The 1153433-nt window shown below is 40.5% G+C and overlaps 2 protein-coding genes, 2 long non-coding RNA genes, 1 other non-coding gene and 1 pseudogene across 5 annotated transcripts; 4 read left to right on the top strand and 2 right to left on the bottom strand.

Annotated features, from left to right (window-relative positions):
* Positions 1-251108: 251108 nt before the first annotated feature.
* Positions 251109-255942, top strand: LOC129651447 (uncharacterized). Its single transcript, XM_055580164.1, has 3 exons — positions 251109-251838; positions 252130-252364; positions 254952-255942. Exons 1-3 carry the CDS (start codon positions 251482-251484, stop codon positions 254984-254986), a joined length of 627 nt encoding a protein of 208 aa, XP_055436139.1. The 5' UTR covers positions 251109-251481; the 3' UTR covers positions 254987-255942.
* A 21117-nt stretch (positions 255943-277059) lies between these two features.
* Positions 277060-1118289, bottom strand: CA10 (carbonic anhydrase 10). The gene is made up of 11 exons (XM_055577599.1): positions 1118166-1118289; positions 1116635-1117178; positions 1115113-1115739; positions 989742-989816; positions 778905-779047; positions 436725-436910; positions 303153-303248; positions 287993-288065; positions 281964-282118; positions 279227-279401; positions 277060-277382 (listed from the first exon to the last, which is right to left on the bottom strand). The coding sequence occupies exons 3-11, from the start codon at positions 1115171-1115173 to the stop codon at positions 277360-277362; spliced, it is 987 nt and encodes a 328-aa protein (XP_055433574.1). The 5' UTR covers positions 1115174-1115739; positions 1116635-1117178; positions 1118166-1118289; the 3' UTR covers positions 277060-277359.
* On the top strand, positions 299363-300041 carry LOC129649778 (EEF1A lysine methyltransferase 1-like; annotated as a pseudogene).
* Positions 371165-388128, top strand: LOC129649780 (uncharacterized). The gene is made up of 3 exons (XR_008713251.1): positions 371165-371184; positions 374549-374644; positions 388089-388128. It is a non-coding gene; the product is annotated as an uncharacterized LOC129649780 (long non-coding RNA).
* LOC129649779 (uncharacterized) lies at positions 803780-824662 on the top strand. The gene is made up of 3 exons (XR_008713250.1): positions 803780-803911; positions 821896-821994; positions 823236-824662. It is a non-coding gene; the product is annotated as an uncharacterized LOC129649779 (long non-coding RNA).
* Positions 850307-850379, bottom strand: TRNAS-GGA (transfer RNA serine (anticodon GGA)). Its single transcript has one exon. It is a non-coding gene; the product is annotated as a tRNA-Ser (tRNA).
* Positions 1118290-1153433: the final 35144 nt, after the last annotated feature.

Genomic DNA, 1153433 nt, shown 5'->3' with positions numbered 1-1153433 from the left:
GTCGCGACTCGAGAGGAGAATGCAGTCCTTTGCTTCCCCTCGAGACAAGGCGTGACTCACCAGGTGGGTCTGGAGTGCAACCCCGAGATCCCTGTCTCCCCTGGAGAGGAATATTAGGTCCTGGAAACAAGCCTAGATGAGGTCTCTTTTGCCCTTCTGTAACTCGAGAGCAATCCCCCGCTCTCCCTAACAACTCGAATGGAACATTGGACTTCCCTGGGCCAACACAAGAGGAAGCCTGAATTCCCCTTCGTAACTCGAGAATCCCGCCGCAACTCGAGAAAAAGCACTTGGTTCCCTTGTCATCGCAAGATGAGGCCCTTGCCCGCTACAGCTTCTCAAGAAAGGTCCCACGTTCCGTCTTGAAGTGCGAAACGATACTTGACACCCTTGATGTGACCCCAAAAGTTCCCCGAAATATCGGTCTCACTCGAGGTGAACACCGAGGTTCCCGGCACCAGTTTATCTGAGCCTCTTCTCCCCTCCTCTTCGTGATAGGAGGGTCACTTCCCCTGCTTTGTTGGTAAGGGGTTCCCAACCTTCACGGGGCACTTCAGGATGAGTCCGGTCTCACGAGGAAATTCGAGACGTAGCTCGCGGGTGGTGCCACATGCCAAAAGACTATGATATCCCGGTACCCTCTTGATAAGAACCCGATGCCTGGACACCTCTTCGAAGGCAACCCTGTGGATGAAGGCACAACACAAAGGGGCACTGACACCCTCGTGCATCGTCCGGAAAAACCCGCAGGTTCTACATACAGCTCAACAAGTGGCTTGTCACCCCTGAAGAACTCGAGAGGCAAGTGGGGTTTCATTCCTCTACACAAGACGAGGCCTGACTCTCCTGTCCCAACTCTGCAGGGACTTTGCGATCCGAATCAGACCAGCGCCAGTGAAGTCACGAGAGGAACGCTGAGGTTCCTGCCTCCACTTGAGATTAGGACCTCTTCCATTGCACGAAACCCAGTGGAGTCCCGAGAGACGCGTCCCAGCTCCACAGTATCCCTGACTTCTCAGAGGCACCCTGAGAAGCTCCCTGAGGTCACCAGCACAATTCGAGTGAACCCAGGGTTTACTGCCGCCACCATAGAAAGAACTCAAGAGTCCTTCTTCAACGCGTTTTGAGGCCTGATTCCCCTACCATGACTCGAGGGCAATGACGCGCTCCCTCTGCTACACTCATGAAGCCCTGACTTCCCTGGCGCCACACGAGAGGCTCCCTGAGCTCCCCGTCATACCTCGTGAGAAACCCCACACTGGCGCCGCAGATAGAGAAAACCCACGAGACGCCCCCGTTTTCGCGACATGACGGCCTTCTTTTCTAGCATGGCCTAGAGAGCAATCCCGAGTCCTCTCTCCAAACTCCACAGTAGGCTTGACTCCCTTTTGGTCACTCAGTGGACTCCAAGACATACCCATCGCGACTCGAGAGGATAGCGGGGTCTTTTCCTTCCCCTCGAGGCGAGGCCTGACTCCTCGGGTGAGTCTGATATGCGAACCGGAGATCCCTGTCGCCCCTGGAGGGAAACATTAGGTCCTGGACACAAGCCTAGATGAGGTCTCTTTTTTCCTGCAGTGACTCGAGAGCAATCCCCAACTCTCCCTCGCAACTCGAAAGGAAGACTGGACTTCCCTGGGCCAACAGAAGAGGAAGCCTGAATTTCCCGTTGTAACTCAAGAATCCCGCCACAACTCGAGAAAAACCACGTCGTTCCCTCTTCATTGCAAGATGCGGCCATTGCCGCTACAGCGTCTCAAAAGAAGTCTTACTTTCCATCTTGAAGTGCGATACGGTACTTGGCACCTTTGATGCGACCCCAAAAGTTCCCCAACACACTGGTCTCACTGGAGGGGAACACCGAGGTTCCCCGCATCACCTCATCTGTGCCCCTTCTCCCCTCCTGATCGAGACAGGAGGGTCGATTCCCCTGCTTTGTCTGCAAGAGGTTCCAACCTTCCCGGCGCACCTCAGGATGAGGCCGGTCTCACTAGGAAATTCGAGACATATCCTGGTGGGTGGTGCCACATGCGGAAAGACCCTGATTTCCCGGTCTGCTCTTAATAAGAACCCGATGCCTGGGCACCTCTTCGAAAGCAAACCTGTGGATGAATGCACAACACGAAGGGGTACTGACATCCCCATGCATAGTACGGAAAAACACGCAGATTCCAAACACAGATCGACAAGTGTCCTGTCATCCCTTGAAGAACTAGAGAGGCATGCGGAGTTCTGTTCCTACACACAAGAAAAGGCCTGACTCTCCTTTCCCAACTCTGCAGGGACCGTACAATCGGAGTCAGAAATGTAGATGAAACCTGACGTTCCTGCATCAACTCGAAATGAGGCCCTCTTCCATTGTGCCATACCCAGTGGAGTCCCGAGAGGCCCCTCCCAACTCTACAGTATCCCTGACTTTTCAGAGGCAACCTCAGAAGCTCTCTGCGGTCACTGGCACAAGTCGAGTGAACCCAGGGTTTCCTGCTGCATTCTGAGAAAGACCTCGAGAGTCCTTCTTTACCGCGTCTTGAGGCCTGATACCCTACCATGACTGGAGAGCAATGACGCATTTCCCTTGCCACGCCCATTGAAACCTAACTTCCCTGGCGCCACATGAGAGGCTCCCTGCACTCCCCGTCCTACCTCATGAAAACCCCACACTGGCACCGCTGCTCGAGAAAACTCACAAGACGCCCCCGTCATCGTAAGATGAGGGCCTTCTTTTCCTACATGACCTAGAGAGCAATCCCGAGTCCACTCTCCAAACTCCACTGGAGGCCTGTCTCCCTTTAGGCCACTCAGTAGCCTCCAAGAGATACATGTCGCTACTCTAGAGGAGAGCGGAGTCCGTTGCTTCCCCTAGAGCCGAGGCCTGACTACTTGGGTGAGCCTGGAATGGGATCCCGAGATCCGTGTCGCCCCTGTAGAGGAAAACTCGGTCCTGGACACAAGCCTAAATGAGGTCTTTTTTGTCCTGCATTGACTCAAGTGCAATCCCCAGCTCTCCCTCGCAACTCGAATGGATGATTGGACTTCCCTGGGCCAACACAAGAGGAAGACTGTATTCCCCGTTGTAATTCGAGAATCCCGCGGCAACTGGAGAAAAACAACGTGGTTCCTCCCTCATCGAAATATGAGGCCCCTGTCAGCTATAGCCTCTCCAGGGAAGTCCCATGTTCCATTTTGAAGTGTGAAACGGTACTTGGCACCCTTGATGCGACCCCCAAATTTCCCTGACACCCCGGTCTCACTCGAGGAGGACATGGAGGTTCCCAGCACCGCTTCAGCTGAGCCTCTTCTCCCCTCCTGATGGCGACAGGAGGGTCGATTCCCCTGCTTTGTCTGGAAGGGGTTCCCAGACTTCCCGGCGAACCTCAGGATGAGGCCAGTCTCACGAGGGAATTCGAGACGTAGCCTCGTGTGTTGTGCCACATGCCGAAAGACCCCGATTTCCTGGTCCGCTATTGATAAGATCCCAATGCCCGGTCACCTCTTCGAAGGTAACCCTGTGGATGAAGGCACAACACGAAGGGGCACTGACACCCCTGTGCATCGTGCCCCAAAACCGCAGGTTCCACATACAACTCGACAGGTGGCCTGTCATCCCGTGAACAGCTCGAGAGGCAAGCGGAGTTCCATTACTCCACCCAAGACGAGGTCTGACTCTCCTGTCCCAACTCTGCAGGGACCCTGCTATCCGAGTCAGAAATGGAGAGGAACCCTGACGTTACTGCCTCAATCCGAGATTAGGTCCTCTTCAATTGCACCAGTCCCTGTGAAGTCCCGAGAAGCCCCTCTCAACTCCACAGTATCCCTGACTTCTCAGAGGAACCCCGCTAAGCTCCCTGAGGTTATGGGCACAAGTCGAGGGAACCCAGGGTTTCCTGCCACACCCCGAGAAAGACCTCGAGAGTTCTTCTTCGAAGCGTCTTGAGGCTCGATTCCCCTACCATGACTTGAGAGCAATGAGGCGCTCCCCCTCGTCACGTCCATGGAGACCTGACTTCCGTGGCACCACAGGAGTCTCCCTGAGCTCCCCGTCCTATCTCGTGAGAAACCCCAACCAGGCACTGCACCTTGAGAAAACCCACGAGACAGCCCCGTCATCGCGAGATGAGGGCCTTCTTTTCCTGCATGGCCTAGAGAGCAATCCCGAGTCCTCTCTCCAAACTCCACAGGAGGCTTAACTCCATTTAGGCCACTCTTGGGCTCCAAGGGATACCCGTCGCGAATCGAGAGGAGAGCGGAGTCCATTCATTCCCTTCGAGACGAGGCCTGACTCCCCGGGTGAGTCTGGAATGCAACCCCGAGATCCCTGTCGCCCCTGGAGAGAAAAACTCGGTCCTGGACACAAACCTAGATGAGCTCTATTTTGCCCTGCAGTGACTCGAGAGCAATCTCCAGCTCTCACTTGCAACTCGAATGGAAGATTGGACTTCCCTGGGCCAACACAAGAGGAAACCTGTATTCCCCGTCGTAACTCAAGAATCCTGCCGCAACTCGAGAAAAAACACGTGGGTCCCCCGTCAGCACTAGATGAGGCCCTTGCCCACTACAGCGTCTCAAGAGAAGTCCCAGGTTCCATCTTGAAGTGCGAAACTGTACTTGGCACCCTTGATGCAACCCGAAAAGTTACCCGACTTACCAGTTTCACTCAAGGGGAGCACCGAGGTTCCCGGCACTACTTCATCTGAGCCCTTTCTCTCCTCCTGATCCCGAAAGGAGGGTCGATTTCCCTGCTTTGTCTGGAAAGGGTTCCCGGACTTTCCTGCGCGCCTCAGGATGAGGCCGATCTCACGAGGAAATTCGAGATGTAGCCTCGTGGGTGGTGCAACATGCTGAAAGACCCCGATTTCCCGGTCCGCACTTGAGGAGAACCCGATGCCCGGACACCTCTTCGAAGGCAACCCTGTGGATGAAGGCACAACAGGAAGGAGCACTGACGCCCCCGTGCATCTCCAAAAAACCCGCAGGTTCCACACACATCACGAAAAGTGGTGTCATCCTTGAACAACTTGAGGTGTAAGCGGAGTTCCATTCCTCCGCAGAACACGAGACCTGACACTCCTGAGCAAACTCAGCAGGGACCCTGCGATCTGAGGCAGATCCGGCTCCAGGAAGTCAGGAGCAGAACCCTGAGGTTCCTGCCTCAACTCGAGATGAGGCCCTCTTCCATTGCACCAAACCCAGAGGAGTCCCGAGAGGCCTCTCCCAAATCCACAGTATCCCTGACTTCTCAGAGGCACCCTGAGAAGCTCCCTGAGGTCACCGGCACAAGTCAAGGGAACCCAGGGTTTCCTGCCGCAACCCTAGAAAAACATCGAGAGTCCTTTTTCAACCTGTCATGAGGCCCGATTCCCCTACCCTGACTGGAGAGCAATGACGCGCTCCCCCTTGCCCTGCCCATGGAGACCTGACTTCCCTGTTGCCACACGAGAGGCTACATGAACTCCCCATCGTACCTCGTGAGAAACCCCACACTGGCGCCACAGCTCGAGAAAACCCACGAGACGCCCCCGTCATCTCGAGATGTGGGCCTTCTTTTCCTGCATGGCCTGGTGAGCAATCCCGAGTCCTCTCTCCAAACTGAAGAGGAGGGTTGACTCCCTTTAGACCACTCAGTGGGCTCCAAGAGATATGCGTCGCAACTCAAGAGGAGAGCCGAGTCCTTTGCTTCCCCTCGAGACGAGACCTAACTCCCTTGGTGAGTCTGTAATGCAAACCCGAGATCCCTGTCGCCCTTGGAGAGGATCACTGGGTCCTGAACACAAGGCTAGATGAGGTCGCATTTGCCCTGCAGTAACTCGAGAGCACTCCTCAGCTTTCCCTCGCAACCCAAATGGAAGATGGACCTCCCTGGGCCAACACAAGAGGAAGCCTGAATTCCCAGTAGTAATTCGAGAATTCCGCCTCAACTCGAGAAAAACCACGTGATTCCCCCGTCATTGCAAGATGAGGCCCTTGCCTGCTCCAGCGTCTCAAGGGTAGTCCCACGTTCTGTCTTGAAGTGCGAAATGATATTTGGCACCCTTAATGCTACCCCAAAAGTTCCCCGACATACGGGTCGCACTCGAGGGGAACACCGAGGTTCCTGGCACCACTTCATCTGAGCCCCTTCTCCCTTCCTGATCGCGAAAGGAAGTTCGATTCCCCTGCTTTGTCTGCAAGGGGTTCCCGACCTTCTCCGCGCACCTCAGATGAGGCTGTCTCACGAGGAAACTCAAGACGTAGCCTCGATGGTGGTGCCACATGCCGAAAGACCGCGATTTCCCGATCCGCTCTTGATAAGAACGCGATGCCCAGACACCTATTCGAAGATAGTGTGGATGAAGGCACAACACGAAGGGGCACTGACACCCCCGTGCATCGTCCGGAAAAGACCGCAGGTTACTCATACAGCTCAACAAGTGCCTGTCACCCAGTGAACAACTCGAGAGGCAAGTGGAGGTCCATTCCTGAACACAAGACGAGGCCTGACTCATATCTCCCAACTATGCAGGGGGCTGCGATCGGAATCAGAAATGGAGAGGAACCCTGAGGTTCCTGCCTCCCCTCGAGATGAGGCCCCCTTCCATTTCACCAAACCCAGTGGAGTCCCGAGAGGTCTTTCCCAACTCCACAGTATTCCTGACTTCTCAGAGGCACCCGGAGAATCTCCCTGAGGTCACAGGCACAAGTCGAGGGAACCCAGGTATTCTTGCCAAGACCCGAGAGAGATCTTGAGAGTCCTTCTTCAACGCGTCTAGAGGCCTGATTCCCCTACCATGAGTCGAGAGCAATGACGCGCTCCCCCTCGCCACATGCATCGAGACGTAACTTCCCTGGCGCCACATAAGAGGCTCCCTGAGCTCCCCGTCCTACCTCCTGAGAAACCAACACAGGCGCTGCAGCTCGGTAAAACCACCGAGACCCCCCGTCATCGTGAGATGAGGGCCTTCTTTTCCTGCATGTCCTGGAGTGCAATCCCGAGTCCTCTCTCCAAACTCCAGAGGAGTCTTGACTCCCTTTAGTCCACTCAGTGGGCTCCAAGAAATACCCGTCGTGACTCGAGAAGAGAGAGAAGTCCTTTGTTTCCCCTCGAGATGACGCCTGACTCCCGGGTGAGTCTGGACTGCAACCGCAAGATCCCAGTCATCCCTTGAGAGGAACATTAGGTCCTAGACACAAGCCTGGATGAGGTCTCTTTTGCCCTGCAGTGACTCGAGCGCAACCCCCAGCTCTCCCTCGCAACTCGAATGGAAGATTGGGCTTCCCTGGGCCAACACAAGAGGAAGCCAGAAATCCCCTTCGTAACTCGAGAATCCCGCCGCAACTCGAGAAAAACCACGTGTTTCCAACGTCATCCCAAGATGAGGCCCTTGCCTGCTATGGCGTCTCAAGAAAAGAACCACGTTCCGTCTTGAAGTGTGAAACGGTACTTTGCACCCTTGATGCGACACCAAATGTTCCCGGACACGCCGGTCTCACTCGACAGGAACACCAAGGTTCCCGCATCACTTCATCTGAGCACCTTCTCCCCCCCTGTTCGAGACAGGAGGGTCTATTCCCCTGCTTTGTTTGGAAGGGGTTCCCCACATTCCCGGCGCACCTCAGGATGAGGCCGGTCTCACGAGGAAATTCGAGACGTAGCGTCGTGGGTGGTGTCACATGCCAAAATACCCCAATTTCCCGGCCCACTCTTGAGAAGAACCTGATGCCCGGACACCTCTTCGAAGGCAACCCTGTGGACGAAGGCACAAAATGAAGGGTCACTGACACTCCCGTGCATCATTCGGTAAAAGCCGCAGGTTCCACACACAGCTCGACAAGAGGCCTGTCATCCCATGAACAACTCGAGAGGCAAGCAGAGTTCCATTCCTCCACTCAAGACGAGGCCTGACTCTCAGGTCCCAACTCTGAAGGGACCCTGCGATCGGAGTCCGAAATGGAGAGGAACCCTGAGGTTCCTGACTCCACTCGAGATTAGGCCCTCTTCCATTACACCAAAAACAGTGGAGGCCCGAGAGGCCCCTCCCAAATCCACAGTATCCCGACTTCTCACAGACACCCTTAGAAGCTCCCTGAGGTCACCGGCACAAGTCGAGGGAACACAGGGTTTCCTGACGCAACCCGAGAAAGACCTCGAAAATCCTCCTTCAACGCGTCTTGAATCCCGATTCCCCTACCATGACTCGAGAGCAATGACGCGTTCCCCCTCGCCACTCGCATGGAGACTTGACTTCCCTGGCGCCACACGAGAGGCTCCCTGAGCTCCCCGTCATACCTCGTGAGAAATCCCACACTGGCTCCCCAGCTCGAGAAAACCCACGAGACGCCTCCGTCATCGCGAGATGAAGGCCTTCTTTTCCTGCATGGCCTGGAGAGCATCTCGAGGCGTCTCTTCAAACTCCACAGGAGGCCTGACTCCCTTTAGGCCACTCTGTGGGCTCCAAGAGATACCCGTTGGGACTTGAGAGGAGAGAGGAATTCTTTGCTTCCCCTATATACCAGGCCTGACTCCTCAGGTGAGTCTGGAATGCAACCTCGAGATCCCTGTCGCCCCTGGAGAGGAACATTAGGTCCTAGACACAAGCATAGATGAGGTCTCATTTGCCCTGAAGTGACTCGAGAGCAATCCCCTGCTCTCCCTCACACCTCGAATGGAAGAATGGACTTCCCTGGGACAACACAAGAGGAAGCCTGAATTCCCCATCGTAATTCGAAAATCCCGCCGCAACTCGAGAAAAACCACGTGGTTCCCCCGTCATCGCAAGATGAGGCCCTTGCCAGCTACAGCGTCTCAGGAGAAGCCCCACGTTCCATCTTGAAGTTTAAAATGATAATTGGCAACCTTGATGTTACCACAAAAGTTCCCCGACACCCTGGTCTCACTCGAGGGGAACACCAAGGTTCGGTGCACCGCTTGTTCTGAGCCCCTTATCCCCTCCTGATCGCGACGGGAGGGTCGATTACCCTGCTTTGTCTGGAAGGGGTTCCGGACCTTCCCGGCGCACCTCAGGATGAGGCCGGTCTCACGAGGAAATTCGAGACGTAGCCTTGTGGTTGGTGCCACACGCCGAAAGACCCCGATTTCCCTGTCTGCTCTTGATAAGAACCCAATGCTAGGACACCTCTTCGAAGGCAATCCTGTGGATGAAGGCACAAAACGAAGGGGTCTGACACCCTCGTGCATCGTTGGAAAAGCCCGCAAGTTCCACATACAGATCGACAAGTGGCCTGTCACCCCGTGAACAACTCGAGAGGCAAGAGGAGTTCAATTCCTCCACACAAGACGAGGCCTGACTCTCCTGTCCCAACTCTGCATGGACACTGAGATCCGATTCAGAAATGGAGAGGAACCATGAGGTTCCTTCCTCAACTCGAGATAAGGCCCTCTTCTACTGCACCAAACCCAGTGGAGTTCGGAGCGGCCCCTCCCAACTGCACAGTATCCCTGACTTCTCAGAGGCACCCTGAGAAGCTCCCTGAGGTCACGGGCATAAGTCGAGGGAACCCAGGGTTTCCTGCCATAAGCTGAGAAAAACCTCGAGAGTCCTTCTTCACGCGTCTTGAGGCCCGATTCCCCTACCATGACTGGAGAAAAATGACGCGCTCCCCCTCACCACGCGCATGAAGATCTGACTTCCCCGGCACCACATGAGAGGCTCCCTGAGCTACCCATCGTACCTCGTGAGAAGCCCCACACTGGCGCCGCAGCTCGAGAAAACCCACGAGACGCCCCTGTCATGGTGAAATGAGGGCCTTCTTTCCTGCATGACCTGAAGACCAATCCCGAATCCTCTCTCCAAACTCCAAAGGAGGCTTGACTCCCTTTAGGTCACTCAGCGGGCTCCAAGAGATACCCGTCGATACTCAGGAGGAGAGCGGTGTCCTTTGCTTCCCCTCGAGATGAGGCCTGACTACGAGGGTGAGTCTGGAATGCAACCCTGGATCCCTGTCGCCCCTGTAGAGGAACCTTAGGTCCTGGACAAAAGCCTAGATGAGGTCTCTTTGGCCCTGCAGTGACTCAAGCGCAACCCCTAGCTTTCCTTTGCAACTCGAATGGAAGATTGGCCTTTCTGGGCCAACACAAGAGGAAGCCTGAATTTCCAGTCGTAATGCGAGAAACCCGCCGCAAATCGAGAAAAATCACGTGGTTCCCCGTATTACAAGATGAGGCCCTTGCCCCCTACAGCATCTCAAGAGAAGTCTCACATTCCGTCTTGAAGTGCAAAACAGTACTTGGCACCCTTGATGCGACCCCAAAAGTTCCCCTATATACCGATCTCACTAGAGGGGACACTGAAGTTCCCGGCACCACTTCATCTGAGGCCTTTCTCCTCTCCTGATCGCGATAGGAGGGTCGATTCCACTGCTTTGTCTCGAAGGGGTTCCCGACCTTCCCGGCGCACCTCAGGATGAGGCCGGTCTCACGAGGAAATTCGAGAGGTAGCCTCGAGGGCCATACTACATGCCGAAAGACCCCGATTCCATGGTCCACTTTTGATCAAAACCAGACTCCTGGACACCTCTTCGAAGGCAAGCCTGTGGATGAAGGCACAACACGTAGGGGCACTGACACCCCGCGCATCTTCCGGAAAAACCCGCAGGTTCCTCACACAGCTCCACAAGTGGTCTGTCACCTCGTGAACAACTCAAGAAGCAAGCGGAGTTCCATTCCTCCACACAAGACGATGCCTGACTCTCCTGTCACAACTCTAGGGACCTTGCACACCGAGTCAGAAAAGGAGAGGAAGCCTGAGGTTCCTGCCTCCACTCAAGACAAGGCCCTTTTCCATCGCCGCAAAACCAGTGGAGTCCCGAGAGGCCCGTCCCAAATCCACAGTATGCCTGACTTCTCAGAGGCACCCTGAGAAGCTCCCTAAGGTCACTGGCAGAAGTCGATGGAACCCAGGGTTTCCTGCCGCAACCCGAGAAAGACCTCGAGAGTCCTGCTTTAACGTGTCTTGAGGCCCGATTCCCATACCATATCTCGAGAGCAATGACGCACTCCCCCTTGCCATGTACATGGAGACCTGATTTCCCTGGCGCCACACGAAAGGCTCCCTGAGCTTCCCGTCGCACCTCGTCAGAAACCGCACACTGGCACCACAGCTCGAGAAAACCAACAAGACGCCCCTGTCATCGCGAGATGAGGGTCTTCTTTTCCTGCATGGCCTGGAGAGCAATCCTGAGTCCTCTCTCCAAACTCCACAGGGGGCTTGACTCCCTTTAGGCCACTCAGTGGGCTCCAAGAGACACCTGTGGCGACTCGAGAGGAGAGCGGGGTCGTTTGCTTCCTCTCGAGTCGAGCTCTGACTCCCAGGATGTGTATGGAATGCAACGCCGAGATCGCTGTCGCCCCTGGAGAGGAACATTAGGTCCTGGACACAAGCCTAGATGAGGTCTCTTTTGCCCTGCAGTGACTCCAGAGCAAACCCCAGCTCTCCCTCGAAACTCGAATGGAAGATTGGACTTCCCTGGGCCAACACAAGAGGAAGCCTGAATTCCCCGTCATAACTCGAGAATCCCTCCGCACCTTGAGAAAAACCACGTGATTCCCCCGTCATCCCAAGATGAGGCCCTTGCCCTCTACAGCGTCTCAAGAGAAGCCCCAAGTCCGTCTTGGAGTGCAAAACGGTACTTGGCACCCTTGAAGCGACCCCAAAAGTTTCCCGACACACCGGTCCCACTCGAGGGGAACACCGAGGTTCCCGGCACGACTTCAACTGAGCCCTTTCACTCCTCCTGATCGCGACAAGATGGTCGATTCCCCTGCTTTGTCTGGAAGGGGTTCCCGATCTTCATGGCGCACCTCAGGATGACACCAGTCTAACGAAGAAATTCGAGACGTAGCCTCATGGACGGTGCCACGTTCTGAAAGACCCTGATTTCCTGCTCCGCTATTGATAAGAACCCGATGTCCGGACACCTCTTTGAAGGCAACCCTGTGGATGAAGGCACAACACGAAGGGGCACTGACCCCCTCATGCATCTTACGGAAAAAACCGAAGGTTCCACTCACAGCTCGACAAATGGTCTGTTATCCTGTGAACAACTCGAGAGGCAAGCGGAGTTCAATTCCTCCACACAAGACAAGGCCTGACTCTCCTGTCCCAACTCTTCAGGGACCCTGTGGTCGGAGTTTTAAATGGAGAGGAAACCTTAGGTTCCTGCTTCAACTCGAGATGAGAACCTTTGCCATTGCACCAAACCCAGTGGAGTTCCGAGAGCCCCTCCCAAGTCCACAGTATGCCTGACTTCTCAGAGGCACCCTGAGAAGCTCCCTGAGGTCACCGGTACAAGTCGAGGGAACCCAGGGTTTCTGCCGCAACCTGAGAAAGACCTCGAGACTCCTTCTTCAACGCGTCTTGAGTCCCGATTTCCCTACCATGACTCGAGAGCATTTATGGGCTCCCCCTCGTCACACGCATAGAGACCTGACTTTCCTGGCGCCACACGAGAGGCTCCCTGAGCTCCCCGTCGTACCTCGTGAGAAAACTCATACTTGCTCCCCAACTCGAGAAAACCCACAAGACGCCCCCGTCATTGCGAGCTGAGGGCCTTCTCTTCCTGCATGGCCTGGAGAGCAATCCCGAGTCCTCTCTCCAACTCCACAGGAGGCTTTACTCCGAGTAGGCCACTCAGTGGGCTCCAAGACATACCCGACGCGACTCGAGAGGAGAGTGGAGTCCTTTGCTTTCCTTCGAGAAGAGGCCTGACTCCCCGTGTGAGTCTGGAATGCAACTCCAAGATCCCTGTCACCCCTGGAGAGGAAAATTAAGTCCTGGGCACAAGCCTAGATGAAGTATATTTTGCCCTGCAGTGACTCAAGAGAAATCACAGCTCTCCCTCGAAACTCGAATGGAAGATTGGACTTCCCTGGACCAACACAAGAGGAAGCCTGAATTCCCCATTGTAACGCGAGAATCCTGCCGCAACTCGAAAGAAACCACTTAGTTCCCCCGTCATCTCAAGATGAAGCCCTTTCACGTTAGAGCGCCTCAAGAAAAGTCCCACGTTCATGTTGAAGTTTGAAACATTACTTGGCACCCTTCATCAGACTCCAAAAGTTCCCTGACATACCGGTCTCACTCGAGGGGAACCCCGAGGTTCCCAGCACCACTTCATCTGAGCCCCTTCTCCCCTCCTGATCGCGACAGGAGGGTCGATTAACCTGCTTTGTCTGGAAGGCTTTCTCGGCCTTCCCAGCGCACCTTAGGATGAGCCCAGTCTCAAGAGGAAATTCGAGAGGTAGCCTCGTGTGTGGTGCCACATGCCGAAAGACCCCGATTCTCTGGTCCTCTCTTCATAAGAACCCATGCCCGGACACCTCTTCGAAGGCAACCCTGTGGATGAAGTCACAACACGAAGGGGCATTGACAACCCCGTGCATCATCCGGAAAAACCCACAGGTTCCACATACAGGTCGACAAGTGGCCTGTCACCTTGTGAACAACTTGGGAGGCAAGCAGAGTTCCATTCCTCCACACAGCACGAGCCCTGAGTCTCCTGTCCCAACTCGGCAGGGACCCTGAAATCGGTGTCTGAAATGGAGAGAAACAGTAAGGTTCCTGCATCAACTCTAAATGAGGCCCTCTTCCATTGCACCAAACCCAGTGGAGTCCCGAGAGGCCCCTCCCAACTCCACAGTATCCCTGACTTCTCAGAGGCAACCTGAGTAGCTCTCTGAGGTCACCGGCAGAAGTCGAGGGAACCCAGCGTTTCCTGCCACAACCCCAGAAAGACCTCGAAAGATCTTCTTCAATGCGTCTTGAGGCCAGATTCCCCTAACATGACTCGAGAGCAATTACCCGCTCCCCCTCACCACGGGCATGGAGACCTGACTTCCCTGGCGCTGCACGAGAGGCCCCCTGAGCTCTCCATCGTACCTCGTGAGAAACACAACGTGGCGCCCCAGCTGGATTAAACCCACGAGACGTCCACGTCATCGCGAGATGTGGGCTTTCTTTTACTGCATACCCTGGAGAGCAATCCGGAGTCCTCTCTCCAAACTCCACAGGAGGCTTGACTCCCTGGAGGCCACTCAGTGGGCTCCAAGAGATACCTATCGCGACCCAGGAGGATATCAGAATCCTTTGCTTCCCCTCGAGCCGAGGCCTGACTCACTGGGTGAGTCTGGAATGCATCCCCGTGATCCCTATCACCCCTGGAGAGGAACATTAAGTCCTGGACACAAGCCTAGATGAGGTCTATTTTGACCTGCCGTGACTCGAGAGCAATTCCCACCCAGCTCTCCCTGGCAACTCGAATGGAAGAATGGACTTCCCTGGGCCAACACAAGAGGAAGCCTGAATTCCCCGTCGTAAGTCAACAATCCCATCGCAACTCGAAAAAAACCACGTGGTTTCCCCTTCATCACAAGATGAGGCCCTTGCCCGCCACAGCGTCTCAAGAGAAGTCCCACGTTTCGTCTTGAAGTTTGAAACAGTATTTGGCAAGCTTCATGCGACCCCAAAAGTTCCCTGACATACCGGTCTCACTCGAGGAGAACACCGAGGTTCCCGGCACCACTTCATCTGAGCCCCTTCTCCCCTCCTGATCGCGACAGTAGGGTCGATTAACCTGCTTTGTCTGGAAGGCTTTCCCGACCTTCCAGGGGCACCTCAGCATGAGGCCCGTCTCACGAGGAAATTCGAGAGGTAGCCTCGTGTGTGGTGCCGCATTCCAAAAGACCCCGATTTCCCGGTCCACTCTTGATAAGAACCCGATGCCCGCACACCACTTCAAAGGCAACCCTGTGGATGAAAGCACATCACGAAGGGGCACTGACACCCCCGTGCATTGTCTGGAAAAAACCGCAGGTTCCACACACAGCTCGACAAGTGGCCTGTCACTCCTTGAACAACTCGAGAGGCAAGCGGAGTTCCATTCCTCCACACAAGACGAGGCCTGACTCTCCTGTCCCAACTCTGCAGGGACCCTGCGATCTGAGTCAGAAATGGAGAGGAACCCTGAGGTTCCTTCCTGATCTCGAGATTAGGCCCTCTTCCCTTGCAGCAAAACCAGTGGAGTCCCGAGAGGCCTCTCCAAGCTCCATAGTATCCCTGACTTCTCAGAGGCACCCTGAGAAGCTACCTGAGTTCACAGGCACAAGTCGAGGGAACCCAGGGTTTCCTGCTGCAACCCGAGAAAGACCTCGAGCGTCCTTTTTCATTGCGTTGAGCCCTGATTCCACTACCATGACTCGAGAGCAATGACGTGCGCCCCCTCGCCACTCGTATGGAGACTTGACTTCCCTGACACCACACGAGAGGCTCCCTGAGCTCCCGGTCGTACCTTGTGAGAAACCCCACACTGGCACCGCAGCTCCAGAAAAACCACGAGACTCCCCCGACATCGCGAGATGAGGGCCTTCTTTTCCTGCATGGCCTGGAGAGCAATCCCGCGTGCTCTCTCCAAACTCCACAAGAGAGGAGCCAAGATTGCTGAGGAGTAGGACGGGGAGAACTCTTTCCCCCCCAAACAATTTCATCAAAAGAGCATTTAAACGTCGAGTAAATTCCACAATACAACTTATGAATGCTGCCAGAGGACATCAGGCACCCAGAAAAGCAACCCAACTCTTGGAAAGTAGGTCGGAAAAAGTATAAAAGACAAAAAAAAAGAGACAAAAGAGGGAGGGAGGGATTTCTGTCCCGGGAAGATAGTCTTAAAAAGAGAAAAGTTTCCAAACACCAGGAAAGCTTTTCACTGCCAAATCTTTGCCAAGCTTTGGAAGCACAAAGGGCAACATAAGGGGGATAAAAATAAATAAACAATTAAAACTCGCAGATTGCAAGCCCTATGGTAACTCCCCCAGCCGCGAAGCAGTGCAGACGCCTGCTCACACCATTAGCAAGCAGGGGCTGGGCAGGGAGGCGCGGCGCGGGCTGCATCGCTTAGAGTAAGAATCTGGCCTGAATACCCTGAGCGCTATCTGAACAAAATAACTTGGGCTAGCAAACCAGACTCTGGGATATCTACCACGCAAAAAGCCAGCCCTAACCTAAGACACCGCCAGGCCCGCGCACGGAACAAAGGACTGAACAGAGATGGCCGGCTGCAGACCTTCCCCCTCCGGTGACAGGCAGCCAGAGCCGGAAGGGGGCAATCGCAGCCCCAGAGAGACATTATCTATAAAACTGTAAGCAGGCTTCTTTGCTAACTAAAACTTCTTGGGGATCTGGACGGTCAACATCTGCCTGAGAAGGTGCGCCTGTTTTACACCCAGATAACCGAGTGGTGGGGAGGCGATAAGTCACAACATTGGCGCTCGCCAAACACCTCATCACCTGAGCTGCTCGGACCTGGGAAGAGCACAAAACGCAGGCCCAACCGAGTCTGTGCCTCTGAGGACTACCTGAGTGCCTGAACCTGAGCGGCTTGGACCTGGGAGGTGCATGCAGCCCAGGGCCAGCCTCGGATTGTTCCCGGTGGAACAACCTAGAGCCCGAGCAGTGTGGGCAGGGAGGCTACACGCGCCATGAGCGGGGGCAGACCCAGTGTGGCTGAGGCACTGCGAGCGCAAGCCAGTGTTATTTGTTTGCAGCATCCCTCCCTCCCTCCCCACAGCGCAACTGAACAAGTGAGCCTAAAAAAAAAAAAGTGTCCTCCACCGTCCCCTTTGTGTCAGGGCGTAAACCAGACACTGAAGAGACCAGCAAAACAAAAGAAGCTATAACAGAGGGAATCGCCTTGGAAGCTACAGGCAATAGATTAAAACCCTGTGGTTACTAGGACTACATAGGAAGGCGCCTATAGATCTTGAGAAATATAAGTCGGACCAAGGAACTAGCCAAAAATGAACTGAACCCATGATACTCACAACAAAACCAGAGAAAGTCCTAGATATATTTTTATGATCATTCTTTCTTTTTTAAATTTTTTTAAATTTTAAGTCCTCTATTGTTCCTTTAATTTTCACTTTTATAACCTATTACTTTGCAAAAAAAAGACCCTATTTTTTTCTTCTTCAGCAAACTTCATATATATATATATATATATATATATATATATATATAAATAATTTTTTGACCTTCTTTTTTTGTTTTGTTTTTTTTCTTCTTTTCTTTATCATTGTATTTTTGACATTCCAAAATCTACTCTAGATTTTTAATTTATGTTTTTGATATTTGATATCAATTTTGTACCTGTAGTTTCTTTATAATTTTTGCGACATTGCTTGTTTTTGTTTGTTTGTTTTCTCTTTAGTTTTCTTCTTCCTTTTTTTTAACATTGTATTTTTGAAATTCCAAACTCTACTCTAGATTTTTAATTTTTGCTTTTTGGTATTAGTTATCAATTTTGTACCTGTATTTTCTTGATAAATTTTGTGACCTTGTTTGTTTTTCTTTGTTCGTTTTTTCTCTCTTTCTTTTCCTTCTTCTTTTCTTTAACATCGTATTTTTGAAATTCCAAACTCTACTCTAGATTTTTAATTTTTGCTTTTATGTATTTGTTACCAATTTTGTACCTTTAAGAACCCAATCTTCAGTACCCATTTTTCACTAGGGAGCGAGATTACTGGCTTGACTGCTCTCTCTCCCTTTGGACTCTCCTTTTACTCCACCAGGTCGCCTGTGTCTCCTCCCTAACCCCTCTCTACTCTACCCAACTCTGTGAATTTCTGTGTATTCCAGACGGTGGAGAACACTTAGGGAACTGATTACTGGCTGGAACTGTCTCCCTCCTTTTCATTCCCCCCTTTTATCCTTCTGGCCACCTCTGTCTCCTTCCTCCTTCTTCTCATCTGTGTATAACTCTGTGAACATCTCTGAGCGGTCCAGTTGTGGAGGGCACATAAGGAAGTGACTACTGGCCAGCCCACTCTCTCCACTATTGATTCCACCTGATCTCATTTGGGTCACCTCTAACTCCCTCGTCCCTCTTCTCTTCTCCATGTAACGCTGTGAACCTTTCTGAGTGGCCCTCACAGTATAGAAACTTTTCTTCTTTAACGTAGATGTTTTATCAATGGTGCTGTATAGAAGGAGAAGTTTTGAAACTACTGTAAAAGTAAGACAGATAACTGGAAGCAGGAGGCTTAAGTCCAAACCCTGACTCCAGGGAACTCCTGACTCCAAGGAACATTAATTGACAGGAGCTCATCAAATGCCTCCATACCGACACTGAAATCAAGCACCACACAAGGGCCAACAAGTTCCAGGGCAAGACATACCAAGCAAATTCTCCAGCAACAAAGGAACGCAGCCCTGAGCTTCAAGATACAGGCTGCCCAAAGTCACCCCAAAACCACAAACGTCTCATAACTCATTACTGGACACTTCATTGCACTCCAGAGAGAAGAAATACAGCTCCACCCACCAGAACACGGACACAAGCTTCCCTAACCAGGAAACCTTGACAAGACACCTGTACAAACCCACACACAGCGAGGAAATGCCACAGTAAAGAACTCCACAAACTGCCAGAATACAGAAAGGACACCCCAAACTCAGCAATTTAAACAAGATGAGACAGAGGAATACCCAGCAGATAAAGGAACAGGATAAATGCCCACCAAACCAAACAAAAGAGGAAGAGATAGGGAATCTACCTGATAAAGAATTCCGAGTAAGGATAGTGAAATGGATCTAAAGTCTTGAAATTAAAATGGAATCACAGATAAATAGCCTGGAGACAAGGATTGAGAAGATGCAAGAAAGGTTTAACAAGGACCTAGAAGAAATAAAAAAAGAGTCAATATATAATGAATAATGCAATAAATGAAATTAAAAACACTCTGGAGGCAACAAATAGTAGAATAACAGAGGCAGAAGATAGGATTAGTGAATTCGAAGATAGAATGGTAGAAATAAATGAATCAGAGAGGATAAATGAAAAACGAATTAAAAGAAATGAGCACAATCTCAGAGACCTCCAGGACAATATTAAACGCTACAACATTCGAATCATAGGGGTCCCAGAAGAAGAAGACAAAAAGAAAGACCGTGAGAAAATACTTGAGGAGATAATAGTTGAAAACTTCCCTAAAATGGGGAAGGAAATACTCACTCAAGTCCAAGAAACCCAGAGAGTCCCAAACAGGATAAAGCCAAGGCGAAACCCCCCAAGACACATATTAATCACATTAACAAAAATCAAACACAAAGAACAAATATGAAAAGCAGCAAGGGAAAAACAACAAATAACACACAAGGGAATTGCCATAAGGATAACAGCTGATCTTTCAATAGAAACTCTTCAAGCAAGGAGGGAATGGCAAGACATACTTAAAATGATGAAAGAAAATAACCTACAGCCCAGATTATTGTACCCAGCAAGGATCTCATTCAAGTATGAATGAGAAATCAAAAGCTTTTCAGACAAGCAAAAGCTGAGAGAATTCTGCACCACCAAACCAGCTCTCCAACAAATACTAAACAGGAAACACAAAAACGGTGTATAAATTCGAACCCCAAACAATAAAGTAAATGGCAATGGGATCATACTTATCAGTAATTACCTTAAACGTAAATGGGTTGAATGCTCCAACCAAAAGACAAAGACTGGCTGAATGGATACAAAAACAAGAGCCCTACATATGTTGTCTACAAGAGACCCACCTCAAAACAGGGGATACATACAGACTGAAAGTGAAGGGCTGGAAAAAGATTTTCCATGCAAATAGGGACCAAAAGAAAGCAGGAGTAGCGATACTCATATCAGATAAAATAGACTTTAAAACAAAGGCTGTGAAAAGAGACAAAGAAGGTCACTACATAATGATCAAAGGATCAATCCAAGAAGAAGATATAACAATTATAAATATATATGCACCCAACGCGGGAGCACCACAGTATGTAAGACAAATGCTAACAAGTATGAAAGGAGAAATTAACACTAACACAATAATAGTTGGAGATTTTAATACCCCACTCACACCTATGGATAGATCAACTAAACAGAAATTTAACAAGGAAACACAAACTTTAAATGATACAATAGACCAGTTAGACCTAATTGATATCTATAGGACATTTCATCCCAAAACAATGAATTTCACCTTTTTCTAAAGTGCACATGGAACCTCCTCCAGGATAGATCACATCCTGGGCCATAAAGCTAGCCTTGGTAAATTCAAAAAAATAGAAATCATTCCAAGCATCTTTTCTGACCACAATGCAGTAAGATTAGATCTCAATTACAGGAGAAAAACTATTAAAAGTTCCAACATATGGAGGCTGAACAACACGCTGCTGAATAACCAACAAATCACAGAAGAAATCCAAAAAGAAATCAAAATTTGCATAGAAATGGATGAAAATGAAAACACAACAACCCAAAACCTGTGGGACACGGTAAAAGCAGTCCTAAGGGGAAAGTTCATAGCAATACAGGCACACCTCAAGAAACAAGAAAAAAGTCAAATAAATAAACTAACTCTACACCTAAAGCAACTAGAAAAGGAAGAAATGAAGAACCCCAGGGTTAGTAGAAGGAAAGAAATCTTAAAAATTAGAGCAGAAATAAATGCAAAAGAAACAAAAGAGACCATAGCAAAAATCAACAAAACCAAAAGCTGGTTCTTTGAAACGATAAATAAAATTGACAAACCATTAGCCAGACTCATCAAGAAACAAAGGGAGAAAAATCAAATCAATAAAATTAGAAATGAAAATGGAGAGATCACAACAGAAAACACAGAAATACAAAGGATCATAAGAGACTACTATCAACAATTATATGCCAATAAAATGGACAACGTGGAAGAAATGGACAAATTCTTAGAAAAGTACAACTTTCCAAAACTGGACCAGGGAAGAAATAGAAAATCTTAACAGACCCATCACAAGCACGGAAATGGAAACTGTAACAAAAAATCTTCCAGCCAACAAAAGCCCAGGTCCAGACGGCTTCACAGCTGAATTCTACCAAAAATTTAGAGAAGAGCTAACACCTATCCTGCTCAAACTCTTCCAGAAAATTGCAGAGGAAGGTAAACTTCCAAACTCATTCTCTGAGGCCACCATCAGCCTAATACCAAAACCTGACAAAGATCCCACAAAAAAAGAAAACTACAGGCCAATATCACTGATGACATAGATGCAAAAATCCTTAACAAAATTCTAGCAATCAGAATCCAACAACACATTAAAAAGATCATACACCATGACCAAGTGGGCTTTATCCCAGGGATGCAAGGATTCTTCAATATCCGCAAATCAATCAATGTAATACACCACCTTAACAAATTGAAAAATAAAAACCATATGATTTTCTCAGATGCAGAGAAAGCCTTTGACAAAATTCAACATCCATTTATGAGAAAAACTCTCCAGAAAGCAGGAATAGAAGGAACATACCTCAACATAATAAAAGCTATATATGACAAACCCACAGCAAACATTATCCTCAATGGTGAAAAATTGAAAGCATTTCCTCTAAAGTCAGGAACAAGACAAGGGTGCCCACTTTCACCATTACTATTCAACATAGCTTTGGAAGTTTTGGCCACAGCAATCAGAGCAGAAAAAGAAACAAAAGGAATCCAAATTGGAAAAGAAGAAGTAAAACTCTCACTGTTTGCAGATGACATGATCCTCTACATAGAAAACCCTAAAGACTCCACCAGAAAATTACTAGAACTAGCCAATGACTATAGTAAAGTTGCAGGATATAAAATCAACACACAGAAATCCCTTGAATTCCTATACACTAATAATGAGAAAACAGAAAGAGAAATTAAGGAAACAATTTCATTCACCATTGCAACGGAAAGAATAAAATACTTAGGAATATACCTACCTAAAGAAACTAAAGACCTATATATAGAAAACTATAAAACACTGGTGAAAGAAATCAAAGAGGACACTAATAGGTGGAGAAATATACCATGTTCATGGATTGGAAGAATCAATATAGTGAAAATGAGTATACTACCCAAGGCAATTTATAGATTCAATGCAATCCCTATCAAGCTACCAACAGTATTCTTCACAGAGCTAGAACAAATAATTTCACAATTTGTATGGAAATACAAAAAACCTCGAATAGCCAAAGCGATCTTGAGAAAGAAGAATGGAACTGGAGGAATCAACCTACCTGATTTCAGGCTCCGCTACAAAGCCACAGTTATCAAGACAGTATGGTACTGGCACAAAGACAGAAATATAGATTAGTGGAACAAAATAGAAAGCCCAGAGATAAATCCACACACGTATGGACACCTTATCTTTGACAAAGGAGGCAAAAATATACAATGGATTAAAGACAATCTCTTTAACAAGTGGTGCTGGGAAATCTGGTCAACCACTTGTAAAAGAATGAAACTAGAACACTTTCTAACACAATACACAAAAATAAACTCAAAATGGATTAAAGATCTAAACGTAAGGCCAGAAACTATAAAACTCCTAGAGGAGAACATAGGCAAAACACTCTCTGAAATACATCACAGCAGGATCCTCTATGACCCACCTCCCAGACTATTGGAAATAAAAACAAAAATAAACAAATGGGACCTAATTAACCTTAAAAGCTTCTGCACATCAAAGCAAACTATTAGCAAGGTGAAAAGACAGCCTTCAGAATGGGAGAAAATAATAGGAAATGAAGCAACTGACAAACAACTAATCTCAAAAATATACAAGCAACACCTACAGCTCAACTCCAGAAAAATAGATGACCCAATCAAAAAATGGGCCAAAGAACTAAATAGACGTTTCTCCAAAGAAGACATACAGATGGCTAACAAACACATGAAAAGATGCTCAAAATCACTCATTATCATAGAAATGCAAATCAAAACCACTATGAGGTACCATTTCACGCCAGTCAGAATGGCTGCCATCCAAAAGTCTACAAATAATAAATGCTGGAGAGGGTGTGGAGAAAAGGGAACCCTCTTCCAGTGTTGGTGGGAATGCAAACTAGTACAGCCACTATGGAGAACAGTGTGGAGATTCCTTAAAAAACTGGAAATAGAACTGCCTTATGATCCAGCAATCCCACTGCTGGGCATACACACTGAGGAAACCAGAAGGGAAAGAGACACGTGTACCCCAATGTTCATCGCAGCACTGTTTATAATAGCCAGGACATGGAAGCAACCTAGATGTCCATCAGCAGATGAATGGATAAGAAAGCTGTGGTACATATACACAATGGAGTATTACTCCGCCATTAAAAAGAATAGAATGAATCAGTTCTAATGAGGTGGATGAAACTGGAGCGTATTATACAGAGTGAAGTAAGCCAGAAAGCAAAACACCAATACAGTATACTAATGCATATATATGGAACTTTGAAAGACGGTAAAAATAACCCTGAGTACGAGACAGCAAAAGAGACACTGATGTATAGAAGAGTCTTATGGACTCTGTGGGAGAGGGAGAAGGTGGGAAGATTTGGGAGAATGGCATTGAAACATGTAAAATATCATGTATGAAAAGAGTTGCCAGCCAGGTTTGATGCATGACACTGGATGCTTGGGGCTAGTGCACTGGGACGACCCAGAGGGATGCTATGGGGGGGAGGAGGGAGGAGGGTTCAGGATGGGGAGCACATGTATACCTGAGGCGGATTCATTTTGATATTTGGAAAAACTAATACAATTATGTAAAGTTTAAAAATAAAATAAAAATTAAAAAAAAAATCCACAGGAGGCTTGACTCCCTTTAGGCCACTCAGTGGTCTCCAAGAAATACCCGTCGGGACTCGAGAGCAGAGCAGAGTCCTGTCCTTCCTCTCGAGATGAGGCCTGACTCCTCGGGTGCGTCTAAAATGCAACCCCGAGATCTCTGTCGCCCCTGGAGAGGAACATTAGGTCCTGGACACAAGCTTAGATGAGGTCTCTTTTGCCCTGAAGTGACTCGAGAGCAATCCCTAGCTCTCTCTCGCAACTCCAATGGAAGATTGGACTTCCCTGGGCCAACACAAGAGGAAGCCTGAATTCCCCATCGTAACTCGAGAATCCCGCCGAAACTCGAGAAAAACCACATGGTTACCCCGTCATCGCAAGATGAGGCCCTTGCCCGCTACAGCGTCTAAAGAGAAGTCCCAGGTTTCTTCTTAAAGTGTTTTCACACTTTAAGTGTGAAAACTTGGCACCCTTGATGCGATTCCAAAAGTTCCCCGACACCCTGGTCTCTCTCGAGGGGAACACCGAGGTTCCCCGTACGACTTCATCTGAGCCACTTCTCCCCTCCTGATTGTGACTGGAGGGTCGACTCCTGTGCTTTGTCTGGAAGGGGTTCCCAACCTTCCCGGCGCACCTCAGGATGAGGCCGGTCTAACGAGAATATTTGAGATGTAGCTTCATGGGTGGTAACACATGCCGAAAGACCCCGATTCCCCGGTCCGCTCTTGATAAGAACCCGATGCCCGGACACCTCTTCAAAGGCAACCCTGTGGAAGAAGGCACAACACGAAGGGGCACTGACACCCTCGTGCATCGTCCGGAAAAACCCGCAGATTCCAAACACAGTTCGACAAGTTGCCTGTCACCCCGTGAATAACTCGAGAGGCAAGCGGAGTTCCATTCCTCCTTACAAGACGAGGCCTGACTCTCCTGTCCCAACTCTGCAGGGACCCTGTGATCAGAGTCAGAAATGGAGACAAACCCTGAGGTTCCTGCCTCCCCTCGAGGTGAGGCCCTCCTCCGTTGTGCCAGACCCAGCGGAGTCCCGAGAGGCCCCGCCAACTCCACAGGATCCCTCGCCTCTCAAAGGCAGCCTGGGAAGTTCCCTCAGGTCCCCAGCAGAAGGCAAGGGAAACGAGGGTTTCCCACTGCCTTCCGAGAAAGACCTCCAGAGTCTTTCTTCAATGCGTATCGAGGCCCTAGTCCCCTCTCGTGACTCGAGAGCCATGACGCGCTCCCCCTCGCCATGCGCATGGAGACCTGACTTCCCTGGCACCGCACGAGAGGCTCCCTGTGCTCCCCGTCCTACCTTGTGAAAACCCCACACTGTCACTGACGCTCGAGAAAACTCACGAGACGCCCCTGTCATCGTAAGATGAGGGCCTTCTTTCCTACATGACCTAGAGGGCAATCTCGAGTCCACTCTCCAAACTCCACTGGAGGCCTGACTCCCTTTAGGCCACTCAGTAGCCTCCAAGAGATACACGTCGCTACTCTAGAGGAGAGCAGAGTCCGTTGCTTCCCCTAGAGCCGAGGCCTGACTACTTGGGTGAGTCTGGAATGGGATCCCGAGATCCGTGTCGCCCCTGTAGAGGAAAACTCGGTCCTGGACACAAGCCTAAATGAGGTCTTTTTTTGTCCTGCATTGACTCAAGTGCAATCCCCAACTCTCCCTCGCAACTCGAATGGATGATTGGACTTCCTTGGGCCAAAATAAGAGGAAGCCTGTATTCCTCATCGTAATTCGAGAATCCCACGGCAACTGGAGAAAAACAGCGTGGTTCCTCCGTCATCGAAATATGAGGCCCCTGTCAGCTATAGCGTCTCCAGGGAAGACCCATGTTCCGTCTTGAAGTGTGAAACGGTACTTGGCACCCTTGATGCGACCCCAAAATTTCCCTGACACCCCAGTCTCACTCGAGGAGAACATGGAGGTTCCCAGCACTGCTTCAGCTGAGCCTCTTCTCCCCTCCTGATGGCGACAGGAGGGTCGATTCCCCTGCTTTGTCTGGAAGGGGTTCCCAGACTTCCCGGTGAACCTCAGGATGAGGCCAGTCTCACGAGGGAATTCGAGACGTAGCCTCGTGGGTTGTGCCACATGCCGAAAGACCCCGATTTCCCGGTCCGCTATTGATAAGACCCCGATGCCCGGTCACCTCTTCGAAGGGAACCCTGTGGATGAAGGCACAACACGAAGGGGCACTGACACCCCCGTGCATCGTCCCCCAAAACCGTAGGTTCCACATACAACTCGACAGGTGGCCTGTCGTCCCGTGAACAACTCGAGAGGCAAGCGGAGTTCCATTACTCCACACAAGACGAGGTCTGACTCTCCTGTCCCAACTCTGCAGGGACCCTGCTGTCCAAGTCAGAAATGGAGAGGAACCCTGACGTTACTGCCTCTATCCGAGATTAGGTCCTCTTCAATTGCACCAGTCCCTGTGAAGTCCTGAGAAGCCCCTCTCAACTCCACAGTATCCCTGTGTTCTCAGAGGAACCCCGCTAAGCTCCCTGAGGTCATGGGCACAAGTCGAGGGAACCCAGGGTTTCCTGCCACACAACGTAAAGTGATCGAGAGTTCTTCTTCGAAGCGTCTTGAGGCTCGATTCCCCTACCATGACTCGAGAGCAATGAGGCGCTCCCCCTCGCCACATCCATGGAGACCTGACTTCCGTGGCACCACAGGAGTCTCCCTGAGCTCCCCGTCCTATCTCGTGAGAAAGCCCAACCAGGCACTGCACCTTGAGAAAACCCACGAGATGCCCCCGTCATCGCGAGATGAGGGCCTTCTTTTCCTGCATGGCCTAGAGAGCAATCCCGAGTCCTCTCTCCAAACTCCACAGGAGGCTTAACTACATTTAGGCCACTCTTGGGCTCCAAGGGATACCCGTCTCGACTCCAGAGGAGAGCAGAGTCCATTCATTCCCTTCGAGACGAGGCCTGACTCCCCGAGTGAGTCTGGAATGCAACCCCACGATCCCTGTCGCCCCTGGAGAGAAAAACTCGGTCCTGGACACAAACCTAGATGAGCTCTATTTTGCCCTGCAGTGACTCGAGAGCAATCTCCAGATCTCACTTGCAACTCGAATGGAAGATTGGACTTCCCTGGGCCAACACAAGAGGAAACCTGTATTCCCCGTCGTAACTCAAGAATCCTGCCGCAACTCGAGAAAAAACACGTGGGTCCCCCATCAGCGCTAGATGAGGCCCTTGCCCACTACAGCGTCTCAAGAGAAGTCCCAGGTTCCGTCTTGAAGTGCGAAACGGTACTTGGCACCCTTGATGCAACCCGAAAAGTTACCCGACTTACCAGTTTCACTCAAAGGGAACACCGAGGTTCCCGGCACTTCTTCATCTGAGCCCTTTCTCTCCTCCTGATCCTGAAAGGAGGGTCGATTCCCCTGCTTTGTCTGGAAAGGCTTCCCGGCCTTTCCTGCGCGCCTCAGGATGAGGCCAGTCTCACGAGGAAATTCGAGATGTAGCCTTGTCGGTGCTGCAACATGCTGAAAGACCCCGATTTCCCGGTCAGCACTTGAGGAGAACCCGATGCCCGGACACCTCTTCGAAGGCAACCCTGTGGATGAAGGCACAACACGGAGGAGCACTGACACCCCCGTGCATCTCCGAAAAACCCGCAGGTTCCACACACATCACGAAAAGTGGTGTCATCCTTGAACAACTTGAGATGTAAGCGGAGTTCCATTCCTCCGCAGAACACGAGACCTGACACTCCTGAGCAAACTCAGCAGGGACCCTGCGATCTGAGGCAGATCCGGCTCCAGGAAGTCAGGAGCAGAACCCTGAGGTTCCTGCCTCAACTCGAGATGAGGCCCTCTTCCATTGCACCAAACCCAGAGGAGTCCCGAGAGGCCTCTCCCAAATCCACAGTATCCCTGACTTCTCAGAGGCACCCTGAGAAGCTCCCTGAGGTCACCGGTACAAGTCAAGGGAACCCAGGGTTTCCTGCCGCAACCCTAGAAAGACATCGAGAGTCCTTTTTCAACCCATCATGAGGCCCGATTCCCCTACCCTGACTGGAGAGCAATGACGCGCTCCCCCTTACCCTGCCCATGGAGACCTGACTTCCCTCTTGCCACACGAGAGGCTACCTGAACTCCCCGTCGTACCTCGTGAGAAACCCTACACTGGCGCCGCAGCTCGAGAAAACCCATGAGACGCCCCCGTCATCTCGAGATGTGGGCCTTCTTTTCCTGCATGGCCTGGAGAGCAATACCGAGTCCTCTCTCCAAACTGAAGAGGACGTTTGACTCCCTTTAGACCATTCAGTGGGCTCCAAGAGATACGCGTCCAAACTCGAGAGGAGAGCCGAGTCCTTTGCTTCCCCTCGAGAGGAGGCCTAACTCCCAGGGTGAGTCTGTAATGCAACCCCGAGATCCCTGTCGCCCTTGGAGAGGATCATTGGGTCCTGAACACAAGGCTAGATGAGGTCGCTTTTGCCCGGCAGTAACTCGAGAGCAGTCCCCAGCTTTCCCTCGCAACTCGAATGGAAGATTGGACCTCCCTGGGCCAACACAAGAGGAAGCCTGAATTCCCAGTAGTAATTCGAGACTTCCACCTCAACTCGAGAAAAACCACGTGGTTCCCCCGTCATCGCAAGATGAGGCCCTTGCCCGCTCCAGCGTCTCAAGAGTAGTCCCACGTTCTGTCTTGAAGTGCGAAATGATATTTGGCACCCTTAATGCTACCCCAAAAGTTCCCTGACATACGGGTCGCACTCGAGGGGAACACCAAGCTTCCTGGCACCACTTCATCTGAGCCCCTTCTCCCCTCATGATCGCGAAAGGAGGGTCGATTCCCCTGCTTTGTCTGCAAGGGGTTCCCAACCTTCTCCGGGCACCTCAGATGAGGCTGTCTCACGAGGAAATTCGAGACGTAGCCTCGATGGTGTTGCCACATGCCGAAAGACCGCGATTTCCCGATCCGCTCTTGATAAGAACCCGATGTCCAGACACCTTTTCGAAGATAGTGTGGATGAAGGAACAACACGAAGGGGCACTGACACCCCCGTGCATCCTCCAGAAAAGATCGCAGGTTACTCATACCGCTCAACAAGTGCCTGTCACCCAGTGAACAACTCGAGAGGCAAGCGGAGGTCCATTCCTGCACACAAGACGAGGCCTGACTCACCTCTCCCAACTATGCAGGGACGCTGCGATCGGAATCAGAAATGGAGAGGAACCCTGAGGTTCCTGCCTCCCCTCGAGATGAGGCCCCCTTCCATTTCACCAAACCCAGTGGAGTCCCGAGAGGTCTTTCCCAACTCCATAGTATCCCTGACTTCTCAGAGGCACCCGGAGAATCCCCCTGAGGTCACCGGCACAAGTCGAGGGAACCCAGGTATTCTTGCCGCGACACGAGAGAGATCTTGAGAGTCCTTCTTCAACGCGTCTAGAGGCCCGATTCCCCTACCATGACTCGAGAGCAATGACGCGCTCCCCCTCGCCTAACGCATCGAGACATAACTCCCCTGGCGCCACACAAGAGGCTCCCTGAGCTCCCCGTCGTACCTCCTGAGAAACCAACACAGGCGCTGCAGCTCGGTAAAACCACCGAGACGCCCACCCCCGTCATCGTGAGATGAGGGCCTTCTTTTCCTGCATGTCCTGGAGTGCAATCCCGAGTCCTCTCTCCAAACTCCACAGGAGGCTTGACTCCCTTTATTCCACTCAGTGGGCTCCAAGAAATACCCGTAGGGACTCGAGAAGAAAGAGAAGTCCTTTGTTTCCCCTCGAGACAACACCTGATTCCCGGGTGAGTCTGGAATGCAACCCCAAGATCCCAGTCATCCCTTGAGAGGAACATTAGGTCCTAGACACAAGCCTGGATGAGGTCTCTTTTGCCCTGCAGTGACTCGAGCGCAACCCCCAGCTCTCCCTCGCAACTCGAATGGAAGATTGGGCTTCGCTGGGCCAACACAAGAGGAAGCCAGAAATCCCCTTCGTAACTCGAGAATCCCGCCGCAACTCGAGAAAAACCACGTGTTTCCAACGTCATCCCAAGATGAGGCCCTTGCCTGCTATGGCGTCTCAAGAAAAGAACCACGTTCCGTCTTGAAGTGCGAAACGGTACTTTGCACCTTTGATGCGACACCAAATGTTCCCGGACACGCCGGTCTCACTTGACGGGAACACTGAGGTTCCCGCACCACTTCATCTGAGCACCTTCTCCCCTCCTGTTCTCGACAGGAGGGTCTATTCCCCTGCTTTGTTTGGAAGGGTTTCCCCACATTCCCGGCGCACCTCAGGATGAGGCCGGTCTCACGAGGAAATTCGAGACGTAGCGTCGTGGGTGGTGTCACATGCCGAAAGACCCCGATTTCCCGGCCCACTCTTGAGAAGAACCTGATGCCCGGACACCTCTTCGAAGGCAACCCTGTGGACGAAGGCACAAAACGAAGGGTCACTGACACTCCCGTGCATCATTCGGTAAAAGCCGCAGGTTCCACACACAGCATGACAAGAGGCCTGTCATCCCATGAACAACTCGAGAGGCAAGCAGAGTTCCATTCCTCCACTCAAGATGAGGCCTGAGTCTCCGGTCCCAACTCTGAAGGGACCCTGCGATCGGAGTCCGAAATGGAGAGGAATCCTGAGGTTCCTGACTCCACTCGAGATGAGGCCCTCTTCCATTACACCAAAAACAGTGGAGGCCCGAGAGGCCCCTCCCAAATCCACAGTATCCCGACTTCTCAGAGGCACTCTTAGAAGCTCCCTGAGGTCACCGGCACAAGTCGAGGGAACACAGGGTTTCCTGACGCAACCCGAGAAAGACCTCGAAAATCCTCCTTCAACGCGTCTTGAATCCCGATTCCCCTACCATGACTCGAGAGCAATGACGCGTTCCCCCTCGCCACTCGCATGGAGACTTGACTTCCCTGGCGCCACACGAGAGGCTCCCTGAGCTCCCCGTCATACCTCGTGAGAAATCCCACACTGGCTCCCCAGCTCGAGAAAACCCACGAGACGCCTCCGTCATCGCAAGATGAAGGCCTTCTTTTCCTGCATGGCCTGGAGAGCAATCTCGAGGCCTCTCTTCAAACTCCACAGGAGGCCTGACTCCCTTTAGGCCACTCTGTGGGCTCCAAGAGATACCCGTTGGGACTCGAGAGGAGAGCGGAATTCTTTGCTTCCCCTATATACCAGGCCTGACTCCTCAGGTGAGTCTGGAATGCAACCCCGAGATCCCTGTCGCCCCTGGAGAGGAACATTAGGTCCTAGACACAAGCATAGATGAGGTCTCATTTGCCCTGAAGTGACTCGAGAGCAATCCCCTGCTCTCCCTCGCATCTCGAATGGAAGAATGCACTTCCCTGGGACAACACAAGAGGAAGCCTGAATTCCCCGTCATAATTCGAAAATCCCGCTGCAACTCGAGAAAAACCACGTGGTTTCCCCGTCATCGCAAGATGAGGCCCTTGCCAGCTACAGCGTCTCAGGAGAAGCCCCACGTTCCATCTTGAAGTTTAAAACGATAATTGGCAACCTTGATGTTACCACAAAAGTTCCCCGACACCCTGGTCTCACTCGAGGGGAACACCAAGGTTCGGTGCACCGCTTGTTCTGAGCCCCTTATCCCCTCCTGATCGCGACGGGAGGGTCGATTACCCTGCTTTGTCTGGAAGGGGTTCCGGACCTTCCCGGCGCACCTCAGGATGAGGCCGGTCTCACGAGGAAATTCGAGACGTAGCCTCGTGGTTGGTGCCACACGCTGAAAGACCCCAATTTCCGTGTCTGTTCTTGATAAGAACCCAATGCTAGGACACCTCTTCGAAGGCAATCCTGTGGATGAAGGCACAAAACGAAGGGGTCTGACACCTTCGTGCATCGTTGGAAAAGCCCGCAAGTTCCACATACAGATTGACAAGTGGCCTGTCACCCTGTGAACAACTCGAGAGGCAAGAGGAGTTCAATTCCTCCACACAAGACGAGGCCTGACTCTCCTGTCCCAACTCTGCAGGGACACTGAGATCCGATTCAGAAATGGAGAGGAACCATGAGGTTCCTGCCTCAACTCGAGATAAGGCCCTCTTCTACTGCACCAAACCCAGTGGAGTTCGGAGCGGCCCTCCCAACTGCACAGTATCCCTGACTTCTCAGAGGCACCCTGAGAAGCTCCCTGAGGTCACGGGCATAAGTCGAGGGAACCCAGGGTTTCCTGCCGTAACCTGAGAAAAACCTCGAGAGTCCTTCTTCACGCATCTTGAGGCCCGATTCCCCTACCATGACTGGAGAAAAATGACGCGCTCCCCCTCGCCACGCGCATGAAGATCTGACTTCCCCGGCACCACATGAGAGGCTCCCTGAGCTCCCCATCGTACCTCGTGAGAAACCCCACACTGGCGCCGCAGCTCGAGAAAACCCACGAGACGCCCCTGTCATGGTGAAATGAGGGCCTTCTTTCCTGCATGACATGAAGAGCAATCCCGAATCCTCTCACAAAACTCCAAAGGAGGCTTGACTCCCTTTAGGTCACTCAGTGGGCTCCAAGAGATACCCGTCGATACTCAGGAGGAGAGCGGTGTCCTTTGCTTCCCCTCGAGATGAGGCCTGACTACGAGGGTGAGTCTGGAATGCAACCCTGGATCCCTGTCGCCCCTGTAGAGGAACCTTAGGTCCTGGACAAAACCCTAGATGAGGTCTCTTTGGCCCTGCAGTGACTCGAGCGCAACCCCTAGCTTTCCCTTGCAAATCGAATGGAAGATTGGCCTTTCTGGGCCAACACAAGAGGAAGCCTGAATTTCCAGTCGTAATGCAAGAAACCCGCCGCAACTCGAGAAAAATCACATGGTTCCCCGTATCACAAGATGAGACCCTTGCCCCCTACAGCATCTCAAGAGAAGTCTCACATTCCGTCTTGAAGTGCAAAACAGTACTTGGCACCCTTGATGTGACCCCAAAAGTTCCCCTATATACCGATCTCACTAGAGGGGACACTGAAGTTCCCGGCACCACTTCATCTGAGGCCTTTCTCCTCTCCTGATCGCGATAGGAGGGTCGATTCCACTGCTTTGTCTCGAAGGGGTTCCCGACCTTCCCGGCGCACCTCAGGATGAGGCCGGTCTCACGAGGAAATTCGAGAGGTAGCCTCGAGGGCCATACTACATGCCGAAAGACCCCGATTCCATGGTCCACTTTTGATCAAAACCAGACTCATGGACACCTCTTCAAAAGCAAACCTGTGGATGAATGCACAACACAAAGGGGTACTGACATCCCCATGCATAGTAAGGAAAAACACGCAGATTCCAAACACAGATCGACAAGTGTCCTGTCATCCCTTGAAGAACTAGAGAGGCATGCAGAGTTCCGTTCCTCCACACAAGAGAAGGCCTGACTCTCCTTTCCCAACTCTGCAGGGACCGTGCGATCGGAGTCAGAAATGTAGATGAAACCTGACGTTCCTGCATCAACTCGAAATGAGGCCCTCTTCCATTGCGCCATACCCAGTGGAGTCCCGAGAGGCCCCTCCCAACTCCACAGTATCCCTGACTTCTCAGAGGCACCCTCAGAAGCTCTCTGTAGTCACTGGCACAAGTCGAGTGAACCCAGGGTTTCCTGCTGCATTCTGAGAAAGACCTCGAGAGTCCTTCTTTACCGCGTCTTGAGGCCCGATACCCTACCATGACTGGAGAGCAATGACGCGTTCCCCTCGCCACGCCCATTGAAACCTAATTTCCCTGGCGCCACACGAGAGGCTCCCTGTGCTCCCCGTCCTACCTTGTGAAAACCCCACACTGGCACCGCCGCTCGAGAAAACTCACGAGACGCCCCCGTCATCGCAATATGAAGGCCTTCGTTTCCTGCATGGCGTGGAGAGCAATCCCGAGTCCACTCTCCAAACTCCACTGGAGGCCTGACTCCCTTTAGGCCACTCAGTAGCCTCCAAGAGATACACGTCGCTACTCTAGAGGAGAGCGGAGTCCGTTGCTTCCCCTAGAGCCGAGGCCTGACTACTTGGGTGAGTCTGGAATGGGATCCCGAGATCCGTGTCGCCCCTGTAGAGGAAAACTCGGTCCTGGACACAAGCCTAAATGAGGTCTTTTTATGTCCTGCATTGACTCAAGTGCAATCCTCAGCTCTCCCTCGCAACTCGAATGGATGATTGGACTTCCTTGGGCCAACAAAAGAGGAAGCCTGTATTCCCCGTCGTAATTCGAGAATCCCGCGGCAACTGGAGAAAAACAACGTGGTTCCTCCGTCATCGAAATATGAGGCCCCTGTCAGCTATAGCGTCTCCAGGGAAGTCCTATGTTCTGTCTTGAAGTGTGAAACGGTACTTGGCACCCTTGACGCGACACCATAATTCCCCTGACACCCCGGTCTCACTCGAGGAGAACATGGAGGTTCCCAGCACTGCTTCAGCTGAGCCTCTTCTCCCCTCCTGATGGCGACAGGAGGGTCGATTCCCCTGCTTTGTCTGGAAGGGGTTCCCAGACTTCCCGGTGAACCTCAGGATGAGGCCAGTCTCACGAGGGAATTCGAGACGTAGCCTCGTGGGTTGTGCCACATGCCGAAAGACCCCGATTTCCCGGTCCGCTATTGATAAGACCCCGATGCCCGGTCACCTCTTCGAAGGGAACCCTGTGGATGAAGGCACAACACGAAGGGGCACTGACACCCCCGTGCATCATCCCCCAAAACCGCAGGTTCCACATACAACTCGACAGGTGGCCTGTCGTCCCGTGAACAACTCGAGAGGCAAGCGGAGTTCCATTACTCCACACAAGACGAGGTCTGACTCTCCTGTCCCAACTCTGCAGGGACCCTGCTGTCCAAGTCAGAAATGGAGAGGAACCCTGACGTTACTGCCTCAATCCGAGATTAGGTCCTCTTCAATTGCACCAGTCCCTGTGAAGTCCTGAGAAGCCCCTCTCAACTCCACAGTATCCCTGTGTTCTCAGAGGAACCCCGCTAAGCTCCCTGAGGTCATGGGCACAAGTCGAGGGAACCCAGGGTTTCCTGCCACACAATGTAAAGTGATCGAGAGTTCTTCTTCGAAGCGTCTTGAGGCTCGATTCCCCTACCATGACTCGAGAGCAATGAGGCGCTCCCCCTCGCCACGCCCATGGAGACCTGACTTCTGTGGCACCACAGGAGTCTCCCTGAGCTCCCCGTCCTATCTCGTGAGAAAGCCCAACCAGGCACTGCACCTTGAGAAAACCCACGAGACGCCCCCGTCATCGCGAGATGAGGGCCTTCTTTTCCTGCATGGCCTAGAGAGCAATCCCGAGTCCTCTCTCCAAACTCCACAGGAGGCTTAACTCCCTTTAGGCCACTCTTGGGCTCCAAGGGATACCCGTCTCGACTCCAGAGGAGAGCGGAGTCCATTCATTCCCTTCGAGACGAGGCCTGACTCCCCGAGTGAGTCTGGAATGCAACCCCGCGATCCCTGTCGCCCCTGGAGAGAAAAACTCGGTCCTGGACACAAACCTAGATGAGCTCTATTTTGCCCTGCAGTGACTCGAGAGCAATCTCCAGCTCTCACTTGCAACTCGAATGGAAGATTGGACTTCCCTGGGCCAACACAAGAGGAAACCTGTATTCCCCGTCGTAACTCAAGAATCCTGCCGCAACTCGAGAAAAAACACGTGGGTCCCCCATCAGCGCTAGATGAGGCCCTTGCCCACTACAGCGTCTCAAGAGAAGTCCCAGGTTCCGTCTTGAAGTGCGAAACGGTACTTGGCACCCTTGATGCAACCCGAAAAGTTACCCGACTTACCAGTTTCACTCAAAGGGAACACCGAGGTTCCCGGCACTTCTTCATCTGAGCCCTTTCTCTCCTCCTGATCCTGAAAGGAGGGTCGATTCCCCTGCTTTGTCTGGAAAGGCTTCCCGGCCTTTCCTGCGCGCCTCAGGATGAGGCCAGTCTCACGAGGAAATTCGAGATGTAGCCTTGTCGGTGCTGCAACATGCTGAAAGACCCCGATTTCCCGGTCAGCACTTGAGGAGAACCCGATGCCCGGACACCTCTTCGAAGGCAACCCTGTGGATGAAGGCACAACACGGAGGAGCCCTGACACCCCCGTGCATCTCCGAAAAACCCGCAGGTTCCACACACATCACGAAAAGTGGTGTCATCCTTGAACAACTTGAGATGTAAGCGGAGTTCCATTCCTCCGCAGAACACGAGACCTGACACTCCTGAGCAAACTCAGCAGGGACCCTGCGATCTGAGGCAGATCCGGCTCCAGGAAGTCAGGAGCAGAACCCTGAGGTTCCTGCCTCAACTCGAGATGAGGCCCTCTTCCATTGCACCAAACCCAGAGGAGTCCCGAGAGGCCTCTCCCAAATCCACAGTATCCCTGACTTCTCAGAGGCACCCTGAGAAGCTCCCTGAGGTCACCGGTACAAGTCAAGGGAACCCAGGGTTTCCTGCCGCAACCCTAGAAAGACATCGAGAGTCCTTTTTCAACCCATCATGAGGCCCGATTCCCCTACCCTGACTGGAGAGCAATGACGCGCTCCCCCTTACCCTGCCCATGGAGACCTGACTTCCCTCTTGCCACACGAGAGGCTACCTGAACTCCCCGTCGTACCTCGTGAGAAACCCTACACTGGCGCCGCAGCTCGAGAAAACCCATGAGACGCCCCCATCATCTTGAGATGTGGGCCTTCTTTTCCTGCATGGCCTGGAGAGCAATACCGAGTCCTCTCTCCAAACTGAAGAGGACGTTTGACTCCCTTTAGACCATTCAGTGGGCTCCAAGAGATACGCGTCCAAACTCGAGAGGAGAGCCGAGTCCTTTGCTTCCCCTCGAGAGGAGGCCTAACTCCCAGGGTGAGTCTGTAATGCAACCCCGAGATCCCTGTCGCCCCTGGAGAGGATCATTCGGTCCTGAACAAAAGGCTAGCTGAGGTCGCTTTTGCCCTGCTGTAACTCGAGAGCAATCCCCAGCTTTCCCTCGCAATTCGAATGGAAGATTGGACCTCCCTGGGCCAACACAAGAGGAAGCCTGAATTCCCAGTAGTAATTCGAGAATTCCGCCTCAACTCGAGAAAAACCACGTGGTTCCCCCGTCATCGCAAGATAAGGCCCTTGCCCACTCCAGCGTCTCAAGAGTAGTCCCACGTTCCGTCTTGAAGTGCGAAATGATATTTGGCACCCTTAATGCTACCCCAAAAGTTCCCCGACTTACGGGTCGCACTCGAGGGGAACACCGAGCTTCCTGGCACCACTTCATCTGAGCCCCTTCTCCCCTCATGATCGCGAAAGGAGGGTCGATTCCCCTGCTTTGTCTGCAAGGGGTTCCCGACCTTCTCCGGGCACCTCAGATGAGGCTGTCTCACGAGGAAATTCGAGACGTAGCCTCGATGGTGTTGCCACATGCCGAAAGACCGCGATTTCCCGATCCGCTCTTGATAAGAACCCGATGCCCAGACACCTTTTCGAAGATAGTGTGGATAAAAGAACAACACGAAGGGGCACTGACACCCCCGTGCATCGCCTGGAAAAGACCACAGGTTACTCATACAGCTCAACAAGTGCCTGTCACCCAGTGAACAACTTGAGAGGCAAGCGGAGGTCCATTCCTGCACACAAGACGAGGCCTGACTCACCTCTCCCAACTATGCAGGGACGCTGCGATTGGAATCAGAAATGGAGAGGAACCCTGAGGTTCCTGCCTCCCCTCGAGATGAGGCCCCCTTCCATTTCACCAAACCCAGTGGAGTCCCGAGAGGTCTTTCCCAACTCCACAGTATCCCTGACTTCTCAGAGGCACTCGGAGAATCCCCCTGAGGTCACCGGCACAAGTCGAGGGAACCCAGGTATTCTTGCCGCGACCCGAGAGAGATCTTGAGAGTCCTTCTTCAACGCGTCTAGAGGCCTGATTCCCCTACCATGACTCGAGAGCAATGACGCGCTCCCCCTCGCCTAACGCATCGAGACATAACTTCCCTGGCGCCACACAAGAGGCTCCCTGAGCTCCCCGTAGTACCTCATGAGAAACCCCACACTGGCGCTGCAGCTCGAGAAAACCCACGAGACGCCCCCTTCATCGCAAAATGAGGGCCTTCTTTTCCTGCATGGCCTGGAGAGCAATCCCGAGTCCTCTCTCCAAACTCCACAGGAGGCTTGACTCCCTTTAGGCCACTCAGTGGGCTCCAAGAGATACCTGTCACAACTCAAGAGGAGAGCAGAGTCCTTTGCTTCCCCTCGAGACAAGGACTGACTCCCCCGGTGCAATGGAGAAAGCAACCCCGAGATCCCTGTCCCCCCTGGAGACGAACATTCTGTCCTGGACACAAGCCTAGATAAGGTCTCTTTTGCCCTGCAGTGACTCGAGCGCAATCCCCAGCTCTCCCTCGCAACTCGAATGGAAGACTGGACTTCCCTGGGCGAACACAAGAGGAAGGCTGAATTTCCTGACCTAACTCGAGAATCCCGCCACAACTCGAGAAAAACGACGTGGTTAACCCGTCACCACAAGATGAGGCCCTTGCCAGCTACAGCGTCTCAAGAGAAGTCTCACGTTCCGTCTTGAACTTTGAAACGGTACTTAGCACCTTTGATGCGGCCCCAAAAGTTCCCCGACATCCCAGTTTTACTCGAGGGGAACATCGAGGTTCCCGGCACCACTTCATCTGAGCCCCTTCTCCCCTCCTGATCGGGACAAGAGGGTCGATTCACTTGCTTTGTCTGAAAGGGTTACCGACCTTCCTGGTGCACCTCAGGTTGAGGTCCGTCTCAAGAAGAAATTCGAGACGTAGGCTTGTGGGTGGTGCCACATGCCGAAAGACCCTGATTTCCTGGTCTGCTCTTGATAAGAACCTGAAGGCTGGATACCTCTTCGAAGGCAACCCTGTGTATGAAGGCAAAAAACGAAGGGGAACTGACACCCCTATGCATCGTCCGGATAAAACCGCAGGTTCCACACACAGCTCGACAAGTGGCCTGTTATCCGGTGAACAACTCGAGAGTCCAGTGGAGTTCCATTCCTCCACACAAGACGAGGCCTGACTCTCCTGTCCTAACTCTGTAGGGACTCTGTGTTCAGAGTCAGAAATGGAGAGCAACCCTGAGGTTCCTGCTTCAAATCGAGATGAGGCCCTCTTCTGACAAGGTCCAGCCTCGGCTGGTCCAGGGTTTTTGAAGGGGAGACAGAGTAGGCGCCCTATTGATTTATTTATCAAAGATATAAAGAGTAATAGAATGAGGATATCTCAGTAGGAAAATTTAGTGGAGAAAAGAAGCTGAGTAGCTTGGTTTACGCGGAAAATCGGTATAACCCGTGACACCAGCTTAGCTCTGACCACGGAGGCCGCAGGCTCCCTCTCGAATAGCGAAAAGTGCCCCACCTTAGACACCTTCTCAAGTGGTCTTCGAAGCCCAGGCAAATAAATGGTCGCAGAGGATATCCGCACTCCAGATGGACACTCATCTGAAAATTGAGGGGAAGAATGACATTAGGAGACTAAGCGTTGGCAATCAAGGCCCGTAGCTTTATTTTCAACAGGGGTTTTTATACCCTAAGTTACACATAGAGGATAATGGGGATGCAAAGTCAGCAGCCTTTGATCCTTATCAAAAACCAGGGTTTCTGTCCTGCAAATGTATCGTATACAAATGGTTTAGGTGATTTACATCATCTTCTAGCCAGAAGGCCTATTAACATTTTATGACTCTTGACAAAGACTTATCAACCGTAAGACTTATTTTCTCTAAGAGTAATTATTTTAAGGTTTGGCCCCATCTTTCGAAGATAAAATTGCATTCCTATAGGGCAGATGTGTAATGGGTTTACAACAAAGGAAAGAATTTATTACCTTAAGGGTCTAAAGTTAGTAACACCAAGGCCACTACTTATTTCTTCTACATACCAACTATATTAATTAATACACATTCAAGGATACAATTCAGGGGATGTGGAAACTTGGCAACAAGCATTGGTTCATCAATGAAATCTTTTACTAGTTTTATTCTGACAGTTTCTAACTCTCTGAGAGGCTCTAAGCTATTTGAATATCTTAAGCTTCCCGTGCCTCTTGAGGCTCGGAGACTGTAAACAATTGTATGCATTGCTGTAGGAGACCGGGTAAACTTGTCAGGCGAGTTAGAGAGCCATCTGACGTGTTTGGATTTAAAGACTCCTAATTGCCCAGGAACTTTATTAATTGGAGCTGTAAGTTAGCTCTTTGACAGAGAGAGTGAGATGGTGGTGGGGGACAGCCCCCAGTAAAGTCAGAGGTGAGAGCACAAAGCAATAAAGTAGGCAGACTCTGGTTTTGGGGGGTAGATGCTCAAGAATATCTGGGAGAACTCCTGAGGCTCGATCCCGCCTTTGTGTATGCCCAGCCTCCTTCCTCATGACCTTTGTCATGAGTGGAATGTCTCTCACCGGCTCCCGGCATCTCCCCGTTTTTTATTTGTTAAAACAGCCAGATGTAGCTCAGTCGCGAGCCTCTGAATACTCTGCCGAAGAATCCTGACAATACAAGGAAGAATGATTATGAGAAGCAGAATTAAAGCAGCCACCGCAGCATAGCTAAAGACATTAGACAGAATATTCTTTCCTGAGATGTAGTTAGGGAAAGTATGGAAGAAATCATTTGCTGTTCCAGCAGCAGTAAAATCTAATCGGGAGTGCTCCATGGTTGCTATTTGATAGTGAAGTTTCCCTACGTCTCAACCAATGTCAGAGCTGTTCCAGATACCTGAAATATGGTTTTTAATCTTTTCCCATTCAAAATCTATCTCATTTACTTTCAGGGGTGTTCCACATATCCACCAATAGTCAGCATGACAAGGCAATGCCATTTTCACCTTTAAAGCCTGCAGTTCCGTCCCAATATGTATTACTGCTTCCTCTAGGGCATCTACCCTAATTTCTAATTTTCTCTCTATAGCTTCCTGTGTTGCCAATGTTAAAGAAACATTTTTGGACATAGAATCAACATATTGAGCAGTATGTACTTGTTGAGTCAATGATATTGCTGCCACAGTAACAGAAGTGATTGCACTTATCAAAGCTGCTGTTCCCAAGATAAGTAAGCCCACAAACCGTCGTGTTTGCATTAAATCCTGTAGTTGTTGTAATACAGCAAGAGCATAATTCAATAAGTGGTTACATCATAAGATAAGGCGGATGTTGTAGCATTACAAAGGAGCAAACATTATATTGAGGGTTTAAACAAGATGAACCAGGGAGCAGCTGTAGGCGTCAGCCTGGGGGAGCAGTGTCCCCAGCATCAGGAGGCAGAACGCGAGCGGCAGGCTGTGGGCCAAGGCGCCTATGGCGGGCGGAGGGGCAGGGTTCGTGGTTTAGGGCTAGCCGCCACCGCTTGGGCTCAGGGCGGTCCCCTCTCGCCGGTGGGGCCACGCTGGTCTGGACGGCACTCCGCGGGTGCGCTTTCCTCTCTGGCCCTCACTCGCTGCACAGACTTCTTTGCTCTAGGTCACGGGGTGCAGCGAGGAGGGTGCGAGGCGCTGCTGGCGGCACGGAGGTGAGAGCTGGCTGGGGGAGGGGGAGCGAGCGAGTGCGCGAGCCGTGAACCTGGTCTTTGGGAAATGTGACATGATGAATTTGTCTGAGATCCAAACCGGAGAATCTGCATTCTGTAGAAATATACAAGCATACCCTCTCCCACAAGTTAGCAACACATCTGGCCTTTTTCACTCTCCCGTAAGGAGGCCTTTTTACTTGACCAGGGGTCGAGTCGTAGCCTGTAATTCAGGCATCTAGTGTCTCATCATTGTAGTCTGCCCCTGTGTGTTTACGTTTAAGTGATTAATTACAATTGGAACATAACTTCACTATTTGTCTAGCTGTTTCCCTATGGATATGTTAATTTAGGTCTAATGTTTAGTTTAGGTCTCTGTATAAATTTAAGTAATAAATGTATAACCTCCTTATCTCATTTTGGTATACAGATATACCTAAATGCAAAATGCATTTATATATGTATTTATATATGGCAACAAGTATAAAGTTATTGACATATAATATATATAAATCAATATACTTGAATTAATCTTTATAATTAATATATTAATTAATATATATTACAGCAATACAACACATACACAGCTATTACCAACCAACACAAACCAATATACTGTAATAATACATGTCACACATTTATAATTATACAGTATATAGAACATATATCATCACAGCACATCAATCCATACCAATTAATATCAGCCACACACACATTATATTACTGCCATATATATTTAATTATACAGTATATATATATGTGTGTGTGTGTGTGTGTATAGTATACATATTAATTTATATACAAATTAATTAAGTATAGATCTATAAATAGAATTAGGTATATCTTTATTATATTTTATTTATACCCATACCTAATTAGGCAAACTGTAATTAGGCAAATACATTTATATTATGCATTTATAACAATATATAAAGTATTGTTAAATGTACCACCTGTACAGCATCTCCACCCCACATACCACTTTCTCTAATCCCACCAACTCATTGTCAGTATTATGTATTGGCCAGGAGCTGGGCCAGTCTTTCCCAGCAATGTTAAGAGACGTCTGTTCCTGTGTCTAATAGCCCTGGCGTTTTATTCTCTTGAAGTAAAAGATCTTTTAAAGGCCTTGGAACTGTAATTTCCTGCACCCAAAAGGCTAGATCACTAGATCCAAATTTTTTGTGGCTCTTAGCTTGAGAAGTCAAGTTTTTCCTTGTCTGATAGTAAGGTAAAAGTAAAAGCTGTGTTACTCTTTGACCTTTATTAATTTGTACAGTTTTGATAGGCAGTGAGATCAAGACTTTAATTTCTCAATATCATCAGAATCTACTACACCATGCACCAGCGAAATTTCTTTTCTTTCTTTTTTTTTATTTAATTTTTTTTTTAAAAGAAAGCGAGCTACGCCCCAGGACAAATCTTACAATGTCCTCAGATAGGGGGCCAGCCACTCCGGTTGGAATTGGAGTAAGCGGCACATCAGGGGTTAATATTGTTATTAAATCTCCTTGCCTTTTCGCTTTTCTCCTAGCCTGGGTGAGACCCCCCTGAGGGAGTTTTCTCCAAGGAGCATGCTCTGCATATTGTGTACTAAAAGCTCCTTTCTTTAAAAACCTTTTTATCTTCCTCAGTCTTAGGCAACACTTTGGGAGGCTTTGGGGGCAAAGTGGGGAACTCCTGGGTCCTGGGAGGCACAATCGAAGGCGGTGGCAGTCGCCTTAAATCAGAAAGTGGTGGATAAGTTTTTTAAAGGTTTGCGCAGAGGGGGAGGGAGCTCGCCAGGGCTCTCGGCCGCAGCGTCCTGTAAGCCCTCTCCTTCCTCGGGAGGTAGACCACTTTCTCCCTCCTTTTTTTTTTTTCAATGGCAGAAAATATGATCTGTGCAGTAAATGGAGACTCACCACCATCCACCTCTATAGCCTCCCCCATAGGCTATTTAACAGCCTCATGACGGAGGTCCAGGACATTTCTAATCATATTCCACAGTCAATAAGTATTTGTCTATTCTTAGATGCAGAGAAATCCATTTTTAATTTTTTTTTAATTTTAGAGAATATTTTTATTTATTTTGTAACCTCTTTACCCTGGCTAAACTGCAGAGGGGACTAGAAAAGAAGCCTCAAGGTGAGGATCAAGTTCATCCTTGGGACTAGAGAAAATCCTTCTCCAGGACACTCCTAGCGGTGGCCCTTTACCCCGACATGGAGGAGGAGGCATAGGGGGATGGGAGTGTCCCGAAGTTTTCCTCTTCTGTTCCGGAGATCCTTTAACTGTTTGGTAACTAAATCTTATGAACTGTCTGATTGGGGATGTTTCCCTCAACCTCCTAGGAGCGGATGGTCTGATTAGGGATGTTTTCTTAAACTTTTAGGAGCATCTTTAGCTAAAAAAAAAAAAAAAACAATCCTCATCAGAATGGCATCGAGCTGCTGTTTCCTCTAAACCTTTTTCAAATTGAGGGGAGAGCTGATCTTTCTTTTCATCCCTATCTTTTACATGCTCATTGGCAGTCATAGCGGCTAGCCATTCATTTAGCTGTCGATAGCTAGGTATAGCCTCTTCATTTTCACTTTTCTTTATAACAGGTACCTTTTCAGATGTGCTTTTTTGTTTAACAGGTACTTTTCCAACTTTACTTTCCTCTTTAACAGGCACCTTTTCAAATTCATGAGCTGGATCTAAAACATCTCTAGTCATATTCCACAGAGGAAAGCTGTAAGTAGGGATTTTTTCCAAACCTTGCTGAGCACAATAAGCTCTTAGCTGTTTTCCTAGTTTTTTCAAGATATCTAGGTTAACAGTGCCTTGTTGTAGAAACCAAGGGCAGTGGTCTTGTACAAATGTAAAAAATGATTGAATGGAAGATTTTTTAACCTTGATTCTTCTTTTACTTAATAACTGTAAAATTACTCCTATAAAGAGCTGTCTTTCATTTGATTCAGTGTTGCCCATGTCAGAAAATTAAGGATAGTAAAAGATTTTGCCTTTAGCTATCTAAAGATTAGGCCTTTTTTGTCAGCCTTTTTAGAAACCGTTTTTTCTCTCTAACTCTTCAACACTTCCCACTCCTCTCGCCCTGTCTATTCTACAGGGGGATCTGCAGCCCCCTAAGTGGGATCCTATCTGTCCCAAAAACTGAACACTGGGGGAATGGGGTTGGGGATTTACCTTCGAAATGTCTGTCTCGGGCGCCACCTGCAGAGGTCCAGCCCCAGCTGATCCAGGGTATTCGAAGGGAAGATGGAGTAGGCGACCTATTTATTTATTTATTTATTCATCAAAGATATAAAGAGTAATAGAATGAGGATAGCTCAGTAGGAAAATTCAGTGGAGAAAAGCAGCTGAGTAGCTTGGTTTACGCGGAAAATCAATATAACCCGTGACACCAGGTTAGCTCTGACCACGGAGGCTGCAAGTGCCCTCTAGAATAGAGGAAGGTGCCCCACCTTAGACACCTTATCGAGTGGGTCTTCGAAGCCCAGGCAAATAAATGGTCGCAGAGGATATCTGCGCTCCAGATGGACACTCATCTGAAAATTGAGGGGAATAATGACATGGGGAGACCAAGCGTTGGCGAGCAAGGCCGTAGCTTTATTTTCAACACAGGTTTTAATACCCTAAGTTACACATAGAGGATAATAGGGGATGCAAAGTCAGCAGTCTTTAATCCTTATCAAAAACCAGGGTTTCTTTTCTGCAGATTTATCGTATAAAAATGGTTTAGATGATTTACATCATCTTCTGGCCAGAAGACCTATTAACATTTTATGACTCTTGACAAAGACTTATCAACCGTAAGAGTTGTTTTCTCTAAGAGTAATTGTTTAAGGTTTGGCGCCATCTTTCGAAGATGAAATTGCATTCCTATAGGGCGGATGTGTAATGGGTTTACAACAAAGAAAATAATTTATTACCTTAAGGGTCTAAAGTTACTAACATCAAGGCCACTACTTATTTTTTCTACATACCAACTATATTAATTAACACACATTCAAGGATACAATTCAGGGGATGTGGAAACTTGGCAAAAAGCATTGGTTCATCAATGAAATCTTTTACTAGTTTTATTCTGACAGTTTCTAACTCTCTGAGAGGCTCTAAGCTATTTGAATATCTTAAGCTTCCTTTGCGTCTCGAGGCTGGGAGACTGTACACAATCGTATGCATAGCTGTAGGAGACCAGGTAAACTTGTCAGGCGAGTTAGAAAACCATCTGAGGGGTTTGGATTTAAACACTACTAATTGCCCAGGAACATTATTAGTTGGAGCTGTAAGTTAGCTCTTTGACAGAGAGAGTGAGATGGTGGTGGGGGACATCCCCAGTAATGTCAGAGGTGAGAGAACAAAGCAATAAAGAAGGCAGACTTTGGTTTTTGGGGGTAGATGCTGAAGAATATACGGGGGAACTCCAGGAGGCTCGATCCCGCCTTTGCGTATGCCGAGACTCTTTCCTCATGACATTTGTCACGAGTGGAATGTCTCTCGCTGGCTCCTGGCAATCTTCCATTGCACCAAACGCAGTGGAGTCCCGAGAGGCCCCTCACAACACCACAGTATCAGTGTCTTCTCAGAGGCACCCTGAGCAACTCCCTGAGGTCACCGGCACAAGTCGAGGGAACACAGGGTCTCCTGCCGCAACCCGAGAAAGACCTCAAGAGCCCGTCTTCAACGCGTCTTGAGGCCGGATTCCCCTACCATGACTCGAGAGCAATGACACGCTCCCCCTCGCCATGCGCATGGACACCTGACTTCCCTGGCACCACATGAGAGGCTCCCTGAGCTCCCCGTCGTACCTCATGAGAAACCCCACACTGGCGCCACAGCTCGGGAAAACCCACGAGACGCCACCGTCATCGTGAGATTGGGGACTTCTTTTCCTGCCTGACCTGGAGAGAAATCCCTGATCCTCTCTCCAAACTTCACAGGAGGCTTTACTCCCTTTAGGCCACTCAATGGGCTCCAAGAGATACCTGTCGCGACTTGAGAGGAGAGCAGAGTACTTTGTTTCCCCTCGAGACGAATCCTTACCCCGGGTGAGTCTGGAATGCAACTCCGAGATCCCCGTTGCCCCTGGAGAGGAACATTATGTCCTGGACAAAAGCCTAGATGAGGTCTATTTTGCCCTACAGTGACTCGAGAGCAACACCCATCTCTCCCTCGCAATTCGAATGGAAGATTGGTCTTCACTGGGCCAACACAAGAGGAAGTCTGAATTTCCCGTTGTAACTCGAGAATCCCGCCGCAACTCTTAAAAACCACGTGGTTCCCCATTCATCGCAATATGAGGCCTTTGCCCGCTACAGAGTCTCAAGAGAAGTCCCATGTTTTGTCATAAAGTTCGAAATGCTACTTGGCATCCTTGATGCGACCCCACAAGTTCCCCAATATACCGGTCTCACTCCAAGGGAACACCGAAGTTCCTGGCACCACTTCATTTGAGCCCCTTCTCCCCTCCTGATCACGGCAGGAAGGTCCATTCCCCTGCTTTGTCTAGAAGGGGTTCCCGACCTTCATGGCGCACCTCAGGATGAGGCCAGTCTCATGAAGAAATTCGAGACGTAGCCTCGTGTTGGTGCCACGTGCCAAAAGACCCTGATTTCTTGGTCTGCTCTTGATAAGAACCCGATGCCCGGACACCTCTTCTAAGGCAACCCTGTGGATGAAGGCACTACACGAGGGGGCACTGGCAACCCTGTTCATCGTCTGGAAAATCCCGCAGGATCCACATACAGCTCCACAACTGGCCTGTCACCCCTTAAACAACGAGAGAGGCAAGCAGAGTTCCCTTCCTCAGACAAGACGAGGCCTGAGTATCCAATCCCAACTCTGCAGGCATGTTTCGATCTGAGTCAGAAATGGAGAGGAAACCTGAGGTTCCTGCCTCAACCCGAGATGAGGCCCTCTTCCATTAAAACAAACCCAGTGGAGTCCCGAGAGGCCTCTCCCATCTCCACAGTATCCCTGACTTCTCATAGGCATTCTGAGAAGCTCCTTGAGGCCACCGGCAAAAGTCGAGGGAAACAAGGGTTTCCTGCCACAACCGAAGAAAGAGCTCAAGAGTCCTTCTTCAATGCGTCTTGAGGTCAGATTCCCCTACCATGGCTCGAGAGCAATAACGTGCTCCCCCTCGCCACGCACATGGAGACCTGACTTCCCTGGAGCCACACGAGAGGCTCCCTGAGCTCCCCGTCTTACCTCGTGTGAAACCCCACACTGGCGCCGCAGCTCGAGAAAACCCACAAGACCCCTCAGTCATCGCGAGATGAGGGCCATCTTTTCCAGCATGGCCTGGAGAGCAGTCCCAAGTCCTCTCTCCAAACTTCACAGGAGGCTTGACTCCCTTTAGGCCACAAAGTGGGCTCCAAGAGGTGCCCGTCGCAACTCGAAAGGAGAGCGGAGTCCTTTGCTTCCCTTAGACACGAGGCCTGAGTCCCCGGGTGAGTCTGGAATGCAAACCTGTGATCCCTGTGGCCCTTGGAGAGGAATATTAGGTCCTGGACACAAGCCTAAATGAGGTCTCCTTTGCCCTGCAGTGACTCGAGCGCAACCCCCAGCTCTCCCTCGTAACTCGAATGGATGATTGGACTTCCCTGGCCCAACACAAGAGGAAGCCTGAAATCCCCGTCGTAACTCGAGAATCCCTCCGCAACTCGAGAAAAACCACGTGGCTCCCCCGTCATCGCAAGATGAGGCCCTTGGCCGCTACAGCGTATCAAGAGAAGTCCCACGTTCCATCCTGAAGTACAAAACGGTACTTGGCACCCTTGATGCGACCCCCAAAGTTCCCCGACATACCGGTCTCACTCGAGGGAAACACCAAAGTTCACGGCACCACTTCCTGTGAGCCCCTTCACCCCTCCTGATCGCGACAGGAGGGTCGATTCCCCTGCTTTGTCTGCAAGGGGTTCCCGACATTTCCAGCGAACCTCCGGATGAGGCCGGTCTCATGAGGAAATTCGAAAAGTAGCCTCATGGTTGGTGCCACATGCCGAAAGATCCCGAATTCCCGGTCCACTCTAGATAAGAACCTGACGCCCGGACATCTCTTCGAAGGCAACCCTGTGGATGAAGGCACAACATGAAGGGACACTGACATCCCCATGCATAGTCTGGAAAAACCCGCAGATTCCACTCACAGCTCCAAATGTGGACTGTCACACCGTGAACAACTCGAGAGGCAAGTGAAGTTGCATTCCTTCACACAAGACGAGGCCTTACTCTCCTGGCCCAACTCTTCAGGGACCCTGCGATCGGAGTCAGAAATGGAGAGGAACCCTGAGGTTCCTGCCTCAACTAGAGAAGAGGCCCTCTTCCATTGAACCAAACTCAGTGGTGTCCCAAGAGGCCCCTCCCAACACCACAGTATCCCTGAATTCTCAGAGGCTCCCTGAGAAGCTACCTGAGGTCACTGGCACAAGTCGAGGGAACCCAGAGTTTCCTGAAGTAACCCGAGAAAGACTTGGAGAGTCCTTTTTCAACGTCTCTTGATGCCCGATTCCCCTACCATGACTCCAGAGCAAGGACGCGCTCCCCTCGCCACAAGCAGGAAAACTGACTTCCCTAGTACCACACAAGAGGCTCCCTGAGCACCCCATCGTACCTCGTGAGAAAACCCACAGTGGTGCCGCAGTTCGAGAAAAACCACAAGACGCCCCCGTCAAGGAGAGATGGGGGCCTTCTTTTCCTGCCTGACCTGGAGAGCAATCCCTGGTCCTCTCTCCAAACTTCACAGGAGGATTGACTCCCTTTAGGCCACTCAATTGGGTCCAAGAAATACCCGGCGCGACTCGAGAGGAGAGCGGAGTCATTTGCTTCCCTCGAGACGAGGCCTGACTCCCCGGGTAAGTTTGGAATGCAACCCCGAGATCCCTGTCGCCCCTGGAGAGGAACATTATGTCCTAGACACAACCCTGGATGAGGTCTATTTTGCCCTACAGTGACTCGAGAGCAACCTCCATCTCTCCCTCACAATTCGAATGGAAGATTGGTCTTCCCACGGTCAACACAAGAGGAAGTCTGAATTTCCCGTCGTAACTCGAGAATCCAGCCTCAACTCTTAAAAACCATGTGGTTCCCCCTTCATCGCAATATGAGGCCCTTGCCAGCTAGAGTCTCAAGAGAAGTCCCACGTTCCATCTTAAAGCTCGAAATGCTACTTGGCACACTTGATGCGACCCCAAAGTTCCCCAACATACTGGTCTCACTCCAGGGAAACACCGAATTTCCCGGCATCTCCAGGGAAGTCCCATGTTCCGTCCTTAAGTGCGAAACGGTACTTGACACGCTTGATGCGACCGCAAAAGTTCCCCGACACACTGGGTTCCCTGGAGGGGAACACAGAGGGGCCCGGCACCACTTCATCTGAGCCTCTTCTCCTCTCCTGATCGCGACAGGAGAGTCGATTCCCCTGCGTGGTCTGGAAGGGGTTCCCGGCCTTCCTGCGCACCTCGGGATGAGGCCTGCTCAGGAGGAAATTCGAGACTAGCCACGTGTGTGGTGCCACGTGCTGAACGACCCCGATTTTCCGGTCCGCTCTTGATAAGAACCCGATGCCCGGGACATCTCTTCGAAGGCAACCCTGTGGGTGAAGGCACAACACGAAGGGGCACTGACACCCCCGTGCATCATCCGGAAAAACCCACAGGGTCTACACACAGCTCGACAAGGGGCCTGAGACTCCCTGAACAACTCGAGAGGCAACCGGAATTCCATTCCTCAGACAAGACGAGGCCTGACTCTCCTGTCCCAACTCTGCAGGGACTGTGCAGTCGGAGTCAGAATCGGAGAGGAAGCCTGAGGTTCCTGCCTCCCTTCGAGATGAGGCCCTCTTCCATTGCGCCAAACCCAACGGGGTCCCGAGAGGCCCCGCCAACTCCACAGTGTCCCTCGCCTCTCAGAGGCACCCTGGGAAGTTCCCTAAGGTCGCCGGCAGAAGTCGAGGGAAACGAGGGTTTCCCGCCACAACCCGAGAAAGACCTCGAGAGTCCCTCTTCAACGCGTCTTGAGGCCCTAGTCCCCTCCCATGACTAGAGAGCCATGACGCGCTCCCCCTCACCACGCGCATGGAAGGGAGACCTGACTTCCCTGGCGCCGCACGAGAGGCTCCCTGAGCTCCTGGTCGTGCCTCGTGAGAAAATCCCCACGGGCGCCGCAGCTCGAGGAAAGCTCTGAGACGCCCCCGTCCTCGCGAGGTGAGGGCCTTCGTTTCCTGCATGGCCTGGAGAGCAATCCCGAGTCCTCTCTCCAAACTGAAGAGGAGGCTTGACTCCCTTGAGGCCACTCAGGGGGCTCCAAGAGATCCGCGTCGCGACTCGGGAGGGGAGCGGAGTCCTTCCCTTCCCCTGGAGACGAGGCCTGACTCCCCTGGGAAGTCTGGAATGAAGCCCCGAAGTCCCTACCTTCCCTGGAGAGGAGCATTAGGTCCTGGACACACGCCTAGATGAGGTCTCTTTGGCCCTGCAGTGACTCGAGCGCAACCCCCAGCTTTCCCTCGCCACTCGAATGGAAGATTGGGCTTCCCAGGGGCGACACAAGAGGAAGTCTGAAATCCCCGTCGTATCCCGAGAATCCTGCCGCAACTCGAGAAAAACCAAGTGGTTCCAACATCTTGGCCAGATGAGGCCCTTGCCCACTACGGCGTCTCAAGGGAAGTCCCATGTTCCGCCCTGAAGGGCGAAACGGTACATGACACCCTTCGTGCGACCCTCCAAAGTTCCCCGACACGCCGGGTTACCTCGAGGGGAACACCGAGGGTCCCGGCACCGCTTCATCTGAGCCCCTTCTCCCCTCCTGATCGTGACAGGGGAGTCGATTCCCCTGCGTGGTCTGGAAGGGGTTCCAGGCCTTCCCGGCGCACCTCAGGAGGAGGCCGGTCTCACGAGGAAATTCGAGACGAGCCCCGTGGCTGGTGCCACATGCTGAACGACCCCGATTCCCAGGTCTGCTCTTGAGAAGGACCCGAGGCCCGGACCCCTCTTCGAAGGCAACCCTGCGGGGGAAGGCACAACACGAAGGGGCACTGACACCCCCGTGCATCGTCCAGAAAAACCCGCAGGTGCCACACACAGCTCGACGAGGGGCCTGAGACCCCCTGAGCACCTCGAGAGGCAAGCGGGGTTCCCTTCCTCAGAGAAGACGAGGCCTGACTCTCCCGTTCCAACTTTGCAGGGACCCTGGGGTCGGAGTCCGAAACGGAGAGGAAGCCTGGGGTTCCTGCCTCCCCTCGAGATGAGGCCCTCTTCCATTGCGCCAAACCCAGCGGGGTCCCGAGAGGCCCCGCCAACTCCACAGTGTCCCTCGCCTCTCAGAGGCACCCTGGGAAGTTCCCTAAGGTCGCCGGCAGAAGTCGAGGGAAACGAGGGTTTCCCACCACAACCCGAGAAAGACCTCGACAGTCCCTCTTCAACGCGTCTTGAGGCCCTAGTCCCCTCCCATGACTAGAGAGCCATGACGCGCTCCCTTCGCCACGCGCATGGAGACCTGACTTCCCTGGCGCCGCACGAGAACTCCCTGAGATCCTCGTCGTGCCTCGTGAGAACACCCCCACGGGCGCCGCAGCTCGAGGAAACCCCTGAGACACCCCCGTCCTCGCGAGGTGAGGGCTTTCTTTTCCTGCATGGCCTGGAGAGCAATCCCGAGTACTCTCTCCAAACTGAAGAGGAGGCTTGACTCCCTTGAGGCCACCCAGTGGGCTCCAAGAGATCTGCGTCGCGACTTGAATGGAGAGCGGTGTCCTTTGCTTGGCCTCCAGGCGAGGCCTGACTCCCCGGGAGAGTCTGGAACGCCACCCAGAGATCCCTGTCTTCCCTTGAGAGGAACGTTAGGTCCCGGACACAGGCCTAGATGAGGTCTCTTTGGCCCTGCAGTGACTCAAGTGCAACCCCCAGCTATCCCTCGCAACTCGAATGGAAGATTAGGCTTCCCGGTGCCAACACAAGAGGAAGCCTGAAATCCCCGTCGAAACTCTAGAATCCTGCCGCAACTCGAGAAAATCCACATGGTTCCAGCGTCTTCGCAAGATGAGGCCCTTGCCCGCTACGGCGTCTCAAGGGAAGTCCCAGGTTCTGTCCTGAAGTGCGAAACGGTACCTGACTCCTTTCATACGACCCCCAAAAGTCCCCCACACGCCGGTTTCTCTCGAGGTTATCACCGAGGGTTCTGGCCCCACTTCATCTGAGCCCCTTCTCACCTCCTGATGGCGACAGGAGAGTCGATCCCCCTGCGTTGTCTGGAAGGGTCCCCGGCCTTCCCGGCACACCTCAGGATGAAGCCGGCCTCACTAGGAAATTTGAGACTAGCCCCGTGCGTGCTCCCACATGCCGAAACACCCCGATTTCCCTGTCCGCTCTTGAAAAGAACCCGAGGCCCTGAGACCTCTTCGAAGGCAAGCCTGTGGGTGAAGGCACAACACGAAGGGGCACTGTCACCATCGTGCATCGTCCGGAAACACCCGCAGGTTCCACACACAGCTCGACAAGGTGCCTGAGACCCCCTGAGCACCTCGAGAGGCAAGCGGATTTCCCTTCCTCAGAGAAGACGATTCCTGACTCTCCTGTCCCAACTCGGCAGGGACCCTGCGGTCGGAGTCCGAAACGGAGAGGAAGCCTGAGGTTCCTGCCTGCCCTGGAGATGAGGCCCTCTTCCATTGCGCCAAACCCAGCAGAGTCCTGAGAGGCCCCGCCAACTCCACAGCATCCCTCATATCTCAGAAGCACACTGGGAAGTTCCCTAAGGTCACCGGTAAACTTTTATTGCACAAGGTCCCCATGAAAAGGCCCACGCAGCAGGACAGCCACAGATTCTGTCCGCCATTAAAGGGCAGTAAGGTGCCCTCCCCCCTTATTTGCTGCCTCGGCGGCCACCAGGGTGCAATTCACGTACCCTTCCCTTTCCCATCCTAGCAGGTGCTCCAGGGCCCGCTGGCCTACAAAGTGCCAGAAGCAGGGCTGGGCCAGCTGGCCAGAATTCAGGGTTCTGTCCCTTGGACTTCCAGCGGACACTAGGCTGCTTGGGAAAAACGCGCAGACTCTGAGGTTTTTCAGCAGAGGGTTGGAGCGGTAAAGGCCTTGACCCCAAAGACGAGGCCTTTCTGCGACCGCCAGGTTGGGGAGCTCTGAGACTGTGCCAACACAGGGCGGAATACATGGTTCCCTGCTCCACGCAGTCCCCGTTCCCTTACCTGTGTTCCGCACCCCTCCGCTGTGGCCAATGGATGCCGATCCTTGGGGATCCAGGAGTTCACGAAATGGGCATTCCCAGCCGCAATGGCGACCCCCAACAGCACATCTGGAAAGCCTTCCCCCACCCCCACCAGGAGCCGACCCCCGCTGCGAACGGACCCCCACCCCGCCCCGCGCCGCCAGGTTTCGCCCCGGCCCTGCTGGGCTCCCGGCGGGTTCCCAGCCACATTGGCGACCCCCGGGAGCACAACAGGGACCGACCCCCCACCCACAGCGAGCGGAATCTCGACCTGTGCAGCCCAGGTTTACCCTGCCCCGGGTGTGCCCCCGGCGCGTTTCCAGCCGCAGTGGCCACCACCGAGAGCACAACTGGGAAGCCCTCCCCTACCCCCGCCAGGAGCCGACCCCTGCCTCGCGCCGCCCGGGTTCGCCCGCCCCTGCCGCGCTCCCGGTGCCTTCCCAGCCGCAGTGGGGACCCCCGAGAGCACAACTGGGACCGCCCCACCCCCCCGCCACGACCCGAATCCGACCCGCGCCGACCGGTTTCGCCCCGCCCCTGGCGCGCTCCAGGGGCATTGCCCACCTTCACCAGTGGCTCCCGGTGAGCCCCGCCCCCACACCCGGTGCCAGGAGAGGCTCTCGGACCTTGCTACTGCCACCAGGTCAAACACGAGGACAATACATACACCCCACAGAGACAATCCAAGCTGTCTATGATTTAGGGATAAAACGAGGACTACAGAAAGGCAAGATAACCTGACCTATGAGGGCCATGATATTCTATAGAACCAGACAAAGTTGGTTACCAAGGAAACTTTTTTCCTTGGAACCCGGAAAGCTGGTTCTTTGCATATGCAATGACCAACAATTAGCTTGTTACCCAAGCCTGCCTCACTGCCACCCCCACCCCCCCACTCCCCAGAAGACTGGCTCAAAGAAATATTTTAAATCTCAGGCGGAAAACTGGAAGATGTCTTGTCTGTCTGTCTGGATTAAGGTATGTGTCAGTGTGAGCCTTGTGTTTTTTGATAATATTGCTCAAGTTCTGAGTTCTGATTTCACTGGTCTCAAGACAAGGCAGCCCTTCCAAATCAAACTGCTGGAAATACAAGAACACATTGACCTAAATGAATGTCAGAGTCCCGTGAACTGGGAACTAGTCAATATTAAATATCTAGTATTTTTGGTTTTGCTCCTTCACTCTAGACATGTCTAAGAGTCAACAACATTAAGCACAACATGTTCATAGTGCCTAGGTTTCTTTTGAGGTAAAAATTGCTCTATTGTTATATCTGTCACAAGCTTGTCAGCAAGAAACTACCTGGAAACGACAACAACAAAAGTAAAAAATGTAAATGTGATATGAGCTTTTAGACAAACTCTTTACAATAATTATACTCTAAAATATCTGCCTCTCATAGTCTTGATAGAAGGCAGAGGAGAAGGGGATGACAGAGGATAAGATGGTTGGATGGCATCACTGACTCGATGGACATGAGTTTGAGCAAGCCCCTGGAGCTGGTGATGGACACGGAAGCCTGGCGTCCTTCAGGCCATGGGGTCCCAAAGAGTCAGACACGACTGAGCAACTGAACTGAACTGAACTAACAAACGTTTCTCCAGGTGTTTTGGTTACCCGAGTTTCTATCCTTGTGACGACAGTGTATTGAATAGCTAGGTCACTTCCAAATAAATGAAAGTTCTGAAACATTCACGACTTGAAAGGACCTCCCTTTTACACAGAAACAAAAGAGATTTTTGACTCTCCATGAATAGTGTCTGGCACCATCCTGACATGTTAAATGTAAGAAAGCAATTGTTTTGTTTTGTTTTGTTCTGTTCTTGGGGGTGGGGGGAGGGGGGCGGGCTATAGCGAATGCCAATATAAAAGTCAGTTCTTGGTTGCTGAAGGGAAATGTATGACTTGTTATTACAAGAAAGTATGTGGAATGCAATGGCACTTGAGGAAGGAAAACGAAGTAGTTCTGTCTTATAGGTGGCCGTTTCAGGATGGGAGAAGCAAAGGAATGGGTACAGAATGGGATAAGGAGGTTGTAGGGAAAGTGGACCCCCAGAAAAGAGTTCTGTGCCTAGCACAAGTTTTCTTGAGATGTCGAACTGCCTTTGCTAATGGAGTTTAAGTTTCTTTACCTCTTAAGTGATCTCTTCTAGGTTGACCTAGAACAGAAATCTTTTGGTAGCTTTGGCTAAGTGGAGAAGTAGTGTTTCACGGTGACATATGTGATCCTTCCTGACTGTTTGCAGCCCTTTTGATATCGATGCACTGCTTCTGCTGCTGCTGCCGCCGCTGCTGCTGCTAAGTCGTTTCAGTGGTGTCCGACTCTGTGCGACCCCATAGACGGCAGCCCACCAGGCCCCGCAGTCCCTGGGGTTCTCTAGGCAAGAACACTGGAGTGGGTTGCCATTTCCTCCTCCCATGCATGAAAGTGAAAAGTGAACGTGAAGTCGCTCAGTGGTGTCCGACTCTTAGCCACCCCATGGACTGCAGCCTACCAGGCTCCTCCATCCATGGGATTTTCCACGCAAGAGTACTGGAGTGGGGTGCCATTGCCTTCTCCCATATCTATGCACAAGCCTGCCTAAATAATTGACTTCTAGCTAGCTTTGGGATGCCAATGACCATCCACCCTTACCAGGCAACAGAGAAGAGAAAAACACTTACCACAGGAGGTCCTGGTAAGGAACAAGGAACTAACAAGCTCCCGCCAACCAGGATTCTGCAGAGGTCAACAAGAGGTCAGTAAGAGATGGAAGACTGCAGTCCAGAGGTCCTAGCAACTTCCATCTTGCAGCAGAGACCCCAGCATAGTCAAAACGAATTCAATGTTGCAAAAAATAAATAAACAAATAAAGGACAGAAGTTCTTTGAACACATGACTGAGATTAGGGGTGAGGCAGTACATGTACGGTGCCCAGAAAATCTTAAAGTATGAGAAAGGAAAGAAATTAAAGACAACTATCAAGCTGTCCAAACTGATAAAAACGAATGATTACAGTTTTTTCTGTATATATTAGCAGATAATAATCTGAAAAGGAATTTAAAAAAATTCCCTTTCAATAATGTCAACATGAATACAACACTTTGCCATGGATGTAACGAGGATGACAAGACTGGCACACTGGAAATTATACACCCTGGCTGAAAACTATCCTGAATACATGGACAGATATTCCATAACAATGGAAAGACTTAAGATGGTAATACCATGGAATGCATCTTCAATCTGAAATGTAGATTTTATATGATTTGATCGCTCAGAGCTTTTGTGTCATCAATTGTTATTAAAGTATAAATGAGATAGAGAAAGCTGCTGACTTAGACTTGAGGCGGGGTGTACGCCCTGCTGGTCTCCAGCCAGATATTCTACAGGCACTAGCAGTCAGCTAAGGAAAGAAAGGCACTGTCTCAGGGAATGGCACCAGGCCCCTCCCCCACGACATGCCTTGAGGTCACATTGGCAGCAGGTGAGTCATCCCGGGCCAAAAACTGATTGACATGAATCTTGAAGAAAGGCAGTATTCCAGGCAAATATATCATTTCCTTAACATAGATTAGGAGAACAAGGTACGAGGAAAATATACTGTTTTGTTCAAGTCGCTTCTGAGCCTATTGGGGGAACCGACCTGAAGCCAGAGTCCAGCGGATATACATAGGATATTTACATCGCTTAAGACAAACATTTCCTCAGGAACAAATGCATTGCTTAGCTCAAGGTTTGTCTGCGAAATTCTTACACATCAGGAGATGGCTCCGAGCTGGGTTTCCACACACAAGAACATCCATGCAAAGGACAAGCCTGCACAGCCCATCTGCCCCCCTCCCCCACAGCCAGCAGCATTTCCAAGTGACCTCCTAAGGCCTTCCCCAAAATACAGGGGCACCTCTGGGTTTCCTGTTTCCCTCACTTCGACCACTTTTCTTAAAAAAAAAAAAATCCTGCACACTTCTTGATAGAATGCCACAGTGCAAGGAAAACAGGCCTTCAATACTTAAACCTCCCTGTGCCAAACACTTGGGGTTTGGTTTTGTTTTGTTTTGTGTTGAATTACACCACCACATAATTTAAACTTTTTACACTTTCTAATTATTCAGTTCCAAAACACCAAACTTTTATTGCACAAGGTCCCCATGAAAAGGCCCACGCATCAGGACAGCCATAGATTCTGCCATGAAAGGGCAGCAAGGTGTCCTCCCCCCTTCTTTGCTGCCTGGGCGGCCACCAGGGTTTGAAATCCATGCACCCTACTAACTTTCTAGGGTGCAATTCGCGGACCCTTCCCTTTCTCATCGTAGCAGGTGCTCCAGGGCCCGCTGGCCTACAAAGTGCCAGAAGCAGGGTTGGGCCAGCCGGCCAGAGTTCAGGGTTCTGTCCCTTGGACTTCCAGCGGACACTAGGCTGCTTGGGAAAACCGTGCAGACTGAGATTTTTCAGCAGAGGGTTGGAGCGGAAAGGCCTTGACCCCAAGGGCGAGGTCTTTCTGCAACCGCCAGGTTGGGGAGCTCCGAGAATGTGCCAACAGACGGCGGAATACGTGGTTCCCTGCTCCAAGCAATCCCAGTTCCCTGAACTGTGGCCCGCAGCCCTCCGCTGCACCCACTAGATGTGGATCCTTGGGGACACAGGAGCGTAGGAAACGGGCATTCCTAGCTGCAGTGGCGACCCCCGAGAGCACAAATGGGACTGACCCCCCACCCACAGCCATCGAAATCTCGACCCGCGCAGCCCAGGTTTACCCCGCCCCGGGTCCGCTGTCGGTGCGTTTCCAGCCGCAGTGGCCACCACCGAGAGCACAACTGGGAAGCCCTCCCCCACCCCCGCCAGGAGCCGACCCCCGCCCCGCGCCACCCGGGTTCACCCCGCCCCTGCCACACTCCCAGCGCGTTTCCAGCTGCAGTGGGGACCCCCGAGAGCACAACTGTAACCCCCCCACCCCCTCCCGACCGGAACCCCGACCCGCGCCGCCCGGGATCGCCCCGCCCCTGGCGCGCTCCTGGCGCGTTGCCCACTTCCACCAGGGGCTCCCGGTGAGCCCCGTCCCCACGCCCGGTTCCAGGAGAGGCTCTCGGACCTCGCTACTGCCACCAGGTCAAACACGAGGACAATACATCCACCCCACAGAGACAATCCAAGCTGTCTATGATTTAGGGATAAAACGAGGACTACAGAAAGGAAAGATGTCCTGACCTAGGAGGGCCATGAGAGTCTATAGATCCAAACAAAATTGGGTACCAAGGAAACTTTTTTCCTTGGAACCCGGAAAGCTGGTTCTTTGCATATGCAGTGACCAACAATTAGCTTGTTACCCAAGCCTGCCTCGCTGCCACCCCCACTCCCCTCCCCCCTCACTCCCCAGGTAAACAGCTCAAAGAAATATTTTAAATCTCAGGCGGAAAACTGGAAGATGTCTTGTCTGTCTGTCTGGATTAAGGTATGTGTCAGTGTGAGCTTTGTGTTTTTTGATAATATTGCTCAAGTTCTGAGTTCTGATTTCAATGGTCTCAAGACAAGGCAGCCCTTCCAAATCAAACTGCTGGAAATACAAGAAAACATTGACCTAAATGAATGTCAGAGTCCCGTGAACTGGGAACTAGTCAATATTAAATATCTAGTATTTTTGGTTTTGCTCCTCCACTCTAGACATGTCTCAGAGTCAACAACATTAAGCACAACATGTTCATAGTGCCTAGGTTTATTCTAAGGTAAAAATTGCTCTATTGTTATATGTGTCACAAGCTTGTCAGCAAGAAAGTACCTGGAAACAGCAACAACCAATGTAAAAAATGTAAATGTGATATGAGCTTTTAGATAAACTCTTAACAATAATTATACTCTAAAATATCTGCCTCTCATAGTCTTGATTGAAGGCAGAGGAGAAGGGGATGACAGAGGATAAGATGGTTGGATGGCATCACTGACTCGATGGACATGAGTTTGAGCAAGCCCCTGGAGTTGGTGATGGACACGGAAGCCTGGCGTCCTGCAGGCCACGGGGTCCCAAAGAGTCAGACTTGACTGAGCAACTGAACTGAACTGAACTTACAATCGTTCCTCCAGGTGTTTTGGTTACCTGAGTTTCTATCCTGGTGCTAAACTAAGTGACGACAGTGTATTGAATAGCTAGGTCACTTCCAAATAAATGAAACTTCTTAAACATTCACGACTTGAAAGGACCTCCCTTTTACACAGAAACAAAAGAGATTTTTGACTCTGCATGAATAGTGACTGGCACCATCCGAACATATTAAATGTAAGAAAGCAATTTTTTTGTTTTGTTTTGTTTTGTTCTGTTCTTGCAGGAAGCGGGGTGGGCGCTATTATCACTGATAGGTATGTTCACCAATCTATCAAATGCCAATATAAGAGTCAGTTCTTGGTTGCTGAAGGGAAATGTATGACTTGTTATTACAAGAATGTATGGAATGCAATCACACTTTAAGAAGGAAAACGAAGTAGTTCTGTCTTACAGGTGGCATTTTCAGGACAGGAGAAGCAAAGGAATGGGTACAGAATGGGATAAGGAGGTTGTAGGGAAAGTAGGCCCCCAGAAAAGAGTTTTGTGCCTAGCACAAGTTTTCTTGAGATGTTGAACTGCCTTTGCTAATGGAGTTTAAGTTTCTTTTCCTCTTAAGTGATCTCTTCTAGGTTGACCTAGAACAGAAATCTTTTGGTAGCTTTGGCTAAGAGGAGAAGTATTGTTTCACGGTGACATATGTGATCCTACCTGACTGTTCTCATCCCCTTTGATATCTATGCACTGCTGCTGCTGCTGCTGCAGCTGCTAAGTGGTTCAGTTGAGGCCAACCCTGTGCCACGCCATAGATGGCAGCCCACCAGGCCCCGCAGTCCCTGGGGTTCTCTAGGCAAGAACACTGGAGTGGGTTGCCATTTCCTCCTCCTATGCATGAAAGTGAAAAGTGAAAATGAAGTCACTCAGTGGTGTCCGACTCTTAGCCACCCCATGGACTGCAGCCTACCAGGCTCCTCCGTCCTTGGGATTTTCCAGGAGTGGGGTGCCATTGCCTTCTCCCATATCTATGCACAAGCCTGCCTAAATAATTGACTTCTAGCCAACTTTGGGATGCCCATGACCACCCACCCTTACCAGGCAACAGAGAAGAGAAAAACACTTACCACAGGAGGTTCTGATAAGGAACAAGGAACTAACAAGCTCCCACCTACCAGGTTTCTGCAGAGGTCAACAAGAGGTCAGCAAGAGATGAGAGACTGCAGTCCAGAGGTCCTAGCTCCTTCTATCTAGCAACAAACACCCAGCATAGTCAAAACGATTTCAATGTTAAAGAATAAATAAATAAATAAAAGGACAGAAGTTCTTTGAACACATGTCTGAATTTAGGGGTGAGGCATTACATATGTGTCCCAGGATAATCTTAAAGTGTCAGAAAGTAAAGAAATTAAAGACAACTATCAAGCTGTCCAAACTGATAAAAATGAATGATTACACAGTTTTATCTGTATACATTAGCAGATAATAATCTGAAAAGGAATTTTAAAAAATTCCCTTTCAATAATATCAACATGAATAAAACACTTTGCCATGGATGTAACGAGGATGACAAGACTGGCACACTGGAAATTATACACCCTGGCTGAAAACTATCCTGAATACATGGACAGATATTCCATAACGATGGAAAGACTTAAGATGGCAATACCATGGAATGCATCTTCAATCTGAAATGAAGATTCAATATGATTTGATCGCTCAGAGCTTTTGTGTCATCAAGTGTTATTAAATTATTAAAGAGATAGAGAAAGCTGCTGACTTAGACTCGAGGCGGGGTGGGGAGGGGGTAGTAAGAGTAACTCCTGCTGGTCTTTAGCCAGATATTCTACAGGCACTAGCAGTCAGCTAAGGAAAAAAAGGAACTGTTTCAGGGAATGGCACCAGGCCCCTCCCCCACGACATGCATTGAGATAATATTGGCAGCAGGTGAGTCATCCCGGGCCAAAACTTGATTGACATGAATCTTGAAGAAAGGCAGTATTGCAGGCAAATATATCATTTCCTTAACATAGATAAGGAGAACAAGCTAGGAGGAAAACATGCTGTTTTGTTCAAATCGCTTCTGAGCCTTTTGGGGGAACCGACCTGAAGCCAGAGTCCAGCGGATATACATAGGATATTTACATCGCTTAAGACAAACATTTTCTTAGGAAAAAATGCATTGCTTAGCTCAAGGTTTGTCTGCGAAATTCTTACACATCAGGAGATGGCTCCGAGCTGGGTTTCCACACACAAGAACATCCATGCAAAGGACAAGCCTGCACAGCCCATCTGCCCCCCTCCCGCACAGCCAGCAGCATTTCCAAGTGACCTCCTAAGGCCTTCCCCAAAATACAGGGGCACCTCTGGGTTTCCTGTTTCCCTCACTTCGAACACTTTCCTTAAAAAAAAAAAAAATCCTTCACACTTCTTGATAGAATGCCACAGTGCAAGGAATACAGTCCTTCAATATTTAAACCTCCATTTGCAAAACACTTGGAGCTTGGTTTTGTTTTGTTTTGTTTTTTAATTACACCACCACATAATTTAAAGCTTTTACACGTTCTAATTATTCAGTTCCAAAACACCAAACTTTTATTGCACAGGGTCCTCATGAAAAGGCCCACGCAGCTGGACAACCACAGATTCTGCCATGAAAGGGCAGCAAGGTGCCCTCCCCCCTTCTTTGCTGCCTGGGCAGCCACCAGGGTTTGAAATCCATGCACCCTACTAAGTTTCTAGGGTGCAATCCGTGGACCCTTCCCTTTCCCATCCCAGCAGGTGCTCAAGGGCCCGCTGGCTTACAAAGTGCCAGAAGCAGGGCTGGGCCAGCCGGCCAGAGTTCAGGGTTCTGTCCCTTGGACTTCCAGCGGACACTAGGCTGCCTGGAAAAACCGCACAGACTCTGAGATTTTTCAGCAGAGGGGTGGAGAGGTAAAGGCCTTGACCCCAAAGGCAAGGCCTTTCTGCGACCGCCAGGATGGGGAGCTCCGAGAATATGCCAACAGAAGGCGGAATACTTGGTTCCCTGCTCCACGCAGTCCCGGTTCCCTTACCTGTGGTCCGCAGCCCTCTGCTGCACCCACGGGATGGCGATCCTTGGGGACCCAGGAGCGGACGAAATGGGCGTTCCCAGCCGCAGTTGCAACCCCCGAGAGCGCAACTGGGAACCCCTCCCCATCCCTCCCATGAGCCGACCCCCGCCCCGCGCCGCCAGGGTTAGCCCCGCCCCTGCCGCGCTCCCTGGCGTTCCCAGCCGCAGTGGCGACCCCAGGGAGGACAACTGGGACCGACCCCCACCCAAAGCCATCGGAATCTCGACCCGCGCAGCCCGGGTTTACCCAGTCCCGGGTGCGCTCCCAGCGAGTTTTCAGCCTCAGTGTCCACCTCCGAGAGCACAACTGGGAAGCCCGCCCCCAACCCCGCCAGAAGCCGACCCCCGCCCCGCGCCGCCCGCGTTCGCCCCGCCCCTGCCGCGGTCCAGGTACCTTCCCAGCTTCTAGCTTTCACGCCCGGGTAGGAGCAGGATGTAGGAGTATGGGAGATGTGTCTGGAGCCTGACAGCCTCAGCTCCGCTCTGGCCTGCCCTTTGGACCTAGGAACCAGGCCAACTTGCAGAGGGCTTAGGGCCCCATTGTATGCAAACTACCAAGGCCTACCGCTAGGAGAGCTCTGTCCGAGGGAAGGGAAGCGCCCCAGGCTGCGTTCCCAAGCTGTTGCTTGGCAACGCAGACTCAGCGCTAAACAGAGGGAATCAGGGTCCTAGTGCCCCTGTCTTGGGGAGGAAGCTCCACAGCCAGAGTGTTCCTCCGTTTGTGCCCAGAAAGCGCCTGCCAGACTGGGCTTCCCCGGAGCTCTGTTGCAGAGCAGAGACGTGTGGATGTGTTTGGGGCCTTGACATGTGCGTTTGGGCTCCCTAGCACAGCCCCAGTGTAGGGGAACCAGCCCCTCAACAAAGAGCTCCAGGCAGTGCTTTGTGCCCAGGCCTGGATGCCCAGTCCCAGCACGCGGGAGAGATGAGTTAGGCTGCTGGCGGGTCCTTGCAAGCCTGTATTGGAAAGGACCGAGTGAGCTTCCACACCAGCGGAGCTGCAGACCTGCACCCAGGCGCGATAGGACAGAGCCCCTGTCGAGAGGCTGCTCTGCCTGGGCGAGCCTCGCCAAGCCCTTCCCAGCTTCTAGCGTTTGTGCCTGCGAAGGAGCAGGCTGCGGGAGTGTGGGCGACATGACTGGCTCCTGACTGGCCTCAGCTCTGCTCTTGCCTTCCCTTTGGACCTAGGAGCCAGGCCTCCTTGCAGACGGCTTAGGGCACGGGGGTGTGCAAACTGCGAAAGCCTCCCGCAAGGAGACCTCTGTCTGAGGGAAGGGAAATGCCCCAGGTTGCATTCCCAAGCTTTTGCTTGGCAGCCCAGACTCAGCGCTGAACGGAGGGAATCAGGGTCCCAGTGCCCCTGTCATGGGGAGGGAGCTCCACAGCCAGAGTGTTCCTCCATTTGTGTTCAGAAACCGCCTTACAGACTGGGCTTCCCCGGAGCTCAGCTCCAGAGCAGAGTCGTGTGCATGTGGTTTGGGGCCTTCCCCTGTGCCTTTGGGCTCCCTAGCACAGTCCCAGCGCAGGGGAACCAGCCCCGGAGCAGAGAGCTCCAGGCAGTGCTCTGTGCCCTGGATTGGAAGCCCACCCCCAGCACGCGGGAGAATAGAGTCAGGCCACCGTTGGGTGCTTGCAAGCCTGTATTGGGAAGGACCGAATGAGCTTCCACTCCGGCGGAGCTCCAGATCTGCGCCCAGGCGCGATATCGCAGAGCCCCGGCCGAGAGGCTGCTCTGCCTGCGCGAGCCTCGCCAAGCCCTTCCCAGCTTCTAGCTTTCGCACAGGGGAAGGAACAGACTGCGGAAGTGGGGGAGACGTGACTGGCGGGCGCCTTACTGGCCTCAGCTCCGCTCTTCCCTTGCCTTTGCACCTATGATCCATGCCTCCTTGCAGAGGGCTTAGGGTCCGAAGGAGAGCTCTGTCAGAGGGAAGGGAAGCACCCCAGGCTGCATTCCCAAGCTGTTGCTTAGCCGCCCAGACTCAGCGCTGCACAGGGGTAATCAGGCTCTCTGTGCCCGCAGCTTCACACACAGGTCTGTCTCCGTAGGAATCAAGAAAGATCCTGACAGAGTGAGGTTCACTAGAGCTATACTAAAGAGCAAAGGCTTGTCCATGTGGTCTTGCCTTCCCCTGTGCCTTTGGGTCTCCAGGCTCACCCCCAGCTCCGTGGAAACAACCCCTGAGAAAATATCTTCAAGATCCGCTTTTCCCAGTGTCTGGGAACCGGGGTTCGTAGGAGGAGAGAAAAGCACGCCTCCATCGGGAACGAAAAGGCAGCCAACCTGCCTGTGTTTTGAAGCCTCTATTTGGAAGGAATGGGTTAGCTTCTCCTAAAGGAGACCTCCAGATCTGCTCAGAAGTCGGTAATTCCAGAGGCAGGGTACTGGCTCCTGACTGCCCTTTGCTAGCCTTGCAAAGATATTCCTAGATTCTAGAGTTATTTTCCATGAAGGAGCAGGCTTCGGGAATGTGTCAGAGGGGACTGGCTCCTTATTGGCCTCAGCTCAGCTATTGCCTTTCCATTCAAACTAGGTCAAGGCCCTACTTTATGAAGGGTAAGTGTCTTCTTCTTTGCAAACTGCCAAGGGCTACAGCAGTGAGAACTCTGTCAAGGTGAGGGAAGCCTAAGAGGATGGATTCTCAAGCAGGTGCTTTGCCACAAAGCATCAGCACCCCACGGAGAGAATCAAGCTCCCTGTGCCCCAATGTTGGGAGTGTAGCTTCACACACAGAGTTGTCTCTATAGGAGCCAAGAATGTTCCTGAGAGATTAGGTTCACTAAACCTCTCCTACAGAGCATAGACCTGTCCATGTGGTTTTGCCTTCCCCTGTGAGTTGGGTCTTCGAGGTCCGCCACACCTCCGGGGAAACTGTCTCTGAGAAAAGATCTCCAGGAACCGCTTCACCGAGGCTGGGAAATGCTGTTCACATGAAGTAAGGCAAGCGAATCTCCTGCAGAGTAAAAGAGGCCTTACAGTCCCTGGAGGAGCAGGCTGCCAGAGTGTGTGAAACCTGACTGTTGCCTTACTGGCCTCAGCTCCGCCATTGCCTGTTTTCCGAGCGAGCACCCAGGCCTACTTGGAAAAGCATTTGGGTGCAGATTTCTACAAAGTGCCAAGGGCTACAGCAGTGAGAATTCTCTCAGTGGTAAGGGAGAGCATTTTATGGATTCTCAAGCTGTTTTCTGAACGACAGCGTCAAAATGAACAGAGAGAATCAGGCTCTCTGTGCCCCTATGTTAGGTATGCAGCTTCACACACAGAGGTGTCTCTATAGGAGCCAAGAATGCTCCTGAGAGATGAGGTTCACTAGACGTCTGCTACAGAGCATAGACCTGTCCATGTGGTCTTGCCTTCCCCTGTGCCTTTGGGCCCCGGGCTCGGCCCCAGCTCCATGGAAACAACCCCTGAGAAAATATCTTCAAGATCCGCTCTTCCCAGAGGCTGGGAACTGGTGTTCATAGGAGGAGAGAAAAGCAAGCCTCCTTTGGGCACGAAAGGCAGCCAACCTGCCTGTGTTTTGAAGCCTCTATTTGGAAGCAATGTGTTAGCTTCTCCTAAAGGAGACCTCCAGATCTGCTCAGAAGTCGGTAATTCCAGAGGCAGGGTGCTGGTTCCTGACTGCCCTTTGCCAGCATTGCAAAGACATTCCTAGATTCTAGAGTTATATTCCATGAAGGAGCAGGCTTCGGGAATGTGTCAGAGGGGACTGGCTCCTTATTGGCCTCAGCTCAGCTATTGCCTTTCCATTCAAACTAGGACAAGGGCCTACATTATGAAGGGTAAGGGTCCTCTTCTTTGAAACTGCCAAGGGCTACAGCAATGAGACCTCTGTCAAGGCGAGGGAAGCCTAAGAGGATGGATTCTCAAGCAGGTGCTTTACTACAAAGCATCAGCACCCCACGGAGAGAACCAAGATCCCTGTTCCCCAATGTTGGGAGTGTAGCTTCACACACAGAGTTGTCTCTATAGGAGCCAAGAATGTTCCTGAGAGATTAGGTTCACTAAACCTCTCCTACAGAGCATAGACCTGTCCATGTGGTTTTGCCTTCCCCTGTGAGTTGGGTCCCCGAGGTCCGCCACACCTCTGGGGAAACTGTCCCTGAGAAAAGATCTCCAGGAACCGCTTCGCTGAGGCTGGGAAACGCTGTTCACAGGAAGTAAGGCAAGCGAATCTCCTGCAGAGAAAAAGAGGCCTTACAGTCCCTGGAGGAGCAGGCTGCCAGAGTGTGTGAAACCTGACTGTTGCCTTACTGGCCTCAGTTCCACCATTGCCTGTTCCTCCGAACTAGGACCCAGGCCTATTTGGAGAAGCGTTTGGGTGCGGATTTCTACAAAGTGCCAAGGGCTACAGCAGTGATAATTCTCTCAGCGGTAAGGGAAAACATTTTATGGATTCTCAAGCTGTTTTCTGAACGACAGCGTCAAAATGAACTGAGAGAATCAGGCTCTCTGTGCCCCTATGTTAGGTACGCAGCTTCACACACAGAAGTGACTCTATAGGAGCCAAGAATGTTCCTGAGAGATGAGGTTCACTAGAAGTCTGCTACAGAGCATAGACCTGTCCATATGGTTTTGCCTTGCCCTGTGAGTTGGGTCCCTGAGGTCCGCCCCAGCTCAGGGGAAGGAGCCCCTGAGAAAAGATCTCCAGGGACCTCTATTCCCCCAGGCTGGCAAACGCAGTTCACAGGAGGTAACGCAAGCGAGACCCCTGCAAGGCACAACAGGCCTTAGTGTCCCTGGACGATCAGGCTGCCAGAGTGTGTGAGACCTGACTGGTGCCTTACTGACCTCAGCTCCGCCATTGCATGGCCATCCAAACCAGGACCCAGGCCTACTTGGAGAAGGGTTTGGGTGCGGATTTGTAAAAACTGCCAAGGGCTACAGCAATGAGAACTCTCTCAGAGGTAAGGGAGAGCCTTGTATGGATTCTCAAGCTGTTGTTTGAATGACAGCTTCAAAGCTGCAAAGAGAAAATCAGGCTCTGTGTGCCCCCTTGTTGGGTATGCAGCTCCACACACAGAGGTATCCCCGTAGAATCCAAGACTTTCCTCACATACTGAGGTTAACTAGAGTTCTCCTACAGAGCAAAGACTTGTCCATGTGGTTTTGCCTTCCTCTGTGCGTGTGGGTCTCCGGGCTCGGCTCCAACTCCGTGGAAATAGCCCCTGAAAAAAGATCTCCAAGAACCACTTTTCCCCCAGGCGGGAAGCGGAGTTCACAGGAAGCGGAACAAGCAAGCCTCCTTCGGGCAAGTAGAGGCAGCCAACTAGCCTGTGTTTGGAAGCCTCTATTTGGAAGGAATGGTTAGCTTCTCCAAAAGAAGACCTCCAGATCTGCTCAGAAGACGGAAATTTCAGAGGCAGGGTCGAGGTTCCTGACTGTCCTTTGCCAGCCTTGCAAAGACATTTCTAGATTCTAGCGTTATTTTCCATGAAGGAGCAGGCTTCAGGAATATGTCAGACTTGACTGGCGCCTTACTGGCCTCAGCTCAGCTATCGCCTTTCCGTTCAAACTAGGACAAGGGCCTACTTGGTGAAGGGTAAGGGTCTGCTTCTTTCCAAACTGCCAAAGGCTACAGCAAAGAGACCTCTGTCAAAGAGAGGGAAGCGGAAGCGGATGGATTCTCAAACAGGTGCTTTGCCACAAAGCATCTGCACCCCACGGAGAGAATCAGGCTGCATTTGCCCCTATGTTGGGTGTGTAGCTTCAAACACAGAGGTGTCTCTATAGGAGCCAAGAATGTTCCTGGGAGATGAGGTTCACTAGAGCTCTGCTACAGAGCATAGACCTGTCCATATGGTTTTGCCTTCCCCTGTGAGTTGGGTTCCCGATGGTCGCCCCAGCTCCGAGGAAGAAACCCCTGAGAAAACACCTCCAGGAACTGCTTTTCGTCCAGACTGGGAAACGCAGTTCACAGAAGGCAAGGCAAGCGAGCCTCCTGCAGAGAAAAAGAGGCCTTACTGCCCCTGGAGGAGCAGGCTGCAAGAGTGTGTGAGACCTGACTGGTGCCTTACTGGCCTCAGCTCCGCCATTGCATGTTCCTCCGAACTAGGACCCAGGCCTACTAGGAGAAGGGCTTGGGTGCGGATTTCTAAAAAACTGCCAAGGGCTACAGCAATGAGAACTCTCTCAGAGGTAAGGGCGAGAATTGTATGGATTCTCAAGCTGTTTTCTGAACGACAGCGTTAAACCTGCACAGAGGGAATCAGACTCTCTGCCCCCATAAGGTGTCTCTGTAGGAACCAAGAACGTTTGTCAAAGACTGAGGTTCACTAGAGCTCTCTTAGAGAGCAAAAACGTGTTCATGTGGTTTTGCTTTCCTCTGTATGTGTGGGTCTCCGGGCATAACCTCAGCTCCGTGGAAGCAACCCCTGAGCAAAGATCTCCAAGATCTGCTTTTCCCCCATGCTGGGAACCAGAGATCGTAGGAGGCAGGAAAAGCAAGCCACCTTCGGGCAAGAAGAGGCAGCCAACCGGCCTGTGTCTGGAAGCCTCTATTTGCAAAGAATGGGTTAGCTTCTCCAGAAGGAGACCTCCAGATCTGCTCAGAAGATAGAAATTCCAGAGGCAGGGTCGAGGTTCCTGACTGCCCTTTGCCAGCCTTGCAAAGACATTCCTAGATTCTAGCGTTATTTTCCATGAAGGAGCAGGCATCGGGAGTATGTCAGAGTTGACGGGTGCCTTACTGGCCTCAGCTCAGCTATTGCCTTTCCTTTCAAACTAGGATCAGGGCCTACTTGGTGAAGGGTAAGGGTCTGCTTCTTTCCAAAGTGCCAAGAGACACAGCAATGAGACCTCTGTCAAGGCGAGGGAAGCGTAAGTGGATGGATTCTCAAACAGGTGCTTTGCCACAAAGCATCAGCACCCCACGGAGAGAATCAGGCTCCCTGTGCCCCTATGTTCGGTGTTTAACTTTACACACAGAGGTGTCTCTGTACGAGCCAAGAATGGTCTTAAGAGATGAGACACACTAACGTCTCCTACAGAGCATAGACCTGTCCATGTGGTTTTTCCTTCCCCTGTGAGATGGGTCCCCGAGGTCCACCCCAGCTCTGGGGATAGAGCCCCTGAGAAAAGATCTCCAGGAACCGCTTTTTGCCCAGGCTGGGAAACGCAGTTCACAGGAGGCCAGGCAAGCGAGCCTCCCGCAGGGAAAAAGAGGCCTTACTGTCCCTGGAGGAGCAGGCTGCCAGAGTGTGTGGCACCTGACTGGTGCCTTACTGACCTCAGCTCCGCCATTGCATGGCCATCCAAACCAGGACCCAGGCCTACTTGGAGAAGGGTTTGGGTGCGGATTTGTAAAAACTGCCAAGGGCTACAGCAATGAGAACTCTCTCAGAGGTAAGGGAGAGCCTTGTATGGATTCTCAAGCTGTTGTTTGAACGACAGCTTCAAAGCTGCAAAGAGAGAATCAGGCTCTGTGTGCCCCCTTGTTGGGTACGCAGCTCCACACACAGAGGTATCCCCGTAGAATCCAAGACTTTCCCCACATACTGAGGTTAACTAGAGTTCTCCTGCAGAGCAAAGACTTGTCCATGTGGTTTTCCTTCCCCTGTGCGTTTGGGTCTCTGGTCTCGGCCCCAGCTCCATGGAAACAACCCCTGAGAAAATATCTTCAAGATCCGCTTTTCCCAGAGCCTGGGAACAGGGCTTCATAGGATGCGAGAAAAGCAGGCCTCCTTCGGGCACAAAGAGGCAGCCAACCGGCCTGTTTGGAAGCCTCTATTTGGAAAGAATGGGTTAGCTTCTCCTAAAGGAGACCTTCAGATCTGCTCAGAAGTCGGTAATTCCAGAGGCAGGGTCGAGGTTCCTGACTGCCCTTTGCCAGCCTTGCAAAGACATTCCCAGATTCTAGAGTTATTTTCCATGAAGATGCAGGCTACGGGAGTATGTCAGACTTGGCAGGCACCTTATTGTCCTCAGCTCAGCTATTACCTTTCCATTCAAACTAGGACAGAGGCCTACTTTATGAAGGGTAAGGGTCTTCTTCTTTCCAAACTGCCAAGGGCTACAGCAATGAGACCTCTGTCAAGGCGAGGGAAGCCTAAGTGGATGGATTCTCAAGCAGGTGCTTTGCCACAAAGCATCAGCACCCCACGGAGAGAATCAGGCTCCATTTGCCCCTATGTTGGGTGTGTAGCTTCACACACAGAGGTGTCTCTATAGGAGGCCAAAATGTTCCTGAGAGATGAGGTTCACTAGATCTCTCCTACAGAGCCTAGACCTGTCCATGTGGTTTTGCCTTCCCCTGTGAGTTGGGTCCTCGAGGTCCTTCCCAGCTCCGGGGAAGGAGCCCCTGAGAAAATATCTCCAGGGACCGCTTTTCCCCCAGGCTGGGAAATGCAGCTCACAGGAGGGAAGTCAAGTGAGCCTCCTGCAGGGAAAAAGAGGGCTTACTGTCCCTGGACGATCAGGCTGCCAGAGTGTGTGAGACCTGACTGGTGCCTTACTGGCCTCAGCTCCACCATTGCATGTTCCTCCGAACTAGGACCCAGGACTACTTGGAGAAGGGTTTGGGTGCAGGTTTCTAAAAACTGCCAAGGGCTACAGCAATGAGAACTCTGTCATGGGTAAGGAAGAGCATTGTATGGATTTTCAAGGTGTTTTTTGAACGACATCTTTAAAGCTACACAGAGAGAATCAGGCTCTCTGTGCCCCCATGTTGGGTACGCAGCTTCGCACATAGGGGTGTCTCCATATGAATCAAGAATGTTCCTGACAGAGTGAAGTTCACTAGAGCTCTCCTAGAGAGCAAAGACTTGTCCATGTGGTTTTTCTTCCCCTGTGAGTTTGGGTCTCCAGGCTTAGCCCCAGCTCTGTGGAAACAACCCCTGAGAAAAGATCTTCAAGATGTGCTTTTCCCAGAGCCTGGGAAGCTGGGTTCATAGGAGGCAGGAAAAGCAAGCCTCCTTCGGGCACGAAGAGGCAGCCGACCGGCCTGTTTTTGGAAGTCTCAATATGGAAGGAATGAGTTAGATTCTCCTAAAGGAGACCTCCAGATCTGCTCAGAAGATAGAAATTCCAGAGGCAGGGTCGAGGTTCCTGACTGCCCTTTGCCAGCCTTGCAGAGACATTCCTAGATTCCAGCATTATTTTCCATGAAGTAGCAGGCTTCGGGAATATGTCAGACTTGACTGGCGCCTTATTGGCCTCAGCTCAGCTCTTGCCTTTCCTTTCAAACTAGGACAAGGGCCCACTTTATGAAGGGTAAGGGTCCTCTTCTTTCCAAACTGCCAAGGGCTACAGCAATGAGACCTCTGTCAAGGCGAGGGAAGCGTAAGCTGATGGATTCTCAAGCAGGTGCTTTGCCACAAAGCATCAGCACCCCACGGAAAGAATCTGGTTCCCTTTGCCCCTACGTTGCGTGTGTAGCTACACACACAGAGGTGTCTCGATAGGAGCCAAGAATGTTCCTGAAAGAGGAGGTTCACTAGAGATCTCCTACAGAGCATAGACCTGTCCATTTGGTTTTGCCTTCCCCTGTGAGTTGGGTCCCCGAGGTCCGCCCCAACTCCGGGGAAGCAGCCCCTGAGAAAAGATCTCCAGGAACTGCTTTCCGCCCAGGCTGGGAAACGCTGTTCACAGGAAGTAAGGCAAGCGAGCCTCCTGAAGGGAAATAGAGGCCTTACTGTTCCTGGAGGAGCAGGCTGCCAGAGTGTGTGACACCTGACTGGTGCCTTACTGGCCTCAGCTCCGCTATTGCATGTTCATCTGAACTTGAACCCAGGCCTACTTGGAGAAGTGTTTGTGTGCCGATTTCCAGAAACTACGAAGGGCTACAGCAATGATAACTCTCTCAGTGGTAAGGGAGAGCATTGTGTGGATTCTCAATTTGTTGTTTGAACGACAGTGTCAAAGCTGCACAGAATCAGGTCTCTGTGTCTCTATGTTGGGTATGCAGCTTCCCACACAGATATGTCCCCGTTGGAGCCAAGAACATTCCCCATAGACTGAGGTTCACTAGAGCACTCCTAGAGAGCAAAGACTTATCCATGAGGTTTTCCCTTCCCCTGTGCGTGTGGGTCTCCGGGATCGGCCCCTGCTCCGTGGAAACAGCCTCTGAGAAAAGGTCTCCAAGAACCTCTTATCCCCCAGGCTGGGAAGCGGAGTTCACAGGAGGTGGGATAAGCAAGCTTCCTTCGGCAAGAAGAGACAGCCAACCGGCCTGTGTTTGGAAGCCTATATTTGCAAGGAATGGGTTAGTTTCTCCTGACCGAGACCGCCAGATGTGCTGAGAAGATAGAAATTCCAGAGGCAGGGTCGAGGTTCCTGACTGCCCTTTGCCAGCCTTGCAAAGACATTTCTAGATTCTAGCGTTATTTTCCATGAAGGAGCAGGCATCGGAAATATGTCAGACTTGACTGGCGTCTTACTGGCCTCAGCTCAGCTACTGCCTTTCCATTCAAACAAGGACAAGGGCCTACTTGGTGAAGGGTAAGGGTCTGCTTCTTTCCAAACTGCCAAGGACTACAGCAATGAGACCTCTGTCAAGGTGAGGGAAGCCTATGCGGATGGATTCTTAGCAGGTGCTTTGCCACAAAGCATCAGCACCCACGGAGAGAATCAGACTCCCTTTGCCACTATGTTGGGTGTGTAGCTTCATGCACAGAGGTGTCTCTATAGAAGCCAAGAATGTTCCTGAGAGATGAGGTTCACTAGAGCTCTCCTACAGAGCATAGACCTGTCCATGTGGTTTTGTCTTCCCCTGTGAGTTGGGCCCCCGAGGTCCGACCCAGCTCCAGGGAAACAGCCCCTGAGAAAAAATCTCCAGGAACAGCTTTGCGCCCAGGCTGGGAAATGCAGTTCACAGGAGGCAAGGCAAGCGAGCCTCCTGCAGAGAAAAAGAGGCCTTACTGCTCCTGGACGATCAGGCTGCAAGAGTGTGTGAGACCTCACTTGTGCCTTACTGTCCTCAGCTCCGCCGTTGCCTGTTGTTCTGAGCTAGGACCCAGGCCTACTTGGAGAAGGGTTTGGGTGCGGATTTCTACAAACTGTCAAGGACGACAGCAATGAGAATTCTCTTAGCAGTAAGGGAGAGCATTGTATGGATTCTCAAGCTGTTGTTTGAATGACAGCTTCAAAGCTACACAGAGAGAATCAGGCTCTCTGTTCCCCTATTTTGGCTGTGCAGCTTCACACACAGAATTTGACTCTGTTGGAGCCAGAAATATTCCTGAAAGATTTAGGCTCACCAAAGCTGTCCTCCATAGCAAAGACATTGGATGTGGTTTTGCCTTCCCTTGTCAGTATGGGTCCCCTAGCTTGGCCCCAGCTCCGGGGATACAGCCTCTGAAAAAAATCTTCCAAGAAGCGATTTTCCTCCAGGCCGTTAAGCGGAATTCGCAGTTTGCAAGTTAAGGAAGCCTGCTTCGTGGAAGAGCAAGCAGCCAACTGGCCCTGTGTTAGGAAGCCTGTATTTGAAAGGAATGGGTTAGCTTCTACAGTGGGAGAACCTCAGATCTGCTCAGGGGACTGAAATACTAGAGTCAGGGTCGAGGTTCTCCCCTGTCCTTTGCACACCTTGCAAAGACATTCCTAGCTTCTAGCGTTAGTGTCCCTGTAGTAGCAGGCTGCAGGAGCGTGTGATAAATGACTGCCGTGTTCCTGTCCTCAGCTCCACTATTGACTTTCTATTCGAACTAGAACCCAGGCCTACTTTGAGAGGGGTTAGGGTCCAGTGTTTCCAAACTGCCAAGGGCTACGGCAATGCGAGCTCTGTCAGAGGTAAGAAAAGAGCAATTGGTTGGATTCTTCAGCTGCTGCGTGGCCGCACAGCTTCTGCGTGGCATGGAGAGCATGAGGCTCCTTGTGGCCCTATTTTGGGTATGCAGCAACACGCACACAGAGTGTCTGTGTTCACTTATGTAGAGGCTTATGTACACTAGAGCTCTCCTACAGAGCAAAGACATGTGGATGTGGTTTTGCCTTTCCCTATGAATTTGGGTCTCTTACCTCGGCCCCAGCCCCGGGGAAACAGCCCCTGATAAAATACTTACAATAAGTCTTTTGTCCATCAGCTGGAAAGCGAAGTTCACAGAATGCAGGTAAATGAAGCCTCCCTTGTGGAAGGAGAGGCAGACAACTGGTGTGCGTTTGCAAGCGTGTATTTGGAAGGAACGGTTTAGCTTCTACAATGGGAGACGTCCAGATCTGCTCAGAGGACCAAAACTCAGAGTCAGGGCTGAGCTCAGTGTCAGGGCCGAGCATCTCGCATGCCATCTGTGAACCTTGTAATGACATTCCTAGGTTATAGTGGCATTGCCCATGAAGGAGCAGGCTGCGGCACTGTGTCAGACATGTTTGGGCGCATTACTCTGGTCAGCTCCACTATTTCCTTTCATGTAAATTTTGGTCTCTAGGCCCGGTATCAAGGGGTGCACACAGGGTGTTTTCTCGCAGAATCCAAGAATGTTCCAGACAGTCCTAGGCTCACTAGCTGTTGCTAGGTCGCACATTATGCTATACTTATTGTTAACAGTAAAAATACTATTGGAGCTCTAATTATTTTTTTTTCTTTTTACTTGCAATGCTAGTGATAGAACCAAAGGCTGCTATCTATATCAAACAAGAGAAACGTAAAGGAAACTAAACAATTTTATGTAATCACATTGCCGTGGTCCTATACAGTAAACTAGAAATTCAAGGGACATGATTTTTCTGAATGCAGGAGACTCCAGTTTCATTCCTGGGTCCGGAAGATTCCCTGGAGAAGGAACAAGCTACCACTCCAGTATTCTGGCCTAGAGAATGCCATGGACTGTATAGTCCATGGAGTCACAGAGTCAGGCACCACTGAGCCACTTTCACTTTCACATGCGGATATTATGTAAAAAAAATGTGGTAACAGATCTAGAACCTTTGGCAAGCTAACGAATGAGTAATCTAAATATGAATAATCAACTTTGTCCTGCATGGTGATTACCGTCCGGTATTTGCTTTGAGAGCAGTTGAACTCCTCATTATTAAAGAGAAATAATCTTTTCCTCTCTGAAACATTTGTGAACCATTCAGTTGGGTGTGGTGAATAAAATACTTAAGGATCTAATACATAAAAATGCAATAGACAAAGCACATTATATTTTCGCTCCCTTTCTCAAAGGATGGAATATTTTGTATTTGCCCTGATTTTATGTCTTGACTTCATGCACCATTGTATAGTGACATTTTTAGTTGAAATACAGTAGGACTAAAAATATTGATAGAATACTAATAAATCATGTTGGTATGTGTGGTTGTCACATAGGATTCACAGGAGATTTAAATTCACAGTTGTCAACGTAAAGGATTCATGCTATTTATCTTCTTCATGAATCTGTACCCCAAAGGAAGAGCTTTTCGCAACATATTTCACTGAGGGAACTACAAGGATGATAGGCGTAATATTATGTGTCAACTCATGGATTTCTAAGCATTGCTCACAATACAGATCTGATTTTCAACATCAGGGTTCTTTCAGTGTCCTTGAACAGCATTTGTTTTTCTGTTCAGTTCAGTTCAGTTCAGTTCAGTCGCTCGGTCGTGTCCAACTCTTTGCGACCCCCATTGAACCGCAGCACGCCAGACCTCCCTGTCCATCACCAACTCCCAGAGTTTACCCAAACTCGTGACCATTGGGTCGCTGATCCGCTATCGTCCCCTTCTCCTCCTGTCTTCAATCTTTCCCAGCATCAGGGTCTTTTCAAATGAGTCAGCTCTCCAAAAACTGGAGTTTCAGCTTCACCATCAGTCCTTCCGATGAACACCCAGAACGGATTTCCTTTAGGATGGACTGGTTGGATTTCCTTGCAACCCAAGGGACTCTCAAGAGTCTTCTCCAACACCACAATTCAAAAGCATCCATTCTTCTGCGCTCAGCTTTCTTTATAGTTCACCTATATATTCTGTATACAGAAGAAAAACACTTATGAGTATAAAACTTGTTCACATAAAACGAGTGTATGAATTGTTATCTTCCTGACCCAGGGATCAAACCCACATCACTTCCATATCCTGCACTGGTAGGCAGAGTATTTACTGAATGTGCCGCCTAGGAATCGATACACATTTCAAGAACCACTGCCATCAGCTTCTCCTTTTCATGACCGAAGTAGGAGAAAGAATGCTGGAAGAAGTACCCGTAAGCATATTATTTAGTCAAGGAACTGTTGTTATGCTGGATACTCCAGTTATTACTGGGACAAGTCAGTTCCTCCAATGATGATCGGCATACCTGAAAAATTCTTAGAAATTCATGGGATGCGATGTCTATATGATCAATGTGTTCATCTTATGCTACTGCTTCAGGTAGACCTGCTTCAGCATGAAGGACTGCACTTGAAGGGATGCCTACTATTCCAGCTCAAGCAACAGATACTGCAGTGCAGATCACTGTCCTTTGTTGAACAGGATCAGCAGTTTGTCAACATAGGTAACACGCCAGAGCAAGCCTTGGGATGCAACTCTGAAAACAGGCTAGGCCCTCTTTTTCCCAAGCCCTGCGATAAAATACAAATACAAAAAAGAAAAATAGCAACGATTTTGTCAGGACTTCCTCACTTTTGTGTTCTGGATGGCAGGAAGCACACACTGAGGCCAGATGACTGCAGGATTTAATTGTGAGCTAACATTGGCTGGGGTGGAAGCTCATCACTCTAGGAAGAATGTGGCTCAGCTAAACCATTTGACGTTCATTCACTTCATGTACATAGAGTTCCATAATCCTTCGTTAAGGAATTCAGTAAGTTGTACTTCCTTACACCTTCACCATCTCTTGGTTTACACGAATGTCAATTCCTAGTCCAGCACTTATTTATACAATGAGTGTTACAGGTAGTAATAGTGCATAAATGATGATGAGCAATGACAGGAAGTTTATTTCTTCTCTGTTTGACTTCTCTACTTTTATATAACCAAGCAGTGAAATATACTTACGGATGTGAATATTTTAGTGGCATGTAGAAATAGATAGTGTTGGCACAATAATTATCAGGGTATCGTGTCTTTTTCATATATTCCTTTGGAGATTCTGTTCCATTATACGTTATCATAAGATATTCAATACAGTTTCCAAAACTATAGAGTAGGTCCTTGTGGTTTCTTTCATACATAGTACTATGTAGTTGTTAATACTTCAAACAAAAACTGGTACACAAATATTCATAGCGACCTTATTCACAATAGCCCAAAGGTAGAACCCATTCAAGTGTCCATCGGTGGGTGAATGAATATGCATCACAGGGTATATTCAAAAGCTTGAACAGCATTCTACCATACAAAAAGATAAACTGAAATGGTTCTGCCACTGCACAAGACACTACAGAAATTACTCCAAAACTAACACATGGAACAAACAGATATTTCAATTCTAATTCATGCTATGTACCCAAAAGGTTTGGAAAAGGGGGCTGAAAAAATGCATATTGCTGCAGTCATAGTCACAACAGCATGATTCACACTGGCCAACAAACAGAGGCAATCTAAGTGTCCATGGACAGCCAATTCCATAAACAAACTGTGGTAGACACACAATGGAATCTTTTTCGGCCCTTCAAAGTCAGTAATTCTGACAATGCCACAATGTGGACGAACCTTATGGTCATTATATTAAGTGAAATAAACCAGACCAAAAAAGGAGAAACGTTCTGTGATTCCACTAGTATGAAATATCCAAACAAGTCAAGTCCAAAGCCAGAAGAAGCAGAAAGTGATTCCCAGGGATCGAAGACAGTTCATGTTTCACAGAACCCGCCCAGTTTCCCTTGGGGAAACTGACTTCTCATGACATCTCCAAAAATAATTGGAAGCCATATCCAGTCAAATGAATGTAGACATAATTTTATAATGTACACCAACCTCACTCAAACTTCTCAACAGATAAAAGGCAAAATTGTATCTATGATACCTCAGCTTTGTTAAAAACTGTATCTACAGTACCTTAGTTTTGCTTATGAAATTTAACCAAAACAAAACAAAACACTAAAGTCTATCCAAAAAAGGACATAAAAATTATAACATGAACTTTAAAAAATTACAAATTTAAACTGTGAAAAACCTCATTCACAAAACTTAAACACAAGCCACAGAAAAATATATTGACAAAATACATATATGATAAAGGATCGTACTCCAAATATACCAAAATATCTGGAACAAACAACCTCATTAAAAGTGTATAAATCTGAACGCCTGGCCAAAGAAAAGATACAGAGAGTAAATCAGCATATCAAAAATACTCAAAATCATATATCATTAGGAAATTACAATCTAAAACAGCAGCGAAGTAGCACTGCACACCTATTAGATCCAGTAAGCTCAAAAAGGGGAAGGGGGCACGGGGCTTCTCTGGTGGCTCAGTGGTAAAGAATCTGCATGACGATGCAGGACACTCAGGTTTGATCCCTTACCCAGGAAGATCCCACCTGCCAGAGAAATTTAGCTGGATTTTTCCACAGCTAAACAAGGCTCACCTGTGACCTGAACACTACACATCTAGCACTTACTAAACAGCTTTGAAAAAGTGTCCAGACAAAAAATATCACACAATTATACACAGTAGCTCTACTTCTAACAGTTAAAAACTTTCAAATATCAGGATGTCTTCGGGCGATGACTGTGTAAGCAAATTGGGATACATCCAAAGTGAAGGGGAGCATATGCTACCCCAAAATATACCACTTCAGCATGAGAATTAGCTGGACCTAATTAACTTTCTTTTCTTTAAGAGGACACATGCTCATCTCTGAAACCCAAGTTCAAGATGGCTCTCCTGTGAGTCACATTTACAAGAGAAATCTCATTTCAAAGGAATCCTCGGTATATACCAGATAGAAGGATGACAGTCTTGTGAAACTTTTTTTTTTTTTATCAATAGGGAAAGCTAAGATGTAAATCTGTACAACAACCATACCCTGCATTTCCTTTGGTTTTATTTTTATTAAACATAGATTTTTTTTTTTTTTTTTTTTTTTTGTATTTGGCTGCACCAGATCGACCTTCGTTGAGGCCAGCCAGATATCGTTGTGGCATGGGAAATCTAGTTCTCGGATCGGGGATTGAACCTGGGCCTCCTTCTTTGGGAGTGTCCAATCTTAGCTACTGGACTACCAGGAAGCCCTTGATTTGGTTTAAGATGACGATGGTATCTAAGGTGATATCTTGGGCCATTTCAGTCACTGACTCAGTTTCTTGAGTTTCTTCAAGGCACGCACAAGGTACACATTATTAAACCGGTTTGCAAAAGAAGGAAAGGTAGTTCATACTACAACACTGTATGCTTACAAATATCTAAATGGTAAATGGCATGTTATTTATTTTTAATTACTGTGCAGAAAAAAAAAAGAATGCAGGATTCACACATTTTACAACATGAATAAACATTAAAACCATCTTTAGTGAAAAATATCCATATAGAAAAGGCCACACAGATCCCATATTCGCCGTCTGCTTTAAATCCATCAAATTTGTCCAAATCACTGAAAATCTCAGTAACATTCTTAAAAAAAAAAAAAGATGGGAAGAAAAATTATATTCATACAATTGAACAATTACTGAAAGGGAAGTGGGGCTGTGGATTGCATTATACTGTAGAAACCATATGATGTCCTGATTTTGGAGACTATGTGCAGGTTCTGCAGGAGAATGCACCCATTTTAGATAAAACACATAGACTGTTTTAGATGATGTGGCAAATGTGAGCACTTTTTCCCTTTGCTAGAAGTTTTCTGTACATTTTACCCGGAAAGGAAATTATGTTTCAAAACAAACAAGTCAGATGAGACAGGCATGAAAATTTTCTATAGAGTCCAGACTTACCCAGGTGAAGTTCAAGGAAAGCTGTGATGCTCCACTGCCCTTGAAGGAGTCCAAATGGAATGAAGAAGTACTGTGGGAAGTCTATTAGTAACCACCATGCCTTGGGTCTGCGGGAGAAACAGATTTTATAAATAAAATTTTCCCCATAACTTCACAAAAAGTTGTTAGACTACATTCAGTAAAGTTTAAAAATTTCTGATCAATTGACAATCATATAAAATACTACAACTTACAATCCCAATAAATATACAAAATTCACTTGCATTTGTGTACACTAATACCAATCAGAAAAAAAAAATTAAGAAAATCCCACTTATAATTGCATCCAAAAGAATAAAATATTTAGCAGCAAACTTAATCAAGGACATAAAAGACCAGTAGTCAGAAAACTAGAAAGCACTGATAAAGAAACCAAAGAAAAGACAAATAACCAGAAAACTATTCCACGCTCAGGCACTGGAACAATGAGGAATTAAAATGTCCATTGCAAACAAAGCCATCAACAAATACACTGACTGAAATCACAAAATGATATTAAATTCCCTTTTTCACAGAAACAGAAATACTCCTACTAGTAGGCTGCTAATATTGAACAGGACCTTAAAGGGCCAAGAAGACTGAGAAAGAAGAACACAGCTGGAGGCATCCTCCTCTCCGACTTCAAACTACAGCACGGCCCTGTAGTAACCACCACAGTGAGGAACTGACAGGAACACAGACACAGGGACTCCAGGAGAGAAGAGAGAGCCCAGGAATGAACACATATGGACGTGGTAAGTTCATGAAAATCAAACCAGGAATGAGCCAAGAGGAAAGGACAGTCTTCTGAAGAAACAGGGACAGGAAAACTGGCCACCTACTCGGAAGAACATCCGTGAAGGTCATCCTCTAGGCCATCGAAAAGAAATCAAACTGAAAACCCGCCATTTGCACATGGAGCTCTCCCCCCCAGCCCCAACCCCCGAGTCTCGGAGATGGACCTCCAGTCAGCGCTCAGCTGGACACAGGAAACGTCTACTTCGTCCTCATTTTCCCCTCTTGCAGCGCCTCCCTGCTGGCGGGCACTGAGGCAACCCCGCTCCTCTCAGCTGGGACGCAGCCCCGTGACCCTGGAGCCCGAGCCCTGAGGGGCCTGAGGAGACAAAGCTCCCGCCAGAGAAGAGCGGACAGCCCCGCGCTCACAGACCTCAGAGGGCTCACCCACAAGCAGCTCTGCTGTGAGCACTAAGGCTAGAAGCCCCAACTGAAATGGAGCACAATGGCTCCATGACCCTCCTCAAAACACGGTTAAGAAACAGTCAGAGCCTGGATGGAATGCAGCCCTAAAAAGGAACACATTTGAGTCCGTTCTACGGAAGAAGATGAACCTAGAGTGTATTAAACAAGCAAGTCAGTCAGAACGAGAAAAACATGGAATTGAGAAGGATGAGTCTGACGAATCTGTTCACATAGCAGCACCGGAGATGCAGACATAGAGGACAGACTTAGGGACAAGAGTGGTGAAAAAGAGGGAGAGGGTGAGATGAATGGAGAGAGCAGCATGGACGCCAACATTTGTAAATAGACAACCAGCGGTAATTTGCTGTTAGGACTCAGGGAACTCAAACTGGGGCTCTGAAATAACCTGGAGAGGTGGAGATGGAAGGGATGTGGGAGGGAGATTCCAGAAAGAGGGGACGTTCGTGTGGATGTATGACAAATTAAACTGATATTGTAAAGCAGTGATCAATCAACTAGAAATAAATAACTGTTTAAAAAAGAGAGAGAGATGAAATGAACAGAAGCACAAACATTGCAACTAACAACGGAGTTCCATTTAAAAAACTATACAATTTTAGAAAACAACAAAAGACCTATATGGCCTTTGGTCTGGTGATGAGTTCTAACACACAACAAAAAAGCCAACTTACCTAATTAGGAATATACATTATTTCAAACATTGACTTTTACAATTTTATACATTTACTCTGAGAAGGACCTTTTTCCAGAGAACCAAAGGACACTCTATTAAATGAACCAGTGACCACCCAACCTTGCCAGGCAACAGAGAAGGGAAAACACCTTCAGGAGTCATCTTACAACAGGAGGTCCTGGTAAGGAACAAGGAACTGACAAGCTCCCACCAACCAGGATTCTGGAGAGGTCAGCAAGAGGTCAACAAGAGATGGGAGACTGCAGTCCAGAGGTCCTAGCAACTTCCACCTAGCAACAAAGACCCAGCATAGTCAAAACGAATTCAGTGTTACAAAAATAAATAAATAAATAAAAGGACAGAAGTTCTTTGAACACATGACTGAGATTAGGGGTGAGGCAGTACATATATGTGCCAGGATAATCTTAAAGTACAAGAAAGGAAAGAAAGTAAAGACAACTATCAAGCTGTCCAAAGTGATGAAAATGAATGTTTACACAGTTTTATCTGTGTACACTAGCAGATAATAATCTGAAAAGGAATTTAAAAAAATTCCCTTTCAATAATGTCAACATGAATAAATTGCTTTGCCATGGATGTAACGAGGATGACAAGACTGGCACACTGGAAATTCTACACCATGGCTGAAAAATATCCTGAATACATGGACAGATATTCCATAGTGATGGAAAGACTTAAGATGGCAATACCATGGAATGCATCTTGAATCTGAAATGAAGATTCGATATGACTTGATCGTTCAGAGCTTTTGTGTCATCAAGTGTTATTAAAGGATAAAAGAGATAGAGAAAGCTTCTGACATAGACTTGCGGTGGGGTGGGGGTGAGGAGCAGTAAGCGTACCCCCTGCTGGTCTTTAGCCAGATGTTATACAGCCCCTAGCATTCTGCTAAGGAAAAAAAGGCAATGTCTCAGAGCATGGCACCAGGCCCCCTCACCCACGACATGCATTGAGATAACATGGGAAGCAGGTGAGTCATCCCAGGCAAAAAAATGATTGACATGAATCTTGAAGAAAGGCAGATTTCCAGGCAAATATATCATTTCCTTAACACAGATTAGGAGAACAAGGTACGAGGAAAACATACTGTTTTGTTCAAGTCGCTTCTGAGCCTTTTGGGGAAACCGACCTGAAGCCAGAGTCTAGCGGAAATACATAGGATATTAACATCACTTAAGACAAACATTTCCTTAGGAGAAAATGCATTGCTTAGCTCAAGGTTTGTCTGGGAAATTGTTAAACATCAGGAGATGGCTCCGAGCTGGATTTCCACACACAAGAACATCCATGCAAAGGACAAGCCTGCACAGCCCATCTGCCCCAACCCACAGCCAGCAGAATTTCCAAGTGACCTCCTTAGGCCTTCCCCAAACTACAGGAGCACCTCTGGGTTTCCTGTTTCCCTCATTTTTCAGACTCTTTTCTTAAAAAAAAAAAAAAGAAAAACAAAAAAACAAATAAAAAAGCATACACATTTCTTCATATAATGCCACAGTGGAAGGAAAACAGGCCTTCAATATTTAGACCTCAATTTGCTTTATTTTTTTTTTAAATTACACCACCACATAATTTAAAATTTTTACACGTTCTAATTATTCAGTTCCAACACACCAAACTTTTATTTCACAGGGTCCCCATGAAAAGTCCCACGCAGTTGGACAGCCACAGATTCTGCCATGAAAGGGCAGCAAGGTGCCCTCCTCCCTTCTTTTCTGCCTGGGCGGCCACCGCGTTTTTAAATCCATGCAACCTACTAAGTTTCTAGGGTGCAATCCGTGGACCCTTCCCTTTCCCATCCCAGCAGGTGGTCAAGGGCCCGCTGGCCTACAAAGTGCCAGAAGCAGGGCTGGGCCAACACGCCAGAGTTCAGGGCTCTGTCCCTTGGACTTCCAGCGGACACTAGGCTGCTTGGGAAAACCTCGCGGCTCTGAGCTTTGCGCAAAGGGGTGGAGCGGTAAAGGCCTTGACCCCAAAGGTGAGGCCTTTCTGCGACCGCCAGGTTGGGGAGCTCCGAGAATTGAATACGTGGTTCCCTGCTCCACGCAGTCCCAGTTCCCTTACCTATGGTCCGCACCCCACTGCTCCACCAACTGGATGCCGATCCAGGGGAACCAGGAGCGCACTAAATGGGCGTTCCCTGCCACAATGGCTACCCCGAGAGCACAACTGGGGATACCCCCACCCACCGCTGCCACGACCCACCTCCCCGTCCCGCGCCGGCCGGGTTCGTCCGCCCCTGGTGCGCTCTTGGTGCGTTCCCAGCCGCAGTGGCGACAACCGAGAGCACAACTGGGACCCCCACCTGCGCCCCGACACGACACGACCCCCGCTCCTTGCCGCCCGGGGTTCGCCCCACCCCGGGTGTGCTCACGGTGCTGTCCCCACCTTCACCATGTGCTTCCGGTGAGCCCCGCCCCCACGCCCGGTTCCAGGAGAGGCTCTCGGACCTATTTCACCTACTGCCACCATATGAAACCCGAAGACAAGTAAATCCACCCCACAGAGACAATCCAAGCTGTTTATGATTTAGAGATAAAAGGATGACTACAGAAAGGATAGATGACCTGACCTAGGAGGGCCATGATATTCTATAGATCCAGACAAAATTGGTTACCAAGGAACCATTTTTCTTGGAACCCAGAAAGCTGGTTCTTTTCATATGCAATTACACACAATGAGCTTGTTACCAAAGCCTGCCTTGCTGCCACCCCCCACCACCCAGGAAAACGGCTCAAAGAAATATTTTAAATCTCAGACGGAAACCTGGAATATCTCTTGGCTGTCTGTCTGGATTTATGTATGTCTCAGTGTGAGCCTTGTGGGTTTTGATAATATTGCTCAAGTTCTGAGTTCTTATTTAAATGGTCTCCAGAAAGGGTAGCCCTTACATATCAAACTGTTGGAAATACAAGAAAACTTTGACCCAAATGAATGTCAGAGTCCCATGAACTGGGAAATAATCAATATTAAATATCTAGTATTTTTGTTTTTGCTACTCTAGTCTAGACATATCTAAGAGTCTTCATGACCCAGATAATCACAAAGATGTGATCACTGACCTAGAGCCAGACATCCTGGAATGTGAAGTCCAGTGGGCCTTAGAAAGCATCACTACGAACAAAGTTAGTGGAGGTGATGGAATTCCAGTTGAGCTATTTCAAATCCTAAAAGGTGATGCTGTGAAAGTGCTACACTCAATAAGCCAGCAAATTTGGAAAAGTCAGCAGTGGCCACAGGACTGGAAAAGGGCAGTTATCATTCCAATCCCAAAGGAAGGCAATGCCAAAGAATGCTCAAACGACCGCACAATTGCACTCATCTCCCATGCTAGTAAAGTCATGCTCAAAATTCTCCAAGCCAGGCTTCAGCAATACGTGAACCGTGAACTTCCTGATGTTCAAGCTGGTTTTAGAAAAGGAAGAGGAACCCGAGATCAAATTGCCAACATCCACTGGATCAGGGAAAAAGCAAGAGAGTTCCAGAAATAAATCTGCTTCTGCTTCATTGACTATGCCAAAGCCTTTGACTGTGTGGATCACAGTAAACTGTGGGAAATTCTGAAAGAGATGGGAATACCAGACCACCTGACCTGCCTCTTGAGAAATCTGTATGCAGGTCAGGAAGCAACAGTTAGAACTGGACATGGAACAACAGACTGGTTCCAAATAGGAAAAGGAGTACATACAGGCTGTATATCATCACCCTGCTTATTTAACTTATATGCAGAGTACATCATGAGAAACGCCGGACTGGAAGAAACACAAGCAGGAATCAAGATTGCCGGGAGAAATATCAATCACCTCAGATATGCAGATGACACCACTCTTATGGCAGAAAGTGAAGAGGAACTCAAAAGCCTCTTGATGAAAGTGACAGTGTAGAGTGAAAAAGTTGGCTTAAAGCTCAACATTCAGAAAACAAAGATCATGGCATCCGGTGCCATTACTTCATGGGTAATAGATGAGGGAACAGTGGAAACAGTGTCAGACTTTATTTTGGGGGGGCTCCGAAATCACTGCAGATGATGACTGCAGCCATGAAATTAAAAGACGCTTACTCCTTGGAAGGAAAGTTATGAGCAACCTAGATAGCATATTCAAAAGCAGAGATATTACTTTGACAACAAAGGTCTGTCTAGTCAAGGCTTTGGTTTTTCCTATGGTCATGGATGGCTGTGAGAGTTGAACCTTGAAGAAGGCTGGGTGCCGAAGAATTGATGCTTTGGAACTGTGGTGTTGGAGAAGACTCTTGCGAGTCCCTTGGACTGCAAGGCGATCCAACCAGTCCTTTCTGAAGGAGATCAGCCCTGGGATTTCTTTGGAGGGAATGATGCTGAAGCTGAAACTCCAGCACTTTGGCCACCTCATGCCAAGGGTTGACTCATTGGAAAAGACTCTGATGCTGGGAGGGATTGGGGGCAGAAGGAGAAGGGGACGACAGAGGATGAGATGGCTGGATGGCATCACTGACTCGATGGACGTGAGTCTGAGTGAACTCCGGGAGTTGGTGCTGGACAGGGAGGCCTTGCCTGCTGCGATTTATGGAGTCGCAAAGAGTCGGACACGACTGAGCGACGGAAATAAACTGAACTGAAGAGTCATCAACATTAAGCACAAAATGTTCATAGTGCCTAGGTTTATTCTAGGTTAAAAACTGCTATATTGTTATATCTGTCACAAGCTTGTCAACAACAAAGTACCTCTAAACAACAACAAAGCTAAAAAATGTAACTGTGATATGAGCTTTTAGAGAAACCATTCACAATAATTATACTCTAAAATATCTGTCTATAATAGTCTTGATTGAAGGCAGAGGAGAAGGGGACGACAGAGGATAGGATGGTTGGATGGCATCACTGACTCGATGGACATGAGTTTGAGCAAGCCCCTGGAGTTGGTGATGGACACGGAAGCCTGGCGTCCTGCAGGCCACGGGGTCCCAAATAGTCAGACACGACTGAGCAACTGAAGTGAACTGAACTTACAATCGTTTCTCCAGGTGTTTTGGGTACCTGAATTTCTATTCTTGTGCTAAACTAAGTGACGACAGTGTATTGAATAGCTAGGTCATTTCCAAATAAATTAAAGTTCTGAAACATTCACGACCTGAAAGGATGCAGAAACAAGAGATTTTTGACTGTCCATGAATAGTGTCCGGCACCGTCCTGACATGTTCAGTGTAAGAAAGCAATTTCTTTGTGTTGTTTTCTTTTGTTCTTGTGGGTGGAGGGTGGGGGGCGGGGCAGGGGTATTATCACTGATACGAATGTTCACCAATCTATAGAATGCCAATATAAAAGTCAGTTCTGGGTTGCTGAAGGGAGATGTGTGACTTGTTCTGAAAAGAAGGTATGTGGAATGAAATCGCATTTTATGAAGGAAACCGAAGTAGTTCTCTCTTACAGGCGGCAGTTTCAGAATGGGAGAAGCACAGGAATGGGTACAGAATGAGATAAGGAGGTTGTAGGGAAAGTGGACGCCCAGAAAAGAGTTTTGTGCCTAGCACAAGTTTTCTTGAGATGTTGAACTGCCTTTGCTAATGGATTTTAAGTGTCTTTACCTCTTAAGTAATCTGTTCTAGGTTGACCTTTGAAATCTTTTGTTAGCTTTGGCCAAGTGGAGAAGTATTGTGTCACGGTGACTTATGTGATCCTACCTGACTGTTGGAAATGCTTTGGATATCTATGCATAAGCCTGCCTAAATAATTGCCTTCTAGCGAACTTTGGGATGCTTCAGAGGGCCCCTGAGACCTCCCAAAGAGAGATATGAAACAACCTGAGTTCATTTGGCATGTGAAACTACATGGGAAATGCTGCCAGAAAGAGGGATGAATCTCCCCCAAGTTATATTAAACGCTGGATGTTACTGGAAGGTATAGTTGGGGCCGAGGCAGAAAAGGAGGAGAGCGAGATGGCATTTGTAGTTGGGCAGGGGGTGATAAGTCCCACTGACTGCAATCACAAAATGATATGCGATGGCCTTTTTCACAGAAACAGAAATACTCCTACTAGTAGGCTGCTAATATTGAACAGGACCTTAAAGGGCCAAGAAGACTGAGAAAGAAGAACACAGCTGGAGGCATCCTCTTCTCTGACTTCAAACTGCAGCACGGCCCTGTAGTAACCACCACAGTGAGGAACTGGCAGGAACACAGACACATGGACTCCAGGAGAGAAGAGAGAGCCCAGGAATAAACCCACATGGATGTGGTCAGTTCATGAAAATCAAACCAGGAATGAGCCAAGAGGAAAGGACAGTCTTCTGAAGAAACAGGGACAGGAAAACTGGCCACCTACTCAGAAGAACATCCGTGAAGGCCATCCTCTAGGCTATCGAACAGAAATCTAACTGAAACCCGCCATTTGCACATGGAGCTCTCCTCCCCACCCCCACCCCCCGAGTGCTCGGAGATGGACCCATCGCTCAGCTGGACACAGGAAACGTCTACTTCGTCCTCATTTTCCCCTCTTGCATCGCCTCCCTGCTGGAGGGCACTGAGGCAACCCCGCCCCTCTCAGCTGGGACGCAGCCCCGTGACCCTGGAGCCCGAGCCCTGAGGGGCCTGAGGAGACAAAGCTCCCGCCAGGGAAGAGCGGGCAGCCCCGCGCTCACAGACCTCAGAGGGCTCTCCCACAAGCAGCTCTGCTGTGAGCACTAAGGCTGGAAGCCCAAACTGAAATGGAGCACAATGGCTCCATGATCCTCCTCAAAACATGGCTAAGGAACAGTCAGAGCCTGGATGGAACACATTTGAGTCCGTTCTAAGGAATGGGATGAACCGAGAGCGTATTAAACAGGCAAGTCAGTCAGAAAGAGAAAAACATGGAATCGAGAAGGATGGGTCTGACGAATGTGTTCACATAGCAGCACTGGAGACGCAGACATAGTGGACAGGCTTACGGACCAGGGTGGGGAACAAGAGGGAGAGGGTGACATGAATGGAGAGAGCAGCATGGAGGCATGTACACCAACATTTGTAAATAGACAACCAGTGGGAATTTGCTGTTAGGACTCAGGGAACTCAAACTCGGGCACTGTAATAACCTAGATAGGTGGGGATGCATGGGATGTGGGAGGGAGATTCCAGAGCTGGGGACACACGTACATCTATGGTTCATTCGTGTGGATGTATGACAAATCAAACCGATATTGTAAAGCAGTGATCAATCAAAAAGAAATAAATAACTGTTTATTAAAAAAAAAAAAAAAGACATGAACAGAAGCACAAACTTTGCAACCAACACTGGAATTCCATTCAAAAACTATACAATTTGAGAAAACAACAAAAGATCTACATGGCCTTTGGTCTGGTGATGAGTTCTAACACACAACAAAAAAAGCCAACTTACCCAATTAGGAATATACATTATTTCAAACATTGACTTTTACAATTTTATACATTTACTCTGAGAAGGACCTTTTTCCAGAGAACCAAAAGACACTCTGTTAAATGAACCAGTGACCACCCACCCTTGCCAGGCAACAGAGAAGAGAAAACACCTGCAGGAGTCATCTTACAACAGGAGGTCCTGGTAAGGAACAAGGAACTAACAAGCTCCCACCAACCAGGATTCTGGAGAGGTCAGCAAGAGGTCAACAAGAGATGGGAGACTGCAGTCCAGAGGTCCTAGCAACTTCCACCTAGCAACAAAGACCCAGCATAGTCAAAACGAATTCAGTGTTACAAAAAAAAAAATAAATAAATAAAAGGACAGAAGTTCTTCGAACACATGACTGAGATTAGGGTGAGGGAGTACATATATGTGCCAGGATAATCTTAAAGTACGAGAAAGGAAAGAAGGTAAAGACAACTATCAAGCTGTCCAAAGTGATGAAAATGAATGATCACACAGTTTTATCTGTATACACTAGCAGATAATAATCTGAAAAGGAATTAAAAAAAATTCCCTTTCAATAATGTCAACATGAATAAAATGCTTTGCCATGGATGTAACGAGGATGAAAAGACTGGCACACTGGAAATTCTACACCATGGCTGAAAAATATCCTAAATACATGGACAGATACTCCATAGCGATGGAAAGACTTAAGATGGCAATACCATGGAATGCATCTTGAATCTGAAATGAAGATTCGATATGACTTGATCGTTCAGAGCTTTTGTGTCATCAAGTGTTATTAAAGGATGAAAGAGATAGAGAAAGCTGCTGACATAGTCTTGCGGCAGGGTGGGGGTGGGGCGGGGAGTAAGAGTACCCCCTGCTGGTCTTTAGCCAGATGTTATACAGCCACTAGCAGTCTGCTAAGGAAAGAAAGGCAGTTTCTCAGAGAATGACACCAGGCCCCTCCCCCACGACATGCATTGAGATAACATGGGCAGCAGGTGAGTCATCCCAGGCCAAAAATTGATTGACATGAATCTTGAAGAAAGGGAGATTTCCAGGCAAATACATCGTTTCCTTAACATGGATTAGGAGAACAAGGTAGGAGGAAAACATACTGTTTTGTTCAAGTCGCTTCTGAGCCTTTTGGTGAAACCGACCTGAAGCCAGAGTCTAGCGGAAATATATAGGATATTAACGTCGCTTAAGACAAAGATTTCCTTAGGAAAAAAATGCACTGCTTAGCTCAAGGTTTGTCTGTGAAATTCTTACACGTCAGGAGATGGCTCCGAGCTGGATTCCACACACAAGAACATGCATGCAAAGGACAAGCCTGCACAGCTCTGTGCCCATCTGCCTCCCCACAGCCAGCAGCATTTCCAAGTGACCTCCTAAGGCCTTTGCCAAACTACAGGGGCACCTCTGGGTTTCCTGTTTCCCTCATTTTTCAGACACTTTTCTTAAAACAAAACAAAACAAACAAACAAACAAACAAAAACACGCACATTTCTTCATAGAATGCCACAGTGGAAGGAAAACAGGCCTTGAATATTTAGACTTCAATTTCCAAAAAACTTGGAGCTTGGTTTTTTTCTTTTTTTTAATTAAACCACCACATAATTTAAAATTTTTACATGCTCTAATTATTCAGTTCCAACACACCAAACTTTTATTGCACAGGGTCACCATGGAAAGGCCCCCTCAGCATGACAACCACAGATTCTGTCATGAAAGTGCAGCAAGGTGCCCTCCTCCCTTTTCTGCCTGGGCAGCCACTGGGTTTTTGAATCCATGCACCCTACTAAGTTTCTAGGGTGCAATTCGTGGACCCTTCCCTTTCCCATCCCAGCAGGTGGTCAAGGGTCCCCTGGCCTACAAAGACCCAGAAGCAGGGCTGGGCCAGCCGGCCAGAGTTCAGGGTTCTGTCCCTTGGACTTCCAGCGGACACTACACTGTTGGAAAAATCATGCAGCTCTGAGCTTTCCGCAAAGGGGTGAAGTGGCAAAGGCCTTGACCCCAAAGGCGAGGCCTTTCTGCCTCTGCCAGGTTGGGGAGCCCCGAGAATGGAGTACGTGGTTCCCTGCTCCACGCAGTCCCAGTTCCCTTACCTGTGTTCTGCACCCCTCCGCTCCACCCACTGGATGCCGATCCAGGGGGACCCAGGAGCACACGAAATGGGCTTTCCCAGCCACAATGGCAACCCCCGAGAGCATAACTGGGACCCCCACCCCCGCCCCAACATGACACGATCCCTGCCTCTGGCGCGCTCTCCATGAGTTCCCAGCCACAATGGCGACCGCCTAGAGCACAACAGGGACCCCTCAGCCCGCCCCAATTGGAACCCCGACCGGCCCCGCCCGTTTTTGCCCCACCCTTGGCGCGCTCACGGTGCATTACCAGCTGCAGTGGTAACCCCCAAGAGTATAACTGGGACCTCCACCCCTGCCCCGACACCACAGACCCTCGGCCTTCGCCGCCGGGGGGTTGCCCCGCCCCTGGCGCGCTCCCAGTGCGGTCCCCTCTTTCACCATAGGCGCGCAGTGAGCCCCACCCCAAAGCCCGGTTCCAGGAGAGGCTCTCGGACCTCTTTCACCTACTGCCGCCAGATGAAACCCAAGGACAACTAAATCCACCCCACAGAGACAATCCAAGCTGTCTATGATTTAGGGATAAAACGATGACTACAGAAAAGAAAGATGACCTGACCTAGGAGGGCCATGATATTCTATAGATCCAGACAAAATTGGTTACCAAGGAACCTTTTTGTCTTGGACCCCGGAAAGCTGATTCTTTTCATACGCAATTACACACAATGAGCTTGTTACCAAAGCCTGTCTTGCCGCCACCCCCCACCCCCCAGGAAAAGGGCTCAAAGAAATATTTTAAATCTCAGGCAGAAACCTGGAAGATCTCTTGGCTGTCTGTCTGGATTTATGTATGTCTCAGTGTGAGCCTTGTGGGTTTTGATAATATTGCTCAAGTTCTGAGTTCTTATTTAAATGGTCTCCAGAAAGGGTAGCCCTTACATATCAAATTGTTGGAAATACTAGAAAACATTGACCCAAATGAATGTCAGAGTCCTGTGAACTGGAAAATAGTCAATATTAAATATCTAGTATTGTTGTTTTCGCTACTCTAGTCTAGACATGTCTAAGAGTCTTCACGACCCAGATAATCACGACTGTGTGATCACTGACCTAGAGCCAGACATCCTGGAACGTGAAGTCAAGTGGGCCTTAGAAAGCATCACTACAAACAAAGCTAGTGGAGGTGATGGAATTCCAGTTGAGCTATTTCAAATCCTGAAAGATGATGCTGTGAAAGTGCTACACTCAATAAGCCAGCAAATTTGGAAAAGTCAGCAGTGGCCACAGGACTGGAAAAGGGCAGTTTTCATTCCAATCCCAAAGGAAGGCAATGCCAAAGAATGCTCAAACGACCGCACAATTGCACTCATCTCCCATGCTAGTAAAGTCATGCTCAAAATTCTCCAAGCCAGGCTTCAGCAATACGTGAACCATGAACTTCCTGATGTTCAAGCTGGTTTTAGAAAAGGCAGAGGAACCGGAGGTCAAATTGCCAACATCTGCTGGATCAGGGAAAAAGCAAGAGTTCCAGAAAAGCATCTACTTCTGCTTCATTGACTATGCCAAAGCCTTTGACTGTGTGGATCACAGTAAACTGTGGGAAATTCTGAAAGAAATGGGAATACCAGACCACCTGACCTGCCTCCTGAGAAATCTTTATGCAGGTCAGGAAGTAACAGTTAGAACTGGACATGGAACAACAGACTGGTTCCAAATAGGAAAAGGAGTACGTCCAGGCTGTGTCATCACCCTGCTTATTTAACTTATATGCAGAGTACATCATGAGAAATGCCGGACTGGAAGAAACACAAGTGGGAATCAAGATTGCCGGGAGAAATATCAATCACCTCAGATATGCAGATGACACCACCCTTATTGCAGAAAGTGAAGAGGAACCTAAAAGCCTCTTTATTAAAGTAAAAGTGGAGAGTGAAAAAGTTGGCTTACTGGGCAGAGCAGGCACTGATCACACGGCTGAGCAGGCACTGATCACTGGGCAGAGCAGGTACTGATCAGGAGGTGGCTGAGCAGGCACTGATCAGGCGGCTGACCAGGAACTTATCACGAGAATGACCAGGTACTGATCAGCCGCCTGATCAGCGCCTGTCAGCCGCGTGGTCAGTGCCTGCTCAGCCACGTGATCTGTGCCTGCTCTGCCCAGTGATCAGTGCCTCAGCTGCATGACCAGTGCCTGCTCAGCCACGTGATCAGTGCCTGATTTGCCCTGTGATCATTGCCTGCTCATCTGTGTGATCAGTGCCTTCTCAGCCCAGTGATCAGCACCTGCTCAGTCTCGTGATCAGCGCCTGCTCAGCGGAGTGATCAGCACCTGCTGAGCAATGTGATATGTGCCTTCTCAGTCATGTGATCAGTACCTGGTCAGTCGCGTGACCAGTGCCTGCTCAGCCGCCTGATCAGTGCCTGTCAGCCACGTGATCAGCGCCTGCTCAGCCGCGTTATCAGCGCCTGCTCAGTTGCGTGATCAGTACAGGCTCAGCCACGTGATCAGCGCCTGCTCAGCTGCGTGATCACTGCGTGATAAGCCACGTGATCAGTGCCTGCTTAGCCCTGTGATAAGTGCCTGATGAGCAATGTGATATGTGCCTTCTGAGTCACGTGATCAGTGCCTGGTCTGTTGCGTGATCAGTGCCTGCTCAGCCGCCAGATCTGTGCCTGCTGAGCCCTGGGATCAGTGCCTGCTCAGCTGCGTGATGAGTGCCTGCTCAGTCGTGAGATCAGTGCCTCCTGAACCCTGTGATCAGTGCCCGCTGAGGCATACGATATGTGCCTTCTCAGTCACATATCAGCGCCTGGTCAGTCACGTGATCATTGCCTGCTCAGCGGCGTGATCACGGCCTTCTCAGCCGCGTAATCAGTGCCTGTCAGCCGCTTGATCATTGCCTGCTCAGCCACGTGATCCGTGCCTGTCAGCCACGTGATCAGTGTCTGCTCAGCCACTTGATCAGCGCCTGGTCAGCCATGTCATCAGAGCCTGGTCAGCCGCGTGATCAGTGTCTGCTCAGCTTCGTGATCAGTGCCTGCTTAGCCCTGTGATCAGTGCCTGCTGAGCCATGTGACATGGACTTTCTCAGTCACATGATCAGTGCCTGCACTTGCATGATCAGTACCTGCTCAGGCCCGTGATCAGTGCCCGCTGAGCAATGTGATATGTGCCTTCTCAGGCACGTGATCAGTGCCTGCTTAGCCCCGTGATCAGTGCCTGCTGAGCAATGTGATATGTGCCTTCTCAGTCACATGATCAGTGCCTGGTTAGTCGGGTGATCATTGCCTGCTCAGCTGCCTGATCAGTTCCTGTCAGCCGCCTGATCAGTGCTTTTCAGCCGGCTGATCAGCACCTGCTCAGCCGCGTGATCACTGCCTGCTCAGCGGTGTGATCAGCACCTGTCAGCCACGTGTTTAGAGCTTGTCAGCCCCGTGATCACTGCCTGCTCAGCTGTGTGATCAGCGCCTGCTCAGCCGCATGATCAGCGCCTGTCAGCCGCCTTATCAGTGCCTTTCAGCCGCGTGATCAGCGCCTGCTCAGCTGCATCATCAGTGTCTGCTCCGCAACGTGATCAGTGCCTGCTAAACCATTTGATATTTGCCTCTCAGTCACGAGATAAGCGCCTGCTCAGCTGCGTGATCAGTGCCTGCTTAGCCCTGTGATCTGTCCCATCTGAGCAATGTGATATGTGCTTTCTCAGTTATGTGATGAAGGCCTGCCCAGCCGAGTGATCAGTGCCTTTCAGCAGCGTGATCAGTGACTGTCAGCCGCTTGATCATTGCCTGCTCAGCCACGTGATCCATGCCTGTCAGCCACGTGATCAGCGCCTGGTCAGCCTCATGATCAGCGCCTGCTCAGCTGCCTGATCAGTGCCTGCTCAGCCACGTGATCAGTGCCTGCTGAGCCCTGTGATCTGTGCCTGCTGAGCCATGTGACATGGGCTTTCTCAGTCACGTGATCAGTGCCTGCACTCGCATGATCAGTACCTGCTCAGGCCCGTGATCAGTGCCCGCTGAGCAATGTGATATGTGCCTTCTCAGTCACGTGATCAGTGCCTGGTGAGTCTCGTGATCATTGCCTGCTCAGCCAGGTTATCAGTGCCTGTCAGCCACATGATCAGTGCCTGCTCAGCTGCGTGATCAGCACCTGCTCAGCCGCGTGATCAGCGCCTGTCAGCCGCCTGATCAGTGCCTGTGGCTGTGTGATCAGTGCCTGTTCAGCCTCGTGATCAGTGCCTGTTCAGCCGCGTGATCAGTGTCTGTCAGCCGTGTGACCAGCGCCAGCTCAGCCAGTCATCTGTGCCTGTTCAGCCACGTGATCACTGCCTGCTAAGCCCCGTGATCAATGCCTGTCAGCCACGTGATCAACGCCTGCTCAGCCGAGTGATCAGTGCCTTTCAGCCGCAGATCAGAGCCTGCTCAGCTGCATGATCAGTGCCTGTCAGCAGCGTGATCACTGCCTGTCAGCCGCTTGATCATTGCCTGCTCAGCCACATGATCCGTGCCTGTCAGCCGCGTGATCAGCGCCTGGTAACCCGAGTCATCAGCGCCTGGTCAGCCACGTGATCAGTGCCTGCTTAGCCCTGTGATCAGTGGCTGCTGACCCATGTGACATGGGCTTTCTCAGTCACGTGATCAGTGCCTGCACTTGCATGATCAGTACCTTCTCAGTCACATGATCAGTGCCTGGTTAGTTGGGTGATCAGTGCCTGCTCAGCCACCTGATCAGTGCCTGTCAGACACATCATCAGCGCCTGGTCAGCCATGTGATCAGTGCCTGCACAGTCGCCTGATCAGCTCCTGTCAGCTGCGTGATCAGGGCCTGCCAGCCTCGTGATCAGCGCCTGCTCAGCTGCGTCATCAGTGTCTGCTCCACAACGTGATCAGTGCCTGCTGAACCATTTGATATGTGCCTCTCAGTCACGAGATAAGCGCCTGCTCAGCTGCATGATCAGTGCCTGCTTAGCCCTGTGATCTGTCCCTTCTGAGCAATGTGATATGTGCTTTCTCAGTTACATGATAAGGGCCTGCTCAGCCGCATAATCAGTGCCTTTCAGTCGAAGATCAGAGCCTGCTCAGCAGCGTGATCTGCACCTGCTCAGCAGCGTGATCAGCGCCTGCCAGCCGCGTGATCAGCACCTGCTCAGCCACGTGATCAGTGCATTTCAGCTGCGTGATCAGTGCCTGCTCAGCCATGTGATCAGTGCATTTCAGCTGCGTGATCAGTGCCTGCTCAGCTGCGAGATCATTGCCTGGTCCACCGCATGATCAGTGCCTGCTAAGCCACATTATCAGTGCCTGCCTTCTCATTCACGAGATAAGTGCCTGGTCATTTGCGTGATCAGTGCCTGCTCAGTCTCGTGATCACTGTCTGCTCAGCAACGTGATCAGTGCCTGCTGATCCATTTGATATGTGCCTCTCAGTCACGTGATCAGTTCCTGGTCAGTCACGTGATCAGTGCCTGCTTAACCGCAGGATCAGAGCTTGTCAGCCACGTGATCAGTGTCTGCTGAGGCATTTGATATGAGCCTTTGCAGTCACGTGATCAGTGCCTGCTGAGTCGCGTGATCAGTGCCTGGTCAGCCGTGTGATCAGAGCCTGTTCAGTCCCGTGATCAGTGGATTCTCAGCCGCGTGATAAGTGCCAGCTCAGCTGCATGATCAGCGCCTGCTGAGTCTCGTGATCAGCGCCTGCTCAGTCTCGTGATTAGTGCCTGCTCAGCTGTGTGATCAGAGACTGCTCAGACCTGTGATGAGTGGATTCTCTCCCCATGATCAGTGCCTGCTCAGCCACATGATCAGTGCCTGCTGAGTCATGTGATCAGACCCTGCTCAGTCACGTGATCAGTGACTGGTGAGCGGTGTGATCAGAGCCTGCTCAGTCCTGTGATAAGTGGCCTGTCACCCCTTGAACAACTCAAGAGGCAAGCGGAGTTCCATTCCTCAACACAGACGAGGCCTGACTCTCTTGTTCCAAATCTGCAGAGACCCTGCAATCGAAGTCAGAAATGGAGAGGAACCCTGAGGTTCCCACCTTAACTCGAGATGAGGCCCTCTTACATTGAACCAAACCCAGGGGAGTCCTAAGAGGCCCCTCCCAACTCCACAGTATCCCTGACTTCTCATAGGAACCCAGAGAAGCTCCCTGAGATCACTGGCACAAGTCGAGGGAACCCAGGGTTTCCTGCAGCAACTCGAGAAAGACCTCGAGAGTCTTTCTTCAATGCATCTTGAGGCCCGATTCCCCTACCATGACTCGAGAGCAATGCCACTCTCCTCCTAAACTCGAATGGAGACTGGACTTCCCTGGCGCCACATGAGAGGCTCCCTGAGATCCCCGTGAACTCGTGAGAAACACCACACTCCCGCCGCAGCTCCAAAAAAACCACAAGATTCCACCGTCATCGCGAGATGAGGCCCTTCTTTTCCTGCAGGGCCTAGAGAGCAATCCCAAGTCCTCTCTGAAAACTCCACAGGAGGCTTGACTCCCTTTAGGCCACTCAATGGGCTCCAAAAGATACCCATCGCAACTCAAGAGGAGAGTGGAATTATTTGCTTCCACTCTTGACGAGGCCTGACTCCCCAGGTGAATCTTGAATGCAACCCCTAGATCCCTGTCACCACTGGAGAGGAACACGTAGTTTCTGGACACAAGCCTAGATGAGGTCTATTTGCCCTGCAGCGACTCCAGAGGAATCCCTAACTCCCTCTCGCAACTCGAATGGAGATTGGACTTCCCTGGGGAAACATGAGAGGTTCTCTGAGTTGCCCGTCGTAACTCGAAAATCTCGCCGCAACTCGTTAAAAACCACGAGGTTCCCCCATCATCGTGAGATGAGGCCTCTTCCCACTGCAGCGTATCAAGAGAAATCCCACGTTCCCTCTTGAAGTTCGAAATGGTACTTGACACCCTTGATGCAACCCAAAAATTTCCCCAGCATACCGGTCTGACTCGAGAGGAACACCAAGTTTCCCAGCACAACTTAATCTGAGCCCCTTCCCTCCTGATCTCGACATGAGGGTCTATTCCCCTGCTTTGTCTGGAAGGGGATATCGACCTTCCTGTCCCACTTCAGGAGGAGGCCGGTCTCACACTGAAACTCGAGAGGAAGCCTCGTGTGTCGTGCCACATTCCGAAAGACACCAATTTCCCCGTCCACTCAAGAAAGGTCCGATGCTCTGGCACTTCGTCGAATGTAACCCTGAGGATTAAGGGTTCGTGTCACATCACGAAGGGGAACTCACAACCCAGTTGCATCATCCGAAAACAGGCGCAGGTTTCAAATACAACACGACAAGTGGCCTGTCACCCCATGAACAACTGGAGAGGCAAGGGAAGTTCCAACCTCATCACAAGATGAGGCCTAACTCTCCTGTTCCAACTCTTCAGAGACCCTGTGAACGAAGTCAGAAATGGAGAGGAACACTGAGGTTCCCACCTCATCTCGAGATGAGGCCCTATTCATCCCTGTAGCAATGCGCGAGGAATCCTAAGGTGGCCCTTGCAATGCCAAAGGAGATCTGACTTCCCTGAGGAAACACGAGCAGTCCCCCAGGTCGACAGGCAACTCGAGAGGAACCCTAAGCTTCCCACCACAACTCCACGCAAATGACGAAATTCTCACCTGCATGCTTGAGGAGACCCTTTTATGCTGCAGCGTTTCCAAAGAAAGCCCACGTTTCCCTTGGAGCTTGAAAGGGTCCTCGACATGCTTTATGAAGCTCCAGAAGTTTCCCGAGATACCCGTCCCCACTCGAGAGGAATGCTGAAATTCCCACCACAAGTCAAGAAGAACCCCATTTTCCCCACCTCAAGTCGAGATGAGGGTCGATTGCCCTGCTTCACCTGGAAAGGAATGCCAACGTCCCTGTCGCACCTCGAGAGGAGGCTGGTATCTACTTGACACTGGAGGGGAGCCCGGGGACATTGTCACAATTCGAAAGCCACTGATTTCCCCATCCACTCGAGATCAGGCCTGATTTCCTTGCACCGATTCGAATGTCAGCCAAGAATCCACTCACAACACGAAGGAGTTCTGATGCCCTGGTTGTTAATCCGAAAAGAGCCCCAGGTCCCAAATTCAACTCGGCTGGAGGCCTGAAACACCTTTGACAACTCGAGAGGAAAGCAGAGTTCCATGCCTTCACACACGTCGAGACCTACCTCCCTGTTTGAAACGGCATACACAGCCCGAGACCCACGTCAAAACAGGAAAGGAAACCTGAGGTTCCCGCCTCAACTCGAGATGAGGCGCTCTTTCATTGCACTAAAACAAGTGGATTCCTAGAGGCCCCTCCCAAGTCCACAGTATTCCTAACTTCCAATAGGCACAAGGAGAAGCTCCCTGAGGTCACCGTCACAAGTCGAGCAAACACAGGGTTTCCTGCCACAACTCGAGAAAGACCTCAAAATTCCCCCTTCGGCGCATCTTGAGGCCGGATTCCCCTGCAGTGACTCGAGAGCAATGTCGCACTCCACCCTCACAACTCAAGTGGAGACTGGACTTCCCTGGGGCCAAAAGAGAGGCTTCCTTAGTTCCCTGTCGTAACTCGAGGAAAACCCCTCACGTTGTGCCGCAGCTCGTGAAAAACCACGAGATTCGTCCATCATTGTGAGATGAGGCTCTTCTTTTCCTGCAGGGCCTAGAGAGCAAACCAGAGTCCTCTCTCAAAACTCCACAGGAGGCTTGACTCCCTTTAGGCCACTCAGTGGGCTTCAAGAGATACCCGTCGCAACTGGAGAGGAGAGCGGAATTCTTTGCTTCCACTCAAGATGAGGCCTGACTCCCCGGGTGAACCTTGAATGTAACACCAAGATCCCTGTGGCCACTGGAGAGGAACACAGATTTTCTGGACACAAGCCTAGATGACGTCTATTTACCTGCAGCGACACGAGAGCAATTCCCAGTTCCCCCTCACAACTCGAATGGAGATTGGAGTTCCCTGGGGCAATACGAGAGGCTCCCTGAGTTCCCGTCATCACTTGAGAATCCCGCCGCAACTTTAGAAAAACCACAAGGTTCCTAGGTCATCTTGAGATGAGGCCCCTTCCCGCTGAAGCGTCTCAAGACAAATCCCACGTTCCCTCTTGAAATTCGAAACGGTACTTGATGCCCTTGATGCAACCCACAAAGTTCCCCGACATACCGGTGTCACTCGAGAGGAACACCAAGGTTCCCGGGACCACTTCATCTGAGCCCCTTCTCCCCTCCTGATTTAGACATGAGGGTCGATTCCCCTGCTTTGTCTGGAAAGGGATCCCGACCTTCCTGTCGCACTCAGGAGGAGGCCGGTCTAACACTGAAACTCGAGAGGAAGTCTTGTGTGTCGTGCCACATTCCAAAAGACACCGATTTCCGTGTCCACTCTTGAGAAGAACCCGATGCCCAGACACCTCTTCGAATGTAACACAGTGGATGAAGTCGCAACACGAAGGGGCACTGACATCCTAATTGCATTGACTGGAAAAACCCACAGGTCCCAAATAAAACTCGACAAGTGGCCTGTCATCCCGTGAAAAACTCGAGAGGCAAGCAGAGTTCCATTCCTCAACACAGGACAAGGCCTGACCCTCCTGTCCCAACTCTGCAGGGACCCTGTGATCGAAGTCAGAAATGGAAAGGAACCCTGAATTTACTGCCTCAACTCGAGATGCGGCCCACTTCCATTCCACCAAACCCAGGGACTCCGGAGAGGGCCTGCCCCACTCCACAGGACGCCTGAATTCTCAGAGGCACCCTGAGAAGCTCTCTGAGGTCACCTGCACTAGTTGAGGGAATCAAGGGTTTCCTGCTGCAACCAGAGAAAGACCTCAAGAGTCTTTCTTCAACGCATCTTGAGGCCCGATTCCCCTACCATGACTCGATAGCAATGACACGCTACACCTTGCCATGGGCATGGAGACCTGATATCATTGGCGCCACACGAGAGGCTCCCTGAGCTCCCCGTCGTACCTCGTAAGAAAACCCACACTGGCGCCGCAGCTCGAGAAAACCCAAGAGACGCCCCCATCATTTCGAGATGATGGCCATCTTTAACTGCACGGCCTAGAGAGCAATCCCGAAACTTCTCTCCAAACTCCACAGGAGGCTTGACTCATTTTAGGCCACTCAGTGGGCTCCAAGAGATACCTGTCGCGACTCGAGAAGAGAGTGGAGTCCTTTGCTTCCCCTCGAGATGAGGCCTGACTCCCCGGGTGAGTATGGAATGCAACCCCAAGATCCCTGTTGCCCATGGAGAGGAACATTAAGTCCTGGACACAAGCCTAGATGAGGTCTAGTTTGCCCTTCAGTGAATGGAGCCCAATCCCCAGCTCTCCCTGGCAACTCGAATGGAAGATTGGACTTCCTGGGCCAACACAAGAGGAAGCCTGAATTCCCCGTCGTAACTCGAGAATCCCACCGCAACTCGAGAAAAACCACGTGGTTCCCTCGTCATCGCAAGATGAGGCCCTTTGTCCGCTACAGCGTCTCAAGAGAAGTCCCACGTTCCATCCTGAAGTGCGAAACGGTACTTGGCACACTTGATGCGACCCCAAAAGTTCCGCGACATACCAGACTCACTCAAGCGGAACACCGAGGTTCCCGGCAGCACTTCATCTGAGCCCCTTCTCCTCTCCTGATCGCAAAAGGAGGGTCGACTCCACTGCTCTGTCTTCAAGGGGTTCCCAACCTTCCCGGCCCACCTCAGGATGAGGCCGGTTTCACGAGGAAGTTCGAGACGTAGCCTCGTGGGTGGTGCCACATGCCGAACGACCCCGATTTCCCAGTCCGCTCTTGATAAGAACCCGATGCCCGGACACCTCTTCGAAGGCAACCCTGTGGGTGAAGGCACAACACGAAGGGGCACTGACAACCCCGTGCATGGTCCGGAAAAACCCGCAGGTTCCACACAAAGCTCGACAAGGGGCCTGAGACCCCTTGAACGACTCGAGAGGCAAGCGGAGTTCCCTTCCTCAGACAAGACGAGGCCTGACTCTCCTGTCCCAACTCTGCAGGGACCCTGCGGTCAGAGTCCGAAACGGAGAGGAAGCCTGAGGTTCCTGCCTCCCCTCGAGATGAGGCCCTCTTCCATTGCGCCAAGCCCAGCGGAGTCCCGAGAGGCCCCGCCAACCCCACAGTATCCCTTGCCTCTCAGAGGCACCGGGACGTTCCCTAAGGTACCCGGCAGAAGTCGAGGGAAACGAGGGTTTCCCGCTGCAACCCGAGAAAGACTTCAAGAGTCCTTCTTCAACGCGTCTTGAGGCCCTAGTCCCCTCCCATGACTCGAGAGCAATGAAGCGCTCCCCCTTGCCACGAGCATGGAGACCTGACTTCCCTGGCGCCTGCACGAGAGGCTCCCTGAGATCCTCGTCGTGCCTCGGGAGAAAAACCCCACGGGCGCCGCAGCTCGAGGAAACCCCTGAGACGCCCCCATCCTCGCGAGGTGAGGGCCTTCTTTTCCTGCATGGCCTGGAGAGCAGTCCCGAGTCCTCTCTCCAAACTGAAGAGGAGGCTTGACTCCCTTGAGGCCACTCAGGGGGCTCCAAGAAATCCGCGTCGCGACTCGAGAAGAGAGCGGAGTCCTTTGCTTCCCCTCGAGACGAGGCCTGACTCCCGGATGAGTCTGGAATCCAAGCCCGAGATCACTGTCTTCCCTTGAGTGGAATATTAGGTCCTGCACACACGCCTGGATGAGGTCTCTTTGGCCCTGCAGTGACTCCAGCGCAACCCCCAGCTTTCCCTCGCCACTCGAATGGAAGATTGGGCTTCCCAGGGCCAATAAAAGAGGAAACCTGAAATCCCCTTCGTAACTCGAGAATCCCGCCGCAACTCGAGAAAAACCACGTGGTTCCAGCGTCTTCGCAAGATGAGGCCGTTGCCCGCTACGGCATCTCCAGGGAAGACCCACGTTCTGTCCTGAAGTGCGAAACGGTACATGCCACCCTTGATGCGACCCCAAAAGTTCCCCGACACGCCGGGTTCCCTCGAGGGGAACACCGAGGGTCCCGGCACCACATCATCTGAGCCCCTTCTCCCCTCCTGATCACGACAGGAGAGTCGATTCCCCTGCTTTGTCTGGAAGGGGTTCCCGGCCTTCCCAGCGCACCTCAGGATGACGCCGGTCTGACGAGGAAATTCGAGACTAGCCACGTGGGTGGTGCCACATGCCAAACGACCCCGATTTCCCGGTATGCTCTTGATAAGAATCCGATGCCCGGACAGCTCTTCGAAGGCAAACCTGTGCGTGAAGTCACAACACGAAGGGGCACTGACACCCCCATGAATCGTCTGGAAAAACCCGCAGGTTCCACACGCAGCTCGACAAGGGGCCTAAGACCCCCTGAACGACTCGAGAGGCAAGCGGAGTTCCCTTCCTCAGACAAGACGAGGCCTGACTCTCCTGTCCCAACTCTGCAGGGACCCTGTGGTCAGAGTCCGAAACAGAGAGGAAGCCCGAGGTTCCTGCCTCCCCTCGAGATGAGGCCCTCTTCCATTGCGCCAAACCCAGCGGAGTCCTGAGAGGCCCCGCCAACTCCACAGGATCCCTCACCTCTCAGAGGCACCCTGGGAAGTTCCCTAAGGACACCGGCAGAAGTCGAGGGAAACGAGGGTTTCCCGCCGCAACCCGAGAAAGATTTCGAGAGTCCTTCTTCACTGCGTCTTGAGTCCCGATTCCCCTACCATGACTCGAGAGGCATGATGCGCTTCCCCTCGCCACTCCTATGGAGACCTGACTTCCTTGGCACCACACGAAGGCTCCCTGAGCTTCCCGTCGTTCCTTGTGAGAAACCCCACACTGGAGCCGCAGCTCGAGAAAACCCATGAGACGAACCCGTCATCCCCAGATGAGGCCCTTGCCCACTACAGCGTCTCAAGAGAAGTCCCACGTTCCATCTTGAAGTACCAAACGGTACCTGGCACCCTTGATGCGACCCCAAAAATTCCCCGACATACCGGTCTCACTCCAGGGGAACACCGAGGTTTCCGACACCACTTCATCTGAGCCCCTTCTCCCCTCCTGATCGGGAAAGGAGAGTCGAATCCCCTGCTTTGTTTGAGAGTGGTTCCTGACCTTCCCGTCGTACCTCAGGATGAGGCCGGACTCATGAGGAAATTCGAGACGTAGCCTCTGGGTTGGGCCACATCCCGGAAGACCCTGATTTCACTGACCGCTCTTGATAAGAACCCGATGCCCGGACACCTCTTTGAAGGCAATCTTGTGGATGAAGGCACAACACCAAGGGGCACTGGCACCCCCGTGCATCGTCCAGAAAAACCCATAGGTTCCACACACAATTCAACAAGTGGCCTGTCACCCCATGAAAAACTCGAGAGGCAAGCGGAGTTCCTTTCCTCCACACAAGATGAGGCCTTACTCTCCTGTCCCAACTCTGCAGGGACCCTGCGATCCTAGTAAGAAATGGAGAGGAACCCTGAGTTTCCTGCCCCCACTCGACATGAGGCCCTCTTCCATTGCACCAAACCCAGTGGAGTACCAAGAGGCCCCTCCCAACTCCACAGTATCCCTGATTTCTCAGAGGCACCCTGAGAAGCTCCCTGAATTCACCGGCCCAAGTCGAGGGAATCCAGGTTTTCCTGCCGCGACATGAGAAAGACCTCGAGAGTCCTTCTTAAACGCGTCTTGAGGCCCGATTCCCCTATCATGACTCAAAAGCATTGACGCGCTCCCCTCGCCACGCGCATGGAGACCTTACTTCCCTGGCGCCACACGAGAGGCTTCCTGAGCTCTCCGAGATACTTTGTGAGAAACTCCACACTGGCGCCACAGCTCGAGAAAACCCATGAGACGCCCCCGTCATCGCGAGATGAGGGCCTTCGTTTTCTGCGTGGCCTGGAGAGCATTCCCAAGTCCTCTCTCCAAACTCCACAGGAGGCTTGACTCCCTTTACGCCACTCAGTGGGCTCCAAGAAATACCCGTCGTGACTCGAGAGGAAAGCAGAATCCTTTGCTTCCCCTCGAGACGAGACCTGACTCCCAGATGAGTCTGGAATGCAACCCTGAGATCCCTGTAGCCCCTGTAGAGGAACATTATCTCCTGGACAGAAGCCTAGATGAGGTCTCTTTTGCCCTGCAGTTACTCGAGAGCATCCCCAGCTCTCCCTCGCAACTCGAATGGAAGATTGGTCTTCCCTGCGCCAACACAAGAGGAAGCCAGAATTCCCTGTCATAACGCGAGAATCCTGCCGCAACTCGAGAAAAACCACGTGATACCCCCTTCATCGCAAGATGAGTTCCTTGCCTGCTACAGCATCTCAAAACAAGTCCCATGTTCCGACTGAAGTGCAAAACGGTACTTGGCACCCATGATGGCACCCCCAAAGTTCCCCGACATACAGCCTCACTCGAGGGGAACACCCAGGTTCCCGGCACCACATCATCTGAGCCCCTTCTCCCCTCCTGATCGCAACAGGAGGGTCGAATCCCCTGCTTTGTCTGGAAGGGGTTCCCGACCTTCCCAGCGCACCTCAGGATGAGGCCAGTCTCACGAGGAAATTGGAGACGTAGCCTCGTTGGTGTTGCCACATGCGGAAAGACCCCATTTTCCGGTCCGCTATTAATAAGAACCCGATGCCCGGACACTTCTTCGAAGGCATCCCTGTGTTTGAAGGCACAAAAAGAAGGGGCCCTGCACACCCGTGCATCTTTTGGAAAATTCCGCAGGTTCCACATACAGCTCGACAAGTGACCTGTTACCTCGTGAACAACTCGAGAGGCAAGCGAAGTTTCATTTCTCCACAGAATACGAGGCCTGACTCTCCTGTCCCAACTCTGCAGGAATCCTGAGATCAGAGTCAGAAATGGAGAGGAACCCTGAGGTTCCTTCCTTAACACGAGATGAGGCCCTCTTCCATTACACCACACCCAGTGGAGTCCCGAGGGGCCCCTCCCAACTCCACAGAATCCCTGACTTCTCAGAGGCACCATGTTAAGCTCCCTGAGGTCACCGGCACAAGTTGAGAAAACCCAGGGTTTCCTGCCACAACAGGAGAAAGACCTTGAGAGTCGTTCTTCAACGCCTCTTGAGGCCCGATTCCCCTACCATGACTCGAGAGCAATGACGCGCTCCCCCTCCACACGTGCATGGAGACCTGACTTTCCTGTCACCACACGAGAGACTCCCTGAGCTCCCCGTCGTATCTTGTGAGAAACCCCATCCTGGCACCACACCTCGAGAAAACGCACGAGACGCCCCCGTCATCGCAATATGAAGGCCTTCGTTTCCTGCATGGCCTGGAGAGCAATCCCGAGTCTTCTCTCCAAACTCCACAGGAGGCTTGACTCCCTTTAGGCCACTCAATGGGCTCTAAGAGATACCCCTCGCGACTCGAGAGGAAAGCGGAGTCCATTCATTCCCTTCGTGAAGAGGCCTGACTCCTCGGGAGGATCTGGAATGCAACTCCGAGATCCCTGTTGCCCCTTGAAAGGAACATTAGGTCCTAGACACAAGCCTAGATGAGGTCTCTTTTGCCCTGCAATGACTCGAGCCAACCCCAGCTCTAGCTCTCAACTCGTATGGAAATTTGGACTTCCCTGGGCCAACACAAGAGGAAGCCTGAATTCCCCGCTTTAACTCGAGAATCCCGCCGCAACTCGAGAAAAACCACGTGGTTCCCCCGCCATCGCAAGATGGGGCCCGTGCTCGCTACAGCGTCTCAAGAGAAGTCCCACATCCCGTGTTGAAGTGCGAAACGTTACTTGGCACCCTTGATGCAACCCCAAATGTTCCCCGACACACCGGTCTCATTTGAGGGGAACACCGAGTTTCCCGGCACCACTTCTTTTGAGCCCCTTCTCCCCTCCTGATAGCGACAAGAGGGTCGATTCCCCTGCTTTGCCTTAAAGGGGTTCCCGACATTCACGGCGCACTTCAGGATGAGGCCGGACTCATGGGAAATTTCGAGACGTAGCCTCGTGGGGGGTGCCACATGCTGAAAGACCCCAATTTCCCGGTACGCTCTTGAGAAGAACCCGATGACCAGACACCTCTTTGAAGGCAACCCTGTGGATAAAGGCACAACAAAAGGGGCACTGACACCCCCGTGCATCGTCCGGAAAAACCCGCAGGTTCCACACACAGCTCGACAAGCGGTGTGTCACCCCGTGAACAACTCGAGATGCAAGCGGATTTCCATTCCTCCACACAAGATGAGTCCTGACTCTCCTCTCCCAACTCTGCAGGAACATGAGATCCGAGGCAGAAATGAAGAGGAAACCTGAGGTTCCTGCTTTATCTCAAGATGATGCCTTTTTCCATTTCACCAAACCCAGTGGAGTTCCGAGAGGCCACTCCCAACTCCACAGTATCCCTGACTTCTCAGAGGCACCCTGAGAAGCTCCCTGACGTAACATGCACGAGTCGAGGGAACCCATGGTTTCCTGCCACAACCTGAGAAAGACCTTGAGAGTCCTTCTTCAATGCGTCTTGAGGTCCGAATCCCCTATCATGACAAGAGAGCAATGACGCACTCCCCCTCGCCACGCGCATGGAGACCTGACTTCCCTGGTGCCACACGAGAGGCTCTTGAGCTCCCAGTCGTACCACGTGGGAAACACCACCCTTGTGCCGCAGCTCGAGAAAACCCACGAGATGCCCCTGTCATCGCGAGAAGAGGGCCTTCTTTTTCTGCATGGCCTGGAGAGCAATACCGAGTCCTATCTCCAAAATCCACAGGAAGCTTGGCTCCCTGTAGGCCACTCAGTGGGCTCCAAGAGATATCCGTCACGACTCGAGAGGAAAGTGGAGTCCTTTGCTTCCCCTCGAGACGAGGCCTGACTCCCCGGGTGAGTCTGGAATGCAACCCCGAGATCCCTGCCACCCCGGGAGAGGAACATTAGGTCCTGGACAGAAGCCTAGATGAGGTCTCTTTTTCCCTGCAGTGACTCGTGTGCAATCCCCAGCTCTCCCTCGCAACTCGAATTGAAGATTGGACTTCCCTGGGCCAACCCAAGAGGAAGCCTGAATTCCCAGTCGTAACTCGAGAATCCCACCGCAACTCGAGAAAAACCAAGTGGTTTCCCCATCATTGCAATATGAGACACTTGCCCGCTACAGCGTCTCAAGAGTAGTCCCACGTTCTCTCTTGAAGTGCAAAACAGTACTTGGCACCTTTGATGTGACCCCAGAAGTTCCCCGACATACCGGTCTCACTCGAGGGGAACACCGAAGATCCCAGCACCATTTCTTTTGAGCCCCTTCTCCCCTCCTGATCACGACAGGAGGGTCGATTCCCCTGCTTTGTCTGCAAGGGGTTCCCGACCTTCCCGGCGCACCTCAGGATGAGGCCGGTCACACGAGGAAGTTCGAGACGTAGCCTCGTGGGTGGTGCCACATGCCGAAAGACTCTGATTGCCCGGTCTGCTCTGGATAAGACCCCGATGCCTGGACACCCCTTAGAAGGCAACCCTGTGGATGAAGGCACAACACCAAGGGGCACAGACACACCCATGCATCGTCCGGAAAAACCTACAGGTTTCACACACACCTCGACACGTGGCCTGTCACCCCGTGTACAACTCGAGAGGCAAGCTGAGTTCCATTCCTCCACACAAGACGAGGCCTGACTGTCCTGTCCCAAATCTGCAGGGACCCTGCGATCCGAATCAGAAATGGAGAGGAACCCTTAGGTTCCTGCCTCAACTCGAGATGAGGCCCTCTTCCATAGCACCAAAACCATTGGAGTCCCGAGAGGCCCCTCCCACCCCACCGTGTCACTAACTTCTCAGAGGCACCCTTACAAGCTCCCTGAGATCTCCGGCACAAGTCGAGGGAACCCAGGGTTTCCTGCCGCAACCCGAGAAGGACTGGAGAGTCCTTCTTTGATGCGTCTTGAGGCCCAATTCCCCTACCATGGCTCAAGAGCAATGAAGCGCTCCCAGTAGCCACGCGCATGGAGACTTGACTTCCCTGGCACCTCAAGAGAGGCTCCCTGAGCTCCCCGTCGTACCTCGTGAGAAACCCCACACTGGCGCTGCAGCTCGAGAAAACTCAGGAGACACCCCCGTTATCGTGAGATGAGGGCCATCATTAACTGCATGGCCTGGAGGGCAATCCCGAGTCCTCTATCCAAACTCCACGGGAGGCTTGACTCACTAAGGCCACTCAGTGGGCTCAAGAGGTACCTGTCGCAACTCGAGAGGAAAGCGGAGTCCTTTGCTTCCCCTAGAGACAAGGCTGGACTTCCCGGGTGAGTCTGGCATGCCACCCCGAGATCCCTGTCGCCCCTGGAGAGGAATATTCGGTCCAGGACACAAGCCTAGATATGGTCTATTTTGCCCCGCAGTGACTCGAGTGGGATTCCCAGCTCACCCTCGCAACTCGAATGGAAGATTGGACTTCCATGGGCCAACACAGGAGGAAATCCCCATCGAAACTCGAGACTCCCGCCGCAATGCGAGAAAAACCACGTGGTTCACTCATCATCCCAAGATGAGGCCCTGGCCCGCTACAGCATCTCAAGTGAAGTCCCACGTTCCGTCTTGAAGTGTGAAATGCTACTTTTCACCCTTGATGCGACCCCAAAACTTCCCCGACACACCGTTCTCACTCGAGGGGAACACCGAACTTCCACGCACCACTTCATCTGATCACTTTCTCCCCTCCTGATCACGACAGGAGGGTCGATTCCCCTGCTTTGTCTGGAAGGAGTCCCGCCCATCCTGGCGCACCTCAGGATGAGGCCTTTCTCAAGAGGAAATTCGAGACGTAGCCTCGTGGATGGTGCCACATGCCAAAAGACCCCGATTTTGCGGTCCGCTCTGGATAAGAACCCGATGCCCGGACACACCTTCGAAGGCAACCCTGTGGATGAAGGCACAACAGAAGGGGCACTAACACTCCCGTGCATCGTCCAGAAAAACCCGCAGGTTCTACACACAGCTCGACAAGTGGAATGTCACCCCATGAACAACCCGATAGGCAAGCAGAGTTCGATTCCTCCACACAAGATGAGGCCTGACTCTCCTGTCCCAACTCTTTAGGGACCCTGCCATCCGAGTCAGAAATGGAGAGGAAACCTGAGGTTCCTGCCTCAACTAGAGATGAGGCCCTCTTCCATTGCAGCAAACCCAGATGAGTCGCGAGAGGCCCTTCCCAAGTCCACAGTATGCCTGACTTCTCAGAGGCACCCTGAGAAGCTCCCTGAGGTCACAGGCACAAGTCGAGGGAACCCAGGGTTTCCTGCCACACCCCAAGAAAGACCTCGAGAGCTCTTCTTCGAAGCGTCTTGAGGCTTGATTCCCCTACCATGACTCGAGAGCAATGAGGAGCTCCCCCTCGCCACGCCCATGGTGACCTGACTTCCGTGGCACCACAGGAGACTCCCTCAGCTCCCCATCCTATCTCGTGAGAAACCCCAACCAGGCACTGCACCTTGAGAAAACCCACGAGATGCCCCCGTCATCGCCAGATGAGGGCCTTCTTTTCCTGCATGGCCTAGACAGCAATCCCGAATCCTCTCTCCAAACTCCACAGGAGGCTTGACTCCATTTAGGCCACTCTTGGGCTCCAAGGGATACCCGTCTCGACTCCAGAGGAGAGCAGAGTCCATTCATTCGCTTCGAGATGAGGCCTGACTCCCCAGGTGAGTCTGGAATGCAACCCCGAGATCCCTGTCGCCCCTGGAGAGAAAAACTCGGTCCTGGACACAAACCTAGATGAGCTCTATTTTGCCCTGCAGTGACTCGAGAGCAATCCCCAGCTCTCACTTGCAACTCGAATGGAAGATTGGACTTCCCTGGGCCAACACAAGAGGAAACCTGTATTCCCCGTCGTAAGTCGAGAATCCCGCCGCAACTCGAGAAAAAAACACGTGGGTCCCCCGTCAGCGCTAGATGAGGCCCTTGCCCAACAGCGTCTCAAGAGAAGTCCCAGGTTCCCTCTTGAAGTACGAAACGGTACTTGGCACCCTTGATGCAACCTGAAAAGTTACCCGACTTACCAGTTTCACTCAAGGGGAACACCGAGGTTCCCGGCACGACTTCATCTGAGCCCCTTCTCTCCTCCTGATCCCAAAAGGAGGGTCGATTCCCCTGCTTTGTCTGGAAAGGGTTCCCGACCTTTCCTGCGCACCTCAGGGTGAGGCCGGTCTCACGAGGAAATTCGAGACGTAGCCTCGTGGGTGGTGCAACATGCTGAAAGACCCCGATTTCCCGGTCTGCACTTAAGGAGAACCCGATGCCCAGACACCTCTTCGAAGGCAAACCTGTGGATGAAGGCACAACACGGAGGAGCACTGACGCCCCCGTGCATCTCCGAAAAACATGCAGGTTCCACACACAGCACAAAAAGAGGTGTCATCCTTGAACAACTTGAGAGGTAAGCAGAGTTCCATTCCTCTGTAGAACACGAGGCCTGAGTCTCCAGAGCCAACTCAGCAGGGACCCTGTGATCCGAGTCAGATCCAGCGCCAGGAAGTCAGAAGCGGAACACTGAGGTTCCTGCCTCAACTCGAGATGAGGCCCTCTTCCATTGCACCAAACCCAGAGGAGTCCCGAGAGGCCCCACCCAACTCCACAGTATCCCTGACTTCTCAGAGGCACCCTGAGAAGCTCCCTGAGGTCACCGGCACAAGTAAAGGGAACCAAGGGTTTCCTGCCGCAACCCTAGAAAGACCTCGAGAATCCTTCTTCAACCCGTCTTGAGGCCTGATTCCCCTACCCTGACTCGAGAGCAATGACGCGCTCCCCCTTGCCCCGCCCACGGAGACCTGACTTCCCTGTTGCCACACGAGAGGCTACCTGAGCTCCCCATCGTACCTCGTGAGAAACCCAACACTGGCGCCTCAGCTCGAGATAACCCATGAGACGTCCCCGTCATCTCGAGATGAGGGCCTCCTTTTCCTGCATGGCCTGGAGAGCAATCCCGAGTCCTCTCTCCAAACTGAAGAGGAGGCTAGACTCCCTTTAGGCCACTCAGTGGGCTCCAAGAGATCCGCGTCACGACTCAAGAGGACAGCGGAGTCCTTTGCTTCCCCTCGAGACGAGGCCTAACTCCCCAGGGGAGTCTGTAATGCAACCCCGAGATACCTGTCGCCCCTGGAGAGGACCATTGGGTGCTGAACACAAGGCTAGATGAGGTGTCTTTTGCCCTGCAGTGACTCGAGAGCAATCCCCAGCTCTCCCTCGCAACTCGAATAGAAGATTGGAGCTCCCTGGGCCAACACAAGAGGAAGCCTGAATTCCTAGTAGTAACTCGAGAATTCCGCCCCAACTCGAGAAAAACCACGTGGTTCCCCCTCATCGCAAGATGAGGCCCTTGCCCAATCCAGCGTCTCAAGAGAAGTCCCACGTTCTGTCTTGAAGTGCAAAATGATATTTGGCACCCTTAATGCTACCCCAAAAGTTCCCCGACATACGGGTCGCACTTGAGGGGAACACCGAGGTTCCCGGCACCACATCATCTGAGCCCCTTATCCCCTCCTGATTGCGACAGGAGGGTCGATTCCCCTGCTTTGTCTGCAAGGGGTTCCCGACCTTCCCCGCACACCTCAGATGAGGCTGTCTCACGAGGAAATTCGAGACGTAGCCTTGATGGTGGTGCCACATGCCGAAAGACCGCGATTTCCCGATCCGCTCTTGATAAGAACCCGATGCCCAGACACCTATTCGAAGATAGTGTGGATGAAGGAACAACACGAAGGGGCACTGACACCCCCGTGCATCCTCCGGAAAAGACCGCAGGTTACTCATACAGCTCAACAAGTGCCTGTCACACAGTGAACAACTCGAGAGGCAAGCGGAGGTCCATTCCTGCACACAAGACGAGGCCTCACTCACCTCTCCCAACTATGCAGGGACGCTGCGATCGGAATCAGAAATGGAGAGGAACACTGAGGTTCCTGCCTACACTCGAGATGAGGCCCTCTTCCATTTCACCAAACCCAGTGGAGTCCCGAGAGGTCCTTCCCAACTCCACAGTATCCCTGACTTCTCAGAGGCACCCGGAGAATCTCCCTGAGATCACTGGCACAAGTCGAGGGATCCCAGGTATTCTTGTCGCGACCCAAGAAAGACCATGAGAGTCCTTCTTCAACGCGTCTAGAGGCCCGATTCCCCTACCATGACTCGAGAGCAATGACGTGCTCCCCCTCGCCTCGCGCATCGAGACCTGACTTCCCTGGCGCCACACAAGAGGCTCCCTGAGCTCCCCGTCGTACCTCCTGAGAAACCCACACAGGCGCTGCAGCTCGGTAAAACCACCGAGAACCCCCGTCATCGTGAGATGAGGGCCTTCTTTTCCTGTATGTCCTGGAGCGCAATCCCGAATACTCTCTCCAAACTCCACAGGAGGCTTGACTCCCTTTAGTCCACTCAGTGGGCTCCAAGAAATACCCGTTGCGACTCGAGAAGAGAGAGAAGTCCTTTGTTTCCCCTCGAGAAGACGCCTGACTCCCGGTTGAGTCTGGAATGCAACCCCGAGATCCCAGTCATCCCTTGAGAGGAACATTAGGTCCTGGACACAATCCTGGATGAAGTCTCTTTTGCCCTGCAGTGACTCGAGCGCAACCTCCAGCTCTCCCTTGCAACTCGAATGGAAGTTTGCGCTTCCCTGGGCCAACATAAGAGGAAGCCAGAAATCCCCTTCGTAACTCGAGAATCCCGCCGCAACTCGAGAAAAACCACGTGTTTCCAACATCATCGCAAGATGAGGCCCTTGCCTGCTATGGCGTCTCAAGAAAAGACCCACTTTCCGTCTTGAAGTGCGAAATGGTACTTTGCACCATTGATGCGACACCAAATGTTCCCGGACACGCCGGTCTCACTCGATGGGAACACCGAGGTTCCCGCACCACTTCATCTGAGCACCTTCTCCCCTCCTGTTTGCGACTGGAGGGTCTATTCCCCTGCTTTGTTTGGAAGGGGTTCCCCACATTCACGGCACACCTCAGGATGAGGCCGGTCTCACGAGGAAATTCGAGACGTAGACTCGTGGGTGGTGTCACATGCCGAAAGACCCCGATTTCCCGGCCCACTCTTGAGAAGAACCTGATGCCCGGACACCTCTTCGAAAGCAACCCTGTGGATGAAGGCACAAAATGAAGGGTCACTGACACCCCCATGCATCATTTGGTAAAACCCGCAGGTTCCACACACAGCTCGACAAGAGGCCTGTCATCCCATGAACAACTCGAGAGGAAAGCAGAGTTCCATTCCTCCACTCAAGACGAGGCCTGACTCTCCTGTCCCAACTCTGAAGGGACCCTGTGATCGGAGTCAGAAATTGAGAGGAACCCTGAGCTTCCTGACTCCACTTGAGATGAGGCCCTCTTCCATTACACCAAAAACAGTGGAGTCCCGAGAGGCCCCTCCCAAATCCACAGTATCCCTGACTTCTCAGAGGCACCCTTAGAAGCTCCCTGAAGTCACCGGCACAAGTCGAGGGAACCCAGGGTTTCCTTACGCAACCTGAGAAAGACCCCGAAAATCCTCCTTCAACGCGTCTTGAATCCCTCTTCCCCAACCATGACTCGAGAGCAATGATGCGTTGCCCCTCGCCACGTGGATGGAGACTTGACTTCCCTGGCGCCACACGAGAGGCTCCCTGAGCTCCCCGTTATACCTCGTGAGAAATCCCACACTGGCGCCCCAGGTCGAGAAAACCTACAAGACGCCCCTGTCATCGTGAGATGAGGGCCTTCTTTTCCTGCATGGCTTGGAGAGCAATCCCGAGTCCTCTCTCTAAACTTCACAGGAGGCTTGACTCGCTTTAGGCCACTCTGTGGGTTCCAAGAGATACCTGTCGCAACTCGAGAGGAGAGCGGAGTCCTTTGCTTCCCCTCGAGACGAGGCCTGATTCCCCGGGGGAGTCTGGAATGCAACCCCGAGATGCCAGTCGCCCATGGAGAGGAACATTATGTCCTGGACACAAGCCTAGATGAGGTCTATTTTGCCCTGCAGTGACTCGAGCGCAACCCCCAGCTCTCCCTCGCATCTCGAATTGAAGATTGCACTTCCCTGGGCCAACACAAGAGGAGGCTGAATTACCCGTTGAAACTCGGAAATACCGCCGCAACTCGAGAAAGACCACGTGGTTTCCGCGTCATCACAAGATGAGGCCCTTGACCACTACAGCGTCTCAAGTGAAGTCCCACGTTCCGTCCTGAGGTTTGAAATGGTACTTGACACCCTGATGCGACCCTAAAAGTTCCCCGACATACCGGTCTCACTGGAGGGGAACACCGAGGTTCTGGGAACCACTTCATCTGAGCCCCTTCTCCTCTCCTGATCGCGTCAGGAGGGTCGATTACCCTGCTTTGTCTGGAAGGGGTTCCCCACCTTCCCGGCACACTTCAAGATGAGGCCGGTCTCACCAGGAAATTAGAGACGTAGCCTCGTTGGTCGTTCAACATGCAGAAAGACCCCGATTTGCCGATCCGCTCTTGATAAGAACCCGATGCCGGGACACCTCTTCGAAGGCAAACCTGTGGACAAAGTCACAACAGGAAGGGGTACTGACACCCTCATGCATCGTATGGATAAAAGCTCAGGATCCACATACAGCTCGACAAGTGACCTGTCACCTCGTGAACAACTCGGGAGGCAAGCGGAGATACATTCCTCCACACAAGACGAGGCCTGACTCTCCTGTATCAACTCTGCAGGGTCCCTGTGGTCGGAGTCCGAAACAGAGAGGAAGCCTGAGCTTCCTGCCTCCACTCGACATGAGGCCCTCTGCCACTGCCCAAACCCAGTGGAGTCAGGAGAGGCCACGCCAACTCCACAGTATCCCTCACCTCTCAGAGGCACCCGGGGAAGTTCCTTAAGGTCCCCGGCAGAAGTCGAGGGAAACGAGGGTTTCCCGCCACAACCCGAGAAAGACCTGGAGAGTCCTTCTTCAACGCATCTTGAAGCCCTATCCCCTCCCATGACTCGAGAGCCATGAGGCGCTCCCCCTCGCCAGGCTCATTAAGACCTGACTTCCCTGGCGCCGCACGAGAGGCTCCCTGACATCCTCGTCGTGCCTCGTGAGAAAACCCCCACAGGCGCCGCAGCTCGAGGAAACCCCTGAGAAGCCTCCGTCATCACGAGGTGAGGGCCTTCTTTTCCTGCCTGGGCTGGAGAGCAATTCCGAGTCCTCTCTCCAAACTGAAGAGGAGGTTTGACTCCCTTGAGGCCACTCAGTGGGCCCCAAGAGATCTGCCTCGAGACTTGAGAGGAGAGCGGAGTCCTTTGCTTCCCCTCGAGGTGAGGCCTGACTCCCCGGGGGAGTCTGGAGTGCAACCCCGAGATCCCTGTCTTCCCTTGAGAGACTATTAGGTCCTGGACACACGCCTAGATGAGTTCTCTTTGGCCCTGCAGTGACTCGAGAGTAACCCCCAGCTTTCCCTTGCAAATCGAATGGAAGATTGGGCTTCCCGGGGCCAACACAAGAGGAAGCCTGAAATCTCCGTGGTACTCGAGAATCCCTCTGCAACTCGAGAAAAACCACGTGGTTCCCAAGTCTTCGCAAGATGAGGCCCTTGCCCAGTACGGCGTCTCAAGGGCAGTTCCATGTTCCACGCTGAAGTGCGAAACGGTACATGACACCCTTCGTGCGACCCCCCAAAGTTCCCCGACACGCCGGGTTCCCTCGGGGGAACACTGAGAGTCCCGAAATCACTTCATCTGAGCCCCTTCTCCCCTCCTGATCACGACAGGAGAGTCGATTCCTCTGCGTTGTCTGGAAGGGGTTCCCGGCCTTCCCGGCGCACCTCAGAATGAGGCCGGCCTCACGAGGAAATTCGAGATGAGCCACGTGGGTGGTGCCACATGCCGAACGACCCCGATTTCCCGGTCTGCTGTTGATAAGAACCCAATGCCAGGACACCTCTTAGAAGGCAACCCTGTGGGTGAAGGCACAACACGAAGGGGCACTGACACCCCTGTGCATAGTTCCGAAACACCCGCAGGTTCCACACACAGCACGACGAGGGGCCTGAGACCCCCTGAGCAACTCGAGAGGCAAGCGGAGTTCCCTTCCTCAGGCAAGACGAGGCCTGACCCTCCTATACCAATTCTGCAGGGACCTGCGGTTGGAGTCCGAAAAGGAGAGGAAGCCTGAGGTCCCTGCCTCCCCTCAAGGTGAGGCCCTCTTCCGTTGCGCCAGACCCAGCGGAGTCCCGAGAGGCCCCGCCCACTCCACAGGATCCCTCGCCTCTCAGAGGCAGCCTGGGAAGTTCCCTAAGGTCCCCGGCAGAAGGCGAGGGAAACGAGGGTTTCCCGCCGCCCCCCGAGAAAGACCTCGAGAGTCCTTCTTCAACGCGTCTCGAGGCCCTAGTCCCCTCCCGTGACTCGAGAGCCATGACGCGCTGCCCCTCGCCACGCGCATGGAGACCTGACTTCCCTGGCGCCCGCACGAGAGGCTCCCTGAGATCCTCGTCGTGCCTCCGGAGAAAACCCCCACGGGCGCCGCAGCTCGAGGAAACCCCTGAGACGCCCCCGTCCTCGCGAGCTGAAGGCCTTCTTTTCCTGCATGGCCTGGAGAGCAATCCCGGGTCCTCTCTCCAAACTGAAGAGGAGGCTGGACTCCCTTGAGGCCGCTCAGGGGGCTCCAAGAGATCCGCGTCGCGACTCGAGAGGAGAGCGGAGTCCTTGGCTTCCCCTCGAGACGAGCCCTGACTCCCCGGGGGAGCCTGGAATGCCACCCCGAGATCCCTGCCTTCCCGGGAGAGGAATGTTAGGTCCCGGAAACACGTCTAGATGAGGTCTCTGGGGCCCTGAGGTGACTCGAGCGCAACCCCCAGCTTTCCCTTGCAACTCGAGGGGAAGATTGGGCTTCCCAGGGCCAACTCAAGAGGAAGCCTGAGATCCCCGTCGTAACTCAGGAATCCCGCCGCAACTCGAGAAAACCCACGTGGTTCCCACCTCTTGGCAAGATGAGGCCCTTGCCCGCGACGGCGTCTCAAGGGAAGTCCCCTGTTCCGCCCTGAAGGGCGAAACGGTCCCTGACAGCCTTCCTGCGACCCAAAAAGTTCCCCGCGACAGGAGGGTCGATTCCCCTGTTTTGACTTGAAGGGGTTCCCGCCTTTCCCGGTGCATCTCAGGATGAGGCTGGTCTCACGAGGATATTCGAGACATAGCCTCGTGGATGGTGACACATGCCGAAAGACCCCGATTTCCCGGTCCGCTCTTGATAAGATCCCAATGCCCGGACACCTCTTTGAAGATAACCCTTTTGATGAAGGCACAACACGAAGGGGCACTGACACCCCTGGGTATTGTCCGGAGAAACCCGCAGGTACCACACACAGCTCGAGAAGTGACCTCTCACCCCATGAACAACTGGAGAGGCAAGCAGAGTTCCATTCCTCCACACAAGACGAGGCCTGACTCTCCTGTTTGAACTCTGCAGCGAAACTGCTATCCGAGTCAGATCTGGCCCAGGGGAAGTCAGGAGAGGAAACATGAGTTTCCTGCCTCCACTCGAGATGAGGCCCTCTTCCATTGCACCGAACCCAGTGGAATCCCGAGAGGCCCCTCCCAACTGCACAGTATCCCTGACTTCTCAGAGGCACACTTAGACCTTCCTGAGATCACCGGCACAAGTCGAGGGAACCAAGGGTTTCCTGCCCCAACCCGTAAAAGACCTCGAGAGTCCTTCTTCAACGCGTCTTGAGGTGCGATTCCCCTACCATGACTCGAGAGCAATGACGCGCTCCCCCTAGCCACGCGCATAGAAACCTGACTTCCCTGGCGCCACAGGAGAGGCTCCCTGAGCTCCCCATTATACCTCGTGAGCAACACCACACTGGAGCCGCAGCTCGAGAATACCTACGAGACGCCCCAGTCCTCACGAGATGAGGGCCTTCTTTTGCTGTATGGCCTGGAGAGCAATCCTGAGTCCTCTCTCCAAACTCCACAGGAGGCTTGACTCATTTTTAGGCCACACAGTGAGCTCCAAGATATACCCGTCACGACTCAACAGGAGAGCGGTGTCCTTGGCTTCCCCTCGAGACGAGGCCTGACTCCCCGGGTGAGTCGAGAATGCAATGCCGAGATCGCTGTCGCCCCAGCAGAGGAACATTAGGTCCTGGACACAAGCCTAGATGAGGTCTATTTGGCCCTGCAGTGTCTCGAGAGCAATCCCCAGTTCTAACTCGCAATTTGAATGAAAACTGGACTTCCCTGGGCCAGTTGAAGAGGAAGCCTGAATTCACCGTCATAACTCGAGAATCCTGCCGCAACTCAAGAAAAACCACGTGGTTCCCCCGTCATCGAAAGATGAGGCCCTTGCCCTCTACAGCGTCTCAAGAGAAGTCCCATGTTCCGTATTGAAGAGCGAAAAGTTACTTGGAACCCTTGATGCGACCCCAAAAGTTCCCCGACATACCAGTCTCACTTGAGGAGAACACCGAGGTTCCCAGCACCACTTCATCTGAGACTCTTCTCCCCTCTTGATCGCGACAGGAGGTTCGATTCCCCTGCTTTGTCTGGAAGGCATTCCCGACCTTCCTGGCGCACATCAAGATGAGGCCAGTCTCACGAGGAAATTCGAGACATAGCCTCGTGGGTGGTGCAACATGCCAAAAGACCCCGATTCCCTGGTCCGCTCTTGATAAGAACTCGATGGCAGAACCCAACTCGAAGGCAATCCTGTGGATCAAGGCACAACACGAAGGGGCAGTGACACCCCGGTGCATCGTCCAGAAAAACCCGCAAGTTGCACATACAAATCGACAAGTGGTCTGTCACCCCATGAACAATGCGAGAGTCAAGCGGAGTTCCATTCCTCCACACAAGACGAGGCCTGACTCTCCTGTCCCAACTCTGCAGGGACTCTGCGATCCGAGTCAGTTCCAGCGCATTCGAAGCCAGGAGAGGAACCCTGAGGTTCCTGCCTCAACCTGTCATGAGGCCCTCTTCCATTGCACCAAACCCAGTGGAGTTCCGAGAGGCCCCTCCCAACTCCACAGTGTCCCTGACTTCTCAGAGGCACGCTGAGAAGCTTCCTGAGGTCACTGGCACAAGTCGATGGAACCCAGGGTTTCCTGCTGCAACCCAAGAAAGACCTCGAGAGTCCTTCTTTAACACGTCTTCAGGCCCAATTCCCCTACCATGACTCGAGAACAATGACGGGCTCCCTCTCACCACGTGCATAGAGACCTGACTGCCCTGGCACCACGTGAGAGGCTCACTGAACTCCCAGTCTTACTTCGTGAGAAACCCCACACTAGCGCCACAGCTCGAGAAAACCTACGAGACGCCCCAGTCATCGGGAGATGAGGGCCTTCATTTCCTGCATTGCCTGGAGAGCAATCCCGTGTCCTCCCTCCAAACACCAGAGGAGGTTTGACTCCCTTTAAGCCACTCAGTGGGCTCCAAGACATACCCGTCCGACTCGAGAGGAGAGCAGAGTCCTTTGCTTCCCCTCGAGACGAGGCCTGACTCCAGGGTGAGTCTGGAATGCAACCCCGAGATCCCTGTCGCCCCTTGACATGAACATTAGGTCCTGCACACAAGCCTTGGTGGGGTCTCTTTTGCCTTCAGTGACTAGAGCGCACCTCCAGCTCTTCCTCGAATCTCGAATGGAAGATAAGACTTTTGTGGGCCAACACAAGAGGAAGCATGAATTCCATGCCGTAACTCAAATATCCCACCACAACTCGAGAAAAACCAAGTGGTTCCCCAGTCATCCCAAGATGATGCCCTTGCCCGCTGGAGCACCCCAAGAGAAGTCCCACGTTCCATTTTGAAGACCGAAACGGTACTTGGAACGCTTTATGCGACCCCAAAAGTTACCCGACATACCTGCCTCACTTGAGGGAAACACCGAGCTTCCCAGCAGCACTTCATCTGAGCCACTTCTCCCCTCCTGATCGCCACAGGAGGGTCGATTCCTCTGCTTTGTCTGGAAGGGTTTCCCGAACTTCCCGGCACACCTCAGGATGAGGCCGGTTTCATGAGGAAATTCGAGACTAGCCACGTGGGTGGTGCCAAATGCTGAAAGACCCCGATTTCCCGGTCCACTCTTCATAAGAACCCGATGTCTGGACCCCTCTTTGAAGGCAACCCTGTGGATGAAGACACAAAACGAAGGGTCACTGACACCCCTGTGCATCATCTGGAAAAACCTGCAGATTCCACACACAGTTTGACAAGGGGCCTGAAACCCCCTGAACAACTCAAGAGGCAAGCGGAGTTCCATTCCTCGGACAAGACGTGGCCTGACTCTCCTGTCCCAACTCTGCAGGGACACTACGATCGGAGTCAGAATAGGAGAGGAAGGCTGAGGTTCCTGCCTCCACTCGAGATGAGCCCCTCTTCCATTGGGCCAAACCCAGTGGAGTCCCGAGAGGACACGCTCACTCCACAATATCCCTGACCTCTCAGAGGAACCCTTGGAAGTTCTCTAGGTAACCGTCAGACGTCGAGGGAAAAGAGGGTTTCTTGCCGCAACCCGAGAAAGACCTCGAGAGTCCTTCTTCAACGCGTCTTGAGGCCCTAGTCCCCTACAATGACTAGAGAACAATGAAGTGCTCCCCCTAGCCATGAGCATGGAGACCTGACTTCCCTGGCCACACAAGAGAGGACCCCTGAGATCCTCGTCGTGCCTCGTGAAAAAACCCCCACGGGCGCCGCAGCTCGAGGAAACCCCTGAGACGGCCCCGTCCTCACGAGCTGAGGGCCTTCTTTTCCTTCATGGCATGGAGAGCAATCCCGGGTCCTCTCTCCAAACTGAAGAGGAGGCTGGACTCCCTTCAGGCCGCTCAGGGTCTCCAAGAGACCCGCGTCGCGACTCGAGAGGAGAGCGGAGTCCTTGGCTTCCCCTCGAGACGAGGCCTGACTCCCCGGGGGAGCCTGGAATGCAACCCCGAGATCCCTGCCTTCCCTGGAGAGGAATATTAGGTCCCGGACACACGCCTAGGTGAGGTCTCTTCGGCCCTGCAGTGACTCGAGTTGCAACCCCCAGCTTTCCCTCGCAACTGGAGGGGAAGTTTGGGCTTCCCAGGGCCAACCCAAGAGGAAGCCTGAGATCCCCGTCGTAACTCGAGAATCCCGCCGCAACTCGAGAAAAACCACATGGTTCCCACCTCTTCCCAAGATGAGGCCCTTGCCCGCGACGGCGTCTCAAGGGAAGTCCCCTGTTCTGCCCTGAAGGGCGAAACGGTCCCTGACAGCCTTCATGCGACCCCCAAAAGTTCCCCGACACGCCGGGTTCCCTCGAGGGGAACACCGAGGGTCCCGGCACCGCTTCCTCTGAGCCCCTTCTCCCCTCCTGATCGCGACAGGAGAGTCGATTCCCCTGCGTGGTCTGGAAGGGGTTCCCGGCCTTCCCGGCGCACCTCAGGATGAGGCCGGTCTCACGAGGAAATTCGAGACGAGCCACGTGGGTGGTGCCACATGCCGAACGACCCCGATTCCCCGGTCCGCTCTTGAGAAGGACCCGAGGCCCGGACCCCTCTTCGAAGGCAACCCTGTGGGTGAAGGCACAACATGAAGGGGCACTGCCACCCCCGTTCATCGTCCGCAAAGCCCCGCGGGTTCCACACATAGCTCGACGAGGGGCCTGAGACCCCCTGAGCAACTCGAGAGGCAAGCGGGGTTCTCTTCCTCAGACAAGACGAGGCCTGACTCTCCTGTCCCAACTCTGCAGGGACCCTGCAGTCGGAGTCCGAAACGGAGAGGAAACCTGGGGTTCCTGCCTCCCCTCGAGGTGAGGCCCTCTTCCGTTGCGCCAGACCCAGCGGAGTCCCGAGAGGCCCCGCCAACTCCACCGGATCCCTCGCCTCTCAGAGGCACCCTGGGAAGTTCCCTAAGGTCCCCGGCCAAAGGCGAGGGAAACGAGGGTTTCCCGCCGCCACCCGAGAAAATCCTCGAGAGTCCTTCTTCAACGCGTCTCAAGGCCCTAGTACCCTCCCGTGACTCGAGAGCCATGACGCGCTCCCCCTCGCCACGCGCATGGAGACCTGACTTCCCTGGCGCTTTGACTCAAGTGGAATCCCAACGTTCCCCTTGGTCCTCAGGTCGAGGCCTCTCTCAGCTATTGCAACAAGAGAGGAACACTGAGGTTCCTTCTGGAAGTCCAAAGGACACCAAGTTCCCCCTCAACTCGAGATAAGGCCTTATTCCCCTGCAGCAACACTTTGGAATCCAGTTTCCCCTCACAACATGAAGAGAGGTCTGACTCCCCTATTGCACCTCTAGAAAAAGCCCGAGTTCCCTGCCTCAACAGAAGGCCTGACAACCCTTTTACAACTTGAGGGGAAAGCAGAGTTCCATGTCTCAACAGGAGACAAGGCCTGACTCCACTGTTCAAACTCAATAGGAAACCCGAGATCACAGTCACAACTGGAGAGGAAGTCTGAGTTTCGCTTCAACCCAGGATGAGGCCCTATTTTCATGCAGCAACTCAAGAGGAATCCCAAGGGGCCCCTAGTAACTCAAAAGGAGGCCAGGCATCCATGAGGCAACATGAAAGGTTGCCTGAGGTCCCCTTCACAACTCGAGAGGAAGCCCAACCTCTCCGTCGCAACTCCAGAGGAACCCCTAGATTCCCACCACAATTCGAGAAAAACCACGAGTTTCCCCTACTTAATGTGAGATGAGGTCCTTTTCCCCTTCAGTGATTGGAGAGCAATCCTTAGTTCCCTCTCACAACTTAAAAGGAGGCATGATTCCCATTATGCAACTCGTGAGGTTCCCCGAGATACCCGTTGCAACTCAAGAGGAACCCCAAGTTTCCCGCCTCACCTCGAGAAGAGTCCCATACCTCACCTCGAGAAGAGTCCCATACCTCATCTCCAGCTGAGGGTATATTTCCCTGCTTCAACTGGAGAGGAATCCCAACTTTCCCCTCGCACCTCAAACGGAGGCCTGTCTTAACTATTGCAACGTGAGAGGAACCCCGAGTTTCCTGCTACAAGTAGAAAGGACACAGAGTTCCCCCTCAATTATAAATAAGACCTGATTCTCCTGAAACTACTCGAGTGGAATCCTGAGTTTCCCCTCACAACAGGAAAGGAGGTCAGACTCACCTGTTGCACCTGTAGAAAAAGCCTGTATTCCCTGTCTCAACTTGTCAGGAGGCCCTATTCCCTAGCAGCGACTTGAGAGGAATCCCGAGGTGCCCCTCTCAACTCAAAAGGAGGCCAACTTACCTGGTGCAACATGAGATTTTCACTGTGGTCCCTGTCGCAACTAGAGAGGAACCCCAAGATTCCCGCTGCAACTCAAGAAAAACTGCAAGATTCCCACCTCAAGGTGAGATGAGGCCCTCTTCCCCTGAATTGCCTTGAGAGCAATCCCAAGTTCCCTCTCGCACTTGAAAGAATGTTTGATTCCTTTTATGCAACTCCAGAGGTTCCCTGAGATACCCCTCACAACTCGATAGAAACCCCGAGTTTCCCACCACAAATCGAAAAGAGCCCAGTGTTCCCCACCTCATTTCGAGATGAGGGCCTATTTCGACTCGAGAGGGATCCCGACTTTCACCTCAGATCTCAAGAGCATGCCTGTCTTACCTATTGCAACTCAGGATAAATGCCAAGTTTCCTGCTGCAAGTCGAAAGGACACTGAGTGCCACCTTAACTAGAGATAAGACCTGATTCCCCTGCAGTGTCTCAAATGGAACCCCGAGTTTCCCCTCACAACATGAAGGGAGTTCTGACTTCCCTGTTGCACCTCTAGAAAAAGCCTGATTTCCCTCCTTAACTCAACAGGAGGCTTCACACCTCTTTTACAACTCGAGAGGAAAGTGGAGTTCCATGCCTCAAGGGGAGATGAAGACTGACTCCCCTGTTGAACCTCGATATGAACCCCAAGATCCCTGTTGCAACTGGAGAGTAAGGCACTATTCTCCTGCAGTGACTCAAGAGGATTCCTGAGGTGAACCACACAACTCAAAAGGTCTGATGTCCCTGAGGCAACTTGAGAGGCTTCCTGAGGTCCCTGTTGCAACTTGAGAGCAACCCCAAGCTTCCTGCTGCAACACGAGAAAAACCACAGGATTCCCACTCAATGGGAGATGAGGCCCAATTATCGTGCAGTGACTTGAGAGGAATACCATGGATCCCCTTGCAAATTGAAAGGAGGCCTGACGTCCCTGAGGCAACATGACAAGTTGCCTAAATCCATGTCGCAACTTGAGAGGAACCCCACGTTTAGAGAGAACCCCTACTGCCTTAATTCGAGGAAAATCTCCAGATTCCCCCTCTCACCCCGAGATGAAGCCCAATTCCCCTGTAATGCCTTGAGAGCAATCCTGCTTCCCCCTCAAACTTGAAAGGAGGCTTGCCTCCCTTTGTGAAACTACAGAGGTTACCGGATATACCCATCGCAATGCAAGATGAACCCCTAGTTTTCAGCTGGAACTTGAGAAAAGCACCGTGTTCCCCACCTCCTCTCAAGATGAGGGCTGATTCCCCTTCTTAGACTCGAGTGGAATCCGGACGTCCCCCTCAGATATCAAGACAAGGCCTTTCTCACCTATTGCAACACGAGAGGAGCCCTGAGTTTCTGGTCTCAAGTCCAAAGAACAGCGAGTTCCCCCTCAACTCCAGATAAGGCCTGATTTTCCATGCAGAGCCTCGAGAGCAATCTAGAGTTCCCTCGTGCAACCTGAAAACAGGCTTGACTCCCTTTATACAATTCCAGAGGTTCCCTGAATACCCATCACAATTCAAGAGGAACCCCAAATTTCCCTCCACATCTCGAGAAGAGCCCCAAGTTCCCCACCTCCTCTTGAAATGAGGGCCGGTTTCCCTGCTTTGACTCGAGATGAATACTGATGTGCCCCCCGCACATTATGAGAAGGACTATCTCACCTATTGCAACTTGAGAAGAAGCCTGAGATCCCTATCACAACTGGAGAGGAACCCTAAATTTCCTGCCTCAACTCTAAATGAGGCCTTATTCCCCTGCAGCAACTTGAAAGGGATCACAAGGTGACTTCTGCAACTCAAAAGGAGGCCTGACTCCACTGTGGCAACATGAGAGGTTCTCTGAGGTCCCTGTCGAAACTCAAGAGGAACCCAAAACTTCCCACCACAACTCAAGAAAAACCACAAGACTCCCCCCCCCTCAGTGCGAGATGAGGCCTGTTTCCCCTGAAGCGCCTCGAAAGCAATCTTGAGTTCCTTCTCACACCTTGAAAGCAGGCTTGACTCCCTTTATGCAATTCCAGAGATTCCCTGAATAACCATGGCAATGCAAGAGGACCCCAAGTTTCTTGCTGTATCTTGAGAAGAGCCCCATGTTCCCTACCTCCTCTCAAGATGAGGGTCAATTCCCCTGCTTTGGCTTGAGAGAAATCCCGACTTGCCCCTCACACCTTATGAGGAGGCCTGTCTCATCTATTGCAACTCGAGAGGAACCCCGATTTTCCCTCCATTGTCCAAAGGACACCGAGTTTCCCTTCAACTCAAGATAAGGCCTGATTCCCTATAGCCACTCATTGGAACCCCGAGATTCCAATCACAACATGAAGGGAGGTTGGACTCCCCTGTTGCACCTCTAAAAAAGGCCGAGTTACTCGCCTCAACTCAACAAGAGGCCTGACATCCATTTTACAACTCAAGAGGAAAGCAGAATTCCATGTCTCAATGGGAGATGAGGCCTGAGTCACTGTTGAAACTTGATAGGAACCCTGAGATCCCTCTGGCCACTGGAGCAGAACCCTGAGTTTACATCCTCAACTCGAGATGAGGCCCTATTCCCCTGTAGCGACCTGAGTGGAATGCTGATGTGCCCCTTGCAACTTGAAAGGTGGTCTGATGTCCCTGAAGAAACATGAGAGGTTCCCTGAACTACCCATCACAACTCGAGAGGAACCCCCAAATTCCCACTGCAATCTGAGAAAAACCATGAGATTCCCTGCTCAACGCGAGATGAGACTTGATTCCCCTGCAATGACTCAAGAGCAATTCCACGTTCCCTCTCCCAACTCATTCCCCCTCCTCATAAAGGGAGGCTTTACTCCCTTTATGCAACTCTAGAGGTTCAAGGAGATACCTGTTCAAATTCGAGAGAAACCCCGTCTTTCCCGGCACAACTCGAGAAGAGTCCTGTGTTTCTGCCACAACTGGACAGGAATCCTGAGTTTCCCACCTCAACTCGAAATGAGGCCCTATTGCCCTGCAGCGACTTGAAAGGATTTCCAAGGTGCCACTCAGAATTTGAAAGGAGGCCTGACTTACCTGAGGCAACAGGAGAGGTTCACTGAGGTCCCCATCCCAACTCGAGTAGAACCCCAAGCTTCCCATGGCAACTTGAGAAAAAACATGAGATTCCCTTTCAATGTAAGATGAGGCCCGTTTCCCCTGCAGTGACTCGAGAAAATCCTGTGTTCACCCTTGCAACGGGAAAGAAGGCTTGACTTCCTTTATGCAACTACAGAGATGCCCCGAATACCTGTTGCAGCTGGAAAGGAAATCCTAGTTTTCCACCACACCTCGAGAAGTTCCCCGTGTTCACCATCTCATCTCAAGATGAGGACCGGTTCGCCTGTTTTGACTCGAGAGGAATCCCAACATTCCCCTCAGCCCTCAAGAGGAAGACTGTCTCATCTTTTGTAACTCCAGAGGAACATTGAGGTTCCTGATGCAAGTCAAAAAGACAGCAAGTACACCCTCAACTAGAGAAAAGGCCTGATTCCCCTTCAGTGACTCAAATGGAACCCCCAGTTTCCCCTCACAACACGAAGGGAAGTCTGATTTCCATGTTGCACCCCTAGAAAAGTCCTGAGAGCCCTCCTCAACTCTACAGGAGGCCTGACAATCCTTTTATAACAAGAGAGGAAAGTGGAGTTCAGTGCCTCAACACAAGACGAGGCCTGACTGCCCTGTTGAAACTCGATAGGAACCCTTAGATCCCTGTGGCAACTGGAGAGGAACCCTGAGTTTCTCGCCACAACTCAAGGTGAGGTGCGATTCCCCTGCAGCAATGTGAGAGGAAATCAGAGATGCCCCTTGCAACTAGACAGGATGCCTGACTCCACTATGGCAACACGAGAGGTTCGCTGAGGTCCCCTTTGCAACTTGAGAGGAACTCCAAAATTCCTGATGCAATTCAAGAAAAAAACACGAGATTGCCCCCTCAAGGCGAGATGAGGCCCTAATCCACTGAATTGCAACTCCAGAGGTTCCCTAACCCCCTTTATGCAACTCCATAGGTTCCCCAAGATAGCTGTCAACTTGAGAGGAACCCCGAGTTTCCCGCCGCAACTCAAGAAGAGCCCCGAGTTCCCCAACTCCTCTCGAGATGAGCGTTGATTCCCCTCCTTCGACCCGAGAGGAATCCCAACTTTCCCTTTGGAACTCAAAAGGAGTCCTCTCTAACCTATTGCAATGGGAGAGGAACCCCAAGGTTCCTGCTGTAAGTTGAAAGTACACCGAGGTCCCCCTCAACTCGAGTTAAGGTCTGATTCCCCTGGACTGACTCAAATGGAACCCCAAGTTTCCCCGAAAAACAGGAAGCGAGGTTTGACTCACCTGTTGCACCTCTATAAAATGCCCAGTTCCCCACCTAATTCTACAGGAGCCCTGAACCCCTTCTACAACTTGAGAGGAAAGCTGAGTTCCATGACTCAACACTAGAGGAGGCCTGACTCCCCTGTGAAACTAGATAGGAATCCTGAGATCCCTGTCACAATTGGATAGGAACCCTGAGTTTCTCACCTCAACTCGAGATGAGGCCCTATTCCCCTGCAGCAACTGAAGAGGAATACCTAGGTCCCCCTTGCAAGTCAAAAGGAGGAATGACTTTCCTGAGGCAACATGAGAGGTTCCCTCAGGTCCCCGTTGCAACTCGAGAGGAACCCCAAAACTCCCACCACAACTGGAGATAAATCACGAGATCACACTCTCAAAGTGAGATGAGGCCCAATTCCCTGCAGTAACTTGAGCGTGATCCCATGTTCCCCCTCACAAATAGAAAGGAGGCTTGACTTCCTTTATGCAACTCCAGGGGTTCCCCTAGATACCAGTCAAAATTAGAGAGGAACACCGAATTTCCTGCTGAAACTCAGAGAAGAGCCCCATGTTCCCCACCTCATCTCGAGCTGAGGGACGATTCCCCTGCTTCTACTCAAGAGAAATCCCGACTTTCCCCTTGGACCTCAAAAAGAGATCTCTCTAACCTACTGCAATGCGAGAGGAACCCCGAGGTTCCTGCCACAAGCTGAAAGGACACCGAGTTCCCACTCAACTAGATATAAGGCCTGATTCGCCCACAGCTTCTTGAATGGAAACAGAGGTTCCCCTCACAACACGGATGGAGGTCCAACTCCCCTGTTTCACCTTGAAAAAAAGCCCGAGTTCCCCACCTCAACATGACTGGAGGTCTGACAATCCTTTTAAAACTTGAGAGGTAAAAATAATTCCATGCCTAAACAGGAGACAAGGCCTGACTCCCCGGTTGAACCTCGATAGGAACCCTGAGATCCCTGTCACAACTGGAGAGGAACACTGAGTTTCCCGCCTCAACTCGATATGAGGTTCAATCTCCTGCAGCGAATCAAGAGGTATCCCGAGGTGCCCCTCACAACCCGAAAGGAGGGCTGACATCCCTGAGGCAACTCCAGAGTAAACCCAAGCTTTCTGAGGCACGTGGAGAAAAACCATGAGATTCCCCCTTCAACATGAGATGAGGTTCGATTCCCCTGAAGCACATTGAAATGAATCCCATGTTCCCCCTTGGGTCTCAAAATGAAGCTTCACTGCCATTAGGCAACTCCAGAGGTTCCCTGAGGTCCCCGTCACAATTCGAGTAGAACCCCAAGCTTCTGGTCACAACTCAAGAAAAACCAGGAGATTCCAACTCAATGAGAGATGAGGCTCGATTACTCTGCAATGACTTGAGAGCAATCGCATGTCCCCCCTCACAATTTGAAAGAAGGCTTGACTCCCTTTATGCAACTCCAGAGGTCCCCCCAGATACACGTCTCAACTCAAGAGTACCCCGAGTTCCCCATCACAACTCAAGAAAAACCACTAGATAGAAATAGAGATTTCCCCCTCAATGCGAGATGATGCCTGAATCAACTCAGTGACTCAAGAGCAATCCCATGTTCCCCGTAACAAAACGAATGGACTCTTGACTCCCTTTATGCAACTCCAAAGGGTACCCGATATACCCGTCACATCTTGAGAGGAACCCCGAGTTTCCCGACACAACTCAAGAAGAGCCCGTGTTCCCCACCTCTTCTCGAGATGAGGGCTAATTCCCCTTCTTCTATTCAAGTGGAATCCCGACTTTCCCCTTGGGCCTCAAGAGGAGGCCTCTCTCACCTATTGCAACTGGAGAGGACTGCTGAGGTTCCAGCCACAAGGTGTAAGGACACTGAGTTCCCCCTCAAATCCAGATAAGACCTGATTTGCCTGCAGCAACATGAATGAAATGCCGTTTCCCCTCACATCATGGGGGAGGTCTGAATCTCTTGTTGCACGTCTAGAAAAAGCCCAGTTCCCCGCCTCAATTCTACAGGAGGACTGACACTCCTTTTACAACTGGAGAAGAAATCGTCATTCAATGCCTTAGCAAGAGACGAGGCCTTACTCCCCTGTTGAAACTAGATAGGAACTCTGAGATCCCTGTCGCAACTGGAGAGGAACCCTGAGTTTTCCACCTCAACTCTAGATGAGGCCCTATTCTCCTACAGTGTTGCAGAGCAATCCCACATTTCATCTCGCAAATTGAAAGGAGACCTGACATCCCTGAGGCAACTGAAGAGGTTCCTTGAGGTCCTCATCGCAACTCGAGAAGAACACCAGATTCCAAAGACAACTTGAGAAAAAACCTTTGATTCCTACTCAAGGGGAGATGAGGCCTGATTCCCTGCAGGGACTTCAGAGGAATATCGAGGAGCCCCTTGCAATGTGAAAGGAGGGCTGATGTTCCTGAGGCAACATGACAGGCTTCCTGAGGGCACTGTCACAACTCGAGAGTAACCCCAAGCTTACTTCTGTAACTCGAGAAAAACCTCGAGATTTCCACCAGCCCCTCCCCCCACCGGGAGATGAGGCCCGAATCCCCTGCAGCATCTCCAGAGCATTCCCGCTTCTGCCTCACTACTTAAAAGGGGTCTTGACTTCCTTCATACAACTCCAGAGCTTACCTGAGATACACGTCGCAACTTGAGAGGAACCCCGAGTTTCCCACCCCAACTCGAGAAGAGCCCCATGTTGCCCAACTCCTCTCGAGATGAGGGGCAATTCCCTTGCCTGGACTCAAGTGGAATCCCGACGTTCCCCTCAGCCCTCAAGAAGAGGCCTCTCTCACCTATTGCAAAGTGAGCGGAACCCCGAGTTTCCTTCCTCAAGTCCAAAGGACAGCGAGTCCCCCCTCAACTCGAGATAAGGCCTGATTCCTCTGAAACGACTCGTTGGAACCCCGAGTTTCCCCTCACAACATGAAGGGAGGTCTGACTACCCTATTGTACCTCTAGAAAAGCCCAAGTTCCGTGCCTCAACTCGACAGGAAATTGACACACCTTTTACAACCAGAGAGGAAAGCAGAGTTCCATGTCGCAACAGGAGATGAGGCCTGACTGCCCTGCTGAAACTCAATAGGAACCACGAGATCCCTGTGACAACTGGAGAGGAATCCTGAGTTTTCTGCCTCAACTCTAGACGAAGCCCTATTCCCCTGAATTGCCTTGAAAGCAGTCTAGAGTTCCCTCTCACAACTTGAAAGCAGGCTTGACTCCCTTTATGTACCAGTAGCAACCCGAGAGGAAACACGAGTTTCCCTCCACATCTCGAGAAGAGCTTCGTGTTCCCCACCTCACCTCGAGATGAGAGCCAATTCCCCTGCTTTGACTCGAGATGAATTCCGACTTTCCCCTTGCACCTTACGAGGAGGCCTGTTTCACCTATTGCAACATGAGAGGAACCCAGAGATTCCTGCCACAGGGGCAAAGGACACCAAGTTACCCCTCAACTCGAGATAAGGCCTGATTCCCCTGAAGTGACTCGTTGGAACCCTGAGTTTCTGCTCACAACACAAAGGGAGGTCCGACTCCCCTATTGTACCTCTATTAAAAGCCAAGTTCCCCGATTCAACTAACAGGAGGCCTGACACCCCTTTTGCAACTTGAGCAGAAAGCAGATTCCCATGCCTAAACAGGAGACGAGGCCTGAGACCCCTGTTGAAACTCAATAGGAACCCCGAGATCCCTGTCACAAATGGAGAGAAAACGTGAGTTTCCCTCTTCAACTTGAGATGAGGCCTTATTCTCCTGCAGTGAGTCAAGAGGAATCCCAAGGTACCCCTCACAACTAGAAAGGAGGCCTGACATCCCTGAGGTTCCCTGAAGTCCCCGTCACCACTCGAGAGGAACCCCAAGCTTCCTGCCACCACTCGAGAAAAACCATGAGATTCCACCCTCAACATGAGATGAGGCAGGATTCCTCTGCATTGAGTTAAAATCAATCCTGCATTCACCCTTGTAACTCAAAAGGAGGCTTGACTCCCTTTATACAATTCCAGAGGTTCCCTGAGATACCCGTTGCTCCTCAAGAAGAACCTTGAATTTCCCACAGCAACTTGAGAAAAGCCTTGTGTTCCCCACCTCATCTCAAGAGGAGTGCTGATTCCCCTTCTTCAACTCGAGTTAAATCCTCACTTTCCCCTTGGACATCAAGAGGAGGCCTCTCTCACCTATTGCAAATCAAGAAGAACCCCAGGGTTCTGGCCTAAAGACACAAGGACACCTAACCCTCAACTAACCCTAACCCTCAACTCAAGATTAGACCTGATTCCCCTGCAGTGACACAAATGGAACCCCGAGTTTCCCCTCACATCATGAAGGGAGGTCTGACTCCCTTGTTGCACATTTAGAAAAAGCCCCATCCCCCGCCTCAACTCTACAGGAGGACTGGCACACCTTTTACAACTTGAGAAGAAATTGGAGTTCCATGCCTCAACAAGAGAAAAGGCTTGACTCCCCTGTTGAAGCTTGATAGGAAACCCAAGATCCCTGTCACAATTGGAGAGGAACCCTGAGTTTCCTGATTCTATGAGAGATGAGGCCCTATTCACTTGCAGAGACCTGAGAGGAGTCCTGAGGTGTCCCTCGCAATGAGAAAGGAGGCCTGACATCCCTGAGGCAACTCGAGAGGCTCCCTGAAATCCCCATCACAACTTGAGAAGAACTCCAAGATTCCTGCCATAACTCTTCCTCTTGAAGTAAGTCCTCGGGGCAAGACTGGAGGTCTCGTGGCTTAGAATTTAGGCATTTACTGATCGATAGAGGCCTAAAAACACACTCTCTGTCAATGCCTTTCATTCCTCTAAGGAACATAGGCTTCCCAGCATTCTGTGTGCTGAGAGTCACACACAGCTTGAAAACTCTGACTTGTAGGTCATTTTTCAGTAGCAATTTCCTCTGAAGGTGTGAGGGTAGAGAAGGTTCCCATACTCACAGAGAAAGGCAAAACAACATAAAAACATCTGTTCCATCACATTATTTCTGTAGGAGAGATCCACTGACACTAGGTCTGTCTGGAAAATTTGTGGACACTGCTGGGACACGTCATGAGTGTGAACTTGGGTACATGAACTTGGTGGCAAAATTCACATTTTTATCTCAGTTGGTCCTAAAATGGTGCAGCATAGCAACTACTTGAAAATACATCCAATTGCTGTTTTCTTACCTTTGACAGTGATAGCTTTGATCCACCCTTTTGAATTTCTGAAGCAATCAGGTTGCTCACCACTCCAGCTGCTGGCCAATTTCCATCATAACATCACCTCATCAAGATAAGCACAGTATGACATTAAACACCCTCAGACACACTCTTGCAGCCTGTTTCCCATGGACAGTCCCAGTATATGCGAAATGTGTTTCCAAGGCTTGAAAAGTGCATGGAAACACATTTCCCTGGCTCTAGGTATTAGGTCCTCTGCGCAAAACTGGAGGTCTCACATCTTAGAATTTAGACAGCTCCTGATAGACAGAGGCCTGAAAACACAGTCTCTGTTGATGCATTTCCTTCCTCAAAGGAACATAACTTTCCCGGTATTCCGTGTGTAGAGGCACACACAGATTGAATATGTGTGCATGGAGCTAATTTTTCAGTAGCACTTTCCCCTGACGCTGAGACTGTGGGAATGCCCGCCCCCACTCACAGAGAAAGAAAACTAACATACAAACCATCTGTTCTGTCATGTTTTCTCAGTAGGAGTGATCCACTGAGACTAGTTCTGTCTGGAAAATTCATAGATACTGCAGGCAGACATCCTGAGTCTGAACATGGATACCAGAACTTTGGGGCAAAAATAGTATTTTTCTCTTGGTTGATTAAAATGCTGCGGCCTAGCAACTGCTTGAAAATCCATCCAATTGCTGTTTTCTTACTTCTGACAATGATAGCTTTGGTCCACCCTTTTTGATTTCTGAATCTGGCAGACGGCTCGCCACTCCTAGCCTCTGGTCCATTTCCAGGGGAATGCCACATCTGGGTAAGCACAGTATGGCACACTGCACTCAGACACTCTCCTGCAGCCTGTTGCCTCATGGGCAGTGCTGGTATGACCTAGGAATTTGTTTACAAGCCTTTGAAAGTGCAGTAAAACACAAGGAAACACAGTGAACACAGGAAACACAGTAAAAGTCAAGGAAACTACCTAACTCTGTGAGTTAGGTCCCTGGGCAAGCCTGGAGGTCTCACATCTTAGACTCTAGACAATTCCTGATAGATATAGGCCTGGTACCACAATCTCTGTTGATGTTTTTCATTCCTTGAAGGAACATAGCTTTCCCAGCATTCTGTATGCTAAGAGTCAGTGACACACTGCTTGAAAATGCTTGTTTGGAGGTCATTTTTCAGTAGCAAATTCCTCTGACAGTGTTAACTTAGGGAAGGCCACCACACTCATTGGGAAAGGCAATCCAACATCCAAACTCTGTTGCATCACATTTTGTCGGTAGGAGTGAGCCAGTGAACCCAGGTCTGTCTGGAAAATTTGTGTATACTTCGAGGACATATCCTGAGTGTGAACCTGGATAACAGAATTAGTGGCATAATTAGCATTTTTCTCTGTTGGTCCTAAAACTGTGATGCCTAGTAGCTGCTTGAAAATCCATCCAATTACTCTTTTCTTACTTCTGACAGCAATAGCTTTAATCCACCCTTTCGGATTTCTGAATCAAGCAAGCGTCTCACCACTCCTAGCTGCTGACCTATTTCCAGTGGAATATCACCTCATCTAGGTAAGCAAAGTATGGCACCCAGCACTCTCAGACAAACTCCCACAGCATATTTCCTCATGGGATGTCCCAGTATGACCAAAGAATGTGTTTGCAAGGAACGGAAAGTGGAGGGAAACACTCTGCCCTGGCTCTGGAAGTTAGATCCTCTGGGCAAGCCTGGAAGTTTCTCTTCTTAGAATAAAGGCAGTTCCTGATATATAGAGGCCTGAAAACACACTCTGTGTTGATCACGCCTTTCCTACCTTGAAGGAACATACCGTTCCAGCATTCTGTGTGCTGAGAGTCACACTCCTTGAAAATGCTTACTCGGATGTCATTTTTCAGCTGAAATTTCCCCTGACAGTGTGACCAAAGGGAAGGCCCCCACACTCACAGGGAAAGGCAAACCAACCTCTAAATGTTTGCCCCATCATGGTTTCTCTGTAGCAGCAATAAACTGAATATGTATTTGTCTGGAAAACTCGTGGATATGGCGGGGACAGCTCCTGAGTCTGAACCTGGACACCATACCTTTGTGGCAAAATTCGCATTTTTCTCTCAGTTCAGTTCAGTCTCTCAGTCATGTCCGACTCTTTGTGACCCCATAGGCTGCAGCACACCAGGTCTCCCTGTCCATCACCAATTCCCAGAGTTTACCCAAACTCATGTCCATTGAGTCTGTGATGCCATCCAACCATCTCATCCTCTGTCGTCCCCTTCTCCTCCTGCCTTCAATCTTTCCCAGCATGAGTGTCTTTTCAAATGAGCCAGTTCTTCTCATCATGTGCCCAAATTATTTGAGTTTCAGCCTCAGTCCTTCCATTGAATATGTAGGACTGGTTTCCTTTAGAATTCACTGGGTGGATCTCCTTGCAGTAAAAGGGACTCACAAGAATCTTCTCCAACACCATAGTTCAAAAGCATCAATTCTTCAGGACTCAGCTTTCTTTATAGTCCAACTCTAACATCCATACATGACTACTGGAAAAACCATAGTCTTGACTAGATGGACCTTTGTTGGCAAAGTAATGTCTCTGCTTTTAAACATGCTGTCTAAGTTGACAATAACTTTTCTTCCAGGAGTCAGCTTCTTTTAATTTCATGGCTACAGTCACAATATGCAGTGATTTTGGAGCCCAAAAAAATAAAAACTCTATCACTGTTTCCACTGTTTCCCCATCTATTAGCCATGAAGTGATGGGACAAAATGCCATGAGCTTAGCTTTATGAACTGAGTTTTAATCCAAATTTTTCACTTTCCTCTTTCACTTTCATCAAGAGGCTCTTTAGTTCTTCTCTGCTTTCTTCCATAAGGATGGTGTCATCTACATAGCTGAAGTCATTGTTAGTCCTCCCGGCAGTCTTGATTCCAGCTTGTCCTTCATCCAGCCCAGGGTTTTTCATGATATATTCCTCATACAAGTTATATAAGCAGGGTGAAAATATACAGCCTTGACATACTCCTTTCCCTATTTCGAACTGGTCTGTTTTTCCATGTCCAGTTCTAACTGTTGCTTCCTGATCTGCATACAGACTTCTCAAGAGCCAGGTTCAGGTGCTCTGGTATTCCCATCTCTTCCAGAATTTTCCACAGTTTGTTGTGATCCATACAGTCAAAGGCTTTGGCATAGTCAATAAAGCAGAAATAGATTTTGTTCTCTCTTGCTTTTTCCATGATCCAACAGATGTTGACAATTAGATCGCTGGTTCCTCTGCCTTTCCTAAATCCAGCTTGAACATCTGAAAGTTCACGGTTCATGTACTGTTGAAGCATGGCTTGGAGAATTTGCAGCATTACTTTACCAATATGTGAGATGAGTGCAGTTGTGCAGTACTTTGAGCATTCTTTGGCATTGCCTTTCTTTGAGATTGGAATGAAAAGTGACCTTTACCAGTCCTGTGGTCACTGCTGAGTTTTCTTAATTTGTGGGCATATAGAGTGCAGCACTTTCACAGCATCATCTGTTAGAATTTTAAATAGCTCAGCTGGAATTCCATCACCTCCACTAGCTTTGTTCATAGTGATGCTTCCTAAGGTCCACTTGACTTCACATTCCACAGTGTCTGGCTCTAGGTGAATAATCATAGGATTGTGATTATCTGGGTCATGAAGATCTTTCTTGTGTAGTTCTTCTATATATACATACCACCTCTTCTTAATATATTGTGCTTCTTTTAGGTCCACACCATTTCTGTCCTTTATTGTGTCCATCTTTGCATGAAATGTTCCCTTGGTCCACTGGGGAAGGGAATGACATACCACTTCAGTATTGTTGCCTTGTGAACCTGACGAACAGTATGAAAAGGCAAAAATATGGGACCCTGAAAGATGAACTCTCCAGGTCAGTAGATGCCCCATATGCTACTTGAGATCAAAGGAAAAATAGCTCCAGAAAAATGAAGAGTTGGAGCCAAAGCAAAAACAACACCCAGTTGTGTATGTGATTGGCAATAGAAGCAAAGCATGATACTGTAAAGAGCAATATTGCATAGGGACCAGGAATGTTAGGTCCACGAATCGAGGCAAATTGCAAGAGGTCATACAGGATGGCAAGGGTGAATGTCGACATTTTAGGAATAAGGGAACTAAAATTGACTGGAATGGGTGAATTTAACTCAGAAGACCATCATATCTACTACTGTGGGCAAGAATTCCTTAGAAGAAATGGAGTAGCCATAATACTCAACAAAAGAGTCTGGGATGTAGTACTTGGATGCAATCTCAAAAAAGACAGAATGAGCTCTATTGTTTCCAAGGCAAACCTTTTAATATCACGGTAATACAAGTCTATGGCCCAATAAGTAATGCTGAAGAAGCTGAAGTTGAATCGTTCTATGCAGGCCTACAAGACGGTATAGAAAAGAAAAGTGAAAACGAAAGTGATGTCACTCAGTCGTGTCCGACTCTTTGCGACCCCATGGACTATAGCCTACCACGCTCCTCCATCCATGGGATTTTCCAGGCAAGAGTACTGGAGTGGGTGGCCATAGAACTAAAACCCAAAAGTGATATCCTTTTCATTATAGGGGGCTGGGATGCAAAATTAGGAAATCAAGAAATACCTATCACAGAACTACCTGGATTAACAGGCAAATTTGGCCTTGGAGTATGGAATGAAACACCACAAAGGCTAATAGAATTTTGCCAAGAGAATGCACTAGTCATAGCAAACACCCTCTTCCAACAACACAAGAGAAGACTCTACAAATGGACATCATCAGATGGTCAACATCAAAATCAGATTGATCATATTCATTGCAGCCAAAGATGAAGGAGCTCTATACAGTCAGCTAAAACAAGACCAGAACTAACTGTGGCTCAGATCATGAACTCCTTTTGGCCAAATTCAGAGTTAAATTGAAGAAAATAAGGAAAACCACTAGACCATTCAGATATGACCTAAATCAATTCCCTTATGATTTTACAGTGGAAATGTCAAAAAGAGTCAAGGGATTACCTCTGATAGAGTGCCTGAAGAATTATGGATAGAGGTTCATGACATTGTACAGGAGACAAGGATCAAGACCATCTCCAAGAAGAAGAAATACAAAACGCAAAATGGCTGTCTGAGGAGCCTTACAAATAGCTGTGAAAAGAAGAAAAGTGAAAACCAAAGGAAAAAAGGAAAGATATACCCATTTATCTCTAGGTTGGCTCTAAAATGGTGCGGCCTAAAAACTGCTTGAAAATCCATCTAATTATTATTATTATTATTATTATTATTACTTCTGACGTGGATAGCTTTGGGTCACCCTTTGGGATTTCTGAAGCAAGCAGGAAGAACATTACTCTTAGTGACTGGTCTATTTCCATTGGAATGACATCTTTCAAATTACACAGAGTATAGCACTCTCAGAAACACTCCCGCAGCCTGTTTCCTCATGGACAGTCCTGGTATCACCTAGGAATGTGTTTACAAGGCATAGAAAGTGCACTGGAAGACACTTCCCTGACACTGGAAGTTAGGTCCTTATGGGCAAGCCTGGAGGTCTCATGTCTTATAATCTAGACAATTCCTGACAGATAGATGCCTGAAAACACATTCTCTGTTGTTGCCTTTCCTTCCTCAAAGGAAAATTGCTTTCCCAACATTCTGTGTGCTGAGAGCAACTAACTGCTTGAAAATGCTTGATTGGAGGTCATTTTTCAGTAGAATCTCCCTTGATGGTGTAACGGTAAGGAAGTCACTAAAAATCACAGGGAAGGGCAAACCAACATCCAAATATCTGTTCCATCACGTTTTCCATATAGGAGTGGCTACTGAGCCTAGGTCTGTCTGGAAAATTCATGGACATTGTGGGGCCACATCCTGAGTGTGAACCTGGACACTGGACCTTAGTGGCAAAATTTCCAGTTTTCCCACAGTTGGCCCTAAAACAGTGCAGCATAGAAACTGCTTGAAAATCCAACCAATTGCTATTTTATTACTTCTGACAGTGATAGCTTTGGATCACCCTTTGTGATTTCTATAGCAAATAGGCAGCTCTCCACTCCTAGCCATTTTCCTAATTCCAATGGAATGTCACCTCATCTAAGTAAGCACAGTATGGCACCCAGCACTCTCAGACACATCCCCACAGCCTGTTTCCTTATGGGCAGTCCCAGTGTCTTCTAGGAATGTGTTTACAATCCTCAAAAGGTGCTGGGAATATAATGTCCTGACTTGAAGTTAGGTCTTCTGGGTAAGCCCAGAGTACTCACATCTTAGAATCTAGACAGTTAATGATCATAGAGGCCTGAAAATTCACTCTCTGTTGATGCCTTTCCTTTCTCGAAGGAACATAGGTTTCCCAGCATTCCGTGTGCTGAGAGTCACTCACTCGTTCAAAACACTTGCTTGGAGTTATTTTTTCAGTAGGAATTTCCCCTGACAGTGTGATCGTATGGAAGGTCCCTGCACTCACAGGGAAAGGCAAACCAACATCCAAACATGTGTTTCATCATGTCCTCTCTGAAGGAGAGATCCAGTGAGCCTAGGTCAGTCTGGAAAATTCTAGGATACTGCAGGGTCCCATCCTGAGTGTGAACCTGGACACCAGACCTTGATGGCAAAATTCACATTTTTCTCTAAGTTGGCCCTAAAATGGCGTGGCTTAGCAACTGCTTGAAAACTCATCCAATTGCTGTTTTTGTACTTCAGACAGAGACAGCTTTTGTCACCACTTTGGGATTTCTGAAGCAGGCAGGCAGCTCTACTATTGGCCCATTTCCAATGGAATGTCACCTCACCTAGGTAAGAACATTATGGCATGCAGCAGCCTCAGCACATTCCCACAGGCTGTTTCCTCATGGGCAGTTCTGATATGACATAGGAAATATGGTTAAAAGCCTGGGTTAGTGCAAGGAAACACAATGTTCTGACTCTGGAAGTAGACCCTCGGGGCAAGACTGGAAGTCTCACATCATAGAATCTACACAATTCCTGATAGATAAAGGTCTGAAAATTCACTCTCTGCTGATGCCTTTCTTTCCTTGAAGGAACATAGTTTTCCCAGCATTCTGCTTCCTGAGTGTCACACACTGCTTGAAATCATTTTTTTGGAGGTCATTTTTTTCAGCAGGAATTTCACCCAAAGGTGTGACTGGAGGGAAGGCACCACATTCACAGTGAAAGGTAAACCACATCCAAACATCTGTTTCAACACATTGGCTCTGTAGGAGAGATATAGTTGGCAAAGTCCATCTGGAAAATTCCTGGATACTGGGGGGGGGCACATCCTGGCTGTGAAACTTGATAGTAGGCATTGGTGGAAAATTCACATTTTTCTCTCCATTGGCCATAAAACGATGTGGCCTAACAACTGCTTGAAAATCCACTTAATACCTGTTTTCTTACTTCTGACACTGATAGCCTTGTTCCACCGTTTTGGATTTCTGAACCAACAGGTGGCTCATAACTCCTGGCCCCTGGCCCATTTACAGTGGAATGTCAGTTCATCTAGGTAAGGACAGTATGGTGTGGAGCATTCTCAGACACTTTCCCGTAGTCCATTTCCTCATGGGCATTCCCGTGTGATCAAAAATGTGTTTGCAAGGCTCGGAATTTGCAGATCCTGATTGATCCTGATACACAGAGGCCTGAAAACATACTAACTGTTGATGACTTTCCTTCCTCAAAGGAACATAGTTTTCCCAGCATTCTGTGTGCTGAGAGTCACACACTGCTTGAAAACTCTTGGAAGTCATTTTCAGTAGCAATGTCCCATGACAGTCTGACCATAGCAAAGGCCAAAAGACTCACAGGGAAAGGCAAATCAACATCCAAATATCTGTTACATCACGTTTCTCTGTGGGAGAGATATAGTTATCCTAAGTGAACCTAGTGTCTATGTTGAAAAATCTTGGATACTGCGGGGACACATCGAATGTGAAGCTGAATATGGGACTTTGGTGGCAAACTTCACATTTTCCTCTTGGTTGGCCCTAAAATGTTGGAAAGCTATGGTCCTTTGAGGAAGGAAATACATCAATAGAGAGTGGGTTGTCAGGCCTCTATATAGCAGGAACGGTTTAGAACCTAAGACATGAGACCTCCAGGCTTGCCCAGAGGACTTAACTTCCAGAGTCAGGGCTGTGTGTCTCACTGTCCTTTCCGAGCCTTGCAATCACATTCCTAGTCCATACCATGACTGCCCATGAGGAAGCAGGCTGCAGAAGTTTGTCTTAGAGTTCTGGGTGCCATACGGTGTTCACCTGGTTGAGGTGAATCCCACCGCAATTGGGCCTGTGAAGAGGAGTTGTGGGCCACCCGTTTGCTTCAAAAATCCCAAAGGGTGAAGCAAAGCTAGTACTGTCAGAAGTAAGAAAACAGCAATTGGATGGATTTTCAAGCAGTTGCTAGGCTTCACCACTTTAGGGCCCTCTGAGAGAAAAATGCAAATTTTTCCACCAAGGTCTGTTATCTAGGTTTACACTCAGAGTGTGTTGTATGGAATATGCTATGCTCAGGCCTTACTATAATTAGAAGGGCTTCTATGAAAAGTAAGAATGACTTTCTCATCACCACCAGATGCAGGGCTGGGAACAGTAAAAACTACATCATCAAAAGACATGTTGAAAACAAGATGTTGAAGTACTGATGTGACTGATCGGAAACCATTAGTGATTGTTCCTGTAACCAGCGCCTTGAGGGAGTTTCTGAGAAAGGGCAACACTAGCCAAAGGGCTAAACAGAGTCATGAAAGGCCTGAAGGTTTGACATTGAGGACTGTGCATTGTAATTCTTTATCCCCGACCTGAGATTGTAAAGAACAAACATCTCTAGAGCATGTACAAGGTAATAGATGTTAACAATAAAGGGCATGCAAACATTAGGATCTGGGCTTTTGCCTGTGAATGGCATCAGCCTCCTGGCCCCCAATTTATTTCTGATACTTATTTTTCTTTATACTTCTGTGGCACCACTCCCTCAGGTCAGTTTGTTGTTGGGGATACATTTTGGGTTCCAAAATGTATCCCCGCAGGATCCAAGAATTTTCAAGACAGACCTAGGCTCACTGGAATCTCTGCTACAGAGAAAATGTCATGGAACACAATTTGGTTGTTGCTTTGCATTTCCCTGTGAGTGTGCTCCCCTTCCCAACAATCACAGCCTCAGGGTAAATGGTTACTTAAAAACGAACTCCAAGCAAGTGTTTTAAAGCAACGTATGACACTCATCACACAGAATGCTGGGAAAGCTATCTTCCTTCGAGAAAGGAAAGGTATCAACAAGGAGTATGTTTTCAGTCCTCTATCTAACAAGAACTGTTTAACTTCTAAGACATGAGAACTCCAGGCTTGCCCAGATTATCTAACTTACAGAGTCAGGGCAGTGTGTCTCCCTGCACTTTCCAAGCATTGCAAACATATTCCTAGGCTATACTGTGACTACCCATGAGGAAGCAGGCTGTAGGAGCTGAGAGTCCTGGGTGCCAAACTGTAGTCACCTATACAAGGTGACATTTCACTACAAATGGGCCTGCAGAGAGGAGTTGGGAGCCACCAGCTTGCTTCAGAAATCCTGAAGGGTGGAGCAAAACTAGCACTGTCAGAGTAGGAAAACAGCAATTGGATGCATTTTCAAGCTGTTGCTAGGCCACACCACTTTAGGGACCACCGAGAAAAATGTGAATTTTGCCGTCAAGCTTAGGTATCCAGATTCACACACATGGTGTGACCCCAGAGGACCCAACAATTTTCCAGAGAGACGTAGGATCACTGGATCTCTCCTACAGAGAAAACTCTGATGGAACAGAGGTTTGGATGTTGGTTTGCCTTTCCCTGTGAGTGTGGGTCGCTTCCCTACAATCATAGCCTCATGGTAATTTGAGACTGAGAAATTAACTACAAGCAAGTGTTCTCAAGCAGTGTGTGACTCTCAGAACACAGAATGCTGGGAAATCTGTGCTCCATGAAGGAAGGAAAGGATTCTAGAGAGTGTGTATTTTCAGTAGTCTATCTAGCACTAACTGTCTAGTTTCTAAGACATGAGACCTCTAGGCTTGCCCAGAGGACCTAATTTCCAGAATCAGGGCAGTATATCTGCCTGTACTTTCCGAGCCTTGCAAGTGCATTCCTAGGCCATGCCTCAACTACCCATGAGGAAGCATGATTAGGGAGTGTGTCTGAGAGTGCTGGGTGTCATACTTTGTTCACCTAGTCCAGGTGGCATTCTATTGAAAATTGTCCTGTGACAAGGAGTTGTCAGCTTCAAGATGCTTCAGAATCTGAAAGGGTGGATCAAAGCTGCTGCTGCTGCTAAGTCACTTCAGTCATGTCTGACTCTGTGTGACCCCATAGAGGGCAGCCCACTAGGCTCCCCTGTCCATGGGATTCTCCAGGCAAGAACACTGGAGTGGGTTGCCATTTCCTTCTCCAATGTATTTAAGTAAAAAGTGAAAGTGAAGTCGCTCAGTCGTGTCCGACTCTTAGTGACCCCATGGACTGCAGCCTACCAGGCTCCTCCGCCCATGGGATTTTCCAGGCAAGAGTACTGGAGTGGGCTGCCATTGCCTTCTTCAGATCAAAATTAACCCTGTCAAAATTAAAACAGCAATAGGATGGACTTTCTATCTGTTGCTGGCTGCCTTGCTTTTAGACTTCCTGGGTGAAAAATGTGAATTTTGCCACAAAGTTCCAGGAACCAGGTTCACACTCAGAGTATGACCCTGCAGGATTCATGTATTTTCCCAACAGACCTAGTCTCTCTGAATCTCTCCTACAGAGAAAATGTGATGCAACAGACGTTTGGATGTTGCTTTGCCTTTCCCTGTGAATGTGGGGTCCTTCCCTACAGTCACAGACTCAGGGGAAATTGAGATTCATAGAAGACCTCTGAACAAGGGTTTTCAAGATGTGTGTGACTCTCAGCACACAGAATTCTGGGAAAGCTATCTTCCTTAGAGGAAGGAAAGGCATCAACAAAGACTATGTTTTAAGGCCTCTATCTAGCAGGAGCTGTCTAGTTTCTAAGACGTGAAACTTCACGTCTTGCCCAGAGGACCTAGCATCCAGAATCAGAGCAGTGGTTTTCCATGCAGTTTCTGAGCCTTGAAAACATGTTCATAGGCCATAGTGTATCTGCCCATGAGGAAGCAGGCAATGCAGTTGCTAGCCTACATCACCTAAAGTGGTGCAGGCTAGCAACTGCCTGAAATTCCATCCAATTACTGTTTGCTTACTTATGACAGCATGAACTTTGTTCCATGCTTTGGGATTTCTGAAGCAAGTGTTTGCCTTGCAAATCCTTGCTGTGGGCCCAATCACATTGCAATGTGACCTAGACTAGATGAACAGAGTGGCACTTAGCATTCTCAGACACACTCCCACAGCCTAATCATAGTCTGGCCTAGGGATGTGTTTTTAAGTCTTGCAAAATGCAACGTCCAAAAAATATGTGAATTTTGCCACCAAAGTTTGGTATCCAGGTTGACACCCAGGGTGTGTCACCACAGGATCAATGAATTTTTCATACAGACCTAGGCTCCCTAGATCACCCCTACAGAGAAAACCTGAAGGAACAGACATATGGATGTTGTTTGCCTTTCCCAGTGAGGGTGGGACCTTCCATCTGGTCACAGCCTCAAGGGAAATTGAGACTGAAAAATGACCTACAAGCAAGAGCTTTCAGGCAGTGAGTGACTCTCCCCACACAGAATGCTGACAAAGCTATCTTGCTTCAAGGAAGGAAAGGCATCAACAGAGAGGGTGTTTTCAGGCCTCTATCTACCAGCAACTGTTTAGCTTCTGAGACCTGAGACCTCCAGGTTTGTCCAGAGGACCTTACTTCCAGAATCAGGGCAGTGTGTCTCCCTGCATTCTTGTGTGCTGAAAAAAAAAAACACATTCCTAAGCCATTATGGGACTGGGCATGAGGAAGCAGACTGCAGGAGTGTGTCTGAGAGTGATGGATGCCATCCTGTGGTCACCAAGTCATGCTGACATTGCACTGAAAATGGGCCCACACCAAGGGGTTACGATACACACTCTTGCTTCAGAAATCCCAAAGGATGGAGCAAAGTTAGCACTGTCAGAAGTAAGCAGAAAGAAATTTAATGGATTTTCAAGCAGGTGCTAGGCCATACTGCTTTAGGGCACCCCAGGGGATAAAGAGGAATTTTGCCACCAAGGTCTGATGTCCAGCTTGACACTCAGGGTGTGTCCTCCAATGTCCGATACTTTTCCAGACAGATATAGCTTACCTGGATCACGTGATGGAATAGACATTTGGATGTTGATTTGCCTTTCCCTGTTAGTGTGGGGTTCTTCCCTATGGTCACATCTTCAGGGGATATTTCGACTGAAAAATGACCTCCAAGCCTGCGCTCTCAAGCAGCGTTTGACACACAGTACACAGAATCCTGCGGAAGCTCTCTTCCTTTGAGGAAGAGAAGACATCAGCAGAGAGCTTATTTTCAGTCCTCTATCTAGCAGGAGCTGTTTAGCTTCTGAATCGTTAGACCTAAAGGCTTGCCCAGAGGACCTAACTTCCAGAGTCAGGGCAGTGTGTCTCCCTGCACTTTCTAACCCTTGCAAACACAATTCTAGGCCATACCACGACTGTCCATGAGGAAGCAGGCTGCGAGAGTGTGTCTGACAGTGCTGGGTGCCATACTGTGGTCACCTATTCTATGTGATATTGCACTGCCAATGGGCCCGTGGTGAGGATTTGCTAGGTGCACCCTTGCTTCACAAATGCCAAAGCGTGGAGCAGAGCTAGCACTGTCATAAATAAGCAAGTAACAATTGGATGGATTTTCAAGCAGTTACTAGCCTGCATCACTTTAGGGCTCCCCAAGAAAAATATGTGAATTTTGACACCAAGGTCCAGTAACCAGGTTGACACTCAGGGTGTTTCTCCACAGGATCAAAGAATTTTTCAGACAGACCTAGGCTTCCTGGATCATTCTTACAGAGAATATCTGATGAAACAGACGTTTGAATGTTGTTTTGCTTTCCCTGTGAGTGTGGGGTCCTTTCTTCCAGTCACAGCCTTGGGGGAAATTGTGACTGAAAAATGACCTCTGGCGAAGTGCTTTCAAGCAGTGTATGGTTTTAAGCACAAAGAAATCTGGGAAAACTATCTTGCTTTGAAGAATGAAAGGCATCAACAGAGTGTGTTTTCAGGCCTCTGTCTAACAGGAACTCTTTAGTATATGAGACCTGAGACCTCCAGGCATGACAAGCGTCATGGCAGAGTGTCAGGGCAGTGTGTCTCCCTGTATTTTTGTGCCTTAGAAGCACATCCCTATGCTGTACAGCATCTGCCCATGAGGAAGCAGACAGTGGGAATGTGTCTGAGGGTGCTGGGTGCCATACTGTGGTTACCTATTTGAGGTGGCTTTCCACACAAATGGGCCTGCAGCAAGAATTGCAAGTGTCCTGCTTGCTACAGAATTTCCAAGGGGTAGATCAAAGCAAGCACTGTCAAAAGTAAGTAAGCAGAAATAGGGTGGATTTGCCAGAAGTTACTAAGCCACACCACTTTAGGGCCCCCTGAGGGAAAAATGTAAATTTTGCCACCAAGGTTTGGTATCCAGGTTGACACTCAGGGTGTGTCCCCATAGGATCCAAGATTTTTGCAAACAGACCAAGTCTCCCAGGATCTGTCCAAGAGAGAAATCATGATGGAACACACATTTGGATGTTGGTTTGCATTTCCCTGTGAGTGTGGGTACCTTCTCTCCAGTCACAGCCTCAGGGGAAATTGTGAATGAAAATTGACCTCCAAGCAAGAGCTTTTAAGCAGTGCATGACTCTCCACACAGAGAATGCTGGGGTAGCTGTGTTGTTTTGAGGAAGGAAAGGTGATAACAGAGGGTGTGTTTTCAGGCTTCTAACTAGCAGGAACTGTTTAGCTTCTGAGACGTGAGACTTAGAGACTTTCCCAAAGGACCTAACTACTAGAGACAGGGCAATTTGGCTCCCTGCATTTTCGAGTGTGGCAAACACATTCCAGGGCCATTATGGGACGGCCCATGTGGAAGCAAGCTGTGGGAGTGTGTCTGACACTGCTGTGTGCCATCCTGTGGTCACCAAATTGAGGTGACATTGCACTGAAAATGGATCCAGGCCGAGGAGTTGAGGGTCTCCCTCTTGCTTCAGAAATCACAAAAGGCAAGCGTACCTAGTGCTGTCAGAAATAAGCAAAAAGAATTTTGATTGATTTTCAAGCAGATGCTAGGCCACACGACTTTAGGGCACCCTGTAAGAAAAAGGGTTAATTTTGCTACCAAGGTCCAGTATCCAGGTTGACACTCAGGGTATGTCCCTGAGGTTCCAAGAATTTTCCAGACAGATCTAGGTTACCTGGATCACTCCTACAGAGAAATCCTGAAGGAACAGATGTTTGGATGTTGGTTTGCCTTTCCCTGTGATTGTGGGGCACTTCCCTACAGACACATCCTCGGGATATTGCGGCCGAAAAATGACCTCCAAGCAAGCATTTTCAAGTAGTTTGTGACTCCCAGCACACAGAATGCTGGGAAAGTTATCTTCCTTCAAGGAAAGGAAGGCATAAGTTGGTTTTCAGTCCACTATCTAATAAGACCTCTTTAGCTTCTGAGATGTGAGAACTGAAGGCTTTTCCAAAGGACCAAACTTCCAGAGTAGGGGCAGTTTGTCTCCCTGCATTTTCTGTCTTTTGCAAACACATTGCTAGGCCATCCTGCGACTGTCCATGAGAAAGCAGGCTGCAGGAGTGTGTCTGAGAGTGCTGGATGCCATACTGTGCTCACCTAGTCAAGGTGACATTGAACTGCCAATCTGCCTCCAGCGAGGAGTTGCAATCCTCATGACTGCCTCAGAAATCCCAAAGGGTGGAGCAAAGTTAGTACACTAAGAAGCAATAAAACAGCAATTGGATGAATTTTCAAGCAGTTACTAGGCCGCATTGCTTTAGGTCCCACCAAGAGAAAAATGTAAATATTGCCACCAAAGTCCATTATGCAGGTTCACACTCAGGGATCCAAGAATTTTCCTGACATACCTAGGTTCACTGGATCTCTCCTATGTAGAAAACATGATGGAACAGATGTTTGGATGTTGGTTTGCCTTTTGCTGTGGGTGTGGGTCATTTCCCTTCTCTCACAGCCTCATGGGAAATTGCAACTGAAAAATGAACTCCAAGAAATCACTTTCAAGTACTGTGTGACTCTCAGCACACATAATGTTGGGAAAGATATCTTCCTTCAAGGAAGTAAAGTCATCAACAGAGAGTGTGTTTTCAGCCCTTTGTTCAGCAGGAACTGTTTACCTTCAAAGACGTGAGACCTCCAGGCTTCCCCAGAGGATCTAATTTCCAGAGTAGGATAATGTGTCTCGCTGCACTTTCTGAGCCTTACAAACACATTCCTAGGTTATACTGGGACTTCCCATGAAGAAGCAGGCTGAAGGAGTGTGTCTGAGAGTGCTGGATGCCATATTGTGGTCACCTTAACAAGGTGAGATTCCACTTCAAATGGGCCCATGGCTAGGAGTTGTGAGCTCCTCGCTTGCTTCAGAAATCCCAAAGGGTGGAACAAAGCTATCACTGTCAGAAGTAAGAAAACATCAGCTGGATATATTTTCAAGTAGTTGCTAGGCCGCACTGCTTTAGGGCCTACAGAGAGAGAAATGTGCATTTTTCCATCAAGATCAATTATCCAGGTTCACACTCAGGGTGTGTTCCCATAGGATTCAAGAATTTTCCAGACAGACCTAGACTCACTTGATCCCTCCTACAGAGAAAACATGATGGAACAGATGTCTATATGGTCTTTTGCTGATCCCTGTGATTCTGGGGTCTTCCATATGGTCACACCCTCAGGGGAAACTGTGATTATAAAATGACCTCCAAGCAAGGGTTTTCAAGCAGTATGTGATTCTCAGTACAGAGAAGGCTGGGAAAAGTATGCTCCTTCTAGGAAGGAAAGGTATCAACCGAGAGTGTGTTTTCAGGCCTCTGCTGCTGCTGCTGCTGCTGCTAAGTCACTTCAATCGTGTCCGACTCTGTGCGACCCCATAGATGGCAGCCCACCAGGCTCCCCCGTCCCTGGCATTCTCCAGGCAAGAACACTGGAGTGGGTTGCCATTTCCTTCTCCAATGCATGAAAGTGAAAAGGAAATCGCTCAGTCATGTCCGACTTTTCATGACCCCATGGACTGCAGCCTACCAGGCTCCTCCATCCATGGGATTTTCTAGGCAAAAGTACTGGAGTGGGGTGCCATTGTCTTCTCCATTTCAGGCCTCTATCCAGCAGAAAATGTCTAGTTTCAAAGACTTGACCCCTCCAGGCATGCCCAGAGGGCCTCATTTCCAGAGTCAGGACAGTGTGTCTCCCTGCACTTTCCAAGACTTGCAAACACATTCCTAGGCCATACTATGACTGCCCATGAGGAAGCAAGCTGTGGGACTGTGTCTGAAAGTGCTCTGTGCCTTACTGTGGTCACCTAGTCCAGGTGACATTCCACTGCAAATGGGCCCATGTCTAGGAGTTGCAAGCCATCTGCTTGTCTCTGAAATCTCAAAGGGTGTAGCAAAGCTAGTGCTGTCCAAAGTAAGAAAACAGCATTTGGATGGATTTTCAACCAGTTGCTAGGTCCTACCACTTTAGGGCCCACGGAGTAAAAAATGTGAATATTGAAACCAAACTACAGAATCCAGGTTCACACTCAGGGTTTGCCCCACCAGGATCCAAGAATGTTCTGGACAGACATATGTTCACTGGATCTCTCCTGCAGATAAAACGTGATTGAACAGTTGTTTGAATGTTGGTTTGCCTTTCCCTGTTACTCTGGGGTCCATCCCTATGGTCAAACCCTCAGGGGAAATTCCAACTAAAACTGACCTCTGAGTAAACCTTTTCAAGCAGTGTGTGACTCTCAGCACACAGAATGCCTGGAAAGCCACGTTCCTTCCTGCAAAGAGAGATATCAACAAATACTTTGTTTTCAGGTCTCTATTTAGCAGGATCTGGCTGGCTTCTAAGACATGAGACCATCAGCCTTTCACAGAGGACTTAAAAGGGATTGTGAAGGTGTGTGAAGTCCCTGAGGATGTGGGAGGCAGTGCAAGTGTGAAGGCATGGGTAGCCAAACAGGTGTGTGAGGATGTACGAGGGCATGGGATTGAGTTGAGGGCCTGCAAGGGTGTGCATGAGTGTTCGAGAATCTGGGATGGTTTGAAAGGTTGTGTGAGAGCATGTGAGGGCATGTGATGTTGTGAGAGAATGTGTGAGTACATGTGAGATTTTGCAAGAATGTGTGAGTATATACAAGGACATGTGAGGACATGCAATGTCTTGTGAGGGTATGCGAGAACATGCACATGTGTGCGAGAGTGAACAAAGATGTTCAAGAGCACTCAAGATTGTGTGAGGCCTTCAGATTGTGTGCAAGGACATGCGAGGCTGTGAGAGGGAGTGAAAGAGCGTGTGAGGTTGTGGGCATGCTTGCCAGGACATGTGAGTGCATGTGAGGTTGTGCAAGTGCCTGCATGGGTGTGCAAGGCCTTGCAAGGGCATCTTAGGAGGTGAAAGGGCATGCAAGGACCTGTGAGGTTGTGTGAGGACATGTGAGGGCGTGTGAGGGCAAACGAGAGTGTGTGAGAGCTTGTGAGGGCATGAGAGAGCATGTGAATGTGTGCAAGAGTGTGCGAGGTCATAGACATTGTACAAGGATGTACGAAGGAGTGTGAGGGCTTGGAAAGGTGTTCTAGAGCACATAACATCATGGAAGGGCATGCCAGAGCATTAAAGTGCATGTGAGGGCATGCAAAAGTGTTCAATGGTGTGTTTGCATGAGAGGGCCTGAAAGGGCAAGCAAGAGCATGTGAGGTCTTGCAGGAGCATGTGAGGCCATGTAAGGGTGTGCAAGGGTGTGAGAGAGTGTGCAAAGTCGTACGAGGGAGTGCAAGGACATACGAGGGTGTGTGATAACCTATGAGAGTGTGCAGTGGTGTTTGAAACCTTGTGAGGGGATTTGAGGCCGTTCAAGGGCATTCAAAAGAATGTGAGGGCATGCGAGGGTGTGCTAGGGTGTTCAACCAATTCAAGGGCATGCAAGGGTGTGTGTGGGTGTGCAAGGATGTGTGAAAGTGTGTGAAGGTGTGCGAGTATGTATGAGGGCATGCGAGGGAGTCAAAGGCATGCCAAATTGTGTGAGGATGTGCGAGGGTGTGCCAGGGTGTGTGAGTATGTGCCAGAGCTTGTGAGTGCATGCAAGGGTGTAGGGGGGTGAATAAGGCCATTCAAGCATGTGTGAAGTCATATGAGGCTGTGCAGAGTGGGGGAGAGTGTGCAAATGCATGACAGAAAGTTTGAGAGCATGTGAGAGCATGTGAGGGCGTGTGAGTGTGTGTGAGGATGCGGGAGGCCATGCGAGTGCGTGCGAGAGTATATGAGGGCATTGGACGGCGTGCAAGAGTGTGCAAGGGCTTGTGAGGGTGTGACAAAGTGTGTGAAGGGTGTGCGAGTGCTTGCCAAGAAGTGTGAGGGGATGTGAAGTTTTAAGAGGATGTGCAAGAAACTGTGAGAGCATGCAGTGGCATTCGAGTCCTTGTGAGGCCTTATGAGGGCATGCATGAACGTGCGAGAGTGTGCAGTGGTGCCCGAGGCCATGCGAGGGAGTTGGATGTAGTCGAGGCTGTGGGAAGGCATGGGTAGGTGTAAAAGGATATGCGAGGGTGTGCAAGGATATGTAAGTACATGCAAATGGTGAAAAGGAGTCGAGGGTGTGCCTGCATGTGCAAGGGTGTGCAAGGGCGTGCAAGTGTTTGAAAGTGTGTGCGAGTGCATGTGAGGGCAAATGAGTGTGTGTGAGAGTGTGAGGCTGTGCGAGGGTGTGTGAGGATGTGCAAGGGCTTGTGAAGGCGTGTGAGAATGTGTGAAGGCCTGACATAGCATGAAAGGGCATGCAAGAACGTACAAGTCTGTGTGAAGATGTACGTGGACATGCAAGGGTGTGCAAAGGTGTGCAGTGGTGTCCGAGGCCGTGAAAGAGCACATGAGGGCATGTGAGAGCATCCACGGACTTGCAAGAGTGTGTGAGAGCATGCAAGGGTGTTCGAGGGTGTACAAGGATGTGATAGAGTGTGCAAGAACACACTAGGGTGTGCAAAGGCATGAGAGGGTGTGTAAGGTTGTGTGAGAGCATATGAGGGCATGTGAGAGTCTGCAAGTGAGTGTGTCGGCATGTGAGGGTGTGGTGTGTGTGCGAGGGTGTGCCAGGTAGTATGAGACCGCACAAAATACATGCGAGGGCAAGTGAGTGCATGGAGTGCATATGAGGGCGTGTGAGGGCTTGTGAGGGACTTTGAGAGTGTGTGAGGGTGTGCACGGGTGTGCTAGGGCATGCGAAGGGGTACGAGATCATGTGAGGATGTGCTTGGGCTTGCTAGAGCTTACGAGGGCATGTGAGAGCACGAAAAGGTGAGTGACTGTGTGCTGGAGTGTCCGAGTGTGTGTGCTGGCATGTGACAGCATGTGATGCATGTGAGGGTGTGCGAGGATGTGAGAGATAGTGTGAGAGCGTGGGAGCACATTCGATGGCATGCGAGGATGTGTGAGGGTGTGTAAAGCCATGCAAGGGCATGAACAGGTGTGCTAGGGCACGTGAGGGTGCGTGAGAGCCTGTAAGGGTGAGGGCATGGTTGAGCATACGAGGCCATAGGAAGAAGTTGGAGAGAATGCAAGGGCCTATGATGGCTTTCAAGATTGATCGAGGGCATTGAAATCATGAAAGGGCATGTGATGCTGTGCAAAGAAGTGAAAGAGCTTGTGAGAGGGCTTATGTTTAATTGTGATGTGTGGGTGTGCTCCTCTCTACTGGCAATATTCAGTGGGGCTAATGTTTAGTTGTGGTGGAGTTTTCCCCTCTAGTTGCAGTATGGGGCTCCTCTCTAGTTGCGGGGGCCTTTTCTCTAGTTGTGGTGTGCAGGTTCCTCTCTAGTTGTGGAGGGGTGCTCCTTTCTAGTTGTGGCAGGAGGCTCTAAACTAGTTGCAGGTTGCACAGGGCTCTCAACTTGTGGCTGGGGATCCTCTCTAGTTGTAGTGGGAGGCACCTCTCGAGTTTATAGATGGGCTCATCTGTACTTGTGATGGATTCCTCTTTAGCTGTGGCGTGATGCCTCCTTTGTAGCTGTGGTGTGCTGTCAAGCTCCTCTTAAATTTCAGTGGGCAGCTGTTCTCAAGGTGTGGTGATGGACTCCTTTATAGCTGTAATATTGGGGCTTTTTTCTAGTTGCAATGTTCAGGCTACTGTCTAGTTGTAGTGCTTTTCTTTAGTTGGGATGTCTGAGGGGACTCCTTTCTCATTGTGTTGTGCAGTATTTATCCTCTAGTTGTGGGGTGGTCTCTATTTGGAGAGGATGTGCTCTTCTCTAGATGTGATGCCTGGAGAGCTCCTCTCAAACGGTGGCTGGTGGCTTCTCTCGAGTAGAGGCAGAGTCCACTACTTGAGTTGTGTCAGTGAACTGTTGTGTCATCACAACTTTTTTAGGTTGTGATGGGGGGCTCTTCGGGGGGTACTCTCTTCTTTTGGCACTAGGTGTTCCTCACAAATTTTAGCATAGTTGTTCCTCTCTACTTGTGAGGGGCTCCTCTCGAGTTACTTCAGGGGGCTTGTCTCTATCTGAGGTAGAGGGTCATCTCTCTATGTGTGATGTTTTGATGGACTCATCTCTACTTGTGTAGGGTGAACATCTCCTGTTCAGATAGGGGGCTCATTTGGATTGTGGCCCATAGATACTCTAATGTTGCAGCAAAAGACTCAAATGTTCTTCTCTAGTTGTGTTGGGAGGTGGTGATCTTCAATCATTGTGGTATGCAGGACACACTTCTCCAGATTCATTGTGTAGGCTCTTCTTTCATTTTGGTGCATGGTCAACACACTAGTTGTAGCCAAAGCCACTCTCTTCTTGCACTGTACTGGGGGTTTCTATCTAGTTGTGGTGTGATGGCTCTTTCAAGTTGTTGCAGTCGTTATTGTAGGAACAACAATGCTAAAACTTGTGATAAACACCTTGTGCCAAAAGAAGAAACGACCCCCATGCAGAGTCCCCCACCACAACTTAAGAGGGGGGACCACTGCAACTCAAGAGGAGCACTGAGTGCACTGCCACAGCTCAAGGGGAGGACTCAGCTGCTACTCGAGAGAAGCCACCTGCCACAATAAGAGATGATTCCCCAGACATCATACCTAGAGAGGAATCACATTGTGAGAAATATAGATGAACCTCCCCACCACCACAAGAAAGGAGGGCCCTACACATTGCAATAACAGTGGACTTCCCTCGGATATAGCAACTAAAGAGCCCCTCACCATAACTAGAAGGGAGCACACACACCACAACTACAGGGAAGCCCGCCAGCACACCACAACTAGAAAGTAGAGGCAACACTGCAGCAAGAATTAATCCCCCACCACAACTAGAGAGGAGCCCCCAGTGATACTCCAAAGGAGCTCACCAGCACATTGCAACTAGAAAGAAAACTGCATGTAACAGGTAGAGAGGAGTCCTCAACCACAACCAGAGAGGACCCCCACTGAAACTCGAGAGGAAACCCCTGCTTCATCTCGACAGGATTTGCTGCCTCCTTCTAGAGGAGCCCTGAACCCCCACAGCAATTTGATATGTGCCTCCTGAGACAGAGAGGAGCCCACCACCGCAAGTACAGCGATACCCCCACCATAACTCGAGAGTCCTTTGGACACCTCAACTAGCTTGGAGTCCCCTGACACAACAGGAAAGTAGCACCCCACCAAAACTAGAGAGGAGCCCACACATCACAACTAGAGAGAAGCCCCTCATAAAAGGACAGGAGCCCATGGAAATCAACTTAGAGTGGAGCCCGCTGACACAACAATAGACAAGGCTCCTGCCACAACTCCAGAGGAGCCTGCATTCCTCATGTGGAGAGGAGCCCCATACACACCACAACTATTGAGGAAAAGCCCCATCCAAAGCAACTGGAGAGGAGCTCCCTCACCACAACTAGGGAGTTGAGCACCTGTCACAACTAGAGAGCATCACCCCACCATAATTAATGAGGAACCCCTAACACTGAAAGTAGAGAAGACCCCCTCACCATGGAGCCCCCCCCACATGAAAAACGTGAGAGGAGGCATTACTGAACTCAAGAGGAGGCCCAAGTACCCTGTGGCAACTGCAGAGAAGTCCTCCAAAGCAACTCGAGAGAAGCCACCATCCACAATGAGAGAGGAGCCCTCTGGACATCACACCTAGAGAGGAGCCCATCCACAGCAAATAGAGACAAGCCCCACACCACAGCAATAGAGGTGATCCCCTTCACATCGCAATGAGAGATGTATTACCTCAGACATCACAACTAAAGAAGAGCAACTGACCACAACTAGAGAGGAGCCTGCATACTGCAACTAGAAAGAGCCCCCCATTATACAGCCATAGAGGAGTCCACCACCACACATAGAGAGGAGCTGCCCACTGAAACTTAAGAGGAGCTCACCAGCACACCACAACTAGAAAGGAGGCACCACACCATAGTTAGAGAGGAGTCCCTCACCACAATTACAGATGAGCCCCCCACCGAAACTTAAGAGGTGCCCCATGCAGCAATTTGAGAGATGCCTCCTGCTACAATTAGAGAGGAGCCTCAGCCACAAGTTGTGATCCCCTTGAACCCTGAAACTACTTAGATACCCCTGTCACAACTAGAAAGGAGCACCCCTCCACAATTAGAGAGGAGCCCTCACACTGAAAGGTTGTTGCAGAACCACAGAAGATGCCAGGATTCTTGACCTCCAAAGGAAAAGAATTCAATCTGGAGCCAGAGGCTTGATCACTCAGAACTTTTGTGTAATAGAGTTTTATTAAAGTATAAAAGGGATAGGGAAAGCTTCTTACATAGACATCAGAAGAGGGCAGAAAGAGTACCCCATACACTAGTGTTAGCAACGGTATTATATACTTTTTAAATTACTTATTACAGTGAATCAAAAGAATGTCTGGAGGTTGTAAAGACCTCACTAGACCCACTCCCATAATTTTCATTTTAAGATAACAGGATTAGTCAGAAGGTTTTTTTCCAGAGACTGTCCTCAAGCAGGATACATTATTGTTATACAATCCTAAGGATTGTAGAGAGAGAGAGAGAGAAACAACAACAACAATAACAACATTTGTCCTTTTTTCCTCCTTGAGAATTCCAGACCCCTCACTCCATGCGGACCCCTGGACTTCTTATCAACCTGCCTAGGAATTGATTCTCTCCACACTACAACCAGAGAAAAGGCCCCCACAACTAGAGAGGAGCTCTGGCTCGGATCATAATAAGAGAGGTGTCCTATAACTCAACTAGAGAGGAGATCCCCACTGCAACTAGACATCGGCCCCACTGAACATCGCCACTAGAGAGGAACAAACCTGCATAGCACAATTAAACACAAGAACCCTGCCATGAGTAGAGAGGAGCCCAATATGCCACAACTAAAGAGCACACCCCCTTCCACAACTAGAGAGTATCCTTCACATCTCAACTGGAGAAACCGCCCTTTCACATCACAAGAAGAGAGGAGCCACACCCACCACAATTCCAGAGGAGACATCTACCTCAACAAGACAGGAACCTTCGTTCCACGACTGAAGAGGAGCCAACCCTGGCACAACTAGAGAGTAGTTTGCAAACCAAAACTAGAGACCAGCTTGCACACCACAACCAGAGAGAATCGAAACCACCACAGCTACAGAGTTGACCCCGACTACAATGATAGAGAAGTCCCAAAACTAGTGAGCAGCCACCCACACATTACAAGACAGGAGCAACCCTGTACATCCCTGCTAGAGTTGAGTCGCCCTAAGACAATTCGAGAGGAGGCCTGACTACAACTTGGGAGGAACAATGAGTAGCCTCCTCAACTCGAGAGGAACACCAAGTTCCCTGCCATGGCTGAGTGGAAGCCTGAGTCCCGAGCTGCAACTTGAGACAAACCCTGAGTACCCAGCGCAACTCAAGAGGAGCTCTGAGTCATCAGCTGCAACTCGAGAGGAACCCCAAGTTTCAAACCACAACTCAAGAGGAACCCTGAGTTCCCAGCCACAAATTGAGTGGAGCCCCATTTCACCTGTTTCAACTAGAGAGGAAACCTGAGTTTCCCGTCGCAACTCAAGATGAACCCCAAACCCCCTGATGCAACTTGAGAAGATTCCAGAGACCCCCACTACAACTCAAGAGAAACCATGATAATCTGCCTCAGTTTAAGAAGAGCCCTATTCTGCATCACGAGGCGAGCCCCCAGCAACAAAAACAGAGGCACTGCCCCTTCAGAGCTAGTAAGGATCCTTTCACCACAACTAGAGAGGAACACTCAGGACACCGAACCTAAAAAGGTGTCACTCTGCTGCAAATAGAGATGAGCCCACTGAAGTAAAAAATAAGACCTGAAGTTGACTGTGGCTCAGGTCATGAGCTCCTTATGGAAAAATTCAGGCTTAAATTAAAGAAAGTGGGGAAAACCAGAAGGCCAGATCAGATCAGATCAGTCACTCAGTCGTGTCCAACTCTTTGCAACCCCATAAATCGCAGCACGCCAGGCCTCCCTGTCCATCACCAACTCCTGGAGTTCACTCAGACTCACGTCCATCGAGTCAGTGATGCCATCCAGCCATCTCATCCTCTGTCGTCCCCTTCTCTTCCTGCCCCCAATCCCTCCCAGCATCAGAGTCTTTCCCAATGAGTCAACTCTTCAATGAGGTGGCCAAAGTACTGGAGTTTCAGCTTTAGTAGCATTCTTTCCAAAGAAATCCAAGGCTGATCTCATTTAGAATGGACTGGTTGGATCTCCTTGCAGTCCAAGGGACTCAAAAGAGTCTTCTCCAACACCACAGTTCAAAAGCATCAATTCTTCGGTGCTCAGCCTTGTTCACAGTCCAACTCTCACATCCATACATGACCACAGGAAAAACCATAGCCTTGACTAGACGAACCTTTGTTGGCAAACTAATGTCTCTGCTTTTGAACATGCTATCTAGGTTGGTCATAACTTTCCTTCCAAGGAGTAAGCGTCTTTTAATTTCATGGCTGCAGTCACCATCTGTAGTGATTTTGGAGCCCAGAAAAATAAAGTCTGACACTGTTTCCACTGTTTCCCCATCTATTTCCCATGAAGTGGTGGGACCGGATGCCATGATCTTCGTTTTCTGAATGTTGAGCTTTAAGCCAACTTTTTCACTCTCCACTTTCACTTTCATCAAGAGGCTTTTGAGTTCCTCTTCACTTTCTGCCATAAGGGTGGTGTCATCTGCATATCTGAGGTTATTGATATTTCTCCCGGCAATCTTGATTCCAGCTTGTGTTTCTTCCAGTCCAGCATTTCTCATGATGTACTCTGCATATAAGTTAAATAAACAGGGTGACAATATGCAGCCTTGACATACTCCTTTTCCTATTTGGAACCAGTCTGTTGTTCCATGTCCACTTCTAACTGTTGCTTCCTGACCTGCATACAAATTTCTCAAGAGGCAGATCAGGCAGTCTGGCATTCCCTTCTCTTGAAGAATTTTCCACAGTTTATTGTGATCCACACAGTCAAAGGCTTTGGAATAGTCAATAAAGCAGAAATAGATATTTTTCTAGAACTCTCTTGCTTTTTCTATGATCCAGTGGATGTTGGCAATTTGATCTCTGTTTCCTCTGCCTTTTATAAAACCAGCAAGATGAGATAAGAAAGCCTTCTTCAGTGATCAATGCAAAGAAATAGAGGAAAACACCAGAATGGGAAAGACTAGGGATCTCTTCAAGAAAATCAGAGATACCAAAGGAACATTTCATGCAAAGATGAGCTCGATAAAGGGCAGAAATGGTATGGACCTAACAAAAGCAGAAGATATTAAGAAGAGATGGAAAGAATACACAGAAGAACTGTCCAAAAAAGATCTTCACAACCCAGATAATCACAATGGTGTGATCACTGACCTAGAGCCAGACATCCTGGAATGTGAAGTCAAGTGGGCCTTAGAAAGCATCACTTGAACAAAGCTAGTGGAGGTGATGGAATTCCAGTTGAGCTATTCCAAATCCTGAAAGATGATGCTCTGAAAGTGCTGCACTCAATATGCCTGCAAATTTGGAAAACTCAGCAGTGGCCAAAGGACTGGAAAAGGTCAGTTTTCATTCCAATCCCAAAGAAAGGCAATGCCAAAGAATGCTCAAACTACCGCACAATTGCACTCTTCTCACACCCTAGTAAAGTAATGCTCAAAATTCTCCAAGCCAGGCTTCAGCAATATGTGAACCATGTACTTCCTAATGTTCAAGGCCAGTCAGGGACAAATTAAATAAAATCTCCTATAATATACTAAGGAAATGGCAAATAGATTCAAGTGTTAGATCTAGTAAACAGAGTTCCTGAAGAGCTATGGAAGAGGTTCATAATACTGTACAGAAGGCAATGAACAAACTATCCCAAAGAAAAAGAACTGCAAGAAGGCATAGTGGTTGTCTGAGACTTTATAAATAGCTAAAGAAAGAAGATAAGCAAAAACCAAGGAGGAAATGGAAAGATATCCCCAACTAAATGCAGAGTTCCAGAGACTATCAAGGGGAGATGAGAAAGTCTTCTTCAATTAAAAATGCAAAGAATTAGAGGAAAATAGCCTAAGGGGAAAGATTGGCGGTCTCTTCAAGAAAACCAGAAATATCAAAGGAACTTTTCATCCAAAGATGGGTACAATAAAGGACAGAAATGGTAAAGATCTATAGAAGCAGAAAAGATCAAGAAGAGATGGCAAGAATACGCAGAAGAACTGTACAAAAAACATATTAATGACCTGGAAAACAATGAAAGTGTGGTCACTCACCTAAAGCCAGACATTCTGGAGTGTTAAGTTAAGTGGGCCTTAGGAAGCACTGCTACTAATAAAACTAGTGCAGGTGATGGAATTCCAGCAGAGCTAATTCAAGTCCTAAAAGATTATACTATTGACATGCTTCACTCAATGTGTCAGCAAATTTGAAAAACCCAGCTGTGACCACAGGACTGAAAAAGGTCAATATGCATCCCAATTTCCAAGAAGGGCAGTACTAACGAATGTTCAGACTACTGGACAGTTGCACTCATCTCCCATGATAGTAAGGTTATGCTCAAAATCCTTCAAGTTAGTCTTCAGCATTACATGAACTGGGAACTTCCAGATGTTCGAGCTGGGTTTAGAAAAGACAAAAGAACCAGAGATCAAATTGCCAACATTTGTTGGAACATTGAGAAAACAAAGGATCTCCAGAAAAAAACATCCACCTCTGTTTCATTGACTATGCTAAAGCCTTTGACTATGTTGATCATAAAACACTGTGGAAAATTCTTGAAGAGTTGGGAATACCAGACAGATCTTACCTGTCTCCTGAGAAATCTGTATTCAGGTCAAGAAGCAAAAGTTAGAATATTATATGAAACAACTGACTGGTTCAAAATTGAGAAAGGAGTACTACAAGGCTGTTTATTGTCACCCTGTTTATTTAACTTATACGCGGAGCACATCATGTGAAATGTCAGGCTGGATGAGATACAAGCTAGAGTCAAGATTTCTGGGAGAAATATTAACAGCCTCAGATATGAAGATGATACCACTCTAATGGCAGAAAGCAAAGAGGAAGTAAAGAGCCTCTTGATGAGGGTGAAAGAAGAGAGTAAAAAGTTAGCTCAAAACTCAGTATTAAAAAAAAAAAAAAACACTAAGATCTTGGCATCAGGTCCCATCACTTCATGGCAAATAGAAGGGGAAGAGGTGGAAGTGGTGAGATATTTCCTCTTCTTGGGTTTTAAAATCACTGTGGATGGCGACTGCAGCTATGAAATTAGAAGACAACTGCTTCTTGGCAGGAAAGCTATGACAAACCTAGACGTGTATTAAAAAGCAAAGACATCATTTTGCCTACAAAATTCCATTTGTTCAAGTCTATGGTCTTTCCAGTAGTCACGTATGGATGTGAGAGTTGGACCATAAAGAAGGCAAAATGCTGAAAAATTGATGCTTTTGAAGTATGGTACTGGAGAATACTCATGTGAACCCCTTGGACAGGAGATCAAAGCAGTCAATCTTAAAGGAAATCAATCCTGAATATTCATTAGAAGGACTTATGCTGAAGCTGAAACTTCAATACTTTTTCCACCTGATGCAAAGAGCTGACTCATTGGAAAAGACCCTGATTCTGGGAAAGACTGAAGTCAGAAGGAGAAGAGGGAGATAGAGGATGAGATGGTTGGATAGCATCACTAATTCAATGGACATGAACTTGCACAAACTCCAGGAGATAGTGAGCGACAAGGATGCCCAGTGTGCTGCAGTCCATAGGGTCTCAGAGTTGGATGCTACTTGGCAATTGAACAACAACATGGTAGTTCTATTTTTCTTAAAACCTCCATAGCTTTTTCCTCACTGGCTGTACCAATTTACACTCTCACCAATAGTATATAAGAGTTCCCTTTTCTCTATTGGCGGCTCAGATGTTAAAGAGTCCACGTGCAATGCAGAAGACCCATGTTCGATCTCTGGATTGGGGATATCCCCTGGAGAAGGCAATGGCCACCCACTCCAGTATTCTTACCTGGGAAATCTCATGGACAGAGGAGCCTGGTGGACTACTATCCATGGGGTCACAAAAAAGTAGGACACGAAGGAGTGCCTAACACTTTCACTTTTTCACTTTTCTCTACATCCTCACCAACATTTGTTCTTTTTGATGACAGCCATTCTGACAGGTGTTGAGAAGACTCTTGAGAGTCCCTTGGACTGCAAGGAGATCAAACCCGTCAATTCTAAAGGAAATCAACGCTAAATATTTATTGGAAGGACTGATGCTGAAGCTGAAGTTCCAAAACTTTGGCTGCTTGATGTGAAAAACTGACTCATTGAAACAGACCCTGATGCTTGAAAAGATTGAGGGCAGGAGGAGAAGGGGACGACACAGGATGAGATGGTTGGATGGCATCATCTACTCCATCGACATGAGTTTGAGCAAGCTCCAGGAGTTGGGGATGGACAGGGAAGCCTGGGATGCTGCAGTCCTTGGGGTTGCAAATAGTTGGACACTACTGTGTGACTGAACTGAACCAAACTGATTCTGACAGCTGTGAGGTGAAATCTCATTGTGGTTTTGATTTGAACTTCTCTGATGATTAACAATGTTGAGCATCTTTTTATGTGCCTGTTGGCCATCTGTATGGAAAAATACCTATTCAAAGATAGATTTGGGAAGACATCTATTCAAAACTCCCATTTTAAAAAATCAGTTTTTTAAATTTCTATGAACTTTAATATAAATGTATATTAATCCATTATCAGTCATATCATTTGTAAATGTTTTCTTCCATTCAGTAGGTTCTCTTTTCACTTTATTAGTGGTTTCCTTTGATGTGCAAAAGCTTTCAAGCCCCATTTTTAAAATTGGAGACTACTTGCTTCATAATGTTGTGCTAGATTCTGCTGTGCAGCAAAGTGAATATGTATATAAATATTTCCTCCCTCTTGGATCTCCCTCCTACCCCACCCTCTCTCCCACCCAACTGGGTCACCTCAGAGTACTGAACTGAACTCCCTGTATTATACAGTATGTTCCTACTAGCTGTCTATTTAACACATGGTAGTGTCTATATGTCAGTCCCACTTCATCCCACTTCCCTTCTCCTCCCATGTCCACATGCCCATTCTCTGTGTCAGTGCCTATTCTTGCTCTGCATACAGAGTACAGGAAATCAGAAAGATAAAATCAATATTGTATATTAATGCATGTATATGAAATCTTCAAAATGATACAGATGAGCCCATTTTTATTTTTAATGTGTTTTAATTTGTTTTTTTTTAATTTGTTTTATTTGCTCTAAGAGAGATTGAAACTATATTTTCAAACTATATCAAAGAGTACTTTTGCTTATGTTTTCTTCTAGAAGTTTTATGATTTCCAGCTTTACATTTATCCCTTTGATTCATTTAGAGTTTATTTTTGTATATGGATAAAGAATGGACTAATTTCATTTGATTGTGTGCAGCAGTCCATTTCTTTTTTCAGCACCACTTACTGAAGAGACTATTCCTCTTTGATTTTCTTGCCTCCTTTGTCATAGATTAATTGACTATAGTGTTTAGGCTTATTTCTGGGCTCTCTATTCTGTTCCATTGCTCAGTATGTCTGTTTCTGTACCTGTACCATATTGCTTTGATTACTGCAGTTTTGAATAGAAGCCCAAGAATACTGGAGTGGGTAGCTTATCCCTTCTCCAGAGAATCTTCCTGGTCAAGGAATTGAACCGGGTTCTCCTGGATTGCAGGCAGATTCCTTACAAACTGAGTTATCAGGGAAGCCCTATCTGAAAGCAAGGAGTGTTATTTATCCAGTTATTTTCTCTCTAGAGATTGTTTTGGCCATTTGAGGTGTTCTGTGCTTCCACACAAACTTTAAAATTATTTGTTCTCATTTAATGAAAGATGCCACAAGAATTTTGATAGGGATTGCCTTGAATCTGTAGATTACCTTGGATAGTATAGTCATTTTAACAATACTGTCTCAATCCATTAACTAGTGTCTTTTAGTTTTCTGAGTACAGGTATTTTACCTCCTTAGGTAAATTTATTCCTAGATGTTTCATTTTTATTTTTTGATGTGCTTGTAAAGGCATTGTTTCCTTAATTTTTCATTCTGATAGTTCATCGATAATTTATAGATTTCTATAGATTAATTTTGTATCTTGCAAATTTACCAAATTCAATGACAAGCTCTGGTAGTTTTCTGGTGGCATCTTTAGGATTTTCTATATATAGTATCATGTCATCTGGAAATGGTGATAGTTTCACATCTTCCTTTCCAATTTATGCTATTTTTATTTCTTTTTCTTATCTGATGCTGTCACTAGGAATTCCAATGCTGTGTTGAACAAAACTGGTGAGCAGTGGGCATGCATGTCTTATTTCTGACTTTAGATAAAATGTTTTCAGTTTTCTATCATTGAGATTTTAGCTGTGAGCTTACATATGGTCTTTATTATGTTGAGCTTCTTCTATATCCTCTTTCTGGAGAATTTTTGTCATAAATGGATGTTAAATTTGTCAAAAGCTTTCTTTGCATCTATTGAGATTTTCATATGATTTATTCTTCAGTTTGCTAATGTGATGTATCACATTGATTAATTTGTAAATACTTATCTATTCTTGAATCCTTGGGATAAATCCCACTTGATCATAATGTATGATCCCTTTGATGTATTGCTGAATTCAGTTTGCTATATTTTGTTGAGGATGTTAGCATGTATGTTAATCAGATACTGACTTCTCATTTTCTTTTATTGTGAATTTTTTTTCTGGTTTTTGTATTAGAATGACACAGGTTTCATAGAATGAGTTCAGGAGCATTCCTTCCTCTGTGATTTTTGGGAGTAATTTGAGAAGGATAGGTGCTAAGTCTTCTCTAAAAGTTTGATAGAATTTACCTGTGAAACCATCTGGTCCTGTGCTTTTGATTGTTGAGAATTTTTTAAATTATAGCTCAAGTATAGACTTATACTGGTGATAAGTCTGTTAATAGTTTATATTTCTTCCTTCAGCCTTGGGAAATTGTACATTTGTAAGAATTTGTCAATTTCTTCTTTTACTGGCATATAGTTGATTTTAGTAATCACTTAACGATCTTTGTGTTTCTTTGATGTTGTTTGTAACTTCTTTTTCAGTTCTGATTTTATTTATTTACACCCTTCTTGAGGTCTTTAATGGACTGGAACCTGGTGGTCCAGAGTCGACAATAAGAAAGTAAAAGAGAGAGAGAAAGGCTGATATTCCTTGGTTTACTCAGAAAACCAATGAAGCCCTTTGACACAGGGCTTGCACTGCTTCACGTAGGCATCAGGTGCCCTCTCGAGGGTCTTAGAAGCCCAGGCAAGAAAGTGAGCTCAGTGGGCTTCTGCGCTCCAAAGAATTAGTCTGAGAGAGAGAGAGAGAAAGAAAGACACGGGGACCAAGCTCTGATGGAGCAAAGGTGTATTATTCAACATAGTGCAGGTATATATCTATATCTATATCTATCGATCTATATCTATATCTATATATATATGTATATATATATAGCTACCTTGTAAGACTATATATATACCTTGTAAGACTATATATATATAGTCTTACAAGGTAGCTATTTTCAGCAAAGATAAAAATCAAAAGTCCAGACTTACAAATTATCAAGGAAACATAAGGCCATCCATATCAAATGGAGGGTTGTAAATAATCATTTTTACCTTATGGTTCATAAAAAGGAAGAGGGTCGTAAATAGTTACTTATCACCACATGGAAAAACTAAGAAATGGATTTATTCTTCAGCCTCTGGGAATGGTTTGCTACTCTACTTAATTCCTGAATATTCAGGAATTAATAAGGGATAGAGGGTTCATGACAGATCCAAAACAGCACAGAGGAAGCCTCCTGTTAAATGCTTCCTGACACACCCTTACCTCTTTTTGTTGTTGAGTCAGGCTAAATGTTTATCATTTCTGTTCATCTATCCAAATAATTAGCTCTTATTTTTATTGATGTCCTCTAACTTTTTAGTTTCTATTTAACTTATTTATGTTCTGATCCTTATCATTTCTTTCCTTCTACTAACTTTGGGTTTTATTTGTTTGTTTCCAGTTTCTTTAGGAGTAAATTTAGATGTTTATTTGAAATTTTTGTTTCCTGAGATAAGCTTGTACCATTATAAACTTCCTTCTTAGAACTGCTTTTTCTGCATCTCACAGATTTTGGACCTTTGCATTTTTGTTTTCATTTGTCTTCAGAATTTTTTTTTTATTTCCTTTTTTCAACTTTTTTAACCAATGCATTGCTTGTTTAGAAGTATATTGTTTAGCTTCCACATGCTTGTGATTTTTTTGCAGTTCTTTCCTTATAGTTAATTTTTACTCATATGGTTGTGGTTGTAAAGGATGCTTGATATGATTTCAATTTTCTTAAATTTACTGAGATTCATTTTGTGGCCTAGCATGTTATCTCAGCTGGAAAATATTTCATGTGCTGTTGGAAAGAGTGTGTATTTAGTTGTTTTGGGGATGGAATTCTCTCTATATATCTAATAAGTTTAACTGACTTAATGTATTACTTAAGGTCAGTGTTTCCATATTGATTTTCTGTCTGGATGATATATCTATTGATGTAAGTTGGGTGTTAAATTCTCATGCAATTATTGTATTACTGTTAATTTCTACCTTTATGTCTGCAAATTAATATTTGCTTTATATTTAGGTGCTCCTGTGTTGGGAGCATATAAATGAACTACTTTTATATCTTCTTTTTGGATTGATTCCTTGATATCCTTCTTAGTCTCTGTTACAAGGTCTATTTGGAGGGAGTTTCAGGATGGCAAAGGAGTAAGAGAATATGGAATATATCTCTCTCCATGGATGCATCAGGAATACATCTGCAGATGCAACAATTCTCACAGAACACTGGCTGAACACTAGCAGGAAATCTTGGTCACTGGAAAGGAATATAAAGATCCCAGCATAAATGGGTAGGATGAAACATAGAAGGGAGAAGCAGGAGGAAAGGAAGCAGGACATGATCTGGACCCCTGGGATGAGGAAATAAAATAGGGCAGAGATCCCCACACCTAGGGAAGCCCCTTCATTGATAGGGGAATTTGTTGGTACAGAAGGGAAGCATTTGCAGCTATCAGAGGAGGGTGAAGTGGCTGATCTGAGACAGATAGAACAGAGTGATAGCTGCACAAATCCAATGGCCCTACATGCCCATACTGGGATGGTGTTCACGGGTTCATATGGGGGCTGGGAGGTGGAGTGTGGAGATTAGAGAGAAAATTCACGGTGAGGACTGCTGTTGGCTTTGGGGAGATAGCCTGAGAGGATGGGAGGGAAGAAATCCCAAATAGGGAATGTATATGGAGCAAAACCAGACTGCCAAGGAAGCAGAGTGCCACTGTTTAGTCACTCAGTTGGTGGAGCCACCACTGTAGCCTCTCTTTCCTCACAAACCAGTGCCCACCACTGATCAATAGAAAAAGCCTAGCCAGGACATGCCCTTGCATACCTGCCACCAGGTGCTAGAAAAAGCACAGCCAGTGCTGGCCCTTTTTTTGCCTGCCCCTGGGCCCTAGAAGAGGCTCCCAATAGCCGTATCTCTTGGGATTATGTCTGCCAGCTTCACTGTGCACCTGGCACTGCTGGGGTTCCCAACAGTTTAACTCTGGCAGCAGTGGACTTTTAGAGGAAGCACAACTAGGAATTAGACCAAATCAGAGTCTGAACTGTCCCCACAGTGACCACAGCAAGTCGGAAGACCAGTCTAGAGGTACTAGAGGGCTCCCTTGGGAGGTGGAGATTGGCTGTGGCTCATTAAGGAGGCAAGGATACTGACAGCTGAGACTCAAAGAAAACATTATTGTTACAACTATTTTGCTGTGTATCCATTCTTTATGTTGTTGGTTCTTTTTTTTTTTTTTTTCTATGTCATTGCTGTTGTTTTTATTATTTAGCCTTTGAGGATTTTTTTTTTTTTAATATTTAAAAATGTTTTTATACTTTTCTGTTGTTTTGTGGGTTTTGTTTGCTTCTTTTGTGTTTTAATTTATTTTTGAAGTGGAGGATAATTACTTTACAATGTTGCATTGGTTTCTGCTGTAAAATGTAAATCAGCCATAATCATATATATGTGCCCTCCCTCTTGAGCTGCCTTCCTACCTCATATCCCATCCCTCTAGGTCATCACAGAGCACCAGGCTGAGCTCCTTGGGTTTACAGCTGTTCCCACTAGCTATCTATTTTACACATGATAGTGTATATATGCCAATATTACTTTATCAATTCTTCCTACCCTTTCTTTTCCCTACTGTGTCCGCAAATCTGTTCTCTACATCTGTGTCTTCAGTCTTTCCCTGCAAATAGGTCCATCAGCACTATTTTTTTTCCAAATTACATACATATGCATTAATATAGGATATTCATTTTCCTGACTTCCCTCTGTAACGCAGGCTCTAGGTTCATCCACCTCACTACAATGGATTCAAATTCATTCTATGGTTGAGTAATATCCCATTGTGTATGTGTACCACATTGTCTTTATCCATTCATATGTCAATGAATATTTATGTTGATTCCATGTCCTGGATATTGCAAATATGTGCTGCTATGAACATTGGGGCACATGTGTCTTTTTGAATTGTGATTTTCTCAGGTTATATCCCCCCTGGAGGAAAAAATGGCAACCTACTCCAGTATTCTTTCCAGAATAATCCCATGGACAGAGAAGCCTGGTGGACTACAGTCTTTGGGGTCACAAAAAGTTGGAAACAACTGAGCACTCATGCAGAGTATGTGCTCAGTAGTAGGACTGCTGAGTCATAGGGTAGTTTTATTCTTAATTTCTTAAGGACTCTCCATACTGTTCTCCATAGTGACTGTATCAATTTATACTCCCACCAACAGAGCAGGAGGGTTCCCTTTTTGCCACATCCTCTCAACCAGCTATTGCTTGTAGATTTTTTTGGTGATGGCCATTCTGATTGGTGTGAGGTAATATATCACTGTAGTTTTGATGTGCATTTCTCTAATAACGAGCAGTGTTGAGTTTCCTTTCATGTGGCCATCTGTATGTCTGCTTTGAAAAAAAATGCCTGTTTACTTCTTCTACTCATTTTTTGATTTTTTTTATTTTTATTATGAGTTGTATGAGCTGCATATATATTTTGGAAATGAATCCTTTGTCAATTGCTTCACTTGCAATTTTTTTTTCCCCATTCTGTATGCTGTGTGCTTAGTCATTCACATGTCTGAGTCTTTGTGACCCCATGGACTGTAGCCCACCAGGCTCCTCTGTCCATGGGGATTCTCCAGGCAAGAATACTAGGGTGGGTTGCCATCCCCTCCTTCAGGGGATCTTCCCAACCTGGAGATCCAACCCAAATCTCTCGCATTACAAGTGGATTCTTTACTGTCTGAACCACAAGGAAAGTCGATTCTGAAAGTTCTCTTTTCATCTTGTCTTAGTTTCCTTTGCTGTGCAAAAGCTTTTAAGTTTCATTAGTTCCCATTTGTTTATTTTTGTTTTATTTCCATCATTCTAGAAGGTGTGTCATAGAGGATCTTGCTGTGATTTATGCCATCAAAGTGTGTACTGCCTATGTTTTACTCTGAAAGCTTTATGTTTTCTGGCCTTACATTTAATTATTTAATCCATTTTGAGTTTATTTTTGTGAATGGCATTAGAAGTATGCTCATTTCATTCTTTTACACATAGCTGTCCAGTTTTCCGAGCACTTCTTAGTGAAGAAGCTGTCTCTTCTCTCCATTGTATATTCTTCCTTCTTTTATTAAAAAAAAAAAAAAAAGGTGTTCATAGATGCATAAGATTATCTCTGGGCTTTCTATTTCATTCCATTTGTCTATATTTCTCTTTTTTGAAAGTTCTATACTGTCTTGATGACTTAGCTTTGTATTATGGTCTGAAGTCAGGAAGGCAGATTTCTCCAGCACTGTTTTCCCTTTCTCAAGCCTGCTTTGGTTATTCCGGGTTAGAGGGACTGGTTCCTGTGTTCTGGTGAGTAGAACTGGATACTGCCTCCTTGAAAGGCAGTGCTGCATCCAGTGGTATGCTTTGGAGTATATGTGAGTGTGGTGTGGCTTTGGGCAGCCTGTCTGCTAATGGGTAGAGTTCTGTTCCTATTCTGCTATTTGTTTGTCATGAAGTGCCTGACACTGGAGCTTGTGGGCCTTTGGGTGGGGCTACGTGTTAGTGTTGAGATGAAAGAAGTTGGAAAATCCATCATTGATTAATAACCCATGGCTTTAGGAGTTCTTTGGTGGTCTAACCTCCTGGACTAATCTTTTCCACTTTGGTACCTCAGATCTGACCACTGACTGGAGTACCAAGACTCCATTAGCCACATGGCATAGAATAGAAAGCGAAATAACACAATAGATTAAAAAAGTATGAAACAAACATACAAACAAAAAAGAATGAACAGAGAAAACCCCAAGACAAATCATAAAAGCAAGGTTAAACAGACAAGAGTACACAAAGAAACTCAAATACATTCACAGAAAGAAAAGAAAGGAAGTAAAATAATAATATAAAAAATAAAATAATAATAATAAAAAGAGGAGCCAAGAAAAGAGAGCAATCAAATCAATAAACAAATCCATAAAATGAAAACACACACTGAAAAGTTGACTGCCAAAAATTAAAAAAAATTGGAATAAAAGGCAATATAATGAAAAAGTACTGTAGAAATAACAATAATATAAAATACATTTATTTAATATTAAAAATATTAATAAAAAATTTGTAAAGAGAAATGGTAAATAACAATAAAAATTAAAGTAACAATAAAAAACAGAACAAAACAAAAAATTATATATATATAGTACTTTTTCTTTTTTGTTTTGTTCTATTTGTTTTTTATTGTTACTTTAATTTTTATTTTTATTTACCATTTCTCTTTCCAAATTTGTTTATTAATATTTTTAATATTAAATAAATGTATTTTATATTATTGTTATTTCTACAGTACTTTTTCATTATATTGCATTTTATTCCTTTTTTTTTTTTTTTTTTTTTTTGGCCAGTCAACTTTTCAGTGTGTGTTTTCATTTTATATTGAAAAGCAGAGACATTACTTTGCCAACAAAGGTCCATCTAGTCAAGGCTATGGTTTTTCCTATGGTTTTTCCAGTGGTCATGTATGGATGTGACAGTTGGACTGTGAAGAAAGCTGAGCACCAAAGACTTGATGCCTTTAAACTGTGGTGTTGGAGAAGACTCTTGAGAGTCCCTTGGACTGCAAGGAGATCCAACCAGTCCATTCTGAAGATCAGCCCTGGGATTTCTTTGGAAGGAATGACGCTAAAGCTGAAAGTCCAGTACTCTGGCCACCTCATGCGAAGAGTTGACTCATTGGAAAAGACTCTGATGCTGGGAGGGATTGGTGGCAGGAGGAGAAGGGGACGACAGAGGATGAGACGGCTGGTTAACATCACTGACTCGATGGATGTGAGTCTGAGTGAACTCCAGGAGTTGGTGATGGACAGAGAGGCCTGGCATGCTGCAATTCATGGGATTGCAAAGAATCAGACATGACTGAGTGACTGAACTGAACTGAACTGAAATACATATACATATATATATATATATACACACACACACACATACATACACACACACACCCAATTGAATGCAGAGTTCCAAAACTTATCAAAAAGAGATAAGAAAGCCTTCTTAAGTGAATAGTGTAGAGAAATAGAGGAAAACAATACAATGGGAAAGACTTGTGATCTCTTCAAGAAAATTAGAGATACTAAAGGAATATTTTCCTGCAAAGATGGGTACAATAAAGGACAGAAATGGTAAGAACCTGAGAAAAGTAGAAACGATTAAGAAGAGGTGGCAAGAATACATAGGATAATTGTACAAAAAAGTCTGAATGACCATTATAAGCATGATGCCATGGTCATTCACCTAGAGCCAGACATCCTGAAATGTAAAGTCAAGTGGGCCTTAGGAAGCATGACTATGAATAAAGCTAGTGGAGTTGATAGAATCCCAGCTGAGCTACTTCAAATCCTAAAAGATGAATTTGGAAAACTCAGCAGTGGAGACAGGACTGGAAAAACGTCTCTTTTTATTCCAATCCCAAAGAAGGGAAGTGCCAAAGTGTGCTCAAACTACCAGACAATGATGCTCATTCCACATGCTAGCATGACTATCCGCAAAATTATTTAAGCTAGGCTTCAGAAGTACATGAACAGAGACCTTCCAGATGTACAAGCTAGATTCAGAAAAGGCAAAGGGGACAGAGATCAAATTACCAACATCCATTGGATTACAGAAAAAGCAAAAGAGTTCCAGAAAAAACATCTTCTTCTGATTCACTGACCACACTAAAATCTTTGACTATGTGGATCACAGCAACCTGTGGAAAAGTCTTAAAGAGTTGGGAGTACCAGACCACCTTACCTGCCTCCTGGGAAACCAGTATTCAGGTCAAGAAGCAACAGTTAGAACCACACATTGGAAAATGAATTGGTTCAAAATCGGGAAAGGTGTACATCAAGGTTGTATATTGTCACCCTGCTTATTTAACTTATATGCAGAGTACATCATGAAAAATGCCAGGCTGGATGAATCACAAGCTAGAATCAAGATTTCCAGGAGAAATCAGATATACAGGTAATACCACACTAATGGGAGAAAGTGAAGAGGAACTAAAGAGCCTCTTGATAGAGGTGAAAGAGGAGAGTGAAAAAGTTTCCTTAAAACTCAACATTCAATACAGGAAGATCAAGGCATCCAGTGCCATCACTTCATGGAAAATAGATGTGGAAAAAATGATAACAAGAATCTGCCTGCAGTGTGAGAGACCTGGATTCGATCTCTGGGTTGGGAAGATCCCCTGGAGAAGGGAACGGCTATCCATTCCAGTATTCTGGCCTATCCAGAATATAGTCCATGAGGTCACAGAGAGTCAGACACGACTGAGTGGCTTTCCCTTTCAACAGACTTTATTTTATTGGGCTTTAAAATCACTGCAGGTGGTGACTGCTGCCATGAAATTAAAAGACACTTGCTTTTTGGAGGAAAAACTATGACAAACCTGTAGTTTTTGTTCACTCACTCAGACATGTCTGACTGTTTGAAACCCCATGGACTTCAGCATGCTAGGCTTCCATGTCTTTCACCATCTTCTGGAGTTTATTCAAACTCATGTCCATTGAATCAGTGATGCCATCCAACCATCTCGTCCTCTGTCTTCCCCTTCTCTTGTCTTCAATCTTTCTTAATGAGAGAGTTAACTTAGGCAGGTTGATAAGGAGTCCAAGCCTAAGGCCCCTTTAAGTAAACATTCTTTCACATTTTTTGCCTTAGACAATAGGCTTCATAGGCAGTAGTATCTCTTGTTCAAGGACATAAGGACATACTGGTTTTGTTTTGTTGTGTTTTGTTTTGAGCTTTGGATGTATCGTATGGGAGAAGTATTGGAGCATCAGCATCAGTCCTTCCAATGAATATCCAGGGTTAATTTCCTTTAGAATTGATTGATTTGATCTCCTTGCTGTCCAAGGGTCTCTTAAGAGTCTTCTCGAGCACCAGTTTGAAAGTATCAATTCTTCGGTGTTCAGTCTTCTTTATGGTCCAACTCTTACATCCATACATGACTACTGGAAAAACCATAGCCTTGACTAGACAGACCTTTGTTGGTGAAATAATGTCTCTGATTTTTAATATGTTGTCTAAGTTGGTCATAACTTTGCTTCCAGGGAGTAAGCATCTTTTAATTTCATGGCTGCAGTCACCATCTGCAGTGATTTTTGGAGCCCAAGAAAATAAAGTCTACCACTGTTTCCCCATCTATTTCCCATGAAGTGATGGGACCAGATGCTGTGATCTTAGTTTTCTGAATCTTGAGCTTTAAGCCAACATTTTAACTCCTTTTTCACTTTCATCAAGAAGCTCTTTAGTTCTTTGGTTTCTGCCCTAAGGGTGGTGTCATCTGCATATCTGAATTTATTCATATTTCTCCTAGTAATCTTGATTCCAGCTTGTGCTTCATCCAGCCCAAGGTTTCTCATGATGTACTTTGCATATAAGTTAAATAAGCAGGGTGACAATATACAGACTTGACGTACCCCTTTCCCTATTTGGAACCAGTCTGCTGTTCCATGTCCAGTTCTAACTGTTGCTTCCTGGTCCGCATACATATTTCTCAAGAGGCAGGTCAGTTGGTCTGGTCTTCCCATCTCTTTAAGAAATTTCCAGTTTGTGGTGATCCACACAGTCAAAGGCTTTGGCATAGTCAAGAAAGCAGAAATAGATGTTTTTTTTCTGAAATTCTCTTGCTTTTTTGATGATCCAGCAGATGTTGGCAATTTGATCTCTGGTTCTTCTGGCTTTCCTAAAACCAGCTTGAACATATGAAAGTTCATGGTTCATGTACTTTTGAAGCCTGGCTTGGAGAATGTTGAGGGTTACTTTACTAGCGTGTAAGATGAGTGCAATCGTGCAGCAGTTTGAGCATTATTTGGCATTGCCTTTCTTTGGGATTGGAATGAAAACTAACATTTTCCAGTCCTGTGGACACTGCTGAGTTTTCCAAATTTGCTGTTTTATTGAGTGTAGCACTTTCACAGCATCATCTTTTAGGATTTGGGGTAGCTCAACTGGAATTCCACCACCTCCACTAGCTTTGTTCGTAGTGATGCTTCCCATTTCTGGGTTTGTTATAGCATGTTTCCAAGGAGCAAACTTTTTTTTTTTTTAATTTTATGACTACAGTCACTGTCTGCAGTGATTTTGGAGCCAAGAAAATAAAGTATGTCCCTTGATAAATGTATACAGCATATTAAAAAGCAGAGATTAACTTTCTGACAGAGGTCCATACAGTCAAATCTATGGTTTTTCCATTCAGCAGGTATGGAAATGAGAGTTGGACCATAAAGAAGTCTGGGCGCCAAAGAACTGATACTTTTGATTTTTGGTGCTTGAGAAGATTCTTGAGTGTCCCTTGGACTGCAAGATCAATCCAGTAAATTCTAAAGGAAATCAACCCTGAATGTTCATTGGAAGCACTGATGCTGAGGCTGAAGCTCCAATTCTTTGGCCACTTGATGGAAAGAGCTGACTTATTGGAAAAGGCCCTGATGTTGGGAAAGATTGAAGGCAAGCTGAGAAGGGGATGACAGAGGATGAGATGGTTGGATCACACCACTGGTTCAATGGGCATGAGTTTGAGCAAACTCCGGGAGATAGTGAAGGACAAGGAAGCCGGGCATGTTGCATTCTGAGGGATGGTAAATACTGAACATGACTTAGCAACTGAGCAGTGAACACAGAGATAGAGAAAACAGTAGTATATATAATATTTGCCTGTGGCATCAGTTATCAGTTTTTTCAGCACACAGTGAAGTCTAGTCCATCCACTTTGTCCAGATGAGTTCCAATATTTCTTGGAAGATCTCTGGGCCTGCTGTAGGCACTGTGGGCTTAACTCAGACACAGGTTTGGCCTTACTTCATCTTGTACTTTTTTCCAGAGTTCACAATTGCCCCCAAAGTCCACAACTTTAAGCCATTTGTGATGATTTAAACCCACCTCCTGCTGTGAAAGTGTAAATTGCTCAGTCATGTCCGACTCTTTGTGACCACATGGCTATACAGTCCATGGAATTATCCAGGCCAGAATACTGGAGTGGATAGCTTTTCCCTTCTCCAGGGGATTTTCCCAATGCAGGAATCAAACTCAGGTCTCCTGCATTGCAGGTGGATGCTTAACCAGCTGAGCCACAAGGGAAACCCAAGAATACTGGAGTGGGTAGCCTATCCCTTTTCCAGTGCATCTTACTGACCCAGGAGTTGAACTGGGATCTCTTGCATTGCAGGTAGATTCTTTACCAATTGTGCTATCAGGGAAGCCTCCTGATGATGTAATAACAAATTCTTTTCCTTTTTTTTTTTTTTTTTTTTTTGTCACACAACCTCTGGTGCTCAGCTTTGATGTTGTCTTCGCCTCTGTGTGTAGGCTGCCCTCTGGTATCTGTGCCTTGGTCACATAAGAGGGAATAAACGTAGAAGCTGTGGAGAACTAAATTTTTCAATCAGGCTAGGAAAAAGGAGGGACAGAGAAGACATAACTGTGATGGGTGGGATGTGCCTGCACTGGCAGAAGCCAGTGAGAACCTGCTATAGCCTTAGGCAATTCCTGTGCTCTCCCAGGGAAACTGGCCCCTAGTTGTGTGTCTCTAGGCAGTGTCAGACTGCACAGGCTCCTGGAAAGCTGCAGTCAGTGACCTGCACCTGCTCACAGCTTGGCAATACCTACAGAGGTCATCATGTACACCTATGGGATTACAGCCTGCAGCCTCATCTCACCTTCTACCTCTGATACTTACACCAGACTTGGCAATGGCTAGCCAGCCTTTCCATCTCCAAGTCGCAGTCTACAGACTTGTCTCATCCCTTATCTCTGGCACTTCTGAAAGTGGTGTCCTCTGGTCTGTGAGTGTGCAGTTAGAGAGTCCCCATGACAATAACTTTTTGCCTTTCTGACCGTCCCAGGCTTTTTTTTCTGGACTCCCTCAGCTGCCTTGTACTAACCTCTTCAGAATATCTTCCCAGTAGTCAGCCCCTATATTCTGACACTTGAAACTTGAGCCTCAGCCCCCAGCCCCATTCCCCAAGGCAGGTGTTCAGACAAGCATCTCAGGTTGAGAAATGCTGATTAGCACCTATCTCTATTCTGAATTTTCTCTGCTTTGCCTTCCATGCCCCTATTGTTGTCCTTCCCTCTGATGTTTCAAAGTTTCTCTTTCTCCCCACCCATAAGGGTGTTTCTGATTGGTGGAAGCTTTTTCCTCCTTCACAGCTCCCTCCTCAAGGTGCTGCAGGTCCCATCCCAATTCCTTTGTCTCCTTTTTTCCTTATTTATTTTGTCCTACCCCATTACATGAAGACTGCTGCTTCTGCTAAGTCGCTTCAGTCGTGTCCAACTCTGTGCGACCCATAGACAGAAGCCCACCAGATTCCCCTGTCCCTGGGATTCTCCAGGCAAGAACACTGGAGTGGGTTGCCATTTCCTTCTCCAATGCATGAAAATGAAAAGTGAAAGGGAAGTCGTTCAGTCTTGTCCGACTCTTTGCGACCCCATGAACTGCAGCCTACCAGGCTCCTCCATCCATGGAATTTTCCAGGCAAGAGTACTGAAGTGGGGTGCCATTGCCTTCCCAACATGAAGACTAGCTTGCCTTTATCAAAGTTTGAGGTCTTCTGCCAGTATTCAGTAGGTGTTCTGTACAAGTTGTTCCACATGAAGATGTATTTTTGGGGAGGAAGGTGATCTTGATGACTTAATTCTCCACCATCTTCTCTTCTGTGTTTTCTCCCTTTTTTAAAAAAGAAAAAAATAATAATTTGTCTGTTTGTTTTTTTTTCTTTGCTTTATTTTTCAACTGGTACTCTGCTCTGCTTTTGTGTTTTTTCTTAGTTTTGTTATTAATTGTTGGATTTGGCTTTTGGGTTCTTTTGTCTGGTTGTTTTCATTTTTTACTTTCTTTGGTTATTTTGTTTCTTTTGTGTGAATGTGTATGTTATATTGTGGTTTTTTTGTTTGTTTGTTTTTGCTTTTACCATTTCTCTGAGGTTTTGCCTTTATTATTCTTTTCTTTATCCCCTTTATTTCCATAACAAGCAGCATTCAGGATCTTGGTTTCCCAATTGGAAGTTGGCCCAGAGCCTCTAGAGTGAGCACCAAGTCCAAGACACTGGACCATGATAGAATTCCTGGCCTATGGAATATTACTTGGCTAGAGGTATCACAGAGCCTTCTATTTGAATCCTAGATCTGATCCCATCCAACTGCCTACACTGCAGCACTGCCAAACAATAAGAAAGACAGAAACACAAACCCAACCATCAGCAGATGGGCTGCTCAATGTTATATTAAGTTCACATGAACCCCAAAACATACTACCTGAAATAGATCTGTGCATTAGAAGTAGAAGGGTCAACTGTACCCACCAGAATGCAGCTTTCCTGCCTACCACAAAGACTACATGAACCATTGGACCAAACTCAACCATTGGGGGAAGAGAACAGAAACAAAAGGACCTATGACCCTGAAGCCTGGGGGAAAAAATACCTCAAACACAGTAAGACAGACAAAATAAGAAGACAGAGAAATAATTTTCAGATGAAGGAGCAAAGTAAAAATCCACAAAACCAAACAAATGAAAAGAGAATGGTCAATCTACCTGAAAAGTAATTCAGAGTAATGAGAGTAAAGATGATCCAAAATGTCAGAAATAAAACGAAGAAAATGCAAGATGTTTAATAAGGACATAAAATAACTAAAGAACCAACATTGATGAAAAAAACAGTGACTGAAATTAAAAATACACTGAAAGGAATCAATACTAGAATAACTGAGTAACTATCAATATCAAATATCTGTTATTATGGATAGGTGTCCCAGAAAAAAAAGAGAAAGTAAAAGGGTCTGAGGAAATATTTGAAAAGATTATATTAGAAAAATTCCCTAACATGAGAAAGGAAATAATCAATCAAAGTCAATAAGTTCAGGGAGTCCCATACAGGATACCCAAAGGGAAACCTGCTAAGAAACATTTTAATCAAACAAAAAAGAATTAAATGCAATGAAAAAAATATTAAAAGTACCAAGGAAAAGCAACAAATAATACAGAAGGGAATGTCCATAAAGTTATCAGCTGATCTATCAGGAAACTCTCCAGGCCAGTAGTTAGTGTCAGGATATATTTAAAATAATGAAAGGGGAAAACCTATAACCAAGATTGTTCTGTGCAGCAAAGCTCTCATTCAGTTTCAATGGAGAGACCAAATCTTTACAAACAAAAGTTAAGAAAATTCAGCACCAACAAACCAGTTTTGAATAAAGTTCTAAAGGAACTTCTCTAACAAGGAAACACACGAGAAGAAAAAGACCTACAAAAACAAATCCAAAACAATTAAGAAAATGGTAATAGAAACATATCAACAAATATCATAAGTGTAAATGGATTAAATGTTCCAACCAAAAAACAAGGCTAACTGAATGGATACAAAAATAATACCCTATATATGCTGTCTACATGAGACCAGCTTCAGACCTAGAGATACATACAGAATGAAAGTGAGCCGATTTCCATTCAAATGGAAATCAAACGATAGCTGCAATGGTAATACTCATATCAGAGAAAGCAGACTTTTAAATAAAGATTGTTACAAGAAACAAGTAAAGACACTACATAAGAATCAAGAGTTTAATCCGAGAAGAAAATATAGCAGTTTTTTATGCATTCAACAAAGGAGTACCCCAATATATAAGGCAAATGCTAACAGCCATAAAAGAGGAAATCAACAGTAATAAAATAATGGTGGTTTAGTCACTAAGTCATGTCCAATTCTTGCAACCCCATGGACTGTAGCCAGCCAAGCTCTTCTGTCCATGGGATTCTCCTAGCAAGAACACTGGAGTGGGTTGCCATTTCCTTCTCCAGGGGATCTTCTTGATCCAGGAATTGAACTTGGGTCTCCTGCACTGCAGGCAGATTGTTTACCGACTGAGTTACGAGGCCAACATAATAATAGTGGCAGATTTTAGTAGAGCATATACATCAATGGTGACATCATCTAGACAGAAAATTAATAAGGAAACACAAGTCTTAAGTGAAACAAAAGACCAAGTAAACTTAACTGATATTTATAGGACATTTCATCCAAAAGCACCAGAAAACACTTAATTCTCAAATGCAACCAGAATATTCTCCAGGATAGATCACATCTTGGGTCACAAATCAAGCCTCAGTTAGTTTAAGAAATTTGGAAGTGTATCAAGGTTCTTTTCTGACCACAGCACTATGAGATTAGCTATCAATTACAGAAAAAAAAAAAACCTTTAAAAACACAGACACAAGGAGGCTAAACAATATACTACTAAATCAGCAAGAGATAACTTAAATAATCAAAGAAAAAAAAATGACCAAGAAAACACTACAACCCAAAACCTATGGAATGCAGCAAAAGCAGTGCTAAGAAGAGTTTATAGTAATACAAGCCTATAGTAATACAAGCCTTGTCAAGAAACAAGACAAATCTCAAATAAACAATCTAACTTTAAAGCAACTAGACAAACAAGTAAAAAACTCCAGTTTGTAGAATGAAAGAAAACATAAAGATCAGAGTAATACAAAGGATAATAAGAGACTACTATGAGCAACTATATGCCAATAAAATGGACAAACTGGAAAAATGGACACACTGTTATAAAAGTAAACCTATCAAGATTGAACAGGGAACAATAGAGAACATAAACGGACCAATCACAAGAGCTGGAATTAAATTTGTGATTTAAAAATCTTCCAACAAACAAAATCCTGGGGCCATATGGCTTTGAAGACAAATTGTATCAAACATTTAGAAAAGAGTTAACATCTATCTTTCCCAAACTTTTTCAAAAAAACTGCAGAGAGAGAAACACTCCCAAACTAATTCTATGAGGTCACCATCACCCTGATACAAAAACAAAGTGTATCACAAAGAAATAAAATTACAGGCCAATGTCACTGATGAACATAGACACAAAAGTCCTCAACGAAAAACTAGCAAAAAGAATCTAACAACTGATTAAAGGTCTCATACAACATGATCAAATGGGGTTTATCCCAGGAAAAAAATAATTTATCAATATATGGAAATCAACCAAGGTAATAAACCATATTAAGAAACTGAAGGATAAAAACCACATCATCATCTCATTAGATGCAGAAAAAACTTTTGACAAAATTGCACACACATTTATGATAAAAACCCTCCTGAAGTGGGCGTAGACTGAACCTACCTCAATATAATAAGGGCCATATTTGATAAGCCCATAGCAAACAAGGTGAAATGGTGGGAAAATGAGTATTTCCTCTAGGATCAGAAGCTTGCTTCAAGACAAGGGTGACAACTTTCTCTGCTATTATTCAACCTGGTTTTGAAGTTCTAGTCATGGCAATCACAGAAGAAAAAGAAATAAAAAAAATTGGAAAAGAAGTAAAATGGTTATTCTTTGGAGATGACATGATAGCATACATAGAAAATCCTAAAGAAGCCACCAAAAAAAAAAAAAACCTACTAGAGCTAATCAATGAATTTATTAGTCATATGATACCATATTAATATGTGGAAATGTCTTGTATTCCTATCCTCTAACAATGAAAAATCAAAAGGAGAAACAATCCTATTTACCATTGTAGCAAATTGAATAAACCTACTTAGGAATAAACCTCCCTAAGAAGGCAAAAGACCTATAAGCAGACAACTGTAAGACACTGATAAAAGAAATCAAAGACAATACAAACAAACTGAGAGATGTACTATGTTCTTTTTTTCCAGTAGTCATGTATGGATGTGAGAGTTGGACTATAAAGAAAGCTGAGCACTGAAGAATTGATGCTTTTGAACTGTGCTGTTGGAGAAGACTGTTGAGAGTCCCTTGGACTGCAAGGAGATCCAACCAGTCCATCCTAAAGGAGATCAGTCCTGGGTGTTCATTGGAAGAACTGATGTTGAAGCTGAAACTACAATACTTTGGTCAACTGATGTGAAGAACTGACTCACTTGAAAAGACCCTGATGCTGGGAAAGATTGAGGACAGGAGGCGAAGGGGATGACAGTGGACAAGATGGTTGGATGGCATCACCAACTCAATGGACATGCATTTGGGTGAACTCTGAGAGTTGGTGATGGACAGGGAAGCCTGGCATGCTGCTGTTCATGGGGTCACAAAGAGCTGGACACAACTGAGTGACTGAATTGAACTGAACTATGTTCTTTGATGGGAAGAATCAATATTGTGAAAATGACTATACTACCCAAAGTAAACTACAGATTCGATGCAATCCCTATCAAATTACAAATGATATTTTTCACAGAATTAGAACAAAGAGTCATACATTTTTGTGGAAACACAGTAGACTCCCAAACAACCCAAGAAATCTTAAGAAAGAAAAACACAGGTGGAGAAATCATGGTCCTTGACTTCAGACTAATACTACAAAGCTACCACAACCTATACACTGTGCTACAAAGCTACATCCACCTCCTAGAGTAATGAAAATAAAAACAAAAATAAACAATTAGCACTTAATTAACCTTAAAAATTTTCGCACAGCAAAGGAAACCATAAATAAGATGACAAGACAACTCATAGAATGGGAGAAAATAATTGCAAATGAAAAATCTGACAAAAGATTAATCTCCAAATATACAAGTTGTTTATGCAGCTCAATATCAAAAAACAAAGAACAGTTTCAAGAAACTGGGTCAAAGACTTAAATAGACATGTCTTCAAAGAAGATATACAGATGGCCAGCAAACACATGGAAAGATGCTTAACATCACTAATTATTAGAGAAACACAAATCAACAAAGAGGTATTACCTCACACCAGTCAAAATGGCCATCATTAAAAGTCTATAAACAAAAATTTTAGAAAGAATGTGGTGTAAAGGGAACCTTCTTAATTGGTTGGTGGGAATGTTAATCGATATGCCCAGTATGGAGAACAGTATACAGATTCCTTAAAAAAAATAAAAATAGAACTACCATATGACCCAGCAATACCATCCTACAAACATATCCAGAGAAATCCATAATTAAAAAAGATGCATGTACCTCAATGTTCACTATAGCACTATTTACAATAATCGGAACATGGAAGCAACTTATATGTCTATTGTCAAATAAATGGATAAAGAAGATATGGTAGATATAAACAATGGAATTTTATTCAGCCATAAAAAGAAATTAAATTGAGGCATTTGTAGTAATGTGGGTGAACCTATACTGACTCCCCATAGGTCTCAGCGGTAAAGAATCCACCTGCCAATGAAAGAGACATGGGCTTGGTCTCTGGGTCAGGAAGATCTCCTGGAGGGGGAAATGGCAAACCACTCCAATATTCTTGCCTGGAGGAGCCGTAGGATCCTCAGTCCACGGGGTCACAAAGAATTGGATACAAGTGAGCAGTTGACTATATACAGCACAGCACAGATTAAGCAAGCTGGAGTCTGTTATACATAGTGAAGCAAGTCAGAAGGAGAAAAACAAATATTATGTGTGTGTGTGTGTATATATATATATATATATATATATATATATATAATCTAGAAAAATGGTACTGATTTACTTATTTGCAGGGTAGGGATAGAGATGCAGACAGAGAATGGACTTATGCACACAAAGGAGAAATGAGACAGTGCGATAAATTGAGAGAATAGTATTGACATATACACACTTCCATGTACAAAATAGATACCTAATGGGAAACTGCCATATAGCACAGGGAGCTCAGCTCGGTACTCTGTGATGACCTAGAAGAGCAGGAAGGAGGCTCAAGAGCAAGAGGATATATGTATATAGCAGGTTCACTTTGTTGTACAGCTGAAACTAACACAACATTGTAAAGCAATTATGCTCCAATAAAAATTTAAAAACAACTATGATGTCTATTTTGTCTGATGTAAGTATTGCTACCCTGGCTTCCTTTTTATTTTCATTTACATAGAGTATCTTTTTTTTTTTTAATCCTCTCACTTTCAGTCTGTGTATGTCACTTTCAATCTATGTGTGTCTTTAGATGTGATGTGAGTCTATATATGCAGTATATATATGGGTCTTGTTACAGTATCCATTCAGCTCTTCTATGTCTTTTGATGGGAACATTTAGTCCTATTACTTTTAAAGTAATTTGAATAAATATATTCTTATTGCAATTTTCTTAATTGTTTTTTGACTTCTTTTGATAGTTTTTAATTTTTTTTGTTCCTTTTTTTTCTTTTGTTCTCTTCCCTTATGATTTGATCATTGTATTTAATGTTATGTTTAAATTCCTTTCTCTTTTCTGTGTATTTATTATAGATTTTTAGTTTATGGCTACCATGAGGTTTATATGTGTCAATCTCCATCTACATGTGTATATGTTTGTTTTAAATTGCTGATCTCTTATTCTTTGTATATCTCTTAGCTTCTTATTGTGGATATAGATGGCTTCACTACTTTTGTCTTTTAACCTTCCTAATAGTTATGTGTGTGGGTAATTTATTACCTGTACTGTATATTTGCCTTTATTGATGGGCATTTTCCTTTCTTAATTCTCATGTTTTTAACTGTAGCATTTTCTTTTTCTCTTAGAAAAACCCTTTATTGTATAGCTGGTTTGATGGTACTGAGGCTTTTAACTTTTACTCGTCTGTAAAACTTCTAGCTTCTCAATCAAGTCTGAATGTGAGCCTTGCTATGTAGAGTATTCTTGCTTGTCAGTTCAGTTCAGCTCAGTCACTCAGTCTTGTCTGACTCTTTGCAACCCCATGGACTGCAGCACTCCAGGCCTCCTTGTCCATCAGCAACTCCCAGAGTTCACTCAAACTCATGTCCATTGAGTCAGTAATGCCATCCAACTATTTTATCCTCTGTCTTCCACTTCTCCTTCTGCTTTCAATCTTTCCCAGCATCAGGATTTTTTCAAATGAGTCAGCACTTAACATCAGTTGACCAAAGTATTGTAGTTTCAGCTTCAACATCAGTCCTTCCAGTGAACACTCAGGACCGATCTCCTTTAGGATGGACTGGTTGGATCTCCTTGCAGTCCAAGGGACTCTCAACAGTCTTCTCCAACAGCACAGTTCAAAAGCATCAGTTTTTCAGCACTCAGCTTTCTTTATAGTCCAACTCTCATATCAGTACATGACTACTGGGAAAACCATAGCTTTGACTAGAGGGACCCTTGTTGGGAAAGTAAAGTCTCTGCTTTTTAATATGCTGTCTAGTTTGGTTATAGCTTTTCTTCCAAGGAGCAAGTGTCTTTTAGTTTCATGGTTGCAGTCACCATCTGCAGTGATTTTGGAGCCCAAGAAAATAAAGCCTGTCACTGTTGTCATTGTTCCCCCATCTACTTGCAAGAAGTGATGGGACCAGATGCCATGATCAGTTTTCTGAATGTTGAGTTTTAAGCCAGTATTTTCACTCTCCTCTTTCACCTTCTTCAAGAGGCTCTTTAGCTCGTCTTTGCTTTCTGTCATAAGGGTGGTATCATCTGCATATCTGAGATATGCAGATTAGGCTTAGACACCCTGAATTTGACCCTCAGCTCAGACATCAACTGTTTTGCTTTAGATGTATTAATTAATCCTTCCTATCTTAACACTGTTCAGTCATAAAAATTAGGATGATATCACTTTGTAAGGATGATTGTGTGAAAATTAGATGACTGTATATCAAATGCTCATCCCATATGTGCTAACTGCAGCTTGTTTTACTATTTTAATTACTCTAGCTCCAATATTCAATGACTCTATGTACCTAGAATTCTTCTGGTGTTTTTAGCTTAGGTTATTCAGAGACATAAACTGATAGCTTCTAGGATATATTTTCTCTGAGAAACAATAAACACTTAGAGTGAATTACAAATATGAACTCGTTATATGGACAGATAGAGAAGCTTTAGGGACAGTGTCCTAAATGATTTGGAGAACTTTGCTTTCTAAAATGTCCAACATGTGCACATTTTCCCAGGCAGACTGTACTCCCATGCATCCTTCCCTCTTGTATCCTTCCTTACCCTCAGTAGGGCTACTTAGTTCCTCCCATCCATGACCTTGGCCAAGGATCCTATCTTAGGCATTCTTTGCATAAGCCTCTATCAGAGGGTCCCTAGTCTAGCCTTTGGGGCCACAGGAAACACAAACTTTGCAGGCCTCGTGTAGGGCATATCTATAAGAGTTCAGGTAGCATCATGTTCCTCATGTGTATGAAACTGAGTCTGGTCTTTAGGGACCTGGAGAGTGATGAGGAACTGTTGGCCAAGTTGGGAGACTATTGTGTAAGTGTTGAGCATGTGACTCCAACGTCAAGATGCCTAGATATGCATTCTGGCTCACCACTTATTAGCTATAAGACAAGCAAGTATTGGTTGCTAATATGTTAAATGGAGATTGCAATTATACCTATGAAACAGGAATACACTGAGGACTAACTATGCTATTTCCTTCCTCGTAGATGCAGCTTGATTTCCAGCAACTGCCAAGTGACTGTTGCATTTGCTCTCTCTCCAGAAAGGCATCCCCTTCATACCAATATGCGTGTACATGATTCCAGAGGCTTCTCTCAGGCCTGAAGTGTACATGATGGTTTCACTGAATGAATGAATGTATTTGGTTGGATTTCTGAATTGTCTCTCTTAACGTTCACTCTACTGTTATTTGATTCATTCCACATTAATTTGACATCTACTGTGTGCTAGGCATTCTGCTTCATGCTTGGATTACAAATAAGACATTGCACTTGCCTTCAAAGAGGTGCTCATCTAGTGGGTGATGCTTGTCTAGACAGGAAAACAATTCCAGTGCAGTGCAAAATGTTTGTCATATATGGAAAGGGGCAGAAGGCTCAGATGAGAAAGTAAGGGGGGTTTTCTGGGGAAAAGTGGTACACTTAAAAATAGTTTTTAATAAGTAAATGAGAGTGGAACAAGTTGGAGAAAGATGTTCCAAGCAGAGAGGAAAGTATATACCACAGCTTGGAATACATTTGACCCTTGACAAAAACTTTACTCTTCTGCAGTTAAAAATTCACCTGTAACTTTAGAGTTGGCCCTCCTTAACTGCAGTTCTGAACCCAGGGTTTCTCAACCCTGGACTCAACAAATCATGGATCACACAATACTGTAGTATTTACTGTTGAAAAGACCCCACTTAAAAGTGGACCTGCTGCAGTTGAAATCCATGGGTCAACTGTATGGTGATTTGTTCAAAACCTTACAAGTAAATAATTGTGGACAGCAGCAGAGGGTGAAAGGGAGAGGATCTAGCATACTGGGGTGAGGAGAGAAGCAGGTCAGATATTGAAAGGCCTCATGGACCAGATCAGTGGCCTAAATTTCATCTTTATTCTAGGGACAGTGAAGGACCTTTAAGGGTGAAAACTGGGAGTGATGAGTCAGATGTAAGAGATGTGAGGGGTGAGGGAGGTGAGGCTATACTGGGCTGCAGGGAAGACTTTAGTGACTTCTTCAACAAATCAACTGTTAGTTGGCAGTCAAAAGTCCAGAGTGTAAAGTATTGTTGTTTCCCCCTCCTTTCCTTTTTTTTTTTAGCATTCTTTCCTATTTTTTGAACAGAACTATAAGAAAATGTCATTACACTCTGAAGAATGTTTTGCCCAGGGCAGAATTGAACATCAGGCTTCATCTTCTACACAGTGTCAGGTTGCTGTATGGAATGAATTCTTGGTGGGAATAGACATTTAAAAGTCCCAACCATTTCATCAAAACCCCATAACTTCAGGACTATATTCCGTCAGGGGGTGTTTTTCCATTTCCCAAGTCCCATTAATTGCTCCCTGCACTGTGCTCCCTTGGCATTGTGTTCAGTCCTCTGGTTACAGCCTACTTCTATTGCAGGAAATGGGAATTTATTTGTCTTCCTTGTCAGAATCCTAACCCCTCTGTTAGCACACTCAGGAGCTCATATAACCTTAGAGCATCCACTGCACTTTTAGAGTTGCATGCACAGTAGATGCTTAATTAAGGTTATTGTTTCAAATCTGAGTTTTCAAACATTTTTCCTTTATTTTATAGGTGAGGAATTTAAAAGGGAGGGAGCAAGAAAGGGACAATGGAAGGAAAGTGACATATTATCAAGGCTCCACTGTCACTATGTTCCATTTACATTGCTCACTGAATCCACATGACAGGGATAGTATCACTTTAGTTTTACAGATAAGCAAAAAATGAAGTTTAGAGAAACTGAGAAATCCGCCTACTTTTGTGAAACAAATTATTGATGTAAATGGGTCTAGAACTTAGAGTTCTTTCTGGAGCATCCAAAGCCTCCTGTGCGTTAACTGCAGTGAAGGTCTCTTGTGTTTAGTCATTCAGTCTTAGGGTCCAGATATGATTCCCTCAGCCTCTGGGGCTTTGATGGGAAGCTACCAGGTATTTAGATCAGATGGACTCAGCAGACAGTATAAATGTTTTTCCAAAGGAACATGGTGGAGACTGGCATTGTGGATGAGTAAACATGGGGAAAGGGGAGGGAGAGCTGTCCTTGGACACCTGTAGCTACAGGAAGGGGTTGACCACTGCAGCTGTGGCATTCAACAGAGCATCCAGACACTGTAGGCTGATTGCCCAAGAGAAAGTGTGATGGGAATAAATACTTCCACCTCACTTTTTTCCCATCCTCCAGTCTCCTGCCTGTGACAAGGACTCATTGATGGACTAAAATGAAAGTGAGAGAGCCAGGGAATCTGCTAATGGGTGCACATGTGGGCCAGAGAGCAGTGTGAAGAAGAGAGGAGAATGGATCTGAAAAAGCAAGAGTAGACTTGGTAGCACCCTGGGGACTGAGGAACTTTTCTCTTGGGATGTGTGTATGCAGAGGTTCTAGGACACTGGTGTCTGAAGTCCTGTCCTTCCACTTCCACTCCTGTGCTCCCATGAGGAGGAAAAGCTTTGTTGTTATTATTGCTGGTCAATATTTTCCCTACAAACTGTCTTTCACATTTTTGAATTTGTTTTAGTCTCCACTTTCCTAAAGGCATAATGGCAAAAAAAAGTTGGGTTACCAAAAAAGGAAACATATCTGAAATAGTTTTAAATACAGATGGTCCCCAACTTATGATGGTTTGATTTAGAATTTTTAACTTTATGATGGAGCAGCAGTGAGGTACATTGAGGGGAAAATATACTTTGGAATTTAAAATTTTGCTCTTTACCTGGCTAGTGATGTGAAGGCCAACACTATTCTGTGATGCTATATGGGGCAGCAGCTGCAGCTCCCAGTCAGCTACATGGTCAAACAACTAATACACTGACAATTGTGTACCAGGATAACCATTCTGTTTCTCACTTTCAGTATAGCATTCAATAAATTATGTGAGATCTTTAACACTTTACTATAAAATAGGCTCTGATTAGATAATTTTTGCCCAACTGTAGGTTAATGGAATTGTCCTTAGAATGTTAAGGTAGACTGGCCTAAGTTGTGATGTTTGGTGGATTAGGTGTATTAAATGTATTTTCAGCTTTTGATATTTCAGTCTACAATGGATTTATCAGCACGTAACCCCATCATAAGTCAAGGAAGATCTGTACGTTCTTTCTGTATTGGCATCCCTGATAAGTGCTTATGTTCCTGCAAAGATTTTGGCTCTCACCAATGCCTCTCTCCTTGCGAGGTGAGTCAAGTCTCCATCCCAGGACTTGCACAGGCAGTATTGAGTGGGATCCTCACCTCCTGACCAGGAGGCTCAGCTTTCTCCCAGGACATTCTTCATTTGGACTAAGAACAGAGAAACTTTTTAGGATCAGGGTGAGACCTGGATAGGCTCATTGTAACAGGATACTGAGCTGTTGATGTTTCTTAAGTCAACAGGTGAAGTGGGATAGCAATCCTCCCTGCAGTGCCTTCCAGGTTGTGTTAGGGGAAGTCAAATGCAGATCAAACAGTTTCCATGCTCCTCTGGTCACACAGAAGACTGTTTCCATTTTCCTTGCAGTTCAAATGGACCTTATGACTGGGTTATAGACAATAAGACGTGGGGAAACATTAAGTACAGTGCTTCCAAAATGGCCTGAGTAAAAGGAACCTGGATCCCTGAGTCATGTACTGCTTGGAGGAGAGCTACCAAGAAACACTGATGTTGGCACTGAACTGTGATGCAAAATCTATATAAAGTTAAACACCTAAGATTTGATTCCTATAGCAGCCAGCTTTAATTGACCTTACTAATATGTCCTCCTCTTCTTAGTCATTGGTTAGATACTCCCTTGCCTATACCTAGTGATTATGTCTCAGATATGTACTTAATATGATATGAACTATTCAGAGAGAAAATGTTTACTAGTATGTGTGGAGAGATACCACATCTATTCTGGGGTTCCTCTCTTAGGAAAGATGAAAAGGATATTGGAATGGATGTTTACATGCTAGGCATCTTCACACATGTTAGTTTACTTTATCTTCTCAAAATCATGAGACTTAGATATCAATTATTATTCACTACCTCTTTTTTGCATAAGAAGTCACTGTGGCTCAAAAAAATTTAATAGCTCTTATCTAAAAAAAATTATAAATTATTTTAAAAATTAATTTTTTTATTAAAAAAAATTAAATAGCTCTGTAGTTGGGGAGCCATGATTGGGAAGGAGAGAAGTGACCCTCATGTAAAACTGTATGAAACTTTCAAAATGGTTTTTGAGGAAAAGCAAGGTGATATGAAGAAATACATCATTTGATGATGCAGTGGGGATCTGTTAGTGAGCTGCTGTGCAAGTTCAGAAAGTTGTACCAACCATGTGTTCTCTCAGTGAAAAGAAATTAAAAAAAAAAAAAATGATACTCCACTGTCTTAGATTAGAAAAGGGAAGGTTGTAGAGGGAAGTGCCATGACCAGATCATCTGGCCAGTAAGACAAAGCACTGGGGTCTGAATGCATGCAGAAAGTCCATATTCTTTTTCTCCTATTGATAATTGAAGTTCTCTTAGAAAGTGGCCAGATGGTAAAGTGTCTGCCAGCAATGGGAGATACCTGAGTTCGATCCCTGTATCGGAAAGATCCCCTGGAGAAAATAATGGCAACCCACTCCAGCATTCGTGCCTGGAAAATTCCTTGGACAGAGGAGCCTGGTAGGCTACAGTCCATGAGGTTGCAAAGAGTCAGACATGACTAAGCGACTTCACTTTCACTTTAGAAAGTGGCCAGTCTGTAATCATAACTTTCAAATCTGTTCCTGCGCAATTTCCTAAGTAGCCCAGCATGAGGTCACATTTCTACATTAAGGGAACCAAGTTTGGGGGTTGGGTCTGTACCTCTGATACATGGAGGAGCTGGCATGTAAAGAGTTCCTAGTTTTGACAAATTTCTCCACCCAAATCAAGACTTACCTTCACATTGCTCTGCTAATATTTTTAATTATAGATGTAGAATCGTCAATGACAAGCAGTGACCTTGAATTTTTCAGAAACAAAAATTGGAGCATTTTTTCAAAAGGTATCTATTTTATAAAACATGCTGAATGGAAGCTCAATTAGCTGCATATCTTTCTTTGATCTCAAACATGAGCTGAAGTGTGGGATTTTATGGGGAGGGGGGTGGGGTAGGGAAGTAGTGCTAGTTATTTCTTGAGGCTTCTAGTGCCCAGGGTCATCAGATTTCTCCTCTTCTCCATCAAGTTTTACTCTCTTATTATACTTTCCTTAGTGTCATCAATTCTCTTCATTTCTGGATTTTCTGGGAGGTTTTGTTTTTTTGCCATTTGAGTGAGGGCTGAGCTATGGAATTCCTGGAATTGGTCCAGTTCTACTACTTTCTCTCAGGCACTGACCAGGTTCCTCTTGAAAAGGTTTATTTATTTATTTTTCCATCCTCTGCTTCAGCTTGGGTGTTTTATAGATCCTTTGTTATTTCCACGCTTGAGGACATTTCAAGAAGGAATCTGGGTTCTTTTTAATGCTGGGCTTCTCACTATACTTGATTTGGCCCTTTTTCATGCAAGCTACTCTTCTGAATAATTCTATAGCAAGAGTACAGAAGATGTCCTGAAAGCTATAAAAGTGTTTTAATTAATTGGCATCAAAGCACTTTATCTGAGTTCCAATGACTTCTGTCCATCCCTGAGTGGGAAAGAAAATTGGAAACAGCGTGGCGAAGTTTACCATTCTTGGTTCAAACCACTTCCTGGAAGGGAGTTCTAGGACACTTTAATGCTGGGAGAATAAACTCATTTCTCTTTGCCTGAAGGATGGTAACAGGCTGGAGGAAGTGTTGCTAGATGTCTGCAGTAGTGATCTCCTCAGTGTCAGAGAAACCCTGTGTGTGGAGCAATTCTGAAGTTTCAGGGTAGGAGGGAGGAATATGAAAGAATGCAGTGTTCAGAAGTCTGAGGGACAAGGTTTGAATTCTGGCTCTCTGGCACTTACTAAAAGTAGGTTACTGGGCAGCTTTGAACCACCTTTGGCTCATTCATTGTGCTTAGGGACAATACATATTTTTATTACAAATGACTGTTGGAGGACTGGATAAGATAATGCTAGAAAAGTGCTTAGCACAATGCCTGCTGCTGCTGCTGCTAAGTTGCTTCAGTCGTGTCTGACTCTGTGCGACCCCATAGACAACAGCCCACTAGGCTCCTCTGTCCCTGGGATTCTCCAGGAAAGAATACTGGAGTGGGTTGCCATTGCCTTCTCCAATACATTAAAGTGAAAAGTGAAAGTGAAGTTACTTAGTCATGCCCTACTCTTAGCGACCCCATGGACTGCAGCCTACCACGCTCCTCCGTCCATGGGATTTTTCAGGCAAGAGTACTGGAGTGAGTTGCCATTGCCTTCTCACAATGCCTAAAACGTGGGAAATATTTGATGACTAGCATACATTACTATTCATTACATTTCCCACCAACCAAGTGATGTCACAAAGTTGGGTTTAAATAAGCCAGTGGTGCACAAGTCAGAGACTGAATATGTATTTCATACCTCTGTATAATTTCAACCCTTCCATCCAAGCAGGTGCCTTCCTGACTAGCTCCTTCCCCATCCTTAGATTTGGTTACTAATTATTGTTTTTTCCAAACTGAACTGAAATTCACATAACATAAAGTTAACCATTTAAAACTATACAATCCGGTTCCATTTAGTATCTTCACAATATACTATCTCCACTGCAAGGTAGAGTTCGGGCTGAGGCAGAAAAGAAGGAGAGACAACCTCAACGGAGGTAGATTACCTTTATTCAGGCAAGGAAGGGCAACAGTCGGCCTGAGGACCAGGCTGAGCATGAGAGGGATCAGGGAGGCTTCATATTTAAAGGGAGGTTTGTGGAAACGATAAGGGAAATGTTAGTCAGAGAGGACGTTCTGGGTATTCTTTAGTTGAGATAGCATTTGTAGTTGAACAGGGGGTTGGAGGTTTGGGGCAGGGAGTGATAAGTCCTGGACAGATGTAGGTGGTGGGAGGTTTCTGGGCAGGGGGTGATAAGTCCCAGGTAGATGTAACAAACCCAGAGCATCAAGGTGAGACTTAAAGTTCAGTTTTGTTTTCTCCGAAGTTAGATGATTCAGCAAGGGCCTTTGAAACCATTGTTTTCTTTTCTAGGCCCAAAGACTCCTTCATCCATCACCTCTATCTAGTTACAAAGCCTTTTGATCACCTGGAAAGAATACCTTACCTGTTAAACAATTGCTTCCTATTTGTCCCAGCCTCAGCCCCTGAAAATCTGTCTATGGATTAATTTAGTCTGGATATTTGTATTCTGTCTATGGATTTACTTAATCTGGACACTTTCTATAGATGAAATCATATAATGTGTAACTTTTGTGTAACTTTTTTCACTTAGCATACTGTTTTTTTAAGGTTCATTCACAGGATAGAGTATAGCAGTACCTCATTCCTTTTGATACATAATATTCTAATATTCCATTGTACAGATATACCACGTTCTCTTTATTCATTCATTCACTGATGGACAATTGGTTTATATCTGCCTTTTAGCAATTGTAAATGGTATTGCTACAAACATGTGTGTACATGTTTGAATTTCTGTTTTCAATTATTTGCATTATAAATTGGTTACTTATTTTAACTCATCTCTGTTGGTGTTTCTTACTTGTAGGTTGTCTGAAAGGTATCATGACAGAGTAGTAAGAAATGAGGGCTCTGGTACCAGGCTTTCTCCTTTGTTACTTACTAGTTGAGCAATATTGGGCAAGGGGCTTGACCTCTCTATATCTGTTTTCTACTTGGTAGAATGGAATTCATAACAACATTTTCTACCTTATAGGAGGATTGTAATGATTAAATGGGTTGATATACATAGCCTGTGCTTTAATGAACATTAGCAATCACTGTCACCCTCTCCTTCAGTGACACCTTCCCAGTATATTTCCTTCCTGGAATTTCCATTTTAAACCCCATTTGTTTCAGAGTCTCTCATCTACTTCCTAGAGCAGCCAAGCAGCAGCCAAGCTAAAGTTTCTTCTTGGCTAGGGTAGCTGAACTTCTGAGCTCTCCCTTTAACACAGGGAGTCTTGGGACCCTGGAGGACCAGGATCTCTGAAAGTAGAAGCTTTAGAGGAACTGGAATATGAGCCTATTCCTACCTGACCAACAGAAATCCAAATCTGATGCTGCCTTCCTCCTCCCTTTCACATACTCCCTGTATCTAAGGCCCAGATCTCTTACTGCTATCTACTTTTCAGGGGAGGGGCCCTCTCTAAAAACTGCCAGTTGACTCATGTGTCCCCTTCTTGTCATATTTCTGCTCAAAACACACAACAAACCCATCTATAACCTTGTGAGGTAGGTAGCTCTTTCCCATTTTATTTCTGTGCATTTGCTTACAAAGGAAATTTCTTTCTTTCTTCCTTTCTTTATTTAATAAATGAGGGATCTTAGACTGGAAGGCACAAGATAATTGCCAGTGTCATTGATGAGCAAATTGTAAGACTCAGATTTGGACATGTTAGCAAGACCCAGGAGTACCTGTTCCCTATGGTTTGCACACTGCCATTCACTCTGACCTCCTGAACACAAACCCAGTTCATTTTTCCATGGCGTATTTTCATCTGATCTGTACTAAGTAACTGAAGTCTCATTATGCCTTGAGTACCAGCCAGACTTCTAGCCCCAGATCTTAGACCCAGCTGTTCTACTTATCTGGAACACCATCCTCCTGCCTCCCACTATTCCAATTCTGCCACCTGGCAGACCCAATTCAAATTTCCTTCACTAAAGCTCTCCATTGAGCTTTTCAATTAAACTGTTGTTCCTCATTTTTTATTATCTCTTATAATTCTTAAAGTTGCTTTCCTAAGGGCCTCAGCTAGCATAAACACTGTCTTTGTGAGAATTACATTTTCATTCATTCTCTCAACTGAGCACTTATGTGCAGTGTACAGGCTATAGAAACACATTTGGCCAACTTGCCTATCTGACAGCTTCAAAAATAATTGTCTTCTGAGTGTAATGCATTCCTAAGTCATGTAGATTGCAAGAGCTACATACTCATTCTATGAAGCCTCTTGGGGGCAGGAGCTACATTTTATCTTTCAGTTTTCTCCATCATGCTAGGCCTAGAGCCAGCTATATAACTTGGTGTTAGGACGTTAGTATCCAGTCAGTCTAGGGACTTAGGCAAGTGTCAGCACTTGGTTCTTAAGGGACCCAGCAGAACTCCTGCAGGTTAGATCTGACTGACATCCACAGGTGACCTCAAGGTTTTTGTTCCGTTTAAGTCACAATGGCCATTTCACTGCCGAGAAATGGACTATTTCCTGCCATATAGGTAAACAAGAATGTCACAGTCATCAGCAACCCCAACCTTCTAAATGTGAATTCCTGAGCCCTAAGGGCACTCAGGAAGGAGAACACTTGTAATCTAACAGCTATCAGATTGCAGCCACTCCTTATTGTGAGCCCAACGGAGCTCAGGATGTGAAAAACACAGGATACTGGCCCCAGGATAGCTGAGATGCATATGAAAGGAATGATTTCAATGAGTCTTGACTCTTGCTTCCCCCCATACATAGAAAATTGTTACATTCCTTAACTTGGGATATCTGGTGTCTTTTAATTAGCAATAATTTTTTGATGCTCAGACTACCTGCCCTTTGTTACAAAACTTCCACATAACACGACTTTTCCCCCCATCTGCTCAGAGGAGTTCTCTCTGGGTTGTTGTCTCTCAGGCTTGAAGCCTGAAAGTGAAAGTCGCTCAGTCGTGTTGGACTCTTTGTGACACCATGGTCTATACAGTTTATGGAATTCTCCATGCCAGAATACTGGAGTGAGTAGACTTTCCCTTCTCCAGGGGACCTTTCCAATCCAGGGATCAAACCCAGATATCCCTCATTACAAGTGGATTCTTCCTTTGAGCTATTAGGAAAGCTCAAGTCCTAAAATTCCTACTAAAAAAACAAACAAACAAACAAACAAAAAACTCTCAACTTTTAGGTTGTGAATTTTTTGTCAATGGTTTTGATGACCATAAGGGGGCCAGAACAGATTCCTTTCTTCTGCCTGAACTCTATAACGGTTGACAGCCTTGGTACAAGCAGATGTCCCTTTTGCCCATCCATCTCCTCAGGGAGTCCAGACGAATTTGAGTTTCTCCTGATTCTGGGATCTCCCATTATTGGTTGATGATCCTAAGTTTTATTCGGTGGGGAAAGAGGTTATCCTTGAAACTTGGTTTCAAGAAGAGGTACCAGGATTACTCAGCTTAGACATTGAGTAGGTTATCCTCAGTTGAACAACTGGGAAGATTTTGCTCAGTTTAGGCACTGAGCAGGTGATTTTCAATGAAAAAGGTACTGGGGAGATTTTCCTTGGTCAGGTTATCCTCAGTGAAAAAGGAACTGGGAAAACTCAGTTTGGATGCTGTAGAGTTGGTTATCCTCAGTTTACAGACTGGGAGGATTTTGTTCAGTTAAATACTGATCAAGGAGGGACTGAGTTATTGGGGGGAAGACAAGTTTTGTTTTTCCTAGAATTGGCTACCTTAATATAGTTTGTCTAAATAAAACTGTAATTTTATTAGAGCTTCTGAGCTCCAACAAAATGACTCTCTCCTCTGGGCCAGCAATGACTTTCTCAGGTTGAAGGAGGAAACAGAACAGGCTCTATCTTGAAAGCAGGACTCCATCTTGGGCCGGACTATGGACTTTGAGCTCAGTATCTATGGAAACAACATACCAGGAAATGACATTTCCAAGAAATCTATGGAAAACCAGGCCCTCAGAAGGAAGACCCCCAGGGCTCTCCACTGCCTAAAAGAATACCCTAATTATATGTGTACATTCTATTATGCTTATTGGGGTATGACCACAAGCCTATTGATAATTGTCCACTGTTAACTACCTAGTCTTAAGGCTTATGAATCACGGGTAACTTTGATTGTATCTTTCTTTTTCCTTTTGTTCAGACCGCTGCTGCTACTGCTAAGTCGCTTCAGTCGTGTCCGACTCTGTGCAACCCCGTAGACGGAAGCCCACCAGGCTCCCCCGTCCCTGGGATTCTCCAGGCAAGAACACTGGAGTGGGTTGCCATTTCCTTCTCCAATGCAGGAAAGTGAAAAGTGAAAGAGAAGTCGCTCAGTCACGTCTGACTCTTAGCGACCCAATGGACTGCAGCCCACCAGGCTCCTCTGCCCATGGGATTTTCCAGGCAAGAGTACTGGAGTGGGGTGCCATTGCCTAGTTTCAGGGAATTTGGGGGAGGCAGGTTTGGACACAAATGCTTAGGGTATATAAGGTTTTCACAAAAACTGGTTGGGGTCCTTGGCTAAGAGGAGACTGCCTTGTGCCCACTGGTATAATAAACTGCACTCCACTATCTGCATTGTCCTTCTGAGTGAGTTTGTTTCCCAGAATGCGTGGCTAGAACATTTGGTGCATTGGCAGGGTAACTCCTCACTTTGAGGAGATAAGTCCCATTTGGGACTACTCTGGGGCCTTGTGGCTTGAATCTTCTAGAGGGGGGAAGGTGACTTACCCTTCTGGAAGGATTCTGCTTCTCAATGCCTGGGCCTTTCACGTTAGCAGGTAGTGGATGGCAACAAGGGAACTGAGTGCTTGGTTGAGGAGGAACCCACCCAGCAGTGTAGAAGAGGGGGCCTGACCACACCCCTGGGACGGACTAGAAGGAGCAGGGACCCACTAAAGCCTGGAATAGGCAGACAGCAATTGCTTGGTACACAGGTCGATGACTGTGTTAGGGCTTAGGAAAGAAATTTGTGAAGATCATTTAGTAGGTGTGTCCACGCCGTCTCAGGGAAAATTATTACCAAGCAATCACCAGGGGATTTTTAGCTTAGGAAACTGGTCCTTTTATGCTTGTATTCTGCCCTCCCCCAGGAGGTATTCCATCTGCTGTGAAGTCCTTGACCCCCTTGGAATTGTCAGGCTAGAAGGAGGGGGATGCATAAGTGAGTATGAATTGGCTTTTCCGGAGACAGCCTGGGACATGGGATATTTAACCCATCTGTGTTTTCATCCGCACCTGATCAACCCCACCACGGCAGAATGGACTTTAAGGGAGAAACAATCTTGGACCACGTGATGTTCTGGTTTGGCCATGCTGAGCGGCAGGTGGAGACATGTCGATCCCCTTTCTCCCTGCCCCTCCCCTATACTGGGTGATGACGCACCCACCCCTCAGTGCTCCACCAGGACCTGAGGCCGCCTTAATGCCCGATCCAGGGCCAGTGAAGTTTCTGCAGCAGCTGCTGCTCCTCCGCCAGCTCTCCCAGGGGTCGTAGAGCCGCCACCTCAACAGGCTCTGATCCCGGTGACAGAAGCCTCTGGCCAACACTTCCAGGTTCCAACTCCAGCTGAACTGCCCAGGCTATACCCACCTCTCCTGGTGAGTACTGACAGGAAGGGGAGGGAGGCATTAGAATTAAGCAGAGACTGTGCTCTCCCAGAGAGCTGGAGAGAATGAAAGAGAACAGACAAGAGATTTACAATGCTAGCTGCTGCTCTGGGAAAGTCTATCTTGGGCCCTCCGGAAAACCTCCTCTGCCCCAGGGACAGGACAGTCCTTCAACCTGTCCCAACGGAGGCCCTGGGCCCCGTTACAGCCAAACCAGTGTAGCTTGTGCAGAGGTTTTGGCCCCTGAACAAATAAATGCCCTAAGGCAAGGAAGGAAGAGGAAGCTCCTGCAGTTGTGGGGCTTGCTGGCTTGGAAATTAAATAGGGCTGCCGGGGCTCAGAGATATTAGGTCCCCAAGAGCCCATGGTAACCTTAAAAGTGGGGGACCAAACATTCTTGAGTGCCCAGTACCCCTGTTGGGAAGAGACTTGCTCTCCAAACTAGGAGCACAAGTGACTTTCTCCCCTGAGGAAAGGCCACCTTCCAGATGGACACTATAACTTATTTGCTCTCTCTCTCTCTCTCTTTCTCAATACCCCCCAAGATGAGTGGTGGTTGCATGAGCCTCTGAAGGAAGAACCGAGTGGGCCAGAAGAGCATGAGAGAGAGCTAATTCAGTCATTCCCTGAGGTCTAGGCAGAAGACAACTCACCGCCCCCCCCCACCCCCGCTGGCTAAATAGAGGCCTGGGCCAGCATACTACCCCCATATCAATAGATTGAAACAAGAGGGCATTCTGTTAGAGTGCCAGTTGGCTTGGAATATGCCAATCCTGCTAGTCAAAAAGGAAGGAGGACAGGACTATAGGCCTGTATAAGATCTCAGTCAACCAGGCTACTGTGACTTTACAACCCACTGTTCCAAACCCCTATACCTTACTTAGCTTCCTCCTGCAGAGGACTAAAGTTTATACTTGCCTAAATCTCAAGAATGCCTTCTTCTGCATATGTCTTGCCCCAGCGTCACAGCCTATCTTTGCCTTTCAAGGGGAAGATCCAGTCTGGGTCACCAAACAACAGCTCATCTGGACACCCCCACAAGGGTTTAAGAATTCCCCAACCATCTTTGGGGAAGCCTTGGCTTCTGACCTGGACTCATTCCAGCCAGAAAAGTATAGATGTTGGCTACTACAATATGTCGATGACCTGCTGCTGGCTGCTGAGACCAATGAAAAATGCTGGAAAGGGGCAAAAACACTGTTCCAGCTGCTGATGGAAGCAGGTTACTGGGTGTCAAAGAAGAAGGCACAGATCTGCAAGGAGGAGGTAAGGTATCTGGGGTTTGTTTTAAAGAAGGGCACAAGGTTCCAGACCCTAAATGGGTCCTATATACTGATGGCACTAGCCTGATAAAACAAGGACAACTGCTGTCAGGTTAGCCAAAGCAGAAGGGGCCATCAAGACTGAAAAGAGATGGTGGAAATTGCCAAGTGGCAAATTATTGGTACCAGAAGAGCTGGCATCACTGAAATGAAACCTCACTGACACTACCATTACCTGCTGGTCATGGTTTGTTCATTCTCAGGATGGGTAGAAGCTTTCCCTACCTGGACTGAAAGAGCATCAGAAGTAACCCAGTGCCTGGTTAGGGAAATAGTTCCCAGATTTGGATTTCCTACCAGCATTAGACCAGACAATGGTCTGGCTTTTGTAGCTGATTTAGTACAACAAGTAAACAAAACTTTAAACATCAAATGGAAACTGCACACTGCATATAGGCCCAGAGTTCTGAGACGGTGAAATAAACCAACCAGACACTCAAAGAGACTCTTCAAGTGGATCATAGAGACTGACTGCTCCTGGGTGGACTTGCTTCGGATGGCTCTGCTCAGACTCAGGATGACCCCACTGTCCCAAGGCTATTCTCCATACGAAATTGTGTATGGGAGGCTCCTTCCCATAATAAAACAGGTTTCAACAAATTTGCTTCAGGTAAGGGGGTATAGGATTTCACAGCAGATGGAACTGGGTAAGATAATAAATCTAGAAACTAAGTTTGTACAAGAAAGGATGCCATTCCCCCTTGGGGAACAGATTCATAAATTTACGCTTGGTGACCAAGTGTATGTTAAAAATTGGAAACATTATTTACTAGGCCCTTGGTGGAAGGACCCTTATATTATTCTAACTACCCCTACTGCAGTTAAAGTTGCAGGTATTGCCCTTTGGATCCATCATACAAGGGTGAAGAGAGCATATCACGCAGACCCAGAAAACATTGAGTAGACTGCACAGAGGGACACTGTACCCCGAGAGACTAAAACCATCCTTAAAAAGAAGGGGAAAAAAAGATCCAGGATGAGCCCCTTCAGGATGAAATCTCATGATCAGCTACTGCTGCTTGACCTCATCAACATGCACATTCCTATGCCAACTTCCACAATATCTCCAACTGTTGGGTATGTGGGGCTATATCTCTATCTATGATGGATAGATTTCCCTGGTGGCTGTCACCGCTCCACCAAGGAGATTTTAAACCACTCTGCTCTTTTCTGGGACACAATCATAATCTCTCCTGCTCCTTTGATGTAAGCCAACCTACAGTCAATAGACTTGTGTCATGGGGTTACATATTATGTAAACACCAGTCTCATAAAAGTAACAGAAGTGGTAATTCAAAATAGAATGGTTTTGGACATGTTCACAGCAGCTCAAAGAGGGACTTGTGCTATAATTAAAGTTGAATGTTGTGTATATATTCCTGATTTATCTGACAATGTATCAGCTGCTTTAGATGTCATGAAAAACCAGGTAAAAGCAATGTCAAATGAAAACATTCCTTTCTGTACTTTGGTATTATCTTGGGTGAAGGGTGATCAGTGGAAAACTGTATTTACCATTGTTATAGTTGCCTTGATAGTTCTGTTTTGTGGATCTTGCATTTAGCAATGTATTATGAACTTTGTAAACCAAAGGTTGGTGTCATTCTCCCAGATTGGTGGATGGAGAGCCAGGTTGCAATATGTCCTTATGAATGATGCTCATACTGAAAGGTTGTTGTTGAATGAAAAGACGCCAGGATTCTTGGCCCCCAGAGGAGAAGAATTCAATCCAGGGCCAGAGATGAGGCTTGGTCGCTCAGAGCTTTTGTGTAATAAAGTTTTATTAAAGTATAAAGGAGGTAGAGAAAGCTTCTGACATAGGCATCAGAAGGGGGCTGAAGGAATACCCCCCTGCTAGTCTTCAGCTGGATGTTATATAGACACTAGCAGTCTGTTAATGAAAGAAAGAAATGTCTTAAAACTCAGAATGGCACCAAGCTCCTCACCCATAAGATGCATTTTGGGATAATCTTGGCACCAAATGGTTCATACTGGGCCATAAAATGATTAACTTGAATCTTGTCAAAGGACAGATTACCATACAAATAGTTTTGTTTACATAGATTAGGGGAACAATATCTTAGTATAACATACTGGTTTGTCAAGTCGGTTCTGAGCCATTAAGTGAAACCGACTTGAAGACAGAGTTTGGGGTAAATGTACAGTACATTAGCATAGCTTAAGACAAACATTTCCATAAGAAAACTGCATTGGTTATCTCAAGGTTTGAGAACAGTTAACTTCTGGTGAAACCAGGTGTCATTATGGCAACACAGTATTTTAAGAGAGACCTATTTTTAAGTTTGTATAGAGAAGAAAAAAAATATCACTAGTTTGTTTCCTCCTGCCACTTAAGAGGGATAAAAATGTTTGACACTTGCAGGCTATTTCCTCCATTTGGAGACCCCTGGCCTTCCTGCCTGTTACCCTCCCAATACTATGAGTTAAGAGCATCAAGAGAGGGGAATGAAGGAGGAAACAGAACAGGTTCTATCTTGAAAGCAGGACTCCATCTTGGGCCCAACTGTGGACTTTGAGCTATATGCCCAGTATCTATGGAAAAGACATACCAACTGGAAAACCAGAGCCATGGAAGGAAGAGCCCCAGGTCTCTCCACTGCCTAAAAGAATACCCTAATTATCTGTGTAACCAAATAGAATCATACATTCTATTATGATTATTGGGATATGACCACAAACCTATTAATAATTGTCTACTGTTAACTACCTAGACTTAAGGCCTATGAATCATGGGTTAACTTTGATTGTATCTTTCTTTATCCTTTTGTTCAGACTAGTTTCAGGGAAATTTGGGGAGGTGGGCATGTACACTTAGGGTATATAAGGTTTTCACAAAAACTGGTCGAGGTCCTTGGCTAAGAGGAGACTCTGCCATGGGCCCACTGGTGTAATAAACTGCACTCCATTATCTGCATTGTCCTTCTGAGTGAGTTTGTTTCCCAGAGCCCGTGGCTACAACAAGGTGACTGAGAAACTTGCAGGAGTGAAAGAGGCAACATCTCATGATTCAAAATTGTCCCTATAGGGTGTTAACCACAAATTAGCACTTGCTGTGGGTGCTTACCATCTAAACCTCTACAAGGATTAAATCATGTGCTGCTGCAGCTACTGGCTTCTAATACCCCTGAAGGAGCTCAGGATGGAGAGAAGAAATGAGGCACTCTGTGCTCTGGGAGAACTGGCAGGACAGATCTATAGATAGTTAGATATTCTAATGAGCTGATTTTATGAGCCCAATTCTTGTATGTCCTCAAATCTAGAAAAGCACTAAAATATTTCATGGTGGTGACTGTTTCTCATGACTTTACAAGACCAGCAGAAACTTTCAAAAAATAAATGTGCTTGATTGCATGTACTCCCACTTTACCAAAATTGCATATATAATAACCTTTCCCCGTACTGTAGGGGTTAATAGACAGCCACATGTCGCTCTGGCTAAGCCATGAGAAGAACATGAGAATAGAATAAAAGTGAGATATAACAGTTAAGTATAATCTAAACAAAAATACATCAGGCTGATTAGTTGGGGTCATCATGCCCTGCTGATCTGAGGAGGAACATAGTGTGGACCTTGGAAGGCTGGGTTGGTGCAAGTTCAGAACGCTGCTTGTGCAGGCACTGATTGTTCTTCCGATGTTCATGAGGGAATTGCTGCCTCTGGCTGTTGTGTGATGCTGATGGTACTAGGAGATAACATAAAAAACAGAAAAGAACATTAACTCTGGGACATAACTGGGGGCATGAGAACTTTATGGTATCTAAAAATCCAGATACTTTCTACATACCAAGAGCTCAAAAAAAAAAATGATGTGGAATCGGTCAGCAGGGCTGTTGATCCTAGAGGTCTTGAGTCCCCCTGTCCCATCTTTAAAACTTTATTTCTGTCTCCAGTTTCCTTTTTCCAAACTGTGCATTGACCACTTTTGATCCCTACCTGCTGCACTAGCCACAGCACCCTACATCTTTGGAAAAGTTTCTCAGAGCTATCTGAGGTGCTGTCTCTGAGGCTGCAGGCTTCATATTGCCCCTGATGAAACTTAACTCACAGCTCTAACATTGTGCCTTTTTTTTTTTTTAAGTCACCAAGGCAAACCCACGTATATAATTAACAAACTGTTCAACTGGGGACGTTCATAAGAATTGGTCATTCTGCAATCTGAGCACCCATGGATGTCTTATGCTCCACTGGGAGACCCAGGACACATAAGAAAAGGCTAAAACAACTCTGGGGCAAAACCAGAGAAGCTAAACTCCCAAACAGCACACACTGGCTCACCACAACTGCCACTAGCAATTTTATCTGAACAAACTGACTTCAAAATTGGAAATAAAGGTTTCCAAATAAAAGAAAAAGGAACAACAGATTGCCAATAACCCAGCTGAATAAATGTATATACAAAACGTGCAAATATTTACTTAATTGGAATTTAAAGTAAATTTTGACATAAAATTGATGAAGCTCTTTCATTGCCTGTTGGAAGATCCACCAGAGAAGGGATAAGCTACCCACACCAGTGTTTTAGGCTTCCCTTGTGGCTCAGCTGGTAAAAAATCTGCCTGCAATGTGGGAGACCTGTGTTCCACCCCTAGGTTGGGAAGATCCCCTGGAGATACCCACTCCAGTATTCTGGCCTGAAGAATTCCATGGACTATATTGTACATGGGGTTGCAAAGAGTCCAACACAACTGAGCGACTTTCACTTTCTTTTTCATTGTCTATGTAGCTGAGTTATATTACGGTTATAAGCTGGCTTAGTATATTTTTAGACTTTAAACGAACGCATTCTAGAGGGAAATTTGCATGTCTTTGTGTCTTTGAGATGTAGATACTCTATCTGATCTTCCTAGGACATTCTGTATTTGTGTATTTTGTTTGTTCATTTTTTTGAAAACTTGGCCTTTGCCATACTATTTTTGAGACAAACTCAGTGAATTCAGGTTACATACTCTCCCAATCTCTTATGGGGAGGCCTCTCATGTCTTATATTAGATATATATATTTAATGTCATTATTATATATATCTTCAGTTCAGTTCAGTCGCTCAGTCATGTGACCCCATGGGCTGCAGCACACCAGGCCTCCTTGTCCATCACTCTCAAGTTAATTCAAGGAGCTCATCTCTATTTGCAGTAGAGGGTCTCCTTTCTATGCATGATATCTTATTGGATTCCTGTCTACATTTAGTGGGGGAAACATCTTCAGTTTTGGTGGGGGGCTCTGTCTTGGGAAGTTAGCCCAAGTTCATGTCTATTGCACTGGTAAGGCCATCCAGCCCTCTCATCCTCTGATGCCATCTTCTCTGCCCTCATCTGCCTTCCCAGCATCAGGGGCTTTTCCAATAAGTTGGCTGTTCACATCAGATGACTGAAATACTGGAGCTTCAGCTTCAGCATCAATCCTTCCAATGAGTATTCAGAGTTGATTTCCCTGAAGATTGACTGTTTTGACCTCCTTGCTGTCCAGGGGACTCTGAGGAGTCATCTCTAGCACCACAGTTTGAAGGCATAAATTATTTAATGTTCTGCATTCTTTATGGTCCAGCTCTCACAACCATACATGACCACTGGGAAGACCATAGCATTGACTATATGAACCTTTGTTAACAGAGTAATGCCTGTGATTTTCAGCACACTGTCTAGGTTTGTCATAGCTTTCCTGACAAGAAGCAATCTTCTGATTTCAAGGCTGCAGTCACAACCTGCAGTGATTTTACAGGCCAAGAAGAGGAAATCTGTCACTGCTTCCACATTTTTCCCTTCTATTTTCCATGAAGTAATGGGGCTAGATGCCATGACCTATTTTTAATATTTAGCTATAAGCCAGATCTTTCAATCTCCTCCTTCACTCTCATCAAGAGGCTCTTTAGTTCCTCCTCGCTTTCTGTCATTAGAGTGGTATCATCCATGTATCTGAGGTCGTGGATATTTCTCCAGCCTATCTTGATTCCAGCTTGTTACTCATCCAGCCCATCAGTTCCCATGATGTGCTCAGCATATAGGTTAAACAAACAGGGTGACAGCAGACAGACTTGTCATACTCCTCAATCTTGAACCAATCAGTTGTTCTGTACAGTGTTCTAAATGTTGCTTATTGAACCACATACAAGTTTCTCAGGAGATAGGTAAGACGGTCTGGTATTTCCAACTCATGAAGAGCTTTCAATAGTTTGCTGTGATCAACGCAGTCAAAGGCTTTTGTGTAGTTAATGAAACAGAAGTAGATGATTTTCTGGATTTTCCTTGCTTTCTCTATGATCCAGTTCAGTTCAATTAAGTCATTCAGTCATGTCCAACTTTTTGAGACCCCATGGACTGCAGCATGCCTGGCATCCCTGTCGATTGCCAACTCCTGGAGTTCACTCAAACTAATGTCTATTGAACCAGTGATGCCATCCAACCATCCCATCCTCTGTTGTCCCCTCTTCTCATGCCTTCAATCTTTCCCAACATCAGGGTATTTTCAAATGAGTCAGTTGTTCGCATCAAGTGGCCAAATTATAGGAGTTTCAGCATCAGCATCAGTCCTTCAAATGAATATTCAGGATTTATTTCCTTTAGGACTGACAGGTTTGATCTCCTTGCAGTCCAAGGGAATCTCAACAGTCTTCTCCAACACCACAGTTCAAAAGCATCAATTCTTTGTAACTCAGCTTTCTTTATAGTCCAACTCTCACATCCATACATGACTACTGGAAAAACCATAGCCTTGACTAGACAAACCTTTGTTGATAAGTAATGTCTCCACCTTTTAATATGCTGTCTAGGTTGGTCATAACTTTTCTTCCAAGGAGCAAGTGCTTTTTAATTTCATGGCTGCAGTTACCATCTGAAATAATTTTGGAGCCCTCCCAAAATAAAGTCTGTCACTGTTTCCACTATTTCCCTATCTATTTGCATTAAGTGATGGGACCAGATGCCATGATCTTAGTTTTCTGAATGTTGAGTTTTAAGCCAACTTTTTCACTCTCCTCTTTCACTTTCATCAAGAAGCTTTTTAGTTCTTTGCTTTGTGCCTTAAGGGTGGTGTCATCTGCATATCTGAAGTTATTGATATTTCTCCTGGCAATCTTGATTCCAGCTTGTGCTTTTTCCAGCTCAGCATGGCTCATGATGTACTCTGCATATATGTTAAATAATCAGGGTGACAATATACAGCCTTGACGTACTCCTTTCCCTATTTGGAACCAGTCTGTTGTTCAATGTCCAGTTCTAACAATTACTTCCTGACCTGCATACAGATTTCCCAAGAGGCAGGTCAGGTGGTGTGCTTTTCCCATCTCTTTAAGAATTTTTCAGAGTTTTGTTGTGGGCTACACAGTCAAAGTGATCCAGGGAATATTGGCAATTTGATCTCTGGTTCTTCTTCCTTTTTTAAACCCAACTTGGACATCTGGAAGTTCCTGGTTCACAGAATGCTGAAGTCTAGCATGCAAGATTTTAAGCATAAGCTTACTAGTATGGGAGATGAGCGCAATTGTCTGATGGTTAGCACATTCTTTAGTATTACCTTTCTTGGGAATTGGGATGAGAATTGACCTTTTCCAGTTATGGCCACTATTGGGTCTTCCCGATTTGCTGACTTATTGAATGCAACATGTTGATGGCATCATCCTTTAAGGTTTTTAATAGTTCTACTTGAATGCCATCACATCCCCTAGCTTTATATATATATATATATATATACATACACACACATATATGTATATAATTTCATGATCTTCCCTCATGACTCAATCAGTAAATATTCTGCCTCTAATGCAGGAGACCCAGGTTCAACCCCTGGGTTGGGAAGATCCCTTGGAGAAGGTAATGGCAACCCACTCCAGTATTCTTGCCTGGAAAAATCCATGGATAGAGGAGTCTGGTGGGCTACAGTCCAACAGGTCACAAAGGGTCGGACAAGACTAAGTGACTAATACTACTACTACTATATAATTTCATGTATTTATTTATATGAAAGTATATCTAGTAATTAATCTAAGAACTTCCATAGTTTAAAAAAGGTAAGTAAAACTGGTTTGGGAAGCTTCATATGTGGTCTTTGCTTCCCCTCAATGTGTATTACAGATGCTACTAAGAGTATTAGAATAATTAATGCTAACAAAAAGGCCTATAAGGAAAATCTCGCTATTATTTCCAACAAGGTAAGATTTTAAATGGGGCTTCTCAGGTGGTGTGGTGGTGGTAAAGAATCAGCCTGCCAATGCAGGAGATGCAAGAGATGAAGTTTCAATCCCTGGTTTAGGAAGATCCCAGGAGTAGAAAATGGCAATTCACTCCACGGACAGAAGATCCTTGTAAGCTACACTCCATGAGGTCACAAAGAATCAGCCATAATTGAGAAACCAAGCACACACACAGACAAGATTTTAAAAGAAATTATCAGGATGGGGAACACATGTATACCTGTGGCGGATTCATTTTGATATTTGGCAAAACTAATACAATTATGTAAAGTTTAAAAACAACAACAACAACAACAACAACAACAAATGCTTTAGAAAAAAAATAAAATAAAAAAATAAAAAATTATCTCAAACTAAGAAATCTTTAGATGGTTATGTGAAATGGGATAATGTGAACAATTATGTCATTAAAAAAATTTGATATTACATTACTAAGAATCTGGAAGGCTACAGTCCACAGGGTCACAAAGAGTTGGACATGACTGAAGCAACTTAGCCCAGCACAGCATTCTGCCTAAAGTTAAATGTGCAAAAAAGGACCCGCTTCTGGTCCCAAACTATTTTATTTACCCCAGTTTAAAATATACATATTGTGTGAATGCTCAGTTGCTCAGTCATGTCTGACTCTTTGTGATCCCTGCAACCCACCAGGCTCCTCTGCCATGACATTTTCTAGACAAGAACACTGGAGTGGATTACGATTTCCTACTCCAGGGTATCTTCTTCACCCAGGTATTGAATATCTGTCACCTGTGTCTCCTGCATTGATAGACAGATTCTTTACCACTGAATGGCCTGGGAGCCCTTTCACCACCCCCCTATATTTATACCCTAACCATTCCCCCAAGATGACTTCTACCAGAGCTCCTGATACTGGGTCCAAGTGTGTCCACTAAGCAGACCATCCAAGACATGGTGGGCACTGTTTGCCCTCAGGCCAGTTGAGCCCCAGGAAAGGTTACTCTGGGAATTCTGAGAACAAACTTGGTACTGGGGTCAAGGGAAGCCCCCTACCAACAGATTTAAGGGGTTCAAAAAATTTTACAATGAGCTATCTGATCAGCCTGACCTCCTTGACTCAATCAGACTCTGGGAAATGCAGAGCCTGATATGTAAAAGTAGGTAAAATGGACAGGAAACAAAAGCTGGGGAAAAAAAAAAAATCTAAGATCACAAAACCTGTTGATTGTATCCTAATTAAAATAAAAAAAATAAAAACTAAAGTTAGAGGTATAAAAGTCGACCAAATTGAGATGAAAGTATATAAATTTAGTATATTTAAATTGGCTTTATGTAAGATAAGATATTGGTCCTAGGTGTTCATTGGAAGGATTGATGTTAAAGCTGAAACTCCAGTATTTTGGCCACCTGATACAAAGAGCTGACTCATTTGAAAAGACCCTGATGTTGGGAAAGATTGAAGGCAGGAGGAGAAGGGGAGGGGACGACAGAGGATGAGATGGTTAGATGGCATTACCAACTCAATGGACATGAGTTTGTGTAAAGTCCAGGAGTTGGTGATGGACAGGGAGCCCTGGTATGCTGCAGTTCATGGGATTGCAAAGAATCAGACACGACTGAGCGACTGAACTGAATTGAACTGAAGATAGTTATATCTTTTGTATATTATGTGATAGAAATGTTTCACCACAGAATAGCTCCCCTGCTTGGTATTATAAGACAAGGCATATAGATTGCCACTAAGGAAATACTAACTGAACGTGCTAACCAGTAGTTGCCTGAGTCATAGAAGAAATACCTGAGAACTAACATTCAGTGGCTAATAAAAATAAAATAGTGATTTTGCTTTGGTTTAATTTGTAAATGCAAAAAGACTGATGAGTGCTTTATACAAACCTTTGAAGGCATAATGAATTAAACTCTAAAATTCTATAACATTAAACTTGTCATACAAATTTCAGTTTAGTTAGAAATCTTGACACTGATTTTAGTATATTTAGGTGACAGAACTGTTCTTGGGGGAACTAAAAGCAACTGGATTTCTCTTGAAAGTGAAAGTAGTGGTATCTGACTCTTTGCAATCCCATGGACTATACAGTCCATAGAATTTGCCAGGCCAGAACACTCTAGTGGGTAGCCTTTTCCTTCTCCAGGATATCTTCCCAACCTAGGGATCAAACCCAGGTCTCCTGCATTGCAGGCAGATTCTTTACCAGCTGAGCCACAAAGGAAGCCCAAGAATACTGGTGTGGGTAGCCTATCCCTTCTTCAGTGGATCTTCCCTATCCAGGAGTCTAACTGTGGTCTCCTCCTTTTCATGTGGATTCTTTACCAACTGAGCTATCACAGAAGCCCAGGATTTCTCTTACAAATTTCTAAAAAAAAACAGAAATTGAAATATAGGCCAGAAAAACCTGATTGAGCTCAATCATGCAAGATGAAATCAAGGGGGAAAAGGGGGCAGTTTTAAAATTCTTACTGCCAGGAATGCTCCCTCAGTCAAATCTTACAGATAGTAAGCCTTAGTCATCTAAGCAAGAAACCTTAATGTATTCCAACTGTTTGTGAATGCAGTATAATATAAACTTACTAGTTTATATTTTAACATCTGGTTCATAACTAACTCTGAAGCCATGATATCTCTAGATTTGCCAGCTTATGTCTGCATACACATTATACATATAAGATATATATACTTTCTAAAACGTACTATCAAAATTAAATTTATAAAGAAGTTTATTTCTTTTTAATATAAAGTGTTACATATAAAGAAACTGACCAAAATGACTTTCAGGTTCATGTGAACTAGGAAATATTCAATCTTAAAAGTTGATACCTGGTATTACTGTTTAAGTTTATTGATCTAATTAATAGAAGACCTGTTGCTAAGAGTCACCAAAAAATTAAAATTAATTTTTGTTAAAAGTATTACTTAATTTTAATTGAAATTAATTTTATTAAAATCAAAAAATAATACCTTATTGTCACTCAGTTATGTCCAATTCTTTGTGACCCTGTGGACTGTAGCCCACATGACTCCTCTGTGCATGGGATTTCTCAGAATCCCGGATTCTGAGAGTGGCTTGCCATTTCTTTCTCCAGGAGGTCTTCCTGACCCAGGGAGCAAACCTGCATCTCCTGTATCTCCTGTATTAACAGGTAGCTTATTTAATATTGAGTCACCAGGAAAGCCCTTACTGTCCTTAGGTTTAATAAACAAGACCTTACTAAATCTAATAAACTTTAAAGTAAATGTAAGTGACATAAGAACTTTGGGACTAATTCTTTAAAGTGACTATATTTTAGAGATGTTTACTTAAAGTGACTTTTCCAGATATTTGGTAACTTAAAGTTCAAGAATTGTGTTAATTTAAATAATGGAAGTTATTAAATAGCTAAAAGATACTGAGACATTGATTACTAAGTAAAGTAACTCAAGGTATTTAGGACTATTAATGAAAATATTTAGTGTCACCCCAAAATGTCCTCTATAAGAAAACAAATGTTTTTAGAAATTATCATTTGTGTTTATACTCACCAAACTATAAAATGCCAGTGTAAAAGACAGCTCATAATTGCTTCTTAGATTTTACAAAAAATTAAGGTTTTAAGAATTGAGGATTCTAATTTAAGCATGTAATTAAACCTATTAGGAATGATATAGTAACATTTCAAGTTACAGTGAGAAGTAGAATGTGTGTTTTCAATAAAGAAGGTATGAGGAATAGAATTATATTTTATTGAGGAAATGGAAAGAATGAGCTGGTTGATTTTATTTGGATAGAAAATGAGAGACAGTTTGGAGACAGAAACTTATGAGAGATTATGGAAAGGAACCCCAGGGAGGAAAAAGTTTTATGCATAGTCAGGATTAACTAAATTTAGATTGAAATTAACTAAATGGATTGTGTTAGGTGAGCTATTTCAGGACTGGAATCTAATTTATCACTGTTAAAAGTGCTCTTTTTAGATTAAAAAAATAAAAAATAAATGTGACTTTCTATGCACTTAAGTGGTCTATATTTGTTTTCCTGTAATTGTTCTGTGACTTTGGTTAAATAAGTATTATTTCAGTTTCCTGTGGTCTCCTTGGGTTTTAAAACGTTTTTGATATTTCTAACAAACTTCCCAAATATCAAAATCTAACTAAAGACCTTTAGCCTCCAGCTGACTCTGGGATGCTTCAAATATTTCTGAGATATATCTGAGCAGAATATTAAACTGTTTATTTGAAATTTTTAATTCAGAAATATTGTCAAATGATTAAAGGTAAACTTTAGTTTAAAATGCATGGATAAATGCCATTAATATAGACATCCCCAAATTTTATATGGAATCCCTAACATCCTGATATAATTCCAGTGATTATCCTAAAATTTTATATGTTACAAAAATATTTGCTTCCTGTTAATTGCATTATACTCAAATGTTTAACTATGATACTTCAATTTTTATCTTTTATAAACTATCATAATTTTGCACCGTTTTTACAAAATGAAGATTTTCATGAGGACTCATAAAAATAACCAATTTAAGCAAATATAAGCTTCTAAAAGCCTTTTGATAATGCCACCGAACTGGTAACAAATGACAACCTATAATGGAAAACCTGATTAAATCATGCAAGTTAACAAGAATCACTTACATGGGACTGAATGCACTGATAAATATGATTCGTGACTTTGATTTCGGAAATCATATCAATTTGAATCTGTTTTAAAGTAAAACATTTTATCTTATGCTGTGACCTACAACAAGTTAATAAAGTATCATTTTTGTAAACAAAGCTGAAACATTTATCTTTTTCTCTATCTGATTCTGCTAGAATTTAGCCTCTCAAGCTGGCTCCCGGATGGACTTGATAGCTTACTACAACAAAATGACAACTAGTTATAATAATAAACATTTTAATTTGTTATTCATTCCCAAATTGTTAATGATATTGTCTCTCTGCTACACTATATGACTTTGTTGATGTTACTAGCTACATTACTGATATCTGTCTATTTTATGATTGTTGTCTCTTACAGTGTGTAAATAGGACTCCAACAAATATAATGATGACTACACAACTTGAAGCAATTTATCAGATAGGTAGTGGTATATAAAATCAGTAATTGTACTGGTTCCAAATAGGAAAAAGAGTACTTCAAGGCTGTATATTGTCTCCCTGCTTATTTAACTTATATGCAGAGTACATCAAAAGGAACGCTGGGCTGGAAGAAGTGCAAGATGGAATCAAGATTGCCAGGAGAAATATCAATAACCTCAGATATGCAGATGACACCACCCTTATGGCAGAAAGTGAAGAGGAACTAAAAAGCCTCTTGATGAAAGTGAAAGAGGAGAGTGAAAAAGTTGGCTTAAAGCTCAACATTCAGAAAACGAAGATCATGGCATCTGGTCCAATCACTTCATGGAAAATAGGTGGGGAAACAGTGGAAACAGTGTCAGACTTTATTTTGGGGGGCTCCAAAATCACAGCAGATCGTGATTGCAGCCATAAAATTAAAAGACACTTACTCCTTGGAAGAAAAGTTATGACCAACCTAGATAGCTTATTCAAAAGCAGAGACACTGCTTTGCCAACAAAGGTCCATCTAGTCAAGGCTATGGTTTTTCCAGTGGTCATGTATGGATGTGAGAGTTGGACTGTGAAGAAAGTTGAGCGCCGAAGAATTGATGCTTTTGAACTGTGGTGTTGGAGAAGACTTTTGAGAGTCCCTTGGACTGCAAGGAGATCCAACCAGTCCATCCTAAAGGGGATCAGCCCTGGGTGTTCTTGGAAAGAATGATGCTAAAACTGAAACTCCAGTATTTTGGCCACCTTATGCAAAGAGTTAACTCATTGGAAAAGATTCTGATGCTGGGAGGGTTTGGGGTAAGAAGGAGAGGGGACGACAGAGGATGAGATGGCTGGATGGCATCACCTGACTCGATGGACGTGAGTTTGAGTGAACTCCAGGAGTTGGTGATGGACAGGGAGGCCTGGTGTGCTGCGATTCATGGGGTCGCCAAGAGTCAGACATGACTGAGCGACTGAACTGAACTGAACTGAACTGAATTGTACTAGTGTGATTCGAGGTACAGGAAGAAGCACCTAGGGAACTATCTACTGGATCATAAATCAATTCAGTTCAGTTGCTCAGTCAGGTTGACTCTTTGTGACCCCATGACTCCAGCATGCCAGGCCTCCCTGTCCATCACCAACTCCCAGAGTTTATCCAAACTCATGTCCATTGAGTCGGTGATGACATCCAACCATCTCATCCTCTGTGGTCCCCTTCTCCTCCTTCCCTCAGTCTTTCCCAGCATCAGGGTCTTTTTGAATGTGTCAGCTTTTCCCAGAAGGTGGAAAAAGTATTGGAGTTTCAGCTTCAATATCAGTCCTTCCAATGAACACACAGGATTGATCTCATTTAGAATGGGCTGGTTGGATCTCCTTGCAGCCCAAGGGCCTTTCAAGAGTCTTCTCCAATACCACAGTTCAAAAGCATCAATTCTTCAGTGGTCAGCTTTCTTTATGGTACAATTCTCACATCCATACAGAATTAATAGAAAAACCATAGCCTTGACTAGACACACCTTTGTTGGCAAAGTAATGTCTCTGCTTTTTAATATGCTGTCTAGGTTGGTCATAACTTTCCTTCCAAGGAGTAAGTGTCTTTTAATTTCACGGCAGCAATCACCATCTACAGTGATTTTGGAGCCCATAAAAATAAAGTAAGCCACTGTTTCCACTGTTTTCCCATCTACTTGCCATGAAGCGATGGGACTGTATGCCATGATCTAAATTTTCTGAACGTTGACCTTTAAACCAACTTTTTCACTTTCCTCTTTAACTTTCACCAAGAGGCTCTTTAGTTCTTTACTTTCTGCCATTAGGGTGGTGTCATCTGTATACCTGAGGTTATTGATGTTTCTCCTGGCAATCTTGAATACAGCTTGTGCTTCGTCCAGCCCAGTGTTTCTCATGATGTACTCTGCATATAAGTTAAATAAGCACAGTAATGGGATTTCTTTGGAAGGAATGATGCTAAAGCTGAAACTCCAGTACTTTGGCCACCTCATGTGAAGAGTTGACTCATTGAAAAAGACTCTGATGCTGGGAGGGATTGGGGGCAGGAGAAGAAGGGGATGACAGAGGATGAGATGGCTGGATGGCATCACTGACTCGATGGACATGAGTCTGAGTGAACTCCGGGAGTTGGTGATGGACAGGGAGGCCTGGAATGCTGTGATTCATGGGATCGCAAAAGTCGGACACGACTGAGCAACTGAACTGAGCTGAACTGAACTGAACAATATACAGCCTTGACGTACTCCTTTCCCTATTTGGAACCAATCCGTTGTTACATGTCCAGTTCTAACGTTGCTTCCTGACTTGAATACAGATTAGTCAAGAGTCAAGCCAGGTGGTCTGGTAGTCCCATCTCTTTCAGAATTTTCAACAGTATATTGTGATCCACAGAGTCAGAGGCTTTGGCATAGTCAATAAAGCAGAAATAGATGTTTTTCTGGAACACTCTTGGTTTTTTGATGATCCAACAGATGTTGGAAATTTGATCTCTGGGACCTCTGCCTTTTCTCAAACCAGCTTGAACATCTGGTAGTTCACGGCTCATGTATTGCTGAAGCCTGGTTTGGGGAGTTTGGAGCATTATTATGCTAGCGTGTGAGATGAATGCAATTGTGCAGTAGGTTGACCATTGTTTGGAATTGCCTTTCTTTGGGATTGGAATGAAAACTGACCTTTTCTGTGGCCACTGCTGAGTTTTCCAAATTTGCTGGCGTACTGAGGGCAGCACTTTCACAGCATCATCTTTTAGGATTTAAAATAGCTCAACTGGAATTCCATCACCTCCACTAGCTTTTTTCACAGTGATGCTTCCTAAGGCCCACTTGACTTCACAATTGCAGGATGTCTGGCTCTAGTTGAATGATTACACCATCGTGATTATCTGGGTCAAGAAATTATTTTTGTACAGTTCTTCTCTATATTATTGCCACCTCTTCTTAATATTTTCTGCTTCTGTCAAGTCCATACCATTTATGTCCTTTATTGAGCCCATCTTTGCATGAAATGTTCCCTTGGTATCTCTAATTTTCTTGAAGAGATCTCTAGTCTTTCCCATTCTGTTGTTTTCCTTTATTTCTTTGCATTTATCACTGAGGAAGGCTTTCATATCACTCCTTGCTATTCTTTATAACTCTGCATTCAAATGGGTGTATCTTTCCTTTTCTCCTTTGCTTTTTGCTTCTCTTCTTTTCACAGCTATTTGTAAGGCCTCCTCAGACAGCCACTTTGCTTTTTTGCCTTTCTTTTTCTTGGAGATGGTCTTGCTCCCTGTCTCCTGTACAGTGTCATGAACCTCGGTCCATAGCTCACCAGGCACTCTGTCTATCAGATCTAGTCCCTTAAATCTACTTCTCACTTCCACTGTATAATCATAAGGAATTTGATTTAGGTCATACATGAATGGTCTAGTGGTTTTCCCCACTTTCTTCAATTTAAGTCTCAATTTGGCAATAAGGAGCTCATGATCTGAGCCACAGTTGGCTCCCATTCTTGTTTGTGCTGACTGTATAGAGCTTCTCCATCTTTGGCTGCAAAGAATATAATCAATCTGATTTCGGTGTTGACCGTCTAGTGATTTCCATGTGTAGAGTTGTATCTTGTGTTGTTGGAAGAGGGTGCTTGCTATGAGCAGTGCATTCTCTTGTCAAAATTCTATTAGCCTTTGCCCTGCTTCATTTTGTACTCCAAGGCAAATTTGCCTGTTACTCCAGGTGTTTCTTGACTTCCTACTTTTACATCCCAGTCCCCTGCAATGAAAAGGACATCTTTTTTGAGTGTTAGTTCTAAAAGGTCTTGTAGGTCTTCATAGACCCATTCAACTTTAGCTTCTTCAGCATTACTGGTCTGGGCATAGACTTGGATTACCATGATACTGAATTGTTTGCTTTGAAAATGAACATAGTTCATTCTGTAATTTTTGAGATTGTATCCAAGTACTGCATTTTGGACTCTTTTTTTGGCTATAATGTCTACTCCATTTCTTTGAAGGGATTCCTGCCCACAGTAGTAGATATAATGGTCATCTGAGTTAAATTCACCCATTCCAGTCCATATAAGTTCGCTGATTGCTAGAATGTCGACATTCACTCTTGCCATCTCTTGTATGACTACTTCCAATTTGCATTGATTCATGCACCTAACATTCCAGGTTCCTATTCAATATTGCTTTTTCCAGAATCAGACCTTGTTTCTATCACCAGTCCCATTCACAACTGGGTGTTGTTTTTGCTTTGGCTCCACCCCTTCATTCGTTCTGAAGTTATTTCTCCACTGACCTCCAGTAGCATTGGGCACCTACCGACTTGGGGATTTCATCTTTCAGTGTACTATCTTTTTGCCTTTTCATACTGTTCATGGGATTCTCCAGGCAGGAATACTGAAGTGATTTGTCATTCCCTTATCCAGTTGACCACATTCTGTCAGAATAGAATAGACTGTAGATGATCCAGAGAATCTTATTATCTATTTTTAGGTCTAACCCAGAAATTAGCACCTGGAATAGCATATCAATGAGAACTTTTGCCCTATCTGGGACGAGCTCCCCAGTGCCTTGGGGCAAAAAATGGTCATAAAGTGTCTCCCAAATATTGGCTGAGTTTTGACCTTAGGGTGGGACCGAGAAATGTAGTATTTCCTGCCCTATCAGTAAACAAGGATATCATAGTCATCAGCTATTCCATCCCTCCAAATTTGAATTCCTAAGCCCTAAGGGCACTCAGGAAGGAGAATAATACTAAGACATTAGTATTATTGACCTTAGGGCGGGACTGAGAAATGTAGTATTTCCTGCCCTATCAGTAAACAAGGATGTCATAGTCATCAGCTATTCCATCTCTTCAAATTTGAATCCCTTAGCCCTAAGAGCACTCAGGAAGGAGAACAATACTAAGACATCATGTTAAGATCATAATACTAAGAACAGTACTAAGACTAGATTCAATCTAACAAACATGAGACTGCAACCACTCCCTATTTTGAACCCAAGGGAGCTCAGGATGTGAAAAGCTCAAGATGTGAAAAAGCACAAGATATTGAGATGCATATGATAAGAATGATTTCAGTGAGCCTCGACTCTTGTATCTTTCCATACATAGAAAATTGTTAAATTCCTTAACTTGAAATATCTAGTTCCCTTTAGTTAACAATATTTTTTTAATATTCAAACTATCTGTCCTTTGTTGCAACTTCTATGTAACCTAGACTTCAAATCTCACTTCCTCTGACCAATTCTCTCTGGTTTACTTAACATGCTGTCTCCAGGCTTGAAGTCATTAAAGTCCCTGCTTAATTAAACATAACTCTTAAAATTTAAGTTGTAAATATATTTAAGTAGATATTGTTTGGAAACACAACCAGCCTGTTTCTTCAGGTTGCTTCCTCTCCAAAATTCTGACTCCTTCCCTATACATCCAACTACATTTTGAATTCTGTCAGCTTAGATGCCACTCCATCACAGAAGGTTTCTATTGGAGCCAAAAGCCTCTATCAGAATCAATTCCTTGCTCCTACAATTTCCTAGGTGTTCTTTTTTTTTTTTTTTTTTCCTTCTAACCCACATTCCTAACTCTCTAAAAAGTGTTTTATAAGGTCCAACTCAAGTTTTCATCTCTAAAATCTGTCTGCATCATGAAGGTGTATCCCATGAAACATTGGAATTTCATTTCCTCTTCTAGGTTATTTGAGGAATAAGCCCTCACTCAAAGGTTGCTGGATCAACGTCCACCAGGGCCCCTCACTCTGCTCATTCGATAGTGGTGCATCTTCATCCAGAGCATCAGGAGAATTTGCATGGTTCCTTCCTTATCTTACATTTGTGAGACACTTTCTCCATGCATTTTCTCACCTCTTCTCTGGTTGATTTTCACAAATTTTATTGTCTCATCTCTCAATAATGTCTGACTCTTTGTGACCCTATGGACTGCAGCATGCCAGGCTTTCCTGTTTTTCACTATCTTCTGAAGTTTGCTCAAACTCACCAGAAACTATACAACTCTTAGAAGAAAACAAAGGCAGAACATTGTATGGCCTAAATCATAGCAAGATCTTCTATGACACACCACCTAAAATAATGAAAATAAAACCAAAAATGAACAAGTGGGACCTGAATACACTCAAAAACTTTTGCATAGCGAACCATAAACAAGGTGAAAAGATAACCCTCAGAATGGGAGAAATAATAACAAATGAAACAACTGACAAAGGATTAATTCCCAAATATACAGCTCATAAAATTCAATACCAGAAAAACAAACAACTCAGTCAAAAAAAGGCAAAAGAGCTAACCAGACTTTTCTCCAAAGAAGACATACAGATGGCCAATAAACACATGAAAAGATGCTCAATATTGCTCATTATTAGAGAAATGACAATCAAACATGCAAAAAGTTATCAGCTCACACCAGTCAGACAGGTCATCATCAAAAAGTCCACAAACACCATGTGTTGGAGAAAAGGGAACTCTCTTGCACTGCTAGTGGGATTGTAAATTAATACAACCACTGTGGAAGACAGTATGGATATTCTATAGAAATCTAAGAATAAAACTGTTGCAGAAGCCAGCACTCAAGAAACCAAGCACCACACTCGGAGAGCTGGAGAACTCAGATTTATTATGCCAGCAGGCCCAGAGGGGTTAACACTCCAGGCTCTGAGCCCCTAACAAAGGGATTACAGAGTTTTTATAGACAAACTGTAGTGGGCAACACTAGCTGTTAATAGGCTGGTTTAAACTAGGGGGTTTTGTGCACACAGGAACAGCAGTCAAGATGGGGAGAGGGATGCCTGTCCTGTACAGGCATGATTAAGCAGGTTTGCAGGGGCTGGGCAATTGCAAAGATCAGGACAAGGGTGAGTGAGATAAAATCCACTTCCTTGTATTGCAAGTCTCCACTTTCTTAGACTCCCTGACCTACATGATTTAGACTTGGCAAGGGGCAAGCTGAGTTAGAAGCAGAAGGAGAAAGAGGTTATGTAAAATTTTAACTTTTCCTCTTCAAAACCACTATATGACCTAGCAATACCACTTTGAGTCATATACCCTGAGGAAACCAAAACTGAAAATAACACATGTACCCCAATGTTCATTGAAGCACTATTTGCAATAGCTAGAACATGGAAGCAACCTAGATGTCTATTAACCAATCAATGGATAAAGAAACTGTGGTGCACATATACAATGGAAAATTACTCAACCATAAATAGTAATTCATTTGAGTCAGTGCTAATAAGTTGGATGAATCTAGAGCCTATTATATGCAGAGAAGTTAAGTCAGAAAAATAAAAGGAAATATATACATTTGTACATATGTATGGAATCTAGAAAGATGGTACTGATGCACCTATTTGCAGGTCAGCAATGGAGATGCAGACATAAAGAATAGTTTTATGGACAAGGACAGAGGGGAGGAAAGAGAGGGTGAGATGAATGGAGAGAGTAACATTGAAGCATATATACTACCATATGTAAAGTAGATAGTCAACTGAAATTTCCCATATGGCTCGGGGAACTCAGACTGGGGCTCTATAACAACCTAGAGGGGTGGGAAAGGGTGGGAGGGAAGTTCAACAGTGAGGGGACATATGTACACCTATGGCTAATTCTTCTTTATGTATGGAGGAAATCAAAACAATATTATAAAGCAATTATCCTTCAATTAAAAATAAATAAAATTTTAAAAGTTAACTAATGTCCTGGACTTATAGTCAGAAACTATGATTTAATTGATCTGGGGCTAAGAACCATTGTCAGACTTCCTGTTCCTTGAATCTACCCTTAAAGAATAGGACTAAGTGATCCAAGTCTCAATGGGTACAGCCCATCTATTCTTTTCTTTTTTTATGTTTTTAATTTATTTCATTTATTTATTGTCAATATATATTATTGACATATAGCTGACCTACAATGTTTCCAGTGCATAGCAAGGTGATTCAGCTATACAAATACACATGTATTATTTTCAGAATTATTTTTCATCATAGGTTATTGCAAGATTCTGACCATAGTTCCCTATGCTACACAATAAACTTTTGTTGCTTGGTGTATCTCTATTTTTTCATTAGAAAACTAACATTCTAGTCATACTAAAGCAAACAAGTAGAATCAAAATTTCATAGCTAATTCAGTTAGGCAAAAATTCACGTTTCATAAAATATAAATATTATATATATATATATATATATATATATATATATATATATATACACACACACACATACACATACACACAAAAGCTTTTCTACTATACTTGATAAAGGCTTGATAAAGAACATCAAAAAAAAAAGAGATGAAAAAACAGAGAACATAAACTAAATGAAATAGGAGCACTGAATATGAAATAGAAAAAGTGAAACAAACTAGATGAAAGTAAAACATCATCATATAGTCCAGTTGTTTTTAAACATGACTGCTCATTAGAAACATATCTGGAGCTGTGGGAAATACTCTCAAAACCTGAGTATTTGTATATTTCAAAAAATTTCAAGGTAATTCTGATATGCATCTGAATTTTAAAAAGTGATTACAGGTTTGCTATTAAATGGTAGTTTTGGTGATAGAGAGTTTTCTTATTTTTATGTTGACCAATCATGATACAATGGTATTAAGTGAGTAATAGTTGCATAATCAGAAGTATAAAAGATGTTTATCAGTTTTCACAATCAATAGCCAGACCAAAAATAAAAGATAATTATGGCTGTGCAGCTCTGGAGTGGTGAGCAGCCAAGAGGAGATACCCCAAGTCCAAGGTCAGGAGCAATGGCTATGAGGAGATTCCCCACGTCCAAGGTCAGGAGCAGCCCCTGTGCTTCACTGGAGCAGCTGTAAATAGAGACCCCATGTCCAAGGTCAGAGAAACCCCAGTAAGATGGTAGGCACTGAAGCATTTGTGAGGAGATACCCCATGTCCAAGGGCAAAGGAGAAGCCCCAGCGAGATGGTAGGAGGGAAGAATTTGTGTTTAGAATCAAATCCTATTCCAGCCAGAGATGCTCAGAGGGCTCAAACAAACCTTGTGCACACCAGGACACAGGGACCCCACAGAGACTGAGACAGAGCTGTGTTTGAGCATCTTCTGTGGAGGTACGAGTCAGCAGTGGACTGCCAGAGGGACAGGGGTTCTGGGTGTGGGTATGGCATAAGTCCTCTTGGAGGAGGTCGCAATTAACCCCATCATAGAGCTGCCAGACTGGGAAATAGACACTTGGAGGGCACAATAGAACCTTGTGCACCAGGACCCAGGAGAAAGGAATAGTGACCCCACAGGAGACTTGCCTGTGAGTGTCTTGGAGTCTCCAGAGAAGGTGTAGGATGGTGGTGGCCTGCTGCAGGGTTGGGGTCACTGAATGTAGCAGTACATACATGGGATCTCTTGAAGGAAGTCACCATTATCTTCATTACCTCCACTATAGTTTGGCCCCAGGTAAAAAGCAGGAACTCTGTGTAAAAAGCATAGAGTGCGGGCGGCTGTGATGGTGCACAGAGCGCAGCCAAGAGGAGCTACCCCATGTGCGAGGTCAGGGGCAGAAACTGAGAGGACCCCATGCCCGAGGGGCAGCAGCCAAGAGGAGTTACCCCCACATTCGAGGTCAGGGGCAGCACCCGAGAATGCCAGGCTACAACAGCACAGGAACGGCCAAGAGGAGCTACCCCATGTCCAAGGTCAGGGACGGCAGCCGGGAGAAACTACCCTATGCCTGAGGCCAGGGGCGGCGGGCCGAGATGAGCAACCCCACGTCCAAGGAGTAGTGGTTCCGCGGGTGCAGGAGGGCCTACAGGAGCTATTCCATGTTCAAGGTCAGGAGGGGTGGTGGTGAGGAGATACCCCTCATCCAAGTTAAGGAGCAGTGGCTGCAGTTTGCTGGAGCAGTTGTGAAGAGATACCCCACGTTCAAGGTAAGAGAAACCCAAATAAGACAGTAGGTGTTGCAAGAAGGTATAAGAGGGCAGACAAATGAAACCATAATCACAGAAAACTAGTCAATCTAATCACACTAGGATCACAGCGTTGTCTAACTCAATGAAACTAAGCCATGCCTGTAGGGCCACCCAAGATGGGCGGATCATGGTGGAAAGGTCTGACAGAATGTGGTCCACTGCAGAAGGGAATGGCAAACCACTTCAGTATTCTTGCCTTGAGAACCCCAAGAACAGTACAAAAAGGCAAAATAATAGCATAGTGAAAGAGGAAATCCCCAGGTCAGTAGGGGCCCAATATTCTACTGGAGATCAGTGGAGAAATTACTCCAGAAAGAATGAATGGGTGTAGCCAAAGCAAAAACAATAACCAGTTGTGGATGTGACTGGTGAAAGAAGCAAGGTCCGATGCTGACAGTTCAGTTCAGTTGCTCAGTCGTGTCCGACTCTGCGACCCCATGAATTGCAGCACGCCAGGCCTCCCTATTCATCACCAACTCCCGGAGCTCACTCAGACTCAAGTCCATCGAGTCAGTGATGCCATCCAGCCATCTCATCCTCTGTCGTCCCCTTCTCCTCCTTCCCCCAATCCCTCCCAGCATCAGAGTCTTTTCCAATGAGTCAACTCTTCGCATGAAGTGGACAAAGTACTGGAGTTTCAGCTTTAGCATCATTCCTTCCAAAGAACACCCAGGGCTGATCGCCTTCAGAATGGACTGGTTGGATCTCCTTGCAGTCCAAGGGACTCTCAAGAGTCTTCTCCAACACCACAGTTCAAAAGCATCAATTCCTCAGCGCTGAGCCTTCTTCACAGTCCAACTCTCACATCCATACATGACCACTGGAAAAACCATAGCCTGGACTAGAAGGACCTTTGTTTGCAACGTAATGTCTCTGCTTTTCAATATGCTATCTAGGTTGGTCATAACTTTCCTTCCAAGTAGTAAGTGTCTTTTAATTTCATGGCTGCAGTCACCATCTGCAGTGGTTTTGGAGCCCAGAAAAATAAAGTCTGACACTGTTTCCACATCTATTTCCCATGAAGTGATGGGACCAGATGCCATGATATTCATTTCTGAATGTTGAGCTTTAAGCCAATTTTTTCACTCTCCTCTTTCACTTTCATCAAGAGGCTTTTTAGTTCCTCTTCACTTTCTGCCATAACGGTGGTGTCATCTGCATATCTGAGGTTATTGATATTTCTCCTGGCAATCTTAATTCTAGCTTGTGTTTCTTCCAGCCCAGCGCTTCTCATGATGTATTCTGCATATAAGTTAAATAAGCAGGGCGACAATATATAGCCTTGGCGTACTCCTTTTCCTATTTGGAACCAGTCTGTTGTTCCATGTCCAGTTCTAACTTTTGCTTCCTGACCTGCATACAGATTTCTCAAGAGGCAGGTCAGGTGGTCTGGTATTCCCATCTCTTTCAGAATTTTTCACAGTTTATTGTGATCCACACAATCAAAGGCTTTAGCATAGTCAATAAAGCAGAAATAGATGTTTTTCTGGAACTCTCTTGCTTTTTCGATGATCTAGTGGATGTTGCCAATTTGATCTCTGGTTCCTCTGCCTTTTCTAAAACCAGCTTGGAGGAGGAGCTAAGATGGCGGAGGAATAGGATGGGGAGAACACTTTCTCACACACAAATTTATCAAAAGAACATTTAAATGCCAAGTAGATTCCACAAAACAACTTCTGAATGCTGGCAGAGGACATCAGGCACCCAGAAAAGCAACCCATTGTCTTTGAAAGGAGGTAGAAAAAAATATAAAAGACAAAAAAAAAAAAAAAAGAGAGAGAGAGAGAGAGACAAAAGAGGGAGGGATGGAGCTCTGTTCTGGGAAGGGGATCTTAAAAAAGAGAGAAGTTTCCAAACACCAGGAAACATTCTCACTGCCGAATCTGTGCCGAGCTTTGAAAGCACAGAGGGCAACATAACAGGGAGGAAAAATAAATAAACAATTAAAACCCACAGATTATGAGCCCTACAGCAACTCCCCCAGCAGAGAAGCAGTGCAGATGCCTGTACATGCCACTAGCAAGCGGGGGCTGGGCTGGGAGGCACGGCGTGGGCTGCATCGCTTAGAGGAAGGATCTGACCTGAATACCCCGAGTGCTATCTGAGCAAAATAATCTGGGCTAGCAAGCCAGACTGTGCGATATCTACTACATGAAAAGCCAGCCCTAACCTAAGACACCGCCAGACCCATACACGGAACAAAGGACTGAACAGAGATAGCTGGCTGCAGACCATCCCCTTCTGGTGACAGGTAGCCAGAGCCGGAAGGGGGCAATCACAGCCCCAGAGAGACATTATCTACAAAACTGTAAGCAGGCTTCTTTGCTAACTAAAACTTCTTGGGGTTCTGGACCATCAACATCCACCTGAGAAGGTCTGCCGGTTGTACACCTAGATAACCGAGCGGCGGGGATGCGACAAGTCACAGCAACCATGCTCACCAAACACCTCATAACCTGAGCTTCTCGGACCTGGGAAGGGCACAAAATGCAGGCCCAACCGAGTCTGCGCCTCTCAGGACTACCCGAGTGCCTGAAACTGAGCGGCTTAGACCTGCGAGGTGCAAGCAGCCCAGGGCCGGCCGCGGACGGTTCCTGGCGGAGCAACCTAGAGCCTGAGCAGTGTGGGAAGGAAGGCTACATGTGCCATGAACGGGGCAGGCCCAGTGTGGCTGAGGCACTGCGAGTACACGCCAGTGTTATTTGTTTGCAGCGTCCCTCTCTACCCACAGGGCGACTGAACAAGTGAGCCTAAAAAAAAAAAAAAAAAAAAAAGTGTCCGCCACCGTCCCCTTTGTGTCAGGGCAGAAATTAGACACTGAAGAGACCAGCAAACAGAAGAAGCTATAACAGAGGGAACCGCCTTGGAAGCTACAGGCAATAAATTAAAACCCTGTGGTTAGTACCAACTACATAGGAAGGGGCCTATAGATCTTGAGAAATATAAGCTGGACCAAGGAGCTAACCGAAAATGAACTGACCCTACAATACCCAGAACACCACCAGAGAAAGTCCTAGATATATTTTTACTATTTTTACAGTCATTCTTTCTTTCTTTTTTTAATTTTTTTTTAAATTTAAGTCCTCTATTACTCCTTTAATTTTCACTTTTATAACCTACTAGTACTTTGCAAAAAAAAAAAAAAAAAGACCATTTAAAAAAAAAACTAATTTCATATGTATATTTTTTATAATTTTTGTGACCTTGTTGTTGTTTTTTTTCTTCTTCTTCTTTGCTTTAACATTGTATTTTTGAAATTCCAAACTCTACTCTAGATTTTTAATTTTAGCTTTTTGGTATTTGTTATCAATTTTGTACCTATTTTTTTTTTTATAATTTTTGTGACTTTTTTTCCTCTCTTTCTTTCTCTTCTTCTTTTCTTTAACATTGTATATCTGAGATTCCAAACTCTACTCTAGATTTTTAATTTATGCTTTTTGGTATTTGCTATCAATTTTATATCTATATTTTCTTTATAATTTTTGTGACTTTGTTTTTGTTTGTGTTTTTTTTCTCTCTCTCTTTCTTTTTCTTCTTCTTTTCTTTAACATTGTATTTTTGAAATTCCAAACTGTACCCTAGATTTTTAACTTTTGTTTTTTGGTATTTGTTATCAATTTTGTACCTACATTTTCCTTATAATTTTTGTGACTTTGTTTTTTTTCTTTTTCTTTTTCTCTCTTTCTTTTCCTTCTTCTTTTCTTTAACATTGCATTTTTGAAATTCCAAACTCTACTCTAGATTTTTAATTTTTGCTTTTATGTATTTGTTACCAAATTTGTACGTTTAAGAACCCAATCTTCAGTACCCATTTTTTACTAGGGAGTGAGATTACTAGCTTGACTGCTCTCTCCCGCTTTGGACTCTCCTTTTTCTCCACCAGGTTGCCTGTGTCTCCTCCCTAACCCCTCTCTACTCTACCCAACTCTGTGAATTTCTGTGTGTTCCAGACGGTGGAGAACACTTAGAGGACTGATTACTGGCTGGATCTGTCTCCCTCCTTTTCACTTCCCCCTTTTATCCTACTGGCCACCTCTGTCTCCTTCCTCCTTCTTCTCTTCTCTGTATAACTCCATGAACATCTCTGAGCGGTCCAGTTGTGGAGTGCACATAAGGAAGTGATTACTGGCTAGCCCTCTCTCTCCTCTATTGATTCCACCTCATCTCATTTGGGTCACCTCTAACTCCCTCTTCCCTCTTCTCTTCTCCATGTAACGCTGTGAACCTCTCTGGGTGGCCCTCACGGTGGAGAAACTTTTCATCTTTAACCTAGATGTTTTATCATTGATGCTGTATAGAAGGAGAAGTTTTGAAACTACTGTAAAAATAAGACTGATAAATGGAAGCAGGAGGCTTAAGTCCAAACCCTGCCTCCAGGGAACTCCTGACTCCAGGGAACATTAATTGACAGGAGCTCATCAAAACCCTCCATACATACACTGAAACCAAGCACCACACAAGGGCCAACAAGTTCCAGGGAAAGATATACCAAGAAAATTCTCCAGCAACACAGGAACACAGCCCTGAGCTCCAAGATACAGGCCGCCCAAAGTCACCCCAAAACCATAGACATCTCATAACTCATTACTGGACACTTCATTGCACTCCAGAGAGAATCCAGGTCCACTCACCAGAACACCGACACAAGCTTCCCTAACCAAGAGAACTTAACAAGCCACCTGTACAAACCCACACACGGGGAGGAAACGCCACAATGAAGAGAACTCCACAAACTGCCAGAATACAGAAAGGACACCCCAAACTCAGCAATTTAAACAAGATGAAGAGACAGAGGGAATACCCAGCAGATAAAGGAACAGGATAAATGCCCACCAAACCAAACAAAAGAGGAAGATATAGGGAATCTACCTGATAAAGAATTCCGAATAATAATAGTGAAAATAATCCAAAATCTTGAAAACAAAATAGAGCTACAGATAATAGCCTGGAGACAAGGATTGAGAAGATGCAAGAAAGGTTTAACAAGGACATAGAAGAAATAAAAAAGAGTCAATATAAAATGAATAATGCAATAAATGAGATCAAAAACACTCTGGAGGGAACCAACAGTAGAATAACAGAGGCAGAAGATAGGATAAGTGAGGTAGAAGATAGAATGGTAGAAATAAATGAATCAGAGAGGGAAAAAGAAAAATGAATTAAAAGAAATGAGAACAATCTCAGAGACCTCTGGGACAATGTTAAACACTCTAACATTCGAATCATAGGAGTCCCAGAAGAAGAAAACAAAAAGAAAGACCATGAGAAAATACTTGAGGAGATAATAGTTGAAAACTTTCCTAAAATGGGGAAGGAAATCATTACCCAAGTCCAAGAAACCCAGAGAGTCCCAAACAGGATAAACCCAAGGTGAAACACCCCAAGACAAATATTAATCAAAATAAAAAAGATCAAACACAAAGAAAAAATATTAAAGGGAGCAAGAGAAAAACAACAAATTAACACACAAGGGGCTTCCCAAAGAATAACAGCTGGTCTTTCAATAGAAACTCTTCATGCCAGGAGTGAATGGCAGGACATACTTAAAGTGATGGGAAAAAATAAATAAATAAATAACCAACAGTGCAGATTATTGTACCCAGCAAGGATCTCATTCAAATATGAAGGAGAAATGAAAAGCTTTACAGACAAGCAAAAGCTGAGAGAATTCAGCATCACCAAATCAGCTCTCCAACAAATACTAAAGGATATTCTCTAGACAGGAAACACAAAAAAGGTGTATAAATTCGAACCCAAAACAATAAAGTAAATGGCAATGGGATCATACTTATCAATAATTACCTTCAACATAAATGGGTTGAATGCCTCAACCAAAAGACAAAGACTGGCTGAATGGATACAAAAACAAGACCCCTACATATGTTGTCTACAAGAGACCCACCTCAAAACAGAGGACACATACAGACTGAAAGTGAAGGGCTGGAAAAATTTTCCATGCAAATAGGGACCAAAAGAAAGCAGGAGCAGCAATACTCATATCAGATAAAATAGACTTTTAAACAAGTCTGTGAAAAGAGATAAAGACGGTCACTACATAATGATCCAAGGATCAATCCAAGAAGATATAACAATTATAAATATATATGCACCCAACACGGGAGCACCACAATATTTAAGAAAAATGCTAACAAGAATGAAAGGAGAAATTAACAATAACACAATAATAGTGGGAGATTTTAATACCCCCACTCACACCTATGGATAGATCAACTAAACAGAAAATTAACAAGGAAACAAACTTTAAACGATACAATAGACCAGTTAGACCTAATTGATATCTATAGGACATTTCATCCCAAAACAATGAATTTCACCTTTTTCTCAAGTGCACACAGAACCTTCTCCAGGATAGATCACATCCTGGGCCATAAATCTAGCCTTGTTAAAGTCGAAAAAATTGAAATTATTCCAAGCATCTTTTCTGACCACAATGCAGTAAGATTAGATCTCAATTACAGGAGAAAAGCTATTAAAAATTCCAACATATGGAGGCTGAACAACTCGTTGCTGACTAACCAACAAATCACAGAAGAAATCAAAATTTGCATAGAAACGAATGAAAACGAAGTCACAACAACCCAAAACCTGTGGGACATTATAAAAGCAGTCCTAAGGAGGAAGTTCATAGTAATACAGGCATACCTCAAGAAACAAGAAAAAAGTCAAATAAATAACCTAACTCTACACCTAAAGCAACTAGAAAAGGAAGAAATGAAGAACCCCAGGGTTAGTACAAGGAAAGAAATCTTAAAATTTAGGGCAGAAATAAATGCAAAAGAAATAAAAGAAACCATAGCAAAAATCAACAAAGCCAAAAGCTGGTTCTTTGAAAGGATAAATGAAATTGACAAGCAATCAGCTAGACTCATCAAGAAACAAAGGGAGAAAAATCAAATCAATAAAATTAGAAATGAAAATGGGGACATCACAACATACAACACAGAAATCCAAAGCATCATAAGAGACCACTATCAGCAATTATATGCCAATAAAATGGACAACGTGGAAGAAATGGACAAATTCTTAGAAAAGTACAACTTTCCAAAACTAGACCAGGAAGAAATAGAAAATCTTAAGAGACCCATCACAAGCACGGAAATTAAAACAGTAATCAAAAATCTTCCAGCAAATACAAACCCAGGTCCAGACGGCTTCACAGCTGAATTCTACCAAAAATTTAGAGAAGAGCTAACACCTATCGTACTCAAACTCTTCCAGAAAATTTCAGAGGAAGGTAAACTTCCAAACTCATTCTATGAGGCCACCATCACCCTAGTGCCAAAACCTGACAAAGATTCCACAAAAAAAAAGAAAACTACAGGCCAATATCACTGATGAACATAGATGCAAAAATCCTTAACAAAATTCTACCAATCAGAATCCAACAACACATTAAAAAGATCATACACCATGACCAAGTGGGTTTTATCCCAGGGATGCAAGGATTCTTCAATATCCACAAATCAATCAATGTAATACACCACATTAACAAATTGAAAAATAAAAACCATATGATTATCTCAATAGATGCAAAGAAAGCCTTTGACAAAATTCAACATCCATTTATGATAAAAACTCTCCAGAAAGCAGGAATGGAAGAAACATACCTCAACATAATAAAAGCTATATATGGCAAACCCACAGCAAACATTATCCTCATTGGTGGAAAAATTGAAAGCATTTCCTCTAAAGTCAGGAACAAGACAAGGGTGCCCACTTTCACCACTACTATTCAACATAGTTTTGGAAGTTTTGGCCACAGCAATCAGAACAGAAGAAGAAATAAAAGGAATCCATATTGGAAAAGAAGAAGTAAAACTCTCACTGTTTGCAGATGACATAATCCTCTACATAGAAAACCCTAAAGACTCTACCAGAAAATTATTAGAACTAACCAATGATTATAGTAAAGTTGCAGGATATAAAATCAACACACAGAAATCCCTTGGATTTCCATACACTAAGAATGAGAAAATAGAAAGAGAAATTAAAACAATTCCATTCACCATTGCAATGAAAAGAATAAAATACTTAGGAATATATCTACCTAAAGAAACTAAAGACCTATATATAGAAAACTATAAAACACCGGTGAAAGAAATCAAAGAGGACACTAATAGATGGAGCAATATACCATGTTCATGGATTGGAAGAATTAATACAGTGAAAATGAGTATACTACCCAAAGCAATTTATAGATTCAATGCAATCCCTATCGAGCTAACAACGGTATTCTTCACAGAGCTAGAACAAATAATTTCACCATTTGTATGGAAATACAAAAAACCTCGAATAGCCAAAGCGATCTTGAGAAAGAAGAATGGAACTGGAGGAATCAACCTGCCTGACTTCAGGCTCTACTAAAAAGCCACAGTTATCAAGACAGTATGGTACTGGCACAAAGACAGAAACATAGATCAATGGAACAAAACAGAAAGCCCAGAGATAAATCCATGCACATATGAACACCTTATCTTTGACAAAGGAGGCAAGAATATACAATGGATTAAAGACAATCTCTTTAACAAGTGGTGCTGGGAAAACTGGTCAACCACTTGTAAAAGAATGAAACTAGACCACTTTCTAACACCATACACAAAAATAAACTCAAAATGGATTAAAGATCTAAACGTAAGACCAGAAACTGTATAACTCCTAGAGGAGAACATAGGCAAAACACTCTCCAACATACATAATAGCAGGATCCTCTATGACCCACCTCCCAGAATATTGGAAATAAAAGCAAAAATAAACAAATGGGACCTAATTAAACTTAAAAGCTTCCACACAACAAAGGAAACTATAGGCAAGGTGAAAAGACAGCCTTCAGAATGGGAGAAAATAATAACAAATGAAACAACTCACAAACAACTAATCTCAAAAATATACAGGCAACTCCTACAGCTCAATTCCAGAAAAATAAATGACCCAATAAAAAAATGGGCCAAAGAGGTAAATAGACATTTCTTCAAATAAGACATACAGATGGCTAACAAACAAATGAAATTAGGCTCAACATCACTCATTATCAGAGAAATGCAAATCAAAACCACTATGAGGTACCATTTCACGCCAGTCAGAATGGCAGTGATCCAAAAGTCTACAAGCAATAACTGCTGGAGAGAGTGTGGAAAAAAGGGCACCCTCTTACACTGTTGGTGGGAATGCAAACTAGTACAGCCACTATGGAGAGCAGTGTGGAGATTTCTTAAAAAACTGGAAATAGAACTGCCTTATGATCCAGCAATCCCACTGCTGGGCATACACACTGAGGAAACCAGAAGGGAAAGAGACACGTGTACCCCAATGTTCATCGCAGCACTGTTTATAATAGCCAGGATATGGAAGCAACCCAGATGTCCATCAGCAGATGAATGGATAAGAAAGGAGTGGTACATATACACAATGGAGTATTACTCAGCCATTAAAAAGAATACATTTGAACCAGTTCTCAAAAGGTGGATGAAACTGGAGCCTATTATACAGAGTGAAATAAGCCAGAAAGAAAAACACTAGTACAGTGTACTAACACATATATATGGAATTTAAAAAGATGGTAACAATAACCCTGTGTACGAGACAGCAAAAGAGACACTGATGTATAGAACAGTCTTTTGGACTCTGTGGGAGAGGGAGAGGGTGGGATGATCTGGGAGAATGGCATCAAAATATGTATAATATCATATATGAAATGAGTCGCCAGTCCAGGTTCAATGCACGATACTGGATGCTTAGGGCTGGTGCAATGGGACAACACAGAGGGATGGTATGGGGAGGGATGAGGGAGGAGGGTTCAGGATGGGAAAGACATGTATACCTGTGGTGGATTCATTTCGATATATGGCAAAAACAATATAATATTGTAAAGTTAAAAAGTTAAATTAAATTAAAAAAAAAACTTTGGAAAAAAATTAAAAAATAAAACTAGCTTGTACATCAGGTAGTTCACGGTTCATGTATTCCTGAAGCCTGGCTTGGAGAATTTTGAGCATTACTTTAACAGCATGTGAGGTGAGTGCAATTGTGCAGTAGTTAGAGCATTCTTTGGCATTGCCTTTCATTGAGATTGGAATGAAAACTGACCTTTTCCAGTCCTGTGGCCACAGGTGAGTTTTCCAAATTTGCTGGCATATTGAGTGCAGCACTTTCACAGCATCATCTTTCAGGATTTGAAATAGCTCAACTGAAATCCCATCACCTCCACTAGCTTTGTTCTTAGTGATTCTTTCTAAGGCCCACTTGACTTCACATTCCAGGATGTCTGGCTCTAGAAGAGTGATCACACTATAGTGATTATCTGGATCGTGAAGATCTTCTTTGTACCGTTCTTCTGTGTATTCTTGCCACCTCTTCTTAATATCTTCTGGTTCTGTTAGGTCCATACCATTTCTGTCCTTTATGGAGCCCATCTTTGCATGAAATGTTCCCTTGGTATCTCTAGTTTTCTTGAAGAGATCTCTAGTCTTTCCCATTCTGTTGTTTTCCTCTATTTCTTTACATTGATCACTGAGGAAGGCTTTCTTATCTCTTCTTGCTATTCTTTGGAACTCTGCATTCAGATGCTTATATCTTTCCTTTTCTCCTTTGTATTTTGCTTCTCTTATTTTCACAGCTATTTGTAAGGCCTCCCCAGATAGCCATTTTGATTTTTTGCATTTCTTTTCCATGAAGATGGTCTTGATCCCTGTCTCCTCTACAATGTCACGAACCTCCGTCCATAGTTCATCAGGCACTCTATCAGATCTAGTCCCTTAAATCTATTTCTCACTTCCACTGTATAATCATAAGGGATTTGATTTAGGTCATACCTGAATGGTCTAGGGTTTTCCCTACTTTCTTCAATCTCAGTCTGAATTTGGTAATAAGGAGTTCATGGTCTGAGCTACAGTCAGCTCCTGGTCTTGTTTTTGCTGACTGTATAGAGCTTTTCCATCTTTGGCTGCAAAGAATATAATCAGTCTGATTTTCGTGTTGACCATCTGGTGATGTCCAGGTGTAGAGTCTTCTCTTGTGTTGTTGGAAGCAGGTGTTTGCTATGAACAGTGCATTTTCTTGGCAAAACTCCACTAGTGTTTGCCCTGCTTCATTCTGTACTCCAAGGCCAGATTTGTCTGTTACTGCAGGTGTTTCTTGATTTCCTACTTTTGCATTCCAGTCCCCTATAATGAAAAGGACATCTTTTTGGGGTGTTAGTTCTAAAAGGTCTTGTAGGTCTTCATAGAACTGTTCGACTTCAGCTTCTTCCACATTACTGGTTGGGGCATAGACTTGGATTACTGTGATACTGAATGGTTTGCCTTGGAAACGAACAGAGATCATTCTGTGGTTTTTGAGATTGCATCTAAGTACTGCATTTCGGACTTTTTTGTTGACCATGATGGTCTGATGCTATAAAGAGCAATACTGCATAGGAACCTGGAATGTCAGGTCCATGAATCAAGGCAATTTGGAAGTGGTCAAACAGGGGATGATAACCGTGAACATCGACATTCTAGGTATCAGTGAACTAAAATTGACTGGAATGGGCAAATTTAACTCAGATGACCATTATATCTACTACTGCGGGCAGGAATCCCTTCAAAGAAATGGAGTAGCCATCATGGTCAACAAAAGAGGCTGAAATGCAGTACTTGCTTACAGTCTCAAAAATGACAAATGATCTCTGTTCATTGCCAAGGCAAACCATTCAATATCACAATAATCCAACTCTATGCCCCAATCAGTAACCCTGAAGAAGCTGACTAACACCGAAAAAAGATGTCCTTTTCATTATAGGAGACTGGAATGTAAAAGTAGGAAGTCAAGAAATACCTGGAGTAACAGGCAAATTTGGCCTTGGAATACGGAATGAAGCAGGGCAAAGACTAACAGAGCTTTGCCAAGAAAATGCACTGGTCATAGCAAACACCCTCTTCCAACAACACAAGACTCTACACATGGGCATCACCAGATGGTCAACGTCGAAATCAGATTGATTATATTCTTTGCAGCCAGAGATGCAGAAGCTGTATACAGTCAACATAAACAAGACCAGGAGCTGACTGTGGCTCAGATTATGAGCTCCTTATTGCCAGATTCAGACTTAAATTGAAGAAAATGGGGAAAACCACTAGACCATTCAGGTATGACCTAAAACAAATCCCTTTTGATTATACAGTGGAATTGAGAAACAGATTTAAGGGACTATATCTGATAGATAGAGTGCCTGATGCACTATGGATGGAGGTTCGTGACATTGTACAGGAGACAGGGATCAAGACCATCCCCATGGAAAATAAATGCAAAAAAGCAAAATGGATGTCTGGAGAGGCCTTACAAATAGCTATGAAAAGAAGAGAAGTGAAAAGCAAAGGAGCAAAGGAAAGATATAAGCATCTGAATGCAGTGCTCCAAAGAACAACAAGAAGAGATAAGAAAGCCTTCCTCAGTAATCAATGCAAAGAAATAGAGGAAAACAACAGAATGGGAAAGACTAGAGATCACTTCAAGAAAACTAGAGATACCAAGGGAACATTTCATGCAAAGATGGGCTCGATAAAGGACAGAAGTGGTATGGACCTAACAGAAGCAGTAGATATTTAGAAGAGGTGGCAAGAATACACAGAAGAACTGTACAAAAAAGATCTTCATGACCAAGATAATCAAGATGGTGTGATCACTCACCTGGAACCAGACATCCTAGAATGTGAACTCAAGTGGCTCTTAGAAAACATCATTAAGAACAAAGCTAGTGGAGGTGATGGGATTTCAGTTGAGCTATTTCAAATCCTGAAAGATGATGCTGTGAAAGTGCTGCACTCAATATGCCAGCAAATTTGGAAAACTCAGCAGTGGGCAGAGGACTGAAAAAGACAGTTTTCATTCCAATCTCAACGAAAGGCAATGCCAAAGAATGCTCATACTACCACACAATTGCACTCATCTCACACGCTAGTAAAGTAATGCTCAAAACTCTCCAAGCCAGGCTTCAGCAATACGGGAACCATGAACTTCAAGATGTTCAAACTGGTTTTAGAAAAGGCAGAGGAACTAGAGATCAAATTTCCAACATCTGCTGTATTATCGAAAAAGCAAGAGAATTCCAGAAAAACATATATTTCTGCTTTATTGACTATGCCAAAGCCTTTGACTCTGTGGATCACAATAAACTGTGGAAAATTCTGAAAGAGATGGGAATACCAGACCACCTGACCTGCCTCTTCAGAAACCTGTATGCAGTTCAGGAAGCAACAGTTAGAACTGGGCATGGAACAACAGACTGGTTCCAAATAGGAAAAGGAGTTCGTCAAGGCTGTATATTGTCACCCTGTTTATTTAACTTATATGCAGAGTACATCATGAGAAATGCTGGACTGGAAGAAACACAAACTGGAATCAAGATTGCTGGGAGAAATATCAATAACCTCAGATACGCAGATGACACCACCCTTATGGCAGAAAGTGAAGAGGAACTAAATGGCGTCTTGATGAAAGTGAAAGAGGAGAATGAAAAAGTTGGCTTAAAGCTCAACATTCAGAAAACTAAAATCATGGCTTTTTGTCCCATCACTTCATGGGAAATAGATGGGAAAACAGTGGAAACAGTGTCAGACTTTATTTTTGGGGGCTCCAAAATCATTGCTGATGGTGACTGCAGCAATGAAATTAAAAGACACTTACTCCTTGGAAGGAAAGTTATGACCAACCTAGATAGCATATTCAAAAGCAGAGGCATTACTTTGCCAAACAAAGGTCCATCTAGTCAAGGCTATGGTTTTCCCAGTGGTCATGTGTTGGACTGTGAAGAAAGATGACCGCCGAAGAATTGATGCTTTTGAACTTTGGTGTTGGAGAAGACTCTTCAGAGTCCCTTGGACTGCAAAGAGATCCAACCAGTCCATTCTGAAGGAGATCAGCCCTGGGATTTCTTTGGAAGGAATGTTGCTAAAGCTGAAGCTCCAGTACTTTGGCCACTTCATGCAAAGAGTTGTCTCATTGGAAAAGACTCTGATGCTGGAAGGGATAGGGGGCAGGAGGAGAAGGGGACGACAGAGGTTGAGATGGCTGGATGGCATCACTTACTCGATGGACGTGAGTCTGAGTGAAATTCGGGAGTTGATGATGGACAGGGAGGACTGGTGTGCTCTGATTCATGGGGTCGCAAAGAGTCAGACATGACTGAGTGACTGAACTGAGCTGAACTGAACTGAAAAAGCAGGGAGGGAACACAGTTGCACCCGTCAACAGAAAATTGCATTAAAGATTTACTCAGCATGGTCCCACCCATTAGAGCAAGAACCAACATCCCCCTCAGTCAGTGTATCCCATCAGGAAGCTTTCATAAGCCTCTTATCCTTCTCCATTAGAGAGCAGACAGACTGAAAATCACAGTCACAGGAAACTAAGCAACCTAATCACACGGACCACAGCCTCGTCTAATCAATGAAACTATGAGCCATGCTATATAGGGCCACCCAAGGTGGACGGGTCATGGTGGAGAGTGCTCACAAAATGTGGTCCACTGGAGAAGGGAATGGCAAACCCCTTCAGTATTCCTGCCTGGAGAACCCCATGAACAGTATGAAATGGCAAAAAGATAGGACACTGAAAGATGAACTCCCCAGGTTTGAAGTTTCCCAATATGCTACTTGAGGTTAGTGGAGAAATAACTTCACAAAAAATGAAGGGATGGAGGTTAGTGGAGAAATAACTTCACAAAAAATGAAGGGATGGAGCCAAAACAAAAACAACACCCAGTTAGACTGCGATTGGTAATGGAAGCAAGGTCTGATGCTGGAAAGAGCAATATTGCATAGGAACCTGAGATATTAGGTCAATGAATCAAGGCAAATTGGAAGTGGTCAAACAGGAGATGGCAAGGGTGAACATTGACATTTTAGGAATCAACGAACTAAAATGGATTGGAATGGGTGAATTTAACTCAGATGACCATTATATCTACTACTGTGGGAAAGAATTTCTTAGAATAAATGGAATAGTCATCACAGTCAACAAAAGAGTCTGAAATGCAGTACTTGGATACAGTCTCAAAAATTACAGAATGATCTCTGTTCATTTCCAAGGCAAACCATTCAGCATCATGGTAATCCAAGTCTATGTAATGCTGAAGAAGCTGAAGTTGAATGGATCTATGAAGACCTGCAAGTCATTCTAGAATTAACACCCAAAAAATATGTCCTTTTTATTATAGGGGACTGGAATTCAAAAGTAGGAAGTCAAGAAACACCTGGAGTAACAGGTAAATTTGGCCTTGGAGTACAAAATGAAGCAGGGAAAAGGCTAATAGAGTTTTGCCAAGAGAACGCACTGGTCATAGAAAACACCCTCTTCCAACAACACGAGAGAAAACTCTATACATGGACATCACCAGATGGTCTACACTGAAATTAGACTGATTATATTCTTTGGAGCCAAAGACGTAGAAGCTCTATACAGTCAGCAAAACAAGACTGGGAGCTGACTGTGGGTCAGATCATGAGCTCCTTATTGCGAAATTCAGACTTAAATTGAAGAAAGTGGTGAAAATCACTAGACCTTTCATGTATGACCTAAATAGAATCCCATATGATTATACAGTGAAAGTGAGAAATAGATTTAGGGGACTAGATCTGATAGACAGAGTGCCTGATGAATTATGGACAGAGGTTGGTGACATAGTACAAGAGACAGGGAGCAAGACCATCTCCAAGACAAAGAAATGTGAAAAAGCAAAGTGGCTGTCTGAGGAAGCCTTAAAATAATTATGAAAAGAAGAGAAGCAAAAAGCAAAGGAGAAAAGGAAAGATATACCCATTTGAATGCAGAGTTCCACAAAATAGCAAGGAGGGATATGAAAGCCTTCCTCAGTGATCAGTGCAAAGAAATAGACAAAAACAACAGAATGGGAAAGACTAGAGATCGCTTCAAGAAAATTAGAGATACAAAGGGAACATTTCATGCAAAGATGGGCTCAATAAAGGACAGAAGTGGTATAGATCTGACAGAAGCAGAAAATATTAAGAAGAGGTGGCAAGAATACACAGAAGTACGGTAAAAAATAATTTCTTCACCCAGATAATCACGATGGTGTGATCATTCACCATTCCAGACATCCTAGAATGGTGAAGTCAAGTGGGCCTTAGGAAGCATCAATACGAACAAAGCTAGTGGAGGTGATGCAATTCAATTTGAGCAATTTCAAGTCCTAAAAGATGATGCTTTGAAAGTGCTGCACTCAATATGCCAGCAAATTTGGAAAACTCAGCAGTGGCCACAGGACTGGAAAAGGTCAGTTTTCATTCCAATCCCAAAGAAAGTCAATGCCAAAGAATGCTCAACCTAGCACACAATTGCACTCATTTCACATGATAACATAGTAATGCTCAAAATTCTCCAAGCCAAGCTTCAGCAATACATGAACCGTGAACTTCCAGATGTTCAAGCTGGTTTGAGAAAAGGCAGAGGAATCAGAGATTGAGTTGCTAACATCTGTTGGATCATCGAAAAAGCAAGAATTCCAGAAAAACATATATTTCTGCTTTATTGACTATGTCAAAGCCTTTGACTCTGTGGATCACAATAAACTGTTGAAAATTCTGAAAGAGGTAGGAATACCAGACCACCTAACCTACCTCTTGAGAAATCTGTATGCAGGTCTGGCACCAACAGTTATAACTGGACATGGAACAACTTCTGTTTCCAAATAGGAAAAGGAGTACATCAAGGCTCTATATTGTTACCTTGCTTATTTAACTTATATGCAGAGAATATCATGAGAAATACTGGGCTGGATGAAGCGTAAGCTGGAATCAAGATTGCCAGGAGAAATATCAATAACCTCAGATAAACAGATGACACCACCATCCTGCAGATGACACTTTCACCTCTTGATGAAAGTGAAAGAGGAGAGTGAAAAAGTTGGCTTAAAATTCTACATTCAGAAAAGAAAGATCATGGCATCCAGTCCCATCACTGCATGGCAAATAGATGGAGAAATAGTGAAAACAGTGGCAGATTTTATTTTTGGGGGCTCCAAAATCACTGTGGATGGTGACTGCAGCCATGATATAAAAAGATGCTTATTCATTGAAAGGAAAGTTATGGCCAACTTAGACAGCATATTAAAAATCAGAAACATTACTTTGCCAACAAAGGTCCCTCTAGTTAAAGCTATGGTTTTTCCAGTAGTCAAGTATGGGTGTAACAGTTGGACAATAAAGAGAGCTGAATGCCAAAGAATTGATGCTTTTGAACTGTGGTGTTGTAGAAGACTCTTAAGAGTCCTTTGGACTGCAAGGATATCCAGCCAGTCCATCATAAAGTAAATCAGTTCTGAATGTTCATCTTGAAGTCCTGGATGTTCATTTTGTCCATTTTGATGTTGAAGCTGAAACTCCAATACTTTGGCCACCTGCTGGGAAGAGCTTACTCATTTGAAAAGACCCTGATACTGGGAAAGATTGAAGGTGGGAGGAGAAGGGGACGACAGAGGATGAGATAGTTTGATGGCATTACCGACTCAATGGACATGAGTTTGAGGAAACTCCAGGAGTTGGTGATAGACATGGAGGTCTGGCATGTTTTAGACCATGGGGTTGCAAATGTCGGACATGACTGAGGGACTGAACTGAATTGAACAATTGCAAGCCATAATGGAAACATGATTAACTTAACAATATAAAATAATAATGTAAAGTTGGGGGTTGGGTCAAACAGAGTGATTTGGTAAGCAGAAGTGCATATATGTACATGTTTTCATCCATCCAACCAGTGTATGTGTTTTGGTTGGTGCATTTAATCCATTTACATTAAAGGTAATTATTGATATGCATGATCTTACTACCATTATCTTAATTATTTTGGGTGTACTTTCTGTCGGTCTCTTCCTTCTCTTGTGTTTCCTGCCTAGAGAAGTTCCTATAGCCTTTGTTGTAAATAGGTTTTCGTGATGCTGAATTCTCTTAACTTTTGCTTGCCTGGAAAGTTTTTGATTTCTCCATCAAATCTGAAGGAGAGTCTTTCTTGGTAAAGTTTTCTTGATTGTATGTCCTTCCTTTTCATCACTTTAAATATATCATGCCATTCTCTTCTGGCTTGTAGAGTTTCTGTTGAGAAATCAGCTGATGGGAATTCCCTTGTATGTTACTTGTCCTGTTTCCCCCTTGTTTATTTATCTCTGTCTTTAATTTTTGTCAGTTTGATTACTACATATTTTGGTGTGTTCCTCCTTTGGTTTATCCTGCTTGGAACTCTCTGTGATTCCTGGATTCGGTTGATTATTTCCTTCCCCATGTTTGGGAAGTTGTCAGCTTTTATCTCTTCAGATATTTCTATCTCTTCTAAATATTTTCTCAGGTCCTTTCTCTCTCTCTTCTCCTTTCAGTTCAGTTCAGTTGCTCAGTCATGTCTGACTCTTTGCGACCCCATGAATCGCAACACGTCAGCCCTCCCTGTCCATCACCAACTCCCGGAATTCACTCAGACTCCTGTCCATCGAGTCAGTGAAGCCATCCAGCCATCTCATCCTCTGTCGTCCCCTTCTCCTCCTGCCCCCAATCCTTCCCAGCATCAGAGTCTTTTTCAATGAGTCAACACTTCGCATGAGGTAGCCAAAGGACTGGAGTTTCAGCTTTAGCATCATACCTTCCAAAGAACATCCAGGGCTGATCTTCTTCGGAATGGACTGGTTGGATCTCTTTGCAGTCCAAGGGACTCTCAGGAGTCTTCTCCAACACCACAGTTCAAAAGCATCAATTCTTCGGCGTTGATCTTTCTTCACAGTCCAACTCTCACATCCATACATGACCACTGGAAAAACCATAGCCTTGATTGGATGGACCATTATTGGCAAAGTAATGTCTCTGATTTTAAATATGCTATCTACAAATGTGAATATTGGTTCATTTAATGTTGTCCCAAAGGTCTCTTAGACTGTCTTTATGTCTTTTCATTCTTCTATCTATATTATGTTGTGGCAGATTTCTATCATTGTGTCCTTCAGGTCATTTATCCACTCTTATGCCTCAGTTTTTCTGCTGTAGATTACTTCTAGTGTACTTCTTCTGTCTGCCCTATGATGGCTGAGGCTGAGAGGCTTGTGGAAGCTGATTCTTCTTCTTCTTCTTTTTATTTTTTCCATCCAGTTTTATTAATATATAACTAACATATAGCACTGTATAAGTTTAATGTGTAGTACATAGTGATTTGACTTATATACATCATTAAATGATTATAATATGTTTAGTGAACATTTATCATCTTATATACATACAAAATAAAAGAAAAAGAAAAAATTTCTTTCTTGTGATGAGAACTCTTAGGACTTACTTTCTTAACAATTTTCATGTACAACATATAACAATGTTAACTATATTTATTATGTTGTATCTTCTATCCCTAATACATATTTATCTTATAACTGGAAGTTTGTGCCTTTTAACTGCCTTCATCCAATTCCTCTTCCCCTCACTCCCTGCCTCTGGTAACCCCAAATCTGATCTCTCTCTCTTTTTAATCAATGTATTTATTTTAATTGGAGACTAATTACTTTACAATATTGTAGTGGTTTTTTGCCATACATTGACATGAATTAGCCATGGTGTACCTTTGCCCCCCATCCTGAATGTCCCTCCCACCTTCCTCCCAAACCCATTCCTCCGGGTCAGCCCAGTGCACCAGCCTTGAGCACCCTGTCTCTTGCATTGAATCTGGACTGGTGATCTGTTTCACATATGGTAATATACGTGTTTCAATGCTAGTCTCTCAAATCATCCCACCCTCACCTTCTCCCACAGTCAAAAAGTCTGTTCTTTATCTCTGTGACTCTTTTGCTGTCTTGCATATATGGTCATTGTTACCATCTTTTAAAATTCCATATATATGTGTTAATATACTGTATTGGTGTTTTCTTTCTGACTTACTTCACTCTGTATAATAGGTTCCAGTTTCATCCACCTCATTAGAACTAACTCAAATGTATTCTTTTTAATAGCTGAGTAATATTCCATTGTGTATATGTACCACAGCTTTCTTATCCATTCGTCTACCAATGGACATCTAGGTTGCTTCCATGTCCTAGCTATTGTAAGCAGTGCTGCAATGAACGTTGGGGTATATGTGTCTCTTTCAGTTCTGGTTTCCTCAGTGTTAATGCCCACCAGTGGGATTGCTGGATTGTATGGCAGTTCTATTTCCAGGTTTTAAGGAATCTCCACACTGTTCTCCATAGTAGCTGTAATAGTTTGCATTCCCACCAACAGTGTAAGAGTGTTCCCTTTACTCTGCACCCTATCCAGCATTTATTGTTCATAGACATTTTGATAGCAGCCATCCTGACTAGCATGAGATGGTACCTCATTGTGGTTTTGATTTTCATTTCTCTGATAGTGATGTTTAGAATCTTTTCATGTGGTTGTTAGCCATATACCTTCTTTGGAGAAATGTCTGTTTAGTTATTGGGTCCATTTTTTGATTGGGTCATTTATTTGTCTGGTATTGAGCTGCATGAGCTGCTTGTATATTTTGGAGATTAATTATTTGTTAGTTGCTTCATTTGGTATTATTTCCTCCTATTGTGATGGCTGTCTTTTCACCTGACTTATAGTTTCTGGGAGGGACTGGGTCTTGCTCTGGTGGGCAGGGCCTTTCTCAGTAAAGCTTTAATCCAAGTATCTGCTGATGGGTGGAATTGCATTCCCTTCCTGGTAGCTGTTTAGCCTTAAGGCAACCCAGCCCTTGGATTTGGTTAGTGGTGAACTCCAAGAGGGTTTATGCCAAGGGTTTATTCCAGTGTCCCATCTCTGTGGTGAGCCCCTGCGGACCCATGCCTCCACAGATGGCCCTCCAACACTAGCAGGTAGTTTTGGTTCAGTTTCCTGTGGAATCACTGATCCTTTCCTGTGGGTCTTGGTGCTAGCAAAATTTTGTTTGTGTCCTCCAATACTGGATACTTTGTTTTCCCCAGGCCTCCTGGAAGTCTTATAATCAAATCCCACTGGCCCCTCTCAAGGCCAGATTCCCTGGATGTTCCAAGTTCCTTTGTCAGTTTCCCTTCTCTGAAAGGCTACAATAGGGTTCAGAACCTTCACAACAGTGTGATAACTTCTTTGGTATTGCTGTTCTCCAGTCTGTGGGTTCCAGTAGGTATGGGATTTGATTTTATTGGACTGTGCCCCTTCTACTGTCTCACTCTGGCTTCTTCTTTGTCTTTGGACAAAAGGCATCATTTTGGTGGATTCCAGCATCCTCCTGCTGAAGGTTGTTCAATAGCTAGTTGCAGTTTTGGTGGTCTAAAGGAGGAGATGAGCATACATCCTTCTACTCTGCCATTTGAATTTGCATGGCTGGGGTAATTAATAGGTGATGACTAGCAGGACATTGTGTGACTCCTGAGCATGAAGATCTTTTTGTCCCCCATGCCTTGTAGGCTAGTCTCCAGTCTCCATGACTTTCTCTGAGTTTGAAAGGATATAATAATTTGAGCCCTTCCATTCTGGCACCAGCTAAGAGCTAATATTGCCTCAACCTTTGTGATACATTACTGGTCCTAATACTCACCAACTGTGTGATTTGGGGTAAATATCTTTACCTCTCTGATTAACTTTTAAAATCTATCATTAACCAAATTGTAAGAAAGGGAGACCTGATTGAAATAAAAATATGTTTATTTGGCGTTCTTAAGACTAATGTTCAGAGACACACTGTCAAGAAGCACTTGAATTGTGTTCTGCCAGACTATAAAATAGGGGAGTCTTATAAAGACAAAACCTGAAAGGTTATCATTATTTACATGAGTTATTTTTTAAGAATTATAATTTGAACTGGCAAGAAGTAAAAATGCTTATTGGTGGTGGTTTATTCACTAAGTCATGCCCAACTCTTGTGACCTCATGGACTGTAGCCTGCAGACTCTTCTGTTCATGGGATTTCCCAGGCAAGAATATTGGAGTGGGTTGCCTTTTCCTTCTCTAGGGGATCTTCCCAACCCACGAATTGAACTGTTAGGTAGGTAGAATAGGGAAAAGGAGTCCAAAATGGCAGTGGCTAAAAGACAAGGAAGGCCTGAGGACCAGAGTGAAGACTTCCAGCAGAACAAACAGCACTCATGGCTAAGCCCAATATGCATAGGGCAGGCCCAGGTGGAGGAAAAAACATATAAAAGGAGGAGCCAAAGCGCTTTCTCTCGGACTCTCTCTCCCACGTGTGTGCACTCTTCTCTCTCTCTCTCTTTCTCTCCCTCTCTCACTCTCCCGCTATCCTCTAAATAAAATAGAGCTGTAACACTGATTTGCCTAAGAGCTGTAGCACATTTTGTCCAAGACCCAAGAGCTGTGACGCACCAAGGGCTTTAATGTCTGTCGCTCCAAATCTTTGTTGTGACGAGACAAAGAACCGAGGAACATACACTCGCGTGACATCTATGGTGCCGTGACTCAGATATAACATGGCTGAAACAACCTCTGTGTGGAAGAGGCCAAGCACAGCAGGAGCCCAACTCAGCGAAGCTCCCACGCTAGAAGCAGGAGGCGAAGAAACACAGCTCAGGGGAAGGCCCATCTTGCTGGAAACCGGGACAGCAAAAAACGAACTCAGCAGAAAGCTCACGTGGCCCAGTCTCAGATTCCAAAGACCTCTGGTTAAGGTAAGAGGTCCTCGCTCCTATAGCTGGAGGGACCTTTACAATCTCTCATTTCTTGTTTCCTTGAACCTCCCGCGAACAGGCGGGTGGCAGGGGCACAATGGAGGGACTCTGGAGAGGCTACTCCTCAGTATGTCCCAAAGGCGCTATCTGCTGAGCCCCAGTATCTGTTACCCAAGCTGGTGGGGGTTCTTCTGTCCTTTCTCTTCTCTGTGCCAAGGATCAGACCAATGAAACTGTGAGCACCAGTCAGATATTTAGCAAATTTTCTGGCGGGCTATGAAGGGGATTCCTTGGTATGTTTTTCCCACTGCTTTTTCCTCCTGTCCTTCAGCTCTCTCCCGGGACTCAAGCCCTGCCAAAACTAATGAAACTCAGGCTCTGATGTCTCATTGCAAAAATCCATTGACAGACGAAGCGATAAGAGGTAGATTTGTTAGAATCCAGAGAGAAGCCACCCTTCAGGGTGTGAACCATTGCTTAGGGCAAGGGCTGCGGCCATGGAATTAGGCCTGGCTAGGTTTTGTGAGGGGGTGGAACTCATATGCTAGTAAGTGAGAGGATCATCCCAGCCATTGGGGAACCACCCACTCTTCCCTCTTTTGACCTTGTGCCTTGGAGCTGTCTTGCCACCTCTGGGTGTGTCTGTTGGCTTATAGATCGGGGATTAAGGTTTACTTGAATTTGACTTGTAATCTTGGACCCAATTTATTTTAATTGGCTTACATTATACCCTTGTGCTATGTCATTCTTTCAAAGTTTGTGCTCTGACCCTTCCCTCCTGTTTCATGCTCTTTTCCTGAGCCCCATCCAGACCCACAAGGTTGCCTCTACAATCTTCTGGACAGACAACCAGAAAATAGCTGGCCTTGGGAGGCAAATACTCTATAATATCCAACCCCCTAATCCTACCCAATACTGGTCACATTGGAGATCTTGGGGACGCCCAAACTCCAGTCCGGGGGTCCCAGGAGGTCATCACGCCTTGACCTGCCTAGGGATTGGTCTTCAAAAGGTTGTCACGCCTCAACCTGTTTGGGGATCCTTTAGTCCCAGGGGTTCCAGGAGGTCGTCATGCCTCGACCTGCCCAGGGACCCAATCCTCGGGAGGCCGTCACACCTCGACCTGCCCAGGGATTTAATCTCTAGGAGGCTGTCACGCCTCAGCCTGCCTGGGGATCTGCACCCTGACCCGGGGACGCCTGGCTCTCAGGTTGCAACAGTTCTGGGTAGGATGAACTTACATCATATCTATTCCCGTCCACAGTGGGCAAAACAAACCTCTTAATTCTACCCAGCATTGTTAACACTGGAGATCTTGGGGGCACCCAAACTCCAGTCCACGGGGTCCCAGGAGGTCATCACGCCTTGACCTGCCTAGGGATCTGTCTTCAAAAAGTTGTCACGCCTCAACCTGTTCGGGGATCCTCTAGTCCCAGGGGTCCAAGGAGGTCATCACGCCTCGACCTGCCCAGGGACCCAATCCTTGGGAGGCCATCACACCTCGACCTGCCTGGGGATCTGCACCCTGACCTGGGGACACCTGACTCTCAGGTTGCAATAGTTCTGGGTAGGATAAGCTTCAGAAAGACTCACCCCTAAGGAAGTCTACCTATGGAAACAGAAAGAAGCCTATTACTTGTGGGACTGTGCCCAGTCTCAGCAATAACTCAGGAGCCCAGTGAGAACCCCACTGCCTTTCTGGAGAGGCTAAAAGAGGCACTCCAAAAGCTTACCAACCTGAACTTAGACTCTTACGAGGGATGGGTGATTTTAAAGGACAAATTCCTGTCCCAATGTGCATCAGATATCAGAATTAAGTTACAGTAGCTACAACAGCAGGACCCTGCTGCCTCTTTAGATGAGATGGTCCAGACAGCCACCAATACCTTTTATAACAGAGAACAGGAGAAGGAGGCCAATGCCCAGGAAAAGGAGAGAAAGAAAGAGACAAGGCATGCCCAGATGCTGGCCGCCCTCCAGAGAAGCCCTATGGCAAACCCCGAGTCCTTGAGGGAAAAGGCACGAGACAGATGCCTGATCTGTAGACAGGCGGGGCATTGGGCCAAAGAGTGTCCAAACCGTGACAAGTCTCCTAGAACGGCTTTCCACAAATGCCATCAACTGGGACATTGGGCAGCACTCTGCCCTTAGGACCCAAGAGCCTCAAGGTCAAGTATCAAGCCTACTCTCACGATGGTTCAAGAGGACTGAAGCAGCCCACTCCAGCCAACCCGACTGTCACAGATAACCATCACGGGGCTGGAGCCAAGGGTGCAACTAGATGTGGCAAGTAGGTCCGAGAATTTCTTGGTTGACACAGGGGCTACCTACTCTGTCTTGATCTCCTACTCCGGAGCCTTCTCCTCCCAAACCTGTACCATTTTGGGTGTTACAGGAAAAGCAACCACTTAAAGATTCACCCGAGCACTTCTTTGTTGCTGGGATGGACAAATATTTTCCCACCAGTTTCTGGGTGGTCCCTGAGTGTCCTACCCCCTTATTGGGAAGAGATATACTCACTAAACTGGGGACCACTCTTGTGATGGGATGTTTTTCAGCCCCTAGAGCTCTACTGCTCCTGGTTACTACTGAAGAACCCATTACACCTTCAACACAGAGGGACCAAAAACTATGGGAAGACAAAATTAACCCCCAGGTGTGGGACCAGGGTATTCCTGGACGAGCCCACCAAGCTGAACTGGTAATCATTGTCCTCTGAGATCCCACTCGGTTTCCTAACCAGAAACAATATCCTCTCAAAAGAGAGGCTTGGGAGGGACTACAGCCTTCAATAAATAAATTCCTTCCTTGTGGGCTATTGTTCCCCACCAGTTCGCCATGTAACACCCCAATCCTCTCAGTAAAGAAAAAAGACGGAACCTGGCAAATGGTTCAAGATCTCCAGATTATAAATGAAGCTGTTCTCCCCCTCCATCCCACAGTACCCAATCCCTATGTAATCTTGGGAGAAATCCCACCCAGTGCCAAATGGTTTACAGCCTTGAGTCTTAAAGATGCATTTTTTTGCATACCACTGGCTAAAGAATCCCAATACCTTTTTGCCTTTGAGTGGGAGGCCCCAGGAGAAAAACACCAACAGATGACTTGGACAGTATTACCTCAGGGGTTCAGAGATGGCCCCCACCTGTTTGGACAGGCCCTTAGCCGGGATCTCCTAGATCTGGACCTGGGACCTAATGGGAAAATATTACAATATGTAGATGACCTACTAATCTGCTCTCCAGATGAGAAAAGTGCCCAACAACATGCATTTCAGGTTCTAAACTTCTTGGCAGAAAGGGAATATAAAGTCTCCCGTGCTAAGGCACAGATGGTCGAGACAAAGGTCACTTACTTGGGAGTTCAGATTACACATGGGTCCAGGAGGCTGTCCTCTGATCGGGTACAAGGAATCCTCCAGTTGCCCTCCCCCACAACTCGAAAACAATTACGAGCTTTCCTGGGGCTAACTGGTTATTGTAGAATCTGGATACCCAATCATGGTCTAATTGCCTAGCCTTTGTATGAAAGCTTAAAGGGACGAGATGATTCAATCGCACTAATGTGGGGAACTCCTCAAAAGGAGGCAGAGGCTACACTAAAACAGGCCTTAACTCAGGCACCTGCCTTGAGGTTGCCAGACCCAGAAAAAGCATTCCAACTTTATGTCCATGAAAGAGAGGGAATAGCCTTGGGAGTATTAATTCAAAGGTTGGGATCTGAGCCCCAGCCTGTAGCTTACTTATCCAAGAGGCTTGATCCAACTTCCCGAGGTTGGCCCCCCGCCTTCGAAATCTTGCAGCTATTGCAATCATGATATAAGATGCTTTAAAACTCTCCTTTGGGGGGCAAACTATTTTTACCAGCCACCAAGTAAAACAACTCCTAAATGGGAGAGGCCATTTATGGATGTCTGATCAAATAATCCTCAGATGTCAAGTAATGCTGATGGAAAATCCAGGCCTCACTATATCCCCTTGTGAGGTTCTTAACCCAGCCACCCACCTACCTACCCCCGAGGGCTGTCTCCCGTTTCCCTATTGTCTAGAAACCTTGGACCACTGGACAAAACCCCGAGAGGGATTGTCAGAAGATCCTCTGGCCAATCCTGAGGAAATCTGGTACACTGATGGAAGCAGCTTTGTCTTGGATAGAAAAAGAGCCGGGTATGCAGTAGTCTCCAATTTTGAGACCATAGAGGCTAAGCCTCTGCCACCAGGCACTTCAGTCCAATTAGCTGAGCTCATAGCCCTGACTCGAACTTTAGAGCTGGGAAAAGGAAAAAGAATAGCCATTTACACTGACTCCAAGTATGCCTTTCTGGTGCTACATGCACGTGCGGCTATTTGGAAAGAAAGGGGCCACTTGACAACTCGAGGGTCTCCAATCAAATATGGCGATCAGATTCTTCAATTCTTGGAGGCAGTCCATCTTCCCACTGAGGTTTCAGTCTCCCACTGTAAAGGACACCAAAAAGGGAGTACAGAAGTGGCATGAGGGAACCAAGCAGCTGATCAGGAAGGTAAGATTGCAACATTACAGAACCATGACCTAATAGGGATTGCCACCTTAGTTCCACAGACTAATTTGCCAGAAACTCCTTCATATACTGAAGGTGAGACTCTTCAAGCTAAGAGTGAGGGCTTTCAAGAAGATCGTATGGGGTGGTTCCAAAAGGAGGGACTCCTTTTTCTGCCTGGGAACCTCCAATGGAAGTTGGTTAACTCCTTACTTGCCACTACTCATTTAGGAGAAAAGGCCCTCCAAAGATTACTAGAAAGGTCCTTCAGAGGAACAGGCTTCCAAACAACTATAAGACAGGTGGTCTCCTCTTGTCCCACTTGCCAATTAAACAACCCCCAAGGAACTCGAAGACCCCAGCTGGCCCAGCCCATCCAACGATGTGGGGCCTACCCAGGAGAGGACTGGCAGATAGGCTTCACCCAGATGCCAGTTTCTCAAGGGTATAAATACCTATTAGTTATGATAGATACATTCACAGGATGGATTGAAGGCTTTCCCACCCAGACTGAGAAGGCTGAGGAGGTGGTAAAAAAAAAAAAACTGCTCCATGAAATCATTCCAAGATTTGGTCTGCCCAGGTCATTACAAAGTAACAATGGGACATCATTTACTTCTAAGGTCACCCAAGGAGTCTCGAAAGCATTGGGCATTACTTATTATCTCCATTGTGCCTGGAGGCCTCAATCTTCAGGAAAAGTAGAACGAGCCAATCAATTCTTAAAATCAGTGATAAAAAAGATAACCCAGGAGACCTCCCTGGGATGGAGGGAGGCTTTACCAATAGCTCTCTTCTGCACCCGCATTGCCCCTAAGGAACAGGTTGGTCTTAGTCCTTATGAGATGCTATATGGGAGACCTCTTGTTTATGTCAATGACCTTTTCCTAGATCCAGAGGTTCAGACCCTCCAGTCTTATACCATAGCCATTGGGCAATTCCAACAGGATATACACTTGTGGGGTATGAACCAGGACCCAAAAGATTCTAAAGACTCACCACTATATGCTCCAGGAACTCAAGTCCTTATTAAAGTCCAGCACACATGGAAGGGTCCCTACCCTGTAATACTTTCTACCCCCACAGCAGTCAAGGTACCAAGACATGACTTCTGGATTCACTACTCACGAGTCAAGCCATGGAAGAAAACAGAAGAGGACACTCAATACACCTATGAGCCCCTGGGAGATCTCAGATACCTAGTAAGAACTACAAATGAGTGCCATTCTAATGAACACCCCCAAAATCTGGTTTCTGGGGATAACATTTCTCAGGATAACTCTAAGGAGCCAACACAGCTTGACAGAGATTGTACTCCAAGAGAGACAGGAGATAGATCTTCTGATCCCTGAACAAGGAGGGACTTGAGCTATCCTGGCGATGTGAATTTAAAATTGACCAATGTCCCTACTAGTCCTTGTTATGCTATATTGATGATGATTATGATTATTCCATGTACTGTCAATTGTATAACCTGTTTTGTCTCTGCCCAGGTCAACCAGCTACAACATGCAGTGCCAGTTCAACAAAGATATAAAACTACAGCTAACCACGGAATATATCACACACCCTTGGACACCGCTATAAGGACTCTGAGGATTGAGACTAGCAAGAGGAGGAGGCCCAATACACCTCACCGCCCCAGTTCAGCAGGAAGTAGCCAGAAAGACCTCGACGCCCCTATTCCCAAAGAATTGGGCCTCCCATCTCTTGAGGGGGGAATGTTAGGTAGGTAGAATAGGGAAAATGAGTCCAAAATGGCGGTGGCTAAGACAAGGAAGGACCAGAGTGAAGACTTCAGGCAGAACAAACAAAACAAACAGCACCCCTGGCTAAGCCCAATTTGCATATGGCAGGCCCAGGTGGAGGAAAAAACATATAAAAGGAGGAGCCAAAGCGCTTTCTCTCAGACTCTCTCCCACGTGTGTGCACTCTTTTCTTTCTCTCTCTCTCACTCTCCTGCTATCTTCTAAGTAAAATAGAGCTGTAACACTGATTTGCCTAAGAGCTGTAGCACAGTTTGTCCAAGACCCAAGAGCTGTGACGCACCAAGGGCTTTAATGTCTGTCACTCCAAATCTTTGTTGTGATGAGACAAAGAACCGAGGAACATACACTCGCGTGACAGAACTAAGGCAGACTTCTACATTGCAGATGGATTCTTTACTGACAGAGCTATGAGGGAAGCCCTAAAAGTGCTTATTGCTGCTGCTGCTTATTCAGTTCAGTTCAGTTCAGTTGCTCAGTCATGTCCGACTCTTTGCGACCCCATGAATCACAGCACGCAGCACGCCAGGCCTCCCTGTCCATCACCAACTCCCGGAATTCACTGAGACTCACGTCCATCGAGTCAGTGATGCCATCCAGCCATCTCATCCTCTGTCATCCCCTTCTCCTCCTGCCCCCTATACCTCCCAGCATCAGAGTCTTCCAATGAGTCAACTCTTTGCATGAGGTGGCCAAAGTACTGGAGTTTCAGCTTTAGCGTCATTCCTTCCAAGAACACCCAGGGCTGATCTCCTTTAGAATGGACTGGTTGGATCTCCTTGCAGTCCAAGGGACTCTCAAGAGTCTTCTCCAACACCACAGTTCAAAAGCATCAATTCTTTGGTGCTCATCTTTCTTCACAGTCCAACTCTCACATCCATACATGACTACTGGAAAAACCATAGCCTTGACTAGACGGACTTTTGTTGGCAAAGTAATGTCTCTGCTTTTTTTTCAATATGCTGCTTATCAGGTAAGGATAATTTGAGGTAAGAATTGCATAGTTAAAGGAAAGAACTTGAGACAATAATGTTGCAATTGGGAGGTGTTCTGAATATGGCTTGTGATGTCCTTGGGTTTCTTACAGTTCAAAGTAAGTTCAACTTCTCATTGCTGCAGTGATATGTCTGAGACAATAGCTACCTGACTCCATCTTTGTATACCTCAATTGTGATTATTCAATTATAATTTAAGCTTGTCATAACTATATAAAATACAGTCAAGAACTACTTGGCAGAATTGCTACAAGCATGATAAAATTTATATATATATATATATATATATATATGTATATATATATATATATATATATATATATATATATATTTCGGAGAAGGCAATGGAAACCCACTCCAGTGTTCTTGCCTGGAGGATCCCAGGGACGGGGGAGCCTGGTGGGCTGCCGTCTGTGGGGTCACACAGAGTTGGACACGAATGAAGTGACTCAGCAATATATATATATATATATATATATATATATATATATATATATATATATATATATCTAAAACTCAGCATTTTGCCTGGTATACACATGTTACAAAGAAGGACCTCAGCAATTATAGGTTGAAAATAATCAAAGATTATCCTCCATCTCATAGGGAAAGTCTATATATCACCAAACATTTTTAAGTATCTATTATTTGCTAAGCATTGTAATATGAAATTAAAAGATGCTTACTCCTTGGAAGAAAAGTTATGACCAACCTAGATAGCATATTGAAAAGCAGAGACATTACTTTGCCAACAAAGCTCCTTTTAGTCAAGGCTATGGTTTTTCCAGTGGTCATGTACGGATGTGAGAGTTGGACTCTGAAGAAAGATTAGTGCTGAAGAATTGATGCTTTTGAACTGTGGTGTTGGAGAAGACTCTTGAGAATCCCTTGGACTGCAAGGAGATCCAACCAGTCCATTCTGAAGGAGATCAGCCCTGGGTGTTCTTTGGAAGGAATGACGCTAAAGCTGAAACTCCAGTACTTTGGCCACCTCATGCAAAGAGTTGACTCCTTGGAAAAGACTCTGATGCTGGGAGGTATAGGGGGCAGGAGGAGAAGGGGATGACAGAGGATGAGATGGCTGGATGGCATCACTGACTCGATGGACGTGAGTCTCAGTGAATTCCGGGAGTTGGTGATGGACAGGGAGGCCTGGCGTGCTGCGTGCTGTGATTCATGGGGTCGCAAAGAGTCGGACATGACTGAGCAACTGAACTGAACTGAACTGATAATGTGAGGTCTGCCTCTTTTTTCTTCCTGTATATATAATAACAATAGAGATGAATGAAGAGAATGTCTTTGTTCAGGAAATTTAAAATTGGTAAATACAGGTAGGAAAACAAAGAAACCAATGGATTCTATATATAACATTCATATATTTTTATATGTATCTACATTTGTAATATAAACCCAAGTGTAGTAAATGTTAACTGGAGATAAAATCAATATGTTGTTCAAGCTCAGAGCAAGGAAGAAGTAATTTTCCTTGAGGGTAACAGGGAAGCCTGGAGTGGATTTGAGTTGGTTCTTTTAAAATGTGTTGCATTTCCACAGGTGAGGAAGAACTGGAAAAGAACATTCCAAGCTGAGGGATGATATAACTGAGACTGAGAGTTTGAGATATGAGTTTGCAGATCTCTGCTAAAAGTCCATCAAGGGAGGCTTTGCCTGCTTTGCCAAAGGATTTGAATCTTCAACCTGAAAACAACTGGTTATCAATGGAAATTTGTGTCCTGGGACATATGCTCCATTTGAAGATTTTGGTTCACCGATTCTAGTGACAGGATGGGAGTGTGTTGGAAATCTCTGGTCAGGTTATGACTCCCCATCTCTTCCTCCTCACCTTGGCCCATGACCAAAGCCTCAGATATCTTATGAAGATCAGCTCAGGAAATGCCCTTGGGTTCTGCGTCCCAGTCTGCATTCCAGTTACAGCACAGAGGTTCTGTCCTCTCGCATTGCACCTGGAGTCTATTTCTTTACCAATCAATTTGGAGCGCTGACCTTTGGATGATCTGCTTAGTTTTCCATTTCATTATCTCCCCTGGGAAGTATCTCAGGTCATTATCCATACCCTCACCATTCTAGCCTAAATTTCATACACCCTCTCCTCAGTGTGGACTCAAATTTCATTTATTTGAGAGAAAAGCCAGGGTAGTTTTTGCTCTTGGCCTAGGACCTTTCACTTTTCTGGAGACTGGAGGCAGAGGACATATTGGATAGCTATTACTATAGTCTGGCCTAAACTAATGAAGGCAGAGCTAGGGCTTGTCACAGGGCTTCTGTGCTGGAGAAGGAAGAACTGCATGGAAGAGACACTATGACAGTGGAAGTGACAGGTTGTAATTTGCATGTGACTTTTAATTATGGAACCAGTTTAAGTTTTCAAACTTTTGGTTTCCTGACTCATAGCTTGTTTTCATTTGTTCGTAGTATTCTGAAGTCTTGGAAATATTACAATCTGAGTAATCAGAGTGGTGTCTCGGGGTGGGCTTTGGAAGACTGTCACCAAGTCATTATTTAAAATACTACTGCTTCTTTTATTTAAAAGAGTTCAGTTCAGTCGCTCAGTCGTGTCCAACTCTGCAACCCCATGAATGGCAGCATGTCAGGAGATATGTTATTCAAATTCTAGACTTGTTGATTGGGGAGCATAAGGCTGCTGGGGAACATTCTGAACATTCAGAATCATGGGGGTTAGAATATGATTCTGAAAAGGAAAGCCTTGCTAGCTAACACTGGCCTCTAGGCTCCCATGAACCCACCTTACAGGAGAGCACACTTCTTAGCAAGTCCATCAGGCAAGAATGTGGTTCCCAGTTTTGCAGCATGTTGGAATCATCTGGAGAACTTTATAAAACTCTGACACCTTCAGATATTCTGATACTGATATCACTGGAATACAGGTTGGCCATTGAAATTTTTAAAACATACCAGGAAAATCTAATGAATAGCAAAGTTTGAGAGGAGTTAGTGGGTGGATATTTGATTTACAGTGCTTTTCACACTTAAGCGTGCATTAGAGTTACCTGCAGAGCTTGTTCAAACACAAATGACTAGGCCCCACTCCCTGAGTGTCAGAGTTCTGTAATGCTGTCTAAGAATTTGTATTTCTATCCAGTTTTCCAGTAATGCTGATAATCGTGCTATCAGTTGCTTAAGTTCTGCTTATGAAGTCATGCTGTTTAAGAGCTATGTGACCCTGAGAATGTCCCCAATCTTTATGAAGTAGTTTCTGCATTTCAGTTCAGTAGAGTCACTCAGTCATGTCCGACTCTTTGTGACCCCATGGACTGTAGCACACCAGGCTTCCCTGTCCATCACCAACTCCTAGAGCTTGCTCAAACTCATGTCCATCGATTTGGTGATGCCATCCAATGATCTCATCTTCTGTCATCCCCTTCACCTCCTGCCCTCAATCTCTCCCTGCATCAGGGTCTGTTTCAGTGAGTTAGTTCTTTGTATCAGGTGGCCAAAGTATTGAAGCTTCACTTCAGCATTAGTCCTTTCAATGAATATTCAGGACTGATTTCCTTTAGAATTGACTGGTTGGATCTCTTTGCATTTCAAGGGACTCTCAAGAGTCTTCTCAAACATCAAATTCAAAAGCATCAATTCTTAGGTGCTTAGCTTTCTTTATGGTCCAACACTCACATCCATACATGACTGCTGGAAAAACTCAGTTTTGACTATACGGACTTTTGTCAGCAATGTCACTGCTTTTTAATATACTGTCTAGTCTGGTCATAACTTTTCTTCCAAGGAGCAAGTGTCTTTTAATTTCATGACTGTAGTCACTACCTGCAGCGATTTTGGAGCCCAAGAAAATAGTTTCTTGTTGTTTCTATTGTTTCCCTATTTGTCATGAAGTGATGGGACTGGATGCCATGATCTTGGGTTTTTGAATGTTGAGCTTTAAGCCAGCTTTCTCGCTTTCCTCTTTCACTTTCATCAAGAGGCTCTTTAGTTCCTCTTCACTTTATGCCATAAGGGTGGTATCATCTGCATATCTGAGATTATTAATATTTCTCCCTGCAATCTTGATTCCAGCTTGTGTTTCATACAGCCTGGCATTTCACATGATGTACTCTGCAAATAAGTTAATAAACAGGGTGACAATATACAGCCTTGATGTACTCCTTTCCCAAATTGGAACCAGCTTGTTTTTCCATGTCCGATTCTAACTGTGGCTTCTTGATCTGAATACAGGTATCTCAGGAGGAGGTAAGGTGGTATGGTTTTCCCACCTCTTCAAGAATTTTCCGGGGGGTGGTCCTAGGATGGTGGAGGAATAGAACAGGGAGACCACTTTCTCCCCCACAAATTCATCAAAAGAACATTTGAACACTGAGTAAATTCCACAAAACAACTTCTGAATGCTGGAAGAGGACATCAGGCACCCAGAAAAGCAGCCCATTGTCTTCAAAAGGAGGTAGCAAAAAATATAAAAGATTAAAAGAGAGACAAAAGAGGTAGGGACTGAGATCAGTCATGGGAAGGGAGTCTTAAAAGAGAGAGAAGTTTCCAAACACCAGGAAACACTCTCACTGGCGAGTTTGCAGCGAGCCTTGGATCCTCAGAGGGCAACAAAACCTGGAGGAAAAATAAATAAATAATTAAGCCCACAGATTATGTGCCCAGTGGTAACTCCCACCAGAGAAGCAGCCCCCATCTGCTACTAGCAAGCAGGGGGCTGGGCAGGGAGGGGTGGGCTACATTGCTTAGAGTAAGGACACAGCCTGAATGCCCCGAGGGCAATCTGAGGGAATGAACTTGAGATAGCAAGCCAGATTGTGGGGTAGCTATACAATCTCAAAAACAAGAGAATGACCTCTGTTCGTTTCCAAGGCAAACCATTCAATATCACAGTAATCCAAGCCTATGCCCCAACCAGTAATGCTGAAGAAGCTGATATTGAATGGTTCTATGAAGACTTACAAGACCTTTTAGAACTAACACCCCAAAAAAGATGTCCTTTTCATTATAGGGGACTGGAATGCAAAAGCAGGAAGTCAAGAAACACCTGATGTAACAGGCAAATTTGGCCTTGAAGTACAGAATGAAGCAGGGAAAAGGCTAATAGAGTTTTGCCAAGGGAACACACTGGTCATAGCAAACACCCTCTTCCAACAGCACAAGAGAAGACTCTACACATGGACATCACCAAATGGTCAACACCAAAATCAGATTGATTATATTCTTTGCAGCCAAAGATGGAAAAGCTCTATACAGTCAGCAAAAACAAGACCAGGAGCTGACTGTGGCTCAGATCATGAACTCCTTATTGCTAAATTGAGATTTAAATTGAATAAAGTAGGGAAAACCACTAGACAATTAATGTATGACCTAAATCAAATATCTTATGATTATACAGTAAAAGTGAGAAATAGATTTAAGGGATTAGATCTGATAGAGTGCCTGATGAACTATGGAGGGAGATTTGTGACATTGAAGAGGAGACAGGGATCAAGACTATCCCCATGGAAAATAAATGCAAAAAAGCAAAATGGCTGTCTAAGGAGGCCTTACAAATAGCTGTGAAAAGAAGAGAAGGGAAAAGCAGAGGAGAAAAGGAAAAATACAAGCATCTGAATGCAGAGTTCCAAAGCATAGCAAGGAGAGATAAGAAAGCCTTCAGCAATCAATGCAAATAAATAGAGGAAAACAACAGAATGGGAAAGACTAGAGATCTCTTAAAAAAATAAAATTAGAGATACCAACGGAATATTTCATGCAAAGATGGGCTTGATAAAGGGCAGAAATTGTATGGAACTAACAAGCAGAAGATATTAAGAAGAGATGGCAAGAATACACAGAAGACCTGTACAAAAAAGAGCTTCGTCATGTCTGACTCCTTGCAATGCCATGAACTATAGTCTATCACGGTCCTCTGTCCATGGGATTCTCCAGGCAAGAATAATGGAGTGGGTTGCCATTTCCTTAGACAACACAGAAATACAAAGGATCATAAGAGACTACTATATGCAATTATATGCCATTAAAATGGACAACTTGGAAGAACTGGACAAATTTTCTTAGAAAACTACAACTTTCCAAAACTGAACCAGGAAGAAATAGAAAATCTTAACAGACCCATCACAAGCATGGAAATTGAAACTGCAATCAGAAATATCCCAACAAACAAAAGCCCAGGTCCAGACGACTTCACAGCTGAATTCTGTCAAAAATTTAGAGAAGAGCTAACACCGATCCTACTAAAACTCTTCCAGAAAATTGCAGAGGAAGGTAAATTTCCAAACTTATTCTATGAGGCCACCATTACCCTAATACCAAAACCTGACAAAGATGCCACAAAAAAAGAAAACTACAGGCCAATATCACTGATGAACACAGGTGCAAAAATCCTTAACAAAATTCTAGCAATCAGAATCCAACAACACATTAAAAAGATCATACACCATGATCAAGTGGGCTTTACCCCAGGGATGCAAAGATTCTTCAATATCTGCAAATCAATCAATGTGATACACCACATTAACAAATTGAAAAATAAAAGCCATATGATTATTTCAATAGATGCAGATAAAGCATTTGACAAAATTCAACATCCATTTATGATAAAAACTCTCCAGAAAACAGGAATGGAAGGAACATACCTCAACATAATAAAAGCTATATATGACAAACCCACAGCAAACATTATCCTCAATGGGGAAAAATTGAAAGCATTTCCCCTAAAGTCAGGAACAAGACAAGGGTGCCCACTTTCACCACTACTATTCAACATGGCTTTGGAAGTTTTGGCCACAGCAATCAGAACAGAAAAAGAAATAAAAGGAATCCATATTGAAAAGGAAGAATTAAAACTCTCACTGTTTGCAGATGACATGATCCTTTACATAGAAAACCCTAAAGACTCCACCAGAAAATTACTAGAGCTAATCAATGAATATAGTAAAGTTGCAGGATATAAAATAAACACACAGAAATCCCTTGCATTCCTATACACTTATAATGAGAGAAAATACAAAGAGAAATTAAGGAAACAATTCCATTCACCATTGCAATGAAAAGAATAAAATACTTAGGAATATATCCACGTAAAGAAACTGAAGACCTATATATAGAAAACTATAAACCACTGGTGAAAGAAATCAAAGAGGGCACAAATAGATGGAGAAATATACCATGTTCATGGATCGGCAGAATCAATATAGTGAAAATGAGTTAGCCATTTTATTGGCATCAAATTGCTGATAGTAATCTCTTATGATCCTTTGTATTTCCGTGTTGTCGGTTGTGTTCTCTCCATTTTCACTTCTAATTTTATTGATTTGATTTTTCTCCCTTTGTTTCTTCATGAGTGTGGCTAATGGTTTGTCAATTTTATCCTCTCAAAGATTCAGCTTTTGGCTTTGTTGATTTTTGCTATGGTCTCTTTTGTTTCTTTTGTATTTATTTCTGCCCAAATTTTTAAGATTTCTTTCCTTCTACTAACCCTGGGGTTCTTCATTTCTTCCTTTTGTAGTTGCTTTAGGTCTAGAGTTAGGTTATTTATTTGACTTTTTTCTTGGTTCTTGAGGTATGCCTGTATTGCTATGAACCTTCCTCTTAGCACTGCTTTACAGTGTCCCACAGGTTTAGCTTGGTTATTTTTCATTTTCATTTTTTTCTATGCATATTTTGATTTCTTTTTTGATTTCTTCTGTGGTTTATTGGTTATTCAGCAGCCTGTTGTTCAGCCTCCATATGTTGGAATTTTTAACAGTTTTTCTCCTGTAATTGAGATCTAATCTTACTGCATTGTGGCCAGAAAATATGCTTGGAATGATTTCAATTCTTTTGAATTTACCAAGGCTAGATTTATGGCCCAGGATGTGATCTATCCTGGAGAAGCTTCCATGTGCACTTGAGAAAAAGGTGAAATTCATTGTTTTGGGGTGAAATGTCCTATAGATATCAATTAGGTCTAACTGGACTATTGTATCATTTAAAGTTTGTGTTTCCTTGTTAATTTTCTGTTTAGTTGATCTATCCATAGCTGTGAGTGGGGTATTAAAGTCTCCCACTATTGATGTGTTATTGTTAATTTCCCCTTTCATACTTGTTAGCATTTGTCTTACATATTGTGGTGCTCCTGTGTTGGGTGCGTATATATTTATAATTGTTATATCTTCTTCTTGGATTGATCCTTTGATCATTGTGTAGTGTGATTCTTTGTCTCTTTTCATAGCCTTTGTTTTAAAGTCTATTTTATCTGATATGAGTATAGCTACTCCTGCTTATTTTTGGTCTCTATTTGTGTGGAATATCTTTTTCCAGCCCTTCACTTTCAGTCTGTATGTGTCCCTTGTTTCTAGGTGGGTCTCTAGTAGACAACATATATAGGGGTCTTGTTTTTGTATCCATTCAGACAGTCTTTGTCTTTAGGTTGAGGCATTCAACCCATTTACATTTAAAGTAATGATTGATAAATATGATCCCGTTGCCATTTACTTTATTGTTTTGGGTTCACGTTTAAACACGCTTTCTGTGTTTCCTGTCTAGAGAAGATCCTTTAGCATTTGTTGGAGAGCTGGTTTGGTGATGCTGAATTCTCTCAGCTTTTGCTTGTTTGTAAAGCTTTTGATTTCTCCTTCATACTTGAATGAGATCCTTGCTGGGTACAATAATCTGTGCTGTTGGTTATTATTATTTTTTTTTTCATCACTTTAAGTATGTCCTACCATTCCCTCCTGGCATGAAGAGTTTCTATTGAAAGACCAGCTGTTATTCTTTGGGAAGCCCCTTGTGTGTTATTTGTTGTTTTTCCCTTGCTGCCTTTAATATTTGTTCTTTGTGTTTGATCTTTTTTATTTTGATTAATATTTGTCTTGGGGTGTTTCACCTTGAGTTTATCCTGTTTGGGGCTCTCTGGGTTTCTTGGACTTGGGTAATGATTTCCTTCCCCATTTTAGGGAAGTTTTCAACTATTATCTCCTCAAGTATTTTCTCATGGTCTTTCTTTTTGTCTTCTTCTTCTGGGACTCCTATGATTCGAATGTTAGAGTGTTTAACATTGTCCCAGAGGTCTCTGAGATTGTCCTCATTTCTTTTAATTCATTTTTCTTTTTTCCTCTCTGATTCATTTATTTCTACCATTCTATCTTCTACCTCACTTATCCTATCTTCTGCCTCTGTTATTCTACTGTTGGTTCCCTCCAGAGTGCTTTTGACCTCATTTATTGCATTATTTATTTTATATTGACCCTTTTATTTCTTCTAGGTCCTTGTTAAACCTTTCTTGCATCTTCTCAATCCTTGTCTCCAGGCTATTATCTGTAGCTCTATTTTGTTTTCAAGATTTTGGATTATTTTCACTATTATTATTTGGAATTCTTTATCAGGTAGAGTCCCTATCTCTTCTCTTTTGTTTGGTTTGGTGGGCATTTATCCTGTTCCTTTACCTGCTGGGTATTCCTCTGTCTCTTCACTTGTTTATAGTGCTGAGTTTGGGGTGTCCTTTCTGTATTCTGGCAGTTTGTGGAGTTATCTTTATTGTGGAGTTTCCTCACTGTGGGTCGGGTTGGACAGGTGGCTTGTCAAGGTTTCCTGGCTAGGGAAGTTTGTGTCGAAGTTCTGGTGGGTGGAACTGGATTTCTGCTCTCTGGAGTGCAATGAAGTGTCCAGTAATGAGTTATGAGATGTCAATGGGTTTGGAGTGACTTTGGGCAGCCTGTATGTTGAAGCTCAGGGCTTCCTCTGTTGCTGGAGAATTTATGTGGTATGTCTTGCTTTGGAACTTGTTGGCCCTTGGGCGGTGCTTGCTTTCAGTGTAGGTATGGAGGTGTTTGATGATCTATCAGTTAATGTTCCATGGAGTCAGGAGTTCTCTGGTGTTCTCAGGATTTGGAGTTAAGCCTCCTGCCTCTGGTTTTCAGTCTTATTCTTACAGTAGCCTCAAGACTTCTCAATCTACGCATTGCTGATGATAAAACATCTACTTTAACAAAGTAGAATTTGTTGCTAACCAAGACTTCTTGGGATTCTAGATGGTAAACATCTGCCTGAGAAGGTGTGCCAGTTGTACACCCAGAAAACGGAGCAGCAGGGATGGGGGAGGTGATAAGTCACAGTGACCTATCTACTAGGTCACTAGTAGATAATATCTATAGGTTAAAGATGAATAGTTTCTCCACAGTGAGGGACACCCAGAGAGGTTCACAGAGTTACATGGAGAAGAGAAGAGGGAGGAGGGAGATAGAGGTGACCAGGATGAGACGAGAGGGAATCAAAAGAGGAGAGAGCAAGCTAGCCAGTAATCACTTCCTTATGTGCGCTCCACAGTCTGGACCACTCAGAAATGTTCACAGAGTTATACAGAGAAGAGAAGAGGGAGGTAGGAGACAGAGGTGGCCAGGAGGATAAAGGGGGGAATCAAAAGGAGAGAGACAGATCCAGCCAGTAATCAGTTCCCTAAGTGTTCTCCACAGTCTGGAACACACAAAGAGATTCACAGAGTTGGGTAGAGAAGAGAAGGGGGAGGGAGAAGATAGAGGTGACCTGGTGGAGAAAAAGGAGAGTCCAAAGGGGGAGAGAGCAGTCAAGCCAGTAATTTTGCTCCAAAGTAAAAATGGCTACTGAAGATTGGGTTCTTAAAGGTACAAAATTGATAACAAATACCAAAAAGCAAAGATTAAAAATCTAGAGTAGAGTTTGCATTCTCAAAAATACAGTATTAAAGAAAAAAAGGTCACAAAAATTATAAAATATATATATATATATATATATATATATGAAGTTTGCTTTAACAAATAGGGTCTCTCTTTTTTTTTTTTTGCAAAGTAATAGGAGATTATAAAAATGAGAATTAAAGGAGTAATAGAGGACTTAAAAACATTTTTTTTTAATTAAAGTATGATAATAGTAAAAATATATCTAGGACTTTCTCTGGTGTTGTTGTGGACAGTGTGGGGTCAGTTCATTTCCAGATAGTTTTTGATCCAGCTAATAATTCTCAAGATCTATAGGCCCCTTCTTATATAGTTGGTGCTAACTATAGGGTTTTAATCTATTGCACCTGTCACTTCCAAGGCGGTTCCCTGTTTTAGCTTCTTCTGTTTGCTGGTCTCTTCAGTGTCTAATTTCCAACCTGCCACAAGGGGGCGGTGGTGGATACTTTTTTAGCCTCACTTGATCAGTCGTGCTGTGGGGAGGGAGGGACCCTGCCAACAAATAACACTGGCGTGTGCTCACAGTGTCTCGGCACACTGGGTTTGCCCCCACTCATGGCGTGTGTGCTTTCCCTGTCTACACTGCTTAGGCTTTAGGTTGCTCTGCAGGGAACTGTCTGAGGCCAGCCCTGGGTTGTATGCACTTCCCATGTCTAAGCTGCTTAGGTTCAGATATTCAGGTACTCCTCAGAGGTGCAGACTCGGTTGGCCCTGCGTTTTGTGCCCTTCCAGGTCCAAGCAGCTCAGATGACCAGGTCTTTGGTGAGCATGGTCACTGTGACTTATCACCTCTCCCGTCCCTGCTGCTCCGTTTTCTGGGTGTACAACTGGCGCACCTTCTCAGGCAGATGTTTACCATCCAGAATCCCAAGAAGTCTTGGATAGCAACAAAGTCTACTTGCAGTTTGGTAGATGATGCCTATCTGGGGCCGTGATTGCCCCCCTCTGGCTCTGGCTGCACTCGCCTACCTGTCTCCGGAGGGGGATGGGCCAGTCCACAGCCAGCTAGCTCTGCTCAGTCCTTTGTTCTGCGAGCAGGCCTGGAGGTGTCTTAGGTTAGGGCTTTTTGCGGGGTGGCTATCCCACAGTCTGATTTGATATCTCAAGTTAGTTCCCTCAGATTGCCCTTGGGGAATTCTGGCCCAGTCCTTACTCTAAGCAATGCAGCCCTCAGCTCCCTGCCTAGCCCCTGCTTGCTAGTAGCAGATGCGGGCGTCTGCACTGCTCTCCACTGGGAGTTACCATTGGGGGTGTAATCTGTGGGTTTTAATTATTTATTTATTTTTCCTCTGGGCTATGCTGCCCTCTGTGGTTCCAAGGCTTGCCACAGACTTGCCAGTGAGAGTGTTTCCTGGTGTTTGGAAACCTCTCTTTTGTAAGACTCCCTTCCCAGGACGGATCTCCATCCCTACGTCTTTTGTCTTTCTTTTTTATTTTATATTTTTCCTACCTCCTTTTGAAAACAATGGGCTGTTTTTCTGGGTGCCTGATGTCCTCTGCCAGCATTCAGAAGTTGTTTTGTGGAATTTACTCAGCGTTCAAATGTTCTTTTGATGAATTTGTGGGGGATAAAATAGTCTCCCTGTCCTATTCCTCCACCGTCTTCTATAGTTTTCTTTTTTTGTTGCATCTTTGTCTGGTTGAAATTAGGGTGATGCTGGCCTCATAGAATGAGTTTTTAGGTTTACCGTCCTCTGGAATTTTCTGGAAGAATTTGAGTAGAATAGGTGTTAGCTCTTCGCTAAATTTTTGGTAGAATTTACCTGTGAAGCCATGTGGCCCTGGGCTTATGTTTGTTGGAAGATTTTTTTACTACCATTTTGATTTCTGTGCTTGTGATGGGTCTGTTAAGATGTTCTATTTCTTCCTGGTTCAGTTTTCTTATACTTTTCTTATACTTTTCTAAGAAATTCTCCATTTTTCCAAGTTGTCCATTTTATTGGCATATAATTGCTGTTATACTTTTCTAAGAATTTGTCCGTGTCTTCCAAGTTGTCCATTTCTTCCAAGTTGTCCATTTTATTGGCATATAATTGCTCATAGTAGTCTTTTATGATCTTTTGTATTTCTATATTGTCTATTGTGATTTCTCATTCTCATTTCTAATTTTATTGATTTGACTCCTCTTCTTTTTTTTTTTTTTTTTTAACCTTGATGAATCTGGCTAACAGTTTGACTGTTTATCTTCTCAAAGAACAAGTTTTTAGTTTTGTTGATCTTTGCTTTGTTTCCTTTGTCTCCTTTGTTTTTTTGTTTTCATTTATTTCTGCTCTGATGTTTTTTTTTTATAATTTTATTTTATTTTTAAACTTTACAAAATTGTATTCGTTTTGCCAAATATCAAAATGAATCTGCCACAGGTATACATATGTTCCCCATTCTGAACCCTCCTCCCTCCTCCCCCCCCCCATACCAACCCTCTGGGTCATCCCAGTGCACTAGCCCCAAGCACCTGGATAAGAAAGCTATGGTACATATACACAATGGAGTATTACTCAGCCATTAAAAAGAATACATTTGAATCAGTTCTAATGAGGTGGATGAAACTGGAGCCTATTATACAGAGTGAAGTAAGTCTGCTCTGATGTTAATGATTACTTGCCTTCTACTAACTTTGGAGTTCTTTTGTTCTTCTTTTTCTAGTTGCTGTAGGTGTAAACTTAGGTTGTTTATTTGATGTTTCTCTTGTTTCCTGAGGTAGGCTTGTATTGCTATGAAGCTCATTCTTTGCACTGCTTTTACTGAATCCCATATGTTTGGGGGTTTTGAGTTTTCATTTCCATTTGTTTCTATCCCTTGAGGCTCAGACAGTATATTTACCATCTGCCTGCAATATGAGAGACCTGGGTTCAATCCCTGAGTTAGGCAGATCCCCTGGAGAAGGGAATGGCAACACATTTCAGTATTCTGGCCTGAAGAATTCCATGGACAGAGGATCCTGGCAGGCCCCAGTCCTTGAGGGTCACAAAGAGTCAGACATGACTGAGCATCTTTCACTCCCTCACTCACTCACACATATTTTGATTTCCTTTTTGATTTCTTCCATGTGTTGTTTAGCCTCCATATGCTTGAGTTTTTAATAGCTATTTTCCCCTGTAGTTGAAAAGATGCTTGAATTGATGTTGATTTTTAAAAATTTACCAAGACTATATCTGTGGCCCAGGATGTGATCTATCCTGGAGAATGTTCCGTGAGCACTTGAGAAATAGGTGAAATTTATTGTTTGGGGGTAAAATGCCCCGTAGATATTAATTAGGTCTAACTGGTCCATTGTATCATTTAAAGCTGTGTTTCCTTGCTAATTTTCTGTTTGGTAGATCTGTCCATAGGTGTGAGTGAGGTATTAAAGTCCCCCACTATTATTGTGTGTTAGTGTTAATTTTCCTTTTCATACTTGTTAGCATTTGCCTTATGTATTGAGGTGCTCTTATGTTGGATGCATATATATTTATAATTGTTATATCTTCTTCTTGACTTGATCCTATGATCATTATGTAGTGTTCTTCTTTGTCTCTTACCATGGTCTTTATTTCAAAGTCTATTTTATCTGATATGAGTATTGCTACTCCTGCTCTCTTTTGGTCTTCATTTGCATGAAATATGTTTTTCCAGCCCCTCACTTTCAGTCTGTATGTGTCCCTAAGGTTTCAGGTGGGTCTCTTGTAGACAGCATATATAGGGGTCTTATTTTTTTATCCATTTGGCCAGTCTTTGTCTTTTGGTTGGAGCATTTAACCCATTTGAATTTAAGGCAATTATTCATAAGTATGATCCCATTACCATTTACTTTTTCATTTTTGGTTTATTTTATAAACCTTTTCTGTGTTTCCTGTCTAGAGAAAATACTTTAGCATTCATTGAGGAGCTGGTTTGATGATGCTGAATTCTCTCAGCTTTTGCTTATCTGTAAAGCTTTTGATTTCTCCTTCATGTGAATGAGATCCTTGCTGGGTAGAGTAATCTTGGTTGTAGGTTTTTTCTCTTCCATCACTTTATTCATGTCCTGCCATTCCCTTCCGGACTGAAGAGTTTTTATTGAAAGATCAGCTTTTATCTTTATAGGGATCCCATTGTATGTTATTTATTGCTTTTCCCTTGCTGCTCTTAATATTTTCTCTTTGTGTTTAATTTTTTTTTTTTTTAAGTTTGATTAATATGTGCCTTGGGTTGTTTCACCTTGGATTTATCCTATTTGGGATTCTCTGTGATTCTTGCACTTGGGTGGCTATTTCTTTTCCCATTTTAGGGAAGTTTTTAACTATTACGTCCTAAAGTATTTTCTCATGCCTTTTCTTTTTGTCTGCTTCTTCTATGACACCTATGATTCAAATGTCAGAGTGTTTAACATTGTCCCAGAGATCTCTGAAGTTGTCCCCATTTCTTTTAATTCTTTTTATGTTTTTCCTCTCTGCTTCATTTATTTCCATCATTCTATCTTCCACCTCATTTATCCTCTCTTCTGCCTCAGTTATTCTACTGTTGGTTCCCTCCAAAGTGCTTTTAATTGGTTATGGCATTGTTCATTATTGATTGACTCTTCTTTATTTCTTCTATGTCCTTGTTAAACATTTCTTACATTTTCTCAATCCTTGTCTCTAGTCTATTTATCTGTAATTCCATTTTGTTATCAAGATTTTAGATGATTTTTACTATCATTATTCTGAATTATTTTCCAGGTAGTCTCCCTATTTCCTCCTCCGTTGTTTGGTTTGGAGGGGTTTTCTCATGTTTTTTAACCTGCTGAATATTTCTCTTCCTTTTCATTTTGTTTAGATTGCTGTGTTTGTGGTGTGTTTTCTGCAGGCTGGAAGTTCGGGCTTATTCTTAATTGTGGAGTCTGTTCCCTGTAGATGGAGCTGGACTAGTGAACTTGTCAAGGTTTCCTGGTTGGAGGAGCTTTCATCTGTATTCTGGTGGGTGGACCTGTATCTCTTCTCTCTGAAGTGCAGTGAAGTGTCCAGTAGTGAGTTCTGGGGTGTCTATAGGTTTGGCACAGCTTTGGGCAGCCTGTCTTTTAATGTTCAAAGCTGTGTTCCTGTTTTGCTGGAGAATTAGCATGGCGTGTCTTTCACTGGAACTTATTGGCTCTTGAGTGGAGCCTGGTTTCAATGCTGGTATGGAGACTCTTGGGTGAACTCTTGTCTATTAATGTTCCCTTGAGCTAGGATTTCCCTGATGTTCTAAAGTTCTGGAGTTAAGCCTCCTGTCTCTGGCTTTTGGTACTTCCCTTACAGTAGCCTCAAGACTTCTCCATCCATATAGCACAGAATATAAAAACACTAGGTTAATTGTGAAAGAATTCTCCACAGCTAGCAGCACCCAGAGAGGTTCACAGAGTTATATTTAGAAGAGAAGAGGGAGGAAAGAGATAGAGGTGACCTGGAGGAGAAAAGGGAGAGTCAAAAGGTCAGAGCAATCAAGCCAGTAACCAAATCCCTAAGTGAAAATGGATACTGAATATTAGATTCTTAAAAGGCACAAAATTTATAACAAATACCAAAAAGCAAAGATTAAAAATCTATAATAAAATGTTAAAATCTCAAAAATGCAATATAAAAAATACAAAACAAAATCGATCACACACACAAAAAGATGTATATGGAATTGTTTTTAATAGTATTTTTGAAAGGTAGGTTATAAAAATGAAAGGTAATGGAGGAATAAAGAACTCATTTAAATTAAAAAGTAGTAATAGTAAAAATATATCTAGAAATTTCTCTAGATCTGTTGTGCCCAGTGTGGGGTCAGTTCAGTGACACATAGTCCCTTATTCATGTTTCTACTTGTTCTCAAGGTCTATGGTTGCCCCTCAAATGCACAATCTCAGCATTAACTGAAGGATTTTAATCTCTTGTACCTGTCACTTCCAGAGCAGTTCTCCCATCTTTGTTTATTTTGGCTTCCTCTGTTTTCAGGTCTCTTCAGTGTCTAATTTCCACCCTGACACAATGGGGCAAATGTGGCCATTTATTTAGGATCACTCGTTCAGTTGTGCTGTGAGGGAGAGACACTACAAACAAATATCACTGGCATGTGTGAGGAATGCTCACCATGCATGGGCCACACTGGGTTTGCCACATTCCAAGGTGGCATGTACTTCCCAGGTCCACACTTCTCAGGCTCCAGGGTGCTCTGAAAGTACACAGTATCATGTGGACCCTGAATTTCATGCACTTTCCAGGTCTGTGCTGTTCAGGTTCTCAGGTGCTCTGTAAGGGTGCAGATCCTGAAGGGCTGTGTGTTTTGTGCCCTTCACAGGTCCAAGCACCTCAGGCAACCAGGTGCTTGGTGAGTACTATCCCAGGTGAAGCTTGCATTTTATGAACCTCCCTGGTCCAAACTGCTTGGTTTCCCAGGTGTGCCATGTGTCTCCTCTAGGGAGCTGATCTCAGGCTGTGACACTCCTGGCAGATGTGAACCATCCAGGATCCCAGGAAGACATGGTTAGCAACTGGGAACCTGCTGACAATTTAGTGGCAGATGTAGTCTCTGGGGATGAGATTGCAGCAGCCCATTGCCTTGTGGCTCTGGCTGTTGAACACCTGCCTCTCTGCCATTGAGGAGGGAGGGTCCTATATGGCAGCGGGCTTATACTCCTTTGGTATCGTTCAATCCTTTGTTCCATTTGCAGCAGAGGTTTTTTTTTTTTTTTTTTTTTTTTTTTTTTTTCTTGTCTCTCTAGCATCCCAGGGTTTGGATTGCTATCTCACATTAGCTCCCTCAGGTTGTCCTCAGGGCATTCAGTCCAAGTTCTTACTCTAAGGGCCAATGACACAGCCCATGACTCCCTGCCCAGCTCCCACTCACTGCTGGCAGACACGAGCATCTGTGACACTTCTCTGCTAGTAGTTGCAGTTAGGAACATAGTCTTTGGTGTTTTTGTTTGTTTGTTTGTTTGTTTTTGTTGTTGTTGTTGTTTTTTCTTTCTCCCAGTTATGTTGCCCTCTGAGATTTCAAAGCTCCCCGGATATTTCTCCCAGCAATCTTTTTTTTTTTTTTTCACTTTTTTTTTAAATTTATTTTTAAACTTTACAAAATTGTATTAGTTTTGCCAAATATCAAAATGAATCCGCCTCATATCAATAACCTCAGATATGCAGATGATACCACCCTTATGGCAGAAAATGAAGAAGAACTAAAAAGCCCCTTGATGAAAGTGAAAGAGGAGAGTGAAAAAGTTGGCTTCAAACTCAACATTCAGAAAACTAAAATCATGGCATCTGGTCCCATCATTTCATGGCAAATACATGGGGAAACAGTGGAAACAGTAAGAGACTTTTTTTTTTTTTTTTTTGACTCAAAAATCACTGCAGATGGTGACTGCAGCCATAAAATTAAAAGACGCTTGCTCCTTGGAAGAAAAAGAAAAATTAATTTGTCTTACATTAAAATATCTTTACAAAAAAAAAAAAAAAAAACTCCCCGGAGACACGCCTGTGACAGGGTTTCCTACTGTGTGGGAACTTCTCCTCCTTCATGACTCCCTCCTCAGGACGGGTCTCCATACCTAAATTTGTCTCTGTTTTCATATATAATATTTTGCCCTACCTCCTTTCAAAGGGATTGGGCTGCCTTTCTGGTGTCCTCTACCAGTGTTCAGAATTTGTTTTGTGGAGGTTGCTCAGCATTCAAATGATCTTTTGATGAATTTGTGGGGGAGAAAGTGGTCTCCCAGTCCTAATCCTCTGCCTTTTCTAAATCCAGATTGAACATCTGGAAGTTCTCAAATCACATACTATTGAAGCCTATCTTGGAGAATTCTGAGCATTACTCAGCTAACATATGAGATAAGTGCAACTGAACGGTCGTTTGAACATTCTCTGGCATTGTCTTCTTGGGATTGAAACAAAAACTGACCTTTTCCAGTCCTGTGGCCACTGCTGAGTTTTCCATATTTTCTGGCATATTGAGTGCTGCACTTTCACAGCATTATCTTTTAGGACTTGAAGTAGCTCAGCTGGAATTTCATCACCTCTACTAGCTTTGCTAATAGTGATGCTTCCTAAGGCCCACTTGACTTCACATTCCAGGATGTCTGGCTTTAGGTGAGTGATCACATCATCATGGTTATTTGGGTCATTAAGATCTTTTTTGTATAGTTCTTCCATGTATTCTTGTCATCTCTTCTTAATATCTTCTGCTTCTATTAGGTTCATACCATTATGTCCTTTATTGTGCCCACCTTTGAAAGAAACGTTCCCTTGGGATCTCTAATTTTCTTGAAGAGATCTTTAGTCTTTCCCATTCTATTGTTTTTCTATATTTCTTTGCATTGATCACTGAGGAAGGCTTTCTTAACTCTGCTTGCTATTCTTTGGAACTCTGCATACAGATGGATTTATCTTTCCTTTTTCCTTTGTCTTTAATGTCTCTTCTTTTCTCAGCTATATGTAAGTCCTCCTCAGACAACCATTTTGCCTTTTTGCGTTTCTTTTTCTTGGGGATGGTTTTTATCACCACTTCCTGTACAATGTCATGAATTTCCATCCACAATTCTTTAGGCACTTTGTCTATCACATCTAGTCCCTTGAATATATTTGTCATTTCCACTGTATAATCATTAAGGGGTTTTATTTAGGTTGTACCTGAATGGTCTAGTGGTTTTCCCTACTTTCTTCAATTTAAGTCTGGATTTGTCAATAAGGAGTTCATGATTTGAGCCACAGTCAGGTCCTAGTCTTATTTTTACTGACTGTATAAAGCTTCTCCATTTTTGGCTGCAAAGAATATAATCAATCTGATTTCAGTATTGATCATCTGGTGACGTCCATGTGTACAGTTGTCTCTTCTGTTATTGGAAGAGGGTGTTTGCTATAACCAGTGCATTGTCTTGGCAACACTCTGTTAGCCTTTGACCTGCTTCATTTTGTACTCCTAGCCAAACTTGCCTGTTACTCCAGATATCTATTGATTTTTGCATTCCAGTCCCCTATGATAAAGAGGACATCATTTTTTTTTTTTTAATGTTAGTTGTAGAAGGTCTTGTAGGTCATCATAGAATCCTTCAACTTCAGCTTCTTTAGCATTAGTAGTTGGGACATAGCCCTGGATTACTGTGATATTGAATGGTTTGCTTTGAAATGAACAGAAATAATTCTGGCGTCTTTGATACTGCAATCTAGTGCTGCATTTTGGACTCTTGTTGACTATGAGTGCTACTCTGTTTATTCTAAGGGATTCTTAGCCACAGTAGTAGATACAATGGTCATTTGAATTAAATTACCCTATTTCAGTCCATTTTAGATCACTGATTCCTAAAATGTTGATGTTCACTCTTGTCATCTCCTGTTTGACCATTTCCAATTTGCCTTGATTCATGTACCTAACATTCCAGGCTCCTATGCAATATTGTTCTTTCAGCATTGGACTTTACTTCCATCACCAGTCACATTCACACGGATCACAGCTTTGTCTAGCTCAATGAAACTATGAGCCATGACATGTAGGGCCACCCAAGACAGACAGGTCATGGTGGAGAGTTCTGACAAAACATAGTCCACTGGAGAAGGGAATGGAAAACCACTTCAGTATTTTTGCTTTGAGAACCCCATGAACAGTATGAAATTTTTCCGCATTTGCAAAGTAACAATGGTGATTACCTTGAAGATTGCTGTGTGAAATGACATGATATTTATAAATTGCTAAGCATAAGACTTAACCCACAGCAAATGTGTGATCCATGGTAGATTTTATTAATATGTTTCCTTGGCTGGGTCTTGGTAGTTGCTGACTTATGGTCAATTGTGCTAACTGGTGAATGATGGGAATGTGAGTTTCTGCTTCTAGCAATCCTTATCTTAGGCTTTCTGGAACAAAAGAACTGGGATACTTTTGTGAACTATCACAGTTCCCCAGTTTTCACGTTCCAGAGAGCCTAAAACTGCTCTGGGGTCCTGTAGGGTGAATAAGGACTCCCCTAAAGGTGTTTTCATGTTAATTGATTTTCCTCAATCAGACATTTTAGCCTGGTGCAGGTGGCTATGGACCATGCCTGAGGACTGAACTCCTGTCCAAATACCAAATGACCGTTACATTTCAAAACATATGGTGCAGTGAGTTGTGGTTGTTCTGACATCACCATGGAAACCAAACTGCTACTGACGGAAGTGGGAACAAGTCCTTAATTGGTCTTGGAAACTGCAAAAAATGTTCTTGAGAGGGGAACTGTGGATCTCCACACTATTATATTTCTCCTACATTTTGCCCAGAGTTCTCTTCTGTGTATATTTACCTCCCTCTGCTATTTGTTAAGGAGGGAATTGGGTTTCAACATTTATTTTCCTGAAATGTTTAATTATCTTCCTCAGAAGGAGTGAAGGTGAAAATGTTAGTTGCTCAGTTGTGTCCAACTTCTGAGGTGAAAGGAATGTCCCTGTAAGCCTGTGGCTTACTGGGCAAAACCAGCTGTGCTTCACACACTGAAGAGCACAGCAGCATCACTGCCTGACCTTCCTAAGCACCATGGACTGAAAATGAAAAATGCATTTTTATTCCTTGATGACTTTATCAAGCCAACTGTCGGGGGCTTTTGGTGCTTTTTAAAATTCTTCTTCTTCTTCTTCACTTTTTAAAGTGGTATAAATCTAGCTAATCTTTATTACTTCTATCTGGTTTGAAGGCAAAGTACTCCAATTTTCATTTCATAGTTTGGGAAATCCAGTGAGTGGGAGAAAGGGCATTTTTGGATGGGCTTAAGATGTGGGAGACAGGCTAGTTCACTCCATTTTGAGTTCTGTTTGGCCAGAGTGAAACTCTGCTTGTGCCAAGGGACCCCCCAAGGGATGACAACCTGATTTCCCTTTTTCCTCTTTGTACTGATAACTGACTAAGAGACAAGAGTTAAGGAATAATAGAAAGTCTGTGAGAGATCACTGTATCCAAATCACTTATGTACAAGAACATTCTTCCAGGGAGGGCAGTTGACTTGTCCAAAGTCACAGAAGAGACTGGTAACAGAACAAGGCCTAGAAACTCAGCCTCTTATCTTCCTTTCTCACTGATACTCTTTCCTTTTTGCCCCAACAGACTATATGTACTTACCTATGTGCGGAATGCTGGGTATCTATTGCTGTCATTTGGTATTAACTTGGTGTCCTTTTTGTGATTGGTGCTAACGCCTCCCTGGGGAAAGTATGGTACAGGAAAACCTATAATTGGTAGGCCACACACATGCTCTATAGGCACTATTTATATAACAATCATTGCAGGAATTTTGTGAGTTGCTTTAATCAGCTATGTAGCATTTAAGGCCTCTTAATTCATAGAAGCAGTTATTGGGATCTCCAATTAACAGATCAGAGAAGTAGCAACTTGCCTAGGATCACACACAGCAAGTAGGCAAATGGTACACTAAAGATTTGAAGTCAGGCCTGGCTGATACAATATATCACCCTTTTCATTGCAGTTTAAATAATATTTTGACTCAGAGGGAAGGCAGCAAGCCATACAGAGAAAGACTACCATTTGCCCACCTTAAATATTTTCAGGAAGATCTGGTTTTATGCAAAAGTGATGCTTAGATACAGGGTCACATGTCATCATGGTTAAATCCATCATCATTTTGGTGTAAAATGTTTTAAAAATCCAATTAAGTGTATTATTTCAAATATGAAATATATGACAGTTTTTTTTCTTTTTTTCTCGTCAACGAACCTAGCTACCTGGCTGAAGTTTTTGACATATTTGTAAATGTTCCCATGTACACAGACTATGCATGCTTGTGGTTTCCCACTTTCTGGAGGCTATAACAGAAATAAGAGATGAAAGTTATTTTTAATTTGGCCTCTGGATGAACATCCAAGTCTTCCTTTCTAGCAGCTAAGCCTATATGCTTTCTCAACAGGGTATTAATTATCTGGCTCTAGGAATATAAACAGATGGGCTGTTCTGGCAGCTTCAGCTGCCCTGCTGGCCATAATACAATTGCTTGTGGACCCAGCAGGACTCAGAGCCTTCAGCAAAGAACGTTGTCCTCTTCAATAAACTCAGACAGGGGTACTGAGCAACTTGTTAAACACATTTATTGATTTCTTGACAGTAACCAAACACAGTGAGTGACCATTATAAACAAGAAAAGAAAGGCATTCATTTGTACTTTGTGAGATCCAGTTGCACCTGGAGAGAAAAGACACCCCTTACCCAAGAATTTACAAGGCAAAGTGCATTCCTTCAAGGGAGCATCATTGGCATGGGGGTAGAAGTTTTGAAATGCAGGAAATCTGTTGCCTGCTATCTCAGGATGAAGCTCACCTCCTATGCATGATCAAGCCATGGAGTGGAATTAAAATTATGCTTAGCTTATCAAATGCATTCCTGATTGCCACAAATTCAGTAAAAAACTGGCTGCAAATTAATAAAACATAGATGAAGGAACAAGTAAAAGCAAGAATGCAGTTGTATGAAGACAGAGCTTAGCCTATAAGGAAGGAGAATAGATCAAAGCAAGAAAAATGAAATTAACTTGTTAAACACATTTATTGAGCTTTTAACAATAACCAAACACAATGTATGACCTTTGGAAAACAAGAAACAGCAATGGATCAATCTGAACTTGGCAAATCCTAGTATAGATATATGACAAAAAGGAGCAATAATTCCATTTTTTAATTGTGGTGAAATATATATACATATACACACACATATATATGTATATACACACACACACACACACACACACATACACAATGTGTATCTCTTCAATATCTGTCCTTTTTCTTTTTGAGTTGCTGAGTAAATGGAAGAATCATAATCTAGAAATGCGTCGTTGGCTAACTTTATCCTGGCTCATCTGTTCCCAGCACCCTTAAAGGATCTTAGGACACTATCCAAGATCATTTGATGCAAAGAACAGTCCACTTGATGCTGTCAGAGCTGTGTTTTCTCCTCTCTCTCAGAAGAATTTTGTATGTACAAAGACTGAAAAGTCTCATTGGGTAGATTTATTTGTTCCAGAAAACAGTATCAAAATTGTACTCAGGTTAGTTGGTTATTTTCTTCTAAAACCTTTAATGAATGAGCCTTTTGTTTCTGAAACTTGACTTCCCGTCTTGGGTGCTGTGTGAGTGTGTTTGTATGTAGATATATTTACATGTATGTGTATTTGTGAGTGTAAGAGATGTACTCCTCTGCCAAGGTTTTGCAGACACTTTTCATGAAGGAAGGGCCAATCTGAAGAGTGAATGAAGCTTGAAGGAGGGAAGGAGAGAGAAGAAAGAAGAGGGACATTTCAGGTTACATCAATTCACAGTCGTAGCATTTCACTGAGGTGGAATTCTTCTTGGCTTGGTTCCCTACTTGAGGAGCCATTCATTTACTGGAAAGAGAGAGAAATAAATAAAACAAAATGAACAACACAAAACAAGGCATAATTGGATGAATTTTCACACGGGTTGGGCAGCTTACTCCAAAGGGGAAGGGGCAGTTTTTAAATGTCTGCTTACTTGTATGTATCCCAACTATCCTCTCCACCTTCTTATGAGCCTCTGAGCCTGAGATATCTAATAGTATTGTCATTAGCTGCATGTGGCTGATATATATCTAAATTAATTAAAACTATTGGTTGCATTGTCATACTAGCCACACTTCAAATGTTCAATAGCCACATGTGGCCAGTAGCTACCATATTGGTCAATGCAGACACAGAACATTTCCATTGTGTCAAGAAGCTATAGTGGATGGTGTTACTTTAGACCAGAGGTGGGCAAATGACAGCCTGCAAGCCAAATCCAGCTGTGAACTGCTTTTGTGAATATAGTTTTATTAGAACACAGTCACACCCATTTATTTACATATTGTCTGTGGCTGCTTTCACATTACAACATCAGAGTACAGCAGAGCACAAAGCCTATATTTCTCATCTGGCCCTTTGCAGAAAATGTTAGCTGATCCAACTCTTAGACTATAAGTTCTGTAGGGATAAGGTCATATCTTCATCACCTAGCTAAGTGCCTGGCACATAAGTGAAAGTGAAAGTCAAAGTCAAAGTTATTCAGTCGTGTCGGACTCTTTGCTATCCCATGGACTGTGTAGCCCATGGAATTCTCTAGGCCAGAATACTGGAGAATACTTGTCATTCCCTTCTCCAGGGGATTTTCCCAACCCAGGGATCAAACCCAGGTCTCCCATATTGCAGGCAGATTCTTTACCAGCTGAGCCACCAGGGAAGCCTAGCACATAAAAAGTACAGAATAAATAGATGTTGAATAAAGAGAAGGCTCAATGAATGAATGAGTTGAGTATTTCTGGATGGAAAGAAACAGAAATTATAGTTTTAGTACTCTGGGTATGTCTGAAAGAGAGAGAAAATTAAAGAAATTTGGGGGAATTTGGAGTGATAAGGTGGAGGCTAGTAGTGGTAGTTGCTTCTAAAAGTTGTATGGTAACATTCACAGTCCCCATATTCAAGTAACATATTATCAGTACAAAAGACTTCCCTATCCAGCCTCTCATTTTCTCCTCACAACAAATCATGATGTAGCTGGTATAAAGACTGTCATGGGAGCCAGGGCTAGAGAGGTAAATGATTTGACTTGTTAGTGTCAGAACCAGGCCTGGAACTCTGATGTCCTATCTCCTGGTTGAAGACATCTCCATGACTCATCTCCACTTTCCTTTCCATATTGGGGTTTTACAACAATGTTCAATAGATACTTAGTGTGTAGAGGGGAAGAGAGTGGGTTGGATGTGGGTTACAGAAGGTGGGAGGCACCCTGAATACCCCCTTTAGTAGGAATTCTAATCACTTCTAGACACAAAGCACTGGAAAAAGATGTGTTCAGACACATATCTCATTGGGCCCTAACCACCTGGTATCTAGAGTTATTTGCTCACCTTCTAGGGGAAAAGGGATCTATTTGTATATAACTAAAAGTTTCAGTGCTTCTAGTTGTCCTATTTTAACACATAACTTTGGGGAAATCAGCTTCTCTGGGTTCTTCTGTAAAATGGTGATAAAAATGCTATCTTGTCTGTACTAGACAAGGTTTAAAGATTTGATCTGTGTTTCTGATTATGACATAAAAATTTTTCAATAGAAAAGCACCATGAAAATATCATTTACAATCATGATTCCTATAAAGAGAGATAGTTCAAAACCTTTCAGAGTAGGTTTAAGTAAGAAGACTAGAGTGACTTGTGTCTACTGCCCTCTGAACTCACCTCTATACTGAAGCTTCTGGGCCCGATTGTTTGGACAGTCCTTCCCCTGTAAACTGAAGTTGATGTTGGTGCGGATGCAGCGGTTGTTGAGTGACTGGACAGGCCTGAAATTGTCACTCATGCTCAGAAAGATCTGAGATGGTTGATTCTGGCTGAGCAGGCGTAAGGAATGCATCTGAGGGGAGAGAAACAGCTGTGAGATCCACCAATCCTCTTACATGTAGTACGGAAGAAGTAAGACTACATAGACCATGGCCAGCCTGGGTAGTGCCAGCTGTCTAGGAAAGTGTACCTTAGCCTTCCACAGACCCTGACCCATGGGTTCAGTGGGCACAACCCACTGATGTCTCCATGCTTGGAAAGAGCCTTACTCTAAGCTCACTTGTTCCTGGTGTGCCTCTGGACAAGCCAGTGATTATTTTCTGTCCTATGACACACTGTCAAAGGAGAAAACCCAAATGGGTATTCTCCAGAGACTCTTCTCACTCTCAGACCCTGAAGGTGAGTAATTAAGGGAATTATTTTCTGATATGAGTATTATCAAAACTATAGTGACTGGTACAGGAGTCACAGCTAAACTAAGTTGGATTAATTAAGTTATTTTTCTGTGACTATCAGGACCAAGAGCTGGATTAAAATGCTTTCAGCCATGTTCCACCCAGGACTGGGAAACCAAAGAAAACTCTCTAGCATAGAGGAGGATGAACCATGGTGCAGGAGGGGGCAGGAGAGTGCAGAGTGAAAGGGCTTCTGCAGTTTTGATTCCAGTGAATTCTTGACATCAATTTCTGATCTTAAATTCCATAAGATGACCCAGGATGTCATGAGTAAATCCTTTTTCTAAGTTCAAGTTATCCCAAAGGGTTTGCTTGTCACTAAAATATCCCAATAAATACAGATAGCATCAGGCACTTAAAATTGTTCAAAGAGTTGTCAGGTTGTGAGTACATGTCCTATAAAGGAGTTTGGTTTTGCTTCCTTTGCTTGTGTTTCCTCTGAGCTTTTATAGACCCTCACAACCACAGGATAGACTAATGTAATTTACCCCCTCATTATAAAGAAGAGAATTCACTTCACAGAAGTGGGGCCACAGGCTTAGAAGTACGTAATGATCCATTAACAAAGCTGATCTCAGAAGCCAGGTTTCCTGATTCCCATCCAGTTTTGAGAAATGCTAGCTAGCCCAACAAGGAATATTGTGGGAAGCTTTAAAAAATCCTACATTCAAATATGCTTATGAAATGCTACACATCGTATTGCCTCCTCTTGGAGATAGACATATATTATCATTCTAAAGACCCTAAGAAGTCTCCCAGCAATGAAAGTGATTTGGCTCTTTTTAGGTACAGTTTTTTCAAACATATTCAACAATATCATCCATTTTGCTCATCTGCTTTTTGAATACTAGAGTTGGTGGAGCACACTTTGGAAACTAACCCTTATTCCTTTCTCACTCAGGCAGGTAGGGCACATCTATAATTATTTCAAGTTCAGTCTTTCCAGATACTAATTCCTTAAACATAGGTGTGATGAGCTGAATTGTCTACCCCACAGATGCAAATGTTAAAGCCCTAACCCTCAGTACTTCAGAATATGACCTGATTGGAAAATAGGGTCCTTAGGCTGTTCAATCACTCAGTTGTCTTCAACTATTCACAACCCCATGGACTGCAGCACACCAGACTTATCTGTCCTTTACCATCTCTCAGAGACTGCTCAAATTCATGTCCATTGAGTTGGTGATGCCATTCAACCATCTCATCCTCTGTCGTCCCCTTCTCCTGCCTTCAATCTTTCCCAGCATCAGGGTCTGTTCCAATGAGTCAGTTCTTTGCATCAGGTGGCCAAAGTATTGGAGCTTCAGCTTCAGCATCAGTCCTTCTAATAAATATTCAGGATTTATTTCCTTTAGGATTGACTGGTGTGATCTCCTCGCAGTAAAAGGGACTCTCAAGAGTCTTCTTAAACACCACAGTCAAAAGCATCAATTATTCGACACTCAGCCTTCTTTATGGTCCAACTCTCACATCCATGCTGACTGCTGGAAAAACCATAGCTTTGACTATATGGTCCTTTGTCAGCAAAGTAATATCTCTGGTTTTTAATATGCTGTCTGGATTTGCCATAGCTTTTCTCCCAAGGAGCAAACATCTTTTAATTTCACAGGTGCAGTCACCATCTGCAGTGATTTTGAAGCCCAAGAATATAAAGTCTTTCACTGTTTCCCCATGAAGTGATGGGATGGGATGCTATGATCTTTGTTTTTTGAATTTTGAGGATCATTATAGATGTAATTAAATGAGGTTATTGAAGTGGGCCCTAATCTAATGACTAATTGGGGTAGACCCTAATCCCGTTTGACTGATGTTCTTATTAAGGGGGATTTGGACAAAGAGACACAGACATTGGGAGAATGCCATGTAAAGATAAAGGGAGATTGAGGTGATGCTTCTATAAGCTAAGGAATACCAAAGCTTTTCAGAAAACTGCCAGAAACCAGGAGATAAGTATAGAACAAACTCTTCCTTACTTCATCTGAAGGAAATGTCTCGGCAGACAGCATGATCTTGGACTTAGAGCTTCCAGAACTGTGAGGTAATATGTTTCAGTTTAAGCCACCAAATTTGTGGTATTTTGTTAAAGCAGTCGAGGCAAATAATTACAATAAGCACTCCAAAAACCCAGCCAGTCTTCACATCATCTTCCCCACTAGCTAAAAGACCACAGAGAAACTCACCTGCATCCTGGTTATATAGACAGGTTTGTTCATTATTATCCAGTTTGCCGTCTCATAGCAGGGTGGGATAGTCATGGACCCATCATAAGTAATGAAACTAGAGGTCTCTGGATATAGTTCTTCTATATTAAGTCCTTGTAGTAAATATGCATCATCTGAAGAATAAAATAAGACTTAAGAATTAGGACTCTTGAGGAAGTGTTGGTTATTACTGATTATATATATATATATATATATAGTCCTTTTCAGATTCCAGTAGACTGTCAGGATAGGCTGCAGGAACAAACAGTCCCCCAAATATAATCATTTTAAACAAAAAATATGTTTATTTTTTGCTCTAGTACTAGTCATGGCAATATGGAGCCACCAAAATGTTTTAGGCAGAGGAATGGCATGATAAAATTTGCACTTAATAATGCTTCCTCTGATGGTGGCTTGGCCATACAATATGAAGTTGAATGTAATGAATAAGAAAAGGAAGCATTCAGCACATCCTTATTAAAGGTTAATGTGATTTGTTTAACCAAGCTTGCACTTTGACCATATTGGGTACTTTAGCGTGCTGCTATTATTGTATTTTATTTTATTAAGGGTGATGGGGAGGAGGGACTGAAGGAGACTACAGAATGAGGGGCATTCCAGGCATGGTTCTAGAGTAAAGAAAAAAAAATTAAGGTTTTTCTGGAACTATAATCAGCCTCTGTGTTGCATACACATTTGAGGACAGGGGTTGGGGGTGTGTGTCTGTGTGTGTTGGGGTAGAGAGGGAAGGCCAGAATCAAGAGGCTATGTTTATGGATTTAACCCATGTAGAAGGGTAACAATCTGCTTCCAAAACACTGTTGTGCTGATATCCCAGATTCTGCTGCTGTGTAGATTTTCTTTGAAAGACTTTCCAAAGTCAGCCTGAAATTAATTTAGGCTGTTTTTTTTTTTTTTTTTTTTTTTCCATTGTCAGTCTGGTTTAGTGAGAGTGTGCTATAAGATTTGGTCAGACATATGAAATCCAAACTTTCAAGGAAAGTAGAAGCTCACTAGACTATTACCATGCATTGGATGGGTCCCACACAGAAGCTGGAGTTCATTTAAGTAAACAAGCTATGTTGCTTATGTGCCCTGTGTTGTATTCACCTTGAAGATAATTGTATTTAGTATTATATTGACCTTTCTCTCACCTCCCAAGAAGCTAGATTTGACCAAAACATACCTAGGGATAATAGAGAAACACATGTTATTAAGCACCTTGTTTATACCAGTCTTTTTCCAGGCACCAGACTTATTACCTTATTTAACCCTCATCTCAACTCTCTCAATATCAGTATTAGTATCCTCATTTTATTGATGAGGAAATTACCTCAAAGAGGTTAAGAAACTTGCCAAAGTTATACAGTAAAGATATGGTAGAGCTAGGTGCCGAGGTCTGCTTAGTTCTATATCTCTTCACCAGAACATATTGATTCCTATAAGTATAGTGTAGCAGTATAGTCCTATATAGTATAGCATTTACTAGCAAAATTCACAGTCCTTTTGGCAATATTCTTCTGTTTCCTCCTTTTATGGATTACTGGCATTGATTTTCTCAGCTGGCTGAACAGAATGATTTTGCACAATTCCTTTTTTCTCCCTAGTCATCTAATGTATGTTCAAATCAAGCAAATGGACAGTGTGAGTACTGGCTGCCATTTTGTGGTGATTTTACCCCATGATTCCATGCTAACTCCTCCCTCTTTACACCTCTTGAACCAGTTGATGAGACAGATATGCAAGAGCCTCTTCCAGGGTAGAATTTAAAACTATCTTTAGAAATGATTCACAATGTTAGATCATGGGGATATGAGCTGTTCTTTAAAAAATGAGGATATCAATATGAATCCGCCACAGGTGTACACGAGTTCCCCATCCTAAAACCCCCTCCCACCTCCCTCCCTGTGCCATCCCTCTGGGTCATCCCAGTGCACCAGCCCCAAGCATCTTGTATCCTGCATGGAACCTGAACTGGCGATTTGTTTCATATATGATATTATACATGTTTCAATGCCATTCTCCCAAATCATCCCACCTTCGCCCTCTCCCACAGTGTCCAAAAACCAATACAATATTGTAAAGTAATTAGTCTCCAATTAAAATGAATAAATTTATATTTTTAAAAAAGCAAAAAAAAAAAAATAAGGATATGTTTCTCTCTTCTCTATTTATTCTCTGCCATGATCTCACCCAGGTTTAAATGCTATCTGGATCCAAGTTACTTCCACATTTATATCTGTAGTTATCTCTCTTGAAATCCACACTCATATATACAGCTGCCTACTCTATACTTCTTCTTTGAGGCCCATCTCAAGCTTAACATATTTGAAACTTCTGATTCCCTTCTCACCCATGAATATGTTTTATCCAAGCAAATGGAGTGATCCTTTTGTCAGGAGATCACATCACTCTCTGCTCAGAGTCTTAGATTGACTTTTCATTATGAAACATCCCCAAAGGAAAGACTAATGGGGAAGATTGACCCCATTTAGCATTAATCTCTATGTCTCCTCTGGTTTCAGTATGTACCCAATAATGGTGATGCCACTGTCTTCCTTTGAATGACAATGATTTCACCAGTAGTCCCATGCCAAAGGAGAAGCAGGAGTTTCAGGGAGCTTAGGATGCTATGAGCCTGAAATTTCAAATTACCCACAAGTTCTGTGCTTAGTTTATGACCCTTCCAAAGTGGAAACATTGGCAAAAGGCAAAAAATAATTCTCTTCAGACTGAACTAAATTTGGGATTAAGAGAACAAGCTGAAAAGCTTCATGTAATGTGAGAGTATTAGCGATACAACTAGTTTTAAGACCTCAGAGTTAAGCTTTCCTTGCCCATTAGGGAGGAAGACAATAGGACAGAAAGAGCCTACGAACATCCCTGGGATGACCTATGTTAAATCCTTTCTATCCCACTATGGATGAGTAAACTATTGTTCAGGAAATGTTCATTCCCTTCCCAGACCCAAATCCATGGGAGCACTTTGATGTTGGGTTTGGCCGTGTGACTTGCTTTGAACAGTGAACAGTGGATAGAAGTGACAGTGTGTGAGTTTCAAGACTAGACCTAAAACAACATCATGCATTTCTGATCCCCAACATGAGAAGTACTTGATCCTAGACAAAAGAAGGCCATGTTATCTGACCTTATCTGACCTGCAGATTTACTAAGTCACCAACCAATCCACAGATGCAGCAGTGAGAAATCAATGCCTATTGTTGAATGCTTGTTCATTACACAGAATTTGCTGACTAATAGAGCCACTCACTAAATGTGTATCATTGACAGAGGGCCTCACTTCTCAGAGCTTTGTTTTCCTCATCTGTAAACTGGGATAGCTATTAATACCTATTTTGGGAATAGGACTATGTAAGCACCAGGTGAGATGATGCATGTGAAGCTCTAGCAGAGAGCCTAGAGTGTGGAAAATGCTTAGCTAGCATTACTTCCATGTTCCTGATGCTGACGCAGTTAGCAGAGTGTGTACACATATGAGTGAGTGTGGCAGATTGAAGCTACACTGGAGTCTAATTCTGGGTAGCAGCAGAAGAATGGGTTGGTTGTGAGGGTGGTCAGGGGCCAAGGTCAGGTGTTCCTAAGTATTGTGGTTAGATAGTAGCTGGGGGGATTCATTTTTTTCTTGCTTGCTTAAAAGAATGAAAGCAGAGGACTCTGGTAGGTGCCCCGGAGCAGGAGGTATTGTCTACGAGAGTTCATGGGAAAATGCCAGCATAACCTCGTGTCTCCTGCAAAGACCCTGGAGGGACTTCTCAGGCTTATGTTTCCCACCCACTGGCTGTGTCCTCAGGCATGACTCCTGTTTCAGAAACTTCCTTGTTGCTCCCTTGTTTGGACAAATTTCCACAGGCTGGCTGCCTCTAGGTGATTAGCTAGAAAGAAGAGTGTTGGCATTTTCCTACTGAGAAAATCCATCCCTTTCAGCCACATGTCCTAGGCATTGAAGTGTCTAGGTTATTCTCACTTGTCCATGCAGAGGAAGAGCTGATGAAGGCAAATTTCTTGTCTTTGAACTTTTCAGAGTCCTTTAAGTCCTCTCCTTGCATTTGTGTATGCTGTTTGGAATGTCCTTCATTCTCTCCTTCCCTCTTTCTTTCCTTCCTTTCCCTCTCCTTCTTTCTCTCCCTCCCTTCTTCCCTCCCTCCCCTTTCCTCTCCCTTCTTTCCTCTATTCCTCCCTCCCTCTCTTTCCTTCTTTCTTTCCTCACAATGGTTGTTCATCTATTTAGTACTTACTTGAATAGCAATCCCTATTTTAAAATCTGCCATGAATTTTAGGCAGATTTTCTATGCTCCCAAGAGTTCTGTTCCTATTTTTAATACATTGTGCTTATTACACAAATCTTTAAGAAACACCATTATATGTCTGTCTCCCTGACTAAAGAGTGAGAGACTCATTGTTCACGTGAAAGGCCACCTTCCCATAGAGCAAACCCGTATGACTGGTTTTATCTTTGGAAGCAGCCACATCACTTAACATTAATCAGCCTAGAGCTATGAGGTGGGGTGGGGTGCAAAGTTTGACTAATGGTTGACTGCAGCTGGCAATCTCTTAGATGGTGTGTTGGGCTTTAAAATGTAATTTGATGGCTTTTCATGGTCTCTAAACTGCAAATTCAAGATATTTGAAAGATTTTATTTAATTTTATGCTCTTTTAGCAAAAAAGTTAAAAAACTAATAATCTTTATGAGCGGTTATAAAATGTATTTGCAACCCAACACAGAAATATCTCCCTTTGCTAAGCAATCTAAGTTTGAGCTTAAAGGACTCTATGGGTACTTATGAGGAAGACTGGGATGGTTTTGGAGATAATTCTTCTGGCTGATTATCCAGGGTTCCCAGCATTCCCAAACTCTTCATAGGGGGGTGTTCTGTGTGGAGGGCTGGTGTCTGGCCCATCTTTATATCCCAAGAGCTTCACTTGGTGCTGTCATGGGGCAGGCATGAAAGAAATACTTGCTGAATTGATGAGTAATTGAAAAAGAGAAGGATTCTCCACACTCTTCCTCCAGCAGTCCTAGGTGAGATCTGTAAGGCATTCACTTTGTCTTTCCACATCACCATCCATAGCAGTGTCCTACACCAAGTGAGGACAAGCCAAAGGGATGTGGGGTGTTAGAATGTTTGTGTACTGATTTTCTCTTTTGCAAAAATCAGATTTAAAATCCTAGATTTAGAAGGACCTTAGAAACTGAATTTCAACTTCTTTACAAAGGAAGGAACAAAGTGAGGAAGCTCTTTGCTTAAGGACAAAATCCCACTTTCCTGCTCACTTCTAATTAGTTAAACTTTTTCCTGTTATTTTCTTTAATCCCTTTGTGTGTAGTATTTCCTTAACTTTCACCAAGTCCTGCAACCTCTAAGATTGCTGCAGAAGACAGTGGCATCCTTTCCACTCTACTCTTTTCAACTTTGCACCATTATCTCTTTTCTGCTTACAGATTCAGGGAATTATACACTCTAGAAACCCAAGGAAATTGGGCAGAATTCTATAGCTCATTGTGTCACACATGGAAATGAAGAAAAATGCCACCCTGTCTAACCTGAAAGGGAGACCCAGTGACACAGAGGGGGAGATGTGGTCCAGCTGAGGGCCTTGGAATGTGTTGAAGTTGGATCAAACCACCTGGTGAATGCTTTCTCAATCACATAATTGGCAAAACCCTAAATGTGGCCAGCTGATATGTTGGAGTCCGTCAGCTAGTAGAGTCTCCCAGCTCATTACCAATCCATAGGATAATGATGACCATCATCATCATAATCATTATTTTTTTGGACAGGAATGGATGAAAAAGGCACTCTGGGGGTTTCTGCTTGAAATGAGTTGTTTCTTAGCCAATCCTGACTCTTCAGAGTGATTTTCTACAGAATTGAATGATCATGAAACTGAAAGAGGCCCTTGGAGATCATTAGTTCTGGCTTTCTGCCTTCAAACAGGACTAACCTTTATAGAATAGTTGCTATATAGAAAATTCAGCCAAACTTACTTTTATATGTTATTCTTGTGATAGTATCTCTGTTGAGCATTCGATTAAGAAATGGGTTTGATGAATCAGAAACCTGGGGGGGGGAAAGAAAATATTAGTAAAAGGTAGGCAGAAGTTAACTTCGGTGGAAAAGGAGAAAAGGTGAGGGAAAACATATTGCACACACATAGACATGGGACAACTAGTCATTCTTAGGGAAGCATTTCAGGGTACGTGAAAATGAGAGAACGGAGGAAGGATGGGAGGTAAAGATAGAGAGGTAGGCAGGGGATAGCTCATGCCAGGTTTTGAATGTCATATTAGGGCATTTAAAGTTTATTTTCTAGGAATAGGGAACCATCAGAGGATTTTAGTAGAGAGTAGGGAGTGACATATTAGGAAGGGGATAGTTATCCAAGTACAAAGAGAAACAGAAAGAGTGCCAAGAGTATTTGTTCTGATGCAACCCATGAAAGGAGAGTCAAAAAATAGATTGTCCTGTTAGGTAAGGAATCTGCTATGTCCTTTAATTGAGTGTCTTGGGTCCCTGGTACCTGGTGAGTCTGGGCGGAGCTAACATTAGGACTAGACCCTTTTGAGCTGATTGAAAATAATTGAAAATTTTCCAAAATGCACACAGACAATTTGTGGACTTTAGTGTGCTGACTATGTGGGTGAGAGGATAAAATATGTACTTGGTATATATGCACTTAAATTGGAAGTTAATGGTGTGTGACTGAGAAACAATCATAGCCAAATCTCTGCTCCCTGTGGTTATAGGAAAGGTGGGGGATTAGTAGGGGACAGAGATAAGTGAAACCTACAGATAAACAAATCTCTTATTTTAACAAACTATTCCAACCCTTTTATGACGCAGATTTTGGTCGGTTGACATCTCAAGGGTTCAGCGGATGTAGATATGGGGCTTCTCAATTTCTGTTACTGCTTACCTTGCAGGGAACTGGGAAGGGGAGGTAGAAAGATCAGGAGGAGGGGAAGAGTGCCAGAGGCTTTGTTCATGTCATTTCTAGGTATCAGTGCCCAGAAAAGTTTGGCTTGTGTCCCATGCATAATCAGTTTGGGAATAAGTGAATGGCAAGTCACAGCTTGGATGATTCACTGTGGAGCATCTTGGAGTTGATTATGTTGGACAAAGATAGAAATGCTGTAGCTTATTTTGAGATCCAGCCTGAAAGTTTCAGGTTTGCTCAGGGAAAGACTGGAAGCATCCCTAAGAGCCAAACTGTCCTGAGAAGATGCAGGAGCTAGGGACAATCCTTTTACTGATCGCAGGATCTGGGGCATAAGTTCCTCTCAGTAACCCACAGGGCAACAATCAGGACCTGTGTCAGTAATCTAAGTGGAATGAGTGTTTCTACAGAAGCCTGTGAAACATTCCAGTAGTTTTCAGTTAGTAGGCTCACTTCTGGCAAATCAATCACCCTGTAAGCTGTAATGTGCCCGCATTGCCAGGATGACATTCACTGACTCAAAAACTTTGAGCAAAGTGAGACAATGTCAGTGGCCGAGGCTGAGGCACTCACCAAAGGTCAAGAACTGTTGGGCAGTCCGTGTTGGTCATGAGAGTTACTTACAGAAGGCCTAGATTTGGGAAATCTACAGGAGATGTGAGCCCTTGGATATGCATTGCCTAATATTGTGAAATGCCTTCAGGCTGCATAAGAGTAAGTATGTCCCAGGTTGAACACAACAAGAAGTTATCAATGTCGTAATTGTGGCTGGTTGAGGGATATAGATATTTGTCCTATGTTTGTGGGCAGCATGGGAATGTAGGGGAAATTTTTTAAATGTTGTTTTCTGTTTTCTCCCTTCCAGCTTTATGTGAACAAGGTCATTAGTGTCGATATTAAAGTCAAGAAAGACTTGGGATCCTTTCCTGAATGTACTATTATGAGCTACATGAATGAGGATGTAATGTCAAAAATTATTTGTACCATTTTCCTCATTTTCCTTAGGGACACTGATGTCCACTCCACAGGTTTATTATTAGGGTTAAATGATAAAATATGTATGTAAAGTACATGTCTCAGTGCCTTGCATTTAGTAATCTACTATTTATTATAACAGGGTCTGTGATGATGCCAAGAGGTATAGAACAGGGATTGGAAGGATCTATCTGTACCAAGACCAATTTCCTTTGGGAAGTTTTATTAGGGATTAAGAAAGCCTAACATCATACTTACCTGGTCAAAAGCCCTTTTCTATATTTGCCAGTGACAAGCTAAAGGAGGTGGGATTGGTGGTCAGTGGCAGCAGCATATCCAGGGTTCAGCTCTCCTGGGACCACAAAAAAGGCTTAATCTGACCCAGGTGAGGGAGAGGAAGTTAGGAGGCTGCATGACCAGACAGAGCAAAGTGACTGTTGTAAAAGATGATGCTCATGAGGAAGGAGAGGGAGTGGTGTCTGGGGCTGCCCCTGTGCCCATTCTGTGTGATGATAATGTCTTCATGAGAGCTGTGTTAAAACTCCCTAGTGCCAAATGCTGAATTTCTATTGACTGTCATTAGATTCGAAGTTCTGACTGGGACACTTCCTCTAATGGTTTGGCTAAAACTTCCCAAGGAGTTACACAATGACTGCCAACTTTTAGAACTGCCACACTGCAACACCCCCCCCCCCCACCCCTGCCTTTTTGGGAAGGACAGTTTTTTTTTGTTTGTTTTTTTTGTTTTTTAAGTTAGAAATGTTTATTGTTTAAAACAAATATTAAAACAGCAAAAGCTAATTGATGTAAAAACTGGTATCTGAAAGTGGGTGTTGCCCATTTTAGGTTTTGTTTTCATAATAATTTGTACATACTTAATATTGGCTTTGAATTCAGGCTATAGATGGAGGTTGGAAAATAATGAGGCAACTGTTAGTAGAGACTGAAAAAAATGGTGAACCAAGTTATGACATAGAACATTTGGCAAATTTTTCATCTATAGGAACTTGTACAGAAGACCCTTTGTAATATCTCTAAAAGTTCTAAGCTAAATATAAGAGTCCTCAGCAAGACAAATAGGCTGTTAATAATCCTAAGGACATTATTTTTTTCCCTACAGGAATTTGCTGCAACCAGAGTAGAGAAAGCCCTGTCCTGGGGGAGGTGGGGGGAAATTAGATGCAATTCATTACTTCAGAAGTACTGAATTTTAGGATGTATATAGAGTACATATGCATCAGATTCATAGAAAATTCATCAAGTTTTAAAGTCCATTATACCAATAAAATAACTACCTGCTTGGACAAAAAGAATTGCAATAGTTCAAATAGAAGTAAGATTTCTGGACTTCTAACATTCTATGGATAGAAATCAGAATTATAATAACAGATATTTCTTACCCAAAGAGGTGAAAACCCTACAGGAAGAGCTGAGGCATTCAGAGGATTGTGAACAAGTTAATTATCTCAGGGAGCAGAAATGAAATCTAATCAAGGAACATCCCCAGGCCAAGAGTAGGAGAACATTTTTAAAATTAATTTTTATTGGAGTATATCTGTTTTATAATATTGCATTAGTTTCTACTGTATAGAAAAGTGAAGTAGCTATACATATGCATATATCCCCTCTTTTTCGGATTTCCTTCCCATTTAGGTCAGGAAGCAAGAGTTAGAACTGGACATGGAACAACAGACTGGTTCCAAATAGGAAAAGGAGTTCGTCAAGGCTGTATATTGTCACCCTGTTTATTTAACTTGTATGCAGAGTACATCATGAGAAACGCTGGACTGGAAGAAACACAAACTGGAATCAAGATTACCGGGAGAAATATCAATAACCTCAGATATGCAGATGACACCACCCTTATGGCAGAAAGTGAAGAGGAACTCAAAAGCCTCTTGATGAAAGTGAAAGAGGAGAGTGAAAAAGTTGGCTTAAACTCAACATTCAGAAAACAAAGATCGTGGCATCTGGTCCCACCACTTCATGGGAAATAGATGGGGAAACAGTGGAAACAGTGTCAGACTTTATTTTTCTGGGCTCCAAGATCACTGCAGATGGTGACTGCAGCCATGAAATTAAAAGACGCCTACTCCTTGGAAGGAAGGTTATGACCAACCTAGATAGCATATTGAAAAGCAGAGACATTACTTTGCCAAGAAAGGTTCGTCTAGTCAAGGCTATGGTTTTTCCAGTGGTCATGTATGGATGTGAGAGTTGGACTGTGAAGAAGGCTGAGCACCAAAGAATTGACGCTTTTGAACTGTGGTGTTGGAGAAGACTCTTGAAAGTCCCTTGGACTTCAAGGAGATCCAACCAGTCCATTCTGAAGGAGATCAGCCCTGGGATTTCTTTGGAAGGAATGATGCTAAAGCTGAAACTCCAGTACTTTGGCCACCTCATGCGAAGAGTTGACTCCTTGAAAAAGTCTGATGCTGGGAGGGATTGGGGGCAGGAGGAGAAGGGGATGACAGAGGATGAGATGGCTGGATGGCATCACTGACTCGATGGACGTGAGTCTGAGTGAACTCCGGGAGTTGGTGATGGACAGGGAGGCCTGGCGTGCTGAAATTCATGGGGTCGCAAAGAGTCGGACACGACTGAGTGATTGATCTGATCTTATCCCATTTAGGTCACAACAGAGCCCTCACTAAGTAACATTCCCTGAGCTATACAGTAGGTCCTCATTAGTTATCTATTTTATATATAGTAACAATAGCGTATATATGTCAATTCCAATTTCTCAAATCATCCAACCCCTCCTTCTCACCTTGGTGTCCATATATTTGTATTCTATATTTGTGTCTCTATTTCTGTTTTGCAAATAAGATCATGTATACCATTTTTCTGGATACCACATATATGTGTTAATACATGATATTTGGTTTTTCTCTTTCTGTCTTACTGTACTCTGTATGATAGTTTCTAGGTCCATTATCTAGATGGTAATCTCTAGGTCCATTATCTAGGTCCACTATCTAGGTATGATAGTCTCTACAAATGACCCAGTATTGTTCCTTTTAATGGCTAAGTAATATCCCATTGTGTGTCTGTGTGTATATATATCTATTCCTCTGTTGATGGATATTTAGATTGATTTCATGCCATGGCTATTGTAAATAGTGTTACAATGAACATTGGGGTGCATGTGTCCTTTTGAATTATGGCTTTGTCTGGGTATAAGAACAGTAGTAGTGTTGCTGGGTCATATGGTAGTTTTATTTTTAGTTTTTTTTAAGGAACCTCCATATGGTTTTCCATTGTGGCTGTATCAATTTACATTCACACCAACAGCAAAAGGGTTTACTTTTCTCCACACTCTCTCCAGTTTGTATAATTAAAAAATATATATTTTTAATTGGAGGATAATTGCTTTACAATTTTTTTGTAGATTTTTTTAATGATAGGCTAGCTGGTGTGAGGTGATACATCGTTGTAGTTTTGATTTACATTTCTCTAGGAATTAGTGATGCTAAGCATCTTTTCATGGCTTTGTGGGCCATCTGTATGTATTTTTTTGGATAAATATCTGTTTAGGTCTTCAGACCAATTTTTAATTGAGTTTTTTATATTGAATGTATAAATTATATTTTAGAGATTAATCTTTTGTCAGTTGTTCCATTTGCAAATATTTTCTCCAATTCTGAGAGTTGTCTTTTCATCTTGTTTATGGTTTCCTTTGCTATGCAAAAGCTTTTAAGTTTAATTAGGTCCCATTTGTTAATTTTTGTTTTATTTTTATTACTCTAGGAGGTGGCTCAAAAAAGATCCTCCTGCAATTTATGTCATAGAGTATTCTGCCTATGTTTTCCTCTAAGAATTTATATTATCCTACCTTACCTTTAGGTCTTTAAATCATTTTGAGTTTATTTTTGTACATGGTGTTAGAGTGTTCTGATTTTATTATTTCACATGTACCTGTCCAGTTTTCCTGGCACCATTTCTTAAGAGGTTATCTTTTCTCCATTGTATACTCCTGTCTCGTTTGTCAAAGATAAGGTGTGTGACAAGGTTCATAGGTGTGTGAGTTTATCTCTGGTTTTCTTATACTCTTCTATTGATCTGCATTTCTGTTTTTCATGCCAGTACCATACTGTCTTGATGACTGTACCTTTGTCTATAATCTGAAGTCAGGGAGCCTGATTGCCCAGCTCTGTTTTTCTTTCTCAAGATTGATTTGGCTTTTCAGGACCTTTTGTATTTCTATACAAATTGTATAATTTTCTGTTCTAAGTTCTGTGAAAAATGCCATCAGTGATTTGATGGAGTTTCATTGAATCTGTAGATTGCTTTGGGTAATATAGTCATTTTCACAATATTGATTGTTTGAATCCGAGGATATGACCTATCTTTCCATTTGTTTGTGTCATCTTTGATTTTTTTAATCTTATTTTATAGTTTTCGGCATACAGATCTTTGGCCTCCTTCAGTTCAATCGCTCAGTCGTGTCTGACTCTTAGTGACCCCATGAATTGCAGCACGCCAGGCCTCATTGTCCATCACCAGCTCCCGGAGTTCACTCAGACTCATGTCCATCGAGTCAGGGATGCCTTCCAGCTATCTCATCCTCTGTCATCCCCTTCTCCTCCTACTCCCAATCCCTCCCAGCATCAGAGTATTTTCCAATAAGTCAACTCTTCACATGAGGTGGCCAATCAGCTTTAGCATCATTCCTTCCAAAGAAATCCCAGGGTTGATCTCCTTCAGAATGGACTGCTTGTTATTTCTGCTCTGACCTTATAACTTTTTTTCCTCCTACTAACTTTTTCTTCTTCCTCTAGTTGCTTTAGTTGTAAGGTTAAGTTGTATATTTGAGATTATTCTTGAATCTTCAGAATGGACTGATTGGATCTCCTTGCAGTCCAAGGGACTCTCAAGAGTCTTCTCCAACACCACAGTTCAAAAGCATCAATTCTTTGGTGCTCAGCTTTCTTTACAGTCCAACTCTCACATCCATACATGACCACTGGAAAAACCATAGCCTTGACTAGACGAACCTTTGTTGGCAAAGTAATGTCTCTGCTTTTCAGTATGCTATCTAGGTTGGTTATAACTTTTCTTCCAAGGAGTAAGCGTCTTTCAACTTCATGGCTGCAGTTACCATCTGTAGTGATTTTGGAGCCCAAAAATATAAAGTCTGACACTGTTTCCACTGTTTCCCCATCTATTTCACATGAAGTGATGGGACCAGATGCCATGATCTTCATTTTCTGAATGTTGAGTTTAAGCCAACTTTTTCACTCTCCTCTTTCACCTTCATCAAGAGGCTCTTTAGTTCCTCTTCACTTTCTGCCATAAGGGTGGTGTCATCTGCGTATCTGAGGTTATTGATATTTCTCCCAGCAATCTTGATTCCAGCTTGTGCTTCTTCCAGCCCAGCGTTTCTCATGATGTACTCTGTATATCAGTTAAATAAGCAGGGTGACAATATACAGCCTTGACGTACTCCTTTTCCTATTTGCAACCAGTCTGGTTTATTCCTAGGTATTTTATTGTTTTTATTGCAATGGTAAATGAGATTATTTTCTTGATTTCTCTTTGATGGTCCATTGTTGGCATATAGGGGTTCAGATTTCTGTGTATTAATTCTGTCTCTTGTGACATTACAAAATTCGTTGATTAGCTCTAAAAGTTTTCTGGTGGCATCTTTAGGTTTTCTATGAATAGTATCATGTCATCTGCAAACAATGACAGTTTTACCTTTTTTTTTTTTTCAATTTGGATTCTTTTTTATTTCTTTTTCTTCTCTAATTGCTGTGACTATTATACTTCCAAGATTATGTTGAATAATAATGGTGAGAGAGGACAATCCCTTGTCTGGTTCCTGATCTTAGAGGAAATGCTTTCAAATTTTCACCATTGAGGAGTTTGTTTGCAGGACCTTTGTCATATATAGCCTTTATTGTGATGAAGTATGTTCCCTCTATATCCATTTTATGCAGACATTTTTTTTTTAATCCTAAATGGGTGTTGAATTTTCCAAAAGTTTTTTTCTGCATCTACTGAGATGATCACGTGGCATATGGTTTTTCTTTTACAGTTTGTTAATAAGTTTTAGCACATTGATCAATTTGCATATACTGATGAATCCTTACATCCCTTGGATAAACCCTGCTTGATCATGGTGTATAATTCTCTTAATGTATTGTTGGATTCAGATTGCTAGTATTTTGTTGAGGAATAGCACATCTATATTTATTGGTAATATTGGGCTGTTTTTTGGCATATCTTTGTCTGGTTTTGGTATCAGGGTGATAGTGGCCTTGTAGAATGAGTGTGGGAATGTTCCTCTCTCTGTAATATTTTTGGAAGAGTTTGAGAACAATAGGCACTAGCTCATCTCTAAGTGCTTGATAGGATTCATCTGTGAAGCCATCTGGTTCTGGACTTTTGTCTATTGAAAGATTTTTAATCAGAGTTTCATTTTTATTACTTGTGATTGGTCTGTTAATATTTTCTGATTCTTTCTGGTTCAATCTTGGGAGGTTTTCCCTTTTACAAAATTTGTTAATTTCTTCCAGATTTCCCATTTTATTGGCATATAGTTGTTTGTAGTAGTCCCTTATGATCCTTTATATTTCTGCAGTGTCAGTTGTATTAATTTAATTGATTGAATTTTATTTAATAATCTCTCCTTTTTCATTTATAGTTTTATTGATTTGAGTCTCTTCCCTTTTTTTCCCCTTGGGGAATCTGGCTAAGGTTGATCAATTTATTTAAAAAAATCTTCTCAAACAATGAACTTTTAGTTTCATTGATATTTGCTATTGTTTTCTTAATTTCTATTTCATTTATTTCTGCTCTGACCTTATAACTTTTTCTTCTCCTACTAACTTTTTCTTCTTTCTCTAGTTGCTTTAGTTGTAAGGTTAAGTTGTATATTTGAGATTATTCTTGAATCTTGAGGTAGGATTGCATTTCTATTAACTTCCCTCTTAGAATTGCTTTTGCTGTATCATATAGGTTTCAGGTTGTTGTGTTTTCATTGTCATTTATTTCTAAGTATTTTTGAATTTCTCTTTGATTTCCTCAGTAATCTTTTGGCTACTTCAGATCAGATCAGATCAGCTGCTCAGTTGTGTCCAACTCTTTGCGACCCCATGAATCGCAGCACGCCAGACCTCCCTGTCCATCACCAACTCCCGGAGTTCACTCAGACTCACATCCATCTAGTCAGTGATGCCATCCAGCCATCTCATCCTCTGTCGTCCCCTTTAGTAGCATAGTATTTAGTATCCATGTGTTTGTGGTTTTTACTGTTGTTGTTGTTGTTGTTTTCCCCCTGTAATTGAAATTTAATTTTATAGTGCTGTAGTTGGAAAATATACTTTATGCAATTTCAATATTTTTATATTTACCAAGACTTGAAGGAGATCAGCCCTGGGATTTCTTTGGAAGGAATGATGCTAAAGCTGAAACTCCAGTACTTTGGCCACCTCATGTGAAGAGTTGACTCATTGGAAAAGACTCTGATGCTGGGACAGATTGGGGGCAGGAGGAGAAGGGGACAACAGAGGGTGTGATGGCTGGATGGAATCACTGACTCGATGGACATGAGTTTGAGTGAACTCCGGGAGTTGGTGATGGACAGGGAGGCCTGGCGTGCTGCAATGCATGGGGTCACAAAGAGTCGGACACGACTGAGCGACTGAACTGAACTGAACTGAACTGTTTTGTTACTTAATATATGACCTATCCTGGAGAAAGTTTTGTGTGCACTTGAGAAAAAAAAGTGTATTCTGCTGCTTTTACATGTAATGTCCTAAAAATATCAATTAATTCTCTGTTTTAATGTGTCATTTAAGGTCTTTGTTTTCTTATTAAATTTTTTGTCTGGATGATCAGTCCATTGGTATGCTTGGGATATTAAAGTACCCCACTATTATTGTGTTACTATTGATTTCCCTTTTTATGGCTGTTAGCATTTCCTTTATGTATTAAGGTGCTCCTATATTAGGTGCATAAATAGTTACAGGTGTTATATCTTCTTCTTGGGTTGATCTCGTGATCATTATGTAGTGCCCTTCCTTGTCTCTTGTAACAGTTGTTAATTTAAAGTCTTTTTTTTTTTCCTGATATGACTATTGGTATTCCCCCTCTCTTTTTATTTATATTTGCATGGAATATATTTTTTATTCTCCTCATTTTCTGTCTGTATGTGTCCCTAGGTCTGAAGTGGACTTCTTGTGGACAGTACATATGAACTCTTTTTAGAATCCATTCAGCAATCTGTGTCTTTTTGCTGACACATTTAATCCTCTTACATTTAAGGTAATTATCAATATGTATGTTTCTCTTGCCATTTACTTAATTGTCTTGGGTTAGTTTTTTTTTTAGTTCTTTTTTCTTTTCTTGTGTTTAGCATCTAGAGAAGTTTTTTCAGCAATTTTTATAAAGCTAGTTTGTTAGTACTGAATTCTCTCAGCTTTTGCTTATCTGTGAAGCTTTTGATTTCTCTTTTGAATATGAATGAGATCCTTGCTAGATAGAGTAATTTTGGTTGTAGGTTTTACCCTTTCATTACTTTAAATATATCCTGCCACTCCCTTCTGGGTTGCAGAGTTTCTGCTGAAACATTAACTGATACCTTAGGATTCCCTGATATGTTATTTCTTGTTTTGCCCTTGCTGCTTTTATTATTTTTATTTTAATTTTTGTTAGTTTAATATATGTCTTGGTGTGTTTCTTCTTGGGTTGTACCCTGTATGAGATTCTCTTTGCTTCCCAGACTTGGGCGACTATTTCTTTTCCTGTGTTAGGGAAATTTTCAACTATAAATCTTTTGAAATATTTTCTAGGACATTTTCTCTATCTCTTTTTCTTCTGAGACCCCTATTACTTGTATGTTATTGTGTTTAGTGTTGTCACAGAGGTCTCTGAGACAGTCTTCATTCCTTTTCATTCTTTTTTCTTTATTCTGATTTGCAGAAGTTATTTCCACCTTTCTATCTTCTTTGTCACTTATCCTTTCTTCTGCCTCAGTTATTCTGCTATTGATTCCTTCTAGTGATTCCTTCAGAGAAGGCAATGGCACCCCACTCCAGTACTCTTGCCTGGAAAATCCCATGGAAGGAGGAGCCTGGAAGGCTGCAGTCCATGGGGTCGCTGAGGGTAGGACACGACTGAACGACTTCACTTTGACTTTTCACTTTCCTGCATTGGAGAAGGAAATGGCAACCCACTCCAGTATTCTTCCCTGGAGAATCCCAGGGATGGGGGAGCCTGGTGGGCTGCTGTCTATGGGGTTGCACAGAGTCCGACACGACTGAAGCGAATTAGCAGCAGCAGCAGCAGTGATTCCTTCTAGTGTGCACGCGCAGACTCAGCTGGCTGCCTGACCAGGCCCCTGGGGCTACGGAGCATGCGTGGAGTTGAGCAGCAAGTGGAGTGAGGAGCTTGCGCCTACTCAGCTCATGGGCATCTACCGACACAGTCAGGGTGTGAGATGAGTGACTGCGAAGACGAGGCCCCCCCTCCCAGCTTTCTTCATACACCCTTGCAGCTCTGCAGGAATTTTATGCTGAGCAGCAGCAGCACCACTCTCACCTCCGTGGTGATGACAAGTACAACATCGGGATAATAGAAGAGAACTGGCGGGTGAGCCAGTTCTGGTACAGCCCAGAGACGGCCCTGTACCTTGCTGAGGACGCCTTGGCAGCTGCCGGGGAGGGCGGCAGAATAGCGTGTGTGAGCGCCCCCAGGGTCTACCAGAAGCTGAGAGAGCGGCACAGAGATGATGTCTTCCTCTGGATCTTTGAGTACAACCGGAGGTTTCCCGTATACGGAAAGGACTTTGTCTACTATGACTACAAGAACCCTGTGGACTTACCCGAGAGGATCGCCACACACAGCTTTGCCATCGTCATGGCAGATCGCCCCTATCTCTCAGAGGAATGTCTTAGGAAAATGTCAGAAACCATCAAGCTCCTGACCCGGGGAAAGATCCTGCTGTGCACAGGTGCTGTCATGGAGGCGGTGGCAGCAAAGCTGCTTGGAGTGAAGATGTGCAAGTTTATTCCAGAACACACTCACCCTGGGAAATGAGTTTCAGTTTCGTGAATTACGACTCCAGGCTGGACCGTGATCTGTCAGTGCAGCTCCCAGTGCAGGAAGGACCCAAGTGACATTTCCTTTCTGAAAAACTACCACCTCCTCAGTCCTCATTTTTGAGGTTAAGGCATTATGATTTCCTTAGGATGTCCCTGGAGCGCAGGGTGCTTTTGCCGACTTGAGTCTGTGGAATTATATCTGGAGGAACTTTTAGACCCCATCTAGTGGAGAAGGCAATGGCACCCCACTCCAGTACTCTTGCATGGAAAAATCCCATGGATGAAGGAGCCTGGTAGGCTGCAGTTCATGGGGTTGCTAAGAGTCAGACAGGACTGAGAGACTTCACTTTCACTTTTCACTTTCATGCATTGGAGAAGGAAATGGCAACCAACTCCAGTGTTCTTGCCTGGAGAATCCCTGGGACAGGGCAGCCTGGTGGGCTGCCCTCTATGGGGTCGCACAGAGTCGGACACGACTGAAGCAACTTAGCAGCAGCAGCAGTGTGTTTTCAATTCCAGTTATTGTGTTGTTCATTACTGTTTTTTCTTTAGTTCATCTAAGTTTTTGTTAAACACTTCATCCATCTTCTGTGCATGCCTCCAAGTTTATTTCTGTGAGTTGGATCATCTTTACTATCACTACTCTGAATTATTTTTCAGACAGATTGCCTATTTCCTCTTCATTTATTTGATCTTACATTTTTACTAGTGTCACCATATTTATTATTCTTCTCATTGTATCTAAGCTACTGTCTTTGAAGTTTCCTTTCTGCAGGTTGTAGGACCATTGCTCCTGTTGCTTATGGTATCTGCCCCCAACAAATGAGGTTGGCCAAATGGCTTGTGTAGGTTTCCTGTTGGAAAGGACTGGTGCCTGTGCTCTGGTGGGTAGAGCTGAGTCTCGTCCCTCCGATGGGCAGGCCCATATCATGTAGTGTGTTTTGGTATATCTGTGTGCTTAGCACTTTAGACAGCCTGTCTGCTAATAGGTGGGTTTGTGTTCCAGTTATGCTTGTTTTTTAGTGTGACGTATTAAGTATCTTGGAGTCAAGGTAGAGACTTTCTGTTGAGATCTTGCCAATTAATATTCCCCAGGTCTCAGAATTCTCTGGGATTTCCCAGGTGGTGCAGTGGTAAAGAATATGCTTGATAACAGCATTGACTCAATGGACATGAATTTGAGCAAACTCTACAAGATAATGAAAGGCAGAGGAGCCTGGGGTGTTGCAGCCCATGGGGTTGCAAAGAGCCAGATGTGATTTAGTGACTGAACATCAACAAGGAATTCCCCAGTGGTCCAATGTCCTGGCCTTGGCACTCCCACTTCAGAGGCTCAGGCCTAACCCCTGGTTAGGGAACCATGAACCTGCAAGCCACACAGTGCAATAAAAAAAGGGTCAGGAAAGAAAATAAACAAACAAAACCCAAGACAAATGGCAAAGACAAAAACAAAGAAAGATAGTTTTTAAAAAAGGAAAATGAAGAAACAAATAAAACCCAAGATAGATGGTAAAAGAAAAATGAAACAAAGAAAAATAAAAACTAAAACACACACATACAAAAAAGTAAACAAAAACAATGAAAATAAAAAAAAACAGAAAGCAACCAGACAAATAAAAGAAACTAAAAACAAAATCAGAACAATTAAAATCAAAACTAAGAAAACCAAAGTAGAATGCAAACTAAAAATAAAGTAAAATAAATGTTAAAAACAAAACAAGGAAAGAACACAAAACAATGGAAAGGTAAAGTAAAAATAGAAAAATAAAAATTGCATTAAAAAAAATGAAAGCAGCAACAGAACATATAAACAGCAATAAGAATATTTTCCTGGTGTCTCATCTGTCAGTGTTTTTACCCCCACTATGATCCCCAGCCAAATTCTGCTTTCCCTAGTATTCTCTAGGTAGGCTTCTGGACTTGCAATGGACAAGGTGTGGGCAGCTCAGACTCTGAGCTGGCCCAACCATAATATGTACTTGACCCCATCGACTGGTCTCAGTTGTGGGAAAATTCATTGTCCATTCATATATTACACAGATGCACAGTTTATCAAGATAATCATGGGGATTTAACTTGTGGCTTGTGCAATTACATGAGAAGATTTTCATTCCTCTTCCTTAGTCACTCTATTCTTGGGCTTTAGCTAAGGCCTTAGCCCCACCTCTGCATGTGGGCCTCCCACAGAGGTCTGCTCCTGAGGCTTCCCCAAAGCAATCAGATCTGGCCTGGGGAGGACAGGGCATGGAGGTGGCCTGGCTGCTGGGTCACAGGAGCCCTGGCAAAAACAGATGTATGGGGGATCAGTGGCTGCAAGAGATATAGTCCAGCCAGTGAGGAAGTACACAGGGAAGCCAATGGCCAGGAGTTCAAGAGATCCAGCTATAGTGGTAGCCTTTCCCATAATCCACTGGCTATAGTGAAAGGATCAGTCCTGTTGGTGACCTTTCCTAGCGCCTGATGACAGGCGCTTCTTCTTCTTCTTCTTTTTTTAATTTGCAAACCTGTTTCACCCAAAAAATGGTCAAAATGTTGTGTAATTTTTTAACAACTTAAACTTTTATTTGTTGGAAGTGTGTGTTGATGATAACTATAAGGAGATGTGGAGCTACCCTAGAATGTCATAAAGCCAGCATTGGTGAATTTTCTTAATTATTCACAGGGATGTTTACATGAGAGAGGTAAACTGGGAGGGAAAGATGATACTCAGAGCAATTCCTGAAAGCTGGAGGGAACTGTTTAGTGCAGTGCCTGGAGGGAAGGGACATCTCACATTTTCTTTTTATTCCTTTTTCCAAGGGTCATCTGATTGACAGCCCTTTAATCCTGTTGGGTATCAGCAAGAAACCATCTCCCCTTCTATTTATTCCTTCTGATTCTTCTGCATGAGTGGAACCTAGAACCTGCCCCCGGATCCAGCATCATTTTTCTCTCTAGGACAGAAACTACCTGGATCCTCAGGCCCCAGTACTCTAAACTCATTGTTTTTGCATCTCACTGAAAGAGTCTTTATTTTTCATAAACCTCATGGACATAAATATTGGACATAGATATTTCCCTTTGGTAATATCTATGCAGCTTGGGTTATTTTACTCTTTTTCTAAGATTCAACAGGACTATAAACTGATATTTTGATTGGGATGGAAATGGTAAGAAGAGAAGAATGAAGGAATGCAACACACTTACTTTTATAAATATAGAAACTACCACCAATCCATTTGGGCTCTTTGCAGCTTCTGTGACATTGGTATATAGCTCGTGGTTATAGTGGATGAGCTGCACCTGGAAGGAGGAAAAAGCAATAATGTAATAATGAGAACAACAATGTAACATTAAAAGATATGATGCACCCCATAGCCACCCTACATAAGGGTAAACTGTAAAGTAAATTGTAAAAAAAAAATTGGAAAGATAGTTCTTTACTTGAGATTTCAGGGATATGGCGTGTGTCATAAAATACATGCACATGCACACACACATACAAAAATACTCATACATATTTGCAGTTATTTTCTGGTAACAATCATGGCTTTAATAAGTTCAGTGCCCATCTGGCTCTGGCTTCATTTAAAGGGTATGTAAAGTTACATTCCCTTGTTAGAAGCAGAATTGCCTTACAGAGGTGGGCCAGCTTTCCAGGATGCACGTACAGTTGCCATAAGCAGCAAGTAAATATTCCTCATGGCCATGAGCAAGCAGGGAATTGCTAAATCCTTTCAGCCAAGTGACTTTGGAGGAGACTGGCTAACTTGAAAGATGAAGTGCTCCTAAGGGAGAGGAAGTTTATGGCTTAGGTTTCTGATGCATCAGCCTGCCCAGGTTATCTGTGCCAGACTTAACTTGCTCCTTATTGAATGAAAATCAGTAATATGCCTGTTGAGCCTTTATGTATTCATTTCAGGCTGTGGTTTTAAAACATGTTTTAACAGTATGGTGGTATAATTTTTTAATAAACTAAACGATAGAGAAATTGAAACAAAAGCCCCCCCATCTTTCTAATTGTAGTCCAAGCAATATAATTATTAAGAGTTTACTACATATACTTGCAGATATTTTTGTGTTTATAACTCACACACACACAGTCACAGAGAGAGAGTTTAAAAAACATTAAATGAGTAAATTACCAGAAACATACAACCTACCAATATTGCATCAAGAGAACATATAAACATGAACAAATGAGTACAAATAAAGTGATTGAAGTAGCAATCAAAACCCTCTCAGCTAAAAAAATCCCTGGCTTTGTGGGTGAGTTCCACCAATCTTTCAAATAGAATTCATATCAATCCTTCTTAAACTCTTAAAAAACGCAGAAGAAGAAATAACATTTCCAAATTCATTTTATTAGGCCAGAATCATCCTGACACAAAGCCAGACAAAGACACTGCAAGAAAACAGAACTAAAAAGGCCAATATCCCTAATAGAACAATGCACTTCCCAGGTGGCACGCTAGTGGTAAAGAACCTGCCTGACAATACAGGAGACATACGAGATGAGATGAAGGTTAGATCCCTGGTTCTGGAAGATCCCCTGGAGGAGGGCATGGCAAACCACAGTGTAACAGAACTGAGGACCCTGGGATAAACCCTCACACTTATGGTCAACTGATCTTCAACAAGGGTGTCAAGAACACATAATGATACAGGATAGACTATTTAGTAAATTATTTTGGGAAAACTAGCTATTCCATGCAGAATAATGAAATTGGACTCTGCTTCATACCTATAGAAGTCAACTAAAAGTTTATTAAAGACTTATGCATTAGACCTGAAGCTGTAAAACTTGTAGATGAAAGAAAACATAGGAAAAGGTTTTTTGGCATTGGTCTTACCAATGTTTTTTTGATTATGACAGCAAGAAGCACAGACAATAAGCAAAAATAGAAAAGTGGAATTGTGTCAAACTAGAAAGCTTCTGCAAAGTAAAATGTGTGTGTGCTCAGTCACTCAGTCATGTCTGATTCCTTGTAACCCATGGACTGTAGCCCTGCCAGGTTCCTCTGCCCATGGAATTTTCCATTTCCTACCATTTGCATTTATTGCCATTTCCTACTCCAGAGGATTTTCCTGAGCCAGGGATCTAATCTGAATCATTTGCATCTCCTACATTACCAAGTGGATACTTTATCACAACAGCCACCTAAGAAGCTCAAAGGAAGCAAACAAAACAGTAAAATGGCAATCTACAGAAAAGGAGAAAATATGTTCAAACTAAGTATCTTTTAAGGATTAATATCCAAAATAAACAGGTAGCTCATACAACTCAACAGCAAAAACAAAAACAGAAACCTGATTTTAAAAATGGGCAAATAATTTAAATTGACGTTTCTCAAAACAAAACACACAAATGTCCAATCCGTACATGAAAAAGTGCACAATATCACAAATCATTGAGGAAATTCAAATCAAACCCATGATGAGATATAACCTGACACTTGTTATCAGTCAGTTCAGTTCAGTTCAGTCGCTCAGTCGTGTCCGACTCTTTGTGACCCCATGAATCACAGCACGCCAGGCCTCCCTGTCCATCACCAACTCTCGGAGTGCACTCAGACTCACGTCCATTGAATCGGTGATGCCATTCAGCCATCTCATCCTCTGTCATCCACTTCTCCTCCTGCCCCAGTCCCTCCCAGCATCAGAGTCTTTTCCAATGAGTCAACTCTTTGCATGAGGTGGTCAAAGTACTGGAGTTTCAGCTTCAGCATCATTCCCTCCAAAGAACATCCAAAGCTGATCTCCTTTAGAATAGACTGGTTGGATCTCCTTGCAGTCCAAGGGACTCTCAAGAGTCTTCTCCAACACCACTGTTCAAAGGCATCAATTATTTGGTGCTCAGTTTTCTTCACAGTCCTACTCTCACACCCATATATGACCACTGGAAAAATCATAGCCTTGACTAGACGGACCATTGTTGGCAAAGTAATGTCTCTGCTTTTAAATATGCTATCTAAGTTGGTCATAACTTTTCTTCCAAGAAGTAAGCGTCTTTTAATTTCATGGCTGCAATCACCATCTGCAGTGATTTTGGAGCCCAAAAATATAAAGTCTGACAATATTTCCACTGTTTCCCATCTATTTCCCATGAAGTGATGGGACCAGATGCCATGATCTTCGTTTTCTGAATGTTGAGTTTAAGCCAATTTTTTCACTCTCCTCTTTCACATTCATCAAGAGGCTTTTTAGTTCGTCTTCACTTTCTGCCATAAGGGTGGTGTCATCTGCATATCTGAGGTTATTGATATTTCTCCTGGCAATCTTGATTCCAGTTTGTGACTCTTCCAGTCCAGCATTTCTCATGATGTACTCTGCATATAAGTTAAATGAGCAGCGTGACAATTATAGCCTTGATGTACTCCTTTTCCTATTTGGAACCAATCTGTTGTACCGTGTCCAGTTTTTATTGTTGCTTCTTGACCTGCATATAGGTTTCTCAAGAGGAAGGTCAGGTGGTCATATAATGGCTATTAAAAAAAAAAAAAGACAGGGGATAACAAATGTTGATGATGATGTGGAGGAAAGGGGACACCTGCATACTGTTGGTAGAAGTGTAAACTGGTGCTGCCACGATGGAAAACAGTGTAGAAGTTTCTCAGAAAATGAAAAAGAGAACTACTACATGATCCAGCAACACCACTGTGCATATATGTCTTAAAGAAATGAAATCTGACTCTTAAAGAGGTATCTGCATTCCCATGTTCATTGTATCATTATTCACAATAGCTAAAATATGTAAGCAACATGAGTGTCCACAGATGGATGAATGGATAAGGAAAATGTGATACATGCCCCTCCCTTCCTACACACCGGAAGATTATTCAATAATAATAGTGACTGAAATCCTATTATTTGTGACAACACCTATCAACTAGATGAGCCAAAAGTGCATTATGCTATGTGAAATATGCCAGAAACAGAAAGGCACATACTTAATAAGCTCACTCATATGTAGAAAATAAAGTAGTCAAACTCATAAAAAGAGAGTTTAGAATAAATGATCCAAAATCTTGAAAACAAAATGGAGTTACAGCTAAAGATCCTGGAGACAAGAATTGAGAAGATGCAAGAAATGTTTAAGAAGGACCTAGAAGAAATAAAAAAAGAGTCAATCAATAATGAATAATGCAATAAATGAGGTCAAAAACACTCTGGAGGGAACCAACAGTCAAATAACAGAGGCAGAAGATAGGATAAGTGAGGTAGAAGTTAGAATGGTAGAAATAAATGAAGCAGAGAGGAAAAAGAAAAAAAAAGAATTAAAAGAAATGAGGACAACTTCAGAGACCTCTGGGATAATGTTCAACACCCCAACATTTGAATCATAGGAGTCCCAGAAGAAGACAAAAAGAAAGGCCATGAAAAAATACTTGATGAGATAATAGTTGAAAACTTCCTTAAAATGGGGAAGGAAATAGTCACCCAACTCCAAGAAATCCAGAGAATCCCAAACAGGATAAACTCAATTCAAAACATACCAAGACACATATTAACCAAATTAAGAAAGATCAAACACAAAGAAAAAATTTAAAAACAGCAAGGGAAAAACAACAAATAACACACAAGGGGATTCTCATAAGGATAACAGCTGAACTTTCAATAGAAACTCTTCAGTCCAGAAGGAAATAGCAAGACATACTTAGTGATGAAAGAGAAAAACCTACAACCAAGATTACTATACCCAGCAAGGATCTCATTCAAATATGAAGGAGAAATCAAAAGTTTACAAACAAGCAAAAGCTGAGAGAATTCAGCATCACCAAATCAGTTTTTCAACAAATGCTAAAGGATATTCTCTAGACAGAAAACACAGAAAAAACAACAAAGTAAATGGCAACAGGATCATACTTATCAATAATTACCTTAAACGTCAATGGGTTGAATGCCTCAACCAAAAGACAAAAGGTTCCTGAAAGGATACAACAACAAGACCCTTGTATATGCTATCTACAAGAGAACACTTCAAAACAATGGACACAAACAGAATGAAAGTGAAGGGCTGGAAAAAGATATTTCACAAAAATGGAGACCAAAAGAAAGCAGGAGTAGCAATACTGATATCACATAAAAAGAGACAAAGAAGGACACTACATAATGATCAAAGGATCAATACAAGAAGAAGATATAACAATTACAGATATATATGCACCAAACATAGGAGCCCCATAATATGTAAGGCAAATGCCAACAAGTATGAAAGGGGAAATTAACAATAACACAATAATAGTTGGAGACCTGCATACCCCACTCACACCTATGGATAGATCAACTAAACAGAAAATTAACAAGGAAACACAAACTTTAAATGATACAATGGACCAGTTAGACCTAATTGATATATATAGGACATTCCACCTCAAAATAATGAATTTCACCTTTTTCTCAAGTGCACACGGAATTTCTCCAAGATAGATCACATCCTGGGCCATAAATCTAGCCTTGGAAATCTTTTCTGACCACAATGCAGCAAAATTAGATGTCAATTACAGGAGAAAAACTGTTAAAAAGTCCAACATATGGAAGCTAAAAACCATGCTTCGGAATCACCAACAAATTACAGAAGAAATCAAAAAAGAAATCAAAATATGCATAAAAACAAATGAAAATGAAAACACAACAACCCAAAAGCTATGGGACACTGTAAAAGCAGTGCTAAGGGGAAGATTCATAGCAATACAGGCTTACTTCAAGGAACAAGAAAAAAGTCAAATAAATAACTTAATTCTACACCTAAAGCAATTAGAAAAAGAAGAAAAGAAGCACCCCAGGGTTAGTAGAAGGAAAGAAACCTTAAAAATCAGGGCAGAAATAAATGAAAAACAAAGAGACCATAGCAAAAAAAAAGCAGCAAAGCTAGAAGCTGGTTCTTTGAGAAGATAAATAAAATTGACAAACCATTAGCCAGACTCATCAAGAAACAAAGGTAGACTAATCAAAGCAACAACATTAGAAATGAAAATGGAGAAATCAAACAGACAACACAGAAATAAAAAGGATCATAGGAGACTACTATGAGCAACTATCAGCCAATAAAATGGACAACTTGGAAGAAATGGACAAATGCTTAAAAAAGTATGACTTTCCAAAACTGAACCAGGAGGAAATAGAAAATCTTACCAGACCCAGCACAAGCATGGAAATTTAAACTGTAATCAGAAATCTTCCAGCAAACAAAACCCAAAGGCAATGGCACCCCACTCCATTACTCTTGCCTGGAAAATCCCATGGAAGGAGGAGCCTGGAAGGCTGCAGTTCATGGAGTTGCTGAGGGTCGGACACAACAGCGACTTCACTTTCACTTTTCACTTTCATGCATTGGAGAAGGAAATGGCAACCCACTCCACTGTTCTTGCCTGGAGAATCCCAGGGACGGGGCAGCCTGGTGGGCTACCATCTATGGGGGTCGCACAGAGTCGGACACGACTGAAGCGACTTAGCAGCAGCAGATGGCTTCACAGCTGAATTCTACCAAAAATTTAGAAAAGAGCTAACATCTATCCTATTCAAACTCTTCCAGAAAATTGCAGAGGAAGGTAAACTTCCAAATTCATTCTATAAGGCCACTATCACCTTAATTCCAAAACCAGACAAAGATGCCACAAAAAAAGAAAACTACAGGCCAATATCACTGATGAACATAGATGCAAAAATCCTTAAAAAAAATTCTAGCAAACAGAATCCAACAACATATTAAAAAGATCATACATCATGACCAAGTGGGCTTTATACCAGGGATGCAAGGATTCTTCAATATCTGCAAATCAATCAATGTAATACATCACATTAACAAATTGAAAGATAAAACCTTATGATTATCTCAATAGATGCAGAGAAAGCCTTTGACAAAATTCAACATCCATTTATGATAAAATCCTCCAGAAAGTTAGAATAGAAGGAACATACCTCAACATAGTAAAAGCTATATATGGCAAACCCACAGCAAGCATTATCCTCATTGGTGAAAAATTGAAAGAATTTCCCCTAAAGTCAGGAACAAGACAAGGGTGCCTACTCTCACCACTACTATTCAACATAGTTTTGGAAGTTTTAGCCACAGCAATCAGAGGAGAAAAAGAAATAAAGGGAATCCAGATTGGAAAAGGATAAACAAAACGCTCACTGTTTGCAGATGACATGATCCTCTACATAGAAAACCCTAAAGAATCCACCAGAAAATTACTAGAGCTAATCAATGAATACAGTAAAGTTTCAGGATATAAAATTAACACACAGAAATTCCTTGCATTCCTACACAGTAACAATGAGAAAACAGAAAGAGAAATTAAGGAAACAATTCCATTCACCATTGCAATGCAAAGAATAAAATACTTAGGAATATATCTACCTAAAAAAACAAAAGACCTATATATAAAAAACTATAAAACACTGATGAAAGAAATAAAAAGGACACAAATAGATGGAGAAATATACCATGTTCATGGATTGGAAGAATCAACATAGTGAAAATGAGTATACTACCCAAAGCAAAGTATAGATTCAATGCAATCAATCCCTATCAAGCTACCAATGGTATTTTTCAGATAACTGGAACAAATAATTTCACAATTTGTATGGAAATACAAAAAAAAAAAAAACAAAACTCGAATATCCAAAGCAATCTTGAGAAAGAAGATTGGAACTGGAGGAATCAACCTGCCTGACTTCAGGCTCTACTACAAAGCCACAGTCATTAAGACAGTATGGTACTGGCACAAAGACAGAAATATAGATCAATGGAACAAAATAGAAAGCCCAGAGATAAATCCACGCACCTATGGACATCTTATCTTTGAAAAAGGAGGCAAGAATATATAATGGAGAAAAGACAATCTTGTTAAAGAGATTTCTTTAACAAGTGGTGCTGAGAAAACTGGTCAACCACTTGTAAAGGAATGAAACTAGAACACTTTCTAACACCATACACAAAAAAACACTCAAAATGGATTAAATATCTAAACATAAGATGAGAAACTATAAAACTCCTAGAGGAAAACATAGGCAAAACACTCTCCAACATAAATCACATCAGGATCCTCTATGACCCACCTCCCAGAGTAATGGAAATAAAAGCAAAAATAAACAAATGGGACCTAATTAAACTTAAAAACTTTTTCACAACGAAGGAAACTTTAAGCAAGGTTAAAAGACAGCCTTCAGAATGGGAGAAAAGTATAGCAAAGGAAGTAACTGACAAAGAATTAATCTCAAAAATATACAAGCAACTCTTGCAGCTCAATTCCAGAAAAATAAGCCACCCGATCAAAAAATGGGCCAAGGCACTAAACAGACATTTCCCCAAGAAAACATACAGATAGCTAACAAACACATGAAAAGATGTTCAACGTCCCTCATTATCAGAGAAATGAAAATCAAAACCACAATGAGGTACCATCTAACGCCGGTCAGAAAGGCTACTATCCAAAAGTCTACAAACAATAAATGTTAGAGAGGTTGTGGAGAAAAGGGAACCCTCTTACACTGTTGATGGGAATGCAAACTAGTACAACCACTATGGAAAACAGTGTGGATATTCCTTAAAAAACTGGAAATAGAACTGCCATATGACCCAGCAATCCCAATGCTGGGCATACACACTGAGGAAACCTGAATTGAAAGAGACAGATGTACCCCAGTGTTCATTGCAGCACTGTTTATAATAGCCAGGACATGGAAGCAACCTAGATGTCCATCTGCAGACGAATGGATAAGAAAGCTGTGGTAGGTGTACACAATGAAATATTATTCAGCCATTAAAAATAATACATTTGAATCAGTTTTAATGAGGTGGATGAAACTGGAGCCTATTATTCAGAGTGAAGTAAGTCAGAAAGAAAAACACCAATACAGTATACTAACGCATATATATGGAATTTAGAAAGATGGTAACAATGACCCTATATGTAAGACAGCAAAAGACACACTGATGTATACAACTGTCTTTTGGACTCTGTGGGAGGTGGGGAGTGTGGATGACTTGAGAGAAGAGCATTGAAACATGTATATTATCATATGTGAAACAGATCACCAGTCCAGGTTCGATGCATGAGACAGGGTACTCAGGGCTGGTGCATTGGGATGACCGAGAGGAATGGAATGGGTGGATTGTGGATAGGGGGTTCAGGATGGGTAACACAGGTACACCCATGGCTGATTCATGTCAATGTATGGCAGAAACCACTACAATATTGTAAAATAATTAGCCTCTAATTAAAATAAATAAATTTAAAAAATGGTGGTTGTCAGGGGTTGAGTGGAGAGGGAAATGAGATTATTGTACCCTTGTACAAAGTTTCAGTCATGAAAGTGAATGACTTCTGGAGCTCTGAAGCACCAGAATGGTGGTGATAACTAACAATATTATATTGTACACTTGGAATTTTCTGAAAGTATAGATTCTAAGTTAAATCTTATCACACATACTCACACACTGGTAACTATGTTGGGGTGATGGATAGGTTATTTAGTTTGATTCTGGTGGTCTTTCACAATGTATACATGTATCAAAATATCAAAGTGTACACCTTAAATGTGTACAATTTTTATACATCAAAAATATATCAATAAAAATAAAAAGTGAAAGAAAAACAGTGGAAATGGAAAAAACTGGAATAATACTCGGCCATAAAAAGGAACACATTTGAGTCTGTTCTAAGCAGGTGGATGAACTTAGAGCCTATTATACAGAGTGAAGTAAGTCAGAAAGAGAAAGATAAATATCGTATTCTAACACATATATACAGAATATAGAAAATGTTACTGAATAATTTATTTAAATGGAAGCAATGGAGAAAGCAGACATAGAGAATAGACTTGTGGACATGGAGAGAGGGGAGGAGAGGGTGAGATGTATTTTAAAAACTAAAAAAAGAAAAAGGACCTCTGAAAGCAGGTAAACAGTTAGTCCAGATTAAAGTCCTTTTTGAAAAGTTGGTGTAGAATGGTCTTGGGAGGGGCTTTTTAGGATGATGTCTCATTGGCACCCCACTCCAGTACTCTTGCCTGGAAAATCCCATGGATGGAGGAGCCTGGTGGGCTGCAGTCCATGGGGTAGCGAAGAGTCAGACATGACTGAGCGACTTCACTTTCACTTTTCACTTTTCACTTTCATGCACTGGAGAAGGAAATGGCAACCCACTCCAGTGTTCTTGCCTGGAGAACCCCAGGGACAGGGGAGCCTGGTGGGCTGCCGTCTATGGGGTCGCACAGAGTCGGATACGACTGAAGCAACTTAGCAGCAGTAGCAGCCGCATTGTCAGAGTATTAATGGACTTAATGATAATTCTAGTATTGAATTAAAATCCTATGATGATGTCAGGTGTTGTTAGGGCTTGGAGGAGCTCTTGTAATGGATCAGGGACTAGGATTTACTCTGTGATGTGCAGGGGTTTGCTGGGTCATTGTCTGTGGTCATGTAAGTAGAGACTTACAGGAATTCCCCTACATATGAACCTTGAAGTAGTTAAGTTTCAAAGGTGCGAATATGCGTTCCTTGTCCAATCATATAAGTTAGTTCATGTCTTACGTACATTGTCATATACATGCATCCTATTTGTGTATTTCACTGTACAGTACTGTATAGTGTTCAGTAGTACAGTATCTTTATTTCAAGTTCAAGATGTCCCAGAACAAGAGGGTAGATAGAATTGAATCCAGCAAGGAACCAGAACCTGTGCTATCATCATCAGATGTGAGTGAAATCACAGCTTGCCATCCACCTCCTATTGCTGATGATCCTTCAGTTCTACCATTTCCCACCTCCTCTCCCTCCTCTAGTCAGTCTGTAACTCTTCTTGCCTGTTCACTCAATGCCAGCCCCTGTATGCAAGCAGTTGCACTGTACTGAAAGATTAAAAATGTTTTCTTTATTTTTTGTTTGTTTTTATATATTACTTGTATAAAACGTTCTATAATCTATCATAGAACCAATTGAGTAAAAAGAAAAGAAAATAAACAATGGACAACGGAAATGGAATCATTTGTAAATAATTATGAACTTGATTTTTAAAACTTTTTTTAAAAATTTAAAATGTTGGTAGATATCTTGCTAAGTCCATGTAAATGAATCTACCTAAATCTTTCTAATAGTTGTAGAATTCTCCATCATATAAATGCGTTGCAACACGTTTACCATCCTCTCAATAGTTTTCAGGTCATTTCCATTTTTTGTCTCTTGTAAATAATGTCACAACAAGATTAGCATACATCCTTCTATAGTGATATTAGCATTTTCCACAGGTTGATGTGAGTATGTAACCAGTTCAGTTCAGTCGCTCAGGCATGTTTGACTTTCTGCGACCCCATGGGCTGAAGCAAGCCAAGCTTCCCAGTCCATCACCAACTTCTGGAGTTTGCTCAGACTCATGTCCATCAGGGCAGTGATGCCATAGAACCATCTCATCCTCTGTCATCCCGTTCTCCTCCTGCCTTCGATCTTTCCCAGCATCAAGGTATTTTTCCAATGAATCAGTTCTTTGCATCAGGTGGCCAGAGTATTGAAACTTCAGCTTCATCATCAGTCCTTCCAATGAATATTCAGTATTGACCAGTTTGATCTCCTTGCGGTCCAAGGGACTCTCAAGAGTCTTCTCCAGCACCACAGTTCAAAAGCATCAGTACTTCAGTGTTCAGCTTTCTTTATGGTCAACTCTTACATCCATACATGACTACTGGAAAAAACAGAGCTTTGACTAGGTGGACCTCTGTCAGCAAAGTAATGTCTCTGCTTTTTAATATGCTGTCTAGGTTTGTCATAGCTTTTCTTCCAAGGAGAAAGTGTCTTAATTTTTGGGCTTCAGTCACAATCTGCAATGATTTTAGAGCACCCAAAATAAAATCTCTCGATTTTTTCTACTGTTTCCACCTTCTATTCGCCATAAAGTGATGGAACCAGATGCCATGATCTTAGTTTTTTGAATGTTGAGGGTTTTTTGTGTTTTTTTTTTTTCCACTCTCCTTTTTCACTTTCATCAAGATGCTCTTTAGTTTTTCTTCACTTTCTGCCATAAGGGTGGTGTCATCTGCATATCTGAGGTTATTGCTATTTCTCCGGACAATCTTGATTCCAGCTTGTGCTTCTCACAAGCCCAGCATTTCTAATGATGTACTCTGCATCTAAGTTAAATAAGCAGGGTGACAGTATACAGCCTTGATGTATTCCTTTCTCAATTTGGAGCCAGTTTGTTTTTCCATGTCTGGTTCTAGCTGTTGCTTCTTGACCTGCATACAGATATCTCCAGAGGCAGGTAAGGTGGTGTGGTATTCCCATCTCTTGAAGAATTTTCCACAGTTTGTTGTGATCCACACAGTGAAAGCTTTGGCATAGTCAATAAAGCAGAAGTAGATGTTTTTCTGGAACTGTCTTGCTTTTTCAGTGATCCAATGTCAAGAATACTGAAGTGGTTTGCCATTCCTTTCTCCAGTGGACGATGTTTATTCAGAACTCTACACCATCTTGGGTGGCCCTACAGGGGGGGCACTTATTGTTTCATTGAGTAAGACAAGGTGGTGGTTCATGTGATCAGTTTAGTTTTCTGTGATTGTGGTTTTCATTCTCTCTGCCCTCTGATGAATAAGGATAAGATGCTTATGGAATCTTCCTGATTGGAGAGACTGACTGTGGGGAAAGCTGGGTCTTTTTCTGATGGGCTGGACCATGCCCAGTGAATCTTTAATCCAAATTTCTTTTGATGGGTGCGGCTGTGTTCCCTCCCTGTTGTTTAGCGTGAGGCCAAACTGTCCACCCAAAACTCCACTGGAGACTCCTGAACACTCACAGGCAAGTCTGACTTAGTCTCTTATGGGGACACTGCTGTCTTCTTCTGGTTCCTGGTGCACACAAAGTTTCGTTTATGCCATCCAAGAGTCTGTTCCCCCATTCCTGTGGAAGTTCTGCAATTAAATCCCACTGGCCTCCAAAGTCCAATTTGCTGCATGTTCTCAGTCCTTTTTCCAGATTCCCAGATTGGGAAATCTACTGTGGGTCTTAGAACTTTCTTAACAGGGTGGGAATTTCTTTGCTATAATTGTTCTGCATTTTTTGGTTCATCTGCTCGGTGACTATATGGTGGGGTTAATGGTGACCTTCTCCAAGAGGGCTTATGCCACACGCTGCACGACTCAGGTCTGCTGCAACCAGAATCCCTGTCTCTGTGACAGGCCACTGTTGACCCGTACCTCCACAGGAGACACTCAAACATTCAAAGGCAGGTCTGGCTAAGTCTCTGTGAGGTCCCTGGGACCTGGTGCCCACAAGGTTTTGTTTGAGCCCTCCAAACTTCTCTGGCAGGTATGGGGTTTGATTTTAAATGCGAGTTCTCCCCTCCTACCCTCTTGTTGGAGTTCCTCCTTTTCCCTTAGATGTGGGGTATCTTTTTTTTGTGGGATCCAACATTCTCCTGTCAATGATTGTTCACCAGCAAGTTGAAGTTTTGGGATTCTTTTAGAAGAAGACAAGCACACGTCCTTCTACTTCCCCATCTTTTTTAAAATTTAAATTTATTTATTTTAATTGGAGGCTAATTACTTTACAATATTGTATTGGTTTTGCCATACATCAACATGAATCCACCACGGGTGTACACGTGTTCCCAATCCTGAACCCCCCTCCCACCTCCCTCCCCATAGAATCCCTCTGGGTCCCCATCTTGTCTTAAGTGATAAGACACTTATTGGACTACTCTAATATGTAGCACTACTTATTGGAGTATCTAATAAAATGGTGCATATAAAAGTGATTTATGACTCTGAAAGTATAAAAAGTATTCATTATTCCCAATATCATATAGTGAATTTTAAAAGGAGGTATTTTTTTTAGAAATTGTGAAAGTTAATGACCAGAAAAGGGTATTTTTCCTTGCTCTTTGCAAAAACATTTCCAAACCAGTGAACTGCAACCTTCACTTTGCATCCAGTTTACCTGGGTGCTTTTAAAATCCACCTATGCCAAATTCTGATTCATTTATGGTGGGAACAAGGCACTGGTACTTTTTAAAATTCTGTAATTAGAGGGTAGCTGGAGTGGAAGACCAATGCAACACAGCCAATAAACATCAATATCCATATCCCATCAGTGTGTACTCAGAAGGATGGTACTTTTATTCTAAAAATATCTTGATCATTTTGAGTCCATAGAGCTTCTCTTAGTGGGAGCACATATTATTGCTGCTCTTGAAATATCCTATTTGTTTATCACTTCTTTACTTCTTGTGAGTTTTGCCAATGATGGCAAATGGTTATACAGCAGTTATTCTGTTATCAAAAAGTCAACCTCAGGCAGGAGGTGGTGAATCTGTCATGCCTGTACAGAACTCAGGCCAGGCAAACTTACACGCCTGTGCTCATCAGTCTCCCCCCACCTTTTCCTTCCCACCACACAGTCAAGATTTTACATAGATGGAGAAACAGGAGCTATGGAGAGGCCTGTTACACTTCCTCTTAATGTTTAGTAAGCTTCTTAATGAGAATCAAAGCACATTCTGCCATCTATTAAGACCTTCAGATCATGTGACCTAGGAAACATTCCTTGAAATTTCAGCATGTGCTGAAGAATAGCGAGGAGAGATAAGAAAGCCCTCCTCAGCTATCAATGCAAAGAAATAGACGAAAACAACAGAATGGGAAAGACTAGAGATCTCCTCAAGAAAATTAGAGAAACAAAGGGAATATTTCATGCAAAGATGGGCACAATAAAGTACAGAAGTGATAGGGACCTAACAGAAGCAGAGGCTATTTAGAACAGCTGACAAGAATACACAGAAGAACTGTACAAAAAAGATCTTCATGACCAAGATAATCACAATGGTGTGATCACTCACCTAGAGCCAGACATCCTGGAATGTGAAGTCAAGTGGGCCATAGAAAGCATCACTACGAACAAAGCTAGTGGAGGTGATGGAATTCCAGTTGAGTTATTTCAAATCCTGAAAGATGATGCTGTGAAAGTGCTGCACTCAATATGGCAGCAAATTTGGAAAACTCACCAGTGGCCACAGGACTGAAAAAGGTCAGTTTTCATTCCAATCCCAAAGAATGCTCAAACTACTGCAGAATTGCACTCATCTCACACGCTAGTAAAGTAATGCTCAAAATTCTCCAAGCCAGGCTTCAGCAATACATGAACCGCAAACTTCCAGATGTTCAAGCTGGTTTTAGAAAAGGCAGAGGAACTAGAGATCAAATTGCCAACTGCTGGATCATCAAAAAAGCAATAGAGTTCCAGAAAAACATCTATTTCTGCTTTATTGACTATGCCAAAGCCTTTGACTGTGTGAACCAAAATAAACTGTGGAAAATTCTTAAGGAGATGGGAATACCTGATCACCTGACCTGCCTCTTGAGAAACCTATATTCAGGTCAGGAAGCAGCAGTTAGAACTGGACATGGAACAACAGACTGGTTCCAAATAGGAAAAGGAATATGTCAAGGCTGTATATCGTCACTCTGCTTATTTAACTTATATGCAGAGTACATCATGAGAAACGCTGGGTGGAAGAAGCACAAGCTGGAATCAAGATTGCTGGGAGAAATACCAATAACTTCAGATATTCAGATGACACCACCCTTATGCCAGAAAGTGAAGAGAAACTAAAGAGCCTCTTGATGAAAGTGAAAGAGGAGAATGAAAAAGTTGGCTTAAAGCTCAACATTCAGAAAACGAAGATCATGGCATCTGGTCCCATCACTTCATGGGAAATAGATGGGGAAACAATGGAAACAGTATCAGACTTTATTTTGGGGGGCTCCAAAATCACTGCAGATGGTGATTGCAGCTATGAAATTAAAAGGCACTTACTCCTTGGAAGGAAAATTATGACCAACCTAGATAGCATATTTAAAAGCAGAGTCATTACATTGCCAACAAAGGTCCTTCTAGTAAAAGGTATGGTTTTTCCCGTGGTCATGTATGGATGTGAGATTTGGTCTGTGAAGAAAGCTGAGCACTGAAGAATTGCTGCTTTTGAACTGTGGTGTTGAAGAAGACTCTTGAGAGTCCCTTGGACTGCAAGGAGATCCAACCAGTCCATCCTAAACGAGATCAGTCCTGGGTGTTCACTGAAAGGACTGATGCTGAAGCTGAAACTCCAATACTTTGGCCACCTCATGAGAAGAGTTGACTCATTGTAAAAGACCCTGATGCTGGGAAGGATTGGGGCAGGAGGAGAAGGGGACGACAGAGGATGAGATGGCTGGATGACATCACTGACTCAACGGACATGAGTTTGGGTAAACTCCAGGAGTTGGTGATGGACAGGGAGACCTGCCACGCTGTGATTCATGGGGTCTCAAAGAGTCGGACATGACTAAGTGACTGAACTCAACTGAACTGAAGACCTTCCCACCATGTGACCTAGAAAACATTCTTTGAAATTTCAACATGTTCTGAGAACTAGGCTTTGGAGAACAGTAAAATAGATGGCAATCTAGTGGAGTGATTATTCTCTCCAATGCATAAGAGTAAAAAAGGCAGGAAGATGTCTCTTGGGTACCCCATAGAGTGGGGTTCCATGGTGCCAGGGACTGTGAGAAAGGGACTGGCAATTTAGAAGTGAGGCTCTGCTCTCTCTAAACTCAAGTTAACACATTTAGAATTTTGATCCTAAGTCTTGCTTCCTCTGTGTTTCAAGGTAAGTTGGCTAAGATTGAGATCAGATTGAACCATATGAAATTGACCTTTTAATTTACAAAAATGGTGATTTTATAGAGTTAGCATCAACTTAAAATAAATCTATTTTGAATATATTTCCTCCTACTCCTCTCACAAATTAGATATTTTAAAAAGATGACATAGTACTTTGCTCCTCACTGTGCAGTGCAGGGACCAGCCACAGATCTGGAAACTGGTTAGAAAAATGCACAATCTTATTCCCTACTCTATACCTCTTGAATCATAATCTGTATTTTCACGAATTCCCAGTGATTTGAATGTGCATTATTAGTACTTAAGAAGGACTGGTTTAACAGATACTGTTGACTACTAAGCAGGGCCCTATTTTGTCTGGCTGTTCACCCATCTCTGATTCATTTTGAATGAGTTTAAGGGTGTTTGTGTTATGCATGTTGGAAGGCAGTGAGAAATGGAGTATTTCCTGCCATATCGGTGTTGACATAAAAAGTAGTCACAACATAAATGTTGAAAGTTACGTTGTACATGGTGGGAACTTTTATGACTTCATGCTTAGGAGGCAGCATCTCAAGTAATCCTGAGAGAACTGCACTGAGGCGGCGAGGGGAGAAGTCAGGTTATAAAGAAGTCTTACAAGAAAGGTCAGGTAACCTGAACATCTAAATATTATTATTAACTAAAGAAAACCAGATATCTAAAATTAAGGAATTTAGCACTTTTCTATGTATGGGAAGATTCAAGAGGCTGGGCTCACTGAAATCATTCCTCTCCTATGTATCTCAGCTATCTTGGGCTGGTGTCCTGTATTTTTCAAATCCTGAGTTCCCTTTGGGCTCACTGTAGAGCGTGTCTGCAGTCCTGGTGGCTGCCAGGTCACAGACATTCTTCTTTCCTGAGTGCCTTTAGGGCTTACCTTGGAGGGCTGGAATCACTGATGACTCTGGTATCATTGTTTATTGATGAGAAATGGAATACTTTCTGCTACATCAGTAAGCAAGAATGTCACAATCAACAGTGATTCCAACTCTCAAATGCCTAAAGGCATTTAGGAAGGAAAAGAATAACTATGATCTAACGGCCATCAGACTGCAGCCATTACCTAAGTAGAGCTCCGAGGAGCTCAGGATGTGAAAAATACAGGATACTGGCCCCAGATAGTTGAGATGCATATGAAAGGAATACTTTCATTTAACCCAGACTCTTTCAGCTTCACATTTATAGAAAAGCACTATATTCCTTAACTTTATATATCTGGTTTTCTTTAATTAGCAATAATCTTTTGATGTTCAGATTACCTTCCCTCTGTTGTAAGACTTCTATATAATCTAACTCCTCTGTCTACTTCTTCAGAGCAGTTATTTCAGGGTTACTTCAGATGCTGTTTCCTGGGCTTGAAGTCCTAAAGATTCTCACCAAATAAAAGATAACTACCAACTTTAGGTTAGTATTTTTATATCGACAGTTATGGTGATCATGAGCAAGCCAGAGAAGATTCCTCTCCTCCACCTGAACTCTTTGAGGATCTGGACCCTTGGTACCAGCAGGGTTACGTGTGTCTATCCATCTCCTTGGAATGTTAGACAAATTTGAGTAAGTCTCTCCTGTTTCTAGGATATCCTGTTATTGGATGATGAACTGAAGTTTTACTCAGTGGGAGAAGAGGTTATCCTTGAAATTTTGTTTCAAGAAGAGGTACCTGGGTTGCTCAGTTTAAACACTGAGTGGGTTATCTTCAGTTGAAGGACTGGGAAGATTTTGCTCAGTTTAGGCACTGAGAAGGTTATCCTGGGTGTAAATGCACTGGGGAGACTCAGTTTGGATACTGAGTAGTTATTCTCCGTTTAAAAACTGGAAAGACTTGCTCAATTACATACTGCATAAAATGGAACTGAATGGTTAGGGGGAAGACTGGCCTGTCACTTTCCTTGAATTGGCTACCTTACTAAAGTTTGTTAAGATAAAACTGAAAATTTATAAGAGGTTCTCAGCACTGAAGAAAGGATTCTCTCTTCCTGGTCGGCAACAGCATTCTCAAGTAACTGAAAAGCTTGCAGGAGTGGTGGAGACAAGACTTCATACCACAAAGCTGTCCCTATAGGGAAACCCACTCATGTAGTTAACAAACTGCTTAACCAGGGACATGCTTAAAAATTGGTCATTCCATGACCTGAGCACCACATCGTGGAAGATCTGAGAACACTGGGAGACCTGCAATATTGTTGCAGGAAGGGGGACCCCTTCCAAGGCCCGAAACTGGGCTCTTGTCTAACACTCAGAAATGAATTATCCGAGGAGACACATGTGCTGACAAAGCAAGAGATTTTATTGGGAAAGGGCACCCGGGTGGAGAGCAGTAGGGTAAGGGAAACCAGGAGAACTGCTCTTCGGCGTGGCTCGCACTCGGGTTTTATGGTGATGGGATTAGTTTCTGGGTGGTCTTTGGTAACTCATTATAATTCAGAGTCTTTCCTGGTGGCACATGCATCACTCAGCCAAGAGGGATGCTAGCAAGAGGGATTCTGGGAAGTAGATGGACACACGGTGTCTCCTTTTGACCTTTCCTTAACTCTTCCAGTTGGTGGTGGCTTATTAGTTCCGTATTCCTTATCAGGATCTCCTGTCATAAAACAATTCATGTAAATGGCTACTATGGTGCCTGGCCAGGGTGGGCGGTTTCAATCAGTGTGCTTCCCCTAACAATATGATAGAAGGGGCTAAAACAACTCTGGAGCAAAATCAGAGAAGTTAAGCTCCCAAGCAGCACACACTGGCCCACCACACAATCGTTACTAGCAATTTTTTCTTGACAAACCGACTTCAAAATAGGAAATAAAGGTTTCAAAATAAAAAAAAAAGGAAATGACAGACTGCCAGCCTCTAGACAGTACACCAGCTAGGTAAATATATGTACAAAACTTACCTGGGAATTAAAAGAAATCTCACTCTTAAAATTAAGTGGTCTCTTTCATTGCACACATAGTTAAATAAGCTAACTAATCACTCTAATCACACGGACCACAGCCTGATCTAACTCAATGAAACTAAGCCATGCCCTGTGGGGCCACTCAAGACAGACGGGTCATGATGGAGAGGTCTGACAGAATGTGGTCCACTGGAGAAGGGAATGGCAAACCACTTCAGTATTCTTGCCTTGAGAACCCCATGAACCAAATGAAAAGGCAAAATGATAGGATACTGAAAGAGGAACTCCCCAGGTCAGTAGGTGACCAATATGCTACTGGAGATCAGTGGAGAAATAACTCCAGAAAGAATGAAGGAATGGAGACAAAGCAAAAACAATACCCAGTTGTGGATGTGACTGGTGATAAAAGCAAGGTCCGATGCTGTAAAGAGCAATATTGCATAGGAACCTGGAATGTTAGGTCCATGAATCAAGGCAAATTGGAAGTGGTCAAACTGGAGATGGCAAGAGTGAATGTCGACATTCTAGGAATCAGCGAACTAAAGTGGACCGGAATGGGTGAATTTAACTCAGATTATCATTATATCTACTACTGTGGGCAGGAATCCCTTAGAAGAAATGGAGTAGCCATCATAGTCAACAAAAGCGTCCGAAATGAGGTACTTGGATGCAACCTCAAAAATGACAGAATGATCTCTGTTCATTTCCAAGGCAAACCATTCAATATCACAGTAATCCAAGTCTGTGCCCCAACCAGTAACACTGAAGAAGTTGAAGTTGAATGGTTCTATGAAGACCTACAAGACCTTTTAGAACTAATACCCCAAAAAGATGTCCTTTTCATTATAGGGGACTGGAATGCAAAAGTAGGAAGTCAAGAAATACCTGGAGTAATAGGAAAATTTGGCCTTGGAATGCAGAATAAATCAGGGCAAAGGCTAATAGAGTTTTGCCAAGGGAACACACTGGTCATAGAAAACACCCTCTTCCAACAACACAAGAGAAGACTCTACACATGGACATCACCAGATGGTCAACACTGAAATCAGATTGATTATATTATTTGCAGCCAAAGATGGAGAAGCTCTATACAGTCAACATAAACAAGACCAGGAGCTGACTGTGGCTCAGATCATCAACTTGTTATTGCCAAATTCAGACTTAAATTGAAGAAAGTAGGAAAAACTACTAGACCATTCAGGTATGACCTAAATCAAATCCCTTATGATTACACAGTGGAAGTGAGAAACAGATTTAAGGGCCTAGATCTGATAGATAGAGTGCCTGATGAACTTTGGATGGAGGTTCATGACATTGTACAAGAAACAGGGATCAAGATCATCCCCATGGAAAAGAAATGCAAAAAAGCAAAATGGCTGTCTGGGGAGGCCTTACAAATAGCTGTGAAAAGAAAAGAAGTGAAAAGCAAAGGAGAAAAGGAAAAATATAAGCATCTGAATGCAGAGTTCCAAAGAATAGGAAGAAGAGATAAGAAAGCCTTCCTCATTAATCAATGCAAAGAAATAGAGGAAAACAACAGAATGGGAAAGACTAGAGATCTCTTCAAGAAAACTAGAGATACCAAGGGAACATTTCATGCAAATATGGGCTCAATAAAGGACAGTAATGGTACCTAACAGAAGCAGTAGATATTAAGAAGAGGTGGCAGGAATACACAGAAGAACTGTAAAAAATGATCTTCATGACTGAGATAATCACGATGGTGTGATCATTCACCTAGAGCCAGACATCCTGAAATGTGAAGTCAAGAGGGTCTTAGGAAGCATCACTAAGAACAAAGCTAGTGGAGGTGATGGAATTCCAGTTGAGCTATTTCAAATCCTGAAAGATGATGCTGTGAAAGTGCTGCACTAAATATGGCAGCAAATTTGGAAAACTCAGCAGTGGCCACAGGACTGGAAAAGGGCAGTTTTCATTCCAATCCCAAAGAAAGGCAATGCCAAGGAATGAAACTACTGCACAATTGCACTCATCTCACATGCTAGTAAAGTAATGCTCAAAATTCTCCAAGCCAGGCTTCAGCAATATGTGAACCGTGAACGTCTTGATGTTCAAGCTGGCTTTAGAAAAGGCAGAGGAAGCAGAGATCAAATTGCCAACATTTGCTGGATCATGGAAAAAGCAAGAGAGTTCCAGAAAAACATCTATTTCTGCTTTATTGACTATGCCAAAGCCTTTGACTGTGTGAATCAAAATAAACTGTGGTAAATTCTGAAAGAGATGGGAATACCAGACCACCTGACTGACCTCTTGAGAAACTTATATGCAGGCCAGGAAGCAACAGTTAGAACTGGACATGGAACAACAGACTGGTTCCAAATAGGAAAAAGTGTGAGTCAAGGCTGTATATCGTCACTCTGCTTATTTAACTTATATGCAGAGTACATCATGAGAAACGCTGGGTGGAAGAAGCACAAGCTGGAATCAAGATTTCTGGGAGAAATATCAATAACCTCAGATATTCAGATGTCACCACCCTTATGGCAGAAAGGGAAGAGGAACTAAAAAGCCTCTTGATGAAAGTGAAAGAGGAGAGTGAAAAAGACGAAGATCATGGCATCTTGTCCAATCACTTCATGGGAAACAGATGGGGAAACAGTGGACACAATGTCAGACTTTATTTTTTGGCTCCAAAATCACTGCAGATGGTGATTGCAGCCATGAAATTAAAAGATGCTTACTCCTTGGAAGGAAAGTTATGACCAACCTAGATAACACATTAAAAAGCAGAGACTACTTTGCCAACAAAGGTCCGTCTAGTCAAGGCTATGGTTTTTCCAGTGATCATTTATGGATGTGAGAGTTGGACTGTGAAGAAGGCTGAGTGCTGAAAAATTGATGCTTTTGAACTGTGGTGTTGGAGAAGACTCTTGAGAGTCCCTTGGACTGAAAGGAGATCCAACCAGTCCATTCTGAAGGAGATCAGCCCTGGATATTCCTTTGGAAGGAATGATGCTAAAGCTGAAACTCCAGTACTTTGGCCACCTCATGGGAAGAGTTGACTCATTGGAAAAGACTCTGATGCTGGGAGGCATTGGGGGCTGGAGAAGAAGGGGACGACAGAAGATGATATGGCTGAATGGCATTGCTGATTCGATGGACGTGAGTTTGAGTGAACTCCGGGAGTTGGTGATGGACAGGAAGGCCTGGCGTGCTGCAATTCATGGAGTCACTAAGAGTCGGACATGACTGAGAAACTGAACTGAACTGAAGGTTATAAGCTGGATTAGAAAAAATATCTTTTCAGGCTTTAAACAAAGGCATTCTAGGGGTAAATCTGCATTTCTCTGTTTATTTGAGATGTAAATGTACCATGTTATTTTCTAGGACATTCTGTGTTTGTGCATTTTGTTTGTTCATGTTTTTGAAAACTTGGTCTTTGTCTTACTATTTTTGAGAGTAAACTCTCTGAAATTAGGTTATATCCTCCCCTTACATCTTAGTGGTTTGAAGCACTATTGAGATAATGCTATTGATGGATCCTTTTAAAATTGGTGAAGGTGAAGTCTCTCAGTTGTGTCTGACTCTTTGCGACCCCATGGACTGTAGCCTACCAGGCTCCTCGGTCCATGGATTTCTCCGGGCAAGAATACTGGAGTGGGTTGCCATTTCCTTCTCCATGGGATCTTGCCGACCCAGGTCTCCTCCGTTGGAGGCAGACGGTTTAACCACTGAGCAACCAGGGAAGCAAATCTAGAGTGCTTTCATTATAAACTCTTATTTTATTGGCACCTATAAAACAAAAATTAAAGTTGAAAAATGATGTCTAACGTTTTACCTAAGAACTTCTGTTGTTTAAAGCAAGTAAGACAAACTTGAGAGGTTTCATATGTGATCTTTGCTTCCCCTCAGTGGGTCTTAGATATGCTATTAAGAGTATTCAAATAATTGCTAACAGAAAACTTGTAAGAAAAGTATAGCTATTATTTACAGCAAGGTAAATTTTAAAAGGAATTATCTCAAATAAATAAAGAAGTCTTTGTTTGGCTACTTAAAATGGGATAATTAAAATGGACATCTATGTGATTAAAACAAGATTTGATATTACTACATTACCTAAGGTCGTCCCTGGTAGCTCAGCTGGTAAAGAATCTGCCTGCACTGTAAGAAACCCCAGTTGACTCCTGGGTCAGGAAAATCCTCTGGAAAATGGATAAGCTACCCATTCCAGTATTCTTGGGGTTCCCTGGTGCCTCAAATGGTAAAGCATCTGCCTGCAATGCAAGAGATCCACTTGCAATGCAGGAGATCTGGGTTTGATCCCTGAGTTGGGAAGATTCCCTGGAGGTGGGCATGGCAACTCACTCCAGTATTCTTGCCTGGAGAATCCCCATGGACAGAGGACCCTGGCAGGCTACAGTCCGTGTGGTTGCAAAGAGTCAGATATGACTAAGCAACTAAGCACAGCACACTACCTAAGGTTAAATGGGCTAAAAGGGACCATTTGCAATAAAAACAAAACAAATTTGTTCTATTTATTCCAGTTTTAAAATATGTATTTAAGAGGCTGAAAGCATTTGCACTGAGATATCTGGCCAGCAATTATTTGGGACAAAATTAGGCCAAAGGCCTGACCTCCTTGGCTCAGCCTCACTCCCAGAACTTTTATATAAAAGTAGGTAAAATGGACAGGGAATAGAAGAAAAAAGAAAAACTTCTGAAATTCCTCCTCTAAGATTCTATCCTAATTTAAAAGCTGAAGTTTAAAGGCATAAAACTTGATCAAATTTAGATGAAAGTATATAAAATTGGTATAGTTGATAGGGGAAGCACATTGACCGAAACCGTCCACCATAGATGGGGTGTCTAGTAACCATTTGAATGAGTTGTTTTAATGACAGGAGGTCCTGGGAAGAAACATGGAACTAATAAGCTACCATCAACAGGAAGAGTTTGGGAAAGGCCAAAAGGAGACACCGTATGTCGGACCACCTCCCAAAATCCTTCTCTCTGGCAACCATCTTGGCTGAGCAATGTGTACACCACCAGGAAAGACTCTGAGTCAGAATGATTGGCTAAAGACAACCCAGAAACTAATCCCATCAACATAAAACCCGAGACTGTGAGCCATGTCGCAGCGCAGTTCTCCTGGGTTCCCTTACCCTACTGCTCTCCACTCAGGTGCCCTTTCCCAATAAAGTCTCTTGCTTTGTCAGCACGTGTCTCCTCAGACAATTATTTTCCAAGTGTTAGACAAGAGCCCACTCTTATGGCCCTGGAGTGGGCCCCCCTTCCTACAACATATTTACATGGGACTTATATAAGATGGCTACATCTCTTGTATAATTATATTATGTGATAGATACGTTTCACTGGTAATAATTCCCCTGTGTGGTATTATAACACAAGACATATAGCTTGTCACTAAGGAAATATTAACTAAACACACTTAACCAATAAGTTTGCCTGAGACATACAAGTAAGTAAAACTGGGAGCTAACATACAAATGCTAATAAAAATAAAAACAGTGATTTTGTTTTGGATTCAATTTGTAAACTCAGAAAAGTCTTTACAAACAAGCCTTTTCAAAAAGGCATGATAAATTAAACTGTAAAAGTTATACAATGTAGAACTCATAAAATAAATTTCAGTTTAGTTAAAAATGTTGTCACTGATTTAAGTATCTTTATGTGGCAAAACAGAAAAGGCAATGGTATCCCACTCCAGTATTCTTGCCTGGGAAATCCCATGGCCAGAGGAACCTGATAGGCTACAGTCCATGGGTTCGCTAAGAGTCGGACACGACTGAGTGACTTTACTTTCACTTTTCACTTTCATGCATTGGAGAAGTAAATGGCAACCCACTCCAATGTTCTTGCCTGGAGAATCCCAGGGACAGAGGAGCCTGGTGGGCTGCCATCTATGGAGTCCCACAGAGTCTGACATGACTGGCACAACTTAGCAGCAGCAGTAGCAGCAGGTGGCAAAACTGTTCTTTAGGAAACTAAAACAAATGTCTTTCTCTTACAAATCTCTACAAACAAAATATAAATACAGTCCACAAGGACCTGAGACTAAGCTAATTAGGTCAATCAGGCAAGACTTGAAATCAAGGGGGGAAAATAGCAACTTAAAAATTCAAACCACTGGGAATGCTCCCTCAGCCAAACTTTACAGATAGTAAGCCTTAATCATATGAACAAGCAACCTTAATATACTCTCCAACTGTTAGTAACTTGCTAAGTTTAAGTCACAATTGTAAGTAACTTACTAATTGTAAGTTAATCGTAACTTACTAATTTTAAGTTTATATTATAATGCCTGGTTCATAACTAAGCTTTTAGTGAAGCATGAGACTCTAAATTTGTCTGTTTATATCTGTGTACACATTATAAATATGAGATATCACTACCTCTGGAAAGCATTGTCAATATTAAATTTATAAAGAATTCTATTTAATTTAAAATGAAAGCAATTACCTTTAAAGAAACTGGCCAAAGTGACTTTCAAGCTCACATGACACGGGAAACATTAAATATTTAGTTGAATATTAAGTTCATACCTGGTATTACTGAGTATTATTGAGACCTGGTATTAATTAAAATTAATTAATATTTAATGTTGCTAAACTAATTAATATAGCCATGTCATTAAGAGTCATCAAAATTAAATACTTTACTGTAGCTAGGTTTAATAAATAAGACCTCATTATATCTATTTCTCAGTCATATCTGACTCTTTTCAACCCCTTGGATGGTAGCCCACCAGGCTCCTCTGTTTTTTGAATTCTCCAGGCAAGAATACTGGAGTGGGTAGCTGTTCCCTTCTTCAGGGGATCTTCCCAATCCAGGGATTGAGCCCAGGTCTCTCACATTGCAGGCAGGTTTTTTACCCTCTGAGCAACCAGAGAAGCCTGAAACCATTATAATAAGGGATTCCCTGGTGGCTCAGAGGGTAAAGAATCTGCCTGCAACGCGGGAGACCTGGGCTTTATCCCTGGGTTGGGAAGATCCCCTGAAGGAGAGCATGGTAAACCATTCCAGTATACTTGCCTGGAGAAACCCCATGGACAGAGGAGCCTGGTGGGCTACAGTCCATGGGGCTACAAAGAGGTGGGCATAACTGAGCGACTAAGCATAGCACAACATATCTGTTGCAAGGAAAATAACTTGATATGATGAAACTTTAAAGAAAGTGTAAATGAGATCAGAGCTTTAGGGTAGTCTCTTTTACATTTTATTTTATTTTATTTTTTTCCTTATTCACCATTTCTTTTTTTTTTTTTAATTTTATTTTATTTTTAAACTTTACATAATTGTATTAGTTTTGCCAAATATCAAAATGAATCCGCCACAGGTATACATGTGTTCCCCATCCTGAACCCTCCTCCCTCCTCCCTCCCCATCCCATCCCTCTGGGTCGTCCCAGTGCACCAGCCCCAAGCATCCAGTACCGTGCATCGAACCTGGACTGGCAACTCATTTCATACATGATATTTTACAAGTTTCAATGCCATTCTCCTAAATCTTTCCACCCTCTCCCTCTCTCTCAGAGTCCATAAGACTGTCTTTTACATTTTAGGAATGTCTACTTAAAATGTTCTTTCCAGATAGTTGGTAACTTAATCTAGAGCTATGCTAATTTAAGTTTATTAAATAGTAGAAGATACTGAGACATCAATGACTGAAGAGAGAAACTGAAGATATTTAGGATTATTAATGAAAAATATTTGGTGTCACCCTGAGATGTCCTCTATAAGAAAACAAAAGTTTTTAGAAATTATCACTGGCGTTTATACTCACTGAACTATAAAATGCCAATGAAAAAGCTCATAATTGCTTAGTTCTTAGCTTTTACTAAAAATTAAGGTTTTAAGATTTGAGGATTCTAATTTAAACATGTAATTAAAGCTTTTAAGAATGATACAGTAACATGTCAATATATGGTAAGAAGTAGAATGTGTGTTTTCAACAAAGAAGGTATGAGGAATTGAATTACACTTTACTGAGCAAAGAGAAAGAATGAGCTGGTTGATTTTATTTGGATAGAAAATGAGAGACAGGTGGATACAAAAAATGATGAGATACTGTGAAAAGGAACCCTGAAGAAGAAAAACCTATATGCCTAGTCAGGATTAACTAAGCTTAGATTGAAGTTAATTAAATGCATTTTGTTGAGTAAGCTAATGCAAGACTGTAGTTTGATTCCTCTTTCTGTTAAAAGTGTTCCTTTATGATAACAAATTGTGTGAGTTTCTGCGCCTGTAAGTGATCTGTATTTATTTTTTTAATAGGTATTGTGAATTCGGTATTGATTCCTCTTTCTGTTAAAAGTGTTCCTTTATGATAACAAATTGTGTGAGTTTCTGTGCCTGTAAGTGATCTGTATTTATTTTTTTAATAGGTATTGTGAATTTGGTTAAATGAATAATTTTTTTCAGTGACCTATGATCCTGTTGTCTTTTAAAACTTTTTTGATATTTCTAACAAACTTCCCAAATTCAAAATCTAAGTAAAGCTCTTTTAGCCTCCAGCTGACTCATATGCTTCAAAGAAACATCTCTGAGACAACTCAAAGAGGTATGTTAAACTAAGTTTATTTGGTATTTTTAATTCAGAAATGTTGTCAAGTGATTGAAGGTGAACCTTAAGTTGTAATGTATGTATGAATGTTATTCATATATTCCAGAATTTATACGGAATTACTAATCTGATATGTCTTAATATAATGTTATCAGTCATATTTCTACTGATTATTCTAAACTTTTATGTGTTGCAGAAATATCAAGATTTCCTGCTAATTGCATTGTACTCAAACTATCAACCCCAGGACATGACTGAGTGTAGCACAGCATGTACCACATATATGGCATATATGGCATAATGATACTTTTGCCTGATCTGGGATGAGCATCCCAGTGCTGGGAAACAAAAAAATGGTCATGAAATATCTCTCAAATACTGGTTAAATTTTTTTTTACCATGGTGAGGGACTGAGGAATGGAGCATTTCCTGCCATATCCGTAAACAAAGATGTCACAGTCATCAGTGATTCCAGCCCTCCAATGCTTAAAGGCACTCAAGAAGGAAAATGCCTGTGTTCTGGCAGCCATCAGTTGAGTCCTGAGGAACTCAGATTGTGAAAAACACAGGATACTGGCCCCAGATAGTTGAGATGCATATGAAAGGAATGATTTCAGTGAGCCTAGAATCTTGGATCTTCCCATACATAGAAAAGTGCTAAATTCCTTAACCTGAGATATTTGGTTTTCTTTAATTAACAATAATCTTTATGATGTTCTGGCTACCTGCCCTTTGTTGTCGGACTTCTATATAACTTGGTTCCTCCCCTTGCCTCCTCAAAGCTTTCTTTCAAGGTTACTTCAGTTGCTGTCTCCTGGGCCTGAAGTCCTAAAAATTCCTACTGCAAAAAACATAACTTCTATTTTTTAGGTTGTGACTATTTTTTTTAATGCTGATAATAGGCTGAGTTCTGATCATAGGAGGTATAGACTAGGAACTAGGGAAAACTGTAAGAGGGAGACAAGCAGGGAGGGACTGGAAATAGCTAGGATGTAATTTCTGGTGGCGGCTGTTAAGGCAGAGAATGTTCCATAGGACTTTGCAGTTTATAGGATGTGCCTGTGTGTGGGCACCAAGTGAGCCCCCAGGCCTCACACCAGAAGACTTCAGGAGGCAACTTGACAATGGCCAGTCTTGTTTCCACCCATCAGAACACAATTTTGGCATCAAAGGCAAGAGGGATATTCATGCATCAAAAGCAGGGCTTAACTGTGAAAAAGTACTGCTTCCCTTTCACCTGCCTCCTAAGTCCTTGTCAGCAGCAATTATAATTCCTGTGGATATTGATTTTGTTGTACCTTAGGCAGGCACAGTAGAGCCAATCCAATTCACACTAACTGCACACATCATATATAAGTGTGGGTAGAACTAGGGGAAAGGGGTCTGCTTCTGGTCCTTCTATTAATTTGGGATTGGGAGTTGAGAAATGGAATATTTCCTGCCATGTCAATAAACAAGGATGTCACAGTCATCAGTAATTCCAGACCTCCAACGTGAGCTCTAAATGCACTCAGGAAGGGGAACACCTGAGATTTGGTCACTCTTTACAGTGAGCCCTAAGGGAGCTCAAGATGTGAAAATCAAGTGATACTGGCCCCAGAGAGGTGAGATGCATATAAAAGGAACAATTTCATTAAACCCAAACTCTCTCATCTTCCCATACATAGAAAAGCACTACATTTCTTAACTTGAGATATCTGGCTTCCTTTATTTAACAATAATCTTTTGATGTTTCGACTACCTGCCCTTTGTTGTAAAACTTCCATGTAACCTGTTTCTTCCTCTCGCCTCTTCAGAACAATTCTTTCAAGGTTACTTGAGATTCCGTCTTCCAGGCTTGAAGTCCTAAAAATTCCTGTCAAATAAAACATAACTCAAATTTTACGTTGTGAATATTTTAAGTTGACAGGAGCAGCTGTGTGCAAATCTTAGCCCTCTAGGAAAAGAGTATAAGATTTTGCTGAGTGAATCCTGAAAGTGATGTATGTGGATACTTTCTGTCATTTATGGGTAATATTTTAAAATAGACATGCCTTATGATCCAGCAATCCCACTGCTGGGCATACACACTGAGAAAACCAGAAGGGAAAGAGACACGAGTACCCCAATGTTCATCGCAGCACTGTTTATAATAGCCAGGACATGGAAGCAACCTAGATGTCCATCAGCAGATGAATGGATAAGAAAGCTGTGGTACATATACACAATGGAGTATTATTCAGCCATTAAAAAGAATACATTTGAATCAGTTCTAATGAGGTGGATGAAACTGGAGCCTATTATACAGAGTGAAGTAAGCCAGAAAGAAAAACACCAATACAGTATACTAACGCATATATATGGAATTTAGAAAGATGGTAACAATAACCCTGTGTACGAGACAGCAAAAGAGACACTGATGTATAGAACAGTCTTATGGACTCTGTGGGAGAGGGAGAGGGTGGGAAGATTTGGGAGAATGGCATTGAAACATGTAAAATATCATGTATGAAATGAGTTGCCAGTCCAGGTTCGATGCACGATACTGCATGCTTGGGGCTGGTGCACTGGGACGACCCAGAGGGATGGAATGGGGAGGGAGGAGGGAGGAGGGTTCAGGATGGGGAACACATGTATACTTGTGGCGGATTCATTTTGATATTTGGCAAATCTAATACAGTTATGTAAAGTTTAAAAATAAAATAAAATTTAAAAAAAAAAAATAAATAAAATAAAAAAAAAAAGAAAAAAAAAAAAAAGAAAAAAAAAAATAAAATCCAATCCTACAAAGTCAGAATTTTGAATCATCTGGATGACCAGTTAAGCTGTAGTTTGAGCACCAACTATGGAGCTTACTCAAGGTTATCAAAATATCTGACATGAGATGGGAGATTAATAAGTGAATGCTTGACCTTCTGAGCAAGAGTGTGAGGCAACTAGAACTTCAGGGACAATGCTAAAACTGCTTACAAGAGCAAACTCTTTGTGGGCTAATGATGACATGCTAATTAAACACTACATTTAGCTATTCATTAAAGAAACACCCCAAAGGCTTCTGTTAGCCTAGCTGGAATTACCATGCGAAAGAGCTAAACCTTGATTACTGGAAATTATTTCATAATCATGACTTTTTAATTAGTTCAGACAGGTATCCTCTTCAGTCTTGGAAATGCAAGATTGAGAAATAGCTGTCTTAGAGAAAGAAATAAGATGGTGGATTTTTCATGATGCTCAGACGTGGCACACACTGTGTTTCAGAGAACTTTCTGTATCTAAGTTCTCTGAGATCTGATGTGATTCATCATTGTGTGGCATTCTAATATGCTGTCTCACCTCAAATATTTACAAGGACCTAGAACTTGTTCATTAAAAAAAAAAAATTTTTTTGAGGGTCATCTATGTGCTGAAGCCAAATGAAGTGAGACAGATAAAATCCTTGTTCTCCTAGAGATCATTTCAGATGAGAGTAATAAATCTTTAAAATTTGTTTGAAGGAAACAAAAGAAAGTTTTGGTTTGCAAAGTGAATTACAGTAATGAAAATATTGGAGGGTGGTATACAGGAGTTGGGACAATGCCAGGTAGTATAGCTAGTGAAGGTCTCTCTACAGAAATGACACTGAAACTGAGTTCTGCTGATGAAAAGGATCCAGGTATGGGAGGGCTAAAGGGAAGTGTATATTTGGCAAACAGTGGAGTCAGCACAAGGAGCCCAAGGTAAGGATAAATAGCAGACTGTGGTTGGAAAGTATAAAGGTGCCTCAAGATAGAACTAGCTCCTACAAGGCTTTGTAGACCCTATTGAAGAGTTTTGATTTTATTCCAAGTGCAACAGATGGTCACTGGTTTTAGGGAAGAAATCAAAATCAATTGGTCTGTTATGCATTGCTTTGTTTGATTTTTCTGATGTGCACTTTTGAAAAATTCCTCCGTTAACTGTTAGAGGGCAAAGTTAAAAGAAGCTTTGTCTACTCTTCTTTACCTTACAGTTCAGCTTTGGTTCCATCTTCCTCCAGACACATTCCATGAACCACTGACCCTGAGCATTAAGTGTAGCTCCTCTCTGCTATCACTTGCTTTCATTCAGTGGGCAAGTTCAAAATATCTTACAACCAGGATGGCATGAGTAGTTAGGTAATCAGAATAGATAAAAGCCATTGATAACTGGTGGTCACACGGTATAGTGACTATACAATATATATGTTGAATATCCTGTTGATGCTAGCAGTCATCATCATTTGTTGATGATCATCACCAACATTTGTTGAGTACTGCTTTGTGCCAGAGACAATGTCAGTAGTAACATCATCTCATTTAAATCTTACAAAACTGCACGAGTTAGTGGCATTATCTCCATTTAAGTTATGGGGGGCACTAAGGCACTGAGAGATGATTTTCTCAGGGAAGTGGTAGAGTTAGGATTGTGCCTAGTTCCTATGACTATAGAGCACACATGCATGCCTCGTGTGATTTTGAAACTGCTTTCTTTATGTCTGTATCTACTTTTGAAAAAGCATCTCAAGAGCAGGGATCATCCTGGTGCCTGTCATGGGACTTGGCTTAGAGGAAATGTTGGAAAGTGGTTGCTGTTTCTGCATTTCATAGAGTTGGGCCTTAAAGAAAACCCAGGCCAGCCCATTTTTCAAAATGAAGAAACTGAGATAAGAAAAGGGCTCTGCCTTGTCCAAGATTATGTAGTCATTTGTATATCCACCTGTTCAAGAAGTATTTACTAGAAATTTGTAAGTGAAGAAGAATCATATGAGGAGAAATTAAATAGGGAAGCAGAACCAGACTGTGGAGACGCTGGCAGACCTAAGGTTTGGATTCCATTCTAAGGGTGACATAAAATTAAGTTTATGTCCTAGAATTATCTTAGGACCAAAAGGAAAGCTTTTCCTCTGCCCCATAACTGAAGTGAGGAGCAAGGCAAACACTGGCCTTTGGTGACAAGTAACCCAGCTTTCAAGCTAATTGACAAGTACTTATATTTACTAAATGAGTAGACATACTGCAAGCAGGCTTCCAACTTGACAGTAAGTTGTCCTTGTTATTGGTTAGATTCTGCACAATCTTTGGTATAAAGGTCTCCAATCACATCTTCACTTTGCACACCAGGCTGCAGCTCACTTGTTCCTCAGGCCTCAGCAAATAGACCAGCTGTGTTTTCAGACTGATGTATACACTTTATTTTGTCTTCCTCAGCATAAAGTTGCATTATCAGAAGCCCCTTATTGAATTCAGGAAAGATACACCTTGCTCAGAGGACAATACTTGACATTTGGAGTGATAACACCACACCTGAATACCACTGCTCAAACACCTCAGTGGCTTGCTATTGCTTTTAAGACAAAGATGCAAATCTGAACACAGGCCTTGTGGCCCCTGACTTTTCCAATAATGTCTCCTTGTTTAATGTGCTCTGGCCAGAGAGACCTTCTTATTGTCTCCCTTATGCACGATGCTTCCTCCTTACTTAGAATCTGTGTATGCACTATCTTTCTGCTTAGAACACATTTCCTTCCCTTCTGTGCCTGACTCCCATTTATGAGCAATTTGACTCCCATTATGAGCACTATGACTCCCATTTAGTTCTCAAGTTAAGGGTCATCAGTTGAGGAAGATCACCATAAACCAGTCTTATGGCATATTTTGCCTTTCTCCTTTGAAACGCATATATTTTTTGTGTGATTGAGTAATGCCCATCACTTTCACTGGAACATAAGCTTCATCCAGGCAAAGACTATATCCAGTTGCCTCTTGGGATCCTTCCATTACCCAGCATAGTATCTGTCACATATGAGAAGTATCAACATATAAATAATTGTTAAATGAATAAAGAAAAGCTTGCAGGATGAAAATAATGCAACAAAATGGGATGTTCTGAGGGACAAGGAGAGAAAGGTGCTTGGCTGAGTCACTAGTGGAACAGTCCAGAATCATAAAGTGTATCTCTAATGGCAACCCAGAAACTAAATATCATATTAGGCTATGTGGATTGTGAATCCTGGCTTTGCTATTGGGTTCAGTTCAGCTCAGTTCAGTTGCTCACTCTTGTCTGGCTCTTTCTGACCCCATGGAGTGCAGCAAGCCATACTTCCCTGTCCATCACCAACTTTTGGAGCTTGCTCAAACTCAGGTCCATCAATTCAATGATGCCATCCAAACATCTCATCCTCTGTCCTCCCCTTCTCCTCCTGCCTTCAATCTTTCCAAGCATCAGGGCCTTTTACAGTGAGCTATTTCTTCCCATCTAAGGTATTGGAGCTTTGGCTTCAGCATCAGTTCTTCCAATGAATTTTCAGGATTGGTTTTCTTTAGGTTGACAGGTTAGATTTCCTTCCAAGTGAAGAGATTCTCAAGAGTATTCTCCAACATCATAGTTCAAAAGCATTAATTCTTCAACAGTCAGCTTTCTTTATAGCCCAACTCTCACATCCACACATGACTACTGAAAAACCATAGCTTTGACTAGATAGACTCTGTTGGCAAAATAATGTCTCTGCTTTTGAATATGTTGTCTAAGTTGATCCTAGCTTTTCGTCCAAGGAGCAAGCCTTTTTGAATTTCATGGCTGCAGTCAACATCAGCAGTGATTTTGGAGCCCAAGAAAATAAAGTCTCTCACTGTTTCCATTATTTCCCCATCTATTTGCCATGAAGTGATGACACCTGGTGTCCTGATCTTAATTTTTTTAATGTTGAATTTAAGGCAACATTTTTAACTCTCCTATTTCACTTTCCTCAAGAGGTTCTTTAGTTCTTCTTCACTTTCTGCCATAACGGTGGTATCATCTGTGTATCTAAGGTTATTGATATTGCTCCCAGCAATCTTGATTCCAGCTTGTGCTTCATCCAGCCTTGCATTTCACATGATGCACTCTGCATATAATTTAAATTAGCAGGTTGACAATATACAGCCTTGATGTCCTCCTTTCTCGATTTGGAACTAGTCTGTTGTTCCACGTTCAGTTCTAAATGTTGCTTCTTGACCTGCATACAGATTTCTCAGGAGGCAGATAAAGTGGTCTGGTATTGCCATTTCTTGAAGAGTTTTCCACAGTTTGTTGTAATCCACAGAGTCCAAGGCTTTGGTGTAGTCAATAAAGCAGAAGTAGATGTTTTTCTGGAACTCTCTTGCTTTTTCAATGATCCAATGGATGTTGGCAATTTGATCTCTGGTTCCTCCGCCTTTTCTAAATCTAGTTTTAATGTCTGGAAGTTCAAGTGTGATTCATGTACTGTTGAAGCCTGGCTTGGCAAATTTTGAGCATTACTTTGCTAGCGTGTGAGATGAGTGCAATTGTGCAGTAGTTTGAACATTCTTTGGCATTGACTTTCTTTGGGATTGGGGTGAAAACTGATCTTTTCCAGTCCTGTGGCTACTGCTGGGTTTTCCAAATTTGCTGGCAAATTAAGTTCAGCACTTTAACAGCATCATCTTTTAAAACTTGAAATAGCTCAACTGGAATTCTATCATCTCCACTAGCTTTGTTCATAGTGATGCTTCCTAAGGCCCTCTTGACTTCACATTTCAGGATGTCTGGCTCTAGGTGAGTGATCACACCATTGTGGTTATGAAGTCCACATATGAGTCATGAAGATCTTTTTTTGTGTAGTTCTTCTGTGTATTCTTGTGACCTTTTCTTAATATCTTCTGCTTCTGTTGGGTCCATACCATTTCTTTCCTTTATTGTGCCCATCTTTGCATGAAATATTCCCTAGGTATCTCTAATTTTATTGAAAAGATTTTTAGTCTTTCCCATTCTATTGTTTTCCTCTATTTCTTTGCATTGATCACTGAGGAAGGCTTTCTTTTTTCTTCTTGCTATTCTTTGGAACTCTGCATTCAGGTGGGTATATCTTTCCTTTTCACCTTTGCCTTTCTCTTCTCTTCTTTTCACAGCTATTTGTAAGGCCTCCTCAGACAACCATTTTGCCTTTTACATTTCTTTTTCTTGGGATGGCCTTGATCACTGCCTCCTTGTAGAATGTAATGAACTTCTGTCCATAGTTCTTCAGGCACTGTGTCTATCATGTCTAATCTCTTGAATCTATTTGTCACTTCCACTGTATAATCATAAGGGTTTTGATTTAGATTGTACCTGAATGGTCTAGTGGTTTTCCCTACTTTCTTCAACTTTAGTATGAATTTGGCATTAAGGATTTCATGATCTGAGCCAGAGTCAGCTCCCAGTCCTGTTTTTGCTGACTGTATACTGCTTCTCCATCTTTGGCTGAAAAGAATATAATCAGTCCGATTTCAGTATTGACCATCTGGCGATGTCCATGTGTAGAGTCATCTCTTGTGTTGTTGGAAGAGGGTGTTTGCTATGACCAGTGCTCTCTCTCAGCAAAACTCTGTTAGCCTTTGCCCTGCTTCATTCTGTACTCCAAGGCCAAATTTGCCTGTTACTCCAGGTATCTCTAGACTTCCTACTTTTGCATTCCAGTCCCTTATAATGAAAATGACATCTTTTGGGTGGACTAGTTCTAGAACGTATTGTAGGTCTTCAGAAAACCATTCAACTTCAGCTCCTTCAACATTAGTGGTTGGGGCATAGACTTTGGATTACTGTGATATTGAGTGGTTTGCCTTGGAAATGAACAGAAATCATTCTGTTGTTTTGAGATTGTACCCAAGTACTTCATTTTGGACTCTTTTGTTGACTATGGGCTACTCCATTTCTTCTAAGGGACTCTTGTGCACAGTAGTAGATTAATGGTCATCTGAGTTAATTTCACCCATTCCAGTCCATTTTAGTTCACTGATTCCTAAAATGTCAATGCTCACTCTTGCCATCTCCTGTTTGACCACTTCCAATTTGCCTTGATTCATGGACCTAACATTCCAGGTTTCTATGCAATATTGCTCTTTATAACATCAGCCTTTACTTCCATCACCAGTCACATCCACAACTGGGGATGTTTTTGCTTTGGGTCTGTCTCTTCATTCTTTCTGGAGTTATTTCTCCACTCTTCTCCAGTAGCAGTTGGGCAACTACCAACCTTGGGAGTTCATCTTTCAGTATCATATTTTTTTACCTTTTTGTACTGTTCATGTGGTTCTCAAGGCAAGATTACTGAAGCAGTTTGCCATTCCCTTCTCCAGTGGACCACATTTTGTCAGAACTCTCCACCATTGTACCCCTGGACAAGGCAGGCCTCTCATCTAAAAACAGGGATGCATTGAAACATGTAAATTATCATATGTGAAATAAATCACCAGTCCAGGTTTGATGCATGATACAGGTTGCTCGGGGCTGGTGCACTGTGATGACCTAGAGGGATGGGATAGGGAGGGAGATTGGAGGGGGGTTCAGGTTAGGGAACACATGTACACCCATGGCAGATTCAAGTCAATGTATGACAAATTCAATACAATATTGTAAATAAATAAATTCATTAATTAAAAAATAAAAATAAAAACAGGGATGATGCAGATGGCCAACAGGCATAGAAAAGGTGCCCAACACCACTACAGGGAAATGAAAATCAAAACCACAATGATTTTTTTTCCATTTTCTAAAACCACAAATCCCCTCACACATATCAGAATGGCTATCATCAAAAAGAACACAAGGGAGGAGGAGCCAAGATGGCGGAGGAGTAGGACGGGGAGAACACTTTCTCCCCCACAAATTCATCAAAAGAGCATTTAAACGTTGAGTAAATTCCACAAAACAACTTCTGAATGCCGGCAGAGGACATCAGGCACCCAGAAAAGCAGCCCAACTCTTCGAAAGGAGGTAGGAAAAAATATAAAAGACAAAAAAAGAGACAAAAGAGGGAGGGACGGAGTTCCGTCCCGGGAAGGGAGTCTTAAAAAGAGAGAAGTTTCCAAACACCAGGAAACCCTCTCACTGCCGAATCTGTGCCGAGCTTTGGAAGCACAGAGGGCAACATAAAAGGGAGGGGAAAAAAAAATAAACAATTAAAAATCGCGGATTGTGAGCCCTGCGGTAACTCCCCCAGCGGAGAAGCAGCGCAGACGCCTGCACACGGCATTAGCAAGCGGGGGCTGGGCAGGGAAGTGCGGCGCGGGCTGTGTCCCTTAGAGTAAGAATCGGGCCGAATGTCCTGAGTGCTATCTGAGCGAAATAATTTGGGCTAGCAAACCAGACTGTGGGATATCTACCACGCGAAAAGCCAGCCCTAACCTAAGACACCGCCAGGCCCGCGCACAGAACAAAGGACTGAACAGAGATAGCCGGCTGCAGACCTTCCCCCTCCGGTGACAGGCAGCCAGAGCCGGAAGGGGGCAATCGCAGCCCCAGAGAGACACTATCTATAAAACTGTAAGCAGGCTTCTTTGCTAACTAAAACTTCTTGGGGGTCTGGACGGTCAACATCTGCCTGAGAAGGTGCGCCGGTTTTACACCCAGATAACCGAGTGGCGGGGAGGCGATAAGTCGCAGCATTGGCGCCCGCCAAACACCTCATCACCTGAGCTTCTCGACCTGGGAAGAACACAAAACGCAGGCCCAACCGAGTCTGTGCCTCTGAGGACTACCCGAGTGCCTGAACCTGAGCGGCTTGGACCTGGGAGCTCAGTCCAGGGCCGGCCTCTGATTGTTCCCGGCGGAACAACCTAGAGCGCAAGCAGTGTGGGCAGGGAGGCTACACGCGCCGTGAGCGGGGGCAGACCCAGTGTGGCTGAGGCACTGCGAGCGCACGCCAGTGTTATCTGTTTGCAGCATCCCTCCCTCCCTCCCCACAGCGCGGCTGAACAAGTGAGCCTAAATTAAAAAAAAAAAAAAAATAGTGTCCTCAACCATCCCCTTTGTGTCAGGGCGGGAATCAGACACTGAAGAGACCAGCAAACAGAAGAAGCTATAACAGAGGGAAACGCCTTGGAAGCTACAGGCCATAGATTAAAACCCTGTGGTTACTACGGATTACATAGGAAGGGGCCTATAGATCTTGAGAAATATAAGTCGGACTAAGGAACTGCCAAAAATGAACTGAACCCACAATACTCACAACAAAACCAGAGAAAGACCTAGATATATTTTTACTATTTTTACGATCAATCTTTCTTTCTTTCTTTTTTTTTTAATTAAAAAAAAATTTTTTTAAGTCCTCTATTGTCCTTTAATTTTCACTTTTATAACTATTACTTTGCAAAAAAAAAAAAAAGACCCTATTTTTTTTTCTTCTTCAGCAAACTTCATATATATATTTTATAATTTTTTGACTGTGTTTTTTTTTTTTTCTTTTTTCTTTTTCTTCTTTTCTTTAACATTGTATTTTTGAAATTCCAAACTCTACTCTAGATTTTTAATTTTAGCCTTTTGATATATGTTATCAATTTTGTACCTATAGTTTTTTTCATAATTGCTGTGACTTTTTTTTTCCTCTGTTTCTTTCTCTTCTTCTTTTATATAACATCGTATATCTGCAATTCCAAACTCTACTCAAGATTTTTAATTTATGCTTTTTGGTATTTGATATCAATTTTGTACCTGTATTTTCTTTATAATTTTTGCGACATTGTTTTTGTTGGTTTGTTTGTTTTCTCTCTTTATTTTTCTTCTTCTTCTTTTTTTTTTTTTTAACGTTGTATTTTTTAAATTCCAAACTCTACTCTAGATTTTTAATTTTTGCTGTTTGGTATTAGTTATCAATTTTGTACCTGTAGTTTCTTTATTACTTTCACGACCTTGTTTGTTTTTCTTTGTTCGTTTTTTCTCTCTTTCTTTTCCTTCTCCTTTTCATTAACATCGCATTTTTGAAATTCCAAACTCTACTCTAGATTTCTAATTTTTGTTTTTATGTATTTGTTACCAATTTTGTACCTTTAAGAACCCAATCTTCAGGACCCATTTTTCACTAGTGTACGAGATTACTGGCTTGACTGCTCTCTCTCCCTTTGGACTCTCCATTTTCTCCACCAGGTCACCTGTATCTCCTCCCTAACCCCTCTCTACTCTACCCAACTCTGTGAATTTCTGTGTGTTCCAGACGGTGGAGAACACTTAAGGAACTGATTACTGGCTGGATCTGTCTCCCTCCTTTTCATTTCCCCCTTTTATCCTTCTGGCCACCTCTGTCTCCTGCCTCCTTCTTCTCTTCCCTGTATAACTCCGTGAACATCTCTGAGCGGTCCAGTTGTGGAGTGCACATAAGGAAGTGACTACTGGCTAGCCCGCTCTCTCCACTATTGATTCCACCTCATCTCATTTGGGTCACCTCTAACTCCCTCCTCCCTCTTCTCTTCTCCATGTAACGCTGTGAACCTCTCTGAGTGACCCTCACAGTAGAGAAACTTTTCATCTTTAACGTAGATGTTTTATCAGTGGTGCTGTATAGAAGGAGAAGTTTTGAAACTACTGTAAAATTAAGACCGATAACTGGAAGTAGGAGGCTTAAGTCCAATCCCTGACTCCAGGGAACTCCTGACTCCAAGGAACATTAATTGACAGGAGCTCATCAAACGCCTCCATACCGACACTGAAACCAAGCACCACACAAGGGCCAACAAGTTCCAGGGAAAGACATAACAAGCAAATTCTCCAGCAACAAAGGAACACAGCCCTGAGCTTCAAGATACAGGCTGCCCAAAGTCACTCCAAAACCATAGACATCTCATAACTCATTACTGGACATTTCATTACACTCCAGAGAGAAGAAATACAGCTCCATCCACCAGAACATCGACACAAGCTTCCCTAACCAGGAAACCTTGACAAGCCACCTGTACAAACCCACACACAGCGAGGAAACGCCACAATAAAGAGAACTCCACAAACTGCCAGAATACAGAAAGGACACCCCAAACTCAGCAATTTAAACAAGATGAAGAGACAGAGGAATAGCCAGCAGATAAAGGAACAGGATAAATGCCCACCAAACCAAACAAAAGAGGAAGAGATAGGGAATCTACCTGATAAAGAATTCAGAATAATGATAGTGAAATTGATCCAAAATCTTGAAATTAAAATAGAATCACAGATAAATAGCCTGGAGGCAAGGATTGAGAAGATGCAAGAAAGGTTTAACAAGGACTTAGAAGAAATAAAAAAAGAGTCAATATATAATGAATAATGCAATAAGTGAAATTAAAAACACTCTGGAGGCAACAAATAGTAGAATAACAGAGGCAGAAGATAGGATTAGTGAATTAGAAGATAGAATGGTAGAAATAAATGAATCAGAGAGGATAAAAGAAAAACAAATTAAAAGAAATGAGGACAATCTCAGAGACCTCCAGGACAATATTAAATGCTACAACATTCGAATCATAGGGGTCCCAGAAGAAGAAGACAAAAAGAAAGACCATGAGAAAATACTTGAGGAGATAATAGTTGAAAACTTCCCTAAAATGGGGAAGGAAATAATCACCCAAGTCCAAGAAACCCAGAGAGTCCCAAACAGGATAAACCCAAGGCGAAACACCCCAAGACACATAGTAATCAAATTAACAAAGATCAAACACAAAGAACAAATATTAAAAGCAGCAAGGGAAAAACAACAAATAACACACAAGGGAATTCCCATAAGGATAACAGCTGATCTTTCAATAGAAACTCTTCAAGCCAGGAGGGAATGGCAAGACATACTTAAAATGATGAAAGAAAATAACCTACAGCCCAGATTATTGTACCCAGCAAGGATCTCATTCAAGTATGAAGGAGAAATCAAAAGCTTTTCAGACAAGCAAAAGCTGAGAGAATTCTGCACCACCAAACCAGCTCTCCAACAAATACTAAAGGATATTCTCTAGACAGGAAACACAAAAATGGTGTATAAATTCGAACCCAAAACAATAAAGTAAATGGCAACGGGGTCATACTTATCAGTAATTACCTTAAACGTAAATGGGTTGAATGCCCCAACCAAAAGACAAAGACTGGCTGAATGGATACAAAAACAAGACCCCTGCATATGTTGTCTACAAGAGACCCACCTCAAAACAGGGGACACATACAGACTGAAAGTGAAGGGCTGGAAAAAGATTTTCCATGCGAATAGGGACCAAAAGAAAGCAGGAGTAGCAATACTCATATCAGATAAAATAGACTTTAAAACAAAGACTGTGAAAAGAGACAAAGATGGTCACTACATAATGATCAAAGGATCAATCCAAGAAGAAGATATAACAATTATAAATATATATGCACCCAACACGGGAGCACCGCAGTATGTAAGACAAATGCTAACAAGTATGAAAGAAGAAATTAACAATAACACAATAATAGTGGGAGACTTTAATACCCCACTCACACCTATGGATAGATCAACTAAACAGAAAATTAACAAGGAAACACAAACTTTAAACGATACAATAGACCAGTTAGACCTAATTGATATCTATAGGACATTTCATCCCAAAACAATGAATTTCACCTTCTTCTCAAGCGCACATGGAACCTTCTCCAGGATAGATCACATCCTGGGCCATAAAGCTAGCCTTGGTAAATTCAAAAAAATAGAAATCATTCCAAGCATCTTTTCTGACCACAATGCAGTAAGATTAGATCTCAATTACATGAGAAAAACTATTAAAAAATCCAACATATGGAGGCTGAACAACACGCTGCTGAATAACCAACAAATCACAGAAGAAATCAAAAAAGAAATCAAAATTTGCATAGAAACGAATGAAAATGAAAACACAACAACCCAAAACCTGTGGGACACGGTAAAAGCAGTCCTAAGGGGAAAGTTCATAGCAATACAGGCACACCTCAAGAAACAAGAAAAAAGTCAAATAAATAACCTAACTCTACACCTAAAGCAACTAGAAAAGGAAGAAATGAAGAACCCCAGGGTTAGTAGAAGGAAAGAAATCTTAAAAATTAGAGCAGAAATAAATGCAAAAGAAACAAAAGAGACCATAGCAAAAATCAACAAAACCAAAAGCTGGTTCTTTGAAAGGATAAATAAAATTGACAAACCATTAGCCAGACTCATCAAGAAACAAAGGGAGAAAAATCAAATCAATAAAATTAGAAATGAAAGTGGAGAGATCACAACAGGCAACACAGAAATACAAAGGATCATAAGAGACTACTATCAACAATTATATGCCAATAAAATGGACAACGAGGAAGAAATGGACAAATTCTTAGAAAAGTACAACTTTCCAAAACTCGATCAGGAAGAAATAGAAAATCTTAACAGACCCATCACAAGCACGGAAATTGAAACTGTAATAAAAAATCTTCCAGCAAACAAAAGCCCAGGTCCAGACGGCTTCACAGCTGAATTCTACCAAAAATTTAGAGAAGAGCTAACACCTATTCTGCTCAAACTCTTCCAGAAAATTGCAGAGGATGGTAAACTTCCAAACTCATTCTATGAGGCCACCATCACCCTAATACCAAAACCTGACAAAGATCCCACAAAAAAAGAAAACTACAGGCCAATATCACTGATGAACATAGATGCAAAAATCCTTAACAAAATTCTAGCAATCAGAATCCAACAACACATTAAAAAGATCATACACCATGACCAAGTGGGCTTTATCCCAGGGATGCAAGGATTCTTCAATATCCGCAAATCAATCAATGTAATACAACACATTAACAAATTGAACAATAAAAACCATATGATTATCTCAATAGATGCAGAGAAAGCCTTTGACAAAATTCAACATCCATTTATGATAAAAACTCTCCAGAAAGCAGGAATAGAAGGAGGATACCTCAACATAATCAAAGCTATATATGACAAACCCACAGCAAACATTAGCCTCAATGGTGAAAAATTAAAAGCATTTCCTCTAAAGTCAGGAATAAGACAAGGGTGCCCACTTTCACCATTACTATTCAACATAGTTTTGGAAGTTTTGGCCACAGCAATCAGAACAGAAAAAGAAATAAAAGGAATCCAAATTGGAAAAGAAGAAGTAAAGCTCTCACTGTTTGCAGATGACATGATCCTCTACATAGAAAACCCTAAAGACTCCACCAGAAAATTACTAGAACTAATCAATGACTATAGTAAAGTTGCAGGATATAAAATCAACACACAGAAATCCCTTGCATTCCTATACACTAATAATGAGAAAACAGAAAGAGAATTTAAGGAAACAATTCCATTCACCATTGCAACGGAAAGAATAAAATACTTAGGAATATACCTACCTAAAGAATCTAAAGACCTATATATAGAAAACTATAAAACACTGGTGAAAGAAATCAAAGAGGACACTAACAGATGGAGAAATATACCATGTTCATGGATTGGAAGAATCAATGTAGTGAAAATGAGTATACTACCCAAAGCAATCTATAGATTCAATGCAATCCCTATCAAGCTACCAACAGCATTCTTCACAGAGCTAGAACAAATAATTTCACAATTTGTATGGAAAAACAAAACACCTCGAATAGCCAAAGCGATCTTGAGAAAGAAGAATGGAACTGGAGGAATCAACCTACCTGACTTCAGGCTCTACTACAAAGCCACAGTTATCAAGACAGTATGGTACTGGCACAAAGACAGAAATATAGATCAATGGAACAAAATAGAAAGCCCAGAGATAAATCCACGCACATATGGACACCTTATCTTCGACAAAGGAGGCAAGAATATACAATGGATTAAAGACAATCTCTTTAACAAGTGGTGCTGGGAACTCTGGTCAACCACTTGTAAAAGAATGAAACTAGAACACTTTCTAACACCATACACAAAAATAAACTCAAAATGGATTAACGATCTAAAGGTAAGACCAGAAACTATAAAACTCCTAGAGGAGAACATAGGCAAAACACTCTCTGACATACATCACAGCAGGATCCTCTATGACCCACCTCCCAGAATATTGGAAATAAAAGCAAAAATAAACAAATGGGACCTAATTAACCTTAAAAGCTTCTGCACATCAAAGGAAACTATTAGCAAGGTGAAAAGACACCTTCAGAATGGGAGAAGATAATAGCAAATGAAGCAACTGACAAACAACTAATCTCGAGAATATACAAGCAACTCCTACAGCTCAACTCCAGAAAAATAAATGACCCAATCAAAAAATGGGCCAAAGAACTAAATAGACATTTCTCCAAAGAAGACATACAGATGGCTAACAAACACATGAAAAGATGCTCAACATCACTCATTATCAGAGAAATGCAAATCAAAACCACTATGAGGTACCATTTCACACCAGTCAGAATGGCTGCGATCCAAAAGTCTACAAGTAATAAATGCTGGAGAGGGTGTGGAGAAAAGGGAACCCTCTTCCACTGTTGGTGGGAATGCAAACTAGTACAGCCACTATGGAGAACAGTGTGGAGATTCCTTAAAAAACTGGAAATAGACATGCCTTATGATCCAGCAATCCCACTGCTGGGCATACACACTGAGAAAACCAGAAGGGAAAGAGACACGAGTACCCCAGTGTTCATCGCAGCACTGTTTATAATAGCCAGGACATGGAAGCAACCTAGATGTCCATCAGCAGATGAATGGATAAGAAAGCTGTGGTACATATACACAATGGAGTATTATTCAGCCATTAAAAAGAATACATTTGAATCAGTTCTAATGAGGTGGATGAAACTGGAGCCTATTATACAGAGTGAAGTAAGCCAGAAAGAAAAACACCAATACAGTATACTAACGCATATATATGGAAGTTAGAAAGATGGTAACAATAACCCTGTGTACGAGACAGCAAAAGAGACACTGATGTATAGAACAGTCTTATGGACTCTGTGGGAGAGGGAGAGGGTGGGAAGATTTGGGAGAATGGCATTGAAACATGTAAAATATCATGTATGAAATGAGTTGCCAGTCCAGGTTCGATGCACGATACTGGATGCTTGGGGCTGGTGCACTGGGACGACCCAGAGGGATGGAATGGGGAGGGAGGAGGGAAGAGGGTTCAGGATGGGGAACACATGTATACCTGTGGCGGATTCATTTTGATATTTGGCAAATCTAATACAGTTATGTAAAGTTTAAAAATAAAATAAAATTAAAAAAAAAAAACACAAATAATTTTGGGTGAAGATGTGGAAAAAAGAGAACCCTCCTACACTGTTGGTGGAAATGTAAATTGGCATGGTCACTGTTGAAAACAGTATGGATATTTCTCAAAAAAACTAAAAACAGAATTACCAAAAAGTGAAAGAAAGTGAAAGTCACTCAGTAGTGTTGGACTTTGCCACTTCTGGCTGGAATTCCCCAGCCAGCATAGTGGAGTGGGTAGCCTTTCCCTTCTCCAGGGGACCTTCCCAACCCGGGGATCAAACCCAGGTCTCCCACATTGCAGGTGGAATCTTTACTAGCTGAGTACAAGGGAAGCCCAAGACTACTGGAGTGGGTGTCCTATGCCTTTTCCAGTGGATCTTCCTGACCCAGGAATCAAACCAGGGTCTCCTGCATTTCAGGCCAATTATTTACCAACTGAACTATGAAGCAAGCTGCATGAGGGAAGCCCCATGAGTGAAGCCCCACAGGGTAACCCCATAGAGTCACCATATGATCCAACAATTCCACTCTTTTGTATGTATCCCCCCTAAAAAAAAGGATACTCATTTGAAAAGATGAACACATTATCAGTGTTCATAGCAGTATTATGTTGGAAACATCCTAAGTGTTGATCAACAGATGAATGGTGTATATATATGGAAGGCGTTCCATTCTCCAATGGAACACTCATTAAAAAAAAATAATAATTTTTTTCCATTTGCATCAACATGGATAGACTTGGAGAGCATTATGCTAAGTGAAATTCATCAGACAGAGAAATATAAATCCTGCATGATATCATTTTATGTGGATCTAAAAAATACAACAACAAATATAACAAAAGAAACAGGTTCACAGATGTAGAGAACAAACTAGTGTCTATCAGTGAAGGTGGGAATAGGGTGCAAAATAGGGGAAAAGGAATAAGAGGTACAAACTGTTAGGTACAAAATAAGCTACCAGGATATATTGTGCTTCCTACTGATGCTAGCAGTAAAGAACTTGCCTGCTAATGCAGGAGAGATGAGGGTTCAGTCCTTGGGTCAGGAAGATCCCCTGGAGAAGGGCATGACAACCCACTAGTATTCTTGCTTGGAGAATCCTATGGACAGAGGAGCCTGGCAGGCTACAGTCCATAGGGTTGCACAGAGTCAGACATGACTGAAGTGACTTAGTACACATGTATATTGTACAACACGAGGAATATAGTCAATATTTTATAATAACAATAAATGAAATATAATCTTTAAAAATTATGACTCACTGTATTGTATCTGTCACATACATTATATTGTATAGCAACTATACTTCAGTAAAAAAGACATCACAATACTAATTAATTCATAAAAGTGTGGTGATGATTTTAGGACACTGAATATAGAAATCTGATACTTGTAGAAATTGTTCAGTCGTTTCTGATCTTTGTGACCCCATGGGATGTAGCCTGCGAGGCTCTGTCCATGGAATTCATCAGGGAAGAATACTGGCTTGGGTAGCCTTTCCCTTTGCCAGGGGATCTTCCCAACCCAGGGACTGAACCCAGGTCTCCTGAATTGCAGGCCAATTCTTTACCAGCTGAGACACCAAGGAATCTAGTAAGCACTCAATGATTAGTTACTTTTGTTTTCACACTATAATTGTTATATAAAGCATATATAATAGAATTTTCAACTCCTGAAGGGGTAGATGTGTGAAGCCCCATCTTCTGGATTCTCACTTTGAGGTGTTACCTATTCACAAACTATATCAATCTCCAATATATCCTGTTTCATCTAGACATGCATGGAGCACCTACTGTGTTCCAAGTACTGGATGAGGTGAGAACTTTTAAAGAGAAATGCATTCCCAGCAGCTCATACTATAATTCAGGTAGCGGGAGACTTTCTCTGTAAAGAGTCAGTTAGCAAATATGATCATATTAGCTATATGGTCTCCATTACACCCATACAATGCTGCTTTTACATGAAAGCAGCTATAGACAAAATATAAAATAGTGGGCATGGCTGGGTTCCAACAAACCTTTGTTTATAAAAATGGTGGCAAACTATACTTTACTGCTAGTTTAAATTTGAGAAATGAAAACAATACTTTATGGGCATATATTTTCCATAAATTATTCTATAGAGACCCTGGAGGAGGGCATGGCAACCCACTCCAGTATTCTTGCCTGGAGAATCCCCATGGACAGAGGAATGTGGTGGGCTACAGTCCATTGGGTCATAAATAGTTGGACATAACTGAGCGACTTAGCACAGCACAGCACAGCATTCTGTAGAGATAGGAAGAAAATACATATTTAAAGAATCTAAGTATTATACTTCCCCTTCCCTTTAAATTATAATGATTACCACTTTATATTTCTATAGCCCTCTAAACCTTTCAAGGCATATATATCTCAAGTGAATTTAATAGTAGTCAGTGCACAAGTCTCAAGTGACCATCAAATGTCAGATTCCTGAAATCCAGATGCAAATGCCATATATTTCCAAATCCTTGAGGAGCTCGCCCATGTTACCCCATTTGTTCCTAAAATAGACAAAAGATATAAGGAAGGTACAGAGAGAAGTTAAGCAACTCTTCCAAGGTCACACAGTCAAATTGTGATCCTGATCCACTTTCCTTTTTGAGTGTACAACATTTTTTTCCACAGAGATGAAAGATGTTTAATATTTGAGGGTAGATTACATTTCAACAGCTGCTGCTGGTTATAAGCTAGAATTTATTTATGGAAAGTCATTAATAAGTTTTTCTCTCTGTGTAAGTACACACACAGTCTGCAGAGAAGAACAGTTTGAGATTTACCAACTGTCACATTCTCACTCTCAGTTTGGCAATTATCTTTGGTCTACCTGGTGACTGATGGTATCCTGCATTTTAAAATGCAATTACAGCTAAGAATAAAAATAAGTGCTCAAGTTTCATTGAGTGAAGACCTCCAAATGTGGTTCAGGTATCACATCACAACCTATAACATCAGAGTGATATATAGTGTTTCCACCACCAACCCCCCCCCCCCCAAGAAGATAGCAAAATTTGGATTTTAAAGCATGGTGTTTTTCACAGAGTTCTGCAGTTTGCACAAGTGTGGAATGATATGTTTGGGTGCAGGATAATGATAGAAAAGGCAATCCTTTGGGCCTCCTCAGATACCCCTCTGTTCAGTAACCTCAGGGTAGTGACTTAGCTCCTCTGTGCCTTAGTTTCTTCATATATAATATGGGGATGCATCTAAGGATTGTCATAAGAATAAAACAAGATAGTCTACTACACAGCCTTTCAGGAACTAGGCAGAGTATAATCAAATAAGCAAAATAAATGAGGTGACACATACAAAGAACCACACATATAAAAGGCAGTTATCAAACACTGCTTTTTCATTCCATGACACAAAGATTGAACATGCTTTCCTTCTTATTGCTTTCCTGACTTCAAATTTATTGTCACAAAAGAAATTGAACACCAAGAATCTTCCAGAGAGTTTTCACAACCTTCTCACATTTTTATAGAATCATTGAATTAGGATGTTTCCTGATACTTTTTTACTTGAAATATCCTGAAAAAATATTAATAGCTGTTTCTAGAAGCTGATCTTTGCTCTTACGATCCTATTTCTGAAGCAGCCATACCCTTTCCACTTCTCATGAAAGAAACTGCTGAAAGCTGGAGCAGGATGGACCTTCTGTAATGAGGTCCAGATGATCCCAGAATAGACCTACATGAACTGTTTGTTACCTGTCAGTATCTAAAGGTGGGGCCTGAAGGTACTTTTAGACCTTCACCTAATTTTAATTAAGGCTTTGCCTCACTGTTTCCTGTAACCCAGACTTCATTGTTTCCATCTCATTTCTCTTCAACTGCCTACTTTCCACCTATGCTTTCTCTACCTTAAAAGCATCCCAGCAGAGAACATGAATGAGGATCACTTATTTGTCCTGGAGTCTAACATCCTAGGTTCAAGTCCTGGGTTATTTTGTCCTTTTTGAGTCTCAATTTCTTCACATGCAAAAATGTGATTACAATACAACCACTGAAAGAGTTGTTGGGATGATTAAATAAGTTAAAACATGTAAATGAGCTAAAGTGCATGAATGTGACAAAGCAGGCTGTAGATGCAATACCTGACATATTCTAAGTACATAAATACTCCAATAGACAAACACATGTATGAAAATTCATCATGCTTGATCATTATAATGCAACATATGTCATAAAGATAAGAGAAGGGTGCTGGGCATGATGACAGCAAAAGAACACATGTACAGGTTAGGAAGAGTCCCTGCGGCTCCTGGTTGCCAGTTTATGACCTCTGGTTTCTCATATGATAATGTTTAGGTTAAATTAAATCAAACCCAAAGAAAACAAAATACCCCAAGCCTCAGAATTGATTCCCAAGTCTTCATTCATTTATTATTTCAATATAGCTTATTTATATTTCCTATATACTTAGTACTTTGTTGGGTATGAGATGATAAAAAAGGTAAGATCTTAGAGGCAGAAGGAAGCACATGTCCAAAGGCCCTGCAGCATGTGTAAAACGTACAGGTTGGAATGCAGAAGTTAAGGGGAAACAAAGGTAAAATAATCTAAGAGTAAAAAGTAGGGGCCAGACTATTCCTAGTCTTGAAGACCCTGCTAAGAATTTTGCCTTTATCTTAAAAACAATGGAAAGTCACCAAAAATTTTAAGGTGCATGTGTGTAGAGGAGTGGGAATGGTGATAATATCAGATTTACTTTTGGTGCAGATCACACAGCCAAAGACTGTAGAGGGAAGTCTGTAACTACTTCACTATAGAGAAGTAGATGTCTCTTCACTATAGAAGAGACTCTTCACTATAGCACATTTTCTCACTACCGTGTCTGACTCTTCCATGAATCACACTGCCAACCACCTTCCAACTTTCCCCTATTCTTGCCCTTTCAGAATCTGCCCAGCTTTTCAGTCAGCCATGTATTCCAAAACCTGGAATCAGGTCAATTAAATTCAATAACATACCTCATGCAATGGTGTTTTACAGGCTTAAAGTAATTTGAATACCTGTCTAAATATTTTAATCATTAAATACACTACAAGTTATTTAGTGATTTTCTTTCTTTTTTTTTTTTTTTAAATTTAAACAAGAGTAAGAAGGGATTCCTGGAGAAGGCAATGGCAACCCACTCCAGTATTCTTGCCTGGAAACTCCCATGGACGGAGGAGCCTGGCAGGCTGCAGTCCATGGGGTCGTGAAGAGTCAGACATGACTGAGTGACTTCACTTTCACTTTTCACTTTCATGCATGGGAGAAGGAAATGGCAACCCACTCCACCGTTCTTGCCTGGAGAATCCCAAGGACAGAGGAGCCTGGTAGGCTGCAGCCTATGGGGTTGCACAGAGTCGGACACGACTGAAGCAACTGAGAGCAGCAGCAGCAAGAAGGAATTCCAGTTCAAGAGGGTGGAGTAAAATGACATGTGCTCATCTAGCTGTTAAACAACCATTGACAGAAAGATGCTGGAACCCACCAAAAAAAGATATCCAACATACAAGGGAAAAGCGGCAATGAGATGGTAGGAGGGGTTCAATCATGATAAAAATCAAATTCTATATGTACAGAATAGGGTGACCCACAGACTGGAGACAATAATACCAAAGTGCCTTCACTGTTGTGAAGGTTCTGAACCCCACATAATCCTGGGGATCTGACAAAGGGACAGGGAAGGCACAGGGAATCTGGCTTTGAGGGTCAGCGGGATTTGATTATAAGACTTCCAGAAGACTGGGGGAAACTGAGACTCCAGTCTTGGAGGGAGAAAACAAAATTTTTCATTAACCAAGTCTCCAAGGAGAGAAGCAGTGACCCCACAGGAGACTGAACCAAACCAACTGCTAGTGTTGGAGGGTGTCTTGTGGAGGGGGCTTACCATAGAGACAGGGCACTGGAAGGTTCCCCTGTGGCATAAACCCTCTTGTTCACCATTAATTAACCTTACCATAGAGCCCATAAACCTCCAGGTCTGGGTTGCCTTAGGTCAAACAACTACCAGGGAGAGAGTACAATCCCACCCATCAGCAGATAATTGGATTAAAGCTTTACTGAGCAAGGCCCTGCCCACCAGAGCAAGACCCAGTTTTCCCATTACCAGTCCCTCCCATCCAGAAGCTTACCCAAGTCTCTTAGCCTCAGCCATCAGAGGGCAGACAAAAGAAGCAAGAAGAAGCACAGCCTCATAGCAGGTAAACCAAACCATTTTACAGAAAGTTAATCACGATAATGAAACAGAAAGTTATGTTCCAGATGAAGGGACAAGATAAAATCCCAGAGAACTAACTAAATGAAGTGGAGATAGGCAACATTCCAGAAAAAGAATTCATAATAATGATAGTGAAGACGACCCAGAATCTCGTGGAAAGAATGAAGGCAAAGATTGAGAAGATGCAAGAAATGTTTACCAAAGACCTGGAAGAACTAAAGAACAAACAAATAGAGATGAATGATACGCTAGAAGGAATCCATAGCAGAATAATTGAGGCAGAAGAACAGATGAATGACGTGGTGGACAGAATGGTGGAAATCCCTGTCACAGAATAGAATATAGAAAAAAGTATGAAAAGAAATGAAGACAGCTTAAGAAACCTCTGGGAAAACATTAAATGCACCAACGTTTGCATTATAGGGGCCCCAGAAGGACAAGAGAGAGAGAAAGGACCTTAGAAAACATTTGAAAAGATAATAGCTGAAAACTTCCCAAACATGGAAAAAGAAATAGTCAACCAAATCCAGGGAGCATAGAGGGTTCCAAGCAGGAGAAACCCAAGGAGAAACACACTGAGACACATAGTAATCCGATTGATGAAAATTAAAGACAGAGATAAAATAGTAAAAGGAACAAGGGAAAAATGACAAATAACATACAAGGGAACTAAGTCCCATCAGGCTGTCAGCTGATTTCTCAACAGAAACTCTACAAGCCAGAAGGGAATGGCATGTTATATTTAAAGTGATGAAAGGGAAGAACCTGCAACCAAGAATACCCAGCAAGACTCTCCTTCAGATCTGATGGAGAAATCAAAAACTTCCAGACAAGCAAAAGTTAAGAGAATTCAGCACCACCAACCAGCTTTACAACAAATTTTAAAGGAACTTCGTTAGGCAGGAAACACAAGAGAAAGAAAAGACCTACAGAAAATAAGCCTAAAAGAAGACAATGGTAATAGGATCATACATATCAAAAATTACCTTTAACGTAAATGCACCAGCCAAAAGACATAGACTGGCTGGGTGGATGAAAACATGTACATGTATGGCTTTCCACTTACCACATCACTCTGCTTGACCCCCCAGTTTGTATACAATCATTTTATATTGTTAAGGTAATCATCTTCCCATTATGGCTTGCAATTGTAATTATCTTTTTTATTTTTTTCTGGCTATTGATTGTGAAAACTGATAAACATCTTTTACTATTGTGATTATGTAACTCTAATAGTTATTACTATATTTACTTAATACCATTGTTTCATGATTGATCAAAAGAAAAATAATAGAGCTCTATATCACCAAAATTAGAATCTAGTAGAAAAACCTGTAATCACTTTTTTAAAATCCAGTTGCATTCAGAATTGTCTTGAATTTTTTTTTTTAATACAAATGCTCAGGTATTGCCTTTTTTTTTTTCCTCTCCAGAGTTCCAGATATGTTTTTAATGAGTATTCTTGTTTAAAAACAACTGGACTATATGATTCTTTTATCTAGCTTTTTTCACATTTTCTATTTCATATTCAATGTTCCCATTTCATTTAGATTATGTTCTCCAATTTCTGCATTTCTTTTTTTTTACATTCTTTCTCAAGCCTTTATCAAGTGTTGCACAAAGGCTTTTATATACATATATATTAATATGTATAATATATATATTTTAGAAAACTTATGAATTTTTGCCTAACAACATTATGACATTTTGATTCCACTTGTTTGACCTAGTATGAATAGAATGCTAGCTTTCTAATTAAAAAATAGACTTTTGCTGGGGAACTATAGTGAATATCTTATAATAACCTATGATGGAAAATTATTTCTAAAACAATACATGTATATTTGTATAATCAAATCACCTTGCTGTACAAACATCGAAAGTCAACTATACTTCAATTATATATATATATATATATATATAATTAAAAAGAGTAAGAAAAAACATATTAATCCATATTATAGGAAAAGGAAGGCTATCAAAGAGGTTTTGAAAAATCAGGAAAAAATATACAAGAATATTATGAAAGATGAATATAATGAGTACAAAAGAACTTTGGGTAAATACAGAGAATAGTAGTTTATTCTAAAAAGTAAGATGCAGGTCATCCAATTATTAGAAAATAATTGACAAAAATACCAAGAAAGCCCCAGTAAGTAGGTATAAAAATATAACTGTGATAATTCAGGAACTAATTTGCACATTGGTTTTGGCCTTTTATTGTAATTCAAAATTAAGCCAAAAGCCAGAGGATAGTGGAATCTGTTTTCCGAGTACTTAAATGCCTTATAGGAGAGGGGGAGCCACAAAAACAGTCCACACTGAAGAAGGAGGGGACTGTGATGAATGCAGAAGAATGGGCTTATTGCCAACCTAATATAGTCTTAGAATCCAGCCCTCATTCTTCAATCCAAGCAGTGTTTTATAATCACAGAGTGGTGGACAGTTGGGTCTGGACAAGACTTTATTGTATGTAACTGTCCCATGCATTGCAGAGCCTTTACAACCTTTGTTCGCCTCCCACTAATTGCTTCTTTACTCCTCTGCTTTGATCATGGTGAAAATCCTAAAATACTAAAGGCCTCCCATATATTTTCAAGCAACCTCTCCAGTATAAACAGTTGGAGTATGGTGGGGATGATGGTGATGTCTCTGCTTTTTAATATGCTGACTAGATTTGTCATAGCTTTTCTTCCAAGGAGCAAGCATCTTTTAATTTCATGGCTGCAGTCACCATCTACAGTGACTTTGGAACCCAAGAAAATAAAGTCTGTCACTGTTTCAATTTTTTTTTTTTCCCATTTATTCACCATGAAGTGATGGGACAGGATGCCGTGATCTTAGTTTTTTGAATGTTGAGCCAAACTCAACATTTTTTGAAAGCAAGCCAGCTTGTAACATTCTGCATTTCACAAAGAAGTTCACAATCTGATAACCCCGATAAACTTGGAGACTCCAGACCTGGTTACCTAGCCACCTAACTCCATCTTTAGCTGAAAATTTTGCAGAAGAAAATAATACAAGACCTCCACTACTCTGATCCTTTTAACCTACCCCAGACCAAAAGAGCCCTGACTACAAGTCATTTTTCTATTCCCCAGGGAAGGAGTGGCACAGTTCTTGAGTTGCTAGCCTGCTGTGTTCCTTCTTTGCCTGACAAAGAAATAAAGCTACTTTTTCTGTTTCCCCCAAAACTTGGCCCCTTGATTGGATGCTTGGGGATTTCTCCCCATGTCAGCCTCCTCCAGGAGAGAAGAGGGTTGGAAGACTTCTCTCAGGCCAGTTTGCCAGGGACTCCCTGCCATAGACCCATGTCTCAATCACATCTGACCCACTGACTGGGTTGCAGAACTTCAAGACTGTGGTGGAGAACAGGGAACAGTTTGAAGTAGCAGCGGCTGAGGCTTATTTTGCCTTGAGGACACTGTCTCTTCTCTTGTCTGTAATGGCTTGAACTTCCACTCCGAGGAGAACACTGACTACTGGAGGATCAGAAATAGGGGATTTGGAACTCACAATGTACCCAAGAGACTAACTTTGGTGAGTCACCCAGACTGGGCCTTTGACCTTGTCCATAGGGGAACCTCAGTTTCAAACTTGCGGATTTCCCTGAAAAGGAAAACCTTGATGTGAAATTTTCCCTGAAGAGGGAAATTCTGATGTAAGGTGCTGCTTTGGGTAATGGTCGAGGTCTAGTGGGACTCAAAAGTCATGTTGGGAAGTTTTCTGCCATATGTCTTTCTCTTTTTTAGCATCTCTTTTCTGTTTCCTTTACTTGTGATTACCAGATGGTGAGGTAAAAATTTAATTCTGTTTTGAGTGTGCAAACATTTAAAGTTTATTGTCAGCTGATTTAGCCAAAATGGGATGCTATTCCTATAAGGTTCCACCTCTATTTTATAGGAATCCCTTGGGGAAAGTTTTGAATGACTGGCTGATGTACAGCTATGATCCAGTGACCAAAAAAAAAAAAAAATGGACTGAGACTTCTTTTGTTCAGGACTTTATCATAATCCTGTTCTTTGTGCTTCTACAATCAAAAGCCCTGAATCTCTCCGAACATTTTAAATGATGCCCTTCTAACGTCTCTCAACTCTCAGGCGGGGAGAACCAAGCTTCCCCTACTCCTGCAAGTTCCCTTACTCCTTTTGATCAAACTATTCTGATCAAACTAAGACCCCCAACTCCCTAGAGGAAAAAAATCCCTGCTAGGACAACATTTTATCAGCCAGTCTGCCTCTGATATTAAGGCCAATTTGAGCAGTATTTGGTGTATATGTTAGCTGTGAAACCATGACTACAGAAAGGAGAGATGACATTTTGATGCTAGATAGCCCTGATATTCCTTAGGCTCCAGAGAAAACTGGTTAAAATGAAACTGTTTTGGAATTGCAAAACTGTTTCTTTATGCATTTGCAACAAGGCTTCCCTGGTGGCTCAGATGCTAAAGAATTCCCCTGCAATGTAGGAGGATTCGACCCCTCAGTTGGGAACAATTCTTGGAGAAGAAAATGGCTACCCACTCCAGTCTTCTTGCCTGGAGAGTTCCAGGGACAGAGGAACCTGGCAGGCTACAGTTCATGGGGTTGCAAAGAATAGGACATGACTGAGTGATGAATAACTTTCACTTAGAAAAAGCGAGCTTCTTTAAATACTTTTTTCTTCTTCTTCTTCATAATTTTGTCCCTGGGAGAACAAAAATATGCCTAGGAAAAAGCTTGAAGTTAACTCTTATCATGTCCTTGAGATACACAGTCCACCTTGCCTAAGCCTTCACCCTTGGGTGAAAGGAGGGTGGGGAGCAGAAGGCATTTTACATCTCAAGTGGAAACTATGAGATCTCTATTTTTTTGGCAATATGTGTATGTATCAGTATGTGTCTTTGTCTTTGGATAATATTGCTAAGGCTAATTTGTGAATGAGCTTAAAAGAAAAGTGCTAAGTCACTCAGTTGTGTCCAGCTCTTTGCAACTCCATGGACTATAGCCTGCCAGGTTCCTCTGTCCATGAAATTCTCCAGGCAAGAATATTGGAGTGGGTTGCCATTTCTGTCTCCAAAAGAAAAGTAAGTGCTTACAAACCAAATGACTTTAAATACAAGAGAAAACCTAAAGATGTTTGGGTTTATTAGTCACGGGTTTTGTATTACATCGAAAAAAGAAATTGTGCCTTGGGAAAATACATGTTTTTAGAGGTTACAGAATATGTTCTCAAGTTTGCTAATTTAAAAATTGCCAATAGAACAAACAGCTCACAATTGCTTTCTTATTGGTTTTCACTAAAAGTCCAAGTTTTTTAAGGGTTTTAAAAGTATAATATGTAACCAGAGCTATTAAAGTGACAAGGGAAGTATTTCAACATGTAAAGCAAGATAGTTTATAGGTTGTTGGCAAAAGAAGAAATAAATACTGGCGATATTATTTTGAAGAAAATGAGGAGATTAATGGTGTATAGATGGGAAGTAATGGAACAAGTTAATATGTATCCAAAAAATGATAAAAGGCCTGTAAAAAGAAACACTGGGAAAATAATTTGGTATATCATCAGGACTTTCTAAAATTGATTAGGACTAGATTAAATTTAATTAGGCAAATAAATTTTGTGATTAACAGTAAGCTAGTACCAGACTGGAATCTGGTTCCCCCTGTTAAGAGCAAATTTTCATAGAGTGCCAGGCTGGGCTCCCTGTACTATATAGCAACTTCCCACTAACTATCTATTTTACACATAATAGTGAATATATGTCAAGGCTACTTTCTCAATTCATCCCATCCTCTCTTTCTCCCACTGTGTCCACAGGTCTATTCTCTACATGTGTGTCTCCATTCCTTCCTTGCAAATAGGCTCATCAATATAATTTTGGTAGATTCCATATATAAGTGTTAATATACAATATTTTTTTCTCTTTCAGATGGGGGAGGGGAGGGAGGCTCAAGAGGAAAGGAATATATGTATAATTATGACTGATTCTCATTGTTGTATGGTAGAAGCCAACACAATATTGTAAAGAAATTTTCCTCCAATTAAAAAAAGGTAAAAAAAAAAAAAAGAACACTAGTTATAATGCTAAAGAATGAATGACAGAGAACAATTCTTCTGCTGCTTTTGATAACAGGCTGTGTGAATTTCATTGCATTTTGCCAACAAAGGTCTGTGTAGTCAAAGTTTTGGTTTTTCCAGTAGTCATGTATGGATGTGAGAGTTGGATTATAAAGAAAGCTGAACACCAAAGAATTGATACTTTTGAACTGTGGTGTTGGAAAGGACGCTTCAGAGTCCCTTGGACTGCAAGGAGATCCAACCAGTCCATCCTAAAGGAAATAGGTCCTGAATATTCACTGGAAGGACTGATGTTGAAGCTACAACTCCAATACTTTGGCCACCTGATGTGAAGAACTGACTTATTGGAAAAACCCTGATGCTGGGAAAGATTGAAGGTGGGAGGAGAAGGGGGCAACAGAGGATGAGATGGTTAGATGGCATCACCGACTCGATGAACATGAGCTTGGGTAAACTCCGGAAGTTGGTGATGGCCAGGGAAGACTGGAGTGCTGCAGTCTATTGGGTCACAAAGAGTTGGACATGACTGAAAGATTGAACTGAACTGAAGTGATTTACATTCAACTTTAAAGTGATTTGTCATTTTGGTAGAGTAAATAATTATTATTTTACTATGATTTATGAAGATTATGGACTTCCCTTGTGGCTCAGCTGGTAAAGAATCTGCCTGCAATGCAGGTGATCTGGGTTCAATCCCTAGGTTGGGAAGATCCCCTGAAGAAGGGAAAGGTTACCCACTCCAGCATTTTGGCCTAGAAAGTTCCATGGACTGTACCTACCTGCCAAAGCAGAGAGAGGCAGTTGGATCCCTGAGTCAGGAAGATCCCCTAGATGAAGGGATGGCAAGCCATTCCAGTATCCTTGCCTGGAGAATCCCATGGACAGAGGAGCCTGGCAGGCTACAATCCACAGAGTCGTGGAGTCAGACACAACTGAAGCGACTTAGCACTCACACAACAATAGCTGTAAATTAAATAGTCAGGACTATGGCAAATCCAAGATGGTCACCTGGCTCTTCCCAGGTCCTGGACAAACCTTATATATATATATTTTTTAATTCGATAGACAAGTCATACAAGCCTTAATAAAAACTTCACAAACTTCTTAAAATCATCACTGTCACTGTCATCCTTAATCATCAGGGAAGGGCAACAAAACTAATGGGCAAACTAGGTTCAAACACAAAAAAGATTATTTATATGGGATTAAACTAAGTGCTTAATATGATTATAAATTTTATGACTTTTTGTATTGTGGTTTTTTAATCTTTGCTTCTCAGATTAAAAAATAAGAGAGAGAGAGAGAGAGAAACTTCTTTTCCTCAAACTACTTATGATTTACCACAATTAAGTAATTTAAATTTAAAACATTTTTCTTCTCTCTCTGGCTTGTCCCTTCAGAGATTAGAGATGCTTGAGTTCTAAGCATTCTTATCAGGTAAGTTTAAAAAAAATAAAAATAAAAATAGAGTGCCTCTGGACATGTACAGGAAATCTCAAAGTATTTTGAAAATCTCTTGAGAGAAACCCTCCAAGAATGGAAAACCCTTGGTGTGGCTTTCTTGGCCTTGAAAGGCCCTTGGGAATTTAGTCTGAGACTCCTGAGAAATTATGTGAGTCAATGTAAAGGAAACCCATGTGGTCAATGGACCAAACTTATTTAAAAAACAACAACAAATTAGTCTTGACTGTGTTTAATTAAAATGGGGGTAATTTTGGAAAACAAAAATATGTTTCACTGAATATTAAGTTTTAGTTTTGTTAATTAAAGTCTGTTTACCAAGACTCATTTCCCAGATAATTCTTTGCTGCAGTTTTATATTGCTGAAAACCTTAATTAAATTATTAAAGCGTACTCTATATTTATTTCTAAAGCTTATCTCAGCAATCTATCTTTGAATGAGGATCAGATGCCCCATAACTTGCACCAGGGGATTATGCATACTGGAAAAGACATAATTTAAAGGACTTTCTTCTACCAGGGTGCAAGGACTCTTATCAGGCACTTTTAACTAGCTCATGCACAGGGAAGCTGAAGGGAGTTGACTCTTGGATTAGTTTCCACTCACAAAGGGCCCCTGCACTGGACTGGTCTATAGAGAGGGTTGCTGACTTCAAAATCACCTTAAAACAGTGCTCAAGCAGAGGAGAAATTACACTCACACCAGGACAAGAAGAACACGACAACAGAAGAAAACAGTTTGCCCAAGATCCTCAGCTGGAAACATATGATCATTTATAATGTTTTTTTGACTTCTTGGACCTTTGCTTATGATACTATGCTAGTTTAACAAAATCAATCAAATTGCTGAGGGTGTGTCAAATTACCTGTGTCTAGTACTTCTGGGTTACCTGAGTGGATTTCTCCACTCTAAGGTTCTAACTGGTTGGCTGTTAAGAAATTTATTTTAAAAGAAAAATTAGAGTCGTGTTTAGGCTATTATTGTTAGATGAGGATATCCTCATCTGCCAGTAAATAATACCTGCTCTGACCCTCACCATAAATGTAAACTTTCCTCTATTACTCAAGTTCAATAAGAGCAACAAGCATAATTTCAGCCAAGGAATAAAACATCCCACAAATATGGGATGAATTTATGTAGTTAATCACCAGGCTACAGTAATTTAAGTTTAAAAGCTCTTCTATGGTGGAGACAATTAAATCGTACTTAGAGACCCTGGTTTGATCCCTGGGTCAGGAAGATCCCTTGGAGGAGGGCAACCCACTCCAGTATTCTTGCCTGGAGAATCCCATGGACAGAGGAGCCTGGTGAGTTACAGTCCACAGGGGTCACAAAGAGTCAGACACGACTGAAGCAACTGAGCATGCAGTGAACAGACTAAGTCAGACGACCTGGGATGTACTAAGCTGTACCTAATGGGAGTTCTTGGCTGAATTCTTATGACTTTACTAATACTACTAGATATATTATTTGCATTTTGCCTGTTTCACAAGATTGTTGTTTCTTGCATTACCAAAGAAAGTGTGAATAAGCCTCAAATAAAACTCTGTAGTTCCATATGAGATCAATGTTTGCTATAATGTAACTCTTGCTATGGGAAGAAGCAGTAAGAGGGAATATTTTCCTGGTCCATAAGAGGCTAGTAAGACAGGGGGAACAGAGACTTTTTGCTCCTGCTGCTGCTGCTAAGTCACATCAGCCGTGTCCGACTCTGTGCAACCTCATAGATGGCAGCCCACCAGGCTCTCCCATCCCTGGGATTCTCCAGGCAAGAACACTGGAGTGTGTTTCCATTTCCTTCTCCAATGCATGAAAGTGAAAAGTGAAAGTGAAGTCGCTCAGTCATGTCTGACTCTTAGCGACCCCATGGACTGCAGCCTACCAGGCTCCTCTATCCACGGGATTTTCCAGGCAAGAGTACTAGAGTGGGTCGCCAGTGCCTTCTCCGTTTTTGCTACTATTCTGGACTAATCCAATAATAGCAATTTGAGCAGCCCATCAGCAAAATCTTTGCCAGACCTAGGAATGAGCATTCTTATCACCATGGACTGAAATGATCATAAAATGCCCTTCCCAACTATGGTTGAATTTATGATCATGACAAGATCCTACTGATTGGAAATTGGAACTTGCAGTTTATCTCTACAAAGATTAAACCATAGCCACTACAGTTGTTGACCTTCAACACTCCCTAAAAGGAGTTCAGAATGAGGATCAGAAATGAAGCACTCATCCTGTTCTCTTTGAAAAACTGACAAAACAGGCCTTCAGATAGATATTTTCAGGTAAGGATTTTCATGAACCCAGACTCTTAAATCATCTCATACCTAAAAAACACTAAAGTTATCAATGGTGACAATTGCTTTGGTTTATGTATTACTATCACATCAAAGATTGAAACTTACTGAGATAAAATTAGACAAGTGACTACCTGGCTACAAGTCTCCTTGAAGTGCCAGGTTTACATTAGGATTCAGGGACTAAATAAGATCTATTTTTTTCTATTAATATTCAGGTTTTCACTCCTCCAACTATTTCTGTATCTGCTATAACAACATCAGTCATACTGAGTAAATTAAAAAAAGACATCAAAAATAGGTATGACCATGCCAAATGTCTCCATGCCTTTGGACAAGATAACAAAAGAGCTGACTCTATCTGGACCACAATAAAAATTGTTATGAAATGTAACTTGGTCCTTTCTTCTGCTTTGGCTCCTGGTTACAATAGTTTTGCTGTTGTTGTTTTCCTGATCTTTGGCTTCTGCCTTTTTTTTAAAACCACTTGTTAAGTTTGTCTCCTTAAAGTTACAACATTTTCACATCAAGATAATGGTGTTTCAGAGAATCCAGCCACTCCTCAGAACAGATCCAGCTGAAATAACAACAGAAGTCACTGTGGGGTGAGTGACACAGGGAGAGAGCTCTGTGATCCAACTAAATAGGGTCTATTAGACCTTTGCCTGTCTAAAGAAGCTAGAGAAGATAGACCATCATTCCTCATCCTCAAAATAAAGATCTCTCAGGGTTCTCATCTCTTGGGGTGGGAGAGGATTTGATTCCAATCCCAAAGAAAGGCAATGCCAAAGAATGCTCAAACTACCACACAATTGCACTCATCTGACATGCTAGTAAAATAATACTCAACATTCTCCAAGTCAGGGCTCAACAGTACGTGAACCATGGACTTTCAGGTGTTCAATCTGGTTTTAGAAAAGGCAGAGGAACCAGAGATCAAATTGCCAAAATCCGCTGGATTATCAAAAAAGCAAGAGAGTTTCAGAAAAACATATATTTCTGCTTTATTGACTCTGCCAAAGACTATGACTATGTGGATCACAACAAACTGTGGAAAATTCTTAAGAGATGGGAATACCAGACCAGCTGACCTGCCTCTTGAGAAACCTGTATGCAGGTCAGGAAGCAACTGTTAGAACTGGACATGGAACAACAGACTGATTTCAAATCGGGAAAGGACTACATCAAGGCTGTATATTGCCACCCTGCTTATTTAGCTTATATGCAGAGTACATCATGAGAAACACTAGGCTGGATGAAGCACAAGCTGGAATCAGGATTGCCTGGAGAAATATCAATAACCTCAGATATGCAGATGACACCACCCTTATGGAAGAAAGTGAAGAAGAATGAAAGAGCCTCTTGATGAAATTGAAAGAGGGGAGTGAAAATGTTGGCTTTAAGCTCAACATTCAGAAAACAAAGATCATGGCATCTGGTCCCATCACTTCATGGGAAATAGATGGGGAAACAGTGGAAACAGTGGCAGACTTTATTTTTGGGGGTGCTCCAAAATCACTGCAGATGGTGACTGCAGCCATGAAATTAAAAGGCACTTGCTCCTTGGAAGAAAAGTTATGTTCAACCTAGACAGCATATTAAAAAGCAGAGACATTACTTTGCTAACAAAAGTCCATCCAGTTAAAGCTATGGTTTTTCCAGTAGTTATGTATGGATGTGAGAGTTGGAGTATAAAGAAAGCTGAGGGAACACGTGTACACCTGTGGCAGATTCATGTTGATGTATGGCAAAACCAATACAATATTGTAAAGTAAAAAAAATAAAATAAAAATAAAAAAGACCTGGAAAAAAAAAAAAAAAAAGAAAGCTGAGCACAGAAGAAATGATACTTTTGAACTGTGATGTTGAAGAAGACTCTTGAGAGGCCCTTGGACTGCAAGGAGTTCCAACTAGTCCATCCTAAAGGAAATCAGTCCTGAATATTCATTGGAAGGACTGATGTTGAACTGAAACTCCAGTACTCTGGCCACCTGATGTGAAGAACTGTCTCATTTGAAAAGACCCTGATGCTGGGAAAGATTGAAGGTGGGAGGATAAGGGGATGACAGAGGATGAGATGGTTGGATGGCATGACCAACTCTATTGGCATGAGTTTGAGTAAACTCCAGGAGTTGGAGGCAGACAGGGAGGCCTGCCATGCTGCAGTCCATGAGGTCACAAAGAGTTGGACCCAACTGAGCGACTGAACTGAACTGAACTGATGCCCTCCACAGGGTTGGACAGCTGATGGTTGTCAAGTGAAGTAAAACTGAAGTTTTGTCCTCAATAAGATGAGAAGGATGACCTTTTCCTTTCTCCATTGAAATGGTGGGAATGAACTAGCAGTGAGTAATTTGTTGCAGCAAAAATAGAATTGAGTCAACAGCCTTAGGCACTATCCAACCAAATAGGCTGCAAGAGTTAAGCAATCTTGGTTATTCTTTAGCTATTACTTCATTAACAAACACTTGTAGCTAGACTTGTCTTTCATAAAGCTAATTACTATGAATCCATATGAATTATACTCTGCACCTTGCATTCTTCTCCCTGTACACTCCCTTGTAGTATTCTGCATTTCAGAAATAAATTTGATAGCTGATAACCTCAGAGACACCAGACCCAGCTACTGAGCTGCCTGGCTCTCTTTCATCCAAAATTCTTTCTGTATTTATACTTGACAGAAAGCCAAGATTTTGGCAACACCTTGCCTAATCTTCAATTTCAAAAATATTAAGGGAACTATTATATAGTCTTTCTATGAGCCAGCAGGGTCCTGAATGCCTCTCATTTAATTCTTATAACAACTATACCAGCAGCAATTTCCCCCCAGTTAACAGATGAGGAGACTGAGGTCAGAGAGGTGCAATGACTTGTCTGAAGTCCTCCATCTGGTGGAATGTGGGACTATGAATCAAACCTGCTCTTTGGCCTTAGGTGCAGCCTCTGCTTCTACATGATTCTTGTGACTGTCCTGCCTGCTTAGAGCCTCCCTGATCATTCTGGTCTGCATTCCTTTTTCTTCCCTGAACCTACGGGATACCAACTCATGTGTGAACATGAGAGACTGAATGATACCTGAAACCCCCTCCATCTCTGCCTTTCTCTGGCTGTATCTGGACTGTTCATTCTACTCCCAAATTTCCACATGTTTATCTCATATTGTCAATGAATAATGACAGGAACACTTGTGAACATTATTACTGAGCCTATAGTTGAGCCAGGACTGTGTTAGCTCATTCACATACTTTGTCTAATTTAATCTTCACAAAAACTTCATGCATGAGAAAATTATCATTACCTCCAATTTATAGAAAAGGAAACTAAAGCATAGAGATGTTAAGTAATATGTTCAAGTCACGCAGTTATTAATGGATCAAACAAGATGCCAAAGACAAGATGTTAACTGTGAAGTCACGTGGCCTCCAGATGGATGTAAACTCTTCGGGACTGGGAATGACCATTCAGGTTTGAGCGGCTGGCTAAACAAATTACTCATTATGGAGTGAAGGCCACTGATACTGCGTGCTATTTAATGTTAGTTGTGGAGAAAAGGACCAGAAATCCATTCTCTTTACTCATCCTCCAGCCTCAGCTCCAGCTGCCTGGGATCCTATCTCTAAGGTTGGGAGGATAGGTTCTATGTGTCTATCTGTTGTGTCTCAGGTTCTGTCTCTCCTGGGCAGGAGATACTCCAGACACACTGCCAATCACTCCCCTGTAAGTTCTGGCCTGGGATCAGCCTCTTGGCCTTTCCCTACTGCTAATACTGTCTCATTCTTCCTACCTCCAGGTCTCCCTGCCCTTTGTTGGTCCTCAGAGCCTCCACAGCCCCATCAACTCCAGTATTCTCTCACACTCTTCTCTACCCCTTCCCCCACCCCAACTAGTCATGCAAGGGGCTCCTGGCTGCTCCCTCCACATGCTGAATAGCTTCACATAGCTTGGCCTTTGCCTGTGCTGTTGGTCTTCACTTGGAATGGCCATTTTCTTAAGCCATCTTTTCTGCCAATTGAAAGACCCTCCTAACTGCCATGTTCTGCATAGTAGCTTTCTTGACTTCCCTGTCTGAATTTGTTCTCTTGCTTTTTTGAATTCGTATAGCACTAAAAGTTGGCTTTTACTGTTTTAAATGATAACTTTTGCATGTTTGTAAAAATCCCCCCAAAATCTCTAAGTAGTGGAAAAAATTGTAAATCTGACCCTGGCCTGGCTTTATCTCTTGTGACTTAGAGCCAGTGAGTTAACTTCTATGAACTTGAGGTTCTTCATTTTTAAGATAGGGATTGTTGTTCTTGTTCAGTTGCTAAGTTATGTCCAACTCTTTGCAACCCCATGGACTTCAGCACTCCAGGCTTCCTTGTCCTTCGCTGTGTCCTGAAGTTTGCTCAAACTCATGTCCATTGAGTCAGTGATGCCATGCAACCATCTCATCTTCTGCTGCCCTCTTCTCTTTCTGCCCTCAATCTTTCCCAGCATCAAGGTCTTTTCCAGTGAGACAGTCTTCACATCAGATGGTTCAATTATTGGAACTTCAGCTTCAGTCCTTCCAATGTATATTCAGAGTTGATTTCCTGTAGGATTGACTGATTTGCCTTGCTTTCCAAGGGAATCTCAAGAGTCTTCTCCAGCACTACAATTGGAAAGCATCAATTCTTTGGCACTCCTCCTTCTTTATGGTTCAACTCTCATATCCATACATGGCTACTTGAAAAAACATAGCTTTGATGAGATGGAACTTGGTTGGCAAAGTGACTTACTGCTTTCTAATATGCTGTCTAGGTTTGCCATAGTTTTTCTTCTAAGGAGCAAGTGTCTATTAATTTTGTGGCTGTAGTCACCACAGTCATTTTGGAGCCCAAGAAAAGAAAATCTGCTTTTCTTTCCACTTTTCCCATCTATTTGCCATGAAGTGAAGAGAACAGATGCTATGATCTTATTTTTTTGAATGTTGAGTTTTAAGCCAGCTTTTTCACTCTCCTCTTTCACTCTTATCAAGAGACTCTAGTTCCTCTTTGCTTTATGCCATTAAATTGGTGTCATCTGCATATCTGAGGTTATTGATATTTCTCCCAGTAATCTTGATTCCAGCTTGTAATTTATCCAGCCCAGAATTTTGCATGATGTTCTCTGCATATGCTAAATAAGCAGGATGACACTATACAACCTTGATGTACTGTTTTCCCAATTTTGAACCAGTCCATTGTTCCATGTCTGGTTCTAATTGTTGCTTCTTCACCTGCATGCATATTTCTCAGGAGACAGATAAGGTGGTCTGATAAAACTTATTTCTCTAGTTTTTCAACTTATTAGCAAGTGATTATATAAATTAATGCATATAAAATACACAGCACATGCCCGGCATATACTAGGCATTCAACAATCTTAATTTCCCCTTCAAACCAACTTTTTTTATTACCTCTTCCCCAAAGTACAAATATACCTACATACACACATATCACCTCCATCACCACCACTACTGCAATCATGAAGATGGCTGCAATGTACATGGGATCACAGCATGTTTGAGCTGTAAGTTTCATTAGCAGTTCATTGTTTTACATATAAGTTACTAATACATGGGTTGGAGGTCAGCTGCCCTAAGTTAGTATAGTAATATAACTGACACTTATTGGTTTCCTAATATATACTGGGTGTTGTACTTGGTGATTCACAAATATTATCTTATTTAATCCTCTCAATGAATCCCCTGTGAGGTCATGTAATAATAATTTCATCATCACCCTTTTACAGAGGTAGGGTGGAACTAGGGCTTCTGTGGTGGCTCAGTGGGAAGAATCCATTTTCAATGCATTCAAGGCAGAAGACATGGGTTAAATCCCTGAGTCAGAAAGATCTCCTGGAGGATGGCATTACAACCCACTCCAATATTCTTGCCTGGGGAATCCCTGGACAGAAGAGCCTCATGGGTTACAGTCAATAGAGTCACAAATAGACAAACATGACTTAAGTGACTTAGCATGCATGTATGCACACATTCAAAGAACTAAGGCTTAAAGAAGTTAAGTAGCTTTTCCAATATCCCATTTTGCTAATGCATTTAAGAGCTAGAATTTTAATCCCAGAGCCTAATTCCATTCCCAGCTCTTAACCAGAGCCAAAATAAAACTGGACTCCAGAGATCTTGCTTTCTTTCCTGAACCCTCTCCAGTGCTTCAGGTAAGGTTGCAGGAATTCAGGCAAAGCTCATGTCCCAATACCTCTGCCAGAGCTATTATCCCAGCTCTGTACAGTAGATCTGAATTGAACAGAACTAAATTCTGAATTAAACAGAAATAAATGGAATTTATTTCAGATCTCTTGCCCTTCTGTCACTTCCTACAATAGATAAAATGAGTTCCCTCAGGGATTGGTTGCTTTCTGTTGGGAGTTCCAATAAGCTTTGTAGGAGAGGAAGCCTGAAAGGAGAACTCCAATAACAGGTTTTTCTGTGGTACACCCTTAGGCCTGCCCAGGAGACAAGAAGGTTAACTCTGTCTTGGACTGACACAAAAGCACATACCTCTCTTGCTGGTAATTGTGTTGAACATGCGTCATGCCTTATGGCCTGTTGAATTGAATGGGTTCCAGCAAGGACTATTCTTTGCTTTCTAGGTCAGTGAATGTAGAGAGAGGTAGAGCCGCGATGAGAAACACAGCCTCCCAATAACAGCCCTGAAGCTTCTTATGAGCTTCTTATGCTCATTCTAATTTTTCAGCATTTGGAAAGTAGAACGCCTAAAACCCCAGATGGGAAAGATACAGGGCCAACCCAAGGCAATCCCATATGGCTTCCCCAAATGGCTGTGGTAAATTGTTGCATCTCGGCAGGGGAAACTTTTGAGCTCTTGCAGGAAATTTTATGTTCCAAGCTGCAGCTTATACTAAACCATGCTCACAGTCCCACCATTTGGACTTCTCTTGGATCTGCTCCTCTTGCAAGCCCTCTAACAAGGCTATCATCCACCCAGCACTGCACTGATACACTTGCAACAGATCTACTTAGGAAGACTCTTGTTTTCCTTATTCTGAGCAGTCACAAAGTCCTCTAGACTATCAGGAATATTTCTAATAGTTCTTTTAATTACCCCTGTCCTCTTTATTCCCAACACCACTACTTTAGTTCAGGGCCATGTCTAACTTTACCAGGATTATTTCATAACTTCCTAACTAGCGTTGCTGCTTCCAACCTTATGTCGCTCTAATCCAGTCTAGGCACAGTGGGCATTATGGTGACTTTAGCCTAAACACTTTACTCTCCTGCTTAGGGAATTCTTCTAACACCTCATTCTCCTTAGGGAAACATCTAGGCTCTTTTGCATCACTGAAAATCCCTTCACAATTTCAAACCTTTCACTCTTTCTGCAAACCATATATGCTAACCCTATGCAGTTTCCTAGACAGACCCAACTGCACATCTGCACCTTTGAAGATGCTTTTCTCCCGACCTGACCAGCTTCCTGAGAACTGTGTATGCAGGTCAAGAAGCAATAGTTAGAACTGGACATGGAACAACAGACTGGTTCCAAATCGGGAAAAGAGTACATCAAGGCTGTATATTGTCACCGTGCTTATTTAACTTATATGCAGAGTACATCATGAGAAACATTGGGCTGGTTGAAGCACAAGCTGGAATCAAGAATGCCAGGAGAAAGATCAATAACCTCAGATATGCAGATGACACCACTCTTATGACAGAAAGTGAAGAAGAACTAAAAAGCCTCCTGATGAAAGTGAAAGAGGAGAGTGAAAAAGTTGGCTTTAAGCTCAACATTCAGGAAACTAAGATCATGGCATCTGGTCCCATTATTTCATGGCAAATAGATGGGGAAACAATGGAAACAGTGAGAGTCTTTATTTATTTTATTGGGCTCCAAAATCACTGCAGATGGTGACTGCAGGCATGAAATTAAAAGACACTTGCTCCTTGGAAGGAAAACTATAACCAACCTAGACACTGTATTAAAAAGCAGAGACATTATTTTGCCAACAAAAGTCCATCTAGTCAAAGCTATGGTTTTTCCAGTAGTCATGTATGGATGTAAGAGTTGGATTATAAACAAAGCTGAGCACTGAAGAATTGATGCTTTTGAACTGTGGTGTTGGAGAAGACTCTTGACAGTCCCTTGGACTGCAAGGAGATCCAACCAGTTCATCCTAAAGGAAATGAGTCCTGAATATTCATTGGAAGGACTGATGTTGAAGCTGAAACTCCAATACTTTGGCCATCTGATGTGAAGAACTGTCTCACTTGAAAAGATCCTGATGCTGGGAAGGATTGAAGGTGAGAGGAGAAGGGGAGAGCAGAGGATGAGATGGTTGGATGGCATCACCAACTCAATGGACATGAGTTTGGGTGGACTCCGGGAGTTGGTGATGGACAGGGAGGCCTGGTGTGCTTCAGTCCATGGGATTGCAAAGAGTCAGATACGACTGAGCAACTGAACTGGACTGAACTTCCCTCCACCAGATATATCCTTCAGTACTGTGTCCATCTGGCAAACTCTTACTCATTCTTTGAAACCCTGCCCAGGCTTCACCTTCCAGGTGGAAATGTTCTCCTGTGCCTCTGTGTTACCTTTATTCCTACAACATAGTTTATTTACAACATAAACTAAGACATTTACCACTCCAAGTTACAAATGCTGTTTATAGAAACATATCTCCAGAATGATGAGAATTACTGAAAGGCAGAATGTAGTTTACAGAAAGTTTCTCTCCAGGACCTAACATAGCCCCTCTTGCATCACTGGTTACTAAATGCACTTTGTTGATATGGATGATTTTCCTGAATTATCAAGCTGATTCTTCTTACAAAGTACAATGATCGCAGGGAAGAATTGTCCTCTTACTTAGGAAAAAATTACTTGATATGTCTTAAAACTATAAAATCTTTGAACAAGTATTTTGTTCTTTTGCAGTTATTTTTTTTTTCTTTTCTATTGTGTGGATGTGGTCTGCATAAGTTGCCTGAGTTTTATTCATTTTCTAATGTCCAATCATTATCTTGGGGGTGGGGTGGAATGAAACAACAAATGATACATTGTAGCTTTCTTATTCTCAGAAACATACAGAGCAGCTTCTGAGGAAGTCATTATATTGGGAAAGATGCTGTTATATGCATTTAATTAATTAATCCCTATATCTACCTGTCATTATTTCTTTTCTTTGGCCTTCCTCACAACAGTGGTGCACACTTCTGCTGTTGGTAAATTGGCACAATAAATCTATTGGGCCCACCTCTATTTCCAGCAGTTAATTTAGCATTTTATCACATGGTTATGATCTCAGGATTGAAGTCAGTTTTAAAGATTAATACCATTTAATCATCTACCTAGAAGGAGGATGCCAGAAATCTGTTTAAAGTCTTGCTATTCATGCCTTCATTTCCTTTGTGCTCATATTGTGATAAGCATAAACATCCTTTTAGACTGCTGCTAATAACTACTTAAAATGATTAACGTAACTAGTTATTTCCTGTAAGAAAATTGCTCTGCTGTTATTAACATGAAATTAACACTGCTCTCATTTCATTTTCTTTGAGCTTCAGCTCACAGACTTTTGCCTCCCAGTTGCCTTGAATAAACTTTAGAACCATCTCAAGGAAGATGCTCCATCACAAAAGATGAGCTCTAAAGAGGTATGAAGGTCAGAAATTGTAGCTTTGCAGAGGACACTATGATAGAGGCAGCTGCTGGGAGGGAACACCTGGCTTACTTCTGCCTCATAAGCAAATCCCCTTAACCTGCCAAGGAGTTTCAGGAGTAAAACTGACATGTTAGCATAATTGTTATTGTTCTTGTAGCCTGAGCAATATGAATGGGATCTGTGACTCTTTAAATCTCCCAAATCTCTGGGCTAATGGTTTTAAAATTTTATCTTAACTGAACACATACATGACATTCGTGTGATACAGATTCCCATGGGAATATGCTGCTTTTGAGAAAAACCCACAGATACCTTGTAGAGTCATAAAGCACTGTCAGTAATGGCTGGTTATTGGAAGTTTCAGCACAATTAAGATTGCTCAGTGCTACTTCAAGTGCAGTCTATAAACATGTGTGTGGTAGGGCTTCTCAGTGGACTTGAAGTGGTATTTATGAACTTGTGTATACACGTTTTTAAGCACCTATTTTCAATTATTTTGGATATATACCTAGGAGTAGAATTGCTGGGTCATATGGTAATGCTATGTTTAATCTTTTGAGGAACTGCCAAACTATTTCCTTACATTTAAAAACTGACCATTACCTGTGCCAGGCACAGGGTTTAAAAATTTGCAATGTAGAGCACTTATCTAGAGACAGGAGGGGACCAAAGGATAGAGGTTCTGCAAGCAGATCTCTAGGATCCTTTCCCATTATCCTTCTCACTTGCCTACTCTGAACTGTCTTGTGAGTGGCACATCCAGGCTGAGCATCACCTAGGAGCTTGTTAGAAATGTAGCATTGAGTGCCCTACCCAGACCTACTGCATCAGCATCTCTGGCAGTTAGGCCCAGGAATGTGTTTTCAAGCAAGTCATGTGATTTTGATGATTTCTCAAATTCCAGAAGCTCTGAGATAGATTTTGGGGTAACTTTACAGCTACCTTCTTTCCTCTTATATTAAAAAACCTACCTACAAGCAAAGAGAATGACAGAGATACTGCTTTAGGGGTAGATTTGAATTTTCTCTACTTTATATAAAATAAATCATTTGCAACACTCCTCACTTTGAGAAAACTGTGTGCCCCTTACTTTACTTCAGTGACAATACCAGACCATTCTGGGCAGTTATGCATGGAGAGTCACCTCAGGCCCATGTCATGCCATTAAGCTCTCAACTGGTCCCTATAGAAATGATCTAGGGTCTTTTTCGAGATTTCTTTTTTATTGAAATATAACTGACATAAAATATCCTATTACTTTCAGGTTTGCATCATGCTGATTCAATACTAATATACATTAGGAGGTAATCACCATGATAAATCTAATTACCATCTAGCACCATACAAAGTTATTACAGTATTATTGACTATACTCACTAGGTTATATGTTATACCCCAATGGCATTTATTTTATATCTGAAAGTTTGTACCTTTTAATCCCTTTCACCTATTTCACCTGCTCCTTCTAACTTCTCCCTACTCTGGTGATCACCAATTTGTATCTTGTATCTATGAATCTATTTTGTTTTATTTGTATTTTACATTCCATATATGAGTAAAAATATGCAACATTTGTCTTTGTCTGACTTATTTAGTTTAACATAATACCTTCTAACTGGAGAAGGAAATGGCAACCCACTCCAGTGTTCTTGCCTGGAGAATCCCAGGGACGGGGGAGCCTGGTGTGCTGCTATCTATGGCGTCGTACAGAGTCGGACATGACTGAAGTGACTTAGCAGCAGCAGTAGCAGCAGCAATACCTTCTAGGTCCACCCATATTTCACAAATGCCAAGGTTTCATTTGTTTTGTGGTTAATATCCCATGATATATCTTCTTTATCCATTCATTCATTGATGAACACAGTTGCTGCTGCTGCTAAGTCACTTCAGTTGTGTCTGACTCTGTGTGACCCCATGGATGGCAGCCCACGAGGCTCCCCTGTCCATGGGATTCTCCAGGCAAGAGTACTGGAGTGGGGTGCCATTGCCTTCTCCTGATGGACACAGGTTGCCTCCATATCTTCTCTATTGTAAATAATGCCAAAATTAATGGAATGCAGATATCTCTTTGAATTAGTTTTCTTGTTTCCTTCAGATAAATATCCAGAAGTAGAATTGCTGTATTACATGGTAGTTATACTCTATGATCTTCATAGATATTACTGAGAGTGTACTCTTCCTTAGCACTTAGGCCAAACTACAAGTATGATGATTGTTCTACAGTGGAGTCGACTGGCGTAAATTAACCCTCTGTGACTCCCTAATAGCCAAGGGCAGCCTTGACATGTGATTTTTGATGTTTGTGTTGAGATTTTTTGGTTACTACTGGTCAAAAAATGGCAACATGATAGTGTTTTGAAAGACTATACATTTTGTTGTTATACAGACCAAATTCTGGTTCTGACACTCAAACCTGAATATGCTTCTTAATTCTCCAAGTCTTCAATCCCTTCCTGAAAATACCAGTTGTGCATTCCTCAACAGAGCCGTGCATAAAGGAAATATGGTACATATATACAATGGAATATTAGTTGGCCATTAAAAATGAAATAATGCCATTTGCAGCAATATGTATGGATGAAGAGAGTGTCATGCTGAGTGAAGTAAGTCAGACAGAGGAGAAATATTGTATAACACCCCTTATATGCAGGATCTATAAATAAATGGTACAAATGAACTTATTTATGAAACAGAAACAAACTCACAGACTTAGAGAATGAATTTATGCTTGTCAGAGTGTAAGGATGAGGAGAAGAGATAGTTATGGAGTTTGAGATCAACATGTACACTCTGCTATATTTAAAATGGATAACTAGCAAGGCCCTTCCGTATAGCCCAGAGAAATTTACTCATTGTTATATGGCAGCCTGGATGACAGGGGAGTTTGGGAGAGAATGGATGCATATGCCCGAGTCCCTTTGCTGTCCATCTGAAACTATCACAACATTGCTAACTGGCTATACTCTAAAATAAAACTTAAAAGTTTTTAAAATAAATAAATAAAACAAAACCTCATTACAAATCAACATTAAATATGAACATTCATAGTCAATTCTGATAAGAAACAGTAACTTTAAACTCCAATTAAGTAAAATGTTATTCTTCTCATTAGCAAAGTTTTACTATTCAAAAAATGATCTTATTCATTTTTGACATTGTATTTTTAATTTCATCAAGAAAAAACTGTGAAAATGTTTTAAAAAGTGTTGATAATGCCTACTACATGGCATAATATTTGTCCAATAAATAGTGGTTATTATTGTTATTAATCCTTGCTGATGGTAACTCTCCATGGTGCTTCTGCCCTCCCCTCCTTCTTGGTACATTTTAATAATAATAGTAAAGAGAAAATACATGGAAAGAGAAAGATAATTAAGGCAGAGGAGAAAGAACAAGAGAGGCACAACTGTCATGGATTCCTAAAGACTGCTTAGACTACTTCAGTCCTCTGGTTTCATCCTGTCTCTAGATTTTTTTTTTGTTTTTTTGGTCAAAGTGCTCTGTGAACTCGAGCTCAATGCTTGGCATAAGATAAATGCCCTGCAAAAAATACAGTAAAACAATTTGCCAGTTCCTCAAAAAGTGAAACATAATTATCATATAACCCAGCAATTCCACTCTTAGGTGTATATCCAAAAGAATTAAAAGTAGGTACTCAAACAAAAACCTGTACATGCATATTTATAGCCATACGATTCATAATAGACTAAAGGTTTAAACAATCCAAAGGTCTGTTAATAGGCAAATGGATAAACAATCTGTGGCCTGTTCATATCATGGAATATCTGATACTTGCTACAACAGAGATGAAACTTGGGAATATTGTGCTAAGTGAAAGAAGCTGGCAGACCCAAAAGTCATGTGTTGTATGATTCCATTTATATGAAATATTCAGAATAGTTAAATCCACATCAGAAAGCAGATTTGTAGCAGTCAGGGGTTGAGGGAGGGGGAAAATGGGGAATAACTATTTAGTAAGAACAAACTTTCTTTTTGGGGTGATGGAATTGTTTTAGGACTAAATAAAGGTGGTGTTTGCACAACATTATCAATGTTCTAAGAGCCATGGAATTGTTCACTTTAACATGGTCAATTTAATGTTGCTATAAATTAAAGAATATTTATGTATGTATATTTAAAGAACAAAAAGAGATGAAAGGTTGAGCCTGCATGATTTATGTAGTTATTCCTGAAAAACACGACCATTTAAAAAGATTCTGTTGCTTCCTGCTATAACTAAAAATCCCTTGATCCATGTGGGGATCTCAGTGAAGGACGAGTGGCTTCCAGCATGTGTTCGTGGTTACAAATTTGACCTTGCTAGTCCAGGAATTTCATGTAGAAATCGGGAGCTATGAAATTTGTTAACAATTCAGCTGCTTCTAAAAGAGATGAACATCTAATATAGGGTCAGAAAAATGGTTTCATGCAGCCAAGAGAAAAATATGAAGGCAAAGCATACAGGCAAGCCCTTCTGAGAGCATAAAACTGGCAGTTCTCCAATCACAATTAGGGAGGATCTGAAATCTCCAAGATTCTGCCTCTCTCTTTATCTTAATTAACACAGAAAAGACTTGTTCTTTTTCCCTAATGGATTATCCAGAAAATAGAAAATCAAGCTTTTGGGAGAGACAGATAATAAAAAGAGTGAAGGGAAAGAGAGAAAAGGCAGCCTGAAGACCAAGAGGTATATTAATTAAGCTTTCATAACCCATTAATTAATTCACTCTCAAAATCAATCATATTCCTTTTTTTGTGACGTGTAAGGAATCAAAGATATATATGACAGGCATATTTGCCATGAAAGAGTTTACTGTCTACTGTGGGGAGGTGGGAGGTGAGCGTGTGGACACAAACAATTAATAAGCAAGCCTTATCAGTGTATATAGACTGTATTGAGTACATAAATCACTTAGAGATCTCATTAAAATGAGGATTCTGATTCATTATACATGAGATTCTGAATTTCTCAGAGGACTGAGGTGAAATCCATGATGCTGGTCTGAGGACCCCGCTTGACATGTCAAGGAGCTAGAATGTGATAACCACAAAAAGAAAGTGATGATATAAAGCAAGTTTCAGCAAATGATGGCTTTTGGGTCAAATATGGCTTGCTACCTGTTTTTGTATGACCTGTGAACTAAGTATGGTTATATACTTTTAAATGGTTGGGAAAAACATGCTATCTCATGACAACTAAATATATATATATATATATATATATTTCCAATTTTAATGTCATAAGTAATACTTCAGTGGAACATGGATACACCCATTCCTTTACATATAGGCTTGTGACTGCTTCCCTACTACAAAGGAAGCATTGAGCAGTTACAACTGAAACCATATGGCCTGCAAAACCTAAAATATTTATTCTTTGGCCTTTTACAGGAAGATTTTATTTTCCACTGGTATAATATATTAAAGGATTTCAGGGCAGAAAGAGAGACCAGATTCTGCTTGATTAATCAGGGGAAACCTCAAGGAGAAAGTGCATCTGAGTGGTAACTGCATCTGATTTGGAAGTGCATTTGAGTAGTTAGGAATAGATAGACAAGTGGGGAGGACCTGAACAGTTGTGTTTAGGGAAGAAAGAATTCTAGTAGGTACAAAGTCTTGGGAATGGGAAAAGCAGGGGGTGTGACTGCAGATCTCAGTGTCAAAAACATAAACAAACCAGGCAACTGACCAGAATGCCAATGCGAAAGCATCCTTAAAGCTTCCCTTTGAATAAGAAAGAGAAATGATCTGACACAATGAAACCCCATTCCCAACTCTGGGAAGATAAAAACAGCTGAATTACACATGTATCTGTGAGCAACAAAAAGCACAGGCATACTATTGGAGTAAGAACTTGGGACCCAGGATTCTCAAAGTTGGGTAGTGACACTGGCCCTAAGAGAGTGTTGGGGTATGTGTGTTTCAGGGTGTCACAATAACTGGAGAATATCTGTTGACATTTACTGCCCAGGTGCCAGAGATGCTAAAAGCAACTGTAATGAAAAACAGAGGACTGTAATTCTGGGCAACATCAATTTTTTTTTTTTTTCCTAAATATCAATAGCACTCCCACTAACAATTTCAGGCTTGGACTCTGCTATGGTGCAGAAAGGCCATGGGTTGAGGAATAAAAAGACTGGATGAAGGAAATGCCACTCACATGGATACTGATGCTGATGCTTGGCTGAAAGTCTTTTATTTTTCCCCTCAGATTCCAAGAAAAGCCAAAATGCCAGATAATGTAAAAATTCAAAGGGAACCTATGTTTTAGGTGATAATTACAGTGCCCATAAAAGATATGATTTGGGTAGAGATAAAGGTCTATGGCTACCATTTACCCATGATCAATGTATATGGTGGCTAGATCACTGGCCTTAAAATTAGAAAGAGCTTGGTATGATTTCAGTTTTGTCTTTTCTGAGCTGAGTAACCCTTAGTCAATTATTTAAATGTTCTTAACCTTATTTTCCTGGCCTGTAAAATGGGTATGGTGAAGGATTGTTAAAAAGATGGACTGAGATAAACTTTGGGACAGGCTTAGCACAATATTTGGGCCCATAGTGGCACCCAGTAAATGTGTTTCCTCTTTCTCTGCTTTGATGATCACATATGGGTTTTTTTTCTGTCAAAAGAGTTGCTGTTACAGGCTGTTTGGCAAAATTAGATGGGAATCAATTTTAGCCAAGCATGACAATTGGTGTAAGTCAGTGTTTCCTTATCTTAGTACTATTAACTTTAGTTAACTTAGTACTATTAATTTTGGGCTCGACAATTATTTGTTGTGATGCTGTCCTGTGCATTGGGGGATTTTTAGAAGCAGCCTTGGCATCTACCCTTCTCTGGGGGAGCAAAATTGTGCATGGTTGAAAACCATTGGTTAGGGTGAGTGAAATAAGTTATAGTTGTTTTGAATGAAAGAAGAAACATGGATTGCTTTTTTTAATTTTTTTAATCAAAATTTTGACTGCAGATCTCAAAACTCTGTGGCCTGTAAATACCACAACGTACCCCATTTTCATTCAGTGCCAGCCACTGTACTTGGTCCTGGGGACAAGTCATGTCTGTTGTACTTTAGGTGAAGATAACCTGCTTCTCAGAGTCTAAGATCATGGCATCTGATTCCATCACTTCATGGCAAATAGAAGGGGAAAATTGGAAGCAGTGACAGATTTTCTTTTCTTGGTCTCTAAAATTCTAAAGTCACTGTGGATGGTAACTGAAGCCATTGAATTAGAAGATGTTTGCTTCTTGGAAGGAAAACTATGACAAAGCTAGACAGTGTATTAAAAAGCAAAGACATCACTTTGCCTACAAAGGTCCATGTAGTTGAAGCTATGGTTTTTTCAGTAGTCATGTACAAATGTGAAAATTGGACAATAAAGAAGGCAGAGTACCAAATAATTGATGCTTTTGAACTATGGTGCTGGAGAAGACTCTCTAGAGTCCATTGGACAGCAAGGAGATCAATCCAGTCAATACTGAAGCAATGTTCAGCGTTGATTTCCTTTAGGATTGACTGGTTTGATCTCCTTGTTGTCCAAGGGACTCTCAAGAGTCTTCTCCAACACCACAGGTTGAAGGCATCAGTTCTCCAGTGCTCATCCTTCTTTATGGTCCAGCTCTCACAACTGTACAAGACTACTGGAAAAACCATAGCCTTGACTATATGGACCTTGGGGCTTCCCCTTGTGGCTCAGCTGGTAAAAAATCCACACACAATGCAGGACACCTGGATTCAATTCCTGGATTTGGAAGATCCACTGGAAAAGGTAATGGCTACCCACTCCAATATTCTGGCCTGGAGAATTCCATGGACTTTCACTTTCATATGGACCATGGTTGTCAAAGTAATGTATCTAGTTTGCAATATGCTGTCTAGATTTCTCATAGCTTTTCTTCCGAGGAGCAAGTGTATTTTAATTTCATGGCTGCAGTCACTATCTGCAGTGATTTTGGAGCTCAAGAAAATAGTCTGTCACTCTTTCCTTTGTTTCCCCTTCTATTTGCCAGAAAGTGATGGGACCAGATGCTATGATCTTAGTTTTTAAAATATTGAGTTTTAAGCCAGCTTTTTCACTCTCCTCTTTCACTTTCATCATAAAAGACTCCTTAGTTCCTCTTTGCTTTCTTCTGTAAGTGTAGTGTCAATCAGCATACATGAAGTTATTGGTATTTCTCCCCATAATCTTGATTCCAGCTTGTGCTTCATCCAGCCCAGCATTTTCCATGATGTAGTCTGCATATAAGGTAAACAAGCAGGGTGACAATATACAGCCTTGATGTACTCCTTTACCAATTTGGAACCAGTCCATTGTTTCCTGTTTGATTCTAACTGTTGCTTCTTGGCCTGCATACAGGTTTCTCAGGAGGCAGGTAAGATGGTCTTGTATTCCTATCTCTTTAAGAATTTTGCACAATTTATTGTGATCTACACAGTCAAAGGCTTCAGTGTAGTCAATGAAGCAGAAGTAGATGTTTTTCTGGAGTTCCCTTGCTTTTTTTTTATGATCCAACAAATGTTGGCTATTTGATCTCTGGTTCCTCTGCATTTTCTAAATGCAGCTTGAACATCTGGGCATTCTCAGTTCATGTACTGAGAAGCCTAGCTTGGAGAATTTTGAGTGCTATTTTGTTAGCATTACTTTATTCAAAGAAGATGGCCTTGAAATTTGTTACTGCTTTGCATATAAGCTCCTTAGAGCTTTGAGATCCCATGTGGTGGAGAAGACAACACCTGTGACTCCTAAGATGGAAACTCCAACCTTGCACATTATTTATTCTGTGACCTTGGACAAGTTACTAAAGTTCTCCTGGTTACAGCTTTTTCATTTTTGCTGCTAAGTCACTTCAGTTGTGTCTGACTCTGTGCGACCCCACAGACGCCGGCCCACCAGGCTCCCCCGTCCCTGGGATTCTCCAGGCAAGAACACTGGAGTGGGTTGCCATTTTCTTCTCCAATGCAGGAAAGTGAAAAGTGAAAGTGAAGTCCCTCAGTCGTGTCCGACTCTTAGCGACCCCATGGACTGTAGCCCACCAGGCTCCTCCGCCCATGGGATTTTCCAGGCAAGAGTACTGGAGTGGGGTGCCACTGAAAGGTGATAAAAAATAATACTTGCTCCAACTGCCTGTGGATTCATTGTGTTGACTGAATGAGATAATGTATATGAAAGAGTTTTGCAAATGGCAAACTCTGTGAGGCCTTAACATTACAGAGTTCTGATTAGATTGATTCCCAGTTATCCACAAAACAAGTTTTTATTTTGTGCAAAGCTTTTTTAAAAATTGAACTTTCCTTTTCACCTTTGAGTCACTTTCCATTGTCTGGTCAGTGTGAGAAAATGAAATTCATACTCCATTTCAGTCACTCAGTCATGTCCAGCTCTTTGTGACCTAAAGGTCTGCAGCATGCCAGGCTTCCCTGTCCATCACCAACTCCTGGAGCTTATTCAGACTCATCTACATCGAGTCAGTGATGCCATCCAATCACTTCTCCTCCCACCTTCAGTCTTTCCCAGCATCAGGGTCTGTTCCAATGAGTCAGTCCATCGAATCAGGTGGCCAAAGTATTGGAGTTTCAGTTTCATCATCATTCCTTCCAAAGAATACCCAGGGCTGACTTCCTTTAGGATGGACTGATTGGATCTCCATGCAGTCCAAGGGACTCTCAAGAATCTTCTCCAACACCACAGTTCAAAAGCATCAATTCTTTGGCACTCAGCTTTCTTTATAGTCCAATTCTCACATCCATACATGACTACTGGAAAAACCATAGCTTTGACTAGACAGACCTTTGTTGGCAAAGTAATGTCTCTGCTTTTTAATACACTGTCTATGTTGGTCATAGCTTTTCTTCCAAGGAGCAAGAGTCTTTTAATTTCATGGCTGCAGTCACCATCCTCAGTGATTTTAGAGCCCAACCCCCACCTCCACCTCCAAAATAAAGTCTCTTACTGGTTCCATTTTTTCCTCATCTATTTGCCATGAAGTGATGGGACTAGACACCATCATCTTAGTTTCCTGAATGTTGAGTTTTAAGCCTACTTTTTCACTCTCCTCTTTCACTTACATCAAGAGGCTCTTTAGTTATTCTTCACTTTCTGCCATAAGGGTGGTATCATCTGCACATCTGAGGTTATTGATGTTTCTCTTGGCAATCTTGATTAAAGCTTGTTACTGACAGATACAAGAAACATGAATAGTATTCCCATTGAAGCCTGTTACTCAACATAAGAAACCCAGGGTAGCCATTTGCTGCAACATGGATAGGCCTAGAGATTGTCGTATTGAGTGAAGTAATTCAGATAGAGAAAGACAAATATCATGTGGAATATAGAAAAATGCTACAAATGAACTTATCTACAAAACAAAATTAGAGTCACAGATGTAGAAAACAAATTTATGCTTACTAGGGCTTAAGGGGGAGGGAAGGGGAAAATTGGGAAATCAGGATTGACATATACACAATAGATAGTTATCTACTGTGTAGCACAGGGAACTCTACTAGGTACTCTGTAATGGAAAATATGGGGAAATAATCTAAAAAAAGAGTGGATATATGTATATGCATAGCTAATTTACTTTGCTGTACACCTGAAACCAACACAACATTGTAAATCAACTATATGCCAATCAAAAAAAATAATAGGGTCAGCCACCCTCCAATGCCATCTGTGCCCAGTTCTGAAACTCATGACATGTGGCAGCAAATTTTCTAGTGGATTAATCTGGATACTGAATATTAACCAAGTTTAGGAAGAATACTTGAGTGTTGTCTGCATCCTCTAGTGGATAAGGTTGTCAATGCACCTTCAGACACGTAGACTTTCATCCCTCCTGTTTCAGGCAGAATAATGTCTCCCCTCCCCCCACCCACGTCTCTGAAATCTGATCTGTTACTCTACATAGAAAAAAGGACTTGGCAGATTTGATTAAATTAAGGATCCTCAGATGGAGAGATTATCTTGGATTATTCCAGTGAACTCATTTATCACAAAGGTCTTTGTAAGTGAAAGAGGGAGGGAGGGAAATAGAGAAGGAGATGTGCTATTGGGGGCACAAAGTATAGTGATCCAGTATGAGAAAGACTCAACAGACCACCACTGGCTTTGAAGATGAATCCTTCCCTAGAGCCTCCAGAGAGAACACAGCCCTATCAATATCTGAATTTTAGCCCAGGGAAGTTAATTTTAGACTTCTGATCTCCAGAATGGTAAATAATACATCTATGTTATTTAAAAGCACTAAGTTTGTGGTCATGTGTTAGAGCAGCCGTAGGAAACTAATGCACGCTCTCTCTGAGTGTTTATCAGTTGGCAGGTTAGTGCAGGTTGGTCCTGAGCATTGCAAGACATCTACAGTCCTGCAGGATGTTAATGTCAGCTTCCCTCCCAAGTCACTGTGATCACCCCAAACATACCCATATATGCCCAAATGCTTCATGGCATTGGCCCAGTTGAGAATAGTAACTTATACAGCTGAGGCATCTGGGGAGGAAAGGTGCATGTGGGAGCAGGCTTTGGAAAAGTAGAATTAGAAGCATATACCCTTAAAGCTCAACAATTTTCATTAGCATTATTGGGACAGCAGTCTACTGGAAACTCATTCATGCTTCTATGACCTCTGCACAGCAGGGCACACCACTTGGCTGAGAGTACTGCTTTTTAAGTGTTTGTGAAGAAAATAAATAAGTTATTTCATTAATTATTTCTCAGGCCTCCAAGAAGTTTTTATTGTGCCTTAAAATATTAAAAAGTATAAGCCAGAAATAATGAAATAAAACCTCATTAAAAGGAGCAGAGGAAGAGATGTCCTGGTGCCTGGGGTGGGAGGGAGGAAGGATGGGGTTTGAGGTCCTGTTTCTGAGCACCACTTTTGGCCCTGTATTCCTGACTGCAAAAGTTAGACAGGCAACAGCCTCTTAAATTTCCTTGTAGGCCTTATGTGAGTGTCAGAGTTGAATCATAGGGTATGTCAGTAGTGACATATCATTTATCAGCTATGGTATATGAAGACTCAAATGCTGGAAGTGCAAATATATGTTTGATGTCCAGAAATGTTCCTTAAAATTAAGTGAGAGATGGTTGGAAAATGGACCTAGCTTGATAAGAAATAGCCAGACACATGCTGGTGTGAGTGGTTTACACAGCAGGGGAAGGAGAGGGTGGGATGAATTGAGAGAGTAATATTGATATGTATACACTACATGCATGTGTGCTAAGTTGCTTCAGTCTTGTCCAACTCTTTGCGACCCTAGGGACCGTAGCCCACCAGTCTCCTCTGTCTCTGGAATTCTCCAGGCAAGAATACTGGAGTGGGTTGCCATGCCCTCCTTCAGAGGATCTTCTCAACTCAGGGATCAAACTGGTATTTCTTATGTCTCCTGCATTGGCAGGCAGGTTCTTTACCACTGAGCCACCTGGGAAACCCATATATACACTACCATGTGCAAAATAGATAACTAGTAGGAAAGTGCTGTATAGCACAAGGAGCTCAGCTCAGTGCTCTGTGATGACCTATAGAGAAGGGATGGAGTATTGGGGGGAGGGTGGCTCAAGAGGAAGGAAATATATGTATGCTGCTGCTAAGTCACTTCAGTCGTGTCCGAATCTGTGCGACCCCATAGTCGGCAGCCCACTAGGCTCCCCTATCCCCAGGATTCTCTAGGCAAGAACACTGGAGTGGGTTGCCATTTCCTTCTCCAATGCACGAAAGTGAAAAGTAAAAGTGAAGTCACTGAGTCAGGTCTGACCCTCAGCCACCCCATGGACTGCAGCCTACCAGGCTCCTCCGTCCATGGGATTTTCCAGGCAAGAGTACTGGAGTGGGGTGCCATTGCCTTCTCTGAAATATATGTATACATTTAGCTGATTCACATGGTTGTACAGCAGAAACTAACACAGCAATGTAAAGCAATTATACCTCAGTTTAAAAAAAAATGATAGATTGAAAAAAAGAAAAAAAAATTATTAAGATTTCTGAAGGCTATGGATGCCAGGGAGGATGGCATGAAGAATCATAGTTGAAGCCTGTGAACCATTAGAGACACTCTGAGTGTTGGTACACGCCAGGAAGGAAGCCCTGTAAGAGGTGGGTTAGAGGAGGGCTTGGGTGTCACTGTGTTTTCCAGAAAACGAACTGACCCATGTTCAACGTGTTTCTTCCTGCCTATACAAAGCTGCCTTTGTGTTACTGATACTAATGACTCACATAATGGCCCTGCTAGAAGAATTTTAAATCTGCAAATGACAGCTTATGCAGGCACAGCAAATCACCAAACCTTATAATCAAACACAGAGGGCCCAGATCATTGAAGGACTTGGCATATTGGGTGATAAAATGCAGTTTAATGTGGACACATGTGGAATAATATGTCTTGGAACAAACAATCAAAAGGAGGAACATCTGCTAAATGAATTGTTTTGCATTACACTGACCAGGGAATAGAAATGGACCTGAGCAGCAGCCAAAGAGCCAACAGAGAGGAAGGCTAGAGAAGCCAGTCTCCTTTGCTGAAAAAGAGCCCCAGAAAAGTCAGAGGGAGAAGAATGATCAGAGTAATGCCTGCCTTACAGGTACCCTATGCTCCACAAAGACAAACGACAAATGAAAATCACCTGCTGAACATTCTGTGAGTTAAGTCCTGGCTGCTGCTTCTCATGCTCTTTCATAAGCTCCTTTGGTCAATCTCTAAACATTGATGTGCCCCATGCTTTGGTGCCACCTGAGGGCTTGGACCTTGATCTTATCCAGTCTCACTACCTTTGCAAAGAATCTCAATCAGTTCCTTGACCTTAAGTATCATCTATAATCTGTCAACATTTAAAATTAAATCTTTAATTAGCCTTTCTAGCCTTTCTTTGACGGAGAAGGCAATGGCACACCACTCCAGTACTCTTGCCTGGAAAATCCCATGGATGGAGGAGCCTGGTAGGCTGCAGTCCATGGGATCGCTGGGAGTCGGACACGACTGAGGGACTTCACTTTCACTTTTCACTTTCCTGCATTGGAGAAGAAAATGGCAACCCACTCCAGTGTTCTTGCCTGGAGAGTCCCAGGGACGGGGGAGCTTGGTGGGCTGCTCTCTATGGGGTCACACAGAGTCGGACATGACTGAAGTGACTTAGCAGCAGCAGCAGCCTTTCTCTGAAGCTCTAGGTCAGTGGATCTCAAAGTTATCTAAATACTGGAATCACCTGACAGTGATATTTTCAAAAATCTCAACATTCAGACCACACCCTAGACCAATTAGTCAGAATCTTTGGGGGTGGAACCCAGGCATCAATGAGTTCAATGTGCAGGTGATTCCAGTGTTCAACCAAGTTTGAAAACCTCTGCTTTAGACTTCTTTACTCAATTCAGTTCAGTTCACTCATTCAGTCATGTCTGACTCTTTGCAACCCCATGAACTACAGCACGTCAGGCCTCCCTGTCCGTCACCAACTCCTGAAGTCTACTCAAACTCATGTCCATCGCATTGGTGATCTCATCCAACCATCTCATCCTTTGTCATCCCCCTCTCCTCCCACCTTCAATCTTTTTCAGCATCAGGGTCTTTTCCAATGAGTCCATTCTTCACCTCAGGAGGCCAAAGTACTGGATTTTCAGTTTCAACATCAGTTCTTCCAGTGAATATTCAGGACTGATTTCCTTTAAGATTGACTCTAATATAATTGGTGTCTTAAAATTAACAGGGTCAAACACAATTATATCCCCACTCTATGCCTGGTTCTGTCCAGGCCTCCCCATCCACTAAACTTTATTCTTATTCTTGCTCTTTTGCTCTTTCTCTGAGTATCTATATCCAAGCTATCAACAAATTCTTCAAATCTAACTTGAAAATAACAGCAATCTCCAACCATCCAGCCTAAACTGGATCATTTAATATCTGCTTTTTTTTAATGTTTATTTATTTATTTTTGGCTGTGCTGGGTCCTCATTGCTGGATGTGGGCTTTCTCTAGTTTTGGCAGGCTGGGGCCACTCTCAAGTCATGATGTGCAGGCTTCTCATTGTGGTGGCTTTTCTTGTTGTGGAGCACATGTTTTAGAGTGAAAGTTCAGTAGCTATGGTGTCTGCAGCATGTGGGAACTTCCTGGACCAAGGATTGAAGCCGGTGTCCCCTGCATTGGCAGACAGACTCTTAACCTGGACCACCAGGTTCTGTCTGCTTATATTTAGCTTCTCCCTCATCTGTTCTCCTTTTGATATCCAAAGTGGTCTTACAGTTAAAACCAGGCCATGTCATACTCTGCGTAGAAACATCTGATGGCTTCCATTCCATATAGAATAAAATCCAAGCTAAGTATCCTGAATTTCGAAGCCCTCCATGACCTTTTGCATCTCATCTTTATAATTTCATTTTATATCGTTCCTCTCTTATCCATGAGGCCTAAACATTCTGACCTCAAACATCAAGTTCATTCCCATGTTTGGAATCTTGCACCAACTGTTTCATCCACACAGAATGTAATTTTCTTGATCTTCACTTGGTTCATGCGGTCTCATGATTTGTAGAGGCTGAGCTCTATGGCCTATACCAGTGGATTTCAGTGTCTATTTCAATTTTTATTCTGAGGATTAAATGTGTCAAATGTCCTACACAACCTAGACCTCCCATTCCTTTCTGAACTTATTGTGGAGTCCTATCCCAAGGTCACAGGTGCAAAGCCTTGCACCAAGGCCACAGAAGCAGAGCCTAAAACAAATTGTAAAAAGTCACCCTGATCATCACCAACAGGGTTTTTGACCTCAAATTAGGCAAAAATGTCCACACCAGTAGTCACGCTATAGCACTCTATCTTAATAACAACTTTCAGCAGAAATTTTCTGTCTTGAGGCTATAAAAATTGACTGCTAACCCATGAAAAGCATCAACTCTGTCAGGTGGTCAGAGCACTGTGTGCAGGGCACATTCATTATCTCTACTCTTTATTTTTAATAAACTCACCCCCTTCTGAAATGCTCATGGAAAGCCTTTTCCAACCTGCACTCAGACTGCCATGACACTTAATTCTATGATATCCTTCCATTGCACACTCATCTCCAGCTGCATTGACCTCCTGGCTATTCCTCAAACTCATCAGGCAAGTGCCTACTTCAGAGACTTGCACCAGCTCTTCCCTTTGCTCAAAACATGTCTCACTCAGATACCCAGTGTCTTACCTCTTCAAATGTTGGCTTGCATGTTTCCTCCTCCATGAGGTCTATCTTGACTACACTAATTAGTTCTGCACCCTCTTCCACCCACTCCTGAGACCATTCGCTTTGCTTTTTCTGGCTGATGTGTCCCTGACAACTAGAAGAGAGCCTGGCATATAGTACTTATGCTTAGTCACTCAGTCATGTCCAACTCTTTGCAAGCCCATGAACTGTAGCTCTCCAGGCTTCTCTCTCCACGGAGATGCTCCAGGCAAGAATACTGGAGTAGGTTGCCACACCCTCCTCCAGGGGATCTTCCCAACCCAGGGATCAAGCCCACGTCTCCTGTATTACAATCAGATTCTTTACCATCTGAGCCACCAGGGAAGGCCACCACAAATATCTATTGAATGAAATAATGAATAAGTAAATAAATGAATATATACAAGAATTAAATCTTTCAGTTACTGCAGTGAAATTAGCTATTATTGATGTGTACCCCACTTCCCCAGTTTTCTTCATCCTGGGATTATGAGCAATTCTAATACTCCAACTTTACTACTGACACCCCTGCACAGCAGCAGGACCTCAGCTCCCTCTCCTGACACTCTTATCTTGTGTAGTCATTCATGAGACCCTAAAGGGGTCCCTGCAGAAGGAAATGACAACCCACTCCTGTATTCCTGCCTGGAAAATCCCATGGAAAGAGAAGCCTGGTGGGCCCCAGTCCATGGAGTCATGAAGAGTCGGACACAACTGAGTGACTAACCCAACAACATAAAGTGGTCCCTGTTACCAGTCTGATCCTATTCTCCAGCTCCAGGCTTTCAGTGGTTTCAGATACTTGAAGTCATGAGGAGCCCTCCATGGGATACTGCTTCCTTGCCACCCTCCTGATCCAGCAGATCATGCTGCTGCTTTCTCATTGCCCAATACAGTATCTACTACTATTGCTCTTCCATCATTGACTCTGACTACTATTGCTTTGTTCTCCCCAGAAAGGAAGAAAATGTTCCTCTCCTCTACTCTCTGTTGCCAAGGCTCACCTGGACCCTGAAGCAAAACAACTTGTGCTCTAAGCCTTTCAAGACTGTGTGACAAATTGTGTGTCCTTTTCAGTTTTACTTAGGACTTAGAACAAACATATGACAGATGTGAACCTGCTCCCCATTGTCACCTTTCTCTCTGGTCTTTGCTCCAAGCTTCATTTGAGCCAAACTCCTCCCTCTTCCTTCAGAGATGTGGGCAGCTTCCAGGGCCTCAATTCATGTGAGTACCTGTCTGCCAGCAGGTGTCCTCTGACCTCACACCCATCCTTCACTTAGCTTCAACCAAGACATCTCTCCCAAGCATCAAGAACAAAGCTAGTCTTCATTAAAAATAAAAATAGCCTTATAGAAGAATCCAATGAGTTAAGTTACAATATGTTGGTAAACTGCTGTCCCACCTGAAGGTACAGTTCTGCCTGAAAAGGCCACGTCCCTAGCCCAACAGATAGCCTATGGCGACAGGGTATCACTGATATCACTGATCTTTTTAAAAAATGAATTCTATTAAATGATAAATCATTCCCAGTTATGTGTACACCAGTTTCATCTCCTCATAGAAATCAGTATATTCATTTACAAGTTATTTTAGCAGTATTTATAGACTGGTGGTTGCAGGGTAAAGAGAGGTGACTATTATTCGTACTGTTTCCAATCACTTGCATTTATCTAGTGCTTTATGCTTTTTAATGCTTCCATAGTTGTTCCTTCATATCATTTCTGCAATATCCCTAAGAGGTAGACATTAGAGTTAAGGGCAATGAAACACAGGAGTTCATGCAAAGTGAAACCCTTCTTTCCTCACCAGGTCTCAGAGCCAGTTTACGTCAAGTCTGTGGTTAGAAACCAGACCTTTAGGTGATGGGCCTGCTAGGTGATTGATGCTGAGGAGAGAACCAGACAGGGAACACCAGCTCTGTCCCCTAACTGGCAGGGTCTTGCTGGGGGAACTGGCAAAGATCTCTGCACAGGGAGTGCTCTTAGCTGAATTGCTGTGCTGGCCTCTAACAGGTTCCCTCCTTGTATCCTTCACTTGCTTCCATCTGTTCTCAATACAGCAGAAAAGTGAGCATTTTCAGTCCTTTTCCAGACTGTGACTGCAACTCTCAGAACCATCCCACAGCTCCCTACCCAAGCGCATGTGAGAGTATAAACCCTGGCAATGGCCAACAGGGCTGTGCCATGATCTGACCCCATGGTCAACTCTGGTTGTTCATACTCCTGTCACATTGGTCTCCTTGGTTTTCCTCAAATGTGGCGCACTCCACCATGAGGTCTCCACCACATCTGCTTCCTGCATGGCATAGTCATCTCCCATATCTGCTTGGCTCACCTCATACCCTCAAGTTTTGCTTATGTCTCACCTTCTCCAAGCTGCCTGCCCCACTTTCTTTAGACCTGCCTTGGCTGCCCACCTGCCTTCTTCCTTCTTCATCCTTCTCATCACACTTCATATATTACTTTTCTCTGTAGCAATTGCCATCTTTCAATATACTACATGTGTTAGCTTCCCCAGGCTGTCATAACAAATTACGACAAACTAAAACAACAAAAATTTATCACAGCAATATACTAAAAAAAAAAAAAAAAATCAGATCTGTGTTCTAAAGTAAAGTAAATAAAAGCAAAAATAAACAAATGGGACCTAATGATACTTAAAAACTTTTGTACAGCACTGGAAACCATTGACAAAACAAAAAGACAATCTACTGAAGGGAAGAAAATATTTGCAAGAGATATGACTGATAAGGGATTAATACCCAACATATATAAACAGCTTACACAACTCAACATCAAAAACAAAAACAACCCAATTAAAAAATGGCAGATGAACTGAGTAGACATTTTTCCAAAGAGGAAATGCAGATGGCTAACATGCATATGCAAAGGTGCTCAACATCACCAATTATCAATTCAGTTCAATTTCTAAGATGTGTTCAACTCTTTGCAACTCCATGGACTGCAGCTAATAATTAGGTAAATGCGAATACAAATCACAATGAGATGTCACTTCACACCAACTAGAATGGTTATCGTCAAAAAGAGCAGAAATAACAAATGTTGGTTGTGGAGAAAGGGAATGCTCGACATTGTTGGTAATGTAAATTGGTGCAGGCACTGTAGAAAACAGCATGGAGGTATCTCAAAAAACTAAAAATAGGAGCTACCATATGGTCCAGCAATTCCATTCCTGGGTGTATATCAAAAAAAGAAAATAATACTAATGGGAAAAGATACATACATCCCAAAGATGACAGCATCATTTTTTACAATTGCCAAGATATGAGAGTAGCCTAAATATCCATCAACAGAAGAATGGATAAAGAAAAATATATATACCACAATGAAACACTACTCAGCCTTTAAAAAAAATAAAGTTTGGCCATTTGCAGTCACATGGATGGACTTGGAGGGCATTATGCTGAGTAAATTAAGTTCAACAGAGAAAGAAAAAAAACTATGATATCACTTATAAGTGGAACCAAAAAAGTACAACAAACTACTTAATATAACAAAAATGAAGCAGACACAGATATAGAGAAAAAGCTAATGGTTACCACTAGTGGGGAGAGGGAAGGAGGAAGAGCAATATAGGGGTAGGAGATTAAGGGTACAAACTATTAGGTGTATAATCTAGTCAAGGTCATGTTTTTTTCCAGTAGTCATGTATGGATGCGAAAGTTGGACTATAAAGAAAGCTGAGCACTGAAGAATTGATGCTTTTGAACTATGGTGTTAGAGAAGACTCTTGAGGGTTTCCAACCAGTCCATCCTAAACATCCAGATAAGTCCTGGGTGTTCATTGGAAGGACTGATGTTGAAGATGAAACTCCAATACTTTGGCCACCTGATGTGAAGAGCTGACTCATTTGAAAAGATCCTGATGCTGGGAAAGATTGAGGGCAGGAAGAGAAGGGGATGACAGAGCATGAGATGGTTGGATGACATCACAAATTCAATGGACATGGGTTTGGGTAAACTCCAGGAGCTGATGATGGACAAGGAGGCCTGGCGTGCTGTGGTTCATGGGGTCGCAAAGAGTCGGACATGACTGAGTGACTGAACTAAACTGAAGCTATTAGTATATATTGTACAACATGAGAAATATAGCCAATATATTTTTGTTGTTGCTCAGTCGCTCAGTCATGTCTGACTCTGCGACCCTATGGACTGCAGCATGACAGGCTTCCCTGTCCTTCACTGTCTTCTGGAGTTTGCTCAAACTCACATCCTTTAAGTCAATAATTCCATCCAACCATCTTATCCTCTGTCACCCTCTTCTCCTCCCACCCTCAATCTTTCCCTGCATTAGGGTCTTCCCCAATGAGTCTGCTCTTTGCATCAGGAGACCAATATATTTGAGCTTCAGCTTCAGCATCAGTTCTTCCAATGAATACTCAGGGTTGATTTCCTTTAGGATTGACTTGTTTGATCTCCTTGCTGTCCAAGGGACTCTCAAGAGTCTTCTCCAGCACCACAGTTTGAAAGCATCAATTCTTCAGTGTTCAGCTTTCCTTACGGTCCAACTCTCACATCTGTACATAACTACTGGAAAAACTATGCTTTTGACTATAAGGATCTTTGTAGGCAAACTGATGCCTACAAACTGATGTCTTTTCTTTTTAATACAATATCTAGTTTTCTCATAACTTTCTTTCCAAGGAGCAAGCGTCTTTTAATTTCATGGCTGCAGCAATTGTTCATAGTGATTTTGGAGCCCAAGACAATAAAGCCTGTCACTGTTTCCATTTTCCCCCCATCTGTTTGCATGAAGTGATGGCAATATTACAATATTTTGTAATAACTATAAATGGAGTATAGCCTTTAAAAATTGTGAATCACTGTATTGTACACTTGTAACATGTATAATATTGTACAGCAACTATCCTTCACAGTTCTGGAAACTAGAAGTCCAAACTTAGGTGTGGGCAGGGTTGACTACTTTTGGTGTCTTTGAGGAAGATTCTGACCCATTCCTCTCTCCTAGTTTCTGAAGAGAGCCAGCAATCTTTGGCAATACTTGGGTTGTGGCAGCATAATTCCAGTCTCTGCCTCCATCTTAATGTGGCTATTTTTTGTTTGCATGTGTCAAAATTTCCCTCTTCTTATAAGGACACTAGTCCTTAGATGAAGGCCCACCCTGATGATATCACCTTAGCTAGAATGATTAAATCTGCTGAGATCTTGTTTCCAAATAAGGTCATATTCACAGGTACTGGGAGTTAGATCTTGAACATAACCTTTTGGAAGCCACAATTCAAGTCATAATAATAATTTAATTTTTATATGTTTCTTGTTTATTGTCTGTTTCCCTAAGCTCTTGTTTATTGCTTACTTTCCCTAAGTAAAGATTGGAACCTTTGTTACGTGCACTGGTTGAATCCCAAGATACTTAACAAATGTCAACTTCCTTCCCTCAAGTTCTTAATTTTTAAAATATCATTTTTAACCCTAAATGAAATTTTCATAACAACTAATTATCAGGTATCTATTCATATTGGAAACTGACCAAGAAAGGTAATTTCACAGTAATTTTTCTAATGTATTGCCAGAAGAATCTTACTTTGACAAATTGGACATTCTATTAAAGTTTCTAGCTTATATTCAAATTTCACTTACTAGAGGCTGCCACAACTTGCTGAAGTCTGTATGAAGAGAGATAAAGTTTTTAGATGTGTTACCTCCATTCAGAACCCTTCTTTCTGCAGAGCGTGCAGTCACAGTTTCCTTCCCCAACCACCTGTCCTGCCTTAGTTTTGTCCTCAGCTTATTTCCTCCTTCAGATGTCCTTTCTCAGAACTTGGTAATCAGTCTAGTGAATCAGACTCCTATCATCCAAGAGCCAGAGGGATACTGGTAATCATTAATTCATTCACATAATAATATATTTCTTGAGCACCTACTATGTACCAGGCATTATGAATTTCCCTTTCTATCACCTTAAAATCTCATAGCACGCTGTTAGGTGGGCATTATGGCCTTGTAGTACAGACAAGGGCACAGAGGCAGAGAGAGGAATCATTGTGATGACTCATCTGGTAGTTGGTAGATACACATTCAAACAAAGATTCTCAGGTTTACTGCCTTGAAACCCAGCTCCTTATCATTCAATTTGAAGAAGAGAAAAGTAGATCTTACTCTGCCTCTTCTTTTATATAATTCTCACCCCTTTTGGGGGGGCACACTAAATAGCATATAGAGGGATGGTGACAGTTCTTATTTTCAAGCTATTTAATAACTTTTTACTAGTTTGGCATTCTCTGCGTTACAGGACACCTATCCCTCCATGGACATATTACATTTCCATGCAGGTAGAGCAGGTGCTGTGTCTGGTGGCTTCTATTTGTGCCCCCAGAGCCCCTCTCCATCCTTCTACACTCTACCTGGGGAGCCCAACTTGTGCACTGCACCAATTTGAACCTCACATGCCCTCTAGCTATCTTGGGGTTCCACTAATGGCAGCCCTGGAAAAAAAAAATATCAGAGGGAAGAGGCCAGGGTGATCAGGTCCTTATGTCCCTGTTTCCTGCCCTGTGAAGTCATCTTGAGCTGGCTGTGTCCCAAAGGTACACTGCTTCTTTCAGGGCTGCCAACCTCGCAAGAATTTCTCTCTTTCCAGCTTCTGTTAACCTCTCCCTCCCTTTGTGCCTCCAAGCAACCCCTGGATTAGTGTATTATTCCAGGAGGCTCCCTCATATTCATGTCTTTATAAACAGTCTTTTTGTAAAACACATTCCTTAAATAATCCAATTTTAAGTGTTCTGTGTATATCTTATTTGGAATTTCCTGTGCACAAATTACTGTGGTCCATTTGGTAGAAGACGAGGCGGAGGTTTATGTGGAGAAAGTAGCTAACTAGGAGCTGGAATGAGGTCTCCAGTTTAGTGCTCTGAGGACAAAGAAGAATGTCCAATTGGTCTGAGATAAACCTCTGGTAGGATACCCTGTATCTAATAGATCAATTAATGTTGGCTGATGACAAGTTGTGAAGTATAAGTCCCACTAAAGGAAAATGACTTCTCTTTCAACTGTTGCTATGGGTGTTTGGAGTGTCAAAGAAAGATCATCCTTCTTTCTTTTCTTTTTTTTTTTTTAAATTTTATTTTATTTTTAAACTTTACATAATTGTATTAGTTTTGCCAAATATCAAAATGAATCCGCCACAGGTATACATGTGTTCCCCATCCTGAACCCTCCTCCATATTCCCTCCCCATTCCCTCCCCATACCATCCCTCTGGGTCGTCCCAGTGCACCAGCCCCAAGCATCCAGTATCGTGCATCGAACCTGGACTGGCAACTCGTTTCATACATAATATTTTACATGTTTCAATGCTATTCTACCAAATCTTCCCACCCTCTCCCTCTCTCACAGAGTCCATAAGACTGTTCTATACATCAGTGTCTCTTTTGCTGTCTCGTACACAGGGTTATTGTTACCATCTTTCTAAATTCCATATATATGTGTTAGTATACTGTATTGGTGTTTATCTTTCTGGCTTACTTCACTCTGTATAATAGGCTCCAGTTTCATCCACCTCATTAGAACTGATTCAAATGTATTCTTTTTAATGGCTGAGTAATACTCCATTGTGTACCATAGCTTTCTTATCCATTCATCTGCTGATGGACATCTAGGTTGCTTCCATGTCCTGGCTATTATAAACAGTGCTGCAATGAACACTGGGGTACATGTGTCTCTTTCCCTTCTGGTTTCCTCAGTGTGTATGCCCAGCTAACAAACACATGAAAAGATGCTCAACATCACTTATTATCAGAGAAATGCAAATCAAAACCACTATGAGGTACCATTTCACACCAGTCAGAATGGCTGTGATCCAAAAGTCTACAAATAATAAATGCTGGAGAGGGTGTGGAGAAAAGGGAACCCTCTTACACTGTTGGTGGGAATGCAAACTAGTACAGCCACTATGGAGAACAGTGTGGAGATTCCTTAAAAAACTGGAAATAGAACTGCCTTATCATCCTTCTTTCTAAAGCCATTCATGCAACCTTCTATCCTTCCATCCATCCGTTTTCCTCTCTGTTAAATCATCCAACATAATCTGAGTACTTACTCCTGTCAAACATGGAAGATATAATACTAAAACAATAGTTAGAGACACAAGAATCTAGGTCAGAAAACCTTGGTTTGAGTGCTTATTCTGTGATTTAATTGGCCATGTGGTCTTGGGCGAGTCACTTCTCTCTAGGCCAATCTTTTCATCCATAAAATAATGTAGCTGAACTACCGATCTGAGATCTTTTCCAGGTCAGACATAGTAAGATTCTACATCCAGATGAATTCAGTGTAAAACAAGCTCATCACAGAAATGCAAATACTGCAATAATATATTAAGTAGTCTCCTCTGTACACTTACCCCCTCCAATCTACCTCCTATAATGTAGGCAGAGTGAGAGAGAGTGGGCCCTTCAAAAGAAAATCTGTCTTTTTTCTCTTCTAATTTGTCCTCTGAGGAGGGACTCCTATTCTTTTTAGGCTAAAGATTAACATGCTTAAGAAGGCCTTTATGACCTTTTCTAACATTTAGTTTTACAGCAAGTCTTGATTCCTTTCTTTGCCCCTTAAACTCTTAGTCCTCTTGTAACAAGACCTCTGTATGAACCACTTGTCTTTTTCCCATCCTCTGCCCAGGGAGAATCACTCATTTTTCTATGAAAAGCTTACCCACCATTCTTCCGGGATACTTTTTCTCATCTCCCAAGCAAGCCCGGCTCCTTTCTTGTATATACACACGTGTTAGTTGCTCAGTCTTGTGCAAATCTTTGCAAACCCATGGACTGTAGCCCGCCAGGCTTCTCTGTACATGGAGTTCTCCAGGCAAGAATACTGGAGTGGATTGCCATTCCCTTCTCCAGTATATAGGGGCGGTGGCTGGGAGGAGCAACCCATGCCCGAGGCCAGGGGCGGCGATGAGAGGAGTTACCCCGTGTCTGAGGTCAGGGGCGGCGGCAGGGAGGAGATACCCCATGCCCCAAGCCCCAGGCTAGGGGTGATGGGAGGGAGGAGCAACTGCACGACTGAGGCCAGGGGTGGTGGCCGGGAGGACCAACCCCACGTCCAAGGAGCCATGGCTGCACGGGCGCAGGAGGGCTTAGAGGAGCTATCCCGCATTGAAGGTCAGGAGGGGCAGCGGTGAGGAGATTCCCCTCGTCCAAGGTAAGGAGCAATGGCTGCACTTTGCTGGAGCAGCCATGAAGAGATACCCCACGCCCAAGGTAAGAGAAACCCAAATAAGACGGTAGGTGTTGCAAGAGGGCATCAGAGGGCAAACACACTGAACCCATACTCACAGAAAACTAGTCAATCTAATCACACTAGGACCACAGCCTTGTCTAACTCAATGAAACTAAGCCATGCCGGTGGGGCAGCCCAAGATGGGTGGGTCATGGTGGAGAGATTTGACAGAATGTGGTCCACTGGAGAAGGGAATGGCAAACAACTTCAGTATTCTTGCCTTGAGAACCCCATGAACAGTATGAAAAGGCAAAATGATAGGATACTGAAAGAGGAACTCCCCAGGTCAGTAGGTGCCCAATATGCTACTGGAGATCACAACAGTTAGAACTGGACATGGAACAACAGACTGGTTCCAAATAGGAAAAGGAGTATGTCAAGGCTGCATATTGTCACCCTGTTTGTTTAACTTATATGCAGAGTACATCATGAGAAATGCTGGACTGGAAGAAACACAAACTGGAATCAAGATTGCTGGGAGAAATATCAATAACCTCAGGTATGCAGATGACACCACCCTTATGGCAGAAAGTGAAGAGGAACTCAAAAGCCTCTTGATGAAAGTGAAAGTGGAGAGTGAAAAAGTTGGCTTAAAGCTCAACATTTAGAAAACGAAGATCATGGCATCTGGTCCCACCACTTCATGGGAAATAGATGGGGAAACAGTGGAAACAGCGTCAGACTTTATTTTGGGGGGCTCCCAAATCACTGCAGATCCCTGGGTTGGGAAGACCCTCTGGAGAAATGAAAGGCTACCCACTCCAGTATTCTGGCCTGGAAATCCATGGGGTTGCAAAGAGTTGGACAGGACTGAGTGACTTTCACTTTCCAATAAATTTCATTCAGAATTTTGTGTTATTATTTTTTGACTTAATAAATGCTCTTCAAAACAATGTAAAAAATGGCTCTGCTTTATTTTTCTTACTCCTCACCTGAGGACAGTCCCTTCGGCCACCTCACTGAGGGATTTTCCCTCCAGATTTGATATAGCAAATGAGGTTTACACATGACAGCTCCTTGAGTCATTTTCAGAGGAATTTGGTTGGAGTGGGGAGAGTCTGGGGCCTGAAGGTGATAAGATTAAGGAAATATTTTGGGGGAGAAGAAACGTACCTGGGTATGAAACTATATCCAAAGAAAAGATGTCTAAAATATTCACAGTTCCCTCTTTTGCATCAAAAAAGTCACACTTTTTCAGAGGAAAAAAAGAGAGAAAAAAGAAAAAAATGCCAGTGTTATTCCTTTGGGTCCTTTCTCCTTCTCCTCTTCTCCCTCCAGGATTGAACCCTTGCTGGTGAAAGTAACAGAGCTACCCTTTCAGGTGATGTCAGTACCATGGTTTAAGTAATACATCACCATTTGCTAAATGTATAAACTTGGGAACCTCATTTTGCCCCATTAGCTGCAATTCCTTTCACATTATTTGTAGAAAGGTATTTTAAGCATATGCTACCTCCCCTACTAAATTATAAGCTGCAATAAATGTTGAACTGAATATAAAATCTGTTCCTTTATACACCCTTCAGGATTGCTGCTGAAAAATTGCTTTTACCTTTGACAAAAAGTCCAAGATTCACCAGGCCCAGCTTATCAAGTTTTGTTCTTTCAAGGTTTGACAATGCAGACACGAGGATCTTAAGTAGGATGTGGACATGGAAAATTAGTTACAGTGTTATGGGAGTAATCTATGAAATCTAAGCTGCCATTTTTGGAAACTTACTTCAGTAAGGAAGGCTTTTGTACTTTTTTTTTTTTTTTAGCACAGCATTGTAAACTGGAAACAGTAGGCAGTCCCCAGAAAGGTCACACCTTTCCTCTGATCTCACTGTAGTCTCTTTTTTCCTTCTGAGAGCTCATCTAAGGATACCGCATGTCAGCATGCATGCAAAACTACATTATGGAGAAAAGGAACTTGATGAATTATAAAATATCACACAGCACTGGAGAGAGTCCAGGATAAATGGGCTTTCAATAAATAAATGCCACCAAAACCCCCACATAAATGATGCATGACATTGCAAATTGAAGCATGAAATTTTAAACTCCCAGATGGCTCCCCTCCTTTTTCTTTTTAACTTGTCCTCACAAAAACTTGTGCAATAATTATATCACTCATCACTGAACTTAGATGACACTTGAACTCAGCCTATTGTTGAAAACCAGACTGGGAAGTTGAGTCACTGGGGATTTAAAGGCAAGATCTATTTTGTATTTCTCCCTGTAATCTCAAAACCTAATATAGGATACGGATACAGTAGGTGTCAGTAATTGTTTTTCTTGAATGTTTCTGAATGGGAAGGAGAGCTGTCTCTGTCTTAGAGAGGTTAAAACCCTTTTGCAGATGTCTATCCTTCATGATTTAAGAGGTTAAGTATATGCGATGGAGATGAACCTGCATTTTCCAGCCTTTTAAAGAAGTGATGAGGTGGGTGTTGAGGACTAGATAGACTGCAATTTGGTTCTGAGCTTTGGAATAGTATGTGATTTCTGAGCTCTAGTTTTCCACCACTGAGATGAATGCAGCAGAAGTAATAGTAATAATAATAACAATCAAGTATATCTTCACAACATTATTCCAAAGACTGAGCTAATAATAATGTGCCAAGAATGACAGATCACAACAGACACTATGCAAATGTTTGTTCATGCTCAGGTTTCCTCAACTCTTTCAGTGATTTGGCCAGATTCCACTAGACCAACTTCTTACTCCAACATCAAGGTCAATTCCAATCTTGTGGGTTTGTGACATTTTTTCCTTTACAAGTACCTTACATCAGGGCAGATGTGGGTGTTCTTTTAATCCAGGTCTATTTTGTATGATTTGAAAGTTTAATTGAAGAAATGAGGAAGAAGGATGCATATTCACCATCTCAGTTCATGTAAGTAACTCTGCTAAATCTTAGGCTGTGGGATGGTGTCAGATTTTATGCCCACATATCAAAATTTAAAGTATATTGTGGTCTTTCATCCACTTTCTCTTTTTTTAAAAAATCATATATGTATATATTTATTTATTTATTTTTACTTTACAATATTGTATTGGTTTTGCCATACATTGACATGCATCCGCCATGGGTGTACACATGCTCCCATCCACTTTCTTATTTGACACTCACAATAGCCCTGGGAGGAAGTTTGGACTAGGTATTAACACTATTTTCCAAATGAGAAAATGGAATCTCATAAAGACACATTGGTAATAAAAGAATCAAAACATATTGAACCTGGAAGGTGTCTTGGAGATCATGTGGCACAACTCCTTCATTTTATGATTGGAAGATCAGGAAGTGAGGGACTTACCCAATGCCTCATGGTCTTTGATAGATTGAAACCCATCTGTCTTGATCCTTATTTTGGTACATCTCTCCCTTGGTTACATCAGTTATCTCTCTCTCTCTTTTTTTAATAACAAATGGTTTATCCCCCTTATACCACAGTCTATGAATAAAGACTGCTCATGAAGTTAGGTCCCCACTTAATGAAACAAAGAGTGAATAGTTGATTGACAAAAAATTAGACCAACAACAGTAATTCAGCTTTATCAATGAGCCTTCAAAGATGGTTTCCAGTTCCTAATTATAAGATTGGGCCAAATGAGTAAGTTGCCATTTACATAGGTTAGTGGAAGGATGAATGCCAGGATGAATCAAACCTGGGTATGTATTTATTCAGGCTATCTCAGGATATATCTTTTACTGGAGTACTTGAATTGTGATAAGCAAGATCAGGGTTGTAGCTAGAATATAAGTGCCAAATGTCAAGTTCAAAGAGGGAAGGGATGAAAATGTAGGATGAACCATGCAGGTGATACCAAGAGGCTCAGGAGTAGAATGAAGAACAATGTTCAGAACCAAGGATGTGAATGGCCACTAAGTGCTATCAATGCCTGGAATATGGTGTGGGGACAAGCATGCTGCCTTTCAGTAGCACACAGGACTGGACATAATGTCCACTGAATGATCCTATGAGTGTCATCTTTAGGAAAGACATCACTTTAGGGAAGTAAATAGTCATAATTTCAAAAGAATTACATTTTTTAGGTCGCTGGGGAAGTTTTCTTTATAGTCCAACTCTCACATTCATATATGACTACTGGAAAAACCATAGCTTTGATGAGACAAACCTTTTTTGGCAAAGTAATGTTTCTTCTTTTTACTATGATTTCTAGGTTGGTCATAACTTTTCTCCCAAGGAGCAAGTGTCTTTTAATTTCATGGCTGCAGTCACAATCTGCAGTAATTTTAGGGCACCCCAAAATAAAGTCTGTCAATGTTTCCCTTATTTCCCCATCTATTTGCCATGAAGTGATGGAAACAGATGCCATGACCTTAGTTCTTTGAATGTTGAGTTTTAAGCCAGCTTTTTCACTCTCCTGTTTCACTTTCATCAAGAGGATCTTTAGTTCTTTACTTTCTGCCATAAGGGTGGTGTCATCTGCATATCTGAGGTTATTGATATTTCTCCTGGCAATCTTGATTCCAGCTTGTGCTTCATCCATTCTAGCATCTCTCACTATGTACTATGCATGTAAGTTAAATAAGCAGGGTGACAATACACAGCCTTGACTTACTCCTTTCCCGATTTGGAACCAGGGTGTGGTTCCATGTCCAGTTCTAACTGTTGCTTCTTGACCTGCATATAGATTTCTCACGAGGCAGGTCATGTGTCCATCTCTTGAAGAATTTTCCACAGTGTGTTTTGATCCACACAGTCAAAGGCTTTGGCATAGTCAATAAAGGAGAAGTAGATGCTTTCCTGGAACTCTCTTGCTTTTTCAAAGATACAACAAGTGTTGGCAATTTGATCTCTGGTTCCTCTGCTTTTTCTAAATCCAGTTTGAACATCTGGAAATTCAAGTGTGGTTCGTGTACACATGTGTAAGCCTGGCATGGAGAATGTTGAGCATTACTTTGCTTGTGTGTGAGTAGAATGCAATTGTGTGGTAGTTTGAGCATTCTTTAGCATTGCCTTTCTTTTGGATTGTAATTAAAACTGATACTTTCCAGTCCTATGGCCACTGCTGCATTTTCCATATTTGCTGGTATATTGAGTGCAGTACTTTCACAGCAGCATCTTTTAGAATTTGAAATAGCTCAACTGGAATTCCATCACCTCTACTAGCTTTGTTTGAAGTGATTCTTCCTAAGGACCACTTGACTTTGCATTCCAGGATGTCTGGCTCTAGGTGAGTGATCACACCATCGTGATTATCTGGGTTGTGAAAAATCTTTTTTATATAGTTCTTCTGTGTATTCTTGCCACCTCTTCTTAATATCTTCTGCTTTTGTTAGGTCCATACCATTTCTGTCCTTTATTGTATCCATCTTTGCATGAAAGATTAAAAGTTTTTTGATAAATAAATTTAATAAATAAACAATAATTTAAAGATTTATTAAGCATGGCACCCCCATCAGAACAAGACCCACTTTTCCCCTAGGTCAGGCTCTCCCATCAGGAAGCTTCCATAACCCTCTCATCCTTTTCCAGCAGAGGGCAGATAGACTGAAAACCACAATCACAGAAAACTAATCAATCTGATCACATGGACCACAGCCTTGTCTAACTCAATGAAACTATGAGCCATGCCATGTAAGTCCACCTAAGATGGATGGGTCAAGGTGGAGAGTTCTGACAAAATGTGACCCACTGGAGAAGGGAGTGGCAAACCACTTCAGTGGTTTGAGAACCATAGCATTGAGAACCCTATGAACAGTATGAAAAGGCAAAAAATAGGACACTGTAAGATGAACCTCTGAGGTTGATATCCTACTGGAGGTCAGAGGAGAAATAACTCTAGAAAGAATGAAGAGACAGAGCCAAAGCAAAAACAACATCCAGTTGTGGATGTGACTGGTGATGCAAGTAAAGTCTGATTCTGGAAACAGCAATATTGCATAGGAACCTGGAATGTTAGGTCCATGAATCAAGGTAAATTGGAAGTGCTCAAACAGGAGATGGCAAGAGTGAGCATTGTCGTTTTAGGAATCAGTGAACTAAAATGGACTGGAATGGGTGAATTTAACTCAGATGACCATTATATCTACTACTGTGGGCAAGAATTTTTTAGAAGAAATGGAGTAGCCATCATAGTCAACAAAACAGTCCAAAATGAAGCACTTAGATGAAATCTCAAAAAACAGAATGATCTCTGTTAGTTTCCAAGGAAAACCATTCAGTATCACAGTAATCCAAGTCTAAACCATTACCAGTAATTCTGAAGACGTTGAAATTCAATGGTTCTATGAAGAGCTACAAAAACTTCTAGAACTAACACCCAGAAAAGATGTCTTTTTCATTATAGAGGACTGGAATGCAAAAGTAGAAAGTCAAGAAATACCTGAAGTAACAGTCAAATTTGACCTTGGAATACAGAATGAAGCAGGGCAAAGGCCAATAGAGTTTTGCCAAGAAAACGAACTGGTCATAGCAAACACCCTCTTCCAACAACACAAGAGAAGACTCTACACATGGACATCACCAGATGTTCAATTCCAAAATCAGATTGATTATTTTATTTGCAGCCAAAGATGGAGAAGCTCTTTACAGTCAGCAAAAACAAGACTGGGAGGTGACTGTGGCTCAGATTATGAATGCCTTATTGCCAAATTCAGACTTAATTTGAAGAAAGGAGGGAAAACCACTAGATTATTCAGGCATGACCTAAATCAAATCCCTTAGTATTATACACAGGAAGTGAAAAATAGATTCAAGGGGTTAGATCTGATGGACAGAATGCCTGAAGTACTATGGATGGAAATTCATGACATTATACAGGAGGCAGGTATCGAGACCATTTCCAAGAAAAAGAAATGCAAAAAGGCAAAATGGTTGTCCGAGGAAGCATTACAAATACCTGTGAAAAGAAGCAAAGTGAAAGGCAAAGGAGAGAAGGAAAGATATACCCATTTGAATGCAGAGTTCCAAAGAGTAGCAAGGAGAGATAAGAAAGCCTTTTTCAATGATCAGTGAGAGGAAATAGAGGAAAACAAGAGAATGGGAAAGCCTAGAGATTTCTTCAAGAAAATTAGAGGTACCAAGAGAATATTGCATGCAAAGATGGGCACAATAAAGGACAGAAATGGTATGGACCTAACAGAAGCAGAAGATATTAAGAAGAGGTGACAAGAATACACAGAGGAAATATACAAAAAAGATCTTCATGAGCCAGATAACTATGATGGTGTGATCACTCACTTAGAGCCAGACATCCTGGAATGCAAGGTCAAGTGGGCCTTAGGGAACATCACTATTCACGAAGCTAGTGGAGGTGATGGAATTCCAGTTGGGCTATTTCAAATCCTGAAACATGATGCTGTGAAAGTGCTGCAATCAATCTGCCAGAAAATTTGGAAATGCAGTGGTTGCCATAGGAATTGAAAAGGTCAGTTTTCATTCCAATCCCAAAGAAAGGCAATGCCAAAGAATGTTCAAACTACCACACAATTGCAATCCTCTCACATACCAGCAAAGTAATGCTCAAAATTCTCCAAGCCAGGCTTCAACCTTACGTGAGCCATGGACTTTCAGATGTTCAAGCTGGATTTAGAAAAGCTGGGAGAACCAGAGATCAAATTGTCAACATGTTGGATCATCGAAAAAGCTAGAGAGTTTCAGAAAAACATCTATTTCTGCTTTACTGACTATGCCAAAGCATTTGACTGTGGATTACAATAAACTGTGGAAAATTCTTAAAGAGATGGGAGTACCCAACTACCTTACCTATCTCCTGAGAAATCTGTATTCAGGTCAAGAAGCCACAGTTAGAACTGGACATGGAACAACACACTGGTTCCAAATTGGGAAAGGAGTATGTCAAGGCTGTATATTGTCACCCTGATAATTTAACTTATATGCAGAGTACATCATGAGAAATGCTGGACTGGAAGAAGCACAAGCTGAAATCAAGATTGCTGGCAGAAATGTCAATAACCTCAGGTATGCAGATGACACCACGCTTACAGCAGAAAGCAAAGAACTAAAGAGCCTCTCGGTGAAAGTTAAAGAGGAGAGTGAAACAGTTGGCCTAAAACTCAACATTCAGAAAACTAAGGTCATAGCCTCTGGTTCCATCACTTCATGGAAAATAAATGGGAAAACAATGGAAACAGTGACAGACTTTATTTTGGGGGTGCTCTAAAATCACTGCAGATGGTGATTGCAGCCATGAAATTAAAAGACGCTTGCTCCTTGGAAGAAAAGCTATGATCAACTTAGACAACATATTAAAAAGCAAAGACATTACTTTGCCAACAAAGGACCATCTAGTCAAAACTATGGTTTTTCCAATAGTCATGTATGGATGTGAGAGTTGGACTATAAAGAAAGCTGAGCACCAAAGAATTGATACCTTTGAACTGTGGTGTTGGAGAAGACTCCTGAGAGTCCCTTGGACTGCACGGAGAACCAATCAGTCCATCCTAAAGAAAATCAGCCCTGAATATTCATTGGAAAGACTGATGTTGAGGCTGAAACTCCAATACTTTAGCCACCTGATGTGGTCTTTTCCCATTTGAAAAGATCCTGATGCTGGGAATGATTTAAGGTAGGAGGAGAAGGGTCTGACAGTGGATGAGATGGTTGGATGGCATCAGTGATTCAATGGACATGAGTTTGAGTAAGCTCCGGGAGTACATGATGGACAGGGAAGCCTGGCATAGTGCAGTTCATGGAGTTGCAAGGAGTGGTACATGACTGAGCGATTGAACTAAACTAAACTTGCATGAAATGTTTGCATGAAATAGAATGGATATCTTCCACCTTTCTAGAATGTTTGACTGTCAAGATTTCCTTTTCCCAAGCCATGTGTCTCAGGAGAAATGTGCTCAGCTGCCCAGCATGTCATCAGGTTGAGGGGACTTCCATAGTAACCCTCTCAATGGCAAGGCTAGTAGTGAGCCATCCTGGGTGTTCCCGGTCCTTTGTATCAAGTAGAAGTGGCACAAGAAAGGTATCCTATAGCCACTCTCTGGCTGATAGGAGAAGGTTGATTTTTTCTATCTCCTTCTCTAGCATCAAAGAAGGTATGTTTGCTCATTGAGAGGGGTCTCTTTTCTCTTACAACTTCTCTGTTTTTTTCTATATTCATCCTGATCCCTGTCCCACAGGTTTAATTAGGTGGTAGATACTAATGGTCAGCTGTATTTGGTTCAGAGTTTGTTTCTACAGTCTCATTCATTCATCCAATCATCTACATAGTGTCTATCCTCTGATGGGCCTCACATCTTTTACTGGAGACAGATAGGTAAGAAAGACAGAGACCTTGAAAAATCTTGGATATGTAAAGACCTTCTGAGTATAAAAAAACTGTAGTATGCAACAAGGACATATATCCAGATCCTGTGGGACCCTGAGGAGAATAATCCTGTCTGGGAGTGGAAATAGTGATGCTGACAAGGTAAAGGCACAGAGAGGGCTTCAGAGATGTGGTGGACATCTGAACTGAATCTTGAAGGAGAAGTAGGATTTGACAAGCCTATAAGCAGGGCAAGAGAGTTGAGTGTCCTGTGCAGAGGAACTGCCTACTCAAAGGCCTGGAAATGCAAAAGAACATTGTTGTCAGAGAAATGACTGAAAAACTACTCTTTTGTTTTCTGTTTATGTAAATGTGATGCATCCTTTCAAGACCCCTCTAACTCTCACTTTTTGTAAGAAGTGGACCTAGACCACCTAAGGAACACTCTGAATATTCATCTGCAGGACTGATGCTAAAGCTGAAGCTCCAATATTTTGGCCACTGATGTGAAGAGCTAACTCACTAGAAAAGACCCTGCCTGATTCCAATACAGTATACTAACATATATATATGGAATTTAGAAAGATGGTAACAATAACCCTGTGTACGAGACAGCATAAGAGACAATGATGTATAGAACAGTCTTATGGACTCTGTGGGAGAGGGAGAGGGTGGGGAGATTTGGGAGAATGGCATTGAAACATGTATAATATCATGTATGAAACGAGTCACCAGTCCAGGTTCCATGCACAATACTGGATGCTTGGGGCTGGGACGTGCACTGGGACGACCCAGAGGGAGGGTATGGGGAGGGAGAAGGGAGAAGGGTTCAGGATGGGGAATACAGGTATACCTGTGGCGGATTCATTTCGATATTTGGCAAAACTAATACAATATTGTAAAGTTTAAAAATAAAATTAAATTAAAAAAAAAATTCAAATCCTAAAAAAAAAAAACAAAAAAAAAACAAAAAAACAAAACCAACCCAACTCTGCAGATGAACTCTCATTAAGCAAAATAATAAAAGCAGGAAAAAAAAAAAAAAAAAGAGAGAGAGAGCTGCAGAGGATAAAATGGTTAAATAGCATCATCATCTCAATGGACATGAACTTGAGAAACTCGGAGATAGCAGAAGACAGGGAAGCCTGGCGTGCTGCAGTCCATGGAGTCACAAAGAGTCGGACATGACTTAGTGACTGATCAACAACAACAAGGGAATATTTGGCTTCCTTTTAAAAGAATCTTATAGAATCATTTGTCAACACTTATTCATCTAATGCCTTCTATTGTTACTTAACTTTTCAAGGTATGTCTCTTTTTTTCCTGACTATACTGCTGGTGGCTTTTGGAAAGCATAGAGAATATCCTATGCATATTCTGTTGCCTTACTATGACAAGCATAGTACAGAACTCCTAGAAATATTGAGTATGAACTTTGGATACCAGACAAGGACTTACTAGCTTTTCCAGAGATCTGTCCTCATTTGACAGATAAGAGGACCAGAGACAGGAAATGAATTTCCTACATTTATGAAACCATTTGATGTGATCAGACCCAGGTCTTCCTGTTCTCAGGTATCAGTCTGTCTGTTCTATCATCTGCTTCTTTAGTTACTGAATAGTTGGGTGGATATATGGATGGTGGATACTATGGTGCTTGATGTATGTCAACTGCCCCTTTGCCTTGATGTGGCTCTCTCTTCAGACACTTGCTAGGCCCCTTTACACTTCATCCTAGTGCCCCCAACTATCACGGCTGATAGGAGCTTACATTTCCAGAAGCTAAGATTCTTCATCAATGGACTATCTTCAACCTGAGCCTTCCAAGGATAATTTTCATAGAGCAGCTGGCATTTAGAGGTTGAAAGAGGAAGGAAGAGGAAATAATCTCCTGCTTTCACTTTTATATGTCATAAAAAAACACTATCTCCCTTGTGTTTGGCAAGCGTTTTCAGGGTAACAATCAGCTATAGAGTAGTAGTATCCCACATAATTCTTAATAAACTCAGACTAATAAGATGTCAACAAGATGATGACTTAAAAAATTAACTTAAGTTCTCTTTTCTCAAAGTTTCTGAGTTGGAGAATCTTTATGAACAGAGTTGGCTGCAGGTTTTTGATGCCCAGTAGTGTCTTGATCCCATATAGTTGCTTTTAGTGGTCCTGGACTGGACTGGTCCTGGTCTCTTTTAGCAGCTCTGCCCCAAGGAGATGGGCAGTCTTTTCCCCATTTCAACATGAAAATGGAATAATAATGATATTCCCTTATGTTTGTAAAGAGCTGACTGCAAAATATTTTGCATTTCGCAAAGCATTTTGTTTTCTTCATTTTTTAAACACTATCATTAATGAGTTGATTGAGTATCCATACTAATTATTTATTGAATATTTATTGAGGTCCTAGTACCACTCTAAACATTAGGGACAAAGCAGTGAAAAAAAGACAGTGCTTCTAATACTGCAGATCTGGCTTTTTAAAATATGTTTTATTTGGAAATAATTTTGTATTTTATGAAGAGTTGCAAAGAGAGTAGAGAGAGTTTGCATATACCTTTCATCTGTCTTCCCTTAGTGTTACATAACTGTAGTAATTTTATTAATACTATGAAATTAACATTGGCACAAAACTATTAACAAAACCAGAGACTGCATTCAGATTCTACCAGCTTTTCTGCTACTGACCTTTTTCTGTTCCAGGTCCAATGCAGGATCCCACATTCATTTAGTAGCAATCTCTCCTCAGTCTCCTCCAATCTGACATAGCTCTTTAGTCTTTGTTTTTCACCATATTTTATACACTATTTCTCAATTTGGATTTGTCTGAAGTTTTCCCATGATTATACCCGGATTATGGATTTTTGTTTGCAAAAATGACAAAGATAAAATGCACTCCTCATCATGTCTCAGGAGTACCTGATACCCACATGACTTTTCTGCTGATGTTATGATGATCACTTGTTTTGGATTTTTCTTCTGTGAAGTTACTATTTTTCCCTTTCAGCTCTCTATTATTTGGAAGCAAGTCTCCAAGTTCTGTCTCCACTCAAGGGGTGGGGAATTAGAGTGGAGCTTCCCTTTTTAAAAGTATTTTATTTATTTATTTGTCTGCACTGGGTTTTAGTTGCAGCACTTGGGATCTTTAATATTTGCTGCAGCATGCAGGATCTTTAGCTGCTATATGCAAACTCTTAGTTGTGGCACATGGGATCTAGTTCCCTGACCAAGGATCACTCAGGCCCCCTGCATTGGGAGTATGTAGTCTTAGCCACTAGACCACCAGGGAAGTCCCAGGTGGACTGTGCTTTTTAATGAAAAGAGATAGGAAACTTCAAGTAAATGAGTAAACAAAAACAAACAAAATTATCATCGGTAACTCAAAACAATGATCTCAGAGGTGAAACAGTCACTCTGTCACTGTGAGTGACTGGGCAACTGCAGCTGAGATCTGAATAACAAAAAGAAGTGAAAAAGTTGGGGGAAGGGGATCTAAGGAGAGGGAAGCTTCTAATGCAGGAACAAGGGCAGCAGCATTCTACATTTCACTCTCACAATTCCTTTCCACCCAGAGGGCATGCCAAACCCCTTCCACTGGCCCACAAATTTCCACTCTCTGTCCTTCCCACCACTATCTATCTGACCTCATGCCTCTTCTACTAGACCCCACTGACTGCATTAATGTCCCTCAAAAGCACCAAGCATACTAAGGCACCATAATCAGGTCTTGGCACTGGCCATTTCCTCCAGGGAAAATCTCTTCCCCCTCACCACTCACAGCCAGCCTCCTGACTTCCTTTAAGGTTTGGCTGAAATGTCATCTTTTTAGTGATGCCTACCTTAACCTTCTTATCAAAAATAGCAGCATGAGCCTTCACTGCTGATAACTTCAAGATGCCTCATCTGCTTTCTTTTTCTGTATCAGCTTTAAATTGCAACACATACACACAACACACCCAAGACCCAGTGAGTGAGTAGGTCCCCCTGTTACTTGGGACATCAGCACTGAGTTAGAGGGAAGTCTCACATAAAATCGTGTATTGGGCACTTTCTTTAGTTGACTGGGCCTGCTGGCACCTCACTCCAGTACTCTTGCCTGGAAAATCCCATGGACAGAGGAGCCTGGTAGGCTGCAGTCCGTGGGGTCGCTAGAGTCGGACACAACTGAGCGACTTCATTTTCACTTTTCACTTTCATGCATTGGAGAAGGAAATGGCAACCCACTCCAGTGTTCTTGCCTGGAGAATCCCAGGGACGGGGAAGCCTGGTGGGCTGGCGTCTATGGAGTCACACAGAGTCGGACACAACTGAAGCGACGCAGCAGCAGCAGCAGCAGCAACATGGCAAACCAATAGACAACCGTGACTGTTTAATTTCCACCTTCTTTGCTGCTTTTTATTTTTGAGAGTTATCATTGCCAGGTTTACAGGTTTGCTCTTTCCTTGCCTTAGACACTGATACAGTTCTAAATGCACACTGGTATTTAAATTATCGCACACAGGCATTAATGCATTCTGTTGCTCTCTCTTAATTTGCTAAAGGGGCATCTGCATCACGTTTCTTACCAACCTATGCATGAAAAATATATTTTGAGGAGAAATTGACATTTTGAGTGAAAGTTTCCAGTATTTCTAAAGGAGACAGAATCCAGGATTTCTAAAGTTTCATTTATAGTCATCATTTTGGTCCAATTTTTGCCCACCCAATAAACACCTAATCCTTGTAGCTCCCAGTAGAGGCATTCCAGCAGGATAGACAAAGCTGGCTTTTTAGTAGCTATGCTGTGATGGTAGAGAAAGGATAACTGGAAAGACCAGGAAAGTACTCTGAAAACTTCAGCTGGCATGTGTTGTATTGTATCATTTCATTCCTGCTAACTCTCATAAAACTGTTTTCTCTAATTATGTTGATATTGAGATGACATTTATTTTAAGAAAGCATAAAAGCCAACTTAACCCACATGGTCAGTAAGGGGATATGTCTTGAATAGACCTGTTTCTCAAATGACCAATGAATCAGTACAGATGAATCAGTAAGGCATAAATTAGCACCATTATCATTCCCATTTTATAGATGAGAAAAGTAAGGTAAGGACTGATAAATAACTCCCCCAAGGCTAGTACCAGCACAGGAGGCTGGAATCAAGTTCGAGGAACCTGGATGTGTTCCTAACTCCATCTCAGTGGCTTTAGTACAGATAATAGCAATCTTCTCTGTTTTCCTACTACAGGAAGTGCTTTATCCTAGCACAAAATTAACTTGCCAAGAAGGACTGTAATTATCTCCTTACTAGAATGGAAGCTCCTGGAAGACATGGATTGTGCATTATCCATATTTTAACTTAGAGGTTGGCAAAAAAGTTCACTAAGGAGAAACTCAAATGTGTGTCTATGAGGAATACATGTAATCCATTACAGAGAGTTTTTGGAGTATTCATTATTTTGGATTAGTCATTCTAGCTCCTTGATGAAGAAGTTATTAGGCACACCAGTCAAGAACATATTCTCCTTAGATTCTTTTTCTGAACTTGTTGGCCATTATTTCCTAATATAAATGTTTTGTAAATCTGGCCTTGAAACCGAGACTTAAGCAAGGTTAAAGCAACCAATGTGAATTTGCAGTGAAGAAAATCATACTATAGCTTGCAAAACCAGTTTTGCAAATTTAACGCAGATCCCCAGCTCTTAACTTGAACAAACTCTTTTTCCTTTTGAAGAAGAAATTGAATACATACCAGTATTAAAATAACAAAAAAATGCATCTTCAATATTAAAATTCCATTGGAACTGAACTTTTTATTTAATAGAATACCGAATCACTATGCTAGGTACCTGAAACTAGAACAATACTATAAATCAAAATACTTCAATAAAAACTTTTTAAGAGCTACAATTAATTTAAGATCATATGTAAAAAACAATGTTACACATTATAATAAACCAAAATGAAAATGGGATTAAAAATAAGTGTATTGATATATTGACACAAAAACGAAGCATCAACATTAAATAAGATAACCTGCAATGTTGATCAAACTCAACATTGAGTCTGATTAACATTGGAAACTGTGTATTTCTAAACTGTTGGAATTTTTAAAAACATTAATAATGAGAAAACTTTCAATGTGGATATCCTGGACTTCAATATTCAAACAAGTTTTGGAGACGATCCTATATCTGAGACTCAGAGTTAAGTCAGTGTAAGGGATTTAATAAGTTGTGAGGTTGTCACAGTGCCTTGGAAGGGACAGATACTACATAATAGTGAAACAAGAGGTGAGAATATGTCTCAAGGCACATTGATTATGTTGATAAACTTCCTGCTTTTTTTTGGGGGGGGGGGAGTGGGTCTTATTTTAAATATTCTGTTCCAATTTAGCCCACATATCCATCCCTAAGTCTGCATTTTTAAAAATTCAAGACACTCATCAGTCCACCAAAGGAGAAGAAAAGAAGATAGAGAGGGAAGGGGCTGAAAACATTCTTGACATCCTCTCTCTGCCAGACACAGTACTAAGATTCTTTACCTTGCACTTTCTTTTTTATCCAAACAACCCTCTGAGACTGACATTATTATTACTTTTGTTTTTTTTCTCATTTAGGAGGAATCTACATAAATTGTTAAAGGACACACAATTAAGAGGCAGAACTGCCACTTGATTGCTATCCCCTAGATAATTTATTTGAGCCCAAATTGTGACTTGTGATTTGGCAGAAGCAAAGAAGGAGAAGAACAATGTCAGCAACCAGGAAGGTGAGTGACACTGTTGTGATGTGCTCCTAATGTCCCTATGATGTATAAGGTTGCCATGGCTCTTAATTACAAGGTGCAGAACCCTTTGAATGCACAATATGGATTGACTACAGTTATTCTTTCCATTTATAAGTGATATTCCTATTTGCCTGGGATGCTTGCATCCTACTCATGACATACTCATACTATTCTTTTAAGATAGTGCTCACGTGAGAAGCCTTCTCCAAACCCTAGATTTGAATCAAATGTGTCCATAGAACTTTAGCACTTTAGCATTTTGTTAGGCTGAACAGAAAATAACTGTTTTTGTTTTTTTCCCCACCACAGTAGACATTTTAGGGGATGTGTACATAGCATGCAATGCCTGTATTCTCCATATAATTGCTATCTCCAATATAGGGGCAAGTCTTCTAAGACCTGTTTATCTACACGACCTCACCCTACCCACATAGCTGACACAATTAGAGAGAACTTCAGGTCTAGGTTGCGAAAATAAAATCTCTTCTTTGGAGATTTTGAAATTGGGATGAAGAGTCTGCCAGCCATCCAGTCCAGGATGATTTTCATCCAAAGTTTAAGGGAGTTTAAGGGGGTAGAGCATTTAAAGATCTCCATGTGCACAGTAAATCAGAAAAAGTAATGCTTATGGAGAAAATGAGAATAAAGCAACCAATGCAGAGATATGAAATGGGATAGGAGTAGTTTCCGGGGTCATGGCCTTGTTTCATTTCTGGATGCCAGTCTCTACTGGGTCAACAGCTCTTGGGGCTTGTGATACATCCTAGAGGACTTCCAGTAAATTTCCCTGGTACCTTAACCCAGCTTGAGTGAGTTTCTGTTATTTGTACACCAAAGCACCATAGCTAAGAGCCTCTTGGAAATTTCAACTCTGTGTGGCCAGGTTTGTTCATTTGTGTAGACTTAGGCTAGCACAGTTCTTGGCTTAACTCCACGAATATTTGTCAAGTTGTGCTTACTGAATACAGCTTTTTAAATCTAAAACATAGAGATAATACTACTCATCCTTCCCTAAATTGTCATATGCTCTAGGAAATTAAATTAATTGAAATCAAGGAAAAGTAGTTTCCATTGAAAGGCAGGCCTTGCCTTGCTGTTGCTCCACCTTGTTTCCAGTTGGAGGAGGCAGGTACAATGAAAGCTGAAAAACACTCAGAGAGAGAACATTAGAAGAGAGAGACAAGTGAGGCAGTGTATGAAAGGGGATTCTTTTTGTTGTTGTTCCTATGTGCTTTGAAGTTAACTTATTCTTTAATTAAGGAGAAAAAGTCACCCTCCAGCTAATAAAGACAGGCTTAAGAAAATTAAAACAATGTAAATCAGGTTAAATGAATACTGCAGAAGCAGTATTAGAGGATGTTGGGATGAAGTGTTTGGATGCCCCTGAGGTTTCAAAACCAAAGCCTGCATCTACTTTTTGGAGCAGAAACACTCTCCATTTTGTATGTTGATAAAGGAGGCTAAATGCTGACACCAATAGGGATTTATGAAAGAGTTTAATGTGACAGAAACTTCTTGCTGTTCTGACTCTCTAAAGACCACAACTGAAACAAAGTCCAAATGGATGTTGATGACAATTCCTGGGATTTCTTCCCAGGAGTTCTCAGCATAGGGAAATAACTGGAATTGCAATTAAAATATACAAAGAAAATTGTTCAAGGATAACTGCTAGTTTTAGTGAAATACCTTATTAACCTGAGGAATATTTAAATTTGGAAGCAGTTGAATGACTGATGTGTGACAATGTGTGTGTGTGTGTGTGTGTGTATGTGTGTGCTGGTAGCCTGGTGATGGCAGGGGCATGAATAGGGAGTTCAATATTTCAAGCATCATAACAAGTAAAGGTGACATATCCAAGAGAGCAGAACAATCTGAGTTTTAATTTTTGGTATTATATCAAATGAGTGAATTTCCAAAGCTTTCACCTTAAAGGATGTATGATGGTGGCTATTTTTAAAGTATATATTTAATCTTTGGCAGAACTTACCAAATACAACATAAAGTTTTTATTACAGATCAATGTTTCTGACTCTCCAGACAGCACAATGATCCACTCAGTCATTGTTTATAGGTGATGATAAAATTATGCAGTAGTATTTTTCTTCCCTGGGTCTCTTGGTGTTGGGAGGGCACTGGTTGAGCAACTCTAATCCTTAAAGGGATGGGAATAGCAGACCACCTGACCTGCCTCTTGAGAAATCTGTATGCAGGTCAGGAAGCAACAGTCAGAACTGGACATGGAACAACAGACTTGTTCCAAATCGGGAAAGGAGTACATCAAGGCTGTGTGTTGTCACCCTGCTTATTTAACTTATATGCAAGAGTACATCATGAGAGATGCTAGAATGGATGAAGCACAAGCTGGAATCAAGATTGCCAGGAGAAATATCAATAACCTTAGATATGCAGATGACACCGCCCTTATGGCAGAAAGCAAAGAAGAACTAAAGAGCCTCTTGATGAAAATTAAAGAGAAGAGTGAAAAAGCTGGCTTAAAACTCAACATTCAGCAAACTAAGATCATGGCATTCAGTCCCATCACTTCATGGCAAATAGATAGGGAAATAAGGGAAACAGTGGCAGACTTTATTTTTTGAGGCTCCAAAATCATTGTAGATGGTGACTGCAGCCATGCAATTAAAAGATGCTTACTACTTGGAAGAAAATTTATGACCAACCTAGATAGCATATTGAAAAGCAGAGACATTACTTTGCCAACAAAGGTCCATCTAGTCAAGGCTATGATTTTTCCAGTAGTCATGTATAGATATGAGAGTTGGACTATAAGGAATGCTGAGCACCGAAACATTGATGCTTTTGAACTGTGATATTGGAGAAGACTCTTGTGAGCCCCTTGGACTGCAAGGAGATCCAACCAGTCCATCCTAAAGGAAATCAGTCCTGAATATTCATTGGAAGGACTGATGTTGAAGCTGAAACTCCAATACTTCGGCCACCTGATATGAAAACCTGACTCATCTGAAAAGACCTGGATGTTGGGATAGATCGAAGGCGGGAGGAGAAGGGGAAAACAGAGGATGAGATGTTAGGATGGCATCACCGACTCAATGGACATGAGTTTAAGTGAACTCCAGGAGTTGGTGATGGACAGGGAGGCCTGGGGTGCTTCGGTCCATGGGGTCACAAGAGTTGGACATGACTGAGAGACTGAACTGAACTGAATCCTTTCATTTTCTGGATGAGGAAAAGGAGAGTCAGAGAGGTTAATTGCTTACTTAACTAAGGTTATCTAGACAGAGGGTAACCATATGATTGATACACTGTGCAAACTGCAGCACTGTTGAGAATAAAAGGAGGTGCTGTTATGATGACACCAGGACCAACTGGAATCAAGCTGGACTGTCCCAAGCAAACCAGGGCATGTGATAATCCTGTGTAAACAGCTCAAAATTTCCCCTTCTACTCACAGGGAATGAGAAAACATGCCATTTGCTGTTACCCTTTGTAAGCATGAGTTATTATCTGGGGGTGGCAAAGGTGCTCGTAGCAGCCCAGGATGGGGGTAAACTTCCTTGTACTTGTTCAATCTGATGAATATCCCCTGTAAGTCTAAGCTGGTGTTATTAGGGGTTTGATTGGCCTATGCAGAGCCTGTGTGAGTATCAGAAGAAGGTGCAAATATGCTAAGGACAAATACACAAAGGAGGGGATGGTGACTTGTGCAGTATATGTTTTGTTAATGTTCCAAGGAGTATTAAAACTGGTAAGAAAATGGCAGTCAGAAAGGGCCTCAGACCCATCTTCTTAAAGTAAGAGTTTTTGGAATCAATTCCCAATGGCTGATGGAATTTTTAGAAATCTTACCTCCTACACAGATGTCATTCTGGATTCTTGTTAAATGTTGATGGAGGATGGAAAATAACTCTATATCATGAGCATTACTGTTAGTCTCATTAACAAGGGAACTGCAACACAAGGAGGTTGAATAACTTGTCTAAGGCCACAACTGATAAGTGACAGATGAAGATTCAAAAACCAGAATGAAAAATTGCATCAATCTTAACTTCTGCAATTAACAGCTGCTCACACAAGTAGGTCTCTGCTGCCCAACCGGACAGGAAACACAACAGTCCTAGGGAGACAGGCACAGCAGGGAGGAAATGTGTCCTCCACAAAGGCCCTTATGGAGACAGTAGCTGCTCTGAGGTGGCCACATGGGCCTACCACAGTGATTCTTTTTTTTTTTTTTTTTTGGCAACGTTTTCTGCCTGGCTTTTATTTATTTATTTTTTAATATAAATTTATTTGTTTTAATTGGAGGTTAATTACTTTACAATATTGTATTGATTTTTGCCATACATCAACAGTGATTCTTTTTTTTTATTATTTTATATTATTTTTAAACTTTACATAATTGTATTAGTTTTGCCAAATATCAAAATGAATCCGCCACAGGTATACATGTGTTTCCCATCCTGAACCCTCCTCCCTCCTCCCTCCTCATCCCATCCCTCTGGGTCGTCCCAGTGCACCAGCCCCAAGCATCCAGTATTGTGCATCGAACCTGGACTGGCAACTCGTTTCATACATAATATTTTACATGTTTAAATGCCATTCTCCCAAATCTTCCCACCTTCTCCCTCTCTCACAGAGTCCATAAGACTGTTCTATACATCAGTGTCTCTTTTGCTGTCTCGTACACAGGGTTATTGTTACCATCTTTCTAAATTCCATATATATGCGTTAGTATACTGTATTGGTGTTTTTCTTTCTGGCTTACTTCACTCTGTATAATAGGCTCCAGTTTCATCCACCTCATTAGAACTGATTCAAATGTATTCTTTTTAATGGCTAAGTAATACTCCATTGTGTATATGTACCACAGCTTTCTTATCCATTCATCTGCTGATGGACATCTAGGTTGCTTCCATGTCCTGGCTATTATAAACAGTGCTGCGATGAACATTGGGGTACATGTGTCTCTTTCCCTTCTGGTTTCCTCAGTGTGTATGCCCAGCAGTGGGATTGCTGGATCATAAGGCAGTTCTATTTCCAGTTTTTTAAGGAATCTCCAGGCTGTTCTCCATAGTGGCTGTACTAGTTTGCATTCCCACCAACAGTGGAAGAGGGTTCCCTTTTCTCCACACCCTCTCCAGCATTTATTACTTGTAGACTTTTGGATCGCAGCCATTCTGACTGGTGTGAAATGGTACCTCATAGTGGTTTTGATTTGCATTTCTCTGATAATGAGTGATGTTGAGCATCTTTTCATGTGTTTGTTAGCCATCTGTATGTCTTCTTTGGAGAAATGTCTATTTAGTTCTTTGGCCCATTTTTTGATTGGGTCATTTATTTTTCTGGAGTTGAGCTGTAGGAGTTGCTTGTATATTCTCGAGATTAGTTGTTTGTCAGTTGCTTCATTTGCTATTATCTTCTCCCATTCTGAAGGCTGTCTTTTCACCTTGCTAATAGTTTCCTTTGATGTGCAGAAGCTTTTAAGGTTAATTAGGTCCCATTTGTTTATTTTTGCTTTTATTTCCAATATTCTGGGAGGTGGGTCATAGAGGATCCTGCTGTGATGTATGTCAGAGAGTGATTCTTGAAGCAGAGAATTATTTGCTTTGAAAAACTAGTATATGGCACTGAGTCCTGAGGCAGGAATCTGGCCCCTGGGTCTCTCTCTTCCTCTGGTGGGTAAAGTGATTTAAAACCTCCTGGCTATTCTCATTTTGTCAAATAGCTCCTGTAGGATTCAGTTTCAAGGCTCAATCCAGAAATTTCTGGCTCAGCAAATAGATCCAAAGCAAGAAATTGTATTTATTCAAGCTGCTTGTGAGACTAAGGAATATGGTTTCTCATGTTTTGTAGAGGGAAACAGATGTGTTTATATACAACCAAATTCACAGATATATAATATCTTGCTTATCATATTTCAAAGAAGTGAGAGAAAAATATATGTATCTGTATGAAACTTTCCAGTTGCTGTCCATTTGAGAAGGCAAATGAAGCTATTATTGTTCTCAGAAGGCATTCAAAATGATTCTGTGTCATATTTTGCATAGCAATCCTGCCACTTGGAGAAATAGGCTCCTGCCTCACTTTACAGTCAGAAAAAATACAGGTTAATCTTAAGGCTGGTATATAACTGGGAGAGGCCAAAAGATCATTTCACGTAACAGGCATAATAATTTATGATTAGAGAGAACAGACAGTATGATCAAGAAGCTACTTAAAGGCATAACTAGAGAGGTGATCTGACTTATATCTAAGGTCATTCAGTGCATTGCTGGGTTCAAATCCTAGCTCTTCTCCATACCAACCAACTGACTGAAGGCAGGCTGTTTGATCTTTCCAATTTTCCTTCCTTCTTTGTAAAATGGTGCTGATAAGTGTTACCTCACAAATTTCTTGTGAGGATTGGGTGCAATAAGGCCCTGAGCAAAAGCTGGAACATAGTGCATGCTCAATAAATGAAATCTGATGGTATTTTTACATCAGTACATTGTATCTTTATATGTTTTATCTGCAAGGATATTGGACTATATGAGCTCTACTGGCTAATAACTAACTTGCACAGCACTTTTTAAAGCCCTATCTCAGGTTGTTCTTTTTTTTTTTTTTTTTGACATCACACAATCACTCTATAGTGTTTATAGAACTGGCATTATTACCTCTTGTCACAGCTTAAAAGGTTAGGGAAGTCCAAAGACTTGCCCAGTTCTGCCTTTACAAAGTTCACACAACTAGTAAATGACAGAATAGGGTCTCAAGGTTAGATCTACTTCAAAATGTTGCCCTCTGACCCATGGTCCCAGTGTCTGTCTCCTGGGCCAAAGTTCTTTCCTCATGATGCATTTGTCTCTGCTTTCCTGCAGCTATCTTCCAGACCAAGGCAACGACTGCTCTTGGAGACTGCCTCTAACAAGCTGATCAAAGGAATAATCATGAGAACAATCCTATTTTTGCCCTTTTACTACTGAGATGGGGACAGATTTATAGAGGATGAGTCTGGCTGGTATTTGGGAATAGATAGTTACCATCACTTACTATATCCTAGGCTGCTTTGGCTAAATAATAACTGCCCGGAATTCTGTCCTTTCCAATCAATTCTGAATGTGAGCACACCACAGGCAACTAAGTGGCATAATTCATTTGAGGTGACCATAAATCTAAGACTTCTGCCAGAAATGATGCAAAGAATTAATGGAACATGAAATCAAGTAAATGGAATTGAGTAGAGTAATTAGTTCATATTTTAATCTTCAGGTCTGTTTATTATCTATCAACTGGTGAGCGATTAAGTTGGCACCTCTGAAATGATTAGCTTTGTTTCAGCAAAAGTTTATTGATATGTCAGAGCAAATGAATCTGGAGGTTTTAAATGGCTTTATTTTGAATTGTGTAGCAGCACATCCATGGATCAGCTAGACATCTAATTATTTAATTTTGCAATATTATTAATTAGATTACTTATATTTTATATTACTGAATCTATAATATTCTAGATATTTATTGAGGAGAGTGGGTGAGAGGAATGATTCAAACTGTAGAAAAGCATGGCTTGTATTCTTGGGTTCTTAATGTAATAGTAAGGTTGCATCTTCCTATTGAGACAAAAATGAAGGATCTTTAAGGCATTTCATTTTCTATTTTGGTCTTCTAAACTTTTATTTCCATACTTCTTGCAATCAGGGACTAAAAAGGTTCTCAGATTGATTGTGTTTTGGTTGGACACTCATCATTGCCCATGTTTGTAAAATAATCTGTCAATATATTTGCTTTTATGAGTTTGATTGTATAAGTGCCCTTGTGATGGGGTTCTGATCACTAAAGCAGGAAATCTGAATATCACACTACACTTGCCTTCCTGGGCAACTAAACCAGCTGACCTAAAAGGGACTTTTGAATCTTAGGATTTTATATAACTGAATTTTTATTTGGGATTCCTTTGTGGCTCAACTGGTAAAGAATCTTCCTGGAATGTGGGAGACCTGGGTTCAATCCCTGGGCTGGGAAGATCTCCTAGAGAAGGGAAAGGCTACCCACTCCAGTATTCTGGCCAGGAGAATTCCGTGGAGTAGTCCATGGAGTCTCAATGAGTCAGTTGCAAAAGGGTCTTTTGAATCTTAAGATTTTATATAATTGAGTTTTTATTTAAAATATTTAAAATCTCAAAGTAAGAGCCAGGAAACTTGGATTCTGGTCCCAAATCTCGGTGATTTGGGGCAAGTATCTTGCCCTCCCTGACTCTAATTTTCTCTGTGTAAGTAAGAAGGTTGAAAGAAATGATCTCAGTGGGACCTCTAACACTGATATTTTAAGTTTAGGCTTTGTGGAGACTTCTTTATAAAATAGCATGCGTGCATTTTGAAGAGGAGATATGATCTTTGGTGAAAATTTTACAAATTTTAATGAACATTGACGTTGGTCAGATTAGTAGTGAACAAGTAAGTCATTTTAGCTTGCATTTTCTTTTCCAGTTGATTTTATTCCTGTGCCTTTGGAAATTGATAAAAACATAACAATAAGAAGAGGTGGCAAGAATACACAGAACTAAAAAACAAAAACAAAACAAACAAACAAACAAACAAAGGATCTTAATGATCCAGATAACCATGGTGGTGTGATTACTCACCTAGACATCCTGAAGAGTGAAGTCAAGTGGACCTTAAGAAGAATCACTACAAAAAAAGCTAGTGGAGGTGATGAAATTCCAGCTGAGCTATTTCAAATCCTAAAAGATGCTGCTGTTAAAATGCTGTACTTAATATGCCAGTAAATTTGGAAAACTCAGCAGTGGCCACAGGACTGGAAAAAATCAGTTTTCATTCCAATCCCAAAGAAGGGAAATACCAAAGAATGTTCAAACTACTGCACAATTGCACTCATTTCACATGCTAGCAAGGTAACACCCAAAATCCTTCAAGCTAGGTTTCAGCAGTATGTGAACTGAGAACTTCCAGATGTACAAGCTGGATTTAGAAAAGGCAGAGATCAAATTGCCAAAATCTGTTGGATCATAGACAAAGCTAGTACTAGTAGTGTTTAGTCACTCAGTCGTGTCCGACTTTTTGTTATCCCATGGACTGTAGCTTTCCAGGCTCTTCTGTCCATAGGATTCTCCAGGCAAGAATACTGGAGTGGACTGCCATTCCCTTATCCAGAGGATCTTTCTGACCCAGGGATCTAACCTGGGTGTTCTGCATTGCAGGCAGATTCTTTACCATTTGAGCTACAGGATTCCAGAAAAAGCATTAATTTCTGCTTCATTGACTATGCTAAAGACTTTGTGTAGATCGCAACAAACTGGAAAATTGTTGGGTCTTCCAGTTCAAGGTGATGAAGTAGAAGGATGTGTGCTCATCTTCTGCAAGAGCAGCAATATTGCAACTAGCTGTTGAACAACCATCAACAGAAGAATGCTGAAATTCATCAGAAAAAGATACCCCCATCCAAAGACAAAGAAGAAGCTGCAGTGAGATGGTAGGAGGGGCACAATCACTACCAAACCAAATCTCATACCCTCTGGCTGGGTGACCCATAGGCTGGAGAACAATAACACCAAAGAAGTTCTCATACTATTGTGAAGGTTCTGAATCCCACATCAGTCTTCCCAGACCGGGGACCTGACAAAGGAGCTGGGAACACCCAGGGAATATGGCCTTGGGGGCCATTGGGATTTGATTATAAGCCTTCCAGTGGACTGAGGGAAACAAAGACTCCAGTCTTGGAGGGCAAAAACAACTTTTTTTTTTTTTTGCTCCTATAGGAGAGGAGCAGTGACCTCACAAGAGACTGAACCGGTTACCAGCTGGTGTTGGAGGGTCCCCCATGGAGGCGTGGGTCAGCAGGGGCTCACCACAGGAACGGGGCACTGGAAGGTCCCCCTTGGAGTAAACCCTTTTGGAGTCCCCTATTAAACCTACCATAGACCCATTAAGCCCATAGACCCCAGTATTGGGTCATGTCAGGCTAAACATCTACCAGGAAGGGAGTGCAACCCCACCCATCAGCAGATAATTGGATTAAGATTTTTCTGAGCAAAGCCCTGCACATCAGAGCAAGACCCAGTTTTCCCATCACCAGTACTTCCATCAGGAAGCTTACACAAGCCTCTCTGGTTCAGACATCAGAGGGCAGACAGAAGAAGCAAGAAGAAGCACACCCTCACAGTAGGCAAAACAAAGTTTTGCAAAAGAAAGTTAATCATGATGATAAAGCTGAAAGTTATGTCTCAGTTGAAGGGAAAATATAAAATCCCAGAAAAACAACAAAATTAAATGGATATAAAAAACTTCTAGAAAAATAATCCATAATAATGATAGTGAAGATGATCCAGGATCTTTGGAAAAGAATGGAGGCAAAGATTGAGAAGATGCAAGAAATGTTTACCAAAGATCTAGAAGAACTAAAGAACAAACAAACAGAGATGAATAATACACTATAAAGAATCAAGAGCAGAATAACTGTGGACAGAATGATGAAATCCTTGGCACAGAACAGAATATAGAAAAAAGAATGAGAAGAAATGAAGACAGCCTAAGAGACCTCTGGCACACCAACTTTTGCATTATTGGGGTCCCAGAAGGAGAAGAAAAAAAGGACCTGAGATAATATTTGAAGAGATAATAGCTGAAAACTTCCCAAACATAGGTAGCCAAGTCGAGGAAGCACAGGGAGTCCAGGAAGGATAAACCCAAGGAAGAACACACTGAGACATTCAGTAATCAAATTGACAAAAATTAAATACAGAGTTAAAATATTAAAAGGAACAAGGGAAAATGACAAATAATATACAAGGAACTCCCATTAGGCTATCAACTGATTTCTCAACAGAAACATTATAAGCCAGAAAGGAATGGCATGATATATTTAGTGATGAAAGGGAAGAACCTACAACCAAAAATACTCTACCCAGCAAGACTCTCTTTCAGATTTGATGGAAAAATAAAAGTTTTACAGACAGGTAAAAGCTAAGAGAATTCAACACCACCAACCAGCTTTACAGCAAATGCTAAAGGAACTTCTCTAGGCAGGAAACACAAGAGAAGGAAAAGAAACAGAAAATAAACCCCCCAAAATTATGAAAATGGTAATAGGATCATTCACATCAAGTACCTTTAACATAAAAGGATTAAATGCACCAACAAACATAGACTGGTTAGGTGGATGAAAATATGTGCATGTGTGTACTTCCACTTACTACAGCAGTCTGCTTGATCCCCCCAAATTTTATGTACTTATTTTATATTTTTAAGTTAATCATGTTCCCATTATGTCTTGCAATTGTAATTATCATTTATTTTTTTGTCTGGCTAGTGACTGTGAAAACTGATAAACATATTTTACTATTATGATTATGTAACTATTAGTCTCTTAATACAACTGTATTATGATTGATCAACAGAAAAATAATAGAACTCTATATCACCAAATCTAGGATCTAATAGAAAAACCTGTAATCACTTTTTAAAAATCCAAATGTATATCAGAATTGTCTTGAAATTTTTTGAAAAATACAAATGTAAAAAAAAAAAAATGTTCAGGTATTGCCTTTTTCTCCAGAGTTCTAGACATGTTTCTAATGAGCAGTCATGTTTAAAAATAACTGGACTATATCATGATCTTTTACTTTTATTTAGTTTGTTTCAATGTGTGTATTTTATATTCAGTGATCCCATTTCATTCAGTTTATGTTCTCCAATTTCTCCATTTCTTCATTTTTTGATGTTCTTTAAGAAACCTTTATCAACTGTAGTAAAAAAAAAACCTTTTGTATATATATATATAAATATATAAAGTATGTGTTATATATATATATATATATATATATATATATATATATATATATATATTAGATAACATGAATTTTTGCCTAACTAAAAATATTATGATATTTTGATTTCACTTGTTTGACTTAGTATGAATAGAGTGCTAGATTTCTAATTAAAAAATAGATATTCAACAAACAATAAAGGTTTACTGTATAGCACAGGGAACTATAGTCTATACATTAACATAATTTATGATGGAAAATATTTTCAAAAATAATATATGTGCATTTGTATAATGAGTCACCTTGATGTGCACCAGTACACTGTCACCATGCTTATTTAATGTATATGCAGATTATATCAGGCAAGACACTGGGCTGGATGAAGCACAGACTGGAATCAAGATTGCAGGAAGAAATGTCAATAACCTCAGATATGCAGATGATGCCACTCTTATGTCCAAAAGCAAAGAAGAACTAAAGAGCCTCTTGATGAAGGTGAAAGAGGATATTGAAAAAGCTGGCTTAAAACTCAACATTCAGAAATGAAGATCATGGGATCCAGTCCCATCACTTCAAGGCAAATAGATGGGGAAACAGTGGAGACAGTGACAGACTTTATTTTCTTGGGCTTCAAAGTCACTGTGGACAGTGACTGCAGCCATGAAATTAAAAGAAGTTTGCTCCTTGGAAGAAAAGCTATGGCTAACCTAGACAGTGTATTAAAAAACAGAGACATCACTTTACCTACAATGGTCTGTATAGTCAAAGTTATGATTTTTCCAGTAGTCATGTATGAAATGAGAGCTGGACAGTGAAGAAGGCTGAGCACCAAGGCATTGATGCTTTTCATCTGTGGTGCTGGATAAGATTCTTGAGAGTGCCTTGGACTGCAAGGAGATCAAACCAGTCAATCCTAAGGAAATCAGTCCTGAATATTCATTGGAAGGACTGCTGCTGAAGCTGAAGCTCCAATACTTGGCCACCTGATGTGAAGAACCGACTCATTGAAAAAGATACTGATGCTGGGAAAGATTGAAGGCAGGGGGAGAAGGGGATGACAGAGGATGAGATGATTTGATGGCATCACCAGCTCATTGGACATGAGTTTGAGCAAATTCCAGGAGATGGTGAAGGATAGGAAGCCTGGCATGCTGCAGTCCATGGGGTCACAAAGAGCTAGACATGAGTGAGTGACTGAACAAAATAACACTAATTATTTCAATGGTGTCAACTTAAGTGCTTGCCAGTAGATGGTTCATGGAAGTGTTAAAAGCAGTTGTTGTTTGTTGTTTAGTCATTCAGTCATGTATGCTTCTTTTGAGATCCTCATAAAGAGGAAAGATACAGGAAGTACATCAAGTACAGGAAGATGGTGGCTGTCATAATGCCATCCTGGCAGGACCAGGTTAAATTATGCTGCAGGTTAGGATAGAATCAATGGGATAATGAGTTGATCTCAGCAATTTGTCTTCAGATGCAGTGTCTTCTCTTTTAGGCAGCCACAAAGTGTCCATCTAAAATTGTAATCCAAGAAGCTGCTAGTTGGACTGGGCTGTCCATTCCCCAAAGTAATTATAAAAATGTTCAAAGGGAAAAGTGCCTATACTTAAATCAGCATCATCACCTGCTTGCTGATACCATCATAATTAGCTTTACCACTGGGCTTCTGATCTCTGTTTGCTTTGCTTCTTAAAGGCCAGTTTGCTTGCTGGGTAGGAACGGTTCCTGGAATCCAGAGCTTTGGCATCTAACACTGGCAAAGGCAAGTTCCCTTGTCTGATCTTACTGGTAATTCCAAGGCTAAAATGAGGAATATAAACGAATTTTTCTAGCACACCAGCTATCAATTTTCCATTGCTTCTTATAGGTATATAAAAAATTCATTTACCTTATATTTATAAATAATTTGATATAAACACCAAGAACTTCTATATTAATAATGCCATTGATTTTATTAGGTTTGCCTTTAAGACAGCAGAATTTATTTTATGACATAATGGGCATAATTTATACCTTCTGAAAATTACAATCATGGATAACAACAAACTGAAAATTCTTGAAGAGGTGGGAATACCAGAAGACCTAATCTGTCTCCTGAGAAGCCTGTATGCAGGACAAGAAGCAAAAGGTAGAACTGGAGATGGAATGACAAATTAATTCAAAATTGAGAAAGGAGTACATCAAATCTGTAAATTGTCACTCTACTTATTTGACTTCTATGCAGTGTACCTCATGTGAAATCCTGGCTGGATGAATCACAAGCTGAAATCAAGACTGCTGGGAGAAATATTAGCAACCTCAGATATGCAGATGATACCACTGTAATGTCAGAAAGTGAAGAGGAAGTTAAGACCCTCTTGATGAAGGTGAAAGACAAGAGTGAAAAAACTGGCTTAAAAAAAAAAAAAAAACTGGCTTAAAAGTCAACAGTCAGAAAACTAAGGTCATGGCATCTGTCCCATCAATTCATGGTAAACAGAAGGGGAAAAAGTGGAAACAGTGACAGGTTTTATTTTCTTGGGCTCCAAAATCACTGTGGACAGTGACTTGCAGCCATGAAATTAAAAGGTGCTTGCTCTTTGGAAGAAAAGCTATGACAAACCTAGACAGAGTATTAAAAAGCAGAGACATCATTTTGCTGACAAAAGTCCATACAGTTATCGCTATGATTTTTTCCAGTAGTCCTGTACGGATGTTAGAAGAGGACCTTATAGAAGCCGGAAAGTGAAGTGATAGTGTTAGTCGATCAGTCGTGTCTGACTCTTTGTGACCCCATGGACTGTAGCCCGGCAGGCTCCTCTGTCTATGGGATTCTCCAGGCAAGAATACTGGAGTGAGTTGCCATTCCCTTCTCCAGGAGATCTTCTCAACTCAGGGACTGAACCCAGGTCTCCTGCATTGCTAGCAGATTCTTTACCACTGAGCCACAATTAGGCACGAAAGAAGGCTGAGCATTGAGGAATTGATGCTTTCAAACTGTGGTGCTAGAGAAGACTCTTGAGAGTTCCTTGGACTGCAAGGATATCAAATCAGTCGATTCTAAAGGCAACCAACCCTGAATATTCATTGGAAGCACTGATGCTGGAGCTGAAGCTCTAATACTTTGGTCACCTAATGCAAAGAGCTGACTCACTGGAAAAGACCCTGATGCAGGGAAAGATTAAGGGTAAGAGGAGAAGGGGGAGACAGAAGATGATAGGGTTGGATGGTATCTCTGACTCAATGGACGAGTTTGAGCAAACTCCAGGAGATAGTGAAGTACAGGGAAACCTGGCATGCTGCAATTCATGGGGTCACAAAAGTTGGACATGACTTAGTGACTGTACAACAATCTCTTAAATAACATTCATTTACTCATTCAATCTACTAAGTTCCTGTCACATGTATGGGAAGATATTACAAAGTACAACCTACTCTATGGCTGAAGGGATTTAACAGTCTGTGGGAAAGTGGGATTTTCCAGTAGATTAAATACTCCTTAAAGGCAGGTGCATAGGGTTACAAAACAGTCGGACATTAGTTAATGACTAAACAACAACACTGAGGCTTAATCACCTTATAGGCAGGATTTTTACCTATTTTATTTATGGTAGCACATGGTAGGCTCTCAATCATTATTTGTTAACTAAGAGAATAAGTGAAAGTAAATCACAACACATATATAATAATGACTAGATGTTAGAGTGAGAATCTGTAGTCACCTACGGATGTGACTGAATAAGTTCTGGGTTGCACTGCACAATAATTGATTCATGTTTGTGCCTTGTCTTTCCGATGGATACAAAATTCCTCCAAGGTGACACAATTGTTCAGTCCCTTTCTGTTCTTTACCATATTTGGAATAGGATTAGGTTCAGTTCAGTTCAGTCACTCAGTCGTGTCCGACTCTTTGTGACCCCATGAATCACAGCACGCCAGGCCTCCCTGTCCATCACCAACTCCCGGAGTTCACTCAAACTCATGTCTATCGAGTCAGTGAGGCCATCCAGCCATCTCATCCGCTGTCGTCCCCTTCTCCTCCTGCCCCCAATCCCTTCCAGCATCAGAGTCTTTTCCAATGAGTCAACTCTTTGCATGAGGTGGCTAAAGTACTGGAGTTTCAGCTTTAGCAGCATTCCTTCCAAAGAAATCCCAGGGCTGATCTCCTTCAGAATGGACTGGGTGGATCTCCTTGCAGTCCAAGGGACTCTCAAGGGTCTTCTCCAACACCACAGTTCAAAAGCATCAATTCTTTGGCGCTCAGCTTTCTTCACAGAACAACTTGCACATCCATACATGACCACTGGAAAAACTACAGCCTTGACTAGACAGACCTTTGTTTTTCAAAACCTCTGCTTTTCAATATGCTATCTAGGTTGGTCATAACTTTTTCTTCCAAGGAGTAAGCGTCTTTTAATTTCATGGCTGCAGTCACCATCTGCAGTGATTTTGGAGCCCCCCAAAATAAAGTCTGACATGGTTTCCCCATATATTTCCCATGAAGTGATGGGACCAGATACCATGATCTTCATTTTCTGAATGTTGAGTTTTAAGCCAACTTTTTCACTCTTCTCTTTCACCTTCATCAAGAGGCTTTTCAGTTCCTCTTCACTTTCTGCCATAAGGGTGGTGCCTTCTGCATATCTGAGGTTATTGATATTTCTCCCAGCAACCTTGATTCCAACTTGTGCTTCTTCCAGCCCAGCGTTTCTCATGATGTACTCTGCATATAAGTTAAATAAGCAGGGTGACAACATACAGCCTTGACATACTCCTTTTCCTATTTGGAACCAGTCTGTTGTTCCATGTCCAGTTCTAGGTGCATGGCATACAAAGATGAATAGCAACAACAACAAAAATCTGCCCTTGTGGTAATTACCAAGATTATTTTTTCCTTAATTCAGCAAACCTTTATTGACTCTGCTGTCATGTGAGAGTTTAAGGTTCTGGGAATACAGTCATGATTAAGATTAAATTACTATTAACAAAGAACTATATTTCCAGAAATGAGAATAAACAGCTATAAAATTTATAGTGATGGGTAATTTAGTAGAATTAGGATCAACAAATTTTTTCTCTGAATGGTCAGGTAGTAAATATTTTGGCTTTTGCAAGCCACACATGATCTCTGTTGCATATTCTTCTTTTTCAAAAAAGCCATCCTTTAAAAGTGTAAACCATCCTTAGCTCCCCGGCTATACTTGTCCCATGGTCTACAGTTTGTGGACTTTTACAATAGATGAATACAGGATTTTCTGGAAGTCCAAAGGAGACAACAACACTTTACAGACTGGGAGGAGGGAAGAGGGCTTGGAAAACAAGCAGATGGGCTGTGCTGGATATAGGGGGAGGGAGACAGCTGGTAATCAGAGTAGAGGGAAGCGTTTTACCATGGCACTCAAGTAGCTCTTTCATGTTTATTACTTGCAAATCTGTTATTTTTAAATATTCCAATTTTCATTCCCCCTCAAATCTCCAATCATGCTAATGGATCATCCCTATCAGGAAGTCCCAGGATCCCACAGAGTGCTAGTTAGATTTCTCTAGTACCTCCACCAAGAAATATTCAGTACCTCACCAGGCTCTGGTGCTCAGGCATGTGTACTTCAGCACTTTCATACCCTTGCACACTTCAGGAAAATTTGGTTTTAGTTATTTATTCTTACAAATTTGTGTTACTTTAATGAAATGAATCTCTGAAAGATGCCATAACTGATTTTAAGAGGACAAGGCCTGCATTATCTGTTGTTTAGTCTCAGTTGTTTGTTCTGAGATACTTGTTTCTCTGATTCAAAGTCACAAAACTACATATTTTACATGGGACTTTTATTTCTCTTTTTAATTAAACAGATCTTATCTACATAGCAACAATTATAGACTTTTTCCATCTTCAAATGTGTTTGAACAGAATCAAGAGTCAAGAAACTGGATCTGGCCAGGAACTGGCCACAGGAATCCCATGAAGTGGCTGGTACAATTCTCATTGTACCCCCTTAACCCTTTGAAATGAAGAACTTAAGGAAGGTTTTCAAAATGATTATTACAGTTCCCCAATAATATAAAGATTCTTCTTATTTAGCCTCACTACTGCAACTTAATCCATAGAATGATTATTTTCAAATATTATCTTTTTTCTGGTTAATGTATTTTTACTTTTCACTAATACCTTACTATATGCTGCTGCTAAGTCACTTCAGTAGTGTCCGACTCTGTGCGACCCCATAGACACCAGCCCACCAGGCCCCCCAGTCCCTGGGATTCTCCAGGCAAGAGTACTGGAGTGGGTTGCCATTTCCTTCTCCAATGCATGAAAGTGAAAAGTGAAAGTGAAGTTGCTCAGTCGTGTCCGACTCTTAGCGACCCCATGGACTGCAGCCTACCAGGCTGCTCTGTCCATGGGATTCTCCAGGCAAGAGTACTGGAGTGGGGGTGCCATTGCCTTCTCCTCCTTACTATATACTGGGCATTAATTTAACTACTGAGACTTGATTAGCAAGCTAAAGTTCGTACTTATTAAAAATGGTTAACTTTCCTATCTTAAAAAATCTAGATATTTGAATATCTGGATATGCTCATTTATCACCAACCCCCAACAAAGCATCTAGGACTTATTGTGTAGGACATGAATAATTTTTATAAAAACACAGTTGCTGACTGTGTCATACATCCATGCAGCTTTATAAAACAAAGCAAATGATTGCCATCAATTACAATAACCTCTCTAGACAAGACTGCAATTAATCTACAGCTCTTCAGATAAATGACTGTTCCACTGTGCGGAGGAAAATGCCTGACATTAATTGACTTATCACGGTCTGTAATGATAGATGGGGCAGATGGCAATGTGATTATTCACCATCAACAAAAGAAACACATGCTTTGTTGCTGAGGTGTCTACTTGGGTCCTCTCAGAGGATAGCCCCAAATAGAAACCAAAGGAGGCTCTGAAAATAGCTCAAAATAAAAATAAAATGTTAACGTGCAGGATGGAATATAGTTACTTCACTGAGGCTAACCCTCAGCAGAATCCAAATGGAAAACAATTCCCCTAAGGAAATCATAGGTTAGGTAGGATTTTGTCATTAGAAGGTGCAGTAAAGCCTATGTCCCTTTGGAAGACAACCCAAATCATTCCTAGAATTGTTTCCTACAGATACAGGACGGAAAGTCATAGTCCTGCTCAGCCTGGTCCTCCAGGCAGCCCTTACTAATAGATCACAGATGAAATCGATGTGTAGCTACCCCCATGCACAGTGCCTTGACACAATGTAAGCCCTTTGCTGTCCCTCATTTCCTGCTTTATCTTTACTGTCTATCAACTATTGAGTATTTTTGGTGTTCCTTACATCTTTAATCCCACTTAATTTTCTAAACAACCTAGAGAGGTGTCTAAATTCAGCTTTAGTAAGATCAAGTAACCACATAAAGGTCACACAATTAGTGTGTATCTTTGACTCCCAAACTTAAAATTGTTTTGCATTGCTTCTCTTCTCAGCCCAGTTCAAAGGGCACCTCCTTTGTGAAGCTTACTCTGAACACTTCAATAAAAATTTGTCATTTCTTCCTTAAAGTTAGGCAGGGCCTTGTTACATCTCCATTACAGCAGAGTGTGGGCATATTCAGTTGTGCAATTGTGTCCAACTCCTGTGACCCCATGGTCTGTAGCCCATCAGGTTCCTCTGTCCATGGAATTTTCCAGGCAATAATACTGAAGTGGGTTGCCACTTCCTACTCCAAGAGATCTTCCTAATCTAGGGATTGAACCCATGTCTCTTGCACTGGCAAACAAATTCTTTACCACTGCACCATTTGGAAGACTCTACAGCATGACATTATACTTTACTGATTTGAAGATAATATTTCTTTGAGCTCCTCTGTGGTAGGAGCTCTGTCTTTATTTTATTTTTAATGTCCATGTCCCTAGTAACTAGCACAGTACCTAGTTAGGTCCTCAGTTGATATATTTTGAATGATCATGAAAATCCAGCCACTCTCTTCATTAAGCTTGCAGATCTCTTTCTCAGTATATGAACTTACTATACTAAAAACAATGCTAAGTTTAAACATGATCTTGATTAAAACATTAATCAATATTAGTCAAGACCAAATAAATAGTGAGATACACACTTCTGTTATTTCAATACCCTCTTGACATCAGTTATTGAGAACTCTTAAACAGAAACCTAGTTAGAGGGTACTTAGCATATAAGGATGCCTGACCTCTAATGATAACCACCCTCAAGAGTAAGGGGGGCAAAACAGGTCAAATTAACTACACCCTGCTTGTCAAGTGTCATAACACATATGATATTCACTTAAATTGTAGCTCTTGTCTATAACTGAAGGAGTAATTGGCTCACTGATGTGGTCTGAATTCTGTCTGGGTTAATGAACATGATGATACTCACCATTAATGGTGGCACACAATGACCTTTCCATTCTATGGAAACTCAGACTATTTAGCTCCCTGACATTTACGTTGCTATAAGTTATAGTTTTGTGCAAATAAGACCCATTCTACCAGAAAGGAGAATTATGGAATTTATGTGAACATATGTGACATATAGAAGACTGATTGCCCAGATAGTGTGAATGTTAATGAAGACATACATAGAAGGTGAGGGTTTAGGGTTGAAATAATGTTCTGGTGATATCTTAGGTCATTAGTCACAAAGGAGCTTTACCAATGTCTCAGGAGGAACTTTCAAGTATCACTATGGTCTTCCCTGGAGAACACTGGAAGCTCATTATAAACATCTATATCAACTTGTAAAAGACAGATGGAAAAGGGAGGCACAGATCTTCTTATTTCATAGATTCAAGAGCAGTCTTTCAATCTATCATCCCACCTTGGATATAAATAGGCATCAAATTTTATTAATTGGCACTTACTCATACTACTTCAATAACCCCACATACCTCCCCAGAGAAGGCTTGTCCATTGAGGAGGTGCTCTGACCCTTGGCTATCCTCACTCCCAAAGTGTAGCCGGATCTCCTCCAGCCGATGGCTGTATGTCATTGGTCCTCCTGATATGTTGACCAAGTGCTCCTTGTCCAGACGCAAGGACACATGTCTTCCAGTGTTGTACATTGTTCCACTGACCTGCAAGACAATGGGAAACAGGTCAAAAAAGGCTCGTCTTCCATTTCTCAGTTTCTCACTCAACCCAGTATGGTGTTTAGACCAATCTCTTTTGTTTCTTTTTGATAGTAAGATACTAAGCTAAGTCCACATATGGAGTAGGAAGTGACAGGCTTCCTGTCTTAAGTAAGACAGGCATTCCTGTCTTACATGGCCTCTATGGTACTTTCTGTGATGCACAAGCCACATTGTCAATTAGGAATCTGAGGTAGAAATTCAAAGGAGACCTCATCAATTGTGACTAATATTTTGGGCACTGCACCTTATAAACAATTAACTTGGCTTCTTACCATAAATATTTGGAATGTAAAGATGCTGCAAAAGTTAAAATCTCAGGTATGAGAATTCAATATTTGGCAAAACCAATACAATATTGTAAAGTTTAAAAATAAAATAAAATTAAAAAAGAGAGAGAGAGAGAGAAATTGAAGAAAGCAATTAGTAAGGATGAGATGTTACCAGGAGAGAAATGAGGAAGATAAAATGAGTGAACAGGAGCAAACTCTAGGGGGAGACTGAGACTTAGGTCTGAAGTCTCAAGCATCCAGTCTGGAGTGTCTTGTTTTAGGTCCTTCTCTTACTCTGTACAGAGTCAGAACTTTGATCTGTCCTTGCAACTCATGGACTCAATATTGAGCTAAAGAGTTTCATACAAGTTTTTCATTTCACAGATTCTTATTCCCTGTTGCTTCAGCCCATGCAAGCTGCTAACCTTACTACTTAAGGTTTCTTTTCCTTCTTTCCTCTTTGACTTGATGCTCACTTTCATTTTCCTGACTATGACCTTAGTGCCTCTCAACACTTGATTCTAAAACACTGAATCCTACCTGGAGCTGCATTGCCTTTGTCTCCTGGGTCAACCTAGCTCTAGGAGCAGATTGAAAGCTTAAAGGAAACTTTGGGTCTGGATGATATGCTTCTGGGCTACTGGTTGCTGAGCTTCTTGGATTTTCTACCTATTTACGCTGACTTCTTTGGGTTCAGCCCTAGGGACTTTTTAGGGGATTCACATAACTTCTGATAACTTCATTAGATAGGTTTTTCATATATTTGCTCTATAGAATTAGCCTTACCTGCCCCTACAGTTTCCTAACACCAGTCCTGTGAATGATTAATTATTTCAGTTCTATAGATTTCTCACTGTAGCAGAGACACCAGTGCTCATTAAATACTTCACTGACTTATTATTACACCATCTTGCTAGAAGGTAGAGCTCATGTGGCTGATGTTGGCCATGGTCTGTGAGGGCCCATGACAAGTGTAATTTCCAGGCTGAAACAGTGAAAAGCTTATGCACAATTCTCCAGTCTCTTTCTTCACCTGCTGTATCAATCAAGGGGGCAATATGGAAATATGTAAATGTGGTATAGCTATAAGATGGAACCTGTGTCAGCCTGGGTCCTTGGAAGATTATTGGCAAATTGCAAAAATGGTTAGAATTCTTCCTCTCCCTGTAATTACACTACTTACAATGTGAGCTTGTAGCTACTCACATCAAGATAGGAGGAGCTTTCTCCTTCACCCCTTGAATTTGGACAATTCTTGTCACTTGTTGGATACAATATTCTAAGAGCAGGCTTTCAGAGACCTTGTATATGTCCTTACTCCTTTTCAGAAACTTGAGACCAACATGCAGACAAGCCTGGGGTAGCCTGCTAGAGCATGATACCAGAGTGAGGAGAACCATCCCAGTAGAAGCCATTTTAGACTAGGCCATTCTATGACGGATCCACCAGTTGCCTGGTTTCAGATCAGATCAGTCGCTCAGCCGTGTCCGACTCTTTGCGACCCCATGAATCGCAGCACACCAGACCTCCCTGTCCATCACCAACTCCCGGAGTTCACTGAGACTCACGTCCATCGAGTCAGTGATGCCATCCAGCCATCTCATTCTCTGTCGTCCCCTTCTCCTCCTGCCCCCAATTCCTCCCAGCATCAGAGTCTTTTCCAATGAGTCAGCTCTTCGCATGAGCCGGCTAAAGTACTGGAGTTTCAGCTTTAGCATCATTCCTTCCAAAGAAATGCCAGGGCTGATCTCCTTCAGAATGGACTGGTTGGATCTCCTTGCAGTCCAAGGGACTCTCACAGTTCAAAAGCATCCATTCTTCGGCGCTCAGCCTTCTTCACAGCCCAACTCTCACATCCATACTTGACCACAGGAAAAACCATAGCCTCGACTAGACGAACCTTTCTTGGCAAAGTAATGTCTCTGCTTTTGAATATGCTATCTAGGTTGGTCATAACTTTCCTTCCAAGCAGTAAGCGTCTTTTGATTTCATGGCTGCAGTCACCATCTGTAGTGATTTTGGAGCCCAGAAAAATAAAGTCTGACACTGTTTCCACTGTTTCCCTATCCACAGACCATAGCTTTCCACACCCTGTGGAGCTAAAACAATTGGCTGTTCTCAGCACCTAAGCTTTGAGATTTTTTATACAGCAAAATACAACTGATATATTAAGTCAATCATCTTCTCTGTCCTGTGAGTCTGAAACTATCAACAAAAACTCTGGACAGTATAGAGTAGCTGAACTAGGAAGTCTCTTGGGGCTCAGATAGTCAGTCTGCTGATCAGCTAGAAAGTCTTACCAGAGCAAGAGAAGAAGGCAGTAGATATGTCAACAGTGGCAGAGGAAACTATGCAAAGAGAGAGAATTGGAGACAATATCTACTTTACCTTCAGAAATCCTTTGCACATCTTTGTTCCAGTTCCTTCATGAGGCCCAGGCTGCACTTCCTCTGATACTTTGTATCTTACAAAGGGATTTATATTTTGTAAGTTATCTATTCCTTGAACCAAATGATGCATGTCAAAGACTCTACTTCTTTTTCCAATCTCAAATAAATGTATATTTAGTCAGTGTTACATAACAAGAGCTTGTCTTCTTTTCTTGTCTCAGTTCAAGTCTTTCTTTGCAATGAAATGGTAGAGATAGATTTGTGTTTGACACTGTTTTCATCTTTCAGCAAAATTTATTGTTTCTACCTATTAAGATAATACATAGGCATTATACATAAGTAGGAAGATACAGAACAGCTCAAGGAAATAAAAATCAGTCACAATTCCACAGCTAACTGTTGGGGGCTGGCATGAGGTACTCTGCCTGTGACAAAGGTCATGAGGAAGGAGGCTCGACATTCGCAAAGGTGGGATCGAGCCTCAGGAGTCCTCCTGAAAATCCTCGAGCAACTACCCCCGTAACCAGAGCCTGCCTACTTTACTACTTTGTGCTCTCACCTACACCTCTGACTTTACGGGGGGCTGTCCCCCACCACCTCTTTTGGAGAAGGAGTTAACTTAGAGCTCCAGTTAATAATAATTCCTGGGCGTGATAGGAGTGTTTTAACCTACAAACTCCTCTGAAGGTTCTCTAGCCTGCCTGACAGGCTTGTCCGGCCACATATGATTGCTCACAGCCTCCCAACCGTGAGAGGCATGAGATGCTTTAAACCTTCTAAAAGCAGGTTCTTTAGAGAAGTTAGAACATTATTAGTATAAGTATAGTGGGCTGATTAGAAATTGTATTGGTGAAGGGTTTTTCATTTGTTGAGCCAATGTTTACTGCTAAGTCTCTACATCCCCTGCACTTACACACATTAATGAATATATAGAAGAAATAAGTATTAACCTTTGATATTAATCATGTTAGACCTTAGGCTAAGTAAATTCTTTCCTTAATTAAAACCCACTACACCGTTACCCTATAGGAATGTAACTTTATTTGGGTGGTGTCTGTTTTAAGAATAATCACCCCTGGAGAAATAAGTGTTGACTGACCGCTGTCACAAGGAGAGGGTCATAAATTGTCAGCAGGCCCCCCCTGGCCAGAAGATGATGTAACACCCCTAAGACCTCTGTATACATTTGTATGAAGCGCCTGACTTTAATAAAAGTCAGGACTGCTGTCCCCGCGTGACTTTTGTATAACATCTCAGTGTATAAAAACAGACTCTGGAAAATAAAGAATTGGGATCAGTTTCTCGAAAGACTGGTCTCCCCATGTCTCTCTCTCTCTCAACCTCTGGCTGAGTCTCCATCTGGAGCATGGAACCCGCCATGCTTACTAATTATGCCTGGGCTTCTAAGATCCGACCAGGGAGGCCTCATTGTCTCCTCTCCTTCGGGAGAATGGAAGGATGCCTGCGGCCTATGTAAGTGGTGCAAGCTTCTTGTCTTGAAGTTTTATTGGTCTCCCGCGTAAACCAAGCTACTCAGCCTCTTTTCTTCACTGAATTTTCCTACTGAGCTATCCTCATTCTATTATTCTTTATATCTTTGGTGAAGAAATAAATAACTGGGTCGCCGACGCCATCCCCACTTCGAATACCCTGGATCAGCTGGGGCTGGACCCTGGCAGCTAACCAATAATCAACACTAATATTTTGATATATACCTCTTCACACTCATAAACATATATGCCTATATTTTAATGAGATCATTTTATATATGTAATAAATTATTTTCACATGGATTGTCTACATATGTAAATACATTATATAAAATTTATATATATAACATATTACATACAACTATTTGTATAATAATTTAATATATTTATTACATATCATTTTATACTAATATCTAGTAAACATATATTAGTTTTAGTCACTTGAATATTTTGAGGTTATTAACCATTCTGCTACAATATCACTTTGAAATGGTTTCATAATATTCCACTGTAAAAATATATAGCTTACTGTTGAATCTTTACATTTTCACTTTACACTTTTCCTTTTCACTATTGCTAAAAATATTGCAGTGTGGTTACCAGTGGGGCAAGGGAAGGAGGGAGAAGCAATATAGGAGTAGAAGAAAAAAGAGATTAATATGGGAGTATTTGAAATCATTTGTGTGAAAATTGTATAGCACTACAACTGGATCTTTGATTCAACAACAACAGAATACTGCAATGAGCATCCTTATGGAAAAACATTTTTACTAGTTCAGAGATATTTCATTATGCAAACTCTGGGTTAAATGGTGTACGCATTATTGCAGTGCTTATTGTCTATTGTCAAAGCCATCTGTTGTCGAGAGTCGATCCCACAAAGCAGAACTGGATCTCAAATTCTCTTCAAATGACCTTAATTCAACTAGCAACATTCATGAGGTACCTATAGTATACAAGCTGCATACAGGAGCTACTTCAAATTCTTATAGGATATATGCTCTAGTCAAATAAACGAGTATATTTGACTTCCCTGCGCTTCTAAAAATCATCTCAGTGTATTTGTTGAACTTTCCTAAGAAACTTATTGCCCACTGAAACAAAGCAGAGACCATGTCCTATGTTTGTCTGCACTTTCCAAGTACTTAGAAAACACCCTGACACAAAGTAGAGACAAGAATAAAGGTCTCTTGAGTCAAAGGATTCCCAATATGCCTCTTGGTTACTTCAGTAGTTCAGTTAATTTCTTGAAGCTTCGGTTTCCTTAATAGTAAAATAGAGACAAGAGAATTTCTCTTATGAAAATGTGGGATAAAAAAATTATAAGATATATAGAATAAATACCAAAATGATAGAAATAAGCTCTTCAGTAATTACTTCAAGTGTAAGTGGATTCCACTTATGTGAGGTACCTAGAATAGTCAAAACCATGGAAATAGAAAGCAGAATTATGGTTACCAGAGGTTGGGGAGGAGGGGCAGAGAAGAATGGAAGTTATTGCTTAATGGGCATAGAGTTATGCCCATTGAGATGGGCAAGACGAAAAGAGTTCTAGAGATGGATGGAGGTTGTACTTAATACTGCTGAATGTAAAAGTTAAGGTTAAGATGTGGTTTTAAGATGTGTGTTAAGATGTGGTTAAGATGTGATTTTTACACAGATAAAAATTGGGAAAAAATCCTTCATGAGTTGTTGTGAGATTTAATACATGTAATGATCAAACATTTTAATTATTTTCCTTCCTTACTTTTGACAATGGGTGCTTAGCTCATGTGAAGGGACCTGATGTCAAGAGACTATAGCCCAATAGTGCCACTTTCTAAAAGTCACAATGAAGAACTTTTACTGATTTCTGCATTGTGATGATTCAGTTGCCTCTCATTTCGTATTTTAAAGCTTTGGATATGGGGAATATCCAAGATCATTTTAAAGGCCATGAAGCAAACTTGAAACCAGGATAATCAGGAATAAACTAGTGTGTCTTCTAGTTTTCCCACTCCATACTTCCAGACTTCTACTTCCAAGGCTCTATCTTTATTCATTCCTCTGGCTGTGTGCTAGGATCTGGGGACAGTGTGGTGAGGGAAAGCAGGAATGGTCCCTGCCTCAAGGAGCTCACAATCTCTATTATTATAGAGACCAGAGTGAGGGAAAGAAGTTATGGGGAAATCCATCCAAAATTCTACCATTTGCTTATGTATTCTAACAATTAGAGACAATACCCCTATCCCCCTACCCTTCCCCCAGACACTGATTAAAAAAAAAAAATGTGTATCCAAGGTAATGGTGTGTTGCAATTTAATTTAAAAATAAAGGCTTGACAACATTATATATGATATCTAATGGTACATCTGCACTTTAGTAATTAACATTGCAGCAGTGTCATCTTACCTGTAATGCTAATTTATAGTGTTCTACTTTGTGAACTACTTTGATGCACAACATGTTGGAAAAAGTTATATTATGTAGACCAGGAAACTGAGTTCAGACCATTCAGGATATAAGCTGAAGCTGCAGGAGATATCCAGGTTGCCTCTGGCTGCCTCACAATTCTCCTTTTTGTTTTATTTTAATTCACTACAAAATGAGATGAGAGATGTCATGCCCATTTTGTAAGTGAGAGAAGTAAGTGTGGTTGGTGAATGCTCAATGCCTTGTCTCCTGATTCCAAGTCTAATGATCTTGATTTGAGCAAATGCTCACATTGTAAAGTTGGCTGTTCTAATATGGCAGATACAGTGCTTTTTGGCAGCTCACAAGTAGCCAGGACCTCTTATTAATGGACTCATTTCCTCTTTCATTCTGCTGACATTGCAGTATTAGAAGGAAAAAAATTCAGCCAATATTAAGGGGATTTTTCATTCTTTGAAAATGAGCAACAATCCTATTTATAACACTTGACATCTTGGTTTGAATCCTTAATTGGTGTCAGATATGGTGCTAAGTACAGGCTTCCTGGATGGCTCAATGGTAAAGAATCCACCTGCGATGCAAGAGATGCAGGAGACTCGGGTTTGATCCCTGGGTCAGGAAGATCCCCTGGAAGAGGAAATGGAACCCCACTACACAATTCTTGCAAGGGAAATCCCATGAACAGAGGAGCCTGGTGAGCTACAGTCCATGGGGTTGTAAAGAGTTGGACATGACTCAGCAGGCATGTACACACATGGTGCTAAGTACTGAATCTGAACTTAATTAATCTTCACAATTTCTCCATCACCAAATCCAGTGTGGTACTTAGATCTGTGCTGTTTGCTTCTTCTTGGATGTGAAGCTTTGGTGCCAAGCCTGCATAGAGTGGAGGCCTTCCACAGGCATACCTGTTCTCCTTGATCTCTGTGGCTTCTTCGCATCTTGAGGCAAAGAGAACAAGGGAGACAGAGCTTGATCCCACATGTCTCTGGCTCTAAAGCCTATACTTTTAACCACTGGGAACTATTAGATCACACACTGATTACCTACCAATGCATTCTTCAAATATGGATTGATAGCATAGGAAACCCTCAGTGGTTCAGAGTTCATAGGATCTGGGGTTATTTATTATATTAGGGTTCTCTAGAGAAACAGAATCAATACAATGTGGAAAGAGATTTATTTTAAAGAATTGGCTCACGTGATTATGGAGGCTGGTGAGTCCAAAATCTGAAGGGTGTCCTGGCAGGCTAGAGATCCCAGAAGTAACTGATGATGTACTTCAGGTCCTAAGTCCAATTACTGTGGCATTACTTCTTACCTGGGGAGGCCAGTCTTTTTGTTCTACTCAGATTTTCAACTGATGCAATGAGTCCCAGACAAATTATGAGGGGAAGTTTGCGTTATTCAAAGCCCACTGACTTAAAAATTTATATCATACAAAACTACCCTCACAGTCAGTCAATCAATCAGTTCAGTCACTCAGTCCTATCCAACTCTTTGTGACCCCATGAATTGCAGCATGCCAGGCCTCCCTCTCCATCACCAACTCCCAGAGTTTACTTAAACTACCCTCACAGAAACATCCAAAATAGTGTTTGACCAAATACCCAGGCACCATAACTCAGACAACTTAAGACATAAAATTAACCATCATATTTATCTTCAAATCCCATTTACTTTCTTTACTACATTTTCTTTAAACAGGTCTTAAGCAGCTGTGCTAATACCACACGTAACAGGCTGATATATGTAATATAATCATATGTATTTTCTGTGGGCTTCCCTGGTGGCTCAGCAGTAAAGAATCAGCCTGCAGTGCAGGGGCTACAGGAGATACGCATTTGATCCCTGGGTTGGAAAGATCCCCTGAAGGAGGGCATGGCAACCCACTTCATATTCTTGCCTGGAGAATCCCATGGGCAGAGGAGCCCGGTGGGCCACAGCCCTTAAGGTCACAAAGAGTCTGAAGTGACTTAGTATGCATGCACACATAATTTCTATATTATATAGTTTATAAAGTCAACTATACTAAAGTTGTTCTCCAAACATTAGTCATATTGGAGTAGAGCCAGTTTGTAATAATGTATGTTTGAATTACAGAACAATTAAAAAGAAACAATTTATTAATAACTTTTAAAATAAATTGCTTTTAATAAATTGGTTATACACACAAGATAGCTTTATCTTTGAGTTTGCATGGGATATTAGAGATGATTCTGTTCAAGTCCTTCAGGTTGTCAAACTCCCTATTATCGGATTGTGGAAAAAAAGAGGAAGTGCATCTTTATTAAAAGACCTAATTCACAAAATAAATATATTGACAATCTTTTGGGTTAATGGAGATAGCACTTGTATGGTTTATGTCTACTGTGGACAGCTAAGCTTGAGTGAATCTCACCTTCAGAAATTACAAAACATTCAATAAATAGTTACTTGTTTGATGTGTTACAAAGCTTATGTGACATTTCTATTCTATTCTATTTCTATTTTCTCTCAAAGCAGTCTGACTGAAATCTCCTCTAAATACCCAGAAAAAATTCCCCACAGCATTCATGTATAGAACAGGAAACAGATTTCCAGCTGTGTAAAAGGGAAAGACTGTCATCTGATGAATAAATGTTGATTCTTAGCACAGATGGATGGGAGTCAGGGTAGAAAACACACAAGATTTTTGAGAACTTATGTGTCACATGCCATGTCACATTTTGGATCATAAAACTAGGTAAAAATAAAAGCTAAAGGCTATTCAAGGTTATGTGAAGAGCAAGAGAGGGTGCTACCACTCAAAAGACTTTATGAGCAAAAGCTCATGGTCTTCCTGCTGTCTTAGACAACAGATTCAAAGCTGCCATACAGATGCTGCACTCCATTTCTCAATGACCCTATACACTTTAGAATTTAAATATTTTATTGTTTTTCAGTTGCTCAGTCACGTCCTATTCTGCTACCCCATGGACTGCAGCACTTCAGACTTCCCTGTCCTTCACCATCTCCTAGAGCTTGCTCAAACTAATATCCTTTGAGTCAGTGATGCCATCCAACCATCTCATACTCTGTTGTTTCATTCTCCTCCTGCCTTCAATCTTTCCCAGTATCAGGTCTTTTCTACTGAGTCAGCTCTTCACATCAGGTGACCAATATTAAAGCTTCAGCTTCAGCATCAGTCCTTCCGATGAATATTCAGGGATCATTTCCTTTAGGATGGACTGGTTGGATCTCCTTGCAGTCCAAGGGACTCTCAAGAGTCTTCTCTAGAACCACAGTTCAAAAACATCAATTCTTTGGAGATCAGCCCTCAGTCTAACTCTCACATTCACACATGCTTACTGGAAAAAACATAGCTTTGACTAGACAGACATTTTTTGGCAAAGTAATGTCTCTGATTTTTAATATACTGTCTAGATTTGTCATAGCTTTTCTTCCCAGGAACAAACATCTTTTAATTTAATGTCCACAGTCAACATCTGCAGTGATTTTGGAGCCCCCAAAAATAAAGTCTGTCACTGTTTCCCTTGTTTCCCAATCTATTTGCCATGAAGTGATGGAACCAGATGACATTATCTTCGTCTTTTGAATGTTGAATTTTAAACTAGCTTTTTCACTCTCCTCTTTCACCTTCATCAAGAGGCTCTTTACTACCTCTTCACTTTCTGCCATAAGGTTTATGTCATTTGCATGTCTGTGGTTATCGATATTTCTCCTGGAAATTGTGATTGCAGCTTGCACTTTATCCACCCCAGCATTTAGCATGATGTACTCTGCATATATGTTAAATAAGCAGGGTGACCATATACAGCCTTGTCATAATCCTTTCCCAATTTTGAACTAGTCCATTGTTCCATGCATGGTTCTAACTATTGTTTCTTGACCTGCATACAGGTTTCTCATGAGGTAGGTAACTTGGTCTAGTATTCCCATCTCTTTCAGAATTTTCCACAGGTTGTTGCTATCCACACAGTCAAAGGCTTTATCATAGTCAATGAAGCAGATGTAGATGTTTTCCTGCAATTCTCTTCTATTTCTATGAGTCAACAGAAGTTGGCAATTTAATCTCTGGTTCCTCTGCCTTTTCTAAATCCAGCTTGAACATTTGGAAGTTCTTGGTTCAATGGTTGAAGCCTAGCTTGGAGAATTTTGAGCATTACTTTACTAGTGTGTGAAATAAGTGCCTTTGTGTGGTAGTTTGATCATTCTTTGGCTTTGCCTTTCCTTGGGATTGGAATGAAATTTGACTTTTAACAGTCCTACAGCCACTGTTGAATTTTCAAAATTTGCTGGCATATTGAGTGTAACACTTAACAACATCGCCTTTTAGGATTTGAAATAGCTCAGCTGGAACTCCATCATCTCCACTAGCTTTGTTCATAGTGATGCTTCCTAAGGCCCACTTGACTTTGCACTCCAGGATGTTTGGCTCTAAGTGGGTGATCACACCATCGTGGTTATCTGGGTCATTAAGATTTTTTTTTTTTTTTTGTATAGTTCTTGGTATTCTTGCCACCTCTTCTTAATATCTTCTGCTGCTCTTTGGTCCATACCATTTCTCTCCTTTATTGTGCCCATCTTTTCATGAAATGTTCACTTGGTATCTTCAGTATTCTTGAAGTGACCTCTAGTCTTTCCCATTCTATTGTGTATCTCTAGTACTTTGCAGTGATCACCTAGGAGGGCTTTCTTATTTCTCCTTGTTATTCTTTGGAACTCTGTGTTCAGATAGGTATATTTTTCCTTTTCTCGTTCACCTTTAACTTCTCTTCTTTTCTCAGCTATTTGTAAGGCCTCCTCAGACAATCTTTTTGCATTTCTTTTTCTTGGGAATCATTTCAATCACCGTGTCCTGTACAATGTTATGAACCTCCATCCATAGTTCTTGCAGGCATTCTGTGTATCAGGTCTAATCCCTTGAATCTATTTGTCACTTACATTGTAGAATTTTAATAATAATCCCAACTTATTTTCTCATATAGAACTGGCAGAAACCCATCTCATTCCTAACAGAAGTTGTGCTACTCTTTCCTTTAGGAGTCAGTCTTCTCTAGCGGGTTTTTTTTTACAGTAATTTGACTGAACACACTGGGCTGGTGACTGTAACCCTAACATCCACGACAGTATCAATGATTATGTTGTGTGCTAGGGCTTAAGTTACTGTCTCCACTTAATCCTGTGCTGCCCATGTGAGGAAGACCTTAAGATCCATGTTATAAAAGGAGGAGATGGAGGCTCAAGGGGCTACATGACTCTATCTAAAGCTGTAAGTTTAGAAACTGGCAGAGTCAGAATGCATCCCTGGCTTGTCTGATTCCAAATTATACAGCTCTTAAAAGAGAAGAGGGCAGGAATTAGCACAAAGAGTGTTTGCAAAATCATTTATCTTATAAGTAGCTGCTGGGATTGGAGATAAATTCTTAAAATCCAAATATGATTCCCCACAGATGTGAGAGGTTGGGTTTAATTTTTTTGGCCAGGCCTGGCCTAAATATCCTTGGGGATTTCTTAACCATCCAGGCAGCAGGAGAAACCCCAGTACACACTTGCTGGTTGTTGGGATAATCAGATTCATACCTGATTATCCTAGTGTTGGCTTTATCAACTGAGTGGTCAAACTCATAATGTTAGCTCAGTGCCTAGAGGGATTAGTTGAAGAAGTTCCAACAATCATGTCATGTAATCAGGTGTCATTTCTTTGCAACTGAGGTTTCCTATGATGTGTCTCTGACTGCTCTGCTGAGGTATGTAATGGGCCTTTGAATGTAGTTAGTGGGCCCAAGAAATTTAAGAACATCACTTAGTCTGGTTTCCTACAGAGTAGCTCAAGATGCCACAGGGTTGATTTCTAAAGGCTGAATTCATGAAGCCAGTAGGCTTATTGTTCATAGAGACACTCTGAAGGCATCCAGGGAAGAAAAACGATGTAGCAGAAACAACTGGAGTCAAATTATTGGCCTCACTATAGTGTACATATACATAGATTGGCAAAATTGAGGTGGATTTTAGAGTGAGAGGGACTTCAGAGATAATCAAGCCCAATTTTTCACTCAATAAACCTGGAAACTGGGACACAGAGAGGTTGAGAGACTTATCTAAGATTGTATAATAACTAAGTTGCAGACCCAAGACTAGAAATCAACCAGTTAACTCTACTTCTTGCTCTGTGCAGCACATCATCCCTTCCTCTTATTCTTTTATTTGCCTTTTAAATTGTTTTACACTGAGGGTACACCAGAATACGGACTCAGAAATGTCAGAGCACTGAGAGGTGTATACACAACTACTAGAGATGTATACACAGTCAATAAAAAAATAGAAAAAAAAATCAGCCTGACACCTGGACATATCATTTACATGATATCACTCATCTGGATATAGAGCTCCTCTCAGTAGTTGTTCAAATGTTTTGTGCCATGACTTTAGAGCACTGAGTACAAATGAAGGGGGTTAGATGCTGAGAGGGGAGATGAAGGTAAATGATATGGAGTATTAGAAGCAGGCATTTTTGCAATGTACCCTTGAAAGAAAGAGAAGATAAATATTTGGAGCTTGCAAGTTGGAGTAGTTAGAAAGGGACTAACTAAGATGTGGGTAAAAAGAAAAAGGAGCTGGACAGGCAGGTTAAAGTACAATCTCACCTACCACTCTTAACCCTGCAGGGAGGATAGAGGTTTTATTCCCTAGGAATGCTAATTTACTTGTCTCTCTGTAACCCATCCGTCTAAGTCACTCTGCTCTTCCTATATGAAGAGACTGGGAGTTTGGAGTCAATACTGAAAAACTAGATGCAATGATCAAATGTGCTTCTTATAATTATACTAATCCTATTATTATTATTAAGATAAAAATTTAACCTATGTATGGTAATACTGACTCATCAAATCACAGATGATATCTTTCAATTTGAATACTTCAGGGCTGCTTGGCTGCAGTAAAGTATCCCTTAACATGATTGGTGCTAGTGGCAATGACAAGAGGAATTAGGAATATTGTGAAAGATATTGCCTGATCTGCAAAGTATAGGCTATGTAAAGAGAATGTTCTTTATGTTCCATCTCTCTTAAGGCGACCATAGGCAGGTAGCTGGCATTAGACTTGGCATGTTCTTGCCTTCCATAGTTGTTGGTACTGAAGTCCTTCACCTATGCCCTAGGTTTGCCCAGTATCTGACCAGGAAGAGGGAAGCAGAAAGATGTGTCTGGAATGAGTTTTTCCACTATAACCCTGGTATATAGATTTCCAGGCATGAGTCTGATATATTTCTTGTTTATTGCTGCCAACTAATGATTTTATTAATTTAGTGTTATTTGAATGATTTAATCTTATGAATAAAATTTAATTTTGATAATTTTACTTCTGTATCTTATGAACATTTTAAACCCTTTCACAAAATCTAGAGGTAGGTGTGACATTCCCATTTTCCAGATGAGGAAATTAAAACACAGAAGGTTGTGTAACTTGCTCAATGACATTACAGCTAGTGGGCTAAAGACTCAGAGATTGGATGCAAACTGTCTGATTTCAAGATTGGTCTCTTTCTCCTCCACTGTGCTTCTCCTAGCCCTTAAAAAGCCAGCCTCATCTGTATCACTGTGGTTCAGTTTTAGGTGAAGGATTAGTTCTCCAATTCTCTTAGTTGGACTAGAACTCTAAATCAGCATGCTAGGTATTTGAATGCCTAGAGAATTCTTGCCAAGCATCTCATTTGTTTCTAAAATTTTGGATTCTCTAGAGAGTGACCAACTGTACAGAGTAATCAGAATCAAGGTGGTATCAGCTGACTGACCAGCAGTGCTATCCTCTTGGAAATATTTGCTCCTCTATTCCTTTAGATGAAGGTGGAAAGAGGAGACTTTAAAAGCTGGTTTAAAACTGAACATTCAAAAACTAAGATCATGGCATCCAGTCCCATCTCTTCATGGCAAATAGATGGGGAAACAATGGAAACAATGATAGATTTTATTTTCTTTGGCTCTAAAACCACTGCAGCTGGTGACTGCAGCCACAATGGAAAGATTCTTGCCCTTTGGAAGAAAAGTTATGACAAAACTAGATAGTGTATTAAAAAGCAGAGACATCATTTTTCTGACAAAGGTCCATATAATCATTCCAGTAGTCATGTAAAAGTGTGAGAGTTGGACCATAAAGAAGGCTGAACACTGAAAAATAGTTGCTTTTGAATTGTGGTGTTGGAGAAGACTCTTGAGAGTCCCTTGGACTGAGGAGATCAAACTAGTTAATCCTAAAAGAATCAGCCCTGAATATTCATTGCAAGGACTGATGCTCAAGCTGAAATTCCAGTTCTTTGGCCACCTGATGCGAAGAACTGACTCATTTGAAAACACCCTGATGTTAAGAAAGATTGAAAGCAGTGGGAAAAGGGGACAACAGAGGATGAGATGGTTGAATGGCATCACTGACTCAAAGGATATGAGTTTGAGCAAACTCCAAGATATAGTAAAGGACAGGGAAGCCTGGCATGCTGCAGTTCATGGGGTCTCAAAGAGTCAGACATGACCTAATGTCTGAAAAACAAGTACTCCTTTTGGGGGTTGCGTGATAGCTCAAATTAAGCTTAGGTTGAGTACATGCCTATAAATGGAAATAATTTTTGGTAGGGAGGGGAATAATATAGACATGTTTCTCTGTATTTACCTTTCACACATCCCGTTGTATCCCTAGTACCTCAATACTGCTTGCTTTTTATTTATTGAGAAGAAGTGGACAAGATAATATTCTGAGCATATCTGGATGCTGCTCCAGGTCCACCCTCAGATTGACCCAAAATGTCTGCGGTGGGACTCAGGAAACTGCCATCTTCTTCTTCCAGATTGCCCTTAATGTTCATTTTAAGCAAGCCAGACATATTTAGTACTGGTGGGGGTGCACGGTAGTACAGTATAATTTTCTTTATCTTTTCCCTATTCTTTATGTTTCAAGGAGTTTCTTTGATAATTATAAAGATGATAGCAAATTCAACATCCATGTATGATAAAAAGAAAAAAAAAATTCTCCAGAAAATGGGCATAGAAGGAGCCCACTGCATCATAATAAAGATTATATACATAAACCCACAGCAAACATTATTCTCAACAGTGAAAAATTGAAAGCATTTTCTCTAAGATCAGGAACAAGACAAGAGCACCACTCTTGCCACTATTATTCAATATAGTTTTGGAAGCCTTAGCCATGACAATGAGAGAAGAAAAAGAAATAAAAGGAATCCAGATTGGAAAAGAAGTAAGACTCTCACTGTTTGCAGATACCATGATATGATACACAGAAAAATCTAAAGATGCCACCAGAAAATTAATAGAGCTATTCAGAGAACTTAGTAAAGTCACAGGATATAAAATTAATACATAGAAATCCTTTGGATTCCTATACAATAATAACAAAATATCAGAAAGAGAAATTAAGGAAAGGATCCCATTCACCTGCAAGAAAAATAATAAAATACTTAGGAATAAACCTACCTAAGGAAACAGATGTCTGTATGCAGACATCTCCAACACTGACAAAAGAAATCAAAGACAGCCCAAACAGATGGAGAGATATACCATGTTCTTGGATGGGGAGAATCAGTACTGTGACAACGACTATACTACCCAAAGCAATCTGTAGGTTCAATGCAATCCCTATCAAATTTCCAATGGCATTTTTCACAGAACTAGAACAACAACAAAAATTTACAATTTGTACGGAAACATAAAGTACCTTGAATAGTCAAAGCAAATTTGAGAAAGAAAAACAGCTGGAAGAGTCAACCTTCCTGACTTCAGACTATACCAAAAAGCTACAATAATCAAGACAGTATAATACTGTCACAAAACCATACATATAGATCAATGGAACAAGATAGACCAGAGATAAACCATGCACTTATGGGCACCTTATCTTTGACAAAGGAGGTAAGAAAGTACAATGGAGAAAAGACAAGTTCTTCAATAAATGATGCTGGGAAACTGGACTTAAATTAGAACACTTCCTAACAGTATCATTGCTGCTGCTAAGTTGCTTCAGTCGTGTCTGACTCTGTGAAACTCCATAGATGGCAGCCCACCAGGCTACCCCATCCCTGGGATTCTCCAGGCAAGAACACTGGAGTGGGTTGCCATTTTATTCTCCAATGCATGCATGTATGCTAAGTCGCTTCAGTCATGTCTGACTCTGGGTGACCCTACGGACAGCAGCCCACCAGGCTCCTCTGTCCACAGGATTCTCTAGGCAAGAGTACTGGACTGGGTTGCCATTTCCTTCTCCGTCCTAATGGTATAAACAGAAATAAACTCAAAATGGATTAAATACATAAATATAAGAACAGAAACTATAAAACTCTTAGAGAAAAATATAGGCTTAACAACTTTTGACATAAATCATAGCAAGATCTTCTTTGGCCCACATTATGGACTAATGGAAATAATAATAAGTAAATGGGACTTAATTAAACTTAAAAGCTTTTTGAAAGCAAAAGAAACTATGAACAAGATGAAAAGAAAGCCTTTAGAATGGGAGACAATAATTTCAAACAAAGCAACTGATAAAAGATTAATTTTCAAAATATGCAAACAGCTCATGCAGCTCAATATCAGAAAACAAAACCCAATCAAAATACGGGCAGAAAACCTAAACAGACATTTCTCTAAAGAAGACATCTGTAATGGCCAACAAGCATATCACAAGATGTTCAACATTACTCATTACTGGAGAAATGCAAATCAAAACTACAATGAGGTATCACTTCATACCTGTCAGAATGTCCATTAACAAAATATCTAAAAGCAATAAATGCTGGAGAGGGTGTGGAGCAAAGGGAACCCTCTTGCACTGTTGATGGGAATGTAAATTGATACATCTGCTATGGAAGAAAAAACTAGAGATAAAACAACAGTGCCATGATGTATTGAGTCACTTCAGCCATGTCTGACTCTGTGTTACCCTACGGGTTATAGCCTGTTAGGCTCCTCTGCCTATGGGATTCTCCAGGCAAGAATACTGGAGTGGGTTGCCATGCTTTTCTACAGGGGATCTTCCCGACCCAGGGACTGAACCCACATCCCTTAAGTCTCCTGCACTGGAAGGCTGGTTCTTTACCACTAGTGCCAGTATGACCCAACAATCCCACTACAGGGCATATACCTTGAGAAAACCATAATTAAGAAAAAAAATAAATGAAAAAAATATGAAAAAAAATATATATTATGTATATGTAAATGAATCACTCTGATATACATCAGAAACTAACATAACATTGTTAATCATTTATACTTCAAAATTAATTAAGCAATTAAACATATATTATATTAAAAAAAGACATATGCGCCCAAATATTCATTGCAGCACTATTTACAATAGCCAGGATGTGGAAGCAACATAGATGTCCAGTGTCAAATGAATGGATAAAGAGGTGGTACATATATACTATGGAATACTACTCAGCCACAAAAAGAATGAATTTGAGTCCGTTGAACTGAGGTGGCCAAGCCTAGAGCCCATTATACACAGTGAAGTAAGTCAGAAAGAGAAAAACAAATATCATATATTAATGCATATATATGGAATATAAAAAAAAAATGGTACTGATAAACCTATTTGCAGGGCAGGAATAGAGACATAGACATAGAGAATGGACTTGTGGACATAGTAGTGGAAGAATAAGGTGAGATGAATTCCGAGAGTAGCTTTGAAATATATACATTACCATGTGTAAAATAGATTGCTGGTGAGAAGTTGCTATATAATAACATAGGGAGCCCAGCCTTATGTTCTGTGATGACCTAGAGAGGTGAGATGAGGGGATGGGAGGGAGGCTCATGAGGGAGGGAATATATATATATACTTGTAGCTGATTCACATTGTTGTATGGCAGAAAGCAATCCAACGTTATAAAGTCTTTACTCTCCAATTAAAAATAAAAATTAAAAAAGATAATTCCAAGAAAGACAATAGTATAAAATCTCTTTCTAAACATATATTGACTCATTTTCAGGACACCATTTATCCTTACTCTGTGAAAATTCAAGGTTAGTCCACCTAATTAACATACTAAAACTTATCTTAGAAAAGTATTTCTAGATTAATGTCACTTAATCCAATCTCTGATGCACAGGCTTTAGCCAAGTAACTCTCCATCTCCAGTTATTTGGTGTCCAAAGAGAAAAATGTATCCTAAGAAGAGTTTGGTGGGACACAAGGGCACATAGGCACCAAAAGAGCAGACAGATCACCTTCTTAACATTCTTCCACATGGGTGTCCTGGGTCCCACTTGTTGGGTTAGAATCCTTGATGTCAGTTTTTTCAAAGAAATTAAACATAGCAAATGTTGGGATAGTATTTAGAGAATAAGTCTTTTGGTTCATTCCTCATGCCATTGTATGCAAGGTAATTATTTAACATTTATCTCTCACCATGTTCTTGACCCTATGGACTCTTGCTTATCAAGAGCTGCTACCCTCTAGAACATACTCAAATGTCCACAGTGATCAATGGGCAACATAAATAAGTGAGGTAGGTGAGGTGTGATGGAAATGGTGGGGGAAATTGGGGGCAGTGTCCTGGGTATCTCGCGAAGGGTGTACAAGATAAATCGGGTGATGCTTGCCTCGGGGGGAGAAACAATGGGAATCAGGGAAAGGAGAGGCAGAGGATACAAAATTCACTTTGCACTCTTGTGCTTTTTGGTATTGTTTTAAATTTATAAGTAAACAAAATGATTTTTAAATTGAAATAAGATACACTTTGGACAATCACATCAAATGCTAAATCTTGGATGAGGTACAATGGTTATGATGTGGGCCCAGGAGCTAGTCTAGAGTAGCTTCCCATAGAAATAGAAAGCAAAGTTACATTTGCAATCTTAAATTTTCTAGTAATGAAAAGTTACATGTAAAAAGAAAAAAAAAAGAAAAAAATTAAGAATGTATTTTGTTTAATTCTATATATCCAAAATATTACTTCAACATGCAACCTATACAAAACTATTAATGTTTGACTTTACTTTTTCATAAAGTCTTTGAAATTCAATATGTATTTTACACTCAAAGAACATATCAATTCAGACTTGCCACATTTCAGGTATGCAATAGCCACATGTGACTGCCTTTCTGGACAGGGTAGCCTAGTCAGTCTTCTTTTCCAACCTGTTCTTTCTCATAGTTTCATATTAAGGACTAAGAAAACTGGGCAGCTGTTGGAGATGCTAGACTCAGGAGCACTAAACACACCAGGAATAAATTAGGAGCATGGTATTAGTAAGTTGTATGCTAATAAGCAGTAAGTGTCTGCTTCCCACCTGCATACACAGTTCACTATCTGTTCAGATTTTTCTTTTCTTATCCTCTTATTTTTCAGTGATTCATATTGTAAAATTTATGGAGCAACCATGCATGAAAGTAGACAAATGACAGTCACCTGGGCTGGTGTTTAGAATCTAATGTCCTTGAAACTCAGATATGCATTGCCTACCACTATTCACTAAGGTCCTGTTATCTAAATTATAAACCTTTTAATATTCCTCCTAAGAAGTTGGCTGAATCTGAAAATCATGAAATAAAATGAGAAGATAAATTACATAAAAGTGGGAAACCTTTTTCTCACAGGTGTATTGGTGAATACAAATGGGAGAATTCCCAAGTGCTGCTATCCCACTGTTTCTTCTCCTCCCAGGAATAGATAGCCTTCGTCTCGTACATGAAAGTCACTTATTTTGTATTAATTAAAGCATTAATTAAACTGTCTTGTCAGTTAACAACTATGCAGCTGGGATTTCATATTGTCCAGTTTTTATGTGCTTTGCAATTTTCAGTGGTTCTGCAACCATAATGAACCTTTCCTGTGCCATGGAAGGAAGACTTAAGGTCTTTGGCTGATAAGTAAATATAATCCACAAGTGAAATTCAAGGACGACTGACACAATCCAATATTTTATTGGGTTCATACTGCTGTCATTGACAGCTGTAGCCCCTAAAAAGTGAGGGGTGACAGTGAGGGAAAAAAAAAAGACACCAATTTCTAGAAATAGAATGGGTCCTTTCTAGAAACAGGCAGTCAAGACAGTTACCTTTTCTGACTAGAGGTCACATCTAGATCTATGGTGATGAATATATCAGCATCACTCTCATCTGTCAAGCCTGTGTGTCTGTAGCTGTGCATGCATTAACAACTTGATCCTTGCTGCTGCCCTGAGAGACAGATATTTTTTTATTATCAACCATTTTGATGAAGAAACTGAGGCTCAGTGAGGGCAAATATGTCACAAAACTGTGAGTGTCAGAGATGGTAAATGTGAAATAGCCCATGTGGACTGCATACACTGGCTTTGAGAAGGGAGAGATGACTTCTATTCAGGAGTGCCAGTGATGTTTCCTAGAGGAGCTGTCACTGAAATGAGCCTTGGGGATCGGATTTGGGAATGTCCAGACATACTTAGGATAGCAGAGACCTGGGGATGGGAAAATATAAAAGGTGCAAAAGGGAATGGAAGAAATAATTAGTATTCCTAGAGTAACTGAGACAGGAGCAAGCATGGGATGACATGGGGAACCTGTGACTGGGGTGTGACAGACTCCTAGCTAATGCTTTACACAGATCATCTCCTTTTATTGTTTGCAAAATCTGTGAGGTTCTCTCTGTTATAGATAAAGAAAAACTGGGCTCAGAGATGTTCAGGGATTTGTTGAGGCTGCACAGCCAGCGAGCAAAGAAGGAAGGATTTGAGTGCATATCTGTCCCACTCTTTCCACTATACTGTGAAATTATGTTAGAAAAGTACACTTTTCTTTAAAAATAATTTCCTGCTGGCATGCCCTGTTCTACTATACTGATTCTTCTGATTTGCCACATTTCTGTATCTCTCTCTCCTCTGTAATGCTTATGATTGTACCAACCACCATTGCCACCCCTGTCAACCCTCTTCTCCCTCTTCCCCAGTCTTTGACTAATAGAAATAAATCTAAAAATCACCAATGAGTAAAAGCCCAAAATAAATGGTTAAGTGGTTGACAGTACCTGCTAGAATGTCACCTTAGGGATGAGATGATAAATACTGCAATAATAATATCTCAGAAATACATGGCTCAGTTTTATGCAACTGATACTCTATTTCATGGCTCCAAAGCATCATTTACATGAGCCAATTTGGATCCTTAATATAGTAAAATGCCTACTGAAAGAAGACTGTGCAGTGTGTGTGCTGTGAGGGTGAAGATTCTTTGTAATGGATCCTAAAATTATCTCTCTGGGTATTCAGGATGGGGAAGCAAATAGTACCTTTCAATTTCATCCATGGCAAAAGTAGTGAATGGCTCAAAAGTTATTTGTACAATTGATGTAGCTGATATTAGAAGAGCATATTCACAGATGAGTTTGAGCAAATTAAAGGCGTGCTATGTTCCTGTTTTCTATAGGGAGAAGGCCATCTTAAACCCAGAGGGCCAAAAAGAAATCATCCAATTCTTCCCCACATGCCTTCCCTGTTCTGCTTCTATCATCCTACCCATTGAAAACTTATGCAGATTTCTTTTTAATGAGGTGATCTCAGAGCACCTTTCTGTTTATGCAACCCCCTACTGGTGGCTCAAAAGGTAAAGGGTCTGCCTATAATGAGGGAGACTGGGGTTTGATCAATCACTGGGTTGGGAAGATCCCCTGGAGAGGGGAATGGCTACCCACTCCAGTATTCTTACCTAAAGAAATCCATGGACAGAGGAGCCTATCAAGCTGCAGTCCATGGGATTGCAGAGTCAGACATGACTGAATAACTAATATACCTCTTTTAAAAAGAACCTGTAATAGGCCAAAACCTCTTTTTACTAGTTTCTTCTAACTGTTGCCCCCCACTCCACCCCCACCCCCCCCACACACACAAGAGGAACTCTCCTCATCTTTGTCTCTGACATACAATTATTTAAAAATCTCACCTCCCCAAAGTCTCTACAACCTGTCCCCTTCTCTCTGCCCACTAGGGTATATAGTTCTGTTCCTATATCCCTATATTTTATGCTGTTCTTTCCTTTCTACCCCTCACTCACTGCCTAATTTAAACCTTTATTTTACTGTATTTTCTCAAATCTTAGTTGTCATAGATTTTTAAAATGCACCATGATTTTATGTCTCACGATGAAAAGAAAAAATACTACAAATAAATTGACAAGCACCATCATTATAGAACACATCCCAAACAGATATTAAAATATGAAAAGAACATGTGTATCTTTAAAATTGACACACAGTTTCTCAACTAAACACTTACAATTGTCTCCTAATCTCTCATACAATTTTATAGGGGGAAAGCAGCCCCTACACAATCAGACCCTGAGTTACGTCTCCTTTTCCTCAGACTGGAGGTGGTAATGAATCAGGTGTAATGTAAACAATGGGAGTTGCAGATGAAGTTTTGCTCAATCATCCATAGCTCACCTCTGCTGTGGGTGCCTGATTCCTAATAGCCCACAGACATAGTTGTCCATGGCCTGGGGTTTGGGGACTCCTGCTTTATAGACATGGTGATAAAGCTGTCTTGTCCAGAATTCCCATGGCATCCTGTGTAAAAATACATACATGCTGCTTTATAATTACCAGCCTATGAATTCCCTTCCAAGGACTTTGAGGAATTTTAGGACAGGCTCCATGTCTTATTGACCTCAATATTCCAGGTCCTTGGCACAGGGCAGGTCCTGGGCTAGATACTACTGAACGCAGATGAGGACTGCATGATGCTCATAGCTTCTGGTAACACCAACCTAGAGGGCAGAGTGGAACCATTTAGTTCAATCATTTGCTCAGCCATGTCTGACTCTCTGTAACCTCATGGACTGCAACATGCCAGGTCTCCCTGTCCATCCACAACTCCTGTAGCTTACTCAAACTCATGTCCATTGAGTTGGTGATGCCATCCAACCATCTCATCCTCTGTTGTCCCCTTTTCCTCCAACCTTCAATCTTTCCCAGCACCAGGATCTTTTCAAATGAGTCAGATCTTCACATCAGATGGCCAAAGTATTAGATCTTCAGCTTCAGCATTAGTTCTTCCAATGAATATTCAGTACTGATTTCCTTTAGGATAGACTGATTGGATCCTCTTGCAGTCCAAGGGACTCTCAAGAGTCTTCTCCAACAGCACAGTTCAAAAGCAGCAATTCTTTGGTGTTCAGCTTTCTTTATAGTCCAACTCTCACATCCATACATGACTACTGGAAAAACCATTGCTTTGACTAGATGGACCTTTGTTGGCAAAGTAATGCCTCTGCTTTTTAATATGCTAAGTTGGTCAATAGCTTTTCTTCCAAGAACCAAGCATCTTTTAATTTCATGGCTTCAATCACCATCTGCAGTGATTTTGGAGCCCAAAAATACAAAGTCTGCCACTGTTTCCATTGCTTCCCCATCTCTTTGCCATGAAGTGATGGGACCGGATGCCATGATCTTAGTTTTCTGAATGTTGAGTTTTAAGCCAACTTTTTCACTCTTCTCTTTTATTTTCATCAATAAGCTCTTTAGTTCTTCTTTACTTTCTGCCATAAGGGTGGTGTCATCTGCATATCTGAGGTTATTGATAGTTCTCCTGGCAATCTTGATTCCAGCTTGTGTTTTATCCAGCCCATTAGAAATTGCTGTTCTCCAGGAATGTTGGTTGCAGAGATTAAAGGAAGCCAACCTCCTGTGGGCAAACTGGCTGAAAGCCTCACAGGCTATAAAGCTCCATGTGTGCCTCACTGTTCTCCAGGACCTCCTTTGGGGATGCTTCTCACATCTCCCTGTCCCTGGTCAGCCCGCCCACTAGTTGTTTTCAGGTGGCTGCCTCAGCACTTTAGTAGGAGCTAAATGCTCTTCCCAGATTTCCATCCAGGGCAGAAGGGGGAGGCCATGGAGAGGGGAAAAAATTTCCTCCTTAATATCTCCATTCTCATTTCTAATAAAAACAGCCCTGCCATGAAGTGCCTGGAGTATAATTGCTTCACTTTGAAATACAACATGTAGCAGCATCAATATTTGATTTTTTAAAAAAGGCTGTGTGAACACTTTTAAATATTAAAGGTAAAGGCAAAGACTCAGATTGCCTTTTCATCTTAGCAGCTGAAGCATTTTAAATGAAAAAAAAAAAAAAAAATGGTGCTAATGAGCAGAATAAGACTGCCCAGCAAATGGTATCAGGTTACAATAAACCAAAATCATTTTGAGGTGGGAGAGGGGAGCAAGGGGTGACGAGCAGTATCTGCACTAGGAAAGTTTTCTGTTCATTATCTCTTTAATGAGAGATATACAGTGCAACCCTGCCAAAGTAACTTACTTCTAGATCATTGTGGGCTGTTTAGCTCCATCAATGAGTTGTCTGGGACAGGATCTGAGGAAACTTCATAAATTAACTATACAACTGCCTAGATAATGAGCCCCATATGTCAATTTCCAGTGATCAAAATACTGCAATTCAATAAAGCACAGTTCTTTTTGTAAGCAAATATACTTTTAATATGGAGAACTGCAGGGTCCTGGTCCTCCTGAGATAACTATGGGCCAGAGTTAATAAAGGCATGGAGTTAATAACTATCTGGAGATATCTCATGGGGTTTGTGTGGCAGAGAGTATCTTCCAAGGACAATAAATCCCTTTATTACATTTCCATTACTGCATCAGTGCAGTAATCTCTGATTTACTTGTAACAAGGAGGCTGGTTATTCCTAAAACTTGGTATTTAATGCTAATAAGTGCTTGCAAGTCAGATAGCTGTGACTGTGTGTGTGTGTGTGTCTTGGGCTCAGGCAATCCAGCAGGAAAGTCAGGAAACTGTGAGGGCTTTAGGACAGGTTTTGGAGAGCTGAGATGACTCAAGCCAGGCAGACAAATACATACATGGGAAAGTCAAGAATATATAGTCTGAGAGCCCTGAAATCATACTTGAATAAAGAAGCTGAGGTTACTACTAGGTAGGTAGTATCAAGTGTGAAATCTGAACTGAAGATGCATGGGCTCTTTTAGGTAAGGTAAGTGAGATTCAATCAAAAAACAGGAGTGCTAGACAGGAAAAGAGTGCAGGATCTAGGCTGGGAAGCAAGAAAATATGCTTGAAATTCATACTGATTTGGAGTTGCCCATACAGTGTATGAAGGACCAGGCACTTAGTGGTGATGGGGGCAAGGGCAACCCAGCCCAATGGGTATCTTTTTAAGAAGTTCCACATTCAGTAGCTCCTTTAAGAGCAAGGGCTTCATGGTCAGGCTTGCTTGATTCTATAATCTACATTCAAGAGTGAAAAGATAACTATTTGATTTTAAATATGGAAGTAGATGGAATAAATTTTTCACAAGTCTCCATGCAGGAGTAGATGATCCTCTGACATGCTGCCCATTCATGTTGGGAAGCTCTGATTTGGAGGGAAAACCCAGATAGGAGAGATGAGTTCACTAGTACCCTTCAGCTTAACTGTAGGGGAGAGGACAGGTAACATAGAGGAAAGAGAACAGCTCTTAGAGTCAGGTTCAAGCTGATTTCTCTGCTCTTACCTGGGTGGTATTGGGCAGGTTGCTCAACTTATCTGAGTTGTAGTTTCCTTAAATTACATTTAATTTGTTTGGCAGTCTATCCATTTCAAAGGCGATGGGAAGATAAATACCAGTTTGCTTATTTTTGCTTGTTTTCTATTTATTTCTCTAAAACCAGAGAGAAGAAAAAATAAAAATCAGGATTCTTTCCCTTGAAGCAATTCTTACCTAGAGAGGAACTTACTTAGGAAAGTAAAGAAAGTGAAAGAGAAAGTGAAGTCATTCAGTTGTGTCTGACTCTATGTGACCCCATGGACTATAGCCTACCAGGCTTCTCCGTCCATGGGATTTTCCAGACAAGAGTACTGGAGTGGGTTGCCATTTCCTTATCCAGGGGATCTTCCCCACCCAGGGATTGAACCCAGGTCTCCCACATTGCAGACAGATGCTTTACCATTTGAGCCATCAGGAAAGCCCCAATTAAGATTGCTGTTAATTTAAATAACTTGGAAATAAATTTGTGGAAAAAGAATATTTCCATAAGTCAAAGGGTTGCAATAATAACACACTAATTGGGGTGTTTATTTAAGGTGAGAAATGGATTGTGCCAAACTCAAATTATTGCCAGAGGTCCCTGATGGGCAACACTGGCAATGCCTATCAATTTTTCTTGTCCTTGAAATGAGATTTTCCTGGTTGTCTAGAAGTTATGGGAGGTGGCTTGACAAAGATTTCCCAGATTTAATTAAAAAAAATCTATTTTTCAGTTTTTGATACTTATCTTGGTCTTTACTAAATTCAACTAATGTACACTGGATATTTACTATCTATAAGTTTTTTTTTTATGTTATGTCATTTAATCATCATAATGATTAGATGAAGATTGGTTAACTATGACTCTATGCTTTTAAAGATGAAAAAAACTGAGGCTCAGGTAGGTTAAGAACTTAAGCAGAGGGACAGCAAATAACAGGAGAGGGGAGCACTATATTCATGCCTTTGGATGGATTCCATGTCTCACATTCTTTATTGTATTTCATTTCTCTTCCTCAGTGATTTCTGGATTTGATCCTCTTAGATTTTTAAAATAATCTTTAAATTTGGGAATAAATTTAAGTTTAGGTTTAGGGAAAAGTTGCAAAGAGAGTATAGAGAGTTCTTGTATATCCCCACCCAAATTTCTTTAATGTTAACATCTTATATAACCACTGTAAACTTGTCACAGCTAAGAAATTAACATTGGTACATCACTACTAACTAAACTATAGGTTTTATTTGGATTTCATCAGACTTTCCACTTGTGCCATTTTTCTGTTACAGAACACAATCCAGGATCAGTGTGGTTCAGTTGCACAGTCATGTCTGACACTTTGCAAACCCATTGACTGTAGCATGCCGGGCTACCTTATTCATCACCAACTTCCAAAGCTTGCTAAATTGCATGTCTATCAAGTCGGTGATGCCATGCAACCTTCTCACCCTCTGTCATCCCCTTCTACTTCTGCCTTCAATCTTTTTCCAGCATCAGAGTCTTTGCAATGAGTCAGATCTTCGCATCAGGTGGCCAAAGTATCAGAGCTTCAGCTTCAGCATCAGTCCTTCCTGTGAATGTTCAGAGCTGATTTTCTTTGGGATTGACTGGTTTGATCTCATTGTTGTCCAAGGGACTCTCAGGAGTCTTCCCCAACACCACAGTTAAAAAGCATCAATTCTTTGGCTCTCAGCTTTCTTTATGATCCTACTTTCACATACATACATGACTACTGGAAAAACCATGGCTTTGACTAGGTGGACCATTGGCAGCAAAGTAATGTCTCTGCTTTTTAATATGTTGTTTAAGATTGTCATAGCTTTTCATCCAGGAGCAAAAGACTTATAATTTCATGGCTGCAGTCAACATCTGTAGTGATTTTGGACCCCAAGAAAATAAAAGTGTCAAAGTTTCCATTGTTTTCCTGCCTATTTGCCATGAAGGGACAGGACAAGATTCCATGATCTTCATTTTTTGATTGTTGAGTTTTAAGCCAGCTTTTTCACTCTCTTTTCCTTTCATCCAGAGGCTTTAGTTCCTCTTCACTTTCTGTCATAAGGGTGGTGTCATTTGCGTACCTGAGGTTATTGATATTTCTCTGTGAAATCTTAATTTCAGCTTATGCTTCATCCAGTCTGGCATTTCACATGATGTACTATGCACATAAGTTAAATAAGCAAGCTGACAATACACAGCCTTAACATACTTGTTTCTCAATTTGGAACCAGTCCTTTGTTGCATGTCAAGTTCTAACTGTTGCTTCCCGACCTGCGTACAGGTTTCTCAGGAGGCAGGTATGGTGCACTGGCATTCCCATATCTTTCAGGATTTTCCAGTTTATTGTGATCCACACAGTCAAAGCTTTAAGCGTAGTCAATGAAGCAGAAGTAGATATGCTTTTGGAATTATCTTGCCTTTTCTATGATCAAATGGATGTTGGTAATTTGATCTCTGGTTCCTCTGCCTTTTCTAAATCCAGCTTGAACATCTGGTTCATGTACTGTTGAAGCTTCACTTGGAGAATTTTGAGCATTACTTTACCAGCGTGTGAGATGGGGGGAAATTGTGCAGTAGTTTGAACATTCTTTGGCATTGCCTTTCTTTGAGATTGTAATAAAAATTGTCATTTTCCAGTCCTGTGGCCACTGCTGAGTTTTCCAAATTTGCTGGCATACTGACTGCAGCACTTTCACAGCATCATCTTTTAGGATTTGAAATAGCTCTAATTCCATCACTTCCACTAGCTTTGTTCATAGTGATGCTTCATAAGGCTTAATGGACTTTGCACTCCAAGATGTCTGTTTCTAGGTGAGTGATCATACCATTGTGGTTATCTGGGTCATGAAGATCTTTTTTGTATAATTCTTCTGTGTATTCTTGCCACCTCTTCTTAACAGCTTCTGCTTCTGTTAGGTCCATAGCATTTCTGTCTTATTGATCCCATCTTTGCATGAAATGTTCCCTTGGTATCTCTAATTTTCTTGAATAGATCTCTAGGCTTTCCCTTCTATTGTTTTCCTCGATTTCTTTGCATTGGTCACTGAGGAAGGCTTTCTTATCTCTCCTTGCTATTCTTTGAAACTCTGCATTCAGATTGATATGTCTTTCTTTTTCTCCTTTGTCTTTAGCTTCTCTTCATTTATCAACTATTTGCAACACCTCCTCAGATAACCATTTTGCCTCTTTGCATTTCTTTTTCTTGGGGATGGTTTTGAGCACTGCCTCCTGTACAATGTTACAAACCCCTATCCATAGTTCATCAGACACTCTATCTATCAGATCTAATCCCTTGAATCTATTTGTTGCTTCCACTGTATAATTGTAAGGGATATGATTTAGGTCATACCTGAATGATCTAGTGGTTTCCCCTACTTTCTTCAATTTAAGTCTGAATTTTACAATAAGGAGTGCATGATCTGAACCACAGTCAACTTCTGGTCTTGCTTTTGCTGACTATATCGAGCTTCTCCATCTTTGGTTACAAATATATAATCAGTCTCATTTTGGTATTGATTATCTGGTGATGTCCATGTGTAAAGTCATCTCTTATATTGTTGGAAGAGGGTTTTACTATGACCAATGCATTCTCTTGGCAAAACGTTTTTAGCCTTTACTCTGTTTCATTTTGTACTCCAAGGTCAAACTTACCTGTTACTCCAGGTATCTCTTGACTTCTTACTTTTTCATTCAAGTTCCCTATGATGTAAAGGACATCTTTTTTGGTGTTAGTTCTAGGAGGTCTTGTAAGTCTTCATAGAACTATTCAACATCAGCTTCTTCAGCACTAGTGGTTGATTAGCATCATTGTTTTTGAGATTGCACCAAAGTACTGCAATTGGACTCTTTGTTGACTATAAGGACTACTTCATTTCTTCTAAGGGTTTCTTGCCCACAGTAGTAGATATAATGGTCATCTGAATTAAATTTACCCATTCCATTTCATTTTAGTTCACTGATTCCTAAAATATTGATGTTCACACTTTCTGTCTCCTGTTTGATCACTTCCAATTTACCTTGATTGATGGACCTAATGTTTCAGGTTCCTATGCAATATTGTTTTTTACAACCTTGGGCTTTACTTCCATTACCAGTCACATCCACTACTGGGCATTGTTTTCACTTTGACTCAGCCTTTTCATCCCTTCTGAAGCTATTTCTCCACTCTTCTCCAGTGGCGTATTGGACACCTACTGACCTGGGGAATTCATCTTTCAGTATCATGTCTTTTTGCCTTTTCATACTGTTCATGGGGTTCTCAAGGCAAGACTACTGAAGTGGTTTGCCATTCCCTTCCCTTATGGTCCCTTCCCAGTGGACCACATTTTGTCAGAACTCTCTACCATGACCTGTCCATCTTGGGTGACCCTACATTACATGGCTCATAGTTTTATTGAGTCAGACAAGGCTGTGGTCTAAGTGACTATGAGTTTTAATTTGTTTCAAATTCATTTGGGAGATGGTTGGCATAGGGATAAATTTAAAAGCTAATATTTTTGTATGCTATACTCACTTGTAAAGATAAACTAGATTTTTGCTTGTTTTTTTTTTTTAATTTTGATTTTGGTAGAAGCAATTCTGAAAACTTATTGCAAATGATAGTTTCATTTTGTCTAGGAATGTTGGCTTGCTTTTACTGTGGCAATGCGGGTTTGAAATTTGGATTCAGCTTTCAAAAGTAACTCTCCATCACTGTCTTCTTTCAAGAATGGAAAATTTCAAGTCAATTTTGGGCGTTTGTATTCACTGCACCAAACATTTCTGAAGTTTCCACACTTGCCTATAAATAAGATATTCCATCATCTTTAAAATGTCAAATCTTCTGATAAATTGAATTTCATAAAATATTGCTCTATTGATCTTAGTGTATAACTTTCTATTGAAAACTTCTGACTGGGACATTTCTTTTGTGTACTTACACAGATAGAGACATTTATGATGTCAGGTCCCTAACTCTAAATTTAGAGCCTGGCACTACATCAAATCCAAACTGATCATAGGGACCTTTTCCTCATTGCTGCCACATTAACTTTGTAGTCAAATTTCTTTAATGTTTTCAAAATAATGTAGAGATGAGCCCTGTGAATCTACAGTGTGGCTAGTACATAGTACATAGCAGGCATGTAATTTGTGTTTCCTTTTGTCCTAGAACAAAAGAAAGTCAAACTTGTCTCAGAACTCAATTTTGAGAGATCATTGCATTTACAAAAAGGTTATTGAGGAAAACTGATGACAGGACCAGACTGAACAGGGAAAATTCAAAGCAAACTCTTTCTCTCCATACCAACTTTCCCAGGGCTGCTCTCAAAATAGTCTGCAGTTATGTACAGGTTCTTTTTCAATTTTTTTTTAAAAACAAATAACATTTTCATATCTTTATACTGCATTTCATCTGTTCTTGCCATTTTTTAGAGCAACTCAATGAGAAAATATTATTTTATTGTTGTTGTTGTTCAGTCACTCAGTCATATCCAACTCTTTGTGACCTGATGGACTGTAGCATGCCAGGCTTCCATCCCTGTCCTTCACTATTTCTCGGAGTTTGCTCAAACTCAGGTCTGTTGAGTCAATGATCCCATCCAACATATCATCCTCTGTTGCCCTCTTCTCCTGCCCTCAGTCTTTCCCTGCATCAAGTTATTTTCCAATGAGCTGGCTCTTTGCATTGGGTGGCAAAAGTATAGGAGCTTCAGCTTCAGCATCTGTCTACCAATGAATATTCAGAGTTGATTTCCTTTAGGATTGACTGGTTTGATCTCCTAGCTGTCCAAGAGATTCTCAAGAGTCTTCTCCAACACCACAGTAAGAAAGCATCAATTCTTCAGTGCTCAGCCTTCTTTATGGCCCAAATCTCACATCTGTACATGACTGCTGGAAAAGCCATAGCTTTGACTTTATGGACCTTGTCAGCAAAGTGATATCTATGCTTTTAATATGTTGTCTAGTTTTGTCACAGCTTTTCTTCCAAGGAACAACTGTTTTTGTTTGTTTGTTTTATTTTGATTTGTTTTTTAATTTCATGGCTGCAGTCACTGTCCACAGTGATTTTGGAGTCTAAGAAGATAAAGTCTGTCACTGTTTCCATTTTTCCCCATCTATTTGCCCTGAAGTTATGGGACCAAATACCATGATCTTCATTTTTGTCTGTTGAAGATTAAGCCAGATTTTTCACTCTCCTCTTTCACTTTCATCAAGAGGCCCTTTAGTTTTTCTTCAGAAAGTGATATCACTTTTTTAGAGTGATATCATCTGCATATCTGAGGTTATTGATATTTCTCCCAGCAGTCTTGATTCTAGCTTGTGCTTCATCTAGCCCAGCATTTTGCATGATGTACTCTGCATATAAGTAAGCAGGGTGACAATGTACAGCTTTAACATACTCATTTCCCAATTTTGAACCAATCCATTGTTCCATGTTCTATTCTAACTGTTGCTTCTTGGCCTGCATACAGGTTTCTCAGGAGGCAGGTATGGTGGTCTGGTATTCCAATCTATTTCAGAATTTTCCACAGTTTTTTTTTGCGATGCACATAGTCAAAGGCTTTAGCGTAGTCAATGAAACAGAAGTAGACGTTTTTCTGGAATTCCTTTGCTTTTTCTATGATCCAATAGATGTTGCCAATTTGATCTCTGGTTCCTCTGCCTTTTCTAAGTCCAGCTGTACATCTGGAAGTTTTGTTTCACATACTGTTGAAGCCTAGTTTGAAGTATTTTGAGCATTACCTTGGTAGCATGTGAAATGAGTGCAATTGTGCAGTAGTTTGAACATTCTTTGGCATTGCCTTTATTTGGTATTGGAATGAAAACTGACCTTTTCCAGTCCTTTGGCCACAGCATCATCTTTTAGGATTTGAAATAGCTCAACTGACTAGTATTAATATTTAGCTTGTTCATAATATTTTAAAAGGGTGAATGGCTTTCTTTGGAATACTACCCCAGGATCCATGGAATGCTAGAGGGATGGGAGCACTAAAAGGGGAGCTTTTCCACCGTTAGCCAAACGGTGTCCTTCATCCAACATACTATGCTGTCTCCATGCTCTTTATTCACTGGGGTGGACTGATGTGCTTCAGGGCAACCTCAAGAGCAAACTCCTGTGGGTGGCCCACACATAGATGTGGGGTTGAAACCACAGCTGTACTCCAGGGGACATGCAGCTAAGGAAGAAAAGCTGAAATCACTTCTCAGTTGCCCAAATAATGAACTGAAACCCCTGTGACTGGCCTTGTAAACTCATTGCCTACAGAAGATCTGAATGGACAATGAATGCTCTTGCAACCAAGATGCAAATAGCTTTACGCTTTAGCATTTGTGGACTGTGTGGGCACATACACATGGGGGTTGGGCCAGGACAGAGTCAGAGTTGCCCCCATAACACCAACAGCAGGTCCAGATCCTTGATTGTTGCAATCCTGATACTTGACTTCAATGGAATCTATGCTGGTGGCCTGGTGAAAATAACACCTACAGTCAATTGCTGATAAACCATAGTTAAGGTGGGACTGAGAGAAGTCCCAACAATAGTATAATCTGAGAGCTCACACAACAAGTGAAAGGTGACAACAGAATATACCCACAGTTGAGCAGCTCCACAGAAGGAATACTCAACACCTTCCCTCCCAGCTGGAGCCCCGGTTTCACTTACCTATCACTGCAGATCAGAAACACAAGGAAACTGTTATGAAGGCTTATACTCCAACAACTAGGGAGCAGAACCCACCTCTGACAGGGAAGTGACAACCACATAGTGAAAGAAGAGGTCCTGCTCAATACCCAGAGCAGGCTTGGGTCAGCACAATATGTCATGCCTCCTACAAAGGAGATAATGGCCAGCATAGACTGAGTAAAGAGGTGGCAGACATCAATATCATAAAAAAAACCTCGGACCAAAAAATATTAAACCCATGTAGGCTACACAGATATGTTCCCACATAAAATAGCCTTCCAAGGCAGTCTGAAGATCTGATATCAGGCAGGACAACCCCAGAGCATTTAACGTTGAAGACTAACAGATCTTGAGTGCACGAACTCCACAGGGCTGGGTGAAAAAGAAACTCCACTCTTGGAGGATGCACACAAGTTCTCATGTACACTGGAACCCAGCACAAAGCAGTATCTGCATAGGAACCTGGGCTAAGGGTCTTAGGGGTTCTCCTGGTGAGGTGAAAAGCAACTATCACCTACTGTGAGGGCAAGGACACTGGTAGCAGAAGCTCCAGAGAATATTGATCAGAGTGAGATCTCCTAGAGGTCCACATTTCAGCATCAAGACCAGGCCACCCCTAAACCTGCAGGCTCAAGAGCTAGAAAGCCTCAGACCAAAAAACCACCAAGACAGGAACAGAGCCCCACCCATCAGAAGACAGGCTGTCTAAAGTCATACAGAGTTCACAGCCACCTCAAAACACACCATTTGACACTTCTCTGCCTATCAGAGGGACAAGATCCAGTTCCACCAATGAAAGGGCAGGAACCAAGAAGGCTACACAAGCCCCTGGATCAACCTCACCTAGCAGGAAGCAGACATCAGAAGCAAGAGGAATTATGATGCTGCAGCCCATGGAAAGTAGACCGCAAACACCAAAATTCAGACAAATGAGTCAACAGAGAAATATGCTGCAAGCAAAGGAACAAGGTAAATATGTGCAAGAATAACCAAATGAAGCAGAGATAGGCAATGTATCTGAAAACAAATTCAAAGAAATAATAATAAAGATGATCCAAAATCTCAGAAAAAGTGTGAAAGCACAGAGAGTTAAGATACAAGAAAAGTTGAACAAGAAGTTAGAAAATTTAAAGAACAAACCAACAGAGATAAACAATACAATAACTGGCATGAAAAAATATACTAGAAGGAGTTAATCACAGAATAACTGAGGCAAAAGAATAAGTGAACTGGAGACAGAGTAGTGGAAATCATTGCCACAAAATAGGATAAAGAAAAAAGAATGAAAAGAAATGAGGACAGATTCTCTCAGAGATTTCTGGGACAATATCAAATGCATTAATATTTGCATTATATTGGCCCCAGAAGGACAGAGCAAGAGAAAGGGTCTGAAGTGGTTATAATCAAAAACTTCCCTAACGTGAGAAAGAAAATAGTCAAGTCCAGGAAGTGCAGAGTCCCATACAGGACAAACCCAAACAGAAACAAGTTAAGACACATATTAATCAAGCTAACAAGAATTAAACACAAAGAAAAAATATTAAAAGCAGCAAGGGAAAAATCAGCTAATAACATACAAGGGAATCCCCATAAGGTTAACAGCTGATCTTTCAACAGAAATTCTGTAGGCCAGAGTGGAGTGGCAGAATATATTTCAAGTGATGAAAGAGAAAAACCTACAACCAAGAAAACTCGGTACCCCCAGATGAGCTTTCGGAGAAGGCAATGGCGCCCCACTCCAGTACTCTTGGCTGGAAAATCCCAGGGATGGGGGAGCCTTGTGGGCTGCCATCTATGGGGTTGCACAGAGTCAGACACAACTGAAGCAACTTAGCAGCAGCAGTAGCAGCAGCAGACCAGCTTTGCAACAAATGCTAAAGAAACTTCTCTCATCAGGAAATACAAGAGAAGGAAAAGACTTAAAAAACAATTTAAAATGGTAATAGGAATATAAATATTGATAATACCTTAAATGTAAATGGATTAAATATTCCAACTAAAAGACACAGAATGGCTCAATGGATACAAAAATAATATCTGTATATATGCTATCTGTGAGACCCATTTCAGACCCAGGGACACATACGGATTGAAAATGAGGGGATGGAAAAAGATACTCCATGCAAATGGAAATCAAAAGAAAGCTGGAGTAGCAATACTTTTATCAGACTAAATAGACTTTAAAATAAAGACTGTTAAAATAGACAAAGAAAGAACACTACATAATGATCAAGGGATCAATCCAAGAAGATATAAAAAGTCTATATAGGAGCACCTCAAAACATAAGGCAAACATTAATATGAAATAATAACATATATAATAGTAATGTATATAATGTATATACATATAAATGTATATAATTACAGTAATAATAATAAAGCAAATCCATAAAAGGAGAAACCAACAGCAACACAATAGTGGATGAGTTTAACACCAACTTAGGCCAATGGAAATGTCCTCCAGACAGAAAATTATTAAGGAAACACAGATTGCAAATAATACATTAGACTTAATGTATAGACTTAATTGATATTTAAGTAGACTTAATTGATATTTACAGGATATTTCATATAGAAGTAGCAAAACACACTTTCTTCTTGAGAGCACGTAAAACTTTCTTCAGGACAGATTACATGATGGGTCACAAAAAAATCCTTGAAGTTTCAGATAATTGAAATCATCTCAGGGATCTTTTCTGGCCACAAGGCTATGAGGTTAGATATCAGTTATTGGGGGGAAAATAAATCTTAATAAACACAAACACATGGAGGCTAAACAGTGTGTTACTAAATAACCAAGAGATCACTGAAGAAATCAAAGAGGAAATAAAAAATCCCTAGAGACAAATCACTGTGAAAAGATGATGAACCAAAATGCATGGGATGCAGTAAAAGCAGCTCTAAGAGGAAAGTTTATAGCAATACAATCCTACTTCAAGAGGCAAGAAAAAATCTCAAATAAATAACCTAACCTTATAGCTAAAGCAATTAGAGAAATAAAAAACAAAAACCCAGTTAGAAGAAGGAATGAAATCCTAAAGATCAGATCAGAAATAAATGAAAAGAAATGAAGGAAACAATAGCAAAGATCAATAAAACTAACAGCTGGTTCTTTGAGAAAATAAGCAAAATTTATGAACTGTTACCAGGCTCATCAAGAAAACAAGAGAGAAAACTCAAATCAATCAAATTAGCAATAAAAAAAAAAAGGAAAATGTACAACTAATACTACAGAAATGCAAAGGATCATAAGAGACTACTAGAAGCAACTATATGCCAATAAAATGGACAACTTGGAAGAAATGGATAAATTCTTAGAAAAGTATAACTTTCCAAGACTGAACCAGAAGAAAATAGAACCTATGAATAGATCAATCATAAGTACTAAAATTGAAATGGGGATCAAAGATCTTCCAACAAGCAAAAGTTCAGGGCCATGTGGGTTTAAAGGTAAATTCTATCAAATATATAGAAAAGAACTAGCACCTATTGTTCTCAAACTCAAACAAAAAATTTCAGAAGACAGAACACTCCCAAACTTATTCTACAAGTCCACGACCACCTTGACACTAAAATGAGACAGTTCAGTTCAGTTCAGTCACTCAGCTGTGTCCAACTCTTTGCGACCCCATGAATCGCAGCACGCCAGGCCTGCCTGTCCATCACCAACTCCCAGAGTTCACTCCAACTTCCGTCCATTGAGTGGGTGATGCCATCCAGCCATCTCATCCTCTCTCGTCCCCTTCTCCTCCTGCCCCCAATCCCTCCCAGCATCAGAGTCTTTTCCAATGAGTCAACTCTTCGCATGAGGTGGCCAAAGTACTGGAGTCTCAGTTTCAGCATCATTCCTTCCAAAGAAATGCCAGGGCTGATCTCCTTCAGAATGGACTGGTTGGATCTCCTTACTGTCCAAGGGACTCTCAAGAGTCTTCTCCAACACCACAGTTCAAAAGCATCAATTCTTCGGTGCTCAGCCTTCTTCACAGTCCAACTCTCACATCCATACATGACCACAGGAAAAACTATAGCCTTGACTAGACGGACCTTTGTTGGCAAAGTAATGTCTCTGCTTTTTAATATGCTATCTAGGTTGGTCATAACTTTCCTTCCAAGGAGTAAGAGTCTTTTAGTTTCATGGCTGCAGTCACCATCTGCAGTGATTTTGGAGCCCCCCAAAAATAAAGTCTGACAAAGACATCACAAAAAAATAAAATAAAATTATAGGAGCAATATTACTGATGAAAACAAATTTTAAAATCCTCAACAAAATTGTAGCAAGCATAGTCCAAAAACACATAAAAAGGATCATGCATCATCATCAAGTTGTCTTTATCCCAGGGATGCAGGCATTCTTCAAAATCCACAAATCAGTCAATGTGATATACCATGTTAACAAACTGAAGGATAAAAACCATATGACCATCTCAGTAGATGCAGACAAAGCTTTTGACAAAATTCCATACCCATTTATAATAAAAACTCCCTGGAAGTGGACATTGAGGGAACCTACCTCAACATAATAAATGCCATATATGACAAACTCACAATCAACACTATTCTCAGTGGTGAAAACCTGAAAGCATTTTCTCTAAGATCAGGAATAAGACAAGGGTGTTCACTCTTGCTACTATTGTTCAATGTAGTGTTGCATGTCCTAGCCATGACAATAAGAGAAGAAAAAGAAATAAAATGGATCCAAATTTGTAAAGAAGTAAAACTGTCAATTTACAGATGTCATGATCCTATACTTAGAAAAGCCTTGAAGTGCCACCAGAAAATTTATAGAGCTAATCAATGAATTTAGTAAAGTTGCAGGATACAAGAGTAATGCACAAGAATTTCTTGCATTCCTATACACTAACAAAGAAAAATGATAAAGTGAAATTAAATAGTCCTACATAGCATTGCAACCAAAAGAATAAAATACCTTCGAATAAACTTACCTAAAGAGACAAAAGACCTGTATGCTGATAACTATAAGACACTAATGAAAGAAATCAAGGATGACACACACAGATGGAGAGATATATTATGCTTTTGGATTGGAACAATCAATATTGTGAAATGACTAATACTGAAAGCAATCTGCAGATTTAATACAATCTGTATCAGATAACCAAAGGCATTTTTTCACAGAACTAGAACAAAATTTTTACAATTTGTGTGGAAATATGAAAGATTCCAAATAGACAAAGCTATCTTGAGAAAAAATTAAAAAACAAACAAACAAAAAAACAGAGCTGAAGAATTCAGGTTCTCTGACTTAAGACTATACTACAAAGACAGTCATTAAGACATGGTACTGGCACAATACCAGAAATAGAGATTAATGAAACAGGAAAGAAATCCCAGAGACAAACTGATACACCTAATGGGTACCTGATATTTGCCAAAGGAGGCAAAAATGTGCAACGAATAAAAGGTAGTCTTAAATACATAGTGCTCAGAAAACTGGACAGCTACATGTAAAAGAATGATATTAAAACACTTCTTAACTGCAAGTAGGAAAATGAAATAAAAATGCATTAAATACCTAAATATAATGTCAGAGAATGAAACTTTTAGAGGAAAACATAGAACACTCTTTGACATACAAATATTTAACATAATCACAGGAAGATCCTCTTTGACCCCCCCGCCCCCCCTTCTAGAGTAATGGAAATAAAGATAAAATAAACAAAGGGGTCCTAATTAAATTTAAAAGCTTTTGCACTGAAAAGTAAGCCATAAAACAAACAAACAAACAAAAAACAGCCCTCAGAATGGGAGAAAATATTTGCAAATGAAGCAACTGACAAAACATTAATCTTTTAAATATACTAAAAAACTCATGTAGTTCAATATCAAATAAACAACCCAATAAAAAATGAGTGACCTAAATAGATATTTCTCCAAAGAAGACATACAGCTGACCAACAAATACACAAAAAGGTGCTCAAAATCACTAATTACTAGAGAAATGCATATCAAAAGGACAATGAGATATCACCTCACATTGGCTAGAACGGCCATCATTAAAAAATCTACAAACAATAAATGTTGGAGACAGTGTGGAGATAAGGGAAGCTCCTACACTGTTGGTGGCAATATAAATTAGTTTAAAAAACTAAAAATAGAGCTACCATATGATCCAGCAGTCTCATTCCTGGGCATATATCCAGAGAAAACCATAATTTGAGAAGATGCATGCACCCAACCTAAATGTTAATCAACAGAGGAATAGATGAAGAAGATGTAATACATATATACAGTACAACACTGCTCAAGCATAAAAAAAGAATGCAATAATGCCACTTGCAGCAACATGAGTGGACTTGAAGATTGTGGTATTGAATGAAGTAAGTCAGACAGAAAGACAAAAGTCATATGATATTGCTTATATATGAAATCTTAAGAGTACAAATGAACTTATTTACAAAATGGAAATAGAGTACCAAATTTAGAAAACAAACTTATGGTTACCAGGGGGCAACTGGGGAAGGGATAACTTGGGAGACTGGCATTGACATATACACACTACTATATATAAAATAGATAACTAATAAGAACATACTTAATAGCACAGGGAATTTTTCAATACTTTGTAATGACCTAAATGGGAATGTAATCTAAACAAGAGTGAATATATGTGCATATATAACTAACTCACTTTGCTGTATAGCAGAAACTGACAAAACATTGTAAATCAACTATACTCCAATTAAAAAAAATTAATTTAAAAACAACACATATTGTCTAACCTAAGTAAATCTCAAGGATTTCACATGTAGTCAAAGAAAATATTAACTGGATATCTTACATGTGTTTTTAAATCCATGGACATCTCATTTTGAATAAATATCAACTTATATTTGGAAATACTTGATATTAGTTTATATTTCATAAAAGTTATAGTTGAGAAAGTAGATTCATACTCCTAAATTGTAAGCATACTTAGAAATTTCCCAATAACTGAATTGAGTGTAAGGTTTTATTTGAATCTCCCCGGGACCCATCAATTGTATGTGTCTTGTCAACATGTGTCAAGTTCAGTGTGAGGTTTACAGGCAACTCTCCCAGGACTCCACTGACATCAGAGGAGGACCAGTGGCACAATCTGCAAGTCCTCCAGATTCAGTGTTTTCTGGAAGTCAGGCATAGCTGGCTGGCTTGTGGGCTTGGCAGTTGATTGGGTAACAGGACCAAATCTATTTTAGAACAGGACCACTCAAGATGACACAGACAGTAAAGTCTTACAGGATTTCACACTTGGTTAGGTTTTATTCCATCATTAGATGATATTAGATGATATCATTTAGATGATATTGCAGAAAACACACCTTGACCACATAATAATGGTCGTGATAGCTGTAAAATCACATCTAACATCTTTATACAAAGGAAATAGTCCAGTGCTTAATCATTTGTTCATGTTGAAGCTTTAAAGCATTGACGTTTTCCCAAGGCCTTGTGGTAAGGAATGGGAGGCCAAGGCTGAGCTGTTTTTGCTTTTGCTCCGGAGGCAGAATCAATAAACAGACAATCATTGTAGAATGTGCTAGAAGATTTGATGGAGGGAATCACAGAAGTGAGGCTTCCAGCTCCAGCTGTGTAGGGAGGAAAATACGGGGAAATTTCCTCAGAGAAAGTAACCTATGATGAGACTGTTGATGAAACAGAAGCTCTGAAGTCTCATGTTGTCAGGTCAAAGAGTTGAGGGGAGACGGGTCCTGGGAGTCATGAACTCCATTTCCCACCTCCTACAAGCTGCAGTCATGCATCAGTTGTTTGAACTGGGTACTTTTGATTCACAAAATCAAAAACATAGATAGAGAGTTTGTGGCAGGAAGTGCTGAATCTGGAGTTATAAGGAAACTGAAAACCATTAAGTGGTCAGAGCCAGGGAGGGTTTAAAAATGGAGAGAGGTCTAGGGGCAGGTAGTGACAGACCTTGCTTTCCATTTTACAAAACTGGGGGAAATATTAGTAGTGGCTGGATTGAGAGCCCTGCTGAGGGTTTGGCATTTCAGGTTTCCTGCCTATCTAGCAGCCTCCTCTGTCCTCTACCCTCCAAGACAGGATTCTGGCCTTCAGATGAACACTAAATGGTTTTATAATTTTAAAAATTAAATTACTCCACAAATAATTCATTACAAATTCTGTGTCCATGAGCTGTATTAATAGTGATTAAGAAACCAGTGCTCTCAGATTCAATTAGCAAAACATCAAGGATTCACAGAAGGTTATACTGGAAAACTGAGGAAAATATGCGGGTATGCAAATGCGACCTACCTAAAGGTGCTGTAGAGGAGCTTGAAAAATGCCTCCCCTTCAGCAAGTGCTTTCCTTGTATTGCCATTTTCTTTTTAGGTGACAAATGCAGCTGATGATGAAGCCAGTGGAACTTTAGGCTTGGACTCAGACTCTTAAGTCAGGATTCTCAGACTTGCCTGTTGAATTACTGCTTGTGAATTTATAGATTACTCAGCCCCACTTCTGGTGATTCAGGTTCAAGGAGTTCAGATATGGGGCTTAGAAATCTATAGCTTAAAAAGTAACTCATATGACTCTTGTCATAAGACAAGTTTGGGGAATGTGCTCCAAGTAGAAACTGGAGCTGATCATGGCTGTAAAATGCCATCTGTGGGGATGGATGATGATGGGACATGAGGATGCCATTTACTAATCCTTTCTGGTTTGTCTTTGCCATACATAATGTAGAAAAGACTATGTCTCTCTGTGGATTCTGAATGAGTAGTAGTTTAATCCAGTAAACATGAAAACAAGAAGAAGGCATCATGACTTGCTAATTAATTCTCTCTCTTTTATATAAATAAAAGAAAACAGATAGCTTTGGGAATATAATCATAGAATCCAACCTGGATTTCTGGAACAGTCTTGGTATTCTTGCCAATAAAACCTTCTTTGACAAGAAAAGGGGAGAGTTTGTGACTTAAATGTCTTCCTGGCTCATAGAATTTTTAGGACCAAAAAAAAAAAAAAAAAGACATTGGAGAGAGTGGAGTCTAATATCTTCACAGTGTGGATGAAAGTCTGCTGACTCAGACAGATGAGGCATTTGCCCAAGATCACTCAAGTGATGAAATGAGCTATCTAAAGACAGGAAAAGTGACACCATGTTTCCTGAATCTTGGCTTCTGGCTTCCAGTGCCTCCTTCTGGCACAACTATAGCCTCTAAGATACTCTCATTATATGGCTACAATATGCTAGAGAACAGGGAAGGAAGGAAGAGCTGCAATTTATTTCAATAAATACTAAATAAGAACCTAATATATCACAGGAATTTGGTGGCATGATAGATATATTGTTGTTGTTTAGTCAGTAGGTCATCTCCTAATCTTTGTGACCCCATGAACTGCAGCACAACAGGCTCCCCCGTCCTTCACAATCCCCTGGAGTTTGCTCAAATTCATGTCCATTGAGTTGGTGATGCTATCTAACCATCTCATTCTCTGCCACCACCTTCTACTTTTGCCTTCAATCTTTCCCAGTATCAGGGTCTTCATCTGTTCACGTCAGATGGCCAAAGGATGGGAGCTTCAGCTTCAGCATCAGTCCTTCCAATGAATGTGAAAGTGCAAGTCTCCAGTTGTGTCTGACTCTTTGTGACCCCATAGACTATACAATCCATGAAACTCACCAGGCCAGAATACTGGAGTGAGTAGCCATTTCCTTCTCCAGGGCATCTTCTCAACCCAGGAATCAAATCCAGGACTCCTGCATTGGAGGCAGATTCTTTACCAGATGAGTCATCAGGGAAGACCTTCCAATGAATATTCAGTGTTGATTTTCTTCAGAATTTACTGATTTGATCTCCTTACAGTCCAAGGGACTCTCAAGAGTCATCCCCAGCACCACAATTTGAAGGCATCAATTCTTCAGCACTCAGCCTTCTTTATGGTTCAACCCTCACATCTGTACATGACTACTGGAAAAACCATAGATTTGACAAGAAAAGGGAAAAACCATAGGACTTTGTCATCAAAATGATGTCTCTTCTTTTTAACGTGCTTTCTAGGCATGACAAATATACAGATGCATAAAATAAGACTGCTGTCCTTTAGATCACAAAGGCATGTAAATGAATAACTGAAATATAGTGGGACAGACGCTAAGCAGAAATGTATGTAGAACAGTGGTAACTCCAGAGAGGAAAAAATGAACTTCTTGAGAAATCAGAAAGTCTCAGAGGGCTTTGAGTTAGAAGTTAAAATTCATCATCCTGATGAAAGAAATAGCACATCTGGCAGAAAGCAAATGTTCAAGAGACTGGAGGAGAGAAAACTCTAAAGTAGATGTCATAAACATTTTCTGTGAAGAGCAAGGAAATAAAAATTTTAGACTTTGTAGGTCATAGGTTTTCTGCTGCAACTGCTCTAATCTTTCAGCCACAGAAAATGTGCAAACAAATGGGCACATCCCTGCTTTAGGCTGTGCTTTGTTACTCAGTTTTGTCTGACACTTTATGACTCATTTCAGGCAAAAATACTGAAGTGGGTTGCCATTTCTTCCTCCAAGGGATATTCCCAACCCATGGATTGAATCTGCATCCCCTGTGTCTCCTGCTTTACAGGTGGGTTCTTAACCTGCTGCATCATCAGGGAAGCCCATAAAATTAGGCAGTTAGCCAGATTTGGCCAGTGGGATATAGTTTGCATGCCACTCTAAAGTATATAAGTAGTTAACAATGAAAAGTATGACAAAAGAGGAATCCATTTAGCTTCAGTTCAGTTCGGTTCAGTTGCTCAGTCATAGCCAACTCTTTGCAACCCCATGGACTGCAGTATACCAGGTTTCCCTGTCCATCACCAACAACCAGAGCTTGCTCAAACTCATGCCCATTGAGTCAGTGATGCCATCCAACCATCTCATCCTCCGTCATTCCCTTCTTCTCCTGCATTCAATCTTACCCATCATCAGGGTCTTCTCTAATGAGTCAGTTCTTCACATCAGGAGGCCAATGTATTGGGGCTACAGGTTCAGCATCAATCCTTCCAATGAATATTTAGGACTGATTTCCATTAGGGTTGATTGATTTGGTCTCCTGGCAGTCCAAGGGATTCTTAAGAGTCTTCTCCAACACCACAATTCAAAAACATCATTTTTTTGGTGCTCAGCTTTCTTTATTATCCAACTCTTACATTCATACATGACAACTGGAAAAGGCATAGCTTTGACTAGATGGACATTTGTTGGCAAAGTAAAGTCTCTGCTTTTTAATACGTTGTCTAGCCTGGTCATAGCTTTTCTTCCAAGGAGCAAGTGTCTTTTAATTTCATGGCTGCATTCAATATCTGCAATGATTTTGGAGCTCAAGAAAATAAAGTCTGTCACTGTTTCCATTGTCTCCCCACCTATTTGCCATGTAGTGATGGGACCATCTGCCATGATCTTAGTTTTTTGAATATTGAATTTTAAATCCACTTTTTTCATTCTCATCTTTCATTTTCATCAAGAGTCTCTTTAACTTCTCTTCAGCTTGTGTCATAAGGGTGGTGTCATCTGGATATCTGAGGTTATTGATATTTCTCCTGGCAATCTTGATTTCAGCTTGTGCTTCACCTAGCCTGGCATTTTGCATGATGTACTCTGCATATAAGTTAGATGAACAGGGTGACAATATACAGACTTGACATACTCCTTTCCTAATTTGGAACCAGGCTTTTATTCCATGTCTGTCTCTAACTGTTGCTTCTTGACCTGCATACAGATATCTCAGGAGGCAGGTATGGTAGTCTGGTATTCCCATCTCTTTAAGTATTTTCCAGTTTGCTGTAATCCACACAGTTATAGGCTTTGACATAGTCAATAAAGCAGAAGTAGATGTTTTTCTGGAACTCTCTTGGTTTTTCTATGATCTTAGCTTGGTAAGGATCAAGTTAAGAAGGTATTTGAATGGTAAAGACTTGCTTGCATGAGTCACTTATCTTCTCTGAGCCTTAGTATATTCACCTGTGAAACAGTGATCAAAGTAACTCCCTAAGAAAGACTGTTGTGAATATTATCTCAGATAAATCTAGCACAATTCCTGGCATTTTGCTATAAAATAATAGTTGCTAATGCTCTACAAATAGGATACATTTAGAGATGGGAATGTTGATTTGCCATGGTTTCAGAATTGCCTCAAGAAGCGAAGTACTTGTTTTCAATAGCAGGTTAATAAGGAGAGAGGCTGTTTAGCTATAAGTTCAGAGGGGAATTCTTCAATGGAATATTTTTCCATTTAGGCTCAAGGTCGAATGGCCTCTTATTATCCGAACTTACTTAGACTTCCATGAGAAATATCAGTAACCTCAGATATGCAGATGGCACCATCCTAATGGCCAAAAGAGAAGAATAACTAAAGAGCCTCTGAATGAAAGTGAAAGAGGAGAATGAAAAAGTTGACTTAAAGTTCAACATTCAGAAAACTGAGATCATGGCATCCGTTCCCATCACTTCATGGCAAATAGATGGGGAAACAGTGGAAACAGTGGAAGACTTTATTTTTGGGAGCTCCAAAACTACTGCAGATGATTACTGAAGCCTTGAAATTAAAAGAAGCTTGCTCCTTGAAAGAAAAGGTATGACAAATCTAGACTGTATTTTTTTAAATTTTGTTTTATTTTTAAACTTTACAAAATTGTATTAGTTAAAGCAGAGATATTACTTTGCCGACAAAAGTCTGTCTAGTTCAAAAATATGATTTTTTCCAGTAGTCATATATTGATGTGAAAGTTGGACCATAAAGACTCTTGAGAGTCCCTTGGACAGCTAGGAGGTTAAGCCAGTCAATCCTATAAGAAATTAACACTGTATGTTCATTGGAAGGACTGATGATGAAGCTCCAATACTTTGGCCACCTGATGTGAAGAGACAACTCATTGGAAAAGACCCTGATGCTGGGAAAGATTGAGGGCAGGATGAGAAGGGGGCGACAGAAGAAGAGATGGTTGGATGGCATCACCCACTCAATGGACATGAGTTTGAGCAAACTCCATGAGATAATGAAGGAGAAGGAAGCCTGTGGTCACAGAGTCGAACATGACTGAGTGACTGGACAACAACTTATATTAAGCCTAATGAAAAGCTATTAATATCCTTCCAGCAAATTTTCTCTTGTCTTTATTCATTTCTTCCACTGGATGTTAGCATCTTGAAAGTGGAACTTTCATCTCTGTATCTATGGCATCTTGCAGCCAGTAGAACTCAGTGTTTGATAGAGATGCCTTATATCCATCATTCCATCTGTGTGCCTTCTTTCTTTTCTCCTCTTTAAGTCCTACTTTCATTCCTGTGCCATGTAGACTTTTGATCTTATAGCAGTAATGGTATACAATATTTTTTACTTCTTAATACATGCAAGGCATTATCCTCAACAATTTCTGTACTTCAGTTCCATATCTTCTATTACATGAGGTAGATATTATATAATGATATGGTTATATAACAGTGATGTAACTATTGTTATTACTCCTATTTTGCAGGTGAGAAAACTGGGGCATAGAATACATTCTCCAAATTTTATAGCTACCAAGTGAGAGGACTGGGATTTGAGTGAGATTTGCCTGATTTCAAAGCATATAATTGTGCCCTGGAAGGATACTTATTTGTGCATTATCTTTTGATGTTCCAAATTATTCCTTGTAAGTCAGCCTCTTTCCTCAACCAGACTGTGTTTCTGAATATTTTTTTTTCCTCAGTACCCAATTTATGATGGAAAAGTTAACATTTGTTAAATTCCTTAAGACTTAATTTGAAAAGTCTTTTGTCCCACAGTCACTTGGATTGTTCCAAAGAATGCATTACTAACTCATTCTTGGCCTTTGGAAATTACCACTCTTTTGACATATGGCAAGAGTGGAAATAATTTTCTCTGTTTATATGCTAAGCAGCATTATAACAGCTGCTTGAAAATATTGGCCTACAAATCATAACACAAGCACCTGGATGTTTTAATTACAGATGACAAGTCCACCCAGAAGTGAAGTCTCTCTGTTGAGGAGACCTGATACTCAGCATCTTCTAGGCGAAAATACCTTCTCAGTTAAATTCAAAACATGGGGGGCGGTCCTAAGATGGTGGAGGAATAGGACAGGGAGACCACTTTCTCCCCCACAAATTCATTGAAAAAACACTTGGACGCTGAGCAAATTCCACAAAACAATTTCTGAGTGCTGGCAGAGGACATCAAGCACCCAGAAAATCAGCCCACTGTCTTTGAAAGGAGGTAGGACAAAATACAAAAGATGAAAAGAGAGACAAAAGAGGTAGGGATGGAGATCCATTCCAGGAAGGGAGTCTTAATAGAGGATAGTTTTCAAACACCAGAAAACACTCTCATCAGCAGATCTGTGGGGAGTTTTTGAATCTCAGAGGGCAGCATAACCAGGAAGAAAAATAAATAAATAAAACCCACAGATTATGTGCCTAATGGCAACTCCCAGCAGAGAAGTAGCCCAGATGCTTGCATCCGCCACCAGTAAGTGAGGGCTAACAGGGAGGTGCGGGCTGCATTGCTTAGGGTAAGGATTGGGCCTGAATGCCTTGAGAGCAATCTGAGGGAACTAACGTGAGATAGCAACCCAAACTGTGGGACAGCCAGAAAGAGGAAAAAAACAAAGAAAGAGAGAGAACTATCCCACAAAAAGCCCTAACCTGGGGCACTGCCAGGCCCACTCACAGAACAAAGGACTGAGTGGATACCAGAGGAGAGCTAGCTGGCTGCAGACTGGCCCACCCCTCACTGGAGGCAGAGAGGCAGGCGGGCCACAGTCAGAGCCGGAAGGCAAGGGGCAAGCTCAGCCCCAGAGATGGCATTCCCTACCAAACTGCTAATGGCCTTCCAGTTGCTAATCAAGATTTCTTGGGATTCTGGATGGTTGACATTCACTGGGAGGGTTACAGCCAGAGATCAGCTCCCCAGAAGAGACACATGGGCACACTTAAGATGGGCGCACCTGCGGCCACCCAGGAAACTGAGCGACTGGGACCGAGGAAGTGATAAGACTCACTCCCCACCTGAGGAGACTGTGCTTGCCAAGCAGCTGGTCACCTGAGCTGCTCGGACCTGAGAAGGGCACAAAACACAGGCCCAACTGAGCCTGAGCCTTTGTGGAGTACCCAAGAACTTGAACCTGAACCTGAGCAATTTAGAGCTGGGAAGTGTACACAACCCAGGGTTCGCCTAGGACAGTTCCCTGGCAAAGCAACCTAAAGCCTGAGAAGTCTAGACTGGGAAAGTACACGCGCTGTGAGCTGGGGCAAACCTAGTGTGGCAGAGACACTGAGAGCACTCCCCACACTTGCCAGTGATATTTGTTTGCAGTGTTCCTCCCTCCCCACAGGCCGACTGAACAAGTGAGCCTAAATAAGTGACCACCTACTCCCCCTTGTGTCAGAGCAGAAATTAGACACTGATCAGATCAGATCAGTCGCTCACAAAGAGACAAGCAAACAGAAGAAACTAAAACAGAGGGAACCACTTTAGAAGTGACAGGTGCAGCGGATTAAAACTCTGTAGTTAGCACCAACTATATTGGAAGGGGCCTGTAGTAGAAGTATAAGCCAGATCAAGGAACTATCTGAAACTGAACTGAACCGACACTGCCTGCAACAGCTTCAGAGAAATTCTTAAAAATATTTTTACTATTATCATTTTTCAAATTAATTCGTATTAATTTTAAGTCCTCTATTACTCCTTTAATTTTCAGTTTTATAACCTACTGTTACCTTGCAAAATAAAGACCCTATTTTAAAAGTAAACTTCATATATATATTTTATAATTTTTGTAACTTTGTTTTGCCTTTTTTAATATTGTAGTTTTGAGAGTCTAACCTCTACTCTAGATTTTTAATCTTTGCTTTTTGGTATTTGTTATCAAGTTTGTACCCTTAAGAACCCAATTTTTAGTACCCATTTTTACTTGGGAACGTGATTACTGGCTTGATTGCTGTCTCCCCCTTTTGACTTTCCATTTTCCCCACTAGGTCGCCTCTATCTCCTCCCTCCCCCTTCTCTTCTCTACCCAACTCTGTGAATCTCTTGTGTGTTCCAGGCTGTGGAGAACACCTAGGGAACTGAATGCTGGCTGGATCTGTCTCTCTCCTTTTGATTCCCCCTTTTTTCCTCCTGGACACCTCTGTCTCCTTCCTCCCTCTTCTCTTCTCCATGTAACTCTGTGTACTTCTCCAGGTGTCCCTCACTGTAGAGAAGCTTTTCATCATTAAACTAGATGCTTTATCATTGGTGCTGGATAGATGGAGAAGTCTTGAGGCTACTATAAGAATACAACTGAAAACCAGAGGCAGGAGGCTTAAGTCCAAAACCTGAGAACACCAGAGAATTACTGATTCCAGGGAACATTAATCAATAAGAGCTCATCCAAAAGCCTTCATACCTACACTGAAACCAAGCACCACCCAAGAGCCAGCAAGTTCCAACCAAGACATACCACACAAATTCTCCAGCAATGCAGGAACATAGCCCTGAGCTTCAATATACAGGCTGCCCAAAGTCATACCAAACCTACAGACATCTGAAAACTCACTACTGGACACTTCATTGCACTCCAGAGAAAAGAAATCCATCTCTACCCACAAGAACACTGACACAAGCTTCCCTAACCAGGAAACTTTGACAAGCCACCTGTCCAACCCCAACTACAGCAAGGAACCTCCTCAATAAAGAGGAACCACAAACTGCCAGAATACAGAAAGGCTACCGAAAACACAGCAATCTAAACAAGATGAAAAGGCAGAGAAATACCTATCAGGTAAAAGAACATGATAAATGTCCATGAAACCAAACAAAAGAGGAGGAGATAGGTAGTCTATCTGAAAAAGAATTCAGAATAATGATAGAAACAATGATCAAAAATCTTGAAAACAAAATGGGGTTACAGATATATATCCTGGAGACAAGGATTGAGAAGAGGCAAGAAATGTTTAACAAGGACCTAGAAGAAATATGAAAGAGTCAATTAATAATGAATGATGCAATAAATGAGATAAAAACACTCTGGAGGGAACTGACAGTAGAATAATGGAGGTAGAAGATAGTATAAGTGAAGTAGAAGGTAGAACGGTAGAAATAAATGAAGCAGAGAGGAAAAAAGAAAAAAGAATGAAAATAAATGAGGACAACCTCAGAGACCTCTGGGACAATGTTAAACGCCCCAACATACGAATCATAGGAGTCCCAGAAGAAGAAGACAAAAAGAAAGGCCATGAGAAAATACTTGAGGAGATAATAGTTGAAAACATACCTAAAATGGGGAAGGAAATAGTCACCCAAGTCCAAGGAACCCAGAGTCCCAAACAGGAAAAACCCAAGGTGAAACACCCCAAGACACATATTAATCAAATTAACAAAGATCAAGCACAAAGAACAAATATTAAAAGCAGCAAGGGAAAAACAACAAATAACACACATGGGGATTCCCATAAGGATAACAGCTGATCTTTCAATAGAAACTCTTCAGGCCAGGAGGGAATGGCAGGACATACTTAAAGTGATGAAAGAGAAAAACCTACAGCCCAGATTACTGTAACCAGCAAGGATCTCATTCAAATATGAAGGAGAAATCAAAAGCTTTACAGACAAGCAAAAGCTGAGAGAATTCAGCACCACCAAACCAGCTCTTCAGCAATTGCTAAATGATCTTCCTTAGACAGGAAACACAGAAAGGGTGTAAAAACTCGAAGCCAAAACAACAAAGTAAATGGCAACAGGATCATACTTACCATTAATTACCTTAACTGTAGATGGGTTCAATGCCTGAAGCAAAAGACAAAGATTGGCTGAATGGATACAAAAACAAGACCCCTATATATGTTGTCTACAAGAGACCCACCTCAAAACAATGGACACATACAGACTGAAAGTGAAGGGCTGGTAAAGATATTCCACGCAAATAGAGACCAAAAGAAAGCAGGAGTAGCAATATTCATATTAGAAAAAATAGACTTTAAAATAAAGGCTGTGAAAAGAGACAAAGAAGGACACTACATGATGATCAAAAGATCAATTCAAGAAGAAGATATAAAAATTGTAAATATGTATGCACCCAACGTAGGAGCACCACAATATGTAAGGCAAATGCTAACAAGTATGAAAGGGGAAATTAACAATAACACACTAATAGTGGGAGACTTTGGAAAAGGCAATGGCACCCCACTCCAGTACTCTTGCCTGGAAAATCCCATGGATGGAGGAGCCTGGTGGGCTGCAGACCATGGGGTCATGAAGAGTCGGACATGACTGAGCAACTTCACTTTCACTTTTCCCTTTCATGCATTGGAGAAGGACATGGCAACCCACTCCAGTGTTCTTGCCTGGAGAATCCCAGAGACAGGGGAGCCTAGTGGGCTGCCGTCTATGGGGTCGCACAGAGTCGGATACAACTGACGCGACTTAGCAGAAGCAGCAGCAGCAGTGGGAGACTTGATTACCCAACTCACACCTATGGATAGATCAACTAAACAGAAAATTAACAATGAAACTTATACAATAGACCAGTTAGACCTGATTGATATCTATAGGACATTTCACACCCAAAAATGAATTTCACCTTTTTCAAGTGTACATGGAACCTTCTCCAAGATAGACCACATCACGGGTCATAAAACTAGCCTTGGTAAATTAAAAAAAAAATTGAAATCATTCCAAGCATCTTTTCTGACCACAATGCAATAAAATTAGATGTCAATTACAGGAGAAAAACTATTAAAAATTCCAACATATGGAGGCTAAAAAACACGCTTCTGAATAACAAACAAATCACAGGAGAAATCAAAAAAGAAATCAAAATATGCATAGAAATGAATGAAAATGAAAACACAAAACCTAAAAACACTGTAAAAGCAGTGCTAAGGGGAAGGTTCATAGCAATACTGGCTTATCTCAAGAAACAAACAAATACATAACCTAACTCTACACCTAAAGCAACTAGAAAAGGAAGAAATGAAGCACACCAGGGTTAGTAGAAGGAGAGAACTCTTTAAAATTATGTCAGAAATAAATGCAAAAGAAACAAAAGAGAGCATAGCAAAAATCAACAAAGCTAAGAGCTGGTTCTTTGAGAAGATTAATAAAATTGACAAACCATTAGCCAGGCTCATCAAGAAACAAAGGGAGATGAATCAAATCAACAAAATTAGAAATGAAAATGGAGAAATCACAACAGACAACACACAAATACAAAGGATGATGAGAGACTAATATCAGCAACTATATGTCAATAAAACCGACAACTTGGAAGAAATGGACAAATTCTTAGAAAAGTATATCTTCCCAAAGCTGAACCAGAAAGAAATAGAAAATGTTCACCGACCCATCACAAGCATGGAAATCGAAACTATAATCAGAAATCTTCCAGCAAACAAAAACCCAGGACCAGACGGTTTCACAGCTAAATTCTACCAAAGATTTAGAGAAGAGCTAACACCTATCCTACTCAAACTCTTCCAGAAAATTGCAGAGGAAGGTAAACTTCCAAACTCATTCTATGAGGCCACCATCACCCTAATACCAAAACTTGACAAATAGGCCACAAAAAAAAAGAAAAAAGAAAAGAAAAGAAAAAGAAAGAAAGAAAACTACAGGCCAATACCACTGATGAACATAGATGCAAAAATCCTTAACAAAATTCTAGCAAACAGAATCCCACAACATATTAAAAAGATCATACATTATGACCAAGTGGCCTTTATCCCAGGGATGCAAGTATTCTTCAATATCCACAAATCAATCAATGTAACACACCACATTAACAAATTAAAAGATAACAGCCATATGATTATCTAAATAGATGTAGAGAAGGCCTTTGACAAAATTCAACATCCATTTATGATAAAAATCCTCCAGAAATCAGGAATAGAAGGAACATACCTCAACATAATGAAAGCTGTATATGACAAATCCACAGCAAACATTATCCTCAATGGTGAAGAATTGAAAGCATGTCCCCTAAAGTCAGGAACAAGACAAGGGTGGCAACTCTCACCACTACTATTCAAAATAGTTTTGGATGTTTTGACCACAGCATTCAGAGCAGAAAAAGAAATAAAAAGAATTCATATTTGAAAAGAAGAAATAAAATTCTCTCTATTTGCAGATGACATGATCCTCTACATAGAAATGCCCTAGACACACCACCAGAAAATGACTAGAGCTAATCAGTGAATATAGTAAAGTTGCAGGATATAAAATAAACACACAGTAATCCCTTGCATTCCTATACATTAACAATGAGAAAACAGAAAGAGAAATTAAAGAAAATTCCATTAGCCATTGCAATGAAAAGAATAAAATACTTAGGAATATATCAACCTAAGAAACAAAAGACCTATATATATAGAAAACTATAAAATACCAATGAAAGAATCAAAGAGGACACAAAAAAGATGGAGAAATATACCATGTTCATGGACTGGAAGAATCGATATAGTGAAAATGAGTGTACTACCCAAAGCAATCTATAGATTCAATGCAATACTTATCAAGCTACTGACAGTATTTTTCAGAGAACTAGAAAAAATAATTTCAAAATTTGTATGGAAATACAAAAAACCTCTAATAGCCAAAGCAATCTTAAGGAAGAAGAATGGAACTGGAGGAATCAACCTGCCTGACTTCAGGCTATTCTACAAAGCTACAGTCATCAAGACATTATGGTGCTGGCACAAAGACAGAAATATAGATCAATGGAACAAAATAGAAACCCCAGAGATAAATCCACACACCTACAGACACATTATCTTTGACAAAGGAAGCAAGAATATACAATGGAGAAAAGACAATCCCTTTAACAAGTGGTGCTGGGAAAACTGGTCCACCACTTGTAAAAGAATGAAACTAGAACACTTTCTAACACCATACACAAAAATAAACTCAAAATGGATTAAATATATACATGTAAGACCAGAAACTATAGAACTCTTAGAGGAAAACATAGGCAAAACACTCTCTGACTTAAATCACAGCAGGATCCTCTATGACCCACCTCCCAGAGTACTGAAAATAAAAGCAAAAATAAACAAATGGGACCTAATTAAGGTTAAAAGTTTTTGCACAACTAAGGAAACTATAAGCAAGGTGAAAAGAACAGCCTTCAGAATGGGAGAAAAGAATAGCCAACGAAGCAACTGACAAAGAATTAATCTCAAAAATATACAAGCAACTGCTGCAGCTCAATTGAAAAATAAATGACCCAATCAAAAAATGGGCCAAAGAACTAAACAGACATTTCCCCAAAGAAGACATACAGATGGCTAACAAAAAGATGCTCAACATCACTCATTATCAGAGAAATGCAAATCAAAACCACAATGAGGTACCATTTCACGCCAGTCAGAATGGCTGCTATCAAAAAATCTACAAACAATAAATGCTGGAGAGGGTGTGGAGAAAAAGGAACCCTCTTACACTGTTGGTGAGAATGCAAACTAGTACAGCCATTATGGAGAACAGTGTGGAGATTCCTGAAAAAACTGGAATAAAAATGCCATATGACCCAGCAATTCCACTGCTGGGCATACACACTGAGGAAACCAGAACTGAAAGAGACACGTGTATCCCAATATTCATCACAGCACTGTGTAATAGCCAGGACATAGAAGCAACCTAGATGTCCATCAGCAGACGAATGGATAAGAAAACGGTTGTACATATGTACAATGGAATATTACTCAGCCATTAAAAAGAACACATTTGAATCAGTTGCAGTGATGTGGATGAAATTGGAGCCTATTATACTGAATGAAGTAAGCCAGAAAGAAAAATGCCATTTCAGGATACTAACGCATAATATAAATGGAATTTAGAAGGATGGTTTGATAACCCTATATTCGAGACAGCAAAAGAGGCACAGATGTATAGAACAGTCTTTTAGATTCTGTGGGAGAAGGTGAGTGTGGGATGATTTGAGAGAATAGCACTGAAACATGTATTGGCATATGTGAAACAGATTGCCAGTCCAGGTCCGATGCATGACACAGGGTGCTCGGGGCTGGTGCACTGGGATGACCCTGAGGGATGGGATGTGGAGGGAAGTTGGAGGGGGGTTCAAGATGGGGAGCACATGTACACCCATGGCTGATTCATGTCAATGTATGGCAAAACCACTACAATATTGTAAAATAATTTGCCTCCAATTAAAATAAATAAATTAAAAAAATTCAAATCATGGTCCATTGGACTGTACTTTTTTTAATACTGGTGATTGATGTCAAGCATTGATCCATTCTTTTCTGATAAGAAAAGACTATGGTTACTTTTTTCACCTCTCAATTCTCCGTGGAAACAGGATGCATGATAGACATAGGATGGTTTTTTGATTGTTTAAAACCCAAGTCCTCTAAGAGGGAATCTCTCTCTTCTCCTGTGTATATGGTCTTGGCAGGAGACCAGTTCCCAGTGCCTGTCTTTCTCTCTAGAAGTCTGAGGCTCAGATCCTTGCAATATTCCATACATCCAGGAAGTAGGAGACTGCATTTCACAATAGTAAATGGTGACCTGACAGAGGTCAACTTGTCCTAGTGATGGTGCAACAGTGATGGCAATAATGATGCTTCAGAGTCTTTGGTGGCCTCCTGACCAGAGGTGGTTGTTCTAATGCTTGATATCTCTTGTTCCACGTCTTCTCCTCTAGCCTGCCCTTAATATCCTTACAACAAATATCCTTTTTGCTAAGACAGCCAGTTATTTCTATTTTTTGCAACCAAGAATCCTGGGTGACATAGTTTGGAAAATACAGTTTTACTGACAATCTCCCAGTTATTTGTTGTCTAAAATTTTTTTTTCCCCAGAGCTCCTTCATTGGCTAATGGGAAACTCTTATTTCTTTCCTTTCTTCCCAATTCAGAGATGCTGATGAGCAGGAAGATGTCCGCAGAGCAAGAACTTATTTGGAAATGAGTACTTATTCAAGTGGTCCATTAGAGAAGTATGAAAGATAGTGTTTTATTCTCTCATTGCTCCGTGCCTGAAATGTAAAACAGTGTCTTGAACACACTTGGTACTCAGCCAATACATATTTGATCACTTAATGAATTAATTGCATGTGTGCTAAGTCACTTCAGTCATGTCCTACTCTTTGCAACCCTATGAACCGCAGCCTCCCAGGCTCCTCTGTCCATGGGATTCTCCAGGCAAGAATACTGGAGAAGGTTGCCATGCCCTTCTCCAGGGGCTCTTCCTAACTCAGGGATTGAACCCACATCTCTTACATCTCCTGTATGGTCAGGAATTTTTTTTACCACTAGTGACACCTGGGAAGCCCATTGAATTATTTAATTGGTCCTTATTAACAGATCAAAACAGGTCTTTATTAATAGATATAAACCTAGGTATTTTCACATTTGGTCCTTTTTTGTTGTTGTTACTATATGGTTCTATTCATGTTAAATTTCAGGACAAGCAACACTAATTTAGACTGGTAGTTCTCAACCAGGGTGAATCCCCACCCTTCACTGAGGGACATTTGGAAATGTCTGAAGACATTTTTTGCTTTCACAGCTGGTAGGAGGAGGTGGTTTACTACTGGAGTCAAGTGGGTAGAGCCTAGGGATACTGCCAAATACCCTATAGTGCATGGAACAGCCCCTGCAATAAAAAATTATCTTGTCTCAAATGTATTTGTGCCAAGGTGAAGTCATTCTATGAAAATACAGAAGTCAGAAAAGTGGTTACTTATTGGGGGATGCTGACTGGAAGGACAATAAAGGAACTTTTCAGAATGGTAGTAATGCTCTATACCTGTGTTGTCTCAAAGAGTAACTACCAGGCACATCACATTCAGTCTTCATAAACAATACCTAAATATTGTATTATCTACATTAGACAGAAAAACTTGAACTCAGCAAGGTTAAGTCATATTTTCAATGTCTAATAGAGAAGCTGAAATTCACAGTAACAGTTACTACTGAAGTCCATCTAGTTCATGCTGTTCCACTCTCCATCCTGAGGCAGGGAAGAAGAAGATGAGATGCAAAGAGGAGAAGACTAAAAAGAAGAGAGAAGAAAAGAGAAGGTAATAAAGTGAATAAAAAGCCTGGTAGATTTAAGAATGAGTCATCTTACTGGGACAACTGAGAATTTCCTGAGGTATCCTTTTCTATTTGCAAACAGAGGGCAAGGGCAGCTTGTGCTGGGTGCTGATGTTGGTGTAAGAGAATTCAGGAGGCTGTTATGTCTGGTTATGGGAATTAGATAGGTTTTCATTTAAAATATGTTGGTTTTAAAAGATTCCCATCAAAATCTACTATGAAGAATCTCCAGGGAACCCCATTTCTCCTCCTCCTGGAAGATTTTCCCTGACCACTCTACTGAGGCTTAAAAAATGAGCAGATCCAGGTCCAATTCCAGGCTCTATTGCTAATTATCTGTGTGATTCTGGGCAAGTTACTTACCTGCCTGAGGCTCAGTTTCCTCTTCTGAAACACTTCGATGAAAGAAAAACCTACCTATATAGAATATACAACTGAAGAATAACAAAATAAATCTAGTTTCCCCTCTTCTTTTCCCCTTTCCTCTGACATTCAGTGGCATTTGCAGTATTTGTCATATAATTTAGTTCTCAATTATACAGTTTTCTAATAAAAGACATTTATCTTATTGTAACACTATAATGCTGTATTTATTTGTAATTCACCTTTTTTTTTTTCTATCAGATTAGAGCCTGTAGCTTAAAAGAACAGGTTCAGTACATTTGCCATTAGCTTCTTCAATGCACCAGAGACAAATCTTGCTCTGATTCTGCCCTTGCAGGAAACACTCTAATATACGTTGCATGGTTTCTGGCTCCCAGCTGTAACCCTCTGCCAGTGTGTGCACATGGTATTTCCCCTGCTGGGAAACCAGCAGCTGCTCTGCCCATTCTCACCTCCCCTGACTTCCACCTGGCTGAAAATATCTTAGGGAGGTGGTCCCTTAGCCCCAACTTGCAATGGCTGCCTAAGCCTGTTTCACATGTAGGCATCCATACACAGGTAGTGGTTACACCCCCATTCACAAACTCATTTGTCACTTTCTATTATAAGTGCCTAGAATGGTAGATCCTCTCGTGTTCTACCTGTGAAGCCCAGCAAATGGCTCTGGTTCTTAGTCTTAGGTGATACTGGGGAGATGACTCTCTGACAGATGAAAATAGGTGGCTTCTCTAGACACAACTCTTCTCATAATAAGGTATATGTCTCACCTCCCCATCACTTTCCAGGCCCTTTGATGGGCCCACAGTCTGCACCAGCAGCAGCCAGCTCCATCCCTGCCCTGTTAAGTAAAGCCTGGTCAGTGGTTTACTTAGCTGCTTCCTTACTTGCTGGCCATGGGAGGAGCCATTGTAAATCACATGCTTGTACAGACCAATGAGTGAGGAACAAGGGTTCATTCTTGGTGGGTGCCTGGGACCTGTCTTAATGTGCGGCTCCACTAGAGCCCTGACATCTGACTTCCCTTGCTTGCCTGGGCCCTTGATGACTGTGCCACAATGAAGAGAATAAAGGAGAACTCAGTAAGAAGATGACAGTCAAATGTGCTTGCAGCTGGGCCTACTTCTATCTCCAATAGGATGGTGTTCCTGTTGTGACAACTGTCCTCTGAGTTGCAAGTAATAAATCTCTACCTTAAGTGACAGGTAACTGAGATTGTACCTCTTGCATTTGAAAAACCCATATTGATTTGTCTTTTATCCTTCCATTTTCCTAGCTCAGGTAAGCACTCTCTCCACTTTGGCTTCTTGTCTGCCCTGGACACAATTCTCTTCCTAAATTTATCAAAAATAGATTTTAATTTTTTTGCTTAAAAATGTGTCTTCTCTACGAAGTTGTGAAAAACTTGATTTCAAATTCATTCTGTTACTATGAAAGGGTTAGATGAATAGGTAGATCAATTTTAAATGTTCTACTAGCTCTGTGAAAATGATGCTGTGAAGGTGCTGCACTCAATATGCCAGCAAAACTCAGCAGTAGCCACAGGACCGGAAAAGCTAAGTTTTCATTCTAATCCCAAAGAAAGGCAATGCCAAAGAAGGATAAAACTACTGCAAAATTGCACTCATCTCACACGCTAGCAGTAATACTAAAAATTCTCCAAGCCAGGCTTCAACAATATGTGAGCCATGAACTTCCAGATATGCAAGCGAGATTTAGAAAAGGCAGAGGAATCGGACATAAAATTGCCAACATTCATCGGATCATTGAAAATGCAAGAGAGTTCCAGAAAAGCATCTATTTCTGCTTTATTGACTATGACAAAGCCTTTGACTGTGTGGATCACAACAAACTGTGGCAAATTCAGAAAGATATGGGAATATCCGACCACCTGATCTGCCTGTTGAAAAATCTGTATGCAGATCAGGAAGCAACAGTTAGAACTGGACATGGAACAACAGACTGGCCCCCAAACCAAATAGGAAAAGGAGTTGTCAAGGCTGTATACTGTCAACCTATTACTTAAATTATACACAGAGTACATCATGAGAAATGCTAAGCTGGATGAAGCTCAAGCTGGAATCAAGATTTCCAGGAGAAATATTAAAAACCTCAGCTATGCAGATAACACCACCCTTATGGCAGAAAGCAAAGAAGAACTAAAGAACCCCTTAATGAAAGTGAAAGCAGAGAGTGAAAAGTTTGGCTTAAAACTCAACATTCAGAAAACTAAGATCATGGCATCCAGTCCTATCACTTCATGGGAAATAGTGGGGGAAACCATGGAAACAGTGGCAGACTTTGCTTTTAGGGGCTCCAAAATCACTGCAGATGTTGATTGCAGCCATGAAATTAAAAGATGGTTACAGCATGGAAGAAAAGTTATGACCAACCTAGACAGCATATTAAAAAGCAGAGACATGTATACCTGTGGTGGGTTCATTTTGATATATGGCAAAACCAATACAATATTGTAAAGTTAAAAAATAAAATAAATTTTAATTAAAAAAAAATAAGAAAGTAAAAAGCAAAGGCATTACTTTGCCAACAAAGGTCCGTCTAGTCAAGGCTATGGTTTTTCCAGTAGTCATGTATGGATGTGAGAGTTGGACTATAAAGAAAGCTGAACGCCAAAGAATTGATGCTTTTGAACTGTGGTGTTGGAGAAAACTCTTGAGAGTCCCTTGGACTGCAAGGAGAACAAACCAGTCCATCCTAAATGAAATCAGTTCTGAATATCCATTGGAAGGACTGATTTTGAAGCTACAACTCCAATACTTTGGTCACCTGCTGCAAATAACTGACTCATTTGAAAAGACCCTGATGCTGGGAAAGGTTGAAGGCAGGAGGAGAAGGGGATGACAGAGGATGAGATGGTTGGATGGCATCACCGACTCAATGGACATGAGTTTGAGTAAACTTCTGGAGTTGGTGATGGACAGGGAGGCCTGCCGTGCTGCTATCATAGGGGTCACATAGAGTAGGACAGGACTGAGTGATTGAATTGAACTAGCTTTGTATCTTGGTTATATTGATGTTAATAATGTACTAAATGCTACTTGTAATAATTATCTGTATACAGTTTTCCAACACATCATCATTTTCATAGATATTATCTCCACTTCTGGGGTAGTATCCACTTCCCATGGAAGCAACATAACATGTTGGTCAGGAGGACAAACTATGTTTTGAGGTTTAAGTCCAGGCTCTCTCAGCTATGTAACATGTGTCTTTAGGCAAGTTACTTGTCTTTATATAGCTTTAGTTTCTATATCAGGAAAATGTTAACTAAGATACATACCTTGAAGAACTTTAGGAAGAATAGTGTTGATTATGTAATTATTGAGAATATAGTTTCTCTCTGTATGCTGTAATAGTATAGTGGATCACATACATAGTAAATAGTAGAGGTAGACTAAGCCCTATATACTCCATTCATTATTTGCTTACTGTACTAGTTTAATGATGCTAATAGAAGTGTATGTCATTTTGAATTTCCACCCAAAATAGTTCATGTGATCAAATGACAATATTACAATGAATTCTTAAAATTCAATCTTTAGATACAAAGGTACAATTAATATCTAATCTATATATTTTTGATTGAAATGTACAGTGCCTATACACAATAGATATTCAACAAATGTTTTTTAAACACCCTGTGGATTCTTAGCTCGTTTCCTTGCAACTGCTAAACTTTCTCACTGACTACACCAGGAGGATATTGATATGACTCTTTGGATTGCCTGATCCAATCTCACTTTCTCTGGCCCATGCATATGTGCTCAGTCACTAAGTCATGTCTGAGTCTTTGGGACTCCATGGACTGTATCCCTCCAGGCTCCTCTGTGCATGGGATTCCCCAGGCCTGCTGGAATGGGTTGCCATTTCCTTCTCCAAGGGATCTTCCCAGTCTAGGGATTGAACCCATGTTTCCTGCATTGGCAGGAAGATTCTTTACCACTGAGCCACCAGGTAAGTGCTTCTCTGACTCATATTAAGGCAAGTGTCTGTGATCAAGAACCTAAAGAAATTATTCCATACACCATAAGTAGATGGAGGCCTGTGTCTGGGAATTACCAACACTGAGGTGTTACCACCTCAGATGACTAGACACAAATGAATTCTTAATGGTGCTGTGGTAGAATCAGCTCTTCTGGGTTAACTATGTAAGTGAATATTCTCACCTTGCCACTTGTTGGAATCCTGGTAGCCTTTGAAGGAAATTTAGTCTTCTCATTTCGGGTATTAGTGCACTTCAACTGTAATGATATAGAGCTTGGTTTGAACCTCTCTTTTATAACCCATTCAATTCTGAATTGCATGAAAATTACTTGGGTATATTTCTGTATTTTCTACTAGATGGTAAATTCTTGAAAATAAGCACTATTCCTATCTACACAGAGAAACATCACGCATGATGCACAGAGAGAGAACTTGAAGGATGAATAAGTAGAAAAATATGACATTGTACCTGTTCTTAGTTTAGGTATTGTGGCAGGTACTTTACATATGGGCTTCCCAAGTGGTACTAGTGGTAAAGAATCTGCCTGCCAATGCATGAGACACAAGAGATGTGGGTTCAATCCCTGGGCCAGTAAGATCCCCTGAAGGAGGGCATGACAACCCACTTCAGTATTCTTGCCTGGAGAATCCCACGGACAGAGGAGCCTGGTAAGCTATAGTCTACAGGATTGCAAAGTGTCAGACACAACTGAAGCAACTTAGGATGTACTCACACACTTAACATATATTATGGATAGTTCTCACCTGGGAGATAGATATTACTTCTCCAGTTTTACCAAAGAGAAAACAGGCACAGAGAGGTTAAGCAACTTTCTCTAAGTAATGACAACTACAAATGGTGGAGTTAGAAATAGAGCCCAATTTTGTTTGATTTCAAAGCCTGTTCTCCCATTTTATGAGCTACCTCCTCATGTTTTGCTTAAAAGCTTAGTAATTGTTGAACTGTGACTTGATAAACCCAATAACAGATAGAGGGTATGTAATCATAGCTAAACATAATCAAATCCTATTTAACAGCTTCAAAGTACTTGAGCAGTGGAAGATGGGTGACAGCATATGTTTATCAAAGTGACTACATTATGAAAAGCTAATTCATTAAAATAGGAAGCAAAGATTGAACTAATGAATGAAGCCTAGTATAGAAGCTCAGCCTCAATTGCCAGATATATGTAAAGCCATCATGATAGCATTCTGTTAATTATGTTTAAAAAAAAAAAAATCGACTCGTAGCTATTTTATGTCTAAATCCACCTAGGGAAAAAAAAAAATAAAAGGAAAATGAGCATCAGGACCAAAAGATCTAATGGAGAGGCTGGTCTGTATGATGCAAATAAGAGTCATAAACCATGTGCGAGTAAACTTTAGGGATGATTAATGTCTTTCCTAAAAGTTACTATTACAACTACAATAATATCTTATGTTTATGCAGCTACTTGTAGCTTAAATGTAATGCCAAACCCCTAATCTATTTTAATCCTAAAACAACACTATACTTTACAGGTGAGGAACAGAGGTCCAGAAGTTCTTGTCCAAGGCTGTCAATAGTTAATTGAAAAGCAACAGTGAGAATGCAGACCTTCAAGGTACTGCTTTTGTTCAGTTTTTTTCTCCCTAGTAATGTTCATGGAGAGAACTGATTATCTAGTCACTTTATTTCCATCTTCTATCCTTTCTGCATGGCCCATGATACTGAGGAACCAGAATACCTTGTATTTGAGTCCATCTACGTTGAAAGAATAGCAAAAGATGATTTGTGTTTTAAAATAAACTTGGAGTAGAGGAAGGGACAGAGAGAATTCCGTGCCATGAACTGAATTACTGACAAATTCCTTTGGATCAGAGGCCATTTGGGGAAAAATTCAGAGAAACAAAAACCAAGATGCCTCTTTTGACAGCTATCTGGCTGTAGATTTATGTGACAAGATGGTTTAAGATTATTTGCTTGCCCCATTAGTCACATGACATATATTAAAGTCCAGAAGTCATTACTGGCTGAAAAATGAGGAAAAAATATACATTATGTCAATTCTTCCCTGTGTCGAAACTGCTTGGTCAAGACAGAAAGATAAAATAAATAGTTTTTGACTAGAGGTTAGGTTTAGACAAATTTACTGAAACATTTCTCTTGTATGATGAAACAGTGGAAACACCAAAGAACTCCTTTGTAAATTAGTACACAGACCTACATGGTACATATGTTCAGTTCAGGTGAGTTGCTCAGTCGTGCCCTACTCTTTGCGACCCCATGGACTGCAGCACGTTCGCCTTCCCTGTCTTTCAACAACTCCAAGTGCTTTCTCAAAATCATGTCCATTGAGTTGGTGGTGCCATCCAACCACCTCATCCTGTGCGATCACCTTCTCCACCTTCATTGTTTCCAAGCTTCAGGGTCTTTTTCAATGAGTCAAATTTTCACTTGTGATGGCCAAAGTACTGGAGTTTCAGCTTCAGCATCAGTCCTTCCAATGAATACTCAGGACTGATTTACTTTACTATTGACTGGTTTGATCTCCTTGTAGTCCAAGGAACTCTCAACGTCTTTTCCAACACCACAGTTCAAAAGCGACAATTCAGATTTCTTTATAGGCCAACTCTCACAATCACACATGGCTACTGGAATAATCATAGCCTTGACTAGATGAACCTTTGCCATCTAGGTTGGTTATAGCTTTTCTTCCAAGGAGCAAGGATCTTTTCATTTCATGGCTGCAGTCGCCACCTGCAGTGATTTTAGAGCCCCCCAAAATAAAGTCTCTCACTGTTTCCATTATTTCCCCATCCATTTGCCATGAAATGATGCGACCGGAGTCAATGAACTTAATTTTCTGAATGTTGAGTTTTAAGCCAACTTTTTCCCTCTCTTCTTTCACTTTTACCAAGAGGCTCTTTAGTTCTTCTTCACTTTCTGCCATAAGCGTGGAAGTGAAGTGAAGTGAAGTGAAGTCGCTCAGTCCTGTCCAACTCTTTGCGACCCCATGGACTGTAGCCTAACAGGCTCATTCATCCCTGGGATTCGCCTGGCAAGAATACTGGAGTGGGTTGCCATTTCCTTCTCCAGGAGATCTTCCCAACCCAGGGATTGAACCCAGGTCTCCCGCATTGTAGGCAGACGCTTTACCATCTGAGCCATCAGGGAAGCTCTAAGCGTGGTGTCATTTGCATATTTGAGGTTGTTGATATTTTCCCCAGCAATCTTGATTCTAATTTGGGCTTCATCCAGACTGGCGTTTTTATGGATGTTCTCTGGATATAATTTAGATAAGCAGAGTGACAAGACAGAGCCTTGACATACTCCTTTCCTGATGTGCAACCAGTCTGCTGTTTCATGTCCAGTTCTAACTATTGATTCCTGAACTGCATACGAATTTTTCAGGAGGCATGTAAGGTGGTCTGGTATTCCCATCTCTTGTAGAATTTTCCACAGTTTGTTGTGATCCAGGCAGTTAAAAGTTTTGGTGTATTCAAGAATGCAGAAGTAGACGTTTTTCTGGAACTCTTGCTTTTTCGATGATCCAGAAGTTGTTGGCAATTTGATCTCTGGTTCCTCTGAATTTTCTAAATCCAGTTTGAACATCTGGAAGTTCACAGTTCACATACTGTTGAAGCCTGACTTGGAGAATTTTGAGCCTTACTTTGCTAGTATGTGAGATGAGTGCAATTGTGAGGTATTTTGAACATTTTTTGGTATTGCCTTTCTTTGGGATTGGAATGAAAACTGACCTTTTCCAGTCCTGTGGCCACTGCTGAGATTTCCAAATTTGCTGGTATATAGAGTGCAGGACTTTCACAGCATTATGCTTTAAGATTTGAAATAGTTCATCTGGAATTCCATCACCTCCACTAGCTTTGTTCATAATGATGCTCCCTAAGGCCCACTTGACTTCACATTTCAGGATGTCTGGCTCTAGGTGGATGGTCACACCATTGTGGTTATATGGGTCATGAAGTTTTTTTTTTTTTTTTTTTTTGTATAGTTCTTCTGTGTATTCTTGCCACCTCTTCTTGATATCTTCTGCTTCTGTTAGGTCCATAAAATTTCTGTCCTTTATTGTGCCCATCTTTTCCTGAAGAGCTCTCTAGTCTTTCCCATTTTACTAGGAAAGACTATTTCTATTCCCTTTCTTCTATTTCTAACCCCAGAAAGCATGAAGAGACAGAGCCAAAGCAAAAACAATACCCAGTTGTGGATGTGACTGGTGATAGAAGCAAAGTTCAATGCTGTAAATAACAATCTTGCATAGGAACCTGGAATGTTAGGTCCATGATTCAAAGCAAAATGGAAATGGTAAACAGAGGATAGCAAGAGTGAACACTGACATTTTAGGAATCAGTGAAATAAAATGGACTGGAATCGGTGAATTTAACTCATATCAGCATTATATCTACTACTGTGGGATAGAATCCCTTAGAAAAAAAAAACATGGAGTATCCCTCATAGTCAACAAAAGAGTCCAAAATGCATTTTTGGAATTCAGTATCAAAAACAACAGAATGATCTAGGCAAAACTTTCAATATCCCAGTAATCCAAGTCTATGCCCCAACCACTAATGCTGAAAAAGCTTAAATTGAATGGTTCTATGAAGACCTACAAGACCTTCTAGGACTAAACTCCCCAAAATATGTCCTTTTCATTACAGGGGACTGGAACGCAAAAGTAGGAAGTCAACATATACCTGGAGTAACAGCCAAATTTGGCCTTGAAGTACAGAATGAAGCAGGGCAAAGGCTAACAGGATGTTGCCAAGAGAACATACTGGTCATAGAAAGCACCCTCTCCCAACAACACAGAGACGACTACACATGGGCATCACCAGGTGGTCAATATCAAAATCAGATTGATTACATTCTTTGCAGCCAAAGATGTAAAAGCCCTATACAGTCAGCAAAAATGACTGGGAGCTGACTGCATCTCAGATCATGAAATTCTTATTGAAAAATTCAGACTTAAATTGAAGACAGTGGGGAAAACCATTAGATCTTTCAGGTATGACCTAAATAAAATCCTTTACTATTATACAGTGGAAGTGACAAATAGATTCAAGGGATTAGATCTGATAGACAGAGTGCCCGAAGAACTATGGACAGAGGTTTATGAAATTGTAAAGAGGCAGGGATCCCCCAAGAAAAAGAAATGCAAAAATGCAAAATGGCTGTCTGAGGAAGCCTTACAAATAGCTGAGAAAAGAAGAAAATGAAAGGCAAAGGAGAGAAGGAAACTATACCCATTTGAATGCAGAGTTCCAAAGAATAGCAAGGAGAGATAAGAAAGCCTTCCTCAGTATCAATGCAAAGAAATAGAGGAAAACAATAGAATGGGAATGCCTAGAGATCTCTTCAAGAAAGTTAGAGATACCAAAGGAACATTTCATGCAAAGATGAATATATATGTAGGAAAGTCAATCCCCCCCCCCACCCATCATCTTTTAGACATGCTTTGCTTTCCTCGTGCTTTCTTTCCTTACCACTTCATTTCTGACCTTCCTTTGCAGACTCTTCATTCAGGGTAGTTCAGTCAGTTCAGTTCAGTCGCTCAGTTGTGTCCAACTCTGCGACCCTGCTGCACTTCCATCTGCCCTAGAATATTTGTGTATACCAAGATTCTTCACATCCAATACAATCTGATGAGGATTTGCTTTTCAGAGTCTTTTTCCCTTTGTACACATTAAGTCAAACACCAAATGGTGACTGCCGGACCCATCTCTGAAAAGTCAACAGATGCTAGTAGTTGTTTGGAAGAAAGCTGAATTGACCTACGCAATGCAGATATTTGAAAATTAAAACAGCCTCTTTTTGGCCAGAGTTTTTTGTTGTGTCTCACAAGGCTCAAATAGAGAAATTAATTACACCAGTCACCTGGAGTTTCTTGAGTATCCCAAGAGGGAAAGGTGCATTTTTAGTTTGTTTCTGGTTCCATTGTTAACCAAAATGAGTATGTAAACAGGGAATTATGCTTCCTGGGCACCTACAAGTATAGATATGGTATAAAGCTGGAAGACAAGTGCTGGAAGGACCATCTCCATTTCACCAGGAGAAAACTGAAGTCAGAAAGGTTACATTCTTGTTTCAAGTTCATACAGGTAACTGGTGGCAGAGATGGAAGTGGAGACTAGCTCTTTTTATCCCATATCAGCAGGTGTCATCTAACTATATTGTATTCATTTTAATTTCTAGGCACTGGGCTCTAACACACCTTCTCTTACTAAGGCCGTGTTCCTTTTTATATACAATTTAAATTCAATTGTATGATATTTAAAATTTGATATCAAATAGAAACAAACATCATGTATAATATATATATACTAAATGTAAAATGCATTTTCATAAATATCTTCATTATTTCAATCAATATTTACTTAGGGCCTTTCTGTAAACTCTGGCATATAGTCAGAATTTCAATATGAGCAGCCGTGAAGAGATACCCCACGCCCAAGGTAAGAGAAACCCAAGTAAGATGGTAGGTGTTGCAAGAGGGCATCAGAGGGTAAACACACTGAAACCATACTCACAGAAAACTAGTCAATCTAATCATACTAGGACCACAGCCTTGTCTAACTCAATGAAACTAAGCCATGCCCGTGGGGCAACCCAAGATGGGCAGGTTATGGTGGAGAGAACTGACAGAATGTGGTCCACTGGAGAAGGGAATGGCAAACCACTTCAGTATTCTTGCCTTGAGAACCCCATGAACAGTATGAAAAGGCAAAATGATAGGATACTGAAAGAGAAACTCCCCAGGTCAGTAGGTGACCAATATGCTACTGGAGACCAGTGGAGAACTAACTCCAGAAAGAATGAAGAGATGGAGCCAAAGCAAAAAGAATATCCAGCTGTGGATGTGACTGGTGATAGAAGCAAGGTCCGATGCTGTAAAGAGCAATATTGCATAGGAACCTGGAATGTCAGGTCCATGAATCAAGGCGAATTGGAAGTGGTCAAACAGAGATGGCAAGAGTGAATGTCGACATTCTAGGAATCAGTGAACTGAAATGGACTGGAATGGGTGAATTTAACTCAGATGACCATTATATCTACTACTGCGGGCAGGAATCCCTCAGAAGAAATGGAGTAGCCATTGTGGTCAACAAAAGAGTCCGAAATGCAGTACTTGGATGCAATCTCAAAAATGATAGAATGATCTCTGTTTGTTTCCAAGGCAAACCATTCAATATCACAGTAATCCAACCCTTGTCCCAACCAGTAACACTGAAGAAGCTGAAGTTGAACAGTTCTATGAAGACCTACAAGACCTTTTAGAACTAACACCCAACAAAGATGTCCTTTTCATTATAGGGGACTGGAATGCAAAAGTAGGAAGTCAAGAAACACCTGGAGTAATAGGCAAATACTGGTCTTGGACTACGGAATGAATCAGGGCAAAGACTAATAGAGTTTTGCCAAGAAAATACACTGGTCATAACAAGCACCCTCTTCCAACAACACAAGAGAAGACTCTATACATGGACATCACCAGATGGTCAACACCGAAATCAGATTGATTATATTCTTTGCAGCCAAGGATGGAGAAGCTCTATACAGTCAGCAAAAACAAGACCAGGAGCTGACTGTGGCTCAGACCATGAACTCCTTATTGCCAAATTCAGACTTAAATTGAAGAAAATAGGGAAAACCACTAGACCATTCAGGTATGACCTAAATCAAATCCCTTATGATTATACAGTGGAAGTGAGAAATAGGTTTAAGGGCCTAGATCTGATAGATAGAATGCCTGACAAACTATGGAATGAGGTTCATGACATTTTAAAGGAGACAGTGATCAAGACCATCCCCATGGAAAAGAAATGCAAAAAAGCAAAATGGCTGTCTGGGGAGGCCTTACAAATAGCTGTGAAGAGAAGAGAAGTGAAAAGCAAAGGAGAAAAGGAAAGATATAAACATTTGAATGCAGAGTTCCAAAGAATAGCAAGAAGAGATAAGAGAGCCTTCTTCAGCGATCAATGCAAAGAAATAGAGGAAAACAACAGAATGGGAAAGACTAGGGATCTCTTCAAGAAAATCAGAGATACCAAAGGAACATTTCATGCAAACATGGGCTCGATAAAGGACAGAAATGGTATGGACTTAACAGAAGCAGAAGATATTAAGAAGAGGTGGCAAGAATACACAGAAGAACTATACAAAAAAGATCTTCATGACCCAGATAATCACGATGGTGTGATCACTTACCTAGAGCAAGACATCCTGGAATGTGAAGTCAAGTGGGCCTTAAAAAGCATCACTATGAACAAAGCTAGTGTAGGTGACAGAATTCCATCTGAGCTATTCCAAATTCTGAAAGATGATGCTGTGAAAGTGCTGCACTCAATATGCCAGCAAATTTTCAAAACTCAGCAGGGGCCACAGGACTGGAAAAGGTCAGTTTTCATTCCAGTCCCAAAGAAAGGCAATGCCAAAGAATGCTCAAACTACCACACAATTGCACTCATCTCACACGCTAGTAAAGTAATGCTCAAATTTCTCCAAGCCAGACTTCAGCCATATGTGAACCGTGAACTTCTGATGTTCAAGCTGGTTTTAGAAAAGGCAGAAGAACCAGAGATCAAATTGCCAACATCTGCTGGATCATGGAAAATGCAAGAGGGTTCCAGAAAAAACATCTATTTCTGCTTTCTTGACTATGCCAAAGCCTTTGACTGTGTGGATCACAATAAACTGTGGAAAATTCTGAAAGAGATGGGAATACCAGACCACCTGATCTGCTTCTTGAGAAATCTGTATGCATGTCAGGAAGCAACAGTTAGAACTGGACATGGAACAACAGACTGGTTCCAAATAGGAAAAGGAGTACATCAAGCCTGCATATTGTCACCCTCCTTATTTAACTTCTATGCAGAGTACATCATGAGAAACACTGGACTGGAAGAAACACTGGACTGGAAGAAACACAAGCTGGAATCAAGATTGCCAGGAGAAATATAAGTAACCTCAGATATGCAGATGACACCACCCTTATGGCAGAAAGTGAAGAGGATCTCAAAAGCCTCTTGATGAAAGTGAAAGTGGAGAGTGAAAAAGTTGGCTTAAAGCTCAACATTCAGAAAACAAAGATCATGGCATCCAGTCCCATCACTTCATGGGAAATAGATGGGGGAACAGTGGAAACAGTGTCAGACTTTATTTTTCTGGGCTCCAAAATCACTACAGATGGTGACTGCAGCCATGAAATTAAAATATGATTACTCCTTGGAAGGAAAGTTATGACCAACCTAGATAGCATATTCAAAACTGAGACATTACTTTGCCAACAAAGGTTCGTCTAGTCAAGGCTGTGGTTTATCCTGTGGTCATGTTTGGATGTGAGAGTTGGACTGTGAAGAAGGCTGAGCGCCGAAGAATTGATGCTTTTGAACTGTGGTGTTGGAGAAGACTCTTGAGAGTCCCTTGCACTGCAAGGAGATCCAACCAGTCCATTCTGAAGGAGATCAGCCCTGGGATTTCTTTGGAAGGAAGGATGCTAAAGCTGAAACTCCAGTACTTTGGCCACCTCATCCGAAGAGTTGATTCAATGGAAAAGACTCTGATGCTGGGAGGGATTGGGGGCAGGAGGAGAAGGGGAAGACAGAGGATGAGATGGCTGGATGGCGTCACTGACTCGATGGAAGTGAGTCTGAATGAACTCCAGGAGTTGGTGATGGACAGGGAGGCCTGGCATGCTGCAATTCATGGGGTCACAAAGAGTCAGACACGACTTAACGACTGATCTGATCTGATAATATAAATATTATGATGAATTTATAATAATAGAGGGAAAAGGCAGAGAATAAAGTAAGGAAAGAAAAAAGTAGAGAGTGCAACCCCCAAAATATATTGATTACAGTAAAATCAATAATATTTCTACAAATATAAAACAAGATATTTGAAACTTTTTAAAAAAACCTAAAAATGCTCAGTTTAAGTAGGATTTATGATGAAATCTCAGTTAACTAGAAGAGAATTATCCAGGACTCTCAGTTAATCACAACTGAGTTGCTAGTTCTGCTCTGGAAGAAAGAGACAAACCATAAAGAATATAGGATGTACCAGCATGATGGCATCTAGAAAGGACATAGATTCAGATCAAGATTTTCCAGAAGCTTTAACTCTTCTGCTGCTCAGTTTCATTGTTTGTAAAAGGTCAATGCAAGGCTTAATTGTTAGATTGGGATGATACAATGTATGCAGAATACCCAGCCTAGAAGCTGACACACAGCTCATGCTCTGTAAGTCTTCTTGCTTTTCCTCACTTCTAAAACTGAACTTCCAGAAGGCTTTCTTGGATTTGATTCATACTCAGAATTGTGTCTAGCATCATTTTCCTCATAAGATGAAACAGAACCAACATTCAGAATTATGTGACAAGGTTCCAGGGGAGCCACAGCCATCTAATAAAGATTCCATTCTTACTGGTGTTTTCTACTTAACAAAAGAGAATATTTTTTATTTAAAAAGACTTTTAGCCATTGCAAAGTCAATCAGAAGATTCAAATAACATGGTTTCTATAAGAGTTGAGGGTGACTGAGGTTTTGTTTTGTACTAACCTAATATAAGTGTCTTTGGATGAAGGTCGGTTTCTTGGCCTCAGCTTCCTCTGGGAGGTAAAGGACCTGAGTGTCCTTCCTAAAAATAGTTGCTCCAGGATGGGACTAGTGCTGATAGAGCTCAGGGCTGATCCCAGTATGGCACAAAGTGTCCTCTGCAAGTGACCACCACACTCATGGTGGTTAGAGGGCAACATTGTGCTGGGCACTTGTAAGGAAGAACTGGTAAGCATATATGTTAATGCTTCTGAATGTGTAAAATACTCTGAGTGAGTAAGTGAAAGTTGCTCAGTTGTGTCTAACTCTTTGCAACCCCATGGACTATACAGGCCATGGAATTCTCCAGGCTAGAATTGTAGAATGGGTAGCCTTTCCCTTCTCCAGGGGATCTTCAACCCAGGGATTGAACCCAGTTCTCCCACATTGCAAGTGGATTCTTTACCAGCTGAGCCACAAGGGAAGCCCAAGAATAATGGAATGGATAGCCTATCCCTTCTCCAGTGGATTTTCCCAATCCAGGAATTGAACCAGGGTCTCCTGCTTTGCAGGTGGATTCTTTACTAACTGAGTTATCAAGGAAGCCCACTTTTCAAAAATTTGATTTGGAGAGTTGAGGCCAGAATCCAAAGAACCAAAAAATTATGTGATAAAAAGGTTGTAGAAAGGAACCAATCTGAAAAGGCTACATTCTATATGATTACAACTATATATATATATATATAGGTATGTATGTATGTATGCATGTTTGCTCAGTCTATATGTACACATGCTTGTTCAGTTGTTTATGATTCTTTGTGGCCCCATGGACTATAGTCCATCAGGCTCCTCTGTCAAGGGGATTTTCCAGGCAAGAATACTGGAGTGAGTTCCATTTCTTCCTCTGCACGATCTTCCTGATCCAGGGATAGAACCTGTGTCTCCTGCATCTCCTGCATTGGCAGGCAAATTATTCACCACTGAGTCAACTAAGAAGCCAATTATAACTATATGACATTCTGAAAAAGGCAAATTTTGGCAGAAGTAATAAGGTTGTGGTTACCAGAGGTCGAGTGGAGACAGACGCACAAGCAGAGCACAGAGGATGCTTAGACTAGTGAACATATTTTATGATATTGCAATGATGGATACCTATCATTATACATACATCCTAACATAGAATATGCAACACAAAGAGTAAACCCTAATTAATGTAAACTATGTACTCTATGATGTATCATTATAGGTTCATTAATCATAACAAATATACTACTTTAGTGGGGAATGTTGATAAAGACATATATGGGTAGTGGCAGAGGGTCTACAGGAAATTCTGTTCCTTCCTCTCAGTTTTTCTTTGAACCTAAAACTGCTCTAAAAAAACAAAATATTTTTTTGTAAAATCCTAGAACTCAGAGCAACTTATCTAGATAACTTTATTTTATGGAATCTGGAAAGGGACAGAGGTTTCTAGTAATGGCAGCAATGGGATCAGAATCTAAAGTGCTATTCTTCATCCAAGTTTTTATTGCCATCTCTGACAACCTGGCTATTGATTTTCTTTCCTTGACCATTAACATGAAGTTGAATGCTACAGAGGGGATATATCTCACAGGTTTCTTGTTCCAGTTCTATTCTTTTCCAGAGAATGGCACTGAGGCCCAGAAAGACAATGGGGCTTGCCCAGGATCTCATCAAAATCAGTAAAAGAGCCTGACCAGAGCTTACCACCCCTATCACAGGCCCACTGTCATTCTAATTCCATATGCAGTCTGTGGCTATCTAGTCTTCAAAGAGGACCAACATGCTTCTATCACTCTCAGAAGTGTAAGTTCACGGACCATGTATGAGGACATGCTGGGGTTCTATTCAGAGAAACCTTCTCCCTTTGTGATAAAGGAGATGAGGAGTAGATTAAGTCAACAGACTATATGAGGAGACCTATAATCATGTGCTTTAAATCTTTTTGGGTGGGTAATTCAAGTAAAATTCCTGAGGTCTGGACCACTCTAGCTTGGGATTAAAGCTAAATCCACAATAGTCATAAGAGTGGGTTACTGTGGGTTTTTCTCTACCTAGAGTTCGGTTGCCTGAAGCACTTCAAATGAGGGAAGCCATCTCCTAATTACAGTGTAGTATCTGTTATTTTGTCCCTTCCTCTCCAACCCTCCAAACTTCTGTTTGTTGCCAAGTCCTTTAGCATCCATGCCAAGAGCACTGCTGCTTTCCCTAAAGCTATCAAGGCTTGGGAAGGTCATTGCAAAGCCACTTCCCACAGCTGTTGGCATTTTTTAATCTATAAAGCACAGAATAAGTGTCTTTAAAATTGAGGATGATGACCTTGTTAACAAGTATTCAGTCATTATCCTCACCTTTAAAGACATCTCTTATATTATTTTCCCCAGAAGCATCCTAGAAGTGTCTTAGAAAATACATTTCTTACCTACAGACCATCTGCCAGCTGTGTCTGCCAGAACAGCTGCCCATCAGCTGGAAGTAGAATCTAGAGAGCCTTTGCACAGCTCTGGCATCAGGGAGGCAAGCAGACCTATCACAGACAGCCCCAGCTATTTGTTTGGGCATGGAATAGCTACTGAGGGCAGACAGCATGAAATTGGACCCGCATTTGACTGTACTATGTATAACAATGATGTTTTTGTGGATCTTCCAAGTGCATGCAAAAACACATTATGATTACTGACTTGTGGAGTGATGGTTCTAGAACTGGCCTTCAATTCAGTTCAGTCGCTCAGTCGTATATGACTCTTTGTGACCCCAGGACCTCCCTGTTCATCACCAACTCCTGGAGTTCACTCAAACTCACATCCATTGAGTTGGTGATGCCATCCAGCTATCTCATCCTCTGTCGTCCACTTCTCCTCCTGCCCCCAATCCCTCCCAGTATCAGAGTCTTTTACAATGAGTCAACTCTTCGCATGAGGTGGCCAAAGTACTGGAGTTTCAGCTTTAGCAGCATTCCTTCCAAAGAAATCCCAGGGCTGATCTCCTTCAGAATGGACTGGTTGGATCTCCTTGCAGTGCAAGGGACTCTCAAGAGTCTTCTCCAACACCACAGTTCAAAAGCATCAATTCTTCGGCGCTCAGCCTTCTTCACAGTCCAACTCTCACATCCATACAAGACCACAGGAAAAACCATAACCTTGACTAGACGAACCTTTGTTGGCAAAGTATTGCCTCTGCTTTTGAATATGCTATCTAGGTTGGTCATAACTTTCCTTCCAAGGAGTAAGTGTCTTTTAAGAAATTGCTACAGTCACCATCTGCATTGATTTAGGAGCCCCCTAAAAAATAAAGTCTGACACTGTTTCCACTGTTTCCCCATCTATTTCCCATGAAGTGACGGGACCGGATGCCATGATCTTCGTTTTCTGAATGTTGAGCTTTAAGCCAACTTTTTCACTCTCCACCTTCACTTTCATCAAGAGGCTTTTGAGTTCCTCTTCAGCTTCTGCCATAAGGGTGGTGTCATCTGCATATCTGAGGTTATTGATATTTCTCCTGGCAATCTTGAATCCAGCTTGTGCTTCCTCCAGCCCAGCGTTTCTCATGATGTACACTGCATATAAGTTAAATAAGCAGGGTGACAATATACAGCCTTGACATACTCCTTTTCCTATTTGGAACCAGTCTGTTCTTCAATGTCCAGTTCTAACTGTTGCTTCCTGGATCATTTAATCCAATGGTTCTTACACTTGACCATGCTTACTGACCAAACTAACCACCTGGGAGCTTTTAGAAATTACAGATTACTGGATCCCACCCTCTGACCTAGTAAATCAGAATATCTAAAAGTAAAGAAAAAAAAATCTATATATGAACACCTTTCTAAATGATTTGGGTGTAGTCAGCTCATCATGCATCCATGGATTAGATAACCAATGATTATAGTTCACATGCCTCCTTTTCACCAGAGTAATTCTTATTGAAGAAGATGCCACAGCCTTGGGAATAGACCTGTGTTGGACCCATGGCAAAGCCCTGACAGACAGGGATCTAGAAGCAAATCAGTGACTTCTTATGTCTTTGCTTCTTCTTACAATATATATTACAGGTTTCTCTGGTGACTCAGTGGTAAAGAATCCACCTGCCAATGCAGGAGACATGGATTTGATCTCTGGGTCAGGAAGATACCCCAGCAAAGGAAAAGGCAACCCACTCAAGTATTCTTGCCTGGGAAATCCAATGGACAGAGGAGCCTGGTGGACTTCAGTCCATGGAATCATTAAAGAGTAAGACATGACTTAGCAACTAATCAACAACACCAACATATACTGCCCCATCCCCTGTTAATGGCCAAACTAGTTTACCTATTTTGTCCGGTTTACAACACATGTGCACATGACTAGGAAAACATATTTATTGATCAACAGATATTTAATCTAACTTGACCTCCCTTTGGAAGCTCATCTTTCTACAACATGAGTCCCTTAGGTAAGAGACTGAAAAGCTTTAGAGCAACTCTGGGTCTTTAGAAATTAGCCTCTAAAAATGTATAAATATTTCTGTATACACACATCTCTCCTTATTTTTTGAAGAAGGTTCATAGCTTTCACCAGATGTTCAAAAAGATCTACCTTCTACCTAAAGTAACTTGAACCTCTAACATATAATATCCATAATAAGAGGCTGCTTTCCTACTGTTTTGAAGGGGATGGCTTAGGGAAAAAAAAAAAAAAGAAAGAAAGAAAGAAGAAAAAAAATCTACTTTAGGAAGTTAGCTTAACCTACTGGTTTTTGACACATCTAGCTATGCTAAGCATAATGAAAGTGTTTGATAAAGTGTCAACATAGAGGACATGAACATAAAAGCTAATGCAACTTGAGAGAAAAAGTTAGGTTGATTTAAAATTGCACTGTCACTAATATGAAGCAAAAGCATGGTCAAGCCAAAAAGTCTCAAGGAAAAGGCAAATAAAGCCAGAGAAAGCTTAAGACACAGACTTAAAAGGATAATAAAATTTTATCAGGGCAGAACTTGGGAGAAATATGAAGCAGTAATTTTTAAATAATGTTATGCTAGTACACTAATTTGAGTAACCAAGATTTATAATTAAAATTTTGTGCAACTCTTCACATTGCCAAACATTTTTAATGACTCCAGGAAGAACATGATGAATGTATAGGATACATTGCACTGAACATCAAGGAAGAGTCAAATGCACAAGGTGGAGAAAATGGTGGGAAGTTTTGTCACTCAAACTCCTAAAACCTCTTATGCAAAATGGACATTGATGGCTATTTGGTTAAAAGAGTGTTCATATGTCTTTGATAGCACAGATTGAACTATATTATTACTCTATGGCATTCCGAATTACAAATTACTCTATGGCCTTTCCAAATTAATTCAATATGGCTTTGTAAGGGCAAGAACTGTATCTTTCATTTTCTATTTCTATTCTCAGTACTTAGGATACTGTCTTGTATTAATTATCTGGTCCCATAATGATGCTGCAAAATAGTCACAAACCCTCAGTGGCAGATGACATTAAACATTTATCTAGCTCATGAGTCTCAGGGGTTCAAATGATCTGAGCTGAATATGTTCATATATCTGTAGTTAGTTCTAAGTCAATTAGACAGCTCTGACAAATTTACTGGGTTCGTTCACATATCAGGGAGTTACCTGGCTATTGGATGTAACAATAGTCTTGGTTGGGATGACTCAGCCCTTCACCCCATATCTGGTGCTTCAACAAGCTAGATTGGGTAAGAATCTCCTAATATCTCACTGGACAAAGCAAGACATAGGGTTAAGTTCTGAGTCCAAATGATAGGGTACTTCCAAATTGGTACTAACAAGTACCGAATTAATTGGCAAAGGGTATGAATACAGAAAGAAGTAAAGAATTGAGGCCATTAATATCATCACATGCCTAGAATACAGTAAAACTCAATAAAAAAGTTTATTAAAACAAAACTGGTCAACCACTTGTAAAAAACTGAAACTAGAAGACTTTCTACACCATACATAAAAATAAACTCAAAATGGATTAAAGATCTAAATGTAAGACCAGAAACTGTAAAACCCCTAGAGGGAAACATAGGCAAAACACTCCTTGACCTAAATCACAGCAGAATCCTCTATGACCCACCTTCCAGAGTAATGGAAATAAAAGCAAAAATAAACAAATAGGATTTAATTAGGCTTAAAAGCTTTCACACAATGAAGGAAACTATAAGCAAGGTGAAAAGACAGCCTTCAGAATGGGAGAAAATAACAGCAAATGAAGCAACTGACAAAGAACTAATCCTAAAAATATACAAGCAGCTCATGCAGAGCTGCTCAATACCACAAAAATAAACCATAAAATAAAAAATGGGCCAAAGAACTAAATAGACATTCCTTCAAAGAAGACGTACACATAAAAAGATGCTCAACATCACTCATTATCAGAGAAATGCAAATCAAAACCACAATGAGGTACCATCTCATGCCGGTCAGAATGGCTGCTATCCAAAAGTCTGCAAGCAATAAATGCTGGAGATGGTGTGGAGAAAAGGGAACCCTCTTACACTGTTGGTGGGAATGCAAACTAGTACAGCCACTATGGAGAACAGTGTGGAGATTCCTTAAAAAAACTGGAAATAGAACTACCATATGACCCAGCAATCCCACTGTTGGGCATACACACCGAGGAAACCAGAAATGAAAGAGACACATGTACTCCAATGTTCATCACAGCACTGTTTACAATAGCTAGGACATGGAAGCAATCTAGATGGTCCATCAGAGATGAATGGATAAGAAAACTGTGGTACATATACACAATGGGATATTACTCAGCCATTAAAAAGAATGCATTTGAATCAGTTCTAATGAGGTGGATGAAACTGGAGCCTATTATACACAGTGAAGTAAGTCAGAAAGAAAAACATCAATACAGTATATTAATGCATATATATGGAATTTAGAAAGATGGTAACGATGACCCTCTATGTGAGACAGCAAAAGAGACACAGAAATAAAGAACAGACTTTTGGACTCTATGGGAGAAGGCGAGGGTGGAATGATTTGAGAGAATAGCATTGAAACATGTATGTTACCATATGTGAAATAGATCACCAGTCCAGGTTCAATGCATGAGACAGGGCACTCACGGCTGGTGCACTGTGATGACCCTGAGGGATGGGATGGGGAGGGAGGTGGGAAGGGCATTCAGGATGGGGGACACAAGTACACCCATTGTTGATTCATGTCAATGTATGGCAAAAACCACTACAATGTTTTAAAGTAATTAGCCTCCAATTAAAATAAATAAATTGATTATAAAAAAAAAAGTTTGTCACAACAAATGAATTGAATGTTCTCTAAAGAAGATACACATATGGCCAATAAGCATGGGGAAAAAATGCTTGACATCATTATTCATTGTTGTTTAGTCACTCAGTTGTGTCTGACTCTTTGTGATCCCATGGACTGTAGCCCGCTAGGATCCTTTATCCATGGGGATTTCTAGGCAAGAATACAGGAGTGGGTTGCCATTTCCTTCTCCAAAGGATCTCCCCGATCCAGGGATCAAACTCTTGTCTCCTGCAAGTCTCCTTCATTGCAGGAGATTCTTTATCAATGAACCACCTCGAAAGCCAAATCAAAACCACAGTGAGATGTTATTTCATGTGTACTATGGTGACTAGCACCAAAACGTCAGATATTTACAAGTATTGGCAAGGACGTGGAGAAATTGAACACTCATACATTGTTTATAGGAACATCTATTTCTGCTTTATTGACTATGCCAATGCCTTTGACTGTGTGGATCACAATAAACTGTGGGAAATTCTGAAAGAGATAGGAATACCAGACCACCTGACCTGCCTCTTGAGAAATCTGTATGCAGGTCAGGAAGCAACAGTTAGAACTAGACATGGAACAACAGACGGATTCCAAATTGGAAAAGGAGTACGTCAAGACTGTATATTGTCACCCTGCTTATTTAACTTCTATGCAGAGTACATCATGAGAAACGCTGGACTGGAAGAAACAAAAGCTGGAATCAAGACTGCTAGGAGAAATATCAATAACCTCAGATATGCAGATGCCACCAGCCTTATGGCAGAAACTGAAGAGGAACTAAAAAGTCTCTTGATGAAAGTGAAGGTGGAGAGTGAAAAAGTTGGCTTAAAGCTCAACATTCAGAAAACGAAGATCATGGCATCTGGTCCCATCACTTCATGGGAAATAGATGGGGAAACAGTGGAAACAGTGTCAGACTTTATTTTTTGGGCTCCAAAATCACTGCAGATGGTGACTGCAGCAATGAAATTAAAAGACGCTTACTCCTTGGAAGGAAAGTTATGACCAACCTAGATAGCATATTCAAAAGCAGAGACATTACTTTGCCAACAAAGGTCCATCTAGTCAAGGCTATGGTTTTTCCAGTGGTCATGTATGGATGTGAGAGTTGGACTGTGAAGAAGGCTGAGCGCCAAAGAATTGATGCTTTTGAACTGTGGTGTTGGAGAAGAGTCTTGAGAGGCCCTTGGACTGCAAGGAGATCCAACCAGTCCATTCTGAAGGAGATCAGTCCTGGGATTTCTTTGGAAGGAATGATGCTAAAGCTGAAACTCCAGTACTTCGGCCACCTCGTGCGAAGAGTTGACTCATTGGAAAAGACTCTGATGCTGGGAGGGATTAGGGGCAGGAGGAGAAGGGGAGGACAGAGGATGAGATGGCTGGATGGCATCACTGACTCAACGGACATTAGTCTGAGTGAACTCTGGGAGTTGGTGATGGACAGGGAGGCCTGGTGTGCTGTGATTCATGGGTTTGCAAAGAGTCAGACACGACTGAGCAACTGAACTGAACTGAAATTGGAGAAATCACTTCGAAAAACAGTCTGGCTGTTCTGCAACAAGTTAAACATTGATTTGCCATTTGACCTAGCATTTCCAGTTCATGAATATACCCAAGACAAATGAAAACATAAGTTCACACAAAAACTCATGCACAAATGTTTGTAGCCTCATTATTCATAAGAGCCAAAGGGTGGAAACAATCCGAACGTCCATCCATTGATGAACAGACAAAATGTAGCATACTCATACAATAGAATAACTTGTCCAGAAAAAGGAATTAATTAGTACACATACTACAACATGCATAAGCCTTGAAAACATCATGTTAAATGAGAAAAGCCAAACATAAAGGGCCACATATTATATGATTCCATTTATATGAAATATCCAGAATAGGCAAATCTATAGAGTTGGAAAGCAAATTTATTGCCTAGGGTTGGGTGAAATGGAAGGGACTTCTACATGGTAAATTTTTTCTTTATGATATGATAAAAAATGTTATAAAATTGTTGTGATGCAGCACAACTCTGTAAATATAAACAACAACAACATTGAATTATAAACTATTTGGGTGAATTGTATGATATCTCAACAAAGCTTCTTGTAGAAAACATAAATTAAATAAGTTAATTCCTATGAAGGTACCAGTATAGTACCTGGCCATGTAACCATACTTCATGAAAACTGTGGTGCTGTAGATTGTAATATGCACCATTATTTTATGTATCACCAAGAAAGAAAAAATACTGACAAATTAACTACAACAGATAATTATAATGTGTATTCTGATTTCAGAGATGTGCCTAGATGCTCAGACACGTATGACTCTTTGTGACCCTGTAGACTGTAGCCCGCCCGGCTCCTTTGTCCATGGGGATTCTCTAGGCAAGAATACTGGAGTGGGTTGCCTTGCCCTCCTCTAGGGGATCTTCCCAACCCAAGGATTGAACCCACATCTTCTGCACTGGAGATGGATTGTTTACCAGCTGAGCCACAAATGAAGCCCTCAGAGATGTTAACTGTAGAAAAATATGTGTCTTAGAATCAATAAAACACAATGCATGTTAAAGAAATGTTTGTAGCATCTGAAATTAAATCCATTCAACAAAAACAGAGATCTTTCATTCTTACAAATTCAAATTTTATGCTCACACACAATGCCTAGATTCAATTCATGACTCCCAGTCTCCATCAATGTCAACAAGTATGACTAGGTGAAGTACCTGTCCTCATTAGTCCAGCCTGCCCTGCCATTTCACTGTATCCCTGTCCTAGGAGTCCCTGGACTTTCTGAGTATCTCTTAACTCTTTACAGGGAGGGGAGCCTGGTCATAGAATAAGCCTACCTTTCCCTCAGTGACTGGTGGTCACTTCTGCCTTTGAAGTCCTTCAGGCATCTTTTATTTCCCCCATGACAGGATGTGATTGGCATGTGTTGTGGTGACAGACACCTTGCTCCTGGTGGCAGATTCCACTAAGGAGAGTGTGAAAAACCACATACATATTCATTTTGGACAGTCAGAGCTATTGACTGGCAGACAATGGAATGGACAAAAGCACTACCTATCCATCTTTTGATTGTCAGTAATCTGCAGTGTCCCTTGGGAACTGGCAAGAATTCTTTTCTCCCTCTTAAAATTCACCAGTCTCTTTTAGGACAGATAAGAGAATAAATTCATCATAGGCAGGCTCTCTGGCACTTTCTTAACAGTATAAATATTCTTTATTTCTAATTTTAACACAAGAGGAGAAAAAAATAAGTTCTTAAATTCTATCTTCCTTATATAAACACTTTGTGTGAATTATAGAATGTTCTCGTGAGGAAAGGCAATTAAGAAAAAATAGTGACAAGAAGCAATCTTTCTCAGAAACAAAACCTAGAAAGAGCAGTGAGCAAATCTAGAAGAGCATTGTGGATGCCATGTCTACTTTATGTTAGTTCTCTTGGGTCTGACATTTTGCTTTGAATGATTCCAGATTTAGGTTATAACTTAACAAAAATTAGGGTGACCTAAAAGAAAGGCATTCTAGTGCAAGACAACCCATGTTTTACAAAAAGTATCTAACTCAATGACATCAGCAAGCTTTGATCTTGGTGTTTGAGGTATATAATTGCGAGTTCCTTGGTTGCAAGGAGATCCAACCAATCAATCCTAAAGGAATTCAGTCCTGAATGTTCATTGAAAGGACTGATGTTGAAGGTGAAACTCCAATACTTTGGCCATCTGATGCGAAAAACTGACTCATTTGAAAAGACCCTGATGTTGGGAAAGATTGAAGGCAGGAGGATAAGGGGACAACAGAGTATGAGATGGTTGGATGGCATCATCGACTCAATGGACATGAGTTTGAGTAAACTCCAGGAGATGGTGATGAATAGGGAGGCCTGGCGAGCTGCAGTTCATGGTGTCACAAAGAGTCAGACACGACTGAGTGACTGCACTGAACTGAACTGATTCTCATAACAGTATTTATGCTTGAAGGATGTGAGATTGTCATTCTGAACTCTTAATTACAGCCTTACTAGAGATATTCCTCAGAGAACAAGCTGAAAAGACCACAATCGATTAAGCTTCAGGGAAGGATTACAAGGTATGGTTCACAGGATCTACATAGTTGTTATCACCTATCCTCATAGTTGGGTATCACAACTCAGAGGTGGCAAATAGCTTCATTTTTCAACAGAATTCTAAATGATGGGAAGTGGCTGCATGGCATTCCATGTTGAGAAGCATTCAGAAGCTGCTTCAGAACTTTAATTGGAAAAAGTGCACTATTATTGATTATGCCTACCTAGGCTTTTAGCAGGGGCTGGGAGTAAGACTGGTCTTATGGTATGGCCAATAGGTCTGCTGTTTATGTTTCTTATTAGTTTTCCTAAGGGAGACAGCATCCTAGAAGGACAGGATTTGGAATCAATCACACATGTTCTCAATCCTGGTTTTGTATTTAATTTCCCTGAGGCTACATTTTTTTTCATTTACAAGTAGGGGTAATAATAATTGTGATCTGTTATACATTACTTACTTAGTGCCATGGGCTTTGTCTGGGCTTTACTTAGTGACATGGGCTTAGTTCAAAACGGATTTGAATATTTCAACTCATGTGGTTCTCACAAGTGCCCAGCACAATCAATCCCTGGTATTGTAGAAGAAAGTTACTTTCCACTTTGGAAAAACCGTCCTCCTCAGTCCAGTGTATTTGAACTCCACCTAATGTACTAGTCAGGATGTTCTTGAAGGGAGGACTTGTACATGAAATTTGGAAAATCAAAAGAGCTTCACATGATCCAAAGTACATCTGAGGATTAATTTTAAGTTGAGAGGGGATTGATGAGTCTGGATTCAGTCTGAGGGATAGATGGCTGCTGCTACTAAGTTGCTTCAGTCGTGTCTGACTCTGCGTGACCCCAAAGATGGCAGCCCACCAGGCTTCGCCGTCCCTGGGATTTTCTAGGCAAGAACACTGGAGTGGGTTGCCATTTCCTTCTCTAATGCATGAAAGTGAAAAATGAAAGTGAAGTTGCTCAGTTGTATCTGACTCTTTGTGACCCCATGGGCTACAGCCTACCAGGCTCCTCCATCCATGGGATTTTCCAGGCAAGAGTACTCGAGTGGGGTGTCATTGCCTTCTCCGGATAGATGGCTAGGGGCATCCATAGAGTGTACCCACAACCAGTTAATGTGCAGATGATACTAGAAACTGTTGTGATGAAGGACCTAGATACCTCTATTTCATGCCCATTATTTCATTAGGACATGATACTAGAAGCCTGCAATCTTTGCCTGATTTCAGCAGGTTCTGTAACCTTCTTTCAAGTAACCAAGTTATATTCACTTTCAGATTCTGCTAAATCTCTTCCATATTTACGTGCCACTATCCCTTTACCAATAACAGTGGAACTGATATCTTATTGTTTTTTTTTTTTTATGAAAATATTTTAATTTTTTTTTTTAGGTTAGATGCTGGAAGGGATTGGGGGCAGGAGGAGAAGGGGACGACAGAGGATGAGATAGCTGGATGGCATCACCAATTCGATGGACATGAGTTTGGGTGAACTCCGGGAGTTGGTGATGAACAGGAAGCCCTGGCGTGCTGCAGTTCATGGGGTCGCAAAGAGGCAGACATGACTGAGCAACTGAACTGAACTGAACTGAGTGGTAAACAAAAATGTTGGATTTGGCTGGGTGAACATACTAAGTTCTTCAGAGTATTTGAAAACACTGGAGAGGCAAAGCAACCAATTAAACATACTCTTTTGAGATTTCATATTTCTGTTCAATGTGACACTTCAGTCTAATCAAAACTCTTGATTGACAAGTACTCCTACCATGGCATGTTCAATCACTAAAAATCATCTATCTCTGTTGAGAGATTGACAGTAGAACTTCCATCTTATTGACACTAAATTTAGAGTAACAGACAGTGAGACTCATAGCCTAACATCTCAGGACCCTGACAGTCATGCCCAGACACCCTTCTGAATAAGGGATTGACATGCTACTCCAAGTTTAAATGGGGAATAAACCTGTCACAGTACAAGCCAGTTTTTCTCTTACTTTCCCTGACATCTCTTGAAATTGTACCAGAAATGAATAATGCTCAAACCTCTGGATTGGTAGGAAACTAATACAGTCTAGCCAAAAGGGCTCTGAAGCTGATGAGGTTGGAGAACCCTGTCCAAGTTTTCCTGAAGAAGAAGTAGCCCTGTCTTCCATCCTCCTGAGATTGAGTCTTCCCCCTCTGAGCCTTCACTGTTCCAAAATGGCAGGTAGAAATGGTCAGCTTCCCAACTGCTTATTCCTTCTCAGCCTACCTGTATTCTAGGCCTTCACTAGAGACCTCATTTCCTTTTCACTCATTCTTTCCCTCTAATCATGATTTCTGTATCTCTTTCTCCACTATAAACTCTAACCTAACAATGAAAAATTGATGGAGACTTCAAGTCTTGGAAATTTTTTATTTATTTCTACCTTTTCTATTTTTTTCTATTCATTTACTGGCTGGGGGTGGGGAGATTGGGATGGAGAAATAAACAAAAACTACTACAATTTAGGAAAAGCAGAGATCTACACAATGTTTATTTTTAAGCACCAATTTTAGTCAAATTAAGAGCATATGGCTAATTAAGTGGCGATTGGTATATTAAATTTTAAAGTACAATTTAGTCAGACAATAATTATCAGTGAACTAATTAAATTTACTTTTCAGTGTTTTCAATTTTCAGCACAAATGGAGTTTTAAGTTACTAAGTTGTAATGATTCTAGCATCTTTCTTTTTGTCAATGAATTAAAAGCAGGCAAGACAAAGATAATAAAAGAGATTCCCTTCCCACGTTGTATTTTATAGGAAACATGTAGTGTTACAGGGAATAGCAAATTCTGACTCAACGCTGGATCTGTTCCTTAAACCTTTGCTTTCCCTTGCTTTTATTCACTAACAGGGTGTTTTTTACACATAATGGCCTGTCTTGGGGAACCCTGCCCCTCTACTTAATGTTAAATTAAAGAGCCTTTGTTCAGGACCCTGTCTTCCTATAGGTAGCTACAGGAAGGAAGAAATTAACACAACTCCTCCCCAAGGCTTGCCATTCTAGGAGACATTTGCAAGATTAATGGCTTTTTTTTACTTCATTTCCTCACCTCCCCCCATGTCTGTTCCATAAAAGAATCTAGCATCCATACCATCCATCCATGGTTATTTTGAGACATTATTCTGCCATCTTCTTGGTCAGCAGGCTTTCCAAATAAATTCATATTCCATGCCTCAACACCCCATCTCTTGGATTTATTGGCTTGTTGTGCAGCAGGCAACGTGAGCTTGGACTCAGTAGGTTGGTGAAAATGTAATTGCAGTTTCAGACTGTGAATTTTAAATAACTGTAACTAGGCTCAAACACACCTTTATTAATCAAAATAGGAACCATTACAATTAACTCACTTTTGCTAACAAGGAATAAGTTTGTTTTTCCCTGTAGTGTAAAATTTCATGCTTTGAGATTCAACAAACTCTTGGAAAGCACTTTCTGCATCCTGCTGGCTGTGGAAACATTTTCCCTGCAAAAAGTCAAGATGTTGAAGAAGTGGTAGTCAGTTGATGAGAGGTCCAGCAAATATGGCAGATGAGGCAAAACTTCACTGCCCAATTTGTTCAACTTTTGAAGTGATGGTTGTGTGATGTGTTGTCACGGAGAAGAATTGGGCCCTTATAGTTGACCAATACTGGCTGCAAGCACTGAAGTTTTTCAGTGCATTTAATCACTTTACTGAGTATGTTTCCCAGTTGTAATGGGTTTGCCAGGATTCAGAAAGCTGTAGCGGATCAGACCCGCAGCAAAACACCAAACAATGACCTTGACCTTTTTTTGGTGCAAATTTGACTTTGGGGAGTGCTTTAGATCATCTTCTCAGTCCAACCACTGAGCTAGTCATCGTCTTGTCACATAAAATCCACTTTTCATAACATGTCACAATCAAGAAATGTTTCTTTATTGTTGTGTAGAATAAAAGAAAGCGATACTTCAATGATTTTTTTTTTTCTGATTTTCAGTCAGCTCAAGAGGCACCCACTTACTGAGATTTTTCACCTTTCTAATTTGCTTCAAATGTCAAATGATTATAGAATGGTCAATGTTGAATTCTTTCACAACTTCTCATGTAGTTGTAAGAAGATCAGGTTTGATGATTGGTTTAAATTGGTTGTTGTCAACTTCTGATGGCTAGCCACTATGTTCCTCATCTTCAAGTCTCTTGTCTCCTTTGCAAAACTTCTTGAACTTCTTGCTGTACTGAACATTCATTAGCAGTTCCTTTGCCAAATGTGTTGTTGATGTTATGAGTTGATTTCACTGCTTTATGACCCATTTTGAACTCAAACAAAAAAAAAATATCACTTAGATTTGCTTTTTGTCTAACATCATTTCCATAGTCGAAAATAAATACAAAACAAAACAAAACAAGTAATGTCATTAGCAAAAAACTCCAAGGCTAGAGATGTTCATTAAAATGATGTGCAAGATAACGACAATAGCCACATTTATTTAAGAATATATTCCAATATCAAAAAGCAAATTTCAAAAATGCAAAAACCACAGTTACTTTTGCACGAACCTAATAGTTAAGTGTAGAGATCTAGGAGCTATGTTGTTTGGCTCAAAGCTTGATTTAGACACTGTGTGATCTCGACCAAGTTACTGAACTTCTTTGTGTCTCAGTTTCTTCATATTAATCCGTGCCTATCTCACTGGGTTATCATGAGGGTTATCCTGAGAAACAAATAAATTAATTCTTAAAAAAATTAAATGTTGCCTGGCACATATTAACTGCTAAGTTAGTGTTATCTATAAAGATTTTGAAACGATTCTTACTCTTTCTGAACTTACGTCTTCCAATGTCAAGCCTATTCAAAAATACAAATTTCTAGAAATGAATCTGGGGAAAAAGAGTAAGAGCATAAATCCATTGATGATAGCATCTGCCACACATGATTAGCCAATTATTATTAATTTGTGACATATCATTGTCCATATTTCTCCTTCCTATGTTCTCCTCTTGTCTCCTTCATAGATTCTCACAACTGAAATTTTGCAAGTGACTACAGTTGATGGTTCATTTCTTGATTTGGGTTAGTAGTTGAGAGGGTCAGTTCCTAGGCAGGTTGATAAGGAGTCTAGGGGTCCCCAAGGAGAGAGGGGTCTGGAATTCTCAAGGAGGAAGAAAGGACAAACTTTTTTCTTTCTCCACATTCCTTAGGATTATATAACAATAATGTATCCTGCCCGAGGACAGTCTTTGGATTAAACCTTCTGGCTAATTCTGTTATCTTAAAATGTAAATTATGGGAGTAGGTCTGATGAGGTCTTTACAACCTCCAGACATTCTTTGGAATATATAACTTCATTGTTGACACTAGCAACCGGGTACTCTTTCTGCCCCCTTCTGATGCCTATGTCAGAAGCTTTCTCTATTTCCTTTCCACTTTAATAAAACTTTATTACACAAAAGCTCAGAGCGGTCAAGCCTTGTCTCTGGCCCCGGATTGAATTCTTCTCCTCCGGGGGCCAAGAATCCCAGTGTCTTTGCATGATTCAACAACAAACTTTCATAGTCACTTGCAAAATTTCAGTTCTGAGAATCTATGAATGAGACAAAAGGAGAACATAGGAAGGAGAAATATGGACAATGATATGTCACAAATTAAGAATAATTTAAGACATTAAATTATTATGTAATTAAGACATTATTTTGCCAACAAAGGTCCCTCTAGTCAAGGCTATGGTTTTTCCAGTGGTCAAGTATGGGTGTGAGAGTTGGACTGTGAAGAAAGCTGAGTGCCAAAGAATTGACGCTTTTGAACTGTGGTGTTGGAGAAGACTCTTGAGAGTCCCTTGGACTGCAAGGAGATCCAACCAGTCCATTCTGAAGGAGATCAGCCCTGGGATTTCTTTGGAAGGAATGATGCTAAAGCTGAAACTCCAGTACTTTGGCCACCTCATGCAAAGAGTTGATTCATTGGAAAAGACTCTGATGCTGGGAGGGATTGGGGGCAGAAGGAGAAGGGGATGACAGAGGATGAGATGGCTGGATGGTATCACTGACTCGATGGACGTGAGTCTGAGTGAACTCCGGGAGTTGGTAATGGACAGGGAGCCCTGCTGCTGCTGCTGCTGCTAAGTCGCTTCAGTCGTGTTCGACTCTGTGCGACCCCATAGACAGCGGCCCACCAGGCTCCCTCATCCCTGGGATTCTCCAGGGAAGAACACTGGAGTGGATTGCCATTTCCTTCTCCAATGCGTGAAAGTGAAAAGTGAAAGTGAAGTCGCTCAGTCATGTCCGACTAGTAGCGACCCCATGGACCGCAGCCTTCCAGGCTCCTCCATCCATGGGATTTTCCAGGCAAGAGTACTGGTGTGCTGCAATTCATGGGGTCACAAAGAGTCGGACATGACTGAGTGACTGAAATGAACTGAACTGAACTGAAAGATCTTCTTGTGAACAGTTACAGAGGTCATGAGAAAACAGAACAGTAAAATATAAAATACTTGAGTTACTTCCACAATGGAGAAGGCAATGGCACCCCACTCCAGTACTCTTGCCTGGAAAATCCCATGGACAGAGGAGCCTGGTAGGCTGCAGTCCATGGGGTCGCTAAGAGTCAGACACAATTGAGCGACTTCACTTTGACTTTTCACTTTCATGTATTGGAGGAGGAAATGGCAACCCACTCCAGTGTTCTTGCCTGGAGAATCCCATGGACAGAGGAGCCTGGTGGGCTGCCGTCTATGGGGTCACACAGAGTCGGACACGACTGAAGCAACTTAGCAGCAGAAGCAGCAGCACCTCCACAATAGATCAGTTTCTTCCATAAGCCTTCAGAATAGGGAGGAATGTAACGTTCGCAGGAGATGGGAGAGAAAAGAAGAAAAGGCCTTGGCCACCTTGCTCTAGGAAGATTTAGTGAGAGTCACAGTTTGCATTTCTGGCTGCATTCTTAGTCATGCACTGGGGGGTATCTTCCCAGAATCAGGTGTAAATATGCTACTCGCTTGGTAATTCACATATCACAATCTGATTAATAAGCTGTTAGCATAATCTAATTAAGGTATAAAGACTCCGGGGCCCCAGGAAGAGTTCAAGTCCTTTCTGACAGGCAGACTTGACCTTTGCAAACATGTTTACCCTTATAATTATCATGGCATTATTGCACCAAATATACAATTTACTCATCTTTGTAGCGGAGAAGGCAATGGCACCCCACTCCAGTACTTTTGCCTGGAAAATCCATGGACAGAGGAGCCTGGTAGGCTGCAGTCCATTGGGTCGCTAAGAGTCAGACACGACTGAGCGACTTTACTTTCACTTTTTACTTTCATGCGTTGGAGAAGGAAATGGCAACCCACTCCAGTGTTCTTGCCTGGAGAATCCCAGGGATGGGGAAGCCTGGTGGGCTGCCGTCTATGGGGTCGCACAGAGTCAGACACGACTGAAGCGACTAAGCAGCAGCAGCAGCATCTTTGTAGAGAAAATGATTTTACTTCCTACAAAAATTTGGTTGGGTATCACATATGCATAAATCTTGGACATATACAAAGAAATACATATGCATTTCTTCCTTAACATATGGGTCAGTGTTTCTATGGACTTTTTTATAGGCAAAATTAATCTGCTATTGACAGCTCTTATACTCATTAACATTTGTGAAAAACCTTTCAAGAATTAATACAAAATCTTTGCAGCTTTCATTGACCTCTTCTTGGCCTTTAACTTGACCTGGTATGAATTTTACTTGTCAATACTTAGTTACTGATGTAGACAAAAGTTGCCTCACAATTCTATTAGGAGAACTAAGGTCAGTTTCCTCTTTTGAGAAATCAGATAATTATGTTTAGTCACAAAAGGAAACCTCTTCTTAGCTTACATGTTGATGATCTTAAATAGCTTTACAATCACCTGCATGCAAACTGCTCAGGCATAGAAATTAGGATTGTCTTCTATGATACCACATACTGGGAGCTGCTGAAACTGATCAATGGTTTTGCTAAATAACTCTTCACAGATATTTGCTTGGCTATCAACTGTACTAAAAGTTAAAATCACTATTGGTCACAGATATCCTCCAAAGCATAATTGGATTGTTTTCACTAACTCTGTTCAATAGATCAGTTTGTTGTTAGCTATCTTTCTTTTATTCCTGGGTCTTAATTTTAAGCCCAAGTGGCCTGCAGTAACATGGACTAGCACAAAATACTTGTTTTAAGTCAGGGAATTGGGATAAGGAGCACCAATGACAATCACATACACAGAAAAAAAAAAAAAAAAAGATAGCTTGCTTAGCTCTGGACAAGTCCTATCCCAACTTGTTCTATCCTATCTATGCTCTTTACCCAAGATCTCTCCAGTTCTAGACTCCCATTACTATTTATTGGTCCTCTCCTATGAAACTTGCAACTGCAGCCTGTTGAGAGTCAACTTTTGACCTCAGTTTGGACATTGTGGTTTCTTCTCATCAAAATAAACCTCTGTTTCTATTTATACTCTCAGTCTGCACCAAGTTTTGGGTGAAGTTCCATCTGCAATCTTCTAACTTGGATGGAACACCAAAGAGAAAAAATAAATTTGCTTTCCTAGGAGAAAATTACCTGCAACAATGCAAAATGAAGTTACATCTAATTGAAATGGAAGGAGAAGAGCCTGAAAACTTTCTTGACTATTTTTACTATTTAAATATATATGTACATCCTTTGTTTTATATTTTATTATTTAGTTATCTGTCTGATGCTCTATATCAGTGAATGTAAAATACCCATTGGGTTTCCACAGGTTTACAGATAAGACCTTTTTCCTTAACCTTCTTTTTGCAATAATGTTGTTTTTCCTGTTTTATTGAGATATCAGTTCAGTTCAGTCACTCAGTTGTGTCTGACACTTTGAAACCCCATGCACTGGAGCAGGCCTGGCTTGCCTGTCCACCATGAACTCTAAGAGCTTGCTACTTGTCCATCGAGTCAATGATGCCATCCAACTATCTCATCCTCAAAGGGACTTTCAAGAGTGTTCTCCAACACCAGTTCAAAAGCATCAATTCTTTGGTGCTCAGCTTCCTTTATAGTCCAATTCTCACATCATAACCATAGCTTTGACTAGACAGAGATTTGTTGGCAAAGTATTGTCTCTGCTTTTTAATATACTGTCTAGGTTGGTCATAGCTTTTCTTCCAAGGAGCAAGACTCTTTTGATTTCATAGCTGCCATGACCACCTGCAATGATTTTGGATCCCCTCAAAATAAAGTATCTCACTGTTCCCATTGTTTCTCCATCCATTTGCCACGATGTGATGGGACCAGATGCCATGATCTTAGTTTTCTGAATGTTGAGCTTTAAGCCAACATTTTCACTCTCCTCTTTCACTTTCATTGAAAGGCTCTTTAGTTCTTCTTTGCTATCTGTCATAAGTGTGGTGTCATCTGCATATATGAGGTTATTGATATTTCCCCCAACAACCTTGATTCCAGCTTGTGCTTCATCCAGCCCAGCATTTTGCATGATATACTCGGTATATAAGTTAAATAAGCAGGGTGACAATACACAGCCTTGACATAGTCCTTTCCCGATTTGGAATCAGTCTGTTGCTCCATGTCCAGTTCTGACTGATGATTACTGAACTGCATACAGATTTCTCAAGAGGCAGGTAGGGTGGTCTGGTATTCCCATCTCTTGAAGAATTTTCCACAGTTTATAGTGATCCACACAGTCAAAGGTTTTGGCAAAGTCAATAAAGCAGAAGTAGACGTTCTTCTGGAACTCTCTTGCTGTTTGGATGATCCAACAGATGTTGGCAATTTGATCTCTGGTTCCTCTGCCTTTTCTAAATCCAGATTGAACATCTGCAAGTTCATGGTTCATGTACTGTTGAAGCCTGGATTGGATAATTTTGAGACTTACTTTGCTAGCATGTGAGATGAGTGCATTTGTGAGGGTAGTCTGAACATTCTTTGGCATTGCCTTTCTTTGGGATTGGAATAAAAACTGATCTTTTCCAGTCCTGTGGCCACTATTGAGTTTTCCAAATTTGTGGTCATATTAACTGCAGCACTTTCACAGCATCATATATTAGGATTTGAAATAGCTCAACTGGAATTCCATCACCTCCACTAGCTTTGTTCCTGGTGATGCTTCCTAAGGCCCATTTGTCTTCACATTTCAGGATGTCTGGCTCTAGGTGAGTGGTCACACCATTGTGATTATCTGGGTCATGAAGATCTTTTTTGTATACTTCTCTGTGTATTCTTTCTACCTCTTCTTAATATCTTCTGCTACTGTTAGATCCATACCATTTCAGTTCTTTATTTTGTTCTTTACTATTTTGAGATATAATTGACATATAACATTGTGTAAGTTTAACGTGTGCAACATACTGACTTTATATATGTGTATATTGCAAAATGATGACCATTATAAGATTAGTTAACATATCCAACACCTCATATAATTTCAGTTTTGTGTGTAGTGGGGACTTTTATAATACACTACTTAATGACTTACTAATGTACAATGTGGTGTTATAACTATAGCCATCATGCTGTATGGTACATCTCCAGAATTTTTTCATCTTTTAATTGGAAGTTTGTACCCTTTGACCACCTTCACCCATTTCCCTCACTCCCTGCCCCTGAGAAATGGAATATTCCCAGCCACGTCAGTAAACAAGGATGCTACAGTCATCAGCAATTGCAGCCCTTCAGTGTGAGCCAGTGAGCCTAGAGAATACTCAGAAAGGAGAAGAAAATCTGCCATTTAGCAGCCATAAGACTGCAGCCACTCGCTATGATGAGCCCTGAGAAACTCAGGATGTGAAAAAGGGATACTGGCCCCAAAGAGTTGAGGTGCATATCAAAATAATGACTTTAGAGCCCAGACTCTTACATCTTACCATAAATAGAAAAATACTAAATTTCTTAACTTGAGATGGCTGGTTTTCTTTAATTTACCAAAAAATATTTTGATGTTCAGACTACCTGCCCTTTGTTGCAAAACTTCTGTATAATTTGGCTCCTCCTCTCACCTTCTTGGAGCAATTGTCTCAGAGTTACTTAAGATGCAGTCTCCCAGGCTTCAAGTCCTAAAAAATTCCCACCAAATAAACACAACTCTCAACTTTAAAGTTGTGAATATTTTTCAGCTTGACACCCCTGACAACCAGCAAACTGTTTTCTGTTTTTAGTTTGTTTGTTTGTTTGTTTTTAGATTTCACATAAAAGTGAGATTATACAGTATCTGTCTTTCTCTGTCTGATTAATTTAATTTAGCATAATGTTTTCAAGGTCTACACAATTTGTCAAAAATGGCAGTGTTTTCATCTTTTTATGGCTGAATAATATTCCATTGAATCTGTATTTTACATTTTATTTACCCATTCACCTATTGATGGATACTTAGTTTGTTTAAAAATCTCCATATCTCAAATGTATGAACATAGTAGTGAAGATATCTCTTGAGATAGTGACAACAGGCCTTGAAATCCTCAAATATAAAATTTCCTACACTGAGGGTGTCAGTAAGGGGAAAGACAGTACTTTGCCTGAACTCTCCATTCCCATATTTCTGGGATCCTTTACTGAACATTTCCATTTCCTGTGTTTGAAGTCTTTCCATACTGCTTTGCAGGGCTATGAGACCACTGGATCTGTGGTTTCACCAGTCCCTTTCAGCACTGACTGAATGAATCTTATATACATATAGTTCCAGTTCTATGTTTGCCAATCTGGGGATAGGGTGCCATGTTACAGCACCATGTTATTTGTGTTTCTGTGCCTTAGAGGCTTTCCCTCTGTCTTCCAATTTTCTATTCATTTACTTAATAAACATATATTAAGAAGTTACTGTATGTTTAGATGCTGGAGATTCAGAAGTTGATCCAGTAAAAGACTCTTTATTAGGGAACTTTTACTTTGTGTGGTCAGGATTACTGAATCAAATAAACAACTGAGTAAATAATATAATTACAGTGCTATGAAGGTAATAATCAGAGTGATAAGACAGAATAGTGGTTCTCAGTTATGTCCAAACATTAGAATCAACTGGAGAGCTTTAAAAATTTACAGGTGCTTAGGCCTCATCTCCAGAATTTCTAGGAATGAGACACCTGTATTTTTTTAAAACTGCCTGAGTAATTTTTAAAAACAGCTTTATTTAAATATAATTTATACTACCCATTGTATAAAACATATAGTTTGATGATTTTTAGTAAACAACAAAGTTGTGCAACTATCCTTATAGTTCAGTTTTAAAATATTTCCATTCACGGCAAATAGATGGAGAAAAAATGGAAATAATGACAGACTTTATTTTCTTGGGCTCCAAAATCACTGTGGATGGTGACTGCAGCCATGAAATTAAAAGATGCTTGCTCCTTGGAAGAAAAGTTATGACAAACCTAGATAGCATATTAAAAAGCAGAGCCATCACTTTGCTGACAAAGGTCTGTCTAGTCAAAGCTATGGTTTTTCCAATAGTCACATATGGATGTGTGAGTTGGAACATAAAGAAGGCTGACTTCCAAAAAATTAATGCTTTCTCACTATAGTGCTGGATAAGACTCTTGAGAGTCCTGTGGAGAGCAAGATCAGACCAGTCAATACTAAAGGAAATCAACCCTGAATATTAATTGGGAAGACTGATGCTGAAGCTGAAGCTCAAATACTTTGGCCACTTGATCCAAAGAACTGACTCATTTCCCAGAGGCTGGGAAAGATTGAGGGCAGGAGAAGAAGGCAATGACAAAGGATGAGATGGTTGGATGGCATCACTGACTTAATGGACATTAATTGAATTTGAGCAAACTCCAGGAGACAGTGAAGGACAGGGCAGCCTGGCATACTGGTGCTTCAGTTCATAGGGTCACAAAGATTTGGACACAACTGAGCTACTGAGAAATAAGAAGATTCCTTCTGCTCCTTTGTAGTACTCCTCATTCTCACCCCCAGCCTTAAGAAACCCTTGATCTACTTTCTACAGATTTTCCTTTTCTAGACATTTCATTTGCCAGATAGTTTTAATGTGCATGATGGACTGAGAAACACTAGGCAGAGTAAATAAGGGGAGGGAACAGCTATGCTAAATTGTAAGGATGAAAATAAACCATTTTTACAAGGAATATGGATAATAGCTCTCTTGATTGAGAGAAGTGCACAAACTGGTCCTCCTTGGAGGAGGGAAAGAGTTTTGCATGGTTCAGGAGCAAAATGGAGGCCACTGTGCAAAATGAACAAGGGTGAGAACAGAGCAGGAGGCAGGATCCAGAATGTTCCAGGCTTTGTTGCATGGTGAGGATCTTGGATTTCCCTCTGAGAGCATGGGAGATCACTGAAGGTTTTATGTAGAAGTGCAACATGCTATGATTCTCCTTTTCAAAGATTCCTAGCAGCTTTGCAGAGCTGAGTTTAGAGAGTGGCCAAAGAGAAAAGCAGAAAGATAGAAACCTATGTCTATGTGGCTGATTTCTACTCATCCTTTAAGATTTGATTAAATGTAACCTACTTTGGTTGGCTTTATCTGTGCCCTCACTTTTGTTCCCATAGAGCTCTATCCACATTTTCACTAAAAACCAATTATAAGGGATTATTAATAATCTACTTGTCTATCTCCTCTATACGTTATGCATGACTTTGGTGGATTACTTGGTAGGGGAAAACTCACCAAATAAGTATACTAATGGAAAAATAACAAACAACAATGAGATAGCAAAAAGAATTACGTGTTATTTATCTTTTTATTATGAGCACCTGGCACTATGCCTGATCCAGTAACAGGTGCTCAGGAAATAAATATTTGTTGAATTGAATAATGCATTTCTTCAAGGGCTGAGGCCATGCCTCATGTTTTGAATCCTCTCAGCAAGTAACATATTTAATGCACAAGAGAAGCAATGTATAATTTCAATTGCATAAATTAATCTAACTTGAGATTTTATTCCATTAGCACATGGAATACAATGTGAGATAATAATGGAAGTCAACATTTGTGTAACAATGTATAGTTTTCAAAGGACTTTTATTCATTCAGGAAATTCTTTCTGAGTACCTGCCTTGTACCAGGCACTGTACATGGGTGGTATACAATTTGACAAGATAGTAAAAGTCTCTCTGCATGGAGCCGTCATGTTGGAGGAAGCTGAAAATCACAATATCATACAATAGGCTTGAGAGGGGCATAAGTCAGACTTCATTATCTTCATTTTACAGATGGAGAAAAAAAAAAAAAACAAGGAATTTTGAGGTGCATTCCTAAAATATGAGCTGAGATTCAAATATGACTTTTGCCTCCAAATCCCTTTGCTGAATGGTGGATCTTGGAAAGAATTGCTATACCCATGACACTTAGATGTGTTCCTGTGGAATGTAATGATTATCTCTGGAATGCAGACAATATCAAATTCTTTTAAAACATGGAATTACAGATAGAAGGGACCTTAGGAAGCATTTGGTTCACCTACTTTATTTTACAGATAAGTAAATCAAGACCTAGGGAAATGAAATGACTTTCCTTCATTTTACAAAAGTATTTAGTCAGAAAGTCATGAACTCTCAGAGTGAAAAGTCCTCATCCATTTTACTGTTGAGCAAATTTGGATCCAGAGATGTGAAGTGATTTGCATAAAATTATATACCTAGAAAATGGCAGAACTCTAAAAGGAATCTGGGTCCCTTAACTTCTGGTCCACTGTTCTCACCACTAGCTTGGAAAACACTTAAAAGCTTATGCCTATTGTTCACCAAAAGACTTGTAAAAATGTCCGCAGTGCCTTTAAGCATAATGGTCAAAAAGTAGATATAGCAAAAATGTCCATTGTGGTAGAATGGATATAGTCACATAATAGAATAGCAATGAAAAAGAGTGAGCTACTGTTTCACAAAACATAAGAAATCTTAACATATAATCAATAAAAGAGGTCAGGACAAAAAAATAGTTCATATTGTGTGATTTTACTCAAATGAAGTTTAAAAACAGGCAAAATAGTGACAGAGGTTAAGTTAAATAGGGAGCTGCTGGTTGAGAGGGGGCATGAAGTAATTTTCCAGGGTGCTGGATATGTTCTTTGTTTTGATCTTAATGGAGGTAACACAGGTGTAAACATATATAAGTCCTCAAATTGTCCTTTTAAGATCTGTGCATGTATCTGAATGCAAGTTACTTCTCAACAGATTTGATGAATGAAAACAATAACAAAAGGTTCTAATTGTCATCTCTTGTTCTCTTATAACAGCTCTGAAAAGTAAGACCAGGTTTGGGAGTATTAGGCTCAGGGAATTCTGTAACCAACCGCACTGTTCAAGGAACATGCAGCACAGCCACAGCTCTGCTTGAAAGGCTGTTGATTTCAAGACTTCAGTCAATAAACATCTTTAAGCTTACTATAGACCAGGCGTCTCCAACCCCTGGATCTTGGGGCTTGGTAATGGTCTGTGGCCAATTAGGAACCAGGCCGCACAGCAGGAGGTGAGCAGTGGGCAAGCAAACAAAGCTTCATCTGTATTTACAGCTGTTCCCCATCTATTGCATTCTCACCTGAGTTCCGCCTCCTGTCAGACAAGCGGCAGCATCAGATTCTCACAGGAGCATGAACCCTGCTGTGAACTGTGCACATAAGGGATCTAGGTTGCCCACTCCTAATGAGATTCATCCCCAAACCATCCTTTCCCCAACACACACTCCCTTTCCGAACCCTGGAAAAACTGTCTTCCACAAAACTGATTCCTGGTGCCAAGAAGGTAGGGACCACTGCTATAGACTATACATGTGTCAAGATTTTGTATTGCAATAAATGCTTATCCAATAGGTTTAGATTAGACAATATACTCAACTTGTTATTTCCCAATTATCTCCTGATTTTTTTTTTCTTATTTCTCAACCTGTATCAATGAAGACAACAGAGTTTGGATCTAAGAGATTGTTTTTTGAAAAATACTTCACATAGTTTGCTTTACAGAAAAGAATTCTAGAGGCAATTTCATATTTACATCTGCATCACAATTTCTTGAACTTATTATTTTGTTTTGTTTCTGAGGTAGAATGTCCACACAAACACCAGTTGCAGTATTATTTAGAATAGAAACTAATAGGAAACAAATAAATATTCAATGATAGGGAATGTCTATGTGAACTGTGGTGTATCTTTTAAATGGAATATAATTCAGACATTAAAATTTAGACAATAGCTTGAAAAGTTCTTTTGGTATGCTAAGGGGAAAACGTAAATGAAATTGCATGTACAATATGTTTCAACTACTCAACAGTACACGTTTATTAAAATGCATATATACTCAATTGTCATCATGAGCTGATTATGTTTAGATGGGATAACTAGAATATTGCTTTTCTTTATACTCTTATATAGTTCTTAAATTTTCTTTAATGAGCGTGCACTATGTTTATAACTTAAAGAGTGACATCTTAAGACAAAACAGATCAATTTCCAATATCTTTGATGCATATTTTTAGATGTTGTCTATTTTTCAGAGCTATCAAATGTCTCTAACAACATCACATTCTTAAACCCGTAAACTGAGGTTTATTAAGCCCTAACTTTGCGTCAAAGACTTATCATAGCACTATGAGGAATAAAATGAAAATATAACAGTGTAAATAAAAGGAACAAAAAACATATGGGAAAAAAAGACTGATGTAAGTGTGAAGACTTAAGAGTTTATTTTGACCTATTTACTATTAGACATTTGATATTAATTATGTCAAAAACATTCCTTGATGAAAGTGGTTATGATCATTCCCATCCATTTATTCCGCAAACATTTATAAACATCTAATGTGTATCATACTGTTTTTGTGGTTCTCAAGGCAAGAATACTGAAGTGGTTTGTGATGGACAGGGAGGCCTGGTGTGCTGCAGTCCATGGGGTCACAAAGACTCAGGCACGACTGAGCAACTGAACTGAACTGAATGTGTGTCAGGCATTGTGTTCAGTGCTAGTGATAGAGTTAGGGTAAAGGGACAAAGTAGGTGATTAATTAATCCCACTAGAGGATTGTAAATAGAAAAAAATATGGGAGACCCTTGTGAGTGTGTGTGTGTGTATGTGCTTATTCACTTCATTTGTGTCTGACTCTTTGCGACCCCATTGAGCATAGCCCACCAGGCTCCACTTTCCATGGGATTCTCCAGGCAAGAATACTGGTAAGCGTTGCCATGCCCTCCTCCAGGGGATCTTCCTGACCCAGAGATCGAACCCACATCTCTTGCATCTCCTGCATTGCAGGAGGATTCTTTACTGCTGAGACACTTAGGAAGCACTTGGGAGACCATTGTAATTAATGATTATTTGCTTAGCAACAAAACCCTGCAACAGAAGCACAAGACATGCCCCGAAAGAATAAAATAATGGTGACATTAGACCCATACCCTTCTCAGTGAGCTCAGTAAGTTAATGATTCCTAGGACATCCTCTTTGCACACATAAAAAACAAAGATTTCTGGACCTAGTTTGACCATGTAGGGACAAGAAAACTCCCCTGCTCAACCTGGAGGAGGAGCTGATGATGAAATCATGACATCTGCTCAAGAAAGGCAAAGAAGTACTTCTTTCCCTCCTCACTTTTTCTTTGATTATAAAACTATAGCTCAGTGAGGTCTCAGGGAGTGGCACACCCTTGCCCACCCACTTGTAAGCCTCACAATCATCCTATTCTAATAAATCACTCCTTAACTATTAGGTCAATCGTGTCCTACTCTTTGTGACCCCATTGACTATGCAGTCCATGGAATTCTCTGGGCCAGAATACTGGAGTGGGTAGCCTTTCCCTTCTCCAGGGGATCTTCCCAACTCAGGGATTGAACCCAGGTCTCCCACACTGCAGGTGGATTCTTTACATGCTGAGCTACAAGGCAAGCCCAAGAATACTGAAGTTGGTAGCGTATCCCTTCTCCAGCAGATCTTCCTGACCCAGGAATTGAACCGGGGTCTCTTGCATTGTAGGCAGATTCTTTACCAACTGAGCTATCAGGGAAGCCCCACAAGAATAATAAATCACTTCTCAACTATCAGCTTGTCTCTCACTGAATTCTTTCTGTACTAAGACCAAAAGGACTATGGTACTGGAGCTCTTCAGAGCCCCAGGAAACAACACCCATCTGTTTCACTGGGGATACAAAGATAAATAAGATACAGTTCTTACAGCTCTATGTAAATATATGCAAAGAAAAATATATCACAAGGGAGCTCATCCACTGAACAGATGTAAAAAGTACTGAGAAGTCAAATGACTTGTTCAATGTCCTACAGAAAGACAGTGCTGGGGCCAGGAGTCAAGTTGCTCATCTGCAACATCCTGGTTTTGAAGATCATTGTGTGATGCAGGTTACAGATGCTGCAGGACTGCCAAAGTCTTCAGCAGCCAGCAAAACATTCAGGGTAGGGACATCCTCACTAGGCTTCACCATGGATGAGATTTGGGTACCTGGAGGTGACAGGGGGAGATCCCAGCAGCTCAAAAGCCCAGGAGGAAGAATGATCCCATGCTCTTTTAGTATTGTAAGGAAATGGGTCCCCAATAAGGTAATAAGGCTAGAATATGCTTCAGGCTATTTAGTCACTTGGATTTCAACCTCGGATTGTCACCTCTGCAGTAAGCCAGCCTTTTCCGAACCCAATTATAAATCTCAGCCAGTCTTTTCCTAGAACCCAATTATAAATCTATAAATTAGTATTGGTGTGTCTCTTATTTTGTAGCTTTTAAGAGATTGACTATTTCTGTCCATCAGAATGTGACATCAAAGAGAACACAGACAATGTCTGCCTTATTCCTAGCTGAATTCTTAGAGCCTAGAACAAAGCCTGGAAAATAAACTTTCATGAAATATTTGTTGAATTAATTAATTGATGTTTTGGGAGCACCAAGGAAGTTTTCCAGCTTGGATAGAAATAGGGGTGGATGTCAAAATGGCTTTCTGTAGGAGGTGGCAATTGAGATAGGCCTCAAAGGATAAATAGATTGTCTGCAGTGTCTGAATAGAAGTGGGAGGGCTGAGGGAAGTGAGAGAAGACATTGTTAAATATGGGAATATGACAGGAATGACATAGTGGAGAAAAGCCACTGGAGAGGAGCTGGAAAGTGTCAAACTGGTACCTAAAGATGATGGTCAAAATGAGGCAGGGACTAGATTCCACCAGGACTTGCAAGCTTCCATTTTAGTAGGATTCAATTTAAAAGAAACCAATCGGATGGTTTTAAGTGGGGATGGTCACAATTGGATCTTTGTTTTAGAAAGTCTGACAGTATGGAAAGACACTTTTTGGTGACACAAGACTGGGGTGAGGATTTCAGCTGGGAAAGGGAAAAGTAGTTCCTGACCTCTAGGACCTGGCTGGGACTGTCAGTCAGAACTTGGTGTTCCCCTGATGAACATAAATGCCTTCACAGACCACAAGAGAGAAGGCCACTCTGCCCATGATCTGCTACCGCTGCTGCTAAGTCGCTTCAGTCGTGTCTGACTCTATGCGACCCCATAGACGGCAGCCCACCAGGCTCCCCAGTCCCTGGGATTCTGCAGGCCAGAGTATTGGAGTGGGTTGCCATTTCCTTCTCCAATGCATGAAAGTGAAAAGTGAAAGTGAAGTCGCTCAGTCATGTCCGACTCCTCGCGACCCCATGGACTGCAGCCTACCAGGCTCCTCTGCCCATGGGATTTTCCAGGCAAGAGTACTGAAGTGGGTTGCCATTGCCTTCTCCACTGCCCATGATGGGTCAAGCCAAAAACAAGACTACTTCATAATCCTATCACACAGACACAAAGCACAAACATTGTCCTAACTATAAAAATGACCAAACATCCCCCTTTCCTGTTAAAGTTAGCCACTGATGCTGCTTTACCAATTACACTTTTCACCGTGTTTCATTCTTCCAGTATTATAGATAAGATACACAGTCTCAGAATTATCTGTATTTCTTGACAACACACAGTTCAGAGCTGTTTCCTCTTCCTTGAACCCTTCTCCAAAGCACCTAACACAAGTTTAAATCTTATAATAAATCTTCCCTAGCACCTGCTATTGAGAAGCCCCATGATACCCATTCTGCCTCATTTGTACGAGCAATAGACTAGATTTGTTTAACTGAATATGTGTTCCTTGTGGCCTTTGGCTGGAAGGCAATGGCATAGCTAAAAGATTGCTACAATTAAAGTGCTACAGTCCACTTGTACTAGCTTGCGAGAGCCTATTGTTAAATTTTAGGAATTTTGCAAGTTGTTAAATACATCATTATTGATAATTAAAATCTATAAACTTTCCATTAAATTTAATTATATTGAAACAACAGCAATGCATCCTCAAAACTCATTACTTCCAAATTATTTTATTACATTTTATGATTTTCTCTGCTCTGGAGATTATTAAAATCATATATATATATATATATATATATATAATCTTTTATGGTAGAAATGGTGTAAAATGATGTGCCACTGTGCCTCTCTTTCTTACTCCATGTTTAATGATATCTTTCATTTTGTTAGCTGGAGATTTGCCATAACAGAAGTAGTTATAACATGGGAATTGACAAACACTAAAGTCAAAGCTTCTCTCTATCTCCAGCTGTTGGTAAACCAACACCCCACTGTTAGGCTAATCCACAAATGTTGAGGCCTTACACTGAGGCACTAAAATCAGGGCAGGGGATCATTGAGGGGATTCAAGAACTATATAGAGTTGACAAGAGAGCTGACAGAGAAGGGAATTAATTATATGCATTTTTCTTCCACTCTCTGGTATGAAACCTACGACACTTGGCTTTCCTTTGCTTAAAGAGTCCTGTTTTTAGTTACCAAGATATGCTTTCCTGATTCTCCTTCTACTTCCCTGAGCCCTACCTGCTCCCAGGCTGATTTCTGGCCTTTGGTTTGAAAGGCAAGAAAAAGCTCAGGGAAGTTCTGCTTCCCTCAGAGCACTGACAGGGAGCTGCCAGGTTGAGGGCATCATGTTTAGTAATCTTCCAAACTGTTCATCATAACCTAAGAGGACAAGCACAACTTTGTGTCTTAAATTATTTACTTTGGGTATGGCTTAGAAATAAAGATGCATTGAAATATGTATATTACCATACATAAAATAGATGACCAGTGCAAGTTTGATGCATGAAGCAGGGCACTCAAAACCAGTGCTCTGTGACAACCCAGAGGGATGGGGTGGGGAGGTGGGAGAAGGGTTCAGGATGGAGGCACACATGTGTACCCATGTCTAATTAATGTTGATGTGTGGCAAAAAATATTAAATATTGTAATTATCCTCCAATTAAATAAATGTAAAACAAAACAAAAAAAATCAAGATGCTTAACTTTTATTTACTTTTTAAAACTTGTAATTGGCATTAAGATTTCACTTATACAAGTCAGATAATAGAAAAGTACAGAGCAGATAGAAAATATTAAAAAGAGAGTCATATATAACAGATTAAAATTTTACCAATTGGGGAGGGACAAGAGTTCTGTGCTCTGAAGGAAGGGGCTTCCTAAAATGATTGTCTCTGGCAGAACAACAGTCCATGTAATTAATGGTTATAAAATACTTTAAAGGCCTAAAGTACTTCATCAATGCTGAGATGTAATTGTGCCATTTCAACAGGACATGTTTTATTACCCGTGTTCACACTGGAATTCTCAAATAGGTTTCAGTGCTGTAGTCTTGGCATCAATACATTGGTTTTTTCCATACCCAGATTGCTCATCTGGGCAGCTGTGGTGAGGGCCAGAGGTGTGAGGAAGACGAAGCCTACACTTACATGTGAAGAGGGAAGGGTCACTACGAGTACCACCTCCTGCAAGGAGCCCTTGTAGATACACCAGTAAGCTCTCTTCAGAACCCCAGCAACTCTCACTCTATCCCTTGAGTCTCCCTCAGGTCAATGTTGTTTTGCATAGTCATTCACATGTTTCACCTGGAGTTCTGGAATTGTGCCACTTGCCTCTGTTGCATCCTCTGCATAGGGTCTGTCCATTATAGAGTTGTAGCCTTTAGAGGATTCTCCAAAAAGTTTCATGCAATTTCAAGATAAGAATGAAAGCTTTCTCTTACAAATAGTCTCCACTCCCCACACTATAACCCACTACACCAATCCTGACATCCCATGGATATTCCAATGCTTGCAAGCACTCTGGAAGGTGAAAGCACTCTGGAAGGTGAAAGAAAATGAAGGTAAAAGTCACTCAGTCATGTCCAACTCTTCGCAATCCCATAGATATACAGTTAACGGAATTCTCCAGGCTAAAATGCTGGCGTGGGTAGCTGATCCCTTCTCCAGGGGATCTTCTCAACCCAGGTTTTGAACCCAGGTTTCCCACATTGCAGGCACATTCAGTAACAGCTGAGCCATCAAGGAAGCCCAAGAATACTGTAGTGGGTAGCCTATCCCTTCTCCAGAGTATCTTCCTGACACAGGAAGGTAGGTGTCATTTAAATAAACAAACAAACAAAAAACTGTTACTTTGTAGATTGGAGAACAGAGGTCAAATAACTTACAGAAGAGCTCACGGCATGTTCTGACTCAGTCTACTGCCCTTTACTCATTAATTCCAAATTTCTGGATGTCTTTTGCCACTATCTGATTTCCTACTGTCTTATTTACCACTACAGTCAAAATAATAACCACCCCAACAACAAAAGCAACTGACACTGCAGAGAGTACTTTCCTCAGCTCAGAGCACATCCGTATAGTGACCTTAACTTATATGCGCTGTAGCTCCATTTCTAGCTACACAACCTTGGGCAAGACCTTAACCTCTTGGGATCTCTGCTGCTTCAATTATGACATATAACAACTCAACATCTAATTGAGGCAGGGAAATTTTTATTACTAGTAAATTATTAATAAATATGCATTAATACTGACCTCTTAAACTCTTTAGAGTTTACAAATCACTTTCTCAATTGTTTTCTAATATTTTTCTCCCAATAGCTCTGTAAGGTCAGCATGGCACACAGTCTTACCCCATTGTAAGAGTGAAGAAACTGAGACCTAGAGAGATGTCAGCAGCATTTTATAAAGTATATTTTGGGAGCATATTAATCCCTGAAGATACTCTATGAAAAAAAAAAAAAAAGATGAGTGGGAAATACTGTATGCTCTATCTTTGCCTAGAAAGTTAAAAGTGCAAGGCACAGTAAAGGCTCTGGTAAGTTCTACAGCAAGAAAACAAAATTATCTTACTTAAATAGTTGCTAAAATGTATATGTATATATGTACATATAATATATATGTATATACATATTATATATATACATATATATATAATATACACACACACACACACACACACATGTGTTCATGTACACTAAGTCACCTCAGTCAGTCGTGTACTACCCTTTTAGACCCTATGGACTGACCCCAGGCTCCTCTGTCCATGGGATTCTCCAGGCAAAAATATTCGAGTGGGTTGCCATGTGCTCTTCCAGGGGATCTTCCTGACCCAGAGACTGAACCTGTGTCTCTTAGCTCTCCTGCATTACCAGGGTCATCTGGGAAGTCTATATATATATATATATATACACACACACACACACATACATGAAAGATAGTCTGCCTCTCTGAAAATTTATTAACATTTTGTGAAACTAGGTTTCTGTGGAGCTCATGATCTGTGGAATTAACTAATCTTTAGTAGAATCTATGTAAAAAAGCAAAATGGCTGTCTGGGGAGGCCTTACAAATAGCTGTGAAAAGAAGAGAAGCAAAAAGCAAAGGAGCAAAGGAAAGATACAAGCATCTGAATTCAGAGTTCCAAAGAATAACAAGAAGAGATAAGAAAACCTTCTTCAGCGATCAATGCAAATAAATAGAGGAAAACAACAGAATGGGAAAGACTAGAGATCTCTTCAAGAAAATTAGAGCTACCAAGGGAATATTTCATGCAAATATGGGCTCGATAAAGGACAGAAGTGGTATGGACTTAACAGAAGCAGAAGATATTAAGAAGAGGTGGCAAGAATACACAGAAGAACTGTACAAAAAAGATCTTCATGACCCAGATAATCACGATGGTTGTGATCACTGACCTAGAGCCAGACATCCTGGAATGTGAAGTCAAGTGGGCCTTAGAAAGCATCACTAGGAACAAAGCTAGTGGAGGTGATGGAATTCCAGTTGAGCTCTTTCAAATCCTGAAAGATGATGCTGTGAAAGTGCTGCACTCAATATGTCAGCAAATTTGGAAAACTCAGCAGTGGCCACAGGACTGGAAAAGGTCAGTTTTCATTCCAATCCCAAAGAAAGGCAATACCAAAGAATGCTCAAACTACCACACAATTGCACTCATCTCACACGCTAGTAAAGTAATGCTCAAAATTCTCCAAGCCAGGTTTCAGCAATACGTGAACCGTGAACTTCCTGATGTTCAAGCTGGTTTTAGAAAAGGCAGAGGAACCAGAGATCAAATTGCCAACATCTGCTGGATCATAGAAAAAGCAAGAGAGTTCCAGAAAAACATCTATTTCTGCTTTATTGACTATGCCAAAGCCTTTGACTGTGTGGATCACAATAAACTGTGGAAAATTCTGAAAGAGATGGGAATACCAGACCACCTAATCTGCCTTTTAAGAAATCTATATGCAGGTCAGGAAGCAACAGTTAGAACTGGACACGGAACAACAGACTGGTTCCAAATTGGAAAAGGAGTATGTCAAGGCTGTATAATGTCACACTGCTTATTTAACTTCTATGCAGAGTACATCATGAGAAATGCTGGACTGGAAGAAACACAAGCTAGAATCAAGATTGCTGAGAGAAATATCAATAACCTCAGATATGCAGATGACACCACCCTTATGGCAGTAAGTGAAGAGGAACTAAAAAGCCTCTTGATGAAAGTGAAATTGGAGTGTGAAAAAGTTGGCTTAAAGCTCAACATTCAGAAAACGAAGATCATGGCATCCAGTCCCATCACTTCATGGTAAATAGATGGGGAAACAGTGGAAACAGTGTCAGACTTTATTTTTTTGGGTTCCAAAATCACTGCAGATGGTGACTGCAGCCATGAAATTAAAAGACACTTACTCCTTGGAAGGAAAGTTATGACCAACCTAGATAGCATAGTCAAAAGCAGAGACATTACTTTGCCAACAAAGGTTCGTCTAGTCAAGGGTATGGTTTTTCCTGTGGTCACGTATGGATGTGAGAGTTGGACTGTTAAGAAGGTTGAGCGCCAAAGAATTGATGCTTTTGAACTGTGGTATTGGAGAAGACTCTTGAGAGTCCCTTGGACTGCAAGGAGATCCAACCAGTCATTCTGAAAGAGATCAGCCCTGGGATTTCTTTGGAAGGAATGATGCTAAAGCTGAAACTCCAGTACTTTGGCCACCTCATGCGAAGAGTTGACTCATTGGAAAAGACTCTGATGCTGGTAGGGATTGGGGGCAGGAGGAGAAGTGGACGACAGAGGATGAGATGGCTGGATGGCATCACTTACTCGATGGACGTGAGTCTGGGTGAACTCTGGGAGTTGGTGATGGACAGGGAGGCCTGGCGTGCTGTGATTCATGGGGTCGCAAAGAGTCGGACACGACTGAGTGACTGAACTGAACTGAACTGAATCAAGATAGTGTGACTAGGAGAGCTGATATTATGTCTCTGAGTCAGTACACAGTGGTGGGGTCATTAGCAGAAATATATTTCAGCCTTCTGTTCACAATAAATTTAAACTACCTGTATTTTTCAGTTTCCTGTTTGCTTTGATCCAGTAGGGTTGGGCAGTCACTCCAGTCCCTGTTGACTTTAACTTGTTGCCCATGAAATGCTGAGTTGCTAGTGTACTAAGCTAACTTCACATCACTGCATGGCTGGTCCAGACTTAAACATCCAGCAAAAATACGGGAAAGGGAATTTGTGAAAAGGTGTACAGAGGCTTCTGTGCCCTAGTCTAAAAGGATCATGCATTGTAAATATGACTTCGGGGGTCTGACTGCTTTTTCTTTCCAAGCAATTCTGAACATTCCAGAGATATACTCCAGATACTGAAGAGGGAGGATTGGGTAAGGGGAGTAAAGCAGCAGTTTCCAACCAGGAGCAATCCACCCAAATGTCCCCCTGCTAAGAGACATTTGGTGATACTTGGAGACACTTTAGGAGGTGCTACTAAATCTAGTGGGTAAAGGCCAGAATTGCTACTAAATTGTCCTGTCCTTTGATGCATAGGACATCCCCCACAAGTAATTCAAAGTGTCAATAGTGCTGAAGTACAGAAACCCTGGACTAAGGAAGTGAGATAGTTTGGGCATGTGCCACGTTACTGAGGCAGTGTAGAGTAGTGGAAAGAACTCGGACCATTTGCCTGAAAGCCAGAGTCAAATCCTAGCTCTGCTAATGTGAAAGAGCCTTTCTGGGGCTCACAGTAATGTGGTTCTCCTCTGCTTCCTGGTATACAGGAAAAGTTCATACAGCAAGCCTCTCCCTGCTCCTTGCCACAGATTGGTAAATCCTATGCCTTGGTACATGATTGGAGAAGGCAATGGCAAGCCAGTCCAGTACTCTTGCCTAGAAAATCCCATGGATGGAGGAGCCTGGTAGGCTGCAGTCCACGGGGTCGCTACGAGTTGGACGCGACTGAGCGACTTCACTTTCACTTTTCACTTTCACACAATGGAGAAGGCAATGGCGATCCACTCCAGTGTTCTTGCCTGGAGAATCCCAGGGACGGCGGAGCCTGGTGGGCTGCCGTCTATGGGGTCGCACAGAGTTGGACACGACTGAAGTGACTTAGCAGCAGCAGCAGCAGTACATGATAGTGGATAGAGATGAAGTTATGTGACCTGTTCTGATCCTGGCCCCTAAGCTGCTGATGAAACCTTCCAACTCTGCTCCCATCTACCTTCCAGCAGAGAATCCAGTGGAGAATGCTGAGGCCTGATCTAGACATTGGATTAAGGAATTCCAAAACTTAGACCTTTGGGTGCCCAAGAGGTCCAAAAATGCTGGAACTTGGGAAGGGAAACACTAATTTATTTTTGCTAACCTCTGAAAGTTAGCAGTTTCTCAATTTGAGTGTAAGCAAGCAAACCATTGTAATGCTAATAGTACGTGTGACTCCTTCTCTAATAGAAATCAAGATGGTTTCATATCACATTATAGTTATTACATCAATATCTAAAAATATCATTTTTGCTAAAGGTAATGCTCAAAATCCTTCATGTTAGGCTTCAACAGTAGGTTAACCAAGAAATTCCAGATGTACAAGCTGAATTTAGAAAAGGCAGAGGAATCAGAGCTTAAATTGCCAACATCTGCTGGATCATAGAAAAAGAAAGGGAATTTCAGAAAAAGACATCTACTTCTGCTTCACTGACTGTGCTAAAACTTTTGACTGCATGGATCATAGCAAACTGTGGAAAATTCTTAAACAGACTGGAATACCAGACCACCTTTCCTGCCTCCTGATAAATCTGTATGCAGGTCAGGAAGCAACAGTTAGAATGGGACATGGAACAACAGACTGGTTCCAAATTGGGAAAGGAGTATGTCAAGGCTGTATATTGTCATCCTGCTTGTTTAACTTCTATGCAGAGTACATCATGCAAAATTCTGGCCTGGATGAAGCTCAAGCTGGAATCAAGATTGCCAGGAGAAATAACAATAATCTGAAATATGCAGATGATACCATCCTAATGGCAGAAAGCAAAGAGGAACTAAAGAGCCACATGATCAATGTGAAAGAGGGAGAGTGAAAAAGCTGGCTTAAAACTTGACATTAAAAAAATGAAGATCATGGCATCTGGTCTCATCACTTCATGGCAAATAGATGGCTAAAAAATGGAAACACTTACAGACTTCATTTTCTTATGCTCCAAAATCACTGCAGATGATGACTGCAGCCATGAAATCAAAAGACATTTGCTTCTTGGAAGAAAAGCTATGACCAACCTAAATAGCATATTAAAAAGCAGAGGCATCACTTTATCAACAAAGGTCCATATAGGCAAAGCTATGGTTTTTCCAGTATTCATGTATGGATATGAGTCGGGCCATAAAGAAAGCTAAGCACAGAAGAATTGATGCTTTTGAAATATGGTGCTGGAGAGGACTCTTGAGAGTCCCTGGGACCTCAAGGAGATCAAACCAGTCAATCATAAAGGAAATCAACCCTGAATATTCACTGGAAGAACTGATGGTGAAGCTGAAACTCCAATACTTTGGCCACCTGATGTGAAGAGCTGACTCACTGGAAAAGACCTGATGCTGGGAAAAATCGAGGGCAAGAGGAGAAGGGATGACAGAGAATGAAATGGTGGGATGGAATCATCGACTCAATGGACATGAGTTTGAGCAAACTCTGGGAGATTGTGAAGGACAGGGAAGCCTGGTTTGCAGTTCATGGGGTCACAAAGAGTTGGACACTATTGAGCAACGGAACAACAACCTTTTGATTATAGTAGTTATCAGTTAAAAATTGTTAGTCATTCATTCTTTTCAATCTCTTTGTGACCCCATGGACTGTACCTCCGTCCATGGAATTCTCCAGGCACGCATAATGTAGTGAAAAGTCATTCCTTTCTCCAGGGGATGTTCCCAATCTAGAGATTGAAGTCAGGTCAAACCAATAGAATTGCAGGCAGCTTCTTTACTGTTTGAGTTACCAAGGAAGCCCCAAGAGCGGCTGCTTAATCTGTCTAATAATGCACTAATAAAGAACACACATTACTATATTACATTTTTTCTTTTAATTTTAATATTTATTTTTATAACTATTTCCAATTTGATTTTCTATGTAATCCTATGTTATTTTATCCTATTTTATGTTATTCATTTACAAAAATTTTTCAGAGAAGGTTCGTAGGCAGCAGCAGTCTGACAAAGGGGTTTGTGGCACAAAAAAGTTCAGAGCCCCTGCTCTCTGAGTGGACTGCATGGATCAGAGCTCTTCTTCCCCCCAAGGCACCATTCCATCCCCAAGGATGGGATGTGTGTGCCCTGCCAACCCACATTGGGCCGTACCATGAGCAAGGGAGAAAACTTTGTGCTGTTAAGCCACTGAGATTCGAGGAGTTTTTTTTGCCACAGCCACGCTGATTAAGCCTGCCAAGCTTCTTAATTGCTCTCAGCCTGGCTTCTAAACTTCTTCTTGAAAATAATCATATCATCTATTCACAGGGTGGTTGGGAAGAGTAAAGAGGAGAACATATATGTCATGTGCTGCTGATGAAGTGATTATTATGAATTACCAAGAAAGGCTGCTTTTCCCTAAATCGAGAAAAAGCAATGACTTTCCTGTTTTTGTAAGTCACATTTTATTGGAACACAAGTCTATCATTTGTTTACATATTGTCTGAGCTGCTTTCCTGGCAGAAGTGAGGCGAAGACCAGAAGGCCTGCAAACCTAAAATATTTGTCATCTGGCTCTTTAAGGAAAAATTTGCTACCCTTTGCCCTGGGCTCTGCTTTTTTCACTTAGATGGTAGTGGGAGGGAAAAGTAGCAGCCTCTTTGTATGGATGGAAAACCTGGGGAGATGCTATTTTCAAATCCAATTAGGAGGTTCCAAGGGCACACACAGCAGTTCCTGTCACCTAAGGGCATTGACTAAATTCTAAGCCAGAATTGGCAGTCCCTTTGGCATCTGCTTGAACTGGTTCAATATACTGATGCTTCCTTTGGGTTATTTCTTTTGATCAAGTGGACAAATATCCTCATATATGGAGGAATGCATGAAGCAGATTAACAAGGGCAGTTTGTTCCATATCCTTCCAGTAGTATTGAAGGAGGAAACAGAACAGGCTCTATCTTGAAAGCAGGACTCCATCTTGGGCAGGACTGTGGACTTTGCGCTATATGCCCAGTATCTATGGAAACGACAAACCAACTGGAAAAACAGGCCCCCGCCCTGCCCCCAACCCCCCCCCCCCCACCACCAAGGAAGAGCCCTAGGGCTCTCCATTGCTAAAAGAATACCCTAATTATCTGTGTAACCGAATAGAATCATACATTCTATTTTGGTTATTGGGGTATGATCACAGGCCTAGGCCTATTGATAATTGTCCACTGTTAACTACCTAGGCTTAAGGCATATGATCATGGGTTAACTTTGATTGTATCTTTCTTTTTCCTTTATTCAGAATAGTTTCCGGGAACCTTATACACTTAGGGTATATAAGGTTTTCACAAAAACTGTTTGGGGTCCTTGGCTAAGAGGAGACTCTGCCTTGGGCCCACCGGTGTAATAAACTGCACTGCACTATCTACATTGTCCTTCTGAGTGAGTTTGTTTTCCAGAAAGTGTGGCTACAACAGTATATCTGCAAGTAGCAATGAAGATATGATAACAACCTGTTTACAGTTAAGGAAACTGAGTCATAAGAAGTTAAGGGAATGTGAGACAGGAACTACCATCATGCAATCATCATATATATTTCTTAAAACCTACTATGTGGAATGCAGGAATTGGGTAGTGGGAAGTGGGAGAAATCGTAAGATTTGCCCAAGTTAGTATAAATAGTAAATTGCAGAACTGGGCTTTTAACCCAGCTTGGTTCCATGTTCGCTACAGTGTATACTGCCCAGTATTGCTCTCTGCCATCATGTTCGCTGCCAGCAGCATCATTATCAAAGACTTTCATGTTATGGATGTGGTTACTCAGTGACAAAGTCTCTGACATTTGCCAATTCAGAGTGGTCTTTCAAATGATACATGGTGAATGCTTATTTGTCCTCTGCTGTTGAATTGCTATGTGATCCTAATTAATTCATTAACCAAAATGAGCCTCAGTTTATTCAACTGTAAAAACAAAATGATAATTTAATCCTACTTGATGGGTAATTTAAAACTCACTGAAAGAAGAAAGGAAATAAATATATGAGTTGATTTTTCTTTTTTAATCTTGCACTGGAAAAACATATTTTTCTTTGAAAGACTCACAAACCTTTTTAGCATCTGACTTTTCCTTTTTAAAAATATATATCTTATTTGATTCCATTATTTCACACATCATATAATGGTAGAATGCCAGAGCTAGAAGGGAGTTAAGAGATCTTTCTAAGCTAATTCTTATTTTAGCCATTGAGGAAACATGGGTGCCAGGAGGCAGTTATTTGTTTTGTGTGTCCCAGGAACTATGGGCTGAGACTGCAATTCTAGTCCATGATTCCCAGAGACTATGTTTTCCACAATACTTTCTTGCCTCCTAAAGGAGGGTTCTGTTCAGAGCACCTGACTTGGGGGATGATTGTTTAAGCTTAAAAGTCATAACCATCAATGTGTCTATTTCCTAAAGGGGTAAGTGTGCAATGCTAAATCTGCCAGCTTTGGTTTGAAGATGGTCTAGCTTTGAATGCCACTAACAAATGAGACCTTGAGCTTGCTGCTTCCTTTTTCTGTAGAGTCTTTCTTTCCTTGCCTGTAAAAGAGAGATAGTAATACAGACAGTACTCAACTTACAATTTTTTGACTTTATGATGGAGCAAAAATGATGTGCATTCAGGATAAACTATACTTGGAATTTTGATTTTTGCTCTTTTCCAGGCTAATGATATGGGGGATGACACTCTCATGATGCTGAGCAGGGCAGCAGCCACAGCTCCCAATCAGCCATTTGGTCACCAGGGCAAACAACCAATATACTGATCGTGTACCCAGACAACCATTCTGTTTCTCACTTTCAGTACAGTATTCAACAAACTACATGAGATAATTCAACACTTTATTATAAAATAGGCTTTGTCTTAGATTATTTTGCCCAAATATAAGCTAATGTTAAGTGTTCTGAGCACGTTAAAGGTAGGCTGGGCTAAGCTACAATATTTGGTAGGTTAGGTGTATTAAATGCATTTTCGACTTATGATACTTCCAACTTACAATGTGTTTATCAGGATATAACCCCCTTGTTGAGGAAGACCTGTAGTACCTACCTCATAGTGTATTGGGGGGTTAAAGTCCATGGAATATAATAAGACTTGATAAATGCTAGCTAAATTACTTCTATTGTTCTAGCAACCTAAAGTAGGGATCCTATGTCTAGTACCTCCTAGTGGACTCTATGTGATGTGCCATCTGGAGATCTACAAAAAGAATGCTAAGAAACAAGGTATTAGCAGCCATGGCTATCTGCCCATTTTTATTATTGAGAAAAGCTGCATTCAAGAAAATCACTGTAAATTTAGGTCTCTTACTTGATATCACTAAATGACATTTTAAATATGTATTTTTTTCACATTTTTATGTCAGCAAGTATGAGTACTGAAGTAATCACCCATAAACAAATTAAACTTCCTGAGGTAAATCTTCTGCCACTGTTTTCTCTCCAGCCACATGTTGCCCCTTGACATCTGATTTAACATGCATATGGGTCCCCTCAGAGGCAGCCTCCTTCTAGCCACAGGATTGGTCTTCTGTGCTTGATGGCTTCCTTGGATACAAGGCCACTGCAAACCCTTACTAACTGTGAAATGTCTTTAGCATTAAGCTCTGATAAGATTGATGCCCAGAAAGCAGGCTTCTTAGCCATGGACAGAGGTCCCAGGCTCATTGTTTTATAAACAACCAAGCTTTCCATGGAGCACTGGGAGAATTTGTTGTTTGGGGCTAATTAGCCTCATTAAGAAACCCTTGACGGGCAAATGAAACTGAAAAGTAATCACCCTCTGAAACAACTTAGCAGATGTACAACCTGAACATAATTTCCAGCAGTTTCCCAAGGGCTGAAAGTCCCACATTCATATTTCCTCCAGGAAGAAGTGATACAGGTGTAGTCTTCCTCCAGAGCCTGGAGCCTAGGGCTGCAGGTGCCCCTTTGTACTTTCTTTTAGATTGAGAACTCTGTCCAGAGTAATTTCATCCTCTCTCTTCTTCATGAATTTAGATCCAATCTCCAGAGTTCCACTCAAATCCTATTTGTTGCCAGAAGTGTGCACTCTCACTGTCTTTCTGTCCTTGTTTGACTATTTACCCTAGGATGAGTTCTCATATCCATCTTCTCATTTAACCATTATAAGGATTTTATAAAGTGGTCACTACCATCATTCTTGTTTTATAGATGACACTCAGAGCTGTTAATTGGATTTTCTCAAGTTCCATAGCTAGCCAGTGACATGGCCAGAATTTAAAACCTAAAAATCTGACTCTAGAACCTGAAACTTGCATGTAACACTAACCTCAACTGTAAACGCTTAGACTGTCTTCAGACTGAGTCCACACCATCCCCACTTCAGTGTGTCCTTGTTTTTTGTATGGCACATAGAATGCACTCAAAAAAGGCATTCCCGACTGACTCATAGTAGGCACTCAATAAATATTTGTTCCATGACTCCATGGGTTATAAACTCTTTGAAGATAAGAATCTTGTTTGATACACCTCAGTACAATTTAGTTCATTCACTCAGTGGTGTCGGATTCTTTGGGACCCCATGTACATCAGGTTTCCCTATCCATGAACAACTCTCACAGCTTGTCAAACTCATGTCCATTGAGTTGGTGATGCCATCCAACCACCTCACCCACTGTCTTCATTTCCTCCTGCCTTCAATCGTTCCCAGGATCAGAGTCTATAAAAATGAGGCAGCTTCTCACATGAGGTAATCAAAGTTATGGAGTTTCAGCTTGAGCATCAATCCTTGCAATGAATATTCAGGACTGATTTCCTTTAGGATTACTGGTTTGATCTCCTGGAAGTCCAAGGGACTCTCAAGAGTCTTCTCCAACATCACAGTTCAAAAGCATCAATTCTTTGGTGCTCAGCTTTCTTTATAGTCCAACTCTCAGATCCATACATGACTACAGGAAAAACCATAGCTTTGACTAGATGGATATTTGTCAGCAATTTCATCAAGAGGCTCTTTAGTTGTTTGATTTCTGCTATAAGGGTGGTTTCATCTATGTATCTTAGGTTACTGATATTTCTCCTGGCAATCTTGATTCCAGCTTGAGCTTCATCCAGCTTGGCATTTTGCAAGATATACTCTGCATATACATTGAATAAGCAGGGTGACAATATGCAATCTTGATGCACTTCTTTCCCAATTTGGAACCAATCTGTTGTTCCATGTCCAGTTGTAACTGTTGCTTCTTGACCTGAATGCAGATTTCTCAGGAGGCAGGTAGGGTGGTCTGGTATTCCCATCTCTTGAAGAATTTACACAGTTTGTTGTGATCCACACAGTGAAAGGTTTTGGTGTAGTCAATAAAGCAGAAGTAGATGTTTTCTGGAACTCTCTTGCTTTTTGGATGACCCAGCAGATGTTGGCAATTTGATATCTGATTCCTCTGCCTTTTCTAAATCAGACTTGAACATCTGGAAGTTCATAGTTCATGTACCATGAACCTGGCTTCGAGAATTTTGAGACTTGAGACTTTGCTAATGTGTGAGATGAGCGCAGTTATGCAGTAGTTTGAGCATTCTTTGGCATTGCCTTTCTTTGGGATTGGAATGAAAATTGACCTTTTCCAGTCCCGTGGCCACTGCTGAGTTTTCCAAATTGCTAGCATATTGTGTGCAGCACTTTCACAGTAAAATCTTTTAGGCTTTGAAATAGCTCAATTGGAATTACATCACCTCCACTAGCTTTGTTTGTAGTGGTACTTCCTAAGGCCCACCCACTTGACTTTGCATTCCAGGATGTCTGGCTCTAGATGAGTGATCACACCATCATGGTTATCTGGGTCATTAAGCTCTCTTTGTATAGTTCTTCTGTGTATTCTTGCCACTCTTCTTAATATCTTCTGCTTCTGCTAGGTCCATACCATTTCTGTCCTTTATTGTGCCCATCTTTGCATGAAATGTTCCCTTCATATTACTAATTTTCTTTAAGAGATCTTTGTTTTTTTTCCAAGTCTATTGTTTTCCTCTATTTCTTTGCATTGTTCCCTGAGGAAGGCTTTCTTATTTCTCCTTGCTATTCTTTGGAACTCTGCATCCAAATGGGTATATCTTTCCTTTTCTCCTTTGCCTTTCACTTCTTTTCTCAGATGTTTGTAAGGCCTCTTCAGAAAACAATTTTGCCTTTTTGAATTTTTTTTCTTGGGGATGGTCTTGATCATTGCCTTCTGTACAATGTCACGAACCATAGTGATATTCCATTGATAGTCCATAGTTCTTCAGACACTTTGTCTATCAGATCTAATCCCTTGAAACTATTTGTCACATCCACTGTATAATTGTAAGGCATTTGATTTATGTCATACCTGAAAGGTCTAGTGGTTTCCCCTACTGTCTTCAAATTAAATCTGAATTTAGCAATAAGAATTTCATGATCTGAGATGCAGTCGGCTCCTAGTCTTGTTTTTGCTGACTATATAGTGCTTCTCCATCTTTGGCTGCAAAAAATATAATCAATCTGATTTCAGTATTGACCACCTGGTGATGTTCATGTGTAGACTCTTCTTTTGTGTTGTTGGAAGAGGGTGTTTGCTATGACCAGGAGTTTCAGTTTCAGCATCAGTCCTTCCAATTAATATTCACGGTTGATTTCCTATAGGATTGATTGGTTTAATTTCCTTGACATCCAAGGGATTCTCAAGAACCTTCTTCAGCATAAAAATTCAAACACATCAATTTTTTAGCACTTAGCCTTCTATATGGTCTAACTCACACATCCATACATGAGCACTGGAAAAATCATAGCTTTGACTAGACAGATCTTTCTTAGCAAAGCGAAGTCTCTGTTTTTTAATATGCTATCTGCATTTGTCATTGCTTTCCTTCTGAGGAGCAATGCTCTTTTAAATTCATGGCTGCAGTCACTGCCCACAGTGATTTTGGAACCCAGGAAAATAAGATCTGTCACTGTTTCCACTTTGCCCCAGTCTGTTTGCCATGAAGTGATGGAACCAGATGTCATGATCTTAGTTCTTTGAATGTTGAGTTTTAATCCAGCTTTTTCACTCACCTCTTTTACCCTCATCAAGAGGCTATTTAGCTCCTCTTCACTTTCTGCCATTACAGTGGTATCATCTGCATACCTAAGGTTGCTGATATTTCTGTCAGCAATCTTGACTCTAGCTTGTCATTCATCCAGCCCAGCATTTCCATAAAAGTTAAACAAGCAGGGTGACAATATATAGCCTTGTTGTACTCCTTTCCCAATTTTGAACCTGTCAATTGTTTCATGTTCAGTTCTAACTGTTGCTTCTTGAGCCACATACAGGTTTCTCATGAGGCCTCAAGGTGGTTTGGTATTCACATCTCTTTATGAATTTTCCACAGGTTTTTTTTTTTTTTTTTTTTGATGCACACAGTCAAAGGTATTCACATAGTCAATGTAGCAGAAGATTTTTCTCTGGAATTTCCTTGCTTTCTCTATGATCCAACAAATTTTGGCAATTTGATCTCTAGTTCCTCAGCCTTTTCTAAACCCAGCTTGCACATCTGGAATGTCTTGGTTAATTTACTGCTGATGCCTAGTGAAGGATTTTGAGCTTACTAGCTTATGAAATGAGTGCAATTGTCTGGTGGTTTGAACATTCTTTGGCACTGTCTTTCTTTTGGCTTGGAATGAAAACTGACCTTTTTCAGTCCTGTGGCCACTGCCAAGTTTTCCAAATTTGCCGGCATATTGAGGGCAGCACTTTATCAGCATCATCTTTTAGGGCTCAAAATAACTCAGCTGGAATTCCATCAATTTTATTAACTTTGTTCTTAGTAATGCTTCTTAAGGTCCACTTTACTTCACACTCCAGGATGTCTGGCTCTAGGTGAGTGACCATAACATCATGGCTATCCAGGTCATTTTGACTCTTTTTTGTGTAGTTCTTCTGTCCATTCTTGTCACCTCTTCATAATGTCTTGTGCCTCTGTTAGGTCATAACTGTTTCTGTCCTTACTCGTCTCCATCCTTTCATGAAATATTCCCTTGATAACTCCAATTTTCTAGAAGATTTCCCATTCTATTATTTCCCTCTACTTCTTTGCCCTGCCCATCGAAGAAGACCTTCTCATCTCTCCTTGCTATTCTCTGGAACTCTGCATTCAGTTGGATATATATTTCGCTTTCTCCCTTGCTTTTTGTTTTTCCTCTTTCCTCAGCTATTTGTAAAGCCTCCTTAGACAACCACTTTCCCCTTTTGCATTTCCTTTTCTTTGCAATGCTGGTCATGGCCTCCTGCACAATTTTATAAACCTCTGTCCGCAGTTCTTCAGGTACTCTGTCTACCAGATCGAATCCCTTGAGTCTATTCATCACCTCTACTGTAGAATCATAAGTGATTTGATTTAGGTCATACCTGAATGGCCTAGAAGTTTTCTACATTTTCTTCAATTTAAGCCTGAGTTTTGCAATAAAAAGCTCATGATCTGAGCCACAGTTACAGTTCTTGTTTTTGTTGACTATATAGAGCTCCTCTATTTTTTGCTGCAAAAATATAATAAATCTGATCTCAGTATTGATCATTTGGAGATGTTTGTGTGTAGAACCATCTCTTGTGTTGTTGGTAAATGGTGTTTGCTATGACCAGTGTTCTCTTGACAAAACTCTGTAAGACTTTCCCCCACTTCATTTTGTACTCCAAGACAAAACTTGCCCGTTACTCCAGGTAACTCTTCACTTCTTACTTTTGCATCCAAAATCCTATGATGAAAAGGACATCTTTTTTTGGTGTTAGTTTTAAAAGGTCTTGTAGGTCTTCATAGAACCAGTCAACTTCAGCTTCTTCATCATCAGTGTTTGGTGGGTTGGGGGGGGGGGCAGCTTTGGATTACTGTGATGTTAAATGGCTTGCCTTGTGAATGAACTGAGCTCATTCAGTTGTTTTGAAATACCCAAGTACAGCATTTCAAACTATGCAGGGCTACTGCATAGGGAAGTATGTATTTTGTTGTCTATGATGGCTACTCCATTTCTTCTAAGGGATTCTTGGCCACAGTAGAAAATATAATGGTCCTCTGAGTTAAATTGACCCATTCCCATCCATTTTAGTTCACGGACTCCTAAGATGCTGATGTTCAGTATTCCCATCTCCTGCTCAAGCAACTCTAATTTACCTTGATTCATAGACTGAACATTCCAGGTTCCTGTGCAATTTTTTTTTACAGTATCAGACTTTATTTTCAATACCAGACACATCCATAACTGAGTGTTGTTTCTGCTTTGACACAGTCACTTCATTCTTACTGGAGACATTAGTAATTTCCCTCCATTTTCCCCAGTAGCATATTGGATAACTTCCAACATGGGGGCTCATCTTTTGGTGTCATATCTTTTTGCCTTTTCATACTGTACTTGTTAATGGAGTTCTCATAGGAAGAATACTAGAGTGGCTTGCCACTCCCTCTTCCAGTAGACCCCATTTGGTCAGATACCTCCACTATGACCAATCTGTCTTATAGCTCTGCATGTCATGGCTTATAGCTTCACTGAATTATGCAAGCCCTTCTGTTAATTTTTCTTTTAAGGACAATGTATTTGGACATATATCTAATTGTTCAGGGTTTCCTGTCTTCTTCCTCATGAAATGGAAGCTCTGTGATGTCTGTCTGGCTCCCTGATGTTTTCCTAGTATGTAAAAGTGTGCCTGGCTCACGGTAAGTACTCAGCGAATGTAGACAGATAGAATGTAAAGGGCGGTGAGCCAGAGACTCAGAGAAGGGGCAGCCTGCAGGACTTGGCGAAGCAGAGTGAGAAGTCATAAGTCCCTTTTGGAAAATGTGCCATCTGTTCTGAGTTTTGAAAAATTAAAAGGTAATATTAGCCAGACAGAAAATGGAGAAACTATGCAGTAGCCCTGCATAGTTTGAAATTCAATGGAGAATGCAAATACTATGTGCAAATATTCTAAAGAAGAAAAAACATGATGTATTTGGGGAACTTTAAGTGATTCTAGATGAAAAGAAGGACAGAATCCTTCTGCCATAGTCTAAGGAAGACATGTAGATTTATTCTCATCATCCTCATCTTCTTTTCATCCCTAATAATTTACTGGAGAGGTTTTATCAACCAAGATATTTTAAAAATATTTTTTGTGAGCCCTGCTTTTCCTAAACTAGGTAGTACTTTGTTTCCTTTACTTTTGTTTTGTCTTCGTTTGTTTTTAAAAGTCAAAAATAAATAAATAAATAAATAAAAATTCCAGGTTGAGAAAAGAAAATGTTTACTTCTTTCTTTACATGCTATTTTACCAGAACCCAAGCACCATAAAATAAGTTGGTGAAATGCCAGATACCCACATCCAGAGTATTGGCAAAGGGCCATGTGGGCCAGATCAGGCCAGATCAGCCAACCCCCTGGAAGTCAGGGGTTAGGGAAAAGGGCTCCAGCTCTAATGAAGTGCAGTGTCTTTATTGCTGTTTTCTGCCATGGTTGGCTGCTTCTCTGGAAAGGACTTATGTTTACTCTGGTACACCGAGTTACCAAAGAGCTGATTTGTGGTTCTTCTCATCTCTTTTACTTCTTCAACATAAATGGATATATGGTCTTTCCCCTCCATTTGCTGCAAGGAATAAGGATGAAGCCCAAGTGTGCTCACTATGGAGGAAGATAAGGGTGAAGCTTTTTTCAGATAACTGAATTTTCTGGGCCTTAAGGTCAGAGACTCCCATCTGAACTAACTGATGAAGATAGCTGTTAACACTTTAATGCTATATCAGTACATTTTATGGTAGAATTGTCCAGAATCCTGGAGTTTCAGCTTTAAAGGCATGTCCATTGATCCCCACCATTCCAAACCTATCTTTCCCTGCTTCATCAAGATAAACAATAATCATTTACTAGGGTATTAAGTTGTGTTATACATTATGATACACACAGAGAGAATTATCTCCTTTGTTCCTCTCAATAACCTTTCTCTAAACTAGTCCCACCTCTTTCTTTACCTCTGTTGTCAACACTCTCAGTCACTCTACCCTGACTCATTTTTCTTTTAAGAAAATGTCATAACTATGCTACATAATATTATGTATTTATTTTTATGGAGCATTACTCCCCAAGCTAAAATAAAAACACTTTAAGCACTTTGTTTTGTTTCTGATAACTGCTACATCTCTAACATATAATAGGTGCTTAATAAATATTTACTAATAGATAAATGAAAAATTCCATGCATTAGGTTTTTTTTTCCCTTTTTTAAAAATTAATTTATTTATTCTAATTGGAGGCTAATTACTTTACAATATTGTAGTGGTTTTGGCCATATACTGACATGAATCAGCCATGGGGGTACATGTGTCCTTCATCCTGAACCTCCCATCCTCTTCCCTCCCCATCCCACCCCTCAGAGTGATCCCAGTGCACTGGCTCTGAGCACCCTGTCTCATGCATTGAACCTGGACTGGTGATCTGTTTCACATATGATAATATACATGTTTCAATGCTATTCTCTCAAATCATCCCACCCTCGCCTTCTCCCACAGAGTCCAAAAGCAGGTCAGAATGGCTGCTATCAAAATGCCTACAAACAATAAATGCTGGAAAAGGTGCAGAGAAAAGGGAACCCTCTTACATTATTGGTAGGAATGCAAACTAGTACAGCCCCTAAGGAGAACAGTGTGGAGATTCCTTAAAAAACTGGAAATAGAACTCCCATGCTACTGCTGCTAAGTCACTTCAGTCGTGTCTGACTCTGTGCGGCCCCATAGAAGGCAGCCCACCAGGCTTCTCTGTCCCTGGGATTCTCCAAGCAAGAACACTAGAATGGATTACCATTTCCTTCTCCAATGCATGAAAGTGAAAAGTGAAAGTGAAGTCACTCAGTCGTGTCTGTCTCTTGGTGACCCCATGGACTGCAGCCTACCAGGCTCCTCCATACATGGGATTTTCCAGGCAAGAGTACTGGAGTGGGGTGCCATTGCCTTCTCCGAACTCCCATACAACCCAGCAATCCCACTGCTGAGCATACACACTGAGGAAAGTATAATTGAAAGAGACACGTGTACCCCAATGTTCATCACTGCACTGTTACAATAGCTAGGAAATGGAAGCAACCTAGATGTCCATCAGCAGATGAATGGATAAGAAAGCTGTGGTACATATACACAATGGAATATTACTCAGATATTAAAATAATGCATTTGAATCAGTTCTAATGAGGTGGATGAAACTGGAGCCTTATACACAGTGAAATAAGTGAGAAAGAAAAACACCAATATAGTAGGTTTTATTGCTTTTAAGGAAGAAACCAATCAAAGGGGAAGATAACATACTCAGGATAAGGCTGAGAGTAGAGTTGAGCCAAGATTTGATCCCAGGCCATCTGACCTGTAAGATACCTTTATTAATGTGTCCTTTTACACACCCTACATTCTAGCAGAACCAGTGTTAGGGTGAGACAAGTGAGGCAATCATTTCTGCACAATTTAATGAGGCAACAAATAATCCAGTAATCAAAATAAATGTTTCACTGCCCTATTAAAAAATAATAAAAAAAATTCATGCTGAAAAACGCATGGTAAACAAAACTTCAAATTTATAAATAAAGGAACAGTATTACTGATTTTTCCTTTTGTCTCAAGCTCCAATGTGGTTCAACCCATCACTGACCCATCTTTATTTATTTATTTTAATATTTATTTTTATTTATTTGGCTGCATAGAGTCTTAGTTGTGGCACGTTGGAACTAGTTCCCTGACCAGGGATCGAACCCAGCCCCCCTGTATCAGGAGCACAGAGTCTTAGCCACTGGACCACCAGGGAATTCCCTGACCCATCTTTATTTAAAACGTTGACATTACCCTGACTCCTACCCTACCTTCTAGTCAGAGTGGTATGTTAAATCTCTTATTCTCCAGGTCTTCTGCTCTCCAGGTCTCATTCAAATCCTCATGGACTTTGAGATATGTTCCTCTTGAACCACTGGCAGTTTAGTGTGTTTAATAAATCTCTCTAAACCATGGTGGATTGGTCACATAGTACTATGTGACATCTCTTATACAATGTTGCCTCCAGAAATTCTGATCCCTTCACCTTACTAACCAATGGCCGCTGGAAAGCGTTTGTTGACTTCATTTATCAGCTACTAGTTCAGCTTGTCAGAACTATTGTCTGTACTGTCAACTTGTTCAATTACTGGATTATTTCTTTGCATTTCCCTTATTATTTTGTGAATATGAGTGAAACACAGAAAATTGAAAGAGCTGAATGTAGTGAGATGAAATGTAAGTCTTATAAACTAACCTAATTAAAACAAAAAATGGAAGTCAGTAAGCATGCTAAAAGCAACACTTTCTGAGTGTCAATCAGAGTCCTGCTGCATTTGCCTATTGACCATGTGTCCACAAGTGGAAAGAAAGGATTAAAGGATGCACAAAAATGTTAAAGCTACATTATCAAAGATTCTCTCAACAGGTGAGGTTTAATCAGAGTTGATGCTCTTTTTTTTTTTTTTTTTTTTTTGTCTTTCTGGGAATATCTTTATATATCATTATAATGGTTAACCTAGAATGTATTCTATGCCAGGCAATTTACATGTGTTTAATTGTTACAGATAAGGAAACAAGCTCAGAGAAGCTAAGTAATTTGCCCAAGGCCTTATAGTTAATGAGTGTCAGAGATAGGATGTGAACCTAGGTGGTATGACTCCAGAATCCTAGCCTAAAAGATATCAAACCTCTTAAGTTACATGTAGTTACTGGAATTCATATATTTTGCATGAATTTGCTTTTGTTCTTAATTCCATAAGCCTTACATATAGAAGCAGTGCCCTGCCCAAGACGATTTTTGATGGTCCTGATCCAAGGCTCAAAATTTAAAAAAAAAAAAAAAAAGCTACCTTTTCACGTTGCCTTCCTTGATAAGCTATTAATAGAAGTAATCTATCCTTCTCAGAACAATTAACAGTACTTAGTTTGCCTATCCCTCAAAATTTATTGTTCTTTTACTCAACACACATGTGATCTCTCTTAATTTATTGGGATTTCATCTTTTCATTGTGCAAAATAGCATAGTAGTAAATACATGTAGGAGAAGGAATAGAGGAATGATTATGCCCAGTAGCTCTAGCTCCTGAGCAGTCAGAGGATTCTGTAGATTTTCCATGACCTTTCTATGCAATCAATAGGAACTGTGTGTGCATGTGTGTGTGTTATTTGCTTAGTCATGTCAGACTCATTGAAATCCATGGACTGTAACTCAACATCCTCCTCAGTCTATGGAATTCTCCAGGCAAGAATATTGGAGTGGGTTTCCATTGCCTTCTCCAGGGGATCTTCCTGATCCAGGGATTGAAGCTGGGTCTGCCACATTGCAGGCAGATTCTTTACTGTCTGAGCCACCAGGGAAGCCCCAGAAAGTATGAAACACCATATAAATATAGAGGAAGTGAAGGGTTCCAACTACAGAAAAATGTAGCAGTAAGTGATTAATAACATCCTTTCATGGAGATGACCTTGCTGGGACACCATCAGTAAGATGTGTCATGTACATGGTAAAATTTGCATCGGGGCAGGGTGCAGGGGGGTGGGGATGGGGGTTGGTTCCAGGAAATTCCACCTACAAGTTCCAATCAGACCTTTGAAGCCCAGGTGTCAGAAAGATGGTTTCATCATGTGTAAAATATGAAGAATTACTCTTCTTTGTACCTCATGGGGCTGTTGTGACAGCAAATGAAAGAAAATGTAAGAGGGTTTTATAAGCTATGAAGCAATATAGTGATTTTATCATAGCTTTACATAGCTCATTGTATTTTCCCTGGACAGACTTAATTATGACCACTCCATGTTCGAAATGGCAACCCACTCCAATACTCTTTACTGGAAAATCCTATGGACAGAAGAGCGTGGTGGGCTACAGTTCATAGGGTCATAAAGAGTAGGACACAACTTAGTGATTAAACCAAACCACCAATCCATATTCTCATGCCCTCTAAATTCCTTCTTGTGCTGGATACTCTGCATTATCCCTCTTGATCCTGCCTCTACCCTTTCCCAATGTCTCTGCTGTGGGACAATGAGCCTTATGGTCTTTATCAGCTTCCATTACATGCTGGCATCTGCTTTGATTTGGCCAATGAAAAACGTGAAAGGAGACTGGGTCAAAAAAGGAGGCCAGAGGACTTATTCCATCATCTATTCCTCACTCTCAGGGTCCCAGTAGGGCTGGCTATGTCCTTCAGCTGTCACCGTCTCTTTTAAGGCAGCCCTCTCTGCCTGACCCTCTCCTTCATTTTTTTCCTTCCAGTCAAAAGGCAGTGACGGCCAATTCTGGGCACTGCATTCTCCCTATAATGTACGTACACCAGGCACACACCAAACCTTTCTCAAGTTATTTTCATTTGTGTTATAGTTTCCTACTGGGACCCTCATTGATTCATCTACTTCTCAAGGTATTGCCTTCTTCATGAGGCTGTCCTTTGTTGTTTTGTTGTTCAGTTGCTAAGTAATGTCCATCCTGACATTTTGAAAACCTATGGGCTGTAGCACACCAGGCTCCTCTGTCCTCCACTATTTCCCACAGTTTCTTCAAATTCATGTGCAATGAGTTGATGATGCCATCCAACCTTCTCATCCTCTGTTGCTCCCTTTGCCTCCTGCCCTCAATCTTTCCCAGCATCAAGGTCTTCTACAATGAGTCAGCTTTTCACAAGTCACCAAAGTATTGGAGCTTCAGCTTCAGCATCAGTACTTCCAATGAATAGTCAGAGTTTATTTCCTTTAATATGGTTTGATCTCCTTGCAGTCCAAGAGACTCTCAAGAGTCTTCACCAGCACAACAACTTGAAAGAATCAATTATTCAGCACTCTACCTTCTTTATGGTACAACTCTCACATCTGTACATGACTACTGGAAAAAAAAACACAGCTTTGACTATACAGAGTTTGTTGGAAGAGTGATGGACCTGCTTTTTAATATACTGTCTAGGTTTCTCATAGCTTTTCTTCCAAGGAGCAAGCATTAAAATTTCATGGCTGCAGTCACCATCTGCAGTGATTTTGGAGCACGGGAAAATAAAATCTGCCACTCTTTCCATTTTGTCCACTTCTATTTGTCTTGAAGTGATGGGACCATATGCCATCATCTTAGTTCTTTGAATATTGAGTTTTAATTCAGATATATATATACATATATATACACACATATATATATGATTTATTTATTTTTAATTTAAATTTATTTATTTTAATTGGAGGCTAATTACTTTACAATGTTGTATTGGTTCTGCCACACATCAACCTGAATCCACCACAGGCATACACGTGTTCCCCATCCTGAACACTCCTCCCACCTCCCTCCCCGTACCATCCTTTTGGGTCATCCCAGTACACCAGCCCCAAGGATCCTGTATCAAACCTGGACTGGTGATTCACTTCTTATATGATATTATACATGTTTCCATGCCATTCCTCCAAATCATCCCACCCACTTCCTCTCCCACAGAGTCCAAAAGACTGTTCTATAATCTGTGCCTCTTTTGCTGTCTCGCATACAGAGTTATCGTTACCATCTTTCTAAATTCCATATATATGCGTTAGTATACTGTATTGGTGCTTTTCCTTCTGGCTTACTTCACTCTGTATAATAGGCTTCAGTTTCATCCACCTCATTGGAACTGATTCAAATGCATTATTTTTAATGGCTGAGTAATACTCCATTGTGTATATGTACCACACCTTTCTTATCCATTCATCTGCTGTTGGACATCTAGGTTGCTTCCATGCCCTGGCTATTATAAACAGTGCTGTGATGAACATTGGGGTACATGTGTCTCTTTCAATTACGTTTTTTTCGGTGTGTATGCGGAGCAGTGGGATTGCTGGGTCATATAGTAGTTCTATTTCCAGTTTTTTAAGGAATCTCCACACAGTTCTCCATAGTGGCTGTACTAGTTTGCATTCTCACCAACAATGTAAGAGGGTTCCCTTTTCTCCACACCCTCTTCAGCATTTATTGCTTGTAGACTTTTGGATCTCATCCATTCTGACTGGCGTGAAATGGTACCTCATTGTGGTTTTGATTTGCATTTCTCTGATAATGACTGATGTTGAGCATCTCTTCATGTGTTTGTTAGCCATCTGTATGTCTTCTTTGGAGAAATGTCTGTTTAGTTCTTTGGCCCATTTTTTGATTGGGTCGTTTATTTTTCTGGAATTGAGCTGCAGGACTTCCTTGTATCTTTTTGAGATTAGTTTTCTGTCAGTTGCTTCATTTGCTATTATTTTCTCCCATTCTGAAGGCTGTCTTTTCACCTTGCCTATAGTTTCCTTTGTTGTGCAGAAGCTTTTATTTTTTATTTATTTATTTATTTATTGCCTTATGAATGCAAGCTTTTCTTTTATTATAATTCTAACTAAATAAAAGTCATACTTCTAAAATAAGCTACAAGTTGCCTTTTTCTGTGAAACTGATGTGACTTGGTGCCACAGCTCACCTTTCTCTAATAGCAGCAGTATCATCCACCCATGGCAGCCAGGAACTCTCCATCTGGCATCCTGTGGGGTCCCACACAAGCAACTTCATAAAGCATGCAGACACTACTCTGCTGCAGTTTCATATGAATAGAAATGATCATTGTGCTTACGGGTTGCATACATTCCAAAATATAAAAAAAAATGGTGACAAATTAACAAATAAAAGCAGGTCTTTGCTTACCAATAAAATCAATAAGGCAGAGGGGTTGAAGGTGGAAAGAAAAATGTGGGGGAAGAATGCAAAACAGTGCTAGCATTCACAAAAAAAGATCATGCTAAAATCAGACCCATATTCATAAAAATCAAGAATTAAGCCACAATCCAAAGAACTCTGTCCATGAGTCCAAAGGCATGCATGCCAGCTGAAGGAAATTCAGGATTCTTCTGACAAGTTTCTTCAGAGCAGAACAGGAACGTGTCACTGGAGCAGTCACAACAGGGTGAACAAGACGCCATCACGCTTTGAGGAGAAGTCTGGGGCTATCCGGCCTTTGTGTCCACCAGCTGCATCTGCACATTGGCGGCCATGCCACCCCAGTAGCCTCCCAGAAGCTTTTAATTTTAATTAGGTCCCGTTTGTTTATTTTGCTTTTATTTCCAATATTCTGGGAGGTGGATCATAGAGGATCCTGCTGTGATTTATGTCAGAGAACGTTTTGCCTATGTTTTCCTCTAAGAGTTTTATAGTTTCTGGTCTTATGTTTAGATCTTTAATCCATTTTGAGTTTATTTTTGTGTATGGTGTTAGTTTTCTAGTTTCATTCTTTTACAAGTGGTTGACCAGTTTTCCCAGCACCGCTTGTTAAAGAGATTGTCTTTTCTCCATTGTATATTCTTGCCTACTTGGCCCAAGATAAGGTGTCCATAGGTGCATGGATTTATCTCTGGGCTTTCTATTTTGTTCCATTGATCTATATTTCTGTCTTTGTGCCAGTAACATACTGTCTTGATGACTGTGGCTTTGTAGTAGAGCCTGAAGTCAGGCAGGTTGATTCCTCCAGTTCCATTCTTCTTTCTCAAGATTGCTTTGGCTATTCGAGGTTTTTTGTATTTCCATACAAATTGTGAAATTATTTGTTCTAGCTTTGTGAAAAATACCGCTGGTAGCTTGATAGGGATTGCATTGAATCTGTAGATTGCTTTGGGCAGTATACTCATTTTCACTATATTGATGCTTTCGATCCATGAACATGGTATATTTCTCCATCTGTTTGTGTCCTCTTTGATTTCTTTCACCAGTGTTTTATAGTTTTCTATATATAGGTCTTTAGTTTCTTTAGGTAGATATATTCCTAAGTATTTTATTCTTTTCGTTGCAATGGTGAATGGAATTGTTTCCTTAATTTCTCTTTCTATTTTCTCATTATTAGTATATAGGAGTGCAAGGGATGCAGAGAAAGCCTCTGACAAAATTCAACATCCATTTATGATTAAAAAACAAAAAACAAAAACAAAAAAAAACAAACAAAAAAAACCTCTCCAGAAAGCAGGAATATAAGGAACATACCTCAACCAAATAAAAGCTATATATGAGAAATCCACAGCAAAAATTATCCTCAATGGTGAAAAATTAAAAGCATTCCCCTTAAAGTCAGGAACAAGACAAGTGTGCTTTTCACACTTGTGAAAAAAAAAGTAGTACTTTCACCACTACTATTCAACATAGTTTTGGAAGTTTTGGCCACAGCATTCAGAGCAGAAAAAGGAATCCAAATTGGAAAAGAAGAAGTAAAACTCTCACTGTTGGAGGTGACATGATCCTCTACATAGAAAACCGTAAAGACTCCACCAGAAAATTACTAGAGCTAATCAATGAATATAGTAAAGTTGCAGGATATAAAATCAACACACAGAAATCCCTTGCATTTCTATAAATTAATCCAGCTTTTTAACTTTCCTCTTTCACCATCATCAAGAGACTTTAGTTCTTCTTCACTTTCTGCCTTAGAGTGGTATCATCTGAAGTGATTGATATTTCTGACAATAATCTTGATTCCAGTTTGTGATTTATCCAGCCCAGCTTTTCATATGATGTACTCTGCATATAAGTTAAATAAGCAGAGTGACAATAAACAGGCTTTTTTACACTCCTTTACCAATTTTGAATCAGTCAATTGTTCCATGCCCATTTCTAAATGTTGCTTCTTGACCCACATGCAAGTTTCTTAGGAGACTGGTTAGGCTCTCCTAGCAAATCCCAATGCAGCAGCCAGCTAATGTACCTTGCTCTGAGCTCAAATCTCCCTTTGTTTATATTTTTGCCAACTTTTGCCAAAGTGAATACTGTGGAATTAATATTTGGTATAATGGATATTAGTGACATTAAAAAGGTTTTTTCATGTTTTGATACCTTTGGGACTCATGGGCTTAACAAACTACATTCCATCAACTCCCCTTTTAACTGTAAGACTTTTGAGATCCTTTATTTGCTATCATGCATGTTACATACCACAGGAGAGAACACACACACACATGCACATGCACAAGCTGTATAACTGCAAGAAACCATCTACTATAAAATGTATTATCATTTCACAGATGTTAAAATATTAAAAAGTGTTCTTTGAACATGGAATATAAGATAATGTACACCTTTCAATTGTTCTCTCTTGAAGATCACTTTCTGAGTAGAAAAAATTCATCAGAATGGAGCACTATGGAACATATTTTGGCAAACTCTGGTGCATGCCTTTTACTAGTCAATGTTATATGTAACTCCTGAGCATTTCCTTTATTATTTAATTGTTGTTTCTCTATAAATTGGTTGTTAGTATCCTGCTTGGCAGGTAATTAACACCATCTGCAGACATACAAATAATATCCTAGGAGTGGTTGAGTGAGTTCCGTGACAGAGGCTGGCTCACTGTTGACAAAGCCAAGCCCAGTTCTATTTCCTCCTGTGCAGACAACTAACTGCATTTCTCAATCTTCGTCACAGGTGTGGCATGTGAGTTCCTCATAATACAATGTGGTCAGAAATAATATGGGCTGCTTTCAAGTTTGGCCCACAAAACTCTCCCCTTCCTACTCTCTTCTCTCATCGACTGGTGGAATAGCAAAGTTGGAGGCCATGTGTTGAACTTGCAGACATATCATTAGCCTACATTTCTTAACATACAAGTTCCCTCTACACACAACCTCCCATAAACACTGTTTCAATTTTGACTAAGCAAGAAATATATTTCTATTGTACAAAGTCAAAGAGACTCTGGGCTTCATCTGCTTCATGTTGTGGCTGGTGTTACATAAACTAACACAACCCTCCTGTGCCTAGGGAGTGGCTGGGTTTAGGAGTGTGGCCTGTGGCTAGACATTGTACACAACGTTGGCCTCTGTAAACTCAGGACATATGCCTACACCCAGCCTTCTCTTCTTTGATATCTTCCCCATGTTTTACCAAGAGCTAGCTGCTCCCTTGCTTACTCTTCCTGGCCCTTTGGGCATAGTTTTCCTAAAACACTTCTAAAGTTGCATTTCATCTCTCTATGTCTGTCTCTGTCTTTTGCCACAAGTTCCATGAGGTCAAGCACACCATATAGTGGCTGGCGTTGAGTGCATGTTCAAAAAATATTTTAATGCATTACTAGAACTCTGTATAGTCAAATAAGACATCTTGGGACCTTCCTCACATATTTAGTGTCTCCAAGTAAATCCCACCATTTGAATAAATATAAATAAATCTAATCCAAGACTCCAAGAGGAATCCGATTTTGAGAAAAACTTTGAAAACTAAGCAAAAAATAATTATTTCATCCACAGACTTTCCAATGGGCTATTTTGTAGGTAAATGCATTTTGTTCATTAAATTAAGCAGGATTTTATTGTTAAAATACGGGTTTCTCAGGTGGCTTAGTGGTAAGGAATCTGCCTGCCAAGGCAGGAGACCCAGATTCCATCCCTGGGTTGGGAAGATCCCCTGGAATAAGAAATGGCAACTCACTCCAATATTCTTGCTGGAAAATCCTATGGACAGAGGAGCATGGCAGGCTATAATCCACGGACTTGCAAAAGAGTCATACACGACTTAGTGAGTAAACAACAACAAACAAGATTCCAAAGACTGTTGGTGATAGTTTAAGAATGTGTATTTGGAAACTAATCAGGTGTGTGATACTAAATAGCTTAATCTTTTTCTCATTTGTAATATCTGAATATAACAATAATAATACATAGTTGTTGTTTTTCAGTTTCTCAGTCATGTCCGACTCTTTGCAACCCCATGGATAGTATCACAGCAGATGTACTTCACCATCATCCAGGCTTGCTCAAACTCATGTCCATTGAGTCAGTGATGCCATCCAACCATCTTGTCCTCTGTCACCCCTTCCTCTCCTACCTTCAATCTTTCCCAACATCAGGGTCTTTTCTAATGAGTCAGCTCTTCACATCAGGTGGCCCAAGTATTGGAGCTTCAGCTTCAAAATCAGTCCTTCCAATAAATATTCAGGGCTGATTTCCTTTAGTATTGACTGGTTTGATCTCCTTGAGGTCCAAGGAACTCTCTAGTGTTTTCTTCAACACCACAGTTCAAAAGCATCAACTCTTTAGTGCTCATCCTTCTTTGTGGTCCAACTCTCACATCCATACATCACTAGTGGAAAAACCATAGCTTTGACTATACATACATTTGTTGGCAAAGTAATGTCTCTGCTTTTTAATAAGCTGTCTATGTTTGTCATAGATTTTCTTCCAAGAGGCAAGCATTTTTATTTGTATTTTTTATTTTTTAAATTTAAATTTATTTATTTTAATTGGAGGGTAATTACTTTACAATATTGTATTGGTTTTGCCATATATCAACATGAATCCACCACGGGTGTACACGTGTTCCCTATCCTGTACACCCCTCCCACTTCCCTCCCTGTACCACCCCTATGGGTTATCCCAGTGCACCAGCCCCAAACATCTTGTATCCTGCATCGAACCTGGACTGGCGATTCATTTCTTATATGATATTATACATGTTTCAATGCCATTCACCCAAATCATCCCACCCACTTCCTCTCCCACAGAGTCCAAAAGACTGTTCTATACATCTGTGTCTCTTTTTCTGTCTCACATACAGGTTATTGTTACCATCTTTGTAAATTACATATATATGCATTACTATACTGTATTGGTGCTTTTCTTTCTGGCTTACTTCACTGTGTATAATAGGCTCCAGTTTCATCCACCTCATTAGAACTGATTCAAATGTATTCTTTTTAATGACTGAGTAATACTCCATTGTGTATATGTACCACAGCTTTCTTATCCATTCATCTGCTAATGGACATCTAGGTTGCTTCCATGCGCTGGCTATTATAAACAGTGCTGTGATGAACATTGGGGTACACATGTCTCTTTCAATTCTGGTTTCCTCAGTGTGTATGCCCAGCAGTGGGATTACTGGGTCATATGGCAGTTCTATTTCCAGTTTTTTAAGGAGTCTCCACACTGTTCTCCATAGTGGCTGTACTAGTTTGTGTTCCCACCAACAGTGTAAGAGGGTTCCCTTTCTCCACACACTCTCCAGCATTTATTGCTTGTAGACTTTTGGATCTCAGCCATTCTGACTGGTGTGAAATGGTACCTCATTGTGGTTTTGATTTGCATTTCTCTAATAATGAGTGATGTTGAGCATTTTTTCATGTGTTTGTTAGTCATCTGTATGGCTTCTTTGGAGAAATGTCTATTTAGTTCTTTGGCCCATTTTTTGATTGGGTCGTTTATTTTTCTGGAATTGAGCTGCAGGAGTTGCTTGTATACTTTTGAGATTAGTTATTGGTCAGCTGATTCATTTTTAAATTTCATGACTGCAGTCACCATCTGCATTGATTTTAGAGCACAGTAAAATAAAATCTGCCACTGTTTCCAATCACTTTGCCATCTATTTGCCATGAAGTGATGGTCCCAAATGCTGTGATCCTCGCTTTTTGAATGTAGTGTTTTAAGCCAGCTTTTTCACTCTTATCTTTCACCTTCATCAAGTGCCTCTTTAGTTCCTCTTCACTTTCTGCCATAAGGGTCGTGTCATATGCACATCTGAGATTACTGATATTTTCCTGGCAATCTTGATTCCAGTTTATTAGTCATACAGCCCAGCATTTCGCATGACACTCTATGCATAGAAGTTAAATAGGCAGGGTGACAATATACAGCCTTGACGTACTCCTTTCCCAATTTGGAATGAGTCTGTGGTGCCGTGTCCCATTCCAATTCCTGCTTCTTGATCTGCACACAGGTTTCTCAGGATGCAGGTAAGGTGGTCCGGTATTCCCATCTCTTGAAGAATTTCCCATAGCTTGTTGTGATTCACACACAGGCTTTAGTATAGTCAATGAAGCAGAAATAAATGTTTTCCTGGAATTCTCTTGCTTTTTCTATGATCCAGCAGAGATTGGCAATTTGAGCTCCGGTTTCTCTGCCTTTTCTAAATCCAGCTTGAACATCTGCAAATTCTCAGTTCACATATTGTTGAAGCCTAGCTTAGAGGATTTTGAGCATTACCTTGCTAGCATGTGAAATGAGTGTAATTGTGCCATAGTTTGAATATTCTTTGGCATTGCCTTTCTTTGGGATTAGAATGAAAAATGACCTAGTTTTTAATGCATTGTGTAACTTTGTGTAACTACATGTAAAGTGCTGAAAATAGTGCATAGCACACAGTAAGAAATCATTAAATGTTAGCTATTTTTTATTATTTCATGGGCTAGGGGTTTTATTCACTGATTTAATTAAGATGTCTAATTTTCACCTGGGTCCGCAAACTAAGTTCCATTATTCAGGTCCAGTTCACTGCCTGTGTTTGCATATCCGCATACGCTAAGAATAGTTGTTATCATTTTAAGGTATACAACAAAGACATAGATAAAGCAGAATGTGCATTGGGCCATATGTTTCCAGCACAGTCTAAAATATTTACTCTCTGGTCCATTATAGAAAACATTGTCAATCTCTGCTTCAGAGTAACAGCTATTTACTTGTGGAAGTGGCAGTGTTATATCTTCTTAGAAGATAGTTGTGAAAAGCTCTATGGATATTGGATTCAAACACCTGATTCTAGTTATATAAGCTTGGACAAATGGTGTAATTTTTCTGAACCACATTTTCTTCACTATAGATATGCAAAATATAATTTTATCTTTGTAAATAGGGGTGGTTTGGTGGTCATGCCTAACCATACCCCTTAATAGGGGACTATTTTAAGAATTAACCATGAGAACATTTGTCTACATGCCTAGTTGAAGGTCTCACTAAGAATAGAATATTATTTTATTTTCCCCTCATACCAGCACTGTTCCATTGGGCCAGGTATCCAAATATTATTTTTAACCAGCAAAATTGTTGATTCAGAGCACAATACAAGCCCTGTGCAAATATCATTGCTGGTGGTGAAGGTGAAGCTCTAAGCAACTACAGAAGCTCCATGTCAGAGACTTCTGATGTTATAGGACCTAGGAGGACAACAGGAGTCCCAATATCATGGTCCAGCAAACCCCCTTCTGAGAATTGATCTCCAGCTCTTTTTGGTTCTTTCTCATTTTCTTGATACACATAGTCCTTCTTGAAAGTCTAAGTGAATTTACAGGAATGAAAGATGTAGGCAGCAGAGATTTGTGTTATTAAAAGACTATCCCCCCATGTCTTCTGAATCCTCTGAAGAGCCCATTACAACATCTCTGAAGTTTCCCCCTTTAATTTTTAAAGTGTTTTAAATCTTTACTAAGTTAATAGCTTCAGTGATTATAAGCATTTTTTTATATACATGGATTGTGGAAGTTTCAATTCCTGCTCCCATCAAACTCAAGCACTGTATGCCTGGAGCTGACTGTGAGGGGCTGGGCTGAGGCAGGACAGGAGAGCAGTGAAGTCCAGGTTCAATGGGGGATCAAAGACAGATCCACACAAATAAAGGCAGCAGCAAGGAGTGACAGTTGAATGTTTCATGCTAATACTTAGGACAAAGAGTCACAAGGGACATATATGCAATTGAAAACCAGTACAATGTCAGAAGGGTGAACTTCCCTGGTGGCTTATTTGGTAAAGAATCTGCCTTCAAATGCAGGGCTCCCAGGTTCGATCCCTGGGTCAGGAGGATCCCCTGGAGAAGAAAAGGGCAAACCACTCGAGTATTCTTTCCTGGGAATCCCAAATACAGAGGAGGCAATTGGACTATAGTCCGTGGGGTTACAAAGAGTCAGATACAAGTTAGTGAGTATACCACAATCACCACCACAATGACAGAAGAACTACAGAGGGAGAGGAAAGGAGAATATAAACTAGCATTTGTTTAGGTGCTTACTATGTGCCAGGCATCATTCTAGAGGTCTTCATTACCAGGTTAGCTTTTTAACTTTCATAGTGGCCCAGTGAGGAGTTTTAATTGTCACTCCAAATTTACAAACGTAGAAACTGATTTAGAGACAAGTTGCTTGCTCAAGATCATTCAGATAGAAAAAGCGTCCAAGCTAAGTTGATTTCAAAGCTTTTGTTTATTTTGAAAACATAAGATGATTGAGACACCATCATGAAATTCAGGAATGACCCTCGCAATAAGGGAGAAAGGGTCTTTGTACATATAAATGTCAAGAAGATGCACACAGGCAATTCCAAAATGCATGCAATTCACCTCATGTATAATAGAATGGGGATGTCTTTCTCTCTTTCTCTCCCCACAGAAATCGTTTACATTTATATACAATAAATATGAATTATCAGAAGGAGATATTAAGAAAACAATCCCATCCACCATTGCATCAAAAAAGATTAGAATATCTAGGAATAAACCTACCTAAGGAGGCAAAAAATCTATACTCAAGAAAACTATAAGATAATGATGAAAAAAAGCAAAAATGACACAAACACATGTACAGATGTTCCATGTTCCTGGATTGGAACATTGTCAACATGATTATATTACCCAAAGCAATCTACAGATTCAATTCAATCTCTATCAAATTAGTAAAGACATTTTTCACAGGTTTAGAACAAAATTGTTTTATAATTTGTATGGAAGTATGGAAAAAGGAATGACTCTGAATACCCAAAGCAATCTCGAGAAAGAGCAATGGAGCTGGAGGAATTTGGCTCTGCCTTCAGACTCTACTCCGAAGCTACAGTAATCAGAACAGTATGGTACTGGCACAAAACCATAAATAGAGATAAATGGAACAGGGCAGAGAGCCCAGAAATAAACCCAGGCACCTGTGGTCAACATATCTTTGACAAAGAAGAGAAGAATATACAGTGGAGAAAAGACAATCTCTTCAATAAGTGGTACTAGGAAAACTGGAGAGCTACAGGTAAAAGAATGAAATTAGAATACTCCCTAACACCATATACAAAAATTAATTGAAATGGATTAAAGATCTAAATATAATGCTGGAGAATGCAACATTTTTAGAGGAAAACACAGGCAGAATGCTTTCTGACATAAATCATAGCAAGATCTTTTTTGACCCACTTCCTAGAGTTTTGAAAATAAAAACAAAAATAAGCAAATAGAGCCTAATTAAATTTAAAAGCTTTTGCACAGCAAAGGGAATTATCAAAAACAAACAAACAAACAAACAAAAAACTCAAAATGGGAGAAAATATTTGCAAGTGAAGTGATTGACAAGAGATTAATCTCCAAAACATATGAATAGATTATGCAGATCAATATAAAAAAATAAAAAAAATGGGTGGGAGATCTAGATAGATATTTCTCCAAAGAAAACATAGATATGGTTAAAAAGCACATGAAAGCATGTATAACATCACTAATTACTAGAGAAATGAAAATCAAAAAGTACGTGAGGTATCACCTCACACATGTTAGAGTGCCAGCATTAAAAAATTTACAAATAATAAATGCTGGGGAGGATATGGAGAAAAGAGCACCCTCCTACACTGTTGGTGGGAATATAAATTGGCACCACCATTACGCAGAATAGTATGGAGGTTCTTTTAAAAAAAGAAAAACTAAAAATTCAGATATCATATGATTCAGTAATCCCATTCCTGGCTATACATGCAGAGAAAACCAAAATTCAAAAACCTGCACGCACTCAATGTTCACTGCAGCACTATTTACAATAGCTAGGGCATGAAAGCAACCTAAATGTTCATCAACAGAGGAATAGATGAAGAAGATGTGTTACATATATAATGGAATATCACTCAGCCATAAAAAATGAAATAATGCCAGTTGCACCAACATGTATAGATCCAGAGATTGTCATACTGAATGAAGTAAGTCATACAGAAAGACAAACACCATGTGATATTGCTTATATGTGGAATCTAAAAAACTTGTACAAATAAACTTGTACAGAACAAAAAGAGAGTCACAAATGTAGAAAATGAACTTATGGTTATGGATACTGGGGTTAAGTGGGGGGAATAGGCTTCTCAATGCAGGAGATGCAGGAGACACAGGAGATGCTTCTTAAGTCCTGGGTCTAGAAAATACCCTGGAGAAGGAAATGGCAACCCACTATAGTATTCTTGCCTGGAAAACCCCCTGGGCAGAGGAGTCTGGTGGGCTACAGTCCATAGGGTCACAAAGAGTTTGACACAACTGAGCAATTGAGCAAACATATGCAAACACAAGTGGTGTGTAGGGATACACTGGGAGACTTGTATTGACATATATACACTACTATGGGTTAGGAAGATCCCCGAGAGAAGGGAATGGCTACCCACTACAGTATTCTTGCCTGGAGAATTTGAGGGGCAGAGGAGCCTGGCAGGCTACAGTCCATGAGGTTGTACAGAGTCAGACTTGACTGAGAAACTGACACCTTCACTTTCACAGTTATAGAATAGATAGCTAGTAAGGACCTACTGTATAGCACACAAAACTCTACTCAATACTCTGTAATGGGTTATATGGGAAAATAATCTAAAAAATAGAGGTTATGTGCATATACATACATAACTGATTTACATTGCTGTATGCCTGAAAATAACACAACATTTAAATCAGTTGTACTCCAATAAAAATAAAAAAATAAAGTGCACCTGATACAGATTATTATGGTTTTTAAGAAACCATTTCTGAGGTCTATTCCAGCCTTACAGTTCTATGCTTTTATGCTTTGTAGCTCCTGTTATCCTTATTCATGAAAAGTTTATGATCTGCTAATGCAAATGAGGTACAAATCTTGAAAAGTTTAGGAGTTCACCTCATTAAATGGCTTTAGCACAGGCTTGAGCAATTATGATTGCACTCCAGGTGTTCCAGAGATAGAAAGATGATACTCTGCTTCAGGGAGGGACACTGTGCAACCTCTCTGCTTACTTTGCACCTGATGGAGAGAAGGAAGCCAAGAAATAGAATATTTGACTGATACTGCTTTAAGAAATGATGCTATGTGATTGTCTCACTCTACTGGCTATTTGTCTCTTGTCATTGTCCCCTATCCTCTCTATATGTTGGTTGTATTTCATATTACAAGCACAAGGATAGGGACCATAAAACGTGTATTCCCAGACTCCCTTGCAGCTAAAGTCTAGGTTTGTGACTGGGCTTCTGCAAATCGGTTGTATCCATGTAAGACTTGGGTTCAAAAGTGGGCAATTTGAGGAAAGAACTAGGTGTCGGCTCTCACTATGCTGGTGATCATTGTAATGTAGGCTTCTACTTCTTCAGACCCTCTAGCATTCAGGCATGAGCAGCATTGAAGATGAGGGGTAATAACTATGACAGTGATGTCTTCACTAAAATAAAACAGTTCCCTTGATATGCTTAGTCATTATTCTTATCTCTACATTTTCAAAGCCCAGCTCTCTGGTTCTCCTTCAGAGTCTGTGAGCCAGCTAACATCTTTTAAAACTTACTGGTTTTTACTCAAACTAACTACAGTGAATGCTGTGATTTTGTAATTTAGAGCCCTGACAAGCACTGTCAAGTGATAAACAATAGGTGACTCTAGAATTAGAGCAACAGCTTAAAGTATGATTAGAAGTTCAGTCTCTATCCTCCCAAGTTTTGTGTGCTCACTTTTTATCTTAAGGTTGGTTCAATGGCTCCCAACATGTCTTCACACTTTGTTTTTCCAAGTTGAAAATAAATGAATGGGAAGAAAAGAAGCTTTCTTTCGTTATTTTTTTTATATAAAATATAAAATATTTTCTAGAAGCTTCTCCTTTTTTTTTTTTTCATCTACCAGAACTGGGTCATAAGAGTACCAAAGGGAGCGTCTGACCAAAAGAAATATAATGGCAATTATAAGCTTAGACCAAACATGATTTAGTGCCAGGGGCTAGAAAATCCAGCTTCTAATATCAAGAAAGGAAAAAGAGGGTGGCTCCTGGATAAGCAACTGATGTGTACCACAATTACATCCCAAGCTTACCCTCCCTTTGACCAGAACTGGCAATAGGAATCTGCTCCTATAAGAGGAAGCTTTACTCCTAGATTCTGTTTCCATTTTCCCCAGGACAGCTTCTAGATGCTTCAGAACCTTCCAATGGACCCATTATCAGAGAGACTGGGGTTTGAGTCATGGCTCTGTCATTTGCCCAGTGTGACCTGGGCAAGAACTTTTTCACTTCTATTTCTTCATCCATAAAATAGAGGCAGCAATAGTGCTTCCTCATGGGTTAACGTGAAGCTGTGGTAACACACGATTCCTTGCACATGATGAACAATAATTTAGAGGGAGGAGGAATATTAATGTGGGATGATCTGACACATAACCCTCCTAGGGAGAGTAGCTTGACAATGTATAACTTCATGATTTTAGGACATATAGTTTCATACAAACCACAAGGTGAGATGTTTGCCAAATGTGTGTTTACAAGTGTATTATAAAAAATGTTACACACATTATCTCCTTTGATTTTCATACAATCCCTTTGAATAGCTGAGGCATTAGACACTTAAAGATGTCATGATGAACATGAGGGTACATTTGGTAAGCAGCAGGGGCAGAATTAGTCACCAGGTCTATGTGTCTCTTTTCATTTTACCTTGGCACATGCAAACTGAGCAGCAAGATCCACAGCAGATTGCTTAATAAATATTGAGGATTAATCTGAAGAACTCATGAGCTTTATGCTGGCTGCCTTTAAACATCAGTGGATTAGCTTATAAAATAGTGATTTTGCTTATAATTTTAGGTTCCACAGATTGAAGTCAAGAATCATACTGCTAAAGATAAATTATGGACAACATAAGAAAGAATATGCAGTATGAGCTAAGCAACAGGGTAATGAATGATGTTGGTGAGAAGTGAGTTTCCTGTAATGGGAGGTAATCAAGCAACCCTGGTCTCCTGTAGAGATAACTGGTCTTTGGATGGAGGCATGGAATTATGACTGGATGATTCTGAGAACCTTTTTAGCTCTGAGATCCATGATTTTGTGAGATAAAGGACAGGCAAATACCAACCTCATAAGAGGCTCTGGAATGGGTAGAATCTACCTTTTCAGCAGGATGAAAATTCAGAGTTTAACTTGCACAGGAGTCTTGGAGTCAGACAGGCTTGATCTCTCTGCCCTTTCACTCATTTCTCTGAGCCCTTGCTGGGAAGTGACAGTCAAGTCTTTTGGGCAAACAGGCCTCTACCCTGGGCATTAGTGAGAGAGGCTTGTTCTGAAAGGAAAGCAGGATGACTCCTGTTCTCACTGGCAGATCTCAGTAATGCCACCACCCAAGATGGCAAGACAAGCCAAGGCATTCTGTCCTTCTCCTGTCAGCACTTTTTTCTCCAACATGACACAGATTAAGAGTGCTCTTTTCAATAGGCTTTGATGCATTTTTAAGCGCTTACCCTGAGGATTATTTCTTTCTATCCCTGTTTTATTCTCCCAACTTCCAGCCAGCTGATCAAATTTCTTTTTTTTTTTTTTATTTCTTTCTTTTTTTTTAATTTTATTTATTTTTAAAATTTACATAATTGTATTAGTTTTGCCAAATATCAAAATGAATCCACCACAGGTATACGTGTATTCCCCATCCTGAACCCTCCTCCCTCCTCCCTCCCCATTCCATCCCTCTGGGTTGTCCCAGTGCACCAGCCCCAAGCATCCAGTATCGTGCATCTAACCTGGACTGGCAACTCGTTTCCAGTTTCTAACTAAGTTCAAACACTCTTTCAAACTGGACCACTTAGAATAAAGCAAAATACACTGAATTTACTAAATGTCTAGCACTTTTAATTAATCTTTGAGTAATACTTCACTAGTTTTCAATGCTACCTTTAAAACATGGAGCTATGTTCCAACTTCAGAACCATTATCTTATCTTTTTGAAAGGCAGGGCTGTCTGCCAAAGAATAAAAAAGAATGTGGTGTAGAAGTCTCTTCTTGGAAGTTGGCTTTGTAAAACCTGCATTGATAGACAGTGTTTCCAAAAAAAGAAAGAAAGAATGAAAAGAAAAAACTAAGAAGAATCATCTAGGAGAAAGTTATTATAATACAAGGTAAAATGATATTTTGCCATGTTGACATTAATTTATCTTTGTTCTTTATCCTAAAGGGCCTCTCTTGTGGCTCAGAGGGAAAAGAATATTCAGTTTCCATCTCTGGGTTGGGAAGATCCCCTGGAGGAGGGCATGGCAACCCACTCCAGTATTCTTGCCTGGAGAGTCCCATGGACAGAGAAGCCTAGTAGACTGCAGTCCATAAGGTCACAGAGTCAGACATGACTGAAGTGAGTGAGCTTACATTTATCTTAATTATTTTATGGTTTTATTGGTGAGCCACCTTACCAAAACTGTGGTTTATAATTTAATATTCACCCTGTGAGTACAAGGAAGCCATTGGAGTCATCATAATGATGAAAGAACAGTGATAGTAAGACCATTGAAACGGATACAGAGATGATTTATGTAATTTTCTTTCCCTATTTGCAACTCATTAAATCACTCTCTTCTCACAATGACCATGTGAAAATTAAAGCACTTCCGAGAAGAGTTTGGAGTTCAGCATCATTAGTGGAAAAGAAATGGGTGCCTTAATGAATTTGACTGCAGAAATTTATAGAACACAACTTAATCAGCTTCTACATTGATCTTGGATGCTCAGAGGCAGGTTTAAGATTGAACAAATCTTTTTAATGCATATTATTTTCCTTTGAAAAGCAATATGTAATACATGATAATAATTTAGAGATTATCTCAAACTTTAGTTTCATAAAGTAAAATTGCACGTAGCACTTTCAAGGTTTTCATGGAAAATGGAAAGAGAATGGATACTCTTCAAGAAGATGTCTCCTTCCATGGATTCTCTGTCTATGCTTCCCAAAAGCATTATACATACAATGGCAATTCCTTAGAAGAAAGAAAAACTGCCTGTTGTACAAATGATCATAATGAACTTAGGCCACCAGTGTTTCACTTTCTTTTTTTTTTTTTAATTTAATTTAATTTTTAAACCTGAAACACTGTATTAGTTTTGCCAAACATCAAAACGAATCCGCCATAAGTATACATACGCTCCCCATCCTGAATCCCCCTCCCTCCTCCCTCCCCACACCATCCCTCTGGGTCGTCCCAGTGCACCAGCCCCAAGCATCCAGTATCGTGCTTCGAACCTGGACTGGCAACTCGTTTCATACATGATATTACACATGTTTCAATGCCATTCTTCCAAATCTTCCCACCCTCTCCCTCTCCAACAGAGTCCATAAGACTGTTCTATACATCAGTGTCTCTTTTGCTGTCTCATACACAGGGTTATTGTTACCATCTTTCTAAATTTCATATATATGCATTAGTATACTGTACTGGTGTTTTTCTTTCTGGCTTACTTCACTCTGTATAATAGGCTCCAGTTTCATCCACCTCATTAGAACTGATTCAAATGTGTTCTTTTCAATGGCTGAGTAGTACTCCATTGTGTATATGTACCACAGCTTTCTTATCCATTCATCTGCTAATGGACATCTAGGTTGCTTCCATGCGCTGGCTATTATAAACAGTGCTGTGATGAACAGTGGGGTACACGTGTCTCTTTCCCTTCTGGTTTCCTCAGTGTGTATGCCCAGAAGTGGGATTGCTGGATCATAAGGCAGTTCTATTTTCAGTTTTTTAATTTGTATGGAAATACAAAAACCCTCGAATAGCCAAAGCTATCTTGAGAAATAAGAGTGGAACTGGAGGAATCAACCTACCTGACTTCAGGCTCTACTACAAAGCCAAAGATATCAAGATAGTATGGTACTGGCACACAGACAGAAATATAGATCAATGGAACAAAATAGAAAGCCCAGAGATAAATCCACGCACATATGGACACCTTATCTTTGACAAAGGAGGCAAGAATATACAATGGATTAAAGACAATCTCTTTAACAAGTGGTGCTGGGAAATCTGGTCAACCAATTGTAAAAGAATGAAACTAGAACACTTTATAACACCATACACCAAAATAAACTCAAAATGGATTAAAGATCTCAATGTAAGACCAGAAACTAAAGAACTCCTAGAGGAGAACATAGGCAAAACACCCTCCGATATACATCACAGCAGGATCCTCTATGACCCACCTCCCAGAATATTGGAAATAAAAGCAAAAATAAACAAATGGGACCTAATTAAACTTAAAAGCTTCTGCACATCAAAGGAAACTATTAGCAAGGTGAAAAGGCAGCCTTCAGAATGGGAGAAAATAATAGCAAATGAAGCAACTGACAAACAACTAATCTCAAAAATATACAAGCAACTCCTACAGCTCAACTCCAGAAAAATAAATGACCCAATCAAAAAATGGGCCAAAGGACTAAATAGACATTTCTCCAAAGAAGACATACAGATGGCTAACAAACACATGAAAAGATGCTCAACATCACTCATTATCAGAGAAATGCAAATCAAAACCACTATGAGGTACTATTTCACACCAGTCAGAATGGCTGCGATCCAAAAGTCTACAAGCAATAAATGCTGGAGAGGGTGTGGAGAAAAAGGAACCCTCTTACACTGTTGGTTTCACTTCCTTTTAAACTACAGGTTCAGAGAGACAAGCTGAGTATACACATCTGAAATGTCAAGAGTATCTTTTTCTCCCATAGTACATGGTTTCTCATATTTGTGGAGAGTTCAATTTCAGTTCTGTCACTTAGTTGTGTCAGACTCTTTGTGACCCCACGGACTGCAGCACAACAGGCTTCCCTGACCATCAACAAACACCTGAAGTTCACTCAAATTCATCTCCATCAAGTCAGTGATGTCACCCAATCATTTCATCCTCTGTTGCCCCCTTCTCCTCCTGCCTTCAATCTTTTCCTGCATCAGGGTCTTTTCCATAAAGTCAGTTCTTTGCATTAAGTGGCCAATATATTGGAGTTTCAGCTTCGGCATCAGTCCTTCCAATGAACACCCAGGACTGATCTCCTTTAGGATGGACTGGTTGGATCTCCTTGCAGTCCAAGGGACTCTCAAGAGTCTTCTCCAACACCACAGTTCAAAAGCATCAGTTCTTTAGTGCTCAGCTTTCTTTATAATCCAACTCTCACATCTATACATGACCACTGGAAAAACCATAGCCGTGACTAGATGGACTTTTGTTGGCAAAGTAATGTCTCTGTTTTTTAACATGCTGTCTAGGTTGGCCATGGCTTTTCTTCCGAGGAGCAAGCATCTTTTAATTTCATGGCTGCAGTCACCATCTGCAGTGATTTTGGAGCCTCAGCAAATAAAATCTCTCACTGTTTCTTTTATTTCCCCATGTCTTTGCCATGATGTGATGGGACTGGATGCCATGATATTAGTTTTCTGAAGGTTGAGTTTTAAGCTAACTTTTTCACTCTCCTCTTTCACTTTCATCAAGAGACTCTTCAGTTCTTCTTCACTTTCTGCCATAAGGGTGGTGTCATCTGCATATCTGAGGTTATTGATATTTCTCCCAGCAATCTTGATGCCAGCTTGTGCTTCATCCAGCCTGTCATTTCGTATGATGTACTCTGTATATAAGTTAAATAAGCAGGGTGACAATATACAGTTTTGACAAACTCCTTTCCAAATTTGGAACCAGTCTGTTGTTCCATGTCCAGTTCTAACCATTGTTTCTTGACCTGCGTACATGTTTCTCAGGAGGCAGGTGAGGGGACACCTGCAATATGAGGCAGGGGGCAAAGACACTAAGGCTTTGGTGCCTGACAAGCTTGGACTTGAACATTTGCTTCTCCATCTACTAGAAGTCCTTGAGAAAGTTGTTTAAATTAGTTGCACTCTAGTCAGCTCCTTAGCTGCTAAAAGGGGCTGATGAAATACTCTCTTATGGTTATGGAAGGAATTAAAGGTAGCCAGTGATGGGGACTGGATATAATTGAAATCATTCCAATATCATGCAAAATCATATTTTATTGGGGAAATGTGCAAGCAGAGGATATGCAAGATTATTCCCCATTCTTTCCTTTATGTGGAGAACTGTCCATAGGCCAAGCTGGCTGGATATACTGTGAGGTTGTGCTTTGGGGGTAGGACACCCTGTTACTATATTATTTTTAGGTAAAGTCTGAGAGTACTCTCAAAAGAATGACAAGAAGGATTTGCACTTGCATCTCAGTTATTCAAAAGGGCTGTAGAAAAATATCTTGCAGCTGGAAACCAGTTCTTCAGGGGAGTTGTTTATTCCTGGCATGTTATACCTCTAACTTGTGGGAACTCTAAACCTCTTTCACTTTTAGATATAATAGCCAACAACGAAGGGTGATATGTGCTGGAAACAGAGTTGGGAAAAATTGTTGAGGAGTAGGTGATAAGGTTTGGATTGGAGCTGAAGCTGTGCCTTGGTTTATATGTTTGAGAAGAGAGACCACTTTGCTTGATACATGTATCAATATTACGAAAGTCAATATTTACTTTAGGGTTCCTCAAAAGTGAAACCTTGGTCTGCTGACAATACATTGTATTTAAACATCCCTGAAACACCAGGCTGGAAGAAACACAAGCTAGAATCAAGATTGCCAGGAGAAATATCAATAACCTCAGATATGCAGATGATACTACCCTTATGGCAGAAAGTGAAGAGGAACTAAAAAGCCTCTTGATGAAAGCGAAAGAGGAGAGTTAAAAGGTTGGCTTAAAGCTCAACATTCAGAAAACTAAGATCATGGCATTTGGTACCATCACTTCATGGGAAATAGAAGGGGAAACAGTAGAAACAGTTTCAGATTTTATTTTTTTGGGGCTCCAAAATCACTGCAGCCATGAAATTAAAAGATGCTTACTCCTTGGAAGGAAAGTTATGACTAACCTAGATAGCATATTGAAAAGCAGAGACATTACTTTGCCAACAAAGGTTCATCTAGTCAAGGCTATGGTTTTTCCTGTGGTCACGTATGGATGTGAGAGTTGGACTGTGAAGAAAGCTGAGTGCAGAAGAATTCATGCTTTTGAACTGTGGTGTTGGAGAAGACTCTTGAGAGTCCCTTGGGCTGAAAGGAGATCCAACCAGTCCATTCTAAAGACCAGACTTGGGTTTTCTTTGGAAGGAATGATGCTAAAGCTGAAACTCCAGTACTTTGGTCACCTCATGGGAAGAGTTGACTCATTGGAAAAGACTCTGATGCTGGGAGGGATTGGGAGCAGGAGGATAAGGGGACGACAGAGAATGAGATGGCTAGATGGCATCACCGACTCGATGGACATGAGTTTGAGTGAACTCCGGGAGTTGGTGATGGACAGGGAGGCCTGGTGTGCTGAGACTCATGGGGTGGCAAAGAGTAGGACGACTGAGTGAATGAATTGAACTTATCTGAACTGATGATTATACAGTGGAAGTGAGAAATAGATTTAGGGGACTAGATCTGATAGATATAGTGCCTGATGAACTATGGATGGAGGTTAGTGACATTGTACAGGAGATAGGAATCAAGACTATCCCCGTTGAAAAGAAATGCAAAAAAGCCAAATGGCTGTCTGAGGAGGCCTTAAAAATAGCTGTGAAAAGAAGAGAAGTGTAAAGCAAAGGAGAAAAGGAGAGATATAAGCATCTGAATGCAGAGTTCCAAAGAATAGCAAGGAAAGATAAAAAAGCCATCCTCAGCAACCAATACAAAGAAATAGAGGAAAACAACAGAATGGGAAAGACTAGAGATCTCTTCAAGAAAATTAAAGATACCAAGGGAACATTTCATGCAAAGATGGGCTCAATAAAGTACAGAAATGGTACGGGCTTAACAGAAGCAGAAGATACTAAGAAGAGGTGTCAAGAATACACAGAAGAACTGTACAAAAAAGATCTTCATGACCCAGATAATCACAAAGGTGTGATAACTCACCTAGAGCCAGACATTCTGGGATGTGAAGTCAAGTTGGCCTTAGAAAGCATCACTATGAGCAAAGCTAGTGGAGGTGATGGAATTCCAGTTGAGCTCTTTCAAATCCTGAAAGATGATGCTGTGAAAGTGCTGCACTCAATATGCCAGCAAATTTGGAAAAGTCAGCAGTGGCCACAGGACTGGAAAAGGTCAGTTTTCATTCCAATCCTAAAGAAAGGCAATACCAAAGAATGCTCAAACTACTGCACAATTGCACTCATGTCACACGCTAGTAAAGTAATGCTCAAAATTCTTCAAGCCAGGCTTCAACATTACGTGAACTGTGAACTTCCAGATGTTGAAGCTGGTTTTAGAAAAGGCAGAGGAACCAGAGATCAAATTGCCAACATCCGCTAGGTCATGGAGAAAGCAAGAGAGTTCCAGAAAAACATGTATTTCTACTTTATTGACTATGTCAACACCTTTGACTGTGTGGATCACAATAAACTGTGGAAAATTCTGAAAGAGATGGGAATACCAGACCACCTGACCTGCCTCTTGAGAAACGTATATGCAGGTCAGGAAGCAACAGTTAGAACTTGACATGGAACAACAGACTGGTTCCAAATAGGAAAAGAAGTACGGCAAGGCTGTATATTGTCACCCTGATTATTTAACTTATATGCTGAGTACATAATAAGAAATGCTGGGCTGGAAGAAACACAAGATCGAATCAAGACTGCTGGGAGAAATATCAATAACCTCAGATATGCAGATGACACGGCCATTATGGTAGAAACTGAAGAGGAACTAAAAAGCCTCTTGATGAAAGTGAAAGAGGAGAGTGAAAAAGTTGGCTTAAAGCTCAGCATTCAGAAGACTAAGATCATGGCCTCTGGTCCAATCACTTCATGGCAGATAGAGTAGGAAACAGTGGAAACAGTGTCAAACTTTATTTTTTGCGGCTCCATAATCACTGCAGATGGTGATTGCAGCCATGAAATTAAAAGGCTTTTAATCCTTGGAAGGAAAGTTATGACCAACCTAGTTAACATACTAAAAGCAGAGATATTACTTTTCCAACAAGGGTCCATCTAGTCAAGGCTTTTTCCAGTGGTCATGTATGGATGTGAGAGTTGGACTGTGAAGAAAGCTGAGCACCAAAGAATTGATGCTTTTGAACTGTGGTGTTGGAGAAGACTCTTGAGAGTCCCTTGGAGTGCAAGGAGATCCAACCAGTCCATCCTAAAGGAGATCAATCCTGGGTGTTCATTGGAAGGACTGATGCTGAAGCTGAAACTCCAATACTTTGGCCACCTCATGCGAAGTGTTGACTCATTGGAAAAGACCCTGATACTGGGAAGGATTGGGGGCAGGAGGAGAAAGGAACGACAGAGGATGAGATGGCTGGATGGCATCACCGACTTGATAGACGTGAGTTTGAGTGAACTCCAAGAGTTGGTGATGGACAGGGAAGCCTGGCGTGCTGTGATTCATGGGGTCGCAAAGAGTCAGACACGACTGAGCAACTGAGCTAAATTGAACTGAAACATTCTAGCCATGGCCTATTTTTCACCATATGCTCCCAGGCTTTCCTCCTTGGGCTCACTATGAACTACCATGGGCACTGAGCAAACTAGCAAACAGTAAAATGTAATTAGATTCATAAGAAAGACATTTTTGTTGTTGTTATATTTTAATACAATAAAGTAAGCATTTAGCATACTACTTTCTAGGCACCAGGGAATGCAGCAATGGTAGTCGGTTAACACTACCAACTCCAAACAGTTATTGAGTTTTACTGTCTGCAGACAACACTCTAAGCATTTTATGAGTTTTACTTTTTAATTAAATTATTTTAATTGGGGGCTAATTACTTTACAATATTGTAGTGTATTTTTCCTGTACATTGACATGAATTAGCAATGGGTGTACATGTATCCCCTCTCCTGAACCCCACTCCCACCTCCCTCCTCATCCCATCCCTCGGGGTCATCCCAGTACACAAGCACTGAGCTCCATATTTCATGAAATGAACCTTGACTGGTGATCTATTTCACATATGATAATATACATGTTTCAATGCTATTCTCTCAAATCATCCCACCCTCCCATTCTGCACAGAATCCAAAAGTCTGTTCTTTATCTCTGTGTCTCTTTTGTTGTCTTGCATATAGGGTCATCGTTACCATCTTTCTAAATTCCATGCTGCTGCTGCTGCTAAGTCGCTTCAGTCGTGTCCGACTCTGTGCAACCCCATAGACAGCAGCCCACCAGGCTCCCCCGTCCCTGGGATTCTCCAGGCAAGTGTACTGTAGTGGGTTGACATTTCCTTCTCCAATGCATGAAAGTGAAAAGTGAAAGTGAAGTTGTTCAGTTGTGTCCCACTCTTCGTGACTCCATGGACTTCAGCCTACCAGGCTCCTCCGTCCATGGGATTTTCCAGGTAAGAGTACTAGAGTGGGGTGCCATTGCCTTCTCTGTCTAATTTCCATATATATGCATTAATATACTGTATTGGTGTTTTTTTTTTTTTCTGACTTACTTCACTCTGTATAATAGGCTCCAGTTTCATCCACCTCATTAGAACTGATTCAAATGCATTATTTTTAATAGCTGAATAATATTCCATTGTGTATATGTACCACAGCTTTCTTATCCATTCATCTGCCAATGGATATCTAGGTTGCTTCCATGTTCTAGCTATTGTAAACAGTGCTGCGATGAAAATTGGAGTACACATGTCTCGTTAATTTCTGGTTTCCTCAGTGTGTATGCTCAGTACTGGGATTGCTGGGTCTTATGGTAGTTCTATTTCCAGTTTTTAAAGGAATCTTCACACTGTATTCCATAGCGCCTTTACTAGTTTGCATTCCCACCAACATTGTAAGAGGGTTCCCTTTTCTCCACACTCTCTCCAGCATTTATTGCTTGTAGACTTTTGGATAGCAGCCATTCTGACCGGCATGAGATAGTACCTCATTGTGCTTTTGATTTGCATTTCTCTGATAACGTGTGATGTTGAGCATCTTTTCATGTGTTTGTTAGCCATCTGTTTGTCTTCTTTGGAGAAATGTCTGCTTAGTTCTTTGGCCTATTTTATTATTGGGTCGTTTATTTTTCTGGTATTGAGCAGCATGAGCTGCTTGTATATTTTTGAGATTAGTTCTTTGTCAGTTTCTTCATTTGATATTATTTTCTCCCATTCTGAATGATATCTTTTCACCTTGCTGATAGTTTCCTTCATTGTATGAAAGCTTTTAAGTTTAATTAGGTCCCATTTGTTTGTTTATTTTTGCTTTTATTTCCATTACTCTGGGAGGTGGGTCATAGAGGATCCTGCTTTGATTTATGTCAGAGTGTGTTTTGCCTATGGTTTCCTTTAGGAGCTTTATAGTTTCTGGTTTTATATTTAGATCTCTAATCCATTTTGAATTTATTTTTATGTATGGTGTTAGAAAGTGTTCTAGTTTCATTCTTTTACAAGTGGTGTACCATTTTTCCCAGTATCACTTGACCTGTGGCGGATTCGTTTTGATATTTGGCAAAACTAATACAATTATGTAATTTTTAAAAATGAAATTAAAAAAAAAAAGAGATTGTCTTTCCTCCATTGTATGTTCTTGCCTCCTTTGTCAAAGATAAGGTGTCCATAGGTGTGTGGATATATCTCTAGACTTTCTATTTTGTTCCATTGATCTATATTTCTGTCTTTGTGCCAGTACCATACTGTCTTGATGACTGTAGCTTTGTGAAGTCAGGCTGGTTGATTCTTGCAGTTCTATTCTTCTTTCTCAAGATTGCTTTGGCTATTAGAGTCCCCCCCCCCCATACAAATTGTGAAATTATTTGTTCTAATTCTGTAAAAAATTCCGTTGGTAGCTTGATAGGGATTGCATTGAATCTACAGATTGCTTTGGGTAGTATACTCATTTTCATTATATTGATTCATTTTCACTGTATTGATTCATCCATGCACATGTTTTATTTCTCCATCTATTTATGTTATCTTTGACTTATTTCATCAGTATTTTGTAGTTTCTGTATATATAGGTGTTTGGTTTATATCAGTAGATTTATTCCTATGAATTTTATTCTTTTCATTGCAATGGTGAATGGAATTGTTTCCTAAATTTTTCTTTCTGTTTTCTCATTTCTACGTGTTAATTTTATATCCTGCACATTTACTATATTCACTGAATAGCTTAGTAATTTTCTGGTGGTGTTTCTAGGGGATTTCTATATAAAGGATCATGTCATCTGCAAACAGTGAGAGTTTTATTTCTTCTTTTCCAATCTGGATTCCTTTTATTTCTTTTTCTTCTCTGATTGCTGTGGCTAAAACTTCCAAAAGTATGTTGAATAGTAGTGGTGAGAATGGGCACCCTTGTCTTTTTCCTGACTTTAGGGAAAATGCTTTCAATTTTTCACCATTGAGGATAATGTTTACTGTGGGTTTATCATATATGGCTTTTATTATGTTGAGGTTTGTTCCTTCTATGCCTGCTTTCTGGAGGGTTTTTATAAAAAATGGATGTTGAATTTTGACAAAGGTTTTTTCTGAATCTATTGAGATAATTGTATGCTTATTATCTTTCAATTTGTTAATGTGGTATATCACATTGATTGATTTGTGAATACTGAAGAATCCTTGCATCCCTGGGATAAAGCCCAGTTGGTCATGATGTATGACCTTTTTAATATGTTGTTGGATTCTGTTTGCTAGAATTTTGTTGAGGATTTTTGCATCTATGTTCATCAGTGATATTGGCCTGTAGTTTTGTTTTCTTTGTAGCATCTTTGTCTCATTTTGGTATAGGGTGATGGTGGCCTCATAGAATAAGTTTGGCAGTTTACCTTCCTCTGCAGTTTTCTGGAAGAGTTTCAGTAGGATTGGTGTTAGCACTTCTCTAAATTTTTGGTAGAATTCACCTGTGAACCCATCTGGACTTTTGTTTGTTGGAAGATATTTTATTACAGTTTTGATTTCCCTGCTTGTGATGGGTCTGTTAATATTTTCTAATTCTTCCTGGTTAAGTTTTGAAAGGTTATAGTGTTTTTACAAAACAATAATACCTGTCTTTAAATTAGGTGTGCAGTCAGTCCACTAAATAGGCAATACTAGCAGTAAGTACTATATGACTAACAAACAAATGCTATTGAAGCACAAAAGAGAATATGAGGAAGGTAAGAGAAGGGACATTTGAGCTAGAAGAGTGAGTAAGTGTAAGTATTAGCTAGACACATCTGGAAGGAAGAGCACAAACAAAGTCATGTGGTGGTACTAATGATGGTGGCAATCCAAACACAAAAAGAAGAGGATGAGTAGAATGGGAAAAAAAAAATTAAATAAGATTTAAGAGATATAAACTTCCAGCTGCTATAAATATCATCAGTAAGGTAAAACTAACCTTTATGATGATGGTCTAAACCCAGCTCATGTTCTTTGTTAGTGGGTGAACCATGTCTCTCAGTGCAGGCTTTCAACATATATTTTCCACTCATTCACTCAGAAGGGACCATGATAAACAAACATAAATAGGACTACTACAACCTTTGTTGACTGCACCAAAAAGCAAGGCATTCTTTCTGTAGGCTGAAGGTTGGCTCTCAACCTCTCATCTGTTATTTTTGCTTGCCGAGGTAAACACACTATAGAGGAAATAATGTTATTATTTCTCCTGGGATTTTTTTCTCTCCAAGATCCTATAACTCCTTTGTAAATTCAGTGACATTCTCTATGTAAAAGCACTTTGCAAAAAAGCAGCAACATCCAGTATGCAGGCAAAGCCAGTGTTGTAAAGAAGCCAAAGTCTTCTTATTCAGTCAGAGTTCCCAGTGTGGAGGTGGCCATGGCCAAGAAGTCTAAAAACAGAGATGAGGCAGCAAGAAGAGAGGGTATGTGGCATATGTAGAACCCAGGTCTTCATCACAGTAAACTGCAGGTAATCTAATTTAGTATCTTGCCAACATCCATTTCCACAAGATAGTAAAACAAAGTCAAGAAAAATAGATATGTTCATTAATTCACTTGCAGCAATAATGTTTGTAGAATGCCTGTGCGGATTTCTGTAGACACCATGGTCAAAGATCTCTCAGTATGTGAGAAAAATGGACATATGAAAAATAATTGTATATTATATGTGCCAAATGTTAAGAAACAGTGATAGCACAGAAACAGATAATTGAAATAACTGGTGGGCTGGAATTTGCCAGGATGTGAAAAAAATCTACCTAAAAGTGAACATATGAGAGTATGAAGGAGGGAGGAGATTGTCTTTTGTTTTAATTTTTATTGTATATACTTATTTCCTTTCACTGTAATGTTTTACTGAGGAAAAACAGAGTAAAGGGATAATAAAAGAGGGAAGGGGAATATAAAGCTGGGGATTAGGAAGCAAAATGTTGTGTGAACTTTTATATTGTCATAATAAATGGTGCATATATATACTGGTTTGAAGTCAAATCACACACACACACACACATACACACACACACAAAATAACTTTGGAAGTAAGTCAGTGAAAGGATTTTGTGTAAGATTCAACATTTCAGGAAAATTCTTCAAAGGAGCAGTACTGAAAGAATAGAAATAGCAAACTTTGTAAGCCTTTCCTTTGCAAACTGTTTATAGACATTATGACCCTCCTTTTACAGCATTATCATGGCAAATGATATGGAAGTAGGATCCTACTTTACCAAATACAGTAGGGTTGAAGACGTGAGATCTACTATTTCTGATGGTCCACCCTTTGACAAAAGCTATAATATTTTTATTTAATTCTTATAACACTGTATAACTATTAGGCATGAAAGGTTACATTCATTCCATCAATGGCTGGAAATTGTAGCTTGGAATATAGAAATTCTCTTTCATATGTTATGCAGCTGGTATGTCAGGTCTCTTTTATGCCAAAACATATGCTTTGTCCACTATACAACACTACTCTGAAAAAAGTGAACACCATTCTTTAAAGAAATAATTTTTCAAGTGTACATAACACAGTCAAAGGATTTGGCATAGTCAATAAAGCAGAAATACATGGTTTTCTAGAACACTCTTACTTTTTTGATGATGTTGGCAATTTGATCTCTGGTTCCTCTGCCTTTTCTAAAACCAGTTGAACATATGAAAGTTCATGGTTCACAATTTGCTGAAGCCTGGCTTAGAGAATTTTGAGCATTACTTTACTAGTGTGTGAGATGAGTACAATTGTGAGGTAGTTTGAGCATTCTTTGGCATTGACTTTCTTTGGGATTGGAATGAAAACTGACCTTTTCCAGTCCTGTGGCCACTGCTGAGTTTTCCAAATTTGCTGGCATATTGAGTGCAGCACTTTCACAGCATCATCTTTCAGGATTTGAAAGAGCTCAACTGGAATTCCATCACCTCCACTAGCTTTGTTCGTAGTGATGTTTTCTAAGGCCCACTTGACTTCACATTCCAGGATGTCTGGCTCTAGGTCAGTGATCACACCATCACGATTATCTGGGTTGTGAAGATCTTTTGTAAAGTTCTTCTTTGTATTCTTGCCACATCGTCTTAATACATTCTGCTTCTGTTATATCCATACAATTTCTGTCCTTTATTGAGCCCATCTTTGCATGAAATGTTCCCTTGGTATCTCTAAGTTTCTTGAAGAGATCTCTAGCTTTCCCATTCTGTTGCTTTCCTCTATTTCTTTGCATTGATCACTGAGGAAGGCTTTCTTATCTCTCTTTGCTATTCTTTGGATCTTTGCATTCAGATGTTTATATCTTTCCTTTCCTCCTTTGCTTTTCACGTCTCTTCTTTTCACAGCTATTTGTAAGGCCTCCCCAGACAGCCATTTTGCTTGTTTGCATTTCTTTTCCATGGGGATGGTCTTGATCCTTGTCTCCTGTACAATGTGACGAACCTCCATCCATAGTTCATTGGGCACTATATCTATCAGATCTAGTCCCCTAAAACTATTTCTCACTTCCACTGTATAATCATAAGGAATTTGATTTAGGCCAAACCTGAATGGTCTAGTGGTTTTCCCTACTTTCTTTAATTTAAGTCTGAATGAGTCAGTTCTTCGCATCAGGTGGCCAAAGTATTGGAAAAGGAGTACGTCAGGGCTGTATATTGTCACCTTGCATATTTAACTTATATGTAGAGTACATCATGAGAAATGCTGGGCTGGAAGAAGAACAAGTTGGAATCAACATTGCCAGGAGAAATATCAATAACCTCAGATATGCAGATGGCACCACCTTTATGGCAGAAAGTGAAGAGGAACTAAAAAGCTTCTTGATGAAAGTGAAAGAGGAGAGTGAAAAAATTGGCTTAAAACTCAACATTCAGAAAACAAAGATCATGGCATCTGGTCTCATCACTTCATGGGAAATAGATGTGGAAACAGTGTCAGACTTTATCTTCTGGGGCTCCAAAATCACTGCAGATGGTGATTGCAGCCATGAAATTAAAAGACACTTACTCCTTGGAAGGAAAGTTATGACCAACCTAGATAGCATATTGAAAAGCAGAGACATTACTTTGCCAACAAAGGTCCATCTCGTCAAGGCTATGGTTTTTCCAGCAGCCATGTATGGATGTGAGAGTTGGACTGTGAAGAAAGCTGAGTGCCAAAGAATTGGTGCTTTTGAACTGTGATGTTGGAGAAGACTCTTGAGAGTCCCTTGGATTGCAAGGAGATCCAACCAGTCCATTCTAAAGGAGATCAGCCCTGGGTGTTCTTTGGAAGGAATGATGCTAAAGCTGAAACTCCAGTACTTTGGCCCACATCATTTGAAGGGTTGACTCATTGGAAAAGACTCGGATGCTGGGAGGGATTAGGGGAAGGAGGAGAAGGGGATGACAGAGGATGAGATGGCTGGATGGCATCACCGACTCGATGGACGTGAGTTTGAGTGAACTCCGGGAGTTGGTGATGGACAGGGAGGCCTGGTGTGCTGCAATTCATGGGGTTGCAAAGAGTCGGATATGACTGAGCGACTGAACTGAATTGAAGTGGTATTCTAACTCAATAATAGGGTATGGAACTGCTTAATTACTGTGGGGGACTGAATGCAGTTATTACTCAGAGTGAAAGTGCCTTGTTTCTTATTTGGAGACTGACAAATTTTTTTTTTTTTTTCTGGAATGACGATGCATTATCAAAACTTCCACAAAAATTCAATGAGACATTCCACGCCCGAGCAAGTGCCCCCACCATTACATAGCAAACATCTCTACATACATACCCTGTACTTCTCAACAGTAAATGGTTGAGAATACACAATTTTCCTCAAGAGAGTCTTTAGATTAGCTCTCTAGCAGCTTCTGTGACCCTGCTCTTGCCTGTCTCTTCTCCTTCCCATCCACCACCGCTGTGCCCTTTATAGAACTCTGTGAATAGTAGTTATTTTAATGTCTTATATTTTCCCGAAAAAATTGAGTACATACATCCTAATGGCAGATATCTTATTTTATAAACATTTTTAGCCTTGATACCTAACAGAGTACCCTACAAAACCTAAGGCCCTCAAAAATGTTAGAGGGAGACACAAGTGTGTGAAATCAGGGATTCATAGACCTTGGTTAATTATATATTCCTTATTGAGTAAAAAAAATCAAGAATCAGCAGGCTCTCAATATATCCTGTGCTTTCCTACCAAGTACAGAGTGATGCAGTTTAAAAAGCTCTGTCTTTTAGAAGAGGTAAGTTAATATGTAAATGACAAAAATCACTGATTTTTTTTTTTTTTCATCAGATGTTAGGTAAATTGCTACTGTGGTCCAGACATGCAATAATGACTATGTATAAAAATGAAATGGCAAGGTTATGGAGGGTCTTATAGGCTGGACTATAATCAAGTAACTTAAATAAAGTAAACCAAAAGCCTAAATATAAAGGAAGAATTAAACAGAAAGAAAATTGGAAAACTTTGAAACAGATACAAAATAGAGCTTTAACAAAGGAATTCAAATGAAAATCAATTATGGAAATCAGCAAAACACAGCCAAGCAATGAGCCATGGGGTCCCTACTACTGTTCCTCAGTGTCATACAGGGTGGTACCTTCCTTGTACAGTATAACTTATCCATTACACTAAACCTGGAAAATAAGCACTTAGATTTCTTTTATGGATAAAACTTGGGATGGTAGGGATAAAGTAAATACAATATAGTATTAAGAAGCCAGCTTTTTTGTCTGGCAGAACTGGGTTTGAATACTGAATTCAAAATTTAACTGTGTGGGCTTGGAAAAATCATGCTAATCCTCAGGATTTTTACCTTCAATATAGGGGCAAATGATAGTACCCATCTCACTGATGAGGCAGGTAAAGTACTTATTAGTACAGTACCCTGTATAGAACCCATTACCTATTGACTGTTTCTTTAGTTCAAGACTGCAATCTAGCAAGGCAGAGTTACTACACCCAGCCCTCTTTATTCCAAACTGATATTCCTTCGTGCTTGCTGTCTTTCTGGGTGATTTGACACACATTCATTAGATGTCTGACATGAACCAAAAGGCAGAGTACAGCACTTCTGATCACGTTATTAGGACCTTCTGTTCAACTTGAACTTTGACTTCTATCTCGATCTCTCACTGAGTTTAGATTCAGGTTAGAACAAAAATGCCCTAATAAAATTTCCTTGTGTCTTTAATGATACAGAGTTGGTAAATTACAGATAAAAAGAAGGATTAATTATAGCCTTTTCTTATGTTGTTTAATTTGGAGAGTAAGTCTAAGCCTAAGGATAAGAAGGATGATTTTAGTTTTGAATATATTGGGTTTGAGATTCCTATGCATTATACCAGTACAGAGGAAAGTACAAATGAGAAACACATCATAAAGGCATTGTCGAGAGCAACTGACTACATGAGGGAGAAAGCTAGGAGGCTTTGAGTTTTGAAGTAAAACACCAGAACCACAGTCCAAGAATGTGAGCTATAAGTACAGATACCTTAAATGAAACAGATCAACCTTGAAATCAAAGCAGCAGCACAGGAAGATCTTGTGAGAATAAACTCGCAGTTTATCAGTTGAGAAAGAGAAAGCAAAACAGAGCCGAGCCCATGGCAAAACAGGGCAGAATCCATTTCATGAGACCCTTGTGGTTGCTCAGAAGTAAAGGTAAATTAATATTCTGAAGGGCTAAGTCATAGTGGTAGAGACAGATAGTACTGGCCTTCATTTCCATAAGCCAAACAGTCAGGCTTTCCTGGAGAGGACCAGATTCTTATATGATACACAATTCCTTTTGTTCACCCTCAAGAAGGATATGTTCTTTTTATTCCTCTTTAATTTCTTGTAGCTGCAAAAAGTCAAGGCTTAACCTTCCGTGTTGTTCAGTCACTAAGTTGGGTTCAACTCTCTGCAACCCCATGGAATACAACACGTCAGGATTCCCTGTCCTTCTCTATCTCCTGGAGTTTGCTCAAACTCATGTCCAATGAGTCAGTGATGCCATCCAACCATCTCATCCCCTATCGCCCCCTTACCCCCTGCTCTCAATCTTTCCCAGCATCAAGATCCTTTCCAATGAGTCAGCTCCTCTCATCAGGTGGTCAAAGTATTGAAGCATCAGCTTTAGCATCAGTCCTTCCAGTGAATATTCAGGGATGATTTCCTTTAGGATTGATTAGTTTGATCTCCTTGCAGTCTATGAGAATCTCAGGAATTTTCTCCAGCACTACAATTTGAAAGAATCACTTCTTTAGTGCTCAGTCTTCTTTACAGGCAAACTCTCACATTCATACATTACTACTGGAAGAAAAATAGTTCAACTAGATGGACCTTTGTTGAAGAGTAATGCCTCTCTTAAGCTGTCTAGGTTTCTCATAGCTTTTATTCCATGGAGCAAGCATCTTTTGATTTTGTGGCTGCAGTCATCATCCCCAGTGATTTTGGAGTCCAAGAAAATAAAATCTGTCACTCTTTTCATGTTTTCCCATTCTATTTGCCATACATTGATGCAACTTTATGTGATTCTGTGATCTTAGTATTTTGGATGCTGAATTTTAAGCCAGCTTTTTAACTGTTCTTTTTTTATTTTCCACCTTCATCAAGAGGCTCTTTAGTTCCTTTTTGTTTTCTGCCATTAGAATAGCATCATCTGCATATCTAAGTTTATTGATCTTTTTCCTGACAATCTTGATTCCAGCTTTTGATTCATCCAACCTAGCATTTTGCATGACATGCTCCGCATACGGGCTTCCCTGGTACCTCAGCTGGTAAAGAATGTACCTGCAATGCAGAAGATCCTGGTTTGACTTCTGGGTCAGGGAGATCTCCTGGAGAAGTGACAGGCTACCCACTCCAGTATTCTTGGGCTTCCCTGCTGGCTCAGAGGGTAAAAAATATGCCTGCAATGCAGGAGACCTGGGTTTGATCCATAGGTTGGGAAGATCCCTTGGAGAAGGGCATGACAATCCACTCTAGTATTATCACCTGCAGGATCCCCATGGACAGAGGAGCCTGGCAGGCCACATTCCATAGGGTCACAAAGAGTCAGATATGACGGAGCAACTCAGCATGGCACAGGAATCTGCATTTAAGTTAAATAAGCAGGGTGACAATATACAGGCTTGACATACTCCTTTCCCAATTTTGAACCAGTCCATTGTTCCATGTCTTGTTCTGACTGTTGCTTCTTGCCCTGAATACAGGTTTCTTAGGAGACAGGTAAGGTGATTTGGTATTCCCATCTCTTCTCCACAGTTTGTTGTGATCCAGGGCCAAAGGCTTTCATGTAGTCAGTGAAGCAGATTGCTTTTTGGAATCCCCTTGCTTTTTCTCTGATCCAACAGATGTTGGCAATTTGATCTCTGGTTCCTCTGCTTTTTTAAAATCCAACTTGTACATCTGAAGTTCTCAGTTCATGTACTGTTGAAGCTTAGCTTGAAGGATTTTTAGCATTACCTTGCTAGCGTGTGAACTGAGTGCAATTGTACAGTAGTTGGAACATTCTTTGGCATTGACTTTCTTTGGGATTGGAATAAAATCTGACATTTTCCAGTCCTGTGGCCACAGTTGGGTTTTCCAAATTTGCTGGAATATTGAGAGCAGCACTTTCACAGTATCATCTTTTAGGATTTTAAATAGCTCAGCTGGATTCCATCACCTCCATTAGCTTTGTTCACAGCAATAATTCCTAAGGCCCACTTGACTTCATACTCCAGGATGTCTAGCACTAGGTGAGTAAAAGCACCATCATGGTTTTCCAAGTCATTAAGATATTTTCTGTAGAGTTATTCTGTGTATTGTTGCCACCTCTTCTTAATTTCTTCTGTTAGTTTCTTGCTGTTTCTGTCCTTCATCATGCCCTACTTTGAATGAAATATTCCCTTGGTATCATCACTTTTCTTGCAGTTCAGGTGCTCAGTCATGTCCAACTCTTTGTGACCCCATGAATCGCAGCATGCCAGGCCTCCCTGTCCACCACCAACACTTGGAGTTCACTCAGACTGACGTCCATTGAGTCAATGATGCCATCCAGCCATCTCATCCTCTGTCGTCCCCTTCTCCTCCTGCCCCCAAAGCCTCCCAGCATCAGAGTCTTTTCCAGTGAGTCAACTCTTCGCATGTAGTGGCCAATGTACTGTAGTTTTAGCTTTAGCATCATTCCTTCCAAAGAAATCCCAGGGCTGATCTCCATCAGAATGGACTGGTTGGATCCCCTTGCAGTCCAAGGGACTCTCAAGAGTCTTCTCCAACACCACAGTTCAAAAGCATCAATTCTTCAGTGCTCAGCCTTCTTCACAGTCCAACTCTCACATCCATACATGACCATAGGAAAAACCATAGCCTTGACCAGACGGAACTTTGTTAGCAAAGTAATGTCTCTGCTTTTGAATATGCTATCTAGGTTGGTCATAACTTTCCTTCCAAGGAGTAAGTGTCTTTTAATTTCATGGCAGTAGTCACCATCTGCAGTGATTTTGGAGCCCCCAGAAATAAAGTCTGACACTGTTTCCACTGTTTCCCCATCTATTTCCCATGAAGTGATGGGACCGGATGCCATGATCTTCTTTTTCTGAATGTTGAGCTTTAAGCCAACTTTTTCACTCTCCACTTTCACTTTGTTCAAGAGGCTTTTGAGTTCCTCTTCACTTTCTGCCATAAGGGTGGTGTCATCTGCATATCTGAGGTTATTGATATTTCTCCCAGCAATGTTGATTCCAGCTTATGTTTCTTCCAGTCCAGCATTTCTCATGATGTACTCTGCATAGAAGTTAAATAATCAGGGTGACAATATACAGCCTTGACATACTCCTTTTCTTATTTGGAACCAGTCTGTTGTTCCATGTCCAGTTCTAACTGTTGCTTCCTGACCTGCATACAGATTTCTCAAAAGGCAGGTCAGGTGGTCTGGTATTCCCCTCTCTTTCAGAATTTTCCACAGTTTATTGTGATCCACACAGTCAAAGGCTTTGGCAGAGTCAATAAAGCGGAAACAGAAGTTTTTCTGGAACTCTCTCTCTTTTTCCATGATCCAGCAGATGTTGACAATTTGATCTCTGGCTTCTCTGCCTTTTCTAAAACCAGCTTGAATATCAGGAAGTTCATGGTTCAAGTATTGATGAAGCCTGGCTTGGAGAATTTTGAGCATTACTTTACTAGCATGTGAGATGAGTGTTATTATGCGGTAGTTTGAGCATTCTTCAGCACTGACTTTCTTTGGGATTCAAATGAAAACTGACCTCTTCCAGTCCTGTGGCCACTGCTGAATTTTCCAAATTTGCTGGCATATTGAGTGCAACACTTTCACAGCGTCATCTTTCAGGATTTGGAATAGCTCAACTGGAATTCCATCACCTCCACTAGCTTTGTTCATAGTGATGCTTTCTAAGGCCCACTTGACTTCACATTCCAGGATGCCTGTCTCTAGATAAGTGATTACACCATCGTGATTATCTGGGTCGTGCAGATCTTTTTTGTATAGTTCTTCTGTGTATTCTTGCACCTCTTCTTAATATCTTCTGCTTCTGTTAGGTCCATACCATTTCTGTCCTTTATCGAGCCCATCTTTGCATGAAATGTTCCCTTGGTATCTCTACTTTCCTTGAAGAGATCCTTAGTCTTTCCCATTCTGTTGTTTTCCTCTATTTCTTTGCATTGATCACTGAGGAAGGCTTTCTTATCTCTTCTTGCTATTCTTTGGAACTTTGCATTCAGATCCTTATACCTTTCCTTTCCTCCTTTGCTTTTCACGTCTCTTCTTTTCACAGCTATTTGTAAGGCCTCCCCAGACAGCCATTTTGCTTTTTTGCATTTCTTTTCCATGGGGATGGTCTTTATCCCTGTCTCCTGTACAATGTCACAAACCTCATTCCATAGTTCATCAGGCACTCTATCTATCAGATCTAGGCCCTTAAATCTATTTCTCACTTCCACTGTATAATCATAAGGGATTTGATTTAAGTCTTACCTGAATGGTCTAGTGGTTTTCCCTACTTTCTTCAATTTAAGTCTGAATTTGACAATAAAGAGCTCATGATTTGAGCCACAGTCAGCTCCTGGTCTTGTTTTTGGTAACTGTATAGAGCTTCTCCATCTTTGGCTGCAAAAAATATAATCAATCTGATTTTGGTGTTGACCATCTGGTGATGTCCATGTGGAGAGTTTTCTCTTCTGTTGTTGGAAGAGGGTGTTTGCTATGAACAGTGCATTGTCTTGGCAAAACTCTATTAGTCTTTGCCCTGCTTCATTCCATATTCCAAGGCCAAATTTTCCTGTTACTCCAGGTGTTTCTTGACTTCGTACTTTCACATTCCAGTCCTCTATAATGAAAAGGACATCTTTTTTGGGTGTTAGTTCTAAAAGGTCTTGTAGGTCTTCATAGAACCGTTCAACTTCAGCTTTTTCAGCATTACTGGTTGGGGCATAGACTTGGATTACTGTGATATTGAATGGTTTGCCTTGGAAACGAACAGAAATCATTCTGTTGTTTTTGAGATTGCATCCAAGTACTGCATTCCGGACTCTTGTTGACCATGATGGCTACTCCATTTCTTCTGAGGGATTCCTGCCCACAGTAGTAGATATAATGGTCATATGAGTTAAATTCACCCATTCCAGTCCATTTGAGTTTGCTGATGCCTAGAATGTCGACATTCACTCTTGCCATCTCTTGTTTGACCACTTCCAATTTTTATTGATTCATGGACCTGACATTCCAGATTCCTATGCAATATTGCTCTTTACAGCATCGGACCTGGCTTCTATTACCAGTCACATCCACAACTGGGTATTGTTTTTGCTTTGGCTCCATCCCTTCATTCTTCCTGAAGTTATTTCTCCACTGATCTCCAGTAGCATATTGGGCACCTCCTGACCTGGGGAGTTTCTCTTTCAATATCCTATTATTTTGCCTTTTCATACTGTTCATTGGGTTCTCAAGGCAAGAATACTGAAGTGGTTTGCCATTCCTTTGTCCAGTGGACCACATTCTGTCAGATCTCTCCACTATGACCTGCCCGTCTTGGGTTGCCACACGGGCATGGCTTAGTTTCATTGAGTTAGACAAGTCTGTGGTCCTAGTGTGATTAGATTGACTAGTTTTCTTGACCGGTGCACTAAGCACAGCTGAGAGGAGTTACCCCACATCTGATGTCAGAGGCAGAAGCCGGGAGGACCCCATGTCCAAAGGGCGGCAGCCAAGAGTAGTTACCCCATGTCCGAGGTCAGGGGCAGTGGCCAAGAGTGCCAGGCTGTGACGGCGCAGGAACGGCCGAGAGTAGCTACCAAAGTCCGAGGTCAGGGGCGGTGACTGGGAGGAGCAACCCCACGTCCAAGGAGCGGTAGCTGTGTGGGCACAGGAGGGCCTAGAGGAGCTATCCCATGTTGAAGGTCAGGAAGGGCGGCGGTGATAAGATACCCCTCGTCCAAGGTAAGGAGAAGTGGCTGTGCTTTGCTGGAACAGCTGTGAAGAGATACCCCACGCCCAAGGTAAGAGAAACCCAAGTAAGATGGTAGGTGTTGCAAGAGGGCATCAGAGGGCAGACACATTGAAGCTCTAGTCTTTCACATTCTATTACTTTTCTCTATTTATGCATTGCATACTTAAGAAGGCTTTCTTATCTCTCCCTGATATACTCTGGAACTCTACATTCAGTTGGGTATATCTTTCCTTGTCCCCTTTGCCTTTAGCATCTTTTCTTTTGTCAGCTATTTGTAAGTTCTCCTCAGACAACCACTTTCCCTTCTTCCAATTCTTTTTCTTGGGTAGGGTTTTGGTCACCAGCTCCTGTATAATGTTATGAACTTCCATCCATAGTTCTTCAGGCACTCTATCTTCCAGATCTTATTCCTTGAAATCTGTTCATCACCTCCATGTATAGTCATAAGGGATTTTATTTAGGTCATACCTGAATAGTGGTTTTCCCTACTTTCTTCAAGTTGAGCCTATATTTTGCTAAATAGTTCATGATATGAGCTACAGTCAGCTCCAGTTCTTGTTTTTACTTATTGTACAGAGCTTGCCCATCTTTGGCTGCAAATAATATAATCAATCTGATTTTAGTATTTATATCCTCCTACCCCAACATTGAATCTTCAGTTCTTGTGTCACTTATATTTGCCATCATATGTGACTTTAACTGTGTGTATGCACTGAGAGTTAGATTTTATAGTCTCTTTTGCTGGTTTCATAACATTCACACATATCCATTCTACTGTATTGCCTCTAATTCTCACTGCATATTTTCTGATGTGTGCATAGGATTTCATCTTCTTTGCTGGTAAATATTTTACTGAGTCATGATCCTAGTACTATTTCTGGAACAGATCTGACTCTTCTGTAAGAAAACTTGTAATGTGAATTTGTCTGAAACCATAAGCAGGTAAATTCATAAAGATGTACCAGTAAATAGAAAAAAATAGCAGGAAATTTGCACAAAACGTTTCAAGAGAAATTGGATGAGGCAATAGTTCATTCCACTGTGAAGACTAGGCACCATTGGTTGTAGGACTAGGGACCTGTCCATGTAAACATGGAAAGTAGCTCCTCCAAGCAGACACAGCATGCATTGATTTATCCTTTTGGCTACATTGGCAGAAAACCTGTACCTGGTCAACGTAAATTTAAGGAGATTTATTATCTCACAATGCAAGCCATCTATATGTGGGGAAGGCTCAAGGCAGGGTGCATCAGGGCTCTGACCTCACTTCTCTGTGGCCCTGTCTTCCTTTGTGGGTTTTGCTTCATCAGCACTTCCAGGCAACATACTCAGGCATGTCAATGACTAGAGAAAGAAATAGTATTGTCTCCCCCTTATATTTCTTTTTAAGAGCAAGAGAATATTTCCTGTGAGTGCCTTCCATGAATTTCTCAACTCTTTAGCTTGAACAAGGTCACACATCCACCTCTAAGTTAGTCACTTATAAGTGGTATGAGATTACAATGATGATCTTGGGCTTTGCCCATTTAGCAGTCATATTTACTGAGAGAAACCACCTTAACAAAATAAGTACTCTGCCAATGAAGGTAGAAATGAGGACAGATTTAAAATGGGCAGCTGATAGGGTCTAATTTATAACCCATTCTCTGTATATAATATATTTTATTTTAAAAGAAAATAGAATTAAAAACAAAGAACTTTATTAGAATAGGACAAGGATCAATAGGATATACTAATTATGGACAACTGATTCTGGTTTTGTAAACCTTGATACCATTAGAAACAAAACCTGGAAATTTAAAGACCTGGATGTCATGATCAGCAGCTGAAGAAATACCAAAATATCTCATGTATCCATTAGACACAACTGTGATTGAGCACTGCAAAGTCAGATAACTCTGCACTTACTCTCAGAATGTGTGCAATGTTAGAGTTGACATTTACTATGATCTGTATTATGTGTAATTTTAAAGGGTTTGTAGTTATTAGATTTACCCCCTTGGAAACATTTCCCTGTAAAGTGTAATGCATCAAACATGCATTGGTGCAAAAGTCCCTCTTACATATAAACTTACACAGAGAAATTATATATGTATTATTATATAACATTCATACACACACACACATATATATATAACTAATAACTTATTTTTTCATACATATTAAATAATGTTCCTTTTAATAAAATTTGGATCAATAGGCTTCCAGTTCAAGATGGTGGAGAAGGATGTGCTCTCATCTCCTCTTGCAGGACCACCAAAATCGCATTTAGCTGTTGACCAACCATCCAGAGGAGGATGCTGTAACCCACCAAAAAAGATACTCCATATCTAAAGACAAAGAGGAAGCTGTGATAAGATGGTAGGAAGGGTATAAACACAATAAAATCAAATTCAATAACTGCTCTGTAGATGACCCACAAACTGGATAATAATACCAAAGAAGTTCTTACACTGTTGTCATGGTTCTGAGCTTCATATTCAGCTTCCTAGCCTGGGGATCAGGTAAAGGGTCTGGGAATCCCCAGGTATTCTGACTTTGAAAGCCAGCAGGATTTGATTACAAGATTTCCAAAAGACTGGGTGAAACAGACTCCACTCTTGGAGGGCACAAACAAAATCTTGTATGCGCAAAGACCCAGGAAAAGGAGCAGTGACTCCACAGGAGACTGAACCAGACATACTTTCTAGTATTGAAGGGTCTCCTGTGGAGGTGTAGGTTGGCAGTGTGTTTCCATGGGGACAGGGGCAGTGGCAGAAGCAGTCCTGGAAGCTGACCTTTAGCTTAAGTCCTATTGAGGGTCACCGTTAATCCTCTACAGATCTTATATATTCCAGAGCTGGGTCACCTCAGGCCAAACAACTGACAGGTAGGGAGTGCCACCCTACCCATAAGCAGATAATTGGTTTAAAGTTTACTGAGCATGGCCCTGCCCATCAGAGCAAGACCCAGTTTTTCCCACACCAAACCCTCCAATCAGGAAGCTTACACAAGCCTCTTAGAGTCATCCATTAGAGGATGGACAGAAGAAGCAAGAAGAACCATAATCCCACAGTGGCTAGAACCAAAATTGAATTACAGAAAGTTAGTCAGAATGAAAAAGCAGAAATTATATCCCAGATGAAGGGACAAGATAAAACAACAGAAAACAACTAAATGGAGACGGAAAATAATTCAGAACAATAACAGTGAAGGTGATTCAGGATCTTGGAAACAGAATGAAGAAGATCAAGAAATGTTTTCCAAAGACCTAGAAGAACTAAAGAACAAACAAACAGAGACAAACAATGCACTAGAAGGGATCAATGGCAGAATAATTGAAACAGAAGAGCCGATAAGTGACCTGGAAGACAGAATGGTGGAAATTAGTACCACAAACAGAAGATAGAAAAAAGAATGAAAAAAAAAAAAAAAAAAGGAAGAAGAAGACAACTCTAAGAGACTTCTTGAACATTAAACACACCAAATCCACTTTGTAGGGGTCCCAGAAGGAGAAGAGAGAAAAGACCTGAGAAAATCTTTGAAGAGATAATAGCTGAAAACTTCCCTAACATGGGAAAGGAAATAGTCAACCAAGTCCAGGAATCACAGAGTCTCAGGTGAGATAAAAGCAAGGAGAAATACACTGAGACAAATAGTAATCAAATTGATGAAAATTAAAGACAAAGATAAAATATTAAAAGCAACAAGGGAAAAATGACAAATAATATACAAGGGAACTCCCATAAGGTTATAAGCTGTTTTCTCAACAGAAACTTTCCAAGCCAGAAGGGAATTGCGTGACATATTTTAAATGATGAAAGGGCAGAAAAGGGAAGAGCCCACAACCAAGAATATTCTACTGAGCAAGATTCTCCTTCAGATTTGATGAAGAAATCAAAATATTTCTGTACAAGAAAAAGTTAAGAGAATTCAGTACCATCAAAGCAGCTTTACAACAAAAGCTAAAGGAACTTCTCTAGCAGGAAACACAAGAGAAGGCAAAGACGTACCCAAAATAAACCCAAAACAATTAAGAAAATGGTAATATGATCATGCATATCAATAACTACTTTAAATGTAAATAGATTGAATGCACCAACCAAAAGACATAGACTGGCTTGACTGATAAGAATGTGTGCATGTATGTACTTCCACTTAGAACATCACTCTATTTAACCTCCCAAGTTGTATGTAATTATTTTATATTGCTAGGCTAATCATGTTTTCATTATGGCTTGCAATTATAATTGTCTTTTTATCTTTTGTCTGGCTATTGATCATGAACACAAATAAATGTCTTTTACTACTTCGATTTAAAAAATTAAGTCACTCAGTCTTATCTGATTCTTCGTGACCCTATGGACTGTAGTCCACCAGGTTCCTCCATATTTTGGATCTCCAGGCAAGAATACTGGATTGGGTTGCCATTTCCTTCTCCAGGGGATCTTCCCAATTCAGAGATCGAACTCAAGTCTTCCTCACTGCAGGCAGTCGCTTAACCGGCTTCCATGGTGGCTCAGCTGGTAAAGAATCCGCCTGCAATGTGGGATACCTGGGTTCGATCCCTAGGTTGGGAAAATCCCTTGGAGAAGGGAAAGGCTACCAACTGCAGCATTCTGGCTTGGAGTCCATAGGGTTTCAATGAGTCGGACACAACTGAACGACTTTCACTTTACTACTGTGATTATGTAACTCTTAATATCATTGTAGGTCCGTCTAGTCAAGTCTATACTTTTTCCAGTGGTCATGTACGGATGTGAGAGTTGGACTGTGAAGAAAGCTGAGTGCCGAAGAATTGATGCTTTTGAACTGTGGTGTTGGAGAAGACTCTTGAGAGTCCCTTGGACTGCAAGGAGATCCAACCAGTCCATTCTGAAGGAGATCAGCCCTGGGATTTCTTTGGAAGGAATGATGCTAAAGCTGAAACTCCATTACTTTGGCCACCTCATGCGAAGAGTTGACTCATTGGAAAAGATTCTGATGCTGGGAGGGATTGGGGGCAGGAGGAGAAGGGAACGACAGAGGATGAGATGGCTGGATGGCATCACTGACTCGATGGACGTGAGTCTGAGTGAACTCTGGGAGTTGGTGATGGATAGGGAGGCCTGGCATGCTGCGATTCATGGGGTTGCAAAGAGTTGGACATGACTGAGCGACTGAACTGAACTGAACTGAATATCATTGTATCATGACTGTTCAACATAAAATAGAATTCTCAATCAGTAAAAGTACCATTTAATAGAAAAACTTGTAATCACTTTTTAAGAATTAGATTTTTGTTTGAAAAATACAAATGCCCAAGTATTGGTTCTTTTCTCCAAAGCTCCAGACGTGTTTCTTTTCTTTTCTTTTCTTTTTTTTAATTTTTTAAATTTTATTTTATTTTTAAACTTTACAAAATTGTATTAGTTTTGCCAAATATCAAAATGAATCTGCCACAGGTATACATGTGTTCCCCATCCTGAACCCTCCTCCCTCCTCCCTCCCCATACCATCCCTCTGGGTCATCCCAGTGCACTAGCCCCAGGGATCCAGTATCGATGTGTTTCTAATAAGCAGTTATGTTTAAAAACAATTGGGCTATATGATCATTTTTTATATTCACTCAAAACTTTGATATGGTTCTATGTATTTTAGCATCCAGTATTACTGCTAAAAATAAAAAAAATAAGTTATTATTTTAGTGATTTTAAAAAATTGAATGAGACTTGAAAATTCTAATCAAATTCTGAGAATATAAAGAAATGCTATGTTGTAAAAAACAAATCAAAACAGTAAATTAACATGAGATACAGAACTAAAATACAGATTTTGATCAAATTTCACAAAATTTTATGCTAGTGTCTATTGTTTGTTTTCATACCTTATGAAGGCTCCATATTGTATTTACTTGCATTCACCAGCTTTGACTCTATGCCTCAAATTCTGGTAAATTCTCTTTTATTTTTATTATGTTACAAATATTTTCTAATTTTCCTTCTTTTGATTTTTAACTTCATTTAACAGTGAACATTTAACTTCCAAATACATGGGAGTTTTAAAGTATCTTTGATATTAATTTCTCAATTAAATGCTTTCTTCTCTGCAATCACTTGCTGTGTTTTTTCAGACCTCTAACTTTACTGAGACTGTCAATGGCTGAGTCAAAGATCTCTCTTGGTAAGCGTCACATTGCACTTGAAAATGTGGGTTATTTTCAGATATCTTTTGATATTGATTTCTAAAATAACTCCACGGTAATGATAGAACAGACTTTCTATGATTTCAGCACCTTTAGACCATACATTTTTGTACCTTGTTTTATGTCCCTGGATATGTTCCAGTGTCTCCTAATTCATAGTCTATGGAATCTTGGATAGAATTTGCATCCTACTGTTGTGTTCACCCTATTATGTGAACCATATGTAACCTTGTTCTGTATTTTTTAAGTCTCCTGTATATGTGCTATCATACTTTCATAATTTAAAAAAGAAGAAGAAAAAGTTACATCAATAAATCAATAAGTCATTAAAGTTTAAGCATTCTGTCTGGAATCATAAAACCTGGCTTTCTACCTGAAGATAGGCTTTCAGTTTTTACAAACAAAGCTATAAAACAGAAGCAAAAACGTGTTTCTGTTGCAGAAAAATGAGCAGAGTAAGAACTGCAAATGCACTATTTCCAGAGGCTGAGCAAGAAGGATGCTTATAACAGAGCTTTGTTAAGTTACTTGTGAATGATAAGTACTATGATTGCATTCACTGCTGAATATATTGTGTATGCAAGAAAGATGGAATTGATGGAGACATAAAGTGTGCAGACAAATTTATCCAGAGTTAAGCAAGAGTGAAAGTATAAAAACAGCTACAGAAGAAATTAACCATGGGAATATCTGCAAGAGCGGATACAGTCTCTTCCTTGAAGGGGACTCCATGCACCTAGCACATTCTAAGTTGGCAGGTGGAGACTTGAGTGGGCTGCTTTGGAAAAGAGCCATTGTCTTTAGGGCGGCGGTGACTTATGATGTCTGGCTAACATCTGGCTCAGAAAAACTTCTCTAATTGACAGCCATCTAAACACATTGCCTTTGAATAAATCATTGCATTTGTAAGATAAGACAAATTTTCATTTGTTTTGTCACTTTAATTGCCTTGAACATTAGACCAAGACTTTGCCTGAAAGGAACTTTCAAAAAACAGTTTCAGACCTCTGCTACAGGGAAGGGTAAACTAGAATCCTCTGATGCTGGTTGGCTTTTTCTCCCATAGGAAGAATCTCTTAGACCCAAGGCATTGTACTACCTTCTGGTTATCTGAAATGATATAGGTCCATCTTCAGTAAAAAGAATTTCTGAGGTAATGAAATCCTACTAACAGTCTCTGGTTATATACACTATCCTTTTCTTACAACAATATACCACAATAATTCTAATTTTGTTTGTTTGTTTGTTTATTGTTTGTTTTTCACAGTATTGTTTTAAAGGAAACTGAAAGATCTTAATGATATATTTAGTGTGATGAGGAATGGAGTTGTAGAAAGAGGGTAAAAAGCTCAGAGAGTCTTTGTTGTTTGGGTTTTTGTGACTGAAGGATCTATTCAAAAGGTCTTAGAGAGAGACTTATATGCAGAGTACATCATGAGAAACGCTGGGCTGGAGGAAGCACAAGCTGGAATAAAGATTGCCTGGAGGAATATCAATAACCTCAGATATGCAGATGACACCACCCTTACGGCAGAAAGTGAAGAAGAACTAAAGAGTCTCTTGATGAAGGTGAGAGGAGAGTGAAAAAGTTGGCTTAAAGCTCAACATTCAGAAAACTAAGATCATGACATCCAGTACCATCATTTCATGGCAAATACATGGGGGAAACAGTGGAAACAGTGATAGACTTTATTTTGGGGGGGGGGGGGGCTCCAAAATCACTGCAGATGGTGACTGCAGCCATGAAATTAAAAGACGCTTGATCCTTGGAAGAAAACTTATGACCAACCTAGACAGCATATTAGAAAGCAGAGAGATTCCTTTGTCGACAAAGGTCCATCTAGTCAAGGCTATGGTTTTTCCAGTAGTCATGTATGGATGTGAGAGTTGGAGTATAAAGAAAGCCGAGGGTTGAAGATTTGATGCTTTTGAACTGTGGTGTTGGAGAAGACTCTTGAGAGTCCGTTGGACTGCAAGGAGATCCAACCAGTCCATTCTGAAGGAAATCAGTCCTGGGTATTTATTGGAAGAACTGATGTTGAAGCTGAAACTCCAATACTTTGGCCACCTGATGTGAAGATCTGACTCATTTGAAAAGACCCTGATGCTGGGAAAGATTGAAGGCAGGAGAAGGGGACAACAGGGGATAAGATGGTTGGATGGCATCACTGACTCAATGGACATGGGTTTGGGTGGACTCCAGCAGTTGGTGATGGACAGGGAGGCCTGGCGTGCTGTGGTTCATGGGGTCACAAAGAGTCGGAGATGACTAAGTGACTGAACTGAACTGAGAGATAAATACTGTCACAATTATATGAACATATCTATTACCAAACTGACCACTTATAAACTACAATACCCATTCAAAATCAGTCTCTAAATTATAGCCTAAATCAGTGTAATTATAAATCTCTCATTGACTCCAAGAAAGTTTACAAATATACTTTGTAAACGATTATAAAGTAAATTTTAAAAATTTGCCTCGAATGAAATATTTCACGAAGTTAAAAAATAAATAAATAAATAAGCACTGTTGAAGAACGGCTAGAAACACATGAAGTATTATTATTGAATAATGATTTGGCAGAAACATAAGTAGGCATTATTCAAAGAAGAAGAAATCCTCAAGCATAATGATAGCCTTGTCATTATAGAAGCGAATGTGATTAATAACAAATAAATCAGGGAATAATGACAAAATCCTTGAATTTTTCAAAAACAATATTTTTTATGACTTTGCTGAGAAAGTCAATCTAAAATTGAAGGATCTGTTGTGAAAATTGCATGGTTTTGTTGGAAAAATTAAAACAAAGTGAGAAACAAAACCAGATCATTCTTTAAAAATTAATACAGTTATATTTTCACTTATTTTCTTTTCAATTTAAGTAAAATACATGTATTCTAATTATTTTTCATTATAAAATCCAAAATATCTTTTCATTTATTTTTCAAAAGTAAATTTGTTCTCCATTAAAAAAAATTCACTTTGGTCATTTTCAAATATCGATTTTTCTTCAATAAGATGGAACTTCAGAAAACATTCTCTTTATACTGGGCCACATTATTGCATATGAGACTAGAAAAGCCCAGTTTGTCCTTGTGGTATTTTAAAAATATACCCACCGTTTTTCAGATACTTCTTTCTTTAAAAGGCATAGTCTAATTTCTCTGTTCTTGAGTGTGAGCTGATTAAAGACTTGCTTCTAACAAAGTGAATAAAACAGTAGTGATGATGTGTTGATACTGGGTTGAATAAATACTTCTCTTCACAATAGAAAATTTGTGTCCACTCAGAACCTCAAAATGTGACCTTATTTGCACAAAAAATCTTTGCGGATATAATCCCACGTCCAAACTCGGTAGTGGCAGCTGTGCTTTGTGGGAGCAGCCATGAAGAGATACCCCACATCCAAGGTCAGGAGCAGTCATCACACTTTGCTGGATTGGCTGTGAGGAGATACCCCAAGTCCAAGGTCAGAGAAACCCCAGTAAGATGGTAGGTGCTGAAGCGGCTGTGAAGAGACACCCCACCTCCAAGGGCAAAGGAGAAGCCCCAGCAAGATGGTAGGAGGGGCAAATTCACTTTTAAAATCAAACTCCATTCCTGCCAGAGACACTCAGAGGGCTCAAACAAACCTTGTGCACACCAGGACCCAGGGACCCCACAGAGACTGAGACAGAACTGTGTTTGAGCATCTCCTGTGGAGATATGGGTCAGCAGTAGGCTGCCACAAGGACAGGAGCTCTAGGTGCAGCAGACATTGGTATGGCATAAGCTCTCTTGGAGGAAGTTTCCATTAACCCCACCATAGAGCTGCCAGAACTTACACAGGACTGGGAAATAGACTCTTGGAGGGCACAAACTGAAACCTGTGCACCAGGACCCAGTAGGAAGGAGAAATGACCCCACAAGAGACTGACTCAGTTGTGTCTGTGAGTGTCCAGGAGTCTCCAGTGGAGGCATGAGTTGGTGGTGGCCTGCTGCAGTGTTGGAGGCACTGAGTGTAGCAGTACATACATGGGATATTTTGAAGGAGGTCACTATTATCTTCATTACTTCCACCACAATTTGGCCCCAGGCAAATAGCAGGGAGGGAACACAGCTCCATCCATCAACAGAAAATTGGATTAAAGATTTACTGAGCATGGTCCTGCCCATCAGAACAAGACCCAGTTTCCCTCTGAATCAGCCCACAATCACAGAAACTAACCAATCTGATCACATGGATGACAGCCTTGTCTAACTCAGTGAAATTATGAGCCATGCCATTTAGGACTACCCAAGATGGACTGATCATGGTAGAGGGTTCTGAAAAAACCTGGCCTACTGGAGAAGGGGATGGCAACCACTTCAGTATTCTTGCCTTGAGAGCCCCATGAACAGTATGAAAAGGCAAAAAGACAGGACTCTGAAAGATGAACTCCTCGGGTCGGTAGGTGCCCAATATGCTACTAGAAATCAGTGAAGAAATAACCCCAGAAAGAATGAAGAGACAGAGCCAAAGCAAAACAACACCCAGTTGTGGATATGATGGAAGCAAGGCCCGATGCTATAAAGAACAATGTCGCATAGGAACCTGGAATGTAAGATAAATGAATCAAGGCAAACTGGAAGTGGTCAAACCCAGGAGGTCAAACACAGGAGATGGCAAGAGTGAACGTCAACATTTTAGGAATCAGCAAACTAAAATGAACTGGAATTGGGTGAATTTAACTCAGATGAGAGGAGCAACCCCATGTCCAAGGAGCAGTGGCTGTGCAGGTGCAGGAGGGCCTAGAGGAGCTATTCCACGTTCAAGGTCAGGAGGGGAGGCTGGGAGGAGAAACCCCTTGTCCAAGGTAAGGAGCAGTGGCTGCGCTTTGGTGGAGTAGCCATGAAGAGATATCCAATGTCCAAGATAGAGAAACCCAAATAAGACGGTAGGTGTTGCGAGAGGCATCAGAGGGCAGACACCCAAACCATAATCACAGAAAATTAGTCAATCTAATTACATGGACCACAGCCTGGTCTAACTCAATGAAACTAAGCCATGCCGTGTGGGGACACCCAAGACAGGTGGATCATGGTGGAGAGGTATGAGAGAAAATGGTCCACTGGAGAAGGGAATGGCAACCACTTCAGTATTCTTGCCTTGAGAACCCCATCAACAGTATGAAAAGGCAAAATGATAGGATGCTGAAAGAGGAACTCCCCAGGTTGGTAGGTACTCAATATGCTACTGGAGATCAGTGGAGAAATAACTCCAGAAAGAATGAAAGGAAGGAGCCAAAGCAAAAACAAGACCCATTTGTGGATGTGACTGGTGATAGAAGCAAGGCCCGATGCTGTAAAGAGCAATATAGCACAGGAACCTGGAATGTTAGGTCCATGAATCAAGGCGAATCGAAAGGAGTCAAACAGGAGATGGCAAGAGTGAACGTCGACATTCTAGGAATCAGTGAACTAAAATGTACTGGAATGGGTGAATTTAACTCAGATGACCATTATATCTACTACTGTGGGCAGGAATCCCTCAGAAGAAATGGAGTAGCCATCATAGTCAAAAGAAGAGTCCAAAATGCAGTACTTGGATGAAATCTCAAAACCCACCAAATGATCTCTGTTCGTTTCCAAGGCAAACCATTCAATATCACAGTAATCCAAGTCTATGCCCCAACCAGTAACGCTGAAGAAGCTGTAGTTGAATGGTTCTATGAAGACCTACAAGACCTTTTAGAACTAACACTCAAAAAAGATGTCATTTTCCTTATAGGGGACTGGAATGAAAAAGTAAGAAGTCAAGAAACACCTGGAGTAAGAGGCAAATTTGGCCTTGGAATATGGAATGAAGCAGGGCAAAGGCTAATAGAGTTTTGCCAAGAGAATGCACTGGTCATAGCAAATACCCTCTACCAACAATACAAGAGAAGACACTCCACATGGACATCACCAGATGGTCAACACCAAAATCAGATTGATTATATTCTTTGCAGCCAAAGAAGGAGAAGCTCTATACAGTCAGCAAAAAAAAAAAAAAAAAAAAAAAAGACTGGGAGCTGATTGTGGCTCATACCATTAACTTCTCATTGTCAAATTCAGACTTAAATTGAAGAAAGTGTGGAAAACCACTTAACAATTCAGGAATGACCTAAATCAAATCCCTTATAATTATACAGTGGAAGTGACACATAGATTTAAGGGACTAGATCTGATACACAGAGTGCCCAAATAAATATGGATGGAAATTCGTACATGAGACAGGGAGCAAGACCATCCCCAAGAACAAAGAAATGCCAAAAAGCAAACTGGCTATCTGAGGAGGCCTTACAAATAGCTGAGAAATGAAGAGAAGCAAAAAACAAAGAAGAAAAGAAAAGATATCCCCATTTGAATGCAGAGTTATAAAGAATAGCAGGGAGAGATAAGAAAGTTTTCCTCAGTGATCAGTGCAAAGAAATAGAGGAAAACAATAGAATGGGAAAGACTATATATCTCTTCAAGAAAATTAAAGATACCAAGGGAAAGCTTCATGCAAAGATGGTCTCAATAAAGGACAGAAATGGTATGGACCTAACAGAAGCAGAAGATATTAGGAAGAAGTGGCAATAATACACAGAAGAATTGTACAAAAAAGATCTTCATGGCCCAGATAATCATGATAGTGTGATCACTCGCCCAGAGCCAGACATCCTGGAATGCAAAGTCAATTGGGCCTTAGGAAGCATCACTACAAACAAAGCTATTGGAGATAATGGAATTCCAGTTGAGCTCTTTCAAACCCTACAAATGATGCTGTGAAAGTGCTGCTCTCAATATGCCAGCAAATTTGGAAAACTCAGCAGTGGCCACAGGACTGGAAAATATCAGTTTTAATTCCATCCCAAAGAAACACAATGCCAAAGAATGCTCAAATGACTGCACAATTACCCTCATCTCATCTGCTAGTAAAGTAATGCTCAAAATTCTCCAAAACAGGCTTCAACAATACGTGAACTGTGAAATTCCAGATGTTCAAGCTGGTTTTAGAAAAGGGAGACAAACCAGAGATCAAATTGCCAACATTTGCTAGATCATTGAAAAAGCAAGAGAATTCCAGAAAAACGTATTCCTGCTTTATTGACTATGCAAAAGACTTTGACTGCATGGATCACAATGAAATTTGGAAAATTGTTAAAGAGATGGGAATACCAGACCACCTGACCTGCCTCATGAGAAATTTGTATGCAGATCAGGACTGACAGTTAGAACTCAAAATGGAACAATAGACTGTTTCCAAATGGGGAAAGGAGTACATCAAGGCTGCATATTGTCACCCTGATTATTTAAGTACATCATGCGAGAGTACATTAAGTGCATTAAGCAGAGTATATCATGTGAAACACTGGGCTGGATGAAGCACACCCTGGAATTAAGACTTCAGGGAGAAATATCAATAACCACAGATATGCTGATGACACCACCCTTATGGCAGAAAGTGAAAAACTAAAGAGGTTCTTGATGAAAGTGAAAGAGAAGAGTGAAAAAGTTGGCTTAATACTCAACACTGAGAAAACTAAGATCATGGTATCCAGTTCCATCATTTTATGGCAAATAGATGGGGAAACAGAGGAAACAGTGGCAGATTTTATTTTGGGGGGCTCCAAAATCACTGCAGATTGTGACTGCAGCCATGAAATTAAAAGACGCTTGCTACTTGGAAGAAAACTTATGACCAACCTAGACAGCATATTGAAAACCAGAGACATTACTTTGTCAACAAAGGTCCATCTAGTCAAGGTTATCGTTTTTCCAGTAGTCATGTATGGATGTGAGAATTGGAGTATAAAGAAAGCTGAGCACCGAAAAATTGATGCTTTTGAAGTGTGGTGTTGGAGAAGACTCTTGAGAGTCCATTGGACTGCAAGGAGATCCAACCAGTCCATCCTAAAGGAAATCAATCTTGAATATTCATTGGAAGGACTGATGTTGACACTGAAACTCCAATACTTTGGCCAAATGATGTGAAGATCTGACTCATTGGAATAGACCCCAATGCTGGGAAAGATTGAAGGCAGGAGGAAAAGGGGACGACAGAGGATGAGATGGTTGGATGGCATCACTGACTCAATGGACATGAATTTGAGTAAGCTCCGGCAGTTGGTGATGGACAGGGAGGCCTTGTGTGGTGCAGTCCATGGGGTCGCAAAGAGTCGGACACGATTGAGCAAATGAACTGAACTGAGCTGAACTGAAGATGAAGTCAGAACGGATTAGGATAGACCTTCTTCCAATATCTAGTGTCTTATAAGAAAACAGACATACAGAGAGAAGAGAGTCATGTTAAGATGAAGGCAGAGACTGGAATATTACCAATGGTCAATATTGAAATCAGACTGATTATATTATTTATAGCCAAAGATGGACAATCCTTATACAATCAGCAAAAACAAGACCAGGGGCTGGCTGTGAATCAGATCCTTCTTTCAAAATTCAGACTTAAACTGAAGAAAGTAGGGAAAACCACTAGGTCATTCAGGTATGATCTAAATTAAATCACTTATGATTACACAGTGGAGGAGACAAAGAGATTCAAAGGATTAGATCTGATAGAGTGCCTGAAGAACTATGGTCAGAGTTTCATAATATTTTATGGGAGGTGGTGATCAAAAGGATCTCCAAGAAAAAGAAAATCAAAAAGGCAAAATGGTTGTCTGAGAAGGCCTGACACATAGCTGAGAAAAAAAGACAAGAGAAAGGCAGAGGGAAAAAGGAAATGTACACTCATCTGAATGCATAGTTCCAGAGAATAGCAAGGAGAGATAAGAAAGCCCTCCCTCCAAAGTGAACAATGAGGGATGGGATGGGGAGGGAGGTGGGAAGGGGTTCAGGATGGGGAACACATGTACACTCATGGAGGATTCAAGTCAATGTATGGCAAAACCATTATAATATTGGGGAGGGAGGAGGATTCAGGATGGGGAACACATGTATGACTGTGGCGGATTCATTTTGATATATGGCAGAACCAATACAATATTTTAAAGTTTAACAACAACAAAAAAATTTGTTTTGTTTTGTTGTCTTCATGGAGCTTGTAGTCACATGGACGTGTGATATAAAAAAATAAGTGGAAGTATTTAATAGCAAAAAATAAATAAATAAAAAATTTAAAAATAAAAATAAAAAAATAAATATATGATTCTAACAAGAAAAAAAATATTGTAAAGTAAAATACATAAATTGATCAATTAAAAATTAAAATAAAAAATTAAAAAAGTGAACAATGCAAAGAAATAGAGGAAAATAATACAATGGGAAAGATTAGAGATCTCTTAAAAACAACAACAACAAAAAACTAGAGTTACCAAGAGAACATTTCATACAAAGATGGGCTCAATAAAGGATAGAAACAGTATGGACATAACATAAGCAGAAGATATTAAGCAGAGGTGGCAAGGATACACAGAAAGAACTACATAGAAAAATATCTTAATGGCCCCAATAACCACAATGGTGTGATCACTCACCTAGAGCCAGACATCCTGGAGTGTGAAGTCAAGTGGGCCTTAGGTAGCATCACTAGAAACTAGGCTAGTGGAGGTGATAGCATTCCAGCTGAGCTATGTCAAATCCTAAAAGATGATATCATTAAAGTGCTGCCCTCAATATGTCAGCAAATTTGTAAAACTCAGCCGTGACCACAGGATTGGAAAAGGTCAGTTTTCATTCCAGTCCCAAAGAAAGCCAATGCCAAAGAATTCTCAAACTACTGCACAGTTGCACTGATTTTGCATGCTAGCAAGGCAATGCTCAAAATCCTTCAAGCTAGACTCCAACAGTATGTGAACTGAGAGCTTCCACATGTACAAGCTAGATTTAGAAAAGGCAGAGGAACCAGAGATCAAATTGCCAACATCCATTGGATCATAGAAAAGGCAAAAAAAATCCCAGAAATAAATCTCTTGCTTCACTAACTATGCTAAATTTTTTGACTGTGTAAGTCACAACAAGCTGTGGAAAATTCTTAAAGAGATGAGAAGACCAGACCATCTCACCTGCCTCCTGAGAAACCTGTATACGGGTCAAGAAGCAATGATTAGAACCAGACATGGAATAACAGAATGGTTCAAAGTTGGAAACGAATCATGTCAAGACTATATTATCACCCTGCTTATTTAACTTATATGCAATATGCATCATGCAAAATGCCAGGCTGAATGAATCACAACCTGGAATCAAGATTGCTGGCAGAAAATATCAATAACCTCAGATAGGAAGATGATACCATCCTAATGGCAGAAATAGAAGAGGAACTGAAGAACCTCTTGATGAAAATGAAAGAGAAAAGTGAAAAAGGTGGCTTAATACTCAACATTGAAAAGATTAAGATCATGCCATACAGTCCCATCACTTCATGGCAAATGGTGGGGAAACAGTGGAAACAGTAACAGCTTTTATTTTCGTGGCCTCTAAAATCACTCTGGATGGTGACTGCTGCCATGAAATTAAAAGACCCTTGTTCTTTGGAAGAAAAGCTATGACAGACCAAGACAGAATATTAAAAACCAGAGACATCAGTTTCCCAACATAGGTCCATCTAGTCAAAGCTATGGATTTTCCAGTAGTAATGTACAGTTGTGAGATTTGTACCATAAATGAGGTTAATCACTGAAGAATTTATGCTTTCAAACTGTGGTGTTGGAGAAGACTGTTGAGATTGCCTTGGACTGCAAGGAGAACAAACCAGTCGATCCTAAAGGAAATCAACACTGAATATTCATTAAAAGAGCCGATGCTGAAGCTGAAGCTCCAATACTCTGGCCACGTGGTACAAAGAACTGACTCTTTATAAAATACCCTGATGGTAGGAAAGAATGAAAGTAGGAGAAAGTGATGAGATGAGATGTTTGGATGGCATCACCGACTCAATGGACATGAGTTTGAGCAAGCTCCAGGAGATGGTAAAGGACAGTGAAACCTCACGTGTAAGGAGATGGTAAAGGACAGTGAAACCTTCACGTGCCCATGAAGTAGGACACACTCTGAGCAACTGAACAGCAAGAGACTTCGGGTGCATACTGAAGTCAAGAACTGCTAATGTTGTTGGCAGCTATAAGAAACTAGAAAGAGTCAAGAAAGGAATTCTCCCCTAGATTCTTTTAGATAGCATGTCCCTGCTGACAGCTTGGTTTTGGAATTCTCACCTCCAGAAATGTGAGAGAATAGATTTCTATAGTTTTAAGCCACCCAGTCTGTGGTTCTTTCCAAAGGCAGCTCTAGGAAACTAGCATAGGATGCCTTTGGAAACTGAATCATAGAAGGCACTGAAGAATTCTCTTTGTTCACTATCTCTCTTGGACCTCTAACTCCAGGGCAAGTTAACTGCCGTGTCATGAGGACACTCAACCTACAGAGGGGTCCCTATGGTGAGGAGCGAAGGCCTCCTTTCGATGGCCATGTGGGCAATTTAACTTAAGGGTGAACCTTCCAGCCCCAGCCAAGCCTTCACATGACTGCCACCTCTGCCAGCATGCTGACTGCAGCTCCCTGAGAAACTCTCAGCCAGAATCCCAAGTAAGTGAATTCCAAATTTCTTATTCACAGAAACTGATAATAAGTATTCATTGTTTCAAGCCACTGAGCCTTTGCATAATTTTTTATGTAGCAACAAACAACTAATACCTTTGCTCCCTCAGATCTATTTCCCTGCCTCCAAAGTTTCTGGGTTTCCCAGGTGGCACTCGTAAAGAAGTGCCTACCAATATAGGAGATATAAGAGATGCAGGTTTGATCCCTGGGTTGGGAAGATCCCCTGGAGGCAATCCATTCCAATATTCTTGCCTAGAGAAGCCCATAGATAAAGAAGCCTGACAGGTTACAGTCCATACAGTCTCAAGAGTCAGAAGCAACTTAGCATGCACACAAAGTTCCTGAAGATGTAATTATAGTCACAATGCATTTAAAATTGAACAGAGATTTCTCCCCCTAAGGCCATCATAATTTTCTGTAACTTCATTTCCACTACTTATTCATCTCTTATTTCTGATAAATTAAAAAGTGGGTTTCTTTCTACCATAGAATTAACTAATAAAGCTCTATCATCTCTGAGATATAAAAATTCTAAATAAAGAGTGGCTGCCATATTCATAAAAGAGATTTATTAGTTTTATTACCTCAGATATTTCAAAGATCATCTAAAATGTCTTATAATCTCCTTGGAAAATGCCCTTAAATGCAAATTCCAACACTGGCATTCTATTCAGTAAGCTTTAGAGGATTTTAAAGGGTTGTATGTATTTCATATTTGGTCTCTGGTCTCCTTTACTCCTCAGAAAGTTCAGTGAAGGCTGCTCTACTGCTCTGTTAGCCTGACCAGTGAATTTACAAAAGAGGGAGAGGTATACTTTGTATACCAGAGTATACAAAGGAGGGAGAGGATTCCTGAGAACTGAGCCCTCACAAGGATGTGACACAGGTATACAGAGTCAGTCATTGGTCATTGCTTAATACACCAGATCCATCCAGTCCTTGGAGTGTACCAAGGACAGGTGCTCAGGTCCTGAGCAGACAAGGTAAAATAAGATAAAGACCTAAGATTATCCATCAAGGAGACGACTCCATAAAAAGATCACCACATGCAGTATGGCGAGGACAATAATGCAAACATGTGCACAGGTCAATAGGAAAAAAAAAAAAGAGATGAGCTGAGTCTGGCGAATGCTTTTTCACTCCAGAATATATTTGCCTGCAGGTTCATTCACCATTAGAAATTGGATGGGAACCCTCTTCAAGGTGATAACTGCACCCATCCCTGTTGAAGGAGGCGGAAAAACAAGAGAGAAGAAACAAATCCACTTACACTGCAAGCTCAGTACCATAGGCTCATACCCCTGGAATGAATGAAAACAGTTGATCATCTATATGTAGTAATCCTGTGCTGGAGCTGCCTGTGATCAGAAATGCTAGCAAACAACAAGTACTATAGAGTGTTCTAGGTGTTTTAGAGTATTAGCTCATTAAATCCTCCTAATAACTTGAAGAAGTAATTATTACTATCCCCGCTTCAGAAAGAAAATGAGATACAGTAAGGGGCAAAGCTGGATTTAAACCTGGACAATCTATCTTCAAACAATGCCCCTCCATATTAATCTCTCTTTACTAAAGCTAATTTGGAATTTTGATAAAATTTGGCACAAGGTAGAATTTTAGGACTTTTAAGCAAATCACACAGTTCTAACCGTGGTGAGCTTGCAGTTACAACATAAGGCTAGCTCGTGTCTGTGCTTGGTAGATATGTACAAACAAGAGTTAATGATGGGAAGGCAGACAGCTGTTTTGTGACCATTTTTGAAAATAGGAAGTCAATGCTTATTTGGATAAATGCATCATTGTGTATATTTTAAGTATAAATAAACTTTAATGTAACACATTCACCTGCTAAGGAAAATAGATTTTGAGTCTCAAATCAGATCTTTCCTTTCCTCTTTATTCTGTGGTCCCAAATAACTCTGTAGATAGATAAACTTCTTACAAATAGCTGAGAAAAGAAGAGAAGTGAAAAGCAAAGGAGAAAAGGAAAGATATACCTATCTGAATGCACAGTTCCAGAGAATAGCAAGGAGAGAAAAGAAAGCCTTCTTAAGTGAACAATGCAAAGAAACAGAGGAAAACAATAGAATGGGAAAGGCTAGAGATGTTTAAAAAAAAAATTAGAGATACCAAGGGAACATTTCATGCAATGATGGGCTCATTAAAGGACAGAAATGATGCAGACCTAAAAGAAGCAGAAGATATTAAGAAGGGATGGCAAGAACACACAGAAGAACTATACAAAAAAAAAAAAAAATCTTAAAGGCCCAGATAACCATGATGTTGTGGTCACTCACATAGAGACAGATATCTGGAGTGTGAAGTCAAGTGGTCCTTAGGAAGTATTACTAGAACAAAGTTAGTTGAGATGATGGAATTCCAGTTGAGCTATTTCAAATCCTAAAACATGATGCTGTGAAAGTGCTTCACTCAATATTCCAGCAAATTTGGAAAACTCAGCAGTGGCCACAGGACTGGAAAAGGTCAGTTTCCACTCCAGTCCCAAAGAAGAGTAATGCCAGTCTTTAAACTACCACACAATTGCACTCATTTTGCATGCTAGCAAGGTAATGCTCAAACTTCTTCAAGCTAGGCTTCAACAGTACATGAACTGAGGACTTCCAGATATTCAAACTGAATTTAGAAAAAGCAGAGGAACCAGAGATCAAATTGCCAACATTTGTTGGATTATAGAAAAGCAAGAGAATTCCAGAAAAGCAACTACTTTTGCTTCAGTTGCTATGCTAAAGCCTTTGACTGTGTGGATCATAAAAAATTGTGGAAAATTCTTAAAAGAGATAGGAATACCAGACCACCATACCTGTGTTCTGAGAAACCTGAAGGCAGGTTAAAAAGCAACAGTTAGAACATGACATGGAACAACTTTCTGGTTGAAAATTGGAAAAGGAGTACATCAAGACTGTATATTGTCACCCTGCTTATTTAACTTATATGCAGAATACATCATGTGAAATGCCAGGCTGGATGAATTATAAGCTGTAGTAGTCAAGATTGCCAGGAGAAATATCAATAACCTCTGATACACAGATGACACCACCCTAATGGCAGAAAGCAAAGAGGGACTGACTGAAGAACCTTTTGATGAAGGTGAAAGAGGAGAGTGAAATAACTGGCTTAAAACTCAATATTTAAAAAAAAACTAAGATCATGGCATCCAGTCTAATCACTCATAGAAATTAGATGAGGAAACAATGGAAACAGTGACAGACTTTATTTTCTTAGGCTCTCCAAAATCACTGTGGAAAGTGACTGCTGGCATGAAATTAAAATACGCTTGCTCCTTGAAAAGAAAAGTTATGACAACCCTAGACAGAGTAATAAAAAGCAGAGATATTACTTTGCCAACAAATGTGCATATAGTCAAAGCTATGGTTTTTACAGTAGTCATGTATGAATGTAAGAGTTGGATCATAAAGAAAGATGAATGCTGAAGAATTGATGCTTTCAAACTGTGGTGTTGGAGAAGACTGTTGAGAGTGCCTTGGACTGCAAGGAGATCAACCCAGTCAAATCTAAAAGAAATCAACCCTGAATATTCATTGGAAGGACTGATATTAAGCTGAAGCTCCAATATTTTGGCCAGCTGTTGTGAAGAGCTGACTCATTGGAAAAGACCCTGATGCAGGGAAGGATTGAACGCAGGAGAAGGTGATGACAGAGATCATGCTCTGATTGGATGGTATCACCGATTTAATGGACATTAGGTTGAGCTAACTCCAAGAGATAGTGAAGGACAGGGAAGCCTGTTGTGCTGCAGTCTTTGGGTGGTGAAGATTCAGACACACCTAAATGAATGAATAACAAAAACTTCTTAACTCCTTGAAAAATAACATAATCAGAAGACTAATACTGCAATATCTTCTCTTTTGGAGAAATCTCTACAAAGCACAAATGAAGCGGTCTCCTTGCTAAGGATCCTCTACCTTTCTGGTAGATTAAAGTTTATCTAATTGCAGGAATGGCATCAACTTTCAATGAACTGAGCCTAATGCATGGATTTCTGAATGTTGAAATACACAAAATATAAAAATCCTTTTCATATGTCACTGCACTGTACCCTTGTGTAGAATCTCCCCAAACTTTTTCATGGCCACTTGGAATATGATAATATAATATTTCTATTCCATTCTAAGAGGCACTTATTTGGGACAGTATAAAATCTCTGAGGTTGGTATGTACCTTTCAGTTATTAGCACCTTCCAGCTGCTGTCATCTTGGGGGCAGCAGTGACATGGTACATAAAATCATGCTGCTTCATATAATGGCAGGAATCTTGGTGTTCAGTTGAATATGGCATTTGTAAATCATGCTAAGGTAAATACATGAAGCTGATTCAGGCTGGAGGCTGATAGGCTAGGGGCTCCTGTATCCAGGTTCTGGTTAGCACTCCTTGGGAGATAGGAGCTGAGAAAATGAGTATCTTAGTCAGAACTGATACATTTCTGAGACTCTAAGAAAATAGTATTGCCTGCTCAAATATCAGTCATACAGTCTATAAAAGACATCACAAAAATATCTTCCTGATAAGAAGCTTTTGTATGTCTTCTGTATTTATGTATATAAAACATTATCCCTATGATGTGAAAGCATCTTTCTTACTGCTGTTGGTTTTCTGGGACTGGGGTTAGGGGGAGGTAGTTGAGGCCTGGCCTTGGATGTAATACTTAAGAGGAACCAAAGTCTTAGTTAACAAGACGAGTAATACTTTCATGCAATATATATCTTTTTTAAATTAAGACTAATAAAAGAAATACAAGATGCAGAATAAAAACAAAATTTTAAACAAAAGCAGAATCTGGGTCTTCACCTGGGTCACACACCTCATTGTCTTACCCTACTCTATCCTCTGTTGGACCCTGTCAAGATTATTTAAAATGTTGTATGAAAATATATACCTTGATTTATAAATTTTTTCAAAAAATTTTGCACCTGAGGCTAGTGCCGCACTTTGTTTATCCTAGGCCCAACTTTGGTTACATTTCTGAGATTAGACTGATTGTTTCTAATTGTGCCTAAATTGGTTTGATGGCAATTCTCTTTTCACTCACACCCTCATTCAGCAAGTCCCGGATCTCTGCCAGGTGCTGTGTCAGGAACTAGGGATACACAGAGCCAGCCTGTGGCCACTGACACACACAGACATGAGCAATATATTCAACAGGGGTATTGTAAATGAATCCATTCATTGATTCATCCCACAGTGTTCAGTGAGAACATTCTCCGTATGTGTTAGGTACATAATATGTACCAGGCATAACAGTGAACTCAGGAAGTGAATAATTAGTTCTATGTGGGTCAGTATTTTCTTGTGTCAGTGAAAACACTCATTTATAGTGACATACCAAGACAATGAAACCACCCCAAAGATAAAGAAATTCAAGAAGGTAAAGTGATTGTCTGAGAAGGATTTATGAATAGATGAGGAAAGAAGAGAAGCAACAAGCAAGGGAGAAAGGGAAAGATATACCCAGTTGAATGCAGAGTTTCCGGGAATAGCTAAGAACGATGAGAAGGCCTTCTTAAATAAACAATGCAAACAAAAACAGTAAAATGGGAAAGACTAGAGATCTCTTCAAGAAAATTGGAGACATCAAAGGAACATTTCATGCAAGGATGGCCATGATAAAGGACAGAAATGGTAAGAACCTAACACAAGCATAAGATATTAAGAAGAGGTGTCAAGAATACACAGATCTATACAAAAAACGTTTTAATGACTGAGATACCCATGAGGGTGTGGTCACTCACCTAGAGCCAGGCATCCTGGAGTGTGAAGTCAAGTGGGCCTTAGGAATTATTACTAACAACAAAGCGAGTAGAGGTGATGGAATTCCAGCTAAGCTATTTCAAATATTAAGAGATGATGCTGTTCAAGTGCTGCCCTCAATATGCCAGCAAATGTGGAAAATTCAGCAGTGGCCACAGGACTGGAAAAGGTCAGTTTTCACTCCAATCCCAAAGAAAGGCAATGCCAAATAATGCTCACACTACCATACAATTACACTCACACCACATGCTAGTAAGGTTAAGCTCAAAATCCTTCTAGTGCTTCAGCAGGATGTGAACTGAGGACTGCCAAAGGTAGAAGCTGGGTTTAGAAAAGGCTGAGGAACCAGAGATCAAATTGCCAACATTCACTGTGTCATGAAGAAAGCAAGGGAGTTACAGAAACATATCTACTTCTGCATCATTGATTACACTAAAGCCTTCGACTGTGTGGATCACCACAAACTGTGGAAAATTCTTCAAGAGATGAGAATATCAGACCACCTTACCTGTCTCTTGGGAAACCTTATGAGGGTCAGAAGCAAAAGTTAGAACCAGACATGAAACAATGGACTGGTTCCAAATTAGGAAAGGACCACGACAACACTGTATATTGTAACCCACTTATTTAATTTACAAGCAGAGTGCATCATGTGAAATGCTGGGTGGGATGAATCACAAGCTGGAATCAAGATTGCTGGGAGAAATATCAAGAACCTCAGATCTGCAGATCATACCACTCTAATGGCAGAAAGCAAAGGGTATCTAAGGAGCCTCTTAATAAGGGTGAAAGAATAGAGTGAAAAAAGCTGGTTTAAGACTCAACATTAAAAAAAAAAAAAAAAAAGAAGAAGAAGATCAGGGCATCTGGTCCCATCACTTCATGGCAAACAGAAGGGGAAAAAGTGGAAACAATGACAGATTTTATTTTCTTGGGCTCCAAAACAGTGACTGCAGCCATGAAATTAAGAGACGCTTGCTCCAAGGAAGGAAAGCTAAGGCAAAGCTAGACAATATATTAAAAAGCAGAGACATCATTGCTGATCAAAAAAAAAGTATAGTCAAAGCTATGGTTTTCCCAGGAGTAATGTATGGATGTGAGAGTTGGACCATAAAGAAGGCTCAGTGTGAGTGGTGAAGAATTGATTCTTTAAAATTGTGGTGCTGGAAAGACAGAAATATAGATCAATGGAACAAAAGAGAAAGCCCAGAGATAAATCCACACACATATGGACACCTTATCTTTGACAAAGGAGGCAAGAATATACAATGGATTAAAGACAATCTCTTTAACAAGTGGTGCTGGGAAAACTGGTCAACCACTTGTAAAAGAATGAAACTAGAACATTTTCTAACACCATACACAAAAATAAACTCAAAACGGATTAAAGATCTAAACGTAAGATCAGAAACTATAAAACTCCTAGAGGAGAACATAGGCAAAACACTCTCTGATGTAAATCACAGCAGGATCCTCTATGACCCACCTCCCAGAATATTGGAAATAAAAGCAAAATTAAACAAATGGGACCTAATTAAACTTAAAAGCTTCTGCACAACAAAGAAAACTATAAGCAAGGTGAAAAGGCAGCCTTCAAAATGGGAGAAAATAATAGCCAATGAAGTAACTGACAAACAACTAATCTCAAAAATATACAAGCAAGTCCTGTAGCTCAATTCCAGAAAAATAAATGACCAAATCAAAAAATGGGCCAAAGAACTAAATAGACATTTCTCCAAAGAAGACATACAGATGGCTAACAAACACATGAAAAGATGCTCAACATCACTCATTATCAGAGAAATGCAAATCAAAACCACTATGAGGTACCATTTCACGCCAGTCAGAATGGCTGCGATCCAAAAGTCTACAAGCAATAAATGCTGGAGAGGGTGTGGAGAAAAGGGAACCCTCTTACACTGTTGGTGGGAATGCAAACTAGTACAGCCACTATGGAGAGCAGTGTGGAGATTCCTTAAAAAAATTGGAAATAGAACTGTCTTATGACCCAGCAATCCCACTGCAGGGCATACATACTGAGGAAAACAGAGTTGAAAGAGACATGTGTACCCCAATGTTCATCGCAGTACTGTTTATAGTAGCCAGGACATGGAAGCAACCTAGATGTCCATCAGCAGATGAATGGATAAGAAAGCTGTGGTACATATACACAATGTACATCATGTGTATATGTATATACACATATACTCAGCCATTAAAAATAATACATTTGAATCAGTTCTAATGAGGTGGATGAAACTGCAACCTATTACACAGAGTGACGTAAGCCAGAAGGAAAAACACCAATACAGTATACTAATGCATATATATGGAATTTAGAAAGATGGTAACAATAACCCTGTATACGAGACAGCAAAAGAGACACTGATGTATAGAAAAGTCTTTCGGACTCTGTGGGAGAGGGAGAGGGTGGGATGATTTGGGAGAATGGCATTGAAACATGTATAATATCAATTTTGAAACGAGTCGGCAGTCCAGGTTCGATGCATGATACTGGATGCTTGGGTCTGGTGCACTGGGATGACCCAGAGGGATGGTACAGGGAGGGAGGAGGGAGAAGGGTTCAAGATGGGGAACACGTGTATACCTGTGGCGAATTCATGTTGATATATGGCAAAACCAATACAATATTGTAAAGTTAAAAAAATAAAATAAAACAAATTGTGGTGCTGGAGAATACTCGAAAGTCCTTTGGACAGCAAAGAGACTTGCTATCAATCCTAAAGTAAACCAACCCTCAATACTCATTCGCAAGACTGATGCTAGCTGCTGGAGAATTGCGACTCTTCTTCCTTCTCTGTCTGCCCTCTGGTGGATGAGGCTAAGAATCTTGTAGAAGCTTCCTGATGAGAGCAACCCAGTTCACTTGTCACTCAGTTGTGTCCAACTCTTTGTGACCCCATGGACTGCAGCACGCCAAGCTTCCCTGTCCATTACCAACTCCCAGAGCTTGCTCAAACTCATGTCCATCAGGTCAGTGATACCATTCAACCATCTCATCCTCTCCTCTATTATCCCCTTCTACTCCTGCCTTCAGTATTTCCCAGCATCAGGGTCTTTTCCAATGAGTCAGTACTTTGCAGAAGGTGGCCAAAGTATTACAGCTTCAGCATCAGCATCAATCCTTCCAATGAATATTCAGGACTGACTTCCTTTAGGATTGACTGGTTTGCTCTACTCGCAGTCCAAGGGACTTTCAAGAGTCTTCTCCAACACCACAGTTCAAAAGCATCAATTCTTTGGTGCTCAGCTTTCATTATAGTCCACTTCTCACATCCATACATGACTACTGGAAAAACCATAGCAATGACTAGACAGACCTATGTTGGCCAAGTAATATCTCTGCTTTTACAAAAGCTGTCTAGGTTGGTCATAGCTTTTCTTCCAAGAAGCAAGCATCTTTTAATTTCATGGCTGCAGTCACCAACCTCAGTGATTTTGTAGCCACCCCCAAAATAAAGTTTCTCACTCTTTCCATTGTTTCCCCATCTATTTACCATGAACTGATGGGATAGGATGCCATGATCTTAGTTTTCTGAATGTTGAGCTTTAAGCCAACTTTTTCACTCTCCTCTTTCACTTTTATCAAGAGGTTCTTTAGTTCTTCACTTTCTGCCGTAAGAGTGGTGTCATCTGCATATCTGAGGTTATTGATATTTCTCCAGGCAATCCTGATTCTAGCGTGTGCTTCATCCAATCTGGCATTTCACATGATGTACTCTTCATATAATTTAAATAAGCAGGGTGACAATATACAGCCTTGACATACTCCTTTCCCAATTTGGAACCAGTCTGTTGTTCCATGTCTGGTTCTAACTGTTGCTTCTGACCCTCATAAGGTTTCCCAAGAGACAGGTAAGGTGGTCTGGTACTCCCATCTCTTGAAGAATTTTCCACAGTTTGTGGTGATCCACACAGTCAAAGGCTGTGGCATAATCAATAAAGCAGAAGTAGATTTTTTTTTTCTCTTGAAACTCTCTTGCTTTTTCAATGATCCAATGGATGTTGGCAATTTGATCTCCAGTTCCTCTGGGTTTTCTAAATTCAGCTTGAACATCTGGACGTTCACAGTTCACGTACTGTTGAAGCCTGGCTTGGGAAATTTTGAGCATTCCTTTGCTAGTGTGTATGATGAATGTGATTGTGTGGTAGTTTGAATACTCTTTGGCATTGACATTCTTTGGGATTGGAATGAAAACTGACTTTTTCTAGTCCTGTGGTCACGGTTAAGTTTTCCAAATTTGCTGGCTTACTGAGAGTAGCACTTGAACAGCATCATCTTTTAGGGTTTGAAATAGCTAAACTGGAATTCCACTAGCTTTGTTCACGGTAATGCTTCTTAAGGCCCACTTGACTTTGCATTCCAGTGTGTCTGGCTCTAGGTGAGTGATCACACCATCATAATTATCTGGTCATGAAGATATTTTTTGTATAGTTCTTCTGTATATTCTTGCCACCTCTTCTTAACATCTTCTGCTATGAGAGGAGCTGGTGGTCAGAAAAACTGTGTTTTGCTCTGGTTGGCAGGGCTGTGCTCAGTAAAACTTCAATTCAATTATCTGCTGATGGATGGGGTTGCATTCCCTCTTTGTTAGTTGTTTGGCCTGAGACATTCAAGCTCTGGGGTTTAAGGCCTCTATGGTAGGGTTAATGGTGACCTCCAAGAGGACTTAGGCCAAGAAGTCCCTTCCAGGACCGCAGCTGCCAGTGCCCTTGTCCCCACAGCAAGCCACTTCTGACACACACTTTCACAGGAGACCCTCCAACACTATCAGGTAGTTCTGGTTCAGTTTGTCAAGAAGCTATTTATAAAGACCCCAGTTTGGCATCTTTCCTAGAGAGGTCAGTCCATTTGTTGCTGTCTCGTAGAAATGGATTTGGATTAGTCATGTTCCATATCCACAGTGTTTATGGGGTATTAATGCAAAGAGACTGGTTCCAGTCTTTGTGTGGTTAGAGCCCTTGATATGATAGCTGCCATAAAACCTCACTGTGCTGTGCTTACTCACGCAGTTGTATCCAACTCTTTGCAACACCATGGACAGTAGCCCACCAGGCTCCTCCATTCATTTCTATTCTTCAGGCAAGAATACTGGAGTGGATGGCCGTGACCTCCTTCAGGGGATCTTCCTATCCCAGGCATGGAACACAGGTCTCCCACATTGCAGGTCGATTCTTTAATGTCTGATCCACCAGGGGAGCCCCTAAAACCTCACTGCACTCTGCTTAGTTGCTCAGTCATGTCCGTCTCTTTGGGACCCCATGGACTAGACTGCCAGGCTCCTTTGTCCATGGGGATTCTCCAGGCAAGAATATTGGAGTGGGTTGTCATGCCTTCCTCCAGTGTATCTTCCCAAACCAGGGATGGAACCCAGGTCGCTTGCACTGCAGGCAGATTCTTTACCATCTGAGCCACCAGGAAAACCCAAAACCTCACTACTCCTTCTCCAAATTATTTTCTTTGCCTGAGGTAGACTCAGGCTTTTTGACTTGCACTTTCCATAAAATTCTGAAACAAAATGGAAAAGAAAGAATGTACATCTATTGAGCATCTCCTATGAGCCAGACTCAAAACACTTTGAAGAGCTGTAATCTTCCTAAGGACTTGAAAATTTGGTGGTATTAACCTTATAGAGGAAATTATTTCAGAAAGATTAATTAAACTGATGTAGGTCACACCAAGTTCCACCAATAGCTGGTAAGTTGTGAAGTCAAGCTTCAGATTCAGATCTGTTCATTGCAAAGTCTGATTCTCTCCATTGTACCAAACCTGCAAGCATCCAAGGCAAAAAAAGGAATTCCAGGTGGGCAGAGCATAACTAGTTATTATCTCCATCTACTTAGACAAATACATTAGTTTGAATAGTCATTTTTCAAATATTTATTTACTGAGTGTGTCTTATGTGGTAGGCACTGTAGTAGTTGCTGCATTTGAAGTAGTCATAGCAATTTTTGATTTCCAAAAGAATTTCTCTTAACATTCTCCTGGTTGTTGTTATTGTTCAGTCACTAAGCCATGTCCAACTCTGTGACTCCATGGATTACAGCATGATATGGACCCCTGTCCTTTACTAACACCTGGAGTTTGCTCAGATTCATGTCCATTGAGTCAGTGATGCTATTTAATCATCTCAGCCTCTGCTGCTGTGTTCTCCATTTGACTTCAACATTTCCCAGCATTAGGGTATTTTCTAATGTGTGACTTTTTGCATCAGGTGGCCAAAGCACTGGAGCTTCAGCATCAGTCCTGCCAATGAATATTCAAGGTTGATTTCCTTTAGGATTGACTGGTTTTATCTCCTTGCAGTCCAAGGGACCCTCAAGGATTCTCCAATAACACAATTTGAAAGAATCAATTCTTTAGCATTCTGCCCTCTTTATGGTCCAATTCTCACATCCATACATAACTACAGGGAAAACCATAGGTTTGAGCATCCTTTTTTTATTGTTGTTGTTCAGCAGTGATGTCTCTGCTTTTTAATATGCTGTCTAGGTTTGTCATAGCTTTTCTTCCAAGGGGCAAACATCTTTTAATTTAATAGCTGCAGTCACTGTCTGCAGTGATTTTGGAGCCCAAGAAAATAAATAAAATCTGTCATTGTTGCCACTTTTTACCCTTCTATTTGCCACCGACCAGATGCCATGATATTTGCCTTTTTTTTCTTTTTTTTATAATGTTGAGTTTTAAGCCAGCTGTTTTTGCTCTCCTCTTTCACCTTCATCAAGAGGTTCTTTAGTTTCTCTTCAATTTCTGCCATTAGGGTGGTGCCATATGCATATTTGAGGTGATTTATATTTCTCCTGGCAATCTTGATTCCAGCTTGTAATTCATCCAACCCAACATATCACGTGATGTACTCTGTATAGATGTTAAATAAGCAGGGTGACAATATACAGCCTCGATGTATTCCTTCCCAGTTTTTAATCATTCCACTGTTCCATGTCTGATACTAACTTGCTTCTTGACCTGCATACAGGCTTCTCAGGAGGCAGGTAATGCAGTCTAGACTGTATTCCCATATCATAAAGAATTTCCCACAGTTTGTTGTGGTCCACACAGTTTATTCAGTTTATTAACTTTTTACAAACCCCCAAAAATACACTACAATGAATCAATAGCCGAATAACTTATGCAGAAGAATGGCTAAGTGATGTAGAGGGTAGAAAGGTATAAATCACTGCCACAAAACAGAATACAGAAAAAGAATGGAAAAAAAAAAATAATGAAGACAGGCTGAGACCTCTGGGACATTAAACACACCAAATTCTGCATTAAAGGGGTCCCAGAAGGTGAAGAGAGAGAGAACAGACCCCCCCAAAATTTGAAGAAATAATAGCTGAAAACTTTCCAAACTTGGGAAATAGTCAACCAAGTTCAGGAAACACAAAGTCCCAGTCAGGATAAACCCAAGCAGGAACACAACAAGACACATAGGAATCAAATGGATAAAAATTGTATACCTGTGGCGGATTCATTTTGATATTTGGCAAAACTAATACAATTATGTAAAGTTTAAAAATAAAATAAAATTAAAAAAATTAAAGATAAATTAAGAGCAACAAGGAAAAATTGACAATGTATGAGGGAATTCCCATAAGGTTATAAGCTGATTTCTCAATAGAAACTCTGCATACCAGAAGTGAATGGCACACTATATTTAAAGTATGAAAGAGAGGAATTCACAAACAAGAATACTCTACCCAGCAAAGGGAATTCTCTAGCAGGAAACACAAGAGAAGGAAAAGATCTACACAAAATAAAACCAAAACAATTAAGTAAATGGTAATAGGATCATACATATTAATTACCTTAACTTTAAATGGATTAAATGCATCAACCAAAAGACATAGACAGGCTGGGCTGATGAGAATATTTGCATCTGTGTATTTCCAATTATCACATCACTCTACTTAACCCCTAAATTGTATGTAATTAGTTTATATTGTTAGGTTAATCTTGTTTCCATTATGGCTTGCAATTGTAATTATCTTCTATTTTTTGTCTAGCTATTGATTGTGAAAACTGATAAGTATCTTTTACTGTTGTGATTAGGTTTATTCTCTTAGTATCATTGCATCATGATTGGTCAACAAAAAATAACAGAATTCTATATCACTAAAACTACCATTTAATAGAAAAACTTGCAGTCACTTTTTAAAATACAGATTCAAAGCAGAATTATCTTAGAAGCTTTTTGAAAAATACAAATGCCCAGGTATTGTTATTTAAAAACAAAACAAAACAAAACAAAACTTCAGCAATAGTTTTTGTTTGACTACCAGATAGCTAAATGATCATTGATTGCATTGGCCATGGTAAAATTAAGATACATATACATTCTCTTGAAAATGTAATATTCAAACACAAAAGACTTAATTTTATACACAAATGATGAATAATTGGCTATTGGGTTGGCAGGGGTGGTTTGCTTGGTTTTGCTTTATCCAAGTTGTCATAGAAGTAGAAAATCTCACTTTTTTCAAGGAATTATGGCATGTAGCTTACACACAGCTTGCTCCAAAGAACTCTTTACCACCTTGAGGAAAATTTTCTCTAACCAAAATGAAAATGTTCTATTCATTCTATACTTGACTACACTTTAGTATGCTTAGCTGTACAATCTTTTTGTTGTCTATTTCTCTATGCCTATACCTGTCCCTTTTCTTGGAGTATTGAAAGAATTTTAAACTATACTAGGCAATATGTAGCATGCTTTTTCCCTACAGGGATCAGTTCCTGACATTTTACCTGAATTAAGGTCATTTTCTTCAGTTAGTTGAGGAGACAGGGACACTCTTGTTTACTCCTCATCATTAAAATTAATAATAATAATAATATTAATAGGAAAAATAATTTGCTTTACATAATATGAAAATAATATTAAAGGTTCCTCTTTGGGAAAGGAAAATACAAAATTAGACAAAGAAAACTAGATATAATAAAACAGAAACTGTTTTTGCAAACTATTACATATAGGATGGATAAACAACAAGGTCTTACTATAATACAGGGAACTATATTCAATATTCTGTAATAAGTCATAATGGAAAAGAATATGAACATATGTATGTATAACTGAGTCATTTTGCTATACAGCAGAAATTAAACACAACAGTTTAAATCAACTATATTCAATAAAATATTTTTAATGAATAAAAATAGCTTTTTGATGAAATGTGGGGCTGAAAAAAATACTTCAGGAGAAACATATGTGCTATAAGCAGAGAAGTCTTGAGTACTAGAGAAAAGATGTAAATTGGGGCTATGTCATGAAAACAAAAGTTAAACCATAAAATGTGACTTCCGATGCAATTTAAGAGATCTATGAGAAATAAACTTCAGAAAACTGCTCACATATATCAGTGTATTACAGGTGCCTGGCAAAACATTTCTGTGAAAATACACAATATGTCATATGGATAAACCTGTCCTGAGCTTTACAGTTCCATATATAAAGTCATAATGTATATCAAGTAGAGCAACATGGAGCAGCAGTTCATTGCTCTAATCCATATTGATTGAATGAACTTGAAATAATCTATCAACTTTGTGTAGGAGCAACAAGTACAATCACCATCTCAGAAGGATTCAAATGAGTGGCAAATGCAGGTCTAGTCATATTCATGTTATAGGGGTAGGTGGGTGGAGAATAGACCAAGATGACAACATGCAATGGGCCTGGTGTCTGCAAAGCACATTACATTATCTCATTTCAACTTCTCAATAATTCTGAGCCAGACACCACTGTCCTCATTTCACATGTGAGAGAATTAACACCGAGAGAGGTTGAGTTACATAAGCAAGGACACCTAGGAAGCAGATACTGCACTGGAATAGAAGCCTCACGAAAGCAAGTGTCTTGGATATCACTGTACTCTCAGCTCTTAAAACACTGCATGACACCGACCCCACCACTTGCCCAGACCATTTTTCCAGACTAGCCTGTACTGAATGCCCCTTCCTTGTGCTCTGAAAGTGGTTTATGGGGAGCAAAGTAGAGGCAGCCTGGCATCTAGAAATCCTGGCATTGTGCTCAGAGGCAAGATACCCAGTTCTAGGCACAGTCACTTACTACAGTTATGACTTTGGAGATATCATTAGGCCCCTCAAATCTCAATCTTCTTATCTCTGAAAAGAGTATAATACCCATCGTATTATCTTTATACAGCTTCATAGGCTATATGCTGCACAACTCCACACTCTGTAATCTGCGATTTAAACTGTGATGTGAAGCTGTATTACACAGTAGCCCTGCTTCCGGATGAAGGAACTTGGGCACAGGAGAAAGAAGCCACAAATGAAGCCAAACAAACCTGAATTCAAGTCAGCATTACCACTCTCAAGCTGTGCAGGCTGTTTCAACTTCCTCACTTGTAAATAGTAATAGAAGTGTGTACCTCATAGGGTTGTTCTGAGGAATACACGTAAAGCACTTGGAGCTTGTAGTCAGTGCTTCAATACTTTGGCCACCTGCTGCAAACAGCCAACTCATTGGAAAAGATCCTGATTCTGGGAAAGATTGAAGGCAGAAGGAGAAGAGGGTGACAGAGGATGAAATGGTTGGATGGCATTACCAATTCATTGGACATGAACTGAGGCAAATTCTAAGAGATGGTAAGGGACAGGGAGGCCTGGCATGCTGCAGTCCATGAGGTCGTGAAGAGTCAAACATGACTTGGTGATAGAACAACAGTGACAGTCAGAGTTTTAGAGATAGCCAATCATTATTTTTTATTATGCTATCTAACCATTTTTTAATTCTGTATTAAACCTATTTTAGGGTCAGTTTTCCTGACTAGATTGGTATAGAAGGTAAGTCTGGTATAGAAGGTAAGTCTGTGACCACTTATCCTTCTATCATCATTCTCAAAGTGCTGAGCACAAACTGGGCTCTTGATAAATATTTGTTGCACAAATTGAACAAAAGTGAAAGTTAAAGTGAAGTCGCTCAGTCTTGTCCGACTCTTTGTGACCCTGTGAACTGTAGCCCATCAGACTCCTCCGTCCATGGGATTCTCCAGGCAAGAATACTGGAGTGGGTTGCCATTTCCTTCTCCAGGGGATTTTCCTGACCCAGGGATCGAACCCAGGTCTCCTGCATTGCGGGCAGACGCTTTAACCTCTGAGACATTGAACAAGCTGTTAGCAAATAGTAAAACTGAGTCATTTTCATCATATCTGATTATGAATTGTCCTCTTCAGAATGGGAAATTCTAGCTAAATACCTCTTATCTCAGTTAAAAGGATTAGATTTCACTAAACTTTTTTCCCACCCTTAGTTATAACTCAAATCTTTTTGTTTTGAGAGATATTAAGAGTTTTATATGTGATTGCCAGCCAGAAATCCACACTCAACAATGGAATTTTTTATGTATTCTTCTTCTTTGGATTATATAATTAAGTGGAAGAAATATATAGGCAATCCATGCTATCCAGGACCTAACATAATGGAGTCTTCAAAATTTAAGGGGCCAGAGATGGAGTCAAGATCACACAGCAGTGAGCTTTTCCATGTTTGTTGACAGCATAGAGATGGATGGACCCTTAACCATGACCACAGCCTGGTTCCAGTTGAGAAGATGCCAGGTTCACTGATTTGCAGGGGAGAAGATCAGGTTTGTTCTTGGTCTGCACACTAATGTGATGAATGGAGGTAACTGACTTCCAGGGACACTTAAGGCTATATATATATATATATATATATATATATATATATATATATTCCTTTTTTCTCAATTATAGTTGACCCTTGAACAACTAGGGGATTAGGAGTGCCAACCCTCTGTGCAGTCAAAAATCCTGTAAGAAGATATGGGCCGGACTTGTAACACTTGATGTGCTGGGTCCTTGATAACTTAGAGTAGGCCTTCCCTACTTGAGAGTCCTCTCTATCCAAGGTTCCACTGAATCTGTAATTCCTCATACATGGATACTATTTACTATTGAAAAATTCCCATGAATAAGTGAGAAAGTCAATTCCTAGGCAGGTTGATAGAAGTCCAGGGTCGCCGAGGAGGAGAAAGGAGTCTGGGGCTCTCAAGGAGGACACAGGAGTCTGGAATTCTCGAGGAAGAGGAAAGAACAAATGTTTTTTTCTACATTCCTTAGTAAGGATTATATAACAATAATGTATCCTTCTTGAGGACAAGTTTCTCCTTCCTGAACACCTTCTGACTAATCCTGTCATCTTAAAATGTATATAATGGGAGTGGGTCTAGTAAGATCTTTACAATCTTGAGACATTCTTTTGATTTATTGTAATTAATTAAAAACATATATAACTCCCTTGCTAACACTAGTGAGTGGGCTCTCTCCACCCCCTTCTGATGTCCATGTCAGAAGCTTTCTCTGTCCCTTTTTCGCTTTAATAAAACTCTGCCACACAAAGAAAGTTATGACCAACCTAGATAGCATATTGAAAAAGTAGAGACCTTACTTTGTCAACAAAGGTCCAACTAGTCAAGGCTATGGTTTTTCCAGTAGTCATGTATGGATGTGAGAGTAGGACTATAAAGAAAGCTGAGCACCAAAGTATTGATGCTTTTAAACTGTGGTGTTGCAGAAGACTCTTGAGAGTCCCTTGGACTGCAAGGAGATCCAACCATTCCATCTTAAAGGAGATGAGTCCTTGGTGTTCATTGGAAGGAGTGATGTTGAAGCTGAATCTCCAGTACTTTGGCCACCTGATGTGAAGAGCTGACTCATTTGAGAAGACCCTGATGCTGGGAAAGATTGAGGGCAGGAGGAGAAGGGGACGACAGAGCATGAGATGGTTGGATAGCATCACCAACTCAATGAACATGGGTTTGGGTAGATTCTTGCAGTTGGCAATGGATAGGGCAGCCTGGCGTGCTGCAGTTCATGGGGTCGCAAATAATTGGACACGACTGAGCTACTGAACTGAACTGAACTAGTTTATTCATAACTTTTCTTCCAAGGAGTAAGTGTCTTTTAATTTCATGGCTGCAATCACCATCTGCAGTGATTTTGGAGTCCCTAAAAATAAAGTTTCTCACTGTTTCCACTGTTTTCCCATCTCTTTGCCATGAAGTGATGAGACCAGATGCCATGATCTTAGTTTTCTTAAGTGAAAAAAAGCCAATATTTTCACTCTCCTCTTTAACTTTCACCAAGAGGCTCTTTAGTTCTTCTTCACTTTCTGCCATAAGGGTGGTGTCATCTGCATCTGAGGTTATTGATATTTCTCCCAGCAATCTTGATGCCATCTTGTGCTTCATTCAGCCCAGGGTTTTCATGATGTACTCTGCATATAAATTAAATAAGCAGGGTGACATTATACAGCCTTGATGCACTCTTTTTCCTATTTGGAACCAGTTTGTTGTTCAATGTCCAGTTCTGTTGTTTCCTGACCTGCATACGGATTGAAAGATTTCTCAAGAGGCAGGTTAGGTGGTCTGGTATTCCCATCTCTTTCAGAATTTTCCACAGTTTATTGTGATCCACACAGTCAAAGGCTCTGGTACAGTCAATAAAGCAGGAATAGATGTTTCTCTGGAACTCTCTTGCACTTACAATGATCCAGCAGATGTTGGCAATTTAAACTCTGATTCCTCTGCCTTTTCTAAAACCAGCTTGAAGATCTGAAAGTTCATGGTTCATGTATTGCTGAAGCCTGGTTTGGATACTTTTGAGAATTTACTAGCTTCTGAGATGAGTGCATTTGTGTGGTAGTTTGTGCATTCTTGGCATTGCCCTTATTTGAGTTGGGAATGAAAACTGACCTTTTCCGGTCCTGTGGCCACTGCTGAGTTTTCCAAATTTGCTGCCATGTTGAGTGCAACACTTTCACAGAATCATCTTTTAGGATTTGAAATAGCTCAACTGGAATTCCGTCACGTCCACTAGCTTTGTTTGTAGTGATGCTTTCTAAGGCCCACTTGACTTCACCTTCCAGGATGTCTGGCTCTGGGCGAGTGATCACACCATGGTGATTATCTGGGTAGTGAAGATCTTTTTTTGTAGTTTTTCTGTGTATTTTTGCCATCTCTTTTTAATATCTTCTGCTCTGTTAGTTCCATACCACTTCTCTCCTTTATTGAGCCCATCTTTGCATGAAATGTTCCCTTGGTATCTCTAATTTTCTTGAAGAGGTCTCTAGTCTTTCACATTCTATTGTTTTCCTCTATTTCTTTGCACTGATCACTTTTTTTTTTTTAGATCTCCTGTTGCTATTCTTTGTAACTCTGCATTCATATAGGTATGTTTTTCCTTTTCTCTTTTGCTTTTCTTTTCACAGCTATTTGTAAGGCCTCCTCAGACAGCCATTTTGCTTCTTTGTATTTCTTTATCTTGGGGATGATCCTGATCCCTGTCTTCTGTACAATGTCACAGACTTCCATCCATAGTTCATCAGGCACTCTATCAGATCTAGTCCTTTACATCTATTTTTCACTTCCACTGTATAACCATAATGAATTTGATTTAGGTCAATCTAAATGGCCCAGTAGGTTTTCCTAGTTTATTTTAAGTCTGAATTTGGCAATAAGGAGTTCGTGATCTGAGTCACAGTCAGCTCCCAGCTAAAGACAATTCAGAAACTAATCCCATCGAGCCATGTGGCAGAACAGTTCTCCTGGTCCTACTGCTCTCTGACCCAGCGCCCTTTCCCAATAAAACCTCTTGCTTAGTCAGCACATGTGTCTCTTCAGACAATTCATTTCCGAGTGTTAGACAAGAGCTCAGTTTTGGGCCTTGGAAGGGTCTCTTTCCTGCAACACTCTGACCTTGCTTCTAACCTGCCTGGACACTGTCCTGATTGGAAATGACTTTGAGTGACTGCCTGCTGTGAGTGCAAGACTTGCAGCACCATAGATAATATGAGTGAGGAATCTTGAGATTGAGAGGAATCTTTAGAGGAATCTTGAGACTTAGGAATCTTGAGTCCCTGGAGAGGGCATGACCAACCAAGCTGCAGGTTTAGCAACATTTCATATTTCACATGACAAAACCAACAGCATTAACATGAAACCAGGTTGGCAATTTGGTCACAAATTGATGATCATATCAGTTTGAGTCCATCCTGGGATTATAAGTGGGAATCCCCAAACTGTATCTTTGAAGTCTCACCCACTGAGTAGACATGCTGCCTGGGACCTTTTCCCAAATGGAACTCTGGACTGCTGTGACATGGGACTTCCCAGCACTGTTTAAGTCTGGGGGCCATTTGGTCATGTATGTACTGTTGCTCTCCTCTGCTGTTTCTATGTCTTTTATTTCCCTTCTAATGTTAGTACATTGCAAGTATAGTAGATAGTTCTCTAATAAGTACTTGTACTGTTTATCTGTATATAACAAGTGCCTTGTTTTGTTAACAAATCCTTTGAACCTGAGTCGAAAGTGAAAACTTTTGGCAAAACATTCAGTCCCATCACTTCACGGCAAATAGATGGGGAAACAATGGAAACGGTGACAGATTTTATTTTCTTGGGCTCCAAAATCACTATGGATTGTTGAATGCTGCCATGAAATTAAAAGATGCTTGCTCCTTGGAAGAAAAGCTACGAGAAACCTAGGCAGTGTATTGAAAAGCAGAGACATCACTTTGCTGACAAAGGCCTGTATAGCCAAAGCTATGGTTTTTCCAGTAGTCATGTACGGATGTGAGAGCTGGACCATAAAAAAGGCTGAGCACTGAAAAAATAGTGCTTTTGAACTGGGGTGCTGGAGAAGACTCTTGAGAGTCCTGTCAACTACAAATTGGCACTAACCAAGAGCATTGCCAATGACTGAACAATAATGGCATTTGCCATCTGCCTCTGCAGAGATTGAACCTGGTGCTGCTATAGCTGTTTGCCTTCAACAGCCTCTGAGGGAGTTGGATGAGGCATTCTGTGCTCCAGGGAATTCGAAGGGACAGGTCTTTAGATAGTTGGATGTTTTCAGGAACAGATTTTGTGATCTCAACCCTAGCATCTTCTCATATCTAGATAAGCACTAAAGTCCCTTCATGGTGACATCAGATCCTTATGACTAACAAAAATCTTTTGTAAAATGAGTGTGTAATGGTATTGAACTCTGTCTTCACACAAACCTTATATATTGACCTTCCCCCACTGCCACTTTGGGACAGTCTCTCATTGTGGCCATTGTGAATGTGGTTTCAGACACATTCCTGTATCACTGAGAACTTGAGTTTTCTGAACTGTATCAAATTCAAGGCCATTACCAGTCATTTTCAAAACAATATCTGCGAGCAGTTGCCAGCTGAAAACTTGTAGTTTCAAAAATGCCCCCTACTTTACAACTATGTAACAATTTTGAACCCCAAAGAACCCTTGCTTAAAAAAATACCCCTAGGTCATGTCAGCTCCAGTCATACTTCTTGACAAACAATTTGGAGTTCTTTGCCTTTAAAAACCTCCCCCAGTCCACTGGAACACAATTCAAGTGTTATTTGAATCTGTGTCTTCCAGGCTGCAATTCTAATAGACCACAGATAGATGTTTCTTTATTTCAAGCAGGTCTCCATTTCCAAAATTTTGGTTAATATCACTCACATTTACTTAACCCATGGTGTGTAACTCCACCCCTATCCCAGGATCAGTGTTTTATATAGTTCATCTCCCTGAATCCTCACCACTGACTATAGGAAGGTTCTATTTTCATCCTCATTTTACAGATGGGGCACAAAATGGTTGAGTAACTTGTACAAGGTCACTTGAGAGTTTGTGCTGTTATGCTGTTCATCTTGACACCAATTTGACTCTAGGATAGATTTGAGAGCAAAACTCAGTAGGAGGAGAAGAGGAGAGAATTTCAGCTTTGTATTAAAGCTGTCTTGGGTGTGGTTATAGCTCTGTATCCTACTACTTTTGTGAGTTTGACAAAATTATTTTATCATTTTCCTCTTCTATGAAATGGGGGATAATGCCAGTTGGAAGCCATTATGAGGAGGGGATAAATTAATTAGTATGACACATCAAGCCCACAGTGCCTGACACACACTGAGCATTCTATATGTGTTAGTTCTTATTATTTTATGGGAAAGCACTTTATACAATTTGAACTATGATATATTTTTAATTCCACAATGGCAAGACAGTAACATGGATCATCATTTAAGAAAATATATTGATAAGCTGTCACACATGACTGACTATAAGAAACATCTCAGTTTCAGTGATGCTAAATACAGTGTAGTATACCTATGGACAAACAACCTAAAAGAATCTAGGATCCCAGCCCCCTCCCATCACCCACAACAAGGAAATAAAGCAATACAAACAGAGTGTCAATTTTATGAGGAACCAGGACCACAAAGGAACCAAAGAACAAAACACAGGTGCTCACTGGCAAGCTGTCTGCTGGTAGGAGGTGATTTCAGGCAATTAGACCGCACCAGTCTCTTCATTTGCGGAGCCACAGAGTTCAATCATGCCAAAGTCTGGCCCTACCTCTCAAAGTAAAAAGAGGTTATGATAAAGACAGTGACTAATTCCTTAGGTGAACCTTGAAAATAATACAGTTTGGATTGTGTGAGTAATCCATGAACTGGAAGAGACTACTGTGTGGATCACAGCAAACTGGAAAATTCTAAAAGAGATGGGAATGTTAAGCCACCTTACCTGCCTCCTGTGAAACCTGTATGCAGGTTAAGCAGTAACAGAACCCGATATGAAACAGCGGACTGTTTCCAAATTGGGAAAGGAGTATGTCAAGGCTGTGTATTGTCACTCTGCTTATTTAACTTATATGCAGAGTATGACATATGACATCCAGCCCAGCATTTCATATGAAGCCAGAATCAAGATTGCCAGGAGAAAATATCAATAATCTCAGAAATGCAGAGGAGACCACTGTCATGGCAGAAAATGAGGAGGAATAAAAAAGCCTCTTGAGGAAGGTGAAAGAGGAGACTGAAAAAGCTGGATTAAAACTCAACATTAAAAAAAAAATGAAGATCATGGCATCTGTTCCCATCACTTCATGGCAAATAGGGAAACAATGGAAACAATGACAGACTTTATTTTCTTGGGCTCCTAAATCAATGAGGATGGTGACTGTACCACGAAATTAAAAGACACTTGCTTCTTCAATATAAAAGCTACGACAAACCTAGAACACATATTAAAAAGCAGACATTACTTTGCCTACTAAGGTCCATATAGTCAAAGCTATGGTTTTTCCAGTAGTCATGTATGGATGTGAGAGCTGGACAACAAAAAAGACTGGGCACCAAAGAATTGATACCTTCGAACTGGAGGTATCTTCTGCTGGAGAAGACTCTCAAGAGTCTTTTGGAAAGCAAGGAGATCAAACCTTTCAATACTAAAATAAATCAACCCTGAATATTCATTGGAAGGACTCATGCTGAAGCTGAATCTCCTATACTTCAGCCATCTGATGCGAAGAGTTGACTCATTGGAAAAGACCCTGATGCTGGGAATGATTGAAGGCAGGAGAAGAAGGGGATGACAGAGGATGAGATGGTTGGATGGCATCACTGACTCAATGGATGTGAGTTTGAGTAAACTCTGGGAGACAGTAAAGGACAGGGAAGCCTGGCATGCTGCAGTCCATGGGGTAGCAAAGAGTCAGACATGAGTGAACAACAGCAACATTAACTATAACAGGATGTAGGAGAGGAAAAAGCAGTGGACTCAGAACTTGGAGACTCTTGTCCTGGCCTCCAGCTTTCTCCCTAATTTCCTATGGGACTTGGGTTGGTTGGTTTACCTTTGAACCTCACTTACCTGGCTACCACTAAGGGGCTGAAGAATGAAACAATGAGGTATTTGGGGGCTCTGAACAAGTATGTGTCTTCACCTAATGCTACTGTAAAACAGCTAAACTGAAGATGGTATTAGGAAACTGGAATTTCCAACACTTCAAGCGTTTCTGACCTGTCCCCTGGACAATCCTGTCCTTTTGCTGCCTGAGCCTTCCACTTGAAAATAAACTAACAAACCAGAGCAAAAATTCTTCCTAAAGTAGAGCCAATCCTAATACATCTGAGATCCTTCTTTCATCCATAAAGTAGCACTGGAAGAGATGCTGCATTCCAAACTCTTGTTTTAGTTTGTGTCCTATTGTTAATGCTGGTTATTTAAAGAGTCACTCACAAGGAAACAGAAGAGAGACACATTTCAGCAAAACAACAAAAATAACAATTTCTAAATTCCTGAATGAGCCCACAAATTGTCTAGAAGTGTCTTATATAAAAGGACTGATATTCGTAAAGTAAGTGTCTGCCAAGGAGCAAGAAATAATAAGACACAAATTACAAATAAAGTACTGAAAAATTCAGAACAGAGATAGGAGCTTCATAAACACTAAACTTCAACTCAAATTTATATCCATTTACTTGGTCCATTGCTGGGAGGAATGCAAAGATGAATATGCCACAATTCTTGGGCTGGTGGACTCTCACATTCTTGTGAAGCAGAGAAAAAGCAGAAAGACTCCTTTACTACATAGCTGCCAGTGTAGAGCACTAAGGTAGAGGTATTAATACAACAAAGATTACTTGAAGAAGCAGAAAGCCTTAATTTGAGCTGAAGGCCTTGTGAAAAGACCTGTGGAGAAGAATACAAAAGTGGAATAGTTTTTTAACAGTTCAACAGGATGAGAGAAGAGGAATTGACATTCTAGGTGACTGAGGAAAGTGAAAAGTGAAATGGCTCAGTCGTGTCCGACTCTTTGCAGCCCCATGGACTGCAGCCTATCAGGCTCCTCTGTCCATGGGATTTTCCAGGCAAGAGTGCTGGAGTGGATTGCCATTTCCTTCTTCAGAGGATCTTCCTGACCCAGGAATCAAACCCAGGTCTCCCTCATTGCAGGCAAAAGCTTTACCATCTTAGCCACCAGGGAAGCCCAGGCGACTGAGGAGGCAGGAACCAAATCCCTGATTCAGCACAATAATCCAGAGGATGATGACTCCAAAATGGATTTCATGTGTATAAGTGTGTTGTAAAAGAGAGAAACAGGTGTAGAGAGACATGAGAGACAGAGACACAGAGAGAGACAGACAGACAGATGGATATACACACACACAGAAAATGACTGTATTGTATATGCAGTGCAAAGAAATGAATTTGTTTTGAGGAGGGAAGTAACATGACAAAATTAAAAGCTATTGTCTTCCAAATGAACCAAAGCCACTGCTCTTCTCCAAAAAAAAAAAAAAAACTACCCTTGATAATAATACTAAAGCACTATTTACTGAGAATCTACCGTTGCCAGTATTTTACTTTTTTTTTTTTTTTTATTTTTAAACTTCCCTCCTCAAAACAAATTCATTGCTTTGCACTGCATATACAATACAGTCATTTTGTGTCCCATTTATTCTTCACCACAACCATCTTAAATATATTATTATGCCCATTTTGTAGATGAGGCCACTGAGGTTCTGAGAAAGGACATAATCTGTCTATCATGGCAGAGCAAGAACTAAAGAAAAGGCTACCAGACTCTAAAGACTGCTTTATCCCACCTGCAGTATACACTTTTTACCATATGCTACTGATTTTATCAGGAAAAAAAAAATTCTCCTATTTTAACAAAAAGCCTTGGATGAGAAGTACCATTATTAGCATAGCTCTTCACGGTTCACTCATAATCCTGAGCACAATACCGTAAGGTTTAAGGTAACAAATTGTTCCAGGTAAGGATACTCACCTAATTTACCTTCCATGATATGGCACAATCACTCATGACCTTTTTTTTTTTTTTTTTTCTATTACAGCAACAAACTATTGTTGGGTTTGGGGGAAGTACAACAATCTCACATTCTGACTGTTCTCACAGTCATTCTTACAGGCTGCTTCTGCTGCTAAGCCGCGTCAGTTGCATCTGACTCTGTGCGACCCCATAGATGGCAGCCCACCAGGCTCCCCCGCCCCAGGGATTCTCCAGGCAAGAATACTGGAGTGGGTTGCCATTTCCTTCTCCAATGCGTGAAAGTGAAGTCGCTCTGTCGTGTCCGACTCTTCGCGACCCCATGGACTGTAGCCTACCAGGCTCCCCTGACCATAGGATTTTCCAGGCAAGAGTACTGGATCAGGTTGCCATTACCTTCTCCCATTCTTATATAAAAGGGCAAAAAAATGGAGTGGTCTGTATTTGTGATCTGCTTGTCATCAAAGACAGCAAACAGACAGGCATATTATTCTGCTCCTATAATTTATGATTTTTGGTCTAGTCTGCAGGAATAAGTATAATAACAATCTTCTGATTTTGTGATAGGCTCTAACCTTAGAAAATACTCATTTTTAACACAGTGAATTCCGGGAGTTGGTGATGGACAGGGAGGCCTGGCGTGCTGCGATTCATGGGGTCACAAAGAGTCAGACATGACTGAGCGACTGATCTGATCTGATCTGATCTGAAGGTTAAGATTGAATGGGAAACTCAGGACTTACTCATTAGCTGGCATCACTGAATTAGCTGTGAGGCCTACTTTCTGAAACTCAGGGAAAAGGGGCTCAGTAAGCTCATATTATCCTTTTCTGAATATTCATCACTGTGACCTGCAAATATAGATATTATTATGTAAAGCATGAAAGAGGAGGAAAGAAACTACTCACCAAAGACCTCTCTGGGAATCTCCATTACAAATGCAAATCATGTAAGTTTCTGAATTCTAGGTGGGCACCTGGAATCTTATAGTTTTGTAGCTTGTAGTTTTCTTTAGGGGAAGATTAAAAATAAAACTATACATGGTCTCTTTTGCTGTTTTGCATACAGGGTCACTGTTACTGTCTTTCTAAACTCCATATATATGTGTTAATATACTGTATTGGTGTTTCTCTTTCTGACTTACTTCACTTTGTATAATAGGCTCCGGCTTCATCCACCTCATTAGAGAACAACATCGAAACACGTATATTACCATACATAAAACAGATGACCAGTGCAAGTTTGATGCATGAGGCAGGACACTCAAAGCTGGTGCTTTGGGACAACCCAGAGGGATGGGGTGGGGAGGGAGGTGGGAGGAAGGTTCAGGATGGGAGGACACATGTACACCGTGGCTGATTCTTGTCGAAGTATGTTGAAAACCACCACAATATTGTAAAATAATTGATCTCTAATTAAAATAAATTAATTTAAAAAAATAAAATAAAACTGTATTCTCCACTTTGGTCTTCCCTGATGGCTCAGCTTGTAAATCTGCCTGCAATACGGGAGACCTGGGTTCAATCCCTGGGTTAGGAAGATCCCCTGAAGGGAAAGGGTATCGACTCCAGTATTCTGGCTTGGAGAGCTCCATGGATTGTATAGTTGACACAATTGAGTGACTTTCACTTTTACTTTTTCACTATATTCTCCATTTTAGTGAGCAAGAAAGACGGTCCAATGACATTAAAATCAGAAGTGAAACATGCAGATAAGAGCTTCATTTTATGCTGAGAAGGCACAGTGTGATTTACTTGGTATTCTTACCTTGTTTGCTTTATGCAGGCCATTCCCACTGAGAGTAGACAAACTGTCTTTGCAGAGGCAAGGAATCCCCACAGCTCACCCTTTCCACCAATTTTCACCTTTCCAGCTACAAAACCCTCAACTCCTGTGCTCTAGTTATAGCTGAAAATGTTAGTCATTTCATTATACACAGTCCAAAAGTGGAATATAAAAGTTGTTTACAAAGGCCAGCCAAGACATAATTCTGAAAGTTGACTTTGAGAGCTCCTTCTACCTTTGCACATTTCATTCTTTGAACCTGAAGCACAGTTCTATTTTTATAACAGCTAGCACAGGAAGATATTAAAACACTTTGCTCCAATGTACCTTGGTTCCCATCTCAGCTAGAATATTGTAAATGTTGTGGCCAGCACGTTTGTGCAGTCCCCATGTCATAATGAAATGGTTTTTGTGGCTAGTAAGGGGAAGGTGAAGACATACTTCAAATCTATGACATGTGATGTAATAATGGAGAGGATAAGTGCTGAAGTCAAAGCAAGCTTGACTCCTAGAGCTGCCTTGTAACTCCTGTGTGAATGGGTTAGCCTCTCAAAAGTCTCAGAGTTCCCCTGTATAAAATGGGAACAACAATGGTACCTGCCAGATAGGATGTGGTGTGGATTAAATAAGACAGGTAAAGAAAATAGTAAGTGACCAATAAAAGTTAGGTATTAATATTAACTCTTCTGCATCAGGGCTGGGTTTTTGAATCTATAGCAGATTGCAATTTTGTAACCATACCTTCCTGTTATAATCACTTACTTCTTAAAACAACTTTATTGAGACATCATTGACACATAAAAGTTATATTTGATGTTTTGATATATATATGTGGTAAAAAGATCACCAGAATCAAGCTAAATAATTTATTCATTATCATGTTATCATAGTTATCATGTTGTATGCTTATGTATACATTTTGAGAAGATTAAAGTTTTATTGCCCTCTTAGCAAAATATATAATAAAATACTAAACTCTGTTAACCATGCTATACATTAGTTCTCCCGAATTCATTCATCTGCATAAATGAAACTTTGTACCATTTTACCAACATCAACATCCTCATTTCCCCACTTCTCCTCTGGTAACAACCAGTCTGCTTCTACCAGTTTGCCTATCTTAGATTCCACATATAAATGAAATAAAGCAGTATTTGTCTTTCTATGTCTATCCTATTTCACTTAGCATAATGCCTTCCAGGTTTATCCTTGTTATCTCAAATGAGAGAATTTCCTTCTTCTTTAAGGTTGAATGATATTCCTCTGTGTGTGTATGTGTGTGTGTGTGTGTGTATGTGTTTGTGAGAGAGAGAGAGACATTTTCTTTATATATTTACCCATCAACACCAAGGTAGTTTCCATATCTTGGTTTTTGTGAATAAAGCCACAATGTACATGGGATGCAGATATCTCTTTAAGATGTTGTTTTCATTTCCTTGGGATATATACCCAGAAGTGGGATTGAAGAATCAAGTGGTAGTTCTAGTTTCAATATTTTGAGGAACTTCCACTTTCTTAATATAACTCAGAATTAATAATGATTAATCCTAGCTTATTCTTCTTTTATTGAAGGATTCTAGGCTATGGTAAGATTACATTCCTTCTTAGCCTTGTCTGTGTGTGAGTGAAATCAGGACCTGGCACACTGTCCACACCCTGTGCTATTTTAGGACCTCTCTGGTCTCCATGTTTGTTATTCTTTTCCCTCATACCGGAATTACTTGACCTAGAAGAGTGTCTGGAATTATACTTTTGGCTGGGTTTGGAAATAACCTTGGAGGACCCACCCAACTAGTGAGGCACATTTTTTTTTTTTTTTTTGCCACAGATCACAAAGGTCATTGAAAATACTAGTTATGAGAGCTGGGTTCAAGTCCTGCTCCACTCCCTGTTGACATTCTGTTTAGTGCTCAGTCATGTCTGACTCTTAGCGACTCCATGATCTCTCCATGGAATCCTCTAGCCAAGAATACTGGAGTGGGTTGCCATTCCCTTCTCCATGGGATCTTCCCAATCCAGAGATCAAATCCCAGTCTTCTGCATTGCAGGCAGACTCCTTACCATCTTTGTTACAAGGGAAATTGCCTATTGACATAATCTTGGACAAATTATACAATCTCTCTTAGCTTTGATTTTCTTATCCAAAAATTGAAATGATATTGTTATTCATTTCACAGAGTTTTTTTTTTTTTTATGACTAAAAGACATAACACAAAAGAACATTATCAACTGTAAAGAACTACATAAATGTTACTTATTACTTTTGTTAGCAGGACCATCACTGTCTGATCAGTTTCCTATATTGACAATTCTGAGGGTTTCTGTGGTTGAAGATTGCCTACATAAAATGAAATGTTTTTCTTATCCAAAGTCAGAGCAGTAAGGTTGAATGAGGAAAGGATACACTGGTGAGAGGCAAGAGACTGCTGTACTAGGTCATGCCAGGCCACACAACTATGGAACATGGATGGTGCAAGGAGGGAGTAAGTTCACTTACTTCTGATTTATTAGAATTGAACTTCTTCACAGTTTTTCTTCTTCATGTGAATTTATCCCACTTCATTCTTATACTCTTTTCAAATCCAAATTCTTGAAAGCCTTTCTTTTCTGGTCTATTGAAATACCTTGGACTTATCACTCATCAAATATTAATTTTTAAATGGTATACACTTTTAGGGGACCCAGCACCAGCCCCATGAAATTAGTCCTTTCCATTTGGAACCATCCAATTATGGAGAGGTTCAGGCACAACCAGGTTTGCAGTTCTCTTTGCTAGTCCAAGAGGACTCATTTACAGCCTTCTCTCTCATTCTCTATTTTTTTTTTTTTTCCTTCCTTGAAACTCTTTTCAAGTTAAGTGGCTGAAAGTAGGACTACAAGCAGTGATTGGGAAACTGGGCCAATTGTGAAATATATATTTTGATGCCAGGGAGGAGGTGGGCCTGCCATTTCATGCAGAAGGTCTGCAAGGATAAATATCTTAGGCAAAGAACTGACTGGTGCAGGATAGTTGGCTATTATCCACACTTACTGCTCTGAGAAAGTCTGGGGTCACATAGAATTGAGTATGACTGAGCACCCACACAAAAATATTGGTGGCGGTTTTTTGGTTGCTAAGTTGTGTCTGACTCTTTGTGACCCTATAAACCCTAGCCCATGGGAATTCCCAGGTAGGAATATTGGAGTGGATTGCCATTTCCTTCTCTAATGGATATTCCCAATTAAGAAATAGAACCTGCCTCTGCTGCAGTGGCAGGAGGATTCTTTATTGCTGAGTCACTGGGAGAAGCCACTGTCCCTAGTGTTAGCAGTCCCAAATAGTTATCAGTAATGCCAAACTTGGAGGACCAGCAGCAAGTGTGTTTTTTCTACCTCCTAGACTTTAGCCATGTAGCAGAAACACATTATAAAATTGGAAAACATACAATGATATTTATGCCAATGTCAGCATAGCAGCTATTGATTTTTCTCCTCCATTAAAATACTGGGAGTATTCAGTTACCCTCTGTGAAGCTTACACAAACCACTGGACCAGTCTTAGGAGGGCAGAAACCAAAAGGAAGAAAGAATTCAACCTTCTTCAAAGAAAGAATCCAGGTTTCCTTGAATCATGGGAAAAGGAGACATCAAACACAATAAGTTAAAAAATAACAATGAAAAGGCAGAGAAATACTACACAAATGAAGGAACAAACTAGAAACACAGAAGTCAAAAAAAATTAAGAATAAATAGGCAAACTACCTGAAAAATAATTCAGAATAATGATAGTAAAGATGATCAAAACATTGAAAACGAAATGGAGAAAATGCAAGAATCAATTAACAACGACCTGGAAGAATTAAAGATTAAACAGACCGAGACACACAACACAATTACTGAAATTAAAAATACTCTAGATGGAATAAAAATCAGAATATCTGAAGCAGAAGAACAAATCAGTGAGCTGGAAGATAAAATGGTAGAGATAACTTCTGAAGAGCAGAATAAAATTTTTTAAAAAAATGAAAAGAACTGAGAATAATCTCAGAGACCTCTGGGACAATATCAAACACTACAACATTCGAATTATCGGGGTTCCAGAAGAAGAGAAAAAGAAAGGTTGTGAAAAAAATTTTGAAGACACTAGAGTTAAAAATTTCCCCAACATGGAAAAGGAAATAGTCAATCAAGTTTTGAAGACACTAGAGTTAAAAATTTCCCCAACATGGAAAAGGAAATAGTCAATCAAGTCCAAGAGGCACAAGGAGTCCCATACAGGTTAAATCCAAGGAGAAACATGTCAAGACACATACTAATCAAACTAACAAAGACTAAACACAAGGAAAGAATATTAAAATCAGAAAGGGAGAAGCATCAAGTAACATACAAAGGAAACCCCATATGCTTAACAGCTGATCTTTCAGCAGAAACTCTATAGGCCAGAGGGAATGGCAGGATATATTTAAATTATTGAAAGGGAAAAATCTACAACCAAGATTACTGTAACTGGCAAGTATCGCACTCAAAATTGATGGAGAAATACAAAGTTTTTCAGACAAGCAAAAGTTGAAAGAATTCAGTACCACCAAACCAGCTTTACAACAAATGACAAAGGGACTTACATAGTCAAGAAATAAAGAGAAGAATAAAGATCTACAAAATCAACCCCAAACAATTAATACAATAGCAATAGGAACATATATAAAAATAATTACTTTAAATGTAAATGAATTAAATGCTACAACCAAAAGACACAGACTAGCTGAATGGATATAAAAAGAAGACCCATATATATTCTGTCTACAAAAAACCCACTTCAGACTTAAAGATACATACAGACTGAAAGTGAGAGGATGGAAGAATATATTCCCTGCAAATAACAAGTAAAAGAAAGCTGGAGTAGAAATCCCCATATTAGACAAAATAGACCTTAAAATAAATAATATTACAAGAGATAAGGAAGGACACTACATAACGATCAAGGGATCAATCCAGGAGGAAGACAGAGTAATGGTAAATATCTATGCACCCAACATAGGAACACCTCAATGCATAAGACAAACACTAACAAACATAAAAGGAGAAATTGACAGTAACACAATAATAGTAAGAGACTTTAACACACCACTTACACTGATGGACAGATCATCAAAGCAAAAAATAAGGAAACACAAGACTTAAATGATACATTATATGAGATGGATCTCATTGAAATCTTCAAGACATTGCATCCAAATGCAGAATACACCTTCTTCTCGAGTGCACATGGAACTTTCTCTGGGATAGACCAAATCTCGGGTCACAAATCAAACCTCAGTAAATTTAAGAAAATTGAAATCATATCAACCATCTTCTCCAACCATAACACTATGAGACTAGATATCAAGTACAAGAGGAGGGAAAAAAAAAATGTAAAAAACAAAAACACAAGGAGATTAAACAACATGTTTCTAAATAACCAACAGGTAATTGAAGAAATCAAAAGGGGAATCAAAAAATTTCTAGAAACAAATGACAATGCAAACATGACAACTCAAAACCTGTAGGGTGCATTAAAAGCACTTCTAAGAGGGAAGTTTATAGCAATACAATCCTACCTCAAGAAACAAGAAAAAACATCAAATAGACAACCTAATTTTACACCTAAAACAACTGGAAAAAGAAGAAGAAGAACAACAACAAAAAATTAGTAGACAGAAAGAAATCATAAAGATCCAAGCAGAAATAAATGAAAACAAAATGAAAGAAACAATAGTAAAGATTAATAAAACTATAAGCTGGTTCTTTGAGAAGATAAACAAAATTGACAGGCCTTTAGCTAGACTCATCAAGAAAAAAAAAAGAGAGAGAGAGAGAGAAAGAAGAGTTAAATCAACAAAATTAGAAATGAGAAAGGAGATACAACAACAGACAATGCAGAAATACAAAGGATTATAAGAGCCTACTATGAAAAACTATATGGCAATAAAATGGATAGCATGGAAGAAATGTACAGATTCTTTAAAAAAGTTCAATCTTCCATGACTGAAAAAGGAAGAAATAAAAATTATGAACAACCCAATCACAAGCACTGAAATGGAAGCTGTGATCAAAAATTTCCCATAAAACAAAAGCCCAGGACCAGATGGCTTCACAGGAGAATTCTATCAAACATTTAGAGAAGAGTTAAAATAAAGTGAAAGTGAAGTTGCTCAGTCGTGTCTGACTCTTTGCGACCCCATGGACACCAGGCTCCTCCATCCATGGGATTTTCTAGGCAAGAGTACTGGAGTGGGTTGCCTTTTCCTTCTCCAGGGAACTTTCTGACCCAGGGATTGAACCCATGTCTCCTTCTAAAACTTTTTCAAAAAATTGCAGAGGAAGGAACACTTCAAACTCATTCTATGAGGCCACCATCACCCGGATACAAAAACCAGAAAAAGACAACACAAAAAAAGAAAACTACAGGCCAATATCACTGATGAACATAGATGATAAATACTAAACAAAATTTTAGCAAACATAATTCAGCAACACATCAAAAAGCTCATACACCACGATCAAATTGGGTTTATTCCAGGGATGCAAGGATTCTTCAGTATATCAAATCAATCAGTGTGATACACCATATCAACAAATTGAAAGATAAAAACCATATGATTATCTCAATAGAGATGAAAAACTCTTTGACAAAATTCAGCACCCATTTATGATTAAAACTCTTTAAAAAAAAAATGAGTATAGAAGGAACCTACCTCAACATAGTAAAGGCCATATATGATAAGCCTATGGCAAATATTATTATCAATGGTGAAAAATTGAAAGCATTCCCCCTAAGACCAGGAACAGGACAAGAGTATACACTTTCACCACTATTATTCAACGTAATTCTGGAACTCCTAACTAAAGCAGTCAGAGAAGAAAAATAAAATGAATCCAGATCGGAAAAGAAGTAAAGCTCTCACTGTTTGCAGACGACATGATACTCTACAAAGAAAACCCTAAAGATACTGAAAGAAAGTTACTAGAGCTAATCAGCGAATTTGTCAAAGTTAGAGGATACAAAATCAATACAGAGAAAACACTTGCACTTCTATACTAACAATGAAAAATCAGAAAGAGAAATTAAGGAATCTGTACACTTCATGATTGCAACAAAAATAATTAAATATCTAGGAAGAAACTTACCTAAGGAGACAAAAGAACTGTACACGTAAAATTATAAGAAACTAATGAAAGAAATCAAAGACAACATAAACAGATGGAGAGATATTCCATGTTCTTGGATAGGAAGAATCAATATTGTAAAAATGACCATACTAAAAAATGCAGTCTACAGATTCAATGCAATCCCTATCAAATTACCAATGGCATTTTTCGCAGAACTAGAACAAAAAAATTTCACAACTCATGTGGAAACATGAAAGATCCTGAATAGCCAAAACAGTCTTGAGAAAGAAGAATGGAGCTGGAGGAATCAATCATCTTAACTTCAGGTTGTAATACTGAGAGGGTAACAGGCAGGAAGACCAAAGGGAAGAAATTGGCTGCAAGTTTCAGACATTTTTTTCATCTCTCTGTTAAGTGGCAGGAGGAAACCAACTAGTGTTATTTTTTTCTCCCCTTCTCTATACAAATTTAAAAAGAGGCTTCTCTTAAAATTCTGTGTTTCCATAATGACACCTGGTTTCACCTGAACTTAACTTTTCTCAAACCTTGAACTGTTCAATGCATTTTTCTTATGGAAATGTTTGTCTTAAGCTATGTTAATGTACTATGCATTTACCCTAGACTCTGTCTTCAGGTTGGTTCTGCCTAAAGGCTCAGAATTGACTTGACAAACCAGTATGTTATATATTGTTCTCCTAATCTATGTTAATGAAACTATATATTTGTACAGAAATCTGCATTTCTTCAAGTTTCATGTCAATCGCTTTATGGACAGGGATGACTCACCTGGTGCCAGTGTGTTCTCAAAATGCATGTTGTGGGTGAGGGGCCTGGTGTCATTCTCTGAGGTTTGAGACATTTCCTTTCTTTAATCAGAAGACTGCTAGTAACTATATAACATCCAGCTTGGGAGAAAAGATATGACCAACCTAGACAGCATATTAAAAAGCAGACACATTACTTCATCAACAAAGGTCCGTCTAGTCAAAGCTATGGTTTTTCCAGTAGTCATGTTTGGAAGTGAGAGTTGGACTGTGAAGAAGGCTGAGTGCTGAAGAATTGATGCTTTTGAACTGTGGTGTGGAGAAGCCTCTTGAGAGTCCCTTGGACTGCAAGGAGATCCAACGAGTCCATTCTAAATGAAATCAGTCCCGAATATTCATTAGAAGGACTGATGTTAAAGCTGAAACTCCAATACTTTGGCCACGCGAAGAGCTCACTCATTTGAAAAGGCTCTGATGACAGGAAAGAATGAAGGAAGGAGGAGAAAGGGACAACACAGGATGAGATGGTTGGATGGCATCACTGACTCAATGGACATGACTTTGAGTAAACTCTGGGAGTTGGTGATGGACAGGGAGGCCCAGTGTGCTTCAGTCCATGGTGTTGCAAAGAGTCAGACATGACTGAGTGACTGAACTGACTAAGACTAGCAGGAAGGCACTCTTTCTGTCCCCTTCTGATGTCGGTGTCAGAAGCTTTCTCTATCCCTTTTATACTTTAATAAAACTTTATTATACAAAAGCCCTGCACAATCAAGCCTCGTCTCTGGCCCTGCATTAAATTCTTCTCCTCTGGAGGCCAAGAATCCTGGTGTCTTTCATGGTTCAACAACTACTTTTCACTGCAAAGCTACAGTCCTCAAGACAGTATGATACTGGCATAAAAACAGAAATATAGACCAGTGGAACAAGATAGTAAGCCCATAAATAAACCCATGTACCTATGAGTACCTTATTTTTGACAAAGGAGGCAATACTATACAATGGGGCAAAAACAGCTTCTTCAATAAATGGTGCTGAGAAAACTGGACATCTACATGTAAAAGAATGAAATTAGAATACTTCCTAACACCATACACAAAGATAAACTCAAAATGGATTAAAGAACTACATCTAAGACCAGAAACTATAAAACTCTTGGAGGAAAACATAGGCAGAACTTGATGACATAAATCAAAGCAAGATCCTCCATGACCCACCTCCTACAGTAGCAGAAATAAAAACAAAAGTAAACAAGTGGGACCTGATTAAACTTAAAAGCTTTTGTATAGTAAAGGAAACTAGAAGCAAGGTGAAAAGAGAACCCTCAGAATGGGAGAAAATAATAGCAATTGAAAAAACTGACAAAGGATTAATTTCCAAAATATACAAGCAGCTCATACAACTCAATACCAGAAAAACAAACAACCCAATCAAAAAGTAGGAAAAAGACCTAAACAAACATTTCTCCAAAGAAGACATACAGATGGCTAAGAAACAGGTGAAAAGATGCTCAACATTATTCATTATTAGAGAAATGCAAATCAAAACTACAATGAGATATCACCTCATACCATTCAGAATGAATATCATCAAAAACTCTACAAGCAATAAATTCTGGAGAGGGTATGGAGAAAAGGGAATGCTATTGCACTGTTGGTGGGAATGTAAATTGATACAGCCACTAAAGAAGACAGTATAGAGATTCCTTAAAAACCTAGGAATAAAACCACCATACGACCCAGCAATCCCACTCCTAGGCATATACCCTGCTGCTGCCGCTAAGTCACGTCAGTCATGTCCGACTCTGTGTGACCCCCATACATGGCAGTCAACCAGGCTCCTGTCCCTGGGATTCTCCAGGCAGAAATACTGGAGTGGGTTGCCATTTCCTTCTCCAGTGCATGAAAGTGAGAAGTTAAAATGAAGTTGCTCAGTTGTGTTGGACTCTTCATGACCCCATGGACTGTAGCCTACCAGGCTCCTCCATCCATGGGATTTCCCGGGCAAGAGTACTGCAGTGGGTTGACTTGCCTTCTCCAAGGCATATACTCTGAGGAAACCAAAATTGAGAAAGACACGCGTACCCCATTGTTCATTGCAGCATTATTTACAATAGCTAGAACACGGAAGCAACCTAGATGTCTATGGAGAGATGAATGGATAAAGATGTTGTGTTACATATGCACAATGGAATATTACTCAAGCATAAAAAGGAACACCTCTGAGTCAGTTCTAATGAGGTGGATGAACCTAGAACCTATTATACAGAGTGAAGTAAGTCAGAAAGAGAAAGATAAATATTGTATTCTAAAGCATATACACAGAATCTAGAAAAATGGTACTGAATAATTTATTTTCAGGGCAACAATGGAGAAACAGACCTAGTTAATAGACTTATGGAAATGGGGAGAGGGGAAGAGAGGGTGAGATGTATGGAAAGAGTAACATGGAAATTTACATTACCATATGTAAAATATATAGCAAACTGGAATTTGCTGTATGACTCAGGAAACTCAAAGAGGGGCTCTGTGTAAACCTAGAGGGGTGGGATGAGAAGGAGATGGGATGGAGGTTCAAAAGGGAAGGGATGCATGTATACATATGGCTGATTCATGTTGAGGTTCGACAGAAAGCAACAAAATTCTGTAAAGCAATTATCCTTCAATAAAATATAAATTAATTAAAAAATACTGGGAGTATTCAGAATATAAACACTAGCAATAGCTAACTTAATAAGTGGAAATTAGGGGGGAAAGAGACTAAGAATGGTATCAAGAGATACTGCACTAAACACTTGATTCATTCCTCTTCTTCACTACTCATGAGCTATTTGTGATCTCTTATTAAATCAAGGATAGACACTGTACTTATTGAAATTTTAACATAAAACAACTCTCATGCCATATGTGTGTGTGTAATACTTTTTATAGTAGAACAGTGACTATGCAGTTTCCTGCAAATTTGTTATATAAACCAATATCATTAAACTTGGAGATTTAGGAAAACAAAATTGGCAGCTGTATCTTTCTCTTGTTTTGCCATTTAAAATTAGCAGGAATAAAAAGGAGACTACTTACATTCCTTTTAGGCTAGAGAATAAAGGACTTGGAAAGAGCAAAGGGGACTAAAGTCTTAAGTCTCTTCATCTTCAGAACTCTGAAGTAGATGAGGAATAAGACATGATTTTGGTGACCCAAGATAGGAGAAAAGGAGTAATTTTGCTTAGGAGAAACAGTGATTTTATGAAAGTGAGAAATACAAAGGCTTACTGCTTAGGGAAAATGTGAATTTCCTATCAGGTGGGAAGGTGGGAGATGGGAGGTGGGAACAGTCAGAGGTAGGTGTCTGCTAAACTACAAAGACTGGGTGTTTTTTCTTTCAAACCCAGTGCTATTTAATCTTCTGATTTTAGTCTAAGTTTAATAAATTCACAGGTTAAAATTGCAAAGGTGGAAAAATGAGGATACAAGAGAAAATGTTGGACAGATGCAAAGCACAAGGTTAGAAAGGCAGTAGAAAAGAATTACACCTGTGAAATAGGCGCCGCCACCACCACCCCCACGTCCACCCTCCACAGCTCTTTTCCCCTCCTTGTTATATTTTAAACTTGCTGAACTGGAAAACTGAGAAACAGGTCACAATGTGTGCGGGTTTTTTGAGATGATTTGGGTCAACTTTCTAAATACCAACTTTACAAGGCAACTCTTTGCATAGCAAAGGGAGAGCGTAATTAAAAATTCAAGGAAGAAAGAAACAGCTATAATCAATGTAGAAGAAACCTTTGAAAATTAGCCAATTAACCTGGATTTTTTTGTTTGTTTGTTTCTTCATATCTAGGAACTTGATTTACATAAAAGGAGTCTAATGTGAACAATGAACACATATACAGAAAATAAGAGTTGAATAAAGATTATTTATGCATAGTACTAGACAATTCAAAGACATATTGAAAGAGGAATAACTAAAAGCTACATCTGAAAAGCACTCCATAACTATGACCTTCTTAATGGATAGCCAGGGAGAATTTGCTGCTTGATGCAGAGAGCTTGAACCCAGGACTGTGACAACAGATTAGATGGGATGGTGTGGGAGGCAGGAGGTAGGTTCATGAGGGAGGGCAGGTGTGTATACTCTATGGCAGAAACCAACACAATATTATAAAGCAATTGTCTTCCAATTAAGAAATGTATAAAATAAAAATAAATAAATAAATTTTAAAAACATGCTGAATGGACTCTGAAAGGCTAGTGTGAAATGGAGTATTTTCTACCATATCAATAAATAAGGATTTCACAGCCATCAGCTTGCTGACCATTCAGATATGAATTTCTTAGCCTGGAGAATGCCCAGGAAAAACAATGTTTGCTATCTGGCAGCTATTGAGCTGCCTTGCCAACACTCCCTAGAACAAGCACTGAGGAGTTTCAGGAGGGAAAAGACAGAATGTTGACTCCAGATAGCTGAGATGCATATGAAATGAATGATTTCAGTAGGCCCAGACTCTTGTATCTTCCCATAAATAAATAAAACACACACACACACACACACAAAAACACCAAATTTCTTAACTTGAAATATCTGGTTTTCCTTAATTAACAGTAATCTTTTAATATTCAGACTACCAATCCCTTGCTGCAAACTTCTGTATAACCCGACTTTTTCCTCTTTCTTCCTCTCCCCTCACCGGACCACCCCCTTCTCAGAACAGTTCTATCAGGTAATTTGAGAAGCTATCTCCTGGGCTTGAAGTCTGAAAAATTCCGTTCAGTTCAGTCGCTCAGTCGCCTCCACTCTTTGTGCTCCCATGAATTGCAGCACACCAGGCCTCCCTGTCCATCAGCAACTCCCGGAGTTTACCCAAACTCATGACCATCAAGTCGGTGATGCCATCCAGCATTCTCATTCTCTGTCGTCCCCTTCTCCTCCTGCCCCCAATCCCTCCCAGCATCAGGAACTTTTCCAATGAGTCAACTTTTCGCATGAGGTGGCCAAAGTATTGGAGTTTCAGCTTCAGCATCAGTCCTTCCAATGTACACCCAGGACTGATCTCCTTTAGGATGGACTGGTTGGATCTCCTTGCAGTCCAAGGGACTCACAAGAGTCTTCTCCAATACCACAGTTCAAAATCAATTCTTCAGCACTCAGCTTTCTTCACAGTCCAACTCTCACATCCATATGTGACCACTGGAAAAACCATAGCCTTGAGTAGATGGACTTTGTTGGCAAAGTAACATCTCTGCTTTTGAATAGGCTATCTGCTGCTGCTGCTGCTGCTGCTAAGTCACTTCAGTTGTGTCTGACTCTGTGCAACCCCATAGACGGCAGCCCACCAGGCTCCCCCATCCCTGGGATTCTCCAGGCAAGAATACTGGAGTGGGTTGTCATTTCCTTCTCCAGTGCATGAAAGTGAAAAGTGAAAGGGAAGTCGCTCACTTGATTCCAACCCTCAGCGACCCCATGGACTGCAGCCCACCAGGCTCCTCTGTCCATGGGATTTTCCAGGCAAGAGTACTGGAATGGGAAGTCACTGCCTTCTCCAGAATATGCTATCTAGGTTAGTCATAACTTTCCTTCCAAGGAGTAAGCGTCTTTTAATTTCATGGCTGCAAACACCATCTGCAGTGATTTTGGAGACCAAATAAATAAAGTCTGACACTGTTTCCACTGTTTCCCCATCTATTTCCCATGAAGTGATGGGACCAGATGCCATGATCTTTGTTTTCTGAATGTTGAGCTTTAAGCCAAATTTTTCACTCTCCTCTTTCACTTTCATCAAGTGGCTCCTTAGTTCCTTTTAACTTTCTGCCATATGGGTGGTGTCATGTGCATATCTGAGGTTATTGATATTTCTCCCGGCAATCTTGATTCAAGCCTGTGCTTCTTCCAGCCCAGTGTTTCTCATGATGTACTCTGCATATAAGTTAAATAAGGAGGGTGAAAATATACAGGCTTGGCGTACTCCTTTTCCTATTTGGAACCGGTCCATTGTTCCATGTCTAGTTCTAACTGTTACTTCCTGACCTGCATACAGGTTTCTCAAGAGGCAGGTCAGGTGGTCTGGTATTCCCATATCTTTAAGAAGTTTCCATAGTTTGTGGTGATGCACACAGTCAAAGGTATTGGCATAGTCAATGAAACAGAAATAGATATTTTTCTGGAACTCTTGCCTTTTTGATGATCCAGCGGATGTTGGCAATTTGATCTCTGGTTCCTCTGCCTTTTCTACAACCAGTTTGAACATCTGGAAGCTCACGGTTCACGTATTGCTGAAGCCTGGCTTGGAGAATTTTGAGCATTACTTTACTAGCATGTGAAATGAGTACAATTGTGCAGTAGTTTGAGATTCTTTGGCAATGCCTTTCTTTGGGGTTGGAATGAAAACTGACCTTTTCCAGTCCTGTGGCCACTGCTGAGTCTTCCAAACTTGCTGACATATTGAGTGTAGCACTTTCACAACATCATCTTTTAGGATTTGAAATAGCTCAACTGGAATTCCATAACTTCCACTAGCTTTGTTTGTAGTGATGCTTCCTAAGGCCCACTTGACCTCATCTTCCAGGATGTCTGGTTCTAGATGAGTGATCACACCATCATAATTAACTGTGTCATGAAGATCTTTTTTATACAGTTCTTCTGTGTATTCTTGCCACCTCTTCTTAATATCTTCTGCTTCTGTTAGGTCCATACCATTTCTGTCCTTTATTGAGCCAATCTTTTCATGAAATGTTCCCTTGATATCTCTGATTTTCTTTTTATTTTTTAACTTTACAATATTGTATTTGTTTTGCCATATATCAACATGAATCTGCCACAGGTATACACGTGTTCCCCATACTGAACCCTCCTCCTTCCTCCCTCCCTGTACCATCCCTCTGTGTCGTCCCAGTGTGCCAGCCCCAAGCATCCAGTGTTGTGCATCGAACCTGGACTGGCGACTCATTTCTAATATTCTTGAAGAGACCTCTAGTCTTTCCCATTCTATTGTTTTCCTCTATTTCTTTGCATTGATCACTAAGAAAGGCTTTCTTATTTCTCCTTGCTATTATTTGGAACTCTGCTTTCAAATGGGTATATCTTTCCTTTTCTCCTTTGATTTTCACTTTTATTCCTTTCACAACTATTTGTAATACCTCCTCAGACAGCCAATTTTCATATTTTCCATTTTTCCCCCCCTTGGGGATGGTCTTCATTCCTGTCTCCGTACAGTGTCATGAACTTCTGTCCATAGTTCACCAAGCACTCTATTAGATCTAGTCCCTTAAACCTATTTGTCACCTCCACTGTATAATTATTAGGGTTTTGATTTAGGTCATACCTGAATTGTCTAGTGATTTTCCCCACTTTCTTCAATTTAAGTCTGAATTTGGCAAATAGGAGTTCATGATCTGCGCCACAGTTAGCTGCCAGTCTTGTTTTTGTTTACTGCATAGAGCTTCTCCATCTTTGGTGCAAAGAACATCATCAATCTGATTTTGGTGTTGGCCATCTGGTGATGTCCATCTGTAGAGTCTTCTCTTGTGTTGTTGGAAGCGGGTGTTTGCTATGACCAGTGTGTTCTCTTGGAAAAACTCTATTAGCCTTTGCCCTGTTTCATTCTGTACTCCAAGGCCAATTTTGCCTGTTATTTCAGGTGTTTCCTGACTTCCTACTTGCATTCCAGTCCCCTATAATGAAAAGAACATCTTTTTTTGGGTGTTAGTTCTAAAAGGTCTTGTAGGTCTTCATAGAACCATTCAAAACTTCAGCTTCTTCAGTGTTACTGGTCAGGGCATAGACTTGGAGTTTTATTTGGTGGGGGTGGGGGTGGGGAAGTTATCCTTGAAAGTTGGTTTCAAGAAGAGGTACCTGTGCTGCTCAGTTTAAACACTGTGTCTGGACACTCAATGTAGAAGGCACTAGGATGATTTTGCTTGAGCAGGTGTAGAGAAATAGCAATTATCCAAGATGGCCTGGTCAGGCTCTCTTGTCACATGTTCTGTAAACAATGACTTTACATTGTTATTAACAGCTGAGATCATTTATAACAATGCACATGCACATCATGAGACAAGCCCTTGGCCATGTGCCCCCTTTTGTTCTGTGTATGTATACAAACAGCACCTGAAAATCCCTTGTGGCTGTATTATCCACTGTGAATAATGTATGCCTGCCTTCCTTCTGTGTCAGTCATTAGTGAGTAAAGCATGTCTGCAGTTCCTACAGCTTCCTATATTTTCTTCCAGCCTCCCTGCTTGAGCCTTGTCTCCCCTATATTCAGTGATCAGCAAGACAACTGGCATAGTCAACAATGTCCATCAGGTAGGGGAGTCTGATGATCCAATGGATAGAGGAACCCAGTGGTCACTGCATAACATGTGGTACCTGGTGGCCACGGGCCTCTCGGCGTGGGCCTTGGTGAAAGACTGGGAGTCAATGGTTAGCATTGAAAAGGTGTTTCAGGTGGTAAGCTCCTGTTTGCCCAACAAAGTAGCACGTACTCCTGCTGGCACCATGGGATGGATTTTCCTGACTGGCCTGAAGGCTAACATGGATAATGCCCTCCATGATTCTGTGCAAGTGCATAAACTTCAGATAAGGGAGGAAGTACTAGAAGAGCATATGTGTTTGCTGGAGCAAGAAATGCATAGCCTTGATGAACCCAGTGCCTAAGACAATGAGATAATAAGGGATCATGACAATGAACATTATGAGACCATGGGTCCCTGCTTATTAGCAAGGCCTGTTGTTTAACAGAAGATGAAACATCAGCAACCTTTGGCCCGGGGTGGGGGGCATTCCCAAGAAGCCTCCAGTGTGACTGAGTATATAACTTATTGACCATATTCCGAGGTGGAGTTGGTTGATTTGGGTAAGCAATTTCGGCAGCAGGAAGAGGAACCCTTGGAAGCTTGGGTTTTGCAACCCTGGGACACAGGGTTGATGGTATTATTTGTTCCGGGGATAAAATAGAACAGTTGGCATCTATAACCACTAACCTCACTGAGACAAAGATTACAGAACTCTAGGTGACTCAGGTAGGGGGCACCTAACCAAACACATACCCTGATGGAATGGATTAACACTGCCATCCGCTCTGTGTGGACAAATGTGGGAGAAATCCCAGACAGTGTAAGTGGCATACCTTTTGCCAAGTTAACCAAAGGTGAGAGAGAACTGTGCATGAAACAGGCTATGTTTAACCTAAATATTCAAGGCCTTGATAATGAGCAATTTACAGGTGGCATGTGAGATGCCATTTTGAACAATACCCTGTCTACCTCTCTCAGGTCCTTAACTGCTATTCTTAAGCTCTATGTGGGCTGCCCCATCTACAAAGTGACCTCGATGTTGGCAAGCTTGAGAAAAGTAGAGGGATGGTGGCAGGCAAAGGGGATTAGAAGCATGAAGACCCTGAAGGAGGCTCGAGCTGGTAAAGGCCCCATCTAGGTGATGCAAATGTGGGCCAATTTGCCAGCAGGGGGAGTTGACAGAAACAAAATTGATCAACAGCCCAATGCTATGCTTCTAGAGCTATGGAGGCAACTGAGACCAGAGCAGCAGTTTACCAAGTGTGGGAAGCATCCACAGAAAGAGATACAGGTGGTTTATTTAGAAGATTACATGGTGCCCATGGATGTTGCTTCACATGTCCTTTTCCACTTTGAATGGGGCTCAGGCCAATGTGCCAACCTGAACAGCCCAAGGGGACCAAAGGCCCCATGTAGAGCTTGCAATTCTCTGTCACAGGCTAATGCACAGAGAGCAATGGCTCTGGTTGACTCTGTTGCTGAATGCAGTCTTATATGCTATGCTAAGTCACTTCAGTTGTGTCCAACTCTGTGCGATCCCATAGACGGCAGCCCACCAGGCTCCCCCGTCCCTGGGATTCTCGAGGCAAGAACATGTGTTGCCATTTCCTTCTCCAATGCATGAAAGTGAAAAGTCAAAGTGAAGTCGCTCAGTCGTGTCCAACTCTTAGTGACCCCATGGATTGCAGCCTAACAGGCTCCTCCATCCATGGGATTTTCCAAGCAAGAGTACTGGAGTGGGGTGCCATTGCAGTCTTATATACAGCAAGCCAAAGCAGTTTCCCAGTCCTAGTGCACAAATTGAAAGCTATGGCAGCCAAACAGTTAAGGTAAAGGCTGTGTCCTTATCTTTGGGAATTGGACAACTCCCTGTTCAGGTATTATCCAATCCTGGAATATATCTTGGGTATAGACATTCTTCAAGGCCTAATGATGCAAATCTCTGTGGAGGGATTTTGCCTCCCAGAACATGGGCAAAGGCTGCTGTGAGAGAATGCATGAAGCATAGCCCACAGTTACTGCCAGAACCATGGAGGTTAACAGCTATGAGACAGTATTGTCTACCAGTTGGCCATGAAGAAATAGGGGCCACCATTGTGCTTGAAAAAGTGGGCATTGTATGGCCTTCTCATAGTCTGTTTAACTCCCCTGTGTAGCCTATTCATAAACCTGATGGATCATGGTGAACGACTGTCAACTACAGAGAATAAGGTGCTGCCACCTATGCATGCTGCCGTGCCATTGATTTCTGATTTGATGGATCTATTTGTGGATGTACTGACCACAGCGTTGGGCACTTATTACTATGTGGTGGCCTTAACTAATGCTTTTTTCTCTATAACTATAGATGATGAGAGCCAATATGAATTTAAATTCACTTGGTAGGGAAGCCAATGGACATTTCAGGTCCTTTCCCAAGGATATTTGCACAGCCCAACAATATGTTACAGCCTGGTTGCAGAAGACTTGGTGAAATGGAAGCATCCAACATCAGTGAAATTATTCTATTATATTGATGATGTGCTACTAACCTCTGATTCCCTGGCAGATTTAGAACAGTGTGCACCAGAGCTTATAGAACATTTGGAATCATGTGAGTGGGCTGTGAAAGCAACAGAAATCCCCTCTTTCAAGGATAGGTCCAGTGCTGAGAGATAGTTTTTTGGGTCCTTAATGAGAAGCCCTGCAGGTGTGCAGTTGCCCCTGTGGAGGCTCTCCTGCATCCCACTACTGGCTCCAACTGGTCAAGGACAGATGGTGGGCTGGACTGGGCCATGGAAGATAAAGGCACCCCACATGCAGTGGGTGACTCTTCTAGCCTTGTGGGGCCAAGGACTGCAACATGAGTTCCAGGTTGTACATTAGGTAAACAGTACCTGATCCCTTGTGAGCAAGTCAAGTTTCCAGTACTTGGCATTGGCTTTTGCTCTGTACTGGAGATGTAACTTGCACCCTAGTAGTTTGTTGCTGTGGTATGTGGGTCCAGGGGTCAGTGCTAATTGTCAAGTGAGCATTGTGGAAGATGGACTGCACAAAGATTGCAAAGAGAGATACCCTGAAGGGTAGAATATAGAGAAATAGCAATTAGCCAAGATGGCAGTGATCAGGCTCCCTCGACCCCATGTTCTGTAAACAGAGGCTGCGTTAGCCACTGTGAATAAAGCATGTCTGCTTTACTGCTGCATCAGCCATTAGCAAATAAAGCATGCTTGTGGTTCCTAAGGCTCCTCATATTTCCTTCCAGCTTCCTGGCTCGTGCCTTGACAGCAGGGGACCCTCAGTGTAAAAGCACTAGGAAGACTCAGTTTGGATACTTGGTGGTTAGTCTCAGTTTAGCAACTGGGAAGTCTTGCTCAGTTCAACGCTCAGTAAGGTGGGTTGCTAAGAGGGAAGACTAGCCTATTGTTCTTCCTTGAATTCGTTACCTTAAGAGAGTTTTTTGAAATAAAACTGAAACCTTATGAGAGCTTCTGAGCTCCAAAGAAGGGACTCTCTCCTCCTTGGTTGCAACAGTTTTCTTAGGTGACTGAAAAATTTGTGGGAGTGGTGGAGGCCAGATCTTATGCTGCATAGCTTGTCCATGTAGGGAAATCCACTCATATAATTAGCAGACTGATTAACCAGGGACACACATTAGAATTGGCCATTTCATGATCCAAGCACCTGTGGAAGTCTTATACTCCCCTGGAAGACCCAAAGAACACAAGATGGGGCTAAAGTAACCCTGGAGCAAAACCAGAGAAGTTAAGCTGCCAAGCATCACACATTGGCCCACCACAAAATCATTAGCAATTTTATTTCAACAAACTGACATCAAAAATGGGAAATAAATATTTCAAAATAAAAGAAAAAGGAATGACAGATTGCCAATACTCCAGCTGCATAAATGTACATGCAAAATTTACAAGTGTTTGCTTGATTGGAAATTGGAGAAAATCTTGTCCTGGAAATTAAGGGTATTTTTTGTTTGTTTTTGTTTTTTCCCAATTGTGTATGCTGTTAAACGTAAAAGCTGGCTTGGTTAAACAGTAAATAAAGGTCTTCTAGGGGAATGCACAACATTCAGAAAACGAAGAGCATGGCATCTGGTGCCATCACTTCATAGGAAATAGATGGGGAAACAGTGGAAACAGTGGCTGACTTTATTTTAGGGGGCTCCAAAATCACTGCAGATGGTGACTGCAGCCATGAAATTAAAAGACGCTTACTCCTTGGAAGGAAAGTTATGACCAACTTAGATAGCATATTCAAAAGCAGAGACATTACTTTGCTGACAAAGGTCTGTCTAGTCAAGGTTCTGGTTTTTCCTGTGGTCATGTATGGATGTGAGAGTTGGACTGTGAAGAAGGCTGAGCACTGAAGAATTGATGCTTTTGAACTGTGGTGTTGGAGAAGACTCTTGAGAGTCCCTTGGACTGCAAGGAGATCCAACCAGTCCATTCTGAAGGAGATCAGTCCTGGGTGTTCTTAGGAAGGAATGATGCTAAAGCTGAAACTCCAGTACTTTGGCCACTTCATGCGAAGAGATGACTCATTGGAAAAGTTCCTGATGCTGGGAGGGACTGGGGCAGGAGGAGAAGGGGACGACAGAGGATGAGAGGGCTGGATGGCATCACTGACTCGATGGACGTGAGTTTGAGTGAACTCTGGGAGTTGGTGATGGACAGGGAGGCCTGGAGTGCTGCGATTCATGGGGTCGCAAAGAGTCGGACATGACTGAGCAACTCAACTGAACTGAACTGAGGGGAATGCACACATTTCTCTGTGTCATTGAGATGTATATATATATATATATTTTTTTCAATCGGCTCTTCCTAGGCCAGTCTATGTTTGTGTGTTTTGTTTGTTCAGGTTTTTCAAAATTTGGCCTTGAAAGTAAGACCCCCTAAATTTAGGTTAAATCCTCCTCAACTCTCTTATGGGGAGGACTTTTGAATCTTAAGGGATTCCCTTGCGGCTCAGCTGGTAAAGAGTCCACCTGCAAAGCCAGAGACTTAGGTTCAGTCCCTGGGTTGGAAAGATCCCCTGGAGAAGGGAAAGACTACCCACTTCAATAAGAATACTTAGTCCATGAGGCTGCAAAGAGTTGGATATGACTGAGCAACTTTCACTTCACTTTGCATCTTAATAGTTTGAATCTCTGTTGAGACACATTTTGTGTGCTGCTGCTGCTGCTGCTAAATTGCTTCAGTCGTGTCCGACTCTGTGCGACCCCATAGATGGCAGCCTACTAGGCTCAACTGCCCATGGGATTCTCCAGGCAAGAATACTGGAGCGGGTTGCCATTTCCTTCTCCAATGCATGAAAGTGAAAAGTGAAAGTGAAGTCGCTCAGTCGTGCCTGACTCTTAGTGACCCCATGGACTGGAGCCTACCAGGCTCCTCTGTCCGTGGGATTTTCCAGGCAAGAGTACTGGAGTGGGGTGCCATTTTGTGTACTAAGTCACTTTAAAAGTGATAAGTCATGTCCAACTCTTTGCAAACCTATGGACTGTAGCCCATCAGGACCCTCTGTCCATGGGATTCTCCAGGCAAGAGGACTGGAGTGGATGGCAATGCCCTTCTCCAGAGATATATTTTACTGGTGGCCAAATGATGGATCCTTTTTAAAATTGGAGAGACTAACAAATTGGTCAATCTTGAGCACTCTCATTGTAAACAACTGTTTAATTGGTACATATAAAACAAAAGTCAAATTAAAGGTGTGAAAATTATAATAATTAACTGGAAAACTTACATAGTTTTAAAACAACTAAGGAAAAACTGGTTTGAGAAGCTTTATCTGTGGTCTTTGCTTCCCCTCACTGGCTCTTACAGATGCTAATAAGAACATTAGAATAATTATAATGTCAATAGGAAAACTTGAAAGGAAAATCTGGCTATAATTTCCAACAAGGTACATTTTAAAAGGAGTTATCTCAAATGAATAAAGAAATTTTTGAACAGTTATTTAGAATGGGATAAATAGACATTTATGTAATTAAAGCAAGATTTGATATTACTACACTACCTCAGGTTAAATGGACCAAAAAAGACCTCTTACTAGTCCCCAACAATAAAAACCAAAAGAGACTGTTCTATTTATCCCAGTTTTAAATATATATATATATTTAAGAAGCATGAAAAATTTACACTGAAATATTTGACCAGCATTATTTGGGACAATTGAGCCAAAGGGCCTGACCTTCTTGGCTCAACTCCAACTGGGGATTACAGAGCTTTTTATATAAAGTAGGTGAATGGACAGTGAACAACAACAAACTTCTAAAACCCCTCTTCTTCTATTTTATTTAGCAAAAGAGACACTGATGTATAGAACAGTCTTATGGACTCTGTGAGAGAGGGAGACGGTGGGAAGATTTGGGAGAATGGCATTGAAACATGTAAAATATCATGTATGAAACGAGTCGCCAGTCCAGGTTCGATGCAGGATGCTGGATGCTTGGGGCTGGTGCACTGGGACGACCCAGAGGGATGGAATGGGGAGGGAGGAGGGAGGAGGGTTCGGGATGGGGAACACATGTATACCTGTGGCGGATTCATTTTGATATTTGGCAAAACTAATACAATTATGTAAAGTTTAAAAATAAAATAAAATAAAATAAAAAAAAGAAATTAATGGGAAAAAAAAATCATCAAACAATCCCAAAGAAAATAAAAAAAAAAAGGAAAAAAAAAAAAGAAAAAAATTTTAAATTTTTATTATTATTTTTTTACTTTACAATATTGTATTGGTTTTGCCATACATCAACATGCATCTGCCATGGGTGTACACATGTTCGCCATCCTGAACCCCTCTCCCACCTCCCTCCCCATACCATCCCTCTGGGTCATCCCAGTGCACCAGCCCCAAGCTTCCTAAAACCCCTCTTCTAAGACCAAAACTTGTGGATAGGATCCTAATGAAATCCTAATCCTCAAGTTAAAGGTTTGAAAGTTAAGTCAATTTAGGAAAAACTATTATGACCAACCTTGACAGCATATTAAAAAGCAGAGACATTACTTTGCCAACAAAGGTCCATCTAGTCAAGGCTATGGTTTTTCCAGTAGTCATGTATTGATGTAAGAATTGGAGTGTAAAGAAAGCTGAGCACCGAAGAAATGATGCTTTTGAAGTGTGGTGTTGGAGAAGACTCCTGAGAGTCCCTTCAACTGCAAGGAGGTCCAACCAATCTATCCTAAAGGAGATCAGTCCTGGGTGTTCATTGGAAGGACTGATGTTGAAGCTGAAACTCCAATACTTTGGCCACCTCATGCAAAGAGTAGACTCATTGCAAAAGACCCTGATGCCAGGAAAGATTGAAGGCAGGAAGAGATGGGGATGACAGAGGATGAGATGGTTGGATGGCATCACCGACTCAATGGACATCAGTTTGGGTAGACTCTGGCAGTTGGTGATGGACAGGGAGCCCTGGCATACTGCAGTCCATGGGGTTGCAAAGAGTACACCATGACTGAGTGACTGAACTGAACTGAACTGATTCAAAAATATAATTAAACAAGACGAGCAACCATCTTATATAAAGCCCATTTTAAATATACCAATTTTATATCAGTCCAGTTCAGTTCAGTTGCTCAGTCATATCCGACTCTTTGCAACCCCATGGACTGCAGTATCAGTCCTTCAAATGAATATTCAGGACTGATTTCCTTTAGGATTGACTGACTTGATTTCCTTGTTGTCCAAGGACTTTCAAGGGTCTTCTCCAATACTACAGTTCAAAAGCATTAATTCTTCGGTGCTCAGCTTTCCTTATAGTTCAACTCTCACATCCATATATGACTACTAGAAAAACCAAAGCTTGACTACACAGACATTTTTTGGTTAAGTAATGCCTCTGCTTTTTAATATGCTGTTTAGTTTGGTTATAGCTTTTCTTCCAAGGAGTGAACATCTTTTAAATTTTTTGGCTGCAGTCACCATCTGCAGTGATTTTGGCACCCAAAATAATAAAGTCTCTCACTGTTTCCATTGTTTCCCCATCTATTTGCCATGAAGTGCTGGGACCAGACGCCATGATCTTAGTTTTCCGAATGTTGAGTTTTAAGCCAACTTTTTCACTCTACTCTTTCACTTTCATCAAGAGGCTCTTTAGTTCTTTATTTATTTTTTATTTAGTTAATATTTATTTATCTATTTATTTTTATTTAGTTATTTTTAATTTTTTTTATTGTGACAAGACATATAGATTCTCACCAATAAAAAATCCCACGGAGAGAGGAGATTTGCAGGCTACAGTCCATGTGGTTTCAAAGAGTTGGACACAACTTAGTGACTGAGCAAACATATGAAATATTAACTAAACGTACTGAGGAAGCAAATAGGTTACCTTAGCCATACAAATATGTAAAAACTGAGAACTAATATGCAAGGGCCAATAAAAATAAAAATAGTGATTTTGCTTTTATTTAATTTGTAAATTGAGAAAGATCTTTGCTGAATGCCTCAAGTAAACCTTTAAAGGTGTGATAAATTAAATTTCTAGAACCTACAATTCATATAAGTTTCAGTTTATTTAGAAATCTTGTCACTGATTTTAGTAACTTTAGGCGACAGAACTAGAACTGTTCTTTGGGAAACTAAAAGCAATTGTCTTTGTCTTGCAAGTGTCTAAAAGCCAGAAATATAAATGCTGGCCACAAGGACCTGAATTAGCTAAAAGAGGCAAAATCTAAAGCCAAGGGGAAAACAAAGGCAGTGTTAAAAATTCAAAGCACTGGAAATGGTCATTAGCCAAAATTATAGATAGTAAGTTTTAGTCATCCTTGCAAGCAACTTTAATGCACTCTGTTTGTAAACTAGTAGATTTATATTGTAATATATGATTCATATATAATCTTTAATTAAGCCATGCGATCTCTAGTTTGCCTGTTTATGTCTATATACATGTAGGGCTTCCCTGATAGCTCAGTTGGTAAACAATCCGCCTACAATACAGGAGATCCCAGGTTAATTCCTGGGTCGGGACGATCTGCTGGAGAAGGAATAGGCTACCCACTCCAGTATTGTTGGGCTTCCCTTGTGGCTCAGTTGGTAAATAATCCACCCACAATGCGGGAGACATGGATTCGATCCCTGGGTTGGGAAGATCCCCTAGAGAAGGGAACTGCTACTCACTCCAGTATTCTGGCCTGGAGAATTCCCTGGACTAGACTCGGACACGACTGAGCAACTTTCACTTTCACACATTATACACATGAGATATCTGTACTTCTAAAAAGTACTATCAAAATTATGTTTATAAAGAGCTTTATTCAATTTTAATAAAAAGTGCCTGCATTTACAGAAACTGGCCAAAATGGCTTTCAGATTCATGTGAACTGGGAAATATTCAATATTAAGTTGATAACTGTCAAGAATATTTAAGTTTGTTGATCTTATTAATGTGCCATGTTGTTAAGATTATTATACAAGGTTTAATACATAAGACCTTATTAGATAACTTGCAATAAAAATAACATGGTGAAATTTTAAAGTAGATGTATATGAAATAACTTTGGAATAAAATATTTAAAGTAATTATATTTTAGAAAAGTGTACTTAAAATGATATTTCCAGATATTTGGTAACTTAAAATTCTAGAGCTGTGTTAAGTTATTAAAATTTATTAAATAGCTAAAAGATACTGAGGCATCAATTGCTAATTAGAAAAACTAAAGATACTTGGGAATACTAATGAAAATATTTGCTATCACCTGAGATGTTCTCTATAAGAAAACATATGCTTTTAGATATTATCACTGCTGTTTATGCTCACTAATCAATGTCAATGTAAAGCTAGCTCATAATTGCTTACTTCTTAGCTTTACTAAAAATTAAGGTTTTAAGAGCTGAGGATTCTAATTTAAACATGTAATTAAAGTGATTAGGAATAATACAGTACATTTCAGTATACAGTAAAAAGTAGAAGATATGTTTTCAATAAACAAGGTATGAAGAATGGAATTACAGTTTATTGAGGAAACACAAAGAACTGAGGAAACAGAAAGAAAATGACTAACCTACCAAGTGCAATCTACAGATTCAATGCAATCCCTATAAAATTACCAATAGCATTTTTCACATAACTAGGCAAAACATTTCACAATTTATATAGAAACAAAAAAGACCCCAGAGAGCCAATACAATGTTGAGAAAGAAGAATGGAGCTCAGGAATCAACCATCTTGATTTTAGACTATAATACAAAACTACTGTCATTAAGACAGTTATGGTACTGGCAAAACAAACAAACAAACAAACAAAAACAAAACAGAAATATAGACCAATGAAAGAAGATAGAAAGCCCAGATATAAGGCCACACAACTATGGGCACCTTATCTTTGGCAAAGGAGGCAAGAATATAGAATGGGGAAAAGATAGTCTCTAAAATAAGTGATGCTGGGAAAACATGACAAGTGCATGTAAAAGAATGAAATTAGAACACTTCCTAACCCGATACACAAAGATAAACTCAAAATGGATTAAAGACCTAAATGTAAGACCAGAAACTATTAAAATCTTAGAGGAAAACATAGGCAGAACACACTATGATATAAATTACCATAAGATTCTCTATGACCCACTTCCTACAGAAATGGAAATAAAGACAAACAAACAAGAAAAAAAGGAATGTAATTAAACTTAAAAACTTTTGCAAAGCAAAGGAAACTATAAACAAGGTGAAAAGACAACACGCAGAATGGGATGAAACAATAGCAAATGAAAAAATGATAAAGGATTAATTTCCAAAATATATGAGCAGCTCATGAAACTCAATATCAGAAAAACAACTAGCCCAATCAAAAAGTGGTCAGAAGACCTAAACATACATTTCTCAGAAGAAGACATACAGATGGGTAATGAACAATGAAAAGATGCATAGTATTGCTCATTATTAGAGAAATGCAAATTAAAAATACAATAGGATATCACCTTAAACCAGTCAGAATGGTCATCATCAAAAGACCTCTAAACAATAAATGCTGAAGAGGGTGTACATAAGGGGAACCATCTTGCACTGTTGGTGGAAATGTAAATTGATACAGCCATATGGAAGACAATATTCTGTTGTGATTCAGTTGCTCAGTCATGTCCAAATCTTTGCCACCCCATGGACTGCAGCATGCTAGGCTTCCCTGTCCTTCACTATCTCCCAATTTGTTCACATTCATGTACAATGGATCAGTGATTCCATTCAACAACCTCATCCTCTGTTGTCCCATTCTCCTACTGCTCTCAATCTTTTCTAGCATCAGGGTCTTTTCCAGTGAGTTGGCTCCTAGCTTCAGGTGGCTGAAGTACTGAAGCTTCAGCTTCAGCATCAGTCCTTCCAATGAATATTCAGGCTTAATTTCCTATAGGATTGACTGGTTTGATCTCCTTACTGTCCAAGAGACTAGCAAGAGTCTTTTCCAGCACCGCAGGTTGAAAACATGGGTTTTTCTGCACTCGGCCTTTTTTAAAGTTCAGCTCTCACATCCATACAAGACTATTGAAAAAATCACAGCTTTGACTCTACAGACCTTTAAAGGTGGGCTTCCCAAGTGGTGCTAGTGGTAAAGAACCCGCCTGCAAATGAAGAAGATGTAAAAGACGTGGGTTTGATCTCTGGGTTGGGAAGAGCCCCTGGAGAAGGGAATGCAACCCACTCCAGTGTTCTTGCCTGGAGAATCCCATGGAGGGAGGAGCCTAGCAGGCTATAGTCCACGGAGTTGCACAGAGCTGGACATGACTGAAGTGACTTAGCATGCACACACACCTTTGAAGGCAAAGTAATGTCTCTGCTTTTTAATACGCCTTCTAGGTTTATCATTGCTTTTCTTTCAAAGATCAAACATCTTTTAATTTCATGGCTGCAGTCACTGTCTTCAGTGATTTTGGAGCCCAAGAAAATAAAGTCTGTCACTGTTTCCATTGTTTCCCCAGTTGCTTGGCCTGAAGTGATGGGACTGGATGTCTTCTTAATTTTTTGAATGTTGGTTTTTAAGCTAGCTTTTTGCTTCTCCTCTTTCACCTTCATCAAGGGGTTCTTTTATTCCTCTTCACTTTCTGCCATAAGGATGGTTGTCATCTGCATATCTGAGGTTATTGATATTTCTCCCAGCAAGCTTGATTCCAGCTTGTGCTTCATCCAATCCAGAATTTCACATGATGTACTCTGCATATGAGTTAAATAAGCAGGGTGACAATGTACTTCTAACTGTAGCTTCTAGACCTGCATACAGATTTCTCAAGAGGCAGATAAGGTGGTTATATTTCCATCTCTTTAAGAATTTTCTGGTTTGTTGTGGTCTACACAGTCAAAGGCTTTCGTGTAGTCAACAAAGTATAAGTAGATGTTTTTTCTGGAATTCTCTAGCTTTTTCTACAATCCAACAATGGTTTGCAATTTGTTCTCTGATTTCTGTGTCTTTTCTAAATCCAGTTTATACATCTGAAAGTTCTTGGTTCAGATACTGTTGAAGCCTAACTTGAAGAAATACAGTATGGAGATTCCTTAAAAAACTAGTAACAAAACAACCATATGATCCAACAATCCCATTACTGGGCATATACCTTTAGAAAATCATAATTGAAAAAGATACATGTAGCCCATCGTTGATTGTAAAACTATTTGCAACAATTAAGACACAATAGCAACCTAGGTGTTCATCAATAGATGAAAGGATACAGAAGCTGTGGTACATATATACAATGGAATGTTGTTGTTGTTCAGTCCCTCACTTGTGTCAGACTCTATGACTCCATGGAGTGTAGCATGTCAACCTTCCCTGTCCTGCATTTCTTCCCTCAATTTGCTGAAACTCATTTACACTGAGTCAATGATGCCATACAACCATCTCATCCTCTGTTACCTGCTTCTGATCCTGCCCTCAATCTTTGCCAGCATCAGGGTCTTTTTCAAAGAGTCAGCACTTCACATCAGGAGGCCAAAAGACTGGCAGTTCAGTTTCAGCATGAGTCCTTCCAGTGAGTATTCAGGGTTGATTTAGGATTGACTAGTTAGATATCCTTGGTCTCCAAGAGTCTTTTCCAGCATCACAGTTTGAAAGCATCAATTTTTCAGTGCTCAACCTTCTTTACAGACTACTGGAAAAACAATAGTTTGACTATACAAATCTTTGTTGGCAAAGTGATGTCTCTGTTTTTTAATAACCAGTCTAGATTTGTCATTTTTTCCCCATCTATTTGCCATGAAGTGATGGGACCAGATGTCATGATCTTTGTTTTTTGGATGTTGAAATTTAAGCCTGCTTTTTTCACTCTCCTATTTCACCTTCATCACGAAGCTCTTTAGTTCCTCTTTGCTTTCTGCCATTAGGGTTGTGTCATCTGCATATCTGTGGTTATTGATATTTCTCCTGGAAATCTTGATTCGAGCTTGTGATTCATCCAGCCTTGTAGTTTGCATAACATACTCTAAATAAAAATGAACAGGGTGATAATATACAGCCTTAACATACTCCTTTCCCAATTTTTTAATCAGTCTTTCCATGTCCTGTTCTAGCTGTTGCTTCTTTACAGGCATACAGTTTTCCCAGAAGGCAGGTAAAGTGGTTTGATATTCCCATCTCTTTAAGAATTTTCCACAGTTTGTTGTGATCCACACCATCAAAGGCTTTAGCATAGTCAATGAAACAGAGGTATATGTTTTTTCTGGAATTCTTTTGCTTTATCTATGATCCAATGGATGTTGGAAATTTCATCTCTGGTTCCTCTGCATTTTCTATATCCAGCTTGTACATCTGGTCAGTCTCACTTCATGTCCTGTTGAAGCCTAGCTTGAATGATTTTGAGTATTACCTTGCTATCATGTGAAATGAATGCATTTGTGCAGTAGTTTGAACCATGTTTAGTGTTTCTTTTCTTTGGGATTGGAAATGAAAATTCACCTTTTCCAGTCTTATGGCAGTTGATGAGTTTTCCCAATTTGCTGGCATATTAAGTGCAGCATTTTAACAGCATATTTTAGGATTTGAAATAATTCAGCTGGAATTCCATGAGCTTTGTTTGTTGTAATGCTTCTTAAGGCCCACTGAGTTCACACTCCAGGATGTCTGGCTCTAGGTGAGTGACCACACCATCATGGTTATCTTGGTCATTTGTATAGTTCTGTTTATCTTGCCACCTCTTAATCTCTTCTGCTGCTGTTATGTCCTTGTTGTTTCAGCCCTTTTGTGTGCCTATCTTGCATGAAATTTTCCTGTGGAATCTCTAAAATTTTTGAATGTATCTCTGGTCTTTCCCATTCTATTGTTTTTCTCTATTTGTCTGCATTTTTCACTTAAGAAGGCTTTCTTATCTTTCTTTGCTATTCTCTGGAACTCTGCATTCATTGGGGCATATCTCTCCCTATTTCCTTTGCTTTTAGTATCTCAGCTATTTGTAAGGGTTTGTCAGACACCCACTTTGCCTAATGTGTGTGTGTGTGTGTGTGTGTGTTCTTGTAGGCCATTTCACTTTGCCCTCTTGAATTTCTTTTGCTTGGGCACTGTTTGGGTCACTGGTTCCTGTAAAATGTCATGAATCTCTGTCTATAGTTATTCAGGCATTCTGTCTATTAGATCTAATCCCTTGAATCTATTCCTCACCTCCACTATAAGGGGTTTGATTTAGGTTATATATGAATGGCCTATTAGTTTTCCTTACTTTCTTTATTTTCCTTACTTTGAGACTGAATTTTCCAATAGCTGATGGTCTGAGCCACAGTCAGCTCTAGGTCTTGTTTTTGTTGTCTGTATAGAGCTCCTCCATCTTTGGCTGCCAAGAATATAATCAGTCTGCTCTCAGGATTGATCTTCTGGTGATGTTTCCATGTACAGTCATCTCTTGTACTTTGGAAGAGGGTTTTACTATGACCAGTGTGTTCTCTTGGGAAAACTCTGTTAGCCTTTACCCTGCTTAATTTTCTACTCCAAGGTCGAACTTGCCTGTTACTTCAGGTATCTCTCGACTTTCTACTTTTTCATTCCAGTCCTTTATGATGAAAAGGACATCTTTTTTGGTGTTAGTTGTAGATGGTCTTGAAGCTCTTCCTAGAATCATTCAAATTCAGCTTCTGCTTTAGTGGTTAGGGCATAGAGTTGGATTACTGTGATGTTGAATGGTTTGCCTTGGAAACGAACTGAGATCATTCTTTCATTTTTGAGACTTCACCTAAGTACTGCATTTTGAACTCTTTCTTGGACTATGAAGGTTACTCCATTTCTTATAAGAGATTCTTGCCCACAGTAGTAGATATAATGGTCATCTGAATTAAATTTGCTCATTCCTATCCATTTTATCTCACTGATTTCTAAAATATTAAGGTTCACTCTTATCATCTCCTGTTTGACCACTTGCAATTTACCTTGATTCATGGACCTAACATTCCAGATTTCTATGGAATATTGTTCTTTACAACATTGGAGTTTACTTTCACCACCAGACACATCCACAACTGGACTTCCTTTCTACTTTGGCTCAGCTTCTTCATTCTTTATGTAGCTATTTTCTGCTCTTCCCCAGTAGCATACTGGATATCTACTGACCTAGAGGCCTCTTCTTTTAGTGTCATATCTTTTTGTCTTTCTATACTTTTCATGGAGTTTTCAAGAAAACTGAAGTAGTTTGCCATTCCGTTCTCCAGTGAACCATGCTTTGTCAGGCCCTGACTATCAGGGACATGCACTTTAGCTGCCCCACACAGCCATAGGACATGCATGAGCCTTGGCTAGAACTCTAGAGTTTGCAAAGCTTCACTGGCCACCGGGTGCTGGCCAAAGTGCCACCCGGGGGCCTGGGCAAAGGCCCTGTTGTAGTTGTTGCCTGGAGTCAATTGATACTGGAGGAGTCCCAGGAGCAGAGGGCTCCTTGGCCTCTCTGCTGTTGGTGGCTGCCCCGGGGCTCATCCGCAGTCCAGGAGCTGTGGGGGAACGGAGGGCTCCACAGCATCGTCACTGCTCTGGCCACCATGGGGCCAATTCACAATGGGGTTTTCTTTTTATAGGGACCCATCTGAGTCAGTGCTAATGAGGTGGGTGAAGCTAGAGTTTATTATACAGAGTAAAGTAAGTCAGAAAGAGAAAAAAAAAATTCTATTTTAACACATATATATGGAATCTAGAAAGATGGTGCTGATGAACCTATTTGCAGAGAATCAGTGGAGACACAAATATAGAGAACATACTTGTGGACTCAGAGAGGGGAAGGAAAGGGTGGGATAAATGGAATGAGTAGCACAAAAACATATACACTATTATATGTAAAATAGCCAGTGGGAATTTGCTCTATGACTCAGGGAGCTCAAACTTGTGTTCTATGACAAACTAAAGGAATGGGATAGGGTGGGAGGAGAGAGGGAGTTTCAAGAGGGAGGGGGCATACATATACCTATGACTGATTCATGCTGATGCATGGCAGAAAGCAACACTATATTGTAAAGTAATTATCCTTCAATTAAAAATAAATTAATCAAGGAAAAAAAAAACAAAACATGATGATGTGTAAGGTTGGGGTTACATGCCCCTTTGCACCATTCACAGAATGCCTAGGGCAGATGTAAAAATGCTGCAGTGAATGAGCTATTGGCTTCCCTCATATTGACTGTGCCCCTGGACACATACTGTCATGAAAGATCAAAGGAACAAAACACCCACTTTCCAGATCTGAGCTAAGAAAGCCCCAGTAAGCCACTAGATTAGGCCCATGAGGCACTTCTCTAACAGGGAGAGGGCTCGGAAATTAGTATGCTGTCTCCATGCCTTGCTTAAAGGTAGACTGGAGTTCATGTAATGTCCTCTCCACATAACTGTTCTTCTTCCTCCTGGCAGCTTATTTTTACTGTAGTTCTCTCCTGTATACATTTTATCTGGCTTTTTCTAAGATTGGACCATATTTCTAGCATATTCCCAGCTACCAGGTTTCTTTGGACCTAGACCAGAATCAGAATCTTATCTCTTTCTGCACCCTGAAAATCATACGACCGGCACTCAGAATACCCCCTGGACTTTATGACTATCAGAGTCTCCTTTAGAGGTAACAGGAAGACATCTTTTTTGATTCATTTATTTTCCAGCCTGTATCAAACCACCTTGAGGAGGGCCAGCCAGAGAGCATGAAATTGATCCCAGAATGTCTTCTAACATAGTTACATAATCATATGTTATGTGACATATGATGTTTACTTTTTGAATTTTAGTAGAAATGTAGCCTCATTTAATGGTTTTTAAATCCCATGAATAAACACTGAAAATATTTTTAATGCAAGTTAAATTATTAATAGAACTATTAGTAGAAAAATTAAAGGGGAAATTTGAAAATAATGGTAAGACATAGTTCCACAGATAGTCCCCTTGATTAAAAAGTTAAAATTCAGAAATACCTGGAATCCCCAACTGATGAATATGACACAGTGATTTATTTTTATTTGGTTGGCAATAAGGATGACATTTCTTTGGCTTCCCTATGCTATTAGAAAAAGTCATGTAAAACTGAGACTACTGACCATTTTGGTAAGAAATGAGTCCACATGTCTACATAGAATGTAAGTAAGCATTGATACAGATTTGATTAGCAACTGTAGTTGCAGCAGGATCCTCTCTGCTGCTGAGAATGATGATTTGTGGCATATTGAGAGTGAAAAGTATGATTTGCAGGGACATGGAATTCCCAATAGTAAGGCTGGATCTATAAGTACCCAAATTGAATAGCAAGTAACCTAACCTAATTATTGAATGAGATTGTAAAGTGTAATAGTTAAGAGCATGGGCTTTAGAAGGAGACATATCTGACTTCTAAGGTAAATTTTAATATGTATTCATTTGCTGACATGTAACAAGTTCCTCAAATTATGTCTCTGTCTCTTCTACAATAAAGTGGGAATGCTAATACTGTTTACTTCTTTAGGTGATTGTGAGGATTAAAAGAGACAGTGCAAGTAAAGCAAAGCTTGTGTCTCTGATATTGCAGGTGCTCAAAAAAACAAATAAAAAATCTGGTTCTATAAGTTTACCAGAAACTCTAGTTACTGGAAGACAACCATCCAATGGTCCACTGAAGCAAAGTCAGCCTATGAATGAGATGCACTTTTGTGACTGATCAGATTCAGATTTAGAGGCAACTGGCAATTTGTCGTTCACCAGTACATATTCTGAGGTTCTGCCCTGTGAACTCAAGCTGGAAATAGTAGGGGAAATCTTCCCAGAATGGGACATGTAAAAGTGAAATGCCAAGGTTGCCTAATTATTTCCATCATATTCTTAAAGCCTTTCAATGTGAATGATGGATGCATAAGTGTTTGATAATAACCCACAGTTTCTATATTATTCAGTCTTTTAAATACAAATAAATTTGAGTTTTCCTTAAACAATTGTATCAAGATTCAAATAAAACAGGTGTAAGATGAGATGTGAAAAAAAAAATTTATGGAAGGATACTTTACCTTTTATTTCTGCTGCATCTGGGAAAGCATTCATCTTATCTGCTGCTCTTTCCCTCTCTTTCTTTTTTATTATACATTAATCTGCTCAGATGGTGAATCATGGTATTCTCTACTACTAGCTGCAGAGAGGAATTTTTAATGAAATGAGGATTTAAAGGTTTTTACATGAAGCCTTAGGATCTTTTCTACACTTTTTCATAATGCTCAAATTATTTTTACTGTTGTGAGTTACAAATGCATGATTATGGTACTGCTCCTGGAAGAAATTGACCTACTCTTTAAAAAGGTGCTTATGACCTAAAGCAGCTATCTCTTGCCCTACCCAGTATGAGGGTGCCAAGTCCCCAGTAAAAGGCACTAAAGTGGCTAAGATATAAGATTTATCCCTAAACTGACCTTATTCCACACTATGAGCCCTACCCAATCTTTGTCTAACTTTTGTTGATATACCTCCTGATCATCTAGCCTCCCTTTTAATAAATTCAACAGGGTTGTGGCCTTGATTTAGCTGCATCTCTAATATCCAACTACAATATTTATTTCCTTTTCTTTTTTCCCGGCCCAGCACCACTCAGCCTAACCACCTGGTGTCTTGGCATCTCCTGTTTGACCTTAAGACACCCCTCCCCCTCCCAAACAACACTCATAAGCAGGTCTGTTGGACACAGCTCAGTGTTTATATAATCACTCATCCTCCTCAGGTCTTGCCCAAGAAGGTTGATGTTGGACATTAATGATCATTCTCAAAGAAATCTTATAGGAAGAAATTACAAGTTAGCTATGAAGCCTAAGACTTTTTATTAAAAATTATACATACAGAAACACAAACATATATACATATATACAAAATTGAAAGTCAAATAATGTCTAATTTGTTCTAATCACATTTAATAGGAGCACACTACTTTATAAAAAGACTTACACCCCTCTAATGACATTCAAAATATAGTGACACAGAATGATGCTAATGCTTATAATACATTAGTTTTTAAACCTAAAATGCAATAGTGAAAAAAGTTAAAAAGAAACTCTATACAAAAGGAAAACTATTAATAATTAGTCAATATTAATAGTTAATAATAAGGCTACTATTAATAATTAAAGCCAGGTACAAAAAATTAATACAATCGTAAGGTTAAGAAGTTCATCTCTATTGAAGTTAAACTGTAAAATCTCAGTCTTGAACAGTGAATTCTGATGTATACCCCTTTGATGACCACAAACCACTTAAAATGCACAAGCAGAATCTTTGATGGCAAAGAAAGAAAATCAGAGGGAACCCACTGTCATAGGAAGACTAAGTGCTTTAAGATCAGGAAGCCTGGAATCTGGTCTTAGTCCTGCCATGAACTCTTTATGATCTTTTTGGGCCTCAGCTTATACTTATAAACTGTATAAGCCACACAGCATTCAAGTTTGGTTAATAAAAGAGATTATCAGGAAACAGTGAAAAACTCACCTGGAACTTAAACAGGAGTGTCTTTTCCAGATCCTTGGTATTATTTCATATGATGACCATGTAGAAGGCAGGTTTCAGGATCCTGGACAACTATTATGACTCAGGATGTGGAAAAGAGTGAAAGGAGTTTATCTGATAGAGTAGGAAAAAAAAATCAAGGGATGAGAAAGAGTCTGGATGTCAAATCTTTGGGAAACTGGCCTCAACTACCTCAGATGAAGTTTGTCAATGCACTGTTTGGGCTCCCCTATCACTTTAGAGAGATGTCTATGAGAACCCATTTAGCATCTCTGGAAAGATCAGAAGCTTCATAAAGCAAGCCCCTTGAGGTTTAGTGCCCATTTGAGCCCTCTCTCTAGAGATTCCCATATTTTATAATCACTCACAGGTGAGTCTGACATGCACTGGTGTTAAAGAAGTTTTATAAATAGAGTACATGTCTTATCAAGTGTCTGGTACTTACTAGACCACTGAAAAAGAATGCTAAAACATGTACTGAATGAATTAATGTGTTTCAGATACTGCAATCTAGCACAAACATAGACAGACAAGTTACTCTGGGAATCAGGCAAACTTCCAAAGGCTATCATTACACCAAATATGTTTTTTTTTTTAATTTATTTATTTTAATTGGAGGATAGTTACTTTACAATATTGTGATGGCTTTTTCTATACATCGACATGAATCAGCCATGGGTGTACATGTCCCCCCACCCTGAACCCCCTCCCTCCTCCTTCCTCACCCCTTCCCTCTGGGTTGTCCGTCAGATAAGATAATCTGAGGTAACACCATGGGGAGAAGGATGGGTGGTTATACTACTATAAATAAATATGCTTTGTCTTAGGGTACAAGTCATTCCCCTTAACCAGTTAAAAACTAGGGCACCAAAAAGACAAGAATGTAAAACTTTGGAGTTTAGGAGTGGTTTCCCCAAAACTGAGAGTGAAGAAGAATTCAGGTGTTATCCAAAATGAAGCCTCAGACCTTCCTACCCATATCACTCCTTTAATTAGCATTTATTTAGACCATTACACTGGTGTATGAACTTTTAGGATTCTAGGATCTTACCTATCATCACTATGCTCTGTCCTTCACTATCTCTATAAGGAAGTTGAAATTCAGAAGAAAAGAATCACATAGAATTGAATCCAGTGATACAGTTATGGTAATGACTGACTTTATTTATACAATTAGCAGACTCTTCAAGAGATTGACCTGCTGATTCAGGAATCACCACTAGCTTCTCTTAAGCCGTAGCTTTATAGTCTATGCTATGCTATTTTGCCCATCATGAAAAGGCTGGCAGCTCACCAATCATCTGAGGGCAAGATCACACTCTGAAGTGACTTGAATAAATTATTTTTTGTAAATTAATATGCTCTTCCTATAGCCATGCTGTCATTAAAACACTGCTGCTGCTTAGTCTCTTCAGTTGTGTCTGACTCTGTGCAACCCTATGACTGCAGCCTGCCAGTCTCTGTCCATGGGATTTTCTTGGCAAGAGACCTAGAGTGGTTTGCTATGCCCTTCTCCAGTCATTAAAACACTAGGTCAAATCAAATAAATCCATCAAGCTGCTATAAAATATGCATGCAAAGAGAATGGATGTGATGTTGAGAATAATAAAATAGTCCATGCATGTTAACTCACTTCAGTGTGTCCACTCTTTGTGACCCTGTGGACTATAGCTCAGCAGGCTCCTCTATTCAAGGGATTCCAGGCAAGAATACTGGAGTGGGTTGTCATGCCCTCCTACAGGGGATCTTCCTGACCAAGGGATCAAACACACATCTCTTAAGTCTCCTGCATTGGCAGGTGGGTTCAATGCCACCTGGGATGCCCAAAATAGTCCATAAAAGTTATGAAATATATCAGCTTTTCTTTCAGGCATGGGAAACAAACCATATACATCCAACATATTATAAATACTGTAAGCACACATATATTATATAATGAGCACTTATTGATGTACTGAGAGAAACACAAAGTGATGAAGGTGTTTGCATCATAGAAGCATTTTCTATCAAGGAGGCATTGGCACATTGACTGAAACAATGCTTTAGCCTCTAGTCAAGGGCTTTTCCAAGGACAATCCCTCTGGTGAATAATTTTCATGGAGAACATGTATATCACTAGAAAGATGATTCACAAATAGGAAATACAGAAAGATACACTTACATCATGAAAGAAGCTTCTCATGTAGGTAGCTCTAAGATGTTCTAAATGGATTTTTTGCTTTCCTCTAAAACCATGTTTTTAATCTCAGATCATGGGGAAAGATGTACCCCCAACTTTGAGCCAAATAATGAATGAGTTGGGAGGTAAACTTCCTTCCCTCTTTCTTTCCTATCCTCTTGTCCTCTCTCCCTTCTTTCCTCCCCTCCTTAATTTCCTCCCCTTTAGCTTCATCCCAGATTGTTTTTTGGAAAGTGCATTAGATGCTCCTATTCACACTATCGGAGAAGGCAATGGCATCCCACTCCAGTACTCTTGCCTGGACAACCCCATGGACGGAGGAGCCTCGTAGGCTGCAGTCCATGGGGTCGCTAAGAGTCAGACATGACTGAGTGACTTCACTTTCACTTTTCACTTTCACGCATTGGAGAAGGAAATGGCAACCCACTCCAGTGTTCTTGCCTCGAGAATCCCAGGGACAAAGGAGCCTGGTGGGCTTCCGTCTATGGGGTCGCACAGAGTTGGACACGACTGACGCGACTTAGCAGCAGCAGCAGCATTCACACTATATTAGCAATGCCAGCATTCTTAGCGAGCACTTGCTTATGTAAGCAGAGTTGCAGATACAAATGAGCTACCACCCCTGCTATTAGAGAGTTCACCAACTATTATAAAAAATCACATGTAGGAATATAATAAAAATGCCAGTAAGAACAAACATGTCATTTAATAAAGAATATAAGCAAAGGAAAGAATGACTAATTTCAACTCTAAAGACTTCGAGAAAGTATACTCTACAAGACGGCATTTGAACTTTGACTGAGAGATAGAATTTTCTCCAGTAAGGAAATAGGAAAAAAAAAAAAAGCTAATAAATACCATGTTAAAGACCTGGAGAAGAGAAAGGCAGTGGTTGTACTCAGTCTTCTCTGTGAACCACTGTGGCATTGCTGGTGCTCACATGAGTTTCTGGAATGGAACTACCTCCTCCTCCTTCTAGCAAAAAGGATAGAAGCTAATCTAAACAGTGATGTGGAACCTTAGTCATAGAGTTTTATCAGGTTCATCACTTATTTACTCCCTTAGAAAGTGTCTTGAAAACTTTAAAAATCCATTTATTTCCTTTCTAATGCTTGTTAAACCAAGAGAATTAAACCAGAGAAATTAAAAAAAATAGCACCTAATCATTGTTCCCTCAGATATTATCAAGTCCATCCTGATAGGCTCATGCTTAATTTAGTATTTTTCTCCTCAGAGATGTCTTAGTCTCTCCTTTCTATCTTGCTATCTGCCATCTATCAGAACATCTTCAGCATTTAAGATGTCTCAATATATGTCAGAAATTCAAATGTAGAAAAGGATGTAAGTTTTCTTGCAAGGGTATCCTGAGTTCTAAATAATAAAGCCTATTTGTGGTGCTATCTGAATCTGGCTCATTCTGGATTTGCCAGGTCTAACTGCTAAATAGTCAGAAATTTTGTGAGCTTGTTAATATTATATTGGTAACTGCAAATTGATCAGAGTGGGAGTATTTATAGTATGGAAACTGGAAAAGGCTCCAAGCTTTTGAATCTTATTTTCAGAGAGTAATTTATTAAATTTTTACCATACCATACTGAACATTTTGCTTTTTAAGAGTCCCCAAATATTCCACATCAGTTAGCTTTCAGAGGATTATCTCCATATTCTATGATGAATGGAATGTTGATGTCCAAAGAAGTTCCTTGGTAAATGGATATGAACAGTGGTGCTAGTCAAAAGCCTACTATACTAGTCAAGACTATGCATGCTGCAGTGGAAAGAGTAGAAGCATTGAACTACAGCATCTAAGAATACTAGCTCTATTCCTAATTGTGTGCTTTATGGAAGTTTATTTATGTCTGTTTATCTGTCTCTGTACTGTGTCGTTCTCATCTGGAAAATAGGGATCTTAATATTTATGTAACAGAGATATAAAGATTAAATAGGATGATATGTGAAGGCACTCAGAATAATGTATAGAATAGAATGAAGTAAAAGTAAAACTGCCAGCCTCTCAGTCGTGTCCAACTCCTTGCGACCCCATGGACTGCAGCCAGCCAGATTCCTCTGTCCATGGAATTCTCCAGGCAAGAATACTGGAGTGGGATTCTATTTCCTTCTCCAGGGGATCTTTCTGAACCAGGGATTGAACTTGGGTCTCCTACATTGCAGGAAGATTCTTTACCATCTGAGCCACGAGGGAAGCCCATATAGAATAGAATAAGCACCTAATAAATAACTTTGGTAACAGACTAATGTAAGTTCAAATGTTAGTACTACTGCTTCCCAGCTTGTAAAATCTTGTTGCTGTTGTTGTTCAGTCATTCAGTACTCTCCGACTCTTTGTGACCTCATGGATTGCAGCACCCCAGGCTTCCCTGTCCATCATCAAATCCCAGAGCTTGCTCAAACTCATGTCCATTGAGTCAGTGATGCCATCCAACCAACTCATCTTCTGTCATCCCCTTCTCCTCCTGCCTTCAATCTTTCCCACCATCAGAGTCTTTTCCAATCAGTCAGTTCTTTGCATCAGGTGTCTAAAGTATTGGCCATCACTTTCTGGCATAAGGGTGGTATCATCTGCATATCTGAGCAATGATGTTGGCAATTGATCTCTTGTTCCTAAATCCAGCTTGTACATCTGGAAGTTCTTGGTTCACAGACTGTTGAAGCTTAGTTTGAAGGATTTGGAGGATTATCTTTGCTAGCGTATAAAATGAGTGCAGTTTTGTGGTAGTTTGAACATTCTTTCACAATGCCCTTCTTTGAGATTGAACTTAAAACTGACTTTTGCAGTCCTGTGGCTATTGCTGAGTTGTCCAAATTTGCTGGCATATTGAGTTCAGCACTTTATCAGCATCATCTTTTAGGATTTGAAATAGTTTAGCTGGAGTTTCATCACCTCCATGAGCTTTATTTGTAGTAATGCTTCCTAAGGTCCATTTGACTTCATACTTCAAGATTTCTGACTCTAGATGAGTGATCACACCATCGTGATTATCAGGGTTATTAAGACCTTTTTTGTACAGTTCTTCTGTATATTCTTTCCACCTCTTCTTAATATTTTCTGCTTCTGTCCTTTATTTTGACCATATTTTAATGAAATGTTCCCTTGGAATCTCTATTTTTCTTAAAGATATGTCTAGCGTTTCCTATTCTGTTGTTTTCCTCTATTCCCTTGCATTGTTCACATAAGAAGGCTTTTTCATCTCTTCTTGCTATTCTTTAGAACTCTGAATTTAGATGGGTATTTCTTTTGGAAGAGATCTTTGAAAGAAGGTGTTTTCTATCATAGTGAGTTCTCTTGGCAAAACTCTGTTGGCATTTGCGCTGCTTAATTTTGTAATCCAAGGCCAAACTTGCCTGTTACTCCAAGTATCTCTTGACTTCTTACTTTGCATTCCAACCTCCTATGATGAAAAGGACATCTTTGTGTGTGTGTGTGTGTGTGTGTGTGTGTGTGTGTGTGTGTGTATTCTAGAAGGTCTTGGTCTTCATAGAACCATTCAACTTCAGTTTCTTCTGTATTAATGGTTGGGACATAGGCTTGGATTACTGTGATATTGAATGGTTTGCCTTGACATCTAACCAAGATCATGCTGTCATTTTTGAGGTTGCATCCAAGTACTGTATTTCATACTCTTTTGCTGACTATGAGGGCTACTCCACTTATTCTAAGGGATTCTTACCTACATTAGTAAATATAATGCTCATTTGAATTAAATTTTCCAATTTACATCCATTTTAGTTCACTGATATCTTTGTGTCAATGATTCATTGGTGTTAATGTTCATTTTTGCCATCTCCTGTTTGACCACTTCAAATTTACCTGGTTTCACGAACCTAACATTCAAGCTTCCTATGCAATATCATTCTTCACAGCATCAGAGTTAATTTTCACCACCAGACACAGCCACCACTGGGCATTTTATCCATTTTGGCCTCATCATCTTCATTCTTTCTGGAGCTGTATCTTGTTAAAATTATCTAACTTCTCTGATCTTCTTCTTCTTCATATAGTAGCATTGATACTTCACAGCGTGTAGTGAGTTAGGTAGCAGGAACTCCAAATCATTCTGCTCTCAGTATTGCAGAGGCTAAAAGGCAAAAATTATACTTACCAGACATTCCTGTAGCTAGCATTCAGATGTGAATTATATTCTACTACTAAGATGCACCTGTGTAGGACTTGGAATGCAGATGCAAGGCAGGGCCAATTTTTCATTTCTTGGCTCATGTTGTTAAGTATGGTTGTGGAGACACTGGGCTTTTCTGAAGCAGAGTTCCAGTGTTCATGATTGGCTGTGGGGGGTTGGGGTGTTGAGAGGCAATTGTGCTGGATGCAGTGGACCTCTGATTCCATTCTTTCTGTCTGTGCAGCAGGAGCATCTCCCCTGGTGTTCACAATGTTGTTCCTGAAACCCCAGCCTATAGTCCTCCTCCAGCCCTTCTAGGGATGTTTCAAGTTGTGTTAAACAACTTCAAGTAACCAAGCAGTTGTTTGTGTTCTGCAACTGTACCATGACTAATAAACATGGTTTGGGAAAGAATTTACAGGAACATAGTACAGTGAGTCTAAAACATCTGTATTGTGTCTGGCCTGAAATACTTAGTAAATGTGAATCTCTTTTTTTTTTTTCTTTTCATATTCATCAACCCTCCTTTCTCTGTGGAAGAAAAAGACCCAGCTCACAATGGCTTGCAATTAGAATAATTTGTTTTATGGTTTTTCTGTGCACACTGTGAGAGAAAGGTATATTCATTCCTGAAAGCCAGAACACTTTTCTAAGTCTGTTTTCATATATGTAAATCCTCAAAGGATGTTAAACAATTTTACAGGGCTGTGGCTTTCATGGACAGAATAACACAGTAGCTGCTGAACTTGGAAGATAAGGCCATTCCTTGTATAAACTGAGAGAAGATGGAGTTGCTTGGAAAAGTTTTATTTGAACTCCAAGATTCAGTTTTGTGTTCATTTTATTAGTCCTAGTGGAGGTAGCATCGAACCCCAACATTTATTTACTAATTCCATTTTAAAACTGCCATCTTAGTACCCACTCTAAAAGCAATTATTTTCAAATATCCAAAAATCCCTTTTCGTTTCTGTGTTCTTTTACTCAAGTCATTTCCAAGTTATTTCCTAAGCAATAATACTTGTTTCAACAATCAAAATATCAGGAGGTGAACAGAGTTGATTAGAATAGCCTCTGATGGCATGCATCAAAAAAGTCAAATGAGACAGAGAGCTGGGTTCTTGAATATCACCTCATTATTAGCAAGGTGTATTACATTAACCTTGCTCCAAAAGTAAAATATGCTGAAAACATTGTCATTCAGCTCTTCCTTGCTTTGTTTATAGCACCTCAGGCAACTGTTCACTATTAGAGCTAAAAGTTGTAAGAGTATATTACAAACCAAAGGCCTGACAAATAAAATGTAGATGTGAGTTGAAATAACACTAAAACATGAAGTTTGGTGCTTCTATCAGTCCTACAGCCTATCTACTATACCTAAGGATACTGCATCTTCAACTGGATCACTCCCTTGTAGGCATGTCTCCACACTTACCCTTGGGCATCCTGTATGAGTCGGGTGAGCGACAGAATAAGGGGCGTCGTTTTAATCTGTGCCTGGATTTTAGACAGAGCCATGGTATTACTACAAAAGTATACATCTTACTATGAATAAACTTGATACTCACAACAGTAAATGCAATCGAACAACAAATATCTTTGATCCTAAAAGTCATTTAAGCTCTGTTCATAGTTCACTGTCCTTGTGAGACAACTTTATGTAATAGAGAAGAATGTTGAATGGATCTACATTCTACTGCTTACTTAACCACTCCCATTTATGGATCATAACCTTGTCATGGCTAAAGAGTTTATGTAACTCAATGAAACTATGACCATGCCATGCAGGGCTACCCAAGATAGATGGGCCATATTGAAGAGTTCTGACAAAATGTAGCCCACTGGAGGAATTGATGGCAAACCACTTCAGTATTCTTACCATGAAAAGCCCATGAACAGTATGAAAAGGCAAAAAGATACGACAGTGTAAGATGAGCTCCCCAGGTCAGAAAGTGTCCAATATGCTATTGGGAAAGAGTGGAGGGCAAATATGAATAGTTCCAGAAATAATGAAGCAGCTGGGCCAAAATGGAAATGATATACAGTTGTGGATATGTCTGGTGGTGAAAGTAAAGTCTGATACTATAAAGAATAATATTGCATAGGAACCTGGAATGTTAGGTCCATGAATCAAGGTAAAAAACATGGTCAAGCAGGAGATGGCAAGAGTGAACATCAATAAGTTAGAATCCAGTGAACTAAAATGGAAGAAAATGGATAAATTTTTAATAATTCAGATGACCATTATATCTACTATTGTGGCCAAGAATCCCTTAGCTTAAATGGAGTAGTCCTCATAGTAAACAGAAGAGTCCAAAATGCAGTATTTGGGTGCAATCTCAAAAACAACAGAATGATCTTGGTTAATTTCCAAAGCAAACCATTTAACATTACAGTAATCCAAGTATATGCTGTAACCACTGATGCCTAAGAAGTTGAAGTTGACCCTTTCTATGAAGACCTTCTAGAACTACACCAAAAAAAAAAAAAAAAAAAAAAAAAAAAAAGATGACCATTTCATCCTAGAGGATTGGAAGGTAAAAGTAGGAAGTCAAGAGATACCTGGAGAAACAGGCAAGTTTGGCCTTGGAATACAAAATGAAGTGGTGAGACAAAGGTTAACAGAGTTTTGTCAAGAGAACACACTGGTCATAGAAAATACCTTTTTCCAAAAACAGAAGAGACAACTCTACACATTAATGTCAACAAATGATAAATACAAAATCAGACTGATTATATGTTTTGCAGCCAAAAATGGAGAAGCTCTATATAGTCAGCAAAAACAAGAATGGGAGCTGACTGTAATTCAAATCATGAATTCCTTATTGCAAAATTCAGACTTAAAATGAAAAAAATAGGGAAAATTACCAGGCCATTCAAGTATGACCTAAATCAAATCCCTTATTTTATTATTTATTTATAATTTTTATTATTTATTTATTATTTATTTTATTATTTATTTATTATATGGAGATAATGACTAGATTCAAGGGATTAGATCTGGTAGACAGAGTGGATGAAAAACTATGTACAGAGGCTCATAAAACTGTACAGGAGGCCATGACCAAAATAATTCAAAATAAAAAGAAATGAAGGAAGGCAAAGTGGTTGTCTGAGGAGACTTTACAAATAGCTGAGAAAAGAATAGAAGTGAAAAGCAAAGGATAAAGGGAAAAATATACCCAAACTGAATGCAGAGTTCCAAAGAATAGCAAGGAGAGATGAGAAGGTCTTTCAGTGATCAATGCAAAGAAGTAAAGGAAAATAAAAGAATGAGAAAGACTACAGATCTCTTCAAGAAAACTGGAGATATCAAGGAAATATTTCATGCAAGGAAGGGCATAATAAAGGACAGAAATAGTAAGGACCTATCAGAGGCAGAAGAGATTAAGAAGAGATGACATGAATGCACAGAAGAACTATTCAAAAAACCTCTAAGTGACCAGGATAACCACGATGGTGTGGCCACTCCCCTAGAGTCAGACATCCTGGAGTGCAAAGTCAAGTGGGCCTTAGGAAGCATTACTACAAAGCAAGCTAGTAGTGGAGTGATGATGGAATTTCAGCTGACCTATTTCAAATCCTAAAGGGTGATGATGTTAAAGTGTTCTACTTAATATATCACCAAATTTGGAAAACTCAGCAGTGACCACAGGACTAGGACAGGTGTTTTCACTACAATTCCAAAGAATGGCAATGCCAAAGAATGTTCAAACTATTGTAGAATTATGCTCATTTCATACACCAGTAAAGTTATTCTCAAAGTCCCTCAAGCTGGGCTTCAGCAGTACATGAACCAAGAACTTCTAGATGTATAAGGTGGATTTAGAAAAGGCAGAGGAACCCAAGATAAAATTGCCAACACTCACTATGTCATGAAGAAAGGAAGGGATTTCCAGAGAACATCTACTTCTGCTAGATTGACTATATTAAAGTCTTTGACTATGTAGACCATAATCAACTATGGAAAATTCTGAAAGAGGTGAGAATACCAGAAAACCTTACTTATCTCCTGAGAAACCTGTATGAAGGTCAGGAAGCAACAGTAAGAAGCAGACATAGAACAAAAGACTGGTTCAAAATTGGGAAAGGAGTATGACAAAGCTGTATATTGTCACCATGCTTATTAAACTTATATTCAGAGAACCTCATGCAAAATGATGGGCTAGATGAATCACAAGGTGGAATCAAGTTTGCCAGGAAAAATATCAACAACCTCAGATATCCAGATGATACCACTCTAAAGGCAAAATAAAGAGGAGTTAAAGAACCTCTTGATGAGGGAGAAAGAGGGGAATGAAAAATGTGGCTTATAACTAAGCATTCAAAAAACAAAGATCATGACATCTAGCCCCATCAGCCCATGGAAAATAGACGGGGATAAAGTGAAGCAGTTTATAGATTTTAATTTCTTGGATTCTGAAACCTCTGTGGATGATTAATGCACCCATGAAATTAAAAGAGACTTGCACCTTGCAAGGAAAACTATGATAAACCTAGACAGCATATTAAAAAGTAGAGACATCACTTTTCCAACAAAAGTCTGTCTAGTCAAAGCTATAGTTTTCCCAGTAGTCATGTATGGATGTGTGAGTCGGACCATAATGAAAGCTGAGCACTGAAGAATTGATGTTCTCAAATTGTGGTGCTAGAAGTGAGTCTTGAGAGTCCCTTGGATGGCAAAGAGATCAAACTAGACAATCCTAAAGGAAATCAACCCTGAATATTCACTGGAAGGCCTGATGCTGAAGCTGAAACTCCAATACTTTGGCCACTTGATGCAAAAGCTGACTCACTGGAAAAGACCCTGATGCTGGGAAGATTGATGGAAGAAGGAGAAGGGGCAACAGAGGATGAAATGGTTAGATAGCATCACTGAGTCAATGGAATTGAATCTGAGAAAGCTTTACATTCAGGTATGACCTAAATCAAATCCCTTATGATTATACAGTGGAAGTGAGAAATAGATTTAAGGGCCTAGATCTGATAGATAGAGTGCCTGATGAACTATGGAATGAGTTTCGTGACATTGTACAGGAGACAGGGATCAAGACCATCCCCATGGAAAAGAAATGCAAAAAAGAAAATGGCTGTCTGGGGAGGCCTTACAAACAGCTGTGAGAAGAAACGAAGCGAAAAGCAAAGGAGAAAAGGAAAGATATAAGCATCTGAATGCAGAGTTCCAAAGAATAGCAAGAAGAGATAAGAAAGCCTTCCTCAGCGATCAATGCAAAGAAATAGAGGAAAACAACAGAATGGGAAAGACTAGAGATCTCTTCAAGAAAATTAGAGATACCAAGGGAACATTTCATGCAAAGATGGGCTCGATAAAGGACAGAAATGGTATGGACCTAACAGAAGCAGATGATATTAAGAAAAGGTGGCAAGAATACACAGAAGAACTGTACAAAAAAGATCTTCACGACCCAGATAATCACAATTATGTGATCACTCACCTAGAGCCAGACATCCTAGAATATGAAGTCAAGTGAGCCTTAGAAAGCATCACTATGAACAAAGCTAGTGGAGGTGATGGAATTCCAGCTGAGCTATTCCAAATCCTGAAAGATGATGCTGTGAAAGTGCTACACTCAATATGCCAGCAAATTTGGAAAACTCAGCAGTGGCCACAGGACTGGAAAAGGTCAGTTTTCATTCCAATACCAAAGAAAGGCAATGCCAAAGAATGCTCAAACTACCGCACAATTGCACTCATCTCACATGCTAGTAGAGTAATGCTCAAAATTCTCCAAGCCAGGCTTCAGCAATATGTGAACTGTGAACTTCCAGATGTTCAAGCTGGTTTTAGAAAAGGCAGAGGAACCAGAGATCAAATTGCCAACATCTGCTGGATCATGGAAAAATCAAGAGAGTTCCAGAAAAACATCTATTTCTGCTTTATTGACTATGCCAAAGCCTTTGACTGTGTGGATCACAATAAACTGTGGACAATTCTTCAAGAGATGGGAATACCAGACCACCTGACCTGCCTCTTGAGAAATCTGTATGCAGGTCAGGAAGCAACAGTTAGAACTGGACATGGAACAAGAGACTGGTTCCAAATAGGAAAAGGAGTACGTCAAGGCTGTATATTGTCACCCTGCTTATTTAAGTTAAATGCAGATTACATCATGAGAAACGCTGGACTGGAAGAAGCACAAGCTGGAGTCAAGATTGCCGGGAGAAATATCAATAACCTCAGATATGCAGATGACACCACCCTTGTGGCAGAAAGTGAAGAGGAACTAAAAAGCCTCTTGATGAAAGTGAATGTGGAGAGTGAAAAAGTTGGCTTACAGCTCAACATTCAGAAAACGAAGACCATGGCATCTGGTCCCATCACTTCATGGGAAATAGATGGGGAAACAGTTCAAACAGTGTCAGACTTTGTTTTTCTGGGCTCCAAAATCACTGCAGATGGTGACTGCAGCCATGAAATTAAAAGACACTTACTCCTTGAAAGGAAAGTTATGACCAACCTAGATAGCATATTCAAAAGCAGAGACATTACTTTGCCAACAAAGGTTCATCTAATCAAGGCTATGGTTTTTCCTGTGGTCATGTATGGATGTGAGAGTTGGACTGTGAAGAAGGCTGAGCACCGAAGAATTGATGCTTTTGAACTGTGGTGTTGGAGAAGACTCTTGAGAGTTCCTTGGACTGCAAGGAGATCCAACCAGTCCATTCTGAAGGAGATCAGCCTGGGATTTCTTTGGAAGGAATGATGCTAAAGCTGAAACTCCAGTACTTTGGCCACGTCATGCAAAGAGTTGACTCATTGGAAAAGACTCTGATGCTGGGAGGGATTGGGGGCAAGAGGAGAAGGGGATGGCAGAGGATGAGATGGCTGGATGGCATCACTGACTCGATGGACGTGAGTCTGAGTGAACTCTGGGAGTTGGTGATGGACAGGGAGGCCTGGCATGCTGTGGCTCATGGGGTCGCAAAGAGTCGGACATGACTGAGTGACTGATCTGATCTGGTCTGATGGGCCCAATAAATGTTTTTCAAATTTGTTCATTCACTGACAAACACTCTGCCTGAATGAGAATCTCATTCAGTTTTGAACTTCATGCCTTGAGGAATATTGTTTTTATACATATTCTTACTTGTAGCTCTGCATTTTTTTTTTTTCTTTCAGGATAGACCATTAGAATTGGAATCATTATGAACTCAAATATTACAAATAGTTGCACAAGTGCAACTTCTAAATGATCTCCACTCTCCTTTCCCTCTATTCATCTTCCTTACTTCTGCCAATACTATCTTTCTAACACATCGATTTTACCCCTTCCCTCTTCCATTTGAATAAACTTATGGTGGGATCCCTGTATAAGATCATGCATGTTCAAGAGCACATCTTTACTTATCCCAATATCCCAATATTATTAAAATGAACAAAGGGGTATAAAGCAAAGAATTAAATCCATTAAAACCCTGGAATATTGTAATGAACAGAAATCTTGAGGAATTTCTGAATAATAAAAAACAAATAAGATAGGTTCAGCAGGAAGTAAAGACTAGAGAACAGGGAGGCCTAAAGGAGACTAAAGAAAATGTCCCTGCATAGAGGAGAGCCAATTGTTTCCAGCACAGTCCTGGAGGAATTCCACATGGACATCAAGTATGACCAGCAGCAATGGAATACAGTGAATCTCCCAAACTTCATATTAGAGAGATTAATTATTTTAAAAAAGAAAGGCAGTGAAACATGTACAGGAATGAAATTCACTGAGGTTGGCACTCCTTGAGTAATGGGCACTAACTATGTTGTTTATATTTTGTATTCTGATACTTTGATATCTGGGCCCTTGTTGATCTTCCAAGCTTAATCAGTTCTTAGGTAGTAAACAACTTGCCTGTGAGTGTGCTTTTCATATGCAACTCAACTACTCCAGAGTTTATATCTCTACTACCTCTCTTATTAGACTCTCACAATCAGGGTCACTATCCATCTGCTCTAATCACCCATGGCCAGATAGCAGACAACTAAGAATAACCCTTATGCCCAAGAGCCTACTGATTTTATTCAAACTAGCCCAACTTCAGTCTTATCCTGACTCCCTAGTTTTTTCCTGGAAACCATAATAAGGGCTTATGCCCACAATTCCCTCCTTCCTATTGGCCTCCTTGTCAACTACAAATTGGCGTTTACTGTGGCAGCTTGCTATCTACCTCTACAAGGATTAAATCATTTGCTGTTGCAGTTGCTGATTTTCAATGTCCCCCTCCCCTTGCCCCTACCCCACAGAAAGGAGTTTAGGGTGGAGAAGAAATGAGACGCTCTGTGCTCAGGGAGAAACTTGCAGAACAGGTCTTAAGATAGTTAGATATTATCAGAAACTGATTTTATGAGCCCAATTCTTATATTTCCTCATATCTAGTAAAGCACTAAAATCCTCCATGGTGCCGACTATGCCTCACGACTAGTAAAAGCTTCACAAGACTTGCAGAAGCCTTCTTTAAAATATGTGCTTGATTGCATGTATTCCCTCTTTACCTAAATCACATATACTGGCATTCCCTCCTGCCTCTTTGGATCAATTTCTCAGAGGTATCTGAGGTGCTGTCTCCCAGACTGAAGTCTTCCATTTGCCCCAATAAAACTTAACTCAAAACTCATAACTTATGTGTTTTCTAAGTTCCTGATAGACCTTGGTGCTCCCCAATGTGGCTCCCTATTATGTGGCATGCCCACTTCCCTTGAGAACTGTGATTAACAAATTATCTTTTTAATGGCATTTGACTTCTGATCAGTTGGTTTTATTGTAATTTTCTATTAATATATCATATTTTAGGTCAAAAAAACTTTCTTACTGTGGTACTCCTGGTTATCTGAAATTGACTGCCACATTTCTGCAGAAAATTGGACTGTCAAACTCCTGTAGAAAGCCCTTCTTGACATATCCAGTAGGTTTAGGTAATAAAAAATAAATAAGTAGGTAAAATACCTATGTAGAAGCAAGATTTTTTAAAAGATAGAGGTAAAAACGTATCAAATGATAAGACAGCAACAATTAACCCTGCGACATTGGTGAATGGATGAAGAGAGAAACTAAAAGAGAAAGCATAGTACACAGTACATAGTACATAGACCCACCTACATAGAGGAACTTAGTCGCATTTCAAATTAGTGGTGATGAATAATTCATTCAATAAACTAAGTAACTGGAAAATGTTAGGCAGATTACTTCACCATGAAATAGACTAATTCTGAGATGTAAAAAAAAAAAAAAAAAAAAAAGACTAAATTAATAGAATAATGCTCTTATAATCTTATGCTAAAGAAGGTTTTCCAAGCCAGGATGAAACCAGAAACCACAAAGGAAAAGAATTACTGATTCTGTATCTTGAAAGTGGAAGTTTCTGTATGCCAGCAAAGGTTACTAAAAATATATATTTTTAAAAGTTGATGAAATAGAAAAAAAATGCAACATCTAAAACAGAAAAATGGTTAATATTCATAATGTATAACAAACTGATAAACAATCAATATGAGAGGCTTTAGAAAAATAGAGCAAGGTATAAGAATAGACAAGTCACTGAAAATACAAAAAGCAAATAAACATGAAAAGGTGAACCTCACTAGCAATCAAGAAAAGGCAAATTCAGTCAACAATGGGAGCATTTTTTACATACCAGATTAGCCAAAATTTTTAAAACTGGTAATATCCAGGCTGGCAAGGGTAAAGGCCAAAAGGAACCTCTTACACAGTTCTGATAAACAGATCAGGGAAGAACAATTCAGCAGAATCCATCACAATTACAAGTTTGTGACTTCTTGGCTCTGTTGGGATGCTTGCTCAAATGCAAAATGTTAGAAGAAATATTTTTGTATTAATAAAGCAGATGTATTCTAAAGGTTCATTAATAGGAACATGTTGAACACTGTGGAATACTTTCACAGTTGCTGAAAAGGAAGAATAGACATACATGGTCTGACTTTAAAAAAGGTACCTATCTTATGCTTTCGGCTAAAAGGAAAAGAAAAAACAGAATGAAAGAAAGTTGCAAAATAAAATGACACATACAGTATTAACTATGTTATAAATGTGCATATATTTTATATATGTAAATATATTTCTATATGAATAAAGATGTCTGTATTTTATTTATACAAACATAAAAATATAAATAAATGAATAAAAAGCTTTTATAAATTCATAGTATTATATCATCATACCTCTATTTTCCCCAGCTGATCATTAAAAAAAAAAAAAAAAGAAACATTCCCCAGGTCATATATCTTAGTGCAAGGAAATCCACGATCTCTCTCACTTTTGGTTGCCCATCCCCCAAGTTGTCCTAAAACCTTAGAGCCTCATGAATGCCAAATATGAATTGTGCATGTATGTATTGTGTGATCTGTGTGTGTGTGTGTAAATAGGTGTTGGGAGACGATATCAATCTAGCTTCCAGCTTCAAATGATACAACTAAACGTGGCTAACTTTCATAAGACATGACTGTTAAGACTGACTTTTCACAGTTAGGTTTATGATGGTGATACATGTCTATAATGATGTCCCTGAACTAGATATCTATACTTGGTACTTAATGAAGGATATTCCCCATCCCTTTCTAACTCAGATCTGCTAAGACTGTGGTTATCCATGGGAAACAGCAGAGTCAAGACTGGAATCGACTAGCTCAGACATCCAGCGTTGCCACCTTCTTCCATTTCTAGGTAATCTGCAAAGTGGTTCCAGCAAAATTTCCTTTAAAAACGTCAGATATCATTATTTATTCTCCTTTCATGGAACAAAATATTAGTTTGGCACTTCTCTTAGAGGAGAGTTGTACTCCCTACAAGTGTAATTCTTCTCAGGCCATCTTATAACAGTTAAGGTACTGGGAACACTTCATTGATGGGACAGATTTTATGTGCATACTACAGATCTGGAAGGATTCACATTAAACTATTATGGGAAGGTGAGGAATGGAAGTTTAAAAAAGTACTGTCATTTTTATGACATGGCTTTTTGGAATAACTAAAATTTGATTTGATTTTGTTTGGGGAAGATAAATGAACTTGTATATATATATATATATATATACACACACATATATATATATGTGTGTATATATATATATGAACACGAAGGGGTGGTTACAAGATGGTAGAGGAATAGGATGGGGAGGCCACTTTCTCCCCTACAAATACATCAAAAGATCATCAGCATGAGGACCAACTTACACAAAACAAATTCTGAACCTAGCAGAGGACCCTAGATACCCAGAGGTAGACCAATCTCTTCAAAATGAGGTAAGACAAAAGATGAAGATGAAAAGAGATACAAAGGATTAAGGGATTAAAACCTGCCCTGGAGAGGAAGTCATGAAGGAAAACTTTCCATACAGTGCTCCAAAATCCCTCCAGATGGTGACCGCATCCATGAAATTAAAAGATGCTTACTCCTTGGAAGGAAAGTTATGACCAACCTAGAGAGCATATTAAAAAGAAGAAACATTACTTTGCCAACAAAGGTCTGTCTAGCCAAGGCTATAATTTTTTCAGTGTCATGTGTGGATGTGAGAGTTGTACTATAAAGAAAGCTGAGCACTGAAGAACTGATGTTTTTGAACTGTGGTGTTGAAGACTTTTGAGAGTTCCTTGGACTGCAAGGAGATCCAACCAGTCATCCTAAAGGAGATCACTTCTGAGTGTTGATTGGAAGGACTGATGTTGAAGCTGAAACTACAATACTTTGGCCACCTGATGCGAAGAGCTGACTCATTGGAAAAGACCCTGATGCTGGGAAAGACTGAAGGTGGGAGGAGAAGGGGACAACAGAGGATGAAATGGTTGGATGGCATCACCGACTCAACGGACATGAGTTTGGGTAGAACAGAATTGAATTGAACTAAGGAAACGTTCTCACAGGCAGGGTCAGTGGGGAACTTTGGAATCTCTGAGGGCAGCATAACTGAAAAAAAAAAAAAATCACCACAGAATTTGCACTGAAAAATTACCAATCAAAAAGTGGCTGACATGCTTGCATTCACCCACAGCAAGTGGGGACTGGGTGTGGAGGCATGAACTTCACAGTCGGTCCTAAGGGAAAGGACAAGAGTTGAATGCCCTGAGGACACTCTGAGGAGACTAATGTGACCCAAATAGCAACTCAACAGCAACCCAAACTGAGGGAATGCCAGAAAGACAAAGGAAAACAAAAGGCCTTTCCCATGGGAAGGCTCTAATGCCACAATGTGACCCCTGGCACACTCACAGAACAAAGGATTTCTCCCTAGTGAATATCAAAGAACAAGCCAGCTGCCATTTACAGCCCTCTCTGGAGGCAGAGAGGGAGGTGTGTGACAATCAGAAGAGGAAGGCAAGGAGCAACTGCAATCTCAGCCCCAGAGGCTTCATCTCCCACTAAGCTGCGAGCAGGTTGCCAGTCACTAACCACCCTTCCTGGGATGCTGGATGGTTCATATCTGCTAGAATGTCATAGCCTGAGACCAGCTGCCATGGGGAGATACACAGCCCACCTGAAATCATGCTTTCGGTGTGCACCCAGGGACCTGAGCAGTTTGGGCCTGGGAAGGGCATTAGACACGTGGCCCACATGGGACTGTGCCCTCATGAAGCACACAGAAGCTCGAATGGCATAGGCCTGGGAAGTGCACACTGCCTTGGACCACAAAAATCCCCATGTTGTCCATCCACTGCAAGCGCTCCCCACACATCTTAGTTCAGTCAGGTCGCTCATTCCTGTCTGACTCTTTGTGACCCCGTGGACTGCAGCATACAAGGCTTCCCTGTCCATCACCAACTCATAGAGTTTGCTCAAACTCATATCCATTGAGTCAGTGATGCCATCCAACCATGTCATATTCTTTCGTCCCCTTCTCCTGCCTTCAATCTTTCCCAACATCAGGGTCTTTTACAGTGAGTCAGTTCTTTGCATCAGGTGGCCACAGTATTGGAGTTTCAGCTTCAGCATCAATCCTTCCAATGAATATTCAGGGTTGATTTCCTTTAGGATTGACTGGCTTGATTTCCTTACTGTCCAAAGGACTCTCAAGAGTCTTCTCCAACACCACAGTTAAAAAACATGTTTCTGAGTGCTCAGCCTTCCTTAGGGCCCAACTCTCACATCCATGCAAGACTACTGGAAAAACCATAGTTTTGACTATATGGACCTCTGTCGGTAAAGTAATGTCTCTGCTTTTTTTTTTTTTTTTTTTTAATTTAATTAATTTTAATTGGAGGCTAATTACTTTACAATATTGTAGTGGTTTTGGCCATACATTGACATGAATCGGCCATGGGTGTACATGTGTTCCCTATCCTGAACCCCCCTCCCACATCCTTCCCCATCCCATCCCTCAGGATAATCCCACTGCAGCAGCCCCGAGCACCCTGTCTCATGCATGCTGTCTAGGTCTGTTATAGCTTTTCTTCAAAGGAGCAAGTGCCACATATCTCAACAGAGTTTGTTTGCAGTGTCCCTCCCTCTCCACAGCACAACTGAGCAAGTGAGCCTGAATAAGCAGGAACTTTCACTCCCTCATGCCAGGACAGAGATTAGAAACTTAAGAGACTGAAGCAGAGGCAGCCAACTTGAGCAAAGAAAAGAAAGGGATCAATCCAGAAGTGGCAGTAGTAGCATATTAAAATCCTGCAGTTAAGCTGAGACTGTACATTTGAGGGGCAACTATAGACATTGAGAACAAGTACGAGCCAGAACAAGACATTATCTGATTTTGAAATGAGCGCCACGCTGCCCTTAAAAGCTCCAGAGAAATTCTTAGATATATTTCTCTATATTATTATTTGTAATTTTAAATAATTTTAGTTCTTTAATGTCTTTTAATCCTTCATTCTTTTTGTTCTCATTTTTTAAAAACTTTCTTCCCTGTCCTCTTTTTCCCTTTTCTCTCATCCCTTCCTAATAAGGTTCTTTATTTTTTATTTTGTTTTCTTATATATTGTACTTTTGAGAGTCTAATTTTTATTCTAGGTTTTTGATCTTTTGCTATTAATTTTGTAGTTTAAGAGTTTAATTTTTAATATCCATTTTCACTTAGGGCTATGCTTACTGGCTTGATTACTGTCTTCCCTTTGACTCTCCCTTTTCTCCTCCTGGTCACCTCTATCTCCTCCCTCTCTCTTCTCTTCTCTATATAACTGTGAATCTCTTTGGGTGTTCCTGGCTATGGACAGTTGTTCCACCATTAACCTAGGGGTTTTGTCTTCTTTGCTATGTGGACAGAGAAGTCTTGCTGCTACTGTAAGTGGTTGGGGCCAAAGTTGAGAGACAGGAGGCTCATTTTCAGAACTTTGAATCATTATAGAACTCCTGACACCAAGGAATATTAATAGATGAGAGCCCACCTCAAAATTTCCATACCTGCACTGAGATCAAGCTCCAACCAAAAGTCAGAAATCACAATCAAAAAGTGGATAGACATTTCTCCAAAGAAGACATACAAATGGCTAATAAACACATGAAAAGATGCTCTACATCACTCATCATTAGAGAAATGCAAATCAAAACCATACTGAGTTATGATCTCATGCCAGTCAGAATGGCCATCATCAAAAAGTCTACAAACAATAAATGCTACAGAGGGTGTGGAGAAAAGCCAAACCTCTTACACTGTTGGTGGGAATGCAAAATGGTTTAGCCACTATGGAGAACAGTGTGGAGATTCCTTTAAAAACTGGGAATAGAACTGCCATCAGTTCAGTCATTCAGTCGTGTCCGACTCTTTGCGACCCCATGGATCACAGCACGCCAGGCCTCCCTGTCCATCACCAAATCCCAGAGTTTACTCTAACTCACATCCATCGAGTCGGTGATGCAATCCAGCCATCTAATCCTCTGTCGTCCCCTTCTCCTCCTGCCCCCAATCCCTCCCAGCATCAGGGTCTTTTTCAATGAGTCAACTCTTCGCATGAGGTGGCCAAAGTATTGGAGTTTCAGCTTTAGCATAAGTCCTTCCAATGAACACCCAGGACCGATCTCCTTCAGGATGGTCTGGTTGGATCTCCATGCAGTCCAAGGGACTCTCAAGAGTCTTCTCCAACACCACAGTTCAAAAGTATCAATTCTTTGGCGCTTAGCTTTCTTCACAGTTCAACTCTCACATCCATATGTGACCACAGGAAAAACCATAGCCTTAACTAGACGAACCTTTGTTGACAAAGTAATGTCTCTGCTTTTGAATATGCTATCTAGGTTGGTCATAACCTTCCTTCCAAGGAGTAAGCGTCTTTTAATTTCATGGCTGCAATCACCATCTGCAGTGAGTTTGGAGCCCAAAAAAATAAAGTCTGACACTGTTTCCACTGTTTCCCCACCTATTTCTCATGAAGTGATGGGACCAGATGTCATGATCTTAGTTTTCTGAATGTTGAGTTTTAAGGCAACTTTTTCACTCTCCTCTTTCACTTTCATCGAGAGGCTTTTTAGTTCCTCTTCACTTTCTGCCATAAGGGTGGTGTCATCTGCATATCTGAGGTTATTGATATTTCTCTCGGCAATCTTGACTCCAGCTTGTGCTTCTTCCAGCCCAGCGTTTCTCATGATGTACTCTGCATATAAGTTAAATAAGCAGGGTGACAATATACAGCCATGACGTACTCCTTTTCCTATTTGGAACCAGTCTGTTGCTCCATGTCCAGTTCTAACTGTTGCTTCCTGACCTGCATACAAATTTCTCAAGAGGCAAATACTGTATATTAATGCATATACATATGGAATTTAGAAAGACATTAATGATGATCGCATATGCAAAGCAGCAAAAGAGACACAGAGGTAATGAACACACATTTGGAGTCTGTGGGAGAAGATGAGGGTGGGATGATTTGAGAGAATAGCATTGAAATATGTATATTATCATATGTAAAATAGATGACCAGTGCAAGTTTGATGCATGAAGCAGAGCACCCAAAACTGGTACTCCAGGACAACCCAGAGCAATGGGGTGGGGAAGGAGGAGGGAGAGGGGTTTCAGGATGGAGGTGACATGTGTATATCCATGGCTGATTCATGTCTATGTATGGCAAAAACTGTCACAGTATTGTAAAGTAATTATTCTACAATTAAATTAAACTATTTTTTCTTCAAAGTCACTAAGCTCCAGTGCAAGACACACCACACTAATCCTCCAGCAAAATAGGAACACAACCTTGAACATTAAAGACAGAATGCCCAAAGCCATACCAAACCCAAAGACACTGCAAAATGCATTACCAGACACTGCACTGCTCTCCAGAGAGATGAGATCCAGCTCCATCCATCAGAACACAGATACAAGTTCCCCCAACCAGAAAACCTTTAAAAGACACTGCTCCAACTCCACCCACAGGAAGCAGATTCCAAAGTTTAGAGGAATTATGATCCTCCAGCCTCCAGAAAGGAGACCCCAAACACAGCTAATTAAACAAAATGAAAAGGCAAAGAAATAGCCAAAAGGTGAAGGAACATGATAAAAATCCACCAAACCAAAGAAAAGAGGAGGAGATAGGGAGTCTACCTGAAAAATAATTCAGAATAATGACAGTAAATATGATCAAAAATCTTGAAAACAAAATGGAGATATAGATAAATAGACTAGAGACATGTATTGAGAAGATGCAAGAAATGTTTAAGAAGGACCTAGAAGAAATAAATAATAGTCAATAAATAATTAATAATGCAATAACTGAGATTAAAAACACTGGAGGGAGCCAACAGCAGAGTAACTGAAGCAGAGAAAGGATAACTGAGCTGGAAGATAGAATGTTGGAAATAAATGAAGCAAAGCAGAAAAAAAAAAAAAAAAGAATGAAAAGAAATGAGGATAGCCTCAAAGACCTCTGGAACAATGTTAAACACCTCCACATTCGAATCCAAGAAGACAAAAGAAAAGGGCATGAGAAAATATTTGAGGAGATAATAGCAAAAAAATGTCCTTAAAGTGGGAAAGGAAACAGCCAACCAAGTCCAAGAAGCCCAGAGAGTCCCATACAGGATAAACCCAAGGAGAAACATGTCAAGACACATATAAATCAAACAAACAAAAACTAAACATGAAGAACAAATATTAAATGCAGCAAGGGAAAAGCAACAAATTCCATACAACGGAATTCCCATAAGGATAACAGCTGATTTTTCAACAGAAACTCTGCAGGCCAGAAGGGCATGGCAAAGTATCCTTAAGGTGCTGAAAAGGAGAAAGCTACAGTCAAGATTACTCTATCCCTCGAGAATCTCATTCCGATTGTAAGCAGAAATCAAAAGTTTCACAGACAAGCAAAAGCTAAGAAAATTCAGCACCACCAAACCAGCTCTTCAACAAATGCTAAAGGCTCTTCTCTAGATAGGAAACATGGTAAAGGTTTATAAAAATGAACCCAAAACAATAAAGTAAATGGTAACAGGATCATAGGGCTTCCCTAGTGGCTCAGTTGGTAAAGAATCTGCATTCAATTTGGGAGACCTGGGTTTGGCCCCTGGGTTTGAAAGATCCCCTGGAGAAGGGAACAGGTACCCACTCCAGTATTCTGGCCTGGAGAATTCCATGGACTATATAGTCCACAATGTCACAGTGTCGGACACGACTTAGTGACATTCACAAATGGGTTAAATGCTCCAACCAAGACAAAGACTGCCCGAGTGCATACAAAAACAAAATCCCTATATATGTTGTCTAAAAGAGAGCCACCTCAAACCTAGGGAGACATACAGACTGAAAGTGAGGGGCTGGAAAAAGATATTTCAAGCAAATGGAGACAAAAAGAAAGAGGGAGTAGCAATACTCATATCAGGCAAAATAGACTTTAAAATAAAGATTGTTATAAGAGACAAAAAAGAACACTACATAATGATCAAGGGATCAATCCAAGAAAGAGATGTAGCAATTATAAATATATATGCACCAAACATAAGAGCGCCTAAATACATAAGGCAAATTCTAACAGCTATTAAAGGGGAAATTAATAGTAACCCAATAACAGTGGTGGACTTTAATACCCCACTCACATCAATGGACAGATCACCCAGAGAGAAAATTAACAACAAAACACAAGCTTTAAATGATACATTGGATCAGTTAGACCTAATTGATATCTACAGAGCATATTACCCAAAACAATGGGTTTCACCTTTTCCTCAAGTGCAAATGGAACATTATCCAGGATAGATCACATCCTGAGCCACAAATCTAGTCTCAGAGCATTAAAAAAATTAAATCAGTTCAGCATTTTTTCTGATCACAATGCTGTAAGATTAGATATCAACTACCGGGAAAAAAAAAAAAAATATATATATATATATATATATATATATATATATATATATATATAAACAAATATATGAAGGTTAAACAACACACTTCTAAATAACCAACAGAGCACTGAGGAAATAAAAAAAATAATAATCAAAATATGCACAGAAATAAATGATAATGAAAACATGAGAGCCCAAAACCTGGGGGGATCAATAAAAGCAGTGCTAAGAGGGAACTTCAGAGCAATACAAGCCTACTTCAAAAATCAAGAAAAACATGAAATAAAAACCTGGCCTTACACCTAAATCAACTAGAAAAAGAAGAACAAAAAACACTCCATAGTTAGTAAAAAGAAAGAAATCCTAAAGACCAGAGCAGAAATAAATGAAAAAGATGAAGGAAACTATAGCAAAGATTAATGAAACTAAAAAATAGTTCTTTGAGAATTAAACAAAATTGACAATTAGTAGACTCATTAAGGAAAAAAAGAAGATGCAAATCAATAAAATTATAAATGAAAAAGGGGAATTATATAAGACAATGCAGAATACAAAGGATCATAAGAGACTATTATGAGCAACTCTATGCCAATAAAATGGGCAACCTTGAAGAAATGGATGAATTCTTAGAAAAGTATAACCTTCAAAAATTGAACCAGTAAGAAATAGACAATATGAATAGACCAATCACAAACACAGAAATTGAAACTGTAATCAAAAACCTTCCAATTAAAAAAAAAAAAAATGCTCATGTCCAGATTGCTTCACAGGCGAATTCTACCAAAAATTTAAAGAAGAGTTAAAATCTATCCTGTTCAAACTCTTCTAGAAAATTGCAGAGGAGAGAAAACTCCAAAACTCATTTTATGAGTCTAGCATTAATTGGATACCAAAATGGGATGAAGATACCACAAAAAGAAAATTAGAGGCCAATACAAAAAAGATCTTCATGACACAGATAATCACGATGGTGTGATCACTGACCTAGAGCCAGACATTCTGGAATGTGAAGTCAAGTGGGCCATAGAAAGCACCACTATGAACAAAGCTAGCAGAGGTGATGGAATTAAAGTTGAGCTATTCTAAATCCTGAAAGATGATGCTGTGAAAGTGCTGCACTCAATATGCCAGCAAATTTGGAAAACTCAGCAGTGGTCACAGGACTGGAAAAGGTCAGTTTTCATTCCAATACCAAAGAAAGGCAATGCCAAAGAATGCTCAAACTACCGCACAATTGCACTCATCTCATACACTAGTAAAGTAATGCCCAAAATTCTCCAAGCCAGGCTTCAGCAATATGTGAGCCGGGAACTTCCAGATGTTCAAGCTGGTTTTAGAAAAGGCAGAGGAACCAGAGATCAAATTGCCAACATCCACTAGATCATGGAAAAAGCAAGAGAGTTCCAGAAAAGCATCTATTTCTGCTTTATTGACTATGCCAAAGCCTTTGACTGTGTGGATCACAATAATCTGTGGAAAATTCTGAAAGAGATGGGAATGCCAGGCCACCTGACCTGCCTCTTGAGAAATCTATATGCAGGTCAGGAAGCAACAGTTAGAACTGGACATGGAACAACAGACTGGTTCCAAATAGGAAAAGAAGTTCGTCAAGGCTGTATATTGTCACCCTGTTTATTTAACTTATATGCAGAGTACATCATGAGAAACGCTGGACTGGAAGAAACATAAGCTGGAATCAGGATTGCCGGGAGAAATATCAATTACCTCAGATATGCAGATGACACCACCCTTATGGCAGAAAGTGAAGAGGAACTAAAAAGCCTCTTGATGAAAGTGAAAGTGGAGAGTGAAAAAGTTGGCTTACAGCTCAACATTCAGAAAACAAAGATCATGGCATCTGGTCCCATCACTTCACGGGAAATAGGTGGGGAAACAGTGCAAACAGTGACAGACTTTATTTTTCTGGGCTCCAAAATCACTGCTGATGGTGACTGCAGCCATGAAATTAAAAGACGCTTACTCCTTGGAAGGAAAGTTATGACCAACCTAGATAGCATATTCAAAAGCAGAGACATTACTTTGCCAACAAAGGTTCATCTAGTCAAGGCTATGGTTTTTCCTGTGGTCATGTATGGATGTGATAGTTGGACTGTGAAGAAGGCTGAGCGCTGAAGAATTGATACTTTTGAACTGTGGTGTTGGAGAAGACTCTTGAGAGTTCCTTGGACTGCAAGGAGATCCAACCAGTCCATTCTGAAGGAGATCAGCCCTGGGATTTCTTTGGAAGGAATGATTCTAAAGCTGAAACTCCAGGACTTTGGCCACTCTTCATGTGAAGGGTTGACTCATTGGAAAAGACTCTGATGCTGGGAGGGATTGGGGGCAAGAGGAGAAGGGGATGACAGAGGATGAGATGGCTGGATGGCATCACTGACTCGATGGACGTGAGTCTGAGTGAACTCTGGGCGTTGGTGATGGACAGGGAGGCCTGGCGTGCTGGGATTCATGGGGTCGCAAAGAGTCGGACACGACTAAGTGACTGATCTGATCTGATCACTGAAGAACATAGTGATATTGAGCAAAAATCGTCAACAATATTCTAGTAAACAGAATTCAGCATAAAAGGATAATACATCATGATCAAGTGGACTTTATCCCAGGGATGCAAGGATTCTTCAATATATGCAAATCAATCAATTAACAAATATTAACAACAATTAGCAACATATTAACAAATTGAAAGACAAAAAAACATATGATCACCTCAATAGATGCAGAGAAAGCTTTCCACAGAATTCAACACTCATTTATGATAAAAATTCTCCGGAAAATCAGCATAGAAGGAACATGCTGCTGCTGCTGCTAAGTCGCTACAGTCGTGTCCGACTCTGTGCGACCCCATAGACTGCAATCCACCAGGCTCCCCCATCCCTGGGATTCTCCAGGCAAGAGTACTGGAGTGGAGTGTCATTGCCTTCTCTGTAGAAAGAACGTACTTCAAACAATAAAGGCCATACAAGACAACCCCACAGCAAACATTATTCTCAATAGTGAAAATCTGATGCTCAACATCACTCATTATCAGAGAAACACAAATCAAAACCACAATGAGGTATCATTTCATGCCAGTCAGAATGGCTGCTATCCAAAAGTCTGCAAGCAATAAATGCTGGAGACGATGTGGAGAAAAGGGAACCCTCTTACACTGTTGGTGGGAATGCAAACTAGAACCAGCCACTATGGAGAACAGTGTGGAGACTCCTTAATAAACTGGAAATAGAACTGCCATATGACCCAGCAATCCCACTGCTGGGCATACACACTGAAGAAACCAGAATCCAAAGAGACATGTGTACCCCAATGTTCATCACAGCACTGTTTATAATAACCAGGACATGGAAGCAACCTAGATGTCCATCAGCAGATGAATGGATAAGAAAGCGGTGGAACATATATACAATGGAATATTACTCAGCTGTTAAAAAGAATGCATTTGAATCAGTTCTAATCAGGTGGATGAAACTGGAGCATATTATACAGAGTGAAGTAAGCCAGAAAGAAAAACACCAATACAGTATACTAATGCATATATATGGAATTTAGAAAGATGGTAATTATAAACCTATATGCGAGACAGCAAAAGAGATACAGATGTATAGAACAGTTTTTTGGACTCTGTGGGAGAGGGCAAGGGCAGGATGATATGGGAGAATGGCATTGAAATATGTCACATGTGAAATGAATTGCCATTCCAGGTTCAATGCATTATACAGGGTGCTTGGGACCGGTGCATTGGGATGACCCAGATGTATGGGATCGGGAAGCAGGTGGGAGGGGGGGTTCAGGATGAGGAACACATGTACACCCATGGTGGATTGATGTCAATGTATGGCAAAACCAATACAATATTGTAAAGTAAAAAAATTAATTAATAAAACTAGAAAGAAAAAAAAAAGAAAAAGAAAATCTGAAAGCATTTCCTTTAAGATCAGCAACAACACTGTATGCCCACTCTTGCCACTATTATTCAACATAGTTTTGGAAGCTTTAACCACAACAATCAGAGAAGAAAAATAAATAAAAGGAATCTAAAAAAATAAATAAAAGGAATCTAGATTGGATAAGAGGGAGTAAAATTCTCACTATTTGCAGGTGACATGATACTATATATAGAAAACCCTGAGGAAGCCGCCAGAAAATTACTAGAGCTAATCAATGAATATAGTTGTCACAGTGTATAAAATTAATACACAGAAATCCCTTGCATTCCTATACATTAACAATGGAAATTCAGAGAAAAATTAAGGAAAGTATTCCATTCATCATTGCAAGAGAAAGAATAAACTATTTAGGTGTAACCTTACCTAGAGAGACAAAAAACGTGTATGTAGACAACTATAAGAAACTGATGAAAGAAATGAAAAAAGATCCAAACAGATGGAGAGATACATATGTTCCTGAATTAGAAGAATCAATATTGTGAAAATGACTATACTGTCCAAAACTACCAATGGTATTTTTCACAGAACAGGGACAACAACAATATATATATATATATATATATTTATCATATATATATATATATATATATATATATGTGATATATACATATATATATCACAATTTGCATGGAAACACAAAAGACCCCCAAAACTCAAAGCAATCTTCAGGGAAAAAGAAAAAAAAAAAAAAACACGGAGCTGGAGGAATCAATCTACCTGACTTCAGACTATACTACTAAGCTGCAGGCATCAAGACAGCATAGTAGTAGCACAAAAACAGAAATATACCAATTGAACAAGATAGAAAGTGCAGAGATAAATCCACACACCTATGGGCATCTTATCTTTAATACAGGTGGAAATAATACACAATGCTTTTTCACAGCAAAGGAAACAATAAACAAGACTAAAACACAATCCTTAGAATGGCAGATAATAATTGCAAATGAAACTTACAAAGTATTAATATCCAAAATATATAAGTAGCTCATACTGCTCAATATCAGAAAAACAAACAGCCCAATCAAAAAATTGGCAGACCTAAACAGACATTTCTCCAAAGAAGATGTACAGATAGCCAAAAAAACATATGAAAAGATGCTCAACATCACTAATTATTAGGGAAATGCAAATCAAAACTATAATGAGATTAACACCTCACATCAATCAGTATGGCCATCATCAAAAAATCTACAAATGATAACTGCTGGAGGGGATGTGAAAGACAAGGAGTCCTCTTGAACTTTTGGTAGGAATGTAAATTTATACAGCCACTATGGAGAACAGCATAGAAGTTCTGTTTAAAAAAAAAAAAAAGGACTAAAACTACCATATGACTGAACAATTCCACTACTGGGCATTTAGCTGGAGAAAACCATAATTGAAAAAGGGAAATGCACCCCAATGTTCATAACAGCACTGTTTATAATAGCTAGGACATTCAAAAAACTAAGATCATGGCATCCGGTCCCATTACTCTATGGCAAATAGATGGGAAAGCAATGGAAAACAGTGACAGACTTCATTGTATTGGTCTCTAAAATCACTGCAGACGGTGACTGCAACCATGAAATTAAAAGATACTTGCTCCTTTCAAGAAAATCTATGACAAACCTAGGCAGCATATTAAAAAGCAAAGACATTTCTTTGCTGACAAAGGTCTGTATAGTCAATGCTATGGTTTTTCTAGTAGTCATGTTGGATGTGAGAGTTAGACTATAAAGAAGGCTGAGCTTCAAAGAATTGATGCTTTTGAAATGTGGTGTTGGAGAAGATTCTTGTGAGTCTCTTGGACTGTAAGAGATCAAATTAGCCCATCCTAAAGGAAATCAGTCCTGAATATTCCTTGGAAGGACTGATGCTAAAGCTGAAGCTCCAATATTTTGGCTACCTGATGCAAAGCGCCAACTCATTAGAAAAAACCCTGATGCTAGGAAGGATTGAAGGCAGGAGGAGAAGGGGACAACAGAGGACAAGACGATGGGGTGCCATCACTGATTCAATGGACATGAGTTTGAGCAAGCTCTGAGAGATAGTGAAGGACAGGGAAGCCTGATGTGCTGCAGTCCATGGGGTCGCAAAGAGTCAGACACGACTGAGCAACTGAACAACAGCAGCAAAGGACATGGAAGCAACGTAGTTGTCCATCCACAGATGAATAGATAAAGAAGATGTGATACATATATACAATGGAATATTACTAAGCCATAAAATGATCAAATTTGAGTCAGTTCTAGTCAGGTGGATGAATCAAGAATCTGTTATATAGAGTTAAGTAAGGCAGAAGCAGAAAAATATATATCACCTATTAATGTATATATATATATATATATATATATATATGTGTGTGTGTGTGTGTGTATATATATATATATATATATATATATATATAATCTAGAAAAAGTGGTATTGATGAACCTATTTGTAGGGAAGAAATTAGAAACACAGATATAAAGAATGGACTTGTGGACTCAGTGGGGGAAGAAGAGAGTGGAATGAATGGAGAAAGTAGCATTGGCATACATATACTACCATATGTAAAACAGGCAGCTTCTAAGAAAATGCTATATAACACACAGGAGCCCGGATTGCACTCTGTGATGACCTTGAGGGGTAGGCTAGGGGGAGAGGAGGGAAGCTCAAAAGAGAGGTTGTATATGTATAATTATGGCTGATTTGCACTGTTGTGCAGCAGAAACTGACACAATATTGTAAAGCAATTTTCCTCCAATAAAAACAAATAAAAAACAAAAAATTCTGAGTTAACCTGAAGCTGAGTTATACATTCAGTATAATATGACAATATTGAGAGTTTATAATAAAGGGAATAAATGAAAAAAGTAAGATAAAAAATTATCATTTGTAAGACAACTTCTTGAAAAAATTGGAGAGAAACATGATATATTAATAATATTAAAAGATGGCTGATACCCAAAGATGGAACTCTACTTTTTTCTTACTTGTTTTAATTTATTTTTGATTATCTTTTACAAACACTTGTTAATTTTACTATGAAAAACACAAAATTTTATTTAAAATAAGCCAAGACAATATTGTAAATTAATTAGCCTCCAATTAAAATTTAAAAAATAAAATAAGCAATATGGACATTCTTTTCTGGAAATGACTAGGCAATGTTTATTCTCAAAAGGTCTTTTAGGAGCAACAGGAAACATAGGTTAGGTTTTGTTCTTCATCAGGTAAAAAGTCATTTCCTAAAAGTTCATTCTTAGAGTCCCTACTTCATTATTCACAAAAAAAGGAACAGACTTCTCAGAAACAGAAAGATGCCTCTGGTGAATCAAAAAAATGAGGAATAAGTCATCTTTGGTATCCATAGTTATTTATTCATTCCTCAGTAACTGTATTTTCAACGTTTTTCACTTGTTCCTCACAAGAGTCTTAAGAGATTAGGATACTGAACATTATTAATGCCCATGAAAATAAGGGACAATGACAACAGTGACCTACAAATATCACACCATAAGCTAGTTAATATGTGACAATGGACTCTAATCTCAGCTCTTCATTCGGTGCTGTCTTCAATGACAATAGCTCTCTATGTAGAATTCTGATTACTCCTGGAAGGGAAGAAAAGCTTATCAGGCTATCAGCTACCTAAAATATTAATGGGTGGAGGTCCTGTATAATGCCTACTCTAAATCTGGTATATTGCAACTCTCAGCAATATCACATGAATACCAATTATATCACATTCTTTTATTCAGCTATTCATGCAAACTCATTCATTATATACCAAGTATTAATACTATGAAAGTCTTGGGGATTTGGTGGTAGTGGCCTTCAGGAAGCCTATGTGGAGAAACAGAGAATTAAATCTAGAAGTATAATACAGTGGGAAGAGTAGTGTAAAACAGACATAATGAGGTGTCATAGACTCTTAGAAGAGGGACATGTTGCTCCTCACTCATCCACTGTTCCTTCAACAAATAATCACCAAGTGCCTTCTTGTTGCTGTGCCTTGTGTTAGATTCTAGTGATACAGAGTAAAGAACACTTATCTTTATCTACAAGGATTATCATCTACTGGAGATGACAGAATGCATCAAACAGACTTAAAACAGACTTATACTAAAACAGAAATGCAATAAATGTGATAAAGCGTAGTTAATTAGTGTTGTAAAAAGCACATGATTTATACTTTTTATTCAAAGGAGAGTTTCTTTGCAGCACTCTAACAGAAATTGTGAAATTTCCTCAAAGGCTTGGACATTCAGAGGATAGTTTTCAGATGCTGATTGGAAGTAGTCTGATTTGTAATGTTTTTACCTTTATTAAAATAATTTGATAGATTCACTATTACTTATCATTCTGTGACTTTATTCTCTCCTTCCCCACCATTTAGTATAGTAGATGATTATCCTCTTGTCCTCAGTTTATGAATGGAGGATAAATTTGGATTGTTCCTCTTTTCTCAACAAGTCACAAATACACTCCTAAAGAGAAAATGGCAATTATATCCATATTATTCATTATTAAGCATTATACCTAACCTGAAGCATCTTCCCCTGAAGGAAACAGATGACACTGGGATATTTACATTAGAATAAATGAAAAACCAACTATACTCTCTTCTTTGACCATTGTAGAGGAAGAGGCTAACTATTCATAGGAACATCAGAGATAGTTCTTATTATAAAGTGGCTCATTAGTGCAAATCCCTACTTTTCTTTTACCATCTTTCTTCTGCTCTGACCCTGATCCTCATTACATCTTAGGTACCCTGCTTACATCCTCACTGCTTCTTAGGTAAATGCAGTCAATTGTTCACTTCAGCAGAGAAGAGTCTATTTGGCTCATTCATTCTCTGTTCATGAAGCAGGCCCAGAGCTCCATTTACATTTTCTAGGGTTTTTTTAACCAGAGGACAGAGAAAAAATGAGATATATTTTTTAATTGAAATATAGTTCTTTTTTGATTTCTTCAGTGATTTGTTGGTTATTCAGCAGCGTGTTGTTCAGTCTCCATATGTTGGAATTTTTAATAATTTTTCTCCTGTAATTGAGATCTAATCTTACTGAATTGTGGTCAGAAAAGATGCTTGAAATGATTTCTATTTTTTTTGAATTTACCAAGGCTAGCTTTATGGCCCAGGATGTGATCTATACTGGAGAAGGTTCCATGTGCACTTGAGAAAAAGGTGGAATTCATTGTTTTGGGATGAAATGTCCTATAGATATCAATTAGGACTAACTGGTCTACTGTATCATTTAAAGCTTGTGTTTCCTTGTTAATTTTCTGTTTAGTTGATCTATCCATAGGTGTGAGTGGTGTATTAAAGTCTCCCACTATTATTGTGTTATTGTTAATTTCTCCTTTCATACTTGTTAGCATTTGTCTTACATACTGCGGTGCTCCCGTGTTGGGTGCATATATATTTATAATTGTTATATCTTCTTGGATTGATCCTTTGACCATTATGTAGTGACCTTCTTTGTCTCTTTTCACAGCCTTTGTTTTAAAGTCTATTTTATCTGATATGAGTATTGCTACTCCTGCTTTCTTTTGGTCCCTATTTGCCTGGAAAATCTTTTTCCAGCCCTTCACTTTCAGTCTGTATGTGTCCCCTGTTTTGAGGTGGGTCTCTTGTAGACAACATATGTAGGGGTCTTGTTTTTGTATCCATTCAGCCAGTCTTTGTCTTTTGGTTGGGGCATTCAACCCATTTATGTTTAAGGTAATTACTGATAAGTATGATCCCATTGCCATTTACTTTATTGTTTGGGGTTCGAATTTATACACCGTTTTCATGTTTCCTGTCTAGAGAATATCCTTTAGTATTTGTTGGAGAGCTGGTTTGGTGGTGCAGAATTCTCTCAGCTTTTGCTTGTCTGAAAAGCTTTTGATTTATCCTTCATACTTGAATGAGATCCTTGCTGGGAACAATAATCTGGGCTGTAGGTTATTTTCTTTCATCATTTTAAGTATGTCTTGCCATTCAAACACAACAACCCAAAACCTGTGGGACACGGTAAAAGCAGTCCTAAGGCGGAAGTTCATAGCAATACAGGCACACCTCAAGAAATAAGAAAAAAGTCAAATAAATAACCTAACTCTACACCTAAAGCAACTAGAAAAGGAAGAAATGAAGAACCCCAGGGTTAGTAGAAGGAAAGAAATCTTAAAGCTTAGAGCAGAAATAAATGCAAAAGAAACAAAAGAGATCATAGCAAAAATCAACAAAACCAAAAGCTGGTTCTTTGAAAGGATAAATAAAATTGACAAACCATTAGCCAGACTCATCAAGAAACAAAGGGAGAAAAATCAAATCAATAAAATTAGAAATGAAAATGGAGAGATCACAACAGACAACACAGAAATACAAAGGATCATTAGAGAGTACTATCAACAATTATATGCCAATAAAATGGACAACGTGGAAGAAATGGACAAATTCTTAGAAAAGTACAACTTTCCAAAACTCGACCAGGAAGAAATAAAAAATCTTAACAGACCCATCACAAGCACGGAAATTGAAACTGTAATAAAAAATCTTCCAGTAAACAAAAGCCCAGGTCCAGACGGCTTCACAGCTGAATTCTACCAAAAATTTAGAGAAGAGCTAATACCTATCCTGCTCAAACTCTTCCAGAAAATTGTAGAGGATGGTAAACTTCCAAACTCATTCTATGAGGCCACCATCACCCTAATACCAAAACCTGACAAAGATCCCACAAAAAAAGAAAACTACAGGCCAATATCACTGATGAACATAGATGCAAAAATCCTTAACAAAATTCCAGCAATCAGAATCCAACAACACATTAAAAAGATCATACACCATGACCAAGTGGGCTTTATCCCAGGGATGCAAGGATTCTTCAATATCCGCAAATCAATCAATGTAATACACCACATTAACAAATTGAAAAATAAAAACCATATGATTATCTCCATAGATGCAGAGAAAGCCTTTGACAAAATTCAACATCCATTTATGATCAAAACTCTCCAGAAAGCAGGAATAGAAGGAACACACCTCAACATAATAAAAGCCATATATGACAAACCCACAGCAAACATTATCCTCAATGGTGAAAAATTGAAAGCATTTCCTCTAAAGTCAGGAACAAGACAAGGGTGCCCACTTTAACCATTACTACTCAACATAGTTTTGGAAGTTTTGGCCACAGCAATCAGAGCAGAAAAAGAAATAAAAGGAATCCAAATTGGAAAAGAAGAAGTAAAGCTCTCACTATTTGCAGATGACATAATCCTCTACACAGAAAACCCTAAAGACTCCACTAGAAAATTACTAGAACTAATCAATGACTATAGTAAAGTTGCAGGATATAAAATCAATACCCAGAAATCACTTGCATTCCTATACACTAATAATGAGAAAACAGAAAGAGAAATTAAGGAAACAATTCCATTCACCATTGCAACGGAAAGAATAAAATACTTAGGAATATATCTACCTAAAGAAACTAAAGACCTATATATAGAAAACTATAAAACACTGGTGATAGAAATCAAAGAGGACACTAACAGATGGAGAAATATACCATGTTCATGGATTGGAAGAATCAATATAGTGAAAATGAGTATACTTCCCAAAGCAATTTATAGATTCAATGCAATCCCTATCAAGCTACCCACAGCATTCTTCACAGAGCTAGAACAAATAATTTCACAATTTGTATAGAAATACAAAAAACCTCGAATAGCCAAAGCGATCTTGAGAAAGAAGAATGGAACTGGAGGAATCAACCTACCTGACTTCAGGCTCTACTACAAAGCCACAGTTATCAAGACAGTGTGGTACTGGCACAAAGACAGAAATATAGATCAATGGAACAAAATAGAAAGCCCAGAGATAAATCCACGCACATATGGACACCTTATCTTCGACAAAGGAGGCAAGAATATACAATGGATTAAAGACAATCTCTTTAACAAGTGGTGCTGGGAAATCTGGTTAACCACTTGTAAAAGAATGAAACTAGAACACTTTCTAACACCATACACAAAAATAAACTCAAAATGGATTAAAGATCTCAACGTAAGACCAGAAACTATAAAACTCCTAGAGGAGAACATAGGCAAAACACTCTCTGACATACATCACAGCATGATCCTCTATGACCCACCTCCCACAATATTGGAAATAAAAGCAAAAATAAACAAATGGGACCTAATTAACCTTAAAAGCTTCTGCACATCAAAGGAAACTATTAGCAAGGTGAAAAGACAGTCTTCAGAATGGGAGAATATAAAGCAAATGAAGCAACTGACAAACAACTAATCTCGAGAATATATAAGCAACTCCTACAGCTCAACTCCAGAAAAATAAATGACCCAATCAAAAAATGGGCCAAAGAACTAAATAGACATCTCTCCAAAGAAGACAAACAGATGGCTAACAAACACATGAAAAGATGCTCAACATCACTCATTATCAGAGAAATGCAAATCAAAACCACTATAAGGTACCATTTCACACCAGTCAGAATGGCTGCAATCCAAAAGTCTACAAGTAATAAATGCTGGAGAGGGTGTGGAGAAAAGGGAACCCTCTTACACTGTTGTTGGGAATGCAAACTAGTCCAGCCACTATGGAGAACAGTGTGGGGATTCCTTAAAAAACTGGAAATAGAACTGCCTTATGATCCAGCAATCCCACTGCTGGGCATACACACTGAAGAAACCAGAAGGGAAAGAGACACGCGTACCCCAATGTTCATCGCAGCACTGTTTATAATAGCCAGGACATGGAAGCAACCTAGATGTCCAACAGCAGATGAATGGATAAGAAAAGTGTGGTACATATACACAATGGAGTATTACTCAGCCATTAAAAGAATACATTTGAATCAGTTCAAATAAGGTGGATGAAACTGGAGCCTATTATACAGAGTGAAGTAAGCCAGAAAGAAAAACACCAATACAGTATACTAACACATATATATGGAATTTAGAAAGATGGTAACAATAACCCTGTGTACGAGACAGCAAAAGAGACACTGATGCTTAGAACAGTCTTATGGACTCTGTGGGAGAGGGAGAGGGTGGGAAGATTTGCGAGAATGGCATGGAAACATGTAAAATATCATGTGTGAAACGAGTTGCCAGTCCAGGTTCGATGCACGATACTTGATGCTTGGGGCTGGTGCACTGGGACGACCCAGAGGGATGGTATGGGTGGAAGGGGTAGGAGGGTTCAGGATGGGGAACACATGTATACCTGTGGCGGATTCATTTTGATGTTTGGCAAAACTAATACAATTATGTAAATTTTAAAAATAAAATAAAATTAAAAAAAAGAAATATAGTTGATTTACAATATTACATTAGTTTCAGGTGTACAACATAGTGATTCAATATTTTTATGGGTTATAAACTTTCAACGTGTTATAAAAGACTTCAAAAATCTCACAATATAAATGTATGTTTGGAGCAATGAAGGGAGCAGTCAAGATAGTGGAGGAGTAGGAGGTCATGAAATTCACCTCTTCACACAAACACATCAAGAATGCATCTACAAATGGAAAATTTCCACAGAGGACCTGCTAAACATGAACAGAGGACCTCAGCCACCTAAAAGTACAAGAAAGATCCCATGCAATCAAGCAGGATGAAGGAAAGAGGAAAGGAAAAAAAAAGAGGAGTGGAAGTAGGATGGGCGTGGAACCTCTGGGTGGGGGGAGCTGAAAGTGAGGAGTGGTTCCCACTTATGGGAAAGCCCTCTCATTGGCAAGGAAATGAGTTGAGACAAAAGAAGAGCTTCAGGGCTATCAGAAAAGTGTATCAACTGGCCTGTGGCAGACAGTACAGAGTGAGACCTACACAGATAGTCCATGCACAGCTCTGCATTCCCTCAACCTGAGATGTGTGGTCATGGGTGCACATGGGGGCTTGGTGCTGGAACGTGGGTTTGGAAAGCAGACCCAGGAAGAGGACTGCTATTGGTTGTGAGGTGACAGCCTGGGGATGGGAGTGCAGATCTCTGCACCTGAGAATTCTTGGGGAGGAAGTCTGGTTCTCCACAGAAGAAAAGTGCCTTTATTGAGTGACATACAAAGGACAGGGCCACCACTGCAGATTCTCATTTAATCATAGGCCAGTATCTCCAAGGGCACCAGACAGGGCTCATGATGGAGTGGCTTGTAAGCCCCTAGTCAGCATCTCCTCTGCCCCCTATGCCTGGGTGGCCCACTTGCCCCAGTTACCACCTTGGCTCCCTCCTCTGTGATGGGGTTACACATACTAACAGCCATCCTGGCACTGTCTGACCTAGACAACCCAGGCACCCTGATTGCTGCCTTCACCTCCTCCTACCTGACATACTTGTATGCTCCAGCAGTCTTGGGAGCAGATGCCAGTGGATGGCCATATACAGAGGAGGATCTAAAAAAAAAAAAAAAAATAGCTGAGGCCTAGGGGCCATGTGACTAAGGAAGAAGAGTAGGAATCTCTCCTCATAGCTGCACAAAACATGGAGGGACACCTCCACTGATGGCTTCTTAAACTTAGCACATGACGAACATCTGAATGGACAACAAGTGCTACTGCAGCTGAGACAGGGCTAGTTTTAGCAACTGTAGGCTCTGTGGGCATGTACACATGGGAGTTGTGTGAGGCCAGAGTCTGAGCTGCTTCCACAGCTTCCACAGTGGGTACAGGTACAGGACTACTGCCATCCTGGGACCTGATTTCAGTGGATCTGAACTGGTGACATGGTGAAAACAAGGCCTGCGAGTCATCAGGGCCAGTTTCTGGCATACCTATGGTTAAGGTGGGGCTGAGAGTGAGCCTGGACAACAGGTGAAAGGTGACACACAAAGCATATTCACAGATAAGCAGCTCAAGAAGAGGAGTACTCAGTGTCTGTCTTCTCTCCAATTAGGAGTGTACCAATCCCACCTACCTCCTGTGGCAGATCAGAAACGGCTAAGAAACATATCTGGGAGCATCTACTGTAAGAACTGGGGAGTAGACACCCAAAGAGCAAAGGGGAAGCCCTGCTCAATATCCAGAACCGTTTCTGGTCATCACAACACCAGTCAAATCACCTATCAATGGGATAATGGCCATACATTGAGGAAAGCAGTGGCAAGCATCCATAATAAAACAGCCCTCACAACAAAAATGAACAAACACAAGGCTACACAGGGATATCCCTACATAAAAATAGCCCTGCAAGACAGTCCTGAAAGAAGGCTGGCATTGGGACAAAGAACTCCCAGAGCATTTAGCCTGGAAGGCCAGAAGGACTTGAGCTCAGCAGCCCCATAGGGCTTGGGAAAACAGAGATTCTACACTTGGAGGGTGCACACAAACTTTCCCATGCACTGGGACCCAGTACAAAGCAGCAGTGTCATGGGACACTTGCCTGGACATATCGAGGGATCTTGAAGCATCTCCTGAGTAGGAGAAAGTCACATCTCAATGGGGGAAAGGACACTGACAGCAGATGCCCAAGGATATATTGGTTGGAGTGAACTCTCTCAGTGGTCCCCATTTTGGCACCTATACCCAGCCCCACCCAGAAACCTGTAGGATGCAGTGCTGGAAATGGGATCCTGCTCAAAACCAAACAGTAGCAAGAAAGGAAGACAGCCTCATCCATCAGAGGATAGGCTGTTTAAAGTTTTCTTGAGCTTGCAGTCATCTCAAAACTCAACCCCTGTCGTAGGCCTTCCAACCAGAAGGATAAGACTCAGTGCCACCCACCAAAAGCAGGCACCAGTTCCAACCACAAAGAAGCCTGAAAAAGGCTGAGGGCCACCCTCACCCACCAGGAAACAGACACCAGAAGCAAGAGGAGATATGATCCTGAAGCCCGTGGAAAGGAGACCACAAACACAAAAATTTATAGACAAAACAGAAACATCAAAGAAATTTGTTGCAGACAAAGGAGCAATATTAAAACCTATCAGATAAGATCAATTGCTCAGTCGTGTCCGACTCTTTGCGACCCCATGAATCACAGCATGCCAGGCCTACCTGTCCATCACCAACTCCCAGAGTTCACTCAGACTCACGTCCATCGAGACAGTGATGCCATCCAGTCATCTCATCCTCTGTCGTCCCCGTCTCCTCTTGCCCCCAATCCCTCCCAGCATCAGAGTCTTTTCCAATGAGTCAACTCTTCGCATGAAGAGTGGCCAAAGTACTGGAGTTTCAGCTTTAGCATTTAGCATTTCCTCCCAAAGAAATCCCAGGGCTGATCTCTTTCAGAATGGACTAGTTGGATCTCCTTGCAGTCCAAGGGACTCTCAAGAGTCTTCTCCAACACCACAGTTCAAAAGCATCAATTCTTTGGCGCTCAGCCTTCTTCACAGTTCAACTCTCACATCCATACATGACCACAGGAAAAACCATAGCCTTGACTAGATGAACCTTTGTTGGCAAAGTAATGTCTCTGCTTTTGAATATGCTATCTAGGTTAGTCATAACTTTCCTTCCAAGGAGTAAGCGTCTTTTAATTTCATGGCTGCAGTCACCATCGGCAGTGATTTTGGAGCCCAGAAAAATAAAGTCTGACACTGTTTCCCCATCTATTTACCATGAAGTGATGGGATAAGAATAACTAAATGAAGAAGAAATAGGCAGTCTACTTAAAAAAGAACTGAGTAATGATAGTAAGAAAGAAAGAAAGATAGCACTAAGTCATGTCTGACTCTTGCAATCCCATGAACTGTAGCCCGGCAGGCTCCTCTGACCATGGCATTCTCTAGGCAAGAACACTGGAGTGGGTTGCCATTTATGGCTCAAAATCTCAGAAAAATAATGAAGTTTCACATTGAGAAGATACAACAAATGTTTAACAAAGAACTAGAAGAACTAACGGAGAAGGCAATGGCACCCCACTCCAGTACTCTTGCCTGAAAAATCCCATGGACGGAGGAGCCTGGTGGGCTGCCGTCTATGGGGTCACACTGAGTCGGACATGACTGAAGCGACTTAGCAGCAGCAGCAGAAGAAGAAGAACTAAAGAACAAGCAAAGGAAAATAAATAATACAATAACTGAAATTAAAAATATGGTAGAAGTAATCAATAGCAGAATAATTGAGGTGGAAGAACAGATAAGGGACCTGGAAGATAGAACCATAAAAATAACTGCCATGGAAGAGAACAAAGGGAAGAGAATGAAAAAATGAGGACAGGAATTAATAAGGAAACAGAAACCTTAAATGACATATTAGACCAGATAAACTTAACTGATATTCATAGGATGTTTCATCCAAAAGTAACAGAATAATAGTTGCCTTTAGGTGCAAATGGAACATTCTCAAGGATGGACATCTTGATCAGAAATCAAGACTCCATGAATTTAAGAAAATTGAAATAATATCAAGCACATTCTCCATTATGAACCACATTATGAAATTAGAAATAAATTGAAAGAAACTGTAAAACCCACAAACACAAGGAGTCTAAACAATACATTACTAAACTACTAATGTATCACTGAAGAAATCAAAGAGGAAACATTAAAAAAAAAAAAAAAAAACTAGAGAGATACAACAATCAAAACACAGTGATCCAAAACCTATGGAACACAACAAGAGAAGTTCTAAGTAGGAACTTAGAACTTTACAGGAAACCAGAAAAATCTCAAATAAAGAACCTAACCTTAGACCTAAAGCAACTAGCAAAAGAAGAACAAAGAAAACCCAAAATTGATAGAAAGAACAGAGTCATAAAGATAAGAGCAGAAATAAATTAAGCAGAGATGAAGAAAATAATAGCAAGATCAAGGAAACTATGATCTGTTCTTTTGAGAAGATAAATTGATATACTTTTAACCTGACTTATCAAGGGGAAAAAAAAAAAAAGTACTCAAATCAATAAAATTAGAAACAAAAAAAGAAAAATTACAACTGACACAACCGGAATACAAAGGATAATAAGAGACTACCGTATGCACTATGTATATGCAATAAAATGTACAACCTAGAAGAAATGGAAAAAATTCTTAGAAAAGTACAACCTTTCAAAACTGAATGAGGAAGAAATAGAAAATATGAACAGACGTATCACAAGTACTAAAATTGAAACTGTGTGATTTTAAAACTTCCAGGAACTAGAAGTCTAAGACCAGATGGCTTCCCAGGCAAATTCTATTAAACATTTAGACAAAAGTTAACATCTTTCTTTCTGAAACTCTTACAAAATTTGCAAAGGAAGGAACACTCCCATGCTCATTCTATAAGGCCACAATCGCCCTGATACCAAAACCAGACAAAGATGTCAAAAACAAGAAAATTACAGGCCAATATCACTGATGAACATACATCCAAAACATGATCCAGTGGGATTTATCCCAGGGATGAAAGTATTCAATATATGCAAATCAATCAATGTGATACATGATATTAACAAAATGAAGAATAATAATCATATGATCATCTCAGTAGATGCAGAAAAAGCTTTTGACAAAATTCAGTATATTTTTATGACAAAAACAGCAATAGAACTCTCCAGAAAGTGGGCATAGAGAACTTACCTTAATATAATAAAAGCCATATGTGACAAACACATGGTAAACATCATTCTCAGTGGTAAAAAATTGACAGCAGGAACAAAACAAGGATGCCTACTTTCATCACTTTTATTCAATATAGTTTGAAAGTCCTAGCCATAGCAATCAGAGAAGAAAAAGAAATAAAAGGAATTCAAATTGGAAAAGAAGTAAAACTGTCCCTGTTTGCAGGTGACATGATACTATACATAGGCAATTCTAATGAAGTTACCAGAAAACTTAGAGTTCATCAATGAACTCAGTAAAGTTGCAGGATACAAAATTAATACACATAAATTTTATTGAAGTCATATATACTAACAGTGAAAGGTCAGAAAGAGAAATTAAAGAAATAATTTCATTTACAATCATATGAAAAATAGCAAAATACCCAGGAAAAAAATCTAGTTAGGGACAAAAGATCTGCACTCAGAAAACTATAAGATGCTGATGAAAGAAATTTAAGATGACATAAATAGTTGAAGAGATATAACATGCTTTTGGATTGGAAAAATCAATATTGTGAAAATGACTACACTACCCAAAGCAATTTACAGATTTAATGCAATCTGTATCAAATTACCAATGTGGTTTTTCACAGAATGAGAACAAAACTTTACAATTTGTGTGGAAATACAAAAGACTACCAATAGACAAAGCACTGGAGAAAGAAAAATGAAGCTGGAGAAATTAGACTCCCTTACTTCAGACAATACTATAAAGCTATAGTAAAAAGAAATAAACAAACAAAAACCTCTTTGAAATTGGCAAAAAACAAAAACAAAAACACAGAAATATAGATCACAAAAACAGGATAGAAAATCCAGAGATAAACCCACACATCTACAGATACGATATCTTTGACAAGGAGGTAAGAATATAGCAATGGAGAAAAGATAGCCTCTTTAATAAGCAAGGCTGGGAAAACTGGACAAACATGAAAATCATAGACTATACACTCTCTGACATAATCACGCAAGAAAAATTTTGACCCATCTTTTAGAGTAATAAAGATAAAACCAAAAATAAACAGTTCAGTTCAGTTCAGTTCAGTCGCTCAGTCATGTCTGACTCTTTGCGACCCCATGAATTGCAGCATGCCAGGCCTCTGTGTCCATCACCAACTTCCGGAGTTCACTCAAACTCATGTCCATCGAGTCGGTGATGCCATCCAGCCATCTCATCCTCTGTTGTCCCCTTCTGCTCCTGTCCCCAATCCCTCCCAGCATCAGGGTCTTTTCCAATGAGTCAACTGTTCGCATGATGTGGTCAAAGTATTGGAGTTTCAGCTTTAGCATCACTCCTTCCAAAGAACACACAGGACTGATCTCCTTTAAAATGGACTGGCTGGATCCCCTTGCAGTCCCAGGGACTCTCAAGAGTCTTCTCCAACACCACAGTTCAAAAGCATCAATACTTCAGTGCTCAACTTTCTTCACAGTCCAACCCTCACATCCATACATGACCACTGGGAAAACCATAGCCTTGACTAGATGGACCTTTGTTGGCAAAATAATGTCTCTGCTTTTGAATATGCTATCTAGGTTGATCATAACTTTTCTTTCAAGGAGTAAGCGTCTTTTAATTTCATGGCTGCAGTCACCATCTGCAGTGATTTTGGAGCCCAAAAAATAAAGTCTGACATTGTTTCCACTGTTTCCCCATCTATTTCCCATGGAGTGATGGGACAAGATGCCATGATCTTCGTTTTCTGAATGCTGAGCTTTTTTTTTTTTTTTTAATTGTATTTTATTTTTAAACTTTACATAATTGTATTAGTTTTGCCAAATATCAAAATGAATCCGCCACAGGTATACATGTGTTCCCCATCCCGAACCCTCCTCCCTCCTCCCTCCCCATTCCATCCCTCTGGGTCGTCCCAGTGCACCAGCCCCAAGCATCCAGTATCATGCATCGAACCTGGACTGGCAACTCGTTTCATACATGATATTTTACATGTTTCAATGCCATTCTTCCAAATCTTCCCACCCTCTCCCTCTCTCACAGTCCATAAGACTGTTCTATAGCTTTAAGCCAACTTTTTCATTCTCCTCTTTCACTTTCAAGAGGCTTTTTAGTTCCTTTTCATTTTCTGCCATAATGGTGGTGTCATCTGCATATCTGAGTTTATTGATACTTCTCCCAGCAATCTTGATTCCAGCTTGTGCTTCTTCCAGTCCAGCGTTTCTCATGATGTCTCTGCATATAAGTTAAATAAACAGGGTGACAATATACAGCCTTGACAAACAACTTTTCCTATTTGGAACCAGTCTGCTGTTCCATGTCCAGTTCTAACTGTTGCTTCCTGACCTGTATATAGGTTTCTCAAGAGGCAGGTCAGGTGGTCTGGTATTCCCATCGCTTTCAGAATTTTCCACAGTTTATTGTGATCCACACAGTCAAAGTCTTTGGCATAGTCAATGAAGTAGAAATAGATGTTTTTTCTGGAACTCTGTTGCTTTTTTGATGATCCATCAGATGTTTGCAATTTGATCTCTGGTTCCTCTGCCTTTTCTAAAATCAGCTTGAGCATCTGGAAGTTCACAGTTCATGTATTGCTGAAGCCTGGCTTGGAGAATTTTGAGCATTACTTTATTAGCGTGTGAGATGAGTGCAATTGTGCGGTAGTTTGAGCATTCTTTGGCATTCCCTTTGCCTTGAGAACCCCATGAACAGTATGAAAAGGCAGAATGATAGGATACTGAAAGAGGGACTCCCCAGGTCGGTAGGTGCCCAATACACTACTGGAGATCAGTGGAGAAATAACTCCAGAAAGAATGAAGGGATGGAGCCAAAGCAAAAACAATACCCAGTTGTGGATTTGACAGGTGATAGAAGCAAGGTCTGACGCTGTAAAGAGCAATATTGCATAGCAACCTGAAATGTTAGGTCCATGAATCAAGGCAAATTGGAAGAGGTCAAACAGGAGATGGCAAGAGTGAACGTTGACATTCTAGGAATCAGCCAACTAAAATGGACTGGAATGGGTGCATTTAACTCAGATGGCAATTATATCTACTACTGCAGGCAGGAATCCCTTAGAAGAAATGGAGTAGCCATCATGGTCAACAAAAGAGTCTGAAATGCAGTACTTGGATGCAATCTCAAAATATAAAAGTAGGACCTAATTAAACTTGAAAGCTTTTGCATAGCAAAGGAAACCATAAACCCAATGAAAAGACAACCCTCAGAATGGGAGAAAATATTTGTCAATGAAGAAACTGACAGGATATTAATCTTCAAAATACACAAACAGCTCATGCCACTCAAAATGAAAAAAAAAAAAAATTCAACCCAATCGACAAAATGGTATGGTGAACTAAAAGATATTTCTCCAAAAAAGGTATACAGATGGCCAATAGGCACATGAAGATATGCTCAACATCACTAATAGAGAAATGCAAAAAAAGGAGGTAACACTGCACACCAGTCAGAATGGTCATAATCAAAATGTTTACAAACAATAAATTCTGGAGATAAGAAAAGAGAACCCTCCCACACTGTTGGTGGGAATGTAAATTGTTACAACCACTATGGACAGCAGTATGGAGGTTTCTTAAAAAAACTAAAAATAGAGCTACCATGAGATCCATCAATTCCATTCTTGGGCATATATCTAGATAAATCCATAATTTGAAGTTGCATGCATCCAAATATTGGAGAAGGCAATGGCAACCCACTCCAATACTCTTGCCTGGAAAATCCTATGGGCGGAGGAGCCTGGTAAGTGGCAGTCCATGGGGTGGCTAAGAGTCGGACACGACTGAGCGACTTCACTTTGCACTTTCATGCATTGGAGAAGGAAATGGCAACCCACTCCAGTGTTCTTGCCTGGAGAATCGCAGGGACTGTGGAGCCTGGTAGGCTGCCGTCTATGGGGTCGCACAGAGTAGGACACAATTGACGTGACTTAGCAGCAGCAGCAGCACCCAAATATTCATTGAAAGTAACCTATTAACAGAGGAATGGATGAAAAACATGTGGTACACATATACAACTGAATATTGCTCAGCCATAAAAAATAATGAAATAAATTTTTGATCCAGCAACATGGATCGACCTAGAGATTGTCATACTGAGTGAAACAAATCAGAGAAAGATAAATATAATATGGTATAGCTTATATGAGGAGTCTAAAACATAGTACAAATAAACTTACTTACAAAACAGAAGTAGAATCACAAGCATAGAAAACAAATTTATGGTTACTGGGGGAAAAGGAGGGAAAATAAATTGAGAGTTTAGGAATGATATATAAACACAATTACATATTAAATAATTAATGATGACATGGCATTGCATAGGACACTCTACTTAATACTTGGAAATAACCTATATTAGAAAGGAAATAACCTATATTAGGGAATGAAATCTAAAAAAGGGTAGATGTATGTATATGTATAATTGATACACTTTGCTATTCACATGAAATTAACAACATTGTTAAAAAACTATAAGCCAACTAGCTTTTCTGGAGAATAAAAAGTAGTGAAAGAAAAAAAAATGTACTTTTGGAATTCTCTAATAATGAGAAAACCTGAGCCAACCTTTTGCCCAACCCAACATATGCAGCAAGTTCTATCTCAGTTCAGTTCAGATCTGCTCAGTTCAGTCACTCAGTCATGCCTGATTCTTTGTGACCATATGGACTGCAGCATTCCAGGCTTCCCTGTCCATCACCAGCTCCTGGAGCCTGCTCAAACTCATGTCTTTTGAGTCAGTGATGCCATCCAATCATCTCATCCTTTGTTCTCCCCTTCTCCTCCTACCTTCAAGCTTTCCCAGCATCAAGGTCTTTTCCAATGAGTCAGTTCTTCACATCAGGTGGCCAAAATATTGGAGTTTCAGCTTCAGAATCAGACCTTCCAATGAATATTCAGAACTGATTTCCTTTAGGATGGACTGGTTGGATCTCCTTGCAGTCGAAGGGACTCTCGAGCATCTTCTCCAGCACCACAGTTCAAAAGCATCAAATTTTCAGTGCTCAGCTTTCTTTATAGTCCAACTCTCACATCCATACATGCTGCTGCTAAGCCACTTCAGTTGTGTCCGATTTTGTGCGACCCCATAGACTGTAGCCTACCAGGCTCCACCGTTCCTGGGATTCTCCAGGCAAGAACACTGGAGTGAGTTGCCATTTCCTTCTCCAATGCATGAAAGTGCAAAGTGAAAGTGAAGTCACTCAGTCATGTCCAACTCTTAGCGACCCCATGGACTGCAGCCTACCAGGCTCCTCCATTCATGGGATTTTCCAGGCAAGAGTACTGGAGTGGGTCATCCATACATGACTACTGGGAAAACCATAGTTCTGACTATATCGTCCTTTATTGGAAAAGTAATGGCTCTGCTTTTTAATATACTAAGTTGGTCATAGCTTTTCTTCCAAGGAGCAAGCATCTTTTAATGTCATGGCTGCAGTCACCATCTGCAGTGATTTTGGAGCCCAAGAAAATAAACTCTGTCACTGTTTGCATTGTGTCTCCATCTATTTGCCATCGAGTGATGGGACGGGATGCCGTGATCTTAGTTTTTTGAATATTGAGTTTCAAGCCAGCTTTTTCACTCTCCTCTTTCACTTTCATCAAGAGGCTCTTTTATTCCTCTTCACTTTCTTCCATAAGGATGGTGTCATCTGCATGCCTGAGGTTTTTGATGTTTCTCCCAGCAATCTTGATTCCAGTTTGTGCTTCATCCAGCCTGGCATTTCTCATGATGTACTCTGCATATAAGTTAAATAAGCAGGGTGACAATATACAGCCTCCATGTACTCTTTTCTCAATTTGGAAACAGTCTGTTGTTCCATGTCCCATTCTAACTGTTGCTTCTCATCCTGCATACAGATTTCTCAGGAGGCAGGTAAGGTGGTTGGTATTCCCATCTCTTTAAGAATTTTCCACAGCTTCTTGTAATCTACCCAGTCAAAGGCTTTTGCTTAATCAATAAAGCATAAGTAGATATTTTTCTGGAACTCTCTCACGGCTTCTATGATCCAGTTAATGTTGGTAATTTGATTTCTGGTTCCTCTGTTTTTTTTTTTTTAAATCCAGCTTGAACATCTGGAAGTTCATGGCTCATGTACTGTGAAGCCTTGCTTGGAGAATTTTGATCATTACTTTGCTAGTATGTGAGATGAATGCAGTTGTGCAGTAGTTTGATCATTCTTTGGTATTGTCCTTCTTTGGAATTAGAATGAAACTGAGCTTTTCCAGTCCTGTGGCCACTGCTGAATTTTCCAAATTTGCTAACATATTGAGTGCAACATTTTAACAGCATCATCTTTAGGATTTAAATAGCTCAACTGGAATTCCATCACCACCACTAGCTTTTTTTGTAGTGATACTTCCCTCGGCCCACTTGACTTCTCATTCAAGGATGTCTGGCTCTAGATGAGTAATCACACCATTGTGGTTATCTGGGTCATGAAGATCTTTTTGTATAGTTCTTTGTTTTCATGCCACCTCTTCTTAGTATCTTCTGTTTTTGTTAGGTCCATGCCATTTCTGTCCTTTATTGTGCCCATCTTTGCATGATATATTCCCTTGGTATCTCTAATTTTCTTGAAGGGATCACGTCTTTCCCATTCAATTGTTTTCCTTCATTTCTTTGCATTTATCATGGAGGTAGGCTTTCTATCTCTCCTTCCTATTCTTTGGAATTTGGCATTCAGGTGGGTATATCTTTCTTTTTCTCCTTTGCCTTTCACTTCTCTTCTTTTCCCAGCTATATGTAAGGCCTCCTCAGGCCACAATTATTCCTTTTTGCATTTCTTTTTCTTGGGGATGGTCTATTTGTCACTTCCACTGTATAATAGTAAGGGATCTGATTTAGGTCATACCTGAACAGTTTAGTAGTTTCCCTTCTTTTTTCAATTCAAGTCTGAATTTGGAAATAAGTTGTTCATGATCTGAGCCACAGTCAGCTCCTGGTCTTGTTTTTACTGGCTGTATAGAGGTCCTCCATCTTTGAGTGCAAAGAATATAATGAATTTGATTTCAGTCATGACCATCTGGTGATGTCCACGTGTAGAGTCTTCTCTTGTTTTGTTGTACAAGGGTTTTCAGTTTCCTTATTTTCTAATTGCATATCTAACAGTGTTAATCCCTTCTCTAACCAATCCCCCACTCCTCTTTGCCTCTATTATTTTCAGGCTTAATGAAGATGCCTCTCTTCTAGGCTCCTTCCACTTCTCATGGCTGTAGGAGGCAATGAATGTAATATAAACCACATGGATTTGGTGCTCTCTCCCTGTTCAGAACTTGTTTCAGATGCTGGTTCTTCTGCTTTCTAGTTGAATATGCTTGGATGAAATACTTCATCTCTCTAAATGTTATGTTACTCATAGAGACTTAAAAACATTAAAAAGTAATATTTGCCTGTTCCAAACCACTCCAGTATTCTTGCCTGAAAAATTCCATGGACAGTGAAGCCTGGTGGAATACATTCCTGGGGTCAAAAAAGAGTCAGACTCAACTCATCGATTAACACTTTCACTTTCAACCTTCCAAGAAGACTGCTTGGTTTGCTTCTGTTTTCACCATGAGAGATAATTATGAGAAACCCAAGAACTGCAACAATTAAAGATACAAGAAAGTTCTTTATATTTTCTTCATTAAGGCAAGTAAAGGTTGAAGATTATCCCTAAGGTTGGAAACAAAAAAGTTATTCATCAGTGCCCCAGCAATTACAGTTGACTCTCCCCTATGGCACTGAGACAACAGCAGAATTGGAAAATGGAGCTTACATATGGAGTTAGAAATATCTGGGCAAATATCAGGTCTCAAATGAGGATAATTCCTCTCAACCTCTCAGGCTTATGAGAATTAAGACTGGATCTAAAAGCATGGGACTCAGAGAAAATACTTAATCCCTCTTAAGTTGGGCAGACTTCATTTTCCCTTTCAGCAAAAGGAATCAAACCTACATGGTTAAAACGTAGCATTTCTCTCACTCCTTGGCTTCTCTTCTTACTTGCTTAGGATCCAATGTATCACCATAATCAGTGCATTTCCCATAACTTAATTCCTTTGTTTCTCTCTCCTTTCATCACACTCATCTGGCACACACTATAGTTGTTTGGATTTAGCATTATGCCTACATTGTTCCTGCCCCAACTCGAATGAATTTGGATTCATACAAATATAACCATACAACTATATTTTCTTTGGTGCCATAAATGTTCGCTCAGCACTGTGGGGATTTTCACATTGCTTTTGTCAGTTTGCTGTTGCTGTTGTTCAGTCACTCAGTCATGTCTGACTCTTTGCAACTCCATGGACTGAAGCACACCAGGGTTCCCCATACTTCACCATCTCCCAGAGCTTGCTCAAACTCATGTCCTTTGAGTCAGGAATGTCATCCAACCATCTCATCCTCTGTTATCCTCTTCTCTTCCTGCCTTCAATCTTCCCCAGCATCAGGATCTTTTCTAATGAGTTGGCTCTGTGCATCAGGTGGCCAAAGTATTGGCCATTACCAACTCAGGTAATGGCCAATTCAGGGTTGATTTCCTTTAGGATAGACTGGTTTGATCACTTTGAGATCCAAGGGTCTCTCAAGAGTCTTCGGCAGCACCAAAATTCAAAAGCTTCAGTTCTTCAGAACTCAGCCTTCTTCATGGCCCAATAAAGCTATGGTTTTTTCAAGTAGTCATGTATAGATGTGAGAGTTGGACAATAAAGAAAGCTCAGTACTGAAGAATTGATGCTTTTGAAGTGTGGTGTTGGAGAAGACTCTTGAGAGTCCCTTGGACAGCAAAGAGATCCAACCAGTCCATCCTAAAAGAAATCAGTCCTGAATATTCATTCAAGGACTGATGTTGAAGCTGAAACTTCAATATTTTGGCCACCTGATGTGAAGAACTGACTCATTGGAAGAGACCCTGATGCTGGGAAAGACTGAAGGCAGGAGGAGAAGGGGAGAACAGAGGATGAGATGGTTGGATAGCATCATCGACTCAATGGACATTAGTTTGAGTAAACTCTGGTAGTTGGTGATGGACAGGGAGGCCTGGAGTGTGGCAGTCCATGGGGCTGCAAAGAGTTGGACATGACTGAGTGACTGAACTGAAATTAACTCTCACATCCATCCATGACCACTATAAAAACCATAGCTTTGATTTGACAGACTTCTGTCACAAAGCAATGTCTCTGCTTTTTAATATGCTGTCTCGGTTTGTCATAACTTTTTTTCCAAGGAGCAAGCATCTTTTAATTTCATGGCTGCAGTCAGCATCTGAAGTGATTTTAGAGCCCTCAAAAATAAAGTCTGCCACTCTTTCCCTTATTTCCCCATCTATTTGCCATGAAGTGATGGCACCAGTTGCTATCATCTTAGTTTTTTGAATGTTGAGTTTTCAGCCAGCTTTTTCATTCTCCTCTATCACTTTAATCAAGAGGCTCTATAATTCCTCTTCACTTTCTGCCATAATGGTTGTGTCATCTGCATATGTGAGGTTATTGATATTTCTCCCGGCAGTCTTGATTCCAGCTTATGCTTCATCCAGCCTGACATTTTTCATGATGTAGTCTGCACTTGTAAGTTAAATAGCAGGGTGACAATATATGGCCTTGACATACTCCTTTCCCAATTTGGAACCAGTCCATTGTTCCATGTTTGGTTCTAATTGTTGCTTCTTGACCTGCATACAAGTTTCTGCATGTAAGGTGGTCTGGTGTACTCAGGAATCCCTATTTTATATCCTTTCCTCACCCTCGTCAAATTATCCTTCCCATTTTCACTCTCAATTTATGCCCTTGATTATTTTTTAAATTTTAATTGGAGGATAATTACTTTACAGTATCATGATGGTTTGCCATGCATCAATATGAATTGCCTGCCCATAGATGTGTCCTCTGAATCCTGAACCCCCCACCTTCTGCCCTCCCCAGGGCATCTCTCCAGGTTTTCACAGAGCACTGGCTTTGGATGCCTTGCTTCATATAGCAAACTCACACTGCTTATATATTTTATATATGGTAATGTAATGCTCTTCTCTCAAACCACCCCACCTTCTCTTTCTCCCACTGGCATATACAGTGAATCTAGAATGGTACCAATGATTTTATGTACAGGACAGAAAAGGAGACACAGATGTAAAGCCCTTGAATATTTGACTCATAACATAAAACAATCGTATATAAAGCTTCTTTATTTTCCCATAACCCTGCATTCTCCCCCAACTGCATCCACACCTAGACCTTTCTCATCCCTCCAACCATGGGAGTGATTTATTCCTTCACCTACTGATGGCTGCTGCTGCTGCTGCTGCTAAGTCTCTTCAGTTGTGTCCGACTCTGTGCGACCCCATAGAGGGCAGCCCATCAGGCTCCACCGTCCCTGGGATTCTCCAGGCAAGAACACTGGAGTGGGTTGACATTTCCTTCTGCAATGCATGAAAGTGAAAAGTGAAAGTGAAGTCGCTCAGTCGTGTCCGACTTTTAGCGACCCCATGGACTGCAGCCTACCGGGCTCCTCCATCCATGGGATTTTCCAGGCAAGAGTACTGGAGTGGGGTGCCATTGCCTAGTACCTCATTTTTTACACTGGTTCCCACGTGCTTTTGCTTACAGGATAACTTGAAACCTACGGGTAATTTATCTTTCCTTAGCATTACAAGTGAATTTGATTATTCCCATCAACATATAAATATGTCTTAATTTTTCCTGTATGGAAAACAAACAAAGCTTAATTTGATCCCCATTCCTCTCTAACTCCCCTTCTCTCATACAAATACATTTTTACATCTACAACTGCTGTGAGAACAGCTGTTGGGAGTCCTCAGCTGCCAGAATTGCTTTTAGCAGGTAAGAGCTCCTGTCCAAGGCCATGCTGCCTTCCTAGATAACACTCAGTCATGTACTGAAACAAAGGTGAGAGCCCCTCACTTTAGTGGGGTACCATTCTGAAAGGCCTCTCAGCTTCAGAGCTCACTATAGGTTCGCCTTCAGCCTTTGTTGAGATAGTATCACAGTCCATCTTCTCCCTCCACTCAGTCTTTCTTCCTTCCTTTCCCATATAAGAGTTAAACTTGCAATCTCTCTTGAATAAACTTATTGCACACAAATGCCAATCTCAGACTCTTTTCTTGGAGAATCTGACCTGCAACACCTCCATTAAAAGATAAGATACACCAGTGATGGGACTTAATCTGTCCAGTTTTCAGCTATATATAGAGCCTAGAACAGTGCCTGGAACACAGTAGGTGTTCAACAGATAGTTGCCAAACAAATGAATAAAGTGGCAGAACTGGTAATAGGTCCAGTTCTGTAAGATTTTAAAGCCAGTGCTCTCTGCCTCACAAACACTACTAGGAAGGCATTTACCAACAAGTAACCTTGAAATTCAGTCAAATTTGAAACACTGCCTTTGTTTCTGCATGTGCTTGGTGCTAGATGAGACTTTGAAGGAACTCATCATCACAAATGGCAAACCTGGGACACTTCATGTATGGCAGTGTAATTACTTAGATGGCATCAATACACCAGAAAGCCCCTGAAGAATCTAGACCCAGGCTCAGCCTGACAGATTTCTATCTTAATTTTGAATTTCCTTGGGCCTCTGTCACTTGAAATCAAAGAACATCATTTTAACAAATTTTGAGTGTGTGAATAATTTTTCCCTTTCTTCTGCCCTGGAAGATATTTAAGCCAATATTAAAGACTAGAATATTTATCATGTTGACAACTCCTGCCTGCTAGATTAGATTTTATCAGGAAAGTGTATTTTCCTCTGAAAGCATTCAACTCTGTGTCTTCTCTATTCTTGACTTTCACTTAAGATACTTTTCGTATTAGCTAGCCCTATGCCAAAATAAAATGGGAGGCAGCCAATAGAAATAGTTGAGTATATTCAATATCTTCATTCCAAACTATCTGACAAATACAAAATCAGTTACTAAATAAAAAGCCTGTTTGATTAAAGAATGATACTGTATCTTCCAAATGACTCCTGTAGCATCTTCTGGATTAAAACTCACAGCATCACAGATCATATTCCAGTGATATGTTTAGAACCCTACTTTACCAAATCACTAGAAAAGCTATGTGCTGTGGCATCTGTCCAAATGCAGACAGAATCAAACTCTGATTATGCTAATCTGATACTGATGCAAGGACATTAGTGAAATAGGTTAAAATGCCCTTGGATTTCATAACCACTTTGTTGACATGACTTCATTTGGTTCTCTGAAAAAGCAAGAGATACAGCGTCCTTTCTCAAGTGAATGCATCATAAACACACACTTTTTTTTTTTTTTTTTTTTTTTTTTAAGAGCAGCTATGCTGTCCTTTCTACAGTCAGTATATATTTGTAGTCATTTCCCAGTAACATAAAAGGTGTACCAAGATAGCTCTTCCCTGGCCTGTGTGTGTGTGTGTATATATATATATATATATATATATACATATATATATAACAACAACAAAAAGACAAAACTGACTTTCCAGTTAAAGCAACATTAAATAAGACTGGATGCCATCTCTGTTTTGCAAAATTACAGTGTAGGGACTTCAAGTTTCTCTGAAAATAGAGGTCAGGTTTTCAGAATTAGTTACTACTTATCTCCAAACTGAGCATAGAGCTCCTTACCATGATTTCAGGAAATGAAAGCCACACAAGGCAGGTGAAATTCAGAGATAAACTCTATCAGTTTGAAAAGAGGAAAATATTGTGTCCTCTGCTCTTTCTATTGAGCTATTTTGAGACATGGGAAGACACTTCAGAAGCATGGAAAACACTAGAAATGAAAAGCAACACCTTTTGAAACGAGACTGAACCTATCAATTTCCAATCATCCACTAAAAGGACAACAAGCCCATTTCAGGAAATCTTCTACAGATTTTTTTTTTTTTTTTTTTTTGATAGCTTTTACTTCAAAAGTCACCTGGAGGCTCAGATTTTTATAATTTGATTTCCCAGGAAAAAACAAACAAACAAACAAACATATTCTTCTCTTAGAAGGCTATTTAGTACCCCTGAAATTTGCAGAATTCATTCTTGTGCAATGTGCTCACCTCCTTGATGCTAACCACAGAAGTTAACTAATAGTGATAAGAAATATCCCTCTCCTCAACAGCCAGCAGGCCAACTCATAGCCCCCTCCTCCATTTTCATTGCACTGGGTCTTTGAAACTATTGCACTCTTTTCCACTCCATATGCAACTGGGAATATTTTCCACTTTAAATTTTGAAATGGTAGACATGAATAAAATGTTGCCGTGCTTTGCTTAATCTGCTCCACTTATATCTGTTTTGCTTTCTTTTCAAATTCTGGTGACTGAATCTATTTAAACTATATCCAGCAGTCAGAAGCAGAGTGACAAGTATTAACAGGAGAAAGAAAAGTTCACATCTTTTTGTGGGTTTGGGCTGGAAGGAGGGGAGAAGGGAGGCTTATAGAGGGGATAGTGTCATATGGGAGCCTTAGAGAAAATGCACAGAAACCCCTTTGATCTTACTCTTCAGCTCTTCTGGAAAGCTTAACACCAAAGATCTAGTTTAATTTTTATTATAAACAAAATATTTTCCTATCAATGGTAAGTAATAAAAGTAGAAAAACAGACCAGCTGGTTTCCCTCTTCTTAATTAGGTACTCTTGACAATGCATAGCTTTATTTATTTGCTTTGTTCTTCCTTCTATGTTTCCTCATTCCACAAAAGACTTAATATAGTTTATAGAAAAAATGTATATAACATTACAAATAGCAAAAGAATCAAATAAAGCAAAAAATTAGAGTAGAACAACAGGATCCAGAGAGGAACTCAGCAGGTTATAAAGTCCCACTGATTTTATAACAGGTAAAAACTTGGTTCTGAAAATCTTGACCCTCAAAGGGAAATGAACAACACAATCACACAATTTTCATGGCGGAAAAAAGAAAATCAATTGTACAGAGGAAGCAAAGTTTTCCCAAGCACTTAGTATTAAAGAAATTTCTTACCTAGAGTTTCCTTCAGGAAGACCCAATGACACAATGTTGTTTATAAAATACCAGCAGCAATTTAAGGGTAGATATTTCCCCTAAATTGCTCATAAATTTGAGTTTTATAAAGCAAAATAAATCAAAGATGTTTGTGACTGGGGCAAGGGGGAAATTTGGTAAGTTGTAGTCCTTCAGTTTATCACCTTGTTAACTTTGGATTGTTTTATGTGAAATTTTTTTCACAAAAAGGCACCCAGTAGAGAGAATGTATTGGAAACTATGGATGGGCATTCAACATGGCCAGTGGAATATTAGTGGAAGTCACAGTAGGCCAGTTTTGCATTTAAGGCTTATATACTTTATTTTCCTGACTGAAAACGTTTGATCTCAGCCAAAAGAACAGACTCTAGGTAGTTGCTGACACTTCAGCTTGGGTCATAGAACATATCTGACCTTTACTTGGAGCATCAGTGAGTCCTGTTCCAGGAGACCTGAAGGCCCATGTGCAAGAAATATATGTATGTTTTATACCACTGCAATTTTGTAGTTTTTTGTTAAATGGCATTGTAGTTTTTGCTAAATAGCATTATTGTGCTAATAGCCTTCCAATATCCTACCTTGACTACTTCAAAAAGTTGTTCTGAAGATTAAATGAGAGAAATGATCAGGGATGTTATTTATATATTCACAGTTAATGGGTAAATTATAATAGATGTGATGTTTATTCCAATATATGGGCCTATAGAATTTTCAGGAGATTGACCCGATGCTTGGTGGAGAATGAACTGATCCTGGGACAGTCAGGGATGCAGGAAAATATTGTGAAAAAATTGGAGCAAGAGAATAGTAGAGTATGTGATTCATTATGCTGAGCAGAGTGTTGCAAAAGATGCTGCATATATCATGTATGAATAAGGGAGTGAATTGAGACTACTGGTATGAATGATACAAACTGACAATCCAGAAGGAGCTCAAAGAACTGTGATAAAATAGCAATGAGACACTAAAAGGAGTTTGAAAACTCAAGTGGAAGGCTGGCTGGTCTACTAAGTATTAATCATTTAATGTGATTGATATTACTTTATTCAATCAGTAAAATTCTGAATTACCCCCCTGTCTTTTTCTGGAGGTATGTCTTTTTCATTGGAGTTATGATAACAACCATATTTGTGGATATTCTTACTTTACCTACTTTGGTCACACTGCTGCTGCTGCTGCTGCTAAATCCTAGCCCAAATTAAATACAATAAACATTAATCAAGCACCAACCAAAAATCTCAGTGTATACTTACTGGGCACCCAAATAAAATATGGCCTCAGGGGTAAGCAAGCAGACTACCAGACATGGTTAAATTATATGCCATATTATACAGTATATGAGAAATGTACTTCATAAAGACTATGAAGTATAGATATCATTCATGGCAATCAAATCATGCCAACTCAAAGAATGCCACTTTGCATAAAAATTATTTTAGGCTGAATGCATTTGAGTTCCCAAAACCTCTTATCTGCCAAAAAGCATAGTCTTCCCAGAGAATTCAATTGTTATAACCCCCTATCAATTCCAGTCTTCTCTTTGCGACAGTACCACGCTCATAGGCAGACTATTGTCACAAAATAATATCTCCCATCTATTCTCACAAGGGCCCATTTATCCTTCCAAAAGTCACTTTCTTTTCTATATGTGCCCTTTCTCCTCCTCTCTTTCCCCTATTAGGCTAGTTATATAGACCCCAAATTCTAAAACCCACTTTGAGTTACTCAGTTCTGGGTATTACAAAGTGATAAAAGTCTCCAAGCACATTTGAATAAGCTTCTGTTTGTTTTTCTCTTGTTAATCTGTCTTTTGTCAATATAATTTATAAGGCCCTTGCTGGGAGAACCTAGGAAGACAGGAGAAAAAAGATATACATTTCTCTCCCATCTTGGTGGCTCAGATGGTAAAGAATCCGACTGCAATTCAGGAGACCCAGGTTCGATCCCTGGGTCAGGAAGATCCTTGGAAAAAGGAATGGCAACCCACTCCAGTATTCTTACCTGGAGAATTCCATGGACAGAAAACCTGGCTAAAGTCCATGGAGTCTCAAAGAGTTGGACAGCACTGAGCAAGTAACACATTACAAAACTTGTAATCTATCATATATTTCTCCATATTATAGGTAGCATTTTTTACCTCTCTTGTGAACTAAAGGTATGGCATAAATAAAATTTACTTTAAATTATGAATTTATTATTACATGGGTAGCACTTTAATAGCATCATCTTTTAAGATTTGAAATAGCTCAGCTAGAATTCCATCACCTCCATTAACTTTGTTCGTAGTAATGCTTCTCAGGGCCCACTTGACTTCACACTCCAGGATGTCTGGCTCTAGGTGACTGACCACATTTTCTTGTTTAACTGGGTCATTAAGAGCTTTTCTGTACAGTGCTTCTGTGTATTCTTGCACCTTTTCTTAGTCTCTTCTGCTTCTGTTAGGTTCTTGATATTTTTGTCCTTTATTGTGCCTATCTTTGTATGAAACTTTCCTTGGGTAACTCCAATTTTCTTAAAGAGTTTTTCCCATTCTATTGTTTTCCTCTGTTTCTTTGCATTGGTCACTGAAGAAGGTTTTCTTATCTCTCCTTGCTACTCTCTGGAACTCTGCATTCAGTTGGTTATATCTTTCCCTTTATCCTTTGTCTCTCACTTCTTTTCTCAGCTATTTGTAAGGCCTCCTCAGACACCATTTTGACTTCTTGCATTTCTTTTTCTTGGAGATGGTTTTGGTCATCACCTCCTTTACAACGTTATTAACCTCCATCCATAGTTCTTCAGGCACTCTGTTTACCAGATCTAGTCCCTTTAGATTGGTCATCAGCACTATATAATTATAAGGGATTTGATTTAGGTCATAACTGAATAGCCTAGTGGTTTTTCCCTGTTTTCTTCAATTTGAGACTGAATTTTGCAATAAGGAGCTGATGATCTGAGCCACAGTCAGTCCCAGGTCTTGTTTTTGCTGACTGTATAAAGCTTCTCCATTTTTGGCTGCAAAGAATATAATCATTCAGATTGCCAACATATTCTAGATCATAGAAAAAGCAAGGGAATTCCATAAAGACATCTACTTGTGCTTCATTTTTACTGTGTGGATCACAATAAACTGTGTAATATTCTTAAAGAGATGGGAATACCAGAGCACCTTACCTTCCTCCTGAGAAACCTGTATGCAGGTCAAGAATCAACAGTTAAAACAGGACATGAACAAAGGACTGGTTCAAAATTGGGAAAGGAGTACTTCAACTCTATATATTGTCACCGTGCTTACTTAACTTCTATGCAGAGTGTCTCATGCAAAATGCTGGGCTAGGTGAATCACAAGCTGTGATAAAGACTGCTGAGAGAAATAGCAAGAACCTCAGTTATGCAGATGATACCACTTTAATGGCAGAAAGTGAAGAGGAACTAAAGGGCCTCTTGATGAAGGTGAAAGAGGAGAGTGAAAAATCTGGTTTAAAACTTAACGTGCAAAAACCCAAGACCATGGCAACTGGTTCTATCACTTCTGGGCAAATAGATGGAAAAAATGTGGAAACAGTGTCATTTCATTTCCTTGGGCTCCAAAATCAATGCAGATAGTGATTGCAGTCATGAAATTAAAAGATGCTTCCTCCTTGGAAGAATAGCTATGTCAAACCTAGACAGTGTTTTAAAAAGCCATGCTGACTATGGTCTGTAGAGTCAAAGCTATGTTTTTTGTTTGTTTGTTTGTTTGTTTGTTTTTCCATTAGTTATGTATGGATGTGAGAGCTGGACCTTAAAGAAGGCTGAACACCAACGAACTCATGTCTTTAAACTGTGGTGTTAGAGAAGACTCTTGAGAGCCCCTTGGACTGCAAGGAGATCAAACCAGTCAATACTATAGGAAATCAACTCTGAGTATTCATTGGAAGGACCGAAGCTGAAGCTCCAATACTTTGGCCACCTGATGTGAAGAGCTGATTCATTGAAAAAAACCCTGATGGTGGGAAAAATTGAGGGCAAGAGGAGAAGGGGACAATAGAGGATGAGATGATTGGACGGCATCACTGACTCAATGGACATGAGTTTGAGGAAACTCAGGGAGATAGTGATGGATAGAGAAGCCTGGCATGCTGCAGTTCACGGGTTCACAACAAGTCGGACATGACTTAGTGACTGAATAACAACAGTGCTCAGCCATTTATGACTCTTTCTGGCCCCATGGACTCTTTCTGGCCCACCAGGCTCCACTCTCCATGGAATTTTCCAGGAAAGAATAGTGGAGTAGGCTGTCATTTCCTACTCCAAGAGATATTCCAAACCTAAGGATTGAACGAATGTCTCTTGTATCTCCTGAGTTGGCAGGTGGATTATTTACTACTGTGCCACCTGGGTGTGTGTGTGTGTGTGCTTAATTACTCAGTCATGTCCAACTCTTTGTGACTCCATGACCTGTAGCCCATCAGGCTCCTCTGTCCATGGGGATTCTCCAAGCAGCAATACTGGAGTGGGTTGCCACGCCCTCCTCCAGGGGATATTCCCAACCCAGGGATTGAATCCAGGTCTCCCGTGTTGCAGGCAGATTCTTTACCGCTGCACCACCAAGGTAGACAATGCTGAAATAATTTCCGGGGTCAGCTATTTCTCTGTTAAATCACAAATAAATTATGGAAACATGATGTATTCGGCACAATAACAGGACCATCTCAATAAATTACGACCATCACAAAAATTGTGTTTTTTTTTTTAATGTGAAGTGTAGTTAATTTATAAATTTACATTTGATTCATGTGTACAACATATTCCCTGTATTGTATATTATATATTCATATCTCATTTAATAAAATGAGTAGTAGTTTGGAGCTCTTAATCTCCATCCACTACTGTTATCTTCTCCCATCTCTCTCCCCTTTGGTAACCACAACTTTGTTCTTTGTATTTATGAATCTGTTTCTGTTTTGTTATGTTCTTTCATTTTTTTTAAATTTTTCAGATTCCACATATAAGTGAGAACATACACTATTTGTCTTTCTCTGTCTGAGTTACTTCATGAAGTATAATATACTCCAATACTCAAAGTTATCTATCTATCTATCTATCTATATATATATAATATACAAAGTTTTATATATATATATATAATATATATATTATATTATATATATATATACATGTATATAATATATACAATATATATATATATATATATATATAACCACATGGTATATATACCATGTGGTATATCACATGGTATATATGATATATCCCTTATGTATCATGTCTTTCTTATCAATTCATCTGTTAATGGACACTTAGGCTGCTATGCTGGCTATGTGTAAATTATTGTAAATTATGCTACTCTGAACATTGGACTGCATATATTTTTTGAATTAGAGTTTTCATTTATTTCACACATTATATCCAGGGGTAGAATTGTTTAATAATGTTCTTTTTTTTTTTTTTTTTTTTAGGAATCCCATAATGTTTTTCATAGTCAATGTACCAACTCATATTCCCACCACAGTGAATTAAGGTTCCCTTTTCTCTACATCCTAACCAACATTTATTCTTTGTAGTATTTTTCTCAACAGCCATTCTGACAGGTGTGAGGTGATATCTCTTTTTTTTTAATTTGCATTTCCATGATGATTAGGGATGTTGAGCATCTTTTCCTGTGCCTCTTAGCCATCTGTATGTCATTCTTATTACTATTGCTTTGAACTCTATTGGCAAATTACTTACCTTTGTTTAATAAGGGCCTTTTTTCTTGTTCTTTATTTGAAACATAGTCTCTGTCTTCTCACTTTACTTTCTCTTTCTATGAAATTATGTGAACTAGATACTTATTCTAGTCTTGAAGGCATGTTCTTGTGGGAAATGGCTCTGTGTGTGCCCAGTGGTTTTGATAGAGCTTGATTTGAAATGAGCATCTTCTCCCTTAAGGTGTGCTGACAAGTAACTCCTTTGTGGAAAAAATGGCTAGAGTTGGAGAGGCTAAAATCAGAGTAATATGCAAGCCAAGGTTTCTCCTATGCTCAACGGCTATCGCCACCTTATAGGGAGTCTGTATAGGCAAAGTCTGTAGAGATGGAGTAGGGAGGTAATTGGGTTTCACCTGGGTGTGAGGGCAACCACTGCCTTTATTTGGGATGTGTTCAGGGCTTGAGGGCTTGGGCTTATACTTTTGTGTTGTCTTTACTCTACCCACCCTCAAGTGTGTGAGCCTTGGTTAGAGGCTACATGCGGACCAGAGGGTTTGGTGTCATATCACTGAGCTGGCTCTGTCCTCACCCAGATGTACATGGATGTGGTCTCCAACCTGAAGTTAGCCTTTCTCCCTCCTACAGTGCACAACGACATGGTTCCCTAATTATAGTGGTCTCTGCCAAGGAGCTAGTCTTGGTCTCTTCTGAGTGTGTGTACCAATGCATGCGCATGCAATGTCTGCCCCCACTCTGTCCAGAGGCAGGGCTAGGGCCCAAGCAGGCTCTGTTACCTCATGTGTGAACACTCTCATTGACAATTACAGCTTCCTCTTTAGTGAGGAGCAACACTTGAACGAGAGGGGCTAGAGCAGGGACCTGGAGCAGACTGGCCCCGTTGGGCAGCACTTCCAAGCTAGCCTCAGCCCCAGGCTGTTTAAAATCTGCTTTCTCTGCTCGGTGACAAAGAGTAGGCAAAAATGTCTTCACTTTTTATGAGTAGAGTCTCAGTTTCTTACTACCCTCTAGTAAGCCCCATGGGTTTTCACACCAGTTAAGGGGTTTCGATCTCAGGGATGAGATGCTTAATATGTAATTAAACTCCTTGCTCCCCAGACAGGATCTCAAACCTGGATAACCCCCTCCTCTTCTGTGTTGCCTCCTAGGGGCATGGTTCCCAAACAGATTGCTCTTCCTCCCCTTCTACCTGACTCCATGTAGATTTTTCTCTATGGCCTTGATTGTAGAAAACTTGTTCATCTAGTCCCCATATAAATTTCAGTGAGAGTCATTCTATATGTAGCTGTAGCTTTGATATGTTCATGAGGGGATATGAGTTCAGCATCTTCCTACTTCACCACCTTGATCTTAAGTCCTTCCCTCAATTATTTAATATTAACTCTACCTTATTGATTAGAAAACAGACTCAAGGAGATATAGTAACTTGCTTAAGGACTGTCAGAGTCCAAGTTCTTTTTTCTATGTATCCTGCTACCTTCATAGTTTATTTATTCTGCTCCATATGGTGTAATCATTAAAAAGCAATGGCAAATGGGGAAGAAAAAAAAAAAAAAAAAAACAACTTTGTCTGCTGTATCTTTTCTCTATAGCTAGAGAAAGAGTTTACTAACATCACTGTCAATGACCATAAAGCAAAAATGTCTGAAGACTTAAATTTGCTTTTCAAATACCACTATTTCAAAGGGTGATTACATGACTCCAATGATATGCTTCAAAACCAGCACTGTGCCTACAATGAGAGGGAATATTTTCATCCATTATAAGAGAGTGTTAGGAAAACATCTTACTGGTATCATACCCAAGAGAACAGCATGTGAAGCAACATTATCATATTTTACTGAACTTTCAAATACTTCAAAAAGTATAAAATACATTTTATTGCTTGAAAAGCCTTGGTAACAAAAGAATAAAATATCCATCTAAAACTCAAAATATATTCTAATAATGTTACACTCACATTAATAACATTAAAAAATTCACTAGCTCACCAATCTGTTCTAGGAATGAATAGCCTTCATTTACAGAAGGAAAAGCTTAACCCTGTGACTCTGCACTCTTTATAGCAGGGGAAATGTGGAAGTTTAAGGGCAGAGTTTAGTTCAGTTCAGTTCAGTCACTCAGTTGTGTCTGACTCTTTGTGACCCCATGACTCGCAGCACGCCAGGCCTCCCTGTCCATCACCAACTCCCGGAGTTCACTCAGACTCACGTCCATTGAGTCAGTGATGCCAGCCAGCCATCTCATCCTCTGTCGTCCCCTTCACCTCCTGCCCCCAATCCCTCCCAGCATCAGAGTCTTTTCCACTGAGTCAACTCTTCGCATGAGGTGGCCAAAGTACTGGAGTTTCAGCTTCAGCATCATTCCCTCCAAAGAAATCCCAGGGCTGATCTCCTTCAGAATGGACTGGTTGGATCTCCTTGCAGTCCAAGGGCAGAGTAGAGGCCACTTATTTATAAAGGCTTCCTTTCAATTAGCAAGATGGTGGGGTGGAGTGGATTTCTTGTGCACAGTGAGTTAAACACAGTTGGCCTTTGACATTGGTTCCAGGAATCCCCATGAATAACAAAATCTGCTCAAGCCTCATATATAAAATGGCACAGTGTGATAAACATAACCATCCACAGCTATGAAACCCAATAATACCAAGGGCCAACCATACAAGATTGGCTTAATTTGTCTATTACTCTAGAATCACAGGGGTATTGATCCTAGTTTCTAAGAACCCATCTACATAAAGCTTTCAGGGCATTCTTAAGAAATCAGCAAAGAGAAACTGACAGTAAGAATCTCAAGTAAAACAAGGAGAGAAAATGTACCAATTTTTGGTAGCTGGGGAACTGCAGGCTGGGTGAATCACTGTGAGGCAGAAGAGATTCTAAAAAAAATGCCCTCAGCAAGACATCTTTTTGTTGCTAATTGAGAACAGTGCTTCTAATTTCCACCAGGCATGGCCACTCAAACAGTTTATAGACAAGTCCCCAGGCTCTTCTTTTAAACTTTTTGTCAGAGACTCCTATGAAATTGGAATATTGATATATATTCTGAGAAATTAAAAAAAAAGGATGAAGTCCCTTCCAGGTCAGACCATTTTAGCTTGAGAAAAACTCTGTTTGCTTTGGAGAAATACACTGAGAGAGTGAGAATAATAGTACCATGTTTCAGCAGCATTTGTGAGAGAAGGATAGAGAACTAGTGGGTGAGAGAAGCAGAAGTGACCCCCATCTCCATATGCATTACACTCCGAGGAAGCATATGTCACCCCACCACATGCAGAAAGAGGGAGTAGGAGGCTGGGGTAAGCTCTAGAAATGCTCCTGAGTGCAGATACTGGGCTAACTAACATTGGAATTGCATGCCTTTGATTTAATTACTTTATTCCTGGTGCAGTTTGAGAACTGAGGGTCACCTTTGAATCAGCAGTCATCCCCTTCTCCTTCAGTCTTCAAAGTTTCCCAGCATCAGGGTTTTTTTCCAATGAGTCAGTTCTTCATCAGTCCTTCTGATGAATATTCAGGACTGATTTCCTTTAGGATTGACTGGTTTGATTTCCTTGTTGTTCAAGGAACTCTCAACAGTCTTCTCCAACACCTCAGTTCAAAAGCATCATTCTTCAGTGCTCAGCTTTCTTTATGGTCCAACTCTTACATCCATACATGGCTACTGGAAAAACCATAGCATTGTCAGCAAAGTAATGTCTCTGCTTTTTAATATGCTGTCTAGGTTGGTCATAGCCTTTCTTCCAAGGAGCAAGTGTCTTTTAATTTCATGGTATCAGTCATGTCACCATCTTGAGTGATTTTGGAGCACAAGAAAATAAAGTCTGTCACAGTTTCCATTGTTTTCCCGTGGAATGATGGGACTGGATGCCATGCTCTTTTCTTTTTGAATGTTGAGTTTTAAGGCAGTTTTTTTACCCTCCTCTTTCAATTTCATCAAGAGGCTCTTTTATTCCTCTTCATTTTCTGCCATAAGGGTGGTGTCATCCACATATGTGAGTTTATTGATATTTCTCCTGGCAATCTTAATTCAATCTTGTGCTTCATCCAGTCTGGCATTTCACGTCATATACTTTGCATGTAAGTTAAATAAGCAGGGTGACAATATACAGCCCTGACATACTCCTTTCCCAATTTTGAACCAGTCTGTTGTCCCATGTCCAGTTTTGTTGTTTCTTGACCTGCATACAGATTTCTCAGGAAGCAGGTCAGGTGGTCTGGTATTCCCATCTCTTGAAGAATTTCCTACAGGTATTTGTGATCCACACAGTCAAAGGCTTTAGTGAGTCAATGAAGCAGATGTAGATGTTTTTCTGGAATTATCTTGCTTTTTCGATGATCCAACAGACGTTGGCAATTTGATCTCTGGTTCCTCTGCCTTTTCTAAATCTACCTTGAACACGTGGAAGTTCACAGCACATGTACTGCTGAAGCCTGGGTTGGAGAATTTTGAGTATTACTTTGCTAGCATATGAGATGAGTGCAATTGTGTGGTAGTTTGAACATTCTTTGCCATTGCCTTTCTTTGGGATGAGAATGAAAACTGATCTTTTCCAGTCCTGTGGTCACTACTGAGTTTGCCAAATTTGCTGACATATTGAGTGCAGCACTTTCACAGCATCATCTTTTAGGATTTGAAATAGCTCAGCTGGAATTTCATCACCTCCACTAACTTTGTTCATAGTGATGCTTCCTAAGGTCCACTTGACTTCACACTCCAGGATATCTGGTTCTAGGTGAGTGATCACACCATGGTGGTTATCTGTGTCATTGAGAATTTTTGTACAGTTCTGTGTATTCTTGCCACCTCTTGTTAATATCTTCTGCTTCTGTTAGGTTCATACATTTTCTGTTCTTTATTCTGTCCATCTTTGCATGAAATGTTCCCTTGGTATCTCTAACTTTCTTGACAAGATCTCTAGTCTTTCCCATTCTATTGTTTTCCTCTATTTCTTTGCTAGAAACATGGTATCACTAGAAGGTAGGTGACTGGTTTTGTGCAATAACCTAGGACATCTCTTGTTGTGGAATAGTGGTGGCTAAAACTGCAAAATAAGTTGAGTGAATTGCTTCGTAATTTCCAAAGATTGAGGCACTTTTATATTCCAAGCTTACCTCTTGCAAAAATGTGATTAGGAGGAATATAGCCATGGAGGAGGCAAGCAAATACAGATGATGTATTCAGACAGGAATTAAGATGACTGTATGGAAAGTCAGAGTCCACATAATTACTTCCATGCTTCCAATCCATTCCCCAGTTAGTGGCAACTGTGTTTGGGAAGGGCATGGACAGGGCATAGGCAGCCCAGTTTGAATGATGCTTCAGGAGGGCATAAGATGGTCACTGTGGAGCCCTATACCAAGGTCACAGGTGTGAATCCTTACCCAAGGTCACAGAACAAAAATCTCTAGAACTGACAAAGTCTCTTGTCCTGTGACAAAAATCACAGGACAAAAATCTCTGGAATTCCCCATAGCAACAGTTACCATGAGCTTCTGAATCTAAACCAGCCAGTTTCCTGACCCCATATTAAATAAAATGCTACTCTATTATCCACCCTAAGGGATTCCTTGGTGGCTCAGATGGTAAAGAGTCTGCCTGCAATGTGGGAGACCTGAATTCAATCCCTGGGTCTGGAAGATGTCCTGGAGATGGCAATGACAACCCACTTGCAAGAAAATTCTTGCCTGGGAACTCCCATGGATGGAGGAGTCTGGTAGGCTATAGCCCATAGTGTCACAAAGAGTTGGACATGACTGAGCAATTTCACTCACCCACCCTATAGCATCCTAACCAATCACCTGATGCCACCATTCTAGTAGGAATTTTCTCCGTTTTGAGGCTATAAAACTTGGCTACTAGACAGAGGATTTTTCTCTGTCTTGAGGCTATAAAATTGGTCTAGCAGCCAAAAATTGACTACTAGGGCTTCTTTCGTGACTCAGATGGTAAAGAATCCATCTGCAATGTGGGAGACCTGGGTTCAGTCCCTGGGTTGGGAAGATCCCCTGGAGGAGAGCATGGCAACCCACTTCAGTATTTTTGCCTGGAGAATTCCCATGGACAGAGGAGCCTGGTAGGCTACAGTTCATGGGGTTGCAAAGGGCTGGACATTACTAAGCACAGAGCCAGCAAAAGGGTTTGGTTCTCCCCTGAGCTGGCCCACTGTTCTAACAGTGTCTCCTGCTCTAATAAACTTTGTTGTCTTTTCATTCTACCTCACGTCTGGAAATTCTTTTCCAACCCTCACACAGACCATGACAGTCACTGAAAGGGTTTCCAATATGGATACTTGTAATAAATCAAAGACTTTTTTAAACACTAGGTATAATAGATGCTGTTGTCAATTCACCCCAATCTCCTTTTCTAGGTCAGTGGAAAGGCCTCCCAATTTCTTTGAATGTTGGCTGCAATCAGCTTACCCTCCTCCTAGGAATTGCTGCTGCCCTGTAAGAATAGTAATGCTCTAATAAGTGTTTATCAACCAGCTCTCTTGATTGATAAACCAAGATCCTGGTGTGTAGCATGTCCAGATTTCTGTAGTATAAACATTCCTACCACAGTGGATTTTAAGTTAACAACTTTAAGTCACTGAGTGCAAATGAGGGAAGAGATGCACAAGATGGGCTCTTGAAAGTTAATGTGAATCTTTCTCAAGTCCAGCATTGTGAAAAGCTGTCTTGCCTGGGGATTCCAGGAAGGTTAGATTCAGTTTAGGCTGCCTCATTAGCCCCAGGGATAGGTGGGAGACAGACAGCACTGTGATGGCATTCATGCTGAAGAACTCCCTGTAAGATCAGGCTCCAGTTGGATTCTAGTTGGACCCATATCTTTGCTGAATTTCTTCCCTTGCCCTGCCTCCCCCATTCCATTGAAGCTTTCACTTGAAAATACTTACTTTGCAAATCATTTGCATGGGAATCTCTATCTCAGGCTCTAAATCTGGCCTTGGAGAACATCAGGCTACAAAAAGGTGATGCAACACTTATTTTGAATAATAATTTTGCTAAAATCTTATTATATCAGAGTTTCTCCAGCTCAGAATAAATAATTTAGTAGTCACTGAACACTGAGCTGATTTCTACATTCAATCCTACCTAACAAATGAGCACTAAGCAGCAATGTGCTCTCCATAATATCCCCTCTCTCCATCACAGCACATGGAATGTTTTTTTCTTATATTGAAAAATTAGTAAAACTAATTGTCTAAAAATTGAAACAAAAGTACCTTTCTTTCAATAAAAAATGAATATTTTCTGAATTTTTAGACAAAAATTCAAACTACACAAAACAATCTCTGTTCCTTGTGTTGTGATGTGAAGCATATTTGTGTATTAAAGATGGGAGAAAACAGTTTCAGGCAGGTGAGATGCTGCTAGTTTGATAGGATTTTATTCAGTATGATACAACAAACTGTGAGTGTGTATGTGTTCACTTATTGATAAAAATGAGATCATATGTACTATGGTTTATTTATTGTCAGAAAATGGGTGTTTCAGGGATAAGGGCCAGATATGACTAAATGTCATATTAAATATCACATCTGATGAAGATCTGAGGAAAAAAATAGGAAAATAATCTGTTCAGTACTTTAAGTGGGTGCAAAATGAAACACATTACTAAATTGAACTGAACTGAGCAACTGAACTGACTGATGAGATACTGAAAAGAAATGGATTAGTTATTTAGTTATTCTTAATCATTCATGCAACATTAATAAATTTGCAACTATATCACAATAAATTTTCATAAAAATTGTCTGATAGTTGCTCAAACGTTCAATTGTTTATAATGTACAGTTCAGTTCAGTTACTCAGTCGTGTCCGACTCTTTGTGACCCCATGGACTGCAGAATGCCAGACCTCCTCTGTCCATCACCAACTCCCAGAGCACGTTCAAACTCATGTCCATCATGTCAGTGATGCCATCCAACCATCTTATCTCTGTCGTCCCCTTCTCCTCCTGCCTTCACTCTTTCCCAGCATCAGGGTCTTTCCAATGAGTCAGTTCTTTGCATCAGGTGACCAAAGTATTGGAGTTTCATCTTCAGCACCAGCCATTCCAATGAATGTTCAGGACTGATTTCCTCTAGGATTGACTGCTTGGATCTCCTAGCAGTTCAAGGGAATCTCAACAGTCTTCTCTAACACCACAGTTCAAAAGCATCCATTATTTGGCACTCCGCTTTCTTTATAGTCCAACTCTCACATCCATACATGACTACTGGAAAAACCATAGCTTTGACTAGATGGACCTTTGTGGGCAAAGTACCATCTCTGCTTTTTAATATGTTGTCTAGGTTGGCCTTACCTTTTCTTCCAAGGAGCAAGTGCTTCTTAATTTCATGGCTGCAGTCACCAACTGCAGTTTATGAGGCTGAAACTCCCCAAATCATACTTTTTATTCTATATTTTCAGTTTTAATCTAGTTCTTTTGTTTTAGAAAAACAGAACTTAGAAGAAAATTAGCATTTTCTTAAGTCCTTCAAATAGAATATACTTTTTTTTTTTCCGCTGAAGTGATAAGAAAATGCATTTTGTTTCTATATTCAGACCAAAGTTTTCTAGGTTGTGATAGCCCTTAAACAGGATTCAAAGTCTAATGTTCATGTAGGGAGAGCTTTGCTGATTTATCCAGCAAAATGATCAGTCTTATGAGGAGTAGGCTGCCCAATTTGAGAACATTCTTCAAGAAAACACAACTGATAATCAGATTCTTAATATTAAAATTCAGAATTTCGCTGTGTGTGTGACTGTTTCTATGTCACTCAGTTCCTCTGTCAGTTTTATCTTCTTGATTGTGATGGAGACACTTGTTCTGAAATGCTTGAGAGATAAGTCTATCTGGGAAGAAATCTGTAAAAATTAGGTCATCTCCCCCTCCTTTGATCTTCTTCTCCCTCATATTTAGATGGATGGAAAGAAATTGTATGTGAATCAGATGCTTTATTGTCTATTTTTGAAAGAACAGTTAATTTGTAAAATGCTTTGTTATTTAGTTATTCTTAATCTTTCATGCAACACTAATAAAGTTGCAAATATATCACATTAAATTTTCATAAGAAAAATTTAAAGTCTGATAATTGCTCAATTATTCGATTGTTTATGTTGTTGAAACTCCCCAAATCATATTTTTTATTCTAGATTTTGTTTTAATTTAGTTCTTTTGTATTATCTGTGGAATCATGTAACCAAAAAACTGCATGTAACAGATACTTAATTTGTGAGATTACTAAAGGAAAAATTTCCTTCTAGAAATTCATCTGCCTAAATTTCGTTAAACACCTGCAGTTAATTCTTCCTGTATCCTTTTATAAAAGTTGTGTTTGGTTCTCAGATAACTAGAGTTTTGTGTAATTTATGTATTGGCACAAAAATCATACAGTTACAATCCCTCTAAAATGCATAAAAGAGGAAAACCTATTCCACTTTGATGCAGAAGAGAGAGGCACAGTTTCCTTAGTTAAATGTACTCAGGAAGAGAAAGGAGGGAAGAAAGGAAGGGGAGAACAGAGGTTTAGGAAAAGGTGAAGAGGAGAAAGAAAATTGGAGAGTATTGGAGAGGGGAAGAAAGGGTAAGAGAGCAAAAAGGAATGAGATGGAGACGAATGAGAGAGATGAGTAGAGAGAAAGAGAGGAAAAGAACAAGAAGCAGGAGAAGAAAGCAAACTCTATTTAAAAAAAAAATCACCAGAATAGAAAAGAATGAGATCTAGATATATTTATAAAAAAAATTAAAGCCAGTATCCAGGTGTTTCTTTGGGAGACTTGCCTAAAGACTCTGAATTGATTTACTTTCTGGGATATGTCAAGAAGTACATATTTCCATGAAACTACCAAGACAGTGTGCAGTAATCCTCAGCCCAGATGTAAGCTAAGCAACCATGTACCAGAGCCTGGTATCAACAACAGAACATCTTTACTCTAAACTTGTTTCCCAACTTAGAATACAGCATCTTAGCCTTTCTCATTTGGCTTAACTTTTATCACTTTTCAATACTATGCTCTGAAACCTTCCACTGCTTTCCAAAAGCTCTGCACATAAACATAATTATTTTGGCCCTATTTTTAAACCATTAATCAAAATCCTTTCATTTGTTTTATCCTGAATTATCCATTCTAGCTACTCAGAGAAAAATATCTTAGAGTAGAAAGAGTCCTGCATTCAAAATTTTGAGGAATAATTTTGATAGAAGAGAAGAAGAGAAGAATGCAAGTTTCTTCCAAAACAATGCTAGAGCTTTAAAGGAAGGTTCCATTTAAACTAGAGGGTTTAAATCCTAGTTAGATCATCATTTCAGGGTCAGCTTCAAAGAAATATATTCTTTGTCTTCTGTCTAACAACTATTCAAATAAAATCAAAGAGTTTCTAGACTGGAAGTGGATTCCCAGGACAAGAGTCTAATTTGATGCTTAAGCTTCTTCTACAGTCTCAAGTGGCTTCGTTCCTTGCAATAACACTTTTTGGAATAGAATCCACAATGAAATACATGTAGGTCATTCATTTTTCACAAATCTGGAGCCAGAATATCTAATATTTAAAAGATCCTCCTCCAAGTAATATTTCATTCTGCTTGATGTTTCATGCTAGTTCATATTCTAGCAACCCCATAAAGCCTGATTAAAAATTTCAATTTTTTGACCCTATAAAAATGAATGTTATCCCTCTGTCTCTTCCACTCTTTCTTCTGGTTTCCTGATGGTGCTGTTGCTAATTAGGCCACTTTTTCAAAAAGGATGAGGTGTCTTCTTTTGCCAGAAATTTTGCTTGTATGAAGAAGCCTTCAAGGAGATTAGAGAAAGCAGATGGTGAAGTAAAAGACTGTTCTCACTTCCTCTTAAAAAAACACCAAAATCACAACTGCTAAATGACCATCAACAAAAGACAGGACCCTATCAAAAAGATCTGCTACATCCAAAATAAAGAAGCAGCCAAAATGAGATGGTAGGGGAAGCACTTCTGCAATATAGTCACATACTGAAAAATAACTTTTATCAGAAACATTCCCACAAGGAATGAGAGTTCTGAGTCTTATGTCAAGCATCCCAGTCTGGGAGTCTAATATCAGGAGGAGAGGCCCTTATATAATTTGACTTTGAATGTGAACAGGGAGTGAAGGAGCTGCAAAGGACCAGGGGAACAGAGATTCCACTCTTAAACTTCATACACAAGATTTCACATGCACTGGGACTCAAGGCAAAGCAGTGATGCCATAGGAAACTGTGCCAGACCTACCTGTGATCTTGGTGGTTCTCTTGGGGAGGTGGAGGTTGAATGTCGCTCACTGAGGGGGAAAGAACCCGGGTGGCAGATGCCTGAGAGAATATTCATCCGTGTGAGCTCTCCTGGAGTTTGTCATTTTGGCACCCAAGACCTGGGCATACCTAACAGCCTGAAGCTTCCTGTGCTGGGACACCTCAGGCCAAATAATCAACAGGGTGAAAAGATAGCTGCAATTTTCATCAGGAAAACTGCCCAAAGTCATCCTGAAAAAACAGATGTTTCTAAATACACCCATTGATACACCAGAGGATAAGACCCAGCTCAACTCCACTGGGCATGCATCAGTCCCTCCCACCAGTAAGCCTGCATAAACCCCTGGGCCAACCTCACTCAGCAAGTGAAAGACACCAGAATCAAGAACTACACACCTGTAGCCTGAGAAAAAGAGGCTAAAAACACAAAAAGTTATAAAAAATGAGATGTCAGAGAAATGTATTCCACATGAAGGACAACTAGAAGAAATGTATTCCATCAAAAGAACAATCAAGTGAAAACCAAACAAATGGAGATTAAAAACAAAAAATGAAATGAAAAATACTGTAGAAGGTAACAATAGTAGAGTAAAACATGCAGAAGAATGAATAATGAATAAAAAGAATGATGGAAATCATTACTGTGGAACAAAATAAATGAAAGAAAAATGAAAAAAAAATACAATCTCAGGGACCTCTGGAAAAATCTTAAATGTACCAACATTTCCATTATAGGGGTTCCTGAAAATGAAGACAGAGAGAAAGAGCTAGGAGAAAAAAATGGAAAAAGTAACAACCATCAACTTCCCTAACATGGGAAAAATAAAAATAAAAACACTCATTCAAGTCCAGAAAGCTCATAAAGTCCCATACAGGATAAATCCAAGGAGGACAACAAAACACATATTAATCAAATTGACAAAAATTCAAGAAAAATATAAAATATTTAAAAGCAACAAGCAAAAATCAGCATGTACCATACAATGGAATCCCTATATGGTTAACAGCTGATTTTTTAGCAGAAACCTGTAGGTCAGAATGGAGTGGCACAATATATTTACAGTGATGATAGGGAAAAATCTACAACCAAGAATGGTCTATAGCAAGACACTCATTCAGATTTGATGAAGAAATCAAAAACTTTACAGACAAGCAAAACTTAAGAGAATTCAGCATCATCAAACTGGGTTTATAACAATTGCTAAAAGTTCATTGTTGTCAGAAAAAGTCACAACTAGAAACAAAAGAAATTATGAATGGGAAAGCTCATCAGTAAGGGCAAACATATAATAAAGGTAAGAAACCATCCACACACAAATATGATATCAAAACCAGCAATCATGAGGACAGTACAAATACTGGATATTGGAAAAGCATTTGAAATTAAGATACCAGCAACCAGCAACTTAAAACAATCATATATATATATATATATATATATATATATATATATATATATGCAATATACATATCAATAACTGCATTAAATGTAAATGGATTAAGTGTTCCAACCAAAAGTCATAGACTGTCTGAATAGAAACAGAAAATAAGAACAGAACAGAAACAGAAAGTCTACAAGAAACCCACTTCAGATCTAGGGACACATACATACTGAAAGTGAGGTTATATAAGAAGGTATTCCATGCAAATGGAAATCTAAGAAAGGTGGAATAACAGTACTCAGAACAGACAAATTGGGTTTAAAATGAAGGCTATTACAATAGGCAAAGAAGAAAACTACATAATGATCCAGGGATCAACCCAAGAAGATATAACTATTATAAATATAAATGCACACAACATAGGAGCACATCAATATATAAGGCAAATTCTACTAGCCATAAAAGAAGAAATTTATAATAATACAATATTGGGAAACTTTAACACTCCACTTATGTCAATGGAAAGACCATCTGGACAGAAAATCAATAAGGAAACACAGGCCTTAAGTGGCACATTACACCAGAGGGACTTAATTTATATGCACAGAGCATTCCATCTGAAAGCAGCAGAATACACATGTTCTTTTCAAGTGCACATGGAACATCCTCCAGCATAGACCAACATGCTGGCCACTGTGCAAATTTCAATAAATTTAATAAAATTTAAATGATATCAATCATCTTTTTCAAACACAATATTGTGAGATTAGAAATACACTTTAAAAAAAAAAAAAAAACTGTCAAAAATAAACAATATGTTCCTAAACAACCAATGGAGCACTGAAAAAAAATCTAAGAGAAAATTAAAAAGCATCTAGAGACAAATAAAAATGAAAACATGACATTGAAACCTATGGAACACAGCAAAATCAGTTTCAAGAGGTAAGTTTCTAGCAATACATTCTTAACTTGGGAAATAAGAAAAATCTCAAATAAACAGCCTAAACTTATACCTAAAGCAACTAGAGAAATTAAGAACAACAACAACAAAAAAAATCCAGGGTTAGTAGAAGAAAAGAAATCTTAAAGACCAGAGCAGAAATAAATGAAATAGAGAAAAAGAAAGCAATAGCAAAGATCATGGAAACTAAAAGTTGGTTCTCTGAGGAGATAAATAAAACTGATAAACGTTTAGCCAAATTCATCAAGAAAAAAAGGGAGAAGACTCAAATCAATAGACTTAGAAATGAAAAAGATGTTACAATTAATACCACAGAAATACAAAAGATCTTAAGTGACTACTACCAGCAATTATATACCAATAAAATGGACAGCCTCGAAGAAATGATCAAATTGTTAGAAACATAAAATCTACTAAGATTAAAAAAGGAAGAGCTATTAAATATGAACAGATGAATAACAAGTACTAAAATTGAAACTCTGATTTAAAATTTTCAAATAAACCAAATGACTTCACAGGCTAATTCTACTGAACATTTAAAGAAGAGCTAAAATTATGCTTTTGAAACTATTCCAAAAAGCTGCAGAGGATTAAATACTTTCAAACTCATTTTATGAAGTCACTGTCATTTTGATATCAAAACCAGACAATGATACCAAAAATATAGAAAAGTACAGGTCAATATCACTGATAAATAGATGCAAAAATCCACAACAAAATCCTAATAATATAAAGCCAACAGTTCATTAGCAGAATCACACAGCATGATCAATTGAGGTCTTTCCCAGGTATGCAAGATTTTTTCAATATCTTGTAATCAATCAGTGTGATACATCACATCAAAAAATTGAAGAATATAAATCATATAGTCATGTCAACAGATGTAGGAAAAAGGTTTGACCTAATTCAACAACCATTTATGGTTAAAAATTTAAAAAACAAACAAAACACACATACACACACAAAAGCTCTCCAGAAAGTGGACATAGAGGGACCTATCTCAACATAATAAATGTCCATATGACAAACCTACAGCTAACATCATTCTCAGTGGTAAAAAGTTGAAAGCATCTCAACTAAGATCAGAAACATAAAAGGATGTTCATTCATCAGTTTTATTCAATGTAATTTTGATAGTCCTAGCTATGGTAATCAGAGGAAAAAAAAATAAAAGAAATGAATCCAAATTGGAAAAAAAAAAAAAAGTAAAGCTGTCACTGTTTTCAGATGCCAAGATGTTATGCAAAGTTAATTCTCAAGATGCTACCAGAAAACTACTAGAGTCCATCAATGAATTTGGTAAAGTTGCAGGATAAAAAATTAATACACAAAAAATCTCTTGCATTTCTATACACTAACAACAAGGGAGTAGAAGGAGAAATTAAAGAAATAATCCATTTTAACATCACTTCAAAAAGGATAAACTATCTAGGAATAAACCTACCTAAAGAGACAAAATAACTGTACTCTGGAAACTATAAGACTGATGAAACAAATCAAATATGACACAAGCAGATGGGGAGATGTTTTGTCTGACTGGAAGAATCAATATTGTCAAAATTACTATATTACCCAAAATAACCTACAGATTCAATGTAACCTCTATCAAATTATCAATGGCATTTTTCAGAGAACTAGACAAAAAAATAAAATCTTAAATTTGTATGGAAACAAAAAAGCTCCAGAAAAGTGAAACCATCATAAGAAAGAAAAACGGAGGTGGAGGAATCACTGTCCCTGACTTCAGGCTATACTACAAAGCTACAGTAATCAAAACAGTTTGATGCATGGTGCAGAATAAAGAAAAAAATAAAAAATAAAAATGGCACTGGTAATGGAACAATATAGAAAGTCGAGAGATAAACCCATGCACTAACAGTCACCTAATCCATGACAAAGGAGGCAAGAATTTATAATGGAGAAAAGTCTCTTCAGTAAGCGGTGCTGGGAAAACTTGATGGCTACATGTTAAAGAATGAAATTAGAACAGTCTCTAACACCATACACAAAAATAAACTCAAAACGGATTAAAGACCTACATGTAAGACCAGATACTACAAAACTCTTGCTGCTGCTGCTGCTAAGTTGCTTCAGTCGTGTCCAACTCTGTGCGACCCCATAGACGGCAGCCCACCAGGCCCCGCCGTCCCTGGGATTCTCCAGGCAAGAACACTGGAGTGGGTTGCCATTTCCTCCAATGCATGAAAGTGAAAAGTGAAAGTGAAGTCACTCAGTCGTGTTTGACTCTTAGCGACCCCATGGACTGCAGCCTACCAGGCTCCTCCGTCCATGGCAGGAAGAGCATTTTCATTTCCTCCGTCCATTTTCTAGGCAAGAGTACTGGAGTGGGTTGCCATTGCTTTCTCTGACAAAACTCTTAGAGGAAGACATAGGCAGAACACTCTTTGACATAAATAGCAGCAATATCTTTTTTGATCTAACTTTAAATTAATTAAAGTAATTACACTTTTAGTAAATAGACAAATGAGACCTAATTAAACTTAAAAGCTTTTGTGCAGGAAAAGGAATAAGTCATTTTACCATCACTTCAAAAAGCATAAAATATCTAGAAATAAACCTACCTGAGGAGACAAAATAACAGTACTCAGGACTAAACAAAATGAAAAGACAACCTACAGAATGGGAGAAAATATTTACAAATTAAATGACCTACATGGGATTAATCTCCAAAATATACAAACAGCTCATGAAGCTCTACATTAGAAAACAAACAAACAAACAAAGACCAATCTAAAGATGGACAGAAGACCTAAATAAACAGTTCTCCAAAGAAGACACTCAGATGGCCAAGAAGCACATGAAAATATGACTCAGCACCACCAATTATTAGAGTAATGCAAATTGAAACTACAATGAGGTATCACCTCACACCAGTCAGAACAGCCATTATTAAAATTTTTGCAAAGAATAAACGCTGGTTAGGGTATGGAGAAAAGCAAATGCTCCTATAATTTTGATGTGAATGTAAATTGGTGCAACCACTGTGGAGAACAGTATGGAGATTACTTAAAAATTAAAGTTACCATTCTTGTTCAGTTGCTAAGTCACATCCAACTCTTTGTGACCCCATGGACTGCAGCACACCAGGCTTCCCTGTCCTTCACTATTTCCCAGAGTTTTTTCACACTCATGTCATACTGATGTCATCGAGTCGGTGATGCCACCCAACCATCTCATCCTCTCTCACCCCCTTACCATATCCTTCAGCAATCCCACTCCTGGGCACTGATCCAGAGAAAGGCATAATTCAAAAAGATATATGCACTCCAAAGTTCATAACAGCACTATAAACAATAACTAAGATATAGAAGCAAACTAAATAGTTATTGACAATTGACTGGATAAAGAAGATGGTGTATACATATATAGTAGAATATTACTGAGCTATAAAAATAATGAAATAATGTCCTTTTCAGAAACATGAAATGAACTAGAGATTACCCATACTAAGTGAAGTAAGCCAGATAGAGAAAAATAAATATCACTTATATATGGCATGTAAAAAAATGGTACAAATGAATTATTTAAGAAATATAACCAGATTAATGGGCTTCCAGTGCAAACTTATGGTTACCAAAGTGGAAAAGCAGACAGAGGAGGGATAAATTTGGAGTTTGGAATTAACATATACACACCATTATATATAAACTAACCAACAAGGATCTATTGTGAAGCACAGGGAACTTTACTCAGTATTCTCTTATAATCTATTGATACATGGGAAAAGAATCTGAGAAAGATTGGGTATATGTATATGAATACCCAAATTACTTTGCTATACACCTGAAACTAACACCACAGTGTAAATCAACCATACCCCAGTATAAAATAAAAATCAAATTGGAAAAATTATTGCCAATATGCCTGATTTTACAGTTAATGATTTCCATAATTATGGCAAAATAGTTATTTAATTAAAGTAACCTCCATAGGGCTTTCCTAATAGCTTAGTTGGTAAAGAATCTGCCTGCAATGCAGGAGACCCTGGTTCGATTTCTGGGTTGGGAAGATCCCCTGGAGAAAGGAAAGGCCACCAACTTCAGTATTCTGGCCTGGAGAATTCCATGGACTGTACAGTTGCAAAGAGTCAGATATGACTGAGCAACTTTCACTTCACATCACTTCACTTCACTTCTTCACTTCAACCTCCATTTAACTTCTATATATCTATGTTCACTTGTAATCTTTAATGATGTTTATTGTTTTATTTATACTCTTACAAGAAATACATTTTCATTGAAGGTAACAACATACATAAGAAAACAAAGCAAAAACAAACTATCACTTATAATCCCCATCTCTGCAGAGACAAACATCATTAGCATTTTGATTCATGTCCTTCAAGTGTCTACATACTATTTTTCTAATTGATGTAAAACAAACATATTATGTTAGTTACAAGTGACAAAATATTGATTTGATGTTTCAGTACATTAAAAATTATCCTCATGATATGTCTAGTTATCATCAGTCACTATACAAAGATATTAAAATATAATTGACTATATTTCCCATTCTATATATTTCATTGTATGACTCATTTTGTAATTGGAATTTTGTACATTGAATCACCCTCAGCTATTTCACTCATCCCTCCACCAATTTGTTCTCTGGTAACTACCAATTTGTTCTCTGTATCTATTCATTTGATCTGTTTTTCTTTCCCCTTTTTTTTTTTTTTAAACATTTGTTCATTTGTTTGTTCATTGTTTTTTAGATTCCACGTATAAGTGGAATCACATGGCATTTTTCTTTCTGTGACTTATTTCATTTAGCATACTGCACTCTAGGTCGAAAATACCACTCCCCTTTATGGCTTTCCATTGTACAGATACACCTTATCTTCTTCATGTATCTATAGATGAACACTTAGGTTGCTTCAACTATCTTGATTATTGTAAACAATGCTACTATAAACATAGAGATGCACATATCTTTTCAAATTAGTATTTTGGTTGTCTTTGTAAAAATACTCAGAAGTAGAATTGTGGGTTTAATTTGCATTTCTCTGATGATTAGTGATGTTTAGCATCTTTTCATGTATCTGTTGGCCATCTATGTGTCTTCTTGAGGTAAACGTCTAATTCAGGTTCTCTGCCTTTTTAAAAAATTGGATTGCAGGGTTTTTTTTAATGTTGAGTTATAAAAGTACTTTGTATATTGTGAATATTAACCTTCATCAGATACATCATTTGCAAATATATTCTCCTATTAAGCCAGTGGCTTTTTCACTTTGTTGAGAGTTTTGTTCTCTATGCAATAGCTTTTAGTTTCAATAATCTAATTTGTTTAATTTTTCATTGTTTCCCTTGCCTAAGGAGACATATGCAAAAACAAACAAACAAACAAACTATTGCTCAGGCCAATGTCAAAGAATATATTACCTATGCTTTCTTCTAGTTTTGTGCTTTATGATTCTACATTTAGGTCTTTAATCCACTTTGGATTTATTTTTGTGTTTGGTGTAAGAAAACAGTTTCCTTTGACTCTTTAGTATGGAGCTGCTCAATTTTCCCAATGTTATTTACTGAAGAGGCTGTCTTATTTAATAATAATAATAATAATAATAATAAACAAGTTTACTCTTGTTTCCTTTTTCATAGATTAATTAACCACAGGCGCATGGATTTATTTCTGGACTTTCTATTTTGTCCCATTGATCTATGTTTCTGTTTTTGTGCCAGTACCATACTATTCTGATTACTACAGCTTCATAGAATGGGTGAAAATCAGGTGCATGAAACCTCCTGATTTGTCCTTTTTTTCAAGATTATTTCGTTGTTTGAGATCTTTTGTGTTTCCATACAAATTTAGCAATAATTATTTGTTCTGGTTCTAGGAAAAATGCCATTTGTATCTTTGATAGGGATTGTATTGAATCTGTAGATTGATTAGGTAGTATGCTCATTATAACAATATTAATTCCAATCCATAAATATGGTATACCTTCCCAATTGTTTTTGTCATGTTCAATTAGTTTAGTAAATGTCTTCCAGCATTTTGAGTATAGATCTTGTACCTTTTGGATTAGATTTATTCTTAAGTATATTATTTTTTCAAGCAGCTGTAAATAGGGTTCTTTTTTAAATTTCTCTTTCTGATACTCTGTTGTTAGTTTACAGAAATGCAAAAAAAAAAAAAAAAAAAAGAAAGAAATGCAACACAGTTCTGTATATTGACAATATATCTTGGATCCTTAATGAATTTGTTTTTTAGTTCTCACTTTTTGTTTGTGTCTTTAAGATTGTCTCTATATACTATCATGTCACCTGCAAATAGTGACAGTTTTACTTCTTCTTTTCCAATTTGAACTCATTATTTTTCTTCTCTGATTGCTGTGGCTAGAACTTCTAACAATGTGGTGATAGAGGGCATCCTTATCTTCTTCCTTACAGGAAATGCTTTCAGGTTTTTACCATCGAGGATATTAGCTCTGGGCTCATAATATATGGCCCTTATTGTGCTGTGGTATCTTACCGCTGTAAACACATTGTTGGCAGTGTTCAGCATAAATCGTTGTTGAATTTTGTTAAAGGCTTTTCCTGCATCTATTAAGATGGTCATATGATTTTTCATTCTTTGTTTTGTTAATGTGATATATCATGTTGATCAATTTGTAGATATTGGGCCATGCTTGAATCCCCGGGACAGAGTCCACTTGATCATGGTGCATGATCCTTTCACTATATTGTTGAATTTGGTTTGCTAATATTTTGTTGAGAAATTTTCCACCTATTTTCATCAGTGTGATATTTGATACTAACTTTCTTTTTTCATGGAGTCTTCCTCTGCTTTTGGTATCAGGTTGATGTTGACCTCATAGAGTAAGTTCAAAGGTCTTCCTTTCACGTCAATTATTTTCTAATAGTTTGAAAAAATAGTTGTTAACTCTCCTTTAAATGTTTGGTAGAATTCTGCTGTGAAGCCATTTGGTTCATCTGTGAAGCCATTTTGTTTTTTGGGAATTGTTTAATTACTGATTCAATTTTATTACTGATAATCAGTCTGCTCATATTTCCAATTTCTTCCTAATTCAGTTTAGGAGATTGTTCATTTCTAGAAATGAATCCATTTCTTCTAGGTTATCCATTTTGTTGGCATATAATTTTTCATAAGGTTTTTTTACATCTTTGTATTTCTGTGGTGTCGGTTTGACTTCCCTCTTTTATTTTTGTTTTTATTGCTTTGGTTCATCTCTCTTTTTTGATGATTCTTGCTAAAGTTTATCAGTTTTGCTTGTCTTTTCAAAGAAAACCATTGCGTTTCTCTATTTTATTTCTGCTCTGATCTTTGTTATTTCTTTCTTTCTACTACCTTCATTTTTTTTTCTTCTTTTTCTAGTTCCATTACATGTACAGATGGACTGTTTATTTGAGGGATTTGTTTGTTTGTTTCCTGAAGAAGGCTGCATCACTACAAACTTCCCTCTTAGAACTGCTTTATTTGGGTCTCATAGATTCTGGACTGTGTATTTCTATCTTTATATGTCTTCAATTTTTTTCCTTTTTTTTTTACATTTCCTTTTGATTTTTTTCAGTAACCAGTTGGTTGGTTTAGTATCATATTGTTTAGACTCCTTGTGTTTGTGACTTTTGCAGTTTTTTCTTCCCCTTTTAGTTGATCTGTAGTCTCAAACTTTTTTGGTCAGAAATAATGCTTGATGTGATTAAAAACTCAATATTTAAAAAAGAAAATTTTTTTGTGGCCTAACATACGATCTATTCTCAATAATGTCCCATATGAGTTTGAAGATAATGTGTATTATGCTACTTTCAGATGAAATGTTCTATATATATCTTTTAATACTATCTTATACAGCATATTATTTACGGCCAGTGTTACTGATTTACCATCTGGATGAACTGTCCACTTATGTAAGTGAGATATTACTCTCCTATTATCATTGAGTTACTGTCAATTTCTCCTTTTAATATATATATTTGTATTTGTTTTATGAGTTTATGTGCTCCTATTTATTTTACGAGCTTCTACCTATTTTAGAAAATTGTTATATCTTCTTCTTTGATTTAAGTCTTGATCATTATATAATGTCCTTCTTTGTCTCCAGTTACAATCTTTGTTTCAAACTCTATTTTTTTCTGATGGAACTATAAGCATGCCTGTTTTTCTTTCCTTTTCACTTGCAAGGAATACTTTTTTCCATCCCTCATTTTTAGTTTGTGTGTGTCTTTAGATCTGAGGTAGGTGTCTTGCAGGCAGAAAATATATGGGACTTGATTTTTATCTGTTTACCCACTGTATGATTTCTGATTGACACATTTAGTGCATTTAACTTTAAGGTAATTATTGTTAAGTATGCAAGCATCACCATTTTAAAAATTATTTTGGGATTGCCTTTTGTGGTTCTTATTTGTTCCTTTCTTCTTTTGATCTCTTCTCTTGAGATTTGATGACAATATTTAGCACTATGCTTGGATTCCTCTATTGTGTGTGTGTGTGCATGCGTGTATCTGCTATCAGTTTTTGGTTTGTGGTTACCATGAAGTTTTTATATAGCAATATATGATTATTTTAAGATGATGAGTTCTTCACTTCAAATGCATTGTGATAACCTTCCTTTTTTACTCCTCATACTTAATTTTTTACCTCATATTTTATAGCTTTCTGGTTTGTGTATTTCTTAACTATTTATTATGGATATAGATAAATTTACTACTTTGGCCTTTTAACTTTCCTACTAACTTTCTAGAAGTAACACCCAAAAAAAAAAAAAAAAGTGAATTTCATCATCAAGGATTGGAATGAAAAAGTAGGAAGTCAAGAGATACCTGGAGTAACAGGCAACTTTGGCCTTAGAGTACAAAATGAAGCATGGCAAAGGCTAACAGTTTTAGTAAGAGAACACCTAGTCATTGCAAACATCCACTTCCAGCAACACAAAAGATAAGTCTACACTTGGATATCACCAGATACTCAATACCAAAATCAGATAGATTATATTCCTTGCAACCAGCCTATTATACAGAGTGAAGTAAGCCAGAAAGAAAAACACCAATACAGTATACTAACGCATATATATGGAATTTAGAAAGATGGTAACAATAACCCTGTGTACGAGACAGCAAAAGAGACACTGATGTATAGAACAGTCTTATGGACTCTGTGGGAGAGGGAGAGGGTGGGAAGATTTGGGAGAATGGCATTGAAACATGTAAAATATCATGTATGAAAAAAAAAAAAAAGAGATGCAGAAGCTCTATATAGACAGCAAAATCAAGACTGGGAGCTGACTGTGTCTCTCCCATGCAATAAGATCATGAACTTGTTGCAAAATTGAGATGTAAATTGAAGAAAGTAGGGAACACCACTAGGCCATTCAGGTATGACCTAAACCAAATCCCTTACGATTATACAATGGCAGTGACAAATAGATACAAGGGATTAGATCTGATAGACAGAATGCCTGAAGAACTATGGATGGAGGTATGTAACATTGTACATGAGGCAGTGATCAAAACCATCCCCAAGAAAAAGAGATATTCAAAAAAGCAAAATGGTTTCCTGAGGAGGCCTTAAAAATAGCTGAGAAAAGAGAATATGTGAAAGGCAAAGGAATAAACAAAAGATATATACCCACCTGAATTCCAAAGAATTCAGAGTTCCAAAGAATAGCAAGGAGACATAAGAAGGCCTTCCTTTGTGAACAGTGCAAAGAAATACAGGAAAACAATAAAATGGGAAAGACTAGAGTCCTCCTCAAGAAAATTAGAGATACCAATGGAACATTTCATGTAAAGATGTGCACAAGAAAGACAGAAACTGTATGAACCTAAAAGAAGCAGAAGATATTAAGAAGAGGTGGGAGGCATACAGAAGAACTATACCAAAAAAAAAAAAAAAAAAAAAGATCTTAATGGCTCAGATAACCATAATAGTGTGATCACTCACCTAGAGTGAGTCATCTTGACGTATGAAGTCAAGTGGGCTATAGGAAGCATCACAGTGAACAAAGGTAGTGGAGGTGATGGAATTCCAGCTGAGCTACTTCAAATCCTAAAAGGTGATGCTGTTAAAGTGCTGCACACAATATGCCAGCAAGTTTGAAAAACTGAGCAGTGGCCATAGGACTAGAAAAGATCAGTTTTCATTTCAATTCCAAAAAAAGGCAATGCCAAAGTATATTGAAACTACCACAAAATTGCACTCACTTCACACACTAGCAAAGTAATGCTCAGAGTTCTCCAACTAGATGTTCAAGCTGGATTTTGAAAAGACAGAAGAACCAGAGATCAGATTGCCAATATCCATTGGATCACAGAAAAAGCAAGAGAATTCCAGAAAACCATCTACATCTGTTTCATTGACTATGCTAAAGCCTTTGACTATGTGGATCACAACAAACTGTGGAAAATTATTAAAAAGATGGGAATACCAGACAACCTTAATTGCCTCCTGTGAAACCTGTATTTAGGTCAAGAAGCAACAGTTAGAACTGGACATGGAACAACAGACTGGTTCCAAATCAGGAATGGAGTATGTCAGGCTGTATATTATCACCATGCTTATTAATTTCTATGCAGAGGTACATGAACTGAAATGCTGGGCTGGATGAAGCACAAGTTCAAATCAAGATTGCCAGGAGAAATAACAATAAGCTCAGATATGCAGATGACACTACCCTTATGGCAGAAAGTAAAGAAGAACTAAAAAGCCTCTTGATGAAAGTGAAAGAGGAGAATGAAAAATCTGGCTTAAAACTCAACATTAAAAAAACTAAGATCGTGGCATCCAGTCCCATTACTTTATGACAAATAGATGGAAAAACATTGGAAATAGTAACAGACTTTATTTTCTTGGCTCAAAAATCACTGGAGATGATGACTGCAACCATGAAATTAAAAGAAGCTTGCTCCTTGGAATAAAAGCTATGACCAGTCTAGGCAGCATGTTAAAAAACAGAACGATTACTTCACTGACAAACATCCATCTAGTCAAAGCTATGATTTTTCCAGTAGTCATGTATGGATGTGAAAGTTGAACCATAAAGAAGTCTGAGTGCAAAATAAGACATGATGCTTTTGAAATGTGGTGTTAAAGAAGACTCAAGAGTCCCTTGGACTGCAAGGAGATCAAACCAGTCAATCTGAAAGGAAATCAGACCTTAATATTCCCTGGAAAGCCTGATGCTGAAGCTTCAAATTTTGGTTATCTGATACATAGAGCCAATTTGTTCCAAAAGGCCCTGATGCTTGGAAAGCTTGAAGGCATGAGAAGAAGGGGTCAACAGAGGCTGAAATGGTTGGGTCATATCACTGACTCAATGGACTTGAGTTTGAGCAAGCTCTGGGAGATGAAGACAGGGATACCTAGTGTGCTGCAGTCCATGGGGTCACAAAAAGTCAGACATGATTGAATGACTGTAAAACAACAAAAATAGGTAGATTTATTAATGGGTGATCTCTTTTCTTTATAGTATATTTTCCTTTGCCAATGAGATTTTTCCTTTTGCAATGTTCATATTTTTAGTTGTCATCTTACCTGCTTAGATAAGTCCCTCTAACATATCTTGTAAAGACAGTTAGTAGTGCTGAACTCTTTTTTGTTTTCCTTGTCTATAAAATTATTTCTGTCATCTTCACATTTGAATGATAGTCTTGCTGGGTAGAATATTCTCGTTTGTAGGGTTTTTCCTCTCATCACTTTGAATATATTGTGACACTCCCTTCTGGCCTACGCAGTTTCTGCTGAAAAGTCAGTTGATAGACTTACGAGAAGTCCCTTATATGTAACTAGTTGCTTTTATCTTGTTACTTTTAATATTCTCTCTTTATCTTTATATTTTGCTATTTTAATTACAGCGTTTTATTGTGGTCTTCTTTCATTTTATCTTCTTTGGAACTCCTTTGCTACTTGGACCTGAATCTGTTTCCTTTCACAGGTTATGGAAGTTTTCAGCTATTATGTCTTCAAATAAGTTCTCTGCCCCTTCTCTCTCTCTTCTCCTTCAGTCCCCTATACTAGTGGTCTTGAGACCACTAGAGTGGTTGATGTTGTTTCAGAGGTATCTTAAACTACCTTCATTTTATAAATATTTTAAAAACTTTTTTTTGTTCAGTTAGGGTGATTCCCACTACTCTTTTCCAGTTAACTGATCCATTCCTTTGTATCATTTAATCTAATGTGATTCCTTCCACTGTACTTTTATTTTTAATATATTTTTTTTAATTGGAGGTTAATTACTTTACAATATTATATTGGTTTTGCCATACATCAACATGAATCCCCCACAGGTATACACTTGTTCCCCATCCTGAACCCCCCTCCCTCCTCCCTCCCCATACCATCCCTCTGGGTCGTCCCAGTGCACCAGACCCAAGCAACCAGTATCATGCATTGAACTTGGACTGGCGATTCATTTCATATATGATATTATACATGTGTCAATGCCATTCTCCCAAATCATCCCACCCTCTTCCTCTCCCCCAGAGTCCAAAAGACTGCTCTATAAATCTGTGTCTCTTTTGCTGTCTCGCATACAAGGTTATCGTTACCATCTTTCTAAATTCCATATATATGCGTTAGTATACTGTATTGGTGTTTTTTTTTTCTGTCTTACTGCACTCATTTTTAAGTTTAAATTGATTTTTAAATTTAATCTTTTTTAAATTGTATTTTTAAATTAAATTTTAGTTCTATTTGGTTCTTGATATTTTCTAATTCTGTTACATTTCTCACTGTGTTCTTCCTTTCTTCTCCTGAGTTCACTGAGTATCTCCATGGCTGTAGACTGCTTATCTCCATTTTGTTAACATTTTTCATGAGATTTTGTCTTGTTCCCTCTTTGGTACATATTTCTATCACCTCATTTTGCCTATATTTTGTATTTATTTCTAGTGTTAGACAATTTGGTTACTTTACCTGATTTTGGAGAAGTGGACTCATGTAGGAGATATTCTATGGAGCCTATGAACACATTCTCTTCTGGTCAGCAGAGCTATATGCTCTAAGAGTCTCCTCTATGTGGCACTGTCTGTTGTGTCAGGGCCAACTACTTTGTTGACCTTCACAGCCAGACATTCTTGGAGCTCATCTTCTTGGTACAGGACACCTTAGTTGGTGAGCTTAATGTGGGGCTTGGAGCTCTTTCTTCTTGGAGAGAAGCTCTGCATTTGTTATTGTTCTCCTGTTTATTGGTTGCCTAGAAAGGGGTATGGGTCTTGACTGTATTATGTCTCCACTCCTCATATCCATTTCATTGTAGCTCTTTCTTTATATCTTCAGTTATGGAAAATCTTTCAGCTAGTCTTGAGGTTCTTGTTGATAGTTGCTCTGTAATTGTAACTTTGGTGTGCCCATGGGAGGAGGTAAGCTCAGGGTCTTCCTATTCCTCCATCTTGGCAACATTTCTCCCAAAAATAGGATTCTTATATGCATATGCAATGCAAACATATGTGAGTATTGTTTGAAAGTATGCTTATTTTGGATTTTGTCCATAAGAGTCCTATGTGTCAGATATGAACAACTGGAATAAAAAGTACCTTTGCTTAAAAACTACCATTGTAAGTAAGCAACTTGAAAGGTAAAAGAAATCATTTTTTTTTTTTTATTGTTAATTTTATTTTATTTTTAAACTTTACATAACTGTATTAGATTTGCCAAATATCAAAATGAATCCGCCACAGGTATACATGTCACATATGATAAATACCTTTTATTGTATCAAGGCATGATTATACCTTGATTTTCATGTATTATTACTGTTTGCATTCCTGTGTTCACATTGAATTTCAGCCCTAACAAAAAACAAAATGAAAACAAAAAGCAGAAAAACAAACAAATAAAACCTGTAATTCATCATCTGAGCCTTATGCCAGGTCAAATATGTTCAAACAAACATAGTAACACAGTCAGGTACTGCATCAAAGCGGCTTCATGGCTTTGTAAACCCGGTTCATTTAAACATGAAAAAGAATGATGCTTGTGGATAAAAGTGTCAAATAAAACACATGATGTCTGGGATGGATTTTCCACATTGATACCCAGCTGATCTTAGACTTCAAAATGTTGCAGCTTTCCGAAATTCTACAAAACCTCCCATTCTTACAGGGAGGTTTTTAAACCTTTTGAGTTAGATACACGTTTCTTTGAGGAAAATCTAAATTCAGAGCCACTGATTTGAAACTTCACTTCCAAAATAAACCCCGATTCAGTAAGTAGCATCTCTTAAAAGACTGCAAGCATGATTTAACTATTGCCTATCAAGTTCAGGTATTTTATTACCCATTAGTATATCCAACTACCATTTATGTTTTATTTTTGGCCTTTCACAAATGCAAAGGATATCATCAGACAGTTCTCAGCTCTTCTAACAGCTGACAACACAAATTATGTCAGATATAAAATTAACACCATCAAAAGTAAATGTTTCAAAAATTCCAAACTCTAAAGCATTTAAAAGTTAACTTGGATCAGGAACACTTTACTAAATTGAAAATATATTTTAAAAATCACATAATAACAAAAAACACTGAAAAGCAACATAAATTATGAATGATTTTTAACTCCAGCTATCTCTCCTTCTCTTTTTCTCCAATACATTTTAGAGAGAAGTTGTCCTAATTTTGTTTTGTTTTTTAATTTCTCTCACATTAAGGTTTTCCTCTAAGATGGTATGATGAAAAATGAAACTTATATATTCACTATTTGTGTTAGATTAATTCCTATTCTATTCCACTCCCTATGTACCATCTACCCAATAATGCTTTAAATCCTTGCATACCCTTATGAAAAAATCCATTTCTTTAACATGGCATGAGGATCTCACCTCACATTACTCTTTCATACTTATCTCCTCATTAACTCCTCTTCAGTCTCTGTTATTCAGCCTTTCTCACCATCTTCAGGTAATCTCTGGAATTCAGGTACCAACCTTCTGTCTACTTTGTGTGTGTGTATGGTTACATTTTTAAAATTTTCACTTTGCCTGGGGTACAGTTATTCCCTCAATCACCCTCTTCAAGAAAGAAAGAATGATTGAATACTCAAATTTGCCTTCTTTAATACACTGGTCAGGGAACCTATACATGGTTACGATGACTTGAATGGTCAACTTTTTAGAGAAAGGTATATATTGCACCCAATTCAAGTTCCCCTTAGGGTTTGCAAAAATAAAACTGAGAATGGAAGAAAAACTAAGGCAGGTTAGTTTTTTAAAGAATCAGAACAATAAACTACATGAAATAAGGTCCTTTTTATAGGACCTTTTTATAAAAATGCTTCCTAAGTCATATTTAAAACAGCACACAAACTCTACTTAGCTAAATAGTATCAATCACAAGAAGATCTTTTAAAACTTGCTTTGTGACCTGAATCAAAGTTGCTAACAGCATTTTGATGGGCCATTTGACTTTTCTGTATGTGTGTGAAAACTACATGACAAAAAAAAAAAAAAAGTCAGAAAGCAAAAAGATTGCTTACAAACTTGTGGTAATCAAGGTGAACCGACTGCATAAGGGGTATATAAACCAGACCCCAAGGAGCCCAAACCCTGGAAAATCAGTTACTAGCAATAGCAAAAGTTATCCATAATTTTAACCTCAGTTTCTTATACATAAATGATTTTCCATTTCTCTTGAGTTCACAACAGCTAAGTCACCTTCAAACATAATTTTCTGTAGTTTTTTTTTTTTTTTCCCCACCTTCAACAACCTACTCAACAGTAAAAGGTAACAAAAGAAATGCTAGATTCCTGTGATGAGAAGACCCCATGGACATTATACTCTTCTATAAACAAAGGCGAAGGTTATCATGGGTGGGGGGAGGTGGGGGGGAAGAAAGGAGAGATGTTGGTATGAGAATGGGAATCATAGTTCAGCATTTCTATGCACAAGCTAGGATTCTTAGCCAGGAAGCCCCAGTAAGATTAATTATTGATTTTCTCATAAACCACCTAAGGTTGTGGTTGTTTGTTTTTCTTACAGGATGATAAATGTATGATTTTACTTTTGATAAAAAGATTTTCACTTTGTTGAGGTTAAAAGAAGCCCCAGTAAAGAGGTTTCTGAGAGAAAGAATTTCCCAGCATGATATTTAGGGGCAGCAAACACTGTTTTCTGACTTTCCTTCATGGGCTTCCAAGGGATAGGACTTCAGGAAACATCCAGGAAGTACAAGGAAGTAATCAGAAACATGGAAATTGACTGTGTAGCGAGAAAAAGCATGATTAAGACATATTTGTTAGCAATAGACCTGAAGTCTGTGATATTACTCCTGGGTGGAAGGACAAACTCATCACAGAGATCAAGGACTAGAAGTTTGGCTTTCAGAATCAGCATCTCCCCTATCCTCAACTTCACAATGGAAGCAACATGGCTACTTACCTTCCTGCCCCCAGTGTTGATGCGAAGGGGTGTTAGAAAGGGATCAAAGATCATATGACTAGTCTCTATGTTGACTGGTGACTGCCGTTTCCCCACAGAGCAAAGATTCCAAGCTGAGTTCACCAATCCCCAGAAAGAAGGAACTAGAAACAGGGAAAAAAAAAAAAAAAAAGTAGAATCAAGCTGGGTGGAAGGCTGGGGAAACAATGTAATAAGAACTATGGCATGAAAGTCATAAAATCACAGAGCCATACAATGTTCCCCACCCATAGACATCCTTGGGTGTCATTATGGCAGTTTCCTAGCCTGAATCTTGGTCAGCTTCTCTAAGTCTTACCTTAATGATGTCTTAAGATCAGAGATTCTTATTTCAGACTCATTTATCCTATGGCCTCTTTGATGGGTACAGTCAAAATTAATACCTTAATAAGAAGATGGCATAGATCAGCCACATCATCTGTTCATAGATTTATGTTTTTTTTTTTTCCTAAGTCGCTTCAGTCGTGTCCAACTCTCTGCAACCCCATAGATGGCAGCCCACCAGGCTTCATCGTCCCTGGGATTCTCCAGGCAAGAACACTGGAGTGAGTTGCCATTTCCTTCTCCACTGGTCATATTGAGGTGCACTAAATATTTAGCAACTCCTAGCTGATACTTTGCTTCTTTGTTTGACAGGAATGATATAGGAATCAACCTTGTCCTAGAAAGCATTCAACATATACAAGGCATTATTCTATATGTTGTCAAGACCAAACTGAGGCAGTGATTATTTTATGTACCCCCAGAATATCAGGGGGCTTCCCAGGTAGCTCAGTGGTAAAGAATCCACTTGCCAACACAGGGACTCAGGTTCAACTCCTGGGTGAAGAAGATCCCCTGGAGGAGAAGATGGCAACCCACTCCAGTATTCTTGCCTGGAGGATCCCATGGAGGGAGGAGACTGGCAGGGTACAGTCCATAGGGTTGAAAAGAATCAGCCACAACTAAGCAACTGAGCACGCATACATGCAATCAATGCCAAACAACAGCTTGGCAACTTGACTTAATGTAACAGCAGATGAATGATGTGTTCATTGATAAGCAGAAAAGGAAGGAATTGAGTGCTGAATGGAAATATCTGAAAGGAAATCATCCACTTATTTTTGGTGTCATATTAAAGAATCTATTAAATACATTTCTGTCCTATTTCCAGTTATATTTTACTCTTTTTAAGAAAGTTAGCAGAATAGTAGTGTAGCTAGCCTACTAATTTTATATCAGTGATGATCAGAAGCTGTTACTTCAACCTTTCCCTGCCCCCTTAGTATCTCTTTGGATCCATGCGTCATGTCTCTGACATTATATGGTCATCATTCATTCATCCACCTCCCACATCCATCAGCAGTACAGTGAACTATTATTGCATGTCCATCGCTGGGTTAGGTTGAATTTTGAAGGCAGATACATGTAAGAACAATTACTGCACTGGGGGTAGGGAACAGTATGCAATTAGGTCACGTGTGTATAAAACTCTAGAAGAGGAGCACCAAAGCCTGCAGCAGAGGAAGTAAAGAACATGAGCCTAATAATATAGAGCCACAACCCTCTCAAAAATACCTACTCTCTCAGGAACTCAAACTAAATACAGCTGCTTAATTTACAGCAGTCATCATTCCTTCCCATGTCATGGGTGAAGAAAACAGGCAAGAGAGGAATGTGGCAAATATCTGCCAAAGATACTGTGAAAGAGAAAAGTATTGGGCTGGACAATATGTCTAATCTCATCTAAATTCAAAATTCTATAACCCTTTTAACTGTTACAGCAATTAGTGTGTAGAAGTGGGAGAAGAGATAAAAACAATTCCCTTAGAGCCTTAGAAGAATGAGTCAACATCAAAATTAGGTGGACTTTATTGTGAAATATGGCAAATAACTATTTGGATAAACCATGGTAATAAGCCTCTGGTAGCTCCATTCCCTTCAGTTTAAAAAGTTTCAATTAACTTTCCAGTTATAGCAGATTTTCAAAATGGCAGCAATGACCAGTTTCAGAAGGAGAAAGAGAAGGACAAGGAGGGGAAGAAGCAGATAGGCGAATATGTACATGTTGTTCCTTAGCACTTTCATTTCCCATCATTATTTAAGTTATGTTATCACTGCAAGTCACTTTATCATTAGAAGGTACCATGACCCAGCAAAATTAAAATTTTAAGGAAGCTCTTGCATTAAAAATATGTTTGAAAAAATATAAACTATCATCTCTAAAATGCTCTTTTATTTTTTTTAATTTTATTTTATTTTTAAACTTTACATAATTGTATTAGTTTTGCCAAATATCAAAATGAATCTGCCACAGGTATACATGTGTTCCCCATCCTGAACCCTCCTCCCTCCTCCCTCCCCATACCATCCCTCTGGGTCGTCCCAATGCACCAGCCCCAAGCATCCAGTATCGTGCATCGAACCTGGACTGGCAACTCGTTTCATACATGATATTTTACATGTTTCAATGCCATTCTCCCAAATCTTCCCACCCTCTCCCTCTCCCACAGAGTCCATAAGACTGTTCTATACATCAGTGTCTCTTTTGCTGTCTCGTATACAGGGTTATTGTTACCATCTTTCTAAATTCCATATATATGCGTTAGTATACTGTATTGGTGTTTTTCTTTCTGGCTTACTTCACTCTGTATAATAGGCTCCAGTTTCATCCACCTCATTAGAACTGATTCAAATGTATTCTTTTTAATGGCTGAGTAATACTCCATTGTGTATATGTAAAATGCTCTTTTAAATTCACTGAATTTTATATTTATTTCTCAATCATTTCAAGATTATTATAAAAATAAAGCCTCCATCAGTGCATATTCCTACCTGTTTTCATCAGCGATGTACATAAACAGGGCCAATGTGAGGATCCTGGGGATATATTCATGGCACTGCCACAAATTAGCTGTGTTACCTTAGATAGTCATTTACTTCTTAGGCCTTTGTTGTTATCTCTGGCCTCAGACATAGGCTGAATAATAGACTCCTCCAAAGATGTCCACATCCAAACCCCAGAACCTGTGAATGTGTCACCTTATGTTGTAAAATATACTGGGAAGAAATTACTAAAACTAATTAATCAATTATAAATTGTTACTAATAAGCATCTTGAGATGCATAGATTACTTGGATTATCTGGGCCCAACAAAATAACAAGGGTCTATTTTCAGAGAGAGGTGTAGAAAGGTCACAGATACAGAGAAAATATTTAAGAATGAAAAGAGAGGTCAGAGAGGTCAGCAGAGGAGTTAGAAACATGAGCCAATGAACACAGTTGGCCTCTACAAGCTGGAATGGGCAAAGCAACAGATTCTTCATCTAGAGACTCCAAAAGGAATGCTGACCAGCCTGATGACACTGAGACTCATTTCACACTTCTCACCTCCAAACTTTAAGATAATACATTTGTGTTGTTTTATGTCACTAAGTTGCTATTATTTGTCAGAAACACAACAGGAAACTAATACAATTCCCTTTCCTATGATTTCTTAGGAATCTTCCTTGGAAGGCAGATGTGTATGATCAACATAGTAACAGCTGGTACATATTGCATTTTCAATACTCTCATGAAAATTATTAACAAAAATAATCCAACCCCATAAATGCATTGTGCTGCTTTTTTATGGCAGTTTGGGTGGGCAGATGCTACTGTGTTTCTTTCTTTCTTTTTTTTTTCTTTAATTTATTTATTTTAATTGGAGGCTAATTATTTTACAATATTGTATTGGTTTTGCTATACATCAACATGAATCCTCCACGGGTACACACGTGTTCCCCATCCTGAACCCCCCTACCACCTCCCTCCCCATCCCATCCTTCTGGGTCATTCCAGTGCACCAGCCCTGAGCACCCTGTATCATACATCGGACCTGGACTGGAGATTCATTTCACATATGATATTATACATGTTTCAATGCCATTCTCCCAAATCATCCAATCCTCGCCCTCTCCCACAGAGTACAAAAGACTGTTCTACACATTTGTGCCTCTTTTGCTGCCTCGGCATACAGGGTTATCATTATCATCTTTCTAAATTCCATATATATGTGTTAGTATACGGTATTGGTATTTTTCTTTCCGGCTTACTTCACTCTGTATAATAGGCCCCAGTTTCATCTACCTCATTAGAACTGATTCAAATGTATTATTTTTAATGGCTGAGTAATACTCCATTGTGTATATGTACCACTGCTTTCTTATCCATTTGTCTGCTGATGGGCATCTAGGTTGCTTCCATGTCCTGGCTATTATAAACAGTACTGTGATGAACATTGGGGTACACGTGTCTCTTTCAATTCTGGTTTCCTTGGTGTGTATGCCCAGCAGTGGGATTGCTTGGTCATAAGGCAGTTCTATTTCCAGTTTTTTAAGGAATCTCCACACTGTTCTCCATAGTGGCTGTACTAGTTTGCATATCTACCAACAGTCTAAGAGGGTCCCCTTTTCTCCACACCCTCTCCAGCATTTATTGCTTGCAGACTTTTGGATAGCAGCCATTCTGATTGGCATGAAATGGTAACTCATTGTGGTTTTGATTTGCATTTCTTTGATATTGAGTGATGTTGAGCCTCTTTTCATGTGTTTGTTAGCCATCTGTATGTCTTCTTTGGAGAAATATCTGTTTAGTTCTTTGGCCCATGTTTTGTTTGGGTGGTTTATTTTTCTGAAATTGAGCTGCAGGAGTTGCTTGTATAATTTTTGAGATTAATTCTTTGTCCATTGCTTCATTTGCTATTATTTTCTACCATTCTGAAGGCTGTCTTTTCACCTTGCTTATAGTTTCCTTTGTTGTGCAGAAGCTTTTAATTTTAATTAGGTCCCATTTGCTTATTTTTGCTTTTATTTGCTATATTCTGGGAGGTGAGTCATAGAGGATCATGCTGTGATTTATGTCAGAGAGTGTTTTGCCTATGTTCTCCTCTAGGAGTTGTATAGTTTCTGGTCTTACATTTAGATCTTTAATCCATTTTGAGTTTATTTTTGTGTATGATTTTAGAAAGTGTTCTAGTTTCATTCTTTTACAAGTGGTTGACCAGTTTTACCACTTGTTAAAGAGACTGTCTTTTCTCCATTGTATATACTTGCCTCCTTTGTCAAAGACAGGGTGTCCATAGGTGTGAGGATTTATCTCTGGGCTTTCTATTTTGTTCCATTGATCTATATTTGTGTCTTTGTGCCAGTACCATACTGTCTTGATGACTGTGGCTTTGTAGTAGAGCCTGAAGTCACGTAGGTTGATTCCTCCAGTTCCATTCTTCTTTCTCAAGATTGCTTTGACTATTAGAGGTTTTCTTTGTATTTCCATACAAATTGTGAAATTATTTGTTCTAGCTCTGTAAAAAATACCGTTGTTAACTTGATAGAGATTGCATTGAATCTATAGATTGCTTTAGGTAATATACTCATTTTCACCATATTGATTCTTCCGCTCCTTGAACATGGTATATTTCTCCACTGCTGAAGGAAATAAAAGAGGGCACTAATATATGGAGAAATATACCATGCTACTGTGTTTCATTAATAAACTTCACACCCCAAAAGTACCCCCACAAAAACACAGTGGAAGTTCTATACGAATATTTGATTTGCTTTTAAATTGGGCATGGCATTCTTTATGACAAAAAGTTTCAGGGTTTTATACATCCACTTCACTGCTAAAGCCTGTTTGCCTTGTTCTAACTACATGCTTAGACAATTGAGAATCACTCTTGTTCAAGTGTACCATTAGCTTCATTCCTGAAAGGGTATCAAAGTTTATTTACCATTGGATTACTCATTTTAAGTCAGCCAGAAATTAATGATCTTTCAGAAACCAAAGCCACCTTAGAGGTCATCTAATCTAAATGGCTACAATGAAATGAAAGCCATAAGGGGAGAGAATGTCCTCAGCTCAAAACCAAACAGCCAGAGAGAGGCAGGGAAGGACAGAGTAAGCATCAGTACTCAGGTCTCAAGACTCAAACTGCTTGAAATCCCTTGGTACCTAGCAGTTTTCATACATGAGCAGATTACCAGAATCAGGGTTTCAGTGTTAAGTTGTTGTTATGACCATTGTAAAACTTTTGCTGCCATTTCTTTTTTGGTAAAGCAAGAGGAACATTAATGTCTAGACTCCAGTTGAAATCAATTTAAAGTGCAAAAGTTCAAATCAGTTGCTTTACATATCAATCATTCCAAAAAAAGTTTAGGACTTTAGAAAACCATTCTACTGTAGGTGGGTAGAATAAGCTTTTGTTTCATGCAAGAAAAGATGTTTTTCATCTTCAGGGCCCCAATAAGACCTAATGGGGATAACTGCTCATGAAGAGCTGGACTGATGAAAGAGGTCAATGCTCTTAGAATCACTGTATGTGTTGAGACATAATTAATGTGTCAAACCAGTCCAGGGACCTCAGGTGAAAAAAGGACCTAGAATAGGTCTACAAATGTGGTGTATCTAGGTTCTAGGGAAATGCTATAAGAGGAAGGCTGTGAAAACAGAACAAGGGGTGCCCATACTTATTCAGTCCAGTTGCTCAGTAGTGTCCGACTCTTTGCGACCCAACAAACCATGCAAACCAGGCCTCCCTGTCCATCACCAACTGCCAGAGTCCACCCAAACTCATGTGCAATGAGTCAGTGATGCCATCCAACTATCTCATCCTCTGTTGTCCCCTTCTCCTCCTGCCCTCAATCTTTCCCAGCATCAGGGTCTTTTCAAATGAGTCAGCTCTTTGCATCAGGTGGCCAAAGTATTGGAGTTTCAGCTTCAACATCAGTCCTTCCAATGAACACCCAGGTCTGATATCCTTTAGGAAGGACTGGTTGGATCTCCTTGAAGTCCAAGGGACTCTCAAGAGGCTTCTCCAACACCACAGTTCAAAAGCATCAATTCTTCGGTGCTCAGCTTTCTTTATAGTCCAACTCTCACATCCATACAAAACTACTGGATAAACCATAGCCTTGACTAGACGTAACTTTGTTGACAAAGTAATGTCTCAGCTTTTTAGTATGCTGTCTATGTTGGTCATGACTTTTCTTCCAAGGAGTAAACGTCTTTTAATTTCATGGCTGCAATCACCATCTGCAGTGATTCCGGAGCCCAGAAAAATAAAGTCAGCCACTGTTTCCACTGCTTCCCCATCTATTTGCCATGAAGTGATGGGTCTGGATGCCGTGATCTTAATTTTCTGAATGTTGAGCTTTAAGTCAACTTTTTCACTCTCCTCTTGCACTTTCATCAAGAGGCTCTTTAGTTCTTCTTCACTTTCTGCCATGGAATGAGCCTGTGGATTTTACCTGCAGAGCAAAGCGGGGCAAATGAACTAAGGCTTCAAGATTCAGAGTAAGAAACTCTCCCTCAATGGATTTGTGCAGAGCTCTCAGTTATCCCCAGACTTTTAATACTTAACTATGCTCCATATTTTTGATCCTTCAGGTTTATAAACACCTGATATTACCCTTGGAAAGAGAAGTGTCTTTGTAGAATGCTAGGAGAGTTTCTATTTCCAAATTTAGAGACTCACCGCTGAATTATTTTTCTAACTCCCATGGTTGTCCCAGTCAAAATTTTAATTTTCTGCCATTTTTATTTTGTTATTTATTTTTTAATTAATTTTATTTTACAATATTGTATTGGTTTTGCCATACGTTGACTTGAATCCGCTATGAGTGTACACGTGTTCCCCATCCTGAACCCCCCTCCCACCTCCCTCCCTATCCCATCCCTCTGGACCATCCCAGTGTACCAGCCCCGAGCACTCTGTATCATGCATCAAACCTGGATTGGAGATTCATTTCACATATGATATTTTACATGTTTCAATGTCATTCTCCCAAATCATCCCATCCTTGCCCTCTCCCACAGAGTCCAAAAGACTGTTCTATACATCTGTGTCTCTTTTGCTTCCTCGCATACAGGGTTATTGTTACCTTCTTTCTAAATTCCATATATATGTGTTAGTATACTGTATTGGTGTTTTTCTTTCTGGCTTACTTCACTCTGTATAATAGGCTCCAGTTTCATCCACCTCATTAGAACTGATTCAAATGTATTCTTTTTAATGGCTGAGTAATACTCCATTGTGTATATGTACCAATCGCTTTCTTATGCATTCACCTGCTGATGGACATATAGGTTGCTTCCATGTCCTGGCTATTATAAACAGTGTTCTGATAAACATTGGGGTACACGTGTCTCTTTCGATTCTGGTTTCCTCAGTGATTATGCCCAGCAGGGGGATTGCTGGGTCATAAGGCAGTTCTATTTCCAGTTTTTTAAGGAATCTCCACACTGTCATGCATTGGAGAAGGAAATAGCAACCCACTACAGTGTTCTTGCCTGGAGAATCCCAGGGACAGGGGAGCCTGGTGGGCTGCCATCTATGGGGTTGCACAGAGTCGGACATGACTGAAGTGACTTAGCAGCAACACTGTTCTCCATAGTGGCTATACTAGTTTGCATTCCCACCAACAGTCTAAGAGGGTTCCCTTTTCTCCACACCCTCTCCAGAATTTATTGCTTGTAGACTTTTGGATAGCAGCCATTCTGACTGGCGTGAAATGGTACCTCATTGTGGTTTTGATTTCAATTTATTTGATATTGATTGATGTTGAGCATCTTTTCATGTGTTTGTTAGCCATCTGTATGTCTTCTGCCCTTTTTAAAAAAGCATCAGTCATTATGGCTTATTGGCTATGGAGGTGTCCTTTTCTAGCCTGACTAATACAACTTACTTTTGAGGAAAATGTGAACGTAAATAAAGTAAAATAGAGTGAAAATTAATTAGTGGACAACTTGTCTGAAATGTCTGAATGGCATCATCTCTAGAATCCTTTTCACACAATCTTTTAATTTACATATAAACTAGAACACACACCAGACTTAGAAAGCTTTGCAAATTAATTTTCACAGAGCCTAAACAAATGGAACTTAACCGCTTCATCACAGCTATTTGTTATCTTGCCAAAACATTTTCCTGTGTTAATGCTGTCGTTGTATCATAAACTACAAATTCCAATAGTCTCTTGGCTCTGGATCTAGTGAGCTATACAGGATGTGCAGTGACTATGATCTCAGCTGCTTAAAGCATGAGTCTTGGAAAACTCAAAGTGAAACCTATCAGCTGCTTTTTCAAAAACAAGTGAAACAAAAAGCTCAAGTTAGTTTATTAACGCATCATGGTAACTCCCAGGTAAAACCAAAAGTCTCCCACTAGAAAGAAATAGCTTGAGAGAACAATTAACTAGAGGGATTAATTCTGATAGAGTTAAAATTTATCTTGGTGGCATTTTTATCCTAGAAAAGAATCTCTAAACTCAGATTGAGCTTTTAGGCATCCTCCTTATTCATCTGTCCTGAATTGTCATTTGTCATTTCAGCAGAATTTCCAGAGACCCTGCTGTTATGGTAGGAGTTTGGCATTTGGAATTAATTTATGGAATTTATGGGACTCACTAAATTCTATGGAAATGAAACAGACTCAATTGAAAAGTGTTTATTGGCAACCTATTATGTGCCAAGCATTAGGCTTGATACTGAGAATTCCTGCAGCAAATATTTACTGAGGAACTATGCTATACGCCAGGCAATGTCATAATTGCTGGGTAGTCAGCAATAAATAAAACAGATATGGCTCCTGCTCTCATGATCCTGCCATCTAGTGAGGAATATGGGAGATATTGTTCATCTTATTGTTTATCTCCAAGTTTATATATGCATATACATGTAATCAGAACTACTTGCAAGTATGTTCTAGAAACAAAACAGTTATGAATTATATAATAGATTATGGATAGGGGAGATAACCTAGATAGAATGGTAAGAAATAATTTATTTGGAAGTGACATCTAACAGACTCTCAAAGGACTGAGAGCAGTTACTCTTGGAAGAATGGCAGGGGAGAGGGTGTTCAAAGCAGAGGAGAGGTACAGGTCTTAGCAGAGAAGAGACTGATGTGTTCAAGCAGTGGAGAGGAAGTCAGTTAATCTGAACTTTATGAGCCAGATGAGAAGAAAAATAAGATGAGATAAGTTTGGCCGGGGAGACTGGGGACAGGGATTTGCATTTAACAGGGACAGGGATTTGTATTAGAAAGCAACCAAGAATTTGGGCCAAGGGAGTGTTATGGTCTGATTTATGAAGTAAACACATGTATCCACCTTGGTTGGAATACAACCAAGAGTGAGCTTGATGACCCTTGGAGTAGTTTTGAATAGGAAAATAATTGGTTTCTAAGCAACAGTTGGGTTTTTATGAGAATTTAACTCTATCACTTTTTTTTTTTAATTTTAACTTGAAGGCACGCTAATTGAATGTTTTAAAAACACTTCTCTTCAACACATGTGCCCATAAAGCAGCATTTTCCCATAAGCCAAATAGAGCATTACAAGTAATCATTTGAAGCAAGGGATGAAGAGATTCAACTAAGAAAACCTTCTTTTGCTTTCAAGCAATAAACTAAGTCCTCAACTTTTCAGCCAAAGGAAAGCAAATGAAATTTGGTAAAATGAATACTGGCATAAAACATATTTTCAGTGAATTCAATCTTACAAATAAAGACTCCATTTCAATACAGCAATCTCCATTTTAGGATTACAAAGCATATGCATATATTTTAAATAAGAATTTTTCTTTGCTTTTTCCTCACCAGAGTTGATTTATGGTCCCTCTCCTTATTCTTAACTGTAGTAAATCTCCATTTTGAGCCATTATTAATAAGCATGTTTGACATGCTCACTGCTGCAGGTTTTGGCCGCTTCGTATTTTAGATTTATATAATGAGGGGAACTGGCTTTGAATAATTCCTTTGCTACTGGACTCTTCTCCACTGTTGGGATGTTGATGCAAATTACATGGAGGGCTTCTAACTAGGGCTTCCCCTTCTCTCATTTGGGAGTCTCTAAAGTGTTGAAAATATTCTACTCAATACCATTCATTTAAAATGGTATTCATCTAAAAATTATGGAACATCTCCAATGAGCCAGTGTTTTTTTTTTTTTTTTTTTTTTTTTTAATGCCCCTACTCTAATGGAGACCTTTAATGGTGGGAAGATAGGCAAGCTAACAAATCATGTTATAATAAAATATGTTATAATTAGGCACGTGAATATTAAAATCTAAATAGAGACAGGGGAGTAAACTGACTCTGTCCTTCCCTAAAGTTCGGCATTAGCCTTTCTAGCAGGAGACATTTGGATTCATCCAAATGTATGAATAGAAGCTGCAAGCCATGCAAGTCTTATACTAGTTAAAAGATGAACGTTTTCTTAGAAACTGAGAGAAATTATTGCTGGAATTTGAATAACTATTATGCAGGGAGATTTTAAGCCATTGAATCGTCTGACTTCTCCAACTTGGAGTTTTTTTATTGTATAGGAGAAAGACTATGAGCTACCATATCCTTAACAGCTGGTTGGGAAGAGAAGAAGCTTTCAGACCCCCACACAACCCAACCTGAATTCAGAGTAAGAACCAGTGTAGGTCATAGGATTGGTCACTTAATTTCATACTTTTGATGGGCCATATGAAATTAATTATTATAACTCTTAATGTCTAGATGAATGAAGGGAGTGAACAGTGATATAGGTTATCCTAAATGGTTTTATCATCAAAGAAAATAATTTTAATTTAGCTTTAGAATTTGTTGAATAATTTGTTTGCACAGTGGCTTCAACCATTCATTGAGATTAGTTCTAATACGGTAACTGGCTTGCATCCCTGAAAACACATCAACAGAGAGTTAAGTAAAAGGAAGAGGGGAGTTTTCCTAGCTCTGTGCTAGGAATTAGGTATATATTATTTTCCTTAATCCTCCCCACAGAAAAAATCTTATTTTGCTTAATCCTCCCCACAATTCTGTGAGATAATATGATTTCTATTTTTCAGATGAGAAAAAATAAGACTTAAAGAGGTTATGTGACTTTCCAAGACCATTTAGGCAGTAAGTAGATGCTGCTGTTGTTTATTTCTGTCCAACTCTTTTGTGATCCCATGGACTGTAGCCAACCAGGCTTCTCTGCCCATGGGATTTCCCAGGCAAGAATACTGGAGTGGGTTGCCATTCCCTTTTGCAATCCAGTAAGCAGAGGGACTAGAATTTGAGATTAGGTTTTTTGTCTAAGATAAAGAAATAACCAGACAGACAAAGGAACCAAAGTAATGCTTGTGTAGTAACATGTGAAACAATACACAGGTGTATAAAACAGGTAATCATCTCCCTCTTCTTTCTTCCAATGTCAATCATGAGGTAATTAGTGTGAACAATTTAACATCTTTCACCATGCTCATACAAACACATTCAAATACATATAAATATGGAGAATTTCCACTTATAAAAAAACATTTTGCTTCAAGTAACAATATGCATGTCCTCCATGTGTAAGAGCTACAGAGTTACTCATCTATGTATAAAGCTACAGAGCTTTCATAGGTTGAATATACCTTACTTTTCTAAACCCATTTCATAGATGAAAGACATTAAGATTACTTCAATTTTATTTTACTATGAAAATTAATGCTGCAATAAATACTTTCAAATATACTTTTCATATTAGTAGTATTTTTTAGTCAAAGTATGTTGTTGTTATTCAGTTGCTAAGTCATGTATGACTCCTTGTGACTCCATGGACTGCAGCACACCAGGCTCCTGTGTCCTCCATATCTCCTGGAGTTAGCTCAGATTACATCCATTGAGACAGTGATGCTATCGAGACATCTCACGCTGTGTCACTCCCTTCTTCTTTTGCCTTCAATATTTTCCCAAAGTATGCACATGCTTTATTTTAATAGATGTTGCCTCATAACTTTAAAAAATACTGGCAGTTTCTATGAAAACTTGTGTTCCTATCATCTACATTTCCCCATAATCACCATGACCCTAAATGCTATTTGCTTGTTTATTTTATTTATTTATTTTTTTTGGGGGGGGGGAGTTGCATTTTTTTCTTCTTTAAAAAAAAAAAAAACTTTAGAGGAAAAATACTTTATAATATTGTGATGATTTTTGTCACACATTAACATGAGTTGGCCATAGGTATACATATGTCCCCTCCCTCTTAAACCTCCATTCCAAGTCCCTCCCAATCCCAACCCTCTAGGTTGTCACCGAGCACCTACTTTGGGTTCCCTGCATCATACATCCAACTCCCACTGGCTATCTATTTTACATATGGTAATATGTATGTTTAAATATTGTCTCTCAAATCATCACACCCTCTCCTCGCCCCTCTCCTTTGCTGCCCTCTAAGTAAGATTTTATGGCAGAAAGTGAATAGGAACTAAAAAGCCTCTTGATGAAAGTGAAAGAGGAGAGTGAAAAAGTTGGCTTAAAGCTCAACATTCAGAAAACTAAGATCATGGCATCTGGTCCTATCACTTCATGGCAAATAGATGGGAGAAAGGTGGAAACAGTGTCAGACTTTATTTTAGGGGGCTCCAAAATCACTGCAGATGGTGACTGCAGCCATGAAATTAAAAGATGCTTACTCCTTGGAAAGAAAGTTATGACCAACCTAGACAGCATATTCAAAATCAGAGGCATTACTTTGCAAACAAAGGTCCATCTAGTCAAGGCTATGGTTTTTCCAGTAGTCATGTATGGATGTGAGAGCTGGACTGTGAAGAAAGCTGAGGGCCGAAGAATTGATGCTTTTGAACTGTGGTGTTGGAGAAGACTCTTGAGAGTCCCTTGGACTGCAAGGAGATCCAACCAGTCCATTCTGAAGGAGATCAGTCCTGAGTGTTCTTTGGAAGGAATGATGCTAAAGCTGAAACTCCAATACTTTGGCCACTTCATGCGAAGAGTTGACCCATTGGAAAAGACCCAGATGCTTGGAGGGATTGGGGGCAGGAGGAGAAAGGGACAACAGAGAATTAGATGGCTGGGTGGCATCACCGACTCGATGGACGTGAGTTTGAGTGAACTCCGGGAGTTGGTGATTGACAGGAAGGCCTGGTGTGCTGCAATGAATGGGGTCGCAAAGAGTCGGATACGACTGAGCTACTGAACTGAACTGAACTGAGGTAAGATCCTCAGTACTATTTTTCTAGATTCCATATATGTGTGTTAATATACCATGATATTTGTCTTTCTCTTTCTGATTTACTTCACTCTGTATACTGCTGCTGCTGCTGCTAAGTCGCTTCAGTCGTGTCCGACTCTGTGCGACCCCAGAGACGGCAGCCCACCAGGCTCCCCTGTCCCTGGGATTCTCCAGGCAAGAATACTGGAGTGGGTTGCCATTTCCTTCTCCAATGCATGAAAGTGAAAAGTGAAAGTGAAGTCGCTCAGCCATGTCCGACTCATACAGACCCCATGGAGTGCAGCCTACCAGGCTCCTCCATCCATGGGATTTTCCAGGCAAGAGTACTGGAGTGGGGTGCCATTGCCTTCTCCATCACTCTGTATAATAGGCTCTATTTGTTTGTATATTTCGTTGTGGCAATCTAACAGGAAGCATGGAATTTCACTGATTTAATTTGCTTTCCTTAACTACTGCCCAGGATGAGTATCCTGTCATATGCTCTTTAATTATTTTCATTTCTCTTTTGATAATATTCTTCATGTATTTTTCTCTGGACTATTTATGCTTTTATGTGATTTTTACCTATCATTTGGATTCTAGAAATAATAGACCTCTGTCACATGCTATAAATATTTTCTCCTAGCCTATTACCTAATTTGGTTATCTAGAGATTTTTAAAATTTTATATGGTTGGCTTATCCATCTATTTGTGAATAAGATTCTGTGTTTTCTGTATTATTTCATATTGCATAATCATCTAGAGTATATAAGCATTTTTCTTTCTTTCTTTTTGATTGATTCTTATTTTATTTTTTGTTTATTTTTAAATATAAATTTATGTATTTAAATGGAGCTTAATTACTTTACAATATTGTATTGGTTTTGCCATACATCAACATGATTCCACCACAGGTATACACGTGTTCCCCATCCCGAACCCGCTTCCTTCCTCCCTCCCTTTACCATCCCTCTGGGTCATCCCAGTGCACCAGCCCCAAGCAACCAGTATCATGCATCAAACTTGGACTGGCGATTTGTTTCATATATGATATTATACATGTTTCAATGCCATTCTCCCAAACCATCCCACCCTCTCCCTCTCCCACAGAGTCCAAAAGACTGTTCTATACATCTGTATCTCTTTTGCTGTCTCGCATACAGGGTTATTGTTACCAACTTTCTAAAGTCCATATATATGTGTTAGTATACTGTATTGGTGTTTTTCTTTCTGGCTTACTTCACTCTGTATAATAGGTTCCAGTTTCATCCACCTCATTAGAACTGATTCAAATGTATTCTTTTTAATGGCTGAGTAATACTCCATTGTGTATATATACCACAGCTTTCTTATCCATTCATCTGCTGATGGACATTTAGGTTGTTTCCATGTCCTGGCTATTATAAACAGTTCTGCGATGAACACTGAGGTAAAGATGCTTAACATCACTCATTATCAGAGAAATGCATATCAAAACCACAATGAGGTACCATTTCACGCCAGTCAGAATGACTGTGATCCAAAAGTCTACAAGCAATAAACGCTGGAGAGGGTGTGGGGAAAAGGAAACCCTCTTACACTCTTGGTGGGAATGCAAACTAGTATAAGCATTTTTCTAAATGTTAAAAATATTTTATTGTTATAATTTCTACAATTTTATCTTATACTATGATACAGGGGTTTAAGATTTTTCCCAGATATAAAGTGAATAAGCCATTATTATTAATTAAATAAATGATCATTTGTGACCAAATTGAGTGTTACTTTTATCACATATTAAGTTTCCATACACATTACATTAGATTTTTTCCAATTTTTCTGGATTATCCAAACTATATTTATATTCCTATGTTAGTGCCATATTGTTTTGAGCATAGTAAAATTTAAGACCATTTATGAGATCAGGCTTTCTGCTCTCTTTCCCCCTGCTACCTCTAAAGGCCCATAAATGTTCCAGGGAAACTTGCTATAATTAGTGACTCTAGAAACTTAACTACTCTAAATTCTGAAAAATTTACCAACATGCTGTTGGACAACTATTCCATATAAATTCAAACATCTGGTGAAACACTTAAAATCCTGCAAAACATGTGGATATCTCAGAATACAGTGCCCTTTACCCATATCTAATTGAGTGCCCTATATCCATATCCATATTGTAGACTTTCTCTCCCTCTAATTCTCACTCTGTCTTTATGTATGCATAAAGTTACCTATTATACACATGTCAAAAGTTGGCAAATTGTGAGAGCTCTGCTGCTCAGATGCGTGTGAAGATGAGTAATCATTTGCAAATCAGTGTGTTCACATTCACATAATCTTACAGAAATCTCAAGCAGTTTCAGTCTGTCTTGACTTTGGCAGGTATTTAAGGCATTTTCTTTACCATTTGCAAAAGTAAGGGCTTTATTATCTTCATAATGCATCAGGAAAATTAATCTTCATGCCATCACTGAATCCTGGGACCCAAATACAGTAGAATCAGTCACTAAACAGGGAACACAAACACACAAATGATCTGTTGGTCTTTTCCCAGTTCTGCATTGGGATGGATTGTTCAATAAGCCTGCATGTATTTTCTGTTGAGATTCTAGATTTAGCTTCTATAACATAGTGACTTCTACCAACACGTTTAACTTCTCTTCTTAACATTCCTATTTGACTCTTGATCACCATGCTGCTTATTAGCAAGCAAGAAAACACGCAGGCATTTCACTAGCTATAGATCTCTATCATCCCCAACAATCTTATCAAAGATCAAATCTGGGTGAGTTCTCCGCTTTGGAATGATTCTTGTCCAACCTAGGTACCACTAGCCTAATCCAGATTCCCAATGCCGTGTACTTTACTTTTTGCAATAATTCCTTAGATAAATTCCCCAACTCCAGGGAATGTTCCACATCACAAATGGCATGAGCTGAGCATACAAGGAAGAACCATGACTGGAAAATGGGCTAAATCTGTGATTCACAACAGAACTTAGTACACAATAAGATCAATATAATATTACTGTTACCTTTAGCTCTAGAAATCTGATTCTGTGCCATCATTACACTCTCAGTTCCCATTCCAATGCTTGGCACACACAACAATTCAACATCTACTTAATAGAGCAGAGAGAATGAAAACCACAATCACACACACACATACAAAAAATCACATGGTTCACAGCTATATGTAACTTCATGAAACTATGAGCCATGCTGTGTAGGGTCACCCAAGATAGATGGGTCATGATGGAGAGTTCTGACAAAATGTGGCATATTGGATAAGAGAATGGCAAGCAAATTCTGCATTCTTGCCTTGAGGACCCAATGAACAGCATAAAAAGGTAAAAAGATACGACACTAAAAGACAAACCTCCAGGTCAATATGTGTCTTACATGCTACTGGAGAAGAGCAGACAAATATCTCAAGAAGGAATGAAGAGGCTGAGCCAAAGCAGAAACAGCCAGTTGTGGATGCATCTGGTGGTGAAAGTAAACTCTGAGGATGTAAGGAACAATATTACAAAAAACCTGGAATGTTAGGTTCATGAATCAAGGTAAATTGGAAGTGGTCAAAAAGGAGATGGCAAAAGTGAATTTTGACGTTAGTCATCAGTGAATGAAAGTGGATGTGAATGGGCAAATTTAAAGCATATGAACATTATGTCCAATACTGTGAGCAAGAATCACTTAGACAAATTAGAGTACCCATCATAGTCAGCAAAAGAGCCTGAAATTCAGAACTTGGGTGCAATCTCAAAAAAAAAAAAAAAAAATGACAGAATGATCTTGGTTCATTTCAAAGGCAAACATTCAGCATCACAGTAATCCAAGTTTATGACCCAATCACTAGTGCCAAGGAATAGGAAGTTGAATAGTTCTAAGCAGACCTAAAAGATATTCTAGAACTAACAGCAAAAAAATTGTCCTTTTCATCATAGGGGACTGGAATTCAAAAGGAGGAAGTCAAGGAAGGCAAGTCTGGCCTTGGAGTACAGAATGATGCAGGGCAAAAGCTAATAGAGTGTTACCAAGAGAATGCCCTGGTCATATCAAACACTCTCTTCCAACAACACAAGAGATGACTCTACACATGGACATCACCAGATGGTCAACACTGAAATCAGATTATAGTTTTTGAAGCTGAAAATGGAAAAGCTCTATACAGTCAGCAAAAACAAGACTGAGAGCTGACTGTCACTCAGATCATGAACTTATTGCCAAATTCAGACTTAAATAAAGTACGGGAAAACACTGGGCCATTTAGGTTGACTTAAATCAAATTCCTTATGGTTATACAGTGGAAGTGACAAGTAGATTCAAAGGAATAGATCTGATAGACAGAGTGCCAGAAGAAATATGGATGGAGGTTTGTAACATTGTACAGAAAGTGGTGATCAAAACCAGCCCCAAGAAAACGAAATGCAGAAAGACACAATGGTTGTCTGAGTAGGTCTTACTATAGCTGAGAAAATAAGAGATGTGAAAGGCAAAGGAAAAAAAAAAAGGAAAGATAAACCGATCTGAATGCAGAGCTCCAAAGAACAGCAAGGAGAGATAAGAAAGGCTTCTGAAGTGAACAGTGCAAAGAAATAGAGAAAAGGAATAGAATGGAACAGACAAGATCTCTTGAAGAAAATTAGAAAGATACCAAGGTAACATTTCATGCAAAAAATGGACACAATAAAGGACAGAAATTATATGGATGCAACAGAAACAGAAGCTATTAAGAAGAGGTGGCAAGAATACACAAAAGAACTATGCAGAAAACATCTTAATGACCCAGATAGCCACAATAGTGTGATCACTCACCTAGAGCTGGACATCATGGAATGTGAAGTCAAGTGGGCCTTAGGAAGCATTACTATGAGCAAAGCTAGTGGAGGTGATGGAATTCCAGCTGAGCTACTTCAAATCCTAATGGTGATGCTGTTGAAGTACTGCATTCAGGAAATTTGTAGGAAATTTGAAAAACTCAGTAGTGGCCACAGGACTAGAAAAGGTCAGTTTCCATTCCAATCCTAAAGAAAGGCAATGCCAAAGAATGTTCAAACTACCACAGAATTGCACTCATTTTACATGGTAGCAAGGCAATGGTCAAAAACCTTCAAGCTAGGCTTCAACGATATGTGAGACAAGAACGTCTAGATGTACAAGCTAGATTTAGAAAAGGCAGAGGAACCCGAGGTCAAATTCCCAATATCTGTTGCAGCACAGAAAAAGCACTGGAATTCAAGAAAACATCTACCTCTGTTTCAATGACTATACTAAAGCCTTTGACCATGTGGATCACAACAAACTGTGGAAAATAATTAAAGAGATGGGAATACTGGACCACTTTACCTGTCACCTGAGAAACCTGTATGCAGGTACAGAAGCAATAGTTAGAACTGTATGTGGAACTATGGACTGGTGCACAACTGGGAAAGGAGGGTGTCAAAGCTGTGTACTGTCATCCTACTTATTTAACTTCTATGGAGAGTACACCATGCAAAGTCCAGGATGGATGTAGCTCAAGCTGGAATCAAAATTTCTAGGAGAAATATCAAAACCCTCAGATATGCAAATGACACCACCTCTCTGGCAGAAAGTGAAGAACTAAAGAGGTGAAGGTGAAAGAGAAGAGTGAAAAAGCTGGCTTAAAACTCAACATTCAAAAAGCTAAGATTATGGACTCTTGTCCCATCACTTAAAGGCAAATAGATGGTAAAAGAATGAAAACAGTGACATACTTTATTTTCTTGGGCAAAAATATCACTGTGGACACTGCCATGAAATTAAAAGATGCTTCCTCCTTCAAATAAATGTTATGGCAAACCTAGACAGCATATTAAAAAGCAGAGATATCACTTTGCTGACAAATGTCCATATAGACAAATTTAAGGTTTTTCCAGTACTCATGTACAGATGTGAAACCTGGACCAGAAAGAAAGCTTTGCACTGAAAAACTGATGCCTTCCAACTGTGGTGTTGGATAAGACTTTTGAGAGTCCTTTGAACAGCAAGGATATTAAATCAATCAATCCTAAAGGAAATTATCCCTGAATATTCATTGGAAGGATTGATACTAAAGCTGAAACTCCAGTATTTTGGCAATCTGATGCAAAGAACCAACTCATTGGAAAAGATCCTGATGCTTGGAAAGATTGAAGGCAGAAGGAGAAGGGGATGACAGAGAATGAGATGGTTGGATGGCATCACTGATTCAATGAACATGAGTTTGAGTGAACTCTGGGAGATAGTGAAGGACAGGGAAGCCTGGCATGCTGCAGGCCATTGGGCCACAAATAGCCAGACATGTCCCCATTCTTCAGCTGCTGTTCTGTTCTACAGGTCTATGAGTTTGAATCTTTAGGTTTCACATTTTTATTCTTTGTCTCTTGAGCTTCTCTGATCAAATCATTTACATTCTACAATTGCTAATTTGAATTCTAGTTCTTCCATAAATCATCCTTTACTGGTTAAGTCATCACTCTAGATTTCTAGAGAAGCTTGTAAGATGCCACATAATTTCACATTTAATTATACATGGTTATATTGTTCAATGTTTTGTAAATTTATTAATAGAATTTACTAAGTACAAGTAAGCACCTCAAGATCAGAAACTTAGACATAGCACAGCACCTGATTATAGGGCCTAGGCCTATAAAATAGAATTCATGAAGTGATCAAGATTAAATCTCTCGAATTTTTTAAATAACTTTATTGGAGTAAACTTGATTTATATTATTATGTTAGTTTCAGGTATACAACAAAGTGAATCAATTATACATATAACCATGTTTTTTAGATTCTTTTCCCATACAGTTCATTAGAGTATTGAATAGAGTTCCTTGTACTATACAGTATGCTATTATTTTTTATCTATTTTAGATATAGTACTCTGTATATATCAATCCCAATATCCCAAATCATCCCTCCTCTCTTTTCCCCCTGGTAACCATAAGTTTGTTTTGTGACCCACTGTTTTGCAAATAAGTTCATTTGTATATTTATTTTAAAAAATCTGTATAATTTTATGTTTGTCTTTCTCTGAGTTACTTCACTCAGCATAACCATCTCTAGGTATATTCCTGTTGCTGCAAATGGCATAATTTCATTCTTTTTTATGGCTGAGTAATAGTCCATTGCATACATGTACCACAGCTTCTTTTTCTCTGTATTTTGAGTAAATTTATTTATTTTTTATTGAAGGAAAGTTGTTTTACAATATTGTGTTGGTTTCTGCCAAACATCAACATGAATCATCTATAGGTGTATATATGTCCTCTCCTTCTTGAACTTCTGTCCCATGTCCCACCCCTTTAGGTTGTCACAGAGCACAGGCTTGAGCTCGCTACATCATATAGCAAATCGCCAGTGGCTACATATTTTATATATGGTAATGTATATGTTTCAATGTTACACTTTCAATTTGTCCCTTCTCTCCTTCCTCCACTGTGTTCACAAGTCTGTTCTCTATGTCTGCGTCTCATCCCATTGCTTCCTTGCAAATAGATTCATCAGTACAGTCTTTCTAGATTCTATATACGTGTATTGAAATACGACATTTGTTTTTCTCTTTCTGACTTACTTCACTCTGTATAATAGGGTCTAGGTTCATCCATTTCATTGAAACTGATCCAAATGTGTACCTTTATATGACTGAGTAATATTCCATTGAATATTTGTACTACATCTTCTTTATCCATTCATCTGCTGATGGACAGCAAGGTTGCTTCCATATCCTAGGTACAGTAAATAGTGCTGCAATTAAAATTGGGTTACATGCATCTTTTTCAATAATGATTTCCCCAGGGTGTATGCCAAGTAGTGGAATTGTTGGGTCATATGGCAGTTTTATTCCTAGCTTTTTAAGGAATCCATACTGTTTTCCATAGTGGCTGTATCAGTTTACATTCCCACGAAAAGGGTAACAGCATTCAATTTTCACCACACACTCTCCAACATTTACTGTCTCCAGATTTATTGATCATGGCCATTCTGACTGGTGTGAGGTAATACCTCATAGAAATCTTGACTTGCATTCCTCTAATACTGAGCAATGTTGAGCATATTTTCATGTGTCTATTAGCCATATGTATGACTTCTTTGGAGAAATGTCTGTTTAGGTCTTCTATTGATTTTTTTAACTGGGTTGTTTGTCTGGTATTGAGCTGCATGAGCTGCTTATGTATTTTGGAGATTAACCCTTTATCAGATGTTTCATTTGCTATTATATTCTCCCATTCTGCCACAGCCTATGGCAGAAAGTGAAGAACTAAAGAGCCTATTGATGAAGGTGAAAGAGGGGAGTAAAACAGTTGGCTTAAAATTCAACATTCAGAAAACTAAGATCATGGCATCGAGTCCCATCACTTCATGGGAAATAGATGGGGAAGCAATGGAAAGAGTGACAGGTTTTATTTTTTTCAGCTCCAAATCACTTTGGATTGTGACTGCAGCCATGAAATTAAAAGACGCTTGCTCCTTGGAAGAAAAGCTAGGACCAACTTAGACAGCATATTAAAAATCAGAGACATTACTTTGCCAACAAAGGTCCATCTAGTCAAAGCTATGTTTTTTCCAGTAGTCATGTATGGATGTGAGAGTTGGACAATAATGAAAACTGAGCACCGAAGAATTGATGCTTTTGAACTGTAGTGTTGGAGAAGACTCTTGAGAGTCCTTTGGACAGAAAGGAGATCCAAAGGAGATCAGTCCTGGGTGTTCATTAGAAGGACTGATGCTGAAGCTGAAACTCCAATACTTTGGCCACCTCATGTGAAGAGCTGACTCATTTGAAAAGACCCTGATGCTGGGAGGGATTGGGGGCAGGAGGAGAAGGGGACGACAGATGAGATGGTTGGATGGCATCACTGCCTCAATGGACACGAGTTTGAGTAAACTCTGGGAGTTGGTGATGGACAGGAATGCCTGGCGTGCTGCAGTCCATGGGGTCACAAAGAGTCGGATATGACTGGGCGACTGAACTGAACTGATTCTGAGGGTTGTCTATTCACGTTGTTTATAGTTTCGTTTGTGGTGCAAAACCTTTTATGTTTAATTTGGTCCCACTTGTTTATTTGCTTTTTGTGTTTTTGTTTGTTTTCATTTCCATTATTCTAGGAAGTGGGTCATGGAGGATCTTTCTGTGATTTACATAAAGGAGTGTGCTGCCTATATTCTAGGAGTTTTACAGTATCTAGCCTTATATTTAATCTTTAATCCATTTTGAGTTTATTTTTGTGTATGGTATTAGGAGGTGTTCTAGTTTCATTCTTTTACATGTAGCTGTCTATTTTTCCCAGCATCACTTAAGGAAGAGTTTGTCTTATCTCCATTGTATATTCTTCAATATTTTGTCAAAGGTAAGTTGTCCATAGTAGCATGGGTTTATCCCTGCACTTTCTATCTTGTTCCATTGGTCTATATTCCTTTTGTGTGTGTGTGTGTGTGCCAGTATCATACTATCTTGGTGATAGGAGCTTTACAGTATTTATCTGAAGTCAGTAAGGTTGATTCCTCCAGCTCCATTTTTCTTTATCAAGATTGCTTTGGCTATTTGAGTTCTTTCCTGTTTCCATAAAAATTGTGATTTTTTTTTTTTTTTTTGCTCTAGTTATGTGAAAAATACCATTGGTGGTTTGAAAGGCATTGCATTGAATCTGTAGATTGCTTTGGGTAATACAGTCATTTCACAATATAGATTCTTCCAATCCAAGAAGATGGTGTTTCTCTCCATCTGTTTGTGTTGTCTTTGATTTTTATTGATTTATTTATTTTCCATCAATGTCTTATGGTTTCTACATACAGGTCTTTTGGTTTTTTTAGGTAGGTTTATTCCCAGGTATTTTTTGGTTGCAATGGTGGATGATATTGTTCTTTCTCTTTCTGATTTTCATTGTTGCATGTGTTCTAAGTAGCTTCAGTTGTGTCCAGCTGTCTGTGATCAACCAGATTGAAACCCGCCAGGCTCTTCTGTCTATGGGATTCTGCAGGCAAGAGTACTGGAATGGGTTCCTGCGCCCTCATCCAGGGGATCTTCCCAACCCCTGGGATTAAACTTGCATCTCTTAGGTCTCCTGCATTGGCCGGCAGGTTCTTTAACATTAGTGTCACCTGGGAAGCCAGTTTTTATTGTTAGTATACAGGAATGCAAGGGATTTCTATGTACTAATTTTGTATTGTGCAACTTTACTATATTCATTTATTAGCTCTAATAACTTTCAGGTGGCATCTTTAAGGTGTTCTATGTTCTATGTATAGTATCATGTCATCTGCAATCTTCAAACAGTGAGGGTTTTATTTCTTCTTTTCTAATCTGGATTCCTTTACTTTCTTTTTATTTTTTCTTTTTTTGTTCTCTGATTGCTGTGGCTAGGACTTCCAAAACTATGTTGAATAACAGTGGTGAGAGTGGGCACCCTTGTCCTGTTGCTGATCTTAGAGCAAACACTTCAGTTTTTCATGTTGAGAATAATATTTGCTGTGGGTTTGTTGTATATGGCCTTTTCCCAGGCTGTTGTTCAGTGGATTACTCATGTTCCATTGTTTGCAACCCCGTGGACTGAAGCACGCCAGGCCTCTCTGTCCTACACCATCTCCTGGAGCCAGCTCAGACAAATCTTTATTGAGTTGGTGATGCCATCCAACCATCTTGTCCTCTATTGTACCCTTTTCCTCCTGCCTTCAATGTTTCCCAGCATCAAGGTCTTTTCTAATGAGTCAGCTCTTCGCATCAGGTGGCCAAAGTATTGTGGCTTCAGCTTCAGTATCAGCCCTTCCAATGAATATTCAGGATTGAATTCCCAGGTGGCACTAGTTGTGAAGAACCCACCTGCAAATGCAGACATGTAAGAGATATAGGTTTGATCCCTGAGTCAAAGATCCCCTGGAAGAGGGCACGACAATCCAATTCCAGTATTCTTGTCTGGAGAATGCCGTGGAGAGAGGAGCCTGGCAGGCTGCAGTCCACGAGGTTACAAAAGAGTTGGTCATGACTGAAGCAAGTAGGCACGCACACAAATGTTCCTTTTATGCCTACTTTCTGGAGAATTTTTGTCATAAATGGGTGTTGAATTCTGTGGAAAGCTTTCTCTGTATCTGTTGAGATGATCACATGGATTTTATCTTTCAAATTGTTAATACGGTGTATTACATTGATTGATTTGCATATATTGAAGAATCCTTGCATACATGGAATACAGCCCACTTAATCATGATGTATGATCCTTATAATGTGTTTTTGGATTCTGCTATAATTTTGTTGAGGATTTTTGCATTTACTTTCACCAGTGATATTTTCTTTATTGTTGCAGTTTTGTTTGGTTTTGGTATAAGAGTGATAGTGGCCTTGTAGAACAAGTTTGGGAGTTTTCCTCCCTCTTTAATTTTCTGAAGGATTTTGAGCAGGATAGGTTTTAGCTCTTCTCTAAACCTTTGGTAGAATTCACCTGCTAAACCATCTGGCCGTGGACTTTTGTTTTTGGAAAATCTTTTATTAGAATTCTGATTTCTATGCTTGCAATACATCTGCTTTTATTTTCTATCTTTTCTTGGTTCAGTTTTGGAAGGTTATTTTTTTTTTCCCTAAGAATTTGCCCATTTATTTGAGTTTGTTCATTTTATTGGCATATAGTTGCTTGTAGTACTTTCATGATTATTTTTATTTCTGTGTTGTCTATTATATCTTATTTTTCTTTTCTAATTATATTTATTTTATTATTATTCTTATTTTGATGAGTCTGGCTAATGGTTTTTCAATTTTATTTTCTGCAAAAATAATCTTTTAGTTTAATTGATCTTTGCTACAGTCTCCTTAATTTCTTTTTCATTTATTTCTGCTCTGATATTTAGGATTTCTTTTCTTTTACTAACTTTAAGGTTACTTTGGTAACCTTATTCTTTTTCTAGTTGCTTTACTTGTAAGGTTAGATTGCTTATTTGAAGTTTTTTTTGTTTTGAGAGGTACGGTTATATTGCTATAAACTTCCCTCTTAGCACTGCTTTTGGTGTATTCTGTAAGTTTTGAGCTGTCATGCTTTGTTTGTCATTTGTTTCTAAGGTATTTTTGATTTCCACTTTGATCACTTCAATGACCTCTCGTTTATTCAGAAGTGTGTTGTTTAGCCTCCATGTGTGTGTGTGTTTTATAGTTTTTTCCTTGTAGTTGATTTCTAATCTCATAGCATTGTGATAAAAAAAAAATGCTTGAAAGGATATCTATTTTTCAAAAAATTGCCAAGGATTGATTTGTGATACAAGATGTGACATAAGATGTGCTAGAGAATGTTGCATGTGCACTTGAGAAAAAAAAATGAAATCTACTCTTTGTGGATGAAACATCCTGTAGATATCAATTAGGTCCAACAAGTGCAATGAATTTCTGTCTGGATGATCTGTCCACTAGTGTGAATGGGTGATTAAAGTGTATCACTATTGTTGTGTTACTGTTGATTTCCCATCTAATGGTTGTTAGCATTTGCTCTGGGGCTTTCTGGGTGGTGCTAGTGGTAAAGAACTTGCCTACCAATGCAGAAGACAAAAGAGACATGGGTTCAAACCCAGGGTCAGGAAGATCCCCTGGAGGAGGTCATGGCAACCCACTCCAGTATACTGGCCAGAGAATCCCATGGACAGAGGTGCCTGGTGGGCTACAGTCCATAGGGTCACAAAGAGTCAGACATGACTGAAGCGACTTGGTATGCACAGCACAGCACAGCACACAGCCACAGCATTTGCCTTATGTATTGAGGTGCCAGTATGTTGGGGATATGTATATTTATAATTGTCTTATCTTCTTGGATTGATCCCTTGATCATTACATAGTGTCCTTTCTTGTCTCTTGTAACGGTTTTTATTTTAAAGTATGTTTTATCTGATATAAGTATTGCTACTTTTGCTTTCAATTTCAATCTGTATGAATATCTTTTTAAGGTCCCTCACTTTCAGTCTGTATGCATGTCTAGGTCTGAGGTTGGTCTCTTATAGACAGTATATACAGGGGTCTTGTTTTGTATCCATTCTGCCAATCTGTGACTTTTGGTTGGAGTATTTAATCCATGTACATTTAGGGTAATTATTGATGTGTATGATTGTATTATTATTTATTTCATTTTGGGGGGTATTTAGGCCTTTTCTATCGCTTGTGTATCATGTCTAGAGAATTTCCCTTGTCATTTGTTGTAAAGCTAGCTTGGTGGTGTGGACTTGTCTTAAATTTGGTTTGTCTGTCCAGTTTTTGGTTTCTCCTTTGAATCTCAATAAGTTCCTTGGTGGAACTCACTGTAAAGTAATCATTGTAGGTTTTCCCTCTTTCATCACTTTAACTATATCCTTCCACTCCCTTCTGGCCTGCAGAGATTCCACTGAAAGATCAGCCATTAGCTTTATGGGGATCCCCTTGTAAGTTCTTGTTGCTTTTCCATTGCTGCTTTTATTTATTTATTTATTTATTTTCCTTTGTGTTGAAGTTTTCTTAGTTTCATTAATAGGTGTCTTGGCATGTTTCTCCTTGACTTTACCCTGTATGGGACTCTCTGGGCTTCCTAGACCTGGGTGACTATTTCCTTTCCCATGTTCAGGAATTTTTCAACTATAATCTCCTCACATATTTTCTCATATTCTTTTTTTCCTTCTTCTGCTACCCCATAATTTGATTGTTGGTGCATTTATTATTGTCCCCTAGGTCTCTGAGACTGTTCTCATTTCTTTTTATTCTCTTGTTTATTCTGTTCTGCTTCAGTTATTTCCATCATCCTATCTTCCAGCTAACTTATCCATTTTTCTGCCTTAATAATTCTATTGGTTCACTCTAGCGTAGTTTTAATGTCAGTTTTTTTGTTGTTGTTCATTGCTGATTACCTATTGTTTATTTCATCTAGGTCCTTGCAGAACATTTCTTGTTCCTTCTTGCTTCATGCCTCCAGTCTATATATCTGTGCCTCCATTTTATTTTCAAGATTTTGAATGATCTTTATCATCATTAATATGTATTTTTATTTTTTTAGGTAAACAGCCTTTTCCTCTTCATGTGCTTGGTCTTGTGGATTTTATAATGTTCTTTTCTCTTCTGCATATTTGTCTGTCTTTTCATTTTGTTTAGTTTGGTATGTTTGGGGTTTCCTTTCTGTATGCTAGGAGTTCAGAGTTCTCTTAATTATGGAGTCTTCCTCCTGTGGGTCGGGTTGGACCAGTGCCTTTTGAAGTTTTTCTGGTTGGTAGGACTTGTGTCTGTGTTCTGGTGGATGGAACTGGGTCTTGTCTATCAGAAGTGCAGTGCCATGTCCAGTAGTGTTTTGGGGTTTGGTATGACTTTGGGCAGCCTGTCCACTAATGTGCAGGGTTGTATTCCTGTTTTGCTAAAGTACTGGCATGGTGCATCTGGCAGTGGAGCTTGCTGGCCTTCAGGTGAGGTTTGATCTTAGTGTTGAGATGGAGGCCTTTGAGAGAGCTCTCACTGATAAACGTGCCATGGGGTCAGGAATTCTTTGGTGGCCTAATGTCCTGGACTTGGTTCTGCCATCTCCGCGGTTCAGGCCCAACCAATTACTGTTGCACCAAGAATTCACAGTCTACACAGTACAGAAGACAAAACTCTAAGGCTTGTGGTGAATGCAACACTTACCAGCCCAGTATACACAAAGAAACTCACACTCTTACTAAGAGAAAATAAGAGGAAAAAAGAGAACAACAACAACAACAAAAATGATAAAAACTAGAGTCAAAAATGAAGAGACTAATGACGTAAATAAAGGAACTTATAACTGAAAATGAATACAAAAAATTAGACTAGCAAGAATACAAAATCAATACCATGGAAAAATGCAATATACATAAAGGTCATTGTAAAACCAAGGGAATGAAATAAAGTGAATTTATATGAAAATAAGATGTTCTTGCAAAAAAAAAATAGGTTATAAAAGATTAAAAATGAATAATACAGAAAACAATATTAGAACAATATTAAAAAGAAAAAAGTGAGAAAACCATATATTGAGTAGTAGTAAGAGGACGGCTCTTGCGATTCATCTGTTTTTCCACTACACATAGTGTATTTCAGTCAATCTCCCTATTCAGAATATCCTCCAATATTTCTAGAAAGGTCTCTGGACCTGTTGTGGGCAGTATTAGATGAGCTTAGTTTCAGATCTGAACTTACTCCAGCTTATCAGATCAGATCAGATCAGATAAGTGACTCAGTCGTGTCTGACTCTTTGCGACCCCATGTATCGCAGCACGCCAGGCCTCCCTGTCCATCACCAACTCCCAGAGTTCACTCAGACTCCCATCCATCGAGTCAGTGATGCCATCCAGCCATCTCATCCTCTGTCGTCCTCTTCTCCTCCTGCCCCCAATCCCTCCCAGTATCACAGTCTTTTCCAATGAGTCAACTCTTTGCATGAGGTGGCCAAAGTACTGGAGTTTCAGCTTTAGCATCATTCCTTCCAAAGAAATCCCAGGGCTGATCTCCTTCAGAATGGACTGGGTGGATCTCCTTGCAGTCCAAGGGACTCTCAAGAGTCTTCTCCAACACCACAGTTCAAAAGCATCAATTCTTCGGCGCTCAACCTTCTTCACAGTCCAACTCTCACATCCATACATGACCACAGGAAAAACAATAGCCTTGACTAGACGAACCTTTGTTGGCAAAGTAATGTCTCTGCTTTTGAATATGCTAGCTAGGTTGGTCATAACTTTCCTTCCAAGGAGTAAGCGTCTTTTAATTTCATGGCCGCAGTCACCATCCGTAGTGATGTTGGAGCCCCAAAAAATAAAGTCTGACACAGTTTCCACTGTTTCCCCATCTATTTCCCATGAAGTGGTGGGACCGGATGCCATGATCTTCGTTTTCTGAATGTTGAGCTTTAAGCCAACTTTTTCACTCTCCACCTTCACTTTCATCAAGAGGCTTTTGAGTTCCTATTCACTTTCTGCCATAAGGGTGGTGTCATCTGCATATCTGAGGTAATTGATATTTCTCCTGGCAATCTTGATTCCAGCTTGTGTTTCTTCCAGTCCAGCGTTTCTCATGACATACTCTGCATATAAGTTAAATAAACAGGGTGACAATATACAGCCTTGACAAACTCATTTTCCTATTTGGAACCAGTCTGTTGTTCCATGTCCAGTTCTAACTGTTGCTTCCTGACCTGCATACAGATTTCTCAAGAGGCAGATCAGGTGGTCTGGTATTCCCATCTCTTTCAGAATTTTCCACAGTTTATTTTGATCCACACAGTCAAAGGCTTTGGCATAGTCAATAAAGCAGAAATATATGTTTTTCTCTAACTCTCTTGCTTTTTCTATGATCCAGTGTATGTTGGCAATTTGATCTCTGGTTCTTCTGCCTTTTATAAAACCGGCTTGAACATTAGGAAGTTCACGGTTCACATATTGCTGAAGCCTGGCTTGGAGAATTTTGAGCATTACTTTACTAGCATGTGAGATGAGTGCAATTGTGAGGTAGTTTGAGCATTCTTTGGCATTGCCTTTCTTTGGGATTGGAATGAAAACTGACCTTTCCAGTCCTGTGGCCACTGCTGAGTTTTCCAAATTTGCTGGCATATTGAGTGCGGCACTTTCACAGCATCATCTTTCAGGATTTGGAATAGCTCAACTGGAATTCCATCACATCCACTAGCTTTGTTCGTAGTGATGCTTTCTAAGGCCCACTTGACTTCACATTCCAGGATGTCTGGCTCTAGGTCAGTGATCACACCATCGTGATTATCTGGGTCCTGAAGATCTTTTTTGCACAGTTCTTCTGTGTATTCTTGCCATCTCTTCTTAATATCTTCTGCTTCTGTTAGGTCCATACCATTTCTGTCCTTTATTGAGCTCATCTTTGCATGAAATGTTCCTTTGGTATCTCTGATTTTCTTGAAGAGATCCCTAGTCTTTCCCATTCTGTTGTTTTCCTCTATTTCTTTGCATTGATCGCTGAAGAAACCTTTCTTATCTCTTCTTGCTATTCTTTGGAACTCTGCATTCAGATGTTTATATCTTTCCTTTTTGCTTCTCTTCTTTTCACAGCTATTTGTAAGGCCTCTGCAGACAGCCATTTTGCTTTTTTGCATTTCTTTTCTATGGGAATGGTCTTGATCCCTGTCTCCTGTACAATGTCACGAACCTCTGTCCATAGTTCATCAGGCACTCTGTCTATCAGATCTAGTCCCTTAGATCTATTTCTCACTTCCACTGTATAATCATAAGGGATTTGATTTAGGTCATACCTGAATGGTCTAGTGGTTTTCCCTACTTTCTTCAATTTCAACCTGAATTTGGTCATAAGGAATTCATGGTCTGAACCACAGTCAGCTCCTTGTCTTGTTTTTGCTGACTGTATAGAGCTTCTCCATCTTTGGCTGCAAAGAATATAATGAATCTGATTTTGGTGTTGACCATCTGGTGATGTCCATGTTTAGAGTCTTCTCTTGTGTTGTTGGAAGAGGGTGTTTGTTATGACCAGTGCATTTTCTTGGCAAAACTCTATTGCTCCCAAAGTCCACATTTGCCCCTAAAGACCAGTTTCAGGCTAATTTTAAGGATTTAACCCATTGCTACAGGAGCTAATTCTCTTCCTCTTCTGTCATTCAGCCCATGGTGTTCCTCTTTGGTTGTGGGTACAGCTCTGCTTGTGGGCCACTTTCTATTGTTTCTTCACCACCTATGCAAGAGGTGGCCAGGGCCAAAGCTTATTTGGGCTCACTTGCTAACTTGAGGTGGGGAAAGGGAGGGGTATGACAGCCACAACTGGGATTATGAGGAGTGCCTGCAGTGGCAGAGACCTACTAGATGTTGTTACAGTCTGAGGCAGGTCATGTGCCCTCCCAAAGGAACTGGCCCCAGTTCATGGAACCCTAAGTACAGCCAAGTTGCTCAGGCTCCTACCAATGTGTGGGCAGTAACCCTTGCCTGCTCACAGCCTGGTTGTAGCTACTTTGGTAGTGGCTAGGGGCTTATGTTTCACCCTCTGGGATCATAAACTGCAGTCATGTCTAGTCCTGCTGCTAGTGCTCATACCGGTTTTGCTGATTTTGGTGGCCAACCGTGGATTTAGAGTGTCCTTGCTTCTCCGAGACACCCAGCTGTATTGGACAAGCCCCTTCAGAGTATTCTTGCAGCAGCCAACCGCAGTCCTTTCCCTGGGACCTGACACCCAGGACTGAGCCTCAGCACTCTGCTTCCACTTTCTGCTGTGGGCACAGCCCTGTGAGCCACTTTTAGGCTGGGAAGTCCTTTTTGGCAACAAACTCTGTAGTGGAGTCTCTCCGTTTTGCCATCTGAGCACCCACTGCCATAGGCCCCTCTGAGGTTCTGAAATTTCCTCCCACCTGTGAGGGAGTTTCTGAACATGCAGAAAATTTTTCTCCTTCATAACTCGCTCTGTGAGGTGCATGTCTTCATCCTCAAATCCTTTATCATTTTTTACCTTTATCTTTTGCCTTACCCAATTTTAGGGAGATCGGACTGCTATTTTGGAAGTCTGGGATCTTCTGTCAGTGCTCAGAAGGAGTTTTGTAGGAGTTGTTCCATATGCAGATGAATCTTTTATATATTTGTGGGGAAGGAGCCCATCTCGCATCTTATTCCTCTGCTACCTTGGACGTCCTCCTCACTCCCTTCACACCTTCTTAATCCATTCCCTTGTCAATGGATATTAGGGTTGCTTCTATGTCTTGGTTATCGTAAATAATGCTGTAATGAACATTGGTGTTCAAATATTTTTTTCAAATTATGTTTCATATAACAAATAGGTGTTGAAATTTGTCAAAAGGTTTCTCTGCATCTATTGAGATGATTATAAAGGTTTTATTTTTCAGTTTGTTAATGCAGTGTATCACATTGATTGATTTGTGTATACTGAAGGATTTTTGCATCCGAGGGATAAATTTCATTTGATTATTGTGTATGATCCTTTTAATCTGTTTTTGGATTTAGTTTGCTAGCATTGTGATGAAGAATTGTGTATCTCTGTTCATCATTGATATTGGCATGTAATTTTCCTTTAACTTATTTATTTATATATTTATTGTGATACCTTTGCTTTTGGTATCAGGATGATGGTAACTTCATAGAATGAGTTTGGGAATATTCCTTCTTCTGCAATGTTTTGAAAGAGTTTTCAAAGGATAAGTGCTAACTCTTCTATGAATGTTTGACAGAATTCATCTGTGAAACCATCGGATACAGGACATTTGTTTGTTGGAGGTTTTTTAATCACAGTTTTATCACAGTTTCAATTTCAGTACTTGTAGTTGATCTGTTCATACTTTATATTTCTCCCTGGTTCAGTCTTAGGAAGGTTTGTCTTCTAAGAATTCATTCATTTCTTCTCTGTCATCCATTTCATTGGCATATGGACTTTCCAGGTGACACTAGTGGTAAGGAACCTGCCTGCCAAAGCATGAGATGTAAGACATGAGTTCAGTCCCTAGGTGTGAAAGATCCCCTGGAGGAGGGTATGGCAACTCACTCCAGTATTCTTGCCTGGAGAATCCCATGGTCAGAGGAACCTGGCAGGCTACAGTCCATAGGGTCGCACAGAATAGGGCACAACTAAAGCGACTTTAGCATGCTTGGCAGGTATTATTGGCATATAGTTGCTTCTAGTAGTCTCTTATCATCTTTTTTATTTCTTGGTGGTAGTTGTAACTTTTCCTTTTTCATTTCTAATTTTATTGATTTGAGCCTTTTTGCTTTTTCCTGATGAGTCTAGCTAAAGATTTATCAATTTTGTTTATCATCTTAAATGACCAGCTTTTATAGGCACTGATTTTTGTTTGTTTATTTCTATTTGTTCTGTTTGTTTCTATTTCATTTATTTCTGCTCTTATCTTTATGATTTCTTTCCTTCTACTAATATTTCTTTCTTACAAGTTTAGGTTTTGTTTGTTCCTGTTTCTCTAGTTGCTTTAGATGTAAGGTTAAGTTGTTTATTTGAGGTTTTTCTCTTCAGGAACCTTTAAAGAAAAGATTTCTGCTTGAAAAGACATCAGCAGTGAAATAGATTTAGTGCTACTTTGACTCATCTCACCACTTAGCTCCCCCTAAAATATGTTCAGCCCAAATAAGCTCTTTGTGGTTCCACTAACCTGTACTGCCCACAATGGTACCACTGTCTAGAATGACCTTCCCGATAAAGTCCATGCAAAGAGAACTTTCTCATCATTAAAAATTAAAGTCAAAGAGACCCCAGTAGGAATATTTCCAAATCTGTTACTTCTTCCACTTTCTACACTTTTGATGGATCTCATGTCCCACATTTGTACAACTAGGGCAGTCTTTATTTTAATATTAATAAAATTTCTTGTATTTATTATTAATATTTGATATTAATACAACCTGTAATTTTGCACGTCTGTTTCCATAAAAAATTAGAATTTTTTTTGAACACAGACTTCTACTCATTGTTGTTACACTTAGTGCCTGCTATATAATAAATTCATAGGTAATATAGTTTCATTTTAAAACAAGAATAAAAAGTAGTCAAAACTTGATATACACTAGTGGAAGAAGAGACAAAAGATTAGCAATAGGGACGATTGCATTTTACAGAGTATTATTTTATGACAGACCAGGTATCTGGCATTTATTCAGAATGTCTATTTAATGTCTGATCACTCTTCCCAGATGAAATGGGAAGGGAAGATCCAAATCTATGGATACAGTCTTATTTATCAGGATTGTGAAGCCTGAATACCAGAAGAAATAAGAATTTGATAGCATTATCATCGATGCAAAAATTCAAAGTTGGCTTACCAAATGAAAGAAAGAAAAAATAATTATTTGAGATGCAAAATCAAAGGAAGAAAGTAGATGAGGGAGGAGACATGCAATCAGTTCAATCCCTCAGTCGAGATGGACTCTTTGTGATCCAAAGGACGGCAGTATGCCAAGCTTCCCAGTCCATCATCAACTCCCAGAGCTTGCTCAAACTCATGTCCATTGAGTCAGTGATGCCATCCAATCATTTCATCCTCTATCGTCCCCTTCTTCTACTGCCTTCAATCTTTCCTAGCATCAGGGCCTTTTCCAATGAGTCAGTACTTCGCATCAGGTGGCCAAATTATTGGAGTTTCAGTTTCAGCATCTGTCCTTCCAATGAATATTCAGGACTGATTTCCTTTAGGGTTGACTGGCTGGATCTCCTTGCACTCCAAGGGACTCTCAAGAGTCTTCTCCAACACCACAATTCAAAAGCATCAATTCTCTGGCACTCAGCTTTTTTATGGTCCAACTCTCACATACATACATGACTACTGCAAAAACCATATCTTTGACTAGATGGACCTTTGTTGAGAAAGTAATGACTGTGCTTATTAATACACTGTCTACCTTGGTCATAGCTTTTCTTCCTCTTCCAAGGAGCAAGGGTCTTTTCATTCCATGGCTGCAGTCACCATCTGCAGTGACTTTGAAACCTAAGAAAATATTCTGTCACTGTTTCCACTGATTCCCCATCTATATATATCTTGAGAGTCCCTTGGACTGCAAGGAGATCCAACCAGTCCATTCTGAAGGAGATCAGCCTTGGGATTTCTTTGGAAGGAATGATGCTAAAGATGAAAGTCCAGTACTTTGGCCACCTCATGCGAAGAGTTGACTTATTGGAAAAGACTCTGATGCTGGGAGGGATTGGGGGGCAGGAGGAGAAGAGGACAATAGAGGATGAGATGGCTGGATGGCATCACTGACTCGATGGACATGAGTCTGAGTGAACTCTGGGAGTTGGTGATGGACAGCGAGGTCTGGCATTCTGTGATTCATGGGGTCCCAAAGAGTCAGACATGACTGAGCGACTGAACTGAACTGAACTGTTGCCATGAAGGGATGGGACCAGATGCCATGATCTTATTTTTCTGAATGGTGAGTTTTAAGCCAACTTTTTCACTCTTCTCTTTCACTTCATTAAGAGGCATTTTAGTTCTTCACTTTCTGCAATAAGGGCAGTGTCATCTGTGTATCTGAGGTTATTGGTATTTCTCCCAGCAATCTTGATTCCAGCCTGTTCTCCATCTAGTCCAGTATTTTGCATGAGGTACTCTGCATATAAGTTAAATAAGCAGGGCAACAATATGCAGCCTTGATGCACTCCTTTCTCAATTTTTCCAGAAAAGCATCTACTTCTGCTTTATTGAGTATGCCAAAGCCTTTGACTGTGTGGATCACAATAAACTGTGGAAAATTCTGAAAGAGATGGGAATATCACACCACCTGACCTGCCTCTTGAGTAATATGTATGCAGGTCAGGAAGCAACAGTTAGAACTGGACATGATTGATTATATTATGTGTAGCCAAAGATGGAGAACCACTATAGAGTCACCAAAAACAAGACCAGGAGCTGACTGTGGCTCAGATCATGAACAGCAGGAAAAACCACTAGATCATTCAGTCATGACCTAAATCAAATCCCTTATTTTTATACAGGGGAAATGACAAATAGATTCAAGGGATTAGATCTGATAGACAGAGCACCTGAAGAACTATGGATGGAGGTTTGTGACATTGTACAGGAGGCAGGGATCAAGACCATCCCCAAGAAAAAGAAATACAAGAAGTCAAAGTGGTTGTAGGAGGAGGCCTTACAAATAGCTGAGGAAACAAGAGAGGCTAAAGGCAAAGGAGAAAAGGAAAGGTAAACCCATTTGAATGCAGCGTTCCAAAGAATAGCAAGGAGAGATAAGAAAGCCTTCCTCAGAGATCAATGCAAAAAATACAGGAAAAGAGTAGACTGGCAAAGACTAGAGATTTCTTCAAGAAAATTAGAAATACCAAGGGAACATTTCATGCAAAAATAGGCATGTCGGGGGAATGTGTCATTTTCTTGGTTCTGTCTTGCCATAGCAAAAATTTGAAGCTGTGGTTCAGTGTTACAGCTCGGTTGTGTGTGTGTGTGTGTGTGTGTGTGTGTGTGTGTGTGTGTGTGTGTGTGAAAGTCTCTCAGTCATGTCCAACTCTTTGCGACCCCATGGACTGTATATTCCATGAAATTCTCCAGGCCAGAATACTGGAGTAGGTAGCCTTTCCCTTCTCAAGGGGATCTTCCCAACCCATGGATCAAACCCAGGTCTCCCACACTGTGGGCAGAATCTTTACCAGCTAAGCCACAAGGGAAGCGCCTACAGCTCAGTTTTATTCAGCAAGCAAAGGATAGTACACTCTAGAGGTGTGAGGGTGGGTGACCCCAAAAGAGAGGCATCAATCTATCTTGGCTTTCTCCTTCTATGTTTGTATCCTCCACCCCCTAAGCCTGCCCCATGCAAATTTGACTAGCCAAGAAGGGGATGTGTTTGCTTCCCCTGAAGTTCTCACTCTGGTCCATGGATTTTCTTGTGTTCCATTTTCATAGGCTTTTCCCTTTGTCTTTTAGCCACTGCTATTTTTGAACTCCTTTTTCCCATTCTAACTACCTAACATTCCCTGCTCAAGAGATGGGAGGCCCAATTCATTTGGAATAGTGTTGTCGATGTCTCTCTGGCTACTTCCTGCTGAGCTGGGATGGTCACGGGCATTGGGCCTCCCCATCTTGCTAGTCTCAAGCCTCAGAGTCCTTATACTGGTGTCCATCTAAGGGTGAGTGATATTTTCCATGGTTGGGTGTAGTTTTATATAACCTTGTTGAACTGGCATTGCATGTTGTGGTTTGTTGACAGGTATAGTGAGTGTCCTCTTCTGTTTTTTTTCCATGGCTTGACTCATGAGTTGTGAATCCAGGAGTCGTGTCCTGGTCCTTTGACTGCTGTGGGGTAGAAAATATTACAGGGTAGGGGCCCTTCCATGTGGGCTGGAGTTGAGCCTTTGGAGACCCATCTTTCCAGACTTTAATTAGGACTTGAGTCCTTGGAGCATATAGTGGTGGCTCTTTAGAATCTTTTGGGTCCTGGTTGACACCCCACAAGCGTATATCTTGCTGGGAGTGACCAATGTCCATGGCATAAGACCAGAGTGTCTGCACCTCTGGATCTATGAAGAAGTCATTGACATAAAAAAAAAAATGGTCTCCCATATAGCATCTCATAAAGACTAACAGGAACCTGTTCCTTAGGGGCAATACAGATGCAGGGGAGAGCTATTTGTACAGCCTCCTTCCAACCCAGGGAGGTCTCTTGGGATATACACACACACACACACACACACACACACACACACATATATATATAATCACTGATTTTAAAAATTGGTTGGCTCTTTCTACTTTTCCTCAAGACTGAGGCCTCCAGGCACAATGGAGATAAGTAATACTCAAAGTTTTAGAGACCCCTTAAGTGACTTTAGAAGTAAATGATATCCGATTGTCACTTTGTAATGACCTGGGCAGACCAAATCTTGAAAGGATTTCACTGAGCAGTTTTTGTTTTTTGTTTTGTTTTTTTGTTTGTTTGTTTGTTTGTTTGTTTTTGCCCCTGCTCAACTTTCTCAGTCCAGGTGGGAAAGACTTCACTCCATCATATGAATATATCTATCATGGTTAGTAGGTATTTATACCCTTAAGAAATTGGCATCTGGGTGAAGTTTATCTTCCAGTCCTCTCCTGGGTAGGACACATGCCATTGGATGGGCTGGGCCAGCTGGGATCATAGAGCTCCTTGGAGGCTGTTTAACTGGCATGTGGGACAAAAGGAGACTATTGCCTTATAGTCCTTTGGAGGTCTGTTACTCTGATGGAACTTTCTAGTAATCTTTGGAGGGCTTTCTCCACTAAATGAGTGATGGCATGTAAGGAATTAACCAACTTCCATTGGAGGTTCCTAGGCAGAAATAGGAGTCCCTTCTTTTGAAAACACCTCATATGATCTTCTTAAAAGCCCTCACTCTTAGGTTTAAGAGTCTCATCTAGTGGGAAAAACACTAGCCCATTCAGGTATGACCTAAATCAAATCCCTTATGATTATACAGTGGGAGTAAAAAATAGATTTAAGGGATTAGATCTGATAGACAGAGTGCCTGAAGAACAGTGGATGGAGGCAGGGATTAAGACCACGTCAAGAAAAAGAAATGCAAAAAGGCAAAATGGTTCTCTGCAGAGGCCTTACAAATAGCTGTGAAATGAAGTGAAAGGAAAGAAGAAAAGGAAAGATATAGCCATTTGAATGTAGAGTTCTAAAGAATAGCAAGGAAGGATAAGAAAGCATTTCTCAGTGATCAATGCAAAGAAACAGAGGAAAACAATAGAATGGGAAAGAAGAGAGATCTTCTCAAGAAAATTAGAGATATCAAGGGCATTTCATGCAAAGATGGGCACAATAAAAGACAGAAATGGCATGGACCTAAGAGAAGCAGAAGATATTAAGGAGAGGTGGCAAGAATACACAGAAGAACTATACATAAAAGGTCTTCATGACCCAGATAACCATGATGGTGTGATCACTCACCTAGAGCCAGACATCCTGGAATGTGAAGTCAAATGGTCCTTAGGAAGCATCACTGTGAACAAAGCTAGTGGAGGTGATGGAATTCCAGTTGAGCTATTCCAAATCCTGAAAGATGATGCTGTGAAAGTGCTGCACTCAATATGCCAGCAAATTTGGAAAACTCAGCAGTGGCCACAGGACTGGAAAGGTCAGTTTTCATTCCAATCCCAAAGAAACGCAATGCCAAAGAATGCTCAAACTACCACACAATCACACTCATCTCACATGCTAGTAAAGTAATGCTCAAAATTCTCCAAGCTAGGCCTCAATAGTACACGAACCGCGAACTTTCAGATGTTCAAGATGGATTTTGAAAATGCAGAGGAACCAGAAATCAAATTGCTGACATCCACTAGATCATCAAAAAAGGAAGAGAATCCAGAAAAGCATCTACTTCTGCTTTATTGAGTATGCCAAAGCCTTTGACTGTGTGGATCACAACAAACTATGGAAAATTCTGAAAGAGATGAGAATACCAGACCACCTGTCCTGTCTCTTGAGTAATATGTATGCAGGTCAGGAAGCAACAGTTAGAACTGGAAATCGAACAACAGACTGGTTAAAAATTGAGAAAGGAATACGTCAAGGCTGTATATTGTCAGCCTGCTTATTTAAATTATATGCAGAGTACATCATGATAATCGTTGGGCTAGATGAAGCACAAGCTGGAATCAAGATTTCAGGGAGAAATATCAACAGCCTCAGATATGCCCATGACACCACCCTTATGGCAGAAAGTGAAGAACTAAAGAACATCTTGATGAAACTGAAAAAGGAGAGTGAAAAAGTTGGTTAAAACTCAAGATTCAGAAAACTAAGATCATGGCATCTGGTCCCATCACTTCATTGCAAATAAATGGACAAGCAATGGAAACAATGAAAGAATTTATTTTCTTGAGTTCCAAAATCACTGCAGAAGGTGAATGCACTCATGAAATTAAAAGACGTTTGCTCCTTGGAAGAAAAGCTATGACCAACATGGACAGCATATTAAAAAGCAGAGACATTACTTTGCCACCAAAGCTCTGTCTATTCAAAGCTATGGTTTTTCCAGTAGTCATGTACAGATGTGGGAGTTGGACTATAAAGAAAGCTGAGCACTGAAGAACTGATGCTTTTGAACTGGGGTGTTGGAGAAGGCTCTTCAGAATCCCTTGAACTGCAAGGAGATCCAACCAGTCCATCCTAAAGGAAATCAGTCCTGAATATTCATTGCAAGGACTGATGTTGAAGCTGAAACTCCAATATTTGGCCACCTGATGTGAAGAACTGAGTCATTTGAAAAGACCCTAATTTGAAAAGAAAGATTGCAGGAGGGAGGAGAAGGTGATGACAGGATGAGATGTTTGGATGGCATCACTGACTCAATGGACATGAGTCTGAGTAAACTCTGGATGTTGATTATGGTCAGGGAGCCCTGGTGTGCTGCAGTCCATGGGGTTGCAAAGAGTTGGACACGACTGAGCAACTGAACTGAATTTCAGTATATGAAGGAGTTTCTGGCAAATTAGTCTGTTGATCTAAGGTGCAACCCCTATTAGGTCATTGTTCTGTAATTTTCCTCTCTTAGCAGTCTGAGCAGCTGCTTGTTTCCCTTGTGCAACCTCCATGCTCCCTTTTTGGTGTCATTTACAATCGGAGACTGAAACCTTAGTGGGCAGATGTGTTGCTTCCAAGAGCCTAAGGATTTAATCACCATATTTGATTGTGAGCCCTTGGGTGGTCAAGTGATCTCTTTCTTTCCAAATAGCAGCATGTGCATGTAGCACCAGAAAGGCATATTTGGAGTCGGTGTAAATGTCTACTTTTTCCTTTTCCCAACTCCAAAGCTTCAAACCAGGGCAATGACTCAGCTAATTGGGCTGAAGTACCTGGTGGCAAAGGTTTAGGCTCTATGGTCTCAAATTTGGAGACTACTGCATACCCAGCTCTTCTTTTCCCATCCAAGACAAAATTGCTTCCATCAGTGTATGAGATTTTCTCAGGATTCGTCAAAGGGTCTTCTGACCATCCCTTTCTGGGTGTTGTTCAAAGTTTCTAGGCAAGAGTGAAAGGGGAGAGAGCCCTTGGGGGTAGGCAGGGGAGTGGCTGTGTTAAGAACCTTGCAAGAGGATACAGTCAGGCCTGAATTTTCCATCAGCACTACTTGATATCTGAGGATTCTTTGATCAGACATCCATAAATGGCCTTGCCCATTGAGGAGCTGCTTCTCTTGGTAGCTGGTAAAAATAGCTATTTTACTCCCAAAAGAGAGTTTTAAAGCATCTTCTATCAGGACTGCAATAGCTGCAATATTTCAAATGCAGGGAAAGATCTCTTCCCAATAAGGGAGTAGGACACTCAGGGACCACCTGCAATTGGTGGGAAACTGTCCATCCCAGCAATAAAGAAGTGTTCAGGTGAGTCTTTTTGCAGTTGTTTTTCCTGTAGCACCCAAAATGATACAAGTGCGGGAGGAGAAGGCTCCAGAGTAGGAGGTCCAGAGTTGGAGGTCAGGACAGAATAGGTAGCCCCTCTGTCAACCAAGAAATTTTTGGACCTACCTGCCACATCCTGATGAGACCTTGGCTCCAGTTCTGTGATGGTTATCTGTGAGAGGTGGGCTGGCTGGAGTGAACCGCTTCAGTCCTTTTGAACCATCATGAGGGAAGGTTTCATGCTTAACCCTGAGGCTCTTGTGTCCCCAGGGCAGAATGTCACCCAATGTCCCAATTGATGGCATTTGAAGCAAGCCATTTTAGGAGACCTGTCACAGTTTGGACACTCTTTGGACCAATGTCCTGCCTGTCTACAGATTAGGCACTTGCTTCCTGCCTTGTCCTTCAAGGACTTAGGGTTTGCCATAGGGCTTCCCTGGAAGGCAGCCAGGGAAGCCCTATCTGGGCATGCCTTGTCTCTTTCCTTATCTCTCTTTCCTGGGCCTTGACCTCCCTCTCCTGTTTTCTGTTATAAAAGGTATGCTGGCTGTCTAGACCATCTCATCAAAAGAGGCAGCAGGGGTCCTGCTGCTGTAGCTATCGTAACTGTATCCTGATTTCCAACGCACATTGGGGAATAAATTTGTCCTCTAAAATCACCTGTGCCTAGTAAGAGTATAAGTCCAGATTGGTAAACTTTTGGAGGCCTCTTTCCAAAAAGGCAATGGGGTTCTCACTGGAGTCCTGAGTAATTGCTGAGACCGGGCACAGTCCCACAACTAATAGGCTTCCTTCTATTTCCATGGGTGCTAAGTCTTTCTGAGGCTTATCCTACCCAGTACTGTTTCAACCTGAGAGCCAGGCCTCCCTGGATCAGGGTGAAGATCCCCAGACAGGCTGAGGTGTGACATCCTCCTGGAGATCAAATCCCTGGGCAGGTTGAGGCATGTTGACCTCCTGTGACCCCTGAACTGGCGGATCTCTGAGAAGGTTGGGGTGTGGTAACCTTCTGAGGACCAGATCCCTATGCAAGTTAAGGCAGGTTGACCTCCTGGGACCCCTAGACTGGAGTTGGGCATCCCCAAGTTCTCCAGCATGACCAGTGCTGGGTAGGATTAAGAGGTTATAATCTTAACTCATTGCGGGTTTGTCCATTGCAGATGGGAATAGATGCCATGATGTAAAGGAATCAAAGCCTGTGCCCTGAGACTGTGAACCTGGCAAAACAGCCATAAGCCTTATCCTCTTATTGCTCTGAGGTAATGTAAGTCACTGATTTTTTTTTTCCCCCTAGTCCTCCATAAGAGTAGTTTATGGTGTTTCCAATGGTAAACATTTCATTGTCATAGACCCACTTTAGGTAGTAACAGAAGTAATGACAAAGGAGTGGGTTATCTGGTCCTGTTAAGGGCATTAAGAGTATTTTAATAATAAGTGGGGTGGAGAGATGTTGCTTACAAGGGCACAGGGTCCTGGTTGAAGGGGTTAGTAAGTTGCCTAAGGACAAATTGATAAGAGGCAACAGACCAGATGTTCCATAAAAGTGGAGTAGAGATTTGACCCAGGGGTATGTTTGTAACTTTAGGAGAAGAGTGGTATAAGGGTTTGGGCCCAAACAGCCTGCAGGGTTAACTCCTAAAGTGGCCAACATTATCCCTGGAAGCCCAGTTGCCTTTGAAGGGATGCCAGCAGATGGACTTCTATCAGGCATTGTGTGCCTGTCACCTGCCCTAGCGGGTTCACTGAGAGATGCTGTTGTTGCACATGTTGTAGAAACATGGAAGATGAAGGCCTGTATCTCTAAAGGGATTGGATATTATACAGTCTTTCCCTCCCAAGGGCCAGCTATTTTCTGGTTGTCTCTCCAGAAGACTGTAGAGCCAACATTGTGGGACTAGTGCTCATGAAAAGAGCATAAAATAGGATGGAAGGGGGAAGGGCACAACTTTTGAAAGAATGACATAGCCCAAGGGCATAACATAAACTGATTAAAATCAAATGGGTCCAAGATAACAGACAATTCAAATTCAACTAAACCTTGATCATCAGTCTGCAAGCTAAATGACACATCCAGAGGTGTCTTGAGAGTTCCAAGGTGCTATCAAAAGACCAAGTAGTGGGTGGTTCCCCAATTTTTGGAATGATCTTCCCACTCATTATCATATGAAATTACCCAGCCCATAAAAAAACTAATCACACTACATTTCATGGCTGTCACATTCACTCTTTGAGATGGCCCACTGCCTGTGGAGTGTGCTTCTCTATGAATCCTAACAAATCTACCTCTTACTTATCTCTGTGTCTCTCACTGAATTCCTTTTTAATAAGATATCATGAACCTGAGCTTCATTAGGTCCAGAAACCAGGCACCATGGGTTTGGCCGGGTTCAAGTCCCTGCCGGGAATGACTGAGTGACTAAGCATAGCACAGAGTCCCTGCAACGTGAGTTTGAGTCCCAATCTTAGGCAAACAGTTTTAAACACAACTTTTCCCCTTTAGGAAAGATGATGACCTGCCCAATACTTTGTAAGCAGTGGCCCAGATGGAGAGAGGAGCTGAAGGATGGGAGGAAAATGCAGTGGGAAAAACATGCCAAGGAACCCGTTTCATAACTTGCCAGAAAAACTGCTAAATACCTGACCAGTGCCAACAATTTTCACTGGCTTGATGACACAAAGAAGATTAAGGACAGAAGAACCCTCACCCATTTGGGCAATAGCTACTAAAGCACAGCAGATAGAAGAGCCTTCAGGAGACACTGGGGAGTAGCCCCTGCCAGAGTCCCTCAATTGCACCCACTGCCGCTCGCCTGTTCCCAGGAGATTCGAGACAAGAAACAAGAGATTTTAAAGGATTAAGATTTTGTTAGCCATATGTCCCTCCAGCCATAGGGGCAAAGACCTCCTAACTTAACCAGAGGTCTTCTGGAATCTGAGACTGAGCCATGTGCACTTTCTGCCGAGTTTGTTTTTGTTGTCCCAGTTTCTAGCACACTAGGCTTCTTGTCACTTTCACTGCACTGAATTTCTTTCCCGTCTAGCTTCTACCATGTGAGCTTTTGCAAGTTGGGCTTCAGCTGTGCTTGGCTTCTGCCTCACAGGGGCTGAGCCGAGATTGTTTCAGACGGCTAAATCCAAGAAATAGTACCAGATATGTTAGTGAAGCGTGTAACTTCCTCAGTTCTGTCTCACCACAGCAAAACTTTGAAGTGGCAGACCAGTGTTACAGCTCAGCTTCATTCAGCAAGCAAAGGATAGTACACCCTCGAGGCATGAGGGTGGGCCAACCCTAAAGGAGAAGCCTCCATACATCTTGGCTTCCTCTTTTTATACGTTTGTCTCCTTCACCCCTTAAACCTACCCCATGCAAATTTGGCTAGCCAAGAAGGGGATGTATTTGTTTCACCTGAAGCTCTCACTATGGGTACATGGATTTTCTTTTGTCCCATTTTCACGGGCTTATCCCTTTCTTTGTCTTTTAGCCACCGCTATTTTGGACTCCTTGTTTTTTGTTTGTTTGTTTTGGTTTTTTTCCTGTTCTAACTACCTAACAGGCACAATAAAGGACAGAAATGTTGTAGACTCACAATAGGCAGTAGAAAAAGGAAAAAAGGAATTTCATGAGTCAGGCAGTAAGGATACAGAGAAGCATTTTACTTATTTCTGTCTCTGTGGTCATGGTATGCTCTGAGCTTTTGAAAATATAGCCACAGCAGACATTTGATCCATCCTTGTACTAATCACAGAAGGTAGACTGAAGGTTGCATCAAATGATAATATTGGAAAAAGAAGTAGCGGCACCACCACAGAAGACCACTGGCCAATATGGCTTTAGAACATAAAAGAATGCCTACTCAAGCTGGTACTTATGTTTCCATTTTTAAAAACATTTCTCATTTTCACAGAGCACTGTACATAGATTCAATTATAATTAAAATAAAGGTGCTTTTTAAACTATTATACTATCCTGATTTCTTAATTATTCATGTTTAGGTTGCAACATACTTATAATGACTAGTACATTCTTGGTCAGTATGATCTCTGCAATTCAGTACAGCAATTCCTGGCAGTACGACTCAGGTTTGAGTAGTAAGTACAAGTAACAGATTATGCTGTGATGCTTGCTCAAATAGGTGGCATGAAGGCTGGCCTTTTTATCATTTAAGAAAAAGTGAGGTGGTTAATAAACCATACTCCAACTTAGGTCTCTCCAGGGATCCATGGCAACACAGCAAAATAAATTCACACTGATCTAAGTGAAGCATTCTTTTAGAAACTGATCTAGCTTAGAAGACTCTCTCAAATCAATGGCTCAGGACATTAAATTCCAAAATCTTTTTGAAACAGTGAGACCCTGAACTTTCCTCATTATTGTTGGTAACTCCCTAGTCTTTTCTGAGAAGAACTTGAAGTGCTTGGAGAAAACAGGAGTTCAGAGTGAGATCAGATTAAAAGAGCATTTTCATTTAAAAGTCCAGATGCAACTGGCACTGCAGGTTGGAATGTAAACTGATACAGCCACTATGGAAGACAGTATAGAGAGTCCTTAAAAAACTAGGGATAAAACTACCATATGACCCAACAATCCCACTACTGGGCATATACCCTGAGAAAACCACAATTGAAAAAGACACATGTACCTCAAATTTCAATGAAGCAATATTTAAAATAGCTAGGACATGGAAGCAACCTAGATGTCCACTGACAGATGAATGGATAAAACAGCTGTGATACATATATACAATGAAATATTATTCAGCTATGAAAAGGAGCACATTTGAGCCAGTGTTAATGAGGTGGATGAACCTAGAGCCTATTATACAGAGTGAAGTCAGTCAGAAAGAAAAAAACAAGTAATATATATATATAATCTAGAAAGATGGTACTGATGAAACCATTTGCAGGGCACCAGTGGAAATGTAGACATAGAGAGAACAGACTTATGGACCCAGGCATCATGGAGTGGAGGGGGAGATGGCAGCAGGGAAGTAGAGAGTGGGATGAATGGAGAGAGTAATGTGGAAATATATATATATACACACACACACACACACACACACACACACACACTACCATATTTAAAATAGATAACCAGTGGGAATTTGCTGTATGACTCAGGGAACTCAAACCAGGGATCTGTGACAACCTACAGTGGTGAGATGGGTGGGAAGTGGGAGAAGGTACCAGAGGGAGGGGACATATGTATAAACTATGGCTGATTCACGCTGATGTATGGCAGAAACCAACACAATACTGTAAAGCAATTATCCTTCAGTGAAAACTAAATAGATTAAAAAAAAAAAAAAAAAAGGCTGAGATGCCTAGGAAAGTCAGCAAGGAGTGATTAGAAATATAATCAACAATGACTAGATTCTTAAAAGCTTCCTCTGTAAACACCCTGAGGCTCAACTCCAAGTTCTAACCACCATCTCCTGCTTTTGCTTATGCATTGGAAAATCAAGGAAAATCAGCAAAGTCCTCACTTTTGCAACACTTTGAGGGTTCTAAAACATTTTCTCAAAACACTCAGTTCCATTACTCTCTGATATAAATGTATACAAGTTCATCAACAATTTGGCAGTTTAACAAAAAAAAATCCTGTGCAAACTCTGGGTCACTAAACATAAAAATGTACAACCTATTCTCTTCAGGACTGATTTCCTTTAGGATAGACTGGTTGGATCTCCTTGCAGTCCAAAGGACTCTCAAGAGTCTTCTCCAACACTACAGTTCAAAAGCATCAATTCTTCGGTGCTCATCTTTCTTTATAGTCCAACTCTCATATCCATACATGCCAACTGGAAAAACCACAACTTTGACTAGATGGACATTTGTTGGCAAAGTAATGTCTCTGCCTTTTAATATGCTGTCTAAGTTGGTCATAACTTTTCTTCCAAGGAGCAAGTGTCTTAATTTCTTGGCTGCAGTCTCCATCAGCAGTGATCAGCAATCGCCATTAGAGCCCAAGAAAATAGTCTGTCAATGTTTCCACTGTTTCCCCATCTATTTGACATGAAGTGATGGAACCAGATGCCATGATCTTAGTTTTCTGAATGTTGAGTTTTAAGCCAACTTTTTCACTCTCCTCTTTCACTTTCTTTAAGAGTCTCATTAGTTCTTCTTCACTTTCTGTCATAAGGGTGGTGTTATCTACATATCTGAGGTTATTGATATTTCCCCCATGCAATCTTGTTTCCAGCTTGCGATTCATTCTGTTCAGCATTTCTCATGATGTACTCTGCATATAAGTTAAATAAGCAGGGTGATAATATACAGCCTTGACATGTTCCTTTCCCTATTTGGAACCAGTCCTGAATATTCATTGGAAGGACTGATGCTGAAGCTGAAACTCCAATACTTTGGGCACCTGATGGGAAGAACTGACTCATTTGAAAAGACCCTGATGCTGGAAAAGATTGACGACAGGAGAAGGGGATGAGATGGTTGGATGGCATCACTGGCTCAATGGACGTGAGTTTGAGTAAACTCCAGGAGTTAGTGATGGACAGGGAGGCCTGGTGTGCTGCAGTCCATGGGATCGCAAAAAGTCAGACACGACTGAGGAACTGAACTGAACTGAACCTATTCTCTTGGAAGGAGGCAACTCTTTACATTTTTTTATCTACTAGAAAGTTGGAAGAAAACCCAAATCCAGAAGTAATCAGAGGTGATGAATTACTGATAGCTATGAACATAAACCAGTGCTTCCTGGTAGCTCAGACAGTTAGGAATCTGCCTGCAATGCAGGAGACCCAGATTAGATCCCTAGGTTGGGAAGATCCCCTGGAGAACAGAATGGCAACCCACTCCATTATTCTTGCCTAGAGATTTCCAGGGTCAGACCATGGGGTCAAAAAGAGTTGGACACAATAGAGCAACTAACACACACACACACACACATATGAACATATACCAACAGACCCTTAGTGTAATGATGAAGTGTTAATATCATGGAATAAGAAGAAGTTATGAGCATAAGAGGCACTCAGTTGATATTGGTTCAGAAAGTAAATAAGAGAGTAGATTAATGTTTGGGGAAAAAAAGAAGGAATCAGGGTAAAATGTTAAAGGGTCAAAGGTCTTTATATGCTGTTATAAATGGAGACTTGGCCTAATGGTTTATTGTTAAGTGCTAACTCAATTCTAGGCCCTGTTTCAGTTTAATCCTCACAACAGTCCTATAATGTGAATTATTTAACAGGTGAGGAAACAAGCTCAGGGAGATTGTTTCAAAGCTAGTATGAAGTCAGGCCTGGATTCAATGCCAGGCAATCTGGCTCTGTAACCTGCATCTCTTAAACTTAAAACTCCATGTGATATCACTCACCTTGATTCTTGAACTTTACATAAACATACAAACCAAATGTCCAAATAACTGGTTAGGGACCTCACACCAGAGATTTGGGTTAAATAAAGCTATGTGAGATCCAGCGATTTGCATTATCAACAAGCAGCACAGGTGCTTACAATGCAGGTTGTTCATAGACCATAAAAATTGCAAACAAACAAACAAATCAGCTGACAAAATTAACATATAATGAGGGAAAATTGGTCTTCTAAATTCACAGCAATGCAATCTGAATAATGATAGCTTAATGGGTTGGTTGATAAGGAGGAATAAATCAAAGAAACTAACATTCAGATTTTGCTTCCTGTCCTGTCACATGAGAGAAGCACAGAGGGGTATTTCTCAGTGGAGGTAGCAATATTTCACCAGAACTTGTAGCCCTTAAGTTTAGTCATCTTCTTTTGTTCTAATTCCTTTTCCATCAAGGAAACCTCAATAAACATTCCCAAATTTCAGAATCTCAAAAAAGAAAAATGGTTTAGCTATTGGGGGCAGGGTTTGGGGAGTGGGTTTCCCAATTTCCCCATTATAAAGTTGACTACCAAGATGACTTATTCATCATCCTGTGCTATTTTCATGAGAAACAGCAAGTCCCAAAGGCCAGATGAGCTGTGGATATACCAGGAATATTATGCTTCCTGATTTGAGAATCTGTGCATCAGCCTTGAGGGTTTGACCAATATGTGGACTCTGACATGCATTATCAGCAACCAGGTCCCACCTCAACTTTACCAGAAGAGAGTTTATACTTATTAATATTATTAGTTTAGAAACCACAAACTATATTTAAAAATCAAACATAATCTGTGAATAGGTCTTCACCAGAACATAATGCATAATAATGAGGCACTAAAAAAAAACATAAATGCACAACAATAGTAGGGAAAATTTTTAATAAATAAGGTATATCCACATAAAGAATATTTATATATTCTTTAACATAAATTTTATATAGACTATTGTTTGAAATACATAAAAAAATTTGCAATGAAGTGGAAGACAAACCAAAATCTGGATAGAACTTATCTCTGGATAGTCCAATTATAGGTGAATATTACTGTATATGCAAATATGTCCATATGTCCCAAGCTTTTCACAATGAGCAGGTTGTATTTTCACAATTAAAAAAAAAAAAATTAAAGACTGCTTGTTTGGGCCAAATTTTAATCCTTCCAAGAATTATCTGTTAAACTGTTTTATAACATCTGTTTTCAATGTGGCAAGATAAAGAAAGACTGCCTGCCTGGACTCACTTTCCAAATTTCTTGGCTAACTGTAAAGATCTGAGTATAGCCAGGAATATAATGCAAATGATAATCTTCCCTTTGTGTAAGAATGGAGAGAAACAACAGTCATACTTTGCAATTGCCAAACAGGAGACATGAGAAACCTCAATATATTGAGCAAGATTTCTTTCCGTTTATCTCTGCCCTTAGGCATAAGAAGTTAATAGGGATTTAGCTAATTGGCTGGTTTTCATCATAATTGGCTAACAAATCTTTTCCAATCTCAAGAAAAACCAAAGAGGAGGAAATAATAACAGGAGGTTTCAGAAAAGCCTGCATTTTATCTTTCAGGAGGTGTGAAGTCCTTAGGCTCAGAGTATTAGCTCCCCAGAAAGTGGAGGTTCCATTAAGGAAGGGATAAATGTCACTGACATACACACCAGGCCTTCTAGCCCCCTTGAAGAAAAACTGAAACTTATGGCACACACTTGATTTTATTCTACTACTAAATTCAGCTTAAGCAAACATGGACTCGTTCTGGACTGAGCATAGAAGATTCAGGATAGCTGAGGCACTTGTACCTTGTGAGTACCAGGGACTTCCAGAAGATGCAAGTTAAGCTCATCTCAACTAAATTTACTCTTTCTTTCCCCAAACCACTTACTTAGCAATTTAATGTAGAGATTATCATCTCATTTCCTGGTCTATCATCCAACTCTCAGTATCAACTCACTTTGTTTGGCCAGCATTCCACACAATTTTGAGGTAGGATAAATTGGCTTTCCACACCTTTTCACCAATCTTTTAAACCTCATTCTGTCCTGTATTTGTGTTTCCCTTCCTCACTTCCTTTCAGACTACTTCTCTTGCTTCCAGTAACAGGTATTACAAACAGTCTGAGCACTTATGATCAGAAATGCACAAATACCCTCCTAGAAGGGGTGGCAGAATGCTTCAAAATGGTGCTAGATCAGAAATCCAGGCCAGATAAGGACTGTATTCCACTATCCAAAAATTATGACAGGAAAAGTAAAAATAATAAAACTAGGCAAAGTAGAAGAGAATAAGGAAAGAAAGACCATATGGTAAAAAGATATGAAAGAGCATATGGTAAAAAGACTACCAACAGTGACCTCAAGACCAGCTGAAAAAGGCTTTAAGCCTCAGGCCATATGCCATTAGTGCAAGTGAAAGGACTCCAAGGACAGCAGGAAGAATCCCAGGATTTGTACAAAATGAAGAATGAAGTCTCTTCTATGTTATCTATTTCTGTTGCTTCTATAAATCTTTTTAACCTCCTGAAACTCTAAAGTAACCATCCATTGAGAAGTCTCATAATACTCACTCTCCCTGCTTTCCTTTCCCTGCATTTGGATCTAAATGCTTCATTGCCTATGGTACACTGCTGCTGCTGCTGCTGCTAAGTAGCTTCAGTAGTGTCCAACTCTGTGCAACCCTATAGATGGCAGCCCACCAGGCTCCTCCATCCCTGGGATTCTCCAGGCAAGAACACTGGAGTGGGTTGCCATTTCCTTCTCCAGTGCATGAAAGTGAAAAGTGAAAGTGAAGCCTCTCAGTCATGTCCGACTCATTGCGACCCCATGGACTACAGCCTACCAGGCTCCTCCATCCATGGGATTTTCCAGGCAAGGGTACTGGCGTGAGTTGCCATTGCCCTCTCCGTTATGGTACACTAGGGCCTTGTTAATGTAGATTTCAAGACCCTCCACTCTCGGGAAGCAGCCTTATCTCCCACTGCTCTTCTTCATGCAGCTTGACCTCCAACTAAACAAGAACTCTGTCATTCTCTGTGTGTCCTGGGGATTTCCTTTCTTCACTGTACTGTGCTCTCTGCCTATATGCCTACTTACTAAAAATATACTCATTCTCCAAGGAATTACCCTCAATATTTCTTTCTGCCTTGTGAAATTGTATTATCTTCTTTCTCTGAAATTCTATCAGAGCTGTTATCCAACACCTCTCCTATGCCCCCTTCTTATAATGTCTCATAAAATGGCAGAAACATTTTTTATGTCCTAATATCTTTTTAGCTTATATGGCAACCCACTCCAGTATTTTTTCCTGTAAAATCCCATGGGCAGAGGAGCCTGGTGGGCTGCGGTCCATGGGGTCACTATGAGTCAGGCACGACTGAGCAACTTCACTTTCACTTTTCACTTTCCTGCATTGCAGAAGGAAATGGCAACCCGCTCCAGTGTTCTTGCCTGGAGAATCCCAGCGACAGGGAAGCCTGGTGGGCTGCCGTCTACGGGATCGCAGAGAGTCAGACACGACTGAAGCAACTTAGCAGCAGCAGCAGTGGTAACAAAATATTAATTGATTGATGAATGAATGAGAAATCCTGACCACAGATGCTGAGTAAATGCTACCATACCACACTGATGGCTCTCTTTTCTTATTTTTGCTCTCATATGCACACTAATGGGTTGCCAGGCAGTGCTAGTGGTATCTGCCAATGCTCAGGACATAAGAGACAAGGGTTCAATCCGTGGGTTGGGAAGATCCTCTGGAGGAGGGTTTGCAACCCACTCTGGTATTCTTGCTTAGAGAATCCCATGAACACAGGAGCCTGGCAGGCTACAGTTCATAAGGTTGCAAAGAGTTGGACATGACTGAAGCAACATAGCATGCACACACATGCATGCACACTTATATATACTCATGCATTTCTGCCAGTGAGAATAATTTGGATATCTTAGTCAAAAAATAAAATATTAATAAGAACAAGGTAAAACATTAAAAAAAAAAAGTTAATGCTTCCATTGTCTCATATAGAACAGATTTTTTTCTACCTAGGCTTTAAAATATAATTACTCATGAATTTCTGTGTATTACATCCATTTTGTTCCACACAGAGCTTTGGGCACTTTTTACAATGCAAAATCTTGATTTTAAGATGTATCTTCATATGACAAAAAATAAGTCAAAGACTTTGTCTAGACTTTCTGAACCACCTTTTTCTGTGGATGGTAAGAGGTATTTCAGGAAAAAGCATCCCTGATTTCTGTAGAGTGGCAACTGGGAAGACCTCAGTAAACATAATGGAGGTTCACCTGCCTAAGTTTTGTAAACAGAGCATATATTATTGCTGGTGTAGACATGACCTTGTGGATCTCTTTGCAGACTATATCCGTGCTGTACAAGTATCGCTATACATTTGTAAAGTCACATTAAAGCAGGGAAATTTTTCTCCCAGGAAATAGACAGATGTTTAACTTCACTGCATATGACACCATAGTCTGAATTCTTCATGTTAGGACAGGGATCCTTTTTCAAACTAGATTAAAATTGTGTATGCATACTTTTAACAACACAGCACTTTGTAGCATAAAGTCATTTACCCCTTTCCTACTAAAAACTTCCTGCTCTTTCTTTCAAGCCCCTCTTGTACCCCATGGTACACCTATTAGAGCTTGGTAATCATGAGATGATGCAGCAACTGTCTGTGATGATATACTTCAGCTTCTCTGAGAACTTTTTAACATTTTGGTTGCAAATTCCTAAAAAATAACATAGCATATTTATTTTTAATTGTACAAGAGTCTGTCTCCGGAAAAATATCAAACATGTCTTTTCCAAAGATACTAGGAAGGCTTAAGAAATTCAAGGAAAAGGAAAAGGCGGGTGGGGTTTAGACCAAGCATGCACATCTATAATTATTCTCAGGGGCTTTGGCACACAATAAACAGATCCATCTCTCTGCTAACAGGGATAACTGTCCTTCAGAAATTCAAATAGAAGGGACCCTGGAAACTGAGCTAGACCTGACTTTAGGCACTGTACAATTTATTTTAATGTGGGGATTGAGCAACAACCCCAATACCGCTGGGGCTTGACATGAGACACTCACTTGTGTGAAGGCCTTGCAGCTTCGAATCTGCTTTTTCACACTCTGCCTGTGGCACTGCTGCTGGGCTCCAATAGTACCTTCTGTGATTTACCAGCTCACTTCTGTAGACAATGCTTATAGGGAGATTTAAAAGGAAATGTGAAGGGCCCTCTCCTTCTGGTTTTCATCCTGTTCCAGTTACCATTACCTCAGGGATGTGGCTGTGCTCTATAAGTAGGCATTTGGTTCCACGTTGCAGGCCTTCTCTCACACACTCCTAGATCCAGCTTTATCACATTCCCCTAGAGATACAAACACTAACAAGCCAGCAGCACTCCCCAGAGGTCTGGAGTACCATTTCACCAGAACCTCTTCTGAGCTTGAAAGTCCTCAACAGTAAGCCCTACCTACTCAGAGCCCCCAGTTTGGTTACCTCATCTGTTAGGCTTCTAATTTCTCATCCCATCTTTCTCTCTGTTCTCCCAGTCCTGGATCATTAGTTTTTTTTGTTTGTTTGTTTGTTTGTTTTTCTTATTATGACTCTTAAGAAACACCAGGGTTTCTTTTTCCCCTTTCCAACTCTCTGATTAAACAATTATTTCATATTAAATTTTCTATGTTTATATTATTATGTGGTTTGTATTTTCTTGACTGTACCTTAATAGATATTTATTATTTATAATTGAGTTGCACAGATTTTTACTATATTTCTGATATTGTATTTATATTTTAGATGGTATATTCATGTGCTAAAACTGTACAGGAAATCTGCATTTGTTAAACAAAAACAACACATTATTGATCAATATCACTGTCCTGAAAGATGTCCATGATATACTGAGTGATAAAAGCAATTTTTTTTGTTTTTATAATTGGCAAGTATATGTTATATAGCTAGAGAAAAACAAAAGAAATAATTTTAAAAGATACTGTCAACTCTAAAAGAATATTTTATTATTCCTGTTAAATCCCTTTAATATATGTAATCAGGACAGTATAATATATATTTTTGCTGCTACTTAGCTGAAACTACAATAACTATAAAGCACTTAAGGACAGAATAAATAAAAAAGAGTCAATATATAATAAACAATGCAATAAATGATATGAAAAACACTCTGGAGGGAATAAATAGTAGATTAACGGAGGCAGAAGATAAGATTAGTGAGGTAGAAGATAGAATGGTAGAAATAAATGAATCAGAGAGGAAAAAACAAAAACAAATTAAAAGAAATGAGGACAATCTCAGAGATCTCCAGGACAATGTTAAACGCCCCAACATTCAAATCATAGGAGTTCCAGTAGAAGAAGACAAAAAGAAAGACCATGAGAAAATACTTGAGGAGATAATAGTTGAAAACTTCCCTAAAATGGTGAAGAAAATCATCACCCACGTCCAAGAAACCCAGAGAGTCCCAAACAGGATAAACCCAAGGCGAAAAATGGCAAGACACATGTTAATCAAATTAACAAAGATCAAACACAAAGAACAAATATTAAAAGCTATTCTTTCAATAGAAACTCTTCAGGCCAGGAGGGAATGGCAGGACATACTTAAAGTGATGAAAGAAAATAACCTGCAGCCCAGATGACTGTACCCAGCAAGGATCTCATTCAAATATGAAGGAGAAATCAAAAGTTTCACAGACAAGCAAAAGCTGAGAGAATTCAGCACCACGAAACCAGCTCTCCAACAAATGCTAAAGAATCTTCTCTAGACAGGAAACACAAAAAGGGTGTATAAACTCAAACCCAAAACAATAAAGTAAATAGCAACAGGATCATACTTATCAGTAATTACCTTAAATGTAAATGGTTTGAATGTCCCAACCAAAAGACAAAGAGTGACTGAATGGATACAAAACCAAGACCTCTATATATGCTGTCTACAAGAGACCCACCTCAAAACAAGGGACACATACAGATTGAAAGTGAAGGGCTGGAAAAAGATATTCCACTCAAATAGACCAAAGAAAGCAGGAGAAGCAATACTCATATCAGATAAAATAGACTTTAAAACAAAGGCTGTGAAAAGAGACAAAGAAGGACACTACATAATGATCAAAGCATCAATCCAAGAAGAAGATATAACAATTATAAATATATATGCACCCAATAGAGGAGCACCACAATATGTAAGACAAATGCTAACAAGTATGAAAGGGGAAATTAATAATAACACAATAATAATGGGAGACTTTAATACCCCCACTCACACCTATGGATAGATCAACTAAACAGAAAATTAACAAGGAAACACAAACTTTAAATGATATAATAGACCAGTTACACCTAATTGATATCTATAGGACATTTCACACCAAAACAATGAATTTCACCTTTTTCTCAAGTGCACACGGAACTTTCTCCAGGATAGATCACATCCTGGGCCATAAATCTAGCCTTGGTAAAATAAAAAAATAAAAATAAAAAAAAAAAAAAGGAAATAATTCCAATCATCTTTTTTGACCACAATGCACTAAGATTACATCTCAATTACAGGAGAAAAACTATTAAAAATTCCACCATATGGAGGCTGAACAACACACTGCTGAATAACCAACAAATCACAGAAGAAATCAAAAAAGAAATCAAAATATGCATAGAAGCGAATGAAATGAAAACACAACAATCCAAAGCCTGTGGGACACTGTAAAAGCAGTGCTAAAGGGAAGGCTCAAAGCAATATAGGCATACCTCAAGAAACAAGAAAAAAGTCAAATAAATAACCTAACTCTATTCCAAAGCAACTAGAAAAGGAAGAAATGAAGAACCCTAGGGTTAGTAGAAGGAAAGAAATCTTAAAAATTAGGGCATAAATAAATGCAAAAGAAATGAAAGAGACCATAGCAAAATCAACAAAGCCAAAAGCTGGGTCTTTGAGAGGATAAATAAAATTGACCAACCATTAGCCAAACTCACCAAGAAACAAAGGGAGAAAAATCAAATCAATAAAATTATAAATGAAAATGGAGAGATCACAACAGACAACACATAAATACAAAGGATCATAAGAGACTACTATTGGCAATTATATACAAATAAAATGGACAACGTGGAAGAAATGGACAAATTCTTAGAAAAGTATAACTTTCCAAAACTGAACCAGGAAGAAATAGAAAATCTTAACAGACCCATCACAAGCACAGAAATTGAAACTGCAATCAGAAATCTTCCAGCAAACAAAAGCCCAGGTCGAGATGGCTTCACAGCTGAATTCTACCGAAAATTTAGAGAAGAGGTAACACCCATCCTGCTCAAACTCTTCCAGAAAACTGCAGAGGAAGGTAAACATCCAAACTCATTCTATGAGGCCACCATCACCCTAATACCAAAACCTGACAAATAGGCCACAAAAAAAGAAAACTACAGGCCAATATCACTGATGAACATAGATGCAAAAATCCTTAACAAAATTCTACCAATCAGAATCCAACAACATATTAAAAAGATCATATATCATGACCAAGTGGGCTTTATCCCAGGGATGCAAGGATTCTTCAATATCCACAAATCAATCAATGTAATATACCACATTAACAACTTAAAAAAAAAAAAAAGCCATATTATTATCTCAATAGATGCAGAGAAAGCCTTTGACAAAATTCAACATCCATTTATGATAAAAAACTCTCCAGAAATCAGGAATAGAAGGAACATACCTCAACATGATAAAAGCTATATATGACAAACCCACAGCAAACATTATCCTCAATGGTGAAAAGTTGAAAGCATTTCCCCTAAAGTCAGGAACAAGACAAGGGTGCCCACTTTCACCACTACTATTCAACATAATTTTGGAAGTTTTGGCCACAGCAATCAGAGCAGAAAAAGAAATAAAAGGAATTCAGAATGGAAAAAAAAGAAGTAAAACTCTGTTTGCAGATGACATGATTCTCTGCATAGAAAACCCTAAAGACTCCACCAGAAAATTACTACAGCTAATCAATGAATATAGTAAAGTTGCAGGATATAAAATCAACAAACAGAAATCACTTGCATTTATATACACTAATAATGAGAAAATAGAAAGAGAAATTAAGGAAACAATTCCATTCACCACTGCAATGAAAAGAATAAAATACTTAGGAACATATCTACCTAAAGAAACTAAAGACCTATATATAGAAAACTATAAGACACTGGTGAAAGAAATCAAAGAGGACACAAATAGATGGAGAAATATACCATGTTCATGGATTGGAAGAATCAATATAGTGAAAATGAGTATACTACCCAAAGCAATCTATAGATTCAATGCAATCCATATCAAGCTACCAATGGTATTTTTCACAGAACTAGAACAAATAATTTCACAATTTGTATGGAAAAACAAAAAAACCTCGAATAGCCAAAGTAATCTTGAGAAAGAAGAATGGAACTGGAGGAATCAACCTGGCTGACTTCAGGCTCTACTACAAAGCCAAAGTCATTAAGACAATATGGTACCGGCACAAAGACAGAAATATAGATCAATGGAACAAAATAGAAAGTCCAGAGATAAATCCATGCACCTATGGACACCTTAGTTTTGACAAAGGAGGCAAGAATATACAATGGATTAACGACAATCTCTTTAACAAGTGGTGCTGGGAAAACTGGTCAACCACTTGTAAAAAAATGAAACCAGAATACTTTTTAACACCATACACTAAAATAAACTCAAAATGAATTAAAGATCTAAACACAAGACCAGAAACTATACAATTCCTAGAGGACAACATAGGCAAAACATGCTCCGACATAAATTACAGCAGGATCCTCTATGACCCACCTCCCAGAATATTGGAAATAAAAGCAAAAATAAACAAATGGGACCTAATTAAACTTAAAAGCTTCTGCACAACAAAGGAAACTATAAGCAAGGTGAAAAGACAGCCTTCAGAATGGGAGAAAATAATAGCAAATGAAGCAACGGACAAAGAATTAATCTCAAAAATTATACAAGCAACTCCTGCAGCTCAATTCCAGAAAAATAAACCACCCAAACAAAACATGGGCCAAAGAACTAAACAGATATTTCTCTAAAGAAGACATACAGATGGCTAACAAACACATGAAAAGATGCTCAACATCACTCATTATCAGAGAAATGCAAATCAAAACCACAATGAGTTACCATTTCACGCCAGTCAGAATGGCTGCTATCCACAAGTCTACAAGCTATAAATGCTGGAGAGGGTGTGGAGAAAAGGGAACCCTCTTAGAATCTTGGTAGGAATGCAAACTAGTACAGCCACTATGGAGAACAGTGTGGAGATTCCTTAAAAAACTGGAAATAGAACTGCCTTATGACCAAGCAATCCCACTGCTGGGCATACACACCAAGGAAACCAGAATTGAAAGAGACACGTGTACCCCAATGTTCATCGCAGCACTGTTTATAATAGCCAGGCCATGGAAGCAACCTAGATGTCCATCAGCAGACGAATGGATAAGAAAGCAGTGGTACATATACACAATGGAATATTACTCAGCCATTAAAAAAGAAAACATTTGAATCAGTTCTAACAAGGTGGATGAAACTGGAGCCTATTATACAGAGTGAAGTAAGCCAGAAAGAAAAACACCAATACAGTGTACTAACACATATATATGGAATTTAGAAAGATGGTAACGATAACCCTGTATGCAAGACAGCAAAAGAGACATGTATAGAACAGTCTTTTGGAATCTGGGAGAGGGTGAGGGTGGGATGATTTGGGAGAATGGCATTCAAACATGTATAATATCATATGTGAAATGAATCGTCAGTCCAGGTTCGATGCATGATACAGGATGCTCGGGGCTGGTGCACAGGGATTACCCAGAGGGATGGTATGTTCAGGGAGGTGGTTGGGAGGGGGTTCAGGATGGAGAACACATGTACACCCATGGTGGACTCATGTTGATGTATGGAAAAACCAATACAATATTGTAAAGTAAGTTGCCTCCAATTAAAATAAATAAATTTTTTTAAAAAGCAGTTAAAGTACATTTTTTGGATATTTTTTGCCACAATTTGAAACTCTAAACATTTATACATGTGTGATTGAAAGGCATGCATGCTACTACTTCTAAAGTTTAACTTTTTTGCTAAATATAGCTAATAATAACCCATACTAGAGTTCATAGCTGAGAAGAATTTGCAAAAACTTTGATTATAGTGTCACTTAAATGTCTATTTTCAAGATCATTCATGAATTAAATTTTAACTCTGAGCATCTGCCTTCAATCAAGCTGTGAGTTCCTGACAGAAAATGACAATGTTTAAATATTTTCATTATGTTTAAAATTTCTACATCTTGATTCCTGTGTCAAAATTTCAACTTAGAGCTATGTGGATGAGGCTCTCAGGCAGATGTGGCAAGGTTATCTGTGAATGTGGACAAGATCCCACATTAAAATATGTCGATTTAGTGTGCAAGCCAAAATAGAACTCCTTATTAAGACACCTGACCTTCAACACATGATAAAGCAGGAGGAAAGCAGGAGGTAGGAAAGCTAAGCTCTGAATAGGAACTTTAGGAGACTTGAGTTCAAGGCCATGTTCTTTGGTGTAACTTTGGGCTAATCTTAATCTGTGAAAATGGTGTTGGACTAGTAGAGCACTGTTGCCCCTTTGAAACTTTTATATAAGCTATTTTAATAATAAGTTTATTTACCTGCAATATCTTAAAGCAACTCAGTGGTTGCCAAAATTTTGGGTAGTGTTGCCCTATCAGTGACAAAGCAACATTTAGCATGCAAACCCATTATAAATCAGTTCATTTCAGTTCAGTCGCTAAATCATATCCGACTCTTTGTGATTCCATGGCTGTAGCATGCCAGGCCTCCCTGTCCATCACCAACTCCCGGAGTTTACTCAAAATCATGTTCATTATAAATACTTATTCATAAATTAAATTGATATACTATTATACTAATTATTACAGGCATTGGGTATCTTCTAAGACACTATTTACTAACCAACATTCTCTCTCGTTCATCTGTACCCATATCAACCTCATGAGTGACCCCTGACCCTGCCAAACATGTTTTTACATCATAGTTTCTAACCTTGTTCCCTCTCCTACAGTTAGGCACTCAGTTCACATGCTCATCTACTTGATATCTTTCCTGAAATACCACTTTCTCGTGACCACTGTGTTAAAATTTAAAACCTTTCCCCATGCCCTCCTTGCGCTACTTCTCCCCCTTTTCCTCCTTGGCTTATTACTCTCCTGAGTACTTTGCTGTGTGTATTCTCCATTTACCTTAACATTACCTCCTCCCCCTCCTCTGCCTTTTTCCATGCCTTGGGAAGCTGTCCTGTATCTACCAGGCTCCTTTGCACTCTGGCTTCTAGTTGACTGTTGCCAGTAGAAGGCACTAGTAGGTACAAGAAGGCAAGAGTGGAGAGAAGACCAGACATTTATCCCTTCAGCATTTATCTCTGCAGGGTCACGATTTGGAAAATGGCTGTTTTCCTCTCCCAAAGCCACACCTCTTGTTGGGTGTCCTTCTATGTCCTCATCTGTTGGGATGACTTAGGACATTACCTGCTCCCATGAGGGAGGTAGCTTCCTACTCTTGGTAGCCCCTAGGGAGGCTCACCATTTCCTTTTACTTTCTCTTAAACCCTGATCTTCCTGACCCAGGGATGGATCTTGCATCTCCTGCATCTCCTTCATAGGCAGGTGCCTACATTACCACTGAGACACCTGGGAAGCCACAAACTCCGCCTAGCTCTCCATACATAGCTCTTCATTAAACTCTCCGTAATTACTTACATTTGAGTGTGCCAACTTTTTCTTTCCAGGAACCTGACAACCAGTATTTATATTGATAATCTGTTTTCTCTCATTAGAATGCAACATTCCTGAGGGAAGAGATATTTTCATCTACTTTTATTGTTGCTATTTGTTGCCTCATCCTTGGTCCCTAGCTTATCATAGGCATTTAAGCTGTTGACAAATAAATGAATAATAGTCTCCTCCTGGATTCCTATGGTTTGTCTTGCACATTCCATTTTTGAAATTACTAGATTAAGATTCAAATATATATTTTTTTTTCTTTGCCTGATTTACCAACTGGATTAATTTAGCATAAACCCATCTAATACAAAATTCTATTTTAAAACCACAAAAACAAATATAATTTAGTATCTAATCCCTCTGGAAGAAAACACTTGTTTCCCACAATATTCCTATAATAAGGGCTCCAACAGATACTAAGTCAGTCATGGGAAAGACTTTATTAGTTCACCTTTCTGGCATGTCTATGAGTTAACAGATTAGTTTTCTCCCTCCTGATTTCTGCTTTAAGATCTTGTCTTTCTTTCTTCCAATAATGAAGGTAAAACCTGCTTCAGAAAGTAAAGATTTGACTGACACACTTTATCTCTATTCACAGCAGAAGTAATTACCTCAGTATCCCCAACTAAGCTACTTAATTTGCATAATAAGCTCAATTATTTAATTAATTTACAAAATCTAGGACATAGCTGCCTGGATCAGATGTAACAATAGTCTTCAGGAGCAATACCCCTTAGAGCAGAATGGTTAATTAAACAGAGGTTTTAAAAAATTAGAAAACCATATAAATCCATTTTTGAACTTCATTATGAACATTTTTAGGTCTTTATAGAACTGTTCAACTTCAGCTTCTTCAGCGTTACTGTTTGGGGCATAGACTTGGATTACCATGATATTTGGGCTTCCTTGGTGGATATTAAATGGTTTGCCTTAGAAACGAACAGACATCATTCTGTTGTTTTTGAGATTGCATCCAAGTACTGCATTTCAAACTCTTTTGTTGACTATGATGGCTACTCTATTTCTTCTAAGGGATTCTTGCCCACAGTAGTAGATATAATGGTCATCTGAGTTAAATTTACCGCTACCAGTCCATTTTAGTTTGCTGATTCCTAGAATGTCAACGTTCACTCTTGCCATCACCTGTTTGACCACTCCCAATTTGCCTTGATTCATGGACCTGACATTTCAGGTTCCTATGCAATATTGCTCTTTACAGCATAGGACCTTGCTTTCATCACCAGTCACATCCACAACTGGGTGTTGTCTTTGCTTTGGCTCCATTACTTCATTTTTTTCTGGAGTTATTTCTCCACTGATCTCCAGTAGCATATTGGGTACCTACTGACCAGGAAGCTCATCTTTCAGTGTACGAACTTATTTTCTTTCCATACTGTTCATGGAGTTCTCAAAGCAAGAATACTGAAGTGGTTTGCCATTCCTTTCTCCAGCAGACCACATTCTGTCACGCCTCTACACCATGACCCGCCCATCTTAGGTGGCTCCACAGAGCATGGTTTAGTTTCATTGAGTTAGACAAGGCTGTGGTCCACGTGATCAGATTGGCTACTTGTCTGTGACTGTGCCTGTGATGGTTCTATGAAGACCTGGTGCTGCTGCTGGTAAGTCGCTTCAGTCGTGTCCGACTCTGTGCGACCCCAGAGACGGCAGCCCACCAGGCTCCCCCATCCCTGGGATTTTCCAGGCAAGAACACTGGAGTGAGTTTCCATTTCCTTCTCCAATGCATAAAAGTGAAAAGCGAAAGTGAAGTTGCACAGTCGTGTCCGACTCTTTGCGACCCCATGGACTGCAGCCCACCAGGCTCCTCCGTCCATGGGATCCTCCAGACAAGAGTACTGGAGTGGGGTGCCGTTGCCTTCTCCTACAAGACCTTTTAGAACTAACACCAAAAAAGTTGTCCTTTTCATTATATGGGACTGGAATGCAAAACGAGGAAGTCAAGAAACACCTGGAGTAACAGGCAAATTTGGCCTTGGAGTAGAGAATGAAGTGGGGCAAAGGCTAATAGAGTTTTGCAAAGAGAACGCACTGGGCACAGCAAACACCCTCTTCCAACAACACAAGAGAAGACTCTACACATGGACATCATCAGATGGCCAACACCAAAATTAGATTTATTATATTCTTTGCAGCCAAAGATGGAGAAGCTCTATACAGTCAGCAAAAACAAAACTGGGAGCTGACAGTGCTCAGATCATGAACTCCTTATTGCCAAATTTAGACTTAAATTGAATATGGTGTGGAAAACCACTAGACCATTCAGGTATGACCTAAAATCAAATCCTTTATGATTATACAGTGGAAGTGAGATAGATTTAAGGGACTAGATCTGATGCTTGATGAACTATGGACGGAGGTTAATGACACTGTACAGGAGACAGGTATCAAGATCATCCCCAAGAAGAAGAAATGCAAAAAAGCAAAATGGCTGTCTGCAGAGGCCTTATAAATAGCCGTGAAAAGAAGAGAAGTGAAAAGAAAAGGAGAAAAGGAAAGTTATACCCATTTGAATGAAGAGTTCCAAAGAATAGCAAGGAGAGATAAGAAAGCCTTCCTCAGTTATCAAGGCAAAGAAATAGAGAAATACAATAGAATGGGGAAAAATAGATATCTCTTCAAGAAAATTAGAGATACTAAGGGAATATTTCATGCAAAGATGGGCTCAATAAAGGACAGAAATGGTATGGACTTAACAGAAGCAGAGGACATTAAGAAGAGGTGGCAAGAATACACAGAAGACCTGTACAAAAAAGATCTTCAGGACCCAGATAATCAAGATGGTGTGATCACTCACCTAGAGCTAGACATCTCGGAATGTGAAGTCAAGTGAGCCTTTGGAAAGTGTACTCATATGCCAACAAATTTGGAAAACTCAGCAGTGGCCACAGGACTGGAGAAAGTCTGTTTTCATTCCAATCCCCAAGAAAGGCAATACCAAAGAATGCTCAAACTACCTCACAATTGCACCCATGTCACATGCTAGTAAAGTAATCCTCAAAATTCTCCAAGCCAGGCTTCAACAATATGTGAACCGTGAAATTCCAGATGTTCAGGCTGCACTTAGAACAGGCAGAGGAACCAGAGATCAAATTGCTAACATCCGTTGGATCATTGAAAAAGAAAGAGAGTTCCAGGAAAATATCTTTCTGCTTTATTGACGATACTAAAGCCTGTGACTGTGTGGATCACCACAAACTGTGAAAATTTTGCAAGAGATGGGACTACCAGACCACCTGACCTGCCTCTTGAGAAATCTGTGTGCAGGTCAGGAAGCAAAAGCTAGAACTGGACATGGAAAAACAGGCTGGTTCCAAAAAGGAAAAGGAGTACGTCAAGGCTGTATATTGTCACCTGCTTATTTAACTTACATGCAGAGTACGTCGTGAGAAATGCTGTGCTGGATGAAGCACAAACTGGAATAAAGATTGCCAGGAGAAATATCAATGACCTCAGATATGCAGATATACAACACCCTTATGGCAGAATGTGAAGAAGAACTAAATAGCCTGTTGTTGAAAGTGAAAGAGGAGAGTGAAAAAGTTGGCTTAAAGCTCAACATTCAGAAAACTAGAATTATGGCATCTGGTCCCATAACTTCATGAAAAATAGATGGGGAAACAGTGCGAACTGTGGCTGACTTTATCTTTTTTGGGCTCCAAAGTCACTGAAGATGATAACTGCAGCCATGAAATAAAAGGACGCTTAAACCTTGGAAGAAAAGTTATGACCAACCTAGACAGCCTATTAAAAAGCACAGATACAACTTTGCCAACAAAGGTCCACCTAGTCAAGGCTATTGTTTCCCCAGTACACATGTATGGATGTGAGAGTTGGACTGTGAAGAAGGCTGAGCACCGAAGATTTGATATTAAAAAAACAGAGACATTACTTTGCCAACAAAGGTCTGTCTAGTCAAGGCTATGGTTTTTCCAGTGGTCATATACAGATGTGAGGGTTAGACTATAAAGAAAGCTGAGCACTGAAGAATTGATGTTTTTGAACTGTGGTGTTGGAGAAGACCACAAGGAGATCCAAACAGTCCATCCTAAAGGAGATCAGTCCTGGGTGTTCATTGGAAGAACTGATGCTGAAGCTGAAACTCCAATACTTTGGCCACCGGATGCGAAGAGCTGACTCATTTGAAAAGATCTTGATGCTGGGAAAGATTGAAGGCAGGAGGAGAAGGGGATGACAGAGGATGAGATGGTTGGATGGCTTCACCAATTCAATGGACATGAGTTTGAGTAAACTCTGAGAGTTGGTGATGGATAGGGAGGTCTGGCGTTTTGCAGTCCATGGGGTCCCAAGGAGTCAGACACAACTGAGTGACTGAGCAGAACTGAAGTGAAATGAATGAGCCAAAACTGTGCTTCCCAGGTGGCACTAAGAGTAAAGAACCTTCCTGCTAGTGCAGAAGACATAATAGATGCAGATTCAATGCCTGGGTCAGGAAGATCCCCTGTAGAAGGGCACAGCAATCCCTTCAGTATTCTTGTCTGAAGCATCCCATGGACAGAGGAGCCTGTCGGTCAATCGTCCATGCTGCTGCTAAGTCGCTTCTGTCGTGTCCAAAGCTGTGCGACCCCATAGATGGCACCCAATAGACTCCCTTGTTCCTAGGATTCTCCAGGCAAGAACACTGGAGTGGGGTGCCATTGCCTTCTCCGCCTATGGTCCATAGGGTTTCATAATTCCATAGGGTCTGGTAAAGTCTGACATGGCTGAAGGTGCTTTGCATGCACATATGTTATACAACATGATGAAAAGTCAAAACAACTGTACTCAGAAAACCATAAGATACTGTTGAATGGAGTCAGGAATGACCTAAACAGATGGAGGTATATATTATGCTCTTGAATTCGAAGAATCAGTATTGTCAAAGTGACTGCTGCTAAGTCGCTTCAGTCGTGTCCGACCATGTGCGACCTCATGGACTGCAGCCTACCAGGCTCCTCCATTCATGGGATTTTCCAGGCAAGAGTACTGGAGTGGGGGGCCATTGCCTTCTCTGGTCAAAATGACTATACCACCCTAAAAAACTTACAGATTCAATGCAATCCCTATTCCTATCAAATTGTCAATGGCATTTTTCACAGCATTTGAACAAAAAAAAAAAAAAAAAAAAAAAAAAAAAAACTTATACTTTGTATGGAAACACAAAAATCCCTGAATAACCAAAGCTATGACCAGTGCATTTTCTTGGCAAAACTATATTAGTCTGCCCTGCTTCATTTCGTGTTCCAAGGCTAAATTTGCCTGTTGCTCCAGGTGTTTCTTGACTTCCTACTTTTGCATTCCAGTCCCCTATAATGAAAAGGACATCTTTTGTGGGTGTTAGTTCTAAAAGGTCTTCTAGGTCTTCATAGAACTGTTAGACTTCAGCTTCTTCAGCGTTACTGGTTGGGGCATAGACTTGGATTACTGTGATATTGAATGGTTTGCCTTGGAAACGAACAGAGATCATTCTGTCGTTTTTGAGATTGCATCCAAGTACTGCATTTTGAAATCTTTTGTTGACTAAGATGGCTACTCCATTTCTTCCGAGGGATTCCTGCCCGCAGTAGTAGATATAATGTTCATCTGAGTTAAATTCACCCGTTCCAGTTCATTTTAGTTAGCTGATTCCTAGAATGTCGACGTTCACTCTTACCATCACCTGTTTGACCACTTCCAATTTGCCTTGATTCATGGACCTGACATTCAAGGTTCCTATGCAATATTGCTCTTTATAGCATCAGTCCTTGCTTCTACCACCAGTAACATCCACGGCTGGGTATTGTTTTTGCTTTGGCTCCATCCCTTCATTCTTTCTGGAGTTATTTCTCCACTGATCTCCTGTAGCATATGGGGCAACTACTGACCTGGGGAGTTCCTCTGTCAGTATCCTATGATTTTGCCTTTTCATACTGTTCATGGGGTTCTCAAAGGAAGAATACTGAAGTGGTCTGCCATTCCCTTCTCCAGGGGACCACATTCTGTCAGCAGGGCAAAAACTAATAGAGTTTTGCCAAGAAAATGCACTGGTCATAGCAAACACCCTCTTCCAACAACACAAGAGAAGACTCTACACATAGACATCACCAGATGGTCAACATATAGTCTTTGCAGCCAAAGATGGAGAAGGTCTATACGGTCAACAAAAACAGGACTGGGAGATGACTGTGGCTCAGATTATGAACTCCTTATTGCCAAATTCAGACTTAAATTGAAGAAAGTAGGAAAAAACATTAGACCATTCAGGTATGACCTAAATCAAATCCCTTATGATTATACAGTGGAAGTGAGAAATAGATTTAAGGGACTAGATCTGATAGATAGAGTACCTGATGAACTATGGACTGAGGTTCGTGACATTGTACAGAAGACAGGGATAAGACCATCCCCATGGAAAAGAAATGAAAAAAAGCAAAATGGCTGTCTAGGGAGGCCTTACAAATAGCTGTGAAAAGAAGAGAAGCAAAAAGCAAAGGAGAAAAGGAAAGACATTCCAATCTGAATGAAGAGTTCCAAAGAATAGCAAGGAGAGATAAGAAAGCCTTCCTCAGAGATCAATGCAAAGAAATAGAGGAAAAGAACAGAATGGGAAAGACTAGAGATCTCTTAAAGAAAATTAGAGATACCAAGGGGACATTTAATACAAAGATGGGCTCGATAAAGGACAGAAATGGTATGGACCTAACAGAAGCAGAAGATATTAAGAAAAGATGGCAAGAATACCCAGAAGAACTGTACAAAAAAGATCTTCATGACCCAGATAATCACGATGGTGTGATCACTGACCTAGAGCCAGACATCCTGGAATGTGAAGTCAAGTGGTCCTAAGGAAGCATCACTGTGAACAAAGCTAGTGGAGGTGATGGAATTCCAGTTGAGCTATTTCAAATCCTGAAAGATGATGCTGTGAAAGTACTGCACTCAATATGCCAGAAAATTTGGAAAACTCAGCAGTGGCCACAGGACTGGAAAGGTCAGTTTTCATTTGAATCCCAAAGAAAGGCAATGACAAAGAATGTTCAAACTACCGTACAATCACACTCATCTCACATGCTAGTAAAGTAATGCTCAAAATTCTTCAAGCCAGGCTTCAGCAATACGTGAACTGTGAACTTCCAAATGTTCAAGCTTGTTTTAGAAAAGGCAGACGAACCAGAGACCAAATTGCCAACATCCGCTGGATAATGGAAAAAGAGAGTTCCAGAAAGACATCTATTTCTGCTTTATTGACTATGCCAATGCTTTTGACTGTGTGGATCACAATAAATGGTGGAAAATTCTGAACGAGATGGGAGTTCAAGACCACCCGACCTGCCTCTTGAGAAATCTGTATGCAGGTCAGGAAGCAACAGTTAGAACTGGATATAGAACAACAGACTGGTTCCAAATAGGAAAAGGAGTACGTCAAAGCTGTGTATTGTCACCCCGCTTATTTAACTTAAATGCAGAGTACATCAGGAGAAATACTGGACTGGAAGAAGCACAAGCTGGAATCAAGATTGCTGGGAGAAATATCAATAACCTCAGATATGCAGATGACACCACCCTTATGGCAGAAAGTGAAGAGGAACTGAAAATCCTCTTGATGAAGGTGAAAGAGGAGAGTGAAAAAGTTGGCTTAAAACTCAACATTCATAAAACGAAGATCATGGTATCTGGTCCCACCACTTCATGGGAAATAGATGGGGAAACAGTGGAAACAGTGTCAGACTTTATTTTTGGGGGGCTCCAAAATCACTGCAGATGGTGATTTCAGCCATGAAATTAAAAGAAGCTTACTTCTTGGAAGAAAAGTTATGACAAACCTAGATAGCATATTCAAAAGCAGAGACATTGCTTTGCCAAAAAAGGTCCATCTAGTCAAGGCTATGGTTTTTCCAGTGGTGAGGTATGGATGTGAGAGTTGGACTGTGAAGAAAGCCGAGTGCCAAAGAATTGATGCTTTTGAACTGTAGTGTTGGAGAAGACTCTTGAGAGTCCTTTGGACTGCAAGGAGATCCAATCAGTCCCTTCTGAAAGAGATCAGCCTTAGGATTTCTGTGGAAGGAATGATGCTAAAGCTGAAACTCCAGTACTTTGGCCACCTCATGCGAAGAGTTGACTCATTGGAAAAGACTCTGATGCTGGAAGTGATTGGGGGCAGGATGAGAAAGGGACTACAGAAGATGAGATGGCTGGATGGCATCACTGACTCGATGGACGTGAGTCTGAGTGAACTCCGGGAGTAGGTGATGTACAGGGAGGCCTGGCGTGATGCAATTAATGGGGTCGTAAAGAATTGGACACGATTGAGCGACTGAACTGAACTTAACTGATTCAAAGCTATCTTGTGAAAGAAAAATGGAGCTGAAGGAATCAGGCTTCTTGACTTCAGACTCTATCTTAAAGCTAAATTCACTTAACAATTTGGTAATAGTCTAAAAACAGAGATATAGATCAATAGAACAGGGTACAAAATCCAGAGATAAACTGATGCACCAGTGATCACCTAATCCAAGACACAAGAGGTAAGAATATACAATCGAGAAAAGACAGTCTCTTCAATAATGGTGCTCCCATGGTGAACCAAGTCACAGGAAGTGTGAAATGACATATGCAAGCATGACTAATTGCTTCAATTGTGTCTAATTTTTTGAGACCCTGTAGACTGTAGCCCCAGAGAAGGCAATGGCAACCCACTCCAGTACTCTTGCCTGGAAAATCCCATGGACGGAAGAGCCTGGTAGCCTGCAGTCCATGGGGTCGCTAAGAGTCGGGCATGACTGAGCGACTTCACTTTCACTTTTCACTTTCATGCATTGGAGAAGGAAATGACAACCAACTCCAGTATTCTTGCCTGGAGAATCCCAGGGTCAGAGGAGCCTGGTGGGCTGCCATCTATGGGGTCGCACAGAGTCGGACACAAGTGAAGTGACTTAGCAGCAGCAGCAGACTGTAGCCCGCCAAGCTTCTTTGCCCATGGGATTCTCCATGGCAAGAAAACTGGAGTGGGTTGCCATGTCCTCTCCCAGGAGATCTTCCTGACCTAGAGATTGAACCCAGGTCTCCTGCTGCTCCTGCATTGCAGGCCGTTTCTTTACCACTGAGCTACAAGGGACGCCCTGTGAAATAGCACAGCAAACCTAAAATCCTGATTTTAAAGTCAGAAGACCTGAGAGAGGAGCCCCTGGGAACTTGAGAGAGAACAGGAGTCATGTAGAAGAATGTGATAGAGAAGGAAAGGAAAGGAAGGAAAGTCGCTCAGTTTTGTCCGACTCTTTGTGACCCTGTGGACTGTAGCCTACCAGGCTCCTCCCTCCATGGGATTCTCTAGGCAAGAGTTCTGGAGTCGGTTGCCATTTCCTTCTCCAGGGGATCTTCCTGACCCAGGGATCGAACCTGGGTCTCCTGCATTCCAGGCAGACACTTTAACCTCTGAGCCACCAGGGAAGCCCCAAAGGGGAATGTGATAAGAGAAAATGAGCCCCAAATCTGTGTACAAAGTTCTAGGCTCACTATTGACCTGCACATGCATTGAATCAAGAGCTGAATTATGATACAAAACAAAGCACTGGTTGACCACTGGTGGCATACGTGTGGAGAAGACAGAAAAGTTCTACAAATGCTTTTAAAACTAAACTGATATATATCTTCTTTAATTAGTGCTTTTATTTTCTTTGGGTAAATATCCAAGAGTATATATCATATGGATCATATGGCAGTTGTGTTTTTAATATTTTGTGAAATTGCTATCTGTTTTCCACAGTGGTTGCACCAATTTACATCCCCCCCTCAACAGCGCACAATGGTTCCTTTTTCCCCAAATCTTCACCAATATTTGTTACTTGCTATCTTTTTGATAACAGCCATTCTGACATTGGAGGTGATATATCATTGTGGTTTTGATTTGCATTTCCCTGATGATTAATGATGTTAAACATCTTTTCATATGCCCGTTGGCCATTTGTATATCTTACTGAGAAAAAGCCTATTCAGATCCTCTGCAAGTATTTTAATTAATTTTTTTTTTAAGTTGAAAGTGAAAATGAAAGTTGCTCAGTCATGTCCGACTCTTTGTGACGCCTGAACTAAATAGTCCATGGAATTCTCCAGGCCAGAATACTGGAGTAGTTAGTCTTTCCCTTCTCCAGGGGATCTTCCCAACACAAGGATCAAACCCAGGTCTCTCACATTGCAGGCAGATTCTTTACCAACTGAGCTATCAGGGAAGCCCTTTTAAGTTGAAATTTATGAATTCTTTGCATATTTTGGATGTTAACCCCTTATGACATATTATTTGCAAATATCTTCTCCCATTCAATAGGAAGTATTTTCATTTTTTTGTACTTTCTATCCCTTACTGTGCAAAAGCTTTTTAATTTGATGTATTCTCAATAGTTTATTTTTTGCTTTTGTTTCCCTTGCCTGAGGAGATATAGTCAAAAACGTTAATTAAAAAAAAAAAAAAAAAAAAAACATGTTTAAAATCATACTGTCTATATTTTTTTTTTTCTAGAAGCTTTATGGGTTTAAATCGTACATTTGAGTCTTTAATCCATTTTGAATTTATTTTTTATGTATGGTGTGAGAGATTAGCTCAATTTGATTTTTTTGCATGTAGCTGTCCAGTTTTTCCAACGCCATTTTTAAAGAGACTGTCTTTTCTCCATTGCCTATTCTTGTTCTGTTGGCATAGATTAACTGCCCTTGTAAATGTGAGCTCATTCTCTTCTGTTCATATGAAATATGTGTCTACTTTTACGCTAGTACCATACTTGATTTCTGTAGCTTTATAGTATAGTTTAAAGTCAGGAGGTATAATATCTTCAACTTTGTTCTTCTTCCTCAAGATTGTTTTAGTTATGCAGAATCTTTTGTGTTTCCACACAAATTTTCAGATTATTTGTTCTAGCTTATGAAAAATGTAATTTGAATTTTGATAGGGACTGTACTGAGTCTGTAGCTTGCATTTTTGTAGTATGGTCATTTTAACAATATTATTTTTTTTTTTTCCCCAAACCATGAGTATGGCATCTCTTTCCATCTGTTTGTGTCATTGCAACATTACTTACAATAGACAATATATAGAAACAACCTAAGTGCCCACCAGTCAATGAGTGCATAAAGAAGATCTGCTATACATATACAGTGTAATTCACAAAAAGAATGAAATCTTGCCATTTGCAACAACATGGATGGACCTAGAGGGTATTATGCTAAGGGAAATAAATCAGATAAAGAAAGACAAATACTTTATGCTTTTACTTATATGTGGTATCTTAAAAAATAAGAATAAATGAACCAATATAAAAAAAAAAAACAGAAACACAGTAATAGATACAGAGAATAAACAGGTGGTTACTAGAGGGGATAGATTGGAAGGGAGAAAGAAATAGGTGAGGAAGATCAAAAGTTACAGATTTCCAGCTACAAAATAAATGAGTCATTGACATGACATTTAAAGTTAAATTTAAATTTAAGATTAAAGTTAAAAAATATGTAATATCTTTGTTGACATATCGTAACAGGACTTATCAAGGTGGTAACTTTGAGATGTATTGAAATATCAAATCACCATGTTGTGTAAAAGAAACTAAGAAAGTGCTGGAAATGAATTATACTTCAAAAACAAACAAACTCAGAAAGAGAGATCAGCTTTGTGATAACCAGAGGTAAGAGGAGGGGGAAATGGACAGAGGCAGTGAAAAGATACAAACTTCTACATATAAAGTAAGTGACTATAAAGAAAGCTGAGCTCTGAAGAACTGATGCTTTTGAACTGTGGTGTTGGAGAAGACTCCTGAGAGTCCCTTGGACTGCAAGGAGATCCAACCAGTCCATCCTAAAGGAAATCAGTCCTGAATATTCATTGGAAGGACTGATGCTAAAGCTGAAACTCCAACACTTTGGCCACCTGATGTGAAGAACTGTCTCATTTGAAAAGATCCTGCTGCTGGGAAAGATTGAAGGCAGGAGGAGAAGGGGGCGACAGAGGATGAGATGGTTGGATGGCATCACTGACTCAATGGACATGAATTTGAGTAAACTCCGGGAGTTGGTGATGGACATGGAGGCCTGGCGTGCTGCAGCCCATGGGGTCACAGAGTCAGACATAACTGAGCAACTGAACTGAATTGAAGGATATAATGTAAAATGTATATAATTAATAATGCTATATGTTACAAATGAAAGTTGTTAAGAAAGTAAATCTTAAGAGAGTTAAGAGTTTTCATAATGAGGGAAATGTTTTTTCTATTTCTTTAATTTTGTATGTATATGAGATGATGGGATTTCACCAAACATATTGTGATACTATTTCACAATGTATGTAAGTCAAATCATTATACTGTAGAAAGGGAGATCAAAAAGACAGAATAAGGGGATGCGGAGCTTATCTCCTTTCCTGAACACATCAAAAATTTAGATGTATAAATTTGAAACTATTCTTACTAAAAACTAACTGGAAACTGGCAGGATTCCAGATAAACCAAGCCTGTAAGAAAGATACACACATAAATTGATAGGAAGGGAAGAAAAGTTATTGGGTTAGTATCTGTATATATTCTTGGGAGGAGACTCAGAAGAAAAAGCAGATTACACAAAAGCACTCTTCTCTGAGGTAAAGATCCTCATGTAGGAAGAGGCAAAACAACACACATTTAAAGGCCACAATGCTGCAAACTTGATCTTGACTGTCAGTGCTTCTGCTACAGCAACTTAAGATTGTGCCCATGACACTATGATAATAGCCAATGAGAAAAAAGAGAGTTCTGCCTAACAGTGTGCACCAGCTCTTCTCCTTCTATCTCTAGTCCCATCTCCTGCCATGGTGATACCTGCCTGCACACTCTGAGGAAAGATGCGACTGGCATCTGTGTCAACACCAGCTCTCCCACCTAAGATATCAGACACGTGCAGTCTGCATAAGGACATTTCTACATAAAAAACACCCCTTAAACATCAAATAGGTAATAGTTTCATTTAAATTCATAGAGGCAGAGAAAGTTAAGCAAAATGAAAAGTGATAGGGGCTACTTATAATTTAAATAGCAAGATGAAACACTTGGGGAAAAAATGAAGCAGAAATGAACAATTTAACAGATAAAGAATTCAAAAAATCAGTAATAACAATATTAACTGAATCAAGAAAAAAATTTGATATAATCACTGAATATTGTAACAAGGAAATAGAAAATATAAAAAAGGCCCAATTAGACATGAGGATTTCAATAGCTTAAAAAAAAGTCTAGAAGAAATGAATAGTAGACTAAGAGATACATAAGAACACACGAGTCATCCAAAAGCTAGAGTAATGGAAATTACCCAATCAGAGCAGTGGCCAAAAATAAATAAACAGTGAAAGCAAGTTAAGTGATCTCTGATATAACATTGGGCTGGTGCTCAGTAGTAAAAAAACCAACCTGCTAATGCAGGAGATATGTGTTCACCCTCTGGGTCAGGAAAATCCCCTGGAAAAAGAAATGTCAACCCACTCCAGTATTTTTGCCTGGGAAATCCCATGCACAGAAGAGTCTGGCAGACTACAGTCTATGGGGTTGCAAAGAGTTGGATACAGTTTAGCAACTAAATAACATAGCACCTGGGATAACATTAATTATTCCAAATTCTCATTATAGGGGTTCCAGAAGAAAAAGAGAGAAGGTGATTCAAAATGTATTTGAGGAAATTATTGCTAAAAACATCCAAAATGTGAAGAAGGAAACAGATACCCAGGTATAAGAAGAACAAAGGGTCCCAAACAAGATGAACCAAAACGGATAGACATCAAGATATATCATAATTAAAATGGCAAAATTAAAGATATAAAGAGAATTATAATGTCTGCAAAAGAAAAACAAAGAGTCATATACAAGCAATTTCCATAAGGCTATCAATCGATTTCTTTGCAGAAATGTTTCAGGTCAAAAAGGATGGGCATGATATATTCAAAGTGTTGAAAATGAAAAACCTGTGACCGAGAATACTCTATTCATCAAGATTATCATTTAGAATTGAAAGAGAGATAAAGACTTTCTCAGAGAAGCAAAAACTAACAGAATTCATCAATACAAAATCTATCCCAAAAGGAATGTTTAAAGGTCTTTTCTAAATTGAAATGAAGTAAAAAACTATACAAAATGAAAAATCCCTCTAAGAAAGGCAAATTTATAGGATAGAGTCCCAAAATACTGTAAGAATTGAAGATTAAACACTTAGGTAAACCAGTATGCAAAATACAAAAAAAAAAAAAAAAAAAGTAAAAGCAAATATAACCACAATAAACAATTAAGGCATAAGCATAAAGGTGTAAAATATGACACTGAAAACATAAAATGTGGTGAGGAAAATTTAAAAAAGTAGATGTCTTAGAATGTGTCTGAACTTAAATGACCATCAGTTTAAAACAAGTAGATATAGTTATCGGTCAACATATAAAAATCCCATGGTAAACACAAATCAAAAACCTACAATAGCTATACAAAACCCAAAAACAAACTACCAAAAAAATAATCAAACAACAAGAGAAGAAACCAAGACAGTAATTGAAAAGAGCTACCAAAACAACCAGAAATCTAGTAATACAATGGCAATAAGTACATCTGTCAATAATTACTCTAAATGTCAATGAGCTAAACACAAGCTGTTTCATTACATTAAAAAAAAAAACAAACATTAAAACATGTATAAGATCATATAAGAAATGAATCGCCAGTCCAGGTTCAATGCAGGATACAGGAAGGTTGGGCCTGGTGCACTGGGATGACCCAGAGGGATGGTATGGGGAGGGAGGAGGTAGGGGGGTGTTCAGGATGGGGAACATGTGTACACCCATGGTGGATGCATGTTGCTGTATGGGAAAACCAATACAATATTGTAAAGTAAAAAATAATAATAATTATTTAAGAATAAAACAAACAAACAAAAACACCCAGAAAATTTCAATATGCTGCTTACAAGAGACTACTTCAGGGTAAAAGACAAACACAGACTGAAAATGAGGAAACGCGAAAAGAAATATTTCATACAAATGAAAATGGTATGAAAGCAGGGGTAGCAAAATTCTTAACAGACAAAATAAACTTTAAAGTGAAGGCCACAGCAAAGGACAAAGTGAACGTGAAAGTCACTCAGCATGTCTGACTCTGTGACTCAATATATGTGACCCAATGGACTATACATTTCATGGAATTCTCCAGGCCAGAATACTGGACTGTGTAACTTTTCTCTTCTCCAGGAAGTCTTCCCTACCAAGGGATTGAACCCAGGTCTCTCACATTGCAGGCAGATTCTTTACAAGGTGAGCCACAAGGGAAGCCCAATAACACTGGAGTGGGTAGCCTATCCCTTCTCCAAGGGATCTTCCTGACCCAGGAATTGAACCAGGGTCTCCTGTACTGCAATTGGATTCTTTACCAACTGAGCTATCAGGGAAGCCATTATATAATGAAAAAGAGACCAATACATAAGAGGACATTACACCAAATACATATGAGGACCAATACATAAGAGGACATTACCCCAAATACAGGAACACCTAAATATATAAAGCTAATACTAATGCTGCTGCTGCTGCTAAGTCACTTCAGTCATGCCAGACTCTGTGCAACCCCAAAGATGGCAGCCCCCCAGGCTCCACCATCCCTGGGATTCTTCAGGCAAGAACACTGGAGTGGGTTGCCATTTCCTTCTCTGATGCATGAAAGTGAAAAGTGAAAGTGAAGTCACTCAGTCGTGTCCAACTCTTCACGACCCCATGGACTGCAGCCTATCAGGCTCCTCCATCCATGGTATTTTCCAGGCAAGAGTACTGGAGTGGGTTGCCATTGCCTTCTCCATAATACTAATGAAGAAGAACTAAAGAACCTCTTGGTGAAAGCTAAACAGGAGAGTAAAAAAGTTGGCTTAAAACTCAACATTCAGAAAACTAAGATCATGGCATCCGGTCCCATCGCTTCCTGGGAAATAGATGGGGAAACCGTGCAAACAGTGGCTGACTTTATTTTTCTGGGCTCCTGAATCACTGCAGATGGTGATTGCAGCCATGAAATTAAAAGATGCTTACTCCTTGGAAGAAAAGTTACCATCAACCTAGACAGCATTTGGAAAAGCAGAGACATTACTTTGTCAACAAAGGTCCATCTAGTCAAGGCTATGGTTTTTCCCGTGGTCATGTATAGATGTGAGAATTGGACTATAAAGAAAGCTGAGCTTGGAAGAATTGATGCTTTTGAACTGTTGTTTTGGAGAAGACGCTTGAGAGTCCCTTGGACTGCAAGGAGATCCAACCAGTCCATCCTAAAGAAATCAGTCCTGAATATTCATCCAATACTTTGGCCACCTGATGCGAAGAGCTGACTTATTTGAAAAGGCCCTGATTCTGGGAAAGATTGAGGGCAGGAAGAGAAGGGGACAGCCAAGGATGAGAAGGTTGGATGGTATCACCGACTCAATGGACATGGCCTTGGGTGGACTCCGGGAGCTGGTGATAGGAAGGCCTGGTGTGCTGTGGTTCATGGGATCACAAAGAGTTGGACATGACTGAGCAACTGAACTGAACTGAACTGAATAAAGATAAAGGGATAAATTGACAAGTATACAATAATAGTAGAGGAATTTAACATTCTGCTTATCAGTGGACAGATCATCCAGAAAGAAAATACATAAAGCAGCAGTGGTCTTAAGTGACACAATTGATACCACATATAAGATACCACATCCCCCAAAAGCAGAATAAACATTGTTTTAAAGTGCACATGAAATGTTCTATGGTACAGATAACACAGTAGGCTACAAAATGAGTCTCAGGAAATTATTTCAGAAGATAGAAATTATACCAAGAATTTATTCCAATCACAAAAGCATGAAACAAAAAATCAAAGACAGAAAGAAAATTTGTAAAAGAAAAATGTGGACACTACACATCATGCTACTACCAAAAAAAAAAAAAAAAAAAAAAAAAAAGAATAAATTAAAGAGAAAATCAGAAAACATCTAGAGACAAATGAAAATAGAAATGCAACACTCCATAATCTATGCGATGCAGCAAAAATAATTCTAAGGTGAATTTTTGTAGCAGTATAGGCTTTCATCAACAAATAAACAAAACCCTCAAATAAATCTAACCAACCAGCTAAAAGATTTAAAAGAAAACAAACAAAGCTCAAAGTTAGCAGAGTGAAGAAAATAATTAAGATCATAGAGAAAATAAAAATGGAGACCTTTTTATTTAAAAGTCTTAGTAAAATAAATAATAAAGGTCCAAATAAAATAGTAGAAAGGATCAGTAAACCCAAGAGCTGTTTTTCTGAAAAGATAAACAAAATTGATAAACTTTTAGCCAAGCTCACCAAGAAGAAAAGAGAGGATCCAAATAAACAAAATAAGAAATGAAAGAGGAAAAGCAAAACAACCAATGCCACAGATATATGAAATATCATAGGGAAGTACTATGAACAATTATATATGTCAAAGTTGGAAAATCTAGAAGAAATGGACAGATTTCTAGAAAGACATAAGCTACCAATACCGAATCAAGAAGAAAAAGACAAGTTGAACGGGCCGATCACTAATAGTGAAATTGAATTTATAATAAAATAAATTTCCTGAAAACAAAGTCCCAGGACCAAATGCCTTCTGGGGGATTATATCAAATATATAAATATATAATATACCTATCCTTCTCTCACTATCTCCCTAAACTGGAGAGGATAAAGTGAAGTGAAGTGGTTCAGTGTCCGACTCTTTGCGACCCCATGGACTGTAGCCTACCAGGCTCCTCTGTCCATGGGATTTTCCAGGCAAGAACGCTTGAATGGGCTGCCATTTCCTTCTCCAGGGGATCTTCCCGACCCAGGGATTGAACCCAGGACTCCGACACTGTAGGCAGACGCTTTAACGTCCAAGCCACCAGGGAAAGACGATAAAACCATAGGACAGAACACTCCCAAATCTGTTCTACTAGTCAGGCATTGCAAAGATACCAAAAGAAGACAAAGAAAAAAATTACAGGCCAATATCTTTGAGGAAGATACATATAAAAATCCTCAACAAAATATTAGCAAACTGAATCCAACAATATATAAAAAGTAATACATACCAAGATCAAGTTGGATTTATTTCAAGGACACAAGACTGGTCCAACTGTTGCAAATCAATCAATGTGATACAATCCTCATTCCCTGATGGCTCAGATAGTAACGCGTCTGCCTACAATGTGGGAGACCTGGCTTTAATCCCTGCGTTGGGAACATGCCCTGGAGAAGGAAATGGCTGCCCACTCCAGCACTCTTGCTGGGAAAATCGCATGGACAGAGGAGCCTCGTAGGCCACAGTCCATGGGTTTGCAAAGAGTCAGACATGACTGAGCCACTTTACTTCACTTCAATGTGATACAATACCTCCAAAAATAAAGAATAAAAATAACACATCTATTTCAGAAAAAAAAAAAAATCTGACATTCAACATCCAAAAACTCTCATGGCAAAACCTCTAATCAAAGTGGGTAGACAGGGAACACATCTCAACATAATAAAGGTCATTTATGATAAACCCACAGCTAACATTATACTCAAAGGTGAAAGCTGAAAATCTTTTAAATTAAGAGAGAAAAAAAAAAAAAAAAAGTAAAGGGTGGCCAGTCTTACCACTTCTATTTAACATATTATTTGAAGACCTAATTACAGCAATCAGTCAAGAAAAAGAAATAAAAGGCATCCAAATTGGAAGGGAAGAAATACAACTGTCACTATTTGCAGATGGCAGATATATAGAGAACCCTGAAGTCTCTACTCCAAAACTGTTAGAACAACTGAATGAATTCTGTAAACTTACAGAATACAAGATTAATATACAGAAATCTGTTGCTTTTCTATATACTAATAACATCAAAAAAAGAAAGTAGGGGGGAAGCTCATTTAAAGTCTCATCAAAAAGAATAAAATACCTAGAAATAAACTTAAATCAAGGAGGTGAAAACCCTATACTCTGAAAACTATAAAATACTGATGAAGGAAACTAAAGATGATACAAAGAAATGGAAAATATATCCTGTTCTCTCACATTGAAATAATTAATATTGTTTAAATCCCCATACCATCTAGAGTGATCTCCATATTCAATCCTATCAAAACACCCTTACATTTTTCAAAGAACTAAAAAAAAAAAAACTTAAAGTACATATGAAACTACAGAAGATCCTGGTTTGCCAAAACAATCTTGAAAAAGAAGAACAAAGCTGTAGGTATCATGCTTCCTGACTTCAGACTATACTACCAAGCTATGATAATCAAGACAGCATGATACTGACACAAAAATAGACCCATAGATCTATGGAACAGAATGTAAAACTTAGAAAAAAAATACACATACTTATGGTCAATTAATCTTAACAAAGGAGGCAAGAGAAAAGGTAATAAAGAAACGATACCCTCTTCAGTAAGTGGTGCTGAGAAAACTGAACAACCACATGTAAAACAATGAGGATAGAACCTTTCTTCATACAGTATACAAAAAAAAAAAAAAAAAAAAAAAACCCAAAATTGATTAAAGACCTGAAACCATTAAAGCTCCTAGAAGAGAACATAGGCAGAATACTCTACCATACAAATATTAGCAAAATTTCTTTGAGTTTGTCTCCCAAGGCAAAAAAAAAAAAAAAAAAAGTATCTAATTAAACTTAGAAGCTTTTGGACAGCCAAGGAGACCACTGACAAAATGAGAAGAGACCTATGAAGTGGGAGACACTATTTGCAAATGATATGACTGACAATGGGATTAATATCCAAAATATATAAAAATTTCATACAACTCAATATTTAAAAATTAAAAATAAAAAACCAGGCAGAAGTACTGAATAAATATTTTTCCTAAGAAGACATACAGATGGCATGCAAAAATATGCTTGATATCACTTTTAGAGAAACGCAAATCAAAACCCTATGAGATATCACCTCACACCTGTCACAATGGCTATCATCAAAATGTCTACAAGTGACAAATGTTGGAGAGAATATAGAGAAAATGCAACTCTTGCACACTTTGATGGGGATGTAAGTAGGAGCACCCACTGTGGAAAACATTATGGATAGTCCATAATAGTATAGATTTTAATCAAAGAGTTACAAACAGAACTACCATATGATCCAACAACTCCACTCTTGGGTATAAATGCAGAAAAACAAAACAAAACAAAAGCACTGAAACAAAAAGATACATACACTTCAATGTCCATAGAAGCTCTACTTACACTTGCCAAAATGTTGAAGCTAGCGAGGGGCACATCAGCAGATAAATGTAAAAAGAAGATGTGATGAGTGTATATATAAAATAGAGTATTACACAGCTATAAAAGAATAAAATGATGCCATTTTCAGCAACACGGATGGCCCTAGAAAATACTACACTCAGTGAAGTAAGTCAGACAGACAAAAATACTGTATATCATTTATATATAGAATTTTTTTAAATAATACAAAAAATGTATGTGCAAAACACAAGCAGACCCACAGATATAGAAGACAAGGGGCAGAGGATGAGAGAACGGACAAATTAGGAGTATGGTAGTAAGAGATACAAATAATTATATATATAGTGGATAGCAGAGGATTATACTGTAGAGCACAGGAATTATACCCATTGTGTGTGTGTGTGTGTGTGTGTGTGTGTGTGTGTGTGTGCATGCTCAGTCATGTCCATCTCTTTACCACCCCATGGATCATAGCCCACCAGCTTCTTATGTCCATGGGGCTTTTCCAGGCAAGAATACTGGAGTGGGATACCAAACTTGTAATAAATTTTAATGAAATATAATCCTTAAAATACTGAATCACTATGTTCTACATCTGAAAATAATATTATAAATCAAATAAATTTCAATAAAAATAAATACTTATTAAAAATCATTGTACTGTATATACTAAACTTTACATTGCTGTTGTTAATTTTGTTTCAGTGAAACTTGAAAAAAACATCAAAGCAAACAAACAGAAATATAATAAAATTATAGGCCTAAATCTATCAATTGCAGTCAGAAACAGCAACTAACCCCAGTATACTTGCTAGCAGAATTCCATGGACAGAGGACGCTGGTGGACTACAGTCCATGGGGTCACAAAGTGTTAGATGTGACTGAATGACTGAGCATGCAAATCTCTCCATATCAATAATTACATAAAAGTAAATGTTCTAAGCAAAATGAAAACACAGAAGATTAGATTTAAATATATATATATATACCAATCTTGTAATAAATTTTAATGAAATATAATCTTTAAAATACTGAATCACTATGTTCTACATCTGAAAATACTATTATAAATCAAATATATTTCAATAAAAATACTTATTAAAAATCACTGTACTGTACATACTAAACTTTACATTGCTGTTGTTAATTTTGTTTCAGTGAAACTTGAAAAAAAACCAAAGCAAACAAACAGAAATATAATAAAATTATAGGCCTAAATCTATTAATTGCAGTTGGAAATGGCAACTCACCCCAGTATACTTGCTTGGAGAATTCCATGGACAGAGGACGCTGGTGGACTACAGTCCATGGGGGTCACAAAGTGTCAGATGTGACTGAATGACTGAGCATGCAAATCTCTCCATATCAATAATTACATAAAAGTAAATGTTCTAAGCAAAATGAAAACACAGAAGATTAGATTAAAAAAAAAAACATATATATATATATATATATATATATATATATATATATATATGAAAAGGTAAGACTCAACTATTATACGTACTACTCTGGGTAGGATTCCCTTAGGAGTAAAGGAGTAGCCATCATGGTCAACAAAGGAGTTCTAAATGCAGTACTTAGATGCAATCTCAAAAATGACCGAATTATCTCTGTCCGTTTCCAAGGAAGACCATTTAATATCATGGTAATCCAAGCCTATGCCCAAACTACTAATGCTGAAGAAGCTGAAGTTGAATGGTTCTATGAAGACCTACAAGACCTTTTAAAATTAACATCCAAAAATGATGTCCTTTTCATTATAGCTGACTGGAATGAAAAAGTAGGAAGTCAAGAAACACCTGGAGCAACAAGCAAATTTGGACTTGGAGTACAGAATGAAGCAGGGCAAAGGCTAATAGAGTTTTGCCCAGACAACACACTGGTCATAACAAACACTCTCTTCCAACAACGCAAAAAAAGACTCTACACATGGACATCACCAGATGCTCAACACTGAAATCATATTGATTATATTTTTTGCAGCCAAAGATGGAGAAGCTCTATAAAGTCAGCAAAAATAAGACCAGGAGCTGACTGTGGCTCAGATCATGAACTCCTTATTGCCAAATTCAGAATGAAATAGGATAAAGTGTGGAAAGCAACTAGACCATTCAGGTATGACCTAAATCAAATCCCTTATGATTATACACTGGAAGTGAGAAATAGATTTAGGGGACTAGATCTGATAGAGTGTCTGATGAACTATACACGGAGGTTTGTGACATTGTACAGGAGACAGGGATTAAGACTATCCCCATGGAAAAGAAATGCAAAAAAGCAAAATGGCTGTCTAGGGAGGCCTTACAAATAGCTGTGAAAAGAAGAGAAGCAAAAAGCAAAGGAGAAAAGGAAAGACATTCCAATCTGAATGAAGAGTTCCAAAGAATAGCAAGGAGAGATAAGAAAGCCTTCCTCAACGACCAGTGCAAAGAAATAGAGGAAAACAACAGAATGGGAAAGACTAGAGATCTCTTCAAGAAAATTAGAGACACCAAGGGAACATTTCATGCAAAGATGGGCCCGATAAAGGACAGAAATGATATAGACCTAACAGAAGCAGAAGATATTAAGAAGAGGTGGCAAGAATACACTGAAGAACTATAGAAAAAAGACCTTCATGACCCAGATAATCACGATGGTTTGATTACTCACCTAGAGCCAGACATCCTGGAATGTGAAGTCAAGTGGTCCTTACAAAGCAATACTATGAACAAAGCTAGTGGAGGTGATGGAATTCCAGTTGAGCTATTTCAAATCCTGAAAGATGATGCTGTGAAAATGCTGCACTCAATATGCCAGCAAATTTGGAAAACTCAGCAGTGGCCACAGGACCAGGAAAGGTCAGTTTTCATTCCAATCCCAAAGAAAGATAATGCCAAAGAATACTCAAACTACCCAACAATTGCACTCATCTCACACTCTAGTAAAGTAATGCTCAAAATTCTCCAAGCCAGGCTTCAGCAATACATGAACCGTGAACTTCCAGATGTTCAAGCTGGTTTTAGACAGGTCAAGGAACCGGAGACCAAATGCCAACATCCTTTGGATCATCGAAAAAGCAAGAGAGTTCCAGAAAAACATCTATTTCTGCTTTATTGACTATGCCAAAGCCTTTGACTGTGTGGATCACAATAAACTGTGGAAAATTCTTCAAGAGATGGGAATACCAGACCACCTGACCTGCCTCTTGAGAAATCTGTATGCAGGTCATGAAGCAACAATTAGAACTGCACATGGAACAACAGACTGGTTCCAAATAGGAAAAGGAGTACGTCAAGGCTGTACATTGTCACCCTGCTTATTTAACTTATATGCAGAGTACATCAAGAGAAATGCTGGGCTGGGAGAAGCACAAGCTGGAATCAAGATTGCCAGGAGAAATATCAATAACCTCAGGTATGCAGATGACACCATCCTTATGGCAGAAAGTGAAGAGGAACTCAAAATCCTCTTGATGAAAGTGAAGAGAAGAGTGAAAAATTTGGCTTAAAGCTCAACATTTCGAAAACTAAGATCATGGCAGCTGTTCCCATCACTTCATGGGGAATAGATAGGGAAACAGTGGAAATAGTGTCAGACTTTATTTTGGGGGGCTCCAAAATCACTGCAGATGGTGACTGCAGGCAGGAAATTAAGAGACGTTTACTCCTTGGAAGGAAAGTTATCACCAATCTAGATAGCATATTCAAAAGCAGAGACATTATTTTGCCAACAAAGGTCCGTCTAGTCAAGGCTACGGTTTTTCCAGTGGTCATGTATGGATGTGGGAGTTGGACTGTGAAGAAAGCTGAGCACCAAAGAATTGATGCTTTTGAACTGTGGTGTTGGAGAAGACTCTTGAGAGTCTCTTGGACTGCAAGGAGATCCAGCCAGTCCATTCTAAAGGAGATCAGTCCTGGGTGTTCATTGGAAGGACTGATGCTAAAGCTGAAACTCCAATACTTTGGTCACGTCATGCGAAGAGTTGACTCTCTGGAAAAGACTCTGATGCTGGGAGGGATTGGGGGGCAGGCAGAGAAGGGGACGACAGAGGAAGAGATGGCTGGATGGCATCACATGACTTTGAATGAACTCCGGGTGTTGGTGATGGACAGGGAGGCCTGGCCTGCTGCGATTCATGGGTCCGCAGAGTCGGACATGACTGAGTGACTGAACTGAACTAAATGAAACACTAGTTAAAATAAAACTGGAGTGACTATGTTAATATCAAATAAAGTAGACATAAGAACAAGAAAATTACTGGGTACAAAGAACATAATATCATGATGACAGGGTCATTTCACCCTTTGATAGCTCAGCTGGTAGGGCGGAGAACTGTAATGATGACAGAGTCCATTTACCAAGAAGACAAAACAAAGTTATGTGTATGAACCAAACAACATATCTTTAAAATGTACAAAGCAAAAACTGAAGCTGAAATCAAAAACCACCACAATACTGTACAAAGTAATTATTCTCCAATTAAATAAGTTAATTTAAAAAATTTAGTTAGACTGTAAACATTCCTTTTAATTATTAATGCAACAAGTAAACACAAAATCAGCAAGGATCTAAAAGTTCTGAACAAGACTCAGATTACTTGACATGTATAGAACATTCAACACAACAGAAGAATATACACTGTTTTCAAGTGTATTTGGAACATTCACCAAGATAGACAAGATCTTGGGACATAAAACAGACCCAACAAATTTTACATGACTGAAATAACACACTATACATTCTCTGACCACAATGAAATTAAACTAGTATCCAATAACAGAAAAATGTTGAAAAAACCCAAATCTTTTAAAATTAAATATTTCTTTTTTTAAAATTTTATTTTATTTTTAAATTTTACATAATTGTATTAGTTTTGCCAAATATCAAAATGAATCCACCACAGGTATACATGTCTAAGGGATACATTGGTCACAGAGAGTATAAAGAACATTTTAAAATATTTTGAACTAAATGAAAATGAAAATAATACATTTTGCAATCAGTTTTATGTAGTTTGCTTCACTATTGTCATTATTTAATCAAACATGAATCTAAATATTGCTGTGAGATAGAAATGATAAACTCTATATAGTCATTTTATTATTAGAAAGAAAGATAATTATTTGAAAGGCTGAAATAAAGATATTTTAGAAAGTCCCTCTAAAATATCTTCCCTGAAATTCTCTGAGCATAATGAACGAAAAAATATGTTTTAACCATGGGAAACAATCCAGTTCTTGCTTGAATTGAACTACCTATTTATTCTTCCAACTAGATGGATATTTATTGAATATCTGTGTGTGCCAGAGAAAGACTCAGTTCTTTCCTACCATGTCTTTATTCCCAAATTCTCATCAAGCAATTCTCAGTGACACCAGCTGAGCATACCTCAATTTAACTCCATTATGACATTATCCTGACATTCTGTCAGAGTCTTTGATTTAAGTGCTCAGACCCATAAGATTGCTCCCCCCTCCTACTTCATATGCCAGTCACAGATAGTCAGTTGCTTAATTATCCATAACTTCTGTCTGATGTGGCTACAAATTGAAGGGTCTCGAAATTTCCAGAGCAGCTCACAGAACTCAGGGAAATGCTATGTTTACCAATTTATTAGAAGATAAAGGATATAGATGAACAGTCAGATGAAGAGATACATAGGGCAAGATCTAGGAAGATCCCAAGCACAGGAGCTTCTGTTTCTGTGGACAGGGTCAAAGGCCAATATTATAATAAGAAATACTTCTGGTACCCTTATTAGTTAAAAATTTATAAGGGTTTTAAGAGCTCTGTGCTAGGAATGGTGTATACACACACACACACACACACACACACACACACATATTTATATACTAGAATATTATAGAATATTAGAATATATATATGTATTCTATTCTATATAAATGTAATATATATGTATATACATATACATACATTCTAGAATGTAATGTATATACAATATACCCTATTATATTAGAGCCAGATACTGTTACATAAAGAAGTTTATATCAAAAATTAAAATGAATGAATGAATCTTTAAGGAATTTCTGTGTGCATCTTAGAGAGGATGAGCAGAAAATCCCATTCCAGGCAGAGGGAAAAAGTGCAAAGAAATAGACACAGAACAAGCAAAATTTGCTCTGAGAAGATACTCTTTCTTCCTCTTAAATTTTCTAGTGGGGACTGGATGCACTATCTGCAGTGCAACAGCTAAATCATGGAGTCACAGAGTGGGCTGTTGGTAGAATAATAAAAGTACATTGAATAGTTAGATAGCCCCAGGGAAGAGATAGAGCACACATTTCAGGCCAATGCAGATTTTGTACTCCAAATGAAATTTCTCTAGCATCTTTAATTAAAAAAATACTATGCAAGGCTGGGCAAAAGTTGTCCAATTCTGAGCAACCTAGACTGTTTTCACTTCACTTAATTCCTATTAAATCATAATCTTCTCAAACATCCTTTCATGGTATCTGGAAAGCATAATCCTTCAATCTAATTTTTGAGTGTGGATTAACAATTAATACGAAAAACAGAAGGGATTTTCCAAAGAAAGTAATTTCTTTGAGGGGAAAAGAAAAATCCCTCCACAAACTACAAGAAGTTTTTTGGTTTTATTATTTTTATTATTTTCCCCTCTAAGGCAATGACACCCCACTCCAGTACTCTTGCCGGGAAAATCCCATGGATGGAGAAGCCTGGTAGGCTGCAGTCCATGAGGTCACTAAGAGTCAGACACGACTGAGCAACTTCACTTTCACTTTTCACTTTCATGCATTGGAGAAGGAAATGGCCATCCACTCCAGTGTTCTTGCCTGGAGAATCCTAGGGACGGGGGGGGCCTGGTGGGAGGCCGTCTAATGTAGTCGCACAGAGTCAGACACGACTGAAGCGACTTGGCAGCAGCAGCAGCAGCATGATAAGTCAGGAATGAGAATCTAAAATCTTAAAGTCATCATGGCAGAATTTGTTAAATTTTATGCTGCATGGCTTTAACAGGAGAAAAGTGATTCTACTATCACCCTGAATATTTTTTTGTAGTGAATGCACAGATATATTGCACTGCTTAAATGCTGAAATGCCAATTTTGCTTATTCAAAATTATTTTAATTATTAGCTCTTATATGATAAGCACGATAAGCATTAATCTTTTTGTGATCTAACATCAGCCTTTCCAAAGTTATTAAGGTAAATTCTATTCTAAATTTTATCCTAAAAGGTTCCATTATTTTGTTTATTTCCATTTATCAAAAGTCACAAATATGTTTCATTTTCTCTGCCATACTTTGAGAAATAAAGTAATACTTGTATTGGTAGGTAAACTATCTACATTTAGGCAGTGAAACAAAATAGAGAGGAGTGTAAAAGTAACCAGCAACAATAGGTGGGTTTGAGGCTGGGAAGAGAAGCTGCAGAGAAAACAGACAAGATATAATGAAATTGTACTTGAATATGTCATGAATTTGCATGAGAAATATTGCTCTAAACATTCCATATTTGAACAGATGTTACACAGTAATTTGAGTTAATTTGTTAATGAGTATTACCTGAATATAGATTTCAAATGTATATAAAATAAATTTCTAGATAACAATGTTTTACTTGTTTGGAAAATTGTCATAAATGACTTGGTAACTAAGGATCTAGAGATGTCTATTTGGCTTAAACCAATAATCTTGGAGTCTCAGGCCAATAATGAAGAAGTGAAGTAAAGTGAAAGTCACTCAGTCATGTCTGACTCTTCGCCACCCCTTGGAATGTCCATGGAATTTTCCAGGCCAGAATAGTGGAGTGGGTAGCCTTTCCCTTCTCCAGGGGATCCTCCCAACCAAAGGAATCAAACCCAGGTCTCTCACATGCAGGATATTCTTTACCAGCTGAGCTACAAGTGAAGCCCAAGAACACTGGAGTGGGTAGCCTATCCCTTCTCCAGCAGGTCTTCCCAACCCAGGAATCGAACCCTTTATCAACTGAGCTATCAGGGCAGTAATGAGGAGAGTCTAAAAATGAATCTAGACTATACCATGCATATTTTTAGGCAGTCAGGATTTCAGTTTCCTATGCACAAATGGCAACATCATGGTTATCTACACAAGCTCAGGGATAGAAAGAGAAAATAACTATACTTCTCTCTAAAAAACAATTTCTTCTCTAGGAAGCACAAATACTTAGGTTATATTTAAATCTGCTTTGGAGATGCCTAAACATGCAAAAGGCTAGACTTCATGGAATCTTGCACATAATAACTTCTGGGAAACTGGAATTCAATAGAGTTTCTGAAGGTTGCATAATGTGAGGAAATATTGGAATTCTGGTCATTCAGAGTGGGAAGGTTTCACTAGCTTTCCCAAGCATTCAGTTAAAATTTTACACAAATCACAAATAAGAGTAGGGATACACTCTCCCTAAATTATCTTTTCAGTCCATCCTAACAAAGCCCAAACAGGCTTGACAGTTAAGTATAAAGCTGATTCTCCAGTAAATTAACTCTTAATACTTTCCAGAAAAAAAGAGTCAATGCACTTTAAAGAAAGATGATAACATTTAGACTCTAAACATGAGGCACTCAACAATGTACAACATACAATAATAATTTACTAAAATGTGTAGCAGGGAAATATGATACATAACTAAGAACAAAAATGTAAATAGGAATACATTCAGACATGACAATAATGTTGTAATTAGCTGACGAGGGCTTTAAAAGTACCTATTATGACTAAGCTAATTTTTAAAGGATTGAGTAAATAGACCAAAAAAAAAAAAAAAAATCTCAGCAATGAATTAGAAACTACAAGAAGAACTGAATGAAAATTATACAATTTAAAGTTACAATAGCTGAAATTTTAAAAAATGAATAGACTTAACAGTTGATGGATGCTGAAAAAGATTATTGAACTTGAAGACAGGATGAAAGAATCTTTATGAGCTAAATCTGAAAAAGAAAAATAACCTTGATAAAAACAACAGAGCCTCACTGACCTACTGGAAAATATGAAGTGTCTACATTTATAACTTAAGTTCTACAGGGGAAGAGGGAGAAACTGGACAAAAGCATGTCTGAAAAACTAAAGGTTAAAATTTTTCTTTTTTTTTTTTCATTTCTTTTATTTTAATTTTAATTTAATTTTATTTTATTTTAAAACCTGAAACACTGTATTAGTTTTGCCAAACATCAAAACGAATCCACCACAGGTATACATACACTCCCCATCCTGAATCCTCCTCCCTCCTCCCTCCCCACACCATCCCTCTGGGTCGTCCCAGTGCACTAGCCCCAAGCATCCAGTATCGTGCATCGAACCTGGACTGGCAACTTGTTTCATACATGATATTACACATGTTTCAAATTTGATGAAAAATTACAAATCACAAGCACAACCACATATCCACTGAAGAAACAGTTATAAGTAAAATTTTGGGAGAGAATTTTGAAGATGGCTGAGCAAAAGGAACATAAGCTCACCTCCTCTCACATGCACATGAAAATCACAATTCACAGGACAACTATCCTTTCAGTCTTGAAAAAGGTTGAAATCTACCAGAAAGGAGGTAGGTAGGAGGGGTGGATTCATGATATAATCAAATCACACAACCCCTGGGAGTGGGTGGCCCACAAACTGGAGTGTGATTGTTGCAGAGGTTCTCCCACAGGAGTCAGATTTCTGACCCCCACATCAGGCCCCTGGCCCAGGGGTCTGGTGCTAGGAAGGGGCTCCCAGAACATCAAGCCTTATAGGCCAGTAGAGTTTGGCTGCTAGACCTCCACAGGACTGGGGTAATAGAGTCTTCACTCTTAAAAGGCACACACAAATTTTTTGTGCACAAGGACCAAGGGCAAAGCAGTAACTTGGTATCTGCTGGTCTTGGAGAATCTTTGGAGGAGGTGGGGGAGGAGTGGCTGTGACTTACCTTGGGAACATAGACACTTGTGGCAGATATATTGGGGAGCATTCATCTATGTGAGTTCTACTGGAGGCTAAAAGTTTTTGTACCAAGATCTGACCCCATTTCATCCCACTACTGGTAAACCTCAGGCCAAACAGACTGGGCAGGGACACAGCCCCATCCTTAGCAGATAGGTTGCCTAAAGAATTCTTGAGCCCATAGCTACCTCTAGATATGCCCCTATAAGTGGTCGTGCTCAACAGAGGATGTTCAGGGAGTTCCACATAGGATTAACCCACAGAGGATTACACCACAGCAAGTGATCAAAAGGACAAAAATTAAAGAGACATTATTAAGGGCAACAAGGGAAAAGCAACAAATCATATACATGGAAACTCCCATAAGGCTATCAGCTTATTTTTTCAGCAGAAACACTGCAGGCCGAAAGGGAGTGACATGATATACATAATACAATGAAAAAGGAAAATCTACAACCCAAAATACCCTACTCAGCAAGGCTCTCATTCATATTTGGTGAAGAAACCAAATGCTTTCCAGAGAAGCAAATGCTAAAAGAACTCAGCCCAACCAAACTAACTTTACTAGGAATGCTAAAGGAACTTCTCTAGGCAGAAAAGAAAAGGCCACATTTAGAAACAAGAAAACTACAAAATGGAAATTTTCACTGTTAAAGACAGACAATAAAGGTAGGAAATCATCCATATACAAAGCTAGTAGGGACGTTAAAAGACAAAAGCAGTAAAATCATTTGGATCCTCAACAGGCAGTGAAAAGATATGCAAAATAATTAGATGCAAAATATAAAATTATCAACAGTAATTGTGAGAGGAGGAGAATACAGAGTATTCAAATTGTGTTTGAAAATAGACTTTTAAAAAAAAAGAGAGAAAAGATTATTGAGAGAAAAACTGTTTTGTTTTGTTTTGTTTTTTAAATAAAATCAGTAACCCTGTGCCAGAAACATCAAGAAAATAAAAAGGAAGATGGCCTAAATCAATAAAATTAGAAATGAAAAATAAGTTAAAACTGACACCCCAAACTACAAAGAACCATGAAACTACTATGAGCAACTATATGTAAATAAAATGGACAATCTAGAAGAAATTGACAAGTTCTTACAAAGGTACCATCTTCCAAGACTGAATCAGGAAAAAAAGAAAAAAAAAAAAAAAAGACAATTTGAATATACCCATTATCATTACTGAAACTGCATAAGTCATTAACCCCCCCCCCTCCAACAATAAGTAAAAGTCCAAGACAGTCCAATATTCTTGCCTAGGAAGTTCCAAGGACAGAGGCTACAGTTCATGGGTCACTAAAAGAGTCAACCATAGCTTAGCAACTAAACAACAACAGAAGGCTTCACATGTGAATTCTACAAAATATTTAGAGAAGACTTAACATCTATCCTTCTGAAACTATTCCAAAAAAGGCCAGAGGAAGGAATATTCCTAAACTCACTCTATGAGTCCACCATCACCCTGATACTAAAACCAAAGGTACCACTGAAAAAGAAAATTACAAACCAGTTTATCACCAATGAACATAGATGCAAAAATCCTCAACAAACACTAGCAAACCAACCCCAACAATACATTAAAGAGATTATACACCATAATGAAATGGGCTGTATCCCAAGGATGCAAGGATTTTTCAATATCATCAAATCAATTGATATGATATACCAATTAACAAACTGAAGAAGAAAAAACAGTTTATCATCTCAATCAATGCAGAAAAAACTTTTGACAAAATTCATCGTCCATTTATAACAAAAAGAAAAACCTCTTCAAAAAGTGGGCATACAGGGAAGCTAACTCAACATAGGAAGGACCATATAAAGCAAACTCATAGCAAACATCATACTCAACACTGAAAAGCTGAAAGCATTTCCTCTAAGATCAGAAATAAGACAAGGATGTCTACTCTCACTACTTTTATTCACCACAGTTCTGGAAATCCTAGTCACAGCAATCAGAGAAGAAAAGAAATAAAAGGAATCCAAATTGGAGAAGAAGTAAAACTGTCACTCTTTGCAGGTGTCATGACAAAAAAATCCTAAAAACATTACCAGAAAAGCACTAGAGATTACTAATAAATTCAGTAAAGTTACTGTATATAAAATTAATATAGAGAAATCTGTTGAGTTTCTATATGCTAACAGTGAAATAAGAAAGAGAAATTAAGGAAACGATCTCATTTGCCACTGCATCAAAAAGTATAAAATATCTAGAAACAAACCTAACTAAGTAGGCCAAAGACCTGTACTCTGAAAACTACAAGACACCGATGAAAAAAATCAGAGATGACACAGATAGATGAAGAGATATAACATGTTTTGGGATTGTAAGAATCAATATTGTGAAAAGGACTATACCATCCAAGGCAATATAGATTAAGTGTAATCCCTATCAAACTATCAATGTCATTTTAAAAAGAACTAGAGCAAAAGCTTTATGATTTGTATGAAAACACAAAAAACTCCAAATGGTCAAAATAATGTTGATAAAGTAGAATGGAGCTGGACAAATCATGCTCCCTGACTGAGGAATACACTCGAAAGCTACAGTTATCAAAACAATATGGTACTGGCACAAAAACAGTCATATAGATTAATGGAACAGGACAGAAGGTTCAGAAATAAACCCTTGCATTTATGGTCAATTAATCTATGACACACTGACTCGATGGAAGTGAGTCTGAGTGAACTCCGGGAGTTGGTGATGGACAGGAAGGCCTGGCATGCTGCGATTCATGGGGTCGCAAAGAGTTGGAAACGACTGAATGACTGATCTGATCTGATCTGAATCTATGACAAAATGAAAGTGAAAACTGAAGTCGCTCAGTCGTGTCTGACTCTTTGCGACCCCATGAACTGTAGCCTACCAGGATTCTCAGTCCATGGGATTTTCCTGGCAACAGTACTGGAATGGGTTGCCATTGCCTTCTCCAGGGGATCTTCCCGACCCAGGGATTGAACCTGGGTCTCCCGCATTGTAGGCAGACGCTTTACCCTCTAAGCCACCAGGGAAGCACAATCTATGACAAAGGAGGTGAAAATATACAATGGAGAAAAGACAGTCCCTTCAACCAGTGTGCTGAAATAAACTGGATGGATACATGTAAAAGAATGAAATTAGATCACTCTTTAATACCACATAATACAAAATTAACTCAAAATGAACTAAAGACCTATACTGACAAAACATTGCTGAAAGAATTGAAGAAGGCCTGAATAAATGAAAAGATATACCATACTGTGGGGTAGATGGCTCAATATTATTAGAAAATTTTTCTTCCCAAACAGATCTAAAGATTCAATGCATTTCTAAGCAAATTCCCAGCAAGGCTCAACTGTAATAGAAACAAAACAAGTTGACTCTAACATTTATATAGATATACAAAGAATCTAGAATAGAGCAATTTTGAGAAAGAACAAACTGAGAGAACTTCAACTTTTAGCATAAAGCCAAAATAACAATAATGATGAGGTTTTGACATAATATCAACAACAAACAGATTGATAAAACAGTACTGAGACTTAAAAACACACACACACACACACACACACACTTTTATGTTCAGTTGAGTTTTTGCAAAAGTACTAAAGGAATACAATGGAGAAAAGAAACTATTTTCAACAAGTGGTACTTATACAATTAGATATACATTGCGGGCGGCGGGGGAAGTAAACCTCAGCTTTTACTTCATGAATCAGAAACTAGCTAAAACTATAAAAATTAGAGAAGAAAAAGTGGTAAAATATCTTCCTGAACTTAAAGGAGTAAACAGTACACATTAGTCATGAAATAAATAAATAAATAAATTACACTGCATCTAAATAAAAATATTCTTCTCATCAAAAGGCAGAAAATAAATAGGCAATTAATGGGCTGGAAAATATCTTTGCAAAACATATATTATGGCAAAGGACTTTTTGTTCTGATAAACTAAAAATTGAGTTTATCAATATCACAGATAAAACCAATATAGAAAGCTCAATTTGGTTCTTATTTAATGGCAATAAGGTTTTGAAAAATAAAAACAGTTTTGCTATTTAGAATATCAATAAAAGCATAAATTATTTTGGTTTAGTTCAATGAAATATTTAGGAATTCAACTAGAAATTCCATATCAGTTAAATATACAGAATTCTATTGATGTAATTCAATTAATGTATCCATGACAGGTAAATAACTCATTGGTATAAAACAAGTAACCCTTTTAGAAGCTGTGCAAAAGATCTGCAGTCACTTCCCAAAAGGTGATATACAATTGGACAATAAGAATATGAAAGTGTTCAGAATCATTATGATGCTATCATAAGACAAACATCACTAGTCATCAGGGAAATGTAAGTAAAAAACACAATGGACTGGATAATATTTGATAGAATAGATAAAATTAAAATCCCTGACAACACCAAATGCTGGTGAGGAGACGGACCAACTCTAATACCCATACATTGCTGGTGTAAGTATAATACAAAATGTTGTAACCACATTGGAAGAAGTTCTGAACGTTTCCTAAAATATCAAATATATACCCACCAGATGATTCAGATTCTTCACTCTTCACTCAAGAAAAATGATAATATATATTCATATAAAGATTTGCACACAAATGTTGAGACTGCGTTGAAACTGTGACAGAGTCAAAAATAGGATATTTCAGGTGTCAGAAAAGCTACTGATACAGGCAACAATATGGATGAATCTCAAACATTATAAACAGAAGAGAATACCTGCTAAATAACTCCACTGTATGAAGTTCTAGAAGAGATTAAAACTAGTCTATGATGAAAGGATTTGAATCAAATGAATGAATATGACAAATAGGAAGGGACACAAAAAAAGTTTTTGGAGTGGTGAAAATGTTCTATACACTGATGGAGATTGTGTTACAGAGGTTAAACTCATCAAAACTCAGTGAATTTTACAGGTAAGGTATATATGCATTTTACATGAAGTAGATTATATCAGTTTTTTCTTTTTCTTTTTTTTTTTTAAAGGCTATACATGGGATTAGTAATAGAAGCTAGCATTTGCTTCTGCCTGACTCGAGGACAGAATTTAGTTTCTTTCACTCTCTCTTTTTTCTTTTTTTCCTTTTACTGAGATATACATCAAATGACAATAAAAATAGAAGATTGTGACAATACTGAAATTGGTGTGGACAATTAGGAATTTATCTCTTTAGTCAAAACAACTCCTTTGAATGTTAAGAAAGAATGGACTGAATTCAGAAAATACGCTGAATCTATCATCTCTTTTCCCCTAACATATTCCACAGATAGGCAGACTATAACATGTAAAGATATTAAGAATTTAGGGCATGCTTGGAAAAGTACCATTTAGCTTTACAAGCAATTAAACAAACACCAGATGTAAAGCTAGAGTCCCAATCATGAATTTTAACATAATTCACTGACAGGCTATAAAAATTCCTTCGAACTTCTCCTCTCTTACCTGCAATACTGAATCTGGTGGTTTAGATAAACATCGAGGAAAAAAATCATGCATAAACAGTACAGGCAATGTGTCTTGCAGTGAATATTTTTCTTTTTCTTGGTATTTAACCAGCATTCTTGATATTTAACATTTCATGTAATGATGAGCATAATAAAAGACAGAAATGGCAAGGACCTAACAGAAGCAGAAGAGATATTTAGAAGACATGGCAAGAATACCAGATAATTATTAAAAAATAATAATAATAATAAAAGCCTTAATGACCCAGATAACCATGATGGTGTTGTCAATCACCTAGAGCCAGACATTCTGGAGTGTGAAGTCAAGTGGGCCTTAGGAAGCATTACTACAAAGCAAGCTAATAGTGGCGATGGAATTTCAGCTGAGGTATTTCAAATCCTAAAAGATGATGTGTTAAAGTGCTGCACTCAATATGATTGCAAATTTGGATAACTCAGCAATGGCCACAGGACTGGAAAAGGTAGGTTTTCATTTTAATTCCAAAGAAAGGTACTGTCAAAGAATGTTCAAACTATCATAAAGTTGCATTCATTTCACATGCTAGCAAGATTATGCTCAAAATCCTTCAAGCTAGGCTTCAATGGTTTGTGAACTGAGAAACTTCCAGATGTACAAGCTGGATTTAGAAAAGGAAGAGGAACCAGAGATCAAATTGCTAATGTTCCTTGGGTCAGAGAAAAAGCAAAGGAATTATATATATATATATATATATATATATATATATTCTGCTTCATTGTCTACACTAAAGCTATTGATTCTGTGGATCACAATAAACTGTAGAAAATTTTTAAATAGATGTAAATACCAGACCTCCTTACCTGTTTCCTGAGTAGCCTATGCAGGGAAAGAAGCAACAGCATCACACATGGGACAACAGACTGATTCAAAACTGAAAGAAGTATATTAAGGCTGTATATTGTCACCCTGCTTATTTAATTTATATGCAGAGTATATCATGTGAAATGCTGGGCTGGATAAAGCACAACTTGGAATCAAAATTCCTGGGAGAAATACCAACAACTTCAGATATGCAGATGATACCACTCTAATGACAGAAAACAAAGACGGGTTAAAGAGACTCTTGATGAAGGTGAAAGAGAAGAGTGAAAAGCTGGCTTAAAACTTAACATTCAAAAAACTCCTAAGTTTTTTGGCATGGCATCCGGTCCCATCACTTCATGGCAAATAGATGAGGCAGAAGTGGAAAAAGTGATAGCTTTTATTTTCTTGGGCTCCAAAATCACTGCAGACAGTGAATGCAGCCATGAAATTAAGATATACACTCTCCTTGGAAGAAAAGCTATGAAAAACCAAGATAGCATATTAAAAAGCAGAGACAGAACTTTGCTGACAAAGGTCCATGTAGTCAGGCTATGGCTTTTCCAGTAGTCATGTAAGGATAAGAGAGTTGGACCATAAAGAAGGCTGAACACTGAAGAATTGATGCTTTGAAACTGTGGTTCTGGAGAAGACTCTTGAGAGTCCCTTGGGCTGCAAGGAGGTCAAATGAGTTGTTTCTAAAGGAAATCAACCCAGAATATTCATTGGAAAGACTGATGCTACAGCTGAAATTCCAATACTTTGGCCACCTGATGTGAAGAGTTGTCTAATTGGAAAAGACCCTGATGCTGGGAAAGATTCAGAACAAGAGAAGTGGGCAACAGAGGATGAGATGGTTGGATGTCATCACCAACTCAACGGACATGAGTTTGAGCAAACTCCTTGAGATAGTGAAGACAGGGAAACCTGGCATGCTGCAGTCATCTGGTGTTTCAAAGAATCAGACATGACTTAGTGAATGAAAAACAACAACCAGCATGTCAGTTGTGTAGCAACCTCCCCTGGGTAGCACAGAATGCAAGTAAGCAGGAGATTCTAATCACTGTTATCAACAACATACAGAATCTCTACATTTTCAGCTAATACTATCAAATATTATGGAGCACTGAATTTCCCTGGTGGCTCAGTTGGTAAAGAATCCTCCTGCAATACAGAAGACTCAGGTGCAATCCCTGGGTGGAAAAGATCCCCTGGAGAAGAAAATGGCAACTCACTCCAGTATTCTTGCCTGGAGAATTTCATTGGCAGAGGAACCTGGGGAGCTACAGTCCATGTGGTTGCAAAAGAGTCAGACATATCTGAGCATCTGAGCAAGGACAATGACTCTTCCTCACTAGAGCTTCTCTGGAAATTGCTCAGAACTTACCTAGAGAGGGAAATGGCAACCCACTCCAGTGCCTTGAGAATCCCAGGGATGGTGGAGCCTGGTAGGCTGTCGTCTATGGGGTAGCACAGGGTCAGACACAACTGAAGTGACTTAGCACTTAGCAGTACCTAGTGAAAGATCTGATACCCTTACATCTGTGAATTAAAGGTCTTCAAGAAAAGAAATGAATGCACTAATTCATTCCAACCTTCAAAGATAAAGTATTAATAAAAGAAAATATTAAAGGAGATTTCAGTTTCATATGTTCAACCCTAACTTGGGCTAATTTTTAACTCTAAAGCCATTCTAAACTATCTATAGTACTCAAGACTCACTGTGCTGTTTTCTCTCTTTCCCTACTTGGAATATTCCCCTTTTCTCTGCTGATTAAATCCTACTCTTCACTCAGGACTATGCAAATATCACAGCCTCTCTCCAAAAAACTATATCCCACCAACCTTAGGCATTTTCAGTCTATGTTCTCACATCTCTAGCTTTTCTAGAGAATGTGAAAGGTCATTGAGGAAATGTACTTCGAAATATTAATCTTTGTGTCCTTGTGGTCTAGCTAACTGTAGGTGCTAAAACACTGTTCAATTAAAGACAAAATGAGTTTATATGAAGCAGAGATTTTGGAAGACCATCACTCTTACAGTTTGCTTAGGTGTCAACTTCATGAAGACACCTGTTTCAGCTGTTTTAGATTTTTTTATTTTTTTTTTTTAAGACATGAGTCTTCCTCAAGTAATAGTGCTTTTTTATTTCCAGACTAATCCAGTTGCACATGTTTGAGCTGACTTTCACTTTCCCTATAGTAAATGATATTTTCTCCCTATTTTCTTGATTCAAAACTCTTTTCTGTTTTATATCTGATCACCCTTAATAGATTATGTCATTTATCCACCATGAAGTGAACTCTCTCCAGATTACTCACTGTTTAATGTTCCTTATCAACTTCCTGGGTATCAGGAAACCTGAGCATTTTTCAAGCTGAATTCATATCCAGAACAATCATAAGAGAGAGTGCTTTCTATCATCGTGAACAACTTTTCTTTCTCTCCTAAAAACAAATTGGGGATTAGTGTACACAATCTTTCTCACATCAGGTTTTCTGATTTGTTTGATTGATTTCTTACACAATACTGTGCAATGCCAAAAGTACCATTGAAATCTCAATAACTTATCTGCAATTAGAGTACCTCTTTGCCTCTCTAATTCAATAATATACTCTATTTAACTTCAAAAGAAAAAATGAACTCCTCTGGTTTACTGCCAGATGACTGCATTTGTATTTTACTTTTTAATTGTTTATTTTCCTGATTTAAAGTCTTATGTAAAAGCAAAACAAAATAACTGTGCCTTTGGCTGTAAACTAAACATGAAAGGATATTATAATTACATAAAATTTCAGCAAGTAAAGCTTCAGCAACAAGATGGCCTAGTTATGCAATAATGGAAACAGAAGCTAATGACTATTTGTTTTTCACTTGTAACTTCATAATTGAAGATAGCATTGGGTAGATACATATATGTATGTACATGTTGTATGTTATACTCTGAAATTGTATGTACACAGAAGTGTAGATGGGTAAGAATTCATATATGTGTGTGTGTGTATGTATGTGTGTGTATGTGTGTGTATATATATATATATATATATATATATATATATATAAATTTCAGTTTAGTTCAATCGCTCAGTCGTGTGCAACTCTTTGTGACCCCATGGACTGCAGTAAGCCAGGCCTCCCTGTCCATTGCCAACTCCTGGAGTTTACTCAAACTCACGTCCATTGAGTCAGTTATGCCATCCAATCATCTCATCCTCTGTTGTCCCCTTCTCCTCCTGCCTTAAATTTTTCCCAACAACAGGGTCTTTTCAAATGAGTCAGATCTCACATCAGGTGGCCAAAGTATTGGAGTTTCAGCTTCAGCGTCAGTCCTTCCAATGAATACTCAGGACTGATTTCCTTTAGGATGGACTGGTTGGATCTCCTTGCAGTCCAAGGGACTCTCAAGGGTCTTCTCCAACATCACAGTTCAAAAGCATCAATTCTTAGGTGCTCAGTTTTCTTTATAGCACAAGACTACTGGAAAAAACATAGTTTTGACTAGATGGACCTTTGCTGGAAAAGTAATGGCTCTGATTTTTAATATGCTGTCTAGGTTGGTCATAACTTTTCTTCCAAAGAGGAAGCGTCTTTTAATCTCATGGCTACAATCACAACCTGCAGTGATTTTGGAGCCCCCCAAAATAAAGTCTGCCACTGTATCCAATGTTTCTCCATCTATTTGCAATCAAGTGATGGGACCAAATGCCATGATCTTTGTTTTCTGAATGTTGAGCTTTAAGACAACTTTTTCACTCTCCTCTTTCACTTTCATCAAGAGGCTCTTTAGTTGTTCTTCACTTTCTGTAATAAGTGTGGTGTCATCAGCAAATGTGAGATTATTGATATTTCTCCCTGCAATCTTCATTCCAGCTTGTGCTTCATCAAGCCCAGGGTTTTTCATGATATACTTGTCATATAAATTTAATATGCAGGGTGACAATATACAGCCTTGACATACTTCTTTCTCGATTTTGAATCAGTCTGTTGTCCCATGTCCAATTCTAACTGTTGCTTCCTGACCTGCATACAGATTTCTCAAAAGTCAGGTCAGGTGGTCTGGTATTCCCATCTCTTTCAGAATTTTCCAGAGTTTGTCATGGGCCACAAAATCAAAGGCTTTAGCATAGTCAATAAAGCAGAAGTAGATATTTTTCTGGAACTCTCTTGCTTTTTCGATGATCTAACAGATGTTGGCAATTTGATCTCTGGTTCCTCTGCCTTTTGTAAAGCCAGCTTGAACATTTGGAAGTTCATGGTTCACATACTGTTGAAGCCTGGCTTGGAGACTTTTGAGCATTACTTTACTAGCAAGTGAGATGAGTGCAATTGTGTGGTAGTTTTAGCATTCTTTGTCATTGCCTTTCTTTGGGATTGGAATGAAAACTGACCTTTTCCAGACCTGTGAACCCTGCCAAGTTTTCCAAATTTGCTGTAATATTGAGCGCAGCACTTTCACAGCATCATCTTTTAGGATTTGAAATAGCTCAACTGGAATTCCATCACTGCCAATAGCTTTGTTTGTAGTGATACTTCCTAAGGCCCACTTGACTTTGCATTCCTGAATGTCTGGCTCTAGGTTGGTGATCACACCATCGTGATTATCTGGGTCATAAAGATCTTTTTTGTATAGTTTTGTGTATTCTTGCAACTTCTTAATATCTTCTGCTTCTGTTAGGGCCATACCATTTCTGTCTTTTATTGTTCTCATCTTTGCATTAAATTTTTCCTTGATATCTCTAATTTTCTTGAAGAGATCTCTAGTCTTTCCTATTTTTTGTTTTCCTCTATTTCTTTGCATTGATCACTGAGGAAGGCTTTCTTATCTCTCCTTACTATTCTTTGAACTCTGCATTCAAATGGTTATATCTTTTCTTTTCATATATATATATTTTAAGTTATGCCAACAAATAAAGAACATTTAACTGTAGGGTTATTGCCTGTGTGCTTTCCCTTCTGTAAGGTCAAAAGAATATCTGGAGGAACAATTTTCAGGTGAGCCTATGCTGGCACGTCCTCCTGGATTATTGCACATGTACATAGTTAGAATATGGTGAAATATGATTAAGGAAAAAAGAGAATGTACAGATGAAGTAAAATATCACCTACAGCAAAAATAAACTAGACTGAGGGGAAGGGCAAAGATGAAATCAACTATACCAAAAGCAAAATCAGTCCATTATTAAACTTCAGGGCTCAGAAAAGGAAGGGACATTTGCCATATGTCAGGGTCAAAGAATTTTCTCAGCCATTTTGGTAGGAGAACTTTAACTTCTGTTCTCCTTGGCCAATATGCTCAATGTAAAGTTTTTAAGTGAGAACTGACTATGGATAATACGACTATCATATTTCTCTTCCTACAATTAGCTTTCCCCAAATTAGTCCTATTCTGGCAACTCACAATCTATAATCGATTCTAGATTCATTAGATGACTAATTTAATTAAAGCACTGCACCTTTTCACATAAAAATGAACACCTACCCATCTACAATTCTGTATACACACAATTTCAGACTATACCATAATGGACAAAAATACAAAAGTGAAATGGAAACAAAAGAAAAATCAATGCCACAATAAAAAAAAAAAAAAGCAAATCAAATAGAATTCTAGACAGAAAAGCATGAAGCTGAGAAGAGAAGATGATTTCATGGGTAAAACATAAATTGGAACTTGACTGTTCTGAATTTTACATACCAAATAATATTGCATTGAAATGCATAAGATAAAATTACAGAATATACGGAAATTATAAGGAGAAAGCTGAGGAAACAATGTAGTGAAGACTTCTACATTTCTTTCCCTGTTTTTGACTGACTAATAAGGCAAAGCAAAGGAAGAAAATTAAACATCAAAATAACATAATTTTAAAACTTGATCTAATACGTGCTTATATTTGTGCATGTGTATGTAGTTCGGTACTCTACAAATACCTTCTGAGTACCCATGAAAACTTTGCAAAAATTTACCATCTATTTTTATGGTACAAACAACCTTCAATAAGATTTTTTTAATGCAAAAAAAAAATGGTTAAAAGATAAACAATAAGCTATTTAGAATTAAATCTCTCAAATAGCTCTTGTGTGAAAAAGGAAATTAAACTCATTAAGACACTATAAAGACACTATAAAAAAAAAAGACACTATAGAGAAAACGGCACAAAAAAGTTATCTATAAAATGGCTGATATACGCTTAAAGTTTAGATAATTAACAAATTGTAACTTAAGAAGTTATACAAAAGAACCAAGGGTATGTAGTATGAAGAAAGATTAATTTAATCCATTTAATAAATGTTTATTAAAAGCTATGTTCCAGGACAAAAGAATAAAATAAGTAAATAAAACAGAAATAGTGGATATTTGAGGGTTAAATCTGAGACTTTTGTTCAAAGGGGTAAAAAATAACAACAGTGAAAACATAAAAATAGATGAACTATTCACCAAGGTAAATAAGAAAGGAAAGAAGTAAAGCACAAATACATAAAAATTGAACTTCAAAAGGAAAATAAAAATTGAAGGGATGTGTAACCCACAGATCTGCCTTGCAAAAATATTAAAATAAGTTATTAGAGAAAATAATAACTTTCATCATGTAAGTCAGAAACTCAGATCTACTCACGTAAAGAAAGGATGAGAATCAGAGAGAAACAAATGAAGGCAAACTAAAATCTTTATTTTTCTGAATTACTCTAACAATTAAGAATGTGGTTAAGATAATAAGAAAAATGTATTCAATTATTACAACTTACAGATACTAAAAAAATGTTTTTAAAATTAAAGCATCTGGGTAAAAGACAAATTAAGAGTTGGATTTCAGATGCATTAACTTAAAAAGTTTTAAACATACAAGTTCAGCAGATGGGGAAGATGAAATCAGGAAAGAAAATTAAAAATAGCAATCAGTGAGGCAGAAAAACAATGAGAAGATGGTTCCCAAGATGCTAATGAAATAATATTCTCATAAAAAAGTAAAGTATATATTTTAAAATGCATACAAAATGTTGAATATGTATAAAACAGAATGTTAACAGTAGTTGCTTTAATGCAGTAGGTGTGTCAGCGATTTAATTTTGGTTTTTTTTGTTTCTATTTTCCAAAAATGTTCTGCAATAAATTCACAACACTATTGTAATATGAAATGAGAAATATAAAAATAGTTTTGTAAAGATCAGACTCTTTATTGATCTTTTTAAAAATCGATGCATGATACAGGATGCTCGGGGCTGGTGCACTGGGGTGACCCAGAGGGATGGTATGGGGAGGGAGGTGGGAGGGGGGGTTCAGGATGGGGAACACGTGTACACCTGTGGCAGATTCATGTTGATGTATGGCAAAACCAATACAATATTGTAAAGTTATTGGCCTCCAATTAAAATAAATAAATTAATATATATATATATTTTTTTAAAGATCAGAATCTTTACTCTTACATAAGAATATGCATGCTTATATCTAGCTTTATAGTAATATTAGCTACAAATATTACAGAGAAACCTACTGCTAAAAATATCTGGAGCAACAGAAACACAATGGAATACAACATAAATAATTTTCGGTTTCCAAGTAGTAGACACATTGAAAATCATTGCAAGGGACAGAGGAAATCAGACTTAATAAAGTTTTATTTAACTCATGTAATAAAACTATTGGCAAAACTAATACAGTGTTTGGGGTTTAAAAATAAAATAAAATTTAAAAAAAATGGAGACCAAAAAAAAAAAAAAAAACTATTGCTTAAATACATAACCAATATAAAAATATAAATGAGCTAGTTCATTTTTTTTTCCTTTAGTCTTTGAATCTGGTGTACATTTCACAAATATATCATATCACAACTCATTTCCATATTGGATAGTGTAATTCTAGATCTTTGCTATGCAAAGTGAAAAAAGTGAAGTCACTCAGTCATGTCTGACTCTTTACAACCCCATGAACTGTAGCCTGCCAGGATCCTCAACCCATGGGATTTTCCAGGCAAGAATGATGGAGTGGGTTGCTATTTCCTTCTGCAGAGGATTTTCCCAACCCAGGGATTGAACCCGGGTCTCCCACACTGAAGGCAGACTCTACCGTCTGAGCCACCAGGGAGAAAAGTATAGTCTAAAGATCAACAGCACTGGCCTCACTGAGGAACTTGCAGAAAATGCACAAATTCAGTCCACACCCTGGACCTACTGAATCAGAATTTACATTTCTAACAAGTCATCAAATGATGCTGGTACATAGATCACATACTGAGTAACAAAACTATATATGTTTAACTCAAACTTCCTCCAAATTTTCTGCAGTGCTTCCCTCATTATTTCTTAACACTATTATCTTCATCCCTATCACTTCTCCACATGACTGGAAAAAGTCCGTTTTCATTCCAATTCCAAAGAGAGGCACTGCCAAAGAATTTTCAAACTATCATACAATGGTGCTCATTTTATATGCTAGCAAGGTAATGCTCAAAATCCTTCAAGCTAGGCTTCAACAGTACATGAACTGAGAAACTTCCCGATGTAGAGCTGGATTTACCAAGGCAGAGGAACCAGAGATCAAATTGCCAATGTTCCTTAGATTAGAGAAAAAAACAAGGGAATTAAAAAAAAAAAAAATCTGCTTCTACTGCACTATGTTAAAGTCTTTGAATGTGTGGATCACAGTTTAAGAACTGTGGAAAATTTTTAAAGAGATGGGGATGCCAGACACCTTACCTGTCTCCTGAGAATCTGTAAGCAACTCAGGAAGCAACAGTTAGAACCAGACATCTAACAGACTGTTTCAAAATCAGGAAAGGAGAAAGTCAAGGCTGTATATTATCACCCTCCTTATTTAACTTCATCATGTGAAATGCCAGGTTTGATGAATCAAAATCTAGAATCAAAATTTCCAGGGGAAATATCAACAATTTCCAGGGGAAACACCAACCAGGTATACAGATGATATCACTTCAATAGCAGAAAGTGAAGAGAAACTAAAGAACCTATTGATGAAGGTGAAAGAGGAGAGTGAAAACGCTGGCTTAAGACTCAGCATTCAAAAACTGAAGATCATAGCATCCAGTTCCATCACTTCATGAAAATAAATGGGGAAAAAAATAGAAACAGTGGTAGACTTAATTTTCTTGGGCTCTAAAACCACTGCCTACAGTGACTGAAGCTATGAAATTAAAAGACATTTGCTCCTTGGAAGAAAAAATATGACAAATCTAGACAGCATACTAAAAAGCAGCGACATTACTTTGCCATTAAAGGTTTGTACAGTCAAAGCTATGGTTTTTCCAGTAGTCATGCTTGGATGTGAGAGTTGGACTCTAAAGAAGGCCGAGTGCTGGAGAATTTTTTTTTTTTGATAGGTGAGGAATTTATTAGACTAGGAATTGAGAGTCCCTTTATTAGAATAGAATTGAGAGTCACTGCAAGGAGATCAAGCCAGTCATTCCTAAAGGAAATCAACACTGAATATTCATTGGAAGGACTGATACTTTTGAACTGTGGTGATGGAAAAGACTCTTGAGAGTCCCTTGGACAGTAAGGAGATCAAACCAGTCTATCCTACAGGAAATCAGCTCTGAATATTTATTGAAAAGACTGATGCTGAAGATGAAGCTCCAGCACTTTGGCTACCTGATGCAAAGAGATGATTCATTCGAAAGGACCCTGAGGTGGAAAGACTGAATACAGGAAGAGAGGGGGGATGATGCAGGATGAGATGGTTGGATGGCATCACTGACTCAATAGACATGAGTTTGGGCAAACTCCTGGAGATAGTGAAGGAGAGGGAAGGCTGCTGTGCTGCAGTCCATGGGGTCACAAAGAGTCGGAAATGACTTAGTGACTGAACACCAACAGATATTCAAAATGTGGTTGTTTGGATTTGGAATATCTAAGCTTCTGAATTTCTTCCTTAAATATTTTTACATATTATGGTCATTTGATTAGTTTGCAAAACTTCCTCTAGAACTCTGACCTGTTAAATAATTGGTTAGGTACAATTTTTCTTTTAAATACATAGGAAGACACCTTTTTTGTTTTGGCCATGCCATACAGCTTCTGGGATCTTAGTCCCCCAGTCAGGGTTTTTAACATGAGCTTTTGTCCCTGAAAGTGTGGAATCCTAACCATTGGATTACCAAGGAATTCTCAGGAAGAAATTTTGCTTTTAGAAGAAAAAATGGGTTTGAATATTATCTATTAATATAACTTTCATAAATATCTGCATAAAATTAGTGCAAAATAATAGAAACACAACTGATTCCTAGGAGATGATTTGACCAGAGCCTGCCAACCAGTAATAATATCTACTTGCATCTATAAAATGAGGGCTATGCTTTATACTCCAGGACATAGGGTCCTAAAAGATAGTCCTAGTAGGAGCACAGATGAGCCTTCCATTCCTTCCTTCACAAATCATTTTTATATTATATAGGGGTTAGGGAAAAAAGTGCATTGGGTATAGTACATGCCCTTGAAGTATATCAGATGGGAAAGCCAGATATGCAAATAGAAATCTGTTGATTAAGACTCAGAATTCTGGAGGCACTTGGCTTCAAATTTCAATTTCAATGATTACTAGGTGTTTGTGGGCACCTAGACCAATGTGGGTCTTAGGATGGGTGATCTTGTGTACGTTACATAACCTTTCAGTGTCTCTGTTTTCCCCTCTATAAAACAGCCATGGTAGGACTTGTATTGTACATGGTAATAAGCACATAGTGCTATTTGGAGAAACGATCTGTTGTCGTTCAATCACAAAGTCATTTCCAACTTTTTGTGACTCATGGACTGCAGCATGCCAGGCTTCCCTTTCCTTCACTACCTCCTTGAGCTTGCTCAAACTCATGGCCATCGAGTTGGTGATGCCATCCAAATATCTCATACTGTCACTCACTTCTCCTCCTTTCAATCTTTCCCAGCATCAGAGTCTTTTGCAATGAGTCAGTTCTTCACATCAAGTGGCCAAAGTATTGGAGCTTCAGCTTCGGTATCAGTCCTTCCAAAGAATATTCAGGACTAATTTCCTTTAGGATGGATTGGTTTGATCTCCTTGCAGTCCAAGGCACTCTCAAGAGTCTTTTCCAACACCACAGTTCAAAAGCACCAATTCTTCAGTGCTCAGCTTTCTTTATGGTCCAATTCTCATATCCATACATGACCACTGGAAAACCCATAGCTTTGACTGTATAGAACTTTATTGACAAAGTGATGTCTCTGCTTTTTAATGCATTCTCTAGATCTGTGGTATTTTTTCTTCCAAGGAGCAAGCATCTTTTATTTTCATGGCTGCAGTCACCATCAGCAGTGATTTTGGAGCATAAGAAAATAAAGTCTGCCACTGTTTCTATTTTGTCCCCATTTGCCTTGAAGTGATGGGACCAGATGCCATGAGCTTTGTTTTTGAATGTTGAGTTTTAAGCCAGTTTTTTTCACTCTCCTCTTTCATCTTCATCAAGGGCTTCTTTAGTTCCACTTCACTTTCTGCCATTAGGCTGGTATCATTTGCATACCTGAGGTGTTTTTTTTTGTTTTGTTTTGTTTTAATATTTTCCCTTGCAATCTTGATTCGAGCTTGTGATTCATCCAACCCAGCATTTCACATGCATATAAGTGAAATAAGCAGAGTGACAATATACAGCCTTGATGTACTCTTTCCCAACTTTGAGCCAATTCTTTGTTCCATGTCTAGTCCTCACTGTTGCATTTTGCCTTGCATACAGGTTTTTCAGGAGACAGGTAAAGTGGTCTGGTATACCCATCTCTTTAGTAATTTTCTACATGCTGTCATCCACACAGTCAAAGACTTTAGAGTAGTCAATGAAGCAGAAGTAGATGTTTTTCTCTGGAATTCTGTATGATCCAGCAGATGTTGGCATTTTTTCTCTGGTTACTCTGCTTTTTCTAAATTCAGCTTGTATGTGTGGAAGTTCTCAGTTCATGTTCTGTTGAAGCCTAGCTTGAAGGATTTTAAGCACTACCTTGCTAGCCCTTGAAATGAGCACTACTGCATGACAGTTCAAACATTCTTTGGCATTGCTCTTCTTTGGTATTGAAATGAAAACTGACCTTTTCCAGTCCTGTGCCCATTTCTGAGTTTTTTAAATTTGCTGTCATATTGAGTGCAGCGTTTTAACAGCAATCATCTTTTAGGATTTTAAATAGCTCAGCTGGAATTCTGACACTTCCACTAACTTTGTTCTTAGTAATTCTTCCTTAGGTGCACTTGACTTCACATTCCAGGATATCTGGTTCTAGGTGAGTGACCACACCATCATGCTTATCTGGGCCATTAAGACCTTTTTGTACAATTCTTCTGTGTATTCCTGCCACCTCTTCTTAATCTATTGTGCTTCTCTTAGGTCCTTGCCATTTCTTTCCTGTATTATGCCCATTTTTGCATGAAATGTTCCCTAGGTATCTCTAACTTTGCAGATTGTAGTGTAAGTCCTCTTGTAGGAGGGCATCATTAGCCTTACTATAAAGCCTGTAGTCCTGCATAGAGTACTGGCTGGGCAGCCCACAAACTAGAGAACAATTTTACCAAAGAATTTTTCATGCTGTTATGATGGTTCTAGGTTCCACATCAGACTTCCCAATCTGGGGATCTGGCAAAGGGACTGGGAATCCCCAGGAAATCTGACTTTGAAGGTCAGTGGGATTAGATAACAGTACTTCCACCAGACTGGGGGAAACAGAGACACTTGGTGGCACAAACAAAACCTTGTATGCCACAAGACCCAGGGGAAAGGAGTAGTGGCCTCACAAGAGACTAAGCCAGAACTGTCTGTGAGTGTTTGTGGGTTTCCTACAGAGGGCTGGGCTTACAGGGCCTGCTCCAAAGTCAGGGTTCACTGGCAATACCAGTCCTGTGAGGCACAGTGTGTTGGCATAAGTCCTTTTGGAGGAGGTCACCATTAGCCCTACCATAGAGCCTATAGCCCTGCCATAGAGACTGTAGACTCTAGGACTGGGCCACCTTAGGGCAAATAACTAACAGCTTGAGGTACCACAGCCCCACCCATCAGCAGCAAATTGAATTAAAGATTTACTAAGAATGGCCCTGCCCACCAGAGCAGGACCCCCTTTTTCCCACAGCCTCCCTTAAAGAAGCTTGCACAAGCCTCTTATCTCATCCATCTAAGGGCACAGAGAAGAAGCAAGAATTATAATCCCAGGGCCTCCAGAATGAAATCCACAACCATGGAAAATTAATCAAAATGATCACATGGATCCAAGCCTTGGATAACTCAATGAAACTAAGAGCCATGCTGTGTAGGGACACCCAAGATGGATGGGTCTTGGTGGAGAGTTCTGACAAAATATGGCCCACTGGAGAAGGGAACTGGCAAGCTACTTCAGCATTCTTGCCTTGAAAATCCAATGAATAGTATGAAAAGGCAAAAATATTTTAATACCTAGGTAATAACTTTTATTGCACATTCATTAATCATCTTTTCAGATTATCTTGTGTTTTGCACTAACTGAATCAATCTAATCCAATATATTTTCCCTCAGTCAACAGCCATAAACTTTGGGGGTGTTCAATTCTTATTCCTTCTTCCTTTGGCATGTTAAACTTTTTGTTTCTCACCTGATCACACTGAAGTAGTTGAAATGTTCTCAAAGACTTGGAGTCCTGGGTAAGGAAACACCTTGTGTCTTTTGTTAGATTCTCAAGCTTTCTGCTAACATCCTGCTGCTTTTCTAAGGTGTCATCAACGCAGAAATACCACCTGCCTCATAGATGGCCCCAGGATCTGCCCCTGTAAAAGCAGACTCCACAAAGAGTTTGTTTTTTGTTTTTTTTCATTTTTGCCTTTTTTTTTTTTAATTACAAAATTTAAATCGTCAAAGTAAAGCATTTTTAGGCAGCAAGTGAGCCTAAAAGAGACCCTTGAATACATGATAAATTAAGCTTGGCCTCACCCAGAAATATTGCTTTTATCTTTCAACAACAAATGCAGCATACTTTTTCAATTGCATGCAACAACTAGAATCAAGATTACTCTAAGGGAACTCATTAAATCTTCCAAAGCTAAATCAATTTTAAAATTTCTCCTTGTATCTTTGCCCACTTAAGAGGAAATTATTTTTAGTGCTAGTAATGTAAGTATGGCAATAAAAAAGTCTTATATCAGAGTTTTCAAAAATAGCAAATAAAGAAGTTGAATAAAAATAAGTAATTGGTTATTTTTAATGTGATCGATTTATATTTCTCATTTTTTCTAGATTTCTTGCAACCTGGCTAAGCAGTCTATTTAATAAATCAGTATTTTCTCAGCTACATCCTATATTTTATTGTTTTTATGATAAGATGTAGAGGTGTCTATTGTGTGAATATACTTTCCACCTCTTAAAAGCTGTGTTCCCACAGTTACATTTTTCTTAACTGGATGAGGTACTTAACCACTATGAACCTCAGGTTTCACCTACAATAATGTGGTATTTTTACCTACCTCCTAAACTGTCTGATCCCTGGGTTAGGAAGATCCCTTGGAGAAGGAAATGGAACACACTCCAGTATTCTTGCCTGGAAAATACCAAGGACAGTGGAGCCTGGCAGGCTACAGTGCATGGGGTCAGTCACAAAAGAGTTGGACAGAAATTAGCAACTAAATAACAACAACAAAAAAAGGGGTTTCTAATAGTTTTAACTGGCTCTAATATGTATGAGAAATACAGTATAAATAATACCCTGATAAATAACATCTCATACTCATTCTCTTCTTATCCTTAACCACAAGAGTTTTGAGGCCTCAAATTTTTAGAGCTTCCAATTGCCAGCACAAACATTTCCACATCACCCACCTCCAAAATGCATATGTCCTTCAGATACAATTCATGTTAAATAATATGTGTATGCAATATTCTATTTACTTACTAACAACTACATTGTGAAATCTCATGGATGGAGCCTGGGATAGTTTTATTTCCTTTCTCAAGCATCTGATACAATGCCAGGAATCAATAGTCACTTAATAAAGCTCTTCTGTTGATAACAAGTGTCACCAGAGTCTTTAGAAAACTCTCCATGAACCTCTCAGTTTGGTCTCCTACTCCAGTTCTACCCTCTCATCTTACAAGTCCTCTGTCACTGACTGCCACTTGCTTTCTGCAAAATGATCATTATTATAAAACACTTCAAATATACAGAGAAGCAAAATATCCATCTCTCTACAACTCAGATTTCATAAGTATTTCCCTTTGTCATGTCTTATTCAAGTCCTGGTTTTTAAGATGTATAAGTGCTTCAGATATAGTTGTTAACTTTTCAATCCAATTTTTCTTCGTTCTTCCTCTGAGGCCACCACTATCCTATTATGAGTTTAATTTTTATTTCACATGCTAGTAAAGTAATGTTGAAAATTCTCGAAGTCAGGCTTCCACAATATGTGAACCATGTACTTCCAGATGTTCAAGCTGGTTTTAGAAAAGGCAGAGGAACCAGAGATCAAATTGCCAACATCTGCTGGATCATCAAAAAAGCAAGAGAGTTCCAGAAAAACATCTATCTCTGCTTTATTGACTATGACAAACCTTTGACTGTGTGGGTCACAATAAACGGTGGAAAAATCTGAAAGAGATGGGAATACCAGACCACCTGACCTGCCTCTTGAGAAACCTATATGCAGGTCAGGAAGCAACAGTTAGAACTGGACATGGAACAATAGACTGGTTCCAAATAGGAAAAGGAGTACGTCAAGGCTGTATATTGTCACCCTGCTTATTTAATTTATATGCAGAGTACATCATGAGAAATGCTGGGCTGGAGGAAGCACAAGCTGAAATCAAGATTGCTGGGAGAAATATCAATAACCTCATATATGCAGACGACAGCACCCATATGGCAAAAAGTGAAGAAGAAGTGTCTCAATGAAAGTGAAAGAGGAGAGTGAAAAAGTTGGCTTAAAGCTCAATATTCAGAAAATGAAGATCATGGCATCCGGTCCCATCACTTCATGGCAAATAGATGGGGAAACAGTGGCTGACTTTATTTTTGGGGGCTCCAAAATCACTGAAGATGGTGACTGCAGCCATGAAATTAAAAGACGCTTACTCCTTGGAAGGAAAGTTATTGACCAACCTAGACAGCATATTGAAAAGCAGAGACATTACTTTGTCAACAAAGGTCCATCTAGTCAAGGCTATGGTTTTTCCAGTGGTCATGTATGGATATGAGAGTTAGACTATAAAGAAAGCTGAGTGCCGAAGAATTAATGCTTTTGAACTGTGGTGTTGGAGAAGACTCTTGAGAGTCCCTTGGACTGCGAGGAGATCCAACCAGTCCATCCTAAAGGAGATCAGTCCTGGGTGTTCATTGGAGGGACTGATGTTGAAGCTGAAACTCCAATACTTTGGCCATCTGATGTGAAAAGCTGACTCATTTGAAAAGACCCTGATGCTGGGAAAGATTGAGAGCAGGAGGAGAAGGGGACGACAGAGGATGAGATGGATAGATGGCATCACCGACTCAATGTACATGGGTTTGGGTGGACTCGGGGAGCTGGTGATGGACAGGGAGGCCTGGCGTGCTGTGGTTCATGGGGTCGCAAACAGTCTGACACTACTGAGCAACTGAACTGAACTGACCTTACTTTCTGTAAAAGTGGAGTTATAGTATCTATCTCATAGGGTTATGAGAATGAAATAAAATATATAATAGGGTTGACAATGAGTTAATTGTACAATAGTTGGATCTATCATCCTCATAATCACCATCATTGCTGTCATGATTATTGTCACTATCATGTTTATCTGTCTACTCCAGCCAGTAGAGTTTTGCTTTTCTGATATTTGGAACTCTCTTGCAAAATGCCCTATATATACCCACAGCATAGCTAAGTTCTTCATACATAGCCATATGTATACATAGCCGTATGGCATATGCATATGAGTCATGCTGCTGCTGCTGCTGCTGCTAAGTCCCTTCAGTCATGTCCGACTCTGTGCAACCCCATATACGGAAGCCCACCCGATTCCCCCATCCCTGGAATTCTCCAGGCAAGAACACTGGAGTGGGTTGCCATTTCCTTCTCCAAAGCATGAAAGTGAAAGGGAAGTCGCTCAGTCGTGTCCGACTCTTTGCAACCCCATGGACTGCAGCCTACCAAGCTCATCCATCCATGGGATTTTCCAGGCAAGAGTACTGGAGTGGGGTGCTATTGCCTTCTCCGATATGAGCCATAGGGCACATATTTATACATTAAATGAATGTTATAAAGACTGGACCAATGGCCATACATTCTCTGATTTCAGGCATAGTCATAAAACACATTAGACATTGTCCTTTACCAGTTCTCTAATAATATTCAGGCTACTAGTCATTCATCTTGAAAAAAATCCAGAATAATGATAATCTCTTAATTATTTCAAGTGGCCCTGATTACTTGTTTGTTAGCATCTTTATTCTTCTCTAATACCTGACTTAAGAGTAGAATGAGACAAAATTAAGTTTCTTGAAGTTCAAAAGCTGAGCTATAACCTGACAAGTATTCTAAATATTTAAAAATCCTCTCAAGGTAAAAGCAGCTTTTCAGTCTGTTATAACCCAACTTGCTGTCTCTAATTAAAAACAATATGTGTGGCAGAACCAATACAATATTGTAAAGTAAAAATAATAAAAACAATAAATTCAACTAAAAAAAGAAAAGAAAAAGACAAGTAACAAGTGTTGCCAAAGATGTGAAGAGAAAGAGAACTCTTGTGTACTGTTTAGTGGGATCATAAATTGGTACAAACATTATGGAAAACAATATGGAGTTTCCTTAGAAATTAAAAATCGAACCACCATATGATTCAGCAATTTCATTTCTGAATATTTACCCAAAGAAATAAAAAACACTAATTCAAAAAGATATATTCACCCCTACATTTACTGCAGAATTATTTACAACAGCCAAGATAAGATACTGAAGCAACCCAAGGGTCCATTCCATGGATAGATAAATGGTTAAAAAAAAAAAAAAAAAGAATATTACTCAGACATAAAAAAAGAATGAAATATTTTCACCTGTGACGACACAGATGGATCTAGAGGGTATTATGTTAAGTGAAATAAGTCAGATCGGGAAAGATGGATATATACCATATGATTACACTTATATGTGGAACCTAAAAAAAAAAAAAAAAAAAAAAGCAAGCAAAGAAAAATGTAAAGAGACTCATAGATACAGAGAACAAATGAATGGTTGCCAGAGTGAAAGAGGTGGAGGAATGGGTAAAATTGGTAAAGGGAATTAAGATGTACAAGCTTTCAGTTACAAAATAAATTAGTCACGAGAATGTAATATACATTGATAATGCTCTAATAATTTTGTATGGTGGCAGATGGTTACTAGACTTATCATGGTGATCATTTTGTAATGTTTAAATGTTGAATCACTATGTAGTACACCTGAAACTAATATAATATTATACATCAAGTACATTTCAAATTTAAAAAAGAAATAAAAGTTTGCTATGATTAAAAAATAAATAAATAAATCTCACAATGACCTTAAGAGAAAAAAATAACAAAAACAGAATTTGCCATTTAATACTATTTGCAATAAAATTCTCCTTTGTTTACTTAATAGCAACAATCAAGGAAGCAACCGCTCTTACTTGCTTTCCCCATACACTAATTAAATACTTTAGTGCGAAGATCAGCATAATTAAAGAATTAGAAAACAATGAGAATTATTCAGGATAATTTGTAATATCAGTGCCCTGATGGATTGGGTTCAGATTCCAGAATTTGATTGGCAGGACTTTATTAAGTTTTGGCAGCACTGAGGTAGGTTGGGAGCTCCTTTATGAGGCACTTGCACATTAATCCAGGCTCTCATTCTCATTAATACTGACGAGTGAAGACAGTTAATTGAATTATGTATGAAGCACTACTGATTAAATAATATTTCACTCCCCAGTATAAAATTAGCTCTGCTGGTTTAACATCCACTGTTGTCTCTGACACAATGTCATAAAAACCTCTTCTCAAGCATACACTTTGATACTTTTCCATCTGTTCAACTGATGTAAACATCTCAGTTTCCAAAGGACTCAACCACTCTTCAACTCTGACATGAGGTCACTTTAGAGAACTGATATTAATAGGTATTTATTAGCATCTGTGTAATTATGAGCAAAAATTCTCTTGGTGCCCCACTCCCTGTATTCTGAGGACATTATTATTTAAATCCACTGTGGAATGTGAAGAAAAATTCTAATACTTTATAATTTTATTCTGCAATAAGAAAGAAAATAACTCAAGATCTTACAAATTAGCCTGGAAAAATTACTTTTTGAGCTTCCTTTGTGGTTCTGCCTACATTTTCTACACCTTCCTCTTCTCATGCAATCCCAGTGATATCTATTGAGAAAACAAAATCTCTCCCTGTCAAGAATACACTCAAGTCCTCCCTCTCTCCTGCCTTCTCTCCCTTTCTTCTTTCTTTTGATTTGTCTCTTTTTTATTATGACATATACTAGGTACAAGATGCTGTAATGGGTGCTGTTATACAGAGATAGTAAAGCTGTCATTACTCTTTTTGAGGAGCTCAAATCTTAATAGGCAGTAAAATAGGAATTTGGATATTTCACATATATGATGGTAGAGATATGAACAGTGCAGAGGAGGGAGTGATCAATCCTACTAGGAGAAGTTGAGAAGGCTTTGAAATTGGAAGTAACAAATAGAGTGAGTCTTGAAAGATGAGTTGGCATTTTCTAGATCCTGACCCCAACAGAAGGAAGAAATTACAGTACAGGATGAATTAAATGGCATTTAGATCCATCATCAACTGAGGTACTGGAATAAAGATTAGACTAATAAATAATCCAGGAGTTTCATTTCTTTCTATGATTTAGACAAGCTTTGCTGAATACGATCAGTTCTCCAAGGATTATAGTGTATTACTAGGTGACGTGGTGTAATGGAAGGAAAACATCAACAGGCCAAAATTGTATGTGACCTCAATCAAGTTAAATCACCTGGTCTGGGTTTTAGTTTCTTCAACTCTAATGTAAGGAGTTTGGGCAGGACATATCCTACCGAAAGTCTGCAAACATCTGACTGATAGTAGAGAACGAGGTTGGCCTGTCTCCAGAAGTAAGCTAGAAGGCTATCTTGATGAATTTACTAGACATCAGTGTTTGGCATCTCACTTTGAAGGTCCCAGAACTTCATTTTATCAGGCTACAATGATCTGGACTTGAGTACCTGATTTACATAGACTACATTTATGAGATTAAAGTTTATGAATCAAGCTCTTGATTTATAATACACATTCTTATCATCCTATCCTGAAATTTTCTTCTTAAAGGGAAAGCCATATTTTAATCAAGGATTACTTAAGCATGGACTCAAAGCATAGGGAATTGAATGTTTTCAATGTTTATGACACACATATCCTGAAAGCATCTGCCTCAGTTCATCAACAGGAACTACTTCATAGTAGGCTGGACCAGGAAAACCTTTCTAAGACAGAGTTAAATAGTCACTTTGAACTTTCAACTCTCAGACTTATCTTTTCCTCTAAACTTTCTTAGGTCACCAATTTTTCTTTCTATAGATGTCAGTAAAAATATATTGTCTACATATATTGATCACTAAATAAATTCTCAATAAATTTATGGGACATCCCTTCTTAAGATGACTATCTATTTCTAATGTCCCATGGGTTGATTTAATAATTCAAACTGGAAAGAACAGTCTTACTTTTCATATAGCTAAGTTCTTAGATGGAGAAGGCAATGTCACCCCACTCCAGCACTCTTGCCTGGAAAATCCCATGGACGCAGCAGCTTGGTGGGTCGCAGTCCATGGGGTCGCTAAGAGTCGGACACGACTGAGCGACTTCCTTTCACTTTTCACTGTCATGCATTGGAGAAGGAAATGGCAACCCACTCCAGTGTTCTTGCCTGGAGAATCCCAGGGATAGGGGAGCCTGGTGGGCTGCCATTTCTGGGGTTGCACAGAGTCGGACACGACTGAAGCGACTTAGTAGTAGTAGTAGTAAGTTCTTAGAAGATCCTTGTTTCTACCTTCCAACCTATATATTCTGACTCTAAAGATTCTAAGACATATAATAAATTATCTTTACAAGGTTTGCAGAATATTAGACCTAGAGAAGATGCTTGAATGGAACTGAATGTGACAACCTAGCAATCAATAAATAAGCATAGTCATATAAACAGAAAAGGGAAAAGATGTCAAGATCGTGACTGATACACAAAGCTATCTTTCAGGAAGATAGCCATGTAAAGCATCTTACCTTTCAAATCTCAAGTTCATTAAATACTTATTACAAACAAAGCAACCAAGAGAAGAGAATAAAGCCTAACACGTAGCATTTGGATTATTAGAAAAATGTCATTCTTTAATTACAATTAATTGCTTCTATGCTGTGCTTTGTTTGTTGCAAATAAGTAAAAATATTCAGGAAATTAAATGCCCAAAACACAATTGCTGAATTTTCATCTAAGAATTTTGCTTATGTCTCAGCACGACTTCAGGGGAAAAAAAAAAAAAAAAAAACTTAGGCCAATAGTGGTTTGATCAAATAACTGAAGCTTGATCATTCAACCATTCAAAAAAATTAAACCTTCAGCAGACCAAATAAACATTTTAATTAAAGTTATATTCAGTCCTTACATTCCATGACATTCTCTAACTGAAAGAATTGGGTCTAACAAAAAGAGAATGTTAATGGAAAAAAGTGTAGCTGAGATTAATGTCTACATTTCTATAATATCTGATAAAGTTGCGTGTTCTTTGTGCAAAGGTTCTTTGTCTATCCAGGGCTAAGGATGACCCAACTGAGACAGTTAGATTCTCAGAAGTAATTGCTTGTATTATTTTTGCTTGAAACACTTTCTCATGGCTTCCTTTTAGAAATAAAATGAATCTAGTTTGGCTAATATGTTCCTTCACATATCACATATTCTTCTTACCTTAGGAGTATTCACTGTTCTTCTTGAAATAAAATAACCAAAGCTACTTCTCTCAATCAACTTCTCAACATTCTCAAAATACACAACAGTCTATAGAATACACAATAACACTGTCAAAACTTCACATATTCAGTAAAACAACAATTGAAAGCCAAATAATATTAGTACTTATTATTTACTGAATTCCTCAAATATATCTTGCCAGCTGTGCTGGTGAATCAGTGATAAATAAAGCATTTTTTGCCACTGAGGAGTTCCCAGTCAACCAAGAGAAGTAAACATGTAAGCAGATGGTCAATATAGAGGAAGAGATGTGTTATAAGAGCACAGATGAGGAAGAAGCTCTTTCCAATAGGAGTGAGGTGACTCTCCCATCTTATTCACGGTGTCATTATCCAGTCTGCATTTTGAAGTCATATTCCCTCTTCTCTTTCATCCTTTCATATCAAACGGAAATTTCTACTCTGGAAATATCTGAGCCATCTCATTTCAATTCTAAAGGATTAGGCCCTCAGCATCTCTTGCCTGGACAACTACAACAACATCATTGCCACTATTTTCCTCCCTCCAAAAATCATTACAACCAATTTTGACCAGCATTAATACACATATTGCCATTGGCTCTGATTTTCCCACAAGATCAAGTTCAATCTCTTTAACATGGTTGAAGTAACTTTTCACAAGCTCCACCCTCAAGTCCCACATCATTATTCAGGTTACACCAAACTTCTCTTGATTCTCTCAATTTGCTATGTTCTTTCTATTATTTGTAGCTTTGAACATTTCCCTCTTCTATGCTTGGCATATCTTTCTTCCTGATTCCATCTTCCTGGCAAAATTCTAATCCATAGACCAAAAAACCATTCCCATTGGCTTTTCATCATCCAGCTTGCAAAGGGGTACCAGATGGCCCTTCATTCAACAACCACACACTATGAGGGCAAAACCTTGACTTTTAAATAACAGCTGAGGACCGCACTACAACGAAGTGCAACACATCCACATGTGGTAAAATGTCACCAAGAGAGCTGTCGTAATGTGCTCAACTGTTTTTTACGTATTTAATACATTTATCTAAATAGCTAACTTACTCACAGCCAATAGGAGCATCATGAGATTTCAGAGCTGTTAGGTGACAAAGACTGAACTATACTCTAAACTCCCTGACTTCCAATTACTCTGCATGATGAGTTCCTGCTTATTCTTCAAATTGTGGTTCATTGTCAGACACTTCAAGAAATCTTTCTAGATGTACTTCTCAGGTTAGCCCTTGCTCTCATCTCTATCATAGAATTTAATCCCTTTATACCACTTACCCCAATTTATCATTAAATACTTATTGTTTATTTGTTGTCTTTTCTATACAAGTTTGTAAAGTCCATAATGATAGAGAACACCTTTATTTTATTCACCCATACCCACCTAGCACTAGCCTGGAACAGAGTGAGTCTCAAAAAATATGTTTTGAAGAGTACACTTTCATGTTGCATCATGCCAGATGACATGCCTTAAGGCAATAAAAAGGTAGATTACATGTCCAATATATTTGTAGTCTGGCTGCTCGAGAAATCAATAATTGATGTACATCTATTCACAAAATGATAGTTAAGTGATTTCCAAAACTTGTTTATATGAAGGCCTCAAGGAAGTCCTAAGAGAAAGAGTGACAAAAGAACTTTGAAACTTGCAATCAAGCTCAGCAAAATACTTCCTAAGTTTTCAAATTTTCAGTTACTAAATTCATCCTGTGGTAGAAGAGAGTAAGGCTACCTAGGCTTTTTCCACAAAATGTGTAAAGTTGGAGTGATGAACAAATATATCTAGATGTATCTATACTGAAACAATTAAATGGTATTTGACACAACCTGGGAGAAACTCTCTCATATTCATAATAGCATTCTCCAAGAAACTCAAAGCACAGAACAGTATTTAGTAATTCCAAAACAAAACTGATTTGATTCAAGGTATGAGATCTGGTAAAGTAACTGAAGAAATATAGATGGCGCTCATAACATTTAACAGGAGAAAGTGAGCAAAAATCATCCCCAAGAAAAAGAAATGCAAGAAGGCAAAGTGGTTTTTTTAGGAGGCCTTACAAGTAGCTGAGAAAAGAAGAGAAGCAAATGGCAAAGGAGAAAAGGAAAGATATACCTATCTGAATAGAGCAGAGTTCCAAAGAGAGCAAGGAGAGATAAGAAAGCCTTCTTAAGTGAACAATGCAAAGAACTACAGGAAAATAATAGAATGGGAAAGACTAGAGATCTTTTCAAGAAAATTGGAAATACCAAAGGGACATTTCATGCAAAGATAGGCACACTAAAGGACAGAAACCACAAGACCCTAACAGAAGCAGAAGAGATTCAGAAGATGTGGCAAGATACATAGAAGAACTGTACAAAAAAACAAAAAAGTCTTAATGACACAGATAATCACCATGATGTTGTCACCCACCCAGAGCCAGACATCCTGGAGTGTGAAGTTAGGTGGGCCTTAAAAAGCATCACTTTGAATAAAGCTAGTGGAGGTGATGGAATTCCAGCTGAGCTATTTAAAATCCTAAAAGATGTTGCTGTTAAAGTGCTGCACTCAATATGCCAGCAAATTTGAAAAACTCAGCGGTGGCCACAGGACAGAAAAAGGGTGAGTTTTCATTCCAATCTCCAAAAAAGACAATGCCAAAGAATATTCAACTTATCATACACTTACACTCATTTCATATGCTAGCAAGATTATGCACAAAATTCTTCAAGTTAAGATTCAGCAGTACATGAACCAAGAACTCCCAGGTATGGAACCTGGATTTAGAAAAGGCAGAGGAACCAGAGATCAAATTGCCAACAGTTTCTGGATCACAGAAAAAGCAAGGGGATAACAAAAAACATCTACTTCTACTTCATTGACTGTGCTAAAGCCTTTGACTGTGTGGATCACAACAAATTGTGGAAAATTTTTAAAGAGATGGGGATACCAGACCAACCTTAACTGTCTCCTGAGAAACCTGCATGCAAGACAAGGAGCAATAGTTAGAACAGGACATGGAACAGCAGACTGGTTCAAAATTGGGAAAGGAGTGTGTCAAGGTATATTATTCACCCTGCTTAATTAACTTATATGCAGAATACATCACGTGAAATTCTGGGCTGGATAAATCACAGGCTGAAATAAGATTGCCATAAGAAATATCAACAATCACAGATACGCAGATGATACGCACTGAATGGCAGAAAGCAAAGAGGAAATAAAGAGCCGCTTGATGAATATTAAAGAGGAGAGTGAAAATCCTAGCTATTTAAAATTCAACATTCAAAAACTTTAAGATCATGGCATCTGGCCCCATCACTTCATGACAAATAGACAACAGTGACAGGTTTTATTTCTGTGGGCTCCAAAATCACTGCAGATGGTAGCTGCAGCAACAGAATTAAAAGATGATTGTTTCTTGGAAGAAAAGCTATGGCAAACCTAGACAGTGTTTTAAGATGCGGAAACATCACCTTGCTGACAAAGATCCATCTAGTCAAAGCTATGGCTTTTCCAGTAGTCATATACAGATGTAGAGTTGGACCACAAAGAAGGCTGAGAGCCAAAGAACTGATGCTTTCAAATTGTGGTGCTGGAGAAGACTGTTGAGAGTCCATTGGAGAGCAAGGAGATCAAACCGGTCAATCCTAAAGAAAATGAATTCTGAATATTCATTGAAAGGACTGATGCTGAAACTTAAACTCCAATACTTTGGGCAGATGATGTGAAGAGCTGATTCATTGGAAAAAAACCCTGATTGTAGAAAAGATTGAGGGCAGAAGGAGAAGGGGATAACAGAGGATAAGATGGTTGGATAGCATCACTGACTTAGCGGACATGAATTTGAGCAAACTGAGGGGGATAGTGAAGGTCAGGGAAGCCTTGGATGTTGCAGCTCATGGGATTGCAAAGATTCAGACATGACTTAGCAACTGAAAAACAACAACAACAACAACAAAAAAAAAAAAACCTGACACCATGAGGAAATATCTCACCTAATTCTTTATAAGTACTCAGAGAAACAGAAGGGAATCAAAATAATCTTTAGTAACAATGTCAGTCTTCAATGCCAAATCCAAGGTCACTTTACCAGTGTGAACTACAGGTACAGAAGAATCTGGGGATTATGTTCACTGAAACTGGAGAGCAGCATGTTGTTGACAAAAGACAAAGGAGGTATTTGGGGACTCAGTTGTTCCTCCTGGTGGGGACCCAGGCCAGAGCCTATGTACTTTCCAAGAGTATTGCTACCTATGTTGTTTGATTATACACCCAAATGGCTGCATCCTGGAGAACAAGTATAAAGATATGCCATTAGAGAAATGAACAAACAAGAAAAGAAGTGAACTATTTGTTCACTCAATTACATGGACAGAGGTTTCTCGGGTGGTGCTAATGTTGAAGAATCTGTCTGATAATGCAAGAGGCATGAGAGATGCAGTTTTCATTCCTGGGTTCAGAAGATCCCCTGGAGGAGGAAATTGCAATCCACTCTAGTATTCTAGAACCAATTAATCTAGTATGTGAATCAGGAACTTCCATATGTCCAAGCTGGGTTTAGAAAAGGAAGAGAAACTAGAGATCAAATTGCCAACATTTGTTGGATTATACAGAAAGTACAAACTACCGCACAATTGCACTCATCTCACATGCTAGCAAAGTAATGCTCAAAATTCTCCAAGCCAGGCTTCAGCAGTATATGAACCATGAACTTCCAGATGTCCAAGCTGGATTTAGAAAAGGCAGAGGAAGCAGAGATCAAATTGCCAACATTTGTGGATCATCGAAAAGGCAAGAAAGTTCCATAAAAACTCTACTTTTGCTTTACCGACTACCCCAAAGTCTTTGACTGTGTGATTGTTACAAATTGTGGAAAATTATTAAAGAGATGAGACTACCAGACCACCTTACCTGCCTCCTGAGAAACCGATATGCAGGTCAAGAAGCAACAGTTAGAACTGGACATGGAACAACAGACTGGTTTCAAATCATGAAAGGAGTACATTAAGGCTGTATATTGTCACCCTGCTTATTTAACTTATATGCAGAGTAGTACATCATGTGAAATGCTAGGCTGGATGAAGTACAGCTAGAAGCAAAATTCCCGGGAGAAATATCAATTACTTCAGATATGCAGATGACACCACCCTAATGGCAGAAAGCAAAGTACTAAAAAGCCTCTTGGTGAAAATGAAAGAGGAGAGGGAAAAAGTTGGAGCCTACATCAGTCTGGATCCCTAAAGGACTACAGAGAAGAGAAACACTGTCCACTTTATCCATCACCACCAACTAAACTTTATGTGATCTATTAGCAAGAAATAAACTTTAATTGTGTTAGGCTTCTGACAGGTTAGGGTTTACCTGTGTGCAGCTAACAGTTGCTTTAACATAGCCAATGACATCTAATTTGAATAATAAAATTGAATTTCCACTTGGAAAAAAAAAAAGTTGGATTAAAACTCAACTTTGAGAAAACTAAGATCATGGCATCCAGTCCCATCACTTCATGGCAAATAATGGGAAAACAATGGAAACAGTGAGAGACCTTAACTTGGGGGCTCCAAAATCACTGCAGATGGTGACTGCAGCCATGAAATTCAAAGAGGCTTGCTCCTTGGAAGAAAGGCTATGATCAACCTAGACAGCATATTAAATTGCAGAGACATTACTTTGCCAACAAATGTCTGTTTAGTTAAAGCTATGGTTTTTCCACTTGTCATCTATGAATGTGAGAGTTGGACAATAAAGAAAGTTGAAGGCCAAAGAATTGATGTTTTTGAACTGTGGTGTTGAAGAAGATTCTTGAGAGACCCTTGTACTGAAGGGAGATCAAACCAATCCATCCTAAAGGAAATCAATCCTGAATATTCATTGGAAGGACTAATGCTGAAGCTGAAACTCCAATATTTTGGTAATCTGATACTAAGAACTGACTCATTTGAAAAGATCTTGGTGCTGGGAAAGATTGAAGGTGGGAGGAGAGGGGGACAACAGAGGATGAGATGGTTGGATGGCATCAACAACTTGATGGACATGAGTTTGAGTAAGCTCCGGGAGTTGGTGATGGACAGAGAAGCCTGGTTTGCTACAGTCCATGGAGTCACAAAGAGTCGAACACGACTGAGCGACCAAACTGAACTGAGAAAAAGCAAGGAAATTTCAGGGAAAAAAAAAAAATGTATCTCTGTTTCATTGACTATGCCAAAGCCTTTGACAGTGTGAAAGTGAAAGTCGCTAAGTCGTGTCCAACTCGTGCAACCCCATGGAAGTCTCCAAGCCAAAATACTGGAGTGGGTAGCCACTGCCTTCTCTAGGGGACCCTCCCAAGCCAGGGACTGAAGCCAGGTCTTCCACATTGCAGGCAGATTCTTTACCACCTGAGCCACCAAGGAAGCCCAAGAATACTGGAGTGGGTAGCCTATCCCTTCTCCAGTGTATCATTCTGACAGGGAATCTAACCAAGGTCTCCATCGAGGCAGATTTTTTACTAGCTGAGCTACCAGTGTAGATAATGGCAAAATGTCAAAAGCTCTTAGAGAGATGGGAATACCAGACAATCTTATCTGTCTCCTGAAAAATATGTATGTGGGTCAAGAAGCAAGAGTTATAACCCTGTATGGAACAACTGATTGTTTCAAGATTGAGAAAGGAGCATGACAGAGCTGTCTGCTGTCATCATTTGTTTAACCTATACACTGAGCATATCATGAGAAATGCCAGGTTGGATGTGATACAAGTTGGAATCAAGACAGGTGGGAGAAACATCAACGACCTCAAATATGCAGATGATGCCACTCTAATGGCAGAAAGCAAAGAGGAACTAAAGAGCCTCTCGATGAGCGAGAGTGAAGGAGGAGAGTGAAGCAGCCAACTTAAGAGTAAATATTAAAAAAAAAAAAAAAAAAAAAAAAAACTAAGATCATGGCATCCACCCCCATAACATCATTCCAAATAGAAGGGGAAAAGTGGAGGTAGTGACAGATGTCCTCTTCTTAGGCTCCAAAATCACGGCAGATGGTGACTGAAGCCATGAAATCAGAAGATGATGGCTTCTTGGCAGGAAATTGATGACAAAATTAGACAGTGTGTTGAAAAGCAGAGACATTACTGTGCTGACAAAGGTCCGTATAGTTAAAGTTATGGTCTTCCCAGTGGTCATGGACGATTGTGAGAGCTGGACCATAAAGAAGGCAGAATGCCAAAAAACGTATGCCTTTAAACTGTGGTTTAAACTGAAAGTCCCCTGGACTGCAAGGAGATCAAACCAGTCAATCTTAAGGGAGATCAACTCTGAATATTCAATAGAAGGACTTATGCTGAAGCTGAAGCTCCAGTATTTTGGTCATCTGACGTGAACAGATGACCCATTGGAAAAGTCTCTGATGCTGGGAAAGATTGCAGGCAGAAAGAGAAGAGGGCATCAGAGGATGGGAAGGCTGGATGGCATCAATGATGCAATGAACATGAACTTGGGCAGACTCCAGGAGATGGTGAGGGACAGGGAGCCCTGGTATGCTGTAGTCCATGGAATCACAAACAGTCAGACATGACTGGGTGATTGAACAACAATAACAACTAGTATTCTTGCCAGGAAAATCCCATGGACAGCGGAGCCTAGCAGGCCAAGGTCCGTGATGTCACAAGAGTAGAATAGGACTGAGCATTCTGTCTGCACCAGCACATGGAAAGAATGCAAATGGTATAGAGATGAGAGAAAGGCTATCCAGAAAAGGATGTGATATAAATATTTGTTCTTCTGCATTTCTTCATGTAGTGAGTCAGCCAAGTATAAATTTAACTTTACTTTCCTTTAATGATTGTCCCTGGGAATTCCTTATTCCACAAAACATCAACTTCATTGAATTATAGCAATACCCATGTTTTCAATGATGTAGTTTTCTTTATTCCCATTTTCCTTTTATCAACTAAAAGACACAGCTCTCAACTCTGAAAATACCAACTTTCACTGTGGTCTCCCCAAGCCTGCTTTCTGCAGAGTGCATCAATTTGTTTATATTTATAAAGCCTAATAAATATTTTTCCATTACTTTCTACTATACAACATACCATAAGGAAAGAGCATGGTATTACAATCATTCTGTGTGGCTTAATTTTACCTCAGCAGCAGGACTGTGGTTTTCATCAACATATTTTGGTCCCAGAATAATTGTGTAATCAACCAGTAGTGTCAGGTAGGCCATAATCAGAGAGTAACCAAATGACACTCTCCTCCTCTTTCTTCCCTCTTCCATATGAAATAGCACATTTCTTCCACTCCACTCAAACAGGAGTGAAAGCCAGGTTTTAAACTGAAATTGTTACTTGACCCTCCACTATCCCTACTATTTAATGGGCATCAGTGGAGTGAATGGAGAAGGCAATGGCACCCCACTCCAGTACTCTTGCCTGGAAAATCCCATGGACGGAGGGGTCTGGTAGGCTACAGTCCATGGGGTCGCTAGGAGTCAGACACGACTCAGCTTTTGACTTCACTTTCACTTTTCACTTTCATGCATTGGAGAAGGAAATGGCAACCCACTCCAGTGTTCTTGCCTGGAGAATTCCAGGGACGGGGAAGCCTGGTCAGCTGCTGTCTATTGGGTCGAACAGAGTCGGACACAACTGAAGAGACTTAGCAGCAGCAGCAGCAGCAGTGGAGTGAATAATCTTAAAAAAAAAAAAAAAAATACCTTGTTTCAAATTAATCATTTTTCTTGAGTAATACAATAAATCCCTTTTCCCCTGAAAAGAATTATCTCTCTTAATTGTGTCTTCTTGGCCCCTATGTAGGCATTAAGAAAAAGGAGATATTTTTAGCATGTGAAGCATTTTCTCGTGTAAGCACTCTGTGAGGATGTCATTATGACTTCCAGTTTATACAGAAGGAAATTCAGACAGCAGAGCATTTTGGGAAAAGTCTCAAGGTTAAGAGTTAGAAGAAACAGAGTTCAGGTTCTGTGTCATCACATACTTACTGAAACAGGAGGATATATACTGGGCTAATTTAGCTATACTGAATTGTTTCCCAAAATTACTTTTGCTGCACAGTTCTAAGTTAGCATGGGTCAAAAGAGACATTTTGGGTGGGATATGGAAGATGGAAGTGAAGTAGCAGCCACGTTCTTTTATGTGGACAAGGTTAGTGCAAGGTCTGAGGCACTAGTTGTAGATCAAACACTTGCATGCTTATTGCTAGCTTGAGTTGTTTGTATGACACAGTAGCCAGACATGCAGCAATTTTAGTTCATACTGGACACTGTATGTGTGCTTAGCTCCTTGAAGTAGAATGTCAACTTTCCTTACAGATAATTCCATCATCAAAATTTAAAGCTTCATGGTCATGAGAGACTAATATGTGTTCAGGTTATCCTCATGTGTCCTAGCTCACCCATTTCATCTTTGCTTTCCCCTCTTCATATTCATTTTTTCTTCTCCACTCTTTTAAATGTGGACTTCAGGCTCCAGTGCTAGACACAGTAGCAGCAGCCTCACATAGACTGTTTGACCAGCACTCACATTGCATAATGTCCAATCCCTCTAACAATCCCTTCTTTTCTACAGCTCCTATTTGGTCTGTTTCTTTGATCAAATTCTGACCCATACACTGAACGATTCCAGGAAATCACTTCCTTTCTTCAGATCACTGTTTCTTAATCAGTCAATATTCCTTTCTGGCTCTATTGTGAAAGTGAAGAGTGACTCAGAATTGTGCTGAGGCTCACTTTTTGTTCACAGACATCACAAAATAGGTAATTTATATATGGATAATCACAAATTAAATTCAAAAATGGTGTTGTTGTGAAGATAAGAGTCATTATTAGGAATTAGGTCTTGAGATGTGTAAAATACTCCAAGGGAGTCCTCATGCCCTGAGCCACCTGTGTGAAGAAGTATGTGATGAAAATGAAGCTTAACAGCAAGATTTGTGGTTGTTGAATGTCCTCATTTCCTGTAGGTCCAGTGAAAGCATTAAATCCACACATGTGTCCAATACTTCTTTTCTTTCAAGTATTTTTAAAACTAGTCTCCCATTTGTCAAAATGTCTGCTATGCTGCTACTGCTGCTAAGTCACTTCAGTCGTGTCCAACTCTGTGCAACCCCATAGATGGCAGCCCACCAGGCTCCCCTGTCCCTGGGATTCTCCAGGCAAGAACACTGGAGTGGGTTGCCATTTCCTTCTCCAGTGCATGAAAGTGAAAAGTGAAAGTGAAGTCACTCAGTTGTATCTGACTCTTCGCGACTCCATGGACTGCAGCCTACCAGGCTCTTCTGCCCATGGGATTTTCCAGGCAAGAGTACTGGAGTGGGGTGCCATTGCCTTCTCCAATGTCTGCTATAGGGTTACCATAATAAATACATTTTATAATAGATATGGAGACCTTGGATGAAGCTAGGTACATAATAGTGAATAAATGGTAATTATTATTTCTTAAATTTGTATGTTTATTTTTTTGCTAGATCTCTTAACAGGATCCTCAAGGTAGCTCTGAAATGCTACTATCACCTACTTTATTAACAGAAAATAAGTATTAAGTATATAAATGACTGATCAAGGATATGGCTTGATCATATGGTTTCATCAATTGCTCAAAGGAACAACAGCAAGTGACAGAACAAGGAGCAATAACCTGATCCACAAGTAATAATGATAAAGTTGATATTTATGTAGCATATATGATGTATCAGACACTGCCTACACATATTAGATTATTTAATCCTCATCAAGAAACACATAAATAAATAAACAAAACCTATAAAGGTAATAATTTTTGTTCCTTGTTAACATTAAGAAACTGAAATTTAAAGATTAAGAGATGCTAAATTATATACTTTATAAACTAAATCTAAACAGTAGATGTCCAAAAGGCTAAGAGTTGGGTGAGGACAATTTACCCAGCTTCAATGTGTTAACAATGTATTTATGTACTTCTTGTTGTTTTTTAGTTTAAGTTGTGTCCAACATTTTTGCAACCTCATGAACTGTGGCCTGCGAGGCTCTTCTGTCCATGAGATTTTCCAGGCAAGAATACTGGAGTGGGTTGCCATTTTCTTCTCCAGGGGATCTTCCTGACCCAAGGATAGTACCTGTCTCATAATATTGTTCTATACCATATCTAACATGTACTGAGAACTCCTTTTTTGTTAGCAATCTCATATAGTAGTCCATGTTCAGTCTAAGTGCTAGTGATTCTTTTATTGTTTATACCAGGGATTAGGAATCTATGTCATTTTGCCCTAATCCAGTCTGAGGCCTGCTTCTGTATGACTCATAAAAATGATTTTTATGGTTTAAAAGCTTGGCAATCTCCCCAGTGACTCAGTGGTAAAGAATCTGCCTGCTATGCAGGAGACACGGGTTTGATCCCTGGGTTGGGAAGATCTCCTGGAGAAGGAAATGGCAACCCACTCCAGTATTCTTGCCTGGATAATTCCATGGACAGAGGAGCTTGGTGGGCTCCATGCAGTCATGAAGAGTCAGGCACGACTGAGTGACTAATGTACACAAAGCCTTGCAGAAATATGCAAAGATGAATATGCAACAAAGACTTATATGCCTCACAAATCCTAAAATATTTACTATTCAATTCTGTACAGAAAAGTTTGCCAAAAGATTGTCTGTTTTCTTTTTTTAAGAGGTGTTTTGTTTTGTTTTGTTTTGTTTTGTATACTAGTTATTTTTAATATAATTTATTTATTTATGGCTGTGCTGGGTCTTTGCTGTTGGATCATCTTTTCTCTGGTTGAGGCAGGTGGAACTGGGACTACTCTTTAGTTGCAGTGTTCAGGCTTCTCATTGCAGTGGCTTCTCTAATTGTGGAGCACAGGCTGTAGGGCATGTGGGCTTCAGTAGTTTTGGTGTGAGGTCTCAGTAGTTGTGGCTCCCAGGATCTAGAGCACAGGTTCAACAGTTGTGGTGTACTGGGCCTAGTAGCTCTGTGACCTGTGGGATCTTCCTGGATCAAGGATCAAACTTGTTTCTCCTGCATCAGCAGGAGCCACCAGGGAACCCTAATCTGTGGTCTTATGTTTTGGTTTTTTTTGTTGTTGTTTTTGTTTTTTGTTTTTTTTTAATTTATTTATTTTAATTGGAGGATAAGTACCTTAAAATATTTTGATGATTTTTGCCATACATCAACAAATGCTGCTTCTCTGATCTTGAAATAAAGAACTGAATGAGCCAGAAAGGCTACATTGATATACTTTAGAAAGACAGATCTTTGGCCTAAAGAATCAGTAGATACTGACAGAGAGAAAGAAAGAGCTTGAACAAGGTAGTAGAAAGCTCTGGTGTTTTTCAGTGAAATGAATAAAAATGAATGAGAAACTAGATGTTTTATCTTCCTAACTGCTGTACCACCTTTCTGTAAGTGATTAGAGAATAAATAACTGTAAAGGACTCCTTATATAGAGGTCTTTATAGGGACATTCTACCAATAATGCTCTAAATCTATTCCCACACACAGAAATAAATAATGAACATGAAATATATCTAAGTTCACTTATTGGTGATTTTCCATGAATAATTGTATTTGATTCTCAATATCCAGTTATGGAGGAAAGAATCAAGTTCTCCATTTTAGAAATTAGGAAACAAAAATAAAAGGAAACTAACATACATTAAAAATTCGGATGTGTCATGCACTCTATAAACACTTCCATGTTTTCTCATATGAGTACGACAACAACTTGATATGTGTTATCGTCATGTCTTTAGTTATCATTATTGTTGTTAACTAACATACGAGAAAGCTGAGGCTGAGAAGATTAGGTAAGGTTTTACAAGGAGCAGGCTTTAAAGGTGGAATTTTAACTCCAAGTCTGGCTAGAACCTTAGTGTCTTACCATTATACATTTTTCCCCCATGTACAAAATAAGCAGATGATATAGAATAACACTGATTTCAAAAAATACCACGATCCTTCCACTATTCTCTTCAGGTTACATTCTAGACCATTCAACACACTGATCTCTTCTTGATCCCTAAACATACTCTTTTTAATCTACAGATAGTGGTACAGGCCACTCTCCTTGCAGGGATATAACTAACTGCTCTTTAGATCTTTCAAGGTTCAATTTGAACATCATCTCCTCCTGGAAGTCTTTTCGGTTCAGTTCAGTTCAGTTGCTCAGTCATGTCCGATTCGTTGCAACCCCATGAATCACAGCACACCAGGACTCCCTATCCATCACCAACTCCCGGAGTTCACTCAGACTCACGTCCATCAAGTCAGTGATGCCATCCAGCCATCTCATCCTCCATCGTCCCCTTCTCCTCCTGCCCCCAATCCCTCTCAGCATCAGAGTCTTTTCCAACGAGTCAACTCTTCGCATGAGGTGGCCAAAAACTGGAGTTTCAGTTTTAGCATCATTCCTTCCAAAGAAATACCAGGGCTGATCTCTTTCAGAATGGACTGGTTGGATCTCTTTGCAGTCCAAGGGACTCTCAAGAGTCTTCTCCAACACCACAGTTCAAAAGCATCAATTCTTCGGTGCTCAGCTTTCTTCACAGTCCAATTCTCACATCCATAAATGACCACTGGAAAAACCACAGCCTTGACTAGATGGACCTTTGTTGGAAAAGTGATGTCTCTGCTTTTCAATATGCTATCTAGGTTGGTCATAACTTTTCTTCCAAGGAGTGTCTTTTAATTTCATGGCTGCAGTCACCATCTGCAGTGATTTTGGAGCCCCAAAATATAAAGTCTTACACTGTTTCCACTGTTTCCCCATCTATTTCCCATGAAGTGATGGGCAGATGCCATGATCTTCGTTTTCTGAATGTTGAGTTTTAAGCCAACTTTTTCACTCTCCCCTTTCACTTTCATAAAGAGGCTTTTGAGTTCCTCTTCACTTTCTGCCATAAGGGTGGTGTCATATGCATATCTGAGGTTATTGATATTTCTTCCAGCAATCTTGATTCCAGCTTGTGCTTCTTCCAGTCCAGAGTTTCTCATGATGTACTCTGCATAGAAGTTAAATAAACAAGGTGACAATATACAGCCTTGACGTACTCCTTTTACTATTTGGAACCAGTCTGTTGTTCCATGTCCAGTTCTAACTGTTGCTTCCTGACCTACATACACATTTCTCAAGAGGCAGGTCAGGTGGTCTGGTATTCCCATCTCTTTCAGAATTTTCCACAGTTGATTGTGCTCCACACAGTCAAAGGCTTTGGCATAGTCAATAGAGCAGAAATAGATGTCTTTCTGGAACTCTCTTTCTTTTTCCATGATCCAGCAGATGTTGGCAATTTGGTCTCTGGTTTCTCTGCCTTTTCTAAAATCAGCTTGAACATCAGGAAGTTCACGGTTCACATATTGCTGAAGCCTGGCTTGGAGAATTTTGAGCATTAGTTTTACTAGCATGTGAGATGAGTGCAATTGTGTGGTAGTTTGATCATTCTTTAGCATTGCCTTTCTTTGGGATTGGGATGAAAACTGACCTTTTCCAGTCCTGTGGCCACTGCTGAGTTTTCCAAATTTGCTGGCATATTGAGTGCAGCAAAGTCTTTTATCACCACCTTTTGTACTGTGGCAAACATTTCAACTCCTCAAGGATGCTCTCCAGTTTACACATCTGTTCCATGGTACCTTGTCCTTGTTCTAATCAAGCACAAACCAGACTTATAACAGTCAACTTAGATATTTATTTCTCTCTCTTTACTGTCACTTCTGGGAAGGCAGAGGTTGCATCGTGTTCATTCTTTTTCTCCAAGCTCTACCATAATCCCTCATCTATAAGGAGAGAGTTGTTACCTATTAAAGGAATGAGTAGATGAAACATTTTGTTTTCTGTTTAATAATTTTTAAGTTACAGTTTTAGATTGCAGTTGATGGAAACACACATGAATGCTTATTAATATTCTAATTATATTGAAGTAGAAGCTTAAGACAAGGATATGGGACTTTGCAACTCTTGTAGAAAATAAAATGCCCAGAGTTTGCTCATTAGGGAAATAGGTACATTTAGATGCAATGACTTCATTTAAGTAAAAGGTAGAGAAAGAGACCTCACAACTGCCCTGCTTAATTTGATCAAATTTGAACTCTGTATGTTGGCATGGAGATAATCAGATTACCATCCATTCTCTCTTCATGTACAAGGAAACTTATTCCTGAGGGAATAAACTCTTCCCTCAAAATATTCAGAGAAGTTACTTATAGAAAAAAACAACACAACACATAAATAAGTTACCTGTCTCTTACCAGGACAACCACTGAAAATAACATGCACATCCCAAAGGGCCGTTTACCAGTTATATTAATGAAAGGTTGTTTCTGAATCACGCAAAGACACCGGGATTCTTGGCCCCCGGAGGTGAAGAAGTCAATCTGGGGCCAGAGATGAGGCTTGATTACTCAGAGCTCTGTGTAATAAAGTTTTATTAAAGTATACAGGAGATAGAGAAAGCTTCTGACATAGGCATCAGAAGGGGGCAGAAAGAGTACCCCCCTGCTAGTCTTAAGCTGGATGTTATATAGTCACTAGCAGTCTGTTAATAAAAGAAAGGAATGTCTTAAAACTCAGAATGGCACCAGGCCCCTCACCCATAATATGCATTTTGGGATAATCTTGGCACCCAATTGCTCATCCTGGGCCATAAAATGATTAACTTAAATCTTGTAGAAGGGCAGATCACCATACAAATATGGTGATCTTTCCTTTACACAGATTAGGGGAACAGTATCTGAGAATAACATACTGGCTTGTCAAGTAGGTTCTGAGCCAAGAGGAGGAACCAACTTGAAGACAGAGTTTGGGGTAAATGCATAATACAGTAGCATAGCTTAAGACAAACATTTCCATAAGAAAAAGGCATTGGTTATCTCAAGGTTTGAGAATAGTTAACTTCAGGTGAAACCATGTGTCATTATGGCAACACAGTATTTTAAGAGACACCTCCTTTTAAATTTGTATAGAGAAGGAAAAAAATATGGCTAGTTTGTTTCCTCTTCCGCTTAAGAGAGATAAAAATGTCTGATATGTGCAGGCTATTTCCTCTGTTTGGAGACTCCTGGCCTTCCTGCCTGTTACCCTCTCATTAATAAATCAAAATATCCACTGGTGATGATTTATTTGTGGATCTTCATGCTGAAAACTCATTTATCATGTGCAATTCAATTTGCCCATCTCTATAGATCATAAAAATTCACTGTATTATGTTTCTTATGGTATAATTTTAACATCTCATTTTTCAGCACCAGAATAAATCCCCATGATTAGTATATAATTTCCTATGTTATCCCTTAGCAGTCAATTGCAAATGATGTATTTGTATACATTCACATGTATTATGAGTTAATGAAACAAATTTCTCACACCATAATTTCTTCAATCAAGAGAATCAGATTCAGAAAAACAAAACTGCTCAGTTAACAAGAACACCAGCTGTACATTTCCAGAATAAGTGCAATATCTTGCTAATTCCACCAAAATTGTGATTTATATCCAATAACATGGGAAAGAAATGAATGTTTTTGTCTTAGAAATCGACAGTAGAGATTTTTGGGTATAATCAATCTGGGCCTTAGACATTAACAAGAGAGTTGATGCTACTGAAATAAGTGATATCAAGAGCTCTGTTTCACTGGTTTGGAGCAACTGTCTAAGCCATTTCATGGATGGTCAATTCTTTCTTCATCAGACTTTCATGGTCCAGAGTAGCTGTGTTGGGGGCTAGTGGGCATTTGACCAGCAATGTTGATGTAATATAAGATTTTGAAGAACATTTTTTTATATCCTCACAAATTAATGATTTCAGAAAATTTTCTCTAAAATATATTGGTCACTTGGCTCTATTAACCCATACCAACTAGTCGCAAAAGAAACAACCAGGGGCTGGAAAATTGTGGTCCATAAAACAGGTTAACTTTCAACATCTGGATATGAAAGAAGAGTGACAAATGAAAAGATAGGAAAGATGAGGGGGAACTGACTTAAGGGTTCAAGGAGAAAAAAGAATGAAAAAAACAGCCCAAAAGTATAAAATTTTATGCCAGACAGAGCTCCTATCAGTTTTAGAGATAATGTCAGATTTCAGCTTTCATTACCTGATGTAGACTCTGAAGTAATGAGTTCCAGAGAGAAAAGATGCAGGAGGCACTACTCCTAAATCCCTGATCAACAGGGAAATGATAAGAGATCTTTTTCTTATATACAGAAGGAAGTAGCATCCGGTGTGATTTCTGCCTCTCTCTAAATCCAAAACCCCATGATAGAGATGAAATGATACAGTGATAAACCAGTATGTTTCTATGATGGAAAGGATGAAGTGAAGTCATGATGTACAACTTATTTTATTCTCTGCCCCCTAGTTCCCAACTAGATAAATAAAACAAAACAAAACAAAACAAAAAAAAAAGTGGGGGGGGGGGAATGGGGCACACTTGTGCCTAAAATTATGAAATATTGCAATTAAAACATTACAGAAAATATAGAGAATAATATAAAAATGCCACATCACCCCACACCCAGATTTAACAAATGTTAACAATGGTAATTTTTTTCCACAGTTATCGCTTTGTGAGAAAAAAAATGCAAATTCAGTGGAAGATACATTTTCATAATTTTTAAGCCCATGTTTCCTCTATTATACTGGTGAGCTGCTTTATGCTTTATGCCCTTTACAATGCTTGTTCTTGAATGTTTACTACATATATGTGTATCCATACAACAGATCCTACTTACATTTTTTAAAAGCATTCAGTTCAGTTCAGTTCAGTTCAGTCACTCAGTCGTGTCCGACTCTTCACAGTTAGTCGTGTCTGACCCCATGAATCGCAGCACACCAGGCCTCCCTGTCCATCACCAACTCTCGGAGTTCACTCAGACTCAAGTCCATCGAGTCAGTGATGCCATCCAGCCATCTCATCCTCTGTCGTTCCCTTCTTCTCCTGCCCCCAATCCCTCCCAGCATCAGAGTCTTTTCCAATGAGTCAACTCTTCGCATGAGGTGGCCAAAGTACTGGAGTTTCAGCTTTAGCATCATTCCTTCCAAAGAAATCCCAGGGCTGATCAAAGCATTACATAAGTGTAAAACTTGTTCATTCTGCAATTTGCTTTTTCATACAAGATGGATTGAGATTTATGTGCAGACATGGGCATATCTAGTCCATTTAAGTGTAGTAAAGTATTCCTGAAAAGATATATCTTTTCTAAAAATGTCATGGCAATTCCTGTACCCTCTTAGAATTTTGATTAAAATGTTATTGAATTAATTCATCTGGGAAAAATTAACCTCTTTATAATATTACCTCTTGTCATTCATGTACATTGTGATTCTTTCCCTTTCATCCAATTTCTTTTTATTCATATGTTGTTTCTGTTTTTGTTTTTTGTTGTTGTTGTTGGTAAAGGTCTTCCACACGTTATATATGTAGCAATAGGTTCCTTATGGTCATTACTGTGAGTGGTACTATTTTCCCTTATTATATTCTCCATTTTGCTATGGCTGAAGAACAAATACACTTTCAATTTTTGCATATTCATAAGAAAATGTATTAAATACTCTTTTAAGAGTTTGGCTATATCACAATAAAATATTTTTTTCCCTTCTTCTCTGAATCTTCTATTTTTATAGTTTGTTTGTTTGTTTTGTGGCTGAGACTTCTAGTAATAATTTAAATGTCGGAAGTGGCACCACTATTACTGCAAATATTTTAACATATTATCCAATAATTAAGATATTTGTTATAGGGCCTTGGTAGATGCCTTCCAATAGATTAAGAAAATTTTATTTGATCTCTATTTCAAAAATAATTTTTCTCACCCACAATATTTGTTAAATGTTAAAATTCAAAAGATTTTTCTTGTTTGTAATGAGAAATCAATGTAATTTTTTAAAAAAATTCAGTGGAGGTTAGTTTTATTCCTTAGTTTTTGAAGGAATCTCAATATTGTTCTCCATACTGGCTGTATCAGTCTACAGTCTCACCAACAGTGCAAGAGGGTTCCCTTTACTCTAAATCCTTTCCAGCATTTATTGCTTGTACATTTTTGATGATGGCCATTCTGACCACTGTGAGGTGATACCTCATTGTAGTTTTGATATGCATTTATCTAATAATAAGAGATGCACTAAAGATGACAGAAAATTTGGAAAATACTGTACTCAATGTGCCAGCAAAATTAGAAAACTCAGCGGCGGCCACAGGACTGGAAAAGGTCAGTTTTCATTCCAATCCCAAAGAAAAGCAATGTCAAAAATGTTCAAAACACCACACAATTGCACTCATCTCATGTGCTAGCAGGTAATGCTCAAAATTCTCCAAGTCAGGCTTCAACAGTACCTGAACCATGAACTTCCAGATATTCAAGCTGGATTTAGAAAAGGTAGAGGAACCAGAGATCAAATTGCCAACATCTGTTGCATCATCAAAAAAGCAAGACAGCTGCAGCAAAATATCTACTTCTGCTTTATTAAAAGTGCCAAAGCCTTTGACTGTGTGAATCACAAGAAACTGGAAAATTCTCAAAGAGATTGGAATACCAGACCACATTATCTGCCTCCTGGAAAATCTGTATGCAGGTCCAGAAGAAACAGTTAGAACCAGACATGGAACAACAGACTGGTTCCAAATTGGGAAAGAAGAAGCTTAAGGTTTTATACTGTTACCCTGCTTATTTACCTTATATGCAGAGTACATCATGCGAAGTGCTAGGCTGGATGAAACACAGGCAGAATCAAGATTCCCAGGGGAAATATCAATTACCTCAGATACATGGATGACACCACCGTTATGGCAGAAAATGAAGAAGAACTAAAGAGTCTTTTGATGAAAGTGAAAGATGAGAGTGAAAAAGTTGCCTTAAACTTAACATTCAGAAAACTAAGATCATGGCATCTGGTCCCATCACTTCAGGGCAAATATATGGAGAAACAATGGAAACGATGAGAGATTTTATATTCTTCGGCTCCAAAATTACTCCAGATGGTGAGTGCAGCCATGGAATTCAGAGGCTTGCTCCTTGGAAGAAAAGTTGTGATCAACCTAGACAGCACATTAAAAAGCAGAGATTTTACTTTGCCTACAAAGGTCCATCTAGTCAAAACCATCTATTCTTGGTTTTTCCAATGGTCTTGTATGGATGTGAGAGTTGGACTATAAAGAAAGCTGAGCACCAAAGAATTGATGCTTTTGAACTGTGGTGTTGGAGAAGACTCTTGAAAGTCCCTTGGACAGCAAGGAAATCAAACCACTCCATCTTAAAGGAAATCAGTCCTGAATATTCATTGGAAGGACTGATGCTGGAGCTGAAACTCCAATACTTTGGCCCCCTGATGTGAAGAACAAACTCACTGGAAAAGACCTTGATGCTGGGAAAGACTGAAGGCAGGAGGAGAACAGGATGATGGAGGATGAGATGGTTGGATGGCATCACCGACTTAATGAGTTTGAGCAAGCTCTGGGAGTTGGTGATGGACAGGGAAGCCTGTTGTTCTGCAGTCCATGGGGTCACAAAGAATTGGACATGACTAATTGACTGAACTGAACTGAACTGAACTAAATAATGATAGGTGTTGAGATTGCTTTCACGTGTTTGTTGGCCATCTGTACATCTTCTTTGGAGAAATGTCTCTTTAGGTCTTCTGCCTATTTTTGGATTAGGTTGTTTATTTTTCCTATATTGAGCTTCATAAACTACTTGTGTATTTTGGGGATTAATCCTTGGTCAGTTGCTTCTTTTGCAATTATTTTCTCCCAGTTTGAGGGTTGTCTTTTCATCTTGTTTGTAGTTTCCAAATGATCCACCAATCCCAATACTGGGCATGTACTCTAAGAACAACATAATTTAAAATGACCTTTGTTCCTCAAAGTTCACTGCATTAATATTTACAGCAGCCAGGACATGGAAACAACCTAGATGTCCATCAACAGATGAAGGGATAAAGAATATTTAATACATATATACAATGGAATATTGCTAAGTCACTTCAGTCATGTCCAACTCTATGAAACCCCATACACGGCAGCCTACCAGGCTCCCCCGTCCCTGGGATTCTCCAGGCAAGAACACTGGAGTGGGTTGCCATTTCCTTCTCCAGTGCATGAAAGTGAAAAGTAAAAGTGAAGTCGCTCAGTCATATCCCACTCTTAGCGACCCATGGACTGCAGCCTACCAGGCTCCTCTGGTAGGGTCCATGGGATTTTCCAGGCAAGAGTACTGGAGTGGATTGCCATTGCCTTCTCCGACAGTGGAATATTACTCAGCCATAAAAGGAAACAAATTTGAATCAACTGAGCTGAGGCAGATGAACACAAAGCCGTAGTAAAGTAAGTCAGAGAGAGAAAGATAAATATCATTTATTAATGAACATACATGGAATCTAGAAAAATGGTGAAAGTCACTTAATCGTGTTTGACTCTTTGCATTCCCATATATGTTAAAGTCCATAGAATTCTCTATCCCAGAATACTGGAGTGGAGAGCTGTTACCTTCTCCAGGCACTGATGAACCACTTTTCAGGGCAGGAATAGAGACAAATAGAGAATGGACTTGTAGGCACAGCAGAGGAAGGAAAGGGTGGAATGAATTAAGGGAGTAGCATTGAAATATACACATTCAGTTCAGTTCAGTTCAGTTGCTTAGTCATGTCCGACTCTTTGCGACCCCATGAATCGCAGCACACCAGGCCTCCCTGTCCATCACCAACTCCTGGAGTTCACTCAGACTCAAGTCCATCGAGTCAGTGATGCCATCCAGCCATCTCATCCTCTGTCGTCCCCTTCTTCTCCTGCCCCCAGTCCTTCTCAGTATCACAGTCTTTTCCAATGAGTCAACTCTTCACATGAGGTAGCCAAAGTACTGGAGTTTCAGCTTAGCATCATTCCTTCCAAAGAAATCCCAGAGCTGATCTCCTTCAGAATGGACTGGTTGGATCTCCTTGCAGTCCAAGGGACTCTCAAGAGTCTTCTCCAACACCACAGTTCAAAAGCATCAATTCTTCAGCGCTCAGCGTTCTTCACAGTCTAACTCTCACATCCATACATGACCACAGAAAAAAAACCATAGCCTTGACTAGACGAACCTTTGTTGGCAAAGTACTGTCTCTGCTTTTGAATATACTATCTAGGTTGGTCACAACTTTCCTTCCGAGGAGTAAGCATCTTTTAATTTCATGGCTGCAGTCACCATCTGCAGTGATTTTGGAGCCCAAAAAAATAAAGTCTGACACTGTTTCTGCATCTATTTCCCATGAAGTGATGGGACCGGATGCCATGATCTTCGTTTTCTGAATGTTGAGCTCTAAGCCAACTTTTTCACTCTCCATATACACATTACCACATGTAAAATTGATAGCTAGTGGGAGTTGCATTTAACACAGAGAACTCAGCCTGGTGCTCTGTGACAACCTAGAGGGGTTAGATGGGGTGGGGAGGAAGGTTTAAGAGGGAGGGGTTATATGTATACTTATAACTGATACATATTGTACAGAAGAAGCCAACACAATACCATAAAGCAATTATCCTCCAATAAAAAATTTAAAAAATAAATAAATAAATGGAGAGAAGTACACTGAGGTGACTTTTATAATATTGGCCCACCATCATTTTTCTGGACAAAAATGACTTTTAATATAATACAATGTATTTTAAATATTATGTTGGATTTAATATGCTAATTTTAAGATTTTGCATATGTGATCATACCTGAGAAGAGCATATATTCTCTTTTCTGTTTTTATCTGATTTGGGTATTGATATTTATTGTCCTCACATGAGTTGCAGTTTCCCTTATTTTCTATTTCCTTATTTTTCTATTTTCCTGGTACAGTTGGTATCATATGGGAATTATTTATAGTCATAAATCCATTTATCTCTATAATTTTCTATGAAAACATTTCTCTAATGGTTACTGGTTCATTTTTAAGTATATTTAACTATTTCTAATTCTCTAGAAAGCTATCCAGTTCCTAAAATTTTAAGTAACTGACTCAAATAGTATCAAATTCTCTCTTATGTCTCCTCTATATCTACAGTTACATTACTTCTTCATTATTCATAATATATATTTGTATAGTCTCTCATTTTTTAATCATTCTTGCTTCTTTAAGTGGTAATACAATCTTGTTTGTTTATTTTTTCAAAGGGCCAGTTTTGATTTTGCTGATTATCTCTTGTTTTTTTTCCTATTTCATTACTGCTTGTTTCCAGAGGATTCCTTTACAAGACTGTAAATACTTGAGGTATGAGAATGCAAGGGAAGTAAGTAAAATCAATAAAGATGTGCATACATTCACAATGTGTATTGAAAATAACAGAGAAAACTTAAAAAAAAAAAATTGATGAGAATACTGCAAACCCTTGACTAGATAAAAATACAGTGTTTGCTGTTTAGTCACTAAGTCGTGACCAACTCTTGCATCCCAATGTACTGTAGCCCACCAGGCTCTTCTGTCCATGGGATTTCCCAGTTGCCATTTCTTTCTCAAACAACTACAATAAGAACTACTTTTATTAAAAAGATAAAGCTTTAAACAAAAATCACTAGGAAGTTGGTAGTACAAAAAGTGTTTAAAGCATGACTGTATTCTGTAGGTAACAGCGTGTGTGTGAGTGTGAGATCAGCCACTTAGTAGTATCTGACTGTTTGGGACCCCATGGACTGTAGTCTGCCAGGCTCCTCTGTCCATGGAATTTTCCAGGCAAGAATGCTGGAATGGGTCGCCGTTTCCTTCCCCAGGGGATCTTCCTGACCCAGAGATTGAATCCACATCTCTTGTGTCTCCTGAATTGGCAGGGATATTCTTTACCACTGCGCCACCTGGGAAGCCCTTTTACATTTTATATATGTTAAAAATTTAAGGGATGATTTTGTGTAAACCTAATTTCTACTTTTATATTTTTTGTTACTAATAGGTGTTTGAAGCAGAAAGAGGTGCTCAAAAATATGAAATTACAATGTAATCTTAACTAGAAATCAAGTAGCAGACATTCTCTGAAGTTTCAAATCTTCCATATTTCCTTCCTACTTAAAGAAACTATGAAAGATACTCTCATTAGAATTTGTTTCTTGTACTTACTAAATTAAAAATTACTAAATTAAATTTAAATATGAATGTGGTGGCATTCCTGAGTTTATTTCTTACTTATGCTTTTGCATAGCCTTCTCTAAATAGACGAGTTGATGCCCCTTTCTACTTTGGTCCACACTCTTTCACTTTTCCCTAGTTTCCCACCTGAACATTAAACTGAGGGCTCCTATAAGACAGAAAGTGCTTTTATATTTTCTTATTCTAGGACCTAGTATAGTTCTTAGCACAGAGTACTAAATGAATGTTTCTGGTACAGATAAAAGTGTGTCATTTTGCCATTAATGTTAGTCTACCTCTTCTCTAAAAGTCTAAATAGTAGACCATAAAACACTACAAGTCTAAATCCTACTCCTTCATGAGTCAGTCATTTTCTATTACATAGCTTTCCTCTATACTCCCAATTGTAAATTATTTCTTTCCTCTTTTGATTTGTAATGTGGTTTAACATGGAGAAGGAAATGGCAACCCACTCGTGTTCTTGCCTGGAGAATCCCAGGGACGGGGAACCTGGTGGGCTGCCATCTATGGGGTCGCACGGAGTCAGACACGACTGAAGTGACTTAGCAGTAGCAGTGGTTTAACATCTCTCTTTTGTGCCATATTATTTTCTATGTTATAGGTCAGTGATTTACATAGGACTGTAAAACTCTCTTATCCCAGGATCTAATTTGTGTTTTATATGTAGCAAAGCAAATTATAAATATTTACTGAATAAACAGTTTAAAATATAAATTTTAAACACTGAAATTTCCACTTCACTATTTAATCACTATCTTTACTAGGCCTGCATTAAGTTTCCTGAGCTATGCTTTTGATATATTACTTGGTGATAAGACATCCTGTGGGTATTAAAAGTTATTTTTCTTCTCTAATTGACTTCTCAATACTGGTTGTAGCAAGGATACACACACAATTCCCTAGCTTTTAGAGGATTTCTAAAGCAATGGTAGAATGTAATCTATAAAAACATTTCTGAATTTATAATTTTGAGGTGTTTAATTTTAGAGGGGCAAGAATGGTTTATAATTCAAAACATATTTTAAAGCAAAATAGTAAACCACTTATATAATTTTTATGTATTATTCAAGGGGTATTTATTAATACTTTTAGTTCAGAAAAATGCAAGTTGTCTCATTTCAATTAGATGTAATAAAGCTTACATCACCAAATGAAGTCCTAAATTTATTCTACCATTAGATACATAAAGTTTAAGTTCTAAGATCAGAAAATAAGTCACTTTTCAGTAAATTTGTTGTAGAAAATAATGAGATGTGGCATGCCAAGTGAAATGATACAAATGCATAAGCAGTAGGGCCAGGAAGACTAAGGTTCCTGTCCTCTGGTGGTCAACTACCCACCTGGGAAAGGTGCATAAATTTAGATCTCGCAAATTGAATATGTGGGTTACAAAAAAATATGTATGGCTCCTAATACTTATTATGCACCTATTATTTATATTATAATCTGTAGTCATTTATCATGACCATTTATCATTATATTTATCATGACAATGATCGGAATTTTCCACTAAGTCAGGTGGAATAAAGGTCATAGGATCAAGCCTCAAAATTTAGACTTGAGTTTCTGCTGTAAGTGGAAGTAAGTAGTTTGTTTCTAGGATCATGAAAAATGCTCTAGTTCAAGTACTTTGGGTAATTTTAAAAATTACATTCTCAATGACTTACTTTGGCATTAGTTCATTATAGCCGATCATGATAAGGTAGAATAGTTAATCATAACAAAAAGCCAAAATTTTTATTTAGTTATATTAACCAATATATAAAACATGAGGTAATTTATTAAAGCAAATGAGAAAAAAAAATGTCTATTTTGCCAAAGTACATTTAGATTTTTCTGCTTTTCTTCCCACCCTTCTCTCTCTCCATCTTCCTTTCTCTTCCCTCTCCTCCCTCTTAGTCATCTTCTTTTCTCCTCCTCTTTTTTTCCTCACTCCTCTCCCTTCCCAGGTGGCACAATCATAAAGAATCTTCCTTCCAATGCAAGAGACTCAAGAGACTCAAGTTTGATCCTTGGGTTGGGAGATGTCCTGGAAGAGGAAATGGCACTCATTCCAGTATTCCTGCCTAAAAAATTCCATGGACAGATGAGCCTGGTGGGCTACAGTCCTTGGGGTCACAAAGAATAAGACATGACTGAGCGTGCACCCACAACCCTCCCCACTCCTCCTCCTAACCATTTGCCCTTCTCCTCCACTATATTTCAAATGTCTATAACATGGGATAGCTGTTTTCACACTTTATAATAGAAAGGTAGTAAAATGTATGTCCTACTACAAGGACTACCCATATTGTAAGTGACATGACCCAGCAAAATCTACAAGGGATCAGAATACAGAAAAATGAATATAGATTTGTAGGGAAGGCAGTCTTCAAGGGAGCATAGACCAGAAGCACATGCTAATAGAGAAATGACTTAGCAATAATGGAAGAGCAAAGTGGAAATTCAAAAAGTAGTCAGCATCATTTTCCCAGTAACTAGCCCCAAGGATACAGCTGTGAACACAGCTTCAGTGTCGTCCATGGCCAAAAAGACACAAATGCCTGTGAGGACTGACAAGACTGAAGGCAAGCTCACAGCCAGGAAGAGCGATGGGGCTACATCAGGGAGAATGTACCTGGGGTTATGAAGAAGCCCAGCCAGAAAGACCCTCCACCTCTCTGTTTCAATATGCCATGAACTAAGTTAGTAACAGTAGTGTGACATTTATTAAAACACAATGCTAAGCAATTTATTATAATTTATCTTGTAATTTTTATAAATTCTTATAATTCTGTAATAATTATTATTTTAAATTTACAGATGAGAAAAATGGAAGACACAGAGGAACTTGCCCTGATTCTCTCAAAATCCTAATTTCTCATAATAATCCTACAAGTTAAGTATTATTAATCTTATTTATAATGAGATGAGAATATCATAAATAGTAAATGATTCTCAATTAAAATATTAAATGAGAACATTTGGAGAGACTGAGTAACTTAACAGTGGCCTCATAGATAATAAATAAAAGCCAAATTTTAAATATAAATCCATGAAACCAAGGAGAGAGCACAGAATCATATAAATGTGTATATGAAAACTTTGGGTACCATATTGCTTCCTATGATACCAGAAGCTCCTAAATGGTAATGGCTATGTAAACTGAAATGCCCATTGAGTTCTACTTTGTACAGAGCCCAAATTTTATGAAATTTTAGAGCTGAAAAAGAACTTAGCTATCATTTATTCCAATGTAATTACTTTACACTTAATTTTTACTTATTTAATGGAAAATACAAAAAACTGAATGGTTCAAAGTCAAAATGTATTCAATATGCTTAATAATTATTTGTTAAAGAAGCAGATGGGAGTCACACACAAAGAAGTCTATTCTGCCCTACCCACATGTGTAGTTTCATGATACTGAATTTAATGATTTCTAATTAATAGTCTAATAATTCTTCAATATCAAGTGAATCTTCTTTGTAAAACTGGAAGATTGAACAAAGGTAAGTGTGAATATAAAAGAGAAAATGGGAATGTGTTAGTTACCAAAATAATCTGCTTTAAAATTAAGCAGATATTAGTGCCTTTTCTGCTCTGGATTGATGCTACAGGGAATTCCTCTGCTATAGACAGGCAATTAGGGGAACTAGAAAAATCTCAGTGTAGTTTGTTTACTGGCTAGAAATGTAGACAGACATCAGTGCCATATGAGAAGTTTTAAGTTAAATCTTGCACTAAGAATGGTAAGAAGCTGCTAAGCTGAGAAATGATCAAACCTGGGAAAAGCAAAAATAAAACAGTTCTGTAGAAACACTTTTACAATTATCCACACACAAAAAAATCCCACAGAAAAGAGAGTGCTCACTGAACAGAAAATTATTAAACCAAGTGAAACGATATGATGAAATGAATCAACATGGGGAAGAATAAGAAGCTAAAATAAAAGTGAGAGTTTGCAATCCAAGAGCTAGAAATAATATATAATCCTGAAAGAGAGAACATATTTACCTGCAAAAGATGAAGCAAAAAAGAGACAAAAATCATGTTGGGGAACCATGTGGGGAGAAGAAAACTAGATCTAAAAATAATTGACAATAGACTGAATATATAACTATAAAATTAAAACTCAAGGGATACACTAAACAACAAATATGATTCAGCTGAAGAAAACTAGAAAATAGGTTGAGGAGGCCACACAGAATGCAGCACACAGAGAAAACCATAAAAAAAAAAAAATTAAAAAGAGATTCAGTGACATAGAGGACAGAAAGAGACAGATTATCTTCCAAGAAACAATAATTTATTTGGTTATACACTTATAGTTTGTTTTCTCATGTTTTTAATGATAGCATTTTACTAACTTCCACTTTTACTTTTGCAATGTCAAAGGTACTATATTGATTAAATTTAGATTTCATTAATTCAGGTATGTATGGCATAAGTTTTAGGATAACTATTAAATGAAACTTAGAATTCTAAAAAACTATAGGAAGCAAAGATAAATCATGAGAAACAAAATACAACAGAATGCTATAGAAATATGACCATATATATTCATAATCATAATAAAAGAAAATGGGATTAAACTTCCACATTATAAAAAGAATATAAGATCCCATTTTTATAAAACCAAAGTTACACATTTTAAATTAATGAAATAACAACTCCAGAATTTATATGAAAGAGTAAAGACCTAAGGCAAGTCAAGAAGGACTGGATATATAAGAAATAATGACTTACTATGTCCGATATTGGAACTTATATAATCTGTAGACAACTAGCTCAAGGTGGCAGAAAAAAAAATTTCACAATTATCTTTGTACATATTTCAAGTTGGAATATGATGGAAGTGGCATTAAAGATGGGTATACAGGAAAGGATAGACTACTTAATAGGGTTTTCCAGGTGACACTAGCAACCCGCCTACCAATGTAGGAGACATAGGAGATGCCACTTCGATCCCTGGGTCTGGAAGATCCCATGGAAAAGGGAATGGCACCAACTCCAGTATTCTTGCCTGGAAAATTCCATGGATAGAGGAGCCTGGCAGGCTATAAGACATAGGGTTGCAGAGAGTCAGACACAACTGAAGTAACTTACAACACATGCAGACTACTTAATAATTTGAAGGGTATCAACTGCTTTTGGGGAAAAATTGGATTCCTATTTCATGCCATATAGATAAAATACAAAAATGTGAAAAGCAAAATTATAAACTTTAGAGAGAAATATAGAAGGATATTTGTACAAAATAGGAGAGGATTAATAAACTAATATAAAATCCATAAGCTATAAAGAAAAAGTTTGATGAATGAATAAATGTGACATATTGACACTTTGGGCTTCCCTGGTGGCTCAGAAGGTAAAGAATACTCCTGCAATGTGGGAAACCTGGGTTCAATCCCTGAGTTGTGAAGATCCCCTGGAGAAAGGAACAGCTACCCACTCCAGTATTCTTGCCTGGAGAATTCCATGAACAAAGGATCCAGGCAGGTACGGTCCCTGGGGTTGTAAAGAGTTAGATGGACTGAGGAACTTTCACTTTCTTTCACTATTGACAATTTAAATGACCTCTAGAGTGAGAAAATTTGAGAATAGCATTGAAACATGTATATTATCATATGTGAAATAGATTGCCAGTCCAGGTTCGATGCATGAGACAGGGAGCTCAGGGCCAGTGCACAAGATATTTGCTAGGCCCAAAACTAACATGACATAATATTAGTATCCAGAATCCTTACAAATCCATTAAAAACATACAAATCATTTGTATTAAAACTCATAAGATATCCCATCATGTGAAAAGCTGCTAACTTCCGCTAGTAAACCAGAGAAATGAATATTTAAACAACATTTCAATTCACATTCATCAGCAAAATGTTGCCCTCAATTTAGGCTTGCCTCCTAGCTCAGTGGGGAAGAATCTGCTTGCAGTGTAGGAGACCAGGTTTGATTCCTGGGTGGGGAAGATCCCCTGGAGAAGGAAATGGCAACCCACTCCAGTATTCTTGGCTGGAGAATCCCATGAACAGAGAAGTGTGGTGGGTTAAAGTCCATGGGGTTGCAAAGAGTCGGACACGACTGAGCGACTAAGCACACACATACACACAGGAAAAAATTTCAAGGAAGAGGATGAATAATGGTAGTATATTCATACAAGAAATCATAAAGATCAGATAAAATTAACAAACTATAAACACACTCAAAAACATAGATACTCAGATTATTTTGAAAATATCAGATCAGATCAGATCAATCAGTAGCTCAGTCGTGTCCGACTCTTTGCAACCTCATGAATCGCAGCATGCCAGGCCTCCCTGTCCATCACCAACTCCCGGAGTTCACTCAGACTCACGTCCATCGAGTCAGTGATGCCATCCAGCCATCTCATCCTCTGTCGTCCCCTTCCCCTGTTGCCCCCAATCCCTCCCAGCATCAGAGTCTTTTCCAATGAGTCAACTCTTCACACGAGGTGGCCAAAGTACTGGAGTTTCAGCTTTAGCATCATTCCTTCCAAAGAAATCCCAGAGCTGATCTCCTTCAGAATGGACTGGTTGGATCTCCTTGCAGTCCAAGGGACTCTCAAGAGTCTTCTCCAACACCACAGTTCAAAAGCATCAATTCTTCAGTGCTCAGCCTTTTTCACAGTCCAACTCTCACATCCATACATGACCACAGAAAAAAACCATAGCCTTGACTAGACATAACATGAATTTAAAAGGCAGGTTGCAAAAGGACATGATTTAATGTTTATGAACAGATATATGTAACAAGAATAAAAATGATGCCCAACTTTTCCTCTGGTGGCAAAGGGAGAGAAAATTGAATTAAGAAGTTTTAAACTGTATAATGGCTTTTTCTGTTTTTAAAAAAAGTCTCCAAAAACATGTAAGTAAAATACTTTTTCACTTTTTGCTGCTGACATTTTTCTTTGGTAGGTGGCATCATGCCAAGGTTGGATCAGAAAGCAGATGACAGGTAGATTTCAACTGCAAAAGAGGAATAATAATTTTGAGGAAGGACCACTCCCATCATCTTATTATCCTATATTTCCAGTGCACAACAGGGTGTCTGGTATTTCAACTGCCATGCATGTAAAGTCACATTGATTTGGAAGAGCTAATTCTAGTTTTGTCTTGTTTTTAAACAGATTCCAACATTTGTGCATTTTAGTTGTTTAAAAATGGGGTCATTTTCTTATTGCCTTTATTCTCTTTAATAAAGAAGGCAATCTTAGTTGTAAAATTACAAGCTTTTTATGAAATTCAGTACAGCTTTTTGTTTTAATATTATAATTCATTAAATTTAAAAAAAAAAAGTTTTTCTTGATTGAGTCTCCTGTTGAAAAGCAATGGCAACCCACTCCAGTACTCTTGCCTGGAAAATCCCATGGACGGAGAAGCCTGGTGGGCTGCCGTCCATGGGGTCCATGCAGTCCATGGGGTGGCGAAGAGTTGGATACGACTGAGCGTCTTCACTTTCACTTTCTACTTTCATGCATTGGATATGGAAATGGCAAGCCACTCCAGTGTTCTTGCCTGGAGAATCCCAGGGACGGGGGAGCCTGGTGGGGTCGCACAGAGTCGGACACGACTTAGCAGCAGCAGCAGCAGTCTCTTTAATGGAGAAGGCAATGGCACTTCACTCCAGTGTTCCTGCCTGAGGAATCCTAGGGACGGGGGAGCCTGGTGGGCTGCCGTCTGTGGCGTTGCACAGAGTCAGACACGACTGAAGCGACTTAGCAGCAGCAGCAGCATGTCGAAAAGATTAACTGTTACTGCTTCAGTCATTCCAAATACTTGAAGAAAAGGGTTAATTTTGTTTCATTTAACCAATTACCACTAACAGCTTTCAATAACTGAAATCTATTTGACTTTTTTTTTTACAAGGAATAATCTAAACATACACCTTATATTTTTATACAACTTTAAATTTATTCTTTAAACTGATAAATATCATGCATGTAGATAAGTGCACAGACCACAGGTGTATAGCCTGATGAATTTTCATGAAGTGAACAACTTTGTATCTACTAGCTAAAATTCCTTACATTGGAATGTTCTCCTCCTTGCTGTACCGGCTCTTGGCTTCTTAAGGCCAGGAAACCTAACCTCCTAACAATCTAAAGTCACTCTATAATTCTCAAATATTTTAAAATATTTTTCCATGTTATATAGTTTTCAGAAAGAGAATCAATCTGGTATAGGCTATTCTTCAATAACCAGAAGGACAACAATCTATTTTGAGGTGATACTCCTTATATTGTACTAATTCCAATCATAGACTAAGCACAGAATCTGCTTATTCTTACTTAGACATACACAGCTATGTGAAATAGGAGCCAAATGAAATGTTTTCAGGAAGTAATAGTGTAAAGACTAATGGAATAAAATGTAGATCTTTTGCTGTCTTGGAAGGCACAGGTGTCCCTCTAAAAGCAGGTAATTTCTTGTATCTAAGCTTCGGGTTTCTTAAAATGGTAATAGTCATGAATAACTACATTACAGGCTTGTAATGACTGGAAAAGGTCAGTTTTCATTCCAATCCTAAAGAAAGGCAATGTCAAAGAATGTTCAAACTACAGCACAATTGGACTCAACTCAAACACTTGCAAAGTAATGCTCAAAATTCTCCAAGCTAGGCTTCAATAGTACATAAACCAAAAATGTGCAGATATTTAAACTGGATTTAGACAAAGCAGAAGAACTAGAGATAAAATTGCCAACATCTTCTGTATCATAGTAAAAGCAAGGGAATTCCAAGAAAACATCTACTTATGCTTCATTGACTAGGTTAAAGCATTGGACTGTATGGAACACAACAAACTGTGGGAAATACTTAAAGAGATGGGAATACCAGACCACCTTACCTGTCTCTTGTGAAACCTGTATACAGGTCAAGAATAAACAATAAAAACCAGATATGGAACAACAGATTGGTTCAAAATTGGGAAACGAGTATGTCAAGGCTGTATATTGTTACCCTGCTTATTTAACTTTTCCAGAATACAGTATTGCAAAATGCTAGTCATCTAGCTGGAAGACTCATCAGCCAGAATCAAGATTGCCAGGAGAAATATCTGTAACCTCAGATATGCAGATGACACCACCCTTATGGCAGAAAGTGAAGAGGAACTAAAGAGCCTCTTGATGGAGGTGAAAGTGGAGAGTGAAACAGTTGGCTTAAAACTCAGCATTCAAAAAACTAAGATCATGGCATCTGGTCCCATCACTTCATGGCAAATAGATGGGGCAGCAATGGAAAATGTGAAGGAATTTATTTTCTTGGGCTCCAAAATCACTGCAGATGGTGACTGCAGCCATGAAATTAAAAGATGTTTGCTCCTTGGAAGAAAACACATGACCAACCTAGACAGCACATTAAAAATCAGAGACATTACCTTGCCAACAGAGGTCCATCTAGTCAAAGCTATGGTTTTTCCAGTAGTTATGTATGGATATGAGAGTTGGACCATAAAGAAGGCTAAACAATTTCCCTAAGGTTCATAGACTCAAGACTAAATGGTCTTTTGCTTTGAATACACTGCATTTTTAAAATGTGAAAGAAAAAAAACTAACTGCCACTTAAACAAAATAGATTAGGTGACAAGTTGGGAATTGATAAAATCAAAATACTGTCATTTCTATTCATAAACACATTTCCTATCCCCATTTGTCATGTCACTTAGTCATGTCCACCTGTTTGCGACCCCATGGACTGCAGCATGCTAGGCTTTCCCTGTCCTTCAGCTAACTTCTAGAGCTTCATCCAACCATTTGTCTTAAAATATTTCTGATTGTAGAGAAATGAAGCATGCATGACATACCAGTCTTTTCAGAATTCTTAGGCAACTTTCTTGAGACAAATGGACGGCTTTTGCTGTTCAAACTATGGGTTAAGAGGGATATGATAATAACAACCATCTCATCCTCTGTCATCCGCTTCTCCTCCTGTCTTCAATCTTTCTCAGCATCAGGGCCTTTACTAATGAGTCATATCTTCACATCAGGTGGCCAATGTACTGGAAGCTTCAGTTTCAGCATCAGTCCTTCCAATGAATATTCAGGATTGATTTCCTTCAGGATTGACTTGTTTGATCGCCTTGCTGTCCAAGGAATTCTCAAGAGTCTACTCCAACACCCTATTTCAAAAGCACCAATTCTTCAGCACTCAGCCTTCTTTATGATAATAACAGTGAAGGAGTGAGACACACACAGGTGGCTGGGGAAATATATAACAGAAAGAGAAACCAAACCTTCACCAGAGTGTACATTCTCAAACATTTTATTTTATATTGGAATATAGTTGGTTATTCCCAGGTGGTGCTGGTGGTAAAGAACCTGGCTGCAAATGGAGGAGATGTAAGAGACACAGGTTCAATTCCTAGGTAGGGAAGATCCCCTGGAGGAGAGCACAGCAACCCACTCCAGTATTCTTGCCTGGAGAATTTCATGGACAGAAGAGCCTGGCAGGCTATGATCCATAGGGTGGCAAAGAGTTGAACATGCCTGAAGTGATTTAGCATGCAAATAGTTGGTTAACAATGTTGTCGCAGCTTCAGGAAATAAGAAGATAAAAACCATACAGTGGAAATGACAAATTCAAGGAATTAGATTTGATAAACAGAGTGAATGAAGAACTATGGACAGAGGTTCATACCATTGTACAGGAGGTGGTGATGAAAAACATTCGCAAGAAAAACAAAAGCAAAAGGCAAAATGTTTGTCTGAGGAGGCCTCACAAATAGCTGAGAAAAAAAGAGAAATGGAAGGCAAAGGAGAAAAAGAAAGATACACCCATCTGAATGCAGAGTTCCAGAGAATAGCAAAGAGAGATAAGAAAACCTGCTTAAGTGAACAATGCAAAGAAATAGAAGAAAACAATAGAATGGGAAAGACTAGAGCTCTCTTTAAGAAAACTAGATAGACCAAGGGAACATTTCATACAAAGATGGGCACAATAAAGGACAGAAATGGCAAGGAACTAACAGAAGCAGATGATGTTAATAAGAGGTGGCAGAAATACACAGAAGAGTGATACAAAAAAAAAAAATATATATATATATATATATATATATATATATATATAAAATAATCACATGGATAACCAAAATGGTGTGATCACTCATCTAAACCCAGATATCCTTGAGTGTGAAGCGAAGTGCCTCTTAGGAAATATTAGTATGAACAAAGTTGGTGCAGGCAATGGAATTCCAGCTGAGCTATATCAAATCCTAAAAGATGATGCTGTTAAAGTGCAGCCCTCAATATTCCAGTCAATTTGGAAAACCCAGCAGTGGCCACAGGACTAGAAAAGGTGAATTTTCACTCCAATCTCAAAGAAGAACAATGCCAAAGTATAGGAGGGAGGAGGGTTCAGGATGAGGAACACATGTATACCTGTGGCGGATTCATTTTTATATTTAGCAAAACTAATACAATTATGTAAAGTTTAAAAATAAAATAAAATAAAATAAAAAAAACGACCATACAACTGTCTTTATTTCACATGCTATCAAGGTTGTAGTTAAAATCCTTCAAGCTAGGCTTCAACACTCTGTGAACCAAGAATTTTCAGATATACAAGATGGATTTAGAAAAGACAAAGGAACAAGAGATCAAATGGCCAACATCCACTAGATCATAGATAAAGCAAAGGAATTGACGGATATTGTAAAGGACAAGGAAGCCTGGCATGTTACTGTCCATGGGGTTACAAAGATTCAGTCACAAGTGAGTGACTAAACAACAAAATAATATAATATAATATAATATAATATATACAAATAAATATTTAATATTATATACAAAGTGTAGATTTAAAGTGTGTATGTATATACTAAATATAGTTTGAGGCAATACTTCTAATACTGTACCAGTCTAAATCTTAGAGTGAACATCAGATCAGATCAGTCCCTCAGTCGTGTCCAACTCTTTGCGACCCCATAAATCGCAGCACGCCAGGCCTCCCTGTCCATCACCAACTCCCCGAGTTCACTCAGACTCACGTCCATCGAGTCAGTTATGCCATCCAGCCATCTCGTCCTCTGTCGTCCTCTTCTCCTCTTGCCCCCAATCCCTCCCAGCATCAGAGTCTTTTCCAATGACTCAACTCTTCACATGAACTGGCCAAAGTACTGGAGTTTCAGCTTTAGCATCATTCCTTCCAAAGAAATCCCAGGGCTGATCTCCTTCAGAATGGACTGGTTGGATCTCCTTGCAGTCCAAGGGACTGTCAAGAGTCTTCTCCAACACCACAGTTCAAAAGCATCAATTCTTCAGCACTCAGCCTTCTTCACAGTCCAACTCTCACATCCATACACGACCACAGGAAAAACCATAGCCTTGACTAGACGAGAACACACAACCTGCGTATTCTTACTTAGACACACACACATATGTGAAATAACAGCCAAATATAAATATAGTTATTATAAGTGTATTATATAAATATATTAAAAGTAAAGGAAAATATCTTTTAAACCGAGGGGAAAAGACAGTTTGTTTGTTTGTTTTCCAATTTGGCCAAGTTTAAGATTTTGGCAGATATGGGCTCCTATTCATGAGTAAACCTATCTCAATGAAGGCTGAGGAAATAGTCTAGGAAATCTGAGATCTCCCACTGAAGTAAATCAGAGTGATGCAGGTGGGGTGTGTAGTAAATGTACAGTTAAGTAAAATTAAATAATCTCTGAGTCTCTTTCAAACCACCACTGTCTTTTCAGACTTAGGGAATCTTAACCCCCTTCACACAACTCCCATGGTTCTCTACCCAATGGATACCTACTACTGTCCCTCTTTCTATAGTTTAATTTTTCCAATTACCTCAATTTTTCATAAATAAAAGCAGGTGACAAGAGAAAACCTCTTTGAGGAAATACAACTAACCAGCTTTCTTCTGGGAATCTCCTCACTGGATCTCAATTTGTCCCATCTGTAAAAGGAAGAGTCTGGATTAAATTCTCTGAAGTCTATCCTAGTTGGGTATGCTGGGAGTCTAGGATCCTGTGTTTCGTCTGACACTTTCTGTTAAATATAAAAGCTGAAAATCATTCCAACCTTCTCAAATCAGCATACACTTTCAGAGTACTGTTGTTATAGGTTCTAAAATGGGATACTGAGAAAGATGAAACACCTGAAAAAAAATTGGGGAGAGAAGACACTCACATAAAAAACTATTTAGGCAGGAAGAAACCTTAAGGTAGCAAAGGAGTGACCTTGCCATGGTGTGCAGAAAGAGCAAGCCACAACCCCCACCCTTTTTTCTCCTGATTCTCACTCGGAGTCGGTGCTAGTATTTCTTAGAAAAGAATCTCTTTCTGGAATTGAGGTAGGTATTCTACGTGGTTTTCTAATAACATAGCTGTGAGTCAGAGAAGTTGAGTAATTTGTCTCAGATCACAGTGTCTCTAATAAGTGGCAGGGCAGAACAAGAAGAAGACAAGGGCAATCGATAGAACCTCATTTTCCTCAGATCCCTGTGCCAAGGGCCTCTAGGATCAACAAACACTAGTGGGCTGGGTTGAATTTGGACCTGCATTCTCCCTGGAGTCCTCTTGCTGACCATCACTTAATGTTGGCTAACTTTTCAGAATTTCCCCTCTATAAATAATGTAATAACATCTGACTCCATGCCTCCCAGGGGTGGAAATATAAATTAAGTAATCAAGGTGAGAACCAGATAAGCCCATTTTAATTATGGTGCTGAAAACCCCATGGAGTACTATGGTATAACCAGCAAAATACAGAGGCTGCAGAGTTGTATGTGGCCAAAGCTTACAGTCCCAATTTTTAAGGAAGGTAATGCAGATGTGAAGTCACTATTTACCATTAAGTAACAGTGAAACTGAGAACCAGTGTGCACTTGCTTTCAAGCAAATCTATTATATAAAAACTATTAATAGAAAAAAGTATAGCAATAGGTGATTTTATCTTTATCTTTTACAGAATTATTCTGGATTATATTAAAAAGACTCTTCTTCAACATGTTTCATGATGTGTAGCATTTCAGTAAAAATTGGAACTGAAAAAAAATGATGATTTACACAAAGTCTTTTAAGGGTACATCTTTGGTATTTTATAAGATAGAACTGAAGTTACCATTTGAGATTTCAGTTGCCTTATCTTGAAAATAATTCTATCAAGACTGAAGAAGTGGTACAATAATGGAGCATAGGACTTGGGAGTTGAAAGACCTAAATCCCACAGCTGTGGCCAAGGTATCAACCTCTCAAGGCCTTCTCTGTTTCTAGTCTATGAAATACCATATATTCCTACCCTATCATTTCATTATTCATGTCATTATTGTAAGAGAGTGAGATACCTGGCATGGTATCTGGCTAACAGTGGGCACTTTAGTCACCTTGAATCTAAATCTACGAAGGGAAGCAAAAACATTGAGAATGGACCATTGAAATATGATCACAAATAGTTCTAAGAAACTTCTAACTCCTTATCCATGTATTTAATTTTATATTCAAATATGAAAAAGCCATATAGCTGAACAGAAAAGTGGATTTATTCTTTAATTTATTGTTTCACAATGTTACATGTCTATTTTCTCCCACACTTTATATGTAAAGTCAAAAATTTTATGTTAAGCAAAGGCACCTGTTCAGTTCTGTAGAGTACATACCACTTTGCTGCAGAGTATACAGCCATGACTTATCCTTTACACCCTAAAATAGAGTCCACCAAGGACAGACAATAGGGTTTTGGTGGCAGAGACTACATCCAGTTGAGCAATAAATCCTAGCTGGCCCTCATGATTATAGGGACTGGCTCTTGGTAATAATTTTGATGTTATTATCCTCTCCCAGAAATGCAAGAATCATTGTGGCCTTTAAAAACAGATTTAAGAGAATACCTTTATCTTGACATTATCAGCTTTTAAAGATCATGCAGTAGGGCCTATTGACCTTTCTCTCTTAATGATGAGTTGCAAAAGTGTTGAATAACATTAATGTAATGAAGTGGAAAAGAGTGTGTACTACAGAGCAGTCTCTGTGGAAGGGAAGAGGTGAGAAAGGGATGTTCAGAATGACATAGAAAATTTGCTTTTTTTCCTATGGGAACTGAAGACAGATGGAAGCAAAGGGGTACAGACTGATACCATTTCTGTCTCTACTCCACATACACAGTTCTCAGATATACAACTAGCAAAGAAAAATAAAATATTTGGCTTATAATTAGGTGTCTGACAATGACTCCAACTCTTGGAAATGCAAAGCAAAATAAATTTGTTTAATTGTTCCCAATAATGTAAATTTCTATACTTCTAAAAAGTACCTAATTTTTTTACCAGTTACCATCATATTTTGGAAATGGTAATGGACTTTGTCACTAATATTATGAAGTAGTGTGTGCAAATTAACTCCATTATCTGGTATTCTGTTTTACAAAATGTTTTTCTAAAAAAAAAATCAAAGGTTTCTAATATCTTAAGGATTAAACACAAAAATAATTGTAAAGTTCTTCACACAGTTCCTTGGTAACACCATGGATTCAATCATTGTTAGCATCTTTCCTCTCAGCCCCAACATCCCCATTTGCACTAACTTGCTCAATCCATAAAATAAATGGTAGCACAAACTGATTAAAGTTGAGAATATTAGAAATTAAGAATGTGAAATATTTTTGGAATCTTTGCAATATAACTGCTGTGAACACACTTTCAGTAAATATAAAGTTTTAACAGAAGGGCAGGGATTTAAAATTGTAAGCACTCTGAAAAATACAGGCGTTATCATGGGCACATTAAACATCTCCCATTTTATGCATGCAAATAAAATGAATTAAGTTAAAAGCACTGAGCATTTTGCCTTCAAACCCAACAGAGAGGTCATATCAACGCACAAAATGAAATGCATAATTCTATGCCTACCGACTACCATTCAGTTCAGTTCAGTCGCTCAGTCGTGTCCAACTCTTTGCAACCCCATGAATCGTAGCACGCCAGTCCTCCCTGTCCATCACCAACTCCCAGAGTTCACTCAGACTCACATCCATAAAGTCAGTGATGCCATCCAGCCATCTCATCCCTTGTCGTCCCCTTCTCCTCCTGCCCCCAATCCCTCCCAGCATCAGAGTCTTTTCCAATAAGTAAACTCTTCGATGAGGTGGCCAAAGTATTGGAGTTTCAGCTTTAGCATTATTCCTTCCAAAGAACACCCAGGACCGATCTCCTTCAGAATGGACTGGTTGGATTTCCTTGCAGTCCAAGGGACTGTCAAGAGTCTTCTCCAATACCACAGTTCAAAAGCATCAATTCTTCAGTGCTCAGCTTTCTTCACAGTCCAACTCTCACATCCATACATGACTACTGGAAAAACCATAGCTTTGACTAGACGGACATTTGTTGGCAAAGTAATGTCTCTGCTTTTGAATATGCTATCTAGGTTGGTCATAACTTTCCTTCCAAGGAGTAAGCGTCTTTTAATTTCATGGCTGCAGTCACCATCTGTAGTGATTTTGGAGCCCAAAAATATAAAGTCTGACACAGTTGGGACCAGATGCCATGATCTTCGTTTTCTGAATGTTGAGCTTTAAGCCAACTTTTTCACTCTCCACTTTCATCTTCATCAAGAGGCTTTTTAGTTCCTCTTCACTTTCTGCCATAAGGGTGGTGTCATCTGCATATCTGATGTTATTGATATTTCTCCCGGCAATCTTGATTCCAGCTTGTGTTTCTTCCAGTCCAGCGTTTCTCTTGATGTACTCTGCATATAAGTTAAATAAGCAGGGTGACAATATATAGCCTTGACCTACTCCTACCATTACAGCCTATGAAAAAATAAAAGTGGATATGTGATTGTCTACTGCACCTAATATATTGAAATGAACTGCAATAACGAGAAGGAGCAGGGGAACTAGCATTTCCATGGCAAGCAAAGGCTATCAAAATCATTGTATTTTTATTATTTTCATTTTGCAGGTCACCTTCTTGGAAGAGAAATTCCCTTTCATTATCAGTCTGCTTGATAGCTCCCTGAAGAATTCTAATGCATAAGCTGTTACATATTTTTTAACATGTTAGAAACACAATTTGTTGCTGTTGTTAAGTTGCTGTCATGTCCAGTGCTTTTGCGACCCCCTGAACTGCAGCACTCCAGACTTCCTTGACCTTCACTGTCTCCCTGAGTTTGCTCAAACTCATGTTCATTGAGTCAGTGATGCCTTCTAACCATCTCAGCCTCTGTCACCCCCTTTTCCTCTTTCCCTCAATCTTCCCCACCATCAGGGTCTTTCCGATGAGTTGGCACTTCGCATAAGGTGGCCAAAGGATTGCAGTTTCAGCTTCAGCATCAGTTTTTTTCAATGAATATTCAAGGTTGATTTCCTTTAGGACTGACTGGTTTGATCTCCTTGTTGTCCAAGGGACTCTCAATAGTCTTCTCCAGCACAATGGTTTAAAAACATCAATTCTTTTTGGTACTCAGCCTTCTTTATATTCCAAATCTCACATCCATATGTACCTACTGGAAAAACCATAGCATTGACTATACAGACCTTTGTTGGCAAAGTGATGTCTCTGCTTTTTAATATGCTGTCTAAGTTTGTCATACTTTTTCTTTCAAGGAGCAAGCATCTTTTAATTTCATGGCTCAGTTACCATCCGCAGTAATTTTTGAGCCCAAGGAAATGAAATCTGTCACTGGGCTTCCCTGGTGGCTCAGATGATAAAGAATCTGTCTGCAATTTGGGAGCCCCAGGTTCAATGCCTGGGTCAGAAAGATTCCCCTGGAGAAGGGAATGACAACCCATTCCAGTATTCTTGCCTGGAGAATTTCATGGACAGAAGAGTCTGGTGAGCTACAGTCCATAGAGTCTCAAAGAATCAGACAGGACTGAAGTGACCTAGTATACACAAGTATCAGAAACACAATAGCTTATTTTAAGTATCTTAAGGAATTCAACTCAAGTAAATTTTGAAGTAAAAACATAAAGCAACTTTTTCTTTTACTTTAGCTATTGGCTTCATATTGGCCTCCTCTTGACAGAGTCCTAATAAGAAAATGGAATAAACCTGCTACAGAGAAACAGTTCTTCACATTCTCTCTTGTAAGAAGATGTGTCTGGACCAAGTTAGATCCCATCAAAAGAGAGTAAAATATGAGTGGCTAAAAACTTTTCTTCTAGATGGAAAAGAAGTGGTTTAGGAGACCTCAGGTTTGCAAAGGGAGAGAGGGGGAATGGACAAATACCTGATGTCAAAAAACTACAATATAAGCCATAAAGGAGTTAATATGAAGGAAGTCACTATTGATTCATTGTCTAAACTGAGTCACTTTTGAGAAAAAAAAGGGGCACTGTTAATAATTATTCAAGGACAACTGATAAAAACATTAACGTTTGGTAAGATTAAAGTTCTGTGAAACAAAAAAAGAGAAAACTGCAAAATGTATTTGGAAAACCAAGGATCACTAGGGGGTGTAAGAGGAGTTTTTAAGTGAGGTTAATGAAAGAAAGACTTCCTAAGTGATCAGTGCAAAGAAATAGAGGAAAACAGCAGAATGGGAAAGACTAGAGATCGCTTCAAGAAAATTAGAGATAATAAGGAAATATTTCATGTAAAGATGGGCACAATAAAAGACAGAAACTGTATGGATTTAACAAAAGCAGAGAATATTAAGAAGAGGTGGCAAGAATACACAGAAGAACATATACAAAAAAAAAAGATCTTAATAACTCAGATAATGACAATGGTATGATCACTCACCTAGAGCCAGATATCCTAGAGTGCAAAGCCAAGTAGGCCTTAGGAAGCATCACTACAAACAAAGCTAGTGCAGGTGATGGAATGCCAGCTGAGCTAAATCAAATCCTAAAAGATGATGCTGTTGAAGTGCTGCACTCAATATTCCAGCAAATTTGGAAAACTCAGCAGTGGCAACAGAACTGGAAAAGGTCAATTTTTATTCCAATGCCAAAGAATGTTCAAACTACTGCACAGCTGCAGGCATATCACATGCTAGCAAAGTAATGCTCAAAATTCTCCCACCTAGGTTTCAACAATACATGAACCAGAATGTCCAGATGTTCAAGCTGGATTTAGAAAAGGCAGAGGAACTGGAGATCAAATTGCCAATATCCACTGGATTATAGAAAAAGCAAGGTAATTCCAGAAAAACATCTACTTCTGCTTCATTGACTACACTAAATCCTTTGACTGCATCGATCACAACAAATTGAGGAAAATTCTTAAATAGATGGGAATACCAGACCATCTCACCTGCCTCCTGAAAAAACCTGTATGCAGGTCAAGAAGCAACAGTTAGCACTAGACACGGAACAATCAACTGGTTATAAATTGGAAAAGGAGCAGGTCTAAGCTGTATATTGACACCCTGATTATTTAACTTATATGCAGAGTACATCATGTGGAATGCTGGGCTGGATGAAGCACAAGCTGGAATCAAGATTGCTGGGAGAAATATCAATAACCTCAGATATGCAGATGACACCACCCTTATGGTAGAAAGTGGAGAGGAAATAAAGAACCTCTGGATGAAGGTGAAAGAGAATGAAAACCTGATTTAAAACTCAACATTCATAAAAGGAAGCTCGTGGCATCTGGTCCCACCAATTCATGCCACATAGATAGGGAAACAATGGAAACAATGACAGGCATAATTTTCTTGGGCTCCGAAATCACTGCTGATGGTGACTGCAGCCATGAAATTAAAAGATACCTGCTCCTTGGAAGAAAAGCTATGACAAAACTAGATAGCGTATTATAAGGCAGAGACATTACTTTGCAAACAAAGATCCATCTAGTCAAAGCTATGATTTTTCCAATAGTATATGGCTATGAGAGTTGGACAGTAAAGACGGAAAAGGGTGGAAGAATTGATGCTTTCAAACTGTGGTGCTGGAGAAGACTCTTGAGAGTCTCTTGGACTGCAAGGTGATAAAACCAGTCAATCGTAAAGGAAATCAATCCTGAATATTCATTGGAAGGACTAATGCTGAAACTGAAGCTCCAATACTCTGGCCACCTGATGTGAAGAGCTGACTCATTAGAAAAGACCCTGATGCTGGGAAAGATTGAAGACACGAAGAGAAGGGGATGACAGAGGATGATATAATTGGATGAGATCACTGACTCAGTGGACAGAGTTTGAGTGAATTCCTGGAGATGGTGAAGGACAGGAAATCCTGGCATGCTTCAGACCATGGGATCGCAAAGAGTTGGACACGATTTATGCGACTTAACAACAACAGCAGTGAAGGAAAAATATATGTGAAGTGAAGAAACAGGAAAACACTCCAAGAAAAATAGCAAGCACAAAGTTGTGAAGCAGTAAAATTGCATTGCATGGTTCATATTTGTTTGAACTCAAAGAAAACAAACAGGAGATGTTATTTCAGCCTCCACCACAGTAAGAAAATGCAAAAGCATGATAAGGATATGTATTAATTCCTCATATGAGTGCAACCAATTTGGAAAGCACTATGAAATTATCTAGTAAAACTTAAAATGTGTATACTCTATAATATAGGCTTCCTGGTGACTCAGACGGTAAGAATCTGCATGTGATGAAGGAGATCCGACTTCAATCCATGGGTCGGGAATATTTGCTGGAGAAGGAAATGGCAAGCCTCTTCAGTATTCTTGCCTGGAGAATTCCATAGACAGAGAAGCCTGGAAGGCTATGGTCTATGGGGTCACAAACAGTTGGACACAAGTAAGTGACTAACATTATAATCAAGAAATAATACACACAACATGTGTGCCCAAGAAGTAATATAGAAATTTTACTGTATATTGTTTGTAATACTGAAAAATTAGAGATAAATTAAATATTTATCAATAGTAAAATGGAAAATAAATTGTAGCACATCCATATAATGGACCACTATTCAGCAGTTAAATGAACTAAATCCCAATACATTTACCAAATATAAATAAATATATAAATATAAATAAATCTTAGAAAATGCTGAATAAAAATAAAAAAAACAAGCTATAGAAGGATATGTATTATATTATGTCCTATAAATACCAATATGTCCCATCATACCAATACAGATTAGGAGCATGCAAATGTTGCTTTAAATTGTTCAATGCAAATATATATGAAAATACAGTAAAAGTATATAATAAAAAGCTTGCATGGAAATATGAAATTTTGGATAGTGGCTTGCTCTAGGTTTGAGTGAAAAATGATTAAGGAGAAGTACACAGATGGTTCTAACTATAATTGCAGCTTTATTTCTTAAGAGAGAGAGAGAGATGAAATAAATATGGCAGCATTTTCAGATGAATTTCCCCTTTCTATTCTCCGTTCTGTGGTGCTGGGACTTGAACTCTATATGTTGCATTTCTTGTCTGCTTTCTGCTGTCCTCATGTCAGGTTCTGCCAATGAAAAGCACTGGTGGGAAACTGGAATTTGAGAGGAAGGATGAAGGGGCCCCCTTCAAGCTTTGATACTTTTCAACTTTACTGCAGCAGTAAAAAGTAATTAGGACTCTACTCTTCAGCCTTCCTACCAATCCCAGGACTGACCTTGCAATTCCTCACCCTCTCAGTGGACTATCACCCCACCTCAGTCTCCAGTTGCAGAACTACAACCCCTTACCCTGCTGCCCCTGCCATACTATCCTAGTATCTTCTGAGCCACAGCTCCCTTGATATTTTCAAGTACTTATTGGGTCAAACATTTTTATTAATCGAAGAAACTATAAAGCTGTGTATTCCCAAGGATCAGCCAGAAGAAATAACCTTCTTAGGAGTATGAGCACTACCTTGTCATGTGATTACCTTAGAGGTTTAAGTTATAGTCGCTCAGGGCCCATTTTCCAATTCCAAAAATCTTTGTGGCCTCTTCCTTCCTGATCCCCAAGTTGTAATAGAGGGAGCTGCCTTGTTTTTATTCATGAAAAGTTGCCTCCAATTTCAAAAAACTGTGTACCCCAATTACCCATACTGGTTTCCTTTACTTTGAAATGCTGGCATGGTTTCTCTTTTTCTAACTGGACTCTGGCTGACTCAGCAAGTTTAACCTAATGTCATTTTTCAGGATAAGAAAATTGAGTTTGAAGGGCAGAAATAACTTAAATTCTGCAAAAAGAAGGCATTGGTCATAGAAAGCACACACTTCCAACAATAAAAATACAACTATACACACGGACATCACTGAAACCAGACTGATTATATTCTTAGAAGTCAAAGATAGAGGAGCTTTATACAGTCAGCACAATGAGACCTGCAGTTGACTGTAGCTGAAATCATGAGCTCCTTACTGCATAATTCAGATTTAAATTGAAGAAAATAGAGAAAGCCACTAAGCCATTCAGGTATGACCTAAAAATATCCCATATGATTAAACAGTACAAGGGACAAATTTCAAGGGATTAGGTATGATAGAGTGACTGAAGAACTATGGACAGAGGTTTGAAACACTGTATAGGAGGTGGTGATCAAGACCATTCCCAAGAAAAAGAAATGCAAAAAGGTAAAATAGTTGTCTGAGGAAGCCTTACAAATATTGGAGAAAAGAAGGGAAGCAAAAACAAAGGAGAAAGGGAAAGATATACCCAACTGAATGCAGAGTTCCAGAGAATAACAAGGAGAGATAAGAAGTCCTTCTTAAATGAGCAATGAAAATAAATAGAGGAAAACAAAAGAATGGGAAAGACTAGAAGCTCTCTTCAGGAAAATTAGATACACCAAGGGAACCTTTCATGCAAAGATGGCACATTAAAGGACAGAAACCGTAGGGACATAACAAAAGCAGAAGAGATTAAGAAGAGGTTGCAAAAATACATAGAACTGTACAAAAAAAGGTCTTAATGATGCAGATAACCATGATCGTTTGATCATTCACCTACAGCCAAACATCCTGGAGTGTAAAGTCGAGTGGCCTTAAGAAATACTACTATAAACAAAGCTAATGCAGGTGATAGAATTCCAGCTGAGCTATTTTAAATGTTAAAAGATGATGCTATTAAAGCATTGCACTCAATATTCCAGCAAATTTCGAAAATACAGCCTTGGCCACAGGACTGGAAAAGGTCACTTTTCATTCCAATCCCAAAGAAGAAAAATTGGAAAGAATTCTCAAACTACTATATAATTTCACTCATTTCACATGCTAGCAATGTGAATGCTCAAAATCCTTCAAGCTAGGCTTCAACAGAACATAAACTGAGAGCATCCAGAAGTACAAGCTGGACTTAGAAAACGCAAAGGAATCAGAGCTCAAATTGCCAGCCTCCATTGGATCATAGGGAAAGCAACAAAATTCCAGAAAATACCATCTACTTCTACTTCACAATCTATACTTAAAGGCTTTGAGTGTGTGGATCACAACAAATTGTGGAACATTTTTAAAGAGATGGGAACACCAGACCACCTTAATTGCCTCCTGAGAAACCTGTACACTGGTCAAGAAGCAACAGTTACAACTGGATATGGAACAATGGACTGGTTCAAAATTGGGAGAGGAGTACATCAAGGCTGAATATTGTCATCCTACTTATTTATTTATGCAGAATACATCACGTGAAATGCTGGGCTGGAAGACTCACAAGCTGGAATCAAGATTGCTGGGAGAAATATCAATAACCTCAGATATGCAAACACGATACTCTAATGGCAGAAAGTGAAGAACTAAAGAGCCTGTTGATGAAAATGAAAGATGAGAGTGAAAAATTTGGATTAAAACTCAACATTCAAAAAACTAAGGTCATGGCACCTGGTCCTATCATGGCAAATAGATGGAGAAAAAATGGAAACAGTGACACACTTCATTTTCTTGGGCTCTAAAATCCCTGTGGATGATGACTGAAGTCATGAAATTAAAAACACTTGCCCTTGGAAGAAAAGCTATGACAAACCTACACAGTGTGTTAAAAAAAAACACAGAGACATCACTTTGTTGACAAGGTTCATTAGTCAAATCTACTGTTTTTTCAGTAGTTGTGTACAGATGTGAGATATGGACCATAAAGAAAACTGAGCACTGAAGAACTGATGCTTCAAACTGTGGTTTGGAGAAGAATCTTGAGAGTCCCTTGGAGAGCAAGATCAAATCCATCAATCCTGAATATTCGTTGGAAGAACTGATGCTGAAACTGAAGCTCCAATACTTCAGCCACATGATGTGACGAGCTGACTCATTAGAAAAGACCCTGATGCTTGGAAAGATTGAGGGCAACAGGAAAAGGGGGTGATGAGAGAGTGGATGGGATCATCAACTCAATGGTCATGAGTTTGAGCAAATTCAGGGAGATAGTGAAGGACAGGTACGCCTGGCCTGTTACAGTCCATGAGGTCGCAAAGAGTGGGACATGACTGAAAGACAGAACAGCAACAACAAGGTAGAAACAGATGGTGTAGAACCCAGAACTCCTGATTGGCAATCCATCATCAATCGAGGTTGAAACACTCTACTCATGATCAAGGTATCACAGAACTGGAAAGGCCCTAAGTGATCATATCACTTAGTGCAGGGATTGGCAGAACCTTTCACTACAGAAACAGGTTTTAGTTGGGATCTGGCCTGTGGGCCCTCAGGCCATAGTTTGACAATCCCACTCTAGCAGTTCTCAAATGATGCTATGCATCAGAATCACCAGTGATTATTGTTCAGTCACTCAGTCATGGCTGACGCTCTGTGACCCCCATGGACAGCCGCACACCAGGCTTCCTTGTCCCTCACTGTCTTCTTGAAATTGCTCAAACTCATGTCCATTGAACAGGTGATACCATCCAACCATCTAATACTCTGTTGACCCCTTCTCCTCCTGCCCCTAATTTTTCTCAGCATCAGGGTCTTTTCCAATGACTCAGCTCTTTGCATCAGGTGGCCAAAGATTTGGAGCTTCAGCTTCAGCATCTGTCCTTCCAATTAATATTCAGGATTGATTTCCTTTAGGATTGACTGGTTGGGTCTCCTTCCAGTCCAAGGGATTCTCAAGAGTCTTCTTCAGCATCCCAATTCAAAAGCATCCATTCTTTGGCATTCAGCCTGCCTTATACTACAACTTTCGCATCCATACATGACTATTGGAAAAGCCATACCTTTGATTAGATGGGCCTTTGCTGGCAAAGTGATGTCTGTGCTTATTAATATGCTGTCTAGGTTTGTCACACCTTTTCTTCCAAGGAGTAAGTGACTTTTAATTTCATCCTGCAGTCACCATCTGAAGTGATTTTGGAAGCCAAGAAAAAGCCTGTCACTGTTTGAATTGTTTCCCCATTAGCCATGAAATGATGGCACCAGATATCATGATTAAATTTGTTGTTCCTTTTTAATCTTTATTAAAATTTTAATTGGAGGCTAATTACAATATTGTGGTGGATATTTTCCATGCATTCACACAAATCAGCCATGGGTGTACACATGTCCCCTATCATGAACATCCCTCCTACCTCCCTCCCCAATCCCATCCAGCCTTCAGCAACCTGTCTCATTCATTGAACCTGGACTGGCGATCTATTTTACATATGATAATATATGTCTTTCAATGCTATTCTCTCAAATCATCCCCTCCCTTGCCTTCTCCCACAGAGTCCAAAAGTCTGTTCTTTACATCTGTGTCTCTATTGCTGTCTCGCATATAGGGTCATCATTACCATCTTTCTAAATACCATATATATGCATTAATATACTGTAATGGTGTTTTTCTTTGTGACTTACTTCGCTCTGTATAATAGGCTCCAGTTTCATGCACCTCATTAGAAATGAATCAAATGCATTCTATTTAATAGCTGAGTAATATTGCATTGTGTACGTGTACCACAGCTTTCCTATCCATTCATCTAGCTGATGGACATCTAGGTTGCTTCCATGTCCTGGTTATTATAAACAGTGCTGTGATGAACATTGGGGTACACGTGTCTCCTTTAATTCTGGTTTACTCAGTGTGTATGCCCAGCAGTGGGACTGCTGGGTCGTATGGCAGTTCTATTCCCAGTTATTTTTTTAAAGAATCTCCACACTGCTCTCCATAGTAGCTGTACTAGTTTACATTACCACCAACAGTGTAAGAGGGTTCCTTTTTGTCCACACCCTCTCCAGCATTAATTGTTTGTAGGCTTTTGGATAGCAGCCATTCTGATCAGTGTGAGATGGTACCTCATTTGCATTTCTCTGATAATGATGGAATCACTGACTTGATGGACATGAGTCTGAGTGAACTCCGGGAGTTGGTGATGGACAGGGAGACCTGGTGTGCTGTGATCCATGGGGTCACAAAGAGTCAGACACGACTGAGTGACTGAACTGAACTGAACTGATAATGACTGATGCTGAGCATCTTTTCATGTGTATGTTAGCCATCTGTATGTCCTCTTTGGAGAAATGTCTGTTTAGTTCTTGGGCCCATTTTTTTATTGGGTCGCTTATTTTTTTGGAATTGAGCTGCAGAAGCTGCATTTACATTTTGCTTGTATATTTTTGAGATTAGTTGTTTGTCAGTTGCTTCATTTGCTATTATTTTCTTCCATTCTGAAGGCTGTATTTTCACCTTACTTATAGTTTCCTTTGTTGTGCAAAAGCTTTTAAGTTTAATGAGGTCCCATTTGATTATTTTTGCTTTTATTTCATTTCTCTGGGAGGTGGATCATAGAGGATCCTGTTATGATTTACGTCAGAGAGTGTTTTGCCTATGTTTTACTCTAGAAGTTTTATAGGTTCTGGCCTTACATTTAGATCATTAATCCATTTTGAGTTTATCTTGTTTATGGTGCTAGAAAATGTTCTAGTTTCATTCTTTCACAAGTCGTTGACCAGTTTTTCCAGCACCACTTATTAAAGAGATTGTCATTTTTCCATTGTATATTCTTGCCTCCTTTGTCAAAGATAAGGTGTCCATAGGTGCATGGATTTATCTCTGGGCTTTTTATTTTGTTCCGTTGATCTATTTTTCTATCTTTGTGCCAGTACCATACTGTCTTGATGACTGTAGCTTTGTACTATAGCCTGAAGTCAGGCAGGTTGATTCCTCTGGTTCCATTCTTCTTTCTCAACATTGCTTTGGCAATTCGAGGGTTTTTGTATTTCCATACAAACTGTAAAATTATTGGTTCGAGTTCTGTGAAAAATACAATTGGTAGCTTGATAGGGATTGCATTGAATCTATAAATTGTTTTCGGTAGTATACTCATTTTAATTATAGTGATTCTTCTGATCCATAAATATGGTATATTTCTCCATTACTTTGTGCCATCTTTGATTTCTTTCATCAGTATTTTATACTTTTTTATATATAGGTCTTTTGTTTCTTTGAAGTGAAGTGAAGGGAAGTCACTCAGTCGTGTCGAACTCTTTGCAACCCCATGGACTGTAGCTCACTAGGCTCTTTGGCCAATGGGATTTTCCAAGCATGAATACTGGAGTGGGTTGCCATTCCCTTCTCCAAGGGGTCATCCAGACCCAGGGATCGAACCCAGGTCTCCCGCATTGTAAGCAGAGGCTGTACCGTCTGAGCTACCAGGGAAGCCCCTCAGTTCAGATCAGTTCAGTCATTCAGTCGTGTCTGACTCTTTGCAACCCCATGAACTGCAGCATGCCAGGCCTACCTGTCCATCACCGACTCCCGGAGTTCACTCAGACTCACGTCCATCGAGTCAGTGATGCCATCAAGCCATCTCATCCTCTGTCATCTCCTTCTCCTCCTGCCCCCAATCGTTTCCAGCAGCAGGGTCTTTTCCAATGAGTCAACTCTTCGCATGAGGTGGCTAAAGTACTGGAATTTCAGCTTTAGCATCATTCCTTCCAAAGAAATACCAGGGCTGATCTCCTTCAGAATGGACTGGTTGGATCTCCTTGCAGTCCAAGGGACTCTCAAGAGTCTTCTTCAACATCACAGTTCAAAAGCATCAATTCTTCGGCACTCAGCTTTCTTCCCAGTCCAACTCTCACATCCATACATGACCACAGGAAAAACCATAGCCTTGACTTGACGGACCTTTGTTGGCAAAGTGATGTCTCTGCTTTTGAATATGCTATCTAGGTTGGTCATAACTTTCCTTCCAAGGAGCAAGCGTCTTTTAATTTCATGGCTGCAGTCACCATCTGCAGTGATTTTGGAGCCCCAAAAAATAAAGTCTGACACTGTTTCCACTCTTTCCCCATCCACTTCCCATGAAGTGATGGGACCAGATGCCATGATCTTCGTTTTCTCAATGTTGAGTTTTAAGCCAACTTTTTCACTCTCCTCTTTCACCTTCATCAAGAGGCTTTTTTAGTTCCTCTTCACTTTTTGCCCTAAGGGTGGTGTCATCTGCATATCTGAGGTTATTAATATTTCTCCCAGCAATTTTGATTCCAGCTTGTGCTTCTTCCAGTCCAGCGTTTCTCATGATGTACTCTGCATAGAAGTTAAATAAGCAAGGTGACAATATACAGCCTTGACGTACTCCTTTTCCTATTTGGAACCAGTCTGTTGTTCCATATCCAGTTCTAACTGTTGCTTCCTGACCTGCATACAAATTTCTCAAGAGTCAAGTCAGGTGGTCTGGTTTTCCCACCTCTTGAAGAATTTTCCACAGTTTATTGTGATGCACACAGTCAAAGGCTTTGGCATAGTCAATAAAGCAGAAATAGATGTTTTTCTTGAACTCCCTTGCTCCTACCCCATGCCTGAGGCCAGGAGCGGCGGCCAGGAGGACCTAACCCACACCCGAGGCCAGGGGCCGTGGCGGGGAGGAGCAACCCCACCTCCAAGGAGCCATGGCTGCACAGGCGCAGGAGGGCCTAGAGGAGCTATTCCACCTTCAAGGTCAGAAGGGGTGGCGGTGAGCAGATACCAATCGTCCAAGGTAAGGAGCAGCAGCTGTGCTTTGCTGGAGCAGCCATGAAGAGATACCCCACGTCCAAGGTAAGAGAAACCCAAGTAAGATGGTAGGTGTTGCAGGAGGGCATCAGAGGGCAGACACACTGAAACCATACTCACAGAATACTGATCAATCTAATCACACTAGGAACACAGCCTTGTCTAACTCAATGAAACTAAGCCATGCCCATGGGGCCACCCTAGATGGGTGGGTCATGGTGGAGAGGTCTGACAGAATGTGGTCCACTGGAGAAGGGAATGGCAAACCACTTCAGTACTCTTGCCTTGAGAACTCCATGAACAGCATGAAAAGGCAAAATGATAGGATACTGAAAGAGAAACTCCCCAGGTCAGTAGGTGCCCAATATGCTATTGGAGATCAGTGGAGAAATAACTCCAGAAAGAATGAAGGGATGGAGCCAAAGTGAAAACAATATCCAATTGTGGATGTGACAGGTGATAGAAGCAAGGGCTGATGCTGTAAAGAGCAATATTGCATAGGAACCTGGAATATCAGGTCCATGAATCAAGGCAAATTGGGAAGCCCCCAGGTAGCCTTATTTCTAATTTTTTTTGTTTTTTCTTTTTATGGCAATGGTGAATGCAATTGTTTCCTTATTTCTCTTTCTGTTTTCTCATTGTTAGTGTATAGGAATGCAAGGGATTTCTGTGTGTTAATTTTATATTCTGCAACTTTACTATAATCATTGATTAGCTCTAGTAATTTTCTGGTGGAGTCTTTAGTGTTTTCTACATAAAGGATCATGTCATCTGCAAACAGTGAGAGTTTTAATTCTTTTCCAATCTGGATTCCTTTTATTTCTTTTTCCTCTGTGATTGCTATGGCTAAAACTTCCAAAACTATGTTGAATAGCAGCGCTGAGAGTGGGCATCCTTGTCTTTTCCTGACTTTAGGGGAAATGCTTTCAATTTTTCACCATTGAGGATAATGTTTGCTCTTGGTTTATCATATATGGCTTTTATTATGTTGAGGTATGTTCCTGCTATGCCTGCTTTCTGAAGGGTTTTTATCATAAATTGATGTTGAATTTTGTCACAGGCTTTCTCTATCTCAGTTTTTTTAATGTTGAGTCTTAAGCCAGCTTTTTCACTCTCATCTTTCACCTCCACCAAGAGGCTCTTTAGTTCCTCTTCACTTTTTGCCATTAAAGTGGTACCATCTCCATCTGAGGTTGCTGATATTTCTCTTAGCCATCTTTATTCCAGCTTGTGAGTCTTCCAGTCTGGCATTTCACATGATGTACTCTGCATAAAAGTTAAATAAGCAAGTTGACAATATACAGCCTTGACATACTCCTTTCCCAATTCTGAAGCAGTCCATTTTTCCATGTCCAGTTCTAACTGTTGTTTCTTGACCTGCATACAAGTTTCTTAGAATTACCAGAGAGTTTTCTATAAACACAAGTTTCAGGGCCCAAATCCTAGACATTCTGATTCCTCACGTTTGGAAGCAGGAGAGTTTGTATTACCAACAAAGCTCCTAGGTAATCATAATGCTGCTGGTTAAGGGATTATACTTGGGGAACCACTGCTGTGATTCAACCTCTTTATTTTATACATGAGGAGAATAATGCCAGATATATTGATTCAACTTCCTACATGAAGTCATAAAGCCAGTAAATGAGGGAATTGGGGCTTCTGTGAAAATGTTATTTATACTAAAAATTTGTATGACGTTCTAACCATATCCTAGGTGCTGTGTTTGATTGTAGATATTGTCGGGAGCCACGTTAGGCATTACTGACAAAATGGAGGTGCAGCCCTAAACCCCCACCCTTTGTTCCATAGGCATGGACCCAGAATGAAGGAGTTAGGCTTTGTGATTCTGTCTTGTTTTTTCCTTTCCTCAGCTGAGTTGACTGAAGAGAATATTAAGGTGCTTATTGTTTTTGAGAGGAGCATGAGAAGGCATAAAACATTCTGCTGCTGTGCTCAAAGAATAAGTCATAAAGTTAATCACTGACATTTGTTCAAAGACTTTTACAAAAAAGTCTTCCAGGGTGAGCACACAGGCCGCAGCTTGAGGCCATGGGAGGGATTGTTATCTGAAGCCCATTTGGTAGAAAAGTGTTTATGGCAAAGGAGTTTGCTGAATTTAGGGCTTAGGAATAATTAAAACAGTTAGAAGCTAAAGATTTAAGGATTGCTGTAATGTTAGCATATTCTACTATAGCTTATATAAATTAGGGACTTTAGAGATATTATTAGCTAGAAGCCCTTTCTAAGAAATAGTGAGCTTAGGATACTAGGGGCAAACAGGACTTAGAAAGATAAGAAATAAACTGAGGAATGTTGTATGCAGCGCAGACATTAGCGTGAGTTACAGTGTATTCACAAGGACACATGAGAAAAAGTAGATAAGAGAATCGCTGAGGATGGAACTCCTTTTGAGGGGCAACAATGATTTTTGGAGAAAAATAAACTTGTGTCATTGGGAACTAAAAATATCAAACCTCTGACCTAATGCTTTTGTAAAAGTATAAAAGAGAATCATAAGCTTGAAATAAACAGGCAGTCCAAGAAAAATGAGAGGCTGCCTCAGTTTCTCGCCAACACCACTCACCCCTTCAGGTTAAATCCCTGGCTGCTGGAGCTGGACTCCAGCAAGATATTGAAAGATGAATGTTATATGGGTTAGAAATGAGATAACAGCTGATATGGCGTATATGACTGTTGGGGAATGTAAGAAGCAATGGGACCACGGTAAAAATACCTGCTTCTTGAAGCATCGGGAAGGATAAATTGTAGTCAACCAGTTAAAATAAGCAGGTGGGAGAAGAAAATTCCCGACAGATGGAACAGTTGTGTGAGACTTATGAGAAGCAACATCTTATGTGTGAGAGTTAGGAGACTTATGAGAAGCATCACATACTTAACAGTAGCATTTTTGGATCTGTCTCTTATTAACTGTGAGCCTGGGCGCATTATTTATCTTCTAAACCTCAGTATCCTCTCCAAAAAAATGGCACAGAAGACAATCTACAGCATATAGTTGATGTGTGGATTACATAAGATAATGAATTTAAAGTGGTTTGGCATAGTGCTTGAAACACAATTCGCCCTTAACAAACAATTGTTACTACCGTTATTACCACAGTGCAGCAGCGTGTCAGCACAATACATTCACAGTCATGAACAGACCTGGAGAATGAAGTGCAGATGAAGTTACAGAGTCCAGCAAGCCTGGGCAATGAAGGACTACCTGCAACAGTATCTTTTTATGTGAAGGCAATGGGCAGCCAGTGAAGAAGTTAGGCAGAAGAATGACATGCTATACTAAGCATTATAACTGGAAGAAGGGAGAATGATATTGATGGGTGACGTGGTAATCCAAAAGGCAGGGGCAGATTTTGAAGAAAAGATAAGCTCAGTTTTGGAAACAGGCAGAATATGTAAAGGGATCTGTCTAGAACACAAAAGGAACATCTCAGCTATGCAAATTTGGGGTTCCTCAGTTGGCAGTTGAGGTCACAGAAGTGAATTCAATGATCCAGTGATACTGTGTGGAGAGAAAAGGGTCCACACCAACATGTATAGTGTCAGCACTGAGAGTCGGAGACAAGATTCATGAGATACCATCCTTGTAGTTAAGACAAGGAGAAACAATACAGAATCCTCCAGAGATCATGCAAAATAAGGAACAATGTGTGACACCTGGATTTAGAACCAGGAGATACAATTTTAAACTCTGCTTTATGGTTGGTGGATTACATCACAGACATTTCATAAAAGGCTACAGATTTGCATGTTAAAAGTTAAAGAGCGTATATATTAATTATTCAAAGAGCTATGTTTCTCCATAAACAAATAAAAACTCTCCTTCTGAAACCTCAAGACTAATGATTTAAGTAATTAACTTCCAGTTTCTGCTCAAGGACCTCTGTGACATTCCAGGCCTTCTGTGATCTGACCTTAGATGACACCAGTCCAGCCTTGCCACACCACCCCCCTCCCAACCCCAACACCCTGTCATAAAGATTGTCCTAGCAACATGGACAGTTTCTGCATTTTCCTCATACACACCATGCGTTTTCAAGCCTCTGGGTCTTTGTTTATTCTGTTCCCTTACACCAGAGTTATTCTGTCTTCCCAAGATGATGAAAAAATATATGTCAGAAAATTATAATCATATTTTAAGCTTGATTTCTGTGCCATGCCACACCCTCTCACTTTACTCACCCACCAGTAACCTCTGCCCAATACAGCACTTTTTTCCCAAACTTTACTTCACTTGTTTATTTACCTATTTGATCTCTGTTTCTCCTGTGAATATAAGCACCACAAGGTGAAGGATCACATTGGCCTAGGTCTGTATTCCCATTCAGTTGTATCTACTGTATTCAAGTATCTGGTCTATAGAAAGCACTCAAAATCTATTTATTTAATGGATGAAGGAAAGAATGTATCATGCTTAGAAAGTATTTTTAAAATAATTTGGAAAAAGCATATGAAAACTCATAAAGAAGTAATGTCTATATACTAGAGTGAGATAAACACAACTGAAGTTTGGGGAGGACAAGTGAGAGAAGAGAGAAAGCTTATGAAAAGGACAAGTAACTAGGTACCTACTGGACACATTCATCACCTGTATTTTTTTTTTTTCACATGAACATTATGAAGTAGGTGTTAATACTGCCATTTCATGAATGAGAGCACAGAAGCTTGGATAGGCTACCAATTTGCTGTCCAAATCACATAGCTTATAAGCGGTGATGGTTTAGTCACCAAGTCATGTCTGACTCTTTGTGACCCCATGGTCACCAGACTCCTCTGTCCATGGGATTCTCCAGGCAAGAATACTCGAGTGGGTTGCCATTTCCTTCTCCAGGGGATCTTCCTAACACAGGAATGAAACCTGGGTCTCCTGCATTGTGGGAAGATTCTTTACCAACTAAGCTATGTAGGAAGCCAGCTTATAAGTGGCAGCACTGAGTTAAGTCTTTTTCTACAATACTATGGCCTTGTATGATACCATATTGCTTTCATGAATTACAGTGTACAAGAAGAGACTGAATTAAACATTAAACAAGGTGTGACTAGAGATTTAGTGTCTCTTGTTTGATCCAGTAAAAGGTAAGAGTACTGCCAATACAAGAGCAGTTAACTTATAATTAAAAGATGAATTAATCATTGTGTGGACAAAATGTGCAGCAAAAACAACCATGAGCAAGGTTTAATAGCCTACATTTTTGTCATGTCTCTGATACTTAGATATGAGTTATCTTGTTCAAGTCACTAACCCACTTTGAGCCTCATCAAGGAAAGAACTCTACCTCATAGAGTTGTGACATGGAGCACAAAAAAAAAAAAAAACAAACAAACATATTTTGCAAGCATTCTGAAAACTGAAACAAGTTAGATGTATCTAACAGATAATTTATTCTAGGCTCCCGGAATTTTCTCTACCCTACACTCTTTGAAACATCTCTCTCACAAAGTTTTTGTTTATTCTTCTCTTTTTGTCTTAATCACTATAATTTGATTACAATTAAGCCCATGTGTGTTTGTTTCCCGAACCCTGTTTAGAAATAATGTAATGATATGGTCTCTTTCAAGAAACACCCTAAATAGTACAGTAGAAATTTTAACTGGGGTCAAGATGGTCAGAAAGACTGTTCTGCCACAAACCCACTATGTGACCATTTAAAAATAATTTCCCTTCTCATAGTCTCACTTTCCTTACCCGTAAAATGAATTGAATTAAATGATTTCTAAAATCTTTCCTAAATCTTGCATCTTTAGATTATTTACTCTTCTGAAATTAATTTGAAGTATGAAACATGATTTAATCATCCCCCATCTTTTCAAATTGGTTCCTAGGAATCTGGAGAAATCTTTATTTTCTTGCCCTTAAAATGATTCTGGGGAAAAGAAATGCATGTTACATAAATTTCTCTGTCTATGAGTTATCCTTACAAATTTAGGAGGAGCATCTTTCTGTTCTAAATATTAGATTGACTCCACTTTTTCACGTTGACAGGGATTTAAAAAAATACTTCATATCACCTTTTGTCAGCTGGCAGCTAATAGGAAATTTCAGAGAAGTGATCATCTTAAATAGAAGGTTTTTGTTGTTGTTGTTGTTGTTGTTTCCAGTCAGGGAATGAAACTCATCTTGATTAAAAAAAAAAAAAAAAAAAAAAGATTGAGAAACCAGCATAAATCTTCAAAGTTTAGAGAGATGGAAGAACCAATGGGCTTCTTATGATCACCGCTTCTAGCCACTCATCAATGGAGTAGAAAATAAATGCGTTTTAAACTATGTGTGGCTTCAGATAGACTCCATATTAAATAATAATAATAATGCCACCTTTAACGGCATTAATAAAAGTCTAGTGTCTTTGCCATGTGAAATAATTGATCCATTTACTCTTCATTTAGAGCATTATTTCTGACAATCACCTAAATATAAAAAATGTACTTAAATGTAAAATCAACATATTAGAGTGTCCAAAGAATAATAATGAAGAGGGAGATAGGATCTGAAATTCAGGATCTTTATAAGAAACAAAAGGATTTTAATCCAGATAGAAAAGATTTAAGGAAGACCTCATAATGGTCATCAATTATTGATCATATTTTATGTTATTAAGTAAAAACAAATAAATAAATAGGAAGAAGATAAAAGAAGAAATAGTTGACTGAATGGTACAGAAAAGGTTCCAAATGATCAAACATTCCTGTTAGAACAGGTCTTACCAGAGGTGGCACTGACAAGACATAGAACTTGTGTGAGCAGAGGTGATGGATATCTATCAGATAGGTTGGAAAATAAAAGGTTGCTTTAGCATTACATTCCCGCCCCCTCACCCACTTTTTCTTTTTTGAGTTATTCTCGAGACCTTCAAAATCAACAGGTCAAAAAAACTACCACCTCTATTGGAGATGAAGCATGGGCTTCATTGTTCATTTGTAAACATGAAACTTTAACTCCAAATTAATGTCAAGTACCTGGTCTATTTATGAGTATTTTGTTTTGCTTTAGTCACGCCTTTTGTATTAGAGTTACTTGAGCCCTCAGATCCTCTTCCATCACAGTAATTTCCTTCTAATTTTGTTTTTAAAGGCTTCTCTGCATTCTGCAGATGTGAAACATAGGTCTCAAAGTAGAGAACTGATGTAGAAACTTTCATTTCAGTCTATGATGGAATGGTGGGGATCAGATTACCTTCTTGCCTTAATAAGAAAAATGGAATAAACATACTAAAAATATTTTAGACATTGGAAAACAGTTTGTACAAGATAATGATCCCTGAAAGAAGGAAAATAAATCAGTCATGTGAGTCTGCCAGGTTACCAGCTGAAAAATACCTCCAGGCTAAAGACAGGAGGAGAAAACTCAGAACCTGGTGATTGCACTAAGGTGAGAATATGGAATTTAGGGATGGAGAGGCTGAAGGGAGATAGACATTGTGGAGCAGTTTACTGAGAGGAGGAACTTAAACTAAGAGGGAGTTCCAAAAATATTTAGACAGGGTCCTTGAGTTCTTGGCTTTGTATAAATCCTAGCAAATATAGAGGGGAAACTACACAAGACTTCATGGAAAATTGACAGGGAAATAATGGAAACAGTGACAGACTATTTTCTTGGGCTCCAAAATCACTGCATGTTGACTGAAGCCATGAAATTAAAAGATACTTGCTCCTTGGAAGAAAAGCTATCACAAACCTAGACAGCATATTAAAAAGCAGAGACATTACTTTGCCGAGAAAGTTAAAGCTATGCTTTTCCCAGTAGTAATGTATGGATGGGACAGTTGGACCATAAAGAAAGCTGAGTGCCAAAGAATTGAACTGTGGTGTTGGGGAAAACTCTTGAAACTCCCTTGAACTGCAAGGAGATCCAACCAGTGAATCCTAAAGGAAATCAGACCTGAATATTCATTGGAAGGACTGATGCTGAAGCTGAAATTCCAATACTTTGGCCACCTGATGCAAAGAACTGACTCATTGGAAAAACCCTGATGCTGGGAAAGATTGAAGGCAGGAGGAGAAGGGGAGGACAGAGGATTAGACAGTTGGATGACACCACCAACTTAATCGACATGAGTTTGAGAAGACTCTGGAAGTTAGTTATGGAAGTCTGGTAGTGCTGCAGTACACGGGGTCACAAAGAATCAGACATGACTGCATAACTGAACTGATCTGAAACAAAAGCAGGGAAAAACACTGGAAGATAGGAGTCACAACAACTTCTGATATTGTATTCTCAACATCCAAAGTGGAAATAAGCAAGTGCATACACAGAGTACACAGAGAATCAGGTAGAACCTATAGAAGGGTACAGTCTTGTTAGTAGAGCTAAATTAGCCCTTAAATAAAGAGGAACTAAAAAGCCTCTTGATGAAAGTGACAATGGAGACTGAAAAAGTTGGCTTAAAACTCAAAATTCAGAAAATGAAAATCATGGCATCTGGTCCCACCACTTCATGGCAAATAGATGGGGAAACAGTGGAAACAGTGTCAGACTTTATTTTTCTGGGCTCCAAAATCACTGCAGATGGTGTCTGCAGCCATGAAATTAAAAGATGCTTACTCCTTGGAAGGAAAGTTATGACCAACCTAGATAGCATATTCAAAAGCAGAGACATCACTTTGCCAACAAAGGTCCGTCTAGTCAAGGCTACAGTTTTTCCAGTGGTCATGTATGGATGTGTGAGTTGGACTGTGCAGAAAGCTGAGCACCGGAGATTTGATGCTTTTGAACTGTGGTGTTGGAGAAGACTCTTGAGAGTCCCTTGGACTGCAAGGAGATCCACCCAGTCCATTCTGAAGGAGATCAGCCCTGGGATTTCTTTGGAAGGAATGATGCTAAAGCTGAAACTGCAATACTTTGGCCACTTCAAGCAAAGAGTTGACTCATTGGGAAAGACTCTGATGCTGGGAGGGATTGGGGGCAGGAGGAAAAGGGGACAACAGAGAATGAGATGGCTGGATGGCATCACTGACTCGATGGACGTGAGTCTGAGTGAACTCCGGGAGTTGGTGATGGACAGGGAGGCCTGGCATGCTGCGATTCATGGGATCCCAAAGAGTCGGATACGACTGAGTGACTGAACTGAACTGAAAGGCTATACCAACAAAAGTCTGTATTGTCAAAGCTATGGTTTTTCCAGAAGTCATATATTTGATCCATAAAGAAAGCTGAGCACCAAAGAATTGATGCTTTTGAATTTCGGTGCTGGAGTAGACTCTTGAGAGTCCTTTGGACTGAAAGATAAAACCAGTCAATCCTAAGAAATCAACTCTGAATATTCACTGGAAGGACTGTTGCTGAAGTTGAACCTCCAATAATTTGGCCATCTGATGCAAAGTGCTGACTCACTGGAAAAGAACTTGATGCTTGGAAAGACGGAAAGCAGAAGGAGAAGGGAGCAGTAGAGAATGAGACAGACAACATTGACTGGCTCAATGGACATGAATTTGAGAAATCTCTGGGAGACAGTAGAGGACAGAGGAGCCTGGTGTATAACAATCTATGGAGATGCAAAGAGTCAGACATGACTTAGTGACTGAAAAAAAAAAAAAAAAAAAAAAAAACTTCTAGGGCAAGGATGCAAATGAACAAAAGACTGAAAGTAACAAAATGCATGCTGGAATAAAATCCAGCACTAGAAAGAGAATATTACAAAATCCAGAAACCAAAACTGTAAAAACTGTGGTTATTTGCCACCCATTCAAAATGGCAAGTCATAAAAAAGTTAAAAAAAAAAAAAAGACAACCTATGGCCTTGAGAAAAATCAGTCAATTAAATCTAGAAATAAACAGATAGTGGAATTGGCAAACAACAAAAAAAAATTAAAGCAGCTATTATAATTATTTTCCATGTGCTCAAGGAAGTAGAAGTAAACAGGAGCCTGATGAAAAATGAAAGCTTTAAAAATACACAAAAGGAGTTAAGTAATTCAGAAAAAGAAAATATATATGTATCAGTTCAGTTCAGTCGCTCAGTCGTGTCCAAAAATATAGAACCCGAGGCTCCCCTCTCTTTCACTATCTTTCTGAGTTTACTCAAACTCATATCCATGGAATCAGTGATGCCATCTAACCATCTCACCTTCTGTTGCTCCCTTCTCCTCCTGCCCTCAGTCTTTCCCAGAATCAGGGTCTTTTCCAATGACTCAGCTCTTTACATCAGGTGGCCAAAGTATTGGAGCTTCAGCTTAAGCATCAGTTCTTCCAATGAATATTCAGCTTTGATTTCCTTTAGGATTGACTGGTTTGATTTCCTTGCAGTCCAAGGGTCTCTCAAGAGTCTCCAGCACCACAATTTGAAAGCATTAATTCTTCAGGGCTCAGCCTTCTTTATAGTACAACTCCCATGTATGTATGGTCCATACATAACTACTGGTAGTAGAGCAAAATCAAGTGGAGCAAAATCAAGTGCTAAAAGGAAAATATAAACAAACAAACCTGCAAACTTGTAATTTGTAACCTAGTTAAAATATATCTTGTAAATAAATGATAAATACTGTTTATTTCTTTCTTTTATTAAATATAAGTAAACAAAACAATATATGAAAATATTCATTGCCAGGAGATAAGCAATAAAAGAAATATGAAATGAAGTTATTTGATCAGAGAGTAACTGACAGTGGATATAAATTTGAATCAATGCAGGAGTAAATGACATCAGAAAAGGTAAATAAGTGGATATATATGAAATACATTTTTCTCATTTTTAATCTCTTTAAAATATAACTGACCACTTAAAGCAAAAATAAAAATTTGTAACAGGATGTACAATATACATTAGAGAAAACTGTCTAACATCAATAGTATAGCTCAGGAGAAGGGAAACAGATGTACACTGTTTTCAGGTTCCCATATTCTAATAAGTGTTTTAAAATACATGATGCAAAAGTAATTAGAACTAAAACAAGAAATCTGCAGTTATAGTTGAAGAGTTCAATAATCTGTATTCAATAATTGATGAAGAATTAATGATAAAATCAGTTAATATATGGAAAACTTGAACAACAATTTCAACAGGGGGAATCAAGATGGGGCAGTGAAAGAATGTTCATTTCTTCCCACAAATGCAACTAGAATACATCTACAAATTGAGCAATTCTCATAAAGCAAATGCTGAACACATGTAGAGGACATCAGACACCAAAAAGCACAAGAAAAATCCCTGCATAAACAGGAAAGATGAAAGCAAGAAGAAGGGGAAAGGAAGAGTAAGGCAGTGAGAAAAGTCCACTGCCCCCAGAGAGGGAACTGAAGGAGAAGAAAAGTTAGTGTATCCTGGGAAAACTCTTAGGAGCAGGGAGATCACCTGGGGCATAAGGGGAGCTGCAGGGGCTTGGGAGTGCTCCAATCACTTACTTCATACCACAGATCAGAAATACAGCTGAAAAAACAGACCTAGGAACCTCTACTCTGACAATTATAGAATCAGTTCAATTCAGTTCAGTCGCCCAGTCATGTCCGACTCTTTGCAACTCCATGGACTGCATCATCCAGGCCTCCCTGTCCATCACTACCTCCTGGAGTTTACTCAAACTCATGTCCAATGAGTTGGTGATGCCATCCAACCAACTCATCCTTTGTTGTCCTCTTCTCCTCCTGCCTTCAATCCTTCCCAGCATCAGGGTCTTTTCCAATGAGTCAGCACTTCATATCAGGGGGCCAAATTACTGGAGTTTCAGCTTCAACATCAATCCTTCCAATGAATATTCAGGACTGATTTCCTTTAGGATGGACTGGTTGGATCTCCTTGCAGTCCAAGGGACTCTCAAGAGTCTTCTCCAACACCACAGTTCAAAAGCATCAATTCTTCAGGGCTCAGCTTTCTTTATAGTCCAACTCTCATATCCATACATGATTATTGGAAAAACCATAGCTTTGACTAGATGGACGTTCATTGGAAAAGTAATATCTCTGCTTTTTAATATGCTGTCTAGGTTGCTCATAACTTTCCTTCCAAAGAGTAAGCATCTTTTAATTTCATGGCGACAGTCACCATCTGCAGTGACTTTGGAGCCCCCAAAAAATAAAGCCAGCCACTGTTTCACGGTTTTCTCATCTATTTGCCATGAAGTGATGGGACCAGATGCCATAATCTTAGTTTTCTGAATGTTAAGCTTTAAGCCAACTTTTTCACTCTCCTCTTTCACTTTCATCAAGAGGCTCTTTAGTTACTCTTTGTTTTCTGCCATAAGGGTGGTGTCATCTGCATATCTGAGGTTATTGATATTTCTCCCAGCAACCTTTATTCTAGCTTGTGATTCATCCAGCCCAGTGTTTCTCATGATGTACTCTGCATATAAGTTAAATAAGCAGGGTGACAATATACAGCCTTGACATACTCCTTTTCCTATTTGGAACCAGTGTGTTTGTTGTTCCATGTCTGGTTCTAACTGTTGCTTCCTGACCTGCATACAGATTTCTCAGGAAGCAGGTCACGTGGTCTGGAATTCTCAACTCTTTCAGAATTTTCCACAGTTTATTGTGATCAACACAATCAAAGGCTTTAGCATAGTCAATAAAGCAGAAATATATGTGTTTTTTTTTTTTTTTTTTTTTTCCGGAACTCTCTTGCTTTTTCTATGATCCAGCGGATGTTGACAATCTGATCTCTGGTTCCTCTGCCTTTTCTAAAACCAGCTTGAACATCTGGAAGTTCACAGTTTATGTATTACTGAAGCCTGGCTTGGAGAATTTTGAGCACTACTTTACTAGCAAATGAGATAAATGCAACTGTGTGGTTAGTTTGAGAAGTCTTGGCATTGTCTTTCTTTGGGATTGGAATGAAATGGTAAACTAATTTGAATGCAATGTTCCAAAGAATAGCAAGGAGAGACAAGAAAGCCTTCCTCAGTGATGAGTGCAAAGAAATAGAGGAAAACAATAGAATGGGAAAGACCAGAGATCTCTTCAAGAGAATTAGAGATACCAAGGTATCATTTCATGCAAAGGTGGGCACAACAAAGAACAGAAATGGTATGGACCTAACAGAAGCATACACAGAAGACCTGTACAAAAAAGATCTGCATGACCTAGTTAATCATGATGGTGTGATCACTCACCTAGAGCCAGACATCCTGGAATGTGAAGTCAAGTGGGCCTTAGGAAGCATCACTATGAACAACGCTAGTGGAGTTGATGGAATTCCAGTTGAGCTATTTCAAATCCTAAAAGATGATGCTGTGAAAGTGTTGCATTCTATACGCCAGCAAATTTGCAAAACTCAGCAGTGGCCACCAAACTAGAATAGGTGGAAAAGGTCTAACCTACAACAGGGCAGTGACATCCATAGAACAAAGGTAAGGTTGTGATCAACATGCATGGCAAGTTCTGGTTACCACAACATCAGTCAAACTTCTTTTCAAGGGAATAATGGAAAGGATACATTGAGGAATGAGGTGGAAGACATCCACACTAAAAACAGCCTTTACTATTTCTTAAAAAAAAATCTGTTTAAAAAAGAAATTTGCTATTTAAAATCTCTTTAAAACAGAAATTTACTATTTCTTTAAAAAAGAAATATTAAACCCACGTGGGCTGTGCAGAGATGATCCAACAGGAAAATGGCCCTCAATGACAGTCTGAGGGTCTAGAATCAGGAGGAAGAACTCCCAGAGTATTTAGCCTTGAAAACCAGTAGGGCTGGAATGCAGGAGCTCCACAGAACTGGGGGAAAAAGAAACTCTACTCTTAGGGTGCACACAAGATGTCATGTACACTGGGACCCAGCACAAAGCAGTAGCTTCACAGGAACCTGGGCTAGACCTAACTATGGGTTTTGGAGTCCCAAAGAGGTGGGGGTTGGCTGTTGCTCACTGTGAAGGCAATGACACCCACAGCAGAGGGCCAAAGAATGTTAATTGATATGAGCTTTCCTGGAAATCCCCATTTCTGCACCAAGATCTGGCCCCACACAACAGTCTGTAGGTTCCAGCACTGGAAATCCTCAAGCCAAACAACCAGCAAGGTAACACAATCCCACACATCAGTATGCAGGCTGCCAAAAATAATACTAAGCTCACAGCCACACAAACCATACACCTGACATGGCCCAGCCACCAGAGGGACAAAACTCTTTTCTTCCTACCAGAAAGTCTCTTCTTCCTACCAGAAAGCCTCACTCACTGAGGGAAAGACACCAGAAGCAAAAGAAGCTACAGTCTTGCATCATGCAGAAAGGAGACCACAAATGGAGAGTTAAACAAAATGAAACAAATGAGAAATATGCTGCAGACAAAGGAGCCAGGTAAATAGATACAAGAATAATTAAATAAAGATGAGAAAGATAATCTATGGGAAAAAAGACTCAGAGTAAAGATAATAAAGATAGTTCAAAATCTCAGAAAAAGAATGGAGATCTTAGACTGAAAAGATACAAGAAATCTTTAACAAAGATTTAAACAACAGAGATGAAAAACACAACTGAAATTAAAAATACATTAGAAGGAATCAAGAGCAGACTAACACTGGAAGGAAAATGAGTAAATGAGCTGGAAGACAGAGTAATGGAAATTACTGCCACAGAACAGAATTTTTTTTTTTTTTTTAAAGAATGAAATTATAATAGTTTCAGAGACCTCTGGGACAGCATTAAATGCACCAAAATTCACATGATAGAGGTCCCAGAAAAAGAAGAGAAAGATAAAGGGCTTGAGAAAATATTCAAAAAGACCCATATAACTGATCACCCATATACCCTTTCTATAGAAAACAAAAAATAAAAGATAAAATAAAATAAGTAAAACTTGAATATTTGGAGTTCAGGAAATTATAAAGTGAATTCAAAATTATAACACAATTTCTGTATGAAAAAGTAGAAAACTGACATAGTATGACATATTATATAATGCATATAACAATATGACATATTACTTATATATTTTCACATTGATGAGATACAGGTATAATCTTCTAAAACTACATATAAAGTAATATTTTCCCAGGAAAAACAAGGTCTAATTATAAAACATTCTAAAATGAGGCATGGTTCTGGGCAACTGCGATAGTGTTAGAAAGATCATTCTGGAGAAAAATATTCAAAAGGAAAAAAAGTCAACTCTTCAGGAGTAAGGCAGCCTGAAATAAAACATACTAATGTTTATAACTGATATTAGCTGTATCCTGTGAATTACCTGTGCTGAAAAGATGAGGAGGCAAGTTTGTTCAAAAGCTTAGAAAGTGAGTCCATAACTGAGAAGAACCTGGAACCAGTGTTACAGATTTTTGGAGCTGTTCACATAAAACACGTAGCTGCTGGAGCTGTGAGAAGACCTGAGATGACAGAGAAAGAGGATCTGAAGCACAGATCCTGGAAGTGATGTGAGGAAGATAAGGCACAAAAGGCTACAAAGCCCTTAGATCTAGAAACTGTACGTCTATAAATGTGTACTTTTCCAGAAGGAAGAGGAGGTGTCTGAAAGGAGAGTCACTGGTGATCAGACTTTGATACTTGGCACAAACTGGTGACCCAATTTTGTTAATGATGTCAGAAGACAGTTTGTGGGGAAACTTGGAGTTGGAATGTAAGAAATTGTCACAGCTGCCATGGTGGCCAGTCCACGGAGTGGATTGTGAGGAGAAAGCCTTTGCCATCACATAGAGATCCTGCAACACAGGCTGGGGTCCAAGGGGGAGAGTTGACTCTTTCCTATTACCAAAGTTTCCAAGTAAGAACATCCTTTGCTGGATAATTACTACATAAACGCTTTTGTCTTTTTTTAAAATGCTATAGAATATGTTGGAGAGTGTTTTGCCTATGTTCTCCTCTAAGAGTTTTATAGTTTCTGGTCTTATGTTTAGATCTTTAATCCATTTTGAGTTTATTTTTGTGTATGGTGTTATAAAGTGTTCTAGCTTCATTCCTTTACAAGTGGTTGACCAGTTTTCCCAGCACCACTTGTTAAAGAGATTGTCTTTTCTCCATTGTATATTCTTGCCTCCTTTGTCAAAGATAAGGTGTCCATAGGTGCGTGGGTTTATCTCTGGGCTTTCTATTTTGTTCTACTGTTCTATATTTCTGTCTTTGTGGAAGCAACCTAGATGTCCATCAGCAGATGAATGGATAAGAAAGCTGTGGTACATAAACACAATGGAGTATTACTCAGCCATTAAAAAGAATACATTTGAATCAGTTCTAATGAAAAGATGGATGAAACTAGAGCCGATTATACAGAGTGAAGTCAGCCAGAAAGAAAAACACCAATACAGTATACTAATGCATATATATGGAATTTAGAAAGATGGTAACGATAACCCTGTATGCGAGACAGCAAAAGAGACACAGATGTATAGAACAGTCTTTTGGACTCTGTGGGAGGGGGGAGGGATAATTTGGGAGAATGGCATTGAAACATGTATAATATCATATAAGAAACGAATTTCCAGTCCAGGTTTGATGCAGGATACAGGATGCTTGGGGCTGGTGCACTAGGATGACCCAGAGGGATGGTATGGGGAGGGAAGTGGGAGGGGGATTCAGAATTGGGAACATGTATACACCCATGGTGGATTCATGTTGATGTATGGCTAAACCAATACAATATTGTAAAGTAATTAGCCTCTAATTAAAATAAATAAATTAAAAAAATAAAAAATAAAAAAATAAAATGCTATAGAATATTACATTTTATAACAGTCCACATTTTATAACAGTCCCTGTCATTTTTGCCAGTATAAGAAGTAGGGTTCCTGGTTTAAAGTTATGGTCTTGCTGCCTTTGATTATCTTCCATCTGAAAAAAGATATAAACTGAAGGAAAAAAAAAAAAAAAAAACCCTGCTATGGACTCTGTAAACAATCATATTATCACATAACAACTCAATGAACAGTGTTTACTCTTACAAGTACTTCAGCAAGCCACTTTTCAATAAAGCTCTATCTATGACTTGCGAAGGCAAAGTAAGCATGTCTTTCACATGGGAGGTTTTGCCAGGAGGAGAAAAGAGTGAATGTTCAGCTAGCCAGGAAGCCAGGGAATAATGAGGACAATGCTATGAACGTTAAGGAAATTATTTTCACTAAGAAGTCGTGTGTTTCATGACCAAAAGGCAGTGTTGAGTTCTGCTTCTGGGTTGCCCACCTCTACTTTAGGATTATTCAGTGAATGTAAAGTTCCTGAACTTAAGGCTGTATACAGAGGTATACCTAAAGTTTTTGACTCTAGGGCAGATCATTTTTTAATACCCGTTCCAACAGTGATTTTTAGTAGTAACCACAAAACAATCAATAATCATTTTCTTTAAAATTTAAAATTTTCAGTGGTTCAGGCATTATTCAGATTCAATAAAATATTTTATGGATGAACTGAAAATTGCACTTAACAAACAAAAATATTACACCTTGCAATTCACATTTTGCCCATGTGTTTTAAATTTTTAAGTACAAACAAAAACTCCAAATAATCACATAGAATGACTAACTGAGGTAATTCAAGTCCTGCTTATTTGTGCTTACAATAACAGTGTTATTGTTTACTTTCAATTAACTGTTTAAACTTAAGAATATGCAGTACTACACATTGGACTATGGGGACTGTTCTACAGTTAATTCTAACAATCATGAGCACTTAAGACATCCTCATGGAACAAATACATATAGCTAAGTCCATGTGTATTTGAGGCTAGCTGAATAACTGAGAGTTCCCCCAGTTAACTTCTGTGTAGAATACAGTGCTAATTAAAGGATAAGTAGCAAAAAAAAAAAAAAAAAAAAGTGCTAATTTGAAGTTTACATATATTTTCTTTAAACACAACAACAAACATGGGAATTATTTGGTTCTTAGAGCAATTAAACACTTTTGACAGGGGAGAGTTATTTCATGGCTGGCATTTTTAGGATTTCCAGCATATGGGGATAATAAAAGGCAGATCAAAATTTTGCTGGGTTTCTTCATTATTATTAAATTCTCCACAGACAGTGTACTTCCTCACTGCCTGCACTCACTGTGGACCATCACCAGTGTGCTTTCCTTTATATACCTCTGACTGAATAGGTTCTGAAGCTCCCAAAGTATTTCCCAAGAGGTCGTTTGGCTAGGGACAGCTGTGTTGACTGGAATTAGTGTAGCACCAGGAAAGCCATGTACCTCTGAGAAGACATGGTGCAGAAGCCAATCCAATAGGAGTAGTCATTATTGGATGACTGCAACCTGACCCCAAAAAACTCTTACAGCTTTTATGGATACTTGTACTCAAGTTGCATCCTGTGTACAATGTGCTTTTGTAACATATCTTAAAAAGACTTACAGTTCTTCCCTGAATTTGGATTATTAGGAACTCAGAGTAGTAGGATAACTGAGAAGACTCCTTCCTTGCAGTCATAAATAACAACAACACAAAATTATGACAATGAAAACACTAATGCTGTTGTTTCGTCGCTAAGTCATGTCCAACTCTTTGCAACCCCGTGGACTGTAGCCCACCAGGCTCCTCTGTCCATGGGATTTTCCAGGCAAGAATACTGGAGTGGGTTAACGTTTCCTTCTCCAGAGGACTTTCCAGACCCAGGGATCCAACCTTCATCTCCTACTTGGCAGGCATATTCTTCACCATTGAGCCACCTAGAAAGCCCCAAAATGCTAATACCTTTGTAGATTTTTCAGAGTATATAAAGCATATCTATGTCTAATGCACAATTTTATTTTTATAAAAATATTTGAAGACCTAAGTTTTATTGTCCTTATTTTACAAGTGCATAAACAGAGGTTCTGAGAAATTATGTGATTTCCAAAAATCGCAAAGTAACAATCTTCTGTGTGAAGTGTACTTTCTACTACACAGTTTTGAAGTATAGTGATAATAGGGAATGTCATAGATGAAATGATAAAGAGAAGTGATTATTGCTTCAAGAAGTTTACAATATATTGTTTCCTAATAGGTCAGATTCCATTATGTTTAATCCAGCAGAAATGCCCTTTTCCATCTTGTTCACATAACAGATTTCTACATATCTGTGGGGAGAGAGCAAATTAGCCAACATGGCATATTCAGGCTCTCTCACTCCACATTTTGTAAATAATGATCATGTAGCAAAGGAGAAAAGGAAAGATATAAGCATATGTTGCAGAGTTCCAAAGAATAGCAAGAAGAGATAAGAAAGCCTTCTTCAGCAATCAATGCAAATAAATAGAGGAAAGCAATAGAATGGGAAAGACTAGAGAGCTCTTCAAGAAAATTAGAGATGCCAAGGGAACACTTCATACAAAGATGGGCTCGACAAAGGACAGAAATGGTATGGACCTAACAGAAGCAGAAGATATAAAGAAGAGATGGAAAGAATACACAGAAGAAGTGTACAAAAAAGATCTTCACGACCCAGATAATCACCATGGTGTGATCACTGACCTAGAGCCAGACATCCTGGAATGTGAAGTCAAGTGGGCCTTGGAAAGCATCACTACGAACAAAGAAAGTGGAGGTGATGGAATTCCAGTTGAGCTATTTCAAATCCTGAAAGATGATGCTGTGAAAGTGCTGCACTCAATATGCCAGCAAATTTGGAAAACTCAGCAGTGGCCACAGGACTGGAAAAGGTCAGTTTTCATTCCAATCCCAAAGAAAGGCAATACCAAAGAATGCTCAAACTACCGCACAATTGCACTCATCTCACACACTAGTAAAGTAATGCTCAAAATTCTCCAAGCCAGGCTTCAGCAATATGTGAACCGAGAACTTCCTGATGTTCAAGCTGGTTTTAGAAAAAGCAGAGGAACCAGAGATCAAATTGCCAACATCCACTGGGTCATTGAAAAAGCAAGAGAGTTCCAGAAAAACATCTATTTCTGCTTTATTGACTATGCCAAAGCCTTTGACTGTGTGCATCACAATAAACTGTGGAAAATTCTGAAAGAGATGGGAATACCAGACCACCTGTTCTGCCTCTTGAGAAACTTCTATGCAGGTCAGGAAGCAACAGTTAGATCTAAACATGGAACAACAGACTGGTTTCAAATAGGAAAAGGAGTACATCAAGACTGTATATTGTCACTCTGCTTATTTAACTTCTATGCAGAGTACATCATGACAAACGCTGGGCTGGAAGAAGCACAAGCTGGAATCAAGATTGCGGGGAGAAATATCAATAACCTCAGATATGCAGATGACACCACCCTTATGGCAGAAACTGAAGAGGAACTCAAAAGCCTCTTGATGAAAGTGAAAGTGGAGAGTGAAAAAGTAGGCTTAAAGCTCAACATTCAGAAAACGAAGATCATGGCATCCGGTCCCACCACTTCATGGGAAATAGATGGGGAAACAGTGTCAGACTTTATTTTTGGGGGCTCCAAAATCCTGCAGATGGTGACTGCAGCCATGAAATTAAAAGACGCTTACTCCTTGGAAGGAAAGTTATGACCAACCTAGATAGCATATTCAAAAGCAGAGACATTACTTTGCCAACAAAGGTTCATCTAGTCAAGGCTATGGTTTTTCCTGTGGTCATGTATGGATGTGAGAGTTGGACTGTGAAGAAGGCTGAGCACCGAAGAATTGATGCTTTTGAACTGTGGTGTTGGAGAAGACTCTTGACAGTCCCTTGGACTGCAAGGAGATCCAACCAGTCCATTCTGAAGGAGATCAGCCCTGGGATTTCTTTGGAAAGAATGATGCTAAAGCTGAAACTCCAGTACTTTGGCCACTTCATGCGAAGAGTTGACTCATTGGAAAAGAGTCTGATGCTTGGAGGGATTGGGGGCAGGAGGAGAAGGAGATGACAGAGGATGAGATGGCTGGATGGCATCACTGACGCTATGGACGTGAGTCTGAGTGAACTCCGGGAGTTGGTGATGGACAGGGAGGCTTGGCATGCTGCGATTCATGGGGTCACAGAGTCGGACACGACTGAGCGACTGAACTGAACTGAACTGAACTGAAAAACTGCGATCATTTATAGCACTCTACATGCATGTCATGCGGTACTTGCTTGGTCACGGGATACTGTGTGCAGTACATCTGTGTGAGCTCCACCTAGAAAGCAGCGGCATTTACTCCTGTGTCAAGACTGTGTCCACTGGGTCAACCATGAGAAAGGAGAATATAGTGTGTCTGCTGCTATGGCTACTGCATCAGCCAGGAAAGAATAAATGCTTCCGCATTTCCTATAGCTACTCGAGTCTTCTTCCAGACTGTTAGCTCCTGCCTTTCCTACCCTGGATTCAGTGAACAGTGTGAACAAGAAGACAACTGGTGTCACGAACAGAATCAATGATACAACATATTTTTAAGATCTACTTCAAAGGAAGTCTTCATCTGCAAAGCCTTTTCTGACCCCAAAGGCAGAGATAGTTGTTTTCTCCTTTGTCTCACCACTCTAGTCTCACATTCCCTACCAAGCTAAACTGTAACCCTTAACTGGTATGTCTGACCCTAAACTTGTCTCTGAGCTCCTCAAGATCAGGAGTATTAGTTTGTTCTTTTTTGTATCTCCAGTGTCAAGCAAGGTGTATGTTGCCTATTAGGCTCAGCATAAATTTTAATTTCTACACATTCCAATTTTGGGGAAAAACATAACCACAGGTATTTATAATTGAGGGTTAGTCAGTGTAACATCACCCTCTTAAACTAAGGAGAATGTACCTATTAAATTCTATTTGCTTTCTCTAAAGACTAGGGAGCAGAAATCTAGAGAAACACTTATATCATTGGTTCCATGTCCAAACACTGATTTTGAGAATATAATAGAAGCATCCTGTGAATTAGATCAATATTCTATTTTTCAATGCTGCTAAGATTTTTTGTTTTTGTTTTAATGCTGCTAAGTTTTATTGTCCTTATTTTACAAGTGACTCTGAGAAATGAGGTGATTTCCAAACATCATACTGTTGTTACATGATGGAGTGAGACACAAAACATATGTAAAGTTTAAAAATAAAATAAAATTAAAAAAAAAAACAAACCAAAAAAAAAAAAAAAATGCCTCCAAACCAATTTAATATCACATTAGCAAACCCTCAGAGACAAAGCAAGAATGGGTCCTTGAAAATCATACTCTGATTTTACACATAGAAAAATAAAGATTATGAAACAATAAGTGACTTGCCTAAGATTTCATGTTTGGTTAGTGGATGAATCAAGCCAGTGAGAACTTTATAATACTCCTTGCTGTTTCTAAAACACAAAGAAGGAAGAAGATTGGTAATAACAGAAGCAAACTCCACGGACAATACACAGGTGTACTGACCCACAACAATGCTCAAGGAAATTCAACAGATAATATAAGAACCTACACAGTAAAGACTGAGGTCATCCAGTAGCAGAGGGTTATTCCCTTGACCAAGCAATATGCAAGAGAATTTAAAATGAAATTCTATACTCAAACAAAAAGGTTTGCATACATTTTTTTAGCAAAGAAACTGGTATCACAAAGTGAGTCATTAGGAGGGGTTTGATTTTAGAACATCCAATTTTCAGAATTATAAGGTAATAAACTTGTTTTTTGCCAGTGTTTGTGTTAATTTGTTGCAGCAGCCACATGAAACTAATACAGTGATTTTATGTAGCACTCAGTTATCCTGCTCTGAGGGATGCTGGAGAGTATGTAAGCTGAGGGGCTGTGGGATCCTCTTCTCTTCAAAGGGAGACTGAATGAGGATTGAGGGGACATGCAGTAAATTCCTTGAGGAGAGAAAACCTATGTCCTGAGTGAAATGTGACACCAACATCAGTAGAGCCTGTCAACTGAAAGTGGACCAGGAGTTACAGAGGAGAGAATAAAGCAAACACTGACCCTGAGCTGTCTGACAAAAGACAATGTACCAAACAGGACAGCAAAGAACTTGGAGGGGAGAAGCATCAGAAGCCAGAGTCTGAGATCAGAGGATAAAAGGACCAGGGAGATAAGGCAAAGGAAATGATTGGAAGAGGAATTTGAAGAGAGACGTGGTGAGTCCCCTAGAGCTGTCATCAAGATGGAGCCTCTGCGTATCCTCTCCCACCCACCTCACTTCTTCTTTCCTCTCTCTCCACAGTGGAGAACAGCTCCACTCTCCAACAGGTTTCCCAAGTCAGAAATGTGGGAACTTTTCCTCTCACTTTACATTTGTAAGAAATCTTGGAATGCTGGCTGAGAAATTTGAGGTGGTGTCAGGGAAGCTAGCTTTGGTTTTCTTCTGAGAATACAGTTCACGCTTACTCCTTGGAAGGAAAGTTATGACAACCTAGACAGTACAATAAAAAGCAGAGACATTACTTTGTCAACAAAGATCTGTCTAGTCAAGGCTATGGTTTTTCCAGTGGTCATGTATGGATCTGAGAGTTGGACCATAAAGAAAGCTGAGAGCCAAAGAATTGATGCTTTTGAACTGTGGTGTTGGAGAAGACTCTTGAGAGTCCCTTGGACTGCAAGGAGATCCAACGAGTCCATCCTAAAGGAAATCGGTCCTGAGTGTTCACTGGAAGGACTGATGCTGAAACTGAAACTCCAATATTTTGACCACCTGATGTGAAGAGCTGACTCATTTGAGAAGACCCTGATGCTGGGAAAGATTGAGGGCAGGAGGAGAAGGGGATGGCAGAGGATGAGACGGTTGGATGGCATCATCGACTCAATGGACATGGGTTTGGGTAAACTCTGGCAGTTGGTGATGGATAAGGAGGCCTGGCGTGTTATGGTTCATGGGGTCGCAAAGTCTGACATGACTGAGATACTGAACTGAACTTCGTGTAAAGGCAAAAAACCAATATCCAATCCAAAGACTATTATTTCTGTCTTCTCAATTTAAAGATATTAGCCTAGAACAATGTCTATGCATCTTCAAATGCTATACTGGAAGTGATTTGGGTTGAACATTTTAGCAGCCTTCCATAATTTTCCACTGTATGAAGGAATGAGGGGAACAGTTCACTACACTGAGGTAATTGCGGCACTGGTTCCCATATGTAGGAATGAGGGTCACTGTGGTAGGCCAAATTCTAAGATGGCCCCAAGATCCCTGCCACCTGTACATATAACTTGAATAATCCCTCCAGCCCGAGCATGGAAGGGATTTGTGTGTAGGATGAAATTTCACCCCTGTGATTACATTATATTTGAAAGAAGGAAGGAATTTTTTCAGATGTGAATGAGGTCCTCAATCTTTTGACTTTGAGTTGATCAAAAGAGATATTATCCTGAGTAGGCCTAAATTTTATAGAGAGTCCAAGCCTTCTCAGAAGAGAAAGGAGAGATTCAAAAAAAGACACTTTCCTTTTGGCCTTGAGACAATCAGCCAGCCATATGGTGAATTCCTACAGACAAGGGTAACTTATAGGAGCTGAGGGCCTCAGTCATATAATTTTAACAGACTTCTGCCAAGAATATGCATTAGCTTGCTCCAAATGACAATGCAGCTGGTCTGACACCTTTTCATGAGCTCCTAAGTAGACCCAGCTAAACCATGACCAAATTCCTGACCCAAGGAAAAACTGTGAGACAATAAATGTGCACTGATTTACACCACTAAACGTTGGTAATTTTTACACAGACATAGAAAACTAATACAGGCATCATTTACTACATGGAAAAAATGAAGGTCATGCATGACCCCAGGCAGGCCATTCTAGATCAGCAAGGATCTTTACCAATGAGTGTGATTCCCTTCCTAAGAGGACTGCTAAAAGAAAAGAGAGTTCAAGTTCCTTACCAATGTCTAATAGGAGCCTTTCTTAAGTAAAGAAAACTGGCCATTTCAGCAACACAGTCATCAAGGCTAAATCACAAGTGGTTGCCAAGAGATTATAATTAACCTCATCTTCCAACAATCTTGAGGTTTTTTTAAAAAAATTATCCAACAAGCCAGGGGTGAACACTGCATGTTGGGAAAATGTATTGGTCTGGGAGAACAATTTTACTTAATTTTAGAGAAGGCACTGGTATAATGAGCCAAAGCAACCTCCTAATGCAATCCTGATCAAAAACAAAGATTTAAACTTCTCTATTAACCATTCAGATGGTTAGAAACTCAGTCTCATGATCCCTTCTTGACTGCCAGATCTCTGAGAAAGAGTAAATTGATTATAACTGTTTACTGACTTCCCATAATTCCTAAGATCTCTTTTATTTATTTATTTTTTGATTGAAGGCTAAATGCTTTACAAAATTTTATTAGTTTCTGCCAAACATCAACATGAATCAATTGTGGCCCACATTAAGTGTGATCTGGCTCCTGACCACCTCCAGTTTCAAACCACTTTGCTTCCGTCACTGTGCACTCTGGCCACAGTGAATTTTGTTCTTTTTCCTATATCTGTCATGTTCATATATTCAGGCTCACTCATCTGCCTGGAACACTTTTCTAGGCACACTCTTCAGTGCTGCTGCCCATCCTACACTTCCAGTCTCACCTTCCCATGGTTTTGCAGGAAGGTCTTCCATTATTTCCAGACTATTCTTGCTGTACTTCTCTAAACCCTTTATAGCATGTACAGCAGTTTGTAATGATGTGTTTATTTTGCTTGTGATTATTTTTCTTTATATCTGGCAACAATTCTCCTGCTCTAATCCAAATTGATTTAGCAAATATTGAGCCCCTGCTGTACAAAACATTTGCACAATGACCTGGAGAGGTAGGGGTAGAAGGAAATGAGGTTCCTACTTCTAGAAGCTGGACCCACTGCAGGGTCCTTGTTGCCACTATATTATAATAACTCATGTCTCCTGCATCTCTCACCCTGAATTCTCTACTGGTTTCAATACCTCCCTTGGTGCCCCAGTGCCCTGGGGGTAAAATCCAAACTCCAACTGGTAAGGCCTTCCATCATCAGGCTCCCGCTGCCCTCTTGGCCCTGATTCCCCTGAGCCTTTTTATTCCAGTGATCCTCTCTCTTCCCAGCCTTCAGAACTTTGCCCATCTGGAATACCCTCTGTGCTCTCTCAGACCAGGAAGCCCCAAACACCCTTCATGGCAATCCTCAAAAATATTATAAGGTTACAGACATTTAGATATCCCTCTCCCACTATGCTCAGTTCACTGAGGTCATAGTGGGCCTTTTTTGTGTCTTTACCCACCAAGAGCCAAGGATGGTGATGCTGAAATCAGGTGTCCAAAGATAGCTTGCTTGATGAGTGAGCTCAAGAATTCACATCCAGTTACCTGGGAGTGATCTTTTGGAGGTGGTAAAATGGAAACGGTTTTTTGTTTGTTTGTTTGTTTGTTTTGCCTGCTCTAGGTTCCATAAAGTTGGAAAAATATATACCGCATCCTACCCAAACACTGCTATGTGAAGAAGGTGCTAAGGGTGAGAGACTGCTTATTATTATTAGAGACTATCTCTCTCACTACACTGTAAGATCCATGAAGCTAGAAGCCATGCCTTTTTAAATTTCCAATTTCTGGCACAGACTCTCCTCGATAAGTATGCTCAGTTTTTCTACTGCTTTGGATAAATGGATTGTGAACAGATAGTATTCTGCGCAAATTTTCTGAAATGTGGTAAATGTGTATATATTTATCATAAATTTTAAACATGTTGCCTGTATGTCATAAGATAAATTTCATGCTGAATCTTTCAATGATATAATTAATTTAAAAATTGTGGGGTTTTTGTTCGTTTTTTTGTTTGTTTGTTTGTTTTGGTTTTGGTTTTCATAGTCAACATAGGTGCATGCCATCTCTTGCTTGGATGATTTAAAAAATCACCTCATGGATGTTTATGCCTTTGATATTCTTATTGAAATACAGTACATCTCCATTACTGTCACCATAGCTGAATTTTTATTCATTTTTTTCTTCCAGTTTTATAGAGATATAATTGACATACAGCAGTGTATAAGTTTATGTATACTACATAGTGATTTGATTTACACACACTGCAAAATGGTTATCACAATAAGTATGGTGACTATACATCATTTCATATAGATACAAAATTAAAGAAATTGAAAAAAATATTTCTCAGACACCTATAATGTGAATGTCAGTACCCTTAATGTTGCTTCCAAGGTCTTTTAAATTGACCTCATTTCTTTTTATGTTTTTTTCCTTTTTGTTCAATTCCAGTGATTTCCCCTTCCCTGTTTCCCAACTCTGAATTGTTCCTCTGTACCACCTAGTCTTCTGTTGATTTCTTCTAGTACACTTTTATTTCAGCTCTGTTTCGTTGTTTTTTTTTTTTTTTTTTTTACATTTTCCAACTTATTTACATTTTTAACATTTGTTAAAATTTCTAACTTCTCACTTTATCCATTCTTCTTCCAAGTTTTTCGAACAGCTTTATGATCATCACCTTGAGCTCTATTAGGTTATCTTTATTTCACTCAATTCCTCTTTGGTCTTATTTTGTTCTTTCATTTGGAATATATTGCTCTGTTGACTAATTTTGCTTAATTTGCTGTTTTTATTTCTATTTATTTGGAAAGTTGCTTATATTTCCCAGCTATGGAGAAAGAGCTTTTTGTAGGAGACATCTTAGGTATCCCAGCAGCACACTCACCTCTAGTCAAAGAGCTATATGCTCTAGGTGTGCCCTGTATGGGTTGAATGTTGCTAGTCCTGCCTTGTGAGGAGGTTGCCAGTCACTGGTGGTCAGGGTTTGGTCATGAAGTGGCCAACTGAAGAATCCTAGGGTTCCTGGGGTTAGTGCAGGCCCACTGGTAGCTGGATCCATGTCCTGAGGTTGCAGAGCCCAGGGAGCCTTGGAGATGGTGCTTGTCCACTGGTTGGTGAGACTTGTCCTACAGCTAATAATGTCAGTGAACTGATGTGCAAGACAGGGTCCTGGGCCCTCTGGTATAAGGGCTGGCTCTTTGGATGGCTGTAGGCTCACAGAGTCCTTAAGGCAGCCATCCTACTGATGGGCAGCGACAGTCATAGTACTAACAGGCTACAGAGAGGATTCAAAAATAGCACTTATAAGAATCAGTGTAATTGTGGTAGAATGAGCTTCCAAAAATGACTGCTGCCAGTCTCCATGTTTCCAGGGTGAGCTCCAGTTACTCCTGCCTCTCTGGTAGACTCTCCAGGGTAAGCAGGTGTATTTGACCCAGATTCTTTTAAGTTACTGTTTCTTCCCTTGGCCTGGAGTATGTGAGATTTTGTGTGGGCCCTTTAAGAGTGGACTCTATTTCCCAGTCCATTGACACTCCCAAAAGTAAGCCCTGTTGATTTTCAAAGTAAAATATTCTAGGGGCTCATCTTCATGGTGCAGAAACCCCAGGCTGGGGAGTCCAAAGTGGGATTGGATTCCTTGCTCCTTGAGGAACACTTCTGCAACTGTAATTATTCTCCTATCTGTGAAATGTCTACCTGGGGATATAGGTCTCAACTATACTGAGTCTCTGCCCGCTCTCCCCGCACCCCTCCCGCCGCCCCCCGCCCCCCCGCAAATCTGTCTTGTCATTCTTTCTTTATATCTTTAGTTATATATCTTTTATGCTAGTCTTCTAGTCTTTTTTCATTAATAGCTGCACTATAAATAGTTATAATTCTGTCATGCCCATGGCCATTTGACACATAGTTGGCTTTTAAATACATATTTGATTATGTCTCTTCAGAGCTTAAAAATGTCTTATAATTCTTCTATTAAACAAAATAAGTTTTGTTCTTTTAATAGGAGAATTTTAAGACCTTTTTAAAGCTTTGAAGAGACATAATAGATAGCCAATGGGAATTTGCTGTATGGCTCAGGAAACTCAAACAGGGGCTCTGTATCAACCTAGAAGCGTGGGATGGGGAGGGAGATAGGAGGGAGTTTCGCTAGCGAGGGGATATTTGTATACCTATGGCTGATTTATGTTGAGGTTTGATAGAAAACAGCAAAATTCTGTAAAGCAATTATCTGTCAGTAAAAAACAAATTAATTAAAAAAAAAAAACAAAAACAAAAACAAAACTGTGTCTAAGCTCTTGAACATGGAACATAAAGTTTCACATTACGGCCCCTGATAACACTGCTAACCCCCTCACTCATTATATCCCATTGCATACCCTGCCTTTTAGAGACTTAGAGGTTCCCACCACACCCCAAACCCATAGTAAGTTTTCACTCTTCTTTGCCAATGCTGTGTACTCTGATAATCCTCACATTCTTCTCTTTATTCACTTTGGATAATCCTGAAGATTGTCAACACCCAGTTCAAACTTACTTTCTTTCTTTCCCCATTACAGAAAAATGTGCATCTCAAAGAATGCTTTGGGCTGCAAGTAAAAGAAAAACTAAATCAAAGTGGCTCCTATGATAAGATGCCTTGTTATCTTACAAAAAAAAAAAAAAAAAAACACTGAGGCCTTCCAATGGTTAATTCAATGCTCAAGAGGGCCATAAAAGATCTGGATTATTTCCAACTTTCTGTTCTGGCATCTTTAGTGTAGTTTTTGCTCCCAAGTTATTCAGCAGACTTTCCCTTTCAAGCAATGAATAGAAATATTTATCATATGTTCATATCTGTGTTAGTGTATTAGGGTGTCCCAGAGAAACAGAGAATAAGGAAATGGCAACCCACTCCAGTGTTCTTGCCTGGAGAATCCCAGGGATGAGGGAGCCTGGTGGGCTGCTGTCTATAGGGTCACAGACTTGGACATGACTGAAGTGACTTAGCAGCAGAAGCAGCAGAAGCAGAGAAACAGAAAAACCAGAGTGTTCATGTGTGTGTGTGTGTGTGTGTGTGTGTGTGTGTGTGCATGTGTCCACAGAGAGAGATATTTCAAGGAACTGGTTCACATGATTAAGCATAAGGACATATCCAAAGTTTTAGGCCATCCTAAATTGATAGGTCATCAGTTTTGGGCAGCTGATGTTGCAACTGAAGGCCAAAAATTTCTTCAAGCACAATTTCCCTCAGCCTTTTTCTCTTAAAGTCTACAACTGATTGGATGAAGCCCACTAACATTATGGAGAGTAATAAGCTTTACTCAGGGTCTACCAATGAAAATGTTAATCTCATTTTTAAAATATATTCACAGAAACATCTAGAATAACGTTTGACCAAATACCTGGGTATTTGACTGTAGACCAACCAATTTGACACATAAAATTGGCCTTCATGACATCTAAATCAATTACTGTCAATAAAGAGGCTGAAAGCACCATGACTGGTGTAGATATCAGCCAAGAAAAACCTTTTTGGGACTGGGAAGGTCTCCTTCCCTGAGTTCACAACCATGTGGAGGTGAACACTCAAATAAAATGGGGCTCTGTCTGTAAGGCAAAACAAGTGATGCTGGATGAAGCATAGATTTAAGCAAGTAAACAACAAAGTCTGTTGAACACCAGGCAGACAGAATTCCAACTCTTTATGACCTCCTTTACATGTCCTGTAAGTCCTGTTAGAACCCTTATACTAAGTCATGGTTTTATGGCTTATCTTCCTCTTTAGGGTGTGGGTTTACCCTTGTATAAGAGCCAGGTACAGTTACATTTTTAACAACAGTCCCACACGTGTGCTCAGTATCAGCTGGCTACTTCTTAAATACTGTTGAACTGGGAAAAATGCGATATTCCAATGCTAAATCAACCTTATTTTGGCCACTGCCACAGAAATCAAGTATTTTTATCTACCATAAGCTTCATTAAAGTCACAGATTTACACTATTATGTCAACTGATAATTATTTCTGGACATTTGTAAAAATTCATGGGACAATAAAATTTTTTTCAAATAATCCAGTCATATGAGTGTCTATTTTCTTTTACACATTGATAACCTAAAAAAAAAAAAAAAAAGTCCCAGCAGCAAAGTAAAGAACGCTCTTAAGTTTGTATTCAGTAATGATAATAAGAGAAAAAGGGACCATGGACCAAAGCACCAATTCAGATAAAGTGGGTAGTCTGGAGTCTGTCAAATGTTAGAGCCTCAGGTCCAATTACTTAATTCATAAATTCTCATGACTCTTATCTTTTTAAAGAGATTTGAAGTTCCCAAAAGTTTAAAATATTTTAAACAGAAGAACTATATACATATATGTATGTATGTGTGTGTGTATGTATGTGTGTGTGTGTGTGTGTGTATATATATATATATATATATATATATATATAAATCTTATGATGCAAACAACCATCATAGCATCCAGTTCCATCACTTCATGGCAAAAAGATGGGAAACAACGGAAACAGTGACAGACTCTGTATTCTTTGGCTCCAAAATCACTGCAGATGGTGAAGGCGGCCATGAAATTAAAATATGCTTGCTCCTTGGAAGAAAAGCTATGCCCAACCTAGACAGCATATTAAAAAGCAGAGAATTTACTTTGCTGACAAAGGTCCATCTAATCAAAGCTATGGTTTTCCCAGTAGTCATGTATAGATGTGAGAGTTGGACTATAAAGAAAGCTGAGTGCTGAAGAATTGGTGCTTTTGAACTGTGGTGTTGGAGAAGACCCTTGAGAGTCCTTTAGGCTACAAAACGATTAAAAGAATCAATCCTAAAGGAAACCAGTCCTGAATATTCACTGGAAGGACTGATGCTCAAGCTGAAACTCCAATACTTTGGCTACCTGATGCAAAAGACCTGATACTGGGAAAGACTGAAGGCAGAAGAAAAAGGGGGCGACAGAGGATGAGATGGTTGAAGGTATTGTCAACTCAATGGACATGAGTTTGAGCAAGCTCCAGGAGCTGGTAATGGGACAGGGAAACCTAGTGTGCTGCACTCAATGAGGTTGCAAAGAGTCAGACATGATTGAGCATCTGAACTGAACTGTAAAGTTTAGAAAATGAGGTCATCGGATACCAGTCTACCAAGAAGCCAAAGCACTTTGGGACTCTTAAATCTAGAGGATGATGAAGTTACCTCTTCAATGACCACTGTTATCAAAGACACTTTGAGCTTACAAATTCAAGGAATATTTACTAAGCACCTTACATGTTCTAACATCATGAGAGACCCTCACTTGCATGATTACATTTTTCAGCATATTTTTCAGCATATACTTTCTCAAACAGAGAAGTATTAAATATCCAATTATGTTGTTAGGTAAAATAATGATAATAAGGCCAACAGTAACTGACTGGTACTGACTCACTGCATGCACCAGACACTTTACCTACATTATATAATTTAATCCTCACAAAACATTGTGAGAATGATTTGGCCCTTATTTCTATTCTAACAGATGAAGAACCCAGGGGACTGAGAGTTGGTAGGCAACTTGCTGACAGTTCTTCCAGAAAGAAGACATAGAACCCAGATTAAACTCCAGGTCTGTCCAACTCCAGAGTCCATGCTCATAACTCCACATCTTACTGCTTCCTACATAGCAGGTTTTATATATATTAACTCATTTTAAAACTGGAAATGAGGGAATCTTAGTTCTTTTAAATCAATGCATGAAGAAAAGATAAAACATCTCCTGTGGTCCTCTAAAAAGCATCAACTCAAAACAGGGACTTATGTACATGTAAAGAAAGAATGTGTAAACAGAGGAAAAAAAAAAAGACTGGGGCAGGGGGTCTACCTTGGTATACAATGGTTAAGAATCTGCCTTGCAATGCAGGAGACATAGTTTTGATCCCTGGTCACAAAGCTGAGATCCCACATGCCACACAACAACTAAGTCTGTGTGTTGCAATTATTGAGCCCATGCACTCTGAAGCCGGTTTGCCAGAACTACATAGCCCCTGTGCCCATGCCACAATTAATGAACCTGAGTGCCACAGCTAGAGTCTGTGTGCCACAATTAAAGATCCCACATGACACAATGAAGATCTCGAGTGTTGCAACTAAGACCCAATGCAGACAAATAAGTAATTTTATTTATTTTTTAAATATGGAGCAAAGGAGTGTGGTTCAAGATGGTGGAGTAGAAGGATGCACATTCAACTTCTTCTGAGAGAGCACCAAAATTGAAACTAGTTTTTGAGCAATCATCGACAGTGTGATACTGAAACCCACCAAAAAAATATACCCTGTATCCAAAGACAAATAAGAAGCTGCAGCAAGATGGTAGGAGAAGCACAATCATGATAAAATCAAACCCCATACCTGCCAGGTAGGTGACTCACAAACTGGAGAACAATAATACCAAAGAAGTTCTCCCACTGTTTTGAAAGTTGTGAACCCCACATCAGGCTCCCCAGCCTGGGGATCTGACAAAGAGTCTGGGAATCCCCAGGGAATCTGACCTTGAAGACCAGGGGAATTTGATTATTGGACTTCCACAGGACTGAGTAAAGAGAGACTCCACTCTTGGAGGACACAAATAAAATCTTGCATGCACCAAGAATCAGAGGAAAGAAGCAATGACTCCCCAGGAGACTGAACCAAAACTACCTGCTAGTATTGGAGGGTCTTTTGTTGGGATGTGGGTAGGCAGGGACTCACCATAGGAACAGGGGCACTGGCAGCAGCAGGCTGGGAAGCTCCCCCTTGGTGTAAGCCCTCTTGGGAGTTGCAACTAACACTACCATAAAGCCATTAGACCTCAGGGCTAAAAGATCTCAAGCCAAACAACTAGCAGGGAGGGAGAACAACCCCACCTATCAACAGATAGTTGGATTTACTGAGTATGGCCCTGCCCACCAGAGTAAGATCCAGTTTTTCCCATTGCCAGTCCCTCCCATCAGGAAGCTTACACAAGGCTCTTAGCCTCCTCCATCAGAGGGGAGACAGATAAAGCAAGGAGAGCCACAGTCCCACAGTGGATAAAATAAAAACCATATTACAGAAAGTAAGTTATTATGAAAAAGCAGAAAGTTATGTCCCAGTTGAAGGGACAAGATAAAACTCCAAAAAAATAACTAAATGAAGTGGAGATAGGCAACCTTCCAAAAAAAATAATTCAGAATAATGATAGTGAAGATAATCCAGGATCTCAGGGAAACAATGGAGAAGACGCAAGAAATGTTTACCAAAGACCTAGAAAAACTAAAGAACAAATAAACAGAGATGAATAGGACATTAGAAGGAATCCATAGCAGAATTCCAGAGGCAGAAGGATGAATAAGTGACCTGGAGGACAGAATGGTGGAAATCACTACCACAGAACAGAATATAGAAAAAAGAATGAAAAGAAATGAAGACATCATAAGAGAACATCTGGAACAACATTAAACACAACAACATTTGCATTTTAGGGGTCTCAAGAGGAGAAGAGAGAGAGATAGGACCTGAGAAAATATTTGAAGAGATAACAGCTGAACTCTTCCCTAACATGGAAAAGGAAATAGTTAATCAAGTCCAGGAAGCATAAGAGTCCCAGGCTGGATAAACCGAAAGAAGAATAAACCAAGACCACGGCAGTCAAACTGACGAAAATTAGAGACAAATATAAAATATTAAAAGCACAAAGGGAAAAAGAATAAAAAATATACAAGGGAACCCCATCAGGCTATCAGCTGATTTCTTAGCAGAAACTCTACAAGCCAGAAGGGAATGGCACGACATATTTAAAGTGATGAAAGGGAAGAACCTACAACTAAGAATATGCTACCCAGCAAGACTCTTGTTCAGATTTGATGGAGAAATCAAAAGCTTTCTAGACAAGCAAAAGTTAAGAGAATTCAGCACCAACAAACCAGCTTTACAACAAATGCTAAAAGAACTTCTCTAGGCAGGAAATACAAGAGAAGGAAAATATCTACACAAAAGAAATCCAAAAAAAAATAAAGAAAATGGTAATAGGATCATACATATGGAAAACTGCCTTAACTGTAAATGGATTAAATGCACCAACCAAAAGACATAGATTGGCTGGGCAGATGAAAATATGTGCATGTATGCATTTCCACTTACCACATCACTCAGCTTGACTCCCCAAATTGTAAGTAATTATCTTATAGTTAGGTTAATCATGTTTCCATTATTACTTGCAATTGTAATTATCTATTTTTCCTGCTATTGATTGTGAAACCTCATAAACATCTCTTACTATTTTGACTATGTAACTATTACTCACTTATCACCATTGTATCATGATTGATCAACGGGAAAATAAAATAAATCTATATCACCAAAACTAACATTTAATAGAAAAACCTGTAATCACTTTTTAAAATCCAGATGTATATCAGAATTGTCATGAACATTTTTTAAAAATAAAAATGCCCAGGTATTTTATTTTCTCCAGAGCTACAGATATGTTTCTAATGAGCAGCCATGTTTAAAAACAACTGAAATATATGATAATCTTTTACTTTTATCTAGTTTGTTTCACTTTTTTTATTTATTATTCAGTACTCCCATTTCATTTAGTTTATGTTTTCCAATTTCTCCATCTCTTCTTTTTATTTTTTTGATGTTCCTTCTCAAAACTTCATCAAGCATAGTAGAAAAGCTTTTGTATATATATTATATATGTATAATATTTATATACACATGAATATGAAATTCATGTGTATATACATATATTTTAGAAAACATATGAATTTTTGCCTAACTAAAACATTTATGACATTTTGACTCCCCTTGTCTGACTATGAATATAATTCTAGATTTCTAATTAAAATAGATATGCAACAAACAACAAGGGTTTACTGTATAGCATAGGGAAACGTAGCCAATATCTTGCAATAACCTATAATGGAAAATAATTTCAATATTTATATATGTGTATTATGTATAAATGAATCACCTTGCTGTGCACATGAAACATTGTAAGTCAACTATACTTCAATAAAACATATATATTAAAAAATAAAAGTAAGTAAATAAAGTAATTTTAAAAATATGGGGCAGAAAAGTAAAATTTTTCAGACCCTACCCAGGATTATCCATGAGCATTTCCATCAGTAGGGAAGATATTACTAGTTTAGCAAGACTTCCTATAGCCTGGCAGAGTGCCCCTTGTTGCTCTAATTTAATAATTACAAAGCATAAAAAAATATCATTATAAATGTAATTTTCTAGATATCCTGAATATCAGAAGCAGATTCCTCAAAAAAAAAAAAAAATCTATATATATATATATATATATATATATGCAAGCCTTCTAGCCATTGGAAAGGGATGCCCTCAATCATAAGTAAAAATGTCATTTATCTCTGTCATGTCATATGAACACAGTTGTGTCAATCAAGTTATTGTAAGACTATTATTAGAAACATGATCATTTTCAGGTGAATTATTCAAGCCTAGTTTCTATGCCCACTGTACCAAGAAATAAATGTACCCTAGTAAATTTATCAATAATACTAATTTATGAAACTAACTGGCAGTCAGCTGCCTTTTCCCTGGGCCATTCACTCTTTCTCACCATGCCTGGTTTCCTCTTATTGAAATTTATGTCCCACAATACTAATGAGAAAAGTGAGGTTCAGAGGAGTTTAACCACTCTCTTAGCTCTGCACAGTTGATATAATGAAGTCTACAGAAGTGTTAGGGGAAGCACGCTGATTGAAACTGCCCACGCTGGCCAGGCACCATAGTAACTATTTGCATGAGTTGTTTTACGACAGGAGGTCCTAGTAAGGAACAGAGAACTAATAAGCCTCCACCAACCAGAAGAGTTCGGGAAAGGTCAAAAGGAGATACCACCTATCCGACCATGTCCCAGAATCCTTCTCTCTGGCATCCATCTTGGCTGAACAAGGCATGCACCACCAGGAAGGACTCTTGAGTCAGAATGATTGGCTAAAGACCACCCAGAAACTAATCCCATTACCATAAAACCCAAGACTGCAAGCCATGTGACAGAGCAGTTCTCCTGGGTTCCCTTACCCTACTGCTCTCCACCTGGGTGCCCTTTCCCAATAAAATCTCTTGCTTTGTCAGCACATGTCTCCTCAGACAATTCTTTTCTGAGTGTTGGACAACAGCCCAGTTTTGGGCCCTAGAAGGGGTCCCCTTTCCTGCAACAGAAGGACAGGGAAAGAAGACATAGCATCCAAGAATGAACCAGGTGGCCTGGGGGCACCACTCTTCCCACCTACCACCAACTGCAAAAACCTTAACTGACACTTGAGGTCCTCTATTTTCCGTGCCTGACTTGGAGCCCCATACTGACTCCATTTGAGAGTTTTATTTCTTATCCTCTCATATATAAGCAGTTAAAAATACTTTGAAATATCTCACCTGCCTTCCTTTCCATCCTTCTCTTTAACATTCTTGCTCTTTTTCTTGCCTCTTTCCCTATGAAAGTCTTGAAGCAGGAGACTGAGGATTGTGAAGAGGATAAGAGTAGCCAGGGAAGACAAGGACCCTCCATCTTGTTTCAAAACTTAACTTATGTCATGCTTCTGGCTCTAACCTGTCTTCAGTTCTCTCCCCTCATGCTGACAACATCCACTTTGCCTATTATTTTTTATCTGATATTTGGCCCAACTAAGTCCTGACCATGAATATTACTTTAGTAATAACATCAGAGATAGTGTGCATCACAGTAAGCCCCACTGCTATGATCAGCCTTGCCAGACTTCCTGTTTCCTTAACATTAAAAAAAAAAAAAAAAAAAGCTCTTTCTCAACCAAATTTCAGCATACAGAACCTCAACCCTGACTCCTGCATTGCCCTCTCATTGACAGAGCCATCTGTAGATAGAAGAACCTTAAGATATAAGCTCAGATGAAAAAACATGGTCTTGGTTAAATTGGCACTCACTTAATAAACTTTCTCTTAAGGCAGTATTGATCTAGCACCTAAATCAGACTATGGTGACTTATACAATAGATTCCATGCCATATAGCAAATGCAAAATCCTGGAAATAATAGATTTCACACATATTACTTTCCTAAAAATAAAGTAAGAAGAATAAATGTGCATTTACCTGGGACAAAGCTTCCCTGGACCACCTCCTTGTATGCCCACCAGCCTTCGTGGATTTTTGGTGAATTCTGTTGAGCTAAAGGAAAAAAACAAAGGAGAAAAGAGACTAAGATGATAGCAGAGAAGTACTGTATCCTGGTTGTCCAATAAAGAAGAGTGACTATACATAAAATAATCATTTTCTATCCAAAAGTCAAACTATAGAATGTAACAGCAACGTTCTACCTCCTTATTTTCAAATTATTAACCTGTAAAGATACTGTCATAAAGTTTTATTAAAAAAAAAAAAACACACTCAGAATATTTCTACTGAAGAGAAATAGTAAGGATGTATTTAAGCTTATTTGAATTTCCCGTCACTTATCTCTAACTCACCTCTTTTTTTTTTTTTTTTTTTAACCTGCCCCCTACACATATGTACATACACACATCTATATAAGGAAGACCTATCAGTCTGACTGAAGAATCAATTCAAGAAATGTCATTTAAAAATAAGCAAAAGGAAGCCCCTGGATAATTAAAAATGTTGCAACAGACAAAAGCAATACTGAAAGACTCTGTTACATCAAGAGAATTGCAAAACACTTTGCTCTCTGTCCATTTCCATTCACTGTTTCTTCAGCAACTCATCCATTAAGATGTGGCATTATATAAGATTTTAGCAGGCAGCAAGAGAGTCAGACCATCTGAATCAAGTCTCTTATGATGGAACTGCAGAGTTTTTGTTAGCTTTCTTTGACATGCATTGAGAATGATCCAAATTCACCCTGCAAAAATTAGTCAGCCTGAGCAGGGCCCACTGGATGACATCAATTACAAAACATGATAGGTACAGATTAGAAATGAATAAAACAAAGGCTTTCACATATGTTCTTAAATTCCCATTTAAATGGGCAATTTGGAAAGACAGGGCAGTACATTTAAAAGACAACTCATTTAAAATTCTCCTGTAGTGCGATAGGGGTTTATGTGAGCAAGGGAAACAAGAAAAGTACTGCATTTCCATTTTAATGCTTCCCTGGTAGCTCAGGTGGTAAACAATCTGCCCTCAAGGCAGGAGACCTGGGTTCAATCCCTGGGTTGGGAAGATCCCCTGGAGAAGGGAAAGGCTACCCACTTCAGTATTCTGGCCCAGAGAATTCCATGGACTGTATAGTCCATGGGGTCGCAAAGAGTCAGACATGACCGAGTGCCTTTCACAGGAATGTCCTCAATAATCATCTTGTGGTTGCTTCCATCTGACTTCCAGTGGGTAAAGAGCTGATTAAGAATTTCTCAGAGCAAACATGTGAACAGAAAGCAGTTTTAGCTTCTGCTGTGTTCTCCACTTCTCTTTAGCTATGGATTGGGATCTTTACTTGATGTGCAACAAGCCCCTGGGAAAAATCAAGGTAATTAGTCAAAAAAATTGTGTTGACAATGAAAGCTATCATCACTACCAGATAAGGAAATACACATATCCAAGGTCCTTCTTTTTATAGTAAGGAAAACCTATTTCAATTTTATTCTCTTTCTTGTGGCAATTCCAACCACAGAAGATATAATTTAGAATAACCTTATATTTTGGCCCAGACCCAAGCAGGGCTGAAATCAAACTTTGCATTAAGAAATGAAGAATTTTGTTTAAAAAAAGTGGTGGAGTAGCCTATATCAGTTTTACACAAAAGGCTTAAAATAATATCATGGTTAAAATGCTCAAAGGTACCTGGAATTGAAAATGAAAAAAAGGAAAGTCCTTAACATCACTGATTCTGAACCTGATATTCTAGAATCATTACAGTTGGGATTGGCCACTCATTCTGATCTTATAATCATTACAAAATTTCTGTCTACCTGCTGTTCCCAATATACCACAAATATCATATCTATTTTTTTCTCCACATCGTTGACGTACCTTCCCCCTGCCCCAGCCCCTCCGACTATAATCCCTCATCTTCCTGAATTTCAGAACATTCAGTTCAGTTTAGTTCAGTTCAGTTCAGTCGCTCAGTCATGTCTCATTCTTTACAACCCATGGACTGCTGCACATCAGGGGTCCCTGTCCATCACCAGCTCCCCGAGTTTACCCAAACTCATGTCCATTGAGTGGGTGATGCCATCCAACCATCTCATCCTCTGTCATTCCCTTCTCCTCCTGCCTTCAATCTTTCCCAGCATCTGGGTCTTTTCAAATGAGTCAGTTCTTCACATCATATGGACAAAGAATTGGAGTTTCAGCTTCAGCATTAGTCCTTGCAATGAATATTCAGTACTGATTTCCTTTAGGAGGGACTGGTTGGATCTCCTTGCAGTCCAAGGGACACTCAAGAGTCTTCTCCAACACCACAGTTCAAAAGCATCAATTCTTCAGTGCTCAACTTTCTTTATAGTCCAACTCTCACATCCATACATGAATACTGGAAAAACCATAGCTTTGACTAGATGGACCTTTGTTGGCAAAGTGCTGTCTCTGCATTATAATATGCTGTCTGGGTTGGTCATAACTTTTCTTCCAAGGAGCAAGTGTCTTTTAAATTCATAGCTGCAGTCACCATCTCCAGTGATTTTGAAGCTCAAAAAAATAAAGTCTTTCATTGTTTCCACTGTTTCCCCATCTATTTGTCATGAAGTGATGGGACCAGATGCCATGATCTTAAGTTTCCTGAATGTTGAGTTTTAAGCCAACTTTTTTCATTCTCCTCTTTCAGTTTCATCAATAGGCTCTTTAGTTACTCTTTGTTTTCTGCCATAAGGGTGATGTCATCTGCATATCTGAGGTTATTGATAGTTCTCCCAGCAATCTTGATTCCAGCTTTTGCTTCATCCAGCTCAGTATTTCTCATGATGTACTCTGCATATACGTTAAATAAGCAGGGTGAAAATATACAGCCTTGAGGTACTCCTTTACCGATTTGGAATCATTCTGATTCTTCATGTGCAGATCTGTTGCTTCCTGACCTGAATACATTTTTCTCAGGAGGCAGGTCAGGTGGTCTGTTATTTCCATCTCTTTCAGAATTTTCCAGTTTATTGTGATCCACACAGTCAAAGGCTTTAGCATAGTCAATAAAGCAGAAGTAGATATTTTTCTGGAACTCTCTTTTTCGATGATCCAACACATGTTTGATTTTGATCTCTAGTTCCTCTGTTTTCTAAATCCAGCTTAAACATCACAAAGTTAATGGTTCACATATTGTTGAAGCCTGGCCTGGAGAATTTTGAGTATTACATTGCTAACATGTGAGATGAGTTGCAATTGTGCGGTAGTTTGAGCATTCTTTGGCATTGTCATTCTTTGGGATTGGAATGAAAACTGACCTTTTCCAGTCCTGTGGCCACTATTGTTTTCTAAATTTGCTGGCATATTGAGTGCAGCACTTTCTCAGCATCATCCTTTAGGGTTTGAAATATCTCAACTGGAATTCCATCACCTCCACTAGCTTTGTTCATAGTGATGCTTCCTAAGGCCCACTTGACTTTGCATTCCAGGATGTCTGGCTCTAGGTGAGTGATCACACCATTGTGATTATCTGGGTCATGAAAATCTTTTTTGTATAGTTCTATTTATTCTTGACACCTCTTCTTAATATCTTCTGCTTCTGTTGGGTCCATACCATTTCCGTTCTTTATTTTGCCTATCTTTGCATGAAATATTCCCTTGGTATCTCTCATTTTCTTGAAGAGATCTCTAGTCTTTCCAATTCTATTGTTTTCCTGTCTCTTTGCATTGATCACTGATGAAGGCTTTCTTATCTCTCCTTGCTATTCTTTGGAATTCTGCTTTCAGATCGGTATATCTTTACTTTTCTCATTTGCCTTTCACTTCTCTTTTTTTCACAGCTATTTGTGAGGCCTCCTCAGACAACCATTTTACCTTTTTGCATTTGTTTTTCTTGGGGATGGTCTTGATCCCTGCCTCCTGTACAATGTCACAAACCTCCGTCCATAGTTCTTCAGGCACTCTATCAGAACTAATCCCTTGAGTCTATTTCTCACTTCCACTGTATAATTGTTAGGGATTTGATTTAGGTCATACCCGAATGGTCTAGTGGTTTTCCCTTCTTTCTTCAATTTAAGTCTGAATTTGGCAATAAGGTGTTCATGATCTGAGCTACAGTCAGCTCCTGGTCTTTTCTTTTTCTTTTTTTCCTGACTTCATAGAATTTCTCCATCTTTGGCTGCAAAGACTATAATCAATCTGATTTTGGTATTGACCATCTGGTGACGTACATGTGTAGAGTCTTCACTAGTGTTGTTGGAAAAGGGTGTTTGCTATGACCAGTGCGTTCTCTTGGCAAAACTCGGTTACCCTTTGCCCTGCTTCATTCTGTATTCCAAAGCCAAATTTGCCTGTTACTCCAGGTAGTTCTTGACTTCCTACTTTTTCATTCCAGTCGTGTACAATGAAAAGGACATCTTTTTTGGGTGTTAGTTCTAGAAGGTCTTGTAGGTCTTCGTATAACCATTCATCTTCAGCTTCTTCAGCATTATTTGTCACTTTCATTAATTCAGTAAACATTTGGTGAGTACCTTTGACTATCAGGCAGAATTATAAGCATCAAGAATACAAAGTGTCTATTTTCCAAGAACTTGTGTTCTACTGGAAGGAGACAGATAAAAGCAAACAAATTGAATTTAACTATAATAAAAATACTAATAGAGGAAAGTACTTTTTGGTACAACTAAAGAAAGTGAGGTAATAGAGAATGGGCTTCCCAGGTGGCACTAGTGGCAAAGAATCCGCCTGCCAATGCAGGAGACTCAGGAGATGCAGGTTCAATCCTTGGGTTGGGAAGATCCACCAGATGAAGAAATGGCAACCCACTCCAGTATTTTTGACTGGAGAATCCCAGGGACAAGATGAGTGTGGTGGGCTACAGTTCATAGGGTCTCAAAGTGCCAGACATGATTGAAGTTACTTAGCATGCAAGAAGACACATTAGATGGTATGATAATGATGGCTTTTGAGATTTTGATAGCTAATCTAACATTTAAATAACAAAAAAGGATCTGGCCTCCAGAAAATCATTTTCTATAGCATTTTAGGGGGATTAAAAGATCCTGAGAAAGCAAGTAGGTGTAGCTTTTCCCAGAAACATAAACCTAAAAGTGGTCATTGTGTTTGAACCATAGTCTACATATGGGGGGAAAGGGTCCAGATGAGTCCTAATGATTTAAGTGGTAGTCCAGGAGAAAGAAGATGGTGATTTTAACTAGCATGTGCATATGTGTGTGTTTGTGTGTGTGCGTACCTGCTCAGTTGTACCCGACTCTTTGCAACTGTAGCCCATCAGTCTCCTCTGTCCATTGAATTTTCCAGACAAGAATATCAGAGTAGGTTGCCATTTCCTACTCGAGTTAACTAGCATAATATTAGTGAAAATAGAAGTGAATGGACTACACATACACACTCCTATATAAAATACATACATATTATATAAAATTATATAAAATACATACATATTTTATTTCTCTGTATATTTTAGAGGAAGAGTGATAAGACTTGCTGATAAGTTGAATGAAGGAAGTTAAAGACCATAGATCAAGGATAGCTTCTACCATTTTGGGCCTGAGTGATTAAATGTTGATAGTTATTGAGATTACAATGGATACTAAGGGAAGAGTAGCTTTGAAACATGGAGTAAAGAGCTCTGTTTGAGAAGGCTAGTGAGAAATTATGGGGAGATGTTAAGTATGCAGTTAGATATAAAAGGTATTCTGAGATCAAGACAAGACATACATTTATGATTCTTTGACATATAAATGATATTTAAAACCATAGGTTTAGAAGAGGTCACCAAGAAGAAAGTGGAAATATGTAGAGAGAGACCAGAGGGACAGAATAGAGTTCTAAGATGTTCAATATTTAGAAGTTAAACCAAGGAGGGAAATACAAAATGAAATTGAGAAAGGCAACTTAAGTTGGTAAAAACAAAGAAATAGAGAAAATAGTGGCCTCATGCCATTCTTTTAACTATTTTACTTCTCTCTCTTCTTCCTTCTTCTCTTCTTCCCCTCTCTCTCTCTCTCTGTTTTTGAACTTTTAGAGATATAGAAACATTACAAAGATAGTACAGAGTTCCCATATACTATATATTGCTTTCCCATCTCCTTTATTACTAACATACTTCATTACTACATTTATCAAAATTAATAAACTAGTGTTGAAAAATTATTATTAGCTGAAGTTCACACTTTATTTGGGTTTTCCAGGTGGTGCTAGTAGTAAAGAACTCACCTGCCAATGCATGAAACATAAAAGATGTGGGTTCGATTCCTGGGTCAAGAAGATTCCCTGGAGGAGATCATGGCAATCCACTTCAGTATGGACAGTGGAGCCTGGTGGGCTATGGTTCACAGGGTTGCAAAGAGTTGGACACGACTGAAGTGACTTGGCATGCACACACACTTTATTCAGATTTCCTATAGTTTTAGTCTGTCACCCTTCTTCTGTTCAAGGATGGCATCTAGGATTCAGGTCTTCTTAGTCTTCTCATGGCTGCAACAATTTCTTCACATTTTTCTAATCTGTGATTTCCCTATATCCCTGTCTCCTTAAGCAAATTAAAACTATCTCAAGTGCAAATGTTGTGCCTTGTCTGCTATAATGCGACTCATATAATAGGTTCATTGGGCACAGTTTTAGTAAATATTTGTTTAATAAATCTAGGAAGAGAGAAAGATGTAAAGCACCATTCAGAAATGCTATTTACAAGTTTGTTAGGAATACCCACTCCTCAGACTCCTCCTCACATTTGTTGTTGTTTAATCACTAAATTGTTTCCAACTATTTTGTGACCCCATGGAGTGCAGCCTGCCAGGCTCTTCTGTCCATGAGATTTCCTGGGCAAGAATAAAGGAGTGGGTTGCCATTTTCTTACTTTAAAAGAAGTTTAATGTTAAATAGTTTCTAGATTTTAAAAACCATGTAACTAAAATAGTAACAATAGTAGAATACAAATGAAAGGGGAGAAAAAGATCAGCTCTAATCTGTGTAAGTGTAGCTATAATTTTGTTTTCTGCTTCTTTCACCAAACATTGTGTCATGAGTTATTTTCTCTATTATTTTTAATGTGCATATAATATTTATTTCAGTAAGCATGCCATAATTTCCCAGTGATTTCCTGTCTATTGACCATTTTCTTGTTTGAATACTGCAATTATCTTTTTTCAGTTTCAGAGTGTCCACTGATCTCCCTCTTTAAGAACTTTTCTTTGAGACAGTATACCAAAATCAGGGTCAAATAATAATGCATAAGTGCACTTGTTAAGTTACTTTATAAAAAAACATTTAGCAATTTGCATTGCCATGGTAATGCAAGTGATTATTTTTTAAGGGAATATTGAAGAAATTTCAGACAATGATAAAACAATACTAATCCATTTAAACATAATTTGACTTCTGAAAAATAGGCAAGAAGTATTTATCAAGAAATATTGTAACTCTATCTAATGAATGATTCTTTTCTTTCATAAATTCATGAGATGAATGTTTCATCAAACTGAACACACATTTTGTATTTTACTTTATTACTATTATTTATCAACTTGAAATCAGGTATAGATGTATTATCCATAAATATTATAGATCAATTTGGTAGTAAAATCTATTCATGTTTTAAAACAGATAGATGAAACTTCAGATGCAAAAGTTTCAAGTCCATGCCCAGATTCACCTGGCCTCCCACAAGTCACAGGGATAAGGAGAATGTATGTGCTATAATCAGAATACTAAAAGAGTATTGACATAATAAATCAATTTTTAAACCACAGTTGATAAACTATTGACAAGTTTTAAAATAAATGAATTAGTTAATTATGGGATTAATCTCATTTCACACATAATTTCCAATCACAACCAATAGCTTTGAATGAAACTAAAATCTCCTATATCTATCTTAAGCTTGAATTTAGCCGTCTATGGGTCACACAGAGTCGGACACAACTGGAGCAACTTAGCAGCAGCAGCAGCAGTCAAATGAAAAGAAAGGAAATAAGCAGACTTTTTGGTATCTTTTGAGAAGCAGGGTGAAATAATGGACAATACAAAGCAACCTGTAATTGAATTTAAATTTACTACCCAATTTTGTGTTACTTTGAGCAAATAATTTCATATTTCAAATTCTCAAAAGAAAAAAAAACAAAAACAAAAACAGAATATCCAGTGTTCTTATCTAAAATTGTTAACAGCTATCTTGAAAGGCTGTCAAAAGAACATCAATATGATACTCTGTGCTTACAATATAATATCTACTGCTTTTATTATTTGATGTTAATGGTTGGTGGTATGGCATGGGAGAAAGAGGGGAAGGTCTGGGGCACTGCAACCAAAAGGCAGGAAAGTAATCTGACAAATGACACAAAGTAGAAAGTTGTTCAGAAAACATAAACTAGAACACAATTTTACTTGAATAGGGTTGAAATTAAAGAAAAAGAAATTATATGATAGCTTGAAGAAGCAGTAATTGCACATTTCATTCTCCAGATTCTGAGCCAATTCACAAAAGGAAAAAATAGCCCTTCCTGACCCAAGGAGAGTTCAAAGGCCCCTGAAAACACTCGTGACATTTTCAAGTCAAAGTATTGTCACCAAGAAACCTGTGAAAATAGAACAGAAGTCAAAGCAGGAAAACAACTGATTCAGGAAACTTATGAAGAGAACTTGTGTTATTTGCTGGGACAAAGCCCAAGTTCCAATGGGGCTGCAGGAAAAGCAGACAAACTGACCCATTGGAATCAATTAGTGTGGTGGGAAATAAGATCAGATATAATTCTTAGGAACGGGCCAAATGGTTTTAAGAACTTTTTTTTTTTTTTTTCATATACCATCAGATCAACATCTCACCCTTCTTTCAGATTCTGACCTACTCAGTATTTATTGATCATGTACTACATGAAAGGTGCTGTCACATACTGCATAAATGGTAGACACAGTGAATTATGAGCATATTTGCGTTGTGCAGATGAACCAAACTAGAGTTCCATTATTTAAAGACGAGAGAAAAAAAAGACATAACAAAGACAAAAGAGAAAAAAAAAAGTTTAAAACTTGAATTATCTGGAGAGCTGGAAAGATTTGCTCATCCTACATATCTCAGCTTGTTCAGTCATTAAGTTGTAGCCAACTTTTTTGTGACCCCATGAACTGCAGCCCACCAGGATCCTCTGTCCATGTGATTTCCCAGTCAAGAATACTAGGGTGGGTTCTCATTTCTTTCTGCAGAAGATCTTCCCAACCCAGGGATTAAACTGGTATCTACTGCATTGGCAGGCAGATTCCTTACCACTGAGCCACCAGAGAAGCCCATCTCTCAGCCACTATTTCAATAAAGATAACTTAAATACTTATATTCCTCACCTGGATTTTTCATTCCAGTTCTATCCAATTTTTCTAGCAGTCCATTAGGTAAAGGCATTGCTATTTTCCAGAAGTTCACAATTATAAGTCTTTTGCCTCTGTGACAGAAGCAGTGCTAATAATTCATTTTCCTCTTTTTCCTTAACAAGACAAGTCTTGGTATTTAGTAAGGCATACTGACTTCTCAGAATAGACTACACTTTCTTAGCTTCCCTGTAGCTAGGTGTGGAAATGAGACTAAGTTATGGCCAATGAGATGTTAGTGTGCAGGACATCCAGGAAATGTTACAGGAAGACGTATGCCTCTTCACATCCCTTCCAGGATTCTAGAATGTGGGCATGTTACGAAGAGCTAAAATAGCCATTCTGAACTATGAAGCTTAAGCCTCATCTCCAATAACAAGATAGACGGAGCTGGAAGGACTACCCTTAGAAAAGATAAATAAACCTTATTGGTATTTTCTGTTACTCACTGCTGACACTAATCCATATTGATATATGCTCACCTCCAATACCCAAGGAATTAAGACATCAATTCTACTTCTGCTGTAGCTCTGATCCACTTTCCTACACGTTTATACTACCTAGTCAGAGGCCCTCAGCAGTGGCTTAATAGACAGTTACAGATGCCTAATCACAGGACTTTTTGTCTCCATGCTCCCTGATGCTGCCCTCACAGCTGGCCCACTATTAAGGCACCTCTTCCTAAAGCAGCACTCTACTTGTGTCTTTCATTGACCCTGTAAAATTATTTGATGACTGCCAACTATTTATAACGGAGAAGGCAATGGCATTCCACTCCAGTACTCTTGCCTGGAAAATCCATGGACGCAGGAGCCTGGTAGGCTGCAGTCCATGGGGTCGCAAAGAGTCAGACACGACTGAGCAACTTCACTTTCACTTTTCACTTTGATGTAATGGAGAAGGAAATGTCAACCCACTCCAGTGTTCTTGCCTGGAGAATCCCAGGGATGGGGAAGCCTGGTGGGCTGCCATCTATGGGGTCACACAGAGCCGGACACGACTGAAGCAACTTAGCAGCAGCAGCAGCAAGTATTTATAAGGCAATATCCAGGCTCATTGATCATCACTCAAGGATCAAAACAATCACTCATCAGTGGTTTCCAATAGGTTACACAATGATGGACAAGTGAAGCTTTCAATGCTTTTCAAGGTGTGGTGCATTTGCCTATTTTTGAAACTTACTCTAGTCTCCTTTGAGGGTTATTTCTCTGTGCTCTCACAGGATGTATTATATACGTCTGCCTTATTGTATCGGAGAAGGCAATGGCATCCCACTCCAGTACTCTTGCCTGGAAAATCCCATGGATGGAGGAACCTGGTAGGCTGCAGTCCATGGGGTCGCTAAGAGTCAGACACGACTGAGCTACTTCACTTTCACTTTTCATTCACTCACTGGAGAAGGAAATGGCAACCCACTCCGGTATTCTTGCCTGGAGAATCCCAGAGACAGGGGAGCCTGGTGGGCTGCCATCTATGGGGTCGCACAGAGTCAGATTCGACTGAAGTGACCTAGCAGCAGCCTTATTGTATATAGTATTTTCTTAAATTACTTCTTCATGGGTTTGTCATAGTGACAGAACAGGTGTTCAATGAAAGTGGAGAGTGAAAAAGTGGGCTTAAAGCTCAACATTCAGAAAATGAAGATCATGGCATCCGGTCCCATCACTTCATGGGAAATAGATGGGGAAACAGTGGAAACAGTGTCAGACTTTATTTTGGGGGACTCCAAAATCACTACAGATGGTGACTGCAGCCATGCAATTAAAAGACGCTTACTCCTTGGAAGGAAAGTTATGACCAACCTAGATAACATATTCAAAAGCAGAGACATTACTTTGCCAACAAAGGTTTGTCTAGTCAAGGCTATGGTTTTTCCTGTGGTCATGTATGGATGTGAGAGTTGGACTGTGAAGAAGGCTGAGCGCCGAAGAATTGATGCTTTTGAACTGTGGTGTTGGAGAAGACTCTTGAGAGTCCCTTGGACTGCAAGGAGATCCACCCAGTCCATTCGGAAGGAGATCAGCCCTGGGATTTCTTTGGAAGGAATGATGCTAAAGCTGAAACTCCAGTACTTTGGCCACCTCATGCGAAGAGTTGACTCATTGGAAAAGACTCTGATGCTGGGAGGGATTGGGGGCAGGAGGAGAAGGGGATGACAGAGGATGAGATGGCTGGATGGCATCACTGTCTTGATGGACGTGAGTCTGAGTGAACTCCGGGAGTTGGTGCTGGACAGGGAGGCCTGGCGTGCTGTGATTCATGGGGTTGCAAAGAGTCGGACACGACTGAGCGACTGATCTGATCTGATGCTGAAATAAATCAAAACTTTTTTTTCACTGACTGACCCTATGTCCTAGTTAGACTAAACTCTCTTGTTTATGTGTCGTTTGTTCATGCTATTTATTCTTCCTATAACATCACTTTCATCACTGCAAAGTACTTAAAATTCTTCAGGTATTAATATCAGCTTAAAGGCCACTTTTTCCTTGAAAACTTTCATGTTCCTTCCAGCAGGAATAAAGCTTTGTCATCTCTGAAGTTTCTTACCATTTTATGTATAATTTATTTCATTTAAATCCAATTGAACATGATTCAATTCAATTCACTCCATTTCAAAAATAATATTTAGAATGTACTCACTGTACTTGATTACACATTTTAGGTTTCTATTTTGGATGGACCCAAAGTTCAACAAGAAATTGAAAGGAAGTTTTTAACATATTTGTGGTTAATGTTTGTGCAATATATTAGCTAAGATAATGCAAGTGATTAAAATGCTAGTTTATCTGCTGTAAAAAAAAAATAAACTCTAAAATCTCAATGGCATAGTACAAGTTTATTTCTCACATATGTAACATCCAAAACTAGTTTTACTGATTGTTGTGCAATTCTCCAAAACAGGGCCCAGGCTTTCTGTCTTGTGGCTCTACTTTCTGCAATATATGAATTCAAACAACCATGGTGTGTATGTATATCACAGGTCAGAAGCAGAAAGTTGTTTTCATGGCATAAGCTTAGAATTGCTCATAATGCTCATTACTCCTTTCTATATTTTACTGACTGGAATCTAGTTTTTTAAATATATTTAAATGTAAAGGAAACTAGAGAAATGTTGTCCAGCTATAGACTACATGATAGTTTTGAATTGCATAGAATGAAGGTAAGTCTTATAGAATCCTCTATATTTCACAGTGATGAAACAGAACCCAGATCATGGGCCCTCAGAGGTACACATCCTTTCTGTGTCCCCGTTTTTTATTTATAGAACATAGGCTTCATTCAGATTCCTTGATCATATTGCGTTCCAAAGGGCAGATTCAAATAGTTGCTTAATGTAGAAGGGAAGAAATGCAGAAACAAAGGCTGAACAGTCAAGAAACAGTACTGCAACTGTGGAGCAGGGTCCTGGTTCCTCCTTAAGGAATATGCAAAGCAATCAGTTCTGTTGCTCAGTCTTTGCCACTCTCTGCGACAACACCTTTGAGTTCTTCTATAGGAGCTAAGGTCCCTGCCCAGGTGGGAGAGGGTAATCTCAGGCTGAACATGAGATTTCTGGAGCACTGCACTGCTACCTCACCATCAGCCAATCAGAAAACAGTCTGCACACAAGTGTTGTTGTTTGTTTGTTCTGATCCCATCCCCAAATGATTTTCCCTTTAAAAACTCATTGTCAGGCACAATTTTCAGAGTTGGTTTTTGGACAAGAGTCCACCTTCCCAGGTTGTTGGCTTGTTGAATAAAACAAGCTTTACTTTCCAATCAACACTTGTCTATTGAGTATTTCCAGTGGAGAGCAGTCAGTCTTGAGTTCAATAACACTGATACTGAAGAAAGTTTGAAAGCTTCTCATTCTTCTAAGATGGACCAAAAGGAGGAGGAAATATGTCTAGGAGAATATGTAGCTAGGACGACTGTAACTTCTGACTTGCCTCTTGTGTACAGTCACTCAGTCATGTCTGACCCTTTGTGACTCCATGGACACCTGGAGTCCCTGTCCTTCACGATCTCCGGGAGTTTGCTCAAACTCAAGTTCGTTAAGTTGGTGATGCCATCCAACCATCTCAGCCTCTGTTATCCCTTTCACCTGCCTTAAACCTTTCCCAGTATCAGGGTCTTTTTTATGAGTCAGCTCTTCACATCAGGGGGCCAAGTATTGGAGCTTCAGCTTCATCATCAGTCCTTCCAATGAATATTCAGGGTTGATTTACTTTAGGATTGAATGGCTTGATCTCCTAAGAATCCAAAGGACTCTCAAAAGTCTTATCCAACACCATCGTTCCAAAAAATCAATTATTTGGTGATCAGCTTTCTTTATGGTCCAATTCTCACATCCTGCATGACTATTGGGAAAATCATAGATTTGATTATATGGACCTTTGTTGGCAAAGCAATGTCTCTGCTTTTTAATGCGCTGTCTAGGTTTGTCATAACTTTTCCTCCAAAGAGCAAACATCTTTTAATCTCATGGCTGGAGTCACCATTAGCAGTGATTTTGAAGCCCAAGAAAAGAAAGTCTGTCACTGTTTTCATGGTTTCCCCATCTATTTGCCATGAAGTGATGAGACAAGATGCCATGATCTTAGTTTCTTGAATTAATGAGTTTTAAGTCATGTTTTTCACTCTCTTCTTTCACCCTCAACAAGAGGTTATTTAATTCCTCTTCACTTTCTGTCATAAGGGTGGTATTATCTGCATATCTGAGGTTATTGATATTTCTTCTGCCAAACTTGATTCCAGCTTGTGCTGCTTCATCCAGCCCAGCATTTCACATGATGCACTCTGCATATAACTTAAATAAGCAGGGCAACAATATACAGCTTTAACAAATTATTTTCCCAAATTGGAACACATCCATTGTTCCATGTCCAGTTCTAACTGTTTCTTCTTAATCTGCACACAGGTTTCACAGAGGGCAGGTAAGGTGGTCTGGCATTCCCATCTCTTGAAGAATTTTCCATAGCTTGCTGAGATCCACACAGTCAAAGGATTTAGGATAGTCAATGAAGCAGAATTAGATGTTCATCTGGAATTCTCTTGCTTTTCCTATGATCCTACAGATATTGGCAATTTGATCTCTGATTCATTTGCTTTATCTAAACCCAGCTTGTACATCTGGAATTTCTTGGTTCATATACTGTTGAAGCCTAGCTTGAAGGGTTTTGAGCATTACCCTGCTACCATGTGAAATGAGTGCAATTGTGTGATAGTTTGAACATTCATTGGTATTGTCTTTTTGTGAGATTGGAATGAAAACTGACCTTTTCCATTCCTGAAGTAACTGCTGAGTTTTCCAATTTTGCTGACATATTGAGTGCAGCACTTTCACAGCATCATCTTTTAGGATTTGAAATAACTCATCTGGAATTCTATCACCTCCATTAGCTTTGTTCATAGTAAAGTTTCCTAAGGCCCACTTGACTTCGCACTCCAGGATGTCTGGCTCTAGGTGAGTGATCACACTATGGTGTTTATCCAGGTCATGAAGATCTTTTTTGTATGGTTCTTCTGTGTATTCTTACCACTTCTTAATATCTTCTGTTCTGTTAGGTCCATACCGTTTCTGTCCTTTATTGTGCCCATCTTTGCATGAAATGTTCCCTTGGTATCTCTAATTTTCTTGAAGGGATCTCTAGTCTTTCCCATTCTATTGTCTTCCTCTATTTCTTTGCATTGTTCACTTAGGAAGGCTTTCTTTTCTGTCCTTGCTATTCTTTGGAACTCTGCTCAATTGGGTATATCTTCCCTTTCTCCTTTGCCTTTCATTCCTCTTCTTTTTTCAGCCATTTGTAAGTCCTCCTTGGACAATCTATTTGCCTTCCCCCCTCCCCCCGCCCCTTGGGGATGGTTTTAATCACTGCCTCCTGTACAATGTTACAAACCTCAATCCACAGCTCTGCAGGCACTCTGTCTATCAGATCTTATCCCTTGAATCTATTTGACTTGCCTAGGATATTCCTAATTTACCCTGTCTCAATATATTTATAAATAGGGCTCTCTTTGGCTCTCAAAAAGTTGTGGTTTAAATGATAAATTATATGGTCATTTTTGCACATGTCACTTTAGCCATTTTGAAGAGAGCCTGCAGAGCACTTATATACATATCAGATTAGCCACATATTGCTGAAAATTTCATCATGTATGTGTGTTATCTAACCTAAATCAAGAATTACACCTTTTCCCTCCCTTCCTGTACTCTTTCTCCTCTGCTGTGGATAAAGAATGTCACCTGTCATCTCAGTAAACAAAGATGCCATAAAGCCATCAGCCACTGTAGCTGTTCCACTGGTGTTCTCTGAGGGTAATTCAGGACAGAGGAAAAACAAGAGAGTGATCCTAGATAGTTAACATGTAGACCAAAGGACTGATTCCAATAAACTCAGATTCTTGCATCCTCCCAAAAATAATATAACACTAAAATTATTAACTTGAGATGTCTATTTTTGTGATTAGCAGTAATCTTTTTGATGTTTGACTACATTTTCTTTCAACAAAAATTTCTATATATTCTGGTTACTCCCTTAATTCTTTGGAGCAATTTCTCAAAACTACATTAAGTGATGCCTTCTTGTGCAATAGTCTTCTGTAATGCCCTGAAAAAACATAATTCTCAACTTCTAGGCTATGCATTTTTTTTTTTTTCAGTCAACACTACTAACTCCATCACCATTTACCAGGTGATAAATCAGGAAAACCAACTCATTTGAACCCAGACCCAATTACTAGAAACCTGAGGACCCAGATACATTTCCTCTTATTTAAATGTTAGATGAAAAGAGACAAATTTCAAGGAAACAAGCTTACTGAGGTTATTAAATGTGTTAAAAGCTGGGTGGTGATGGAATTGAGTGGAAGGAGGGGTTTCCTTCTGTAAGTTACCTTTCTCTATTAATGACCCTGAGGGATGGGGTGGGGAGGGAGGTGGGAGGGGGTTCAGGATGGGGAACACATGTACACCCGTGGCGGATTCATGTCAATGATGGCAAAAACCACTACAGTATTGTAAAGTAATTAGCCTCCAATTAAAATAAATTAATATTAAAAAAAGTGAATCTGTAATAAAAAAAAAAACGAAAACAAAAACTGGAGATGCACTTTGCAGCAAAAAAAGTAAAATAAAATAAATAAGTATTCAACATAACCCCCCAAACATTTCTTTAACTCCAATACAGTGAGAATCGCTGCTGGAATGAGATGTAGTATAAGAGACTGAATATATTAAAGTATAATTACCTTATAAACAAATTATCTAAATAGATTTCATTTCCTTCTAAAGGTGGGCTAACTTATTCAGAAAAATATAAATACAACATTGAATTATAGATGCAGAAGAGAAGCTGGAAATCCTATTTGATGTTCCCCTCATTTAGCAGAGGGAGAAACTGAGACTTAGAAGAGTAAAAGCCTTCAGAAGAATTAACAACAGGTAGCCAACCAATATTGTGACTTAAGGTCTCTGGTGATCAAACTGCTGCTCTTCCAATTACATATAAAAGGATTTTAAATGAGTAGTAAAATAAAAGTTTAGTCATCATTTAAACAGAACATCCAATTTCAGTAATTTAGGATTATCAGTACAGTAGCCAGCAAATTCCAAGATTTTCTGATAGTATTTGTACTAATTCCACCAAACAAATCTCTGATAATGAGATTTGGTATTCTTAACATGTGCAAAGGATCCTGGAACAGAATGTGTACTTCCACTAAGAAAACCAAGTGGAAGTAGACTTTGATAAGTTCCAGAGTTATAAGTTACAGAAAATTCCTTCTGTTCTTTAATCATTTACTTTCAGAACTGTGCACAATGTCTTCTTAAGGTCTACTCACTTGTAAATCAAAGACAGATCATTATGAGTGAAAAGAAAGCATTATGAGAGGCTGCTTTCTCTGAGATCCCCTCTAAAAGTTTATCCCTAATGGAAACAGAGGAAAGTGTACTTCAAAATTACTTTTTTTCTTCAAACAAAAGATTTTCTCAAATTTCTGGGAATGCCAAGAACAGCCTTTCTGTTATAAATGTTGCATGCAGTCATACCAAAACCAAGAAATGAAAAGAAAGGAACACCCTTACAAATACTCTTTTATCACAGGAGTAAGGAAGAAGTTATTCCTGAGAGCCACACCACCCTTAGTTTACAGGGGAAAAAAAATCACCAGGCACAAAAGTGGAAAATATATTAAAGATTATTAATAACTCAGCCAATAAAATGTTTTCATCATCCTAGGAGATTTCCCCAGTCAATACTTTGTCTATAAAGTAAGCAAATTCTCTATCATCATTAGGTTAATTAGCTTCCACTTCCTTATTTTTTAAATTTTAATCATTTAATTGGAGGATAGTTACTTTACAATATTTGGATGGCTTTTGCCATACATAAACATTAATCGGCCACAGGCATACATGTATCCCATCTATCCTGAACCTCCCTCCCACCACCCTCCAGGTTGTCACAGAGAGCACTCTATAAGACAAGTCCAAAAATATACTGCTGTGATTTATGTCCAAGAATGTCCTTCCTAGGTTTTCCTATAATGATTTTACAGTGTTTAGCCTTATGTTTAGGTCTTTGATCCTTTATTTAATATGTAATTTTATTTATGTATTTTTGGCTGAACTGGGTCTTTGTTGCTGTACGGCCTCTTCTCTAGTTGCAGTGAGTGAAGCTACTCTATAGTTGCAATGCATGAGCTTCTCACTGCAGTGGCTTCTCTTGTTGTGGAGCATAGGCTCTAGGACATGCGGAGCTTCAGCAGTTGCAGCTCCTGGGCTCTAAAGCACAGGATCGGGAACTGTGGTGCACAGGCATAGTTGCTCCCTAGCATGTGTATCTTCCTGCATCAGGGATCAAAACTGTGTCTTCTGCATTGGCAGGCAGATTCTTTGCACTGAGCCACCAGGGAAGTCCTTTGATCCATTTTGAGTTTATTTTTATGGATGGTATCAGAGAGTGTTCGAGTTTCATTCTTTTAAATGTAGCTGCCCAATTTTCCTAGCTTACTGAAGAGACTGTCCTCTCTCCATTGTATAGTCTTGCCTCTTTTGTTATAGACTAATTGAATATAGGTATGTTGGTTTATATCTGGGCTTTCTATCCTGTCCTGCTGAATATATCTGAGTTTTGCTAGTACCATACTGTTTTCACTATGGTAGCTTTGCAGTACAGTGTGAAGTCAGTGAACCTGATTCCTCCAGCTCCATTTTTCTTTCTTAGGATTGCTTTGGCTATTCAAAGTTTATTGTGTCTTAAAATTGCTCTGGTTATTCGAGGTGTTTTGTTTCCATTCAAACTGTAATTTTGTTGTTTTTGTTGTTCTAGCTCTGTGAAAAAATGCCACTGGTAATTTGATAAAGATCACACTGAATCTGTAGATACCCTTGGGTAATACAGTCATTTTGACAAAATCAGATCAGATCAGATCAGTCGCTCAGTCGTGTCCGACTCTTTGCGACCCCATGAATTGCAGCACGCCAGGCCTCCCTGTCCATCACCAACTCCCGGAGTTCACTCAGACTCATGTCCATCGAGTCAGTGATGCCATCCAGCCATCTCATCCTCTGTCATCCCCTTCTCCTCCTGCCCCCAATCCCTCCCAGCATCAGAGTCTTTTCCAATGAGTCAACTCTTTGCATGAGGTGGCCAAAGTATTGGAGTTTCAGCTTTAGCATCATTCCTTCCAAAGAAATCCCAGGGCTGATCTCCTTCCGAATGGACTGGGTGGATCTCCTTGCAGTCCAAGGGACTCTCAAGAGTCTTCTCCAACACCACAGTTCAAAAGCATCAATTCTTCGGCGCTCAGCCTTCTTCACAGTCCAACTCTCACATCCATACATGACCACAGGAAAAACCAGAGCCTTGACTAGATGAATCTTTGTTGGCAAAGTAATGTCTCTGCTTTTGAATATGTTATCTAGGTTGGTCATAACTTTCCTTCCAAGGAGTAAGCGTCTTTTAATTGCATGGCTGCAGTCACCATCTGTAGTGATTTTGGAGCCCCCAAAAATAAAGTCTGACACTGTTTCCACTGTTTCCCCATCTATTTCCCATGAAGTGATGGGATCAGATTCTCCCAAACAAATAACATCTGTTTGTGTCATCCTCAATGTCTTTCATCAGCATGTTATAGTTTTCAGAGTACACATTTTTACCTCCTTAGATAGACTTATTCCTCTTAGATGCAATAGCAAATGGGATTGTTTCCTTAATTTCTCTTTCTGATTTTTCATTGTTAGCATACAGAAATGTAAGAGATTTCTATGTAATAATTTTGTATTCCAAGAGTTTACAGATTATGTGGAGGTTAAACACTATGCTACTAAACAGCCAATGGATCACTGAAGCAATCAAGGAGGAAATAAAAAATACCTAGAGAAGAGTGACAATAAAAGCACAACAAACTAAAACCTAGGGGATGCAACAAAAGAAATCCTAAGAGGGAAGTTTACAGCAATATAATCTTACTTCAGAAAAATGAGAAAAATATCCAATAAATGACCTTACCTTACACCTAAAGCAACTTAGAGAAATAAGAACAAATAAAACCTAAAGTTGGTAGAAGGAAAGAAATCTTAAAGATCAAAACAGAAAACAAAGACATAGGGACTAAAAAGCAATAGAAAAGATACATGAATCTAAGGCCTGGTTCTTTGAAAAGATAAACAAAATTAATAAACTTTTAGCTAGACTCATCAAGAAAACAAAAGAAAGGACTCACAACAATGAAATTAGAAATGAAGGATCATAAGCAATTGCCACAAACAATTTTATGCCAATAAAATGAACTCTAGAAGAAATGGACAAATTCTTTAAAAAGGTACAACTTTCCAAGACTGAACCAGGAAGAAATAGAAAATATGACTAAACCAATCACAAGTACTGAAATTGAAACTGTGATTTAAAAACTTCCAACAAACAGAAGTCCAGAACCAGATGGCTTCACAGGTGAATTTTACCAAACATTTAGAGAAGAGTTACCTATCTTAGGAAGAACTGCAGATGAAGACACAATCCCAACCTCATCCTATGAGGCCACAATCACCCTGATTCTATCATTACATTAATATCCTGCAATTCTAAAATTCCACTTTCTTTGAGTCATGCAATTCTGAATTTCAAAGTTAGCCAAAAGCAGACATAGAAAGAGTATATGTACTCTGAAGCAAATGCTGTGCTCTGACTCTCAAGCTCAAAAACTTCATACTGGAAGATTATAAAGAAGTTCATATGAAATATATCAGTATTGACCTTAACTGAGTTTTTCTGTCACTTTTGTACCTTTTTTTTTTTTTTTTTTTTTTTTTTGTCATTAGGGTTCTCATGAATGGCTGCTAAATGGAAAGATTCTGACTTTGGTGAACGTATGATATACGACGATGCCATCACTGGGTCTAGGACAGGCTGGCATTAGGTTTTAGGCTTTAGTTGGAGCCGAAGGTCTTCTTGGTAGCCAAGAGTCAACAAAGAGAAGAAATAATAATGGTAACATTTAAATAGTTTTTATTCCGAGGCATTATCCTAAGCACTTAATGTATACTGACTCATTAAACTCACATAAACTCTTTTTAATGAACTTTGTTAATTTTATCCTTTTTTAATTGGAGGAGAGTTGCTTTACAATGCTGTGTTTTTCCTCTTCAACAACATGAAATCAGCTATATGTATACATCTATTCCCTCCCTCTTAGCCTTATTTTCACTCCCTCACCATTCCAACCTTCTAGGTCATCATACAGCACTGAGTTGGGCTGCCTGTGTTATACAGCAGCTTCCCACTAGCTATATTTTATCCATGATAGTGTATCTATGTCAATGTCACTCTTCCAATTCATTCCATTCTATCTTTCACACCCTTTATCCACAAGCCCATTCTCTATGCCAAAATCTGTATTCTTGTTCTGCAAATAGGTTAATCAGTACCATTTTTCTGGATTCAATATATGTGCATTAATATGTAATATTTCTTTCCTCTTTCTGACTTACTTCACTCTGTATGACAGATGCTAGGTTCATCCACATCACTACAAATGACCCAATTTCCTCCTTTTTATGTCTGAGTAATATTCCATTGTACACATACTCTATATCACCTTTATCTACTCATCTGTTGATGGACATTTGGTTATTTCTATGTCCTGGTTATTGTAAACAGTGCTGTAATGAATATCGGAAATGAAGTGAAGTCACTCAGTCGTGTCCGACTCTTTGCGACCCCATGCACTGTAGCCTACCAGGCTCCTTAGTCCATGGAATTTTCCAGGCAAGAGTACTGGAGTGGGTTGCCATTTCCTTCTCCAGGGGATCTTCCCAACCAAGGGAACGAACCCGGGTCTCCCAAACTGCAAGCAGACACGTTACTGTCTGAGCCACCAGAGAAGCCCCTGCAATGCGGGGGGCGGGGGGGGGGGTCTCTCAAATGAGTCAGCTCCTCGCATCAGGTGGCCAAAATATTGGAGTTTCATCTTCAACATCAGTTCTTCCAAAGAACACCCAGGACTGATATCCTTTTAGATGGACTGGTTGGATCTCCTTGCAGTCCAAGGGACTCTCAACAGTCTTCTCAAATACCACAGTTCAAAACCATCAATTCTTTGGCACTCAGCTTTCTTTATAGTTAAACTCTCACATCCATACAGTGACTACTGGAAAAACCATTGCCTTGACTAGACAGACCATTGTTGACAAAGTAATGTCTTTGCTCTTTAATATGCTGTCTAGGGTGCTCATAACTTTCCTTCCAAGAAGTAAGTTTCTTTTAATTTCATGGCTGCAGTCACCATCTGCAGTAATTTTGGAGCCCAGAAAAATAAAGTCAGCCACTGTTTCCCCATCTATTTGCCATGAAGGGATGGTACCAGAGCCATAATCTTAGTTTTCTGAATGTTGAGCTTTAAGCCAACTTTTTCACTCTCCTCTTTCACTTTCATCAAGAGGCTTTTTAGTTCCTCACTTTCTGCCATAAGAGTGGTGTCATCTACATATCTGAGGTTATTGATATTTCACCCAGCAATCTGGATTCCAGCTTGTGCTTCTTCAGCTCAGAGTTTCTCATGATGTCCTCTGCATATAAGTTAAATAAGCAGGGTGACAATATACAGTCTTAACGTACTCCTTTCCTGATTTGGAACCAGTCTGTTGTTCCATGTCCAGTTCTAACTGTTGCTTCCTGACCTGCATTCAGGTTTCTCAAGAGGCAGGTCAGGTGTCCTGGTATTCCCATCTCCTTCAGAATTTTCCACAGTTTGTTGTGATCCACACAGTCAAAGGCTTTGGCATAGTCAATAAAGTAGAAATAGATGGGTTTTTTGTTTGTTTGTTTGTTTGTTTGTTTCTGGAACTCTCTTGCTTTTTCAATCATCCAACAGATATTGGCTATTTGATCTTTGGTTCCTCTGCCTTTTCTAAAACCAGCTTGAATATCTAGAAGTACATGGTTCACATATTGCTGAAGCCTGACTTGGAGCATTTTGAGCATTACTTTACTAGCATGTGAGATGAGTGCAATTGTGCAGTAGTTTAAGCATTCTTTGGCCTTGCCTTTCTTTGGGACTGTAATGAAAACTGACCTTTTCCCGTCCTGTGGCCACTGCAGAGTTTTCCAAATTTGTTGACATGTTGAGTGCAGCAGTTTCACAGCATCATCTTCTAGGATTCGAAATAGCTCAAAGAATTCCATCACCTCCACTAGCTTTGTTCATAGTGATGAATGCTTCCTAAAGCCCTTTTAACTTCATATTCCAGGATGTCTGGCTCCAGGTGAGGGTGAGTGATCACACCATCGTGATTATTTGGATCATGAATATCTTTTTTGTACAGTTCTTCTGTGTATTCTTGCCACCTGTTCTTAATATCTTCTGCTTCTATTAGATCCCTACCATTTCTGTGCTTTATTGAGCCCTTCTTTGCATGAAATGTTCCTTTGGTATCTCTAATTTTCTTGATGAGATCTCTAGTCTTTCTCATTCTATTGTTTTCCTCTATTTCTTTGCACTGATTCCTGAGGAATGCTTTCTTATCTCTCCTTGCTCTTCTTTGGAACTCTGCATTCAAAAGGGTATAACTTTCTTTTTCCCCCTTTGCTTTTAACTTCTCTTCTCACTTCTATTCTTCTCATAGCTATTTGTAAGACCTCCTCAGAAAGCCACTTTGCTTTTTTGCATTTTTCTTGGGGATGGTCTTGCTCCCTGTCTCCTGTACGATGTCACGAACCTCATTCCATAGTTCATCAGGCACTCTATCAGATCTAGGCCCTTAAATCTATTTCTCACTTCCACTGTATAATCATAAGGGATTTGATTTAGGTCATACCTGGAAGGTCTAGTGGGTTTCCCCACTTTCTGCAATTTCTGTCTGAATTTGGCAATATGAAGTTCATGATCTGAGCCACAGTCTGCTCTTGGTCTTGTTTTTGCTGACTGTATAGAGCTTCTCCATCTTTGGCTGCAAAGGATATAATCAGTCTGATTTCAGTGTTGACCATCTGGTGATGTCCATGTGTAGAGTCTTCTCTTGTGTTCTTGGAAGAAGATGTTTGTTATGACCAGTGTGTTCTTTTGGCAGAACTCTATTAGCCTTTGCCCTGCTTCATTCCGTACTCCAAGGCCAAATTTGCCTGTTACACCAGGTGTTTCTTGACTTCCTCCTTTTTCATTCCAGTCCCATATAATGAAAAGGACATCTTTTGGGGGTGTTAGTTGTAGGAGGTCTTGTAGGTCTTCAAAGAACCATTCAACTTCAGCTTCTTCAGCATTACTGGTTGGGTCATAGACTTGGGTAGCCATGATATTGAATGGTTTGCCTTGGAAATGAATAGAGATCATTGCGTCATTTTTGAGACTGCATCCAAGTACTGTGTTTCAGACTCTTTTGTTGACTATCATGGATACTCCATTTCTTCTAAGGGATTCCTGCCCACAGTAGTAGATATTACTATTGAAGATTCAATTATTGTCTAAATAATGTTAATATTAAATAATCTAAAGGTAGATTAGATAATTCTAATGATTAGAAATGCTAAGTAATTTGCCTAAGGTCTCATTGATAGTAAGTGTTTGAGCTAAGACTTACAGTCAGGTAGTACAACTCCAGAATCTATGCTCTTAACCACTATGTTTATTTCCTCTCAAAAACTTTTTTTTTTTTCCTCTCAGTTCAGTCGCTCAGTCATGTCCGACTCTGTGACCCCATGAATTGCAGCATGCCAGGCCTCCCTGTCCATCACCAACTCCCAGAGTTCACTCAAACTCATGTCCATCGAGTTGGTGATGCCATCCAGCCATCTCATCCTCTGTCGTCCCCTTCTCCTCCTGCCCCCAATCACTCTCAGCATCAGAGTCTTTTCCAATGAGTCAACTCTTGGAGTGAGGTGGCCAAAGTACTGGAGTTTCAGCTTTAGCATCATTCCTTCCAAAGAAATCCCAGGGCTGATCTCCTTCAGAATGGACTGGTTGGATCTCCTTGCAGTCCAAGGGACTCTCAGGAGTCTTTTCCAACACCACAGTTCAAAAGCATCAATTCTTCAGGGCTCAGCTTTCTTCACAGTCTAACTCTCATATCCATACATGACTACTGGAAAAAACATAGCCTTGACTAGATGGACCTTTGTTGGCAAAGTAATGTCTCTGCTTTTGAATATGCTATCTAGGTTGGTCATAACTTTCCTTCCACGTAGGAAAACATCTTTTTATTTCATGGCTGCAATAACCATCTACAGTGAGTTTGGAGCCCAAAAAAATAAAGTCTGACACTGTTTCTACTGTTTCCCCATCTATTTCCCATGAAGTGGTGGGACCAGATGCCATGATCTTCATTTTCTGAATGTTGATCTTTAAACCAACTTTTTCACTCTCCACTTTCACTTTCATCAAGAGGCTTTTGAGTTCCTCTTCACTTTCTGCCATAAGGGTGGTGTCATCTGCATATCTGAGGTTATTGATATTTCTCCCGGCAATCTTGATTCCAGCTTGTGTTTCTTCCAGTCCAGCGTTTCTCATGATGTACTCTGCATATAAGTTAAATAAACAGGGTGACAATATACAGCTTTGACGTACTCCTTTTCCTATTTGGAAGCAGTCTGTTGTTCCATGACCAGTTCTAACTGTTGCATCCTGACCTGCATACAAATTTCTCAAGAGGCAGATCAGGTGGTCTGGTTTTCCCATCTCTTTCAGAATTTTCCACAGTTTATTGTGATCCACATAGTCAAAGGCTTTGGCATAGTCAATAAAGCGAAAATAGATATTTTTCTGGAACTCTCTTGGTTTTTCAATGATCCAGTGGATGTTGGCAATTTGATCTCTGGTTCCTCTGCCTTTTCTAAAACCTGCTTGAACATCTGGAAGTTCATGGTTCACATATTGCTGCTGCTAAGTCACATCAGTCGTGTCTGACTCTGTGCGACCCCACAGACAGCAGCCCACCAGGCTCCTCTATCTCTGGGATTCTCCAGGCAAGAATACTGGAGTGGGTTGCCATTTCGTTCTCCACACGTATTGCTAGAGAACTATAATTAAAACAGAAATAAATGTAGTCAAGTGCTGAGAGTTAAAGATGACTGTTGACCTTAAATGTCTCCAATCCTGGAGAAACAGAGTTAGGGGAAAAAAAAAAAAAAAAACAGGTAGGATTCAAGAAGACTCTAGAAAACAGATTCAGATGGACACTCAAAGACCAAATCACTCCTACAACACCACCACTCTCCTTCTGCTGGAATATTCCATCACAGCTAGTCACTCTTGGTAATGAACCTTTTCTGCATCTATTGTTAATTTATTAGGATACATATTAGAAGTGGAATTATTTGAGTCCACGGGGAGAAATAAATCAATGAGAATTATAATTCTAATTAGAAATGACAAGGACGCTTACAGCAATGATGAAAAAGTAAAACTACCATTTCTTCAATGATGTTACATTGCAGATACCTTCTTGGGATTTCAAATATGCTACTCATTCAGAACAAATCTACAAAACAAAATGTTGTGGAGATTAAGATTCAGAAACATTGTATACCTTGTCCAAGCTCACAAATTAATAAGTGGCAGATGCAGAATTTAAAGGAAGTCCCATTTTTATTCGTTTTTTATGGCTGGAAACATTTTGTTGTATTTCCTTCTGATATTTTTAAATAAATAAAATGGCACAAAAGGTTGTAAGTAAATATGGAAACAATTTAAATATTCATCAATATAAGAATATGTCAATTGTCAAATTCATATGCAGAAAATGCTCTACAGTAGTTAAATCAATTAGGTCTACAACTATTAAGACATGCTAAAAATTATATTAAAGAAACAACTTGTAAAAGATACTGATAATTCAAAATATATATAGTGTAAACTAATACATATGACATTTATAATATTCTTAAAACTCATAAAATACAAACTAAAATTTTATGCATGCGTGCATATAAAGTTATATAGATACATATTAACTTCAACAAAGTTATTAGCTCCAGAGGAGGAGATCAAGGGAGGAATATAACTGAGGAGTGATTTTGTAGATTACTGAAAATTTTATTTATTTAAAGTATCAGAAGCAAATAAAACAAAATGTTAATATTTGCTATTTTATAATGCAAGTATTAATACATTATTGCTTGACATATTAGTTTTCTGGTATATCCAAAATAATTCACAATTTTAAAATAGGAAAGGAGAAATAGGTATGAATGTAAGTAAACATGTTTATTAGATAAACAATTACCTAGTTTTGAAAATTAGCTGGGAAATCAACAATCTTAGAAGAGTAAGGTAGACAAGTCAGTAAGATAGAGATCAATAAGATCCTTTCATGTGGTAGACTGAATACATGTCCATTTTTCCTAAATGGATGAACAGTTTTAATGATAATCTAACTCAGTATAAAAGTTTTTTTTTTAAATAACATATTTTTCAAACTTTGCATGGAAGAATAAACAAATAAGACTAAAAAGAATATTGTTAGGGCCTTACTATTCAGATATCAAAACTTTATAAAGCTACAACCAAATGTTAAACAACGTTATTTCTAGGTTCAACATTATGAAGTGAAGTTAATTTTCTAAGTTTAATTTTTCTGTATCTTACAATAGTTTTTGTAACATGTATTTATTTTTTATGACTAGCATTAAAAAGTTATAAAACATTTAAAAGGTAAAACCTCTCACTGTATGCTGAGCTTCCCCAAACCAATGACCCAGATTTCAGTTAAAACTCTAACAAGTCTCTTCTTATGGTTAAAATAATCAGTCTCCTCATGAAATCTAGAAGGAGCTACAACCAAATGTTACACCAGCTTATTTCCAGGTTCCCTATTATGAACTGGAGTTAATTTTCTAAGTTTAATATTTTCTGTATTTTAGAACAGTTTTTGTAACATGTATTTATTTTTTATGATTAGCATTTAAAAGTTATAAAATATTTAAAAGGCAAAATCTCTCACTGTATGCTGAACTTCCCCAAACCAGTGACCCAGATTTCAGCTAAAACCATAACAAGTCTCGTCTAATGGTTAAAATAATGAGTTTCCTCAACACTAACATTAACTTTCAGACCTATAGAAGACAGCAAGAAAACCCAAAGGATAATCATTCCTGAGCATAACTTCTTATTCACACATTGGCCACCATGCTGCTGGGTAAAAACCATTGCTCCTGATTCTTATTCATTTTGACTCATGCATATAAGACACATGGCAAACCAGAGAAAGCTTTTTAAGGGAAATTTTTAAGGAAAGGAGCACAGAGTATTACTTCAGGAAATGTGATAACATTTAGGACTCAATTTCACTTTGTTGCTATAAATGACAGAGAACCTCACTTTAGGGAGTCTCGTTATTTATGTCAGCATTCAATTTATTAGGAAATCTTGAATACTGTTAGTAAACCCAAAGACTAGCTCCATGACAAGAGGTCTTCCTAAAGCGACATCAGGTGCTCAATGAAATATACCCTAGAAGGACCTGCTCTCTTCACAGCTAATTAAGTTTCATGAGGCTTCCAGAATAAAAAGTGCAGAAGAGAACTGAATGAGGAATGAGATAAATGTTACCTGAGAAATGCGAAGGCTGCCTATGCTCCTCCCATATTCTGGTGCTTCTCAAATGTGAAGCCCTAAGCCAAGATCAACAGGACAAAACTGTCCAGAGTTAACAGAGTGCCACAGCAACTGTTGCCATGAGCCCTCCTGACAAGCTCCCAACTCCATATTAGGTAAAACATCCACCCTGTAGCATCCTGATGAGACAGTTAAAGCTTAGGGCCCTTTAAGGAGATGAACATTCTCACCCATGCTTTCCTTAAGCCTTGTGCAATAATGTATCTTGCCAGAGAACTGGCCTTTCTTTAGGTCCCAAACTAATGACTACCCAACAGGATGTCTTACTCATGGAAATGCTTTTCTTAGACTCTATGTTAATAACTATAATTGTAACAAATCTTGCCTGGGAACATGTTTCTCAACAACAGTATGTATGTCTTGCCCAGAAACACGTTGCCCTGAGCTCATTCCTTCTGGTTAATCTTGTACTGAATTTATCTCAGGATGCATGCTTTGGGAAAGGGTCTAATGGAACTCTCACAACCTTAAAGTATTCTTTTTATCTATTCTCAGCCGCCAGTTTGAAAAGTACATAATGTTTAAACTAGCGAGGTGGGTACTCTTTTAGCTCCCTAGCGACTTAGCAGCAGCAGCAGCAGCAGCAGCAGCAGTGCCTTTTGCCGGAGAAGGAAATGGCACCCCACTCCAGCACTCTTGCCTGGAGAATCCCAGGGACAGGGGGACCCTGGTGGGCTGCGTCTATGGGGTTGCACAGAGTCGGACACGACTGAAGCGACTTAGCAGCAGCAGCAGTGCGTTTTGCTGGAGGCTTTATTTATCCTTTTCATTCTAATAAAACTGTTACACAAAGCTCTGGGTGACCAAGACTGTCTTTGGTCCCGGAATGAAGTTTTCTCCTTCGGAGACCACCGATCCGGTTGGCACCATTCACCAAACACTGTAAGCTATCACTGACCAATCACCTAGCACCACCCTTCCAGCAGGAAGCTATAAAAATTGGCTTGCAGCCTATGAAAGGGTCAACTCTCCCTTGAGACGCCCCACTATTCTAACAGTGTCTCCCACTCTAATAAACTCTATTTCCTTTCATTCTGCCTCATGTCTGTAAATTCTTTTCCAACCCACACATCGACCACAACATCAAACACTGCACAAACCACTACATGTCAACAGATCTCTATGGAAGCCAAGAGTTGAAACAACTTCTCTGTCTCTGATCTCTGTCTTCTCTCTTTGATTCTGTCTTTTTATTTCTTTTTTTTTTTTTTTCCTCAATGTTTATTTCTGTCTCTTTTTCTGTACAACATTGCTTCTTTTTGCATGTGGAATTGAAACAAAAAAGATTGATGGTGGGATACTAAACAGCTCCTACTTTGCCTGGGATGATGTCTGTTACTAATTATACATTATTTCATTCAAGCCACTCTAACAGAAGCAACACACACACAGAGAAGTCGCTCAGTCGCGTCCGACTCTTTGTGATTCCATGGATTGTAGCCCACCAGGCTCCTCGGTCCATGGGATTTTCCAGGTATGAATACTGGAGTGGGTTGCCGCAACATAAGAGGATAAAACTGAAGTTCAAAGAAGGATTTTTGTCCAAAATCTCAGGTATGTGATAGGGATTGGTCTCAGGTAGTAGTGAGCCCCAATGGTCACCCTTTGGAGTAACACAATTCTTAGTCTGTGACTACACTTGCAAGGGGCTTCCCTGGTGGCTCAAATGGTAAAGAATCTTCTTGCAATGCTGGAGACCCAGGTTTGATATCTGGGTCAGGAAACCCTTAAGAAAGGAATGGCTACCTACTTCAGTATTATCACCTGGAGAAATCTATGGACAGAGGATCCTGAGATGGGCTATAATCCATGGGCTTGCTTGATGCTCAAGCTCACTTAGACATGTCTGACTCTTTGTGGCCCCACGGACTGTACTGGCCAGGCTCCTCTGTCCAGAATTTTCCAGGCAAGAATACTGGAGCATGCTGCTGATTCCTACTCCAGGGATCTCCCCAACTCATGGATCAAACCTGCATCTCTTGTGTTTCCTGCCTTGGCAAACAGATTCTGTACCACTGTACCACCTGATAAACAATATTTAATATATACATAGTATATAATGTATATGCATTATTCTCTTGTCCTTTTTAATTTCATTTTAAAAGATACATATATAATATGCATATATCTGAGGTATACATGAAGATATATACACACACATTAGATAGGTAAATAGATATTACACACATGCACAAACATATCAGTTAATTAAATGAGAGCACATAGTAGAGAAACTCAAGTATCAGCAAGCTGGACACAAGGTAGATGCTCAATAACTATCTGTTGCATTTTGAATGAACCAGTTCATAGTGTTATTTCTCAGTCCTCATCTCAACAAATATCCCACTTTAGCCAACTATAAAATATATATGCAATGTATTTTCTTGCTTAAATCAGTAGACTCCATCTGAGATATTTCACCATCCTTTACAAATACTATTCATATACTGGCTCAAATCATCACAATCAAATCATTGAAAGCCTCCTTTGCTTCTGCAGACAGAAACAACTGGTTCTCTTCAAATATCTATGGCAATTTTTACCTGTTTAGCAGTTTACCCTGTATTCTTCTGTAAAAAATCTTTAATTAGTGTTCTTAATTATTATTTAATCTTTGTATTGTTGTTTTATATTTCCCTTGTAACAGTCTCTTCAACCAAGTGAGCCTCAGTTTTTGTCTTTACTGTGCTCCTTTACAGTACAAACTCAGTAAATATCTAATTTCTGAATATTTTGAGTGCAGGAGAGAAATACTCCTGTGGCAGAACAGGGAAAGGTGATAACTAGGTTCACCAAGCTTCACTTGTGTAGTAAATGCTTTACATGTATGGCTTGTTTAATTCTCACAATAAATTTATTAGATAGGTTTTATTTCATTTACATATGAGAGAACTGAAGCTCCAAATTATTTGAGCAGGGTTATGAACCTGTTAAGGAGGGAAATAGGGACTTAAACCAAGATTTGACTAGAAAATTCATATGCTTAAAATTCTCTCACACTAAACAATAAAGCTTCCAGAAAAATACACAGAAAGAGATCCTTAGGACCTTAGGGCAAGCTAAAGTTTCTTTAACAGGGCAAAAATAGCCCTAAGCACTCAGGGAAAAAAGACCAATAAATTGGACTTCATTAAAAACCAGAACTTCTATTTACCTAAAGATATAACTAAAAGGGCAAAATCGCAAGTCACTAATTAAGCGAAGATACACCCAAGCAAAAGATCTTTATCCAGGATATATTAAATACTCTTATAAATCATGTTGATGTATGGTAAAAAAAAACCATCACAATATTGTAAAGTAATCATCCTCCAATTAAAATAAATTAATTAATTGAAAAAATAGATAAGATACAAACAATGAATTTTTTTTATAAAATGGGGAAAAGACTTCAATAGGCCCTTCAAAAAAGAGGACATCAAAATGGCCAGCATGGCATGAAAACCTGCTCAATGTCATTACTTATCAGTCAAATTAAAAGCACAATGAGAGACCACTAACACCCACCAGCACAGCTAAAATTAAAACAACTGACAATTCCAAGTACTGACAAGAATATGAAGCAACTGGAATTTTCATTTGGTGCTGATGAGAGTATTGATTGCCACAATCATTCAGGAAAATTGTTTGGCTGTAACTCTTAAAGTTAAAACTGCAAACTCAATCTACTTTATAACCCAGCAACTTCACTCCTAGGCACATATACAAAAGAAACTGTAGTTTATGTATACCAACAGACTTGCATAAAATTTTTACAGCAGCCTTACCCATTATAGTGAAAAACCGTCAACAACCAACATGTCAGTGACAGTAGAATAAAAGCAAAACAAAACAAAAAACAATATATTTGTATATTCATACAATAGTATACTACATATCAATTTAAAAGAATGAAAAAGTGATATGGTAACAACTTTGGTGAGTTTCACAAACTGTTGAATTAAAGAAACAAGATACAAAGAGTATATTCTGTATGATACTAATATTATAAATGTTCAAGGATAAGCAAAATAAGTCAATGTTTATGAAAGTCATAACAATTTTTCTTTAACTTTATGGAGTCAAAGCTATTGTTTATCCAGTAGTCATGTATGCATGTGAGAGTTGGACCATAAAGAAAGCTAAGCACCAAAGAATTTATTCTTTTGAACTGTGGTGTTGGAGAAGACTCTTGAGAGTTCCTTGGACTGAAAGGAGATCCAACCAGTCCATCCTAGAGGAGATCAGTCCTGGGTGTTCATTGGAAGGACTGATGTTGAAGCTGAAACTCTAATATTTTGGTCATCTGATGTGAAAAACTAACTCATTAGAAAAGACCCTGATGCTGGGAAAGATTGAGGGCAGGAGGAGAAGGGGAAAACAGAGGATGGGATGGTTGGATGGCATCACTGACTCAATGGACATGAGTTTGAGTAAACTCCAGGAGTTGGTGATGGGAACGGAGGCCTGGCATGCTGCGGTCCATGGGGTCGCAAAGAGTTGGACACAACTGAGTGACTGAAATGAACTGAATGGGGTGAATGGAGCAGTTGCTAACTGACTAAAAAGGAGTAAGGGAGAACATCTGTGGGGAGCTGGAAAAGTTTTATATTTTGATGTGAGTGGTTCTTAATATGAATGGGGTGAATGGAGCAGTTGCTAACTGACTAAAAAGGAGTAAGGGAGAACATCTGTAGGGAGCTGGAAAAGTTTTATATTTTGATGTGAGTGGTTCGTAATGTGTGTGTGAATTTCACATGGTGTATCTCAATTAAAAAAGGAATAGAAAACAAATAAAACAACACTGTTTCTCAATGAGTTAGTAACTAGAAATACAATTGTGTCTATCAATACAACAATCTCCTCCTGTATAAAAACTTATGTGATCTCTGCTTCTTATAATTAAAAACATATAACTCTCATCATACTGAAAAGCTTTCCTTTATCAGACATTAAAACTATATATGCAAGGAGGCAAAGTGGTTATCTGAGGAGGCTTTATAAATAGCTGAGGAAAGAAGAGAGGCAAAAGGCATTGAAGGAAGGCAAAGATGTCAACTGAATGAACAGTTCCAAAGAATAACAAAAAGAGATAGTCTCTGTACATGAAAAAAAAAAAAAGAAAGAAAGAAAGAAAGAAAGAAAGAAAAAAAAGAAATAGAGGAAAACAACAGAATGGGAGAGGCTGGAGGTTTATTCAAGAAAATGGGGTCATCAAGGGAACATTTCATGCAAAATGGACACAAGGAAGGATAGAAAAGAACAAAGCTAGTTCAGGTGACAGATTGCAGCTGAGCTATTTCAAATCCTAAAAAATGATACTGTTAAAGTGCTGCACTCAATATGACAGCTATTTTGGAAAATTCAGCAGTGCCCACAGGACTGGAAAAGGTCAGTTTTCATTCCAATCTCAAAGAAGGGCAATGCCAAAGAATGTGCAAATTACCTTACAATTGTGTTCATTTCACATCCTTAAGGTTATGCTCAAAATTCTTCAAGCTAGGCTTCAGTAGTATGTGAACCAACAACTTCCAGATGTACAAGCTGGGTTTAGAAAAGGCAGAGGAATCTGAGATCAAATAGTCAACATTCATTGGATCACATAGAAAGCAAGAGAATTCCAAGAAAAACATCTACTTTTGCTTCATTAATTACACTAAAACCTTTGACTGTGTGGATCACAACAAACTGTGGAAAATTCTTCAGGAGATGTGAATACCAGACCACCTTACCTGTCTCTTGAGAAATCTCTATGTGGGTCAAGAAGCAATATTTAGAATCTTACATGGAACAATTGACTATCTCAAAATTGGGAAAGGAGTATAACAAGGCTGTACATTGTCATCCTGTTTATTAAACTTATATGCAGAGTACATCATGTGAAATGCTGGGCTGGATGAATCACAAGCAGGAACCAAGATTGCCAGGAGAAATATTAATAACCTCAGATATGCAGATGACAACACCCTAATGGCAGAAAGTGAAAAGGAACTAAAGAGCCTCTTGATGAAGCTGAAAAGAGGAGAGTGAAATATCTGGCTTAAAACTCAACATTCAAAGAATTAAGATCGTGGCATTCTGTCCCATCAATTCATGGCAAACAGATGGGGGAAAAGTAGAAGCAATGACAGATTCTACTTTCTAGGGCCCCAAAATCTCTGCAGTTGATAGCTGCAGCCATGAATTTAAAAGACGTTTGCTCCTTGGCAGAAAAGCTATAATAGACCTAGACAGAATTTTTAAATGCCGAGACCTCACTTTGCTGACAAAGATCCATATAGTCAAAGTTATGGTTTCTCCAGTAGTCATGTATGGATTGAGAGTTGGACTATAAAGAAGGCCAAGAACCAAATAATTGATGTTTTTGAACTGGGGTGTTGGAGAAGACTCTTGCTATTCCCTTGGACAGAAAGGAGATCAAACTAGTCAATTGTAAAGGAAATCAACCCTGCGTATTCACTGGAAGGACTGTTGCCGAAGCTGAAGTGCCAATATTTTGGCCACCTGATTGATGCAGTGAGCCAGCTCATGGGAATAGAACATGATGCTGGGAAAGACTGAAGGCAAAAGGAGAAGGGGGTGGCATATCACATTTCAGTGGAGATGAACTTTAGGAAACTCCAGGAGACAGTGAAGGACAGGGGAGTCTGGCATGCTGTAGTCCTCAGGTCACAAAGAGTCAGACATCACTTAGTAACTGAACAACAATAAACCTAATATTTCCTTTGTCCTAGGAAGTGCACACTAATTAAGTACTAAAAATTATTTACTCTCCTAGGCTGAGTTTTGGTATATTTAATTTCATTCCCTCTTTTTGCTCCCCAGTCATGAAATCTGACCCCATTTGACAAACATCTTTGATGTTTGATGCAGGTAAGAGTATAATACAAATAATGTATCAATTGAATAAGGTGCTAATGACAGAAGTTGGAAAGTGGTAGAAAGACAGTAATATGCAGAGTCATAAAACAGTGGTGTGAATCTGTACTCCCTTCTGATAACTCCCTGATCCTGAGCAAACCACTTAATTTGTTGAATCTTTGGCTCCTCACCTATAAAACAAAGATGCTTTTATTGTTTTACAGGCATTGTGAATATCTGAGAGAATAATGCTTGTGAAAAAATATCATGCAGGCATATATATATATATACACAAAGATATACATGTATAACATAGATAAGGGGCTTCCTAGGTGGCTCAGTGGTAAAGAACCTGCCTGAGGAGATGCAGGAGATGAGAGCATGATCCCAGGATCAGGAAGATCCCCTGGTGTAGGAATGGCAACCCATTCCAGTATTCTTTCCTGGAAAACCCCAGGGTCAGGACAGCCTGGCTGGCTACAGTCCATGGGGTTGCAAAGAGTCTGACATGACTGAGCACACACATGCATAAAATAGATAATGAGAACCTACTGTATAGCACAGGGAATTCTACTCAATGCTCTGTGGTAACCTAAATGGGAAGGAAATCCAAAAAAGAGGGGATATGCATATATTTATGGACTTCCCAGGTGGCACTAGTGGTAAAGAACCGCCTGTCCATGCAGCTTAGATTGTAAGAGAAACGGATTCAATCCCGGGGTTGGGAAGATCCCCTGGAGGAGGGTACAGCACCCCAGCAACCCACACCACTATTCTTGCTTGGAGAATCCCACAGAGGAGTCTGGCAAGCTGCAGTCCATAGGGTTGCACAGAGTCAGACACAACTGAAGTGATTCAGTATGCATGCACGCATACATATATATATATAGCTGATTCACTTTGCTATACAGTAGAAACTGACACAACATTGTAAGGCAACTATACTCTAATGAAATTTTTTTACAAATAAAAATAAAATTAAGAATCAAAAAAAAAAAAAAAAGTATAAGGAAGGATGGTAATAAGGTTCACCTGGCTGCCAACATAGGCACAAAGGAGCTGAGGTAAATGAAGGTCTCAGGGTCCCCACCAGAGCTTGAGGACCTCACTAATATCTATCCATCATATTTTCTCTGACCTATAATTCCTTATTTTAACTTGGTGGGTATTCCCCCTGATGAAAGAAAAACTCCTGCTGGCAGGAACTAAGGACTCAGCAAGAAGCCTGTGAAAGTATCATAAAGGGCTAGGATGGGGTAACGAGCAGGGGACTTGGAAACCCAGGTCTACAATTTTTTTTGTTCACTCCTAGAGAAAAAGTTCCCGGCCATCCCAGTGAACAAGCTTCCAAAGGAATCTAATTGATGCTCCTGTCCTTCATCCCCTCAACTTCCATGACAATTGGTTCCCTTTAACTTTTAAAATTTATTATATGTTGTAAAATACCAAAAACAAGCAATAATGTAACAGACATCAATTGCTCCTCCACCCTTTTGGAAGAGAAGGTGACATGTTAAATGTGTGAGGATCTCTTTCAAATATATATATATATATATATATATATATTAGGTAGAGCTGAATTTCCATTCCCCATCCTTCTCCTTACCCCCACCACCTTGAGGTACTTCACTTCTAGAGTTGGTATAAATCATTGGTTTATATCATTTTGGTTTTCTACCCATAACTTCCATAAACTATTGTTTAGAGTGTGGTTAAAAGTATGTAAAATGTACCTAGTCATATCCATTCTTTTGAACTTGCTTTTCTCAATTCATTCTAACTGCTGTTACAAATTATCATTGATTCATCTATTTCTCTACTAATAAATAGTTGGGAGTCAACTTCCCATTTTTAGCCATTTCAAATTGTGCTACAGTGAACACTCTCATTGTTTATACACTAGGATATGGCATTAAAAAAAAAAAATCTAGAATGTATGCCTAAAAGTTTGTGTATTCAGTTGCTGTCATGTCTGACTCTTTGTGACCCCATGGAAGGTAGCCAACTGGGCTCCTCTGTCCATGGGATTTTCCAGGCAAGAATACTGGAGTGGGTTGCCAGTTCCTTCTTCAGGGAGTCTTCCCAACCCAGAGATCAAATTCACATCTCTTGCACTGGCAGGTGGATTCTTTACCACTGAGCCACCTGGGAAGCCTACCTAAAGGTAGAATTGCTGAATTATAGAATATGCCTATCTATATTTTGACCATTTCCTCTGGGAAGAGACTACCTTTGCTTGTGACCTGTTTCAGGTATTTTCAACATCCTACTTACTCTCAGGCTTGTATTTTCTTTACTTTTTTTTAATTGAGGTATAGTTTATTTAAAACAATATATTAGTTTCAGGTGTACAGTATGGTGAATTTGATTATTTGTAGATTATATTCGATTATAGGTTATTGCAAGATATTGGGTATAATTCCCTGTCTTATTCAGTAAATCCTTGCTGCTTATCTATTTTATGAATAATAGTTTGTATCTGTCAATTCCATTTGTTTCTCCCGCTCCATCGTTCTTTTGGTAATCATAAGTTTGTTTTGTCTGTAAATCGGTTTCCACTTTTAATATAGATCCATTTGTATTATTTTTTAAATTCCACATGTAAGTGACATCATATAGTATTTGTCTTTCTCTATCTGACTTATTTCACTAGGCACAATATTCTCTAGGTCCATCCATGTTGCTGAAAATGGAAATATTTCATTCATTTTTATAGCTGGATAATATTAATACATATATTCACATCTTCTTAAGCTAATATCTGTTGTTGGGTATCAGACTTGTCTTTAACCCTCATAAATTATACCACCCAAAATGATACTTACACTTGTGAGGAAATGGTCTAAGTATTTTACTGTGTCAAATTTTACTGTGTGTATGAAATACCTAAGGAACTTTTAAAATGTCGATTATGATTCAGAAGGTCTGGGGCAGGGCCTAAGACTCTGTATTCCAAACAACTTGCTAAATGATACTGATGCTCCTGGTCTGAGGACCATATTTTAAGTAGCTAGGGTCTTAACAACTTGGGATATATGGGACAGTGTTCAGTTCAGCTCAGTTGTGGCCGACTCTCTGCGACTCCATGGACTGCAGCACACGAGGCTTCCCTGTCCATCACCAACTCCCGGAGCTTGCTCAAACTCATATCCATCAAGTTGGTAATGCCATAATGGGACTAACACTATCCTAATTTTTACACAACACTAACCCAGCCTAATATCACATCAACTTTTTGCCAGTGTTATACTAAGGACAAATATTGTCCTAAGTCCTCTAAGTCTTTTTAGGAAGAGTTGAGGTTGAAGTCAAGTCCTCCTCTTCTCTCACTTGTATAAGTATGTTTTGTACACATATGACTTTGCATCCACACTAATTTAGAGGCTAGTGATGTTGCATTCCAGTGCTCACCCGGCCAAGTCAGTTTATAGAGAAGATACATCCAAAGTTGCTTCCAACAATGCACCTGAGCTTCTGCTACCTTGTTTAAAGGTCCATTGCCAAATTAAAGCAATGCTCCAGTGAAATAAGATTCTTAAACAAACCATTATAATGTTTCTTTCATTATTTTAACAAAGAGTTTTGAGCACTCATACCTAATAGTCACTGTTTTAGGTACTGAGACCAAGTCTCTTTTCTCATGGAGCTTATATTTTTCTAGGGCTATATATACAGCTTGCATGGCACTTACATTTTTATGGAGCTTACATTTTTCTGTTGGTTACATTTTTCTGGGGATATATATGAATAAATAAACAAGAAGAACTTCAGATGCCAAGGATAATGGCAAGAGGTGACAGAGTAGCAAAGTGGTTGCCATGGATTGGTTGGTGAGAAAAGACCACTTAAAGATGGTATCATTTAGACTGAGATTTGGATTAGAAGGAAAAAATCATAAATCGATGACAAGGAAAACATGAAGGTAGAGAAAATAGATGGTATTGGATGGAAGCAGGAAAGTACTTAATATGTTCATAGTTCAAAATGGCTGGTGAGCTGCCTAGAGCATAATGGGTGGGGGTAGAGGATGATGTACACTTACATTGAGGAAGGAGGAAGGAGCAAGGTCCTCTTGGCTACATATGTCAGACCAAGGAATTTAAATTTTATTTTAAGTGTGATTTGCAGCCATTAGACATCCTTGATATCTTGGATTTGTTTTGGAGGTAGTCTGGAAAGCTTACCTTTGTACTGAATTACAAGATATTATTTTGGATTTTTGGTCTTAGTAATCAGTTGGGTGTTCAGGCATACTTTGTTGAGGAAAGTTGTAGTCTGGAGTATGTTTGAGGGCAAAAGGCAACAGTTTCATTTAACCGTGGTAAATTGGAGAGACTGGCTAGAACTCTATGTGTAGATGCCAAGTCAGTTGCAGAAAACACTCCTAGAGAACTGGCAAGCTATTGGAGCTAAATAACATAGATGATTACTAGGGCAGACCCACATGACATGCCACACTTACTGATTGATGAGAAAAGGCAAGCCAAGGAATCTGAAGAGTATCCAACTAAAGAAGAGGAAGAATAAAGATAAGACATGGAGTCTTAGAGGTGGTTCAAGGAGGCAGGAGATGACCATATCTGATACTACTGTAAGATAATGGTAGATAAGAACAGAGCATCCATCAACTGCCGAATTTGGCAACACAGAGATTACTGGTGACCCTGACAATGGTCACTGTAGAGTAGTGATGGAGAAGGAAGTCTGTCAGGTAAGTTGCAAAGAGAATGCTAGTGAAGAAGTGAGAACAGTGACTTTAGACAAATATCTCAAGATTTTATGTGAAAGGAGAAAGAGAAATAGCTAGAAGGAAACAGTAGATCATTTTTATTCATAGGAGACCCCAGAGCATATTTGTATGATAATGGGAATGGAGAGGGATAATGTAATGATTCAGGATTAAAGGAAGATACAATTGCAGGAGCAAAAACTTTGAGAAGGTAAACGAATTGGAATCTAGATCAAATGCATTAGGATTGGTTTTTGATAGTTGCACAGACACTATCTTCATAGAAATAGGATGGGAAGAAAAGAGATGTGTATAGACAAGAACACAAGATGAAGTGTTCCTATCCTTCTCCATATTTTTGATATTTGAGATGAAAAATGTACAACCTATTCTCAAATGCAATAGCACTCTCAAATAAAACAGAGAAACCAACATCTAGCAAGACCCTACCATAATTCCAAAGGAAAACTAACAACTCTTTATGAAAATGAGCAAGAAAGAGGTAAGCAGCTTCTAAATAATTAGGGAGAGGAAATGAAATATAATATTCCCTTCAGCATTTAAACCTCTTAAATTTCTGGAAATATGTCTTGTCATATCCCACTTCCCCCATTACCATTCCTGGCACTTGAAATATTCCCTTCCTGACAGCCTTCTCCCTATATCCTCTCATTTGGTATTTTGACATCCTCTCTCATCCTCAAAAGTATATCTTCCAACAAGCCTTTCCCAATATTCACCCAATGCCTGCCCCCAATCATTGGTACCTGTCTTTCCCTCCTCTGATTTCTCAGTCTTATTATATCAGTTAGCAAAGTCTTTCCTGTATTACAGTTACAGTTTTTTACCCTTTGAAGGGAATAACTGTCCTGATTGTCCCATGAAATAATTGTCCTATGCCTTCTAAATTGTTTTTTACTACTCTGATTCATAGTCTCAATATCAACAGCTCCCTTTCCCACAGAGTTGCCAACTCAGATCTTTAATAGACTCCCATAAGAAGTCTAGTTTCAGCAAGCCTGAGCCAGGCTACCATTCAGTTGGTAGGATTTTGATGTGCATATCAATGTCTTTCAGTAATGAGATACTGGTGAGGGATACTAGATCTCTTCCCCCATAACTGGTCACGATATGGAGTGGTTCAATATTAACATGTCTCCATCTGATTTTTACAACACATACACACGTGTATTCATCAGAATATGCACAAAAGTTTTTACTTTGTGAGGTGCTAAAGCACCATCTCTCTGTTATTTCCCTTCCCTTGTGGCTCAGCTGGTAAAGAAACCGCCTGCAATATGGGAGACCTTGGTTAGATCCGTGGGTCAGGAAGATTCCCTGGAGAAGGAAAAAGCTACCCACTCCAGTATTCTGGTCTGAAAAATTCCATGGACTGTATCGTCCATGGGGTCGCAAAGAGTCGCATACGACTGAGTGACTTTCACTTTCTCTCACTTTAGCTTTTCAGAGGATCCTTATGTTAAAGGGTTACTTAAATCAAATGTGACAGTATGTCAGCAGAAAGAATCCAGCCAATCTTCTAGTTGGAATCAGACAACCAAAATCTCTATTGAGTAGCTGGACCTAGGACTTAACTAGAGCCCTAAGCTAAGGGCACCACTAGAAAAGAATGCAAGGTTTGGGGGCTTGCTAAAGCCCCTCACCCCATTCACTCAAAGGCAGAGTCATCACACATACTTCTAGTTGATCTACACGTTTTTAATACTATCCATTACACCAATTAAAAAAAAAGCATTTCTAACATTTGTGCTAATCCACGAAGTCTCTAGGTGTATGAATAGATTTAGATATGGAGTGTTGATTAGCTGCCTTTGAATTGTTGACTCCTAGTAATTGTCTATCAAATGCTACCCTCTGGAGTATGTATTTTTCTCCAAGGCACTTCAAGTGTTAGCTATTCCCAGGGTATGGATAAAATTAAGCTGAACACATATAGAACGAGATTTAAATAGGAATGTTCTAAAATCACCTGTAGACATGCTAGTTAATGAATTCCTTCCTTCCTCCTTTTCTCCCTCTCTCTCCTTCTCTTCTGCTCTTCCTTTGTTGATAGTCTCTACTGAAGAGTGATGGTGTCATAAGGAATGATCATATTTCCAAATTCATGACATTTCATTCAAAATTAAATTTCACAGACAATTCTGTTCTCCCAAACACCAAGATTTTCAGGGAAACAAAGGCACTTAAACACACTCTACCACTTACTAAGCAATTTTACTGAGCATTTCTCCAAAACAAAGTGTTCTCAAGAAAAAATGTTAGTAAATAAAATTTTCTCAACTGAATTAAAGATTTAAGAATAAGAAATTATTCTTAATTAAAGTCCAAAATGCATCTTATCCCAGATATGCAATCACTTACCTTTCAAACTATATGGAAGATAGTTACTATTGACATGAATATAAATATTCCAGAGACTGCATTTATTAGACTTTTAAACTGCCATATACATGCCCTCAACACTTATTTTTTAAAAATTATTTCAGCTTTATTGAGATATAATTGATAAATTCTAAGATATTTAACATGTCAGTTCAGTTCAGTTCAGTCACTCAGTCATTTCAATTCTTTGCAACACCAGGGACTGCAGCACACCAGGCTTCCCTGTGCATCACCAACTCCCAGAGCTTGCTCAAACTCATGTACTTTGAGTCAGTGATGCCATCCAACCATCTCACCCTCTGCCGTCCCCTTCTCCTCCCACCTTCAATCTTTCCCAGCATCAGGGTCTTTTCAAATGAGTCACTTCTTCCCATCAGGTAGCCAAAGTATTGGAGTTTCAGCTTCAGCATTGGTCCTTGTAATGAATATTCAGGACTGATTTCCTTTAGGATTGACTGGCTTGATTTCCTTGGTGCCCAAGGGACTCTCAAGAGTCTTCCACATCACAGTTCAAAGGCATCAATTCTTTGGCACTCAGATTTCTTTATGGTCCAACATTCACATCCATACATGACTATTGGAAAACCATAGCTTTGGCTAGATGGACCTTTGCTGCAATGTAATATCTCTGCTTTTTAATATGCTGTCCAGGTTGATCATAGTTTTTCTTCCAAGGAGAAAGTGTCTTTTAATTTCATGGCTGCCTTCACCATGTGCAGTGATTTTGCAGCCCAAGAAAATAAAGTCTATTACTGTTTTCATTGTTCCCCATCTGTTCGCCATGAAGTGATGGGAGAGGATGCCATAATCTTTGTGTTATGAATGTTGAGTTTTAAGCCAGTTTTTCACTCTCCTCTTTCACTTTCATCAAGAGGCTCTTTGGTTACTATTCACTTTCTGCCATAAGGGTGATGTCATCTGCATATCTGAAATTATTGATATTTCTCCCAGAAATGTTGATTCCAGCTTGTGCTGCTTCATCCAGCCCAGCATTTCTCATGATGTGCTCTGCATATAAGTTAAATAAGCAGGGTGAAAATATACAGCCTTGACATACTCCTTTCCCAATTTGAAACCAGTCCATTGTACCATGTCCGGGTCTAACTGTTGCTTCTTGAGCTGCATACAGATTTCTCAGGAGGCAGGTCAGGTGGTCTGGTATTCCCGCGTCTGTCAGAATTTTCCACAGTTTATTGTGATCCACACAGTCAAAGGCTTTGGCATAGTCAATAAAGTAGAAGTAGATGTTTTTCTGGAATTCTCTTCCTTTTTCTATTATGCAACCCATGTAGGCAGTTTGATCTCTGGTTCCTGTACCTTTTCTGAATCCAGGTTGAACATCTCGAAGTTCTCAGTTCATGTACTATTGAAGCCTCTCTTGGAGAATTTTGAGCATTACTTTACTTGTGTATGAGATGAGTACAAATGTACGGTAGTTTGAACATTCTTTGGGATTGGAATGGAAACTGACCTTTTCCAGTCCTGTGACCATTGCTGAGTTTTCCAATTTTGCTGGCATATTGAGTGCAGCACTTTCACAGCATCATCTCTTAGGATTTGAAATAGTTCAACTGGAATTCCATCACTTCCACTAGTTTTGTTCATAGTTCGTAGTGTACATTTAAAGTGTACATCATCATGATTTGATGTGCATACATATAATGAAAGGATTCCCCCATCTAGCTAATTAACATATATATGCATCACCCCACATACTTTTGTTTTTCTGTTTTTATTGAAAACACTTAAGTCCTACTTTCTTAGCAAAATACAGTATTATCAAGAATAGTCATGGTTTATGCTAGAATCTCAGATAGTATTCATCTTATAGCTGAAAGTTTGTACCCTTTTATCAACCTTCCCCTATTTTCCTCAATTCCCAGCCCTTGGCAACCACTCTTCTACTCTGTTTCTATGAATCCTTTTTTAGATTCTACATATAAGTAATACCAAGCAGTATTTGTGTCTGTATTGCTTTTTTCACTTAGCATAAATACTCAAGGTCCATCCATGTTGTCAAATAGGAGGATTTACTTCTTTCTTATACCTTTCTTATAATGATACTCCATATATGTGTGTGTGTGTGTATATATATATTATCACCTTTATTCATTCATCCGTTAATGGATGATTAAGTTGCTTCCATACCTTGGCTATATATTCTGTTTTCATTGCTTTCGGGTATATGTATATACCTAGAAGATGGATTGTTGGATCAGCGTCTTCACTTCTTTTTGTTATCTTTGACGTTAAGCTTTTAAAATTAAAAGGCTCAGCCTAAGGTGATACAAATAACTTGGACAGATTTTCAAACTACCTAAAAATTGTCCCAGATTTTCTAAATCAGCATCTTAGAGGTGACACCAAAAATCTATGTTTTATAAAATATAGCTTGAGTAGTTTTGGCATGTGTCCCTGATTAAGCTATTCAGTACAGGAGCAAAGGTTTATAATTGTCTTTCTTTGGGTGCCAGTATACTGCCTCCTATGATCAGGTAGAGACTTAGAACTTTTCAGTTCCTATAAGAGTAACTCTATCACTTGCTCCTTTATCAACTTCCTTCTAATTCCTCTCCTAGGTGTCCACAACGTAATCCACAGTGACAGCCAGGCTTGCACTCATCTGCACTTTTGTCATTTATTAGGTACTACCCTATCTCATCATTGTTCCCCCTCAGGAGCTGGTCAGCCATGCTCAAGAGTTAGTTCCCTTCCTACTCAGAGGGACTCAGTTAACCTGCCTGTACCTGAGACTCTGACCCTAAATTAGGGGAGATCAGCCTTTCAAGCTCCCCAACGGGATGAACAAATGGATGACGCCCCATGACTCTTTGAATAGTGAGGTGCTATCTGCCTAGGCTGTGGTGACTTCATCATTGGAGTTTTTCTTCTGCCACAGACCTGAGGATTACTGCTTGGAGAGTGATTCATGCAAAATGAGGAATCCAGTTCAGTACATTTCTTCTTTCATGGTTGTCTCATTTGTTCCATGGTCTCAGTTTCTCCTTACCACACAAAGTGGTCCCCTCACTTGATTAGTTAGTTTGATATGACTTCACATTGGTGTGGGTGCTCAGTCACACGTTAAATGCTTCCAACTGTACAAGGAGCCAGCCTGAAGCAGTGTTACTATCTCAGACTTACAGCCAGCTTGATCTGGGTTCAAATCCCAGCTCTGCCTCTGGAAGTATTTTAGCCTTGGGCTAGCGATCACCTTTGATTGAGATTACACTTGGTATCTACAAAATGGAGATAATAATAAAATGCCAATTGCCAAAGGAGTCTAATGGAATTATAATAAATAAAATTATGTTAGGCACATATGTTAGACACAGGCTTATTCCTCTTTTCTGCTGATGTGTGGGGCTAGAAGAAATCAACCCTGAATATTCATTGGAAGGATTGATGCTGAAGCTGAAGTTCCAATACTTTCGCCATCTGAACCAAAGAGCCAACTCATTAGAAAAGACCCCAATGCTAGGAAAGATTGAAGTCAGGACGAGAAGGGGATGAAAGAAGATGAGATGGTTGGATGGCATCACTGACTCAACAGACATGAGTTTGGGCAAGCTCTGGGAGATAGTGAAGGACTGGAAAGCCTGACATGCTTCAGTCCATGGGGTCACAATTAGCTGGACATGACTAAACTGAACTGAGACTCTACCTTTAGGGATTTGCATTCAGTTGATCTAGGGTGAAGCCAAATAAGTTTTAAAACCTTTCAAGATAATTTTTATAGATGATTAGAGTCAAGTCACTAAACTCAGATCAAGGAATCTTCTTCCAGGTGATTCTTACACTAACGGAATTAAATATTTTTTATAAAAATCCAATGGCTTTCTGTTATGCTCCCAGCCCTGGAATCAGGCTCAGGTTCAAGTCCTTACATGTACAATGCTTACACATATAATAATTTACATATATAATTTATATAGGGCTTTCCAGGCAGCATAGTGGTAAAGAATCGGCCTGCCAAGAGAAGCAGGAGAAATGGGTTTGACTCCTGGGTTGGGAAGATCCACTGGAGTAGAAAATGGCAACCCACTCCAGGATTCTTGCCTGGGAAATCCCATGGACAGAGGAGTCTGACAGGCTACAGGCCACGAGGCTGCCAAGAGTCAGACATGACTGAGCACACAAATACAGCATTATTTCTATACACATATATGGTATAGTCTCTGATTTCCAGTTGCAGGGCCTTGGACTAGTTACTAAACAAAGCAAAATATCTTACTGGCATTTGTTTCTCCAGCTTTTAGCATAGTGGCAGACACACATCAGTTCAATGAATGTTTCCTAAGTAAGTGAATGAATGAATTACCAGAGAATCTGTATTTGCCTTCACTCTCAAACGAATCTTGCCCATGTCTCAAGACTGTAAACATCTCACTGACCATGGGGCCATTCATTCCATCTCCAAATGCTGCCAACCTGCCCATGGCTCTAATCAAAAGGAGACCTGATTTATGTTGCCAATGGAATGAGCCAGGGAGACGGAATCCTCCACCACTGATTTATCACTGAGTCCCTGAAAATTGAATACAGAGGGAGAGGGAGGTATGAAGAATGACTTAAGAACTGCCATGACATTTATTATGAGGTCCTTGCACTCTGGCAGAATACTACTGTCTGTTGCTGCTAATACAAAAATTCTAAAATGCTTACAAAAATACATGGCAAGTTCTATGCCTGTGTCTTCTACCTGACTTTCATCATAGCCCTGACAGTGATGAAGGAACAAGCAAATTGGATTTCATTATTGTTGTTCAGTCACTCAGTCGTGTTAGATTCTTTATGACCCCATGAACTACAGCATGCCAGGTTTCCCTGTTTTTCACTATCTCCCAGAGTTTGATCAAACTCACGTCCATTGAGTCGGTGACACCATCCAACCATCTCATTTTGTCTGCCCCTTTTCCTGCCCTCAATCTTTCCCAGCATCAAGATCTTTTCCAATGAGTCAACTCTTTGTATCAGGTGGCCAAAGTATTGGAGCTTCAGCTTCAGCATCCGTCCTTATAATGAATATTCAGGGTTGATTTCCTTTTCAATTGACTGGTTTGATCTCCTGGATTTCAGAGGCTTAATTAATTTACTCTTACAGGCTGCGCTATAAATGTAATACTCCTTGGTGAATAACTATAGTATATTAAACCAAAATATGTTTCCTCCATATAGGGAATATTGATTAAAGAGTTTGTTTTAAAACACTGATGCTAATTTGCTTTTTTGTTTAATTTATTCAAATACATACTTTAATTGAAAGCCTAACAGCTCAAAAAGATTGTATTAACTTGATCGCCCTCTATTGGTCATAAGGTGAAGTACTACCTGTTTTTGACAGGTTAAAAACTAAAGTTACTTTTTTTTTTTTTAATGCTAAGTGACATTTTTTTTTATTGTTTTTATTATTTTATTTTATTTTATTTTAAAATTTTACATAATTGTATTAGTTTTGCCAAATATCAAAATGAATCTGCCACAGGTATACATGTGTTTCCCATCCTGAACCCTCCTCCCTCCTCCCTCCCCATACCATCCCTCTGGGTCGTCCCAGTGCACCAGCCCCAAGCATCCACTATCGTGCATCGAACCTGGACTGGCAACTCATTTCATACATGATATTTGTAAAGTTACTTTTAGAAAGTACTGGCCTTTTGAACTCCAAACTACTTTTATAGTTCAACTATATGTGTGTAGAGAGACTCATCTCAACTAAACCTTAAATCATCTGCCTTATTTTTGCATATTCATTACTGAAAGATCATCTGACTTAATACAGTTGATGATTTATAAAGAAACATGGCCAGGAGCCAGGAGATAGGAGTGCATATGGGCCTGTCCCTGATAGCTCAGTTGTTAAAGAATCCGCCTGCAATGCAGGAGACCCCAGATCAATTCCTCAGTTGGGGAGATCCACTGGAGAAGGGATAGGCTACCCACTCCAGTATTCTTGGGCTTCCCTTGTGGCTCAGCTGGTAAAGTATCCACCTGCAATGTGGGAGACCTGGGTTAAATCCCTGGGTTGGGAAGATCCCCAGGAGAAAGGAAAGGCTACCCACTCTAGTATTCTGGTCTGGAGAATTCCATGGACTGTATAGTTCATGGGGTCGCAAAGAGTCAGACATGACTGGGCGACTTTCACTTTCAATTCACTTCCTCATCTGTGAAAGATTTCCGTAAGACAAGCCCATGGCTCTGTTTTATTCTTTACAACTGTTGTGGTATACACCCCACGTTAGCCCAATGCCCTGATTTCTAGTCCTGATTGTAACTTTTGCTATACAGAAAAGAAAGATAGGATGGAATCTCTAGAGCTTCTTTGAATTTTGATGCTATTTATGTACTACGTCATAGGTAAGTGCAAGCACATATATATGACGGAGAAATTCTCAAGAGGATAATTTCAGTTAAAATCCTTTCAATTTTTAAGTTTTTTTTTTTTTTTCTATGAACATTCTCTAGAAAACACAGGGCTTGTCCCTTTTATAGCCACTTATATTTATAACTAAAACTATTGTTTCCACATGATCAGTCTGAATAAACCCTAACATTTTTATTCTCCAGAATATAGGGGAGGAAATAAATCTAACATCAGACTCTAGATGCAGGCTATTATATTTTTAAAAAATGAAGTGCCAAAGCCCTCCAAGTACGAAAAAGAACAGATGCCTCTGAGTACCTAAACTGAAACACTTAGAACAAAGCAGAGCTGCTTCCCTCTACAAAGTAGACTTACAGTATGAACGGCATCCTTTTCCTTCCGTCCATTTGTGTTGGACTCCCTAATCTCTGGTCACAGTACATAGGACATATTAGCTTAGACAGGGTGAGCACAAATGCTGAGAGTATTTAAGAAAAGCAGAGCAAGACAATCCTGGAAGAATATCTTTTTCTACCACAAGTGAAATATAACATCACATAATCACATAAATCACATAAATCAACATAAATCATTCACTGACTTAGCAATGACCTGATCTAGTGTAAATTCACCAAGTTACAATAATAAAAAAACAAAACCATAATTTTCCTACATTTAATTAGTCATTTATTTTACCAGTCACTTGTATTGCATACTTGTTAAAATAACACTGGGAAGGGGTTGCTAGGAGCATTATTAGGCCCATTTTGTAGATGAGCCTACAGAGATTATGTACCTTGCCAACAAAGACCAAAATAAGCACTATTTCCAGGTATTTAAAATCATGCTGTAATGGGGGAGAACAAGATGGCAGAGGAGTAGGTGGGCATGGAGAACATCTCTCTCCACAGATACATCAGGAATATGCCTTCAGACACAGATCTTGCAGAATGCCAGCTAAGAGCAAGCAGGAGTATCTGACCATCAGAAAAGAATATATAAAACCACACAAAACTTGATAGGATGAAGGAAGTAAGGGGAAAAAGAGGAAAATTAGCAGGACTGAACGTGCCCTTGGTGGGTGGGGGAACTGAAGCAGAGGTTTGATTCCCATATTGGGGCAATTGTTTGGGACACAGGAGAAACATTTGAGGCTGAGAGTAAAGCAGCTAATCTGTGACATCCCAAATGGAATGAGAATCAGACAATCTTGCCGCAGCCAAACCTACCTCGCACAGGGATATGGATCCCTTAAAAAGCACAGCAGCTGGGAGCTGGAAGTCAAGGGATAGCAGCACAATCCCAGGGCGAGGGCTGTTATTGACTGCTGAGAGATGGCCCAATGAGACATGAGGGAGGCTATCATGGTGGGAAAGGCCTGCAGAGGAAAACCTGGCAGCCATGGAGGCAAGGTGAAACTTGTGAGTCACGCATAGGGGTGGAGCCATCACTGTAGCCTCTCTCCCCACACACCAGCTCTGGCAGCTGAACAATAGAGAAAAACGCCAGAGAGGCTGGTTCTTTAAGCACCTGATGCGCTGGACAACTGAGTAGGACCCCAGCCAGGGGTGCCCTTTAAGTGCCTGAATGGGCAGAGCAACAGAGAATGGCGAGCCAAAGAGGCCCTCTGATCTCCAGGCTGCCTGAGGCTAGAAAAGTACTCTGATAAGACCATAATCCCTGCAGCTGAGGTGGTTGGTGTCCCTATACACTTGGTGCTGCCAGAATCCCTGCGACCCAAGAAGCTGCTCCACCTTCATGCTCAATCCTCACTGAGCACAGCTGCCACAGGCTAGAAAAACCCTTAATAGCTCCATATCCCCTGTGACAATAGCCAACAGCAGTCCTGCAAAGTCAGCATTGCCAGGGTCCCCGTGATTCAAGCAACCATGCTATCTCCAATGCACAATCCCCACTGGGACAGAGCTGCTAGAGGCTAAGAAAAACCGCTAAGAGCGCCATATTTCCTGCTGTCCCAGCCACCAGCTCAGTGCTGGTCAGTACTCAGTGCTGCCAGGGCCCCTGCGACCCACTCAGCTGCACGACCTCCGCACTTGGTTTTCATTAGGGCAGACACAAGTACTCCAAGGGCAGGCTCAGGAGCAAACCCTGTGGATGATTCACATACAGAGGGGGAGATAAAACTACAACTGAAACCCATGGACACTGTGGCTAAGGAAGAGGACTAAAAACTTTCCCACCAGCTGTATAAGCTGCAGATTAAACCCACACGATCAACTAGACAGACTCTGTGTCTATGGAATATATAAAAGAACAATGAGAGTTCCCACAAAAGAACACACTAGCTCTGACTGCTGTGGACACTGGATGCAAGAACACACAGGAGTAGGATGAGATTAGTCTGAGCTGCCCCTACAGTAGGTTCAGAGACCAGCCCAGTATTGGAGGGCATCCTAGGTGTGTGAGGTGGAAAATGACTCCCAGCAAAGGAAAGGACATTGACAGCCAAGATTCAAGAAAAACATTTATTATTCTTATGTTTTGATTTGTTCTGTAGTTGCTTCTGGATCTTTTTCCTTTTTCTCCCCTTTCCTCTCTTGTTGTAGTTGTTGACTTTATTAATACTAATAATTAGTACTAATATTATTAGTACTAATAGTACTAGTAATTAACATTAGTACTAATAATATTAGTACTATTTAAGCTTTAGAGAATTTTTTTAATCACAGCTTTACTTTCTTTTAAATATTTCTGCCTCTACGCTCGTCTTTTTTGGTTCTGTGGGGCTGTCCTTTTTATTATTTTTCTAACTTTAATTTTTTTTATTTCATTTTAATTGGAGGCTAATTACTTTACAATATTGCAGTGGTTTTTTCCATGCATTCACATGAATCAGCCATGTGTGTACATGTGTTCCCCATCCTGACCCTCCCTCCCCATCCCATCCCTCAGGGTCTTCCCAGTGCACCAGCCCTGAGCACCCTGTCTCATGCATCGTACCTGGACTGGAGATGTATTTCACATAAGGTAATATGCTTGTTCCAATGTTATTCTCTCAAATCATCCCACCCTCGCCTTCTACCACAGAGTCCAAAAGACTGTTCTTTACATCTGTGTCTCTTTGCTGTCTCGCATATAGGGTCATTGTTACCATTTTTTCTAAATTCCATATATACGCGTTAATATACTGTATTGGTGCTTTTCTTTATGACTAATAGGCTTCTGAATAATAGGCTCCAGTTTTATCCACCTCATTAGAACTGAATCAAATGCATTCTTTTCAATAGCTCAGTAATATTCCATTATGTATATGTACCATAACTTTCTTATCCATTCATCTACCAATGGACATCTAGGTTGCTTCCATGTCCTAAGTATTGTAAACAGTGCTGCGATGAACACTGGGGTACACATGTCTCTTTCAATTTTGGTTTCCTCGGTGTATATGCCCAGCAGTGGGACTGCTGGGTTGTATGTAAGTTCTATTTCCAGTTTTTTAAGGAATCTCCACACTGTTCTCCATAGTGGCTGAACTAGCTTGCATTCCCACCAACAGTGTATGAGGGTTCCTTTTTCTCCACACCCTCTCCAGCATTTACTGTTTATAGACTTTTTGATAGCAGCCATTCTGACCAGTGTGAGATGTTACCTCATTGTGGTTTTGATTTGCATTTCTCTGATAATGAGTGATGTTGAGCATTTTTTTTCATGTATTTGTTAGCCATTTGTATGTCTTCTTTGGCGAAACGTCTGTTTAGTTTAGAGATTCTTTGTCAGTTGCTTCGTTGGCTATTCCCTTCTCCCATTCTGAAGGCTGTCTTTTCACCTTGCTTATAGTTTCCTTCGTTGTGTAAAAGCTTTTAACTTTAATTACGTCCCATTTGTTTATTTTTGCTTTTATTTTCATTACTCTGGGAGGTTGACCATAGAGAATCCTGCTATGATTTATGTCAGAGAGAGTTTTGCCTATGTTTTCCTCTAGGAGTTTTATAGTTTCTGGCCTTACATTGAGATCTTTAATTCACTTTGAGTTTATTTTTGTGTACGGTGTTAGAAAGTGTTCTAGATTCATTCTTTTACAAGTGGTTGACCAGTTTTCCCAGCACAACTTGTTAAAAATATTGTATTTTCTCCATTGTATATTTTTGCCTCCTTTGTCACAGATGAGGTGTCCATAGGTGCATGGATTTATCTCTGGGCTTTCTATTTTGTTCCATTGATCTATGTTTCTGTCTTTGTGTCAGTACCATACTGTCTTGATGACTGTAGCTTTATAGTATATCCTGAAGTCAGGCAGGTTGATTCCTCCAGTTCCATTCTTCTTTCTCAAGATTGCTTTGGCTAGGTGAAGTTTTTTGTATTTCCATACAAATTGTGAAATTATTTGTTCTAATTCTTTGAAAAATACCATTGGTAGTTTGAGGGGAATTGCATTGAATTTATAGATTGCTTTGGGTAATATACTCATTTTCACTGTATTAATTATTCTGATCCATGAACATGGTATACTTCTCCATTTATTTGTGTCATCTTTGATTTCTTTCATCAGTGTTTTATAGTCTTCTATACAGGTCCTTTGTTTCTCTAGGTAGATTTATTCCTTAGTATTTTATTCTTTTCTTTGCAATGGTGAATGGAATTGTTTCCTTAATTTCTCTTTATGTTTTCTCATTGTTAGCATATAGAAATGCAAGGGATTTCTGTGTGTTAATTTTATATCCTTCAACTTTACTGTATTCATTGATTAACTTTAGTAATTGTCTGGTGCAGTCTTTATGATTTTCTATGTAGAGGATCATGCCATTTGCAAATAATGAGAGTTTTACTTCTTCTTTTCCAATCTGGATTCCTTTTATTTCTTTTTCTGCTCTGATTGCTGTGGCAAAAACTTCCAAAACTATGTTGAATAGCAGTGGTGAGAGTGGGCACCCTTGTCTTGTTCCTGACTTTAGGGGACATGCTTTCAATTTTTCACCACTGAGGATAATGTTTGCTGTGGGTTTGTCATATATAGCTTTTATCATGTTGAGGTATGTTCCTTCTATGTCTGCTTTCTGGAGGGTTTTTATCATAGATGGATGTTGAATTTTTTCAAAAGCTTTCTCTGCATTTGTTGAGATAATCATGTGGTTTTTATCTTTTGTAAATGTGGTGTACCACATTGACTGATTTGCAAATATTGAAGAATCCTTGTATCCCTGGGATAAAGCCTATTTGGTCATGATGTATGATCTTTTTAATATGTTGTTGGATTCTGTTTGCTAGAATTTAGTTAAGGATTTTTGCATCTATGTTCATCAGTGATATTGGCCTGTAGTTTTCTTTTTTTTGTGTGTGGCATCTTTGTCTAGCTTTGGTATTAGGGTGATGGTGGTCTCATAGAATGGGTTTGGAAGTTTACCTTCCTCTGCAGTTTTCTGGAAGAGTTTGAGTAGGATAGGTTTTAGCTCTTCTCTAAATTTTTGGTAGAATTCAGCTGTGAAGCCGTCTGGTCCTGGGCTTTTATTTGTTGGAAGATTTCTGACTGAAGTTTCAATTTCCGTGCTTGTGATGGCTCTGTTAAGATTTTCTATTTCTTCCTGGTTCAGTTTTGGAAAGTTATACTTTTCTAAGAATTTGCCCATTTCTTCCAAGTTGTCCATTTTATCGGCATATTGTTACTGATAGTAGTCTCTCATGATCCTTTGTATTTCTGTGTTGTCTGTTTTGATTTCTCCAATTTCATTTCTAATTTTGTTGATTTGATTCTTCTCCCTGTGTTTCTTGATGACTCTGGCTAATGGTTTATCTATTTTATTTATCTTTTTGAAGAACACGCTTTTAGCTTCGCTGATTTTTTGCTATGGTCTCTTTTGTTTCTTTTGCATTTAAATTTATTATTTTTTATAGATTTAGTCTTTTGTTTGTTTTTCCTATTTTTATCTCATTGTAGCTATTCTTTAATATATAGAAATCTTCATCTAAGTCAATTTAACTTTGCATTTCTATTGTTTCTATCTTTTCTTCCTTTTTCTCATCATGTTTGCTATTTTGTTTCACTTTTATTGCTTTAATCCCCAGTTGACAACTTGGTTTAGCTTCATTTTCTAGTTTGTGCCTTGGAAGTTCTATTTTTAACTGGTTTATATCATTGTTGGTTTCCTTTGTTCACTGAGTCAACCTATTGTACTTTACTTATTTATTGTTTGGGCTGTTTGGGTTTTATTTATGGATATATATATATATATATATATGTGTGTGTGTGTGTGTGTGTGTGTATTACATTTTTTTAGTTATTATTAGTCCAATCTTGTACTTGCGATCTTGGGGATGAGTCTTTTGTTTCTTGTTTTTCTGTGTTGGTTTTAATCCCATTTAATGCCATAACAAACCATTTACGGAATCCCCATTCCTTTACCAGAAATCAGGCCCTGAGCCTTTGGAATGGAAGCACTGACTCCAAGACTCTAAACTATCAGAGAATTCTTAACCTTTGGGAGTATTAATTAGTGAGAACTCCCACAAAGGGAAACACCTGTATACAAAACTCAGCATCATCCAACTGCCAGCAGCACCCTGTGCAGGACACCTCATCAAAAATTTGGATAAGAGTTAAAGCCTAACCTTCTAAAATTCTTTCAAAAAATTGTAGAGGAAGGAACACTTCCAAACTCATTCTATGAGACCACCATCACCCTGACACCAAAACCAGACAAAGAGAACACACAAAAAAAGAAATTGTAGGCCAATATCACTGATTAACATGTATGCAAAAATCCTCAACAAAATTCTAACAAACAGAATTCAACAACATGTTAAGAAGCTCATACGCCATGATCATTTTTGGTTTATCCCAAGGATGCAAAGATTCTTCAATATATGCTAATCAATCAATGTGATACACCATATTAACAAATTCAAAGAGTAAAAACCATATGATAATCTCAAAAGATTCAGAATAAGCCTTTGACAAAATTCAGCACCCATTTATGATTTAAAAAAAAAAAAAACTCTCCAAAAAACGGGCATACAAGGAACCTCCCTTAACATAGTAAAGGGCATATATAATAAACCCTCAGCAAACCTTACTCTCAATGGTGAAAAACTGAAAGCACTCCCTCTAAGACAATGAACAAGACAAGGGTGTGCACTCTCACCACTATTGTTCAACACAGTTTTCGAAGTCCTAGCTACAGCTATCAGAGAAGAAAAAAAAAATAAAAGGAATACAGATCAGATAAGAAGTAAAATTTTCACTGTTTGCAGATGACATGATACTATACATAGAAAACCCTAAAGATACTATCAGAAAATTACTAAAGCTAATCAGTGAATTTACCAAAGTTGCAGGATGCAAAATCAATACAGAGAAATCACTTTCATTCCTATATACTAACAATGAAAAATCAGAAAGAGAAACTAAGAAATCAACCCCATTCACCATCGCAACATAAAGAATAAAATATCTAGGAATAAACTGACCTAGGGAGACAAAAGAGTGGTACACAAAAACCTATAAAACTCTGATGAAGGAAATCAAAGACGACATAAACAGATGGAGAGATATTCCATGTTTCTTGGTTGGAAGAATCAATACTATGAAAATAACTATATTACCAAATGCATTCTACAGATTCACTGTGATCCCTATCAAATTACCAATGGCATTTTTCACAGAACTAGAACAAAATACTTCACAATGCATATGGAAACACAAAAGACCCCAAATAAACAAAGGAATCTTGAGAAATAAGAATGGAGCTGTAGGAACCAAGTTTCCTGCCCTCAGACTATACTACAAAGCTACAGTCATCAAGATAGTATGGTACTGGCACAAAAACAGAAACACAGAAAATGGAACAAGATAGAAAGCCCAAAGATAAACCCAGAACCTATGGGTAACTTATTTTTGACAAAGGAGGCAAGAATATACAATGGGGTAAAGACAGCCTCTTCAATAACTGGTGCTGGAAAAGTGGACAGCTAAATGTAAAAGAATGAAATTAGAACACTTATTAACACCACATAAAGATAAATTCAAAATGGATTAAAGACCTAAATATAAGACCCGAAACTATAAAACTCTTAGAGGAAAAACAAGACAGAACACTATGACATAAATCAGAGCAAAATCCTTTATGAACCACCTACTAGAGTAATGGAAATAGACAAAATAATAAACAAGTGGGACCTCATAAACCTTAAAAACTTTTGCACAGCAGAGGAAACTATAAACAAGTTGAAAACACAATTTTCAGAAGGGAAGAAAATGATAGCAAATCAAACAACTGACAAATTATTAATTTTCAAAATATAGAAGCAGTTAACATAAGTCAATACCAGAAAAACAAAAAACCCAATCAAAAAGAGGTGAAAAACCTAAACAGACATTTCTACAAAGAAGACATCAGATGAGATCAGTCGATCAGTCGTGTCCGACTCTTTGCGACCCCATGAATCGCAGCACGCCAGGCCTCCCTGTCCATCACCAGCTCCCGGAGTTCACTCAGACTCAGGTCCATCGACTCAGTGATGCCATCCAGCCATCTCATCCTCTGTCGTCCCCTTCCCGTCTTGCCCCCAATCCCTCCCAGCATCAGAGTCTATTCCAATGAGTCAGCTCTTCACATGAGGTGGGCAAAGTACTGGAGTTTCAGCTTTAGCATCATTCCTTCCAAAGAAATCCCAGGGCTGATCTCCTTCAGAATGGACTGGTTGGATCTCCTTGCAGTCCAAGGGACACTCAAGAGTCTTCTCCAACACCACAGTTCAAAAGCATCAATTCTTTGGCGCTCAGCCTTCTTCACAGTCCAACTATCACATCCATACATGACCACAGGAAAAACAATAGCCTTGAGTAGATGAACCTTTGTTGGCAAAGTGATGTCTCTGCTTTTGAATATGCTAGCTAGGTTGGTCATAACTTTCCTTCCAAGGAGTAAGCGTCTTTTAATTTCATGGCTGCAGTCACCATCTGCAGTGATTCTGGAGCCCAGAAAAATAAAGTCTGACACTGTTTCCTTTGTTTCCCCATCTATTTCCCATGAAGTGGTGGGATCAGATGCCATGATCTTCGTTTTCTGAATGTTGAGCTTTAAGCAAACTTTTCAGTATCCACTTTCACTTTCATCAAGAGGTTTTTGAGTTCCTCTTCACTTTCTGCCATAAGGGTGGTGTCATCTGTATATTTGAGGTTATTGAGATTTCTCCCGGCAATCTTGATTCCAGCTTGTGTTTCTTCCAGCCCAGCATTTCTCATGATGTACTCTGCATATAAGTTAAATAAACAGGGTGACAATATACAGCCTTGACGTACTCCTTTTCCTTTTCAGAAGCAGTATGTTGTTTCATGTCCAGTTCTAACTGTTGCTTCCTGACCTGCATACAAATTTCTCAAGAGGCAGATCAGGTGGTCTGGTATTCCCATCTCTTTCAGAATTTTCCACAGTTTATTGTGATCCACATAGTCAAAGGCTTTGCATAGTCAATAAAGCAGAAATGGATGTTTTTCTGGAACTCTCTTGCTTTTTCCATGATCCAGCAGATGTTGGCAATTTGATCTCTGGTTCCTCTGCCTTTTCTAAAACCAGATTGAACATCAGGAAGTTCACAGTTCACATATTGCTGAAGCCTGGCTTGGAGAATTTTGAGCATTACTTTACTAGTGTGTGAAATGAGTGCAATTGTGCTGTAGTTTGAGCATTCTTTGGCATTGCCTTTCTTTGGGATTGGAATGAAAACTGACCTTTTCCAGTCCTGTGGCCAGTGCTGAGTTTTCCAAATTTGCTGGCATATTGAGTGCAGCACTTTCACAGCATCATCTTTCAGGATTTGGAATAGCTCAACTGGAATTCTATCACCTCCACTAGCTTTGTTCGTAGTGATGCTTTCTAAGGCCCACTTGACTTCACATTCCAGGATGTCTGGCTCTAGGTTACTGATCACACCATCGTGATTATCTGGGTTGTGAACATCTTCTTTGTACAGTTCTTCTGTGTATTCTTGCCATCTCTTCTTAATATCTTCTGCTTCTGTTAGGTCCATACCATTTCCGTCCTTTATCGAGCCCATGTTTGCATGAAATGTTCCTTTGGTATCTCTGATTTTCTTGAAGAGATCTCTAGTCTTTCCCATTCTGTTGTTTTCCTCTATTTCTTTGCACTGATCACTGAAGACATAGAGATGGCTAACAAACACATGAAAAGATGCCTAATATTGCTCATTATTTGGTCAGTTCAGTTCAGTTGCTTAGTCATGTACAACTCGTTGTGATCCCATGGACTGCAGCACGCTAGGCTTCCCTGTCCATCAACAACTCCCAGAGCTTACTCAAACTCTTGTACATTGAGTCAGTGATACCATCCAACCATTTCATCCTCTGTCATCCCCTTCTCCTCCCACCTTTTATCTTTCCCAGCATAAGGGTCTTTTCAAATGAGTCAGTTCCTCACATCAGGTGGCCAAAATACTGGAGTTTTACCTTTAGCATCAGTCCTTCCAAGGAGTATTCAGGACTGATTTCCTTTAGGATGGACTGGTTGAATCTCCTTGCAGTCCAAGGGACTCTCAAGAGTCTTCTCCAACACCGCAGTTCAAAAGCATCAATTCCTCAGCCCTAGGCTTTCTTTATAGTCCAACTCTCACGTCCATACATGACTACAGGAAAAACCATGGCTTTAACTACAGGAAAAAACATAGATGTACCCTTGTTGCCAAAGTAATGTCTCTGCTTTTTAATATACAGACTAGGTTAAAGTGCCTGGGATAGATTTATGCTCATTGTTAGAGAAATGCAAATCAAAACTACAAAGAATTTCATTGTTGTTTAAACTACAACAGCATAGTGGAGTAGATAAGACAGAGACCATATTGATTGACAAGGTCAAAAATATTTACTATCTGGCTCTTTACAAGGAGTGTTTGCTGATCCCTGTTCTACAGTCAAACTTCTTAGGATTAAATACTGGCTTTATCACTTTTTTTTTTTTTTTCCACCACTCATATACTAAACTAGTAGTAGTATATATACAAAACAAAATTGCTAAACAGCTCTTCCATAAATCACTCTATGAAGCTTAGATATATGGAACTATAAACTTATTCCATGATTTTCACTAGAAAGAGAATTTCACTGAAAAATAAAAGCGAGTTGTGGGCTCTTACTGGACATCCTCCAGCAATCACATAAAAGAGGAAAACATTGAGGGCACTTTTGGCTCTCTTACATACACACACACACACACACACACACACACACACACACACACCACATATACAACAGGAAAGATAAAATGCTGGATATTAATGTCCAATCACTGTTAAGGCACCAGTTTTATCATACTTTCAACTCAGAACACACAGCATAAGTTGTGTTGCAAAAAGTAAATCTGTATCCCAAACAAAGCTCCTGCTCTTGCCATGTTTGTGCTCCTCTCCCATTCAAAAGCCTTCAGAAGCCTAAGGCAAGAAGCTAGTCATTAAAAGCCATGACCTACTCACTCCTCCCCACTTCCCTAGTACATCTTCCAGAATATAACCCTAATTATCCTAGCACTGGGATAAGGAAACCAACATATCTTCAACAAATATACTTCTTACTGACTTTTTCTCTCTATCAAATATCCCTTTATACATCCCTTAATCAAAGGGATTAAAACAGTTAACAACCAAAACAGTTAACAAACCCAAAACAGTTAATAAATTGGAGATGCATAAGACAAAGTTTTTTTTAAGAAAGAAAGAAAAAGAGCTGCAGAATCAAATTTGTATAAAGAACCACAGGTGCTGGGGACTAAGGTGATGAGGATAAAGCAGATGAGGCAAAATTTAATTTGTGTCAAAACACTCAGCAACCAAGGAAATCGATATTCTAACAGTATTTTGAAGAAACAAAGTTAATACAAAAAATCTGCATGAAAAATATCCAAAATTTAAATAAGAAATATTTCAAAACAAATAGCAACGTGACAATAACTACATCCCTATCAATAATTACTTTAAAGGGTAATGGACTAAATGATCCAGTCAAAAGACATAGAGTGGCTGAATGAACACAAAAACTAGACCCAAGTATACACTGCCTAAAATAAAATAACTTCAGACCTAAAGACACACAATGAAGGGGAGGAGATGCACAAAAGTATTTCATGCAAATTGTTGTTGTTGCTATTTAGTAATGTCTGACTCTTTGAAAGTCCATAAACTACAGCATGCAAGGCTTCCCTGTCCCATACCATCTGCCAGAGCTTGTTCAAACTCATGTCCATAGAGTCAAAGATGCCATCCAACCATCTCATCCTCCGTCATCCCCTTCTCCTCCCACCTTCAATCTTTCCCAGCACCAGCGTCTTTTCTAATGAGTCAGCTCTTTGCATCAGGTGGCCAAAATATTGGAGCTTCAGCATCAGTCCCTCTAATGAATATTTGGGATTGATTTCCTTTAGGATTGACTGGATTGATCTCCTTGCTGTCCAAGGGACTCACAAGAGTCTTCTTCAAAACTACAATTCAAAAGCATCAGTTCTTTGGTGCTCAGCCTTCTTTATGGTCCAACTCTGATATCCACAACTTCCAAGGAGCAAGCATCTTTTAATTTCATGGCTGCAGTCACCATCTGGAGTGATTTTGGAGCCCAAGAAAATAAAGTCTGTCATTGTTTCCATTGTTTCCCCATCTATTTGCCATGAAGTGATGGGAACAGATGCCATGATCTTAGTTGTTTGAATGTTGAGTTTTAAATCAGCTTTTTCACTCTCCTTTTCCACCTTCATTGAGAGGCTCTTTAGCTCCTCTTTGTTCTCTGCCATAAGGGTGGTGTCATCTGTATATCTGAGCTTATTGATATTTCTCCCTGCAATCTTGATTTCAGCATGTGTTTCCTCCAGTCTGGCATTTCGCATGATGTACTCTGCATAGAAGCTAAATAAGGAAGGTGACAATATACATCCTTGATGTATTCTTTTCCCAATTTGGAACCAGTCTACTCTTCCATGGCCTGTTCTAACTGTTGCTTCTTGACCTGCATACAGTTTTCTTAGGAGGCAGGTAAGGTGGTCTGGTATTCCCATGTCTTTAAGAATTTTCCACAGTGTTGTGATTCACATAGTAAAAGGTTTAGCATAGTCAATGAAGCAGAAGTAGATGTTTTCCTGGAATTCGCTTGCTTTTTCTATGAGCCAATGGACATTGGCAATTTGATTCCTCTGACTTTTCTAAATCCAGCTTGAACATCTGGAAGTTCTCATTCATGTACTGTTGATGCCTAGCTTGGAGAATTTTGAGCATTAGCTTGGTAGCATGTGAAATGAGTGCGATTGTGCAGTAGTTTGAATGTTCTTTGGCATTGCCCTTCTTTGGGGTTGGAATGAAAACTGACCTTTTCCAGTTCTGTGGCCACTACTGAGTTTCCCAAATTTCCTGGCATATTGAGTGTGGCACTTTAAAAGCATCCTGTTTTATGGTTTGAATTGGCTCATCTGGAATTCCATCACCTCCACTAGCTTTGTTTGTAGTAATGCTTCCTAAGGCCCACTTGACTTTACATTCCAAGATATCTGGCTTTAGGTGAGTGAGCATACTACCATTCATACAAATGGAGATGTAAAAACAGCCAGGGTAGCACTACTTATATAAGACAAAATAGACTTTAAAACAAAGACTGTAACCAAAGACAAAGAAGAATATTACATAATGATGAAGGGATAAATCCTATTAGAAGATATAGTAATTATAAATATATATGCTCCAAATGTAGGTGTACCTAAATATATAAAGCAAATATTGACAAACATAAAAGGAGAAATTTATTATAACACAGTAATAGTAGTGGACTTTAACATCCCACTTACATCAATAAACATCAACAAGAAAAAAAAAATTAGTAAGGAAACACTGGCATCATACAACACATTAGGCCAGATGGGCTTAATCTATACTGCATCCAAAACTACATAATAAACTGCATAAATGCATAACTGAGATAACACTGCATCCAAAAGCAACAGAACAAACATTTCTTTCATGTGCACATGGAAAACTCTGAAGGACAAATTACATGCTAGGCCACAAAACAAGTCTAAGTAAATTTAAGAAGACTGAAAACATATCAATCATCTTTTCCAATCACAACTCTATGAGACTAGAAGTCAAATACAAGGAAAAACTTCAAAAAACACAACACATTGAAGCTAAACAATACACTACTACACAACAAATGAGTTGCTGAAGAAATCAAAGAGACAACAACAACAAATAATACCTGAACATATATAAAACCAATGATACAAAATCTATGGGTCAGAGCAAAAACTGTGTTCTGAGTTTTAAGAGGGAAATTTATGGAAATACAAGCCTCCCTCAGGAAAAGAGAAAAATCTAAAACAACCTAACCTTATATTTATAGAAACTATAAAAAGAAGAAGAAGAAAAAAAAAAACTTAACAGAAGGCAAGAAATGATAAATATTAAAGGAGCAATAAATTAAAGACTTTTAAAAAGAATAGAAAAAAAAAATCAATGAAACTAAGAGCTGGGTCTTCAAAAAAAAAAAAAAAAAAAAAAAAAACACCACACAATTAATAAACCTCTAGTCACACTTACCAAGAAAAAAAGAGAGCAGACCCAAATCAATAAAGTCAGAAATGAAAAATAAAGAAGTTACAACTGACAAATAAAAATACAAAGTACCATCAGATTGCAATGAACACATATACACCAATTCAATAGAATACCTAAAAGAAATGGATAAAATTCCTAAAAATGTACAATCTCCTAATACTGAATCAGGAAGATATAGAAAATATGAACCAATTACCAGTAGTGAAACCAAACCAGTAATCAAAAAAGTCCCAATACACAAATGCCTTCACAGGTAAATTATCTCAAATATTTAAAGATGAGTTAACACCTATCCTTCTCAAACTACTCCAAAAAACTGAAGAGAAAGGAGCACTTTTGAACTCATTCTGGAAAGTCAGCATCAATAACTGACATCAAAATCAAACCAAGTCACTATACACACACACACACACACACAAAACTTAACAGACCAATATCACTGATAAACATAGGTCCAAAAATCCTCAGCAAAGTATTGGCAAATACCTGTGGCGGATTCATTTTTATATTTGGCAAAACTAATACAATTATGCAAAGTTTAAAAATAAAATAAAATTTAAAAAAATAATAAAAATAAATTCAGCAATGCATTAAAAGGATACTACACCATAATCAAATGATTTATCCCAGGGATGCAAGGAGAGTTCAATACCCACAAATCAATCAATATGATACACCATATTAACAAACTGAAGACGAAAAATCATATGATCAACTGTCACTCCTGGCGTGCTGCGATTCATGGGGTCACAAAGAGTCAGACACGACTGAGCGACTGAACTGTCTGACTGACTGAGCTGAACTGATATATATATACACACATATATATATGTATGTATATGTGTGTGTGTATATATATATATATACACACACACACAATATATATATATATAAGATTCTATAAAAAAAAAAAAAAACTGAGAATTAATAAATTCAGTAAAGTTCCAGGATACAAAGTTAACACACAGAAGTCAGTTGCAATTTTATATACCACCAACAATCTATCAGAGAGAGAAATTAAGAAAACAATTTACAATGTCATCAAAAAATAAAATACCTAGGAACATATCTAACCAAGGAGGTAAAAGATCTATACTGAGAACACTGTAAAAAACCCTGACTGAACTGACAAAAGATGACACATATGGAAAGACATACCATGCTCAAGGACTGTAAAAATTAATAGTATTATAACAATCATATTACTTGAGGCAACTTACAGACTCAATGCAATCCCTATCAAAATACCAGTTTTTCACAGAACTGGAGCAAATAATTCTAAAATTTGTATGAAAACACAAAAGACCTCAAGTAGCCAAAAAACATCTTGAGAAAGAAAAACAAATCTGGAAGTATCATGTTCACTGATTTCAAACTGTACTACAAAGCCACAATAATCAAAGCAGTGTGGTATCAAAACAGACACAAAGGTCAGGGGAATGGAATATAGAGCCATAAATAAACCCATGTTTATATGGTCAATTAATCTATGGCAAAGGAGGCGAGATTACACAAAGACAGTCTCTTCAATAAATGATGTTGGGAAAACTCGATAGCTCAACAGAAAAAAATTAAACTCACCTTTTCACACCATGTACAAAAACAAACTCAAAATGGATTAAAGACTTAAATGTAAGACCTGAAACCAAAAAATACCTACAAAAAACATAGGTAATACTCTAATGTGACGTTAAGTCTTATCAGTATTTTTTGGATATGTCACCTCAGGCAAAAAAAACAACAGCAAAAATAAACAAACGGAACTATCAAATAGAACATATAGACAAATAGGAAATATAAAATAAATAGAACATATCAAACTAAAATATAACAACAAAACAAAAAAACTTTTGCTCAGAGAAGGAAACTATCAAAAAAAGAAAAAGCAGCCTTCTGAATAGAAGGTATTTGCAAGCATATATCTGATAAGAGGATACTATCCAAAATATACAAATATCTCATACAACTAAACATCAATAACAATCTGAAAAAAAAAAAATGAACATAGGACTTTAATGGACATTTTTCCAAAGAAGACATACAGAAGGCCACCAGATACATGAAAAGTTGCTCAACATCACTGCTTATAAGGGAAACGCAAATCCAAAAGCACAATGAGGTATCACCTCACACCTGTCAGAATGAGTACTATCAAAAAGATGATAAACAATAATAGGTGTTGGTGAGGCTGTGGATAAAAGGCAACCCTCATACTTGTTGTTGGGAATATAAACTGATGCAGTCACTACTGAAAACAATAGTGGAAGTTCCTCAAATAATCACAAAAAAAGAACTACCATACAAACCAGTATTCCATTTTTGAGTATTTTTCTGAAGAAAATGAAAACACTGATTCAAATAGGTATATTAATCCTTAAGTTCATTTCAGTATTATTTACAATAGTCAAGATTGCAATTGTCCGTTGATTGATGAATGTATAAAGAGGATGTGGAACATATATACAATAAAATATTCAGCCAAAAAAGAATGAAATCTTATCATTTGCAACAACATGGGTTGACCTAGACACTATGAAGTGAAGTAAGTCAGACAGAGAAAGACAAACACCATAAGATTTTAATTAAATGTAGAGCCTAAAAAGTAAATTAAAAAACATAATAAAGCAGAAAAAAATTCAGAGATACAGAGAATAAATAAGTGTTTGCCAGAGGGAAGGTGGATGTCAGGATTAATTAAATAGATGAGAGAGACTAAAAAGTGCAAACTTCCAGCCAAGTGGATGAAATGTACATGGGGAATGTAGGAAATGAAATCACAACAATTTTGTATTAACAGATGGTAACTAGATTTACTGTGGTGGTCATTCTGTAATGTATAAATATACTGAATCACCATGCTGTATACCTGAAAGTATTAATAACATAGCATTGTAGGTCAATTATTATTCAATTTTTAAAAGTAAAAACAAAAGAATAAAAAATCAAGAGTACTGTGACAGAACATATTGAAGCCTAAGACAAAGGAAAAATCAGTAATATGACTGTATCTGTATTAAAAACTTGGATATTTTGTTCATCATGGGGTTTGTTCATACCAATTTTGGTTTCTTAAAAAAAATATTTTGCTAAAATATTACTTTCTTGATTTCCAAGTTTTTGGCACCCCCTTAAACTTGCACCCAAGGAAAATACCTCATTTATCTTACCCTCATTCTGCCCTTCTCCAAATTATTGCGAATTCTCATCACAAGGACGTACAAAGGTGCTGGTTTCCAATATAGTCTTCCAGATTAAAAAAATACAGTAAAATACAAACAGAGGCCTTAGAATATTAAAGCACAATGAAGGCCCATTTCTACTTAAATCACTATTAAAAAGCTTAAACATTCTCCTTGGGTTCAAATGTGATGGCTTTAATTCAGGAAAGATGATTATTGGAAATCCCCAGACTTAGCACAGTCTTGTTCTGCAAACAAAATCCTTTTTAATCAGTAATTTCCAGTTTTTGTACCATCAAACTGATTTTTTTCTCCCTACCTCTAAACAGGCCCTGGGTTTTGGAAAAAAAAAAAAAATTGCCAAACATATATTAATGAAATTCTATCATTTTAATAAGCCACAATATCTATATTTTCTTCATTTTCTATCCATATTGAATAAATAAATGAGCATGTGAGTTCTGAGTTTATTTCACCATCACTGTTTTAACATGTGACTGCATTCTAAAAGGTATCAGGATTGGATATGTGTGCCATTAAGACAGATACAGGCATCCATGGGAGTAGGGCCTTCTGACCTTTTTAAAGAACAATCATTCATTAAAAAGCATTATGGAGCACCTTTATTCATTCATACCTATTGACCAACAAAACCAACAAACTAATGATCGGTCCCACAGATTGTGTCTCTTAAGTTTGCTTCACTTGAACTCTCCAGCCTCTCCCTGACAATCTTATTTTCTCCATTTTGATTATGGGGCTCTTTCTGTATGTACTTCCTGGAACTCTGATACTCTAGCTTACCACCTCTAATTCTGCATGTGTTTTCTTCTCCTTCAACTTACACCCTGCTCACACAATTTAGTCCATCATGGACAATTTCTTACATACATTTTTCAGCTGGTCCTCAAAACAATCTTATGAAGTTGGCAAGGCAAGAGTTATCATTGGTCCCATTCCATGGACAGTGAAACTGAAGGTCAGAGAAGTTGTGTTTTGACCCCAGACCTCAGTACGTAGTAAATCCAGGATTCAGGACCAGGCCTCCTTTTCCCAAGGCAAGCACTTCACCACTACATTCATATGAGTAAATAATTCTGTTATATAATGAGGGACCTCAGCCTGATATGCGGAGAAGGCGATGGCACTCTACTCCAGTACTCTTGCCTGGAAAATCCCATGGACAGAGGACCCTGGTAGGCTGCAGTCCATGGGCTCACGAAGAGTCATACATGACTGAGTGACTTCACTTTCACTTTTCACTTTCATGAATTGGAGAAGGAAATGGCAACTCACTCCAGTGTTCTTGCCTGGAGAATCCCAGGGATGGGGGAGCCTTGTGGGCTGCCATTCATGGGGTCCGACTTTAGCAGCAGCAGCAGCAGCAGCCTGATATGTAACACGTAGTCAGTTTAAGCCTGACATAATAAGTGACATATGAAATTCATATAAAAATGTTCAGAAGGTGTTGGAGAATATAGTACTTCTTTAGCATGATATGCAAGATTCCCATAATCGTGCTCATCTGACTTCCCAGCTTCTGTTCTACCATTCACTGTTATTGCCACGGTGTCCCAGCCATGGTGACCTTGCAAGACCCTTCACCCTCTATCTTCATTACTCCAAGCCTTTACGTGTGCTATTTCCTCTGCAACGCCCCTCCAACTTCGTTTACCTGGCACACTCATATTAATCTTTTTAAACCCTTCTTTAATAAAATTTATGAAATTCTCTGAGTAAGACTTGTTCTCTTCTGTGCTCACAATACTATTTATTAGGTGGCTTCCCATAGCTCTCAGGATTAAAGATCATTATAAATTCATGACTTGCCAAGGGCCTTCCAGACCTGGTTCTTACTTATATCTTCAAGCCTTGCCTCTTCCTGCATTTATCAAGTCCTCTCACACTATTCTTTATTCACCCTGAACAAACTTCAATTTTCACATACACACCACTGGCTCTCTCTTTTCTAAGCCTTTCATATGCAGTGCTCTCTGCCTCCTCGTCCTACTCAGTCTTCCAGAAGGTGTCAGCTGAGATGTTACTTTCTCTTGGAAGCCCCCTTGAGTCATGGTCGGTGGCAATTTCTCTTGGATCATGGCCCCAGCTCACCATAATTACTTTGTGACTGACTCTTTCAATGTCACCCCTGATTATTTTCTTTTTGATACATTCCCTGTCTTTCCCAGAAGGAAGATCATGTTCAGATTCTCCTTGATTTTTCTTATTGGAGATCCCTCCTCATCTTTGTAATCATCACTCTATAAGATAGGTGATGACATGTGGTGGAAAGAATGCTGATATGTGCTAGCTCAGGATCAGATCCTAGTCATTCATGCAACAGTCATTTATGGAAATTTTCCTATCCATGTGCTCAATACGATTCTAGGCAATGAAAACAACAGGCAAAGCTCCTGCATTCATAAAGTTTTCATTCTATTGAGAGATCAGAATAAAAAATACAGCACTGTGATCAGAAAAATGTTTGAAATGATTTCAATTTGTTTTTATAAAGAATGAAACTGGAGGAATCAACCTTCCTGACTTCAGACTATAGTACAAGGACACAGTCTTCAGGATAGTGTGGTACAGAAATGTAAATCAATGGAACAAAATACAGAGTCCAGAGATAAATTCACACCCCTGAGGACACCTTATCTTTGACAAAGGAGGCAAAAACATACAATGGAAAAAAGATAGTCTCTTTAACAAGTGGTATTCGAAAAACTGGTCAGTTCAGAGTCAGTTCAGTCGTTCAATCGTGTCCAACTCTTTGCAACCCCATGAACTGCAGCACACCAGGCCGCCATGTCCATCACCATCTCCCAGAGTTTACTCAAACTCACGTCCATGGAGTCAGTGATGCCATCCAGCCATCTCATCCTCTGTCATCCCCTTCTTCTCCTGCCCTCAATCTCTCCCAGCATCAGGGTCTTTTCCAATGAGTCAACTCTTCACATGAGGTAGCCAAAGTATTAGAGTTTCAGCTTCATCATCAGTCCTTCCAATGAACACCCAGGACTGATATCCTTTAGGATGGACTGGTTGGATCTCCTTCGGCACTCAGCTTTCTTCAAAGTCCAAATCGCACATCCATACATGACCATTGGGAAAACCATAACCTTGACTAGACAGACCTTTGTTGGCAAAGTAATATCTCTGCTTTTGAATATGCTATCTAGGTTGATCATAACTTTTCTTCCAAGGAGTGAGCGTCTTTTAGTTTCATGGCTGCAATCACTATCTGCAGTGATTTTGGAGTCCCAAAAAATAAAGTCTGACACTGTTTCCACTATTTCCTCATCTATTTACCATGAAGTGATGGGACCAGATGCCATGATCTTCGTTTTCTGAATGATGAGCTTTAAGCCAACTTTTTCACTCTCCTCTTTCAGTTTCATCAAAAGACTTTTAGTTCCTCTTCACTTTCTGTGATAAGGGTGGTGTCATATGCATATCTGAGGTAACTGATATTTCTCCTGGCAATCTTGATTCCAGCTTGTGCTTCTTCCAGCCCAGTGTTTCTCATGGTGTACTCTGCATAGAAGTTAAATAAGCAGGGTAACAATATACAACCTTGACGTACTCCTTTTCCTATTAGAAACCAGTCTGTTATTCCATGTCCAGTTCTAACTGTTGCTTCCTGACCTGAATATAGGTTTCTCAAGATGCAGGTCAGGTGTTCTAGTATTCCCATCTCTTTCAGAATTTTCCACAGTTTATTGTGATCCACACAGTCAAAGGCTTTGTCATAGTCAATAAAGCAGAAATAGATGTTTTTTCTGGAACTCTCTTGCTTTTTCCATGATCCAGCAGATGTTGGCAATTTGATCTCTGGTTCCTCTTCCTTTTCTAAAACCAGCTTGAACATCTGGAAGTTCACAGTTCACGTATTGCTGAAGCCTGGCTTGAAGAATTTTGAGCACTACTTTACTAGCGTGTAAGATGAGTGCAATTGTGAGGTAGATTGAGCATTCTTTGGCATTGCCTTTCTTTGGGATTCAAATGAAAACTGACCTCTTCCAGCCCTGTGGCCACTGCTGAGTTTTCTAAATTTTCTGGCATACTGAGTGCAGCACTTTCACAGCATCATCTTTCAGGATTTCAAAGAGCTCAGCTGGAATTCCATCACCTCCACTAGCTTTGTTCATAGTGATGCTTCCTAGGGCTCACTTGACTTCACATTCCTGGATGTCTGGCTCTAGATGAGTGATCACACCATCGTAATTATCTGGGTCATGAAGATCTTTTCTGTACAGTTCTTCTGTGTATTCTTGCTACCTCTTCTTAATATCTTCTGCTTCTGTTAAGTCCATACCATTTCTGTCCTTTATCGAGCCCATCTTTGCATGAAATGTTTCCTTGGTAGCTCTAATTTTCTTGAAGAGCTCTCTAGTCTTTCCCATTCTATTGTTTTCCTCTATTTCTTTGTATTGAACGCTAGGAAGGCTTTCTTATCTCTCCTTGCTATTTTTTGGAACTCTGCATTCCGATGCTTGTATTTTTCCTTTTGTCCTTTGCTTTTCACTTCTCTTATTTTCACAGCTATTTGTAAGGTCTCCTCAGACAGCCATTTTGATTTTTTGCATTGCTTTTCCATGACGATGGTCTTGATCCCTGTCTCCTGTACAATGTCACAAACCTCCATCCATAGTTCATCAGGCACTCTGTCTATCAGATCTGGTCCCTTAAATCTATCTCACTTCCACTATATAATCATAAGTGATTTGATATAGGTCATACATTAATGGTCAAAAAAATGAAACTAGAACCATACACAAAAATGAACTCAAAATGGATTAAAGACCTAATAAGACCAGAGACTGTAAAACACCTAGGGGAAAACATAGCCAGAACATTCTCTGACATAAATCACATCAATATCCTCTATGATCCACCTCCCCAAGTAATGGAAATAAAAACAACAACAACAACAAAAACCAAATTGGACCTAATTAAACTTTTTGCCCAACGAAGGAAGGTATAAGCAAGGTGAAAAGAGAGCCCTCAGAATATTTGTTTGCTAATATTAGCAAACAAAGTAACTGACAAAGCATTAATCTCCAAAATACACAAGCAGCTCATGCACTTCAATAACAGAAAAACGAACAACCCAATCAAAAAGGAGGCAAAAGACCTAAACAGACATTTTTCCAAAGAAAACATCAGATGGCCAAAAACACATGACAAGATGCTCAACATCACTCATTCACTTCACTCAGTCATCTCCGACTCTGCAACACCATGGACTATAGCACACCAGGCTTTTCTGTCCAACAACAATACCCTGAGCTTGCTAATACTAGGGTCCATCGAGTCAGTGATGTCATCCAACCATCTAATCCTCTGTCATCCCTTTCTCCTTTCGCCTTCAATCTTTCCCAGCATCAGGATCTTTTCTAAGGAGATAGTTCTTTGCATCAGGTGGCCCAAGTATTGGAGTTTCAGCTTCAACATCAGTCCTTCTAATGAATATTCAGGACTGATTTATTTTAGTATTGACTGGTTTGCAGTCCAAGGGACTCTCAAGAGTCTTCCCCAATACCACAGTTCAAAAGCATCAATTCTCTGGTGCTCAGCTTTCTTTATAGTCCAACTCACATTGATACATGACTACTGGAAAAACCATAGCTTTGTCTATATGGACATTTGTTAGTAAACTAATGTCTGTGCTTTTTAATATGCTGTCTAGGTTTGTCATAGCTTTTCTTCTAAGGAGCAAGCCTCTTTTAATTTAATGGCTGCAGTCACCACCTGCAGTAATTTTGGAGTCCAAGAAAATAAAATTTGTCACTCTTTCTATTGTTTCCACTTCTATATGCCATGAAGTTATGGGACTGGATGCCATGGTCTTCATTTTTTGAATTTTGAGTTCTAAGCCAGGTTTTTCACTCTCCTCTTTCACTTTCATCAAGAGGCTCTTTAGTTCCTCTTCTCTTTCTGCCACAAGCGTGGTGTCATCTGTGTATCTGAGGTTATTGATGTTTCTACCTGCAATCTTGATTCTTGTTTGTGTTTCATCTAGTTCAACATTTTCCATGATTTTGCTCATTATTAGAGTAATGCAAATCAAAACCACAGTAAGATATCATCTCACGCTAGTCAGAATGGCCATCATCACAAAAGTCCACAAACAATAAATGCTGGTAAGGGTGTGGAGGAAGAAGGAACCCTTTTAACACTGTTGGTGAGAATACAAGCTGGTACAGCCACTATGGAGAACAGTATGGAGATTCTTTAAAATCCCAGAATAGAACAGCCATATGACACAGCAATTCCACTGCTGGGCACACACCCCTAGGAAACCAGAACTGAATGAGACACATGTACCCCAATGTTCATTGCAGTGGTATTTACAATAGCTAGGACATGGAAGCAACCTAGATGTCCATTGGCAGATGAATGGATAAGGAAGCTGTAGTACATATACACAATGCATTATTACTCAGCTATAAAAAAGAATGCATTTGAGTCAGTTATAATGAGGTAGATGAACCTGGAGCCTATTGTACAGAATGAAGTAAGTCAGAAGGAATAAGACAAATATTGTATATTAATGTATATATATGCAATTTAGAAAGATGGTACCAATGATCTTATATGCAGAGCATCAAAAGAGACACAGATGTAAAGAACAGACTTTTGGACTCAGTGGAAGAAGGTGAGGGTGGGATGATTTGAGAGAACAGCACTGAAACATGTATATTACCATATGTAAAACAGTTGACCAGTGCAAGTTTGATGCATGAAGCAGAGCACCCAAATCCAGTGCTCTGGGACAACCCAGAGGGATAGGATAGAGGGAAGTGGGAGGGGGGCTCAGGATCAGGGGGACACATGTGTACTTGTGGCTGATTCATGTTGGTGTATGGCAAAAGCATCACAATATCATAAAGTAATTATCCTCCAATCAAAACAAATTAATTGTATAAAAAAATAATAAAAATAATCATACAATATACTTTACTGCTAAGTGCTGTGAGGGAAAATGTGCCTATGATATTGCACATGCTATCCTGGGCCAGGAGAAGGCAATGGCACCCCATTCCAGTACTCTTGCCTGGAAAATCCCATGGATGGAGGAGCCTGGTAGGCGGCAGTCCATGGGGGTCACAAAGAGTCGGACACAACCGAATGATTTCACTTTCACTTTTCACTTTCATGCATTGGAGAAGGAAATGGCAACCCACTCCAGTGTTCTTGCCTGGAGAATCCCAGGGATGGGGATGGCTGGTGAGCTGCCGTCTATGGGGTCGCGCAGAATCGGACACGACTGAAGCGACTTAGCAGCAGCAGCAGCATCCTGGGCCAACCTATTAAATCTCTCTGAAACTAAATGGTACAGTTGTTTTTGGTTTTTTTTTGTTGTTGTTGTTTTTGTTGTTGTTGTTGTTGTTGTTGTTTCTTTAGGATCGAATATCTTCTCTAAATAACTAGTTATTTTCTAGTCACTAAGTCACGTCCAACTCTTTGTGACTCCATGGACTGTAGCCCGCCAGGCTCCTTCTGTCCAAGTGATTTACCAGGCAAAATATTGGAGTGGGTTGCCATTTCCTTCTCTGGGTTATCTTCCTGACCCAGGAATCAAACTTGCATCTCCTGCCTTGGCAGGCCGATTCTTTACTTCTAAGCCACCAGTGAAGTCCCAGATAACTAGTAACATTTCCATAAGGTTCAGGTATGTAGGGAAATTAATACACTATTGAAAACATACCAAGTATGCATTATTATTATTATGTGCTATTATTATTTTATGTACTATTGTCAACAAAGGTCCATCTAGTCAAGGCTGTGGTTTTTCCAGTTGTCATGTATGGATGTGAGAGTTGGACTATAAAGAAGGCTGAGCGCTGAATTGATGCTTTTGAACTGTGGTGTTGGAGAAGACTCGAGAGTCCCTTGGACTATAAGGAAATCCAACCAGTCCATCCTAAAGGAGATCAGTCCTGGTTGTTCATTGGAAGGACATATGTTGAAGCTGAAACTCCAATACTTTGGCCACCCAATGCAAAGAGCTGACTCATTTGAAAAGACCCTGATGCTGGGAAAGATTGAGGGCAGGAGAAGAAGGGGACGACAGAGGATGAGATGATTGGGTGACGTCACTGACTTGATGGACATGAGTTTGAGTGAACTCCGTGAGTTGGTGATGGACAGGGAGGCCTGGCGTGCTGTGGTTCATGGGGTTGCAAAGAGTCAGACACGACTGAGCGACTGAACTGAACATCTCTATTTACCCAATTTTATTCAATGCATGAATTTTTTAAAGCCATTATTCATTTAGATATTTGAAAATGAACAAATGTCTGTCTAACAGCTTTATTCCTCATCTAAATATTTGGCTATTGTATCTGCATGGTTGGAAAAGTCATGAGTTCACTGTTGTGCACTTGAAAGCATTAGAAAGCATCAACCTCTAGGATTATTTTTCCTTTACTATTGAAATAATGGGAATTTTCCTGTCTAAACTTGACATGGACATTTTTATGTCCCTCTGGGAGAAAGAAGCTAAATAACACTGTCCATCTCACATCAATGTTTATATTTCTATTGTAGTTCACTTTTATTTAGGACATATATCTGCATGCCAGAAGTGTATGGGAAAACACTAAATCATTCTCCATAAAACTTAAGAACAAAATTTGTCAACTGTTTGCAAAAAAAAAAAAAAAATTAATGGCAACACACTTTATTCTTAACTAGCTCTAAAGGAGTTAGTACCTGAAAATAAACTAAGACGTTTTTTCTATACCACATTTGCTAAAAAAGAATCTGATATTTTCCATTTTGAAAGGAGCCTGGGAGTGAAGATATGGCAAATAGGGGTAAACATTTGGGGTTTATTTAGTATTGTATTTATATACTTGTTTATCTGCAATTTTACAATAAAATCTGAAGACATCCGCACAATAATTCTGACAATATTTTTACAGGCTTCCCAGGTTGTGCTAGTCATAAAGAACCCATCTGCCAATGCAGGAGACATGAGAGATGTAGGTTTAATCCCTGGATTGGGAAGATCCTGGAGAAAGAAATGCAACTCGCTCCAGTATTCCTAACCAAGAAATCCCATGGACAGAGAAGGCTTGTGAGCTACACAGTCCGTAGGATCACAGAGTCAGACAAGACTGAGCTACTGAACATTCATAGGATCAAGTTACTCTGATCTCCTCATCTCTCCCATCATAACTTCCCTAAACTTGTGAAGTAATCACTATTATTAATTTACTGTGTATCCTTCTAGACTTTTTAATATATGATTACACATATATACATGTATTTTTACCTAAATAGCACACTGTGCATACTATCCAGAAAATTTGTTTATTAGGATATGTTCTGGAGTCCCTGCCACAGACAACCAAAGAGCTCTGGAGCACTATCACATCCTTTTTTGCTGCTGTATAGTATTATAGGGACCTACCATAGTTTATCTTAATCTATCCCATTCCTTGTGCATGTTACTCAGGCTATTTCCAATGTATTTACATTCAAACCATACAAGACTGAATATCGTCTATGTACGTCCTAGTACATATTTCTCCAGGGTGTACACTAGGTATAAGTACTATCACTATGGCTTCAGGACATTCATACTTTTCTTCATTTAAATTTTAATAGGTACTGAGGACTTCCTCACCAATAATAGAATACCAATTTACACTTTCACCACCAGGATCCACTCTAGTTAGGAGACATCACTGTGTTAACATTTAGGGAGGAAGTGAATAAAGAAGGAGAAACTGGTGACTTCTAAGTCTCTGGGGTCATATACATACTTTAAGCAAGTAAATCCTGAAGGAGTGGAAGACATTCAGGATAGTGATATTTCTCCACTACATCTCTAGAGTTAATGCCTCCCTTTTACTACTTTGCCCTGGTTATTCAATCTTCAGTTGATCCTCAGTTCAATTCATTTCAGTAGCTCACCTGTGTCTGATTCTTTGAGACCCCATGGATAGCAGCATACCAGGCCTCCCTGTCCATCACCAACTCCAAGAACTTGCTCAAACTCATGTCCATTGAGTCAGTGATGCCATTCAACGATTTCATCCTCTGTCCTCCCCTTCTCCTCCTGCCTTTAATCTTTCCCAGCATCAGGGTCTTTTCCAGTGAGTCACTTCTGTGCATCAGGTGGCCAAAGTGTTGGAGCTTCAGCTTCAGCATCAGTCCTTCCAATGAATATTCAGGACTGATTTCTTTTAGGATTGACTGGCTTGATCTCCTTGCAGTCCAAGTACCTCTCAAGAGTCTTCTCCAACACCACAGTTCAAAAGCATCAATTCTTTGGTGCTCAGCTTTCTTTATGGTCCAACTCACACATCTATACATGACTACTGGGAAAACTAGCTTTAACTAGATGGACCTTTGTCAGCAAAGTAATGTCTCTGCTTTATGCTGTCTAGCTTGGTCATAGCTTTTCTTCTAAGGAGCAAGTGGCTTAATTTCATGGCTGCAGTCACCATCTGCAGTGATTTTGGAGCCCAAGAAAATAAAGTCTGTTACTGTTATCATTGTTTCCCCATCTATCGGCCATGAAGTGATGGTACTGGACACCATGATCTTCATTTTTTTAATGTTGAGTTTTAAGCCAGGGTTTTCACTCTCTTCTTCCACTTTCAAAGAGGCTCTTCAGTTCCTCTTTGCTTTCTTCCATAAGGGTAGTGCCATCTGCATATCTGAGGTTACTGATATTTCTCCCAGCAATCTTGACTCCAGCTAGTGCTTCATCCAACCCGGTATTTCACATGATGTACTCTGCATATAAGTTAAATAAGCAAGGTGACAATATACAGCCTTGATGTACTCCTTTCCAAATTTGGAACCAGTCCATTGTTCCATTTCCAGTTCTAAGTGTTGCTTCTTAAACTTCATCAGGATGCAGGTAAGGTGGTCTGGTATTCCCATTCCCTGAAGAATCTTCCACAGTTTCTTGTGATCCACATAGTCAAAGGCTTTGGCATAGTCAGTAAAGCAGAAGTAGATATTTTTCTGGAGCTCTCTTTCTTTTTTCAGTAATCCAACAGATGTTAGCAATTTGATTCCCCTGCCTTTTCTAAATCCAGCCGGACCATTTGGAATTTCTCAGTTCACATTCTGTTTAAGTCTGGCTTGGAGAATTTTGAGCATTACTTTGCTAGCTTTTGATATGAGTGCAATTTTGCAGTAGTTTGAACATGCTTTGGCATTGCCTTTCTTTGGGATTGGAATGAAAACTGACCTTTTCCAGTCCTGTGGCCACTGCTGAGTTTTCCAAATTTGCTGACATACTGAGTGCAGCACTTTAACAGCATCATCTTTTAGGATTTGAAATAGCTCAGCTGGAATTCCATCACCTTCACTAGCTTTGTTCATAGTTGTGCTTCCTAAGGCCCACCTGACTTAGGACTCCAGGATGTCTGGTTCTAGGTGAATGATCACACCATCATGGTTATCTGGGTCATTTTGATTTTTTTTTTTTTTAATAGTTCTGGGTATTCTTGCCACCTCTTCTGAAAATCTTCTGCTTCTGTTAGGTCCATACCATTTCTGTCCTTTATTGTGCCCATCTTTGTATGAAAAGTTCCCTTGGTATCTCTAATGTTCTTAAAGAGATCTCTAGTCTTACCCATTCTATTGTTTGATCCTAGATACCTTATATCAGATTCTTCTGGACCCACACTTTCCTTGGATATGATCCTAATGCAATAGTACACTGGAATTAATAGCAATTATCATTTAAGTGACACACAGCATACACCATCTATCTGCACTATCCTATTTTCAAAATAGCTATTTTAGAAAGGAAACATTTTGATCCATATTTTACAGATGAAGGTATAGCCAAAGAAGTTACATGTACCTATCAAGGTGTCAACATCCTCTAAGTTGTATAGCAGAAATCTAGACCCAGGCTTCATGATTCCAATGCTTACTCTGGGACGATGACCCACCAGGCTCCACTGCAAGCAATCATTCCATCCTCTGCCTTCCCAAGGCCCTTTATTTTTGCCATGTTTATATCAGGTGCTGCCATCTACCATGAATTAACTATTTGTGAATAAGATTTACCTTATATTTTGGACTTCAAGTTTCTCAGTGGAAAGATGCATGGCTGAGCCACTGTGTCTATCACTGTTTCAAAAAATAAAGCACCTTAAACACAGTAGAAAGCTAATAAATATATTTTGAAAGAAAGACATACTCACTATTCAATCTCATAAAATTTCTTCCCTTATGATCTAAAATCATGAGTGTCCTCCAATCTGAACCTGACAATGGCTTCCTGGGTCACCTAATATGGCATCTGTCCTGGGGCTGGTTCCTCAATTATTTCATCTCTATCATTACGAACAAATTGTATTATGACCAATTCCCTTAGGATTCCATTCATTCAGCATCTGATGATATAACTTAATGTATCTATGCCTTATTAGAATTTATTTGTCTTAATTTGTCAATTGAATTCCATTGAAGCTTGCCTCTTCCCTTTCATACCAAGGCCTCAGTTTCCAATATTTTGGGTCATGCCTTTAGTCTGACTCCCAGTTCAACTACTGAGTGGGAACTTAGTTTGATAGTCCAGCTTCCAGGTCATCTCCACCCCTGAACACTATCTTTTGAATCAAATTTCAATCAATGTTCTGCTTAACAAGGAAGAATCACACTCTATCCCCATGATTAATATAAGTCCCCAAGATTTCAGATTAGACTCAGAACCCTGGGCTCTTGTTTATTTGGATGGAAACTTTGCTAACAGGTAATAATAAACACTGTAACAAGGGTCATCAGTGCTCCACTGAAGGAGACAGCCCTAATGTCAAGACTAAATCATCACTCCCTCTCTGCCTTTCTCCAGTCAACTAATCCTCAAAGCCATGGTCAAGTACCTCATCCATGTTGCCTTTCCCAACTTACTCTGCAAAATTATTGTGGCAGCTTAGTCGCTAAGTGGAATATATCCCACCAGGATGCTCCGTCCATGGAATTTCCCATGCCAGAAAACTGGACTGGGTTGCCATTTCCTTCTCCAGGGGGATATTCCCAATCCAGGAGTCGAATCTATGTCTCCTGCATTGCAGGTGGATTCTTTATTGCTGAGCTACCAGATAAGCCATATTCATCACACAAGGGGCTTCCCACGTTGCTCAGTGGTAAAGAATCTGTGTGTCAGTGCAGGAGATTGCCTGCAATGCAGGATACACAGGTTCGATCCCTAGGTAGGGATGATCCCCTGGAGTAGGAAATGGCTACCCACTCCAGTATTCTTGTCTGGAAAATTCCATGGAGAGAGGACTGAAGTCCACCAGGAGGTGGACTCCACAGAGAAGCCTGGTGGACTGCAGTCCAAGGAGTCACAAAGAGTCAGACACAGCTGAGCAACTGAGAAAACATGCATTCATTACCCAAACTAAAATTTAATTATGCTGCTGCTAAGTTGTTTCAGTCATGTCGGACTCTTTGTGATCCCCATAGACTGCAGTCCACCAGGCTCCTCTGTCCACAGGATTCTCCAGGCAAGAATACCAGAGTGGATTTCACTCCAATGGACTTTGGAGCAAGTGTCCCTGAGCTGGAATCTCAGTGCCATGAAATGCCTTTTTCATAGAGCAGTTGTGAAGCCATGTAAGTTAATTCTTTTCAAGCATCTAGCACAAAAATGGGAAGGGTAAGTGCACTTATGTGTTAACTGATATTCTGTGTATGGCCCAAGGACTGTAGCCCACCAGGTTCCTCCATCTGTGGGACTTTCCAGGCAAGAATACTGGAGTGGATTGTTGTTTTCTACTCCAGGGAATCTTCCCCATCAATGGGTCAAACCCGTGTCTCCCGTGTCTCCTGTATTGGCAGGTGGATTCTTTACCACTAGCACCACCTAAGAAGCCCAACTTCTATATTATACATAGTGATTAGAATAAATAATAATTTCCAATAAATGGGGTCTTGACTTCCTAAAAGATGATGCTGTGAAACTTCTGCGCTCAATATGCCAGTAAATTTGGAAAACTCAGCAGTGGTCACAGGACTGGAAAAAGTCAGTTTTCATTCCAATCCCAAAGAAAGGCAAATCCAAAAAATGTTCAAACTATGGCAAAGTTCCATTCATCCCACACACTAGCAAAGCAATGCTCAAAATTTTCCAAGCTAGGCTTCAACAGTATGTGAACCATGAACTTCCAAGTGTTCAAGCCGTATTTAGAAAAGGAAGAGAAAGCAGAAATCAATTGCCAACATCCTTTGGATCACAGAAAAACAAGAGAATTCCAGAAAAACATCTACTTCTACTTTACTGACAACGCCAAATCCTTTGACTGTGTGGATCACAAAACACTGTGGAAATTTCATAAAGAGATGGGAATACCAGACCACCTGACCTGCTTCCTGAGAAATGTGTATGAAAGTCAAGAAGCAATACTTAGAACCAGATATGGAACAAAGGACTGGTTCCAAATTTGGAAAGGAGTATGACAAGGCTGTATATTATCACCCTGCTTATTTAAATTATATGCTGAGTACATCATGTGAAATGCCAGGCTGGATGAAGCACAAGCTGGAATCAAGATTGCAGGGAGAAATATCAATAACCTCAGATATGCAGATGACACCACGCTTATAGCAGCAAGCAAAGAGGAACTAAAGAGTCTCTTGGTGAAAGTGAAAGAGGAGAGTGAAAAACCTGGCTTAAAACTCAACATTCAAAAAACGAAGATCATGGTAGCTGGTGCCATCACTTCATGACAAATAGATGGGAAAACAACGGAAACAGTGAGTCTTTATTTACTTGGGCTCCAAAATCACTGCAGATGGTGACTGCAGCCATGAAATTAAAAGACACTTGCTCCTTGGAAGAAAAGCTATGACTAAGCTAGACAGCATAATTAAAAGCAGAGACATTGCTTTGCCAACAAAGGTCCTTCCAGTTAAAGCTATGGTTTTCCCAGTAGTCATGATGGATGTGAGAGTTGGACTATAAAGAAAGCTGAGCACTGAAGAATTGATGCTTTTGAAATATGATGTAGAAGACTCTTGAGAGTCCTTTGGATTGCAAGGAGATCCAACCAGTCGACATGAGTCTGAGCAGGCTCTGGGATTTGGTGATGGACATGGAAGCCTGGCGTCCTACAGTTTATGGGGTCACAAAGATTTGGACATGACTGTGCAACTGAACTGATCTGACTTGTATATGGGGACAGCAATGGGGAATGAAGGCTTGATGCATATTCAGAATTAAGCATCTTTTCCTGGGTCTCTGGCAACCTGAGTCCAGTGGGGTTTAGTGAGGCTAGCCCATGAGTAGTGGAACCAAATTTAGGGACAGCCCTGGGCCGTTAACCTAAAAGTCCCTGTGTATACCTTTAAAAATGAAGCCACTAGGTACAGGAAGAGTGGAATTTAGCCTCAATAAAACCAAGTTCTGCTACCTAGTTTGTGATTAATCTATCTAAAACTGTATATTCTTGCTTCTCTCCTCTGAGCTCAATCCTGTGCTGACTAAGCACTAATCAACCAGAGTCAGATGATTAAGTTTGCTGCTGTTTATAACATTGTTAGCATACTGAAATTGCTGTTGTAAATATTATCATTAATACACAAGCCCAGGCTGTCTTTCCAGGACAAGATAAGTTAGTAGACCCCTAAGCCATGGGCCACCCTGCTGGAAACATCCTGACTCCTTGAGACTACAATTTAAAAATGTCACAGAAATGTCACAAGATGATGATTAATCCCAGATTTTTGGTCCTCCCCCTTTAAAAACATTCCCAATTCAAAGATCAAAAAGTAGATCTGTGATTTGTCTCACACTATCTTGCTTGGTGCTTTGCAAACCATTACTTTGCTGCAAACACCTGATGTCAGAGTTTGGTTTTCTGTACCTCCATACCAAGGGCAGGCAAACAAGCCCTGGCTTGGTTACAAGTGGAGTCCCTATCAAGTCCAAGTGGCAAACTGAGGGTTCAGTTCAGACACAGGTGAAATCTCATGGCTCAGCCGAGGCAAAGTCCAGAGCAAGACAGCACCATAGCTGTTTTAGACCAGAGCCCAATATACTAGGTGAGGCAGATTAAATCAGCCTCCACTCTGGAGCAGCCCAGAGAACTTCAGGAAGGCTGAGTATGTAGATAAGGATGATGCAGCACTGAAGATCAGAGAAAGCTGGGAATCATACTAGACCGGATCTATGTTGATTTGGGCTACCTCACTGCCCTGTCCAGGCCTCATTCTGTTGATATGCAAGCAATCTGGTGCTGTGCTCTTTTTTGAAGGCAGGCATGTGGCAGATGACTGATTTCAGGGAGCCAAAGCCAAACTCTCAGTCAGCAAAGCCTATGGTGCAAACCTTACTGGAAGTTCACATGTGCCAGAGCCCCAGCGGTGGGGCACACATCCTCTGGGCAGGGAGCACGAATTCACACAGCACAAGAGCCATAACTTAGCAGGAGGCCATAGAGGCTTTTAAATGTCTATTTTTTAAGCTGGTTAGCAAAGCGGAGGAGAAACTGTCAGAGATCTGAAACGTAAAGTTTAATCCAGAGAGTCAGCAAAGAGGTAAAAAAAAGCAGAAAAAAGAAACCAATGGAAGAAGAGGCCTTGGAATTTTGAAAGAGAAATGAAAAGGAAGGTAACAGGGAAAAAATAACCGTCACATCTCAAAACCCGTTCAAATCTACATTTGTTGAACACTGTTTTACATTCTCTGAGTACTTGCTGCTTATTTTTTTAAAGGCACATGTAATTTTCTTTCAGAAAAGCTCAACTCCTCTACATATTTGGCCAATTTCTACGTGCTCCTATGTCAAAGTTTACATCCTTTAGAGAAGTCTGTTTTCATATAACTCAATATTTGTAATAGTGTATTTCAAAGAACAAATATGATGAACTCTGTGTTTTATAGCTGCCCATGATCTCCTTGAGGATATCCCAAGACTCTCAAGACTCAGTAGAGTTCCTAGCACTGTATGCAATGGGTGCTCAATTTATGACCACTGAGTAAGTTAAAAAAAAAAAAGAAAAAAAGAATGAATAAGGGAAAGAGTGAAGAAAGGAAGCACAGAAAGAAGGGAAGAGGGAAGAAGGGAGAAAAGAAAAAAAATGAGAAATCTTTTATGGTTGAAACATAGGAGGCACAGAGGGGAGGCAGGAAGTGAGTCTATAAATGTATTAATACCTTAACATGTCATGAGAGTCATATAGGCCAAGCTAAGTATTTGAGCCTTATCACACTGACAAAGTAGCATCATCAAAGTGTATAAAACAGAATAATGTTTCAAAAACATCCTTCTCCGATGCCCCCTTCACCCTATGTGTTATTAGTCTCATTTAATTACTCTTGCTTCAAACTAATGCACCAAGAGATTTAGCCTGTATACTAGAAACAAGCAGACCTCAAATCTCCAAGAAATATCCCTAAAATAACCTCTTATCAGACACTTTGTTATCTCAATACTTTATTCTTAACATCATTGTAACCCTGAACTTTTTAACTGTCCCTTGTGGCATTAGTTTTCCCTAAATGTTTGAGTATATTCTTCAGAACCAAGCAAACTTGCACTTAAATTATAGCTTGGCCATTTGTGAGCTTTCTAACTCCAGTTAAATTACCCCCTGAGCCTCAGTCTGTTCAGCTATATAGGCGGTGATGAATGATATTTATCAACGTGCTTTTTGTTACAACTGAAACCTACTGAAGGTTTCAGTTCAGTTCAGTTCAGTCACTCAGTCGTGTCCGACTCTTTGCAACACCATGAATTGCATCACGCCAGGCCTCTCTGTCCATCACCAACTCCCGGAGTTCACCCAGACTCACATCCATCGAGTCAGTGATGCCATCCAGCCATCTCATCCTCTGTCATCCCCTTCTCCTCCTGCCCCCAATCCCTCCCAGCATCAGAGTCTTTTCCAATGAGTCAACTCTTCGCCTGAAGTGGCCAAAGTACTGGAGTTTCATCTTTAGCATCATTCCTTCCAAAGAAATCCCAGGGCTGATCTCCTTCAGAATGGACTGGGTGGATCTCCTTGCAGTCCAAGGGACTCTCAAGAGTCTTCTCCAATACCACAGTTCAAAGGCATCAATTCTTCGGTGCTCAGCCTTCTTCACAGTCCAACTATCACATCCATACATGACCACAGGAAAAACCATACCCTTGACTAGACGAACCTTTGTTGGCAAAGTAATGTCTCTGCTTTTGAATATGTTATCTAGGTTGGTCATAACTTTCCTTCCAAGGAGTAAGTGTCTTTTAATTTCATGGCTGCAGTCACCATCTGTAGTGATTTTGGAGCCCAAAAAAATAAAGTCTGAAAGTTTAGACATACACTAAGCAATCAATAACATCTAGTAATACCGGTGTTGCCAATACAAGTTAAAAATTGTAGTAATAGGAGGTTTTGGTGTTCTTATGCCCTGGAATAGTCTCTGGTAGATGACACTGTCTTTTCTTTCTTTCATTATTATTTCCTTTTCTCCCCATCCCCAAACTCTGCAACTGTCTCTCCCGTCTTCAAGTTGTCTTTCAATTCTCTGTGACTCAATGCAGAGGCAAGCTAAGTACGATGGTTCCCCTCTGCCATTGTTACCTTGATCTGTGAGTCTAACATCCACCATCTCATGAACCAGAAATCTGGGTCTCACTCTAACCCACCTTTCTCCGTCACCCCACCACATGCAGTTCATTAAGCTCCATTGATCCATGTCCGAAACAGTTCTGGATTCTCTCCACTGCTGTCACATCCACCACCGTCTTCAGTAGATGACCTCTAAATCAGACTGCCACCATAGTCTCCTGACTGTCCCTCTCAAGGTTGTCTGTCCCTCTCACCCCAGTTAATTCTGTCCTCTGTAGCTGGAAAAATCTTAAAACTCAAACATGACCAGGTGAACCATACCCCCACCTAGCTTAAGGCCCTCTCAAAGTTGCCTATTTATCTTAGGATAAATACACAGCTTGTTAACATGGTTGTTCTCTAATCTCACTTATCTGTGATGAAGCTACATGGGTTCATAACCAGACCCCTTCTTTGCCTAGGCCATTGTCTTCCTCTAACAATCTCTCTGAAGAAATAGGTCTGAACAATGCTGTTTTAAAAACAAATAGGAAGGCCTCTTAATGGTTCAAAGTATCAGTCAGTCAGTTCAGTCACTCAGTTATGTCTGACTCTTTACAAACAAATGGACTGCAAAAACACCAAGCTTCCCTGTCTATCACCACCTCCTGGAGCTTGCTCAAACTCATGTCCATCCAGTCAGTGATGCCATCCCAACCACCTCCTCATCTGTCATCCCCTTCTCCTCCTGCCCTCAATCTTTCCCAGCATTAGGGTGTTTTCAAATGAGTCAGTTCCTCACATCAGGCGGCTAAAGTATTGGAGTTTCAGCTTCAGCATCGGTCTTTCCAATGAATTTTCAAGGACTGATTTCCTTTAGGATTCACTGGTTGGATATCCTTGCAGCCCAAGGGACTCTCAAGAGTCTTCTCAAACACCACATTTCAAAGGCATCAATTCTTCAGTGCTCAGCTTTCTTTATAGTCCAACTCTTAAATCCATACATGACTACTGGAAATACCATAGCTTTGACTATATGGACATTTGGTGGTAAAGTAATGTCTCTGCTTTTTAAGATGCTGTCTAGGTTGGTCATAGCTTTTCTTCCAAGAAGCGAGCGTCTTTTAATTTCATGACTGCAGTCACCATCTGCAGTGATTTTGGAGCCCCCCCCCCTCAAAAAAAATTAAAATCTCTGTTTCCATTGTTTCCTCATCTATTTGCAATGAGTGATGTGACCAAATGCCATGATCTTAGTTTTCTGGATGTTGAGTTTTAAGGTTTTTCACTTTCTTTTTCACTTTTTTCTTTCACTTTCATCAAGAGGCTCTTTAGTTCTTCTTCACTTTCAGCCATAAGGATGGTGTCATTTGCATATCTGAGGTTATTGATATTTCCCCCTGCAACTTTGATTCCAGCTTGTGCTTCATCCAGCCCAGCATTTCTCATGATGCACTCTGCATAGAAGTTAAATAATCAGGGTGACAATATACAGCCTTGATGTACTCTGTTCCTGATTTGCAACCAGTTTGCTGCTCCATGTCCAGTTCTAACTGTTGCTTCTTGACCAGCATACAGATTTCTCAGGAGGCAGGTAAGGTGGTCTGGTATTCCATCTCTTTTAAGAATCTTCCACTTTCTGGTGATCCACACAGTCAAAGGTTTTGGTGTAGTCAATTAAACAGAAGAAGACATTTTTCAGGAACTCTCTTCCTTTTTCGATGATCCAACAGATGTTGGCAATTTGATCTCTGATTCCGCTGATGTTCACAGTTCATGTACTGTTGAAGCCTGGCTTGAAGAATTTTGAGCATTATTTTGATAGCGTGTGAGATGACTGAAATTGTATGGTAATTTAAACATTCTTTAACATTGCCTTTCTTTGGGACTGGGATGAAAACTGACCCTTTCCAGTCCTGTGGCCACCGCTAAGTTTTCCAAATTTGCTGGCATATTGAGTGCAGTGCTTTCACAGCATCATCTTTCAGGATTTGATATAGCTCAACTGGAATTCCATCACCTCCACTCACTTTGTTTGTAGTGATGCTTCCTAAGACCCGCTTGACTTCACATTCCAGGATGTCTGACTCTAGGTGAGTGATCACTCTACCATGGTTATCTGGGCCAACTTTTTTGTAAAGTTCTATGTATTCTTGCCTCCTCTTCTTAATATCTTCTGTTTCTGTTAGGTCTATACCATTTCTGTCCTTTATTGAGCCCATCTTTCCATGAAATATTCACTTGGTATCTCTAATTTTCTTGAAGAGAACTCTATTCTTTCCCATTGTATTCTTTTCCTCTGTTTCTTTTCATTTATCACTGAGGAAGGCTTTCTTATCTCTCCTTGCTATTCTTTGGAACTCTGCATTCAAATAGGTAAATCTTTCCTTTCTCCTTTGCCTTCAGTTTCTCTTCTTTTCTCTGCCATTTGTAAGGCATCCTCAAACTGCCATTTTGCTTTTTTGCATTTGATTTTCTTGGGGATGATCTTGATCCCTGCTTCCTGTACAATGTCATGAATCTCATCCATAGTTCCTCAGGCACTCTATCAGATCTAATCCCTTGAATCTATTTGTCACTTTCACTGTATAATCATAAGGGATTTGATTTAGGTCATACCTGAATGGTCTAGTGGTTTTCCTTACTTTCTTCAATTTAAATTGAACTTAACAATAAGGAATTAATGATCTGAGCCACAGTCAGCTCCCGGTCTTGTTTTTGCTGACTGTATAGAGCTTCTCCATCTTTGGCTGCAAATAATATAATCAATCTGGTTTCAGTAATGATGATATGGTGATGTCCATGTGTAGAGTCTTCTGTTGTGTTGTTGGAAGAGGATGTTTGCTATGACCAGCATGTTCTCTTGGCAAAATTCTGTTAGCCTTTGCCCTGCTTCATTCTGTACTGCAAGGCCAAATTTGTCTGTTACTCCAGGTAGTTCTTGACTTCCTATGATAAAAAGGACATCTTTTAGGGGGTGGTAATTCTAGAAGGTCTTGTAGGTCTTTACTGAACCATTCAACTTCTGGTTCTTTAGCATTACTGGTTGGGGCATAGGCTTGAATTACTGTTATATTGAATGGTTTGCCTTGGAAACAAACAGAGATCATTCTGTTGTTTTTGAGATTGCACCAAAGTACTGCATTTTGGACTCGTGTTGATATTGATGGCTACTCCATTTCTCCTAAGGGATTACTGCCCATAGTGTTGATATAATGGTCATATTGATTAAATTAGCCCATTCAAATCCATTTTAGTTCACTGATCCCTAAAATTTAGATGTTCACTCTTGCCATCTCCTGTTTGACCACTTCCAATTTACCTTGATTCATGGACCTAACATTCCAGGTTCCTATGCAATATTGTTCTTTACAGCATTGGACTTTACTTCCACTATCAGTCACATCCACAACTAGGCTTTGTTTTTGCTTTAGTTCCTTCTCTTCATTCTTTCCAGAGTTATTTCTCCACTTTTCTTCAGTAGCGTATTGGGCACCTACCCACCTGGGGAGTTCATCTCTCAGTGTCATATCTTTTTGCCTTTTCATACTATCCATGGGTTTCTCAAGGCAAGAATACTGAAATGGTTTGCCATCCCCTTCTCCAATGGATCACGTTTTGTCAGAACTCTCCACCACAACCCACCCATCTTGGGTGGCCCTACACAGCATGGCTCAGAGTTTCATTGAGTTAGACAAGGCTATGGTCCATGTGATCAGATTGGTTAGTTTTCTATGACTCTCATTTTCATTCTGTCTTCCCTCTGATAAATAACCATAAGAGGCTTACAGAAGCTTCTTGATGGGAGACACTGACTGTGGGGGAAATTGGGTCTTGTTCTGATGGGTGGGGCCATGGTCAGTAAATTTTTAATCTTTATACCAGTAAATCTTTAATCAGTTATAATCAGTGGATAACTGATATAAAAGATTATGTGAAGACAAGTCTAAAAAAGGGTCTAGCTAACACAGTGTAAGAGAAAGTGATGGGATGATGGACCTAGTAAGTGCTGAAAGTACTTCACTTTTCTAAATGTGCCCTGTCAAAGTATAGGGAGTAAACTCAAAAAGGCTTTAGTTAGTAGATACACAATGAAGTAGAATATTTGTCTTCACATTCTTGAGCTGCAGATCATTCAGCCATATGAAACACCACCAAGTCTGTCTCCCAACATGCCTCGGGCCCTCAGAGTGGGGATTCCATCTTAATAAGCAGGGCACATCACCTGTCAACAGGATTGCTAAGTGGTAACATGGTAACATCCTCTTCCAGAACCCAAGGAGCAGAACATTCTGGTGCCATTTGGGTAAGATGTATCACTTGGCTCAGAGGTCAAGAGATTTTACACACTACTCAACCTGAAAGGAATAAATGATATCTGTGGGCAAAAAAAAAAAAAAAGTCACCTGTCACCTCAATAAACAAAGAATATTGTCCACCATCAAGCCATCAGCCACTGCAGCCACCCTAGCCAGTGTACCCTGAGGGGAATTTGGGATGCAGAAAAACAGGATACTGACTCTCAGTGGTGAAGATGCATATCCAGGAACTATTTCAATGAGCCCAGACCCTTGTATATTCCTGTACATAGAGAAGCACTGAATTCACTAACTTGACATGTCTGCTTTTCATGATTACCAGTAATCTGACATTCAACTATACATTCAAGGGGTTTTCTTGTTTGTTTGTTTGTTTGTTTTGTTTTTTCCTGCAAAAAAAATGCTATATATCCTGGTTTCTCCCTTACCTCTTCAGAACAGTTCTTCATACACACCTGAAAGGCTGTCTCCTAGGCTATGGTCTTCAGTAAGGACCCCAAATAAAATAGCACACAACTTTTAGATTGTGTGTTTTTCTTCAGTTGAAAGATCTGTGTATCCTTGCTCCCAGTCCAATTCAGCCTCAACATTTCCTGTTTGGGTGCTTGATGAGCCATTGCAAAGAGGAGGCACCTGGCTTAGAGCAGGGTGCTAGAGGGTTGCATCCCCAACCTTTACACTTTCTGGAAAGAGGATTCAAGGGGCATTAATCTAAACAATACTGTTGACCAAAGCATTGACCTTGTTGTTTAGTCACAAAGTCATGTCCAACTCTTTTGTGACCCTGTGGATGTAGCCCACCAGGCTCCTCAGTCTGTGGGATTTTCCAGGTAAGAATACTGGAGTGGGTTGCCATTTCCTTTTCCAGGGTATCTTCCTGACCCATTAGCTTATAGCTAAATGTAGAAAGGAGGAAGAGAAAGGGGAAAGTATGATTCATATATATTCTTTATGGAATGTGATTTTAAAACTAAAATATCTAGACTATATTTTATACTTAAATTAGCGAAAGCAACATACAGTTTGCTCCTACTTCAGTTGCAGTATCATCTTTCATCAAAGGAATCAGAAATCATATATTCTAATGAGGATATATAAATCAGTTACCTTAGCTTTCCTGCATTCCTTAGTTTATTTTACCTACTAAATTTTGAGATTCACTTCTCTGGAGATTTTTTTCTCTTATACATGTGAATCCTTAGTCTCTAACTCAGGGCTTAATACACAAGTAGGCAGGGTGGCAAAACATACGTACTCAAGAGTCAGATGTTCAAATTCTGATGTTAAAATCAAGTTCAAATCCAAGCTCTGTAACCCAGCAAAGTGAATTTGGTCATATTTCCTATAGTCTTTTCATCTGTAAAATGGGGATAATAACTGTCCATACCTCATGCACTTGATATAAATATATAAAAATAAAGCATATAAAATACTAAACATCACCTTTAACACATGAAATATTCAATAAGTATTGACTGCTGCTATAATAGGGGCTCAATTTATATACATATTTATACAAACACACACACACACACACACACACACACGTTATAATTTCTTCGTTAAGGCATTATTGGGGCTCTTTCTAGGATAATCTGGATATCCTAACTCCCATTCTTCCAAACCACCTCAATGTGGATTTTTGATGGGATTTAATACATAGAGACAACTAAAAATCAGTGAAATCTAAACACAGTGTCTATGAACTTACTGACTAATTAACTCTAATTATATTTCTTTTTTTTTAATTTTATTTTATTTTTAAACTTTACATAACTGTATTAGTTTTGCCAAATATCAAAATGAATCCACCACAGGTATACATGTGTTCCCCATCCTGAACCCTCCTCCCTCCTCCCTCCCCATTCCATCCCTCTGGGTCGTCCCAGTGCACCAGCCCCAAGCATCCAGTATCGTGCATCGAACCTGGACTGGCAACTCGTTTCATACATGGTATTTTACATGTTTCAATGCCAATCTCCCAAATCTTCCCACCCTCTCCCTCTCTCACAGAGTCCATAAGACTGTTCTATACATCAGTGTCTCTTTTGCTGTCTCGTACACAGGGTTATTGTTACCATCTTTCTAAATTCCATATATATGCGTTAATATACTGTATTGGTGTTTTTCTTTCTGGCTTACTTCACTCTGTATAATAGGCTCCAGTTTCATCCACCTCGTTAGAACTGATTTCTTTATAGTCATAATATCTTTCACTTATAGTCATAATATCTGGCACTTAACTCCAGTAAATATTTTATTAGTGAGTAGTATATTTGTTGAATAAATCATGTAATATAAATAAAGTAGGTGAAGAAACAATTTAGGGTTAGGGTTACCCAACTTAGCTTCAGGACTCTATTAGAATGCTCTCAAAGGGTGAAGAGATGTAACCCTATAAAGTGCATGTAGAAACAATTCCTCAAGCTCTCCTTAAGTGCTGCTAGGCTGGACATTTTTCATGCTTTCTGGTTTCCCATCACATTTTGGATGCTTTTCCCGTGTATATTGGTTTCTCATTGCTTCTGTAACAAATTGTTACAACCTTGGTGGCTTTAAACAATACAAATTCATTATCTTAATAATTTTGGAGCTCAGGAGTCTGAAATGAGTCTTTGGGGGCTAAAATCAAGGTGCCAGTGGACCGATGTCCCTTTTTCAGGCTCCAAGAGCAGATTTGTTTTCTTGCTTTTTCAGCTACTTAGAGACCTTTAGCATTGATTTATTAATAGCTCACAGTCCTCTTCCTCCATCTCCAAAGTGTACCATTCCAACCTCAGTTTCAGTCATTCTATCTCCTTTTTCTCACTCTGATCTTCCTGCCTCCTTCTTTTAAGTACCCTTATGATTACACTAGGCTCACATGGATAATCCAGGATAATCTTCCCATCTCAAGATTCATAGCTTATCACATCTTCAAAGTCCCTTTTACCGTGTAAGGTAACGTATTCACAGGATCCCAAGATTAGGATGTAAATACCTTTGAGAGGGGCCATTATTCAGCCAACCCACTATGTTTGTAGTACTTATTACCTCTTGGGTTCAATTCCACCCAGGTAGAATCCTGGACTTTACTTTTGATAGGACACTGGGCTTCCCTGGTAGGTCAGCTGGTAAAGAATCTTCCTGCAATGCAGAAGACCGGGTTCAATTGCTGGGTCAGGAAGTTCCCCTTGAAGAGGGATAGGCTACCCATTCCAGTATTCTTGGGCTTCCCTGGTGGCTCAGATGGTAAAGAATCTGCCTGCAATGCAGGAGACCTGGGTTCAATCCCTGGGTTGGAAAGATCTCCTGGAGAAGGGAACAACTACCCACTCCAGTATTCTGGCCTGGAAAATTCTATGGACAGAGGAGCCTGGCAGGCCACAATCCATGGGGTCACAAAGAGTTGGACATGACTGAGCAACTTTTTGGAGAAGGCAATGGCACCCCACTCCAGTACTCCTGCCTGGAAAATCCCATGGACAGAGGAGCCTGGTAGGCTGCAGTCGATGGGGTTGCTAAGAGTCAGACACGACTGAGCGAATTCCCTTTCACGTTTCACTTTCATGCATTGGAGGAGGAAATGGCAACCCACTCCAGTGTTCTTGCCTTGAGAATCACAGGGACGGGTGGGCTGCCATCTCTGGGGTCGCACAGAGTTGGACACGACTGAAGCGACTTAGCAGCAGCAGCAGCAGCAGAGCAACTTTTACTTCCACAGGCATTGACATATTCTGGCCAATCTCAGATGCCTGAGATTTCAGTTCTGAAGCGAACAACAATGAGAAAGTAGGCCTTAAGTGAAATTCATTTTCTGGTGAGAATGGCAGCAGACCTGTCCAGCTTTCTGAACACCAGTGGTGTCTAGTGACTAGTTCACATGAGTGCTGGGATCTAGCTGTCTCTGCCCAGCAGTGGCAGGGCCAGGGGTCTTTTCTAGACTAATTCCAAAGCACGGTCTTGTAAATGTAGCCTCCAATTCCAATTATTTGGCCCTCCCAAAGTTTCAGTGAATATCTGCTTTAACAAATCTTTCTGCTTATACTAATTTTGAAAGGATTATTTATAACTAAGGATCCCAGTGGACAAAACCTCCTGTCCTGGGTTGTAAGAAGAGCCTGCAGAGAGGCTGATGGAAGTGCTCCTAAAGAATATAATAATAAATGATATTTTGGTGTATCTCTTAGATGCCAAGCTCTGAGTAAAATGTCTCTGAAGAAAGGCAGTGCAGTCATTCTAACTAAGGGTCAGTAACACCATCCATTGTAATAGGTGTGAGGAAGAGGAGGATGGAAAGAGAATAGTCTATGTGGCCCTACTCCTAGACTTCATCAATCTAAACAGATGGATACTAATGCTGTTTGTGAAGGGATGGGAAAAGAGATTCTGACTCTTGATACAGGTCAACATGGATGTGTCCTTCGGTGATTTTCAAAACACTTTATCCCGTTAGATGTTTATATTAAATTAAATAGTCTGGGCATATTCATTACTTTAGAAAGCAAAAGTATACCTGACTTAAGACTTCTTTTCACCTATGCCATTCTCACCCCTTCATTATTTATACCTTATTCACCCAGGCCCTTGGTTCATCTCTTTGCAGGACACGGTGATTTTCATTTTTCAAAATAATGTTTGTTTTTGTTTGTTTGTTTGTTTTCATTTGCTCTGTGTCTGGGCCTTCTATCGACTAGCAATTAGTAGCTGGGTGACTTGGACCAGTCACTTAATCTCTCTGAGTTTAAAATGCCAATATTATATCCCCAAGCAGGTTTGTAGAGAAGACTGAATAAGTGTGGTGTGTGGTGTGGCATGGTTCAAGGTCTGAATTCAGAAAAATGGCAATTACATCTTATCAACAGTGCGTCCTCAGCAAGTCAAGCTGGGTGCCTCTGTCTCCCCTCAATAAAATGGGAGACAGGTAAGAACTTCTTATAATGTTAAATAATTAAATGATATAACAGATGGAGAGCTCTGCACAGTGTCTATTAGCTACTAATACTATAAACAGGTAAGTGGGTGTTTGGACTGGGTGTTTGGAGAGAATTAAAGAGTTATCAAATGAGAGAATGAAATCAACCTAATGTTTTCACACACCCTCCCTCACCACCCTCCTTAACACAGTCTCTAGTGACACAAAATGCTCTAGAAACAAACATTTAAAAGCTGCTAAGATTGACAGAAAATTAGACATACCAGGGGAATATTTCATGCAAAGATGGGCACCATAAAGGACAGAAATAGTATGGACCTAACAGAAGCACAAGACATTAAGAAGAGATGGAAAGAATACACAGAAGAACTGTACAAAAAAGATCTTCACAACCCAGATAATCACGATGGTGTGATCACTCACCTAGAGCCAGATATCCTGGAATGTGAAGTCAAGTGGGCCTTAGAAAGCATCACTATGAACAAAGCTAGCGGTGGTGATGGAATTCCAGTTGAGCTATTTCAACTCCTGAAAGATGATGCTGTGAAAGTGCTGCACTCAATATGCCAGCACATTTGGAAAACTCAGCAGTGGCCACAGGACTGGAAAAGGTCAGTTTTCATTCCAATCCCAAAGAAAGGCAAAGTCAAAGAATGCTCAAACTACCGCACAATTGCACTCATCTCACACGCTACTAAAGTAATGCTCAAAATTCTCCAAGCCAGGCTTCAGCAATATGTGAACCAGGAACTTCCAGATGCTCACGCTGGTTTTAGAAAAGGCAGAGGAACCAGAGACCAAATTGCCAACATCCACTGGATCATCAAAAAAGCAAAACATCCAGAAAAACATCTATTTCTGCTTTATTGACTATGCCAAAGCCTTTGACTATGTGGATCAGAATAAACTGTGGAAAATTCTGAAAGAGATGGGAATTCCAGACCACCTGACCTCCCTCTTGAGAAATCTGTATGCAGGTCAGGAAGCAACAGTTAGAACTGGACATGGAACAACAGACTGGTTCCAAATAGGAAAAGGAGTACGTCAAGGCTGTATATTGTCACCCTGCTTATTTAACTTATATGCAGAGTACATCATGAGAAACCCTGGGCTGGAAGAAGCACAAGCTGGAATCAAGATTGCTGGGAGAAATATCAATAACCTCAGATATGCAGATGACACCACCCTTATGGCAGAACGTGAAGAGGAACTAAAAAGCCTCTTGATGAAAATGAAAGAGGAGAGTGAAAAAGTTGGCTTAAAACTCAACATTCAGAAAACGAAGATCATGGCATCTGGTCCCATCACTTCATGGGAAATAGACGGGAAAACAGTGGAAACAATGTCAGACTTCATTTTTGGGGGGCTCCAAAATCACTGCAGATGGTGACTGCAGCCATGAAATTAAAAGACGCTTACTCCTTGGAAGGAAAGTTATGACCAACCTAGATAGAATATTCAAAAGCAGAGACATTACTTTGCCAACAAAGGTTCGTCTAGTCAAGGCTATGGTTTTTCCTGTGGTCATGTATGGATGTGAGAGTTGGACTGTGAAAAAGGCTGAGCGCCGAAGAATTGATGCTTTTGAACTGTGGTGTTGGAGAAGACTCTTGAGAGTCCCTTGGACTGCAAGGAGTTCCAACCAGTCCAGTCTGTAGATCAGCCCTGGGATTTCTTTGGAAGGAATGATGCTAAAGCTGAAACTCTAATACTTTGGCCACCTCATGCAAAGAGTTGACTCACTGGAAAAGACTCTGATGCTGGGAGGGATTGGGGGCAGGAGGAGAAGGGGATGACAGAGGATGAGATGGCTGGATGGCATCACTGACTCGATGGACGTGAGTCTGAGTGAACTCCGGGAGCTGGTGATGGACAGGGAGGCCTGGTGTGCTGCAATTCATGGTGTCGCAAAGAGTCGGACACGACTGAGCGACTGAACTGAATTGAAGATTGACAGAGGTCAAATCCATGGCTGTCTGAGTTCATAAATAGGAGAGAGAGTGACTGCTTAGGAGAACAGGGAAGTCTGGGGGATAATGAAAATGTTCTATCTTTATTGTGGCAGATGCTATACGACTGTCTTCTTTTTCTAAATTCATCAAACAGTACATTTAAAATGAGTGCATTTTATATATTACACTCCAATAAAGTTGATTTTAATTATTATATTAAATGCACTCTATAGTGTAGAGCTTGGGAAAGGTTATTTTTTGTTTTGTTTTGTTTTTTTCTTTTTTTTTCTTTGTTTTCCCCCTCTATGAAGGGACAGATAGCAAATACTTTAGACTTTGCCAGCCATAGGCTTTGCCAGCCATAGGCACTACTCCACTCTGCTGTTATAGTTCCAAAGCAGTTATAAACGAAAGACAATAAATAAATGTGTGGCTGTGTTTCAATAAAATTTTATTTATGGTCTGAAATTTGTTTTCATATAATTTTATGTATTACAAAATATTACTCTTCTTTTGATTTTCCTCCCAACCATTTAAAAATGTAAAAATCATCGTTAGCTCTGGGCCTTGTAAAAGCAGACAAGAGTGGATTTGGCCCATGGGCTATTGGTTTGCCAAGCCCTGTTCTATAGCTCAAGAGTCTCTGTCAAGCAGTATCTTGACATCCTTTTTAGGGTCTTATCAGTGCAAATGCTATTGTCTAACAGAGTGGGAATCTAGCTCCTGTGAGTTCTGTGGGTTCCTTCCCAGAACCCATGTCCTTTGTGGTTAGGCTAAGCCACTGCTTCCTTTGACTTCAATTTCCCCATATGTCCAAGAAGGACAACAACTTTCTCCCAGAGGCCCACAAAGCTCAATCAGCTTTTTCCTTTGGAGAAAATGCTTTATCCAAGTACAGCAACTGATCATGACTCAGGTTATATGTCGGGCCTGGCTCAATTATCAGGAGGAAAGGTTTGATTTTTCAGGTTGTCATTCCTAAAATTGCTTATCTTGTCAGTTGATGTTCTTATTTTGAATGTGCTCTGACATTCACATTCCCAAAAGAAGAGCACTATTATTTCAAACAACTGGCAGAAGAACAGTAGTCTCAAAGCTTCCTCCTTCTCTGCCAAGCTGACATCCCTAGCACAAACCATCCCTTAGGGGAGGCTTCCCCTGAGAATATTTACCTGGGCAGGGCTATAACTACTCCAAGTTCCTCTGACAGCAAAGGGAGGTTTAAAAATCGAAAGCAGCACAAGCTGAGATTTCTTTTTTGGTTACTGACATTCGCACAAGCTTAAGGAACCTCTTTGGGTAGTAAAAACTGCCAATACATCCACAAAATTCAAGATGATTTTGGAGTTTCTAAAGTCTCGAGGTTTCAAGAAACTATTTTTAATATTTCATCTAAAATTTAGAGACAATAGAGTAAGATGGCAGAGTAGAAAGCCGTTGAGTTCACCCCTTCTTACAAAAACACCAAAATCCTAACTGCTGAACAACCATCAACAGGAAAAAACAAACAAACTTTTTAAATAGGAGGGGCACAATCACAATAAAATCAACTCTCATACCTGCTGGGAGGGTGACCCACAAATTGGAAAATAATTATACCACAGACATTATCCCACAAGAGTAAAAATCCTGAGCCTCATGTGAGGCTTCCCAGCCTGCGTCTCTGGCAATGGGAGCAGGAGCCCCCAGAGAATCTGGCTTTGAAGTCCAGAGGCATTTTATCACAGGAATTCCACAGGACTGGAGGAAATAGAAACTCCACCCTCTGAGGGTGCACACAAGGTCTAGTGCATACCAGGACCCAGGGATAAAAGAAGTGACCTCATTACAGACTGGGCCAGAGTTACCTGCCAGGATTGGAGGGTCTCCTACAGAGGTAGGGGGTGGCTGTGGCTCAGCATGGGGACAAAGACACTGCAGCAGCAATTCTGGTGAGTACTCATTGGCATGAGCCCTCCTAGAAAACAACATTTCATCCACAAGACCTGGCCCCACACAACAGCCTGTAGGCTTCAGGCTGAAACACCTCAAGGCAAATAACAAACAGTGTGGGAACACAGCCCCACTCACTCAATAGGTATGTGGCTTAAAGTCTTTCTGAACACAGTCCTGCCCACCAGAGGGACAAGACCCAGTTCCACCCATCAGGAAACCTATACTAGCCTCTTAGACAGCCTCAGCCACCAGAGGGCAGACAGAAGAAGCAAGATGAACTACAATTCTGCAGCCTGTGGAACATAAATTGCAACCACAGAAAGTCAGACAAAATGAGATGCCAGAGGAATATGTCTCAGGTGAAGGAACAAGATAAAACCCCAGAAGAACAACTAAGTAAAGTAGACATACACAATCTACTGGAAAAACAATTGAGAGTAATGATAGCAAAGATGATCCAAGATCTTGAAAAAAAGAATGGGACACAGAGAAGATGCAGAAATGTTTAACAAAGACCTAGAAGAACTAAAGAACAAACAGAGATGCACAATACAACAGCGGAAATAACAAATACACTACAAGGAATCGATAGCAGACTAAGTGAGGTGAAAGAATGAATACGGGAGCTGGAATAAGGAGTGGCAGAAATCACAGCTGCAGAACAGATTAAAAGGAAAAAAAATGAGAAGAATCAAAGACAATCTCAAAGGCCTCCAGACAACATTTTAAACACACCAACATTCATATTATAGGCATCTCAGAAGAAGGAGACAGAAAGGACCTAAGAAAATATATAAAGGGATAATAGCTGAAAACTTCCCTAACATGGGAAAGGAAATAGTCATCCAAATTCAGGAAGTGCAGAGAGTCCCAGGCAGGATAAACCCAACAAGGAACACATCAAAACACAGAGTAATCAAATTGACAAAAGTTAAAGACAAAGAAAAGATATTAAAAGAAACAGAGGGAACGCAACAAATATAAAAGGGAACTCCCATAATGTTATTGATTGATTTCTCAGCAGAAACTCTGCAACTCAGAAGGGTGTGGTACAACATACTTAAGTGATGAAAACGAAGAGCCTACAATCCAGAATACTTGAAGATGGTCCCAAAATGGCGGAGGAATAGGATGGTGAGACCACTTTCTCCCCAACAAATTTATCAAAAGATTATTTGAATGCTGAGCAACTTCCACAAAACAACTTCTGAACACTGGCTGAGGACACCAGGCTCCAAGAAAGGCAACCCAATCTCTTGAAAAGGAGGCAGGACAAAATATAAAACACAAAAACTGACACAAAAGATTTAGGGATGGAGACTCATCCTGGGGAGGGAGTTGTGATGGAGGAAAAGTCTTCACACAGAAGGAAACCCTCTCACATGCATGTCTGTGGGGAGTTTCAGAATCTCAGAGGGCAACAAAACAAGGGAGGGGGGAAAACACAGACACAGACAGAATATATGCCTAACCATAACTGCTAGCAAATAAACGACCCAGATGCTTGCATCTGCCACCAGCAAGTGAGGGCTGGGCAGAGAGGTGTGGGCTACATCATCAGTCCTTAGCGTAAGGACTGGGCCTGAATGCCCTGAGAGCAATCTGAGGGAGCTAATGTGAGATAATTCATGGGGTCACCAGACAGACAAAAAAAAAAAGACTTCTGCGAAAGGCTCTACAGCCTCACCATGACCCCTGGTGTGCTCACAGAACAAAGGATTGAGTGAATACCGAAGGACAGAAAGCCAGTTGCCATATAGGGCCCTCCTTCCCTGGAAGCAGAGAGGGAGGCATGTAACAGTCAAGCCGAAAGGCAAGGGGCTGCTGCAATCTTGGCCCCAGAGACCGCATCTTCCACCAAACTGTGACCAGGCTCTCAGTTGCTAACCATGTCTTCCTGGGATGCTGGATGGTTGACATCTGCCAAGACTGTCACAGCTTGAGATCAACTTCCCAGAAGAGACATGGAGCACACCAGGGGCTGTGCTGTCACAGCACACCCAGGCAACTGAGAGGCCAGGACCAGGCAAGTGCATAAGATGCACAACCCACCTGGGACAGTGCACTCAACAAGCACCTGGTTGTCTGAGCTGCTTGGACCTGGGAAGGGCACAAAATGTACAGCCCATCTGGGTCTGCCCTTGCAAAGCACCCAAGAACATGAGTGGCTGAGACCGGGGAAGTGCACCAAACACAGAGCCCACTTAGTACAGTGCCCTTAAAGAGCACCCTGGAGCCTGAGCAGTGTAGACTCAGGAAGTACATACTGCCTTGGGCAGTGACAAACCCATTGTAATCCATCCACTGCAAACACTCCCCACACATGCCAGTGGTATTTGTTTGGAGTGTCCCTACCTCCCCACAACACAACTGAATAAGTGAGCCTAAATAAATGGCTACCTTTGCTCCCTTGTGTCAGGGAAGAAATTAGACACTGAAGAGACTTGAAAACAGAGGAAACCAAAATAAAGAAAGAAGGGGGAACCACTTTGGAAGTAACACAGGCAAAAGATTAAAACACCCTGTATTTAATGCTGGAGTCATTTGAGGGGAACCTACAGACCTTGAGAGAACAAGTAAAAGCTGAAACAAGGGACTATCTGACATTGAAATGACCCCCCAATGCCTACAGCAGTTCCAGTGAAATTCCTAGATATATTTATACTATTATCACTTTTTAATTTAAAAAATGTTTTTTATTACTCCTTTAACTTTCATTTTTATAGCCAACTATTACCTTTCAAAAAAAAAAAACCTACTTTTTTAGAAAACAAATTCCAAGTATTTTTTTCATTATTGCAATTAATTATATTCTCTATTTTTTATATTGTATTTTTGAGAGTCTAACCTCTAGGTTTTTAATCTTTGACATTTGATACTTGTTATCAATTTTGTACTTTGAAGAATCTAATCTTCAGTATCTATTTTCACTTAGGGATTTAATTACTGGCTTGACTGCTCTCTCCCCTTTTGACTCTCCCCGTTCTCCTCCAGGTAACCTCTATCTCCTTTCTCCCTCTACTTTTCTCTACATAACTCTGTGAATCTCTCTGGGTGTTCCAGGCAATGGAGAACACTTAGGGATTAGATTACTGACTAGATTGCTCTCTCCCCATTTGACTCCCCCTTTTCTCCTCCCGATCACCTCCTATCTTCCTCCTCCCTTTTCTCTTCTGTATATAACTGTGTGAATCTCTCTGGGTGATCCTGGCCCCTATTCTCTATATAGGTTTGTGAATCTCTCTAGGTCTTCCTGGCTGTGGAGAATTGTTTCGCCAATAAACCTAGGGGTTTTATCTTCTATGCTGTATGGATGGAGAAGTCTTGAGGTTACTGTAAGAGAAGGACTGAAAGCCAGAGGCAGGAGGCTTAACTCCAAAACTTTAGAACACCAGAGAACTCCTGACCAGGGAACATTAATAGACAAGAGCTCACCCAAAAGTCTACACACCTACACTGAAACCAAACTCGACCAGTGAGAACACACCACACTAATTCTCTAGCAAAACAGGAACACAACCATGAACATTAAAAGATAGCCTGTCCAAATCCATGTTAAACTCAAGGGTACCCGAAAATTCACTACTGGATATTTCATTGCACTCCGGAGAGAAGAGATCCAGTTCCACACACCAAAAAACAGGCACAAGTTCCCCCAACCAGGAAACCTTGACAAGCCATTAGTCCAATTCCAACCACAGGGAGCAGACTCCACAATTAAGAAGAACCACAAACTTCAAGACTGCATAAGGGCACCCCAAACACAGCAATATAAACAAAATGAAAAGGCAGAGCAATATTCAGCAGGTGAAGGAACATGATAAAAACCCACCAAACCAAACCAAAGACGAGGAGATATGGAGTCTACCTGAAAAAGAATTCAGAATAATGATAGTAAAGTTGACACAAAATCTTAAAAAAAAAAAAAAAAAAAAAAAAATGGAGTAACAGATAAATAGCCTAGAGACAAAGATTGAGAAGATGCAAGAAATACTTAACAAGGACCTAGAAGAAATAAAGAAGAGTCAAATCAGTAATGAATAATGCAATAACTGAGATCAAAAGCACTCTGGACGGAACCAAGAGTAGAATAACTCAGGCAGAAGAGAGGATAAGTGAAATGGAACATAGAAAGATGGAAATAAATGAAGCAGAGAGAAAAAAGAATACAAAGAAATGAGGACAACCCCAGATACCTCTGGGATAATGTTAAATGCCCCAACATTCAAATCATAAGTGTCCCAGAGAAGACAAAAAGAAAGGGCATGAGAAAATACTGGAGGAGATAACAGTTGAAAACTTACCTAATATGGGAAAGGAAATAGGCACCCAAGTCCAAGAAACCCAGAAAGTCCCAAACAGGATCAATCCAAGGCCAAACACCCCAAGACACATATTAATCAAACTAACAAAGATCAAACACAAAGAGCAAATATTAAAAGCTGCAAGGGAAAAGCAACAAATAACACACAAGGGGATCCCCATAAGGAAAAAGGCTGATCTTTCCATAGAAACTCTTCAGGCCAGAGGGAATGGCAGGATATACTTAAAGTGATGAAAGATAAAAACCTACAACCAAGATTACTCTACCCAGCAAGGATCTCATTCAGATATGAAGGAAAAATCTAAAGTTTTACAGACAAGCAAAAGCTGAAAGAATTCAGCACTGCCAAATCAGATTTTCAACAAATGCTAAATGATGTTCTCTAGACAGGAAACACAGGAAAGGTTTTTAAAAATGAACCCAAAATAATAAAGTAAATGGTAATGGGATCACACTTATCAATAATTACCTTAAATCTAAATGGGTTAAATGTGCCAATCAAAAGACAAAGACTGGCTGATTAGATACAAAAACAAGACTTCTGTATATACTGTCTACAAGAGACCCACCTCAAACCTAGGGACACATACAGGCTGAAAGTGAAGGGCTGGAAAATATATAATCCATGCAAGTGAAGTGAAAGTCGCATGGGGACTCTTTGTGACCCCATGCACTATACAGTCCATGGAATTCTCCAGGCCAGAATACTGGAGTGGGTAGCCTTTCCCTTCTCCAGGGGATCTTCCCAAACCAGGGATTAAAACCAGGTCTCCCGCATTGCAGGAAGATTCTTTGCCACCTGAGACACAAGGGAGCCCAAGAATACTGGAATGGGTAGCCTATCCCTTCTCTAGCAGATCTTCCTGACTCAGGAATCGAACCAGGGTCTCCTTCATTTCAGGTGGATTCTTTACCAACTGAGCTATGAGGGAAGCCCATGAAAAGGGGGGACCAAAAGAAAGCAGGAGTAGCAACACTCATATCAGACAAAATGACTTTGAAATAAAGACTGTGATAAGAGAAAAAGAAGGACATGACATAATGATCAAAGGATCAACCCAAGAAGAAGATATAACAATAATAAATATTTATGCACCCAACGTAAGAGCACTGAACATAAAAGCATGACATGATGATCAAAGGATCAATCCAAAAAGAAGATATAACAATTATAAATATTTATACATCCAACATAAGAGCACCTTAATATGTAAGGCAAATTCTAACAAGTATGAAAGGGGAAATTAACAGTAACACAATAATAGTGGGAGATGTTAATACCCCACTCACATCTATGGATAGATAAACTAAACAGAATATTAACAAGGAAACACAAACTTTAAATGATACAATGGACCAGTTAGCCCTAACTAATATAGGTATAGGGCATTTCACTCAAAAACAATGGAATTCACCTTTTTTCAAAGTGCACATGGGACATTCTCCAGGATAGATTACATCCTAGGCCACAAATCTAGCCTTGGTAAATTTTTAAAAGTTGAAACCATTTAAAGCATCTTTTCTAATCACAATGCAGAGAGATAAGATGTCAACTAGAGCAAAAAAACTAACAAACATATGGAGGCTAAACAACATGCTCCTGAATAACCAACAGATCATAGAAGAAATCACAAAGGAAATAAAAATATGCACAGAAACTAATGAAAATGAAAACACCACAACCCACAACCCATGGGATCCAGCAAAAGCATTGCTAAGATGGAGATTCACAACAATACATGCCTATCTCAAGACACCAGAGAAACATCAAATAATAACCTAACTTTACACCTAAACCAACTAGAAAAAGAAGAAAAGAGGAAACCCAAAGTTAGCAGAAGGAAAGAAATCATAAAAATCAGAGCAGAAATAAACAAAAAAGAAACTAAGGAGACTATAGCAAAAATCAACAAGTTAAAAGCTGGCTCTTTGAGAAGATATATAAACTAGACAAACCATTATCTGGCTCATCAAGAAAAAAAGTGATAAGAATCAAGTCAATAAAATTAGAAATAAAAATGGAGAAATCACAATACACAACACAGAACTACAAAAGACCATAAGAGACTACTATGAGTACTTATATGCCAATAAAATGGACAACTTGGAAGAAATAGACAAATTCTTAGAAAAGTATAACCTTCCAGAAATGAACCAGGAAGAAAGAAAATCTTAACAGACACATCACAAGCACAGAAATCAAAGCTTCTGATTTAATTTCAGCAATCAAAGCTTGCTGATCACAAGCACAGAAATCAAAGTAATAAAAAATCTTCCAACAAACAAAAGTCCAGGTCCAGATGGCTTCACAGGTGAATTCTACCAAAAATTTAGAGAAGAGTTAACACCTATCCTACTCAAACTCTTCCAAGAAGTTGAAGAGGAAGGTAAACACCCAAACACATTCTACGAGACCAACATATTCCTAATAGCAAAACCAGACAAAAATGCCACACACACACACACAAAGAGAAAACTACAGGCCAGTATCACTGATAAACACAGATGCAAATATCTGCAACAAAATTCTAGCAAACAGAATCCAAAAACATATTAAAAAGATCATACACCATGACCAAGTGGGCTTTATCCCAAGGATGGAAGGATTCTTCAATATTCACAAATCAATCAATGTGATACCATATTAACAAACTGAAAAATAAAAACCATATAATTATCTCAATAAAGGCAGAGAAAGCCTTTGACAAAATTCAACACCCATTTCCGATAAAAATGTTCCAGAAAGCAGGCATAAAAGAAACATACCTAAACATAATGAAAGCCATATACAACAAACCCACAGCAAATATCCTCAATGGCGAAAAATTGAAAGCATTTCCTCTAAAATCAGGAACAAGAAAAAGGTGCCCACTCTCACCACTACTATTCAACATAGTTTTGGAAGTCCTAGTCACAGCAATCAGAGAAGAAAAATAAATAAAAGGAATCCAGATTGGAAAAGAAGAATTAAAACTCTCACTTGACATGATCCTCTACATAGACCCTAAAGACACCAACAGAAAATTACTAGAGCTAATCAATGAATATAGTAAATTTGCAGTATACAAAATTAACACACAGAAATCCCTTGCATTCTTATACACTAACAATGAGAACACAGAAAGAGAAAGTAAGGAAACAAGCCCATTCACCATTGCAATGAAAATAATAAAATACTTAGGAATAAATTTACATAAAGAAACAAAAGACCTATATATAGAAAACTATAAAACACTGATGAAAGAAATCAAAGATGACACGTTTGTGGATTAGAAGAATCAATATAGTGCAAATGAGTATACTACCTAAACAATCTATAGATTCAACACAATCCCTGTCAAGCTACCAACCTGTATTTTTCACAGAACTAGAACAAATAATTTCAAAATTTGCATGGAAACACAAAAAGCCTTGAATAGCCAAAGCAATCTTGAGAAAGAGGAATGGAACTGGAAGAATCAACCTTCTTAACTTCAGACTATACTACAAAGTTACAGTCATCAAGATAGTATGGTACTGGCACAAACACAGAAATACAGATCAATGGAACAAAATAAGAAGTCCAGCAATAAATCCACACATCTATGGACACCTTAACTTTGACAAAGGAGACTAAAATATACAATGGAGAAAAGACAATATCTTTAATAGTGGTGCTGGGAAAACTGATCAACAACCTGTAAAGGAATGAAACTGGAACACTTTCTAACACCATACACAAAAATAAACTCAAAATGGATTAAAGATCTAAATGTAATATCAGAAACTATGAAACTCTTAGAGGAAAACATAGGCAGAACACTCTCTGACATAAATTATAGCAAGACCCTCTATGACCCACCTCCCAGAGGAATTTAAATAAAGAGAAAAATAAACAAATGGGACCTAAGTAAACTTAAAAGCTTTTGCACAATTAAGGAAACTATAAGCAATGTGAAAAGGCAGCCTTCAGAATGGGAGAAAATAATAGCAAATGAACCAACTGACAAATAATTAATCTCAAAAATATACAAGCTGCTTATATAGCTCAATACCAGAAAAAATAAATGACCCAATTAAAAAAATGGGCCAAAGAACTAAATAGACATTTCTCCAAAGAAGACATATAAATGGCTAACAAACACATGAAAAGATGCTCAACATCACTCATTATCAGAGAAATGCAAATCAAAACCACAGTGAGGTACCATCTCATGCCTGGGTCAGAATGGCTGCCACCAAAGAGTGTATAAACAATAAATGCTGAAGAGGGTGTGGAGAAAAGGGAACCCTCTTACACTCTTGGTGGGAATGCAAAGTAGTACAGCTACTATAGAGAACAATGTGGAGATTCCTTAGAAAACTGGAAATAGAACTGCCATATGACCCAGCAATCCCACTTCTGGGCATATACACAGAGGAAACCAGAATTGAAAGAGACACATGTACCCCAATGTTCATCGTAGCACTGTTTATAATAGCTAGGACATGGAAGCAACCTAGATGTCCATTGGCAGACAAATGGATAAGGAATTTGTGATAAATATACACAATGGAATATTACTCAGGTATAAAAAAGAACACATTTGACTCAGTTACAATGAAATGGATGAAACTGAAGCCTATTACACAGAGTGAAGTAAGCCAGAAAAAGAAATGCCAATACAGTATATTAATGCAAATATATGGAATTTAGAAAGACGGTAATGATGACCCTATATGCAAGATTGCAAAAGAAACACAGATGTAAAGAAGAGACTTTTGGATTACCTGGGAGAATGTGAAGGTGGGACGATAGGAGAGGATAATATTGAAACATGTATATTACCATATGTACAATAGGTTACAAGTGCAAGTTTGATGCATGAAGCAGGATACTCAAAGCTGGTGCTCTGGGACAGCTCAGAGGGATGAGGTGGGGAAAAACGTTGGGAGTGGATTCAGGATGATGGAACATATGTATACCAATGGCTGATTCATGGTGATGTATGGCAAAAGCCACTACAATACTGGGAACTCATTGGCCTCCAATTAAAATAAATTAATTTTAAAAAGAGGATACTCTACCCAACAAGGCTCTCATTCAAATTCAACCGAGAAATCAAAAGCTTTACAGACAAACCAAAATTAAGAGGATTCAACACCACCTGACAAGCTTTGCAACAAATGCTAAAGGCACTTCTCTAAGCAGAAAAGAAAAGGCTACTAGTAGAAACAAAAAAAAATTAGGAATGGAAAAGGTCACCAGCAAAGGCAAACATTAAAAAAGGTAGAAAATTATCTGCATGCAAATATATCAAAACCAGCAATTGTGAGAAGAGGAGAGCACAAATAGAAGATATTGGATATGCATTGAAAAGTAAAAGACCAGCAACCTGAAACAATACTGTTCACATATGGACTGCCAAATCAAAACATCATGGTAATCGCAAACTGAAAATCTACAACTGATACATGCAACAAACAGAAAATGAAATCTGAACACAACACGTAAGTTAGTCATAAAATCACAAGAGAAGAAAATGAAAGAACGGGAGAAAAAGACCTACAAAAACGAAGCTAAAACAATTAAGAAAATGGTAAAAAGAACATACATATTGATAATTACCTTAAGTGTAAATGGATTTTGATATATGGCAAAACCAATACAATATTGTAAAGTTAAAAAATAAAATAAAAATTAAAAAAATAATAAATAAATGTTCCAACCAAAAGATGTAGACTGGCTGAATATATATAAAAACAAGACCAGTATATATGCTGCCTACAAGAGACCTACTTCAGGTCTACAGACACATACAGACTGAAAGTGAAGTAAGTCAAACTGAGAAAAACAAATATTATATGATTGTTCATATATGAAATTTTTAAAAATGACACAAAAGAAATTATTTACAAAACTGAAACAGATTTAAAGGATGAATTTACAGTTACCAGGGAGGAAGGGTGGGAGGAGGGACAGATTGGGAGTTTGGGATTTACACACTACTATATTTAAAATAGATAACCAAGAAGTATCTACTGTATAGCACTGAGAACTCTGCTCTCTAGTCTATAATAACCTAAATAGGAAAATAATTTGAAAAAGAATAGATACATGCTGTGTATAACTGAATAACTTTGTTGTACACCCAAAACCAATACAACATTATTAATCAAGTATGTTCCAATATAAAATAAAAATTTAAAAATAAAATTGAGCCCATCTTTCACTGAGGAAAATTGTTTCACTGAAGAAAAGCCTTAATTGTTTGCATTAGAAGTTGCAGACTTTTTCTGTAAAGGGCCACATAGTAAATATTTTAGACATTTCAAGCAATGCACTCTGTTGCAACTACTCAACTCTGCTGGCTATGGTGTAAAAGCAGCCACAGACAATGCACAAATGAATGAGCATGGTTATGTTCCAAGAAAACTTCGCTTACAAAATTAGATGGTGGGCCAGATTTGGCCTACTGGCTACTGTTTGATGAGCCCTGTCCTGAACTGGGACTAGGTAGGCTGGAAAAGAAAAAATAAAACTTAGATCCACAGATATTACTTGGAATATCTACAGACAATCTCATAACCATCATTACAGATTAGAGAGTAAAACCCAGCCAATCGCTAGAATTAGGAATAGGATATATAAGCAGACCAGATGAAACTAGATCACAATGAGTTTTCCATTTGAAACTGATGAGGAAGAAAAGTTAGTGACAAGCAGCACTAGAATCGATAAAAGCTGATGCAGTGTAGAGATCCAAGAGACCACTGCCAACTGGACTGACCACAACAGCATTCACAGAAAAGGAGACTTCTTGTGAGGTGGGTATGTTTAAGGTGAGTAAAAATCAGGTAGAGAAACACAACAAAGAACAAAGTCATGGGCAAGTATGCATAAAATGTATTCACAGAATAGTGAGCTAGCAGACTGGAGCAAAGTCGGAAAGGGTTTATGGAGTATCACACATCCAATTTTAACAGTGTGAACTCTTTTGTAGAGTTAGTGGGAGGTATTGAGGATCCCTGAGCTCTTAGTACAAGGTTCCCTTCAAAGCAGGCAACTCAAAGAATCCTCTTCCTTTAGAAAGACAATGAGACTGGCTGAATCTTACATATTATGAATGTCATGTTACTAATGAGTCACACTTACTAAGTCATTGTTATGTGATAACATAACAATGATATATTATAAACCGATAGTAATAAATTGTGCTTTACTATCATATATCACTTAGTACTTAGAAAAGGTCACAAAGGTGGTTATTTTTATCCCAATTTTACAGATTAGAAAATTAAGATGCAGAAGAATTTAATTTACACAAAGCCATCCAGCTTAGAAGAAGCAGACTATGGGTTTAAATGTAAGTCTATCTGTCTGTAAGCTTTAAATTATTCTTCTAAATGGCTTCTCAGTGCATTTAAACATATTGTTGTATTAAAACAAAATATTTTTAAAATCTCATTTTTAAACTGTCTCTTCAGAATGTTTCTCCTACTCAAAATCCGCAATACTATATTACCTTCTTCATCTTTTTGTCTTCCTACTAAATATTTTTTTCCAAAAGCAACATTCAAATGAAAGATGTAGAAATTTAAAGTAATTAGCCTCCAATTAAAATAAATAAATGTATATTTAAAAATAAATACAAATTAAAAAATTAAATAAATTCTATTCAAATTTCATCCAATCTGAGCTCACTAATTTAGCAAAAGTTTGTGATTTTTAAATCAATGTCATGTCTATCTATCTCACTACGTAATTATTTTCACATTGTTTTTGTCTACATTTTAGGTGTACCTTGCTTCAGTGCACACAAACAATAAATTTATCTCACATGATTTTTTATTCAAGTATAACAGTTTACTTTTTACTCAAGTATACAATTTCAAATAAGTAAAAATGCTTCTAAATAAAACCTAAAGAGAAATAAACTGTTAAAAACAGTTGCATTCAATTTATGTGATTTCAGGTGATCTGTTTCATTTCTCATTCTCTAAATTAATTAAAATTGAATTATTTTAAATTCAATCATGTAAAAAACGTTCTTATTAAAAAAAAAAGATTATGAAATAACACATTGGGATCTACTCTACTTAACAAATAATTGAGTTTTCTAATGCAAAAGTGACTACATGAAGGTGCCATGAATCTTGGTTATATGTACTTACAGTTATTAAGACCCATTTATTCACTGGGATCTAATATCAGGGTAGCTGGTCTGGGCCTATCTTTGGCTTCTCTAAATTCAATCAACTTAATAGAAATAAGTGTAGAGGCTTAGTGGATTAGTCTAAACAGGACATTAATCTCTGCATTCTCAATTGTAATCCAGCCTCTACCAAAGTGATTGGGAAAAAAATCCTAGAAAAAATCCAAACACTCAAAAATGCTCCAAAGCCAGCTCGGTAGAGACTGGCACACTTGGGTCATAGTTTGCTTGCTTTTACTTAACATCATTATAGCATTTGTCATCTGTCCTATTTCTTTTCGGTTTTTCTTTTATGCCTTTTGCTTAAATTCTCAGGACAGATACATTTGAAAAGGAACCATGATGCAATTCGACAAATGGTCTAGCATTTAATTAAAAAATAAAAAAATAAATAAAAATCATTCTTTTATGTGAATACAAAACATAAATCAAAATGATCTTTTCATGTTGAAAATCTATTGAAAAAACTACCATGTGTGTATTAAGGCTACCATGTGTGTATTAATGCCTGAAGAAGCTGGCAAGACAAAATAATGAAAAGAGAGCAAGGAGATTCTAGTAAAAGCAAATGAGTGACAGTTTTAGAACATATAAATATTATATATTTTATCATAAATGGATTGGATCATAATGCGTCAAATCTTTATTGCTCTGGTGAAAAAACATATAAATAAAAACTATGAGCACATTTCTGAATCAGGATTTTGTTTATTTCATTGTTGTAAAGGTTGAGTATTTACTGAGTCACATGAGACCATAGGCTTATATTAGAGGCCTTGATAAGTCTAAGCTCTAGTTGTAAAATGAAAATGCATCATTAATTTTTTGTAATTATTAAAGAAAAATGTGGGCCAGACTCAGCAAATTATCTCTGAAGATAATTTTATGAAAAAGTCATGATAGTCTTCTTTCTTATAATCTCTAAAATATTCTCCAAACATCCTAGCTTCCCCTAGAGAATCAGATTCAACCAACCTTAACTGAATATGTGTTATGGTCAGGCATTGAGCTAAACACTTTCACATTAATTGGCTCATTTAATCCTCATGTTTTACATGATATTGCCAAATTCCTTTCTAATTTTGCCCAACATGTCTTTCTTCTTTTAGCTTCAGCTACAACAATACAAAACCCACCATTTATCAAGTACATATGTCAAGCACTATGCTGCATTTTAAATTTGTCTCCCTTAACTCCAAAGACAGCTGTTTTTATCTCCTGTTAACAAAAAAGGACACTAAGGATTAGTTATGAAAGGTTGCTGCTGTGAGCCATGTGTTATGCTGGGATTTGTGACCTCTGAAGGAGAGGATTTCAATCCAGCGTCAGAGACAAGGCTTGACCACTTGGAGCTTTTTGTGCAGCAAAGTTTTATTAAAGTATAATAGAGATAGGGAAAGCTTCTGATATAGACATCAGAAGGGGACAGAAAGAGTGCCTTCTTGCTAGTTTTTAGCAAGGTGTTTTACGTCTGTTAGAAAGCTATTAATCAGGTAAGACACCTCAAGGCTGAGGGAGTTTCATCAGGCCCCTTTCCCACAATATGCACTTCTGAGATAGGATGGCACAAGGTGTGTTATCCCACAGCAATAAAACAATTGAAAAGAATACTGGCTTGTTGAGCCATCATCAGTTCAAGGTTTGAGAAAAGAAAAATGTTAGTCTTAGGTGGTACCATTTTGAAGAAAGGCAAATTCCAAAGCAAATACATAGTTTCATTAACATTAAGAAAAACTCATTGGTTAACTCAAGCCAGAACCAGGTGTGGTCAACACAATTAAATAAGTCTCTTTTAATTTTGTGTAGAGAAGGAAAAAAAAAATATCTGCCACTTACAGTTTATTTCCTCCTGCTGCTTGGGGACCTCTGGCCTTCCTGCCTGTTACCCTCTCAGTTAGAGATTTTAAGATATTTCTTAATGTCACACAATGAGCAACAACAGAGTTGAGATTAAATTCTAAAGACTTTATTCTCCAAGAACATGGAGTTGGACCCTGTTTGATTCAAGCTGGCTAAGACTGGTTGGGATCACTGATCCTAAAACTGTGTCCGCACAGACATCTGATGAATAATTCTTTTATATCAGAGGACCAAAAACTCCACCCTCAGATCATGCCAGGCACCTCCACTTTTGAACATACACCCCATGAAGAAGCATGTAACCTAGATATGCCTGGGTAAAGCACTGATTACTTCACCTTTTCTCAACCTCCAATGGCATTTCCTTGACCTCCAATCACCTTTCCTCATGCCTAAGACCTCATTGCTTCTTTATCCCATAAATATCTCCACCCCATGCCTTCGGGGAAGCGGATATGAGACTTGTTCTCCCATGTCCTTATTTGACTGCCTTGTGAATAAATACTTTCTCTGCTACAAACCTCAGCACCCCCGCGTTGGGCTTGCTGTACACAGAGCAAATGAATCTGGAACGAAACCCAGTGTTCAGGGCTACCTCTGTGATCACATTAAGGTCAATGGGGAATGGATTCTTCCCCAAGAATACAAAGGGATATCCTTTACTCAGAACAGCTGTCTTAAAAACATTATTTTCAGTACCACTTCCCTGGAGGTTAAGGTGACAAACTATCCTGGATGGCCCAGAACCGAGAGGTTTCCCAGAATGCAGGACTTTCAGGGCTAAAGCCAGGATGGTCTTAGGCAAACCAGGTGACCTTTGTGTGACTATGCTATGCTTTTCCCTGATCAAGGCCTTATTTACAAATTCACAGTCTGATTAGATCCAAATTTATCAGTTTAGAGTGACTTTGGACACACAGAATTTGCTGACTCATCAGAGATAAGTGATTGATAAGAGGTAAGTGATTGTCATCATTCTACAGTTCAACTGTGCTAATTCCTGTCACTGACTTGCAAAAGCTGCCACTTGCCATTTCCTCCTCCAGGGCAACTTCCCAACCCAGGGATCGAACTCCTGTCTCTTATGTCTCCTGCATTTGCAGGTGGGTTCTTCACCACTAGCACTATCTGGGAAGCCCCACTGCCTTCCAACTGAGCCCCAATTCCTTAGCTTGGTTTCCACAGCCCCCCTCTGACTATCAGCCTTGGCACCCACTCATCCCCCAGGATGCTCTAACTTCTAGAAGCTGATAGCATTCCTTGCATTCTCACCTTCCATTCCTCCCCTCCATTAACTATCATAATCCAATCCCCTCCCTCCCCTCCAGGCCCCCATGAAAATGCCACCACCTCCATGAAACATTCCAGAATACCATCCTGCTCCTTTATACTCTGATAGCATTTTGTCTGTGCTGTTCTCAAAGTTCTGCCCTGTAGAAAGTTCTCTGTGTACATTAAAAAAAAAAAAAAAAAAAATCCTCTGCTAGGTTGGAAGTTCTCAGAGATGAGAAGAAATGTCTTAAATGTTAACATTTCTATCTGAGGCCTAACAGGTCGACTATCTGTTTTCCTTCTGAGGCATTATATTTTTCCCGTGTCAGCAAATATTTATTAAATGTCTACTAAGTATCAAAAAAAAATAATAATAAATAATATATAGGACCCTCCCCCAAGGTTTTCAGTAAATGCTTTTATGAAGCAGTCAATGACGACCCCTTAACTCTTTCTCAGGGTCTTACTAGAGAGGTACAAGGTCAGCATTCTACAAATATAGTTTGGGTTAGTCTTTTATTATATGTTATCCTTACACTTGCCCATCTCAAAAGTCATTTCCCACTTTTCTGCTTATCCACAACCTCCAAAATTCTTCCTATAATTTAGTCTTGCTGTCGTGACATTTCAAAAACTAGAAAAATTTAGCATCAACAGCAAACTTTGATAATTTTCTTAAAAGTTTCATAACAGTAAAAAATTTCCAAGTTAGAAAGGGACCTAGAAATTACCCAGTTCAATATCCTTGTTTAAAAGGAGAAAACTGGGATTCAGACAATTAAAACTACTTCTTTTACAACACAACACAGTGGAAAAACAAATACTAACCAAAACATGTTCTAACTTCCATCCCAATAATCTTTTTTGAAAATCAACTGAGTCATTCTTCCCAATAATTTATTAAAACATGCTCTAGGAACAATACTCAAGACGACTCAAATTTCTGGACTCAGACGAGATATTTGCTTGTCCTTAACCCTGGTTTCCTGTCTGATCTGACATTAAGCAAAAATGTCATCTTGAATGCCATGGCTATTTACAGCTTTTGCTTAATACTTTCTGGGGATGGACCACGATCGAAAACACCTGTCAAAAAAGAAACAAGAGGCTCAAAATGGAGTCATTTATGCTAAGGCTTGTGTCATCAAACTAAGACTTAATACCTAACCTAACTCCAGTTACAGCCTGTCCTAGAAATATTATGTTAACCAGTCACTCTGGAATTTCCTGTGTGATCAGTCGCTCAGTCGTGTCTGACTCTTTGTGACCCTATGGGCTGTAGCCTGCCAGGCTCCTCTGTCCAAGGGATTCTCCAAGCAAGTATACTGGAGTGGGTTGCCATTTCCTTCTCCACTGGAATTTCCTAGTCAGTACTAAAGAGGTAACCTGCCAGGTAGATTCCTGCTGTCCTCCAAAGGAAGGTAACCTTGCCTTAAACAATTAAATCTTTGCAACTAACTTCCTTCTTCCAACTTCTGCCTATTGTATGGTAAAACCACAAAAAACTTTGTATTCTTTTACCCAGTAATCTCAATACTGTGATTATTTAAGGAAATAGTTCAATAGAAATAAATATCTAGATATAAAAACATATGCCCAGAATATTAAAACTGGAAACAACATAGGTGCTCAAAAATAGGGGACAAGATAAATATAAACAATGCTATTTTAGATGAATAAATTATTTCAAAACTATTACAAAGAAAATCATAAATGTTAAAGTGGCAAATGTTAGCCAGTTGTTCACCAAATCTTTCTCTTTATTCCTGGACCTAAGACTAGCCTGCAATTTCTAGTTTCTTTTGCAATAAGATATTGTCATGTGACTGATCAGACATGAGATATACAGTTTTTCTGTCAGGCTCATAAACACCTCCCCCATGATCCTCCTCCTCACTCTTTTTCCTATTATTAATCTTGATGCTGGGAACAACACTGGAAGCCATGTCTTGAAGATTGCAGAGATTATCAGCCTTGAGACTTCTAAATCACTACACAAACAGGATGTCTTCTTTTATCTTTTCCCCCTCACCAAAGCCCTATTCATTCTCTCTCTCTCTCTCTCTCTCTCTCTCTCTCTCTCTCTCTCTCTGTCACACACACACACACACACACACACACACACACACACACCAATTAGATAATTAACATGAGCAGGAGGTGAGCTTCTGCTCTGTTATGTTTCTGAGATTGTTGGGCGTACTGAACACAAAACCCTGAATTTCCTGAACTAACACAACTAGAATAGCAACACAGGGGAATACTTAGATATAATGCAAAGTTGTGTGTGTGTGTGTGTTTTTAAGTACAAAGCTTTAAAGGAAAAAATTTATAACTGCAAACTTTGGGAAATTAAAAATTTAGCCTATGAAGAAACAGTTTGTTTTTGTAAACTCTGTTTGATACTACCGTTGTGTCATATTTAGCATTAAAATTACCTCAATGACTTCTAGTATCATTCATGTTTGTAACACTAAAACACTTGCATATACAGTCCTTTGCTCGTAAGGAGCAATGATCAAGAAGGAGCATTTCAACTTGAATACACAATTAGCCTAAACAGCAAATGCATAAATAAAAGTCTCATTTTTAATTTGCTCAACACATTTTACCTTTAGATATGGCACATTAAAAAACTTTACCTAGCTCAGTCAGACTCTAATTTCAGCAGTTCTAATAGCAAGAGGAAGAAAAAAAAAGCTGCACCAACTTACACAGTATTTTAATTGCAAAAGACCCTCATTTAGCCAGGCTTCCCTGGTGGCTCAAATAGCAAAAAACCCGCCTGCAAAGCGGGATACATGGGTTCGATCCCTGGGTTGGGAAGATCCACTGGAGGAGGGCTTGGCAACCCACTCCAGTATTCTTGCCTGCAGCATTCCCATGGACAGAGAAGCCTGGCAGGCTGCAGTCAATGGGGTCACAAAGAGTTGGACACAACTGACCGACTAAGCACACACTCATTTAGCCACTACGACACAGAACTTCAAAGACACAGACTAAAACTACAAGAACATCTTCACCAAGTGGAAAATGGGAAAGGACCCTGTTAGAGATAACACAAAATAATGACTTTACTACTTCGTATTTCATTCTGTAAGATGTGAGTTACTTAGAGCTGGTATCATTACTGGGTACTGCAAGACAGAAAGACAGTGACATATTTTTATTCACACCCAGGCCACACAACAGACGTTTATTATTCATAGATGTCTCTAACTCTCAGTATAATTTTATTATATCTACTGCAAGATTAACAGTAGGAGCCTTTTTTTCCTATATCCTCCAATGTTTTCTATAATCAAATTAACAAGCAAACAAACAACAAACCATCCAACTGACCATTTCCTCATAGTTATGAAGAGCAACTAGGAGAGCATAGGCAGAATGATCAGCCAAGAACAGCAAATCCATTATGTTTTTTCAATTTCTAGGCTCCTGGCTCCCCAACAGGGTTAAGAACCATTGGGCACCACAATTCTGTTACAAAAGGAAACAGGTGAAGTAAAGTTTTCTGACAGAAGATCGAGAACACCTTAGAAACCAGTTTCCTGTGTTGATCTGCGTGAAGACTAAAGAATGGGTAGGCTTTTCACCTAAAGCACTCTATTTCATTGCTAACAGTGAGCCTTCTCAAGTGCTGGCATCTTCCAAGCTGGAACCAAGTGAGAAAACAACCATATCTTTAGCTATCTAGTGGTTTGGGCTTCCCAATGGGTAAGGAATCTGCCTGCAATCCAGGAGACCTGGGTTCAATCCCTGGGTTGGAAAGATCCCCTGGAGAAGGGAACAGCTACCCACTCCAGTATTCTGGACTGGAGAATTCCATAGACTGTATGATCCATGGGGTCTCAGAGAGCTGGACACGACTGAGCAACCTTCACTTTACTTTACAGAGGCAGAGAAGCATGGAGGAAGAACAACCATGTACCCATGGATTCTTAGTTCAAGTCTTATAGAGTGGAATCTCAGAACACAAAGGAGCAGAAAGACATTTTAAACAAAGTTAAGTGCCCCAACTAACACTGGTGTCTTTAATGCAGATAAAAGTTGAGTCTGAGAAGGAAATATAAAACTATTCAATAAGTTGCTCCCTGAAAAAGTTCTAGTTCTGACTGCATACAGTAAGAAGCAAGAGGGCTGCTAACAGAGATGTCTTCTTCATTTTCCCTCACTCTTAACCTCCATACAAGATCTCAATTGTGTTCCCCAGTGTCTGTGAAGCAAGGAAAGTCATTCTAAATCAATCTTTGTTATTCATTTATGTACCAATTCAAACATTCATTATTGAGTATCTACTAAAATGTCAAGCCCCAGGTTGAGCAAAGGGGAAAACGTGCATCACTAAATATATGTTCTACGAGAGAAAAGCTGTTTAGCTTACTATATTTTTGTCTGGCCCAGTGCCTCACTCATAGGAGGCATTTATTAACATTTGTGAGATTAATGAACCAGCACATTAAATTTCTTCAGGGTGGGAGAAAATCCTCCCACAGACATGTACCTGTATTTGTCCTTCTTAAGAATCCTATGAGGTATTTATATTATTCTAATATCATGGAGCAGGAATGCCCTGTATTCACTCAATAAGTCTGCCATCAAAACTGTTTGCCTTGAGGGTGAAAGCTTGCTTGTGTGTATGGCAGGAAGAGGGAGCAGCAAAAGAGGAATATTTTGATTCATATCCTTCAGTTAACATGTTTATTCCAACTGTGGCATTCCTGTCAAATGTGTTGTGAAGCCAGCAGGATTTGGGTCAGGAAAATTCACCTGAAAGTCACAGGCTTCATTTCCTGTTCTCAGCCCCTTCAGCCTCTGGGCGTGATGTATTAGAGGAAGTTAAAGATTAATTCTCCATTTACTATGAAAAAGACCCCACCTCTCCCAGATCAGGAGGAAAAGGCATTTGTAGGCTGCCTCCTTTACAACACTGACGATCTTTCCACTTTTATCCTGAAGGCACCTTAATGCAAATAAAATCAAACCCAAATAATGGCTACCTCATTACCAGCTCAATCTTGCTTTTATCATGAAGGCAATCCCAGAACATTTCTTAACATTCACAGCTCCCCACACCACCTTCACATGCTAGAAGTCTTTTAGTCTTGCTTAAGATTACACAAGATGAAAACAAAAAAGTAACAGGAAAGATTCAATTGACAATTGTCAAAGGGAGTAAGACGAAATTGCCACACTGCAAAATCTAGGGTTAGCCAATAGCATCCTGGCTCTTTTCCCTAGGGCAGAATTACATGAATACAAACTAAGTGAGGAGATAAATTCTGTAGTCTAAATCTGAGATATCAAGATTCTCATAAGCTACTTGGAACTAGAGACAATACTGGAAAATAATTTGTGATTTCGTAAAAACAGAGCATAGCTGGACTAAACCCAAAAGCTTTAACCCTGACTGGTCTATTCCTAAATAAGAGAAAGGTATAAACTAGACCTAGCTTCCTTAGAACAGACCCTCCTTTTAAAGTTGCTCTCCTTGCACAGAGAGACACAAGGGTGATTTCTACTACTATCATATGTAAAGCATTATTATTATTAGAATCATATTTCCTAAATGCTCTTCTATCTCAGCCTCATCCATCATACTTCACCGTCTACTTATTGCCCTACTTACCTCTTCACAGTCCCCTGAATTCATCATGTCTTATCTGATTACCCTGTCTTTGCTAATGTTGTTTCCTCTGATGATTCCTCCCCTATCACACTCCTGGTCAATCAATAAAAGTCTTCCAAGTCAACCCTTAAGCTTCCTTTAAGACTCACCCCTAATTCCTTTCTGGCACTACTTACTCTCCTTCCTCTATGTCTCCCAAATCTTAACCAAGTTCAGTCCATTGAATCCATGTAAAGATCCAAAAGAGAAAATAAAAATCACCAAGAAATTAAATATATTAGAACACTCCATATTCTCTCAATTCAACAGCTTCTAAAGTGGACTCCTCCCAACTTTTGAATATCTCCTGAAGTGAATCTTTTTTTCCAACTGAGACATTCTCCACTGTGGATCTTACTCATTCCTATTCATCTCGTTTTGATGATATAGTTCCCTCTAACTTTTCTATCCAAACCTCTAACACCTATTTAATATTCTCTTTTGCCTTCAAGCCTGGCCTTCTCCATAGGCAGCATTTATATACTCTAGCAAATAATTAGGCATTATTCATACTGCTTTATATCACAATACATTTTGTGCATTACAACACTGCTTTCATAAGTATTCTTCATATTTTTATATCACTCTACATTATACGTGTATATCTCTACTTTTATAACTATATTTTAAGCATAACATGCTAAAGACATAGATACTTTACATTTGTGTAACACAAAGAACATTCAAGATCACTCTTTGATGTTTCCCTCAACAGTTCTTTGAAATAGGCAAACAAGACAGAACTTCTCATTTCACAAATGAGGAAACAGAGACTCTAAGAGGCTAAGAGAATTGCCCAAAGTCATATAGGTAACTAAGGCAGAGTTTGATTGCAGGGTGGATCTTCAAACTCCAATATTCTTTATAAAATGGCCTGCTACCATATACATTTATGGGCCTAGATCTCTTTCTGACCTACACCTCAGGCTCAAATACATACTGTCTAGGATGGCAATAAAACTCCTTCTCCCCACCCAACAAAATGTTTTTTGACATTGACAATTCTTCACCCTCCCCCAACACACCAAGGATGTATTACTTAGGAAATCTCTCATGTCACTGCCAAGAGAGTCATATCTATTGTATCTGCCATTTATGGTATCTGTGACTATAAGACATCACAATGGGAAACTGAATTTAAAGAAAATGTATCACCAAGAAGGTCATCAGATTCTTTATTCTTTATCTTTTTCATATTTAATGGGATTTTCTATTACAAATCATATTGACAGCATATACAGTTTGCCATTTTGGAAGCACTTTAAAGTTGAGTCTATACTGAGTTATAATTTACAAGCAAAAAAAAGAAAAATGCTGCTGCTCCCCTGGGAATAAGCACTACATTGCTCCCAGTGATTTCCAAGCCTCATCTCAATATTGGGCTCACACGGATAAAGTGGGTCACACTCATAACTATGTACCAAAGCCCAATGTTACCAGTTTCATTTATATGAGAAAGAAAATTAAGAGACATTTCAAGCCAACACCTCACTGAAAGTAGGATTTGTACTCAATATTACAAAATGCACTAGCTAATGTTTGTTTTTGGAGTTTTTGTTTGTTTGCTGGCTTGCTTTTAAACAACCTGTTATGGGATGAAGGCAAATATTCTATTTATTCCTCACAAACCCATGCAAATTTTGCAGGCAAAATTATATTATTGCAAACTTAATATGTCTAAGACACTGTGCTAAGTGAAAATCACTGACCATATTATCTTATTTAATCTATATGACAAACATGGGATATATACTACTATCCCTTTCTACATGTAAGCCATTGATGCGAAACCATTTAACTTTTAGATTAGGAGAAAAGGTATGAAATATCATTTCTTTCAGGTATTGCTGATCGTGAAACACTGGAGGCAAATCGGCAAGTTTGTCACTCTGTTTGAATGACACAGTCACGTACAACGCAAACACTGTTTTAATTCTAGATCTAGACTGCAATCGCCCTAAAATTCCAGTTCGAAACTCTCTAAGCCTTATCTCCATTTAACACAATTTACTCATTCAATTGGAGATATCAAAATAAAAAAATAACAAAAACTTTAAAAGAAATCTTATACCAAAACATAAATGATATACTGAATTTTGACTCAGAACTGAGTGTGAATCCTTCAAGCTGAACTTCTGTGGGCTTTGGTTGCCTCATTTATAAAATCACCCTACACATTTTGATACTAGATGACTTAAAATATGTGCAATATTGCATAATACATGTGAAAGTATCACATAATTCTAATTACTATTGCAGTTATTATGAATAAACTGACAAGGAACTAAAGTTATATACAGTTATATATAGAAAAGTAGGATGTTCAATACAAATTAAATCAGACAGCTCTCTTTGGACCAGAAAATTCTCTCCTGGTGCTGCTAAGTATTCATTTTCGCTGATCTGAGCTGCATTTGTAAGAAGGAAATAGTGTTCTTGCTAGCAAGAGGAAATATTCTTTCTCTCTCTTTCTCTCTCATCTCCACAAATCTTGGCCGCCTGACATTTTCAGTAAAATGAGATGTCAGCCAAACATACAGACCCAAGAACTCCCAGATCATGACATTTCCTCACAGACTAGCTATGCTGTCCTGAAGTAACCAAATTTTCTCAAATGGAAGGCACACATGCTATGGTCCCCAGCAGCTAACTAAAGCTGGTTAAGCTAGCTAGCAGACCCCTCGTCCAATTTACTCAGTTTCATCGTAACAAAACAAAATGATTAATGCAAAGCCATGAAACATACAAGCCCAGGTGTCTGTATTTTAAACAAAACAGACACATAGACCCAGGGAGAAAATTCCTTTGGGTGTACTTTTAATTTAGGGGGTGGGGTAGGATGAGGGTAGGAAAAAGGAAGTGTTAGCCACCCAGTCAGGTCTGACTCTTTGTGACCCCATGGATGTTAGCTTGCCAGGGTCCTCTGTCCATGGAATTCTTCAAGCAAGAATAACTGATTTGGGTAGCCGTTCCCTTCTCCAGGGGATCTTCTCAACCCAGGGATGGATCAAATCCTCCTGCATTACAGGCATTCTCTTTATCCTCTGAGCCACCAGGGAAACCCCTGAGGGTAGGAACCTTTGGTAAAGGAAACACTAAGTTACAAAATTCCAGAGTGTTCCTGAAAGCCAACTGAAATTCAGTCAATATACTTTCTATAGGCCAAACTTACTTCCAAAATTTCCCTTTTGCAGAATGTTTACACTGCAGACTTTTGCTGGCTTCTTCTACTCTGGTATTCCTCAGTAAGGAAGCCAACCCTACAAATGTAATAAACATAGACTCCTGGTAACTCAGTAACAAATAGTACCCATTTACTAGCAGGGCAATCGATCTGTAGATGGTAGAGAGGTGCTTTTTAAAAAATTTTGTTTTCAAATTTAAGATTTAGTAGGTTCTATGAATACATACTTACATTCCTTTCAGTAAAGCTCATTCATGATTAAATTAAGACTGCAAATCACAGAAACAGAAATGATAAGCCCACTAAACCCTCCCTGAGCCAATTATTTAACCTTAGTGCATTGCATTCTTCTTAGGGCTGCCAGATGGGAAACAAAGTCTCCCAAACTGTGGCAAAGATGAGTCATAAATTACTAATGAGAATTGTGACATACATAGACATCACCGAAGAGCATCTCTATTCTTCTTATAGAGGGAGGAGGCCACCTTGATTTTAGAGAAAGAATGACCTTTTAAAGTTAAGTTTATGAGTGTGTAAATAATGAGTCCATAATGTTCTATCTCTGCCTAAATATCTTCATAAAAAGTAAACTAATGCTCATCATAACAAGGCATTCCAGTCAGCCTTAGGAATGCTAACCTAATAGTTAGCAATTTTGCTTATACTTTTATTTTCTCGTTACATAACAATGATAATTTAATAAATACATGTGAAAAGCCACATACTACACAGCAACTCTCCTGGGTTGGAAATAGCTTCTATTTATATAATTTAGCTGCTGATACACCAAATCTAGTATAGCTGTGACAAACATTTCACTATGCCTCTTTTGGAAGCTAAGAACAGACTGGACTCGTTCTCAGCTGGTTCTCCTCTGTGCTGGCCCACCCAAATGCAGAGTAGAGGTTAGGGACAAAAGATGGGGAGGTCCAGAGCATTAATGTTAACCTTTTGTAAATCTCAAAGGAACTCAGTTTGTCTGATTTGAAAATCATTTATGATGTGAGGAAAGAGGCAAGAAAAGGCTATTTTATAACTAGTGAAATAACATGGAGAAAAGAGAGAAAACTTGAAAGAGATGTGGAAGAGAAAGATGTAAAATATGGCCTTGTAAGATGCCACCTAGTCTATCCCTGGACATATGACTGATATAAACCTTTACAGGTCACCTGCAATTTTTTTTCTCATACATGTAGGATGTATAAAAGAGTAGAGGATTGGGAGTGACCCCAGGGCACTTTTGTCTTCTAGGTATACAACATATCTCTAAAGTTTGTAGAGGCAAATTTCTAACAAAGGTAGCCAAGCCTCAAACAGAATGATTTAAAATAAAAGATCCCTCATTCCTGTCCTGAATAATGATATTTGGAACTGGATCCAGAATAAGGGCAGACAAGGGTTTTTTAACAGCCAGAATCAAGTCTGGTTTAAAGGGTGGGGACTGGCTCAGCTAAACAAAGAGGAAACATGTCCCTCCATCCTAATCCTGCTCAAATAGGCCTGCTCACAAAGGCAAGGTTTCTGTTCTCTTCTGTTGACTTCATGGGAAGTTGGCTGAGTCCCCAGTTCTGCAGAGGGATGCAGGCAGAGGGGAGTACTGCAAACAGGCTTTACCCTAGGTGTTTAAATGATAAATGTGAAAGAAATGGTGTGGACACTGTCAGTGGGAGGAGGCACTGAACTGAATGGGGAAATATTGCTTAGCCTGGAGCTTTTTCTTGTATCTCTACTACATACCCTCAACTTCCTTCACTGACAAGAACACTATTTGGAAATCAAAATCCTTCCTAACACACACACACATACATACACACACACACACACACACACACACACACACACACACACACACACACACACACACACTCTGCCTTATTCGTTTCAATATCCTGGCTTCCCACATGCTCCTAAATCCACACACTGGCACCAGTAGCCTGAAGTCTGTAAGTCTGAGCCATTAAGTACAACCTTACCACTGGAAATTAGGAAAGATCATGATTTAAAGGGGTATTTATGATACTGTGTTGTTTCAGATAGATTTTGCTTTTTGGGGGGGTGGTTCTGATGTATTTGGGGAAGGCATGGAGTATATCTACATCCCTTTGGTCCCTGCTGGTACTCTCCAGTCCCCATACCCTCCTGCAGTCTCCTGAAAGTGCCTAGATATTAGGGCAGGGCTCTGCATATATTTTTACAACCAGGAACCATCTAGTTTGGGAACTTTGAAAGCCAGAGGAAGGCAGCAGGGGTTGCCAAGGCTCCGATTTCCTTGTCACAGTTCTCAACCAGGAAAACAGTTGAAAATCAACACCCGTTTGCCTCTTCTTTCTTATCTCTCCACCCCTACAATGTTCCAGGACTCCATACAGATATTACCTCCAACACACAGACACACACACACACACACACACCCCTGGGTTTAGAAGCTTTTTAATTCTTAGGGCAGCAAACCCACAAAGCTGAACTCCATACAGATATTACCTCCAACACACACACACACACACACACACACACACACACACACACACACACACACACACCTGGGTTTAGAAGCTTTTTAATTCTTAAGGCAGCAAACCCACAAAGCTGAAAGGGTCTCTGCCACCATCCCTCTTCCGTCCCACGCCGCAAGGCTACTTAATTGTCTACACACAATAAAACCCCATACATTCCAAAGACCACAACATAACCCGGACCCGCCCGTGACTCCAGCACGCGTCCCATACCTGATATGCAGACGATGAAATTGGCTTGAAGAAGAAAAAGCACCTCCCAGACTATTTCCATCCTCTGATTCTCATTCCAAGTGCATCACTCGACGTGAAAACAGGGGGGGAAGGGGGAGCCCCACAAGGAACACACACATGCACACACGCACACTTCCTAGCGAGCGCAAACTCGCACTTCCACCGGATAGTCGGCCGGGGACAGTCACCCCCAAGATCAATATCGCAGTTTGAACTGTTCCAGCAAATTTCCCCTCGGGCTCGACAGACGTGCGCCCCAGACGTGCTGACACATGACCGATGCCTCGCTGCCCAGGAGGTCTCCTTGCTCACCGGTCTCTGCTCCTTGCACAGGCGGTGGAAATAGCACTAGCAGTGGCGGCAGCAGCCACCCGAACGCACCAGCTCTGGGCTCTTCCTGCAAAAACGAGACCCCGATCCGCCTGGCTCCCCAAGAAGACATAGACGATAGCCCCCCGCCGGGCCGGGCCGTGCAGTTTTAGGTCCCTGGCCGCTAGCAGTTTGCAGGCTAAGCCTCGGCAGTCCTCGACGAGTTGCCCTCGAAGTCCGCCCCCCTCACCGGGGCATGGTCAGAGGGTGGCTGCTCCGCGCCGCGCCGTTCTCCTCCTGCTCCCGGGTGCCAGAGGGATGCAGACACAGCATACAGAGAGACAGAAAGAGAGGCAGGGGTTACTGCCCAAGACTGCCGTCCTCCTGCCGCCTCCGCAGACCCTTCCTGCCGCCCCAGTCTGCGCGCAGCCTGCCGCCTCGGGGCCGGGCTCGAGCGACACTCCAGGGCGTGGAGCAGGGGCCCTGCGGGGTCGGCTTCCCCGCTGGCCTCGCGAGCTCACGGGCTTCCCACGGCGCGCGCGCCTGCTGTCCCTCTCCTATTTTTCTGGTCTCCCCAGAACCTCCAGTTCCCTCGCTTCCATGGTCCGCGACTAGCGCCGCCGCTGCCGCCGCCGCGGCGATTTTCCGCAATGCAACTGCAGGGGTCGTTATTTCCTCGTCTACAGATCCCGGCGCCTCCCGATTCCGCGGGGAGGCGGGGGCGGGGAGGCGGGAGAGGGGCTCGGCCAGGTGAGCAGTCTCGCCGAGCCCGGGCCCAGCGTCAACCCGGCCGCCCGCCGCTCGGGGCGGAGGCAGGAGGGCGCGGCGGAGAGGCGAGGCCTAACGCGGCCATGAGAACGGGAAGCGGGGCGTCGGGCTTCGGGGCAGCACTGCCGCCCAGGCCCAGCTCCGAGCCGCAGCCCCTCACTCTGCCCCGCCCTGGCAGCTGCTGTCACTACAGGATTTGGGGAGATTTTCCCTCTCCTTAAAAAGAACTTTGCGCCAGCGGGTTAGGAGCGGGAGACCCGGGCGGACTCATCTTGGGAGTGCTGCGCTGCGCTCCCTCCGCTGTGGAGTATTGGGGATTTTTTTTTTTTTTCTTTGCATAATTCATTCCGTTCCCTCTCTCCTGTCCCTCTCCTGCCCCCCTCCTCCTGCCCCCTTTCCGCTCCGGTGTCAGAACAGTACTTACCCTAGAGTTCTCTCTGCAGGCTTCTAGACCAGGTCCTGCAAGTCCCTCACCTCCATCCTCCTGAAACGGGGAAAACCCGTCTTTCCAAGCCCGGGTGCGGGCAGTGGCCACTGCCAAACACGCCTCTGCCTAGCTCCAGGAAGATCCAGGACTATTGGAAACCCGGGCTCTAGGAGAACGGGCTTCGCTTCTTTTCTTTCGTTTATTCTGTTTTTCTTTCGGAAAGCTCAAGTGCTTTACAGGCTTTTGCTGGGCTTCAGATCACTGCCAGCAATACTCAGCAGCTTCTTCAGATTTTCCCGCACCAACCGCGCGAGCGCGCACACACACAAGCCTAGAGCTCGGCTCCTAGGCCTCGGGGAAGGTGGGGGCGGCCGAAGCGCCAGCAGCCACCCAGGCGGAGGCTGTGGTCGGAGCCTCACGGTGTTCCGCAGAAGGTCCCCTCCGCGACCATGAAAGGGCTTGCTTCCGGTCAACAGCTCGCGGTGTAGATGCAAAGGAGTCGGAAGGAGACCCTGGGCTCAGAACTGTTTCCTTGAGAAGGCTGGCAACGAGAGGAAAAAAAAAAAAAAAAAAAAAAATTGCAGAGTTGTATGGCCTCTATAGCTGCTATAGAGGTCTGAGAAAACCCCAGACTCAACACTTTGGGAGTGCTGAAGAAGAGGACAGTGAAGGGGAAATCCCTGAAATGATCTCGGATTGCTCTGAGTTCTTGTTCAGATTGCAAACTATGACGTTTGGAGATTTTGCACGAGCGCGGATGGACACACAACAAAGAAAGACACGTAACCCGCAAGGGTTGTTGTTGTTGTTTGTACTTTTTATTTGGGGGGGTTTAGAAACCATTTCAGTGTGAGGTTTGGGGTTCGGTCTAATAACTGCATAAAGAGAAGAAGGGAAATGGTTACCATTCATCTGCACAGTAAAGTTAGTGAGTCTGCCAGGCAGTGTGGCTTGTGAGAGTGCGGGATTGGAACCAAAGGAGTTTCAGTGCAGCGTTCCCAGGATTCTTGAACTAACTGTTCGGGAAGAAGTGCAGCCGCCTTTTTGCAGAGTGGCTGTCCGGTGCGGGGTTGGGGTGGAGGGCAGGGAGAGTGAGCAGTGCGAATAGCATGAGCTTTCTCGGCCGGGCAGACTTTGGGAGCCACAGCTGCTTAGTTCTGCTGCCTTCAGGGATTCGAAAAAAGAACCACAAGCAGACAACTGCTTTTTAAGACAGACGTGTGACTGAGCTATCTGTTTTCTGAGATGAAGGCCAGGGTCTCCAGGTGGTCAGCATATTAAAAATCTAGGCCCAGATGACGGAAATCCAGGATTCTTATGCAGAGAGCTCAGCAGGAAAGACACTGAGATCTCGAAATATTAAAAGAATCGAGATAGTGAGAACTAGTCAGTCATTTTAGGATACATGGGAGAGGGAGGAAGTTCCGCCCAAAAGAGAGTTTTGAAGAGAGAGAGAAAGCTGTTTGTTTGCTAAAGATGAACAGATTCCACCCTAGGGAGCTTTTGAAATCCATAGACAGTGACCTACCTTCTGCACTTCGGAGTAGAATCTGCTTGCCAGCAGGAGAGCTCTCTCTGGAAGCAGAACAGTGCCTGGATTTTTATACCAGGATTCATTTATTAGCTGGGCTTTCCAGGTGGCAGTGGTAAAGAATCCTGCCAATGTAGGAGAAGCGAGAGACTCGGGTTGGATCCCTGGGTGGGGAGGATCCGGTGGAGTAGGAAATGGTAACCCACTCTAGTATTCTTGCCTAGAAAATTCAATGGACAGAGGAGCCTGGTAGGGTACATGGGGTTGCAAAGATTCAGACAGGACTGAGCACTGAGGGACTGAATACAGCGCACCCATTTGTTTACTGATGAATTATGCAATTATTAACTGAATGCCAGATATGAGTCAAGCACACTGGCAAGTCGTTGGAGTTTTGTTACTAAAAATTCATAACCCTTGTTTTCAAGACGCTTATAAACTATATTACCTTCTACATTTTGCCTTAAAAGCCAATGCCAGTAAAATAATAATTTTCTTTTTTCAGTCTGTATATTCACCTTCAGCCCTCTCAAGGAATATTTAATCAGTTCTCTGCCACCAAGTCCTTTTAATTAAAAACCCAAAAAACATCAATTCATAGGATAGTATTTAACTAAAATAGTAACATGTATGTATCAATTGTTTGCTATGTGGTAGGCATTGCCAAATCCCTTCCATGAATAATCTTTTTTTTTTTTTGAATAATCTTATTTAATCATATATATGAGGGAAATACTGTTATTACCTACATTTTACAGATGATAATACAAAGCCCTAGAGTGGTTATTTGTCCAAGGTCTCACAACTACTAATTGACAGTGTAGAGATCAGAGCTAAGCATTTCAGATTCAGATTCTGTGACAGACCATCTCCCTTCACTCTAGAAAATAAAATGGATCATCTTGTCATCTTGAGGAGGTAGAGGCCACAATAAAAAATTTAAGGCATATTGAAATGTAATGGTAGATTATGCAGTTTAGAACTTAACTTATCTAGAATTGGGAGAAAGAAAAGATCACTGGAAATTGAATAATGAAAGGTGTTTTTGTTTGTTTGTTTGTTTTTTATTGCTGCATCGCACAGCTTTTGGAATCCTAGTTCCTAGTTCCCTGAGCAGGGATTGAATCTGGGCCCTTGGAAATGAAAGTCCCAACCACTGAACTGCCAAAGAATTTCCTCTAAGGCATTTCTAATGAAAGAATGTGAGTGCCTGCTAAGTGCCAACTCAGTTCTTGGCACTTGGAAGACAACAGTGAATTCAAAGTCACTCAAAATTTAGTTTCCATGTTAGCATTTTCTAGAAGGAAAAAAAACAATATTTTCTTGAGTTACTTCTAGGCTCAACCCATGTTTTCTAAGAAATTTTTCATCTTAATCCACAAAATAACTCAGGAAAAGCGTGTATTAATTTTAAAATATCTGTCTTCACTCTTTATTTGTGTTTATTTTTTAGCCCATGAAACTAACAAAAGAAGTTTAAAAAACACTATGAAGCTAGAAAATATTTATTCTTATCCTTTTTTTCATATTTTTAATTTTTTTAACTTTTTACAATATTGTGTTGGTTTTTGCTGTAAAACAACATGAATCCCCCATAATTGTCTGTACATCCCCTCCCTCTGGGGCCCCCCAAGCCATCCCTCCAGGTTGTCACAGAGTCCAAGACTGGACTCCCTGTACTACAGAGCAGCTTCTTACTGGCTGTCCATCTTACACTTGTACCCAAGTCTTAATAACTACAAAGAATCTCTCTCTGCTATATCTGTCTTTGTCTTTTTCCTACTTTACATTTCTCTACTACAAATTCAGCACAAAGTATGTTACATATACAATAGAAAGTCTTGACTGAGTCCAAGTGTGAGAGTCCATTCCAGTTTTCCCAAAAAAAGCAAGGGACTCTTCCATTCCCTAGAAGAGAACAATATTGAAATTCTTTGGATTATTTTTCCACCTTCTCTTTTACTCAGCCCCACTGAAAAAGGAATGACTCATCTGGTTGATAAAATTTTTTGAGAATTTGACATCCATCACGGCACATTTCTCTGAGGCAGATCTTCTATATATTAGAAGACAAAGCAGATCCATCTCTCTTCCCTACTGCTCTCTTGGTCAACTTATATTCAGGCAAAATAGGTTCACAATTTCAGCATGTGTTTCTGATCTCCATGACATATTTAACTCAAGAATAATAGTGATTATCTGGGAAGGGAGACAGGGGAATGAAGAGGGACAGGAGGGAAATGTTACAAAGGAGTAAAAAGAAGCTTTTTAAAAGTAATGGATATATTCAATATCTTAATTGCATTGATGGCTTATGGATACATACATATGTCAAAAGTTCTCAAATTGTGCACTTTAAACATGTGAAGTTTATTTTATGTCCATTATGTCTCAAGGTTATCCATCAAAATAGATCACTAGCTTTTGCAAATAGAGGCAGACTATAATCATAAATAATCAGAAATGGATATATTTAATAAACTGTAGCCCAACTGGGCTTAGAGAAGCTCAACTTTAGCAAACTGTTGCTGATCTATGTGAAATGTTACTCAGATTTTGAGAAGCATCAAAAATTATAGGAGTTATTATTTGAGCTATTTCAAATCCTGAAAGATGATGCTGTGAAAGTGCTGCACTCAATATACCAGCAAATTTGGAAAACTCAGCAGTGGCCACAGGACTGGAAAAGGTCAGTTTTCATTCCAATCCCAAAGAAAGTCAATGCCAAAGAATGCTTAAACTACCGCACAATTGCACTCATCTCACATGCTAATAAAGTAATGCTCAAAATTCTCCAAGCCAGGCTTCGGCAATACGTGAACTGTGAACTTCCAAATGTTCAAGCTTGTTTTAGAAAAGGCAGACGAACCAGAGACCAAACTGCCAACATCCGCTGGATAATGGAAAAAGAGAGTTCCAGAAAGACATCTATTTCTGCTTTATTGACTATGCCAATGCTTTTGACTGTGTGGATCACAATAAATGGTGGAAAATTCTGAACGAGATGGGAGTTCAAGACCACCCGACCTGCCTCTTGAGAAATCTGTATGCAGGTCAGGAAGCAACAGTTAGAACTGGACATGGAAGAACATACTGGTTCCAAATAGGAAAAGGACTACATCAAGGCTGTATATTGTCACCCTGCTTATTTAACTTGTATGCAGAGTACATCATGAGAAATGCCAGACTGGAAGAAACACAAGCTGGAATCAAGATTGCCAGGAGAAATATCAATAACCTCAGATATGCAGATGACACCACCCTTATGGCAGAAAGTGAAGAGGAACTAAAAAGCCTCTTGATGAAGGTAAAAGAGGAGAGTGAAAAAGTTGGCTTAAAGCTCAACATTCAGAAAACAAAGATCATGGCATCCGGTCCCATCACTTCCTGGGAAATAGATGGGGAAACAGTGGAAACAGTGTCAGACTTTATTTTTCTGGGCTCCAAAATCACTACAGATGGTGACTGCAGCCATGAAATTAAAAGACGCTTACTCCTTTGAAGGAAAGTTATGACCAACCTAGATAGCATATTCAAAAGCAGAGACATTACTTTGCCAACAAAGGTCCGTCTAGTCAAGGCTATGGTTTTTCCTGTGGTCCTGTATGGATGTGAGAGTTGGACTGTGAAGAAGGCTGAGCGCCAAAGAATTGATGCTTTTGAACTGTGGTGTTGGAGAAGACTCTTGAGAGTCCCTTGGACTGCAAGGAGATCCACCCAGTCCATTCTGAAGGAGATCAGCCCTGGGATCTCTTTGGAAGGAATGATGCTAAAGCTGAAACTCCAGTACTTTGGCCACCTCATGTGAAGAGCTGACTCATTGGAAAAGACTCTGATGCTGGGAGGGATTGGGGGCAGGAGGAGAAGGGGACGATAGAGGATGAGATGGCTGGATGGCATCACTGACTCGATGGACGTGAGTCTGAGTGAACTCCGGGAGTTGGTGATGGACATGGAGGCCTGGCGTGCTGCGATTCATGGGATCCCAAAGAGTAGGACAGGACTGAGCGACTGAACTGAACTGACTGTTTCTTTAATTTGGAAGTTATCAGTCAAAGAATTAGCTCTAATGTTGTCTCTGTATCTTTATATATTTTATCAGTATTGGACTATTAAGTTACAATGTAACTACCTTCTTGGGGACATATGATAAGCTTCCCTAGTATTAGATGGGGAGAGCTTCCTTGAAGTTTGTGAAAATTGTCCAGTCAGTCATTCCTGGAGAGAGGCAATTCTTGGGGCATAAATTAAAACTTGGAAGATGAGCTTTTAGTGTGGAGCCAAGCAAAAATACTTCCATCTCTCTGAGTTAGGATGAGAGACAAAGGAGTCTGTATATTCAGGAGCATGCTTAATGGTGATGGCTGGATTCTGCCACTTGGATGTGGGCTATGAGCTAGGCAGGGAGGAAGCCTTATAGTAAGGCAGGAACATACCCCAAGGGAAACCAGTAATATCAGCATGTAATTCTGTAATTTGAGAGCAATCATATATAGTAACCACTTAAAAAGTATCTTTGAATGTTCTTCTTTTCTATTGTGTCTTCAGATGACTATTGATAAACACTATAACACTGTGAGAAAATTTGTATACCAACACTTAGGCTACAATGATAAGGGGTCTTGCAGCAGATCAAAAGCTAATGTAGAGGTGGTAGCAGAAGGAAATACATGGTTGTACACCAAACTGCAGAGTGTGATGGAAAGTGACACAGCAGGTAAACCATAGGTGAAATTGAGAACTATATTGAAGAAGGATCAGATGAAGACTCAGATGATGACATGGATTGTGAGCAATGATATCCTCAGGAGTTAGTAGGTGGGAGAGAAGAACCTCAAAAGCAATCTACAATTGTACAATTCAGCATGCAAGCTGAGGCCACCAAGCAGTGTCTTAGTTTCCTGTTGCTTCTGTGATAGATTATTACACATTGAGTGGCTTAAAATGACAGAAATTTTTAATCTTTCAGTTCTGGAGGCCAGAATTCTGAAATAAATCTGAAGTGTAGCTTTGTTTCTGGAGTCTCAAGGTGAGAATTCATTCCTAGCCTTTTTCAGTTTCTAAGAGGTTGTCCTCATTCCTTTGCTCATGGCTCACATTCAGCACTGCCTTCTCTTCAACCTCTGCTTCAATCATCATACCTTCTTTTACTCCCTGATTCCCTGCCCCCTTTTTTTTAAATAAAGATCCTTGTGATTACATTGAGTTCCCTGGATAATCCAGGATAATCTCTTCCCTCTCAAAATATTTAAATTAATCACAATGCAGAATTCCCTTTGCCACAGAAGGTAAGATATTTACAAATTCTAGGGATTAAGATGTTGACATATTTTTGAAATAGGACATGTCTTTTGCTTTTTAAATCTATTTTAAATTAACTACACTTACAGAAATACACTCATATTGGTTAATAGAATGCAGTTTTACTTATCCTATACAATTTAAACCGAAAAAGGTGGTACATGGTTTGCTTTTACAAAGAAAGAAAAAAGAATGGCAATCTGGTTTATTTTTATCTATTACAATATATATAAAAGATCCTCCATCAAATGCTGCAAAAGCAACAGCATGAACCTTGAGAAATTAAATTTTAGTTTGTCTCTGAGGATGTATTTTTGAAATAGGATTCTTCTCATCCATCCTATAATTTGTAACCAACATAAGAAGGTTCATTTTTTAGTGGAGACAATGAATATTTTATTTCTGTAAAGTACTATTCCTTATTTGTTATTTAAATTAGGACAGAAGAATAATTACTAAGAAAAGGTACATGCTAACTCTATAGAGTTTTGGTCAATAACTTAAAATTCAGTTTGGAAATTAGCAATACCCATACTATACTTTTCTTCTTTTCATTACAATTCATCTCTCTCTCTCAAGTATCCAGGCTTCTGCATGCAAGATTTTAAAAGTGAAAGACTTATTTAGAATGAATAAATAGCAGGAATTCTGTTAACTATTTCTGAAATTTTTAATTAGTCTATTTGTTTATTTAAATAACTTCAGTCTTTCTTACATTTGTGTCCTGGATTTGATGGTAGATTTGATGGTACATTGCAGTTCAATTCAGTTCAGTTGCTCAATTGTGTCCAACTCTTTGCGACCCCATAGACCACAGCATGTCAGGCTTCCCTGTCCTTCACCAACTTCTGGAGCTTCCTCAAATTCATGTTCATGGAGTCAGCGATGCCATCCAACCATCTCATCCTCTGTTGTTCCCTTCTGCTCCTGCCTTCGATCTTTCCCAGCATCTGGGTCTTTTCCAATGAGTTAGTTCTTAGTATCAGGTGGTCAAAATATTGGAATCTCAGCTTCAGCATCCATTCTTCCAATGAATATTCAGGACTGATTTCCTTTAGGATTGACTGGTTTAATCTACTTGCAGTCCAAGGGACTCTCAAGAGTCTTATCCAACACCACACTTCAAAAACATTAATTCTTTGGCACTCATCTTTCTTCACAGTCCAACTCTCACATCCATACATGACCACTGGAAAAACCATAGCTTTGACTAGATGGACCTTCGTCTAGGACCTTTGTCTCTGCTTTTTAATATGCTGTCTAGGTTGGTCATAGCTTTTCTTCCAAGGAGCAAGCGTCTTTTAATTTCATGGCTGCAGTCACCATCTGAAGTGATTTTGGAATTTAAAAAAAAAAAAAGGATCTCACTGTTTCCATTGTTGCCCATCTATTTGCTGTGAAGTAATGGGACCAGATACCATGATCTTAGTTTTCTGAATGTTGAGTTTTAAGCCAGCGTTTTCACTCTACTCTTTCATTTTCATCAGGAGGCTCTTTAGTTCTTTGCTTTCTGCCATAAGGGTGGTGTCATCTGCATATCTGAGGTTATTGATATTTCTCCCGGCAATCTTGATTCCAGCTTCTGCTTCATACAACCTGGCATTTTGCACAATGTACTCTGCATACAAGTTAAATAAGCAGGGTGACAATATACAGCCTTGTTGTACTCTTTTCTCATTTTGGAACCAGTCTATTGTTCCATGTCCAGTTCTAACTGTTGCTTCTTGACTTGCATACAGATTTCTCAGGAGGTAAGTCAGGTGGTCTGGTATTCCCATCTCTTTAAGAATTTTCCAGTTTGTTGTGATCCACACAGTCAAAGGCTTTGGTGTAGTCAATAAAACAGAAGTAGATGTCTTTCTGGAATTCTTTTGCTTTTTTAATGATCCAGCAGATGTTGGCAATTTGATCTCTGGTTCCTTTGTCTTTTCTAAATCCAGCTTGAACATCTGGAAGTTCACGGTTCACATATTGCTGAAGCCTGGCTTAGAGAATTTTGAGCATTACTTTACTAGCGTGTGAGATGAATGCAATTGTGCAGTAGTTTGTGTATTCTTTGGCATTGACTTTCTTGGGGATTGAAATGAAAACTGACCTTTTCCAGTCCTGTGGCCACTGCTGAGTTTTCCAAATTTGCTGCCATATTGAGTGCAGCACTTTCACAGCATCATCTTTTAGAATTTGAAATAGCTCAACTGGAATTCCATCACCTCCACTAGCTTTGTTCATAGTGATGCTTTCTAAGGCGCAGTTGACTTCACATTCCAGGATGCCTGGCTCTAGGTGAGTGATCACACCATTGTGATTATCTGGGTTATGAAGATCTTTTTTGTAGAGTTCTTTGTGTATTCTTGCCAACTCTTCTAAATATCTTCTGCTTCTGTTAGGTCCATACCATTTCTGTCCTTTATTGAGCCCATCTTTTTATGAAATATTCCCTTGGTATCTAATTTTCTTGAAGAGATCTCTAGTCTTTCCCATTCTCTTGTTTTCCTCTATTTCTTTGCTTTGATCACTGAGGATGGCTTTCATATCTCTCCTTGCTAATTTTTGGAACTCTGCATTCAAATGGGTATATCTTTCCTTTTCTCCTTTGCTTTTCACTTCTCTTCTTTTCACAACTATTTGTAAGCCCTCCTCAGACAGCCATTTTGCTTTTTTGCACTTCTTTTCCATAGGGATGGTCTTGATCCCTGTCTCCTGTACAGTGTCATGGACCTCAGTCCATAGTTCATCAGGCACTCTGTCTATCAGATCAAGTACCTTAAATCTATTTGTGACTTCCACTGTATAATCATTAGGGATTTAATTTAGGTCATACCTGAAAGGTCTAGTGGTTTCCCCCACTTTTTTCAATCTAAGTCTGAACTTGGCAATAAGGAGTTCATGATCTGAGCCGCAGTCAGCTCCTGGTCTTGTTTTTGCTGACTGTATAGAGCTTCTCCATCTTTGGCTGCAAAGAATATAATCAATCTGATATTGGTGTTGACCATCTGGTGATGTCCATGTGTAGAGTCTTCTCTTGTGTTGTTGGAAGAGGGTGTTTGCTATGACCAGTGCGTTCTCTTGACAAAACTCTATTAGCCTTTGCCCTACTCCATTCTGTACTCCAAAGCCAAATTTGCCTGTTATTCCAGGTGTTTCTTGACTTCCTACTTTTGCATTCCAGTCCCCTATAGTGAAAAGGACATCTTTTTTAGGTGTTACTTCTAAAAGGTCTTGTAAGTCTTCATAGAACCATTCAACTTCAATTTCTTCAGTGTTTGGTTGGGGCATAGACTTGGATTACCGTGATATTGAATGGTGTGCCTTGGAAATGAACAGAGATCATTCTGTTGTTTTTGAGATTGCATCCAAGTACTGTATTTCAGACTCTTTTGTTGACTATGATTGTTACTCCATTTCTTCTAAGGGATTGCTGCCCACAGTAGCAGATATAATGGTCATCTAAGTTAAATTCACCCCTTCCAGTCCATTTTAGTTTGCTGATTCCTAGAAAGCCTACGTTCACTCTTGCCATCTCCTATTTGACCACTTCCAGTTTGCCTTGATTTATGGAGGACCTAACATTCCAGGTTCCTATGCAATATTGCTCTTTACAGCATCAGACCTTGCTTCTATCACCAATCCCATCCACAACTGGGTGTTGCTTTTGCTTTGGGTCTGTCTCTTCATTCTTTCTGGTGTTATTTCACCACTGACCTCCAGTAGCATATTGGGCACCTACCCACCTGGGGAGTTCATCTTTCAGTTCATCTATCTTTTTGCCTTTTCATACTGTTCATGAGGTTCTCAAGGCAAGAATACTGAAGTGGTTTGCCATTCTTTTCTCCAGTGGACCACATTTTGTCAGAACTCTCCACCAAGACCCGTCCATCTTGGGTGGCCCTACACAACATGGCTTAATTTCATTGAGTTAGACAAGGCTGTGGTCCATGTGATTAGATTGTCTAGTTTGTTTATCGAAGCATTATTTGCAAAAAATCAAGATATGTGTGTCCACTGATGGATAAATAATTTTTTAAAGTGATATATATACACTCAGCCATAAAAAATAATCAAATTTTGCTATAGTGACAACATTGATATTTCTAGAGGAGTTAAACGCTAACCAAAATAAGTCAGAGAAAAACAAAATAATGTGTAATTTCACTTATGTGTGCTATATATAAAACAAGACAAGTAAACAGGAATAACAAAACAGCTTCATAGATACAGAGAACAAGCATGGACTTTCTAGAGGGGAGGAGTATGCGGTGGGGTGGGGTGGAATAACAAAAAAAAAAAAAAAAAAAGGCAATTTTCTTGATTTTCATGATCATTTCACAATGTAAATTTCTATAAAACCATCATATTATATATCTCAAATGCATATAATTTTTACCAACAAGACCTCAATAAAACTTTGGAAAAGGTATTAAAATTTTAAAGAAAAAAAATTAAAATAAAGTAGTTCCAAATATCTGAAATAATCTGAAGATTAAGGTAATCATCCTTTAAAGAGAAAAAGACATATATATATATGTTTGAATATATATTTGAACAAATATATATACGTATATATGCATATATAGTGCATGTGTGATAAATTGCTTCATCATGTCCAACTCTTTGTGACCCTATGGACTATAGCCCACCAAGCTTCTACATTCATGGAATTCTTCAGACAAGAATACTGGAGTGGGTTGCCATGCCTTCTCCAGGGCATCTTCCCAACCCAGGGATCGAACCCTTATATTCTGTATCTGCTACGTTGCAGATGGATTCTTTAGTGCTGAGCCATAAGGGAAGCCTATATATATATATATAGATATATGCCTGTAAGTTGTATTTACAGTATGATCGCCATTGCTAGTATTCTCCAATACAGTTTCTAATTTTAGCCATTCAGAGAGTCAAGATCAATTGCTGTTGTTGTGAGAAAGAATAGTAAATGTGGGCAGTAGCACAGAGCAACCTAATTCCTATGTTCCACTCATTCTCAGTCAAATGCCCCTCAATGCCCAAACCTTACAAATAAACCTCTCTAGGGTGCTGGTATCATCTGTTCATTTAAAGTCCAAAATTAGAATTGGTTGTGTTTTTAACTATATCAAGTTCTTAAAGCAGTTACTGATCAATTTATTTATTGCTACATCAGATATTTTCAAGCACATCTGCAAGGTTCCTTGGATGATAGCAACAATAACGAAGGAGAAAGTTTAAGGTACATAAACCTTGATTAAGAAGCATGGCCCTGTATCAGAAGGAAGGGTTCATTCCCAGTCATAAGTCCATTTTACCCAAATAATGCTGCTTAATGTGATCTTCTGGATGAGAAACACATGTGTCACTGAAACATCACAATATTCTGTGCCTTGCACAGATCACCTTCATCCATGGTATCTACATTAAACTTTTCATTTATCTTCAAATCTCCTAATGGTGTCTAAGCTTAGGAGATGTTGGTGTAAGAAACTATGGACACTCGTTACCAGGAGAAAAGAGAGGTGCTGAGCTGGTATAGCACCTAGATGAATGAATTAACTAAAATGGAGGATAAGTGCCTGATGGTGGTGACTCACAGTCCAAGCACAATATTAAAAAGGATGTGGAAAGTTTGAGTTTATTCTGAGCCTGTGCTCCACATTTGTAAGACATAACAATCTATACTTTGTGGAAATAGTCTGGTTACAGGTGAAACATCTACATGAAGTAAGACCCCAGTAACCATTAAGATCTCCAAGTAACAGTGATTATCTCTGCAAGAGATGGTGGTCCAGGATGAGGCAGGGTGTCAGGGTCTCTATTAGAGAATCAAAATTCATTTAAGACCATATAATTTGAACTACATTCTAATGAGATATGTTTGAAAAGGATGATTCATTTTGTATCACTTTGATGTATTTTTATTTTTAGAAGTTTTAATACAACCAGTTAAACATTAGCTCTTTTATGAACTTGGGTTTGAATGCACCCTCAATATTTCAAAAATCTTTCATATTGAAAAGTAGAATGAATACAGATCAGAAAAAATATATGAGATTCCATGCCAATGATTCATGGCACCATGGGAAGTTTTTCATTTGCCTGGTAAAGTTTCCTCACTTGTAAAAAGGGAGTAAAATCTTTGGGGATGTGGAGAAGGTTGAAACTCAAATGGTAAAGACTCTTCTAACTCTCCTAGCTTTAAGAGCATATTCAATCTTTAGAGCACATTTTCATTATATATTTTCAAAATTACATTTTTGCAAAGTGTCCATAAAAAGCAATATAATTTCAAAGTTATTTGTTTTACATTTTATTGGAGTATCATTGATTTAAAAAAAGCAGAAGAACCAGAGATCAAATTGCCAACATTAGATGGGAATACCAGACTACCTGATCTGCCTCTTGAGAAATTTGTATGCAGGTCAGAAAGCAACAGTTAGAACTGGACATGGAACAACAGACTGGTTCCAAATAGGAAAAGGAGTACGTCAAGGCTGTATATTGCCACCCTGCTTATTTAACTTCTACAGAGTACATCATGAGAAACGCTGGACTGGAAGAAAACACAAGATGGAATCAAGATTTCCGGGAGAAATCTCAATAACCTCAGATATGAGGATGACACCACCCTTATGGCAGAAAGTGAAGAGGAACTAAAAAGCCTCTTGATGAGAGTGAAAGAGGAGAGTGAAACAGTTGGCTTAAAGCTCAACATTCAGAAAACGAAGATCATGGCATCCGGTCCCACCACTTCATGGGAAATAGATGGGGAAAGAGTGGAAACAGTGTCAGACTTTATTTTTCTGGGCTCCAAAATCACTACAGATGGTGACTGCAGCCATGAAATTAAAAGACGCTTACTCCTTGGAAGGAAAGTTATGACCAACCTAGATAGCATATTCAAAAGCAGAGACATTACTTTGCCAACAAAGGTTCGTCTAGTCAAGGCTATGGTTTTTCCAGTGGTCATGTATGGATGTGAGAGTTGGACTGTGAAGAAGGCTGAGCGCCGAAGAATTGATGCTTTTGAACTGTGGTGTTGGAGAAGACTCTTGAGAGTCCCTTGGACTGCAGGGAGATCCAACCAGTCCTTTCTGAAGGAGATCAGCCCTGGGATTTCTTTGGAGGGAATGATGCTAAAGCTGAAACTCCAGTACTTTGGCCACCTCATGCAAAGAGTTGACTCATTGGAAAAGACTCTGATGCTGGGAGGGATTGGGGGCAGGAGGAGAAGGGGACGATAGAGGATGAGATGGCTGGATGGCATCACTGACTCGATGGACGTGAGTCTGAGTGAACTCCGGGAGTTGGTGATGGACAGGGAGGCCTGGCGTGCTGCAATTCATGGGGTCTCGAAGAGTCGGACACGACTGAGCGACTGATTTGATCTGATCTGATCTGATCTGATTCTTAGGTATTTATTTCTTTTTTGTTATGATTGTAAATGGGATTGTTTCCATAACTTCTTTTTCTCATCTTTTATTGTTAGTGCATAGGAATACAAGGGATTTCTGTGTTATTTATTTTGTATCCTGCAAGTTTACAAAATTCATTCTACCAGTTTTCTGGTAGCATCTTCATGGTTTTCTTTGTGTAGAAAACTCTGGAAAATAGTGAAGGACAGGAAAGCCTGCTCTGCTGCAGTCCATGGGGTCACAAAGTCAGACATAACTGAGTGACTGAGCAACAAATGTACAAGGTGACATAATCGGCAAACAGTGCGAGTTTCACTTCTTTTCTAATTTGGATTCCTTTTATTTATTTTTCTTTTCTGATTGCTGTGGCTAACATTTTTTAAGGTAAAATTATATTGCTATAAACTTCCTTCTTAGAACTTCTTTTGTTGTGACGCGTAGGTTTTGGTTTGTCATGTTTTCATTGTCACTCTTCTCTAGGTATTTCTTAAATTCCTCTTTGATTTCTTCATTGATCCATTGGTTATTTAGTAACACAATGTTTAGCTACATGTGATTGTGTTTTTTATAATTTCCCCCCTGTAGTTTATTTTAAATTTAATAGCATTGTGGTTGGAAAAGTTGTTTGATATGGCATCTAAAATAAATTTTCTTCCACTTCCTGTGGCTTGATTTGTGACCCAAGGTGTGATCTATCATGGAGAAAGCTCCATGTGTACTTCAGGAAAAAATATTGCTTTCAGATGAAATATCAATTAGGTCTCTCTCGTCTAAAGTGTCACTTAAGGTTTATGTTCCCTTTTTAATATTCTGCCTGGGTGATGTGTCCATTAGTGTAAATTTGGTATTAAAGTCCCCCACTATTATTGTGCTACTCTCAATTTCCCCTTTTATGACTGTTAGTTTTTACCTTATATATTGAGATGGTCTTACCTTGGGTGCATAAATAGTTACAATTTTTATATCTTTTTCCTAGATTAATCCCTTGATCATTATGTAGTGTCCTTCTTTTTCTCTTTTAACAGTCTTTATTTTAAGGTTTATATTGTTTGATATGAATATTGCTACTCCAGTTCTCTTTTGATTTTCATTTGTGTGGAATATCTTTTTCCATCCTTTGACTTTCAGTCTTTATGTGTGTCTAGGTCTGAATTTGTTCTTTTATAGGCAGCATATATGAGTCTTATTTTTGTATCCATTCAGCTAATCTATGTCTTTTTGTTGGAACTTTTAATCCATTTGCATTAAGGAGGTCATTGATATATATATTCCTACTGCCATTTTCATAATTGTTTTGGGGGATTTTTGTAGGTCTGTTTTCCTTCCTCTTTTGTTCTCTTTTCTTACTTTTATTGCCTAGAGAATTTACTTTGGTATTTGTTGTAAAGCTGGTTTTGTGATGCTGAATTCTCTTATCTTTTGTTTGTCTGTAAAGCTTTTAATTTCTCCTTCAAATATGAATGAGAACCTTGCTAGGTAGAGTATTCTTGCTTGTAGACTTTTCCCTTTCTTTACTTTAAGCATATCCTGCCACTCCGTTCTGGCTTGCAGTGTGTCTGTTGAAAATCAACTGATAACCTTATGGGGATTCCCTTGTATATTAGTTGTTGCTTTTAAATTTTTTTATTTGTATTTTATTTTTGTTCATTTGAATGATATGTGTTTCAGAGTTCCTCCTTGGGTTTATCTTATGTGCTTCCTTGACTTGGGTAATTATTTTCTTTCCTATGTTAGGGAAGTTTTTGACTATAGTCTTTTCAAACCTTTTCTCAGGCACTTGCTCTTCTTTTTCTGGGCATCCCTATAACTCTAATGTTGATGAATTTATTGTTTCAGAAGTCTCTTAGACTGTCTTCATTTCTTTTCATTCTCTTTTCTTTTTTCTGTCTGTGGCAGAAATTTTCAGCATCCTATCTTCCAGGTTACTTTTCTGTTCTTCTGTGCCAGTTATTCTGCTATTGATTCCCTCTAGTGTACTTTTCATTTTAGCCATTGTCTTGTTCATCTCTTTGCTTGTTCTTTAGTTCTTCAAGATCTGTGTTAAAGTTTTCTTGTAACTTCTTGATCTATGCCTCCATTCTTTTTCTGAGGTCTTGGATCATCTTTAGTATCATTATTCTGAATTCTTTTTCAGATAGATTGCTTATCTCCTCTTTATTTAATTGTTCTTATAGGTTTTTGCCTGCCTCCTTCATCTGCAGCACATTTCTTAGTCATCTTATTTTGTCAAAATTATTGTGCTCATTCCACAGGATGCACGCTTATAGTTCCTCTTGTTTCTGTTATCTTCCTCCTTTGTGGGTGAGATTTTTCCAGAGGCCGTGGCCAGCAGTGTCTTCTCTTTGTTCTGTGGTTGTCACTGCCCTATCAGGGGTAGGGTTTGCTCCCTAGTTATTGAAGTAGAGACCCTTAGATCTGTTTCTTGGCTGTGATTCTGATTTGTGGTTTGAGGTAGGCAAGATTGGAGCAGCCTTGCTGAGAGACAAGCCACTAAGCATTCCTCCTCTGGAGATTTTCATCTGTGAATGTGCTCTTTTGTGTCCCCTTTCACTCATTGTGCAGGCTCACAAAGTATACTACTGTTGATACTACTCTTTGTCCTGTCTTAACTGGTATGCTGGTAACTCGCTGTAGTGATTCTCAGGTGTTTTTACCTGGCCTCTGGTGAAGATCCACTGAGTCCAGGTCCCAGGACTACAACAGTATCTGGACTCGTGGTGGGAGCTATAGAAGCAGCTCAGACTCTGGTCTGGTCTAATCCTTGTGCTTACATGCCCACAGAGATAATCATTACTAAAGCCAGACCTGGATCAGCTGTAAGAGCACTTGTTCTTTTGCATGTTTCCCATGTGCTGAATTTAGGAAGCCATCGGTGGAGATGTAACTTCAAAGTTCATGCACCCATGAGGAGAGATTTCAGCTCTTCTTCCTTAGTCATACACCCCTGGGGTTCAGTTGTAGTTTCAGCCCCTCCCCCAGGTCCCAGAACCCACTGGTAAGTTTCCTAGCACCAAGTATCAGCGTACTCCTGGGACAGCATGGAGGGTCCCTGCACCCACTTGTGTATTTCTTAGAAGTGGGAGATTTGTGTACAGTCCTGGTACAGTAAGGCAAGCTCTGGCATCCACTGGTGAATTTCCAGTGGTTGGGAAAGTTATCCGCAACCTTCTGGATCAGCAAGAGCGGGTCCTGGGGCCTGCTGGTAGCATTGATAGTAGCTGAAACTGTCCATACATTTAAGGTCAATTGGGGCAGGTCGTATGGCCCAATGGTAGAATTTCTAGTGGGGAAATCTGTCTTTGCCCTTCTAAGTTAGTGGATATGGGACCTGGTGTCTGTGCATGGATCTAGAAGATGTGATCAGTGTCTGCCTATGGAGCCCAAGATGGTGGCAGTGAATTATACCCACACTGGAGCTCCTGAATGCAGTGTCCCATCGCCTGGGAGTGTTCACAGGGAAATAAATTATGATGGTGATCTTGCACCTCTCCTCAGAACCTGCCAATAATGGTGCTTTGCCTCTTTGGTGTACCAGGCTTCTTTTTGGTATACTGACATTTGCCATGGCCCAATCTAATCCTGGCTGCTTCTACATCTAACATAGGCTGTTTCCACTCCTAACCCTGGTCCTCTCCCGAGCCTGAGCTTTGGAGTTTAAGCTTCAGCACCTGACTCCCACCCTCACTATTAGAGGGGTATCTCAGGTTGGGGAACTCAGTGTGGTGGTTCTGACCCTCTGTGTAGGCTACTCTCCATCTTGCTTTCCACAAACCAGTTGCTGCTCTCTCTTCTTTCAGTTCAGTCGCTCAGTCATGTCCGACTCTTCACGACCCCATGAATCGCAGCACACCAGGCCTCCCTGTCCATCACCAACTCCCGGAGTTCACCCAAACTAATGTGCATCAAGTCGATGATGCCATCTGCCTTCTCATTCTCTGTCACCCTTTCTCCTCCAGCTCCCAATCCCTCCCAGCATTAGGGTCTTCCTTCTTTAGGTGCTGAAATTCTCCCTCTGTCCAGTCTAATCTCTCCACGGTGAGGAGTCTTCCCAAGGTGCACGAAACTTTCTTCCTTCACAGCTTCCTCCCCAGGGCATAGGCCTGATTTTTTTTTTTTTTCCTTTTGTTCTGCCTGGTCCTGTGGAGGTTTTCTTATCTTTCTGGACATCTGAGTTCTTCTGTAGATATTCAGTAGCAGTTTTGTGTGAATTACTCCAACTGTAGATGCATTTTCAATGTTTCTGTGAAGGGAGGTGAACTCTGCTTCTTACTCCTCTGCCTTTTTATCTCGCACCTGAATTTATTGTTTAAAGAAAAAAAAATGTTGACTTTTTGCATATTAGTAAATTTATTTCATGTCTATGCAATTTAAGAGATTAATAGCTACAACATTTAAAGCTGACAACTGAATTTTTCTGAAGGCTTCTTGACCAATGAAAATAAATAAATACACATAGCAACTAGAAATGGGTTTGGTGTCTTAGGGTTAGACTTGAAAATGTTGTCACATGATTTGAATCAAAAAATAGAGACTGAATGTAGTTATGTCCATCACAAAAGCCTAGCATCTGCAACATTGGTAGATAGCATTGCCTATAAAAGCAACTATAGACCTTAAATTAAGGAGGCCATGAATAGTTTCTAGCAGAGAGCTTTTAAAAAATCATCTATCTCACTACCTTTGTAGCCTAAGTTAAGGACTACATAAAATATCAGAAAAAAAGGCATAGAGGGTGGAGATGGGAAAAGCTGTAAAGAAATACATAATAGATAGCTTCTACTAAGTGTTTTTTTTTTTTTTTTTCACATGATGATGGAAGCAGGTGGTTACTCTGATTTTGTATTCTGGTCTCAGATTTATCATTGGGATTAATGTCTTCATTTTTGTGAACGGAATTATATATTCCAATTCTACTATTTTTAAATAGTAGTTTTAATGCAATTTTGCTTTAGCTTAAATGAGAAACATAAAAAGGGATTGATAGGTTCTGAATTTTTAGAACACCTTTCAATATGATCAAAAGCAAAAGGTATCCCAAATCCACTCTTTACAAAACAGAAATTGGCCATCTGCTGCAGAATTATTCTACTGTAAAATGCCCTGTAAACAACAAGAATTTACTGTATAGCAAGGGAAATGTATTCAATATCTTGTAATAAACTATAATGGAAAATACTTGAAAAAACAGATATATATGCAGATATGTTTTTAATAAAGATTTTGTTGTATACCTGAAACTAACACACTATAGTAAATCAATTATATTTCAATAAGAAAAAAGCAAAATGCAGTGTGTTCAATAGAGTAGTCACAGCCCAAAATATACTCTTCGATTAAATTGATACTTGAACAGAGTCATGACCCTTTGTGCTTTCAAAAAATATCTTTACAATGCTTATTTAAGATGCTCTTCATCTCTCTTTAACAGAACTAGTGAAAACAAAGGCTATTCTTAATTTCTCCATACCTTAAAAATATAAATACCTCTACCAAATTCACTAGTAATCTTAAAAAATTGTTGCATAGCATCCAGGAGAGACCAGGGAGGAAGACTGCCTTGCTCTTTATAAAGTAAATGCCATGTTGGGATTTATGCAGAAAGGCAATTAAAACTATTTTAACTTTGTTCATCTTGTTTTGTCTTGTCTTTGAGAGTTTTGCTTTCTTCCATTACTTCTTTCTTTTTTCTAAATCTTCTCCTGTCTATATTCTTTTTGTGTTTATCTTTCTACACTGTACTTGTAAGTAGAATCTAAATTGAAAGCCTACTTGTACAGGTTCTTGCCTCCAATGTCCACAATTGCCAGACCTAGAGCATTTTCTTTTGTGGGAATACTCATTGTCCTTTTAATATTCCATAGACACAAATAATTACCTAGTTGATCATGTGGATTTAATCTGCAGGTTGGATAGCTCATAGAAATGTTTTTGATTCTCTTCCTTGGTTTCTCCACCTCTGAAGCAAAAGTGTGGTTTTATTCCAAGTTCTACACGTGGGTCATCCTTAGGAGTTTGCTCCTGAGGCTGTGCTGGAGGACTTGGGTCTGACCCAGTGAGGACTAGGCATAAAGCTGGCATGGCTGCTTGGATCAGGAGAACCCCAGCAGTGCCAGGCTCACAGGAGATATGGCTCTATTAGGATTATTTTCTAGATTCTGGCAGCTGGAGCTCAAAGCACCTTCCTGGCTGGTTCTTCTCTAATGCTCAGTACATTGTATGCTCAAAGGGCCACCCTCACTGGGTCTTTCTTCACTGCCTAACTGGTGTCGCCAGTGTGTGGGGAGAAAGGCTATAGTAATGACTCCATGCTGGCATGTGACTCAGCAGTAGCACCCTGCCTCTATGGCTGCTACCCTTCCTCCAGAGGCATTTCCTGCCACAGATTTCCCCCTCCTAATCCCCGTGGGCCATCTCCCAGCAGTCAACAGCAGCCTTTGCCCTGAATTGCTCTCTAATTTCCATGCCCCAGCTACCAGTCGCCATGCATTCTGGTGGACTTGTGTCTCTGTCTGGGGTACATAGGACCGCACCAAGGATCATCTGCGTGGTTCTCATTCCATTCAGACTGTCATTCATCAGACGTCTCACTCTCTGACAGCCTCCGATTGTTCCCTTCTGTCCTAATCGATTCCCCTAGATGTGGAGATCTCTCCCTTGATTCAGCTCTCCCATACCCAGGTGCAGTTCTGGTTCTCCTCACTCTCCTCTTCTTTTTCGCTTCTTTCCTTCATCCTATGGATGTATGTATTCTTTTCCCATGACCAGGGACTCCTGCTAGTACTCAGCTGGTGCTCTGTGAGATCTTCTGCATCTACATATGTATTCCTGTACACTGGAGATACACTCCATGTCCACCTACTCCTTCACCATCTTTTCAACTCCCAGGATCTTTGATCTTTGTTGTGACATACAGGATCTTTAGTTGCAGCATGTGAACTCTTAGTTATGGCACATGGAATCTAGTTCTCTGACCAAGGATCAAACCCAGGCCCACTGCATTGGGAGTATGGAGTCTAGTCTTAGTCACTGGACCACTGGAGAAGTCCTGGCTTCTGTTTCTTAAGCCAATGTTCTTTTTGCTTTGTTTTTTTCAATTGGAATTATTTCAAATTATAGAGTAATTATATTTTCAACATCTGATAAACTATATTTTATGATAATCATAATATCTTGCTTTTGAAAGCATTTTTAAATTTATAAACTTGTTTTGTCATATATGATTTCATTTAATCTGCACAGTAAAATGGCAGGTAATGAATTGTTACCCTAACTTTAATGATGAACAAATTTAAACTCAGAGTTTAAATATCTTGCTTAAACTCACAGAAAGAAAATATGGTATAATCCAGGAAATTGAACCTTTATCCTCTGACTCTAATTACTAACTGAATAAAATTTGCTTGTGTTGGAAGCCAAATTTATTATCTTCACATATTTATTACATTCTTTAAAAACCCTAAAGAGTTTCAGGGTATCAGTCTTTAGAAGGTAATAAAAATTCGATAATAATTGCTGAACTCATAGTCTGCAGTGTATTAAGACACTTTGTTATTAGCCCTGTGGTTTTGAAGATTAGTAATATAAAATATCCTATTCTGAGGATTACACAGACCACTAGGGAATGCAAATATGAAAATAAGTTATTCTAAATATGATATAGACTGAGTCATAAATGGATATCTGTTCATTATAGAAGGAAAACACTAACTCTTACTTTGAGGGAAGTAGGTATGAGGTCGGAGAAGGCAATGGCACCCCATTCCAGTACTCTTGCCTGGAAAATCCCATGGATGGAGGAGCCTGGTAGGCTGCCGTCCATGGGGTCGCTACGAGTCAGACACGACTGGGCGACTTCATATTCACTTTTCACTTTCATGCATTGGAGAAGGAAATGGCAACCCACTCCAGTGTTCTTGCCTGGCGAATCCCAGGGACAGGGGAGCCTGGTGGGCTGCCGTCTCTGGGGTCACACAGAGTCGGACACAACTGAAGCGACTTAGCAGGTATGAGGGCTGGGTGGGTGAGAGTGCCAAGGTAACATAAGACTGCATCAGCTGTTTTGTATGATTATAAATTTTGGAGAGTTAGGATTTATGGGATTTCAAAGCTAACCATATCTAATTCATAAAGCATTCTTGTTAGTCCTGATATTTTGTATTCATGTTGATTATTAAAATCAACAGATTTCAAACATGGTAATATTATACATAGAATAATATTGGATATATATTATTGGCTATATATATATAATATATATGTATATATGTGTATGTGTATATATATATCCAATTAATATTAAGTTAATAATATATATCCAATTAATATGTATTTATATCCAATTAATATTGGATATATATAAATAGAATAATATTGGATATATATTCAAATATTAACATCTACAGAATATGTGATTGGATGTGTGAGAGGGAAGAAAATATTGTTAAAAGCAGAATCCTGTCTCCAACTTCTAAGGAGGTGATAGTGCCATTCATGAAAGGGAATACCAAAGGAGCTGAAGGGTAGAAGGGCATAACAAAGTAATGTAAAAATTCCTCCCTGCATGTGTTGATTTCTGTAGCCCTTTAGAACATCTAAGATGGAGATGGTCATTAAAAAATCAGAAATAAAAACCTATACAGGTGACTCTCAAAATGGTTTATTTTATGATTTTTCAACTTTCTGATTCTGGTATGTGTGTGTGTGTGTGTTTGTGGACATATGTGTGTGTGTATGCAGTAATGGTCACAAAATTTATTGTCCAATCCTTTAAACTCTAAATGGAAAGGATTCATTTTTTCATGTTGAAAATAGGACAAGTGCAACCTAGGCCTATTTTGGGTTAACCTGATCTCATGCTTTCCTGATAAGTCCAACAAAAGAAATGAAGGATGAGGATAGAAGGCACTCAGAACAGTGTCTTTTAGTTCTAGGGAGAGAGAAAAGTGAAGAAAGGGGAGGAGGGACTGACTATGAAAATAGAAATATAATTATTTTCACCTATCAGAAGTAACAAGATACCTCTTCCAGTTTATACAATTAAAAGAAACCAGAATCAATCTAGTACAACTTACTTGATTTATAATTTTTCCACTTGAAATAATATTTCTTTCTATGTCTGTACACTGTTTTGGCTTCCATCAAACATTCACCAGTTTTGTGAACAAACAAAACAAATCAAGAAGTAGCTGTGGAGAGCTTACTGTGTCAGGTACTGGGCTGCCAAAATGTTCATTTGGGTAAACCCGAATGAATGTTTTGGCCAACCCAATACATTACTAAATGTTAAAAATACAGAAATGAGTAAGATACAATCTTTATCTCAAATAGTTATAATTTGATATGGCAGAGGTGTAAGGAAACTACAATGCCTAATATGTGCACAAATGCAAGCATATGCAACAGACAAAAATAACTTTGAGGAGGAAATGATTACATGGACAATAAGACAAAGAAGCCTTTCAAAAAGATGTTTATTGAAATGAGATTTTTAAGAATGAATAGAACTTCCCCAGTTGTGACATTAAGAAGAAGAATTCCAGTCAGAGATATAGAAGGCTTGGAAACTATGGAATAGCATAACAGTGGGTGGAAATAGAGAACTACCATGCGTTTCATTATAAACAGTTTGGATTTAATCAATAGGCAACAGGAAGCCATAGAAGTTTAAACAGGAGAAAAATATAATGGACATATATTTTTGAAAGGTCATTTTGACAACTATGTGGAAAATAGTATGCATCATTTTTTGATGAAAGAAGTAAAAATTGGAGAGAGCAAGACTAGTTAAGATGTTATGCTAAAATATCATTTGTCTGGGATATATCTAGCAGCCATTTTTGGGTGAGGTGGTGACGGTTGAGGAAGGAATGGGAAAATAGAGCAAGGAAGTAATGTTCACAACACAGCCCTAAGGTAGGTTGAGCCAACACAGAAGTACTCCAGGCTAGTAAGGATTCAGGATTAAGCTCAAGAAGACATTTTTGCAGATGGATCGCAGATTTTACAAGCAGACTTTGGACAAAAATAAAGCCTAAACATAAATGCTTACAAATACCTAAGAATCCAAACAGTCTTTCTGAGTCAGCTCAAATTAAGTACACTTCTGAAAGATTCTCAAACTAGACTTTTGTGGAAGCGTTCCTTCTCCACACTTTAGTATTGCACTGACAAACTGCCTTCACTTTGAGGATTTAGCTCCCTCTAGATGTAGTTTACTGAACATTATTGTAAAGTCACGCACTTCATGGGGGTGATTAGTGACAAAGGGCAGAGGGTGAGGAATTGGGAAAAAAGATTGTGTGCTGTACCGTGTCAAATAATGAAAGCTTCCCAACATCAGATACAAGTGAAAATATATTCAACCCAGATTTTCAAAGTATTATCACCGCCCCCCCCCCCCCCACACACACTATTTAGCTCTCTAGTATGCCACTAAGTGAAATCCTGCACTTGTGAAAAGACTGGGTAATCACAGTGCAATAGTCTCTCCTCAGAGCTTGTTCAAGAGTGATCCTCTAATGAGCCTATTTTACAGAGTAAAGTAAGTCAGAAAGAAAAACACCAGTACAGTATACTAACACATATATATAGAATTTAGGAAGATCATAACAATGACCCTATATGCGAGACAGCAAAAGAGACACAGATGTAAAGAACAGTTTTTTAGACTCTGTGGGAGAAGGTGAGGGTGGGATGATTTGAGAGGGTAGCGTTGAAACGTGTATATTATCATATGTGACAGGGCTGGTGCACTGGGATGACCCTGGGGAATGGGATGGGGAGGGAGGTGGGAAGGGGGTTCAGGATTGGGAAACACATGAGCACCCTTGGCTGGTTCATGTCAATGTATGGCAAAAATCACTACAATATTGCAAAGTATTTAGCCTCCAATTAAAAAAAAAAAAAAAAAGAGTGATCCTCAGAGAGTATTGATTCAGTTAGAATCTAGGAAGGGAAAGCTGCCTTCTAATTCAGCTCTGGGCTCCCAAGGACCTTTTCTCTACAGCCCCTAGGCTCCTGTCACTGAAAAATGAACAAAACATCTTTAATGCCAAACAGTTCCTTGAATAGTCAGTCTCTAGGAAAAAATACCTGCCCCACTTTGATCTCTGGTCCTAAACTTGCCTGACAGCAAAGTTTTCAAGGTATTTCTGTACTCTCATCTGGCACAGGTCTTTCCAAATTCATTGAGAAAGAAACCTGAAAAAAAAAATCAGGCTTTGTTGTTAGGATACAGAGGAAGAGCTGGTGAAAGGCTTAGCAAGAGGGCACTATGAATAAGCCTTTAATTAATATTTATTGTTTTTACAGGAGTGGTGGTGTTTCCTCCTCAGTGGGAGGGAGGGTAAGTTGAATCTATTAACATAAAAAGAAGATTCTATTAGGGAGACATGAATTCATAGAGGCCAGATGTGGAGCAAAATGTCCCTTTACTTTTCTCATTAAATCATCTATCAGATTATATAATGGGTATCCTGGTGTCCCTTTTATCATGGGCCTCTCATTCCTTCTCCTTACCATCCTTTCTTCTTTCTCCTCCTCCACTCTCTCCCAAGGGTCAGAGATCCATCCTGGAGAGGGGATAGCAGACCTTCTTTCTGACTTAACACTCTGGATAGTAACCTTAGATGTGTCACTTTACTCCATGGGATTTTCATTCAAGAATGGAAAAGCTGGAATAAAATAATTTCATTTTCAATGAAGTCATTTCCAGTTACGTAAATCTATATATAGTAATGATATTAGATGTTGAATCCAGACAGAGACCTTTGAAATTCCTCTCTTTTACTGAATCTGTTAAAACAATCAGTACCTATGGAAAAAATCGTATTGAAGTGTCATAGAGAAGAGTTCTGACAAAATGTGGTTCACTGAAGGAGGGAATGGTGAACTACTTAAGTCTTGTTGCTGTGAGAAGCCCATGAACAGTATGGAAAAGCAATAAGCTGTGACACTGGAAGATGAAACCCCCCCACCCCAAGTCAGAAGGTGTTCAATAGAAATTTGGCCATTACAAATTGTTTCAGAAAGAACGAAGAGGCTGGGCCAAATCAGAAACAATGCTCAGTTGTGGATGTGTCTGGTGGTGAAATGGCAGCCCACTCTAGTACTCTTGCCTGGAAAATCCCATGTACAGAGGAGCCTGGTGGGCTGCAGTCCATGGGCGCACTACTTGACACGTGTCTTGTAGTCACGTGTCAAGAATTGGACTTTCCTTTCACTTTTCACTTTCATGCATTGGAGAAGGAAATGGCAACCCACTCCAGTGTTCTCGCCTGGAGAATCCCAGGGATGGGGGAGCCTGGTGGGCTGCCATTTATGCATCACACAAAGTCAGACACAACTAAAGTGACTTAGCAGCAGCAGCAGGTGTAAAGAATACTATTGCTTAGAAACCTGGAATATTAGATCCAATAATCAACATAATTTGGAAGTGATCTAGCAGGAGATAGCAAGAGAGAACACTAACATTTTAGAAATCAGTGAACCAAAATGGATGAGAATGGGCAAATTTAATTCAGATGACCATTATATCTACTAGAGTAGGCTAGAGCTTCTAGAACTCACAAACACACACACACACACACACACATACACACACACACAAAGATGTCCTTTTCATCATACGGGATGTGAGTTCAAAAGTAGGAACTCAAGAGATACCTAGAGAAACAGGCAAATTTGGCCTTGGAGTACAAAATAAAGCAGGGGAAAGTTTACCAGAGTTTTGTCAAGAGAACACACTGGTCACAGAAAACACTCTCTTTCAGTGACACAAGAGATGACTCTACACATGAACATCACCAGATGGTCAATACTGAAGTCATATTGATTATATTCTTTGCAACCATAGATGGAGAAGCTCTACACAATCAGAAAAAAAAAAACAAAACCAGGATTTGACTGTGGCTCAGAGCATGAACCAGAGAAGGCAATGGCACCCCACTCCAGTACTCTTGCCTGGAAAATCCCATGGATGGAGGAGCCTGGTAGGCTGCAGTCCATGGGGTCGCTAAGAGTCAGACACGACTGAGCGACTTCACTTTTACTTTTCACTTTCATGCATTGGAGAAGGAAATGGCAACCCATTCCAGTGTTCTTGCCTGGAGAATCCCAGGGACGGGGAGCCTGGTAGGCTGCCATCTACGGGGTCGCACAGAGTCGGACATGACTGAAGCGACTTAGCAGCAGCAGCAGAGCATGAACTCCTTACTGCAGAATTCAGACTTAAACTGAAGAAAGTAGAGAAAACCACAGGCCATTCAGGTATAATCTAAATCAAATCCCTTATGATTCTACAAAGGAGGTGGTGAATAGATTCAAGAGATTAGATCTGGTAGACAGAATACCTGATGAACTATGGACATAGGTTTTTTATGGACATTGTACAGGAGGTGGTGACCAAAACCATCCCAAAGAAAAAGAAATGCAAGAAGGTAAAGTGGTTGTCTGAGTAGGCTTTACTAATAGCTGTGAAAAGAAGAGAAGCAAAAGGAAATAGAGAAGGGAAGTGAAAGTGTGTTAGTTGTATCCAACTCTTTGCAACCCCATGGACCGTGGCCTGCTAGGCTCTTCTGTCCATGAAATTCTCCAGGCCAGAACACTGAAGTGGGTATTTGTTCCCTTCTCCAGGGGATCTTTCCAACCCAGATATTGAACCCAAGTCTCCTTTATTGAGGGAAGATTTTTACCATCTGAGCCACCAGGGAAGCTGGTGAAAGAAAGGGAAAGACATAACCAACTGGATGCAGAATTCCAGAGAATAGCAAGAAGATAACAAAGGCTTCTTAAGTAAAAAATGCAAAAAAAAAAAAAAAAAAAATAGAGGAAAGCTATAGAATGGGAAAGACTAGAGATCTTTTCAAGAAAATTAGAGATATCAGGGGAACATTTCATTTAAGGATGGGTACTAGGATAGAAACAGTAAGGACCTAAAAGAAGCAGAAAAGATTGAGATGAGGTGACAAGAATACACAGAAGAACTATACAAAAAAGGTCTTAGTGACTGGGATAACCATGATGTTGTGGTCACTCACCTAGAATCAGACATCCTGGAGTGTGAAGTCAAATGGGCTTTAAGAAGCATAACTATGAACAAAGCTAGTGGAGGTGATGGAATGTAGCTAAACTATTCAAAACCCTAAAGGATGATGCGGTTAAAGTGCTGCATTCTGTTACAAAATTTGGAAAACTCATCAGTGGCCACAGGACTCAAAAAGCTCAGATTTCATTCCAATTTCAAAGGAGGGCAATGTAAAGAACGTTCGATTTACTGCTCAACTGCACTAATTTCACATGCTAGTAAGGTCATGCTCAAAATTCTTCAAGCTAGGCTTTGGCAATCTGTAAATCATGCAAAGATGGGCTCGATAAAGAACAGAAATGGTATGGACCTAACAGAAGCACAAGATATTAAGAAGAGGTGGCAAAAATACACAGAGGAATTCTACAAAAAAGATCTTCACGATCCAGATAATCACGATGGTGTGATCACTGACCTAGAGCCAGAAATCCTGGAATGTGAAGTCAAGTGGGCCTTAGGAAGCAACACTATGAACAAAGCTAGTGGAGGTGATGGAATTCCAATGGAGCTATTTCAAATCCTGAAAGATGATGCTGTTAAAGTGCTGCACTCAATATACCAGCAAATTTGGAAAACTCAGCAGTGGCCACAGGACTGGAAAGGTCAGTTTTCATTCCAATCCCAAAGAAAGGCAATGCCAAAGAATGCTCAAACTACTGCACAATTGCACTCATTTCACATGCTAGTAAAGCAATGCTCAAAATTCTTCAAGCAAGGCTTCAGCAATACGTGAACTGTGAACTTCCAGATGTTCAAGCTCATTTTCGAAAAGGGAGAGGAATGAGAGACCAAATTGCCAACATCCACTGGATCATGGAAAAAGAAAGAGAGTTCCAGAAAGACATCTATTTCTGCTTTATTGACTATGCCAAAGCCTTTGACTGTGGATCACAATAAACTGTGGAAAATTCTTCAAGAGATGGGAATACCAGAGCACCTGACCTGCCTCTTGAGAAATTTGTATGCAGGTCAGGAAGCAACAGTTAGAACTGGGCATGGAACAACAGAATGGTTCCAAATAGGAAAAGGAGTACGTCAAGGCTGTATATTGTCACCCTGTTTATTTAGCTTATATGCAGAGCACATCATGAGAAACGCTGGGCTGGAAGAATCAAGATTGTCAGGAGAAATATCAATAACCTCAGATATGCAGATGACACCACCCTTATGGCAGAAAGTGAAGAGGAACTAAAAAGCCTCTTGATGAGAGTGAAAGAGGAGAGTGAAAAAGTTGGCTTAAAACTCAACATTCAGTAAACGAAGATCATGGCATCTGGTCCCATCACTTCATGGGAAATAGATGGGGAAACAGTGGGAACAGTGTCAGACTTTATTTTTGGGGGCTCCAAAATCACTGTAGATGGTGACTGCAGCCATGAAATTAAAAGACGCTTGCTCGTTGGAAGGAAAGTTATGACCAACCTAGATAGCATATTCAAAAGCAGAGACATTACTTTGCCAACTAAGGTCTGTCTAGTCCAGGCTATGGTTTTTCCTGTGGTCATGTATGGATATGAGACTTGGACTGTGAAGAAAGGTGAGAGCTGAAGAATTGATGCTTTTGAACTGTGGTGTTGGAGAAGACTCTTGAGAGTCCCTTGGACTGCAAGGAGATCCAATGAGTCCATTCTGAAGGAGAGATCAGCCCTGGGATTTCTTTGGAAGGAATGATGCTAAAGGTAAAACTCCAGTACTTTGGCCACCTCATGCGAAGAGTTGACTTATTGGAAAAGACTCTGATGCTGAGAGGGATTGGGGGCAGGAGGCGAAGGGGACGACAGAGGATGAGATGGCTGGATGGCATCACTCACTCGATGGATGTGAGTCTGAGTGAACTCTGGGAATTGCTAATGGATAGGGAGGCCTGGTGTGCTGTGATTCATGGGGTCACAAAGAGTCAGACACGACTGAGCGACTGAACTGAATTGAACTGAACTGAAACCAAGAACTTCCAGATGTACAAACTTATCTGTCTCCTGAGAAACCTATATGCAGATTAAGAAGCAATAGTTAGGATCAGACTTGGAACAACTGACTGGTTCAAATTGGGAAAGAGTAACAAAGCTATATATTGTCACCCTGCTTATTTAACTTATATGTAGAGTACATCATGCAAAATGATGTTTGGATGAAGCTCAAGTTGAAATTAAGATTTCCAGCAGAAATATCAACAACCTCAGATATGCAGGTGACACCAGTCTAATGGCAGAAACTGAAAAGTAACAAAAGAACTTCTTGATAAAGGTGATAAAGGAGAATAAAAAAACTGGCTTAAAACTCCACGTTCAAAAAACTAATGTAATGGCATCTGGTCCCATCACTTCATGGCAAAAAGTAGGGGAAGAAGTGGAAACAGTGACAGATTTTATTTTCTTTGGCTCCAAAATCACTGCTTACAGTGAGTGAGTCATAAATTTAAGAACTGATTATAGGTTTTTCTATTAAATCTTAGTTTTTGTTATATAGACAAATCAATTTTTTTGTTGACCAATCATGATACAATGGTATTGAGTAATAGTTACACAATCACAGCAGTAAAAGATGCTTATCTTTTAAAAAGAGTTTTCACAATCAATAGCCAGGCAAAAAATAAAAGATAATTACAGTTGCAAGTCATAATTGGAGCATGATTTACTTAACAATATAAAATAACTACATACAATTTGTGAGCTCAAGCAGAATGATGTGGAAAGTGGAAATGCGTACATGCACATGTTTTCATCTGCCCAACCAGTCTATGTCTTTTGCTCAGTACATTTAATCCATTTACATTTAAGGTAATTATCAATATGGAGATCTCCTGGAGAAGGGAATGACAATCCACTCCAGTATTCTAGCCTGGAAAAGTCCATGGACAGAGGAGCCTGGTGGGCTATAGTTCATGGGTTCGCAAAGAGTTGGACACAAGAGAGTGACTAACAACAACCACAACCACATCAATATGCATGATCCCATTACCATTTTCTTAATTGTTTTGGGTTGCTTTTCTGTAGATCTTTTCCTTTTCTTGTGTTTCCTGAGAGAAAAGTTCCTTTAGCATTTGTTGCAAGGTTGGTTTGGTGGTGCTGTATTCTCTTAACTTTTGCTTGTCTGAAAATCTTTTGATTTCTCTATCAAATCTGAATGAGAGTCTTGCTGGGTAGAGTATTCTTGCCTGTAGGTTCTTCCTTTCATCACTTTATTTTTTTTTTTTTTTTTTTTTTTATTGGTGTTTTTCTTATGTTTTTATTTTTTTTTTTTAATTTTATTTTATTTTTAAACTTTACATAACTGTATTAGATTTGCCAAATATATTTTATCTTTGTCTTTAATTTTTGTCAGTTTGATTACTATGTGTCTCAGTGTGTTCTTCCTTAGGTTTATCATGCCTGGAGCTCTCTGTGCTTCCTGGACTTGGTTGACTATTTCCTTTTCCATGTTAGGGAAGATTTCAGCTATTACCTCTTCTTATATTTACTCAGGTCCTTTATCCCTCTTCTTCTTCTTCTGGGACTCCTATAATGCAAATGTCGGCGCACTTAATGTTTTACCAGTGGTCTCTTAGTCTGTCTTCATTTTCTTTCATTTTTTTTTTTTCTGTATTCTGTTCTACAGCAGATATTCCCACCATTTTGTCTTCCAGGTCATTTATCTGTTCTGTTGCAGTTATTCTGCTCTTGTTTCCTTCTAGTGTATTATTCACCTCTGTTTGTTTGTTCTTTAGTTCTTACAGGTCTTTGGTAAACATTTCTTTCATCTTCTCCATTGTTTTCCTGAGTTCTGGATCATTTTCACTTTGTAATTCTGAGTTATTTTTCTGGTAGTTTGCCTATCTCAACTTCATTTAGCTGTTTTTCTGGGGTTTTATCTTGACCCTTAATCTGGGACATAATTTTCTTCTTTTTCACCATGACTAACTTTCAGTAATATGGTCTTTGTTTTAGCCACTGTGCGACTGTGTTTTTTTTTTTTTTTTTTAACTTATTCTGTCTGCTCTCTGATAAACAAGGCTAAATGGCTTCTGTAAACTTCTTGATGGGAGGCAGTGGCAATGGGAACAACTAGGTATTGCTCTGGTGGTCAGGGCCTTGTTCAGTAAAGCTTTATTCCAACTATCTGCTGATGAGTGAGGTTATACTCCATCACTGGTAATTGGCCTGAGGTGACCCAGCCCTGGGATCTATGGTAGGGGGTAATGGTGAACTCCAAGAGGGTTTATGCCAAGGGGGGGACCCATCCCTGTGGTGAGCCCCTGCCAATCCAGGCCTCCACAGGAGACCCTCCAACACTTGGTAGTTGAAGATGAAGGCATTGATAATAAGAAGAAACATTTTTATGTTTCTTAAGTTTATTAAGTACAATCACTTTAGACACATTATGTAATTTGATTCCTGTAACAAATCTGTAAAGTGGGAATATCATGTCTATTTTCTGTGGAAGAAAACCAAGGCACTGGTTCAAGGTCATGGTACGATTTTAACCTGTGTCTATTTGAGATCAAAGACTCTGATACTGACCACTTCACTGCCTCCCTAAAGACCCCAGAGAGGCACTCCTTCCACTGCTTTTCACCTGACACCTAAGGTTGTCTTTCTCTTGTCTTATTATTCTTTAGCATCCAGGTTCACTATTTGTGTTTACCATTGAAGGGTTTTGCTCTGGTGATTAAGGACCTAAAGCTGATAATTGCCCTATGATTTACAATTAGCGCAGTGGCTGATACTTCCCAAATATTGCTGTACAAATATTACCCGTATGCGGTGTCAGCTTTTTGCTCACCTTGAGAGCAATCTCCCATTAGTTTTATGGCATATTAAGTCTCATTTTGGAATGAATTGGGTTTGTAGGAGTGGAATTGGTTACATTAGAGTAAAAGAGGAAACAGCAGGAAGGGATGACTGGAAAGTTATACAATAGAAGCATTAGAAGAAAGGAAAGAAGAGGATAGGAATGGGGTGGAGAGCTTTAAAGGAGAGCTTTAAAATAATAAACTAGTAGAAGTTTGGTGACACTCTGGGGGAAGAAGAGAAAAGCTAATGTTTTTTATATGTCCACGTGTCTCCTTGTAACTTTAAACCAGATACTGCACTGAACTGGACGCCTCTTGAAATCTTTCAACTTGCCTTCCACATGCTTCACCATTATTCAATGCCATTAAGGCAAACAGCAAAGGGAAAGTGATGAAGAGAGGCATAAGCATCATGTACCAAGCACTTAACATACTTATATCAGTTTTAAGTGAGTGCTTTCTCTGCTAACTTTTTAGCCACTTAAGACTAGAAGGCATCTTGTATGTCTTGGTATATCAAATTCTGGAATGGAACTCTAAACATTTGTTTATTCAAAAGAAAACGTGATTATATTGAGCAGAAAAATCCTATAGAAGAGCTGACAAAACTGTATTCTTGGTGAAAACTTCAGTAGCCATTCAAACGTAGTTTCACTTACCAATTACAGAATATTAAGGAAACAGAATTTGGTCAGAGTCCTTTTCTTAATCTATTGATTTTTAGGTTGATTTGTGTTACAGGTGTGAAATTACTTTATAGTACTTAGTACAAGAAATACAGTATATCATCTATTTATTGTTATAAAGGGGTCTATGGTATATAATAAGTGAAAAATGCAAGATGGAGAAAAAGTGTTTGAAAAGAGAGTATACAAACAAATGTGCTGGATTTACATTTTTTTTTTAATTGATATGTTGAAAAACTAAAATGATAACCTAATGGAAGGGAAAAAGTTATAGGGGACAGAGATTAAAGCCAGAAATATCTAAATATATCTTGCTTTATATGCTTGATCTTGGGGTCAAATTTTTAACATAATCAAAAAATAAAAATAAAATTTAAATAGCAATTCCAAAAAATGATAATCATAATGAAATAAAGGAACCTGGCTGTGTATTGAGTGGGTAGCATAGCCAGCAAGGAAAAGAAGAATTATTTTGCAAAATTTAAAACATTTGTTATGCCAAATAGCTCTAAAGAGATTCATCCGAAGAGAGTAAAAGTAATAATTAAAAAAAAAATCTCAGTACGTGACTTTGAGGTAGCATTGGTGTCTTTATTCTGAGACGACTATGAATTTTGGAATTTAAATAATTAGAAATTAAATTAATGATACTAGGAATGAAGACTTTTGACATGAGAGAAAGATAAATGTATAGATGTAAGATTGATGAGATTAAGTTAAAACTTAATTGTCTACATTTTAATTGGAAGTATAAACTTATAATGTGCTTTATCTTTAAATACAAACATGAAAAATTAATATGCATGTAAATCTGTAAAAAGACATATGTACATATATAACATACCTCAATATACATATGATACACATATGAAGTATATTTCCACCATAATTCTATCCATTAAAAAGGCCTGAAAACAAGGCCAACCCATGAGCAATGAACAAACCTACTACACAGATTATTTTCTTAAATACCAAGTTCTTTGACAAATTCTTGATTCTAGCTCCTGGACACAATCTGTACAAGATGAGCTTGTAATATTGAGGTTGAGCAGGGACCTGTGGGGCTCTTTGGCAAAAAAGTCTTTCTTTGTGCCCCATTTCTTAATTAGGAAATAGGCTTCATTCAGCCTCCATGATCTCTGAGTTCTAATGGGTAGGTTGAAACATTTTTTGCCTTTAAATATAGAGGAAAGGATAAAATTAGCTACTAGACTATTTCAAGACCACGATTTATAGCTGCAATAAAACTATAGACTTTAAAAAATGTTGTTTTTAAAGAAGCTATATTTTAAAAATATGTTTGATATTTTATTAATAGGTGAATAAATGTTCATAATTATTATATCTTTATTGCAGATTTTGCCTTTAGTAGTATAAAATAATCAGTTTGTTGCCATTTCATTTTTTTTTACCTTGAATTCTACTGAGCTGAAATAAAAAATTTTCACCTATACTTTCATTTTCCTGGTGCACTTGCCTTAAGTAGCATAGGTTTGAATTTTGTATTTTATATAGTATGTGAGCTTGGTGATGGGAATAATACCCATTTGCTTGTAGAATTTCAGCAAGAGTAAATGACTCAAACAAGAAAAATTAATATTATCAGCTCAACTATGACACAGTGAAGGGGAAGAACCTGACTACATACACTGTTGCTTCTTAAGAGATGGATATTCAAATGTGATGTGTGACCATCTGCATCAGAATCACCTGGGATGCTTGATAAAAAAGTAAGCTAGGAGCTCCATCTTCGACGTCAAGTGTGAATCTCTGAGGGATGGAGTCTTGAAGTCTGCATGTTCAACAAGTTCCATATGTGATTCCTATGGTCATTACAGCTTGAGAATGATTAGCCAAGAGAACATAAAAGTGCCACAAAATACATTCACCTGTAATTTACTTGGTTGATTTTAGGCAGAAAGCTTCCAAATGAACATGTTTTTGTGTGTGTGCAGGAAGACTGAAAGTGTTAATAAGAGAAAGTTGACAAGATCCATGAAAGAAAATTTTTACTCAATGTTGGAAAAGAAAGGTATAGTGTTCAAATTTGCCCTCTCCCTGATCTAGATTTTTCTCTCACCTTATATAAATGTTTCCCATTTCTACCTCCCTTCCATCTTTAGTTACTGCTGTTCTTATGTTTATATTCCATGATCTTGGATTGTAAAACCAAGATTCTTTCAGATTTTTTTTCAAAAAGGAAAAAACATATTTGAAATGATAACAGTATGTTAACATGCTCTGATTACACAATCAAGGTTTTCTCTTTTATTATTCCATGCAAGTTTCAGTTTACCAAGCCAAATATCTCAGTACTTTTGCCATCAATCAATGAAGCTATAACATGTAATTAAATCATTGTGTACTTCTTCTCCCACTGAACACACATTTACTGACTTTTCAGGTTAATCTTTTAACTGAAAAGACTCAAAACATGTCAAACATATAATATAGTTGATGTATAATAACTAAATTGAACCTCTTCTCTGTGCCCCAGGCATTAGTAAGGTAATTTTCTATTTACTCACTTTGTTTTAGAGGTCATATCATTAAAATGGGACTCCATGCAAGCTTCAAATGATATCTCAATTCACTGGTTACATTTGTAATGGAATTCTACATTTTTAACTTAGGAAATACTTCCCGTATGAAACAAAGTCTCCTAATATTACCAATGGGCTAAAAATATGTAGATAGAGTGTGTAATTTCCTCAGTTCTGTCTCACCATGACAAAGATTTGAAAAGGCAGACTAGTGTTACAGCTCGGTTACAGCCCAGAGTTTTATTTGACAAACAAAGGATAGTGTCGGCCTCAACTAGTCTTAGATTCCTCTTCTTATATGTTTGTCTCCTTCTTCCTGATTCTGCTCTATGCAAATTAGGGCTAACCAAGAAGGGGGCATGTTGGTTTCACCTGAGTTTCTCACTCTGGTCTCTGAATTTTTCCTTTGTTCCCTTTCATGGGCTTTTCCTTTTCTTTGTCTTTTAGCCACCACTATTTTGGACTCATTTTCCCCATTCTAATTGCCTAACATTCCCCC

The sequence above is a fragment of the Bubalus kerabau genome, chromosome 4, assembly GCF_029407905.1.
Source record: "Bubalus kerabau isolate K-KA32 ecotype Philippines breed swamp buffalo chromosome 4, PCC_UOA_SB_1v2, whole genome shotgun sequence".
In the NCBI taxonomy this organism is placed as follows: Eukaryota; Metazoa; Chordata; class Mammalia; order Artiodactyla; family Bovidae; genus Bubalus; species Bubalus kerabau.
The sequence above is the reverse complement of the archived record's forward strand: the minus strand, read 5'-3'. Positions and strand labels throughout refer to the sequence as shown.

What these genes read in the sequence shown, in the direction of transcription:
- LOC129651447 (XM_055580164.1), top strand. Translation starts at nt 251,482, where the DNA reads ATGCTATATGGGAGACCTCTTGTTTATGTCAATGACCTTTTCCTAGAT. An exon ending in TGGGAGATCTCAGATACCTA is followed by an intron (nt 251,839 to 252,129) that starts GTAAGAACTACA and finishes GTCTCTGCCCAG; the next exon opens with GTCAACCAGCTACAACATGC. An exon ending in TCTTGAGGGGGGAATGTTAG is followed by an intron (nt 252,365 to 254,951) that starts GTAGGTAGAATA and finishes GCATTTCCACAG; the next exon opens with GTGAGGAAGAACTGGAAAAG.
- CA10 (XM_055577599.1), bottom strand. Translation starts at nt 1,115,173, where the DNA reads ATGGAAATAGTCTGGGAGGTGCTTTTTCTTCTTCAAGCCAATTTCATC. An exon ending in CCAGGGAAGCTTTGTCCCAG is followed by an intron (nt 779,048 to 989,741) that starts GTAAATGCACAT and finishes CCCTGTTTCTAG; the next exon opens with TTCCTTCTTTCTGGGGATTG. An exon ending in TCTATATAACCAGGATGCAG is followed by an intron (nt 279,402 to 281,963) that starts GTGAGTTTCTCT and finishes CTCTCCCCTCAG; the next exon opens with ATGCATTCCTTACGCCTGCT.